General features: G+C 45.5%; 6 protein-coding genes, 1 long non-coding RNA gene and 4 pseudogenes across 33 annotated transcripts; 10 read left to right on the plus strand and 1 right to left on the minus strand.

Moving 5' to 3' along the window:
• Positions 1 to 5,425: 5,425 nt before the first annotated feature.
• On the plus strand, positions 5,426 to 912,395 carry LOC117355233 (zinc finger protein 271-like). Of its 25 annotated transcripts, none has more exons than XM_033933508.1 (6): positions 102,901 to 103,083; positions 211,197 to 211,246; positions 853,205 to 853,331; positions 865,055 to 865,165; positions 887,892 to 888,266; positions 909,419 to 912,395. In XM_033933508.1, exons 2-6 carry the CDS (start codon positions 211,223 to 211,225, stop codon positions 911,401 to 911,403), a joined length of 2,622 nt encoding a protein of 873 aa, XP_033789399.1. In that variant the 5' UTR covers positions 102,901 to 103,083; positions 211,197 to 211,222; the 3' UTR covers positions 911,404 to 912,395. The 25 variants fall into 25 exon arrangements, with proteins under 25 accessions (XP_033789396.1, XP_033789410.1, XP_033789395.1 ...); XM_033933496.1 differs by lacking the exons at positions 211,197 to 211,246; positions 853,205 to 853,331; positions 865,055 to 865,165; positions 887,892 to 888,266; positions 909,419 to 912,395 and adding exons at positions 103,710 to 103,836; positions 105,383 to 105,493; positions 119,774 to 120,018; positions 120,175 to 120,439; positions 126,536 to 130,306 and having other exon boundaries at positions 102,901 to 103,167; XM_033933505.1 differs by lacking the exons at positions 102,901 to 103,083; positions 211,197 to 211,246 and adding an exon at positions 5,426 to 5,703.
• On the plus strand, positions 288,246 to 300,883 carry LOC117355264 (annotated as a pseudogene).
• Positions 321,237 to 337,608, plus strand: LOC117355253 (zinc finger protein 479-like). Its single transcript, XM_033933549.1, has 4 exons — positions 321,237 to 321,767; positions 322,241 to 322,367; positions 327,746 to 327,859; positions 336,017 to 337,608. The coding sequence occupies exons 1-4, from the start codon at positions 321,303 to 321,305 to the stop codon at positions 337,168 to 337,170; spliced, it is 1,860 nt and encodes a 619-aa protein (XP_033789440.1). The 5' UTR covers positions 321,237 to 321,302; the 3' UTR covers positions 337,171 to 337,608.
• Positions 347,310 to 380,145, plus strand: LOC117355232 (annotated as a pseudogene).
• LOC117355255 (gastrula zinc finger protein XlCGF57.1-like) lies at positions 395,692 to 419,727 on the plus strand. 2 transcript variants are annotated; one of them, XM_033933550.1, is made up of 4 exons: positions 395,692 to 396,606; positions 396,982 to 397,108; positions 406,545 to 406,664; positions 417,894 to 419,727. In XM_033933550.1, exons 1-4 carry the CDS (start codon positions 396,583 to 396,585, stop codon positions 419,462 to 419,464), a joined length of 1,842 nt encoding a protein of 613 aa, XP_033789441.1. In that variant the 5' UTR covers positions 395,692 to 396,582; the 3' UTR covers positions 419,465 to 419,727. The 2 variants fall into 2 exon arrangements, with proteins under 2 accessions (XP_033789441.1, XP_033789442.1); XM_033933551.1 differs by having other exon boundaries at positions 395,697 to 396,606; positions 417,897 to 419,727.
• LOC117355266 (gastrula zinc finger protein XlCGF28.1-like) lies at positions 506,004 to 533,167 on the plus strand. Of its 2 annotated transcripts, none has more exons than XM_033933567.1 (4): positions 506,004 to 506,367; positions 506,794 to 506,920; positions 522,732 to 522,845; positions 531,370 to 533,167. In XM_033933567.1, the coding sequence occupies exons 1-4, from the start codon at positions 506,344 to 506,346 to the stop codon at positions 532,545 to 532,547; spliced, it is 1,443 nt and encodes a 480-aa protein (XP_033789458.1). In that variant the 5' UTR covers positions 506,004 to 506,343; the 3' UTR covers positions 532,548 to 533,167. The 2 variants fall into 2 exon arrangements, with proteins under 2 accessions (XP_033789458.1, XP_033789459.1); XM_033933568.1 differs by having other exon boundaries at positions 506,005 to 506,367; positions 531,373 to 533,167.
• LOC117355859 lies at positions 614,241 to 741,308 on the plus strand (annotated as a pseudogene).
• LOC117355261 (gastrula zinc finger protein XlCGF57.1-like) lies at positions 782,644 to 798,093 on the plus strand. The gene is made up of 4 exons (XM_033933561.1): positions 782,644 to 782,970; positions 783,547 to 783,673; positions 784,100 to 784,219; positions 793,418 to 798,093. Exons 1-4 carry the CDS (start codon positions 782,947 to 782,949, stop codon positions 794,740 to 794,742), a joined length of 1,596 nt encoding a protein of 531 aa, XP_033789452.1. The 5' UTR covers positions 782,644 to 782,946; the 3' UTR covers positions 794,743 to 798,093.
• Positions 813,662 to 815,751, minus strand: LOC117355293. Its single transcript, XR_004538332.1, has 4 exons — positions 815,097 to 815,751; positions 814,177 to 814,269; positions 813,967 to 814,035; positions 813,662 to 813,870 (listed from the first exon to the last, which is right to left on the minus strand). It is a non-coding gene; the product is annotated as an uncharacterized LOC117355293 (long non-coding RNA).
• LOC117355273 (zinc finger protein 82 homolog) lies at positions 833,381 to 848,268 on the plus strand. The gene is made up of 5 exons (XM_033933583.1): positions 833,381 to 833,745; positions 834,016 to 834,142; positions 834,547 to 834,663; positions 843,559 to 843,873; positions 847,162 to 848,268. Exons 1-5 carry the CDS (start codon positions 833,722 to 833,724, stop codon positions 847,287 to 847,289), a joined length of 711 nt encoding a protein of 236 aa, XP_033789474.1. The 5' UTR covers positions 833,381 to 833,721; the 3' UTR covers positions 847,290 to 848,268.
• An 18,746-nt stretch (positions 912,396 to 931,141) lies between the features above and the next one.
• LOC117354987 lies at positions 931,142 to 1,004,178 on the plus strand (annotated as a pseudogene).
• Positions 1,004,179 to 1,049,445: the final 45,267 nt, after the last annotated feature.

Consider the following 1,049,445-nt stretch of genomic DNA (forward strand, 5'->3'; position numbering starts at 1 on the left):
ATGGGGGAGAGAGGCGAGAGAGATGCTGCATGGGGAAGAGAGGCGAGAGAGATGCTGCATGGGGAGAGAAGAGCAAGAGAGAGTCATATTGCATGGGGGAGAGGGGCAAGAGAGAGAGTTGCTGCATGGGGGATAGGGGAGAGAAAGAGAGATGCTGCATGGGGGAGAGGGGAGAGAAAGAGAGATTCTGCATGGGGGAGAGTGGAGAGAGAGATGCTGTATGGGGGAGAGGTGCAAGAGAGAGAGATGCTGCATGGGGGAGAGGGGAGAGAAAAAGAGATGCTGCATGGGGGAGAGAGGCGAGAGAGATGCTGCATGGGGAGAGAAGAGCAAGAGAGAGTCATATTGCATGGGGGAGAGGGGCAAGAGAGAGAGTTGCTGCATGGGGGTTAGGGGAGAGAAAGAGAGATGCTGCATGGGGGAGAGTGGAGAGAGAGATGCTGCATGGGGGAGAGTGGAGAGAGAGATGCTGCATGGGGGAGAGGTGCAAGAGAGAGAGAGATGCTGCATGGGGGAGAGGGGAGAGAAAAAGAGATGCTGCATGGGGGAGAGAGGCGAGAGAGATGCTGCATGGGGAGAGAAGAGCAAGAGAGATTCATATTGCATGAGGGAGAGAGGAGAGAGATAGATTTTGCTGCAAGTGGGGAGAGGTGCAAGATAGAAATGCTGCATGGGGGAGACAGGTGAGAGAGAGATGCTGCATGGGGGAGAGGGGATAGATCGTCCATCATTGAAGAATGTCATCCATGAATTTTAAGATAGGAAAAGGAATGTTGTGTGTTGAATAGGTGGTATGTCGAAAATAGCGAATAATAACGTGAAATAGGTGTGAAATAAACGGTGAATAAATGTGTTCAAAGAGCAAAAGCAAAAACTGCAGTGATGATGTACAGGACGCCAAGTCTTTTTGAACAAACATAAAAATAAAATCATAAAACAGTTTGTATCCAAAAGGGCAGATAAGGCCGGACCCGACACGGTCCGTGTTTCAAAGAAACACTCCTTCCTCAGGGGGTCCTAGAATGTGTCAATACAAGAAAACCTGATGGATAACGACGGGATAAAAACTGGACTCCGCAGTGGAGAGCTGAGCAGACATAAAAGCAACTACGTGGTATAGGGCAAAAGTTTTGGGAGACGGATGTGCCCATAATAGCTGTGTGTTCAAGGTCAAGTTTTTTTTTCCCAGTAATTTTCAATAAGGGAGTCTTTGTTTTGATCTCAATCCCCCTATTTTTATTTCAACCTTTTTTTTAAATATAATTTTAACATTTTAAACAATCTCTTATTTTGTTTTATTATTGTAAACCGACCAAATAGTTGTGATGGTCAGTATATCAAACTATAAATAAACTTGAAACTATCGGCCTCTTTTACAAAGCCGCACAACAACACCTCCGAAGCCCTTTAAATGGGCTTCGGGGCCGTTAGCACAGTGCAGCTTTGTAAAAGAGGCCGTATATTTTCGAGGCTCTTTTATTTCCGATAAGTAGAGCAGCGCGTTCAGGCACTTGGAGCGCCGCTGGGACCGCAGGTCACATAAAACGGCCAGATGAGGGCTGAAGCTGGACCTGGTCTGGGGGGGCTGATAGGGGTTGAAGCTAGAAGGAATGGAAAGAGGTGCTGGACCCATGTGGGTGGGGCTGGAGTTGGAAAGGACAGAGGGACTAGACCTGCAGGATTCTAGACCCATGTTGGGGGGGGGGGACATGAGCTGGAGGATAGGGAGAGAGATGTTGGACCTTCAGGGAGAAGGAGAGAGAAGGGAAGGGAAAGAAGATGCTGAACCAAAGGGATGAAGGAATTGAAATACTGAGCACATAAGAACATAAGAATTGCCACTGCTGAGTCAGACCAGTGGTCCATCATGCCCAGCAGTCCTCTCACGCGGCGGCCCTCTGGTCTAAGACCAGCACCCTAACTGAGACTAGCCCTACCAGTGCACGTTCTTGTTCAGCAGAAACTTGTCTAACCTTGTCTTGAATCCTTGGAGGGTGTTTTCCCCTATAACAGCCTATGGAAGAGCGTTCCAGCTTTCTACCACTCTCTGGGTGAAGAAGAACTTCCTTATGTTCGTACGGAATCTATCTCCTTTCAACTTTAGAGAGTGCCCTCTCGTTCTTCCTACCATGGAGAGGGTGAACAATCTGTCTTTATATACTTTGTCTTGAATCCCTGGAGGGTGTTTTCCCCTATGACAGACTCCAGAAGAGCGCTCCAGTTTTCTACCACTCTCTGGGTGAAGAAAAACTTCCTTACATTCGTACAGAATCTATCCCCTTTCAACTTTAGAGAGTGCCCTCTCGTTCTTCCTACTTTGGAGAGGGTGAACAACCTGTCTTTATATATTTTGTCTTGAATCCCTGGAGGGCGTTTTCCCCTATAACAGACTCCGGAAGAGCGTTCCAGCTTTCTACCACTTTCTGGGTGAAGAAGAATTTCCTTACGTTTGTACGGAATCTATCCCCTTTCAACTTTAGAGAGTGCCCTCTCGTTCTCCCTACCTTGGAGAGGGTGAACAACCTGTCCTTATCTACTAAATCTATCCCCTTCAGTACCTTGAATGTTTCGATCATGTCCCCTCTCAAGGGAGGGAGAAAAGAGAACACAAGACATATTGGTGTAAGGCTGTGCCTTCTTCAGCTTCCAGGGGGCAGTGGCCCTAATGCATTCCCCTAACACAATTCCTGCCATAATTGTTCTATGTAACATTCTGTAGTAATTTGGCTTGTTCAGTTTTCTCAGTGGAGGGGATATTTGCGAGAGAGGGCTGTTGCTCACTAGTTCAGCTGCTGCCTCTACAACCAGAAGCTGTAAGATGAAATCTCAGTGCTGCTCCTTGTGACTCTGGGCAAGTCAGATTAACATAGCAAATGACAGTAGATAATGACCCAAATGCTCCATCCAGTCTGCCCAACCTTACCCATTCTTTAAATTACTGATTTAAGTTAAATTTTCCTTCTTCTTAGCTATTTCTGGGCCAGAACCCAAAGCTCTGCCCGGTACTGTGCTTAGGTTCCATCTGCTGAATTCTCTGTCAAAGCTCACTCCAGCCCATCTAAACCAGTGTTTCTCAACACGTGAGGGTACGCGGGCTACCTGTTTGGGGTACGTGGCCTGGTCGCCGCTGGGGATCCCTCCCTGCCTCCCGTTGAAGCCGCTGCCGTCAGGGATCCTTCCCTGTCTTCCCATCTGTTGCACCACCCCCGAAGCCAACCCTGCCACCTTGCCAGAGCCGACACGCTCCATCAGCAGCAACTGTTAACATAAGAACATAAGAATTACCACTGCTGAGTCAGACCAGTGGTCCATCATGCCCAGCAGGCCGCTCACGTGGCGGCCCTCTGGTCTAAGATCATGTTGTATGCGGCCATAAGCTTTCCCCAGATGCCAATTTTGACATCGCTGCCTAGCTTGCCTGGAACCTTCTCTCCAATGTCAGAATTGACACCGGGGAGAAGGCTTGTGGGCTGGCCGCATGCAACATTTAGTAATTGCACACGCCCTGCACGGAGTTGCTGCTGATGGAGCGTGTCGGCTCTGGTGAGGTGGCAGGGTCGATTTCGGGGATGGGGGGTGGTGCAGCAGGCATGGAGGGATGCCCGGCGGCACCTGCGGCTTCTGTGGACGGGTCGGCATCCAGGAGCGGCACAAACTCGACACAGAAGGTAGGGAAGAGGCATGAACATGAGGGCACTAACTTAGGATATAGAAGGAAAGGAAAAGAAAGGGAGAATTGATGGGCATGAGTATGTAAGAGATGGTGCACACGGGGAAAGGGATAAAGGAAAATTGGGCATAGAGAGAGAGGAGTGAGGTAGAGATGCATGGGGAATAGAAGGATGAACGGGAGAAATGTTGGATATGGTGGTGGTGGGCAGATTGAAGGGGATGCAAGGGGAGGAATATTGGACATAGTGATGGAGGGAGAGATGTGGCATGGTGCTGGAGAGGGGTGATAGAAGGAAAAATGGGCATGGGGCTGATGGGCAATGGTGAAAAATGCTGCACATGATCCGGGGGATGAGAGAGGGAGAAATGTTGGATGTGGCAGTAGAGGGGATGGGAAAGATTCCTGGATCTCTCAAGACAGATGGGCAGTGATAGAGAGAGAGAGAGAGAGAGAGAGAGAGAGAGAGAGAGAGAGAGAGAGAGAGAGAGAGAGAGAGAGATATTGCCAATAGGGGGGGGGGGTAGGGGGGTGGAGGAGAGAGGAAGAAAAGTTGGACTCATTGAGGGACAGAGAGAGAGAGATGTTGGTTGGGGAAGGGAATCCAGAGGAGGTCCAGAGGCAGAAAGAAATATTGGAAATGCAACCAGAGACTCATGAAATCACCCAACAAAGGTAGGAAAAATCATTTTATTTTCAATTTAGTGATCAAAATGTGTCCGTTTTGTGAATTTATATCTGCTGTCTATATTTTGCTCTATATTTGTCTCTTTTTCTATAGTTGTTACTGATTGCATATTTTAAAGTCATCTGCCTTGACCTCTTTGAATATAAATGATAATTATAATTTTCTGTGCACACAGTGTGCTTTGTGTTTTTTAATTTGAAGTTACCGTTATGTATTAATATTATATTATATTGTGTATATATGAAAAATGGATGGAAGAAATTGACTTTTCCAGGGACACAAGGAGCAGTGTAGGTTTGAACCCACAACCTCAGGGTGCTGAGGCTGGAGCTTTAACCACTGTGCCACACTCACCCCTTGTACTATTATTAGGGGGTGGGTCGGGGGTGGAGCTTGGGTGGGGGTACTCGCTTGGTATTTTGTTAGGCTTAGGGGGTACTTGGCTTGAAGAAGTTCAGAAACACTGAGCTAAACCATCCCAGCCCCCCCCCCCGCAACCAAACGGCCATATAGGGACACAGACTGTGCAAGTCTGCCCAGTAGTGTCCACCACTTTGACCGTCAGCTTTGAAATGCCAAAAAGTATATAAGTCCCCATTCCCTTGTTCTGTAGTATATGTGATTTATAAAATAACAATTGTACAGAATATAGTTTCTTTTTATACTTTAATACAAATAAGTTCAATATAAAATCAGACAGTTTGCAGGGACAGGGACACATTTCCCCCCTCCCAATCTTGGTTCTCCCTGACTTTAAGGTCTCCACTGTGCAGGATCCCAAGTTGGCAGCTGCAGCAGTGTTTATTTTTTTTTTTGGGGGGGGGAATCTCCTCCTCTTGGCAGGATGATCAATAAATTTGGGGAAAAGCCCGGGAGTTTGGGAGCGGGCCGGTGACGTCACAAGGCAGAGGGCGGAGCTTCGCGCCGAAGGCTGAGAGGCTAGCGTTTCTTCTGGCTCTGCCCCTTTCAGTGCTGATTGGTCATCATGGGCACGCCCCCTAGCACGGATAAGGGAGAAAGGGGGGAGGAGTTTCAGCCTCAACCGATGCTCCTTGCTCAGAATTTCCCCGGAGGAGAGAATGGGAGGAGTTTGAGCTTAAACGGATCTCCCTCAGCTCTGAACAAGCTCCGCCCCTTCCAAGAGGAGGCGGAGACTCCGCAATCCAGGTGTTTTCTAGGACAGTCAGTGGAGCTCCGCCCCCCTTTGTGACGTAATCGACATGTGGCCAGCAGCAAACTGAGTCGTCCATCTTTTCTCTCTCTCCATCCCAAGAACCCTGATCTAGAGGAAGAGCCCCAAATGGCCAAAGCCCAGAGGGAAATGGCTGCAGGAGCTTCAGCTCAGGTAGGAGCTCCCCCTCCCCCACTTTCCCTTCTCTCTCTTGCATCTGGAGGGAGAGGGGCAGAGTCTCCTAAGGAGGAGGGGGAGGGAAATGAGGGCAGATGAGAGATTGGGACTTGGAATGACGCAACCACACCCCAAGGGGGCAATGGAGGATTAAGGGGTCACAAGCTGCAGCCCTGGAATTCGATCCAACCCCTGGGTGCAGAGGGAGCAGCTCTACCCCTAGGCCACTCCTGAATGCATGGTCCATCCAGCCTGCCCGCAACAGTCACATTCATTCTTAACCTTCCAAAAATGTCATTGCCATTGTATGTCCCATGGCATGGGACGTACAGTACAAGTTTTCCGCAAACATCTGAAAACCTGGCTTTTCTCAAAAAAAATGTAAGCCTCTCTCCAACTTAGGAATCAAGAAAACTCTTATATCTGGCATCAAAAGTCCTCTAATATTCTTCACACTTCTACCTCTAACCCTCTGTTGTAGTTCCTTCCTATTTCTCCTACTGTAAACCGCGCCGAGCTCTACGAACGTGGAGATGATGCGGTATACAAACCTAAGGATTAGATTAAATTAGTACACCTTCTACCTATCATTTCTCCCATCTGTTTATTACCAAGTAGTTCGGAGTCTGAGTTGGATAATGATTCGGACTTTGACGCAGAAAATGTAGCGGGCAGTAGCGATAATTACGATTGGAACCAGCGTAACGTAAAATTTATTACGATAGGAAAAGGTTAAGGCAGTGTTGAAGCAACAATCCGGTATGTTGAGGGTTACCATATGGCTCCAGAAAAAGGAGTAGCTCTATGGAGCATTTATGAAGCTTATAACTTATCATATTCTTCAGTGCTCAGAGATGATTTAGTTTCAGACCCCAGGACTAGCCTGTGCTGATGAACGTCAGTAGATATCTCCTCTAATCATCGCACTGTATTTTTATTGTGAAAACTTTGGAAAATAAAGGTGTCAAACGCTGCATAAACTTATCTGAAGTATCTTTAAAGGTGTTTTAACTGATTTTGGGTTCTGATGCCTTTCACTGTTCTGCTTCCATATAACACCGTCTTTAGCATTCAACATACATAGCCTTCACAGGTGACCTGCAAGTTTTTGAAGAACTGAATCGTTAATCCAGTTCAGCACTTTGGGTCCTAACTTTAGCCCATCAAGTTTGTCCAAGAGCCTTCTATGAGGAACTGTGTCAAAGGCTTTGCTGAGATCTAAGTAAATTATATCTAGCATATGCCCTTGAACCACTTCTCCAGGTTCATTTGGCACGATTTACCTTTTGTAAAGCCATGTTGCCTCGGATCCTGTAACCCATTAGATTCAAGGAAGTACACTATCCTTTCTTTCAGCAACACTTCCATTATTTTTCCAATAACCGAAGTGAGGCTTACCGGCCTGTAGTTTCCTGCTTCATCTCTGCGACCACTTTTGTGAATAGGGACCACATCCGCTCTCCTCCAATCCCCAGAAACCACTCCCATCTCCAAAGATTTGTTGAACAAATCTTTAAATAGGACCTGCCAGAACCTCTCTGAGTTCCCTCAATATTCTGGGATGGATCCTGCCGGTCCCATCACTTTGTCCACCTTCAATTTTTCAAGATGTTCATAAACACTTTCTTCCGTGAACGGTACAGTATCTACTCCATTCTCGTGTGTAACTTTGTCAGATAATCTCGGTCCTTGTCCAGGATCTTCTTCCATGAACACAGAACAGAAGTATTTGTTTAACATGTTTGTTTTTTCCTCATCACTTTCCACATATCGATACATATCATCTTTTAATCTCGCAATTTAATTTTTCTTCTTCTTCCTTTCACTAATATATCTGAAAAAAATTTTATCTCCCTTTTTTACATTTTTAGCCATTTGCTCTTCCACTTGCGCTTTCGCCAGACATATCTCCCTCTTGGCTTCTTTCAGTTTCATCCGTTAGTCCTTTCTGTACTCCTCTTCTTGGGTATTTTTATATTTCACGAATGCCAGCTCTTTCGCCTTTATTTTCTCCGCCACTAGTTTGGAGAACCATATCGGCTTCCTTTTCTCTTGTTTTTATTTATTTTCTTCACATAAAGGTCCGTAGCCATTTTTATCGCTCCTTTCAGCTTAGACCACTGTCTTTCCACTTCTCTTATGTCCTCCCATCCTAATAGCTCTTTCTTCAGGTACTCTCCCATTGCATTAAAGTCCGTACATTTGAAATCTAGGACTTTAAGTATCGTGCGGCCGCTTGTTCTTCTTCCACACATCTTGGAATGAAGCTAAGAATTTGGCTCCTGCATAACAGCAGCTCTTTGGAGGATTTACAACATTCTCTAGCGGGAAACATTGAGCTGATTCTCTGGTCGCCTGTGTCAGGGCCAAAATATATTATGGGCCTAGAGAGCAGCATGGCATACTCTGGACAGCCAAGTGATGAACATATCCAGTTTTGAATATCAGACACTTACAGGAAGAAACTTCAAACAGATTGCCATGTTTATAGAAACACAGAAATGTAAACTCTAGCACTCAGTTAATCCAATTTGCAAATGAAGATGTTAACCAATATCTAATTCAGCTGGAAGAAGTTATCTAACAGCCTTAGTTGACTTCATTTAGTAAACTTTAGTTATATATTCACTGGTCCTCAGCGGGCCACCACACACTCAAATACATTCATAGTGAATGGCTTTACGCTCCCACTCGTCATTGGAACCAGCCCGGCCTTATATTAAATTTGACTTGCATTAATGATGGTAATATATAAATACTAAAAGTACTTAGCTTCTAGTAGAATGCTGTGCAGGGAGAATGTGTTCTAAATATCAACATGTTTCGCCCGTTAAACTCATAGGGCTTCATCAAGATATATACTCCCTAGAAATAGAAAACAAGAAACCTTAGTACCCATACTAACATATAAATAATGCCACCTTAATACAACTAAGTCATATCTATATGAAAAATATCGTAGTTCCCACTCTCACCTTTGAATAAACTTGCAGCCACCCTTTCACAAATGTGAAATGGCGGCCCGACTTGATGTCACATGTTTTATACGTTCCCGCCCCCGACGTCAACTCCCTTGCCATTACGGGAAGATGACGTCAGACGCTGGGAGCGATGCTATGATTATCAAAACTTAAGGATAAAGGTAACCATAAAAGATGGCAGGGGGACCACCCCCATACACACACTCAACCCTCAAAGCAGCGATGTCCATTCCAGCTCCGTGTTTAGCCCAGTAGGGATAACGGTATTTAATCGATAAATCCACCGTTGCTCTAACATATTCAATCTCCTTTCCCAATCCCCCTCCTGTTGGGTGGCATCCATACTATCAATAACCCTCCACCGTAATTGTTGGACCCCATGGCCCTTATCCAAACAATGTTGAACAATGGGGGCTTGAACGGCAGCAGTGTTGATCCGCGATTTATGCTCGTTGAGGCGGATGTTAATCGCCCTCTTAGTACGACCCACGTACACTAGGTTACAGGGGCATACAATAATATATATAACCCGCATGGTCTTGCAATTAGTGTTAACCCTGGATTTAACCATATCCCCCGACTGCGGATCCATCCACTGAGAACCCTCCAACGTGAGATCACACCACTGACAAGATTGGCAACGTTCATGGCCCCTTACCGCGCTGGGATCTACCTTTTTCCCACCCACTTTCCTAAGGGCCTGACCAATGGTCCTACCCCTACGGTAGGAAAAAAGGGGGAGCTCTGCAAACCCCTCGTGGAGGTTAAGGATGGGCCAAAATTGTTTGATTATGGAAATTAAGACCCCTGAAGCCTTTGAATAGGGCAAAACACAGACAAGCCGGTCCTCCTCACTATCACCGCTTTGGTCTTTATCTAAAAGTAAAAGATCCCTCCGGGCATAGCGCGCTCTGAGATACGCTTGTCTCGTGGAGCTTTTAGGATAGCCCCTGTCCAAAAATCTAGTTTCTAAATCCTTGGCCACTCTTTTGAATTCACATACTGTGGAGCATACTCGCCGTACCCTCAAATATTGACTTATAGGAAGGCTGTGTCTCAGATGATAAGGATGGAAACTATTGAAATGAAGTAATGTATTACGAGCCACAGCCTTCCTATACAGTGTGGTGTGAAACCCTGTATGATCCATATTGATGAGAATATCCAAAAATTCAATGCTGGTAGTACTGGTATGGGCCACGATTTGTAAATTCGGATTTATAGTGTTAATCCAGGATAGAAACCTGTTAAGGTCCCCTTCAGAACCTGTCCATAAAACAAATATGTCGTCTAAGAATCTTTTCCAGACTAAAATGGAACTAAAAAATTCTGAAGGGTAAATTTCATCTGTTTCGAATTTGCCCATATAGAGAGTGGCTATGGAGGGGGCCACCGTGGCACCCATAGCCACCCCCTCTATCTGTTGGTAAAAAGTGCCATTGAATTCAAAAAAACTTTCCTTCAAAACCCACTCAGCTAGTTTAAGCAAAAAAGAGTTAGGTATTCTCAAATGATCTGTCCTATTAACCAATACCTCCCCAATAATGGAAAGAGCTTCATTCTGGGGGATCTTGGTATACAGGGATACCACATCCAGAGTCACTAAAATAGACATATTAGGGGGGTTTATAGCTTGAATAACCCTGAGAAAATGGGAAGAATCCCTCAAGTATGACTTCACTTTAGTGGCTTCGACCCTTAGAAAAACGTCTAGAAATTTGGAGAGTGGCTCCAACAAACTTTCCTTAGTATTAACTATAGGCCTCCCTGGGGGTGTATTCAAGTTTTTATGAATTTTTGGTACAAAGTGAATACCAGGAGTCCGAGGATACTTTTCTATGAGAAACTGATATTCCTTAAAAGTCACATGGCCCAATTCATAATGTTGAGTAATAAACGAAAAGATCTCTTTCATTAATGGGCCAGTGGGGTTCTCTGGCAATACTTTGTAAGCTGTTAAATCCTGTAATTGCTTCTTAGCTTCCTCCTGATATGCTTGGACATCCTGGATCACTATGGCACCCCCTTTGTCAGCTTGGGTGATTACAATATTGTCCATATCTCTAAGCTGACCAAGGGCCTGATGTTGTTTGAAGGAAAGATTGTAGTGAATATTGCGGGACTTCGAAGATTTTTCAAACTTGGTTATCCCATCTAGTACTAGATCTTTAAATGTACTCAGTATTGGGTCCATTTGCCCCGGAGGAATCCATCTCGACTCCTTCCTCACAATGGAGAGATCTTCCTGTTTCGGGATATCTGTCTGGGATTGAAAAAATATCTTTATATGTAACTTCCTTATGAATTTATGAAAAGCAATCTTCAAAAGGAAGAAGTCCGGTCTCTCCTGGATCACATACCCCAATCCATACTGTAGCACTGTCAGTTGGTCAGAAGTTAAGACCAAAGAGGACGATATATTAATGACAAGCGGCATTATTTCATCCTTACTGCTCTGCCTCGTGCTTGGCCCCGCCCCCGATTCCTGCTCTTGACATTTGGAGGTCTTGTTGGTAATTGTTGGGCCTCTTCCCCCGATGTCTTTGTGACTGAGGACTCCCCAGAGTCACCACTTTGAACATCTGACTCATCCGAAGATGCTTCAAATGCTACCTTTTTCTTCGCTTGTACCGGGGTATTTCTTCTATTCCAGGTATATACCCTTCCAGCCGTATAATCCCTCTCATCCCGTTTCCATTTCTTAATTTTTGTTTGTTTGATGGATTCACGTAACTCTCGTAACGAGGCCTCTAACTCCTTATGCTTGTTATCATATTCTTCTTTCTCCATTTTATTCCGGAGTTCCTGCTCGATATCCACACTTTTAACTTTCAAATCTTGCTCAATGGTTGTAGATGTTTCAACAAGTAGTATCATCAAGTCACGGGAGCACCTGTTTAGAATGGCTATCCATTTGTCCATAAAGGACTTATCCATACCCATCAGCATTGGTTCCTTGAGAATGCGTAATCCTCGGGGTATCATAGCCTTCTTGAGGTATTGAACCAGGGTGCTCCCGTGTAGCTCCGCCCGGATCAATCTTTTCTGGGTAAATTCCCATTCCTGGGAGGCCTATAGTTAATACTAAGGAAAGTTTGTTGGAGCCACTCTCCAAATTTCTAGACGTTTTTCTAAGGGTCGAAGCCACTAAAGTGAAGTCATACTTGAGGGATTCTTCCCATTTTCTCAGGGTTATTCAAGCCATAAACCCCCCTAATATGTCTATTTTAGTGACTCTGGATGTGGTATCCCTGTATACCAAGATCCCCCAGAATGAAGCTCTTTCCATTATTGGGGAGGTATTGGTTAATAGGACAGATCATTTGAGAATACCTAACTCTTTTTTGCTTAAACTAGCTGAGTGGGTTTTGAAGGAAAGTTTTTTTGAATTCAATGGCACTTTTTACCAACAGATAGAGGGGGTGGCTATGGGTGCCACGGTGGCCCCCTCCATAGCCACTCTCTATATGGGCAAATTCGAAACAGATGAAATTTACCCTTCAGAATTTTTTAGTTCCATTTTAGTCTGGAAAAGATTCTTAGACGACATATTTGTTTTATGGACAGGTTCTGAAGGGGACCTTAACAGGTTTCTATCCTGGATTAACACTATAAATCCGAATTTACAATTCGTGGCCCATACCAGTACTACCAGCATTGAATTTTTGGATATTCTCATCAATATGGATCATACAGGGTTTCACACCACACTGTATAGGAAGGCTGTGGCTCGTAATACATTACTTCATTTCAATAGTTTCCATCCTTATCATCTGAGACACAGCCTTCCTATAAGTCAATATTTGAGGGTACGGCGAGTATGCTCCACAGTATGTGAATTCAAAAGAGTGGCCAAGGATTTAGAAACTAGATTTTTGGACAGGGGCTATCCTAAAAGCTCCACGAGACAAGCTTATCTCAGAGCGCGCTATGCCCGGAGGGATCTTTTACTTTTAGATAAAGACCAAAGCGGTGATAGTGAGGAGGACCGGCTTGTCTGTGTTTTGCCCTATTCAAAGGCTTCAGGGGTCTTAATTTCCATAATCAAACAATTTTGGCCCATCCTTAACCTCCATGAGGGGTTTGCAGAGCTCCCCCTTTTTTCCTACCGTAGGGGTAGGACCATTGGTCAGGCCCTTAGGAAAGTGGGTGGGAAAAAGGTAGATCCCAGCGCGGTAAGGGGCCATGAACGTTGCCAATCTTGTCAGTGGTGTGATCTCACGTTGGAGGGTTCTCAGTGGATGGATCCGCAGTCGGGGTATATGGTTAAATCCAGGGTTAACACTAATTGCAAGACCATGCGGGTTATATATATTATTGTATGCCCCTGTAACCTAGTGTACGTGGGTCGTACTAAGAGGGCGATTAACATCCGCCTCAACGAGCATAAATCGCGGATCAACACTGCTGCCGTTCAAGCCCCCATTGTTCAACATTGTTTGGATAAGGGCCATGGGGTCCAACAATTACTGTGGAGGGTTATTGATAGTATGGATGCCACCCAACAGGAGGGGGATTGGGAAAGAAGATTGAATATGTTAGAGCAACGGTGGATTTATCGATTAAATACCGTTATCCCTACTGGGCTAAACACGGAGCTGGAATGGACATCGCTGCTTTGAGGGTTGAGTGTGTGTATGGGGGTGGTCCCCCTGCCATCTTTTATGGTTACCTTTATCCTTAAGTTTTGATAATCATAGCATCGCTCCCAGCGTCTGACGTCATCTTCCCGTAATGGCAAGGGAGTTGACGTCGGGGGCGGGAACGTATAAAACATGTGACATCAAGTCGGGCCGCCATTTCACATTTGTGCAAGGGTGGCTGCAAGTTTATTCAAAGGTGAGAGTGGGAACTACGATATTTTTCATATAGATATGACTTAGTTGTATTAAGGTAGCATTATTTATATGTTAGTATGGGTACTAAGGTTTCTTGTTTTCTATTTCTAGGGAGTATATATCTTGATGAAGCCCTATGAGTTTAACGGGCGAAACATGTTGATATTTAGAACACATTCTCCCTGCACAGCATTCTACTAGAAGCTAAGTACTTTTAGTATTTATATATTACCATCATTAATGCAAGTCAAATTTAATATAAGGCCGGGCTGGTTCCAATGACGAGTGGGAGCGTAAAGCCATTCACTATGAATGTATTTGAGTGTGTGGTGGCCCGCTGAGGACCAGTGAATATATAACTAAAGTTTACTAAATGAAGTCAACTAAGGCTGTTAGATAACTTCTTCCAGCTGAATTAGATATAGAAACACAGAAGCATAATTATTATTATTATTATTATTTTATTTCTTATATACCGCCAAAGCCGTAGTAGTTCGAGGCGGTTTACAATAAAGAAGGGCTGGACAATCAGCGGATAGTTACAAACAGTGAATACAGATACGCGAATAGTTACTATCAGTGAATACAGATACAACAAAGAATCAGCGAATACGGTTTACAACAGAGAAGGGCAGGTCAATCAGCAGGATGTTACAGTCAGCGAATACAGATACAATAAATATGCGTGTGCGGGAGAACGGGCGAAATAGGGACAAAAGTGGGTGGGCAGTGCGGAGGGTAGGGAAAGAGAACTTGGGGAGCAGGGGAGGGAGGGAGGGAGGGCTAGGTTGTAGTTCGGTTGAATAGGCTAGTTTTTAATAATTTCCTGAAGTTTAGGTAGGATGAGGAGTGCGAGATAATTCTGCTTAGCCAGTCATTTAGATGACCTGCTTGGAAGGCAAGTGTTCTGTTTAGGTGACTTTTGTATCGGCAGGCCTTTAGAGTTGGGTGGCTGAAGAGGTGGGCTCTGCGGGTGGGTCTGGAAGGGCAGTTTAAGGAGAAATGGGGAACCAGAAATAATGAGGCCAAACCAAGAATGGATTTGAAACAGATACAGGCAAACTTGAATTGGATTCTTGCTACCATGGGTAGCCAGTGGAGTTTTTGGTAGTAGGGGGATATGTGTTCCCATTTTTTCAGCCCAAAGATCAGTCGGATTGCTGAGTTTTGGATGATGCGGAGCCTTTGAATGTTTTTTTTGAAGGACCCCAGGTAGATAATGTTGCAGTAGTCGAGTAGGCTTAGGATGTATGACTGTACCAGTAGTCGAAAAGAGCTTGCATCGAAGTACTTTCTGATGGTTCTCAGTTTCCATAAGGCGGAGAAGTCTTTTCTGACCAGTAAGTCAGTGTGAGATTCAAGGGTGAGGTTGCGGTCAAGTGTCACTCCCAGAATTTTTAAGGAATCTGTGATAGGAAAGACATGACCATTTAAGGAGATTGTAGCATCTTTGATTTTGTCATTTGGACTTGCCAGGAAGAATTTGGTTTTTTCAGAGTTGAGTTTTAATTTGAAATCGGTCATCCACAGATCAATTTGTTTTAGGGTGGATGCCAGGTGGTTTGTTGTCTCCAGAGATATGGAGGATAGGGGAAAAACTAAGGTGATGTTGTCAGTGTAGATGTAGAACTTGATTTTCAAGCTTTGTAATAGGTTTCCAAGTGCGGCCATATAGATGTTGAAAAGTGCGGGAGACAGGGGGGAGCCTTGTGGGACTCCACATGCGTTTACCCAGCTGAAGGAAAGTGTATTGGCTTTGTAAACTTGGTATGATCGTTTACATAGGAAACCCCGGAACCATTTTAAGACATTGCCCGAGATGCCGATTGACTCCAAGCAGTTTAAAAGGATGGTATGATCAACTAATGTAAAGGCACTACTTAAATCAAGCTGAAGGACTAGTGCACTTGTGCCCTGGTTAAACAGATGATGGAGGGAATCTAGTAGAGAGGCAGATAAAGGCCAAATGGCCCATCCAATCTGCCCATTCACAGCATCCATGATTTCCTCCTTTCCCTCAGGGATCCCATATGCCTGTCCCACACTTTGTTTTTTGTCTGTTTGATTTATTGTGTCTGTTCTCTTATGAACCACCAAGAACTTTGGATAGTACGTTATAGAAATAAATAAATATCTGACCCTTCCCCTGGAATTGGCTGGTGTTGAACCAGGTCATTCCTCTTTCCTTCTGTGAGGACTAAGATTCCAAATATGACTCTTAATTAGCATTCCAAGCTCTCTGAGGAAAGGACCACCTTGAGCACAGCTGAGGTTCAGGGAAAGTTTTGTTGTGGAAATCATAACATTGCAGGAGATTTAACGAACGCAATTTCTGGTTTTACTGTAGGCAAAAAGCTAACTTGACTACAAAGCATATTTCTTAGAAAGAGCATAAATTTCCACTACTATGTCACTCGGACTGGTTTCGGCATAAAACAAAATAGATTCCTATCGAAGCCCAAAGCCAAGAATAAATATAAGTGAATCACAGCTTTATACATTGTTTTGTAGACAGCTCTCGTGGAGGTGAGAAGGAACGTCAGTCTTCACCGACACATTTTCAAGATATCAGGGACGGTTTATTTATATGACCTTACATGGCTCAGTTGGTATTCAAGGAGCAACTTTTAGAGCAGTTAAAGTAAAGTAGAGGCAAAAGCTCAGCTGAAGAAACCCAAATGAAAAACAAGTGAAGTAAAGCCTCTGAAATCAAGTGAGCCCACAGCCAGGTGAGGAGAAATGACTGCTGGGGAGAAGACCTGTTTATTTCTTTGGAATTTCTTCATGGGAAACTTGTTTCTTCAAGGTCACGTTTGCATTGCCTGTGAGACCATCTGGTTTATGATCATAGAACAATGTCTCTTTCACAGTAGCATTCTCAAGTCTCAATGACGTTAGCACAAAATGAAGAGGAAGATAATGGGCATCTCTGAGACCTGGTGGAAGGAGGACAATCATTGTGCCACTATTATCAGGGTACAAATTATATCCCAATGAAAAGAGTGGATTAAATTGAAGAGGAGAGGGGTTGTGCTATGTCTTAAAGAGGGAATTGAGTCAAACAAAATTAACTTTCTGCATGAAACAGAGAGCAGCGTAGAATCCTTATGGATAGAAACCCCATGTTTGAAGGGAAGGAGTATACTAGTAGGGTTGTACGAACAGACGATGTAGAAATGTTTACAGAGATTAGGAAAGCTGACAGACTGGGCAACAGTATAATAATGGGTGAGTTCAATTACCCTTAAAAACAGAAAAATATGGACGGGGCAGAGCAATCACCTGAAACCACTTTATATACTACACAATCTATTCTCTTCTGTAGAGGGCAAGAAACCCACTGTCAAAAACGTAAGTGGAGAAAAAAGATTTCCATACTACAAGTGCACCTCTACTACTTAAGCGGAAGCTTAATAAAATAGCGGGCAACTGATAATCACTGTTCCAGTGCAATAGGTGAGACATTCTAGACAGTAGGGTTACTTCCCTTTAACCGCATGGCTGCAGAAGGAATCTACTCCGGATTTTTCACTCTTCTTCTGGACTATTTCACTGAACAGTCTGGGGAATTTCTAACTTATCCCAGGACAAGCAGGCATGATATTCTCACATGTGGGTGACGTCATCTATGGAGCCCCGATGCGGACAGCTTTTTCAAGCAAACTTGATTGAAGATTTAAAGTTTGCTCTGCTGCTCCACGCATGCGTGCCTTCCTGCTCCACTTCCTGCGCATCTCCCCCTCGTGGTCTCCAGTTCAAATTTTTCCGCCGAGCCTAGAAGACGTGTTTTTTAGGCTCTGCCCCAACTGCCTTCTAGCACCGCGATTTTTTCTTGTTTTAGTGATTTAGTCGCTGTGCGCGTTTTTTATTAAATTTTTTATCTGTTCCTGCTTCTTTTTGACCGACCCGGAGGCTTCCGGGTCGCCGCGGCCGCGTGGCTCCTTGGGCCTCGGCCAGTTTCGTTTTTCTATGTCCCGGCCTTTGACCGGCTTTAAAAAGTGCACCCGGTGCGAGCGGCTTCTTTCCATCACAGACCCGCATCGCCGGTGCATCCTCTGCCTGGGGGCCGCCCATCCAACCGACTCCTGCCCCCAGTGCGCTACTTTTCAGAACTGGGCCCTTCGTCGAAGAAAAGCCCGCATGGCGGACCTTTTCACCGCCGACCAACCCTCTACCTCGGCCTCGAGGTTGGCCCCGGCCTTGACCTCAGCCCCGAATACCTCGGCACCACCTCAAGACTCGACCCCGAAGACCTCGGGACAGCAAAAAGCCTCGGCCCCGGGTAAGTCTCCTCTTCCTTCTTCAGGTTCCGCACCAGCGAAGAAGCCAGCCTCAAGGACACCGGTGACGCATGGTGGAAGCCCCATGCTTTCAGCCCCGGTGAAGCCTTCTAAGCCTTTGGGCCGTGCCTCCACCACACGGGAATACTCTGATACGAGTTCGCCCCCGGTGGAGTGCACCGAGGCATCGGACATGCCCTCGATGCTGTCTGTGCCCGTTTTCCAGGACCTGCTCCGGGCGATGATCTCGTCGGAGCTGTCCGCTGCACTTGCCCATCTACAAGAGGCCCCGACCTCGACCTCACGTGCGCCAGACCAGCCTGAGCCTCGCGTCGAGCCCCCTCGGGGCAAAGTGCGCCAGCTTCGCCGCATTCCATCCTCCTCAGATTCCTCCCCGAGGCGCCCGAGACGCTCCCCCTCCTCGGACCGCTGCGGGGCAAAGCGTCGCGCTAAAACGACCGAAACCTCAAACCGCCATACCTCTAAGAAGGCCCGGAGTTCTCCCACACTACGAGGCCGTTCACCGACGCCCCGTACAGGACCGCTGAAGGTGACTGAGTTATCACTCTCCAACCCTCACATCCTCCTAACTCCCCCTCGGACCGGGGCTCCGAGCCGAGGTCCCAGGTTTTCGCCGAGGGAGTCCGGGTTGAGGTCACCGATTCGTCATCGATCGGTACTCCATACCCCGGCATCGTCTCAGAGGGGCTCCTCGAGACGACGTAGGTCCTCGACCCCGGAACACTGCCACAGTGTTTCCCCGGTCTCGGAGCACGGGTCAGAGCATGAACCTCGATACTCGAGGGAAGCCTCCCCATCCTTCTCCGCCCGACGGAGGTCTCGTTCACCGTCCCCGCACGGGGCCCCGGGAACGTCTCGCCCCTCCTTCACTCGCTTTGTCCAGGACATGGGCCACGCTCTGGACTTAGACCTCCAGTCCGACTCAAGATACTCTAAAGAGTACCTGGCGGAACTAGATCTACCGTCGCCGCCCAGAGAGTCCCTTTGCTTACCGCCCAATCAGGTACTCCAACAGGCTTTCTTCAGGAATCTGGAGACCCCCTATATGGTAACAGCTGTCCCCTCCAAAATGGAGTCTAAGTACCGTACAGTACCATACCCAGGTTTTGAGCAACCACAGCTCTCCCACCAGTCGCTGTTGGTAGAATCTTCCCTGAAAAAGGCCCACCCCTCCCGGGTCTCAGCGGCGGTCCCCTCAGGTCGAGAGGGCCGAACCCTGGACAAGTTCGGCAGAAGACTGTACCAGAACTCTATGATGGCCTCTAGGGTACAAAGTTACACTTTCACCTTCACGTCCTACTTGAAACATCTCATTGGACTGTTGGGAGCCTTTGCGACCGACCTGCCGGCCTCACGCCAAGGAGCCTTTAACCTGCTCCTGGAGGTCTTCTCCAACCTACGCCTCCATTTATTTCACGCGGCCTATGATGGCTTCGAACTTTCCTCCAGAGTGGCAGCCTTCGCTATCGCCATGCGCCGCCTAGCCTGGTTACGCCTCGTCGACATGGACCCCAACTTACAGGACCGGTTGGCTAACCTCCCCTGCGTGGGCAAAGAACTTTTTGATGACACTATCGAGGCAGCTACGAAACGCCTTTCAGAGCACGAACGCCCGTTTGCCTCCCTCGTTCGGCAAAAACCAAAACCGCCAACGTCCAGGCCATTCAGGGCCCCTCCTCGCCGCTACCCTCAAAAGTCCACCCCTGCCTTCTCACGGCCTCCACCCAGACGCCCGCAAGCTCACCATCGGGCTCCGCCCAAGTCCCAACCGCCTGCGACCGCCAAACCATCCCCGTCCTTTTGACGGGATAAGCGGATGGGGGCTGGCCCCCTCCGCCACAGCCCCAGGCCTCCTTCCCATCGGGGGACGCCTCAGAGCCTTCTACCCGCGCTGGGAACAAGTCACGTCGGACGCATGGGTCCTTGGCGTGATCTCATCAGGATACTCTCTCAACTTTCGGGAAAATCCTCCAGACAATCCTCCAAGAGCGTGCCCTCCCAACCGAACTCAGTTACCCCTCCTTCTCTCAGAAGCTCGAGAACTGCTTCGCCTACGGGCAGTGGAGGTGGTTCCCCCCGACCAACGGGGGAAAGGGTTCTACTCCCGTTACTTCCTGGTACCAAAGAAGACGGGAGACCTGCGCCCAATTCTAGACTTGAGGCGACTCAACAAATTCCTGGTGCGGGAAAAGTTCCGGATGCTTTCCCTACCGATTCTCTACCCTCTCATCGACGAGGGCGATTGGCTCTGCTCCCTCGATCTGAAGGAATCCTACACACATGTTCCAGTGCACCCCGTTCACCGCAAGTACCTGCACTTCCAGGTGGGGGACCTGCACCTACAATACCGAGTCCTCCCCTTTGGCCTGGCGTCGTCACCCCGAGTCTTCACGAAGTGCCTCGTGGTGGTTGCAGCTGCCTTGCGCGCGCAGGGCCTCAAGGTATTCCCCTACCTAGACGACTGGCTGATCAAAGCCCCGTCCAGAGAGGGGGTTATCTCAGCGACCCGACAGACTATTATTTACCTTCAAGGTCTGGGGTTCGAGGTAAACTTCCCAAAATCCCAACTGCGCCCCTCTCAGTCCTTACAGTTCATCGGGGCCGTGCTGGATTCGGTTCGCCTCCGCTCCTTCCTTCCCCCTCCACATCAAGAGGCGTTAGTAAGTCTGAGCCGAAGGATTTCGCTGCTGACCTCGGTATCAGCTCGGCAGATGATGACTCTTCTGGGCCACATGGCCTCTACCGTCCACGTCATACCCTTCGCCCGCCTCCACCTGAGGATTCCTCAATGGACCCTGGCCTCCCAATGGCGTCAGGACCGGGACCCAATCGACCATCCCGTAACAGTGACTCCTTCCTTGCAACGATCGCTCCTCTGGTGGGCCTACTCTTCAAATCTATCCAAAGGTTTACTTTTTCTCGCCCCTCCACACAGCAAAGTACTCACCACGGATTCATCGGAGTACGCTTGGGGAGCTCACCTGGATGGCCTACGCACTCAGGGGATGTGGTCAACAGAGGACCGCCGCTGCCACATCAACGTGCTGAAGCTTCGGGCCATCTATCTCGCCGCTGTGGCTTTTCAACATCTGCTCCACAACCGGGTGGTTCTCGTCCGAACCGACAACCAGGTAGCAATGTACTACGTAAACAAGCAAGGGGGAACGGGGTCTCGGGCCCTCTGTCAGGAAGCCCTGCGTCTCTGGAAGTGGGCGATCTCCAACAACATCTTCCTTCGATCAGTGTACATACAAGGAGAGCGAAACTGCCTGGCAGACAGACTCAGCCACCTTCTCCAGCCACACGAGTGGTCGCTGCACGCTTAAACCTTACGACAGGTGTTCGAGAAGTGGGGGACTCCTCAGATAGATCTGTTCGCCTCCCTCCTCAACCACAAACTCCCTCAATTCTGCTCCCGGATATACTCCCCGGACCGCCTCGAGGCCGACGCCTTCCTCCTAGATTGGGAGGGAAGGTTTCTATACGCGTTTCCGCCTTTTCCTCTGATTCTGCGGATGCTGGTCCATCTCAAACCAGTGCGAGCCACCATGATCTTGATTGCTCCTCGGTGGCCACGCCAGCCTTGGTTTTCCCTTCTACTTCAACTCAGTACCAGAGATCCACTGCCTCTGCCTCTGTTTCCCTCTCTGCTATCGCAGAGCCAGGGTTCGCTGTTGCATCCAAATCTTCAATCTCTTCATCTGAATGCTTGGTTTCTCTCCCCCTGACTTCTCTCCCTGTGTCGCAATCAGTCAAGGAAATACTGGAAGCCTCGAGGAAGGCCTCGACTAGAACCTGCTATTTCCAGAAGTGGACCAGATTCTCGTCCTGGTGCTCCTCGCATGACCAGGACCCGGTGTCGGTCCCGGTCCCCTTGGTCCTGGAGTATTTGCTCCATCTTTTTCACTCCGGCCTGAAGACCAACTCCATTCGGGTACATCTTAGTGCAATTGCTGCCTTCCATCAACCCCTGGAAGGAAAAGCCCTTTCACTCCATCCCTTAGTTTCTCGTTTCATGAAAGGTCTTTTGAATGTCCACCCCCCTCTCAAACCTCCCCCGGTGGTTTGGGATCTTAATGTGGTCTTGGCTCAACTCATGAAACCCCCTTTTGAGCCATTAGACAAATGCCATCTGAAATTCCTTACTTGGAAGGTGATCTTCTGCTCGCACTCACTTCCGCTCGGCGAGTCAGCGAGCTACAGGCACTGGTGGCGGACCCACCTTTCACGGTATTCCATCATGACAAGGTGGTCCTCAGCACTAACCCTAAGTTCTTGCCTAAAGTGGTGTCTGATTTTCATCTCAACCAGTCCATCGTCTTGCCAGTATTTTTCCCCAAGCCCCACTCTCACCCCGGAGAGACGGCGCTACACACGCTTGACTGTAAGAGAACGCTGGCCTTTTACCTCCACCGCACTCAGTCTCATCGGACAGCCCCACAATTGTTTTTGTCCTTCGACCCTAATCGGCTAGGTCACCCAGTTTCCAAGCGCACCTTGTCCAACTGGTTGGCTGCTTGTATTTCTTTTTGCTACGCTCAGGCTGGTCTCGCGCTGCATGGTCGAGTAATGGGACATAAAGTCCGAGCGATGGCAGCCTCAAAATCTCACCCGTCCCCACGAGATATCCCCTCCGTTCCTGCCCGTCCCTATAAACTTCAGAAATAGTTATTTTATTTAATTATGCTACTGAATTAAAGGATCTGGTAGAGACCCATTTACAAATAAGCAAAGACACTTTATTAATTTGGAAATATTAATTGGGAAGAATACATACTTTGTTTCTACCAGAGCCTCTAATGTAAATATAAAATAGAAATACTCAACTGATGAGGACCCCCAAGTTTTCAGCTGAGGACTTCCTTTGCAGTTGGCCGGGGGTCCCTTTTGCCAAGCTTGGCAGGCAGCAGTAGTGTCCGAGTCACAGATGCTAGCATCTCAGTGGCTTATGGATGCTGCCAGCAAATGCTGCGCTTTGTGGAGGGGAATTCTGGCTGTCTCTAGAAGAGGTCATCTGCTGGCGGTGCTTGGGGATCCCCACCAGTCACAGCAAGGGTCAGCAAGTACTTCAACACTGTAGAAATAAAACCAAAAATGCATTTCCTTTTCTTTTGAACACAAAACAAAGACATCTGCTATATACATTTCCCAAAGCTAACAAATTTTAGTCAATAAATTCCGTTTTTTACCTTTGTTGTTTGGAAACTTATTTTTCCATCAAGTTGGTCCCAGTTTCTTTTTTCCGCTTTCCCATCTTCTGTAAATTCTTCTGTAGCTGTCCATTGGTTCCTCTTACCATGGTCCAGCATTTATCCATTTCTCATCTTTCGTGCCTGCCCACCAGCCCCATGCTCAACATTTCTCTTTATGTTCTATCACCCCTCTCCAGCACCATGCCACATCTCTCCCTACATTCCCTTCACCACTATGTTCAACATTCTTCCCTCTTTCATCCTTTTCAGTCTGTCCCACTGTTCCCTTTCCACCACATTTCTCACTCTCATCTTTCTCTTCCCTATCATTTGTACCTCACTACCTCCCTATGACCAAAAATTCTCCTCTTTCTTCCATTCCCTGTGTGTACACAACCATCTCTCTTTCCCACTCACTGACACACCCACACCCAATTCTCCCTTTGTATTCCCTACCCCACCTCAGCATCTCTTTCCCTCCCGTCCTCTATCCCCAGTTCATGCCTTCTGTGTCCAAAAATATACTCCCTCCCACCCCTTCATTCAAGTCCAGATAACAGCAGGGGTTGGAGGTAGCCGACCCCAAAGTCTTCCCCCAAAGTCAGAGCTGATGGAGGGAAGGCTTCGTGTCAGTCTGGCAGCGGCTGAGGTGTCAGTGGGAGGGGGTAGATACTGGATGTAGGAGGTGAGAGGAAACAGACTGTAGATAGAAAGGGGGAGGGATCAGACACTGGATGAAAGGGGAAGATAACAGACAAACTGGAATGCCTGGAAAGAGAGAAAAAGACATGATGGATGTAAAGAAAAGGAGAGGGGAAGAAGGCATTGAATGGAAGGGAGGAGAGGGGGAGGATACAAATGGAAGGGAGGAAAGAGAAAGATGGGGCAGACACTGAATAGAAGGGAGAGAAAAAGAAATGAAGCAGATGCTGGGCTGAAAGGGGAGAGAGAAAGATGGGCAGATGCTGGATGGAAGGGGAAGAGAGAAGGGTGGATGATGGATGGGGTGACAGAGGGGGGCAGAAGCAGGAGAGAGGGGCAGATGCTGGATGAAAAGGAGAAAGAGAGAGAGAGGGCAAATGCTGGATAGAAATGGTGGAGAGGGAAGATGCTGGAGAGAAAGGACGAATGCTGGATAGAAGGGAAAGAAAGAGAGAGGGGAAAATGCTGAATGATGGGCGAGAAAGATGATGGAATTAGTGACAGACTAAGAAATAAGAAGAAGTGGAATAAGAGAGCCAGAGTGAGGGAAAGAAATGGCAAGTTTTGGTAGACAGAACAGACCATCCAACCAAGTTCACGGGGCTTCAGAAAGCTGGATCATTCTGGTAGCAGCAGAGCAGTTTTCATCCTCGCTTGATCCCGGGTCGCAGCTCCTCGTTGGGTTTTTACAGCTTTGGCTCAGCAGCCCTCAGCGTCCACCGACCGATCCCCGCTCAGCTCTGAGCCACAGATCATGGCTCGTGCAGCAGAACCGGGTCCTCCACGCTGTGCGTGACCGGTGAAGTTAGCGCATTTTGGGTTTGTTCCGGGGGGGAAGAGGAGGACTCTGTTCACCCGCTCTAGCCTGCACGTGACACCTCCCCACGAATCAGCAACAGTCTCTGCCATGTAGGCATGAAGCTCAGCACTTAGGCACACAGAGTCTGTGTGCCTACGTGCTGAGACCACTGCTTACGTGACAGAGACTGTTGCTGTTGATTTGTCGGGATTTGGGAGCTCAGCTCAGCGCCGGACCCGGAACGGAAATTAGGTAGGCCTCAGGATAGGAACCCCGGGTCCATCCCCGTGGGAGTCCCGTCAGCCTTGGAGGGGTCCTCGTGGGAGTCCTATGGGCCTGGAACAGGTCCCCGTGGGAGTCCCGTCGACCTAGGGGGATCTCCACGGGATTCCCGTGATCCCCGTTCCCGTGCAGATATCGTACCACTATCTAACCAGCCAATTGGGACGCACTTTTAAAAAAAACAAAAAAATCCACAACCCGAGGCAGGCCGCCTACACTGTAAGTGTCTATTGTGAGTGCAGGGAGGCGCCTAGGGATGCTTAAGCTTGCCCAAGGCTGGGTGTAGGTGTGGTTTCACCTGGAAGTGGCCTTAGGTGAGCTTAAGCATCCCTAGGTGTCTCCCTGCTGGCCTACATTTCAAATAGCAAGATTCCTAAATCCCCTCCTGCGGGAAGGCCCTTAGATGCCTGGGACAATCAAGGCCTTAGGTCTCTCCCCGGTGCATCCCACCATTCTGAAGAGGGAGTAACCATCCTTCTGGCCAGCCTTTCTGTTAAAGGTATATTAAAAGTATGCTTTGTAGTTTCCTGGGCAGGAGCCAGCCAATGGTGTCCTTCCGAGAGAAAGTGGTCAATCATTCGCCTGGAGCTTTGGGTGATTCATCTGGCCCTCCTGCATTTCGAGCATCTTCTCCGGAATCAGGCAGTGCGTGTCTTCTCAGACAATACCATGACAGTGGCCTAGGTCATTCAACAGGGAGGCACCAGGAGCTTGTCACTGTGCAAGGAAGCCCAGCTTCACTTTCAGTGAGTGGAAAACCATCTCATGGCGATTTCAACAGTGCACGTGACAGGAGTGGACAATGTTCACGTGGATTATCTCAGCCATTAGATTCTGGATCCAGGGGAATGATCCCTGTCCCAGAGAGCCTTTGGCTCAAAATGGAACAGTTGGGTTGTCCAACATTTGACCTAAAAGAGTGACCAAGATGATAAAGGGGATGGAACTCCTCTCGTATGAGGAAAGACTAAAAAGGTTAGGGCTTTTCAGCTTGGAAAACAGACGGCTGAGGGGAGATATGACTGAAGTCTATAAAATCCTGAGTGGACTAGAACGGAGACAAGTGGATCGATTTTTCACTCTGTCATAAATTACAAAGACTAGGGGACACTCGAAGAAGTTACATGGAAATATTTTTTCACTCATAGAATAGTTAAGCTCTGTAACGCATTTCCAGAGGTTAACATAAGAACATAAGAATTGCCGCTGCTGGGTCAGACTAGTGGTCCATCGTGCCCAGCAGTCCGCTCATGCGGCGGCCCTCTGGTCAAGAGACCAGCGCCCTAACTGAGACTAGCCATACCTAGGTACGTTCCGGTTCAGCAGGAACTTGTCTAACTTTGTCTTGAATCCCTGCAGGGTGTTTTCCCCTATGACTGACTCCAGTTTTCTACCACTCTCTGGGTGAAGAAGAAATTCCTCATTTTAGAGAGTTCCCTCTCGTTCTCCCTACCTTGGAGAGGATGAACAACCTGTCCTTATCTACTAAGTCTATTCCCTTCAGTACCTTGAATGTTTCAATCATGTCCCCTCTCAATCTTCTCTGCTCAAGGGATAAAAGGCCCAGTTTCTCTAATCTTTTGCTATATGGTAACTCCTCCAGCCCCTTAACCATCTTAGTCGCTCTTCTCTGGACCCTTTTGAGTAGTACCATGTCCTTCTTTATGTACGGCGACCAGTGCTGGATGCAGTTCTCCAGGTGAGGGCACACCATGGCCCGGTACAGCGGCATGATAACCTTCTCTGATCTGTTCATGATCCCCTTCTTTATTATTCCTAGCATTCTGTTTGCCCTTTTCGCCGCTGCCGCACATTGCATGGACTGCTTTATCGACTTATCAATCAGAACTCCCAAGTCTTTTTCCTGGGAGGTCTTTCCAAGTACCGCCCCAGACATCCTGTATTCATGCATGAGATTTTTGTTACTGACATTCATCACTTTACACTTGTTGAACTTCATCTGCCATGTTGATGCCCATTCCTCGAGCCTAATTATGTCACTTTGCAAATCTTCGCAATCCCCCTGTGTCTTCACTACTCTGAATAACTTTGTATCGTCCACAAATTTAATCACCTCACTCGTCATACCTATGTCCAGATCGTTTATAAAGATGTTGAAGAGCAGGGGTCCAAGCACTGCGGCACCCCACTGATGATGTTCTTCCAGTCCAAGTATTGTCCATTTACCCCCAATCTCTGTTTCCTATGCTCCAGCCAGTTTTTAATCTACGTATTTCACCCTCGATTCCATGGCTCGCAATTTTCCAAAGTAGTCATTCATGCGGAACCTTGTCAAACGCCTTCTGAAAATCCAGATATACAATGTCGACTGGGTCGCCCTTGTCTACTCCCTCAAAGTGCAGCAAGTTTGTCAAACAAGATCTGCCTTTGCTGAAACCGTGCTGGCTGGTCCTCATCAGACCGTGTCCGTCAAGGTGATCAATGATGCGATTAGAATGGATAGTGTAGCTGGTTTTAAGAAAGGTTTGGACAATTTCCTGGAGGAAAAGTCCACAGTCTGTTATTGAGAAAGACATAGGGGAAGCCACTGCTTGCCCTGGATCGGTAGCATAGAATATTGCTACTCTTTGGGTTTTGGCTAGGTACTAGGGACCTGGATTGGCCACCGTGAGAACGGGCTACTGGACTTGATGGACCATTGGTCTGACCCAGTAAGGCTATTCCTAGGTTCTATGAGGTCTCGTTGTACTAGAGGCATTTCCTCCTCTTGAGCAGAGTCGTCGTCAATCTTTTGGAGATGTTCGGGGCTGCCACCTGGTCCACCTTGCATACTTTTACCAAGTTTTAGAGAATCGATGTGGAGGCTAAGCAGGAGGCTGCTTTTGCTTCCTCTGTTTTGGCAGCAGGTTATTCGGTCCCACCCTAAATGTACAGGAACAGAGCGGGATTGAACAAGAACAAAAGATTAGGTTCTTACCTTTGCTAATCTTCTATCGTGCTAATCCATGCTCTATTCCTGGAACCCACCCTGGGAGTTGCTTGATAAAGTATTGGTAAGCTGGATTTAAGTTTTTTTGAGCAGCTCAAGAATACCATCCGAATGTGTTATGCACTTTTAATTTGGGGTCCCTAGCAGTGGCACCTCCCTCCGTTAGTGCAGGCTGTGTCTTATAGCACAGTTTATTTCAGATTGATACTGGTTAATAACCTGTTTCAGTTGTTTATGATTGTTATGAGCAGATTAGACTTATTTATCGGGGAGTGTCCCTGTACCCTTCCCTATGGTTTATGTCCTCTACAGGTGTCACGTTTAAATGAACTGGAGTCCTGAGGTAAGAGGGGAGGGTCTGAAAATATAATGTAAGTGAGGCTCCCTAGAAGCAGTCTCGCGACATGGGATGCATAACCCACTTGTCAAGGAAAAGAACTTGGACTTAGCAAACGTAAGAACCTAATCTTTCATTAACCTAGGACAAGCAGGCAGCATATTCTCACATATAGGTGATGTCATCCACGGAGCTCGGTTCGGACAGCGACTGCCCACACCGCGCATGTGTAAATGCCTTCCCACCAGATGAGACTCGCGGTACCTTAGTTCTTTGTTTTCCGTTGAGAGAAGAAGTACCTTTTTGACTGGACTCCGTTCAATCTGTGTTTTCTTTTCCATGCTATCTTGACTTTCATTTTCTTAAAAAAAAAAAAAGAATAAAATGTTTATTATTTTTTATTTTCCTTCAATCTTGGGCTTTGGCTTCATTATTTTTTCCTTGGCAGGTCTCTCGTTTTCACAATTGAGTTTAATCTCGCTGACAAGATTTTTCCTTCCATGTCAAAACCTACGACAGGATTTAAGAAGTGCTGTAGGTGTCAAAGGCCTATTTCTATAACAGACCCTCATAGTTGGTGTCTCCAGTGTTTAGGCCTTAAACACCTATTCGAGTCTTGTACTCGATGTTCCACCTTACAAAAGTGCTCCATCAAAGCCTGTCAAATTCATTAGGAGAAGCTGTTTGGCTCAACCATGTACACCAGAACATCTTTGGAGCTGTTGCCATTGAAAGCTCCTGCATCGACATCACGGAACCTCCTACTCTCAGGGAAGTCAGCTAACAAGCCATCCACTTCCCAGCAAGCATCGTAGGCCTCATGCATTGAGTCTCTTGTTGCAGACCAAACACCGATACCATCGTTCTGCAGATTTGCAGGTTGTCTCTCCTTCTAGGTGTGCATTCTCATTGAGGACACCCTCTCTGAGACAACCTGCTGCATCGAAAGTACCGGCTGTTGAGCCATCAGTACTGGTGCATGCTGCCTCTTCTCAGCAAGCATCACAGGTTGTGACGGCATTGAATCTCTTGATGCAGGCCAAACAAAGAAACCATCATTCTGCAGATCTGCAGGTTGTATCTCCTACATGGTGTGCATCCTCTTTACCCATACCGAGATAACCTGCTGCACCAACGGTACTAGCTCATGAGCCAGCGATCGTGATGCACTCTTTTCGGGAGAAGCTCGATGTGTTCTTCCACAGGGAGATTGGCACTGTCTTTAAATCGCACTGCATGTATCTGCTACAATCAACTCTCACTGCCAACCCAACCTGAGCATATCTCTGCAAAGCCTCAAGGTACTGACACCACCGATCCATCAAAACATTAAGACACTACTCATGGATTTTCTACATGGCACCATCATTCCATCTCTTGATGCCGATCTTCCTCCTGACATGGCTCTTCGCATTGAAGTTCTACCTCTTCTCAACACCGCTCTCCTTTGAGACATCGTTCTGCTACTTCAAAGCTTAGGTCCTCTTCTTTAATGGGGCATTCCAGACCAAGAAACCATCGTTCCTCATCACGTCGACCTCCTGCTTTGAAGCGGAAAAAGGAAATTCATCGTTTCTCTTCAGTCTCTTCATCAGACTGGTACTAAAAACATCGCAGGGCTTCTTGTAGACATTTTTTCCTGGAAGTTTTTCTGATTCACGATCTGACTCTAGAGTGCGGGTTTTCCTTTTCTGAACCCGAGTCTTTTTGACACAACATTTCCCAAAAGAAGATTCTCACCTAAAGGTCTTTCCTTTGCTACTTCATAACCAGCTATGCAAAGCCTTATCTGTCACAATGTCTGGATGTATTGAACTTTGAGGAGCCTCCCAAGGAGTTCTTCAAATTGCCGTTTACATGACATGTTCAAACAGATCCTTTTCAAAAATTGGGAAATGCCCTTATCGATCAAGTTGTTCCAAGGAAGCTGGATTCCATTTACAGAATCTTTTCTTATCCAGGATTTAATAGTCCACAATTTCTACATCATTATTGGTGGAATCAACCCTTAAAAAATATTTCAGTACCAGAGTTTATGCCTCGGTGCAGAGAAGATCAGGTAGCCGCCCTGCAAATCTCTTCTGGTGAAACAGCTGTCGATTCTGCCCAAGAGGAAGACGCACCTCTTGTAGAATGAGCCCTAACTCCAAGGGGTGGCGCTTTCCCTGCCAGCACATAGGCACCAGAGATGGCAGACTGAATTCATCTGGAGATGGTAGCCTTAGAGGCAGGCTTACCCATATGGGCTGGACCTGAAAGAACAAACAGGTGGTCTGAGAGGTGAAACTCATTGGTAACCTCTAAATAACACAGGAGAAGACGGCAAACATCCAGAGACCGCAAAATATGGTCCTGGCCCTTTGAACCAGAGGAAACAAATGCTGGAAGACTAACTTCCTGATTCAAATGAAATATAGAAACTACTTTTGGAAGGAAAGAAGGGACCATCCGCAGGAGCACTGCAAAATCCTTGATCTGCAGGAAAGGATCCTGACACGAGAGTGCCTGAAGCTCCGAGCCTCTTCGGGCAGGAACCAGGAAAACTGTCTTGATGGTTAGATCCTTCAATGAGGCCTGTTCATGAGGTTCATATGGTGGACAAGCCAGTGAGCGTAGAACCAAATTCAAATTCCACGTTGGGCAAGGAAGGCGCAAAGGAGGCTTCAGCCGAACCACCCCTCTCAAGAAACGGACCATGTCTGGATGGGATGCTAGGGAGCCTCTGAGTGAGACAGGACCCAAACAAGAAAGTCCCGAGATCTGATCCCTGAAGGAAGCCACGGCAAGACCTTTTTTCAGGCCATCCTGCAGAAAATCTAGAACCTGCGCTACCGAGGGAACCGAAGGATCCTCCTGTCGACCGGAGCACCAAGCCTGGTAACACTTCCAGGCTTTTGCATAGACCGCGACCATGGACTTCCGCTTGCTATGTAGCACCAACCACAGTCGAATAGCCTCTTGCTGTCAACGCCGCGCACTCAAGAGCCATGCCATAAGACCAAAGAGGTCTGGATCCTGTATGGCAATTGGACCCTGACTAAGGATACGAGGATGGCACGAAAGCCAGAGCCGAACCAGATCGGCTTACCCACTGTCTCCTTGACCAATCTGGGGCCACCAAGATCACCGGACCCCCATGTGCTGCAATGCAACGCAAAACAGGTCCTATCATCGGCCACAGGGGAAAGATGTAGAGGAGACCGCCCTGAGGCCAGGACTGCACCAGAGCATCGAGACCTTAGTTACTGGCCTCTCATCGACAGCTGAAAAACCTCTCCACTTTCCTGTTCTTGACATGTGTCATGAGGTCAAACATGGGCTGACCCCACTGGCGCACGATACACTCAAACGCTGTCCGGGAGAGAGACCACTCTCCGGGATCCAGCTCCTGGCGAATGAGAAAATCCGCTTGAACGTTTTCTACTACTGCCACATGAACTGCGGACAGAGCTATTAGGTTCTTTTCTGCCCAAGAAAAGAGAAGCCACGCTTCCATGCTAAAGGTAGGGCTCCTGGTTCCTCCTTGCCGGTTGACATATGCCACTACTGTTGAATTGTCCGAGAACACTCGGACCACCTGTTGATGGAGACACTTCTGGAAATGCATCAAGGTGAGGCGGATCGCCCTCAGTTCCAGGTGATTGATCGACCACCTGCTCTCCGAGGGGTGACCACCAGCCCTGAACTGGGCCAGACATACAGACTGCCCATCCAGACAGATTCACGTCCATGGAGAGAGTCACCCAGTCCGAAACCAGAAGCGACAGGCCCTTGGATAGTCAGGGGACTCAGTCATCACTGCATGCTGCTGTGTGTCGCCATCGTCAAAGGCAGAGGTGGTGATAATGAATCCTGTTGTGGGTTTCACCAGGACAATAACGACTCCTTAAGGGGATGCAGCCAGGCCCTGGCCCAAGGAACCACATCGATTGATGCCACCATGAGCCCCAGAAGCTGGAGATTTTTCCAAGCCGTCAGAGCCAGAATAGCTAAGACGACACGAATGGTATGGTGAATCTTCTCTCTTTGAGCCAGCGGGAGAAATACTTTTTTCTGGGCCATTTGGAACCTGACCCCCAGGTTTTCCAGATCCTGCATGGGGTCGAGTTGGTTCTTTCTCAGATTGATCACCCATCCCAGGGGTTGCAGCAATTAAACCACCTGCTGTACTGCCCGGGTCCCCTCCGCTAGGGAGGGAGCTCTGATCATCCAATTGTCCAGATATGGATGGACTAGGATACTCCAAGCATGGAGGTGAGCTGCAACCATCACCAGACCAAACGGAAGGGCCGCAAATTGAAAGTGTTGATTGAAAACATGAAACCAGAGGAACCTCCAGAGGAAACATGAGGATATGAAGATACGCTTCCGTGAGATCCAGGGAGGCCAGAAATTCCCCCGGTGCCACTGACGCAATGACCGAATGGACGGTTTCCATTCTGAAGTAGGGCACCTTCAGCGCCGCATTGACCGCCTTGAGATCCAGAAACGGTTTCCAATCTTTCTTTGGAACGATGAAGTATATGGAGTATCTCCCCGAGCCAAAATCGTTCTTTGGTAAGGGCTCGGGTACCACCAGATCCAGAAGCCTGCATCTTGAGCGCCTTTTCGGAACGCCCAGTAGGAGAGGCCAGAAAGAAATCTGATAGAGGTCAGTAAAGCTCCAATTTGAAACCGTTGTAGAGGATCTCCAACTCCCAACGTTCAGAGGTAGATGCCTCCCACTCTGCCAGGAAGGCCAAGAGCCACGTTCAGATACGGGGGAGAGGTGCCAGAGGCCTGGCATCAGAACTGTTTCTTCTGGGGCGCGGAAGGGCTTTTGCTGAAGGTCTGCTGCCGAGCAGAATCTCCGAAATGTCTGGAGGAAGAATTGTATCTTTGACATGTGGCTGGAGGGCCGGCATACTGATGTAGGTGCCGGAAGGGACAAAAATTGGGCAGCCCCGAACTCCTAGGGGAGAGCAAGTCTGCTTCCCGGTAAAACCTTGGGTTTACGGTCCTGAACACTGAGATCATCCAAACCCTGGCCAAATAGGAGTTGATCCTTGAAAGGCAATCTGCTCAGAGTGGCCTTAGAAGAGGAATCCCCAGACCACTGCCGTATCCACAGCATTCTCCTGGCGGACACCAAATAACCGAATCAAAAATAAGCCCCTCACATTCAATAGCGTCAAAATAATGGAAAAGCAAAAAAGTATAAATGTCAGAAATAGACTTATAAACAATTTACAAAACTTTATTCATTTCAGAAATATTATAATATGAAAAGTATCATTAACTTAATAAGACTATTATCGTCAAATATATTTTATTGAGCACCAAGAAAAACAACAATCAGAAACAAGTACAAAAAACAACAATTAGAAACAAGTACAAAGAACAACAAAGCAGTTCTATGTTCACACAAAATCTAGCAAATCCACCCCACCAATCCAACCCCCAAGCCCTCCCCCCCCCACTCCCACTGACGCCAAACAAAACATAATAAACAGAGGATAAAACAAATACCAGGGGCTAGCAGTTCATAATAAGACTATTATAAAATCAGTATAAAGATATATAAAAGACTCAAGCCCACTAGCAAAAAATGTAAGCTTCATGATCATGAATGAAAAAGGGATCCCAATAGCAAATAACCAAATAACGCTTAGCTTAGAAAATACTTTCATCATGTTGTATAAGGCATCCGCCAGATAATCCACTCCGGAAATCAGAAACTCCAGATCAGAGAGAACCACGACATCCGAGTCATGGCATAGCTTGGAATGGCACACTTGGGTGACAAATTAAGTGGCTGTGGTCGCTCTGCCTTTCCTGGACATCCTTCAAAACCACCCCTCCTTCCAAAGGGAGTGAGGTACACTTAGTAACTTGAGCTACTGTCGAATCCACCTTTGGACAGGTTGGAAAAAACTCCGAGGCAGTGGGGTAAAGCTTCGCCATGGCCCAAGTGCATTTCAGAGGACTCTCTGGGTTGTGCCAAACTTCTGAGAGAATACGAATCACTCATCAAAGAACATTCCACCTGGACTGGCTGACTGGCTAGACTTGAACAACCTATGAACCGAAGTATTGACTGCTAAATCATGAGATCCACAGGAATCTTGATCACAAAGGTCAGCCAGGTTAGCTACATCAGCAGAAACTCTTGAGGAACCCTGAGTGAGCAGAGGAATGGAAAGAGAAGTGGTCACGATGGCAAGGATCGTCTGCCATTCCTTGACCCTGAATGGGAACATAGACACGAGTCCAGCTGGGGAGAGGAACTAGAAGGCTTGCCAAGTTACTGAGGGGGGAGCACAGGCATAGACATTTTAACCAAAATACACCTGATATATCATATTCCAAAATTCCGGAGAAAAAAAATCCCCCGTAGCGAGAGCTGCCCAGTGCGCCTAGGACTTAGAGTGCTTAGACAATTTGCAAGACTTTCACCAGAATCACACTTGCGTTTCGCCAAAATGCTGCCAACGCTCTTCTTAGGGTCTCCTGGTGAAATTTTCATGGCATTGGAGTCAGAAGATTTCTTCAGAGGTAGAAGGTACCGAATCTGTGCACACCTCGCCTCCCCTCGCGGGCCTCAGCACCCATGGAACACGGTTGTGAATCCGACAGCCATCCGCCACAATCGAGGCATGAATCCATGCCATCATGTCCTGAGGAGGCCATCTGAGAAGTTTGGAGCAAAAACGAAGCTCCTAAGATGAAAAAATATACTTTAAAAAAGTTTGAGAAAAATCCAAGATGGCCATCGCGAGTGCCAATTTTGCCCTAAAACTGCCCGAGAAAAACACAGGAATCCCTAGAAACTGGCAATTTTGTGATTTTAGAGAGGGGGTAGGACTTGCAGGGAAACCATCCAAACCCCCCTTTTTAGGACCCACTTTTTACTCAATGGCTATAGGATGTAACAGAGAAATGTCAGGTACTACTGGCAGGGAGATCTCAAACTTCAGGAAGCTGGAAAACTGGATTTTAAATCTGACCGTCTTACCTACCCATCCACCTTTGGTAGTGACTTCCAACACCACCGGACACTGGGAGCAGGTACGCAGTCTGGTTCCGATCCCAGGCACATTTCCACAGAACCGCACAGCCTGCGCTCAAACCACTCGCGGAATAACCTGGGGTGAGCCAACTCCAAATCCCGGAACTCCGATTTGACATGCAGGCTGTCCGGAGGGCTTACTACAGGGGCAGGTAACCCCCCAGAGGCAGACTTGTAGTCAAAGTCTGCAATCTCCCGCCACAAGGACATCCCCGTAGGGTACTTCCACAGCACAAGGGCAAACCCGTGAAAAAATCAAAGCTAAACACTAAATTTAAAGAAATGAAAGACGAGCAGAAGAGAAGAGCTCCTACAGCTTGGCTTGAAGGAATCCCAGGAGCATACACCGGCACATGAGTGCTGGGGGCAGAGCCAAAGCTTCCTACAGCTGTTGGCTGACCAAGGAGCACAATTCCCAGTAGTTCAGAATAAAGAGGAATTGTACAAGAACTAAGGCTGGGTCGTGTATTTGGCCTTTCAGTTGAGGATGGGCTGGGGAAGGCTTCAACAGCTGGGATGGTTTAATAATAAATCTTTATTTTAATACCACGGTTTACAGTAAAGAAAAGCTGTAATACATCAATAACAGGGAAATTCACATAGTTGATAAATGTCAGACAAACTTATTGAAGAGATACGTTTTAACATTTTCCCTAAAATCTTAGGCTAGAGTGACCTTCGACAGAGACTCCAGTAGTTGGAAGTTCACCTAAGCACAGAAATAGGAAGACCTCTAGGTCTTTGGCCCAGAAATGTCTAAGGAAATAGACAATTTAATTTATATCATGAATTTATGATGCGTGTACGGTTCGACAGACTAGATCAGGGAGGGGTAGGCAATTCCGGTTCTCAAGAGCCACAGGCAGATCAGGATATCCACAATGAATATGTATGAGATGGATTTGCATGCTCTGCCTCCCTGAGATGGAAATCAAACTCATGCATATTTATTGTGGATATTTTGAGAACCTGACCTGCCTGTGGCTCTCGAGAACCAGAATTACCCCTGACTAGATGGACCTTTCACGTCTTTTTCTGCTGTTATTTACTCTGTTACCATGAGCAGGAAAAGTCCCAGTTCCTCCAGAGAGTTCACCCCAAGAAGCAAGACCCAATTCAATTTTTAAATCATTCTTTGGCGAGTAGAGATGACATATTTGGGTCACGTGACTTGCATTGGGGGAAAGTCTGTTCGGCAGCAGTAGCAGTGCTGACCATCCCAGCCCGAGTCAGGTCAGAGCCTGAAATTATGAGGATGTATAGTGGCGACATTCAATGCTGCTACCCACATAGCTAACTAGACAAGAAAGACCGCTTAAATACCAGTCCTGTGTCCGGTTGACTACGTGGGGACTGCATTGAATGCCAGTTGTATCCACACAACTTCCATCCATCACTGACGAACCAGATTTTTAATGCTGGTGCCCAGATATGACCCAGCATTGACTATCAGAAATACTCAGTGCCCCAGGCTGAATATTGACCATAACAATTCAACAAGTAATACAAGCAGGAATAAAACAAATTACTTTAATATCATATCTAAGAGTGCAGAAAACATTCTACATCTTTATATTATGACAAAACTTTTTATCATCAAACAGGTTTACAATGTCTTCAGAAGATCCATGAGAGTGAGAGGCCATTTACATGTCCAGAATGTGGCAAAAGTTTTAATCACCAATCAAATTTAAAAAAACATAAGAGGAATCATACCGGAAAGAAACTGTTTACCTGTGCAGAATGTGGTAAGAGATATAGTCATCTGTCAGCTTTAAAAATGCACAAGGGGATTCATACTGGAGAGAAACCATATACCTGTTCAGAAAGTGGGAAAAGCTTTAGTCATACCTCAACTTTAAAAATGCACAAGAGGATTCATACTGGAGAGAAACCATATACCTGTTCAGAATGTGGGAAAAGCTTTCATCTCCAGTCAACTTTAAAAAAACACGAGAGGTTTCATACTGGAGAAAAACCATATACATGTAGAGAATGCGGTAAAAGCTTTACTCAGCTATCAGAGTTAAAAATACATATAAGGATTCATACTGGAGAGAAACCATATACATGTCCAGAATGTGGTAAGAGATATAGTCGCCTCTCATCTTTAAAAATACATGAGAGGATTCATACTGGAGAGAAACCATATACCTGTTATGAATGTGGAAAAAGGTTTAGACATCAGTCAACTTTAAGAAATCATGAGAGGATTCATATTGGAAAGAAACTATATACATGTCCAGAATGTGGTAAAAACTTTAATCAGCAATCAAATTTAAACAGTCACAAGAGGATTCATACTGGAGAGAAACCATATACCTGTTCCGAATGTGGGAAAAGGTTTAGACAGCAGTCAACTTTAAGAAATCATGAGAGGATTCATATTGGATGGAAACATACATGTCCAGAATGTGGTAAAAGCTTTACTTGCCAATCAAATTTAAATCATCACAAGAGGATTCATACTGGAGTGAAACTGTATACATGTTCAGAATGTGGTAAAAATTTTAATCGGCAATCAAATTTAAACCTTCACAAGAGGATTCATACTGGAGAGAAACCATATACCTGTTCTGAATGTGGGAAAAGGTTTAGACTGGTGTCAACTTTAAGACATCATGAGATGATTCATACTGGAGAGAAACCATACACCTGTTCAGAATGTGGGAAAAGCTTTAGTCGGCAATCACATTTAAGAGCGCACGAGAGGATTCATATTGGAGAGAAACCATATACCTATTCAGAATATGGGAAAAGACATACACTTCTCCCTCCGTATCCGCGGGAGTTAGGTGCAGAGACAAATCGCGAAGTGTGAAAAATCGCAAATAACTTCTCAACCAGCTCTGACCCAACGGGAGCTCACGGCAGCCATTCTGATTACGGCTCTGCACATTGCAGGAGCATAAGAAGATTGCTCCTGCCCCGCTTCACTGATAGACCACCAGGTAAGGTTCCTGGGAGGCTCAGACAGCCTAAAAATAGACAAAAATCAGAAATATAATTTATTAAGAAAAAAAAAATCATGAATAACCGAATCCGCAGATACAGAAACCGCAGATTCGGAGGGAGAAGTGTAATAAATCCTCAGCGTTAAAAATAGATCAGAGGTTTCATACTGGAGCAAAACCATTTACATGCCACAATAAGATTTAAAGGTACACAAGATTCATACTGGAGAGAAACTATATACATGCTCAGAATGTGGTAAAAGATATAGCTATCACTCAGCTTTAAAAACACCAAAAAGGATTCATATCTAAGAGTGGTGGAAGAAACAACTATCAAGCAGAAATCGCTGAGTGAAAATATCAGTAAAGAATATCTAAGAGACTGTGACAGAGCAGGTGGTGTTGTGCTCAGGAATGGATTTGTACAAACACATGTATCACACTTTGTAGTGTTCTGAACAAAAAAAGAACTCCTTATTAAACATCAGGGAAGAGTCTGTTCCTTCACAAGTTTCCCTTAATGGTGTCTTTTCCCAAGAAATAGCTATGCTTTTCACAGATCTTTTCATTAAACAGGGATTATATTTGCAGTAGGGCTTGCCACTCTCTAAACCAGTCTTTATCACAGTTGCAAGAAAGAGTTTTGTGTAAGATTCAATCACAGCTCTGGTCAGGCAGTTTTCCACATAGAATCTGCTGGAGGTAAGATTCTCCTATCAGCAAACCAGGTCATCTCTTCCATTTCCTAGCTCCTGTGTTCCCTCTGGGGCCTCCATATGAGGCAAAGCTGGTCCACACATACAGCCCAGATACCCTCAACCAAGATGTCAGTAACTGTTTCACTTTGGACAGTCCCTCTTTCTTAGATTCCCCAGGGCTTCTCCCACAACCACGTCTAGGGAAAAGCTAGGGACTTTTTTTCCTACTTGCTGAACCCCACTCCCTGACTCAACAGGGTTACCTTAAAGTAGCTCAGTCCTGAGCTTTAAAGCCCAGTGCAGTCTGGGACTTGTAGTCTGCTCAGTCTTTAGCAGCCCCTGCTATATGGAGGTGTAATGGCTGCATTAGTGGAAGATATCCCTTAATCTTCCACAGAGACCAAAACTGATACTGAAGAGTACATTAACATCACAGAATAAGTTTACAGGCTGTTGATCAACTGGCATTTCCTGCACTTTCATATAGCCTTGGTATTGTAGATTGGCTTCTTAAAAATCTTGAAAAGGTATCCATGCCCACGATGTCATCTGTATGTGTCAGTGTTTGCCTAAGAACATAAGAAAAGCCTTAATGGGTCAGAACAAAGGTCCATCAAGCCCAGTAGCCTGTACTCATAGTGGCCAATCCAGGTCCCCAGTACCTGGCCAAAACTCAAGGAGTAGCAACATTCAATGCTACTGACCCAGTGCAAGCAGTGGCTTCCCCCATGGGTCTTTCTCAATTATGGACTTTTCCTCCAGGAACTTGTCCAAACCTTTCTTAAAACCAGCTACGCTCTCCGCTCTTACCTCAACCTCTGGCAATGCGTTCCAGACTTAACTGTTCTCTGAGTGACAAAAATTTCCTCCTGTGATAAGAATATAAGAATAGCCATCCTGGGTCTGACCAGTGGTCCATCTACCCAGTATCCTGTTTCCACAAAGACCAATCCAGGTCACAATTACCTGGCAGAACCCAAGGAGTAGCAACATTCCACTGATCCCAGGGCAAGCATTGACTTCACCTGTGTCTCTCTCAATAGCAGACTATGGGCTTTTCCTCTAGAAACTAGACCAAACCTTTTCAAAAACTAGTTATATTAACTGCTCTTACCATATACTCTGGCGATGCATTCCAGAGCTTAGCTTCTAAGAAAGAAAATATTTCCTCCTATTGGTTTTAAAACAGTGGTCTCAAACTCAAACCCTCTGCAGGGCCACATTTTGGATTTGTAGATACTTGGAGGGTCTCAGAAAAAATAGTTAATGTTTTATTAAAGAAATGATAATTTTGCATGAGTTTATAAATCTTTCCCTTTGGATAAGTCTTGATAATAATATTGTCATTTAAAGCTGAAGAGACATAAGATGAAGAAACTGTTTTATTTTACTTTTGTGATTATGCTAAACATACCCGAGGGCCTCAAAATAGTACCTGGCAGGCCGCATGTGGCCCCCAAGCCGTGAGTTGGAGACAATTGGTTTAAAACTATTTCCCTGTAACTTAGAGTGTCTCCTAGTCTGTAATTTTTGATACAGTAAAATATTGATTCACTTGTACCTGTTCTATACCAATCAGGATTTTGTAGACTTCAATTATCTCCCCTCAGTCATCTTTTTTCCAACCTGAAGAGCCTTAACCTCTTTAGTCTTTCCTCATACGAGAGGAGTTCCATCCCCTTTACCATCTTGGTCGCTCTTCTTTGAACCTTTTCTAATTCCGTTATGGGGCTCATTTTCCAAAAAGAAAGACGTCCAAAAAAATGGCATAAAGAGGCATTTGGTGGACGCATTACTCACCAAGACATCCAAATCTCCATTTTCAAAACTGACTTCCTAGATGTCTGGCTAGGTTATTCATCTGCTGTTCCTCCAAATACTAAGGGGGCATGTTAGAAGGGTATTATGGGCAGGATTTGGGTGTTTGCAGCACTTGGATGTCCTGTGGTGATAATCGAACATTTCACAAAACATCCAGGACGCCCTTTAGATGTTCGGAGCTGGACCTGTGTTTAAAACAAATAAGGGCCCGAAAGGTACCCAACTTGACTTTCTTGAACACTAAAGGGATGAAAGCATGACACCCCCTCCCAGTGATCACTGACCCCAGTTCATATCTGTGTCTGTGACAGCTGTAAATCTTACAGTCTATTAGACTGTATTAAGCTATTAGAGTATTAAGCAGGTCTCTGGAGTACCCTGGTGGGCAATGCAGTGGACCCAGACCCATTTCCCACTCTAACTAGAATACGTTTGGTAGAACATCCAAGACCATCAAATCCTACTGTACTGCCATATAGGTGACACCTGCAGGCATAAGGGCTATAGGTGGAAACAGTAAGTTTTTTGGGGGGTTGGAGGGCTCAGCATACAATGTGAAGGGGTTATGGTGAGATGTGGACCTGCCACCCTTTATGTGAAGTTCACAGCAGTGCCCCCTAGGGGTGTTCCATTGCTCTGCTGGCATGTCTGTGTGGCCAGTGTACTAAAACTGCTGACCCCTCCTAGGTCCAAATGGCTTGTTTTGTGCGGTTTTCATTTGGTCGTCTTGATCGAAAATGGCCCAAAAAGAGCACCAAAAACACAAGAAATCTAGCAGGTCATAAAAAAAAAAGCTATCTGTGATTTTAAAAATGGACATTTTGTCTACCTGATTTTAGGGCGCACTTCTCAATGTTATTATTTAAAGTTTGTACTGTATTGTTTTCCATTGAATGTATTTTAAATTGTTCATCGCTTTGAAGTATGATTAAGCGATTAATTAAGAGAACTATTAAACTTGAAACATCCAAAGTCGGACTTGGACGTCCTATTGAAAATAACCCTCGATATCTTTATTTAAGATACAGCAACCAGAATTGAACACATTACTCAAGCTGAGATTCAGAAGCATTATAATATTCTCCGTCTTATTTACCATCCTTTTTCTAATCATTCCTAGCATCTTGTTTGCTTTTTTGGCCTCTGCTGCACATTGGGCAGAAGATTTCAGCATATTGTCCATGATGACACTCGGATCTTTTTCTTGGGTGCTGACCCCTAAGGTGGACCCTTGTATCCGGTAACTATGATTTTGAATTTTTCTTCCCAATGTGAATCTCTGCATTTAACCACATTAAATTTCATTGGCCATTTGGACACCCAGTCTTCCAATTTCCCAAGGTCTCCCTGCAATTTTTCACCGTCTGAATATGTTTTAACAAATTTGAACAGTACGTGCCAAACAGGTCCCTCTCCTCCCAGGATGAAATACGCCTCCTGGTCGTGGCCTTCAACTGCCAAACAACGCTCTTACTCCCACTTCATACTGAGCCACTGGAACCAACTTCCCCCACAGATCAGGTCCCTTAGCTTTAGAAAAGCCATAAAAACATACCTCTTCACCTAACTCCCCTGCCTACGGACGGTGGATTACAAAGAAATGTATATTGGTACTAGATCCTCAATATAAGTCACATTAGGATAAAAACTTGGATTGAAACATTTTCCAGTGTAACTATGGCAAATTGAACCTGTAAATGTGCATTATGTATAATGGTATTAGACCCCTAGCATGTATAGAATTAGGACATAACCTTGTATTGTAAACTTGTACTGTAATTATGTCTTATTGTAACCTGTTAACTGCATTTTATGTACTGTATATACTCGAATATAAGTCGATCCGAATATAAGTTGAGACCCTCATTTCCCCCCCAAAAAGGAGGGAAAATGGTTGACTCGAATATAACTAAATATTCAAGTGCCATGCCCTGCCAGGATCTGCACCCATTGTCTTCTCCGTCATGCCCTCCCCTGCAAGGTTCTGCACTCAGCCCCCCTCCCTGCCAAGATGTGAACCAAGCCCCCTTCCCTGCCAAGCTCTGAATACTGTCACTCCTCCCTGCCAGGTTCTGAACACTGTCCCAGTACCCTCTTCCCTCTAAAAAGAGCCAGCCTTATCAGTGATGTCATAATGGCTTGATTGTCCCGTACTCCCCTCTGCCTTCCTACCCAACCAGCAGATGAGAGAAGAGCACACCAGAAATTCGTTTCCCCACCAGCCAGAGGATGCAAATATAAGAGACACCATCAACAACTTCTATCATACCAAGCAGCCTTATGGGGCAAAGACTTGGAAAAACTAATTACACACACAAACAATTATGGTGAATTTAGGAAACACCTAAAAACATACCTGTTCTCGAAATACCTAGGTAACGAATCAGAACAATAGCCCCCATCGCAATCCCTCCCCAAATTAGATCTTGTAAACTGTTAACCTCTAATCTCTAACTATGAATGTTCCTTTCAATTTATGGAATTTTTCTAATTCATTGTAAACCGCATGGAACTTCATGGTCCTGCAATATATAAACTGTTGTTATTATTTTTATTGTTGCTACTATCAGATATTCACTGCTACACTCTGTAATTCGATGTCTGTGCAGTTTATCTTCATTGTAAACCGCCTAGAAGTCGCAAGATTGTTGGCGGTATATAAGAATAAAGTTATTATTATTAGTAGTAGTAGTAGTAACCATTCCCCTTAACTTAAACCACCTAGTGGTAGGCCGGGATAGGAGGGATCCCTCCTGTCTCCTGCCCGGCTGACACTAACAATTACCACCCTCCCTCGCATACCTGTTTGTTCCCAGCATGTATCCCGCGCTGAAATCCTCCAGAAGATTGTAAAGGTAAGTAGCCGGCACGCAGCAGCAAGCTTTTCATGCTGTCGGCCGGCCCTGCACCACTCCTTGATAGGCTGCCGCAAGTTCTCACGGGATTCGCGGTTTGGATTGTGAAGTATGTATGAATGTTGAGTATAGATGGAACATGGCGCATATGTAAATGCCTAAAGACGGCAGTTTTTCAGCACCAATATAGTAATACAGCAGTGGCACGTAAATGTTTTTGTCCTGTACTGGTCATTGAAGTCCATCTGAATTATGATGGTCCAATGTAGCCATGCCCAATCCGGAATCCCATTAATCAGTTTCCTTAATTTGTTTGGCAGTGACGTCGTGACGTTTTTCATTGGGTTGCTCCCAATGCACTTAAATGGCGTGGCATTGACGTCAGGTTTTGCATCCGCAGAATTATCGCAGCAGCAGGGCGTTAAGATATGGAACAGGAAGGTAAAGTCTATGTTGGCCAACTGTTGCTTATAAGGTGCTGTTTGTTAAGTGATTTAGTATTTGAACATCGGCATGAGTCTGTAGTTTGACCGTGTCCTTACATACAGAATAGTTTATTTGGGTCCTCTTCGCATAAATAGTTTGTTTCCTCATTACGTTCACTGGATTAAGCCATGATAAGAACATAAGAACTGCCATCTCCGGATCAGACCTTCGGTCCATCAAGTCCGGCAATCCGCACATGCGGAGGCCCAGCCAAGTGTACACCTGGCGTAATTTTAGTCACCCATATCCTTCTATGCCACTCGTTAGGAGATGTGCATCTAGTTTGCTTTTAAATCCTAGAACGGTGGATTCCGCAATAACCTCCTGTGAGAGAGCATTCCAGGTGTCCACCACTCGTTGCGTGAAGCAGAACTTCCTGATACTTGTCCCCCCTTAGCTTCAGTCCATGTCCTCTTGTCCGTGTCACATTGGACATTGTAAATAATTTTCTTTCCTGCTCTTATTTTGTCGATTCCTTTCAGTATTTTGAAAGTCTCGATCATATCCCCTCGCAGTCTCCTTTTCTCAAGGGAGAACAATCCCAGTCTCTTAAGTCGTTCCTCGTATTCCAGTTTCTCTATACCTTTTACTAGTTTCGTTGCTCGTCTCATTCTCAAACTCTGCGGCGGGTGTTTGTTCGGTGGGGGACTCCACAGATAGATCTGTTCGCTTCGCTCCTCAATCACAAGTTGCCTCTTTTCTGCTCAAGGATGTACTCCTCGGATTGTCTCGAGGCAGATGCTTACCTTCTCGATTGGACGGGCAGGTTCCTCTATGTGTTCCCTCCCTTTCCTCTGATTCTCAGGCCGCTGGTGCATCTGAAGTCGGTCCGCGCCACCATGTTCTTGATAGCGCCTCGTTGGCCCCGGCAGCCGTGGTTCTCCCTGCTCCTCCAGCTCAGTGTCAGAGAGCCTCTGCTTCTTCCTGTTTTTCCTTCTCTGCTCTCTCAGAGTCGGGGTTCGCTATTGCATCCCAATCTGCAGTCTCTACACTTAACAGCTTGGTTCCTCTCCAAGTGCCTCTCTCCATAGTCTTCTCTCAGTCGGTGAGGGATGTTCTTGAGGCCTCTCGGAAGAGCTCCACTCGGCAATACTATTCCCAGAAATGGACCAGATTTGCTGCGTGGTGTGCTGCTCGCCGCATGGAGCTGCTCTCTGCCTCCTTGTCTTCCATGCTGGCTTATCTGTTCCACTTTTCTCGGTCTGGCCTCAAATCGACATCTAGAAACATAGAAAAATGACGGCAGAAATGGGCCATAGCCCACACTAAAGATCCACTTCCCTAAATTTATCCTCCCAGATATTCTATATCTCGTCAAGTCTGCCTATTCTGATGACCCTCCCCCTACTTTTACCCTCTTAGAGATCCCACATGGGCATCCCATTTATTCTTAAAATCTGGCACGCTGCTGGCCTTGACCACCTGCACAGGAAGTCTATTCCAATGATCAACCACTCTTTCGGTGAAGAAATACTTCCTGATGTTGCCATGAAATTTCCCGCCCCTGATTTTTAGCAGATGCCCTCTTGTGGCCGAGGGTCCTGTAAGCAAGAAAATATCATCTTCCTCCTCAATACGTCCAGTGATATACTTAAACGTCTCAATCATGTCTCCCCTCTCCCTACGTTCTTCGAGTCCACCTCATGTGATCGCTGCCTTTCGTCAGCCGCTTGATGGGAAACCGCTCTCTGTCCATCCGGTGGTTTCCCACTTTATGAAGGGTCTCTTCCATGTTCATCCTCCACTCAAGCCCCCCCCTCCCCCGGTGGTTTGGGATCTTAATGTGGTGTTCCTGGTTGCTCTCACGTCTACCCGCAGAGTCAGTGAACTGCAAGTTCTGGTTGCGGATCCGCCTTTTACTGTATTCCATCATGACAAGGTCCTTCGTACTCATCCTAAGTTCTTGCTGGTAGGAAGCACATTTAGAGGAATTGGCTGCCGCGAAGGTAAGGAGCAGTGAGGGAGATGCTCAGGCTGCGGCAGCAGCGATTGGGCTACAGAGATCAGGAGGAATGGAGGGAGCATGATTGGTGACTGTCCGCGTTCCCTCCCTTCACTGGAGACAAGGCTATTTACCACTCCACGGGTCGCTGAATGGCCTTCTCCCCGTAACAGCGGCGACCACTTCTTTTCTCTCCTCCGTTTCAGCGGGTTACCCGTGGGTAACAACCACCGTGTCATTCTCTATTCAGGACGCTCTCTCTGAAAATGGGACATTTCGGCGACCCAAAGCTGTGCGTGGGGACAACGGATCTAAAAATGGGATGGTCCTGTTCAAAAAGGGACGTATGGTCACATTAGGGATAGCAGACCTACAGCTGAACATTATGTCAAGTATATCTGGCAACTGAGGGATACCTATAACCCAGGGACAAGCAGTGTGAAATTGATGCCATTAGTGGATCCTCATAAAATATTTCTTCTACCTCTTCATATCAAGCTGGGGTTGATGAAGAACCTGGTAAAGGCCAGGGGTAAAGCAAACTCGCCAGGTTTTCAATATCTTGTTAAGCAATTTCCAAAAATCAGCATTGCAAGGGATATTTATAAGCCCACAGATCAAGTCCCTTATGCAGGATGAAGATTTTAAGCAATCATTCTCAACAGCTAAGCTTGAAGCTTTGGAGACATTCAGTTGGTTAGAGAAAAACGTTCTGGGCAACCATAAGTCTCCTTCATACAAGGAAGGAGTTCAGAATCTCCTTGACTCAACAGAAACTTGGCTGTCGCATGTCATTAAAAATACACTTTTTGTACTCACATCTTGACTTTTTTCTGGAAAATCTTGGTATGGTGAGTGACGAGCAAGGAGAACGGTTTCACCAGGACATTCAGTCTGGAATGAGAGTATGATGGCCGACTACTGCTGAATGTTGTGCCGTGACAATCCAGACACAACTCACAAAAAGATAGCAGATCTGCAGCTGAACGTTATGTCAAGTATGTCTGGCAACTGAGAGATACCTATAACCCAGAGACAGGCAGTGTGAAATTGATGCCATTGGTGGATCCTCATAAAATATTTCTTCTACCTCTTCATATCATGCTGGGCTTGATGAAGAAACTGGTAAAGGCCATAGGTAAAGCAAACTCGCCAGGTTTTCAATATCTTGTTAAGCAATTTCCAAAAATCAGCACTGCAAGGGATATTTGTAAGCCCACAGATCAAGTCCATTATGCAGGATGAAGATTTTAAGCAATCACTCAACAGCGGAGCTTGAAGCTTGGGAGATATTCAGTTGGTTAGAGAAAAACGTTCTGGGCAAGGAGGAAGGAGTTCAGAATCTCCTTGACTCATATCAGAAATTTGACTGTCGCATGTCATTAAAAATACACTTTTTGCACTCACATCTTGACTTTTTTCCGGAAAATCTTGTGAGTGATGAGCAAGAAGAACGTTTTCACCAGGACATTCAGTTAATGGAGCGTCTGGAATGAGAATATGATGGCCGACTACTGCCGGATGTTGTGCCGTGACAATCCAGACACAACTCACAAAAAGAAATCATACTCAACATTTTTGAAGAAATATTGGTTGCTAAGGGACACAGTCCAGTATAATTATGCTATTCTGTCTGCTTATTTGACTTTGGACCGAAGAAACTGAAACATTTCTTTAAGTTGATGCTGTAATTCTTAAAACCCTATATGTTAAAATGCTATAAGCTAACATTGGTCATAACTTTAAAAGTTTATGTGACTGAAAAAAACTAATAACAGATTTGAAATCAGGGTGAAAAACTGATGTAGAAAAATGTGCTGTGTTGAAAAATATTTTTTTGTTGCCTTGTGTAATCAAAGGTTTTACTAGACAAAACCTAAACATTGCAAGTTAGGCGATGTAAAAACAGGTATAAGTGCCAAAAAGGTATCCAAAGTGACCAGATAACCACTGCAGATACAAAGTAAAGACCCCCAAATGGTCCATCAACACCTGGTATAGGAAAGCCTAGTAGAGCTGCACACAGGTGTCTTATATAGCCTGGGGGGTGGGCTAGTGAACCATAGAGAGGAGGACCCAAGTGGAACATGTACCAAATCCCCCCAAACCCTACTCTACTGCCATATAGGTGCCACCTGCAGCAATAAGGGCTATTGGGGTTGTAGACAGGTAGGTATAGTAGGTTTTGGGGGGCTCAGCATAACCTATAAGGGAGTTGTGGTGAGATGCTTATGTGGCACCCTTTTTATGAAGTTCACATTAGTGCCCTGTAAGGTACCCCGCTGCTCTGTTGCCATGTCTAGATGGCCAGTTCATTACAAGATTGGCCCCTCACACACCCAAATGGTCTTGTTCTGGACATTTTGGATTGGGACAAAATTTTGGTTAAAAATGTTTTGTAAAGAGACATACTGGCGGTCTGGATGAACAGTAGTAGCCTGGACATCCAGACAGACAATTTTTAAAAAATAAATAAATTTTAGGCGTATTTTTCAAGAATGGGCATTTTCCCGCTGCCGACTTTGGGTGTCTTAGCGTCATACAACCAAAATGGACTTGGACGTCTATTTTGATGAAGGGGTTCATAATCAAAACTGAAATATGTCTAATAACCTGCCCAAGTTGGCACTTGGACGATCTAAAAGTGCCAATAATCGAAACAGCTTTTCAGACATATCCAGGGACTTTTTAGGCCTCTGAATCCAGCTGTGCGTCCAGAGCTGAAAGGGTGGTTTTGGAGAAGTGGTTAGGGCGGGATATGTGCCGACGTAGACTTAGTTGTCCTCCAGGGATAATCAAAGGTTTGACGAGACTGCCTGGACGGAACTTATACATTGTGACTTAGATGATGTAAAGACACGTATAAATACCCAAAAGATATCTGTTGTAACCAGTGGTCTCAAACTCGCAGCCCGCCAGTGACTATTTTGAGGCCCTCGGTACATTTATCATAATCACAAAAGTAAAATAAAAGTTTCTTGATCATATGTCTCTTTAGCTATAAATTACAATATTATTAAGATTTAGCCAAAAGGAAAGAGTTATAAACTATAGAGTTTTACCTCATTCAAAATTGTCATTTCTGTAATAAGACATTATTTTTTTTCTGAGGTCCTCTAAGTACCTAAAAATCCAAAATGTGGCCCTGCAAAGGTTTTGCGTTTGAGACGATGGAAAGACATTTATAAGTGCCCAAAAGGTATCCATAGTGACCAGATAACCAATGCAGGGACAATGTAAACACACACCCTCCTCCCGTGTTTACTGACCCCGTCGCACCCCCACAAAGCTCAGAATGAAAACATACATACCTGCCTCTGGAAAGCCTAGTAGAGCTGCACAGAGGTGGCTTAAATAGATTTTATTTTAGGGGGGGGGGCTAGTGAGGAGGACCCAGGCCCATAAGCCAAGCTAACATCAATGGTGGAAAATGTGAGGCCACCAAAAAAAAAACCCAAACCCTACTCTACTGCCATATAGGTGCCACTTGCAGCCATAAGGACTATTGGGGTTGTAAACAGGTGCTTATAGTGGTTCATTGGGTGACTCACCATGACCTATAAGGGTGTTGTGGTGAGATGCTTATGTGGCACCCTTTGTGTGAAGTTCACAGCAGTGCCCTGTTAGATGCCGCACTACTCTTGCCATGTCTGGGTGGCCAGTCCCATGTCCATGAAATCACCAGACCACAAAGGTAGGAAAAATCATTTTATTTTCAATTTAGTGATCAAAATGTGTCTGTTTTTGCCTGACCTGGAGGATACTTTCGAGGAGGCTTTTTGGTGTCCCAGTCTCATAGAAACATAGAAATAAACGGCAGATAAGGGCCACGGCCCATCTAGTCTGCCCACCCTAATGACCCTCCCCTACCTTTGCTTAGCGAATAGAGCCCACGTGTCGATCCCATTTGGCCTTAAAATCAGGCACGCTGCTGGCCTCAATCACCTGCAGTGGAAGACTATTCCAACGATCAACTACCCTTTCAGTGAAAAAGAATTTCCTGGTGTCACCTCGTAGTTTCCCGCCTCTGATTTTCCATGGATGCCCTCTTGTTGCCGTGGGTCCCTTGAAAAAGAAGATATCTTCTTCCGCTTCGATGCGGCCCGTGAGATACTTGAACGTCTCAATCATGTCCCCCCTCTCTCTGCGCTCCTCGAGCGAGTATAGCTGCAGTTTGTCCAACCGTTCTTTGTACGGGAGATTTTTGAGTCCCGAGACCATCCGGGTGGCCATTCTCTGAACCGACTCCAATCTCAGCACATCTTTGCGATAATGTGGCCTCCAGAATTGCACACAGTATTCCAGGTGGGGCCTCACCATGGATCTATACAATGGCATAATGACTTCCGGCTTACGGCTGACGAAACCCCTGCGTATGCAACCTAGGATCTGTCTTGCCTTGGATGAGGCCTGCTCCACCTGACTGGCAGCCTTCATGTCCTCACTGACGATCACCCCCAAGTCTCGTTCTGCTACCGTTCTTGTTAGGATCTCACCATTAAGGGTATAAGTCTTGTATGGATTATGGTTGCCTAGGTGCATGACTTTGCATTTTTTGGCATTGAAGCTAAGTTGCCAGGTCCTAGACCAGCGCTCCAGTAGGAGTAGGTCGTGCATCATGTTGTCGGGCATTGAATCTTCGTCCGTTGTGCATTTGCCCACTACATTACTTAGTTTGGCGTCATCAGCGAATAATGCTATTTTACCTCGAAGTCCTTCTGACAAGTCTCTTATAAAGATGTTGAATAGGGTCGGGCCTAAGACCGAGCCCTGTGGCACTCCACTGATCACCTCCGTCATTTCTGAGGGGGTGCCATTCACCACTACCCTTTGAAGCCTACCACCAAGCCAGTTCCAAACCCATTTTGTCAAAGTGTCACCTAATCCTATAGAACCCATCTTGCTCAGCAACCTGCGGTGAGGTACGCTATTGAATGCTTTGCTAAAGTCCAGGTACACAATGTCCAGGGACTCCCCAACATCCAGCTTCCCCGTCACCCAGTCAAAGAAGCTGATCAGGTTGGATTGGCATGATCTCCCCTTAGTAAATCCATGTTGACGGGGATCCCGTAGATTTTCCTCATCCAGGATCTTATCCAATTGGTGTTTGATTAGAGTTTCCATTAGTTTGCTCACTATTGATGTTAGACTCACTGGTCTGTAGTTTGCTGTCTCCATCTTTGAGCCCTTCTTGTGGAGTGGAATGACGTTAGCCGTCCTCCAGTCCAGCGGGACGCAGCCTGTACTAAGGGAGAGGTTGAAGAGCACTGACAGTGGCTCCGTCAAAACATCACTCAACTCCCTAAGCACCCTGGGGTGTAAGTTGTCAGGCCCCATTGCCTTGTTAATCTTGAGTTTTGACAGCTCATCGTAGACACTGCTGGGCGTAAACTCGAAGTTACTAAACGGGTCAACTGAGTCAGCCCTTGACTGTAGATGAGGGCCAAGCCCCGGTGCTTCACGGGTGAAGACTGAGCTGAAGTATTCATTTAATAGTTGGGCTTTTTCGGAATCCTTTTCCACATAGTCTCCGTCTGGTTTCTTAAGACGTACAATCCCGCCTGAGTTTTTACTTCTGTCACTGATATACCTGAAGAAGGATTTATCTCTCTTCTGGATGTTCTTTGCCAGAGACTCCTCCATGTGGAATTTAGCCTCCCTGACTGCTGTTTTGACTGCTTTTGACTTGGTCAGGTAGTCTGCTCTAGAGTCCTGTTTCCCCAATTGTTTGTAAGAGATGAATGCTTTTTTCTTCTCCTTGATGAGGTCTGAGATCTCTGCAGTGAACCATTGCGGCTTGTTGTTTCTTCACCGTTTACTTACTAATTTAACATAGCGGTTTGTCGCTTCTTGTATGGTCTCCTGCAGCAACGGTTCCTTTCTCTGTCTGCTAACACCGACAGGCTTCCATAGAGACTGACCCCTGACGTCACTGGGTCACATCTTAAAAAGCAGCCGCTGCCGCGGTAACGTTGGGAGTTGTCTGACCTGGAGGATACTTTCGAGGAGGCTTTTTGGTGTAACAGTCTCCTGCAACAGCGGTTCCTTTCTCTGCTAATGCCGACAGGCTTCCATAGAGATGGACCCTTGACGTCACTGGGTTCGTCTCCAACATCTTAAAAAGCAGCCGCTGCTGCGGTTGCGGCCGCGGCTGCAGGGCGTGGCCGAAGGGGCGTGCCCTAAGGGGCACGCAAGGCCCCTTGGGAGCTCCTTGGAGCCACGAGGAGTCCGGGAGCCGGAACTTGTTGGTGATATTATTTACTTTTATAAGTCGTGTATGTTTGCTTGAAAAATGGGGAAAAGAAAAATTAAATCAAAAAGTTCAACACCAGTGGTATCTGGTCCTATGGACAGACATTTAACATTATTATCTGAAAATCCACTTGTTGTACCATCAAATATAGATTCCTCCTTGTCAGGAGCTTCAATAAGTCCCCTCGAACGGACCCCTCCCCTTCATCCAGTATCTAGTGATAGTAGGAATATAAATCCTACTATATCCGATGGACAAGTGGTTTCCTCTACCCATATAAGTAAATTAGTCTATACTGAAATACTTAAACCATTGATTTTTTCTGGAGGAGTGGAGGAAAATCCACGAACAGAGGAAACACAAGATATTACCCTAAAGGACTTATGGCTAGGAATATCTAGAGTTGAAGGGTTTCTCAGGACAATGATGAAACAAATGGGGGATTTTTCTCAGTCAGTTTCTTCTAAATTAGAAAATGTGGACTCTAATCTAGGTTGTTTAGATAAATGACTAAATATAATAGAAACTCAATGTAATAATTTACAAGCGATCTCGGTATCTGCTGTTAAAGATTCTATAGTGATACATTCTAAAATTGAATCCATGGAGAATATGCATAGAGTAAAAAATCTCCGCTTAGTCAACTTTCCAGTAACTCATTTACTATTACCTGAAATTTTATTAAGGAAGTTTTTCAAAGAAGTACTGGGAATGGCTAATGCGGAGAAATCTCCAATAAATAATTATTATTATATTCATCCAAAAAAAATTGAATCTGCCCAGACCAGAGGTAAATTTGACTGAATTTCTGGAAGATACACAGGATGTGATCCAGAGTCGGTCCACCCTGGTGATAACATGCATGAGCGAGATGGATTAGATGTTAATAATGAAACTTTACTTTAAAAATAGGTTAGGAGGGTCACGTGGTGTCATGAGCGCGTGAGGACGTCTCCTCGCTCGCTCCGGGGCTGCCCTGCCGACTTTCTACAACAACCGGACAAACGAACCCCGCTCCTTGCGCGCACGTCGCACACCGTGCTAGCGCTCGTGCATGGAAAAATACTTGACCAGATCCCGGAATCTTATGCAGGCTAAATCGGCGCGCAGGGACCGAGATCGGGTGCGGCCTGGTGACTCCAACATGGCGGCGAGCCCCGCGGCGGCGGTCTCGAGCCTTACAGCGGCCGCGTTGTGCGACATTAAAGAAGCTCTTGCCCAGGTCTTGGGACCAAAATTGGAAGTACTCACGGCGCAGATAACTAACATCGAGACGCTACTGGAAACAGCGTCGGCACGCACAACGGAGCTCGAGCAGCGGGTTTCATCCTTGGAGGACACAGGTACCACTCAGAGTGCTGATATCTTTGCATTGCAGGCGCAGGTTCGAGCCCAAGCTGATAAATTGGACGATCTGGAAAACCGGTCCCGTCGCTCGAACCTGCGCCTGCTGGGTGTCCCGGAAACGGTCCCGGATCGCTCCCTGCCGGAATTGCTGGAGGGGTGGTTACGAGAGGAGCTGCCGCTCTCATCAGCTGCGGGGCCTGTGCGCATTGAACGAGCGCATCGTTTGGGCTCGCGCCCGGGCCTGGAGGCCAGACCTCGTGTGGTCATCCTGAAACTCTTAAACTTCAGGCACAAAGTGGAGATACTACAACAGTACAGAATCAAGAAAGACACTTTGAAATATGATGGCTCACCGATCCGCATTAGCCAAGATTACTCCATGGCCCTACAGGAGAGGAGGAAGCCCTTTTATTCACTGTGTACACAGTTATCGGAGCTCAAACAGAGATTCCAATTCAACTACCCTGCAATATTGCGGATCCAGCGCAATGGGATCTGGAAATCCTTTCATTCGCCGGATGAGGCGGCTGCATTCATTAAGCTTCTTGGTAACCCGGACCCGGGAACAGACTAATTGAATTGACATTAGTCTTACAAGGTGGTTTGTTTGTGACATTTGCTAGTTCTGGTTCATTAGCGAGGAGACTGTGTTTTTCAGGCCCTTAGGGGCCCATACTCTGATGGGGCGGGGCGGCCCCGGACGGGGCATCTCAGGTGACCTCTTAGCTCCCACATGTGGGGGGAAGATTGGGGCAGTTGGGGGGATTTGGGGAGGGGGGGGGTCCCGGGTGGCAGCAGCACTGTTACTAGTTTATTTTGTTTTTCCTTTTCAGGGTTGTCATGGATCATTTTCTTTTAGCTTGGTGTGGATGTCTGCATGGTGTGAGAGTGTGAGTCTTGAGGTGAGGCTGGGCGCCTTAGGACTCTGTTTACTAGAAACCTTTGCTGGCAGTGGTGAACTTGCTGTTGGCCTCTGATGGGTGACCGGAAGTTGCGTATACTTTCCTGGAATGTATCGGGTATTACTTCCCCTGCCAAACGTACGAAAATCCTGTCTCAATTGAAACATCACTCGGCAGACATAGCTTGTCTACAAGAGACTAGGCTTACTGACTCAGAACACCAGAAATTGCGCCGGGGTTGGGTTGGGGACTTGCATTATGCCTCCTCCCCTGGGAAAAAGGCGGGGGTGGCGATTCTATTCAGGAAGGGTTTGCAGTGTACAGTCCAGGTTCTGAGGCGTGATACTCAGGGTCGTTACCTTCTGGTGCGGGTGGTTGGTCCTGGGGGGCCCTTTCGGCTTTTGGTGGGATATGGCCCTAACAAATATCAGCATTCATTTTTTCAAAACTTGGTCAATGTTTGTTTGCAGGACTCCGACTGTCCCCTAATTGTGGTGGGTGACTTGAATCAGGTCATGGACCCAGGCGTAGATCGCTCTGGGGGTTCGGGGTTATCGTCTGGGAGGCAGACTAGGGGAATCCCTTATCTTTGTCGAGCTCTGGGACTGGTGGATCCTTGGAGGCTACTACACCCCACGGAGAGAGATTACACTCACCAGTCCAGAGCTCATGGTTCGTTCTCCAGGATTGATTATGCGCTGCTATCTGAGACGCTGTTTGCTCAGGTCTCGGAGGCTACCATTGGCCCTCTAGAGGTGTCGGATCACCACATGATCTGGCTTGATGTTGCAGTGGGAGGCCCTGTGGGTTTGGGGGCGGGATGGAGATTTCCTGCGTATTTGCAGGACGACCTTTCTTTTCGGGAATTTCTACTGGACAAATGGGAGGCTTTTTGCTCTTTCAACGCGCAACACATTGAACAACCTATTTTATTTTGGGACACTGCTAAAGCGGTGTTGCGTGGAGATATTATAGCCTACGTTGCCTCTAGGACACGGCGCATTGCACATCGCATAGTACACCTTGAGCGTTATTCGCGGCAGTTGAAACGTGACCTGTTGAATTCCCCATCTGTGGCCACTTCGGACTTGTATAAAACGGTTTTGGCCGAGTTGAATACTCTTATCCATGAACGCACGAAAAAATTATTATTTTACAGAAAATTTCGATATTATAAACATGGAAACAAGGCAGGGAAGTTGCTGGCGTCAGTAACTAAAAGCTGGTCGGGTTCTAGATATATTCCTATGATCCGAGAGACCTCGGGGAACATGTTGACCTCGGCGGTGGCAATTGAAGATTGTTTCAAAAATTACTTCGAGGCCTTTTATGCTTCCCCGGGTCCCTATATGGGTCCTGATATGAATGATTACTTAGAGGACGCGGGGATGCCCAAATTGTCGCCAACCCAGAAATCCCGATTGGATAGGCCTTTACTCACACATGAAGTGTTGCGAGCAATTCAAACATTGAAGACTTGTACGGCTCCGGGGCCAGATGGTTATTCTCCGGAGTTCTATAAGATCTTATCATCGGTCCTGGGGGAGCCATTGTTGAACTATTATTCGGCAGTTCGCGACTGTGGTGCATTTCCCTGCTATGCGAATGACGCTCTTATCACTTTGATTCCAAAGCCATCTAAACCGCCTACCGAGATAGAATCCTACCGGCCGATTTCGCTCTTGAACGTTGATATAAAAATTTTAGCTCGAGTGCTGGCAGATAGGTTAGCATCTTTGTTGCCTTCCATCATAGTGCCGGAGCAGGTGGGTTTTGTTCGGGAGCGGCACTCGGTTTTGAATGTTAGGAGAGTATTGATGGCATTTTCGCGGGCACAATATACTCAATGTCCGGGTCTGTTGGTTGGATTGGACGCGGCGAAGGCTTTTGACAAAGTCCAGTGGCAGTATCTATTTCAAGTATTACAGTATATAGGACTCCCGGACAGTTACTTGGCCTTGCTCCGACCGCTTTACTTGAATCCCACTGCCTCGATATTGGTTAATGGGGTACGCTCTCCTGGCTTCTCTGTGGGTAGGGGTACACGCCAGGGTTGCCCACTGTCTCCGCTGCTCTTCTTGTTGTACTTGGACCCCCTGTTGCGTACTCTTCAGAGAGATGATGTGATTGTAGGATTGTCTGAGGGTTCTGCCCAGTTGCGGGTGTTGGCATTTGCGGATGACCTTTTGCTCACACTGGGGGACCCCCACAGGTCCCTGTCTCGTGCGTTGGACATCCTTGATGAATTTCATCTTTACTCTGGCTTGACCCTAAATAAGCAGAAATCCTTGGCTTTGCCAACTTCAGATGCAGTGCGTCGGGATTGGCGAGGAGAGTTTCCCTTACAATGGGCTTCTTCCTCCTTGCGTTACTTGGGGGTGGTAATACCTCGGGACCTGGATGGGCTGTACACTGCGAACATCTCACCTCTACTCCGTCGCACGGAGTCTACTCTTGCTAATTGGAGACGACTTCCCTTGTCCCTTTCGGGCCGTATTGCCCTTTACAATATGATGATCCTGCCCCAATGGCTCTATGTCCTACAGATGCTCCCCATCATGCTCTCCCCTACTCATGTATCTCAACACAATTCTCACCTTACTGCGTACCTATGGCAGGGGAAGCGGGCTAGGATTTCTTTATCCAAGCTGATGTTACCTCGTAGGAAGGGGGGGTTGGGTCTCCTGAGTGTTTCTAGATTTAACCTTGCTTGCCAGTTACGACATATACATGATTGGTTTTGTGCTACTAACCACTTTTCCTTACCGGAGATTGAATGTTATTGCTTTAAACCTTTTCACTTTAGTTATTTATTACATGCTCTACACTTGCCAGACTTACCACAGCTTCGCTCTCACCCACTTTTACCGGCCATGCGCAGAGCTTGGAAATCCTTGTGCAGACTATTGAAGATCAACCCTAGGGCGACGTCTTGTTTGCCCATTGCTGGCAATGGTGATTTTACACCTGGCCTGGATTCTGGACCGTTTCATCGATGGACTTCAGTGGGGCTTCGATATATTTACCAGGCAGTGCTTCCCACGGGACTTCCAATTCCTTTTGCTGACCTACTTGCACAGTATCATCTTACCACGGCCGATTGGTTTGCATACAGACAACTCCAGCATTACCTGGGGAACTTGACACCGGCGGTGTTGAGTGAAGAGAACTATGTGAAACTACAAGAGGTTCTTGGTCTGACGGCCCAAGACCTGATACCTTTGAAACTGTATCATGGGTTGCTACTGGATTGCTTGGGAGATATAGATTTTCCGACCTTGGCCCGGAAGTGGACAGCGGATTTACAGGTGCCCATTACTGCAGATATGATTCGTAAAGGGCTTTGCTTGGGGAATGCCCTCCGCCTTTCGGCCGTGGAGTGGGAACGCAACTATAAGTTCCTCTTGCGTGCCTTCTATCCCCCCAAGAGAGCTCATATAATGGGGATTAGTGTGGCGCACGGCTGTGGTAAATGCAAACAACCTATGGCATCTTATGGACATATGTTTTGGACCTGCCCACCGGTGTCTGCCTTTTGGGTGCAATTGGTATCTGCCGTGGCTACGATGTGGGGATGTTCCTGGAGACTCCATCCGAGTTTTCTCATCACTCTCCAGATCCGCTTTCATCCGCCCAAACCGGGCTGTTTGGCTTTTCTCAAGAGGACTATACTGCTGGGGAGGAAGTGTGTCCTGTTGCAGTGGCTTTCCTCTCAGCCCCCATCCATACAACAGTGGAGAGCATTAATGTTACAGCAAATGTTGCTGGAACGCAGAGACATAAGGGATATGTCAGCTAAGTCTGGCAGACTTTTTCGTCAATGTTGGTATCTCTTTAGTTTGACCTTCACTTCTTATGTTCATAGACGACTCTGGGATACTTGAGATAACTTGTGTTTATCTTCCCTACTTGTTATAGTTGCTGCTGCCCGGGCGGGGTGGGAGGGGGGGATGGGGGGGGATTGGGTCCTATGGTGGTTTGGAGAAAAATGTTTTGATTCTCTGTAAGCTGTTTCTATTTGCTTGTTCAATAAACATAATTACACATAAAAATAGGTTAATGAAATTTTGTGGAGATTTAGTCAGGATTTTTCCGGATGTCTCTAGAACCACTCAATTGAGAAGGAAAGAATTTCTGAAATTGAAGGATAGAGTTTTGGCCTTAGAGGCATCTTTTTACCTGAAATTTCCTTGTAAATGTTTGGTTAAGTTACAAGATATAGAATATGCTTTTTTGGATCCTATACAACTACAACAATTTTTAGTAGCAAGAGAACAGAAATGAGTTTGTTTCATCCAGCTGAGAATAAGAGGAGGAATTAAATTAATATCCCATATAGTAAGGAATGATTCAAGGTGGTCTAGTACGAATCGAGAATTATTGTCCTTTAGTTTTCTTAAATTTATTTGATTAGAAATGGTAACGTTCTCCCCATTGATGTGGGCTTAAAAGGAATTATGTATGTATGATTTGATTATGTATTGTTTTGAGTGATTTTTCCTTTTTTCCTTTGGAATTATTGAATATTGTAATGTATTCAAAATTATAATTAAAAAAAAAAAATGTCCGTTTTGTGAATTTATATCTGCTGTCTATATTTTGCTCTATATTTGTCCATTTTTCTATAGTTGTTACTCTGCATATTTTAAAGTCATCTGCCTTGACCTCTTTGAAAACCAAGAAAGAAAGAAATTTAATATAAATTTTCTATGCGCACAGTGCATTGAAAAGAGGAGACTGAGAGGGGACATGATTGAAATATTCAAGATACTGAAGGGAATAGACTTAGTAGATAAAGACAGGTTGTTCACCCTCTCCAAGGTAGGGAGAACGAGAGGGCACTTTCTAAAGTGAAATGGGGATAGATTCCGTACAAACGTAAGGAAGTTCTTCTTCACCCAGAGAGTGATAGAAAACTGGAATGCTCTTCTGGAGTCTGTTATAGGGGAAAGCACCCTGCAGGGATTCAAGGCAAAATTAGACAAGTTTGTGTTGAACCGGAACGTACGCAGGTAGGACTGGTCTCAGGGCACTGGTCTTTGACCTAGGGGCCACCGCGGGTGCGGACTGCTGGACACGATGATCCACTGCTCTGACCCAGCAGCAGCAATTCTTATGTTCTTATATTACAATTAGTACTACTATTAGGGGGTGGGGTCTGTGGTGGAGCTTGCATGTGGGTACTCGGTTGGTAGTTAACCAAACGGACACAGGGCCTTCCATGTGCTGCGGTACTGATGATGTAATCTGATGGCAGAGGGAATTCCCTGGTGAGAAGGCTGTGAATCAGCCTGTTTAGAGTGGTGCTGGCTTGACGCTGCTCTGGAGGAAGGTATGGCTCGTGGTCGGCAGGATTCGTATAGAAGGATAGAGGGGCAGCGGGGGTTCGGCAGTTCGGCTGCTTGGTGGCAGGATTTGGGTGCTCAAGGGTTCTGCTGCACAAGGGATGGGAGAGAGGGAGGAAAGGAAGGATGGAAGCTGGGCAAGGGTTCTGCTACATAGGGGGATGGAAGGGATAGAAAAATGCTGCTGAGAGAAAGCATAAGGGGATGGGTGAGAGGGGGAGGAAGAATTGGGGTGGAGAGGAAGGGAGAGAGGATCAAGCCCTACCCGAAAATAAGACTGAGTGCATTTTTTGGGGGTCCAAAATGAATATAAGACACTGTCTTAGTTTTGGGGAAACACGGTAGTACTATTATTGGGGGATGGGGACAGGGGCAGAGCTTGGGCAGGGGTACTTGGCTTGAAGAATTTAAGAACCACTGATCTAAACCATTCTAGCCCTCCTGCAAGCAAACGGTCTTATAGAGCAGTGTTTTTCAACCGCTGTTCCGCGGCACACTAGTGTGCCGCGAGATGTTGCCTGGTGTGCCGCAGGGCCGCCGGGCCCGGAGCTGACAGGGGGCCTGAGGCAGGGGCGCCAGTAGCTCGCCAAGGCAAAGTGAGTCGATCACCCAGGACTCACTTTGTCTTGGCGATCTAATCTATCGAGCCGAACAGTCTTCCTCTCCCCGACGTCAATTCTGCAGTTGGAGAGGAAGTTCGGGCCAGCCAATCGCTGCCTGGCTGGGCGGAACTTCCTCTCCGATTGCAGAATTGACGTCAGGGAGAGCATGCGTCGGCGTCGGCTTTGGGGCCTGTTATCCATTGGTGGGTCCTGTTCCCCGATGGCAGTGGCAGTGGCTTGGGGAACGGCAGGGAGAAAGAAAGAAAGGGAGCAGGCAGGGAAACAGAAGGAAAGAAGAGAAACAGAAAAAAAGAAAGAAAGGTCAGGGAGAGAGGAAGAAAAAGTTGGGGGAGGGAATGAGGTGTGGAGGAGAGAAAGCATACAGGCTGATAGAAGGGAAGAAAGATTGGATGCACAGTCAGAAGAAGAAAGTGCAACCAGAAATCACCAGACAAGGTAGGAAAAATGATTTTATTTTTAATTTAGCAAAGTGGAGGCAGTATTACCACAGTTTTCAAAGGAATTTGCCCAAATAACTTAATAGTTAACTGGGTAAATTCCCAGAGATGAAAACTTCCCTTCACTTACTATGCACAGTTCTGAATTTATATCTGCTGTCTATATTTTACAATATGGTCCCCTTTTACTAAACCGCAATAGTGGTTTTTAGCGCAGGAGCCTATGAGTGTCAAGAGCAGCGCTGGGCATTCAGCGCAGCTCCCTGCGCTAAAAACTGCTATTGTGGTTTAATAAAAAGGATGGAGGGTATATTTGTCTATTTTTGTATGCTATAAAAACCAAATACAGAGAGAGACTGAGAGCTGTTGACGAAGAGCTACGTGTGTGTCTTTCTTCGATTCCAGCCAGAATATCAGCTTTGTGTTCAGCCAAACAGGCCCAGGTTTCGCACTGAATAAAGTATTTTATAATTTTTCACTATTCTGTTTACTTAATATTTCATAATAAAGTAATTATAAAATACTTTCTTTGTGTTTATTTGATTCCTATTCAAGAGAATTACTTTATATATAGTCAATATAGGCAGAGAGTTAAATTTTTTAACATTTTCTAATGGTGGTGTGCCTCGTGATTTTTTTCATGAAACAAGTGTGCCTTTGCCCAAAAAAGGTTGAAAAACACTGTTATAGAGACACAGACCGTGCAAGTCTTCCCAGTTCCTTCAATGTATACCATTATTTTCTGTGTTCATCCCACACTTGTTTGAACCATCCCTTGGGAGCGAATTCCAGGCATCCACCACCCTCTCCGTAAAGAAGAATTTCCTAACATTACTCTTGAATCTACCACCCTCAGCCTCTGCTTTTACCATTTTCCTGTCTCTGGAATCGATTTTCTTCTACTTAATACCTTTCAACTATTTGTTCTCTATTCTATGTGATTTATAAAATGACAATTGTACAGAATAGAGTTTCTTTTCCTGCTTTAATAAAAGATAAGTTCAGTAGAAAATGATAACTATTAGAGGCTTGAGCGGATGGGATCAGACAGGGACTGAGCTCTCAGGGACAGGGACACATTTCCCCACATCATTCCCAGTCTTGGTTCTCCCAGTGTGTGTTGGGGGGAATCTCCTCCCTCAGGATTAGAAAGGAATTGGGGGAGGAGCCGAGGAGAAAGATTTGGAGCGGGAGACGTCACAAGGGAGGGGGCGGAGCTTCACACTATAGCTGATCCCGGTGAGTGACGGACGGTCTTCTGACTCTGCCCCTTTTAGTGCTGATTGGCCAGGATGGTTCCTGGAGCGGAAGGGTCCGCCCCCTAGCACGGATAAGGGAGAAAGGAGGAGGAGTTTCAGCTGCAATCCGCTGCTGATTGATCAGACTTTCCCTGGGGGCGGGAAAAGGAGGAGACGGAGACGCTGCAGCTGCAGAGCGTTGTCTAGGGGATTCCGTCAGTGGCGCTCCGCCCCCTTTGTGATGTCAACGGCATCTGGCCGGAAGTACACAGTCGTCCATCTTTTGCTGGAGCCTCAAGTGCCCAGTTTCTTTCAGCTTCTGCCTTTCTCTCTCTTCCAAACCCTGAAGTAGAGGAAAAGGAGCCCCAAATGTCCAAAGCCCAGATGGAAATGGCTGCAGGTGCTTCTGCTCAGGTAGGAGCTCCCCCTCCCCCACTTTTCCTGGCAGGGGGAGGGGCAAGATGGGGGGAGGGGACTTGGAATGACACCACCACACTCCAAGGGGGCAATGGAGGATTAAGGGACCACCAGGTCTACAATAATGGCTGAAGGGGAAAAGGGAGAAGAAAGAAAGAGAGGAAGAAGAAAAGAGAGGATGGAGGAATTTGTCAATGCTTTTGTCCTCCCTTCAAAGGGGCCACTCCTCACCTGCATTCTCCCTTCATTCTCAACCCAGTAGGTTATTACATTTGACTTCCTAAGTTCCACTATAGGTCACTTCGCCTCCTCTTGCAGTTGCACACTAAGTAACATACATGCACCAGGTCTACAATGATGGCTGATGGTGATGCAGAAGGTGCTGAGGGTATTTCTGGTTTGTGTTTCAGATGCAGGTGAAGTTTGAGGACGTGGCTGTCTCTTTCTCCCAGGAGGAGTGGGAATACTTAGATGAAGGGCAGAAGGAGCTTTATAGGGAGGTGATGAAGGAGAATTATGAGACTCTGCTCTCCCTAGGTAAGGACTAAAATATTCAACTAATATGACATAATTTTCTGCTCTCCTTTGCTCCAGAAACTTCCAAGTGATCTGGATCTCTGTTCTAATCTCTATCTTAAGCTGACAGCATGAGGGACCATAACACCATCTTGTGTGTCCTACATGTTTTCTCCCTTTGGAATCAGAAACAGATTATTCTCTATTTCTCGAAGAAGACCTAAAATCCAGGGTCAGAGTAGCCCAAATGATCAGAATCTGGCTGCAGAAGATTACATTGTACCTAGAAGCGGTCTTTGAGTCCAGCAAAAAGTAAGGTGTTGTGGTCATCGATCTCTGCTCAGTTTATAACATTGTCTGACAGTGAACTGCTCCAAAAGCTGCAGAATTATCTCCAGGATCGCCATATGATAAGAGTAATACAAGAAATCCTCACCAACTTCTGTTTCTTTGTATTATTTTCTTTATTTTAAAAACTTATAGACTGCCTAAAACTAAGTGGTCTACAGAAGAACATGCACAATAATCTAATCTCCCAACTTTTAAAGTACGGGGCACAGGGGGGCCGGGAGGGGGACCTCCGGGGGCAGGAGGGAGTGGGCATCCTCCTGCGGTTTTTTGGGGGGGAAAGGGTAGGGGGGAGGTCCTTTATGTCAGGAGGGAGTGGTCATCCTTCCTGCCCTTTATTTTAGGTTCGGGTGGGTCGCTGCATTTGTCTGGGGTGGGGGGCTGCACTATTGTTGGGAGTCATTGGGGGAGGGCAGGCGGTGGGGGGATTTTTTTCTTTTTAATGGAACAGATATTTGAAAAAACTATAGGCAGACCTGTCGGTAACACAGTTACTGACAGGTCTACAGCCATCAGGGTTTAGGATCAGTAAAAACCAATGGTAAATAGCCAAGCAATATAAGTGAATCAATTGGTTGGCTGTTTTGCATGGAGTTTTACTAATTTGCATAGGTTAGAAACATAGAAAAATGACGGCAGATAAGGGCCATAGCCGATCAAGTCTGCCCACTTCACAGACCCACCCCCCTGAGTCTGCTCTCCTGGAGATCCCTCTCCTAATGACCCATCTTAACAGCACATTTTAACGCCACCCTCTTAAGGATCCCACATGGGCATCCCATTTACCCTTAAAATCTGGCACGCTGTTGGCCTTGATTACCTGTATTGGAAGCTTGTTCCAATGATCAACCACTCTTTCGGTGAAGAAATACTTTCTGGTGTCCCCAGGTTGGATTGGATCGGAAAATGGGCGATCGAGGGGAAAAATATGCGGTGGGCCGTTTAGTGAATCGGGTTGGTTAGCAGTGATCGTCACTAAACCTGGTTTAGTGACGATTGCAGATTTTAGCAAATCCCCCCAGAATGTCTCTTTCACAGTAGCATTCTCAAGTCTCAATGACATTAGCACAAAATGAAGAGGAAGATAATAGGCATCTCTGAGACTGGTGGAAGGAGGACAATCACTGGGCCACTGTTATCAGGGTACAAATTATGTCGCAGTGATAAGAGTGGATTAAATTGGAGAGAGGAGGGGTTGTGCTATATCTTAAAGAAAGAACTGGGTCAAACAAAATAAACATTCTTCATGAAACGGAGAGAAGTGTGGAATCCTTATGGATAGAAACTCCATGTTTGAAGGGAAGGAGTATACTAATAGGGCTGTACTACCATCTCCCAGGGCCAAATGAACTGACTGATTTAGAAATGCTTACAGAGATTAAGAAAGGTGGCAAATTGGGTAACAGTATAATAATAGGCGAGTTCAATTACCCTTAAAAATAGAAAAATATGGACAGGACAGAGTAGTCACCTGAAATCACTTTATATAATACACAATATACTCTCTTCTGTAGAGGGCAAGAAACCCACTATCAAAAATGTGGAGAAAAAAGACCTTCGTACCACAAGTGCACCACTACTGTGGCAGCCTATGTGAAGGCTTGGAGATGTTATCAAGCGTGGTGTGTCCAGAAGCATGAGGATCCAATTTTGATGTTGATACCTCTGAAAAAAGGCCTGGCCGTCAGCTCTCTGGGGGCTCAGATTGCCGGTCTTTCTTGTTTGAGTCCGAAGTCTCTGAGAGGCTCTTTAGATGCTCATCTGGACGTCTGGTTTCTTAGACTATGGCTACCCTGTCCAACTTGGAATCTCAATCCAGTTCTCCAATTGCAGGCTTTTCTGCCCTATGAGTTTCTGGAGCAGGTGTCCTTAATGGATTTTGCTGTTAAGATAGTTCTCCTAGTGGCCGTTACTTCAGCCTAAAGCCATCAGCTTCAGGCTTTAACCTGCAGAGATTCTTTTCTTTGGATTACAGATTCATGTGTGTTCCCTCCTTTCTCTCGAAAGTGATCTCTAGTTTCCACATCAACCAGGAGGTCTGGCTGCCCACTTTTACTTCCTCAGATTCTAGAAAGCAGGACCGAGTGTTGCATTCGCTGGATGTGCATCGGCTTTTGTTGCGGCACGGAGGTGAAGAACGAGTTTTGGGTTTCTGCCCACCTGTTAGTACTGGTGGGTCCTGCCTTTAAGCGTAGGCCAGCTTCAAAATCCGCTATTTCATCTGTCTACATTGCCACTGGAAAGAAGCCCCCTCTTTCTATGAGGGCTCGTTCTACTAGAGGCATTTCCTCCTCTTGAGTAGAGTCGTCGTCAATCTCTTTGGAGATGTGCTGTTACCTGGTCCACCTTGCCACCTTTACCAAGTTTTACAGAATCAATGTGGCGGCTAAGCAGGATGCTGCTTTTGGTTCTTCTGTTTTGACAGCAGGCTCATCAGTCCCACCCTAACTGTACAGGAATAGAGCGGGGTTGTACAAGAACGAAAGATTATGTTCTTATAGAGAGTTGCACGGGGACAGAAATCCCACCCATCCCCGCCCGTCCCCACCAGGATCCTTTCCGTCCCCGCCAGGATCCTCTCTGTCCCCACCTGTCCCCATCAGGATCCTCTCCATCCCCACTCATCCCCGCAAGGAATTACCTCCATCCCCGCCCGCCCCCATAAAAAGCAGCAATTACTTCTGACAGGATCATCAATTCCACAGTTTCTTTTGTGTTTGCGCTGCTGTTTTCCTTGTGGAATCTCTTTGGTGGAACCCTTTTTTTGTTTTCTGTTCGGGTAATTAACTTATAAACCCCCTCTTTTACTAAGGCTGACGTTTCCATTATATTATATGGACGAACCCTCTTCCAAAGCCTTCCATCTCCGTGGGAGTCCCGTGGGCCAGAGGGGGGTTCCCGTGGGAGTCTCGTGGGTTAGGGGGGATTCCCGCGGGACCCGCTGGATTCCCGCGATTCCCGTTCCCGTGCAGACATCTAGTTCTTACCTTTGCTAATTTACTGTTGTGTAAATCCATGCTGTGGAGTTGGGGTGGGACTGATGAGCCTGCTGTCAAAACAGAGGAACCAAAAGCATCCTCCTCCTGGGAGTTGCTGATTGGCCGATTGTTTACCTTGATAAGTATTGGTAAGCTGGAGGTGTTATGCACTTTGCCTTGGGGTCCCTAGCTGTGACACTTTCCTCTGTTAGTGCAGGTTGTGTCTCCTTGTAGCAGAGTTTCTTTCAGATTTACCGTACACTGTTTAATAACCTGTTTCAATTGTTGATGATTGCTTTGACTTTCATGTTATGAGCAGCTTAGACTTATTTGTTGGGGAGTGTCCCTGTACCCCTCCATTTGGTCTATCTCCTCTACAGGTGTTAACTGTCTCCTTTTGAACGAACTGGAGTCTTTAGGGCAGTCCTGAGGTAAGAGGGGAAAAATAATGTAAATGAGGCTTCCTACAAGCAGTCTCAAGACATGGGATGCATAACCCTCTTGTCCAGGAACAGAGGTTGGACTTACAAGAAAAAGATTAGCAAAGGTAAGAACCTAATCTTTCATTATCCTAGGACAAGCAGGCAGCATATTTTCACATATGGGAGACGTCAACCATGGAGCCCGGTACGGACAGTATGACAAGTGAACTGTCACTTTAATTTTTAAGAAACTTTGTGACTGCCCGCACTGCACATGCGCGACTGCCTTCCCGCCCGATGAGGCTCACAGTACCTCAGTTCTTCGTTTTCCGTGGATCGAAGTACCTTTTTGACTGGATTCTGTTCAGTCTGCATTGCCTTCCTACTCTTGCATTTGTTTTATTTTCTTATTTTTCTTTTTCATGCTATCTTGACTTTCATTTTCTTTAAAAAAAAAAAAAAAAGAATAAAATGTTTCCATAGCAAAGCAGCAGATGAATCCAGAGACTAGTGGGTATAGCTCACATCGACCAGCAGGTGGAGATAGAGAACTGATTAACAGTTGGCCTTAAAGCCTGGTGTTCCCTCTGTTGATTCAGTTTTGCTCTATCTCCCAGCAGGGACTGAGCTAACTCTTTAGCTCCTGGATTCTGGCTGCTGCCGGTGATATTGGTGTTCGGTGGACTTCCTCTGTTGAGACTAGTTCTCTTCAGTAGGACAGGGGTGCCTGGCTGAGTGGTGCCGGCTTTAGGAGTTACACTTGGGCCCTCCCAGGTCCCTACTCCACCCTCCCCTCCGGGTGATTGAGGGGTTCGTTAGTCCTGCAAGAGTCTTCTTTCTCTTTCTTCATTCCAGTACAAAAAAAAAAAAAAAGAGTCTACTTCCTGTCTGGTGCTGAGCGTTTGCAGTCTTTGCATTTGCTTTCAGTACACTTACCAGCTGTATCCTGGCGTCTGAGATAGCGGGTGCAAAGTGGTGAGTGTTTTCCCTGCCTCGTGGCTTGGGTGTCGCGTTCCCGAATGTAGGGTTGGTTGAGGGCGGAGTCGGCAGTCGGCGGCGTTCGCCACGTGTGAAACGAAAAAAAAAAAAAAAAAAAAAAAAAAGCTGTGCTGGAACGCGGGATGGCAACGGAAGCTGGTCAGCGGTGTTCGCGCTGTGGGACGCGCAGAACACCGTCGGGCCTTTGCTCTGCTGAGTGTGCGGCTGAACCGGCAGAAGATGCCTTTTTGCAGGCTTGTGAGCTTGCTATTTCCCGGGTCAGGGAGGCACGGGAGATGTCCCCGGCACGCGAGGGCGAGTCAGAGTTGCTGCAGGGCTCTTCCATGGCAGTGGGGAGTTCGGCGGCGGTGGGGGAGTTGGGAGCGCCAGCGGAGGTCGCGGCCCCGCTCCCCGGCACGGATCGGGGCGGTTCATCGGCCCTTCCGTTTGGCTCATTTTCGCCGGAATTTGTTATGCTGCTGCACCGGGCATTTTTGTTACAGGGCGCGCAGCCTGCCCCGCCGGTGCCGGTGGTCGATTTGTCCCTTCCGGTGCCCTCGACGTCGGCTGTGGTAACTGGTAAGACAGGCAGACCGGCTGAGGGTATGGTAGGGTCGCCGGGGCGGTCGCTAGTAGCAAAGAAACGCAGGCTCGCGACCGCGGACGCAGAGGATGTTCTGCCTAGGTCCCCTTTTTCTCTTCCGGAATCTTTGGAGGAAGGGGAGGTCCTGGATTGGGATGCAGGGGATCCCCCGGGTCAGGAAGGGGATGACCCGTCCGCTCTCCGGCTGTTTCATAGAGAAGAACTTTCTTCCTTAATTTCAAAGGCTTTGCAGGGGTTGAATATTTCTCAGGCAGATGCTGAGGTATCAGGTAACCCCCTGATGGCAGGTACTTGTAGACCACCTAAGTCCTTTCCGGTGCATGAAGCCATGCAGGAGCTGATCTCGGCGCAATGGGATACGCCGGAGGCCAGTTTAAGAGTGGCAAAAGCCATGCGGCTCTTGTATCCGGTGGACCCGGCTGAACTGGATAAGTTTAGATTACCCAGGGTGGACGCTTTGGTGGCTGCGGTAACCAAAAAGACTACCTTACCGGTGGAGGGGGGAGTTACGTTGAAGGATGCGCAGGATAGGAAGATTGAATCTTCATTAAAAGTGTCCTTTGAAGTAGCGGCGGTTACCTTGCAGGCCGCAATCTGCAGTTCTTATGCGGCGCGAGCATGTCTGCAGTGGTCGCAAGGAATGACCGATAATTTAATGGAGTCTGGGGGTTCTGTCCCTTCGGAGCTGGCGGATTTGGAGTCCGGCTTGGCTTATTTGGCAGACTCCTTATGTGATATTATTAGGGCGTCGGCGAAACAGATGTCTCTTTCGGTAGTATCTCGCAGATCCTTATGGCTCCGGCATTGGGCGGCCGATGCAGCTTCTAAGCTTCGGCTGGTGAGACTCCCTTTTAAAGGGGGTTTATTGTTTGGAGAAGATTTAGATAAACTGGTGAAAGATTTTGGGGATACCAAAACTCAACGTTTACCGGAGGATAGGGCTAGGCCCCCGGTGAGGTCCTCATCGTCTAGACCGCGCTTCAGGGATGTTCGGAGATCCAGGTCTGGTAAGCCTTTCTTCAGATCGGCATCTGGTTCGTCCTCTGCTTCGAGACCAAGGTTTCAGCAGAGGGGTTCCTTTCGTACGACGAGACCCTCTTCAGGGCAGTCAGCACGTACCCCAGCCAATCGCACTCCACAATGACGGGGGCTTGGCTCCCTCCGCCTTTCCCTTAGGGGGCCGCCTTTTGGCGTTCCGGGCGGAGTGGGCCACAATCACGTCAGATCAGTGGGTGTTGGACATTGTTCAAGAAGGGTACAAGTTAGAGTTCGCCTCTCCCGTCGTAGATTCTTTCTTGGTGTCCCCGTGCCATGGGGCGGCCAAGGGAGACGCGGTCCGTATGACTCTTCAGGTGCTGCTCAAACTAGGGGCAGTGGTACCGGTGCCCCCGGAGGAGGTAGGCCGAGGTATATATTCCCTTTACTTCATTGTACCAAAGAAGGGGGGGTCCTTCAGACCGGTGCTGGATCTCAAAAGAGTCAACAGATTTCTCAGTGTTCGCCATTTCCGGATGGAGACGGTGCGCTCGGTTATTGCGGCGGTAAGACCGGGAGAGTTCCTCACGTCCCTCGATCTCAAAGAAGCGTACCTCCATATTCCGATCTGGCCTCCGCATCAGCGGTATCTGCGGTTTGCGATTCTAGGCCAGCATTATCAGTTTCGGGCCATGCCTTTTGGCTTGGCAACGGCTCCCCGTACCTTTTCCAAGGTCATGGTGGTGGTAGCCGCCTTTCTACGCAATGAAGGAATTCGGGTACACCCTTACTTAGACGACTGGTTAATCCGCGCCTCGTCCAGACAGGAGAGTTTGGCGGTGACTCAGCGAGTGATCTTTCTCCTCCAATCGTTGGGGTGGATTGTCAACTTTCCCAAGAGTGTTCTGTCCCCGTCGCAGTCGTTGGTGCATATGGGGGTGCGGTTCGACACGGCTCTGGGGAAAGTATTTCTACCCCGAGACCGGGGGGAGAAATTGCAGGCTCAGATTCGTCTACTTCTCGGGTCGGCCAGACCTCGAGTGTGGGATTATGTACAGGTGCTGGGCTCCATGGTGGTGACTCTGGAGGTGGTCCCCTGGGCGCGGAGCCACATGAGGCCCTTACAACAGTCTCTGCTCTCTCGCTGGTCCCCAGCTTCTCTGAACTACAATGTGCGTCTCCCCTGGAGTCGTCGAGCAGCTCGCAGCATGCACTGGTGGCTCCACGAGTTACATCTTTGGAGGGGCATGCCGTTGGCCACGCCGGACTGGGTGGTGGTCACAACGGATGCCAGTCTGCGGGGCTGGGGGGCCCAGTGCCTGCAGGCGTCAGTGCAGGGGATATGGTCCTTCCAGGAGGCCCAGTGGCCCATCAATTTGCTGGAATTAAGAGCGGTCAGACTGGCGCTGCAGGCTTTTCAGTCACTGATTCAGGACAAGCCGACCAGAATCTTTTCGGACAGTGTCACGGCGGTCGCCTATGTCAATCGTCAGGGGGGCACCCGGAGTCCGCAGTTGGCAGAAGAGGCAAGAATTTGTTTCGATGGGCGGAGAGGCATGTTCCGCTTCTGTCGGCGGCACACATTGCAGGTCACGAAAACGTGCAAGCGGACTTTCTCAGCAGAAATCTTCTGGATCCGGGCGAGTGGGAGTTGTCTGCTCGAGCATTCGGCCTGCTAGTCCGTCGTTGGGGGTTGCCGGAGATGGATCTCATGGCCTCGTCCCGCAATGCGAAGTTGCCTCGGTTCTTCAGCAGACGCAAGGAAACGGGATCGGAGGGGGTGGATGCGTTAGCTCTCCCATGGCCTCCGAATTCTCTTCTGTATGTGTTCCCGCCTTGGCCCATGATAGGTCGAGTGTTACAGCGCATCTCTCGCTTTTGCGGCGGAGTCATCCTGGTGGCTCCGGACTGGCCGCGTTGGCCGTGGTACGCAGATCTGATTCGGTTTTCGGTAGGCGAGCGGGTAACGTTCCAGGTAACTCCGGACTTACTGACTCAGGGTCCAATATGGATGGAAGAGCCGGCCCGCTTTGGTCTTACGGCCTGGCTATTGAGCGGTCAAGGCTAAAAAAGAAGGGCTATTCAGAACGGGTGATCGCCACCCTGCTTAAAGCTAAGAAACTTTCGACGTCAGCCTCCTATGCGAGAGTCTGGAGGATGTTTGAGGCATGGTGCGGCCGCCAAGGATTTGCGCCCTTCAAGGCTTCTCTGCCGGCTATTCTTGCTTTCCTGCAGGAGGGCGTAGAGAAAGGGTTAGCCTATAACTCTTTAAAGGTTCAGGTGGCGGCCATTGCCTGTTACAGGGGCCGGGTGGCTCGCTCGGCTCTCGCGTCGCAGCCGGACGTGGTCCGTTTCCTCAAGGGGGTTCACCATATCCGCCCGCCGGTAAAGCGAATTTGTCCAACATGGAACCTTAAACTCGTCCTTGGGAAGTTGCAGGGGGCACCTTTTGAGCCCCTGTCAGCGGCCACTTTGAAGGATGTCACACTGAAAACAGTTTTTTTGGTGGCGATGGCTTCAGCAAGGCGAGTATCGGAACTGCAGGCGCTTTCTTGCAGAGAGCCCTTTTTGCGTTTTTCGGAGACTGGGGTGTCGGTGCGTACGGTGCCGTCCTTCCTGCCGAAGGTTATTTCTTCCTTTCATGTGAACCAGAGTTTGTTCCTTCCATCCTTCCGGGAGGAGGATTGGGGGAAACGATTTTTGTCTTTACGGCTACTGGATGTACGCCGTATGCTTCTCCATTATTTGGGGGTGACGAATGATTTTCGTTGGTCGGACCATCTCTTTGTCGCGTTCGCGGGTAAAAACAAAGGGATGGCGGCGTCTAAAGCGTCCATTGCACGTTGGGTCAAGGACACTATTGCTTCGGCGTATGTGTTGTCAGGGAAGAAGGTACCGGAGCACCTTCATGCTCATTCCACTCGGGCTTTGGCTACATCTTGGGCGGAGTCCGGGGGGATGTCTTTAGAGGAGATTTGCCGGGCGGCCACTTGGTCGTCGGGGAATACTTTTTCAAAGCATTATCGGTTAGATGTAGCGGCCCGTTCAGAGGCGAGTTTTGGCGCTGCAGTGCTGACAGAGGCGGCATTGGTGTCCCACCCAGTTTGAGTTTGCTTTGCTACATCCCACTAGTCTCTGGATTCATCTGCTGCTTTGCTATGGAAGGTAAAATTATGGTCTTACCTGTTAATTTTCTTTCCTTTAGAAGCAGCAGATGAATCCAGAGCCCCTCCCCAAGTGCACTGTCTGGGTGTAGGGTGTTTGGTTGATTGGTTTAGTTGGGACTATGGTTGGTAAGTGTATTATTTCATTGCTGAAAAAAAAAAAAAAAAAACAAATAATAAGAAGACGAGAAAGACACATTTTCTATTGGAATGGAGTTTTGTGGCGGCTCATGCTCCTTTCGGGATGCTTGGGCAAAGTGCATAACTGAATCAACAGAGGGAACACCAGGCTTTAAGGCCAACTGTTAATCAGTTCTCTATCTCCACCTGCTGGTCGATGTGAGCTATACCCACTAGTCTCTGGATTCATCTGCTGCTTCTAAAGGAAAGAAAATTAACAGGTACGACCATAATTTTACCTTCTTTTATTTTTTCTTTTCCTTCAATCTTGGGCTTTGGCCTTGGGATTTTTTCCTTAGCAGGTCTCTTGTTTTCACAATTGAGTTTAATCTCGCCGACGAGATTTTTCATTCCATGTCGAAACCTACAACAGGGTTTAAGAAATGCTGTAGGTGCCAAAGGCCTATTTTTATAACCTACCCTCATAGTTGGTGTCTCCAGTGTTTACACTCTGAACACCGAATCGAGCTTGGTTCTCCATCAAACGTAGAAACATGATAGCAGCTAAAGGCCAAATGGCCTATCTAGTCTGCCCATCTGCAGTAACCATTATCTCTTTCTTTCTCCAAGAGATCCCAAGTGCCTATCCCAGGCCCTCTTGAATTCAGACACAGTCTCTGTCTCCACCACGTCTTCCGGGAGACTATTCCACACATCTACCACCCTTTCTGTAAAAATGTATTTCCATAGATTACTCCGGAGCCTATAACCTCTTAACTTCAACCTATGACCTCTCATTGCAGAGTTTCCTTTCAAATGAAAGAAACTTGAATCATGCGCATTTACATTATGTAGGTATTTAAACGTCTCTATCATATCTCCCCTCTCCCGCCTTTCCTCCAAAGTAAACAGATTGAGATCTTTAGTCTGTCACCATACACCTTAAGATGAAGACCCCACACCATTTTAGTAGCCTTCCTCTGGACCAATTCCATCCTTTTTATATCTTTTTGAAGGTGCGGCCTCCAGAATTGTAGACAATATTCTAAATGAGGTCTCAAAGTCTCATACAGGGCATCAATACATAGAAACATAGAGTATGACGGCAGAAAAGGGCCATCGGCCCAACAAGTCTGCCCACTCGAATAACCCACCCCCCTAAGCACTTCCTCGAAGTGAACCCACATGTTTATCCCATTTATTCTTAAAATCGAGCACGTTGTTGCCCTCTACTACCTGAACCCTCTACTACCTGAACCAACAGACATGAAAGAAAAACACACATGAAATTTATCTCCCCACCGGCTAGAGGGTGCAAATATAAGAGACACCATCAACAACTGCTATCATATCAAGCTGCCATATGGGGTAAAGACCTAGAAAAACTAATTGCGCACACAAACAACTATGAAGAATTCAGAAAACACCTAAAAACTTACCTATTCTTGAAATACCTAGGTAACGAACCGGAACATCAACCCCCCTCGTAACATCACCACACACCTGAACTTGCAACTGTTAACCCCAAACCCCTAATCACTAAACATGAACACTATATGAACTTACGGAATATTTCTACTTCTGTGTAAACAACTTGGCGCTTCCTGGCCTTGCAACACACAAACTGACGTTAACATTACTAATGTTATCAGATGTACAATGCTATACTCTTTAAGTAGTTGTACGAGATATACACTGCTATACTCTCTAATTCGCTGTATGTAAAACTTCTCTTGATTGTATTTACAGTTTAGTTTATTGTAAACCGCCTAGAAATCGCAAGATTACAGGCGGGATATAAGAATAAAGTTATTATTATTATTATTATTATTATGAAGTGGAAGATCATTCCATCGATCAACCACCCTTTCGGTGAAGAAATACTTCCTAGTGTCACCATGAAATCTCCACCCCTGATTTTTAGCAGATGCCCTCTTGTCGCCGTAGGTCCTGTGAGGAAAAAGATGTCCAGTGTTCTCCCCAGAAATTTTTTCCATGTGGGTGGCATGAAAAAGTAGCCGGGGGGGGGGGGGGGGGGACAGGGAAATTTGGTGGTGGGGAAAATTAAGGGCTCCTTTTACTAAGCTGCAATAGCGTTTTTAGCGTGTGCAGAATTGCCGCGCTACACGGCTAGAACTAACGCCAGCTCAATGTTGGCGTTAGCGTCTAGCTTGTGCGGCAATTCTGCGTGAGCTAAGCATGCAGTAAAACCGCTATCGCAGCTTAGTAAAAGGAGCCCTAAATGTGTACTATTTGTATTAGTTATTTTCCAATGCTCAATATGACTGCCTTTCTTAAGGTTTGACACTTGTTCCATAATATATATGTTAAATTTAAGAAGTATCCAATTCTAGAAGAATTAGATATTTGCCCTCTTTCAAATGGTATAGAGCAGCGTCTCTCAAACTTTTTTAACTCCGGCACAGTAAACGGAGCAAATGTTTTTCATGGCTGGAAAAAATTTCTGGGGAGAAGAACACTGTTCCCGTTAGTTTTCAAGGTCCAATCACGTCAAAGAATGATGCTTATCTGGGCAGTTGTATAATAAAAAGAATGGATAAGATAACATGAGAAGTGAAATTGTCATGAATCGGAGGGATACATACCCTGTAGGTCCTAAAAGCAGGCTTGTGGATTAGATATAAACTATGAAGGCAGTGGCATACCTAGCATATGTGACAACCGAGGCCCATCATTTTTTGACACCCCCCATCTGTATGAAAAACATGATTTTTAGTAATAATCCACACATCACACAAGAGTGTACCTAGGAAAAGGCAGCATCTTACATATTGCAGTGAGCAGTACATCAATACACCCATTGTAAAACTAAACAAGTCAGACTAGTACAGATCAATCCTACACAATTAATCCTAACTGAAAACCATGTCTTTCGAACACACCTTCGCCTAGTATGGAATGTGTAATCACAAACTAACCCCTCTCCCTTTTACAAAACTGTAATGTGGTTTTTAGCCATGGTGGTAACAGTTCAGACTCTCATAGAATTCTGAGCAATTACCACCATGGCCGGTGCTAAAAAAAACGCTGTACAGTTTTGTAAAAGGGGGGATAAAATAGAAAAACGTAGACAAAGGTTAAATTGAACCACCAAGAAGCTGGACTCTGCATACAATGCAACACCACAGAAACAGCGATGCATCTCCCCTAAAGCAAAAAAATAAATAAATATAATTTTTTTCTACATTGTCTTCTCTGGTTTCTGCTTTCCTCATAGTCTTGACAATCTCTTCCTTTCATCCACTGTCCACCCTCTTTCTGCCCCTTCTATATGGCATCTTCTCTCCTTGTATTTCCCTTCCATCTCTCCCTTCACTCCTATTATTCTGGCATCCATCTTCTTCCCTTCCCTCCTTCAATGGTCTGGCATCTCTCTCCTCTTCTTCCCTTCCCTCTCCCACACCCCCATGGTCTGGCATTTCACTCTCTCCTCTCCCTTCCCCCCCACTTCCATCAGCATCTGCTCCCTTTCTTTCCCTCCAACCCAATTCCATCCAGTATCCTTCCCCCTTATGTCTCTCTCTCCTTTCCCTGCACACCAATTCCATCAGCATCTGTCCCCTTTCTCTTCCTCCACCACCCTTCCATACCACCCTGACCTCCTTTTTCTCCCTCCACCACCCTTCTATACTCCTCTCTCCCTCCAAACCAGCAAGGTCCCATGATGACTGCTTCTGTTGCCTCTGCCTCTGGAAGATATAAGTGATGTTGGAGGGGGTGGGCCGGCAGATACAGGGAATTGCAGCAAGGTTCCACAATGACTGCAACTGCCGGTCCTCCTCTTCCGACGTCACTTACGTCTTCCGGAGGCAGAGGCGGCAAATGCAGTCATCGTGGGACCTTCCTGCACTTCAGTGCGGCTGCCGACTCTGCTTCAGAATAAGTACGGCAGCCATGCTGAGGTGCAGGTGCCATTTAGAGTAGCTTGGAAGGTTCTGGATCCAGCCGGCTGTGTACCCCCCTAGGGCTGGCACCCGGGGCGGTCTGCCACTTTATGAGGGGACAAAAAATAATAGAAAGAATGGATAACTTGACCGATTTAGACATGTCATACAATTATAACCACAAAAATACGTCATAAAATGTAATTCTAAACTCAAAAGACTCCAGACGAAAAGCAGACTATAGCAAGGAAACCAGAAAAGACCAAACCCGTAGTACTAAGATCCAAATGCTAAAATCGGACATGTCCATTACAAAGAGACATGTGGATCACCACTAATTATAATGAGTGAGTCTTTAAAATATGAGATGATAACGGATAGCCAGACCTGGTGAACGGAAGTGACAAATACTGGAGCCAAAACCAGACCACCGTGATGAAACTTGAATATGGATACCTTGCATTTCTTGGCGTTGAAGCCCAGCTGCCAGGTAGATGACCAACGTTCCAACAAAAACAGGTCCTGCGTCATACTATCGTGTAAATCGGAGCCGCTCACTATGTTACCTAGTTTGGCGTCGTCGGCGAATAGTGTTATTTTACCTTGAAGCCCCTGAGTCAGGTCCCCTATGAATAAGTTGAAAAGGAGCGGTACTCCACTTGTCACTTCTGACTTTTTAGAGAGGGTACCGTTAACCACAACCCTCTGAAGTTTACCATTGGCTATTTTTTGGGCTTGCGAGCTACTTTTAAAATGACCAAGTCAAAATGATCTACCAACAATAAAAAATTTTTTTAAAACCACAAAGCACACTGTACGCAGAGAAAATGCCAGCTGCCAGGTAGATGACCAACGTTCCAACAAAAACAGGTCCTGCGTCATACTATCGTGTAAATCGGAGCCGCTCACTATGTTACCTAGTTTGGCGTCGTCGGCGAATAGTGTTATTTTACCTTGAAGCCCCTGAGTCAGGTCCCCTATGAATAAGTTGAAAAGGAGCGGTACTCCACTTGTCACTTCTGACTTTTTAGAGAGGGTACCGTTAACCACAACCCTCTGAAGTTTACCATTGGCTATTTTTTGGGCTTGCGAGCTACTTTTAAAATGACCAAGTCAAAATGATCTACCAACAATAAAAAATTTTTTTAAAACCACAAAGCACACTGTACGCAGAGAAAATGTTAATAATCATTCCTATTCCGGGGTTTTCTCAAAGAGGTCAAAGCAGATGACTCTATGCACTGTCACCTCACTAACAACCATACAAAAATAGACAAATATACCCCCCTCCCTTTTTACTAAACCACGTTAGCAGTTTTTAGTGCAGGGAGCTGTGCTGAATGCCCAGCGCTGCTCTTGATGCTCATAGGCTCCCTGCGCTAAAAATCGCTATTGCGGTTTAGTAAAAGGGGACCATAGTGTAAAATATAGACAGCAGATATAAATTCAGACACATTTTGATCAGTAAATTTAAAATAAAATCATTTTTCCTACCTTATTGTCTGGTGATTTCATGAGTCCCTGGTTGCACTTTCTTCTTCTGACTGTGCATCCAATCTTTCTTCCCTTCTTTCAGCCTAAATGCTTCCTCTCCTCTTGACCTCATTCCCCTCCCCCCAACTTTTTCTTCCTCTCTTCCTGCCATTTCTTTCTTTCTCTCTTCCTGCCCCCTTTCTCTCTTCATGCCCCCTTCTTTTTTTCTGTTTCTCTTCCTGCCCTCTTACTTTCTTTCTCCTTGCCCTCCCCCAAGCCACTGCCAATGTCACTGCCATAGGGGAACAGGCCCCAAAGCCGCTGGCCGCTGCCCCTCCCCCAAACTCTCCCTACTTCGGGCTGACCAGCATTCCTCTCCCCGATGTCAATTCTGCCGTCGGAGAAGAAGGCTGATCGGTCCAAGATCACAATCGATTGGGGGAAATGCTGCCGGGTCCTGCCTTCGCGGAAACTGAAAGTAGGCAGGACCCGGCAGCAAGAAGAGCAAATGGAAAACTTCACTGACCTGTCTCCCGCCTTAGCCCATAGTGAATTTATGCTTCAGGGATCTAACTTGCGTGCCGGCTTCCCTTCTCTTCCCTCATCCCCCCCCCCGGACATAACTTCCGGTTTTGGAGGGAAGAGAAGGGAAGCCGGCACACACGCGTTAAAGCCCCGGAGCATAAGTTCGCTACGGGCTAAGGTGAAATCTTCAAGCCGGCTTTTTTTTTTTTATGTTGAGCAGCAGCGGAGGCAGCAGAATTTAGCTGGGCGGTCATCTAAATTACCCGGGCGGACTGCCCAGCTGAAAGGCCCTAGGGAGAACACTGATGTCTTCTTCCACCTCAATACGGCCAGTAACATATTTGAACGTCTCTATCATGTCTCCCCTCTCTCTGCGTTCCTCGAGAGTGTATAGATGCAACTTACCTAGACGTTCTTCATATGGGAGATCCTTGAGGCCTGAGACCATCCTAATGGACATTCGCTGAACCGATTCCATTCTCAGCACATCCTTTTGATAGTGTGGCCTCCAAATTTGAACACAATATTCCAGATGTGGTCTCACCATGGACCTGTACAGCGGCATTACCACTTCGGGCTTTCAGCTGACAAAACTTCTCCGGATGCAACCTAGCATTTGTCTAGCCTTGGATGAAGCTTTCTCCACTTGATTGGCTGTCTTCATACCTCTCCTTATGCAACCTAGCCTCCTTCCAGCTTTCACTGTCACCTTTTGAACCTATTTGGCCACCTTAATATCATCACATACAATCATATCCAAGTCCCGCTCTTCCGTTGTGCACATAAGTTCTTCACCCTCTAAACTGTACCGTTCCCTCAGGTTTTACAGCCCAAATGCATGACCTTACATTTCTTGGCATTAAATTGTTTGTTTGTTTTCGTTTTTGTATATGAGTGTTTGCATATTTTACTTTGTAGCTCTGTTTCTCCTCTTGATAAAGACCTTATCGAAACACGGCCTGTGTTGAGGAAGGGCTAGGAACTTTGTTGCCGTCCAGGCCCTGTTTTTTGTCTGGATGAATGTGGAACGTCTTTGATACCAATTTCACAGCACTTTCCTACTCTGGATTTTGACTTTTCTACATCTTCGGAATGAATTGGAATGATTTTGCACATGATATTGCACAGTATTGAAGTTATCACTACACATCAGCACTTCAGTTCTTGATTGGATTTGAACTTTGTCACGTTATTGAACTGATTTGATTCCAGGATGGTCGGGTCACTCTTCTACTAAGTTCATTGGACCTTTCAGCTAAGTATTTGCTCTACTTTACTTTGTGCTTTTTTTGAGCCTTGGATAGAGCATACCCTGTATACCATCTTTCTATTTATTCTCTATTTGCTATTTATATATTCATATTTGTATTGTATTTGTATTTGATGTTGTGTATGTCTGTTTTATCTTACTATGTGTTTTAAATATTTTGAAATTTGAAAATATTGAGAATTAAATAAAGAATATTTTATATATGATAATTACTGGTTAATATTTAATGATGCTTAATGTTCAATAATGTTTGTGCATTCCACTCATATTTTTTATTGTTTATGATTAATTGGATAATTTATAGTAGGGGTTCTTTATTTTTTATTGTTTATGATTAATTGGATAATTTATAGTAGGGGTTCTTTATTTTTTTGATATTAATTTGTAGCTGCCAAATTTCTGACCATTCTTCAAGCTTCGCCAGGCCTTTCTTCATGTTCTTCACACCATCCGTCGTGTCTACTCTATTGCAGATTTTGGTATCAACCGCAAAGGGACAGCAATATCGTTTGTAAAAATGTTTTAAAGCACAGGCCCAAGATCAGAACCTTGAAGCACACCACTGGTAACATCCCTTTCCTCAGAGCGATCGCCATTGATCACTACCCTCTTCACCTTCCACTCAACCAGTTCCTGACCCATCCCGAGGGCACTCAGTTTATTTATTAGACGTCTGTGTGGAACACTGTCAAAAGCTTTGCTAAGATCTAAATGCACCACATCTAGTGCACATCCTCTATCCAATTCTGTGGTCACCCAGTTAAAGAATTTGATTAGATTTGTCTGACAAGACCTACCTCTAGTGAATCCATGCTGATCTCCGGTCCTGTAAACAACAGGATTCCAGAAACTTCACCATTCTCTGTTTTAAAAGCGTTTCCATTAATTTGCTTACCACAGAAGTCAGACTTACAGGCCTGTAATTCCCTACTTCTGCTTTACTTTCACTTTTGTGGAGAGGGACCACATCCGCCCTTCTCCAGTCCTCTTGTAATAATAATAATAATAATTTTATTTCTTATATACCGCTATACCATAAGTTCAAAGCGGTTTACAACAAGTTACATACAATGAGTATGAGATGTTACATACAATGAGTATGAGAGTAAGAGATGTTTACAACAAGAAGTAAGAGATGTTTACAATGAGATACATACAATGAGTGTATAACAGAAAAAGTACTTTCTGGGATACAAATTGCAAATGGAAGAGAACCAAGTTGGTTTGAATCAAAAGGAAGTATCTAGTCAGAGATTGGGGTGCAGGGGAAAACAATTTGGGTGGAATACCTTTACAAATGGGAAGAAGGCTGAGTTAATCTAAAATCAAGAGAATTGGGGATTGAGATGAGGATGGCTGAGGGGGATTGGGCAAGAATTGGGAATTAGAATTTGTTAAAGAGATGGGTCTTCAGTGATTTTCTGAAGTCGGTGTAAGAAGTGGCCTCGAGAATGAGTTTTACAAGCCATGTGTTCAGTTTGGCTGCCTGGAATGATAACATTCCCGACTCTAGAGACTCATTGAAAAGGTCAGTCAGCGGAGCTACCAGAACTTCCCTAAGTTCCTTCAGCACCCCTGGATGTATACCATCCGACCCCATCACTTTGTCTACTTTTATTTTAGCTAGCTCCTTATGAACACAGTCTCTGATGCTTTTCAGCTGTCCTCTACAGCGTCTGCTCTGTTGGTAGCTATGAGACACCTAGCATGGCTGAGACTCTCTGATATGGACATCAATCTCCCAAATAGATTGGCCAATATTTCATGCCTAGGGAGGGAGTTGTTTGGCGATGCCATTGAGATAACCGCACAAAAATTGGCTCAACGTGAACAGGCTTGGCGTTTCCTTCTTCGAGGAAGTCTACTAAACAAGCGCCTTCAAATCGGAGACAATCCTCTTCTACACCCTCTGCTTCTGGACAGCCACCGCAATAGAAGCAAACATAACAGCGGCCTAAGACTGCTTCAGTGGCAGTTCCTCATCACTCTGCCCAATTCTTCTAGAGTATTTCTGGGCGGTATGACTGTTCCTTTTCTGTCAGACTCTACCTCAGCCAATCGGAGCTCACCTGCACTCTACCATCAACGTTGGATCTCATACCAACCAACCTGTGATTTCTCACATTCCTTATGGTTACGCTTTTCAATTTTTCCCCATAGCCGCCTAAGGTCGTGCCACAGGTTCCATCTCAAGTTTCTTGATTTCCAGCAGTATTTATATTTTATTCCTATGAACTCTAAATCCACCATAGGGGTAGAGCCTGTAAAGTGGGGGTTTTTTCCCTGTTGTTCAGAGACAATTTTTAAGGACAATGGTGGGATCTATCGGGGGTGTAGAGTCTTTAAGTTAGATTCCCGCCCATATCAGAATCATGCACTGCTTTCTCTTCAAAGCAGCATCAATCAGGTTTTTTCTTGACACACGCCTTCCACTGTACCAGCAACATTTATACAGTAACTTCCAGATGGCATCCCTATTTTTCCCTATTATGGAACATTCTCTGCAAAACCCTTTTACTCCATCTCCTTTTGATTCTAAAGGACCCGGAGGTTTGGGAGTGGCTGTAGGGGAGGAGGAGACCGCTGCATCCTTTCTAGGATGTTTTTTCTTTTTGCCCACAGTCTCTGGACTGAAGGTTTCTTGTACATAGTCTAATCTTAGATGATTGTGCATTTAAAAGTCAGTACGCACATTCCAGACCTGTTCCTACTCGGCATTCCACACAGGTCACTTACATATCGTTCAGTTTTCGTTTTTCCTCTCGGGTACAATTCATCTCAACTCTAACTAGTTTACTGGGTCAATCAAGTTCCACTGTGTTCTGTACATCAGGTTCTCGGACTCCCTGTCAAGATTTAGATCTGGGAAAATATTTATTTTAGATTTATACCACTTATATCCTAAGTGGCTTACTTTATCATATTTCCCTATCTGTCCCGGTGGGTTCAAACTCTATCTAGTGTGCCTGGGGCAATGAGGGGATTAAGTGATTTGTCCAGTGTCACAAGGAGCAATGAGGGATTTGAACCCACATCCTCGGAGTGCTGAAGGTGAAGCTCTATCCCCTGCGCCACACACTCCCACATAATCCTCGACACATATTCCTCTTTGTGTCCCCCCTTCAGTCAAATTGTCATTCTGTTCTAGACAATACTCTCATCGTCTAACAATGGATCCCTCTCTCCTGGATTGGACAGACGACGTCCTCTGTGCGTTTCCTCCAATTCCTCTCATTATCAATATGCTAATTCAACTTAAGCAACAATCGGCCTCCATGCTCCTTATAGCCCCTCGGTGGCCCTGACAGATGTGGTTCTTTTTTCTTATTTTAGCCCATGGTCAAAGCTCCAATAACGCTGGTTGACACTAAACTGTTCAAAGTTGTTAAAACACATGTGGATTGTGAAACATTGCAGGCGGACTTTAAGAAATTGGAAGACTGAGCATCCAAATGACAGATGAAATTTAATGTGGACAAATGCAAAGTGATGCACATTGGGAAGAATAACCTGAATCACAGTTCCCGGTTGCTAGGGTTCACCTTGGGGATTAGTGCCCAAGAAAAGGATCTGGGTGTCATCGTAGACTACGATGAAACTTTCCGCCCAATGTGCGGCAGTGGCCAAAAAAGCAAATAGGATGCTGGGAATTATTACAAAAGGGATAGTTAACAAGACTAAGAATGTCATAATGCCCCTGTACGCTCCATAGTGCGACCTCATCTGGAGTATTGCATTCAATTCTGGTCTCCTTATCTTAAGAAAGATATAGTGTCGCTAGAAAAGGTTCAAAGAAGAGCAACCAAGATGGTAAAGGGGATGGAACTCTTCTGGTATGAGGAAAGACGAAAACAGTTAGGGCTCTTCAGCTTGGAAAAGAAACGGCTGAGGGTAAATATAAGAATAATAATAATAACTTTATTTGTATACCGCAATACCACGAGCAGTTCAGAGTGGTTTACAGAGGAAGAGACTGTAATATACAGCTATATTACAGAAAATATTGTTAAGTACATTGGTAACAAACTTCGATTATATTAGTAAGCCGAGAGAGGATAGGTATAACCGGAAATATGTCAGAGATAAACTGGTAATTCTGTGATATAACAAAGTGGGATGGAGTCAGAGAAATTTATTTATGATTGAAGTCTACAAAATCCTGAGTAGAGTAGAACGGGTACAAGTGGATCAATTTTTCACTCCGTGAAAAATTACAGACTAGGGGACACTCGATGAAGTTACAGGGAAATACTTTTAAAACCAATTGGAGGAAATTTTTTTTCACTCAGAGAATAATTAAGCTCTAGAACGCGATGCCAGAGGATGTGGTAAGAGCAGATAGTGTAGCTGGTTTTAAGAAAGGTTTGGACAAATTCCTGGAGGAAAAGTCCATAGTCTGTTATTGAGAAAAACATGGGGGAAGCCACTGCTTACCCTGGATTGGTAGCATGAAATATTGGTACTCCTTGGGGTTTAGCCAGTTACTAGTGACCTGGTTTGGCCACCATGAGAACGGACTACTGGGCTTGGTGGACCATTGGTCTGACCCAGTAAGGCTATTCTTATGTTTTTATGCTGTACATCTTTCCATTCCTCTCGGTCAAGGGTCTCTTTTACATCCCAATCTGATCCTGTCAGAGTCACCTTCTAGCAGCAGTAGTAGATGTGGTTTTTCAACTTTCCCTCCATCCCCTTACATTAAACTAGGGCGTCCCATATGTGAGAATATGTTGCCTGCTTGTCCTAGGATAAAGCACAGCATCCCACCCACCTCCCCTGGTTGGCTTCTTAGCTTGCTTACGGAACTGAGGTACCACAAGCCTCATCGGGCGGGAAGGCAGTTACGCATGCAGTCGCGAAGTTTCTTAAAACTTAGTGACAGTTCACTTTTCATACTCTCCGTACTGGGCTCCGTGGATGATGTCACCCATATGTGAGAATATCTGCCTGCTGTCCTCAGATAACACCTGTTACGGTAAGAACTAAGGTTCTGGGCGGACTGGGCGGACCTGCACGGTCTGGTCGTGTATATGGCCTTTCAGTTGAGGATGGGCTGGGGAAGGCTTCAAGAGCTGGGATGGTTTAATAATAAATCTTTATTTTTATACCACAGGACCTCTCGGTTCTATGCGGTTTACAGTAAAGAAAAGCTGTAATACATCAATAACAGAGAAATTCATATAGTTGATAAAAGTCAGACAAATTTATCGAAGAGATACGTTTTAACATTTTTCCTAAAATCTTAGGCTAGAGTGACCTTCGACAGAGACTAAACACAGAACTGTCAAATACTGTGAAATAGTCATTCTAAAAATCATTTATAATAGACTAAATGAGGTATACATCAACTGCTAATAGAACTATGCTCAGAGACATGAAGGCCTCACCACAATACAGTTTCAGATGGATAACGATGATAAATATTTGAACTTACTTCAGCCACACAGGCTAATAAGCTCTGCATCTTATATTGATAACTTGAAGAGCATTGAAAATTTTAAAAACTTAACTTAAAGCTTGCTGGTTCCGACGTGACACGTTTCGGTACTGCTTCAGGGAACCGATAATGCACTTCAACAAAGTTTCAAAACTGGGTAGCGTAGTCTCTGAAATAAACATTTAAAAGAATTAGTGCTTTATTTATGAAAATTATAAAAACACATCCATTTTTATATGCTATAAGAAAATCATGGCTACAAGGGAAAGACTCACGCAAAAATGTCAAAAATCTCCGGCTTTTACTCTCTCACCCTCCTCCCCCTGTTTCAAGTCGCAGTCAGCAAGTTTCTTATAAATGGTCTGAGGTGTGAGATCATTTTCCCGATCATTCAGAGCCGAGACCATGATTTAAATAAGTAAATAAAGGAAGACCTTGCAAAATAATTGTTTTATATAGCTTTGCAGGGGTATAGGATGCAGATTTCTGAGCCTCTTAATTCATTTCAATTCTCACAAATAAAAAACCACGAAGAGAGGGGGGTGGGTAGCTCCTAGTCCCATGAATGTTTAATATGCAACAATACTTCTGTTTCTGAGATTAATTTCTGCCGGGTGAGGCTGATTGATAGCTGGTCTGTGCTCTCCTAAGAGCTTTTCCTTCCTTGGCAAGCCCACAGCCGAGCTGCGATTCCATTTAAGCAGAGAATGTAAAAAACCAAAAGAAGGCTTAACCACGGCTTCAGCTACCGCTAACGGCCCTGTGCAATAGCTTGTTGGAAAGAATACAAATGAGCCGGGCTAGCAGTGGCAACCAGACATGAAATGATTTTAATAGGAATTACGGTCAAAGGCACGTGATGCGCTCTGCTCCTGCCTTTAAAGGAGCTGCCTGTGTCTGTAGATTTGCAGCTGTCATCTCGTAATGTCATGTGAGATGACAACCGGGTGCTCATCTAAATTAGCCGGGTGGAGCATCCGGCTAAAAGACGCTAGGGAGAACACTGCATGAATTTATGATGCCTGTCCGGTGCGAGAGCCACAGGCAGGTCAGGTTTTCAGGATATCCACAATGAATATGTATGAGATGGATTTGCATTCACTGCCTCCCTGAGATGCAAATCTATCTCATGCATATTTATTGTGACTATCCTGAAAACCTGACCTGCCTGTGGCTCTTGAGGACCGGAATTGCCTCCCTTGGTCTAGATCAGAGGTAGGGAATTCCGGTCCTCGAGAGCCGTATTCCAGTTGGGTTTTCAGGATTTCCCCAATGAATATGCACTGCTTTCATTGTATGCTAATAGATCTCATGCAAATTCATTAGGGAAATCCTGAAAACCCGACTGGATTGCGGCCCTCAAGGAGGGACTTTGACACCCCTGGTCTAGATGGACCAGTCAGGTCTTTTTCTGCTGTTATTTACTGTGTTACTCTGTTACCATGAGCAGGCAAAGTCCCAGTTCCTCCAGAGAGTTTGCCATTCAGGAGTTCACCCCAAGAAGCAAGACCCAATTCAAGTTTTAAATCACTCATTGGCAAGTAAAGATAACATATTTGGGTCACGGGACTTGCATTGGGGGAAAGTCCGTTCGGCAGCAGTAGCAGTGCTGACCATCCCAGCCCGAGTCAGGTCAGAGCCTGAAATTATGAGGATGTATAGTGGCGACATTCAATGCTGCTACCCACATAGCTAACTAGACAAGAAAGACTGCTTAAATACCAGTCCTGTGTCCGGTTGACTATGTGGGGACTGCATTGAATGCCAGTTGTATCTTCACAACTTCCATCCATCACTGACGAACCAGATTTTTAATGCTGGAGCCCAGATATGGCCCAGCATTGACTATCAGAAATACTCAGTGCCCCAGGCTGAATATTGACCATAACAATTCAACAAGTAATACAAGCAGGAATAAAACAAATTACTTTAATATCATATCTAAGAATGCACAAAACATTCTATATGTTTATATTATGATAAAATTTTTTATCATCAAACAGGTTTAAAATGTCTTCAGAAGATCCATGAGAGTGATAGGCCATTTACATATCCAGCATGTGGCAAAAGTTTTAATCACCAATCAAATTTAAGAAAACATAAGAGGAATCATACCGGAAAGAAACTGTTTACCTGTGCAGAATGTGGTAAGAGATATAGTCATCTGTCAGCTTTAAAAATGCACAAGGGGATTCATACTGGAGAGAAACCATATACCTGTTCAGAATGTGGGAAAAGCTTTAGTCATACCTCAACTTTAAAAATGCACAAGAGGATTCATACTGGAGAGAAACCATATACCTGTTCAGAATGTGGGAAAAGCTTTCATCGTCAGTCAAATTTTAAAAAACATGAGAGGATTCATACTGGAGAAAAACCATGGGCATGTACAGAATGTGGTAGAAGCTTTAATCGGCAATCTAATTTAAAACTTCACAAAATAATTCATACTGGAGAGAAACCATATACATGTCCAGAATGTAGAAAAAGCTTTAAACAACTATCAGGGCTAAAAATACATGAGAGGATTCATACTGGAGAGAAACCATATACCTGTTCAGAATGTGGTAAAAGCTTTAGTCATACCTCAACTTTGATAAGGCACAAGAGGTTGCATACTGGAGAAAAACCATATTCATGTCCAGAATGTGGTAAGAGATATAGTCAGCCCTCAAGTTTAAAAATACATAAGAGGATTCATACTGGAGAGAAACCATATACCTGTTCAGAATGTGGGAAAAGCTTTCATCGCAAGTCAAATTTAAAAATACATGAGAGGATTCATACTGGAGAAAAACCATATAAATGTTCAGAATGTGGTAAAAGCTTTAGTCAGCTATCAGGGTTACAAATACATGAGAGGATTCATATTGGAAAGAAAGCATATGTATGTCTAGAATGTGGTAAAAGCTTTACTCTACAATCGCAATTAAATCGTCATAAGAGGATTCATACTGGAGAGAATCAGTATCCGTGTACAGAATGTGGTAAGAGATATCGTGATCCCTCAACTTTAAAAATCCACAAGAGGATTCATACTGGAGCGAAACTATATAAATGCTAGTCAGCTTTTAAAAAAAACAAGAGGATTTACGATAGAGAAACTATGTACATGTTCAGAATGTAGGAAAAGTTTTAATTTACATTCATGGATTCATACTGGAGAGAAACCATTTTCATGTTCAGAATGTGGGATAAGCTTTAATCAGCAATCAAATTTAAAAACGCTACAGAATTAATATAGGAGAGAAACCATTTACATGTATAGATTGTGGTAAAAGATATAGTAATCATTCAGCTTTAAAAATGCTCAAAAGGATTCATATCTAAGAGTGGTGGAAGAAACAACTATCGAGCAGAAATCGCCGAGTGAAAATATCAGTAAAGAATATCTAAGAGACTGACAGAGCAGGTGGCGTTGTGCTCAGGAATGGATTTGTACAAACACATGTATCACACTTTGTAGTGTTCTGAATAAAAAAGGAACTCTTTATTAAACAGCAGGGAAGAGTCTGTTCCTTCATTGTTTCTTTTCCCAAGAAATAGCTACGGTTTTCACAAATCTTTTCATTAAACCTAGGTCATATTTTCAGTAGGGCTTGCCACTCCCTAAACCAGTCTTTAGCACAGTTTTAAGCAACAGTTTTATGTAAAATTCAATAACAGCTCTGGTTAGGCATTGGAATACAGGCAGAGTTTTCCACATAGGATCTGCTGGAGGTAAGATTCTCCTATCAGCAAACCAGGTCAGCTCTTCCATTCCCTAGCTCCTATGTTCCCTTTGGGGTCTCCATATGAGGCAAAGCTGATCCACACAGCCCAGATACCCTCAGCCAAACTGTCAGTAACTGTTTCATCTTGGACAGTCCCTTTTCCGTAGCTTCCCTAGACTTCTGCCACAACCACGTTTAGTGGAAAGCTAGGAATTTTTCCACCAGGAACATCCATGAATAATTCTCCTGTGACAGATAAACACCTTCTTGACTCAGCAGGGTTACCTTAAGATAGATCAGTCCTGAGCTTTAAAGCCCAGTGTGGTCTAGGACATGTAGTCTGCTCAGTCTTGGGCTAGCAGCCCCTGCTAAATGGAGGTGGAATGGCTGCATTAGTGGAAGATAACCCCTTACTCTTCCACAGAGACTAAAACTGATACTGAAGAGTACATTAAAATCACAGAATAAGTTTACAGGCTGTTGATCAACTGGCATTTCCTGCACTCTCATATAGCCTTAGTATTGTAGACTGGCTTCTTAAAGACCTTGAAAACCTAGATGTATGAACAAGAAAACTCCTCCATGCCCATAAGATCATCTGTAAGTGTCAGTGTATGCCTAGACTTGAACATTACTAGATCTGATGAAGGGATAAGTCTTATAGATTACACCTGTCATAAGTATATAAGAATAACCATACTGGGTCAGACCAATGGTCCATCTAGCCCAGTATCCTGGTTCCACAGTGACCAATCCAGGTCACAATTATCTGGCAGAAACCCAAATGCTATCGACATTGCATGCTACTGATCCCAGGGCAAGCATTGGCTTCACCAATGTTTCTCTTGATAGCAGACTATGGACTTTTCCTCCAGAAACTTAATTTAATTAATGTTTAATCTTTTCATTTATAATTTAATTATTTTATTTTTGTTTTTTAAGGTAATCTTTGTTTGTACCCTCATGGAATACTTGTTGGGATGTGTACATATCTTGTCTCTCTTTCTATCTGAATATGTTCAATGGAATTCCTTTCATTATTTAATTGTTATATTGTAAAATGTGGGAGTGGTATATCAAAAATCTTAATAAACATAAGAACAAAATAGCCTTACTGGGTCAGACCAATGCTCCATCAAGCCCAATAGCCCGTTCTCACGGTGGTATAAACCCAAGGAGTAGCAATATTCCATCCAGGGCAAGAAGTGGCTTCCCCCATGTCTTTCTCAATAACAGACTATGGACTTTTCCTCCATGAACTTGTCCAAACCTTTCTTAAAACCAGCTACGCTATCCGCCCTTACCACAACCTCTGGCAACACGTTCCAGAGTTTAACTATTCTCTGTGTGAAAAAAAAATTTCTATTATTGGTTTTAAAAGTATTTCCCTGTAACTTTCAGTGTTCCTAGTCTATGTAATTTTTGTTGCAGTAAAACATTGATTCTCTTGTACCTGTTCTACGCCACTCAGGATTTTGTAAACTTCAATCATATCTCCCCTCAGCCATCTTTTTTCTAAGCTTAAGAGCCCCAACCTTTTTAGTCTTTCCTCATACGAGAGGAGTTTCATCCCCTTTATCATCTTGTTGCTCTTTGAACCTTTTCTAATTCCGTTATGGGGCTCCATTTTCCAAAAAAGAAAAACATCCCCAAAACGGCAGAAAGTGGCACGTGGACGCATAACTCGCCAAGACATCCAAATCACCATTTTCAAAACTGACTTTCTAGATGTCTGGCTAGGATATTCATCCGCTATTTGTCCAACTACTAAGGGGGCATGTTAGAGCTATGTTATGGGCAGGATTGGGCAGGCTTAGTACTTGGACATCCTGTGGTAATAATGGAACATTTCACAAAACATGTTCAAAACTAGACCTGTTTTTAAAAGAAATAAGGGCCAAAAAGGTATCCAACTCCACCACATGACCATTCACACACACACACATTCCCCTAATGCTCACTGACCCCCTCCCACCCTCCAAAGAAATGACTGAAACATTCAGATCTGTGTCTGTGACAGCTGTAAATCTTACAGTCAGTGCTATTAGGGTATTAAACAGGTCTCTGGAGTACCCTGGTGGGCAGTGCAGTGGACCCAAACCCATTTTCCACTCTAACTAGAATACATGTGGAAGAACATGTAAGACCATCAAACCCTACTGTACTGCCATATAGGTGACACCTGCAGGCACTACGTTAGAGGAGGGGCGGGATCGCGTCAGAGGGAACGTGCTATCGAGGTGGACAACAGCCTTCGAGGTTCGCTATAGCCAGCCGGCATTCCTCAGCAGGCTGCTTTGAAAAGGAGGCTAGGAGAAGGCACACGCGAGTGAAGAACAGCAGCGGTTCATGCCGGTGGGCCAGAGGAGACTAGTAAGCCGGGATGGAGGGAGGGTAGGAACAGCGGGCCAAATCTTAAGGTGAGACCTGGAAGAAGAAGGGAAACATACAGGCTTTCGGGACAGGGGCGGGCCCTGGTGAAGAAGTACCCGGCGGGAGAGAAGAGGGGGTCCAGATGTGCATATGCTGGACTGAATGGATGGTGGGGTGGGGAAGAAATAAAACAGAGGAGAGAGAGGGAAGGAACAGAAAGAGAGAGAAGTTGGACACAAGGGATGGTGTGGAAGGGGGCTAGAGATACTGGCTAGAAGGGTAGTTGGGAGGAGAAAGGGAGAGATGGTGGACCCTGGGGAGGTGGGGAAGGAGGGAGAGATGCTGGATGAAAGGGTAGTTGAGAAAAGGACAGAAAGCAAGGAAAGATGACAGACCTCCAGGGGAGGGAAGGTGGATAGTTACCACAGAAAAAAAACGACAAATGGGTAGGAGACTCTGGCAAAATAACCAGAGCCTGGGACCAACAAAAGGTAGAAAAAATAATTTTATTTTATGTTTTGTGATTACAGTATTTATTTTGTTTACACCACAGAGCTGGTGTGGGTTGGAGACACTGTAACACTATATTTCTACTAAGACTAAGCCTAGTCACTTAGGGGTCCTTATATTAAGATGCGCATTTAGCACGTGCTAAATTGGTTAGCGTACCTTAATTAAAGAACCCCTAATTATCTTAATAAAAAAATTTGGCCCACGGCTTAGCCTTTTTTTCAGATTTCGGCCCCTTATGTGATTGAGTTTGACACCCCTGGCTTATGGTGAGATGTGGACCTGCCACCCTTTATGTGTAATTCACAGCAGTGCCCCCTAGGGGTGTCCCATTGCTCTATTGGCATGTCTGTGTGGCCAGTGTACTAAAACTGATGACCCCTTCTAGGCTTGTTTTGTGTGTTTTTCATTTGGACGTCTTGGTCGAAAATGGCCCAAAAAGACATGCACCGAGGGCACAAGAAATCTAGCAGGTCATTAAAAAAAAAAGATGTCCTGTGATTTTAAAACTGGACATTTTGTCCACCTGATTTTTGGACGCACTTCTCAAGAGTTCCAAATGTCCCTCAATATATTTTTTTTAAGATACAGCAACCAGAATTGAACGCATTACTCAAGCTGAGATTCAGAGGCATTATAATATTCTCAGTCTTATTTGCCATCCTTTTTCTTATCATTTCTAGCATCTTGTTTGCTTTTTTGGCCTCTGCTGCACATTGGGCTGAAGATTTCAGCATATTGTCCACGATGACACCCAGATTTTTTTCTTGAGTGCTGTCCCCTAAGGTTGAGCAGTAGTGGCGCTCGCTGGCGCTATAATGTGGTAATGGAATGGATAGTGTGCAAGACGTGTTTGTGGAGTATTTTGTAGATTTTTTTTCTGCATATAACACCTCCTTTTTGTATGGTTCGTGGTAAATCTAGTTAGAAACATGCGTTAGTTAAGGCCACGCCCAATAGAAGCGTATGAAAGTTGATGGATTGCAGTTAAGGCCAGAAAAACACTATAGATAAGGAAAAGCATAATAATATTCTCTTTATGTATTTTGCTATTAAGCCAGATCATAGGGGAAAATCAGGATATACATGTCACACTTATAAAGGCATTAAGAACTCCATTTTGTATTAATGACTCCATTTTGGTTTTCAATCTTTCTGTGTGTCTCTAACTGGGATAAACCATACTGAAGTTTTCCTGCTTAAAAAAGGTCCAGGATTCTAGTGTTCTGTGTGTGGACTGCCATGCCCAGTGGGAATAAGAGAAACCTCATGGCCTAAGTATTAACTGATGGTCCTGGCATTTCAATGCTGGGTAGAGAATAATCTTTTTTATAAGTTTTAAAGAATTATGAGATGTGAAAGAGAGATGAGTGTGCTTGTCTATGGATGTTTGGGGCCCCGAATGTGCGATGTGTGATAGAATGATTTGTATTTAATTTCAAATGTTTTACATATATAAGATTCAAGAAACTTTAAGGGAGCCTAAGAGCAACATCTGGAGTTAGGACAAAAGTGAAGGACTGGTTACCCTGGAAACCCTCTAGAGACCTGGCAAAGGTCAGCTAGGTTGACCTCCAGCATAGGAAGGGGGGTCTGGGGGTTTTGTGTTTGTGTGTGTTAGTGAAACTTGAAGATGTTAGTTTTCCAAGAATGGGTTCTGCAAACAGAAAGGCTGTTTGATTTAAACATTTTGAGAATGACAAAGTGATGTAAACAAAAAATATGATTTGTAAAACATTTTTCTATGTTAAGAGGAATTTTCTTTGTTCAAACCTAAGGACAGCCTCTGTTGGCTGATTGGCTGACAAGTGTGATATCATACTGGTCAGTGTGAAGGTATAAAAGGAACGCACCAGTATAGACTCTTTGAGATCATATTTGCCAGGAGAGATGTACTTTGGCATGCCTGATGTTATATGGTTCTCCATCACACATATGCCTTCTGAGACAAGAATGTAAGATTAAAATTAATAAATAATAATATTGGACTGGTAACATATGTGCGATTGCCATTATTCCTAAACACCTAAGAGTGAGATTGGTGCAGTGCACCCTTGCATCCAGTAACTATGATTTTGAATTTTTCTTCCCAATGTGAATCTCTACATTTATCCACATTAAATTTCATCGGCCATTTGGACGCCCAGTCTTCCAATTTCCCAAGGTCTACTTGCAATATTTCACAGTCTTTATGTGTTTTAACAAATTTGAACAGTACATGCCATACAGGTCCCTCTGCTCCCAGGATGATATACGCCTCCTGGTCGTGTCCTTCAAGTGCCAAACAATGTTCTTACTCCCACTTCATACTGAGCCAGTGGAACCAACTGTCCCTACAGATCAGATCCCTTGAAGGACTCTTCAGCTTTAGGAAAGCAATAAAAACATACCTCTTTACCTAACGCCCCCGCTCATGATCGATGGATTACAAATAAACATATATTGGTATTAGATCCCTAGTGTGGGACTATTTAGGATAAAAACTTGTAATTGAAAACTTACACTGTTAAGGAGAGAAAATGAAGGATGTAAATGAAAGAACTAAGGCCGGTATTAGACAGACTTGCACGGTCTGTGTCCCATATATGGTGATTGGGTGTAGGATGGGCATCAATGGGAACTCCACTAATATGGAACATGAGGATGTTACTGGCCAGACTTTACGGTAGATTTCCTGCAAACAACAGGATGGTTGGATAGGCTGGAGTGAGCATGGACGGAAACTTCAGAATTTGGAACTTAGGACTTTACAGTCTACGGCCCAAAAATATCAAAGAAGGAGGGCAGGCAGGAGAAAAGTCGGGAGGCAGGTGAAGAGGAGACAAGAATCGGGAGGTGAAAGAGGAGAGGACCAGAGAAGCAGGGCAGGTTAGAGTGAGGGGTAGCGGTGAGAGATAGCTCCGCCTACCTCTCTGACGTCAGCCAAGCACTGATCTGGAACTCCCCCTTAAAAGGGGAGGAGCCAACAAGTTAACATCGGAGCCCAGTGAGCAGAGCAGGCAGGAGAAAAGTCGGGAGGCAGGCGAAGAGGAGAGGATCAGAGAAGCAGGGCAGGCTAGAGTGAGGGGCAGCAGCGAGAGATAGCTCCACACACAGCTCTGACGTCAGCCAGGCACTGATCCGGAGCTCCCCCTTAAAAGGGGAGGAGCCAATGGTGCTCAGCTGTTCGGCATGCATCGAAGGCGAGCGTTAAAAGGCACTCGCCTTAGCAAGAGCGCCTTTGCGAAAGGGCCTACAGAAGGGGTGAGTCACTGCACGAGCAGCAGACAGAGAGAGAGAGGGGACATCAGCAGCAGACAGAGAGAGGACACCAGCAGCAGAGAAAGAGAGGACACCAGCAGCAGACAGAGAGAGAGGACACCAGCAGCAGACAGACAGAGAGAGAGAGAGGACACCAGCAGCAGAGAGAGAGGGAAGCAGAGGGAATCCAGAAGATGAGCTTTCCAGTGTTCTGCACAGTCTGTCAAATTTATGCGGCTGGTGTCAGCTGAAAAGCTTGAAGAAGGAAGTTAGGCAACTGAAGGACAGGTAACAGGAACTGGAAGGACTTTACATCGCAGAAGACCCAATCAGGACAGCTGAAGACTTCATGAGAGAGAGAGACACATTGTTGAACAAGTCAGGGAGCTCGAGGAGTTCATTGAGGAGGCCTACAGGAGGAGAGTGGAAGAAAACGATCATCAGAGGAAAGACGAAGATACACCCACATGGAATGGAGAACAAGAAGAAACCCACAGAGGAATCCTGCAGAAAGGGGAGGCAAGGTCTTGCCGATGCTTAGAAGAAGAAGCAGCGAGGCACACTGAGGACATAGACCTGTGACCGGAGTAAAAACTGAAGAAGGGAAAGTCTGCGATTCTAGTGGGAGACTCAATCCTAAGGCAAGTAGCTAGCCACATAGCAGGAGGGAGAGAGGATCGACTAGTGACCTGCCTCCCAGGAATAAGAGCAAAAGATATCGTCAACAAAATTGAAGGACACGGTGAGTGATGTGCAAAATCTGTATATCCCCAGATTTAGAAAAGGGTGCAAAAAGAGCCAAACAAAAGACCCGGCGTGGATAACTAAAGAAGTGAAGAAAGTGATAGGAGACAAGAAACATTCATTCTGAAAATGGAAAAAGGACAAAACCGTGGAGAACTGGAAAGAGCATAGGAAGCATCAAAAAGAATGTCACCTCGTGGTTAGAAGAGCAAAAAGAGAATATGAAGAGAGGCTAGCCAGGGAAGCACAAAATTTAAAACCGTTCTTCAGATATGTTAAAGGGAAGCAGCTGGCAAGGGAGGAGGTGGGACCGCTGGATGACGGAGATAGGAAAGGAGTGGTGAAGGAGGAAAAAGAAGTGGCGGATAGACTAAGCATGTTCTTTTCGTCAGTATTTACAAAAGAGGACACATCCAACGTGCCGGAACCTGAAAAAATCTTCAAAGGAGATCAAGCAGAAAAACATCTATGGAGTTAAGCCTTGAAGATGTACACAAGCAGATAGATAGATTAAAAATTGACAAATCTCCGGGCCCGGACGGAATCCACCATAGGGTATTGAAAGAACTAAAGGAGGAAATAGCAGAACTACTACAACAGGTTTATAATCTATCCCTGAAAACAGGCGTGATCCTGGAGGATTGGAAGATAGCTAATGTTACGCCCATCTTTAAAAAAGGATCAAGAGGTGACCCGGGGAACTACAGACCGGTAAGTTTGACTTCGGTTCCGGGGAAGATGGCGGAAGTACTGATAAAAGACAGCATTGACGAGCATCTAGAAAGGAATAAACTGATGAAAACAAGCCAACATGGTTTCTGCAAGGGGAGATTGTGCCTAACAAATTTATTGCACTTCTTCGAAGGAATTAACAAACGGATGGACAAAGGGGACCTCATAGACATCGTAAACTTAGATTTCAAAAAATCCTACTACGCCTACTAGGGAAACTGAAGAACCATGGGGTGGAAGGAGACGTACATAGATGGATCAAAAATTGATTGGCGGGTAAAATGCAAAGGGTAGGAGTGAAGGGCCACTACTTGGACTGGAGGAGGGTCACGAGTGGTGTTCCGCAGGGGTCGGTACTCAGACTGCTGCTGTTCAATGTATTTATAAATGATCTAGAAACAGGGACGAAGTGCGAAGTAATAAAATTCGCAGACGACACCAAATTATTTAGTCGAGTTAGGACTAAAGAGGACTGCGAGGATTTACAAACTAGGAGAGTGGGCGACGAGATGGCAGATGAAGTTTAATGTAGAGAAATGTAAAGTCTTGCATGTAGGAAACAGAAACCCGAAGTACAGCAATACGATGGGAGGGCTGGTAATGCGTGAAAGTACCCAAGAAAAGGACTTGGGGGTAATAGTGGACAACACAATGAAGCCGTCGGCACAGTGCGCAGCAGCCTCTAAGAAGGCAAATAGAATGCTGGATACTATCAAGAAAGGTATTACAACCAGAACAAAAGAAGTTATCCTGCCGTTGTATCGGGCGATGGTGCGTCCGCATCTGGAGTACTGCGTACCTTAAGAAGGATATGGTGATACTCGAGAGGATTCAGAAAAGAGCGACACGATTGATAAAAGGTATGGAAAACCTTTTATATGCTGAAAGATTAGATAAACTGGGGCTCTTTTCCCTGGAGAAGCGGAGATTTAGAAGGGACATGATAGCGACTTACAAGATCATGAAGGGCATGGAGAAAGTGGAGAGGGACAGATTCTTCAAACTTTAGAAAACTACAAGAACGAGAGGCCATTCGGAAAAATTAAGAGGGAACAGATTCACAACCAATGCTAGGAAGCACATTCTAGGTGTCCACCACCCTTTGGGTGAAGAAGAACTTCCTAGCATTGGTTCTGAATCTGAACCCTCTTAATTTTTCCGATTGCCCTCTCGTTTTGGGGTTCAGGAAGGGATTAAATAATTTCCTGAAGGAAAAGGGGATAGAGGATTACTATACAGGTCCTGGACCTAATAGGCCACCGCGTGAGCGGACTACTGGGCACGATGGACCTCTGGTCTGACCAAGCAGAGGCACTACTTATGTTATTATATTCTTAAGAGACAAGTTAATCTAATCATGTATTTTTTAATGGATGTAACTTATGGGTAGACTGGATCGACCGTTCAGGTCTTATTTGCCGTCATTTACTATATTACTATTTAAGGATAACTATGGTAAATTGTAACCTGTGCACTTATAATGTTTCTTGGTATTAGACCCCTAGCATGTATAGAATTAGGACATAACCTTGTATCGTAAACTTGTACTGTAATTATGTCTTATTGTAACCTGTTAACTTCATTTTATGTATGTTTCGCCTGTAACCCGTTCTGAGCTCCTTAGGGAAAATGGAATAGAAATCGAATTAAATAAAGAAATTTAGTGTCGTCTGCAATTTTAATAGCCTCACTTGTCATTCCAATTTCCAGATAATTTATAAATATGCTAAATAGCATCAGTCCCAGTACAGATCTCTGAGGCACTCCACTGTTCACCCTTTCCCCATTGAGAAACATGGCCATTTTTTACAGAAAGGGTGGTAGATGCAAGGGATATTTATAGGCCCATAGATGTCCATATGCAGGATGAAGATTTTAAGCAATCACTCTCAACAGCTGAGCTTGAAGCTTGGGAGACATTCAGTTGGTTAGAGAAAAACGTTCTGGGCAACCATAAGTCTCCTTCATACAATGAAGGAGTTCAGAATCTCCTTGACTCAACAGAAACTTGACTGTCGCATGTCACTTTTTGCACTCACATCTTGACTTTTTCCCGGAAAATCTTATGAGTGACGAGCAAGGAGAACGTTTTCACCAGGACATTCAGTTAATGGAGCGTCTGGAATGAGAGTATGATGGCCGACTACTGCCGGATGTTGTGCCGTGACAATCCAGACACAACTCACAAAAAGAAATCATACTCAACATTTTTGAAGAAATATTGGTTGCTAAGGGACACAGTCCAGTATAATTATGCTATTCTGTGTGCTTATTTGACTTTGGACCAAAGATACTGCAACATTTCTTAAAACCCTATATGCTAAAATGCTATAAGCTAACATTGGTCATAACTTTGAAAGTTTATGTGACTGAAAAAAACTAATAACAGATCTGAAATCAGGGTGAAAAACTGATGTAGAAAAATGTGCTGTGTTGAAAAATATTTTTTTGTTGCCTTGTGTAATCAAAGGTTTTACTAGACAAAACCTAAACGTTGCAAGTTAGGCGATGTAAAAACAGGTATAAGTGCCAAAAAGGTATCCAAAGTGACCAGATAACCACTGCAGATACAAAGTAAAGACCCCCAAATGGCCCATCAACACCTGGTATAGGAAAGCCTAGTAGAGCTGCACACAGGTGTCTTATATAGCCTGGGGGGTGGGCTAGTGAACCATAGAGAGGAGGACCCACGTGGAACATGTACCAAATCCCCCCAAACCCTACTCTACTGCCATATAGGTGCCACCTGCAGCCATAAGGGCTATTGGGGTTGTAGATAGGTGGATATATTAGGTTTTGGGCTCAGCATAACCTATAAGGGTGCTGTGGTGAGATGTTTATATGGCACCCTTTGTGTGAAGTTCACAGCAGTGCACTGTAAGGTGCCCCACTACTCTGTTGCCATGTCTGGATGGCCAGTTCATCACAATGCTGGCCTCTCCCATGTCCATGAAATCATCAGACCACAAAGGTAGAAAAGATAATTTTATTTTCAATTTAGTGCTCAAAATGTATCCGTTTTGTGAATTTATATCTGCTGTTTATATTTTGCTCTATATTTGTAATTTTTCTATAGTTGTTACTCTTTGCATATTTTAAAGTCATCTGCCTTGACCTCTTTGAAAAACAAACAAACTGTGCGCACAGTATTACATTACATTTGTGATTTCTATTCCGCCTGTGCCTTGCGGTTCTAAGCGGATTACAGTTAAAAGAGATCAGGACATTACCGAGAGAATTACATTACAACGATTTAAGTAAATTACATGTTGTGGTATAGAAATACAAGTATAAGATATCTGGATTTATCGATAGAATAACTTGACAGGGTTCAAGTAGTTACAAGGTTCAGTGGGGAAAACAATATAGGCAACTGAAGAAAGATACCTAACTTTGAAGGAATCAGTTAAGTGGATATCTAAGGGAGATGCTTATTTAGGAGTTTGGATATTTTTCGTAAATGAGGTTCAAGGGGATGACTAGTGTGTTATTTGCTGGGGAGAGTGCATGTGCGATTGGGGAGGGGAATATTAAGTAAGGACGGGTTTTTTGAAAAGAAATGTTTTGATTTCTTTCCGAAACACTTCCGAAACAGTATGCTTTGTGTTGGGTTTTAAAAAATAAAATTGTGGTTACAATTATATTGTGTATATATGAAAAATGGATGGAAGAAATTGTGTTACAATTAGTACTATTATTAGGGGGTGGGGTCAGGGGCAGAGCTTGGACGGGGATACTCGGTTGGTAGTTGTTAGGCTTAGGGGGTACTTGGCTTGAAGAAGTTGGGAAACACTGATCTAAACCATCCCAGCCCTCCCCAGCTCCTCCTTAACCAAATGGCCACATACGGCCACAGACTGTGCAAGTCTTCCCAGTACTGCCCATCACTGTGAACGTCAGCTTTGAAATGCTAAAAAGTTTAACAATTTACGTTTGATTAATTTTCCAAAGGTTGTCTCAATTCCTCCAGGAGAAATGATAAAACGCTACTTTCTGGAAAATTTAAAAATTCCTGAAGGTTCACTGCCACCATTGTCAAGAGTGTACTATTTGCCTATTAAAAAAAATCAGGAATCTCAAAAAAAAGATGAGGATGGTAGCCCACAGGAAAATCCTTTGGATGTTACTGCTTTACTGGAACAATCTGATAGAGAGGTGGCTAGTCCAGCCACTCTCTTACTGACTGTAGCTTTGGCTCCAGACAGAGATTGGATTCTTAAACTTTTCTTTAAAAATAGATCCAGAGATTTCCTTGGCTTCCATATTCAAGTTTTTCCTGATGTTTCGAGAGAAACTCAGAAAAGGAGGGAATTTTTATTGTTAAAACCAGGTGTGACTCAGATGGGGGGATTATTTTTTCTTAGATACCCTTGTAAGTGTGTAATAAGGTATAATTCCCTCAAATATATTTTCTTTGGACCGTCTCATTTGACTGCTTTCCTCTCCATGAAGCGCCTTGAAAAAGGAGAAACATCGGTGTCTTAATTATTAAGCTCTCTTTCAGCACAAATGACGTGTTTTGGTTAATTTTGTTATTGTACTAAACTTACTCCTAATTCCTGAATCTTGGATCCATTGTTGAGGACTAGTGTACGATTAAGTTGGAATTATTACCTTTTATGTAATTTAGGTTTATTTTCAATCTTGAGAATAATCAAAGATATGTTTTCTTGATTGCACTTTTCTGTACAAGATGGTATGCTTGTTAAAATTTCAAAAATTTATAAATAAATAATAATAATAAAAAAGAAATGCTAAAAAGTATATATTGTATTTTTTGTACTATAAGACGCACCTGACCATAAGACACACCCTAGATTTAGAGGAAGAAAACAAGAAAAAAAACCCATTCTGAACCAAAATATACCAGGTTCTGCACCCAGCGTCCCTCACTCCCTGCCAGGCTCTGCACCCAGCGTCCCTCATTCCCTGCCAGGCTCTGCACCCTTTCTCCCCTTCCCTGCCAGGCTCTGTACTTTGTCCCCCTGCCCTGTAACCTCCGCCCTCGCCTCTGGTGGTCTAGTGGTAGGCTGGGACAGGAGCTGGGATATGTCACCACTCTGCTGCCCGGGACCGGGACTCCACAGCACTACTAGTGGATAACATTGAAAGTACACCAGCGTGTGACCCGGCCCGGAGTCACCCTGCAGGATTGGAGTGATGTCAGGAACACAGTAAAACAGAACTCCAAAAGTTATATAATGAGGTGGCTTTTACTCTCATCAAAAATAAAGTTCAAAATGGCATAACAAAAATTAGATAATCATTCATGTCCCAAAGAAGCAAAAACCACATTACAAAATGAGCAAAATAAAAGTTCACGTTCTCCTTATTTTCTATCAAAGGAAAACTAATGCTCTTGAGCACTGGCTCTTCTTAGAGGTGCTCCTTCCCTGCTCTCAAACAGGGAACCACTATTAGAAGCCTCCAGCGGAGTAAGAAGCCCCCCAGGTGTGCCTTACATTTAGCTTTTCAAAACAGCCAAGAGGAGCATTCCGTCCCAGCTGACTAATCATTTTTCCCTCCTCCCCCCCCCCCCCTCAGTTCCTTTTTTAATCCCCCATGCCTTTTTTAAAACGACCCCCCCCCCTTCATACTTTTTAAAATGCCACCCACCTGTCGTACCGTTTAAAATGCGCCCGCCTGCCTGTCTGTTGTACCTTTTAAATACACCTTATAGCCTGGTGGTCCGGCTGGCACGAGCGTGCTTTCCGTGCTCCTACTTGGGCCTGCGCCGCTTCTGAACGGCTGCCATCAGTTCTCCTGAGTCCCGTTATTTTCTGATTACAGATCCTCTGTGTTCATCCCACCCTTGTTTGAACCATCCCTCAGGCATCCACCACCCTCTCCGTAAAGAAGAATTTCCTAACATTACTCTTGAATCTACCACCCTCAGCCTCTGCTTTTACCATTTTCCTGTCTCTGGAATCGATTTTCTTCTACTATTTGTTCTCTATTCTATGTGATTTATAAAATGACAATTGTACAGAATAGAGTTTCTTTTCCTGCTTTAATAAAAGATAAGTTCAGTAGAAAATGATAACTATTAGAGGCTTGAGCGGATGGGATCAGACAGGGACTGAGCTCTCAGGGACAGGGACACATTTCCCCACATCATTCCCAGTCTTGGTTCTCCCAGTGTGTGTTGGGGGGAATCTCCTCCCTCAGGATTAGAAAGGAATTGGGGGAGGAGCCGAGGAGAAAGAGATTTGGAGCGGGAAGAAAGGCGGGAGACGTCACAAGGGAGGGGGCGGAGCTTCACACTAGAGGCTGAGCCCGCTGAGTGACGGACGGTCTTCTGACTCTGCCCCTTTTAGTGCTGATTGGCCAGGATGGTTCCTGGAGCGGAAGGGTCCGCCCCCTAGCACGGATAAGGGAGAAAGGAGGAGGAGTTTCTGCTGCAATCCGCTGCTGATTGATCAGACTTTCCCTGGGGGCGGGAAGAGGAGGAGACGGAGACGCTGCAGCTGCAGAGCGTTGTCTAGGAGATGCAGTCAGTGGCGCTCCGCCCCCTTTGTGACGTCAACGGTATCTGGCCGGAAGTACACAGTCGTCCATCTTCTGCTGGAGCCTCAAGTGCCCAGTTTCTTTCAGCTTCTGCCCTTCTCTCTCTTCCAAACCCTGAAGTAGAGGAAAAGGAGCCCCAAATGTCCATAGCCCAGATGGCTGCAGGAGCTTCTGCTCAGGTAGGAGCTCCCCCTCCCCCACTTTCCCTTCTCTCTCTTTCATCTGGAGGGAGAGGGGCAGAGTCTCCTAAGGAGGAGGGGGAGGTAAATGAGGGCAGATGAGAGATTGGGACTTTGAATGACACAACCACACTCCAAGGGGGTCACATATATACAGGTACTTAGTTTGTTCCTAGGGCAATAGAGGATTAAGGAATTAGTCCAGGGTCCCTGGTCTACAATAATGGCTGAAGGGGAAAAGAAGGAATCATAGAAAAAGATGTGAAAAAAACAGGGAAAAGGGAGAATAAAGAAAGAGAGAAGGGAAGAAGAAAAGAAAGGATGGATGAATTTGTCAATGCTTTCTCCCTTCAAAGGGGCCACTCCTCACCTGCATTCTCCCTTCATTCTCAACCCAGTAGGTTATTACATTTGACTTCCTAAGTTCCACTATAGGTCACTTCGCCTCCCCTTGCAGTTGCACACTAAGTAACATACAGGCACCAGGTCTACAATGATGGTGATGCAGAAGGCGCTGAGGGTGTTCCTGGTTTGTGTTTCAGATGCAGGTGAAGTTTGAGGACGTGGCTGTCTCTTTCTCCCAGGAGGAGTGGGAATATTTAGATGAAGGGCAGAAGGAGCTTTACAGGGAGGTGATGAAGGAGAATTATGAGACTCTGATCTCCCTAGGTAAGGACTAAAATAATAGGACACAATTTTCTGCTCTCCTTTGCTTCAGAAACTTCCAAGAATGATCAGGATCTCTCTGTACTAACCTCTATCTTAAGCTGACAGTGTGAGGGACCATAAGACCATTTTGTGTGTCCTAAAATTTTTTTCCCTTTGAAATCAGAGACAGATTATTCTCTATTTCTTGAAGAAGAGCTAGACTCCAGGGTCAGAGTAGCCCAAATGGTCAGAATCTGGCTACAGAAGATTACATTGTACCTGGAAGCGTTATTTGAGACCAGCTGATGTTCAACCAGATCATTCCTCTTTCCTTCTGTGACGAATAGTGGATTTGGCCTAAGGCTCCAAATATGACTCCTAATTAGCACTCCAAGCTCTCTGAGCAAAGGACCACCTTGAGCACAACTGAGGTTCATAGAAAGTTTATTGTGGAAATCACAACACTGCAAGAGATTTAAAGAATCACTTTAACTAGTCAAAATGATTTTAATTAGAGTCTGTTCAATCCAAATCATCCACACATTAGACTCAAATCATCAGTTGCATAATTGCTGATATAGGGAATATTAACATTCCTTTCCCCTCTTCTCACAAACGTTCATCTATCGTTCTGAAACACTCAACACTAGAGCCATCAGACGTGGTGCTCTAAACAGTTTTTTTGCCGCTCGGCTTCCTCATCAGCTCACGTGTTTCAAAATGAAAGCTATTTAAACTTTTCTTTAAAGTGTTTAAATATATATGTAACTTACATTTTTATATTTTTGTATATAGTACCACTCCATGAAGCAGTAATTGGTATCACGAAACGTGCAAGTTGGCGGCGGTACTATTTGAATGCTGCAGGCGGCTAAGAAAAGTTTTTGACTAGCCTTGTTCAAATAAGTGCTAAAACATATTCAAATATACCGCGCTACAGTTTTGTTAAAGGGAAGGGGGTTAATTTTCGAAAGGTTGACTATGGTAAAATGAGGAAATGGTTAAAAGGAAGCTAAAAGGATCCGCTGCAAAGTTTAGGACTTTAAATCAGGCACGGACATTTAAAAATACCATCTTGGAAACTTCATCGCTCTTGTTTTTATGTCTTGTCAGTTTCCCCTTCCTTGTATTTTAATTACTTTGTTAATTGCTTAGATTTTTGCTATATTTGCGGTACAAATTGGACTTGGACTTCTATCCATGAGTCACATCAGTCACTCACCGAGATCTCTCTTACGTTCTCAGGAGGGTTCCTTGTTTTATAGGCAAGAGCTGGCTTTGTCTCAGACTCAACGTACTTGAGTTTACATTTTTTAAAAATTTGTAGAGCAGGTTTTTAACTGGCATCTTAAAGTCACATACCAAGGGGCCATTTTAAGTTCTAATGGTATGTCACACTGCATCTGCTGTACACTGCCTAGGGTGAATCTCTTCATAAAGGTGGTTAATACATCCAAATCAATAAATAAAAATTCATCATAGCTGATGCTTTGAAATCTTGCTGCATATTTTTCTTTGAATAAAGGGAAGTATATAACTGAGTTTTCATGTTTATTCCTGAAAACAGGCTCTGTAAGGATAAGTCCTGATCTGTTCTCGTGGATTAAACAAGATGGAGAGCCAAATATCCAGGATCCCCAGGAGTCAGGAGAGAGAGAAGTTAGATGTTCATTCACGGGTGAGTAATAAATACTCTACAGAATGATATGGGGTTTACAAGTTGGTTCATGGTCTTGTCTTGAGTTGACTTAATTACTGAAGCTTCTCTTTTGTGAGCTAACCAAATATATTATCAACCACCTCCAAATCATTCAAAATACAGCTATTAATACTTTTGTAGAGGCTGGGAGATCTTGCCATGGTTTTTCACTCCTGATGGAAGCCCGTTGGTTACCATATTTTATCAAGCCAAATTTAAGATGTTGGTTCTGACACACACAGCCTTTAAGATCTTAGAACCCGAACCATCTTATTCTGTCTCTATCTTGAGTAAAATCGGATCCTACTTGAGCAGGAATGTCCAAGATTTTGTCTTCCCTGGGCTGCATTTGAAGAAAAAAAATTTGGGGCTACACAAACACTTAATACTAGCTGATGAGCAAAAAAAAAAAAAAGGTTGAGCAGGTCCCAAATTTGCAATCACTAATATAGAAGATGTACGTATCTAATAATAAACCTTCATTAAAGGGACACTGTGGAGAGGAACCCAAAAGAGCAGTAATACCCTGACTGTGCGATCTTCCACATGTTCCGCTGACAGCAGGAGCAACCACAGGCTTCCGCATCCCCACTCTGATGATCAGGGATGCGCACTCCTGGTTCTCCCATTCACTTCTATTACAGCCAAGGTGAGCCTCTCCAGACCGGGGATGCAGAAACCTGTGGCTGCTCCCACTGTTGGCAGCTCACTTGGAGGATCACTCAGTCAGGGAAAGTATTACTGCTTTTTGGGTTCCTCTCCACAGTGTCCCATTAAAATTGTTGCTTTGTTTTGTTTTTTTTTAAGTTCAAATATTTTTATTGAAAATTTTTTTTCCATATAAACAAATAGCGGAGTGCTGGGCACGATGGACCACTGGTCTGATCCAGCAGCGGCAATTCTTATGTTCTTATAACTGAGGTGTAAACAGATTGGCAATTTTATGTTATTAAAAATGACCTTTCCTTCTCAGTCTGCAGCCATCGAAAATGTGGAACATCAACCACCCATCCTGTCTCTTTCAGTCTGTACATCTTAGCTCCAATGCCAGAAAATTAACTTGCTGCTTTTGGAGTTCCTTGAACTGGGGAGTTTATTTTATTACATAAGAACAGCCGCTGCTTGGTTAGACCAGTGGTCCATCGCTTCCAGCAGTCCACTCACGCAGCAGCTCCCAGGTCAAATACCAGTGCCCTAACCGAGACCAGCCCTACCTGTGTTCGTTCTGGTTCAACAGGAACTTGTCCAAGCTTGTCTTGAATCCCTGGAGGGTGTTTTCCCTTATAACAGACTCTGGAAGAACATTCCAGTTCTCTATCACTCTCTGGGTGAAGAAGAACTTCCTTACGTTTGTACAGAATCTATCCCCTTTTAACTTTAGACAGTGCCCTCTCATTTTGAGAGGGTGAACAACCTTTCTTCATCTACTAAGTCTATTCCCTTCATTATCTTGAATGTTTCGATCATGTCTCTTCTCAGTCTCCGGTTTTCAAGGGAAAAGAGGTCCAGCTTCTCTAATCTCTCACTCTACGGCAACTCCTCCAACTCCTTAACCATTTTAGTCGCTCTTCTCGGGACCCTTTCGAGTAGTACTGTGTCCTCCTTCATGTACGCAAATGCACCACAAAACAGGGAGCAAAGATGTCCGACAAGAAGTACAAACATTTACAACTATTTGGGTTCCCCCTACTCCTACAGATAGCTGGCTGTCTCATCAATAGTTGTAAAAAAAGAGCTCAATACATAGAAGGTCAGCTAATACAAAAGGGCAAACACAAATTCAACAATCTGTTTCTAGCACTAGGTGTCAAGAAATTCCAAAATGGTTCCCATATAATCTGTAATCTTCTCCCCCTGGGAGCATCTAAGCCAGAGACATGAAGACGTTCCAACTGCAAATAATGTATGAGTAAAGCCCTCCACTGAGCTAACGTGGGAACCAAACTAAAAGAATAGATTTGACTCCCAGAAGAAAGGCTAATTTTTGGAAGTCTCTCAAACCCGTGGAGGGTCATAATCAAAAAAACCGACTAAGTCCATTTTGGCCTAAGTCGCAAGTTGGACACGAGAAAAAGCTCTTGTTCGAAAAATACGTCCAAAAATTTTTTTTTTCAGAAATCGTCTAACTGTACGTCCAGTCGTTTTATCGTCCAGGCTGCTAAGTCATACATCTTTATACCACATTTTCATCCAAATATTCATCCAAGTCAAAAACGACTAGAAATAGACCTTTAGGACATGGGAGGGATCAGCAGAGTGAGGGACTGGACACCCATACATGGCACCAGAGTAGTGGGATACCTTACAGGGCACTGCTGTGAACTTCACAAAAAGGGTCCCACAAAAACAACTCGCTACAGCTGCCTTATAGGTCATGGTGAGCCCCCCAAAACACCCCCAGAATCTACTAGACCAGTGGTAGGCAAACTTATGAGTCAAAAGAGCCAAAGATCAGCAGTACAACGATTAAGATTTCTTTTGAGAGCCATACCCCGTGTCTGCTTGCTCTACGACGGCTACGTCAACCCGACTGACACCCCGCTTGCCTGCACGTAGTCAAAAACGATTCGTGGCAGAGCCTAGAGCAAGGGTCCCAAAGTCCCTCCTTGAGGACCGAATCCAGTCGGGTTTTTAGGATTTCCCCAATGAATATGCATTAAAAGCAGTGCATGCATATAGATGTCATGCGTATTCATTGGGGAAATCCTGAAAACCCAACTGGATTCGGCCCTCAAGGAGGGACTTTGGGGACCCCTGGCCTAGAGAATGACACGGAGAAAAAATTTGTTTCTGTCCCCGCCCCATCCCTGTGAGATTGGTCCCCATCCCCGCAAACCATCTGATCCCATCCATATAAGCCTCGAATAGTTTTATACTGAACTTATATTAAAGTATAAAAAGAAACAATATTCTGTACAATTGTCAATTTATAAATCAGCGTCTTCTCCCCACTCTCTCTTCCCTATTTCCCTTCAACATCCTCAGCCCATTCTCTCTCCACTTCCCTTCAGCGCATGCACATAAAAACAAGCAAGCAATTTTATATCATTTTCATTCTATTCATTCATAGAAATTAAAGTCTAAATAATGCCAGTCATATAACAAAACATGATTTTACAAAAATAAATCTCTGCACAGTCAAGCCTGAAAGGATTACTAGATGTCTTTCAGCAGCTCCCCTCCCTCCCTCCCCCTTATCTTTGTGGCCAAGTCAAAATGATCTACCAACAATAAATTTTTTTTTTTCTCAAATTTCAAATTATATTTACAAAAACAAACTCTTGTTACAGCAATTCAGCTTGAGGTATACAAGAAAATATCGTACAATATTCAAAAACACAAATTGTTTAAAGCTCTTTAGACCACAAAACTTTGGAGGAGGAATTCTAAATAAGTGAAGAGAAACTTATAATTTCAAGTAAACAATCCAGGAATAGGCTTAACAGTGATGAATCCCATTTTAACTGAATGCTGTTCACAATTAAACATTCCCTGTAGCCAATTTCTTCAAATCTAAGAAGGCTCGCAGTTGTTCAGGAGAATAAAACACATTTAACTAGACATTTACAGAGGTAGGCTAATAAAAATGTAGCTCCCAAAGAGACTGTTTCAAGAAACAATTTCCTACATTCCTGTGTCTGTCTAGCAACATCGGGGTACAAGAAAACTTTTTTCCCATAGAACAATACCTGTGGATATTGAAAATATGAACGAAAAATTGCATTTACGTCTTGTTCAAAAACCAACGCAGCTAACAATGTCATTCTTTCGGAAGTTTTGGATACAGTTGACTCTAAATGATCTATAACATTTAATATACCTTCAGCATTTAAAATCTGTTCAGCCTCTTTCTTTGATGGTAAATAATATATCTTGTTAACGGTGGCATACATTCAGGGGAGCATTTTAAACATTCAAATAGATATTTTTTAAACATCTCAATTGGAGAAACCCCCAGGGACCTGGGAAAGTTCAAAAGGCATATATTCAAACGACGATTGAAATTTTCCAATTGTTCAACCTTGCGATTTAATTGATTTTTGTCCTTAATTAATCCAACAATTAAGTCTTGAAGTTTTTCCACCTTTTCATTAACTTGTTTCAAATTGCTGGAGAAATCTTCCTTAGTCCCAAAGAATCAACTGTCCTTACTAAAGCTGCTACTTCTCGTGATGACTTGGCTACAGTGGCGTTCAAACCGGAGAGAGCGTCCCAAATACTCTCCAGTGTAACCACCGGAGGTTTAATCAGAAGAGTGCTGACTTCCTTGTCAGCTCCCGACTCTCCCTGCTCCTTTGTTGCTCTCGCGGCTTCTGCCCCTCGAACTGGGGTTCCCCATGCACTCTCCATTCAGCAGGGCTCCACAGACATCGCTGCGTGTGAAGCAGGGTGCGGTGGTGGAACAGCAAAGGGTGGGAGACAGAGATGTTTTGCAGGCAAAGTCTTCTGCTTCTCGAGCGAGGGAAAGCGCCGTCATCCCCCCGGGGAACTCGCGGGATTAAAAGCTGATGCGTACTTGCGAATCGACCGCTGCTGCATTGGGGAGGAAGTTCGCAGCGTTGAGGGATCAACCTGAACTATCCCCTTGCACTTGGTATGTGGCATTACTCAAGAAGTAAGAAAAAAGGAACGCTATCGGGACAACTCAGGAGCGCGCGTCATAGGATGCTGCCATCTTGAGCTCCTCTTCCCCAACAATAAAATAATAAAACAAAAAAACAAAACATAAAGCACACTGTACGCAGATAAAATGTTAATTATCATTTATATTCCGTGGGTTTTCAAGGAGGTCAAGGCAGATGACTTTATGCAATGTCACCTCAGTAACAACTATATAAAAATACACAAATATACCCCTTCCCTTTTTACTAAACCGCGAAAGCATTTTATTTATTTTTTTTTTTTTTAGGTGTAAGTCTTTTTTTATTAGAAAAAAGGTGTAACAGACAGAATAGCAAAGAATAAAGGTGAAAGAAATGATCATAAGATCAATAAACATGGTGTGAAAAAATACAGAGCTGATCTTCCATAGTCTGATTGTGGACGGGAAACAATTGGTTTATGGAGCACAGCAGAGGCAAAGAAAGAAAGGCAATGAATACAACAAAGAACACACAGATGTACCAAAAGCTCTCAAGGCCCAGCACAGGAAGCAGATCTTCAGGCACCGGCACCACGCTCAGGACATGCTGGTGCCGGTGCCGGTGCGGAGGCTACAGAAAAGTAAGAAGAGGGTTCGGGTGGGTTGGGGGAGACCTCAGGTCGCGGGGGGGGGGGGTGCGCCTGATGGCGGCGGGGGGTGCCGGATCGCGGGGGGGGGCCTTCGGGGGGAGAAATGCTGGTTCTCGTGGGGGGGGGAGCAGCGCTGCTGGCCTCGAGGGGGGGAAGGTGGGGGGTGGAAACATATCAAAGCAAGTTTCCCTTACTTCCTATGGGGAAACTTGCTTTGATATACGAGCATTTTGGATTACAAGCATGCTCCTGGAACGGCTTATGCTCGTAATCCAAGGTACCACTGTATTGCATAGTTTAGCGTCGTCAGCGAATAATGTTACCTTACCTTGAAGCCCCTGAGTTAGGTCCCCTATGAATATATTGAAAAGGAGCAGGCCCAAGACTGAGCCCTGCGGTACTCCACTGGTCACCTCCGATGTTTTAGAGAGGGTATCATTAACTACCACCCTCTGAAGTCTGCCACTCAGCCAGTCATTGACCCATGTAGTTAGTGTTTCTCCCAGCCCCATTGATTTCATCTTGCTCAACAGCCTGCGATGCGGGACACTATCGAAAGCTTTGCTGAAGTCTAGGTATACGACGTCCACGGATTCTCCCAAGTCTAACTGTTTTGTTACCCAGTCAAAGAAGCTGATGAGATTGGATTGGCAGGACCTACCCTTGGTGAATCCGTGTTGACTGGGATCCCGTAGATTCTTCTCATCCAAGATTGCGTCTAATTTACGTTTGATTAGTGTTTCCATGAGTTTGCATACTATTGATGTGAGACTCACCGGTCTGTAGTTTGCAGCCTCTGCCCTGCAACCCTTTTTGTGCAGTGGAACGACGTTAGCTGTTTTCCAGTCTATGGGGATTCTCCCCGAACTTAGGGAGAGATTGAAGAGTCCTGATAGCGGTTCTGCCAGGACATCACACAGCTCACTGAGCACCCTGGGGTGTAGATTGTCCGATCCCATGGCTTTGTTCACCTTGAGTCTTGCCAGTTCGTAGTAGACGTCGCCAGGTGTGAACTCGAAATTCTGAAACGGGTCTTCCACGCTGGGCCTTGCCTGCAACTGCGGACCGTGCCCCGGTGCCTCGCAGATGAAGACCGAGCAGAAGTATTCATTCAGTAGTTCTGCTTTATCGGAATCTGATTCTACGCAGTTCCCATCTGGTTTTCTAAGGCGTACTATCCCGTCTGTGTTCTTTTCCTATCACTAATATACCTGAAGAAGGATTTGTCCCCTTTCTTCATGTTCTTTGCCAGAGTCTCTTCCACTCGAAGGTTGGCCTCCCTGACTGCCATTTTGACTGCTGCAGACCTCGCCCTATGTTCTAGTTTAGCTTCCTTAGTCTCCGTTCGTTTGTAGCAAATAAATGCTTTTTTCTTCTCCTTGATGGGGTGCGAGATTTCTGCGGAGTACCATTGGGGTTTGTTGTTTCTCCGCCGTTTGTGTACTGATTTAATGTAGAGGTTTGTTGCTTCATGTATGGTAGATTTCAGGGATGACCACATAGCTTCCACATCATCGGTCGTAGCTTGGTTCTGCAGTGTCCGGTGGACAAAATCTCCCATGCGTTCGAAGTCAGTGCCTCGGAAGTTGAGTACTTTTGTTTTCGTGTTTGATCTAGGGAAACCTTTCCTGAGGTAGAACCACACCATGTTGTGGTCGCTGGAGGCTAGCGTATCTCCTACCGAGACCTTCGAGACGCTATCCCCGTTGGTGAGTACCAGGTCCAGGATCGCCTGGGACCTAGTGGGTTCCAATACCATTTGTTTGAGTCGTGCTCCCTTTATGGATGTTAACAGTCTCCTGCTGCCGTTGGTTGTTGCTAAGTATGAGTTCCAATCTGCGTCAGGCATGTTGAAGTCCCCTAGCAGAACAGCATCTCCCCGTAGAGTGATATTCTCTATGTCTTCAATTAATTCGGAGTTTTTGTCTTCCAGTTGTCTTGGAGGTCTATATACTTCACCAAGATACAGGCATTTTTCCCTGCCTCTGGCCAGGTTCACCCAGAGGGATTCCCCGGTGTACTTGACATCTGTGATTCTGGTAGTTTTGATGTCTTCTTTAATGTATAGTGCCACCCCTCCCCCTGACTTTCCCTCTCTGTCCTGATGAAATAAGTTGTATCCCGGTATAGCCATATCCCACCCATGAGAGTCTGTGAACCAAGTTTCGGATATTGCCACCACGTCACATTCATTATTTCGGTCTCTAATTCTAGAATCTTATTGCCTAAACTGTGTGCATTAACATACATAGCCCTCCATACCCCGTGATTGCTAAATCCCTGTGGGGAGTTTCCCACCTGGGGTAATGTGACTCCTAGAGAATTGTTTGCAATGGGGGCACTTACTTTGGACTTAGAATCGGAGTTTCGACTCACCTCACCTCTTAAAATCTGGCACACTGCTGGCCTCAATTACCTGCAGTGGAAGATCATTCCAATGATCAACCACCCTTTTGGTGAAGAAATATTTCCTGATGTCACCATGAAATTTCCCGCCCCTGATTTTCAGCGGATGCCCTCTTGTGGCCGTGGGTCCTTTAAGAAAAAAGATATCATCTTCCACCTCGATACGGCCTGTGATATATTTGAACGTCTCAATCATGTCTCCCCTCTCTCTCTCCCCTCTCTCTGCGTTCCTCGAGTGAGTATAGCTGCAATTTACTCAGCCGTTCCTCATACGGGAGATCTTTGAGTCCTGAGACCATCCTGGTGGCCATTCACGGAACCGACTCAGCTCTCAGCACATCTTTTTGTTAATGTGGCCTCCATAATTGTACACAATATTCCAGATCCAGATACACCATGAATCTGTACAACGGCATTATGACTTCGGGCTTCCGGCTGACGAAACTTCTACGGATACAACCCATCATTTGTCTAGCCTTAGATGAAGCTTTCTCCACTTGATTTGCAGTTTTCATGTCTTCACTAATGATCACTCCTAAGTCTCGTTCTGCTGCAGTCCTAGCTAAGGTCTCACCATTTAGGGTGTAAGTTCTGCATGGATTTCTGCTGCCAAGGTGCATGACCTTACACTTTTTGGCATTGAAGTTTAGTTGCCAAGTCGAGGACCAATGTTCCAGTAAGAGTAGGTCCTGCGTCATACTGTCGGGCAATGTGCTTTTGCCTACTATGTTGCATAGTTTGGTGTCATCAGTGAATAATGTAATTTTACCTTGAAGCCCCTGAGCCAGGTCTCTTACGAAAATGTTAAATAGGATCGGACCCAAGACTGAGCCCTGCGGCACTCCACTGATCACCTCCGATGTTTCGGAGAGGATACCGTTAACCACCACCCTCTGAAGTCTACCTCTAAGCCAGTCTTTAACCCATGCAGTTAATGTTTCATCTAATCCCATCAAACTCATCTTGCTCAATAACCTGCGGTGTGGGACACTATCAAAAGCTTTACTGAAATTCTAGTACACGACGTCCAGGGACTCCACCATATCCAGCTTTCTTGTTACCCTCTTCAACTAAGCCTCGATCTACTCCTACTTCGACTAGACTGCCAACTCCTCGATCGAGGTCTCCACTTCCACACCTCGAGGATGCAGCGGTTTTGATTGCTTCGTCCAAGTCTCCATATTCTTTTAATGCCTTTTTTCCTGCCGAAGCTTCATCTTCGACCCAGACTGCCTTGATGACCTCGAGTCCTTCTTGAGGTAAAGCATTGGCGGATCAGCTATCTTTTTCATCTTTTCTTCGTCAGATGGCTGTTGACTTTGATCTTCAATTAGATGCTGGTTCCAAATACTCTAAGGAGTATCTCGAAGTCATGCATCTACCTCAACCTCCGGCAGAGTCACTTAAGCTTCCTCTTCACAAGCTTTTGTCTCGGACTTTTGCCAGATGCCTGGAGACCCCTTATACCATTCCAGCTGACCCAGGCAAATTGGACTCTAGGTATAAAACTCTCTATCGCAAAGGGTTTGACAACTCGCAGTTATCTCATCAATCCCTGCTTGTGGAGTCATCCTTAAAGAGGTCCCATCCTTCCAAGGTTTATGCCACCGTTCCTCCTAGAAGGGAAGGGAAAACTATGGACAAATTTGGATGTTGCATCTATCAAAATTCTATGATGACCTCTAAAGTCCTTAATTATAATTTTCATTTTATTACTTATTTTGAGTTCCTCATAACTCTTTTACCTAAATTTTTGAGTTATTTAGATACTCAAAAGCACTTTGAATTTCAAGAAGTCATCGCATCTCTATCACAGCTCAGATTACATCTACTTCAGTCTTCTTATGATGCCTTTGAGTTGTCTGCCCGGGCAGCTGCTTGTTCTGTAGCAATGCGTCGCCTTGACATGGATCCTAATCTTCAGGACCGCTTGGCTAATATTCCTTGTGCAGGCAATGACATCTTCGATGAATCTATTGAGGCAGCCACCAAGATATTGTCTGAGCATGAAAACTCCTTTGCTTCTATTGTCAAACCTAAGCCAAAGCCAGCTCCTGCCAAGCCTGCACGCCCTCCTCCTATTTACCAGAGGCGTTTTGCTCCGAGGACAGCTCCTTACACTCGCCCTCTTCCCAAGAAACAGCAGAATCAGAAGCAGCAGAAATCTCAACCTTGTGCTGCACCTAAGGCTACACAGCCTTTTTGACTGTTTAAAGCAGAGCATAACCTCCACCGTTTTGTCTCTCCCCTTTCTTCCCCCTATTGGAGGTCATCTTCATCATTTTTACCACCGATGAAAGACAATCATATCCACCCTCTGGGTGCTGTCCATCATCAGGGAAGGATACTCTCTTCATTTTACTCAGGTTCCACCAGAGCTTCCTCCAAGAGAGTATCCTTCCAGTCCATCCTAGACCGCCCTTCTTCTTCAGGAAGCTCAAGCTCTGCTTTGTTTCCATGCCATCGAACCAGTTTCCTTGGAACAGCAGAACTCCCATTACTTCCTTGTTCCGAAGAAGACGGGCGATCTGCGGCCCATTCTGGATCTCAGGACTCTCAACACATTTTTAGTCAAATAAAAATTTTGAATGTTGTCCCTGGCATCCCTATATCCCCTTTTGGATCAGAATGACTGGTTATGCTCTCTGGATCTCAAGGAGGCCTACACTCATATTCCCATTTATCCGGCCTCCCGTCAATATCTCAGATTTCGGGTGGGGAATCTGCATTATCAATACAGAGTGCAGCCCTTTGGCCTGGCTTCATCTCCCAGAGTGTTCACCAAGTGCCTGGTAGTGGTAGCAGCAGCTCTAAGGAACCATGGTCTTCAGGTATTTCCCTACCTAGACGACTGGCTCATCAAAGATTCAACATCTCAGGGGGTTATTGTAGCGACCCAACGGACTACATGGTTCCTACAAAGTTTGGGATTCAAAATCAACTTTCCCAAATCCCAACTTCAGCCCTCTCAGAATCTACAATTCATCGGAGCTGTTCTGGATACTATCCAACTCAGAGCATTCCTTCCGCAACAATGTCTGGAAGCTGTTCTTCAACTCTGTCATACAGTGTCTTCCCGCTCTTCCATCTCAGCGAGACACATGATGGCACTCCTAGGTCACATGGCCTCCACAGTACACGTTGACTCCTTTTGCCAGACTTCACCTCAGAATTCCTCAGTGGACCCTGGCATCTCAGTGGATGCAGGTTTGCGACCCACTTTCTCAACACATAACAGTCACTCCTTCATTGAAGCAGTCTCTCCGTTGGTGGATGCTCTCTTCCAATCTCTCCAGAGGCTTGCTTTTTCAAACACCCCCCCCATCAGAAGGTCCTCACGACAGATTCTTTGACCTATGCTTGGGGCGCTCATCTCGATGGTCTCTGTACACAAGGCCACTGGACCAGTACAGATCGTCAATGTCACATCAATCTGTTGGAACTCAGAGTGATTTTCAAGGCTCTCAACGCTTTTCAACATCTTCTTCACGACCAGGTAGTCCTCATTCGGACAGACAACCAAGTTGCCATGTATTATGTCAACAAACAGGGAGGGACGAGATCTTCCTCCCTTTGTCAAGAAGCTCTGAAGGTTTGGAACTGGGCAATCTGCCACAACACCTTCCTCAAAGCTGTGTATATCCAAGGGGCGAAAAATTGCTTGGCGGACAACTTGAGTCGTCTTCTGCAACCTTACGAATGGACACTCCATTCCTTGCCTCTTCATCACATTTTTTCACAGTGGGGAACACCTCAGATAGATTTCTTTGCAGCGCCCCACAACCACAAACTGCCTCAGTTCTGCTCCAGGATATATTCTCCTCATCGCCTCGAGGCAGATGCTTTTCTTCTGGAATGGACGAATCTCTTCCTATATGCATTCCCTCCGTTCCCTCTCATTCTCAAGACTCTTGTCATGTTGAAGAACACTCATGCCACCATGATCCTGATTGCTCCTTGGTGGCCGAGACAACCTTGGTACTCCCTTCTACTTTAACTCAGCAGCAGGGAGCCATACCTTCTACCAGTTTTTCCATCTCTGCTCACACAGAGTCAGGGATCTCTGCTTCATTCCAACCTGCAGTCTCTACACCTGACAGCTTGGTACCTCTCAACATGACTCCTCTTCAGTTTTCTCAACCTGTCAGAGACATTTTAGAGGCTTCTAGGAAGCCTACCACTAGACAATGCTATCATCAAAAATAGACTAGATTTTCTACATGGTGTTTTTCTCATCATAAGGAGCCTCAACATTCCTCCTTGACATTGACAACTGTGTAGTAAAACTTTCAGGTGTCGTCTTGTCTATTAGCTACACAGTTGGCAAAGTTGCTAAATAACATCTCAGTCCCACACTCAAAATTAGCATAGTGGCAATTGTATATTCTCCACGGAGGTTTTTTATGCCGATGATGTGGGTAGAGGAGGCTTTAGCATTTATGCCCTGCCGGAGCAATCCTAAGGCTTTTTCTTCCGTTGACTTAATACTCCTCAGCCTTACGAGTGGAGCAAGTTTGTGATTAACATTGATTTATCCACTTTCACTTTTTGTAGATTGCGGCTCTGTGCATCTGAAAAATTGGCAGGTAACATATTTGTGTTGACTGAAAATGGAGTCGCAAATAAATCAAAATATTGATTATTATCCCGGAAATCTTTAAATTTTTTTCAAATTCTTCTCTCAAATCGAAAAGCAAGGCTGCATATTTTTCACTGTTCACAGGACCGTGTTTAGCCAACTTGTCGAAATGCATAAAATTTTTTGCCTTTATTTTATATTACCATAATTTCGGTTTCATTTGGAACGCTGTTATGGTTTGAAACGTATTGATGAGTTGGTTTTTACCTTTGTTATGCCGATGACCAGGGGGTAACTGAAACTCAACATACTACGTAATATGTCTCCTCAAGTCTGCTTATCTGATCTGGGTGTTGCCAAGACAACATCAAAAGGACAGTAAGAACCAGATGGGAAGCTGATTTCACACCTCCTTGACCTGAATGTTGTCCAAACAACATCAAAGGTTTCCACAACAAGTATCTGCTATCTTGACCTTTTTGACCTGGGAGTTGCCCAAACAGCATCAAAAGGACAGTAAAACCAAACAACATCAAAGGTTTCCGCAACAAGTATCTGCTACCTCTTTGACCTGGGTGTTGTCAAAACAAAGAACACCGGGTGTGCTGAAAGAACGCTGGACCAGCTGTTTCTGTTTTTACTATGAACTCCGCAGTTTTCATCCTATATAAGACCGGAATTCTGACCCTAACATTAGAATCCAAGACGTCTAAAGGGATAGTCTCCCGTGTCCACCTACCTATCAATTGCAAGGATTCCCAATTGTGAAGGAGGTCGTTGTCTGGGATTACGGTGATGTTTTTTATTCATATTTATATATATATAATAAAGGGTTATTGTTTATGCCTTATATTGTCTGTGTGCTTTTCTGAGTGTCACTAATCATCCCATTTGACAGAAATAAGTGGCGGAACAACCTTGAAGACGCATATTTAACTCATTCAAAAGTGTGGTCAAATCTACTAAAAATGCTAAATCTGTAAGCCAATTTTCATTGTCAAGTTCTGGCACAAATTTTGCTTTTGATATTTTATGTTGCAAATCACATTTGGCCTCAACTTAGCCATCTTACTTCCGAAAAGTAAATGATGTCGCCATAGTCAGTACCCATACTTTTAAGGAATTCCTGGAAATGGCGATGACAAAACAAAATCTGAGGTGAAACTATCTTCATTATCCCAGGACAAAGCAGGCAGCATATTCTCTACATGTGGGTGACGTCATCCACGGAGCCCCGTCGCGGACAGCTTTTCAAGCAAACTTGATTGAAGATCTCAAACTTTTCTAGTGCTGCCTTCCTGCTCCACTAGAGGGTGCATTCCCTCCTCGTGGTCTTCAGTTCTTAGTTTTCCGTGGAGCCAGAAAGCCCTGTCTCTCTTCTCTGCGTTCTCCAAGTGCCTTTCTAGCACCGCGGCTTCTTTATTTCATCGGGAGTCGCTGTACGCGTTGCTAATTTCCTTTGTTTCTTGTTTTTTCGTTTTTGTTCTTTTTGGTTCGGTGACTGGGGGCTCCCGGTTTGCCTTGGACGCTTGGCCTCGAGTGGCTGCGGCCGTTTGTGACCTAGAATTTTCTGTGAGAGAGGGAACATGCAATTGGAGGTGGTTGTAGATGAGAACAAAGACTGTGTCTGAATTCAAGAGGGCCTGGGATAGGCACGTGGGATCTCTCAGAGTGAGAAAGAAATAATGGTTACTGTGGATGGGCAGACTAGATGGGCCATTTGGTCTTTATCTGCCATCATGTTTCTATGGTTGTAGTTGTGGGTGGCTGAGTTCCTATTTTGATGTGTTCATGGGCTGTATTTGCTCCTCTTATACCTTTCTTTGTTGTTTTTCCCTTTAAGTTTACTTATATTTGGAAAATTAGTTTCATAACCTATTTTTTTTTTTTTAAAGAGAAAAGTTTGAAGACTTATATTATATTTTGCAGAGTTTTCTTAACCTCAGAAGTCCCATGTAGTCGTGTGAACCCAGAAAATTGTGTTTCATGATTGTTACTAGTGCTCCGTAGTTACTAATTTACCGTCTTTTGTTTCTATCCAGCAGATACTGAGGCAATGCAGGAGACGAAGAGGGAGGAGAATCAAGAAAAATGGCTTCTGGAAAGCGAACCCATCCCAAGACAATCAGGAAATGTCACAGGGAATATTTCCCAGAGGAATGAGAATCGAAACACAAGGAACTATCAACAGGAATCGGAGAAGAAGCCGAGAGACCCTGCAAGAGACTCCCTGGATGCAGTCACTGAGGGTGAGAAAAGTGACAGGGAACTCACAAACATCCCTGAGATCCAGAGACACCCGAGAGAAGAGAAACCCTTACGAAGTAAAAATGGCAACCAAATGGCAAAAGCGGAGAAGAAGCAGAGAGACCCTGAAAGAGACTCCCTGGATGCAGTCACTGAGGGTGAGAAAAGTGACAGGGAACTCACAAACATCCCTGAGATCCAGAGACACCCGAGAGAAGAGAAACCCTTACGAAGTAAAAACGGCAACCAAATGGCAAAAGCGGAGAAGAAGCAGAGAGACCCTGAAAGAGATTCCTTGGATGCAGTCACTGAGGGTGAGAAAAGTGACAGGGAACTCACAAACATCCCTGAGCTCCAGAGACACCTGAGAGAAGACAGTGACCAAATGGCTTTTCAGCTCCACCAGGGAGAGAGGAAAGGGAAGAAATCCATTCTGCAAGACACCGTTGGAAAAAGCCTTGGTAAGATATATGAGTTATTATTGCCCAAGAGAATCTGCCGCAGGGTGAGACCCTTTTCATATTGCCATTGTAGAAAAGGTTCCAAATGAAAGGTCAACCTGAAATACAGCAGAGAACACATGCTGAAGGGAAACCTTTTACATGGAGTGACTGTATCAAAGCATTAATTCCTAGGATTGGGCAGCCCAAACATTTTGCTTTGTTTCATTTCTTGATTTATTTTAGCTCCTCTTTATTTTTGTTTCAGGGGAAATATCACCAAGAGTGTGAACTATTTGGAAATGTGGCACACTGTTATGAAAAAAGAGGCCCTGTTTCTGATGGTGCTCCAGTGGGTCACACATGTGCAGGATTTGCAAAAAGGAGACACTATTCCTGGCAAACCAAAAGACATTCTATAAATGGTGTCCCGATTTTAGGCTGCAGTAGGTGTCCTACCTCTGTCTAACCAGCCAATCGTGATGCACGTTTTTTTAAAAACCCAACCAGAGGCAGAATCTGTGATCTGCAGGAAAGGATCCCGACACGAGAGTGCTTGAAGCTCCGAGCGTCTTCGGGCAGATTTGATCGCAACCAGGAAAACTGTCTTGATGTTTGTTAGATCCTTCAATGAGGCCTATTCATGAGGTCTGTATGGTGGACGAGCCATTGAGTGTAGAACCAAATTCAGATTCCACGTTGGGCAAGGAAGGTGCAAAGGAGGCTTCAGCCGAACCACCCCTCTCAAGAAACGGACCATGTTTGGATGGAATGCTAGGGAGCCTCTGAGTGAGACAGGATCCAAACAAGAAAGTCCCGAGATCTGGACCCTGAAGGAAGCCACAGCAAGACCTTTCTTCAGGCTATCCTGCAGAAAATCCAGAACCTGCGCTACCCAGGGAACCGAAGGATCCTCCTGTCGACCAGAGCACCAAGCCTGGTAACACTTCCAGGCTTTTGCATAGGCCACGACCGTGGACTTCCGCTTGATATGTAGCAACATCACAATAACCACAGTTGAATAGCCTCTGGCTGTCAACACCGTGCGCTCAAGAGCCATGCCATAAGACCAAAGAGGTCCGAATCATGTATGGCAATTGGACCCTGACTAAGGATACAAGGATGGCAGGGAAGCTGGAGCCACTGTCCTTGCCAGAGCTGAACCAGATCGGCATACCCACGGTCTCCTTGACCAATCTGGGCCCACCAAGATCACCGGACCCCTGTGTGCTACAATGCGATGCAAAACAGGTCCCATCATCAGCCACGGGGGAAAGATGTAGAGGAGACCGCCCTGAGGCCAGGACTGCACCAGAGCATCCAGACCTTAGTTACTGGTTTCTCATCGACGGCTTAAAAACCTCTCCGCTTTCCTGTTCTTGGCCTGTGCCATGAGGTCAAACGTGGGCTGACCCCATTGGTGCACAATACACTGAAACACTGTCTGGGTGAGACCAGGATCCAGCCGCTGGCGACTGAAAAAAAATCTGCTTGAACATTTTCTACTCCCGCCACATGAACTGCGGACAGAGCTACTAGGTTCTTTTCTGCCCAAGAAAAGAGAAGCCGCACTTCCATGCTCAAGGTAGGGCTCCTGGTTCCTCCTTGCCGGTTGACATATGCCTCTGCCATTGAATTGTCCGAGAACACTTGGACTGCCTGTTGATGGAGACACTTCTGGAAATGCATCAAGGTGAGACAGATCGCCCTCAGTTCCAGACGATTGATCGACCTCTTACTCTCTGAGGGGTGACCACTGGCCCTGAACTGGGGCAGACAACACCAGAAGCGGCAGGCCCTTGGATAGTCAGGGGACTCAGCCACCAGTGCATGCTGCTGTGTGTCGCCATCATCCAAGGCAGAGGAGCCGATAACGAATCTCGTTGTGGGTTTTACCAGGACAACAACGACTCCTGTAGGGGATGCAGCCAGGCCCTGGCCCAAGGAACCACATCGATCGATGCCACCATGAGCCCCAGAAGCTGGAGATTTTACCAAGCCGTCAGAGCCAGAACAGCTAAGACGACACGAATGGTATGGTGAATCTTCTCTCTTTGAGCCAGCGGGAGAAATACTTTTTTCTGGGCCATTTGGAACCTGACCCCCCAGGTTTTCCAGATCCTGCATGGGGTCGAGTTGGTTCTTTCTCAGATTGATCACCCATCCCAGGGGTTGCAGCAATTAAACCACCTGCTGTACTGCCCGGGTCCCCTCCGCTAGGGAGGGAGCTCTGATCATCCAATTGTCCAGATATGGATGGACTAGGATACTCCAAGCATGGAGGTGAGCTGCAACCATCGCCAGACCAAACGGAAGGGCCACAAATTGAAAGTGTTGATTCAAAACATGAAACCGGAGGAACCTGCTGTCACCCGGAAAGATGGGGATATGAAGATATTCCTCCGTGAGATCCAGGGAGGCCAGAAATTCCCCTGGCGCCACTGACGCAATGACCAAATGGATGGTTTCTATTTGAAGCGGGGCACCTTCAGCACCGCATTGACCACCTTGAGATCCAGAATCGGTTTCCAATCTTCCCAGCCTTTCTTTGGAACGATGAAGTATATGGAGTATCTCCCCCGAGCCGAAATCATTCTTTGATGATCGATCACCGCCAGATCCAGAAGCCTGCGAACTGTGGCCTGCATCTTGAGCGCTTTTTCGGAACGCCAAGTAGGAGAGGCCAGAAAGAAATCTGACAGAGGTCAGTAAAGCTCCAATTTGAAACCATCGTGGAGGATCTCTAACACCCAACAGTCAGAGGTAGACGCCTCCCACTCCGCCAGGAAGGCCAAGAGCCACATTCTGATACGGGGGAGAGGTGCCAGAGGCCTGGCATCAGAACTTTTCTTCTGGGGCGCGGAAGGGCTTTTGCTGAAGGTCTGCTGCCGAGCAGAATCTCCGAAACGTCTGGAGGAATAATTGTATCTTTGACATGTGGCTGGAGGGCCGGCATTCTGATATAGGTGCCGGAAGGGACAAAAATTGGGCAGCCCCGAACTCCTAGGGGAGAGCAAGGTCTGCTTCCCGGTAAAACCTTGGGTTTACGGTCCTGAACACTGAGATCATCCAAACCTCTACTGGGTGAAAACAAATAAGCGCCTAGCTTAGAAAATATTTTCATCATGTTGTATAAGGCATCCGCCAGATAATCCACTCCGGAAATCAGAAACTCCAGATCACAGAGGACCACGACATCCGGGTTATGGCGTAGTTTGGAATGGCACACTTGGGTGACAAATTAAGTGGCTGTGGTCGTTCTGACCCTGGCTGCCACAGAATCAAAAATCTACCCGCCTGTCCTGGACAGCCTTCAAAAACACCCCTCCATCTGAAGGGAGGGAGGTACACTTAGTAATCTGAGCCACCGCTGAATCCACCTTTGGAGAGGTAAAGCGCTTGGAAAAAACTATAAAGCTTCGCCTTGGCCCAAGTGCATTTCAGAGGACTCTCTGGGTTGTGCCAAACTTCTGAGAGAATACGGATCACTCATCAAAGAACATTGCGCCTGGACCAGACGATTGGATTGCAGGTTTAATTCCCGCAGGGATTCAGAAATAAGATCCTCAAGACAGCTAGACTTGAACAACCTACGAACTGAAGGATTGACTTCCAAATCATGAGACCCACAGGATCACGAAGGACAGCCAGGTTAGCTACATCAGCAGAAACTCTTGAGGAACCCTGAGTGAGCAGAGGAATGGAAAGAGAAGCGGACACGATGGCAAGGATCGTCTGCCATTCCTCGACCCCCGAATGGGAACATAGACTTGGGTCCAGCTGGGGAGAGGCTTGGCAGGTTGCTGAAGGGGCATGGACTTTTTAGCCAAGTATGCCTGATACATCCTATTCCCAAATTCTGGAGAAAAAAAATCCCCCGTAGCAAGAGCCGCAAAGTGCGCCTCAGACTTGGAGTGCTTAGACGATTTGTGAGACTTTTCCTGAATTGCACTTGCATTTTGCCAAAATCTTGCCAGCACTCTTCTTAGAGTCTCCTGGTGCAATTTTCACGGCATTGGAGTCAGAAGATTTCTTCAGAGGTGGAAGGTACCGAATCTGTGCACACCTCGCCCCCCTCGCGGGCCACAGCACCCATGGAACACAGTTGTGAATCTGACAGCCATCCGCCACAATCGAGGCATGAATCCATGCCATCATGTCCTGAGGAGGCCATCTGAGAAGTTTGGAGCAAAAACGAAGCTCCTAAGATGAAAAAATATACTTTAAAAAAGTTTGAGAAAAATCCAAGATGGCCATCGCGAGTGCCAATTTTGCCCTAAAACTGCCCGAGAAAAATACAGGAATCCCTAGAAATCGGCAATTTTGTGATTTTAGAGGGGGGGAAGGGTTTGCAGGGAAACACCCAAAACTGCCTTTTTAGGACCCCCTTTTTACTCAATGGCTATAGGATGTAACAGAGAAATGTCAGGCACTACTGGCAGGAAGATCTCAAACTTCAGGAAGCTGGAAAACTGGATTTTAAATCTGACTGTCTTACCTACCTGGCCACTTTTGATAGTGACTTCCAACACCACCGGACACTCGGAGCAGGTACGCAGTCCGGTCCAGATCCCTGGCACGTCTCCAAGGAACCACGCAGCCTACGCTCAAACCACTCACGGATGAACCTGGGGTGAGCCAACTCCCAATCCCGGAGCCCTGATTTGATATGCAGGCTGTCCGTAGGGCTTACTACAGGGGCAGGTAACCCCCCAGAGACAGACTTGTAGTCAAAGTCTGCGATCTCCCGCCGCAGGGTACATCCACAGCACAAGGGCAAACCCGGGAAAAAATCAAAGCTAAACACTAAATTTAAAGAAATGAAAGACGAGCAGAAGAGAAGAGCTCCTACAGCTTGGCTTGAAGGAATCCCAGGAGCATACACTGGCACATGAGTGCTGGGGGCAGAGCCAAAGCTTCCTACAGCCCTTGGCTGACCAAGGAGCACAACTCCCAGTAGTTCAGAATAAAGAGGGATTGTACAAGAACTAAGGCTGGGTCGTGTATTTGGCCTTTCAGTTGAGGATGGGCTGGGGAAGGCTTAAATGTTTATTTTTATACCACAGGACCTCTCGGTTCTATGCGGTTTACAGTAAAGAAAAACTGTAATACATCAATAACAGAAATTCATATAGTTGATAAATGTCAGACAAACTTATTGAAGAGATACGTTTTAACATTTTCCCTAAAATCTTAGGCTAGAGTGACCTTCGACAGAGACTCCAGTAGTTGGAAGTTCACCTGAGCGCAGAAATAGGAAGACCTCTAGGTCTTTGGCCCAGAAATGTCTAAGGAAATAGACAATTTAATTTATATCATGAATTTATGATGCGTGTACGGTTCGACAGACTAGATCAGGGGTAGGCAATTCCGGTTCTCAAGAGCCAGAGGCAGATCAGGATATCCACAATGAATATGTATGAGATGGATTTGCATGCACTGCCTCCCTGAAATGCATATTTATTGTGGATATTTTGAGAAACTGACCTGCCTGTGGCTCTCGAGAACCAGAATTACCCCTGACTAGATGGACCTGTCACGTCTTTTTCTGCTGTTATTTACTCTGTTACCATGGGCAAGCAAAGTCCCAGTTCCTCCAGAGAGTTCACCCCAAGAAGCAAGACCCAATTCAATTTTTAAATCACTCTTTGGCGAGTAGAGATGACATATTTGGGTCACGTGACTTGCATTGGGGGAAAGTCCGTTCGGCAGCAGTAGCAGTGCTGACCATCCCAGCCCGAGTCAGGTCAGAGCCTGAAATTATGAGGATGTATAGTGGCGACATTCAATGCTGCTACCCACATAGCTAACTAGACAAGAAAGACCGCTTAAATACCAGTCCTGTGTCCGGTTGACTACGTGGGGACTGCATTGAATGCCAGTTGTATCCACACAACTTCCATCCATCACTGACAAACCAGATTTTTAATGCTGGTGCCCAGATATGACCCAGCATTGACTATCAGAAATACTCAGTGCCCCAGGCTGAATATTGACCATAACAATTCAACAAGTAATACAAGCAGGAATAAAACAAATTACTTTAATATCATATCTAAGAGTGCACAAAACATTCTACATCTTTATATTATGATAAAACTTTTTATCATCAAACAGGTTTACAATGTCTTCAGAAGATCCATGAGAGTGAGAGGCCATTTACATGTCCAGAAAGTGGCAAAAGTTTTAATCACCAATCAAATTTAAAAAAACATAAGAGGAATGATACTGGAAAGAAACCGTTTACCTGTGCAGAATGTGGTAAGAGATTTAGTCGTCGCCCATATTTAAAAATACATGAGAGGATTCATACTGGAGAGAAACCACATATCTGTTTTGAATGTGGGAAAAGATTTAGACATCAGTCAACTTTAAGAAATCATGAGAGGATTCATATTGGAGAGAAAAGATATACATGTCCAGAATGTGGTAAAAGCTTTACTCTGCAATCAAATTTAAGAAGACATAAGGGGAATCATACTGGAAAGGAACAGTATTCCTGTATAGAATGTGATAAGAGATCTAGTGATCCCTCAGCTTTAAAAATGCACAAGAGGATACATTGTGGAGAGAAACAATATACATGTCCAGAATGTGGTAAAAACTTTAATCGGAAATCAAATTTAACCCAACACAAGAGAATTCATACTGGAGAGAAACCATATACTTGTTCCAAATGTGAGAAAAGATTTATACATCAGTCAAGTTTAAAATATCATGAGAGGATTCATATTGGAGAGAAACATACATGTCCAGAATGTGGTAAAAACTTTACTCTGGAATCAAATTTAAGAAGACATAAGAGGAATCATACCGGAAAGAAACAGTATTCTTGTATAGAATGTGATAAGAGATCTAGTGATCCCTCAGCTTTAAAAATGCACAAGAGGATACATTGTGGAGAGAAACAATATACATGTCCAGAATGTGGTAAAAACTTTAATCGTCTATCAAATTTAACCGAACACAAGAGGATTCATACTGGAGAGAAACCATATACCTGTTACAAATGTGGGAAAAGATTTAGACATCAATCAAGTTTAAAATATCATGAGAGGATTCATATTGGAGAGAAACATACATGTCCAGAATGTGGTAAAAGCTTTACTTACCAATCACATTTAAATCATCACAAGACGATGCATATTGGAAAGAAACTGTATACATATCCAGAATGTGGTAACAACTTTACTCTGCAATCAAATTTAAAAAGACAAAAGAGGAATCATACTGGAAAGAAACAGTATTCCTGTACAGAATGTGATAAGAGATCTAGTGATCCCTCAGCTTTAAAAATGCACAAGAGGATACATAGTGGAGGGAAACAATATACATGTCCAGAATGTGGTAAAAACTTTAATCGGCAATCAAATTTAAATCTTCACAAGAGGATTCATACTGGAGAGAAACCATATACCTGTTTCAAATGTGGGAAAAGGTTTAGACAGAAGTCAACTTTAAGAAATCATGAGAGGATTCATATTGGAGAGAAACAATATACATGTCCAGAATGTGTTAAAAGCTTTACTTGCCAATCACATTTAAATCGTCACAAGAGGATTCATACTAGAGAGAAACTGTATGCATTTCCAGAATGTGGCAAAAGTTTTAATCACGAATCAAGAAAACAGAAGATTCATACCACAGAGAAAATGTATTCCTGTACAGAATGTGATAAGAGATCTAGTGATCCCTCAGCTTTAAAAATGCACAAGAGGATACATAGTGGAGGGAAACAATATACATGTCCAGAATGTGGTAAAAACTTTACTCGGCAATCAAATTTAACCCGACATAAGAGGATTCATACTGGAGAGAAACCATATACCTGTTCCAAATGTGAGAAAAGATTTAGACATCAGTCAAGTTTAAGATATCATGAGAGGATTCATATTGGAGAGAAACATACATGTCCAGAATGTAGTAAAAGCTTTACTTGCCAATCACGTTTAAATCATCACAAGAGGATGCATACTGGAGTGAAACAGTATACATGTCCAGAATGTGGTAAAAACTTTAATCGGCAATCAAATTTAACCCAACACAAGAGAATTCATACTGGAGAGAAACCGTATACCTGTTCCGAATGTGGGAAAAGGTTTAGACAGCTATCAACTTTAAGACAACATGAGATGATTCATACTGGAGAGAAACCATATACCTGTTCAGAATGTGGGAAAAGCTTTAGTCGGCAATCGCATTTAAGAGCGCATGAGAGGATTCATATCGGAGAGAAACCATATACCTAGTCAGAACATGGGAAAAGGCATACACTGCTCTCTCCATATCCACGGGGGTTAGGTGCAGAGCCGGACCACAAAGTGTGAAAAATTGTGAATAACTTCTCAGCCAGCTGTGATCCACCCCCTCCTCCCTCCTGCATCCCTGTAAGCTACAACAGGAACTCATAGCAGCCATTCTGATGACGGCTCTGTACAGGGCAGGAGCATAGGAAGATTGCTCCTGCCCTGCTTCACCAATAGACCACCAGGTAAGCTTCCGGGGAGGCTCAGGCAGCCTAAAAATAGACAAAAAACAGAAATATAATTTGTCAGAAAAAAAAATTGCAAATAACCAAATCCGCTGATACAGAAACCGCAGATTTGGAGGGAGAAGTGTAATAAATCCTTAGCGTTAAAAATAGATCAAGAGGTTTCATACTGGAGAAAAACCATTTACATACCACAATAAGATTTAAATGTACACAGGATTCATACTGGAGAGAAACCATATACATGCTCAGAATGTGGTAAAAGATATAGCTATCACTCAGCTTTAAAAACACCAAAAAGAATTCATATCTAAGAGTGGTGGAAGAAACAACTATCAAGCAGAAATTGATGAGTGAAAATATCAGTAAAGAATATCTAAGAGACTGTGACAGAGCAGGTGGCATTGTGCTCAGGAATGGATTTGTACAAACACATGTATCACACTTTGTAGTGTTCTGAACAAAAAAAGAACTTATTAAACATCAGGGAAGAGCTTGTTCCTTCACAAGTTTCCCTTAATGGTGTCTTTTCCCAAGAAATAGCTATGCTTTTCACAGATCTTTTCATTAAACAGAGATTATATTTGCAGTAGGGCTTGCCACTCTCTAAACCAGTCTTTATCACAGTTGCAAGAAACAGTTTTGTGTAAGATTCAATCACAGCTCTGGTCAGGCAGTTTTCCACATAGAATCTGCTGGAGGTAAGATTCTCCTATCAGCAAACCAGGTCATCTCTTCCATTTCTTAGCTCCTGTGTTCCCTCTGGGGCCTCCATATAAGGTAAAGCTGGTCCACACATATAGCCCAGATACCCCGAGCCAAGCTATCAGTAATTGTTTCACCTTGGACAGTCCCTCTTTCTTAGCTTCCCCAGGGCTTCTCCCACAACAACGTCTAGGGAAAAGCTAGGGACTTTTTTTCCTACTTGCTGAACCCTACCCCTTGACTCAGCAAGGTTACGTTTAGGTAGCTCAGTCCTGAGCTTTAAAGCCCAGTGCAGTCTGGGACTTGTAGTCTGCTCAGTCTTTAGCAGCCCCTGCTATATGGAGGTGTAATGGCTGCATTAGTGGAAGATATCCCTTAATCTTCCACAGAGACCAAAACTGATACTGAAGAGTACATTAACATCACAGAATAAGTTTACAGGCTGTTGATCAACTGGCATTACCTGCACTTTCATATAGCCTTGGTATTGTAGATTGGCTTCTTAATCTTGAAAAGCTAAATGTAAAAACAAGAAAACCTATCCATGCCCACGAGGTCATCTGTAAGTGTCAATGTATGTCTAAGAACATAAGAAAAGCCTTAATGGGTCAGACCACAGGTCCATCAAGCCCAGTAGCCTGTACTCATGGTGGCCAATCCAGGTCCCTAGTACCTGGCCAACACCCAAGGAGTAGCAACATTCAATGCTACCAACCCAGGGCAAGCAGTGGCTTCCCCCATGTCTTTCTCAATTATGGACTTTTCCTCCAGGAACTTGTCCAAACCTTTCTTAAAACCAGCTACGCTCTCCGCTCTTACCTCAACCTCTGGCAATGCGTTCCAGACTTAACTGTTCTCTGAGTGACAAAAATTTCCTCCTGTGATAAGAATATAAGAATAGCCATCCTGGGTCTGACCAGAGGTCCATCTAGCCCAGTATCCTGTTTCCACAAAGACCAATCCAGGTCACAATTACCTGGCAGAACCCAAGGAGTAGCAACATTCCACTGATCCCAGGGCAAGCATTGACTTCACCTGTGTCTCTCTCAATAGCAGACTATGGGCTTTTCCTCTAGAAACTAGACCAAACCTTTTCAAAAACTAGTTATATTAACTGCTCTTACCATATACTCTGGGGATGCATTCCAGAGCTTAGCTTCTAAGAGCGAAAATATTTCCTCCTATTGGTTTTAGAAGTATTTCCCTGTATCTTAGAATGTCTCCTAGACTGTAATTTTTGATAGAGTAAAATATTGATTCACTTGTACCCGTTCTATACCAATCAGGATTTTGTAGACTTCAATTATCTCCCCTCAGTCATCTTTTTTCCAACCTGAAGAGCCTTAACCTCTTTAGTCTTTCCTCATACGAGAGGAGTTCCATCCCCTTTACCATCTTGGTCGCTCTTCTTTGAACCTTTTCTAATTCCGTTATGGGACTCATTTTTCAAAAAGAAAGACGTCCAAAAAAATGGCATAAAGAGGCATTTGGTGAACGCATTACTCACCAAGACATCCAAATCTCCATTTTCAAAACTGACTTCCTAGATGTCTGGCTAGGTTATTCATCTGCTGTTCCTCCAAATACTAAGGGGGCATATTAGAAGGGTGTTATGGGCAGGATTTGAGTGTTTGCAGCACTTGGATGTCCTGTGGTGATAATCGAACATTTCACAAAACATCCAGGGTGCCCTTTAGATGTTCGGAGCTGGACCTATGTTTAAAACAAATAAGGGCCCAAAAGGTACCCAACTTCACTTTCTTGAACACTAAAGGGATGAAAGCATGACATCCCCTCCCACCCCCACCCCCACATTCCCCCAGTGGTCACTGACCCCCTCCCACCCTCTAAAGGTATGACTGTGACAGCTGTAAATCTTACGGTCAGTGTTATTAGAGTTTTAAGCAGGTCTCTGGAGTACCCTGGTAGGCAGTGCAGTGGACCCAGACCCATTTCCCACTCTAACTAGAATACATGTGGTAGAACAGCGATTTTTTGCAGTACTATCATACAAGATTGACAAGATAAGTGCCTTGCTTATTATAAGTGTTTAAATCAAACTTTAAAATATATCTATCATTGATTTAAAAATAGTACGGAGTTTTGTGAGACCTAGGATGTATTTCTCTATGGCAACAAAGTACTTGCCATAGAAAGTTTCCTCAGATTACTCTGGAGAAACACTGAGGTCTCTTTCTCCATTTGTGGAAAGTGAAGAGCAAAGGGCATTTATTTCTGATAATACAAATCTAGATGAATATTATTTTTGTGTGGCCTTGACTGTAGAACATGTAAGACCATCAAACCCTACTGTACTGCCATATAGGTGACACTTGCAGGCATAAGGGTTATAGGGTACAATAAGTTGTTTTTTTTTGGGGGGTGTTGGAAGGCTCAACATACAATGCAAAGACGTTATGGTGAGATGTGGACCTGCCACCCTTTATGTGAAGTTCACAGCAGTGCCCCCTAGGGGTGTCCCATTGCTCTGCTGGCATGTCTGTGTGGCCAGTGTACTAAAACTGCTGACCCCTACTAGGTCCAAATGGCTTGTTTTGTGTGGTTTTCATTTGGTCGAAAATGGCCCAAAAAGATAGACGCACTGAGGGCACAAGAAGTCTAGCAGCTCATTTTTTTATAAAAAGATGTCTTATGATTTTAAAAATGGACATTTTGTCCACCCGATTTTTGGACGCACTTCTCAAAACATCCAAAGTCGGACTTGGACTTCGTATTGAAAATGCCCCTCGATATCTTTCTTTAAGATACAGCAACCAGAATTGAATGCATTACGCAAGGTGAGGCCACACCATGGAGTGATTCGGAGGCATTATAATATTCTCAGTCTTATTTACCATCCTTTTTCTAATCATTCCTAACATCTTGTTTGCTTTTTTGGCCTCTGCTGCACATTGGGCAGAAGATTTCAGCATATTGTCCATGATGACACACAGATTTTTTTCTTCGATGCTGACCCCTAAGGTTGAGCAGTAGTGGTGCTCGCTAGCGCTATAATGCAGTAATGGAATGGATAGTGTGCAAGACGTGTTTGTGGATTATTTTGTAGATTTTTTCTGCATATAACACCTCCTTTTTGTATGGCTCAGGGTAAATAATAATAATAACAGTTTATATACCGCAATACCGTTAAGTTCTATGCGGTTTACAATAGATTAAGCGAGGTACAAATTGATTGAATTTAAGAGGAGGGAAGAGGAGAGTTAATGGAACCGGAAATGAGTTGTTGAGGAGAAAGAGATTAATAGGACAGAGGAATCACTATGGAGGAGAAAGAAGATGAGTGGGTCAGTTGTCTAGATACTTTAGGAACAGTTGAGTTTTAGACGTTTTCTGAATTCCTCATAAGTAATGGGCGAAAGCAGTTGATCTAGTTAGAAACATGCGTTAGTTAAGGTCACGCCCAATAGAAGCGTATGAAAGTTGGTGAATAACAATCTGAATATGGATTGCAGTTAAGGCCAGATAAACACTATAGATAAGGAAAAGCATAATAATATTCTCTTTATGTATTTTGCTATTAAACCAGATTATAGGGGAAAATCAGGATATATATGTCACACTTATAAAGGTATTAAGAACTCCATTTTGTATTAATGACTCCATTTTGGTTTTCAGTCTTTCTGTGTGTCTCTAACTGGGATAAACCATACTGAAGTTTTCCTGCTTAAACAAGGTCCAGGATTCTAGTGTTCTGTGTGTGGACTGCCATGCCCAGTGGGAATAAGAGAAACCTCATGGCCTAAGTATTAACTGGTGGTCCTGGCATTTCAGTGCTGGGTAGAGAATAATCTTTTTTATAAGTTTTAAAGAATTATGAGATGTGAATGAGAGATGAGTGTGCTTGTCTATAGATGTTTGGGGCCCCAAATGTGTGATGTGTGATAGAATGATTTGTATTTTTTTTTTTTATTATTTATTTATAAGTTTTACAAATTGTTAAACAACAATATAATGGAAATAAACAATTAAAAAGGAAAGAAACATATGAATTATGAATTCCACAAAATTAACTAAGTTCACAGTCCACAAACTGAGGAGAGAAAATCCTTCATCTCCAAGGGAAGTTGGTTTTCAAGAAATGTTCATCATATTAGGAGATCATGCAGTTGGATTAAATTAAATTATCATCCTGGTTGGATAAGAAGTTCCATGGAGGGAACTGGAGCTTTACCAGCTGCCATACCCTCAAGAAAAAAGTTCAACTGATCAGGTTCATAAAATATATATCTAGTGTTCTGATGGGTAATACAGCATTTACAGGGAAAACGTAACTGAAAAGTTGCTCCCATACTCAAAATTGACTGGCGATAAGTTAGAAATTTATTTCGTCTATCTTGGGTCCATTTCGATACATCAGGAAAAATTAAGACTTTTGAACCATGAAATTCTGAATTATCAGTCTTGTAGAATAGACAAAGAACTGCTTCCTTATCTTGATGAAAAACAAAGGTTACCAATAAGGTTGCTCTTTCCATAATTTCTTCTTGTTGAGATGTTTCCAGGATAGCTGTGAGATCTAAGTCTCCTGCTACGGTTCTTTTTCCTTTATCCTCTTTAGGAATATTTAAATAGTATAATTTATGTAACGGTGGTAAATTATTTTCAGGAAATTTAAGTACTAGTTTCAAGAAGGAATGAAACTGTTCTCTTGCCGTTTGAAATTTGGAAATAGGAAAATTTAAAAGTCTAAGATTCAGACTCCTATTAGCATTTTCCAATTTTCTAACAAGTAAATTTTTATCCTTCGATTGTAAGTTAATTGAAGCTTTCGCTTCAGTCATAGATTTTTCCAAATTGTCTATTCTATCGGATTGTTTTAGAAGTTTCTCTTCAAAAGTCTTAAGCTGTGTGTTAGTACTCTGGACTGAAGTGACGAATTGAGAGCATACCTTGTATAATGATTCCAAGCCACTCCAAATAGCCTCCATGTCTATAACTTCTGGTCTTATCAAAGGAGGAAGCAAAGTTGTACCGGGAATCACTCCACTGGATTCCACCTTCTCCTTCTCTGTTGCAATACAGGTTTCCGTTCCTCCATTCTCCATTGTCGGCTGTAAGTAAGTCGGCAAGTTGTATACCTCATCGGGGTCAGAGGGGAAATCTGCAGCGCCGCCGGAGACATCAACTCCGGAGCTTCCTGCGCTGCTAGCGGTGTTCCCGACTTCATCCCGGGGCGAGGAGGAACTCCAGGTCCCATCGAGCTGAGCGATGTCTCGCCCTCCAAGATCGAGGTCTGCCCCCCTCGGTCTACGGATGCGCCCACTCCAACTGGGACGGCATAGGAGGTAATCGCCGTCTGCCGCGATGGCAAAGAGGCAGAGAAAGCTGGAAGAACGCCCCTCTGTCTTCCCCTGCGCTTAGGCATAGCGAAAGTAGGAAAAGAAACCCAAGCAAATAAGTATTTAGCCGAATGTGCAGGAGCCTCTCGCCGATGCGACTTACTCTGTCGCCATCTTGGATTCTCTCCGAATGATTTGTATTTAATTTCAAATGTTTTACATATATAAGATTCAAGAAACTTTAAGCGAGCCTAAGAGCAACATCTGGAGTTAGGACAAGAGTGAAGGACTGTTTACCATGGAAACCCTTTAGAGACCCGGCAAAGGTCAGCTAGGTTGACCTCCAGCATAGGAAGGGGGGTCTAGGGGTTTTGTGTTCGTGAAACTTGAAGCTGTTAGTTTTCCAAGCATGGGTTCTGCAAACACAGAAAGGCTGTTTGATTTAAACATTTTTCTATGTTAAGAGGAATTTTCTTTGTTCAAACCTAAGGACAGCCTCTGTTGGCTGATTGGCTGACAAGTGTGATATCATACTGGTCAGTGTGAAGGTATAAAAGGAACGCATCAGTATAGACTCTTTGAGATCATATTTGCCAGGAGAGATGTACTTTGACATGCCTGATGTTATATGATTCTCCATCACACATATGCCTTCTGAGACAAGAATGTAAGATTAAAATTAATAAATAATATTGGACTGGTAACATATGTGCGATTGCCATTATTCCTAAACACCTAAGAGTGAGATTGGCGCAGTGCACCCTTGCATCCAGTAACTATGATTTTGAATTTTTCTTCCCAATGTGAATCTCTACATTTATCCACATTAAATTTCATTGGCCATTTGGACGCCCAGTCTTCCAATTTCCCAAGGTCTGCCTGCAATATTTCACAGTCTGCATGTGTTTTAACAAATTTGAACAGTACGTGCCAAACAGTTCTCTCTGCTCTCAGGATGAAATACGCCTCCTGGTCATGGCCTTCAACTGCCAAACAATGTTCTTACTCCCACTTCATACTGAGTCACTGGAACCAACTTCCCCCACAGATCAGGTCCCTTGAAGGGCTCCTCAGCTTTAGAAAAGACATAAAAACATACCTCTTCACCTAACTCCCCTGCCTATGGACGGTGGATTACAAAGAAACGTACAGTGGTACCTCGGTTTACGAGTGCACCAGTTTGTGAGTGTTTTGCAAGACGAGCAAAACATTCGCAAACTTGGTGCCTCGTAAACCGAGCTTGCCTCGCTGTACGAGCGGCCCCCCCGGCGATCCGACATCCCCCCCAGCGAACCCGGCATCCCCCCTCCCACTCGCATTGCTCCCTCTCCACCGCTATCCTACTTCCCCCCCCCCCGAGCAGTCAATGACACCCTTTACCCGACTTGGCACCAGTGCCGGTGCCTGAAGATCCTCCCTCTTCTGGCGCGGCCTGGACTGGGCGGTGCGTTGGAGATCCTCCTTCTTCTGGTCTGGGCTGGACTGGCTTTGAGCATTTACGCATGCTTAAAGCCTTCTGGTCTCGCTCTCAATCTCGGAGAGAGCGAGACCAGAAGGCTTTGAGCATGCGCAAATGCTCAAAGCCAGTCCAGCCCAGCCCAGAAGAAGGAGGATCTCCGACGCACCGCCTAGCCGCGCCAGAAGAGGGAGGATCTTCGGGTACCGGCACTGGTGCCAAGTCGGGTAAAAGGTGTCATTGACTGCTCGGGAGGGGGGAAAGTAGGATCGCGGTTGGGGGGATGCCGGTTCGCAGGGGGGAGGAAGCTGGATCGCAGGGAGGGGTTTGGAACAGCATCGTGTTTCTCAAGGGGGGGAGAATGGAGCAGCGCCGGTAGCCTCGGGGGGGGGAGGAGGTGGAACCATTCAAAGCAGTTTCCCTTACTTCCTTTGGGGAAACTTGCTTTGATATACGAACAATTTGGTTTACGAGCATGCTTCTGGAACGAATTATGCTCGTAAACCAAGGTTCCACTGTATATTGGTACTAGATCCTCAGTAAATGTCACAGGATAAAAACTTGTATTGAAACATCTTCCACTGTAACTATGGCAAATTGAAGTTGTAAGTGTGCATTATGTATATTGGTATTAGATCCCTAGTGGGGGTCTATTTAGGATAAAAATTTGTATTGAAAAACTTACACTGTTAAGGATAGAAAATGAAGGATGTAAATGAAAGAACTAAGACCAGTATTGGCCAGACCTGCACGGTCTGTGTCCCATATATGTTGATTGGGTGTAGGATGGGCATCAATGGGAACTCCACTAATATGGAACATGAGGATGTTACTGGCCAGACTTTACGGTAGATTTCCTGCAAACAACGGGATGGTTGGATAGGCTGGAGTGAGCTTGGACGGCAACTTCAGCATTTGCAACCTAGGACAATACCAGACTTTACAGTCTACGGCCAAGAAATATCAAAGAAGAGACAAGTTAATCTAATCATGTATTTTTTAATGGATATAACTTATGGGCAGACTGGATGGACCGTTCAGGTCTTTATCTGCCGTCATTTACTATATTACTATATAAGGATAACTATGGCAGATTGTAACCTGTGCACTTATAATGTTTCTTGGTATTAGACCACTAGCATGTATAGAATTAGGACATAACCTTGTATCGTAAACTTGTACTGTAATTATGTCTTATTGTAATCTGTTAACTGCATTTTATATATGTAGCCCGTTCTGAGCTCCTTAGGGAAAACAGAATAGAAATCGAATTAAATAAAGAAATTTAGTGTCATCTTCAATTTTAATGGCCTCACTTGTCATTCCAATTTCCAGATCATTTATAAATATGCTAAATAGCACCAGTCCCAGTACAGATCCTTGATGCACTCCACTGTTCACCCTATCCCCATTGAGAAACGGGGGGGGGGGGGGATGCATTTGTCAGGGAGTGGCATTTTTTTTGACAGGTCTGCCTGAGGCGGTTTTTCTTTTTTTTATGGGGCAGATATTTTGTGTGTGTAATACATGCAAAATATCTGTGCCATGGAAAAAAAAAATGAAAAACAACCAAACAGGCAGACCTGTCAAAAATTCAACAGACCTGTCGGTAACACAGTTACTGACAAGTCTACAGCAGTCGGGTTTTAGGATCATAAAACCATAGAAACATAGAAAATGACGGCAGAAAAGGCCCACAGCCCATCAAGTCTGCACAATCTAATGACCCACCCTCATAACTTCACCCCGCTAGAGATCCTACATGCGTATCCCATTTTTTCTTAAAATCTGGCATGCTGCTAGCCTTAATCACCTGCAGTGGAAGTTCATTCCAATGATCGACCACCCTTTCGGTGAAGAAATACTTCCTGGTGTCGCCATGAAATTGTCCGCCCCTGATTTTCAGCGGGTGCCCTCTTGTGGTCGAGGGTCCTTTAAGAAAGAAGATATCGTCTTCCACCTCGATACGGCCCGTGATATATTTAAACGTCTCAATCATGTCCCCCCTCTCTCTATGTTCTTCGAGTGAGTATAGCTGCAATTTATTCAGTCTTTCCTCATATGGGAGATTCTTGAGCCCCGAGACCATCCTGGTGGCCATTCGTTGAACTGACTCAATTCTCATCACATCTTTTTGATAATGTGGCCTCCAGAATTGTACACAATATTCCAGATGAGGTCTCACCATGGATCTGTACAAAGGTATAATGACTTCGGGCTTCCGGCTGACGAAACTTCTACGTATACCACCCATCATTTGTCTAGCCTTGGATGAAGCTTTCTCCACTTGATTGCCAGTTTTCATGTCTTCACTAATGATCACTCCTAAATCATGTTCTGCTTTAGTCCTAGCTAAGGTCTCACCATTTAGAGTGTAAGTTCTGCACGGATTTCTACTGCTAAGGTGCATGACCTTACATTTTTTAGCATTGAAGCCTAGCTGCCAAATCGAGGACCAGTGTTCCAATAGTAGTAGGTCCTGCGTCATACTGTCGGGCAAAGTGCTGTTACCTACTATGTTGCATAGTTTGGCGTCATCGGCGAATAGTGTTATTTTACCTTGAAGCCCCTGAGTCAGGTCTCTTATGAATATGTTGAAAAGGATCGGTCCCAAGACCGAGCCTTGCGGCTCTCCACTGGTCACCTCCGACGTATTGGAGAGGGTACCATTAACCACTACCCTTTGGTGTCTACCGCTTAGCCAGTCATTGACCCATGCAGTTAATGTTTTTCCTAATTCCATCGATGTCATCTTGCTCTACAACCTGTGGTGTGGGACACTATCAAAAGCTTTACTGAAGTCCAAGTACACGATGTCCAGGGACTCCCCCATATCCAGTTTTCTTGTTACCCAGTCAAAAAAGCTAATTAGATTGGATTGGCAGGACCTTCCCTTTGTGAATCCATGCTGGTGGGGATCCCATAGATTCTCCTCGATCAGGATCGTATCTAATTTGTGTTTAATAAGTGTTTCCATGAGTTTACTCACTATTGATGTGAGACTCACTGGTCTGTGTAATTCGCAGCCACCATCCTGTAACCCTTTTTGTGCAGTGGAATGACGTTAGCTGTTTTCCAGTCCAAGGAGACTTTTCCAGTGCTCAGGAAAAGATTGAAGAGCACGGATAACGGTTCCGCCAGGACATCACACAACTCCCTAAGAATTCTGGGGTGTAGATTGTCCGATCCCATGGCTTTGTTCACTTTGAGTCTTGATAGTTCGCAGTAGACGCTGCTGGGTGTAAACTCGAAGTTCCGAAACGGGTCTTCCGAGCTTTGCCTTGCCTGCAACTGTGGACCAGTCTCCGGCGCCTCGCAGGTAAAGACTGAGCAGAAGTATTCATTTAGTAGTTTGGTTTTATCAGAATCTGATTCTACATAATTCCCTTCTGTTTTCCTAAGGCGTACTATCCCATCTGTGTTTCGTTTCCTGTCGCTAATATATCTAAAGAAGGATTTATCCCCTTTTTTAATGTTCTTTGCTAGATTTTCTTCTATTCGAAGCTTGGCCTCTCTGACTGCCGTTTTGACTGCTTTAGATCTGACCAGATAGTCTTCTTTTGTCACCCTTTTTTCTGATTGCTTGTAGGAAATAAAAGCTTTTTTCTTTTCTTTAACGAGATCCGAGATCTCCGCAGTGAACCACTGGGGTTTGTTCTTTCTCCGTCGTTTGCTTACTGTTTTTATATAGCGGTTTGTTGCCTCATGCAGGGTACATTTCAGGGTTGACCACATAGCTTCTACATTATCGGTTTCAGCTTGGTTTTGCAGCGCCCGAAGAACAAAGTCTCCCATGCGTTTAAAGTCAGTGCCCCGAAAGTTGAGGACCTTTGTTGCTGTGTTTGATCTAGTGAAACCTTTCTTGAGGTTGAACCATATCATGTTGTGGTCGCTGGAGGCTAGCGCATCGCCTACCGAAACCTCCGAAACGCTTTCTCTGTTGGTGAGTATCAGGTCCATTGTCGCCTGATCTCTAGTGGGCTCCAGTACTATTTGTTCAAGTCGCGCTCCCTTTATGGAGATTAATAGCCTTCTGCTGCCGCTGGTTGTAGCAGAAAGTGTTTTCCAATCAGCATCGGGCATATTGAAGTCCCCTAACAGTACCGTGTTCCCTCACAAAGTGATGTTCTCTATGTCTTCAATTAATTCCATATCCTTATCTTCCTGTTGTTTTGGAGGTCTGTATACCACTCCAAGATACAGGCATTTTTCATTTCCTCTGGCCAGGTTCACCCAGAGTGATTCCCTGGTGTACTTGACTTCCGTGATTAAGAACATAAGAACTTGCCTCCGCTGAGGCAGACCAGAGGTCCATCTCGCTCAGCGGTCCGTTCTCGCCCATCAGGCCCACTGCCTGAACAGTGGTCTCTGACTAATTTTACAAATTACCTCTAATCCTATCCTTCTAACCTTACCTCTACTCCTATCTGTACTCCTCAATCCCTTTGTCCTCCAGGTACCTGTCCAGACCCTCTTTGAAGCCCTGTAGCGTGCTTCTGCTTATCACATCCTCCGGTAGCACGTTCCATGTATCCACCACCCTCTGGGTGAAAAAGAACTTCCTGGCATTTGTTCTAAACCTTTCCCCTCTCAATTTCTCTGAGTGCCCCCTTGTACTTGTGGTACCCCATAGTTTGAAAAATCTGTCCCTGTCCACTTTTTCTATGCCCTTCATGATCTTGAAGGTTTCTATCATGTCTCCTCTGAGTCGTCGCTTTTCCAGCTAGAAAAGCCCAAGCTTTTTCAGTCTGCCAGTATATGAGAGGTTCCCCATACCCTTTATCAGCTTAGTTGCTCTTCTCTGGACTCTCTCAAGTACCGCCATGTCCTTCTTGAGGTACGGCGACCAGTACTGGACACAGTACTCCAGGTGTGGGTGCACCAATGCACGATACAGTGGCAGGATGACTTCCTTCGTCCTGGTCGTGATACCTTTCTTAATGATACCCAACATTCTGTTCGCTTTCCTTGAGGCTGTGGCGCACTGCGCCGACGCCTTCAATGTTGTGTCTACCATCACTCCCAGGTCTCTTTCAAGGTTGCTCACCCCTAGCGGTGATCCCCCCCATCTTGTAAGTGAACATCGGGTTCTTTTTCCCAACATGCATGACCTTGCATTTCCCTATGTTGAAGCTCATCTGCCACTTTTTGGCCCACTCTTCCAGCGTTGTCAGATCTTTTTGGAGGTCTTCGCAGTCCTCCATGGTTTCGACCCTGCTGTATAGTTTAGTGTCATCCGCATATTTAATAACCTCACATTTTGTTCCCGCCTCCAGGTCGTTAATAAATATGTTGAACAGAAGCGGTCCCAGCACCGACCCCTGTGGAACTCCGCTCGTGACCCATTTCCAATCTGAGTAATGGCCCTTTACTCCAACCCTCTGTTTCCTGTCCGCCAGCCAGTTTTTGATCCATCGGTGGACCACTCCTTGCACCCCTTGGTTCCATAGCTTCCTTAGCAGTCTTTCGTGTGGTACCTTGTCGAAGGCTTTTTGGAAGTCAAGGTAAATGATGTCTATGGATTCCCCTTTATCCACCTGGCTGTTTACCCCCTCAAAGAAGTATAATAAGTTCGTGAGGCATGACCTGCCCTTGCAGAAGCCATGCTGGCTCGACTTTAGCTGCCCATTGTTTTCGATGTGTTCCCAGATGCTGTCTTTAATCTGCGCTTCCATCATCTTTCCTGGGACCGAGGTCAAGCTCACCGGCCTGTAGTTTCCCGGGTCTCCCCTTGAGCCTTTCTTGAAGATGGACGTGACATTTGCTATTTTCCAGTCCTCCGGAATCTCTCCAGTTTTTAAGGATAGGTTGCATATCTGTCGAAGTGGCTCAGCTATTTCGTTCCTTAGTTCCTTGAGTACCCTTGGGTGAATGCTGTCCAGACCTGGCGATTTGTCACTCTTTAGCCTGTCTATCTGCCTGAGGACATCCACCTTGCTCACCTCTAGTTGGACCAGATTTTCATCCTGATCTCCTTTTACGATCTCCTCGGGTTCCGGAATGTTGGTTGTGTCCTCTCTTGTGAAAACTGACGTGAAGAACTCATTTAACCTGTCCGCTATCTCCTTTTCCTCTTTTACCACTCCCTTTCTGTCTCCATCATCCAAGGGTCCCACTTCTTCCCTAGCTGGTTGCTTCCCCTTGACGTACCTGAAGAATGATTTGAAGTTTGTTGCTTCCCCTGCCAGTCTCTCTTCATATTCTCTTTTTGCTTTCCTAACCACTCGGTGACACTCCTTTTGATGTTTTTTATGCTCCTTTTGGTTGTCCTCTGTTTGGTCTTTTTTCCATTTTTTGAATGATGCCTTCTTATCATTTATCGCCTTTTTCACTGCGTTTGTTATCCACACTGGGTTTTTTGTTCTATTTTTTTTGCACCCCTTCCTGAACTTGAGGACACACAGGTTCTGTGCTTCGTGCACCGTGCCCTTGAATAGGGTCCAGGCTTTTTCTACAGACTCCATCTTCCTTGCGGTATCGTTGAGTTTCTTTCCCACCATTTTCCTCATGGCATCATAATTCCCTTTTTTGAAGTTGTGTGCTGTCGTTGTGGTTCTTTTCACCTTTGATGATCCAATTTCTAGCCTGTACTGGATCGTGTTGTGATCGCTGTTTCCTAGTGGGGCTAGTACTGCCACCTCCTTAGCGGGTCCCCCTAGTCCGTTGAAGATCAGGTCAAGAGTGGCATCTCCCCGTGTAGGTTCCGTGACCAGCTGTTCCATGAAACAGTCCCTTGTGACCTCCATGAATTTGGTCTTCCTCATACAGTTCGAGTGCCCGATGCTCCAGTCTATTCCCGGGTGGTTGAAGTCCCCCAACACCACCGCTTTGATGTGTTCTCTAGTGTATAGTGCTACCCCTCCCCCTATCCTGCCTTCTCTGTCTCGACGAAATAAGTTGTAACCTGGTATAGCCATATCCCACTCATGGGAGTCCGTGAACCAAGTCTCGGATGTCGCTACCACATCCAGGTCAGCATTCATTATTTCTGTCTCCAATTCTAGAATTTTATTGCCTAAACTGTGTGCATTAACATACATAGCCCTCCATACCTTATGTTTGCTAAGACCCTGTGTGGAATTTCCTGCCTGAGCTTGAGTGACTCTTAAAGTATTGTTTTTACTGTGCGTACTTACCTCGGTCTCAGAAATGGAGTTTTGACTCACCTCCCCTGGATAATTACTTACTGCGCTGATACATGAATGGGTACCCTCCCCCAACTTACCTAGTTTAAAGCCCTTCGAAGTAGGCAAGCTAGTCGATGTCCGAAGATGTTCTTACCTCTTCTGGTCAAGTGGAGTCCATCTGGTCCCTGGAGTCCCTGTAGTGCCTCTCCATGGTTCAGGAAGCCGAAGTTCATCTCCCTGCACCATCCGTGTAGCCACTCGTTTGTCCTCTGGATACGTTCTTCCCTGGCTCTTCCTTTGTCTCTTACAGGGAGGATCGAGGAAAACACCACCTGCGCTCCCATCTGCCTCAGCTTCTCACCCAGGGCTCCAAAGTCCTTAGGTATATTCTCCGGGGTGTTCCTGGCAGTGTTGTTTGTTCTGACGTGAATAAGGAGCATGGGGAAGTGGTCCTTGGGTTGATGAGTTGATCCAGGCAGGTGGTTACATCTCGGATCCTGGCCCCTGGTAGACAGCAAACCACTCTTGATTGCATATCTGGTCTGCAAATTGGTCCCTCGGTGCCCCTCAGCAGGGAGTCCCCAATGACTATCACTCTGCATTTTTGGTGGGAGCTGATCTGTTGTCTCTGGAACTGGGACCATCTGTTGGACAACCTCCTGTGCCTCACTTGCAGGTCCTTCCTGTAATAGCTGGAATCTGTTTCTCAAGGTGATTTGTGGGGTCGATGTAAAACTGCCCTGTCTGCAAGAGAAAGAGACAGAAGAAGAGGAAGGTCTTCTGTGTTTTCTTGTGGAGGAGGTTACCAGGTGTCAGGAGTCAGCGTCTCCATCCTCTGCCTGCACCCCAATCGTTGGTTTCAAAGTAGCAGGTTTGGTCGGTTTGGGCGTCTTGAGGATGGTCTTGTGTGGCTCCTGCTCGGTGATCTGAGACAGCTCCTGGATGACTCCGTCGATGAAGGCCTCGTCTTCCCAGATGTTTCTCAAGCGCTTCACCTCCTCTCTTAGGCTCCTCAGCTCCTGCAAGATGTCTCCGTCTAGCTGGTCCATCTCTTCCGTCTGTGTGGAGACTGTAGTCATCTGCTTGGGGATGGCCTTGGTCTGTACAGAGACCTCTGCCCTCCGTCCTGGCTCTCCCTCCGTCTGCACGTGGACTGTGGCCATCCCCTGAATCACTTTGGTGACTGGACTACCGGTCTTGATTGTAGTCTTGGCGCTTCTACTTCTTCCTGCCATTTTGAAAGGGTTTTTTGTGTTTTTAGTTAATTGTTAGTTAGGTCTGCCTGTTTGTTAGTTAGCTAGAAGAGTCCGTCTGTTAGATAGTTGGAGAGTTAGAAGGATGAAGGTGGTTAATTGGTTATTTGTTAGTTAAGTCAGCTTGTTTCTTAGTTGGCTAGAAAGGTCTGCTTGTTATAGATCAGTGGTTCTTAACCTGGGTTCGACCGAACCCCAGGGGTTCGGTGAGTCAGTCTCGCGGGTTCGGCAGAGGTCAAAACACACCTCCGACTCATATAGCGCTTCGGTCATGTTCAATCATCTATCAGTTATTCAGTGATTTTGATCAAGACTGATCGTGTTCTCGGTTTCTTGATCTATCAATCTGTAACTAATGCCTTATATACATCAATCAATTCCTGATCAAAATTTGTGATTTAACTGATAGATGATTGAACGTGACCGAAGCGCTTATGATTCGTGATGATACGCCCCGCTTGTCCATAATTGGCTGCAGGTGATCACGCAACATCGCTTGGCCTATCTGTGCTGCAGGGGATTTGATGCGCACAGTAGTCGAATTGTAACTGTTGTGATGGTACGTCGTGTGATACCTATCTTAATATTTTAATCCCTTAGTAACTATGTCGAGCAAAATATGAAAGTGGTCGGACGAATATGTACAATATGGATTCACATGTATAACGGAACGTGATGGGACAACAGATGTCAATGATGAATACCTCGATGAAATCATTGAAATTCAGCAGAGCCAGGTTCAACAGCAACTCTTCAGAACAACAACGCTCTCAACGTTTTGGTGTCAACAATTGGTAACGTACCTTGTTATTTATTGCTAAGAAAGCTCTGGAAATTTTCATACCGTTTGTTACAACATATCGTTGCGAGCAATCCTTTTCGAGGATGCTAGACATAAAAACGAAGAAAAGGAACAGACTTTGTTGCGAAAATGACATGAGAGTGGCACTTGCCAAGGTAAAGCCGCGCATTTCTGAACTGATCTCTGAGAGGCAACAGCAGAAGTCACACTGATTTGCAGTACATTTCATTATTATGTTATTATTATTCGAAACATAGGAGAACTTTTTTGTTTTCAAAATTGATATTATTTTTTCCCTCACTTTATACCTATGTTTTGAATTTGTAAAAATCATATTTTATTTTTCCAATAAAGAAGGGTTCGGTGAACACGCATATGAAACTGGTGGGGTTCAGTACCTCCAACAAGGTTAAGAACCACTTATAGATAGTTTGAAAGTGTGAGGGATAGAGTGACTGGTAAGGTCTGCCTGTTGTTTAGTTTGAGAGGACTGTCTGCTTGTTGGCTAGCTAGAAAGGTATGCAAAATAACCAAGCAAATGTTAGTGAATCAATCGCTTGGCTATTTTGCATGGGATTTTACTCATTTGGGTTGAAGCGGATCGGATCGGATCGGACAAAGGGGGAAAAACACGTGGTGGGCCATTTAGTGTATCGGGTGGGTAGCAGCAATCGTCACTATACCACTATACCATTTCTCCTGATTTTAACCACAATCTTTCCATTTTCTGTAATTCCCGTTTTACCCCTAACAATTCTGTATCAAACCACCCATCTAGATGTCAATGGCCAGGATTCACTAAGCAAACTGATCATGTACAGGCACCTCAGCCAATCAGTGCCTTAGGCCCCTCCCCGTGCATCAGATGATGCACCGGGGTGAGGCCTAAAGCTGCTATTGGGCGGCGGCCAGCCAGAGCAGCAGGAGCGGGAGAACTCTCCTCCTGCTCCTGAAGATTGATGCGGCGTAGGAGCAGGAGGGTCTGGGCACCCCTCCTGCTCCCGAAGATTAGGGAGCTTTTTCACAAGGCGCAGGAAGGACTGGGCACCCCTCCTGCTTCCAACTATTTTAAATGTACCAGGGTGGGTGGGCTGGGCCCGACTGCCTGGGCTGACCAGGAAGCCGACCAGGGGTGGGCCGGGGATGGAAGGCCTAGGAGCAGGAGGGACAGAGTACCCCTCCTGCTCCCAACTTTTTGGTGCCATGGGTGGGCCGTGCCGGTTGGGGGGGAAGGGTGAGGGCCTTGCAGGGAGGGCCATGCCGTGCCAGTCGCAGGGTGGAAGGGAGGGAGGGAGAGATCTTGGCAGAGCAGGGCAGGCAGGAGAGAGGTGGGCAGGGCCAGTGTGTCAGGCTGGTGCCTGATCTCTCTTCCCTGCTTGCCGGCCTCTCCTCTCTGCCGCTGTTCCCCACTTTAAAACCACGGGCTTGCACTGCAGGGAATGGCGGCAGAGAGCAGGAGAGTCCGGGAGCAAGCAAGAGAGATCTGGGCAGAGCGGGGCAGGCAGGAGAGATCAGGGCTCGGGGGTGTCAGGCAGGGCTGGTGTGTCAGGCCCGATCCCTCTTCCCTGCTCGCCGGATTCTCCTGTTCTCTGCCACCATTCCCCGCAGTGCAGGCCCACTTTAAAACCACGGGCTTGCACTGCAGGGAATGGCGGCAGAGAGCAGGAGAGCCCGGGAGCAGGCAGGAGAGATCTGGGCTGAGCCCTGACAGCAGTGACAGGAGGCTGCTTCTCCTGTCACTACTGTCAGGGTGTGCGCATGAGCAGGGATCGCTCTGGCTGTGGGTAGGGGGGGTGTTAACGATCGTCCTCATTTGCATGTAGGCCTTTACTGAATTCATCGGCCGGCATGCAAACGGAAATGGATCGTGCACGGTTTGGAGGTTTAGTGAATTTAGGCCTTTGTCTCTTTCTCCTTAATTTAATGGGTGCCATTTCATTTAATATCAGTACTAGTATTAATCCAAGTTTCTACAAAAGAAGTATTGGAATCTGAATCTGAAATTATATCATGATGAGACCAGAGTTCCACCGGATTTATCAAACCTCTACTATGAATTTCTTATTCCTTTTATTTTCTTTAACTTTAGTGTAAATCATTTTTATTGTTATACAACCAGCATACAAATAGAACAGTGGAAAAGCACAACAAAGTCGAGAAAACCCTAAAGTACAACAATGCGCGATTTGCATGTACACCTCACCCCACACCCTGCCGCCTCCCCTTGTGTAGACTCAACCCAGACCTAAACCCAAACCCCAGATCCCACCAAGCCCCCCTCCTCAAAGAAGAAACAAACAGGCCAGAAGGACTGCTGAGCAAGCTGTGTTCTTATGCCGCTCAGCAAGCACCAAACAGAAACGTCCCCAACCCCAATCAGCCTCCCAAGAAACCACCCCCACCCTAATCAACTTACAAACAGCACAACATCCAAACCAGCTATCCACACACAACCAAACACCATACCAAGCGTCCAAGGACAAGCGGTATCATAACCTAGAATGAGTTTAAGACCAAACTTCTGGCCCTAGGTGAGAGCGATTGAATGTAGGAGTCCCATATCTGCAAAAAAAAAAAAAAAAAAAACACCACTTTTTCCTGCTTGAAAGACAAGCGGGCATGGCGTTGCTCCAAGAGCATCAAATTATGAAAGTGGTTCCACCAAGCCAGTAAGCAGGTGTATTTTCTTTAACTTTAATTTGGGATCGTTTTATTTGCCAATCGAATTAAAAATTACATCATCGATGATCTGACCATAAAGAGTCAATCCAATTGGCTTGCTTCCAATAAATCATAGGGTTAACTAATTCTTTGGAAGAGAAGGTAACCAGATCTAACTGGTGGTCTCTTCGATGGGTTTAAAAAAATGTAATGAAGATATAAACGACCAGAAATATTTAATTTCACTTTGTTCTACCTGTTCAAGATGAATATTGATGTCGCCAATCAATAGATTGTAAGTGCCAACTATAGAATTAGTTAACAAAAATTCATAAAAATCATCTTTGACTAAAGTCCAGGTACATTAGCTAGATTGTGAGCCCACCGGGACAGAGAGGGAAAATGTTTGAGTACCTGATTGTAAAACCGCTTAGATAACCTTGATAGGCGGTATATAAAATCCTAATAAACTTGAAAAAAACTTCTAGGGGGAATATAAAACAATGTTACTATTAAGGCATCTTCTAATTGATTGGTCTTTAATTTACAAGATAGGATTTTGAGATCAGTGGTAGATTTCGAATTTAAGACAGTGAAATCTAGTGAATTTCTTAGGATGATAGCTAGTCCTCCACTCTTACCCCTACTTCTGGCCAAAGATATAATTTTAAAGCCTGGGAGGAGGCATTCCCGTATAATTATATCATTATCTGACAGTAACCATGTTTCTGTTAATAAAACAAAATCGGATTTAGACTCCTCCAGCCAATCCTTAACCAGCTGGGTCTTATTTCTAATGGATCGTATATTTATATATGAACAAGGGAAATTTTGATAGCAGGGGGAATCAGATGTTACACAGTAAGTGAGATTTTTTAGCAATCGCTGTCTTTTAGTATAAAGTCTATTAGGCTTGCGAGAAAAGGTCAAAACTGGACTATTAAATGGACCCAATTCAGTACAATCATATAAATAACGGTGCGAGATCATTGGAAAACCTAATTTGGCAGAACGAATCCTTGTATAATGGACTGGAATAGGAAAAGAGTAAGACATAGACATATCAACTGTCCAACTCCTATAACAAATTAAATAAAAAAAATACAAATAAAATCAAGCGTTTTTAAAAAAGTGCCATTATGCTAATGTCTTTAAAAACAATTTAAAAAGATAAATACCAGAATAGACTAAAATGGGTTAGAAATTAATACTTATCAAATTTGGGCAGCCTTTGAGGGGAGACGTGATAGAGACGTTCAAATATGTTACTGGCCGTATTGAGGTGGAAGAAGACATCTTTTTCCTTACAGGACCTACGGCGACAAGAGGGGATCCGTTAAAAATCAAGGGTGGGAGATTTCATGGTGACATTAGAAAGTATTTCTTCACCGAAAGGGTGGTTGATCGTTGGAATGATCTTCCACTTCAGGTAGTTGAGGCCAGCAACGTGCTTGATTTTAAGAAAAAATGGGATAAACGTGGGTTCACTTTGAGGAAGTGCTTAGGGGGGGGAGGGTTCTTCAAGTGGGCAGACTTGTTGGGCCGATGGCCCTTTTCTGCCATCATCCTCTATGTTTCTATGCCCTTAGCGTGCCGAACAGCAGCGTGCCGTTAGGCAGATAAAGACCCGAGTGGCCCATCCAGTCTGCCCAACCATACATGCTCCATAAATCAATTTAATATGTCCTTTGTCTTTGATATTTCTGGGCCAGTAGTGTGCTTAGGTTCCATCTACTGGAGTGTCCATCAAAGCTCACTCCAACCCATCTTAACCATCGAAACCCTCCCCAGTCCGTCCTCAACTGAATGTCCATATACAGGACAAAGACCGTGCAAGTCTTCCCAGTTCCTTCAATGTATACCATTATTTTCTGTGTTCATCCCACGCTTGTTTGAACCATCCCTCGGGAGCGAATTCCAGGCATCCACCACCCTCTCCGTAAAGAAGAATTTCCTAACATTACTCTTGAATCTACCACCCTCAGCCTCTGCTTTTACCATTTTCCTGTCTCTTGAATCGATTTTCTTCTACTTAATACCTTTCAACTATTTGTTCTCTATTCTATGTGATTTATAAAATGACAATTGTACAGAATAGAGTTTCTTTTCCTGCTTTAATAAAAGATAAGTTCAGTAGAAAATGATAACTATTAGAGGCTTGAGCGGATGGGATCAGACAGGGACTGAGCTCTCAGGGACAGGGACACATTTCCCCACATCATTCCCAGTCTTGGTTCTCCCAGTGTGTGTTGGGGGGAATCTCCTCCCTCAGGATTAGAAAGGAATTGGGGGAGGAGCCGAGGAGAAAGAGATTTGGAGCGGGAAGAAAGGCTGGTGACGTCACAAGGGAGGGGGCGGAGCTTCACACTAGAGGCTGATCCCGCTGAGTGACGGACGGTCTTCTGACTCTGCCCCTTTTAGTGCTGATTGGCCAGGATGGTTCCTGGAGCGGATGGGTCCGCCCCCTAGCACGGATAAGGGAGAAAGGAGGAGGAGTTTCAGCTGCAATTCGCTGCTGATTGATCAGACTTTCCCTGGGGGCGGGAAGAGGAGGAGACGGAGACGCTGCAGCTGCAGAGCGTTGTCTAGGAGATGCAGTCAGTGGCGCTCCGCCCCCTTTGTGACGTCAACGGTATCTGGCCGGAAGTACACAGTCGTCCATCTTCTGCTGGAGCCTCAAGTGCTCAGTTTCTTTCAGCTTCTGCCCTTCTTTCTCTTCCAAACCCTGAAGTAGAGGAAAAGGAGCCCCAAATGTCCAAAGCCCAGATGGAAATGGCTGCAGGAGCTTCAGCTCAGGTAGGAGCTCCCCCTCCCCCACTTTTCCTGGCAGGGGGAGGGGACTTGGAATGATACCACCACACTCCAAGGGGGCAATGGAGGATTAAGGGACTTTCCCAAGGTGCTGAGGGTGTTTCTGGTTTGTGTTTCAGATGCAGGTGAAGTTTGAGGACGTGGCTGTCTCTTTCTCCCAGGAGGAGTGGGAATATTTAGATGAAGGGCAGAAGGAGCTTTACAGGGAGGTGATGAAGGAGAATTATGAGACTCTGCTCTCCCTAGGTAAGGACTAAAATATTTGACTAATAGGACACAATTTTCTGCACTTCCTGTGCTCCAGAAACTTCCAAGTGTGATCAGGATCTCTCTGTACTAACCTCTATCTTAAGCTGACAATGAGGGACCATAAGACCATCTTGTGTGTCTTACAATTTTTTTCCCTTTGAAATCAGAAATGGATTATTCTCTGTTTCTTGAAGAAGAGCTAAAATTCAGGGTCAGAGTAGCCCAAATGGTCAGAATCTGGCTGCAGAAGATTACATTGTACCTGGAAGTGGTCTTTGAGACAAGCGAAAAGTAAGGTGTTGTGGTCATCAATCTCTGCTTAGCTTATAGCATTGTCTTTCACTGTGGACTGTTTCAAAAGCTGCAGAATTGTTTCCAGAATCACCATATGATAAGAGTACACTTCTCCCTCTTCATTCGCGTGGGATATGGGCAGAGCCGGACCGCGAATGCCGAAAAACCGCGATTATCCAGCTCTGACCCACCCCCACCTCCCTGCCTCCTTCCCGGCCTTACCTGCTGTTCTAGAGGGCTTTCGGGGCAGGAGCGATCTTCCTACACTCCTGCCCCGTGCAGATTGCCATCAGGAAATGGCTGTAGGGAGTTCCCGACTCCCAGCAGCAATTTCCTCATGGTGATCTGCACAGGGCAGGAGCGTAGGAAGATCGCTCCTGTCCAGAAAGCCCTGTAGACCACCAGGTAAGGCCAGGAAGGCGGCAGGGAGGAAAAAAAGATGGATTTTTTTTACATTAAGACTGTTTTTTTTATTTCCCCCCCTAGAAAAAAATCGTAATTATATGAAACTGCGAGTGGAGGAACCGCGAATGGGGAGGGGTAGTGTAAATCAAGAAATCCTCACCAACTTCTGTTTCTTTGTATTATTTTCTTTATTTTAAAAACTTATAGACTGCCTAAAACTAAGTGGTCTATAGAAGAACATACACAATAATCTAATCTCCCAACTTTTAAAGTACGGGGTGCAGGGGCCGGGAGGAGGGCCTCCGGGGGCAGGAGGGAGTGGGCATCATCCTGCCTTTTTTTCAGGGGTGAGGAGGAGGGAGTGGGCGTATTTGTGGCAGGAGGAAGTGGGCATCCCTCCTGCCTTTTTTTTGGGGGGGAAGGGTAGGGTGAGGCCCTTCATGTCAGGAGGGAGTGGTCATCCTTCCTGCCCTTTATTTTAGGTTCCGGTGGGTCGCTGCATTTGTCTGTGGGGGGTGCACTATTGTCGGGGGTCATTGGGGGAGGGCTGGCGGTGGGGGGGATTTTTTTTTTTTATGGGACAGATATTTTGTGTGTGTAATACACGCAAAATATCTGTGCCATTTTAAAAAAATGAAAAAACTATAGGCAGACCTGTCGGTAACACAGTTACTGACAGGTCTACAGCAATCGGGGTTTAGGATCAGTAAAACCCAATGCTAAATAGCCAAGCGATATAAGTGAATCAATCGGTTGGCTATTTTGCATGGAGTTTTACTAATTTGCATGGGTTGGATTGGATTGGAAAATGGGTGACCGAGGAGAAAAATATGCGGTGGGCCGTTTAGTGAATTGGGTCGGTTAGCAGCGATCGTCACTAAACCTGTGAAAACAGGTTTAGCGATGATCGCAGACTTTAGTGAATCCCCCAGAATATCTCTTTAGCGTTCTTAAGTCTCAGTGATAGTAGCACAAAATGAAGAGGAAGATAATAGGCATCTATGAGACTGGGCCACTGTTATCAGGATACAAATTATGTTGCAGTGATAAGAGTAGATTAAATTGGAGAGAGGAGGGGTTGTGCTATATCTTAAAGAAAGAACTGGGTCAAACAATAAACATTCTGCATAAAACAGAGAGAAGTGTGGAATCCTTATGGATAGAAATTCCATGTTTGAAGGGAAGGAGTATACTAGTAGGGCTGTACTACCGTCTCCCAGGGCTTCCCTCTACGGCTCTGTGTGTGTGCCGGCTTCCCTTGTCTTCCCTCCCCCCACACAGACGCAACTTCCAGTTTCAGAGGGAAGAGAAGGAAAGCTGGCACGCACAGAGAGCCCCAGAGGGAAGTTTACAACTTGCTGCTTTTACTTGCTTTGGGCCTTCCTCGCTTCCGGGTCCTGCCTTCGTGGAAACAGAAAGTAGGCAGGACCCGGCAATGAGGAAGGCCTGAAGCAAGTAAAAGCAGCAAGTTAATGGAGGGAAGCTTACAACTTCCCTAGCAACTCTACCGACGGGTTTGTGAGCTGGGAGGGAGGGGGAAGAGAAATATTCTGCTGCTGCACCCATATTGGGGGGAAGGGAAGAGAAATGTTGCTGCTGCACACAAATTTTTTGGGGAGAGGGGGAAGAGAAAAGCTGGTGCACCCAATGGGGGGGAAGAGAAAAGCTGCTGCTGCACCCAGTTGGGGGAGGGGAAGAGAAGTGCTGCAGCAGCACCCAATTGGGGAGGGAGAAGGGGGATGAGAAATGCTACTGCAGCAGCACCCAATTGGGGAGAGAGAGGGGAGAAGGAAGACCAGGGAAGGGAGAGAAGAGGCAAGAGACACCAAGACTATGGGAGGATGGGAAAGGAAAGGAGCTACCAGACCATGGAGGGGGGGAAGAGATGTCAGCGCATATGGGGGGAGGAGGAAGAGGGAGATGCCAGACCATGGGGTGGAGTGGGAAGGAAGGAAGAAAAGGAGAAGAGAGAGATGCCAGAGCATAGGGGAGGGGGTGAAGCTGAAACGAATCAAAGGAGAGAAAGGGCACAGGATATACAGCTTATTGAAGGGACATAGAAAGAGGGAAGATGCCATATGGAACAGAGAAAGGGCAGACTCTGGATGGAAAGGGCAGAGAGGGTGGACAGTGGATGCAAGGGGCAGAGAGAGGGTGGACAGTAGATGGAAGGGGTAGAGAGAGAGAGGGCAGAGGCTGGGTGTAAGGGACAGAGAGAGGACAGATGTTGCATGGAACGGAGCGAGGACAAATGCAGAATAGAAAGAAGAGAGTGAAGAGACGATGATTAAAGCAGAAATGAAAAAAGGTAGAAAAACTTTTTTTGTTGCTTTACGTAGAATCAAGTAGTATTGTAACTGTATTAATTAAAGTTTATAAATAGGAAATTGAAATAAGGCAGTTTTTTGGGGACTAAACTCCTTTCCTCAGGTCAGGACAGGATACCAGTCGACCAGTAGATCGCAAAGGCAATGTGAGTCAATTGCGTTGCCTTTGCAATCTTTTTCTTCCTGCCTCCCCGAGCCAGGCCAGGCGCGTACAAGTGTCAGACTCACAATGTCAATTCTGACATCGGAGAGGTAGTTTTGGGCCAGCCAATCGCTGCCTGGCTGGCCTGGAACATCCTCTCCGACGTTAGAATTGATGTCAGAGGGTGAAGTCTTCTGAGTCCGGCGCTTGTACGTGTCTGGCCTAGCTCAGGGAAGCAGCAGGGAGAAATTGGCGTGGTGGCTTAGGGGGTAGGGAAAGAATCGGGGAAGTGGAGAAATCTGCGCGATGGCTTGGGGGGGCAGGGGGAGAGAGAAAAAGAAAGACAGGCAGGGGGAGAGAGAGAAAGAAAGGCAGAAATAAAGAGGGGGCAGGGGGAGAGAGAAACAGGCAGTCAGGGGGAGAGAGAAAGAAAGAGATACAGAAAGAAAAGGGAAGTGGCAGAAAGAAAGAAATATTGGATTTACAGTCAGAAGAAGGAAGTGCAACCAGAGACTCATGAAATCACCAGACAAAAAGGTAGGAAAAATGATTTTATTTTCAATTTAGTGATCAAAATGTGTCCATTTTGAGAATTTATATCTGCTGTCTATATTTTGCACTATGGCCCCCTTTTATTAAACTGCAAGAGTGGTTTTTAGCGCAGGGAGCCTATGAGTGTCGAGAGCAGGGCAGGGCATTCAGCGCATCTCCCTGCACTAAAAACCGCTATTGTGGTTTGGTAAAAAGGGAGGGAGCATATTTGTCTATTTTTGTCTAGTTGTTCCTGAGGTGACATTGCATAAAGTCATCTGCCTTGACCTCTTTGAAAACCCGCAGAATATAAATGATCATTAACATTTTCTCTGCGTGTGCTTTGTGTTTTTAAAAATTTTATTGTTGGTAAATCATTTTGACTTGGTCATTTTAAAAGTAGCTCGCAAGCCCAAAAAGTGTGGGCACTCCTGCTTAAGAGCCATTGTTGTATGACTGGATGAGCTATATTTATCTTTTTTTTAGTTTAAATTCATGCAGAAATAAATGGCTAGATTGAACCTAATGACTTCATTAACGCCTTTCCCTTTTTTTAAATCTCTATACCATTTGAAAAAGGGCAAATATCTAATTATTCCCTTCTAGCATTGGATGCTTCTTAAATTTAGTAAAAATATTCTGGCAAAAGTGTCAAACCTTAAAACAGGAAGTCATATTGAGCATTGGAAAATAATAATAATTAACTAATAAAAATAGTATACATTTAGGGCTCCTTTTACTAAGTTGCGAAAATGGTTTTAGGGAGTGCTTAGCACGCGCAGAATTACCACGCATGCTAGATGCTAATGCCAGCATTGAGCCGGCGTTAGTTTTCCCGCGTAGCGCGGGAGTTTGCGCGTGCTAAAAATGTGGCGCAACTTAGTAAAAGAGGGGGATAATTTTCCCCACCACCAAATTTCCCCATTCCACCCCACCCGGCTACTTTTTCATGCTACCCGGCTGGAAAAAATTTCTGGGGAGAACACTGGACCAGGTGAGGAAAGGGGAAGAGGAAAGGAGCAACCTGGCCGACTCCTCCAGTGACTGGATCTGCCAAAACCCTGGTGCAGATGATGCTGGATGGAAGGTTCAATCACCAACTAAGGGAGACACCCCCAACTCTGGGAGGAACGCTGTGAACCTCAGCGACGATCGGGTTTTTCTTAGCCAATTCAGGGGCAAGGTCCTGCTCAACCCGGAAGAAGCCCTGCAGAGAATGTGGCTAAGCAGGTGACCCAGGAATGTGGAATCTTATTTAGCCCCGGAGGAACAGTGGGAGGAAAAGGAATGGAGGAAGATTTCCCCACTGGAGCCCAGACATTGGCTTTCAAAGCGGAGGCCATAGAAAACTTAACGTCTGTGAGTAACAGCATTCAGTTTGGGCAATTGACTAAGCCAGCAGTAGTAAATATAGAGGAACTGTGGAGGGCTATTGAAATCATGGACTCTTAACCTCCAAAAGGCGATGACTAAGGCACAAGCAGACTGTGTCTCTGTCAGTTCTCAGGTAGGGGCCCATGAGAGAATCTTAAAAGAACAGGGAGATGAAGAATAGATTATTCAAATAAAAAAGGTAGAAACAGAGATTATCAAAGAAAGTTCTTTTAATTAAAAAAAAGCTTGAATATATGGAAAATAAACAGAAGAAACAACTTAGGAATATAAGCAATGCCTCCGCTGGGTCAGACCTGAGGTCCATCGTGCCCAGCAGTCCGCCCACGCGGCAGCCCAACAGGTCCAGGACCCGTGCAGTAATCCTCTATCTATACCCTTCTATCCCCTTTTCCAGCAGGAAACTGTCCAATCCTTTCTTGAACCCTAGTACCGTACCTATTACTCCCTCTGGAAGCGCATTCCAGGTGTCCATCACACGTTGGGTAAAGAAGAACTTCCTAGCATTTGTTTTGAATCTTTTCCGAATGCCCTCTTGTTCTTTTATTTTTTTGAAAGTTTGAAGAATCTGTCCCTCTCCACTCTCTCTATGCCCTTCATGATCTTGTAAGTCTCTATCATATCCCCTCCAAGTCTTCTCTTCTCCAGGGAAAACAGTCCCAGTTTCTCCAATCTCTCAGCATATGAAAGATTTTTCATATCTTTTATCAGACATGTCGCTCTCTGAACTCTCTCGAGTAACGCCATATCCTTCTTAAGATTATTAAATTTACCTAAATCTCCAATAACATCTCACTTGAAGGAAGTTTTAATGATTCCGCAAGATAATTTACTACCTATTACCAGGGCTCAATATATATCTCCAGGGCAGAAGCAGGATAGTTTAACTCCTGCTGGAATGGGAGAAACGGAGAAGGGAGGAATGAATAGATTTTCTGGAGAATTCCTTAGAAGTAGTCATGGAAAGGATTACTCTTTTGGTAACGTTTGCCTTGGAACATGACAGAGGCTTCGTTTTTAGACTTTACTTCAGACATATGAACGATACGTTCTTTGGTTCAGTAATTCGGATCTTCCCAGATATTGCTCAAGTGACACAGAAGAGGAGAAAAGAATTCCTGCTTTACAAACCCAGGACTCTGGCCCTGGGCGCATCCTTTATACTGAAATTTCCGGCAAAATGCTGTGTTTCACTACAAGAGAAAATTTTTTTTTTTTTTTTTGAACCAAAGCAAATGTTGGAATTAATTTTGGCCAAGGAAGGGGGGCGAGTGGTGATTGGTCCGATAGCTCTTCCCACAGTTTAAAATACAGGCTATTGGGGGTTTTCTATCATTGTCTCCTGGACTGTCCTCATAATTATGTATTTCCTTATATTAATATACCAATACTTGGATCTTTATTTTTAATTTTGTGGACTAAATAATGTATTATTATTTCTTTTCCTTACATTACTGTTGTAAGTGGTGTTCGGTTTATTAATTTCTTTGTACACTTGCAAATCTGTATTGATGTGCTTGTTTAAAAATTGAAAAATTGAATAAATAATTTTTTAAAAAGTGCATTTTTTTGTGCCTGTCGAGCAGTGGATGCGATCGGCGTGTGCACAAAATGTTCCGGCTGCCTCAAGGAAGCCCAGCTTTGGGTGTCCGCGTGCAGGGCTCCCCTTTGTGCACACCACTCGTCGTTCGGGGGCAGTGGCAAAGCCTGGGCTTCCCCTGTCATCCTCATTGGAGTTTCCTCATCTGCTGGCGGTCTGGCAGATTCCCTTACTCCTGTAGCAGTAGCGGCTGGCGGTTTCTCTTTAGTGGCGGGTTCATGTCAGGCCTCGGTGCTGCTTATTCTTTCAGGAGACAGTTTATTGATGGCCCTTCCCTCTGTTTTGGCAGGAAGCGTGTCCATTTTGCCCACAGCCTCAGGCGACTGGCAGGAACAGGTCTTAAATGTGTCTTCTGCTCCTGTTATGAATTCTGCATTGCCGTTGGAGATTTTTTACCCTGATTTTGTGTAGGCCTGGCTATGGGAAAATATAGGTCTGTAGTGTCCAGCATACACAAGTGAGGCCAGTATGTCCAGGAGCTGGCCTTGTCTCAGTTAGACTCAACCTACTTGAGTTTACATTTTTTTTAAATTTGTAGAGCAGGTTTTTAACTGGCATCTTAAAGTCACATCCAAAGGGGTCATTTTAAGCTCTAACGGTATGTCACACTGTATCTGCTGTACACTGCCTTGGGTGAATCTCTTCATAAATGCAGTTAATACATCCGAATAAATACCGTATTTGCCGGCGTATAAGACGACTTTTCAGTACCTTAAAATCCTCCCCAAAGTCGGGGGTCGTCTTATACGCCGGGTACTGTTTACATGCAGTGGCGTACCAAGGGGGGGGCGGAGGGGGCGGTGCGCCCCGGGTGCCAGCCCTAAGGGGGTGCTCCCGGCCTTGCCGTTCAATCCCCCCCCACCCCCGAAGGACCGCTCGCCCCACTGACCTTCCTGCACCACCTGTGAAGCAGTCCGCAGCAGGATCGCGAAGTCAGCGTCAGCGATCCCGCCCCTCCTCTGACATCAGAGGAGGGGCGGGACCGTGGCGCAGGAAGCAGCGCAGGGATCGCTGACGCTGACTTCGCGATCCTGCTGCGGCTGCTTCATAGGTGGTGCGGGGAGGCCAGGGGGGCGAGCGGTCCTTCGGGGTGGGTCGGGGCATCAGGCCTTCAGGGTGGGGCGGGCGGGCAGGCAGGCAGGCTTTCAAGGGGGAGGGGGTGACAGGCAGGCAGGCAGGCCTTCAAGGGGGGACAGGCCTTTGGGGGGGGTGCAGACCTTCAAGGGGGGCAGGCCTTCAAGGGGGGGGCAGGCCTTCAAGGGGGAGGCAGGCCTTCAAGGGGGGGAAAGGCAGGCAGGCAGGACTACAAGGGGGGGGACAGGCCTACAAGGGGGTGGGACAGGCCTTCAAGGGGGGGGACAGGCCTTCGGGGGGGTGCAGACCTTCAAGGGAGTGCAGGCCTTCGGGGGGGGGTGCAGGCCTTCAAGGGGGGACAGGCCTTCAAGGGGGGGAAAGGCAGGCAGGCAGGCCTTCAAGGGGGGACAGGCCTACAAGGGGGGGGAGAAGCTGCAAGGGGGTGGGACAGGCCTTCAAGTGGGGGACAGGCCTTCGGGGGGGTGCAGACCTTCAAGGGGGGGACAGGCAGGCAGGCCTTCAAGGGGGGGACAGGCCTACAAGGGGATGGGACAGGCCTACAAGGGGATGGGACAGGCCTTCAAGGGGGGTGCAGGCCTTCAAGGGGGGACAGGCAGACCTTTAAGGGGGGACAGGCCTTTGGGGGGGACCATGATTTAGAAGTACACGGAGGGAAGGGGGTGTTCAAAGAGACGTGCATATGCCAAACTTTGGGGGGGGGGAAGAAATAATGGGTCTGAAAATAGAGGAGGGAGAGAGATGATGGACCATGGGATTTAGGGAGGGAAGGAACAGAAAGGGAGAGAAATTGGACACAAGGGATGGTGTGGAGGAGGGATAGAGATACTGGATAGGAGGGTAATTAGGAAAAGAAAGGGAGAGATGGTGGACTCTGTGGTGGTGGGGAAGGAGGGAGAGATGCCGGATGAAAGGGTATTTAAGAAAAGGTGTATCTGTGGAGGGAGATGAAAAAAAGGAAAGATACCAGACTTCCTGGGAAGGGAAGGGAAATGGAAAGGGAGGACAGAGTTGGCAGATGGATGGTTAGCATGCAGAAAGAAGGAGACCCTAGCAAGCAAGTTATCAGAAGAAAACCAGAGCCTTGGACCAACAAGATTTGAAATATAACCAGACAACAAAAGGTAGAAAAATTAATTTTATTTTCTGTTTTGTGATTATAATATGTCAGATTTGAAATGTGTATCCTGCCAGAGCTGGTTTTGGACTGCAAACGTGAGCTAGGATTTAACAGAGAGAGGAAAAGTCCTTTTTGTTTCTTTATTTTATTTACACCACAGCGCCAATGTGGTTAGGAGAAGCCAAAGGGGGTGAAAAAGCTATAAAACCCACCAGGAGTTTTGAAAAAAATCACCCAACTGGGCAGGAAAATCGAATTGAAAAACCAATTCAATAGGCCAGGGGTGTCCAATGTCGGTCCTCGAGGGCCGCAATCCAGTCGGGTTTTCAGGATTTCCCCAATGAATATGCATGAGATCTGTGTGCATGCACTGCTTTCAATGCATATTCATTGGGGAAATCCTGAAAACCCGACTGGATTGCGGCCTACGAGGACCGACATTGGACACCCCTGCAATAGGATGAATCGAATCAAAAATTTTTTTCCTGAATCTGGCAGCATTAGTTTGCGCTACTGTCTTAGACTTTAGGACCTGGGATTGGGGAGAGATGGCATCCTCAGTACTTTATAATGCAAGTGAAACAAGGATTTGGTCAGACTTTTGAAGGGTCTGCAGAAAAAAAATATTGTATAGGCCGGGGACATGAGACAGCAGGAAATGGGAACTTTTCTTCCTTCTATTTTTGTGAATGGAAAGGCTGAGGATGTCAGAGAGTTCAGTTAAAATATGTGCTTTATAAGAAAATATAATAATGTGTTTTATAAAGTTTATAGCATAGCTGGCCTACCCAGTGAGGTGTTCCTAGTGGTGATGGTGGCAGCGTGTCAATGTGTTGAGAGGAAGAGGTGGTCTGGGAAATTCTGCTGAGCAAACTCCGGGCCCATTTCCACCCCCCAGTTAGTCCACTCCACTCAACTGGTTCACACACTGAGTGGGTCTTTGGGTGTTGTTTTGGGATCTCTTCCAGTGGTTTATCTCCTTCTGGTCCAAGGAAGGAAACTTTGTTATCCTTAGCATTGACCTACAGAATATGTTTGTAACAGCGCTGCTTGTGTGGCATTAGGCTATGTAGTGATCGAAAGAAAAAAACAGACCTTTGCACATTTTTGCACTATATGGTGGGTGTATGAGGAGATTCACATTTCCTGCACAGCTAAGTCCATGTGAAGTTACCTTGTGCTGTATTTGACATCTAGCAAGGTCTCTGTTTTAAAGGAAAGATCTAAACTTAAAAATGAAGTGGCCAGAAGTTATGGTAAAAGCAGATAGTGTAGCTGGTTTTAAGAAAGATTTGGACAAATTCCTGGAGGAAAAGTCCATAATCTGTTATTAAGACATGGGGGAAGTGTCTGCTTGCCCTGGATCGGTAGCATGGAATGTTGCTACTCTTTGGGTTTTGACCAGGTATTAGTGTCCTGGATTGGCTACCATGAGAATGGGCTACTGGGCATGATGGACCATTGGTCTGACCCAGTTAGGCTATTCTTATGTTATGTTCTCATCTGTAGGGGCCTTTGTTTTCACTTCTTATTTTAATGTATTTTTTTTCTGGGAACTTATCAGTGTTTTTTATAATGGGAACAAAAATGGAAGAGAATTAATGTGTGTGGGATGAGGGGGTAACTAATTTCTTCAGCTAAATAATTCAATCCACTTCAAACAGACATAGGAGAACTCACGCACCATTCACACACCCTCCAACCAAAAACGTCAAAAGAAAAAAACTGTTCGACAACCTCCTAGCCATTCGAGCTGCAACACTCGACCCCCAACTCTACAACCAATTGACATCGACCACAGACTGCAAAACCTTCAAAAAGAAATAAAAACCCTTCTATTCAAAAAACACATAAAACCGAACTAACACAATCAGAACTGTCCCAAGCATCACCTGCAACTACTCCATATGTACTTCTGATGTCATGACAATTCAGACATAATTTATGTTATGTTATGTTTGGAATATAAGAAAATTTTCACTGCCTGTTTCTATTCTGACCATTTATTCTGTTTCATGGTCATTACAAAAAATATTTTTTTTACATAGGGGGGGTGTCAAAAAATGATGGGCCCCGGGTGCCACATACCCTATGTACGCCACTGTTTACATGCCCTTACTTTACATGCCCTAACATCTCCTTCCTTACCTCCTTACGGTGCTTACGGTACTAGTAAACCTGCCGGGACATCAGCGGGGCCATGGCGGGACATCAGTGTGACAAGGGTGCCAGCTCCTTCATCCTGCGCAGCGGGAAGCAGCGGCGCTCTGGCCCCACCCCTTTTCTCTTTACTACGTCTCTCGCACATGCGGCCGTGTGTGGAGTCTAGCCCTTAAGGAAGTTGCGGGGGCGAGCAGGAGGCGTGCCGCTGTGTATGGCTGTGTAGGGCTGGCACTCCTGTCCCATTGATGTCCTGCAATTTTACAGTTTACATTAAAGGCAGTGTGTAATAAAATACATAGTGCAACTATTTGTTGTGCAGAAGGTGTGCGGAAGAAGGGGTAGTCTTATACGGCGAGTATATAACAAACTATATTTTAACTGTAAAAGTTGGGGGGTCGTCTTATACGCCCAGTCGTCTTATACGCCGGCAAATACGGTAAATAAAATTCATCATAGCTGATGTTTTGAACTCTTGCATATTTTTCTTTGAGTAAAGGGAAGTATATAACTGAGTTTTCATGTTTATTCCTGGAAACAGGCTCTGTAAGGATAAGTCCTGATCTGTTCTCGTGGATTAAACAAGATGGAGAGCCAAATATCCAGGATCCCCAGGAGTCAGGAGAGAGAGAAGTTAGACATTCAGACACGGGTGAGTAACAAATACTCTACAGAATGATATGGGGTTTACAAGTTGGTTCAAAGAAGCATGGAATGAACACAGAAGATTTAGAATCAGAAAATAATATTAAATATTGAACTAGGCCAGTTACTGGGCAGACTTGCACGGTCTGTGTCTGTGTATGGCCGTTTGGTGGAGGATGGGCTGGGGAGGGCTTCAATGGCTGGGAGGGTGTAGATGGGCTGGAGTAAGTCTTAACAGAGATTTCGGCAGTTGGAACCCAAGCACAGTACAGGGTAAAGCTTTGGATTCTTGGATTTATTGAGCGGTTACGTGGCGGATCCTCTGAGAAAATACTTTCAACAGGCGGTAGAGGGGGGACATTTCCCAGTCGGATCCAATCGGGCGTTGATCACGGTCCTGCCTAAACCCGGTAAGGACTCTCTTTTGGTGGAGTCCTACCGCCCTATCTCACTCATCAACGTAGATTTAAAAATTTTGGCCCGAGTCTTGGCGAACAGACTGGCCCCGTTGGTCCCTTTATTGGTGGGGGTGGAACAGGCGGGCTTCGTGAAGGGGAGACAGGCGGGTCATAATGTTCGTAAGCTCCTGATTGCATTGGCTCATTGTGATGCTCAGAAGCAGCAGGCTTTAGCCATTAGTTTTCTCTTTTTTTTTTTTTATTTGACTTTTTCAGAAATATACAAAACATCAGAGGTACATCAAACAGAAATCCAAAAATTACATACAAAAGAAACCCTCTCACCCCCCCCAAAAAAAAGCTCAAAAATATAAACTATTGTGCTGTATCTCTTCAGTACAATGTATCAGAATACAACCAAAAGAACCAAACCTCCCTCCCCCCCAACGCCGGGGTCAATATATATAAAGAAAAAACATTGGAAGGTGATTGCAATGAACAAAAAGAAAACTAAGCAAGAGTCATGATAGAGAGTCACACCATCGAACATAAGGATCCCACACCTTTAAAAAGGGAGTAAGTCGATTATGCAGCAAAGCAGTCAGTTTAGACATACAATAAATAAAAGTCACTTTACACAATAGAGCCATTCGACCCGGGGCATAGGCCTGTTTCCAATATGCAGCCAATAAAAGTCGAGGAGCCGTAAAAATAAAACATGCAAGTTTATATGCTTTAGCAGGTAACTGAGCTAATGGAAGATGTAAAAGAGCACTACCCATGTTACGATAAAGAATGGTATGGAAAATATCTGACAAGAATTCAAAAACCATATCCCAATAGGGAACAACCTGTTGACAGTCCCACCAGATATGGAGAAAGGTGCCCGGCTGATCACAATTTCTCCAGCAAAGATCAGATACCTGGGGTACATTCTATGAAGTCGCTGGGGCGTTGGATACCATTGGTACAGCATCTTGTATCCATTTTCCACCAAAGAGCTAGCTATAGAAACACGAAGCAATTGAATAAACACTTGCTCCCAATTTATAGCTGGCCCAACCGGTCGTAAGAGCCCCTCCCAAATCCCAATAAACTTAATTGGGGGGGGGGGCCTGTTGTTGAATGAGAGCCTGATAAAACCTAGAAATGCACCCCCTGCATGCACTGCTTTCAATGCATATTCATTGGGGAAATCCAGAAAGCACGACTGGAATACGGTTCTCGAGGACCGGAGTTCCCTACCCCTGGTCTAGATGGACCATTCAGGTCTTTTTCTGCTGTTATTTACTCTGTTACCATGAGCAGGTAAAGTCCCAGTTCTTCCGGAGAGTTCGCCTTCAGGAGTTCACCCCAAGAAGCAAGACCCAATTCAATTTTAAAATCACTCTTTGGCGAGTATAAATGACATATTTGGGTCACGTGACTTGCATTGGGGGAAAGTCCGTTCGCAGCAGTAGCAGTGCTGATCATCCCAGCCCGAGTCAGGTCAGAGCCTGAAATTATGAGGATGTATAGTGGCGACATTCAATGCTGCTACCCACATAGCTAACTAGACAAGAAAGACCGCTTAAATACCAGTCCTGTGTCCAGTTGACTATGTGGGGACTGCATTTAATGCCAGTTGTATCCACACAACTTCCATCCATCACTGATGAACCAGAGTCTTAATGCTGGTGCCCAGATATGACCCAGCATTGACTATCAGAAATAATCTAGTTAGCAGTCAGCTTTATAGAAAATACTCAGTGCTCCAGGCTGTATATTGACCATAAAGCACAGTTACTTACCGTAACAGGTGTTATCCAGGGATAGCGGGCAGCTATTCTCACATATGGGTGACATCATCAATGGAGCCCAGATGCGGAAGCCTCGCAAGCAGACTTGCTTGAAGAAACTAGAAGTTTCGAGACGACCGCACCGCCTTCCCGCCCAGCGTAGGGCGCGTTTCCTCAGTTCAGATAGCAGAGAAGCCAACCAGGGGAGGTGGGTGGGTTGTGAGAATAGCTGCCTGCTATCCCTGGATAACACCTGTTACGGTAAGTAACTGTGCTTTATCCCAGGACAAGCAGGCAGGTATTCTCACGTATGGGTGACCTCCAAGCTAACCAAAATGGGATGGTGGGAGTGTTGGCAATTTAGGAGAATAAATTTTGTAATACTGTTTGGCCAAACTGTCCATCCCGTCTGGAGAAAGTATCTAGACAATAGTGAGAAGTGAAGGTATGAACCGAGGACTAAGTAGCAGCCTTACAAATTTCCTCAATAGGTGTAGATCTGAGGAAAGCTACTGAAGCTGCCATCGCTCTGACTTTATGGGCTGTGACTTTACTGGTTAGGGGTAATCCAGCCTGGGCATAGCAGAATGAGATACAAGCCGCCATCCAGTTGGAGATGGTGCGCTTAGAAATTGGATGTCCCAACTTGTTTGGATCAAAGGAGACAAAAAGTTGAGGAGCAGTTATGTGTGGTTTGGTGCATTCCAAATAGAAGGCCAAAGCATGTTTACAGTCCAGAGTATGAAGAGCTGATTCTCCAGGATGAGAATGAGGCTTAGGAAAAAAACACTGGAAGAACAATGGATTGGTTGAGATGAAATTCTGAAAACACTTTAGGTAGGAATTTAGGATGAGTACGGAGGACCACCTTGTCATGATAGAAGACAGTGAAAGGTGGATCAGCAACTAAAGCTTGCAGCTCACTGACTCTTCGAGCAGAGGTGAGGGCAATGAGAAACACCACTTTCCAAGTGGGATTCTTGAGATGAGCCTTGTCAATTGGTTCCAAAGGAGGCTTCATCAGTTGAGCAAGGACAACATTGAGGTCCCAAACCACAGGAGGCGGTTTGAGAGGAGGTTTGACATTGAAAAGTCCTTTCGCGAATCTGGAAACTACCAGATGAGCAGAGAGTGGTTTTCCTTCAATAGGCTGATGGATAGCTGCAATTGCACTGAGATGGACTCGGATGGATGTAGACTTGAGGCCAGAAGTGGATAACTGCAAAAGATAATCCAAAACAGCAGATAAGGAGGAGTGTTGAGGATCCTTATCGTGAGAAAAACACCACGTAGAAAATCTAGTCCATTTTTGGAGATAGAATTGTCTAGTGGTAGGTTTCCTAGAAGCCTCTACAACGTCTCTTACAGATTGAGAAAACTGAAGAGGAGTCATGTTGAGAGGTACCAAGCTGTCAGGTGTAGCGACTGCAGGTTGGGATGAAGAGACCCTTGAGTCTCTGTAAGCAGAGAAGGGAAAACTGGTAGAAGGTATGGCTCCCTGCTGCTTAGTTGAAGTAGAAGGGAGTACCAAGCTTGTCTCAGCCACCGAGGAGCAATCAGAATCATGGTGGCATGATCGTTCTTCAACTTGACCAGAGTCTTGAGAATGGAGGGAATGCATATAGGAAGAGATTCGTCCATTCCAGAAGAAAAGCATCTACCTCGAGGCGATGAGAAGAGTATATTCTGGAGCAGAACTGAGGCAGTTTGTAGTTGTGGGGAGCTGCAAAGAGGTCTATCTGAGGCGTTCCCCATTGAGGAAAAATGTGGTGGAGGCGAGGAATGGAGTGTCCATTTGTGAGTTTGCAGAAGACAACTCAGGTTGTCCGCCAAGCAATTTTTCGCCCCTTGTATGTAAACAGCTTTGAGGAAGGTGTTGTGGAGGATTGCCCAATCCCAAATCTTCAGAGCTTCTTGACAAAGGGAGGCAGATCCCATCCCTCCCTGTTTGTTGACATAATACTTGGCGACTTGGTTGTCCGTCCGAATGAGGACTACCTGGTCGTGAAGAAGATATTGAAAAGCAGTGAGAGCCTTGAGGTTTGCTCTTGAGTTCCAACAAATTGATGTGACACTGACGATCCGCACTGGTCCAGTAGCCTTGTGTACGGAGACCATCGAGGTGAGGCCCCAAGCGTAGGTCGAAGAATCTGTCGTTAGGACCTTTTGAGGGGGGGGGGGTGTTTGGAACAGCAAGCCTCTGGAGAGATTGGAAGAGAGCATCCACCAATGAAGAGACTGCTTCAATGAAGGAGTGACTGTTATGTGTCGAGAAAGTAGGTCGCAAACTTGCGTCCATTGAGATGCCAGGGTCCATTGAGGAATTCTGAGGTGAAGTCTGGTAAAAGGAGTCATGTGTACTGTGGAAGCCATGTGACCCAGAAGTACCATCTTGTGTCTCGCCGAGATGGAGGAGCGGGAAGACACTGAGTGATAAAGATGGAGAAGAGCTTCCAGACATTGTTGCGAGAGGAATGCTCTGAGTTGGACAGTGTCCAGAACAGCTCCAATGAACTATAGATTCTGAGAGGGTTGAAGTTGGGATTTGGGAAAGTTGATTTCGAACCCCAAACTTTGTAGGAACCACGTAGTCCGTTGGGTCGCTATAATAACCCCCTGATAAGTTGAATTTTTGATGAGCCAGTCGTCGAGGTAAGGAAATACCTGAAGACCATGGTTCCCTAGAGCTGCTGCTACCACTACCAGGCACTTGGTGAACACTCTGGGAGATGAAGCCAGGCCGATTCCCCACCCAAAATCGGAGATATTGATGGGAGGCTGGATGGATGGGAATATGAATGTAGGCCTCCTTGAGATCCAGAGAACATAACCAGTCGTTCTGCTTGAGAAGGGGATAAAGGGATGCCAGGGACAGCATGCAAAATTTTTCTTTGACCAAAAATTGGTTGAGAGCCCTAAGATTCAGAATGGGTCTCAGATTGTCCGTCTTCATTGGAGCAAGGAAGAAACAGGAGTAAAACCCCCCTGTTCTGCTGGACCAAAGGAACTGGCTCGATGGCATGGAGACGAAGTAGAGCTTGAGCTTCCTGAAGAAGAAGGGTGGTCTGGGATGGATTGGAAGGATACTCTCTTGGAGGAAGCTCTGGTGGAACCTGAGTGAAATGAAGAGAGTATCCTTCCTTGATGATGGTTAGGACCCAGAGGTCGGCTGTAATCATCATCCATCGGTGGTAAAAATGATGGAGACGACCTCCTATAGGCAGAACGGTGGAGGTTATGCTCTGTTGTAAACAGGCAAAAGGGCTGAGTAGCCTTAGGTGCAGCAGAAGGCTGAGATTTTTGTTGCTTCTGAGGCTGCTGTTTCTTAGGAAGAGGGCGATTGTAAGGAGCCGTCCTGGGAGCAAAACGCCTCTGCTATATAGGTGGAAGACGTGTAGTCTTATCAGGAGCTGGCTTTGGCATAGGTCTGACAATAGAAGCAAAGGATTTTCATGGTCAGACAGTTTCTTGGTGACTGCCTCGATAGATTCTTCAAAGAGGTCATTGCCTTCACAAGGAACATTAGCCAAACGGTCCTGAAGATTAGAATCCATGTCAATAGTACGAAGCCAGGCAAGGCAGCGCATCGCTACAGAACAGGCAGCCGCCCTAGCAGACAACTCAAAGGCATCATAGGATGATTGAAGAAGATGTAGTCTGAGTTGAGATAGAGAAGCGATGACTTCTTGTAATTCAAAATGTTTTTGAGTGTCCAAAGAACTCAAAAAATTTTGGCAAAAGCTTAATGAGGAACTCAAAATAAGTAACAAAATGAAAATTATAATTGAGGACTTTAGAGGACATCATAGCATTTTGATAGATGCGACGTCCAAATTTGACCATACTTTTCCTTTCCAGGAGGTACGGTGGCATAAACCTTGGAAGGATGACTCCACAAGCAAGGACTGGTGAGATAACTGTGAGTTGTCAAACCCTTTGCGATGTAGAGTTTTATAGCTAGAGTCCAATTTGCCTGGAACTGCTGGAATTGTAAAAAAGGAGTCTCCAGGCATCTGGCAAAAGTCTGAGACAAGAGCTTGTGAAGAGGAAGCTTAAGTGACTCTGCCGGAGGTTGAGGAAGATACATAACTTCGAGATACTCCTTAGAGTATTTGGAACCAGCATCTAATTGAAGATCCAGGTCAACAGCCATCTGACGAAGAAAGGATCTTGAGGTTGTCGAAGCAGCCTGGGTCAAAATTGAAGCTTCAGTCGGAAGAAAAGTATCAAATGAATATGGAGACTTCGACAAAGCAATCGAAACCGCGACATCCTCGAGGTTTGGGAGCGGAGATCTTGATCGAGGAGTAGGTGGTCTAGTAGAAGTAGGAGTAGATCGAGGCTTGGTTGAAAAAGGATGTTCTTTAGAAGAAGAACTGCCTCGGTGAATGTCTCGATCTTCTGTGAGAATGGTGCTTGGAAGCAGATCTCGATGATCGAGGAGATTTCACCTCGGAGACAGAAACAGCCGATTCTACCAACGAATGGATAGGACTAGAGGCTGTAGAGCGAAGCTCCAGAGGTTTGGTGGAGGAATCTCAATAAACTCCCAAAGACTTTGCTCTTTGGATAGAGTGTGAGGATTTCCGCCGAGGCACTGGCAAAGAATCTGCTCCTTGCATGTCGTGCTTGGATGCCAGACCATTCACTCGCAGAGACTCTGCTCCTTGCAAAGAGTGTCGAAGCTCAGACTGAGGCAAAGGAAGCGGCTCGACCTTGCGGGAGTCTGCAGAATGCCCAGGCTGGATAAGAGGGAGAAGCTTCGGTCCCATATTAGTAAGGAACTGCATTAATTGCTTTTCTAACATGGTCTGGAAAGCTGCCGGCTAGGAGGGTACCGTGTCTGAAACCGGCCCACCTGCCTTGGCTGGAAGTTCCACAGAGGCAGTGGGAATGTGCTTTGACTTGAAAGTCTTAGGCACCTTAAGAACCACTGCTAGAACTTTCTGCTGTTACCTGACCTGAGGATATAGGGGAAGATACAGCAGGAGTCGTCAATGAGAGAGCCGCTGCAAATGAAGAAAGTCTGATGAGGCTCGAAGTGGAAGCAGTAGAAGCAGGAGCAGGAGGAGGCTCAGTCGAAGGTGAGGTCGAGGCTGCCTTCGACTTCGAGGGATCGGAGGAAGAATCCATCTCAAAGAACTTGTCCACCAAAAGACGACGACGTTTAAGGGCTCAAGGTTGAAGAGTAGCACAGCGCTCGCACGACTTCGGTTGATGGTCCAGTCCAAGGCACTTGAGGCACCAACGGTGTGGGTCCATAAGAGAAATCGTACACTTGAGCCCTGTAGTTGGCCGGGACATAGGAGAAAAAATAGCTGCCGCAAAATCGAAGCCTCCGGGCTGCGGCCGGGTGGCCTGTCCCTGCAGCCGAACGGAAGAAAATTAAAAAAAAAATTTTTTAAAGAAATAAAAGTAGTAAAAACAGCGATTCGTGAAGAAATAAACACAAACCGCGGTTGAGAGAAGGTACAAAGTAACGAAGTTAAACACAGAGAGTCAAAGATGGACTTCTCGGCTCCACGGAAAACTGAGAACTGAAGAGACGTGCCCTACGCTGGGCTGGAAGTAACTCGCGCATGCGCGGTGCGGTTGTCTCAAAACTTTGAGTTTCTTCAAGCAAGTTTGCTTGCGAGGCTTCCGCATCCGGGGTCCGTTGATGACGTCGCCCATATGTGAGAATAGGCTGCCTGCTTGTCCTGGGATAACAATTCAACAAGTAATACAAGCAGGAATAAATCAAATTACTTTAATATCATATGTAAGAGTGCACAAAACATTCTACATCTTTATATTATAATAAAACTTTTTATCATCAAACAGGTTTACAATGTCTTCAGAAGATCCATGAGAGTGAGAGGCCATTTACATATCCATCATGTGGCAAAAGTTTTAATCGCCAATCAAATTTAAGAAAACATAAGAGGAATCATACCAGAAAGAAACCGTTTACCTGTGTAGAATGTGGTAAGAGATATAGTCATCTGTCAGCTTTAAAAATGCACAAGAGGATTCATACTGGAGAGAAACCATATACCTGTTCAGAATGTGGGAAAAGCTTTCATCGCCAGTCAACTTTAAAAAAACATGAGAGGATTCATACTGGAGAAAAACCATATACATCTCCAGAATGTGGAAAAAGCTTTAATCAGCAATCAAATTTAAATGTTCACAAAATAATTCATACTGTAGAGAAACCATATACATGTCTAGAATGTAGGAAAAGCTTTAATCAGCTATCAGAGTTAAAAGTACATGCGAGGATTCATACTGGAGAGAAACCATATACCTGTTCAGAATGTGGAAAAAGCTTTCATCGCCAGTCAGCTTTAAAAAAACATGAGAGGATTCATACTGGAGAAAAACCATATACATGTCCAGAATGTGGGAAAAGGTTTAATCAGCAATCACATTTAAATGTTCACAAAAGAATTCATACTGGAGAGAAACCATATACATGTCCAGAATGTAGGAAAAGTTTTAGTCATATCTCAGCTTTAAAAAGGCACAAGAGGATTCATACTGGAGAGAAACCATATTCCTGTTCAGAATGTGGTAAAAGTTTTAGTCGTATCTCAGCTTTAAAAACGCACAAGAGGATTCATACTGGAGAGAAACCATATACATGTCCAAAATGTGGTAAAAGCTTTAATCACCCATCAGAGTTAAATGTACATGCGAGGATTCATACTGGAGAGAAACCATATACATGTCCAGAATGTAGGAAAAGTTTTAGTCATATCTCAGCTTTAAAAAGGCACAAGAGGATTCATACTGGAGAGAAACCATATTCCTGTTCAGAATGTGGTAAAAGTTTTAGTCGTATTTCAGCTTTAAAAACGCACAAGAGGATTCATACTGGAGAGAAACCATATACATGTCCAAAATGTGGTAAAAGCTTTAATCACCCATCAGAGTTAAATGTACATGCGAGGATTCATACTAGAGAGAAACCATATACATGTCCAGAATGTAGGAAAAGTTTTAGTCATAAATCAACTTTAAAAACGCACAAGAGGATTCATACTGGAGAGAAGCCATATTCCTGTTCAGAATGTAGGAAAAGTTTTAGTCATATCTCAGCTTTAAAAACGCACAAGAGGATTCATACTGGAGAGAAACCATATACATGTCCAAAATGTGGTAAAAGCTTTAATCACCCATCAGCGTTAAAAGTACATGCGAGGATTCATACTGGGGAGAAACCATATACCTGTTCAGAATGTGGTAAAAGCTTTGGTTATACCTCAGCTTTCAATAGGCACAAGAGGTTTCATACTGGAGAAAAACCATATTCATGTCCAGAATGTGATAAGAGATATAGTCAGCTTTCAGATTTAAAAATACATGAAAGGATTCATACTGGAGAGAAACCATACACCTGTTCAGAATGTGGGAAAAGCTTTCATCGCCAGTCAACTTTAAAAAAACATGAGAGGATTCATACTAAACCATATACATGTCCAGAATGTGGTAAAAGCTTTAATCGGCAATCAAATTTAAATCTTCACAAAAGAATTCATACTGGAGAGAAACCATATACATGTACAGAATGTGGCAAAAGTTTTAATCAGCTATCGGTGTTAAAAATACATGACAGAATTCATACTGGGGAAAAACCATATACCTGTTCAGAATGTGGTAAAAGTTTTAGTCATACCTCAACTTTAAAAAGGCACAAGAGGATTCATACAGGAGAAAAACCATATACATGTCCAGAATGTGGTAAATGCTTTAATCAGCTATCAGTGTTACAAATACATGAGAGGATTCATACTAGAGAGAAACCATATACATGTCCAGACTGTGGTAAAAGCTTTCCTCGCCAGTCAACTTTAAAAAAACATGAGAGGATTCATACTGGAGAAAAACCATATACATGTCCAGAATGTGGTAAAAGCTTTAATCGGCAATCAAATTTAAATCTTCACAAAAGAATTCATACTGGAGAGAAACCATATACATGTACAGAATGTGGCAAAAGTTTTAATCAGCTATCGGTGTTAAAAATACATGACAGAATTCATACTGGGGAAAAACCATATACCTGTTCAGAATGTGGTAAAAGTTTTAGTCATACCTCAACTTTAAAAAGGCACAAGAGGATTCATACAGGAGAAAAACCATATACATGTCCAGAATGTGGTAAATGCTTTAATCAGCTATCAGTGTTACAAATACATGAGAGGATTCATACTGGAGAGAAACCATATACATGTCCAGACTGTGGTAAAAGCTTTAAACAGCTATCAGTGTTAAAAATACATGAGAGGATTCATACTGGAGAGAAACCATATACATGTCTAGAATGTGGCAAAAGTTTTAAGTACAAATCAAATTTAAGAAAACATGAGAGAAATCATACCGAAAGGAAACTGCTTACCTGTTCAGACTGTGGTAGGAGATATAGTGATCCTTCAGCTTTAAAAATCCACAAAAGAATTCATACTGGAGAGAAACCATATACCTGCCCAGAATGTGGTAAAAGCTTTACTCTGCAATCGCAATTAAATGGTCACAAGAGGATTCATACCTGAGAGAATCAGTATCCATGTATAGAATGTAGTAAGAGATATCATGATCCCTCAACTTTAAAAATCCACAAGAGGATTCATACTGGAGAGAAACCTGTTCAGAATGTGGTAAAAGCTTTAATAATCTGTCATCTTTAAAAGAGCACAGGAGGATTCATATTGGAGAGAAACCATATATATGTTTAGAATGTGGGAAAAGATTTAGTCTCAAATTTTATTTAAGAAAACACAAAAGATGCATATTGGGGAGAAACCATGTACATTCTTAGAATGTGGAAAAAGCTTTAGTTTGCATTCAAGTTTAAAAATACATAACAGGATTCATACTGGAGCGAAACTATATAAATGCTAGTCAGATTAAAAAACGCAAGAGGATTTACTGGAGAGAAACTATGTACATGTTCAGAATGTAGGAAAATTTTTAATTTACATTCATGAATTCATACTGGAGAGAAATCATTTTCATGTTCAGAATGTGGAATAAGCTTTACTCAGAAATCACATTTAAAAAAGCACTACAGAATTAATATAGGAGAGAAACCATTTACATGTATAGATTATTGTAAAAGATATAGTAATCACTCAGCTTTAAAAATGCTCAAAAGGATTCATATCTAAGAGCAGAAATCGCCAAGTGACAATTTCAGTAAAGAATATCTAAGAGACTGTGACAGAGCAGGTGGCGTTGTGCTCAGGAATGGATTTGTACAAACACATGTATCACACTTTATAGTGTTCTGAATAAAAAAGGAACTCTTTATTAAACAGCAGGGAAGAGCCTGTTCCTTCATGGTTTCTTTTCCCAAGAAATAGCTATGCTTTTCACTAAACCCAGGTCATATTTTCAGTAGGCCTTGCCAATCCCTAAACCAGTCTTTATCATAGTTGCAAGAAACTTTTGTGTAAGATTCAATCACAGCTCTGGTCAGGCAGAGTTTTCCACATTCAGACTGGAGACAAACCATATACATGCCTAGAATGTGGGAAAAACTTGACTTGGAATTCAAATTTAAACCTTCATGAGAGGATTCATCCTGGAGAAAAACCATTTACATATTCAGAATGTGGGAGAAGTTTTAGTCGGCAATCACGTTTAAAAGTACATGAGAAGATTCATACTGTAGAGACATTGTATACATGTCTAGAAGGTGGCAAAAGTTTTAATCACGAATCAAGAAAACGAGTCATACCACAGATAAACTGTATACATGTCAAGAATGTGGTAAAAACTTTAATGGGCAATCGGATTTAAAACTTCACAAGAGGATTCATACTGGAGAGAAACCATATACCTGTTCAGAATGTGGGAAAAACTTTAATCGGCAATCAAATTTAAACCTTCACAAGAGTGTTCATACTGGAGAGAAACCATATATCTGTTCCAAATGTGGGAAAAGGTTTAGAGAGGAATCAACTTTAAAAAATCATGAGATGATTTATAATGGAGAGAAACCATTTACATGTCCAGTATGTTGGAGAATCTTTAGTGTGATATCATGTTTAAAAGTACATGAGAGGACTGCACTGGAATGGATTTTGATTTTAGTTCTTGTTTGGGCTGTGGGATTGGGTGTGGGGTGGGAGGGAGGCTCAGGTATACGGTGAAGTTGGGATGTGTTTTGGTATCCACTTATTTTGTTGTACACCATGTATACTTGAGTATTTTGAATATTTCTGCAAATGCAATAAAATATATTATTTAAAAAAAAGTACATGAGAGGATTCATACTGGAGAGAAACCATATACATGTTCAGAATGTGATAAAGGATATAGCAGTCACTCAGCTTTAAAAACGCCCAAAAGAATTCATATCTAAGAGTGATGGAAGAAACAACTATCAAGCAGAAATTGCTGAGTGAAAATATCAGTAAAGAATATGTAGGAGATTGTAACAAAGCAGGTGCTCAGGAATGGATTTGTATAAACACATGTAGTTATGATAGTTGTTTTTATGAAATTGTATTACTAACTGAAATGTTCAGTCTTACTGTTATGAACTGCCCACAACTACTGGTGGGGCAGTATATAAGAAAATAAATTATTATTATTGTTATTATTATTTGTAGTGTTCTGAACAAAAAAGGAACTCTTTATTAAACAGCAGGGAAGAGCCTGTTCCTTCATGGTTTCTTTTCCCAAGAAATAGCTATGCTTTTCACAAATCTTTTCATTAAACCCAGGTCATATTTTCAGTAGGCCTTGCCAATCCCTAAACCAGTCTTTATCACAGTTGCAAGAAACAGTTTTGTGTAAGATTCAATCACAGGCAGAGTTTTCCACATAGGATCTGCTGGAGGTAAGATTCTCCTATCAGCAAACCAGGTCAGCTCTTCCATTCCCTAGCTTCCATATGATGCAAAGCTGGTCCACACATACAGCCCAGATACCCTCAGCCAAGCTGTCAGTAACTGTTTCATCTTGGACAGTCCCTCTTTCGTTTTAAAAAATATATATATATATTTATTCAATTTTCCATAAACATCCAAGCATATTAATCTTGTACAAATAGTGTGGTTAACCAAATAAAGAAATTAAGGCATAGTTCTTAAACAAACAGCAAGGATACCATACTAAATTTAAAAAAGATAGTATACAGTCAAACTTCGGTTTGCGAGTAACCCGGTTTGCGAGTGTTTTGCAAGACGAGCAAAACATTCTCGCAAAACTTGTCTCACAAACCGAGTGTTGACTCGATTTGCGAGCACCCCCTCGATAACTGGCATCGCTCCCCTCCCGCTCGCAAAGGCCACCCCGCTCGAACCGGCACCCCCCGCCCAAACAACTTAAACTTCCCCTCCCCGTCTGGCACAGGCACGCAGCCCACAGGATGTGCCGGTGCCGCTAGAAGATCTTCCTGCTTCTGCCGGCCTTGAGCATGCATCTGCGCATGCTCAAGGACTTCTAATTCTCCCTCTCGCCGAGATTCTCGGAGATCTCCTAGAATCTCAGCGAGAGGGAGAATTAGAAGTCCTTGCGCTGCATGCATGTCTGTTCCGATGGCTCTTAAGAGATTTTGCTTTCTTGATAGAGGTTGGAGCATTGGATGAGGACATCCTAAATGATTTTCTCTGATGTAGCCTGGGTGGAAATTCATACCCCAAGAGGTTTTGCTTTCCTGATAGAGGTTGGAGCATTGGATGAGGACATCCCAAATGATTTCTTTGAGGTTTATTCTTGAAAAGGGGAGAGAGTGTAGCCTGGGGTAAATTCATGCACCAGGAGATGTGAGTTTTAGTGCATGAATCTCCCCAGCCTAGACACAGAATATTAGCGATCCCTATTCTAGGGCTTCTTTTAAAGGTGGTTTTAATATCATCACTGCAGTATGCAGCCTGGCCAGAGTTTTCTGTGTAAAGGGGAGGAAAGGTGAAATTTGATTTGCATTGTGTTTAAACAGTAAACAGCATGCAGAAGGCAGTTGGAAGCTCAGTCTGAGTTTCCAGCACCTTCTGGAAGAGTTACAGTGCATGAGCCTCAGCTAGAAGCTCTCTGAATGGTGCATTCAATGGAATCCAGGAGTGACATCATCAGAGGTTTCTTTTTTTGGTATAAACTTTTTATTCACCAAAGTGAAAAATACACACAGAACAGAGAGAACACAATTATTTTCTCATTGCAATGTCTCAATACGAAATACAAGGTAATCACCCAACCAGAAATCCTAGATAACAGTGAGAGTCCAGGCCTGTATTCTGATAGCCTGGAGCCCTCCAGATCCAAACTAGAAGCAACCACCCAGCCACCCCAACCCAACACCCCCCACCCCCAAAACCCCTCCCTCAACCCACTGGCAATACGGGGACAACTGGCTTCCGCAAGCGATTGACCACCTGGCTCTTTATCATAGGGGGCAAAGTATCCAAATAAGAGGCCCAAATGGACAGAAAAAGCTTGCTCCGAGATCCAGAAAACCGAGCGGACATGGACTCCCTGACCATTAAAAGATGCAATACCAGATGGTGGGTGGGGAGTCCTGAAGCCAATGATTAAGAATACATTTCTTCCCCACAATATAACCCTTACGAATGAGCAAGCTATCACCTGCAGAAAGTCCTCCCAAATAGCCCTCCGCCAAAAAGATAGTCCCTTCCACCGATGAGGGGAGCCGATAACCCACCAAAGATTCCAAATAACATCGGACCTCCATCCAAAAGGCAGAGATAGATGCACACAACCACACCCCATGTGCCAAAAAGTTAGCAACCCAGTGACATTTCAGACAAATAGCCGTAGGGGCACACCCGAAATAAAAGGCCCGCTGCTGAGAGACATAACCCCGATGTAGAACCCGAAAGTGACATTCCTGGAGCTCGGCGCTCTGCACCACCCGAGGAATCTGGCGCACCAGAGGAGCCAAGGACGCCACCCGCGGGCGACATCCCAGGTCCCGGGCCCAAGATGTCAAAAGCCGCTGGTAATCCCGCCGAGGCTGCAAAGCCACCAATCTGCGATGATATTGAGAGATAGAAAGCCAATCCCACTGAGCATCGAAGAAAAATTCGCGTAAAGTGATAGCAAAAGACTGGGTCAAAGAGTCCCTGGACAAAGAGGCTGCATAATGAGATAGCTGCATATAAGCAAACTGATCCGTCGTACCCAAGGACCAGGACGCCTGGAGAGTCAAAAAAGGAACAGCGCTACCATCCGTCTGTAGAAACTGCTCCAAAGAGCGGAGCCCCTTCCTCGCCCAACGTTTGAAAACAACATTTTCCTGTCCCGGACTAAATGCCGCATTGCCCACTATGGGCAGCAGAACAGAACTAAAAGGCGAGTGACCCCACAACTGAGAAACACATCTCCAAGCCCGACGGAGCGGCTCCACCAAGCAACTACGGGCCCCAGGCCCCAACCGCACCTTCCCATCCCAATGTAAAAGATAAGGCAGAGCCCACGGAAAAAAATAATCAACCTCCAACTCCCGATCAGTATACTGAGAGCTAAGAAAAAGCCAATCCCGGACATGCCGAAGCAAGCAGGCCAAATTATACAAACGAATCGAGGGAAGACCCAAACCTCCCAGTGCCCAGGACCCTTGAAGAAAAGAACGATGCATTTTACCTTTCTTACCCCCCCCCCAGCAAAATGAAATCACCAGTCTCTGGAGACCCAGGAGATCCTTTTTCAAAAGAAATAAAGGAAGCGTTTGCAAGACAAATAACCATTTCGGGAAGATAATCATGCGAAAAAGATGAACACGGCCCATCAATGAAAGAGGAAGATTCAGCCAGCGCCGTAAAAGCCCCTTAGTTTCCTGCAACAAACGATCAACATTCAAACGGTACAACACGGAGACATCCATAGACAACAAAATACCAAGGTACCTAAAAGAGGGTCCCGCCCAGCGCAAAGGAAAATCCAGTCCCCAGTCCACCCGCAAAGAGTCCGGAGACGCCATAGCCTCCGACTTCTGCTTATTTAAACGGAAACCAGAAAAATCCCCATACTCACGAAAACACTCCAAAAGAGCAGGAAGGGAGGCCCGAGGATCCGTCAAATAGACCAAGAGGTCATCGGCAAAAGCCGCCAATTTAAAATGATGAGCCCCCACGACCATTCCCATGATGTCCGGGTTACCCTGCACATCCCAAATGAGAGGATCCAGGGTCAGGATAAATAACAGAGGTGAAAGGGGGCATCCCTGGCGAGTACCCCTACAAATTGGAAAGGGATCGGAAAGAGTATCATTGGCCCACACACGGGCCACCGGGTTTGCATAAAGAGTCCGCACCGCCTGAATGAACCATGGGCCTAGACCGTACACTCGCAGGACCTCAAACAGAAAGCCCCAATCCACCTGGTCAAAGGCCTTTTCGGCGTCAAAGCTGATTATCAAAGAAGGCACCTGATCCTGTGCAGTCCGCTCCAAACGCCAAAATACGGCGTACATTTTTAGCAATCGCGCGGCCCTTCACAAAGCCCACCTGCTGATCGGAAATAAGACTCGGGAGTACCAAGGCAAGACAGGTAGCCAAAACTTTAGCAAAAAGCTTAGCCTCAAAATTCAACAAAGAGATCGGTCTGTACGACTCGGATCTATTCGAATCCTTCCCAGGTTTCAACAGAACAATAATCTGAGCTACATTCAAGTGGCGAGGGAGCTCCCCTAACCCGACCGCCTCATTAAACACCGAAGCCAACAAAGGCGCCACCTCAGCTCGCAAAATCTTATAAAACTCGCTACGTAGCCCATCCGGGCCAGGAGACTTACCCAAAGCGCTAGCCTGGATCTCCCGCTCAATCTCCCCTGCAGTAAACTCAGCCTCCAACTGCGCCCGAGAGGAAGCTGAAAGAGTCGGGAGATCCCGACCAGCCAAATATACCGCCCCATCTAGCAGAGGATCGGAGGGAGCAGAATACAGGTGCTCAAAAAAATCCCACAACACCCTATTGATGTCCCCATCAGTATGCACTATCTCCGAGTTCCGCGTCTGAAGAGAAGCAATACGCGAACTACCCCGCTGCTGTCGAACTAACTTTGCAAGAAATTTACTACTCTTATTCGCAAAACGATAAAGATGAAACCTATAATGCTCCATAGACCGACGAGCGTGTTGGTGTAACAGAGAATTAAGCGAACACTGGGCCTCCAGCAATCGAGCCCTATCCGGGAGTGCCCGGGTATTGCCATAGCGTCGACGGAGAGAAGAAACCAGTCTCTCCAGCCGAAGCAGCTCTCGCTGGCGCGCTTTACGCTGAAAACTAGCATAAGAAATAATCTCACCTCGAAGGACCGCCTTTGCCGCTTCCCAAGCCAACGAAGGAGTACCAAAATGAGCTGCATTTGTATCCTGAAAAGAACGCCACCGGGCTACCAGATGTTCATGAAATTTACTATCACGATAAAGGTGGCAAGGAAAGCGCCAACCACGAGAGGTCCCCAGCGTCCGAGATAACTGCCATACCAACGCCACCCACGCATGGTCAGATACCTCTATAGGCCCCAGCGTAGAATCTACGATCTCCGAAAACAAAGAGCGGGAACAAAGAATATAGTCTATACGGGATAAAGAAGCATGGGCCCGAGAAACGTGAGTAAAATCCTTCTCCAGGGGATGCAAGACCCTCCAGGCGTCCACCAAGTCAAGGGAAGCACAAAGAATTGCAATTCCAGTAGCAGATTTCCGAGATTCCCTCCCCACCCCAGACGATCTATCTCAAAGAGGATCCGCCACCTCATTGAAATCACCCCCCACCACCAGGGGAACATCTCCATAGACCGACAAAAGGTCTGCTAAATGATGAAAAAACCCCACGCCCGGGCTATTGGGGGCATAAAGGTTGCAGAGAATATAAGGTTTAGAGTTCAAACTAACCGAGGCAATCACATACCTACCCTCCGGGTCCCTAAGGACAGCCCGTACCACCAAATGAAGATGTTTACCCACCAGAATAGCCACCCCAGCCTTCTTACCCAACGCAGGGGAATCCAGAACGTCTCCCACCCACCAGGTTCGCAATTTGGCATGCTCCGCAGCTGTCAAATGCGTCTCCTGCAGAAAGGCCACGTCCGCCCGGCTCCTCCAAAGCTGTCGAAGCACCTTCTGTCGCTTTATTGGGGAATGAATGCCCCCCACATTCCAAGATAATAACTTAAGGGACATAAAAATGAAACAAAAATACCCAACAAGGAATCAAAAAATTCAAAAGCCTAGGAAGAGGCGTCCCAGCAAGCCCCCCTCCTAAGGCCACAGCCATACGGAAGCCAGTGCCATTAGTCACCATGGAACAAGAACAACAACACTCCCCACCCCACCCTCCCCTCCCCCCCAAAACCAACCCTCCCCCGCCCTCCACCCACCCAATCCCAACCCCCAAACCCAACCAGACCAATCCTACCCCACTAGTCTCCTCCTATCCCATCCACCCCATCCCTTCCGGTCCCCAAAGGAAACCAATCACTACAGACGCCCCCTCCACAGAAACCCCCCCAAAATAGCAAAAGTGACTAGGCAGACCCCAAAGAGCAAACTTGCAGAATTAGAACCCATCTCCCAAACTCAAGACATCATCATATAATTCCACAATGTCCCAGGAAGGGCACCCCGACCCAAAAGAACCCAATCCCAGATCCCATCCACCCCAATATATCCCTTGAAGATGGAAACCAAGAACCCCAAAACTTGTGCTCAACAGGAACCACAAAACCCCCACTCTAACTCCACTCCCCCCCTCCTCGCCCAACGCATCATACAAACAGCCAACCACTCGTCCCCAAGCACGCACCTCACCCCAGTCAACAAGCTCAACAACACCCGCTCCAGAAGGTGAACCAAGGCCACCGGCCACCCGAAACAGCCTGGGCCGTTTAGGAGTAGAAAAAGGCCCTGGGCCCCTTCAATAAACAAGAAAGCCTCACAAAAACCAAGGGCACTGGACAGCTTAAAGCAAAAAGCAAAAGAGCTGAGCAGCACCACAGTCAAAGACCAAACCGGACAAGTCCATCCAAGGTCCCAGCAAAATCCAATGAGGAGTCCCAAGTTGTAGTCAAGCCAGAAGAAAGAGGATCTCCGAAGACAGGAATCCATCAAATTGTCCAGGGGCACCGTGACAGCTGAAAGCACAAGAGCCGAGCAGTGCCACCATCAAAGACAGAGCCGCACAGGACCATCCAAGGTCCTAACAGAAATCCAAGGAGGAGACCAGAGTTGTAACCAAGCCAGAAGAAAGAGTGTCTTCAAAGACAGGCAGCCATCAAGCCGGACCAGCAGTAGAGGAGATCACACCAGCAGCACTAGTAGAAGGCAGGTCCACATTCCACGCATCCAACATGTTCTGCGCCTCCGCTACAGTAGAGCAAAACTGAGTAGTGCCATTGTGATGAACCCGCAACCGCGCAGGGTAGAGGAGGGCGAAGTGAACATGGCGGGCCGCAAATGTAGAACACACCGGAGCAAATGCACGCCGTTGCTGAGCCACTTTTGTAGAATAGTCCTGAAAACAGAGCACCCTGCCGTTTTGATAGGTGAGAGAGCGCTCGCCCCAAGCCGCCTGAAGAATAGACTGTTTGTGAGCATAGTTCAAGATCTTTGCTATTACCACCCGTGGCCGGGCCTGATGAGCAGAACTGAGGCCCAGGCGATGCGCCCTCTCGATACGAAGCGGGCCTAGATCCGCAGGAAAGGTAACGGAGGCAGCTAGCCAGGCTTCCAGCGCGCCCCTCAAGTCCCGCTCCGCCACAGCTTCTGGAAATCCGATAAAACGCAAATTGGACCGGCGTGATCTGTTTTCAAGGTCCTCAATGCGATCCTCGAGAGCAGAGATAAGGCGCTGATGTCTAGTCTGGTCATCCTCCACATGCTGCAGCCGATCCTCCACATCACTCACCCGCTGCCGGAACGCCGCCGCCTCCTGGCCCATAGTGTCCAGCGAGGCTTGGACCACAGCCAGCTTGTGATCCAAAGGCAGGAGCTTTTGTTCCAACACGAGCTCCATCGCCGCCGTAACTCCTGCTGTAATTTCTGCTATCCAAGCCGGCCCCCCCGTAGCAGCTCCAGGACTCGGCGGTGCCGCCATCTTAACTTCCCCCTGCTTGCCGCGGTCCTTTTCCTTGCGGGCCGATTTCAGCGACATGTCGCTTCAAAATCGGCCCGAAACTCGCCCACAGGGTCCGGAGCAGGGGAGGCGTCGGAGGGCCCGGTCCAAAGGCTCAAAAGCCGGAGAATGCCCGAAAAGGGAAGGGAAACTGCAAAGGGCAGCAGGAGAGACACAGGCTAGCGTCCGTCCCGCTGCATGGCGTCCATCAGAGGTTTCTTAAGCTACTGCCTTGGGCAAAAGAACCTTCTTATCTCAGGACAAGCAGGCAGCATATTCTCTACATGTGGGTGACGTCATCCACGGAGCCCCGACGCGGACAGCTTTTCAAGCAAACTTGATTGAAGATCTCAAGTTTGCTAGTGTTGCACCACACATGAGTGCCTTCCTGCTCCAATAGAGGGCACATCCCCTCCTCGTGGTCTTCAGTTCTTAGTTTTCCGCGGAGCCAGAAAGCCCTGTCTCTCTTCTCTGCGTTCTTCTAAGTGCCTTTCTAGCACCGCGACTTTTTTGTCATAGTTCGGGAGTCGCTGTGTGGTTAATTCTTGTTTTTTTCTCCACTCGTGTGATTTTTCTTTTTCGTTTTGGTGAACCGGGGGCTCCCAGTTTATCGCGGCCGTTTGTTTCCCTATGTCCCGGCCTCTCATCGGGTTTAAAAAGTGTACGCAGTGCGGTTGGGTTATTTCAATCACAGACCCGCACCGCTGGTGTATCCTGTGCCTGGGAGCTGATCACCCCATGGACTCCTGTCTTCGTTGTTCCACTCTACAACCTCAGGCTCTCAGGCGGCGTCGGGCTCAGATTGCGGAGCTCTTCGCCATGGAGACTAACCCCGCTTCGGCTCTGGTCTTGGCTTCGACCTCGGCCTCGACATCAGCGTTGAAGACCTCAGCCCTGGGCAAATCTCCCTCGACTTCGAAGGCCTCTGGGACCTCGACTTTGAAGACCTCGGCTCCGGGTAAGTCCCTTCTTCCGTTTTCAGGTTCAGTTCAGCTACCAAAGAAGCCTTCCTCAAAGTCTCTGGCCATCCATGCGGTGAGTATAGTCCCGCCGGCCTCAATGAAACCATCGTCTAAGATCTCTAAGCGTGCCTCCACCATAAGGGAATACTCTTCCTTGAGGTCGCCCTCGGTGGACTGCACTGCGGCACCTGTACGTCCAAATATGGTCTCGGTGCCGATGTTCGAGGATGTGCTAAAGGCGATCATTTCCTCGGAGCTCTCCTCGGCTTTCGCTCAGCTTGCCCTGTCCTCGGCCTCGCACATTGTGGACCAGCCTGAGCATTGGGTCGAGGCAAGGTGCGCCGGTCTTGGCATCTATTCTCGTCTGACTCCTCGCCCCTTCCTTCGAGGCGGACTTCGCCTTCAGACCGGCCTCGGTCGAGGCACCGGTCCCGACGTCTCTCGCCCTTGTCTCGGAAGCCTGCGAAGCATCCCTGGGACTCCCCCTCGAGGCGGGGTAGGTCTCCGGGCCCTCGCACTACGGGATCCATTGAACCCTTGGACCTGTCTCGGTCTGACCCGAGTCTGCTGAGGTCGCCTGCCCGGTCGGGAGCGCGGTCACAAGCGGGCCCCGTCTCGGGGATTTCTCCCTCGGGTTATCTTCGGGCCAAGGTTCCCCGGAGAGGCTTCATCGGGCCTCGGTGGCCTGGACCCCGAGGTCCTCCCCGCCGGAGACTTCCAAGCGCCGGCTTTCGTCAACTCCGCCCCGTTCTTTTAGCAGGACTTCCTCGGCATCCATGCTCATGGATACTGATATGCCAGCGCAGTATTCCAGGGAGGCTTCCCCTTCCTTCTTGGCGGCCTTACGGTCTCGTTCGACCACCCCCCTCGAGGAGCAGTCTGAGAGCAGGCCCTCGTCCTTCACTAGATTTGTTCAGGACATGGGAAGAGCGTTACATTTAGACCTTCAGTCGGACTCCAAATATACCAAGGAGTATTTGGAGGAGATGCGGCTACCCTTGAACCCGGTGTTGCAACAGACGTTCTTTCGCAACCTGGAGACTTCTTATGCCATTCTGGCCATTCCATATAAAATGGAGGTATCGGACAGTGCCCTGTAAGGGGTTTGAGAAAGCTCAGCTTTCCCACCAGTCTTTGGTGGTGGAATCCACTCTCAAGAAGTAAGCCTTCGCCGTCTTTTTGACTAGCTTGGTGGGAGGGGGCTGGCCTCCTCCGCCCACGACCCTTCCTCTTTTCCGATCAGGGGCTGTCTCCGCGCCTTTTACCATCGCTGGGAGCTGATCACCGTGGACTCTTGGGTTCTCTCTGTCATCCGAGAGGGTTACTCCCTCAACTTCCAGATTGTGCCGCCGGACAGTCCTCCAGGAGAGTCTCATTCCAACCGAGCGCAGCTTCCCCTGCTTCTTCGGGAGGTTCGGGCCCTCCTTCGCCTTCAGGCGGTGGATGAAGTTCCCCCTTGTCAGCGGGGCTCCGGGGTTTATTCACGGTACTTTCTGGTCCCAAAAATGACCGGGGACCTTCGCCCTTTCATGGATCTTCGGAAGCTGAACAGGTTCCTGTTTTGGGAAAAGTTCTGCATGCTCTTGCTTCCCACTTTGTATCCCTTGATGGACGAGGGGGACTGGTTGTGTTCCCTTGACCTGAAGGAAGCCTACATTCACATTCCGATTCACCGGGCTTCTCGACGGTTTCTTCGCTTTCAGGTGGGGGACCTGCACTTACAGTATCGAGTCCTGCCCTTCAGTCTCGCTTCGTCCCCACGGGTTTTTACGAAGTGCCTCGTGGTGGTGGCGGCGGCCTTGCGGTCGCAAGGGCTTCAGGTCTTCCCGTGCCTTGACGATTGGCTTATCAAAGCCCCATCAAGGGAGGGGGTTACTTCAGCGACACGTCAGACTATTACCTCTCTTCAGGGTCTGGGGTTCGAGATAAACTTCCCCAAGTTCCAGCTGTGTCCTTCTCAATCCCTGCAGTTTATCGGGGCCGTGCTGGACACGGTTCGACTCCGGGCATTTTTGCCCCTGCCTCGGCAGGCTGCCCTGCTTTGGCTGAGTCAGCTGGTGTGCCAGAAGTCCTCGGTCTCGGCTAGGCAGATGATGATTCTCTTGGGGCACATGGCCTCCACCGTTCATGTTACGCCGTTCGCCAGGTTACTGCTTTGTGTCCCTCAGTGGACTCTAGCGTCTCAGTGGCGGCAGGATCGGGATCCTGCTTCACAGCACATTGCGGTAACTCCCACCTTGACATGCTCGCTCCGTTGGTGGGCCAGCTCTTCCAATCTGTCCAGAGGTTTGCTCTTTCCCATGCCCCCGGCCCAGAAGGTTCTGACGACAGACTCCTTGACGTACACCTGGGGAGCGCACATTGACGGTCTTCGGACTCAGAGTCTTTGGTCCAGTGCAGACCGTTGCTGCTACATCAACCTCCTGGAGCTCCGAGCCATTTACAATGCCGTGGTAACTTTTCGTCATTTGCTGCAGGATCAGGTGGTTCTAGTGCGGACGGACAACCAGGTGGCAATGTATTATGTAAACAAACAGGGGGGATGGGCTCTTTCTCTCTGTTGGGAAGCTCTGCATCTTTGGCGGTGGGCGTTGCGCCACAACATCTTTCTTTGTGCTGTGTACATTCAGGGCGAACACAATTGCCTAGTGGACAAGTTGAGTCGCCTTCTTCAGCTGCACGAATGGTCTCTCTATTCCCATGTTCTGCATCAGGTGTTTGTTCGGTGGGGGACTCTGCAGATAGATCTGTTTGCTTCACCCCTCAATCACAAGCTGCCTCTCTTCTGCTTGAGGATGTACTCCCCGGATCGTCTCAAGGCAGATGCTTTCCTTCTCAATTGGACGGGCAGGTTCCTTTATGCGTTTCCTTCCTTTCCTCTGATTCTAAGGACGCTTGTACACCTCAAATCGTCCCACGCCAGCATGATTTTGATAGCGTCTCGGTAGCCTCGGCAGCCGTGGTTCTCCCTTCTTTTTCAACTCAGTGTCAGGGAGCCTCTACTTCTGCCTGTCTTTCCTTCTCTGCTGTCTCAGAGTCGGGGGGTCATTGCTGCATCCCAATCTACAATCTCTGCACTTGACGGCTTGGTTCCTTTCCACCTGACTCCTTCCCTGGAGTTGTCTCGGGAAGTACAAGATGTCCTGGAAGCTTCTCGGAAGGCTTCTACTAGGCAGTGTTATTCTCAGAAGTGGTCCCGGTTCATAGCGTGGTGTGTCTCCCATCGTGTTGAACCTCTGTCTGCCTCCTTGTCCTCGGTGCTGGATTACTTGCTTCACTTGTCTCATTCTGGCCTCATATCGACCTCTATTAGAGTTCATGTCTCTGCGATTGCTGCCTTTCATCGGCAGCTCGATGGGAAATCGCTCTCGGTCCATCCGCTAGTTTCTCGCTTTATGAGGGGTCTCTTGAATGTTAATCCTCCTTTCAAGCCTCCCCCGGTAGTTTGGGATCGTAATGTGGTTCTTGCCCACTTGATGAAACCTCTGGAAGGGCCCATCTTAATTTCCTTACTTGGAAGGTGCTGTTCCTCATTGCTCTCACCTCGGCTCGCAGGATTAGTGAGCTGCAGGCTCTGGTTGTGGACTCGCCTTTTACTGTCTTTCATCATGACAAGGTGGTCCTGCGTACTCATCCTAAGTTCTTGCCTAAGGTGGTTTCGGATTTCCACTTTAATCAGTCTATTGTGCTTCTGGTGTTTTTTCCTAAGCCCCATTCTCACCCTGGGGAAGTGGCGCTTCACACTGTTGATTGTAAGCAGGCGTTGGCTTTCTACCTACATCGCACCCAGTCTCAGCGGAAGGATCCTCAATTTTTCTTGTCCTTTGATCCTAATAGGTTGGGCCATCTTGTTTCCAAGCGCACCTTGTCCAACTGGTTAGCTGTTTGTATTTCCTTCTGTTACGCTCAGGCTGGTCTCTCGCTGCACAGTTGGGTCACGGGGCATAAAGTCCGAGCGATGGCGTCGGTTGCTTTCCTCAGGTCCACGCCTATTGAGGAGATCTGCAAGGCCGCCACTTGGTCTTCGGTTCATACCTTCACATCTCACTACTGTCTGGATGCCTTTTCCCGGCGCGACGGCCAATTTGGCCAGTCGGTTTTGCGTAATCTGTTTTCATAAATTGCCAACTTTCCCTCCATCCCTTTTTTGTTAGCTTGGAGGTCACCCACATGTCGAGAATATGCTGCCTGCTTGTCCTGGGATAAAGCACAGTTACTTACCGTAACAGGTGTTATCCAGGGACAGCAGGCAGATATTCTCGCAACCCTCCCACCTCTCCGGGTTGGCTTCTTTGCTACCTATCTGAACTGAAGACCACGAGGAGGGGATGCACCCTCTAGTGGAGCAGGAAGGCACACATGCGTGGTGCAGCACTAGCAAACTTGAGATCTTCAATCAAGTTTGCTTGAAAAGCTGTCTGCGTTGGGGCTCTGTGGATGACTTCACCCACATGTCGAGAATATCTGCCTGCTGTCCCTGGATAACACCTGTTACGGTAAGTAACTGTGCTTTATCCCAGGACAAGCAGGCAGCATATTCTCGACATGTGGGTGACCTCCACGCTAACCAAAAAACACCTGTTATGGTAAGTAACTGTACTTTTTGGGCTATCTCCACCAATAGATTAGATTCCTACCAGCACGGAGGATCTTAATCATAGGAGATGTACAAATACTTTACCAACTTATGGAAAGAGACTTTGTAAATGTAAAAATGCTTATGGCAAGCTCTACTGCTTTAGAAGACTTAAACCTTATCTCGCTCATTAAGCGATATCCAATGTAATAACAGCCTTGGTACTCTCAATCTTTGACTACTGCAACGTGATCCTGCTGGGCATTCCAAAGTACAGGATCAAGCAGTTTCAAATGGTACAAAACGCAGCAGCAAGATTTCTGCTGTGAAAATGGAGGCAGACGAGTGCCACCCCCGCTACTGAGTTACACTGGCTCCTGATTTGAAAGCACGGTGAAATTCAAGATTTTGTTGCTGACGCACAAAATCATTCATCTCTCAGAACCGCACTAACCAGCAGCCACACTACATTACCATACACCAGCACGCGCCCTGCACTTGAGTCAAAATTATCTGTTGGAAATATCCTCCTTCAGAGACATCAAATACAAGAGCGTCGGGGCAAGAATGTTCTCAGTGATGACTCCTTACACTAAAAAAGGGATTCCTCCTTACACTAAAAAATTCACCAAATGATCCATAGAGGAGACTAATCATGTACCTGTACTGAGTGTAATAAAAGCTTCAATCTAAAAATTTAGCAAAACATTCACACATCATTGAATATGACACTGCAGGTTCTTCCTGCACTCTCAAATAGCTTTGGTATTGTAGACCAGATGTTCTCTACACATGGTACATGGCACTATCATCTCTTGCCGTCGTACCACTTCTGGTACCGCCGTTGCTGCATCCTCCCGCCTTTCTGCAGATACCGCTGTGGCCAACAATTTGTCTCCTATACCCCTCCTGGACTAGCAGCCTCAGCAGCATCTCCTTCCTTCTCTCCAGCCGCACACACCCCTTCACAGAGCTGTGTGTAGGCTCCCAACACACTGCCAAAGCTGGCCCGGAGGCCTTTCTTCCAAGGTCAAAGGAAAGGCTTCTGGGTCAGCCACATGCAATGTGCATGAGCCACAACCCTGCGGCTGAAGGTGTAAAGAAGAAGGCCCACCTGGATAGCCCTGAAGGGAGCGAGAACATTGGGATAAGTAAGGGAGAGAGGGGACATGAATGTGAGACAAAGGAAGGAAAGAGCGAGGGGGAAAAAGAACATTGGGACATGGGAGGAGCATAAACTTGGGACAAAGGCTGGAAGGAGGGAGGGGGCATGAACTTGAGACACAGAAGGGAGGGAGGAAGTGGGCATGAACGTGGGACTTAAGAGGGAGGGAAAGAGATGCTGATTTGGAGGAGGGAATAGAAAGGGAGAATTGTTGGAAATGAGTGTGTGAGATTACCATACACCAGCACGCGCCCTGAGCTCGAGCCAAGAATATCTGTTGGAAATACCCTCCTTCAAGTCATTAAAAAAAGAAGAGAAGTGTTGGGCATAGGGGGGGAGAGGAGTGAGGTAATGCATGGGGAAGAGAAGGATGAGAGGAAAAAATGGATATGGCGAGGGAATAGTGGGACTGATTGAGAGGGATGCAAGAGAGAGGAATGTTGGACATAGTGATGGAGGGAGAGATGTGGCATGGTGCTGGAGAGGGGTGATAGAAGAAGAAATGGTGGGCAGGGGTGAAAGATACTGCACTTTCTGGGTGCAGAGGCCAGGGGACCCTTTTGTCAAGCCTGGCAGGCAGCAGAAGCATCCCTGAGCCACAGATGAGATGAGAAGGGGGATGAGAAGGAGACATGTTGGATGTGGAAGTAGAGGAGGTGGGAGAGATGCACCCTGGATCCCTCCCTCTCTCTATTTATTTCCCCACTCCCTTTGCAGCAAGGGAGGGAATGAATGAGAGATGAACAGAGAGAGAGGGAGACAAGTTGCACATGGGGGTGGAGGAGAGAAGAAATGCTGTGGAGTGGGGAGGGGAAAAATAGGGGAAAATGATCCATGATGGGGGGGGGGGGAGGATGCTGTACAATGGGAGGGAGGGGAGAGAAATGCTAGGAGGAACCAATGGACAACAACCTCTTGAAGTTGATGAATAATTTGCAGAAGATAAGAAAGGGGGGAAAAAAAGAAACTGGAATTAGCTTGATAGAAAACTAAATCTCCAGAGAACAAAGGTTAAAAAATGGAATATATTGACTGAAATATGTCAGCTTTGGGAAATGTATATATCAGATGTCTTTGTATTGTGTTCAAAAGAAAACAACATGGAACCGAATCCTGGACTTCCAAGAGTAAAAAAATTGTTTAAATTTATTAAAGTCTTGATCAAATTAAAAATATCACAATATGCTAAAAGCCAAACACATCCCAGAAGGATAAAGTTATTGTATCATATATTGGTGCATTCTGTAAGTCAGACCCTACACAGACCGTGTTTCGGCAGTGTTTGCCTTCTTCAGGAGTCCTTTGGAGTACAGTCATATGAAAACCACACAGAAAACAAGGAAAACAGGATAAACAAAAATATATATATATATGAAACTTAAATATTGAACATGGGACTTAAGAGGGAGGGAAAGAGATGCTTATTTGGAGGAGGGAATAGAAAGGGAGAATTGTTGGAAATAAGTGTGTGACCATCAACAAAAAAGGAAACACATTTCTGGTTTTATTTCTCCAGTGTTGAAGAACTTGCTGACCTTTGATGTGGCTGGTGGGGATTCCCAAGCACCGCCAGCTGAGGACCTCCTCCAAAGATGGCCAGAGCTTCCCTCCACCAAGTGTGGTAGCATCTGTGATTCAGGGACGCTGCTTCTGCTGCCTGCCTGCCTTGGCAAAAGGGACCCCTGGCCTCCTTCGCAGGAAGTCCTCGGCTGGCCTAGCTTGAGGGTCCTCATCAGCTGGAGTATTTATGTATTGTTAATAAGATTATATTGTGTGTATATGAAAAATAAATGGAAGAAATTGGATTACAATTAGTAATATTATTAAGGGGGTGTAGTTTGGGCGGATCTGGAGTGGAGCATGGTTGGGGGTACTCGGTTGATTTTTTTTTAGCCTTAGGGAGCACTTGGCTTAAAGAAGATGAGAAACACTGTTGTAGACAGACTCCTGCCCATGCTGACTCAAATCCCAAGATTGCCGCTGTAGGTCATGGCAGCCAAACCAGAAGCTACATTAGCAAGAGACTCAGCAGACCTTTGAAGATTGTTCTCCATGGCGGCTGAGGCTAAAGGTATAACAGGCATGGGCCAAGATGGGGTTGAGGAGGAATGTTTAGATGCCAACTTGCATGGGGGGGGGATGCTGGACTTTCAGGGGAGGATTCTGCTGCTTGGGGGAGCTACTGGACTCATGGGGAAAAGTCTGCTGCTATGGACTGGTCTGGGAGCATAGTGGAAGACAGATGGACCTGGTCTGGGGGGCTGAGTAGAAGGGAGATAGGGGCTGGAGCTAGGAGTAATGGAAAGAGGTGCTGGACCCATGTGGACTGGATCTGCAGGGTGCTAGACCCAAGTTGGGGGGCAGCTGAAGCTGGAGGATTGGAAGAGAGATGTTGGACCTGCAGGGAGGAGGAGAAGGGAAAGAGAAGATACTGAACCAAGGAGACGAAGGAAGTGAAATACTGAACACAGCAAAGGGATGGAGAAAAGAGAACGAAAGACGTATGGGAGTAAGAGAGGGGAGAAGCTGGACACAGGGCATGGATGAGAGTATAAGGACAGGGGCACAAACGGGAACACTGCATGAGAGTGGTAAATGGACACAGAGGGGCAATGCCATACATGGGAGGGTTTATGGACCAGAGGGAAGACATGAAGGAGAATAGGAACACTGATGGGCAATGCTGGGCTTAGGGGGAGGGGCATAGGGACACAGAGGAATAATGCTGGATACAATGGGAGGGGATGGGGACATCCAGTGTTGATGACGATGACAGGGAGATAGACACAGAGGGAAGTATAGGAGACACAGAGAAGGGAGATGCTGAACATGGGGAAAAATACATACACTGAGATGGAAGATGGATGATGAACTTGGAGAAAGAAGAAATATCAAATGGGCAGGAGAACCTGGCGAGTGTGTTAAGAAAGACAGAAGGGAACAGAAACCAGAATCTGAGTTCAACATGATTTGAAAAATAAAATGACCAGATACAAAAGGTAGAGAAAAGCCCTTTTGTGATTAGAATATATCAGAGCTGGTGTTATCCCAGGCTGTGTTTCTTTAGCTTCCAGCTGGCTTAGGGCTTTCTCTGACCAGGGGTTAGTTGCCTTAGCCCAACACTGGTGACTGAGGTATCCTGTTAGCATCATCTGTAGTAATTTGGCTTGTTCAGGGGCTATTTTGTTGCTGGTTGAGCTGCTGCCTCTGCATCCTGAGGTTGTGAGATCTAATCCCACTGCTGCTCCTTGTGACCCTGGGAAATTCCAAAGTGACACAAAGGCAGTTGACAACTTCCCTTCTCCTTGTTCTGTATGATTTGTCATCTATTTGTACAGAATATTGTTTCTTAATAAAATAAGTTCAGAACTAGTCAGGCTTGTTCACTCGAATGAGACGGTTTTCGGAGGACTCTCCTACCTCAGCTGAAGCTCGGCGGGAAATGTCGAGTTTTGCCTGACAGACTTGGGAGAAGGGACCAAAGGGCGGGAAGGCTGGTGACGTCACAAGGGAGAGGGCGGAGCTACGTGCCGAAGGCTGAGAAACTCTGCCCCTGGGGCAGGAACAGGAGCGCGAGGCTCAGAATTTCTCGGGGGCGGGAAGAGGAGGAGGCAGAGACTCTGCTGCCGAAGGGTGTTTTCTAGGTCTAGGACAGGGGTGCCCACACTTTTTGGGCTTGCGAGCTACTTTTAAAATGACCAAGTCAAAATGATCTACCAACAATAAAATTTTTAAAAAACAGAAAGCACACTGTACGCATAGAAAATGTTAATTATCATTCCTATTCCAGGGTTTTTCAAAGAGGTCAAAGGAGATGACTCTATGCACTATCACCTCAGTAACAACCATACAAAAATAGACAAATATACCCCCCTCCCTTTTTACTAAACCACGATAACAGTTTTTAGCGCAGGGAGCTGCGCTGAATGCCCAGCGCTGCTCTCAACGCTTATCGGCTCCCTGCGCTAAAAAACTCTATTGCGGTTTAGTAAAAGGGACCTTAGTGTAAAATATAGACAGCAGATATAAATTCAGACACATTTTGATCACTAAATTTCAAATAAAATAATTTTTCCTACCTTTTCTGGTGATTTTATGAGTCTCTGGTTGCACTTTCTTTTTCTGACTGTGCATCCAATCTTTCTTCCCTTCTTTTAGCCTGTATGCCTCCTTTTCTTTTTTTTCTGTTTCTCTTCTTTCCTTCTGTCTCCCTGCCTGCCCTTTTTCTTTCTTTCTCCCTGCCCTCCCCCAAGCCACTGCCACTCCATCGGGGACCAGGACCCAAACTGCCATCAGGGACCAAGACCCAAACCGCCACCAATAACAGACCCGAAAGCCGACGCCGCCCCAAGCTCTCCCTGCTTCAGCCGACCAGCATCGTGATCAACCTATTGGGGGAAATACTGCCGGTCCTGCCTTCGCGGAAACAGAAAGTAGGCAGGACCCGGCAGCAAGAAGAGGAAATGCTTCACTAACCTGTCTCCCACATTAGCCCTTAGCGAACGCTTGCTTCAGGGCTCTCAACATGTGCGTGCCGGCTTCCCTTCTCCCTCCCCCCCCCCCCCGGGACATAACTTCCGGTTTCGGAGGGAAGAGAACAGAAGCCGGCACGCACACGTTAGAGCCCGGAGCATAAGTTCGCTACGGGCTGAAATCTCCAGGCCGGTTTTTTTTAAAAAAATTTTCAGCAGCGGCGGCAGCAGCAGATGACAGCTGGGCCCTAGGGAGAATACGGAAGAAGGCTGATCGGCCCGGTAGATCAGGACGGTAACACGAGTCTAGCGATCGACTCACGTTGCCTTCCTGAGCTACTGGTCGATCGCGATCGACGTGTTGGGCACCCCTGGTCTAGGAAATAGTAGAGCTCCGCCCCTCCCTGTGACGTCATCTGTTTGGGCCCACAAGTAAACTGAGTCGTCCATCTGCTGAGAGCCTCGTGTTTCTTTCAGCTTCTGCTCTTCTCTCTCCTCCCAGCCCAGGGAAATGGCTGCAGGAGCTTCTGCTCAGGTAGGAGCTCCCCATCCCCCACTTTTCCTGGCAGGGGGAGGGGCCTAGGAATGACACAACCACACTCCAAGGACTTCACATGTAGACAGGGATTTAGTTTGTTCCTGGGGCAATGGAGGATTAAGTGACTTGCCCAGGGTCACCAGGAGCAGCCCTGGGATTCAGTCCAACCTCTGGGTGCAGAGGGAGCAGCTCTGCCACCTGCGTGGTCCATCCCCGTGTTTCTCAACTCGATCCTGGAGTACCCCCTTGCCAGGATATCCACAATGAATATGCATGAAAGAAATGTGCATATAATGGAGGCAATGTATGCAAATCAAGTTTATGCATGTTCATTGGGGATATCATAGAAACATAGAGTATGACGACAGATAAGGGCCGGCGGCCCAACAAGTCTTCCCACTCAAGAATCCCCTCTCCCACGAGAATCCATCTTTTAAGCATAACTCTGTAGCAACCCCATATGTTTGTCCCATCGCCTCTTGAAGTCGAGCACGTTGCTGGCCTCGACCACTTGGCGTGGAAGACCATTCCATCGATCAATCACCCTTTCGGAGAAGAAGTATTTCCTGGTGTCACCATGAAATCTCCCCCCTTTAAGTTTTAGCTGATGCCCTCTTGGCACCGTGGGACCCTTGAGAAAAAAGGTTTCTACCTCTACTTCTATGCGGCCCGTGATGTATTTGAATGTTTCTATCATGTCCCCCCTTTTTCTGCAAAGGGGGTACTCCAGGATCGAGTTAAGAAACCCTGCTCCATCCAGCCTGCCCAACAGACACACTAATTCTTAAGGCAGTGTTGAACCTCCAGTATGTTACTACATCTTACTTGATAAGTTTCACTATATTCTGTAAGACGTATAGGTCACTTGGTGACACTAAACAACTTACGTGTACCATTTATACAATAATGGCTGATGGTGATGCAGAAGGCGCAGAAACATAGAAACATAGAAAGATGACGGCAGAAAAGGGCTACAGCCCACCAAGTCTGCCCACTCTACTGACCCACCCCATTAAGTCTGAGTGCTAATGACCCAGCTCCTTAACTCGACCCTCGCAGGGATCCCACGTGGATGTCCCATTTATTCTTAAAGTCGAGCACGCTGGTGGCTCTGATCACCTGCTCCGGAAGTTTGTTCCACTGATCCACCACCCTTTCTGTGAAGAAATACTTCCTGGTGTCACCACTAAATTTCCCTCCTCTGAGTTTGAGCGGGTGCCCCCTTGTGACCGAGGGTCCCTTGGGAAAGAATATGTCATTTTCCACCTCGACACGACCTGTGACGTACTTAAATGTCTCTATCATGTCACCCCTTTCCCTGCGCTCTTCGAGAGTATAGAGCTGCAATTTGCCCAGTCTTTCTTCGTATGAGAGACCCTTGAGTCCGGAGACCATCCTAGTGGCCATCCGCTGGACTGACTCAGCTCGAAGCACATCTTTACGGTAATGTGGCCTCCAGAATTGCACACAGTATTCCAGATGAGGTCTCACCATGGTTCTGTAAAGTGGCATTATGACTTCAGGTTTGCGGCTAACGAAGCTTCTATTGATACATCCCATCATTTGCCTTGCCTTGGATGAGGCCTTCTCTACCTGTTTGGCAGCCTTCATGTCTGCACTGATGATTACTCCCAAGTCCCGTTCTTCTGAAGTCCTAGCTAGTGTTTCTCCATTCAAGGTGTATGTTCTGCATGGATTTCTGCTGCCGAGATGCATGACCTTACACTTCTTAGCATTGAAGCCCAGCTGCCATATCGAGGACCAGTTTTCCAACGTGATCAGATCATGCGTCATGCTATCCTTGAGATTGCTTTCGCTTACTGTATTACACAGTTTGGCATCGTTGGCAAACAGTGCTACTTTACCCTGAAGCCCTCGGGTCAAGTCCCTTATGAATATGTTGAAAAGGGATGGTCCCAGGACTGAGCCCTGCGGCACTCCGCTGGTCACCTCCGAAGTCTCAGAGAGGGTGCCGTTGACCATCACCCTCTGAAGTCTTCTACTCAGCCAATCATTGACCCATGCAGTTAGTTTCTCACCTAACCCCATCGATTTCATCTTGTTTAATAGTCTACGGTGTGGGACACTGAGTGTGTTCCTGGTTTGTGTTTCAGATGCAGGTGAAGTTTGAGGACGTCGCTGTCTCTTTCTCCTTTGTCTCTTACAGGGAGGATCGAGGAGAAGACCACCTGCGCTCCCATCTGCCTCAGCTTCTCACCCAGGGCTCCAAAGTCCTTAGGTATATTCTCCGGGGTGTTCCTGGCAGTGTTGTTTGTTCTGACGTGAATAAGGAGCATGGGGAAGTGGTCCTTGGGTTGATGAGTTGATCCAGGCAGGTGGTTACATCTCGGATCCTGGCCCCTGGTAGACAGCAAACCACTCTTGATTTCATATCTGGTCTGCAAATTGGTCCCTCGGTGCCCCTCAGCAGGGAGTCCCCAATGACTATCACTCTGCGTTTCTTTGTTGGGAGCTGATCTGGTGTCTCTGGAACTGGGACCGTCTGTTGGACAACCTCCTGTGCCTCACTTGCAGGTCCTTCCTGTAACAGCTGGAATCTGTTCCTCAAGGTGATTTGTGGGGTCGATGTAAAACTGCCCTGTCTGCAAGAGAAAGAGACAGAAGAAGAGGAAGGTCTTCTGTGTTTTCTTGTGGAGGAGGTTACCAGATGCCAGGAGTCAGCGTCTCCATCCTCTGCCTGCACCCCAATCGTTGGTTTCAAAGTAGCAGGTTTGGTCGGTTTGGGCGTCTTGAGGATGGTCTTGTGTGGCTCCTGCTCGGTGATCTGAGACAGCTCCTGGATGACTCCGTCGATGAAGGCCTCGTCTTCCCGGATGCTTCTCAAGCGCTTCATCTCCTCTCTTAGGCTCCTCAGCTCCTGCAAGATGTCTCCGTCTAGCTGGTCCATCTCTTCCATCTGTGTGGAGACTGTAGTCATCTGCTTGGGGATGGCCTCGGTCTGTACAGAGACCTCTGCCCTCCGTCCTGGCTCTCCATCCGTCTGCACGTGGACTGTGGCCATCCCCTGAATCACTTCGATGACTGGACTACCGGTCTTGATTGTAATCTTGGCGCTTCTACTTCTTCCTGCCATTTTGAAAGGGTTTTTTGTTTTTTTAGTTAATTGTTAGTTAGGTCTGCCTGTTTGTTAGTTAGCTAGAAGAGTCCGTCTGTTAGATAGTTGGAGAGTTAGAAGGATGAAGGTGGTTAATTGGTTATTTGTTAGTTAAGTCAGCTTCTTTCTTAGTTGGCTAGAAAGGTCTGCTTGTTATAGATAGTTTGAAAGTGTGAAAGTGTGAGGGATAGAGTGACTGGTAAGGTCTGCCTGTTGTTTAGTTTGAGAGGACTGTCTGCTTGTTGGCTAGTTAGAAAGGTATGCAAAATAACCAAGCAAATGTTAGTGAATCAATCGCTTGGCTATTTTGCATGGGATTTTACTCATTTGCATGGGTTGAAGCAGATCGGATCAGACAAAGGTGGAAAAACACGTGGTGGACCATTTAGTGTATCGGGTGGATAGCAGCAATCATCACTATACCTGTGAATAACCTGTTTAGAGACTATCACTGACTTTAGTGAATCGGGGCCCAAGTATACCAGTTGCCCATTCTGCTCATCTAAAGCAGTCTTATGAGAATATGAAGAATTTGCTAGAAGCAATCAGTTATAAAAACACACCAGTGAAACATCTGTGGTGATCTGAAGGTCATTAGCATGCTAATGGGAATGCAAGGAGGATTCACTAAATACTGCTGTTTCTGTGCTTGTGGGATAGCTGACGTGACCATTTATTTTTCTCATCAAAACGTGACATCTATTAATTTTCAGTCCCACTCCCAATCCCGCCCTAGCCCTGCCCCGCCCCCAATTTTTTCCATTAATTTTTCATGTACACACTATCTTATTAATTCATAATGGTAAACCATAAATTAAAAAAAACCCACAAAGCACACTGTACACAGAGAAAATGTTAATTATCATTTATAGTTGGGGGGGTTTCAAAGATGTCAAGGCAGATGACTTTAAAATATGCAATGTCACCTCAGTAACTATAGAAAAATAGACAAATTTAGTGCAAAATATAGACAGCAGATATAAATTCTCAAAACTGACACATTTTGATCACTAAATTGAAAATAAAATCATTTTTCCTACCTTTGTTGTCTGGTGATTTCATGAGTCTCTTCCTTCTGACTGTGCATCCAATCTTTCTTTCTTTTGCATCCAAAATTTCTTTCACAATCCAGCCCCATCCCCTTTGGATCCAGATCTATCTCTCTATTCCCCTCCCCAGATCCAGTGTCGGTTCTCCTTTGTACCTACCACCACCTCTCCATCCTCTGTTATGATCTTCCATCTCTCTGTTCTTCCTCAGAGTCTCTCCCCCTCTGCACCTCCCATAGTCCAGCATCTATCTCCTGTCTTTCCCCTTTGGTCCAGGTCTTTCTCTCTCTAGTCTTTCTTCTGCTTACAACCCCCCCTTTCTCTCCTTCCTTCCTATGTCCCACTCCCTCCCCCAAAGCCTGCCTGCCTCCGTCCCTCCTTGCCATGCCGAGGCCAGCCAGCCTGCCTGTCTGCCTCCCTCCCTCCGGTGCCGAAGCCTGGCCTACCGCTGATTCTTCTGCTTACAACCCTCCCTCCAGTCTGCCGCTGATGCAACCGCAGGAAAGGAAGGTCCAGGCGCCAGACTACAAACCTTCCCCCAACGTCAAATCTGATGTCAGAGAGAAAGTCCGGGGACCTTCCTCTCTGACTTCAGAATTTACGTCGGAGAGATAGCTTGTGGGCTGATGCCTGGCCCTTCTCTTCCTGCAGTTGCAGTGGCGGGGAAGCAGGGACAGAGCCCAGGCTCCGCAATTGCCTGACTCGTCCCCACACACAGCTTTGGGACTAGAGAATGATACGGGGAAAAAATTTGTTCCCGTCACTGCCCCATCCCCCCAACCACCAACTCTGTCCCCACGACCACTGTCCCCGTCACTGCAGCATTTATACAAGCTTCAGTACTGCAATATTTAGCTTATTCCTTCCTTATAAATCAAAGTTCTGGCTGCTGAACTAGAGAAAGAGAAGTTCAGCTGGCAGGGCTTTGTTTATAAATTTTTATCAACACAACTAATATACTACTTTATCATAAAGCAAAAAGAAAATACATATATATATACTGTATATATATATATATATATAATTTTTTTTCTACCTTTGTGGTCTGGTTTCTGCTTTCCTTATCTTCTCATTCATTTCTTTCCATCCACTGTCTGCCTTCTCTGTCTCTTCCAATGCTCTGTTACTGTGCCTTTCCTTCCATCTCTCTCTCTCCACTCCCACCCGAATTGTTCTGCCATCCATCTTCTTCCCTCCGCTCCCCCCATAGTTTGGAATCTCTCTCTTCCCCATTTCCCTTCAGCATCTGTTCCTCTCCACCCCACCTTCCCCAGTTCCATTCAGCATCTGTTCCTCCCCACCCCCACCTTTCCCCGTTCCCTTCAGCATCTGTTCTTCTCCTCCCCACCTTTACTCCCTTTCTCCCACCCTACCCCTTACCTTCGCAGCAGGCAATTTCTAAATGTGCTTCCTACCCGCAGCTGGAGCATTGAAATTGTGTGTGGCTGCAGGAAAGGTCGTCTCTGATGCAACTTCCGGTTCACACTCCGGCTACTGGTAGGAAGCACATTTAGAGAAATTGCCTGCCACGAAGGTAAGAAGCAGGGAGGGAGATGCTAAGGCTGCGGCAGCGATCAGGAGGAATGGAGGGAGATGCTTGGGCGGCAGCTATCAGTATGGAGGAAGGGAGCGCGATTGGTGACCGCGCACATTCCCTCCCTTCACTGTGGAGATTCATAGCTCCATGGGGCAGTGAATGGCCTTCTCCCCGTACCAGCGGCGACCACTTCTTTTCTCTCCTCCGTTTCAGCGGGTTACCCACGGGTAACAGCCACCGTGTCATTCTCTATTCGGGACATTTCGGCAACCCGAAGCTGTGTGTGGGGACAACGGGACGGTCCTGTTCAAAACGGGATGTATGGTCACATTAGGGATAGCAGATCTACAGCTGAACATTATGTCAAGTAGGTCTGGCAACTGAGGGATACCTATAACCCAGGGACAGGCAGTGTGAAATTGATGCCATTGGTGGATCCTCATAAAATATTTCTTCCACCTCTTCATATCAAGCTGGGGTTGATGAAGAACCTGGTAAAGGCCATGGGTAAAGCAAACTCGCCAGGTTTTCAATATCTTGTTAAGCAATTTCCAAAAATCAGCACTGCAAGGGATATTTATAAGCCCACAGATCAAGTCCGTTATGCAGGATGAAGATTTTAAGCAATCACTCTCAACAGCGGAGCTTGAACCTTGGGAGACATTCAGTTGGTTAGAGAAAAACGTTCTGGGCAAGGAGGAAGAAGTTCAGAATCTCCTTGACTCATATCAGAAATTTGACTGTCGCATGTCATTAAAAATATACTTTTTGCACTCACATCTTGACTTTTTTCCGGAAAATCTTATGAGTGACGAGCAAGGAGAACGTTTTCACAAGGACATTCAGTTAATGGAGCGTCTGGAATGAGAGTATGATGGCCGACTACTGCTGGATGTTGTGCCGTGACAATCCAGACACAACTCACAAAAAGAAATCATACTCAACATTTTTGAAGAAATATTGGTTGCTAAGGGACACAGTCCAGTATAATTATGCTATTCTGTGTGCTTATTTGACTTTGGACCGAAGAAACTCTTTAAGTTGAGGCTGTAATTCTTAAAACCCTATATGTTAAAATGCTATAAACTAACATTGGTCATAACTTTGAAAGTTTATGTGACTGAAAAAAACTAATAACAGATCTGAAATCAGGGTGAAAAACTGATGTAGAAAAATGTGCTGTGTTGAAAAATATTTTTTTGTTGCCTTGTGTAATCAAAGATTTTACTAGACAAAACCTAAACGTTGCAAGTTAGACGATGTAAAAACAGGTATAAGTGCCAAAAAGGTATCCAAATTGACCAGATACAAAGTAAAGACCCCCAAATGGCCCATCAACACCTGGTATAGAAAAGCCTAGTAGAGCTGCACACAGGTGTCTTATATAGCCAGGGGGTGGGCTGGTGAACCATAGAGAGGAGGACCCAAGTGGAACATGTACCAAACCCTACTCTACTGCCATATAGGTGCCACCTGCAGCCATAAGGGCTATTGGGGTTGCAGAAAGGTGCTTAGTGGTTCTTTGGGTAGCTCACCATGACCTATAAGGGTGTTGTGGCGAGATGTTTATGTGGCACTCTTTGTGTGAAGTTCACAGCAGTGCCCTGTAAGGTGATAGAGACTTACAAGATCATGAAGGGCATAGAGAGGGACATATTCTTCAAACTTTCAAAATATAAAAGAACAAGAGGGCATTCGGAAAAGTTGGAAGGGGACAGAGGAAGTTCTTCTTTACCTAACGTGTGGTGGATACCTAGAATGCGCTTCCAGAAGACGTAATAGGGCAGAGTACGGTACTGGAATTTAAGAAAGGATTGGACAATTTCCTGCTGGAAAAGGGGATACAAGGGTATAAATAGAGGATTACTGCACAGGTCCTGGACCTGTTGGGCCGCCGCATGAGTGGACTGCTGGGCACAGTGGACCTCAGGTCTCACCCAGCGTAGGCATTGCTTATGTTCTTATGTCTGGGTGGCCAGTCCATCACAATGCTGGCCCCTCCCATGTCCATGAAATCACCAGACCACAAAGGTAGGAAAGATAATTTTATTTTCAATTTAGTGATCAAAATGTGTCCGTTCTGTGATTTTTTTTTATCTTCTGTCTATATTTTGTTCTATATTTGTCTATGAAAAAAATAAGCCCTACCCGAAAATAAGACCGAGTGTGGTTTTTTTGGGGTCCAAAATGAATATAAGACACTGTCTTATTTTTGGGGAAACACGGTAGTACTATTATTAGGGCAGGGGTTCTCGGTTGATAGTTGTCAGGCTTAGGGGGTACTTGGCTTGATCTAAACCATCCCAGCTCTCCCCAGCCCCTCCGTAAGCAAACGGCCATATAGTCTGCCCAGTAATAATAATAACTTTATTCTTATATACTGCCAGACCTTGGCAGTTTATAACCAAGGAAAGCTGGACATCAGCAAATTTATACAAGTCATAGAAATACTTAATTATGAGTGATAAAAGACCATAAAAACTTAAGTTACAAATCTATCAAATAATTGTGTCTTTATTGATTTTCTAAAAGAGTAATAAGAAGAAACACCTGGAATAATTTTACCAAGCCAGTCATTCATTTTGGCTGCCTGGAAAGCGGATCAAGAAATCTCTTAAAACAATAGGATTTTATGGTAGGACATGCAAATAGATTAACTCTCCGTGTGGGCTTGGTGGAATAGTTCAAGGAAAAATGGGAAACAAGCTGGAGACATACAAGGTAGGGAAAACGAGAGGGCACTCTCTAAAGTTGAAAGGGGATAGATTCCGTACAAACGTAAGGAAGTTCTTCTTCACCCAGAGAGTGGTAGAAAGCTGAAACGCTCTTCCGGAGGCTGTTATAGGGGATTCAAGACAAAGTTAGACAAGTTCCTGCTGAAGAAGTATGGGCGCTGGAAGGGCTAGTCTCAAGCTGGTCTTTGACCAGAGGGCCGCCGTGTGAGCGGACCGCTGGACATGATGGACCACTGGTCTGACCCAGCAGCGGCAATTCTTATGTTCTTATACCAAAGATTGGTTTAAAACAGATACAGGCAAATTTAAATAAGACTCTTGCCTCCATCGGCAGCCAGTGTGCTGATGTGCTCCCATTTTTTCAGGCCGAAAATCATTCATACAGCAGTATTTTGCACCACTCGTAATTTTTTAAAGATTTTCTTATAGGCGCCCAAGTAAATTATATTACAGTAGTCAAGGATACTTAATACAGCTGACTGAACCAACAGGCGGAACGATGCTTCATCAAAATATTTCTTAATGGTTTGGAGTTTTCATAGGACCAAGAAACATTTCCTAGTTAGCATTTCCTAGTTCCAGAGTAAGGTGCCGATCTAATGTCACTCCCAAAATTTTTATGGCGTGGTCAATAAGATACTCTAAACCATTCAGATGTATCAACGTGTCTTTGATCTTGTCATTGGGGCTAGCAAGGAGAAATTTAGTTTTTTCGGAGTTTAATTTTAGTTTAAAGTCAATCATCCATAGTTCAATCTGATTTAAAATAGTAGATATATAATATTTTATCTCTCCTGTCAGACATGTTAACGGGATAACTACAGTGATATCATCAGCGTAGATATTAAATCTAAGTTTTAAACTTTGCAATACATTTTCCAATGACGCAAGGTAAATATTAAACAGGGTGAGAGATAAAGGCGAACCTTGAGGAACCCCGCATGGATTTACCCAACAATAAGAGAGTTTGTCATTGCTAAACATAATAACATAGTAGAGGACGGCAGATAAAGACCCGAATGGTCCATCCAGTCTGCCTAACTTGATTCAATTTAAATTTTTCCTTCTTAGCTATTTCGGGGCAAGAATCCAAAGCTCTGCCCAGTACTGTGCTTGGGTTCCAGCTGCCGAAATCTCCGTCAAAACCGACTCCAGCCCATCTACACCCTCCCAGCCATTGAAGCCCTCCCCAGACCATCCTCTCCCAAACGGCCATATACAGACAGACACAGACCGTGCAACACTTGGTAAGATCTTTTTCCCAGAAAACACCAAAACTAATTCAAAACATTTCCCGAGATACCAATTGATTCCAAACAGTCGATTAAAATAACGTGGTCAACCACATCAAAAGTGCTACTTAGATCTAACTGCAAAATCAGAGCGCTTGTACCTTGACTGAATAATCCCTGGAGATAATCTAACAAAAGAAGCCATAACTGTTTCTGTGCTAAAGCCTGAACGGAAACCTGACTGATTATGCTGTAATATATTGAACTCAGATTTAACCAGACCCTTCAGTAGTTTAGTAAATAGAGGAATACTATAAATGGGTCTATAATTAGATACCAAGGAGTTTTTTACAATTGGTGTAATCAGAATCTGACCTAACTCCTCTGGAAAAGTCCCATTTGACAGTAATAAGGTGATCCAGTCAAATAACTTAGCTTTGAAAGTAACAGGAGCGACTTTCATAATATTTGGAGGACAGCTATCCAACCTACAATTGGACTTAATATATTTGGTGTAAAACGTCCAAACTTTTTGCCAATTAGGGACGGTAAAATTATACCAATACATGTCTACTCTAGGGTCCTCTGTGAACTGAGCACAGGGAAAATCAAATGATTATTAGTGGAAGCCGATAGATTAGTCCTCAACTTGTGAACTCTGCAGATGGAATGGATTCTTCAGTAGAACCAATGAATACCTCTATGTCATAGAGGTCATTAACCAATTAAAAAAAGTTACCACTATTAGTAGATGGATTACCAATCTTTTGAGCATAAAAAGTAGTACACTTCTCTTTGTTTATGTTTTAATATTCTTTTAATTTTTGTCTCCAGTTCACTCTGTTCCATTTCTCCTGATTTTAACCACAATCTTTCCATTTTCCATAATTCCTGTTTTACCCCTAACAATTCTGTATCAAACCACCCATCTAGATGTCAATGGCCAGGATTCACTAAGCATACTGATCATGTACAGGCGCCTCAGCCAATCAGTGCCTTAGGCCCCTCCCCGTGCATCAGATGATGCGCCTGGGTGGGGGCCTAAGGCTGCTATTGGGCGGCGGCCAGCCAGAGCAGCAGGAGCGGGAGGACTCTCCTCCTGCTCCTGAAGATTGATGCGGCGTAGGAGCAGGAGGGTGGGCGGGCTGGGCCCGACTGCCTGGGCTGACCAGGGGGCCGACCAGGGGTGGGCCGGGGATGGAAGGTCTAGGAGCAGGAGGGACAGAGTACCCCTCCTGCTCCCAACTTTTTGGTGCCATGGGTGGGCCGTGCCGGTTGGGGGGGAAGGGTGAGGGCCTTGCAGGGAGGGCCATGCCGTGCCGGTCGCAGGGTGGAAGGGAGAGAGGGAGAGATCTTGGCAGAGTAGGGCAGGCAGGAGAGAGGTGGGGAGGAGGTGGGCAGGGCCTGTGTGTCAGGCTGGTGCCTGATCTCTCTTCCCTGCTTGCCAGCCTCTCCTCTCTGCCGCTGTTCCCCGCTTTAAAACCACGGGCTTGCACTGCAGGGAATGGCGGCAGAGAGCAGGAGAGTCCGGGAGCAAGCAAGAGAGATCTGGGCAGAGCGGGGCAGGCAGGAGAGATCGGGGCCTTGGGGGTGTCAGGCAGAGCCGGTGTGTCAGGCCCGATCCCTCTTCCCTGCTCGCCGGATTCTCCTGTTCTCTGCCGCCGTTCCCCGCAGTGCAGGCCCACTTTAAAACTACGGGCTTGCACTGCAGGGAATGGCGGCAGAGAGCAGGAGAGTCCGGGTGCAGGCAGGAGAGATCTGGGCTGAGCCCTGACAGCAGCTGCTTCTCCTGTCACTACTGTCAGGGTGTGCGCATGAGCAGGGATCGCTCTGGCTGTGGGTAGGGGGGGTGTTAACGATTGTCCTCATTTGCATGTAGGCCTTTACTGAATTCATCGGCCGGCATGCAAACGGAAATGGATCGTGCACGGTTTGGAGGTTTAGTGAATTTAGGCCTTTGTCTCTTTCTCCTTAATTTAATGAGTGCCATTTCATTTAATATCAGTACTAGTATTAATCCAAGTTTCTACAAAAGAAGTATTGGAATCTGAATCTGAAATTATATCATGATGAGACCAGAGTTCCACCGGATTTATCAAACCTCTACTATGAATTTCTTATTCCTTTTATTTTCTTTAACTTTAGTGTAAATCATTTTTATTGTTATACAACCAGCATACAAATAGAACAGTGGAAAAGCACAACAAAGTTGAGAAAACCCTAAAGTACAACAATGCGCGATTTGCATGTACACCTCACCCCCTACCCTGCCGCCTCCCCTTGTGTAGACTCAACCCAGACCTAAACCCAAACCCCTGATCCCACCAAGCCCCCCTCCTCAAAGAAGAAACAAACAGGCCAGAAGGACTGCTGAGCAAGCTGTGTTCTTATGCCGCTCAGCAAGCACCAAACAGAAACGTCCCCAACCCCAATCAGCCTCCCAAGAAACCACCCCCACCCTAATCAACTTACAAACAGCACAACATCCAAACCACCCATCCACACACAACCAAACACCATACCAAGCGTCCAAGGACATAGAAACATAGAAATAGACGGCAGATAAGGGCCCACAGCCCATCTAGTCTGCCCACCTTAATGTCCCTCCCCTACCTTTGCCCTGTGAATAGATCCCATGTGCCGATCCCATTTGGCCTTAAAATCAGGCACGCTGCTGGCCTCAATCACCTGTAGTGGAAGACTATTCCAGCGATCAACCACTCTTTCAGTGAAAAAGAATTTCCTGGTGTCACCTCGTAGTTTCCCGCCCCTGATTTTCAACGGATGCCCTCTTGTTGTCGTGGGACCCTTGAAAAAGAAGATATCTTCCTCCGCCTCGATGCGGCCCGTAAGATACTTGAACGTCTCGATCATGTCCCCCCTCTCTCTGCACTCCTCGAGCGAGTATAGCTGTAATTTGTCAAGCCGTTTTTCGTATGGTAGATCCTTGAGTCCCGAGACCATCCGGGTGGCCATTCTTTGCACCGACTCCAGTCTCAGCACATCCTTGCGATAAGCGGTATCATAACCTAGAATGAGTTTAAGACCAAACTTCTGGCCTTAGGGGAGAGCGATTGAATGTAGGAGTCCCAGATCTGCAAAAAACAAAACAAAACACTTTTTCCTGCTTGAAAGACAAGCGGGCATGGCGTTGCTCCAAGAGCATCAAATTATGAAAGTGGTTCCGCCAAGCCAGTAAGCAGGTGTATTTTCTTTAACTTTAATTTGGGATCGTTTTATTTGCCAATCGAATTAAAAATTACATCATCGATGATCTGACCATAAAGAGTCAATCCAATTTGCTTGCTTCCAACAAATCATAGGGTTAACTAATTCTTTGGAAGAGAAGGTAACCAGATCTAACTGTTGGTCTCTTCGATGGGTTTAAAAAAATGTAATGAAGATATAAACAACCAGAAATATTTAATTTCACTTTGTTCTACCTGTTCAAGATGAATATTGATGTCGCCAATCAATAGATTGTAAGTGCCAACTATAGAATTAGTTAACAAAAATTCATAAAAATCATCTTTGACTAAAGTCCATTTTCTAGGGGGAATATAAAACAATGTTACTATTAAGGCATCTTCTAATTGATTGGTCTTTAATTTACAAGATAGGATTTTGAGATCAGTGGTAGATTTCGAATTTAAGACAGTGAAATCTAGTGAATTTCTTAGGATGATAGCTAGTCCTCCACTCTTACCCCTACTTCTGGCCAAAGATATAATTTTAAAGCCTGGGAGGAGGCATTCCCGTATAATGATATCATTATCTGACAGTAACCATGTTTCTGTTAATAAAACAAAATCAGATTTAGACTCCTCCAGCCAATCCTTAACCAGCTGGGTCTTATTTCTAATGGATCGTATATTTATATATGAACAAGGGAGATTTTGATAGCAGGGGGAATCAGATGTTACACAGTAAGTGAGATTTTTTAGCAATCGCTGTCTTTTAGTATAAAGTCTATTAGGCTTGCGAGAAAAGGTCAAAACTGGACTATTAAATGGACCCAATTCAGTACAATCATATAAATAACGGTGCGAGATCATTGGAAAACCTAATTTGGCAGAACGAATCCTTGTATAATGGACTAGAATAGGAAAAGAGTAAGATATAGACATATCAACTGTCCAACTCCTATAACAAATTAAATAAAAAAATACAAATAAAATCTAGAGAGTAGAGAGGGACAGATTCTTCAAACTTTCAGAAAATAAAAAAACAAGAGGGCATTCGGAAAAGTTGAAAAGGGACAGATTCAAAACGAATGCTAGGAAGTTCTTCTTTACCCAACGTGTGGTGGACACCTGGAATGCGCTTCCAGAGGACGTTATAGGGCTGCGAACGGTACTAGGGTTTAAGAAAGGATTGGACAATTTCCTGCTGGAAAAGGGGATAGAGGGGTATAGATAGAGGATTACTTCACAGGTCCTGGACCTGGTGGGCCGCAGCGTGAGCGGACTGCTGGGCGCGATGGTCTGACCCAGCGTAGGCATTTTTTATGTTCTTATGTTATCAAGCGTTTTTAAAAAAGTGCCATTATGCTAATGTCTTTAAAAACAATTTAAAAAGATAAATATCAGAATAGACTAAAATGGGTTAGAAATTAATACTTATCAAATTTGGGCAGCCTTTGAGGGGAGACGTGATAGAGACGTTCAAATATGTTACTGGCCGTATTGAGGTGGAAGAAGACATCTTTTTCCTTACAGGACCTACGGCGACAAGAGGGCATCCGTTAAAAATCAAGGGTGGGAGATTTCATGGTGACATTAGGAAGTATTTCTTCACCGAAAGGGTGGTTGATCGTTGGAATGATCTTCCACTTCAGGTAGTTGAGGCCAGCAACGTGTTTGATTTTAAGAAAAAATGGGATAAACAATCATGTGGGTTCACTTTGAGGAAGTGCTTAGGGGGGAGGGTTCTTCAAGTGGGCAGACTTGTTGGGCCGATGGCCCTTTTATGCCGTCATACTCTATGTTTCTATGCTCTTAGACAGCGTGCTGTTAGGCGCTAGAGCTTTAAACTGTCCCAGCGCTGACGTGAGACAAGAGGTGGAGCAAACTCACACACCCGATACGAATGTTGCTCAATCCTGAGCCAGCAAATAAAATATCCAAAGTGCCCACCACTTTGAACCTCAGCTTTGAAATGCCAAAAAGTATATACGGTAAGCCCCCATTCCCTTGTTAGTAACATAGTAAATGACGGCAGATAAAGACCCGAGTGGTCCATCCAGTCTGCCCAACCATACATGCTCCATAAATCAATTTAATATGTCCTTTGTCTTTGATATTTCTGGGCCAGTAGTGTGCTTAGGTTCCATCTACTGGAGTGTCCATCAAAGCTCACTCCAACCCATCTTAACCATCGAAACCCTCCCCAGCCCGTCCTCAACTGAATGTCCATATACAGGACAAAGACCAGGCAAGTCTTCCCAGTTCCTTCAATGTATACCATTATTTTCTGTGTTCATCCCACCCTTGTTTGAACCATCCCTCGGGAGCGAATTCCAGGCATCCACCACCCTCTCCGTAAAGAAGAATTTCCTAACATTACTCCTGAATCTACCACCCTCAGCCTCTGCTTTTACCATTTTCCTGTCTCTGGAATCGATTTTCTTCTACTTAATACCTTTCAACTATTTGTTCTCTATTCTATGTGATTTATAAAATGACAATTGTACAGAATAGAGTTTCTTTTCCTGCTTTAATAAAAGATAAGTTCAGTAGAAAATGATAACTATTAGAGGCTTGAGCGGATGGGATCAGACAGGGACTGAGCTCTCAGGGACAGGGACACATTTCCCCACATCATTCCCAGTCTTGGTTCTCCCAGTGTGTGTTGGGGGGAATCTCCTCCCTCAGGATTAGAAAGGAAGTGGGGGAGGAGCCGAGAAGGCTGGTGACGTCACAAGGGAGAGGGACTGAGCTCTCAGGGACAGGGACACTTTCCCCACATCATTCCCAGTCTTGGTTCTCCCAGTGTTTGTTGGGGGGAATCTCCTCCCTCAGGATTAGAAAGGAAGTGGGGGAGGAGCCGAGAAGGCTGGTGACGTCACATGGGAGAGGGACTGAGCTCTCAGGGACAGGGACACATTTCCCCACATCATTCCCAGTCTTGGTTCTCCCAGTGTGTGTTGGGGGGAATCTCCTCCCTCAGGATTAGAAAGGAATTGGGGGAGGAGCCGAGGAGAAAGAGATTTGGAGCGGGAAGAAAGGCTGGTGACGTCACAAGGGAGGGGGCGGAGCTTAACACTATAGCTGAGCCCGGTGAGTGACGGACGGTCTTCTGGCTCTGCCCATTTTTAATGCTGATTGGCCAGGATAGTTCCTGTAGCGGAAAGGTCCGCCCCCTAGCACGGATAAGGGAGAAAGGAGGAGGAGTTTCAGCTGCAATCCGCTGCTGATTGATCAGACTTTCCCTGGGGGCGGGAGGAGGAGGATACAGAGACGCTGCAGCTGCTGAGCGTTGTCTAGGAGATTCCGTCAGTGGCGCTCCGCCCCCTTTGTGACGTCATCGGTATATGGCCGGAAGTACACAGTCGTCCATCTTCTGCTGGAGCCTCAAGTGCCCAGTTTCTGCTCTTCTCTCTCCTCCAAACCCAAAGAAATGGCTGCAGGAGCTTCCCCTCAGGTAGGAACTTTTCCTGGCAGGGGGAGGGGACTTGGAATGCCACCACCACACTCCAAGGGGGCAATGGAGGATTAAGGGACTTTCCCAAGGTGCTGAGGGTGTTTCTGGTTTGTCTTTCAGATGCAGGTGAAGTTTGAGGACGTGGCTGTCTCTTTCTCCCAGGAGGAGTGGGAATATTTAGATGAAGGGCAGAAGGAGCTTTACAGGGAGGTGATGAAGGAGAATTATGAGACTCTGCTCTCCCTAGGTAAGGACTAAAATATTTGACTAATATGACACAATTTTCTGCACTTCCTGTGCTCCAGAAACTTCCAAGTGTGATCAGGATCTCTCTGTACTAACCTCTATCTTAAGCTGACAGTGAGGGACCATAAGACCATCTTGTGTGTCTTACAATTTTTTTCCCTTTGAAATCAGAGATGGATTATTCTCTGTTTCTTGAAGAAGAGCTAAAATTCAGGGTCAGAATAGCCCAAATGGTCAGAATCTAGCTGCAGAAGATTACATTGTACCTGGAAGTGGTCTTTGAGACAAGCGAAAAGTAAGGTGTTGTGGTCATCGATCTCTGCTTAGCTTATAGCATTGTCTTTCACTGTGGACTGTTTCAAAAGCTGCAGAATTGTTTCCAGAATCACCATATGATAAGAGTACACTTCTCCCTCTTCATTCGCGTGGGATACGGGCAGAGCCGGACCGCGAATGCCGAAAAACCGCGATTATCCAGCTCTGACCCACCCCCCACCTCCCTGCCTCCTTCCCGGCCTTACCTGCTGTTCTAGAGGGCTTTCGGGGCAGGAGCGATCTTCCTACACTCCTGCCCCGTGCAGATCGCCATCAGGAAATGGCTGTAGGGAGTTCCCGACTCCCAGCAGCCATTTCCTCATGGTGATCTGCACAGGGCAGGAGCGTAGGAAGATCGCTTCTGCCCAGAAAGCCCTCTAGACCACCAGGTAAGGCCAGGAAGGCGGCAGGGAGGAAAAAAAGATGGATTATTTTTACATTAAGACTGTTTTTTTTTTTATTTCCCCCCCCTAGAAAAAAATTGCGACTAACAGGGAGCCCCAATACGTAAGTTACATTCCGGTTATTGTTCTATTGTTCTTTTGTTTACTATTACATAGCCACACAGCACACACCGAGACAAGCACTCTCAAACAGCTCAACAGCACCAACACAACCAAGACCAGCGATCAACAGGAGGACTGCTATCAAGAGGGCAGGACACACACAATTGAGAAGGAGAACAAGACATAAGCGCCCACGGAAGCCAGAAGATGAGCTTTCCAGTCTTCTGCACCGGCTGCAGTATGTATGACTACCTCCCCTCGGGGACTAGGGCATACATTTGCAGCCGATGTGAGGAGCTGGACAGCCTGAAACTGCAAGTTCGGCTGCTGGAGGGAACTGTGATGGAACTCGAAGAACTCCTTGCCAGGAAGGAGGAAAACTGCATGCAGGAGAAGTTGCTAGGGGAGCCCGATACCAGCGAAGGGATTGTGGAACTAGAAAGATTAATCGAGGAAGCCCACCAGCAACATGTAGAGATCCCAGGGCTGGAAAGCTGTACCCAGGATACCCAGAAAGATGGTCTGGAAGAGAGGAGAGAAGACACCCATGCAAACACAGAAAAAACCAAAGATGAGGTAGGAGACATCCGCACACCAGAAGGAAGAGAGAGAACACAGGAAGACGTCCCCCCATCTGAAGAGCCGAAAACAATTTCAAGAGTAGCACTGGAGGAAGAAGACTGGCCCTATACCATAGACGTGGACTTACGACCCCCAAGAATCCCCCGAATAAAGAAGATGGGGATCATCGTAGGTGACTCCATTATACGTCACGTGGACAGCCACACCGCAGGAGGAAGAGAGGACAGAATCATCACCTGTCTGCCTGGAGCAAGAGTGAAGGATGTGGCCAACAGGATCTCCAGGATCATAGACAGCACAGGGGGAGAGGATACTGCTGTGCTCATCCACGTGGGAACAAATGATGTGAGCGGACGGAAGTATGACAGGGAAGAGATGAAGGGCCAGCTCCGCTCACTTGGAAGACAGCTGAAGATCAGGGAGGTGAAGGTGGCCTTCTCCGAGATCCTCCCAGTACCAAGAGCGGATGGAAAGAGACAAGGGGAATTGCAAGCTATTAACGCCGGGATGAGACGATGGTGCGAAGAAGAAGGCTTTGAACCGCGAATGGGGAGGGGGAAGTGTAAATCAAGAAATCCTCACCAACTTCTGTTTCTTTGTATTATTTTCTTTATTTTAAAAACTTATAGACTGCCTAAAACTAAATGGTCTACAGAAGAACATACACAATAATCTAATCTCACAACTTTTAAAGTACGTGGTGCAGGGGCCGGGAGGGGGGCCTCCGGGGGCAAGAGGGAGTGGGCATCATCCTGCCTTTTTTTCAGGGGTGAGGAGGAGGGAGTGGGCGTATTTGTGGCCTTTTTTTGGGGAGGGAAGGGTAGGGTGAGGTCCTTCATGTCAGGAGGGAGTGGTCATCCTTCCTGCCCTTTATTTTAGGTTCGGGTGGGTCGCTGCATTTGTCTGTGGGGGGTGCACTATTGTCAGGGGTCATTGGGGGAGGGCTGGCGGTGGGGGGATTTATTTTTTTTTAATGGGACAGATATTTTGTGTGTGTAATACACGCAAATTATCTGTGCCATTTTAAAAATATGAAAAAACTATAGGCAGACCTGTCGGTAACACACTTACTGACAGGTCTACAGCAATCGGGGTTTAGGATCAGTAAAACCCAATGCTAAATAGCCAAGCGATATAAGTGAATCAATCGGTTGGCTATTTTGCATGGAGTTTTACTAATTTGCATGGGTTGGATTGGATTGGAAAATGGGTGACCGAGGAGAAAAATATGCGGTGGGTCGTTTAGTGAATTGGGTCGGTTAGCAGCGATCGCCACTAAATCAGACTTTAGTGAATCCCCCAGAATGTCTCTTTAGTCTCAGTGATAGTAGCACAAAATGAAGAGGAAGATAATAGGCATCTACGAGACTGGGCCACTGTTATCAGGATACAAATTATGTTGCAGTGATAAGAGTAGATTAAATTGGAGAGAGGAGGGGTTGTGCTATATCTTAAAGAAAGAACTGGGTCAAACAATAAACATTCTGCATAAAACAGAGAGAAGTGTGAAATCCTTATGGATAGAAATTACATGTTTGAAGGGAAGGAGTATACTAGTAGGGCTGTACTACCGTCTCCCAGGGCTTCCCTCTACGGCTCTGTGTGTGTGCCGGCTTCCCTTCTCTTCCCTCCCCCCGCACAGACGCAACTTCCGGTTTCAGAGGGAAGAGAAGGGAAGCTGGCACGCACAGAGAGCCCCAGAGGGAAGTTTACAACTTGCTGCTTTTACTTGAAATTGGATCATCAAAGGTGAAAAGAACTACAACAACAGCACTCAACTTCAAAAAGGGAATTATGATGCCATGAGGAAAATGGTGGGAAATTACATTACATTACATTACATTAGTGATTTTTATTCCGCTTGTGCCTTGCGGTTCAAAGCGGATTACATAAGAAGAGAGCTGGACATTTCCAGGAGGGTACATGACATTGGAGAATACAGATTGAAAGTGTAGACTAAACTCAACAACAACGCAAAGAAGATGGAGTCCGTAAAAAAATCCTGGACCCTACTCAAGGGCACAGTGCACGAAGCACAGAACCTGTGCGTCCCCAAGTTCAGGAAAGGGTGCAAAAAAAATAGAACAAAAAACCCAGTGTGGATAACAAATGCAGTAACAAAGGCGATAAGTGACAAGAAAGCATCATTCAAAAAATGGAAAAAGGACAAAACAGAGGACAACCAAAAGGAGCATAAAATACACCAAAAGGAATGTCACCGAGTGGTTAGGAAAGCAAAAAGAGAATATGAAGAGAAACTGGCGGGGGAAGCAACAAACTTCAAATCATTCTTCAGGTACGTTAAGGGGAAGCAACCAGCAAGGGAGGAATTGGGACCCTTGGATGATGGGGACAGAAAGGGAGTGGTAAAAGAGGAAAAAGAGATAGCTGACAGGTTAAATGAGTTCTTCACGTCAGTTTTCACAAGGGAGGACACAACCAACATTCCGGAACCCGAGGAGATCGTAAAAGGAGAGCAGGATGAAAATCTGGTCCAACTAGAGGTGAGCAAGGTGGATGTCCTCAGGCAGATAGACAGGCTAAAGAGCGACAAATTGCCAGGTCCTGACAGCATTCACCCAAGGGTACTCAAGGAACTAAGAAATGAAATAGCTGAGCCACTTTGACAAATATGCAACCTATCCTTAAAAACTGGAGAGATTCCGGAGGACTGGAAAATAGCAAATGTCACGCCCATCTTCAAAAGAGGCTCAAGGGGAGACCCAGGAAACTTCAGGCCGGTGAGCTTGACCTCGGTTCCGGGAAAGATGATGGAAGCACTGATTAAAGACAGCATCTGGGAACACATCGAAAACAATGGGCAGCTAAAGTCGAGCCAGCATGGCTTCTGCAAGGCAGGTCATGCCTCACGAACTTATTATACTTCTTTGAGGGGGTAACCAGCCAGGTGGATAAAGGGGAATCCATAGACATCATTTACCTTGACTTCCAAAAAGCCTTCAATAAGGTGCCACACGAAAGACTGCTAAGGAAGCTATGGAACCACGGGGTACAAGGGGAGGTCCACCGATGGATCAAAAACTGGCTGGCGGACAGGAAACAGAGGGTTGGAGTAAAGGGCCATTATTCAGACTGACAATGGGTCACGAGTGGAGTTCCGCAGGGGTCTCTACTGGGACCGCTCCTGTTCAATATATTTATTAACGACCTGGAGGCAGGAACAAAATGTGAGGTTATTAAATTTGCGGATGACACCAAACTATATAGCAAGGTCAATAACATGGAGGACTGCGAAGATCTACAAAAAGATCTGACAACACTGGAAAAATGGGCCAAAAAGTGGTAAATGAGCTTCAACATAGGGAAATGCAAGGTCATGCATATAGGGAAAAAGAACCCGATGTTCACTTACAAAATGGGGTGATCACCGCTAGGGGTAAGCAACCTTGAAAGAGACCTGGGAGTGATGGTAGACACAACATTAAAGGCGTTGGCGCAGTGTGTCACAGCCTCAAGGAAAGCAAACAAAATGTTGGGTATCATTAAGAAGGGTATCATGACCAGGACGAAGGAAGTCATCCTGCCACTGTATCGTGCAATGGTGCGCCCGCACCTGGAGTACTGTGTCTAGTACTGGTCGCCGTACCTCAAGAAGGACAGGGCGGTACTTGAGAAAGTCCAGAGAAGAGCAACTAAGTTAATAAAGGGCATGGAGGACCTCTCATATAATGACAGACTGAAAAAGCTGGGGCTTTTCTCCCTGGAAAAGCGGAGACTTAGAGGAGACATGATAGAAACCATCAAGATCATGAAGGGTATAGAAAAAATAGACAGGGACAGATTTTTCAAATTATGGGGAATCACAAGTACAAGGGGGCACTCAGAGAAATTGAAAGGGGAGAGGTTTAGAACAAACGCCAGGAAGTTCTTTTTCACACAGAGGGTGGTGGATACATGGAACGCGCTACCGGAGGATGTGATAAGCAGGAGCACGCTACAGGGCTTCAAAGAAGCTTTGGATAGGTACTTGGAGGACAAAGGGATTGCGGGGTACAGATAAGAGTAGAGGTAGATTATAGGGACAGGTTTAGAGGTAAGTTATAAAATTAGGCAGGGACCACTGTTCAGGCAATAGGCCTGATGGGCCGCCGCGGGAGCGGACCGCTGGGCAAGATGGACCTCTGGTCTGCCTCAGCGGAGGCAACTCTTATGTTCTTATGCTTTTACTTGCTTCGGGCCTTCCTCGCTGCCGGGTCCTGCCTTCGCGGAAACAGAAAGTAGGCAGGACCCAGCAATGAGGAAGGCCTGAAGCAAGTAAAAGCAGCAAGTTAATGGAGGGAAGCTTACAACTTCCCTAGCAACTCTACCGACGGGTTTGTGAGCTGGGAGGGAGGATGAGGAGAAATATTCTGCTGCTGCACCCATATTGGGGGGAAGGGAAGAGAAATGTTGCTGCTGCACCCAAATTTTTTGGGGAGAGGGGGAAGAGAAAAGCTGGTGCACCCAATGGGGGGGGGGAAGAGAAAAGCTGCTGCTGCACCCAGTTGGGGAAGGGGGAGGGGAAGAGAAGTGCTGTTGCTGCTGCAGCAGCACCCAATTGGGGGAGGGGAAAAAAAGTGCTGCAGCAGCACCCAATTGGGGAGGGAGTAGGGTGATGAGAAATGCTGCTGCAGCAGCACCCAATTGGGGAGAGAGAGGGGAGAAGGAAGACCAGGGAAGGGAGAGAAGAGGCAAGAGACACCAAAACTATGGGAGGGTGGGAAAGGAAAGGAGCTACCAGACCATGGAGGGAGGGAAGAGATGTCAGCGCATATGGGGGGAGGAGGAAGAGGGAGATGCCAGACCATGGGGTGGAGTGGGAAGGAAGGAAGAAAAGGAGAAGAGAGAGATGCCAGAGCATAGGGGAGGGAGTGAAGCTGAAATGAATCAAAGGAGAGAAAGGGCACAGGATATACAGCTTATTGAAGGGACATAGAAAGAGGGAAGATGCCATATGGAACAGAGAAAGGGCAGACACTGGATGGAAAGGGCAGAGAGGGTGGACAGTGGATGCAAGGGGCAGAGAGAGGGTGGACAGTAGATGGAAGGGGTAGAGAGAGAGAGGGCAGAGGCTGGGTGTAAGGGACAAAGAGAGGACAGATGTTGCATGGAAGGGAGCGAGGACAAACACAGAATAGAAAGAAGAGAGTGAAGAGACGATGATTAAAGCAGAAATGAAAAAAGGTAGAAAAACTTTTTTTGTTGCCATTCGTAGAATCAAGTAGTATTGTAACTGTATTAATTAAAGTTTATAAATAGGAAATTGAAATAAGGCAGTTTTTTGGGGACTAAACTCCTTTCCTCAGGTCAGGACAGGATACCAGTCGACCAGTAGATCGCAAAGGCAATGTGAGTCGATTGCGTTGCCTTTGCAATCTTTTTCTTCCTGCCTCCCCGAGCCAGGCCAGGCGCGTACAAGTGTTAGACTCACAGGACTTCACCTCCGATGTCAATTCTGACATCGGAGAGGTAGTTCTGGGCCAGCCAATTGCTGCCTGGCTGGCCCGGAACATCCTCTCCGACGTTAGAATTGACGTCAGAGGGTGAAGTCTTCTGAGTCCGGCGCTTGTACGTGCTTGGCCTAGCTCAGGGAAGCAGCAGGGAGAAATTGGCGTGGTGGCTTAGGGGGTAGGGAAAGAATCGGGGAAGTGGAGAAATCTGCGCGATGGCTTGGGGGGGCAGGGGGAGAGAGAAAAAGAAAGACAGGCAGGGGGAGAGAGAGAGAAAGAAAGGCAGAAATAAAGAGGGGGCAGGGGGAGAGAGAAACAGGCAGTCAGGGGGAGAGAGAAAGAAAGAGATACAGAAAGAAAAGGGAAGTGGCAGAAAGAAAGAAATATTGGATTTACAGTCAGAAGAAGGAAGTGCAACCAGAGACTCATGAAATCACCAGACAAAAAGGTAGGAAAAATGATTTTATTTTCAATTTAGTGATCAAAATGTGTCCATTTTGAGAATTTATATCTGCTGTCTATATTTTGCACTATGGCCCCCTTTTATTAAACTGCAAGAGTGGTTTTTAGCGCAGGGAGCCTATGAGTGTCGAGAGCAGGGCAGGGCATTCAGCGCATCTCCCTGCACTAAAAACCGCTATTGTGGTTTGGTAAAAAGGGAGGGAGCATATTTGTCTATTTTTGTCTAGTTGTTCCTGAGGTGACATTGCATAAAGTCATCTGCCTTGACCTCTTTGAAAACCCGCAGAATATAAATGATCATTAACATTTTCTCTGCGTGTGCTTTGTGTTTTTAAAAATTTTATTGTTGGTAAATCATTTTGACTTGGTCATTTTAAAAGTAGCTCGCAAGCCCAAAAAGTGTGGGCACTCCTGCTTAAGAGCCATTGTTGTATGACTGGATGAGCTATATTTATCTTTTTTTTAGTTTAAATTCATGCAGAAATAAATGGCTAGATTGAACCTAATGACTTCATTAACGCCTTTCCCTTTTTTTAAATCTCTATACCATTTGAAAAAGGGCAAATATCTAATTATTCCCTTCTAGCATTGGATGCTTCTTAAATTTAGTAAAAATATTCTGGCAAAAGTGTCAAACCTTAAAAAAGGAAGTCATATTGAGCATTGGAAAATAATAATAATTAACTAATAAAAATAGTATACATTTAAAGCTCCTTTTACTAAGTTGCGAAAATGGTTTTAGGGTGTGCTTAGCACGCGCAGAATTACCACGCATGCTAGACGCTAATGCCAGCATTGAGCCGGCGTTTGTTTTCCCGCTTAGCGCGGGAGTTTGTGCATGCTAAAAATGTTGGCGCACCTTAGTAAAAGAGGGGGATAATTTTCCCCACCACCAAATTTCCCCATCCCGCCCCACCCGGCTACTTTTTCATGCTACCCGGCTGGAAAAAATTTCTGGGGAGAACACTGGACCAGGTGAGGAAAGGGGAAGAGGAAAGGAGCAACCTGGCCGACTCCTCCAGTGACTGGATCTGCCAAAACCCTGGTGCAGATGATGCTGGATGGAAGGTTCAATCACCAACTAAGGGAGACACCCCCAACTCTGGGAGGAACGCTGTGAACCTCAGCGACGATCGGGTTTTTCTTAGCCAATTCAGGGGCAAGGTCCTGCTCAACCCGGAAGAAGCCCTGCAGAGAATGTGGCTAAGCAGGTGACCCAGGAAGGTGGAATCTTATTTAGCCCCGGAGGAACAGTGGGAGGAGAAGGAATGGAGGAAGATTTCCCCACTGGAGCCCAGACATTGGCTTTCAAAGCGGAGGCCAGAGAAAACTTAACGTCTGTGAGTAACAGCATTCAGTTTGGGCAATTGACTAAGCTCAGCAGTAGTAAATATAGAGGAACTGTGGAGGGCTATTGAAATCATGGACTCTTAATCTCCAAAAGGCGATGACTAAGGCACAAGCAGACTGTGTCTCTGTCAGTTCTCAGGTAGGGGCCCATGAGAGAATCTTAAAAGAACAGGGAGATGAAGAATAGATTATTCAAATAAAAAAGGTAGAAACAGAGATTATCAAAGAAAGTTCTTTTAATTAAAAAAAAGCTTGAATATATGGAAAATAAACAGAAGAAACAACTTAAGAATATAAGCAATGCCTCCGCTGGGTCAGACCTGAGGTCCATCGTGCCCAGCAGTCCGCCCACGCGGCAGCCCAACAGGTCCAGGACCCGTGCAGTAATCCTCTAACTATACCCTTCTATCCCCTTTTCCAGCAGGAAACTGTCCAATCCTTTCTTGAACCCTAGTACCGTACCTATTACTCCCTCTGGAAGCGCATTCCAGGTGTCCATCACACGTTGGGTAATGAAGAACTTCCTAGCATTTGTTTTGAATCTTTTCTGAATGCCCTCTTGTTCTTTTATTTTTTGAAAGTTTGAAGAATCTGTCCCTCTTCACTCTCTCTATGCCCTTCATGATCTTGTAAGTCTCTATCATATCCCCTCCAAGTCTTCTCTTCTCCAGGGAAAACAGTCCCAGTTTCTCCAATCTCTCAGCATATGAAAGATTTTTCATACCTTTTATCAGACATGTCGCTCTCTGAACCCTCTCGAGTAACGCCATATCCTTCTTAAGATTATTAAATTTACCTAAATCTCCAATAACATCTCACTTGAAGGAAGTTTTAATGATTCCGCAAGATAATTTACTACCTATTACCGGGGCTCAATATATATCTCCAGGGCAGAAGCAGGATAGTTTAACTCCTGCTGGAATGGGAGAAACGGAGAAGGGAGGAATGAATAGATTTTCTGGAGAATTCCTTAGAAGTAGTCATGGAAAGGATTACTCTTTTGGTAACGTTTGCCTTGGAACATGACAGAGGCTTCGTTTTTAGACTTTACTTCAGACATATGAACGATACGTTCTTTGGTTCAGTAATTCGGATCTTCCCAGATATTGCTCAAGTGACACAGAAGAGGAGAAAAGAATTCCTGCTTTACAAACCCAGGACTCTGGCCCTGGGCGCATCCTTTATACTGAAATTTCCGGCAAAATGCTGTGTTTCACTACAAGGGAAAATTTTTTTTTTTTTTTGAACCAAAGCAAATGTTGGAATTAATTTTGGCCAAGGAAGGGGGGCGAGTGGTGATTGGTCCGATAGCTCTTCCCACAGTTTAAAATACAGGCTATTGGGGTTTTTCTATCATTGTCTCCTGGACTGTCCTCATAATTATGTATTTCCTTATATTAATATACCAATACTTGGATCTTTATTTTTAATTTTGTGGACTAAATAATGTATTATTATTTCTTTTCCTTACATTACTGTTGTAAGTGGTGTTAGGTTTATTAATTGCTTTGTACACTTGCAAATCTGTATTGATGTGCTTGTTTAAAAATTTGAAAAATTGAATAAATAATTTGTTAAAAAAGTGTTTTTTGTGCGCATCGAGCAGTGGATGCGGTCGGTGTGTGCACAAAATGTTCCAGCTGCCTCGAAGGGGACCCAGCTTTGGGTGTCCACGTGCAGGGCTCCCCTTCGTGGCCACCGCTCGTCGTTCGGGGGCAGTGGCTTCCCTGCCATCCTCGCTGGAGTTTCCTCATCTGCTGGCGGTCTGGCAGATTCCCTTACTCCTGTAGCAGTAGCGGCTGGCGGTTTCTCTTTAGTGGCGGGTTCATGTCAGGCCTCGGTGCTGCTTATTCTTTCAGGAGACAGTTTATTGATGGCCCTTCCCTCTGTTTTGGCAGGAAATGTGTCCATGTTGCCCACAGCCTCAGGCGACTGGCAGGAACAGGTCTTAAATGTGTCTTTTGCTCCTGTTATGAATTCTGTATTGCCGCCGGGGATTTTTTTACCCTGAATTTGTGTTAGCCATGTGCAAGGCTTATTTACAGGTGACTAGGGGGGGTCCAGCTTTGGTGCTGGGGGTCTCAGGGTCATTTGGGCTTTTTTTTTTAACCTTCCATTGCCACCCCATTCAGTCTCCTGCTATGGCTGCCTCTGTCCAGCCCCCTCAGCCATCGTCCAAGCGGCTGTAGGTGTCTTTGGACGAGGATCCTTTTATGGCTGATCCATTTTCTCCGGATGAGGACCTCCCAGATCCTTAAGGGGGGCCTGATGTTTTGGATGGAGACTTTTTAGAGGTGCTGGTTGGCGTGGATGCATCAGTTGTGCGCATATATCATCAGGAAGAGCTGCAGGAGCTTATTCATCAGGTGTCTTCAGGTTTACATTTTGAAAATGAAGCTAAGGACCCCCTCATGTTGTGGACCCTCTGTTGAGAGGGCTCCGGTCAGCATCCTGCTCTTTCTCTATGCATCAGGATATTCGGGATGTAGTGCATTCTCAGTGGAAAGTTCAGGATGTGCCTTTTCGCTTGGTGCGGTCCACAGCCAAATTCTACCCTATTCCTGATGAGGATGCAGATACTTTTAAGTCTCCTGTGGTCGATGTGGTGGTCTTGGCTATTGCGTTGAGGCATGCAGTGCTGGTTGAAGGTGGTTCAGACCTGAGAGACCCTCAGGACTGTAAAATGGAGGCCAAAAGGCAAGGCACATGGAGGGAGAGAGACAACAACAGTAGGGGAAATGCTTTTATTTTTTTTTATTTAGTGATTTTACATCTGCCGTCTTCAGGAAGAAATGCATTTGTTTGTTTTTTCTGGGGGTTGTACTGCTTGCTCTTAGGGTTTGTTTGTGAATATTAGTACTTTTAGTTTTTGGTCCTGCATTTGCATGGGGTTATCTGTTTTCTGGTAGGAATGAATGTTGAAAAGCATACAGTGTGCTTTGTGTATTTTAATTGTGTGGTTAACCATTATGTGTTGTTAATATGATTATATTGTATGTGTGTATATATGAAAAATGGATGGAAAAAATGGGGCGGAGATTGGTTGGAGACGGGCACGACTTAGCTCATTGTTCTTCAACTGCAGGTCCACAAAAACCACCCTATTCGCTAAATTCATTGGCTAAAACGGTCCCCTCCCCACTAAGACCCCTCTCACGGATGTTCTAAATCTTTCAGACACTCATTACCCTTAGATCTCCAATTAATATGTAAGTTACCATTTAGACTATTGTACTGCATCTAGTCTCTTTATTCGGTACTGTATTTAAACTTATTGTATGTTTTGAATTTGGACTCACTCTACTGTATTATATGTGGATTTATTGTATTGTATTAATATTGTACTGTACTTGTTATTCGCTGAATGTCCAGCCTTCTTACAATGTAAACCGCCTAGAAGTCGCCTGACTATGGCGGTATAGAAAAATAAAGTTATTATTTATTATTAAAATAATTATTTTATTTCCTCCAGTCCACAGGTGTCAAAAGGTTGAAGAATACTGATCTAATGTAATCTTTGGTTTATAGACCGGGTCATCTCCCAGTGGTGTTCAACTCAATTCACATATAATTAAAACTAGAGTACATAGCAGAAAACATAGGAGAAGGAAGAACTGATTAAAAACTAAAGAGCATAAGAAAAATAACTATAATATTATCATTTTCCTGAGTTAAACCATTTAAAAATTGCAAGAACAACAAAGATTTCAGGAATTTACAAAATAATTGCAGCTGGCCTAAAAGCCTAATGGAGTCAGGAAGTTCATTCCAGATCTCCACAAATTTGAAAACAAAAGATCGACTGAGCTTCCCAGGAGATTTAATTCCCTTAAAGGAAGGGAAGGGAAGGTGGGTCCGCTGGGAAACTGATCATAAAATGATCAAATCCGATCTGATATCTGGAGTGAAGTCACTTCCCCCCCCCCCCTTTACAAAACTGTAGTGCAGTTTTTAATGCTGGTCACGGCAGTAACAGCTCCGACTCTCATAGAATTCGTTTTAGCTGATGCTAAAAACTACACTATGGTTTTGTAAAAGGGGGGGTTAAAAGGGTGACTATGGTAAAATGAGGAAATGGTTAAAAGGAAGCTAAGGTTAGGACTTAAAATCAGGCCCGGACATTAAAAAATACCATCTTGGAAATTTCATCGCTCTTGTTTTTATGTCTTGTCAGTTTCCCCTTCCTTGTATTTTAATTACTTTGTTAACTGCTTAGATTTTTGCTATATTTGTGGTACAAATTGGACTTGGACTTCTATCCAGGAGTCACATCAGTCACTCACCGAGATCTCTCTTACGTTCTCAAGAGGGTTCCTTGTTTTATAGGCAGGAGCTGGCCTTGTCTCAGTTAGTCTCAACCTACAAATTTGTAGAGCAGGTTTTTAACTGGCATCTTAAAGTCACATCCAAAGGGGTCATTTTAAGCTCTAATGGTATGTCACGCTGTATCTGCTCTACACTGCCTTGGGTGAATCTCTTCATAAGGCGGTTAATACATCCCAATAAATAAATAAAATTCATCATAGCTGATGTTTTGAACTCTTGCATATTTTTCTTTGAGTAAAGGGAAGTATATAACTGAGTTTTCATGTTTATTCCTGGAAACAGGCTCTGTAAGGATAAGTCCTGATCTGTTATCGTGGATTAAACAAGATGGAGAGACACGTATCCAGGATCCCCATGAGTCAGGAGAGAGAGAAGTTAGACGTTCAGACACAGGTGAGTAACAAATACTCTACAGAATGATATGGGGTTTACAAGTTGGTTCATAAGAACTGCCATCTCCGGATCAGACCTTTGGTCCATCAAGTCCAGCGATCCGCACATGCGGAGGCCCTGCCAGGTGTACACCTGGCGTAATTTTAGTCACCCATATTCCTCTATGCCTCTCGTAAGGAGATGTGCATCTAGTTTGCTTTTAAATCCTAGAACGTTGGATTCCGCAATAACCTCTTCTGGGAGAGCATTCCAGGTGTCCACCACTCGTTGCGTGAAGCAGAACTTCCTGATATTTGTCCTTGACTTGTCACCCCCTTAGCTTCAGTTCATGTCCTCTTGTCTGTGTCACATTGGACATTGTAAATAATTTTTTTCCTGCTCTATTTTGTCGATTCACTTCAGTATTTTGAAAGTCTCGATCATATCCCCTCGCAGTCTCCTTTTCTCAAGGGAGAACAATTCAAGTCTCTTAAGTCGTTCCTCGTATTCCAAGTTCTCCATGCCTTTTATTAGCTTCATTGCTCATCTCTGCACCCTTTCCAGCAGTTTTATATCCTTCTTTAGGTTGGGAGACCAATGTTGGACACAGTATTCCAAGTGTGGTCTGACCATTGCCCTATAAAGCGGCATTATAACTTTCTCCGATCTACTCGTGATTCCTTTCTTTATCATGCCTAACATTCTATTTGCTTTCTTTGCCGCTGCCGCGCATTGTGCCGACGGTTTCAGGGTCCTATCAATCAGTACACTCAGGTCCTTTTCTTGTTCGCTCTTACCCAGAGTTGCACCTGACATTTTATACTCGTGTTCCTTGTTCTTTCTACCTAAATGCATTATTTTGCACTTTTCCACATTAAAATTCACATCTACCATTTCTCCGCCCATTTCTCTAACTGACACAAGTCACTCTGGAGTTCCTCGCTATCCTTCTGCGATCTGATTGCCCGGTATAGCTTTGTGTCATCTGCAAACTTGATGATCTCACTGGTATGTTCCTTCTAGGTCATTGATGAAAATATTAAATAAGATGGGCCCAAGTACCGAGCCCTGGGGCACACCGCTAGTCCCAGTCTGAGAATTTCCCATTTATGCCCACTCTCTGCTTTCTGTTCTCCAGCCATTTGCCTATCCATCTTAGTATATCTCCCTCTATTCCATGGCTTTGTAGTTTCCTGAGAAGTCTTTCATATGGAACCTTGTTGAACGCTTTCTGGAAGTCCAAGTATATTATGTCCACTGATTCTCCACTATCAATTTGTTTGTTCACGGTCTCAAAAAATTGAAGTAAATTCATCAAACTTGATTTCCCTTTCCTGAAGCCTTGTTGACTGGCTCTCATCAGGTCGTGTGTATCCAAGTGCCGGACTATGCTATCTGTAATCAGTGCTTCAACCATCTTTCCAGGGATAGACATAACACTCACAGGTCTGTAGTTGCCCGGTTCTCCTCTTGATCCTTTTTTGAAAATTGGTGTGGCGTTCGCTATCTTCCAATCGTCCGGTATCTGTCCAGTTCTAATTGACAGGTTGTCAAGTTTTTGCAAAAGCTCTCCGATTTCAACCTTTAGTTTTTTTAAGATTCTTGGGTGAATTCCATCAGGTCCAGGGGATTTGTCACTTTTAAGATTGTCGATCTGGTAGTATATCTGGTCCAAGTCCACTTCTACTGTGGTGAGGCTGTTCTCTATAACTCCTTTGAACACTTTCGCTGCTTCTGGTATTGTTGGAGTGTCCTCCTTTGTAAAGACAGATGCAAAGAAGGAATTTAGTCTGTCTGCAATTTGTTTGTCTTCCTTGATGTACCCTTTTCTTCCCTGGTCATTCAGCGGTCCCACCGCCTCTTTTGCAGGTTTTTTTCCTTTTAAGTATATAAAGAAGGGCTTGAAATGTTTGGCCTCTCGCGCTATTTTCTCCTCATAGTCCTTTTTGGCATCCCTCACAGCCTTGTGACATTTCTTCTGATCATCTTTGTGTTTGTTCCAAGCTTTGGTTGTTTTCATGCGTTTCCATTTTTTAAAGGAGTCCTTTTCTTTTATGGCTTCCTTCACCTCTCTAGTAAGCCATGCCGGTTCTCTTTTGCGTTTAGTTTTCCTTTCTTTGGAAATCCGCGGAATATAGAGATTTTGTGCTTCCGTGATAGTATTTTTCAGTAGGGACCATGCCTGATCTACCATTTTAACTTTGTCCATCTTTTTCTTGAGCCGTTGTTTCAATGGCTCTCATGCTATTGTATCTTTCCTTTTTAAAGTTTAAGGTCATGGTAGGTTTTGGTACGTTTCCCTTTCCCGATGTCAAGTTTAAGGTTGATCATGTTGTGATCGTTTGTCCCCAGCGGGACCGTGACTTCTACTTCTTTTGTCGGTCCTGTAATGCCATTTAGGACCAAGTCCAAGGTAGCGTTTCCTCTCGTCGGCTCTCCTACCATTTGTTCCAGGAAGCAGTCCCCTAGCGCTTCCAGGAACTTGGCCTCCTTGCCGCAATTCGAGGTTCCCAGGTTCCAGTCTATCCCCAGGAAATTGAAGTCTCCCATGATTATTACATTACCTGTCTTACATTCTTGTTTATTTTCCTCTATCATTTCTGAGTCTGTCTCCTCCATCTGTCCTGGGGGTCGATAGTAAAGGCCAATTTTAGTGTCTGTCTAGGAATCTTGATCCAGAGGGACTCCAGCTTCTCCTTCCTTTCCGCTGTAGCCTCTCAAACAGATTCTACTCCTTCCTGAACATATAGGGCAATACCTCCACCTTTCTGCCCTACTCTATCTCTTCTGTATAGTTTGCATCCCTGTAGTACTGTGTCCCATTTGTTTTCATCATTCTACCATGTTTCTGTTATGCCAGTGATTTCCAGTTCATCGTGTCTTGCTATTGTCTCTAATTCTCCCATTTTGTTTCTCAGACTTCTAGCATTCGTATACATACATTTGAGTTCCCTTTGTGTTATCTTCTTGGACTTTCTAAGCTTAGCAGTCTCTACTGTTTCTTTCACGGTATCCTTTTCTGCTCCTGCGTTGTCTCCCTTATTTGCTTTGTGGTCGTCTCCTCCCGTGTCTGAGTAGTTGTCCGTAGTTCCTTCTTTGGGGCATCCGGTCTTCCTGGCCATCGACTGGTGGTCAACTGTCGGCTTTCCCCTGTCTTTTAGTTTAAAGCCTTCTTGATGGCCTTTTTCATGTTGCCTGACAATATTCTTGCTCCTTCCTTGTTGAGGTGTAGTCCGTCCTTTCTGTAGTACTTGCTTTTTCCCCAGAACTCCGTCCAGTTGCGCACAAAGTCAAAGCCTTCCTCTTCACACCATCGTCTCATCCAAGGCATTGATCGCTTGCAATTCACCTTGTCTCTTTCCATCCGCTCTTGGTATCGGGAGGATCTTGGAGAAAGCCATCTTCACCTCCCTGATCTTCAGTTTTTTTTCCAAGTGAGCAGAGCTGGCCCTTCATCTCTTCCCTGTCATACTTCCGTCCGCCCACATTGTTGGTTCCCACGTGGATAAACGCAGCAGTGTCCTTTCCCCCTGCCCGGTCTATGATCTTGTTGGCCACATCCTTCACTCTTGCTCCAGGCAGGCAGGTGATGATTCTATCCTCTCTCCTTCCTGCGGTGTGGCTGTCCACATGACGTATAATGGAGTCTTACGATGATCCCCATCTTCTTTATTCGGAGGTTCCTTGGGGGGTCGTAAATCCATGTCCATGGTGTAGGGCCAATCTTCTTCCTCCTGCGATACACTTGAAGTTGTTTTCGGCTCTTTGTGTGGGGGGACGTCTTCATGCGTTTTCTCTCTTTCTCCTGGTGTACGGTCGTCCCCTATCTCAGCTTCAGTCTCTTCTGAATTTGTAGGGGTGTCTTCTCTCCTCTCGTCCAGGCCATTTTCCTGGGTTGCGCGGGTACAGTTCTCCAGCCCTGGGATCTCCACATGTTGCTGGTGAGCTTCCTCGATGAATCTTTCTAGCTCCTTGACCTCTTCGTTTGCCCTGAACTCCACTAGAAACTTCTCCTGTTCGCGGATTCTGTCTTCAAAGGTGAGGAGTTTTTAGTTCCATCACTGTCTCCTCTAGTAGCTGTCTTGCCATTTCAACCTATCCAGCTCCATGCACTGACTGCAAATGTATGTCCGAGTCCCTGTAGGAAGGTAGTCATACATATTGCAGCTGGTACAGAAGACTGGAAAGCTCATCTTCTGACTTCCTTGGGCTTCCATTTCTTGCTTCCCTTCTGAGTTGTCTGAGTGATTTGTTGTGTGTTGACTGGATGATTTCTGATTTCCTGTCTGCTGTCTTCCTGTTGACTTGATTACTGAAGCTTCTCGTTTGTGAGCTAACCAAATATATTATCAACCACCTCCAAAACATTCAAAATACAGCTATTAATACTTTTGTAGAGGCTGGGAGATCTTGTCATGCCTTTTACTGAGGTTTATCTTAGTACTTGGATAACTTATTGATCCCTTACCATCCCACTTTAAGATCTTAGAACCAGGACCATCTTATCCTGTCTATATCTTGAGTAAAAAATTGGATCCTACTAGAGCAGGGATGTCCAAGCTTTTGGCTTCCCTGGGCTGCATTGGAAGAAAAAAAAAATTGGGGCTGCACAAACACTTAATGCTAGCTGATGAGCGCAAAAAAAAAAAAAAAGGTTGAGCAGGTCCCAAATTTGCAATCACTAATATAGAAGATGTACCGTATTTTTCGCTGTATAAGATGCACCCACCTGTAGAGGAGGAAAAACCAAGAAAAAAAATATTCTGAACCAAATGGTGTGCCCTGTACCCTGTCCCCCCTCTGGTCTAGTGGTAGGCCGGGATAGGGTACAGAGCACGTCTAGTGGTGGGCATGTCTAATGGTAGGTACATGTAGTGGCAACCAGCCAGCCTCACCCTGTATCTTTTGTAAATGACCCACCCGACGTTGCCCCCCACCTGTGGTACCTTTTAGCCTGGTTTTCCAGCGGTGTATGGGCCGGCAGGAGCGTGCTTTCTGCACTCCTGCTTGAACCTGCGCCGCTTCTGAATGGCTGCTGTCAGTTCTCGCAAGGGGCAAGTAAGAAAAAAGCACTGTTTCTTGTAGAGTTCCAATGAGCCCAGGAGAGCAATGGGATGGCCTACCGAATGCCATTGAGGGAGCGAAGCATTCTTCTCAGCATGGAGGGTATAGTTTCATTCACCAGATAGCCCGGGGTCCCCTCTAAGTGCTCTGACACTAAGTGCTCACTGGATGTGCACCGGCTTTTGTTGCGGTACTTGAAGGCCATGAATGAGTTTCAGGTTTCCTACCACCTGTTCTGGTGCTCTGGCAACTAAAATTCAATGTGAAGAAGTGCAGAGTGATGTGTTTGGGAGATAGAAATCCGAGGGAACCGTATGTGCTGGGAGGTGAGAGGCTGATAAGCACTGACGGAGAGAGGGACCTTGGGATGATTATGTCTGAGGATCTAAAGGCAGCTAAACAGTGTGATAAGGCAGTGACTGTAGCCAGAAGGATGCTAGGCTGTATAGAAAGAGGAATAATCAGCAGAAGAAGGGAGGTGTTGATGCCTCTATATAGTGAATGTAAAGATGTCCAAAAATGTAAGACAGGAACAGCATAGACCGATCAGTGAAGATAAGTGGAATATTTCCTCTATTATTTAATTTTCGTTGGCACATTACAGCACAACATAAGACTTTATCACATAATGAAGGTTTTTTGCCAGTGAGGTGAACGCTCAACCACCTCTTTGAGCCGTTTTGGTGAGGTGGGAGGGCCCTTTCTGAGGCTTTTTCCTTCATTTTTTGGATTGAGTTAGGTATATAGAACAATGGTTAGACTGCACTTAGAATATTGTGTCCAACACTGGTCTCCATACCTTAAGAGAGATATAACTCTGTTGGAGAAAGCGCAGAGGCGAGCCACGAAACTTGTCAAAGGAATGGAGCATTTGAGCTACAAAGAACGACTCAGGAAGCTGGGACTGTTTACCCTCGAGAAAAGAAGACTGAGAGGCGATTTGATAGGAACTTTTAAAATATTAAAAGGATTTGATAAAATAGATTAAGAAGAAGCATTGCTAACATTTTCAGATGTGACACAGACAAGAGGCCATAGCCTGAAACTGAGTGGCAGCAGGTTCAGGACAAATGCCAGGAAGTTCTGTTTCACACAGCGAGTGGTGGGTGCTTGGAATGCACTCCCAGAGGAGGTTGTGACGGAAACTACGGTACTGGGATTTAAGCGCAAGTTGGATGCACACCTTCTTGCATATCATATTGAGGGATACGGTAAAGTCGGGTCTCCAAAAGGGAGTACCTAAATGGGCCGCCGCGTGTGCGGAGTACTGGACTAGATGGACCTTGGTCTGATCCGGTGAAGGCGTTTCTTATGTTCTTATATGCTGTTCCTGTCTTACATTTTTGGACATCTTCACATTCAGTGCTGAAAGTGTTTACTCTATCATACATTGGTTTTTCATCACATCTGGGTTACCAGCGGATGCCTCTATATAGGTCATTGATAAGGCTGCTCTTTGAGTATTGTGTTCAATTTTGGAGGCCATCTCTGGTGAAGGATATAATAAGACTTGAAGTGGTCCAGAGGCAGGCAATGAAAATGGTAAAGGGTGTGAACCAAAAAAAGTATGAGAAGAGACGGGAAGACCTAAATATGTCTACTCTGGAGGAGAGGAGGGACAGGGGAGATATGATATAGGCGTTTAAATTCTTGAAAGGTATTAATATAGAACCAAATCGTTTCCAGAGAAGAGAAACCAGACAACGTCCAGATGAGCATCTAAAGAGCCTCTCAGAGACTTCGGACTCAAACAAGAAAGACCGGCAATCTGAGCCCCCAGAGAGCCGATGGCCAGGCCTTTTTTCAGAGGTATCAACATCAAAATTGGATCCTCATGCTTCTGGACACACCACGCTTGATAACATCTCCAAGCCTTCACATAGGCTGCCACAGTGCATAATTTGAGGTTGCAGGTCAGAAGACTCAAGAGCAGTGTTAGGAAATTGTTTTTCATGGAGAGGGTGATAGATTGCTGGAATGCCCTCCCAAGGGAAGTGGTGGAGAGGAAAACGGTGATGGAATTCAAAAAAGCGTGGGATAAACACAGAGGATCTCTAATTAGTGAATTAATGGTATAAATTAAAGAACTAAGGCTGGTATTGAAGAGACTTGTACGGTTTGAGTCCCATATAGTAACTGTGAGTAACATAGTAAATGAGAGCAGCTAAAGACCTGAACGGTCCATCCAGTCTGCCCATTAAAAAATACATGACTTTATCTGCCATCATTTACCTCTCTGAAAACAGGTGCAGTGCCCACAAACTGGAAGTCAGCAGTCATCGGACCGATCTTGAAAAAACCCATGCTGGACCCTAACGTACCCAGCAACTTTAGACCTGTCTCCAACCTACCCTTCATCTCCCAAGATCCTAGTAAAAACAGTATTGAACCAATTACACTCCTTCATCGATAAACAAAGAGCCCTATCCCCCTTCCAATCGGGATTCAGGAAATTTCATAGTAGTGAAACCATCCTTCTCTACATCATTGATGACTGCTGGAAACTCATAGATAAGGGTAAAGATGTCCTTCTAGTGCTGCTGGATCACAGCACGGCGTTCAACACTATTGACCATCCTCTCATTGAGCGGCTCTCTGAAATCGGAATCTGAGACACTGTGTTATGATGGTTCACCTCCTTTCTGAATAGAAGATCCCAAAATGTACTGCTCAATAATGCGCTATCGAAACCGATCAAATACAGTGTTCAACAGGGGGCTCTGCTATCCCCCCTATTATTCAGTCTCTACATAGGCCAGTCCTAGACATAGCCCATGAATATCAAATACAGATTCACTCCTTTGCAGACAACATCCAATATACCTACCGCTAGGAGAAAACCAAGACACCCAGATCGCGAAACTCCTAAAATGCCTCTCGGAAATCAAAAACTGGATGACTGCCAACAAATTGCAACTAAACTCCTCCAAAACGGATCTCCTTTGGATCTGCAAAGAACATTGCAACTGCACCCATCCCTCACTATGCTGGTACTCGACTACCTATGACCACGCATGCAGCCTAGGAATACTCCTTCACGTTAACCTGTCAGTTTCCAACCATGTCTCTTAGGTGGTATCTTCCTCATTTTACTACCTACGTCAACTCTGAAAAATAAGGAACTGCTTCTCTGAATCTGACTTAACCCAACTATTCTATGCCTTAGTCCATTCCCGCATGGACTACTGCAACGCCCTATTCAATGGTCTCACAGCAAACAACATACAACGTGCCCAGTGTGTACAAAATGCAACAATTGGACTTCTAAAAGCCTGTCTTCCAGGCTCTGTCATTCTGCCCATTGCTAAACTAGTGTCTTCAAGGGCTTGATGCTAGCGTTCAAATATTTGCATGACATGACGCTGATCTACGTGATAGCAAAGATTCCTCCACATGTGCCAAACAGGATGAAATATGCCTCCTGGTCGTGCCCTTCAACTGCAGACTTCCAAATGACATTCCTACTCCTACTTCATACCGAACCACTGGAATGAACTGCCCCCGCAGATCAGATCCCTTGAAGGACTCCTCAGCTTTAGGAAAGCAATAAAAACAGACCTCTTTACCTAACTCCCCTGCCCAAGACCGATGGATTACAAAGAAATGTATATTGGTACTAGATCCCAGTATGTATCACGTTAGAAAAAAACTAGTATTGAAACATCTTCCACTGTAACTATGGCAAATTTAACCTGTAACTATACATTATGTTTATTGGTATTAGATCCCTAATGTGTGTCTAGTTAGGATAAAACTTGTATTGAAAAATGTACTCTGTTGAGGATAAGTATGACAAACTTTAACCTCTGAACTCTATTTTATGTTTATTGATATTAGACCCCTACTATCAGCTGGCCGTCTTGCATTTCGAGCATCTTCTCGGGAATCAGGCAGTGCGTGTCTTTTAAGACAATGCCACAACAATGGCCTATGTCATTCAACAGGATGGCAGCAGGAGCTCGTCTCTGCACAAGGAAGCCCAGTTTCTCTTTCAGTGAGTGGAAAACCATCTCATGGCAACTTCAGCAGAACACATGACAGGAGTGGATAATGTCCAGGTGGATTATCTCAGCCATCAGACTCTGGATCCACGGGAATGGTCCCTGACCCAGAGAGTCTTCAGCTCATAATAGAACATTGGGTTTGTCCAACATTTGATCTTATGGCATCGGCTGCCAACAAGAAGGCAGATCGGTTCTTCAGCCTCCGTTGTGAGCCAGGAAGTGAAGGCTTGGATGTGCTGGTGCAGCCCTGCCCGCTGGAGGTTCTTCTTTGTCTTCCCTCTTTGGCCTATGATAGGCTGTCTGCTGAGATGGATGAAGGCGCACATACTGGCCGAGACAGCCGTGGTATGCCGACCTGGTTCATTTGCAGCTGGATCAGGGCTCAGGCTTCCCTGCATGCTTACATTCCACATTCCAGACTGCTTTGATCTTACGGCCTGGCTATTGAGCGTGCAGCCGTAGTCCGAAGAGGCTATTCTTCAGGCATAATAGCTACTCTTTTGCACAGCAAAAAGAAGTCAACTGTGGCAGCCTATGTGAAGGCTTGGAGATGTTATCAAGCGTGGTGTGTCCAGAAGCATGAGGATCCAATTTTGATGTTGATACCTCTGTAAAAAGGCCTGGCCGTCGGCTCTCTGGGGGCTCAGATTGCCGGTCTTTCTTGTTTGAGTCCGAAGTCTCTGAGAGGCTCTTTAGATGCTCATCTGGACGTTGTCTGGTTTCTTAGACTATGACTACCCTGTCCAACTTGGAATCTCAATCCAGTTCTCCAATTGCAGGCTTTTCTGCCCTATGAGTTTCTGGAGCAGGCGTCCTTAATGGATTTTGCTGTTAAGATAGTTCTCTTAGTGGCCATTACTTCAGCCTAAAGCCTTCAGCTTCTGGCTTTAACCTGCAGAGATTCTTTTCTTTGGATTACAGATTCATGCGTGTTCCCTCCTTTCTCTCGAAAGTGATCTCTAGTTTCCACATCAACCAGCCCACTTTTACTTCCTCAGATTCTAGAAAGCAGGACCGAGTGTTGCATTTGCTGGATGTGAACCGGCTTTTGTTGCAGCACGGAGGTGAAGAACGAGTTTTGGGTTTCTGACCACCTGTTAGTACTGGTGGGTCCTGCCTTTAAGCGTAGCCAAGCTTCAAAATCCGCTATTTCATCTGCCTACATTGCCACTGGAAAGAAGCCCCCTCTTTCTATGAGGGCTCGTTCTACTAGAGGCATTTCCTCCTCTTGAGTAGAGTCGTCGTCAATCTCTTTGGAGATGTGCAGGGCTATTACCTGGTCCACCTTGCATACCTTTACCAAGTTTTACAGAATCAATGTGGCGGCTAAGCAGGATGCTGCTTTTGGTTCCTCTGTTTTGACAGCAGGCTCGCTAATCTTCTATTGTATAAATCCATGCTCTATTCCTGTAGAGTTGGGGTGGGACTGATGAGCCTGCTGTCAAAACAGAGGAACTAAAAGCAGCATCCTCCTGGGAGTTGCTGATTGGCCGATTGTTTGCCTTGATAAGTATTGGTAAGCTGGAGGTGTTATGCACTTTGCCTTGGGGGTCCCTAGCTGTGACACTTTCCTCTGTTAGTGCAGGCTGTGTCTCTTTGTAGCACAGTTTCTTTCAGATTTACACTGTTTAATAAACCTGTTTCAATTGTTGATGATTGCTTTGACTTTCATGTTATGAGCAGCTTAGACTTATTTGTTGGGGAGTGTCCCTGTACCCCTCCATTTGGTCTATGTCCTCTACAGGTGTTAACTGTCTCCTTTTGAACGAACTGGAGTCCTTAGGGCAGTCCAGAGGTAAGAGGGGAGGGTCTGAAAAAATAATGTAAATGAGCCTTCCTACAAGCAATCTCAAGACAAGGGATGCATAACCCTCTTGTCCAGGAACAGAGCTTTGATTTACAAGAAAGAAGATTAGCAAAGGTAAGAACCTAATCTTTCATTATCCCTAGGACAAGCAGGCAGCATATTCTCACATATGGGAGATGTCAACCATGGAGCCCGGTACGGACAGTATGAAAAGTGAACTGTCGCTTAAAGTTTTAAGAAACTTTATGACTGCCCACACTGCGCATACGCGACTGCCTTCCCGCCCGATGAGGCTCACGGTACCTCAATTCTTCGTTTTCCGCGGATCGAAGAAGTACCTTTTTGACTGGATTCTGTTCAGTCTGCGTTGCCTTCCTACTTTTGCATTTGTTTTATTTTGTTATTTTTCTTTTTCATGCTATCTTGACTTTGCGATCTACCGGGCCGATCAACCTTCCTCTCCCCCACGTTAATTCTGCCGTCGGAGAGGAAGTTCGGGCCAGCCAATCGCTGCCTGGCTGGGCCGGAACTTCCTCTGCTACGGCAGAATTGACGTCGAAGAGAGGAATGCTGGTTGGCCCGACACAGGGAAGCAGGGAGAGCTTGAGGAGGCGGCGGCAGCTTTGGGGCCTGTTACCTGATGGCGGCGGCGGCTTGGGGGCCTATTCCCCGATGGTGGCAGCAGTGGCTTGGTGGAGGGCAGGGAGAAAGAAAGAAAGGGGGCAGACAGGGAGAAAGAAGGGAAACAGAAAAAAAGAAAGGGAGACAGGGAGAAAGAAAGGGCAGGGAGAGAGGAAGAAAAAGTTGGGGGAGGAAATGAGGTCTAGAGGAGAGGAAGCATACAGGCTGAAAGAAGGGAAGAAAGATTGGATGCACAGTTAAAAGAAGAAAGTGCAACCAGAGACTCATGAAATCACCAGACAACAAAGGTAGGAAAAATGATTTTATTTTCAATTTAGTGATCAAAATGTGTCTGAATTTATATCTGCTGTCTATATTTTGCACTATGGCCCCCTATTACTAAACCACAATAGCGTTTTTTAGCACAGGGAGCCTATGAGCGTCGAGAGCAGCACTGGGCATTCAGTGCAGTTCCCTGCGCTAAAAACTGCTATTGTGGTTTAATAAAAAGGGAGGGGGTATATTTGTCTATTTTTGTATGGTTGTTACTCAGGTGATAGTACATAGAGTCATCTGCCTTGACCTCTTTGAAAAAACCCCGGAATAGGAATGATAATTAACATTTTCTCAGCGTACAGTGTGCTTTGTGGTTTTTTTTTAATTTTAATGTTGGTAGATCATTTTGCCTTGGTCATTTTAAAAGTAGCTCGCAAGCCCAAAAAGTGTGGGCACCCCTGCTCTAGTGAATCCATGTTGCCTCCGGTCCTGTAATCCACAGGAGTTTAGAAACTTCACCATTCTCTGTTTTAAAAGCATTTCCATTAATTTGCTTACCACAGAAGTCAGACTTTCAGGCCTGTAATTCCCGACTTCTGCTTTACTTTCACTTTTACTTTTGTGGAGAGGGACCACATCCGCCCTTCTCCAGTCTCTTGTACCACTCCCGACTAAAGGTCAGTCAGCGGAGCTACCAGAACTTCCCTAAGTTCCTTCAGCACACCCGGATGTGTCCCATCCGGCCCCATCGCTTTTCTAATTTTATTTTAGCTAGCATCTCATGAACACAGTCTCTGATGCTTTTCAGCTGTCCTCTACAGCGTCTGCTCCGTTGGTAGCTATGAGACGCCTAGCATGGCTGAGACTCTCTGATATGGACATCAATCTCCCAAATAGATTGGCCAATATTTCTTGCCTAGGGAGGGAGTTGTTTGGCGATGCCATTGAGATAACCGCACAAAAATTGGCTCAACATGAACAGGCTTGGAGTTTCCTTCTTCAAGGAAGTCTACTAAACAAGCGTCTTCAAATTGGAGACAATCCTCTTCTACACCCTCTGCTTCTGGGCAGCCACCGCAATAGAAGCAAACATAACAGCGGCCTAAGACTGCTTCAATGGCAGTTCCTCATCACTCTGCCCAATTCTTCTAGAGTATTTCTGGGTGGTATGTGAAAAGGATTCAGGTCCCAATTCCTGCCCCATACTTTCTCTGTCTCTGTCATATGTAAGTCAGGTACCTGGGGACACATCTTAAAGACCAGAAATCGTCTTCCAAAACATGTCCGTCTTTTATTATGAGTTTCACATATTTATACGAATCAGGTTTGCCAGCATGTGTCAGCATGTGACGTAAATACAAACCATATATGGAAGGTCACATGAAACTTTAAACACATCAGCATTTTTCCTAGCTAGAGATTGAAGTCCACAGAGGGTCAGAAAAAGCCTTAACCAGCAGAGCTTCTTAACTAAATCTGTCTGTAAATATGGCTTAACAAAACAATTGAATTCACTTCACATTATCTCTGTTTAAACATTACCTGTCCTTGTACCATCTTCAAAGAAGGGAAAGATAAACAGGGCCTACCTTTGCATCTTTAAACAACATATGCCTAAGGACACTTACTAAAGTTCTGATACGTGTCCGTTCAATTCCCCTCTTACGTCATGTAAATGACGTCATAAATATACAGCATGAGCTGGAAGGGAGTGATACCCTAGGTATGTCTCTCAAGGAGGGGTCTTTTAGGAGCTGTAATACGAATAACACAGTACATGAGCAGTCAAGACAAGAGTGCAAATAATAAGAGATTATAACAATTACCCAACCCTGCATTCAACTAAAGTGCTGATCCCAAGAATTAGATAAATCAGAGTTACATTTGAACTCAGCAAAGAGGTCTGCTAATTTCTGAATGTCCATAGGAGGACCTATATTGTCAGAAAGAAAAGTACAACAGCATAAAATACTGGGAAGAATTTTTCAGCTAGAATCCTAGCTAGGGCCATATGATTTTGAGAACCATCTGAGAAGTGGAGCCTAATTGATCAGTAATACCTTGCAAGGCGTCCCTAGAATAGTTCACAAAGCGTTGCTGATTATAATAATTTTAATTAATCCAATCAACATTCTTATTAATAGTAATAAAGGGAATAAGGAACTCAAACCCAGCCTTAACCTGAGCTCGGGCCTTAAATTCATCTGGGACCCCTCTTGGGACCCCTATAGCATCTATGTATACATGTGATCAGATTTATATCAAGACAAATAAAAGGAAAAACCATGTGAATAGGAAGGATGCCTTTCAGAAAGATATGCAGGAGCATGGTAACCTTAACTAAAGTGCACTGGCCTATCCACTGGCTGGGTAGCTTAACAGGGAGCCAAAAGTCTCCATAAAGCCAGTAAATATCAAATCTGATGCAGCAACAATGGGGCATACCTATGAGCCAAGACAGAACAATAACCTGGGGGTAAATTGCCTACAAAACTACCCTGTGTCAGATTAGAAACATGACATGTGTAATTGCCCTTATAGATGGTAACGGCAATATCAAGCTTCTGCTGTCCTGGCAACAAAGGGTATTTAGAACACTGCAGTGCACAAAGAGGATAGGTAAAATTAGAGGAGATACTGGTAAATAACCCAGAAAGGCATGGTTGGATACCAGGAGGGAGGTCCAGAGGTACGGTTCCTAGATGGGGTCTAGCTTGAGCACATATGTAACAATTACTCTTATTATGTTGATCAACAGTGAATTTCATCCATTCTAACCAAAGGTTACGTTCTGAAAACCCTACCTCAACAGCCACAATATCTTCAAAAGTGGGATTGGCAATAGCCATCATGTCAGTAAGTTTATTGAATGTAGGGGCCAGTGGGTTAGTATTTTTTGAGGCCCCCACAAGATGGCGGGAGAGGATGAGTGGAGGTAGATAGATCCCGTAAGAAAACTGATGATAGCTAGACCCACCCTTAAACCACATGTCCATAATGTACATACCTTCATCAGTAGGTCTAGGGTTGTCAATAGTAAGAGAAAGCTTAATAATTTGTACAGGAACACTTTTCCTATAACAGTGTCCAACCTTATGAAGGGTCATACAAGTAAGCAGTGATTTACCATTTTGTTCCACTGTTTTTCAGAGTATTTTCTAGTTTATAAGCCCAGTCAGTATCAATATTCCACCCTACCACTCCCCAGAATGCACACTTAACCCCCAACGTGAGTCAGTAACATATACATATATGTCCTTAGTTTTAGGAATCTCTGAGGACCAATGGCACAGCCTTGGGATATCAATTGATGAACAGTCCACAATGTCACAATACTCAAAGGAGAAGGTGGCAACTTGCACACTGCTGGAATTATACCAAAGGGTAGCATACTATCGGTCTTTTCTGGATTCCAATTGAAGGACAGCCTTTGCGAGGGAGTAGTCCAGCTTGACGTCGTGTTCGCAAAGAGGTGTCGGGGGTGCTGTTTACAGCAGGAGTGTCATTTACAGATGGGTATGGGCAGAAAGTGTCGTGAACCCAGAACACATCATCCCTGTAGACCCAGTTAGAAATGATCCATACAGGGAGAAAAACTAGCAGCAGCGGTGCCAGTGAGAGAATGATAAAGTTGGTAGAATGCTGCAATGAGATCATTATGTTGTTCCACTGGAGGAGGTGAAATCTGCGCAGGGAAGACTTGCTTCTGGGGTTTTAGGTTAACCCTCTTCAAGCGACTTGCGTGGATCCAAACAGGAAACTCCTCAGTGAGTGCAGCGGGCCTGGTCACAGCGATCACAGTAGTGGGAAGGCCAAAGGGGAAATCCGTCTGCTTCCGATCCTTGGAAAGCTGCTGGATAATCACCAGGCTGGAAAAAATGGGTAGGAATCTGTGGAGAGAAAGGAGAAGTGCAAGACACGTTTCTTTGAACAAGCCCTAATATTTCAATTAGCTTTTGGACGTATTCCTCCTGTATCAAGGGAAAATCTACCCATGGGGCGGGGAAAAGTCATCCCGTGAGAATCTCAAAGGGAGAGCAGCCAGATGTCAGTGCATACAGAAAGAGATACTTGAAAAGTGATGCTTGAAAAGCATTCCAAATATCATTCAGCAGCTGTACTCCAATGTGATCCAAATAAGAGATAGAAAACAAGAGAAACCATGTTGCCTGTACTGAATGTGGCAACATGTAACAATACCAATTCATTCACTTAGCACAGCCATGGCAAAAGAGAGACAATACTCAGTTACTTAAGGTTCTTAATTGAACAATCCAAAAAGATATGTTTTTGTGTGCTGCATATAACTATTATGCACCTCAGAGAGACCATACTGATGTACTGAATGTATTCAGAAATGTATACTGAATGGATCATATGTAGGGAACACCACGAAATAAATGCTGTATAAAGTAAAACTTTTTCTTATAACCCAACACATTGATATTAAAAAACCAAAACAACAAATAATGTATATCATAACCATCTCATATTTGGAAAAAGGCATAAAGCTAATGTCTCTTTGGAGCGTCTCTATCTCTGCAGTGATAAAGAGGACCCGTGGAAAACACTAGAAATATCTGTGCCAAAACTGATCTGGGATGGCTATGTATAAATCCGGAAAAAACATTTTAAATTAGCAACATCCTAATTTCAGCTAAAACAATAGAAAGGAATTGTATTTTCCAATTTATTTTCAATTCACAACCGTGCCAGCTGTAATTATCGAACTATATATCTCTGTATCAAGGAGCAAAAGGTCAAGAATGAAAATATCACTAGCAAGAAGTTAAAATGTGAGCGAGCACTACGATAACCAATACCATGATATTGGGCAATGAATAAGGGAGAGCTAGCAGCTGGTATCCAGGGTTTCCCCTCTTTGCACCAAAGTCCGTCCAAAAGGGCGGCTTTGGGCACCTGCCAAACGCCAGGCATCAAATTCAGAGGAGGGGGTGGTAACAAAGGACTGAAGCTGTGAAAAAAGAGAGGAAGAGAATCCTGTTCACCCGTGAGACCCAAAAGCCCATTTAAAAGAAGGGCTTGAACATCGTGAAGAGTGTGAAGGGTAATGAGGTGACCAAGGGTCAAAGAAGTAACCATCTCTACCACCATAGCACAAGCAGCCAGGGCTTTCTTGAACAGGAGTGACTATAAAAAAAAGGCAACAGAGCGTAACTTACCGCCATGTTCTCCCTTCATGGTGTTACAATAGTCCCAAACAAAGAGATAAAACATGTGGGCATAAGCAGGAAAACCCAAACTTGAGCTAGAAACCAAAGCACATCTTAAATGTCCAACATTTCATAAGTCCATCTGATAAGAGCAGTCATTTCAGAAACCAGGGTCTGTCTCAAAATCTGGTCATAGAAGGAACAAGCAGAGATCCATTGGCGGCAGTGACCAATCATAGCAAGAAAAGTAAGCATGTCTTTCTTGGTAGCTGGGCGGGGCAGACCCAGAACAGCAGCAATGCAGAAAGTGCAGATTTTCCTCTGACCATGAGACAGGACAAAACCCAGGTATTTCACTTCAGATGTACACCAGTGCAGTTTATTTCATGACACCTTGTGACCACACACAGACAACCATTATAAAAGGTACAAACTATCAGCCTGACAGGTCTCCTGAATTATGGAACACAAAAAGTTGTACAAAATAAGAATAGGACCATGAGGGGCAGTGCATGATTTGTAGAATAGCCCGAAGGACATTCCACACTAGGTATACTGTTGCTTAAAGGTGAAGGCAAAAAAAGAGCTGAAAAGCCTCACCAAAGGGACTAAAATAAAACATTATTTAGGACAATGACAGAAAAAATCATTGGCTGCCGGTGGAATGGTGGAAGAAACATAAGTGCAATGAGAATTACCAAAACACTAACAGCCCGAAAATCTAGGACGAAACGAGGAATGCCATCAGCTTTGACAACAAGAGCGATGGGCGTATTATAAGAAGAGATGGTGGTTTTGATAATGCCGGAGAAAAGTCAAGAGACAAGCAGTGGAATCTCACCTTACTGCTTTATAAAACCAAGAATGAGTAACTTCAAAGAAGCACTATAGGGGGTCAGTGGAAGCCCAAACAGAGAAGTCTGGGGGAAGGGACAAAAACATTCATGCACAGACCCTGATAATGAAAGCAAAGAACAGATTAGCTTTTGCTCTGCACAAGAAAGAAAACCTCTAAAACGGAATTTTTTCTTTTTCTTGTTTCTCTTTTTTTTTTTTATGATCCAGCACAGAACACAAAGAAAGCAGCTGGTAGAAAAAACGCACAAAATTAGTCAGGATCAAAAGGAAGACAAGAAATAGTGCTTGTGTACAAACTACAAGGGAAAGATCTTAGACTGATTCAAACAGCGCTTTCAATTCATTCCACATAACAGCATGTCCTACCTCAGTATTAAAGATTGGTGACACAGAAAGATGGGAGCTGAAGGAAAAATGTCATACACACACACAGCCGTACAAGTCTCATTTGTCTAGGAGTAACCTAAGTGCCTTATTACTCATTACAAAGCCAATATAACAATGCAAAAATATTCGCTTATCTTACCTTATAAGCGAGGTACAGTAATAAGAGACAATAAAATCTTATACTCTATAAAAGTTTTAACCTTACAAATGACAGAGTGGGCAGGGGGGTTCTATAAATAATTTCATTCTTTCCGAAAGAATGGCAGCTGCTTATATTTATGAGGGGCGCTTACCGAAAGTACCCCGAGATTTTTCCCAAAAAAACTCCATAATAGAACCCAAAGCTTGAACTTAAAATAAGGGGTTGGGTACAGGTCACCACTACCCAGTGAGTATTAAAGAACAGAAAAAATTCAGAAATACTCACAAAATACTGGTGATATCATCTGCCCATCGCGGACGTGCCCCCAACTGAAAAGGATTCAGGTCCCAATTCCTGCCCCATACTTTCTCTGTCTCTGTCATATGTAAGTCAGGTACCTGGGGACACATCTTAAAGACCAGAAATCGTCTTCCAAAACATGTCCGTCTTTTATTATGAGTTTCACATATTTATACGAATCAGGTTTGCCAGCATGTGTCAGCATGTGACGTAAATACAAACCATATATGGAAGGTCACATGAAACTTTAAACACATCAGCATTTTTCCTAGCTAGAGATTGAAGTCCACAGAGGGTCAGAAAAAGCCTTAACCAGCAGAGCTTCTTAACTAAATCTGTCTGTAAATATGGCTTAACAAAACAATTGAATTCACTTCACATTATCTCTGTTTAAACATTACCTGTCCTTGTACCATCTTCAAAGAAGGGAAAGATAAACAGGGCCTACCTTTGCATCTTTAAACAACATATGCCTAAGGACACTTACTAAAGTTCTGATACGTGTCCGTTCAGTATGACTGTTCCTTTTCTGTCAGACTCTACCTTAGCCAATCGGAGCTCACCTGCACTCTACCATCAACCTTGGATCTCATACCAACCAACCTGTGATTTCTCACATTCCTTATGGTTATGCTCTTCATTTTATCCCCATTGCCGCCTATTGTCGTGCCACGGGTTCCATCTCAAGTTTCTTGATTCCTAGCAGTATTTATATTTTATTCCTATGAACTCCACTTCGCACACTTGCATTAATAGGAAATCCACCATAGGGGTAGAGCCTGTAAAATGGGGTTTTCCCCTGTTGTTCGGATACAATTTTAAGGACCATGGTGGGATCTATCGGGGGTGTAGAGTCTTTAAGTTAGATTCCCGCCCATATCAGAATCATGCACTGCTTTCTCTTCAAAGCAGCATCAATCAGGTTTTTTCTTGACACACGCCTTCCACTGTACCAGCAACATTTATACAGTAACTTCCAGAAGGCATCCCTATTTTTCCCTATTACGGAACATTCTCTGCAAAACCCTTTTACTCCATCTCCTTTTGATTCTAAAGGACCTGGAGGTTTGGGAGTGGCTGTAGGGGAGGAGGAGACCGCTGCATCCTTTCTAGGATGTTTTTTCTTTTTGCCCACAGTCTCTGGACTGAAGGTTTCTTGTACATAGTCTAATCTTAGACGATTGTGCATTCAAAAGTCAGTACGCACATCCCAGACCTGTTCCTGCTCGGCATTCCACCCAGGTCACTTATATATCGTTCAGTTTTCGTTTTTCCTCTCGGGTACAATTCATCTCAACTCTAACTAGTTTACTGGGTCAATCAAGTTCCACTGTGTTCTGTACATCAGGTTCTCGGACTCCCTGTCAAGATTTAGATCTGGGAAAATATTTATTTTAGATTTATACCACTTATATCCTAAGTGGCTTACTTTATCATATTTCTCTATCTGTCCCGGTGGGTTCAAACTCTAACTAGTGTACCTGGGACAATGAGGGGATTAAGTGATTTGTCCATTGTCACAAGGAGCAGTGAGGGATTTGAACCCACAAGCTCAGGGTGCTGAAGGTGAAGCTCTAACCCCTGCGCCACACACTCCCACATAATCCTCGACACATATTCCTCTTTGTGTCTCCCCCTTCAATCAAATTGTCATTTTGTTCTAGACAATACTCTCATCGTCTAACAATGGATCCCTCTCTCCTGGATTGGACGGACGACGTCCTCTGCGTTTCCTCAAATTCCTCTCATTATCAATACGCTAATTCAGCTTAAGCAACAATCGGCCTCCATGCTCCTTATAGCCCCTCGGTGGCCCTGACAGATGTGGTTCTTTTTTCTTATTTTAGCCCATGGTCAAAGCTCCAATAATGCTGGTTGACACTAAACTGTTCAAAGTTGTTAAAACGCATGTGGATTGTGAAACATTGCAGGCAGACTTTAAGAAATTGGAAGACTGAGCGGATGGCAGTTGAAATTTAATGTGGACAAATGCAAAGTGATGCACATTGGGAAGAATAACCTGAATCACAGTTACCGGATGCTAGGGTCCACCTTGGGGATTAGTGCCCAAGAAAAGGATCTGGGTGTCATCGTAGACTACGATGAAACTTTCCGCCCAATGTGCGGCAGTGGCCAAAAAAGCAAATAGGATGCTGGGAATTATTACAAAAGGGATAGTTAATAAGACTAAGAATGCTCAAACTTGATTCAGAAAAGACAACTTTCTTCGTTGCTTCGCCACATCCGCTTGACACCAAATCACCACTATGTATCAATAATCTTAATTACCCTATAAAGATACTAGGTGTAACTTTGGATCAGCGCCTAACCATGAGAGACCAAGTGGACTCCTTGATCAGAAAGGGATTTTTCACTTTCTGGAAACTCAGATCCATTAAAGCTTATTTCGATACAGCGGCATTCAGAACCCTAGTCCAATCCCTCGTACTGAGTCTACTTGACTACTGTAACATCGCCTATTTAGCAATTTCCCAAAAGAATATGCAGCGTTTACAATTGATGCAAAATGCAGCGGTCAGACTGATCTTTGGGCTGAGGAAGTTTGACCACGTGACACCCTACTACCGGCAGCTGCATTGGCTGCCAATGGAGGCACGCGTAAAGTTTAAATTTGCCTGCTTCTGCTTCAAAGCACTACACGGACTTGCCCCTAAATATATAACTGACCTTTTCGTCTTCTCAGCCAACAGACCAAGAGAAGCTCACATTCCAACTTCGTTTCCCCCCCCAGTGAGAGTTGTAAACTGAAAAACACCATGAACATCTTCTCTCGCACCAAGCAGCATCATGGGGTAAAGACCTAGAACAATTGCTTTCGCCCACTACTTATGAGGAATTTAGGAAAGGTCTGAAAACACACCTGTTCCTAAAGTATCTAGACAACTGATCCTCTCTTCTCTCTCCCCTCTATAGCGATTAACTTGTTCTATTGATCACTCTCTCCTCAAAAATGGATTTCCTGTCCTATTAACCCTCTTTCTTCCTCCCCTCTTAAAGTCAATCAATTTGTACCTTTGCTTAATCTTTGTAAACCGCATAGAACTTCACGGTATTGCGGTATATAAGCTGGAATTCATTTCAATTCTCACAAATAAAAAACCACGAAGAGAGGGGGGTGGGTAGCTCCTAATCCCATGAATGTTTAATATGCAACAATACTTCTGTTTCTGAGATTAATTTCTGCCGGGTGAGGCTGATTGATAGCTGGTCTGTGCTCTCCTAAGAGCTTTTCCTTCCTTGGCAAGCCCACAGCCGAGCTGCGATTCCATTTAAGCAGAGAATGTAAAAAAACAAAAGAAGGCTTAACCACGGCTTCAGCTACCGCTAACGGCCCAGTGCAATAGCTTGTTGGAAAGAATACAAATGAGCCGGGCTAGCAGAGGCAACCAGACATGAAATGATTTTAATAGGAATTACGATCAAAGGCATTTGATGCACTCTGCTCCTGCCTTTAAAGGAGCTGCCTGTGTCTGTAGATTTGCAGCTGTCATTTCGTAATGTCATGCGAGATGACAACCAGGCGCTCACCTAAATTAGCCGGGCGGAGCATCCGGCTAAAAGACGCTAGGGAGAACACTGCATGAATGTATGATGCCTGTCCGGTGCGAGAGCCACAGGCAGGTCAGGTTTTCAGGATATCCACAATAAATATGTATGAGATGGATTTGCATTCACTGCCTCCCTGAGATGGAAATCTATCTCATGCATATTTATTGTGACGATCCTGAAAACCTGACCTGCCTGTGGCTCTTGAGGACCGGAATTGCCTACCCTTGGTCTAGATCAGAGGTAGGGAACTCCGGTCCTCGAGAGCCGTATTCCAGTTGGGTTTTCTGGATTTCCCCAATGAATATGCATGAGATCTATTTGCATGCACTGCTTTCTTTTTTTTTTTTTTTTTTATTTGACTTTTTCAGAAATATACAAAACATCAGAGGTACATCAAACAAAAATCCAAAAATTACATACAAAAGAAACCCTCTCACCCCCCCCCCCCCCAAAAAAGCTCAAAAATATAAACTATTGTGCTGTATCTCTTCAGTACAATGTATCAGAATACAACCAAAAGAACCAAACCTCCCTCCCCCCCAACGCCGGGGTCAATATATATAAAGAAAAAACATTGGAAGGTGATTGCAATGAACAAAAAGAAAACTAAGCAAGAGTCATGATAGAGAGTCACACCATCGAACATAAGGATCCCACACCTTTAAAAAGGGAGTAAGTCGATTATGCAGCAAAGCAGTCAGTTTAGACATACAATAAATAAAAGTCACTTTACGCAATAGAGCCATTCGACCTGGGGCATAGGCCTGTTTCCAATATGCAGCCAATAAAAGTCGAGGAGCCATAAAAATAAAACATGCAAGTTTATATTCTTTAGCAGGTAACTGAGCTAATGGAAGATGTAAAAGAGCACTACCCATGTTACGATAAAGAATGGTATGGAAAATATCTGACAAGAATTCAAAAACCATATCCCAATAGGGAACAACCTGTTGACAGTCCCACCAGATATGGAGAAAGGTGCCCGGCTGACCACAATTTCTCCAGCAAAGATCAGATACCTGGGGTACATTCTATGAAGTCGCTGGGGCGTTGGATACCATTGGTACAGCATCTTGTATCCATTTTCCACCAAAGAGCTAGCTATAGAAACACGAAGCAATTGAATAAACACTTGCTCCCAATTTATAGCTGGCCCAACCGGTCGTAAGAGCCCCTCCCAAATCCCAATAAACTTAATTGGGGGGGGGCCTGTTGTTGAATGAGAGCCTGATAAAACCTAGAAATGCACCCCCTGCATGCACTGCTTTCAATGCATATTCATTGGGGAAATCCAGAAAACACGACTGGAATACGGTTCTCGAGGACCGGAGTTCCCTACCCCTGGTCTAGATGGACCATTCAGGTCTTTTTCTGCTGTTATTTACTCTGTTACCATGAGCAGGTAAAGTCCCAGTTCCTCCAGAGAGTTCGCCTTCAGGAGTTCACCCCAAGAAGCAAGACCCAATTCAATTTTAAAATCACTCTTTGGCGAGTAGAGATGACATATTTGGGTCACGTGACTTGCATTGGGGGAAAGTCCGTTCGGCAGCAGTAGCAGTGCTGACCATCCCAGCCCGAGTCGGGTCAGAGCCTGAAATTATGAGGATGTATAGTGGCGACATTCAATGCTGCTACCCACATAGCTAACTAGACAAGTAAGACCGCTTAAATACCAGTCCTGTGTCCGGTTGACTATGTGAGTACTGCATTGAATGCCAGTTGTATCCATACAACTTCCATCCATCACTGATGAACCAGAGTTTTAATGCTGGTGCCCAGATATGACCCAGCATTGACTATCAGAAATAATCTAGTTAGCAGTCAGCTTTATAGAAAATACTCAGTGCCCCAGGCTGAATATTGACCATAAAGCACAGTTACTTACCGTAACAGGTGTTATCCAGGGATAGCGGGCAGCTATTCTCACATATGGGTGACGTCATCAACGGAGCCCGGATGCGAAAGCCTCGCAAGCAGACTTGCTTGAAGAAACTAGAAGTGTCAAGACGACCGCACCACGCATGCGCAAGTGCCTTCCTGCCCAGCGTAGGGCGCGTTTCCTCAGTTCAGATAGCAGAGAAGCCAACCAGGGAAGGTGGGTGGGTTGTGAGAATAGCTGCCTGCTGTCCCTGGATAACACCTGTTATGGTAAGTAACTGTGCTTTATCCCAGGACAAGCAGGCAGGTATTCTCACGTATGGGTGACCTCCAAGCTAACCAAAATGGGATGGTGGGAGTGTTGGCAATTTAGGAGAATAAATTTTGTAATACTGTTTGGCCAAACTGTCCATCCCGTCTGGAGAAAGTATCTAGAGAATAGTGAGAAGTGAAGGTATGAACCGAGGACTAAGTAGCAGCCTTACAAATTTCCTCAATAGGTGTAGATCTGAGGAAAGCTACTGAAGCTGCCATTGCTCTGACTTTATGGGCTGTGACTTTAATGGTTAGGGGTAATCCAGCCTGGGCATAGCAGAATGAGATACAAGCCGCCATCCAGTTTGAGATGTTGCGCTTAGAAATTGGATGTCCCAACTTGTTTGGATCGAAGAAGACAAAAAGTTGAGGAGCAGTTCTGTGTGGTTTGGTACATTCCAAATAGAAGGCCAAAGCATGTTTACAGTCCAGAGTATGAAGAGCTGATTCTCCAGGATGAGAATGAGGCTTAGGAAAAAAACTCTGGAAGAACAATGGATTGGTTGAGATGAAATTCTGAAAACACTTTAGGTAGGAATTTAGGTTGAGTACGGAAGACCACCTTGTCATGATAGAAGACAGTGAAAGGTGGATCAGCAACTAAAGCTTGCAGCTCACTGATTCTTCGAGCAGAGGTGAGGGTAATGAGAAACACCACTTTCCAAGTGGGATTCTTGAGATGAGCCTTGTCAATTGGGCTTCATCAGTTGAGCAAGGACAACATTGAGGTCCCAAACCACAGGAGGCGGTTTGAGAGGAGGTTTGACATTGACAAGTCCTTTTGCGAATCTGGAAACTACCGGATGAGCAGAGAGTGGTTTTCCTTCAGTAGGCTGATGGAAAGCTGCAATTGCACTGAGATGGACTCGGATGGATGTAAACTTGAGGCCAGAAGTGGATAACTGCAAAAGATAATCCAAAACAGCAGATAAGGAGGAGTGTTGAGGATCCTTTTCATGAGAAAAACACCACGTAGAAAATCTAGTCCATTTTTGGAGATAGCATTGTCTAGTGCTAGGTTTTCTAGAAGCCTCTACAACGTCTCTTACAGATTGAGAAAACTGAAGAGGAGTCATGTTGAGAGGTACCAAGCTGTCAGGTGTAGCGACTGCAGGTTGGGATGAAGAGACCCTTGACTCTGTGTAAGCAGAGAAGGGAAAACTGGTAGAAGGTATGGCTCCCTGCTGCTGAGTTGAAGTAGAAGGGAGTACCAAGCTTGTCTCGGCCACCGAGGAGCAATCAGAATCATGGTGGCATGATCGTTCTTCAACTTGATCAGAGTCTTGAGAATGAGAGGGAATGGAGGGAATGCATATAGGAAGAGATTCGTCCATTCCAGAAGAAAAGCATCTACCTCGAGGCGATGAGAAGAGTATATTCTGGAGCAGAACTGAGGCAGTTTGTAGTTGTGGGGAGCTGCAAAGAGGTCTATCTGAGGCGTTCCCCATTGAGGAAAAATGTGGTGGAGGCGAGGAATGGAGTGTCCATTTGTGAGTTTGCAGAAGACAACTCAGGTTGGCCGCCAAGCAATTTTTCGCCCCTTGTATGTAAACAGCTTTGAGGAAGGTGTTGTGGAGGATTGCCCAGTCCCAAATCTTCAGAGCTTCTTGACAAAGGGAGGCAGATCCCGTCCCTCCCTGTTTGTTGATATAATACATGGTGACTTGGTTGTCCGTCCGAATGAGGACTACCTGGTCGTGAAGAAGATATTGAAAAGCAGTGAGAGCCTTGAGGTTTGCTCTTGAGTTCCAACAAATTGATGTGACACTGACGATCCGCACTGGTCCAGTAGCCTTGTGTACGGAGACCATCGAGGTGAGGCCCCAAGCGTAGGTCGAAGAATCTGTCGTTAGGACCTTTTGATGGGAGAGATTGGAAAAGAGCATCTACCAATGGAGAGACTGCTTCAATGAAGGAGTGACTGTTATGTGTCGAGAAAGTGGGTCGCAAACTTGCGTCCATTGAGATGCCAGGGTCCACTGAGGAATTCTGAGGTGAAGTCTGGCAAAAGGAGTCACGTGTACTGTGGAAGCCATGTGACCCAGAAGTACCATCTTGTGTCTCGCCGAGTTGGAGGAGCGGGAAGACACTGAGTGATAAAGATGGAGAAGAGCTTCCAGACATTGTTGCGAGAGGAATGCTCTGAGTTGGACAGTGTCCAGAACAGCTCCGATGAATTGTAGATTCTGAGAGGGCTGAAGTTGGGATTTGGGAAAGTTGATTTTGAATCCCAAACTTTGTAGGAACCATGTAGTCCGTTGGGTCGCTACAATAACCCCCTGAGATGTTGAATCTTTGATGAGCCAGTCATCTAGGTAGGGAAATACCTGAAGACCATGATTCCTTAGAGCTGCTGCTACCACTACCAGGCACTTGGTGAACACTCTGGGAGAGGAAGCCAGGCCAAAGGGCTGCACTCTGTATTGATAATGCAGATTCCCCACCCGAAATCTGAGATATTGATGGGAGGCTGGATGGATGGGAATATGAATGTAGGCCTCCTTGAGATCCAGAGAGCATAACCAGTCGTTCTGCTTGAGAAGGGGATAAAGGGATGCCAGGGACAACATGCAAAATTTTTCTTTGACCAAAAATTGGTTGAGAGCCCTGAGATCCAGAATGGGTCTCAGATTGTCCGTCTTCATTGGAGCAAGGAAGAAACGGGAGTAAAACCCCCTGTTCTGCTGGACCAAAGGAACTGGCTCGATGGCATGGAGATGAAGCAGAGCTTGAGCTTCCTGAAGAAGAAGGGTGGTCTGGGATGGATTGGAAGGATACTCTCTTGGAGGAAGCTCTGGTGGAACCTGAATGAAATGAAGAGAGTATCCTTCCTTGATGATGGTTAGGACCCAGAGGTCGGCTGTAATCATCATCCATCGGTGGTAAAAATGATGGAGACGACCTCCTATAGGTAGAAGGGAAGACAGAGGCAGAACGGTGGAGGTTATGCTCTGTTGTAAACAGTCAAAAAAGCTGAGTATCCTTAGGTGCAGCAGAAGGCTGAGATTTTTGTTGCTTCTGAGGCTGCTGTTTCTTAGGAGGAGGGCGATTGTAAGGAGCCGACCTGGGAGCAAAACGCCTCTGCTATATAGGTGGAAGACATGCAGTCTTATCAGGAGCTGGCTTTGGCTTAGGTCTGACAATAGAAGCAAAGGATTTTTCATGGTCAGACAGTTTCTTGGTGACTGCCTCGATAGATTCATCAAAGAGGTCATTGCCTTCACAAGGAACATTAGCCAAACGGTCCTGAAGATTAGAATCCATGTCAATAGTACGAAGCTAGGCAAGGCAGCGCATTGCTACAGAACATGCAGCCGCCCTAGCAGACAACTCAAAGGCATCATAGGATGATTGAAGAAGATGTAGTCTGAGTTGAGATAGAGAAGCGATGACTTCTTGGAATTCAAAATGTTTTTGAGTGTCCAAAGAACTCAAAAATTTTGGCAAAAGCTTAATGAGGAACTCAAAATAAGTAACAAAATGAAAATTATAATTGAGGACTTTAGAGGACATCATAGCATTTTGATAGATGCGACGTCCGAATTTGACCATACTTTTCCCTTCCAGGAGGTACGGTGGCATAATCCTTGGAAAGATGACTCCACAAGCAAGGACTGGTGAGATAACTGTGAGTTGTCAAACCCTTTGCGATGTAGAGTTTTATAGCTAGAGTCCAATTTGCCTGGAACTGCTGGAATTGTAAAAGGAGTCTCCAGGCATCTGGCAAAAGTCTGAGACAAGAGCTTGTGAAGAGGAAGCTTAAGTGACTCTGCCGGAGGTTGAGGAAGATACATAACTTCGAGATACTCCTTAGAGTATTTGGAACCAGCATCTAATTGAAGATCCAGGTCAACAGCCATCTGACGAAGAAAGGATCTTGAGGTTGTCGAAGCAGCCTGGGTCAAAATTGAAGCTTCGGTCGGAAGAAAAGTATCAAATGAATATGGAGACTTCGACGAAGCAATCAAAACCGCGACATCCTCGAGTTTGGGAGTGGAGATCTTGATCGAGGAGTAGGTGGTCTAGTAGAAGTAGGAGTAGATTGAGGCTTGGTTGAAGAAGGATGTTCTTTAGAAGAAGAACTGCCTCGATGAATGTCTCAATCTTCTGTGAGAATGGTGCTTGGAAGCAGATCTCGATGATCGAGGATATTTCACCTCTGAGACAGAAGCAGCCGATTCTACCAATGAATGGATAGGACTAGAGGCTGTAGAGCGAAGCTCCAGAGGCTTGGTGGAGGAATCTCGATACACTCCCAAAGACTCTGCTCCTTGGATAGAGTGTGAGGATTTCCGCCGAGGCACTGGCAAAGAATCTGCTCCTTGCATGTCGTGCTTGGATGCCAGACCAGACACTCGCAGAGACTCTGCTCCTTGCAAAGAGTGTCGAAGCTCAGACTGAGGCAAAGGAAGCGGCTCGACCTTGCGGGAGTCTGCAGAATGCCCAGGCTGGATAAGAGGTAGAAGCTTCGGTCCCATATTAATAAGGAACTGCATTAATTGCTTCTCTAACATGATCTGGAAAGCTGCCGGCAAGGAGGGTAACGTGTCTTAAACCGGCCCACCTGCCTTGGCTGGAAGTTCCACAGAGGCAGTGGGAATGTGCTTTGACTTGAAAGTCTTAGGCACCTTAAGAACCACTGCTAGAACTTTCTGCTGAGTTACCTAACCTGAGGATATAGGGGAAGAAACAGCAGGAGTCGTCAATGAGAGAGCCGCTGCAAATGAAGAAGGTCTGATGAGGCTCGAAGTGGAAGCAGTAGAAGCAGGAGGAGGCTCAGTCGAAGGTGAGGTCGAGGCTGCCTTCGACGTCGAGGGATCGGAGGAAGAATCCATCTCAAAGAACTTGTCCACCAAAAGACGACGACGTTTAAGGGCTCAAGGTTGAAGAGTAGCACAGCGCTCGCACGACTTCGGTTGATGGTCCAGCCAAAGGCACTTGAGGCACCAACGGTGTGGGTCCATAAGGGAAATTGTACGCTGGCACTTGCTACACTTCTTGAACCCTGTAGTTGGCCGGGACATAGGAGAAAAAATAGCCACCGCAAAATCGAAGCCTCTGGGCTGTGGCCGGGCGGCCTGTCCCTGCAGCCGAACGGAAGAAAATAAAAAAAAATTTTTTTAAAGAAATAAAAGTAGTAAAAACAGCGATTCGTGAAGAAATAAACACAAACCGCGGTTGAGAGAAGGTACAAAGTAACGAAGTTAAACACAGAGAGTCAAAGATGGACTTCTCGGTTCCACGGAAAACAGAACTGAAGAGACGTGCCCTACGCTGGGCGGGAAGGCACTCGCGCATGCACGGTGCGGTTGTCTCGAAACTTTGAGTTTTTTCAAGCAAGTTTGCTTGCGAGGCTTCCGCATCCGGGCTCCGTTGATGACGTTGCTCATATGTGAGAATAGGCTGCCTGCTTGTCCTGGGATAACAATTCAACAAGTAATACAAGCAGGAATAAATCAAATTACTTTAATATCATATGTAAGAGTGCACAAAACATTTTACATCTTTATATTATGATAAAACTTTTTATCATCAAACAGGTTTACAGTGTCTTCAGAAGATCCATGAGAGTGAGAGGCCATTTACATATCCAGCACGTGGCAAAAGTTTTAATCATCAATCAAATTTAAGAAAACATAAGAGGAATCATACCGGAAAGAAACCGTTTACCTGTGAAGAATGTGGTAAGAGATATAGTCATCCGTCAGCTTTAAAAATGCACAAGAGGATTCATACTGGAGATAAACCATATACCTGTTCAGAATGTGGGAAAAGCTTTCATCGCCAGTCAACTTTTAAAAAACATGAGAGGATTCATACTGGAGAAAAACCATATACATGTCCAGAATGTGGGAAAAGCTTTAATCAACAATCAAATTTGAATCTTCACAAAAGAATTCATACTGGAGAGAAACCATATACATGTCCAGAATGTAGGAAAAGTTTTAGTCATATCTCAGCTTTAAAAGCGCACAAGAGGATTCATACTGGAGAGAAACCATATTCCTGTTCAGAATGTGGGAAAAGCTTTAATCGGTTATCAAATTTAAATCTTCACAAAAGAATTCATACTGGAGAGAAACCATATACATGTCCAAAATGTGGTAAAAGCTTTAATCAGGTATCAGAGTTAAAAGTACATGCGAGGATTCATACTGGAGAAAAACCATATACCTGTTCAGAATGTGGTAAAAGCTTTGGTTATACCTCAGCTTTCAATAGGCACAAGAGGTTTCATACTGGAGAGAAACCATATTCATGTCCAGAATGTGGTAAGAGATATAGTCAGCTCTCAGCTTTAAAAATACATGAGAGGATTCATACTGGAGAGAAACCATACAGCTGTTCAGAATGTGGGAAAAGTTTTTATCACCAGTCAACTTTAAAAAAACATGAGAGGATTCATACTGGAGAAAAACCATATACATGTCCAGAATGTGGTAAAAGCTTTAATCGGCAATCAAATTTAAATCTTCACAAAAGAATTCATACTGGAGAGAAACCATATACATGTACAGAATGTGGCAAAAGTTTTAATCAGATATCAGTGTTAAAAATACATGACAGAATTCATACTGGGGAAAAACCATATACCTGTTCAGAATGTGGTAAAAGTTTTAGTCATACCTCAACTTTAAAAAGGCACAAGAGGTTTCATACTGGAGAGAAACCATATTCATGTCCAGAATGTGGTAAGAGATATAGTCGTCCCTCAACTTTAAAAATACATGAGAGGATTCATACTGGAGAAAAACCATATGCCTGTTCAGAATGTGGGAAAAGCTTTCATCACCAGTCAACTTTAAAAAAACATGAGAGGATTCATACTGGGGAAAAACCATATACATGTACAGAATGTGGCAAAAGTTTTAAATACCAGTCAATTTTAAGGAAACATGAGAGGAATTGTACTGGAAGGAAACTGCTTACCTGTCTAGACTGTGGTAGGAGATGTAGTGATCGCTCTGCTTTAAAAATCCACAAGAGAATTCATACAGGAGAGAAACCATATACCTGTCTAGAATGTGGTAAAAGCTTTACTCTACAATCAAATTTAAAAATCCACAAGAGAATTCATACTGGAGAGAAACCATATACCTGCCCAGAATGTGGTAAAAGCTTTAGTCATACCTCAACTTTAAAAAGACATGACAGGATTCATACTGGAGAAAAACCATATACATGTCCAGAATGTGGTAAATGCTTTAATCAGCTATCAGGGTTACAAATACATGAGAGGATTCATACTGGAGAGAAACCATACACATGTCCAGACTGTGGTAAAAGCTTTAAACAGCTATCAGTGTTAAAAATACATGAGAGGATTCATACTGGAGAGAAACCATATACATGTCTAGAATGTGGCAAAAGTTTTAAGCACAAATCAAATTTAAGAAAACATGAGAGAAATCATACCGGAAGGAAACTGCTTACCTGTTCAGACTGTGGTAGGAGATATAGTGATCCTTCAGCTTTAAAAATCCACATAAGAATTCATACTGGAGAGAAACCATATACCTGCCCAGAATGTGGTAAAAGCTTTACTCTGCAATCGCAATTAAATGGTCACAAGAGGATTCATACCTGAGAGAATCAGTATCCATGTATAGAATGTAGTAAGAGATATCATGATCCCTCAACTTTAAAAATCCACAGGAGGATTCATACTGGAGAGAAACCTGTTCAGAATGTGGTAAAAGCTTTAATAATCAGTCATCTTTAAAAGAGCACAGGAGGATTCATATTGGAGAGAAACCATATATATGTTTAGAATGTGGGAAAAGATTTAGTCTCAAATTTTATTTAAGAAAACACGAAAGATGCATACTGGGGAGAAACCATGTACATTCTTAGAATGTGGAAAAAGCTTTAGTTTGCATTCAAGTTTAAAAATACATAACAGGATTCATACTGGAGCGAAACTATATAAATGCTAGTCAGATTAAAAAACGCAAGAGGATTTACTGGAGAGAAACTATGTACATGTTCAGAATGTTAGAAAGTTTTTAATTTACATTCATGAATTCATACTGGAGAGAAATCATTTTCATGTTCAGAATGTGGAATAAGCTTTACTCAGAAATCACATTTAAAAAAGCACTACAGAATTAATATAGGAGAGAAACCATTTACATGTATAGATTATTGTAAAAGATATAGTAATCACTCAGCTTTAAAAATGCTCAAAAGGATTCATATCTAAGAGCAGAAATCGCCAAGTGACAATTTCAGTAAAGAATAACTATGAGACTGTGACAGAGCAGGTGGCGTTGTGCTCAGGAATGGATTTGTACAAACACATGTATCACACTTTATAGTGTTCTGAATAAAAAAGGAACTCTTTATTAAACAGCAGGGAAGAGCCTGTTCCTTCATGGTTTCTTTTCCCAAGAAATAGCTATGCTTTTCACAAATCTTTTCATTAAACCCAGGTCATATTTTCAGTAGGCCTTGCCAATCCCTAAACCAGTCTTTATCATAGTTGCAAGAAACTTTTGTGTAAGATTCAATCACAGCTCTGGTCAGGTAGAGTTTTCCACATTCAGACTGGAGAGAAACAATTTACATGTTCAGAATGTGGGAGAAGCTTTAATCGGCAATCACGTTTAAAAGTACATGAGAAGATTCATACTGGAGAGAAATTGTATACATGTCCAGAAGGTGGCAAAAGTTTTAATCACGAATCAAGAAAACAAGAGTCATACCGCAGAGAAACTGTATACATGTCTAGAATGTGGTAAAAACTTTAATGGGCAATCGGATTTAAACCTTCACAAGAGAATTCATACTGGAGAGAAACCATATACCTGTTGCAAATGTGGGAAAAGATTTAGAGAGCAATTAATTTTAAGACATCATGAGAGGATTCATACTTGAGAGAAACCATTTACATGTCCAGTATGTTGGAGAAGCTTTAGTGTGTGATCATGTTTAAAAGTACATGAGAGGATTCATACTGGAGAGAAACCATATACATGTTCAGAATGTGATAAAGGATATAGCAGTCACTCAGCTTTAAAAACGCCCAAAAGGATTCATATCTAAGAGTGGTGGAAGAAACAACTATCAAGCAGAAATTGCTGAGTGAAAATATCAATAAAGAATATGTAGGTGATTGTGACAAAGCAGGAATGGATTTGTACAAACACATGTAGTTATGATAGTTGTTTTTATGAAATTGTATTACTAACTGAAATGTTAAGTCTTACTGTTATGAACTGCCCACAACTACTGGTGGGGCAGTATATAAGAAAATAAATTATTATTATTATCATTATTATTTGTAGTGTTCTGAACAAAAAAGGAACTCTTTATTAAACAGCAGGGAAGAGCCTATTCCTTCATGGTTTCTTTTCCCAAAAAATAGCTATGCTTTTCACAAATCTTTTCATTAAACCCAGGTCATATTTTCAGTAGGCCTTGCCAATCCCTAAACCAGTCTTTATCACAGTTGCAAGAAACAGTTTTGTGTAAGATTCAATCACAGCTCTGATTTGCGAGCACCCCCTCGATAACTGGCATCGCTCCCCTCCTGTTCGTAAAGGCCCCCCCGCTCGAACCGGCACCCCCCACCCAAACAACTTAAACTTCCCCTCCCCGTCTGGCACAGGCACGCAGCCCACAGGATGTGCCGGTGCCGCTAGAAGATCTTCCTGCTTCTGCCGGCCTTGAGCATGCATCTGCGCATGCTCAAGGACTTCTAATTCTCCCTCTCGCCGAGATTCTCGGAGATCTCCGAGAATCTCGGCGAGAGGGAGAATTAGAAGTCCTTGCGCTGCATGCATGTCTGTTCCGATGGCTCTTAAGAGATTTTGCTTTCCTGATAGAGGTTGGAGCATTGGATGAGGACATCCCAAATGATTTCTTTGAGGTTTATTCTTGAAAAGGGGAGAGAGTGTAGCCTGGGGTAAATTCATGCACCAGGAGATGTGAGTTTTAGTGCATGAATCTCCCCAGCCTAGACACAGAATATTAGCGATCCCTATTCTAGGGCTTCTTTTAAAGGTGGTTTTAATATCATCACTGCAGTATGCAGCCTGGCCAGAGTTTTCTGTGTAAAGGGGATGAAAGGTGAAATTTGATTTGCATTGTGTTTAAACAGTAAACAGCATGCAGAAGGCAGTTGGAAGCTCAGTCTGAGTTTCCAGCACCTTCTGGAAGAGTTACAGTGCATGAGCCCAAGCTAGAAGCTCTCTGAATGGTGCATTCAATGGAATCCAGGAGTGACATCATCAGAGGTTTCTTAAGCTACTGCCTTGGGCAAGTGAACCGTCTTATCTCAGGACAAGCAGGCAGCATATTCTCTACATGTGGGTGATGTCATCCACGAAGCCCCGACGGGACAGCTTTTCAAGCAAACTTGATTGAAGATCTCAAGTTTGCTAGTGTTGCACCACGCATGTGTGCCTTCCTGCTCCACTAGAGGGCGCATCCCCTCCTCGTGGTCTTAAGTTCTTAGTTTCCTGCGGAGCCAGAAAGCCCTGTCTCTCTTCTCTGCGTTCTTCTAAGTGCCTTTCTAGCACCGCGGCTTTTTTGTTTTAGTTCGGGAGTCGCTGTGAGGTTAATTCATGTTTTTTTTCTCCACTCGTGTGATTTTTCTTTTTCGTTTTGGTGAACCGGGGGCTCCCGGTTTATCGTGGCCGCGGCCGTTTGTTTCCCTATGTCCCGGCCTCTTATCGGGTTTAAAAAGTGTGCGCAGTGCAGTTGGGTTATTTCAATTACAGACCCGAACCGCTGGTGTAACCTGTGCCTGGGAGCTGATCACCCCACGGACTCCTGTCCTCGTTGTTCCACTCTACAACCTCAGGCTCTCAGGTGGCGTCGGGCTCAATTTGCGGAGCTCTTTGCCATGGAGACTGACCCTGCTTCGGCTCCGGTCTTGGCTTCGACCTTGACCTCGACGTCAGCGTTGAAGACCTCGGCCCTGGGCAAATCTCCCTCAACTTCGAAGGCCTCGGGGACCTCGACTTTGAAGACCTCGGCTCCGGGTAAGTCCCCTCTTCCGTTTTCAGGTTCAGTTCAGCTACCGAAGAAGCCTTCCTCAGAGTCTCTGGCCATCCATGCGGTGAGTGTAGTCCCGCCGGCCTCAACGAGACCATCATCTAAGATCTCTAAGCGTGCCTCCACCATAAGGGAATACTCTTCCTTGAAGTCGCCCTCGGTGGACCGCACTGCAGCACCTGTACGTCCAAATATGGTCTCGGTGCCGATGTTCAAGGATGTGCTAAAGGCGATCATTTCCTCGGAGCTCTCCTCGGCTTTCGCTCAGCTTGCCCTGTCCTCGGCCTCACACGTTGTGGACCAGCCTGAGCATTGGGTCGAGGCTTCTCGAGGCAAGGTGTGCCGGTCTTGGCATCTATCCTCGTCTGACTCCTCGCCCCTTCCTTCGAGGCGGACTTCGCCTTCAGACCGGCCTCGGTCGAGGCACTGGTCCCGACGTCTATCGCCCTCGTCTCGGAAGCCTGCGAAGCATCCCCGGGACTCCCCCTTGAGGCGGGGTAGGTCTACGGGCCCTCGCACTACGGGATCCATTAAACCCTTGGACCTGTCTCGGTCTGACCCTAGTCTGCTGAGGTCGCCTGCCCGGTCGGGAGCGCGGTCACGAGCGGGCCCCGTTTCGGGGGGTTCTCCCTCGCGTTATCTTCAGGCCTCGGTTCCCCGGAGCATCTTCATCGGGCCTCGCTGTCCTGGACCCCGAGGTCCTCCCCGCCGGGGACTTCCAAACGCCGGCTTTCGACAACTCCGCCCCGTTCTTTTAGCGGGGCTTCCTTGGCGTCCATGCTCATGGATATTGATATGTCAGCGCAGTATTCCAGGGAGGCTTCCCCGTCCTTCTCGGCGGCCTTACGGTCTCGTTCGACCACCCCCCTCGAGGAGCAGTCTGAGAGCAGGCCCTCGTCCTTCACTAGATTTGTTCAGGACATGGGAAGAGCGTTACATTTAGACCTTCAGTCGGACTCCAAATATACCAAGGAGTATTTGGAGGAGATGCGGCTACCCTTGAACCCGGTGTTGCAACAGACGTTTTTTCGCAACCTGGAGACTCCTTATGCCATTCCGGCCATTCTATATAAAATGGAGTCTCGGTATCGGACAGTGCCCTGTAAGGGGTTTGAGAAAGCTCAGCTTTCCCACCAATCTTTGGTGGTGGAGTCCACTCTCAAGAAGTCTCACCCTTCTAAGGTGTATGCAGCTGTCCTGCCGGGCCAGGAGGGTCGGACGATGGATAAGTTTGGGAGACGCCTGTATCAAAACTCCATGATGGCGAACAGAGTGCTGAATTATAACTTTACTTTTACCTCCTATCTTAAGTGGTGTGTTAAGTCCCTTCCATCTTTCCAGAAGGATTTGCCGGTCCAGCACCATGCAGAATTTCGCAGGCTGGTGGATACTCTGTCTCAGCTTCGGCTGTACATGCCTATGATGTGTTTGAGCTCTCCTCCAGGGTCTCCGCCTTTGCGGTAGCCATGCGCCGGTTGGCGTGGCTCCGCGTTGTGGATATGGACCTCACCCTCCAAGATCGGTCGGCCAATCTTCCATGCTTGGGGAACGAGCTGTTCGATGATTCCATCGAGGCGGCCACGAAACGCCTCTCTGAGCATGGTTTGGACTAAGGCAAAGTCCACTCCGCCCAAGTCATATAGATTGCTGCCTTGGTGCTACCTGCAGAAGTCGACGCCAGCATTTTCTCGTCCCCCGCAGCAGCAGAGAGCTCCTCCGAAACCTCAGACTCCTGCGCCGGCTAAGCCGTCACCGTCTTTTTGACTGGCTTGGTGGGAGGGGGCTGGCCTCCTCCACCCACGATCCTTCCTCTCTTCCGATCAGGGGCTGTCTCTGCGCCTTTTACCATCGCTGGGAGCTGATCACCGTGGACTCTTGGGTCCTCTCTGTCATCCGAGAGGGTTACTCCCTCAACTTCCGGATTGTGCCGCCGGACAGTCCTCCAGGAGAGTCTCATTCCAACTGAGCGCAGCTTCCCCTGCTTCTTTGGGAGGCTCGGGCCCTCCTTCGACTTCGGGCGGTTGAGGAAGTTCCCCCATGTCAGCGGGGCTCCGGGGTTTATTCACGGTACTTTCTGGTCCCAAAAAAGACCGGGGACCTCCGCCCTTTCCTGGATGTTCGGAAGCTGAACAGGTTCCTGTTTTGGGAAAAGTTCCGCATGCTCTTGCTTCCCACTTTGTATCCCTTGATGGACGAGAGGGACTGGTTGTGTTCCCTTGACCTGAAGGAAGCCTACATTCATATTCCAATTCACCGGGCTTCTCGACGGTTTCTTCACCTTCAGGTGGGGGACCTGCACTTACAGTATCGAGTCCTGCCCTTCAGTCTCGCTTCGTCCCCACGGGTCTTTACGAAGTGCCTCGTGGTAGTGGCGGCGGCCTTGCGGTCGCAAGGGCTTCAGGTCTTCCCGTGCCTTGACGATTGGCTTATCAAAGCCCCATCGAGGGAGGGGGTTACTTCAGCGACACGTCAGACTATTACTTCTCTTCAGGGTCTGGGGTTCGAGATAAACTTCCCCAAGTTCCATCTGTGTCCTTCTCAATCCCTCTCAGTTTATCGGGGCCGTGCTGGACACGGTTCGACTTGGGCGTTGTTGCCCCGGTCTCGGCTAGGCAGATGATGATTCTCTTGGGGCACATGGCCTCCACCGTTCATGTTACACCGTTCGCCAGGTTACAGCTTTGTGTCCCTCAGTGGACTGTAGCATCTCAGTGGCAGTAGGATCGGGATCCTGCTTCTTAGCACATTGCAGTAACTCCCACCTTGACATGCTCGCTCCGTTGGTGGGCCAGCTCTTCCAATCTGCCAAGAGGTTTGCTCTTTCCCATGCCCCCGGCCCAGAAGGTTCTGACGACAGACTCCTTGACGTACACCTGGGGAGCGCACATTGACGGTCTTCGGACTCAGAGTCTTTGGTCCAGTGCGGATCGTTGCTGCCACATCAACCTCCTGGAGCTCTGAGCCATTTACAATGCCGTGGTAACTTTTCGTCATTTGCTGCAGGATCAGGTGGTCCTAGTCGGACAGACAACCAGGTGGCAATGTAGTATGTAAACAAACAGGGGGGACGGGCTCTCTCTCTGTTGGGAAGCTCTGCATCTTTGGCGATGGGCGTTGCGCCACAACATCTTTCTTTGTGCTGTGTACATTCAGGGCGAACACAATTGCCTAGAGACAAGATGAGTCGCCTTCTTCAGCCTCACGAATGGTCTCTCCATTCCCATGTTCTGCGTCAGGTGTTTGTTCGGTGGGGGACTCTGCAGATAGATCTGTTCGCTTCTCCCCTCAATCACAAGCTGCCTCTCTTCTGCTCGAGGATGTACTCCCCGGATCGTCTCAAGGCAGATGCTTTCCTTCTCAATTGGACGGGCAGGTTCCTTTATGCGTTTCCTTCCTTTCCTCTGATTCTAAGGACGCTTGTACACCTCAAATCGTCCCACGCCAGCATGATTTTGATAGCGTCTCGGTGGCCTCGGCAGCCGTGGTTCTCCCTTCTTCTTCAACTCAGTGTCAGGGAGCCTCTACTTCTGCCTGTCTTTCCTTCTCTGCTGTCCCAGAGTCGGGGGTCGTTGCTGCATCCCAATCTACAATCTCTGCACTTGACGGCTTGGTTCCTTTCCACCTGACTCCTTCCTTGGAGTTGTCTCAGGAAGTGCGAGATGTCCTGGAAGCTTCTCGGAAGGCTTCTACTAGGCAGTGTTATTCTCAGAAGTGGTCCCGGTTCATAGCGTGGTGTGTCTCCCATCGTGTTGAACCTCTGTCTGTCTCCTTGTCCTCGGTGCTGGATTACTTGCTTCACTTGTCTCGTTCTGGCCTCATATCGACCTCTATTAGAGTTCATGTCTCTGAGATTGCTGCCTTTCATTGGCAGCTCGATGGGAAATCGCTCTCGGTCCATCCTCTAGTTTCTTGCTTCATGAGGGGTCTCTTGAATGTTAATCCTCCTTTCAAGCCTCCCCTGGTAGTTTGGGATCGTAATGTGGTTCTTGCCCACTTGATGAAACCTTTAGAAGGGCCCATCTTAAGTTCCTTACTTGGAAGGTGCTGTTCCTCATTGCTCGCACCTCGGCTCGCAGGGTTAGTAAGCAGCAGGCTCTGGTTGCGGACTCGCCTTTTACTGTCTTTCATCATGACAAGGTGGTCCTGCGTACTCATCCTAAGTTCTTGCCTAAGGTGGTTTCGGATTTCTACTTTAATCAGTCTATTGTGCTTCTGGTGTTTTTTCCTAAGCCCCATTCTCACCCTGGAGAAGTGGCGCTTCACACTGTTGATTGTAAGCGAGCGTTGGCTTTCTACCTACATCGCACCCAGTCTCATCGGAAGGATCCTCAACTTTTCTTGTCCTTTGATCCTAATAGGTTGGGCCATCTTGTTTCCAAGCGCATCTTGTCCAACTGGTTAGCTGTTTGTATTTCCTTCTGTTCCGCTCAGGCTGGTCTCTCGCTGCACGGTCGGGTCACGGGGCATAAAGTCCGAGTGATGGCGTCGGTCGCTTTCCTCAGGTCCACGCCTATTGAGGAGATCTGCAAGGCCGCCACTTGGTCTTCGGTTCACATCTCACTACTGTCTGGATGCCTTTTCCAGGCGCGACGGCCAATTTGGCCAGTCGGTTTTTCGTAATCTGTTTTCATAAACTGCCAACTTTCCCTCCGTTCCTTTTTTGGTTAGCTTGGAGGTCATCCACATGTCGAGAATATGCTGCCTGCTTGTCCTGGGATAAAGCACAGTTACTTACCGTAACAGGTGTTATCCAGGGACAGCAGGCAGATATTCTTGCAACCCTCCCACCTCTCCGGGTTGGCTTCTTTGCTAGCTATCTGAAGACCACGAGGAGGGGATGCACCCTCTAGTGGAGCAGGAAGGCACACATGCGTGGTGCAGCACTAGCAAACTTGAGATCTTCAATCAAGTTTGCTTGAAAAGCTGTCCGCGTCGGGGCTCCGTGGATGACTTCACCCAAATGTCGAGAATATATCTGCCTGCTGTCCCTGGATAACACCTGTTATGGTAAGTAACTGTGCTTTATCCCAGAACAAGCAGGCCGCATATTCTCGACATGTGGGTGACCTCCAAGCTAACCAAAAAACACCTGTTATGGTAAGTAACTGTACTTTTTGGGCTATCTCCACCAATAGATTAGATTCCTACCAGCACGGAGGATCTTGATCATAGGAGATGTACAAATACTTTACCAACTTATGGAAAGAGACTTTGTAAATGTAAAAATGCTTATGGCAAGCTCTACTGCTTTAGAAGACTTAAACCTTATCTTGCTCATTAAGCGATATCCAATGTAATAACAGCCTTGGTACTCTCAATCTTTGACTACTGCAACGTGACCCTGCTGGGCATTCCAAAGTACAGGATCAAGCAGTTTGAAATGGTACAAAATGCAGCAGCAAGATTTCTGCTGGGAAATTCAAGATCTTGTTGCTGACGCACAAAATCATTCATCTCTCAGAACCGCACTAATCAGCAGCCACACTACATTACCCTACACCAGCACACGCCCTGCACTTGAGTCAAGATTATCTGTTGGAAATATCCTCCTTCAGAGACATCAAATACAAGAGCGTCGGGGCAAGAATGTTCTCAGTGATGACTCCAAGGTGGTGGAACTCCCAACCGAAGGAATTAAAACTAGAAAAGGACACTGGAAAGTTCAGGAAAGGGATAAAGACCCTCTTCTTCACAGACTACTTTAACTAATAAAGCAACATGGAACACGACAGAGCATGATACAGGTATTATACAGGGGAGAGTGTGGTGCATTGGTTAAAGCTTCTCCTTATGACCCTGGGCAAGTCACTTAATCCCTCCATTGCCCCAGGTACATTAGAGAGATTGTGAGCCTGCTGGAACAGACAGGGAAAAATGCTTGAGTACCTGAATAAATTCATGTAAACCATTCTGAGCTTCCCTGGAGAACGGTAAAGAAAATTAAAGAAATATAAATATATTATGTGTGCAAATAAGTAGGATTTCGTATGAACAGAGTACACGATACCAGTATTATATGTGTATATCCATAGGATGATTGACTATGGTATAAATGTGTCTGTATTGAAAACCATCTCAGAAAACGCTAACTCTGTATTGTAACACCATTACAGAAGCTCATGTAAACTGCTTTGAATTGACTCCCCAGTCATTAGTAGGGGTATAGAAGCTTTGAATAAACAATACATAGGTTGTTATTTTTGATAGTAACTGCATGTTTAAGAAATGCCTCTTTCCCCTTAGAGAGAAGAACAATAAAGTTGAAGTTCAGTTCCTACATAACTACTGGAGGGGTCTGAAGTTTTTGACATGCATAAAAGTGTGAGTGAAGTGCTTGCTGCGGCCTGCCAGAGAGAATCTGGTCCCGGCTCACGGCCCAAATCGATAAAGGAATAAATGACTTGTGAGGGTTTTCCACCCAGCATCCGGGGTCCACTCCAAAGGGATTCCTCCTTACACTAAAAAATTCACCAAATGATCCATAGAGGAGACTAATCATGTACCTGTACTGAGTGTAATAAAAGCTTCAATCTAAAAATTTAGCAAAACATTCACACATCATTGAATATGACACTGCAGGTTCTTCCTGCACTCTCAAATAGCTTTGGTATTGTAGACCAGATGTTCTCTACATGAGGTACATGGCACTATCATCTCTTGCCGTCCTACCACTTCTGGTACCGCCGTTGCTGCATCCTCCCGCCTTTCTGCAGATGCCGCTGTGGCCATCAATTTGTCTCCTATACCCCTCCTGGACTAGCAGCCTCAGCAGCATCTCCTTCCTTCTCTCCAGCTGCACACACCCCTTCACAGAGCGGTGTGTAGGCTCCCAACACACTGCCAAAGCTGGCCCGGAGGCCTTTCTTCCAAGGTCAAAGGAAAGGCTTCTGGGTCAACCACATGCAATGTGCAGGAGCCAGAACCCTGCGGCTGAAGGTGTAAAGAAGAAGGCCCACCTGGATAGCCCTGAAGGGAGCGAGAACGTTGGGATAAGTAACGGAGATAGGGGACATGAATGTGGGACAAAGGAAGGAAAGAGTGAGGGGGAAAAAGAACATTGGGACCTGGGAGGAGCATAAACTTGGGACAAAGGCTGGAAGGAGGGAGAGGGGCATAAACTTGAGACACAGAAGGGAGGGAGGAAGTGGGCATGAACATGGGACTTAAGAGGGAGGGAAAGAGATGCTAATTTGGAGGAGGGAATAGAAAGGGAGAATTGTTGGAAATGAGTGTGTGAGATTACCATACACCAGCACGCGCCCTGCGCTCGAGCCAAGAATATCTGTTGGAAATACCCTCCTTCAAGTCATTAAAAAAAGAAGAGAAGTGTTGGGCATAGGGAGGGAGAGGAGTGAGATAATGCATGGGTAAGAGAAGGATGAGAGGAAAAAATGGATATGGCGAGGGAACAGTGGGACTGATTGAGAGGGATGCAAGAGGGAGGAATGTTGGACATAGTGATGGAGGAAGAGATGTGGCATGGTGCTGGAGAGGGGTGATAGAAGAAGAAATGGTGGGCAGGGGTGAAAGATGCTGCACTTTCTGGGTGCAGAGGCCAGGGGTCCCTTTTGCCAAGCCTGGCAGGCAGCAGAAGCATCCCTGAGCCACAGATGAGATGAGAAGGAGACATGTTGGATGTGGCAGTAGAGGAGGTGGGAGAGATGCACCCTGGATCCCTCCCTCTATTTATTTCCCCACTCCCTTTGCAGCAAGGGAGGGAATGAATGAGAGATGAACAGAGAGAGAGGGAGACATGTTGCACATGGGGGTGGAGGAGAGAAGATATGCTGTGGAGTGGGGAGGGGAAAATTAGGGGAAAATGATCCATGATGGGGGGGGGGGGGGAGGATGCTGTACAATGGGAGAGAGGGGAGAGAAATGCTAGGAGGAACCAATGGACAACAACCTCTTGAAGTTGATGAATAATTTGCAGAAGACAAGAAAGGGGGAAAAAAAAGAAACTGGAATTAACTTGATAGAAAATTAAATCTCCAGAGAACAAAGGTTAAAAAATGGAATTTATTGACTGAAATATGTTAGCTTTGGGAAATGTATATATCAGATGTCTTTGTATTGTGTTCAAAAGAAAACAACATGGAACCGAATCCTGGACTTCCAAGAGTAAAAAATGGTTAAATTTATTAAAGTCTTGATCAAATTAAAAATGTCACAATATGCTAAAAGCCAAACACATCCCAGAAGGATAAAGTTACTGTATCATGTATTGGTGCATTCTGTAGGTCAGACCCTACACGGACTGTGTTTCGGCAGTGTTTGCCTTCTTCAGGAGTCCTTTGGAGTACAGTCATATGAAAACCACACAGAAAACAAGGAAAACAGGAAAAACAAAAATATATATATATATGAAACTTAAATATTGAACATGGGACTTAAGAGGGAGGGAAAGAGATGCTGATTTGGAGGAGGGAATAGAAAGGAAGAATTGTTGGAAATAAGTGTGTGAGATTATCATCAACAAAAAAGGAAACACATTTCTGGTTTTATTTCTCCAGTGTTGAAGAACTTGCTGACCTTTGATGTGGCTGGTGGGGATTCCCAAGCACCGCCAGCTGAGGACCTCCTCCAAAGATGGCCAGAGCTTCCCTCCACCAAGTGTGGCAGCATCTGTGATTCAGGGACGTTGCTTCTGCTGCCTGCCTGGCTTGGCAAAAGGGACCCCTGGCCTCCTTCGCAGGAAGTCCTTGGCTGGCCTAGCTTGAGGGTCCTCATCAGCTGGAATATTTATGTATTGTTAATAAGATTATATTGTGTGTATATGAAAAATAAATGGAAGAAATTGGATTACAATTAGTAATATTATTAAGGGGTGTAGTTTGGGCGGATCTGGAGTGGAGCATGGTTGGGGGTACTAGGTTGATTTTTTTTAGCTTTAGAGAGCACTTGGCTTAAAGAAGATGAGAAACACTGTTGTAGACAGACTCCTGCCCATGCTGACTCAAATCCCAAGATTGCCACTGTAGGTCATGGCAGCCAAACCAGAAGCTACATTAGCAAGAGAATCAGCAGACCTTTGAAGATTGTTCTCCGTGGCGGCTGAGGCTAAAGGTATAGAAACATAGAAATAGACGGCAGATAAGGGCCACGGCCCATCAAGTCTGCCCACTCCAATGACCCTCCCTATCTATCTTTGCGGATAGATCCCACATGTTTGTCCCATTTGGCCTTAAAATCTGGCACGCTTCTGGCCTCAATAACCTGAAGTGGAAGACTATTCCAGCGATCAACCATCCTTTCGGTGAAGAAGAACTTCCTAGTGTCATCATGCAGTTTCCTGCCCCTGATTTTCCACTGATGTCCCCTTGTTGCCGCGGGACCCTTGAAAAAGAAGATATCCTCTTCCACTTCGATGCGACCCGTGAGGTACTTGAATGTCTCGATCATATCTCCCCTCTCTCTACGTTCCTCGAGTGAGTAGAGCTGCAACTTCCCTAACCGCTCCTCGTACGGGAGCTCCTTGAGTCCCGAGACCATCCTGGTGGCCATTCTCTGGACCGATTCCAGTCTCAGTACATCCTTGCGGTAATGTGGCCTCCAAAATTGCACACAGTACTCCAGGTGCGGTCTCACCATGGATCTATACAGTGGCATAATGACTTCAGGTCTACGGCTGACGAAACTCCTGCGTATGCAACCTATGATTTGCCTTGCTTTGGATGAAGCTTGCTCAACTTGATTTGCAGACTTCATGTCTTCCCTGACAATCACCCCTAAGTCTCTTTCTGCTTCAGTTTTTGTCAAGATCTCGCCATTTAGGGTGTAAAGCTTGCATGGATTTCGGCTTCCCAGGTGCATGACTTTGCATTTTTTGGCATTGAAACTGAGTTGCCAGGACCTAGACCAGTGCTCCAGTAGAAGTAGGTCATGCATCATATCATCTGCCATTGAATTATTGTCTGTTGTGCTCTTGTTCACTACATTGCTTAGCTTGGCATCATCGGCGAATAATGTTATTCTTCCTCGGAGCCCTTCTGTCAAGTCTCTTATGTAGATGTTGAACAAGATCGGGCCCAGGACGGAGCCCTGTGGCACTCCACTTATCACCTCTGACATTTCGGAGGGGGTGCCATTCACCACTACCCTCTGAAGCCTACCTCCAATCCAGTTCCCAACCCAATTTGTCAATGTGTCACCCAAACCTAAAGAACTCATCTTGCTTAGCAACCTGCGGTGTGGTACGCTATCAAATGCTTTGCTGAAATCCAGGTAGACGATGTCCAGGGACTCACCAGCATCCAGCTTCCTCGTCACCCAGTCAAAGAAGCTGATCAGGTTGGATTGGCAGGATCTCCCCTTAGTATAACAGGCATGGGCCAAGATGGGGTTGAGGAGGAATGTTTAGATGCCAACTTGCATGGGGGGAGGATTCTGCTGCTTGGGGGAGCTACTGGACTCGTGGGGGAAAGTCTGCTGCTATGGACTGGTCTGGGAGCTTAGTGGAAGACAGATGGACCTGGTCTGGGGGGCTGAGTAGAAGGGAGATAGGGGCTGGAGCTAGGAGTAATGGAAAGAGGTGCTAGACCCATGTGGACTGGATCTGCAGGGTGCTAGACCCAAGTTGGGGGGCAGCTGAAGCTGGAGGATTGGAAGAGAGATGTTGGACCTGCAGGGAGGAGGAGAAGGGAAAGAGAAGATACTGAACTAAGGAGGAGAAGGAAGTGAAATACTGAACACAGCAAAGGGATGGAGAAAAGAGAACGAAAGACATATTGGTGTATGGGAGTAAGAGAGGGGAGAAGCTGGACATAGGGAGATATATGAAAAAAGGGGGGTGGTGGGCATGGATGAGAGTATAAGGACGGGCACAAACGGGAACACTGCATGAGAGTGGTAAATGGACACAGAGGGGCAATGCCATACATGGGAGGGTTTATGGACACAGAGGGAAGACATGAAGGAGAATAGGAACACTGATGGGCAATGCTGGGCTTAGGGGGAGGGGCATAGGGACACAGAAGAGTAATGCTGGATACAAGGGGAGGGGATGGGGACATCCAGTGTTGATGACGATGACAGGGAGATGGACACAGAGGGAAGTCTAGGAGACACAGAGATGGAAGATGGATGGTGAACTTGGAGAAAGAAGAAATATCAAATGGGCAGGAGAACCTGGCGAGTGTGTTAAGAAAAGACAGAAGGGAACAGAAACCAGAACCTGAGATCAACATGATTTGAAAAATAAAATGACCAGATACAAAAGGTAGAGAAAAGCCCTTTTGTGATTAGAATATATCAGAGCTGGTGTTAGCCCAGGCTGTGCTTCTTTAGCTTCCAGCTGGCTTAGGGCTCTCTCTGAGCAGGGGTTAGTTGCCTTAGCCCAACACTGGTGACTGAGGTATCCTGTTAGCATCATCTGTAGTAATTTGGCTTGTTCAGGGGCTATTTTGTTGCTGGTTGAGCTGCTGCCTCTGCATCCTGAGGTTGTGAGATCTAATCCCACAATTCCAAAGTGACACAAAGGCAGTTGACAACTTCCCTTCTCCTTGTTCTGTATGATTTGTCATCTATTTATCCAGAATATTGTTTCTTGATGTACTTTACTAAAATAAGTTCAGAACTAGTCAGGCTTGTGCACTCGAATGAGACGGTTTTCGGAGGACTCTCCTACCTCAGCTGAAGCTCGGCGGGAAATGTTGAGTTTTTGCCTGACAGACTTGGGAGAAGGGACCAAAGGGCGGGAAGGCTGGTGACGTCACAAGGGAGAGGGCGGAGCTACGCGCCGAAGGCTGAGAAACTCTGCCCCTGGGGCGGGAACAGGAGCGCGAGGCTCAGAATTTCTCGGGGGGCGGGAAGAGGAGGAGGCGGAGACTCTGCTGCCGCAGGGTGTTTTCTAGATCTAGGAAATAGTAGAGCTCCGCCCCTCCCTGTGACGTCATCTGTATGGGTCCACAAGAAAACTGAGTCGTCCATCTGCTGAGAGACTCATGTTTCTTTCAGCTTCTGCTCTTCTCTCTCCTCCCAGCCCAGGGAAATGGCTGCAGGAGCTGCTCAGGTAGGAGCTCCCCCTCCCCCACTTTTCCTAGCAGGGGGAGGGGCCTAGGAATGACACAACCACACTCCAAGGGCTTCACATGTAGACAGGGATTTAGTTTGTTCCTGGGGCAATGGAGGATTAAGTGACTTGCAGCCCTGGGATTCAGTCCAACCTCTGGGTGCAGAGGGAGCAGCTCTGCCACCTGCGTGGTCCATCCCCGTGTTTCTCAACTCGATCCTGGAGTACCCCCTTGCCAGGATATCCACAATGAATATGCATGAAAGAAATGTGCATATAATGGAGGCAATGTATGCAAATCAAGTTTATGCATGTTCATTGGGGATTTCATAGAAACATAGAGTATGACGGCAGATAAGGGCCGGCGGCCCAACAAGTCTGCCCACTCAAGAATCCCCTCTCCCACGAGAATCCATCTTTTAAGCATAACTCTGTAGCAACCCCATATGTTTGTCCCATCGTCTCTTGAAGTTGAGCATGTTGCTGGCCTTGACCACTTGGCATGGAAGACCATTCCATCGATCAATCACCCTTTCGGAGAAGAAGTATTTCCTGGTGTCACCATGAAATCTCCCCCCTTTAAGTTTTAGCGGATGCCTTCTTGGCGCCGTGGGACCCTTGAGAAAAAAAGATTTCTTCCTCCACTTCAATGCGGCCCGTGATGTATTTGAATGTTTCTATCATGTCCCTCCTTTCTCTGCAAAGGGGGTACTCCAGGATCGAGTTAAGAAACCCTGCTCCATCCAGCCTGCCCAGCAGTCACACTAATTCTTAAGGCAGTGTTGAACCTCCAGTATGTTACTACATCTTACTTGATAAGTTTCACTATATTCTGTAAGACGTATAGGTCACTTGGTGACACATCCACGTTCCATGCACAATAAACAACTTACGTGTACCATTTATACAATAATGGCTGATGGTGATGCAGAAGGCGCTGAGGGTGTTCCTGGTTTGTGTTTCAGATGCAGGTGAAGTTTGAGGACGTGGCTGTCTCTTTCTCCCAGGAGGAGTGGGAATATTTAGATGAAGGGCAGAAGGAGCTTTACAGGGAGGTGATGAAGGAGAATTATGAGACTCTGATCTCCTTAGGTAAGGAGACATTTTTCTGCACTTCCTTTGTTCCAGAAACTTCCAAGTGTTATCAGGATCTCTCTATATTAACCTCTATCTTAATCTGACAGTGTGAGGGCCCATAAGTCCATCTTGTGTGTCCTACAAGTTTTTTCCCTTTGAAATCAGAGACAGATTATTCTCCGTTTCTTGAAGAAGAGCTAAAATCCAGAGTCAGAGTACCCAAAGGGTCACAATCTGGCTGCAGAAGATTACATTGCACCTGGAAGCGGTCTTTGAGTCTAGCGAAAGGTAAGGTGTTGTGGTCATCGATCTCTGCTTAGCTTATAGCATTGTCTGACACTCTGAACTGCTCCAAAAGCTGCAGAATTGTCTCCAAGATCACCATGTGATAAGAGTAATACAAGAAATCCTCACCAACTTCTATTTATGGATCGGTAGCATGGAATGTTGCTACTCTTTGGGTTTTGGCTAAGGACTAGCGACCTGGATTGACCACCGTGAGAATGGGCTACTTGTCTTGATGGCCCATTGGTCTGACCCAGTAAGGCTATTCTTATGTTCTTAACATCAGGTCAAGCCCTTAAAAAATTGTCTGCCCAACCCTTCCCAGGATCAGTCTTGGTTTCTCCTCTTTTCAACCTTTATCTTGCTCCTCTTCCACACATTTTGGAATGAAACTTCTGTATGCTGAGAATTTGGTTCCTGTATAATAGCAGCTCTTTGGAGGATTTAAAACATCCTCTAGAGAGAAACATTGAGATAATTATCTGGTCATTTGTGGTAGGACCAAAATATAATATGGACCTAGAGAGTGGCATGATTAATGGCAGCTTGGCAGGCTCTAAACAGCCGATCCAAAGGGAAAAGGGAGGTCCAACCTTATCTGCAGTGAAAAACCAACCAGGAACAAACAGACCGAAACTGCAGATGTGTACAACGATGTAGGCAAAATTTATTGTGACAACCAAAGTACATTTAAAAACCTTTTTACCAAACAGGGGACCCAACACTGGCCGTGTTTCGGACAACCTTCATCAGGGGTCCATGGTAGAAAAGGAAAGAAAAATATGTCACAAAAAAGTTCCAGTAGAAAAATTACAGTAGAAAAAAGCAGAACGTATGTATCGCCGAGGGTCACTGAGTATTATAAAATCTCACTAGCAATACATATGTTCTGCTTTTTTCTACTGTAATTTTTCTACTGGAACTTTTTTGTGACATATTTTTCTTTCCTTTTCTACCATGGACCCCTGATGAAGGTTGTCCGAAACACGGCCCGTGTTGGGTCTCCTGTTTGGTAAAAAGGTTTTTAAATGTACTTTGGTTGTCACAATAAATTTTGCCTACATCGTTGTACACATCTGCAGTTTCGGTTTGTTTGTTCCAGGCTCTAAACAGCCAAAATGATGAACTCATCCAGTTTTGAATATCAGACACCTACAGGAAGAAACTTTGGGGTGATAGTGTCTGAAAATCTAAAGGTGAAGAAACAGTGTTAGAAGGCAGTGGCTGTTGCTATAAGGATGCTAGGCTGTATAGAGAGAGGCATGACCAGTAGAAGAAAAAAGGAGTTAATGCCCCTGTACAGTCGATGGTGAAGCCCCACTTGGAGTACCGTATCTGGCCAAGGATATAAAAAGACTTGAAGTGGTCCAGAGGAAGACAACGAAAATGGTAGGAGGATTGTGCCAGAGGACGTATGAGGAGAGACTGGAAGCCCTGAATATGTATAGCCTAGAGCAGGGGTAGGCAATTCCGGTACTTGAGAGCCACAGACAGGTCAGGTTTTCAGGATATTCACAATAAATATGCATGAGAGAGATTTGCATCTCAATGAGGCAGTGCATGCAAATCCATCTCATACATATTCATTGTGGATATCCTGAAAACCTGATCTGCCTACGGCTCTTGAGGACCAGTATTACCTACCCCTGGCCTAGAGGAAAGGTGGGACAGGGGAGATATGATTCAGGCGTTCAAATACTTGAAAGATATTAACGTATAACAAAATCTTTTCCAGAGAAAGGAAAATGGTAAAACCAGAGGTCATAATTTGAGGTTGAGGGGTGGTAGATTCAGGAGTAATGTTAGCAAGTTCTACTTTCTTTACGGAGAGGGTGGTTGATGCGTGGAATGCGCTCCCGAGGGAGGTGGTGGAGAAAAAAAAGGTGACAAGAGTTCAAACAAGCGTGGGATGAACACAGAAGATCTCTAATCAGAAAATAATGGGTATACATTGGAGAAACTAAGGTCAGTACTGGGCAGGCTTGTACGGCCTGTGTCCCGTATATGGACATTCAGTTGAGGACGGGCGGGGGAAGGTTTCGATGGCTGAGATGGTTAAGATGGGCTGGAGTGAGCTTTGAAAGAGACTCCAGTAGATGGAACCTAAGCACACTACCGGGCAGGGCTCTGGGTTTCTGGCCCGGAAATATCTAAGAAAAAGGACCATTTAATTAATTTATGGAGCATGTATGGTTGGGCAGACTGGAAGGACCACTCGGGTCTTTATCTGCCCTCATTTACTATGTAGATTACTCTTGTTTATAGAAACACAGAAACATGATGGCAGATAAAGGCCAAATGGCCCATCCAGTCTGCCCATTCACAGCATCCATTATCTTCTCCTCTTCCTCAGAGTTCCCATGTGCCTGCCCCGTGCGCTTTTTTTTTTGTCTGTGTGATTTATTGTGTCTGTTCTCTTGTGAACCACCAAGAACTTTGGAGAGTACGGTATAGAAATAAATATCTGACCCTTCCCCTGGTATTGGCTGGTGTTGAACCAGGTCATTCCTCTTTCCTTCTGTGACGAATAGTGGATTTGGCCTAAGATTCCAATTATGACTTTTTTTTTTTTTAATTAAATTAAATTTACAACAGAAATACAAAAGGAATCTTAACCAATAAGACATAAACAACAGTAATAAGAGCAAGCGGCTGCATTCTTAGTTGTTACAAAGCTCAAATTATGATAGAAATGAATATCAAAGTAAATTCTATAGAATATGAAGTAAGTTCACAAATGTTATAAAAGGAGGTAGCATTGTCTGAAGAAAGTTCCGGGAAAGTTTAATCTGGAAATCACAACATTGCAGGAGATTTAACGAGGGCAACTTCTGGTTTCACTGTAGGCAAACAGCTAACTTGAAGGAAAATAAATTTCCACCACTATTTATTATATTATTTAAAATTTCTAAACCGCCTATAACTAAGCGGTTAACAATTAAAGCATTCACAGTAGTTCAAAGGATAGTACGTTTGCAAAATGCATTGAATTACATTACAATCGCATAGTAATTCAATCCACTTAAAATAATGTCAAAAGCTCGATGAGTTTACAAGTTGTAAATATGCCTACAAATACAATTTCATAGAAAAGCCTCCACAACGGTTGTGTCTTCACCAACTCTGGTATTGGCATAAAGCAAAATAGATTCCTGTCTAACCCCAGAGCCAAGAATAAATATAAGTGAATCACAGCTCTTATGGAGGTGAGTAGGCAGGAGCTGGTCGTGTCTCAGTTAGGTTAGAGGGGTATAGATAAAGGATTACTGCACAGGTCCTGGACCTGTTATGCCGCCGCGTGAGCAGACTGCTGGGCACGATGGACCTCAGGTCTGACCCAGTGGAGGCACTGCTTATGTTCTTATACATTTTTTTAAACATTTGTAGAGCAGGTTTTTAACTGGCATCTAAAAATCACATACAAAGGGGCCATTTTGAGCTCTAACAATATGTCGAGCTGTATCTGCTGTACACTGCCTTGGGTGAATCTCTTCATAGTAACATAGTAGATGAGGGCAGATAAAGACCCGAATGATTCACCCAGTCTTCCCAATCTGATTCAATTTAAATTTTTTGTTTTTTCTTCTCAGCTGTTTCTAGGCAAGAATCCAATGCTCTACCCGGTACTGGATTCCAACTGCTGAAGTCTCCATCAAAACTCCAGCCCATCCACACCCTCACAGCCATTGAAGCCCTCCCCAACCCATCCTCTACCAAACGGCCATATACAGAAACAGACCATGCAAGTCTGCCCAGTACTAGCCTTAGTTTTTCAATATTTACTATTATTTTCTGATTCTAGATCCTCTGTGTTCATCCCATGCTTCTTTGAACTCCGTCATCGTTTTCCTCTTCACCACCTCTCTCGGAAGCGCATTCCAGGTATCCACCACCCTCTCTGTAAAGTAGAATTTCCTAACATAAAGGCGGTTAATACATCCCAATAAATAAAATTCATCGTAGTTTATCCCTTGAACTCCTGCTGCATATTTTTATTTAAATAAAAGGGAAGTATAACTGAGTTTTCATCTTTGTTCCTGGAAACAGGCTCTGTAAGGATAAGTCCTGATCTGTTCTCGTGGATTAAACAAGATGGAGAGACAAATATTCAGGATCCCCAGGAGTCGGGAGAGAGAGAAGTTAGACATTCAGACACGGGTGAGCAACAAATACTCTACAGAATGATATGGGGTTTACAAGTTGGTTCATGGTCTTGTCTTGAGTTGACTTGATTACTGAAGCTCCTTCTTTCTTGAGCTATCCAAATATACTATTAACCGCCTCCAAAACATTCAAAATACAGCTATTAAGACTTTGGTAAGGGCTGGGAGACTTCACCATGTTTCTCCACTCCTGAAAGAAGCCCTTTGGTTACCATATTTTTATCGAGCCAAATTTAAGATGTTGGTTCTGACACACACAGCCTTTTACTGAGGTTTCTTCAAGTACTTGGATAACTTATTGTTCCCTTACCGTCCCACTTTAAGATCTTAGAACCAGAACCATCTCATCCTGTGTCTATTTTGAGCAAAATTGGATCCTACTATAAAATCAGCTTTCCTTTATAGGTCTCCAGCCATGTGGAATTCTCTGCCCCAGCATTTACGGTTAGAATGCCATCGAGATTGAACTCACCTTTAATCTTTAGCATTTTGGGGGCTCTAACATTATAGTAAAGTTTTATTCATTGCTATGGGATCAACCCTACTGGTTCCTGTATCATTGTGTTATTGATTATATTGTGGTAAATTATTATTCTTGTACAATAATCTTTGGAATCTACACCATAGAGTCATTTACCGTTTCCAGCCTGGAAACTGTACGGAACTTGAAACCAATTTCTAGCCCCTCCCTCTGTAGGCATCTGCTGTTACTTACCCCTGGACATTCAGTTTCATTTCCTACAAGCCTAGGCTGTAGGGGCTTCTCTTTTCTGCTCGTGTTTTATTTTCTAAAAGTCTTGGCGCGGGTCTTGCCCTGGTGCTGCCAATTCACCATGAGGGGTGATCCTTTGGCGGGAGATCGCAGATTTTAAGTAAAAGTCTGCTTCTGGGAGGTGCCCTGTTAGTAGAACTGCAGTAAGCCCCCTGGACAGCCTGTAGGATAGATCGGGGCTCTGGGATCGGGAGCTAACTTACCCCCTGGGATCGTCCACTATGGGTTCTGAGTGCAGGCTGTGCAGTTCTGTGGAGGCGCGACTGGGATTGGGACCGGACTGCGTACCTGTCCTGCTAGAGGTCCATATAGTCACTGACTGGGATGACCAGGTGGTTGAGGCAGTCAGAAGTTCAAGTTCAAGTTTATTAGTATTTGATGAATCGCTTATTAGAATTACTAAGCGATGAACAAAATTGAAAATAGGGTATATTACAAAAGGACTAACATATTAACAAAATGATTTCATATAATACATACATGAGTAGGGAGGGAAAGAGGAATAGTTACAATTATTGTCTTAGTAGAAAGAACAAGAAGGAAAAAACAAAAGGGAAAGGGGGTAGTTAAAACTTTGGCACTTTTTGAGATTTTTATTGAAGATTTAAGTATTAAAAGCATCATTAAAAAGATAAGATTTTAAAGATTTTTTGAACAATGTAAGATCTTTCTCATTTCTAATGTATTGTGGCAAAGAGTACCACCATTGAAGGCCCATCACAGAAAACATGTCCAATCGTCTCGTGCCTCTTATTTTCAAAGATGGAACTGAAAGGAAATTTTGGCTTGATGACCGAAGTGGGCGTAGAGTATTATGTGGTATTAACAATCTTGATATAAATTGGGGTTCATTGAATGCTAAAGTTTTAAATATAAGCAACATTATTTTAAAAAAGATGCGATGATCCAGTTTTCCCCAGCTTCCTGAGATATTAGATCTCCAGCTTGCCTGCCGTTTCTGTTGAATGCCAGAGATAGTAGAACGGATCACTTTTAGCTATATCCAACCCAGGAGGCTTGATGTAGATCAAGGGTGTCCAACCTGTGGCCCCATGAAGTATTTTGTGCAGCCCCGGTCGAGGGTGATGCAGTGTTTTCTTCTGCGGCCCCCGGGTGTTTACCGTCTTGCCGGCTCCCTCCTCTGTCTTGTGGCAGCGTTTGCTGCGGCCCCAGGGAAGACAAAAGGTTGGACACTCCTGACATAGATGATTATTTGGCAATTACCATTCAGGATGAGGACTTGAAATAACATACACGTTATAAGAGGTTCCAAGTTCTGAGGCTTTTTGCTCTGTTATGATAGTTGATACAGTTTTTAGAAGAGTTTTTTTGAGTATTGGGCTGCTGTTTTAACAGTTTGAGCAGGAAGTTATATATTTGTGTATATACTTGCAGGTTATTAACATTGATTTGTTTTGAAAAATTAAAATATACCTTTATTATCCACAAGGACCCCCTTTTTTGATACAGAGTTTCTGTTGAATGCAGCACAGACACAATGAGTCACTATATACATGCTTTTATATTGACGATTTTGGGGGGGTCTTCATAAGTGGGTTTTGGGTGTTTTCCCTGCATGCCCTATCCCCCCCCACCTCTGAAAAAGCAAAATCATAATTTTCCCAGATTCCCTGTGTTTTTCCTGGGCCATTTTAGGGCAAAATCAGCACCCGCGGTGGCCATCTTGGATTTTCTTCAAAATTTTTAAAAGTACAGTCAAATGCCATGTTTTGCAAGACGAGCAAAACATTCCCGCAAATCGTGCCTTGCAAACCGAGTGTTGACTTGATTTGCGAGTGCCCCCTCCCCCCCGCGACCCGGCATCCCCCCTTGTGATCTGGCATCCCCTCCCCCCACGATCCGGCATCCCCTGCCAAGTGCCCAAACACCATCCCTTACCCCGCTTTGGCACCGGCACCGGCACCAACACACAGGACATGCCGGTGCCGGTGCCTGAAGATCCTCCCTCTTGGCTGGGCTCGGCCTTGAGCATCTGCGCATGTTCAAGGCCTTCTGGTCTCGCTCTCTCCGAGATTCTCTGAGATCTCTGAGAATCTTGGAGAGAGCGAGACCAGAAGGCCTTGGAGCATGCGCAGATGCTCAAGGCCCAGCCAAGAGGGAGGATCTTCAGGCACCGGCATGTCCTGTTCTGGTGCCAAAGCGGGATAAGGGATGGTGTTTGGGTGGGTGTGGGATGCCGGATCGTGGGGGGCAATGCCAGTTTGGGGGACAATGCTGGTTCTCAGGGGGGGTGTGGAGCAGTGCCGGTGGCCTCGAGAGTGGGGGTAAGGAAGCAGCACCGGTGGCTTCGGGAGGGGGGGAACGAATCAAGCGAGTTTCCATTCATTTCTATGGGGAAACTCGCTTTGATATACAAGTAAATTGGTTTATGAGCATGCTTCTGGAATGAATTATGCTCGTAAACCAAGGTTCCACTGTATATTTTTTGACCTTAGAAACTTCGTTTTCACTCCAAACTTCACAGATGGCCTCCTCAGGACAGGATGGCATGGATTCTTGCCATAATTGCAGCGGATGGCTGCCGGATTGACAGCCGTGCATCATGTGCGCTGTGGCCTGCGAGGGAGGGAAGCTTGAGCAAATTCCATGCTTCCTTCCTCCGGAGAGGCCCCACTTTCCTCCCGGCAACGCAAATGAAGCGGGTGTGTCCAATATGGGTGCAGAGAGCCTTCCCGCAAAACGCAAGCACAGTTCCGGGGATAAATTTTATAAATCTACTGAGCACTCTAAATCTGAGGCATGCAGAGCGGCTCTGGCCACCAGCGAATATTTCCCATCTGAATTTGTAAATATGAGGGATCAGGCCTTTCTGGTTTAAAAGGCTATACCTGCTTCTTCCACTTGGCATCCAGTATAGATGGGTGTCCCCCCTCTGGATTCCAGCATGTCGCTGTGTTCGAGTTCAGGGACACCGGAGAGCAGACGGGTGGTTCCCGCCATTGCTTCTGCCTCGGTCTCTGTCCCTTTGCTGTTGCAGGTTATTTCAGAAGCATCCTCTGCTGTGGCTAATTTAGCGGATCTCGGAGATCCCCTTGCAAGCGGGACCCAAGAGCTTGGGGAGGACCCGGCTGTGCTAGGCTAGTTAAGATTAGACACTTACCTGACCTTATTTCAGAGACTCTCGGAACCCTGAACCTGAATTCAGAGCGGCAGGAGCAGGCTTAATGTTCCATCATGGGTGATCAGCGTCCGCTTTCTGCTTCCTTTCCGGACAATCTGGCTTTGGCTAGGATTCTCTCAGAAGTCTGGGAGTCCCTGGTGTGTCCCCTTAAATGTGCTAGGGCCATGGCGTGCCTGTATCCCATGGGCCCAGAATTCACTAAAAGTCTGGTGCCGCCGCAGGTAGATTTGGCCGTGACACTAGTCACTATGCGCATTTCCTTACCCTCGGATGGAGGGGTGGTCCTGAAGGATGTTCAGGACAGGCGAGTGGATTTTATCCTTGAGCGCCTTTTTGCTTCCGAGGCGGTTGGAGTGAGAGCTACAGCGGCCACCTCCTTTGTTGCCCGGGCATGTCACACCAAGCTGCGCCAAGATCCCGAAGAGGTTGTCCTTCGAGACTTGGACTTCCTGGTTTCTGGGATAAATTATCTGGCGAATGCCCTCTATGACATGATGAAGGTTTTTGCTAAGCTTAGAGCTTATTCAGTGTCCACATGACGCTTGCTGTGGATTCGCCAGTGATCGGGTGATTCTTCCAAGGCTACACTGAGCAAGCTGCCTTTCAAAAATTTGCTCTTGTTTGACCAAGGGCTGGATGATCTCATGGCCAGTGTTTAGGACCGTAAGCCTAAGGTGCTCCCTGGTTCTAAACCTCGCCCGGCACGGGGTTCGGAACGCTCAAATTTTCATCCCTATCGGCTTCCTCATCAGTATGCCGGACCCCCGGCGACAGGATAACAGTTTGGTGCTTCCTCCAGACCTCGCTTCAGAGGCTCATCCTATCAACAGTCCTCCAACAAATGTTCTCCTGCCCCCTCTAAGAAGCAGTTCTGACACCAGGCCTTTGGTGCCTCTCCCTGTTCTGCGTTCTCAGGACGTGAGGCATCTCCTTCTGACATACCTGGAGGCCACGAATGACTTTCGTCTCTTGGACCATTTTTTGTGCTGGCGGGGCAGGCCTGCTTCTAAGCCTAACATCTCTAGATGGATCCAAGCGGCCATTTCAGCTTCCTATGTGTCGGCAGGGAAAAAGCCTCCCCTTGGGGTGTGGGCTTATTCTGCCAGAGGAATGGCTTCCTCTTGGGCTGAATCGAAAGCTGTTTCTCCTGAGGAGATTTGTAGGCCGGCCACTTAGGTGCCTCTGCATACTTTCATGAAGTTCTACCGGCTTGATGTGGCACCTAAGCAAGATACAGCTTTCGGGGCTTCAGTCCTGGCAGCGAGCTCATCAGGCCCTCCCTGATGTGCTGGTACTGCTTTGATACATCCCTATGGTGTAGATTTCAGAGGTTATTGTACAAGAATGAAAGATTAGGTTACTTACCTCTGTTAATCTTCTTTCTTGTAAATAGCCTCTGGAATCTACACACCCGCCCCAAATTGGCAGTCCAATTTGCAGGTCGCTTGCCCAATAACTGGTAAGCTGGATAACTGTCCTTGACCAGCCTCACTAAGAATTCCATTCTTGTTCCCTTATGAAAGGTTTGGGGGTTCCCGGGTGGTTGTCCCCTTCTAGACCACAGACTGTGTCTCCTTTAACTAAATTTATGCTGTTTTCAACTTGTTTAATATTCAAGTTTGTTGTTATGCAATGTTTGGCCTTCAAGCCCTATTTGTTTGCAATTGTTGTTCATGAGCAGATTTGATATGAGTGGCGGGGAGTAGTCTGCCCAATTCAGGAAAAAAAATTTCGATTCGATTTTCCTGCCCAATTGGGTGGTTTTTTTTCAAACATATTGGTGGGTTTATTTTATAGGCTCTTCACCCCTTTTATAGCCTCTTCACCCCTTTTGCCCTCTCCTACCCCCACTGAAGCTATAGTGTAAACAAAATAAACAAACAAAAAAAAGACTTTTCCTCTCTCTGTTAAATCCTAGCTCACGTTTACAGTCTAACACCAGCTTTGGCAGGATACTCATTTCAAATCTGACATTGTAATCACAAAACAGAAAATAAAATTATTTTTTCTACCTTTTGTTGTCTGGTCATTATTCAAACCATGTTGGTTCCAGGCTCTGATTGTCTTCTGATTAGGGTCTCCTTCTTTCTTCTTTCTCCGTGCTAACCATCCATCTTCTATCTCTGTTCATCCCTTCCATTTCCTTTCCCTCCCCCGGAAGTCTAGCATCTTTCCTTTTTTTTGTCTCCATCCCCCAGGTCCACCTTTTCTCAACTACCCTTTTCATCCAGCATCTCTCCTTCCTTCCCCACCACCCCAGGGTCCACTATCTCTCCCTTTCTCCTCCCAACTACTCTCCAATCCAGTATCTTTATCCCCCCCTCCCCACCATCCTTTCTGTCCAACTTTTCTTCCTTTCTGTTCCTTCCCTCCCTAAATCCCATTGTCCACCATCTCTCTCCCTCTCCTTGTTTTTAGGCCCATTATTTCTTTCCCCCCGTCCAACATATGTATGTCTCTTTGAACCCCTCCTATCCTCCCTCCCTCCATGTACTTCTACACCAGGACCCCCACCCCTGAAAGCCTTCACCCCCCCGAAGGCCTGCACCCCACCACTGAAGGCCTGCACCTTCCCCCCTGAAGGCCTGCACTCCTGAAAGCTTGCACCCCCCTGAAGGCCTGCACCTTCCCCCCTGAAGGCCTGCACCACCACCCCCGAAGGCCTGCACCCCCCCCCCCCCCCGGAAGGCCTGCGTGTTCCCTGCCTGGCCTCCCAGTCTTTCATTTACTTAATTCCAGCAGTGGAGCAGCCTGTAGAGAAGATCGCTGGTGCTAGCAATCCTTGCAGGCTGCCATCGGCCTACGGAGCTGTCTTCCCTCTGCTGCAGTCCCGCCCCTCCTCTGATGTCGGAGGTAATATCACGGCAGAGGAAACAACAGCTCAGGAGGCCGATGGCAGCCTGCAAGGATCGCTGAAGCACCGGCAATCCTCTCTGCAGACTGTTCCGCTGCTGGAATTAGGTAAATGGATGTGCGGGAGGCCAAGGGAGGAAGCCGGACACCACAGCACTTCCTGACTGACCAGCAAGAGGCAGCGCTGCTGCTTGTGCTTTAGTGGGCGAGGAGGGAGAGTCAGTCACCGAATCGGGAGGCCGATTTTTTTTTTTTAATGCTTTAGATCTCTGGCTTGTGTACTGACTGAATGTCCAGGGGTAAGTAACAGCAGATACCTACAGAGGGAGGGGCTAGAAATTGGTTTCAAATTCCCTACAGTTTCCAGAGGCTATTTACAAGAAAGAAGGTTAGCAGAGGGAAGTAACCTAATCTTTCATTGTAAACTATGCCCTTTGGTCCCTAATAGAAGGGAAATATATCAAGTATAATTAATAAATATTAAAAAATGATTAAGAAACCCCAGACTGGCAATAACATGCTTAGGTTTAAAACTTTTCTTGCTCTTTTTTTAAGAGCATCTTCTTTCTGGAGTAACTATTGAACTTGCTTTTAAAACTAAAAATTTATGTAGTTTTGGATCCGAGACAGCTCTAGAATTTTCCATGAGAGAGGGAACAGGCAATCAGAGGTGGTTGTAGGTGGGAACAAGACATTAGCTGTAGTTGTGGGTGGGGGAGTTCCTGTTTCGATATGTCTTCATGGGCTGTATTTGTTGCTATTAACCCAGAGGAATACTAGGCCCACTACGAAGCGCTCGAGGAAACAAAAGAAGAGGGTGAATTCTGGGAACAGTGGTCAAAAACAAGCACATCCATCTTAGACAAAATAGCTCCTAAACGAAACAGAACAAACCGCTCAAATAAATATAACAACTGGTTCGACTCCGAATTACTAAAAATGAAACAATCAATACGACGACTAGAAAGGATCTGGAACAAATCAGACGATATATCTGACAGGAACAATTGGAGATCAAACATAAAGGAATACAAACAACTGATAAAAGAAAAAAGGAAAACATTCTACTCATCCATAATACACATATCAAATACAAGTCCAAAAGGAACTAACACTCCTGAATTGTTCAATCTAGTAAAAAATTTATTTGACACCACACGCCACAGTCAATCCCCGCACGACAAAAAACCTCCAACAGCAGACGATCTAGCACAACACTTCGACTCAAAAATTGTGAACCTAAGGAACAACTGCCCAACAAACAACACAGATGAACAGCAAATAGCCAACATACACGAAAATGAAACACCAACTGACATGTTTTGGAACTCCTTTCAGGACCTAGAATGGAATAACTTCATAAAACTCTATAACAAATACACTAAATCAAACTGCATCTTAGACCCCTGTCCTCCCAACATAATGAAAGCAGCCCCTTTAGACTTTAAAATAACACTATGGACTCACTTGTCTAATAATCTCAAAAACGGAAAATTCCTATCAAAAAATGGTCACATCATAATCACCCCAATTCCAAAAAACCGTAAACTACCCCTAACATCAGTAACTAACTTTAGACCAGTAGCATCCATCCCATTTTTCGTAAAAATAATGGAAGGTTTGGTACAAACCCAATTGATTAACTACCTGGATCAGTTCTCGTTGCTACATGAAACCCAGTCAAGCTTCAGACCGCTGTTTAGTACGGAGACGGTGATTGCAGCGATCCTAGATTACATACGCAACTTATTCAGCAAGGGCCACAAAGCTTTAGTCATGCAATTCGATATGAGCTCGGCCTTCGACTTGGTGGATCACAAAAAATTACTACAATGCTTAGACGCTATCGGCATCGGAGGCGAGGTGCTGGACTGGTTTCGAGGATTCCTTACGACCCGCACCTATCAAGTACGCTTCAATTGTAACCTCTCCAAAATATGGAGAAACCCATCAGGCGTACCACAGGGGTCCCCACTATCCCCACTCCTCTTCAACGTCTACATAGCTTCACTGGGTACGCAGCTGACACAGCGAGGCGTAAAAGTATTTAGTTATGCTGACAACTTCACAATCATTATCCCGTTTACTACCTCGCCCTCCGAAGTCACCCCCACAGCAACTGAAGCGCTAAACATGATGGAACAATGGACCACAGATTTCAAACTAAAGCTCAATGCAGAGAAAACTAAATTCTTTATAGCCTCGCCACACGTACATAACACGACAAAATCACTACACATTAACAATCTTAACTACCCTATTCAACCAACGATGAAGATTCTAGGAGTAACACTAGACCAAGAACTAACCATGAAAGACCATATAGACTCCCTAATCAAAAGAGGGTTTTTCACTCTCTGGAAACTTAGGTCCATTAAGGCGTACTTCCACACTTCAGCCTTCAGAATCCTAGTACAATCCCTAATACTAAGCCACCTAGATTATTGCAACATCACCCATCTGACAATCCCCCAGAAGCAAATGCAAAGACTACAACTGATACAAAACGCAGCAGTCAGGATGATTCTCGGGTTGAAGAAGTCCGACCATATAACCCCTTCGTACAGACTCCTACACTGGCTGCCGATGAAGGCACGCACGAAGTTCAAGCTAGGATGTCTCTGCTTCAAGGTATTAAACGGTCTAGCCCCTAAATATATTACAGACCTCTTCTCATTCCCAACCAACAGACATAAAAGAAAAACACACCTGAAATTTGTCTCCCCTCCAGCTAGAGGGTGTAAATATAAGAGATACCATCAACAACTGCTATCGTACCAGGCTGCCACATGGGGCAAAGACTTAGAAAAACTAATTGCACACACAAACAACTATGGCGAATTCAGGAAACACCTAAAAACCTACCTGTTCTTGAAATACCTAGGTAGCGAACCAGAACATCAGCCCCCCTCATAATACCACCACATACCCGACCCTGTAAAGTATAAACCCCAACCCTAATCACTAACCATGAACACACCATTCAATTCATGGAACATTTCTAAATTTTGTGTTAGCAGCATGGCACTTCCTGGTCTTGCAGCACACAAACTGTTGTTAATATTATTAATGTTGGAATTACCAGATGTACAATGCTATACCCGTTAATTCGCTGTATGTACAGTTTCTCTTTATTGTATTTACAGTTTCTCTCTATTGTAAACCACTTCTCTTTATTGTAAACCGCCTAGAAGTCGCAAGATTGTTGGCGGTATATAAGAATAAAGTTATTATTATTATTATTATTATATTTGGAAAATTAGTTTCATAACCTAATTAAAAAAAAGAGAAAGGTTTGAAGACTTATATGCTAATTTGCAGAGTTTTCTTAACCTCAGAAATCCCATATAGTCATGTGAGCCTAGAAAATCGTGTTTTTTGATTGTTGGTAGTGCTCCATAGTTACACGATTACCGTCTTTTGCTTCTATCCAGCAGATACTGAGGCAATGCAGGAGACGAAGAGAGGAGAATCAAGAAAACTGGCTTCTAGAAATTGAACCCATTCCAAGACAATCGAGAAATGTCAGTGAGAATATTTCCCAGAGGAATGAGAGTTGAAACACAAGGAATTATCAACAGGAATCGGAGAAGAAGCAGAGAGACCCTGCAAGAGACTCCCTGGATGCAGTCGCTGAGGATGAGAAAAGTGACAGGGAACTCGCAAACATCCCTGAGCTCCATAGACACCCGAGAGAAGAGAGACCCTTACGAAATAAAAACAGTGAACAAATGGCTTTTCAACTCCAGGGAAAAAAGAAAGGGAAGAAATCCATTCTGCAAGACACCATTGGAAAAAGTCTTGGTAAGATATATTATTTCTTATTGCCCAAGAGAATCCACCTTTTTGTGTTGTCAGTGTAGAAAAGGCTCCAAATGAAAGGTGAAGCTGAAATACAGCAGAGAACGCATGCAGAAGGGAATCCTTTTACGTGGACTAGCCCTACCTGTGTATGTTCTGGTTCAGCAAGAACTTGTCTAACTTTATCTTAAATCCCTGGAGGGTGTTTTCCCCTATCACAGACTCGTAAAGAACGTTCCGATTTTCTACCACTCTCTGGGTGAAGAAGAACTTCCTTACGTTTGTATGGAATCTGTCCCCTTTCAACTTTAGAGAGTGCCCTCTCGTTCTCTCTACCTTGGAGAGGGTGAACAACCTGTCTTTATCTACTAAGTCTATTCCCTTTATAATCTTGAATGTTTCGATCATGTCCCCTCTCAGTCTTCTCTTTTCAATGGAAAAGAGGCCCAGTTTCTCCAATTTCTCACTGTATGGCAACTTCTCCAGCCCCTTAACCATTTTAGTCGCTCTTCTCTGGACCCTTTCAAGTAATACCGTGTACTTCTTCATGTATGGCGACCAGTGCTGGACGCAGTACTCCAGGTGAGGGCGCACCATGGCCCGGTACTGCGGCATGATAACCTTCTCTGATCTGTTCGTGATTCCCTTCTTTATCATTCCTAGCATTCTGTTTGCCATTTTCGCTGCGGCCGCACATTGCGCGGAAGGCTTCATCGACTTGTCTATCATAACTCCCAAATCTCTTTCCTGGAAGGTCTCTCCAAATACCGCCCCGGACATCCTATATTCGTGCATGAGATTTTTGTTACCGACATGCATCACTTTACACTTATCCACGTTGAACTTCATCTGCAATGTTGATGCCCATTTCTTGAGCATGATTATGTCACGTTGCAGATCTTCGCAATCCCCCTGTGTCTTCACTACTCTGAATAACTTTGTATCGTCCACAAATTTAATCACCTCACTCATCGTACCAATGTCCAGATCATTTATAAAGATGTTGAAGGATCCTAAGCAAATCTTCAGTCGCAAGCGCGCCCAGGCACACACCAAAAATTAACGCTGCAAAGGAGTGGCTTAAGGAAGATGGCCGCGGGTAGCTGGAGTTAGACGCCACGGATGTTCCCGGGCTGCTCTTACCTTTGAAATGGTGAAAAAAAAAATCTAAACTTCTGGTTTTTCCCGATGAATCTTTGCCAGCAGCTTCGGGCCCGATGGATGCTTTTCTTCAGCGAGGGACGCTAACACAGCCGGAGGATTTCTCGGCTGGGAGAGACACGCTGGCTGAAGCATTACAGCTCTCCCTCGAGGCAACATCACTAACCCCGGAAGAGCGGAGTCCTCCGAGTCGCCCGGGGGCGTTTGATCAGTCGATGGAAGAGCAAAGTCCTCCGAGTTGTTCGGGGGCGTTTGACCAGTCGACAGTGGAGGAAATGTCCCGGGGTGTTCACTCTCCAGACCTGCTGAGATCGGGAGTCGGCCCAGCAGGAGGAGTGGTGAAGCCAAATCGACTATCAGAGCATTCGGAGGAGTTGGAACAGAAATTGCCTCAGGATTTCCTGACACTGACTTCATCACCTGCTGAAGTTCCAGGTACTTTTTCATCAGAGAATCTGGGTGTTGAACTGATACCAATGCAGAGACCCAAGGTTTTCAACATGGAGACAATTTGGGAAGCAATATCTAGTTTGCAAATCTCTTTGGGAACCCAAATGCAGCAACTTATCACACGCTATACCTCTGTTGTGTCTGAAAATTTGGAAATGAAAAATAGGATATCCAGCGTTGAAAATAAAGTGGATGGACATGAAATTAGAATAAAAACAGTGGAGTCCCAGGCTTTGGTCTGGGTAAGAGATAGTGGAAACCTTAATTTTAAGGTGGAAATGTTGGAAAATATGACTAGAAGAAGTAATCTTCGGATTATTAACTTTCCAAAATTACCACTTATCTCAGCGCAGGATACATTTAAAAAGTATTTGAAAGAAGTTTTGAAAGTTCCCGAAACCTCCTATCCGCCTCTCACTAAAATATATTATTTACCTACCAGAGTATCTGTTCAAAAACCAAACCAGCAGAATTTGGATGCTGATAGTTTGGATTTGACAAATTTTCTTGAGAGGTCAGGTGAAGAGATACCGGCAACTGCTACGCTACTTGTACAATTTGCTATTGATGCTGACAGGGAATAAGAACATAAGAACATAAGCAGTGCCTCCGCCGGGTCAGACCATAGGTCCATCCTGCCCAGCAGTCCGCTCCCGCGGCGGCCCAAACAGGTCACGACCTGTCCAAATCACCAGAAGGGGCCCCCATGCCACCTTGGTTTCCTATTGAGTCCTATCTTCCCATCAAAGTCCTAGCCCTCCGGTCTTGCACATGCACGACCTGGTCGGGTTTCTATACTTATTTTCTGGTTAGCTTTCTCAGTATCCCACGATCCCTTTATCCCTCAGGAATCCGTCCAGTCTCTGTTTGAATCCTTGTATCGTACTCTGCCCAATCACGTCCTCCGGTAGCGCATTCCAAGTGTCCACGACCCTTTGGGTGAAAAAAAACTTCCTTGCATTCGTTTTGAACCTATCTCCCTTCAGTTTCTCCGAATGCCCCCTCGTACCTGTTGTCCCCTTCAGCCTGAAGAATCTGTCCCTATCCACCCTCTCTATGCCCCTCATGATCTTGAAGGTCTCTATCATATCACCCCTGAGCCTCCTTTTTTCCAGAGAGAAGAGCCCCAGCCTATCCAACCTCTCGGCATATGGGCAGTGTTCCAGCCCTCTTACCAGTTTCGTTGCTCTCCTTTGGACTCTCTCGAGTACCGCCATGTCCTTCTTGAGGTACGGCGACCAATATTGAACGCAATATTCTAGATGCGGACGCACCATCGCTCGATACAGTGGCAAGATGACTTCCCTCGTCCTGGTTGTTATGCCCCTTTTTATGATGCCCAGCATCCTGTTTGCTTTTTTTGAGGCCGCTGCGCACTGTGCAGATGGCTTCAGTGATGCATCCACCAGCACTCCCAAGTCTCTCTCAAGACTGCTTTCTCCCAACAATGCCCCCCCCAATTTGTAGTTGAACAACGGGTTTTTTTCCCTATATGCATGACCTTGCATTTTTCCACGTTAAAGCGCATTTGCCATTTGTTCGCCCAGTCTTCCAGCTTGTCTAGGTCCCTTTGCAGGTCCTCACACTCCTCCCTGGAGCTAACTCTGCCGCACAGTTTGGTATCGTCTGCAAATTTTATAACCTCGCACTTTGCCTCCTTTTCCAGGTCATTGATAAATATGTTGAAGAGTAACGGCCCTCCTGCCACCACCCCCGAGACATCCCCTGGCAGGAGGGATGCCCACGTCCTCCTGCCGCTGGCCCCCCATCATCCCTGCAAGCACTCACCAACTCTAACCTACACTCCCCGACTCCATCCCTGACACTCCCCAACACCCCTAGGATCCCCCTGCTACCTTTGTATGATGGCCAACGAGAGGGATGCTTATTCCCTCCTGCCAGCAGGCCCACCAAAATGGTGGATGTTCCCCTTCCCGGTGCATTCTGGGATGCACTGGGAGTAGCCCGACTCCAATTGGCCAGATCCCTAAAGCCCATCCTATGGGATCTGGTGAATTGGAGTTTTAGGCCACTCCCAGTGCATCCCAGGGGGATCTTGGGGTGTCAGGGGTGAAGAAGGGGAGTGTTGGGGGGGCTTCATGGGATGATGGGGCCAGCGGCAGGAGGGAGTGAGCAGCTGTCCTGCTGGGGGGATGTCTCGAGGGGTGGCAGCAGGAGAAATTGGGCACTCCTCCTTCTGCAGACATCCAGAGGTGGAGGAGCTTCGGGGGTTCCGGTAGAAGGGAGTGGGCATCCCTCCCGCCAGGCAACTTCTCAGGGGAGACGGGTACCCTGCCACGGCTACTAAACTGATTGCCTCAGGGAGATTCCCTAGGTTCCCTGTGACATGGACGCCGGTTAGAGAATCAGGGTGGTTAGGTGGGGTTAGGCATCTGTCTGTCAATAGGACATCTGGGTGTGATTCTGAAAAGCCGCTTAAGCGGCTGCTGAGACCAGGCATCCTATACAGAATTCGGCTCCAAATGTCTTTTTTTCTGCTTGCTTTTCTTTAATGACATGGGACATGTTCTGGGCTTTTCCCATGTCATTGCCATCCCTGTTAATTCCACACCAGAGAACACACTAGGAAACCTGCTGAGTGCACAAAATCTCGTAATTGGAAGCATTTCTTAATGAAGATCCTAAAAATAACCATGACCAGTTACTGAAGTTGAGAAAAGCATCATTCAGAAGAAAAAGCTAAGGTTGATCTTCATACCATAACATATTGTTTCTTCTACCCCACAAATGTCAACTGGAAATCTTCAGCATGTTTTAAGCAGGAGGAGAAGCTGCCGATGGCTTAAACCACGCTGAGTAGGTCAGCTGCTGCTATTCCCTGGCACTTAACCAGACAGGGCTGCTGAATATGTGTGTTTATTCGTTATACTTGATGAATCGCACAATTCTTTAGCAACTCTCCAGACCGGCATAGGCATCTTACAAGCGGTTAGAACCATAACCGATAGCCCAAGAGAAGAAAATCTTTGAAACAGTAGAGTATAGGTGAATGAGATCAAAGAAGACTAAGCGGGTGACTAAAATCCAAATTACCGTGTATGTTACTTAGCAAGAAGGCTACAATGGTCTCTACTGGGACCTATATGGAAACCCGATTGTCTAGGACAGGGATGGGCAATTCCGGCCCTCGAGTTGGGTTTTCGGGATTTCCCCAATGAATATGCATGAGATCTATTTGTATGCACTGCTTTCAAGGCATATTCATTGGGGAAAATCCTGAAAACCCGACTGGATTCTGACCCTCGAGGACCGGAGCTGCCCACCCCTGGTCTATGATGAAGGGGGTGGATGGCTTCTGCATGATCAAGGCATTGTTGATAAAACCAGCTTTTCTGTTATTTTAGCTAGGAATGGGTTAATGGAAACTGGGAGCTAGTTACTAGTAGATGTCTCCAGAACAGTTTTCTTAAGAATAAGTGAAAATTTGATAATCTATGGGAGATCACGAAATATCAGGCGTAAATTTTGTGGTAAACCTAAGTTAGACAAGAATGTGAGGAAGTTGGAGGTCTTCGGATGTGATGCTGTGTCCACATGAACATTAAAGTCACCTAGAAGAATAAGAGACGGGAACAGGGCTGTGGAGTCGGAGTCGAGGAGTCGGAGTCGGAGGAAATTTCAGGTACCTGGAGTCGGAGTCAGAAGTATAAAAAACTGAGGAGTCGGAGTCGGAACATTTATCTACCGACTCCATTTTTTTACTTGGCATACCAATCACGAGCGATTCTTTCAGCTATAGCACCCACTATATACACAGCACAAATGTTGCGAACAGCTTCTGCGGCATTAGAACCTTGATTAAAAGCAAAAAGAAGGTGGTGTCGAAAATGCTCATTTCTCTCAACTTGACATTCCATTTTAACAATCTGAAAATTAACCAGTGCTGTGGAGTCGGAGTCGGAGGAAATTTTGGGTACCTGGAGTCGGAGTCTGAAGTACAAAAAACTGAGGAGTCGGAGTCGGAACATTTACTACCGACTTCACTGCCCTGGACGGGAATCTAATGATCGTATCTGCAATGGTTTGGGAGACCTTATGCCATTCAGATGCACATGGGGGAGGAGGGGGGCAATAAACTAATAATAGGTGGCTGAGGGAGAAGAAAATTGGATGGCGTTCGAGGACATCATTCGGCGGTGGGGCCGTCCGGCCTTCGATCTGATGGTGTCCGCCTGGCATCGGAAGGCGGCCAGATTCTTCAGCTGATGCAGACAGGTCGGCAGCGAGGGGCTGGATGCTCTGGTCCCGCCTTGGCCCCAGGGGGAGCTTCTGCATGTTTTTTCTTCCATGGCCCATGATAGGGTGCATTTGGCACTGAGTGTCTGCTCAAGTGGGGCTGGTGCTCCAGGTGGCCCTCAGCTGGCCCCGGAGAATGTGGTAAACATCTCTGATGTAGTTGCACAGGAATCAGGAGGCTGCGGCTTCCATGTCCCCAGAGGTTGCTTCCGCTGGTCCCCATAGCACTCCAAGTTTCGGGCCACTTTGGTCTTACGGTTTGGCTCTTGAGTGCACAGCTTTGCCAGCTCGTGGCTATTCTTCTGCAGTCATCACTATGCTGTTTCAGAGTGACCGTAGCTCTGCTGTATTTGACTATGCCAAAGCCTGGAGGTGTTATTTGCTGTGTGAGGGCTCAGGTGTATCCCTTGGGCCACTCCGTGGCTCATGTCTTCGACTTCCAGCAGGTTGGGCTCCAGAAAGATCCGGCGGTGTCATCGCTCCGTGTCCAATTGCGGGGCGGGAAGGCTGTGGCCTCCTTTCAGGAGGCCTTGTCCCATGTGAGATTTGAACTTGGTTCTGCATTCGCTGGCTACTACGCCCTCCAAAGGGTCTCACAGGGGCCGGCCTGCTTCCAGGGCTACCATCTCTAAATGGATGCATGCAGCCATTTCCGCTGCTTATGTGCCAGCGGGGAAGAGGCCTCCCCTTGGGATGAGGGTTCTCTCTACCAGAGGAATGGCTTCCTCTTGGGCCGAGTCTTCTGCTGTTTCTCCTGAGGAGATTTGCAAAGCAGCCACTTGGGCTTCGATTCATGCCTTTTTGCCAAGTTTTACCGACTTGCTGTGGCAGCTAAGGAATATGCTGCTTTTGGGGCTTCGTTCCTGGTGGCGGGCTCATCGGGGCCCCCTGATGTGTTGGGACTGCAGATGAAGATTCCAGAGTTTATTGTACAAGAACGAAATATTAGGTTACATACCTCTGCTAATCTTTCTTGTAAATAGACTCTGGAAGCTCCACACCTGCCCATCTCTTCTGTCCAATTTGTAGATCGCCTGACAGTACCTGGTAAGTGGATGTCTGTCTTGACCAGCCTCCCTTCTATGTAGGGTTGGGGGATTAGAGGGATCCCAGGGTGGTAACCCCATCTGCGCCCTCAGGCTGTGTTTCTTTATCAATGTTATACTGTTCTTTGACATTGTTCCAATTTAAAGTTATGCATAGTTTGGCCTTTTGACCCTAATTGTTCTGTTTTGTGTCTCCTGAGCAGAATTGACATGTAGCAGGGAGTCCCCGCACCCCTCTCTTTCCTTTCTGGTGTTTCCTGTTTTTCATAGATCTATCTGGCTTGTGTACAGACTGGAATTCTAAGGCACGTGACAGGATATATGCACTTAGGGAGGGGTTAAAGGTTTGGTTTGGAGTTCCTGCAGCTCAGAGCTAGAGAGGATACATAAACCCACTGGTGAAGATTCCAGAGTCTGTTTACAAGAAAGAAGATTAGCAAAGGGTAAGTAACCTAACCTTTCGTTAAATACCAGTCCTGTGTCGGGTTGGCTATGTGTGTACTGCACTGAATACCAGCTGTATCCACACAACTTCCAGCCACCAGTGAACCAGATTTTTAATGCCAGATATGGCCCCGGATTGACTATGTAGGACTAATCTAGTTAGCAGCTTTATAGAAAATGCTTAATGCCCCTGGCTGAATATTCACCCATAACAATTCAACAATTAATACAAATAGGAATAAAACAAATTACTTAAAAAAGATTTGATATAATATCTAAGAATGCACAAAATAATCCAAATGATAGAGAAACATTCTACATCTGTATATTGTGATAACAATTTTTATCATCAAACAGGTTTAAAATGTCTTCAGAGGATCCATGAGAGTGAGAGGCCATTTACATGTTCAGAATGTGGGAAAAGATATAGTGATCCCTCAGCTTTAAAAACACACAAGAGGATTCATACTGGAGAGAAACCGTATAGCTGTTCAGAATGTGGGAAAAGATATAGTGATCCCTCAACTTTAAAAAGGCACAAGAGGATTCATACTGGAGAGAAACAATATACCTGTTCAGAATGTGGGAAAAGGTTTAATTTTTCATCAACTTTAAAAACACATGAGAGGATTCATACAGGAGAGAAACAATATACCTGTTCAGAATGTGGGAAAAGCTTTGGTTGACACTCGACTTTAAAAATACATGAGAGAATTCATACTGGAGAGAAACCATGTACCTGTTCAGAATGTGGGAAAAGCTTTGGTTGGCACTCGACTTTAAAAATACATGAGAGAATTCATACTGGAGAGAAACCATGTACCTGTTCAGAATGTGGGAAAAGATATAGTGATCCCTCAACTTTAAAAAGGCACAAGAGGATTCATACTGGAGAAAAACAATATACCTGTTTAGAATGTGGTAAAAGGTTTAATTTTTCATCAATTTTAAAAACACATGATAGGATTCATACAGGAGAGAAACAATATACCTGTTCAGAATGTGGGAAAAGCTTTAGTTGGCACTCAACTTTAAAAATACATGAGAGGATTCATACTGGAGAGAAACCATATACCTGTTCAGAATGTGGGAAAAGCTTTAGTTGGCACTCAGCTTTAAAAAGGCACAAGAGGATTCATACTGGAGAGAAACAATATACCTGTTCAGAATGTGGTAAAAGGTTTACTTATTCATCAACTTTAAAAACACATGAGAGGATTCATACAGGAGAGAAACCGTATAGCTGTTCAGAATGTGGGAAAAGTTTTAATCAGCACAAGAGGATTCATACTGGAGAGAAACCATATACATGTTCAGAATGTGGTAAAAACTTTAGTCTTCAGTCAGATTTAAAAACATGAGAGGGCTCACACTGGAGAGAAACTATATACATGTCCAGAATGTGGGAAAAGATATAGTGATCCCTCAACTTTAAAAAGGCACAAGAGGATTCATACTGGAGAGAAATAATATACCTGTTCAGAATGTGGGAAAAGTTTTAATTTTTCATCAACTTTAAAAACACATGAGAGGATTCATACAGGAGAGAAACAATATACCTGTTCAGAATGTGGGAAAAGCTTTGGTTGGCACTCGACTTTAAAAATACATGAGAGAATTCATACTGGAGAGAAACCATGTACCTGTTCAGAATGTGGGAAAAGCTTTAATTATTCATCAACTTTAAAAGCACATGAGGGGATTCATACAGGAGAGAAACCGTTTAGCTGTTCAGAATGTGGTAAAAAGTTTAGTCGGCAATCAACTTTAAAAATACATGAAATGATTCATACTAGCAAGAAACCATATGCTGTGCAGAATGTTGTAAAAGCTTAAATGGGAATCGCATTTAAAGAGATACAAGAAGATTCATACAGTAGATACAGAAAGTGTATATGAATATTCAAGAGTGGCAGAAGGAACAGCTATCGAGCAGAAATTCATGAGATAAAATATTGTAGAAAACTAAAACTAATCTTGAAGAGTGTATTAACATTACAGAATAAGTTTAGAGGTTTTAATTGACATTTCCTGCTCTCTTATATAGCTTTGATATTCTTGACTCTCGTCTATAACTTTAAGCGGATGCCTAGACTGTACATTTTTAGACCTGAAGAAGGGATGAGCCTCATAGAAATAGATTATGTTTAAATAATTTTTATTGAGCAAAAATAAACAATCCAATAATTTCTTACAATCAACGAAGCTCAATTATACATTTTCATCCCTCCCCACCCTGACTCTCCCCCCACCTCCCCTGTCCGGAGTCCCAAGAAACTAACTCAAATATACACATAACTAAACAGATATCAATGGTTCAAAATATGACTTCTAGACACAGATGTCATAGTATTCCAAAATGGCTCCCATTTAGCTGTAAAGTGGAGACCATCTGTTGAGGAGAGGTTACGGATGCTTCGACGTTCCCAGGCTAACAAAGTAATCATCTGAGACCTCCATAAAGAAAGCATTGGAACGGTTGGTTCTAACCACAACAATAAAATACATTTTAAGGCAGACAGGATTGACCATCTCAAGAAAGTCCTAGCTCCAGGTAATCTAGGATGATAAGAAGATAATACTCCGAAGAGTAATGCTGGTGTAAAACGTACTTTCATCTTCCAAATATGTTCAATGAAGGCAAATAGACTGGTCCAAAAAGATTTAACGGCTGGGCATAACCAGAACATGTGGCCAAGAGTAGCTTCCTGGAATCCACATGCCATACAGCATGGAGAAGAACGTAATTTAGCTCGATGCGCCCATTTGGGTGAAACATATAATCGAAATAACAATTTATATTGCATTTCAAAAAAGTATATATATTTTCTTAAAGAAGGTAATCTAGTTACAGCAGTAAGAATAGTATCATCAGGCAGTATAATATTAAGGTCCTGAGCCCAAGCAATCTGGTATTTTACATAGTCAAGGGGTGGAGTCTCATCTTTCAGATAACAATGATGAAACTTAAGAGGCACCACCATTTGGGAGTCTAACGTGTAAGCCATAGACAATAGTTCTCGTTTGGTGGTATCTAAATTTGATCGGTTAAGGGAATTCAAATAATGATAAATCTGCAGATATGCAAACCAATCCCTTTCAGTTAAATCATATTCTCTACGTAGTTGAGCAAAGGATTTAATGGTGCCATCCCGATGAACTAGATGAAACAAATATACCAGACACTTAGATTCCCAATAAGTAAATCGTGAGACCCCCATTCCAGGTAGGAAATGTCTGTTAGAACAAATAGGTAGAAAGGGGGATTCACGATGACTTATTCCATGAAATTTGCATATCCATGTCCAAACCCTTTTCAAAGGCATACCAAATAGTTTTAGTCCAGGATGAGAGGGGAGGGATGAAGGAATAGAATGTAGGAATGCACTAAAATGATCTCCCGAAAAACAAGTAAGTTCTATAATGGTATTAGAGAAAGTAGATGTTCCCCTAAAATAATCATTTATGTGGCGCATACCACAACTGATAGTTAAATAACGAAGGTTAAGTAATCCAAGGCCCCCTTTAGAAAGTGGTCGTGCTATCTGTTGGTAAGATAATCGTGCCCGGCGGCCCCTCCATAAAAAATATTGGAGAGAGCGGATATACTTGGTCTCGTCTCGATTCAAAAGATATAAAGGGAGAGTTTGGAATATATATATCCAGGAAGGAATCACAATCATATTAAGTAATGCGATTCTTCCCTTAATAGAAAGAGGAAAATTATGCCACATTCGCAACTTTACTGACAAAGAGCGGTACAAAGGTTCTATATTAATAGCGTATAAAGTGGGAAGATCTATAGGGATCAAAACTCCTAAATATTTAATATGAGTGTCAGCCCATTGCACTGGGAAAACACCCTTCCATTGATGACGCATAAAAGCATGAGAAGGCATAGCCACTGATTTATCAAGATTAATAGCCAAACCTGAGTAGAACCCGTATTCCGCTATTAGATCCAAAGCCACTGATAAAGAACGTGTTGGGTTTGTTAATATAAGCAATAAATCATCTGCAAATGCTAATATTTTAAGATTTTGATCAGCTATCTCAAGCCCTTGTACCTCTGTAAAATTACGCAGTGTGCATAAAAGTGGTTCTAATGTGAGGATAAAAAGTAGTGGGGATAGGGGACAGCCCTGACGGGTTCCTCGACATATAGAAAATTTATCAGAAGAAATCCATTGATCAACAGAGATGCCATAGGATTATTATATAAAGAAGAAAGGGCTTGGCGATAAAATCCAGAGATTCCAATATAATCTAACATTTGATACATATATGTCCAGGAGACATTATCAAATGCTTTAGCCGCATCCAAACTCACAAATAGCGTTGGAAGCACTTTATGTTGAGCATGGGCTAAGTAAAGGCAAGTAAAATCTTACGTATATTTAACACTGATTGCCTTCCTGGAACAAAACCAGCTTGGTCTTTATGGATTAATAACGAGATATAAGGAAGCAATCTATTTGCTAATATACGAGAAAAAAGCTTAAGATCTACATTGAGTAGAGAAATAGGCCGATATGAACCTGGGAGATCCGCAGCTTTGTCAGGTTTAAGTAATGATGCCTCATTAGCGAATCTAGGAAATGCTCCACTTCGTATAACCTCATTAAAATAGGATAATAGAGGGCCACAAAGCGATGTCTCTAGAATTCGATAGAATTCGCCTGAGAAACCATCAGGGCCAGGAGCAGTACCGGGCTTAATAGCCCTGATAGGTTTCTGTATCTCTAAGGCCTGTAGTAGGCAATTAAGTTGTTTTGCTGCCTCTCCCGAAAGACGCGGCATACCTGAGGATTCTAAATAATCTTTAGTCAGTTCAAAAGGCGAAAGAGGGCCTGCCACATATTGAGATTCAAAATATTCTTTCAACACCTTAATTATTTCTGCGGTGCGAGACATAATCGTACCCCTAGAAGAACGTATCGCTAAAATAGGTTTCCTACCTTTATGCTGATCCACCATTCTGGCTAACAATTTGCCTGGTTTATTACCATATCTTTGAAAATGATATTTACGATAGGAAGCCCACCGTTGCATCTTAGAATGAAGTAGAATGTTAAGAGTGCTTGTGCAGTCAGATACTTTTCTTTAGCAGTTTCTGAAGGTTTTGCCATATAGATACGTTTAGCAGCTTGTAATGCTCGCTCCATTACAATAATAGTTTTATTTATTCTGCGCATCTTTGCACAAGTATATGCTATAATATGGCCTCGCAGGACCGATTTAGCGGCATCCCATAATAAAAGAGGATTATCTAAGTGCTGCGCATTGTTAAAAGTATAGTCTTCCTATTGATCTAATAAGAATTTTTGAAACTCAGGGTCTTGGGCCAAAAAAACAGGAAACCTCCAATGTCTCGAACTAACAGGGAGAGCCTCTAGTTGGATGTCAATCAAAACTGGAGCATGATCAGAGATATGTATGTGTCCAATTCTCGCCTCCCTAACCTGGGAAAATAATGAGGAAGACATCAAAATATAATCGAGACGAGACCAAGAGCCATGGGCACGAGATAGATGGGTGTAATCTCGTACTTCCGGGTGGAGGAGCCGCCATGGATCGACTAAATCTATATTAGAACAAAAATTTCTAAGAAGTGAGCCCTGTGTGCCTATAGATGTGGCAGAGTAAGAAGATCTATCCAGTTCAGGGTCCATCACTAAATTGACGTCTCCTACCAAAAATAAAGGTACGCCAGAATAGCGAGAGCATAACACTGAGAGATGTTGAAAAAAAGGGGATGGTAAAGAGTTTGGCCCATATACTACTAATAGTAAGTAATAGTTATCCCCCACCTGTAGACGTATCAGTAAATATCTACCTTCTTTGTCTTTATCTAAGATCTGGACTCCCAGGGAAGAAGACCTACGAAGTAAAACTGCCACACCTCCGTGACGTCCAGTGGAAGAAGAAAAAAATACCTCACCTACCCATAATCTTTTTAGTTTAAGGTGTTCCTCATCTGTCAGTCTGGTCTCCTGGAGACAGGCGATATCTGCTTTGGTACGTTGTAGGGAGGCGATAATTTTTTGTTGCTTTATCGGTGTAGTTATGCCTCCTACATTCCAGGAGACCAGTCTAAGAGATGGATGCATAATATAAACATAATATTTTCCAATTGTTATTAACACAAGTAAGCCCCAGGGACCCAGCCTCCCCCAGGGTTATACAACTCATAAAGGGATCTTCCCCTAGTCTTATCCTATCAAGGGATTTTAGAAACAGAAAAATACAATTTTGAAAATATATTTTTTGGGACTCCGGAACAACCCTCAATCCCCAACCCCACCCCCACCCTCTATCATCCCAACCCCGCTCCCCCCCTGTACTACCCTCCCCATAACCCTCCTCCATCCCCCCCTTATACCCACTTCCGGGACCCACTACTCAAGCTCGATGGATCCCAGATGAACACAAATGCATGAGCCCCCTCCAACATCCTGATATGTTATATATAAAATTTCAATACCAACAATAAATCCAATAACACCATGATCAAAAGGGATCTGTTACAACTTTTAAAACAGATGAAAATTATTTAGGCACTCTTATTTATAACTTGGTGTCTATAAACTCCTGAGCCGTTTCCACTGAGTCAAAGGCTTTCCAGACTCCATTTAGATATATCTTAAGAATAGCAGGATACAAAAACAGAAACCTGGTCTTTTTCTCCGCCAAGGCTCCACATAGGGGCTGGAATTTACGCCTACGCTCCTGTAAAGCAGCAGAGTAATCTTGAAAGATCTGAATCTGTGTATCTTCATATTTAAAGGATTCACGGCGTAGTCTATATTGCTTCAAGATTTCTACTTTGTGGAGGTAGTTATGTACTTTGGCCACTACTACCCGAGGTCTTTGACGATCTGACATTGCACGGCCTACCTGATGTATTCGCTCAAAACGTAGTGGGCCAAGACCAGGTGAAAATGTGAATTCAGCAGCCAGCCAATCTTTGAAAGTAGATCCCAGTTGTTGGTCTGTGATAGATTCTGGAACTCCGATAAATCTAAGGTTGTCTCTCCTTGCTCTATTCTCGAGATCGTCCATTTTCTCCTCTTTTTCCACCAAACGTTTCTCCAATTTGGCAAGTTTTGCAGTGAGAGCCAGGGTAGAATCTTCTGCCCCAGCTACTCGAGTTTCTAGTTCTGTGGTTCGTGCCACTGTTTCCCCCAGTAAAGTTTCCATGCGAGCCAGTTGAGTAGATAATTTATCCAGTGGGGAGGCTAATGCTGCTGTAACAACCGCTGAGAGCTGGCGCATTTGTCCATCGGTAAATTCAGAAGATTGTGCTGCGCCTAGCTCCGCCATTTTTTCTTCAGCCTGCCGCGTTTTATCTCGCGTCTTAGCCACCGTGCGGCTCGTCATACCTCCTCCGGATCGTGAAACAAACTGATCCATATGCTGCCGTATACCAGAGACAGCATTCGGTGCACCGTAGTCCGTTGCAAAGGTAAGTAGAACAGGATATTGGAGCGGGGCCTGGGAGCTGAGGAGCGTGCGACCTCGCTCCTCACTGCATCACGATAGAAATAGATTATAGATGAGGTTCACTTTCCCCAGATGAATATTGACCTAGAACAATTCAACAATTAATTGAAATTGGAATACAACTAATTATGTTTAAAAACTGTGATTATCCAAATGGGAGAGAAACATTCTTCCATCGCTTGAGTACCTGAATAAATTTACGTATGCCGTTCTGAGCTCTCTTGGAAGAATAGTATAGATAATCGAATGAATGAATAAATAATATCTTATGATAAAACCTTTTATCATCAAACAGGTTTAACATGACTTCAGAGGTTTATCCCCAGAGATATCACCTTTTCTCCCGCTTCAAGAAAACTGTAATTTTATACCTGGGCTGCGGGACTTGCCTTTTCCTAGCTGGGTCCAAAGGGGATTATGCTATCTGTTTCAGTTTTTGACAGAATCTGGACAGTTGGCCTCTTTTATCAATTTACAGCAGACTTATGGCCTCCAGGAGATGGACTTTTTTGCATATTATCATATCCACCATTATGTACGCTCATTACCAGCTTGTCATTTAACTGAAACTTGTCGGGAAGTCATTTCTGAGATGTTTAGTCTTTCAGCTCAGCAACATATCCCTTTAAGAATTCATTTGCTGGGACTCCTGGACCATCAACCCGGCGTCAACTTGGAGATTGTGGCAACATCCTGGACAGTGGATCTTCACTGCTCTATTTTGGCGCAACACCTTCAGCGGGCGTTAAAATCTTCCAGAAAATTCTCAGCTAATATTGTCCATTGGGAATTACAATTTAAGATTCTATTACGTCTTTATATCCCACCATCGCAAGCATATCGAATGGGCATTACTTCTTCTCGTGGCTGCCCAAAATGTACTCATGCTCATGCCTCGCTGGGACATATGCTTTGGACCTGTCCATCTATTATACAGTTTTGGAACTGGTTAGGACAGTAGATTTTTGTTCTTTGGAGAAGGCATTGGACTCCCACACCTAGAGCTCTTTTTGGAATTTATACAATAGCTTCTCCTAAGCCAAGAGGATTGTCTGTATTTGTGGCCAGAGCAGTATTGATGGGAAAGAAGGTCTTTTTGACCAACTGGTTGTCTACTGACCCACCGACTTATAGTCAGTGGAGGTCTATAATGATCGTCCATGCCTCTTTGGAGCGCCGGCAGTTTGGGGACCTGGACACTATGGAAGGTCTTCCTTTTTGTTCAATTTGGGAACATTTTTGGATGGATCTCACTCCACATGCTTGCAGTAGAGTGTTGAATATTTGTAGTTGACTGATTTTTGTGCTCAATATTGTTTCAGGGGTGGGGAGGAGGGATATATTTGGTGCGTATATAAAAGAAAATTGTTGTATTTCGTTTGGCATATCTTCTTGCACTATTCTATTCAATAAATACATTTAAACATAATATGATTTCAGAGGATCCATGAGAGAGGCCATTTACATGTTCAGAATGTGGTTAAAGTTTTAATCACTAATGAAATTTAAAACAGCACAAGAGGATTCATATGGGGAGTAATTACCCTCGAAGGAAACAATATTCTTGTCCAGAATGTGGTAAAAGATTTTAGGTGGAATTGGCTTTAAAGGGGCACAAGAGAATACATACAGAAGAGAAACCATATACTGTACATGCTCAGAATGTGGTAAAACCTTTACTCGCAAACCACACTTAAAACTGCACATGAAGATTCATACTGGAGTAAAACCATGTGGAGAGGCATAATTAAAAGTGTACCTAAGTCTGAGGTTGGATTTTTTTGTGCAAGATGTCCACAAACCCAGTAGGGAAAATGTCCATTTTCAAAACTGTCAAACGTTTATCTTTTATTTTTGAAAATGAGCTAGGTATAAGTTTTGGTCCTTAGAACATAAGAACATAAGCAGTGTCTCCGCCGGGTCAGACCATAGGTCTATCCTGCCCAGCAGTCCGCTCCCGCGGCGGCCCAGGTCACGACCTGTCTAAATCACCAGAAGGGGCCCCCATGCCACCTCGGTTTCCTAATTGAGTCCTATCTTTCCATCAACGTCCTAGCCCTCCGGTCTTGCACCTGCACGACCTGGTTGGGTTTCTACATTTATTTTCTGGTTAGCTTTCTCAGTATCCCATGATCCCTTTATCCCTCAGGAATCCATCCAGTCTGTGTTTGAATCCCTGTACCGTACTCTGCCTGATCACTTCCTCCGGTAGCGCATTCCAAGTGTCCACGACCCTCTGGGTGAAAAAAAACTTCCTTGCATTCGTTTTGAACCTATCTCCCTTCAGTTTCTCCGAGTGCCCCCTCGTACCTGTTGTCCCCTTCAGCCTGAAGAATCTGTCCCTATCCACCCTCTCTATGTCCCTCATGATCTTGAAGGTCTCTATCATATCACCCCTGAGCCTCCTTTTTTCCAGAGAGAAGAGCCCCAGCCTATCCAACCTCTCAGCACATGGGTAGTGTTCCAGCCCTCTTACCAGTTTCGTTGCTCTCCTTTGGACTCTCTCAAGTACCTCCATGTCTTTCTTGAGGTACGGCGACCAATATTGAACGCAGTATTCCAGATGCGGACGCACCATCGCTCGATACAGTGGCATGATGACTTCCCGCGTCCTGGTAGTTATGCCCCTCTTTATGATGCCCAGCATCCTGTTGGCTTTTTTTGAGGCCGCTGCGCACTGTGCAGATGGCTTCAGTGATGCATCCACCAGCACACCCAAGTCTCTCTCAAGATTGCTTTCTCCCAACAATGCCCCCCCCAATTTGTAGTTGAACAACGGGTTCTTTTTCCCTATATGCATGACCTTGCATTTTTCCACGTTAAAGCGCATTTGCCATTTGTTTGCCCAGTCTTCCAGCTTGTCTAGGTCTCTTTGCAGGTCCTCACACTCCTCCCTGGAGCTAACTCTGCCGCACAGTTTCGTATCGTCTGCAAATTTTATAACCTCGCACTTTGCCTTCTTTTCCAGGTCATTGATAAATATGTTGAAGAGTAACGGCCCCAGCACCGATCCCTGTGGCACACCGCTCGTGACTCCCCGCCAGTCAGAATATTGGCCCTTTACTCCGACCCTCTGCAGTCTACCCGACAACCAGTGCTCGATCCATCTGTGCACATCCCCTCCCACCCCGTGATTCCACAGTTTCCTAAGCAGCCTTTCATATGGTACCTTGTCGAAAGCCTTTTGAAAATTGAGGTAAATGATGTCGATGGGTTCCCCATTGTCCACCCGACTGCTTATTCCCTCAAAGAAGTACAGAAGGTTCGTTAGGCACGACCTTCCCTTACAGAATCCGTGCTGGCTTGTTCTCAGTAGTCCATTTCTCTCAATGTGCTCGCAAATGCCGTCCTTTATCATTGCTTCCACCATCTTCCCTATAATTGAAGTCAGGCTCACCGGCCTGTAGTTCCCGGGGTCACCCCTCGATCCCTTCTTGAAGATAGGTGTGACATTCGCCAATTTCCAGTCCTCTGGTACCTCTCCAGTTTTCAAAGATAGGTTACATCTACTTTTTTTCCCCCATTTTCAAAAATAAAAATGTCCACGTGAGAAACGTACAAAAGCAAATTTTGTAGATGTATCCAAAAACTACTTTGATCACAGCAGAAAGAATCCCCATCAGCTGAGCCAATTTTGGGGATTCCCAGCGGCTCAGCTAATGGGGTTTCCCCCTGCCAGGATCAGCTGAGCCGTGGAACCCTACACTCCTCCCGACATCCTTGGACCCCTCCCACATTCCCAGACTACCTATACCATTAGATGAGAAAACAGCAGAAGGGAAGCCCACCCCCTCCTGTGTACAGTGCCCCATGCTGCAAATGACAGGGCATCCCCCTCCCAATGCATCTTGGGATGCATTGGGAGGGTCCAAAGGCCCTGACTTTCAAAATGGCCACCAAGGAATCCAAAAACTGGCTCAGCTGATGAGAAACCTACGGGTTTTTGGCGGTTTTTTGCTTTTTTCATGGTGGGAGGGGAAGTAAGGGGGGGGGATCATGCTTTAAATCTTGTCAATTTAGGCACTTTTATGGAACTTAGATGCAACTCAAACAGGTCTAACTGTCGGTGTCTAAGTTCTCTCTAGGAAAGCTTTGATTATGGCTGTGGTACATCCAGGTTTAAGCCCACCCAATTCCTGCCCATAACACACCTCCCAACACACCCCAGAAAGTTGGTTTTGATTATTGGCACTTGCTATTAGGATGTTCAAGTCTGACTTAGGCTAATTTTAGGACATTTTAAAGTTTTGATTATGAGCCCCATACTGTCCAGAATGTGATAAAAGATATAATAATCACTCAGCTTTAAAAATGTACAAAAGGATTCATATCTAGGAGTGGTGGAAGGAACAACTATTGAGCAGAAATTGCTGATCAAGTAAAGAATATATAGGAGACTAAAACTGATATTGAAGAGTACGTTAACATTATAGAATAGGCTTTATAGGCTGTTAATCAACTGGCATTTCCTGCACTCTTATATAGCCTTGGTAGAAACATAGAAACATAGAAAGATGACGGCAGAAAAGGGCTATAGCCCATCAAGTCTGCCCACTCTATGGTATTGTATACCATATATAGTATGGTATTGTGGCTTCTTAAAGATCTTGAAAAACTAGAAGTATGAACAAGAAAACTCCTCATGCCCACAAGGTCATCTGTAAGTGTCAGTATATGCCTAGACTGGTGTCAGGTCAAAAGCGCGCCGGGACAAAGGCGTGCCCAGACAATTGAGCGCAGCGCGGAGGCGCGCGCCACTCAAAATTACTGTTTTTAGGGCTCCGACGGGGGGGCGTGGGGGGAAACCCCCCCCCACTTTACTTAATAGACATCGCGCCGGGTTGTGGGGGTGTTGTGGGGGGCTTGGGGGGTTGTAACCCCCCACATTTTAATGAAAACGTCACTTTTTCCCTGTTTTTAGGGAAAAAGTTAAGTTTACAGTAAAATGTGGAGGGTTACAACCCCCCATAACGCCGGCGCGATGTCTATTAAGTAAAGTGGGGGGGGGGTTACCCAACAAAATCCCCCGTCGGAGCCCCTAAAAACTGTAATTTTCTTCGGCGCGCACCTCCATCTTGCGCTCGGATGTCGGCGTGCACCTTTGTCTTTTGCGCCGTTGTCTATGAACCGCCTAGACTTGATCTGATGAAAAGAGGGAGTGCGGCTGGATATCAAAGCAGGAGCAGAAGCCAGAGGAAGGGACACTCCCATGAGAGTCCCAGATAAACTACTACCATCCCCGCCAACCCTGCTCTCTATTCCATACCACTTTTGCCAAAGGCTCCATTACCAACGTGAATAGGAAGAGGGGCCAGCCTTGCCACATACTCCTCCCCAAGGGAAAGCTGGATGAGTATGCCCCATTAACTTTTATACATGCTTCAAAGGAGCTATAAAGTTCAACCAGGCAGCGACAGAATCCAGGTCCTATTCCCATTTTCTGGAGCACTTGAAACATAAAAGGCCAATGGACCTTGTCGAAGGCTTTCTCTGTGTTAACTCTAAGCTCTTTCCTGCTAACCCATACTAAATTTAACACTCGTTTGATATTATCTATTGTTTGTCTGCTGGGAACAAATTCCACTTGTTCAAAATGTACTAATAGGACAACTGTTTTGCCAGGCAAATAGCCAGGATTTTGGCCATAATATTAAGGTCCATATTTATTAGTGATATGGGTCAGTACAAATCGCAGCAGGCTTCATCCCTACCGGGATTACATAATATTGTAATCCCTGCTGTGTTCATTACCTTGGATACAAACCTTCATCCCTAAAGGAAATAAATACTCTGGGTCATAAGCAGAGCCAGCTGGACTGAAATACTTTGGAACATAATAACATAAGAGTTAGAGAATGACACCTGCAGTGGGCTGTGGTTTGCCTGTGGCTATGCAGATGCTAAAGCCTGAGTTACCGCAGGCACGGGGACAAAACTTTACTGCCCACAAGAATTGTGACAAGCCTCGTCCCCGCAATTGAAAGCATCCCTCATTGCTTACCGCTATTCACCGTGTTGTCAATGGCCCTTCTAAGTTCTGGCAGCAATGTTGTCCTCGTCATTGCTGATGTGACGCCGTGATCGTTGTCTTTCTGTTCTTCTCTGCCCTTGCCTTGACTCCTCCCCATAGAGCTTCATCTTCTCTTCTCCCCAAACTATGACCCAATCGCTACTGTGGAGTCAGCGTCATTGGCGAGCCATGAGAATCCCACTCCTGACCTAAGGTAAGGCCACAATGGCAAACCGTAATCGTTCTTTATCCAGTCCCACTGCACTTTTCTGGTATTCCTCCTGCCGATCTTTGGTCGATTCATTCCAATCCAATCTTATTATACATTCCTGTTTTCTCTTATAAGACCTTCCTATCGTACATTCTTGTATATTCCTATTAACTTCAATGACTTCATTGTTTGTAACCTTGATTAATTGATGTGAACCGCCTAGAACTCCCTGGGTATGGCGGTATACAAAATAAAATTATTATTATTATTATCCTTTTTTTTACTTGAAAGTTTTGTTAGATCACAGAAAGAAAAAACAAAATAACATAATATCAACAGTATATCGTAGTAACAATTCCATTAAAAAAAGTTCCATCATAACATACGGAGGTCAAATAGTAATTTAATAATAATAACTTCTCTAAGTTTGTGTTATAGCCAAGTAAAATAATCTGAGAATCTTAATAAAGAAGGGAGGGAAGAAGGGAAGGAAAAAAGAGAAAAAGAAATGGAGGGAGGACGGGAGAGGGAAGACCTGAAGGATAGGAGAAAAAAGGGAAGGAAGAGATCCCCCAGAGGCCAAAGAGAAGAAAAAAAGAAGAAGGCTGGAAGATTAGTGAACAGTACTAATTGTAATACTTTTATGTTTAAATCTGTTTATTGGTTTAAAGACGTACAAAGAAAAACAGCCATCTAATACATCGAATGGTCACCTGTCCCAAACCCGCCCACCCAACCCCCCCTTCCCACCTCCCCGTGGGAACAGCTACTGCAAAGTCCAACATTTCAGTTCAACAGTCTACTGCATACAGTTGGTGTTAAAGTGGAACAAAAGGGAGACCAACATTGTAGATAGAGGGTTCCATGTCTAGAATCCATATTAGAAATAGCTAGATGTTCACATCCCGCAAGCTGGATCATCTGGGTTCGCCAATGCGAGACGGTAGGCGTGTGTGGAGATAACCAGCACTGGAGGATGGTCTTGATACCCACAAAGATGGCCTTCCGAACGAACGCTGCTGCACCTGGACGAATCGGATGCAAAGATAACTTCAAGGTGAAAAGACTAGGGAAGCTTTTAAAGAGAATCCAGATAATCATTTCGTATTGACTTTGGTAGTGAGAGGCATAGTAGCAAAAATTAACATATCTCGCTTATGTTGCAGTAATACAGATTGAAACCAAAAATGCACATTAAGTGAATCAAAGGATTTCCAGTTAGACAGTATAAGTCGTAGTGCGATAACGAGAAGCGTTTCAAATAAAGTGTGTTGAGATGCAGGGATACTAATAGAAGGAGTCTCTGATTTCAACACGATCACACTAGATGATAGGTCGGACTGAAATTTAAAAATTAGCTGCATAATAGACCAAACATCTGGTCAAAAATTTTTTAAACAAGGACATTCAACAATCATATGTAGGAGAGTACCTGGGATGACTTACAATTCCAAGAGCAAAGACCTGCTACATGTAGCTTTTGAGGCGTCCAAGTGGTTTTATGATGTAGAAGAAACATGGATTGTATTGAGGTGGCGAAAGGGATGGTTCTAATGATTTTGGACCAAACAACTGACCATTGTCTATCTTGTATTCGGCAACCCAAGTCTAATTCCCATGATTTTTGTAGGGAAACATTTGCGTCAAATTGGGATTTAATGAATAACTTATATATTTGTGACACTATATGACCTGTGGCCGATAATTTAGAGAACAAAGGGACCAAGGTAGGGACTCCTGTAACATTTGTATGTAACAAGACATTTGATTTCTTGATTACACTAGTAAGTTGAAGCCATTGATGAAATGCTGATGCCGGGAGAGCAAACTTCTCTTGCAATTCTGCAAATGTCAGGAGTTGGCAAGATGGGGAACAGATGTCGGCCAAGTACCATATCCCACTCTGTGCCCATTTAGGCCAGAATATTAATGTTTTGTTTATCAAGAAGTGTGGATTATACCAGAGAGAAATACGTGTAGAGCAGGGAAGTCCCTCCTTGAGGGCCGCAATCCAGTCGGGTTTTCAGGATTTCCCCAATGAATATGCATTGAAAGCAGTGCATGCACATAAATCTCATGCATATTCACTGGGGAAATCCTGAAAACCCGACTGGATTGCGGCCCTCAAGGAGGGACTTTGAGACCCCCTGGTGTAGAGGTATTAATGTGTATGTCTAATAGTTCGTCCAATTCTAGCAGGCATTGTACTGATTGAGAGATAAGTGGATTTGTTTTATGAAGTAGGGTGTCTGAGGTTAATAAAGGAACAAGCGATGGAAAGGCTGAATAAAGTGAGAGTTCCAAACGTAGCCATAAAGGATGATAATCGGAGGCCGGAGAGAACCGATGGCTAGTCTGTTGTAATATGAAAGCTTTTTTTTTTGTTTTTTTTAATTCTTTATTCATTTTCAAACTTACAATAAGTGTGACAATATGTCCAAACAAATTAACAATAAATATATCACTTAATAATCATCAATGGCTCATATCTCCCACCCTTCCCACCCTTACCTATTATATGCCGTATTTTCACGCATATAACGTGCGCGTTATACACGATTTTACAAACCGTGCATAACCGAGCAAGACCAGAAGGCTTTGAGCATGCGCAAATGCTCAAAGCCTAGTCCAGCCCGCCACAGGAAGAAGGAGGATCTCTCTCGCACCGCCCAGCCCAGCCCAACCCAACGAGGGAGGATCTTCAGGCACTGGCACTGGCACATCCTGTGCATTGGTGCTGGTGCCGGAACCCAATCGGGTAAGAGTTGTCTTTGCGGTGCTGGGGGGGATGTAGGATCGCAGGGGAGGGGGGGGGTGACGCGAGCAGGGGGGGAGGATGCCGGTTTGCAGGGGGAATGCCGGATTCGAATGAAAAAAAAAATGCTCTCTCGGGTAAGCGAGCGGGGGGAGGGAGGATGCCGGTTCGGAGTAGGCGGGAGAAGGTTTTAGCATGCACGGTATACGCGTGTGCGCACTATATTAAACCTTTTTTACATAAATTTGTGTTCCCGGCGCGCTATGCCCGTGTGCGCGTTTTACACGGGTGCGCGGTATATGGGTGAAAATACGGTAGTCAATACCTTATACAATATATAATCATATAATTATCCCCCTCCCTCCCATATTTGAACCTGTAAATTTAAGGGAAAAAAATGTCATCTAATCAGTACAATACTTTGTTAATGGCTCCCACACATCTTGAAATTTCCTGAAACATCCCCGCTGTATTGCAATGAATCTCTCCATTTTATAAACATGACATAAGGAATTCCACCAGAAATTATAATTTAATCTACTCCAGTTTTTCCAATTATACGTAATTTGTTGAATGGCAACCCCAGTCATCATAAGTAATAATTTGAACAACACTATAAGTTGGTTTTCCGCTTGTACATCTCTCCTAAGAGGGCATATTTATCCCACCTTCGTGAAACTGCTGCCTGTCTCAGATGCCAAGCTCCAGAAGCGGGCTTGGGACACGTTTTGGACTTGCCCTGCTGTTCAAGCTTTTTGGAATGCTATTTTTGTCTTTGTGGAGCGCATTTGGAAAATTACCATTCGCCGCTCCCCTTTGTTATTGTTTGGCGCTGTTCCTCACTATTTCCCTCGTGTGCGGGGGGCGGCAGCTTTCCTTAAATGGACTGTCTAGGTGACCCTGAAATGTATTTTGCTGAACTGGCTTGAAGATACTGCTCCAGACTACTCTCTTTGGCGATGTCGGATGATTACCTTATTGATGTGGGAACGGAGGGATGTGTTGGACTTTGCTTCTCTCCAAGGCAGGGTTTTTCAACATACTTGGGAACCCTTTTGGACAACAATGACCCTGCTGGCACGGAGCCACTTGCTGAACAGTTGAATCTCTGTGTTTTGTTTTCTTTTGCTATACCTGGATTGCCTATTTCTTGTATGATTTTTCCTGGCTGAGATGTGCTTGGAAGGAGGACCCTGGGGGGGTTATTTACGTTGGGATGGGTTGTGTTGGGGTGGGGGGGGGCTTTTTCTCTGTGGGGATAGGTTTTATTCTCTAAAATGCTGAGCTTACGTGTTCTTGGTTTGTTTCATGTTTGATGGTTTTGTTGAGCTCAATAAAATATATTTGAATAATAAGTAATAATTTGTTGTTATTTGCAGAAATCTGACTCTTTGCTCTCATTGCCATACCAAACAGCACAGTATCATATGACAATGCCACTGGGTTGTCCAATAAACAATTAATTTGGTCCCAAATTGATTTCCAAAAATTCATAATAAATGGACAATCTTATAATATAAAACCCTAAGTCGCGCATGCGCACTTCCACTTGCGTGTTCCATATGTCCGTGGCCTGAAAAAGTGCACATGCGCGACTACAACACACTCGCGGACCCGGTGGAGCAGTGGCAACAACCGAGTGGTGGAGAGCAGCCCCGCTCTGCCCGTTGACCCTCCACAAACCTCCCGGCTCCAGCGGCGTAGGCAGCACTTTAAACACGCTGCTTCGCGCCCTTCTACTGCCGATTTCCTCTGCCGCGTCTCTGATGACATCATCGGAGACAGACGCGGGAGAGGAAATCGGCAGTAGAAGGCCGCGAAGCAGCGTGTTTAAAGTGCTGCCTACGCGGCTGGAGCCCGGAGGTTTGTCGGCGGTGGGAGGGTCAGGAGCAGGCCAGATCAGCAGAACAACGGCAGTAAAAGAAGGGGGAGGGGCCGAACGGAGCAGGTAAGAGAAGAGCAGATCGCGGTAAGAGAAGGGAAAGGGGGGTGGGGGAAAATTCTGCTACTTCTATACAGGGACTTGGAGGGGAAGGGGGGATAGGAAAGGGAAGGGGGGGATAGGAGGGAAGTGGGATGGAAATGCTACTGCACAGGGAAATGGGGAAAAATGACAGACAGCGGGAGGGAGGGAGACAGAAAGAAAGAAAGACACAGGGGCAGGGAGAGGGACAGAAAGACAGACAGAGAAAGGGGGCTAGGGAGAGAGAGAGTCAGCGGGAGGGAGACAGACAGACATATTCTAGCACCTGTTAATGTAACGGGCTTAATGACTACATAATAAAACCCTAAGCGGCGCATGCGCACTCCTACCTGCGTGTTCCGTATGTCCGTGGCCAGAAGGAGTGCGCTTGCGTGCCTACAACTGCCCCACACTCGCAAAGGGAGAAGATACAGAAACAAAGGAAGACTGACAGACAGCCAGGGAGAGAGACAGTAAGACAGGGAGCCAGGGAAGAGACAGAGATACACAGGGGGACAGAGAGACAGAAAGAAAGAGGGGCAGGGAGAGAGATAAAAAACATAAAGTAAGAAAGAAAGAAACGCCTCAGCCACCCATTGTGTTAAAAGTCTACACATCTATTCTAGCACCCGTTAATGTAACGGGCCTAGTAGAATAATAAATGATCTAAAGTCCTTACTTCGAGATGACAGTGGCAACATTTATTAGACAGAGCTATCCAATTTTTGTAACCGAACAGGGGTCCATAATGCTCTATGTAACAGAAAAAACCAAGTTTGTCTCATAGATGCCGACACTGTACATCTCATCCTCAAAGTCCAAATTCGTGGCCATTGAGACGCAGTAATTTGATGCTTAATCTCAATGCTCCAAATGTCTCTCAGACCAGTGTTTGGTTTCTTTTTAATAAATCCAGACAGCAATTTATACCACTGGGCAGCTTGGTGACCCAAGAAGTCCGCCTGAAAGCATAAGAACTCCATACTATATTGATTATTAAGGTTTTTCCAGTCAGGGAACCCCGCCTGAATGGCCTGTTTCAGTTGCAACCATCTAAAACTTTCTGATTTATTAAGGCCATATTTGTGTTGCAACTGTGAAAATTCAAGCATTGTACCATTAGAGATAACATCATCTAATAAACATATTCCTGCTATCATTTAACAACTATTCCAATTCACAAATCTACAAATCAATCTATATGGCTGAACTCTAAGATTCAAATTGGCGAAGAAGGGCCCGCGCTTCCAAAAGTAGAAGAGGAAGCTGCGCCCTGTCGGAAAGAGACTCTCCGGGAGGTCTGTCTAGAGGCAAAGCCCAGAAGTTGAGGGAGTACCGCTCCTGAACGACGGAGAGGACCCAAGAGTCTGTAGTGATCTCCGCCCAACAATGAGAAAAGGTGCAGAGACGTCCTCCGATGGGCAGAGGGGGACCAAAGGCAGAAGAGGTCAGCCCTCTCCTGCCGGGCCAGTCAAAAGGACGGCTGTTGCTTAGGCGCAGCAGGGGGTCTGAGGCTTAGGAGGAGCCCACTGTTGCTGCGGACGCCGAGGAGGAGAGCAAGAAAAGGCCGGCGTGGATTTCTGCGGATACCGCCGGGGAGGCAGCCGGTAGGTCTTGGGCGGAGCGGGTTTCGCCTTAGCCCGGACCAAGGCAGCAAAGGAGCGTTTGTGTTCGGAGAGGCGTTTCGTGGTAGCCTCGATGGAATCATCGAACAACTCATTCCTCAAACATGGGAGATTGGCCAGCCTGGCCTGTAGGTTCGGGTCCATGTCGACAATCCGGAGCCATGCGAGGCGACACATGGCCACTGCAAAGGCCGAAACCCTGGACGACAGCTCAAGCATCATAAGAGGCCTGAAACATGTACAGCTGAAGTTGCGACAGCGTATCCACCAGCCCGTGAAACTCCGCACGGCGCTTGGTAGGCAAATCGTCCTCAAAAGATGGTAGTGACTTGATACACCACTTGAGATAGGATGTAAAGGTAAAGTCGTAATTCAGGACTCTGTTCGCCATCATGTAGTTCTGATACAGGCGCCTCCCGAACTTATCCATAGTCCTGCCCTCCTGGCCCGGCAGGATAGTAGCATAGACCTTGGACGGGTGAGACTTCTTGAGGGTAGACTCCACCACCAAGGACTGGTGAGAAAGCTGGACCTTCTCAAACTCTTTGCAAGGCACCATCCGGTACCGAGACTCCATTTTGGAGGGAATAGCCGGAATAGCGTAGGGAGTCTCCAGGTTACGAAAGAAAGTGTGCTGCAACACCGGATTCAGGGGCAGCTGCAAGGACTCCCTAGGAGGGTAGGGGAGCTCCATCTCCTCCAAATACTCCTTGGTATACTTGGAATCCGACTGTAGGTCCAAGTGCAAGGCCTTCCCCATGTCCTGCACAAATCTAGTGAAGGAAGAGGGCCTGCCTTAGACAGTCCCTTGAAGGGAGTAGTGGAACGAGACCGCAGGGGAGCCGAAAAGGAGGGAGAAGCCTCCCTGGAATACTGCGGAGGTATATCCGTATCGCTGAAAGAGCGAGGAGGGGTTGACGAAAGCTTCCACTCCGAAACCCTCAGAGAGGAGGACCTCGGGGTACGTGCAGCCAAGGTCCAATGACGGCACCCCGGAGAACCTCGCCCAGAGGACAAACCTCAGGAAGCAGGATCCCCCGAGGTCGGCTCCTCCCGTATCGGGGAACCCAACCGGACCGGCGACCTCAGCAAACTCGGGTTGGACATGGTGAGGTCCAAGGTCTGAATGGAGCCAGTAGTGTGAGGACCCGGGGACCTACCCCGTCTCAGGGGGGAGTCCCGGGGGTGCTTCGCAAGACGCCTCGACAGGTGCCGCGACCGAGGCTGGCTCGAGGGAAAAGCGTGCCTCGATGGGAGAGGCGAGGAGTCCGACGAAGTCAAATGCCGCGAACAACGTGCCTTGCCTCGAGAAACCTCGACGTGACGCTCAGGCTGGTCCACAACACGCAAGGTCGAGGCCGGAGCAAGCTGAGCCAACACCGAGGAAAGCTCCGAGGAGATGATAGCCTTCAATACCTCTTCGAACATAGGCACCGTGACCATATTCGGCCAGGTAGGTGCAGCAGTGCGTTCCACCGAGGGCGACCTCGTCGTATAATGTACAAATTAAGTCTGCTCACCTTTAAATCTCTGACATTCAAAACCCCAGCTTTTATTTATAAAGTTCTGATTCCTCATACTACATCCAGATTACTGCGGTCATTCCCTCTCTCAAAATTATTAACACATGGCGGCAATCTATCTTTTCCGTTACAGCTCCACAAACATGGAATATTCTCTTCCAATTTATTTAAGAGAGGAAAAATCTTGGAAAGATTTAAGAGCAAACTCAAGGGTTTTCTTTTTAAAGATGCATTCAATGACTAAATGAATTAAAGATGCATTCAATGACTAAATGAATTGCTTATGACTCTCTTTGTATTTTTATATTTTTTGATAGTTTTCTCTTTCCTTTCCCTATCGTTTTTAACCTTAATTGTTTTTCTTTATAATCAGATTGTATTTCTTTCCTAGTCTTTCCTCATGTTTTAATATGTCTGTATAAGTTGGTTTTTTATTATGTTTAGTAGATCTAGTTTTTTTTTTAGTTATGTCTGTTTCCCTTAACTTTGTAATTTTTATTTATTTGTACATCGCCTAGAATTTGGAATAGGCGATTAATCAAATTCTATAATAAACTTGAAACTTGATGAGTATTCCCGAATGGTGGAAGCACGCTTGGAGGCTTTCAAGGGTGGTCTCGTCGAGGCCAGCGGGACTACACTCACCGCCTGAATGGCCAGAGACTCCGAGGAAGGCTTCTTCGGCAGCTGAACTGAACCTGAAGGAGGAAGAGGGGACTTACCCGGAGCCGAGGTCAAGAGAGACTTGATCGGGGCCGAGGTCTTTGAGACCGAGGCCGAGACCGGGCCCAAAGCAGGAGCAGCCTCCATGGCAAAGAGCTCCGCAATCCTGGCCCTCCGGCACCGAAGAGCCCGAGGCTGAAGGGTGGCACGAGGGCAGAAGTCCGTGGGGTGATCCGCACCCAAGCACAAAATACACCAGCAGTGCGGGTCTGTGATCGAAATAACCCGACCGCACTGGGAACATTTCTTAAACCCGGTAAGAGGCTGGGACATAAGGTACCAACGAACCGGGAGCCCCTGGTCGCCGAACCGAAAAAAATAAAGACGAAAAAGACGTAGGGAAAAGAATTCACAAACCGCACAGCGACTTCCGATGTAAAACAAGAAAGCCGCGGTGCTAGAAAAGCACTTAGAAAACGCAAAGAGAGACAGGGCTTACTGGCTACTGGAAAACTAAGAACTGAAGACCATGAGGAGGGGATGCGCCCTCTAGTGGAGCAGGAAGGCACACGCATGTGGGGGCAGCACTAGCAAGCTTTGAGATCTTCAATCAAGTTTGCTTGAAAAGCTGTCCGCGACGGGCTCCGTGGATGACGTCACCCACATGTGGAGAATATGCTGCCTGCTTGTCCTGGGATAAAGAAGGCATCAGTTGAAAGTAATTGAGATATGGGGGGGAAAAGCAACCAGACAATAGACGCCTGAAAGAAAGAGAAGGATATCCTCCAATATCTAGAATATGAACTGTTTTTTCTCCTCCAAGTTGTGGTCTGAGAAAGATTGAATATATTTTGTTTGTTAATTCATATTTTAATTAACATTAGTGATGTAATTCCTTTTATACGTTTTCTTTCTGTTTTTCTTGAACAAGTGGATTCTTGTGAAGTAATTGAAATTTCAATAAAAAATAAAATTTTAAAATAAATTCTTTCCAACTATCGAGTCCTCACTTTCCCTCTTTCCCTGTCTTCCTCCAACTCACCACTTCTTTCCCTCACCCCTCCAGTATCTCACTAATCTGAACCTCCTCCACCCATCCAGCATGTGCCTTTTTTCCTTTATCCCCTCCTCCTATCCAGTATGTGCCCTCTTTCTATACCCCTCCCATCCAGCTTCTTCCCCTCTCCTCTCCACTTCCATCCATCCTTTGGGCAGGATCTGGACATGAATCGGGATCTTTCCCTGGCTCCAGGGTTTCTCTCTTGCAGGGCTGGGGGAAAGGAGAGAAGAACAGAAAAGGAGAGCGAGCACTGGAAGCTTTTAATAGGACAAAGGCCGATGACGTCACAAAGGGGAGGGCGGAGCTTCACATTTGCTAGACTCCTCCTGGAAGGGGCGGAGCTTGGACAGGCTGTGCGGGGAGGGAGGAGCCAAGGCAGGAGAATGGCAGCAGGGGTCCGTTTCCTACCTGAAGAAGGCAAAGCCCTGCAATGATTCTCCTCGTCTCCACTTCAACTCCTGTCCCCGCCCCAGGATCAGTCTGACCAATCAGTGCCGGGAGCTGAAAATCCTCCCCCTTCCATTTCTCTCCCACCCCAGCAACTGTCTGACCAATCAGCTCTTGAAAGGGGTAGAGCCAAGAAGAAACCCCTCGGCTTCAAGCACCGCCCCTTTGGTGATGTCATCATCTTCCAGGAAACGAGTCTTTTCTTCTTCCTCCAGTTGAGCCGAAACTTCCGGTTCCCGATCACTGCAAGAGGCAAAGCCTGAGGCCGAGGAAGAGCCTCACCTTCATTTGTGATCCTGGGAAAGCTTCTGCCCAGGTGGGTCTTCTTGAAAGGAGAGAGACCAACCCAGAAACCCTTCAGTGCCCAGAACCCTCCTCTGGGATTGAAATACTCTCTATCCACCCCAAAGCATCTTCCTCTGCCTCACTCAGCCCCAGCACTGGCAGCTCTTCTCAAACACAACTACCCTGGGACTGTGGGTTATGTGAAGGTCAATTCTGTACATCTGCCCTTGAGAGATACTCTGGGATTGTGTGTTAGGTGGCTGTGAACTATTTAAACCCAGAAACATCAGCCTCACTCAGCCCCAGCACTGGCAGCTCTTCTCAAACACAACTACCCTGGGACTGTGGGTTATGTGAAGGTCAATTCTGTACATCTGCCCTTGAGAGATACTCTGGGATTGTGTGTTAGGTGGCTGTGAACTATTTAAACCCAGAAACATCAGCCTCACTCAGCCCCAGCACTGGCAGCTCTTCTCAAACACAACTACCCTGGGACTGTGGGTTATGTGAAGGTCAATTCTGTACATCTGCCCTTGAGAGATACTCTGGGATTGTGTGTTAGGTGGCTGTGAACTATTTAAACCCAGAAACATCAGCCTCACTCAGCCCCAGCACTGGCAGCTCTTCTCAAACACAACTACCCTGGGACTGCGGGTTATGTGAAGGTCAATTCTGTACATCTGCCCTTGAGAGATACTCTGGGATTGTGTGTTAGGTGGCTGTGAACTATTTAAACCCAGAAACATCAGCCTCACTCAGCCCCAGCACTGGCAGCTCTTCTCAAACACAACTACCCTGGGACTGTGGGTTATGTGAAGATCAATTCTGTACATCTGCCCTTGAGAGATACTCTGGGATTGTGTGTTAGGTGGCTGTGAACTATTTAAACCCAGAAACATCAGCCTCACTCAGCCCCAGCACTGGCAGCTCTTCTACTACTAATATTACAGTGGTGCCTCGCATAACGAACGCCTCGCACAGCGAACGCTGCACACAACGAACTTCATGTCTTGATTCGTACAACGAACTTCATTTCACACAACGAAGTCGCCCGAGCTGCATTACTCACTGCGCTTAACTGCCCTCTCTCACAGCCCTTCGCCTGGCTCCCTGTGCAGTGGCGGACCGTCGGCTCGCCTCCTTTTATGGAGGGGCCCGGCGCCTACTGCTGATGCGTTGGGGGGGGCGGAGCTACTCTCGCCGCTTCCCCGATGCTAGAAAAAAAAGAAAAGTTAAGTCCCAGTTTCTGCCCTCTCTCACTGTATACAGTTGTTCTTTTAAGATAAACTCAATATTTTTTATATACTGTACTGTATATCATGGCTTCTAAAAAAAGCAGGAAGGTGATTTCTGTTGAAATGAAACGGGAAATAATTAGAAGGAGTGAATGTGGGGTAAAACAGTGTGACCTCGTCACAGAGTTTGGCCTCAGCAAGACCACCATTTTCACCATTTTGACAAATAAGGATGCAATCAAATCAGCCAAAGTAGCCAAAGGAGTATCAAAACTATTTCATAAACATAGGTCTTCAATCCACGAGGAAATGGAGAGGCTATTAGCAATTTGGATTAAGGACAGGCAGGTGAAAGGTGACGTAACAACCCAAGATATTATCTGTCACAAAGCCAAGAGAATTTATGACGATCTAAAGAAAAACGTCCCTGGAAGTAGCAGCAATCAAGCTAATGAAGAAGAATTCAAAGCCAGCAGGGGGTGGTTTTTTAGATTTAAGAAAAGGTGTGGAATCCACAGCGTTACTATGCATGGTGAGGCTGGCAGTGCTGACATCAAGAACATCCTGGTCAAATGGAAAGCAGTTCAGGAGTTTACCAATGCCCACTATCCTGATTCAGCTGAAGCAAACAGGATCAACGATCTTTACTCCGATACTCTTGTCCGTTATTTCCGGCAGATGTTGGAGAAAAGAGAAAAACAAACGACTTTGGACAGGTTTTTCATGAAACCATCGGCCAAAAAGCAGAAAATGGATGAAGATGTGCAAGATTCGGTAGACTCTACTTAGTCTGTCTTAAAATTTAAAAAATGTGTGTTTGTTTAAAAAAAAATTATGTTTTTAGATGTATCTAAATAATAACAAAAAATTTATCTTTTTTTATGTCATCTTAGCATATTATATGCTACAGAACGAATTATTTTTTTTAACATGTATTGTTATGGGAAAACGCGTTTCACATAACGAACTTTTCGCATAACAAACTTGCTCCTGGAACGAATTAAGTTCGTTGTGTGAGGCACCACTGTACTACTATTAATTATTTATTTAGCGCTGCACAGTCACAAAGAGTAAGAAAACAGTCCCTGCTTGAAAGAGCTTTTAATTCTGGGACTGTGTGTTACATGAATGTAAATTATGTTCATCAGCAAATTTTTCTCCACCCCATGAGCATCAAGCATGGGAGACCTCTTTCTGGAAGTGCTGCAGACGATGCTGAGTGAATGTGTTTCTGGTTTCTATTTCAGATGCAGGTGACATTTGAGGACGTCGCTGTCTCTTTCTCCCAGGAGGAGTGGGAGTATTTAAATGAAGAGCAGAAGGAGCTCTACAGGGAGGTGATGAAGGAGAACTATCAGACCCTGCTCTCACTGGGTAATGGATACATTTGCATGTCTATTAGCAGTAGTTGGCCATCGTTATAAACATAGTTTTTATTATGTTTGTCTCATGTGATGAACACAAATGAGTCCATGAGAGTCTTCATGTTTCACACTGCTAGAGAATAACATGAGGACAAATTTGTTTCTGTCCTATTAGGATCTTTCTCCATCCCTGCAAGTTCTTTCCCTGTTCCATCCTTGCAAGCTCTGTCCTCATCTGCACAAGCCTCGAACGCTTTAAAATCATAAGTGTTCAAGGCTTGTGCAGATGAGGACAGAGTTTGCAAGGAACAAGACAGGGACAGAATTTGTGGGAATGGGGAATTTGTCCCTATGTCATTCTTTGTCCCTATAACTGAGCAGCGCCACTCCAGGTATTCATAGCATGTGAGCAAAAAGTTCTGGGTCAAATTATAATAGGAAATGTTACGAAAAAGTATAGGTTGTGGGCTGCTAGGCCCATACAGTGGAGTGTAAGTAGGAATCAAATCACTGGATAACTGGGACAAAGTGAGGGATACACTGTTACATGACCATTAGACATAATCCAGAATTTGTGCCTGGGATTATGTTTAGGGAGTTTCATGGGTGGGAAGCAAAGGGGCCAAGTGACTACAGAACGGAGAACTTGAGGGAACATTATGGTCTAGAACAGGGATGTCCAACCTTTTGGCTTTCCTGGGCCGCATTGGCTGGAAAAAAAATTTTCTGGGGCCACGCAAACACTGCAGCAAGACAGATGAGGGAGCCGGCAAGACGGTAAACACCCAGGGGCAGCAGAGGAAAACACTGCATTGCCCTCGACCGGGGCCACACAGACTGCAGGTTGGAGACCCCTGGTCTAGAAGCTGCTGGTTTTATCCACTTTTTACAAGTGAGTAGTTATATACAGAGTGAGACGTGAAGAGGGATATGTGCAGGAAGCCATTAAATTTGAGGAATTAAAGTGGAAAGGGAAGACAGGATGAAGGGGTCAAGAAACAGACTATAAGTTACTTTAGAGAACTTATGTTACTCCAGTACAGCTTCAGAAATGGTATCAGAGGGGAGATGGAAGATGTTGGAGGGGCTGTGGAGGTAATGGGGATTTTTTTTTAAAAATCATTTGTGGTGGACGTTTACTAAGGTCTGCAAGTACTGGTCAGTGGTAGTTAAATAGGTTCAAGAAACAGTGGGTGAAGTTCTGGAGTTGAACCTGTGTTTTGCCTATTGGGTGGGAAGTGGGGCACAGACCGAGAAGATCAACTAAATATTGCAGATTATTATCTTGTGGCAGCTAGAAGCGAGCTGGAGAGACACTGGAGAGGGGATGAGTTCCCTGTTCAGGAGGGAGTGTTGATGGAACGGGAGGAGGTCTCATGGATGGGTAAAGTTGCAGCCATGAGGCAACAGACTTTGTATAAGGATGAGAAATGATGGGGATTGTATGAGGAGTGGAAACAGGTGAAAGGAAAAGGAAAGTTAAATTAGGTATACATGGTCAAGTTTTGAAATGGTTTGAGGGTTTTCTTAAACTTAGAACTTATTAAGTAAAACTTAACAATGAGCTTTCAAACAGTTGGAGTAACCCATGTGGAGTACCTCAAGGGTCTCCTTTATCTCCATTGCTTTTTAATATTTATTTGGCTTCCTTGGGTAACAGATTATCTCAGTTTAAAAATAAACTATTTAGTTATGTTGACGACATCACTTTTCTAATTCCTGTGCATACTTCCCTTTCTCAAGTAAACTAAACTGTGGTAGAGACTCTACAGATAGTCGAATTTTGGATGTCAGAATTTAAATTGAAAATTAACACAGGAAAAAACTAAATTTTTCTATGCATCACCAAATTTAAACGAAAATGTTACATCTATTGTTTTAAATAACACAATTTATAGCATTCAGTCAACTATAAAGATACTTGGCGTAGTTCTAGATCAGGGGTGCCCAACGCGTCGATCGCGATCGACCAGTAGCTCAGGAAGGCAACGCGAGTCGATCGCGGAGCCTATCCCGGGCTCTGTGATAGACTCGTGTTGCCGTCCTGATCTACGGGCCGATCAGCCTTCCTCTCCAGTGTTCTTTCTCCCTAGGGCCTTTTAGCTGGGCGATCCGCCCAGCTGTCATCTGCCGCTGCTGAACAAAAAACCGGCTTGGAGATTTCAGCCCGTAGCGAACTTATGCTCCGGGCTCTAACGTGTGCGTGCCGGCTTCTCTTCTCTTCCCTCCGAAACCGGAAGTTATGTCCGGGGGGGAGGGGAGAAGGGAAGCCGGCGCGCACATGTTGAGAGCCCTGAAGCAAGCGTTCGCTATGGGCTAATGCGGGAGACAAGCATTTGTTCTTCTTCCTGCCGGGTCCTGCCTACTTTCTGTTTCCGCGAAGGCAGGACCCGGCAGCATTTCCCCTAATAGGTCGATCGCGATCTTGGGCTGATCAGCCTTCCTCTTCCCGATGGCAGAATTGACGTCGGGGAGAGGAATGCTGGTTGGCCGAAGCAGGGAGAGCTTGGGGCCTGTTATTGGTGGCGTTTGGGTCCTGGTCCCCGATGGCAATGGCAGTGGCAGTGGCTTGGGGGAGGGCAGGGAGAAAGAAAGAAAAAGGGCAGGCAGGGGGACAGAAGGAAAGAAGAGAAACAGAAAAAAATGAAAGGGAGGCAGAGAGAAAGAAAGGGCAGGGAAGAGAAAGGAAAAGTTGGGGGAAGGAATGAGGTCTGGAGGAGAGGAAGCATACAGGCTAAAAGAAGGGAAGAAAGATTGGATGCACAGTCAGAAGAAGAAAGTGCAACCAGAGACTCATGAAATCACCAGACAAGGTAGGGAAAATGATTTTATTTTAAATTTTGTGATCAAAATGTGTCTGAATTTATATCTGCTGTCTATATTTTACACTAAGGTCCCCTTTTACTAAACCGCAATAGAGGTTTTTAGCGCAGGGAGCCTAGGAGTGTCGAGAGCAGCGCTGGGCATTCAGCGCAGCTCCCTGCACTAAAAACTGCTAACGTGGTTTAGTAAAAAGGGAGGGAGTATATTTGTCTATTTTTGTATGGTTGTTACTGAAGTGATAGTGCATAGAGTCATCTGCTTTGACCTCTTTGAAAACCCTGGAATAGGAATGATGATTAACATTTTCTATGCGTACAGTGTGCGCTGTGTTTTTTTAAAATTTTATTGTTGGTAGATCATTGTGACTTGGTCATTTAAAAAGTAGCTCGCAAGCCCAAAAAGTGTGGGCACCCCTGTTCTAGATCATACACTTCCAATGAAAAATCAGGTCGATTCATTGTTTCAAAAGGGTTTTTATACTTTATGGAAATTAAGAACTATCAGAGCATATTTTAACATTAATTCCCTTTGTTTGTTGGTTCAATCACTTGTCCTTATCAGTTGGACTATTGTAATATTATTCATCTTGTAGGTACTCAGAAAAACCTTCATAGACTACACATAATTCAGAATGCAGCAGTTAGCTTGATTTTCAACTTTTAAGAAGTATCACCATGTTACTGATTTTTATCGTCAACTGCATTGGCTTCCAGTTGAGGCACGGGTTAAATTTAAGCTGGGCTATATTTGTTTTAAGGCACTAACAGGCTCAATTCCTGAGGATCTTATGGAATCTTTTATTATCACAAATTCTAAACATCCTAGGAAAACTCATTCATTGTTTTCTTTCCCTTCTGTGAAAGGATGCAAATACAAGAAATTTCAGGAACAACTACTATCTTTTCAGGCAGCCTCATGGACTAGGGATTTAACTTATATATTTACATTCCCAACTTCATATCAATTTAGATGTGCCTTAAAAATTATCTTTTTAGGGAACACTTCGGAAGATAGAAATCGGAAGTCTATCCATATGTATTACTAGTTTTTGTGAACCGCATAGAACTTAATGGTATTTGCGGTATACAAGTCAGTTTTATGTTATGTATGTTGCAGTGTGGTTTCTTCCACAGAGTATTTGACAGAAGACTGGGGGAGAGTGAAGATCTTAGGCCTTCACCAGTGACCTCATGACAACTCAAGGTGCTGGTATAAGTAATATATATTTTATTAATAATCAATAACAGCTTACAGAAACAAGTCTTTCAGCCTATTGAGTCAACAGAGCATATACATCAAGCTTAAGTATACCAGGCGTCTGTCCTGATTTAGTCCTCAAAAGATTGTCTTTTTATACATTCTAGACAACTTGAGACCACGTTAGTACATATTAAGTTCCTAATTTCTATTGGCTATTCATAATTGTCATTTTTCTTATCAGTTTATTAATTGGTTAACATTTATACTTTTCTGAGTCATATTGAGCGAGATGTCCTGTTTACAAAAAAGGCTTGTCTAATTTTCCGACATGTCCTTTTAATATCAAGAAACATCAATTTCCGAGCAAGGGCTTATATTATTCCTCTTTATTTCTCTGCATAGTTTGTCAATTTCATATCCTTGTGGTTGATCTTTTTTTCTAGTAAATCAACTTAACCTAGGTTACAGAGATGTGTTAATTTCCTTCTGATGTCTGTAATTTTTCCTTTCTCACAAACTTCTTGTTTCCTATGGTCAATGTACCTGTTGAGAAAGATGAGTTTTGCCTTGTTTATGTTAGCAGAGAGATGTAACAGCTTGTTCAGGGTGTTTTTCAGGCCTGTAATGGTATTGTCATATTCTGTTAATCTGGGGATCTCAGGGGGTCTCTATCTTCACCTCCAGTTTCATGGAGGTCTTACCTCTTCACCTGTACGCACCTGTACAGGCCTTTCTCCTTCCCCTTCCTCAAGAGGGGGGGTGGGTGGGTGGGATGGTCAAATACTTTTAAAATCATATATGTTCAAGGGGGAGAAATAGGAGGTCAAGAGCTCTTTCAAGACGAGACAAACAGCTGGACAGTAGATGAAACAGCACTGCCCAGTGGATTTCTATACACAAGCAGAATTAGTTGGGAGAGTTGAATTGTATTCGTAACTTAGAAGCTTCTTCCCCGGGCCGGCCACTGTAATCGTATCTTTGGGCAGCTGGCAGCAGCAACAAGGAGAGCCTTCTGCTGCTGGCCTGCCCCGGAAGCTGCCTTTCGGTTTCTGCATAGGCGGGACTTACAGATAGACAGCTTCCAGGGCAGGCCAGAAGTAGCAAGCTCACCTTATTTCTACTGCCAGCTGCCCGAAAGTACAATTACAGAGGCTAGCCCAAGGAAGAGTTAGGTGGGGGAGTTGGGAATGCCAGCTAAACCCAAACAGACTCCCCCATCTTAAAAAAAACAACATTCTGGATAGACCTCGAAAAAGAGAACATGTCCAGATTTTCCTGGACGTTTGGTAACGCTAGGTTTATGTTACTTTTCTGAAATATAAAAATTTTAAGAAAATTAATGTAATTTTCTTAAAACATCAACAGGTTCTCCGACCTTCACCCCTAAGATTATATCCCTCATCAAACAAGAGGAAGAGCCGTACTTCAGGGATGAGCCTGAATCAGAGGAAAGAGAAACTGGGAAAAGCAGCTGCTCAGGTGAGTGCAGTATTAAGAGGGACTGGGGTAAACACCTTTTGTAGGGGAACTGCTGGGGATGAGGATCAGTCACTTGGTCTGTAAGTGAAGGCTTAACCTATGGGCCACACAGTCAGCTCTGGAGAGATGGAGGAGAAGAAAGATCCAGGTTCCTTTCCAGCCCCAGCCCACCATGGGTCCAAAATCTCTCTCCCCCCAGCCCAGATCCAACACCATCCATCACTTGAGCTCCAGCTTTGGAATCACCAGCACCCACCTCTGACAGATACATGATAGCAGCAGCAGCAAACCCCCCACCCCTCGGGTCAGCATCTCCTCCCCATCTTCCCTTGTGCCTACGTTACCTGAAGGAGCCAGCTGCACCATGATAAAGAATCTTCAGAGGCCTGTTCTGAGGGCTTTCTTCTACTGACAAGCCCCTCCTTGATATAACTTACATTTCATGGTGGTGGGGTGGCCGCTTCCGCTATCACTGTACCAGTGGGAGCGGGGCTAGCTGGCTCTAGAGCTGGAGCTGAAGTGGAGGTGAAACTTTGCCATGAGGAAAAATCTTCAGAAGTCTGTTCACATCAAACCTTATGCTGGCGAGTCCCTTCTTGATGTAACTTTTCATTTCGCAAAACTAGAAGTTACATCAAGGAGGGGCTCATTGTCAGAAGGAAGGGCTGGAGCAGTGGTCTCAAACTCAAACCCTTTGCAGAGTCACATTTTGGATTTGTAGGTATTTGGAGGGCCTCAGGAAAAAAACCAGTTAATGTCTTACTAAAGAAATAACAACTTTGCGTGAGGTAAAACTCTTTATAGTTTATAAATCTTTTCTTTTGGCTAAATCTTAATAATAATATTGTATTTATAGCTAAAGAGACACATGATCAAGAAACTGTTTTATTTTACTTTTGTGATTAAGGGCCTCAAAATAGTATCTGGCAGGTTGCATGTGGCCCATGGGCCACGAGTTTGAGACCACTGCCTTAGAACATATACCTTTGAAGATTTTCATTGTAGTGCAGCTGTTTTGTTCATGTAATGTAGACAAGATGTGAGCTGGGGAGGAGATGCTGACCCCTGGGGATGTTACCGCTAACGCTATCACTCTTCCTGAGTCTGACCTTGGTGCAATTTTTTTGTTGCCGCGGGAGTAAGGATTTTTATCCCAGGACAAGCAGGCATGATATTCTCACATGTGGGTGACTTCATCTATGGAGCCCCGACCCGGACAGCTTTTCAAGCAAACTTGATTGAAGATTCAAGTTTGCTGTGCTGCACCACGCATGTGTGCCTTCCTGCTCCACTAGAGGGCGCATCCCCTCCTCGTGGTCTCCAGTTCGTTTTCTTCCGCGGAGCCACGAAGTCCTGTACTTTTTTGTCTCTGCCCAAAGTGCCTTCTAGCACCGCAGCTTACTTGTTTTTTGAAGCGGAGAGTCGCTGTGCGCATGTGTTTCTTATTTTCTTTTCTTTTTCTCTTTCTTCACGAGTTTTTGACCGCCTGGGGGCTCCCGGGTTGTCGTGGCCGCGCTGCCTCGATTGGCCATGGCCAGTTCTTTCGCTTATGTCCCGGCCTCTGACTGGGTTTAAAAAGTGCACCCAGTGCGAGCGCCTCCTTTCGCTAACGGACCCGCATCGCTGGTGCATCCAGTGCTTGGGGGCCGATCATCCCACCGAGTCCTGCCCCCGGTGTGCTACTTTTCAGCACCGGGCCCTCCATCGGCGCAAGGCCCATATAGCGGATCTTTTTGCCGTCGATCAGCCCTCGACCTTGGCCTCGGCCTTGACCTCGGCCTCGGGTACCTCGGCCCCGCCTCGAGACTCAACCCTGAAGACCTCGGGTTCGCAGAAGTCCTCGGCTCCGGGTAAGTCCCCTCTTCCTCCAGCAGGTTCCACGCCAGCCAAGAAGCCAGCCTACAAAATCGATTGGTGAACCTCCCCTGTGTGGGCAAGGAGTTGTTCGATGACACCATTGAGGCGGCTACGAAATGCCTTTCGGAACACGAGAAGTCGTTTGCTGCACTGGTCAGGCCAAAGCCGAAGCCGTCCACGTTGAGACCCTTCCGGGCTCCTCCGCGCTGCTATCCACAGAAGTCTACGCCGGCTTTCTCCCAGCCTCCACCTTGGCGTCAGTAGGCACTCCCTAGGGCCTTGCCAAAGTCCCAACCGCGCATGTCCTCCCAATCGGGCGCAGTTGTCCCTCCTTCTCTCGGAGGCTCGAGATCTTCTTCGCCTACGGGCGGTGGAAGTGGTCCCCCCTGGTCAACGGGGGCAGGGGTTTTACTCCCGTTACTTCTTGGTACCGAAAAAGATGGGGGACCTGCGCCCGATTCTGGACTTGAGACGCCTCAACAAATTCCTGGTGCGGGAAAAGTTTCGGATGCTTTCCCTTCCGATTCTTTATCCCTTGCTGGACGAGGGGGATTGGCTCTGCTCCCTCGATCTGAAGGAGGCCTACACGCATGTTCCGGTGCATCCTGCTTATCGCCAGTTTCTGCGCTTCCAGGTGGGAGAGTACCATCTACAGTATCGGGTCCTCCCCTTTGGTCTAGCCTCGTCCCCTCGAGTCTTCACGAAGTGTCTCGTGGTGGTCGCAGCGGCCTTGCGGTCCCGGGGTCTTCGGGTATTTCCCTACCTGGACGACTGGTTGATCAAAGCACCGTCCAGGGAGGGGGTTATCTCAGTGACCCGACAGACTATTATCTTCCTTCAGAATTTGGGGTTCGAGATAAACTTTCCAAAATCCCACCTGTGCCCCTCTCAGTACTTGCAGTTCATCGGGGCCGTGCTGGACACGGTTCGCCTCCGTTCCTTCCTTCCTCCTCACCGATTAGAGGCGCTCGTCAGTCTGTGTCAGCAGATTTTGCGGCGGGACTCGGTCTCGGCGAAACACATGATGGCTCTGCTGGGTCATATGGCTTCTACCGTCCATGTCACGCCGTTCGCTCGACTGCATCTGCGAATCCCTCAGTGGACATTGGCCTCTTAGTGACGTCAGGACCGGGACCCGATATCTGATCCCGTGACGGTGACTCCTTCTTTGAGGCGATCGCTCCGTTGGTGGGCCAACTCTTCCAATCTTTCCAGGGGTTTGCTCTTTCTCGCCCCTCCGCACCACAAGGTCCTGACCACGGACTCTTCGGAGTACGCTTTGGGGGCTCATCTGGACGGTCTATGCACTCGGGGGATGTGGTCAGCGGAGGACCGTCGCTGTCACTTCAACGTGTTGGAACTTCGAGCCATTTATCTGGCCGCTGTGGCCTTCCGGCACCTGCTTCACGACCGGATGGTTCTAGTCTGTACGGACAATCAGGTGGCGATGTATTATGTAAACAAACAAGGGGGAACGGGGTCCTGGTCCCTGTGTCAAGAGGCTCTTCGTCTCTGGGAGTGGGCGATTTCCCAAAACATCTTCCTTCGAGCGGTTTACATTCAGGAGGAGCGGAACTGTCTGGCGGACAAGCTCAGCCGCCTCCTCCAGCCGCACGAGTGGTCACTTCATTCTCGGGTCTTGTGACAGGTGTTTGACCGGTGGGGGACTCCTCAGATAGATCTGTTCGCCTCTCCCGTCAATCACAAGCTGCCTCACTTTTGTTCACGGATGTACTCCCCGGATCGTCTCGAGGCCGATGCCTTCCTCCTCGATTGGGAGGGGAGGTTCCTCTTCGCGTTTCCGCCTTTTCCTCTGATCCTGCGGACGTTAGTACATCTCAAGTCTGTGCGGGCCACTCTGATCCTGATTGCTCCTCGATGGCCTCACCAGCCGTGGTTCTCCCTGCTTCTTCAACTCAGGGAACCTCTGCTTCTGCCTGTTTTTCCCTCTCTGCTATCTCAGAGTCGGGGTTCACTTTTGCATCCCAATCTTCAGTCTCTACATCTGACTGCTTGGTTCCTTTCCCCCTGACTTCTCCTCCTTTATCTCATTCAGTCCGGGAGGTATTGGAGGCTTCTCGTAAAGTCTCGACTAGACTCTGCTACTCTCAGAAGTGGACCAGATTCTCGTCTTGGTGTTCCTCTCATCATCTGGATCCTGTGCCGGTTCCTGTGTCTTCGGTTCTGGAGTATTTGCTTCATTTGTCTCATTCCGGTCTGAAGACAACTTCTATTCAGGTGCATCTTAGTGCGATTGCTGCTTTCCATCGGCACCTTGAGGGAAAGTCCCTATTCCTTCATCCTTTGGTTTCTCGTTTCATGAGGGGTCTCTTGAATGTCCATCCTCCTCTCAAGCCTCCCCCTGTGGTTTGGGATCTTAATGTGGTTTTGGCTCAACTTATGAAACCTCTGTTTGAGCCTATGGATAAGTCTCATCTCAAATTTCTCATTTGGAAGGTGATCTTCCAACTTGCACTCACTTCTGCTCGTCGCGTTAGTGAGCTGCAGGCCTTGGTGGCGGACCCGCCTTTTACTGTGTTCCATCATGACAAGGTGGTTCTCCACACTCATCCTAAGTTCTTGCCTAAGGTGGTGTCTGATTTTCATCTTAATCAGTCCATTGTTCTTCCGGTATTTTTTCCCAAGCCCCACTCTCATCCTGGAGAGGTGGCGCTTCACACTCTTGACTGTAAGAGGGCGTTGGCATTTTATCTTCAGCGCACTCAGTCTCATCGGACGGTTCCTCAGTTGTTTTTGTCCTTTGACCCTAATCATTTGGGACGCCCAGTTTCCAAGCGCACCTTGTCAAACTGGTTGGCTGCTTGCATTTCTTTTTGTTTCAAGTTTCAAGTTTATTAGGATTTTATATACCGCCTATCAAGGTTATCTAAGCGGTTTTTACAATCAGGTACTGAAGCATTTTCCCTCTCTGTCCCGGTGGGCTCACAATCTATCTAACGTACCTGGAGCTATGGAGGATTAAGTGACTTGCCCAGGGTCACAAGGAGCAGCGTGGGGTTTGAACCCACAACCCCAGGGTGCTGAGGCTGTAGATCCAACCACTGCGCCACACGCTCAGGCTGGTCTCGCGCTGCATGGGCGAGTCACGGGGCATAAGGTCCGAGCGATGGTGGCCTCTGTAGCTTTCCTCAGGTCAACGCCTATCGAGGAGATTTGCAAGGCTGCCACTTGGTCTTCGGTTCATACTTTCACCTCCCACTACTGTCTGGATACTCTGTCCAGGAGCGATGGCCGTTTTGGCCAATCGGTATTGCGTAATCTATTTGCTTAAATTGCCAACTTCCCTCCGTCCCTTTTCATTAGCTTGGAGGTCACCCACATGTGAGAATATCATGCCTGCTTGTCCTGGGATAAAGCACAGTTACTTACCGTAACAGGTGTTATCCAGGGACAGCAGGCATATATTCTCACAACCCGCCCGCCTCCCCGAAGTTGGCTTCTTTGCTGGTTATATGAACTGGAGACCACGAGGAGGGGATGCGCCCTCTAGTGGAGCAGGAAGGCACACATGCGTGGTGCAGCATAGCAAACTTGAATCTTCAATCAAGTTTGCTTGAAAAGCTGTCCGCATCGGGGCTCCGTAGATGACGTCACCCACATGTGAGAATATATGCCTGCTGTCCCTGGATAACACCTGTTACGGTAAGTAACTGTGCTTTACTGCTTCCACACAGTGGTAAAAGGCCTTGCTCCCCGTCCCTGTGAAATTCTCTGGCACAGTTTAGACTTGTATACAAGGAGTTGCAGTAGTCTAGCTACGATAAAATGATTTTACCATCATAACAACATGACATTCAAACAAAGGTCTGATCAATCTGTCGCTTCATGCTGTGGAGTGTCTTCTTCCAGAGGCTGGAGATTTATGGTGCATAGGAAACGTTGAATCTAATATTACACCTAGTATTTAGATGATTTGTGTACTTTGAGGATGGTTCCGGATGGTAGAGATAGCGAGTTAGGGATGTTATGTTGGACAGTGTGAAACCAGAATAGCTTGGTGTGAAAGAGTAAGGCAGTGTATCTCAAACTGTGTGCCTCCTGAGATTCCTAGTGTGCCATGGCACGCTGAGGAGGAAGAGAGGTGCCTGCCAGCTGACTTCCCTACGCGGTACAGTGCCAGTGCTGCCCGATTTGCCGAAGGCCTGCATGTTTCCCCTTTCTCTCTAGTGTCCTTCGGCTTTCCCCCTAGCCTCCTGATCTCACCTTTAAAGCTAATTACAGCAGCCTGCAGAGGATCGCCGATAGGTAAAATGATTTTATTTTCAATATAGTGATTTAAGTGTGTCAGTTTTGAACATTTATATTTGCTGTGTATATGAAAAATGAATGGAAAAAATTGTGTTACAATTAATAAAGGGGTTGGGATCTGGGGCAGAGCTTGGATGGGCCTAGGGAGGACTGTGATTGGGAGTGATTGAGGTTTGTTAGACTTAGGGGGTACTTGGCTTGAAGTAGTTGAAAACCACTGCTGTTGGCTATCAGCTGGCGCCAGTGCCTCTCCTTCTCTCCGGCCCTCTTCCCTGCTGGCACCCCCTACTGGTGTCCCAGTGCCCATCTGGAGGGCCTCTGCACATGCGCGTACGTCAACGTGATGATGTCATGCATATGCATGATGTTATCACGGCGACATCTGCGCACTTCTGGGTGCCTCAAGCCGTGGCCACTACCTTTAGCTTTGAGAGAGCCTGGGGTAAGGGATTCTCTTTCACTAATGCTACCATTCCGCCTTCATACAGCAGAGGCTGCTATCCCAGGACTGAGCAGACTACATGTCCCAGAATGCAATGGGCTCTACAGCTCAGTGCTAAGCTACCTTAACAAGGCATCCCTACTGAGTCAGGATGTGAGACTCGGGCAGAGAGGCGTTTATGTGCCACAAAGTAGAATTATTCAGAGGTCCCTGTGAAAGAAGATGACCTGAGGCTTCCATAAGAAACTTCCCTAGTTAGGGGTTGATAGGAGCCCTATGGAATTGGGAGAGGAAGCTCCTGGGAGTTTGGCTAAGGAAAGCCCAAACCTTTGTTGAATATTATATGACCTCTGAATCCTCTTCTTTTCCCTTGTGGATTATTGATCAGTTTTAATCAAGCCTTCATCTTGGACATCAACTCTCCACAAATTCTTTCTTTTTGGTTGTGTTCCCTTTTAAACATCGCTCTCTTCTATAAGTAGATCTAGACTGATGACATGAAGAAATTAGCACTTGAATTGGGAATGGACCTAATTCAGCAAAATTATAAAGTGTGTGTGACTGGAGATAAAGTTGGTCGGATCTTGCATAGCTGTTTAAGGAATAATGGTCGAAATAAATTCTCAAGCTGATACTCCTAAAAACCTGCTTCTAAAACAGATCAGATATAAAAAAAAGAAATTAATTAGATAATCCATTGTTAAAAGATTTAGAACTAACTTAGAATTTATACCTAACACGGTAAACAGGTTTGAAGATATAGATACCTAGTTCAGTCAACTACAAAAGCTACTTCCAGTTGCGACACACAAACCTCTCAGTTGCTGTTACTCCCAATTAACTGAGCTTTTGAATCTAGATTTAGAAAAGTTGAGAGAATATCTAGATCTTTGCGGTAGAAATCCACATCAAACTGCAAAAACTTAGAGTTCTTTCCAAACATGCAGTTTTTCAAAATAGTTTCCAAAATGTATCATCCTGAGTAATCCTTAAATTGGCAATCCACTGCTTTTTAAAGTCCAGCAGCAAGGTCCCACGCCCAAACTCAGCTGATGAAGCAGGGAAGGCAGCTGGTAACATAGTAACATAGTAGATGATGGCAGATAAATACCCAAATGGTCCATCCAGTCTGCCCAACCTGATTCAATTTAAATTTTTAAATTTTTTCTTCTTAGCTATTTCTGGGCAAGAATCCAAAGCTTTACTCTGTACTGTGCTTGGGTTCCAACTGCCGAAATCTCTGTTAAGACTTACTCCAGCCCATCTATACCCTCCCAGCCATTGAAGCCCTCCCCAGCCCATCCTCCACCAAACGGCCATATACAGACACAAACCATAGATTACACACTTTTAGCACCCTTGAGAGAATTGACTCCCTTAACTCTCCACACTGCCAATTCCAAGAAACAGCTCACAAACTGGCTCTGTCTCGAGAAAAATGCTTGAGAAAATGCTTTGCAAATAGGAAACTGACCAGTCCTGGTGCAACATAACCTCTTTTTTCTCATTATACACAGATTATACTAATATCTTAGAAACCACTGCTGTTTTCTAACTCATGAGAAATACCTTCTGTTTTTATCCAACAGATCATCAGATTCAGCACAAATGGAAGAGAGAAAAGAATCAAGGAGAAGATCCAGTTGAAATGGAACAAATCCAAACACAGTCAGAAAATGTCTGTGAGAATATTTCCCAGGGAACTGAGAAGATTAATACAAAGAATTATAAGCAGGAATCAAAGAAACAGAGAGACCCTACCGAGGTCTCAAGGGATGGAGTCAGGAAGTGTGAGAGAAATGACAGGGTTCTGAGATACATCCCTGAGGACCAGAGACACCTAGCGGAGGGACCCTTCCAAATTAAAAACAGTGATAAAATTATTTCTAAATTCTACCCTGGTAAGAGGAAAGGAAAACCCCATAAAAAAGAACTTCAACTACACAAAAGGGATCATAGAAATGTGAAACCATCTACCTCTGCTGAGTGTAATAAAAGCTTCACTCAGCTTTCAACTCTAAAAAGACACAAAATGATCCACACAGGAAACAAACCATATACATGTACTGAGTGTAAGAAAAGCTTCGCTCAGCTTTCACATCTAAAAAATCACAAAATGATCCACACAGGAAACAAACCATATACATGTACTGAGTGTAATAAAAGCTTCACTCAGCATTCACATCTAAAAAGACACAAAATGATCCACACAGGAAACAAACCATATACATGTACTGAGTGTAATAAAAGCTTCACTCAGCTTTCACATCTAAAAAGACACAATATGATCCACACAGGAAACAAACCATATACATGTACTGAGTGTAATAAAAGCTTCGCTCGGCTTTCACATCTACAAACACACAAAATAATCCACACAGGAAACAAACCATATACATGTACTGAATGTAATAAAAGCTTTGCTCGGCTTTCACATCTACAAACACACAAAATAATCCACACAGGAAACAAACCATATACATGTACTGAATGTAATAAAAGCTTCGCTCAGCTTTCATATCTAAAAAGACACAAAATGATCCACACAGGGTACAAACCATATACATGTACTGAGTGTAATAAAAGATTCACTCGCTTTTCAATTCTAAAAAGACACAAAATGAGCCACACAGGATACAAACCATATACATGTACTGAGTGTAATCGAAGTTTCACTCAGTTTTCAAATCTAAAATTTCATAAGAAGATCCACACAGGAGACAAACCATATACATTGGGATAGGGATGCCTAGGTGGCTTCTAGGGACCCGCTTAAGGTACTCTACCACAAGGTCCAAAGCTGTGATTGTGACATTTACCACCACTTATGCAGTGTCTTCCAGTCACAGTGCAGTGTAAAACCGTCTTCTGGAATTAACTAGACTACAGCCTGAGTACTGCTATCTTCACTAAACCAGACACCACACCATGTCTTCTCTCTTCTATTCTTTTCTTTCCTTGTTCCTTCCTCTTTTCTATCTTGTTCTCTTACTGGCGGTCCAAGTACTTGGAACTCCTTAAAAAGTTTTGACATAACTATAGTTAATTGTAGTTGATGTTCTACTATATTAAGCGTTTTAGACTTTATTGTCCTGATGTTGAACATGTATTTTAACGTGTATTTGAACCTATACTTGGACTGTAACTTTTCACAAACATTAATAAAAAACATTGAACTAGACACCACACCATATTCTTGTAGGGGAAGAAAAAAGTTTTATTTCTTTAAGGCTTTTCTGTTTATCCCAGTTCATGTCAGGTAGCCTTGTGCACTTGCCCTCAAAACCTTCTAGAAAGCACACCATATTCTTGGAGGGGGAAAGTTTTATTTCTTTAAGTCTTCTATGTTTACCCTAATTAATGTAAGATAGCGTTATGCACTTGCCTTCAAAACCTTCTAGAAAGCACACCAGAAAAAAAATCCCAAAGAGTCCAATTTTTATAGTCCACCAGTAATTAAACACAGTCCTAGTATGTCTGGATTATCCTCCTCCAGATATTTAAAAAAACCAAATATTTATCCCCTTCTTTCCAAGGTTGTGCTAGCGTTTTTAGCGCTGGCCGCGGTGGTAACAACTCCAACACTTTTAGAATTCCTATGAGCATCCAAGCTGCTATCACCGCGGCTGGCGCTAAAAACGCAAGCATGACTTTGTAAAGGAGGGGATGAGGGGTTAAGTGTCCAGGGTCCATGTATTTTAGCATTTTCTTTGCAGTGGCCTTTTACAAACCAGGAGCATTAATAAAGGACAAAAAGAAAACCAAAATATATTTTCAAAAACTTTCCACTGAAGCAAACAAAACTGTAGACTTCTGTCCTTAGAGCCCCACCCTACACACTTAAATTGGAAAGTCACCGGTTCAGCTTGTAACATGCAGTCTCAAGGCAAAACGCATTCTGACCTGCTCCAAGTAATTTCACTGGCAACTCCAGACTGGAGGCATTATTCCACTCCATGTCCTGGTCTCCCTTAAGATTCTCTGCCAAGCTTCTTTCCTCTGGGACAATATCTTCACCCCTCTCACAATCCTTAGGAAACAGCTGCTTTCTGCTCACATTAGCACTGCTTGCACCTGGCCCCCTCCTGCCTCTTCTGAAACAGCTTCCTGGAGAAAAGGGCTCTGCCGGGATGATTTCTTCAGCTGGATCCTTTAAGGGAACTACTCATTCTTCCATGGGCGCTGCTCTGGGGTTTCTTAAAGGGCCGGTATTAAAAGTGCTTATTCTAGGCTGTTTTCTCTTTTCCTTTTGGACAGCCTGAGGTTTAAACCTGGGATCAGGAGTAGGACTGGGCCAATGATAAGTGTGGGACTCTGAGTCCTGACTTTGTCACGTAGGGTCCCTGTCACAACATGTACTGAGTATAATAAGATTTCACTCAGCTTTCATATCTAGAAAGACACAAAATGATCCACACAGGGCACAAACCGTTTACATGTACTGAGTGTAAGAAAAGCTTCACTCAGCTTTCAAAATATTTATAAACGACCTGGAAATTGGTAAGACGAGTGAGGTGATTAAATTTGCAGACGATACAAAGTTATTCAGAATAGTGAAGACGCAGGAGGATTGTGAAGACCTGCAATGTGACATAAACACACTCGAGAAATGGACCGCGACATGGCAAAAGAGATTTAACGTGGATAAATGTAAGGTGATGAATGTCGGTAATAAAAATCTTATACATGACTACAGGATGCCCAGTGCAGTACTTGGAGAGACACCCCAGGAAAGAGACTTGGAAGTACTGGTCAACAAGTCAATGAAGCCGTCCGTGCAATGCGCAGCGGTGGCAAAAAGGGTGAACAGAATGCTGGGAATGATTAAGAAGGGGATCACGATCAGATCAGAGAAGGTTATCATGCTGCTGTACCGGGCCATGGTATGCCCTCACTTGGTATACTGTGTCCAGCACTGGTCGCCGTACATGAAGAAGGACATAGTACTACTCAAAAGGGTCCAAAGAAGAGTGACTAAAATGGTTAAGGGACTGGAGGAGTTGCCTTACAGTGAGAGATTAGAGAAATTGGGCCTCTTCTCCCTTGAAAAGAGGAGGCTGAGAAGGGACATGATCAAAACATTCAAGCTAGTGAAGGGAATAGACATAGTAGATAAAGACAGGTTCACCCTCTCCAAGGTAGAGAGAACGAGAGGGCACTCTCTAAAGTTAAAAGGGGATAGATTCCGTACAAACGTAAGGAAGTTCTTCACCCAGAAAGTGTTGGAAAACTAGAACACTTTTCCAGAGGCTGTTATAGGGGAAAATACCCTCCATGGATTCAAGACAAAGTATATAAAGACAGGTTATTCACCCTCTCCAAGGTAGGGAGAACGAGAGGGCACTCTCTAAAGTTAAAAGGGGATAGATTCCGTACAAACGTAAGGAAGTTCTTCTTCACCCAGAAAGTGGTGGAAAACTGGAACGCTCTTCCAGAGACTGTTATAGGGGAAAACACCCTCCAGGGATTCAAGACCAAGTTGGACAAGTTCCTGCTGAACCGGAGCTTATACAGGTAGGGCTGGTCTCAGTTAGGGCACTGGTCTTTGACCTAGGGGCTGGTGCGTGAGCGAACTGCTGGGCACGATGGACCACTGGTCTGACCCAGCAGCGGCAATTCTTATGTTAACTCTAAAAAGAAACAAACTGATCCACCCAGGGCATAAACTGTTTACATGTTTTGAGTGTAGTAAAAGATTCATTCAACTTTCAATGCTAGCAACAACACCACCACCTTAATCCATATTTTGCTAGTGGTTAGCAACCCACTGCCACCTACTTAAACATCTTTGGAGTACTCGGTGTGTAGTGGTAGCCTCAACACCACGTGGTTGTGGGTTCAAACCGGGCAAGTCACTTAATCCCTCCTGTGTAACAGGTAAATTAGATAGATTGTGAGCCCATTGGGACAGACAGGGAACATGCTTGAGTACCTGAATAAATTCATGTAAACCATTCTGAGCTCCCCTGGGAGAACGGTATAGAAAAGTGAATGAATAAATAAAACAAGATTTGAACTAATGAATAGGCCTTGCCAGATGAAATGTATTACCATCTTGATAACGTGTGCTCTCTGTGATTTGGGTTTTATTCCAGGGGACAAATGTACAAGGTTTACCTTAACTTTGTTGGTGTCTCTCCTTAAACAAGGTGACAATTGTGTGTATTTGTTTGGAAAAATTTGTTTTCTTCCTTGTACTGGCCCTTCAGTTGATGTCCAGTACTATATTTGTTGGAATATAGGAAGTTGGAGTCCCCAGGTTCAGCCCAGACATTAGAAGGGTCATCTAATTTAAAGACCATCTACTGACTTGACCTCTCTGGTTAATGGTTTAACTTGGTGTACAGTGTGGTTTAAATGTGTTTGGTTTTTATCCAGGGAGCAAATTTGAATGAAGACCTTGAAGGTGTCTCTTCTAAAACAGAGTGACAAGGAATGTGTTAAATTAGTCTAATAGTACATTCTACGGGTGTCTAACCTAACACAGGGGACACAGCGTCTGTGAAATTATGTCAGAGAGCGTGTATTTAGTTGGAAGATTTTGCCATTTGAATTTCAGTTTTTTCTGTTGGGCTCATCATGTGGTGGTTTGGACTGGCCACCCATTGCGCTGCGTGCATGCTTTTCAGCATTTATTTGCCCGTTCCGATAGCTCTTAAGAGGTTTTGCTTTCCTGATAGAGGTTGGAGCATTGGATGAGGACATCCCAAATGATTTTCTCTGATGAAGCCTGGGGGGGAAATTCATGCCCCAGGAGATGTGAGTTTTAGTGCATGAATCTCCCCAGCCTAGACACAGAATATTAGCAGTCCCTTTTCTAGGGCTGCCTGTGAGATAAAGGTGGTTTTAATATCATCACTGCAGTATGCAGCCTGGCCAGAGTTTTCTGTGTAAAGGGGATGAAAGGTGAAATGTGATTTGCACTGTGGTTAAACAATAAACAGCATGCAGAAGGCAGCTGGAAGTAGAGAGCTGAACGGGGACGACGAGAATCCCGCAGGGATCCTGCGGGTTCCCCCTTCGGGTCACGGGGATCCCATGGGGATGCCCCCTAGGGTTGTGGTGATCCCGTGGGGACGCCCCCTAGGGTCACGGGGTTCTTGCGGAGTTGGTTGTACTCACGAGGCTCGTCTTCTCCCTACCTGCCCTGCCGCAGCACACAGCCAATCAGAAGTCTTCCACGATGTCAGCGCTGACGTCTGAGGGAGGGCTTAAGCAAAACCCTCCCTTCCTCCAACGTCAGCGCTGATATCGGGAAGACTTCCGGTCGGCTGTGTGCTGCGGCAGGGTAGGTAGGGAAAGGAGTGGCGTACCAAGGGGGGGGGCGGGGAGGGCAGTCTGCCCCGGGTGCATCCTTAGGGGGGGTGCACAGCCGGCCAGGTCCCCTTACCTTTGTGGCGCTTTCCCGACCGACCGACAACAGGCCCAGTCCGACAAACCTTCCTGCCCTGTAGCCGCGAATCTAAATTACCTTCTTACAGCAGCTTCAATACTCCAGCTGCTGTAAGAAGGTAATTTAGATTCGTGGCTACAGGGCAGGGAGGTTTGTTGGACCGGGCCTGTTCTGTTGTCGGGTGGGCGGGGAAGCGCCACGAAGGTAAGGGGCAGGGAGAGAGAAAGGGAGGAAAGGTGGAGTGGAGAGGAAAAGACGCTTAAGCGAAATGGGTAAAACTGAGGGGGGTGAAGGACACTGAAAGCACTGGGGAAGACAAAGGGGTGGAGAAAGACGCTGAAAGGACATGGGGAAGACGGGGGGGGAGAAGGACGCTGAAAGGACATGGGGAAGACAAAGGGGTGGAGAAGGACGCTAAAAAGACATGGGGAAGACGGGGAGAAGGACACTGAAAGGACATGGGGAAGACGGGGAGAAGGACGCTGAAAGGACACGGGGAAGACAGAGGGGGGAGAAGGACACTGAATGCACATGTTGAAGACAGAGGGGGAGAAGGACGCTGAAAGGACATGGGGAAGACAAAGGGGTGGAGAAGGACGCTGAAAAGACATGGGGAAGACAGAGGGGGAGAAGGACGCTGAAAGGACATGGGGAAGACGGAGGGGGAGAAGGACATGGGGAAGACAGAGGGGGGAGAAGGACACTGAATGCACATGTGGAAGACAGAGTGGGGAGAAGGACGCTGAAAAGACATGGGGAAGACAGAGGGGGAAAGGACATGGGGAAGACGGGGGGGAGAGAAGGACGCTGAAAGGACATGGGGAAGTCGGGGGGGAGAAGGACGCTGAAAGGACATGGGGAAGGCAGAGGGGGAGAAGGACGCTGAAAGGACATGGGGAAGACAGAGGGGGGAGAAGGACACTGAATGCACATGTGGAAGACAGAGTGGGGAGAAGGACGCTGACAGGACATGGGGAAGATGGGGGGAGAAGGATGCTGAAAGGAAATGGAGAAGAGAGAGTGGGGAGAAGACGCTGGCAGGGAAGAAGACAGATGCCAGACTATGGGGGGAGCGGAGGGAAGAAGATGGGTGCCAGACCAATTTGGTAGGGGGGAGAAAGGGAGAGGCACAGTAACAGAGCAAATGGAAGACGCAGAGAGAAGAGAGATAATGGATGGAAGGAATTGAATGAGAACATGAGGAAAGCAGAAACCAGGCAACAAAGGTAGAAAAAAAATTATATTTCTCTTTTTTTTTTGCTTCAGGATAAAGTAGTATATTAGTTGTGTAGATAAAAATTTATAAACATTAGAGGCTCTGGTAGAAACCCGTTTACAAAGTATGTATTCTTCCCAATTAATATTTCCAAATTAATAAAGTCTTTTTGGTTATTTGTAAATGGGTTTCTACCAGAGCCTTTAATTCAGTAGCATAATTAAATGAAATAACTATTTCTGAAGTTTATAGGGACGGAGGGGATTCCTCACGGGGACGGGTGAGATTCCTCACGGGGACAGGTGCGGATGGGTGGGACTTTGGCGGGGACGGGTGGGATTTCTGTCCCCGCGCAACTCTCTAGCTGGAAGCTCAGTCTTAGAGTTTCCAGCACCTTCTGGAAGAGTTACAGTGCATGAGCTCCAAGCAGAGCTGGAAGCTCTCTGCTTGGTGCATTCAAAGTGCATCATCAGAGGTTTCTTAAGCTACTGCCTTGGGCAGCAGAACCATCTTTTGGGTGATCTCCACCAATAGATCAGATTCCTACCAGCACGGAGGATCTTAACAATAGCAGATGTACAAATACTTTATCAACTTATCGAAAGAGACTTTGTAAATAGGTTGTTATTTTTGTTAGCAACTGCATGTTTAAGAAATGCCTCTTTCCCGTTGGAGAGAAGAACAATAAAGTTGAAGTTCAGTTCCTATATAACTACTGGAGGGGTCTGAAGTTTTCAACATGCATAAAAGTTTGAGTGAAGTGCTTGCTGCGGCCTGCCAGAGAGAATCTGGTCCCGGCTCATGGCCCAAATCAATAAAGGAATAAATGACATGTGAGGGTTTCCAACCCAGCATCCAGGGTCAAAGGGATTCCTCCTTACACTATACACCAAATGATCCATAGAGGAGACTAATCTTTTTTTTTTGGTATCAATAAATTTGTATTGAAAAAAAATGAACAAAATCTACAAACATCCCATTCGGGACCATCAAACAGTATATAAAAAGCACAATCAAAATACAAGGTCCACCACCCACAACACACCCACCAAAAATTCCCTCCCACCAAATAACAAAATACTCCCAGCAAAATACCCCCCATCAACAATACAATAACCAAACCTCACTATTCCACTCCCTCCAACCCCCACCCATCAACCAGTCCTCCCCTGCAAAAGAAAACATCCAATACCTTCCCTCCCTCCCCGCTCCCCTGGGAAGGGGAATAGGCAGCGTTTGAAATAGAAACAACAACCTGAGGAGGATATTCATTTTCAACACCGCTATTTTTCCCCACCACGACAACCACAACCCCCTCCACTGCTGAAGATCTCATCTCACCTGTCCCAACAACGGTCCATAATTAGCTGAATAAAGTTGAGTCAAATCCTTAGTAATCTGAATTCCAAGATATCTAAATTCTTCCCCGCCAGTCGAAAAGGAAAACCCCATAAAAACCCCTTTCTACCCTCTCTTCCAAGTTAACACCCATCAATTCTGTCTTATCCATATTAACTATAAATCCTGCTAATCCCCCATACAGTCGGAAAATATCCAAAATAATAGGAAGAGTACCCGCTGGGTCCCGAATATACAACAGGATGTCATCTGCAAAAAGTGCAATGTGGTGTTCATAGGCCCCCCCACCCGAACCCCCTGCAAGCCAGGATGCATACGGATCGCCTCTGCAAGAGGTTCAATGGACAATGCAAATAACAGAGGGGACAAGGGGCACCCCTGCCTTGTACCTCTTCCGATGTCAAAAACCCATTAATTTTAATACACGCCCTAGGCCTAGCATAAAGGGCTCGTACCCAACTACAAAATACTGGATCTAGGCCCACTTTAACCATAGAAAGTCCCAAATGACCCTATCAAAGGCCTTCTCCGCGTCAGTAGCCAGTACTGCTATCCCCTCCCTGTAACTGCTGGGCCTCCCACATCACAAGCAAAGTACATCGCACATTATCTCGCACCTGGTGCCGGTATATAAATCCCACCTGGTCTACATGAATAAGCTGGGGCAAAACACGAGCCAACCGCATAGCCAACACCTTTGCTATAATCTTAACATCTACATTTAAAAGGGAGATAGGTCTATTGTTGATCTTTTTACAGATGCTGTCCGGAGCCCTGACGCAGCTTGTCTAGCAAAACGGCAGCTAGCCTAACTTCCATCGGCTAGGACTGGCAGAGACAAAAAAAATACATTTACAATACCGTTGAACATTCTACCTACAGCTAAGTAGTTTTGACTTTTTTTGACACCATTTTGAAACATTTACTGTGTCTGCTGTGGGTAGGAGGGGGGTCAAGAGCCGGTGAAGATCTTTTCCCTTTCTAGTGTGGTAACTAACATTAGTACGCATGGGGTTCTGAGGCTCTCCCCTTATTCATTATTATAAGAATTGATGTGCATGAAACTTTCAATGAAATGGTGGCATAAGTAAATCATTTTTGAATATAAGTGGGAAAGTTATAGGAGTTGGATTTGATTCTCTTTCTCATTCCTGTATAGAAGATTTTTGGGTGATACAAGTCACTTAATCCCCCCATTGCCCCAGGTACATTAGATAGATTGTGAGCCCACAGGGACAGATGGTGAGAAATGCTTGAGTACCTGAATAAATTAATGTAAAACCGTTCTGAGATCCCCTGAAAATTGAATAAATAAATAAATAAATGTTGAAGTTGACGGTCTTACGACATAATACTATATCTGTTTATCATAAGGTCTGAGACCCCTATGTAAGATGGAGGGAGCAAATTAGGGAGATTTGATCTGTACATTTTGTGTTTCACTGTGGGTTTTTGTTAGTATTTTTTTTTGGGTGGGGAGGGGGCAGAGATTTTTTTGAGCCATTTCACTAATGGGGGGAGGGAGGGTATAGAGCAGTGTATCGCAAACTGTGTGCCTCCTGAGATTTCTGATGTGCCGTGACACACTGGCGAGGAGGAGAGTCGTCCATGACTCTCGTGGCGAGAGGCATGCCATGTAGCAAATCAGCTGGCGTGGACGACTCTCCTCCTGGTTGGCATCTCTTCTCTTCCCCCTGCACCTCCTGGATCCCTGTAACAGTGGGGTCACTGCACAATGGGCCTCTGCATCGACTTTCGGGTGTCTTCTGGCTGGGGCACTGTATTTAGGGTGCCACCAGCAGGAAGTTTGCGGGGCACTGGTATGTGGTGGGGGGGTGATTGTTCAGAAATTTGCAGTGACTGTTACCTATCAGCATTCTACTGTGTTTTGTTGGAAGCTGTGTTTCTATTTCATGACATGTTGTTATGGTTTCTCTGCACAAAAAAAAAGATGGCTCCTTTGCCATGAAGGTTGACTTTTAAGGTGGGAGAGTGTTGGCTGAACCCTTCATTGGTTGGGCCAAGGGCTGGGTCTGGGCTTTCAGGGGGTTCCCTGAGCCAGAGAAGAGGGAGAGACACTTCACTGGCCCAGAGCAGGATTAGGCTTTGCTCAGCCCCAGGAGCCCAAGTTGGCAGCTGCCGCAGGGGTTGCTGGGGGGAATCTCCTCCCTCAGGGTTAGAAAGAAATTGGGGGAGGAGCCGGTGACGTCACAAGGGAGAGGGCGGAGCTTCACGCCCAAGGCTGAGAGACGCTCTTTGCTTCTGGCTCTGCCCCTTTTAGTGCTGATTGGTCAGAATGGGTCCGCCCCCTAGCAAGACTAAGGGAGAAAGGAGGAGTAGGTTCAGTTTCATCCGCTGCTGATTGGTCAGAATGTCCTGCGGGGAGAGAAGAGTTTGTCCTTGCTTAGGAGCCAGCGCTACCAGGGAAGGGGAGGGCCGAAAGAGATTTGGAGACGTCACAAGGGAGAGGGCGGAGCTTCACACCGAAGGCTGAGAAACGCTCTTTGCTTCTGGCTCTGCCCCTTTTAGTGCTGATTGGTCAGAATGGGTCCGCCCCCTAGCAAGACTAAGGGATAAAGGAGGAGTTTGAGCTTTGTCCTAGCTCAGGAGTCAGCGCTGCCAAGGAAAGCAAGTCTGCGAAGGGAGGGGAAGGGCCGAAAGAGATTTGGAGACGTCACAAGGGAGAGGGCGGAGCTTCACGCCAAAGGATGCTGAATGGTCCCTGGGACGGGAAGGGTCCGCCCACTAGCACGAGAAGGCAGAAAGGAGGAGGAATTATCAACTTCATCTGATGCTGATTGCTCAGAATTTCGCTGGGGGCGGGAAGAGGAGGAGGCGGAGACTCTGCAGCTGAAGTGTGTTGTCTAGGAAATGCTGTCATTGGCGCTCCGCCCCTTTTGTGACGTCATTGGTATGTGGCCGGAAGTAAGTTGAGTCGTCCATCTTCTGCTGGAGCCTCAAGTGCCCAGTTTCTTTCAGCTTCTGCTCTTCTCTCTCCTCCCAGCCCAGGGAAATGGCTGCAGGAGCTTCTGCTCAGGTAGGAGCTCCCCCTCCCCCACTTTTCCTGGCAGGGGGAGGGGCAAGATGGGGGGAAGGGACTTGGAATGACACCACCACACTCCAAGGGAGCAATGGAGGATTAAGGGACCACCAGGTCTACAATAATGGCTGAAGGGGAAAAGGGAGAAGAAAGAAAGAGAGGATGGCTGAATTTGTCAATGCTTTTGTCCTCCCTTCAAAGGGGCCACTCCTCACCTGCATTCTCCCTTCATTCTCAACCCAGTAGGTTATTACATTTGACTTCCTAAGTTCCACTATAGGTCACTTCGCCTCCCCTTGCAGTTGCACACTAAGTAACATACAGGCACCAGGTCTACAATGATGGTGATGCAGAAGGCGCTGAGGGTGTTCCTGGTTTGTGTTTCAGATGCAGGTGAAGTTTGAGGACGTGGCTGTCTCTTTCTCCCAGGAGGAGTGGGAATATTTAGATGAAGGGCAGAAGGAGCTTTACAGGGAGGTGATGAAGGAGAATTATGAGACTCTGATCTCCCTAGGTAAGGACTAAAATATTCAACTAATATGACATAATTTTTTGCTCTCCTTTGCTTCAGAAACTTCCAAGTATGATCAGGATCTCTGTACTAACCTCTATTTTAAGCTGACAGTGGGAGGGACCATAAGACTCCCTTTGAAATCAGAGACAGATTGTTCGCTGTTTCTTGAAGAAGAGCTAAAATCCAGGGTCAGAACCTGGCTGCAGAAGATTACATTGTACCTGGAAGCGGTCTTTGAGTCCAGCAAAAAGTAAGGTGTTGTGGTCATCGATCTCTGCTCAGCTTATAGCATTGTCTGACACTGTGAACTGCTCCAAAAGCTGCAGAATTGTCTCCAAGATCACCATGTGATAAGAGTAATACAAGAAATCCTCACCAACTTCTGTTTCTATGAAGTAGAGGGAAAAATTGTGTCCCCCCCCCCCCGCCCTCCCCAGAATCAGTCTTGGTTTCTCCTCTTTTCAACCTTTATCTTGCTCCTCTTCAACACATTTTGGAATGAAACTTCTGTATGCTGAGAATTTGGCTCCTGCATAAGAGCAGCTCTTTAGAGAATTTACAATATTCTCTAGAGAGGAACATCGAGATAATTATCTGGTCACCTGTGATAGGACCAAAATATAATTTGAACCTAGAGAGCAGCGTAATTAATGGCAGCATGGCATGCTCTGAACAGCCAAAATGATGAACTCATGCAGTTTTGAATATCAGTCACTCACGTACAGGAAGACACTTCAAACAGATTACTGTGTTTATAGCAACATGATGGCAGATAAAGGCAAACTGGCCCACCCAGTCTGCCCATTCACAGCATCCACTATCTCCTCCTCTCCCTGAGTAATCCCATGTATCTCCCCCACGCTTTTTTTTTTTTTGTCTGTCTGATTTATTGTGTCTGTTCTCTTGTGAACCACCAAGAACTTTGGATAGTGCGGTATAGAAATAAAATAAATATCTGACCCTTCCACTGGAATTGGCTGGTGTTGAACCAGGTCTTTCCTTCCTTGAAGAGTAGTGGATTTGGCCTAAGACTCCAAATATGACTCTTAATTAGCACACCAAGCTCTCTGAGGAAAGGACCATTTTGAGCACAGCTGAGATTCATGGAAAGTTTTTTTATGGAAATCACAACATTGCAGGAGTTTTAATGAAGGCAACTTCTGGTTTTAGTGTAGGCAAACAGCTAACTTGGCTACTGAGGAGTAGTGGCTCCTGGCCAGTAGGGGGTGATGTGTATGGGACGGTAATGGAATGGACATCGGACATGATAGTGCAGTATTTTGTAGAGTTTTCCTACAAAAAAGGGCCTGGTTTTTCGGATGATTCTGGGTAACTCTAGTTAGATACAAGCATATGTGTTAGTTAAGGCCACGCTCAATAGAAGCGTACGACAAACTGGTGAATAAAAAATCTGAATATGGATGCAGTCAAAGCCAGAAAAACACACTACAGATTAATATAAGGGAAAAATAATATTATTTTTATGTACTTTGCTATTAGGCCAAATCATGAAGGAAACCAGGATATACAGGGACTCCATTTTGGGTTCTTTATCTGTCTGTGTCTTGTACTCCATTTTGTGATCAGCCTATGTCCCATGTCTTTGTTCAGGTTTAGGGCTGGCTAGGAAGAAGTATCACAAACTGAGATATAACTTGCTTTAAATATGAATGAATGGCCGAGATATGAATGAAAATTATGAATGAAAGGGGCCCCTGGAGTGATTGTGTGACTGTACTGAACAAAAGAATGGGTTTTGAAAAAACATATTATATATATTTGCAACCTAAAGAAATTCAAAGGGTATAACATCTGGAAATAATTAAGTCAGAGACTGCTGCTCTAACATAGGAAGGCTTCTATGTGCAGATCAATGAAATTTGAAACTGTCAGCTTAGGGAGAGGGGAAGACAGCCCCTCCTTTCCTCTAAGGCCGACCAATTTTCATCACTGTTTGTAGGGCTTAGAAAATTTCAGCACCTTTTTAACAAATGATTCTCTTAATATACCTTTGTGACAAGGATACAAGGAATATTGGAAATGTTATAAAATGTTAATGTATATTCAGAAATGAATGTAAACAGAACAAAAGTAATTTCTGAAACTTTTATTTTCTTTGTCTAACTTTTAAATACCACCTCTGTTAGTTTGATTGGCTGTCAAACTGATGATGTCATACTGAGCCAAAGGTATATAATGAGAGTGTTTTGAAATATTGAACTGAGCTCATTATCAGAAGGCCAGCATTTTGGCAACTATAATGACCTCCCGCTAATGCAACGGCTAACGCAATTATGCTTTATTCTTTTGGTGTCATGATTGAAAAAATAAAAACAATAATTATATTTTGGTAACAAAACCTTTACATTTAACGTCATTTAGCATGTTTTTTATTATTTTTCACACCTTGAGTGAAAGCTAGCAGCTTAATTGACTGCTGCAGCTTATGAGTGCGCGGGCGTCCAATTCCCATGCTCATTACAAAGCATATTTTTTAGAAAGAGAATAAATTTCTACCATTATGCCACTATGTAACCCCAGAACCAAGAATAAGTATAAGTGAATCACAGCTTTACGCATTCTTTTGTAGATAGCTCTTATGGAGGTGAGTAGCATGTTGTATTTCCGGTGACAAGGTAACACCACAACTAAATCTTTCACTACACATCAGCATATAGAAATAGCAGATCATTATAAGCATTTGGGAATTATAATTGACTGTCATTTGAATTTTGAGAAGCCGCTTTCATCGACAGTTGCAAAAGGATTTGGGGCATTAAGACAACTTAGAGCTATTTGAGATTTCCTGGATGAGAAATCGTTACATACTTTAATCACATGCTTTGTTCTATCTAAATTGGATTATGGCAACTTGGTTGATGTGGGAATAACAGTAGGGCAACTGAAACGTTTACAAACAGTACAAAATGCGGCAATTTGGCTGTTAGATCGCGCACAAATCTATGATCATGTAACTCCATTATATTGGTTTCCAGTGGAATTCAGAATTAAATTTAAAATCCTGATGCTGGCACATAGGGCATTATTTGAGTTACAGCCATTAAATCTCTCTAATCTAGTGTTATTTTACACACCTACGGCCTCTTTTACAAAGCCGCGCTAGTGGCCCCGAAGCCCATAGAGATCTTTAAATGACAATAGAGTAGCTGTTCCCCCATATAATTTATTTTTCTTGTATACCGCCCTGCCAGTAGTTCTGGGCTTTTCACAGCAAGAGAAACTGAGACATTTCGGTGAAAAAATACAATACAGAAAACATATTACTACTTTAAGTACAACATCAGTAAAAACAATTTAATTAAAATACAAATTCCTAGATAAAATAGACCATCGTTGATATGCTATTAAAAAAGTTTTGCTTATCAAATAGGTAGCATAGTAACATAGTAGATGATGGCAGATAAAGACCCGAATGGTCCATCCAGTCTGTCCAACCCGATTCAATTTAAATTTTTTTTTTTTTTTTCTTCTTCTTAGCTATTTCTGGGCAAGAATCCAAAGCTCTACCCGGTACTGTGCTTGGGTTCCAACTGCCGAAATCTCCATCAAAACCTACTCCAGCCCATCTACACCCTCCCAACCATTGAAGCCCTCCCCAGCCCATCCTCCACCAAACGGTCATACACAGACACAGACCATGCAAGTCTGCCCTGAACTGGCCTTAGTTCAATTTTTACTATTATTTTCTGATTCTAGATCCTCTGTGTTCATCCCACGCTTCTTTGAACTCAGTCACCGTTTTCCTCTCCACCACCTCTCTCGGGAGCGCATTCCAGGCATCCACCACCCTCTCCTTAAGTAGAATTTCCTAACATTGCTCCTGAATCTACAACCCTCAACCTCAAATTATGTCCTCTGGTTTTACCATTTTCCTTTCTCTGGAAAAGATTTTGTTCTACGTTAATACCCTTCAGGTATTTGAACGTCTGAATCATATCTCCCCTGTCCCTCCTTTCCTCTAGGGTATACATATTCAGGGCTTCCAGTTTTCAATAATCGGGCAATCAGAGGGTATATCTCAAAGGTTCACCTTGCCTCAACCAGAAATGGCGCATTTTTCTATTTGGTTCCAATATTGTGGAACAATTTACCAGTAGAGTTAAGGAAGGAAGAATCATTTCAAAATTTTTTTATTATTATTTATTTATAAATTTTTCAAATATAATAATCAAGTATAAACTTGTACAGAAAGCATGATTAAAGAAAGATAAGAAATACATTCAAACATATATACAAAAAATCAAGAAATAAATTCCATCTTAAATCTCGCTCAAGTCCTCATATAAGATCCAAGATTAAATTTAAATGGAATTTAAGCTTTCAATTAATGAAGAAAATATAGGTAAAACTATGGTAAGGCCATCATCTATCCATCATGAGCTATCTCCAGCCTTGACAGTGATAGGAATGTTGTCAGTTGTGAAGGTTCAAAGAAAACAAATTTATGCGACTTATAATGGACTATACATTTGCAAGGATACCTAAGAAAAAAGGTAGCACCCAGGGCAGTAATTGCTGGTCTTAATAACAAAAATTATTTTCTCCGCCTCTGTGTGTCCCTGGCCAAATCAGGAAACATTTGAACTTTCAGTCCCAAAAATTATTTGTTTATTTTTAAAGTGTAATTTCTTTTTTTTTTTTTTTAATATTCTTTATTCATTTTCATATTTTACATCAAGTGCACAAAATATTAAATTACAACAAATTATTACACAATATCACTTTTATATCTACTACATAAAATTCTAATAATATTTTTACCCCCTCCCCCACCACCCACCCTTCAACTGCTTTCTAATCACCATATACACATTATATAACATATTATAACATATTATGTAATATTATTTCCATTACCCACCCCTCCTGATGTGCCATAAAGAAGAAAAAGAAAAGAAGAAGAGAAAAACTGATGATTATTCACTACAATATTTTGTCAATGGCCCCCATATTTTTATAAATTTAGTATATGTCCCTCTTTGTATTTCTATTGCTCTCTCCATTTTGAATATATGACAAATTGTATTCCACCAAAATGTATAACTAAGGTTACTATGATTCTTCCAGTTGTTGGTTATATGCTGAATGGCAACCCCTGTCATGACTAATAAAGTGTAATTTCAACAGAAAGAAGCAAAGTTGCCGGAGTGGCTACTTCCCTATCTGAGGATTCTAATAAGGAAGTCACATCCTTGAGGTTTTGAATTACTTCTTGTAAATTCTTTTGATCTTTAGTTTCTTTGAAAGGAAGATAATAAACCCGAGTAAAAGGTGGCATAGATGATTCAGGAATTTCCAATATTTCTTTTCAATAACGATTAACCATTTCTCTAGGAGTTATTGTTGTAATCTTAGGAAAATTAATGAATCTAAGATTATGACTTCTTGAAAAATTTTCAAGTGATTCAAGTTTTCTTCTTAGATTTGTGTTATCTTTAATTAATGCCTCCTGTACTACTTTAGAAGAGTTTATATTCTGTTGTTGGTTTTCCATCTGTAATTTTATATCAGTGGTAATTTTCTGTAATCCTGAAATATCCTTATCATACTCTTTAAACCGTTCTTCAACTTGGTTAAATTGAGAAGTTATGGTCTTGGGAATAGTAGCAACCAAGTCCCACAGGGCGTCTAACGTTACTTCCTGGGGTTTATTTAACTGAGGAAGTTGTAAATGTATAGTCTTATGCTCATCCATTTCAAAATTTTAAGAGACATAAAATCCTAGGAGTCACCCTGGACTGCCACCTCACTCTTAATGCTCACACAGATTTATTAGTTAAAAAATGCTTTTCTGTACTATGGAAATTCAGAACCATCAGAAAATACTTTGATGCTCCATCCTTCCGCTTACTGGTTCAATCTTCCATCCTGAGCCTGCTCGATTATTGCAACATTATTTACTTAGCATCCTACAAAAAAAACATCCTAAGACTCAGAGTCATTCAAAACACGGCAGTTCGGCTGATCTTTAGGCTGAAGAAATGGGAACACATAAGCCCCTACTATCAGAAACTCCATTAGCTGCCCCTAGAGGCGCGGATCCTGTTTAAGTTCTCCTGTCTGTGTTACAAATCAATATTTGGCTTAGCCCCCACTTACCTCGTTTCCCACTTCAATCTGGCCAGTTATCTTAGACCCACACGAAGAATACATCTGTTCTCCTATCCAACAATAAAGGCCTGCCACTACAAAAGATTCTTGGACAGAACTCTTGCCTTCCAGGCAGGCAAATGGAATGATTGGCTTAGTAACGTTTTCGCGCTCTCATCATCCTACTTCAATTTTAGAAAACAGGTAAAAACGAGCTTTTTCAATCGATTTGTTAACTAAGAATCTTCTCAGCTCTGCTTAATCAACCAGTATCCCTAATGAACTAAACAGCTTTCATATTCCTTCTTTATGTAAGATTGTATAACTCTTGTATTCCTTCTTTATGTAAGATTGTATAACTCTCGTATTCCTTCATTATGTAAGATTGTATAACTCTCGTATTCCTTCTTTATGTAAGATTGTATAACTCTCGTATTCCTTTTTTATGTAAGATTGTATAACTCTCGTATTCCTTCTTTATGTAAGATTGTATAACTCTCGTATTCCTTCTTTATGTAAGATTGTATAACTCTCGTATTCCTTCTTTATGTAAGATTGTATAACTCTCGTATTCCTTCTTTATGTAAGATTGTATAACTCTCGTATTCCTTCTTTATGTAAGATTGTATAACTCTCGTATTCCTTCTTTATGTAAGATTGTATAACTCTCGTATTCCTTCATTATGTAAGATTGTATAACTCTCGTATTCCTTCATTATGTAAGATTGTATAACTCTCGTATTCCTTCATTATGTAAGATACAATCTTACATAATGAAGGAATAACTTCATTATGTAAGATTGTATAAGAATATACAATAACTCTCGTATTCCTTCATTATGTAAGATTGTATTGCTGACTTTGATTGTAACCTCTTCACTGACTTTGACTGTAACCTCTTCGCTGATTGTCCAGCGCTTCTTGCTGTAAACCGCCTCGAACTTCTATGGCTTTGGCGGTATATAAGAATAAAATTATTATTATCTAAAAGCACATTTTTTTTTCAAATGGCTCTCCCGAATTGAAGAATGGAATGGGGACCGCAATCTGCCTTAATTTGTACCGACTCGTGTTGATTTGGGTTTATTTATTCCATATAACAGTTTTAGTGGATCTGTTTTAGAAATGTTCATTTCTTTGATGCTCTCAAGCTCTGCCAGTGACGGGTCTGTCTTTCTCGTACTTTCTGTTTCTTTGATTTTTGATCTTGGAAATATATTATGGGCTCCTTTTCCAAAGGTGCGCTAGCAATTTTATGGCACGCACCGGAGTAGCACACGCTAGCCGAAAATCTACAGCCTGCTCAAAAGGAGGCGTTAGCAGCAATTTATCATGCACTATTCCGCGCATTAAGGCCATCGCGTACATTTGTAAAAGGAGCCCTACATGTTGTTATTACTTATTTTTAGTTTATCAGGTACATTAGCTAGACTGGATAAGTTGCAGCTGTACTCACTCGAGGAACGCAGAGAGAGGGGTGACATGATCGAGACATTCAAGTATCTCACGGGCCGCATCGAGGTGGAAGAAGATATCTTCTTTTACAAGGGTCCCGCGGCAACAAGGGGGCATCCATGGAAAATCAGGGGCGGGAAACTGCACGGGGACACCAGGAAATTCTTTTTCACTGAAAGGGTGGTTGATCGCTGGAATAGTCTTCCACTTCAGGTTATTGAGGCCAGCAGCGTGCCTGATTTTAAGGCCAAATGGGATCGACACATGGGATCTATTCACAGGGCAAAGGTAGGGGAGGGTCATTAGGGTGGGCAGACTAGATGGGCCGTGGCCCTTATCTGCCGTCTATTTCTATGTTTCTATGACTGTGAGCCTTCGGGACAGATAGGGTCGTTTTTCTCCAGTACCTAATTTCATTTCCTTAGCATAGCAGCAGATGAATCCAGAGACAAGTGGGATAGCTCACATCGACCAGCAGGTGGAGATAGAGAAACTGATTAACAGTCGGTCTTATAGACTGATATTCCTTCTGTCCATTCAGTTTGCTCTATCTCCCAGCAGGGGATGGAGCTATCACTCTAGCTCCTGGATTCTGGCTGTGCCGGGTGAATTGGTGTTCAGTTATATTCTTCTGTTGAGACTAGCTCTCTTCAGAAAGACAGGGGTGCCTGGCTGAGCGGTGCCGGCTTTGGGAGCTACACCTGGGCCCTCCCAGGTCCTTTCTCCACCCTCCCCTCCGGTTGATTGAGGGGTTTACTTGGGCTCTGCGGTTTTTTCTTCATTCCAGTATAAAAAAAAAAACCCAAGAGCCTGCCTATGCTGAGCTGTGCCTTTTTTGGTCGGCTTTCAGTTACAATTGCCAGCCATAACCTTTCTTCCTGTGGGGCGGTTTGGGAGTTTGGTGGTAAGTAGGATTTCTGATTTCTAATTTCTGTACTTTTGTTGCATTTGGTTTGGTCCCGAGTGCCGGTTTTTTTGGAGGGCGGCGTCGGCAGTTTTGGCGGGCTTTCTCCGTTTAAAAAAAAAAAAGAAATAAATAAAAGAAAGAAAGGGATAATGGCGTCAGAGGCTGTTAAGCGGTGTTCACGCTGTGGGAAGCGCAGAACACTGTCGGGATTCTGCTCTGCCGGTTGTACAGATGCACCGGCAGAGGATTCTTTCTTGCAGGCGTGTGACTTGGCCATTTCCCGCGTTGGGGAGGCGCGATCGACTTCCCCTTCCCTCGCGGTCGACTCGGCCATGCTGCAGTGCACTTCGGCGGCTGAGGGGAATTCGGCAGCTGTTGGGGCGTCGGGAGCGCTGGGAGGAGCCGCGGTTCCACTCTACGGCGCAGAACAGGCAGGGTCGGCGGCATTCGGGCTGGGCTCATTTTCATCGGAATTTGTCATGCTGATGCACCAGGCTTTTGTTTTGCAGAGCTCTCAGCCTGCTCAGCCGGTGCCTTTGAATTTTCCGTTGCTGCCTGTTCCCTTTACTTCTACTACTACTTCTACTAGTAATAATGCTAGTACGGCTGCTGTTAATACTGTGTCTCCTCAGGTGTTGTCGCAGGTAGCGAAGAAGCGCAGACTCGCTGCCGCGGACGAAGGGGATCCTATTCCAGTCTCCCCTTTATCTCTTCCTGAGTCACTAGAGGAAAGTGAGGTGTTGGATTTGGAAGCGGAGAATGCCCCGGGTAGGGAAGTGGATGACCCTTCCGCTCTCCGTCTTTTTCATAGGGAAGAACTTTCTTCCTTAATTTCAAAGGCGTTGCAGGGTTTAAACATCTCACAGGAGGATGCTAAAGTTTCTGGGTCCGCAAACCCCCTTATGGCAGGGACGCGAAAGCCGCCTAGGTCCTTTCCGGTGCATGAAGCCATGCAGGAGCTTATCACGGCGCAATGGGACACGCTGGAGGCCAGTCTAAGGGTGGCGAAAGCCATGCGGCTCTTGTATCCGGTTGCCCCGAACAAACTCGAGAAAGTTAAGTTACCCAGGGTTGACGCGCTGGTGGTCGCGGTTACCAAAAAGACTACCTTGCCGGTGGAAGGGGGAGTTACGCTGAAGGATGCCCAGGATAGGAAGATTGAATCTTCACTGAAAATGTCCTTTGAAATGGCTGCGGTCACCTTACAGGCCGCGATTTGTAGTTCGTATGCGGCGCGGGCATGTCTGCAGTGGTCTCAGTTGATGGCTGATAGTTTGATGGAGTCCGGGGGTTCTGTCCCATCGGAACTGGCTGATTTGGAGTCGGGACTGGAGTATTTGGTAGATGCCTTATATGATATTATTCGCGCTTCTGCAAAGCAGATGTCTCTTTCGGTTGTTTCTCGCAGATCTTTATGGCTCCGTAATTGGGCGGCGGATGCAGCGTCCAAGCTTCGGCTCGTGAAACTCCCTTTTAAAGGGCGTTTGTTGTTTGGGGAAGATTTAGATAGATTGGTGAAAAATTTTGGTGATACCAAAACCCAACGATTACCGGAAGACAAGCCTAGGCCCCCTTTGAAGTCCTCAGCTTCTAGACCGCGTTTCAGGGATGTTAAGAGATATAGGACAGGTAAACCATTCTTCCGATCAGCATATGGTTCTTTCACTTCTTCGAGACCTAGGTTTCCGCAGAAAAGTTCCTTTCGTACAGTGAAACCTCCTTCAGCTCAGCCAGCCCGTGCCCCAGCAAGTCGCACTCCACAATGACGGGGTCTTGGCTCCCTCTGCCATTCCCTTAGGGGGGCGGCTGTCGGCCTTTTTGGCGGAGTGGGCCAAAATCACGTCGGATCAGTGGGTGTTGGACATTATTCAAGAAGGTTACAAGTTAGAGTTCGCCTCTCCCGTCGCCGATTCTTTCTTGGTGTCCCCGTGCAAGGGGGCGGCCAAGGGAGACTCGGTCCGAATGACTCTTCAGGTGCTTCTGGATCTTGGGGCGGTGGTGCCGGTGCCACCGGAAGAGGTGGGCCTCGGCAGATATTCCATATACTTCATTGTGCCCAAAAAAGGGGGGTTATTCAGACCGGTGCTGGATCTCAAAGGAGTCAACAAATTTCTCAGTGTTCGCCATTTCCGTATGGAGACGGTTCGCTCAGTGATTGCGGCAGTAAGGCCGGGGGAGTTCCTCACGTCCCTCGATCTCAAAGAGGCGTACCTCCATATTCCGATATGGCCTCCGCATTAGCGGTTTCTGCGGTTTGCGATCCTCGGCCAGCATTATCAATTTCGGGCAATGCCCTTTGGTCTTGCAACGGCTCCCCGCACTTTTTCAAAGGTGATGGTGGTAGTGGCAGCATTTCTGCGCAAAGAGGGAATTCGGGTACACCCTTACTTAGACGACTGGTTGATCCGCGCCTCTTCCAGGCAGGAGAGTTTGTCGGTGACTCAGAGAGTAATATCTCTCCTTCAGTCTTTGGGGTGGATCGTCAACTTTCCCAAGAGCTCTCTGTCCCCGTCCCAGTCTTTGGTGCATCTGGGGGTGAGGTTCGACACTTGTCTGGGGAAGGTGTTTCTGCCCCGAGACCGGGGAGAGAAGTTGCAGTCTCAGGTTCATCTACTTCTTGGGTCGCCCAGACCTCGGGTTTGGGATAATGTACAGGTTCTGGGCTCGATGGTGGCGACTCTGGAGGTGGTTCCCTGGGCTCGGTTCCACATGAGGCCATTACAGAAGTCTCTACTTTCCCGGTGGTCCCCGGCATCTCAGGACTACGATCGGCGTCTCCAGTGGAGTCCTCGGGCGGCTCGCAGCAAGCAGTGGTGGCTCAACGAGTTCAATCTATTCCGGGGCATGCCGCTAGCGACGCCGGAATGGGTCATAATTACGACGGATGCCAGTCTTCTGGGCTGGGGGGCTCAGTGCCTGCAAGCTTCAGTGCAGGGGGTGTGGTCCTCGGAGGAGGCCCAGTAGTCGATCAATATGCTGGAGTTGAGAGCTATCAGGCTTGCGCTTCAGGCGTTTCAGTCCATGATTCAGGACCGTCCGACCAGGGTCTTTTCGGACAGCGTCACGGCGGTGGCGTATATCAATCGTCAGGGGGGTACCCGGAGTCCTCAGTTAGCCGAAGAGGCAATGGTGCTGTTTCGATGGGCGGAGGTGCATGTTCCTCTTCTCTCGGCGGCACACATTGCGGGTCACGAAAACATTCAGGCGGACTTCCTCAGCAGAAATCTTCTCGATCCAGGCGAATGGGAGCTGTCTGCTCGGGCATTCGATCTGCTGGTCCTACGGTGGGGGCTTCCAGAAATAGATCTCATGGCCTCGTCCCGCAATGCAAAGTTGCCTCGGTTCTTCAGCAGACGCAAGGAGAAGGACTCGGAGGGGGTGGACGCGTTAGCTCTCCCGTGGCCTCCGAATTCCCTTCTGTATGTATTTCCTCCTTGGCCAATGATAGGTCGAGTGTTACAACGCATCTCTCTCTTTCAGGGCAGGGTGATCCTGGTGGCTCCGGATTGGCCGCGTCGGCCATGGTACGCGGATCTGATTCAACTATCAGCAGGCGATCGGCTAAAGTTTCAGGTGACTCCGGACTTACTGACTCAAGGTCCAATCTCCATGGAAAATCCGTCCCACTTTGGTCTTACGGCCTGGCTATTGAACGGTCGCGGCTGAGAAGTAGGGGCTATTCGGAGCAGGTTATTGCTACTCTTCTTCAAGCTAAGAAGATTTCTACTTCTGCCTCCTATGCTAGAGTCTGGAGAATTTTTGAGTCATGGTGTGGGAGGCAGGGTATTTCGCCCTTCCGGGCGTCTCTGTTGGCTATTCTTTCTTTTCTGCAGGAGGGCGTAGCTAAAGGGTTAGCCTATAATTCTCTGAAGGTTCAGGTGGTGGCCATTGCTTGTTACAGGGGCCGGGTTTCTCGCTCGGCGCTCGCATCGCAGCCCGACGTGGTCCATTTCCTCAAGGGGGTTCACCATATCCGGCCTCCTGTAAAGCGAACCTGTCCCGCGTGGAGTCTTAAACTTGTCCTTGGGAGGTTGCGGGCGGCGCCTTTTGAGCCTTTGTCTGCGGCTACGTTGAAAGATGTCACGTTGAAAACAGTGTTTTTGGTAGCTATGGCTTCTGCAAGACGAGTGTCGGAATTGCAGGCGCTATCTTGCAGGGATCCCTTTTTGCGCATTTCGGATGCTGGAGTGTCTGTTCGGACGGTGCCGTCCTTCCTGCCTAAGGTGGTTTCTTCCTTTCATGTGAACCAGTATTTATTCCTCCCGGCCTTTCGGAGGGAGGATTGGGGGGAGCGATACTCGTCGTTGTGTCTCCTGGATGTGCGCCGGATTGTTCTACATTATTTGGGGGTGACTAACGACTTTCGTCGGTCGGATCACCTGTTCGTGTTGTTCGCGGGCAAAAACAAGGGTATGGCTGCGTCTAAAGCTTCCATTGCTCGTTGGGTCAAAGAGACGATTGCTTCAGCTTATTTGTTAACAGGGAAGCAGGTACCAGAGCAACTTCGTGCTCATTCGACTCGAACATTGGCTACGTCTTGGGCGGAGTCCGGAGGTCTTTCTTTGGAGGATATTTGCCGGGCGGCTACTTGGTCGTCTGGAAATACCTTTTCGAAGCATTACCGATTAGATGTGGCTGCCCGTGCGGAGGCTAGTTTTGGCGCTTCAGTGATTGCGGAGGCGGCATTAGCTTCCCACCCGGTTTGAGTTTTGCTTTGCTACATCCCACTTGTCTCTGGATTCATCTGCTGCTATGCTAAGGAAGGTAAAATTATGTTCTTACCTGTTAATTTTCTTTCCTTTAGAAGCAGCAGATGAATCCAGAGCCCCACCCCTTCTGTGGACTGTCTGTCTATGGGTTAGGTAGGATTTTTTCAGTTGGGTTATTGTTGGTAGTTGTACTCTTGAATTTATGGTGTCAACATTCGCTACTGGAAAGAAGTTTTTTTTTATGCTCATTCTCCTATCTCTGGATGCTTGGGCAAGGAGCATAACTGAATGGACAGAAGGAATACCAGTCTATAAGACCGACTGTTAATCAGTTTTTCTATCTCCACCTGCTGGTCGATGTGAGCTATCCCACTTGTCTCTGGATTCCTCTGCTGCTTCTAAAGGAAAGAAAATTAACAGGTAAGAACATAATTTTACCTTTAGTTTGATACTTTGTAAACCGCTTAGGTCAGTAAAAAGCAGGAGCGGTAGATCAAATCTTAAATAAACCTAAACATAGTCATGTCTCAGTTAGGTTCTCTCTACCTGCTTTTACATTTTTAAACATTTTGTTTAACTCATCTAAAAATCACATCCAAAGGGGCCATTTTAAGCTCTAACGGTATGTCAAGCTGTATCTGCTGTACACTGCCTTGGGTGAATCTCAATACAAATCAAACAACCAGCTCCGTTATTTTTCATCATAGCTGATCCTTTGAACTCCTGCTGCATATTTGTCTTTGAATAAAAGGGAAGTATAACTGAGTTTTCATGTTTATTTCCAGAAACAGGCTATGTAAGGATAAGTCCTGATCTGTTATCGTGGATTAAACAAGATGGAGAGACACATATCCAGGATCCCCAGGAGTCAGGAGAGAGAGAAGTTAGACATTCAGACACGGGTGAGTAACAATCACTGTACAGAATGATATGCTCTTTGATAGGCTGGCGCAAATCATGCGAGAACTGGCGGCAGCCTATCAAGGAGCGGTGCAGGGCCGGCCTGGGTGCGCCGCTGGCTACTACCTTCGCAATCGGCAGGAGGGATACACCACTGAACCACCAGGGAAAAGGTACACAAGGGAGGGAGGGTGGTAATTATTAGTATCGGCTGGGGCAGGAGACGGAAGGGATCCCTCCTGTCCCGGCCTAAGGCAAGTCTGCAGGAAGTCTGGGAGGGTTTCAGGTGGTCACTGGGGATGACCCGAATATAGGATGAGACCCCCATTTTTGGGCCATTTTTTTGGCCCCAAAATCTCATCCTATATTCGAGTATATACGGTACATGCCTCACAGTTTTGCCCACCGCATTTCCACTCCTGCCGGATGTTCCCATCCAGACAATAATTCCTTGACGTAAACCCTCATCCGAAAAGTGGATGCCAGATGATCACCCACTGTTAACATCGGAAACACTTTCCCCGTTTGTAAGCACTAACTCCAGTATGACCCCATCCCTTGTGAGTTCCATTACAAACTGCTGGAACAGTTCCCCTTGTAGAGAATCCAGAATCTCCCTACTTCTAGAAGACTCCGCAACAGAGATACCCCAATCAGCATCCGGCAAGTTAAAATCACTTATAAGCAAGACTTCCCCTTTTTTTAGATATATTCTGAATGTCAACTATTAAATCTCTATCTACTGCTTCCATCTGTGAAGGAGGCCTGTATATCACACCAGTGTAAATATATTTACCATTTCCTCTTTCCAAATTGATCCACAGTGCCTCTTCCTTGCCTTGCAGATTCTGCAATTGTATGGCTTTAATATGATCTTTAACATATAACGCTACTTCTCCTTTTCTTCCTACCCTATCTTTCCTGAACAGATTATAGCCCGGTATAACTACATCCCAGTCATGGTTCCCTGTGAACTTCACTATATCCAACTCCTCTTCTTCCATCACAGCTTCTAGATCCAGAATCTTGTTTCCCATACTTCGAGCATTAGTATATACTGCTTTCCAGACATTGCCCCCTTTTCACATCTGTGTAGAGGTATTAAATGATTTACTTACCTGTGGGCTTATACTCACCCGGGAGCTTTGATCACCCTGCCCCATCACTTCTAGTTTAAAGCCCTCTTTAGTAGATTAGCCAGCCTGCTGGCAAAGACACTTCTTCCCTTCTTTGATAGAGGCAAACTATCTCTGCTCAGCAGCCCTTGGAAGATGATCCCATGGCCTAGGAAACCAAAACACTCTTGATGACACCATCCACGTAGCCAAGCATTCATCTCCAGGATGTGAGTTTCTCTGCCCTGGCCTTTACCCTCGACAGGGAGGATGGACGAGAATACCACCTGCATACCTGACTGCTTCACCTTTCCTCCCAGAGCCACAAAGTCACTTTTGACACGTTCGCAGGTGTACCTGGCAGTATCGTTAGTGCCAATGTGGATGAGCAGCATTGGATAGTAGTCATCAGGCTTGATGCGTCTCGGCAAGCTCACCGTAACATCTTGGATTTTGGTTCCAGGCAGACAGCATACCTCTCATGACATCATGTCTGGTCTGCAGATGGACGCATCTGTACCCTTCAGAAGGGAATCGCCAACTACCACTACCTTATGCCTCCTAGTGGTTATGGATCCAGTACTTTTTGGGATTTCAAGCTCTGGTCCTTCCTCTCCTTGGATTGCTCTCATCTCCTCCACTTCCAGGACTGCATACCGGTTCTTCAGTTCAAGGGCGGGGGAAGTCACAGTACCAGTCTTGCAGTGTTGCGTAATCTGAGTCCAGCTGTCTTCCCTCAGCACAGCCTCTTCTTCCCCACTACTGGAAATCTTTGACACCTCATGAACCATTTCATTGATGTACATCTCAGTCTCACGGATGCTTCTCAATCTTGCCACCTCCTCTCTCAGTTCTTTTACTTCCTTCATGAGGGATTCAAGCTGAAGACAGCTTGCACATGGAACCACTCCAGTCGGGGGGGGAAAACTGCCCCAGACCGGCTGTAGCCCGATACTGCACATGGCAGGGGAAGGAAGAGATCTGAGGGCGTATTGAATGGCAGGCCCGTTGGACTTTGACGGGGCCAGGATTTTGGTATTCAACGATTATTCTGCTCATGTGGCAGCCCAGCAGAAATTTATGGTCCTCTGTTGCTCCGCTTTGCACAAGAAAAAGGTACCCTTTGCCTTAATTTTTCCCGCTAAGTTGCGTGTGTGGCATGCGGGTAAGAACTTGTTCTTGTAGTCTGTGGAGGAGACCCAGGCTTTCCTGAATAAGCTCAACTTGCCGCCCTGATTGGTCTCCTTCCATTGGACTTGTTACTGTTGAGTTCCTGGACACCAGTTTGAGTCCTGGTTCACGCGTTTTCAGCAGCTGGCCAGAGCCTATTCCACTACTGCACGAGGCTGTGTCGGGGATTGTAAACACCAGTGCCCTCATGGTTGACAGAGTTGTGCTGAGGGGGGGTATCTCTCCCTCGGGCCACTACTTTCAAGATCCCGGCACGAGACAGCTTGATTCCTTTGTGAAATGCACGGACTTAGGCGCTGGCATGCCGCTCAACTGCAATGGTTAGCAGCATACAGGACTAACTCTGTTTGAATGCAGTCTCGGGGATGTGAGCTTCATGTTAGTCATCGGGTTGGGCGGTTTTCATAACTTTCTACCGTTGGATTGTTAAATGCTTTGTTGGGGGTTGCTCTTTTGGAATGGGGGGGATTGGGGAGGCTGCATGGTCCACAGCATCGACAGGAACGAAGCGTGTGTGAGTGTTTGGATCGGGGAACAGGGAGGGGTGGAGGGGGGTCGGGGGTCTGTGTATGAATGGAAGTGGGAAGGGATGGGGGCGGGGCTTTTACCTCCGAGTGTAATGGGGGTGGGGGGTGGGATCCGACCTAGAGTGCATGGTGTACCTGGCCATGGGGGGCTCTGTTCCAGCACTTGGGAAAGCAGGATAGTACAACGCATCACCAATTCCGTTTTGAGAACGGCTGATTTGAATGTGATCTCCCTTAATGTTGACGGCATCAGATCTCTGGTTAAACGCACACAAATTTTGAGTAATCTAAAAAAGGCGCATGCCGATAGTGCACATGTCCAGGAAACACACTGGGTGGGGGAAGTTTATTCTTCTACATTTGGGGGTAGAAGAAGGGGAGTGGCGGTATTGATTTATAAGAGATTGCCATTTCATTTCCGTAAACAGATTCAAGTCGAGGAGGGACGATTTATTCACGGTTTCAAGGTTTATTCCAAATTTCTTATACCACTTAATTCAAAATTCAAAGCGGAGTACAATAAAATCCGTTATCAGCATACAATGGCACAAAGCAGAAGATTAAAAACAAAACATATCGTTACTGGGGATTGGATAGTAAAAGGAAAAACACATACACCAGACAAACGGAAGTAAAACGAGAGGGAGATAGGTGCATGGGGGTAGCATGTTAGACTGGGTTTACCGCAAAGAAAAATTTGGTGTGTGGAGAGTAACGTATTATTTACTGTTTGCATTGTAGAAATTTGATTCCTTTACCGTTACATCAGTTCTTTGATTTTCTGCATTTTGGGGATGTTTCTATAGCTACAATGCGAATTTACTGTGTTGGATCTCGGGTCTGTGTTCTCTTTACCACTGTCAATAAAAAGGTTTTAAAAAAAATCTTTACTTGCTCTTTCTTTGGGAGCATCTTCTTTCTGGAGTTCTTTTGTAACTACAGTGGTACCTTGGATTACGAGCATAATCCGTTCCAGGAGCATGCTCGTAATCCAAAATGCTCGTATATCAAAGCAAGTTTCCCCATAGGAAGTAAGGGAAACTTGCTTTGATATGTTCCCACACCCCACCTTCCTCCCCCCGAAGCCAGCAGCGTTGCTCCCCCCCACGAGAACCGGCATTGCTCCCCGCGAACCGGCACCCTCCCCCCGCGACCTGAGGTTCCCCCAACCCACCTGAACCCTCTTCTTACTTTTCTGTAGCCTCCGCAGTGGCACCGGCACCAGCATGTCCTGTGCGTGGTGCCGGTGCCTGAAGATCTGCTTCCTGTGCTGGGCCTTGAGAGTTCACGTTCGACGTGAGAGTTCACGTTCAACGTGAACTCTCAGGCCTTGCACAGGAAGCAGATCTTCAGGCACCGGCACCACGCACAGGACATGCTGGTGCCGGTGCCACTGCGGAGGCTACAGAAAAGTAAGAAGAGGGTTCGGGTGGGTTGGGGGGACCTCAGGTTGCGGCGGGGGGGTGGCCGATGGCAGCGGGGGGGCCTGATGGTGGCGGGGGGGGTGCTGGATCGTGGGGGGGAGGATGCTGGTTCACAGGGGGGGGCGCTCGCAAATCGAAGCGCGCTCAGTTTCTGAGGCGCCGATTTTGCGAATGTTTTGCTCGTCTTGCAAAGCACTCGCAAACTGGTGCACTCGTAAACCGAGGTACCACTGTATTGGACTTGCTTTTAAAACAAAATGTTAATGTATTTTTGGATCTTAGGCAGCTCTAGAATTTTCCGTGAGAAAGGGAACATGCGATCAGAGATGGTTGGAGGCGGGAACAAAACTATGGCTGTAGTTGTGGGTGGCTGAGTTCCTCTTTTGATGTGGGCTGTATTTCCTGCTGTTTTACCTTTTGTTTAATTCGTTAATTCAATTATTTAAGTTCCCTTTAGTTTTATTGCTGATTCAAAAATTAGTTCCATAACCTAATTTAAAAAAAGAGAGAGGTTTGAAGACTTATGTGCTAATTTGTAGAATTTTCTTAATCTCAGAAATCCTATATAGTTGTGTGAGCCCAGAAAACTTTGTTTCTTGACATTAATAGCGTTCCATAGTTCCTAATGCACGATTACCATCTTTTGTTTCTATCCAGCAAATACTGAGGCAATGCAGGAGACAAAGAGGGAGGAGAATCAAGAAAACTGGCTTCTAGAAATTGAACCCATCCCAAGACAACCAGGAAATGTCAGTGAGAATATTTCCCAGAGGAATGAGAGTCAAAACACAAGGAATTATGAACAGGAATCGGAGAATAAGCCGAGAGACCCTGCAAGAGACTCCCTGGATGCAGTCACTGAGGGTGAGAAAAGTGACAGGGAACTCGCAAACATCCCTGAGCTCCAGAGACACCCGAGAGAAGAGAGACCCTTACGAAATAAAAACAGCGACCAAAAGGCGGAATTGGAGAAGAAGCAGAGAGACCCTGCAAGAGACTCCCTGGGTGCAGTCACTGAAGGTGAGAAAAGTGACAGGGAACTCACAAACATCCCTGAGCTCCAGAGACACCCGAGAGAAGAGAGACCTTTACGAAATAACAGCCTTGGTAAGATATTTCATTTATTATTGTCTAAGAAAATCCACTACAGGATGAGACTCTTTTTTGTGTTGTCAGTGTAGAAAAGGATCCAAATGAAAGGTGAAGCTGAAATTCAGCACAGAACGTATGCTGAAGTGAAACCTTTTACATGTAGTAACTGTTCCAAAGCATTAATTCCTAGGGATGGACAGCCCAAACATTCGTCTTTTAGCATCTCTTCATTTTCATTTCAAGGAAATATCAACAAGAGTGTGAACAATTTGGAAATGTGGCACACTGTGGTGGGAAAAGGGCCCTGTTTCTGATGGTGCTCCAGTGGGTCACACGTGTGCAGGATTTGCAAAGAGGACACACTATTACTGGCGAACCAAAAGACACCAAATGTCTTTTTTTCTGCTTGTTTTAGTTTAATGACGTGGGACATGTCCTGGGCTTTTCCCATGTCATTGCCATCCCTTTTAATGCCACACCAGAGAACACACTAGGAAAACTACCGAGTGCACGAAATCTCCTAATTGGGAGCATTTCTTAATGAAGATCCTAAAAATAACCACGAGAAAAGCATCTTTCAGAAGAAAATCTAAGGTTTTCTATTCACGTTTTAAGCAGGAGGAGAGGCTGCCCATGGCTTAAACCAACCGCTGCTATTCCCTGGCACTTAACCAGGCAGGGCTGCTGAAAATGTTGATTCATTATACTTGATGAATCATCCAATTTTGGACCAGCCAAGTCTAGGCGATTTGTAAAATTTAAAAAAAAACCAAAACCATACAGAAAGTTAGAAAAGAACACCATTAACTACATAACAGAAAAGGTTCAGACACACTGGGGGAAAGATGGAACTTAGTAGCTAGCGATTGCTGCCGTGCTCCCTCTGTTTTTAAAAGTTTTAAGATAAAGTTTTCAGAAAGCAAATGAGTCGGAACAAAGCCCCATGGAATCAGGACCTTGAAATGGATTCTATAAGCGATAGGCAGCAAGCGTAATTGGAAGAAAAATGGGGTCGCATGGCTCTCCATAGAAAACATATTGAGGTATTTTGAAGGGATTGTGGAAGACCAAATACCCTGCGTTAGAGAATGACACGGTGACAAAATTCATCACCGTTCCCGTCCCCACGGATAACTGCGGGAAATAATCCCATGTCATTTTCTAGTGTCTTATTTCAACCTCAATCCTTCTACACCAGCATTCTTCAAAGCAAAGCTTGTGGGTCAGTGGTTGTGGCCATTCATACTCTGATTCTTCCTTCTCTCCTTAAAGAATGACATGAAGATGGTTTCCCGCGGTTATCCACGGGATGGTGATGAATTTTGTCACCATGTCATTCTCTACCCTGCGTTACAGTAAACTAAGTGAGATGCTACTAAGGCAGAGTCTCTGTAGCAAGAAAAGGCTGGACACAGTGAAGTTGACGTAAAATCAAAAAGCCCGACTGAGGGACAGAGGAAATGTGTTCTGGAAAGTTTAGACGTGAATCAATAATTATACCGCTGGGGGGAGCCAAAAAGTGTGGCAACTACAGACAGGGGTAGAATGTGATTCGAGATCCAGTGTGATTAGTTACTGTTTTTTCATGATTGCGAAGCAAATGGTTTTCTCGGAGCCAGCGGGCTATGGCATCTGGCCAGTGTTGCAAAGGAATTAGATTAGGAGCCACTGGATCACAGTGATATTGTAGCAGAATGTCATCCGAATAGATCCTGAAGGCCTGAATGAGCGTAGCTAGGGGACTAAGAAAGATATTAGATAGGAAGGGAGATAAAATAGACCTTTGTGGGGCCCCAGAGGTGAGTTGACAGGAAGGAGACGCTTCACTATCTTGATATTCTGTGAATGATCGATACTAAAGAAATGAGGTGATTTCATACCAATTACAAATATCCCAGAGCAGGGGTAGGGAACTCCGGTCCTCGAGAGCTGTATTCCAGTCGGGTTTTCAGGATTTCCCCAATGAATATACATTGAAAGCAGTGCATGCAAATAGATCTCATGCATATTCATTGGGGAAATCCTGAAAACCCGACTGGAATATGGCTCTCGAGGACCGGAGTTCCCTACCCTTGTCCCAGGGGATAAATAATCAATAACACCTGGACAATCCCTCTATTTCAATTTAGGATGGTGGGTAACAAGATTGTAAAGCCAACCAGGGTCAAAAAGGCCCCTGTAAGAATTAAATTTTTAATTTTTTGTGTATAGATGTACCCTCAGTGCAAGAATAAAAGCTATCGGGACTCAGGGGAACCCAGAGTTCCAGGATTAAATCTGAATATAAAGCATCTGTCTCAAGCATCATGGGCGTACATCTTGTGCTTGCAAATAAATAAGTGAACCCATTAATAAATGTTTCAGTGATAATTAATAAACTTTCAAAATTGAAATCCACCAAATTAAATAGATGCTCAAACCAGCAATTTCACAGTACTTATCTCAGGCATTCCTCAGATGAATAATGTTCCTTCGATTCGAGACTGTTCTTGCACTGAGGGTACATCTATACACAAAAAATTTAAATTTAAAATTTAATTCTTACAGGGGCCATTTTGACCCTGGTTGGCTTTACAATCTTACCTCATCTGGAATACTGTGTGCAATTCTGGAGGCCAAACTACCGTAAAGATGTGCTCAGAATTGAATCAGTTCAGCGGATGGCCACCAGGATGGTCTCGGGGCTCAAGGGTCTCACGTACGAAGAAAGACTGAACAAACTGCAGCTCTACACCCTCGAAGAGCGTAGGGAAAGGGGAGACATGATTGAGACATTTAAGTACATCACGGGACGTGTCGAGGTGGAAGATGATATCTTTTTTCTCAAAGGACCCTCGACCACAAAGGGACATCCGCTCAAACTCAGGGGAGGAAAGTTTTGTGGAGACGCCAGGAAGTACTTCTTCACGGAAAGAGTGATTGAGCATTGGAACAAGCTTCCAGTGCAGGTGATTGAGGCAAGCAGCATCCCAGACTTTAAGAATAAATGGGATACCTATGTGGGTTCCCTACAAGGGTCAAGTCAAGGAATAGGGTCGCTAGGGTGTAGACTTGAAGGAGCGGGTCAGTAGAGTGGCTGTATGATTAAGGGGGTCAGTAGACTTAAAGGGGTGGGTCAATAGAGTGGGCAGACTTGATGGGCTATAGCCCTTATCTGCCGTCATCTTTCTATGTTTCTAAATTGGAATAGAGGGATGGTCCAGAGGAAATGAGGTGAACCAGGTGAGAACTATATCCGATATCCCAAAAGAAGATAATATTTGAAGCAGTAGAGAATAGGTGAACAAGATTAAAGGAAGACTAAGAGGATGACTAAAATCCAAATTCTGTATCGCCTGGTAGACTGGTATAGTCCTTACGAATGGGTTCTATACCTCACTGCTACCAGCAGGTGGAGACTGAGCACAAACTTGTATATCAGGATAGATTCCCCCCTAGCAATCCAGTCTTCCTCAGTCTCCACTAAAGCAGGTGGTAAGACTAATTCGGCTCCCCTCTTAGTACTGTTGGGAGGGGTCTTAGGCACCTGAGCCAATCAGGGACTTCTTTAGGTTCCCTCTGTATACCGGATACAAGGGGGAGAAGCCTAAGGCCCTGATTGGCTTGACTGAGCCGATCAGGAACTTAGGCTCCTCCCCCTTGTATCACGGTTGTGTTTGCATGCATCGATCGCTGCTGGAGAACTGGCCAACAGTGACTGAGTCGCTGTCTTTATGCATCTAGCCCAATGTCAGGGGTTTAAACACAGACTGTATGCGTCCTGAGTAAAAGTCCCTCCAGGATTCAGGGCGCAGGCTGCATTTCCCACCCCAAGTTGCGTGGGAGTGGTTTCGTGGGGGCAGAGGTTACAGTCGGAGTCCGTCTGGCTGGCAGTCCAAAGATCTTCAACTTTGGTCCAAAGATTCCAATTGAGTAATTTTCTCAGAGGAGTACTTTCCTAAGTCTACAGCTAAGGGAGAACTACCCTTATGGGCAGAACGAGGTTTCCTTGTGAGCTTGGAATAAAGAGCAAAAAGTTTACTTGAAGGATTTTGAGATAGACTGAGTTGTTTAGAAAAATAGTCTTTTTTAGCTTTATCTAATTCTGTCACATAAATGTTAACATTGTACTCTATAAGTGGGAAGGTATTTTGCAGTTGTATATTTATGCCAGGGTCGTTCATATTTACAGATCTGAGATTTAAGCATCCGAAGGTCTCGATGATACCAAGGATTAGCTCACCAAGAGATGGAAACATATTTAAGGGGGTGTTCTGAGTAGAAGCTTGGTCCTCTGATGAAAGAATAGGAAAGATTTTTTCTGGAAAAAAGGTGTCGGGGTGGGGAATCATCTAGATTAATATCCATTTTTAGGCAGAACAGTGATCAAAATCGATAGGTAAATATAAAAGAAAACCAGAAAGTGATCAGACCAGGGTATTGGGAAGGATAAGTGAAACTTTGATCATCTATGGGAGATCACTGAATCTAAGGTGTAACCCGCCTGATGAGTTGGAAAAAGCCGTGAATTGTTGTAAACCTAAGTCAGACAAGAATGTGAGGAAGTTGGAGATCTTCGGAGGTAATACTGTGTCACCTAGAATAATAAGAGACGGGAATCTAGTGATCGTATCTGCAATGGTTTGGGAGACCTTAACCTACTTACTGTATTATAATTGCACCTTTTTTGACTGCTCAACAGTTACAACGGGTCCTGAAGAACATTCAGAAGGTGTCACCCAATATTACTCACTGGGAAATGCAATTGAAAATTGTTCTTAGACTTTACATTCCACCGGAACGTGCAGCCCGGATGGGGATTACTGCGTCGCATTCTTGCCCGAAATGCAATCAGGCTCACACATCTTTGAGTCACATGTTTTGGGCCTGCCCCGCAATCCAACAGTTTTGGAGACATCTTGGCCTATATACCACATCGCTTTGGGGACGGCGATGGCTTCCGCAACCGAGGGCGTCATTTGGATTTTATAATATAGCCTCGCCCAAACCCAGGGGAATGTCAGCATTTATCTCCAGAGCCCTTTTGATGGGAAAAAAGCTATCCTCACCAACTGGCTCTCCTGTGATCCCCCGTCATATGCACAATGGAGATCCCTAATGATAGTGCACGCAACACTGGAGAGACGCATGGTGGGAGACTTGACTCTTGGCCCGGGTCGCAAATTTTGTCAGGTGTGGGAGCACTTCTGGCAGGACCTCACACCGCGTGCTCGCAGTAGACTTTTGAATCTTTAAGATTTTATTCCCACTCTCAGCTGTTGGACTGGCCATGGATTCTTGGGGAGGGGAGGGGAACTGATTTTATTGTTGAAAATGTTATTTCCTGAATGGTATTACTGTTTGTATTTGCTTCTTACTGCTGGAATAATAAAAATCATTTAAACATATAATTGCACCTTAAATAATCACACTTTAATAAGAATGATAGCAGAAACACAGAAGTCTCCATTCAAAACTCAGCAAAAAAAAATGGAGAAAATGATTTCAGATAACTTCATCGATCAGAAAAAACTCCACTTCAATATAAGGCTGACTTTTAAAAGAAAGCTTCAAACCATGTGCCCTTCTTATATCACAAACAAGTAGCTCAAAAACATCCAGAAACTTCTGTTTCCTTCCAAGCTGTACTGTATACTCTTTGCCTCTTGGAACTGCAGTCAAAACCTGACAGGGACTCCCCTTTTTCACTTCCTCACTGCATCGGGGGTTGTGTGTCACCTGAACATGGCGATGAGATCCACCCACGCTCAGGCTGAAATCGCTTTCTGACGTCTTCAAACTCCAAATCATTCGATCCCTCCATTCAGTCCTTTAGGGTGTACGCTATCCACGTCAAATATCCATTGCCTCAATGTCGGTGCCAGTCTCCTCCAACGCCACACCTTTTAAGGATGCCAAATCGTGGCCCAGGGGCTTTTCCAGTCGTCAAGTGTTCAAGCAAGATTGATGCTCAACTAGACGAATGAAGCTATCTGAGATCTTTCCCTCCACTTCATTTTTTTGCTTTGTTTTTTTTTTTGAGTGGAGGCTCCTGTGTTCCTGCTATCGTACTTATTTATTTAAAGTGCAATTATAATACACTTTGCTCCCTGTGGATAAGTAGGTAGGGCTACAGCAGTGGGGGGAAAAAGGCACATCATTATTAGACCTTATCCCATTCAGATGCAATGAGGTGGGGGGGGGGGGGGCAAAATAAACTAATAGGAGGCTAACTGAGGAAGAAGAAAATTCCAGTAGTAAAGCTTCCAAATGAGGAAGAGAGTCAACAAATACTGCAGCTCCTTTGCCTGAGTCTTGCCAGTCCCCATCCTCTTCTAGACTGGCGATTTTGATCAGAGACCCTAAAACCTGAGGGGCAGCATTGTAGTAAGAGCGCCTCCTCGCCCAGACGCAGCCACGTCTCTGTGAGGCATAAGACAATCTAAATGTTGGAGCTCTTATTAGATCTTTAATAAGGTCCACTTAGGAGATAGAAGTCACGGCCTGAGATTGTGTGTTGTAGAGGAGCACAAGGAAAACAGCAGCCAGCAAACAACCCTGAGCAGGCAAAGTCCCAATCCCTCCCGAGAGTTCGCCCCAAGGAACACGACCTGATTCCATTTTAGAATCACTCTTTGGCGAGTAGAGATGACATCTAATTTAATCTTTGGTTTATATACCGGGTCATCTCCCAGTGGAGCTTGACTCGGTTCACATATAATTAAGACGAGAGTACATAGCAGAAAACAAAGAAGGAAGTACTAATTAAAAACTAAAGTACGTAAGAAAAGCATAAGAAAAACAACTATAATATCATTTTGTTGGTTCACATGTCCCTCACTCGGGAAAGTCCGTTTAGCAGCATTTAGGACTGAAAGAGAGGAGCAGAGCAGCAATCACTAGGAAATGGTCCATCATACAAGCAGCAGTAGCAGCGCTGACCATCCCAGTACGATCCAGGCAGTGGTGGAGTCAGGTCAGACCCTGGAATGATGCTGTTAACCGCATAGCTAACTGGGCAAGTAAGACCAGTCCTGTGTCCAGTTACCTATTTGGGAACTGCACTCAATAGCAGCTGTCACCGATGAACCAGGTTTTAATGCCATGGCCCAGTATTTGACTATCTGGGACTAAAAGAGTTATCAGCTTATGCTTAGTGCCTCTGGCTGAATATTCACCCATAACAATTCAACAATGAATACAAGCAGGAAAAAAACTAATTACTTAAAAAATAGCTTTTATATCATACCTAAGAGTGCACAAAATAAATGGCAAACATTCTACATCTTTATATTATGATAAAACATTTTATCATCAAACAGGTTTAAACTGTCTTCAGAGGATCGATGAGAGTGAGAGGCCATTTACAAGTCCAGAATGTGGGAAAAGCCTTACTCTGCAATCAAATTTAAAAAGGCATGAGAGGAATCATACCAGAAAGAAACAGTATCCCTGTACAGAATGTGATAAGAGTGATCCCTCAGCTTTAAAAATGCACAAGAGGATTAATAGTGGAGAGAAACAATATACATGTCCAGAATGTGGCAAAAGTATTAATCACGAATCAAGAAAACATGAGAAGATTCATACCACAGAGAAACTATATACATGTCCAGGATGTGGTAAAAACTTTAATCAGCAATCAAATTTAAACCTTCACAAGAGGATTCATACTGGAGAGAAACCATATATTTGTTACGAATGTGGGAAAATGTTTAGACAGCAGTCAACTTTAAGAAATCATGAAAGCATTCATACTGGAGAGAAACAATATACATGTCCAGAATGTGGTAAAATCTTTACTAGGCATTCAAGTTTAAATCTTCACAAGAGGATTCATACTGGAGAGAAACGATATACATGTCCAGAATGTGGTAAAAGCTTTACTCAGCAATCAAATTTAAAAGAGCACAAGAGGATTCATACTGGAGAAAAACCATATACCTGTTCAGAATGTGGTAAAAGCTTTAGTCATACCTCAACTTTAAAAATGCACAAGAGGATTCATACTGGAGAAAAACCATATACCTGTTCAGAATGTGGTAAAAGCTTTAGTCAGCTGTCATCTTTAAAAATGCACAAGAGGATTCATACTGGAGAAAAACCATATACCTGTTCAGAATGTGGTAAAAGCTTTAGTCAGCTGTCATCTTTAAAAATGCACAAGACGATTCATACAGGAAAGAAGCCATATGCATGTCCAGAATGTGATAAGAGATATAGTGATCCTTCAACTTTAAAAATGCACAAAAGAATTCATACTGGAGAGAAAGCATACACCTTTTCAGAATGCGGTAAAAGATATAGTAATCCCTCAGGTTTAAAAACACAGGATTTATACTGGAGAGAAACCATATACATGTCTAGAATGTGGGAAAGGCTTTAGTCGGCAATCACAATTAAAACGGCATGAGAGGATCCATACTGGAGAGAAACCCTATACATGTTCAGAATGTGGTAAAAGCTTTAATGAGCAGTCCAATTTAAAAAATCACAAGAGGATTCATACTGGAGAGAGACCATACACGTGTCCAGAATGTGGTAAAAACTTTAGTCAGCAGTCGTATTTAAAAATACATAAGAGGATTCATGCTGGAGAGAGACCATATCCATGTTCAGAATGTGGTAAAAGCTTTTATCGACAATCACATTTAAATTTGCATGAGAGGATTCATACTGGAGAGAGACCATATACATGTCCAGAATGTGGTAAAAGCTTTAGTCAGCAGTCATCTTTAAAACTACATAAGAGGATTCATGCTGGAGAGAAACTATATCCATGTCCAAAATGTAGTAAAAGCTTTTATCAACAATCACATTTAAGTTTCCATGAGAGGATTCATATTGGAGAGAAACAATATACCTGTTCAGAATGTGGTAAAAGTTTTAGTCAGCTGTCATCTTTAAAAATGCACACGAGAATTCATACTGGAGAGAAACCATACATCTGTTCAGAATGTGGTAAAACCTTTAATTATCAGTCAGCTTTAAAAAGACATGAGAGAATTCATACTGGAGAGAAACAATATACCTGTTCAGAATGTGGTAAAAGCTTTACTCGGCAGTCATATTTTAAAATACATGAGAGGATTCATGCTGGAGAGAGACCACATCCTTGTTCAGAATGTGGTAAAAGCTTTAGTCAACAGTCATATTTAAAAATACATGCGAGGATTCATACTGGAGAGAGACCATATACCTGTTCAGAATGTGGTAAAAGATATAGTGATCCCTCAGGTTTAAAACTGCACAAGAGGATTCATTGTGAACAGAAACCATATACATGTCCAGAATGTGGTAAAAGCTTTAATGAGCAGTCAAATTTTAAAAATCACAAGAGGATTCATACGGGAGAGAGACCATATACCTGTCCAGAATGTGGTAAAAGCTTTAGTCAGCAGTCAAATTTAAAAATACATAAGAGGATTCATGCTGGAGAGAGACCATATACGTGTCCAGAATGTGGTAAAAGCTTTAGTCAGCAGTCAAATTTAAAAATGCACAAGAGGATTCATACTGGAGAGAGACCATATACCTGTTTAGAATGTGGCAAAAACTTTAGTTATATCGCAACTTTAAAAATGCACAAGAGGATTCATACTGGAGAAAGACCATATACCTGTTCAGAATGTGATAAAAACTTTAGTCAGCTGTCATCTTTAAAAATACACAAGAGGATTCATTCTGGAGAGAAACCATACAGGTGTTCAGAATGTGGTAAAACCTTTAATTATCAGTCAGCTTTAAAAACACACGAAAGAATTCATACTTGAGCGAAACCATATACCTGCTCAGAATGTGGTAAAAGATATAGTGATCCCTCAGGTTTAAAAACGCACAAGAGGATTCATTGTGCACAGAAACCATATACAGTCCATATCCAGAATGTGGGAAAAACTTTAGTCAGCAATTACATTTAAAACGGTACGAGAGGATCCATACTGGAGAGAAACTATATACATGTTCAGAATGTGGTAAAAGCTTTAATCAGCAATCAAATTTAAATCAGCATGAGAAGATTCATACTGGAGAGAAACCAAATATGTGTTTAAAAAGACTGGATTCCTGTGTATTTATGCCATGTAGGTATCTAAATGTCTCTATCATATCTCCCCTCCCCGCCTTTCCTCCAAAGTATACATATTGAGATCTTGAAGTCTCCAGAATTGCACACAATATTCTAAATGAGGTCTCACCAGAGTCTTATACAGGGGCATCAATACCTCCTTTTTCCTACTGGCCATACCTCTTCCACACATCTACCACTCTTTCTGTAAAAATGTTCTGGATAAACTGAAGGACTTAGAAAATCGTGAGCACTGCTCTAGTTTGTGGATCTGCCAAAGTACGCCAATTGTGAATGAGTGGTGCAACAAGTGGGCAGCATATTTCTTTCGGCAGACACAGTGTCCATATCCATAGATGATGTAAAAATAGAGCGAGCTCCGGGTTTTGAAAAGCTTCTAACTAGTGCAACATCAGGACAGCATCTGTGTGATATCGTCACATGTGCAGATGCCATCCTGACTCGTAAACATGTTTAGGGGGTGGGGCAGGGCAGAACTGGGTGGGCCTGGGGGCATGGGCCTGGATTTTCCTTCAGGAAAATCTGGTAACCCTAGGTGTGGAGAAAGGGTGAGTTTCCAGATGTGGTAAGAGGGTTTGGGGGTTAGGTGTTTCAGGTTTGTGAAAACTGTCCTTGTTAAGATCAGCTGGGGAATTGTTGAGGGTAGTTTAATGGTAGTATAAGAGTAATTTGACTTAGGGGTAGGTGAGCAGAGGCAGACAGTAGTTCACACAGTTTGCCGAGCCTCTACAGGTTGCTAACCCTCTCTAAGAACCAGGCTTACTGAGAGTTAGGCACTAGGCCAACATTTCTCCTCTCAAGGGTCACCTGTGCCATCTGATCTCTAAACTCCTCATAATTCAGTCTCAAACTAAGAGGCTAAAACCATCCAGATGTCTCTCCTCAAGCAGCGTTTTTCAGTTAGGCTGACAGGATTCACCCCCCATCTCCCTATGAAGTATTGCACACTTGGCCTGACAACAGGTTTCTTGCCCGCTTACTACTCCCCAAAGTCTCAAAAAGGCCCTAAACAAATCCAAAGAAGCCTTTTAGTCAACAGCTCTCTCCTCAAGCAAATATATGCAAATTATATATGCAGTTCACAGTTCTCAGAGGTGGCTCCAATGTACAGAATTCAATAATCTCCTTACCAAAGGAATTAAAGATAGAAAAAGATACCAAAAACTTAATAAAAGGAATGAAAACCTTCCTTTTTCTCAGGCTACTTTAATATACGACTTATCTGGGGTAATTAATATGGTGGAAATAGCTCACGGTTCATACATGATAGAATGAAGCAGGATATACAAGGGATGTTTCAATTATGATACATTTAAATGGAAAGTAAAAATTTTAGTATGTATATTTATAGAGGTTAATGATATAAATATGGATAATTAATGGATATAGGGTTATAGTATTCTTTATTGTTGAGTCAGTCAAAGTATAGACTAAGGTAAATGATTGTTTCTGAGATGTCCATTATACATATACAAATCTAATTCTATATGTAACACCATTACTAGGCTCTTTTGTCATATTTCCAGCAGTGTCTATAGTTCATATATTGTAGCTCATGTACTGTACCATCATTTCTGAAGTTAATGTTCATATTTCCATCAAAGCTGCTCATGTAATCTGCTCTGAATTGACTTCATAGTCATTAGTTAGCGGTATAGAGGCTTTAAATAAACATTAAACATTGCTATCTTTACTACCGTCACATCTTGTCCTTTGCTGGGGTTGGTCACCATAAGTGTCCTGCTTATGCCACCCCCATCTTCTAGTTTAAAAGCCTAGAAACCCATTGCCTGAATTTCTCAGCAAGGATCCTTTTACCTATCATTACAATATAGTCTCTTGTCTTTCCATGTATTTCCCCATCCTCCTCTGTACCTAAAGCCTTCATGATGACACCAGGCTCTGAGTCACCTTTTGAAGATCTCACTATTTAGTATTTTTCCATTTCTGATTAGCACACTGCACCAACCTCGCTCTTAGATGTTCAGGAATAATGACAACTACACGTATATTACCAGTCCAAAATTGTTTATTAATATTAACCGTAAATCCTTGAATCAGAAGGCATATGTGTAATGGAGACCCTTCAGTCGTGAAAATGGCACCTCTCCTGAAACACTACATGATCTCATAGAGTCTATACTGGTGCATTCCTTTATACCTTCACATTGACCAGTATGACATCACTCCTCATCGACCAATCAGCCAAGAAAATTCCTTTTAACATAGGAAAAGTTTTACAAATCATATTTTTGTTTGTATCAATTTCCGAATGCGCAACACCAGCCCTTCTGTGTTTGCAGAACCCATGCTTTGGAAAACTAACAGCTTCAAGTTTCACTGAACCACATTCCTAAGTGGGTCAAAAGAGCCCTCCCTTCACAGCTACAGACTGAAGAGAGTTTCTATGGTAGACTAGCTGAAAGGTCAGATAGGTTAAACTACAGATATGGTACTTTTCAGAATTTCTTTAGGTTTAAAATATATAAAATATGGTTTCAAAACCAATTCTCATGTTTGAACATGCATTTACACACATAATCACTCATGGGGTCCCATATAGTCACTCACAGCCACACGCAACACGTTATATTTAAGAACATAAGCAATGCCTCTGCTGGGTCAGACCTGAGGTCCATCGTGCCCAGCAGTCCGCTCACACGGCGGCCCAACAGGTCCAGGACCTGTGCAGTAATCCTCTATCTATACCCCTCTATCCCCTTTTCAAACAGGCAATTGTCCAATCCTTTCTTGAACCCCAGTACCATACTCTGCCCTATTATGCCCTCTGGAAGCGCATTCCAGGTGTCCACCACACATTGGGTAAAGAAAAACTTCCTAGTATTCGTTAAGGTACATATAAACTATCTGTATATGAAACCCTATATCTTCCCCAAGCCAGACTGAGAGGTGAAATCAAGGTGGGAAACTGCACAAAGACACAGAGAGAGACAGAAAGAAACATTCAGACAGTTTAATACCCCTATGTGTGTTATATATATCTATACCTGATTCCCCTTATGGTCTTGCTTCATCCAGCAAAGCACTTACAGAAAATATTATTACGCTTTTTCTTAATATTAATCTGTAGTGTTTTTCTGGCCTTGGATGCAATCCATAGTCAGATTTTTATTTTTTGTATTTATGCACCAACTTTTCATAAATTTCTATTGGGCGTGGCCTTAACTTTCACATATGCTTCTAACTAGATTTACCCAGAACCATCTGAAAAGCAGACGTCATGTAGAAAAGTCTACAAAATACTCCACCAACATGTCTTGCATACTATCCATTCCATTACTGCATTATAGCGCCCCTAGCAGCCAGCCAGCGCCACTACTCACTTCCGAAAAAGCTACAGTCTTTGCAAAAAGGTTTTAACTCCACCCCCAGCTCCCGAAAAGCTTTCTGCAACACAAATGGGGTATTGCTGGCTAGGTCATTGTACTCAAATGGATAACAATATCAGCTTTAGAATTCTTAGATTTTTCCCTAATTATAGACAGTAGGGTGGCTCATAATCAAAACTTAAACCTGTCTAAAAACCTGCCCAATTTGGCACTTGGACAAACTAAAAAGACAGGTTGTCTAAGTGCCGATAATCAAACTGAATTTTTGGACGTATCGTGGGACTTTTTAGGCCTCTGAATGCCACTGTGCGCTAAAAGCACTAAACGGAACAGCACCTCTCTACCTAAACAGCCGCCTAATCCGAAACCTCTCAACTAGAGTAAGGAGAACCCAGACCCCATTCACCTACCCCTCACTCAAAGGCACAAGACGCAAAAAGCTATATGACAACCTACTTGCTACACAGGCCGCGAAAATTGACCCCATCATATCCAAGCTGCTGACCACAACTACGGACTACAAAGCGTTTCGAAAAGATATAAAAACCATACTATTCAAAAAACACTTCCCAATATTATAATCTACCCTCATCTTCTCACCCTTCATAACCTCCTGCAACTCACAACCAACTGCAATTTCTTCTCCATAGGCAACATCCAATCTAGTTGCAACGGGCAATAAGCCAATTCATATCTAGAAACACTGTTTCCCCAAATACCGAAAAATTCAGATATAACAACCTAGGAACAGACGATTTTTTGGTAACATAAGATTATGCTTTGTAATATTATGTAATATAACATAAGGTTATGCTTTGTAATATTATGTAATGTAAGTTATGCAATGTACTGGAATAATAAGGTAAAATAACACAAAGTAACCCTACGTAAAGTCTTGTAAAGTTATGTAAGATAAATTATGTAAGATAAATTATGTAAACTTAGTGCAAGTTATGCAAGCACGGTAAGGATAATGTAAAGTAACGCAAAGTAACTCCACGTAAAGTTATGTAAAGTTATGTACGAAAAGTTATGTAAAGTTAGGTATGCAAAGTTTGTAAAGTTATACAAATAATTGTAATGTCATCGCCTGGAAATGACCAGCCATCTTCTAATGTAATCCGCTTAGAACCGCAAGGCACAAGCGGAATAGAAATCACTAATGTAATGTAATGTAATGAATTTTTGGACGTATCGTGGGACTTTTTAGGCCTCTGAATGCCACTGTGCGCCCAGAAATGAAAGGGGGCTGACCTAGATTTGGTTGTGCTGCAGGGATAATCAAATGTTTTTCTAGGCTTCCTGGACGAAACGTACGTTGTGAATTAGACAATGTACAAACAGGTATAAGTGCCAAAAAGGTATCCAAAGTGACCAGATAACCACTGCAGAAACAAAGTAAAGACCCCCCCCCCCACGACCCCAGTGACCCCCCTCACACAGATCAGAATAAAAAAGAACATATCTGTCTCCAGAACATCAGCACCTGGTATAGGAAAGCCTAGTAGAGATGCACATAGGTGTCTTAAGTAGCCGGGGGTGGGGGGGGGTGGGTTAGTTAACCTTAGAGAGGAGGACCCAGCCCATAAGCCACTCTAACCACTACATTCATGGTGGAAAATGTGAGCCTACTAAAACCCTACTGTACTGCCATATAGGTGGCACCTGCAGCCATAAAGGCTATTAGGGTTGTAGATTTGGGGGGGGGGGTGGAGTTCTGGTGAGATGTTTATGTGGCACCCTTTTTGTGAAGTTCACAGTAGTGCCCTGTAAGGAGCCCCACTATGGTGCCATGTCTGGATGGCCAGTCCATTACAAGAATGGCCCTTTCCACACCCAAATGGTCTTGTTCTGGGTATTTGGGACTTGGACAAAATTTTGGTTGAAAATGTGGTATGAAGATAGATGTACTGGCGGTCTGGATGAACAATAGCTTGGACGTAGAGATAGACGATTTTCGGGAAAAAAATATTTTGGACCTATAGGCCCTCTTCTATTAAACTGTGTTAGCAGTTTCTAGCGCGGGGAGCCGCGCTGCTCCCGACGCTCATAGAGTTCCAATGAGCGTCAGGAGCAGAGCGGGCCATTCAGCGCAGCTCTCTGCACTAAAAACTGCTACTACAGTTTAATAGAAGAGGAGGCCAGTGATTTGCCTTTCGAAAAATGACATTATCATAGGACAAGCAGGCAGGATATTCTCCCATGTGGGTGATGTCATCCACAGAGTCCCGGTACGGACAGCTTTAAAAGTGCATTGCCATTTTAAGAATTTAAGAAAATTTTGCGAACTGACCGTACCGTGCATGTGCGAGTGACTTCCCACTTGACGCCGCACATGGATCCTCAGTTCTTAGTTTTCCACGGAGCTAAGAAGTTGTGTCTTTTGAACATCGTTCAAATTTTTGCCTTTGCCTTCCCGCTCATATGTATTTTTTTTTATCCGTGTTTTATCTGCATATTTTAGGTTCAAACAATTTTTATTGATGCAAACAACAGCAAATACAACACCAGGGCACCCCAAGGGTGCACAGTACAAACAATGATGCATCATATACAATAATTACATTACATTACATTAGGGATTTCTATTCCGCCATTACCTTGCGGTTCAAGGTGGCTTACAAAAGATTTATAAACGGGGGTTACAATGGGAGAACAATTGATTTACTAGAGTAGTAGAGAGTAGATCTTTTGACATTTCTAGGGTTGTTAAGATTAAGGCGGCTTACAAAAGATTTATAAAAGGGGGTTACAATGGAAGCACAATTGTCATTACTAGGGTAGTAAAGAGTAGATCCTTTGTCAATTTTAGCGTTGTTAAGAGTATGTGAAGTTAGGGCTGTTTCAGGAATTTCATGAAAAGTATAGTTTGTATTTCTTTTCTGAATGTCTTGTAGTTTGGGGTGGTCATCAGAAGGTTGGAGATCTGGTTGTCTAGTTTTGCGGCTTGAGTGGCTAGGAGGCCATCTTGTAGTTTTGATCATTTTACTTCTTTGATCGAAGGAGGTATGAATGGGGAATGCGTTTTTCTGTGTCTGGTTGTGGATGCTTGGATGAGGCGGATGTTCAGGTAGGATGGGCTGTCTCCGTTTAGGGTTTTAAATAACATGCAGTAGAATTTAAATAATATAACAAGCATGTACAGAAGAAGAGTAACTTCAACCAAACTCCCCCCCTCTCTACTCTACATAGGGTGAGCGAGATTAATGAGGGCGGAAAGGCACTCCAAGGCCCTGGACTCTTATGAGCCCTGAAGATGCCACACCACCCCCTCCCCCCACCTAAGCCCACTTATCCTATCCGTGACTAAGTGCCAGAACCTTTCAATACCCATCACCTCCCCTCCCCAATCCCCCTCCCTTCATCCCCCAATGGTACTCTCCACCCCGCCCCACCAGTACTCACCATTACTCTCCCAGCCCGACCAACTGAGCGCCCAGATTAGGACACCCATCTTAAGACCGCACTGCGGCCCTTCGGATGCAAAGCTTGCAGATACGGCTCCCAGATATTCAAGAACAACATCTTTCGCTTCCTAGCCCCTCCGGCATCTCGCGCCTCCCAGATGGCCAACTGATGCAACTGGTTCCGCCAATGCCAAAACGCCGGAGGGTCAGGGACTGTCCAGCACTGAAGAATACATTTCCTGGTTAGTAAACTCATCTTCCTACACAGAGCCCGGTGCCCCCTAGGCAAGTGGCCAAAAGCCTCTGGCAAATCCAATACAAAGTGGGCCGGGGTACTGCGCAAGGCTCTCCCAATTAACCCTGACATGTAAGAGATTATATGCCTCCAGAAGCGCTGAATAATGGGGCAGGGCCAAAAGGCATGTCCCAAAGTGTGTCCCCCATCCCACATTTATGACACAGTGGTGTAGGGAGACCCCCACTGTAATACAACTGTGTATGAATGTAATAGGCACATAATATGTTTCTCGCAACCAAGCACATGGGTCACTCCAGGCATCGCCCTCAAGTACTGGCTACATCCCAATGTCCAAATTAATCTGCAATTCCTCCTCCCATTTACCCCAGATGTTCTGGTAGTCCTTGGCTGGTTGTAACTCTTGCAAACTAGCATGGATGCTAGACACCAAGAGGGACACCCCCTCCTCCCGAGCAAACAACTCCCGCAGCCTGGCCCCCAAATGCAAGCGCAATTGTGCTCTGTCGAGGGATCCCACATACTGCTCCACTTGATGACTCGCAAACTGCGCTCCCCAGGTCTCCCCCACCTTAGCTAGCAATACTGCACGGGTCAACAGCTCCCCATCATCCCCCAAAATATGTTCTAAACTTGAGACTCCTCTCGCTCCCCAGGACAGGTACTCTCTGGATTCCCATCCCGGAGGAAAGGCCAGATTACCCCGCAAGGGCAAGAGGTCAGTGACCGTTGGATCCCCTCCCAGGGCTTGCACAAGCCAACGCCAGGCTGCTTGCAATGCGCTAAATAATACACAAGGTCAGATAGAAGAGGGCAGTGCCCTCCGAGGACTATGTAGTAACGCAAACACATCATAAGGAGCAAAAAACTCACATTCCATCTGAAGAGGGGTATAGCTACTGGTCATATTCACCCAATCTCCCAAATGGTGAAGCAAATGCATAATTATAGACCCGCACATCCGGTAATCCTAACACCCCCATGCCAATTCCCCAGCAACTGAGACACCTGCAATTTCGGTTTCTTGGCCACCCAACAGAAACGAGTAACCCCTTTATAAAAAATGCGTAAATCTTTCTTCAGCAAGCATAACAGCAGAGTCTGCAAAACATACAGCCATATGGGAAAGATGAACATCTTAACCAAGCAAATGCGCCCCATCAGAGAAAGGGGCAACGCCCTCCAGGTATCCAGCAAGAGCTCCGTCTGTTGCTGAAGTTTATCAACATTAAGACGATACAAATGGGGTACCTGCATGGTCATCAAAGTCCCCAAGTACACAAACTGCCCCGACGCCCATGTCAACGGAAACCCATTCCCCCATAGGGCCTGAACCACCGCAGAGGATGCTAACGCCTCCGATTTATCCAAATTTAAGCGGAACCCTGCATAGTCACCATATTCTTTAATCAAGTCCAATAAGGCCATCAAGGAGGGCAAAGGATCTGTAAGTGTACTAAGATATCATCCACAAAGGCCGATAACTTAAAAAAAGTAGCTCCAATGTCAATCCCCCATATAGAGGGCATTGCATGTATATCCCGAATTAGGGGGTCCAATGTAAGCACAAGCAACGGAGATAAGGAGCAACCCTGTCTCATCCCCCTAGAAATCGGGAACCGGTCCGTTTCAAAATCTTTCAACACTATTCCAGCCTGTGGAAGAGCATACAATGCTCGCACCACCGACACAAAAAAACCCATCAAAACCATAGGCCGCTAAAGTTTTATCTGCATATTTAATTTGAGTTAAAATTAAAAAAAGTAAAACACAGCTGGGGACATTTTTTATCCTCGCAGTTTTCACCTTGTGGGCTTTGCCTACTGAGGCCTCTTCATTTTCTTCAGCCACGTGCGGCTGCCGGAAACTTCTCCTCTGACGCAACTTCCTTTTTCTGGTTGAATCAGAGGAGAACAGTCACAGTGTCATTCTCTAATGTCAACCTCCAGGATAGATTGGCTAACATTCCCTGCTTGGGTGATGAGCTATTTGGTGATTCTATTGAAAATGATATCCAAATGCTCACTGAAACATTGGGATGCTTTAAGCCTAAACCTTCAACTTCCAAGCCTTTCAAGCCTTTTTCTTCCAATCTGCTGCCCATCCCCCATAGACCACAGAAGAAACAGAAGCAACCACGTCCTTAAAAAACTCAAACAGCACCTTCCCAAAAGCCTGCTCAGTCTTTTTGACGTGCTTCTCGAGAGCATAGCCGCTATTCCTCTTTCCCAGCCTCTCCCTCAACCGATTGGAGGACGGCTTCAACTATTATCCTCACTGGGAACTGATTACCACAGCCCTGGGGGTTCTAACAGTTATTCAAGAGGGATACTCTCTTCATTTTTTTGACATTTCTCCAGGTCATCCTCTAAGAGAGTCTCTTTTTCACCATCAGCAGACGTCTGATGCGTGGAACAGACTCCTGGAATAGGTGGTGGAGACAGAGACTAAGTCTGAATTCAAGAGAGGCTGGGATAGGCACGTATGGGATCTCTCGGAGAGAGAAAGAGATAATGGTTACTGCGGATGGGCAGACTATATGGGCTATTTGACCTTTGTCTACCATCATGTTTCTATGTATCTATGTCTCTTCTTTGGGAGAAAGAATCCCTTCTTCTCCAAGCTATTGAAAGGGGTTCCTCCTGCACAGAAAAACTTGGGGTTTTACTCCCGGTATTTTCTCATTCCAAAGAAGATGGGAGCTCTTCGTCCAATTTTGGACCACAGGGGTCTCAACAAGTTTCTAGTGAAGGAAAAGTTTTGGATATTATTCCTCGCAACTTTATATCCTCTCTTAGATCAAAATGACTAGCTATGCTCTCTGGATCTGAAAGAAGCCTAAACTCACATTTCAGAGCGTCTGGCCTCCAGGCAATTCCTCAGATGTCAGGTGGCTCACCACCATTATCAATACAAAGTACAATCCTTTGGCCTTGCATCCTCTCCCAGAGTATTCACCAAGTGCCTGGCTGTAGTAGCAGCAACATTATGGTCTCGGGGCCTTCAAGTCTTTCCTTACTTGAACAACTGGCTGATTAAGAATCCTACCTCACAAGGGGTGACAATAGCAACTTGTATGACAATTCTCTTCCTTCAACAGTTGGGTTTTGAAATCAGTTTTCCCATATCCCAACTTCAACCGTCTCAGCCTCTACAATTCATAGGAGCCCTGCTCAACACCATTCATCTCAGGGCATTTCTCCCTCAGCAAAGACAAGACAATTTGATTCAGCTTTGCACTCAGATTTATCATCTACCATCAGTCTCAGCCAGACAAATGATGGTACTTCTGGGTCATATGGCTTCCACAGTGCATGTTACTCTGTTTGCGAGACTTCACCTCAAGACGCCTCAGTGGATTCTCGCATCTCAGTGGTCTCGAGCAATTGACCCACTCTCTCAATCCATTGTAGTCACTCCTTTGCTTCGACAGTTGCTGCAGTGGTAGATGAACTCTTCCAATTTGTCCAGAGGATTTTTGTTTCACAACCCTCCATCAGAAAGTGCTCGGGGAGCTCATCTGGATGGTCTTCGCACCCAGAGTCATTGGCCTGCCCAGGACTGTCTTTGTCATATGTTTAAACAATTTTTATTGATAACAGCACATAATACAGCAATAAACAGAATATTCAGTACAGTACAGTACATGTCATCGTTCTCAGTAACCTGGTAAACAACTCCCCCCAAAATCCAAAACAAATGAATAAGCAGCTAAATATATAACAAAACAGAAATATTCTAGAGTAAGGAGAGTCCATAGCAAAAGACAAGTCCATCCCATGAATCGTCATCTAAATGTCCATGCCCTCCCAAGCCGAAACTTTGCATTAGAGAATGACATAGGGACAAATTTTTCCCTGTCCCTGGGAGAGCTATTTTCTCATCCCCGCGAGTTCTTTTTCCTGTTCCTGCAAGCTCCATCCTCACTTGTAGAAGCCTCAAACACTTTAAAATCATAAGTGTTCGAGGCTTGTGCAGTTAAGGCAGAGCTTGCAGGAATGGGACAGAGACAGCGACAAAACCCATGGAGATGGGACAGGGAAATTGAGTTCCTGCGGGGATGGGGGTCAAATTTGTCCCCATGTCATTCTCTACTCTGCATGAGTGATCCTTCAGGTCATCTCATTGAGAATCAGACTCCTAGCTCTAGGTGGTAAAGAGCAAATATATGGGTCCCATACTTGTAAGAAAGTTTTTCTACATTTGAAAGACAGCCGAACTTCCATGGTTTCAAAGAGTTGCAGCCTATGGAGTTGATTGCTCCAGTGCCAAAATCCCAGTGGCAGATCTGGTGCCAGCACTGCATGATAAATTTGTGACCTATCTTGCATGCTTTCTGAAAAAGCAGAGTCCTTCCTCTTCCATACACCCCACAGGCCGCAGACTTGCCCAAAAGAACCCCCCAGGGAGAAGGCACAACCCAGACTCCCCATAAACCTCCCAAATAGCTCAGTTTTTGATCACAAAAGGCTCTCCTTAGGGATCAGCCCTGAATGATGAGCCTCAATTTATGTGAAATATGCTCCGTGTATGATCCTATGAGTACATTCTCTCCATTCTGAACTGGTTATGAGTGCCAGAATGCATATGATAGCCTGACACAACTCCTCTTCCCTAACTGGTACACCCAGCTCATCTACTCAGTGATGCAAGAGATCATCAAATGCTTTAGGGGGCGCTATGTCCCAAATGATCTTATGCAATTGAGTGACTGACAAAGAGCCTTCCTCCTCCTCTGTAAACAATTCTTGTAGCCTCTTATAGACCCCAGTGGATAAGCCCGAGGCCTGCAAAGCTAGTATATAATGTTTCTTTTGAATGTATCCGTAGAAATCTCTTGGTCCAACCCCCAGGACCTCTATAAGCTTAAGATAGGATAGCATAGATCCTTCTGCATCCAAAACGTGCACTACAAGCTGTGCCCGCTGGGCATTCCAACGCACAAAAACCCTGGAGGTAAGTCACAGGAGGAACTCTAAATTCCTCTGTAAGGGTAAGAGATCAATGGCTAGAGGGTTATAATTTAGAGCAGGGGTAGGGAACTCCGGTCCTCGAGAGCCGTATTCCAGTCGGGTTTTCAGGATTTCCCCATTGACTATGCATTGAAAGCAGTGCATGCATATTCATTGGGGAAATCCTGAAAACCCAACTGGAATACGGCTCTCGAGGACTGGAGTTCCCTACCCCTGATGTAGAGTATCCATTCGTTTACGCCAGGCCTGTCTCAAGGATCTCAGCAGTTGACTAGCTTTGGCCTATGAGGGTAAAACGGAATTCCACACATGTAATCAAAAAATCAGGTTCAGTGTGCAAAAAAACTTGTTCAAGAGTCAGCGGGGTAAACACAGAGACCCCCTAGGATCCAATCTCTAATATATCTGAGTAAGCAAGCCTAATTATAGAAGCACAGGACAGGGAGACCCAATCCTTCTCTCATCCAAGGGCCCAACAGATGGTCAAACCGCAGCTTTGGTTTTTTTGCCAACCCAACAATAGCTAGAGATCTCGTCTGAGGCAATGCCAATCTCAGTTTCGATGAAAAGTGTAGATCCATTTCGGAAATAGGATCATCTGAAAAGGGCGATATGACCGCCCAGAGATAAAGGCAGCATCTGCCACTGGAGCAAACGTTGCTTGGTGTATTTTAGGAGGGGAGATATGTTAACTTGATATAAGTGTTGCGGATACGGACAAATTAATGCCCAAATATCGAAAGTGTCTCTCCATCCAATGTAAAGGAAAACCCACACCCTATTGGGTCAGTTGCTAATGCCTCAGATTTGTCCATATTGAGCTTAAACCCTGAGAAATCTCCATCCTCCTTGATGCTCTCTAAACTAAGGTGCATTAAACGCTAACGCATCCATAGAATATAATGGACGCATTAGCGAGCACTAATATTTAGCGTGTGCTAAAACAGCTAGCACGCCTTAGTGAAAGAACACAATTCCAGCTCATAGTGCAATCCCTAATCCTAGGATTGCTAGACTACTGCAACATCCTCTACCTCCCCTGCCCTGCCACGATGACCAAGCAACTACAAACAATCCAAAATACTGCTCTGAGACTCATCGACTCACTGAGGAAACATGATCATATCACAGAGGCCTACATCAAGTCACACTGGCTACCAATCCAAGAAAGAATATTATTGAAATTCTACTGCATGATATTCAAAACCCTAAACGGAAACAGCCCGGCCTACCTAAACAATCGCCTCATCCAAGCAACCTCAACCAGACATAGAAAAACGCACTCCCCTTTCACACCTCCCCCGATCAAGGAAGTAAAACGGTCAAAACAATATGATGGCCTCCTAGCCACTCGAGCTGCAAAACTGGATAACCAAATCTCCAACCTACTGTTAACCACCCCAGACTACAAGATTTTCAGAAAAGAAATAAAAACTATACTCTTCAAGAAAGCCCTGAAACAGTCCTAACCACACCTACTCTTAAAATCTCTTACTCTTAACAACACTTTTATCTATCAAATGTTATCTAAAACCCATAATTTCACCATATTCTTACCTCCTAAAGACCTCCACTTCCCTTTGGTAACTCTTTATCCAATGTTTATTACCTTAAAAAATTCTATGTCATCGCTTATTCTATTCCTTTTAATTTGTATGTAATTCTTGTTTTTAGTTTGAATGTAATCCGCCTTCAACCGCAAGGTAACGGCGGAATAGAAATCACTAATGTAATGTAATGTAATAATGCGTATAAAGATAGCCTAGGGTGTGTAACATGTACAATAAAATAGAGAAGCTGGGCCTCTTTTCCCTTGAAAAGAGGAGACTGAGAGGGGACATGATCGAAACGTTCAAGATAATGAAGCGAATAGACTTAGTAGATAAAGACAGGTTGTTCACCCTTTCCAAGGTAGGGAGAACGAGAGGGCACTCTCTAAAGTTAAAAGGGGATAGATTCCATAAAACGTAAGGAAGTTCTTCACCCAGAGAGTGGTAGAAAACTGGAACGCTCTTCCAGAGGCTGTTATAGGGGAAAACACCCTCCAGGGATTCAAGACAAAGCTAGACAAGTTCCTGCTGAACCAGAACGTACACAGATAAGGCTAGACTCAGGGCACTGGTCTTTGACCTAAGGGCCACCGCATGAGTGGACTGCTGGGTAGTGCTGCCCGATTCAGGAAAAAAAATTTTGATTCGATTCGATTCAGCCTATTGAATAGATTTTTCGATTCGATTCGATTTTCTTGACCAATTGGGTGTTTTTTTCCAAACATCCTGGTGGGTTTATTTTATAGCCTCTTCACCCCCATTGCCCTCTCCTACCTACACTGGTCCTGTGGTGTAAACAAAATAAACAAACAAAAAAATACTTTTCCTTTCTCTATTAAATCCTAGCTCACGTTTGCGGTCCAACACCAGCTCTGGAAGGATACACATTTCAAATCTGACATATTGTAATCACAAAACAGAAAATAAAATTATTTTTCCTACCTTTTGTTGTCTGGTCATTTTTCAAATCTTGTTGGTCCCATGTTGGTCTGGTTGTCTTCTGATCAGGCTCTCCTTCTTTCTTCTTTCTCCGTGCTAACCATCCATCTTCCATCTCTTTCATAGAAACATAGAAGATGACGGCAGAAAAGGGCTACAGCCCATCAAGTCTGCCCACTCTGCTTACCCACCCCCTGTCTATGCCCTAATGACCTAATTTCCTTATCTTGATCCTCGTAGGGATCCCACATGGGTATCCCATTTATTCTTAAAGTCTGGCACGCTGTCTGCCTCGATCACCTGCACTGGAAGCTTGTTCCAATGATCAACCACTCTCTCTGTGAAGAAATACTTTCTGGTGTCGCCATGAAATTTTCCGCCCCTGAGTTTGAGCGGGTGCCCTCTTGTGGCCGAGGGTCCCTTGAGAAAGAAAATATCATCTTCCACTTCAACACGTCCCGTGAGGTACTTAAATGTTTCGATCGTGTCTCCCCTCTCCCTACGTTCCTTGAGAGTGTAGAGCTGCAATTTGTTCACTCTCTCTTCGTACGAGAGACCCTTGAGCCCCGAGATCATCCTGGTGGCCGTCCGCTGAACCGATTCAATTCTGCGCACATCTTTACTGTAATGTGGCCTCCAGAATTGCACACAGTACTCCAGATGAGGTCTCACCATGGCCCTGTACAACGGCATTATGACTTCAGGCTTTCGGCTGACGAAACTTCTATTGATACAACCCAATATCTGCCTTGCCTTAGATGAAGCCTTCTCCACTTGATTGGCAGTTTTCATGTCTGCACTAATGATTACTCCTAAATCTCCTAGTTAAAGTTGAAGTCCTAGTTAAAGTTTCTCCATTCAAGAAGTACATCTTGCATGGATTTCCGCTTCCGAGGTGCATGACCTTACATTTCTTAGCATTGAAGCCTAGCTGCCAGGTTGAGGACCAACTTTCCAATGTAAGCAGGTCCTGCGCCATATAATTCTGTAAACTGCATTCACTTACTATATTACATAGTTTGGCGTCATCGGCGAATAGTGTTATTTTACCTTGAAGCCCCTGAGTCAGATCCCCTATGAATATGTTGAAAAGGAGTGGACCCAGGACCGAGCCCTGAGGCACTCCACTGGTCACCTCCAATGTTTTAGAGAGGGTACCATTAACCACCACCCTCTGAAGTCTGCCGAACTCAGCCAATCATTGACCCATGCAGTTAGTGTCTCTCCTAACCCCATCGATTCCATCTTGCTTAGCAGCCTGTGGTGTGGGACACTGTCAAAAGCTTTACTGAAGTCCAGGTACACGACGTCCAAAGACTCTCCCAAGTCCAACTTTCTTGTTACCCAGTCAAAGAAGCCGATGAGATTGGATTGGCAGGACCTACCCTTGGTGAATCCATGCTGACTGGGATCCCGAAGATTCCCTTCATTCAAGATCGTGTCCAATTTGCTTTTAATTAGTGTTTCCATGAGTTTGCACACTATTGATGTGAGACTCACCGGTCTATAATTCGCAGCCTCTGCCCTGCAACCCTTTTTATGCAGAGGAACGACATTAGCTAATTTCCAGTCCAGGGGAACTTTCCCCTTACTTAGGGAGAGATTGAATAGCTCAGCCAACGGTTTCGCCAGGACATCGCTCAATTCTCTGAGCACTCTTGGGTGCAAATTGTCTGGTCCCATGGCTTTATTCACCTTGAGTCTTGCCAGTTCACTGTAAACTTCACCTGGTGTGAACTCAAAATTCTGAAACGGGTCTTCTCTGCTTTGTGTTGCCTTCAACTGCGGACCGTGTCCCGGTGCCTCACAGGTGAAGACTGAGCAGAAGTATTCATTCAGTAGTTCGGCTTTATCGGAATCTGCTTCCACGTAACTTCTGTCCAGTCTTCTAAGGCGTACTATCCCACCTGTGTTCCTTTTTCTGTCATTAATATACCTGAAGAAGGATTTGTCCCCCTTTTTAATGTTTTTTGCCAGAATTTTTTCCACTTGAAGTTTTGCCTCCCTAACTGGCATTTTGACCGCTGTAGGCCTGGTCCTATATTCTACCTTTGCCTCTCTTTTCTCCGTGCACTTGTAGGAGAGAAACGCTTTTTTCTTTATGAGGTGCGAGATCTCCGCGGTGAACCATTGGGGTTTATTGTTTCTTTATCGTTTATTTACTGATTTTATGAAGCGGCTAGTTGCTTCATGTATGGCTGATTTCAGTGTTAACCACTTAGCTTCTACATCATCGGTCTCCGCTTGGTCCTGCAGCGTCCGATGGAGCAGTCTGCCTTGCTGTTGTTGGGCGTCTTCAGGCTGCAGGTAAGTCGGGTCTGCGGCTTGGAGTCCCGGGGAAGTTCTTGTTGGAGTCGGGTGTGCCAGAGGGGTTCTTTGGGCCTTTTTTGGCTGAGTTTTTTCCTTCCTCCATTGGTCTTCTCCCGGGTTCTGTAGGGATTGGAGCCGGTTTCTTCGAGCCCTCAGAGACATTTTTAGGCATTGAAGGCAGGCAGTCATGAGGTGAGCTTCCCCAAGGCAACGGACACACACCTTGTGGGGGTCCGTGGAGCTCATTTTCCTTTTGCAGTCTGGGCATTTCTTGAAACCCGGTTTTTTGGCAGGCTTCTCTGTTCTTTCTGCCATCGTTTTCTTTTCCTTTTCTTTCTTTTCTTTTTGAATGGACAGCGTGATCTGTCCATTTGGGAGGGTGGATGAACTAAACTGGATTAGGGAAGGCTACCTGCACATGTTCAGATGAGGCTCCCAAAGCCTCACCTGAGCTCTGGGAGAGCAATTCTGAATTGAGAACATAGATGATGTCACCAAAAGTGGGGCTGACTTATACTGCTTGTCCATGGAGAAAGAATTTAATTTAGACAGAGGCAGAAAATAGAGAAGGAAGACCAGAGAAGAAAAGGAAAGGGAAGAGAGAGATGCCAAAGAATGGGAAAGGACACAGAGTTATCACATCTGAGTGAAGGAAATGAGAAGAGAGATGCTAAAAACCACAAGGGGGGGTGGGAAGGAGAGAGATGCCAGACTATGAGGGGAACAGAGGGAAGGTGATGGATGCCAGACGAGGGGGGGAGGGGGCAGGAGCAGAGATGGTAGAGGGAGACAAACATTTTCTGGAAGGGGCAGACAGTGGATGGAAGGAAGAGAATGATGAGAAGATGAGGAAAGCAGAAACCAGACAACAAAGGTAGAATAAAAATTTCTATTTGTTTTATTTATTTATTTTTACTTTAGGATAAGGTATTATTGTAGCTGTGTTGATAATCGTTTATTAATAGAAAATGGAAATAAGATGATACTGGGTTTTGTTTTTACTAATTCAGAGACCATAACTCCTTTCCTCAGGTCAGGACAGGGATACTGTAACAGCAGTATAGTTTACTGATCTGAAGAAAAAGAAATATATTAGTCCAATAAAATGATGGGCACTAAATTATCTTCCCGCTATGCTCCATGCCTCCTACCCAAATGCAAAATATAAATTGGTGGGCTTCCCAAAGCCCTGCCAGCTGAAGATCTCTTCCTCTAGGAAGGGGAGTTTTGTTTGGAGGTTGCATAGAAGAAAAACTGTACACTGGCACTGCTATGGTAATCTTTGTTTTGAAATTTAAAATAAAAGAAATAAAGTAGATACATGGGGGCGGGGCCCAGTGTACTTGTGTGCCTAGGGACCCTCCACAAATTAATCCTGCCCTGCCCTTAACTGTATCCATGACATCCTGTTTGTCTTATCTGTTTAGATTGTAAACTCTTTGGAGCAGGGACTGTCTTTTTCTTTGTGACTCTGTACAGCGCTGTGTACCTCTGGTAGCTCTGTAGCAATAATTAAAAGTAGTAGCAGATTAAATTCCTTCCAACTATTGAGTCCTCACTTTCCCTCTTTCCCTGTCTACCTCCAGTGTTTCACTAATCTGAACCTCCTCCACCCATCCAGCTTCTTCCCCTCTCCTCTCCACTTCCATCCATCCTTTGGGCAGGATCTGGACATGAATCGGGATCTTTCCCTGGCTCCAGGGTTTCTCTCTTGCAGGGCTGGGGGAAAGGAGAGAAGAACAGAAAAGGAGAGCAAGCACTGGAAGCTTTTAACAGGACAAAGGCCGATGACGTCACAAAGGGGAGGGCGGAGCTTCACATTTGCTATACTCCTCCTGGAAGGGGCGGAGCTTGGACAGAGCTGAGATCCACAGGAGGCTGTGCGGAGAGGGAGGAGCCAGCACTGGATGCTTTTAATAGGACAAAGATCGAGACGTCACAAAGGGGAGAGCGGAGCTGAGATCCACAGGAGGCTGTGCGGGGAGGGAGGTGCCAAGGCAGGAGAATGGCTGCAGGGGTCCGTTTCCTACCTGAAGAAGGCAAAGCCCTGCAATGATTCTCCTCGTCTCCGCTTCAACTACTGTCCCCGCCCCAGGATCAGTCTGACCAATGAGTGCCAGGAGCTGAAAATCCTCCTCTCAGAGCTAGTGGGTGGAACCTTCCACGCCCAGCAACATTCTGACCAATCAGCTCTTGAAAGGGGTAGAGCCAAGAAGAAACCCCTGGGCTTCAAGCACCGCCCCTTTGGTGATGTCATCATGCTCCAGGAAACGAGTCTTTTCTTCTTCCTCCAATTGAGCCGAAACTTCCGGTTCCCGATCACTGCAAGAGGCAAAGCCTGATCCTGGGAAATGGCTGCAGGAGCTTCTGCCCAGGTGGGTCTTGTTGAAAGGAGAGAGACCAACCCAGAAACCCTTCAGTGCCCAGAACCCTCCTCTGGGATTGAAATCCTCTCTATCCACCCCAAAGCATCTCCCTCTGCCTCACTCAGCCCCAGCACTGGCAGCTCTTCTCAAACACAACTACCCTGGGACTGTGGGTTATGTGAAGGTCAATTCTGTACATCTGCCCTTGAGAGATACTCTGGGATTGTGTGTTAGGTGGCTGTGAACTATTTAAACCCAGAAACATCAGCCTCACTCAGCCCCAGCACTGGCAGCTCTTCTCAAACACAACTACCCTGGGACTGTGGGTTATGTGAAGGTCAATTATGCAGAAGAGGCTGAATGTGTTTCTGGTTTCTATTTCAGATGCCTGTAAAGTTTGAGGACGTCGCTGTCTCTTTCTCCCAGGAAGAGTGGGAGTATTTAAATGAAGAGCAGAAGGAGCTCTACAGGGAGGTGATGGAGGAGAACTATCAGATCCTGCTCTCACTGGGTAAAGGATACATTTACATGTCTATTAGCAGTAGTGGACCATCATTATAAAGATAATTTTGATTATGTTTGTCTCGTGTGATGAATACAAATGAGTCCATGAAGGTCTTCATGTTTCACACTGCTAGAGAATAACATGAGGACAAATTTGTTTCTGTCTTCTTAGGATCTTTCTCCATCCCTGCGAGTTCTTTCCCTGTTCCATCCTTGCAAGCTCTGTCCTCATCTGTACAAGCTTTGAACACTTTAAAATCATAAGTGTTCAAGGCATATGCAGATTAGAACAGAGTTTGCAGGAACGAGACAGGGACAGAATTCATGGGGATGGGGAATTTGTCTCCTTGTCATTCTCTATCCCTATAACTGGGCAGCGTCACTTCAGGCATTCATAGCATGTGAGAAAAAGTTCTGGGTCAAATTATAATAGAAAATGTTAGGGCACAGTATAGGTTGTGGGATGCAAGGCCCATACAGTGGAGTGTAAGTAGGAACCCAATCACCCAATTAACACTGGATAACTGGGACAAAGTGAGGGATACACTGTTACATTACCATTAGATATAATCCAGAATTTGTGCTTGGGATTAGGTTTAGGGAGTTTCACGGGTGGGAAGCAAAGGGGCTAAGTGACTATAGAACGGAGAACTTGAGGGAACATTATGGTCTTGAAGCTGCTGGTTTTAGCCACTTTTTACGTGAAGAGAGATATGTGCAGGAAGCCATTAAATTTGAGGAATTAAAGTGGAAAGGGAAGACAGGATGAAGGGGTCAAGAAACGGACTATAAGTTACTCTAGAGTAGTGCTGCCTGATTCAGGAAAAAAAAATTTTGATTCAATTTGATTCAGCCTATTGAATCGATTTTTCGATTCAATTCGATTTTCCTGCCCAATTGGGTGTTGTTTTTTTTTTTTTTTTTAAACATCCTGGTGGGTTTATTTTATAACCTTTTCACCCTTTTTATAGCCTCTTTATCCCCTTTGCCTTCTCCTAACCACACTGGCACTTTGGTGTAAACAAACAAAAAAGACTTTTCCTCTCTGTTAAATCCTAGCTCACATTTGCGGTCTAACACCAGCTCTGGCAGGATACACGTTTCAAATCTGACGTATTGTAATCACAAAACAGAAAATAAAATGATTTTTTCTACCTTTTGTTGTCTGGTCCTTATTCAAATCTTGTTGGTCTCAGGCTCTGGTTGTCTTCTGATATCTTGCTTGCCAGGATCTCCTTCTTTCTTCATGCTAACCATCCATCTTCTATCTCTGTCCTTCCCTTCTGTTTCCCTTACCTCCCCCGGAGGTCTGGCATCTTTTCTTTTTTTTCGTCTCCATCCACAGACCCACCTTTTCTCAACTACCCTTTCATCCAGCATCTCTCCCTCCTTCCCTAGCACCCCAGGGTCCACCATCTCTCCTTTTCTTTTCCCAACTACCCTCCTATCCAGTATCTCTATCCCCCCTCCACACCATCCCTTATGTCCAACTTCTCTCCCTTTCTGTTCCTTCCCTCCCTAAATCCCATTGCCCATCATCTCTCTCCCTCTCCTTTATTTTTAGACCCATTATTTCTGTCCCCCTCCAAGACCGGCATATGCACGTCTCTTTGAACCCTCTCTCCATGTACTTCTACACCAGGGCCCATTCCCCTGAAGGTCTGTCTCCCCCCTAAAGGTCTGCCTGCCCCCCCCCCGAAGGCTTGCACCCATTGCTTGCCTATCTCCCCTGAAGGCCTGCACCCAAGGCTTGCCTATCCCCCCTGAAGCCCGGCACCCCACCCCTGAAGGCCTGCTTCCAAGGCCTGCCTGTCCCACTGAAGGCCTGCTTCCAAGGCCTGCCTGTCCCCACTGAAGGCCTGCTTCCAAGGCCTGCCTGTCCCCACTGAAGGCCTGCTTCCAAGGCCTGCCTGTCCCCCCCTGAAAGCCTGCTTCCAAGGCCTGCCTGTCCCCACTGAAGGCCTGCTTCCAAGGCCTGCCTGTCCCCCCTGAAGGCCTGCATCCAAGGCCTGCCTGTCCCCCCTGAAGGCCTGCATCCAAGGCCTGCCTGTCCCCCCTGAAGGCCTGCATCCAAGGCCTGCCTGACCCCCCTGAAGGCCTGCTTCCAAGGTCTGCCTGTCCCCCCTGAAGGCCTGCATCCAAGGCCTGCCTGTCCCCCCTGAAGGCCTGCCTGTCCCCACTGAAGGCTTGTACAACCCCCCTCAGGAAGGCCTGCACCCCCCCTCTCCCCCGGAAGGCCTGCGTGTTCCCCCTGGCCTCAATTTACCTCAGTTCATCAGCCTGCATAAGATCGCTAGTGTTAACGACGTTTGCAAGATGCCATCGGTTCTTCGAGCTGCCTTCTCTGCCTCGGTCCCGCCCCTCCTCTGACGTCGAATCGTGAATCGGGCAGCACTACTCTAGAGAACTTATGTTACTCCAGTACACCTTCAGAAATGGTATCAGGGGGGAGATGGAAGACGTTGGAGGGGCTGCAGAGGAAATGAGGATTTTTATCATTGGTGATGGACATGTACTGGTCAGTGGTAGTTAAACAGGTTCAAGAAATAGTGGGTGAAGAACTGGAGTTGGACCCGTGATTTGCCTAAACTAAATTTTTCTATGCATCACCAAATTTAAACAAAGATGTTACATCTATTGTTTTAAATAATACAATTTATAGCATTCAGTCAACTAAAAAGATACTTGGCGTAGTTCTAGATCGTACCCTTACAATGAAAAATCAGGTCGATTCATTGGTTCGAAAGGGTTTTTATACTTTATGGAAATTAAGAACTATCAGAGCATATTCTGATATTAACTCCTTTCGTTTGTTGGTTCAATCACTTGTCCTTATCAGTTGGACTATTGTAATATTATTCATCTTGTAGGTACTCAGAAAAACCTTCATAGACTACACATAATTCAGAATGCAGCAGTTAGCTTGATTTTCAACTTTTAAGAAGTATCACCATGTTACTGATTTTTATCGTCAACTGCATTGGCTTCCAGTTGAGGCACGGTTAAATTTAAACTGGGCTGTATTTGTTTTAAGGCACTAACAGGCTCAATTCCTGAGTATCTTATGGAATCTTTTATTATCACAAATTCTAAACATCCTAGGAAAACTCATTCATTGTTTTCTTTCCCTTCTGTGAAAGGATGCAAATACAAGAAATTTCAGGAACAACTACTATTTTTTCAGGCAGCCTCATGGACTAGGGATTTAACTTATATATTTATAATATCTGTTGTTAGAAATAATAGTATAACCTATTGCATTGTTTAGAAATAATAGTAAAATCTATTGAATTGTTAGAAATAAAAGTATAAACAGCATCCAACACTAGCAGGCAAACCAGCCAACTCACACCAACAACCGAAATACAAACCCAAGTATTTAAAAAAAAAAAAAAAAAAGACCAAGAATGGCAGGAAAGACAAGAAGCACCAAGGCTTGCAATGAAGATCAACCCACCGGCTGCAGAAGAGAACCAGATGAAGGCCACAGTCTCCGTGCAAACTGAGGAAAATCCTCCCCCCCCCCCCCCGATGAACGGCGGAGGTCTCTATACCGACCGAAACTGAACCCCACCTGATTTCAGTCTCTGTGCAGACGGAAGAGGACGACCAGCAACAGCTTAACGGAGACATCCTATTGGAACTGACAAGCCTGAGGGAAGAAGTGCAACGGCTAAGAAGTATCCGAGAGAGCGAGGCTTTCATTGATGGAGCCCTCCTAAAACTAGAACTATCCCAGGTTTCTGAGCAAGGGCAAGAAGTCAGGCCCGCAGCATTGAAATATCAACTGGGGTACAAGAAGAGACTAGAGACAAGGACACCTGGCAACTAGTCACCTCAGCAAGTAAACAAGAAGAGACTCGAGACAAGGATACCTGCAACTAGTTATCTTGGCAAGCAAACAAGAAGAGACTCGAGACAAGGATACCTGGCAACTAGTTACTTCGGCAAGCAAACACAGAGGGCGGTCCAACTCCTCTAGATTATCTTCAAGCAAGCACAACAACCTTACATCAACTCCGCAAATCACCCTGAGCAACCGATTTCAGCTCCTACAAGAAAGTCCCGCCAGCAGAATTTAGGAGGACATTCAGTAAGACATCCTGGAATGCAATCTCGAAACCTAGCAGATGACCCCAAATTGTGAAGTAACAAATCAGCACCCCCTCAAGGAACACAGAGTAGTTGTCATTGGGGACTCTATGCTGCGGGGAACTGAGGGACCGGTATACAGACCTGATCTACAAGCGAGAGAGGTCTGCTGTCTACCAGAAGCCAAGATCCAGGATGTGAATACATGCATAGGCAAAATAATCAAGCCCCAAGACCACTACCCAATGCTCCTCATCCACGTTGGGACGAATGACACAGCCAGGAACTCCCCAGAGCAGATACAAGAAGACTTCAGAGCCCTAGGAGAAAAACTGAAGCTAATGGAAGCGCAAATGGTCTTCTCCTCCATCCTACCGGTAAGAGACAAGGGGAGAGCCAGAGAAGAATGGATCAAGAGGACTAACGAGTGGCTAAGGGGTTGATGCAGGGAGATGAACTTCGGCTTCCTGTACCACGGAGGAGTACTTCAAGGACTGCAGGGGCCTGACGGCCTACACCTGACCAAAAGAGGGAAGAACGTCCTGGGATGATGCCTGGCTCACTTACTTCATAAAGCTTTAAACTAGGTGAGCCGGGGGAGGGGACCCACACTCACACAAGTTAGGTGAATAACTCAGAGGCAAGAAATCACACGAATACTAAAGGGGACAGAGGGAGGGAAGAAGGAAGAGTGGAAGACAAGGACTTAGTATCTGGGGTAAGCAATAAAGTCAGTAGAGTGGAGGACAAAGGAAGAGACGGAGTCTCAATCTTGGGGTCAGTGGGGAAAACCCGCATGGATAGGACGTCGGGGGGGAGAAATCGCTTAGACATTGAAGGAGACCGAGACATCAGAAAGGGTGACAAAGGCACGATTGAAGGGAACAAACTATCTAAACCAGAAAACACTACACACAAAATGAAAGAATGGACAGCCATGTGTGCTAATGCCCATAGCTTAGGCAACAAAATACTAGAATTGGAAACGGAAATGAGAAACGCTGACCTCGATGTAGTGGCGATATCAGAAACTTGGTTCTCGGAGTCCCACGGATGGGATATGGTCATACCAGGCTATAACTTATTCCGGCGAGACAGAGAGGGCAAATCAGGAGGAGGGATAGCTCTATACATTAGAGAAAACATCAAAGTTACTAAAATCACAGACATCAAATATATGGGAGAGTCCCTCTGGGTGAACCTTGCCAGGGACAATAACAAATGCCTGTATCCTGGTGTTGTATACAGACCGCCTAGACAAAAGGAGCAAGCAGACGATGAACTAGTGGAAGACATTGAGACCATCACACTGCGTGGGGAAACAGTGCTAGATGGAGATTTCAATATGCCAGATGTGGATTGGAATGAACCTTCCGCTATAACCAGCGGTAGCAAGAGTATACTAGCCTCCATGCAAGGAGCATACCTCAAGCAGATGGTACTGGAACCCACTAGGGGTCAGGCAACCTTAGACTTATTGCTCACCAATGGGGATAGTGTCACAGAGGTATTGGTGGGAGACACCTTGGCATCCAGCGATCACAACATGGTGTGGTTCCACCTCAAGAAAGGTAACACTAGGTCAAATAAGTCGACTAAGATACTAAATTTCAAAGGAACTAATTTTCAGGGCATGGGGGACAACGTCTACAGTGTGCTGCAAAATCAAAGCTTGACAGACAATATAGAGGAACTATGGTCTACTCTGAAATCTACACTGCTGGAAGCAACCAACATATACATAAAAACCGTGAGCAAACGAAGCAGGAACAACAAACCACAATGGTTCTCCGCGGATATCTCTGAGCTAGTAAAATTAAAAAAAAAAAAAAGCATTCGTTACCTACAAACAATCACAGCAATTTGAAGCTAAAGAATCCTATATGGCAAAATCCAGAAAAGTTAAAACGACAGAGAGGCTAAACGCCGGATGGAAGAAAACATAGCCAGGCAGGTAAAGAAAGGGGAGAAATCCTTTTTCAAAACGTTAGCGACAGGAAGAAGAATACAAGTGATATTGGGCACCTAAAGAAACCTGCCGGTAACTTTACAGTCTTGGATGCAGACAAAGCAGAAATACTTAATAACTACTTCTGCTCAGTCTTCACCTGCGAAGCGCCAGGATCCGGTCCTCAACTACAGAAAAGGGAGGGAGTTGGGAAGACCCATTCCGGGCATGGAATTTACTGCAAGCGAAGTCTACCGTGAGTTATCAAAAATAAAAGTGAACAAAGCTATGGGCCCGGACAATCTACACCCTAGAGTACTTCGAGAATTGTGCGATGTCTTGGCAGAGCCATTGGCCGTGCTCTTCAATCTTTCCCTGAGCAAGGAAAAATTGCCCCTAGACTGGAAAACTGCCAACGTTATCCCGCTACACAAAAAGGGAGGTAGGTCGGAGGCTGAAAATTATAGACCAGTGAGTCTCACATCAATAGTGAGTAAACTCATGGAAAAATTGATTAAGAACAGATTAGACACGTTCCTGGATGATGAAAGACTAAGGGATCCCCACCAGCATGGCTTTACAACGGGAAGGTCTTGTCATTCCAATCTGATAAGCTTCTTCGATTGGGTAACAAAAAAACTGGATGAGGGCGAGTCCCTGGACATAGTATATTTGGACTTTAGTAAGGCTTTTGATAGTGTTCCACACAGAAGGTTATTAAACAAGATGAACTCGCTAGGATTAGGAGAAACACTGACAGCATGGGCACAAGACTGGCTTAGTGGAAGGCTTCAGAGAGTGGTGGTAAATGGTATCCCCTCAAAAATGTTGAGAGTGATCAGTGGAGTGCCGTAGGGCTCGGTCTTGGGCCCGATGCTATTTAATATCTTTGTTGGGGATCTGACTCAGGGACTTCGGGGCAAAATTACACTATTTGCCAACGACGCTAAACTATGCAGCGTTGTGGGCAGGGCCTCAAAACCTGACAGTGCAACCAGGCCCAACACTATGGAGCAAGACCTGCTTGTGTTGGAAAAATGGTCCAGTACTTTGCTAAGAAATGTAAAGTAATGCACCTTGGGAGCGGAAATCCATGCAAAACATACACTTTGAATGGTGAAAACTTAACAAGAACTACTGCAGAAAGGGACTTGGGTATTCTCATCCGGGAATATATGAAAGCCGCTAATCAGGTGGAGAAAGCTTCAGCGAAGGCCAGACAAATGCTGGGTTGCATCAGAAGGAGCTTTATCAGCCGAAGGCCTGAAGTCATACTACCGTTATACAGATCCATGGTGAGACCTCACCTGGAGTATTGTGTCCATTTTTGGAGGCCACATTATCAAAAAGATGTGAAGAGAATGGAGTCGATACAGAGAATGGGCACTAGGATGGTCTCAGGATTTAAAGACATCCCATATGAATAACGCCTGATCAAACTGCGCTTATATTCTCTTGAAGAGCGCAGAGAAAGGGGGGACATGATAGAAACATCATACATCATGGGCCACATCCAAGTGGAGGAGGAAATCTTTTTTCTAAAGGGTCCCACAGTGACAAGAGGGCATACACTAAAACTTTAGGGGGGAAGATTTCATGGTGACACCAGGAAATACTTCTTCACTGAACGGGTGATTGATCGATGGAATGATCTTCCCCGCCAGGTCGTCGAGGCCAGTAGCGTGCTTGACTTCAAGGAACGATGGGACAAACAGGTGGGAGTACAACAGAGTTATGCTCAATCGATAGATACTCCAGGGAGGAAGGGTCCTTGAGTGGCAGACTAGTTGGAGGGAGGGTTCTCAAGTGGGCAGACTTGTTGTGCCGTTGGCCCGTTTCTGCTGTCATATTCTATGTTTCTATTTCCAATTTCATATCAACAGTTTAGACGTGCCTTAAAAACGTATCTTTTTAGGGAGCACTTCGGAAGTTAGAAATCGGAAGTGTATCCATATGTGTTATGATATTTGCGGTATACAAGTCAGTTTTATGTATGTTGCAGTGCGGTTTCTTCAATGGAGTATTTAACAGAAGAGTGTGGAAGAGTGAATACCACCAGTTATTAGGCCTTCACCAATGACCTCACGACAACTCAATGTGCTGGTATAAGTAATATATATTTTATTAATAATCAATAACAGCTTACAGAAACAAGTCTTTCAGCCTATTGCGTCAACAGAGCATATACGTCAAGTTTGAGTATACCAGGTATCTGTCCTGATGAAGTCAACTAGACAACTTGAGACCACATTAGTTAGTACATATTACGTTCCTAATTTATATTGGCTATTCATAATTGTCATTTTTCTTATCAGTTTATTGATTGGTTAACATTTATATTTTTCTGAGTCATATTGAGCGTGATGTCCTGTTTACCAAAGGCTTGTCTAATTTTCCGACATGTCCTTTTAATATCAAGAATCATCAATTTCCGAGCAAGGGCTCATATTATTCCTCTTTATTTCTCTGCATAGTTTGTCAATTTCATATCCTTGTGGTTGATCTTATTTCTGGTAAATCAACTTAACCTAGGTTACAGAGATGTGTTAATTTCCTTCTGATATCGGTAATTTTTCCTTTCTCACAAACTTCTTGTTTCCTGTAGTCAGCATGCCTGTTGAGAAAGATGAGTTTCGCCTTGCTTATGTTAGCAGAGAGTTGTAACAGCTTGTTCAGGGTGTTTTTCAGGCCTGTAATGGTATTGTCATATTTCTGTTAATCTGGGGATCTCAGGGGTCTCTATCTTCACATCCAGTTTCATGGAGGTCTTACCTCTTCACTTGTACGCACCTGTACAAGCCTTTCTCCTGCCCCTTCCTCAGGAGGGGGGGGATGGTCAAATAATTTTAAAATCATAAATGTTCAAGGGGGAGAAATAGGAGGTCAAGAGCTCTTTCAGCTGGACAGTAGATGAAACAGCACTGCCCAGTGGATTTCTATACACAAGCAGAATTAGTTGGGGGAGTTGAATTGTATTCGTAACTTAGATGCCTCTTCCCCGGGCCGGCCACTATAATCGTATCTTTGGGCAGCTGGCAGCAGCAACAAGGAGAGCCTTCTGCTGCTGGCTTGCCCCGGAAGCTGCCTTTCGGTTTCTGCATAGGCGGGACTTACTGAGAGACGGCTTCCAGGGCAGGCCAGAAGTAGCAAGCTCACCTTGTTTCTACTGCCAGCTGCCCGAATATATGATTACAGAGGCTAGCCCAAGGAAGAGTTAGGTGGGGGAGTTGGGAGTGCCAGCTAAACTCAAACAGACTCCCCCATCTTAAAAAAAAACATTCTGGATAGTCCTCAAAAAAGAGAACATGTCCAGATTTTCCTGGACGTTTGGTAACGCTAGGTTTATGTTACTTTTCCGAGATGTAAAAATTTTAAGAAAATTAATGTAATTTTCTTAAACCAGCAACAGGTTCTCCGACCTTCACCCCTAAGATTATATCCCTCATCAAACAAGAGGAAGAGCCGTACTTCAGAGGTGAGCCTGAATCAGAGGAAAGAGAAACTGGGAAAAGCAGCTGCTCAGGTGAGTGCAGTATTAAGAGGGACTGGGGTAAACATCTTTTTTTTTGGTTTAAAATGTTTTTATTAAGAAGCACACAGACAGACAATGGAAATACAACCGAACAATAATCAAGTACAAAGCAAAAACGGTACATAATGCAAGGCATAAAGGCCAGAAAGGAAGGGTAGTGTAGAGGAGAGAGGAACTGAAACATCCAGGCACTCAGAATGAACGACAAGTCCCCCCCCCCTCAAACCCCTCAATATCAGCCAATACCCACGAGGCCCAGAACCCACAGAACAACCATGGAGAAGAACCAGTCTGGCTGCATACCTCCTTCTTTTTTCTCAGAGAAGAAACCCCCCCCCCACACCCCACCCACACCAGACAAAAACCTCCCTACTACCCCCCCCTCAGCGACAGGAGAAAAGAAAAAGAAATAAAGAAAGGTATAAAGAAAAGACAGAAAGAAGAATGAGAAAGCGAGAAGGAAGCGAAGGAAAAGGGAGAAGAAAGGAACGAGAAGAGAAAAGAAAAGGAAGAGGAGAGCAGCCTCAAAGGGGAGCAGCAAGCGCAGCAAGCTCAGCAAGAGCCCGCTCCCAGAGAGACTTATACAGCAGGGTCTGCCCCCCCCGGCTGTCCCCGCACACCCCTCAACTACCAATGGCCCACCTCTCTCAGTGCCTGGTGCCACCCCACTAATACCGGTGGTTCCACATCAATCCATTTTCGCAGGACCCTCCGCTTGGTGACCAGGAGAGCAACATACACAAAGCGCCACTGAGCAGCAGTTAAACCCTGATCCAAAAACTCCACCTCATGGCCCAAAACCAAAATCCGATAAGACCACTGGACTGGCACCCCCAAGATCTGGACAAGAAAATCCAATACCCCATTCCAGAAAGCACTCAGGGACGGACATTCAATGATCATGTGCAATAGAGTCCCCGACGCACGCGCATGTGCAATCCGCCGAATCCCACAAACCCGCCTGTAGACCTCGGAGCCGAGTAAAAAAGGTACGATGAAGCAATTTAAATTGAAGTTCCTGGAGCTGTGCACTGCGAGCCCCCAAGGTGACGCTGGAGAAACATGCTTGAAGCTCCCCCGAAGTGACCTCCTCCCCCAAGTCACCAGACCATCGAGCTGCCAGTCCAGGCAACAAAGTATCTGCCTCTCCGCCCTTGCCGTCCGATACCAGAAAGATAAGGAATTAAGAGCCGGAGGAAGGGACAAGAATATCTGGTCCACCCGTAGAAAGGAGCCGCCCCCTGGAGTACGACGAAGGCTAGCCATGTAAAAATGCCGCAACTGGAGGTAAGCAAAAAAGGGCATACGCGGCAGGGCCCACTGAACACGGATGGTGTCATAGGAGGGAAAAACAAAAGGATCAGAGCTCAGCACAGACACATGACCCAAGCAGAAACAGGAGCCGAAACGCGTCCCCACTCCCCCCGGGGATCCCACCCCCGGGGGAAAGTCAGGACTGTGACTGATCATTTGAAGAGCCCAATTGCCCTGTCCCCGACCAATCCGATGTCTCCACCACCGCAGTGCCCTACAGAGGGGAAGGAACCAAACCGAGGCAAGACCCAATCGAGGGAGCCTCCACCGGGGGCATGTCAAACAAGCAAAAGCTCTATGGGGCGCCGTCCAAGAATCGAACAGCCCCCCCTGGGGCAAAACGAGGAGCAGCAGTATAAAGCTCATGAACCCATCTCAGCAGGGCAGCGACATTGTACAAGCGCAGATCAGGCAAAGCCAGCCCCCCCCTTCCCGACTCTGAGTAAGCGTCCGCCAACGAATTCTTGCCCTCCGATTGTGCCAAATAAAGGAGCCAATAGTAGATCGATAAAAACGTTCATCCACCGCCTTAATCCAAATAGGGAGCATCTGCAGAGGATATAGGAGTTTGGGGAGCAGCACCATCTTCACCAGAGCAATTCTGCCACACAAGGAAAGAGGCAGCTCGCCCCATCGCACACAAGAGTCCTGCAAAGTTTTCAAGCGATCAGAGATGTTCCGACGATACACAGTGGACCAGTCCGCACTAAGGATAATACCCAGATATTTGAGGTCCCCAACAGCCCAACGGAATGGAAAACTAAGATCAGATCGCGAGGCACACGGGGAAGAAACAGGTAGGGCTTCTGACTTACTGAAATTAATACAAAGTCCTGAAAATGCCCCAAACTGCCCAATAAGGGCAGTCAAACAGGGAATCGATTCCCGCGCCCTACTCACAAATAGCAACATACCGTCCGCAAAAAGAGAGATCTTGCACTCCTCAGCGCCCACCCAGATACCCGAGATATCCGAACAAGTCCTGATCTTTTGGGCAAGAGGCTCTAGAGATAAGATAAACAAAAGCGGAGACAATGGGCAACCCTGCCGTGTACCCCTATACAACGAGAAGGACTGTGTACGACACTTATTAATAAGTAGCTGGGCCGTAGGAGATGTGTAGAGATGAGTGATCCACTGATGGAAAGGCCCAGAGGTACCGAATTGCTGCACGACCCAGAAAAGATAAGGCCAAGTCACCTTATCGAAAGCCTTCTCCGCGTCCAAGCTAGCCAATAGATCATCCCCTGTTCGAGTTCTACCCTCCCCAAGGGCCACCATCGCCCGCAAAATATTGGCAGAGGCAAAACGGCCCGGGACAAAGCCAACCTGATCAGCATGAACTAGGTGAGGAATCACTTGAGCCAATCGGCGCGCCAGAATCGCTGTAAGGAGTTTCATGTCCTGGTTCAAAAGGGATATCGGCCGGTAGGAGCCCACCAGCTCCGGATCCTTTCCAGGCTTCGGTAAGACCACTACATGGCCATGGCTCTGAGCAGGGAGAACACGTCCCGTACTCTGCATGTCGGCGTACATGGCCGCCAACGCCGGTCCCACTTTAAATTTCAATATTTTATAGAATTCTGGCCCCATACCATCCGGTCCAGGAGCCTTCGCCAATTTCAACGCCCCCACCGCTGCGGTAATCTCATCACACGAAATCGGGGCATTCAACAGGCTTAACTGCTGGTCCGATACTCGGGGTAATACAAGATCCCGAAAGAAAGTGTCACGCGCCTCCAAATCATAAGGGCCCGCTCCATAAAGATCCTGGTAAAAACGAACGAATTGATCTTGAATCTCAGCCTCCCCTGTGTAAACAGTATTAACGCTCGCCCGGATGCGAGAGATACGAGTGGCCTTACGAAATGGGCGCACCAGATTAGCCAATAATTTACCCGCCTTATTACCCCATTGATACAGCCGAAACTTGTAAACGTCAATGTGAGACATAGCTCTCTCAGTAAAAATAACATCGATTTGTTTACGGAGGCTCAAATATTCCGCCCGACAGGCCTCCGAGGGTGCGGCATGCAAGGCACTCCTACACAAACGCAATTGACGAGTGAGAGACACCAAAGCTGCATCACGTTTCCGGCGTTGCGTCACCGTATAGGCGATAATTCGCCCCCGAAGAAAGGCCTTGGCAGCTTCCCAGAAAATGGTATCAGACACCTCCCCCCCTCCATTAGTTTGACAGTAAAAGTCCCATTCCGTTTCAAGATATGCATGAAAGGTTTTATCTAAATAGAGGGAAGGTTTCAAACGCCAGATACGATCATGGACAAGGCCCTGCCAATGCAAGGTGAGGGAGACTGCAGCGTGGTCGCTAAAGGGAACATCAAGGATATGAGTACGCACCACCCTGCCGATGGCCTGTGACGGCATCAAGATGTAATCCAACCGGGAGTGGGTGTGATGCACTGCAGAGTAGAACGTAAAATCCACTTTCGCAGGATGGTGAGCCCTCCACACATCAACCAGTCCCAGTTCGCTCATCAAAAAATTCACGCCAATACGCTCGTTATCTCCCCGCACCGCCCTCGGAGGCTTGCAATCTAGGGTGGGATCACTAGTGATGTTGAAATCCCCTGCCAGAATGGGCTCATAGTTAGGCAAGGCCAAAATATGAGCCAGCACAGCAGAAAAGAAAGAGTGAGCATAAACATTAGGGCCATAAATATTGCACAAGAGCACCGAACGATCTTGAAGGGTGCCAGCCCAAAGGACAAAACGGCCCTGGGGATCCACAATGGTCTTATGCGTAACTGCCACCACCGCTTTATTAATAAGAATAGCGACACCGCGCTGTCTGGAATTATAGGAAGAGTACACAGCCTCCCCCACCCAATCCCTGACCAATTTGGAGTGTTCACTAGATGTAAGGTGGGTCTCTTGGAGGAAAGCCACTGACACCTTCTCCCTCTTCAGGAAAGATAACACCTTCTTTCGTTTGATGGGAGAGTGGAGACCATCCACATTAAGAGTTATATAAGTCAGATCAGCCATAACCATGTGAGCTGCAAAGAAACAGGAAAGAGAAGCACAGGGCGTCAGATTCCCAAAGAGCCTCCCAGCAGAGCCCTCTGAGAAAAAGGAAAGAAGAGAAAAACTCCCCATCGCCAAGGGGTACCCACCCCCTAACCCATCCCTCCCCCCTCCAAGGCCAACCCAACCCCCAACCCCCCCAAGGTACAACACCCACCCAGCCACCCCTACCTACCATACAGAAACCCGGGGAGAACAGCAAGGAACCACCCCAGACCCCCCATCGTATCACAGCATCCCTCCCCCGCCAAATCTGGAGGGTCCCATGGAAAAAGGAATACCCACAACCACGCACCCCCCTCCCCTCACCCCGCCGACCACACCCCACAGACATACTCCAGATCCAACACACAGACAGCCCCCACACAAACCCCCCCAGCCACACACCCCGCACCCTACTCCCCTCCCCCCTCACTGCAAAGGTATGCACGTCCCATCCCCTGCCACCAGGCAGGCCTACATACCCCCCCAGCACCCCCAACCCCCAAAACCAAAAGGTAAAAAACATCCCCATACAACCCACCCCCGCCCCCCTCCAGCCCAGCCACAAAAGAACAAAGAATCAAAAAACAGTGCAAAAACTTAGGAAATACAATGCAAATACCAGAAACCACAAAGAACATTAGCAGCCCAGATCAGATCAGGACTCCATTAATCCCAGGAAGGTGAGCAACCCCTGAAAGAGGTGCCGCCACCTCGGAATCTAGCAGACATATAGAAACCAATAGTACCCCCAACTTATACGGGGAAACAAGCAAATAGGCAAATCCCCCCCCCCCCCCCCCGGGGAACAGTAGAAGCCAGCGTCCCAAACAAGGAAGAGTCCGCCAGCCATCCCGAGGGGGAACACAGTCCAGGCGCCAGGAAACAGAAGGCCCAGAATCAACAGGGACAGGGGCAGCCATGTGCAGGGGAAACCCCCTTAAGGGCAACCGCCCGGCACAAAAGTCACCAACGGCTCCACTTCGCTCCCCCGGCCCACATAAAGATCTCACAAGAGCCTGGAGGAGTCAATGAAACAAAGTCCTTGTAGGGCAGGACCAGGCAACCCAGGACGCAGCCTCCTCACGGCGCTCCGCCAAAAAGGCCTGCAGCTCCTCCTTGTTCTCACACAGACGAGCCCCTGCTGTGGTATGAATCCGGACTCTGGCTGGATAGAGAACAGCAAATTTCAAGCCACGGTTCCGGAGCTCTGTGCAGTAGGGAGCCAAGGCCTTCCGTCTCCCCGCAACGTCTGCTGAGTAATCGTTGAAAAGCAGGAGCTTCGCCCCTTCATAGGCCAAAGTCCCAGATCTGCGAAACAGCGCTAGAATGCGATCCTTAACAGCTGCATTTAGATATCGGGCAATCACCGGTCTGGGGCGCGCCTCATCTCCTCTCTGTGCCCCAATGCGATGCACCTGCTCAACCGCACAGCCTCCTGCTTCAAGGTGCAAGCCCACATGTTCTGGCAGCCATTTTTCCATTAGGTCTTTCAACTCAGGATCTTTGATCCACTCAGGGAGACCAATCAGCCTCAAATTATTTTGCCTCCCCCGGTTCTCCTGATCTTCCAGGCGGGAGTGGAGTAACTTGCAGGTGGCTTCCAATTCCCGGACTCGCATCTCAGTTAGCCCAGCTGCGCCCTCCCGGGCCGAAACCCGCTGTTCCAGTTGGGTAATTTGAGACCCCTGGCGCTCGACACAGTCCTTCATCTCGTCGACCGCCGCCTGAAATCTGGCAAATTTATCATCAATCAGGGCCGACAGATGCCGAGTCAGCTCCCTGATGGTCTCCTCCTGCAGCGCGATGGTGGTTTTAGGAGAAGCGCTGGCGGCCGCCATATTTGAGGGGAGCGTGGTCTGTCTCAGTTTGACGGGCCGCGGAGTCTTCGAGGGCATGACCCGGGACCCGACACTACCCCCGAGGCGAATTTGCACCACCACCCTGTGCTACGAGGTCTCCGCGTACCTTGGAGTACCAAAAACAGACCCAGCCACGAGGTGAGCACTGCGGGAAAAGCTCAAAGGACTGGAAAGGAACGGAGCTCGGGCTGGAAGCCTCCGCTCAGCTAAGCCTCATCACGTGACCCCCCGGTAAACATCTTTTGTAGGAGAACTACTGGGGATGCTACCCCTTTATAGATGAGGATCAGTCACTTGGTCTGTAAGTGAAGGCTTAACCTATGGGCCACACTGTCTTAGCTCTGGAGAGGTGGAGGAGAGGAAAGATCCAGGTTCCTTTCCAGCCCCAGCCCATCATGGGTCCAAAATCTCTCTCCCCCCAGCCCAGATCCAACACCATCCATCACTTGAGCTCCAGCTTTGGAATCACCTGCACTCACCTCTGACAGATACATGATAGCAGCAGCAGCAAACCCCCCCTCCCTCGGGTCAGCATCTCCTCCCCATCTTCCCTTGTGCCTACGTTACCTGAAGGAGCCAGCTGCACCATGATAAAGAATCTTCAGAGGCCTGTTCTGAGGGCTTTCTTCTACTTACAAGCCCCTCCTTGATATAACTTACACCCCATGGTGGTGGGGTGGCCGTTTCCGCTATCACTGTACCAGTGGAAGCGGGGCTAGCTGGCTCTAGAGCTGGAGATGAAATGGAGGGCGGCTGGTTTCTTCAGGTGAAACTCTGCCATGAGGAAAAATCTTCAGAAGCCTGTTCACATCAAACCTTCTGGCGAGCCCCTTCTTGATGTAACTTTTAATTTCGCGAAACTGGAAGTTACATCAAGGAGGGGTGCGTTGTCAGAAGAAGCCTTAGAACATACCCTTGAAGATTTTCATTGTAGTGCAGCTGTTTTGTTTATGTAATGTAGATAAGATGGGAGCTGGGGAAGAGATGATGACCCGTGGGGGTGTTGCTGCTAACGTTATCACTGTTCCTGAGTTTGACCTTGGTGCAATTTTTTTTTGTTGCCGCGGGAGTAAGGATTTTTACTGCTTCCGCACAGTGGTAAAAGGCCTTGCTCCCCGTCCCTGTGAAATTCTCTGGCAGGGTTTAGGCTTGTATACAAGGAGTTGCAGTAGTCTAGCTACGATAAAATGATTTTACCATCATAACAACATGACATTCAAACAAAGGTCTGATCAATCTGTCGCTTCATGCTGTGGAGTGTCTTCTTTCAGAGGCTGGAGATTTGTGGTGCATAAGAAACGTTGAATCTAGTATTACACCTAGTATTTAGATGATTTGTGTACTTTGAGGATGGTTCCGGATGGTAGAGATAGCAAGTTAGGGATATTATGTAGGGCAGTGTGAAACCAGAGTAGCTTGGTGTGAAAGAGTAAGGCAATGTATCTCAAACTGTGTGCCTCCTGAGATTCCTAGTGTGCCATGGCACACTGAGGAGAAAGAGAAGTGTCTGCAAGCTGACTTCTCTACGTGGTACAGTGCCAGCACTGTCCGATTCGACAAAGACCTGCATGTTTCCCCCTTCTCTCTAGTGTCCTTCGGCTTCCCCCCCCTGGCATCCTGGTCTCACCTTTAAAGCTAATTACAGCAGTCTGCAGAGGATCGCCGATAGGTAAAATTATTTTATTTTCAATATAGTGATTTAAGTGTGTCAGTTTTGAGCATTTATATCTGCTGTGTATATGAAAAATGAATGGAAAAAATAGTATTACAATTAATAATAAGGTTTCTTCCTTGAGATGCTCCTTCCCTCCTTCAGTCTCCTGCAACTCCCTAGTGCCCACTGATCCCACTCCCACCCTAATGGTCTCCAACCCTATCCCAGCTGACAGATCCTGGACCACCTTTGAGCGCGTATCTGAATCCCTGGTCCTCAATCTCTGCCTCAATCTGAAATCCTGTAATTGCTCTTTGGACCCATTCCCCTCCTACCTATACAAGAACATTCCCGCTCAGGCTATCTCCTCTATCACCAATCTCATAAACTCCGCCCTTCAGTCGGGCCATTTCTCCCCAGAAATGGGTCATATCGCCTTGACCCCACTACTGAAAAAATCTAACCTTGACCCTTCCATACCATCCAGCTATCGCCCAATTGCAAATATCCCTCTCCTAACCAAGATGCTAGAGTCCATCATTTCTACCCAACTCTCATCAAACTTAGAGAGATTCTCTATTCTACCCTATCAATATGGCTTTCGTCCTAACTTCAGCACCGAATCCCTACTGTCTTCCCTGATCTCTAGGGTTCAACAACTTCACTCTCGAAACAAGTTCGCCGTCCTCCTACAATTTGACCTTTCCGCCGCTTTTGACATTGTCCACCATGATATTCTTGTTTATCAACTCTCTGAGATAGGCATCAACTCCACAGTCCTAGATTGGTTCTCCAAATTCCTCCGCTCTCGTTCTTACACTGTTAACATGAATGGCACCTCATCCTCCCCCTGGAAACCGAATTGTGGAGTCCCACAAGGCTCTCCACTATCTCCTATCCTTTTCAATATCTATATGTCCTCCCTAAAACTCCTCCACCTATCTCCCCTTGAAACAATTTACACTTATGCAGACGACATCCTCGTCCTCCTTGAGACCGATTCGAACCTCACCGACCTGTCTAAGAACATATCCTCTTGTATAATGAACCTACAATCCTGGGCCCACACTGTGCAAATGAAATTGAATGAGTCCAAAACAAGACTTCTTTGGCTTGGCCCAAATCTAGACCACCTACCCACCTCCATCCCACTACCCTCTGGCTCCTCTCTGCAGCTTGAGTTCTCAAGCAAAGTCCTGGGCATCATCATTGATTCCACATTGTCCTTTAATGACCACCTCCAATCCTTGGTAAAAAAATGCTTTTTCAGCCTTCACATGCTGAGGAAAGTTAGATCCTGCTTCCATCAAAAATATTTTACCCTCCTTGTCCAATCCATCATCCTTTCCAGATTGGACTATTGCAACTCTGTCTACTTAAGCCTAACTAAGAAAAACCTCCACAGACTCCAACGGATTAAGAATGCCGAGGCCAAGCTCATCTTCGCTAAAAATAAATTTGACCATGTCTCCCCGCTCCTGGCCAAGCTCCACTGACTTCCGATAATCGCCAGGGTCCACTATAAATGCGCCTGTTTAGCTTTCAAAATCCTTCACGGTATCCTCCCTCCCTTTATCCCTCTTTCTTGGAATTCCTCAAACCCTAATACCACCAGATCCTCCCACAAAGTAAAACTATCCTTCCCCTCGCTAAAAGGCATTTCCCAAATAGGAAAGCTAGGGACCTCCCTCCACTTCAAATTCACTGAGCTCTGGAACAGCCTTACCTCCCCTCTTTGGATCTTGAGCTCTCTCCAAGTTTTCCGCAAGCATCTGAAAACCTGGCTTTTCTCAAAAATGTAAGTCTCCCTCCAAATTAGGAATCAAGGAAACTCTTTTATCTTGGCATCCCAAGTCCTCTAAATTTTCTTCTCACTTCTACCTCTAACCCTCTGTTATAGTTCCTTCCTATTTCTTCTCTGTAAACTACGCCGAGCTCGACGAATGTGGAGATGATGCGGTATACAAACCTAAGCATTAGATTAGATTAGAGAGGCGTTTATGTGCCACAAAGTAGAATATTTCAGAGGTCCCTGTGAAAGAGGAGGTCCTGAGGAAGAGGCTTCCACAAGAAACTTCCCTAGTTAGGGGTTGATAGGAGCCCTGGGAAATTGTGGAATTGGGAGAGAGAGACTGTTTAGAAGAGGATGCTCCTGGGAGTTTGGCTAAGGAAAGCCAAAACCTTTGCTGAACAATATGTGACCTATAGCAAGGACTGACCATAAAAGAAGTGGAGAGCATTTATGTTACAATCCCTGAGTCTGTGAGGAAACGGGCTCAGGTTAAGTAAAAGAATCAACTTTTTTTCACCCTTTAAAGTGCTCGTGGTTGTGTGCTGTTCGGGTGAGTGTGCGCAGAATTCCTGGAAAACCTGTCTATGTGTTTAATTTTAGTTTGTTAATAGTGGCCCAAGTGGAAATCTGTTGAATGTTAATAAAACGGAGGTAATGATAGTGGGGAATGACAAGGAACAGAAAGATTTGGAGTGTGTAACTGTGTTGGGGATTGAATTACCTGTCCAAAAGGCGATGTTGGTGTTAGGGGTGTGGTTAGATTCTGCGTTGACAATGGGATATCAAATTTTGCAAACTATCCAGTCGGGCTATACACAATTACATATGTTGTATAGGCTAAAGCCAATGCTAATGCCATACGATTTTCATACTGTGGTGCAAGCGTTGATATTAGGTAGATTAGATTATTGTAACACATCGGTATCTCCCTCCTCCCTCCCTATTTTTAATTTAGCAGGGAAGCTCCCGGCCTCCCTCCCACCCCCAATCCCCCATTAAATTTTTTTAATTCTGGGGGTGGAGAAAGTGCGTCTTATGGAGCGAAAAATACGGTAACTGTGCTTTTAAACTTAGATTTAGAAAAGTGTTTCAGGAGAAAGAATATCTAGATCTTTGCGGTACAAATCCACATCAAACTGCAAAAACTTAGAGTTCTTTCCAAACATGCAGTTTTTCAAAATAGTTTCCAAAATGTATCATCCTGAGTAATCCTTAAATTGGCCATCCACTGCTTTTTAAAGTCCAGCAGCAAGCTCCCACGCCCAAACTCAGCTGATGAAGCAGGGAAGGCAGCTGGTAGATTACACACTTTTAGCACCTTTGAGAGAATTGACTCCCTTAACTCTCCACACTGCCAATTCCAAAAAACAGCTCACAAACTGGCTCTGTCTCGAGATAAATGCTTGAGAAAATGCTTTGCAAATAGGAAACTGACCAATTCTCAAGCCACACATGAAAGTCCTGGTGCAACATAACCTCTCTTTTCTCATTATACACAGATTTCACTAGTATCTTAGAAACCACTGCTGTTTTCTAACTCATGAGAAATACCTTCTGTTTTTATCCAGCAGATCATCAGATCCAGCACAAATGGAAGAGAGAAAAGAATCAAGGAGAAGATCCAGTTGAAATGGAACAAATCCAAACACAGTCAGAAAATGTCTGTGAGAATATTTCCCAGGGAACTGAGAAGATTAACACAAAGAATTATAAGCAGGAATCAAAGAACCATAGAGAACGTACAGAGGTCTCAAGGAATGGAGTCAGGAAATGTGAGAGAAATGACAGGGATCTGAGATACATCCCTGAGGACCAGACACACCTAGCAAAGGAACCCTTCCAAATTAAAAACAGTGATAAAATTACTTCTAAATTCCACCATGGTAAGAGGAAAGGGAAAACCCACAAAAAAGAACTTCAACTACACAAAAGGGATCACAAAAATGTGAAACCATCTACCTCTACCGAGTGTAATAAAAGCTTCACACGACTTTCAAATCTAAAAAGTCACAAAATGATCCATACAGGGCACAAACCATATACATGTACTGAGTGTCAGAAAAGCTTTGCTTGGCTTTCACATCTAAAAATTCATGAAAGTATCCACACAGGGCACAAACCATATACATGTACTGAGTGTAAGAAAAGCTTCGCTCGGCTTTCACATTTAAAAAGTCACAAAATGATACACACAGGGCACAAACTATATGCATGTACTGAGTGTAAGAAAAGCTTCACTCAGCTTTCATATCTAAAAAGACACAAAATAATCCACACAGGGCACAATCCATATACATGTACTGAATGTAAGAAAACCTTTACTCGGCTTTCAGATCTAAAAAGACACAAAATGATCCACACAGGATGCAAACCATATACATGTACTGAATGTAATAAAAGCTTCACTCAGTTTTCAGCTCTAAAAAGACACAAAATGATCCACACAGGATACAAACCATATACATGTACTGAGTGTAATAAAAGCTTCACTGATCTTTCACATCTAAAAAGACACAAAATGATCCACACAGGATGCAAACCATATACATGTACTGAATGTAATAAAAGCTTCACTCGGCTTTCAGATCTAAAAATTCATGTGAGGATCCACACAGGAGACAAACCATTTTCATGTACTGAGTGTAATAAAAGCTTCACTCGGCTTTCATATCTAAAAAGACACAAAATGAGGCACACAGGGCACAAACTATATGCATGTACTGAGTGTAAGAAAAGCTTCATTCGGCTTTCATATCTAAAAAGACACAAAATAATCCACACAGGGCACAATCCATATACATGTACTGAATGTAAGAAAAGCTTCACTCGGCCTTCACATCTAAAAAGACACAAAATGACCCACACAGGATACAAACCATATTCATGTACTGAGTGTAATAAAAGCTTCACTGACCTTTCACATCTAAAAAGACACAAAATGATCCACACAGGATACAAACCATATACATGTACTAAGTGTAGTAAAAGCTTCGCTCGGCTTTCAGATGTAAAAATTCATGAGAGGATCCACACAGGAGACAAACCATTTTCATGTACTGAGTGTAATAAAAGCTTCACTCGGCTTTCATATCTAAAACGTCACAAAATGAGGCACACAGGGCACAAACCATTTTCATGAACTGAGTGTAGCATAAGAACATAAGCAATGCCTCTGCTGGTTCAGACCAGAGGTCCATCGCACCCAGCAGTCCGCTCACGCGGCAGCTCATCAGGTCCAGGACCTGTATAGTAATTATATATACCTTTCAATCCCCTTTTTCTAATCCCTTCTTGAAACCCAATAGCGTACTCTGTCCTATCACTCCCTCTGGAAGCGCATTCCAGGTGTCCACCACCCTTTGGGTGAAGAAGAACTTCCTAGCATTGGTTCTGAATCTGTCCCCTCCCAATTTTTCTGAATGTCCTCTCGTTCTTGTAGTTTTTGAAAGTTTGAAGAATCTGCCCTTCATGATTTTGTAAGTGTCTATCATATCCCCTCTAAGTCTCCGCTTCTCTAGGAAAAAGAGCCCCAGTTTCTCCAATCTTTCAGCATATGAAAGGTTTTCCATACCCTTTATCAGTTGTGTCGCTCTTTTCTGAACCCTCTCAAGTATCGCCATATCCTTTTTAAGGTACTGCGACCAGTATTGGACGCAGTACTCCAGATGCGGGCGCACCATCGTCCGATACAGTGGCAGGATGACATCCTTCGTTCTGGTTGTAATACCTTTCTTGATAATACCTAGCATTCTATTCACCTTCTTAGAGGCTGCTGCGCACTGTGCCAACGGCTCCAACGTTTTATCCACCAGTACCCCTAAGACCTTCTCTAGGCTACTTTCACCCATTACCAGCCCTCCCATCGTATAGCCGTCTCCACCTGTCCCCATGAGGAAACCCACCCGTCCCCGTGAAGAATCTCCGTCCCCACCCATTCCCGCGAGGAATCCCATCCGTCCCCGCCTGTCCCTTTAAACTTCAGAAATAGTTATTTCATTTAATTATGCTACTGAATTAAAGGCTTTGGTAGAAACCCATTTACAAATAAGCAAAGAAACTTTATTAATTTGGAAATATTAATTGGGAAGAATACATACTTTGTAAACAGGTTTCTACCAGAGCTTCTAATGTAAATATAAAATATAAATACTCAGCTGATGAGAACCCCCAAGCTGTCAGCTGAGGACTTCCTTTGCAGTTGGCTGGGGGTCCCTTTTGCCATGCTTGACAGGCAGCAATAGCGTCCCTGAGTCACAGATGCTGGCACCTCAGTGGCTCATGGATGTTGCCAGCGACTGCTGTACTTGGTGGAGGGGAGTTCTGGCTATCTCTAGAGGAGATTCTCTGCTGGCGATGCTTGGGGATCCCCACCAGTCACAGCAAGGGTCAGCAAGTACTTCAACACTGTATAAATAAAACCAGAAATGCATTTCCTTTTCTTTTGAACACAATACAAAGACATCTGCTACATACATTTCCCAAAGCTAACATATTTTAGTAAATAAATTCTGTTTTTTTTACCTTTGTTGTCTGGAGACTTATTTTTCCATAAAGTTGGTCCCAGTTTTTTTTTCCGCTTTCCCATCTTTTGTAAATTCTTCTGTTGCTGTCCATTGGTTCCTCCTCCCATGGTCCAGCATTTATCCCTTTTTCATTGCCCACCAGCCCCATGCCCAACATTTCTCCTTCTATCACCCCTCTCCAGCACCATGCCACATCTCTCCCTCCATTCCCTTCACCACTATGTCCAACATTCCTCCGTCTTGCTTCCATTTCAATCTGTCCCACTATTCCCTTTCCACCACAATATTTCTCCCTCTCATCTGTACCTCACTCCTTCCCTATGACCAAAAATTTTCCTTTCTTCCATTCCTGTGTACACAACCATCTCTTTCCCTCCCTCTCTCCCAAGTTCATGCCTTCCCTCCCCAACCTCAGCATCTCTTTCCCTCCCTTTCTCCCAAGTCCATGCCTTCTGTGTCCAAAAATGCATTTCCTCCCCCACCTCAACATCTCTTTCCCTCCCATCTTCCATCTTTCCCAAGTTCATGCCTTGTGTCCAAAAATACACTCCCTCCCCCACCTCAGCATCTCTTTCCCAAGTTCATGCCTTGTTTCCAAAAACACACTCCCTCCTCCACCTCAGCATCTCTTTCCCAAGTTCATGCCTTGTTTCCAAAAACACACTCCCTCCCCCACCTCAGCATCTCTTTCCCAAGTTCATGCCTTGTTTCCAAAAACGTACTCCCTCCCCCACCTCAGCATCTCTTTCCCTCCCTTCCTCCATCCTCTTTCCCAAGTTCATGCCTTGTGTCCAAAACGCACTCCCTCCCCCACCTCTTTCCCTCCCTTCCTCCATCCTCTCTCCCAAGTTCATGCCTTGTGCCAAAAACGCACTCCCTCCTCCTTTTGTGTTCTGCCTCCCAGCCCTCATCTGCAAGCAAAAATGGAGCTCGAGCCGCAAGGCTTGTCTTCTTTTCCCTACCTGCCCTGCCACAGCACACAGCCGACCGGAAGTCTTCCCGATGTCAGCGCTGATGTCGGAGGGAGGGAGGGCTTTGCTTAAGCACTCCCTCCAACTTCAGCACCGATATCGTGGAAGACTACTGGTCGGCTGTGTGCTGCGGCAGGGCAGGTAGGGAAAAGAAGACGAGCCTCGCGGCTCGAGTGCATCGAATCCCGCAGGATCCCTGTGACCCTAGGGGGCGTCCCCATGGTTTCCCCGTGACCCTAGGGGGCGTCCCCATGGGATCCCGGGGATCCCGCGGGATTCCCATCCCCGTTCCCGTGCAGCTCTCTAGTTCCAATACAGGGAAAACTGCTTGAGTACCTGAATAAACCCATGTAAACCGTTCTGAGCTCTCCTGGGAGAACAGTATAGAAAAATGAATGAATAAACAAAGAATGAATAAATAAAGCAAGATTTAAACTAGTGAATAGGCCTTGCCAGATGAAATGAATTACCATCTTGATAACGTGTGCTCTCTATAATTTGGGTTTTATTCCAGGGGACAAATGTACAGGGTTTACCTTAACTTTGTTGGTGTCTCTCCTAAAACAAGGTGACAATTGTGTGTATTTGTTTGGAAAAATGTGTTTTCTTCCTTGTACTGGCCCTTCAGTTGATGTCCAGTACTATATTTGTTGGAATATAGGAAGTTGGAGTCCCCAGGTTCAGCCCAAACATTAGAAGGTGAGCAAGGGATATCGACGCCTCTTGAAAGCTTAGGTTTGAAAAATAATAATCCATGCAAAATGACACCAGCGCAAGGTTTTAAAATTTAATTAAGATTTATTGAGTTATTGTTTCTATTTTTCCATTATGAGATCAAAAGAATCAAGCATAATTGCTTAACAGTTGCGCTAATGGGAGATCGTTAAAGTTGCCAAATGCTGGCCTTCTACTAACGAGCTCATCTTAATAGCTCCAGATTTTCTATTATATACTGTTGGCTCATTATGACATCATCAGTATAACAACCAATAATAATTCACAAAAGAGGTGGTCTTAAAAGTTGGACAAAGAAAAAATTCCTCCACGTTTCAAAGTTAGACAAAGTTTTAGAAAATTATTTTTGATTTCTGAATTAACATTATAACATATTCAAGAGAATCTTGTCACAAGCCCGAGTCCAATGCCGGCCTTGTGCCAGAGAAGAATGAAAGAAAACATCTCCTGAAACTGGTCCGGGCTAATCACTGTGTCCCTGATAGGCAGGAACAAGACCAGAAAGCACAGGCTGTGTTCAGACCTAATGCAGAACACAGCCTGGTGAAATCTGGTAAGGCCCCTTTAAATCCTCCATTTTGTGGAAAGCTGGCTAAGCAGGGGAAAAGGCAAACACAGCTGAAGGAAGTTCAGCCCCGGAGTAGGGCTGGGCGTGGTACAGCAGCTTGGCAGCATTTAGAGAGCTGGCTGACCAAGAGAAAGGGAAGACTGGAGAAGCTCTCATGTGGAAGGAGCCTCCAATTCCTCCAGAGCCACGGGATGTGGAAATGTTGGACTCTGAACCAGTTGAAACAACCTTGGTAAATCCAGAATGTGAAGATATGGATTACAGTGTTTCACCAGAGGTGGGATTGCATGAAGCAATGGAAATCAGTTAGTTTGGAATTGTTTTTTTTTTTGGAATTAAGTTGTGAATATTTCCAATTCTGCTGGGCATGAGGTTTTTGGTAAGCATGCTAGCTAAAGGGATGTATGCTAGTGAAAATGTGTTTGCTTTAATGGGAAGTTTTTTTTTTCTTTTGCCAAGATGGCTGCTATGAAAAGAACCTCAATATTTTCTTTTCATAAGAGGTAAACATCCTGATAGCTGGAACAGGATTTACCCAGCACCTTAGTGAATTGTTTGCAAATGATTTTGCCCTTGATAGCAAGGAGCCGCCTTGATAAATCCGCCTGCCTTATGCCTCTGTGTTTTTGAAAGGGCAGCGCTGCACAGTGCAGTATAACATAATTGTTTGTCAATTTTCAAATAAGACTTTGAGAGAGTCAAGAACTGCCAGAGACTTTGTGATACCTGGGACATTGATAGATGAACTTGGAGAAAGTTATCCAGACCAGGCTGGTTACCTGCATATTATTTTGTTTTCATGTTTATAACCAAGACCGTTTGGAATTCATGTTCTTTTCATATTTTTTTGCTTGGACCTGTTCAGTAGAACAATAAATTTGATTTCTTCATTTTAATTACTTACCTGTCTGAGGCCATTCTGTGTATGCACTTAAGATAAGTTTTGCACAACAGGGACTTCCTCCTTCTTGAGGAAGCACGCTGGAGGAGAATATTGTAAGCGTGGGCCGGTTACCGCGAGCCTTGAGGGCCGGCCACGCTACAATCTACAATTATTAACAGGGTGCTGAGAAGTTCTCAACCTTGGAGGAAAAAAGCTGACAGGCTATGGATTCTGCACACAAACCCTAGCCTGGAGGAGGAGGAGGGGCTGGTCCCCCTCTCCTCCTAAGCTGACAGTCTCACACACAAAGAGCAGGAGTCTCTGACTTAATTACTTCCAGATGTTGCTGTAGGATTTCTTTAGGTTGCAAATATATATATATGTTTTTTTCAACACACAGCCACACATCCACTCCAGTCATATTTGTTCATTCACTCTTTGCTTGGCCAAGCCTCCATTCAATAAATCATAATTTTCATTCAAAACTATATCTAATTCAGTTTGGGACACATTATCTTTCTTTACCAGTCTAAAGCAAGCACATGTGGTATTAATTAACACCACGATGCTGAGAACAAAGACCTGGAAACACAAAATGGATTCCTCTGGTTTCCTTTATGATTTCCTCCATGATCTAGCCTAATAGCAAAGTACATAAACAGATATTATTATGCTTTCCCTTATATTAATCTGTAGTGTGTTGTTCTGGCTTTATCTACATTTATTTAGATTTTTTATTCACCAGTTTGTTGTACGATTCTATTGGGCATGTCCCTAACTGACACAGATGTTTGTATCTAACTAGAATTACCCAGAATCATATGAAAAACAGGCGCTTTTGTAGAAAAACTCCACAAAAATACTGCATCCATTCCATTACCGTCCCATAAACATCACCCCCTGCTGGCCACGAGCCACTACTCCTCAAAGGGTCGTCTAATTTAAAGACCATCTACTGACTTGACCTCTCTGGTTAATGGTTTAACTTGGTATACAGTGTGGTTTAAATGTGTTTGGTTTCTATCCAGGGAGCAAATTTGAATGAAGACCTTGAAGGTGTCTCTTCTAAAACAGAGTGACAAGGAATGTGTTAAATTAGTCTAATAGTACATTCTACGGGTGTCTAACCTAACACAGGGGACACAGCGTCTGTGAAATTACAGCAGAGAGTGTATTTTGTCTCAGTAATTCAAAAAGGACAAGTTTCCCATCTTCCAAAAATTGGCCTAGTACTTTTAGACCTTTCTTTCCCCTCGTACCAAGTGATCTATTTTATTATAGACAAATTGAAAGTTTTATTAGGAAAGTGGCTGCACAACAGTCGGATCTAGAGAAGGCAATGATAAGAGAGAGTGGGAGAGGAAGCAATACTAGATTATATAGTGCACAATTGGGGCATCTTCATCGTCCTTTGAAATATAGACGTCGCTGGGAAAAGATTAGTGGTAAAACTTTTTCTGATAAGGAATGGTTTAAAATATTGCATTCTCTTTTATATGGCACTATAGCCAGCAATATGATAGAAAATGGATATAAGATGGGTCGTTTTTTTGGTATTGTACACCAGCACGATTGCGAGCTATGTATGGGAATGGATCGAATAAATGTTGGAGAGGATGTACAGAAGTAGGCACTTTTGTATAGTGCCACCAAATATGTTCAAAAGCACAGATTTATTGGGATAAAGTCATTACCTTCATTGAGGAAGTACTAGGCATTGCGATCCCTAAGACCATGTAATGTTGTTTGTTGAATAAAGGACCAGAGGCCCTGCCTTTGAAGTATCAGAAATGGATACAGTTGATAATGACAGCAGGGAGACTTGTTCTGGCATCTGCTTGGAAACAACCAGAATTACCAGGGCCGAGATTATTGGCTAAAATACAATATATACAGCAGATGTCCAAATTAACCACTCTTCGGATAAATCAGCTACAGAATTATTATACCATTTGGAGTCCATATGAAAATTGGATTACTTCCCAAAATTGTGATTTATAAATCTGTGCTTACCCTATACATATCTCCTGAACACATCCTTCCACAGGGATTGGGGGGAAGAAGGGAAGGTGGGATGGGAGGATTGAGAAAAATTAGACATTATAGATGTAGGGATGGGACACAGGAAACACACATACGCAGGCTAAGAGTCGGGGCGGAGGCGCTGCCATGGCAAGCTCCGAGCTCCTTTTATTATGCTTCTATGCTAATGACATCATAGTAACTCCCTCGATTACATGTCTAATGATTGGTGGATACAAAGGTACATGCTTTTACCTCGTGTCACCCTTAACTCTGCATGTAGGCAATGCCTGATTAACACGTGGTCAATGTCTGTTTCTGCACGTATGCAATGCCTGTCAGCTGATGTCCTTTCCAAATAAGGACTGCTTAAATAAGATAAGATAAGGGTTAATTTGTGACAAGGAAGGGGGAGAGGGAACGATTCAGGATTCTTTCACAGGGCTTAGAAATCAGTGTGCTAACCTCGTTTTGTTTCAGAACTGCATCCCTTCATTTCCCCTTTACTATTTTTAAGGGTTTTATAGAGGTAAGGCAAATCTGCTTGGGATAATTTGCGATGTCGACCATGACGTGGCCTTATGCATATGGTAAACAAAGAAAGCAGGCATTGAATAAAACAACAGAGAGTAATCTAAAGACCTATTCTAATGAGTAGATACTGCAAAAGGACTGGAACCACTGGCCAGCTGGTAACCCAGACCATAGAGCAGGGGTGCCCAACGCGTCGATTGCGATCGACCAGTAGCTCGGGAAGGCAACGCGAGTCGATCGCGGAGCCCATCCCGGGCTCTGTGATAGACTCGTGTTGCCGTCCTGATCTACGGGCCGATCAGCCTTTCTCTCCAGTGTTCTCCCTAGGGCCTTTTAGCTGGGCAGTCCGCCCAGGTGTCATCTGCCGCTGCTGAACATTAAACCCCCCCCAAAAAAACCGGCTTGGAGATTTCAGCACGTAGCAACTTATGCTCCGGGCTCTAACGTGTGCGTGCCGGCTTCTCTTCTCTTCCCTCCGAAACCGGAAGTTATGTCGGGGGGGGGGGGGAGAAGGGAAGCCGGCACGCACATGTTGAGAGCCCTGAAGCAAGCGTTCGCTACGGGCTAATGCGGGAGATAGGTTAGTGAAGCATTTGTTCTTCTTCCTGCTGGGTCCTGCCTACTTTCTGTTTCCGCGAAGGCAGGACCCGGCAGCATTTCCCCCAATAGGTTGATCACGATCTTGGGCTGATCAGCCTTCCTCTTCCCGACGGCAGAATTGACGTCGGGGAGAGGAATGCTGGTTGGCCGAAGCAGGGAGAGCTTGGGGCCTGTTATTGGTGGCGTTTGGGTCCTGGTCCCTGATGGTAATGGCAGTGGCAGTGGCTTGGGGGAGGGCAGGGAGAAAGAAAGAAAAAGGGCAGGCAGGGATACAGAAGAAAAGAAGAGAAACAGAAAAAATGAAAGGGAGGCAGAGAGAAAGAAAGGGCAGGGAAGAGGAAGGAAAAGTTGGGGGGAAGGAATGAGGTGTGGAGGAGAGGAAGCATACAGGCTAAAAGAAGGGAAGAAAGATTGTATGCACAGTCAGAAGAAGAAAGTGCAACCAGAGACTCATGAAATCACCAGACAAGGTAGGGAAAATGATTTTATTTTAAATTTAGTGATCAAAATGTGTCTGAATTTATATCTGCTGTCTATATTTTACACTAAGGTCCCCTTTTACTAAACCGCAATAGAGGTTTTTAGCGCAGGGAGCCTATGAGTGTCGAGAGCAGCGCTGGGCATTCAGCGCAGCTCCCTGCGCTAAAAACTGCTATTCTGGTTTAATAAAAAGGGAGGGGGTATATTTGTCTATTTTTGTATGGTTGTTACTGAGGTGACAGTGCATAGAGTCATCTGCTTTGACCAACTCTTTGAAAAACCCTGGAATAGGAATGATAATTAACATTTTCTATGCGTACAGTGTGCTTTGTGTTTTTTTTTTTTAATTTTATTGTTGGTAGATCATTTTGACTTGGTCATTTAAAAAGTAGCTCGCAAGCCCAAAAAGTGTGGGCACCCCTGCCATAGAGCATTCCACCCCTGTGGTAAGATATCTTGACGAGTGCATGTGAGTATGATTAATGTTTTTTAGCTAATGCACATGCCAATCGAGCTAAAGTTAGGAGCATTAACATATGAAATATTTACAAAATGCGAACAGTTCCACAAAGCTAGTCCACTGTTAATGCAATTTCTAGTACAATTTTGTACCCTAGCACATGACAGATTTTTTTGATATGCTACAAGGGGGGAATAAATGGTCATGGCATCCCAGGGTAATTTTCAGGCTACTTTTCCCCATGATGTAAACATGGTATATGATACTTCATCTTCAGTCATAAAATTTGTTAGTTGGGAAATATCTCCTATTCCCCCTGGCGCTTTACATACTGGAATTAAACAAGAACCTAGCAAAGTGCTCTGCTTTAAGCAGAAGTTGTCATTTCCTGAGATATCAGCTATTTTTTTTCCAAATGTTATATTGCATGCTTTGCTCCCATGATTCCCCAGCAGAAGGTAAAGGAAGACTAAGAAAAGTTAACAAACAAATAACAATCATTAAATAATTATAAGTTAATTGTGCAAAAATAGCAGCAGTAAAATTTTCGGGAGTCATGTCCTTGTCATTTTGTTTCAATGTGAGAATGGCTTGGTCACTTAAGCTTTTAATGTGTCCCCGAGTCACAGGATCAGTCTTAGAATAACATTTTCTTTTCCGGTCGTCTTGCTGTGGTATGGGAATTTGTTGTGGTCTCCATAAGATGAAGTCGAATTCTGGAATGGGGTTCTGCAATTGTTGATGCCAGGATATTCCCTTCTGCTTCTGTAGTTTCGGAGAAAGTAACAGGCTGCGTGTCAGCAGCTTCTTCTGTAGTTTCGGAGATAGGAACAGGCTGCGGGTCAGCGGCTGCGCGTGCCGGTCGGACGTGTCTGCTCGGCACCCAAACCGGACCTGTAGGAGTTGAAACAGCGGCATAGCCCCTCCCCCAAGTTATTAAGGGAGCAGGTCCATGCCAGACAGGATTAGGAGACAGTTTATATTTAACCAAAGGTTGTGGTAATGGAACTGCCTTTTGATAATGTGCAGAATACTCTGAAAAAATAGTTCAAATGGTTAATAGTGAACAAAACAATGGATAAAAGACATTTGAAACTGTCTCAAATTAGGAACGGCATATTTCACTGGTTTCTGTTTTAATAAATATGATTTTAATGTACGATTTGCTTGTTCTACAATGGCTTGTCCTGTAGAATTATAAGGCAAACCGTGAATCAGCTGGATATCCCATTGCAAGCCAAACTCAGAAAAAGCATTGGAAGAATATGCAGAACCATTATCTGTTTTTAAAGTTTTTGGCTTTCCCATAACAGCAACGCATTGTAACATATGTTTAATTACTTGATTCGTTGTTTCTCCCGTTTGTGGCGTCACCCACAGATAGCCAGAATAGGTGTCAATAGTAACGTGTAAATATTTCCATTTCCCAAAAGGGGATATTGTGTGTCATCCATTTGCCATACTTGATTTACTGCAAGTCCCCTGGGGTTTACCCCGTACTCAGCAGCCGAATGAAGCTGTAAGCATTGTGGGCAAGATTGAACTAGAGTTGTAGCTTGAGTTAAGGGAATCTTAAACATTTTTACCAGGGCTTTAGCATTTTGGTGGAAGAATGCATGACTATCTATGGGGGTAGCAAATTGTGCATAGACTTTCTTGTTTGCAGCATCTGCGATATTATTTCCTGTAGAAATGACTCCAGGAAGATTTTGATGGCTACGAATATGAAACATGCTAAGAGAGTGTTTGGCAGTTCTTTTTCACCCAAAGGGTCGTGGACACTTGGAATGCGCTACCGGAGGAAGTGATCAGGCAGATTACGGTACAGGGATTCAAGCAGGGATTGGATGGATTCCTGAGGGATAGAGGGATCGTGGGGTACTGAGTAAACCAACCTGGTCGTGCATGTGTAAGACCGGAGGGCTAGGACTTCGATAGGAGGGCAGAACTTAAATGGGAAACCAAGGTGGCAGGGGAGCCCCTTCTGATGATTCAGACAGGCCTTGACCTGTTTTTGGCCACCGCGGGAGCGGACTGCTGGGCAGGATGGACCTGTGGTCTGACCCGGCAGAGGCACTGCTTATGTTCTTATGTGTCGACAATAACGAGCGTAATTCAAGAAACAATGACAGCAAGTTGTCATCAATTGATAGGGTGACGTAGGCACCAGGAAGCTGGTAAATTAAATTACGAACGTACAGACTGTCTGTGATCAGGTTCAGTGGACAATGGGAAAAGGTTTGGAGTGCAAGAATAACAGCGGCTACTTCTGATCGTTGAGCGGGTTGTTGTGGGGGAGTGAATAAGACCCGAGAAGTATTTTCTTGGGTCCAGTGCACGACTCCACATGTCTTGCTGCAATCTGTATAGACCAGGGGTGTCAAAGTCCCTCCTCGAGGGCCATAATCCAGTCGGGTTTTCAGGATTTCTCCAATGAATATGCATTGAAAGCAGTGCATGCACATAGATCTCATGCATATTCATTGGGGAAATCCTGAAAACCCGACTGGATTCCGGCCCTCGAGGACCGACTTTGACACCTGTGGTATAGACAGTAAGAGCGTAAATTATAGGTGTTAAGCTTAGTGCAGAATGAAAATCCAAAACGCCTTCTGCAACTAGAATTAATCGTTTATCTTTAGGATAATGATGACAAATATGACTGATGTAATTTGTTAAGGCAATTTGCAATTCATCATTATATTTAATTTGCAATTCGTCATTATATTTAAAAAGAAAGTCCCATTGATCTTGTGAAATGGGAACGGTGATAGATACCAAGTCCAATCCCATAATGTTTAAGGCTCTATTTCTTGCCTTACAAATTAGCAAACTATACATATATTGAGGAGAGCTTATATTCTTAGGGGGCGTATATGGTAAAAAGATCCAATCCACTATATATAAACGATCATCTGGGGTTAGTTGGCCTAAAACCGCATTAGGTTGGTGTTTCTGCGGAAGGATTAATAAGGAAAGAGCTATATTATCCTGAATCCTATCAACCCATTGTGTTAATAAATGCTGGTTAATAATCGCTATCATTTTTTGATTGGTGTTATATATAGATCAAATCTGCCTTTAGTCAAAAGATGAAATAAGGGGCTGAGAAGATTAGTAGGTATATTAAAATAGGGGCGTACCCAAATAAGAGTGCCCGATCAATGAGGAGTCTATTAATTCTTGTAATTCAAGGGGCATGTTATTTAGTCTCGGTTTGTACCGGGGAAAGAGACCTGCCCGATGGGAAGTTTCCCGAAGGGTTGTGTCTCGCTGTTTCTGAGCGATATTGGTTAGCTCAATGATATCCCTTCTTACATTTTGGACAAATACTACCGTCTCCTACCCACCCTGGTGCTGTAGTGTAAACAAAATAAACAAATAAAAAAGACTTTTCCTCTCTCTTTTACGTCCTAGTTCACGTTCATAGTCTAACACCAGCTCTGGCAGGATACACATTTCAAATCTGACATATTGTAGTGTAAATCATGTTTTATTGTTGTACAACCAGCCAACAAATACAACAAAGCAGGAGCACATCAAGATCGAAATGCACCAATTAGTACAACAATAAGCAATTTGCAATTATACTCCGTCAGCTGCCGCCCCATATAAGTATTCAACCCCTACCCGACCCACCCCCAAAAAGAGCCCCACCCACACCTCAAACCTCACTTCCCCAAAGAACAAAACACAAACCCAATGATCACTGAGCTAGGTGTGTTATTATGCCGCTCAGCAAATGTCAAACAGAAATGGCCCCAACCCCCCCCGAAAACACCCCCATCCATCCTTCTCAAATTACGAGCAGCACACACCACCACAGCCATACCAGTCAGCCACATACATCTCAAATGTACATACTGTAATCACAAAATAGAAAATAAAATTATTTTTTCTACATTTTGTTGTCTGGTCATTATTCAAATCATGTTGGTCCCAGACTCTGGTTGACTTCTGATAACTCACTTGCCAGGGTCTCCTGCCCATTTGTCGTTTCCTTCTTTCTCCATGCTAACCATCCATCTTCCATCTCTGTCCACCCCTTCTGTTTCCCTTCTCTCCCCTGGAGGTCTGGCATCTTTCCTTTTTTTCTTCTCCATCCCCACAGCTGCAGCGATGGACCCCACCATCTCCAGATCCACCATAAGAACATAAGCAGTGCCTCTGCTGGGTCAAATCAGAGGTCCATCATGCCCAGCAGTCTGCTCATGCGGCAGCCCATCAGGTCCAGGACCTGTATAGTAACCCTCTATCTATACCCTTCTATCCCCTTTTCCTTCAGAAAATTGTCCAATCCCTTCTTGAACTCCAATACCGTACCATGTCCTATCGTGCCCTCTGGAAGTGCATTCCAGGTGTCCACCACCTGTTGGATTAAGAAGAACTTCCTAGCTTTGGTTCTGAATCTGTCCCCTTTTAATTTTTCCGAATGCCCTCTCGTTCTTGTAGTTTGAAGAATCTGTCCCTCTCCACTTTCTCTATACCCTTCATGATCTTATAAGTCTCTATCATATCCCCCATCTCTTCTTTTCTCAACTACCCTTTTTCTCAACTTCCTAGCATCTCTCCCTCCTTCCCCACCACCCCATCTCACCATTTCTCTTCCCAACTATCCTCTTTCCAAGTATCTCCCTATCCCCTCCTCCACACCATCCCTTATGTTCAACTTCTCTTTCTTTCTGTTTCTTTCCTTCCTCCATCCCATTGTCCACCATCTCTCTCCCTCTCCTGTTTTTAGACCCATTATTTTTTCCCCCTTACCCTCAGTTCGGCATATGCACGTCTCTTTGGACCCCTCCTCCCTCTTTCCATGTACTTCTACACCAGGGCCCGCGCCCTCCCTCAAAGGCCTGCATGTTTTCCCCTGTCTTTCTAGCGTCCTCCAGCTTCCCGGTCTCACCTTCAAAGCAGCCTGCAGAGGATCGCCGGTCGTCTATAGCAATTCTAGCAGGCTGCTGTCGGCCTCCGCAGCACATTTCCTTTGCCGCAGTCCCGCCCCTCCTCTGACATATGGGACCGTGGCAGAGGCAGCGTGTTGCGGAGGCTACAGCAGCCTGCTAGGATCGCTACAGCTGACCAGCGATCCACTGCAGGCTGCTTTGAAGGTGAGACTGGGAAGCCGGGAGAGAGATGGTGGACAATGAGATGGAGGGAGGGACGGAACAGGGTATCTCAGGGTCCAAATGTAATTACCCTGCGGGCCAAATTTGGCACCCCTGTTCTAATAAAAAGAATTAACATGCCTCAGTTAAATATTTTACCCTGCTTTGAAAATGCAAGTGAATCCAACTGAAACCCAAAAACCTTTGGGAAAATAAACCTTACCGATAAGGTATAGGGTTACCCGATATCCAGATTTTCCCGGACATGTCCTTTTGAGGACATGTCCGGGGGTCCAGACGTTTTTTTAAATCCCAGCATTTTGAACAGCCTCCCTCAAAATTTGCTGTCGGACAGGAGGGCAACATGATGATGTCACGCACACACATGCCCGGATGCCCAACCAGAGCAGGCGGCTGGGGTGGGAATGGGTGGGCCTGGGGTGCGGCTCCAAGGGTCAGGATTTTTGAACTGAAAATCTGGTAACCCCAGTCACTGTTGAAGCTGGATATGTTTAGCCTATGATAGCAAATATTTAAATTCCCAATCATGGACAGTTGTAACAACTTGTGCAACAATCAAGATGGCTCCTTTGCCATGAAGGTTGACTTTTAAGGCGGGAGAGTGTTGGCTGAACCCTTCATTGGTTGGGCCAAGGGCTGGGTCTGGGCTTTCAGGGGGTTCCCTGAGCCAGAGGAGAGGGAGAGACACTTCACTGGCCCAGAGCAGGATTAGGCTTTGCTCAGCCCCAGGAGCCCAAGTTGAAGGAATGGGAAGGAGGAGCCAGTGACGTCACAAGGGAAAGGGCGGAGCTTCACAACGAAGGCTGAGAGACGCTCTTTGCTTTTGTCTCTGCCCCTTTTAGTGCTGATTGGTCAGAATGGTCCATGGGGCGGGAAGAGGAGTAGAAGGGTCCGCCCCCTAGCACGGATAAGGGAGAAAGGAGGAGGAGTTGTCAGCTTCATCCGCTGCTGATTGGTCAGAATTTCCCCGGGGGAGAGAAGAGGAGGAGATTGAGCTTCGTCCTAGCTCAGGAGCCAGCGCTGAGCCCGAAAGAGATTCGGAGACGTCACAAGGGAGAGGGCGGAGCTTCACGCCGAAGTGTGCTGAATGTTCCCTGGGGCGGGAACGGTCCTTCCCCTAGCACGAGAAGGCAGGAAGGAGGAGGAGTTTAGAATTTCTCTGGGAGCAGGAAAAGGTGACGGCCTGAGCAAAGAGTCTTTGTGGCCGGAAGGAAAGCGAGCCGTCCATTTGTGCTCTTCTCTCTCCTCCCAGCCCCAAGAGGGAAATGGCTGCAGGAGCTTCTGCTCAGGTAGGAGCTCCCCCTCCCCCACTTTTCCTGGCAGGGGGAGGGGCAAGATGGGGGGAGGGGACTTGGAATGCCACCAAGGGGGCAATGGAGGATTAAGGGACCACCAGGTCTACAATAATGGCTGAAGGGGAAAAGGGAGAAGAAAGAAAGAGAGGATGGATGAATTTGTCAATGCTTTTGTCCTCCCTTCAAAGGGGCCACTCCTCACCTGCATTCTCAACCCAGTAGGTTATTACATTTGACTTCCTAAGTTCCACTATAGGTCACTTGGCCTCCCCTTGCAGTTGCACACTAAGTAACATACAGGCACCAGGTCTACAATGATGGTGATGCAGAAGGCGCTGAGGGTGTTCCTGGTTTGTCTTTCAGATGCAGCTGAAGTTTGAGGACGTGGCTGTCTCTTTCTCCCAGGAGGAGTGGGAATATTTAGATGAAGGGCAGAAGGAGCTTTACAGGGAGGTGATGAAGGAGAATTATGAGACTCTGATCTCCCTAGGTAAGGACTAAAATAGTCAACTAATACGAGACATTTTTCTGCTCTTCCTTTGCTCCAGACTCTTCTAAGTGTGATCTGGATCTCTCTGTTCTAACCTCTATCTTAAGCTGACAGCGTGAGGGCTCATAAGATTATCATGTGTGTCCTACAAGTTTTTTCTCTTTGAAATCAGAGGTAGATTATTCTCTTTTTCTTGAAGAAGAGCTAAAATGCAGGGTCAGAGTAGCCCAAATGGTCAGAACCTGGCTGCAGAAGATTACATTGTACAGTTGTGGTGGGCAGTCTTGTAATGAGAGATGATTTTCTTTCATTAGCAGTTTTTCAAAGCAACTACATTGCGCGGTTGCGGTTGCCGTTAGACCACAACGGTAATGTTTTGAAATAAGAATTTGATGAGGGGCAACGCTGGTTATTACCCCCTGAGGAAGATCTGCTTTGGACAGATTGAAACGCCTGTTTCTCCTGTCAGAAAGGCGTTGGGAGTTGTACATTCTCAACCAGCACTGGTTCATGGGTTACACCATTTGAGATAAGTGTTGCTTTCCCTCTTCACATATGATTTGAGGGTTTATATTTACCACTTTCATGATTAGTGGTTTTTTGATTTTTTTTTTCATTATTACACAATATATTTCAATGATACAGCTCATGAAGCGCTCACCTGCAGATGTAGTTCTATAGTTCTTTACACAAAATAGGTGAGGCATGTAGGATGGGACAGGCGTAGGTGATTAAAATTTGGAGTCAGGATGTGGACCTGAAATAATACGGCAATTATAAGAGGTCCTATGATCTGATCACCCAGAATTATGATACGCCTGTCTCTTACCACAAGTAAATCTACTGTTTAGGAAAAGATAGTAGCATATTTTGTTCTATGTGGGAACAAATAATATTGAAGATAGACACACTCAAGTTAGCCTGTGGTAGGCCTTTTTATATATTCTTCAAGTCTTTTGGAAACATCCATATTAGACCCAATTTGCTGTATGCCATATATCATTCTGGGTAGGATGATTATACAATAAGGAAGTCCTCTTCTTCTTGGTTTGCATATTTTTCTTTGAACAAAAGGGAAGTATAACTGAGTTTTTATGTTTATTCCTGGAAACAGGCTCTGTAAGGATAAGTCCTGATCTGTTATCGTGGATTAAACAAGAGGGAGAGACACATATCCAGGATCCCCAGGAGTCAGGAGAGAGAGAAGTTAGACATTCAGACACGGGTGAGTAACAGATACTCTACAGAATGATATGGGCTATAGTAATAACTACAATACAGAGTAAGAGGAGGTATTTCAGTGTACTGGTGAGCAATAACTACTCTGCAGTATAAGGAGGTCTTAGAGTACAGCTGATTAATAATACCTATAGAGAGTAAACAAATGACTTATCTGTACGGAGAGCAGTATATAATGATGTCATTTAATGGAGCCCAGAATTGGAAAAAGTTTAGAAAGCCACAGAAGTTTCTAGAGCTTTCATGAGCTGCAGACCTTGAATCTCTAATTCTTCCCATTCTGTGTCTTCACGGTTGAGCACCTCAGTCCTATCTTTTGCTTAACAGAGAACCAGCTCCCAAGGAAGGAGAGTTGGGCTTGTGAAAAATGATATCCTACTGAACAGGCAGAATACATGTTCCAGTGCGAGATATTCTAGACATGTGGGTTGTATCCCAATGGCTGTGCTCCACCTCTAAGAACATAAGTTTGCGCAGAATTCTCCAGGGACGCATAATTACCTGAAGTTGGCACAGAATTTAGTATCGGGCTGCACTCCCTCTCTGAATCACTACCAGCAACTTCGAGCAGCCTATGTGTACTCTGCAGGCTTCCTTCTTCCTCGGTCCCATCTTCAATAATGTTACTTCCTCTTTCTTTGGTGGAACTGCAGTAGAGAAAAACCTGCAGAACTGGTGGGAGGCTGCTATTGAGTGGAATTTGCATCGCTGTGGTAGTGGACAATGGGGAGAAAGTGAGAGATGTTGGTTGGTGGGGGGTGGATGAGAGATGCTGGCTGGGGAGAAAGATAGCATGAGATGCTGGCTGTGGGTGTTCAGGGGTAGAGAGGGAAATTTTGGCATGAGAGGAGATAAGGGAGAGAGGCTGGTTGAGAGGTGGAAGATTCTGCACGAGAGGCACAGAAACATAGAGAAGAGCTCCTAGATGGGAACTGATCATAGAGACAGGGACACTGAAGCAATGCTGGGCAGAAAGAGGGACAGACATGGAGAAGAATGCTTGATAGGGAGAGAAAATTAAGACAGGGGCATAGAAGGACTGGTAGACATTGCTTGAAAAGGGGTGATTCTGACAGAGGGATGATGGATGCAGGGGAATGGAGAGGGACATAGAGGGCAGAAGCTCAGGATAGAGACAGGAGGGATAGATGCTGAACAGGACACATAGAGACAAAATGTAAAATGGACAGACGATCCTAGGAAGAAGAAAAGCAGAAAAGGGACTCTGGGACCTAAGAGAATGGAGAAATAATCTGCTCAGACAACAAAAGATAGAAAAAAGGTTTTTTAAATTCTGAATTTATTGAAATATGTCAGCTTTCAGATATGTTTTTTGACAATATAAAGGCAAAATGAAGTACTATGAAAACAAATCAACCAAACTTCACTAAGGCGTGCTTCTAGAAGAAAGTAACTAAGTGAGAAAAACTTGAAGAACCCTTGTTTTCTGTAGTAGAATTTAATAAAAATACAGAATTGTACTGAAATTCTGGATAATTAGTAAAAATATGGTTAAATGTCAAACTTGCAGAATTTTGAAATGTTTTGTTCAGAATTCCACCAGGAGTAATCAGTAGTTCAGAAGTATTTTGGGGAATTATGGCCTTTGACAAGTCTTTGGTTCATGGTCTTGTCTTGAGTTGACTTGATTATTGAAGCTCCTTCTTTGTTGAGCTATCCAAATATACGATTAACTGCCTCCAAAACATTCAAAATACAGCTATTAAAACTTTTATGGGAGACTGCCATGTTTCTCCACTCCTGAAGGTGAAAGGTCACTTTGGGCAGCCACAAAACATAGAGACTTGAAGAAAGCACAGATGTTTGTTAGAATGCGTATGCGACTCCTGAGCTCCAAGCTGGCTTCAGAAGTCCCAAAAACAGAGATATTTATACATTCTTCTGGCTATACAACTGAATTCTAGAAAAAACTTTTCAAGTGTTACTTTTCTTAACAATCATTGGTGCTAAGCTCACACTAGCACAGTGGTCTCAAACTCAAATCCTTTGCGGGGCCACATTTTGGATTTGTAGGTACTTGGAGGGCCGCAGAAAAAAATAGTTAATGTCTTATTAAAGAAATGACAATTTTGCATGAGGTTACTCTTTGTAGTTTATAAAACTTTCCTTTAACAGTTAAAAGGAAAGTTATATAAACTATAAAGAGTTTTACCTTATGCAAAATTGTCATTTCTTTAATAAGACATTAACTATTTTTTCTGCAGCACTCACATTTAAAGTTTAATATCTTTTCTTTCTCAAAACTGGCACATTTCAATCACTAAATTGAAAATAAAATCATTTTCCTACCTTTGTTTGGTAATTTCATCAGTCTCTGGTTGCACTTTATTCTTCTGACTGTGCATCCAATATTTCTTCCCTTCTTTCAGCCTCCTGTATGCTTCCTCTCCTCCAGACCTCATTCCCACCCCCAACTTTTTCTTTCTTTCTCTGTCTGTCTTTCTCTGATTCCGTGTCCCATTTTTTGCTTTGTTTCTGGCTCCCTGTCCCCCCCTTCTTTCTTTCTTACTTCCTGCCCTCCCCCATGCCACCGCCGCCGGGGAATAGGCTGCTGCAGCTGCCGCCATCAGGAACAGGCCGAGATCTCCACGCTTCTCTTCTCCACGGGGCCGACCAACTCTCACTGCCCAACGTCAATTCTAACGTCGGAAAGGATGTTCCAGGCAGCCAGGCAGCAATTGGCTAGCCAGAACGTCCTCTCGACATCAGAATTGACGTCGGGCGGCGAGAGAAGTAGGGAGATCAAAGAGCACGGTGCCGGCCTGTTCCCCGATGGCAGCGGTGAGAAGGGAAGGGAAGCAGGTTGGGCACCACTGCTCTAGACGAGCCGCACTCTAGGGAAAACAGTGGAGGGTGGCCAGCTGTGCGGACCGCCTCCCCCTTGGTACGCCACTGGAGCAGCAGCGTGTCTGGCCGGCTTGTTCCGTTCAAAGCCGCGGGTGGCGGCTCCTTGAGAGATCCGCGCCTGCGTCTGAAGCCTCTCTGATGTTGTGATGTCAGAGAGGCTTCCGATGCAGGAGTGGATAGTGCAAGGAGCCGCCACCCGCGGCTTTGAACGGAACGAACCGGCCAGATACGCTGCTGCTCCAAAAGGAAGAGAATGATCCAGTCCAGACCGCGGGCCGCAAATAAAACTTGGAGAGCCACATGTGGCCCGCGGCCAGCATGTTTGAGACCGCTGCACTACCAGGTCACTTATCTAAGTCCTGCAGTCTTTCTGTTACATGAGAGGGCGGAATACAATATCATGTATGCTGATAATAGCCATAAGAAGCTAGAATACCCAAGCTAAAACACCCAGTGCAGGCAGGCTAGAACATGAGATAAGTTAGGTCTGCAGCTAAACATAATTCAGCATTTTATTAAAGAGAAAACTTAGTTCAACACTTAGGAAAACCAGTCCCAGATTCCTTCAAAGGGAGTCCATTGGTTACCATATTTTTATCAAGCCACAAACAGCCTGACACACAGAGCCTTTTACTGAGGTTTCTTGGGTAATTTGTTGATAATCCCTTACCATCCCACTTTAGGATCTTAGAACCAGAACCGTCTTATCCTGTCTCTGTCTTGAGCAAAATCGGATCTTACTAGAGAATCCACTTTCCTTTATAGGGCACCAGCCATGCATTTACGGTTAGAATTCCATCTAGATTGAACTCACTTTTATTTTTTACCATTTTGGGGGTTCCGATATTACGGTAGACTTTTATACATAGCTATGGGATCAACCCTACTGGTTCCTCTATCGTTGTTTTGCCTTTTGTGTTATTGATTATATTGGGGTAAATTATTATTGTAAACTGTGCCGTTTGGTCCCTAATAGAAGGGCAATATATCAAGTATAAATAGTAAGATAGTAGATGACAGCAGCTAAAGACCCGAATGGTCCATCCAGTCTGTCCAACCTTACTGATTTAATTTAAATTTTCCTTCTTCTTAGCTATTTCTGGGCCATTCTTTCTGGAGTTCACTTGTAACTATTGGACTTACTTATAAAAGTTTGTTTTTTTGGATCCTAGGCAGCTCTAGAAATTTCCGTGAGAGAGGAACATGCGATCAGTGATGGTTGAAGGTGGGAACAAGACTGTGTCTGAATTCAAGAGGGCCTGAGATAGGCATGTGGGATCTCTCAGAGTGAGAAAGAGATAATGGTTACTGTGGATGGGCAGACCAAATGGGCCATTTGGCCTTTATCTATCATCATGTTTCTATGTCTCTATGGTTGTAGTTGTGGGTGGCTGAGTTCTTGTTTTGATGTGGGCTGTATTTCCTGCTGTTTTACTTTTTTTTAATTCTTTAATTCAATTCTTTAATTTCCCTTTAGTTTTATTGCTGTTTCAAATATTAGTTCCATAACCTAATTAAAAAAGAGAGAGAGGTTTGAAGACTTATGTGCTAATTTGTGGAATTTTCTTAATCTCAGAAATCCTATATAGTCGTGTGAGCCCAGAAAACTTTGTTTCTTGACATTAATAGCGTTCCATAGTTCCTAATGCACGATTACCGTCTTTTGTTTCTATCCAGCTGATACTGAGGCAATGCAGGAGACGAAGAGGGAGGAGAATCAAGAAAAATGGCTTTTAGAAATTGAACCCATCCCAAGACAACCGGAAAATGTCGGTGAGAATATTTCCCAGAGGAATGACAGTCAAAACACAAGGAATTATGAACAGAAATCAGAGAAGAAGCCGAGAGACCCTGCAAGAGACTCCCTGGATGCAGTCACTGAGGGTGAGGAAAGTGACAGGGAACGCACAAACGTCCCTGAGCTCCAGAGAAACCCGAGAGAAGAGAGACCCTTACGAAATAAAAACAGTGATCAAATGGCTTTTCAGCTCCATCAGGGAGAGAGGAAAGAGAAGAAATCCATTCTGCAAGACACCACTGGAAAAAGCCATGGTAAGATATATCATTTCTTATTGCCCAAGAGAATCCACCCCAGGGTGAGACCCTTTTTGTGTTGTCAGTGTAGAAAAGGCTCCAAACGAAAGGTGAAGCTGAAATACAGCAGAGAACGCTTGCAGAAGGGAAACCTTTTACATGGAGTTGAATATATGAAAGCATTAATTCCTAGGGATGGACAGCCCAAACATTCATCTTTTAGCTCCTCTTCATTTATGTTTCAGGAGCAATATCAGCAAGAGTGTGAACTATTTGTAAATGTGGCACAATGGTGAAAAAATAGGGAACTATATATGATGATGTTCCAACGATGCAATATTTGCAAAGAGGACACAAGGGGCAAATTCTATAAATGGTGTCCCGATTGTAGGCTGTGGAAAGCGTCCTTTTGCTGTTTAACCAGCCAATCGGGATGCATGTTTAAAAAAAAAAAACCACCCCTTGATGGGCAGCCTACATTGTGGGTGTTTTTGTGAGCCTAGGAAGGTGTGAAGGGCTGCTTAAGCTCACCCAAGGCTAGGTGTGGGAATGGTTTCGCCTGGAAGTGGCCTTAGGCAAGTTTAGGAGGCCCTAGGCATCTTCCTAGTGTCGCAATAGAAACATAGAAACATAGAAGATGACGGCAGAAAAGGGCCACAGCCCATCAAGTCTGCCCACTCCAACAACCCTACCCCCTTGAATTTACCCCCTTAGAGATACCACGTTTATCCCATTTACATTTTTTTTTTTTTTTACCCCCCTAGAGATCCCACATGTGTATCCCATTTCCTTTTAAAATCCGGCACGCTGCTGGCCTGAATCACCTGAAGTGGAAGTTCATTCCAACGATCTACTTTCGGTGAAGTAGAACTTCCTGGTATCGCCATGAAATTTCCCACCCCTGATTTTCAGCGGACGTCCTCTTGTGGCCGAGGGACCTTTAAAAAAGAAGATATCATCCTCCACCTCAATACGGCCGGTGATATATTTAAGTTTCAAGTTTATTAATAAATTTGATAAATCGCCTATTAGAATCACTAAGCGATGTACAAAATCGTCTCTATCATGTCTCCTCTCTCTCTATGTTCTTCGAGTGAGTATAGCTGCAATTTATTCAGCCTTTCCTCATACGGGAGGCCTTTGAGTCCCGAGACCATCCTGGTGGCCATTCTTTGAACCGACTCAACTCTCAGCACATCTTTTTGGTAATGTGGCCTCCAGAATTGTACACAATATTCCAGATGAGGCCTCACCATGGATCTGTACAATGGCATTATAACTTCGGGCTTCCGGCTGATAAAGCTTCTTCGGATACAACCCATCATTTGTCTTGCCTTTGATGAAGCCTTCTCCACTTGATTGGCAGTCTTCATGTCTTCGCTAATGATCACCCCCAAATCACGTTCCGCCTTGGTCCTAACTAAGGTTTCACCATTAAGTGTGTAAGTTTTGCATGGATTCCTGCTGCCGAGGTGCATGACGTTACATTTTCTAGCATTGAAGTTTAGCTGCCAAGTCGAGGACCAGTGTTCCAATAGAAGTAGGTCCTGCGTCATACTGTCAGGTAAAATGTTCTCACTTACTATGTTGCATAGTTTGGCATCATCGGCGAATAATGTGATTTTACCCTGAAGCCCCTGAGTCAGATCTCCCATAAATATGTTGAAGAGGATCGGGCCCAAGACCGAGCCCTGCGGCACTCCACTGATCACCTCTGACGTTTTTGAAGGGGCACCATTCACCACCACTCTCTGAAGTCTACCGTTTAGCCAATCACTGACCCATGTAGTTAATGTCTCTCCCAGTCCCATTGATTTCATCTTGTTCAATAGTCTGCGGTGCGGGACGCTATCAAAAGCTTTACTAAAGTCCAAGTAAATGACGTCTAGGGACTCACCCACATCCAGTTTCCTTGTTATCCAGTCAAAGAAACTAATTAGATTGGATTGGCAGGACCTGCCCTTGGTAAATCCATGTTGGCGGGGATCCCGTAGATTCTTCTCATCCAGGATCGTATCTAATTTATGCTTAATTAGTGTTTCCATGAGTTTACTCACTATGGGCGAAAAAGTGGCAAATGTGCTTCAATGTAGGGAAATGCAAGGTCATGCATATAGGGAGAAGGAACCCGATGTTCACTTACAAAATGGGGGGATCAATGCTAGGGGTCAGTAACCTTGAAAAAGACCTGGGAGTGATGGTAGACACAACACTGAAGGCGTCGGCACAATGCGCCACAGCCTCGAGGAAAGCAAATCAAATGTTAGGTATCATTAAGAAGGGTATCTCGACCAGAGCGAAGGAAGTCATCCTGCCACTGTACCGGGCTATGGTGCGCCCGCACCTGGAATACTGTGTACAGTACTGGTCACCGTACCTCAAAAAGGACATGGCAATGCTTGAGGGAGTCCAGAGAAGAGCAACTAAACTGATTAAGGGTATGGAAAACCTTACATACACTGACAGACTGAGGAAGCTGGGGTTGTTCTCCCTGGAAAAGCGGAGACTCAGAGGAGATATGATAGAGACCTTCAAGATCCTGAGGGGCATCGAAAAGGTTGACAAGGATAGATTTTTCAATTTGAAAGAAACCACAAGAACAAGGGGTCACTCGATGAAATTGAAGGGGGACAGGTTTAAAACAAACGCAAGGAAATTCTTCTTCACACAGAGGGTGGTGGACACATGGAACACCCTTCCGGAGGCCGTAATAAGAAATAGCACAGTACAGGGTTTCAAGGATGACCTGGATAGGTTCCTGGAGGACAAAGGGATTGAGGGGTACAGATAAGAGCAGTGGAAAGTTTAGAGATAAGTGTTGAGGTAGGCATAAAATTAGTCAAGGACCGCAGATCAGGCAATATGCCTAATGGGCCACCGCGTGAGCGGACCGCCGGGCTAGATGGACCTCTGGTCTGCCTCGGCGGAGGCGACTACTTATGTACTTATGATGTGAGACTCACCGGTCTGTAATTCTCAGCCTCTGTCCTGCAGCCCTTTTTGTGGAGTGGGATTACATTGGCTGTTTTCCAGTCCAAGGGGACTCTTCCCGCCTTCAAGGAAAGATTGAAGAGCACAGACAACGGCTCCGCCAGGACATCACACAGCTCTCTAAGCACCCTGGGGTGTAGATTGTCCGGTCCCATGGCTTTGTTCACTTTGAGTCTTGATAGTTCGCAGTAGACACTACTGGGTGTAAACTTGAAATTCCAGAACGGGTCATCTGAGCTTTGCCTTGCTTGCAACTGTGGACCGGCCCCTGGCGCCTCACAGGTAAAGACTGAGCAGAAGTATTCATTTAGTAGTTCGGCTTTATCGGAATCTGATTCTGCATAAGTCCCGTCTGCTTTCCTAAGGCGTACTATCCCATTTGTGTTTCTTTTCCTATCACTGATGTACCTGAAGAAGGATTTAGCCCCTTTCTTAATGTCCTTTGCTAGATTCTCTTCTATTCGAAGCTTGGCTTCTCTGACTGCTGTTTTGACAGCTTTGGACCTGGCCAGATAGTCTTTTACTGCTCCTCTTCCTGAGTGTTTGTAGGAAACAAATGCTTTTTTCTTTTTCTTAATGAGGTCCAAGATTTCTGTAGTGAACCACTGGGGTCTGTTATTCCTCCGTCGTTTGCTTGTTGTTTTTATATAGCGATTCATTGCTTCATGTAGGGTAGATTTCAGGTTTGCCCACATAACCTCTACATTATTGGTTTCGGCATGGTCTTGCAGTGCCTGACGGACGAAGTCTCCCATGCGTTTGAAGTCAGTGCCCCGAAAATTAAGGACCTTTGTTGTTGTGGTCGATCTGGAGAAACCCTTCCGAAGGTTGAACCAAACCATGTTATGGTCGCTGGAGGCCAGCGTATCACCTACCGAAACTTCCGATACGCTTGTCTCCGTTGGTGAATACCAGGTCTAGTAACGCCTGGTCCCTAGTGGGCTCCAATACCAATTGTTTGAGCCATGCACCCTTTATGGAGGTTAACAACCTTCTGCTGCCGCTAGTTTGTGCGGTAAGTACATTCCAATCTGCATCGGGCATATTAAAGTCCCCTAACAGTACTGTGTCCCCACGCAAGGTGATGTTTTCAATGTCTTCGATTAATTCCATATCCTTGTCTACCTGCTGTCTTGGAGGTCTGTAAATCACACCAAGATACAGGCATTTTTCGTTTCCTCTAGCCAGGTTCACCCAGAGGGATTCCCCGGTATACTTGACATCTGTGATTATGGTAGTTTTGATGTCTTCTCTAGTGTATAGAGCTACCCCTCCTCCTAACTTGCCCTCCCTGTCTCGACGGAGTAAGTTGTAACCCGGTATAACCATATCCCACCCGTGTGAGTCCGTGAACCAAGTTTCAGATATCGCCACTACGTCTAAGTCGGCGTTCATTATTTCCGTCTCTAAATCTAGAATTTTATTACCCAAACTGTGTGCATTGACATACATAGCTCTCTATACCTTATGTTTGCTAAGTCCCTGTACAGAGTTTCCCGCCTGAGTTAGTGTGACTCCTGATGTATTGTTTACAGTGTGTGCACTTATCTCAGACTCAGAGTGGCGACTCACCTCCTCAGGATAGTTACTTACTGCTCCAGAGAATGAATGGATACCCTCCCCACAACTTACCTAGTTTAAAGCCCTTCGAAGTAGGCGGGCTAGTCGACGGCCGAAGACGTTCTTACCTCTTCTGGTCAGGTGGAGTCCGTCTGGTCCCTGCAGTGCCTCTCAATAGTCCAGAAATCCAAAGTTCATCTCCCTGCACCATCCATGTAGCCACTTGTTAGTCCTCTGGATACGCTCCTCCCGGGCTCTACCCTTGCCTCTTACCGGGAGGATTGATGAAAAGACCACCTGCGCTCCCAACTGCCTCAGCTTCTCACCCAGGGCTCCAAAGTCTTTGGGTATGGACTCCAGGGTGTTCCTGGCAGTGTCATTCATCCCGACGTGGATGAGAAGCATGGGGAAGTGGTCCTGTGGTTTGAGAAGTCTATCTAGACAGGTGGTGACATCTCGGATTCTGGCCCCAGGCAGACAGCAAACCTCCCTTGATTGTATATCTGGTCTGCAAATTGGTCCCTCGGTGCCCCTTAACATGGAGTCCCCAATGACCACCACCCTGCGTTTCTTAGAGGGGAGCTGTTCAGTCGTCCCTGGGACTGGGGTTATGTGTCGGACGTCTTCCTGTACCTCAACTGCAGTCCCTTCCTGTAAGATCTGGAATCTGTTGCTCAGGGCGATTTGTGGGGTCGATGTAAAACTGCCCTATTTGAGAGAAAGGGAAGAAGATGAAGAAGAAACGAGTGGTAGCAGAAGAATATTAACCTCCATTAAGGGTGCACAACTCAAACAAATGGTATTGGAGCCCACAAGGGAACAGACAATACTGGACCTGGTACTCACCAATGGAGACAGTGTCTCAGAGGTATCAGTAGGAGACACGTTGGCCTCCAGTGACCACAACATGGTGTGGCTCAACCTCAGGAAAGGCTTCTCTAAATCAAACACAGCAACGAGGGTCCTCAACTTTAGGGGCGCAGACTTCTACCACATGAGAGACTTTGTCCATCAAGAGCTGCAAAACCATGCAGAAACTGACAATCCGGAAACTATGTGGTCAAATATGAAATCCATCCTGAACGAAGCAACTAACTGCTACATTAATACAGTAAGCAAACGCCGGAGAAACAAAAGACCACAATGGTTCAGCAAGGAAATTTCGGACCTCATTAAAAAGAAAAAAGAAGCATTTATCACCTACAAACATCTTGGGAAGAGGGAGTCAAAGGAAGACTATCTGGTCAGATCGAAAGCTGTCAAAAAGGCAGTCAGGGAGGCCAAACTACGAATAGAAGAAGATCTAGCACGGAACATTAAAAAAGGGGATAAATCCTTCTTCAGATACATTAGCGACAGGAAGAGAAACAAGGATGGGATAGAGCGCCTTAGGCAGTCAGATGGAAACTACGCGGAATCTGATTCTACCAAGGCAGAACTACTAAACGAATACTTCTGCTCAGTATTCACCTGTGAAGCACCGGGAGCTGGTCCACAACTACAGACAAGAGACAGCCAAAAAGACCTGTTTCAGGATTTCGAGTTTACACCCAGTAGCGTCTACTACGAACTTTCAAGACTCAAAGTAGACAAAGCCATGGGACCAGACAATCTACACCCCAGGGTGCTCAGAGAGCTGTGTGAAGTTCTAGCTGAACCACTATCCGTGCTCTTCAATCTTTCCATGCGCACGGGAAGAGTACCCCTGGACTGGAAAACAGCTAACGTAATTCCACTCCACAAAAAGGGCTGCAGAACAGAAACAGAGAATTACAGACCGGTGAGTCTCACATCCATAGTGTGCAAACTCATGGAAACACTGATCAAACAGAAACTCGACCAAATACTAGACGAAAAAAATCTACGTGATCCACACCAACACAGATTTACCAGGGGAAGGTCCTGCCAATCTAATCTGATTGACTTCTTCGACTGGGTGACTAGTCATCTGGATGCCGGGGAGTACCTGGACGTGATTTATTTGGACTTCAGCTAAGCTTTTGATAGTGTCCCACACCGCAGGCTATTGAACAAACTAAAATCTATGGGATTAGGGGATACACTCACTACATGGGTTAGGGATTGGCTAAGCGGTAGGCTTCAAAGGGTGATGGTAAATGGTACCCCCTCCAAAACGTCAGCAGTGACGAGTGGAGTACCACAGGGCTCCGTCTTAGGGCCGATTCTATTCAATTTATTCATAGGAGATATGACCCAAGGGCTTAGAGGAAAAGCGTCACTGTTTGCCGACGACGCCAAACTATGCAACATAGTAGGTAAAAGCAGTGTGCCTAACACTATGACGCAGGACCTACGGCAACTGGAACAGTGGTCGACAACTTGGCAGCTAAGCTTCAATGCTAAAAAATGTAAAGTGATGCACCTAGGTAAAAAAAATCCACACAGAACTTACACACTAAATGGAGAAACCTTGTCCAAGACCACGGCAGAACGTGATTTAGGAGTGATCATTAGTGATGATATGAAGGCTGCCAATCAGGTGGAGAAGGCTTCGTCCAAGGCAAGACAAATGATGGGCTGCATCCGTAGGGGTTTTGTCAGCAGAAAACCTGAAGTCATAATGCCGCTGTACAGATCCATGGTGAGACCTCATCTGGAGTATTGTGTTCAATTCTGGAGACCGCACTACCGGAAAGATGTGCTGAGAATTGAGTCGGTTCAGCGAATGGCTACCAGGATGGTCTTGGGGCTCAGGGAACTCACGTGCGAAGAAAGGCTAAAAAAACTGCGGATGTACTCACTGGAAGAACGAAGAGAGAGGGGAGACATGATTGAGACCTTTAAGTATATTACGGGACGTATAGAGGTGAAAGAAGATATCTTCTGTCTTACAGGGCCCTCGGTCACCAGAGGGCACTCGCTGAAAGTCAGGGGAGGGAAATTTCATGGTGATACCAGGAAGTACTTCTTCACTGAAAGGGTAGTCGATCATTGGAACGAGCTACCTCAGCAGGTGATTGAGGCCAACAACGTATCAGATTTTAAGAGAAAATGGGATATTCATGTGGGATCTCTAGGGGAATAAAAGTCAGGGAGTGGGTCATTAGTGTGGGCAGACTTGATGGGCTGAGGCCCTTTTCTGCCGTCAATTTCTATGTTTCTATGTTTCTTAAACTGAGAAAGGGGGGGTCTCCTGTGCTTGCCTGTGGAGGAGGTTACCAGCTGCCAGGAGTCGGCGTCCCCAGCCATTTCCTGTACCCCAGTCATTGGTCTCGAAGCTGAGGGTTTGGGTGTCACAAGGATGGATTTGTCCAGTGCCTGCTCGGCGATTTGGGACAGCTCCTGGACTACGCCTGAAATGTAGGCCAGCAAAATGCTGGACTACATTTCAAATAGATTCAGCCATTGAACTGATCGCTACAAGGGAATCTCCCTGCCGCAGTCAGTTTAGCAAAGTTGACTGGAAGGAGGGATGCCTACTCCCTCCTGCTGGAGGTCTGCCCCACGGCTGGAGGACTGCCCAAGTCCTCATGCTGCCACTTCCCCGAGACATCCCCTGGCAGGAGGGATGCCCAAACCATCCTGCCACTGGCCCCATCATACCCCAAATTCCCTCAAATACTCACCCTGACATTCCCCAACACCCCCAAGATCCCCCTGCTGCCCTTAAACGTCCCCCATACCTTTGTCTGATGGCTGGCAAGAGGAATGCCTACTCTCTCCTGCCGGAGGCCACCACTGCAAAATGGCAGGCGTTTCCCTTCCTGGTGCATTCTGGGATGCACTGGGAGTGGCCCGCCTAAGATTGGCCAGATTCCTAAATCCCCTCCCATGGGATCTGGTCAATTGGAGTTTTAGGCTACTCCCAGTGTATCCCAGGATGCACTGGGAAGGAGGCCTAGGACTCCGGCTGGCCGAGAGGCCTTAGGCATATGAGCCAATAAAGGCCTTAGGCCCCTCCCCAATGTATCCCAAAATGCACCAGGATGGGGAAGGCCCATCATTTTGAATGGCGGTCTGTCGGCAGGAGCAAGTGGGCATCTGTCCTGCCGGGGGATGTCGCGAGGGGTGGAGTCAGGAGGAATTGGGTACTCCTCCTGCCGCAGACATCCAGAGATGGAGGAGCTTCAGGGGTTCCGGCAGAAAGGAGTAGGCATCCCTTCTGCCGGGCAACTTTGCAGGGGAGACGGGTTCCCTGCCGTGGCTGCTAAACTGATCGCCTCAGAGAACTTCCCATGTGGCAATCAGCTTGGCGGCAACAAGATTTGCTAATCGGCACCTGTGACATAGACGCCGGTTAGAGAATTGTGGTGGTTAGGTGGGGATAGGTGTCTGTCCGTCAATGGGACGTCAGTGTGTGATTCTAAAAAACCGTTTAGGCAGCTGCTGAGACCAGGCGTCCTATACAGAATCCGGCCCCAGATGTCTTTGTTCTGCTTGCTTTAATTTAATGACGTGGGATATGTCCTTGGCTTTTCCCACGTCATTGCCATCCCTTTAAATTCCACACCAGAGAACTCACTAGGAAAACTAAAACTAAATCCTAAAAATAACCATGACCAGATACTGAAGTTGAGAAAAGCATCCTTCCGCATGTTTTAAGCAGGAGGAGAGGCTGCCCATGGCTTAGACCACGCTGAGTGTGCCAACTGCTGCTATTCCCTGGCACTTAACCAGACAGGACTGCTGAATTTGTTTGTTTGATTCATTATACTCGATGAATCGCACAATTATGGACCATCCAGGTCTAGATGATTTGCAAAATAATTAATAATCCAGAAAGTTAGAAAATAACTCTATAAATTATATTATCCAGGACAAGCAGGCAGTCTATTCTCACTGATGGGTGACGGCACCGACGGAGACCTGGTATGGACAATTTAGAGTGAATAACACTTTAAGAACTTAGAAAGTTCTGGCTAGCCCACACCGCGAGTGCCCTCCTGCCCGACGTAGGCACAGTTAAGTTTCTTAGTTTCCGCAGAGCTAAGAAGTTGCGTTTCAACGGTTGTTGAAGTTTTTTCTTTGCTGCCTTCCCGCTCACGCGTACTTTTTTCTTTATTTTCTTTTATCGTGTTACAATAAGATTTAAAAAAATAAAAATCTTTTTGTTGGTTTTTTCTGACTGTGGCCCGGCAAAATTAAAGCCTCGACCTTCAGTTTTGTGGTGGACGTGTTTTCTGGTGGCCGTGTTTCCCTTCATGTCCCACCCACAATCGGTTTTTAAGAAGTGTCAACGGTGTGCTCACCCTATATCACTTACGGACCCACATAACTGGTGCCTCCAGTGTTTGGGTCCCGATCACAGGGCTGATTCCTGTACCCGTTGTTCTTCTCTTCAGAAGCGGACCCTTAAAAACCGTCAAATTCAACAACGGTTATTATTCGGTTCCGGTATGGAGGGTGTTTCGACGCCGACTCCGACGTCGGCTTCCACACCAAAATCGGCGTTGCATCAATCGACACCGCAAGATTCTTCTTCAGTGTCACACCCAGTAGGTAAGCTGGCTAAGAAGCCTTCCCCTACTACATAGGGACCTCAGGACGATTCAGCAGTGAGCCAAGTCCTGCAGACCTCGAGACGTCCCAGAAAACGCTCAGCTCCTATTGAGGTGAGTGCCTTGTCATCGGCCTCCTCATCTCCAGAGCGCAGAGCGGCACCAAAGGGACTGGCGAAAAAGCAAGCAGTACCGGTGCAATCTCTGGATGAAAAAATTGCAGCCATACTGCAAGTCCAGTTAAGGGAGCAATTACAACAAATACTCCTTGCTTTACTGACACCGGCTCCTCTGGTGCCGGTCCGGTCTGAGCCTTTGCCTTCGGCATTGACCCTTAGAGCACTGATTCGTGCAACGTCTTCGGTGTCGATGCCAATCCTCCCTGCAGAGCCTGTTTCCTCGGTGCTGATTTTTGCGAAACCGATGACTATGGTTGTACCTACTCAACAAAAGGTTGTTTTGGTACCGCACGGCTTGGTGTCGATGTGGGAGCCAGTTCGACATCGTTCTTCTTCCCATACCTCCCCTGACATGAAGTTGGTCAGACCAGGGAAATCGGCATGGAAGACAAGACATATTGAGCCCTCGACTCCGGATTCTCGGGTCTGATTGCCTCCGGTGCGGGACCCAAATCTCTGGGATGACTGTGAAGAACCTCTTGTATCGGAAGAGGAAGCTGCTGCTTCTTTTTTTTTTAAATCATATTTATTAAGACAGTAGGCATACTGAACATTGAGTACAATCCCATTGCGGCAAAAGAAGCAGGAAATCAGACATGAACAAAGGAATACAACCAGCAGGAAAACAGGAAACCCAGACAAGAAAGCCAAAACATGAGCAGCTTAGCCACAATGAGTCCTAGTGATACCCTCCGTCCAGCAGCCCCCGTCCAGTTTTGTGAAAACCCGAATAGAATCCCCAAAGGGCATGAGCCATACAGCACTGCATACATACACACCACCTCACGCAGACACCCACATTCACACACATACGTGCTCTCTCTCTGCCGAGGGACTTTGCTATCTCCAAATGGGTGGTTCAAACCGATAAGACTGGTCCAGTACAGGGTGGGCAGTACAGCGAGTGCAGCATGAGAAAAATAGTAAATTTCAAACACATACAATCAAGCGGTAGTGTCCAAAAACTGCTGCCATAAAATGCAGTAAGCTTTCCAGTGCTTCTGTGGTCAAGATGAATAAGTGTCCAACTCATATCGGGCTTGCTGTGTCATCAAGGCAAGCCACAGATGGTAGGAGGGGGGTCCTCTGAGGTCCAGTATTTCAAAATAAGCTTTTTCCCCACAAGAACTGCATGCCGGATGAATTTCTGGGAAGACATGATCAGGCCCTGTTGTTGTAACTCCTGGACTTTCCCCCAGCAATAACGCGGGCGCATTCCAGGGCAGCAATCCAGTCATAGAAACATAGAAAGATGACGGCAGAAAAGGGCCATAGCCCATCAAATCTGCCCACTCCATTAACCCTCCCCAAACTACCCCCTAAGGGGTCGCTCACAGGTGGCATCACCTCTACACTGCCCTCGTAAAGATCCGACGTGGGCATCCCATTTTTTCTTAAAATTTTGTATGCTGCTGGCCACGATCACTTGCTCTGGGAGTTTGTTCTACCACTCTTTCTGTGAAGAAGTACTTCCTGGTATCCCCATGAAATTTCCCGCCCCTGATTCTTAGCAGATGTCCTCTTGTGGCCGATGGACCCTTGAAAAAGAAAATGTTGTCTTCCACCTCTATGCGGCCAGTGATGTACTTAAATGTCTCAATCATGTCTCCCCTCTCCCTACGCTCTTCGAGATAGTATAGCCGCAATCTGTGCAGCCTGTCCTCATATGAGAAATCCTTAAGCCCCAAGATCATCCTAGTGGCCATGCGCTGAACCGACTCAACTCTCAGTACGTCCTTACGGTAGTGTGGCCTCCAGAATTGCACACAGTACTCCAGAAGAGGTCTCACCATGGTTCTGTACAATGGCATTATGACCTCCGGCTTCCGGCTAACAAAGCTTCTACGGATACAACCCAGCATTTGTCTAGCCTTGGATGTAGCTTTTTCCACGACGTTCAGAGTCCCAGAAAGTCAAATGCGGACACTCAAAAAAGGAATGCAGGAAGGTACCCCTCTGGGTTTTACAGATGTCATCTGGCCACAACCCCATGACCTTCCCCCGGGCGTGGGTAATATAAAACCTGCAGAATCCCTAATGGAAATAATAATGTGTCTAGCTTTGTGGGGGCGTACCAAGTTGGCAAGGAGGCGACCCGTTTTGTCTCCCCATCAGTGCAGTTTATATTTATAGCAGGAGATATTACGACTAGCTCTTTGGTCTAATAAAGCATTGATTTTGGATTTGAGTAGACCCATGGCTTTCTTAGTGGCATCATCAAGACAAGAAATGTGAAGGGTCCACATAGTAGCGAATTCCCGCGAAAGAGAAAGAAGTTCCCCTTCTCGACGTTTTTTCAGTGAGGCGGAATAAGCAAGTATATGTCCCCTCATGACTGCTTTAGCGGCTTCCCAGTAAATGATGGGGCCCACGTCTTCCACCGAGTTAGTGTGTACAAAATCATCCCATTTCTGTCGGAAATAAGTGAAAGGTAGTGTCCGTCTACAGATGGGGGAACATTCGCCAGATTCTATCCCTCTTCTGGGAGCCAAACTGCAAAGTTAGGCCCAAGAGAGTGTGATCAGAGACTATGGGAGCAGCGATAGTGGCCTTGGACAAATGAGGGAAAAGAGAAGTAGAAATCATAATATAGTCAATGCGCGAGTAATTGAATGGGGATGAGAGTAGAAGGAAAAGTCAAGTTCATTGGGGTGTAGAGTGCGCCACGTGTCTAAGAGGCCCAGTTCCTTCAAGAGAAAGTTCACCCCTCTAGTGAAATGGCCCTTCGGTACAGGTTTAGCAGGCTTGTTATCCCATTGGGGGTGGGCTACCAAATTGAAATCCCTGCCCAGTATAAGTGGAAGGGGGGATAGCGGGGCCAAATGACCCACCAAGGTGGAGAAAAAGACATGAGAATAAAGATTGGGAGCGTATACATTGCACAATACTAGGGGCTGACCCCAGAGGTCCCCAATGAGCACTATAAATCGCTCATTAGGGTCTGCAATTTGTCTATGGATATGAAAGGGAATATTTTTATGAATAAGTATAGCTACCCCACATTTTTGTGCTGTAAAGGAATCATAGGCTACCTGTCCCACCCACTCCCTGCGGAGTTTGAAATGTTCAACAGATGTCAAATGGGTTTCTTGCAGAAAGGCTATATCAGTGTGTTCCTTTTTGAGGTATGCTAATAGTTTGGTACGCTTAATGGGGGAGTGAATCCCATCTACATTAAGAGATTTTACTGTCAATTGCGTCATAACATATAAACAATATCTTAGTATATGAACCAGACATGTACCAAAAGGGATGATAGGGGTGGGACGTCCCAGCCATATCCCACCCACCAGAACACACCCATCAGCCATTTGGGGAACAGAGACACAACAAAGCCCATTGCACAGGTAACCCCCCGCCAGAGAAGAGCCAACACACACGCCCAATCAAATATGAAACAGTCATTCCTTCCCCCTCCCCCCTAACATACCCCAGTTCTTGTAGCATGGGAAATCCCAGCTAAACCCAAACCCCAAAAAACAGTATCATTATGCAGCCCCGAACCCCAGCATAACAGGCAGCAACCCTTCCTGAAATTGTAAGGCTCAAGCAGGTTGTGGCCCCATACTAGGAAAACCAGAATACTGTACAGGGTCAGCCACATAAGAGAAGGAGAAAACGCAGAACATGCAGCACAACAAACTCTAACCACAAAATGCCTTAATAAAGGTGGAATGACCGGTCCCGGGTTGTTTCGGAGGCAAGCTAGTGTCACAAGACAGGTACGGTCCAGAAGCCGGCATGCTCCGACGAGGTGAAAGGAAAGAAGCACAACAATTAGTAGTCCAGCATGCCACAAGATGACAGGTCCTCGCTGATCCCATGCTGCAAAGGCAAAAGATTCTCCCCCCCGGCAGAGGCTTGAGTAAAAAAAACAGCTCCGCAAACAATCTAGACTGCCGCAGCACAGGGGGAGTTGTGGTAGGATCAGCGTGGCAATGCTGTAAAGAAAGAAAGGGCCCCAGGCCCGTGCGGTCGCTCGTATAGAAAATGCACATAGAACTGTAAGGCAACATGAAGAGGCAACCACCACGCCTGCTGTCCACGGTGCATTAGATAGTAGAAATTCTCCCATTAGATGCATGTCATCCGCTCACCCGAAGCCAGAGTTGGATCTCAGTCAGGGTGTGCGACGATCCCCAGGAACCATATCAGGTAAAGTTTGAAGGAACCCCTCCAGCTCAGCCGGCGTGTTGTAATATGTGGTGGTGTTATTGTAAATCACTCTGGCACGAGTGGGGTACAGGAGAGAGAAGCAAATGTGCTTAAACAGTTCACTGCAGTGTGGCGCCATGGCTCGACATCGCGAGGAAACCTGAGGGGAGAAACCCTGAAAGATAAGCACTTTGTGCTTGTAAATTAAGATCTTTACCCCGGCGGTATTGGGCCAATATGCACTCCTTTAGGGCATAATTAAGAAATCTGGCGATGACCGGCTTGGGCCGCGGATCCTCATCACGGCGAGACCCCAAACATTGTGGGCGTTCGATTGAAAAGGGCACCAAAGGATCAGATAGTGCAACGGCCCTATGAAGCCAGTCCTCAAGCCACTGATGGAGGTCGACATCCCTGACGGAGTTGGGGATCCCCACAAAGCTGAGGTTATTGCGCCGTCCCCTGTTCTCATGGTCTTCAAGATTTATTTGCCGTCTCCAGGGTGCGGAGGCGCTCTTTGAAGTTGGCCGCGGTATCCTCTTGCTGAGCTATCCGGTCCTCAACTCGCTGAAGTCTGCCAGCTTGGGAATCTAGGCTCTCTTTGCCTTCCATAAAAGTATGAATGGTGGCCAGTTTATCCTCCATGACTAGCGTTAGGGATTGAGTAAGTTCTTGGACCGCGGCCGCTTCCAGTGTGAAAACAGGTGCCTTGTGCGCCTCCGGCATCTTGCCCTCCTGCACCCGTGATCTGTCCTTCGTGGATCGGGCGGGCTTTGCTGCCATCTATGCGGTCCGAGCGGCTGGAAAATCAGGGATCAGACACAGAACTGTGAGGGCTAGCGGATCCCCAAAATGTAGCGCGCCACCGATGGGTTTTAGCAGGATTTTAAAGTGAGAATTGTCAGCGAGGCTCGGAGCTACCTAGAGGCACGTCCGTTCAGCGTCCCGGCATCACATGCCCCCAGAAGCTTCTTCTGATGAAGATCCTTCTTAAGAGCATGTTCTTAAACCAGAACAGACCTCTTTTTCAAAGTTCTTGAGAGAAATGTCAGAGAAACTTTCTATTCCTCTAGAGTCTGAATCTAAAGCATTTTTGGATGCATTGGATTTTGATCAGTCTCCTAAGGAATTCCTCAAGCTCCCTCTTCATGACATATTACGGGAGACTTTTTATAAGAATCTTGAAACTCCTTTGACTGTACCTGGTGCTCCTTGTAAGCTTGATGCTGTATATAGAGATTCCTGTTCCGGGTTTTGATAAGCCACAGCTTCCTCACGAGTCTCTCCTGGTGGAGTCTACTCTGAAGAAGTCTGCTGGGGCCAGTGTATATGCTTCTGTTCCTCCTGGCAGAGAAGGTAAGGCTATGGATCGTTTTGGCAAGCGTTTATATCAAAATACCATGCTTGCCAACTGGTCTGGTAATTATGCTTTCCATTTTTCCTTTTATTTAAAGCATTTGGTTCAGCAAGTATCTGCTCTTTAGAAGTATCATAGAAACATAGAAAGATGACGGTAGATAAGGGCTATAGCCCACCAAGTCTGCCCACACCATTTACCCACCCTCTTAAGTCTACTGACCCCCTAAAGTATAATTGTAATTATACTGTCACTCTACTGACCCGCTCAATCAAGTCCTAGTGACCCTATCCCTTGGCATGACCTCGTAGGGATCCCACATAGGTATCCTATTTGTTCTTGAAGTCTGGGATGCTGCGTGCCTCGACCACCTGCACTGGAAGCTTGTTCCAATGCTCAATCACTCTCTCCGTGAAGAAGTACTTCCTGGCGTCTCCACGAAACTTCCCTCCCTTGAGTTTGAGCGGATGTCCTCTTGTGGTCGAGGGTCCCTTGAGAAGAAAGATATCATCTTCCACCTCGACCCGTCCCGTGATGTACTTAAATGTCTCAATCATGTCTCCCCTCTCCCTATGCTCTTCGAGAGTGTAGAGCTGCAATTTGCTCAGTCTTTCTTCGTATGGGAGACCCTTTAGCCCCGAGATCATCCTGGTGGCCATCTGCTGAACCGATTCAATTCTGAGCACATCCTTACGGTAATGTGGCCTCCAGAATTGCACACAGTATTCCAGATGAGGTCTCACCATGGCTCTGTACAATGGCATCATGACTTCAGGTTTCCTGTTGACGAAGCTTCTCTTGATACAACCTATCATCTGCCGTGCTTTAGATGAAGCCTTCTCCACTTGAGTGGCTGCTTTCATGTCAGCACTGATGATTACTCCTAAGTCTCGTTCTGCTGTAGTCCTGGTTAAAGTTTCTCCATTCAGGGTGTAGGTTCTGCAAGGATTTCCGTTACCGAGATGCATGACCTCACATTTCTTGGCGTTGAAGCCCAGCTGCCAGATCAAGGACCAACTTTCTAAAGTACGGAGGTCTTGCTCCATAGCATCCTGTAGATTATAGCCGTTTACTATATTGCATAGTTTGGCGTCATCAGCGAATAAGGTTACCTTGCCTTGAAGTCCTTGAGTCAGATCCCCAATGAATATGTTGAAGAGGAGTGGGCCCAGGACTGAACCCTGTGGCACTCCGCTAGTCACCTCCGACATTTTAGAGAGGGTACCGTTAACCACCACCCTCTGAAGTCTGCCACTAAGCCAATCTTTAACCCATGCAGTTAGAGTCTCTCCTAATCCCATCGATTTCATCTTGTTCAGCAGCCTGCGGTGTGGGACGCTGTCAAACGCTTTGCTGAAGTCCAGGTACATGACGTCCAAGGACTCTCCTGAGTCCAGTCTTCTTGTTACCCAGTCAAAGAAGCTGATTAGATTGGACTGGCATGACCTACCCTTGGTGAATCCATGTTGGCTGGGATCCCAGAGATTTCCCTCGTTCAGGATCGTATCTAATTTATATTTAATTAGTGTTTCCATGAGTTTGCACACTATTGAGGTGAGGCTTACCGGTCTATAGTTTGCAGCCTCAGCCTTGCAACCCTTTTTATGTAGAGGAACGACGTTGGCTGTTTTCCAGTCCAACGGAACTTTCCCCGTACTTAATGAGAGATTGAAGAGCACTGCCAACGGTTCCGCCAGAACATCTCTCAATTCTCTGAGCACTCTTGGGTGTAAATTGTCCGGTCCCATGGCCTTGTTTACCTTTAGCCTTGCCAGTTCGTTGTAGACGTCCCCAGGTGTGAACTCAAAATTCTGAAACGGGTCATCCATGTCTTGTTTTATCATCAACTGTGGTCCATGTCCCTTCAACAATATACTTCGTTACAACTCTGGAAGTTTTTGGTACGCTCAATTTATGATACTTTTGAGCTTACATCTCGAGCTACTGCCATGGCTATAGCTATGAGGCGCTTAGCTTGGCTTCGAGTATCTGAATTGGATGTGAACCATCAAGATCGTCTTGCCAATGCTCCTTGTTTGGGTGTTGATTTTTGGGGAATCCTTAGATACTACTACCCAAAAATTATCTGCTCATGAAACCAGATGGGATACTTTGATTAAAACCAAAAAGAAACCCCCACCTGTTCGTCCTTTTAAGCAGCAGTCTTATCAGAGACGTTTTACTGCTCGACCTCTGCAGACCTTCCAGGCTCAGCCTCGTAGACAAAGCAACAACAGCAGCAGCAACCATGTCAGCAACAACAGCAAAATAAACAAGCTGCACAACCCAAGGCGGCTCAGCCTTTTTGACGTGCTTCTACGGAGCATAGCCAGTCTTCTCATTTCTTGCCCTTATCCTCAACCCATCGGGGGTCATCTCCAATTTTTCATCAATCGTTGGGAACTCATCACTTCAGAACTTTGGGTCCTCAACATCATTCGTCAGGGTTACTCTCTCAATTTTCAGATTCTTCCACCAGACAGTTCTCCAAAAGAGTCTGCTTTGATCCCTGCACAATCCTTCCTTCTTCTACAGGAGGTACAATCTCTTCTTCTGCTGAATGCCATCGAGAAAGTTCCTCTCGAAAAGCGAGGAAAGGGATTTTACTCCCGTTATTTCTTGGTTCCCAAAAAGACCGGAGGACTGAGACCCATTTTGGATCTCAGAGATCTCAACAAATTTCTGGTGAAGGAGACGTTCAGAATGTTCTCTCTGGCACTTCTTTATCCTCTCCTCAATCAAGACAACTGGCTATGCTCCCTAGATCTCAAGGAAGCATACACACACATACCTATGCATCCGGCTTCCAGAAAATACCTCCGATTTCAAATCAATCGTTGTCATTACCAATACAAGGTACTCCCCTTCGGCCTGGCATCTTCTCCCAGAGTATTCACGAAGTGCCTGATTGTAGTGGCCGCATTTCTCCTTTCTCACGGCCTTCAAGTCTTTCCTGGACGACTGGTTGATCAAGGCTTCTTCATCTCAGGAGGTGATTCAAGCAACATCTCAGACCATTTCTTTTCTTCAGCTGCTGGGATTCGAAGTCAATTTTCTCAAGTCGCACATCATTCCAACTCAGCGTCTTCAGTTCATTGGAGCGATCCTGGACACCACTCTCATGAGAGCGTTCCTCCCTCCGGATCGTCTTCACACTCTCTTTCGTCTCTGTCAACAAGTGCTTCCACTGCAGACCATCTCTGCCAGACACATGATGGTTCTTCTAGGTCACATGGCTTCCACAGTTCACATTACGCCATTGGCAAGACTCCATTGCTCCTCGGTGGCCCAGACAACATTGGTTTTCCCTTCTACTTCAACTCAGTTCCAGGGAACCCATACTTCTGCCAATATTTCTTACTCTGCTTACGCAGCATCAGAAATCTCTTCTGCATCCCAACCTTCAGTCTCTGCACCTGACAGCTTGGTTTCTCTCGGGCTGAGTTCCTCTCAAATTATCCTCTCGGCCTGTTTATCAAATTATTCATGCCTCCAGGAAACTGGCCACACAACAATGTTACCAACAGAAGTGAACTCGGTTTTCATCATGGTGTTTGCTTCATCATCATGATCCAATTTCCTTGGCAGTGGAACTAGTGTTGGATTATTTACTGTCTTTGTCTGACTCTGGTCTTAAATCTACATCAATTAGAGTCCATCTCAGTGCTATTATTGCTTATCGTGAACCAGTACAGGGAAAACCTCTTACTGCTGATCAGGATAATTGCACACACGCGTACTTATAACTATTCTAGGGTTATTCTAGGGTATTCTATTCCACCTCGACGACACCAATAACAATGATACTTCCGAATTCAACAACTTCCTTACCTCCCTAGGCTTTCCCTCACCCACCCCATCCCCAACCCACGAAAAAGGACATACTCTAGACCTCACCTCTTTCATTGATCTTACCGCTTTCAAAACCTCAATCGATGACACTCGCTGGGAACAAGTCCCTTGGTCTGACCACTTCTTAGGGACCACCTGCCTCCCCATCTTCATGTCACATCTTCACTCCCCACCCCATTCCTCTCATCCCATAACCTTCCGCAAAAAAACCTCAAGCAATCTATTCTGGTCCAAATTCCTCAACAAACTCTCCTCAAACCCTAGACCTACAGACCCCGAATCACACTGGCATAACTGGACCGCCCTTTCCGAGTCCACCTACCACTCCCTTGCCCCATTAACCACCAAAACCATCTCCTACCCCCGAAAGGCTCCCTGGTACCTACCTTTCCACAGAGAATTGAAACAGAAATGTCGCGCTCTGGAGCGCAAATGGAAAAAATCTAAATCTCCCTCAGATAGACGGACCTGGAGAGCTAATATTAAATTTTACAATTCAACATTAAAAAAAGCCAGGAAAAACTTCTTCGGAGATAAGATTTCGAGATCCAACAACCAGACCAGTGCGCTGTTCAACATCTGGCGCTCACTAACTACAAAAAAAAATGACCTATCTTTGCTCCCACCATCTCTATCAGCCGATGCCCTTGCAAATTTCTTTAACGAAAAGGTTACCACCCTAAGATGCTCCTTCCCCCCCACAGTCTCCTATAATTCCTTGACCTCTATTGATCTCAACCCTACCTCACCTGTATCCACTCCCATCCCTGCCGACAGATCCTGGACCTCCTTCGAGCTTGTCTCCGAACCACAAGTCTCCAAACTCTGCCTCAAATTAAAAACTTGTACCTGCTCGCTGGACCCTTTCCCCTCCTACTTATTCGAGAATATCCCTACACAGGCCATCGCTTCCCTCACTGAACTTATTAACTCTGCCCTAACATCGGGCCTTTTCTCCCCCGACATGGGACACATTTCATTGTCCCCTTTACTGAAAAAGGCCGACCTTGATCCCTCCATTCCATCAAATTACCGCCCTATAGCAAATATCCCTCTCCTAACCAAGCTATTAGAATCTATCATATCCACCCAACTCTCTTCCTACCTAGAAAGATTCTCTATCCTCCTACCCCACCAATTCGGCTTCAGACCCAACTTCAGCACCGAATCCCTCCTGGCCTCACTAATCTCTAAAGTGCAACAACTCCAATCGCGTAACAAATCTGCTGTTCTTCTTCAATTCGACCTCTCCGCAGCCTTCGATGTCGTTCACCACGACATCCTAATCTTCCAACTCTCCGAAATAGGCATAAGCTCCACTGTCCTAGACTGGTTCTCGAAATTCCTACGCTTCCGCTCCTACACCGTAAACACAAACGGTACCTCATCCCCCCCCTGGAAGCCGAAATGTGGAGTCCCGCAAGGCTCCCCCCTCTCCCCTATCCTTTTCAACATCTACATGTCCTCTCTGAAACTACTTCATCTATCCCCCCTAGAAACTCTCTACTCCTACGCTGACGACATCCTCATCCTCCTTGAGACCGACTCGAACCTCTCTAACCTCACTGAAAACATATCCTCATGTATCACGAACCTCCAATCCTGGGCCCAATCTGTACAAATGAAACTAAATGAGTCCAAAACAAAACTACTTTGGCTCGGCCCTATTTCAGACCATTTACCCTCCTCCATTCCACTACCTTCCGGCCCCACTCTCCAGCTCGAGTTTTCAAGCAAAGTCCTAGGCTTCATCCTAGACTCCTCCCTCTCCTTCAGTGATCACCTCAACTCCCTGGTAAAAAAATGCTTCTTTAGCCTCCATATGTTGAGGAAAGTAAGATCCTACTTTCACCATTCTCATTTCGCCATCCTCGTTCAATCCACCATCCTCTCCAGACTGGACTACTGCAACTCCCTCTATATATGCCTAACTAAGAAAAACCTCCACAGACTTCAACTAATTCAGAACGCCGCGGCCAAGCTTATTTTCACAAAGGGCAAGTTTGATCACGTCTCCCCTCTCCTCTCCAAGCTTCACTGGCTCCCAGTATACTCCAGAGTCCTCTACAAATGTGCCTGCTTATCCTTCAAGATTCTACATGGCATCCTACCCCCCGTTATCCCACTCCTTTGGAATTCCTCTAACCCACTCTCCTCTAGATCCTCCCAAAAACTGAAACTATCTTTCCCATCTACAAAAGGTATATCCCGCGCGGGAAAACTTGGAACATCCCTCCCTTTTAGAACCACAGAACTCTGGAACAACCTCCCATCCCCGCTCAGAAATGTTAGCTCCTTCCAATCCTTCCGTAAACATCTGAAAACTTGGCTCTTTTCAAAAATATAATCACCCCTCGTTCTCTAGTACCCTGTTCCCTCCCTATCTTCTTATTCCCTCTCCCATATCCATCTTTGTAGTTTCCTTTTCCTCCTAACCTCTGTAAACCGTGCCGAGCTCTGCGCTTGCGGAGATGATGCGGTATACAAACCTAAGGTTTAGTTTAGTTTAGTTTAGTTGTAAAATGAAATGACAAAAAAATAATGATGCAAAATATTTTAATAAAATCCAAAATCTTATTTTTTATTAGATATCAATATTAGATCATAAGAGTACTCAATTAATTGATTAGCAAATCAATTGAGTATCATTTGCATCAGAGAATTATTACAGAAGCCAAAAGCTGGCCTTGCTCATAAAAAATTCCAACGTTTTACCAGTTACACGTCCATATATATCCTAAATGACGACATTCCTTCATTACAATCCATCTGCAGTCTAATTGGTTCACATTATTTATTCCCATATAAGGCTAGCTTCATATAGGCGTGTCACAAATTACATTCTTATATCTAAAAAGTTACATTCTCACATTAAGCTTACATATTTTATAAAAAGAAGAAATACATAGACAAATATTATAATATACTTACAAAACTCCTCAGATTCTACATCCCTTCCTGTAAATATCAGTGTCTTTTCTATTCTGAGATCTTTGTCTCATTAAGACTGCACAAAGAAAAGATGGAAAAGAGCAGGTACCCCTCCCATCAAAATTCTACGTAGAAAAAAAGTTGCTCAAGGTCAGAGGTCAAACACCATCTGTTGCCTTATCAGGATCTCTTCTGGATTTCAGATATATGAAAATCAAAATAACCTATATTCCTAATCTATATTGGTTCTTAACATATTACCTATAGCTACCTAAGAAAATTTCTATTATGTAATTTTTCCTAACTTTCTGACACTTAATTTTGGATCAATTCATACCATGATACACATGTGGTTTAGATTTGTCCTTAGCAAACTCAAGTCATGGCAAACCAGGGCCCCCTGGTATGTGGATACCAGGTCAAAAGCCAACTCCTGTCTGCCTACATTTCCCTGAGGATTGGCCTAGTTCAGGCTGGTCACTCTAACACAAAGAAGCTCTATAAACTTAAGCTTCCCATCTGGGGTACATTTGATATGGTAGTCATCAATCACAAAATGTCTTAGCCTGCCTCCCTATATCTGTCAAGCACATGACATATATCAAATCCATATGGTAACTTAAAATCCCTGTTTTTAAACTTTTTGTATTTCTGATCATTTTATTCCAGCTTATCCAATTTTCATTTATGCATTTATAGCTACTAATCCACATTCTCACTTGCTCTTGGATTAGGCCCTATCTATCAACAGTTTTTTTCTAGCTAGTAAATCCTGGTGCAATGTGAGAAAGTGTAATAGCTGAATTTTTTTATTTCATGTTTGCTCACTCGTACCTGTCCAGGTAAACTAAACTGGCCCTACTCAGAACTACTTAAGGCATAGGACAAGGTCCTTACTGCTCATCCTTTAGTATCCAGATTCATGAAGGGGCTTTTCAGTGTGAAACCACCTCTCAAGCCTCCACCTGTAGTCTGGGACCTTAATGTGGTTCTTTCCACTCTGATGAAGCCACCATTTGAACCAATGGCCACAGCTTCTCTCAAGTTTCTTACCTGGAAAGTGGTTTTTCTTATTGCTCTCACCTCTTCCAGGAGGGTAAGTGAGTTACAAGCACTAGTAGCAGATCCACCTTTCACAGTTTTCCATCACGACAAGGTGATTCTGCGCACACATCCCAAGTTTCTGCCAAAAGTTGTCTCTGACTTTCATCTCAATCAGTCGATTGTTCTACCAGTTTTTTTTTCCTGAGCCTCATTCTCACCCTGGAGAAGCGGCTTTGCATACTTTGGACTGTAAACGAGCTTTGGCTTACTATCTTTATCGCTCAAAGCCTCATAGAACTTCTCCCCAACTTTTATCTCATTTGATCCAAACAAGTTGGGGCATCCTGTTTCCAAAAGAACGATTTCCAACTGGTTTGCTGCCTGCATCTCGTTCTGCTATGCTCAGACCGGACAGACACTAGAGAACTGTGTCACAGCCCATAAAGTTAGAGCTATGGCAGCTTCTGTGGTTTTCCTCAGATCTACTCCTATTGAGGAAATTTGTAAAGCGGCCACCTGGTCCTCAGTTCATACTTTCACTTCTCACTATTGTCTGGAGTCCTTCTCCAGGCGGGATGGGCACTTCAGCCAATCTGTATTACAAAATTTATTTTCCTAATGGCCAATCTTCCCACCATTCCACTCTGTTAGCTTGGAGGTCACCCATCAGTGAGAAAAGGCTGTCTGCTTGTCCTGGGATAAAGCACAGTTACTTGCCGTAACAGGTGTTATCCAGGGACAGCAGGCAGATATTCTCACAACTCTCCCTGCTCCCCGGGTTGGCTTCTTAGCTGGCTTATCTTAACTGAAGGACATGTGCCTACGTCGGGCGGGAAGACACTCGCGCATGCGCAGTGCGGACTAGCCAGAACTTTCTAAGTTCTTAGAGTGCTATTCACTCTAAATTGTCCATACCGGAGCTCCGTCAGTGCCGTCACCCATCAGTGAGAATATATCTGCCTGCTGTCCCTGGATAACACCTGTTACGGTAAGTAACTGTGCTTATTAGAAAAGGTTCAGACACACGGGGGGAAAGATGGGACATAGTACCCAGCGATTGCTGCCTTGCTTCCTCTGTTCTTAAAAATGTTAAGATAAAGCTTTCAAAAAGCAAATGAGTCACTTTGAATTAACTTAACCAGAGTTCAGAATGACCATCAGCTGCCAAGGAATGGTAGCTGATGGTCTTTGAGGGAGCAAAATGTTCTTCTTGGCACATAGGGTATCATTTTCTTTGCCAGATAGTCCGGGGTCCCCTCTCTTAAGTGCTCTGAAGGTCAGAATCAGGATCTTGAAATGTCTTCTATAGGCGATAGGCAGCCAGTGTAATTGGGAGAATAATGGGGTCACATGATCACGCCTTCTGGCTCGTCATAGGAAACGTGCTGCGGTATTTTGAAGGGATTGTGGAAGAGCTGCATACACTACGTTACAGTAAACTAAGTGAGATGTTACTAAGGCAGAGTCTCTGTAGGAAGAAAGGGATGGACACAGGGAAGTTGACGTAAAATGAAGAGCCCGACTGCAGTACAGAGGGAGGGCCTGATTCTGTATAGGATGCCCGGTCTCAGCAGCTGCCTAAGTGGCTTTTGAGAATCGAACATGAGTGTCCTATACAGAATTGCGTCTGTTCTGATGGAGAGATGCCTAACCCGTCTAATCCTGCCTAACCACCCCGATTCTCTAACTGGTGTCTGTCACAGGCGCCGGTTAGAGAATCTCATTGCCACTGAACTGATCACAAGGGAATCTCCCTGCTGTGATCAGCTCAGCAGCAACTGCAGTGACAGGGAATCCCGAAATCCTCCCCCAAAGTCAGTCGGCAGGAGGAATGCCAACTTCTTCCTGCCCTCCCCCAGTTCCTCCTCCTCCCTCTGCCAAGTTCCTCATGCCGAAACTCCCCCCAAACTCCCCTCCATCCAACCGCGATAGGCAGGAGGTAGGCACACTCCCTCCTGCCAGAACACCCCCACCCGTTAACCAACCAACCACCCCTCCAACCATCAACCCCCAACTCCCCCTGCCGTACCTTGTAAAGAGAAGGTCCAGCAGGAGGGAGGCATATACTCTCCGGCTGGCAGGCCCAGCACTATCGTAGTTGGGTGGGGCCGTGTTTCTGGGGGAGGTCTGGCAGGAGGAATTGGGCACTCCTGCCAGGGGCGGGGCGACGATGCTATGGGGAGAGGCATCAGGCGGGAGTAAGCATCCCTCCTGACTTCACTTGGGGTGGGTTCCCTGCCTCAGCCGATCACGGCAGGGAGATTTCCTTGCCACAATCAGCTCAACGCCCACATCTATTTGAAATGTAGACCAGCATTTTTCTGACCTATCTTTCAGGCGCCTATCGTAGCCCTAGGGAGATGCCCAGGGCCACTTAATCTTGCCTAAAGCCACTTCTGGGGGAAACCACGCCTAGCCTTGTGGGAGCTAAAGCATCCCTACACGTCTTCCTCAATAGTGACAGATGCTTATGGTGTAGATGGCCTTCCTCGGGGTGTTTTTGTTTTTTTAAATGTGCATCCTAATTGGCTGGTTAGACAGCGGTAGGACGCTTACAATCGGGACGCTGTTTATAGAATTTGGCTCGAAATGTGTTCTGAAAAGTTTAGATATGAATCAATAACTGCTGAGAGGAGTGGAGAACCAAAAAGGGTGAGAAATACAGAAGGGGTGATTCGAGATCCAGTAGCCCGGTCTCACAGTGGCCAGTCCAGGTCATTAGTACCTGGCCAAAACCCAAGGAGTAGCAATATTCCATGCTACTGATACAGGGCAAGTAGCGGCTTCCCCTGCGTTTTTCTAAATAACAGACTATGGACTTTTCCTCCAGGAACCTGTCCAAACCTTTCTTAAAACCAGCTACGCTGTCCGCTCTTACCACATCTGGCAACGCATTCCAGAGCTTAACTATTCTCTGAGTGAAAAAAAATTTCCTCCTATTTTAAAAGTATTTCCCTGTAACTTCATCGAATGACACCTAGTCTTTGTAATTTTTGACGGAGTGAAAAATTGATCCACTTGTTGTACCTAATATAATCTAATATTTGTGTGTTGCACAAATCTAAACAGGCTCTAGGCGACTAAGAGAAGAAGGGTAGCTGGGTCAAGTGGGAGGGACGGGTTCTACTCCACTCAGGATTTTGTCGACTTCAATCATAATTCCCCTCAGCCGTCTCTTTTCCAACCGTTTTAGTCTTTCCTCATACGAGAGGAGTTCCATCCCCTTTACCATCTTGATCGCTGTTCTTTGAACCTTTTCTAGCGCCACTGAATTGAACGCAATACTCCAGATGAGGTCGAACCATGGAGCGATGCAGGGGTTTTATAACATTCTTAGTCTTGTTAACCATCCCTTTCTTAAAATAATTCCTAGCATCCTGTTTGCTTTTTTGGCCACTGCTGCACATTGGGTGGAAGGTTTCATTGTATTCTCTACAATGAAATCAGGTCCTTTTCTTGGGCGCTGATCCCCAAGGTGGACCCTAGCATCCGGTAACTGTAATTCAGGTTATTCTTCCCAATGTGCATCACTTTGCATTTGTCCACATTACATTTAATCTGCCATTTGAACACCCAGTCTTCTAATTTGCTAAGGTCTGCCTGCAATTTTTCACAATCCACATGCGTTTTAACAACTTTAACAGGTTAGTGTCATCTGCAAATTTAATCACCTTACTCGTCGTTCCAATTTCCAGATCATTTATAAATCAGTTAAATAGCACTGGTCCCAGTACAGACCCCTGCGGCACTCCACTATTTACTCTCCTCCATTGAGAAAAATGGCCATTTAACCCTACTCTCTGTTTTCTATCCCATAACCAATTCCTAATCCACAACTGAAAATCTAGGTACACTATATCAACCGGCTCACCTTTATCCACATGTTTATTCACACCTTCAAAGAAGTCAAGTAAATTTGTGAGGCAAAATATCCCCCGGCTGAACCCATGCTGATTCCATCTCATTAAATTATGTTTGTCTACGTGTTGAGAAGTTATCTTGGAGCCAGCGGGCTATGGCATCTGTGCAGTGTTGCAAAGGAATTAGATTTGGGGCTACTGGATCACGGGGATATTATAGCAGAACATCATCCGAATAGATACTGAAGGCCTGAATGAGCTTAGCTAGGGGACTAAGAAAGATATTAGATAGTAAGGGAGATAAAATAGACCTTTGTGGGGCTCCACATGTGAGTTGAAAGGAAGGAGATGCTTCACCATCTTGATATACTGTGAATGATCGATGCTGAAGAAATTAGGTGAACCAGGTTAGAACCATATCCGATAGCACAAGAGAAGATAATCTCTGAAGCACTAGAGAATAGGTGAATGAGATCAAAGGCCGCCCATCAGATCCAAGGAGACTAAGCGGGTGATTAAAATCCAAATTACCGTTTGTCACTTCGCAAGGAGGTTACGATAGTCTCTACTGTGGCCCATACGGAAACCTGATTGTCTAGGATGAAGGGTGTGGATGGCCTCTGCTTGATCAAGGAGTTGTTAATAAAACCAGCTTTTCTGTTATTTTAGCTAGGAATAGGATAATGGAAACTGGGAGCTAGGTTTCTCCAGAGCAGCTTTCTTAAGGATAAGTAAAAATTGGATAATCTATGGGAGATCACGAAATATCAGGTGGGTCATGTGTTGAAAAAGGCGTAAATTTTGGGGTAAACCTAAGTCAGACAAGAATGTGAGGAAGTTGGAAGTCTTCGGATGTGATGCTGTGTCCACATGAACATTAAAGTCACCTAGAAGAATAAGAGACGGGAATCTAGTGATCTTATCTGAGGGGCAGCATTGTAGTAAGAGCGCCTCGTCTCAAAGATGCAGCCACGTCTCCATGAGGCATAAGACATCTAAATGTTGGCGCTCTTATTCGATCTTTAGAAGTCACGGTCTGAGATTGTGTTGTAGAGGAGTATAAAGAAAACAGCCAGCAACCCAGGGAATTTAAAGAAAGCAGGCAAAGTCCTAATCCCCCCGAGAGTTCACCCCAAGGAGCAAGACCCGATTCCGTTTTAGAATCACTTTTTGGTGAGTAGAGATGACATGTTGGGGTCACATATCCCTCACTCGAGAAAGTCAGTTTAGCAGCATTCAGGCCTGAAAAAGAGGAGCAGAGCAGCAATCACTAGGAAATGGTCCAGCATACAAGCAGCAGTAGCAGCGCTGACCATCCCAGCACGATCCAGGCAGTGGTGGAGTCAGGTCAGAGCCTGAAATGATGCGGATGAACAGTGGCGACATTCAGTGCTGTTAACCGCATAGCTAACTAGACAAGTAACACCGCTTAAATAACAGTCCTGTGTTTGGTTGGCTATATGGATACTTCACTGAATACCAGCTGTATCCACACAACTTCCAGCCATCACCGATGGACCAGATTTTTAATGCCAGTGCCCAGATATGGCCCAGTGTTGACTATCTGGGACTAAACTAGTTTGCAGCTTATGCTTAGTGCCTCTGGCTGAATATTCACCCATAACAATTCAACAATTAATACAAGCAGGAAAAAAACTAATTACTTAAAAAGTACCTTTTATATCATACCTAAGAGTGCACAAAATAAATGAGAGAGAAACATTCTACATCTTTATATTGTGATAACAATTTTTATCCCAGGACAAGCAGGCAGCATATTCTCTACATGTGGGTGACGTCATCCACGGAGCTCCGTCGCGGACAACTTTTCAAGCAAACTTGATTGAAGATCTCGTTTGCTAGTGCTGCACCACGCATGCGTGTGCCTTCCCGCTCCACTAGAGGGCGTGTTCCCTCCTCGTGGTCTTCAGTTCTTAGTTTTCCGCGGAGCCAGAAAGCCCTGTCTCTCTTCTCTGCATTTTTTCTAAGTGCCTTTCTAGCACCGCGGCTTCTTTATTTTAGTTTGGGAGTCGCTGTGCAGTTAATTCTTCTTTTTTTCTCCACTCGTGTGATTTTTCTTTCGATTCGGTGACCGGTGGCTCCCGGTTTGCCGTGGCTGCTTAGCCTCGCGTGGCCACGGCCTTTTTTTCCTTATGTCCCGGCCTCTTACCGGGTTTAAAAAGTGCATGCAGTGCGGTCAGGTTTTATCCCAGGACAAGCAGGCAGCCTATTCTCACTTACGGGTGACGTCATCCGACGGAGCCCCGATGCGGACACCTCTCAAGCGGACCTGACTATCCAACCCGAGTCTGCTGAGATCTCCTGTCTGGTCCAGGGCCCCGCTCCACAAGGTCCCGGTCTCGGGGGTGTCTGCCTCCTTTTCCCGAGGCTTGTCTTCGGGCCGGCTTCATCGGGCCTCGGTGGCCCAGACCCCGGGGTCTTCCCCTCCGGGGACCTTGTCGACTCCTCCCCGTTCTTCTAGCAGGGGCTTCCTCGGCGTCCATGCTTGTGGATACTGATGTGCCAGTGCAGTATTCCAAGGAGGCTTCCCCCTCCTTATCTGCTGCCTTGCAGTCTCGTTCAACCATCCCCCTTGAGGGGCAGTCTGAGAGCAGGCCCTCTTCCTTTACTAGATTTGTTCAGGACATGGGGAGGGCATTACAATTGGACCTCCAGTCAGATTGCAAGTATACCAAGGAATATTTGGAGGAGATGGAACTTCCCTATCCTCCTAAGGAGTCCTTGAGGCTCCCCTTGAATCCGGTATTGCAACAGACTTTCTTTCGCTATCCCAGCCATTCCATCTAAAATGGAGTCTCAGTACCGAACGGTGCCCTGTAAGGGGTTTGAGAGGGCTCAGCTTTCCCACCAGTCTTTGGTGGTGGAGTCTACTCTCAAGAAGTCTCACCCTTCCAAGGTGTGTGCGGCTGTCCTGCCGGGCCAGGAGGGCCGGACTATGGATAAGTTTGGGAGACACCTGTATCGGAACTCCATGATGGCGAACAGGGTCCTGAATTACAACTTTACTTTTACGTCCTATCTCAAGTTGTGTATTAAATCCCTTCCATCTTTCCAGGATGATTTGCCTGTCCAGCGCCGTGCGGAATTTCACAGGCTTGTGGATACTCTGTCACAGCTTCGGCTGTACATGTTTCAGGCCTCCTATGATGCGTTTGAACTCTCCTCCAGAGTCTTGGCCTTCGCGGTAGCCATGCGCGTCTGGCATGGCTCCGCATTGTTGAGATGGACCCCAACCTGCAGGACCGGTTGGCCAATCTCCCGTGCTTGGGTAACGAGCTGTTCGATGATTCCCTCGAGGCTGCCACAAAACGCCTCTCTGAGCATGAACGCTCCTTTGCTTCCTTGGTCCGGGCTAAGGCGAAACCCGCTCTGCCCAAGTCTTACAGGCTGCCTCCCCGGCGCTACCCGCAGAAATCGATGCGGCGTTTTCTCGTCGTCCTCAGCGTCAGCAGCAGTAGAGGGCTCCTCCTAAGACTCAGACCCCAGCGGCGGCTAAGCCGACGCCGTTTTTTTTGACTGGCTCGGCAGGAGGGGGCTGGCCTCCTCCGCCCTAGATCCTTTCCCTCTTCCTATCGGGGGCCATCTCAGTGCCTTTTACCATCGCTGAGCGCTGATCACTGCGGACTCTTGGGTCCTCTCCGTCATTTGAGAGGGGTACTCCCTAAACTTCCGGGCTTTACCGCCGGACAGGCCGCCAGGAGAGTCTCTTTCCAACTGGGCGCAGCTTCCCCTACTTCTTCTGGAAGCGCAGGCCCTCCTTCGCTTCGGGCGGTGGAGGAGGTTCCCCTTTGTCAAGGGGCTCCGGGGTTTATTCCCGGTACTTTCTGGTCCCCAAAAAGACCGGGGACCTCCACCCTATCCTGGATCTCCAGAAGCTAAACAAGTTCCTGGTCCGGGAAAAGTTCCAGATGCTCTCGCTTACCACTTTGTATCCCTTGATGGACGAGGGGGACTGGTTGTGTTCCCTCGACCTGAAGGAAGCCTACACTCACATTCCGATCCACCCGGCCTCTCGATGGTTTCTTCGCTTTCAGGTGGGGGGATCTTCATTTACAATATCAGGTCCTCCCATTCAGGCTCGCTTCGTCCCCACGGGTGTTCACGAAGTGCCTCGTGGTGGTGGCAGCGGCCTTGCGGTCGCAGGGCCTTCAAGTTTTTCCGTACCTCGACGATTGGCTTATCAAAGCCCCGTCGAGGGAGGGGGTTATTTCAGTGACCAGTCAGACTATTATCTTCCTTCAGCGTCTGGGGTTCGAGGTAAACTTCCCCAAATCCCAGTTGTGCTCCTCTCAGTCTCTGCAGTTTATTGGGGCCGTGCTGGACACGGTTCGCCTCCGATCGTTTTTGCCTCTGCCTCGGCAGGCCGCCCTCCTTCGGCTGAGTCAGCTGGTGTCCCAGAGGTCTTCGGTCTCGGCCAGCAGATGATGATCCTCTTGGGGAACATGGCCTCCACCGTTCATGTCACGCCGTTCGCCCGGTTGCATCTTCGTGTTTCTCAGTGGACTCTGGCGTCTCAGTGGCGGCAGGATCGGGATACCGCTTCTCAGCACATTGCGGTGACTCCCTTCTTGAAACACTTGTTCCGTTGGTGGGCCAGCTCTTCCAATCTGTCCAGAGGTTTGCTCTTTCTCGTGCCTCCGCCTCAGAAGGTTCTGATGACCGACTCCTCGGCGTACTCCTGGGGCGCGCACCTCGATGGCCTTCGGACTCAGGGTCTTTGGTCGAGTGCGGGCCGTCGCTGCCACATCAAACTTCTGGAGCTCCGGGCCATTTACAATGCCGTGGTGGCTTTTCGTCATTTGCTTCAGGATCGGGTGGTCCTGGTGCGCACGGACAACCAGGTGACAATGTATTATGTGAACAAACAGGGGGGTACGGGTTCCCTCTCTCTCTGCAGGGAAGCCCTTCTTCTTTGGGAGTGGGCGTTGCACCACAACATTTTTCTTCATGCAGTTTACATCCAGGGTGAGCACAATTGCCTGGCGGACAAGTTGAGTCGCTTTCTTCAGCCGCACGAATGGTCACTCCATTCCCAAACTCTGCGTCAGGTGTTCGGTGGGGAACTTCGCAGATAGATCTGTTCGCTTCACCCCTCAATTACAAGTTGCCTCGCTTCTGCTCGAGGATGTACTCCCCGGATCGTCTCAAGGCAGATGCTTCCCTTCTCTTGGTTCCTTTTCCCCTGACTCATTCCCTTGAGTTGTCTCGGTCAGTTCGAGATGTCCTGGAAGCTTCTCGGAAGGCTTCTACTAGGTTGTGTTCTTCGCAGAAGTGGTCTAGATTCGTCGCGTGGTGCGTTTCCCAATGCATTGAGCCTTTGTCTGCCTCCTTGTCCTCGATACTGGATTACTTGCTTAATTTGTCTCGATCTGGCCTCAAAACAACTTCTATTAGAGTCCATCTCTGTGCGATTGCTGCCTTTCATCGGCAACTCGATGGGAAATCGCTCTCGGTCCATCTGCTCATTTCTCGCTTCATGAGGGGTCTCTTGAATGTCAATCCTCCTCTCAAGCCTCCCCCTGTGTTTTGGGATCTTAATGTGGTTCTCGCTCAATTGATGAAACCTCCCTTTGAACCCATTGATAAGGCTCATTTGAAGTACCTTATCTGGAAGGTGATGTTCCTGATTGCTCTCACGTCTGCTCGCAGGGTCAGTGAGCTGCAGGCTCTGGTTGCGGACCCACCTTTTACTGTCTTTCATCATGACAAGGTGGTCCTGCATACTCATCCTAAGTTCTTGCCTAAGGTGGTTTCGGATTTCCACCTTAATCAGTCTATTGTCCTTCCGGTGTTTTTCCCGAAGCCCCATTCTCATCCAGGAGAGGTGGCGCTTCATACACTTGACTGTAAGCGGGCATTGGCTTTTTATCTTCAACGGACCCAGTCTCATCGGAAGGCTCTTCAACTTTTCTTGTCTTTTGATCCTAATCGGTTGGGGCATCCTGTTTCCAAGCGCACCTTGTCCAACTGATTAGCTGCTTGTATTTCCTTCTGCTACGCTCAGGCTGGTCTCTCGCTTCACAGTCGGGTTATGGGACGTGATGGGCGGCATCTGTCGCTTTCCTCAGGTCTATGCCAATTGAGATCTGCAAGGCCGCCACTTGGTCTTCGGTTCATACCTTCACCTCTCACTATTGTCTGGATGCTTTTTCCAGACGCGACGGCCAGTTTGGCCAGTTGGTCCTGCGTAATCTGTTTTCATAAATTGCCAACTTTCCCTCCGTCCCTTTTTGGTTAGCTTGGAGGTCACCCACATGTAGAGAATATGTTGCCTTCTTGTCCTGGGATAAAGCACAGTTACTTAACCTAACAGGTGTTATCCAGGGACAGCAGACAGATATTCTCGCAATCCTCCCACCTCCCCGGGTTGGCTTCTTTGCTAGCTATCTGAACTGAAGACCACGAGGAGGGGATGCGCCCTCTAGTGGAGCGGGAAGACACACGCATGCGTGGTGCAGCACTAGCAAATTTGAGATCTTCAATCAAGTTTGCTTGAAAAACTGTCCGCGTCGGGGCTCCATGGAAGACGTCACCCACATGTAGAGAATATCTACCTGCTGTCCCTGGATAACACCTGTTACGGTAACTAACTGTGCTTTATCATCAAACAGGTTTAAAATGTCTTCAGAGGAACCATGAAAGTGAGAGGCCATTTACATGTTCAGAATGTGGCAAAAGATATAGTGGTTCTTCAGCTTTAAAAACACATAAGAGGATTCATACTGGAGAGAAACCATATTCATGTTCAGAATGTGGAAAAAGCTTTGGTCAGCAGTCACATTTAGAAAGGCACAAGAGGATTCATACTGGAGAGAAACCATATTCATGTCCAGAATGTGGGAAAAGATATAGTGATCCCTCAACTTTAAACAAGCATAAGATGATGCATAGTGGAGAGAAACCATATTCATGTCCAGAATGTGGGAAAAGATATAGTGATCCCTCAGCTTTAAACAAGCACAAGATGATGCATAGTGGAGAGAAACAATGTATCTGTTCAGAATGTGGGAAAATATATAGTTATGCCTCAGCTTTAAAGAGGCACAAGAGGATTCATACTGGAGAGAAACCATATTCATGTCCAGAATGTGGGAAAAGATATAGTGATCCCTCAGCTTTAAACAAGCACAAGATGATGCATAGTGGAGAGAAACAATGTACCTGTTCAGAATGTGGGAAAAGATATAGTTATGCCTCATCTTTAAAAAGGCACAAGATGATACATAGTGGAGAGGAACAATGTACCTGTTCAGAATGTGGGAAAAGATATAGTCATCCCTCAGCTTTAAAAACACACAAAAGAATTCATACTGGAGAGAAACCATATACCTGTTCAGAATGTGGTAAAAGCTTCAGTTGGCAGTCAAATTTAAAAATGCATGAGAGGATTCATACTGGAGAGAAACAACATACCTGTTCAGAATGTGGTAAAAGCTTTAGTCAGCAGTCACATTTAAAAAAACATGAGAGGATTCATACTAGAGAGAAACCATATTCATGTTCAGAATGTAGAAAAAACTTTGGTCAGCAGTCACATTTAAAAACACACAAGAGGATTCATACTGGAGAGAAGCCATATTCATGTCCAGAATGTGGGAAAAGATATAATGATCCTTAGCTTTAAAAACGATTCATACTGGAGAGAAACCATATTCATGTCCAGAATGTGGGAAAAGATATAGTGATCCCTCAGCTTTAAACAAGCACAAGGTGATGCATAGTGGAGAGAAACAATGTATCTGTTCAGAATGTGGGAAAAGATATAGTTATGCCTCATCTTTAAAAAGGCACAAGATGATACATACTGGAGAGAAACCATACACCTGTTCAGAATGTGGGAAAAGATATAGTAATACCTCAGCTTTAAAAAGGCACAAGCTGGGGTGTGGCTTGGCGCGCGCACAAGATGGAGGTGTGATCGCGGCGCTCCTCTAACCCAGGCAACAGTTTGATAATTTGAAAGTACCTTGAGGCTTTCTTTCTTCAATAACGTAGTGGTAAATGCTTCAGAAATATGGCGAGTACTCGGCAGGCGAAAATCAATGTGGCTTTCGCGGTTGCAGGGATGGTGAAACGCGTCAAACATGGTCAGGTGATACCGTCTAAAGCGCCGCTTCCTGAGGGAGTAACGGAAGCACTGGATAAATATGAAGTAATGTCAGAACTGAAGAACATACAAAAAATGCTTCAAGACAATGCAACTAAAATTAGTGAGATAAAAGAGGAAGTCTTGAATATAAACAGACAGTTGGAAGTCGCTAACCAAAGAATGTCTTTACTGGAAAACAAAATGGACCAATTGTGTGTGTAAAGTCAAGGGTTGAATGGAAAGAGTTAATTATAAATACCAGAAAGTCACAGGCAAATAATGAATCAGTTTAGTCACAGTGGCACTGGGCGTCTCACCTCCTGGGGCTCCGGCTGTAACGGCCTTGGGATAGTTAGAAACATAGAAGATGACGGCAGAAAAGGGCTACAGCCCATCAAGTCTGCCCACTCTGCTTATGCCCTAATGACCCAATTTCCTTATCTTGACCCTCGTAGGGATCCCACATGGGTATCCCATTTATTCTTAAAGTCTGGCACGCTGTCTGCCTCGATCACCTGCACTGGAAGCTTGTTCCAATGATCAACCACTCTCTCTGTGAAGAAATACTTTCTGGTGTCGCCATGAAATTTTCTGCCCCTGAGTTTGAGCGGGTGCCCTCTTGTGGCCGAGGGTCCCTTGAGAAAGAAAATATCATTTTCCACTTCGACATGTCCCGTGAGGTACTTAAATGTTTCGATCATGTCTCCCCTCTCCCTACGTTCCTCGAGAGTGTAGAGCTGCAATTTGTTCAGTCTCTCTTCGTACGAGAGACCATTGAGCCCCGAGATCATCCTGGTGGCCGTCCGCTGAACCGATTCAATTCTGCGCACATCTTTACTGTAATGTGGCCTCCAGAGTTGCACACAGTACTCCAGATGAGGTCTCACCATGGCCCTGTACAACGGCATTATGACTTCAGGCTTTCGGCTGACGAAACTTCTATTGATACAACCCAATATCTGCCTTGCCTTAGATGAAGCCTTCTCCACTTGATTGGCAGTTTTCATGTCTGCACTGATGATTATTCCTAAATCTCGTTCTGCTGAAGTCCTAGTTAAAGTTTCTCCGTTCAAGAAGTACGTCCTGCATGTGTCTGGTTAGCGTTTCAGGGCTTGTGGGCGCTGTTAGAGCTAAGCTGCGGTGGGCAACAGGAGCCGGGCAGCCAGAGCCATGGCCGCTGTGGTGCCAGCCTTGGTGCCGGGCATCTTCCTCCTCCTCTTCCCCCAGTAGCCACTTGACTTGCCCCAAACCGATGCTGCGCAGGAGCTGCCGAAAGCCTTGCACCGTCAGCTTGTCGCCTTAGCATGTGAAAAGCACGTGCAACTGCTGCTGCTAAGCCAGCAACACCCGCTCCCGGTTCACGGCTAGCTCTAGCTCTACACTGTTTCCGCCACCGGCTGCGCAACGAGAACAAGGGCGGCGAGATGAGCATCGACAGCATCAGCCCTGCCCAGCCGCTCCTTCCCTCCCAGCTCACACATCCGTTGGCAAAGTCGCTAGGCAAATCGTTAGCTTCCCTCCATAGGCCTTCCTTGTTGCCGGGTCCTGCCTTTGCGGAAACAGAAACTAGGCAGGACCCGGCAGTGAGTTGTAAGCTTCCATTCCTCGTTGACCAGTCTCCTGCCTTAGCCCATAGCGAACTCATGCTTCGGGGCTCTAAGGTGTGCTTGCCGGCTTCCCTTCTCTTCTCCCCCCCCCGGACGTAACTTCTGGTTTCGTAGGGACGAGAAGGGAAGCCGGCATGCACACCTTAGAGCCCCGAAGCATGAGTTTGCGTCTCCAAGCTGGTGAGAGGTGTTTTTTGGGGGGGATTTTTTTATGTTGAGCGGCGGCAGCTGCAGGATTCCCGATAGATGACAGCTGGGCGGTCATCTAAATTAGGCGGGTGGAGCACCCGGCTAAAAGGCCCTGAGGAGAACACTGGCGTGTTCTGGATTGTGAGTCTGATGACTGGTCCTTAGTGGATCAGGAGGTGGCGAAGATTGAGATGGCTGCCTCGTTCCTCTCGGATGCTCTTTATGACTTGGTGCGGACTGCGGCTTAGTCTGGGGCTTTTGGTGCAGCCCAGCACCGTATCTTGTGGCTTTGCGCTTGGTTGGTGGTTGCCGTGTCCATAACTAAACTTCCAAAATTTCCCTTTCGGGGGTTGTTTTTGTTTGGAGAGGACTTAAATAAGTTGGTTCAGACTCTGATGGACTGTAAGGTGCCCCATCTGCCTGAGGACCGTGCCCGCCTGGCGTCTCAGGGTGATACTGCTTGGGGACGTCTGCGGGAATTTTGCAAGTTTTGCCCTGAGTGTGGGGCTGCTTCTTTCTAGGCTTCCGGTTTTTCCCCGGAGTCGGTTGGCTCAGCGCATGCAGTCCTGTCGTGGGGCTGGGAGTCCCTTCGCCAGTTCCCCTGCTGCCCATCCTAGAACATAGAACATAGAAAATGACAGCAGAAAAGGGCCATAGCCCATCGAGTCTGCCCACTCCATTAACCCTTCCCTAACTACCCTCCTAGGGGTCATGCTCTGATGGCATCACCTCTACACTACCCTCGTAGATATCCGACGTGGGCATCCCACTTTTTCTTAAAATCTTGCACACTGCTGGCCACGATCACCTTCACTGGGAGCCCGTTCCAGTGGTCAACCCTCTTTCTGTGAAGAAGTACTTCCTGGATTCACCATGAAATTTCCCGCCCCTGAATTTCAGCGGATGCCCTCTTGTGGCTGAGGGGCCTTTGAGAAAGAAAATATAATCTTCTACCTCGATACGGCCAGTGATATACTTAAATGTCTCAATCATGTCTCCCTTCTCCCTACGTTCTTCGAGAGAGTATAGCCGCAATTTGTCCAGCCTATCCTCGTACGGGAGATCCTTGAGCCCTGAGATCATCCTGGTGGCCATTCTCTGAACTGACTCAATTCGCAGTACATCCTTACGGTAATGTGGCCTCCAGAATTGCACACAGTACTCCAGATGAGGCCTCACTATGGTCCGGCTAACAAAACTTCTACGGATACAGCCTAGCATTTGTCTAGCCTTGGATGAAGCCTTCTGCACAGGTTCTGGTAGGTGCCCGGCTGCGTAACTTGTTTCCCAAGTGGGCCAAGATCATGTCCAATCAGTGGGTCCTGGAGCTGGTATGGGACGGTTATGCTCTGGAGTTTGCCCACTCTCTGCCAAATCATATCTAGCCTCTCTGTGTCAGGCAGTATGGGAAATGCTAGCCTTTCGCCAGACCCTTCAGCGCTTGCTAGATCTCAAAGTGGTTGTTCCAGTGTCCTCTCAGGAGTGCAGCACCGGCTGGTATGCCATTTCCTTTGTGGTGCCCAAGAAGGAGGAGACCTTTTGGCCCATCCTCGATTTAAACAGAGGTCAACAGGGCTCTCAGAATTCCCTCCAGCGACCACAACATGGTGTGATTCTACCTCAGGAAAGATTTCCCTAGATCAAACACGAAAACAAAAGTACTCAACTTCCGAGGCACTGACTTCGAACGCATGGGAGATTTCGTTCACCGGACACTGCAGAACCAAGCTACGACCGATGATGTGGAAGCTATGTGGTCATCCCTGAAATCTACCATACATGAAACGACAAGCCTCTACATTAAATCAGTACACAAACGTCGGAGAAACAACAAACCCCAATGGTACTCCGCAGAAATCTCGCACCTCGTCAAGGAGAAGAAAAAAGCATTTATTTCCTACAAATGAACGGAGTCTAGGGAAGCTAAACTAGAACATAGGGCAAGGTCTGCAGCGGTCAAAAGGGCAGTCAGGGAGGCCAAACTTCGAGTGGAAGAGACTCTGGCAAAGAACATGAAGAAAGGGGACAAACCCTTCTTCAGGTATATTAGTGATAGGAAAAAGAACACAGACGGGATAGTACGCCGTAGAAAACCAGATGGGAACTGCGCAGAATCAGATTCCGATAAAGCAGAACTACTGAATGAATACTGCTCGGTCTTCACCTGCGAGGCACCGGCGCATGGTCCGCAGTTGCAGGCAAGGCCCAGCGTGGAAGACCCGTTTCAAAATTTCGAGTTCACACATGGCGACGTCTACTACAAACTAGCAAGACTCAAGGTGAACAAAGCCATGGGACCGGACAATCTACACCCCAGGGTACTCGGTGAGCTGCGTGATGTCCTGGCAGAACCGCTATCAGGACTCTTCAATCTCTCCCTAAGTTCAGGGTGAGTCCCCATAGACTGGAAAACAGCTAACGTCGTTCCACTGCACAAAAAGGGTTGCAGGGCAGAGGCTGCAAACTACAGACTGGTGAGTCTCACATCAATAGTATGCAAACTCATGGAAACACTAATCAAACGTAAATTAGACGCAATCTTGGATGAGGAGAATCTACGGGATCCCAGTCAACACGGATTCACCAAGGGTAGGTCCTGCCAATCCAATCTTATCAGCTTCTTTGACTGGATAACAAAACAGCTAGACTTGGGAGAATCAGTGGACGTCTTATACCTAGACTTCAGCAAAGCTTTCGATAGTGTCCCGCATCGCAGGCTGTTAAGCAAGATGAAATCAATGGGGCTGGGAGAAACACTAATTACATGGGTCATTGACTGGCTGAGTGGCAGACTTCAGAGGGTGGTAGTTAACGGTACCCTCTCTAAAACATCAGAGGTGACCAGTGGAGTACTGCAGGGCTCAGTCTTGGGCCCGCTCCTTTTCAACATATTCATAGGAGACCTAACTCAGGGGCTTCAAGGTAAGATAACGTTATTCGCTGATGACGCCAAACTATGCAATATAGTGAGAGACGGCAATTCACCCGATAGTATGACACAGGACCTACATTTGTTGGAGCTTTGGTCTTCGACCTGGCAGCTGGGCTTCAACGCTAAGAAATGCAAGATCATGCACCTCTGCAGCAGAAATCTGTGCAGAACTTACACCTTGAATGGTGAGACCTTAGCTAGAACTTCAACAGAACGAGACTTGGGAGTGATCATCAGCGCAGACATGAAAACTGCTGATCATGTGGAGAAGGCTTCATCTAAGGCAAGACAGTTGTTAGGTTGCATCCGCAGGAGTTTCTCAGCCGGAAGCCTGAAGTCATAATGCCATTATATAGAACCATGGTGAGACCTCATTTGGAATACTGTGTGCAATTCTGGAGGCCACACTACCGAAAAGATGTGCTGAGAGTAGAGTCGGTGCAACGGATGGCCACCAGGATGGTCTCGGGGCTCAAGGATCTATCGTACGAGGAAAGGCTGAAAAATTTGTGGCTGTACTCACTTGAGGAATGTAGGGAGAGAGGAGACATGATCGAGACGTTTAAGTATATTACCGGCCGTATCGAGATGGAAGAAGAGATTCTCTTTCTCAAAGGACCCTCAGCCACAAGAGGGCATCCGCTCAAACTCAGGGGCGGGAAATTTCATGGTGACACCAAGAAATATTTCTTCACCGAGAGAGTGCTTGATCCTTGGAACGAGCTCCCGTGCAGGTGATCGAGGCAAACAGCGGGCAAGAATTTAAGAGCAAATGGGATGCCCATGTGGGATCCCTTAGAGGGTTAAGCCAAGGGAACCTGTCACCAGGAGTGGGATCCCTAGGATAGTAGACTTTGGGGTGGGTCAGTAGAGTGGGCAGACCTGATGGGCTATGGCCCTTATCTGCCTCCATCTTCTATGTTTCTATCTGCAAATTTAATCACCTCGCTCGTCGTTCCAATTTCCAGATAATTTATAAATCGGTTAAATAGCACCGGTCCCAGTACATATCTCTGCGGCACTCCACTGTTTACTCTCCTCCATTGAGAGAAATGGCCATTTAACCCTACTCTCTGTTTTCTATCCCATAACCCATTCCTAATCCACAACTGAAAATCTAGGTACACTATATCAACCAGCTCACCTTTATCCACATGTTTATTCACACCTTCAAAGACGTCAAGCAAATTTGTGAGGCAAAATCACGACATGATGAGAGCTAGTCAACAAGGTTTCAGGAAGGGGAAGTCATGTTTGACAAATTTGCTTCAATTTTTTGAGAAGGTGAACCAACAAATTGATAGCGGAGAACCGGTGGATATAATATATTTGGACTTCCAGAAAGTGTTCGACAAGGTAGCACACACAAGGCTTCTGAGGAAACTACAAAGCCATGGAATAGAAGGTGATATACTAAGTTGGATAGGCAAATGGCTGGAGAACAGATTGCAGAGGGTGGGCATAAATGGGAAGTTCTCGTACTGGGAGAAGGTGACAAGCAGCGTGACTCAGGGCTCGGTTCTTGGGCCCATCTTATTCAATATCTTCATAAATGACCTAGAAGAGGAAACAACAAGTAACATAATCAAGTTTGCAGATGACACAAAACTATGTTGGGCAGTTGGGTTGAAAATGGACAGAGATGCACTTCAAAGAGATTTGAACCAACTAGAGAAATGGGCGGAAAAGTGGCAGATGAAATTTAATATAGAAAAATGCAAAGTGATGCACCTGGGCAGGAAAAACAAAGAACAAGAATAGGGACCTGGGGTTAATGATAGACAGGACCCTAAAGCCGTCGGCTCAATGCGCAGCGGCGGCAAAGAAAGCAAACATGATGTTGGGCATGATAAAGAAGGGCATCACGAGTAGATCGGTGGACATCATAATGCCGCTTTATAGAGCAATGGTGAGACCACACTTGGAATACTGTGTCCAACACTGGTCTCCCTACCTAAAGAAGGATATAACCCTGCTGGAGAGGATGCAGAGACGAGCCACAAAGCTAATAAAAGGTGTGGAGAATTTGAGCTACAAAGAATGCCTCGAAAAACTGGGATTGTTCACCCTCGAGAAGAGAAGGCTGCGAGGGGATATGATAGAGACTTTTAAAATACTAAAAGATTTTGACAAAATAGAGCAAGAAACTTTGTTATTCACATTGTCAAAAGTGACTCGAACAAGAGGTCATGGACTGAAACTGAGGGGCGGCAGACTCAGGACTAATGTCAGGAAGTTCTGCTTCACACAGCGAGTGGTGGACGCTTGGAATGCTCTCCAGGAGGAGGTTGTGACAGAGACCACCATTCTGGGATTCAAGGGCAAGTTGGATGCACACCTTCTTTCAAATCACACACCTAGCTTATCCTCACTTGAGGGAAGAACACAACTTAGAAAAATTCAAAAGTAAACTAAAAGCTTTCTTTTTAAAGATGCCTTTGAAAATTAGCCATTTAGTTTTCCAACCAATTTTACTTTTTCTCTCTAATTTTATTGAAGTAATTTTTAACTTCCCTTTCCTTCTGTATCTCCCTTATATGTCTCTTTAACTTTTAAATAATTTGTAGTTCTTATTCCTCTCTTCCCTTATGTTCTTAGTTCTGTTACGTTTGTTAATAGTCCTGTCAGACCTGATTTTTGTTATTTATTGTATTGTTCCCCACATTTTGTAATTATTATGTACATCGCTTAGAATTATGATTAAGCGATTAATCAAATCTCCATTAAACTTGAAACCTAAGGTCTGATCTGGTGAAGGCATTTCTTATGTCTTACTTATGTAAAATATCCCCCAGCTGAACCCATGCTGACTCGTCTCATTAAATCATGTTTGTCTACGTGTTGAGAAGCAAATGATTATCTTGGAGCCAGTGGGCTATGGTATCTGTGCAGTGTTGCAAAGGAATTAGATTAGGAGCTACTGGATCACAGTGATATTGTAGCAGAATGTCATCCGAATAGATACTGGAGGCCTGAATGAGCTTAGCTAGGGGACTAAGAAAGATATTAGATAGTAAGGGAGATAAAATAGACCTTTGTGGGGCTCCACAGGTGAGTTGAAATGAAGGAGAAGCTTCACCATCTTGATATACTGTGAATGATCGATGCTGAAGAAATTAAGTAAACCAGGTTAGAACCATATCCGATATCCTAAGAGAAGATAATCTTTGAAGCAGTAGAGAATAAGTGAATGAGATCAAAGAAGATTAAGAGGGTGACTAAAATCCAAATTACCGTTTGTCACTTCGCAAGGAGCTTATAATGGTCTCTACTGGGGCCCATACGGAAACCTGATTGTCTAGGATGAAGGGTGTGGATGGCCTCTGCTTGATCAAGCAGTTGTTAATAAAACCAGCTTTTCTGTTATTTTAGCTAGGAATGGGATAATGGAAACTGGGAGCTAGTTACTAGTAGATTTCTCCAGAGCAGCTTTCTTAAGGATAAGTAAAAATTTGATATTTATGGGATATCACAAAATATCAGGTGGGTCATGGGTTGAAAAAGGCATAAATTTTGTGGTAAACCTAAGTCAGACAAGAATGTGAGGAAGTTGGAGGTCTTCGGATGTGATTCTTTGTCCACATGAACATTAATGTCACCTAGAATAATAAGAGACGGGAATCTAGTGATCGTATCTGCAATGGTTTGGGAGACCTTATGCCATTCAGATGCACACGGGGGAGGGGAGCAATAAACTAATAATAGTTGGCTGAGGGTGAAGAAAATTCCAGTAGTAAAGCTTCCGAATGAGGAATAGAGTCAACAGATACTGTAGCTCCTTTGCCTGAGTCTTGCCAGTCCCCCATCTCTTCTAGACTGCCGATTTCAATTAAAGACCTTAAAACCTAAGGGGCAGCATTGTAGTAACAGCACCTCCTCTCCCAGACGCAGCCAAGTCTCCGTGAGGCATAAGACATCTAAATGTTGGAGCTCTTATTAGATCTTTAATAAGGTCCACTTAGGAGATAGAAGTCATGGCCTGAGATTGTGTGTTGTAGAGGAGCATAAAGAAAACAACAGCCAGCAACACAGGGAATTCAAAGAAAGAAGGAAAAGTCCCAATCCCTCCCGAGATTTCGCCCAAGGAGCAAAACCCGATTCCGTTTTAGAATCACTCTTTGGTGAGTAGAGATGACATGTTTGGGTCACGTGTCCCTCACTCGGGAAAGTCCATTCGACAGCATTCAAGACTGAAATAGAGGAGCAAAGCAGCAATTGCTAGTAAACGGTCCATCATACAAGCAGCCGTAGCAGCGCTGACCATCCCAGCACGATCCAGGCAGTGGTGGAGTCAGGTCAGAGCCTGAAATTATGCGGATGTACAGTGGTGACATTCCATGCTGTTAACCGCTTAGCTAACTGGACAAGTAAGACCACTCAAAAACCAGAGTTGTGTCTTGTTAGCTATGTGGGTACTACACGGAATATACCAGCAGTATCCACAGAGCTTCCAGCCATCACTGATGAACCAGGTTTTTAATGGCGGTGCCCATATATGGCCCAGTATGTGACTTTCTGGGACTAATCTAGTTAGCAGCTTATGCTTAGTGCCCCATGCTAAATATTCACCCATAACAATTCAACAATTACCGTATTTTTCGCACCATAAGATGCTAGAACTGACAGCAACCAATCAGAAAGCAGCACAGTGTCAGGCAGGAGCGCGGAAAGCTCGCGCCTGACCTCCACTGCTCCTGTCTGGGAAATACAAGATGACTAGCAGGGAGGAATCGCGCTAGACCACCAGGATGATGTTTTTAATAAGGTACGACGGCGGCAGGTGTTTGCGGGGGGGTGTGTGTGTGTGAAAAGGGTACAGATTTTGGCAGGGGGGATTTTTAAAAATGGTATGGGGGTTAAAAAAATTGTACCTGCGGAGGGAGGGGGATGTTTTAGAAAGGTACCGGGGGGATGGGCTGGGATTGGCTGGCTGGCATTATTTGTGCCTACCACTAGATGTGCCCTGTACCCTGTCCCAGCCTACTACTAGACCACCAGAGAGGGTACAGGGTACACCATTTGGTTCAGAATTTTTTTTTTCTTGGTTTTTCCTCTTCTACAGGTGGGTTCGTCTTATGGAGTGAAAAATACGGTAATACAAACGAATAAAACTAATTACTTAAAAAGATTATATATAATATCTAAGAAAGCACAAAATAATCCAAATGAGAAGCATTCTACATCTGTATATTGTGATAACAATTTTTATCATCAAACAGGTTTAAAATGTCTTCAGAGGATCCATAAGAGTGAGAGGCTATTTACATGTTCAGAATGTGGGAAAAGATATAGTGATCCCTCAGCTTTAAAAACACACAAGAGGATTCATACTGGAGATAAACCATGTGGTAAAAACTTTATTAAGCAGTCACATTTAAATATGCATGCGAGGATTCATACAGGAGAGAAACTGTATACCTGTTCAGAATGTGGAAAAAGCTTTAGTCGTCAATCAACTTTAAAAATGCACAAGAGGATTCATACTGGGGAGAAACCATATTCATGTCTAGAATGTGGCAAAAGATATAGTGATCCCTCAGCTTTAAAAAGCCACAAGATGATGCATAGTGGAGAGAAACCATATACGTGTTCAGAATGTGGGAAAAGCTTTAGCCGGCAATCAACTTTAAAAATACATGAGAGGATTCATACTGGGGAGAAACCATATAGTTGTTCAGAATGTGGTAAAACCTTTAATCAGCAATCAAATTTAAACCTTCATGAGAGGATTCATACTGGGGAGAAACCATTTACATGTTCAGAATGTGGTAAAAGATATAGTGATCCCTCAGCTTTAAAAAGCCACAAGATGATGCATAGTGGAGTGAAACCATTTACATGTCCAGAATGTGGTAAAAGATATCGTGATACCTCAGCTTTAAAAATACACAAGAGAATTCATACTGGAGAGAAACCATTTACATGTTCAGAATGTAGTAAAAGCTTTAGTCAGCAATCAAATTTAAACATTCATAAGAGGATTCATACTGGAGAGAAACCATTTACATGTTCAGAATGTGGTAAAAGATATAGTGATCCCTCAGCTCTAAAAATGCACAGGAGGATTCATACTGGAGAGAAACCATATACCTGTTCAGAATGTGGGAAAAGCTTTAAGATACAATCAAATTTAAACATTCATAAGAGAATTCATACTAGAGAGAAACCATATTCATGTCCAGAATGTTGGAAAAGATATAGTGATCCCTCAGCTTTAAAAATGCACAAGAAGATTCATACTGGAGAAAAGCCATATACCTGTTCAGAATGTGGTCAAAGCTTTAAGATGCAATCAAATTTAAACCTTCACAAGAGGATTCATACTGGAGAAAAACCATATACCTGTTCAGAATGTGGGAAAAGTTTTAGTCGGCAATCAACTTTAAAAATTCATGAGAGGATTCATACTGGGGAGAAACCATATTCATGTCCAGAATGTGGGAAAAGATTTAGTGATCCCTCAGCTTTAAAAAGGCATAAGATGATGCATAGGAGAGACAAACAATATACCTGTTCAGAATGAGGTAAAAGCTTTAGTCAGCAATCAACTTTAAGAACGCATAAGATGATTCATACTGGAGCGAAAACATATGCTGTGCAGAATGTTATAAAAGCCTAAATGGGAATCAGATTTTATAAAACCCCAGCCCACATAACATTCAAGCTATGCCTATATACCCCTAACCACCCCCTCTGCTCCAAAGAAGAATAGAGCATTTCTGCGGGGTGATCCCTCTGAATGAGTAAGGCGTATAAACGATCCTACAGCCATTTCCTAACTCAACTATGGAACCGACTAGCCACCCACATCAGGTCACTACACTCATTAATGACCTTCCACAGAGCAGTAAATACCTTCCTCTTCCACCAATCGGGCCATTAAAATCTGTTCCTTCAATATACTTCTAGTACTCTTTGCTATGACCAATCTGGTTTCTAGAATAAGCTCTGTTATCTACTATATTGTCTCTGTTATTGTCTACTGTAACCTATTTGTTGCCATGACTAATCTGTCTTCAAACGATTGTAAATGTCTACTTGTAACCCGTTCTGAGTTAATTGGAGAATGGGATAGACGTCTAAATAAATAAATAAACAAATAAATAAAAGTACACGAGAGGATTCATACTGGAGAGAAACCATATACCTGTGCAGAATGTGAGAAAGGTTTAGTCAACAATCAGATTTAAAAATGCACAAGAGGATTAATACTGGAGAGAAAACATATGCTGTGTAGAATGTTGTAAAAGCTTAAATGGGAATCACATTTAAAGAGATACAAGAAGAGTCATACAGGAAATACAGAAAGAAAGTGTATATGCGGATTCCGGGGAGGAGCTTACCTAAGATGGTGTCCTGAATGAGCTCAGTGAAACGCTGTCGTATCTTTTCCTAAACCGATGGTCAAAAGGAAATCTAAGACCTGGGTTTTCCCTTCTGAACCCGGGCAAATACCCCAGCAATCTGGTCCAATGAATGCTTTTGTTGAGAGGCAACCTAGGGTGGAACCGAATGAGAAAAATCCTTTGGCTCGAGGTGAGAGTCGGTCGGACTCTCAGGCATCGTTCGAGGCAGTCAGCCTCTCCGGAGGAGCGCCGGTGCAGCCACATCCCCCAGCCGTTGGCATTCAGCACGGCAAGTGAGGGAAGTGAGACAGCGATGTTGACAGACAGCAGAGAAGGAGAAGAACTTGCTGTACAACGGGCATCAGCGGTTTTCCAAGAACAACCTTCACTGCATGGACTCCTGGAATCGGCTGAGGAACGGCAGAAATTATCATCAATTGTTTCCTCAGCAGGTACTGTGAACTCTAAATTGACTATGGTGAATTTTGCGATAGCTCCTTTAAAGAAACCCCCCAATGGTAGACCTGAATTCTGTATGGGAAGCGATTTCTGAGTTACCGTCCTCATCGGGAACTCAGAAGAAGAATATTCCAGAACTTGCTGTTCTGGAATATTATCAGAATCATTGAGCACTCAACAAAGATTTGAAAAAATTGAAGTAGATATAGTTTAACAGAAGCAAAAAGTGGAATCTATGGGGACACAGAACCAATTATTGATGAAAGATAATGGAAATATTAATTTTAAACTAGAAATGTTGGAGAACGTATCAAGAAGGAATAATTTGCAACTAATTAACTTTCCAAAATTAATTACTACACCTGCTCTTGATATGTTTAAGAAGTATCTTACAGAGAACTTGAAGATTCCTCAAAATGTTTATTCCCCAGTTTCAAAAATTTACTATCTCCCGGAAGGGAAGAAGAAAATATCTGACGATCAACAAGCTCCGGAAAGGGATATGTTGAATTTAACAAATATCTTGGAGAGCTCAGATTCTGAGCAGATGAGAGTTGCTACACTTTTTGTCCAGTTCATACTGGATTTGGACAGAGATTGGCTTTTGAAAATCTTTTTTAAGTATAAAGATAAACTATTCCTAGATCAGAAAGTTAGAATGTATCCGGATGTTTCTAAAGTTACCCCCAAAAAAGAGGAAACAATTTCTCCTTTTAAGGCCTCAGGTCTTAAAGCTTGGGGGTACTTTCATACTTAGGTTTCCATGCAAATGTTATGTTAAGTTCCAAGGAGTTAAATATATTTTCTTTGAGTCTTCACAGCTTTCAAAGTTTATAATAAGTAAAGATGTGATATCTGCAAGTACCCCCGCCAAATCTCAGGAGGAAGGCTCGAAAATTTAGAACTAGGTTAGCTATCAGGATCACTATTCAGTTTTCTTATGAAGATTTGTTAATTATAATGATTTATCTGACTTTTTAAAGCTAATTCCCCTATATGTTGTGGATTAATAATGAGCAATGTAAAATTGCCAGTTATTTGGAATTGTTTTTTTCCTCTTTTTCTCTTGTGAAGAATTAAGACATTGCTTAATTGGAATGATGTGAACATATAAATAATTGAAAAGTAATAAAGATAAAGTTTTTTTAAAAAAAAAGAAAGTGTATATGAATGTTTAAGAGTGGCAGAAGGAACAACTATCAAGCAGAAACTCCTGAGAGAAAATATTGTAGAAAGCTAAAACTAATATTGAAGAGTGTACTAACATTACAACATTTCTGCATTCTTCTATAGCTTTGGTATTCTTGACTCTCATCTATAACTTTAAGTGTAGACTGTACATTTTTAGACTTGAAGAAGGGATGAGCCTCATAGAAATAGATTATAGACAATGCTCACTGTCCCCGGCTGAATATTGACCTATAACAACTCAACAATGAATAGAAATTGGAATACAACTAATTATGTATAAAAACTGTGATTATCCATATGGGAGAGAAAGATTCTCCATCGCTTGAGTACCTGAATAAATTCATGTTTACCGTTCTGAGCTCCCTTGGGAGAATAGTATAGAAAATTAAATGAATGAATGAATAAATATATATCTTATGATTAAACTTTTTATCATCAAACAGGTTTAAAATGACTTCAGGGGTCCTTGAAAGTGAGAAGCCATTTACATGTCTAGAATGTGGTTAAAGCTTTAATGACTAATGAAATTTAAAACAGCACAAGAGGATTCATATGGGGAGTAATTACCCTCAAAGGAAACAATATTCTTGTTCAGAATGTGGTAAAAATTTTTAGGTGGAATTGGCTTAAAGGGGCACAAGAGAATACATACAGGAGAGAAACCATATACCTGTGGTAAAACCTTTAGTTACAAATCACACTTAAAACTGCACATGAGGATTCATACTGGAGTAAAACCATGTGGAGAGGCATAATCGAAAGTGTGCCTAAGTCTGAGGTTGGATGTTTTGTGCAAGATGTCCACAAATCCAATAGGGAAAATGTCCATTTTCAAAGCTACCAAACATCTGTCTTTTATTTTTGAAAATGAGCTAGGTATAAGTTTTGGTCCTTAGAACATCTACTTTTTTCCCCATTTTCAAAAATAAAAATGTCCATGTGAGAAACGTACCCACAAAGGCAGAAGGAATCCCCATCAGCTGAGGCAGTTTCGGGGATTCCCCCCGCCAGAATCAGCTGAGCCGAGGAATCCTACACCCCTCCCCCTGACATCCCTGGGCCCCCTCCCACATTCCCAGACTATCTATACCATCATATGGGGAAGCCCACACCCTCTTGCCTACAGTGCCCCATGCTGCAAATGACAGGGTTTCCCCCCTTCCAATGCTGCAATGGCAAATCGTAATGGTTTTTTACCCAGTCCCACTGCCCTTTTCTGGTATCCCTATTGCTGGTCTTTGGTTGATTCATTCCAATCCAGACGGAGTTAGGATTATCCTAACTCCGTCTGGATCGGAACAGAAACCCACTCTCTCCTGCCGATCCAGATGGAGTTAGGAGGATATCGGACTGAGTAGCCTTGCTCGGTGCTTCCACTGCTGCTGGAAAGACAGCCAAGAGTGTAATATTTAAGAAACAAAACCTTGTTTATTATGTGTTAATTTGTACACTGCAAGAAAGCATTTTCATTAGGCCTGATTTTAAGAGTCTCTGAAAAAAAGAAAACAAATATAAATGATAATTAACATTTTTTCTGCATACAGTATACTTTGTGTTTCTTTTAATTTTGTGGTTATCATAATGAATTAATATGATTAATATTATTTGAGGCTTGTAGGGATGCTGTGGGGGATAGTGGGGACGATAGCTGCGGAGACGTGGCGGTGACAGAGACGGTGGTCGCGGGGACAGGGTAATGATAAATTTTTCCCCATGTCATTCTCTAACTCTTAGTCCAGTGAGTTTCCAGTTTTTTCATCCCATTGGAAAAACCCTGCAAAATACTCATTGATGGCATTAATGACATTCTCGTTTGGAAATTTACCAAAAACTTTTCAAATGCACTACTGTTACCAAAAGATTGACATTGCGACTTGGATCAATTCCACACCACTGCACTCATCTCTCATCTTGTGGCACCATTAAGAATTACGTGTCACACACTTTCAAATGTATATATTAGATTTCCAGTGTGGGCACATTTTCAAGAGAAAAACAATAGTTGCCCTGACTTATGAATCAACCCTTGTGCAGTAGACTTTTGTTTAAGGAAAAACAGGGGAAAAATACAAATACAAGAAAAGAAGGAGTGGAATTGTCCAAATCAGAATGATGTGCACTATAAAAGTGTTCTCCAATTCATCTGATGGTATGAAGATCTTTATTCCTCCAATGATGCAATGATACATTCAATAACTTGACTCGACATGTACATGTTTCGGCCCACAGGCCTGCCTCAGAAGTCTTAGAAGTCACAAATGATGGTATTCAAAATGTACTGCAATCCAGAGATAGTTAACCACATCAAAAAAGTAACATGTCATATCTCAGATGATGCGAATACGGTCAATGCATTTTTTAGTGCACATCATTCTGATTTGGACAATTCCACTCCTGCTTTTCTTGTAGACTTTTATCTGACATCATTTTCAGCGCTGCGGCTGTGGTGTTTTTCACTTCATCATCTGAAGAGAACTCTTTCCACGCAGTTGTTTTTTCAGGGTTGGGAACATTTCAAGAGTTTTATAACCACTCTTTCCAAGTTTAAGGCAAAATTCAGTCACACACCTCTGGCGTATGAAGTTCTTCCTCTCGCTGTGACCCAACAATGTGAGATTTTGCCTCTTTGGCAAGGAGGAGGCTTGGGTGCATAGGAAGAATGGAGAGTAGGAAAAAGGAGTATTGATGCCCCTGTGTAAGACCTTGTTTGGTTGGAAAAACTATGGGCTCCTTTTACAAAGCTGCATTAGGGCTTTAACGTGCAGAATAGCGCACGCTAGACCTTAATGCCAGCATTGAGCTGGCGTTAGTTCTAGCCGCATAGCGCGGGTTTAGCGCACGCTAAAGCGGGTTTAGCGCACGCTAAAATGCTGCATGCACTAAAAACGCTAGCACACCTTAGTAAAAGGAGCCCTATGTGGATAGGCTGCATACATGCCCCCAATTCTTCCATATATTCCTCAATTCTTAATTCTGTCTCAGGGGAGATCAAATAAAGAAATCTCTCACAAAAGTGTGGTTAAAATAGTCAAAGCTTTGAGGAGTATTTGACTGTTTACTGAAGTTGGTAAGTTCACAGTCAAAAGTCTCATCATATTACCTGTGGCTGGTCATTTTATTGGAACTTGACATCATTAATTAATTCATTATTAAACAGACGTAGGTAGTATGTCCTCCAATTACATATTGCATACTTCAACAATATTCTATTGGGTCTATCCAAGTCATATGATTTCCCATTAATTTTACTTACTTAGTAACAATGACTTAACCCATCACATGCTATTGGCGTCATCTCTTGTCAGCAATAGAAGGAAGTGGACAACATGCTGACCTTGCACACATGTTCTATTCTATTGGAAATATCTCGAGCTCATCAATACATGAAGAAGGACAAGGTACTACTCGAGAGGGTCCAGAGAAGAGCGACTAAAATGGTTAAGGGACTGGAGGAGTTGCTGTACAGTGAGAGATTAGAGAAACTGGGCCTCTTCTCACTTGAAAAGAGGAGACTTTGAGGGGACATGATCGAAACATTCAAGATAATGAAGGGAGTAGACTTAGTAGATAAAGACAAGGTAGAGAGAACGAGATGGCACTCTAAAGTTAAAAGAGGATAGATTCCGTACAAACGTAAGAAAGTTCTTCACCCAGAGAGTGGTAGAAAACTGGAACGCTCTTCCGGAGGCTGTTATAGGGGAACACACCCTCCAGGTATTCAAGACAAGTTCCTGCTGAACCAGAACGTACGCAGGTAAGGCTAGACTCAGGGCACTGGTCTTTGAATTAAGGGCTGCCGTGTGAGCAGACTGCTGGGCACGATGGACCACTGGTCTGACCCAGCAGCGGCAATTCTTATGTTCTTAATATTTGCCCTAAATGGAAGAAAAATATGTTTTATACAAAGGGAAGGTCCTGCCAGTCCAATCTAATCAGCTTCTTTGACTGGGTAACGAAAAAGCTGGATATGGGGGAGTGCCTGGACATCGTGTACTTGGACTTCAGTAAGGCTTTTGATAGTGTCCAACACCACAGGTTATTGAGCAAGATGAGTTCATTGGGATTAGGAGAAACATTGACTGCATGGGTTAAAGACTAGTACAGAGGTAGACTTCAGAGGGGGGTGGTAAATGGTTCTCTCTCCGAAACGTCGGAAGTGATCAGTGGAGTGCTGCAGGGCTTGGTCTTGGGTCCGATCCTATTTAATATCTTCGTAAGGGACCCGACTCAGGGGCTTCGAGGTAAAATTACATTATTCGCCGATGACGCTAAATTATGCAACATAATAGGCAAAAGCACAGTGCCCGACAGTATGGCGCAGTACCTACTCTTACTGGAACATTGGTCCACAACTTGGTAACTAAGTTTTAATGCCAAAAAGTGTAAAGTCATGCACCTTGGCAGCAGAAATCCATGCAGAACTTATACCCTAAATGGTGAGACCTTAGCAAGAACTGTAGCAGAACGGGACTTAGGAGTGATCATTAGTGAAGATATGAAGACAGCCAATCAAGTGGAGAAAGCTTCATCCAAGGCTAAACAAATGATGGGTTGTATCTGAAGAAGTTTCGCCAGCTGGAAGCCCAAAGTTATAATGTTGTACAGATCCATGGTGAGACCTCATCTGGAATATTGTGTGCAATTCTGGAGGCCACATTATCAAAAAGATGTGCTGGGAGTTGAGTCAGTTCAGTGAATGGTCTCGGGACTCAAGGATCTCCCGTATGAGGAACGGCTGGGTAAGTTGCAGCTATACTCAATTGAGGAACGCAGAGAGAGGGGAGACATAATTGAGACGTTCAAATATGTCACGGGCCGTATTGAGGTAGAAGAAGATATCTTTTTCCTTAAAGGACCTAGGGCAATAAGAGGGCATCCGTTGAAAATCAGGGGTGGGAGATTTCATAGCGACACTAGGAAGTATTCCTTCACCGAAAGGGTGGTTGATCATTGGAATGATCTTCCACTGCAGGTAATTGAGGCCAGCAGCGTATTAGATTTTAAGAAAAAATGGGCTAAGCATGTGGGATCACTTCAGTTCCACCAAGCTCCTCTGGAGCACCCTCCAAGAGAGTATCCTTCCAACTTGACCCAGACCGCCCTTCTTCTTCAGGAAGCTCAGGCCTTATTACAGCTGGGGGCCATCGAACCGGTCCCCCAGGACCAACAGAACAAGGGGTTTTACTCCCGATACTTCCTTGTTCCGAAGAAGACGGGCGACCTGCGACCCATCTTGGACCTCAGGGTACTCAACAAATATCTGGTCATAGAAAAGTTTTGCATGCTGACCCTGGCATCACTGTATCCCCTCCTCGAGCAGAACGACTGGTTATGCTCACTGGATCTCAAGGAGGCCTACACTCACCCAGCCCCCCATCAATATCTCAGATTCAGGATGGGACAACTTCACCTCCAATACAGAGTGCTACCCTTCGGCCTGTCCTCATCTCCCAGAGTCTTCACCAAATGCCTGGTTGTGGCTGCAGCACTCAGGAATCATGGCCTCCAGGTGTTTCCTTACCTGGACGACTGGCTCATCACGGATTCCACATCTCAGGGAGCTGCTCTCGCGATCCAGAAGACAATCTGTTTACTGCAACATCTGGGATTCGAGATCAACTTCCCCAAATCCCACCTGCAACCTTCCCAGACTCTTCCCTTCATTGGAGCTATTCTGGATACTACCCAACTCAGAGCGTTCCTCCCTCCCCCACGCAGGGATGCTCTCCTTCATCTCCTTCATAAATTTTCCCAGAATTCTATTGTTTAACGGTTCCTCCCTTCTGCATCTATCCCTATCTCCCCTATTTTTTTTCAACCTTTCAAAGTCCTTTAGATCATTGTAGTCTTATTAGAATGTTTATTTTCTTATTTTTTTCTCATCTATCTCTATTTTATTTCTTCATTACTCTACTAATTGTCATTTTTCCAGGTACTTTAGTTAGATTGTGAGCCTTCGGGACAGTAAGGGAATTTCTTAGTACCTATTTTACTTATAATTTTAATGCACCCTATTGTCTATTTTCTGTAAACCGCTTAGAATCCTAACGGAGTTTAGCGGTATATAAGAAATAAATTACATTACATTACATCTCTGCCACTCAGCGTCCTCTCGCCCATCCATCTCAGCGAGACAAATGATGGTCCTTCTAGGCCACATGGCCTCTACAGTTCACGTGATTCCGCTTGCCAGACTTCACCTCAGGATTCCCCAATGGACTCTGGCGTCCCAGTGGTCCCAGACGTCCAACCCTCTGACTCACCACATCTGGGTCACTCCTGCTCTGCAACAGTCTCTTCGCTGGTGGACACTATCCTCCAATCTCTCCAGAGGCTTGTTCCAAACCCCCCATCACCAGAAAGTCCTCATGACCGACTCGTCAACTTATGCCTGGGGGGCTCATCTGGACGGCCTCCGCACCCAGGGTCACTGGACCAGCACAGACCGCCAGTGCCACATCAATCTCCTGGAACTCAGGGCGATCTTCAACGCTCTCCAGACCTTTCAACATCTCCTTCGCGACCAAGTTGTCCTCATCTGCACAGACAACCAGGTCGCCATGTACTATGTGAACAAGCAGGGAGGCACGGGATCGGCCTCCCTCTGCCAGGAAACTCTGAAGGTGTGGGATTGGGCGACTCTCAACAACACCTTCCTCAGAGCGGTCTACATTCAGGGGGCGGACAATGCCTAAGCAGACAGCTTGAGCCACCTTCTGCAACCTCACGAGTGGACTCTCAACTCCACGCCCCTTCATCACATCTTTTCCCTTTGAGGAACGCCTCAGATAGATAGACCTCTTTGCAGCCCCCCACAACTTCAAACTGCCTCACTTCTGTTCCAGGATCTACACCCCTCAGCGCATCGAGGCAGATGCATTCCTCCTGGACTGGACGAATCACTTTCTATATGCGTTTCCTCCATTTCCCCTCATTCAAAAGACTGGTCAAGCTGAAGTCAGACCATGCCACCATGATCCTTATTGCTCCATGGTGGCCCAGACAACCTTGGTACTCCCTTCTACTTCAACTCAGCAGGAGGGAGCCATACCCTCTACCAGTTTTTCCATCTCTGCTTACACAGCATCAGGGATCTCTACTTCACCCCAACCTGCAGTCTATACACCTGACAGCTTGGTTCCTCTCAACGTAACCCCTCTACAGCTTTCCCAACCTGTGAAGGACGTCCTGGAAGCTTCACGGAAGCCCGCTACTAGGCAATGTTACCACCATAAATGGACTAGATTCTCTGTTTGGTGTGCCTCTCAGCATCAGGAGCCTCAACACTCCTCCTTGTCTTCGGTTTTGGACTATCTTTTGCACCTATCTCATTCTGGTCTCAAGTCTTCCTCGATCCGAGTCCATCTCAGTGCGATTGCTACTTTCCACCAGCCTCTGCAAGGGAAACCTCTATCTGCTCATCCTGTGGTTTCCAGATTCATGAAAGGACTGTTCCATGTCAATCCTCCCCTCAAACCGCCTCCAGTGGTTTGGGACCTCAATGTTGTTCTTTCACAACTTATGAAGCCTCCATTTGAACCTCTTCACAAAGCTCACCTGAAGTATCTCACTTGGAAAGTGGTGTTTCTCATTGGCCTCACTTCTGCTCAAAGAGTCAGTGAGCTACAAGCCTTGGTTGCGGACCTGCCTTTCACAGTATTCCATCATGACAAGGTGGTTCTCCACACACAGCCGAAATTCCTTCTTAAAGTTGTCTCAGAATTTCATCTCAACCAACCCATTGTGCTCCCAGTGTTTTTTCCAAAGCCACATTCTCACCCGGAGAATCTGCTCTGCATACTCTGGACTGTAAACGTGCTTTAGTTTTCTACCTAGAACGCACCAAACCTCACAGAACTGCTCCTCAACTTTTCATCTCCTTCGATCCGAACAAGTTGGGGCATCCTATTTCTAAATGCACCATCTCCAACTGGATGGCGGCTGCATCTCATTCTGCTATGCCCAGGCTGGATTGCCCCTTGACAGAAAAATCACAGCCCATAAGGTCAGAGCAATGGCAGCTTCTGTAGCTTTCCTCAGATCAACACCGATTGAGGAGATTTGTAAAGCTGTCACTTGGTCCGCGGTTCATACCTTCACTTCACACTATTGTCTGGATACTTTCTCCAGATGGGATGAACAGTTTGGCCAAACAGTATTGCAAAATTTATTCTCCTAAGTTGCCAACTCTCCCACCATCCCATTCTGGTTAGCTTGGAGGTCACCCATTAGTGAGAATACCTGCTTGCTTGTCCTGGGATAAAGCAATGTTACCATAACAGTTGTTATCCAGGGACAGCAGGCAGCTATTCTCACGTCCCACCCACCTCCCCTGGGTTGGCTTCTCTGCTAGCTAGCTGAACTGAGGAGACGCGCCCTGGTCTGGGCGGGAAGGCACTCGCACATGCGCGGTGCGGGCGACTCGAAACTTCGAGTTTTCTTCAAAGAAGCGTCCGCATTGGGGCTCCGTTGGATCACGTCACCCATTAGTGAGAATAGCTGCCTGCTGTCCCTGGATAACTGTTACGGTAAGTAACATTGCTTTTCCTATCCGTGACTAAGTCCAGAACCTCCCCTCCCCCCCCAATGGTACTCACCACCCTGCCCCACAAGTACTCACCATTACTCTCCCAGCCCGACCAACTGAGCGCCCAGATTAGGACACCGTACTGCGGCCCTTTTTTTTTTTTTCTTTTTTATTAATTTAACATATCTTACAAGTAAATCTATTTGTTACAGAAATTCAGAATCGTATCCAAACTTAAACAAGACTTAGAAAAGCAAGATTAAACAATAAAAAAGTGGAATTCAATTCTTCACTAGACCTCAAAAATTTGAGAGAGAGACAAATAATGGAATAGTAAAGGGAAAAAATTATAAGAATTAATTCAAGGTATAGGCGATAATATGGCTGCATCCCTCAGTCTTCAAGTTTTGGAGCCTCCTCCCTCACCACTGATTAACCTCTTGAGGTCCAAAAAAGATCTTAAATGATCCGGAATGAAGAAAACATATTTTAGACCCAAGTATTTAACAATACATTTACAGGGGTAGGCCAACATAAAAGAAGCACCCAGCCCCCTCGTTTCATCTCTCATAGTTAGAAACTGTCTTCGTCTATCCTGTGTAGTTTTAGTTACATCAGGATATATCCATATACGTTGTCCACGAAAAAGAGTTGCAGATTTCCTGAAAAACAGTCTCATAATAGCATTGAGGTCTTGTTCGAAAATGAAATTTACTATCAAGGTAGTTCTCTGGTAGACCTCAGCAAAAGAATTCTCCAGGACAGCTGTCAAGTTTTGGAGTTCATTTTCAGTAACCACTTTCTCACCAAGAGGAATACCATTAGGTGTAGAATTCTTTTTTGAAACCGGTAAGAAATATGCTTTATTTATTGGTGGAATCTGGTCAGATTCCTCAAATTTTCTATCAAGAGTTTTTAAAAAATCTCTGTTGGTGTCTCAGCAGGTATTTTTGGACAGTTTAAAACTCTAAGATTCAAACGGTGGTTGAAATTTTCAATCTGGCGTGCAAACAAGTTTTGTTCCTTAACCACCAAAGAAACAGATTTTTTTTAAAGTTGTAGATTCAGTCTGTATTTTATCTAGACATTCCTGTTTAACTTTTTCTACTGTCAAAGAGAAATCATCCACTTTAGCCACTAGTACCTCAATGTCATGAGCTGTTTTGCCAAGTTTCTCATCCATTTTCTTTATGGCCTCAAAGAGTATCTCGAGTGTAATGCAAGGACTCGCTGCAGGCACGCCAGGTCCCATAAAGCTCTTCTTCGGATCCTGGTCTCCAGCAGAAGGTGTAGCTCCTCCCAAACTCTGCTCCGCGGTTACCGCTTCCTCTGTCCTGGGGCTGTAGTCTCCGCTCTGCATCCCTGCTGGACATGGGGGTGCAGAAATCTCAGCATTTCTTTGGGCGGCAGACCTTTGCTGAACCTCAGTTATCCCAGTGTATGATTGATTTCCGCTGAAGATTCAAGCGAGGGAGCGCTTGAATCAATGGAACTGTTGACAACTTTTTCCAGTTTTCATCCATTTTTTTATCTTTTCCATTCCTTAAACAAAGTCTTCTTGTCTCTGATCGCTTCCTTCACCACTACAGTGAGCCATGCTGGTTCCTTGTTCTTTTTCCTCTTGGATGCCTTGTTGATATGTGGAATATATAGATTTTGCACCTCAGTGACTGTGTCTTAGAGTGCTTATCCTCTTCTTAATCTTCTTCCCCATCATGATTCTCATCCCTTCATAATTCCCTTTTCAGAGGTTCAGTGCAATGGCCGTCAATTCAGTGCTATGGCGGTCTCTATTTGGTGCCGTCAATTCAGTGCCTTCTTATCCATTTGCTCTCCTTTTTCACTTCTGCCCTACATCCATCTTTCAAAATAGAACAAAACACAAAAGACCCCCCTCTCATCAATACTGGGCAAGTTTTGCAAATAAAATCATCACATAACATTTAAAGGCTTTAAAATATTTAAATGTGCTCAACATCAAGTGTGTAGACCAAAGGACTCAGGCATTGCACACTGCAAATAAAATCAATATAAAAGTTCATCCTTCTGGCTTCTTGATGTAGCTTAGCGAAACACAGACTGTGTTGGACCCGTGAACTGACCTTTTCAGATAAGTGGTGTACTGTTAAACAGCTTTTCGTAGAGCCATAACATTTGCCACTCCAGTAGAAGCGAGAATCCTTGCTCCATGCAATGTGTTATGATTAAAATCCAAGCACCTTTCCAGCGACATTGTACCGCTGCTGTGGCGCCTTGCTGAAGAGCTTATGAGCACATTTAAATATCTAAAAGCCTTTAAATGTTATATGAAGATACTATTTGAGAAACTTGCCCAGTATTGATGAGAGGGATTTTTTTGTGTTTTGTTCTACTTTGAAAGTATTGCCCCTTCAAGTGGATTGTAATTTAAAATCCCCAGTCTATTTGAATAAAAAACCTACATCCATCTTTGGCATTAACTTTTAATATTCAACTTTTTTCAATTTTTCTTCTTCCTTCTCAAATCTATCTACTTTTCCATGTCTTCCCTTCTCATCTACCCACATGCACCATCTCCTTAGAAACATAGAAATTGACAGCAGAAAAGGGCCACAGCCCATCGAGTTTGCCCATACCAATGACCTACTCCCTGACTTTTACTGCCCTATAGATCCCACGTGAATATCCCATTTTCTCTTAAAATCTGATACGCTGTTGGCCTCAATCACCTGCTGGGGCAGCTCGTTCCAATGATCGACCATCCTTTCGGTGAAGAAATACTTCCTAGTATCACCTTGAAATTTCCCTCCCCTGATTTTCAGCGAGTGTCCTCTGGTTACCGAGGGCCCTGTAAGACTGAAGATATCATCTTTCACCTCTATACGCCCCGTGATATACTTAAAGGTCTCAATCATGTCTCCCCTCTCTCTTTGCTCCTCCAGTGAGTACATCCGCAGTTTTTTTAGCCTTTCTTCATACGTGAGATCCCTGAGCCCCAAGACCATCCTGGTAGCCATTCGCTGGACCGACTCAATTCTCAACACGTCTTTCCGGTAGTGTGGTCTCCAGAATTGAACACAATACTCGAGATGAGGTCTCACCATGGATCTGTACAGTGGCATTATGACTTCAGGTTTTCTGCTGACAAAACCCCTACGGATGCAGCCCATCATTTGTCTTGCCCTGGACGAAGCCTTCTCTACATGATTTGCAGCCTTCATATCATTGCTAATGATCACTCCTAAATCACGTTCCACCGCGGTCCTGGACAAGGTTTCACCATTTAGTGTGTAAGTTCTGTGTGGATTTTTTTTGCCTAGGTGCATTACTTTACATTTTTTAGCATTGAAGCCTAGCTGCCAAGTTGATGACCACTGCTCCAGCTGCCGTAGGTCCTGTGTCATAAAGTCAGGCACACTGCTTTTGCCTACTATGTTGCACAGTTTGGCGTCGTCGGCAAACAGTGACGCTTTTCCTCTAAGCCCTTGGGTCAAATCTCCTATGAATAAATTGAATAGAATCGGCCCTAAGACGGAGCCCTGAGGTACTCCACTCGTCACTGCTGAAGTTTTGGAGGGGGTACCGTTTACCATCACCTTTTGAAGCCTACCATCTAGCCAATCCCTTACCCATGTAGTGAATATATCCCCTAATCCCATCGATTTTAGTTTGTTCAACAGCCTGCGGTGTGGGACGCTATCAAAAGCTTTGCTGAAGTCCAAATATATCACATCCAGGGACTCCCCGGCATCTAGATGAATTGTCACCCAGTCAAAGAAGTCAATCAGATTAGATTGGCAGGACCTTCCCCTGGTAAATCCGTGTTGGTGTGGATCACGTAAATTTTCCTCGTCTAGAATTTTGTCGAGTTTCTGTTTGATCAGTGTTTCCATGAGTTTGCATACTATGGATGTAAGACTCACCGGTCTGTAATTTTCTGTCTCTGTTCTGCAGCCCTTTTTGTGGAGTGGAATTACATTAGCTGTTTTCCAGTCTAGGGGTACTTTTCCCGTGCGCATAGAAAGATTGAAGAGCACGGACAGTGGTTCAGCCAGAACTTCACTCAGCTCCCTGAGTACCCTGGGGTGTAGATTGTCAGGTCCCATGGCTTTGTCTACTTTGAGTCTTGAAAGTTCATGGTAGACGCCACTGGGTGTAAACTCGTAATCATGAAACAGGTCATTTTGGCTGTCTCTTATCTGTAGTTGTGGACCAGCTCCCGGTGCTTCACAGGTGAATACTGAGCAGAAGTATTCGTTCAGTAGTTCTGCCTTGGTATTATCAGATTCTGCGTAGTTTCCATCTGATTGCCTAAGGCGTTCTATCCCATCTTTGTTTCTCTTCCTGTCGCTAATGTACCTGAAGAAGGATTTGTCCCCTTTTTTAATATTCCGTGCTAAATCTTCCTCTGTTCGAAGTTTGGCTTCCTTGACTGCCTTTTTGACAGCCTTAGATCTGGCCAGATAGTCTTCTTTTGCCTCCCTTTTCCCAAGATGTTTGTAAGTGATAAATGCTTCTTTTTTCTTTTTAATAAGGTCCGAAATTTCCTTGCTGAACCATTGTGGTTTTTTGTTTCTCCGGTGTTTGCTTACTGTATTTATGTAGCGGCTAGATGCTTCGTTCAGGATGGATTTTAGATTTGACCACATAGTTTCTGGATTGTCAGTTTCTGCATGGTTTTGTAGCTCCTGATGGACAAAGTCTCTCATGTGGTCGAAATCTGCACCCCTAAAGTTGAGGACCCTCGTTGCTGTGTTTGATTTAGAGAAGCCTTTCCTGAGGTTGAGCCATACCATGTTGTGGTCACTGGAGGCCAGCGTGTCTCCCACCGATACTTCCGAGACACTGTCTCCATTTGTGAGTACCAGGTCCAGTATTGCCTTTTCCCTGGTGGGCTCTAATACCATTTGTTTGAGTTGTGCACCCTTAATGGAGGTTAGTATTCTTCTGCTACCACTTGTAGTCGCGGTGAGGGTGTTCCAGTCTGCATCTGGCATGTTGAAGTCCCCTAACAGTACGTGTCACCACGCAAAGTGATGTTCTCTATGTCCTCAATCAATTCCTTGTCTTTGTCTTCCTGTTGTCTCGGAGGCCTGTATATCACACCGAGGTAAAGGCATTTTTCTTTCCCTCTGACCAGGTTTACCCAAAGTGATTCCCCTGTGTATCTAACCTCTGTGATCCTGGTAGTTTTGATATTATCCTTAGTGTATAGTGCTACCCCCCCCTCCTAATTTGCCCTCTCTGTCTCGACGAAGTAGATTGTAGCCCGGTATAACCATATCCCACCCATGTGAGTCTGTGAACCAGGTCTTGGATATCGCTACTATGTCAAGGTCAGCATTCCTTATCTCTGTTTCTAGTTCCAGGATCTTGTTGCCCAAGCTATGTGCATTAACATACATTGCTCTCCAAATTTGTGATGAGATGCCTATCCCCGTTAGTGTGACTCCTGTTTTTTTGTGTATACTATGGGCACTTATCTTAGGCTCAGAAGTGTGGGTTTTACTTGTTTCCCCAGGGTGGATCCTTGCTGCTCTGGTATGTATGTGTGAACCCTCCCCCAACTTACCTAGTTTAAAGCCTTCCGAAGTAGGCGTGCTAGTCGATGTCCAAAAACTTTCTTGCCTCTCTTTGTTAGGTGTAGTCCGTCAGGTCCCTGTAGTCCTTGTAGCGCCTCTCCGTGGTCTAGGAATCCAAAGTTCATCTCTAAACACCATTCGCGAAGCCACTTCCCTTCCCTGTGTCCATGTGTACCATTTCCTCCCTCTTTCTTCTCCCCTATTCCCATCTTTTCTTAAAGATTTTTTCCATCTTTCTTCCCCACCCTCCCATCCCTGTGCACCATCTCCTCTCTCTCTCTTCACCTCCTTTCCATCACTGTGTAGCACATCCTCTCTCTCTGGTGGTCTGACATCTTTCTCCTCTCCTTCCCACAGTCTGGCCTTTGTGTCCTTCCCTTCCCTCCTCCCCCTTTGTGATCTGGCATCTCTCTGTCCTTCTCTTCCCTCTCTCACCTTCTTCCCTGGCATCTCTGTCCTCCCCTTCTGTTTCCCTCCCCTGAAGGTCTGGCATCCTTCTTTTGTTTTTCTCCCCATCCCTGTGGTCCAGCATGTAAAACACCCCTACTATGAGCCCTCATGACCTTCCCTGAATTCCTCCCTCCACAGGATCCGGTGGTAGCTGCTCTTTCACTCTTTGGGCTGTGGCAGCACAAGTGAAGTAAATATGCTGCCTTCGCTGGCCTGGAAGCTCTACCTCTGCTACTGCTTCCTGCCTAAGTAACATGACATGAAGTAGTAGCAGAAGGAAAACTTCCAGGTCGCAGAATCCAGTGCGTTTACCTCATTCACTCTGTCGGTGACCCGTAGAGAGGAACAGCTTCTGCAGCAATGGATCCCATTGGGGTGGGGGGAAATGGAAATCTGGACTACAGCGCCAACTGCCAAAAAGGTGGGCCGCCATTGGCTTGCAGGTCTTGCAATGACCCTACTCCTTTGCCCACCAACCCAGCCGGCTGATTAAGCGTTCCCCTTAACTGTATCCATGATATCCTGTTTGTCTGTCTTATCTGTTTAGATTGTAAACTCTTTGGAGCAGGGACTGTCTTTTTCTTTGTGACTCTGTACAGCGCTGCATAGGTCTAGTAGCTCTATAGCAAAAATTAACAGTAGTAGCAGATTAAATTATTTCCAACTATCGAGTCCTCACTTTCCCTCTTTCCCTGTCTTCCTCCAACTCACCACTTCTTTCCCTCACCCCTCCAGTATCTCACTAATCTGAACCTCCTCCACCCATCCAGCTTCTTCCCCTCTCCTCTCCACTTCCATCCATCCTTTGGGCAGGATCTGGACATGAATCGGGATCTTTCCCTGGCTCCAGGGTTTCTCTCTTGCAGGGCTGGGGGAAAGGAGAGAAGAACAGAAAAGGAGAGCCAACATTGGAAGCTTTTAATAGGACAAAGGCCGATGACGTCACAAAGGGGAGGGCGGAGCTTCACATTTGCTAGACTCCTCCTGGAAGGGGCGGAGCTTGGAAAGAGCCGAGATCCACAGGAGGCTGTGCGGGGAGGGAGGAGCCAAGGCAGGAGAATGGCTGCAGGGGTCCGTTTCCTACCTGAAGAAGGCAAAGCCCTGCAATGATTCTTCTCGTCTCTGCTTCAACTCCTGTCCCCACCCCAGGATCAGTCTGACCAATGAGTGCCGGGAGCTGAAAATCCTCCTCCACCCCTCTCAGTGCTAGTGGGTGGAACCTTCCATTACTGTTCTAACCCAGCAACTGTCTGACCAATCAGCTCTGAAAGGGGAAGAGCCAAGAAGAAGATAACCCTGTTTGAAGCACCGCCCCTGTACAGACGTCATCATCCTGTCCCTAACAGGAAACGAGTCTTTTCTTCTTCCTTCAATTGAGCCGAAACTTCCGGTTCCAGATCACTGCAAGAGGCAAAGCCTGATCCTGGGAAATGGCTGCAGGAGCTTCTGCCCAGGTGGGTCTTGTTGAAAGGAGAGAGACCAAGCCAGAAACCCTTCAGTGCCCAGAACCCTCCTCTGGGATTGAAATACTCTCTATCCACCCCAAAGCATCTCCCTCTGCCTCACTCAGCCCCAGCACTGGCAGCTCTTCTCAAACACAACTACCCTGGGACTGTGGGTTATGTGAAGGTCAATTCTGTACATCTGCCCTTGAGAGATACTCTGGGATTGTGTGTTAGGTGGCTGTGAACTATTTAAACCCAGAAACATCAGCCTCACTCAGCCCCAGCACTGGCAGCTCTTCTCAAACAGAACTACCCTGGGACTGTAAAATTAGATACTTCCAGTACATTTCCCTCCACCCCATGAGCATCAATCCTGGGAGGCCTCTTTCTGGAAGTGCTGGAAGAGGCTGAGTGTGTTTCTGGTTTCTATTTCAGATGCAGCTGACATTTGAGGACATCACTGTCTCTTTCTCTCAGGAAGAGTGGGAGTATTTAGATGAAGAGCAGAAGGAGCTGTACAGGGAGGTGATGAAGGACAACTATCAGACCCTGCTCTCATTGGGTAATGGATACATTTGCATGTCTATTAGCAGTAGTGAACCATCATTATAAAGATAATTTTGATTATGTTTGTCTCGTGTGATGAACACAAATGAGTCCATGAGGGTCTTGATGTTCCGCAGTGCTAGAGAATAACATGAGGACAAATTTGTTTCTGTCCTCTTAGGATCTTTCTCCATCCCTGCGAGTTCTTTCCCTGTTCCATCCTTGCAAGTTCTGTACTCATCTGCACAAGCCTCGAACGCTTTAAACATAGTAACATAGTAGATGATGGCAGATAAAGACCCGAATGGTCCATCCAGTCTGCCCAACCTGATTCAATTTAAATTTTTAAATTTTCTTCTTAGCTATTTCTGGGCAAGAATCCAAAGCTTTACCCAGTACTGTGCTTGGGTTCCAACTGCCGAAATCTCTGTTAAGACTTACTCCAGCCCATCTACACCCTTCCAGCCATTGAAGCCCTCCAACAAACGGCCATATACAGACACAGACCGTGCAAGTCTGCCCAGTACTGGCCTTAGTTCAATATTTAATATTATTTTCTGATTCTAAATCCTCTGTGTTCATCCCACGCTTCTTTGAACTCAGTCACAGTTTTACTCTCCAGCACCTCTCTCGGGAGCGCATTCCAGGCATCCACTACCCTCTCTGTAAAGTAGAATTTCCTAACATTGCCCCTGAATCTACCACCCCTCAACCTCAAATTATGTCATAAGCACATAAGCATTGCCTCCGCTGGGTCAGACCAGAGGTCCATCATGCCCAGCAGTCCGCACACGCGGAGGCCCATCAGGTCCAGGACCTGTGTAGTAGTCCTCCATCCGTACTCTTCTATCCCCTTTTCTTCAGAAAGTTGCCCAATCCCTTCTTGAACCCCAATACTAACTAGAAACGTTTTCAACGGATCAGACTTTAGGTCCATCTATTTTGGCGATCCGCACACGCAGAGGCCAAGCCAGGTGCTCCCAGATGGAGACCCTGATTACCCATATCCCTCAATGTGATTTGCAAGGAGGTGTGCATCCAACTCACGCTTGAAACCCAGAATGGTAGTCTCCGTCACCACCTCCTCTGAGAGAGCATTCCAAGCGTTCACCACTCTCTGTGTGAAATAGAATTTCCTGACATTTGTCCTGAGCCTGCTACCCCTCAGCCTCAGTCCATGACCTCTTGTCTGTGTCACTTTTGACAATTTGAACAACGGTGTTTCTTGCTCAATTTTATCGAATCCATTCAGTATTTTAAAAGTCTCAATCATATCTCCTCGCAGTCTCCTCCTCCCGAGGGTGAACAGTCCCAGTCCTTCGAGTCGTTCTTTGTAGCTCAAATTTTCCATACCTTTTACTAGCTTCGTGGCTCGCCTCTGCACCCTTTCCAGCAGGGTTATATCCTTTTTTAGGTATGGAGACCAGTGTTGGACACAGTACTCCAAGTGTGGTCTGACCATTGCTCTGTAAAGCGGTATTATAACGGCCGCCGATCTACTCGTGATCCCCTTCTTTATCATACCTAACATTCTGTTTGCTTTCTTTGCTGCCCCCGCACATTGAGCCGATGGCTTCAGGTTCCTGTCTATCAGTACCCCCAAGTCCCTTTCATGATCGGATTTGGCCAATGTTACACCTAACATTTTATATTCATGTTCCTTATTTTTCTTACCCAGGTGCATCACCTTGCATTTGTCTATGTTAAACCTCATTTGCCACTTTTCCGCCCATTCCTCCAGCTGATTTAGATCCTTCAGGAGATCTTCACTTTCTTTTTGTGACCCAACTGCCCGACATAGTTTTATATCATCTGCAAACTTGATTATAATACTTGTTGTTTCCTCTTCAAGGTCATTTATGAAGATATTGAATAAGATGGGCCCAACAACCGAGCCCTGGGGCACGCCGCTAGTCACCTTCTCCCAGTCCGAGAATTTCCCATTTATGCTTACCCTCTGCAATCTATTCTCTAGCCATTTGCCTATCCATCTAAGTACGTCCCCTTCAATTCCGTGGCTAAGTAGTTTCCTTATAAGCCTTGTGTGCGGGACCTTGTCGAATGCTTTCTGGAAGTCCAAGTAAATTATATCCACCGGGTCTCCGTTGTCGATTAGTTTGTTCACCTTCTCGAAAAATTGAAGTAAATTCGTCAAACATGACTTCCCCTTCCTGAAGCCATGCTGACTAGCTCTCATCAGGTCATGATTCTCCAGGTGTTGTACTATGCTATCCTTGATTAGTGCTTCAACCATCTTCCCAGGAACCGACGTAAGACTGACAGGTCTATAATTGCCTGGTTCTCCTCTCGATCCTTTTTTGAAGATTGGGATGACATTCGCTATCTTCCAGTCCTCTGGTTTTACCATTTTCCTTTCTCTGGAAAATATTTTGTTCTACGTTAATACCCTTCAAGTATTTGAACGTCTGAATCATATCTCCCCTGTCTCTCCTTTCCTCTAGGGTATACATATTCAGGGCTTCCAGTCTCTCCTCATACGTCTTCTGGCGCAAGCCTCCTATCATTTTCGTCGCCCTCCTCTGGACTAGAGAGTTGCGCGGGGACAGAAATCCCACCCGTCCCCGCCAAAGTCCCACCCGTCCCCACCCGTCCCCGTGAAGACTCCCACCCGTCCCCACCCGTCCCCGCGAGGAATCCCCTCCGTCCCCGCCCGTCCCTGCAAGGAATCCCCTACGTCCCCGCCTGTCCCTATAAACTACAGAAATAGTTATTTCATTTAATTATGCTACTGAATTAAAGGCTCTGGTAGAAACCCATTTAAAAATAAGCAAAAAGACTTTATTAATTTGGAAATATTAATTGGGAAGAATACATACTTTGTAAACGGGTTTCTACCAGAACCTCTAATGTTTATAAATTTTTATCAACACAACTAATATACTACTTTATCCTTAAGCAAAAAAAAAAAAAAAAAAAAAAAGAATTTTTTTCCTACCTTTATTGCCTGGTTTCTGCTTTCTTCATGTTCTCATTCAATTCCTTCCATCCACTGCCTCTCTTCTCTCTGTGTCTTCCATTTGCTCTGTTACTGTGCCTCTCCCTTTCTCCCCCCTCCCAAATTGGTCTGGCACCCATCTTTTTCCCTCCGCTCCCCCCATAGTCTGGTACCTCTGTCTTCTTCCCTGCCAGCGTCTTCTTCCCATTCCCTCTTCCCCATGTCCTTTCAGTGTCCTTCTCCCCCCTCTGCTTTCCCCATGTCCTTTCAGCGGCCTTCTCCCCCCTCTGTCTTCCCCATGTCCTTTCAGCGGCCTTCTCCCCCCTCTGTCTTCCCCATGTCCTTTCAGTGGCATTCTCCACCCCTTTGTCTTCCCCAGTGCTTTCAGGGTCCTTCCCCCCCCCTTCCTCCCGTTTATCCCATGTCCTTTCAGCGTTCTTTTCCACCCCTTTGTCTTCCCCAGTGCTTTCAGCGGCCTTCTCCCCCCTTAAGCGTCTTTTCTTCTCCACTCCACCTTTCCTCCCTCCCTGCCTCCACCTTTGTGGCGCTTCCGCACTCGACCGACAACAGAACAGGCCCGGTCGGACAAATCTCCCTGTCCTGTAGCCATGAATCTAAATTACCTTCTTACAGCAGCTGGAGTAGAGAAGCTGCTGTAAGAGGTAATTTAGATTCGCGGCTACAGGGCAGGGAGATTTGTCGGCCGGGCCTGTTGTCAGTCGATCGGGGGACCTGACCGGCTGTGCACATTCTTCGGGGTGGACCGCCCCCTCCCCCCTCTTTCGTACGCCATTGCCTTCTCCCTACCTGCCCTGCCGCACACAGCCGACCGGAAGTCTTCCTGATGTCAGCGCTGACGTCGGAGGAAGGGAGGGCTTTGCTTAAGCCCTCCCTCCGACGTCAGCGCTGACATCGGGAAGATTTCCGTTCGGCTGTGTGCTGCGACAGGGCAGGTAAGGAGAAGGAGACTACCCTCGCGGCTCGAGTGCACTGCGATCCAACCCCGCAGGAACCCCGCGACCCTCGGAGGCGTCCCCACGGGATCCCCGCGACCCTAGGGGGCGTCCCCACGGGATCCCCGTGACTCAAAGGGGGAACCCGCGGGATCCCCGCGGGTCCCGCGGGATTCCCGTCATCCCCGTTCCCGTGCAGCTCTCTACTCTGGACCGCCTTAAGTCTTCTTACATCCTTCGCCAGATACGGTCTCCAAAACTGAACACAATACTCCAAGTGGGGCCTTACCAATGACCTGTACAGGGGCATCAACACCTTCTTCCTTCTACTGACTACGCCTCTCTTTATATAGCCCAGCATCCTTCTGGCAGCAGCCACTGCCTTGTCACACTGTTTTTTCGCCTTTAGATTTTCGGACACTATCACCCCAAGGTCCCTCTCCCTGTCCGTGCATATCAGATTCTCTCCTCCCAGCATATACGGTTCCTTCTTATTATTAGTCCCCAAATGCATTACTCTGCATTTCTTTGCATTGAATTTTAATTGCCAGGCATTAGACCATTCCTCTAACTTTTGCAGATCCTTTTTCATATTTTCCACTCCCTCTTCGGTGTCTACTCTGTTACAAATCTTGGTATCATCTGCAAAGAGGCACACTTTTCCTTCTAACCCTTCACCAATGTCACTCACAAACATATTGAACAGGATTGGCCCCAGCACCGAACCCTGAGGGACTCCACTACTCACTGGCATCGCGAACCCACGGTAAGCTGCTTCTCCACCGCAAACGGTGCAGAGGGGTTGGGGGATGAATCGGATGTCGGGGGGGGTGCGAGCGTTCCTTCAGGGTAGGGGGGCCAGCGGTCCTTCAGGGTGGGGCATCAGGCTTTCAAGGTGGGGACAGGCAGACCTTTAAGGGGGGACAGGACTTCAAGGGGGGACAGGCAGACCTTTAAGGGGGGACAGGACTTCAAGGGGTGGGGGGGAGGCAGTGTGGTTAGGAGAAGCCAAAGGGGGTGAAAAAGCTATAAAATAAACCCACCAGCGTGTCAATGTGTTGAGAGGAAGAGGTGGTCTGGGAAATTCTGCTGAGCAAACTCCGGGCCCATTTCCACCCCCCAGTTAGTCCACTCCACTCAACTGGTTCACACACTGAGTGGGTCTTTGGGTGTTGTGCCTGGGTAGTTGTTTTGGGATCTCTTCTAGTGGTTTGTCAGTATCTCCCTCTGGTCCAAAGAAGGAAACTTTGTTAACCTTTGCATTGACCTTCAGAATATGTTTGTAACAGCGCTGCTTGTGTGGCATTAGACTATGTAGTGATCGAAAGAAAAAACCAGACCTTTGCACATTTTTGCACTATATGGTGGGTGTATGAGGAGATTCACATTTCCTGCACAGCTGTCCTTGTGAAGTTACCTTGTTCTTTCTGTATTTTACATCTAGGAAGGTCTCTGTTTGGAAGGAAAGATCTAAGTTATGGTAAAAGCAGATAGCGTTGCTGGTTTTAAAAAGGTTTGGACAAATTCCTGGAGGAAAAGTCCATAGTCTGTTATTAAGACATGGGGGAAGCGTCTGCTTGCCCTGGATCGGTAGCATGGAATGTTGCTATTCTTTGGGTTTTGACCAGGTACTAGTGACCTGGATAAACTACCATGAGAATGGGCTACTGGGCATGATGGACCATTGGTCTGACCCAGTTAGGCTATTATGTTCTCATCTGTAGGGGCCTTTGTTTTCACTTCTTAATGTATTTTTTTTCTGGGAACTTATCAGTGTTTTTAAAATGGGAACAAACATGGAAGAAAATTACCGTAATGTGTGTGGAATGGGGGAAGGGTAACTACCGTAATTTCTTCAGCTAAATAATTCAATCCACCTCAACCACCTCAACCAGACATAGGAGAACTCACGCACCATTCACACACCCTCCAACCAAAAACGTCAAAAGAAAAAAACTGTTCATTCTTATAAACTACCGTATAACTTTTAATCTAGAGTTAGTGAGTATGAATTCAGCAACAAGAACAGAAATCACATGTTCATTCTTATAAACTATATAGCAAAAAAACTCGGATATGTGAAATATCAATGAATATACTGTGCCACACTTTCACAAGAAATGATGATGTCACAAATAAGTGAAGGCAGTGCTGCTTTAGTTTAAAGGGGTGTATATTTCAAAAACGGAGGAAAAAGCCTCAGACAAATGCCCTCCCACCACCACAATGGTGGATAAAGGTGGTTGGGTGGTAACCTCATGGGCAGAAAACCTCCATTGCACTCCCTATTATGTAAACTATAAGCAGGGCTGTCTCTGCAAATGATAGATGAAAAAAACGTTCAACTTATCTATGATCGGTACACCGACGATGGCCAGCGTTTCACCAACTTGCTGCCTCAGGGTGTAACAGAATCCGATCAAAACTAAAGCCAGAAAAGAAAATTATATCAAAACTGGACTTATACACAACTTCAAACAAGTTTAAAGAAGCCACTTAGACATACCTTTTAAACGGGACGTGAACAACGCCTCCTCTGATCAAAAAAGATGGCCACATCATAACTGTACGGGGTTAAAAGCTCCCGGGAGATGACGTCAAAACCCGGAAGTGGTTATTCAGTAAAAATGCTGATCTAGCTGCTTACACGTAGTAGTTCAATGTTACTACGTTGCTAATCGGAAAAGAAAGCCAAAGTTCTGAAAAAACTGTGATGGCTGTCAAGAAGTGTATAGTCTTACAAGAGTATGTCACAAAAATCAGTACTGCTGCAGTTTCAATAGAGGGAGTTTCAAATGACTGGAGGAAAAAGCCTCAGATTGGAACCCTTCCACCACCACAATGGTGGTCCAAGGTGGTCAGGCGAACACCTCACTGGCAAAAAACCTGCAGACCGACTCCCAATAGTAGTAAACTTGAAGCAGGGCTGTTGTGCAGAAGATAGAGGAAAAATCCACTTATCTAAATTGTTGATCGGTACACCTTAACGATGGCCAGCGTTTCACATATCTGCTGCCTCAGGGTGTAGAGCAATCCGATCACACTGAAACCGATCAACAATTTAGATAAGTGGATTTTTCCTCTATCTTCTGCACAACAGCCCTGCTTCAAGTTTACTACTATTGGGAGTCGGTCTGGAGGTTTTTTGCCAGTGAGGTGTTCGCCTGACCACCTTGGACCACCATTGTGGTGGTGGAAGGGTTCCAATCTGAGGCTTTTTCCTCCAGTCATTTGAAACTCCCTCTATTGAAACTGCAGCAGTACTGATTTTTGTGACATTCTATTGCACTGGTGAAAGTGTTTGTTTCAATATTATTAGCTTTTCACATTTCCGAGTTGTTTTTTGCTACTAGTCTTACAAGAGTGCCATTTTATTAGTTTAGTTCTATTCACCCTATTGCAAGTCCCTGTCTATTTCATAATATTTAATTTTTAAAAAAAAATTTCAAAATTTATGTTTTTTGTCTTTCTCCTAATTTTTGAGATGTTTCTTGTTTTTCAAATATATTAATAAAAACTAATCCAAATGCATAACTAAGTAACTTATTTAGTGCTCAAAAGCCACATAGAAACCACAGCACTTAAGACTGTGATCCCAAAATGAGAAAGAGAGAGGCGATAGAATTCAGGTTAAAGAAATATACCCCACTCGAGTCTTGAATTTAACCAGTTTTGATATAATTTTCTTTTCTGGCTTTAGTTTTGATCGGATTCTGTTACACCCTGAGGCAGCAAGTTGGTGAAACGCTGGCCATCGTCGGTGTACCGATCATAGATAAGTTGAACGTTTTTTTCATCTATCATTTGCAGAGACAGCCCTGCTTATAGTTTACATAATAGGGAGTGCAATGGAGGTTTTCTGCCCATGAGGTTACCACCCAACCACCTTTATCCACCATTGTGGTGGTGGGAGGGCATTTGTCTGAGGCTTTCTCCTCCGTTTTTGAAATATACACCCCTTTAAACTAAAGCAGCACTGCCTTCACTTATTTGTGACATCATCATTTCTTGTGAAAGTGTGGCACAGTACATTCTTATAAACTATAACATTTACCGGTAATCTAGATCAAATGAAGTATCGAGGACAAAATAATCTAAACACGGTTACCGTAATTACGGTAAAGTTGTAAATAAACAAAGTTTACTGGTTTATTCAGTCATCATCATCACAGTCATCTGAATCATTGAATCCATCAAAATCCGAATTGTCATCATCGTCATTAAATAAAGTGAGCACAGCCTGCAGACGATCCTCGTTTATTTCCGAAGTGATATCGTCATCATCATTGCTGATATCCATGTTGTTGCCTCCTTCCGCTGCATGATTACCGGTAGTGGTGTCATTGGTTTCATAAACAATGCCCGCTTTTCTAAATCCGTTTCGAATAGTATCTGGTGTTATTTTATCCCATGCTAAAGCCACCCACTTGCAGACTTCTGTGAAAGTTGCCCGCTTCAGCTGCCCCACGGGTATGTACTCGTGCGTGCCGCTCTGCATCCACTCCTCCCACTCCTTTCTAACAAAAGTCTTGAATGGATGATTCACTGCGATGTCAAGTGGCTGCAACTTACACATCAGGCCTCCAGGTATCACAGCAATGTGGGCACCAGTAGAATTAATGTAGGCCTGAACATTTTTTTCTTTGTAGGCAGCCATGGCATAAAAAATTAACAAGGATTTTTTTGAAAAAAATCCACCCTGTCTTGCTCTAAAGCATTTATCTACCCACAATCTCATTACGTTGCAGTCCATCCATCCCTTCTTGTTGCAGTGCACAACCACACTGGTGGGCAGTTTTTCACGGGGCATAGTGACCCTTTTGAAAATGACCATGGGCTTTAACTTAACCCCGCAAGCTGAGCAACCAAGAACTACTGTAAAACACGTTCTTTCATGCCCAGTTGTGGTGATGGCAACAGATTTAGTACCTGTGGGGGCTACGGTTCTTGTCGCTGGAATGTTGAATGCCATTGGAATTTCATCCATGTTGATGACGTCCTTTGCAGTGATGACAAGTTCAGATATTTCTTTGGTGACAAAGTCACGGAAATCGATCAATTTTTGCTGCTAGTCATCCGGAAGTCGCTGGCCAACAGTTGTTCTCATTCGAACTGATAGTCCGTTCCTTTTCATAAATTTTGAGATCCATGTGAAGCCAGTTTTGAAATCGGGTATTCCTCTTCCATTGGCAAGTAGTTTTGCCTTCATCTGAATTGCAACGGTAGAGACTGATTGATTTTGCTCCCTTCTCCCCAGAATCCACTGCTTCAAGTCATCCTCCAGCTGAGGCCATTTTGGTTTGGCCCCACAACGTGCCCGTTTTCGCGGATTGCATTTCTCCAGTTCCTTCTTATCTTTTCTCCATTCACGCACCGATGTTTCTCCAACATCGAACTCTCTCGCTGCGGCTCGGTTGCCTATTTCCTCAGTTTTTGCAACTACTTTAAGCTTAAAGTCCGCTGTATATGACTTTCGTCTCATTCCTGGCATTATGGCGGTAAATTTAAATTTAATTGATAAACTCTACTAGATAAATGCAGAATACCAATCTGAAGAGATCAAATTAAAATGTGGGCTCTACATGCAGCATTAATGATCTTTTATAGGCTTACCCAAAGGCTGGAATGCTGTTGCAAAGGCAAAATACTATTCAATGGATCACTGGGCAAATTACAAGGCCAGATAGACAACAGAATGAGATGAAGGGGGACACGACCACGGTGATCAAAAGCGCGCCGCGACAAAGGCCCGCCTTGGTGACAGGTCAAAAGCGCGCCCCGACAAAGGTGCGCTGACAACCCGGCGCAGAAAACTGAGGGCAAGCATGCTCAGACCATTTTCTTTGTCTGTAGATGCGCATGCTTACAGAGCTGGGAGCAGGGCAGGGCGGTGAGAAGAGAGTCAGGACGTCAAGGCAGGAGCAGGGCGGCGATTCGGGGCAGAGCTGCGAGAGGAGAGTCAGGGCAGAGGGCAGGGCGGCGAGAGGAGAGTCGGGACGTCAAGGCAGGAGCAGGGCGGCGATTCGGGGCAGAGCTGCGAGAGGAGAGTCAGGGCAGAGGGCAGGGCGGCGAGAGGAGAGTCGGGACGGCAGAAGGAGGTTTTAATTCAATGAGCAGCATGTGCGGTATACGCGTGTGCGCGCTATATGTTTATTTACATAAATTTCGTTTTCCCGTGCGCTATACCCGTGTGCGCGTTTTACGCGTGAAAATACGGTATTTGTTTAGCACATTTGCTTTCTCCTCATCACTCTCCACATATTGGTTCCCAGCATCTTTTAGCCTAGCAATTCCATTTTTCATCTTCCTCCTTTCACTAATATATCTGAAAAAATTTTTGTCTCCCTTTTTTACATTTTTAGCCATTTGTTCTTCCGCCAGACGTATCCCTCTCTTGGCTTCTTTCAGTTTCACCCTGTAGTCCTTTCTGCTCTCCTCTTCTTGGGTTTTTTTTATATTTCACGAACGCCAACTCTTTCGCCTTTATTTTCTCAGCCACTAGGTTGGAGAACCATATCGGCTTCCTTTTTCTCTTGTTAAAATCATAAGTGTTCAAGGCTTGTGCAGATGAGAAGAGTTTGCAAGGAACAAGACAGGGACAGAATTTGTGGGGATGGGGAATTTGTCCCCATGTCATTCTCTGTCCCTATAACTGGGAAGCGTCACTCCAGGCATTCATAGCATGTGAGAAAAAGTTCTGGGTAAAATTATAATAGAAAATGTTAGGAGACAGTATAGGTTGTGGGATGCAAGGCCCATACAGTGGAGTGTAAGTAGGAACCCAATCACCCAATTAACTGGGTGACTGGGACAAAGTGATGGATACACTGTTACATGACCATTAGACATAATCCAGAATTTGTGCCTGGGATTATGTTTAGGGAGTTTCACGGGTGGGAAGCAAAGGGGCCAAGTGATTACAGAATGGAGAACTTGAGGGAACATTATGGTCTTGAAGCTGCTGGTTTTAGCCACTTTTTACGTGAAGAGGGATATGTGCAGGAAGCCATTAAATTTGAGGAATTAAAGTGGAAAGGGAAGACAGGATGAAGGGTCAAGAAACAGACTATAAGTTACTCTAGAGAACTTATGTTACTCCAGTACAGCTTCAGAAATGGTAGACGTTGAAGGGACTGAACTTTCTCTCATTAAAAAACAACTAAGATCTTCAGAACATAAGTGGAGAAAAGAAAAAACTAAAATAAACTTTCAAACATTCATTGAGCAATCTAAATTCTACAAACAAAAAATAAACCAAACAAAAATGAAATTTTATTCTGATAAAATTTTGAAAGCTAAAAATCCATCAATTCTCTATACTATACTTAATTCAATAACAAGTTTAAATAAACAACAATCAGAAGCTGTTGCATCTTCGCCCACTGCTCAGGAACTCGCTGACCATTTTATTGAAAAAATTAATAAAATCAGAAACACTTTTACAGTGAATCAATATATAACTTTTGCTTATGAACAAACCGATTCAGATTCATTATATTCAAAATGTTCAAGATTTAACATGCCAAGTCTAAATGAAATTGAGTCTATTCTCAAATCCATAAATATTAAGGGCTCTAAAGCTGATCTAATTCCTCCGTTCATTCTCAAATGTTACTTTAATATTTTCGGTCCTTTCATCCATAAGCTAATTTATGAAAGCCTAAGTCAAAATACCGTACCAACGGCCTGGAAGAAATCAATCATCCGTCCTATTATTAAAGATAAGAAAATGAGCTCTGGAGATCTAACTTCAGACCAATAGCAAACATTCCTTTTCTGGCAAAACTGACAGAAAAAGTCATCTTTAATCAAATTTCAGAGTTTGTGGAAAAAACTAATGTTCTACATCCGAACCAAACCGGTTTTAGACATCACCATAGTACTGAACATTCTTTGATTGGTATGACTACTTCTATCCAATATTTTCTAGATCACCATCAGTCAATTCTATTAATCTCCATTGATCTCTCAGCAGCCTTCGATACGATCGATCACCAACTTCTTCTGGATAGACTCCAATCCATTGGTATTACAGACCAAGTTCTTTCTTGGTTTGTATCATATCTTACAAATCGTACTTCTACTGTTTCTTTTAAAGATTCAATATCTAAATCTTCACAGTCTACATATGGTGTCCCTCAAGGGTCTATTCTTTCCCCTTTATTATTTAATATTTTCCTTGCCCCTCTACTTACTTTATGCCAATCTGTGGGTTTCCAAGTCTTTGCCTACGCTGACGATATCCAGCTTCTACATCCATTAGACGCTAACAAAACTTCTGATATCATAGCGATCAATGAGAAACTCGATCAAATCTACCATTGGCTAGACTTAAACAGATTAGCACTTAATATAAAAAAAACTAATGTGATGCTTTTCCCCTGGAAAGACAGTTCTTCCCTTGTTGCTCCCATTTCTATAAAAAAGTCCCTCTACAAATAGTTAGTAATACTAAAATTTTAGGGGTGATCTTTGATCACAAATTGAATTTTCATGATCACATTAGTAACATTATTAAAACAACTTTTTATAGACTAAGACAAATTCGATCAATTTCAAAATTTTTATGTTCTAAATCACTTAATATTCTTATTCACTCTTTGGTGATCTCCAAAATTGATTATTGTAATGCTCTTTTTAAAGGAATCTCTTTAAATGAAATAAAACGCTTACAGATCATTCAAAATGCTTCCATTAAACTTATAACTAAAACTAGGAAATTTGATCATGTAACACCCCTCTTAAAAGATACGCACTGGCTTCCAGTCACCCATCGGATAACATACAAACTATACATACTCACTTTCAAAGCCCTTCTTAATAAAACCCCAGCATTTATTTATAAACGATTAATTCCATATTCTCCAAACAGAACTCTGAGATCCAACGAACAGAACTTACTAACTATTCCATCTCTTAAGGTTATCAATACAAGACGACAATTCATTTTCTCTGTTACCGCACCTCAGTTGTGGAACGCCCTTCCAATTTATTTAAGGGAAGAGCAGAATCTTGAGAAATTCAAAAGTAATTTAAAAACATTTATCTTTAAAGATGCTTTTGGTAATTAACGAAACTCTCCGCAGCTCAGATTATTTTATTGTACTATATTATATTGTCTTTCTATTGCTCATTTTGTATTTTTCCCTTTTTGTTCTACTTTTCTATATTGATTTTGTATTTCATCTCCCCCCCTTCCTTGTGTATATAAGTTTGTAAAGTTAAATTTTTAATTTCGAATGTCATTATGTATTGTTCTGTAATGTATTGTTTCCCATAAATTGTAATTTTAATTTGTTCATCGCTTAGAAATATGATTAAGCGATTAATCAAAACAATTATTAAACTTGAAACTTGACTGCAGAGGAAATGGGGATTTTTATTATTGGTGATGGACATGTACTGGTCAGTGGTAGTTAAACAGGTACAAGAAATAGTGGGTGAAGATCTGGAGTTGGACCCATGATTTGCCTAAACTAAAATTTTCAATGCATCACCAAATTTAAACGAAGATGTTACATTGTTTTAAATAATACAATTTATAGCATTCAGTCAACTAAAATGATACTTGGCGTAGTTCTAGATCGTACCCTTACAATGAAAAATCAGGTCGATTCATTGGTTCGAAAGGGTTTTTATGCTTTATGGAAATTAAGAACTATCAGAGCATATTCTGATATTAACTCCTTTCGTTTGTTGGTTCAATCACTTGTCCTTATCAGTTGGACTATTGTAATATTATTCATCTTGTAGGTACTCAAAAAAACCTTCATAGACTACACATAATTCAGAATGCAGCAGTTAGCATGATTTTCAACTTTTAAGAAGTACTGTATCACCATGTTACTGATTATTTTTTTTTTTTTTAGAAATATATTTTATTAAATTTTTCAAAAGGAAAAGCAAACACTCAAATATACATGGTGTACAACAGAAGAATATGGATACCAAAGCACTGCCCTAATGCACCAGATATCCGAGCCTCCCCCCCATCCCACCACCCATCCCCATCCCACAACCTAAGCAGAAAACTAAGAACAACAAAAAATCTACTGATTTTTATCGTCAACTGCATTGGCTTCCAGTTGAGGCACGGTTAAATTTAAACTGGGCTGTATTTGTTTTAAGGCACTAATAGGCTCAATTCCTGAGTATCTTATGGAATCTTTTATTATCACAAATTCAAAACATCCTAGGAAAACTCATTCATTGTTTTCTCTCCCTTCTGTGAAAGGATGCAAATATAAGAAATTTCAGGAACAACTACTATCTTTTCAGGCAGCCTCATGGACTAGGGATTTAACTTATATATTTACATTCCCAATTTCATATCAACAATTTAGACGTGCCTTAAAAACATATCTTTTTAGGGAACACTTTGGAAGTTAGAAATCGGAAGTCTGTCCATATGTATTACTAGTCTTTGTGAACCGCGTAGAACTTAATGGTATTTGCGGTATACAAGTCAGTTTTATGTTATGTATGTTGCAGTGTGGTTTCTTCCACAGAGTATTTAACAGAAGACTGGGGGAGAGTGAAGACCACCAGTTATTAGGCCTTCACCAATGACCTCACGACAACTCAATGTGCTGGTATAAGTAATATATATTTTATTAATAATCAATAACAGCTTACAGAAACAAGTCTTTCAGCCTATTGAGTCAACAGAGCATATATGTCAAGCTTGAGTATACCAAGTGTCTGTCCTGATTAAGTCCTCAAAAGACTGTCTTTTTATACATTCTAGACAACTTGAGATCACGTTAGTACATATTACGTTCCTAATTTCTATTGGCTATTCATAATTGTCATTTCTCTTATTAGTTCATTGACTGGTTAACATATATACTTTTCTGAGTCACATTGAGCATGATGTCCTGTTTACCAAAAAGGCTTGTCTAATTTCCCGACATATGCCCTTTTAATATCAAGAATCATCAATTTCTGTGCAAGGGCTTATATTATTCCTCTTTATTTCTCTGCATAGTTTGTCAATTTCATATCCTTGTGGTTGATCTTATTTCTGGTAAATCAACTTAACCTAGGTTACAGAGATGTGTTAATTTCCTTCTGATGTCTGTAATTTTTCCTTTCTCACAAACTTCTTGTTTCCTATGGTCAACGTGCCTGTTGAGAAAGATGAGTTTTGCCTTGTTTATGTTAGCAGAGAGATGTAACAGCTTGTTCAGGGTGTTTTTCAGGCCTGTAATGGTATTGTCATATTCTGTTAATCTGGGGATCTCAGGGGGTCTCTATCTTCACCTCCAGTTTCATGGAGGTCTTACCTCTTCACCTGTACAGGCCTTTCTCCTTCCCCTTCCTCAAGAGGGGGGGTGGGATGGTCAAATACTTTTAAAATCATATATGTTCAAGGGGGAGAAATAGGAGGTCAAGAGCTCTTTCAAGACGAGACAAACAGCTGGACAGTAGATGAAATAGCACTGCCCAGTGGATTTCTATACACAAGCAGAATTAGTTGGAGGAGTTGAATTGTATTCGTAACTTAGAAGCCTCTTCCCCGGGCCGGCCACTATAATCGTATCTTTGGGCAACTGGCAGCAGCAACAAGGAGAGCCTTCTGCTGCTGGCCTGCCCCGGAAGCTGCCTTTCGGTTTCTGCATAGGCGGGACTTACAGAGAGACGGCTTCCAGGGCAGGCCAGAAGTAGCAAGCTCACCTTGTTTTTACTGCCAGCTACCCGAAAATACGATTACAGAGGATAGCCCAAGGAAGAGTCAGGTGGGGGAGTTTGGAGTGCCAGCTATACCCAGACAGAGTCCCCCATCTTAAAAAATAATCATTCTCGAAAAAGAGGACTTGTCCGGATTTTCCTGGACGTTTGGTACTGCTAGGTTTATGCTACTTTTTTAAGGTATAAAATTTAAGATAATTAATATAATTTTCTTACCCCAACAATAGGTTCTCCAACCTTCACCCCTAAGATTATATCCTGCATAGAACAAGGGGAAGAGCCGTACATCAGGTTTGAGGCTGAATCGGAGGAAAGAGAAACTGGGAAAAGCAGCTGCTCAGGTGAGTGCAGTATTAAGAGGGACTGGGGTTAACACCTTTTGTAGGGGAACTGCTGGGGATGAGGATCAGTCACTTGGACTGAAAGTGAAGGCTTAACCTCTGGGCCACACAGTCTTAGCTCTGGAGAGATGGAGGAGAGGAAAGATCCAGGTTCCTTTCTGTTTATCTGTAACTTCATCCCCAGCCCACCATGGGTCCAAAACCTGTCTCTCCCCAGCCCAGATCCAACACCATCCATCACTTGAGCTCCAGCTTTGGAGCCAACCAGCACCCACCCCTGACAGATACATGATACCAGCAGCAGCAACCCCCACCCCTCGGGTTAGCATCTCCTCCCCATCTTCCCTTGTGCCTACGTTACCTGAAGGAGCCAGCTCCACCACGATAAAGAATCTTCAGAGGCCTGTTCTGAGGCCTTTCTTCTTCTGATGAGCCCCTCCTTGATGTAACTTACACCCCATGGTGGTGGGGTGGCTGCTGCCAGTGGGAGTTTGGTACTAGCTGACTCTAGAGCTGGAGCTGAAGTGGAGGGTGGCTGGCTTCTTCAAGTGAAATTCTGCCATGATGAAAAATCTTCAGAAGCCTGTTCACAAGGCCACCTTCTGCTGGCGAGTCCCTTCTTGATGTAACTTTTCTTATCCCAGGACAAGCAGGCAGGTATTCTCACTAATGGGTGACGTGATCCAACAGAGCCCCGATGCTGACGCCTCACAAGCAGTCTTGCTTGAAGAAACTCAAAGTTTCGAGTTGCCCGCACTGCGCATGCGCGAGTGCCTTCCCACCCAGACCAGGGCGCGTCTCCTCAGTTCTTACTTTTCCGCGGAGCCGAGAAGTCTGTCTTCGACTCTCTGCGCAAAGTTTTCTTCACTTGTGCCTTCTAAGTCCGCGGTTTTGGTGTTATTTGATCTTAATCGCTGATTTTCGTCGTGTTTTATTGTTTAAAAAAAAAAAAAAATTTCTTCATTCTGTTCGACTGTGCAGGCCATGTGGCCGCAGCCCCGCGGCTTCGATCTTGCGGCGGAGCTTTTTCGGCCTATGACCCGACCTATCACCGGTTTAAAAAGTGTGACAAGTGCCAGCGTGCGATTTCGCTAACGGACCCTCATCGACGCTGTGTTCGATGTCTCGGGCCTGAACAACTCCCGAAATCGTGCCGGCCTTGCTCCACACTCACCGCACGTGCTTTCAAGCGCTGTTGCGTCTTGTGGGAATCGCTGTTCATGAAGTCCTCGACCGATCCGTCGGCTTCGACATCATCCGCAACTCCACAGCCTGCCACCTGTGCTGCGCTGAGTCTCATCAAGCCCGCCTCGTTTGTCCCCTGCTGCGATGCCTTCCTCAACCTCCTCAGGTCAGGTAGTTCAGCAGCCCATTCTCCCAGTAGTGTTGAAAGTGCCCAAGGCCTTGAAGTCCAAGCACTCACACACTGCTCCGAGGGAGCGCGAGGCCTGCGCAGGTGGTCCCATTTCAGATGCGGATCCATCCTTGCTGGCCTCGTTCCAGACCATGCTACAGAAGCAATTCACCGAGCTCTTTACACGATGGGGCCTCAGCTTCTGTCCCAAATCCAACCTGGGCACGTGGAGGCCTCCCGCGAGGTCGAGCCCCTTCCAGTGCCTCAGCGGGGAACACACTCTCAACAGGGAGCAGAGTCTCTGCGAGTGTCTGGTCTGGCAACAATGCATGCATCGCAAGGAGCAGAGTCTTTGCCCATGCCTCCGTTGGAACCAATGCACTCGATGCAAGGAGTAGAGTCTTTGTGAGTGCCTCCGTTGGAGCCGATTCACTCGATGCAAGGAGCAGAGTCTTTGCGAGCGCCTCCTTTGGAGCCGATTCACTCGATGCAAGGAGCAGAGTCTTTGCAAGTACCTCCATTGGAACCGATCATGCCGACGGGGTTCGATCCTTTACGGCAACCACTCCTGCTTCGATCAACCACTTCCAGCCCCATTCACTACCTGAGGGCCTCAGCGAAGACCTACTCGCCTCGCCCATCGAGGCCAACCTCTTGACACAGCCTGCATCACCGATCGAGGCACTTCTCGAGGCACTCGTCCAGGTAGGTAGGCCTCGCCTCATCGGAAGCAAGCGTACCTGGAGTATTTGCCGCCGACCACTACTCCTCCACCGTTGCCGGAGCTCGAGGACACGATGGGATCTCTCTCACTGTCTCGATCCCTGTTCCCAGTGGACCTGGAGGCCTCGACCTCATTGAGCCTGTCTCGAGGCCCTGCAACGACCGACCAGCTGTCTTTCTCCTCGTTCCTTCGACAGATGGCTGATGACATGGACATCTCCCTGGATACGGGGTCCAAATTCGCGAAAGAATATCTGGAAACTTATGCGCCTCCCTCAACCACCTGTGGAGTCCCTAAAGCTTCCCTTACACAAGCTACTTGACCAGACCTTTGCACGGTGCCTCGAGACACCTTATTTGATCCCCGCGGTACCGGGTAAATTGGACACCAGATACTGCACTGTTCTTCGTAAGGGGTTTGACAGCTCTCAGCTCTCCCGCCAATCCCTGCTTGTGGAGTCCTCACTGAAGCGGTCCCACCCCTTCCAGGTCTACGCCTCCGTCCCACCTGGTAGAGAGGGAAAGACCATGGACCGGTTCGGCAGGAGAGTTTACCAGATCTCCATGATGGCCTCGAGAATCCTGAATTACAACTTCCACTTCACAACATATTTGAAGTTCCTTTTGTCCGTACTCCAGAAGTTCATGCCCTACATGGACCCTAGGGCACAGTTCGAGTAGCAGGAAGCGCTGGCCTCGTTATCCCAGCTCCGAGTGCAGCTTATGCAGTCCTACGATGCCTTCGAGCTCACGGCTCGGGCTGCAGCATGTTCGGTGGCTATGCGCCGGCTGGCGTGGCTGAGGACAATCGACATGGACTCCAACCTCCAAGACAGGCTTGCCAATGTTTCATGCGCTGGCACCGACCTCTTTGATGAGTCCATCGAGTTGGTAACCAAGAAGCTCTCGGACCATGAGAAATCCTTCCAGTCCATTCTGCGTCCGAAGCCCAGGCCTGCTCCTCCTCGTCAATCACGCCCACCGTTGATCTACCAGCGGCGTTACCCCCCCGAAACAGGCTCCCCCCATTCGGCAGCCTGTGAAGAGGCAGCACCTGCAGAAACATCAGCAAAAGCCTCAACCATCTGCTGTGCCTAAGGCTCCTCAGCCCTTTTGACTGTCTCACTGAGGGCATAACCTCTGTCGTTCTACCTTTTTCAGTAACTCCACTTATCGGAGGTCGTCTCCACCATTTTTTCCATCGATGGACGACTTGGTGGGCTATAGCCCTTTTCTGCCGTCTTTATCTATATTTCTATCACCACTGACCTCTGGGTCCTCTCCATCGTCAAGGAGGGATACTCCTTTCATCAGGTTCCTCCAGAACATCCTCCAAGAAAATATCCTTCCAACTTGACACAAACTGCCCTTCTTCTTCAGGAAGCCCAGACCTTGCTGCAGCTCGGTGCTGTTGAACCGGTCCCTCAGGACCAACAGAACAAGGGGTTTTACTCCTGGTACTTCCTTGTTCCGAAGAAGACGGGCGATCTGCGACCTATTTTGGACCTCAGGGTGCTCAACAAGTTTCTGGTCATAGAAAAGTTTTGCATGTTGACCTTGGCATCCCTGTATCCCCTCATCGAGCAGAACGACTGGTTATGCTCTCTGGATCTGAAGGAGGCCTACACTCACATCCCCATTCATCCGGCCTCCCGCCAATTCCTCAGATTCCGGGTGCAACATCTTCATCTTCAATACCGAATGCTTCCCTTCGGCCTGGCCTCATCCCCCAGAGTCTTCACCAAGTGCCTGGTAGTGGTAGCCACAGCACTCAGTAATCACGGCCTCCAGGTGTTTCCTTACCTGGACGGCTGGCTCACCAAGGATTCCACGTCTCAGGGAGTCGCCCTCGAGACCCAGAAAACAATTTGGTTATTACATCTGGGATTCGAGATAAACTTCCCAAAATCCCACCTACAGCCTTCCCAGATTCTTCCCTTCATCGGGGCGATTCTGGATACTACCCAACTCCGAGCGTTTCTCCCTTCCCCATGCATGGAGGCTCTTCTTCACGTCTGCCATTCAGTGTCCTCTTGCCCTTCCATCTCGGTGAGACAGATGATGGTCCTGCTAGGCCACATGGCCTCTACAGTACATGCGACTCCATTTGCCAGACTTCACCTCAGGACGCCTCAGTGGACCTTGGCATCTCAGTGGTCCCAGACGTCCGACCCTCTGACTCAACACATCCAGGTCACTCCTGCTCTGCAACAATCTCTTCGCTGGTGGATGCTATCCTCCAATCTCTCCAGAGGCTTGTTGTTCCAAACCCCCCGCCATCAGAAAGTCCTCACGATCGACTCGTCGACTTATGCTTGGGGGGCTCATCTGGACCAGCACGGAACGCCAGTGCTACATCAATCTCCTGGAACTCAGGGTGATTTTCCATGCCCTCAATGCCTTCCAGCACCTGCTTCAAGACAAGGTGGTCCTCATTCGCACAGACAACCAGGTCGCCATGTACTATGTGAACAAGCAGGGAGGCATGGGATCGGCCTCCCTCTGCCAGGAAGCTCTGAAGGTGTGGGATTAGGTGACTTGCAACAACACCTTCCTCAGAGCGGTCTACATTCAGGGGGCGGACAATGCCCTAGCAGACAGCTTGAGCCGTCTTCTGCAACCTCACGAGTGGACTCTCAACTCCACACTCCTTCATCACATCTTCTCCCTGTGGGGAACGCATCAGAACGCATCTTTGCAGCCCCCCCCAACTTCAAACTGCCTCACTTCTGCTCCAGGATCTACACCCCTCAGCGCCTCGAGGCAGATGCATTCCTCCTGAACTGGACAAATCGCTTTCTATATGCGTTTCCTCCATTTCCTCTCATTCAAAAGACTCTGGTCAAGCTAAAGTCAGACCATGCCACCATGATCCTGATTGCTCCACGGTGGCCCAAACAATCTTGGTACTCCCTTCTACTTCAACTCAGCAGCAGGGAGCCATACCCTCTACCAGTTTTTCCATCTCTGCTTACACAGCATCAGGGATCTCTGCTTCACCCCAACCTGCAGTCTCTACACCTGACAGATTGGTTCCTCTCAACATAACCCCTCTACAGTTTTTCCAACCTGTGAGGGATGTCTTGGAAGCTTCAAGGAAGTCTGCTACTAGACAATGCTACCACCAAAAATGGACTAGATTCTCTGTTTGGTGTGTTTCTCAGTGCCAGGAGCCTCAACATTCCTCCTTGCCTTCGGTTTTGGTCTACTTTTTGACCTGTCTCATTCTGGCCTCAAGTCCTCCTCCATACGAGTCCACCTCAGTGCAATTGCTGCTTTCCATCAGCCTCTTCAAGGGAAACCTCTCTCTGCTCATCCTGTGGTTTCCAGATTCTTGAAAGGACTTTTCCATGTCAACCCTCCTCTCAAACCGCCTCCAGTGGTTTGGGACCTCAATGTTGTTCTTTCACAGCTTATGAAACCTCCATTTGAACCTCTTCACAAGGCCCACCTGAAGTATCTCACACTTCGTCCCTGTTTTCAGATCATTTATGAATATATTAAATAGCAGCGGCCTGGGCACCGAGCCCTGCGGAACACCACTCGTGACCCTCCTCCAGTCTGAGTAGTGGCCCTTCACCCCTACCCTCTGTTTCCTACCGCCAACCAGTTTCTGATCCATATATGAATGTCTCCTTCCTTCCCATGGTTCTTCAGTTTCCGGAGTAGGCGTTCATGGGGCACCTTGTCAAAGGCTTTTCGGAAATCTAGGTATATGATGTCTATGGGGTCTCCTTTGTCCATCCGTTTGCTAATTCCTTTGAAGAAGTGCAATAAGTTAAGTTAGGCACGATCTCCCCCTGCAGAAGCCATGTTGACTGGTTATCAGAAGTTCATTTCTTTCAAAATGTTCATCGATGTTTTCTTTTATCAGTGCTTCCGCCATTTTCCCGGAACCGAGGTCAGACTCACCGGTCTGTAGTTTCCCGGGTCCCCTCTCGATCACTTTTTAAAGATGGGTGTGACGTTGGCTATCTTCCAATCCTCCGGGATCACGCCTGTTTTCAGGGATAGATTGCAAATTTGCTGCAGTAGTTCCGCTATCTCCTCCTTTAATTCCTTCAGAACCCTTGGATGGATTCCGTCTGGACCCAGGGATTTGTCAGTTTTTAGTTTTTCTATCTTCGAGGCTCACTTCCATGGATGTTAATTTTTCTGCTTGATTTCCATTGAAGAATTGGTCAGGTTCCGGTATGTTGGTTGTATCTTCGTTTGTAAATACAGACGAAAAGAACATGTTAAGTCTTTCCGCGACTTCTTTCTCCTCCTTCACCACTCCCTTCCTGTCTCCGTTGTCCAGCGGTCCTACCTCCTCCCTAGCCAGCAGCTTCCCTTAACATATCTAAAGAACGGTTTGAAATTTCGTGCTTCCCTGGCTAGCCTCTCTTCATACTCTCTTTTGGCTTTTCGAACCACACGGTGACATTCTTTTTGGTACATCCTGTGCTCTTTCCATTCCCCTCAGTTTTGTCCTTTTCCCATTTCCTGAATGAATTTTTTTTATTCCCTATTTTAGTTCACTATTTATTTATTTATATATCTGCTGTGTATATGAAAAATGAATGGAAAAAATTGCATTACAATTAGTAAAGGGGATGGGATCTGGGGCAGAGCTTGGGTGAGCCTTAGGAGGTCTGTGGTTGGGGTACTCAGTTGATATTTGTTAGACTTAGGGGGTACTTGGCTTGAAGTAGCTGAGAAACACTGCTGTAGGCAATCAGCTGGCGCCAGTGCCTCTCCTTGTTTCCAGCCCTGTTTCTTGCTGGCACCCCCTACTGTCATCTCAGGGCCCGTCTGGAGGGCCTCTGCACATATGTGGACATCGATGTGATGATGTCCCGCATATGCGTGATGTCATCACGACGAAGTCCGCACACTTCTGGGTGCCTTAAGCCGTGGCCACTACCTTTAGCTTTGAGAGAGCCTGGATTAAGGGATTCTCTTTCACTAATGTGACCATTCCACCTCCATACAGCAGGGGCAGCTATCCCAGGACTGAGTAGACTACATGTCCCAGAATGCACTGGGCTCTACAGCTCAGTGCGATGCCACCTTAACAAGACATCCCTACTGAGTCAGGGAGTGAGACTTGGGCAGAGAGGCGTTTATGTGCCACAAAGTAGAATCATTCAGAGTTCCCTGTGAAAGAGGAGGTCCTGAGTAAGAGGCTTCCATGAGAAACTTCCATAGTTAGGGGTTGATAGGAGCCCTGGGAAATTGTGGAATTGGGAGAGAGAGAGACTGTTCAGAAGGGGAGGCTCTTGGGAGTTTGGCTAAGAAAAGCCAAAATCTTTGCTGAACAATATGTGACCTATAGCAAGGACTGACCATAAAAGAAGTGGAGAGCATTTATGTTACAATCCCTGAGTCTGTGAGGAAACGGGCTCAGGTTAAATAAAAGAATCAACATTTTTTCACCTTTTAAAGTGCTCGTGTGCTGTTTGGGTGAGTGTGCGTAGAATTCCTGGAAAACCTGTCTGTGTATTTAATTTTAGTTTGTTAATTGTGGCCCAAGTGGAAATCTGTTGAATGTTAATAAAATGGAGGTAATGATAGTGGGGAACAGAAAGATTTGGAGTTTGTAACTGTATTGGGGATTGAATTACCTGTCCAAAAGGCGATGTTGGTGTTAGGGGTGTGGTTAGATTCTGCGTTGTCAATGGGATATCAAATTTTGAAAACTATCCAGTCGGGCTATACACAATTACATATGTTGTATAGTCTAAAGCCAATGCTAATGCCATACGATTTTCATACTCTGGTGCAAGCGTTGATATTAGGTAGATTAGATTATTGTAACACATCGGTATCTCCCTCTTCCCTCCCTATTTTTAATTCAGCAGAGAAGCTCCCGGCCTCTCTCCCACCCCCCAACCCCCATTAATTATTTTAAATTCTGGGGGTGGAGAAAGTGCGTCTTATGGAGCGAAAAATATGGTAACTGTGCTTTTAAACTTAGATTTAGAAAAGTGTTTCAGGAGAAAGAATATCTAGATCTTTGCGGTACAAATCCACTTCAAACTGCAAAAACTTAGAGTTCTTTCCAAACATGCAGTTTTTCAAAATAGTTTCCAAAATGTATGAGTAATCCTTAAATTGGCAATCCACTGCTTTTTAAAGTCCAGCAGCAAGCTCCCACGCCCAAGCTCAGCTGATCAAGCAGGGAAGGCAGCTGGTAGATTACACACTTTTAGCACCCTTGAGAGAATTGACTTCCTTAACTCTCCACACTGCCAATTCCAAGAAACAGCTCACAAACTGGCACTGTCTTGAGATAAATGCTTGAGAAAATGCTTTGCAAATAGGAAACTGACCAGTTCTCAAGCCACACATGAAAGTCCTGGTGCAACATAACTTCTCTTTTCTCCTTAAACATAGATTACATTAGTATCTTAGAAACCACTGCTGTTTTCTAACTCATGAGAAATAACTTCTGTTTTTATCCAGCAGATCATCAGATCCAGCACAAATGGAAGAGAGAAAAGAATCAAGGAGAAGATCCAGTTGAAATGGAACAAATCCAAACACAGTCAGAAAATGTCTGTGAGAATATTTCCCAGGGAACTGAGAAGATTAATACAAAGAATTATAAGCAGGAATCAAAGAACCAGAGAGACCGTACAGAGGTCTCAAGGGATAGAGTCAGGAAGTGTGAGAGAAATGACAGGGATCTGAGATACATCCCTGAGGACCAGAGACACCTAGCGGAGGGATCCTTCCAAATTAAAAACAGTGATAAAATTACTTCTAAATTCCACCATGGTCAGAGGAAAGGAAAAATCCACAAAAAAGAACTTCAACTGCACAAAAGGGATCATAAAAATGTGAAACCATCTACCTCTACCGAGTGTAATAAAAGCTTCACACGGCTTTCAAATCTAAAAAGTCACAAAATGATCCATACAGGGCACAAACCATATACATGTACTGAGTGTAAGAAAAGGTTTTCTTGGCTTTCACATCTAAAAATTCACGAGAGGATCCACACAGGGCATAAACCATATACATGTACTGAGTGTAAGAAAAGCTTCTCTCAGCTTTCATATCTAAAAATTCATGAGAGGATCCACACAGGGCACAAACCATATACATGTACTGAGTGTAAGAAAAGCTTCGCTCAGCTTTCATATCTAAAAATTCATGAGAGGATCCACACAGGGCTCAAACCATATACATGTACTGAGTGTAAGAAAAGCTTTGCTCAGCTTTCACATCTAAAAAGTCACAAAATGATCCACACAGGGCACAAACCATATACATGTACTGAGTGTAAGAAACGGTTTGCTTGGCTTTCACATCTAAAAAGACACAAAATGATCCACACAAGGCACAAACCATATACATGTACTGAGTGTAAGAAAAGCTTCACTCGGCTTTCAGATCTAAAAAGACACAAAATGATCCACACAGGATACAAACCATATACATGTACTGAGTGTAATAAAAGCTTCACTCAGCTTTCAGATCTAAAAAGACACAAAATGATCCACACAGGATACAAACCATATACATGTACTGAGTGTAATAAAAGCTTCACTCGGCTTTCATATCTAAAACGTCACAAAATGAGGCACACGGGGCACAAACCATTTTCATGTACTGAGTGTAATAGAAAGTTCAATTAGTTTTCATATCTAAAATTTCATAAGAAGATCCACATGGGAGACAAAGCATATACATTGTGATAGGGATGCCTAGGTGGCTTCTAGGGACCCGCTTAAGGTACTCTACCACAAGGTTCAAAGCTGTGATTGTGACATTTACAACCACGTATGCAGTGTCTCCCAATCACAGTGCGGTGTAAACCCCTGAGTCTTCTGGAATTAACTAGACTACAGCCTGAGTACTGCTATCTTCACTAAACCAGACACCACACCATATTCTTGTGGGGGAAGAAAAAAGTTTTATTTCTTTAAGGCTTTTCTGTTTACCCCAGTTCATGTCAGTTCAATAGGTAAACCCACAATTAAGAAATGTTAACATAAGGATAGCTAAACAAAATTATAGAGTAAGAAATGAAGAAACACTTTTGTGCCATAGCACTGCCTCTAGTAAAAGCATCCCACCAATGGAGTGCAGTGGTAGCTTCAATATGATCTGCCACAGAATGCAAGTTAGTATTTCAAAATTCAGTATCTATTTTATGCCGTAGCAAAGTAAGGTTACATTGCTGTGTTGCTTTATTTAGAATTGCTATATTTTGCATGGCTTTCTTTATAGATGGCAATAAAATAATTGGAGTAAGTACCTCGGCAAAAGAAAAATTAATATTTACATTCAATATAGACATACTGAAAAGGGAGCTTGAATAGCAGGAATCACAAGTTCACCAGTACTGCTAGCAACACAAACATTTTTATATGATATTTCTTGTATAAAGGTATAACCTTGTGGTGGAATGGTCCTTTGGCACAACTTGTAGGTATGTTGTAAAGAACATGGTTCATAGATGACACATTTGTTTTATTTTGTTCATCTATTTGTTGCCCATGATAAGTGGGAAACCCTAATTGGGGTCCCAATGTCAAAAGCATCACTGTGAAAGGACACATTGTTTCATTTCAAAATTACACCATTTTCTATCTAAGGGTACAGAATGTGATGTGGTTTTAAATCAATGAGATAAAGTTAATTCTTTGTGGTAAAAACAAAACACAGTTATCAATGACGACATGTAACATTAACTGATCATATCTTAGTGTTAGTTCATGATTATGTACAGTATTTGGTACCCATTCACCTTCCCATCTAAATACATCTGCTACTCTGGAGCCAAAATATGTTTGTTTGCCAGCCAGTATTTCAGAAACAATAGTATTTACCGTATTTTCGCGGATATAACGCGCACCATTGTAAAACGCGCACAGGGGTATAGCGCGCAGAAATCACGATGATATGTACAAAAACTTTTCTATACCGCGCTCAGGCATATAACGCGCATGCTGCCCGACTCTCCTCTGGCCACCCCGACTCTCCTTTCGCTCTCCCCGACTCTCCTCTGGCCACCCCGATTCTCCTTTCGCCCTCCCCGACTCTCATCTGGTTGCCCCGACTCACCCTGACTTTCGGTGCACTGCCCCGACTCTCCTTTGGTTGCCCCGACTCACCCCGACTTTCGGTGCACTGCCCCGACTCTCCTCTGGTTGCCCCGACTCACCGTTCACCCGCCCTGACTTTCGGTGCACTGCCCCGCCTCTCCGTGCCTGTCCCCCTTGAAGTCCTGTCCCCCCTTGAAGGTCTGCCTGTCCCCCCTTGAAGGTCTGCCTGTCCCCCCTTGAAGGTCTGCCTGTCCCCCCTTGAAGTCCTGTCCCCATCCTGAAAGCCTGATGCCCCCCCTCGACGTCCGATTCTTCTCCCCCCTCGGCAGGACCACTCGCACCCCCACCCCGAAGGACCGCCGACTCCCCGACAATATCGGGCCAGGAGGGAGCCCAAATCCTCCTGGCCACGGCGACCCCCTAACCCCACCCCGCACTACATTACGGGCAGGAGGGATCCCAGGCCCTCCTGCCCTCGACGCAAACCCCCTCCCCCCAATGACCGCCCCCCCCCCAAGAACCTCCGCCCGTCCCCCAGCCGACCCGCGACCCCCCTGGCCGACCCCCACGACACCCCCACCCGCCTTCCCCGTACTTTGTGTAGTTGGGCCAGAAGGGAGCCCAAACCCTCCTGGCCACGGCGACCCCCTAACCCCACCCCGCACTACATTACGGGCAGGAGGGATCCCAGGCCCTCCTGCCCTCGACGCAAACCCCCCTCCCTCCAACGACCGCCCCCCCCCAAGAACCTCCGACCGACCCGCGACCCCCCTGGCCGACCCCCCCACCCCCCTTCCCCGTACCTTTGGAAGTTGGCCGGACAGACGGGAGCCAAACCCGCCTGTCCGGCAGGCAGCCAACGAAGGAATGAGGCCAGATTGGCCCATCCGTCCTAAAGCTCCGCCTACTGGTGGGGCCTAAGGCGCGTGGGCCAATCAGAATAGGCCCTGGAGCCTTAGGTCCCACCTGGGGGCGCGGCCTGAGGCACATGGGCCAAACCCGACCATGTGTCTCAGGCCGCGCCCCCAGGTGGGACCTAAGGCTCCAGGGCCTATTCTGATTGGCCCACGCGCCTTAGGCCCCACCAGTAGGCGGAGCTTTAGGACGGATGGGCCAATCCGGCCTCATTCCTTCGTTGGCTGCCTGCCGGACAGGCGGGTTTGGCTCCCGTCTGTCCGGCCAACTTCCAAAGGTACGGGGAAGGGGGGTGGGGGGGTCGGCCAGGGGGGTCGCGGGTCGGTCGGAGGTTCTTGGGGGGGGGCGGTCGTTGGAGGGAGGGGGGTTTGCGTCGAGGGCAGGAGGGCCTGGGATCCCTCCTGCCCGTAATGTAGTGCGGGGTGGGGTTAGGGGGTCGCCGTGGCCAGGAGGGTTTGGGCTCCCTTCTGGCCCAACTACACAAAGTACGGGGAAGGCGGGTGGGGGTGTCGTGGGGGTCGGCCAGGGGGGTCGCGGGTCGGCTGGGGGACGGGCGGAGGTTCTTGGGGGGGGGGGCGGTCGTTGGGGGGAGGGGGGTTGCGTCGAGGGCAGGAGGGCCTGGGATCCCTCCTGCCCGTAATGTAGTGCGGGGTGGGGGTAGGGGGTCGCCGTGGCCAGGAGGGTTTGGGCTCCCTCCTGGCCCGATATTGTTGGGGAGTCGGCGGTCCTTCGGGGTGAGGGTGCGAGTGGTCCTGCCGGGGGGGGGGATGTATCGGACGTCGGGGAGTCGGCCGGGCAAGAGGGCTTGGGCTCCCTCTTGCTCCGATCGTGGATGCGGGTGCGGGTGGGAGCGCGTGCGAGCGGTCGTTCGGGGTGGGGGTGCGAGCGGTCCTGCTGGGGGGGTGAATCGGGCGTCGGGCGGGGTGGGAACTATGTTTAAAAACTTTTGTATACCGCGCTCAGGCATATAACGCGCGAGGGGTATGCGCGGTACGTAAAATCACGTATAACGCGCGCGTTATATCCGCGAAAATACGGTACTAGACCTCAGGTTCTACATTTAGGTAAGGGTAAAATGGGAAAATTAATTTTCCCTCCATAAATTATTTCCTTATGTTCTAAACCTAGTATTCTTGCCTTCCCTAATATTTCTTGCTAATTAATCATTTTACTTGAAAGTATCACGTATAGGGAATCATGGAAATTAATAATCTTATTAATATTATATTTGTGCTCTTACTCATGGCTTACATACTTTTAGGGTAGCTTCATATTCACTATTGCTCACTGCAGTTATCTGGTATCCAGTGTTCCCGCTAAGCTGCGCTGGCGTGCGCTGGCGCACAAAATATTACATCGCAGCGCACAAGTTTCTCGTCACAGCGCACACACGTGCTTGCAGGCAGGCGAGCTGGCAGTCCATGTAACGCGTCGCAAAGGTAAGGGGAGGCTGGGGGAGGAATCGGACGTCGGGGTGGGGGTGCGAGCAGGGAGGGGGGCGATCGGAAGAGGCGTACGGCAGATGGCAGGGCGGCGAGAGGAGAATCGGGCGAGTTGGCTCATAACTTGCTGGCGCCCGATATTTTTAGCTCACAGCGAAAAAAGTTTGCTCACAACACCCGCCCGCTTAGAGGGAGCACTGCTGGTATCCCGTTTTTCTTAGCAGCTTTGGTTAGGGTCTGGCTATGCTCCAGTTTCAATAGGCTTGCTATGCCACTCACATGCCTTCACTCACGTAAGAGTCAAGTGCACCACCCCCAGAGACCAGCCCTAATGTGAAGTGGCAGGATATAGGCTCACTTCTATTCCCAAGTCGGTGCCACATAATAGCGTCATGGCACGGCACTGTATGTCTGGTTGCGTGTCATCATCTTCTCGATCTGGTGAAATTTTCTCTTAACCCAGCATGTTAGCAAAATCATCAGAATAAGAGAGCAGAGCTGACCAATTTTATCACAAAAGGATGAAAGTCTATATGGAATAACATTTCCCAGTACGTGATTTTCCAAGGAAAATATTTCATCATGACTGTTTAGCTTCAATGCTTTAATTATAATAAACACCCCTCGTGATAAAAGAGAAGATAAATAAAAAAAAAGAAAAAGAAGAAAAACCACTTTATGTACAGAATGTGATAACATGTGACACAATACTGGTGTGTAAGGTAGTATTTGTTTGAGATAAGAGAAACAACACTAATGTACTTAAAGGTATTCTGTAGGACATTCAGAAAATACACCTTTTTATGTTCTGGACATAATTATTATGTCACTTAAGAGAGACCATAAACACGTACTGATGGTAATACCAAAATAACTTATATCAGAGATGTGCACTGCACTGTTTATACCTGATAAGTTAAATAAAGAGAGACCATTTTTTATTTTATTTAGCAAATATCAAATACCAATGAGCACCATTTTACCAGGTATAAAGCTTTCTATTTTTTTCTCTTCAGATAGCCTCTTATAATATAACCCCTAACTAAAATATAATTGGGCTGTATGAGCCATAGCATAAAATCATTGTGAGCATGGTTTTCATAAGATACTTTCTTGTATGTGGGGGAATCTTTTTTGGAAAGGAATATGGTACCATTTGGACTAATAGAAGGGGTGGAATAGACTCTGGAAATGGCCAATGTGCGATGTTTATTGGGGTACCCCATAAGCTAAAACAGACAACACATAACAGAAACAGACAAACACAGAGCTCCGGCATGCTTTCTTCCATCAGTAATGATTCAGGGTTGAATTTAATCTGTAAATAAGCACACTATTAATCAAAAGAGTCATAAACAAATTTGGTATCCATTGGATTCCCACTATCAGGTCACAGTGCTGGAAGTATTTTAAATATAGCACAGTGAAATTGGTTCTCCTGACCATGTCTGGATACTAAGCTTCTAAAAGAAAGAGAGATAGAAACTTAAGTTCTTGCTGGTCTCCTTTCTTTCTTCTTCCATTTCAAAGCTCTGTCACACAATCATAAGAGAATGCAAGCAGGGACGTTTTCATCTATAAAACATACAAGAGAAGTTTACGTGCAGGTACAGTGGTTCACAATGTTAGTGTTTGAGGTAAAAGACACATTTGCAAAATCACTTGGAGTGCAACTTCCTTATACTATCTAACAAAACTTTATACTTTATAAAGGTCACTTAGCAATATTTCTACTTTGTTATTGTCCAACCTACCCCATAGGTTACCCCAGATGTGAAATATGTTGCCTCCAGAATCCAAAAAAGGCCCAAGTCTGGTTTTTACTTTGGGGAGAAGGGAAGTTTACAATTTTCTGTTTAACTTTCTCTATCACCTCTCGGCATCCTTTTGCCCACTTTCTGCTATAATCTTATGATAGAAAGTGGGTAGGAATGTCTAAAACTATAGATTCCATAGGAAAGCTGTAATGTTAACCCTTTTAGGATATCTAGCCCTATTATATTTTAAGGAATCCCATAGATTAATACAGTATATTCCCAAATTGGTAATTGTCCAATTTTAAAATTTGTAATATATTTTTTTTTTCTTCCTGCTTGTATAATTTTCCCCCCAATCCTGATATTTATATTCCTCCACCCCAGTGTCCACTACAGCTTGTACCTTTTGCTCCCCAGATTTCTACTAAATATTTATCTCTACCTGCGGACGCTGTTCTAATTTGGTCCAGGCAAACACTGAGGCTCGGCATTCACATTATTGATCCTCCCAACACTTCCACCCTTTTAAATCAGGATAAAGAATGGAAGCAGTTTCCTCAGGGGGAGCCGTTGGCACCAAAATATCCTCCCTCTCTCCTTTGTTCACTTGTGCTTGAGACATAGATTTCTTTCCCAGTCCTTTCCGCAATGCATTTTGCATTGCTACTTCTTGACTAATTTGAACAAATTTAGGGGCATCTGTGGCATCCAACATAATCCCTGCTGCGCCCAGCTCCTGCACCCGAATTACCAATTGTATTAGTGGTTCCCCAGGCTGCTGTGTAAAGTGTGCCATCGTATCCATGATTTCATGTGGAGTAACATCCTCCATAACATTATCTCTAGTTAGATTTTCTCCTGTTTGCAGATTTCCCTGTAATCTTTGTCTCTTCACAGGCTCTGCTTCTAAACTTTCTGCCTGTTCTCCTTCAACACATATATCCTCCTCACTGTTATTAGAATTTGAATCCCAAATATCCCCATCCCATTTGTTTGGATTCCAATCATCCGGCAGATGATAAATTAAGATTTTAACTTTTCTGTAACTCACTTTCCACCTCCGTTTCTTGTATTTATATCGTGCACATTGCATAGCTGCCTTTTCTGTTACATTTTGATAGGTGTCTACCTTATCCATTAACAACTTATTCTGACATTGTAGCATTTTAATGGCATGCTGTTGATTATACCTTTTCTTTTCCAGCTCTCCTAATTTCAATTGTAATTCCTGTTTAGCTTCATGCAAATTCCTCCAGTCTGACAAAATCATCCTTCCTTGTCTAGAAATTCCTTCTTGCTCTTCTCCTTTTGAGATTTTCACCTTTTGTAAGGAGGCACATAATTCATGTGGATCCCCACTTCCAAAAGTACAGGATTCACATAATCCTGCTTCTACAGACCACTCAGTGGCCATTAATTTACCTATACTGTCATTCCTATTCGGAATGGAGGGATTGGGAGCTGCTCCTCAACCCCTTGTTTTCTAGGTAGCTTTTCTGACCACATTGATCAACCCCACTTCTGGTACCAATTTGTTCTGCCACTTATTTCTGTCAAATGGGATGATCAGTGACACTCAGAAAAGCACACAGACAATATAAAAGCATAAACAATAACCCTTTATTATACATATATAAATATGAATATAAGCATAAAAAACATCACCGTAATCCCAGGCAACGACCTGCAATGACCAGCCTTCACAATTGGGAATCCTTGCAATTGATAGGTGGGTGGACCCGGGAGACTATCCCTTTAGACGTCTTGGATTCTCATGTTAGGAGCAGAATCCCGTCCTTTTAAAAGGGTGAAAGCTGTTGAGTTCAAAAAGCATAAACAGCTGGTCCTGCTATTACGATTAGTAAAACAGCTGGTGCTGGTCTTTTGTTTCTTGTTTTGACAACACCCAGGTCAGGATGTCAGAAGGAGGTGTGGCAGAAAACCAGCTTCCCATCTGGTTTCACTCTTCCTTTGATGTTGTTTGGGCAATACTCAGGTCAAGGAGGTCAGAATGTCAGATATGCAGACTTGTGGATTCATGTCAGTAGTATACTGAGTTTCAGTTACCCCCCCTGGCCATTCCCTTTGATGTTGTTTTGGCAACACTCAGGTCAAGGAGGTTAGATAAGCAGACTTGTGGATTCATGTCAGTAGTATGCTGAGTTTCAGTTACCCCCCTGGCCAGTCCCTTTGATGTTGTTTTGGCAACACTCAGGTCAAGGAGGTCAGAATGTCAGATTTACTGTCCTTTTGATGTTGTCAAGGTAACACTAAGGTCAAGGAGGTTAGATAAGCAGACTTGAGGAGAGGTGTGTGAAGGGAGCGGGGACCCCATGGCAACGCGCAAAAAACTCACTGGCGATAAACCCGGCCAGCGCACGATGGAGCTGGTGCTGGGCCGGACTGCACGTGGCAGCGCAGGCCCGGAGATCAGTGGCGGTGAGGTGGCGAGATTGAGCGGCGATATCGCGGCGGTAGCCGATATGGTGGCTGAGCCGTTGCAGGAGTGTGTCTCGCCGGAACCGCTCATGAAAGCGGACATGCAACGCTGGATCTCGGAGGTGAAATCCGAGATATCCGCAGTGGCGGTTCAAGTCCGGGAGGCGGTGCAGGAGCTTCGCACTGACCTGGTGGAGGTAGGTACCAGGGTAGAAGTGTTGGAGATGCGTCTTGGACGCTCAGTCTCTTTTGAGACTGAGCTAAGTAAATACTATATTTCTGGGACACATTACAATTTTGGGTCTAGGGGGAGTACACATTATAATTCTGGGACCAGAGAGAGTGCACACGTTGCAAATTGCACTAAAGGAGCTTGAGTAGCCCAAACGGGAATACCCCCACAGGGTACACACATTACCGAGTCTGAGATAGGAGCACACTATAGTCATGGGGAGACCGAGACAGGTTCAAGCTTTAGCTCTGGGTCTATGGAGTGTAAGAGACAGGCGAATAATGCTAGGGAGTGTAAGAGACATGCGAATAATGCTAATGGGGTCCTAGTTGATAAAGAGGGATCGTCCCCACTGAGATACAACAAACACACAACGTGGAGGGCTATGTACGTCAACGCCCACAGTCTGGGAAATAAGATCCTAGACTTGGAAACAGAAATGAGGAATGCCGACCTGGATGTAGTGGCGATATCTGAGACCTGGCTCACAGACTCCCACGGGTGGGACATAGTCATACCAGGTTACAACTTGCTTTGCCGGGACAGGGAGGGTAAAATGGGAGGTGGTGTAGCATTATATACTAAAGATGACATTAAGGTCACCAGAATCACGGATGTACAGTACACTGGGGAATCCCTTTGGGTAAATTTGGCCAGAGGGAAGGACAAATGCCTGTATCTTGGCGTAGTATACAGACCCCCAAGACATCAAGATGACCTAGATAAGGAATTAATCAGAGATATATAGAATATCACCTTGCGGGGTGACACAGTATTGGTAGGTGACTTCAACATGCCTGATGTGGATTGGGTCACACTTTCCTCTGCTTCCGGCAGCAGCAGGAAGCTATTAAACTCTTTGAATGGAGCAAGACACAGGCAACTGGTATCTGAACCAACAAGGGATCAAGCAATACTGGACCTAGTACTTACCAATGGGGAAAGTATCACAGAGGTCTCGGTGGGTGAAACTTTGGCCTCCAGTGACCACAATATGATATGGTTCAATCTCAGGAAAGGTTTCACGAAATCTACCACAATGACCAAGGTTCTCAAATTCAAAGACACAAACTTCCAAGACATGGGAGACTTCGTTCACCAGGCGCTACAAAGCCAAGCAGACACCGACAGCGTGGAAGAAATGTGGTCAACTCTGAAAGCCACCATACAGGAAGCAACAAACCGCTATGTTAAATCAGTAAGCAAACGGAGTAGGAACAACAAGCCACAGTGGTTCTCTACGGAGATCTCGGACATCATCAAAGAGAAGAAAAAAGCATTCATCTCTTACAAACAATCAGGGACACAGAACTCTAGAGTAAAATATCTGGCCAAGTCAAGGGCCGTCAAAGCAGCAGTTAGGGAGGCCAAATTCCGCATGGAGGAGTCTCTAGCAAAGAACATCCAGAAAGGAGATAAATCTTTCTTCAGGTATATCAGTGACAGAAATAAGAACTCGGGCGGGATAGTACGTCTCAGAAAACCAGACGGAGACTATGTAGAAATGGACTCGGAAAAAGCCCAACTGTTAAATAAATACTTCTGCTCAGTCTTCACCCGCGAGGTGCCGGGAATCGGCCCTCAGCCACAGACAAGGGTTAAATCAGTTGACCCGTTTAGTAATTTCAAGTTTACACCCAGCAGCGTCTATTGCGAGCTGTCAAAAATCAAGGTCAACAAGGCAATGGGGCCTGACAACCTATACCCTAGGGTGCTCAGGGAGTTGGGTGATGTCCTAGCGGAACCGCTATCCGCACTCTTCAATCTCTCCCTTAGTACAGGTAACGTCCCGATGGACTGGAAGACAGCTAACGTCATTCCACTCCACAAGAAAGGCTCCAAGATGGAGATGGCAAATTACAGACCAGTGAGTCTCACATCAATAGTGAGCAAACTAATGGAAACCCTAATCAAACACCAATTGGATAGAATCATGGACGAGGAGAAACTACGGGATCCCCGCCAACATGGATTTACTAAGGGGAGATCCTGCCAATCCAACCTGATCAGCTTCTTTGACTGGGTGACGAGGAAGCTGGATGCTGGTGAGTCCCTGGACATCGTCTACCTGGATTTCAGCAAAGCATTTGATAGTGTACCACACCGCAGGTTGCTAAGCAAGATGAGTTCTTTAGGTTTGGGTGACACATTGACAAATTGGGTTGGGAACTGGCTTGGAGGTAGGCTTCAGAGGGTAGTGGTGAATGGCACCCCCTCCGAAATGTCAGAGGTGATAAGTGGAGTGCCACAGGGCTCCGTCCTGGGCCCGATCTTGTTCAACATCTACATAAGAGACTTGGCAGAAGGGCTCCGAGGAAGAATAACATTATTCGCCGATGATGCCAAGCTAAGCAATGTAGTGAACAAGAGCACAACAGACAATAATTCAATGGCAGATGATATGATGCATGACCTACTTCTACTGGAGCACTGGTCTAGGTCCTGGCAACTCAGTTTCAATGCCAAAAAATGCAAAGTCATGCACCTGGGAAGCCGAAATCCATGCAAGATTTACACCCTAAATGGCGAGATCTTGACGAAAACTGAAGCAGAAAGAGACTTAGGGGTGATTGTCAGGGAAGACATGAAGTCTGCAAATCAAGTTGAGCAAGCTTCATCCAAAGCAAGGCAAATCATAGGTTGCATACGCAGGAGTTTCGTCAGCCGTAGACCTGAAGTCATTATGCCACTGTATAGATCCATGGTGAGACCGCACCTGGAGTACTGTGTGCAATTTTGGAAGCCACATTACTGCAAGGATGTGCTGAGACTGGAATCGGTCCAGAGAATGGCCACCAGGATGGTCTCGGGACTCAAGGAGCTCCCATACGAGGAGCGGTTAGGGAAGTTGCAGCTCTACTCACTCGAGGAACGTAGAGAGAGGGAGATATGATCGAGACATTCAAGTACCTCACAGGTCGCATCGAGGTGGAAGAGGATATCTTCTTTTTCAAGGGTCCCGCGGCAACAAGGGGGCATCAGTGGAAAATCAGGGGCGGGAAACTGCACGGTGACACTAGGAAGTTCTTCTTCACCGAAAGGGTGGTTGATCGCTGGAATAGTCTTCCACTTAAGGTTATTGAGGCCAGAAGCGTGCCAGATTTTAAGGCCAAATGGGACAAACATGTGGGATCTATCCGCAAAGATAGATAGGGAGGGTCATTGGAGTGGGCAGACTTGATGGGCCGTGGCCCTTATCTGCCGTCTATTTCTTATGTTTCTATGTAGAGTGGGCAGACTTGATGGGCTATAGCCCTTTTCTGCCGTCATCTTTCTATGTTTCTATGTTGTGAGGAGAATGTGACTGGTGTGCAAAGATCTTTGGAAACTGCTTATGCTGACTACCAACTCCTTTTGGATAAGGTCAAGGATCTGGAGAACCGCACCCGGCGCAATAACTTGCGGGTGTGGGGCTTACCAGACCTGCCAGAATATAAAGATGTTCACGCCACCACTGTCAACCTGATTCGCTGGCTTCTACAGAATGACACTCTGGAGCCAGGTCTTGAGCGTGCGCTTCGAGCTCTGGGGCCCCCGAACCACGGATCAACCCAAAGATATTGTGTTGTGCCTCCAGAGCTTTGTACTTAAGGAGCAGATCTTCCGCAGAGCCCGCGAGTTGGGCACGGTAACTTGGGAAGGCCATCGGCTGGAGTTCTATCAGGATCTTGCTGCAGGCACGCTCCAGAAATGCCGGGCGTTCCGGGAAGTGACTAAGGCTCTACAGCGCAGCAATTTGCGCTACCGCTGGACTTATCCTTTTGGGGTTGTCATTTCCATCAATGGAGTCCACACTAAAGTTACCAGCGTTCGTGAGGCCCATGTCTTGCTGCAACAAGCGGGTATTGAGATCCCGGAGGAGGCTGCTCCTGCTGGGGGTGCGGTGTCCAGCCGTGTGGGGAATCCTGACGCCTCCCGATGGCAACGAGTGGAGCGTGGACCTCGGAGCGGGCGGGGAGGTCGTGGGGGAGGACCTCCTCTTCAGGCAACCGCCTCTTCCTCGAGTGATCTCCCTTGAAGGCGGACGGACTACATTTCTTTCCATGCTGTCTCTTCCCTCCACACTTGTAAGGGGTGTTTTTTGGATCCACCCCTTGTGACTGTGTCCCTGGGTTCTGAGTTTTGGGTTGGAGCCTTGGGGGGGTTGCCCCTGGACTGGACTTGGTGTGTGGGGAGTGGGGTGGTTTGGGGATGAGTATGAGATATGTGGGGGTGAAGTGTGGTAGGCTGGGGAGGGGTTTGTTTTTTGGTGGGTTGGTGTGTTTGCCTTTGGGATTATTGAGTGTGCTGTATTGATAGTTGGCGTTTGGTTGTGGGGAGTTGAGTCAGGGGCTTAGGGGATGATTCACTTCCTTGTATAATGGTGGGAGATCTGTGGACTCTCACTTTGGGGGATGGGGGTGGAGGGGAGGGTTGGTGGGTGGGGGTGGGGGATATGGGGACGAGTATGATGGGGTTGGGTCTGCATCTTTTCTGATTTATTTGGTTTATGGAAGGGTTTAGGTTGGTCTCTTACAATATCCGGGGTCTCAATTCCCCCAATAAGAGAAGGGCTTTTTATAGAGAGCTGCTCCGCTTGCGGGCAGATATTTGCTTTGTCCAGGAAACTCATTTACTTTCGTCCCATGAATCCCTGGTTAAAGATTCTCGATTCCCCCAAGCATTTTGGGCCTCTCAGGTGGGCACTTCCAAGAAAGGTGGGGGTGGGGATTGTTATTCGTAAGGGGATTCGTTGTGAAGTGCATAGGGTGGTGCAGGACCCTCAGGGTAGGTATATTATGCTGGAGGCTCTGATCGAGGGGAGCTTGTATTCATTGGTTAATATCTATGCTCCCAATGAAGGTCAGGGGGCCTTCTTTCGTGAGTTGGTGCCTCGAATTCTCCGGTTTAAGGGGGGTGCCCTGGTTTTGGGTGGGGATTTTAATCTCACCGTTACCCCTCATTTGGATAATTCGGGAAGGGCGGATCACTATGGGAGAAGGGATCGTAAAATGTTGCGGGAGGCGCTGGCTGCCCTTAATGTGGTCGATTGCTGGTGGTGGCTGCATCCGTCGGCTAGAGACTATACTTACTTTTCTGGGATGCACTCCTCTTACTCTAGAATAGACTATGTGTTTGTGGAGCGGGGATTGCTTCGTCGGGTGGAGTCGGCGGGGATTGAATCACTCACGTGGTCGGATCATGCTCCTATTTGGGCACGGTTCTTGGGGGAGGGGGGTGGATCGGGACAGAAATTCTGGCGTTTTAATGACAGTCTCTTAGACGACCTGGAGGTGGGGGTGCAGATAGAGGGGTGGCTACGGGAGTACCTGGAGGTGAATGTGGAGTGTGGGGCGTCGATGGAGGCGGTTTGGGAGGGGTTAAAGGCTACCCTTAGGGGTATATTGATTGCTCTGGCTTCTGCCCGGCAGCGTAAACGTCGGGAAGCTGCGGCGGCTTTGCTACTCTTGATAGGCAGTTTAGAGAGTTTACATAAGCGCAGACCTTGGGATATAGAGCTACATTGGCGCTTGTTTCAAGCTCGCCGTGATCTTCAGGCTTTGGATTTGGAGCGTTTGCGATTTAATCTGCAGCTCCTGCAGCAGAGATATTTTGAGTTTTCTAATAAGGCTAGCCGACTGTTTGCTCATCGTTTGAAAGTGCAGCAGACGCGCAATCAGATTCTATCGCTTCGGGCGGCTTCTGGTGAGTTGTTACGGAAAGATGATGCTATTCGTGCACGCTTTGTGGAGTTTTATTCCCATCTCTATACTCCGGAAGAGACTGGGTCCCCGCAGGACCTTGATAGCTATTTAACCTCTGCGGCGTTGCCCAAGATTGCGCTGGAAGATGTTGCCCGGTTGGACCGTCCTCTCACGCTGGTTGAGGCTCGTGGAGCGTTGCGTTCCATGAAACTTGGTAAGTCGCCTGGGCTGGATGGCTTTACTGTTCAGTACTATAAGCGTTTTCAAGATCTTCTGTTGCCTCCTCTGTTGCGCTTTCTTAATTCTTTGCATGAGAATAGTGCCCTTCCGTTCTTCATGCGATTGGCGGGCGTTACGGTGTTGGCTAAGGCTGGGAAGGACCCCCTCCAGTGTGCTTTTTATCGACCGATCTCTCTGTTGGAGGTGGATACTAAAATCTTTACGCGGATTCTGGCGGACAGATTGATGAGTTGGATTCCCCGGTTGATTCATCCGGATCAGTCGGGCTTTGTGGTGGGTCGGCAAGTGGGTGATAATACACGTCGGGTTTATAACTTGTTTGAACGGGCCAGGGGTGGTATGCGGGAGACGGTGTTTTTGTCTATCAACGCCGAGAAGGCTTTTGATAGGGTCTCCTGGCCTTTTTTGTTTCGGGTTTTGGATTCTGTGGGTCTGGGTCCGCGCATGCGGGAATGGATTCGTGTCCTTTATACTCGTCCCATTGGTTGTATTAAGGTGAATGGGGGTTACTCTGAGACTTTCGCTCTTGCACGGGGCACGCGACAGGGGTGCCCTCTCTCCCCGCTCCTCTTTGCCTTGACGGTGGAACCCCTGGCGCACAGGTGCGGATGAATCAGGATATTAGGGGGTTACTGTACCTGGAGGGGACAGTAAGTTGTCCCTGTTTGCGGATGATCTTCTGTTTACGGTGGAGGATCCTGAGAGCTCTTTGCCTGCTATATTGCGGGAGTTGGATGCTTTTGGTATGGTGTCAGGGTTTCGTGTTAATGTTGGGAAATCTGAGCTGCTTAATATTAATTTGTCCCTGGCCAGAGTGAACTACCTACGGGACCGGTTCTCGTTTCATTGGGTTCAGCATTCTTTGCGTTATCTTGGGGTTTATTTCGGCCCGCCGGGAGTGAATATTTATGGTCTTAATTTTCCTCCACTCTTTCGTCGTATCCGACAGGACTTATCCAGTTGGAAAGATCATTTTTTCCCTGGTTGGGTAGGGTGGAAATAGTGAAGATGATGATATTGCCTCGTCTCCTGTTTTTATTTCAGGTGTTACCGATCTGGGTGAGTAGGCGTACGTTGGAGGGGGTGCAACGGCATATTTTTGACTTTATTTGGGCCGGACAGCGACCTCGAGTAAGCCGGAAGGTCTTATGTTTGGGTAGGAGTGATGGGGGGTTGGGGGTTCCCAATGTGGTAAAGTATTATCAGGCCGCTCAGTTGCGCGCCCTTTTAGAATGGCAGGCGCAGGACCCGAAACTGTGGGTGATGATTGAGCAAAGTTTTACTGACGGGGTGCCGTTGTTACATCGGCCTTGGGTCCCTGGCAGAGTGCGATCTGTGGGAGTGCTGTCTTCGGTTGACACTTCCTTATGGGTTTGGAATTTGACCAGGGGTAGCTTATTGTTGGGTAGGCGCCATTCTTGGTATACACCGTTGCGGCATAATCCGGATTTTATACCTAGTCAGGGTGAGGGAGTGTTTGCTAGTTGGGATTCTCGTGGCTTGGTCTGTGTGGGGCAATTGTGGAATCCGATTTTGGGCCGCATTCGACCCTTTGTTGAGCTCCAGGGCTGGTTTCGTTTTGGAGCCCGGGATCTGTTTCCTTACTTGCAAGTTGTTCACTATCTCCAGACCTCCCGTCTCCTGGGGGACTTGCGGGGTGGCAAGACTCCTTTTGAGTTGCTGTTGGGTCCGGTACTCCGGAAGGGAGCTCTGTCTGCTATATATCGGTGCCTTAATAGTTGGGGGGCTTTGCTCCCCTATATGTTGGCTTGGGAGGGTGATTGGGGGTCCGCTATTACTCTGGACACTTGGGGGGACATTTGGAAAGAGATTTCTTCGGCGGGCATTGCAGCTTTGTTGGTTGAGAATGGATATAAGGTTCTTTTCCGTTGGTATTATACTCCTCAGGCTCTGGCTCGTTGGCGGGGGGGGGGGAGCGAGTGCCCTTTGCTGGAGGGGCTGTGGGGAGGTGGGTACCTACCTTCATATGTGGTGGCAGTGTGGGCGGGTGCGTGGGTTCTGGGCTGGGGTTTTCTCTCGAGTATCCCGGATCCTTAATTTCCAGATTCCGGTTGATTGGTGGCATGCCCTTTTGTATTGGCACCAATTGGATCTAGCCTGGGGAGACTCTTTGTTTTGTAAGTTGGCTTTCACTGCTGCCCGGTTGGCTTTAGCCTCCTTGTGGAATCAAGTGCACCCTCCCACGTGGCACATGGTGGAGCAGCGTTTGCTTACTTGGCAGCTTCTATATCATTTGACGGTTCTACGGCATGGCAAACGACATGGCTATGCTCGTATTTGGCGTCGCTTCCGGGCTTCTGTGGGAGTTAGTTGTGGGGGTGGAGCGGGGAGTTGAGTTGAGATTGAGGCTTGCATGGGGGGCCTCGTACTGGGGGGACCCTATTCCTACTCCCTTCTTTGAGTTGGGTTGGAAGATTCTTTACCCTATTTAGTGCTGTTGGTACTGTGTTTCGTCCCTGGGGGGGTGGGAGGGGGGATTTTGCTGAGTTCTGGTGGTTTTTGCAGTTGGTTTTTGCAGATTTGTGGGGATTGCACATGTTTTATATGCTGGCAGCACCTCTGGTGTTTTTTTTTTTATTGCTTTGTGTTGCTCATTGTTATTGCTGCATATTCTTGTGTTTATTTCAATAAAAGCTCTCATTTAAAAAAAAAAAACAACAACTCTCATCATATTGCCTGTTGCTGGTCATTTTATTGGAACTTGACATCATTAATTAATTCATTATTAAACAGACGTAAGTGGTACATCCTCCAATTACATATTGCATACTTCAACAATATTCTATTGGGTCTATCCAAGTCATATGATTTCCCATTAATTTTACTTCCTTAGCAATAATGACTTAACCCATCACATGCTATTGGCGTCATCTCTTGTCAGCAATAGAAGGAAGTGGACAACATGCTGATCTTGCACACGTGTTCTATTCTATTGGAAATATCTCAAGCTCATCAATACATGAAGAAGGACACGGTACTACTCGAGAGGATCCAGAGAAGAACGATTAAAATGGTTAAGGGACTGGAGGAGTTGCTGTACAGTGAGAGATTAGAGAAACTGGGCCTCTTCTCCCTTGAAAAGAGGAAACTAAGAGGGGACATGATTGAAACATTTAAGATACTGAAGGGAATAGACTTAGTAGATAAAGACAGGTTGTTCACCCTCTCCAAGGTAGAGAGAACGAGACGGCACTCTAAAATTAAAAGGGGATAGATTCCGTACAAACGTAAGAAAGTTCTTCACCCAGAGAGTGGTAGAAAACTGGAACGCTCTTCCGGAGGCTGTTATAGGGGAACACACCCTCCAGGTATTCAAGACAAAGTTAGACAAGTTCCTGCTGAACCAGAACGTACACAGGTAAGGCTAGACTCAGGGCACTGGTCTCTGAATTAAGGGCTGCCGTGTGAGCGGACTGCTGGGCACGATGGACCACTGGTCTGACCCAGCAGCGGCAATTCTTATGTTCTTAATATTTGCCCTAAATGGAAGAAAAATATGTTTTATAAAAAGGGAAGGTCCTGCCAATCCAATCTAATCAGCTTCTTTGACTGGGTAATGAAAAAGCTGGATATGGGGGAGTGCCTGGACGTCGTGTACTTGGACTTCAGTAAGGCTTTTGATAGTGTCCCACACCGCAGGTTATTGAGCAAGATGAGTTCATTGGGATTAGGAGAAACATTGACTGCATGGGTTAAAGACTGGTTCAAAGGTAGACTTCAGAGGGGGGTGGTAAATGGTTCTCTCTCCGAAACGTCGGAAGTGATCAGTGGAGTGCCGCAGGGCTTGGTCTTGGGTCCGATCCTATTTAATATCTTCGTAAGGGACCCGGCTCAGGGGCTTCGAGGTAAAATTACATTATTTGCCGATGACGCTAAATTATGCAACATAATAGGCAAAAGCACAGTGCCCGACAGTATGGTGCAGTACCTACTCTTACTGGAACATTGGTCCACAACTCGGTAACTAAGTTTTAATGCCAAAAAGTGTAAAGTCATGCACCTTGGCAGCAGAAATCCATGCAGAACTTACACCCTAAATGGTGAGACCTTAGCAAGAACTATAGCAGAACGGGACTTAGGAGTGATCATTAGTGAAGATATGAAGACAGCCAATCAAGTGGAGAAAGCTTCATCCAAGGCTAAACAAATGATGGGTTGTATCCGAAGAAGTTTCATCAGCCGGAAGCCCGAAGTTATAATGCCGTTGTACAGATCCATGGTGAGACCTCATCTGGAATATTGTGTGCAATTCTGGAGGCCACATTATCAAAAAGATGTGCTGAGAGTTGAGTCAGTTCAGTGAATGGTCTCAGGACTCAAGGATCTCCCGTATGAGGAACGGCTGGGTAAGTTGCAGCTATACTCACTCGAGGAACGCAGAGAGAGGGGAGACATGATTGAGACGTTCAAATATGTCACGGCCGTATTGAGGTAGAAGAAGATATCTTTTTCCTTAAAGGACCTACGGCAATAAGAGGGCATCCGTTGAAAATCAGGGGTGGGAGATTTAATAGCGACACTAGGAAGTATTTCTTCATCGAAAGGGTGGTTGATCATTGGAATGATCTTCCACTGCAGGTAATTGAGGCCAGCAGCTTATTAGATTTTAAGAAAAAATGGGCTAAGCATGTGGGATCACTTCAAGGAAGAACTTAGGGAAGTGGGTCATTAGAGTGGGCAGACTTGTTGGGCCGTGGCCCTTTTCTGCCGTAATATTCTATGTTTCTATGTGTTGTTATGGCTCCAACATCTTGTTCCAGACATTAACCCCAAATCTATTAAGGAAACATATGTTCTTTAGCACTCTCCAGACCGGTATAGTTTAATCTTTACGAGTGGGTTATTTATCTCATCATGACCAGCAGGTGGAGACTAAAAACAAAACTGTGGAATAGTACATAAGAGGTACCTTCCCCTAGTCCTATCAGTCTTCTTTTAGTCTCCAGCAGGTGTGAGTGAGCTGTACCCATCTCCCTTGGTAGGGCTGTTGGAATTTGTTTAGGGATCCTAGTCCCCATTTTTGTGCTGGATTGAGCTTGGGTGGGCCGTGTTTGGTGGTCCGTCCAACCTCGGAGGTGTCAAATTCAGATCTCATGCTGGGTCCCTCCCCCCATTTCCTCCACCTCCCTAACATTTTTTTAGAGGTGCCTCAGCAGTAAGCCTTGCCCCCTAAGTCAAGCAAGGCATGCTGCTTTGAGAGCCAGTAGAGTCTGTTCTGTAAAAAAATTAAAAAATCCTAAGGTAGTGCCAGTCTGAATGGTTGTTTTCCCTTTAAATATGCTGTAATTTACTGTATTTTTTAACTAACTGGCACTTTTCTTCTAGCTAGGTCACATATGGACCAATTGAGCACTTCTCAGGGAATTGATGCACAATTTGGTCCAGATGCGAGGCACTCGCAGCCGGCCTGAACTCGGCTGTTCGGCGGTGGTGGAGCTCCTTCCGCAGCGGTTGCAGGTGTCCAGGGCTCCCCGCCGCTAGTGCTTCACAAGTTCGCAGGGATTTCCTCAGCCGCCGACAGTAAGGGTAAAAAGGATTCCCTTACCGCCAGTTCGGGACTCCCTCTCAGCTGATTTTTTAACAGCTGATGCCGGCTTGCCTGTTTTAGCGGCTGGGACAGTTCAGGCTTACCAGCCGCTACAGGCCCTGGAGGGGTTATTTTTGGTGGGAACTTAACCATTTTCACAGACAGGCCCCTCCATTTTGTTTGCAACCTCAGGTGACCTTCCGCCTGTATTGGAAAAACAGGGGCAGGTTTCATCTGGGCCCCCTGCTGTGACAGGGAGTCCCATGGGACCCCCAGATTTTTTTCCCCCGATTTAATTTTTGCTTTGTGCAGAGCCTATTTTCAGGTGGCTGGGGGGTCCCACGTTTTCCCAGGGGGTTTTGGGGGGGGTCCCTCCACATCCCTTGTGGCTTTACCTCCCTCTTCTCCTTTGACATCCCCTCTTTCTCCTCCCTCATCCAAGCACCCGCGGGTGGCTTGGGATGCGGATTGGTGGTCAGAGGAGCAAGTTGGCCTGGATGAGGACCTGGACTCTTTTGAGGAATTCCAGGATCCGATTGGGGCGGGGCAGCGGGTTTCCCGCCTTCCTGCGAAGAGACGTCCGTGGTGCGCCTTTTTCAGAGGGATGAGCTACCAGACCTGATTCAGCAGGTCTCCTCGGTGCTGCGTTTTGAGGAAGCACCGTGGGGGACCCTCTTAGGGGGACCCTCGCTGCATCCCGCTCATTTCCTATGCATCAGGATATTCGGGATCTCGTTCTGGTGTAGTGGAATACACCGGAGGCGACGTTTCGGTTGGCGCACGCCATGACTCGTTTGTATCTCATCCCGGAGGGAGAAAGGGCTACTTTGAAGTCGCCAATGGTGGACGCGGTGGTCTGAATGATTGCTAAGCAGCATACGGCGCCCATCATGAGAGTGAACCACTCCGTGATCCAAAGAGGTTTGCCCTGGCAGAGAGCCTCCCTCCAAAGCCACCTGCTCAGACTGCTGCAAGTTTGTTCCATTCAGTGGAGTGGCATCTGAAGGGGATGGCGCTGCGGAGACCACTGAAAGAGGAGAGACTCCTGTAGAGGGTACATATTAACATAGTAGATGACGGCAGATAAAGACCCGAATGGTCCATCCAGTCTGCCTTACCTGATTCAATTTAAATTTTTAAATTTTCTTCTTATCTATTTCTGGGCAAGAATCCAAAGCTTTACCCGGTACTGTGCTTGGGTACATTTGAGCTGTGGCCCAGGGGACCACCAAGGACCCCAGCACCTGCAAATAATGCCAGGCTGAGAGAATCAGAAGATCCAGGAGATCTCTGATTTGCTTCTGAAGTTTCTATCTGCGTAGCTTGGGAAAAAACACACAGTATCAAAGAGAAGGCCCAGATACTCCAAGGTCTGCGACAGCAACAACGGGCTCTAATTGGAGTTGAAAATCCAACCCAAGCGTTGTAGCAGAGACATCACCGTCTCCATTGCTCGTTCGTACTCCTGCCGAGACAGAACCCGGATCAACCTGCCGTCCAAGTAAGGATGAGACAGACATGGGTCGGTAGAATGGAATGCTGCTACTATTTGGGGTTTTGCCAGGTACTTGTGACTTGGATTGGCCTCAGCGAAGACGGGATACCGGGCTAGAAAGACCATTGGTCTGACCCAGTAAAGCTATTCTTATGTTCTTATGTTAAATAAACAAAGACAAAAAACTACAAAAAAAGTCATAAAATGACAAACTGCAAAAATGTGGCGCGAATAATTATTATTAATTAAAATCACAGCATCTTATTCATCATTAGGACTGAACCTTCTTACTGTTGTTCTTGTACACATTAATAGGTTAAACCACATTAAAGGGCCGAAATCCAAAACACAGGCTGTCACGGGCCAGTTCCCGCCCAATCTCCGTCCCAGACCCCGTCTCCATAATAATAGAAACATAGAAACATAGAAAGATGACGGCAGAAAAGGGCCAAGGCCCATCAAGTCTGCCCACTATAGACCCTCCCCTTAAGATTAGCTAGTGTTTTGCCCTGACCCTCTTAGGGATCCCACATGGGCGTCCCATTTATTCTTAAAATCTGGCACGCTGCTTGCCTCGATCACCTGCACTGGAAGCCCGTTCCACCGATCAATCACTCGCTCCGTGAAGAAATACTTCCTGGTGTCGCCGTGAAATTTTCCGCCCCTGAGTTTGAGCGGGTGCCCTCTTGTGGTTGAGGGGCCTCTAAGAAGGAAGATGTCATCTTCCACTTCTATACGTCCGGTGATGTATTTAAACGTCTCAATCATGTCTCCCCTCTCCCTGCGCTCCTCTAGAGTGTAGAGCTGCAAATTGTCTAGTCTTGCTTCGTACGGGAGACCTTTAAGCCCTGAGACCATTCTGGTGGCCATTCTTTGGACCGACTCGACCCTCTGCACGTCTTTGCGGTAGTGTGGCTTCCAGAATTGCACGCAGTATTCCAGATGAGGTCTCACCATGGCCCTGTACAATGGCATAATGACAGCAGGCTTTCTGCTGACAAAACTTCTACGGATGCAACCCAGCATCTGCCTTGCCTTTGAGGAAGCCTTCTCCACCTGATTGGCAGATTTCATGTCTGCACTAATGATTACTCCCAAATCTCGTTCCGCTGAAGTCCTGGTCAAGGTCTCCCCGTTCAAGGTATAAGTTCTGCACGGGTTTCTGTTACCTAGGTGCATGACCTTACATTTTCCAGCATTGAAGCCCAGCTGCCAGGTTGAGGACCAGCATTCCAATGTGCGCAGGTCCTGCGCCATACTATCTTGTAAATTGTCCTCGCTTACCATATTACATAGTTTGGCGTCGTCGGCGAATAATGTTACTTTACCTTGAAGCCCTTGAGTCAGATCTCCTATGAATATGTTGAAGAGGAGCGGACCCAAGACCGAGCCCTGAGGCACCCCGCTGGTCACCTCCGATGTCCCAGAGAAAGTACCGTTAACCATCACCCTCTGACGTCTGCCACTCAGCCAATCTCTGACCCATGCCGTCAGAGTCTCTCCCAACCCCATTGATTTCATCTTGTTTAACAGTCTGCGGTGTGGGACGCTGTCAAAAGCTTTACTGAAGTCCAGGTACACTATGTCCAGTGAATCTCCTTCATCCAGTCTTTTTGTTACCCAGTCAAAGAAGCTGATGAGGTTTGATTGGCAGGACCTACCCTTGGTGAATCCATGTTGATTGGGGTCCCGTAGATTCCCTTCGTTCAAGACCGTGTCTAACTGGCGTTTGATCAGTGTTTCCATGATTTTGCATACTATTGATGTCAGACTCACCGGTCTGTAATTTGCAGCCTCTGTCTTGCAACCCTTTTTGTGTAGAGGAACGACGTTAGCTGTTTTCCAGTCCAAGGGGACTGTCCCTGTACTCAGTGAGAGATTGAATAGTACGGCTAACGGTTCTGCCAGGACATCACCTAACTCCCTAAGCACTCTGGGGTGCAGATTGTCCGGTCCCATGGCTTTGTCCACCTTGAGTTTTGTTAGCTCAAAGTAAACCTCGCTGGGTGTGAATTTAAAACTCCGAAACGGGTCTTTTGTGTTTGACTGTGGTTTCAATTGAGGGCCGGACCCTGGCGCCTCGCAGGTGAAGACCGAGCTGAAGTATTTATTTAGTATTTCTGCTTTTTCGGGATCTGATTCTGCGTAATTCCCGTCTGTTTTTTTCAGGCGTACTATCCCGTCTGTGTTCTTTTTCCTGTCACTGATATACCGGAAGAAGGATTTGTCCCCTTTCTTAATGTTGTTTGCTAGAGTTTCTTCCACTCGAAGTTTGGCCTCCCTGACTGCCGTTTTGACCTCTGTGGACTTGATCCTGTGTAGCAGTTGATCTTCGCTTTTCCCGGTGCGTTTGAAGGAAGCAAATGCGTTTTTCTTCTCCTTAACGAGACGTGAGATCTCTGCGGTGAACCACTGGGGTTTGTCCTTTCTTCGCTGTTTATGTGATGATTTTATGTAACGGCAGGTTGCCTTGTGTATGACAGATTTCAGGGATGACCACATATCCTCCACATTCTCTGTCTCCGTTTGGTCCTGGAGTGCCTGATGGACGAAAACTCCCATACGTGCAAAGTCTGTTCCTCGGAAGTTGAGTACCTTTGTTTTAGTGTTTGATCTATGGAAACCTTTCCTCAGATGGAACCATATCATGTTGTGATCGCTGGAGGCTAGCTTATCTCCCACGAAGATTTCTGAGACGCTTTCTCCATTGGTGAGTACTAGGTCAAGGATCGTTTGGGCCCTAGTGGGTTCCATTACCATTTGATTGAGGCGTGCTCCTTTTATGGAGGCTAGTAGCCTCTTGCTTCCGCTGGTTGTTGCTGAAGGTGTGCTCCAGTCTACATCCGGCATATTGAAGTCTCCCATTAGTACAACGTCCCCCCTTAGCGCGATATTTTCTATGTCTTCGATTAGTTCCGTGTCCTTGTCTTCCGGTTGTCTTGGAGGTCTGTATACCACACCAAGATACAGGCATTTTTCTCTCCCTCTGGCCAGGTTCACCCAGAGGGATTCCCCGCTGTACTTGACTTCCGAGATTCTGGTGGTTTTGATTCCTTCTTTAATGTATAGCGCTACCCCTCCGCCTAATCTGCCCTCTCTGTCTCGACGAAGTAAACTGTAACCCGGTATAGCCATATCCCACCCATGAGAGTCCGTGAACCAGGTCTCGGATATTGCCACCACATCTAGGTTGGCATTCACTATCTCGGTTTCCAATTGCAGAATTTTATTGCCTAAACTGTGTGCATTGACATACATGGCCCTCCATCCCTTGTGTTTGTTAGAGCTGTCATGCGTGCTATGGGTGCTTACCTTGGGCTCAAAAGGGCGGTTGTGTCTCGCCTCCACTGGATGGTTCCTTACTGCTGTGGAATGTGAGTGGATACCCTCCCCCAACTTACCTAGTTTAAAGCCCTGCGAAGTAGGCGGGCTAGACGGTGTCCCAGTACGTTTTTACCTCTTTTGGTCAAGTGAAGTCCGTCTGGTCCCTGCAGTCCCTGGAGTGCCTTTCCATGGTCCAGGAATCCAAAGTTCATCTCAATGCACCAGTTGCGAAGCCACTCGTTGGTACGTTGGATGCGTTCTTCCCTGGCTCTTCCTCTGTCTCTAACTGGGAGGATGGATGAGAAGACCACCTGTGCACCCGTCTGCTTCAGCTTCCTACCCAGGGCTCTGAAGTCATCGGGTATGTTCTCTACGGTGTTCCTTGCAGTGTCGTTTGTACCTATATGGATAAGAAGCATAGGGAAGTGGTCAGTAGGTTTTAGTATTTTATCGAGAGAGGTGGTGACGTCACGAATCCTGGCTCCAGGGAGACAGCAGACCTCCCTCGACTGCAAATCTGGTCTACAAATTGGACCCTCGGTTCCTCGCAGCATGGAGTCCCCGATGACTACCACAATAGTAATTATAACCATTTTTTCTGGGGGGTCATGTGATGCACTCAGCCTGATCAGACGTGTCTGAGTACCTCTCCCGAACTCTGGGCTGATTATCTGCTATATCCCGCTCCAAATCTGCTTTTTCAGCCTATGTTCTTCATCCATCGTCGGGGGCAAGTCTCTGGTTGCTCGTTTCTACCAACTCTGGCCGGGGTTTTCCGGTATGCCAGCTAGAGTCCAGAAGTCTGCTAAAGCTTTGCGAGGCCCTGCTACACCGGCTAAGATGGCGGAGCACACTCCATCTGACCGCATGCAGCTCACCCCAACCATCATGCTGCAGGCCGACGCGATCGAAGAGTTGAAAAAACATCTTACAACTTTTCTGGATGATAAACTCACCCGATTGCAATCCACGGTCGACGGTCTTAAAGACACGGTAGAACGGCAGACTACTCGTCTCCAACACGTGGAGGACAGAGTCTCGGCGCAAGACGATCGCACGGCGGCTCTGGAGGCGGGAGCCCGAGCTCTGGAGGATAAATGCCGCAAATTGGAGGACCGGGCTGAGGACATTGAGAACCGGAGCCGTAGAAATAACATCCGGCTTATCGGTCTTCCAGAATCGATTGCGGGTGCGGATTTGCATGCCTTGGTCTCCACGTGGCTGCCCAAGGAGCTGGAGATGGACACGGGAGGTTCGCCCCTCTTGATCGAGAGAGTGCATCGGATTGGAGCTCATCGGGAAGGAGAGCGGAAGCCACGGCCAGTCATTGCCCGTATCCTTAATTTTGCCGACAAGACCCAGATTATGCTCCATTATAAGGCGAAAGGCAATGTCCTGTATGAGGGCCAGCGGCTTCTCCTGTTTCAGGACTACTCCCCTCGTGTTTCAGAGCAGCGCCGCGCTATGGCTCCGTACTGCACACAGCTCCATCTGAAACAGTTGCGTTTTGTTCTGCAATATCCGGCAAAACTGAGAGTACACCATGCCAACAAGACGCACTATTTCACCACCCCGGCGGAGATTTGATCCTTCTTAGAGGGCTTGCCAGACTGAGTACCTTATCTGCGTGATCCCTGTGATCTCTGTCATTGACCGATGGCACTGTACCGGGGGCTAGACTTTGCTATGCACTCCATGAGGGTGATCCCCTGCTGCAAACTCGACGACCTGGACACTCTGTGTTTTTTTTTTTTTTTTTTTTCTGTTCTGGCTTCTTCCCTCCTCCTCCTCCTACCTCTTGTTTTTCGGGCCCACGGGATCCGGGTGCGAACCGCTGCTCCCCTTTGGGGGAGTGAGCTGGTAATCTTGGGGCCCGGGATCGAGGGGACGGGGCATCGAGGTCCCGTCTCTTGTTATCCCTATTTTTCTCTGTCCTGCATCTGCTGCCTGACTATGTGTTATTTTCCTTGCTTGGAGGGGTCTTGCCGCTGTGTGTTCTCTCTGTGGGCCTGCTTTTGTTCGTTGCCGCCTTTTTGGCTTTTGTTATCGGCAGGGCAATGTGTGGGACTCTTAGTTTTGTGTTTTCCTCTCTGCTGGTCTTATCCCCATCTGGGGCTCTGTTTACTGTCTCTCTCGCATTTTTATTTTCCCCTACTGGACTTGGAGGTGGGTTCGGGGGGGGAGGGGGTCTGGGTTGGATTGTTTGGACTAGATGGGGTTGCTATTACTTGGAGTTAGTGGGCTTCCGGGAATGTGTACTGAGGTATAATTGTGCCCTGCTCCCATTGTGCTTGGTATTTGACTGGCTTTCCACCTGATGGGCTGCTGTTCTTTGGACGGCTGGGCATTCCTTCTAGGGCACGTGGGGACTAACCTTCTTTCTTGTCTTTTGGGAGGTGGGGGCTTCTGGGTCGAGAGGGTCTGCAGGGAGTTTCTTATTGCTTTGATGGGTATGTTTTAGTGGGTAGGGGATTGGATGACTATTAGGGTGGGCATAGTCTGGGGTGTTTCGGGGTTTGGTTGGGAGTCTGTGCTAGTTTAGCGGGATTTTCCTTTCTGCTTGATCTTGGTTCAGGGTACGGGAGGGGGGAGGTATGGTTGAGTGCAGGCAGTTTTTCTTGGGTTGGGGGCATTGGAAAGTTAGGGGAGGACTTTCCGGGAGGGGGGAGTGCGGTGGTACGCGGGGTAGGATGTGTGTTGCATGTTTGTGGATGTTTGTAGGGGTGTGTGTGAGTCAGTGGGGTGGGATGGGGCTAAAGGGTAGTGCTGACTGGGGGACCGGAGGGGCTGCAGGGCTCCTGTTTTTCCCTGGAGCCGGGCTTGGCTGGGAGGCCCGGTCTCTGGCATGTTTTTCTTTATTTGTCAATAGATTGCTATGGTGGCTTTTTCTGCTTAGCAGCTATGGTTAATTTAACTGTCGTCACTCTGAATGTAGATGGTATACACTCTCCAATTAAACGCAAAAAAATTCTCACTTGGCTTCGGCAACACCGCGTTGATGTAGCCTTTCTGCAGGAAACCCACCTAACGGGTACTGAACATGAGAAGTTGCGTAGAGAATGGGTGGGAGATGTGAGTTATTCCGCTTATAATGGAAGACAAAGAGGGGTGGCCATTTTAGTGCATAAACAATTACCGTTTCACATTCATAAGACTATTCCAGATAGGGACGGCCGATATGTTCTTGTGATGGGGGAGGTCTGGGGTTCTCAACTCCTCTTTTGCAATCTTTATGCCCCAAACGTTTATAGTCATAGTTTTTTCTCGGGGTTACTGGGAATTCTAGCTCAATATCCCACTTATCAATTGATTGTGGGGGGGGATTTTAATATTGCTGCTGATCCAACCTTGGATTGCTTTCCTGCCAAGCCGAGGCCTCGAAATTTTGCTCGCATGGGGGTGAATTTTTTATGTGATCAGCTGGCGGTAGTGGACGCCTGGAGAACTCTTCATCCGTTTGATAGGGAATATACATTTTATTCTAACCCTCATTCTATGTATTCCCGTTTGGATTACATTCTGGTGTCAACTACTTTTTTTTCCTGCGTGGATAAGATTACTGTTGAAGATGTCTCCTTCTCTGATCATTCGGCGGTGGTGCTTACTTTCGGGATCACTGGTATGAAGGGGGATAGAACTTGGCGGTTCCCTGCTGCTTTGTACTCGGACCGGGATTTCGGGATCTATTTGCGGGCTCATTGGCTGGAGTATACCGCGCATAATGATACCCCTGACGTGGACTCTGAGGTGTTCTGGGACGCCTCCAAGGCGGTGATGCGGGGCCATATTATTCAATATGTTGCCACTAAAAGAAAACAGCAGGGAGAGAAACTTCTTGCCCTCGCAGACCGCTTGGCTGTGTTTCGCAAACGTCACCGGACGTCCTTGACAGAGTCGGATAGACAACAGATTACCTCTTTACGCCGTCAGATCAATGAGATCTTGGATTATAGGGCCCGTCAGGATATCTATTATCAGAAGTTTCGGCTTTATCAGTGGGGTGGTAAGGCGGGTAAGCTTCTTGCGAACCTAGTTCGGCCTTACCGGAAAAAACAACTTATTCGACAGGTGAAGAATGCTAGAGGGGACAGCTTTACTCAGGAAGCTCAAATCCGGGAACAGTTCGTGGATTTTTATAGCACACTCTATGCACGACGGGATTTTACGGAGGACGATCACGAGCATTTTTTCCGGGATATTTGTCTTCCACGGATTTCCGCTAATCAGGCTGAACAACTGAGCGTCCCTATCTCTCTGGAGGAAGTTCGTTTAGGGATCAGTAAGTTGAAGCTTACCAAGTCTCCGGGACCTGATGGTTTTGGTCCGGAATATTACAAACTTTTGCCTGATCTTCTTGCGCAGCCATTGGGGAATTTCTTTAACTTTCTCTCCACGTCTTCATCTGGTCTCAGGAATAACTTAGCCCATATCACCCTGCTCCCTAAACCTGGAAAGGACCTTACGCAGGTGGGATCCTATCGACCGATTTCGTTGTTGAACCAAGATGTTAAATTGTTGGCGTCTATTCTGGCAGCCAGATTGAATTTGGTCTTGCCCCATCTCATCGCGGACGATCAGGTTGGTTTTGTTCCCCAACGGTATGCTTCTATGAATCTCCTTAAAGCTTTGACGGCGATCCATGAACATCGCGGCGGAGGAGGAGGCACCTCTGCAATCGTTGGGTTGGACATGGAGAAAGCTTTTGACAGCATTTCGTGGCAGTATCTCTTCTGGGTGCTACAGGAGTATGGTTTGACCGGGAACTTTCTCATGTGGATTCAGGGCTTATATACCTTACCACAGGCAAGACTTATCATTAATGGAGGCCTTTCCTCTTCTTTTCCGCTCTGTAGGGGCACGCGTCAGGGGTGTCCCCTTTCTCCTCTTCTTTTCGTCTTAGCTCTTGAGCCGCTCGCCATTAAGATCCGTACTACTCCCCAGTTGCAGGGCCTCCAGATTGGAAGTGAGGAGTGCCGTATCACGTTGTTTGCGGATGATATCTTACTCTTTTTGGATCAGGCCCCCCTTCATTTGCCGGTGGCGTTGCGTTTGGTAGCGGAGTTTGGTGTCTTATCGGGTCTCCAAGTAAATTGTGCTAAGTCTGAGCTTCTTCCCCTGTCTGGCCTGGGTCCAGAACCCTGGCATGCCACTTTGCAGATACCGCCTGTGCGGAAGCCGATGAGATATCTAGGTATTTATCTCCATACTGACCCTCGGGTTATGTACAAAAGTAACGTGTTAGCAGCCATTGATAAAATTCAATCCTTGTGTTCTGCCTGGCGAGATCTCCCGCTGTCCCTGTTGGGGAGGGCGGCTCTGGTTAAAATGATCCTCCTACCTAAATTGCTGTATCCTTTACAAACGGTGCCCTTTTGGGTGCTGCAGAGAGATGTTAGGAGGCTTAGGTCTATTTTTACCTCGTTTTTGTGGCGCCATAAAGCAGTGAGGATAGCTTATGTGAAATTGACCCTCCCTAAGCGGGAGGGGGGTTTAAGTCTCCCGGATATACGTGCGTACAATGTGGCGGCTCTTCTGCGTTTTGTCCATGAAGGGGTGACTGGAGTTGCTCGTTTTTCTCCTTCTGGATGGCTGACTGGGTGGTGCGCACCTTACACTTTCATCAATCTTCTCCATGTGTCATCGGGTGGGAGAGGGGGAGGAGCGCTGCTCTCCCGGTTGCGTTTCTTGCGCCCTTTTCATTTGGCCTGGCGGTGGTGGCGCAGACTGCAGGATCGGGCCCCGACCGCATCACCACTTTTGCAACTTCAGGGTAACCCTGGCTTCACCCCGGGTCTCGGCCGTTCTCCATTCACTTCATGGGCATCTAGGGGGGTTTCTAACCTCTCATATCTGATTGAGGCCGACACGGGTGCTTTTGTTTCGTTTGCCTCCATTCGGGACCGCTGGGGCATTCCTAACCAGCAATTCTTTGCCTATTTACAGGCCCGTCACTATTGTCAGGCTTTGCATCAACAGTTTGGAGCGGATTGGCTGTGTGGCCCTCTTGATGACTACCTACTTACTATCCCAGCCTCTCAGAGCTCCTTATCGGTCTGGTACAGAGTGATTCGTTCTGCAGCTTCCCAGGGTCACTTATCTGCGCTTAGAGAGCGGTGGAACCATGATCTTGTTGCTCAGTATACTCCTGAAACTTTTCTTGATCTCTTTTACACTTTGCATGCTTTTGTGAAGTCGGCGGCTTGGCAGGAAACTCAATTTAAAATCCTTCACAGGGCCTACATTACCCGAGAACGAGGGGCGGGCATGGGATTGTGGGGAGACCCACTGTGTACTAGGTGCACCGGGGCCCCGGGGACGTTCTTACACTCCTTTTTGGAGTGTCCTACCCTATCTATCTGGAATTTTTCTTTTGCGCAGCTGCAGTTGGTCTTGCAAAGACCAGTTGAGTGGGATTACAAGACATTACTCCTCGGGGACCAGTCTCTGTTGGAGGAGCAGGGTTTTACGGTGCCGCAAAGGCGCTTTATTTACATGACTTTGCTGACGGTTAAACGTACAATCTTACAATATTGGGTGCAGGCGGGGTCTGTACCCCTGGACAGCTGGCTGAATCAGATGATTGAGCTGGCGTGTTTCGAACTTTGCTATTCTAAACGATCTTCCAACCCTGAGGTATTGGCGTACCTGGCTCTTTGGAGGGTGTTCCTGCAGCTACCTCTGGTTCTCCGGCGTGGGGTGGGTGGGGAGGGGGGGTTGGTATGACTGGAGAGTATGAGAGGAGTTTACATGTCTGGTTGGCTGCTCTGCGTTGGTTGGTATGTATGCTCTTTCATTTGGGGGATATCAATGGGGTGGGTTGGGTCTGTCTTTTCAAAACAAAAAATTCCTGAGGCTTACATAAGAGGCGGGCTGTTGTTGTTTTTACTTGGATTGTCTTGGTTTATCTTGTTCTTCTGTTGCAGCATGTTATGTTTCTGTATTGCCTGCCTGTTTATGCAATTTTGTTCTGCAATTTTGTTCTGTATTATTGAGCATTGGCCTGTTTCTGTTGTGGTCTCTTGAATAAACATGACGTTCAAAAAAAACAAACAAACCATTTTTTCTATTCAATTTTCATATTGTGGGACCGGGATCCTGGCGAGGCCTAGTAGCTCCGCAGAATCCTAGTCTCAGCTTGCCTGATGTCTCCCATAAATTGCACACCAAAATGGCCTGGTTTGTCCAAATATTACACTTTTATTGAACATCAATGAAAGTTCCAAACAAAAAGGTCAAAATTTGGCATCAATAAAAAACCAAACATTCCAATTTTCTCTGCTGCTTCTTTTCTCATACACGCAAGTTCTTAATCCCAGCACCGGCTGTGCTTTCAGAAATAAGTTCAAATCAATAATAATACAAAACCCAATTCATCCTATATGCCACCTTCAAGGTAAGACAGAACAGTTCATGCCTCTGGTAATGGTTTAGGATATAAAGCTTTTAACAGTATTAGCTCTAAAGCTGGTTTGGAGTAACCTTGAACAGCAGCTCCCCCTAACAGCAGGAGCAGAGAGGCCGGTTCTCCTACAGGTGTTGCCACTCTTTCCAATCATCTAAGCTCAAGGTAAATTCTGCAGCTTCCAGCACAGGTTCAAAACAGTGTATAAAAATACTTTCAAAACACAAAACTCCAAAAAGAAAAAAAAAACCTTCACAAAGGAAAAGACATTTCAGGCTTTCTTAAACCTACTCCCATTCCATGGGGTGCTCTTCCCCATGAGACATAACATTGTTCTCCAGCCAGTCCATATCACAAACCTCAGACTGTACTTCAGGATTTTCCATTTCCCAATCCTTGTGAGAACCTTCCTGTGCTGGCCATAAGTTAGCTGCTCCAGCTGACTTCCTTCTCAGCTTTTCCTCAGCTTCCAGTTCCAGCTGCCTCTCCTCTCCTTCTGACAAGGGAAGCTCAGAAAAAGGGAGACTCGGCCAGCAACCACGCCCCCTAATAGCAGTCAGCTAAATTCTTAAAGAGCCCTGTTCTTCTACTTCCTGCCTGAGCTCTGTGAACTTTTAAAGGGGCAGGCTCACTCTTGACATTGTGCACAGGATTTCCACTATACCCAGGATGTTTCTTCCACTTAGTCACTGGAACTTTAGTGATACTTACAGGAGCTTTTCCCTTGGCTTTATTAGGCCTAGCCGGATCCCTGTCACAATATATACACACAATATAATCTTATTAACACATAATGGTTAACCACAACATTAAACTACACAAAACACACTGTATGCTTCTCAACATTCATTCCTACCAGAACACAAATAACCCCTATGCAATACGGGACCAAAAACTAAAAGTACTAATATATATTTTTTTTAAACACCCTAAGATACAAGATTCTGCATGCAGTACAACCGCCAGAGAAAAAGGAACAAATGTATTTCTTCCTGAGCAGTGCAAAAGACAGACAGCAGATTAAAATGCTCAAAATTGACACAATTCAAACACTCACTTGAAAATAAAACCATTCCCCCTACCTTTGTCTCCTTCCCTCTATGCTGTGCCTCCCTCCGGCGGGTGTCTAACCTTCTGGCCGGCTCCAACCTGGCTGTTATCCCAGGACAAGCAGGCAGGTATTCTCACTAATGGGTGACGTGATCCAACGGAGCCCCAATGTAGACGCTTCTTTGAAGAAAACTCGAAGTTTCGAGTTGCCCGCGCATGCGCGAGTGCCTTCCGCTCGATACATCGGGCGTGTCTCCTCAGTTCTTACTTTTCTGCTCTCCCTTCCTGTAAGTTGGCCATCGCCGTCGTCACCGCCACCGTTCCCTTGTGCACCAGTGCTCCATTATTGCTCTTGGCGTCTCCCTTACAGTAACTTTGCCGTCGCCGCGATGTAGGGACCCGCAGGTAGGAGTGCGCATGCCCCTACAGTACTCTCTCCCTCTCTCCCTTCGCCGCCGTTCCCTGTTTGTGCTTCTTTAATAAAAACCTGAGATCGGACAACTTAAGACTGCTTCCTCCCTCCCCTTAAAGTAACTTTGCCGCCGCAATCATTCCCTGTAAGAGCGGCTCCTTTCACGATCCGACGCAGGCGGGGATCGTGGGAGGAGCCACAGCGGCAACTATAAACTTAATAATTATGCAAAGGTTTTCCTCTTTTAAGTTCTGCCTTGCTCCCTGATCCCTTAATGCTGTTATTTGCATTTCACAGCGCAACCAAGGAGCAATTTTTTTTTTTTCTGGGGGGGGGGTTGGGTGAAGAGGGTGTGTTGGGAAAGGGGCCAGGGAGCCATTTTGTTTTTATTTTTGGGGAGAGTTGTGTTTACTAGGGGGCAAAAAACAATCTTGCTTTGATTTTGGGGGAGGGGTGTGCTTGGTAAGGGGAAAAAAATATATTCAATTGCTTTGCAGGGAGAGGTGTGTTGTTGAGGGTGGAAATACTGTTATTTACAATGTTTAAGAATAATTTAAAAAAAATAATATATTTTTCAGTCATTTACAGTTTTTAAATTGCAGCTATATGCCCCAATGACAAACAGAGCTGGTGGGCAAATGAGAAATCTAAAAATTTCTTAAGCCCACTACATGCAAGAACAAATAGGAAAAATATAAAAACTTATAATAAATCAAAGATACAATAGATATAAAAGTTCTCATGGTAACTTTTTAGTAAATTGTTTTAACTATTAATTCTGCACATATATTTTAGCACCCGTTAATCTAACGGGCTTAAACACTAGTATTGTATATATCCTCTTTGGTAAATACAGACGCAAAAAAATGTGTTCAGTTTGTCAGTGATGGTTTTGCCCTCCTTTAGTCCCTGGTCATCTAACGGCCCCACAAAAAAATCAGGGGAACAACAAAACCACAAGCAAAAATGCCAAAAAATGAAAAGAATGGAATTGTCCAAAGGTGAATGATGTGCATAAAAGTACCGGTAGTGTCCACAAACTTATCTGTGAATATGCAAATCTTTATTCTTCAAATATCGGCATAGTCCAATCAAGATTCAATGACTTGACATGTACATGTTTCGGCCAACAGGCCTGCCTCAGGAGTCTACAAATATACACATAAATAGTATAAATCAACTTATTATGCATAAAAATAGAAAAGTTGAGACAGCAGAAAAATTACAATAATTCATTGACACAGACACATATACATCCATATGCAATAAATATAAACACATACACAATCTGGACATTTAATCAAAAAAACAGCATATAAAAACTATAAAATGCATGAATGACAACTAAAATAAAAATATAAAATATACTGAAGACACCAATAAGAAAATGTATATAGACATCAAATTTAATATTTACCATATAAAATATATATATAAATAACAAATATATTAAAAACCATAAGTTTTTTTAAAAAAGAGCCATGTGAAAAAACAGCTTGTTTCATATCAAACTTAAATGCATGAATCCCAGTTGATACAATGTATGAAATATGAACACCAAATAAAGATGAATGAAAAAAAAAATATATATATATATATATGAAAATTAATAAGTGATAATTAAAAATTAATAATTAAAAACACTCAGTGAACTTGAGAATGAATAAATGGTAATGGAGGAATGGAGTTATTGATTAAACACATACCTTGAGAATCACAGAAAAATTAAATGCTGCGTGAAACGTAGACGCTATTAATATTCCAATAAGATCTGGAAAAACTAATATATCGAAAGAACAGCTTAAAGTTTATTGCCTCCGCGGCTATTTTTTCCTCTTAGTCTCTTTTGGCTCCTCTTAAAGCCTTATGGCTCCTGCTTTGATGTTGTTTGTGCTTTTTCCAGTTTTCTTTTTTTTTTTCTTTTAATTTTTCTTTTTTATTAATTTAACATATCTTACAAGTAAATCTATTTGTTACAGAAATTCAGAATCGTATCCAAACTTAAACAAGACTTAGAAAAGCAAGATTAAACAATAAAAAAGTGGAATTCAATTCTTCACTAGACCTCAAAAATTTGAGAGAGAGACAAATAATGGAATATTAAAGGGAGAAAATTATAAGAATTAATTCAAGGTATAGGCGATAATATGGCTACATCCCTCAGTCTTCAAGTTTTGGAGCCTCCTCCCTCACCACTGATTAACCTCTTGAGGTCCAAAAAAGATCTTAAATGATCCGGAATGAAGAAAACATATTTTAGACCCAAGTATTTAACAATACATTTACAGGGGTAGGCCAACATAAAAGAAGCACCCAGCCCCCTCGTTTCATCTCTCATAGTTAGAAACTGTCTTCGTCTATCCTGTGTAGTTTTAGTTACATCAGGATATATCCATATACGTTGTCCACGAAAAAGAGTTGCAGATTTCCTGAAAAACAGTCTCATAATAGCATTGAGGTCTTGTTCGAAAATGAAATTTACTATCAAGGTAGTTCTCTGGTAGACCTCAGCAAAAGAATTCTCCAGGACAGCTGTCAAGTTTTGGAGTTCATTTTCAGTAACCACTTTCTCACCAAGAGGAATACCATTAGGTGTAGAATTCTTTTTTTGAAACCGGTAAGAAATATGCTTTATTTATTGGTGGAATCTGGTCAGATTCCTCAAATTTTCTATCAAGAGTTTTAAAAAAATCTCTGTTGGTGTCTCAGCAGGTATTTTTGGACAGTTTAAAACTCTAAGATTCAAACGGTGGTTGAAATTTTCAATCTGGCGTGCAAACAAGTTTTGTTCCTTAACCACCAAAGAAACAGAGATTTTTTTAAAAGTTGTAGATTCAGTCTGTATTTTATCTAGACATTCCTGTTTAACTTTTTCTACTGTCAAAGAGAAATCATCCACTTTAGCCACTAGTACCTCAATGTCATGAGCTGTTTTGCCAAGTTTCTCATCCATTTTCTTTATGGCCTCAAAGAGTATCTCGAGTGTAATGCAAGGACTCGCTGCAGGCACGCCAGGTCCCATAAAGCTCTTCTTCGGATCCTGGTCTCCAGCAGAAGGTGTAGCTCCTCCCAAACTCTGCTCCAGGGTTACCTCTTCCTCTGTCCTGGGGGTGTAGTCTCTGCTCTGCATCCCTGCTGGACATGGGGGTGCAGAAATCATCAGCATTTCTTTGGGCAGCAGACCTTTGCTGAACCTCAGTTATCCCAGTGTGGATTGATTTCCGCTGAAGATTCAAGCGAGGGAGCGCTTGAATCAATGGAACTGTTGACAGCTTTTTCCAGTTTTCATCCATTTTTTTATCTTTTCCATTCCTTAAACAAAGTCTTCTTGTCTCTGATCGCTTCCTTCACCACTACAGTGAGCCATGCTGGTTCCTTGTTCTTTTTCCTCTTGGATGCCTTGTTGATATGTAGAATATATAGATTTTGCACCTCAGTGACTGTGTCTTAGAGTGCTTATCCTCTTCTTAATCTTCTTCCCCATCATGATTCTCATCCCTTCATAATTCCCTTTTCAGAGGTTCAGTGCAATGGCCGTCAATTCAGTGCTATGGCGGTCTCCATTTGGTGCCGTCAATTCAGTGCCTTCTTATCCATTTGCTCTCCTTTTTCACTTCTGCCCTACATCCATCTTTCAAAATAGAACAAAACACAAAAGACCCCCCTCTCATCAATACTGGGCAAGTTTTGCAAATAATATCATCACATAACATTTAAAGGCTTTAAAATATTTAAATGTGCTCAACATCAAGTGTGTAGACCAAAGGACTCAGGCATTGCACACTGCAAATAAAATCAATATAAAAGTTCATCCTTCTGGCTTCTTGATGTAGCTTAGCGAAACACAGACTGTGTTGGACCCGTGAACTGACCTTTTCAGATAAGTGGTCTACTGTTAAACAGCTTTCATACAGCCATAACATTTGCCACTCCAGTAGAAGCGAGAATCCTTGCTCCATGCAATGTGTTATGATTAAAATCCAAGCACCTTTCCAGCGACATTGTACCGCTGCTGTGGCGCCTTGCTGAAGAGCTTATGAGCACATTTAAATATCTAAAAGCCTTTAAATGTTATGATCATATTATTTGAGAAACTTGCCCAGTATTGATGAGAGGGGGGGGGGGTCTTTGTGTTTTGTTCTATTTTGAAAGTATTGCCCCCTCAAGTGGACAGTAATTTAAAATCCCCAGTCTGTTTGAATAAAAAACCTACATCCATCTTTGGCATTAACTTTTAATATTAAACTTTTTTCAATTTTTCTTCTTCCTTCTCAAATCTATCTACTTTTCCATGTCTTCCCTTCTCATCTACCCACATGCACATCTCCTTCCTCTCTCCGCCCTTCCCTTCCCTGTGTCCATGTGTACCATTTTCTCCCTCTTTCTTCTCCCCTATTCCCATCTTTTCTTAAACATTTTTTCCATCTTTCTTCCCCACCCTCCCATCCCTGTGCACCATCTCCTCTCTTTCTCTTCCCCTCCTTTCCATCACTGTGTAGCACATCCTCTCTCTCTGGTGGTCTGACATCTTTCTCCTCTCCTTCCCACAGTCTGGCCTTTGTGTCCTTCCCTTCCCTCCTCCCCCTTTGTGATCTGGCATCTCTCTGTCCTTCTCTTCCCTCTCTCACCTTCTTCCCTGGCATCTCTGTCCTCCCCTTCTGTTAACCTCCCCTGAAGGTCTGGCATCTTTCTTTTGTTTTCTTCCCCATCCCTGTGGTCCAGCATATAAAACACCCCTACTATGAGCCCTCATGACCTCCCCTGAATTCCTCCCTCCACAGGATCCGGTGGCAGCTGCTCTTTCACTCTTTGGGCTGTGGCAGCACAAGTGAAGTAAATACGCTGCCTTCGCTGGCCTGGAAGCTCTCCCTCTGCTACTGCTTCCTGCCTAAGTAGGGACATGAAGTAGTAGCAGAAGGAAAACTTCCAGGTCGCAGAATCCAGTGTGTTTACCTCACTCACTCTGTCGGTGACCTGTAGAGAGGAAGAGCTTCTGCAGCAATGGATCCCATTGGGGTTGGGGGGAATGGAAATCTGGACTACAGTGCCAACTGCCAAAAAGGTGGGCCGCCATTGGCTTGCGGGTCTTGCAATGACCCTACTCCTTTGCCCACCAACCCAGCCGGCTGATTAACTGTTCCCATTAACTGTATCCATGACATCCTGTTTGTCTGTCTTATCTGTTTAGATTGTAAACTATTTGGAGCAGGGACTGTCTTCTTTGTGACTCTGTACAGCACTGCATAGGTCTGGTAGCTCTATAGAAAAAATTAAAAGTAGTAGCAGATTAAATTATTTCCAACTATCGAGTCCTCACTTTCCCTCTTTCCCTGTCTACCTTCAGTATCTCACTAATCTGAACCTCCTCCACCCATCCAGCATGTGCCTTTTTTTTCCTTTATCCCCTCCTCCTATCCAGTATGTGCCCTCTTTCTATACCCCTCCCATCCAGCTTCTTCCCCTCTCCTCTCCCCTTCCATCCAACTTTTGGGCAGGATCTAGAAATGAATCGGGATCTTTCCCTGGTTCCAGGATTTCTCTCTTGCAGGGCTGGGGGAAAGGAGAGAAGAACAGAAAAGGAGAGCAAGCACTGGAAGCTTTTAACAGGACAAAGGCCGATGACGTCACAAAGGGGAGGGCGGCGCTTCACATTTGATAGACTCCTCCTGGAAGGGGCGGAGCTTGGACAGAGCTGAGATCCACAGGAGGCTGTGCGGGGAGGGAGGAGCCAAGGCAGGAGAATGGCTGCAGGGGTCCGTTTCCTACCTGAAGAAGGCAAAGCCCTGCAATGATTCTCCTCGTTTCCACTTTAACTCCTGTCCCCGCCCCAGGATCAGTCTGACCAATGAGTGCCGGGAGCTTAAAATCCTCCACCCCTCTCAGTGCTAGTGGGTGGAACCTTCCATTTCTCTCCCACCCTAGCAACTGTCTGGCCAATCAGCTCTGAAAGGGGAAGAGCCAAGAAGAAGATAACCCTGTTTGAAGCACCGCCCCTGTAGAGACGTCATCATCCTGTGCCTAACAGGAAACGAGTCTTTTCTGATTCCTTCAATTAAGCCGAAACTTCCGCTTCCCGCTCACTGCAAGAGGCAAAGCCTGAGGCCGAGGAAGAGCCTCGCCTTCATTTGTGATCCTGGGAAATGGCTGCAGGAGCTTCTGCCCAGGTGGGTCTTGTTGAAAGGAGAGAGACCAACCCAGAAACCCTTCAGTGCCCAGAACCCTCCTCTGGGATTGAAATACTCTCTATCCACCCCAAAGCATCTCCCTCTGCCTCACTCAGCCCCAGCACTGGCAGCTCTTCTCAAACACAACTACCCTGGGACTGTGGGTTATGTGAAGGTCAATTCTGTACATCTGCCCTTGAGAGATACTCTGGGATTGTGTGTTAGGTGGCTGTGAACTATTTAAACCCAGAAACATCAGCCTCACTCAGCCCCAGCACTGGCAGCTCTTCTCAAACACAACTACCCTGGGACTGTGGGTTATGTGAAGGTCAATTCTGTACATCTGCCCTTGAGAGATACTCTGGGATTGTGTGTTAGGTGGCTGTGAACTATTTAAACCCAGAAACATCAGCCTCACTCAGCCCCAGCACTGGCAGCTCTTCTCAAACACAACTACCCTGGGACTGTGGGTTATGTGAAGGTCAATTCTGTACATCTGCCCTTGAGAGATACTCTGGGATTGTGTGTTAGGTGGCTGTGAACTATTTAAACCCAGAAACATCAGCCTCACTCAGCCCCAGCACTGGCAGCTCTTCTCAAACACAACTACCCTGGGACTGTGGGTTATGTGAAGGTCAATTCTGTACATCTGCCCTTGAGAGATACTCTGGGATTGTGTGTTAGGTGGCTGTGAACTATTTAAACCCAGAAACATCAGCCTCACTCAGCCCCAGCACTGGCAGCTCTTCTCAAACACAACTACCCTGGGACTGTGGGTTATGTGAATGTAAATTTCCCTCCACCCCATGAGCATCAACCCTGGGAGGCCTCTTTCTGGAAGTGCTGGAAGAGGCTGAGTGTGTTTCTGGTTTCTATTTCAGATGCAGGTGAAGTTTGAGGACATCGCTATCTCTTTCTCCCAGGAAGAGTGGGAGTATTTAAATGAAGAGCAGAAGGAGCTCTACAGGGAGGTGATGGAGGAGAACTATCAGACCCTGCTCTCACTGGGTAATGGATACATTTACATGTCTATTAGCAGTAGTGGACCATCATTATAAAGATAATTTTGATTATGTTTGTCTCGTGTGATGAACACAAATGAGTCCATGAGGGTCTTGATGTTCCGCAGTGCTAGAGAATAACATGAGGACAAATTTGTTTCTGTCCTCTTAGGATCTTTCTCCATCCCTGCGAGTTCTTTCCCTGTTCCATCCTTGCAAGTTCTGTCCTCATCTGCACAAGCCTCGAACGCTTTAAACATAGTAACATAGTAGATGATGGCAGATAAAGACCCGAATGGTCCATCCAGTCTGCCCAACCTGATTCAATTTAAATTTTTAAATTTTCTTCTTAGCTATTTCTGGGCAAGAATCCAAAGCTTTACCCAGTACTGTGCTTGGGTTCCAACTGCCAAAATCTCTGTTAAGACTTACTTCAGCCCATCTACACCCTCCCAGCCATTGAAGCCCTCCCCAGCCCATCCTCCACCAAACGGCCATATACAGACACAGACCGTGCAAGTCTGCCCAGTACTGGCCTTAGTTCAATATTTAATATTATTTTCTGATTCTAAATCCTCTGTGTTCATCCCACGCTTTGAACTCAGTCACCGTTTTACTCTCCACCACCTCTCTCGGAAGTGCATTCCAGGCATCCACTACCCTCTCCGTAAAGTAGAATTTCCTAACATTGCCCCTGAATCTACCACCCCTCAACCTCAAATTATGTTCTCTGATTTTACCATTTTTCTTTCTCTGGAAAAGATTTTGTTCTACGTTAATGCCTTTCAAATATTTGAACGTCTGAATCATATCTCCCCTGTCTCTCCTTTCCTCTAGGGTATACATATTTAGGGCTTCCAGTCTCTCCTCATACGTCTTCTGGCGCAAGCCTACTATCATTTTTGTCGCCCTCCTCTGGACCGCCTCAAGTCTTCCTACGTCTTTCACCAGATATGGTCTCCAAAACTGAACACAATACTCCAAGTGGGGCCTTACCAATGACCTGTACAGGGGCATCAACACCTTTTTCCTTCTACTGACTACGCCTCTCTTTATACAGCCCAGCATCCTTCTGGCAGCAGCCACTGCCTTTTCACACTGTTTTTTCGCCTTTAGATCTTCGGACACTATCACCCCAAGGTCCCTCTCCCTGTCCGTGCATATCAGCTTCTCTCCTCCCAGCATATACGGTTCCTTCCTATTATTAGTCCCCAAATGCATTACTCTGCATTTCTTTGCATTGAATTTTAGTTGCCAGGCATTAGACCATTCCTCTAACTTTTGCAGATCCTTTTTTATATTTTCCACTCCTCTTCGGTATCTACTCTGTTACAGATATTGGTATCATTTGCAAAGAGGCACACTTTTCCTTCTAACCCTTCACCAATGTCACTCACAAACATATTGAACAGGATTGGCCCCAGCATCGAACCCTAAGGGACTCTACTACTCACCTTTCCTTCCTTCGAGCAACTTCCATTAACCACTACTCTCTGGCGTCTGTCCGACAGCCAGTTTCTGACCCAGTTCACCACTTTGGGTCTAACTTCAGCCCTTTAAGTTTGTTCAACAGCCTCCTATGAGGAACTGTATCAAAGGCTTTGCTGAAATCCAAGTAAATTACATCTAGCATATGTCCTCGTTATCCCAGGACAAGCAGGCAGCATATTCTTGACTGATGGGTGACGGCACCGACGGAGCCCCGGTACGGACAATTTTAGAGTGATTGCACTCTAAGAACTTAGAAAGTTCTAGCTAGGCTGCACCGCGTGTGCGCGAGTGCCTTCCCGCCTGACAGAGGCGCGCGGTCCCCAGTTTCTTAGTTTCCGCGGAGCTAAGAAGACGCGTATTTCCAACGGCTGTTGGACTCTCTTTTTTCGCCTTCCCGCTCGCGTAATTTTTTCTCGTGAATTTATTCACTTTTTATTCTTTTCTTATTTTCTTAAAAAAAAAAAAAGCTATTTTTTTGACTTTTTTCGGTCGGCCCCGGCGGGGCCTGTTGGCACCATCGATGCCTCGGGCTTCGATTTTGCTACTGCCGTTTTTCCCTTCATGCCCCCTTCACCGGGTTTTAAGAAGTGTCAGCGGTGTGCACGCCCTATTTCCTTATCCGACCCGCACAAGTGGTGCCTTCAGTGTTTGGGTCCGGACCATAGGGCAGAAACATGCACCCGCTGTAGTTCTCTTCAAAAGAGAACTTTGAAGAACCGCCAAATTCAACAGCGGATTCTGTTTGGTGCCGCTATTGAAGTTCCACCGGTGTCGACTCCGGCGACTTCCTCCAAATCGGCACCGGTGGTTTCGACATCGCAAGAGGTCTCTTCGGTGTCGCACCCTTCAGGTAAGCCGGCTAAGAAGCCATCCCCTTCTGTCCTTGGCCCGCCAGTCGAACAAGCAGTGAGCCAAGTCCTGCAGAGTGCGCGCTGGCCCCGCAAACGCTTCGCTCCCATAGAAGTCACTGCCTCTTCATCGGCATCGACTTCGCCTGAGCGTCGAGCTGCACCGCAGGTACCGAGCAAGAAAAAAGCGGTACCGGTGCCATCGGGACCGTCTCTGGATGAGCATATAGCCTCCATCCTTCAGGTCCAGCTTAAGGAGCAATTGCAACACCTGCTCCCGGCTCTGCTAACTCCGAATCTTCCGGTGTCGGTACCCACTGAGCCTGCGGTACCGATAGTCGACCAGCCTATGTTATCGGCATCGCTTAAATCTGCCTCTTCCATTTCTATGCCTGTGTTATCGGCGGAGCCGAAGTCTCTTCGACGTACGGCTTACTCGGCCTCTGATCCGGTACCGCACTCTGACACCCGTCCCGTTTTACAGTCACCGGGTATGGTGTCGATGCGTTCAGGCAAATCGGTACGCAAAACCAGGCATACCGAATCCTCTACTCCTTTGTCTCAGGGCCGTCTCCCATCGGTATGGGACCCTGATTTATGGGATGACTCCGATGATCCCCTCGGTACCGAGGAGGATTTTTCATCGGATGAGGCTGACCCATCGGTGCAGGATCCTGCTAGTAAGCCAGAGCACTCTTCCTTCACTAAATTTCTGAGGGAGATGTCAGACTCCCTTTCTCTCCCCTTGGAGTCTGATTCTAAAAAGTCAAAAGCATTCCTAGAGGCTTTGGACTTTGACCAACCTCCCAAAGAATTTTTAAAGTTACCCCTTCATGATATCTTACGGGAAACTTTTTACAAAAATTTGGAAACTCCTCTCACTATTCCAGAAGCTCCAAGAAAATTGGAATCGCTTTATAAAGTTATTCCTATCCCAGGGTTTGACAAACCTCAGCTTCCGCATGAATCTCTGCTGGTGGAGTCAACCCTCAAAAAATCTGCAGGCTCTAGTGTGTATGCCTCTGTCCCTCCTGGCAGAAAAGGCAAGGCCATGGACAAATTTGGTAAACGACTCTACCAAAATGCTATGTTGGCCAACCGTTGAGGTAACTATGCGTTTCACTTTTCCTTTTACCTGAAACATCTTATCCAGCAGATGGCCTCCTTTGAGAAATATATTCCTGACCGCAAGCTTTTCAACAATGCACTGCCAGTCTCTTGCAACTCAGGAAGTTTATGGTCCGTTCCATCTATGACACTTTTGAACTGACCTCCCGAGCTACTGCTATGGCTGTAGCGATGAGACGATTGGCCTGGCTTCGCGTCTCAGACCTTGATGTGAACCACCAGGACCGCCTTGCCAATGCTCCCTGCCTGGGTGATGAGCTGTTTGGAGAATCTCTGGATTCCACCACTCAGAAGCTTTCTGCTCATGAGACGAGGTGGGATACTTTATTGAAAAACAAAAAGAAACCCCCTCCTCCTCGTCCTTTCAGGCAGCAGACGTCCTATCAGAGGCGTTTTTCTGCTCGGCCGATTCAGCCTCATCCTCCTCAGCCTCGGAGGCAAAGGCAGCAACAACAACAGGCTCGCCAACAACAGTCGCCTGCCATGAAGCCTGTTGCTCAGCCTAAACCGACTCAGCCCTTTTGACTCGCTTCTCCAGGGCATTGCCAGTCTTCCTCCCTCATGTCCTCTTCCGCAACCTATAGGAGGTCGACTAAACATTTTTCTAACTCGATGGGAAGTGATCACCACCGACCAGTGGGTGCTCTCTATCATAGCCCATGGCTACTCCCTCAATTTTCAGACTCCTCCGATGTTAGGCCTGCCAAAAGAGTCTGCTTCCAACAAGTCTCAGTTCCTCCTTCTGGCTCAAGAGGTTCAATCCCTCCTTCTTCTCAATGCCATCGAAAAAGTTCCTCAAGATCAAAGAGGTCAGGGATTTTACTCCCGGTACTTTCTAGTTCCCAAAAAGACCGGAGACCTCAGACCTATATTAGATCTCAGAGATCTCAACAAATGCTTGGTCAAGGAGAAGTTCAAAATGCTCTCTCTTGCCACCCTCTACCCTCCTCTCTCAGGGCGACTGGCTATGCTCCCTCGATCTAAAAGAGGCTTACACTCATATTCCTATCCATCTGGCGTCCAGGCAATATCTACGCTTTCTTATCAATCAAAACCATTATCAGTACAAGGTGCTACCCTTCGGTCTAGCCCCCTCTCCCAGGGTATTCACCAAGTGTCTGATTGTAGTAGCGGCCTATCTCCGCTCTCACAATTTTCAAGTCTTCCCTTACTTGGACGACTGGTTGATCAAGGATCATTCTCCTCAGGCGGTTCTGCTGGCCACCAACCAGACCATTCACTTCCTTCGACTGTTGGGTTTCGAAATCAATCTACCCAAGTCGCACCTCATTCCAACCCAGCGACTTCAATTCATTGGAGCCATTCTGGACACTGTTCTGATGCGGGCGTTTCTTCCATCCAACCGCCTTCAGACCATCCTTCATCTCTGTCGACAGGTATTTCAACAGATTACCATTTCTGCGAATCATATGATGGTGCTCTTGGGGCACATGGCTTCGACAGTACATGTCACCCCCTTCGCACGTCTCCACCTGCGTACTCCTCAATGGACCTTAGCGAACCAGTGGTCCCAAGCGACGGATCTGTGTTCACAACACATATCTGTGACCTCGTCTCTTCGGCAGTCGCTTCTTTGGTGGTTGACATCTTCAAATCTGTCCAGAGGTCTGTTGTTCCATCTACCTCCTCATCAACTAGTCATCACCACAGATTCCTCCCCCTATGCCTGGGGAGCTCACTTGAACGAATTCCAAACTCAGGGGTTTTGAACTGCCCAGGAAAAGAAACACCACATCAATTTCCTGGAACTCCGAGCGATGTTTTATGCCCTCAAGGCGATTCAACATCTTCTCTTTCCTCAAGTACTACTCATTTGCACAGACAATCAAGTTGCAATGTACTACATCAGCAAACAGGGAGGGACGGGCTCTCGCCTGTTGTGTCAGGAAGCCCAACGGATTTGGTCTTGGGCGACAGCTCGTCACTTATTACTGAAGGCTGTCTACATTCAAGGGGAACAGAATTCCTTAGCGGACAATCTCAGCAGAATTCTCCAACCTCACGAATGGACTCTCGATCCTACGACTCTTCAGTCCATTTTCGCTCAACGGGGCACTCCTCAAGTGGACCTTTTTGCAGCTCCTCACAATCATCAGCTGCCCCTGTTTTGCTCCAGACTCTACTCTCCTCACTGTCTGGTGCCCGATGCATTTCTCCTGGATTGGACCAATCTCTTCCTATATGCATTTCCCCCTCTACCGCTCATGCTGCGGACATTGTTCAAGCTCAAGAGGGAACGAGCCACCATGATTCTCATCGCTCCACGGTGGCCCAGGCAACATTGGTTCTCCCTTCTACTTCAACTCAGTTCCAGGGAACCCATACCTCTTCCATTGTTTCCTTCTCTGCTTACTCAGCATCAACAGTCCCTTCTGCATCCCAACCTACAGTCACTGCACCTGACAGCTTGGTTTCTCTCGGGCTGACTTCAGCTCATTCACTCCTTTCTCAGCCTGTCCGTTCTATTATTGATGCTTCCAGGAAACCAGCCACTCTTCAGTGTTATCAACAGAAGTGGTCTCGGTTTTCTTACTGGTGCCTCTTACATCACCATGATCCCATGTCTCTAGCAGTGGGACTGGTGTTGGACTATCTTCTTTCCTTGTCTGACTCTGGCCTCAAATCCACTTCTATCAGAGTTCATCTTAGTGCCATTGCTGCCTTTCATGAGCCAGTTCATGGAAAACCCCTCTCGGCTCATCCTTTGGTTTCTAGATTCATGAGGGGCCTTTTCAATGTGAAACCACCTCTCAAGCCCCCTCCTGTGGTTTGGGATCTCAATGTGGTTCTTTCTGCTTTAATGAAGCCTCCTTTTGAACCTTTGGCCACAGCACATTTCAAATTTCTCACTTGGAAAGTGGTCTTCCTTATTGCTCTCACCTCTGCCAGGAGAGTCAGTGAGTTGCATGCACTAGTGGCCGATCCACCTTTCACTGTTTTTCACCATGATAAGGTGGTTCTCTGTACACATCCAAAGTTTCTCCTTAAGGTTGTGTCTGACTTTCATCTTAATCAGTCCATTGTCCTACCTGTATTTTTCCCAAAGCCTCATTCTCATCCAGGTGAACAGGCTTTGCATACCTTGGACTGTAAACGTGCTTTGGCTTACTATCTTGAACGCACGAAACCTCACAGATCATCTCCTCAACTGTTTTTGTCTTTTGATCCTAACAAGTTGGGTCATCCTGTATCTAAACGCACCCTATCCAATTGGCTTGCTGCTTGCGTTTCATTCTGTTATGCTCAGTCGGGCCTGACACTGGAAGGTTCTGTCACGGGCCACAAAGTTAGAGCTATGGCAGCATCTGTAGCTTTCCTCCGTTCCACTCCTATTGAGGAAATCTGCAAGGCTACTACTTGGTCCTCAGTTCATACTTTCACATCTCACTATTGTCTGGATGCATTCTCCAGACGGGATGGACACTTCGGCCAATTTGTTTTGCAAAATTTGTTTTCCTAATGGCCAACCTTCCCTCCATCCCTCTTTTTGTTAGCTTTGAGGTCACCCTCAGTCAAGAATATGCTGCCTGCTTGTCCTGGGATAAAGCACAGTTACTTACCGTAACAGGTGTCATCCAGGGACAGCAGGCAGATATTCTTGCGTCCAACCCACCTCCCCGGGTTGGCTTCTTAGCTGGCTTATCTTAACTGGGGACCGCGCGCCTCTGTCGGGCGGGAAGGCACTCGCGCACGCGCGGTGCAGCCTAGCTAGAACTTTCTAAGTTCTTAGAGTGCAATCACTCTAAAATTGTCCGTACCGGGACTCCGTCGGTGCCGTCACCCATCAGTCAAGAATATCTGCCTGCTGTCCTTGGATAACACCTGTTACGGTAAGTAACTGTGCTATCCAGCTCTCTGGTCACCCAATCAAAAAATTCAATCAGGTTCATTTGGCACGATTTACCTTTTGTAAAGCCATGTTGCCTCGGATCCTGTAACCCATTAGATTCAAGGAAGTACACTATCCTTTCTTTCAGCAACACTTCCATTATTTTTCCAACAACCGAAGTGAGGCTCTCTGGCCTGTAGTTTCCTGCTTCATCCCTGTGACCACTTTTATGAATAGGGACCACATCTGCTCTCCTCCAATCCCCAGGAATCACTCCCGTCTCCAGAGATTTGTTGAACAAGTCTTTAACAGGATTCGCCAGAACCTCTGAGCTCCCTTAGTATCCTGGGATGGATCCCGTCTGGTCCCATCGCTTTGTCCACCTTCAGTTTGCTCATAAACACCCTCCTCTGTGAACGGCACAGAATCTACTCCATTTTCTCGTGTAACTTTGCCAGACAATCTCGGTCCTTCTCCAGGATTTTCTTCTGTGAACACAGAACAGAAGTACCGTATTTTCACGCATATAACGCGCGCGTTATTCACGATTTTACAAACCGAGCATAACCATGCGCGTTATATGCGTGAGCGCGTTTTACAATTTTTTTTTACATTGCTGGTTCCCCCCCCCCCCCTGACATCCCCCAATCCTGAAAGCCTGATGCCCCACCCGGAAGGACCGCTGGTCCCCACACCCTGAAGTACCGCTTGCACCCCCCCGACGTCCGATTCATCCCCCAGTCCCCCCCGCACTATTTGCGATTGAAAAGCAGCCTACCATGGGTTTGCGATGCCAGTGAGCCCTGCACTGCTTCCTCTGTCGCAGTCCCGCCCCTTCTCTGAGCCCTGCGCTGTTTCCTCTGCCGCGGTCCCGCCCCTTCTCTGACATCAGAGGCTAGCCCAAGGAAGAGTTAGGTGGGGGAGTTGGGAGTGCCAGCTAAACCCAAACAGACTCCCCCATCTTAAAAAAAAAACATTCTGGATAGTCCTCGAAAAAGAGGATATGTCTGGATTTTCCTGGACGTTTGGTACTGCTAGGTTTATGTTACTTTTTTAAGGTATAAAATTTAAGATAATTAATATAATTTTCTTACCCCAACAATAGGTTCTCCAACCTTCACCCCTAAGATTATATCCTGCATAGAACAAGGGGAAGAGCCATACATCAGGTTTGAGGCTGAATCGGAGGAAAGAGAAACTGGGAAAAGCAGCTGCTCAGGTGAGTGCAGTATTAAGAGGGACTGGGGTAAACACCTTTTGTAGGGGAACTGCTGGGGATGAGGATCAGTCACTTGGTCTGTAAGTGAAGGCTTAACCACATGGTGGGCCAGGTTCCTTTCCAGCCCCAGCCCACCATGGGTCCAAAACCTGTCTCCCCCCAGCCCAGATCCAACACCATCCATCACTTGAGCTCCAGCTTTGGAGCCAACCAGCACCCACCCCTGACAGATACATGATAGCAGCAGCAGCAACCCTCACCCCTCGGGTTAGCATCTCCTCCCCATCTTCCCTTGTGCCTACGTTACCTGAAGGAGCCAGCTGCACCACGATAAAGAATCTTCAGAGGCCTGTTCTGAGGCCTTTCTTCTGCTGATGAGCCCCTCCTTGATGTAACTTACACTCCTGGTGGTGGGGTGGCTGCTGCCGCTATCACTGTACTAGTGGGAGTTTGGTACTAGCTGACTCTAGAGCTGGAGCTGAAGTGGAGGGTGGCTGGCTTCTTCAGGTGAAACTCTGCCATGATGAAAAATCTTCAGAAGCCTGTTCACAAGGCCACCTTCTGCTGGCGAGTCCCTTCTTGATGTAACTTTTCTTATCCCAGGACAAGCAGGCAGGTATTCTCACTAATTGGTGACGTGATCCAACAGAGCCCCGATGCTGACACCTCACAAGCAGTCTTGCTAGAAGAAACTCAAAGTTTCGAGTCGCCCGCACTGCGCATGCGTTAGTGCCTTCCCGCCCAGACCAGGGCGCGTCTACTCAGTTCTTACTTTTCCACGGAGCCGAGAAGTCCGTCTTCCACTCTCTGCGCGAAGTTTTCTTCACATGTGCCTTCTAAGTCCGCGGTTTTGGTTTTATTTGATCTTAATCGCTGATTTTCGTCGTGTTTTATTGTTTAAAAAAAAAAAAATTTCTTCCATTCGACCAGGCAGGCCACGTGGCCGCAGCCCTGCGGCTTCGATCTTGTGGAGGAGCTTTTTCGGCCTATGTCCCGACCTATCACCGGTTTTAAAAAGTGTGACAAGGGCCAGCGCGTGATTTCGCTAACGGACCCTCATCGACGCTGTATTCGGTGTCTCGGGCCTGAACATCTCCCGAAATCGTGCTGGCCTTGCTCCACACTCACCGCACGTGCTTTCAAGCACTGTTGCGTCTTGTGGGAATCGCTGTTCATGGAGTCCTCAACGGATCCGTCGACCACGAAGGGACCTTCGCCTTCTACATCATCCGCAACTCCACAGCCTACCACTTCTGCGGCGCCGAGTCTCATCAAGCCCGCCTCGTTTGTCCCCTGCTGCGATGCCTTCCTCAACCTCCTCAGGTCAGGTAGCTCAGCAGCCCATTCTCCCAGTAGTGTTGAAAGTGCCCAAGGTCTCGAAGTCCAAGCACTCACACACTGCTCCGAGGGAGCGCGAGGCCCGCGCAGGTGGTCCCATTTCAGATGCGGATCCACCTTGCTGGCCTCGTTCCAGACCATGCTACAGAAGCAATTCACCGAGCTCTTTACACGATGGGGTCTCAGCTTCTGTCCCAAATCCAGCCTGGGCACATGGAGGCCTCCCGCGAGGTCAAGCCCCTTCCAGTGCCTCAGCGGGGAACACACTCTCAACAGGGAGCAGAGTCTCTGCGAGTGTCTGGTCTGGCAACAATGCATGCATCGCAAGGAGCAGAGTCTTTGGCCATGCCTCCGTTGGAACCAATGAACTCGATGCAAGGAGTAGAGTCTTTGTGAGTGCCTCCGTTGGAGCCGATTCACTCGATGCAAGGAGCAGAGTCTTTGCAAGTGCCTCCATTGGAACCGATCACCCCGACGGGGTTCGATCCTTTACGGCAACCACTCCTGCTTTGATCAACCACTTCCAGCCCCATTCACTACCTGAGGGCCTCAGCGAAGACCTACTCGCCTCGCCCTTCGAGGCCGACCTCTCGACACAGCCTGCATCACCGATCGAGGCACTCGTCCAGGCTGGCCTCGCCTCATCGGAGGAAAGCATACCTGGAGTATTCGCCGCCGACCACTACTCCTCCACCGATGCCGGAGCTCGAGGACACAATGGGATCTCTCTCACCGTCTCGATCCCTGTCCCCAGTGGACCCGGAGGCCTCGGCCTCATCGAGCCCGTCTCGAGGCCCTGCAACGGCTGACCAACTGTCCTTCTCCTCGTTCCTTCAACAGATGGCTGATGACATGGACATCCCCCTGGATACGGGGTCCAAATTCGCGAAAGAATGTCTGGAAACTTATGCGCCTCCCTCAACCACCTGTGGAGTCCCTAAAGCTTCCCTTACACAAGCTACTTGAGCAGACCTTTGCACGGTGCCTTGAGACACCTTATTCGATCCCCGCGGTACCGGGTAAATTGGACACCAGATACCGCACTGTTCATCGTAAGAGGTTCGACGGCTCTCAGCTCTCCCACCAATCCCTTCTAGTGGAGTCCTCACTGAAGCGGTCCCATCCTTCCCAGGTCTACGCCTCCGTCCCACCTAGTAGAGAGGGAAAGACCATAGACTGAACACTGCAGGAGAGTTTACCGGAAATCCATGATGGCCTCGAGAGTCCTGAATTACAACTTCCACTTCACAATATATTTGAAGTTCCTTTTGTCCGTACTCCAGAAGTTCATGTCCTACATGGACCCTAGGGCACAGTTCGAGTACCAGGAGGCGCTGGCCTCGTTATCCCAGCTCCGAGTACAGCTTATGCAGTCCTACGATGCCTTCGAGCTCGCGGCTCGGGCCGCAGCATGTTCGGTGGCTATGCGCCGGCTGGCGTGGCTGAGGACAATCAATATGGACCCCAACCTCCAAGACAGGCTTGCCAATGTTTCATGCGCTGGCATCGACCTCTTTGATGAGTCCATCGAGTTGGTAACCAAGAAGTTCTTGAACCATGAGAAATCCTTCCAGTCCATCCTGCATCCAAAGCCCAGGCCTGCTCCTACTCGTCAATCACGCCCACCGTTGATCTACCAGCCGCGTTACCCCCCCCCCCCCCCCGAAACAGGCTTCCCCCATTCGGCAGCCTGTGAAGAAGCAGCACCCGCAGAAACATCAGCAAAAGCCCAACCATCTGCTGTGCCCAAGGCTCCTCAGCCCTTTTGACTGTCTCAAAGAGGGCATAACCTCTGTCGTTCTACCTTTTTCAGCAACTCCACCTATCGGAGGTCGTCTCCATCATTTTTTCCATCGATAGATGACTATCACCACCGACCTCTGGGTCCTCTCCATCGTCAAGGAGGGATACTCCCTTCAATTCCATCAGATTCCTCCAGAACATCCTCCAAGAGAGTATCCTTCCAACTTGACGCAGACCGCCTTTTTTCTTCAGGAAGCCCAGGCCTTGCTGCAGCTCGGGGCTGTTGAACCGGTCCCTCGGGACCAACAGAACAAGGGGTTTTACTCCCGGTACTTCCTTGTTCCGAAGAAGACGGGCGATCTGCGACCTCTTTTGGACCTCAGGGTGCTCAACAAGTTTCTGGTCAAAGAAAAGTTTTGCATGTTGACCTTGGCATCCCTGTATCCCCTCATCGAGCAGAACGACTGGTTATGCTCTCTGGATCTGAAGGAGGCCTACACTCACATCCCCATTCATCCGGCCTCCCGCCAATTCCTCAGATTCCGGGTGGGACATCTTCATCTTCAATACCGAGTGCTTCCCTTCGGCCTGGCCTCATCCCCCAGAGTCTTCACCAAGTGCCTGGTAGTGGTAGCCGCAGCACTCAGGAACCATGGCCTCCAGGTGTTTCCTTACCTGGATGACTGGCTCATCAAGGATTCCACGTCTCAGGGAGTCGCCCTCGCGACCCAGAAGACAATTTGGTTATTACAACATCTGGGATTCGAGATAAACTTCCCAAAATCCCACCTACAGCCCTCCCAGACTCTTCCCTTCATCGGGGCGATTCTGGATACTACCCAACTCCGAGCGTTCCTCCTTCCCCCCCCGCATGGAGGCTCTTCTTCACATCTGCCTTTCAGTGTCCTCTCGCCCTTCCATCTCGGCGAGACAGATGATGGTCCTGCTAGGCCACATGGCCTGTACAGTACATGTGACTCCGTTTGCCAGACTTCACTTCAGGACGCCTCAGTGGACCTTGGCGTCTCAGTGGTCCCAGACGTCCGACCCTCTGACTCAACACATCCAGGTCACTCCTGCTCTGCAACAGTCTCTTCGCTGGTGGATGCTATCCTCCAATCTCTCCAGAGGTTTGTTGTTCCAAACCCCCTGCCATCAGAAAGTCCTCATGATCGACTCGTCGACTTATGCTTGGGGGGCTCATCTGGACGGCCTCCGCACCCAGCACGGACCGCCAGTGCTACATCAATCTCCTGGAACTCAGGGTGATTTTCCATGCCCTCAATGCCTTCCAGCACCTGCTTCAAGACAAGGTGGTCCTCATTCGCACAGACAACCAGGTCGCCATGTACTATGTGAACAAGCAGGGAGGCACGGGATCGGCCTCCCTCTGCCAGGAAGCTCTGAAGGTGTGGGATTGGGCGACTTGCAACAACACCTTCCTCAGAGCGGTCTACATTCAGGAGGCGGACAATGCCCTAGCAGACAGCTTGAGCTGTCTTCTGCAACCTCACGAGTGGACTCTCAACTCCACACCCCTTCATCACATCTTCTCCCTGTGGGGAATGCATCAGATAGACCTTTTGTAGCCCCCCACAACTTCAAACTGCCTCACTTCTGCTCCAGGATCTACACCCCTCAGCGCCTCGAGGCAGATGCATTCCTCCTGAACTGGACGAATCACTTTCTATATGCATTTCCTTCATTTCCTCTCATTCAAAAGACTCTGGTCAAGCTGAAGTCAGACCATGCCACCATGATCCTGATTGCTCCACAGTGGCCCAAACAACCTTGGTACTCCCTTCTACTTCAATTCAGCAGCAGGGAGCCATACCCTCTACCAGTTTATCCATCTCTGCTTACACAGCATCAGAGATCTCTGCTTCACCCCAACCTGCAGTCTCTACACCTGACAGCTTGGTTCCTCTCAACGTAACCCCTCTACAGTTTTTCCAACCTGTGAGGGATGTCTTGGAAGCTTCAAGGAAGTCTGCTACTAGACAATGCTACCACCAAAAATGGACTAGATTCTCTGTTTGATGTGTTTCTCATCGCCAGGAGCCTCAACATTCCTCCTTGCCTTTGGTTTTGGACTACCTTTTGCACCTGTCTCAGTCTGGCCTCAAGTCCTCCTCCATACGAGTCCACCTCAGTGCAATTGCTGCTTTCCATCAGCCTCTTCAAGGGAAACCTCTCTCTGCTCATCCTGTGGTTTCCAGATTCATGAAAGGACTTTTCCATGTCAACCCTCCTCTCAAACCGCCTCCAGTGGTTTGGGACCTCAATGTTGTTCTTTCACAGCTTATGAAACCTCCATTTGAACCTCTTCACAAGGCCTACCTGAAGTATCTCACTTGGAAAGTGGTGTTTCTCATTGGCCTCACTTCTGCTCGACGAGTCAGTGAGCTCCAAGCCTTGGTTGCGGACCCACCTTTTACAGTTTTCGATCATCACAAGGTGGTTCTCCGCACTCATCCGACATCCCTCCCGAAAGTTGTCTCGGAATTCCACCTTAACCAATCCATCGTTCTGCCAGTGTTCTTTCCGAACTGCACTCTCTCTCTGGAGAATCTGCTCTTCATACTCTGGACTGTAAACGTGCTTTGGTTTTCTACCTAGAACGCACCAAACCTCACAGAACTGCTCCTCAACTTTTCATCTCCTTCGATCCGAACAAGTTGGATCGCCCCGTTTCTAAGCGCACCATCTCCAACTGGATGGAGGCTTGCATCTCATTCTGCTATGCCCAGGCTGGATTGCCCCTTGACAGAAAAATCACAGCCGATAAGGTCAGAGTTTCAAGTTTCAAGTTTTATTTAAATTTGATGAATCGCTTATTAAGTACTAAGCGAGTAACAATAAAATATAAGATCAACATATAATTTGATGTACAGCATTAAAATGGGTTAGACGGACTGACAGACAGACAAACCTGGATACATAGGGGAAAAAAGGGAGGAAATTACAAAATTAATATTTTTCATTATTAAAAAAGATAAGAAAAAGTCAAAAATGGAAAGAACATAAGGAGGAGTGTTAGGTATGTCATTTAAAGATTAAAAGCGTCTCTAAAAAGAAAAGTTTTCAGGTTGTTTTTAAATCTGTTAAGATCTTTTTCTTCTCTTATATATAGTGATAGAGCTATGGCAGCTTCTGTAGCTTTCCACTTGGTCCTCGGTTCATACCTTCACTTCTCACTATTGCCTGGATACTTTCTCCAGACGGGATGGACAGTTTGGCCAAACAGTATTACAAAATTTATTCTCCTAAGTTGCCAACTCTCCCACCATCCCACTATGGTTAGCTTGGAGGTCACCCATTAGTGAGAATACCTGCCTGCTTGTCCTGGGATAAAGGAATATTACTTACCATAACAGTTGTTATCCAAGGACAGCAGGCAGCTATTCTCACGTCCCACCCACCTCCCCTGGGTTGGCTTCTCTGCTAGCTATCTGAACTGAGGAGACGTGCCCTGGTCTGGGCGGGAAGGCACTCGCGCATGCGCGGTGCGGGCAACTCCAAACTTTGAGTTTCTTCAAGCAAGACTGTTTGTGAGGAGTCCGCATTGGGGCTCTGTTGGATCACATCACCCATTAGTGAGAATAGCTGCTTGCTGTCCCTGGATAACACCTGTTACGGTAAGTAACATTGCTATTTCGCGAAACTGGAAGTTACATCAAGGTAGAGAATGACACGGGGAAAAAATCTGTCCCTATCACCGCCCCGGCCCCAGCCCACCATCCTCTGCTCCGCCCCGTCACCGCCGTTCCCTTCACCGCCCCGTCACCGTCACCGCCATCCCTTTCACCGCCCCGTCACCGCAACTGCCATCCCATTCACCGCCCCGTCACCGTCCCCGCAGCATCCATATAAGCCTTAGTACTGCAATATTTAGCTTATTCCTTTCTTATAAATCAAAGTTCTGGTGGAGTCACGTGATGTGCTGGACCGGGTAAGACGTGACTTACTTGTGCTCCGGGGCCCCGAGTCCCTTCGTGCCTAACCTACTTATCTTTGCGGGTCCCGCTTTTCCCCTGACCATCGGGGTGGTGTATGGACGGGTTCCTCCAGCGCGCTAGCCAAGGAGCGCCAAGTCCGGCCGTTTTACTAAGGATTGGGAGACGCGGTCGGCGCGGCTGGATTCCAAGATGGTGGCGGCGGGAGACTTGGGTTCCGCGCTCCCCTTATCGGAGGCCCATATTGCCGCATTGTCAGCGTCGGTGGTGCAGGCATTGGATTCCCGCATTGACCAGCTCTCCTCCCAGCTCACGTCGCTAGAGTCCCTCTTGGGGGAAACCACCAGACGGACAGGAGAGCTGGAACACCGGGGTCTCCATGGTTGAGGACTCCCACGTGGCCTCTGCGGCGGATATGGCGTCCCTGAAGGCCCAACTCCAAAGACAGGCAGACAAGTTGGAGGATCTCGAGAATCGCTCGAGAAGAGACAATCTCCGTCTGGTGGGTCTCCCAGAGACAGTTTCAGAATCTCGCCTTTTATCTGTGCTGGAGTCGTGGCTCCAGTCTGCGCTGCCCCTTCCGGCTGGAGTGGGTCCTCTGAAGCTTGATAGAGCGCACCGCCTGGGCCAGCGCTCTGACGATCGGGATCGCGCTAGGTTCACCATATTCAAGGTCCATCACTCGGCGGTCGAGGCTGAGCTGATGAAACAGTACCGCCAGCATCGGAATACCCTTCTTTATGAGGGGACACCGGTGCGCCTCTTCCAAGACTACTCGCCAGCGCTGCAAGAGCGTCGTCGTCGCTTCTCCAGAGTGTGCTCGGGGAGCTGTTTGACCGAAAACAGCGCTGCCAACTTCTGTATCCAGCGCAGTTGAAGATCTGGACCCCTAAAGGGTGGGCTACCTATGCCTCGGCTGAGGCAGCTCAAGCCTACATTGATGCTTTGCTGGGAGAGTCTGGGCCTTCTTCCTCGGCCCCCTGAGCTCTGAGCCTTGCGGCATGGCTGGAGTGTCCTGTTCAGGACTCATGGCTAGCGGTGTTTCTGTCTTCTTGTTGGAGCTGGCCCTGTGGTGCTTTCTTGGTTTCCTTGCACCTCCTGTACCTGGCTTATCTTGGTGCGGGCTGGGTTTCCCACTGACTACATACGGAGTTGTCCTGAGCCCCACAGTCCGTATGACTCCACCGTGACATGGACCTCATGACTCTTGTTCTGTTACCCTCTGGTACCTGTGGTATATATTTGTACCTTTCACCATTTGTATTTGCTGTTTTCGGTGTGAATGACTGCGGTCTAGCTAGCTTTGCTGGATGTTTGTTCTGGGACGGGCTGCCTGGGGGGCGCTGGTTTGGGTGTCGGGTGGGACTCTGGTGTGAGGGTGACTTTGGACCAGTGTACTCTACGCTCCACGGGGTCCCGGCTGCCCTGCTTTGAGTGCATCTTTTCAGACCTTCTGGGACTGGGTGAATTGGTCCTTTCTTGTGTGGCTTCTATGGTGCCTGTCCCCCTTTTGTTTGTGTGCCTGTTATTTCTTGATTGTTTGGTGAGTGATTGTGGTGTTTGAGCTTGGTTTGGGGAAGTGGTGTGCATGAGCCCTCTTGGGATAGTGCTGCTGTGGGGGGTTGCTTGTTGTTTGCTTTGTGTGGGACTTGCTTGTGGGTATAGGGTTGGATTTTCTCGCCTGGGTTTTGGTGCCTGTCTGTATTGCTTTGTGTGCATGGGAGGTTGGGTGATATACTTGTTTCTTGTGGATGGTTTGTTAGGTGAATGTCTGGGGGGGTTAGGTTGCTTCCTACGGCCTTCTGGTGCTGAGGAGTCCTGGGTTTTGCGCCTTTCTGTTCCTTAGTTTCTTTTAGCTTTCAACCCCCGTTTCCGTGGTTTGTTGGATGACTGGACTGGTTGTGGATGTAGTGGGCTGTCCTGGGTATGTGAAGTAAGGAGATTGGGGGCCCCTGACACATCTTAACGTGGCTCTCTTTCCATTTCTTTTATGGGACGGGACTGTTGTTGTTGGGGTTACTGGGTTGGGGGGTTGGGGGGGGCTTGGGTGTGGGTGGGGTGGGTTTTGGGGGGTGGGAGGTCCTCCTTCAGTATATTTGTCTCAATTTTTTGCTGTGCTACATTGTTCAATCTTTTCCTCATTGTTCTCTTCAAGCTGTCACTGCTACTCTGGGGGGGGCTGGGCCCTTGGGGTAGTTTTCTTTTGGATTCCTTTTTCTTCTATCGCATCTTTTCTGATTTTCAGCTGTGAGTACCCCTTTTAGAATTACATCTTGGAATGTAGGGGGGATTACATCGCCTGTCAAGAGATCCAAAATAATTGCTGCTCTACAACGCTATCGGTCCGATATTGCATGTCTACAAGAAACTAGATTGACTGATGCAGAACATCTTAAGTTGCGTCGTTCTTGGGTGGGGGAGGTGTATTTTGCTTCCTCTTCGGGCCGTCATGGGGGCATTGCTGTGTTGGTCCGCAAGTCTTCTCCCATTGGTGTCCAGGTTCTTGATAAGGAGCCTGACGGTCGATCCTTGCTCTTACGACTTACCTTGGGAGGGCGCTCCTATCTTTTGTTAGTGGTTTATGGCCCTAATTCTGGAGAATCAGCCTTCTTGCAGCGGTTGCTTCAAATTTGTTCTTGATTTTTTGTTTATATATCTCTCCTAAAAGGGCTTATTTGGCTCACTTCCATTTAAACGCAGCTTGCATTCGTTGTCAGGCTCCGGAAGCAAGCTTGGGACACATGTTTTGGACTTGTCTTCAGGTACAGCTTTTTTGGACTGCTATCTTTGCTTTTGTGGAGAATCTTTGGCATGTCACCATTATCCCAGGACAAGCAGGCAGGTATTCTCACTAGTGGGTGATGTCATCCGACAGAGCCCCGATACGGACATCTTGCAAGCATGTCTTGCTTGAAGAAACTCAGAAGTTTCGAGATGCCCGCACCGCGCATGCGCCAGTGCCTTCCCGCCCGATGCTCCGGGCGTGTCTCCTCAGTTCTTTTTCTTCCGCGGAGCTGAGAAGTCTATCTTCAATTTGCGCCCATTGAATATCTTTTTTGCCTTTTTGCCACAGGTTGAGTTCTTTTGGGCTCTCCTGTGCGTTTATTTCTTTCTTTGATTTCTTTAAAAAAAAAAAAATTTTCCTTCCGACTCCGGGACGGCCGCGTGGCTGAGGCCCCGCGCCTTCGACCTTGCGGCGGAGCTTTTCCGGCCTATGTCCCGGCCGATTACCGGTTTCAAAAAGTGTAGCAAGTGCCAGCGCGCGATTTCGCTCACGGACCCTCATCGACGCTGCTTACAGTGTCTGGGACTGGATCACTTCCCGAAATCGTGCCGGCCTTGCTCCACTCTGACAGCAAGAGCGTTTAAGCGCCGCTGTCTGCTTTGGGAGTCCATGTTCAAGATGGAAGCTTCATCAGATCCTGCAGCTTCGACATCGACGGGGGCTTCGACTCCTTCAGCGAAGCCCGCTGCCTCCCCAGCTGCTTCGGGCCTCCTGAAACCGGCATCGTTCACCCCGGTTTCGGCCCAGGCTTCGGCGCCGGTGCCTTCCTCCGTCTCCTTGGAGCAGGTATCGACCCCTACAGTTCCACCGGTGGTGCTCAAGGTGCCGAAAGCTGGCAAGCAGAAGCACACTGCACCGAAGGAGCGCGGAGACCGTGCGGAAGGGCCCCCTTTTGGTGCGGATCCCTCCATATCGGCTTTGCTGCGGTCCATTCTGGAGGCTCAGTTGTTGAACTCATGCAAACCATGGGGCCTCGACTGATTGCCACCATCCAGGGTGACCTCCCTGCTTCGGCTTCGAGGGGCGGACCGCCCCTCCTCCTCGCCACACGACCTCGTTGCTCGGCGAGGAGGAGCGACGAGTGGTGTCCGGGTCCTCGAGGAGGTCCTCCGATAGTGCTGTGCCTCCTTTGGAACCGATTCCCTCGAGGAGGGCTTCTCTTAGTGATATGCCTCCTTTGGAGCCCATTCCCTCGAGGAAAACCTCGTTTAGTGACCTGCCTCTCTTGGAACCGATTACTCCGCCCCATGATTCAGTGTGGCATCCACCTTCGGTGCCATCCAGTCCGGGGCATAGCAGGAAGCAGGACGAGTTCTTCCGAACTCCCTATCAAGCCTGGGCGACGTCCAGAGAAGCACCGACTCTTCCACCTTTGCGATCGACGGCATCGAGTCCGATCTGCTCCTTGGAAGCGTCTGACCCAGTCTCTCACAGAGGAACTCGATCCCCTTCCAGGCATCGAGAGGGGCATCGGTCCAGGCATTCTTCGAAGCTTTCCTCTCGACACTCAACCGTCTCGCCTCAGAAGAAGTTGCCTCGGTTGGGGTATGCTGCTTTGACTGGGTCTCCTCCTCTGGGCCCGGAGTTCGAGGACCCCGAGGTTTTCTACTCGTCCTGTTGCTCACAGGCCTCTTTGGAGCCTGAAGCTTCGTCTTCTTCTAGTCCGTCTCGCGGACTGGCGACGGCGGACCAACTGTCCTTTTCATCGTTTCTCAGGCAGATGGCGGATGACTTGGACATTACTCTAGATGCGGGGTCTCGATATTCCAAGGAGTATCTCGATACCATACACTTGCCTCGGCCTCCGGCGGAGTCCTTGCGGCTTCCCCTACACAAGCTCCTCGACCAGACTTTCAAGCGCTGCTTCGAGTCTCCTTACTCTATCCCTGCAGTCCCTGGCAAATTGGATTCGCGGTACCGCACGGTGCATCATAAAGGCTTCGAGGGTCCTCAGCTTTCGCACCAGTCCCTCCTGGTCGAATCCTCGCTCAAGCGGTCTCATCCTGGCCAGGTCTATGCTTCTGTGCCTCCGGGACGCGAGGGCAGAACCATGGATAAGTTTGGGCGACGCATCTATCAGAATTCGATGATGGCGTCTAGAGTCCTGAATTATAACTTCCACTTTGCAACCTACTTGGAATTTTTTCTGCCTGTGCTTCGAAAGTTCACTCCATACATCGAGTCCCAGGCTAGGTTTGAGTTTGAGGAAGTGGTTGCTTCGTTGTCCCAACTCCGGCTTCAGTTAATGCAATCTGCCTATGATGCGTTCGAGCTCTCAGCCCGAGCGGCGGCCTGCTCGGTGGCGATGCGCCGGTTGGCCTGGTTGCGGACCATTGATATGGACCCGAATCTTCAGGACCGCCTGGCGAACGTCCCGTGTGCTGGGGCGGATCTTTTTGATGAATCCATCGATACTGTCACGAAGAAATTGTCTGACCACGAAAAGTCCTTCCAATCTATTCTTCGGCCGAAGCCTAAGCCTCAGCAGTCTCGACCTTCTCGTCCACCGTTGATTTATCAGAGGCGTTATCAGCCGAGGCAAACTCCTCCTGCGAGGCAGCCGGCGAAGCGACAGCCTCCCCAGAAGGGTCAGCCTAAGTCTCAGTCGCCTGCTGTCCCTAAGACCACGCAGCCTTTTTGACTGTCTCGTCGAGGGCATAACCAACTTCGTTCTGCCTCCCCCTGGTTTTTCCATCGGAGGGCGTCTCCATCATTTTTATCATCGCTGGGAGACCATAACAACCGACCTCTGGGTCCTTACTATCATCAGGGAGGGATACTCTCTTCATTTCCATCGGGTCCCTCCGGACCACCCTCCAAGAGAGTATCCTTCCAACTTGACTCAGACCGCCCTTCTTCTTCAGGAAGCTCAGGCTTTGCTCCGGCTTCGTGCCGTGGAGCCGGTTCCAACGGACCAACTGAACCAGGAGTTTTACTCCCGGTACTTCCTTGTCCCGAAGAAGACGGGCGACCTGCGAACCATTTTGGACCTCAGGGTCCTCAACAAATTCCTTGTCAAAGAGAAGTTTCGCATGTTGATGCTTGCTTCTCTCTACCCCCTCCTCGAGCAGAACGACTGGTTATGCTCTCTGGATCTCAAGGAGGCCTACACTCATATCCCCATTCATCCGGCCTCTCGCAAGTTCCTCAGATTTCGGGTGGGACATCTCCATCTGCAGTACCGAGTGCTTCCATTCGGCCTGTCTTCGTCTCCCAGAGTCTTCACGAAGTGTCTGGTGGTGGTGGCTGCAGCACTCAGGAACCAGGGTCTTCAGGTATTTCCCTACCTCGACGACTGGCTGATCAAGGCTCCCTCGGCCTCGGGGGTCCTCGCGGCGACCCTGTCCACGATTCTGTTCCTGCAGAATTTGGGATTCGAGATCAACTTTCCCAAGTCTCATCTGCGGCCGACCCAGTCGCTGCCCTTCATCGGGGCTGTCCTGGATACCATTCGTCTCAGAGCATTCCTTCCTTCTCAGCGCATGGATGCTCTTCTTCATCTCTGCCAGTCTGTATCTTCTCGCCAGACCATCTCGGCGAGACACATGATGGTCCTCCTGGGCCACATGGCCTCTACGGTTCATGTGACGCCGTTGGCCAGACTCCACCTCAGAATTCCTCAGTGGACCCTGGCATCTCAGTGGACTCAGGTGTCGGATCCGTTGACTCGACACATCACAGTCACTCCTGCTCTTCGGCAGTCTCTGCTCTGGTGGATGACCTCTTCGAATCTATCCAGAGGTTTGCTGTTTCATTCTCCTCCCCACCAGAAGGTTCTCACAACCGATTCCTCGACCTATGCCTGGGGAGCGCATCTGGATGGGCTTCACACTCAGGGATTCTGGGCCTGTGCGGACCGACTCCATCAAATCAATCTTCTGGAGCTCAGAGCCATCTTCAATGCTCTTCAAGCTTTTCAACATCTGCTTCACGACATGGTGGTCCTCATTCGCACCGACAATCAGGTCGCCATGTATTATGTCAACAAGCAAGGGGGCACGGGCTCGGCCTCCCTCTGCCAGGAGGCTCTCAGAGTCTGGGATTGGGCGGTTCGCCACAACACCTTCCTCAAAGCTGTCTACATTCAGGGGAAGGACAATGTCTTGGCGGACAAGCTGAGTCGGCTTCTCCAGCCTCACGAATGGACCCTCCATTCCATGCCCCTTCATCATAAGAACATAAGAACATAAGCAGTGCCTCTGCTGGGTCAGACCAGAGGTCCATCGTGCCCAGCAGCCCGCTCACGCGGCGGCCCAACAGATCCAGGACCTGTGCAGTAATCCTCTATCTATACCCCTCTATCCCCTTTTCCAGCAGGAAATTGTTCAATCCTTTCTTGAACCCCAGTACCGTACTCTGCCCTATTACGCCCTCTGGAAGCGCATTCCAGGTGCCCACCACATGTTGGGTAAAGAACTTCCTAGCATTTGTTTTGAATCTGTCCCCTTTCAACTTTTCCGAATGCCCTCCCTATCCTCTGTTTTGGACTACCTTTTACATCTGTCTCAGTCTGGTCTCAAGTCGACATCTATACGAGTCCACCTGAGTGCTATTGCGGCTTTCCATCAGCCTCTACAAGGGAAACCTCTCTCTTCTCATCCTGTGGTTTCCAGATTTATGAAAGGACTTTTTCATGTCAATCCTCCTCTCAAACCGCCTCCAGTGGTTTGGGATCTAAATGTTGTCCTTTCTCAGCTTATGAAACCTCCTTTTGAGCCTCTGAGCAAGGCTCCACTAAAGTTTCTCACTTGGAAAGTGGTTTTTCTGGTGGCCCTCACATCTGCTCGCAGGGTCAGTGAGCTTCAGGCCTTGGTGGCGGACCCACCTTTCACAGTATTCCATCATGACAAGGTGGTCCTCCGCACTTACCCGAAATTCCTGCCTAAAGTGGTCTCTGAATTTCACCTCAACCAATCCATTGTGCTTCCAGTGTTCTTTCCAAAGCCTCATTCTCATCCTGGAGAATCAGCTCTTCACACTCTGGACTGTAAACGTGCTTTGGCTTTCTACTTGGATCGCACCAAACCACACATAACTGCTCCTCAACTTTTCGTCTCCTTTGATCCAAACAAGTTGGGACGACCTGTATCGAAGCGCACCATCTCCAACTGGATGGCGGCTTGTATCTCTTTCTGCTATGCCCAGGCTAGATTACCCCTTCCTTGTAAGGTCACAGCACATAGGGTCAGAGCAATGGCAGCCTCTGTAGCCTTCCTCAGATCGACACCGATTGAGGAGATTTGTAAGGCTGCCACTTGGTCCTCGGTTCATACATTCACCTCTCATTATTGTCTGGATACTTTCTCCAGACGGGATGGACAGTTTGGCCAAACTGTGTTACAAAATTTGTTCTCCTAAGTTGCCAACTCTCCCTCCATCCCATTGAGGTTAGCTTGGAGGTCACCCACTAGTGAGAATACCTGCCTGCTTGTCCTGGGATAAAGCAATGTTACTTACCGTAACAGTTGTTATCCAGGGACAGCAGGCAGCTATTCTCACATCCCACCCACCTCCCCTGGGTTGGCTTCTCTGCTAGCTACCTAAACTGAGGAGACACGCCCGGAGCATCGGGCGGGAAGGCACTGGCGCATGCGCGGTGCGGGCATCTCGAAACTTCTGAGTTTCTTCAAGCAAGACATGCTTGCAAGATGTCCGTATCGGGGCTCTGTCGGATGACATCACTCACTAGTGAGAATAGCTGCCTGCTGTCCCTGGATAACAACTGTTACGGTAAGTAACATTGCTTTCGCAGCTCACCTTTGCTTTTGTTTGGGACTATTCATCACTACTTTCCACGTTCCAAAGGAGTTGCAGCTTTCCTCAAGTGGTCTATCCAGATTGCTCTGAAATGCATCCTGCTGAAATGGCTTGAGGCTGAAGCTCCGGACTATTCCCTTTGGAGGAGCCGCATGATTTCTCTTTTGATGTGGGAGCGAAGGGATGTGATTTGTCATCTCGCCAGGGCCGCCTTTTCCAGACCACTTGGGAACCATTCTGGGCTACTTTGACCCCTCTGGCTCGTAGCTGGATACTTAATTGATGCTTCTTGTTTGTGCTTATCTTTTATTTCATTTCGTGTATAACTTGCTCTTCTGCTTCTTTGCTATTTTGTATTTGGAAGGAGGACCCAGGGGTGGGAATGGGGGAGAGGGAGGGGGGTGTTTTGGTTGGGATTGGGGGGGGAGGTTCTTTTGGGGGACATTTCAAACTTTTTTGAGCTGGTTTTGAACTTATTGTGTTGCTCTGTTGTTTTCTTGATTGCTCAATAAAATATATTTGACTATAAATCAAAGTTCTGGCTGCTGAACTAGAGAAAGAGATGTTCAGCTGGCAAGGCTTTGTTTATAAATTTTTATCAACACAACTAATATACCACCATAATGTTTCCAACAGAGGACAAGTATGCAATAAATGCATTTTGCTGTTTCAATGCCAGTGCTCAGCAGAACAACAGACAGCAATATGGACATTCACCTTATGGACTGGGTGATATACATTTCAAATGTAGTACTTTTTTTAATATATAAAAATAGGCAAAATTAGTTGCTATTTTATCATTATATTTTCTTGCTATTTGTGCCACACATGATTTTAAAATGATAAACCAGTTCTGCTAAAGAGGGGAGAATACCCACAACGAAACAGTATTTATGTATTACAGATCTATGAAAGGACTAGCAGCCCCCACCCTCCCTCCACCTCACCTTATATTCCGAGTTTGCCGGCTTTCTTTATCCCGAGCTGCACGCATTCAAAAAGCCGTTGCTTGAGTCAATCAAACTTCTCCTCTCCTGCAACTTCCTGTTTCCGGTTGCGTCAGAGGAGAAGATTGATTGACTCGCGCAGCTGCGTGTGCACGGCTTTTTGAACGCGTGCGGCTCGGGAAAAAGGAAGCTGGCAAACTCGGAATATAAGGTGAGGTGGAGGGAGGGAGCTGGCTAAAGGCTACGGGCGGACGGTGGCTGCGGGGATCGCGCGATCCTTGATGCCTCACTGCGGAGACAAGACCATTCACCGCTCCACGGGGCGGTGAATGGCCTTGTCCCCGTCCCCGCAGCGACTGCTATTTTTCTTTCCCTGTTCCGGCGGGTTACCCGCGGCTAAACGTGGCTAGCCGCGGGTAACCGCCACCGTGTCATACTCTACATCAAGGAGGGGCTCGTCAGAAAGAAGGGCTGGAGCAGTGGTCTCAAACTCAAACCCTTTGCAGGGTCACATTTTGGATTTGAAAGTATTTGGAGGGCCTCAGAAAAAAATAGTTAATGGACAAGATGGTGGTTCGAAGCAGCACATCAACATCGTAGCGGACTTTGACTATTTTCCCTATCCAGAAATGATTAAAAGAAAGTCCAAGCGCCCGGGGATACCGGGTGAGCGATTACCTATAGTCGGCCCGACGGATGAGTTCGTGCAGCAAAGCCATGGGACGCAGCAGCATCCGGGGAGTAATACCTTGGAGGGGAAGCGCTGGCTGAGGCGCATCTCCCTTCCTTTGAGGGTGTCAGCCTCTCTTCGGAGGAACGGAGTCCTCCGGCCCGCTCTGATGTGGTGAAAGCGGAAACTGGTGTAGCGGGAGAGGAGCAGCCAACGCCGAGTGGTATTCAGGATGGCTTCCTGCTTGCCCGGCAGGGCGAAGTTCCCAGAGCCATATGGAAGCAGGGGCAGTGTGCGGTTCCAACTAAGCAGCCGCGAGGAGAAGAGGATCAGACAAAAGCTGTTTCAGAAATATCTGCTGCAAACGCAAGTACTTTGACTTTATCAGGAGCAACCAGAGCTGAGTTTTTGCCCTTACCTAAACCTAAAGTCTTTAATATGGAAACAATTTGGAAGGCTATTTCTAATCTCCAGTCTACTCTGGGGAACCAGATACAACAACTTTCTCAAAATTGCACTGTGGTACTATCAGAAAATTTGGATTTGAAGAATAGAGTCTCGCTATTGGAAAATAAATCAAATGACTATGACACCAGAATAAAGTCATTGGAAGCGCAAGCACTAACTTTGGTTAAAGATAGTGCAAGTCTACATTTTAAACAAGAAATGGTGGAAAACTCCATTAGGAGAAGTAATTTGCGGGTTATTAACTTTCCAAAATTATTTTCCATTTCGGCAAAAGATATGTTTAAGCGTTACCTAAGTGAAGTTTTGAAAGTACCTGATTCCTCACATCCACCTCTCTCTAAAATATATTATTTACCTATGAGATCTAGGTCTCAAAATCCTAATCAGCAGAATTTATCTGCAGATAGTTTGGATTTAACTGATTTCCAGGAGAGGCCAGAAACTGAGACTCAGGTACCAGCTACAATATTAGTACAGTTTGACATTGATTCAGATAGGGAATGAATGCTAAAAATATTTTTCAAATATAAAGATGTTCCCTTTTTGTCTAACATTATAAGAATGTACCCAGATGTTTCACGTCCGACATAGAGGAGAAGGAAACAGTTTCTCATACTGAGACCTAAGGTGGTTCAGTTGGGAGCGACCTTTGTTCTGAGGTACCCCTGTAAATGTGTAATGATTTATAAAGAGAACAGATATGATTTTTATGAACCACAGCAGTTATCAAAATTTATTTCTTCTCAGGATAGTAAGTGATAATTAATTTTGATCCTCAGACTGTTTATAAGAAATGTCCCATGGCAGTCGAGCCTCCTTTTTGTTTTCCTGGTTATATAAATTGTTTGTTAATTTTCAGCAATTTCAGCACCGCCTCCATTTGAATGTGGACTAACTATATTATATAATCAAATTTTTTTTCTTGAATTATGTGGATTTAATGATATTTCTAGTTTCATGATATTTTTTCATATGTTTTGATTTTGATTGTCAAATTATAAAACTAATAAAGAAATAAAATATATAAAAAAAGAAAAAAACAGTTAATGTCTTATTAAAGAAATGACAACTTTGCGTGAGGTAAAACTCTGTAGTTTATAAATCTTTCCTTTTAGCTAAGTTTTAATAATAATATTGTAATTTATAGCTAAAGAGACAAATGATCAAGAAACTGTTTTATTTTACTTTTGTGATTAAGATAAACATACCGAGGGCCTCAAAATAGAACCTGGCATGCCGCAAGTGGCCCACGGGGCGTGAGTTTGAGACCACTGCCTAAGAACATACCCTTGAAGATTTTCATTGAAGTGCAGCTGTTTTGTTCATGTAATGTAGACAAGATGGGAGCTGGGGAGGAGATGCTGACCCTGGGGGTGTTGCCACTAACGCTATCACTATTGGTACAATTTTTTTTGTTGCCGTGGGAGTAAGGATTTTTACTGCTTCCGCACGGTGGTAAAAGACCTTGCTCCCCGTCCTGCTGTAAACCTGTGACATTTTTTCCTGTTCCCGTAGACTTACTGCAGTTTGCCACAGGAACCCATCCATCCCTGTGAAATTCTCTGGCAGAGTTTAGACTTGTATACAAGGAGTTGCAGTAGTCTAGCTACGATAAAATTATTTTACCATCATAACAACATGACATTCAAACAAAGGTCTGATCAATCTGTCGCTTCATGCTGTGGAGTGTCTTCTTCCAGAGGTTGGAGATTTGTGATGCATAGGAAACGTTGAATCTAGTATTACACCTAGTATTTAGATGATTTGTGTACTTTGAGGATGGTTCCGGATAGTAGAGATAGCAAGTTAGGGATATTATGTAGGGCATAGTGAAACCAGAATAGCTTGGTGTGAAAGAGAAAGGCAGTGTATCTCAAACTGTGTGCCTCCTGAGATTCCTAGTATTCCAGGTGCGGGCGCACCATCGCCCGATACAACGGCAGGATAACTTCTTTCGTTCTGGTTGTAATACCCTTCTTGATTATACCTAGCATTCTATTCACTCTCTTAGCGGCACTGTGCCGTCGGCTTCATTGTCATGTCCACCATTTCCCCCAAGTCCCTTTCTTGGGTACTCTCATTCAATAACATCCCTCCCATTGTATAGTTGTACCTCGGGTTCCTGCTACCCACATGCAATACTTTACATTTCTCAACGTTGAACTTCATCTGCCATCTCATCGCCCATTCCCCTAGTTTGTTCAAGTCCCTTTGCAATTCTTCGCAGTCCTCTTTAGTCCGAGCTCTACTAAATAGTTTGGTGTCGTCCGCGAATTTTATTATCTCACACTTCGTCCCTGTTTCCAGATCATTTATGAATATATTAAATAGCAGCGGCCTGAGCACCGAGCCCTGCGGAACATCACTCGTGACCCTCCTCCAGTCTGAGTAGTGGCCCTTCACCCCTACCCTCTGTTTCCTACCCGCCAACCAGTTTCTGATCCATCTATGTATGTCTCCTTCCACCCCATGGTTCTTCAGTTTCCGGAGTAGGTGTTCATGGGGCACCTTGTCAAAGGCTTTTTGGAAATCTAGGTATATGATGTCTATGGGGTCTCCTCTGTCTATCCGTTTGCTAATTCCTTTGAAGAAGTGCAATAAGTTAAGTTAGGCACGATCTCCCCCTGCAGAAGCCATGTTGGCTGGTTATCAGAAGTTTGTTTCTTTCAAAATGTTCATCGATATTTTCTTTTATCAGAGCTTCTGCCATTTTCCTGGAACCGAGGTCAGACTCACTGGTCTGTAATTTCCCGGATCCCCTCTTAATCCCTTTTTAAAGATGGGTGTGATGTTGGCTATCTTCCAATCCTCCGGGATCACGCCTGTTTTCATGGATAGATTGCAAATTTGCTGCAGTAGTTCCGCTATCTCCTTCTTTAATTCCTTCAGAACCCTTGGATGGATTCCGTCCGGACCCAGGGATTTCTCAGTTTTTAGTTTTTCTATCTGCCTACGCACATCTTCGAGGCTCACTTCCATGGATGTTAATTTTTCTGCTTGATTTCCATTGAAGAATTGGTCAGGTTCCGGTATGTTGGTTGTATCTTCGTTTGTAAATACAGACGAAAAGAACATGTTAAGTCTTTCCGTGACTTCTTTCTCCTCCTTCACCACTCCCTTCCTGTCTCTGTCGTCCAGCGGTGTCCTACCTCCTCCCTAGCCAGCAGCTTCCCTTTAACATATCTAAAGAACGGTTTGAAATTTCGTGCTTCCCTGGCTAGCCTCTCTTCATACTCTCTTTAGGCTTTTCGAACCACACGGTGACATTCTTTTTGGTACTTCCTGTGCTCTTTCCATTTCCCCTCAGTTTTGTCCTTTTCCCATTTCCTGAATGAATTTTTTTTATTGCCTATTGCTTCCTTCACTATTTTAGTTCACTATTTATTTATTTATTTATATATCTGCTGTGTATATGAAAAATGAATGGAAAAAATTGCATTACAATTCGTAAAGGGGATGGGATCTGGGGCAGAGCTTGGGTGAGCCTTAGGAGGTCTGTGGTTGGGGTACTCAGTTCATATTTGTTAGACTTAGGGGGTACTTGGCTTGAAGAAGCTGAGAAACACTGCTGTAGGCAATCAGCTGGCGCCAGTGCTCTCTTTGTTTCCGGCCCTGTTTCTTGCTGGCACCCCCTACTGGCATCTCAGGGCCCATCTGGAGGGCCTCTGCACATATGTGGACATTGATGTGATGATGTCACGCATATGCGTGATGTCATCACAGCGAAGTCCGCACACTTCTGGGTGCCTCAAGCCATGGCCACTACCTTTAGCTTTGAGAGAGCCTGGATTAAGGGATTCTCTTTCACTAATGCGACCATTCCGCCTCCATACAGCAGAGGCCGCTATCCCAGGACTGAGTAGATTACATGTCCCAGAATGCACTGGGCTCTACAGCTCAGTGCGATGCCATCTTAACAAGGCATCCCTACTGAGTCAGGGGGTGAGACTCGGGCAGAGAGGCGTTTATGTGCCACAAAGTAGAATCATTCAGAGGTCCCTGTGAAAGAGGAGGTCCTGAGGAAGAGGCTTCCACAAGAAACTTCTCTAGTTAGGGGTTGATAGGAGCCCTGGGAAATTGTGGATTTGGGAGAGAGACTGTTCAGAAGGGGAGGCTCTCGGAAGTTTGGCTAAGGAAAGCCAAAACCATTGCTGAACAATATGTGACCTATATCAAGGACTGACCATAAAAGAAGTGGAGAGCATTTATGTTACAATCCCTGAGTCTGTGAGGAAACGGGCTCAGGTTAAGTAAAAGAATCAACATTTTTTTTCACCTTTTAAAGTGCTCGTGGTTGTGTGCTGTTTGGGTGAGTGTGCGCAGAATTTCTGGAAAACCTGTCTGTGTATTTAATTTTAGTTTGTTAATGGTGGCCCAAGTGGAAATCTGTTGATTGTTAATAAAATGGAGGTAATGATAGTGGGGAACAGAAAGATTTGGAGTGTGTAACTGTGTTGGGGATTGAATTACCTGTCCAAAAGGCGATGTTGGTGTTAGGGGTGTGGTTAGATTCTGCGTTGACAATGGGATATCAAATTTTGCAAACTATCCAGTCGGGCTATACACAATTACATATGTTGTATAGGCTAAAGCCAATGCTAATGCCATACGATTTTCATACTCTGGTGCAAGCGTTGATATTAGGTAGATTAGATTATTGTAACACATCGGTATCTCCCTCTTCCCTCCCTATTTTTAATTCAGCAGAGAAGCTCCCGGCCTCTCTCCCACCCCCCAACCCCCATTAATTCTTTTAAATTCTGGGGGTGGAGAAAGTGCGTCTTATGGAGCGAAAAATACGGTAACTGTGCTTTTAAACTTAGATTTAGAAAAATGTTTCAGGAGAAAGAATATCTAGATCTTTGCGGTACAAATCCACATCAAACTGCAAAAACTTAGAGTTCTTTCCAAACATGCAGTTTTTCAAAATAGTTTCCAAAATGTATCATCCTGAGTAATCCTTAAATTGGCAATCCACTGCTTTTTAAAGTCCAGCAGCAAGCTCCCACGCCCAAGCTCAGCTGATGAAGCAGGGAAGGCAGCTGGTAGATTACACACTTTTAGCACCCTTGAGAGAATTGACTCCCTTAACTCTCCACACTGCCAATTCCAAGAAACAGCTCACAAAGTGGCTCTGTCTCGAGATAAATGCTTGAGAAAATGCTTTGCAAATAGGAAACTGACCAGTCCTGGTGCAACATAACCTCTCTTTTCTCATTATACACAGATTATACTAATATCTTAGAAACCACTGCTGTTTTCTAACTCATGAGAAATACCTTCTGTTTTTATCCAGCAGATCATCAGATCCAGCACAAATGGAAGAGAGAAAAGAATCAAGGAGAAGATCCAGTTGAAATGGAACAAATCCAAACACAGTCAGAAAATGTCTGTGAGAATATTTCCCAGGGAACTGAGAAGATTAACACAAAGAATTATAAGCAGAAATCAAAGAAACAGAGAGACCCTACAGAGGTCTCAAGGGATGGAGTCAGGAAGTGTGAGAGAAATGACAGGGATCTGAGTTACATCCCTGAGAACCAGAGACACCTAGCAGAGGGACCCTTCCAAATTAAAAACAGTGATAAAGTGACTTCTAAATTCCACCATGGTAAGAGGAAAGGAAAAACCCTCAAAAAAGAACTTCAGCTGCACAAAAGGGATCATAAAAATGTGAAACCATCTACCTCTACCAAGTTTAATAAAAGCTTCACACGGCTTTCAAATCTAAAAAGTCACAAAATGATCCACACAGGGCACAAACCATATACATGTACTGAGTGTAAGAAAAGGTTTTCTTGGCTTTCACATCTAAAAATTCACGAGAGGATCCACACAGGGCACAAACCATATACATGTACTGAGTGTAAGAAAAGCTTCGCTCAGCTTTCATATCTAAAAATTCACGAGAGGATCCACACAGGGCACAAACCATATACATGTACTGAGTGTAAGAAAAGCTTCGCTCAGCTTTCACATCTAAAAATTCACGAGAGGATCCACACAGGGCACAAACCATATACATGTACTGAGTGTAAGAAAAGCTTCGCTCAGCTTTCATATATAAAAATTCACGAGAGGTTCCACACAGGGCACAAACCATATACATGTACTGAGTGTAAGAAAAGCTTCGCTCAGCTTTCATATCTAAAAATTCACGAGAGGATCCACACAGGGCACAAACCATATACATGTACTGAGTGTAAGAAAAGCTTCGCTCAGCTTTCATATCTAAAAATTCACGAGAGGATCCACACAGGGCACAAACCATATACATGTACTGAGTGTAAGAAAAGCTTCGCTCAGCTTTCACATCTAAAAATTCACGAGAGGATCCACACAGGGCACAAACCATATACATGTACTGAGTGTAAGAAAAGCTTCGCTCAGCTTTCATATCTAAAAATTCACGAGAGGATCCACACAGGGTACAAACCATATACATGTACTGAGTGTAAGAAAAGCTTCGCTCAGCTTTCATATCTAAAAATTCACGAAAGGATCCACACAGGGCACAAACCATATACATGTACTGAGTGTAAGAAAAGCTTCACTCAGCTTTCAGATCTAAAAATTCACGAGATGATCCACACAGGACACAAACCATATACATGTACTGAGTGTAAGAAATGGTTTGCTTGGCTTTCACATCTAAAAAGACACAAAATGATCCACACAAGGCACAAACCATATACATGTACTGAATGTAAGAAAAGCTTCACTCGACTTTCAGATCTAAAAAGACACAAAATGATCCACACAGGATACAAACCATATACATGTACTGAGTGTAATAAAAGCTTCACTCAGCTTTCAGATCTAAAAAGACACAAAATGATCCACACAGGATACAAACCATATACATGTACTGAGTGTAATAAAAGTTTAACTCGGCTTTCATATCTAAAACGTCACAAAATGAGGCACACAGGGCACAAACCATTTTCATGTACTGAGTAATAGAAAGTACTGAGTAATAGAAAGTTCACTTAGTTTTCAAATCTAAAATTTCATAAGAAGATCCACATGGGAGACAAACCATATACATTGTGATAGGGATGCCTAGGTGGCTTCTAGGGACCCGCTTAAGGTACTCTACCACAAGGTTCAAAGCTGTGATTGTGACATTTACAACCACGTATGCAGTGTCTCCCAATCACAGTGTGGTGTAAACCCCTGAGTCTTCTGGAATTAACTAGACTACAGCCTGAGTACTGCTATCTTCACTAAACCAGACACCACACAATATTCTTGTGGGGGAAGAAAAAAGTTTTATTTCTTTAAGGCTTTTCTGTTTACCCCAGTTCATGTCAGGTAACCTTGTGCACTTGCCCTCAAAACCTTCTAGAAAGCACACCAGAAAAAAAACCCTCAAAGAGTCCAATTTTTATAGTCCACCAGTAATTAAACACAGTCCTAGTCTGTCTGGATTATCCTCCTCCAGATATTTAAAAAAATCCAAATATTTACCCCCTTCTTTACATAAGAACATAAGCAATGCCTCCACTGGGTCAGACCTGAGGTCCTTCGTGCTCAGCAGTCCGCTCACGCGGCGGCCCAACAGGTCCAGGACCTGCGCAGTAATCCTCTTATCTATACCCCTCTATCCCCTTTTCCAGCAGGAAATTGTCCAATCCTTTCTTAAACCCCAGTACTGTACTCTGCCTTATTAAGTCCTCTGGAAGCGCATTCCAGGTGTCCACCACACGTTGGGTAAAGAAGAACTTCCTAGCATTCGTTTTGAATCTGTCCCCTTTCAACTTTTCCGAATGCCCTCTTGTTCTTTTATTTTTTGAAAGTTTGAAGAATCTGTTCCTCTCTACTCTCTCTATGCCCTTCATGATCTTGTAAGTCTCTATCATATCCCCTCTAAGTCTCCTCTTCTCCAGGGAAAAGAGACCCAGTTTCTCTAATCTGGTAACATCTCCAACGCATTTAGAATTCCTATGAGCATCCAAGCTGTTACCACCGCGGCCGGCGCTAAAAATGCTAGCGTGGCTTTGTAAAGGAGGGGGTGAGGGGTTTAAGTGTCCAGGTATTTTAGCATTTTCTTTGCATCAGCTCTTCACAAACCAGGAGCATTAATAAAGAACAAAAAGAAACCCAAAATATATTTTCCAAAACTTTCTACTGAAGCAAACAAAACTGTAGACTTCTGTCCTTAGAGCCCCACCCTACACACTTAAATTGGAAAGTCACCGGTTCAGTTTGTAACATGCAGTCTCAAGGCAAAACGCATTCTGACCTGCTCCAAGTAATTTCACTGGCATCTCCAGAAGGAGGCATTATCCCACTCCATGTCCTGGTCTCCCTTAAGATTCTCTGCCAAGCTTCTTTCCTCTGGGACAATATCTTCACCCCTCTCACAATCCTTAGGAAACAGCTGCTTTCTGCTCACATTAGCACTGCTTGCACCTGGCCCCCTCCTGCCTCTTCTGAAACAGCTTCCTGGGGAAAAGGGCTCTGCCAGGCATGATTACTTCAGTTGGATCCTTAAAGGGAACTACTCATTCTTCCATGGGCGCTGCTCTGGGGTTTCTTAAAGGGCCGGTATTAAAAGTGCTTATTCTAGGCTGTTTCCTCTTTTCATTTTGGACAGCCTGAGGTTTAAACCTGGGTTCAGGAGTAGGACTGGGCCAATGATAAGTGTGGGACTCTGAGTCCTGACTGTGTCACGTAGGGTCCCTGTCACAACATGTACTGAGTATAATAAGGTTTCACTCAGCTTTCATATCTAGAAAGACACAAAATAATCCACACAAGGAACAAACCATTTACATATACTGAGTGTAGTAAAAGCTTCACTCAGCTTTCAACTTTAAAGTCACAAATTGATTCACACAGTATAAACCATATACATGTACTGAATATAATAAAAACGTCTCTCGGGTTTCAGCTCTAAACAGACACAAAATAATCCACAGAGGGTAGAAACCTTACAAATGTACTGAGTGTAATAAAAACGTCACTCGGTTTTCAGCTCTAAACAGGCATAAAATGATCCACACAGGGTAGAAACCATATACTTGTTCTGAGTGTAATAAAAGCTTCAATCAACTTTCAACTCTAGAAACAAAACTGCCACCTTCCTCTACATTTGTAGTGGCTGCCAAGCCAACACGCTGCCACCCTAATCCTTAATTTGCTAGTGTAACACGCTGCCACCTACCTAAACATCTTTGGAATACTGGGTGTGTTCCAATACAGAGAAAACTGTTTGAGTACCTGAATAAACCCATGTAAACCCTTCTGAACTTTCCTGGAAGAAGGGTATAGAAAAGTGAATGAATAAATAAAACAAGATTTGAACTAATGAATAGGCCTTGCCAGATGAAATGTATTACCATCTTGATAACGTGTGCTCTCTGTGATTTGGGTTTTATTCCAGGGGACAAATGTACAGGGTTTACCTTAACTTTGTTGGTGTCTCTCCTTAAACAAGGTGACAATTGTGTGTATTTGTTTGGAAAAATTTGTTTTCTTCCTTGTACTGGCCCTTCAGTTGATGTCCAGTACTATATTTGCTGGAATATAGGAAGTTGGAGTCCCCAGGTTCAGCCCAGACATTAGAAGGGTCATCTAATTTAAAGACCATCTACTGACTTGACCTCTCTGGTTAATGGTTTAACTTGGTGTACAGTGTGGTTTAAATGTGTTTGGTTTCTATCCAGGGAGCAAATTTGAATGAAGACCTTGAAGGTGTCTCTTCTAAAACAGAGTGACAAGGAATGTGTTAAATTAGTCTAATAGTACAGTCTACGGGTGTCTAACCTAACACAGGGGACACAGCGTCTGTGAAATTACAGCAGAGAGTGTATTTTGTCTCAGTAATTCAAAAAGGACAAGTTTCCCATCTTCCAAAAATTGGCCTAGTACTTTTAGACCTTTCTTTCACCTCGTACCAAGTGATCTATTTTATTATAGACAAATTGAAAGTTTTATTAGGAAAGTGGCTGCACAACAGTCGGATCTAGAGAAGGCAATGATAAGAGAGAGTGGGAGAGGAAGCAATACTAGATTATATAGTGCACAATTGGGGTATCTTCATCGTCCTTTGAAATATAGACATCGCTGGGAAAAGATTAGTAGTAAAACTTTTTCTGATAAGGAATGGTTTAAAATATTGCATTCTCTTTTATATGGCACTATAGCCAGCAATATGAGAGAAAATGGATATAAGATGGGTCGTTTTTTTGGTATTGTACACCAGCACGATTGCGAGCTATGTATGGGAATGGATCGAATAAATGTTGGAGAGGATGTACAGAAGTAGGCACTTTTGTATAGTGCCACCAAATATGTTCAAAAGCACAGATTTATTGGGATAAAGTCATTTCCTTCATTGAGGAAGTACTAGGCATTGCGATCCCTAAGACCATGGAATGCTGTTTGTTGAATAAAGGACCAAAGGCCCTGCCTTTGAAGTATCAGAAATGGATACAGTTGATAATGACAGCAGGGAGACTTGTCCTGGCATCTGCTTGGAAACAACCAGAATTACCAGGGCCGAGATTATTGGCTAAAGTACAATATATACAGCAGGTGTCCAAATTAACAGCTCTTCGGAGAAATCAGCTACAGAATTATTATACCATTTGGAGTCCATATGAAAATTGAATTACTTCCCCAAATTGTGATTTATAAATCTATGCTTACCCTATACATATCTTCTGCATACATCCTTCCACAGGGGTTGGGGGGAAGAAGGGATGGTGGGATGGGAGGATTGAGAAAAATTAGACATTATAGATGTAGGGATGGGACACAGCAAACACACATACGCAGTCTAAGAGTCGGGGCGGAGGCTGTTTGTAACGGGGCAAGAGACCTGCCCGATGGGAAGTTTCCCAAAGGGTTGTGTCTCGCTGTTACTGAGCGATATTGGTTAGCCCAATGATATCCCTTCTGTTGGAAGTACACCTTGTTGGGGAATATCTCCACTAACTGACCTGGGGTATAAAGCCCTCCAGACTGTAAAGCTCTCAGTTGAGCTTCCCTTTGATATTCACTATCCCTCATAACATATTGACCCGAAGTCAATACCATGCGCATGTCTTTCCAATCTTGTGGTATTAAAGTATGCGCCCCAGCCATGGTTTCAAATAACCCAGCTGTGAAATTACTTCGTAAACCTGTCTCTGAAATAGATTTACGAATTTCTCGCAATATTGCAAAGGATAATGGTTGATAAGTAGTTATCTGTCCTGAACCATTAAGATCTCGGGCACATGTGACTGGGTAGGCTTGAATTAAATCTTTCATATCCTCTGCTTCTAATTGCCTTTCATCTCTGGCCTTTTTCATCATTGCTTGAAATGCACTTAAAGGGTGTGCTAATGTTTCTTCCTTTTTTGCACTTAAAGGAGCTGGAGGTAACTGCAGGAGTTATGATTTTTGGATATGTGTTCTGACTGGAATAGTCAGGGGGGAATGGTTAATGAGACCGTTGACACCTTGGAGACGCCTCTGTCCCTACCTTTTCCAAGGCACACTTGCACTTATGCCATAACATTAAGATGGCTGCCGATGCTCTAGGCTCAGCATACAAAACTTTCCCGACTCTAAGCCAATCTTCTACTTTTAGAGATCCCTCTTCTGGATCCCAGGGGCAGTGCTCTTCTTTTTCTTTGTACTAAACATTTTAACTGTGAATCAGATACCTCTCTATCTGTATGTCTCAGAATATACTGCAATTCTTTTACATGAGCACTCTGTAAATCTGACAGGGAATTTCCCATACTTGAGGGGGTCCCTGTAACGGGCGCCACTTGTAGGGATGGGACACAGCAAACACACACACGCAGGCTGAGTCGGGGCGGAGGCGCTGTCATGGCAAGCTCCGAGCTCCTTTTATTATGCTTCTATGCTAATGACATCATAGTAACTCCCTTGATTACATGTCTAATGATTGGTGGATACAAAGGTACATGCTTTTACCTCGTGTCACCCTCAACTCTGCATGTAGGCAATGCCTGATTAACACGTGGTCAATGTCTGTGTTTCTGCACGTATGCAATCCCTGTCAGCTGATGTCCTTTCCAAATAAGGACTGTTTAAATAAGATAAGATAAGGGTTAATTTGTGACAAAGAAGGGGGAGAGGGAACGATTCAGGATTCTTTCACAGGGCTTAGAAATCAGTATGCTGACCTCGCCCTGTTTCAAAACTGCATCCCTTCATATAGATAATTTAAAAATTATAGTATTTATTATGAAAGAATGATATATAATGAATTGTTTAGTATACAACTGTATAAATTTAGATGTTTTTAATTGCACTGCTTTCAATAAAGAATAAAAAGAGTATTTTGTTTGGAGATTTTTGCCATTTGAAGTACAGTTTATTTCTTGGACTCATCATGTGGTGGTTTGGACTAATAATAATAATAACTTTATTTTGAATTCCGCAATATCACAAGCAGTTCAGAGCGGTTTACAGAGGAAGAGACTGTACATATACAGCGATGTTACAGGAAGTATTGTCAAGTACATTGAAATAAATATCAATTATATTATTGGGCCGAGAGAGGTTGGGTATAACCGGAAATATGTCAGAGATATAGCAGGTATATCAGTGATGTAACAAGGTGGGGGTGGGGTCAGATAAATTTATCAAAGAGATAGGTTTTAATTGATTTCCTGAAGGATTGGTAGGAGGGTGCACTTGAAATGAGGGTGGTTAGGCATAGAGAATGACACGGTGACAAAATTCATCACCGTTCCTGTCCCCGCGGATAACCGCGGGAAATAATCCCATTTCATTTTTTAGTGTCTATTTCAGCCTCAGTCCTTTTACACCAGCATTCTTCAAAGCAAAGCTTGCGGGTCAGTGGTTGTGGCCATTCATACTCTGATTCTTCCCTCTCTCCTTAAAGAATAACATGAAGACTGTTTACCGCGGTTATCCGCGGGGACGGGAACGGTGATGAATTTTGTCACCATGTCATTCTCTAGTTAGGCATTTATTCCATTTGCCAGCTTGGAATGATAGTGTTCTATCAAGGAATCTCTTGTAGACACAGCCCTTCAGGGAGGGGAAGGCAAGCAGATAGGCACTACGTGTGCAAGTGGTGCCTGGAAACATGAAATGGCGCGACAGGTAAATCGGGGATGAACCCTTTAAGGTTTTGAGGCAGAGGCAGGCGAACTTGAAGATGACCCTTGCCTCCATTGGCAACTAGTGAAGTTTTCTGTAGAACAGACTTACATGATCTGACTTTTTGAGGCTGTAGATGAGGCGGACGGCAGTATTCTGAATGATTCTCAGGGTTTGATGGTTTTCTTGAAGGATCCCAAGTCCTCTAAATATTCTTCATACTTCGACCTCTAACTCTTTATTGTAGTTCCTTCCTATTTCATCTCCTGTAAACTGTGCTGAGCTCTACAAACGTGGAGAAGATGTGGTATACAAACCTAAGGATTAGATTAGATTAGATTAAATGATATTGCAGTAGTCTAAGGTACTTAAGATTAGGGACTGAACCAGCAATGGAAAGGAGAGGAAGTCAAAGTAGTGTTTGATGGTACGGAGTTTCCAGAGGGTGCAAAAGCATTTTTTAACCTAAGCATTGGTATGGTCTTCAAAAATCAGGCATCGGTCCAGGATGACTCCAAGGATTTTAATGGTGGAATTGATTGGGTAGGTTAGCCCGTTTAATTTCAGAGAGGTATTCGTTAGTTTGTGGTTGGGGCTTGCGAGGAAAAGATTGGTTTTTTCTGGGTTTAGTTTTAGTTTGACTTGTGTAGTCCATTGTTCTACCATAGTGAGAACAGATGAGGTGAGTTGTTCAGTCTCTTGTGTCAATGAGATTATGGGGATGATAATTGTGATGTCATCTGCATATATGAATGATTTCAATTTTAAGGCGCATAACATATGTCCCAGTGAAGCCATGTAGATGTTGAACAGAGAAGGAGAGAGAGGGGAGCCCTGTGGAACACCTCAGGGGTTACTCCAAGAATGGGAAAAGATTCCGTCATTGTGGACCTGGTAGGTGTGGGATTTTTAGGAAGCCTGTGAACCAGGTTAGTACCTGTCCCGAAATGCCAATAGAATCGAGGCAACTAATCAGATGTCATGCCTGGGGTGCAGCTCCAAGGGTCAGGAGTTTTGAACTGAAAATTTGGTAACCCCAGTCACTGTTGAAGCTGGATATGGTTTAGCCTATGATAGCAAATATTTAAATTCCCAATCATGGACAGTTGTAACAACTTGTGCAACAATCAAGATGGCTCCTTTGCCATGAAGGTTGACTTTTAAGGCGGGAGAGTGTTGGCTGAACCCTTCATTGGTTGGGCCAAGGGCTGGGTCTGGGCTTTCAGGGGGTTCCCTGAGCCAGAGGAGAGGGAGAGACACTTCACTGGCCCAGAGCAGGATTAGGCTTTGCTCAGCCCCAGGAGCCCAAGTTGGCAGCTGCCGCAGGGGTTGCTGGGGGGAATCTCCTCCCTCAGGGTTAGAAAGGAATTGGGGGAGGAGCCGGTGACGTCACAAGGGAGAGGGCGGAGCTTCACAACGAAGGCTGAGAGATGCTCTTTGTTTTTGGCTCTGCCCCTTTTAGCGCTGATTGGTCAGAATGGTCCATGGGGCGGGAAGAGGAGTAGAAGGGTCCGCCCCCTAGCACGGAGAAGGGAGAAAAGAGGAGGAGTTTCATCTTCATCCGATGCTCATTGCTCAAAATGGAGGAGGCGGAGCTGGAAATAGTGACAGGCAGCTGTGCAGCGTGCACAGTGTTGTGTACGGTGTCCGTGGAGCTCCGCCCCCCCTTGTGACGTCATCGGCATGTGGCCGGAAAGAAAGCGAGTCGTCCATCTTGTGCTCTTCTCTCTCTTCCCAGCCCCAAGAGGGAAATGGCTGCAGGAGCTTCTGCTCAGGTAGGAGCTCCCCCTCTTTTCCTGGCAGGGGGAGGGGAGGGGACTTGGAATGACTTCGTTTGGAGGCTTAAGGGGCTGCCCTGGGCTTCCATTCAGCCTCTCCTCACCTCATGGTCCAACAGAACAATCCAGTCTCTCATTCCATGTGATTTGATCAATTCCACTAGGTCACTTGGCGCCACTTCCACGCTCCATCCACATGTACATTAAGCAACTTACCTGCGCCAGGTCTACAATAGTGGCTGAAGGGGAAAAGAGAGAATAATGACTTTACTCTTCTATACCGCCCCTTCTAGGCGGTTTACATTCAAGAGAGCTGGACATTCGGCGAGTTCCAACATGTAGAAGGAGTTCAGAGACTTTAAGAAATCGAGATTGCAAAATATACTGTTTGCTACGAATTTCGGAGCGGAGCTGTGAAGAAAAGTCGCAGCTTTCAGAAAAAAAAAAAAAAATGAAAATTACAATTCGGAGGGGACATATTAGAAGAAAGGTCCATTAGGATTTCAGGGGGCATTTGGGGAGGTTCTGTTTAGGTGATCTGTCTGTCCAATAAGGTGGTTTTTATGAGTTTTCTAAAAGCATTGTAGGTCAGTTCAGCTTTATTAATGTGACTGTCTAGCCAATGCTGTTGTTGGTTTGCTTGGAGCATGAAGGTTCTGTCCAGAAAGGTTTTGTATTTACAATTGGTTATGCAAAAAGATAGCTGTTTCTGGTTTGTCTTATTGGGCTGTAGAATAGAGAATGGCACGGTGACAAAATTCATCACCGTCCCCGTCCCAAATTACTCAAATTCAAGACTGAGATTAAAACTTTCCTATTTCAAGATGCCTATGATAAATCATAATTTAACCATTATTTCTTTTTTTTTCTACATCATTCTTAGCCTTATTCTCATCAACCATGCACCCCTACCCTTCTCGTTCCATCCCTTCCCCTCTATCTCATTTCTTCTAAATTATGTAACTTTTCCCATCCCCCCCATTTTATCCTCACTTTCCAGTTTGTCTGTGTATGTCATTTACATTTAATTTATTCACTTTCGTGCACTTACTATTATCTCTTTCTAGTTTCTCCTTTTTTTTTAAATTCTACTGTTAACCGGTCAGATATTTGTTTTATGATCGGGATATTAAAAACTAATAAACTTGGAAATAATCCCATGTCATTTTCTAGTGTCTATTTCAACCTCAGTCCTTCTACCCCAGCATCCTTCAAAGCAAAGCTTGCGGGTCAGTGGTTGTGGCCATTCATACTCTGATTCTTCCCTCTCTCCTTAAAGAATGACATGAAGATGGTTTACCGCGGTTATCCGCGGGGACGGGGACGGTGATGAATTTTGTCACCGTGTCATTCTCTACTGTAGAATACAAAGTGTGTTTGCAGCTACGTAGGAGCTAGTCCCCAAACTAGCTTGAAACATACGCAGGAGAACTTGAATATTATTCTTGCCTGTCAATGCTTTTGTCCTCCCTTCAAAGGGGCCACTCGTCACCTGCATGCTCCCTTCATTCTCAAGGCAGTGTTGAACCCACAACCCAGTAGGTTATTACATTTTACTTGATACGTTCCACTATAGGTCATTTGGCGACACTTCCACGCTCCATCCACATGTTCGCCTCTCCTTGCAGTTGCACACTAAGTAACATACATGCACCAGGTCTACAATAATGGCTGATGGTGATGCAGAAGGCGCTGAGGGTGTTCCTGGTTTGTGTTTCAGATGCAGCTGAAGTTTGAGGACGTGGCTGTCTCTTTCTCCCAGGAGGAGTGGGAATATTTAGATGAAGGGCAGAAGGAGCTTTACAGGGAGGTGATGAAGGAGAATTATGAGACTCTGATCTCCCTAGGTAAGGACTAAAATATTCAACTAATAGGAGACAGCAGGTAAAATGAACTTATGGTTATGTACCATTATCTCTCAGGCTCATTCGTATATGTCCTTTAGGAAACTACTAAAAACTGATTTATTTGACAAATTTGTAAATTGATGTTTTATTATTTGAACTTTAGTTTTTAATGGCAACAAAAAGTGCAATTCGATTTATGTACAAATAATGATAATCAACCAAGCACTTATAATCAATCAGTATCTATACAAAAGATAAAAATTCCCTCCCCCATCCATCATTACCATCAGTACTAATGCCAAAACAAAAGATATACCCCCTCCCACCCACCCTCGATGTTTGTGTGAAAAAACAACTGAAAATAAAGATAAAGGACAACTATAGCAAATCTACAAAAGACGTTAATGGACCCCAAACTAATTTGAATATCTTATTATGCCCCAGCATGTCAGCATTCATTTTCTCATATTTATAAGTTAAACATAAGTTTTTAGAATTCTGATTGGTAAATGTGTATTGTTTTTATAAGCTTGCATATTTTAGTAGATTTAGTGCATTTCATTCATTAACTGTCAAGTTTTTACTATATGTGAACCGCCTAGAACTATGTGGTAAAGTGGTATATAAAAATAAAATAATAATAATAATTATTATTATTTCCTTTGCTCCAGAAACGTCCAAGTATGATCAGGATCTCTGTACTAATCTCTATCTTAAGCTGACAGCGTGAGGGCTCATAAGACCATCTTGTGTGCCTACAAGTTTTTTCCCTTTGAAATCAGAGACGTTATTTTCTTTTTCTTGAAGAAGAGCTAAAATGCAGGGTCAGAGTAGCCCAAATGGCCAGAACCTGGCTGTAGAAGATTACATTGTACAATTGTGGTGGGCAGTCTTGTAATGAGAGATGATTTTCTTTCATTAGCAGTTTTTCAAAGCAGCTACATTGTGCGGCTGCCCTTGCCTTTAGATCACAACGGTAATGTTTTGAAATAATAATTTTATGAGGGGCAATGCTGGTTATTACCCCCTGAGGAAGATATGCTTTGGACAGTTTGAAATGCCTTTTTCGCCTGTCAGAAAGGCGTTGGGAGTTGTATATTCTCAACCAGCGCTGGTTCATGGGTTACACCAGTGGTCGGCAAACTGTGGCTCTTTAGCCACTTGAGTGCGGCTCGCGGCTCGTCTAGAGCAGGGGTGCCCAACCTGCTTCCCTTTCTTTCTCATTGCCCTCCCCCAAGCCACCGCCATTGGGGAACAGTCCACCACCGCCACAGGGGAATAGGCTGCCACCGCCGCCATCGAGGAACAGGCTGGCGCCGAGTTCTGAGCTCTCCCTGCTTCCCTTCCCCATAAAGACGACGCTGAAACACAGGGCCGACCAATTTTGCCACCCGACCTCAATTCTGACGTCAGAGAGGAAGATCTGGGCCAGCCAATCGCTGCCTGGCTGGCCCGGAACTTCCTCTCCAACATTAAAATTGACATTGGTTGGCGAAAGTTGGTCTGCCCTGCGTTTCGGTATCGTCTTTACGGGGAAGGGAAGCAGGGAGAGCTCAGAACTCGACACCGGCCTGTTCCCTGATGGCGGCAGTGGCAGCCTATTCCCCGGCAGCAGTGGCTTGGGGGAGGGCAGGGAGGGAGACAGAAAGAAAGACGGGAGACAGACAGAAAGGAGGCATGGAGAGAGAAAGAAAGAAAGGGGGCACACAGAGAGAAAGACAGACATACAGAAAGAAAGGGGGCATGGGGAGAGAAAGAAAGGAAGAAGAGGGCAGGGTGAAAGAAAGAAAAAGTTGGGGGAGGGAATGAGATCTGGAGGAGAGGAAGCATACAGGAGGCAGAAAGAAGGGAATAAATATTAGATGCAGTCGGAAGAATAAAGTGCAACCAGAGACTGATGAAATTACCAGACAACAAAGGTAGGAAAAATGATTTTATTTTCAACTAGCTGATGCCCCGGGGTTGCACGGGTATTTAATTATAGCAATAACACTGTAAATGGATTCAAATAAAGATACTTTATAGTGGTGAATGAAATTATTTTTTTACAGCTTAATAAAAAGTACAATATTCAAATTATAATGTGAATATTGACAAAATGAATACAATACAACTAACGCAAAACGTGATTATAAACAACAATTTTAGTTTCACCTCCTGGAGCAAGAACATATAAATTCTTGGGTGAACCCACCCTTGAGCAAGCAACATAGAGTTGTGGGCCGAGAGACCCCCAGAACATATCACCCCAGGTAGTGAGGGATCTGCATACCAAGTTTCGTTCAAACCGGTCAAGCCGTTTTTGAATTACAGTGAGAATGGCAGCTTTTTACATTTTTTCCATTGACATGAATGGGAGAAATCTGATTTTCTGTTTGTAGCTCCGCCCACATGTGCAGGTGGGCCGCGAGACCCCCAGAACATATCACCCCAGGTAGTGAGGGATCTGCATACCAAGTTTCGTTCAAATCGGTCAAGCCGTTTTTGAATTACTGTGAGAATGGCAGCTTTTTACATTTTTTCCAGTGACATGAATGGGTGAAATCTGATTTTCTGTTTGTAGCTCCGCCCACGTGTGCAGGTGGGACGCGAGATCCCCAGAACATATCACCCCAGGTAGTGAGGGATCTGCATACCAAGTTTCGTTCAAATCGGTCAAGCCGTTTTTGAATTACTGTGAAAATGTGGCAGCTTTTTACATTTTTTCCAGTGACATGAATGGGTGAAATCTTATTTTCTGTTTGTAGCTCCGCCCACGTGTGCAGGTGGGCCGCGAGACCCCCAGAACATATCACCCCAGGTAGTGAGGGATCTGCATACCAAGTTTCGTTCAAATCGGTCAAGCCGTTTTTGAATTACTGTGAGAATGGCAGCTTTTTACATTTTTTCCATTGACATGAATGGGTGAAATCTGATTTTATGTTTGTAGCTCCGCCCACGTGTGCAGGTGGGCCGCGAGACCCCCAGAACATATCATCCCAGGTAGTGAGGGATCTGCATACCAAGTTTCGTTCAAATCGGTCAAGCCGTTTTTGCGTGATCGCGGCACATACACACACACACACATACACACCTCCGATTTTATATATATATAGATTTAGTGATCAAAATATGTCTGTTTTGAGAATTTTTATCTGCTGCTGCTGTCTATATTTTGCACTATGGCCCCCCTTTACTAAACCGCAATAGCGGTTTTTAGCACAGGGAGCCTATGAGCATCGAGAGCAGCGCGGAGCATTCAGCGCAGCTCCCTGCTCTAAAAACCGTTATCACTGTTTAGTAAAAAGGGAGGGGGTATATTTGTCTATTTTTGTATAGTTGTTACTGAGGTGACATTGCATAAAGTCATCTGCCTTGACCTCTTTGAAAACCCGTGTAATATAAATGACATTAACATTTTCTCTGCGTACAGTGTGCTTTTTGTTTTTAAAAATTTTATTGTTGGTAGATCATTTTGACTTGGCCACGAAGGTGAAGGGGAAGAGAGGGGAGCAGCTGAAAGATATCTAATAATCCTTGCAGGCTTGACTGTGCAGGGAATAATTTTTGTAACATCATGTTTTGTTATGTGACTGGCATTATTTAGACTTTAATTTCTATGAATGAATAAATGAAAATGATATAAAATTGCTTGCTTGCTTTTATGTGCGTGCGCTGAAGGGAAGTGGAGAGAGAGTGGGCTGAGGACACTGAAAGGAAATGGGGAAGAGAGAGTGGGGAGAAATTGAAATTGTACCGAATATTGTTTCTTTTTTTTTTTTTTTTTTATAAATTTAATAGTTACAATATCAGAAGATACCAAGAAAAAAAGGATCTTCCTCAAATTTAACAATACATAGTCATTCATACAAAATTCCTTTCTAAGCCCACAACAATGGAGAGACATGATCCAATTTCAAATAAATAAATTGTAAAGAAAGAACTAAGGAAATGATTCACGATTCACCCTCGCAAATCCTAAACCATTCCTTACTCTAATAGGGATTCTTAATTCTATCCTCTAATTCCTCAGTAGTGAAACTAAAACCTCTTTATTATTAACTCATTTCTGTTCTTGAGCAATTAAAAATTGTTGCAATTGAATGGGATCCCAAAAAACATATTCAATGTCTTGTAACTTAACAATCACTTGATAAATCTTAACCAATTGTTAGTGTAGTCTTTAGTCACTTCTCTCTGAATCACTAACTATTCTCTGTACTCTTTTAAATCACTAATCTAATAAAGCTATATGGTGCCTATTTACATATTGCGGCACCATATACACTGTAAAGAGATTATTGGTCTAATATTAACATAATTTAATTTAATATTAAATTAATATTAACATACACTTCATTATATGTGTTTATGTATATACAGTGGTACCTTGGATTACGAGCATAATCCGTTCCAGGAGCATGCTCATTTATCAAAGCGAGAAACTCGCTTTGATACGTTCCCACCCACCCCCCGAGGCCAGGGCGCTGCTTCCCCCCCCCCCCCCGCTCGCAAAGTCATGTCCCCCCCGCGTGATCAGGCACCCCCCGCCCGACCAACTTTAATTCACACACCCCCGTCTGGCACCTTCACGAGAACCGCTCCCCCCCCCCCCCGCTCGAATCGGCACCCCCCACGAGAACAGGAATCCCCCGCCTGACCAACTTTATCTCACCCCCCCTTTGGCACTGGCACGCAGCCCACAAGTGCCGGTGCCGCTTGAAGATCTTCTTCCTTGTCTCTGCCGGCTTTGAGCATGCATCTGCGCATGCTCAAGCCCTTCTAATTCTCCCTCTTGCCGAATTCTCGCAGATGCATGCTCAAAGCCGGCAGAGACAAGGAAGAAGATCTTCAAGCGGCACCGGCACTTGTGGGCTGTGTGCCGGTGCCAAAGAGGGGGGGTGAGTTAAAGTTGGTCAGGCGGGGGGTTCCTGTTCTCGCGGGGGATGGGTGCCGATTCCAGTGGGAGGGGACCCTTTGCGAGCGGGGGGAACGATGCCGGTTATTGGGGGGTGCTCGTAAATCGAGTCAACACTCGGTTTGCGAGACACGTTTTGCGAGAATGGTTTGCTCGTCTTGCAAAACACTCGCAAACCGGGTTACTCGCAAACCGAGGTTTGACTGTACTAGTCTTTAAGCCCGTTACATTAACGGGTGCTAGAATAGATGTGTCTGTCTGTGTTTCTTTATCTCTCTCTCCTTGGCCGCTGTCTGTATCGTTCTGTCTCCCCCTCCCCCCCGAGCAAAGCTGTCTGTCCCCAGCACACCTCCCCCCAAAGCAGCCCCCTTTCCCTGTCTCTCCATGGCCCCTTCTGTCTCCCCCCCAGAGCAAAGCTGTTTGCCTCAAGCACACCCCTCCCCCCAAAGCAGCCCCCTTTTCCTCTCCCGCTGACTCTCTCTCTGGCCCCCTTTCTCTGTCTGTCTGTCTGGCCCTCTCCCTGCCTCTGTCTTTCTTTCTTTCTGTCTTCCTCCCTCCCTCCTGCTGTCTGTCTGTCTGTCTGTCATTTTTCCCCATTTCCCTGTGCAGCAGCATTTCCATCCCACTTCCCTATGCAGCAGCAACAGCATTTCCCTCCTATCTCCCCCCCCTTTCCTGTGCAGAAACAGTAGCCGCATTTTCCCCCATCCCCCTTTCCCTTCTCTTACCTTCTCTTCCCTGCTCCATTCAGCCCCTCGATCTGGCCTGCTCCTGACCCTCCCATCACCGACAAACCTCGAGGCTCCAGCCACGTAGGCAGCACTTTAAACACGCTGCTCTTCGGCCTTCTACTGCCGATTTCCTCTGCCGCGTCTGTCTCCGATGATGTCATCAGAGACGACGGCAGAGGAAATCGGCAGTAGAAGGGTGAAGCAGCGTGTTTATAATGCTGCCTACGCCGCTGGAGCCGGGAGGTTTGTGGAGGGCCGCTGGAGCCAGGTTTGGAGAGCACAGTCGCGCGCGCCTTCAGCCCCCGCATGCGCCCTGAGGTTTAGAATGTTGCCACAGAAGCACACCTCAGGGCGCCAGCGCTCACAAATTTTTAAGAGCGCATGCGCCTCTAGCTTTTTATTATTATTGATATAGATTAATTCTTCATTTTTTCATTTGTATGGACCTTCGGATATCAACTGGATCATGAGTAATGGCCAGCAATCTCTTGTCTTCATCAGTCCACTTTATTGTTCATTTACTCAAAACTCTAAAATTCATTTATTCTTAATTTCATAACTCCATAACTATTTCTTCATTGTATTTCATTTTAGTTCACTTCACTTCCTTACTTAATATCTTTTTCTTCTAATTTAATCTTATTATTTAGCTACTTAGCTTCGAGGTTAGCTCTCAAACGTTCATCAATGCCACCTCTCCCGACATGCATGTTTCAAACAAGGTTTTTCTTCAGGGTCAAGGGGAACAATCGAGTATGTGCAGTCAGTCTTCTGATAATGTCAAATTCCTGTCCATAGGACCAGATACAGCCGGTGTTGAGCTCTTGGGTTTAATTTTTCTTTTCCCCATGTCCAGGCTCCAAGGGGCAAAACGTGCCCCTTTGGGCACGCCCCTTTGGCCACGGCTTCAATTTGAGAATGTTGGTGGAGACGGACCCAATGATATCAGGGGTCCGTCTCTTCCAGTGCCTGCCCAATGGGCCGCTGAGGAAATAGCCGTTGTAGGTATCATAGAAACATAGAAAAATGACTGCAGAAAAGGGCCACAGCCCATCAAGTCTGCCCACCTAACAGACCCACCCACCTAGGCTTACCTTCCCAGAGATCCCACTCCCAACAACCCTACTCCTCAACTCTACCCTCTTAGGGATCCCACATGGGCATCCCATTTACTCTTAAAATCTGGCACGCTGTTGGCCTCGATTACCTGTACCGGAAGCTCGTTCCAATGATCAACCACTCTTTCGGTGAAGAAATACTTCCTGGTGTCACCATGAAATTTACCGCCCCTGATTTTGAGCGGATGCCCTCTTGTGGTCGTGGGTCCTTTAAGACAGAAAATATCCTCTTCCATTTCGATACGTCCGGTGATTATCAGCTCCCGAGAGACCGCGGCAGCGGCTTCAATTTGAGGATGTTGGTGGAGACGGACCCAATGACGTCAGGGGTCCGTCTCTTCCAATGCCTGCCTGATGGGCCGCCGAGAAAATAGCTGCCGCTGCTGCGAGAGACACGGGGCAACAAACAAAGTCACCTCTAGATGATCCCTTCGTAGATATCAGCTCCCCCGAATATTGTTTCTTTTTATACTTTAATATAATAAGTTCAGTATAAAACTATTCGAGGCTTGTGTGGATGGGATCAGATGGTTTGCGGGGATGGGGACCGAGCTCGCGGGGACAGAGACACATTTTTTCCCTGTGTCATTCTCTAGGCTCTGCCACGAAATGATTTCAACTACAGTGGTGCCTCGCATAACGAACGCCTCGCACAACGAACGCTGCACACAACGAACTTCATGTCTTGATTCACACAACGAACTTCGTTTCACACAACGAACTTCGTTTCACACAACGAAGTCGCCCGAGCTGCCGATGTATTGCATCCTTCCGCGCAGGCACTGCAGGCAGTCGTTAGTCACTGCGCTTAACTGCCCTCTCTCACTGTATACAGTCGTCCTTTTAAGATAAACTCAATATTTTTTATATATCATGGCTTCTAAAAAAAGCAGGAAGGTGATTTCTGTTGAAATGAAACGGGAAATAATTAGAAGGAGTGAATGTGGGGTAAAACAGTGCGACCTCGTCAAAGAGTTTGGCCTCAGCAAGACCACCATTTTCACCATTTTGACAAATTTATCTTTTTTTATGTCATCTTAGCATATTTTATGCTGCAAAACAAATTATTTTTTTTAACATGTATTGTTATGGGAAAACGCGTTTCACATAACGAACTTTTCGCATAACAAACTTGCTCCTGGAACGAATTAAGTTCGTTGTGTGAGGCACCACTGTATGTGCGGACGAGTAGGGTGTCAGTCGAGTTGACGTAGCCGTCGTAGCAGAAGCAGGCACAGGGTATGGCTCTCAAAAAAAATCTTAATTGTTGTACTGCTGATTTTGGCTCTTTTGACTAATGAGCTTGCCTACCACTGGGTTACACCATTTGAGATAAGTGTTGCTTTCCATGATTTGAGGGTTTATATTTACCACTTTCATGATTAGTAGTTTTTTTATTTTTTTTCATTATTACACAATATACTTCAATGATACAGCTCATGAAGCACACACCTGCAGATGTAGTTCTGTAGTTCTCTACACAAAATAGGTGAGGCAGGTAGGATGGGACAGGCGGAGGTGATTAAAATGTGGAGTCAGGATGTGGACCTGAAATAATATGGCAATTATAAGAGGTCCTATGATCTGATCACCCACAATTATGATACGCCTGTCTCTTACTGCAAGTAAATCTACTGTTTAGGAAAAGATAATAGCTTATTTTGTTCTATGTGGGAGCAGATAATATTGAAGATAGACACACTCAAGTTAGCCTGTGGTAGGCCTTTTTATATATTCTTTGTCTTTGAGAAACATCCATACTAGACCCAATTTGCTGTATGCCATATGTCATTCTGGGTAGGATGATTATACCAGTGATTCCCAACCCTGTTCTGGAGGAACACCAGGCCAATCGGGTTTTCAGGCTAGCCCTAATGAATTTGCATGAGAGAGATTTGCATATGATGGAAGTGATAGGCATGCAAATTTGCTTCATGCATATTCATTAGGGCTAGCCTGAAAACCCAATTGGCCTGGTGTTCCTCCAGGACAGGGTTGGGAACCACTGGATTATACAATAAGGAAGTCCTCTTCTTCTTGGTTTGCATATTTTTCTTTGAACAAAAGGGAAGTATAACTGAGTTAAAGTTTATTCCTGGAATGTTTAGGCTCTGTACGGATAAGTCCTGATCTATTATTGTGGATTAAACAAGATGGAGAGACACATATCCAGGAGACAGGAGAGAGAGAAGTTAGACATTCAGACACGGGTGAGTAACAAATACTCTACAGAATGATATTGGCTATAGTAATAACTACAATACAGAGTAAGAGGAGGTATTTCAGTGTACTGGTGAGCAATAACTACAGCATCTTCTTTCTGGAGTTCTCTTGTAACTATTGGACTTACTTATAAAAGTTTGTCTTTTTGGATCCTAGGCAGCTCTAGAAATTTCCGTGAGAGAGGGAACATGCGATCAGAGATGGTTGTAGGTGGGAACAAGACTGTGTCTGAATTCAAGAGGGCCTGGGATAGGCACGTGGGATCTCTCAGAGTGAGAAAGAGATAATGGTTACTGTGGATGGGCAGACCAGATGGGCCATTTGGCCTTTATCTGCCATCATGTTTCTATGTCTCTATGGTTGTAGTTGTGGGTGGCTGAGTTCCTCTTTTGATGTGGACTGTATTTCCTGCTGTTTTACCTTTTTTTAATTCTTTAATTCAATTCTTTAATTTCCCTTTAGTTTTATTGCTGTTTCAAATATTAGTTCCATAACCTAATTTAAAAAAAGAGAGAGGGAGATCACGTGATGCTGTGAGTCGGGCAACAGCACTCTGTGCCGGCTCCGGAGCCCTGTTCCTCATTTCGCTAACGGGAGAAAATTTTAAACGACTCGCTGACCACCGCACCCACAGTCCTGGTGTCGCTACTGCATGGACCGGTTCCTGGCCCGATCGCCCTCAGCTATGGCTTCTAAAACGACGAAAAAGGATTGGGAGAGAGTGAAACCAAACGAAGACAAGATGGCGGAGGTATCGCATGCTGACGGCCCGGCGCTTACCCCAGCTATGCTCGTGGACTTGCAGCAGGCGATCCTGCAGGCACTGGAGCCGCGTATGGCTCAGATTTCCACGCAACTAAACAAACTGGAATCGCTGCTGGAGGACCACTCCACCCGAGTCACAGAGTTGGAGTCCCGGGTATCAGCCGTGGAGGACGGGGCACTGGGAGTGTCTTCTGAGGTGGCCACGCTGACAACCCAACTGCGCTCCTGCCAGGATAAACTGGAGGACCTGGAAAACAGGTCTCATCGTGGCAATTTGAGGTTTATAGGCCTCCCTGAAAATATCTCTGATTCAGTGCTGCTCTCGGTGGTGGAGTCGTGGCTGGCCAGTGAGTTGCCGATGCCGACGTCCTTGGGACCGGCCCGGTTTGAAAGGGTGTATCGGGTTGGCTCCCACACTGGATCTGATCAGCGCCCTAGAGTGGTCATCGGAAAACTTCATAATTACCGTCATAAAGTGGAAATACTAAGGGCTTATCGTGCAAAAAAGGATTTGCTGGTCTATGAAACTTTACCTGTGCGAATTGGTCAAGATTACTCGGCCGCCCTGACAGACCGGCGTAAAGTGTTTCATCCTATCTGTGCGAGGCTTGTGGAAAAGAAACGCCGCTTTATGTTTATATACCCGGCCATCTTGAAAATTCAACATAATGGAAAGTGGCATGTGTTTGACTCAGCGGACGTCGCAGGAGAATTTGTGAACCGTCTGGAGCCTTCCCTGCCTCCCCCCTGAGTTGTGCAGCGTGAACATCCTTTTGTGGTTGGCGGTGATTCATTTTTTCTATTTTCTTAATCTCTCTCATGACTTGACATTTCACTCATCAAGGAGGACAGGGCGCTGACGGCGTCAGTAACATGATCTGCTTTCCTGGGGCCCGGAGGGCTCTTGGCAAGCCATGTTCTTGGGATTGGGGAAGAGTTGGGCGGGAGTTTGGGGAATTGGTGGAGGGGGGGATGGGTTTGGGGAAGGGGGTTGTGGTTTATTCTGCAGAATTTTATTTTCTCTATTCCAATATTCTTGCTGAGTTCTTTTGGTATCATTCAATGTGCCTATCTTCTGTGGGTTTTGTGGTATTCCCTCTTAGGCCTGGCTGGGAGTCTGGGAGGGACTACTCGAGAGCAGGGGCGAATGTATTTGTTGTTTTTCTCACCTGGGTGATCAGACTTTTTGCCTCTTGTCCTGGAATGTCTGTGGTATAACCTCTCCTATCAAACGTAGCAAAATTCTTCAACGGCTTCAACATCACAAAGCCGATTTGGCATGTTTGCAGGAGACCAGGTTGACTGATGCAGAACATGACAAATTACAGAGGGGCTGGGTGGGTCAGGTGTATTATGCATCCTCCTTGAATAAGAAGGTGGGTGTTGCTCTTTTGGTACGCAGGGGGTTCCCGGGTAAGGTAGAACGCTTGTATGGTGATTCCCAGGGGAGAATTTTACTGTGTAAGGTAACTATGTCTGGATACACATTTAATCTCTTAGTGGTATATGTCCCTAATCAGTATGACCATGCCTTTTTCTCCTCCTTGGTGACATTGGGCCTTAGGGATCCCACCAATCCAGTAATCTTACTAGGTGACTTTAATCAGGTTTTGGACCCGGACATGGACAGAACGGGTCCGGGTACTTCTCAGTCTCATAGTATTACTCGGGGTATTCCCTTTCTTTGTGACAACTTGGATCTTATTGATCCATGGCGCCTGCTACATCCTACGGAGAGGGATTTTGCCCATCAATCACGTGCTCACCACACTTTTTCTAGAATTGATTACATTCTGACTTCAGCTGGGTACTTTTCTCGGGTCCACTCCTCAGAAGTGGGACCTCTTGCTGTGTCCAATCACTGTCCTATATGGATTGACATCTCCCGGGTAGATTCAGTTTCCACGGGGGGGAGTTGGAAATTTCCTTCCTATTTGGCCTCTAATCCGGAGTTTCTCAAATATCTCAAGCAAAAATGGGAAGACTATGTGGCCTTTAATGGCCAGCATCGAGACAACCCTTTATTATTTTGGGACGCAGCCAAGTCGGTTCTACGGGGTGATATTATATCTTATGTGGTTGCCCAGAAACATCGTCTGTCCCGGGGCCTCTTACATTTAGAACGGGAATATTAAAAATTGAAGCGTCGGCACTTGTCGCATCCCTCTCCACAATCTTGGGAGGCGATGGTGGCGGCCCAAGCTGCGTTAAACACGTTGTTGCACGATCGAACTCAGAAATATTTTCATTATTCTAGATTTCGATATTATAAATTTGGACATAAAGCAGGACGGATGTTGGCAACCTTAACAAAACCTAAACGTCCACCTCGTTATATTCCCAGTTTAATACTACCGTCGGGGCGGGTGGTGACTTCGGCCGCGGATATTATGGATAGTTTCTTCAATTATTTTCGGGATTTTTATGCCTCCAGGGATCCAATGGAGGGTCCAGAGGTTGTGGACTACTTACAAGATGCTGGGGTCCCTCGTTTGTCGTCCCCTGACCGTCTCTTTTTGAATCGCCCAATCCAAGGTAGGGAACTCCAGATAGCGGTTAAACAGTTAAAAGGTGGCACCTTGCCGGGCCCGGATGGATTTTCCCCCAAATTCTATAAATCTCTTTTGGACTCTATCTGCGGCCCTTTGGAGGCTTATTATTCTGCGGCTCTAGTGGAGGGGCACTTCCCTGTAGGATCTAACCATGCATTCATAACTTTACTACCTAAACCGGGCAAACCTGACACGGATCTTGAATCTTATAGGCCGATTTCTTTACTTAACGTAGATATCAAAATTCTGGATAAAATATTGGCAAATCGCCTGGCCATGTTGCTGCCCACATTGATAATTCCTGAACAGGTGGGCTTTGTACCACGTCGACACTCAGTGCTGAATGTCCGCAGACTTCTCACAGCTATGCAAAGGGCCCGGGACGAGGGAGTGCGGGGAATCTTGGTTGGCCTGGACGCAGCTAAAGCCTTTGACCAGGTTAACTGGGCATACTTGTTTACGGTCCTTTCTTATATGGGGTTCGAGGGGTGGTTTTTGGAGATGGTCCATTTGCTCTACAAAGACCCAACGGCTAGTATCTTGGTGAACGGTTCTCGTTCCTCTCAGTTTTCTATAGCACGGGGCACTAGACAGGGTAGTCCGTTATCCCCTCTACTTTTTCTTCTTTATTTAGACCCCTTTCTTCGCACTCTTTTGTTGGACGACGAACTGCAGGGCCTCCCGGAGGGAACCTCACAACTGAGAGTCTTGGCGTATGCGGATGACCTTTTGCTGACCTTAGGGTCTCCCGAACTATCCCTTCTAGAGCGTTGGAGTTACTGGATGAGTTTAGTATGTATTCTGGACTGGTTCTGAACAAACAAAAATCTATGGTGTTGCCTCTCTCTCCTGTAGTCCGGGCCCAATGGCAGGGTCCCTTTCCTTTGGCTTGGGCTCCGGGCACTCTCACTTATTTGGGAATAACTATTTCTCCCGACCTTACCACACTTTACACATTGAACATAGACCCTCTTGTGCACACTACACACCACAAATCGGAGACGTGGCGGGCCTTTCCACTTTCACTTATGGGGAAAATAGCATTGTATAATATGGTACTGGTGCCTCAGTGGTTATATGTATTTCAAATGTTACCTATTTTGTTATCTGCTAAACATGATAAATTCATTGGACGGTGTCTCCAAAAATATTTATGGAATGGTAAGAGAGCACTTATGTCTCTTGTTCATCTGGCGCGTCCTCGAGACCTTGGAGGCTTGGGATTGCGTAGCCTTCGTTTGTTATCACAGGCGTGCCAGATGAGACATTTAAACGACTGGTTTAGGGGGACTAGCTATTTTTGGCCACCAGTGGGGAACTTTTATTGTGTGCTCCATTCCATTTCAGTTATCTTCTTCATGTGCAGCGCATGCCTCCGAAGACCTCTTTGGCACGGGACATTTTCTTGCTTCCCCTGAGACGTCTCTGGAGGCATTTGTGTCATCAACTGCACGTTTCATCTCAGGTGACCCCCTTTTTACCTTTGAGGGATAATGGGGATTTTCCCATTGGAATGACACCATCCTCTTCTGCTGTATGGACTGTCAATTCTAACCAATTCCTTTTTCAGCTGTTAAATTCGGATGGATCCTTGAAATCATTTGAGGACCTTCGTAGGGATCATGGTTGGAGGGAGCAGAACTGGTTATCATATCTTCAGCTTTCTTCCTATATACATTCCCTATCTCGGGAAGCTCTCACGGATCGGCGCATGGAAACCATCTCTGAGGCACTAAGTCTGACTGCACAGGACATGATTCCTTTGAGATTTCATCATCGTCATCTCCAAGAGCAATTGGGCGAACTTTCCTATGACTCCTATGCAGACAAATGGTCACTGGAACTTTCCTGCACAGTGACAGCGCAAATGATTAAGAGAGGCCTTCCTAGGACGGCACGCCTGACGCCTAGTAGTGCCCTTGATTGAAATGAACTTCATATTTTTGCTGCGTCTCTATAGGTCTCCTGCTTACCTCTTTCGAGCTAAGATGTGTGCTTCGGCACAATGCCTTAAATGTTCTTATTCCCCAGCTAGCCTTGGTCATCAGTTCTGGTCCTGCCCGAGGGTCCATTCCTTTTGGCTACAGCTTCATCGACACATCCAGACAATGTGGACTTAAAAATTTGCTCTCCGACTGGAACTGTTGTTTACTTTGGAACAGCTTCCTCTTCCCCATCCGAAGGGGTTTCGGGGCTTTATGGCACGCTCGATGCTGTTGGGGAAGAAAGTGATTTTGCACTGTTGGATTTCTTCAGACTCCCCCACTTTGTCCCACTGGCGTACCTTGATGTTACAACATGCCTCTCTGGAACGTTTACAATTCTCAGATTTTGACTCGGTGAGGGGTAAAGCTTTCAGTGTTTGTTGGGAACCATTTTGGCTTACGTTAACCCACAGAGCTCGTAGTCATCTGCTAAATGTTTAAATTTTTGTGGCACTACAGGGAATGGAGTGTATTCTGTTGTATTGGATTTGGTTGGGGGGGGTAGGGGTGGGGGTGGGTGGGTGTTTAGTTTCATGGTGAATTATGGGAGAATGACTGTATTCATTTGTAATGTTGAACACCATGTCTCACGTGCCTGTGTATGTTGTTGCCTTTTTGAAAATTAATAAACATATTGAACATAAAAAAAGAGAGAGGTTTGAAGACTCATGTGCTAATTTGTGGAATTTTCTTAATCTCAGAAATCCTAAGTAGTTGTGTGAGGCCAGAAAACTTTGTTTCTTGACATTAATAGTGTTCCATAGTTCCTAATGCACGATTACTGTGTTTTGTTTCTATCCAGCAGATACTGAGGCAATGCAGGAGACGAAGAGGGAGGAGAATCAAGAAAAATGGCTTTTAGAAATTGAGCCCATCCCAAGACAACCAGGAAATGTCGGTGAGAATATTTCCCAGAGGAATGAGAGTCAAAACACAAGGAATTATGAACAGGAATCGGAGAAGAAGCCGAGAGACCCTGCAAGAGACTCCCTGGATGCAGTCACTGAGGGTGAGAAAAGTGACAGGGAACTCACAAACATCCCTCAGCTCCAGAGACACATGAGAAAAGAGAGACCCTTACGAAGTAAAAACAGTGACCAAAAGGCTGAAACGGAGAAGAAGCAGAGAGACCCTGCAAGAGACTCCCTGGGTGCAGTCACTAAGAGTGAGAAAAGTGACAGGGAACTCACAAACATCCCTGAGCACCAGAGACACCCGAGAGAAGAGAGACCCTTGCGAAATAAAAACAGCGACCAAATGGCGGAATCGGAGAAGAAGCCGAGAGACCCTGCAAGAGACTCCCTGGGTGCAGTCACTAAGAGTGAGAAAAGTGACAGGGAAATCACAAACATCCCTGAGCACCAGAGACACCCGAGAGAAGAGAGACCCTTGCGAAATAAAAACAGCGACCAAATGGCGGAATCAGAGAAGAAGCCGAGAGACCCTGCAAGAGACTCCCTGGGTGCAGTCACTAAGAGTGAGAAAAGTGACAGGGAAATCACAAACATCCCTGAGCACCAGAGACACCCGAGAGAAGAGAGACCCTTGCGAAATAAAAACAGCGACCAAATGGCGGAATCGGAGAAAAAGCCGAGAGACCCTGCAAGAGACTCCCTGGGTGCAGTCACTAAGAGTGAGAAAAGTGACAGGGAAATCACAAACATCCCTGAGCACCAGAGACACCCGAGAGAAGAGAGACCCTTGCGAAATAAAAACAGCGACCAAATGGCGGAATCGGAGAAGAAGCCGAGAGACCCTGCAAGAGACTCCCTGGGTGCAGTCACTAAGAGTGAGAAAAGTGACAGGGAACTCACAAACATCCCTCAGCTCCAGAGACACATGAGAAAAGAGAGACCCTTACGAAGTAAAAACAGTGACCAAAAGGCTGAAACGGAGAAGAAGCAGAGAGACCCTGCAAGAGACTCCCTGGGTGCAGTCACTAAGAGTGAGAAAAGTGACAGGGAAATCACAAACATCCCTGAGCACCAGAGACACCCGAGAGAAGAGAGACCCTTGCGAAATAAAAACAGCGACCAAATGGCGGAATCGGAGAAAAAGCCGAGAGACCCTGCAAGAGACTCCCTGGGTGCAGTCACTAAGAGTGAGAAAAGTGACAGGGAAATCACAAACATCCCTGAGCACCAGAGACACCCGAGAGAAGAGAGACCCTTGCGAAATAAAAACAGCGACCAAATGGCGGAATCGGAGAAGAAGCCGAGAGACCCTGCAAGAGACTCCCTGGGTGCAGTCATTAAGAGTGAGAAAAGTGACAGGGAAATCACAAACATCCCTGAGCACCAGAGACACCCGAGAGAAGAGAGACCCTTACGAAATAAAAACAGTGACCAAATGGCTTTTCAGCTCCATCAGGGAAAGAGGAAAGGGAAGAAATCCATTCTGCAAGACACCACTGGAAAAAGCCATGGTAAGATATATCATTTCTTATTGCCCAAGAGAATCCACCCCAGGGTGAGACCCTTTTTGTGTTGTCAGTGTAGAAAAGGCTCCAAACGAAAGGTGAAGCTGAAATACAGCAGAGAACGCATGCATAAGGGAAACCTTTTACGTGGAGTTGAATGTATGAAAGCATTAATTCCTAGGGATGGACAGCCCAAACATTCGTCTTTTAGCTCCTCTTCATTTATGTTTCAGGAGCAATATCAGCAAGAGTGTGAACTATTTGGAAATGTGGCACAATGGTGAAAAAATAGGGAACTATATATGATGTTGTTTCAGCAATGCAATATTTGCAAAGAGGACACAAGGGGCAAATTCTATAAATGGTGTCCCGATTGTAGGCTGTGGAAGGCGTCCTACCGCTGTTTAACCAGCCAATCGGGATGCAAGTTTAAAAAAAAACACCCCGTGACCGGCAGCCTACATTGTGGGTGTTTTTGTGAGCCTAGGAAGCGTGAAGTTCTGCTTAAGCTCACCCAAGGCTAGGTGTGGGATTGATTTCGCCTGGAAGTGGCCTTAGGTGAGCTTAGGAGGCCCTAGGCATCTTCCTAGTGCTGCAATAGGCGCCTGAAATGCAGGCCAGCAAAATGCTGGACTACATTTCAAATAGACTCAGCCATTTAACTGATCGCGACAAGGGAATCTCCCTGCCACGGTGAGTTTAGCAAAGTTGACTGGAAGGAGGGATGCCCATTCATTTTGAATGGCGGCCTGCCAGCAGACGCAAGTGGGCATCTGTCCTGCCGGGGGATATTGTGAGGGGTGAAGTCAGGAGGAATTGGGTAAGAACATAAGAAGTTGCCACCACTGGGTCAGACCAAAGGTCCATCGCGCCCAGCAGTGCGCTCCCACGGCAGCCCATCAGGTCTGTGACATGTGAAGTGGTTCCTGACCATTTCTGTAACCTACCTCTACATCTATCTGTAACCCTCAATCCCCTCATCCTTTAGGAACCTATCTAAACCTTCCTTGAAATCCTGTAGTGTGCTCTGGCCTATCACAACCTCCGGAAGCACGCATTCCATGTGTCCACCACCCTCTGGGTAAAAAAGAACTTCCTCGCATTTGTTCTAAACCTGTCCCCTCTCAATTTCTCTGAGTGACCCCCTTGTACTTGTGATTCCCCACAATCTGAAGAATCTGTCCATGTCCACCTTCTCTATGCCCCTCAGGATTTTGAAGGTTTCTATCATGTCTCCTCTAAGTCTCCGCTTTTTCAGGGAGAACAGCCCCAGCATTTTCAACCTGTCAGCGTATGAAAAGTTTTCCATACCATTTACCAGTTTAGTTGCTCTCCTCTGGACCCCCTCAAGTACTGTCATGTCCTTCTTGAGGTACGGCGACCAGTACTAGACACAGTACTCCAGATGTGGGCGCACCATTGCACGATATAGCGGCATGATGACTTCCTTCGTCCTGGTCGTGATACCCTTTTTAATGATATCCAATATTCTGTTCACTTTCTTTGAGGCTGTCGCACATTGTGCTGATGCTTTCAATGTTGTGTCCACCATCACCCCCAGGTCTCTTTCAAGGTTGCTCACCCCTAGCAGTGATCCTCCCATTTTGTAGCTGAACATCGGGTTCTTTTTCCCTACATGCATGACCTTGCATTTCTCTATGTTAAAACTCATCTGCCACTTTTTTGCCCACTCTTCCAGTCTCGTTAAGTCTCTTTGCAGGTCTTCGCAGTCTTCTGTGTTTCTAACCCTGCTGCAGAGTTTGGTGTCATCAGCAAATTTAATAACCTCACATTTCGTCCCTGTCTCCAGGTCGTTGATAAATATATTGAATAGGAGCGGTCCCAGCACCGACCCCTGTGGAACTCTGCTCGTGACCCATTGCCAGTCTGAGTAATGGCCCTTTACTCCAACCCTCTGTTTCCTGCCTGCCAGCCAGTGTTTGATCCATCGGTGGATATCCCCCTGCACCCCGTGGCTCCACAGCTTCCTAAGCAGTCTTTCGTGAGGTACCTTGTCGAAGGCCTTTTGGAAGTCAAGGTAAATGATGTCTATGGATTCCCCTTTATCCACCTGGCTGTTTATTCCCTCAAAGAAATACAGTAAGTTCGTGAGGCATGACCTTCCCTTGCAGAAGCCGTGCTGGCTCGCCTTCAGTTGTCCATTGTTTTCTATGTGTTCGTAGATTGTGTCCTTGACCAGTGCTTCCATCATCTTTCCCGGAACCGAGGTCAAGCTCACCAGCCTGTAGTTTCCCGGGTCACCCCTTGATCCCTTCTTAAAGATGGGCGTGACATTGGCTATTTTCCAGTCCTCTGGGATCTCCCCAGTTTTCAAGGATAGGTTACAAATTTGGTATAGTGTTTCCGCTATTTCGTTTCTCAGTTCCTTTAATACCCTTGGGTGGGTACTCCTCCTGCTGCAGACATCCAGAGATGGAGAAGCTTCAGGGGTTCCGGCAGAAAGGAGTGGGCTGCTAAACTGATCGCCTTAGGGAGATTCCCATGTTGCGATCAGCTCGGCGACAACAAGATTTGCTAATCGGCACCTGTGACATAGACACCGGTTAGAAAATTGGGGTGTTTAGGTGGGGATAAGTGTCTGTCCGTCAATGGACCGTCCGTGTGTGATTCTGAAAAGCCGCTTAGGCAGCTACTGAGACCAGGCGTCCTATACAGAAACCGGCCCCAAATGTCTTTCTTCAGCTTGCTTTTGTTTAATGACGTGGGATATGTCCTTGGCTTTTCCCATGTCATTGCCCTCCCTTTTTTTTTTTTATTAATAAATGTTTATTGAAAAAATTTTGAAATATACAAACCAAAGTATGAATATCAGGGACGGCTCAAGATAAAACAATCAAGCAGACTTACACAGAATCCCAATAATACATCCTCAGAGAACAAAGAAAACCCAGCATAACAACCAAGCCCCCAATACCCATCCATAACCAGAACTCCACAGACCACCCCCAAGCTCCACATCCCGCAAAGAGGGATCTCCTGTTGGTTCTTCAGAAGAGTCCACCCCGATCCACAATCCCCCCTCCCCCACAGAAGTAAGCTCAAAATAAAGAATCAACTTTGTCAAGTAGCAATGTCCAAGTCCGGTTATAAGTATAATAGTAACCATGACGCTTTGCAATAGACAGTTCCATAGTACTGATAAACCTAAGCTTTAAAGTCCAGTCCAGTTTAGTGGGCGCTTTGGCCTGCTTCCAATGAGCGGCAATCAAGCGTTTAGCTGCCGCCAGACCCCAGTATCGAAGCTTAGTTTGCCAAGAACGTAAACATACATTAGAAAGGCCTAGCAAACAACCCTGCGGAGAAAAAGGCATAATTAGTTGAAACAGTTGTGATAAGCAACCCACCACCTGCCTCCAGAAAGGCTGTAGCACAGTGCAATCCCACCAAATATGTAAAAATGTCCCCAGGGCGTTCCCACATCTCCAGCATAGGGCCGAAGCACTAGGAAACATACGGTGGAGACGCACCGGTGTATAATACCATCTTGTAAAACTTTATAGGCATTTTCCTGAATAAGTACACAAGATGAGGCCTTTCCTACTTCAACATGAATCGCAGCCCACTCCTGAGCAGTAAATGTACAGTTCAAATCTAACTCCCACGCCCGTCGATAGAGAGTCGGAAAGGAAAAGGAGCCCCGAATATATTGGTATAGAACAGAGATAGGTTTAGGAAGGCTCCTAAGAGTGAACCACATATGAGCAAAAGGGTCAAGAGAGTGGTATGACCCTCTATCCCACCCCTGAGAGTGAATAAAATGACGTATTTGAGAATAAGCTAGAAAGTCCCCTATGGGCAAGGCATTACTAAGCTGGAAAGTTTCAAAAGATACCAGGACCCCTTCTGAAGCACATCTCGAAAGGTACGCAACCCAGAGGCGGCCCACCGCACAAAAGTAGGGCTCTCCCTCCCAACAGGGAACAGGGGCTCCTCCCGCAGCGCGCCAAAAATTGACGGGACTACCCCGTCACCCCAGCGCCGACGAGTATCACACCACAATTTCAAAAGATGGTCTAAAAACGGATTCCCCGGAACCGCTAATCGAACATCACCAATGGAAGAAGACCAAAGCCAAGACTTCAAACAATGGTGACCCACAAAGTGTTGTTCCATGCGCACCGCCAACTTAGAATCCGCTATCTCCCAATCTAGCAAAAGCCGTAAGTGAGCGGTCCGGAAATACCAAAACAGATTAGGTACGGCCCGCCCCCCACTAGACCTAACTGCCCACAAGGCAGACTGAGAAAGACGATGAGGTCTCCCCTGCCAAATAAAACAAAAAAACAAAGTATGTAACTGCTTCAAAACTAAAGAGGGGACAGGAATTGGCAACGTTTGAAAAAGAAATAGCAACGAGGTAATACATTCATTTTAAGAACTGCTATTTGACCCCACCACGATAACCAAAGCCCATTCCAACACTGAATGTCTGTCCGAATCTGTTGAACAATCCTCGCATAATTAACCGCATACAATTGGGACAAATCCACAGGTAATCTAATCCCTAAGTAGCGAATGACCCCAGGAGCCCAGCGAAAGGGAAACCGAGTAGCTAAGCGCTGTTGATCCGCTGCTCCCAAATTAACACTCAGTAATTCAGATTTATCCATATTCACCGTAAAACCCCAAAACCCGCCCATACTCCAAGAAAAGATCAACAAGAATCGGCAACGAGGTCTCTGGGTCCCGAACATACAATAACACATCATCGGCAAACAGGGCTAAACGATGTTCGAAATCTCCAACCATCACACCCTTTAAAGTCCCATGATCCCGAATATGGATGGCCAGGGGTTCCATAGAAAGGGCAAACAACAAAGGAGACAGGGGACAACCCTGTCGAGTACCCCTAGCTATTGAAAAAAATTCATTATAACCCCCATTAATTCGAACATTGGCTTTCGGAGCTTTATAAAAGGCTTGTACCCAAGCTAAAAAGAAAGAACCCAGCCCCATCTTGCACATCACTGCCCATAAAAACTCCCACGCTACCTGATCAAACGCCTTCTCAGCATTAATTGCCAAAAAGACTATTTTAGCCGAAGTCCGCTGCGCAGCCCACATAAGATGTAACGTTCTTCTAATATTATCACCAACCTGCCACCTATGAACAAAACCAGATTGATCCAAATGCACCAGGGAGGGCAGTACCCTACCCAACCGAAGAGCTAAGACTTTTGCTAAAATTTTTGCATCGGTATTCAACAATGAGATCGGACGGTATGATCCACACCCCGTAGAATCTCTGCCCGGCTTAAGCAAGACCGATATCCCAGCCTCCCCCATAGAGGTGGGCAAGGGAGATCTGCCCCACACCCCATTCGCTACACGAACTAACAGCGGAGCTAAATTCGCCCGAAAAAGTTTATAAAACTGATTAGTATACCCATCCAATCCCGGCGATTTTCCCAATTTTAAATTAGCAATAACTCCTAGAACTTCCCTCAACTCAATAGGTTCGTTTAGAAAATCCCGAGCAGACTCTGAAAGCTGAGGAAGTTGCAACGCAGACAGATACCCCTCAATAGCAGTGGAATCTTGCCCCGCCGAAGCCTAATACAAGGCAGAATAAAAAGAGGAAAACCGACCTAATAGCCGAATCAGTACAATGTGAGGTGCCCACTGAGTCCCGTACACAAGTAATAGCCGCTCTCGTCTGCTTCAACTTAATAAGTCGAGCCAAGCGAGACCCCGATGTGTTATTATACTCATAAACCGTTTGTCGTAAACGCAACCTCAAGAACTCATACTCCTCCATCTGCAATATAGAAAGTTCCGCACGCATCTTAACAAGTTGTTCATAGACTAAGGGGTCCTGGTGTCTCTGATGCAACCCTACCAATCTCTCCAGCTGTTCATGAAGGGTCAAAGAGCGCTGTGCACGCATTCGTTTACGGCGAGCACCCCATTTTATAAAAAAAACCCCGGACCACCACCTTCAGCGCATCCCACAAAGTAGCATCACTAACCGTATTATTATCATTATGCTGAAGGTACTGTTCCACAGTCATACCCACCTCCCGAACCACACTCAGATCCTTCAATAATGTCTCATTCAGTCTCCAAAAATGACATCCCGTCCCCTCCCAGAAACCCGCACAGGCTACCCACATGGGCGCATGATCAGAAACCTGGATAGGCCCAATCTCTGCCTGTCGAATCCCACCCATTACGATGAACCCATATGCCATCTATACGTGCATATGATCTATGTGCATGAGAATAATGAGTATAAGAGCGCTGGGTTGGATGAGACAACCTCCAACAATCTACCAAGCCCAGAGCAGAAAACAGAGACAGTAGAGCCCTTCGAGATGCCCTAGAAGGAGAACGAGTCCCTCCCACAGAGTGATCCAGAATAGCATCGGGTGTAACATTAAAATCCCCACCAAGATAAACCGACCCTTGAACAAAATCCACCAAATCAACTTTAAGAGACCTAAAATACCCAGCCTGTCCGATATTGGGCCCATACATATTGAGAATAGTGATGAGACGGCCCTGCAAGGTAGCCACCAGAGCCAGACATCTCCCCGCACCATCACGATAGACTTGATTCACCACTAGACCCAGCCCCTTCCTGACTAATATGGCCAACCCCCCCCACCCGTTTCCCAGGCCTGGGCCCCTGATGGGTCCAGATTTGATCAAAAGAGGGAGAGCGTAAAACTGCCACATCACAAGGCCTCAAATGTGTTTCCTGAAGTAAACAAACATCTCATTGCATGCGTACCAATTCCCTATACACAATACTACGCTTACCCGGACTATTAAGTCCATTAACATTCCATGATCCTACAGTGAAAAGTCTTCCCCAAAGCGATGTGGTATATAGGCCAAGATGTCTCCAAAACTGTTGGATTGCAGGGCAGGCCCAAAACATGTGACTCAAAGATGCGTGAGCCTGATTGCATTTCGGGCAAGAATGCAACACAGTAATCCCCATCCGGGCTGCACGTTCCGGTGGAATGTAAAGTCTAAGAACAATTTTCAATTGCATTTCCCAGTGAGTAATATTGGGTGACACCTTCTGAATGTTCTTCAGGACCCGTTGTAACTGTTGAGCAGTCAACTGGCAATGCAAGTCTTCAGCCCACGCTGTCGCTAATATATCCAGATTCGTACTTGGTTGGCAATCCCGGATCCCCACAATATGAAATCGTAGAGGAATCCTCTGTTGGGCTGAAAGGCTGAAGAGTTCCGAAAGCGCCTCCCTGCAGACTTCAGTAAGGGCAGCCACTGGGAGGGACTGAACATAGTGACGGATCTGGTAATAGGCGAAGAGATCATTAGCCTGTAGGTCAAAAGTTCGTTGCAGCTCGGCAAATGTGACCAGGCTCACCTCCTCCGAAAACAGGTGAAAAAGATATTGTAGACCTTGTGCTTGCCACCTAAGAAAGGTGGCATTTTGCATGCCCGGCTGGAAAGCTCCATTGCCCAGTATAGGCAAATATAAAGACACCCTAGAAGACAATTTGGATGTTTTACAGACCCATCTCCATGTCCTTCTGGCCAGCGTAAAAATGGGGTAATGAGACACCAAAGGACGCATCCTCGGATCCGCCACATGTAGAAAATAGCTCACATGGAATGGAGCCAGCAAAGATAACTCCAGTGGTGTAGCAGAAAAATCAGATGTTCCTCTAAACCAATCATTAATATGTCTCATCTGACAAGCCATAGCATACCAATGTACATTTAATAAACCATAGCCCCCCCTATCCCTGGGCAGACACATCCGTAGCAAGGGCATACGTGGTCGCTTACCACCCCATAGAAAACGCTGTAGCTCTTTCGTTAAACGAATGTTATGGGCATGGGACAGCAGCAGAGGTAAAACCTGAAAGCGATACAACCATTTGGGAAAGAGCACCATATTAAAAAGGGCTACCCGGCCCGCCACCGATAAGGGAAAAGTGGACCAATTCTGTAGATGTTGTAAGGTGTCTTGAAGCAATGGGGTGATATTGCTGGTGTACAGGGTCGTAAGGTCTCGGGGGATCTGTACCCCCAAATAGCGAATTGAAGTCTGAGCCCACGTAAATGGGAAGTGACCACTCCATGTCTGTTGTAGTGTCATGGGGCTAGCTAGGGCCATAGATTTCTGGTAGTTCAACGTAAATCCCGAATAAAATTTGAATTCGTCAAGCGCTTGCAATAAATATCGAACAGAGTGAGCGGGGTCAGTTAGCAAAAATAATAGGTCATCTGCAAAGGCCAACACTTTGAATGAGTCCCGAAGTCCACACCCACTATGTCGAGGTCCTGAGACACTGTGCGAAGAAAGGGTTCAAGGTACAATAGAAATAAGAGGGGTGACAGGGGACAGCCCTGTCGAGTTCCCCTCTCAATAGGTATTGGGTCAGTAATAATGTCATTGACAAGTAGTCTTGCTGTTGGAGTGGAATATAAAGTGCGTAATGCCGAGGCGAACCAGCCAGATATCCCCATACAATTTAACACTTCAAAGAGGTACGTCCAATCGACCTGGTAGAACGCCTGCGCCACTTCCAAACTGAGTAGAAGCATAGGAGTGTGATGGAATTGCGTGTGCGCTAAGGCTATCAATGCTTTACGGACGTTGTGTACTGCTTGTCTACCCTGTACAAAGCCGACTTGTGTGGATGCAATCACATCGGGGAGAAGGGTCGCTAATCTATCAGCTAAGATTTTAGACAGAATTTTGATGTCTACATTCAGCAAAGAAATTGGGCGATAGGACTTGGGAGCAGAACTGTCTTTGCCAGGCTTCAATATCAACGTGATTAAAGCCTCATTCACTTCTCCAGGGAAATGTTCATCCTGGATTACCTGGGAGTAATAGTCCCTCAAAAAAGGACTAAACTGCCCTGAGAGCAGTTTATAAAATTCTGCCGTAAAGCCATCCGGCCCTGGAGCCGAAAAACTTCGTTGGTTGTGGATAGCTTTATGTAGTTCTTTAGGGGTGATGGGTGCATTAAGAAACCTAACATCTGAGTCAGAGAGCGGCTGTAAACCGGAATCCGTGAAATAGTCCTTAATAAGGGGTTCAGCTCCCGAGTCCCGGCGCCCATATATCTTCCCGAAGTGGGACTGAAAAATTTGTGCAATGTGTTCAGTAGTGTGTTGAAATTGGCCCGTACTATCCCTCAATCCCAAAACATAACGGTGACCCCGCACCTGGGAAGTCAAGCGGGCTAATAACTTCCCTGCCCGATTTCCATAGCGATGGTAGCGAAATTTTTGATACAAGAGCATTTTCACCGTGCGCTCATGTATATAGGAGTTGAGGGTCGTTTCCACGGAAGCTAAGTGTTCCCTAGCGTGGCGGGTCGAGAACAGGGTATACTGACGCATAGCGCTTGCTAGTTCTTTTTCCAACCGCAGTATTCCCCAGGACAAATGGCAATTACGCGCTATTACATAAGCTATACAATCTCCTCTGAGCACCACCTTAGCCGTGCTCCAAAACATTGTCGAATCATTGCTATGCTGACCATTAAAGTCTAGGAATTCACCCCATTTAGTCGTTAGGTATGTTTTGAAATGGTCATCAGAAAATAGATAACTAGGGAAGCGCCGACGTACAGGTCTGCGTAAACCGAAGCCCACATTCACATCTAACCAGATCATCGCGTGATCTGAAATCACAACCGGGCCTATTACCACTGCATCCACATTTAGAAATGCTCTGCGCGTGGTAAAGATGTAATCTATCCTAGATTGTGTGTTATGTGCTCTGGAGCGGTGTGTGTAATCCCGTTCAGTGGTATGGAGAATTCTCCACGGGTCCACCAGATCTAAAGTGGCGCAAAGATAGGGCAGGCCTCTGATATGAGATATACTCGCACCAGGTCCCGGCTGAGAACAATCACAAGTCGGGTCAAACACCTGATTGAAATCCCCTGCAATGTATACCGGATCAGTAACCAGCCCAAGAAGCATGGCAGTTAGACCCTCAAAGAAGGAATGGTCATAGGTATTAGGTGCATATACATTCATCAAGTAAAAGGAATATGTGCCTACTGACAACTGCAGAAAGAGGTAGCGGCCCTGTGGGTCCGAGGCTACTACTTTCGCAGTGTAAGGCAATGTCTTACTAATCAGTATCGCCACCCCTGCCCGCTGAGTTCAAGATGCTGCATGCACTGCAGCTACCCAGGACCTCCTCAATTTCTGATGTTCCAAGTCTGTAAGTCGGGTTTCTTGCAGACAGGCTATGTCGACCTTATGTCGTTTGAGCTGTGTTAAAATTTTTGTTCGTTTTATGGGAGAGGTAATGCCCGAAACATTCCAGGATACTATTCTCAAAGTGTTAGCCAGCAGGTATAAAAGGGGCTAGTACAAACATATAAAATGCTAAGTGCGGAAAAAATACACCCCGGGTTCCCAGCCATACCCAGGGCAGCCACATGACGCTCAGGACCTGCCCGAGCAGCACCAGTACCATGGTAAATGTCAGGTGCAGGAGTCTCGCAGCAGGGTCTGATCCCACCCTTCCCAATAATCGAAAGAATACCAGCAGCAACCACATAGGCCAAGAACTCCCCCCCCTGGAACCCCAACCCCCCCTCCCTGCCCAACCTTCTCCCCAATTGCATGGTTGTGGTCACAGCCTCAGGTTCGCCCTAGGCGGTCCCAAAGGTGTGAAAGATCACAAAACAATGCCACTCCAGGCCCCGAGTTCCCATACAGTAAATACAATAGTCATAAGAGCAGTCTGCAGAGCAAATGAACATTAGGATGAGCTCAAATATACAGTATATCAATTTCTGAACTAGAACAGGAAAAAACACAAAATTGTAAACAAACTTAAACCAGAATAGCAAGTAACAGCCATATTATCTGAGATCCAGGCTTCCCCCAAACCAGGAGATCCTGGTGCATCCACAATGCCACAGGCACACAGGAGCATGTGACAAACAAGGAAGCACACCATGTGCTCTTTCATGTAAGGTCCGACTGGGGCAACACCTGAGTGTTCACATAAAGGGCCGCCTCAGCCGCGGCCTCAAATACCTGCCAGCGTCCCTGATGGTAAATTTTCAAAGTGGCTGGATATAAAAAGAGAAAGCGTATTTTTTTTTCAGCCAAAGAGGAGCAAAGTGGGTAGAATTGCTTCCTGCGCTCCGTTAGGGCCACAGAGTAGTCCTGGAAAATGCGCACCTCAGACTCTTCAAATGCTAAAGTCTCCCGAAGTTGTTTATATTTGCGCAAGATTTCCACTTTATGGTTATAGTTTAAAAGTTTGGCTATTACCATGCGAGGCCTCGCCTCTCTTGCTTGTTCTTGGCCTAGCCGGTGTGCTCTCTCCAGTCGAATAGGCCCCAGGCCCTCCTTCAAGGGATAGGAACTGGTCAGCCAGCCTCCAGCACCTGGAGGAGCTTAGGACCGGATACTGTTTCCGGAATCCTCAAAAAACATAAGTTAGATCTTCTGGATCTATTTTCAAGATCATCCAGTCTTTCTGCTTGTTTTTGAGTCAGAGCCTGCAGTTCCTGTAACGTGGTGTCATGTGTCTGCTGTGTATCCTCGACGCTGGAAACCCGAGTCTCCAGCGCTGTGGTGTGGCTAGTAGTCTCCATAAGTAGATTTTTAAGCTTTTGGAGCTGTTCAGAAAGTTTTTCTATGCTGGGCTGCATTGCCACTGTTACTGCTTGAATAAGGGCCGTCAGCGCCTCCGGCGCTATTTGCTGAATCGCGGCTGTGGAGGTGACCGGCGCCATTTTGTCAGCGCCGTGCTGCGGGCGGTCCCGATCCTTTTTTTGAGTGCAGGTGGACATCGGCGACGCAGGAGAGGACAGAAATCTGTCCATATATTGTGCACAGCAAGCGCTGCAAAGCACTGTCTCCCGGCTTACCTCCAAAGGCTAGTAACAGGGCGCTTCAGGACTCGGGGCCCGGGAGCTCAGGCAGCCTGCTTCTGCCTTGGCTCAGTGCATCACGTGATCTCCCCGAAAAGTAAGGAAAATGTTAAAACCAGAGGACTTAATTTGAGGTTGAGGGGTGGTAGATTCAAAGGCAATGTTAGGAAATTCTACTTTACGGAGAGGGTGGTGGATGCCTGGAATGCGCTCCCGAGAGAGGTGGTGGAGAGTAAAACTGTGACTGAGTTCAAAGAAGCGTGGGATGAACACAGAGGATCTAGAATCAGAAAATAATATAAAAAATTGAACTAAGGCCAGTACTGGGCTGTGTCTGTATATGGCCATTTGGTGGAGGATGGGCTGGGGAGGGCTTCAATGGCTGGGAGGTTGTAGATGGGCTGGAGTAGGTTTTAACAGAGATTTCGGCAGTAGGAACCCAAGCACAGTACCGGATAGAGCTTTGGATTCTTGCCCAGAAATAGCTAAGAAAAAAAAATTTAAAATTTAAATTGAATCAGGTTGGGCAGACTGGATGGATCATTCGTGTCTTTATCTGCCGTCATCTACTATGTTACTATGTATCATTCCAACTCAGCGTTTTCAGTTCATTGGAGCGATCCTGGACACCACTCTCATGAGAGCGTTGCTCCCTCCGGATCGTCTTCACACTCTCATCCGTCTCTGTCAACAAGTGCTTCCACTGCAGACCATCTCTGCCAGATACATGATGGTTCTTCTAGGTCAGATGGCTTCCACAGTTCACATCACGCCATTGGCAAGAGTCTATTGTTCCTTGGTGGCCCAGACACATTGGTTTTCCCTTCTACTTCAACTCAGTTCCAGGGAACCCATACTTCTGCCAATATTTCCTATTTTGCGTACTCAGCATCAAGAATCTCTTCTGTATCCCAACCTCTAGTCTCTGCACCTGACAGCTTGGTTTCTCTCGGGCTGAGTTCATCTCAAATTATTCTCTTAGCCTGTTCGGCAAATTATTGATGCCTCCAGGAAACCGGCCACACAACAATGTTACCAACAGAAGTGGACTCGGTTTTCATCATGGTGTTTGCTTCATCATCATGATCCAACTTCCTTGGCAGTGGAACTAGTGTTGGATTATTTACTGTCTTTGTCTGACTCTGGTCTTAAATCTACATCCATTAGAGTCCATCTCAGTGCTATTACTGCTTATCTTGAACCAATGGCCACAGCTTCTCTCAAGTTTCTTACCTGGAAAGTGGTTTTTCTTATTGCTCTCATCTCTGCCAGGAGGGTCAGTGAGTTACAAGCACTAGTAGAAGATCCACCTTTCGCAGTTTTCCATCACGACAAGATGATTCTGCGCACACATCCCAAGTTTCTGCCAAAAGTTGTCTCTGACTTTCATCTCAATCAGTCGATTGTTCTACCAGTTTTTTTCCCTGAGCCTCATTCTCACCCTGGAGAAGCGGCTTTGCATACTTTGGACTGTAAACGAGCTTTGGCTTACTATCTTGATCGCTCAAAGCCTCATAGAACTTCTCCCTAACTTTTATCTCATTTGATCCAAACAAGTTGGGGCATCCTGTTTCCAAAAGAACGATTTCCAACTGGCTCGCCGCCTGCATCTCAGACTGGACTGACACTGGAGAACCAAGTCACAGCCCATAAAGTTAGAACTATGGCAGCTTCTGTGGCTTTCCTCAGATCTACTCCTATTGAGGAAATTTGTAAAGCTGCCACCGGGTCATCAGTTCATACCTTCATTTCTCACTACTGTCTGGAGTCCTTCTCCAGGCGGGATGGGCATTTCGGCCAATCTGTATTACAAAATTTATTTTCCTAATGGCCAACCTTCCCAACATCCCAATCTGTTAGCTTGGAGGTCACCCATCAGTGAGAATAGGCTGCCTGCTTGTCCTGGGATAAAGCACAGTTACTTACCGTAACAGGTGTTATCCAGGGGCAGAAAGCAGATATTTTCACAACCCTCCCTCCTCCCTGGGTTGGCTTCTTAGCTGGCTTATCTTAACTGAAGGACTGCGCACATATGTCGGGCGGGAAGGCACTCGCGCATGTGCGGTGCGGGCTACCCAGAACTTTCTAAGTTCTTAGAGTGCTATTCACTCTAAATTGTCCATACCGGAGCTCCGTCAGTGCCGTCACCCATCAATGAGAATATATCTGCCTACTGTCCCTGGATAACACCTGTTACGGTAAGTAACTGTGCTTAATAGAAAAGGTTCAGACACACTGGGGGAAAGATGGGACATAGTACCCAGCGATTGCTGCCCTGCTTCCTCTGTTCTTAAAAATGTTAAGATAAAGCTTTCAAAAAGCAAATGTATCACTTTGAATTAACTTAACCAGATGAATCCCAGGGGCAAAGCATTCCCCAATGTGGGGGCAGAAAAGAATAAAGCGCTGTTTCTTGTAGAGTCCCAGTGAGCCTAGGAATGGCAGCTGATGGTCTTTGAGGGAGCAAAGTGTTCTTCTTGGCACATAGGGTATCATTTTCTTTGCCAGATAGTCCGGGGTCCCCTCTCTTAAGTGCTCTGAAGGTCAGAATCAGGATCTTGAAATGTCTTCTATAAGCGATAGGCAGCCAGTGTAATTGGGAGAATAATGGGGTCACATGATCGCGCCTTCTGGCTCGGCATAGGAAACGTGCTGCGGTATTTTGAAGGAATTGTGGAAGAGCTGCATACACCACGTTAACAATAAACTAAGTGAGATGTTACTAAGGTAGAGTCTATGATCACAGGGAAGTTGACGTAAAATGATGAGCCCGACTGCAGTACAGAGGAAGGGCCTGATTCTGTATAGGATGCCCGGTCTCAGCAGCTGGCTAAGTGGCTTTTGAGAATCGTACACGGGTGTCCTATACAGAATTGCGTCTGTTCTGATGGAGAGATGCCTAACCCTGTCTAATCCTGCCTAACCACCCCAATTCTCTAACTGGCGTCTGTCACAGGCGCCGGTTAGAGAATCTCGTTGCCGCTGAGCTGATCACAAGGGAATCTCCCTGCTTTGATCAGCTCAGCAGCAACTGCAGCGACAGGGAATCCCCAAATCCTCCCCCAAAGTCAATCAGCGGGAGGAATGCCCACTTCTTCCTGCCCCCCTAAAAAACATCCCCCAGCAGGAGTGCCCAGTTCCTCCTGCCGAAACCCCCCCCCGAAACTTCCCCTCACCCATTGACCAATCAACCCCCAACTCCCCCTGCCGTACCTTGTAAAGAGAAGGTCAGCAGGAGGGAGGCATATACCCTCCGGCTGGCAGGCCCAGCACTATCGTAGTTGGATGGGGCCGTGTTTCGGGGGGGGGGGCAGGAGGAATTGGGCACTCCTTCTGCTGCGGGTTTGGCGGGGCGGCGATGCTACAGGGAGAGGCATCAGGAGGAAGTGGGCATCCTTCCTGACTTCGCAGGGGGTGAGTTCCCTGCCTCAGCCACTCAGCTGATCGCGGCAGGGAGATTTCCTTGCCACAATCAGCTCAACGCCCACATCTATTTGAAATGAAGACCAGAGTTTTTCTGACCAATCTTTCAGGCGTCTATCGTGGCCCTAAAGAGACGCCCAGGGCCACCTAAGCTTGCCTAAAACCACTTCTGGGTGAAACCACGCCTAGCCTTGCAGGAGCTAAAGCATCCCTACGTCTCCCTCAATAGTGACAGATGCCTATGGTGTAGACGGCCTGCCTTGGGATGTTTTTTTTTAAACGTGCATCTTAATTTGCTGGTTAGCGGTAGGACGCCTATAATCGGGACGCTCGAAATGTGTTCTGAAAAGTTTAGATGTGAATCAATCACTGCTGAGAGGAGCGGAGCACCAAAAAGGATGTTCTCACGGTGGCCAGTCCAGGTCATTAGTACCTGGCCAAAACCCAAGGAGTAGCAATATTCCATACTACCGATACAGGGCAAGTAGTGGCTTCCCCTGCGTTTTTCTCAATAACAGACTATGGACTTTTCCTCCAGGAACCTGTCCAAACCTTTCTTAAAACCAGCTACGCAATCCGCTCTTACCACATCCTCTGGCAACGCGTTCCAGAGCTTAACTATTCTGTGTGAAAAAAAATTTCCTATTAGTTTTAAAAGTATTTCCCTGTAACTTCATCAAGTGTCACCTGTCGCACAAACCTAAACAGCCTCTAGGCGACTAAGAGAAGAAGGGTAGCTGGGTCAAGTGGGAGGGGCAGGTTCTACTCCACTCAGGATTTTGTAGACTTCAATCATAATTCCCCTCAGCCATCTCTTTTCCAACCGTTTTAGTCTTTCCTCATACGAGAGGAGTTCCATCCCCTTTACCATCTTGGTCGCTCTTCTTTAAACCTTTTCTAATGCCACTATATCTTTCTTGAGATGAGACCAGAATTGAACGCAATACTCCAGATGAGGTTGTACCATGGAGCGATACAGGGCCATTATAACATTCTTAGTCTTGTTAACCATCCCTTTTTAAAAATAATTCCTAGCATCCTGTTTGCTTTTTTGGCCACTGCTGCACATTGGGCGGAAGGTTTCATTGTATTGTCTACGATGACACCAGATCCTTTTCTTGGGTGCTGATCCCCAAGGTGGACCCTAGCATCCGGTAACTGTAATTCAGGTTATTCTTCCCAATGTGCATCACTTTATTTGTCCACATTAAATTTCATCTGCCATTTGGATGCCCAGTCTTCCAATTTCCTAAGGTCCGCCTGCAATTTTTCACAATCCACATGCATATTTAATCACCTCACTTGTTGTTCCAATTTCCACATCAATTATAAATCAGTTAAATAGCACCAGTCCCAGTACAGACCACTGCGGCACTCCACTGTTTACTCTCCTCCATTGAGAAAAGTGTCCATTAACCCTACCCTCTATTTTCTATCCGATAACCAATTCCTAATTCACAACTGAAAATCTAGCGCGCCTTTATCCACATGTTTATTCACACCTTCAAAGACGTCAAGCAAATTTGTGAGGCAAAATATCCCCCAGCTGAACCCATGTTGACTCCGTCTCATTAAATCACGTTTGTCTACGTGTTGAGAAGCAAATGGTTATCTTGGAGCCAGCGGACTATGGCATCTGGGCAGTGTTGCAAAGGAATTAGATTAAGAGCTACTGGATCACAGGGATATTATAGCAGAATGTCATCCGAATAGATACCGAAGGCCTGAATGAGCTTAGCTTGGTGTTTCGCCACTTATTTCTGTCAGATGGGATGATCAGTGACACTCAGAAAAGCACACAGACAATATAAAAGCATAGACAATAACCCTTTATTATACTTATATATATAGATGAATATAAAAATAGAATAACTTCACCGTGATCCCAGGCATCACCATCCTTCATAATCGGGAATCCCTGCGATTGATAGGTGGGTAGTTGCAACGAGATGGATTCTGATTCTGGGGGACAGTCCCGTTTCTTATATAGGGTGAAAACTGCTGAGTTCCTAGTTATACAAGCCGATCCTGCAGTAACCAGCTTCCTTCACTACGACTCAGGCAAACCCGGTCCTGTTCTTTGTTTTAGCTCCACAGTCCTTGACTGGTTCTCGAAGTTCTTATGCTCCCGCTCCTACACAGTCAACATGAAGGGCACTTCTTCCTCACCCTGGAACCCGATATGTGGAGTCCCACAAGGCTCACCTCTCTCTCCTTTCCTCTTCAACATTTACATGTCCTCCCTTAAAATCCTCCATCTCTCCCCACTTGAAACACTTTACACTCACGCAGATGACATCTTTGTTCTCCTCGAGACCGACTGGAACCTCACCAACCTCTCTGCGAACATATCCTCATGTATATCGAACCTTCAATCCTGGGCCCACACTGTGCAGATGAAACTGAACGAATCCAAAACCAAACTTCTCTGGCTCGGCCCAAAACTGGACCAACTGCCCACCTCCATCCCACTGTCCTCTGGCCCCACCCTGCATCTTGAATACTCAAGTAAAATTCTGGGAGTCGTCATTGACTCTACACTTTCCTTCAATGATCACCTCAACTCCCTAATAAAAAAATGTTTCTTCAGCCTTCACATGCTAAGGAAAGTGAGAACCTGTTTCCATCAAAAACACTTTGCCGTCCTTGTCCAATCCACCATCCGTTCCAGACTGGACTATTGCAACTCTATCTACCTAAGCCTAACAAAGAAAAACCTTCAAAAACTCCAACAGATTCAAAATGCTGCTGCTAAGCTTATCTTCGCAAAAAGCAAATTCGACCACATCTCACCACTTTTGTCCAAGCTCCACTGGCTCCTGATAATCTCCAGAGTCCACTTCAAATGTGCCTGCCTTACTTTCAAGATCCTACACGGCATTCTCCCCCCTTTTATTCCTCTTTCTTGGAATTCCTCTAACCCCAATTCCACCAGATCTACCCAAAAACTGAAACTTTCCTTTCCCTCTCGAAAAGGCGTTTCCCTTGTAGGAAAACTAGGTTCCTCCCTCCCTTTCAGAATCACTGAGCTCTGGAACAATCTTACCTCCCCTCTTAGGAATCTGAGCTTCCTCCAAATCTTCCGTAAACATCTGAAAACCTGGTTATTTTCAAAAATGTAACTCTTCCTCTCTCTGGTTACTCTGTCCTCAATTTTCTCTTCATTTTGTCTTTTCCTTTCACTGGAGTTCCTTTCTACCCTAACCCTTGTTAACCGTGTCGAGTTTTGCGAAGTAGAGATGATGCGGTATACAAACCCAAGGTTTAGTTTAGTTTTGGCAATACCCATGTCACTGTGGTCAAGAGGTCAGGATAGCAGATAAGCAGGCTTGTTGCAGAAACCAGCTTTCTTCACTACGACACCTGGTCAACCTGGTTTTACTGTTCTTTTGGTCTTTGTGTTGGCAACACCCAGGTCACATTCGGTCAGGATTGCAGATAAGCAGATTTGAGGAGACATATCACGTAGTATGCTGAGTTTCAGTTACCCCCTGGCCATAGGCATAACACTTGGGGACTAAGAAAGATATTACATAGGAAGGGAAATAAAATAGACCTTTGTGGGGCTCCAGAGGTGAGTTGACAGGAAGGAGACGCTTCACCATCTTAATATATTGTGAATGATCGATGCTGAAGAAATTAGGTGAACCAAGTTAGAACCATATCTGATATCCCAAGAGAAGATAATCTTTGAAGCAGTAGAGAATAAGTTAATGAGATCAAAGAAGATTAAGAGGGTGACTAAAAATCCAAATTACCGTTTGTCACTTCGCAAGGAGCTTATAATGGTCTCTACTGGGGCCCATACGGAAACCTGATTGTCTAGGATGAAGGGTGTGGATAGCCTCTGCTTGATCAAGCAGTTGTTAATAAAACCAGCTTTTCTGTTATTTTAGCTAGGAATGGGATAATGGAAACTGGGAGCTAGTTACTAGTAAATTTCTCCAGAGCAGCTTTCTTAAGGATAAGTAAAAATTTGGTAATCTATGGGAGATCATGAAATATCAGGTGGCTCATGTGTTGAAAAAGGCATAAATTTGGGGGTAAACCTAAGTCAGACAAGAATGTGAGGAAGTTGGAGGTCTTCGGATGTGATTCTTTGTCCACATGAACATTAAAGTCACTTAGAATAATAAGAGACGGGAATCTAGTGATCGTATCTGCAATGGTTTGGGAGACATTATGCCATTCAGATGATCATGGGGGAGGGGGGGCAATAAACTAATAATAGGTGGCTGAGGTGAAGGAGAAGAAAATTCCAGTAGTAAAGCTTCCGAATGAGGAGGAGAGTCAACAAATATTGTAGCTCCTTTGCCTGAGTCTTGCCATTTCCCCTCCTCTTCTAGACTGGCGATTTCGATCAAAGACCTTAAAACCTGAGGGGCAGCATTGTAGTAACAGCACCTCCTCTCCCGGACGCAGCCAAGTCTCCGTGAGGCATAAGACATCTAAATGTTGAAGCTCTTATTAGATCTTTAATAAGGTCCACTTAGGAGATAGAAGTCATGGCCTGAGATTATGTGTTGTAGAGGAGCACAAAGAAAACAACAGCTAGCAACACAGGGAAAGTCCCAATCCCTCCCGAGAGTTCGCCCCAAGGAGCAAGACCCAATTCCGTTTTAGAATCACTCTTTGGTGAATAGCAATGACATGTTTGGGTCATGTGTCCCTCACTCGGGAAAGTCCATTAAGCAGAATTCAAGACTGAAAAAGAGGAGCAGAGCAGCAATCACTAGGAAATGGTCCATCATACAAGTAGCAGTAGCAGCGCTGACCATCCCAGCACGATCCAGGCAGTAGTGGAGTCAGGTCAGACCCTGAAATGATGCGGATGTACAGTGGCGACATTCAATGCTGTTAACCGCATAGCTAACTGGGCAAGTAAGACCAGTCCTGTGTCCAGTTAGCTATTTGGGAACTGTACTCAATAGCAGCTGTCACCGATGAACCATATTTTTAATGGCGGTGTCCAGATATGGCCCAGTGTTGACTATCTGGGACTAATCTAGTTAGCAGCTTATGCTTAGTGCCCCTGGCTGAATATTCACCCATAACAATTACCGTATTTTTCGCTCCATAAGACGTGTGAACTGACGACAACCAATCAGAAAGCAGCACAGTGCCAGGCAGGAGCGCAGAAAGCTTGCGCCTGACCTCTGCTGCTCCTGTCCGGGAAATAGAAGATGGCTAGCAGGGAGGAATCACGCTAGACCACCAGGATGATGTTTAATAAGGTACGACGGCGGCAGGTGTTTGCAGGGGGGGAGAATGTTTTAAAAAGGTGCGGCGGGGGGGGGTGTGTGAAAAGGTGCGGCTTTTGGCAGGGGAGGTGTTTAAAAAGGGGCTTGTGGCGGGGAGAGATTTTTTTTTTTTTAAAGAACATAAAAATTTGCCTCCACTGGATCAGACCAAGGGTCCATCGAGTCCAGCGGTCCGCTCCCGCGACAGCCCATCAGGTCCATGACCTGTAGAGTTGTCTTATTGTCTAACCTGTTGATCCCCTACTCTTTTATATCTTAAAAAAACCATTTTTCCCTTTTATCTATACCCTTTTTGCTCCTGTGTCCTCCCTTTTCTGTAGCCTTCAATCCCCTTATCCTTCTAAACCTGTCCCCTTTCAATTTCTTAGAGTGCCCTCTTGTTTTTGTAGTTCCCAGTACGCTGAAGACCCTGTCCCTCTCCACCCTCTCTATGCCTTTCATAATCTTGTAAGTCTCTTATCATGTCTCCTCTGAGTCTCCGCTTTTTCAGGGAGAAGAGCCCCAGTTTCTCCAACCTTTCAGCGTATGAAAGGTTTTCCATACCCTTGATCATTCGTATAGCTCTCCTCTGGACCCTCTCAAGTATTGCCATATCCTTCTTAAGGTACGGTGACCAATATTGGACACAGTACTCCAGGTGCAGGCGCACCATCGCCCAATACAGCGGCAGGATGACTTGGTTCTTGTTGTAATACCCTTCTTGATAATACCCAACATTCTGTTTGCTTTCTTTGAGGCCGCCGTGCATTGCGCCGTTGGTTTCATTGTTGTATCCACCAACACTCCCAAGTCCTTTTCAAGATTACTTTCCCCCAGTACCAACCCCCACATTTTGTAGTTGAACATCGGGTTCTTTTTCCCTATATGCATGACCTTGCATTTCTCTATATTGAAGTTCATCTGCCATTTATTTGCCCACTCCTCCAATGTTGTCAGGTCTCTTTGCAGTTCTTCACATTCCCCTATAGTTTTAACCCTGCTACAGAGTTTAGTGTCATCTGCAAACTTTATAACTTCGCACTTTGTCCTTGCTTCCAGGTCATTTATAAATACATTGAACAGCAGTGGTCCGAGTACATTTTTATTATTTTATTAAATTACAATAGTGTAATACATTTAATTGAAAATAGTAAAATACAGTGGTACCTCAGTTTACGAGTGCAGCGGTTTGCGAGTGTTTTGCAAGACAAGCAAAACATTTGCAAAATCGGCGCCTCGGAAACTGAGCGTGCCGCGATCCAGCACCCTCCTCCCGTGATTGTGCACCCTCCCCCCCCCCTCCCCCCGCGATCGGGCACCCCCTGCTGTGATTGGGCACCCCCCCCCCCCGCTTCTTACTTTCATCTGGGCCTGGGCACCGGCACCGGCATGTCCTGTGCGTTGATGCTGGTGCCCAAAGATCGGACTCTTCTTCTTGCTGGACCTTGAGCATCTGCGCATGCTCAAGGCCTGCGAGTTCACGTTCTCTCCGAGATCTATATGTATTACATACATTTGTCCACCAAAATGTATAATTTAACCTGTCATGATTTTTCCAGTTTTTTGTTATCATTTGAACCGCAATTCCAGTTAAAATCAAGAAAAGACGGCTTTTAAATTTATCAAGGGGAGGTTTAATATGTAAAATAGTACCACAAATTATTGCTTCGTATGTTAATGGAATATCCTAATCTAAAACTATATTTATTTGTCCCAAAATTGATTTCCAAAAACTAAATATCAGCGGACAAAAAAATAACAGATGATCTGAAGTCCCTATATCAGTATGACAGTGCCAGCATCTATTTGATTTGGAGCTATCTAATTTTTGCTACAGAACTGGGGTCCCAAAAATTTTATGCAATAAAAATAACCATGTTTGTCTCATAGATGCTGACGCTGTACATTTTAATCTCCAATTCCAAATTCATGGCCATCGAGATACAGAAATATACTGTTTAATCTCAATGCTCCAAATATCTCTAAGACAATTTTTTGTTTTTTTATTCATAAATTCATAAATTAATTTATACCACTGGGCAGCCTGATGTCCTAAATCTGTCTGGTAGCAAAGAATCTGCAGACTAAAATAATTTTTAAAATTGTTCCATTCAGGGAACCCACTCCGAATGGCCTGCTTCAACTGCAACCACCTATATTGTTGAGAATTTAAAATACCAAATGATTGTTGCAGCTGTGAAAATTCCAGCAGTTTCTCATTGGATATTACATCATCCAATGTCCGAATTCCTGCCTGCATCCATTTCTTCCAGGCGATCCCAGCACCGCCCACTTGAATCTTGGAGTTTAACCATAAGGACTGCAAAGTAGATTTCATTATAGGATCATCCGTTAGTTTATTGATAAATTTAATTGATTTCCATGCATCCAATAAAATTACGTTATCTCTAGCATAACTAGGTAATCTGATACTTAGTACATGAGAAAATCACATTGGGGACATAATTTTCCATTCTAGGTGTAACCAGTCTGGCATATGTTCCATGAGTTCGGGGAGGATCCAATACATTCATAAGAACATAAGAAGTTGCCTCTGCTGGTTCAGACCAGGGGTCCATCGCGCCCAACAGTCCGCTCCTGCGGCGGCCCATCAGGTCCATGACCTGTAAGAGATCCTTTGTCTAAAACCTTTTAATCCCCAATTTTTCTTCCATCTATACCCTTTCATGATCATATCTCTACCTCTATCATGATCCTATCTCTACCTCTATCTATATCCCTCAATCCCTATATCCTTCAGGAACTTGTCCAATCCCTCTTTGAATCCCCTTAATGTACTCTCTCCTATCGCATCCTCCGGAAGTGCATTCCAGGTGTCCACCACCTTCTGAGTGAAGAAAAATTTCCTAGCATTTGTTCTAAACCTGTCCCCTTTCAATTTCTCCTAGTGCCCCCTTGTTCTTTTAGGTCCCAAAAGGCTGAAGAATCTGTCCCTTTCCACCTTCTCTATGCCCTTCATGATCTTGTAAGTCTCTATCATGTCTCCTCTGAGTCTTCGCTTTTCCAGGGTGAAGAGCCCTAGCCTTTCTAGCCTCTCTGCGTATGGAAGGTTTTCCATACCTTTTATCATTTTTGTCACTCTTCTCTGAACCCTCTCAAGTATCTCCATGTCCTTCTTTAGGTACAGCGACCAATATTGGACACAGTACTCCAGATATGGTTGTACCATCGTGCAGTACAGCGGCATGATGACTTCCTTCGTAATGGTTGTAATACCCTTCTTAATAATACCCAACATTATCCCAGGACAAGCAGGCAGCATATTCTTAACGTATGGGTGACGTCACCGACGGAGCCCCGGTACGGACACTTTTTACTAGAAAGTTTTAGTTGGCCGCACCGCGCATGCGCGAGTGCCTTCCCGCCCGATGGAGGAGTGCGTGGTCCCCAGTTTCTTCGTTTCCGCGGAGCGAAGAAGTCGCATGTGTTTCAACGGCTGTTGAAATTATTTAGTTTGCCTTCCCGCTCGCGTATTTTTTCGATTTCTATTTTTTTCCCTTCGGATTCCTTTAATTTTCTTTAAAAAAAAAAAAAAAAAACTCGTCGAGTTTTCATTATTTTTTGACCCGGCCCCGGCGGGGCCTGTTGTCACCATACAGGCCTCCGGCTTTGATTTTGCGGAGGCCGTGTTTCCCTTCATGCCCCCTCAACCGGGTTTTAAGACGTGCCAGCGGTGTGCACGCCCGATCTCTCTCACCGACCCGCACAATTGGTGCCTGCAGTGCTTGGGTCCAGAGCATCGGGCTGACACCTGCACCTGCTGTGCTACGCTTAAAAAGCGCACATTGAAAAATAGGCAGATCCAGCAAAATATTTTGTTCGGTACTGGATCTGCCATGGAAACTGCTGCGACGTCGACGGTATCCCAAAAGTCGGCACCGACGACGTCGACACCACCGGACCCTTCCTCGGGGTCGTTGGGCCCAGGTAAGCCGGCTAAAAAGCCTTCCATTTCCCTCAAGCGCCCTCCTGCCACGGTTGCGACACCGGCCCTCCCGGCACCGCACCGACCCCGCAAACGCTCCGCTCCAATATCGGTGAGTGCCTCATCATCGGCCTCCTCATTGCCGGAGCGTAGAGCGGCACCTCTGGTACCGAAGAAGAAAAAAGCGGTACCGGTGCCTCCCCTGGATGACCGCATCGCGGCCATACTCCAAACACAGTTACAGGGGCAGTTGCAGCAACAACTCCAACAACTGCTGCCGGCGTTGCTGGCGCCGCACCTTCTGATACAGGACCGGTCTCACTGCCCCATCGGTGTCGACCCCCTCGGTACCGATTAATACCTCCATGCCGGTGCTCTTGGCTGAAACACCTACAGCGCATACCCGTGCTGCAGCCGATCTTGCCCGGTCCCGGGAACGACATCGGTCTTCCTCACCCGGTACCGCCTCGGTGCGCTCAGGCAAATCTCTCTCAAAGACCCGCCATGCCGAGCCCTCTACACCAATGTCCAAACGTGCACACCCCGACGTTAGAGACCCAGACTTGTGGGAAGACTCCCCACACGGTACCGAAGAGGACGCTTCGTCAACCGACGAAGAACCCTCCATGACCGACACCGTCTCCAAACCAGAGCAATCCTCTTTCTCTAAATTCCTTAGGGAGATGTCAGCAGCTCTTTCCATCCCCTTAGAGTCCGACTCTAAAAAGTCTCAGGCTTTTCTCAATGCCCTAGACTTTGAGCAACCTCCCAAGTAATTTTTAAAGTTGCCCGTCCACGACATCTTACGGGAAACTTTCTATAAAAACTGGGAGACTCCCCTCACTGTTCCCGGGGCCCCTCGCAAATTGGATAGCTTGTACCGGGTTATTCCAATCCCAGGGTTTGACAATTGCCCCACGAATCCCTCCTGGTGGAATCTACTTTAAAAAAATCTCAGGGTTCCAGTGTATATGCCTCCACTGGAGAGAGGGAAAAACTATGGATAAATTTGGTAAGCGCCTTTTCCAAAATGCCATGCTAGCCAATAGAGCAAACAATTACACCTTCCACTTCTCCTTCTACATGAAGCATCTGGTGCAACAGCTCTCCTCCTTACAGAAATATCTTCCTGAACGTAAGGTCCCTCTTTTCCAGCAACAAATTTCCAGCCTCCTCCAACTCAGGAAGTTCATGGTTCGCTCCATCTACGACTCGTTTGAGCTGACATCTCGCGCATCTGCCATGGCGGTGGCTATGCGCCGTCTGGCATGGCTGAGAGTCTCTGACCTAGACATTAACCACCAGGACTGCCTGGCTAACGCACCTTGTCAAGTTCAAGTTTATTAAATTTTGATTTTACGCAATATCAAATATTTCAATGCGTATTACATAATTGAAATGTACAATAAAAAAACTGGGGTGACAAATACAAATAAGACAAAATTATACAAACTAATCATTATGTATTATTAATACAAACTGAAACAAGTGGGTAAAAAAAAAATGGAATTACAATTTAAAAAAAAAAAAAATTTTTAACAATTAAGGTTTATACATAAGGGTAGGGTAGGTGAGAAAAGTGTTGAAGGAAAGAAAGAGATGTCTGGGTGATGAACTCTTCGGGGAGTCCCTGGACTCGACAACCCAGAAGCTCTCAGCACATGAGACCAGGTGGGACACTCTGATCAAACCTAAAAAGAAGACTCCGCCTGCTCGCCCCTACAGACAACAGTCTTCTTACTAACGCAGGTTCTCGGCCAGACCTCTCAACCCGCCTCAACAACAGTCTCGCCGTCCTCGCCACCAGCATCAGCCTCCGGCTCGTCCGCAGACTCAGCCTGCCAAGCCTCTTCCTTCATCAAAACCATCTCAACCCTTTTGACTCCTTTCTCCAGAGCATAGCCAGTCTTCCCCTGTCGCTACCTCTCCCTCAACCTATCGGAGGACGTCTTCAATTTTTCCTCAGCCGTTGGGAGGTCATCACTTCGGACCAGTGGGTCCTCAACATTATTCGCCTCGGCTACTCTCTCAACTTCCAGACTCTTCCACCAGACCATCCTCCCGTAGAGTCTGCTTCTCACTCCTCCCAAACCCCCCTCCTCCTGAGGGAGGTCCAATCCCTCCTTCTTCTCAATGCCATCGAAGAGGTGCCTCCGGACAAGAGGTCAGGGATTCTACTCCCGCTACTTCCTGGTTCCCAAAAAAACAGGAGACCTTCATCCCATCCTCGATCTCCGGGACCTCAACAAGTGTCTGGTCAAAGAGAAGTTCAGAATGCTCTCCCTGGCCATGCTTTACCCGCTTCTCTCTCACCACGACTGGCTATGCTCCCTAGACCTCAAGGAGGCCTACACTCACATCCCAATCAATCCGACTTCACGTCGCTATCTACGGTTTCAGATCCGGCACCATCACTATCAGTACAAAGTGCTACCCTTTGGCCTCGCATCATCACCCAGGGTGTTCACCAAGTGCCTTATTGTGGTGGCGGCCTTCCTCAGGTCTCACGACCTTCAGGTGTTCCCCTACTTGGATGATTGGCTGGTGAAAGCACCTACGTCTCGCTTGTGCTACAAGCCACTCAACACACCATTTCGTTCCTCCATCTCCTGGGGTTCGAGATCAACTACCCCAAGTTGCATCTGCTTCCCACACAGCGACTTCAGTTCATTGGAGCAGTTCTCAACACCACTCTAATGAGGGCATTTCTCCCCTCCGACCGCCATCGAACCCTGCTCCACCTCTGCCGTCAGGTGCTCTTTCATCACTCCATTCCAGCTCGGCAGATGATGATCTTCCTGGGCCACATGGCCTCGACGGTCCATGCACTTCCTCTGGCGCGACTCCACCTCAGGACACCTCAGTGGACTCTAGCCAACCAATGGTCACAGACCACCGATCCTCTTTCTCATCTCATCTCTGTGACATCGTCTCTTCAGCAATCTCTTCAATGGTGGTTGAACTCCTCCAATCTTTCCAGGGGTCTACTCTTTCATCTACCCCCTCACTCCATGGTCATAACCACAGATGCCTCCCCCTATGCATGGGGCGCTCACCTGGGAGATCTTCGCACCCAGGGACTCTGGACCCCTCAGGAGCGTCAACATCACATCAATTTCCTGGAACTCAGGGCCATGTTCTATGCTCTCAAGGCCTTCCAGCACCTTCTCTACCCTCAGGTTCTTCTCCTGTGCACAGACAACCAAGTCTCCATGTACTACATAAACAAGCAAGGCGGCACCGGATCTCCCCTCCTCTGTCAGGAGGCCATCCGCATCTGGACCTGGGCCACAGCCCACAATCTCTTCCTCAAGGTTGTCTATATCCAGGGCGAACAGAACTCCCTGGCCGACAATCTCAGCCGCATCCTTCAACCTCACGAGTGGACCCTGGATCCTCCCACACTCCACTCCATCTTTGCTCTCTGGGGCACCCCTCAGATGGACCTCTTTGCAGCCCCTCACAACCATCAGCTGCCCCAGTTCTGTTCCAGACTCTTCTCTCCTCATCGTCTGGCCCCGGATGCATTCCTGCTCGACTGGACGGATCGGTTCCTCTATGCCTTTCCTCCACTGCCTCTGATGTTGCGGACGCTATTCAAACTCCGCAGGGACAGAGCCACCATGATTCTCATCGCTCCTCGGTGGCCTCGCCAACACTGGTTCTCCCTCCTGCTCCAGCTCCGTTCCAGGGAGCCCATTCCTCTTCCTGTGTTTCCTACTCTACTTACGCAGCAGCATCAGTCTCTACTACATCCCAATCTGTCCTCGCTCCACCTGACAGCTTGGTTTCTCTCGGGCTGACCTCTCCAGAGAATCTGTCTCAGCCTGTCCGTCGTATTTTGGATGCCTCTAGGAAACCGGCCACCCTCCAATGTTACCATCAGAAGTGGACCCGGTTCTCCTCTTGGTGTCTACTACATCATCACGATCCCACCTCATTGGCGGTGGAAACTGTACTGGACTATTTGCTCTCTCTCTCCAACGCTGGCCTCAAGTCTACCTCAATCAGAGTCCACCTCAGTGCCATCACTGCGTTTCATGAGCCTATCCTCGGAAAACCTCTTACGGCTCATCCCCTGGTTTCCCGGTTCATGAGAGGCCTCTTCAATGTCAAACCACCTCTGAAACCTCCTCCAGTCGTCTGGGACCTGAATGTGGTTTTATCAGCCCTCATGAAACCTCCGTTTGAGCCTCTTGCCACAACTTCACTCAAATTTCTTACATGGAAGATGCTTTTCCTCATTGCCATCACCTCTGCCAGGAGGGTTAGTGAGCTGCATGCACTGGTTGCCGACCCACCTTTCACTGTTTTTCACCATGACAAGGTGGTTCTGCGTACCCATCCAAAATTCCTCCCCAAGGTGGTCTCGGACTTTCATCTCAACCAGTCCATTGTGTTGCCTGTCTTTTTCCCTAAACCCCATTCTCATCCTGGGGAACAGGCATTGCACACGCTGGACTGTAAGCGTGCCCTTGCTTACTACCTTGACCGTACCAGGGCTCACCGCTCGTCTCCTCAGCTCTTTTTGTCCTTTGACCCTAACCGCCTAGGTCGTCCTGTCTCTAATCGGACGCTTTCCAACTGGCTTGCTGCCTGCATTGCGTTCTGTTATGCTCGGGCCGGTCTCTCACTGGAAGGTGCTGTCATGGCCCACAGAGTCAGAGCTATGGCTGCTTCTGTGGCTTTCCTCCGTTCCACGCCCATTGAGGAAATCTGCAAGGCTGCCATTGGTCCTCAGTTCACATGTTCACTACTCACTACTGTCTGGATACCTTCTCCCGACGGGATGGGCACTTCGGCCAATCTGTGTTACATAATCTATTTTCCTAATGGCCAACCATCCCTCCTCCCTCTCTGTTAGCTTGGAGGTCACCCATACGTTAAGAATATGCTGCCTGCTTGTCCTGGGATAAAGCACAGTTACTTACCATAACAGGTGTTATCCAGGGACAGCAGGCAGATATTCTTACGTCCCACCCACCTCCCTGGGTTGGCTTCTTAGCTGGCTTATCTTAACTGGGGACCACGCACTCCTCCGTCGGGCGGGAAGGCACTCGCGCATGCGCGGTGCGGCCAACTAGAACTTTCTAGTAAAAAGTGTCCGTACCGGGGCTCCGTCGGTGACGTCACCCATACGTTAAGAATATCTGCCTGCTGTCCCTGGATAACACCTGTTACGGTAAGTAACTGTGCTTTTTGTTTGCCTTCTTCGAGGCTGCTGCGCATTGAGCCATTGACTTCATTGTTGTGTCCACCAGCACACCCAAGTCTCTTTCAAGGTTACTTCCCTCTAGTACTAATCCCCCCATTTGGTAGCTGAACATCGGGTTCTTTTTTCCTATATGCATGACCTTGCATTTCCCTACATTGAAGTTCATCTGCCATTTATTCGCCTACTCCTCCAGTTTGTTCAGGTCCCTTTGTAGGTTCTCACATTCCTCCGCAGTTCTAACCCTGCTACAGAGTTTAGTGTTATCCGCAAATTTTATAACTTCACACTTCGTCCCCGTTTCCAGGTAATTAATAAATACATTGAACAGCAGCGGTCCGAGTACCGACCCCTGCGGAACTCCGCTCGTGACCCTCCTTCAGTGCAAGTAGTGACCCTTCACTCCAACCCTCTGCCTTCTGCCTGCCAACCAATGTTTGACCCATTTGTGTACGTCCCCTTCCACCCCGTGGTTCCACAGCTTCCTAAGTAGCCGCTCATGGGGTACCTTGTCAAAGGCCTTTTGGAAGTCCAGGTAAATGATGTCTACGGGTTCCCCTTTGTCCAACTGGCTGTTTACCCCCTCAAAGAAGTGCAGTAAGTTTGTTTGGCACAATCTTCCTTTGCAGAAGCCATGTTGGCTCGCTTTCATTAGCCCATTTTTGTCGATGTGTTCACAGATGCTGTCCTGATGATACCTATAAAAGTTGGGAAAATTTACCCCACCCTCCACAATTGGCTTTTGTAAAGTTACCATAGCAATTCTAGCTTTTTTACCCAGCCAAATAAATTTAACAAGAATATTATTTAATTTTTTATAAAAACACCCCTGAAAGTAAACTAGTATCATACCTAATTGGTAACAAACTACAGGCAAAATCATCATTTTTACAGTCTGAACTCTCCACCATCAAGACAAATGCAATGGGTTCCAATGCTCACAAATCTCTGAGACCTTTAGCATTATGGATTTTTCATTCACCTGTATCGTTTCTTCCAACGTTTTCTGTATCCAAATACCTAAATATTTAATACCTCCCTCCTTCTTTCCACAAGAAAGATAATTTTTCAAATAATCCCTTGGAACAGTGAACGTTTAGAGGAAGGACCTCTGATTTACTCCAATTAATCTTATACCCTGAAATTTCCCAAATCTTTCAATCAGCTCAAGTAAATGTGGAATGGTTGTTTCCGGATTCCTCAAGTGAAGCAAAATGTCATCTGCATAAGCAGAGGCTTTATATTCCCGACCTGCATAAGGAATACCCTGAATCTTCTCTGTCTGTTGAATAGCCAATAACAAGGGTTCCAAAATAATATCAAACAGTAGAGGAGATAATGGACATCCTTGCCTAACTCCCCTCTGAGAAAGTATTATTAATATACAATCTGGCAGAAGGGGAGCTATACAAGGTTTGAATCATTTGAATAAATCCAGACCCAATTCCAAACCAATCCATCGCTTGATACATAAAGGTCCATTCTACACAATCAAAGGCCTTCTCTGCATCCAAAGATACAGTAAAGTCCAGATCATTAATGTTTTTTGATAAATTTAACATATGTAATGCCAATCTAGTGTTTATTAGAAGAATGTCTTTGAGCAACAAACCCTGTTTGGTGCATTTCAATGATATAAGGGAGAGCCTTAGCTATGCATAAAGCCAATAACTTAGCCAAAAGTTTACCATCTACATTTATCAAGGAAATAGGCCTGTAGTTTGAAACCAATGTAGGATCTTTATTTGGCTTTGGTAAAACAATAGTTAAAGATTCTGCCATAGTACCTAATATGCAACCTTTAGTTAGATGAGCCTGATATAAATTTAATAAATATGGTAATAGGGTATTTTGAAATGATTTATAAAATTCCACTGTGAAACCATCACCACCTGGAGCGGATCCAACTCTAAGGGACTTCAATGCTATTTGTAATTCCTTTATTGATATGGGCACTTCAAGATTATTTTTTATATGCTCGGGAATTTTGGGACCTTTAATTAATTTTAAAAATTCTATTCCATCCTTTTCTTTATTTGAATAAAGCTCAGAAGAATACAGAGTTTTGTAAAAATTTAAAAATTGTTTTAGAATATTTGTAATTTGTAAATGAGTATCACCTTTTTCATCTTCAGTCGCAATTATTTTTACTTTCCTTTTTTTTTTTGCTTGTAAGATAATTAGCTAGTAATCTTCCCGCTTTATTCGAGTTTCCATAATACAAGGCTTGTTGTGAAAACAAATCTTTCCTTGCCAGTTGTGAGGAAATCTCGTTATATTTATATTTAACCTTTAATAGGGCTTGTAAAGTATCTTTTTCCCATTTTGCCGATAATTTTGTTTCTAAATTTTGTTTCTAAATTCTGAGTCACCCTTCTGGTGACTCAGACAGGCCGTGACCTGTTCGGGCCGCCGCGGGAGCGGACTGCTGGGCGGGATGGACCTATGGTCTGACCCGGCGGAGGCACTGCTTATGTTCTTATTTCTCGCTGGGGGAGGGGAACGAAGCTCAGAACACTGTCCATTTATGTATTATGTTGTTATGTTAAATCCTTAATCTCTTTTTCCAAATTAGTAAACTCTATATTAAGTTTTTTCTTAACATGTGTCGCAAGCGAAATAATTTGTCCCCTAATGGTTGCTTTAAACGCATCCTATAATATTTCCTCTGAAACATTAATTTGAAAATATTCCTCTATCTTTTGCTGAATTTCTTCAAGAAACTTTGAATCTGCAAGACATGCATTATTGAATCTCCAAACAGGTCTTCCTAAATCTTCTTCCTCCATCCTCATTTCAATCCAGACACCTCCATGATCTGATAAGATGATTGGATCTATGTTAGCTTTTGTCAAATTTTGTACTAATGAATCTGAAACAAATATATAGTCTATCCTTGAAAACGAATTATGAACATGAGACCAAAACAAAAATTCCTGAGCATTAAAATGCAGAATCTTCCAAATATCTTTTAGACTACAAGTGTATCATATTATCAAGTCCCATTGATTTAATTATCTTACTAGGATTTTTATCTATCAATGGATCCATAATAGCATTGAAGTCCCCAGCTACTACTATTTTAGAAGTAGCCAGTGGCAACAGCAATTTCTGAAGAGAGATAAAAAATTCTGATTGATTAGAATTAGGGGCATAGATATTCAAAAGCGCCAAAGAATTTTCCCCAGATTTCATTTCTATATGCATCCATCTTCCTGAAGGATCACTATTTTTGAAAGTGAATGTAGCAGAACATCTTTTATGAATCAGAATAGCCACTCCTGCTTTTTTCCCTACCGCAGGAGCGTAAAAACAGTTTTATCCATCCTATTTCTAGCTTTTTTGATTGTATTTCAGATAGATGTGTCTTCTGTATACAATATATATCTGCGGCCTGCTGTTTTAGAAAATTTAGTGATTTTTTCTGTTTAATAGGATGATTTAGCCCATTGACATTTAATGAGAAAATTTTTAGACTCATTTATATGATTATTCTTATCTTGTTCTTTAAAGATAACATACAATAATTCATTTTCCTACCTTCCCTTTGTTTTATCATTACACATCTATATACCCCTATAAATAACCCCTTAAACTCCCTGCCCCCCACCTATATACATAGTACGAATACTTAAGAACACCTATATAGACAAGTGATTTTAAAACCCCCTCCAGGCCCATCTATAATGAGCTCAGATAAATAGATGAATCAGTAATAATTATTCTTGTATAAATATATTCATTTTCCATTCATGAATTTTATTACCTATTTATCTCACTATTCCCTAATATATCTTAATTAAATATTTCATTGTATTTTTCCCATTTATTCCCATCTTTAACCCTTTTAATCTATTGTCCTCCCTTAGTTAGTATTTTTATCTAGTTTTCTATAAAAATTATACTTGACATACATTTATATATTTCATATATTTAAAGTTTATAATGTCACTATGTCATAAAATTTTCAATGGCCATATAAATGCTCTTCTAAATACTATGATAAACATTATATCCTCATATTATTTGCAATTACCTTTTATATAATTTTTATTTAAAAATCTTCATATAACTCATCCTTATATCTTTAAGTAATATGTCCTAAATTCTCTATAACATTGAAGAAAAAGGATCTAAAACCTCTTATATGTGCCCCTTATATATAATATGAGCTTAATTAATATTCCTATTTTATCTATTTCAATTAATCAATAAGCTGCCAAATTTCATCTATATGAAATAATATATCCCAACGAAGAGCCCATATTCTTACTATATGTGTAATTTCTTTGTGCAATGACCTATAAAGAAATCAATTCATATTTCCTAAAAATTAACATTAATTTGTTCTTTAAATTCATTAAAGGTAGAGCATCCTTATTTACCATGTAATGGCTTAAGAATAACTTTTAAATTTCAAAATCCCCTTTTTTTTTTTCTTTCAAGTTTCTGATGTACCCTAATAATTACCACAATTTATATAATCTATGTATCTATATATATTATCATCACATGTTGACATAAATAAGTAAATTCCTCCTTTTAGCATACATTTTCAGTTATCTATTATTTTCTTCCCAAATTAATTTCTTCTCATAGACAAAAATAACCAGCATAAAAAGTAATGTCCATGACTCAGTTGAAATATATAATATAGAGTCTGTCAATCTTCAGCATATTTGCCCAAGTGAATTCTTTCATGGACTTGAATAACATTTAAATACTTTCCTGGACGCACCCGATCCGTTTGAGAAGGTACACTCTTTTCCAAAGCTCCACATTAAAGCAAGGCATTCCAGTATATGTTGATCTATTTAATAACGCAGTTTATTCCTGTTGGTCCTTTGACGCTGACGTGCACATTGTCTTGAAAGCATGCATTATCAACGTTGTAATCGTTACTCATTTTAAGAACGTTGTTGCATCATTGCGTATACATCTTACAAACATTTAACACACCGTCAATTTTGCGCTGGAACCTGATGCCATTTTGTTGTCACTGGTAACGTATCATTACATCACTATTCTTTCAAGACAGTTCCGCCGAACTAGTCAAACGTCGTTAATGTTGATTCTCCTTTTAGATGAAATGAATTTTTCCTTTCCAAGTTTAAATTATTAAAGTTGAATAAATAAAAGTGACTGTCCTACCCCACCTATGTAATACTTTTTTTCTTCTTTCATTCCGAAGTAATCATTCCTTTCTGTAGTCTTTTAGTTCATTGGTTCATGGGTTCCTCCTTTTGGGAAATAAATTATTTTAACTTTTCTGGATTATCGAATTGAGTTGTTTTGTTTTTATATGTAATTTTCATAACAGCCGGGTAGAAAAGGCCAAATCTTGCTCCAAGCTGTTTTAATTGTGGTCTAAGCGATAGTAGCTGTTTTCTTAAGTTAGCCGTTGTACTGGCAAAATCGGGAACAAAGAAAATTTTTTTCCCTTTATACTCCAGGTTTTTATTTTCTTTAGCTAATTTTAGTATTTCTATGGTTTGCTGATAATGTAACATATGAAAAATCAAAGGCCTAGGATACATTTGATTGTTAAACCTTTTTGTCGGTACTCTATGAGCACGTTCTATTTCCAACGGAAATTTTGATTTTATCTTTAAAAACTTTTGAAAGGAAAGATTCCAAAAATGCAATAGCGTCTTTATCTTCTGCCCCTTCCTCCAAACCTAAAAGTCTCACATTATTTCTATGTGAGCGATTCTCCAGATCCTCCAGATGTTTTTCAAAACAGTTATTTTCTTTTGATCTGTCTGAATTTGAACCTGTCCAACTTCTATGTTACTCTGTTTTTCCATCTTTTCCATTCTGGCATTTACAATTTCATTTTGTCTTGTCAAGTTGTAAACTTCCTCTCTAAGCTCTGCTAACTTCTCCGAATTCCCTTTTAATATTAATCCAATCCGCCTCAGCTCTTCCATTAGCTCAGCGTTGTCCGGGATTTCCTTAGGTAAAGGACACTTTGATGGAGTTGTCTGCTCTTGTTTTTGTCTTTTTGGCTTACAACCCAGCAAATCCATATTGCTTTGTTTAGATGTTGTAGCTATCTTAAATGGAAAATTATCAGATATCTGTCATAAAATAATGACAAAAATAGGCCTGGGATGGAGGAGCTTGTATATCACACGTCCATTGCAGAGCCCTCAAGATTCCAGAATCTCTGGGAGGGATTTTTATAAATGGTATGAAGGTTAAAAAAATTGTATCTGCGGGGGGAGGGGGGTGATTTAGAAAGGCACCTGGGGGATTCAGACTGGCTGGCTGCCACTATTTGTGCCTACCATTAGACGTGCCCTATACCCTGTCCCAGCCTACTACTAGACCACCAGAAGAGAGACAGGGTACAGGGCACACTATTCAGAATGTTTTTTACTTGGTTTTTCCTCTTCTACAGGTGGGTGCGTCTTATGGTCAGGTGTGTCTTATGGAGCGAAAAAAATGATAATACAAACAGGAATAAAACTAATTACTTAATAAAGATTTTATATAATATCTAAGAAAGCACAAAATAATCCAAATGAGAGAGAAACATTCCACATCTCTATATTGTGATAATTTTTATCATCAAACAGGTTTAAAATGTCTTCAGAGGATCCATGAGAGTGAGAGGCCATTTACATGTTCAGAATGTGGGAAAAGATATAGTGATCCCTCAGCTTTAAAAACACACAAGAGGATTCATACTGGAGAGAAACCATATTCATGTTCAGAATGTGGTAAAAGCTTTAGTTGGCAGTCGACTTCAAAAATACACGAGAGGATTCATACTGGAGAGAAACCATTTACATGTTCAGAATGTGGGAAAAGCTATAGTAATCCCTCAGCTTTAAAAAGGCACAAGATAATGCATAGTGGAGAGAAACCATACACCTGTTCAGAATGTGGTAAAAGCTTTAGTCGGCAGTCAACTTTAAAAATACATGAGAGGATTCATACTGGAGAGAAACAATATACCTGTTCAGAATGTGGGAAAAGCTTTTGTCAGCAGTCACATTTAAAAAATCACAAGAGGATTCATACTGGAGAGAAACCATATTCATGCCCAGAATGTAAGAAAAGATATAGGGATCCCACAGCTTTAAAAATACACAAGAGGACTCATACTGGAGAGAAACCATATTCATGTTCAGAATGTGGGAAAAGATATAGTGATCTATCAGCTTTAAAAAAGCACAAGATGATTCATAGTGGAGAGAAACCATATACCTGTTCAGAATGTAGTAAAAACTTTAGTCGACAGTCAACTTTAAAAATACACGAGAGGATTCATACTGGAGAGAAACAATATACCTGTTCCGAATGTGGGAAAAGCTTTAGTCAACAATCAACTTTAAAAATACATGAGAGGATTCATACTGGAGAGAAACCATATTCATGTCCAGAATGTGAGAAAATATATAGTAGTCCTTCAGCTTTAAAAATACACAAGAGGATTCATACTGGAGAGAAACCATATACCTGTTCAGAATGTGGGAAAAGCTTTAGTTGGCAATCAATATTAAAAGTACATGAGAGGATTCATACTGGGGAGAAACCATATACCTGTTCAGAATGTGGGAAAAGCTTTAATCAACAATCAACTTTAATAATACATGAGAGGATTCATACTGGAGAGAAACCATATATCTGTTCAGAATGTGGCAAAAGCTATAGTAATATCTCAGCTTTTAAAATACACAAGAGGATTCATACTGGAGAGAAACCATATACGTGTTCAGAATGTGGTAAAAACTTTATTAAGCAGTCATATTTAAAGGTTCACAAGAGAATTCATACTGGAGGGAAACCATATTCATGTCCAGAATGTGGGAAAAAGTATAGTGATCCCACAGCTTTTAAAAGCCACAAGAGCATTCATACTGGAGAATATCCATATACCTGTTCAGAATGTGGGAAAAGCTTTAGTCAACAATCAACTTTAAAAATACATGAGAGGATTCATACTGGAGAGAAACCATATTCATGTGCAGAATGTGGGAAAAGATATAGTAATTCCTCAGCTTTAAAAAGGCACAAGAGGATTCATACTGAAGCGAAAACATATGCTGTGTAGAATGTTGTAAAAGCTTAAATGGGAATCATTAAAAAGAGATACAAGAAGAGTCATACAGGAGATAGAGAATGAAAGTACCCCCACCAAATCTCAGGAGGAAGGCTCAAAAATTTAGAACTAGGTTAGCTATCAGGATCGCTATTCAGTTTTCTTATGAAGATTTGTTAATTATAATGATTTATCTGACTTTTTAAAGCTAACTCATCTATTTGTTGTGGATTAATAATGAGCAATGTAAAATTGCCAGTTATTTGGAATTGTTTTTTTCCTCTTTTTCTCTTGTGAAGAATTAAGACATTGCTTAATTGGAATGATGTGAACATGTAAATAATTGAAAAATAATAAAGATAAAGTTTTTTTAAAAAAAGAAAGTGTATATGAATGTTTAAGAGTGGCAGAAGGAACAACTATCAAGCAGAAACTCCTGAGAGAAAATATTGTAGAAAGCTAAAACTAATATTGAAGAGTGTACTAACATTACAGCATTTCTGCATTCTTCTATAGCTTTGGTATTTTTGACTCTCATCTATAACTTTAAGTGTAGACTACATTTTTAGACCTGAAGAAGGGAGGAGCCTCATAGAAATAGATTATAGACAATGCTCACTGTCCCCGGCTGAATATTGACCTATAATACAATGATGAATTGAAATTGGAATACAACTAATTATGTATAAAAACTGTGATTATCCAAATAGGAGAGAAACATTCTCCATCACTTGAGTACCTGAATAAATTCATGTTTACCGTTCTGAGCTCCCTTGGGAGAATGGTATAGAAAATTAAATGAATGAATGAATAAATATATATCTTATGATTAAACTTTGTATCATCAAACAGGTTTAAAATGACTTCAGGGGTCCATGAGAGTGAGAAGCCATTTACATGTCTAGAATGTGGTTAAAGCTTTAATGACTAAAACAGCACAAGAGGATTCATATGGGGAGTAATTACCCTCAAAGGAAACAATATTCTTGTTCAGAATGTGGTAAAATTTTTTAGGTGGAATTGGCTTAAAGGGGCACAAGAGAATACATACAGGAGAGAAACCATATACATGATCAGAATGTGGTAAAACCTTTAGTTATAAATCACACTTAAAAAACTGCACATGATGAATCATACTGGAGTAAAACCATGTGGAGAGGCATAATCGAAAGTGTGCCTAAGTCTTAGGTTGGATGTCTTGTGCAAGATGTCCACAAACCCAGTAGGGAAAATGTCCATTTTCAAAGCTGCCAAACATCTATCTTTTATTTTTGAAAATGAGCTAGGTATAAGTTTTGGTCCTTAGAACATCTACATTTTTTCCCCATTTTCAAAAATAAAAATGTCCACGTGAGAAACATACAAAAGCAAGTTTTGTAAATGTACCCAGGGCCGCCATCAGAAATTTCTGGGCCCCTTACTGAGTAATCCTATTGGGCCCCCCCTTCTTCCATGGGCCGAATACACATATACTTTTCTCTGTCGCCGCACTCTTTGACCAAAAGATTTGTAAGCCTGCAACCACGTCAAGGTAGACTCTTTCAGCAGGGCCCTAACCTAACCTAAACTAAACTAATCTATACCTATCTATTCTAAACTAACATATGTCTAATACTGAACTAATAACAAACTAACAAACATCTGCATAATAAATAACTAATAAATAATAGTGCTAGTAGCTATAATTCACTTTTGAATGTAAAATCTCAGTTAAGGATTTCTTTTGACCTTTGTAGGCCAGAAGTAGATCAGAATTGCACAATATTTTTTGTAACAAGTATTAAATGTGTTTTTATAAATACTGTAAGCTTAATAAATATATCAGAAAAAACTACCGTACACATCTGAGCGCATATCTGAACATACACATCTATATGATCCCATCCTCCTCAGCTTGCCTATAGCTGCATCATGCATGTTAAAAATGTACGATATGTTGATATGTGCACCTTCCTTCCTTCCCATCCATCCTCCTCAGCTGCATGTTAATAATGATGTATATGTTATGATGATAAATAAGTGCATATGAGCACATCATTAACATGAAGCTATGGATGAATATATAATGATGTTATGAGTGTGCACCTCTTCCTTCCCATCCTCCTCAGCATGTCACATACAGCATGTTACATTACACAGACTTTGTGTAATGTAATATGCTGTATGTGACATGCTAAGGAGGATGGGAAGGAAGAGGTGCACACTCATAACATCATTATATATTCATGAATAAATCTGATAATCATCACCACCAGGCTGTGTGTGTTATGGGATGGAGGAAGAAAAGTGCATGGGATGGAGGAAGAAAGGTGCATGTTTAAATTGCATGAGGACAGAAATCCCACCCGTCCCCGTGAGGAATCCCTCCGTCCCCGCCCGTCCCTATAAACTACAGAAATAGTTATTTCATTTAATTATGCTACTGAATTAAAGGCTGTGGTAGAAACCCTTTTAAAAATAAGCAAAAAGACTTTATTAATTTGGAAATATTAATTGGAAAGAATACATACTTTGTAAACGGGTTTCTACCAGAGCCTCTAATGTTTATAAATTTTTATCAACACAACTAATATACTACTTTATCCTGAAGCAAAAAAAAAAGAATTTTTTTCCTACCTTTGTTGCCTGGTTTCTGCTTTCCTCATGTTCTCATTTAATTCCTTCCATCCACTGTCGCTCTTCTTTCTGCATCTTCCATTTGCTCTGTTACTGTGCCTCTCCCTTTCTCCCCCCTCCCAAATTGGTCTAGCACCCATCTTCTTCCCTCCGCTCCCCCCATAGTCTGGCATCTCTGTCTTCTTCCCTGCCAGTGTCTTCTCCCCACTCTCTCTTCCCCATTTCCTTTCAGCGTCCTTCTCCCCCCCATCTTCCCCATGTCCTGTCAGCATCCTTCTCCCCCCTCTGTCTTCCCCATGTCTTTTCAGCATCCTTCTCCCCCTCTGTCTTCCCCATGTCCTTTCAGCATCCTTCTCCCCCCTCTGTCTTCCCCTTGTGCATCCTTCTCCACCCCTTTGTCTTCCCCATATCCTTTTAGGGTCCTTCTCCCCCCTCTGTCTTCCCCATGTGCTTTCAATGTCCTTTCAGCGTCCTTCTCCACCCCTTTGTCTTCCCCATGTGCTTTCAGCATCCTTCTCCCCCCCTCCCGTCTTCCCCATGTCCTTTCAGCGTCCTTCTCCACCCCTTTGTCTTCCCCAGTGCTTTCAGCGGCCTTCTCCCCCCTCAGTTTTACCCATTTCCCTTAATCATCTTTTCTTCTCCACTCCACCTTTCCTCCCTTTCTCCCTCCCTGCCCCTTACCTTTGTGGCGCTTCCCCACCCGACCGACAACAGAACAGGCCCGGTCGGACAAACTTCCCTGCCCTGTAGCCGCGAATCTAAATTACCTTCTTACAGCAGCTTCAATACTCCAGCTGCTGTAAGAAGGTAATTTAGATTCGCTGCTACAGGGCAGGGAGGTTTGTCGGCCGGGCCTGTTGTCGGTCGGTCGGGGGAAGCGCCACAACGCTAAGAGGACCTAACCGGCTGTGCACACTGCCCCCCATAGCTGCACCGGGGAGGACCGCCCCCCCCCCCCCTTCGGTACACGACTGCCTTTTCCCTACCAGCCCTGCCGCAAGCAGCCGACCGGAAATCTTCCCGATGTCAGCGCTGACATGATCTGAGCTTGGAAGAGCAGGCATTATCCGAAGTTTGCGTGCTGAATTAAATGCTGCTGAAGTTGTGGTTCAGGCAGGAAAGGCTTTCCTTCTCCCCAAAGGGATTGCCGCCGCATAGCGGCGGCACCGACAACTCCGCCCACTTTTCACCACCGGTAGTGTTGACTACAAATTTACCTGCTTTGCGGCGCACGCCATACTGTCTTGCACTCCGCTGCTTGCTGGCTTACCTCACCTCTCACTAACTGCTATTCCTAATCACTGTTCTGGTTTCAATTTTACTTTTTAACTGTGTTTAATTTAATTTTAACTTTAGCTATCGTTTTTACCAGTAAGTATTATTTTACCTGTTTTATTAGTCAATATATCATATACTATTCTTGTACGTCTGTTATATTTGTTCCCTCCCTCTCTCCTTCTTATCATTTATCTGATCTTTATTTTGCTTCTCTCCTAATGTATGTCCATTTTGATTTTGACAGGCTCTCCTTCTCCACAAAGGGGCCGACGACTCCGCCCACTTTTCACCACCGGTAGCGTTGACTACAAATTTACCTGCTTTGCGGCGCACGCCAAAGGAGCGCACCTAAGGAGCAGGTCCTGCTCCTTTATGCGCTCCTTCATGCAGCTACTTCAAACTCTTGTCCATACTTTTGTTCATTACTTCCCATCTCACAATATTCCTTCCAACAAAATCTCTCATATCTCACTATTTCAAGTCAGAATCTCTCTCTTTATATACATCCTCCTCACTCTTTTTTCATTACCTCAAATATCTTTACACTCTAATTCATCAACACCCCAATTTTCCAAACCAAAAATAATGGCCTCCATTCCCACTTTTTGGGGGCGCAGACCCCTAAAACCTCCCCCCAGCTCGACTGAAATTCAGATAAGAAACTATATTACTGCTCCAATTTCCCCTACCCCCAGCGTTCATTCCACTTCACATTACTTCCCCTCCAAATTAAATATAGGCCTGGTAAACGTACGATCCATCAAAAATAAACACCACCTAATACATGACACCATTATTTAATACAACTTTCATATCCTATGCCTCACAGAAATTTGGCTGACTTAGGGAGAGGAGGCTTATTTAACCCAAACTTGTCCTACTAACTTCAAGGCTATTTTCCAACCCCGTCCAAACAAAAAGGGAGGAGGAATAGCTGTTATTTTTCACACCTCTATTCCTCTCCAGCCCAACACTTCCAACTCCTATTCAGACGCTCCAGTAGAATCCCTTCAGTTCACCATAAAACACTCCCCCCTCTCTTAATTTTCTTCTCATATACCTCCCTCCTCCAGTAACCAAAACTTCTCTTTCTACCCTAATCTCCACTATTTCAGACTTTAATATTTCTTATCCAGACTCTATCATCCTTGGCGATTTTAATATCCACTTTAATATCCCCAATCACCCTAACACTTCAGAACTTCTAACATTAATTTCTGACTTATCATTATCCCCTCTCATCTCAATGCCTACCCATTCTGCTGGTAATACCATTGACATGATTTTCTGCCCAACTTCTGTCTGCCACCTTTTTCTAAACTTTCAATCTCATTCCCTGCCTTGGACAGATCACACTTTAATTAGCTGGCAATTGGAACTCCCTGAACTCTCTTACTATACCCAACAAAAAAAAAAATCACTATATCACCCGGAACATTAATAAAATAACTCTTCCCTCTATCCAAAACTCCTTCAATCTAAACCTCAACGACTTTTCCGCACTTCCTATTGACAAACAATTCTCTCTCTGGGAAATTTCTACAAAATCTCTAATGGACTCCCTGGCACCTCAACAAGAAATAAAAACTCATCTCAAATCAGACTCAAAAAAACAACAACCCTGGTATAACAATAAACTCGCCCTCCTTCATCGACAACTTCGATCTATCGAACACAAATGGCGCAAAACACACCATAATAATTTTCTCATCCTGTTCAAGGAAAAAGCCTCTCATTATAAAACAGCCATACAACAAACCAAGAAAGAATACTATTCTAAACTTATCTCCTCCACCCGTAATTCTTCAGCTCTCTTCAATCTAGTTCAATCTCTTTCTAAATACTCTAAAAAAAAAAATCCACATTCTCAACCACACAACCATCTGCCAATGAGCTGGCTCTCTTCTTTGATACAAAAGTCAAAAACATTAGATCATTTCTAGGACCTTCCTCTTCTGCCTCTCTTTCAGCACCTGTTCAAATTTCAAAATGCCCTCCCTAGCTAATCTTCTCCTTCCACCTAATACCTACTGCTTGGAAAACAGCACTTGTTATTCCAAAATTGAAACAGCACAACTTAGATCCTTCTCAGCCAGCAAATTATCACCCTATTGCCAACTTACCCTTAATCTCTAAATTAACGGAAAAAATTATCCATACTCAACTTACAGAATTTATTGAAAACACCCATGCCCTTCATCCATGTCAAACAGGTTTTCGTTCTTCACACTCTACTGAACTATCTCTACTAGGCCTTACTTCAACTATTCATTACTATCACGAACACCAAAAATCGGTTCTTCTTATTTCCCTTGACCTATCCGCAGCCTTCGATACTATTGATCACTCTCTTCTTATTAATCGACTTAAAAGACTGCGGTATTACAGGTCCGGCTCTTCAATGGTTCATTTCATACTTTAATGAACGTAGCTTTAAAGTTCAGGTAAAGAATGAAACCTCTCAACCTATAGCACCAACCTATGGTGTTCCACAAGGATCTATCCTATCTCCACTACTTTTCAACATCTTTCTGTCCCCTCTTCTCACGCTAGCACAATCTATTGGATTCACAATCTTCGCCTATGCTGATGATATACAACTACTCCACCCAATCAACATCTCAAATTCTTCAGACATAACAGACATAAATAATAAACTAGATACTATAAATGACTGGCTCTATACTAATAAACTCTCTCTCAACATTGATAAATCTTGCGCCCTACTACTTCCAATCAAAAACAGTGAATCTTTACCTGGCAAAATTTCTATCAAATCCACCCCTATACAAATGGAATCAAAAATAAAATTATTAGGAGTTATTATTGATGAGAATCTTACATTTCACGATCAAATCAGTTCAGTAGTAAGAATCTGTTTCTTCAAACTTCGTCTCATCCGTTCATTAACTTCGATTCTAGGGACAGAGGCAATCACAATTCTGATTCACTCTCTTGTTATCTCTCACTTAGACTATTGTAATTCCCTTTATAACGGCCTCCCACAAAAAGAAACCCGCCGTTTACAATTAATACAAAATACAGCAATAAAACTCATTTACAAAATAGGCAAATATGATCATGTTACCCCACTTCTGAAAGAGGCACATTGGTTGCCCATCATACATCGTATAACCTACGAAATCATTTTGCTCACTTTCAAAATAAAACTCTCACATCAGCCTCTATATCTTGATAAGGTCATCATCCCCCAATGTTCCTCACGTACCTTGAGGTCAACAGACCAGAAACTTCTACGAATTCCTTCCGTAAAAGAGTTCTACTATACCCGGAAAATAAATTTTACAGTCGTTGCCCCAACTTTATGGAATGCCCTACCACAACAACTTAGAGAAGAACAACATTTAGATAAATTCAAAACCAACTTGAAGATGTTCTTATTTCGTGACGCCTTTGCCCGTCTTTAAAGCCACCTTCCTTTACTTCTCTTCTTCTTCTCTATTTCTCTCCTCTTGGTTTTTTTCTTTTTTTTCTCTCCTTCACTTCGCTGATTCCAATTTATTTAACCAACCGCTTTAAAAAAAGCGACCCTTTCCAATATGTTTTTCCCCATTCCCACTTTCTCCCTTTCTTCTCCAAAACATGTAACTTCCCCCTCCTTTCCCTCCTATCCTCACTTTCATGTTAGTCAAGTTATGTTCTTAATGTTCACCCATTGGCTTTTTATATTTATGACTCTTTTCTCTTTTTATAATTTTATTGTAAACCGGCCAGATACCTGTTGATGGTCGGTATATTAAAAACTTAATAAACTTGAAACTTAAGCCCTCCCTCCGACGTCAGCGCTGACATCGGGAAGACTTGCGTTCGGCTGTGTGCTACGGCAGGGCAGGTAAGGAGAAGGAGAGGAGACTATGCTTGCGACCCTGGGGGAGCCCGGGCCCCCAGTCAGCTCCGGGCCCCTGAATGCAGGACTGGTAGTACTGCCCTGATGGCGGCCCTGAATGTACCCACCAACTACTTTGATCTCAGCAGAAGGAATCCCCATCAGCTGAGCCAGTTTTGGGGATGCCCCCTGCCAGGATCAGCTGAGCTGTGGAACCCTAAACCCCTCCCCCTGACATCCCTGGACCTTTCCGACATCCTTCCTTCATACCTGGGCCCCTTCCTACATTCCCAGACTACCTATACCATCATATGAGAAAACAGAAGGAGGGAAGCCCACACCCTCCTGCCTACAGTGCCCCATGCTGCAAATGACAGGGCTTCCCGCTCCCAATGCCGCAATGGCAAATCGTAATCGTTTTTTACCCAGTCCTACTGCACTTTTCTGGTATCCCTACTGCTGGTCTTTTGTTGATTCATTCCAATCAAGATGGAGTAAGGATTATCTTAACTCCGTCTCAATCGGAACAGAAACACACTCCCTCCTGCCGATCCAGATGGAGTTAGGAGGATATCGGAGTAGCCTTGCTCGGTGCTTCCACTGCTGCTGGAAAGACAGCCAAGAGTGTAATATTTAAGAAATAAAACCTTGTTTGTTATGTGTTAATTTGTACACTGCAAGAAAGCATTTCCATTAGGCCTGATTTTAAGAGTCTTTGAAAAAGAAAACAAATATAATTTTGTGGTTACCATAATGAATTAATATGATTAATTAATATTATTTGAGGTTTGAGGGATTCAGCAGGGGATGGTGGGGACAATAGTTGCGGAGACGAGGCGGTGAAAGGGATGGTGGTCACGGGGATGGGATGGGGATGAATTTTTTTTCCCCGTATCATTTTCTAACTCTTAGTCCAGTGAGTTTCCAGTTTTTTCATCCCATTGGAAAACTAGATTTTGACAAACCCTGCAAAATACTCATTGGTAGCGTCAATGACATCCTCGTTTGGAAATTTACCAAAAACATTTCAAATGCACCACTGTTACGAAAAGATTGACATAGGGGATGTGATCAATTCCAGACCGCTGCATTCAACTCTCATCTGGTGGCACCATTAAAAAGTATGTGTCGCACACTTTCAAATGTATATATTAGATTTCCAGTGTTGGCGCATTATCAAGAGAAAAACAATAGCTGCCCTGACTTATGAATCAACCCACGTGCAGTAGGCTTTTGTCTGACATCGCTTTCAGCACTACGGCTGTGGTGTTTTTCACTTCATTTTCTGAAGAGAACTCTTTCCATGCAGTTGTTTTTCAGGGTTGAGAACATTTCAAGAGTTTTATAACTGCTCTTTCCAAGTTTAACATAAAATTCAGTCACACACCTCTGGCGTATGAAGTTCTTCCTCTCGCTGTGACCCAACAATGATGTACCTGAAAAGGTTACTATGAGTTTTTGCCTCTTTGACTAGGAGGAAGCTTGGGTGCATAGGAAGAGGAATGGACAGTAAGAAAAAGGAGGTATTGATGTCCCTATGTAAGACCTTGTTTGGTTGGAAAAACTATGTGGATAGGCTATATCCATTCCCCCAATTCTTCCATATATTCCTCAGTTCTTAATTCTATCTCAGGGGAGATCAAATAAAGAAATCTCTCACAAAAGTGTGGTTAAAATAGTCAAAGCTTTGAGGAGTATTTGACTGTTTACTGAAGTTGGTAAGTTCACAGTCAAAAGTCTCATCATATTACCTGTGGCTGGTCATTTTATTGTAAATTGACATAATTCATTATTAAACAGACGTAGGTAGTACATCCTCCAATTACAAATTGCATACTTCAACAATACAGTGGTGCCTCACACAACGAACTTAATTGGTTCCAGGAGCAAGTTTGTTATGCGAAACGTTCGTTATGTGAAACGCGTTTTCCCATAAGAATACATGTAAAAAAAAATAATTCGTTCTGCAGCATAAAATATGCTAAGATGACATAAAAAAAGATAAATTTTTGGTTATTATTTTTATTTAGATACATCTAAAAACATAATTGTTTTTTAAAACAACACACATTTTTTAAATTTAAAGACAGACTAAGTAGAGTCTAATTTTACAGTGAGAGAGGGCAGAGTCTCAGCGGCAAAAACTGGGACTTAACTGTTCATTTTTTTTTTTTTTCTACCGTGTTTCCCCGATGATAAGGCAGGGCCATCAAATAAGACAGCCCCCCCTTTTTAGAAAAAAATGTAAAATAAGGCAGCCCCCCGCAAATAAGCCACCCACCGATACCTGCGCTTACCCGAATCGGGTGGTACGGTGGGTGACTCCGTGTGGTCCCTGGCACCCCGACACGATCGGGGCAAGAGGGAGCTCAAGCCCTCTTGCCCCCCCGACTCCCCGACATGATCGGGGCAAGAGGGAGCCCAAGCCCTCTTGCCCCCCGACTCCCCGACACGATCGGGGCAAGAGGGAGCCCAAGCCCTCTTGCCCCCCGACTCCCCGACACGATCGGGGCAAGAGGGAGCCCAAGCCCTCTTGCCCCCCCGACTCCCCGACACGATCGGGGCAAGAGGGAGCCCAAGCCCTCTTGCCCCCCCCCCCCCCCGACTCCCCGACACGATCGGGGCAAGAGGGAGCCCAAGCCCTCTTGCCCCCCCGACTCCCCGACACGATCGGGGCAAGAGGGAGCCCAAGCCCTCTTGCCCCCCCGACTCCCCGACACGATCGGGGCAAAAAGGAGCCCAAGCCCTCTTGCCCCGCCGATTCCCCAACTCCCCGACAATATTGGGCCAGGAGGGAGCCCAAGTCCTCCTGGCCACGGCGACCCCCTAACCCCACCCTGCACTACATTACGGGCAGGAGGGATCCCAGGCCCTCCTGCCCTCGACGCAAACCCCCCCTCCCCCCAACGACCGCCCCCCCCAAGAACCTCCGACCGCCCCCCCAGCCGACCCGCGACCCCCCTGGCCGACCCCCACGACACCCCCAACCCCCTTCCCCGTACCTTTCTGTAGTTGGCCGGACAGATGGGAGCCAAACCCGCCTGTCCGGCAGGCAGCCAACGACGGAATGAGGCCGGATTGGCCCATCCGTCCCAAAGCTCCGCCTACTGGTGGGGCCTAAGGCGCCTGGGCCAATCAGAATAGGCCCGGGAGCCTTAGGTCCCTCCTGGGGGCAGGGCCTGAGGCACATGGTCGGGTTGGGCCCATGTGCCTCAGGCCCCGCCCCCAGGAGGGACCTAAGGCTCCCGGGTCTATTCTGATTGGCCCAGGCGCCTTAGGCCCCACCAGTAGGCGGAGCTTTGGGACGGATGGGCCAATCCGGCCTCATTCCGTCGTTGGCTGCCTGCCGGACAGGCGGGTTTGGCTCCCGTCTGTCCGGCCAACTACAGAAAGGTACGGGGAAGGGGGTTGGGGGTGTCGTGGGGGTCGGCCAGGGGGGTCGCGGGTCGGCTGGGGGGCGGTCGGAGGTTCTTGGGGGGGGCGGTCATTGGGGGGAGGGGGGGTTTGCGTCGAGGGCAGGAGGGCCTGGGATCCCTCCTGCCCGTAATGTAGTGCAGGGTGGGGTTAGGGGGTCGCCGTGGCCAGGAGGACTTGGGCTCCCTCCTGGCCCGATCGTGTCGGGGAGTCGGGGGGGCAAGAGGGCTTGGGCTCCCTCTTGCCCCGATCGTGTCGGGGAGTCGGGGGGGCAAGAGGGCTTGAGCTCCCTCTTGCCCCGATCGTGTCGGGGAGTCGGGGGGGCAAGAGGGCTTGGGCTCCCTCTTGCCCCGATCGTGTCGGGGAGTCGGGGGGGGCAAGAGGGAGCCAGGCGGAGAGAGGGCAGTTAAGCGCAGTGCCTGCGCGGAAGGATGCAGCTCGGGCGACTTCGTTGTGTGAAACGAAGTTCGTTGTACGAATCAAGACATAAAGTTCGTTGTGCGCAGCGTTCGCTGTGCGAGGCGTCCGTTATGCGAGGCACCACTGTATTCTATTGGGTCTATCCAAGTCATATGATTTCCCATTAATTTTACTTCCTTAGCAATAATGACTTAACCCATCACATGCTATTGGCATCATCTCTTGTCAGCAATAGAAGGAAGTGGACAACATGCTGACCTTGCACACGTGTCTACTCGGAAGGGTCCAGAGAAGAGCGACTAAAATGGTTAAGGGACTGGAGGAGTTGCTGTACAGTGAGAGATTAGAGAAACTGGGCCTCTTCTCCCTTGAAAAGAGGAAACTAAGAGGGGACATGATCGAAACATTCAAGATAATGAAGGGAGTAGACTTAGTAGATAAAGACAGGTTGTTCACCCTCTCCAAGGTAGAGAGAACGAGAGGGCACTCTAAAGTTAAAAGGGGGTAAATTCCGTACAAACATAAGGAAGTTCTTCACCCAGAGAGTGGTAAAAAACTGGAACGCTCTTCCGGAGGCTGTTATAGGGAAAATCACCCTCCAGGGATTCAAGATAAAGCTAGATAAGTTCCTGCTGAACCAGAACCTACGCAGGTAAGGCTAGACTCGTGGCACTGGTCTTTGACCTAAGGGCTGCCGCGTGAGCGGACTGCTGGGCACGATGGACCACTGGTCTCACCCAGCAGAGGCAATTCATATGTTCTTAATATTTGCCCTAACTAGGTAAATGGAAGAAAAATATGTTTTTATAAAAAAATATGTTAATGTGACCTATTGTCATGGCTCCATCATCTTGTTCCAGATATTAACCCCAAATATTTGGTCCCTTTTTTGTTTTTTAAAATCATGTTTATTAAGACAATAGGCAACTGGAGAGTAAGGACATCATCGTATACAATACAATACAATCCCAATGTGACAAAACAAGCAATAAAACCAGATAATAGAGTCCGAGGATGACCCCTCATCCAGCGGCCCCCCCCCCGTCCATTTTTGGTAAAAGACCTAACAGAATCCTCAAACGATTCAACTCACACAACCGTCCTTCATGCCCAAAAGGCACGAGCCACACAGCACTATAGACATATGCCCAGCAACACGCAAACACACACACTCATGCACTCTCTCTGCCGAGGGACCTTGCTCGCTCCAAATGAGTTGGTTCAGACCAAAAAGACTGATCCAATTCAGGCATTGCAGCAGGCGCATCAGGAGATATAGCAGAGTACAAACAGATAGTCAAGCGTTATTAAGGAAACATAAACGGCGTCTGTAGGCATCCTACCGCTGTCTAACCAGCCAATCAGGATGCATATTTTTTTTTTTAAAACCAACACCCCGAGGCAGGTCGCCTACACTGTAATGTTTTCATGAGCCTAGGGAGACACGTAGGACTGCATATGCTCACCCAAGGCTAGGTGTGGGCATGATTTCGCCCAGAAGTAGCCTTAGGCGAGCTTAGGCAGTCCTAGGCATCACCCTAGGGTCGCAATAGGCACCTGAAATGTAGGCCAGCAAAATGCATGTAAACCGTTCTGAGCTCCCCTGGGAGAACAGTATAGAAAATTAAATAAATAATAGATGCGACCACTGAGCCGATCGTGGCAAGGGAATCTCCCTGTCACAATCAATTTACCAACCATAGCAGAGAACCCATCTCCCCCACAAAATTGGGCAGCAGGAGGGATACCCACTTCCTTCTGCTGGAACCCCTGAAGCCCCCCTCCCGAATTTGGCAGGAGGAGTGCCCAGTTTCTCCTGCTGCCACCTCCTGAGGCATCCCCCAGTAGGAGGGATGTCCACTTCCTGCTGGAAACAGCCCTGAAGACGCGGCCCCACCCTGATACCCACAAGGCCTGCCCGGACCTATTTTTCTCAGGCCGGCTAAAGGGATGTTAACTCACCCGGCCGGCAGGCGCGCCTCCACAAAATGATAGGCCTCCTCCTTCTGGTGTATCCTGGAATGCACCAGGGAGGGGGGTCTAAGGCCACTGGCACCTGAGCCAACCATTCTTTTTTATTTTCTTAGTATATTTTAAACTGTATTTTATTCATTGTTGTATTTGACCGCTGTAGGATGTATTGTTTTTACGATATTGTATTTTTTTGCTGAATTGTTTCAGTTTTCTTCTTTTTTGTGAACCACCCAGAGCTGTTGGTGGGGCAGTATATAAGAAAATAAATTATTATTATTATTCTGTGGAGGTGGGCCTGCTGGCTGGAGGGAATTAGCATCCTTCTGGCTGGCCTGCGAAAAATAGGTTTGGGGGGTGTTGAGGTGGGGCCATGTTTTGGGGGGTTCCGGTAGGAGGGAGTGGGTATCTCTCCTTCCAGTGATCTTTGGAGGGGGGTGGAGGAGTTCTGGCAGGAGTGAGTGGGAATCCCTCATGCCTGTAATCTTTGGAGGTTGGGGTGCCGACAAGAGGAAGTGGGCATCCTTCCTAATGGCCGACTTCGCAACTGGTGGGTTTCCTGCCACGGCTGTTGAGCATGGCAGATTGATTCTTTTGCAACGATCAGCTTAGCGACAACACGATTCTCTAACCGGCACCTGTGACATGGATGCCGGTTAGATAATCAGTGATTCTATATAGGACTCCACTGTGTAATTCTCAACACCGGTGTCCTATACAGAATTTCCTCCTCAGTGCCAAGGCCCTCGGCCTTAGAGACAAAAAGTCCTTCTTGCGCTTCTGTATCACTTGAGCAACGTCAGGAAAGGAATGAATAGTTGAGCTACGAAATTGATCCTGAATATGGTGGAAATAGTCACAAAGTGAAGGTTCTAGCTGTGATAACATCCAGAGAACTCTCCAAGAAAGCACTTAAATTCCTACAGGTCGATATTCAAAATGATTTCACTGGCTAGCCAGTCATTTTCAGTGGCACTTAACCAGTTAGGGCTGTTGAAAATATCTGCTTTGCACCAAAGTCAAAACCAGCTATTTTGGGGACAGCACTTGGCCAGCCAAAATAACCACATAAATAAGACTGTATAAAGGTCAGTCCTATCAATGCAGTTTCCCTAGACAGTTAAGGGCTGAATCTAGTACTTATGTGGCTATGCTTTAGCCGGCTCTGTAAACCCAGAAATTCAATGCTGAAGCCTGGACATGGTCTGGCATTAAGTTGCCATAAGACTTCCATATCCACTACATCCCATAAGCAAAGGTGCCATTTCTGGAAGATTTAAATCACCATTTAAGCAGAGATTATTTTCAGACACAGGAGAAATTACCTCATCGGCATCCACAGTCGCAAAGTAATCCAACTCCCTGGGTCTGTTTATCCATACCCTTCTCAGGCTCTGTCGTTCTTCCTGGTCTTGGGGCACCAACCTCTGTTCCAGGCTTAGAGATGCTCAATCTGTTCTGAGGTCTGCCACCAATTCTGACGCTCCTCTCAAAGCAGGAGTAGTGGCAACGGGGCATGGAGAGTCCCATCCCCTGATAGTGTCATCTGACTCAGGTGCCTAGGGGCTCCCATTGATGGAAGAAGAGCTTAGAAAACCCTCAGTGCAGAAACGTTCATACCTGCTTTATAGAAGGAGAACCATTGCACCTCTTTCCCTGCCAAAGTGAGCAGGAAAGCGAGAAACGCCAGCCGAGTAGTCCAAAGCTTCAGACAGACATGGATCCAAAGCATGAGACAGACATGAGTCGGTAGCATGGATTGATCAACCAGTACTTGGAGTGGTCCCTGCAGGTAGCACCCCAGCCTGACAGGCTGGTATCCATCTTGAGTGAACCACTCCGTGATCCAAAGAGATTTGTCCTGGCAGAGAGCCTCCCTCCAAAGCCACCTGCCCAGACTGCTGCGAGTTGGTTCTGTTCAGGGAAGTGGTATCTGAAGGGGATGACGCTGCGGAGACCACTGAAAGAGGAGAGACTCCTGTAGAGGGTGCCTATGTGCTGTGGCCCAGAGGACCACCATGGACCCCAGCACCTGCAAATAATGCCAGGCTGAGAAAACCAAAAGATCCAGGAGATCTCTGATTTGCTTCTGAAGTTTCTATCTGTGTAGCTTGGGAAAAAAAACACGGTATCAAAGAGAAGGCTCAGATACTCCAAGGTCTGCGACAGCAACAACGGGCTCTAATTGGAGTTGAAAATCCAACCCACGCATTGTAGCAGAGACATCACCGTCTCTATTGCTCGTTCGTACTCCTGCCGAGACAGAACCCAGATCAACCTACTGTCCAAGTAAGGATGAGACAGACATGGAATGCTGCTACTATTTGGAGTTTTGCCAGGTACTTGTGACTTGGATTGGCCTCAGCAAAGACGGGATACCGGGCTAGATGGACCATTGGTCTGATCCAGTAAAGCTATTCTTATGTTCTTATGTTAAATAAAAACAAAGACAAAAAAATCATAAAATGACAAACTGCAAAAATGTGGCGCGAATAATTATTATTAATAAAAATCACAGCATCTTATTCATCATTATGACTGAACCTTCTTACTGTTGTTCTTGTACACATTAATAGGTTAAACCACATTAAGGAGCCGAAAACCAAAACACAGGCTAAGTCATGGGCCAGATCTCCGGCCCAGACCCCGTCTCCATAATAATACTAATTATAACACCATTTTTCCATTCATTTTTCATATATATATATATATATATACACACACAATATAATCTTATCCCAGGACAAGCAGGCAGCATATTCTTAACACATGGGTGACGTCACCGACGGAGCCCTCGGTACGGACCTTTTTAACTAGAAGTTTCTAGTTGGCCGCACCGCGCGTGCGCGAGTGCCTTCCCGCCCGACGGAGGAGTGCGTGGTCCCCAGTTTCTTCGTTTCCGCGGATCGAAGAAGACGCGTGTGTTTTTTCAACGGCCGTTGAAACCACTTTTTTGCCTTCCCGCTCGCGCTTTTTTCCTTATTTTTTCTCTCTTTACCTTCGGGTTTATTTTTCTTTGATTTGCAAAAAAAAAAAAAAAAAAAAACTTTGCTTTTTTCCCTTTTTTCTTTCGTTTTTGCCCCGGCGGGGCCTGTTGCCATTATACAGGCCTCGGGCTTCGATTTTGCGGAGGCTATCTTCCCCTTCATGCCCCCGCAGGTCGGTTTTAAGAAGTGCCAGCGGTGTGCACGCCCGATCTCCATAACTGACCCACACAATTGGTGTTTGCAGTGTCTGGGTCCGGAGCATCGGGCGGACTCCTGCACCCGCTGTGCCACTCTTCAAAAGAGAACCCTTAAAAACCGAAGAATTCAACAAACTCTTCTCTTCGGCACCGAGTCGGCGATGGACTCCTCACCTTCAACGGCGGTACCTCAAAAATCGGCACCGTCGACCTCGACACCGACCGACCCCACATCGGCGTCGCTGGCGCCAGGTAAGCCGGCTAAGAAGCCTTCCTCTTCCCTCGAGCGCCCTCCAGCTACGGTGGCGACACCGTCCCTACCGGCATCGCACCGGTCCCGCAAACGCTCCGCCCCGATCTCGGTGAGTGCCTCGTCATCGGCCTCCTCATCGCCGGGGCGTGGAGCGGCATCCAAGGAACCGAAGAAAAAGAAAGCGGTTCCGATGCCACCCCTAGATGACCGTATCTCGGCCATCTTAAAGGCTCAACTCCAGGAGCAGTTGAAGAAACAACTTGAGCAACTGTTGCCCACTATCCTGGCACCGCTCCTTCCGGTACCAGACCGGCCCGAGCCCCGTACCAAGCCCCCGGTGTCCACCCCTTCGGTACCGGTGAACACCTCCATGCCGATCCTTTCGGCCCAACAACTTCATGGCGATCCGGTGGTTCATTCTCAGGCCACACTGGATCCTCCTCGGCACCAGGCGGTACGGCATTCTTCTCGGGACCGAGATCGATGCCGGTCGTCCTCCCCTGGTACCGTTTCGGTGCGCTCTGGAAAGTCTTTGTCTAAGACTCGCCATACCGCGCCCTCCACCCCGGTGTCTCGACATGCACCAGAGGTCCGGGACCCTGACTTATGGGAGGAAACTCCTCTCGGTACCGAGGAGGATCCCTCCTCTTCTGATGAGGAACCATCGGCACCCGATGCCACCTCTAAACCAGAGCAGTCCTCATTTTCTAAATTTCTAAGAGAAATGTCTGCTGCCCTGTCCCTTCCACTAGAATCGGACTCAAAGAAGTCTCAAGCCTTTCTAGAGGCTTTAGACTTTGAGCAGCCTCCTAAGGAGTTCCTCAAGCTTCCCGTGCATGACATCCTGCGGGAAACATTTTACAAAAACTTGGAAAGCCCCCTCACGGTACCGGGAGCCCCCCGTAAGCTGGACAACCTTTACCGTGTCATCCCTATTCCTGGATTCGACAAATCTCAATTGCCCCATGAGTCCCTTCTGGTTGAATCCACCTTAAAAAAGACTCAGGGCTCCAGTGTCTATGCCTCTACCCCTCCTGGCAGAGAAGGTAAGACCATGGACAAGTTTGGCAAGAGGCTTTACCAGAATGCCATGCTTGCAAACAGGGCAAACAACTATTCCTTCCATTTTTCCTTCTATCTGAAACATTTGGTCCAACAACTGTCTGCCCTCCAGAAGTACCTTCCTGAGCGCAAGGTCCCGCTATTCCAACAACACATCTCTGGCCTTCTCCAAATGCGCAAGTATATGGTCCGCTCGATATACGACTCCTTCGAGCTCACCTCTCGGGCCTCTGCCATGGCCGTAGCCATGCGTCGCTTGGCCTGGCTCAGAGTCTCCGACCTGGACATCAACCACCAGGATCGTCTGGCCAACGCCCCCTGTCTCGGGGATGAACTTTTTGGAGAGTCACTGGATTCCACCACCCAGAAACTCTCTGCCCATGAGACCAGGTGGGACACCCTAATCAAGCCGAAAAAGAAGGCTCCGCCTACCCGACCCTATCGGCCTCAAACATCTTATCAACGGAGGTTCTCAGCCAGACCACTCAACCCGCCTCCCCAGCAATCTCGGCGACCCCGTCAACAGCAACATCATGCCCAGGCTCGATCTCAGGCCACTCAACCCTCTAAGCCTCCTCAGCCTGCTAAACAATCTCAGCCCTTTTGACTCTTCTCTCCAGGGCATAGCCAGTCATCCACCCTTGCTACCTCTTCCACAGCCCATCGGAGGTCGTCTCACCATTTTCTCCAGCCGTTGGGAAGTCATCACGTCGGACCAGTGGGTCCTCAACATCATCCGCCACGGCTACTCTCTCAACTTCTAGACTCTGCCGCCGGACAACCTTCCCGTAGAGTCTGCTTCACACTCATCTCAAACCCCCCTCCTCCTGAGGGAGGTTCAATCCCTCCTCCTTCTCAATGCCATCGAAGAAGTACCTCCAGATCAAAGGGGTCAGGGATTCTACTCCCGCTACTTCCTGGTTCCCAAAAAGACGGGAGACCTCCGTCCCATTCTCGATCTAAGGGACCTCAACAAGTGTCTGGTCAAGGAGAAGTTCAGAATGCTCTCCCTTGCCACGCTTTACCCTCTTCTTTCTCAACACGACTGGCTATGTTCCCTGGACCTCAAAGAGGCCTACACTCACATCTCCATCAATCAGAATTCTCGCCGCTACCTACGGTTCCAGGTACTGCACCACCACTATCAGTACAAGGTGCTACCGTTCGGCCTCGCTTCCTCACCCAGAGTCTTCACCAAGTGCCTTATAGTGGTAGCGGCCTTCCTCAGGTCTCACAACCTCCAGGTGTTCCCCTACTTGGACGATTGGTTGGTGAAAGCACCTTCATCTCAACTCGTGCTACAAGCCACTCATCACACCATCTCTCTCCTCCACCTCCTGGGGTTCGAGATCAACTACCCCAAGTCGCACCTGCTTCCCACCCAGCGACTTCAATTCATTGGAGCAGTTCTGGACACCACGCTAATGAGGGCCTTTCTCCCCTCCGATCGCCAGCGGACCCTGCTCCATCTCTGCCGTCAGGTACTCATGCACCCCTCCATTCCTGCCCGACAGATGATGGTCCTACTGGGTCACATGGCCTCGACGGTGCATGTCCTTCCTCTGGCACGGCTCCATCTTCGTACGCCCCAGTGGACTCTCGCCAACCAATGGTCACAGACTACGGATCTTCTTTCTCATCCCATCTCTGTGACATCATCTCTTCAGCAATCTCTCCAATGGTGGTTGAACTCCTCAAATCTTTCCAGGGGTCTACTTTTTCATCTGCCCCCCCACTCTATGATCATCACCACAGATGCGTCCCCCTACGCGTGGGGAGCTCACCTAGGAGATCTACGCACCCAGGGACTTTGGACCCCACAGGAGCGTCGTCATCACATCAATTTCCTGGAACTCAGAGCCATGTTCTATGCCCTCAAGGCTTTCCAACATCTTCTCTGCCCTCAAGTCCTCCTCCTGTGCACAGACAATCAAGTCGCCATGTACTACATAAACAAGCAAGGCGGCACCGGATCTCGCCCCCTTTGTTTGGAGGCTCTGCGCATCTGGACCTGGGCCACGGACCGCAATCTCTTTCTCAGGGCGGTCTATATCCAGGGCGAACAGAACTCTCTGGCCGACAATCTCAGCCGCATCCTTCAACCTCACGAGTGGACGTTGGACCCTCCGACTCTGCTCTCCATCTTTGCTCGATGGGGCACTCCGCAGGTGGACCTCTTTGCAGCACCTCACAATCATCAGCTGCCCCAATTCTGCTCCAGACTCTTCTTTCCTCACCGTCTGGCCCCGGATGCATTCCTGCTCGATTGGAGGGATCGGTTCCTATATGCCTTCCCTCCACTTCCTCTGATGTTGCGGACCTTGTCCAAACTCCGCAAAGACCACGCCACCATGATTCTTATCGCTCCTCGGTGGCCTCGCCAACACTGGTTCTCACTCCTGCTCCAGCTCAGCTCCAGGGAACCCATTCTACTTCCTGTGTTTCCTACTCTACTTACGCAACAGCATCAGTCTCTACTACATCCCAATCTGTCTTCGCTCCACCTGACAGCTTGGTTTCTCTCGGGCTGACCTCTCCGGAGAATCTATCTCAACCGGTCCGCCTCATTTTGGACGCTTCCAGGAAACCGGCCACTCTTCAATGTTACCATCAGAAGTGGACCCGATTTTCCTCCTGGTGTCTCCGGCATCATCAGGAACCCACCTCCTTAGCGGTGGAAACTGTCTTGGAATATTTGCTCTCACTGTCCAATGCTGGCCTCAAAACTACCTCCATCAGAGTCCACCTCAGTGCCATCACTGCGTTTCATGAGCCTATTCTCGGAAAACCCCTCACGGCTCATCCTCTGGTTTCCAGATTTATGAGAGGACTCTTCAATATCAAACCGCCTCTCAAGCCTCCTCCTGTCGTCTGGGACCTGAATGTGGTTCTCTCAGCTCTCATGAAACCTCCGTTTGAGCCTCTTGCCACAACTTCGCTCAGGCTTCTTACCTGGAAGGTGCTTTTCCTAATTGCCATCACCTCTGCCAGGAGGGTTAGCGAACTGCATGCACTGGTTGCCGACCCACCTTTCACTGTTTTTCACCATGACAAGGTTGTTCTGCGTACCCACCCTAAATTCCTCCCCAAGGTGGTCTCAGCTTTTCACCTCAACCAGTCCATTGTGCTGCCCGTCTTCTTCCCTAAGCCTCACTCGCATCCTGGGGAACAGGCGTTGCACACGCTGGATTGTAAGCGTGCCCTTGCTTACTATCTTGATCGTACCAGAGCTCACCGAACAGCCCCTCAGCTCTTTTTGTCTTTCGACCCCAACCGTTTGGGTCGTCCTGTCTCCAAACGGACACTTTCAAATTGGCTTGCTGCCTGTATTGCTTTCTGCTACGCTCGGGCCGGTCTCTCACTGGAAGGAACTGTCACGGCCCACAGAGTCCGAGCTATGGCTGCTTCTGTGGCTTTCCTCCGCTCCACGCCCATCGAGGAAATCTGCAAGGCGGCCACTTGGTCCTCAGTTCACACGTTCACTACTCACTACTGTCTGGATGCGTTCTCCAGACGGGATGGACACTTCGGCCAATCTGTGTTACAAAATTTATTTTCCTAATGGCCAACCATCCCACCTCCCTCTTTGTTAGCTTGGAGGTCACCCATGTGTTAAGAATATGCTGCCTGCTTGTCCTGGGATAAAGCACAGTTACTTACCGTAACAGGTGTTATCCAGGGACAGCAGGCAGATATTCTTACGTCCCACCCACCTCCCCGGGTTGGCTTCTTAGCTGGCTTATACTAACTGGGGACCACGCACTCCTCCGTCGGGCGGGAAGGCACTCGCGCACGCGCGGTGCGGCCAACTAGAAACTTCTAGTTAAAAAGGTCCGTACCGAGGGCTCCGTCGGTGACGTCACCCATGTGTTAAGAATATCTGCCTGCTGTCCCTGGATAACACCTGTTACGGTAAGTAACTGTGCTTTATTAACACATAATGGTTAACCACAAAATTAAACTCAACATTCCTACCAGAACACAGATAACACCTAGGCAAATATGGGACCAAAAACCAGAAGTACTAATATATTTTAAAAAATCTAAACATAGAAACTAACGGCAGAAAAGGCCTCACAGCTGTAGTGTGCACAGAGCCACGTGCATCGGCTCCTCATGCGTCCTGCACCTGAACCGGAAGCCTTCTCTCTGATGTTGCAATGTCAGAGGGAATGCTTCTGGATGAGGTACGGGACGCGTGAGGAGACACTGCACATGGCTCCATGCACACTACAGCTGTGAGGAGGAGAGAGCCGGCCACAAGGTAACACTGGGGGCATCGGACTGTGGGCCGCATAAAACAACCAGGTGGTCCAGATTTGGTCAACTGACCTTGAGTTTGACGCCTGTGGGTTAAACAGTGGTGAGACCTCAGATATTTTTAACTCAGCTCATTACAGAACAGCAAAAGCTGATCTACTTGGCGGGTATCATTATAATCACTGGCCTATCACCACCTCCAACTATGCGTTAACTTCTTTTTCATACTAAAATATAGCACTAGAAAATACACACAAGAACACCACCACCATAATTTTACCTAAACATTGTACAACCCACTTCAACAACCTACTATTTATCTACTATGTACTCTAAATTTCTCCTGGAAACTTCCAGACTAATCAATTGTAACTTGATACATTCCTGATTCTATGTACTGTAATATTCCTGAAATTATACAGTCTCCCAATTTGTAATCCGCTTAGAACCGCAAGGCACAAGCGGAATAGAAATCTGTAATGTAATGTAATGTAATGTAAAATTATAAACTTCATAAATACTGTAAATATGGAATTTAACTTCAAACAACAATGATGCTTCAGCTCAATCACGATCCCAATGTCAGGGGTGGCCATGGGGGCGACTTTCGCCCCCAGTATTGCCAATTTATACATGTATGATTTTGAAAAGCAGTGGCTGGACCATTCTCCATTTAAAAGCGTTATCCTTTTATGGAAACGTTTCATAGATGACATCTTTCTTCTGTGGACAGGGACAGAAACAGAACATCAATCATTCATGCAATGCTTAAATAGTTGTCATTTGGGGGGGGGGGGGTCACATGATGCCATCCTGAACAGACATGCCTCTGTACAGTTCTGGGCCATGCCAAACTAATCTTGCTATTCTGCCCTAACCTTCCTTTTGAAATCAGCTCTCTCTCGCCCTAGTGACCCTTGGGTGTTGACCGGCATGTAGGGAGTATTTCTCTGGTGCGCTTCATACCTGCTTTGACCGCTAAAACGCAGTGGGATACCCACAGGAAGGCAAGGCAGACCGATCTTAAAATGGCAGAGGGCCACGAGGTACCTATGTTTACATTTCAAGAGGCTGCCATACAAGAACTGACTAAATCTCTCACATTGGTCATGGCAGATCGGCTGGTCAAAATTCAAACCTTTATGGACTTAAGGGAGACTCTGGAAACTCACGCGGGTCGTATCCAGAGGGCCGAGGACCGGGTGGACCAGCAGGAGGATCGCGTGGCCAGTTTTGAGGAGCGGATCCGGGTCCTGGAAACTGCTAAAGTGACCCTATTGGAAAGAATCGATGACCACAAAAATCGGACTCGTAGAAATAACTTACGCTTTGTAGGGTTGCCCAGCACTGTTCGCGATGTCGATCTCCGCTCCTGTTTGGAGACCTGGCTGCCTGGAGTCATGGAGACCGGTGACTCGGGGGAGCACATTCTGATCAAACGGGCCCACCACATGGGCACCAGGAGAGATGGCGATCAGCGGCCCCGACCGGTCTTAGCTCGCTTTCTTAACTTTGCCACAAAGGAGTATGTCCTAACCCACTATCGCCAAGGGCTGGGCTTTACCTACAAGGGGCACAAGGTCCTGGTTTTCCAGGACTTCTCACCCCAAGTCTCGTCTCACCGAAGGGCAATGGCACTTCATTGTAACACTCTGTTCCAGCGTAATATCAGAATCTCATTGCTGTATCCCGCGAGGGCCCGAGTCTCCCATAATAACAGAGTCTTCTACTTTGATTTACCAGGGGACCTGGAGCACTTCATTCAAAACCTGCCGGCGCCCCTGCGTGAGGTGCCGGGTGATGCCCGAGTCTCTCGCTGCATGCTGTATTTTTGCGGTTTGCGCCCAAGATATCTACCTTTGTTATTTTTGGAAGCGAGAGGGGATGCCGCCATGAGTTTCATCCTTCTTTTGGGACTTGCTTCTCCTCCGGTTTCACCTGTCTCATTCTAAGGAAATGGCGTTCTACCTTGTTGCACCTTGACGGATGTGCTGGAATAGGGTTGTCTGCTCTGATGGCCACCTTCCAACCTGCGCGTCCATTGCCGCTGAGCCCAGATTCTTCAACAGAGGCCATCCTGGCGATTCTCTCTCCTTGCCAGCGGGGCCTTGTGGATGCCTCTTACTTTCCCTCTTACCAAGGGGGGAAGCCATTCGCAGAGGCCTTGTTGATCTTTTGGGGGCGCCTTCGGGCCTCCCGTCCTCTGAACTCCACAGCCTGGACCTGCTTCAGGGTGGATATGCTATATGCCCAGGGCGTCGGAGCCGAGATGATGGTGTTGGGTTGCTTGGCACCGCACTAGCCCGGTGGAGTTCATTTGAACACTTCCAACTGTTCTTCTGTAGCCCCTCGGACTTTTGTTCTTTGTTACTTGTTTATTGTTCCTATTATTGGATTTTTTTCACATTATGTTCTTGTTCTGTGGGTATGGCCCGGAGCTGTTTTGCTGTTCTCTCATATCGGGGCTATTGCATGGTTTTACTATGCTGGGTACGGGGATTAGGAGGGAATGGGTGGAGTGGGGGGGAGTGTGCATGGGGGATTGTATGGACATATGCTTAGGTTATGGTTGAGTGGTGTGTGTGTGTGTGTAGGCCTCTGGATGTGGATTTGATTCTTCCATTCTCTTTTGGGTCATAAGCAGCTCCTATCTGTGAGTTGGAGGAGGCATTGGCTGGGATGGCCTCCACCGCTCCAAACTGTGGTTTTATTAATGGCTTTTGTTTTGAGTATTACCATTTTGCCATGGCACAGCTGCATGTAAAATCTTTAAATGTAAATGGAATCCACTCACCTGTTAAACACACTAAGATTCTGGCGTACCTTAAGCGGGAACGCACTGACATAGCATTTCTACAAAAGACCCACCTGACTCCCAGTGAACATGCTAAGCTCAGGAGGGATTGGGTGGGGCAGGAGGGGCATGCTTCTTTCACAGCCCGCAAATGTGGGGTGGCCATTCTTATCCATAAAAACATTTCCTTTCATATCCACCGGAAAATTGCAGATCCCCAGGGTTGATATATTATTTTGATTGGGGAGCTATGGGGTAACCCGCTTGTACTTCGTAACGTCTATGCCCCTAATATTTACTCTCATGGGTTCTTCTCCTCTTTGGTGGGTCTTTTGGCACTGTTGAGCACCAACTCTCTTGTTGTGGGGGGGGGACTTTAATGTTGTAGCTGAGCGTTCTAGGGATTGCAAACTGGCTAAGTCACACTCTCGGGGTCATTTTGCCAAGGGCGTGAATTTCCTCATGAAAGAACTTGGCCTTCCGGATTCTTGGCGTCTTTTACATCCGACCGAAGCTGAATTTTCTTTCTACTTGCATCCCCGTGTGGTCTACTCTCGTATCGACTATCTTCTTATCTCAGAGGCACTTTTCCCAAAACTATCAACGGTACGGATTCTGGAGCCCATGGTCTCTGATCACGCTCTTTTAAGCTTATCCTTACAATATAGCACCTCCCAAGCCGCCTGCATTTGGCGGATGTCTCCACACCTCTATCGGGATGACTGCTTCCGCACATACCTTCATCAGAAGTGGGAGTCTTATGTTCAGACTAACTCGGTTGATGACGCTGGTCCAGTTGTATTTTGGGAGGCCGCCAAAGAGGTCATGCGTGGCCACATTCTTGCATATACGGCTGCGCAGCGGAAGCATCGCGATCAGAAACTCTTCTCTCTTTCTAGTGAACTGCAAGCGTTGCACAGGACTCATGTTGCTGGCATGTATGATGCTACCAAGCACCAAATAGGCCTTTTGAAGACTCAAATTAATGATTTATTAAACCAGCATGCTAATCGCAGTATCTATTGTTACAAATTTAAGTTGCATCGTTGGGGAGACAAATCGGGTCATCTGTTAACTAACCTAGTCAGACCACCCAAGGCCTGACACATCATTACTTCCATCAAGGATAAACGGGGAGGGCTTCATACCGATCCTCAGGCTATTACCAGACAATTCATGCACATTTATACTGATCTCTATGCCGCACAGCCTGATGATCCGGAGGCTAGAACACTGTTCCTCCATGACCTGCCGGTGCCGCAGTTGACTGATGCACAACGGGATGCTCTTAATGGCCCTATTTCAGGGGAGGAGATTCAATCCACTGTGAAGCATCTTAAATTGGCTAAGACCCCAGGTCCGGATGGGTTGGGTCCAGTGTTCCCTCTAAGCGGGCGGGTGTTGTGAGCAAACTTTTTTCACTGTGAGCTAAAAATATCGGGCGCCAGCAAGTTATGAGCCAAATAAATATGTTGCTTTCTACCACAGAACTTCCTTACGTTTGTATGGAATCTATCCCCTTTCAACTTTAGAGAGTGCCCTCTCGTTCTCCCTGCCTTAGCTACTAAGTCTATTCCCTTCAGTACCTTGAATGTTTCTATCATGTCCCCTCTCAATCTCCTCTGCTCAAGGGAGAAGAGGCCCAGTTTCTCTAATCTTTCGCTGTACGGCAACTCCTCCAGCCCCTTAACCATTTTAGTTGCTCTTCTCTGGATCCTTTCGAGTAGTACCGTGTCCTTCTTAAAGTACCAGTGCTGGACGCAGTACTCCAGGTGAGGGCGTACCATGGCCCGGTACAGCAGCATGATAACCTTCTCTGTCTCTTCAGTCCAGCATCTGCCCCTTCCATTCACTGTCTGTCTTTCCCTGCCATCTCTCCTCCTGCCCCCCCCCACCCCCCAATTTGGTCTAGCATCCATCATCTTCCTTCTGTTCCCCTCATGGTCTGGCATCTCTATCCTTCCCTCCCCCCTGTGGTTTTTAGCATATCTCTCTTCTCATTTCCTCCACTCAGATCTGATCATTCTCTGCTCTCTCTTCCCTTTTCTTCTCTGGTCTTCCTTCTCTATTTTCTGCCTCCATCTAAATTAAATTCTTTCTTACTATTTAGTCCCGTTTCCCTCTTTTCACTGTGTCTACACACAGCTTGTCACCCCTTTCCCTCACCCCTCCATTATCTTACTATTTTCTTCCCCCTTTATTTATCTCCTCCTTCCATCCAGTATGTGTTCTTTCCCCACTTCCATTCAGCATCTGCTCTCCCTTCTCAACTGACATCCATCTGCCTTCTGCTCTCTCTCCCTTCTTCTCACTTCCATCATCTGTCCCCTTCTCTCTCTCTCTCATCTCCTCCATTCCATCATCTGCCCCTTCTCTCCCCCTCTCTCTCCCCCCCCCCCAACTTCCATCATCTGCCCCCCTTCCCCTCACCTTTGTGGGTCACTTTCTTTCCCCTGAGGGTGGCTCATGTCACAGGGGAAGCTTTGGCCGAGCAGAACCGCTTGATTGACAGTGGAACTTACTTGATTGATGTCGATGCTGGGGCCCGTTGCCGTTTGAAGGAAAAAAAAAAAAAGGTGGAAAAAAGGAACCTGTAAAGGCGAGAGGAAGGGAAACCTCCAGGACAGCTGCTTTTTGCCCTCCTTCAGCGGCCCAAGAGTTCAGACCAGCAGCGGCAGCTCTGTATGCTTTTAACTGCCGGGACTCCTGCCTTCCACCGCGTTTGCCTCCTGCCTTGTCTCCGCACCTCCAGACCAGCAGCGGCAGCTGTGTATGCTTTTAACTTCGGCACAGAGCTGCCCCTAATCAATAGTTTAGCGCGGTTTCATGAGGCAGCCTCGGGGCCTTTGATAGCCGGCCCGCTTCGATGATGCGATGTGGGCCGGCCTAGCAAAGGCCCCGAGGCTGCCTTATGAAACCGCGCTAAACTATTGATTAGGGGCAGCTCTGTGCCGAAGTTAAAAGCATACACAGCTGCCGCTGCTGGTCTGGAGGTGCGGAGACAAGGCAGGAGGCAAACGCGGTGGAAGGCAGGAGTCCCGGCACAGCGACTGCAACAGGAAGTTGCAAGTCAGCTGACGCCGGCCTTTCGTTGCGGCGGGGACCGAATCCTTCGCGGACCGGCAAGATTTTGTTTGCGGACCGGCGGTTGAAGAACTGTGCTCTACACTGTGTGCGCTGTGACGAGAAACATGTGCGCTGCGAGGTAATATTTTGTGCGCGTGCGCACGTCAACGCAGCTTAGCGGGAACACTGGTTGGGTCCTGAATTTTATAAACTTTTGGCTTCAGGGGCGCTTTTGCCTCTTCAAGCTTATTTTATGGGACTCCAAACAGAGACTCTGCCTGGGGATACACATAACCGGGTGCATATTATCATTTTACCGAAGCCAGGTAGACCTTTAGATGCATTAGGATCCTATCATCCCATCTCTTTACTAAATCAAGATATTAAGCTCCTGGCAAGCATACTGGCCACCCGTCTTAATGCGTATCTCCCGACGCTCATTCATGAGGACCAGGTAGGCTTTGTTCCGGGCAGACATGCTTCTATGAACTTATTGAAAGTGCTGACAGTGCTACAGTCTTCTGCGCCGGACTCCCCCTTGAAAGGGGAGGAGCCAACGGCGCCCAGCCGTTCGGCGCCCGGCGAAGGCGCGCGCTCGCCTTAGCGAGAGCGCCTTTGCGAAGGGCCAAGTTACTACACCAAGAACATCAAGAAAGGACTGAAAGGTAAGGAAGAAGCGGGCGCAGAAGGAACAAACAAAAACAAGCTACAGGAAGAAAAGCTAGAGCAAAGGCAGCACACAAGACAAAGGTAGAACACAGGTAGCACACACAAGAAAGGAAGCGACAAACACAGAAGGTAAGGAAGAGACAGACGCCAAAGGAACAAACCCACATATACAATCAAGGTGAAGTAGAACGGAGACAGCACACACAAAAGAGACAGCAAGGCAAGCAACATAACGAAGCAGCAGGCAAGGGACACAAGCACACACAAGGGAAGCAAGAAATGGAAGCCCAAGGAAGTCAGAAGGTGAGCTTTCCGGTCTTCTGTATCGGCTGCAATATGTATGACTACCTCCCTTCGGGGATCCAGGCATACATTTGCAATCGATGCATGGAGATGGATAGCTTGAAATATCAGGTAAGACTACTGGAAGGAACAGTGATGGAACTCGAAGACAGAATCCGAGCACAGGAGAAGATTCTAGTGGAGTACAGCCCAAACGACGATGTCAAGGAACTAGAAATGTTCATAGAGGAAGCTCATCAGCACCATGTAGAGAGTACTCAGGAAACTCAGGAAACCGATGTGAGGAGAGAAGACACCCATGCAAACACAGAAGAAACCGAAGACGAGGTAGGAGACAACCGCACACCAGGAGGAATAGTGAGACCACAGGAAGACATCGCCCCACCCAAAGAACAGGAAACAATTTCAAGAGTATCATTGGAGAAGGAAGACTGGCCCTACTCCAAGGACGTGGACCAACGCCCCCCAAGGAACTCCCGAATAAAGAAGATGGGGATCATCGTAGGCGACTCCATCATACGACATGTGGACAGCTACACCGCAGGAGGAAGAGAGGACAGAGTTGTCACCTGTCTGCCTGGAGCAAGAGTGAAGGATGTGACCAACAGGATCTCCAGGATCATAGATGGAGCAGGGGGAGAGGACACCGCTGTACTTATCCACGTGGGGACAAATGATGTGAGCGGGCGGAAGTATGACAGGGAAGAGCTGAAGGGCCAGCTCCGCTTTCTCGGAAGACAACTGAAGATCAGGGAGGTGAAGGTGGCCTTCTCCGAGATCCTCCCAGTACCAAGAGCGGATGGAAAGAGACAAGGGAAATTGCAAGTAATCAACGCCTGGATGAGACGATGGTGCGAAGAAGAAGGCTTCGACTTCGTGCGCAACTGGACGGCGTTCTGGGGAAAAAGCAAGTACTACAGAAAGGACGGACTACACCTCAACAAGGAAGGAGCAAGAGTTTTGGCAGGCAACATGAAGAAGGCAATCGAGAAGGCTTTAAACTGATAGATAGGGGAAAGCCGACAGTCGACCACCGGTCGATGGTACGGATAGCAGGATGCCCCGACGAAGAAGCCAAGGACAACTACACCTACACAAGAGAAGACGACCTCACAGCCAATAAGGGAGAAAAAGCAGGAAGGGACAACTCAGACATAGGAGGGGACGACCACACAGCAAAAAAGGGTGATAACACAGGAGCAGTAAAGGATACCAAAATTGAAGCTACAGGGACGGCCAAGAGTAGAAGGTCCAAAAAGGTAACACGAAGAGAACTTAGATGTATGTATACAAATGCTAGAAGTCTGGGTAACAAAATGGGGGAACTAGAGACAATAGCAAGACGTGACATATTGGATATCATTGGCATAACAGAAACATGGTGGAATGAAGAAAACAAATGGGACACAGTACTACAGGGATACAAACTGTATAGAAGAGATCGAATAGGGCAGAAAGGTGGAGGTATTGCTCTATATGTTAAGGAGGGGATAGATTCTGTTGAAATGGTTAAAACAGAAAGGAAAGAGAAGCTTGAGTCACTCTGGATCAAAATTCCTGGTCAATATGGCGCAGATACGAAAATTGGCCTTTACTATCGTCCACCAGGACAGGCGGAGGAAACTGACGCAGAAATGATGGAGGAAATCAAACAAGAATGCAAGACAGGCAATGTAATTATATTGGGAGACTTCAATTTCCCAGGGATAGACTGGAAACTAGCAACCTCCAACTGCGGCAAGGAAGCCAAGTTCCTGGAGGTGCTAGGGGATTGCTTCCTGGAACAAATGGTAAAAGAGCCGACAAGAGGCAACGCCACCTTGGACTTGGTCCTAAATGGCCTCACGGGACCGATAACAGAAGTGGAAGTCATAGTTCCACTGGGAACGAGTGATCATAATGTAATCAACTTTAAACTACACATCAGGAAAGGGAAACATGCCAAAACCTTAACCACCACCTTGAACTTTAAAAAGGGTAAATACGATAGCATGAGAGCCATGGTAGAAAAACGACTCGAGAAGATGATGGACAAACTTGAAACGGTTGATCAGGCATGGACACTACTGAAAAATACTATCACAGAAGCACAAGATCTCTACATTCCGAAGATTTCCAAAGATCGGAGAACAAAGAGCAAAAGAGAACCGGCATGGCTTACCATACAGGTGAAGGAAGCCATAAAAGAAAAGAAGGACTCTTTCAAAAAATGGAAATGCATAAAGACAACCGAAGCCTGGAACAAACATAAAGATGATCAGAAGAAATGTCACAAGGCGGTGAGGAATGCAAAACAGGAATATGAGGAAAAAATAGCCCAGGAGGCCAAAAACTTCAAGCCCTTCTTTAGATACGTGAAAGGGAAAAAACCTGCAAAAGAGGCAGTGGGACCCCTGGACGACCAGGGAAGAAAAGGGTACGTCAAGGAAGATAAACAAATCGCAGACAAACTAAATTCCTTCTTTGCGTCCGTCTTTACGAAGGAGGACACCTCAACAATACCTGAAGCGGAGAAAGTGTTTGCAGGAGAAATAGAAGACAGCCTCACCACAGTTGAAGTGGACTTAGACCAGATATACTATCAGATCGACAAACTTAAAAGCGACAAATCCCCTGGACCGGATGGGATTCATCCGAGAGTCTTAAAGGAATTGAAGGTTGAAATCGGAGAGTTATTGCAAAAACTTGCAAACCTGACAATCAGAACTGGACAGATACCGGACGACTGGAGGATAGCGAACGTCACCCCAATTTTCAAAAAAGGATCGAGAGGGGAACCGGGCAACTATAGACCTGTGAGTCTTACGTCTGTCCCTGGCAAGATGGTTGAAGCACTGATCAAGGATAGCATAGTCCGGCACTTGGACGCATATGACTTAATGAAACCCAGTCAACATGGATTCAGGAAAGGGAAATCATGTTTGACTAATTTACTCCAATTTTTTGAGACCGTGAACGAGCAAATCGATAGTGGGAAGCCGGTGGACATAATATATTTGGACTTCCAGAAAGCGTTTGACAAAGTTCCACACGAAAGACTTCTCAGGAAACTACATAGCCATGGCATAGAGGGGGATATACAAAGATGGATAGGCAAATGGCTGGAAAACCGAAAGCAGAGAGTGGGCATAAATGGGAAGTTCTCCGACTGGGAGAAAGTGACTAGTGGTGTGCCCCAGGGCTCGGTACTTGGGCCGATCCTTTTTAATATTTATATCAATGACCTAGAGGAAGGAACATCCAGTGAGATCATCAAGTTTGCAGACGATACAAAACTATGCCGGGCAATCAGATCGCAGGATGATAGAGAGAAACTCCAGAGCGACTTGTGTCAGTTAGAAACATGGGCGGAGAAATGGCAGATGAAATTCAATGTGGAGAAATGCAAGGTAATGCATTTAGGCAATAAAAATAAGGAATACGAGTATACAATGTCAGGTGCAACTCTGGGGAAGAGTGAACAAGAAAAGGACCTGGGTGTGCTGATAGATAGGACCCTGAAGCCGTCGGCACAATGCGCGGCAGCGGCAAAGAAGGCAAATAGAATGTTGGGCATGATAAAGAAAGGAATCTCGAGTAGATCGGAGAAAGTTATAATGCCGCTATATAGGGCAATGGTCAGACCACACTTGGAATACTGCGTCCAACATTGGTCTCCCTACCTAAAGAAGGATATAAAACTGCTGGAGAGGGTGCAGAGACGAGCAACAAAACTGGTGAAGGGTATGGAGAAACTGGAATACGAGGACAGACTTATAACACTAGGATTGTTCTCCCTTGAGAAAAGGAGACTGCGTGGGGATATGATCGAGACCTTCAAAATACTGAAAGGAATCGACAAAATAGAGCAGAGAAGATTATTTACATTGTCCAATTTGACACGGACTAGAGGACATGTAATGAAGCTAAGGGGGGACAGGTTCAGGACTAATGTCAGGAAGTTCTGCTTCACTCAGAGAGTGGTTGACACCTGGAATGCTCTCCCAGAGGAGATTATTGCGGAATCTACCGTCCTAGGCTTCAAGAGCAAACTAGATGCATATCTCCTTAAGAGAGGCATATAAGGATATGGTGGAATATAAATTACGCCAGGTGTACACCTGGCAGGGCCTCCGCGTGTGCGGATCGCCGGACTTGATGGACCGAAGGTCTGATCCGGAGAAGGCAGTTCTTATGTTCTTATGTTCATGTACCTGCTGATCAGGCTTTGATTACGAGTCTAGATGTAGAAAAGGCCTTTGATATGGTATCTTGGGCCCACCTTTTTGGAGTCCTGGGATGCTGATGAACAGTTCTACAATTTGGTTATCCGGACATTTATTGGGGGGGGAGGAGGAGGAGGGTGTCAGTCCACACGTATTAGCTTTCTGAAACTATCTCAGTGTCGGGAGAGGGGTGGTCTGGGTCTCCCGGATGTCCGCACTTACAACGTTGCAGCATTGCTTCGCTGGATACATGAACAACTGGTGTCTATGAGGCGTTATTCCCCCCCTGCCCTTCTCACGGAATGCTGTTTACCCTACACCTTTTCTTACTTTCTTCATCGGGGAGGACGGGGCTCTGGGGGAGCTGGATTGCCCCTTTTCATTTTATGCTGCCCTTTCGCCAAGCATGGAAGTGGTGGAGACTGCAGCAGGGCCGGGTGCCAACTGCCTCCCCTTTCTTGTCACTCCTGTGTAACCCTGATTTCACTCCCGGGTTGCATGGACTTGCTGGTTTGCAGGTCGAGTGGAGAGGGATGTTACTCTGAATGTCGTCCTTGCTATGGAGAGGGGGCCTTTTCCCCTCCCTCCCACAATTAAGAGATTCTTGGGGGTTACCTGCCACCCACTTTTACAAGTACAGTCAAATTCACCATTATTATTTATCAGTTCACAGGGCTCATGGGGACCCCTGGATCTTGGGTAAATTGGACAAGATTTTTCTGTCTACCCCCGCCTCTTCCAATAGAATCTCTACCTCAGGGCTGCCCAAGTCCGGTCCTCAAGATCTACTGGCAGGCCAGGTTTTCTGGATATCCACAATGAACATGCATGAGAGAGATTTGCATACCAAGAAAGCAATGCAGGCAAATCTCTCTCATGCATATTTATTGCGGCTATCCCAAAAACCTGGCATGGCAGTAGATCTCGAGTATGCAGCGGGTAGGCTGTGTTTGGAGGAAGACTCTGACTTCTCTGGCAGGGGAGTGGTCCCATTGGAGTGGGGGTTGGGGGCTACGCCCCACGATCTCCATCAGTTCTTCCAGTCCAGGGGTCTCAAAGTCCCTCCTTGAGGACCGCAATCCAGTCAGGTGTTCAGGATTTCCCCAATGAATATGCATGAGATCTATGCACTGCTTTCAATGCATATTCAATGGGGAAATCCTGAACACCTAACTGGATTGCGGCCCTCAAGGAGGGACTTTGAGATCCCTGTTCCAGTCCCTTTACTTACATATAAGGCAGTTTACTTCCAGGAGACTCAATTTAAAATACTGCACAGGGCGTACCTCACTCGCTCTCGGGGGCACGTCACAAAGGAGAGGGCGGAGCTTCACATTTGCTAGACGCCTCTTGGAAGGGGCGGAGCTTGGACAGAGCTGAGATCCACAGGAGGCTGTGCAGGGAGGGAGGAGCCAGGACTGGAGGCTTTTAATAGGACAAAGGCTGATGACGTCACAAAGGGGAGGGCGGAGCTTGTACCAAGCTGAGATCCACAGGACGCTGTGCAGGGAGGGAGGAGCCAAGGCAGGAGAATGGCTGCAGGGGTCCGTTTCCTACCTGAAGAAGGCAAAGCCCTGCAATGATTCTCCTCGTCTCCGCTTCAACTCCTGTCCCCGCCCCAGGATCAGTCTGACCAATGAGTGCCAGGAACTGAAAATCCTCCCCCTCCCATAGCTAGTGTGTGGAACCTTCCACTTCTCTCCCACCCCAGCAACTGTCTGACCAATCAGCTCATGAAAGGGGTAGGGCCAATAAAGAAACCCCCTCGGCTTCAAGCACCGCCCCTTTCGTGATGTCATTACCCTGTGCCTAACAGGAAACGAGTCTTGTCTTCTTCCCTTAATTTCCGGATTGAGCTGAAACTTCCGGTTCCCGATCACTGCAAGAGGCAAAGCCTGAGGCCGAGGAAGAGCCTCACCTTCATTTGTGATCCTGGGAAATGGCTGCAGGAGCTTCTGCCCAGGTGGATCTTGTTGCAAACACTGAGCAAAGGGGAAGGAGAGAGATCAGAGAGAGATTTGGGCTGGGACTGGTTTCTCTGGCTGAGTCCTGCTCTGGGACTGTGAATTATGAGGATGCAAATTATATCTACACAGAGATCCTTCACTCTGCCCTGCTGAGGTCTCCCAAAATAGAACTCTCCTCTGGGATTGGGTGTTATGTGCCTATGAGACATGTACACCCAAAAGTATCTCCCTCTGCCTTACTGACCTCCAGCACTGGAAGGTTTTCTAAAATAACTATTAATAATAATAACTTTATTTTTTCTATACCGCCATAATCTTGCGACTTCTAGGCGGTTCACAATGAAGAATAGCTGTACAGTCAGCGAATTACAGTGTACAAATAGAGAAGAGGTCACTGAGCGGTCAGTGATTACATGGTGCAAATTGGCAAGAAGAAACATATACATAGGTTACAATATAATATTGACATGTTACATTGCAAATGGTTAGAAGTCAGCGAATAACTGAGTACAAATTGTGAGGTAGATTTACATAGGATGCAATATAATTTTGACAGATTACATTGCATAACTGAGCACAAATTGTGAGGAAGACGTTGTACAATCAGAGAATACAGAGTAGTGATAATGAGGAGTAATGAATTTAGTAAGATGAGCGGTAGCTTTGATCCAGGGGAGAAAGTCTGGTTAGGAAATAAATAGGGTACTCTCTGCCCCTATTTGGTTTTGGGTGATAGAATGGTGCACTGGTGGAGCCTGGTCAGGGGCTGGGGTGGCTGGGCCGCACATATATCAGTGGAGGTGAATGCAGAGTGGTTGATATTGGTGGATCCTAGTTAATTTGGTAACCTGGAATGTGTGTATGGGGGATTAATTCCCTGGTTAAGCGCTCTAAAATTTTACAGCAGTTGCAGCATCACAAAGTGAATGTGGCATTCCTTCAGGAGACTCATTTGAATGATATTGAGCATGCTAAACTGAAACAGTGGTGGGTGGGGGAGTGTGTAGCGACTTCAGCACTGGTGAAACGTAGGGGGGTGGCGATATTGTTTCGAAAGGGCCTCATTGATAATCTGCAAATTTTGGCTAGGGATGGGGAGGGCAGATATGTGCTCTGTCGGGGGGTGCTTTGAGCAGTGAGACATGGTGTTCTGTTGTGTCTACGCTTCCAATGAATTTGATCCAGCATTTTATGCCAAATTGACACGCTTGCTGTTGCCCTTCTCTCAGAATTCTCTTATAATTGGGGAAGATTTTAATGCTGTCCGAGATCCCCGCCTGGATTATACTGGGTCAGTTGGGACCTCTTGTCAGGCTGGGGAGAGGGAGCTACAAAAATTTAGTGACAACTTAGAGTTACATGATGCTTGGAGGGTGTTGTATGATGATGAAAAGGATTTCACATACTTGTCCCGGGCACATGGTACACAATGGTATATTGGGGTTTGCTGAGTCCATATTCAGGGGCATTGAGAGGGCGGATATTGGACCGTATACTGTTTCGGACCATGCCTGGGTTAGTGTGCGGTGGCAGGGGGACTGGGAGGGCATGGCGTTGGGTATTCCTGCTAGCCTTGTATGGAGATATTAGTTATCGGGAGCGGTTGTTGGCTTCTTGGAAAGATGATAAGCGGCATAACGCCCATGTGGAAGAGGATCCTATCTTCTTCTGGGAAGCAGCGAAGGCGGTGCTGCGGGAGGATACCTTAAGCTATAGTAGTCATGTTAAGAAGGCCCGGGATCTGAAAATTTTGCGCTTGGAGAGGGACGTTACCAGGGCGCGGCAGCGGTATGGCTGTACAGGTAGCCCTACGCACAGACAGGAGTTGATGGAATACCAGGTGGCCCTTAATTCGCTCCTGCATCAGCGGGCGTGGAAATCACTCACCCACTATAAGTACCGGCCCTATCGGTTTGGGAATAAGGGCGGAAAACTATTGGCCCCTCCACATAATAGGGATCAAAGTGAGTCAGAGGGTAAAAAGTCTAACAAGAAAGAAAATAAATTAACAGGACCATGTCAACATTTTTGTGTTTGTCTGGATTGTCCCTGGTCTGGCTGTATTTCCTGCCTGGTGCCAGGATACAGTGGGGCAAATACAGTAAGCTGTGTTGTCATTGGGGAGGGGGGGTGTGATGCAGTGGTTAAAGCCACAGCACCCTGAGGTTGTGGGTTCAAATCCACACTGCTCCCTGTGATCTTGGGCAAGACACTTAATCCTCCCATTGCCCTAGCTACATTAGATAGTAAGCCCACTGGGACAGAAAGTGAAAAATGCTTGAGTACTTGAATAAATTCATGTAAACCTTTCTGAGCTCCCTTGGGAGAAGGGTATAGAAAATTGAATTTAAAATAAATAAAAATTTAGTGTGATGGTTTGGCTGATTTTTCCATGCTAATCTTACTCCTAATGTAGTAGAAGTATTTAGCACTAGAAAATCAGTGGTAAAATCACAGTGCTAAAAGGTATACAAATCGCATGCAGAAAAGGCTGAATTCTAAATTGCCCACATTTTAGAAAAACATGCTCATAAGAACATAAGAAATGCCTTCACCGGATCAGACCCTAGGTCCATCTAGACCGGCGACCCGCACACGCGGAGGCCAAGCCAGGTGTTCCCTGATGAATCCCTTGTTTACCCGTATCCCTCAATGTGATTCGCAAGAAGGTGTGCATCCAACTTGCCCTTGAATCCCCGAATGGTGGTCTCCGTCACAACCTCCTCCGGGAGAGCATTCCAGGCGTCCACCACTCGCTGTGTAAAGCAGAACTTCCTGACATTTGTCCTGGATCTGTTGCCCCTCAGTTTCAGTCCATGACCTCTTGTCCGTGTCACATTTGACAATGTGAATAACGATGTTTAAGAATTTTTAAAAACTCTTTTCTTGTAATGCAAAGTCTCTTTTCCACCTCAGGACTAACTAAAGATTTCCACTGTGGGAGCAAAGGTCTCATCTGAGGTGCAGCTCCGCTGATATGGAAGATTGGTCTCTAGTGGTACATCAGGGGCAGGATGGTAGTAGTGTGTGTGCAGGGATGATACGGTATATAAAACGAAGGTATTAGATAGCACAGTTACTTACCGTAACAGTTGTTATCCAGGGGCAGCAGGCAGATATTCTCAACAGGTGGGTGACACCACCAACGGAGCCCCGCAGCGGACAGCCCCACAAGCAGGCCCGCCTAAAGACCCCCCAAGAGCCTGGGACTGTGTGTTATGTGAAAGTAAATTATGTACATCCAGTAAATTTTCCACCAACACATGAGCATCAACCCTAGGAGGCCTCTTTCTGTAAGTGCTGCAGAAGATGCTGAGTGTGTTTCTGGTTTCTGTTTCAGATGCAGGTGAAGTTTGAGGACATCGCTATCTCTTTCTCCCAGGAGGAGTGGGAGTATTTAGATGAAGAGCAGAAGGAGCTCTACAGGGAGGTGATGGAGGAGAACTATCAGACCCTGCTCTCACTGAGTAATGGATACATTTACATGTCTATTAGCAGTAGTGGACCATCATTATAAAGATAATTTTGATTATGTTTGTCTCGTGTGATGAACACAAATGAGTCCATGAAGGTCTTCATGTTTCACACTGCTAGAGAATAACATGAGGACAAATTTGTTTCTGTCCTATTAGGATCTTTCTCCATCCCCTGCGAGTTCTTTCCCTGTTCCATCCTTGCAAGCTCTGTCCTCATCTGCACAAGCTTCGAACACTTTAAAATCATAAGTGTTCAAGGCTTATGCAGATTAGAACAGAGTTTGCAGGAACGAGACAGGGACAGAATTCGTGGGGATGGGGAATTTGTCTCCTTGTCATTCTCTATCCCTATAACTGGGCAGCGCCACTCCAGGCATTCATAGCATGTGAGAAAAAGTTCTGGGTCAAATTATAATAGAAAATGTTAGGACACAGTATAGGTTGTGGGATGCAAGGCCCATACAGTGGAGTATAAGTAGGAACCCAATCACCCAATTAACACTGGATAACTGGGACAAAGTGAGGGATACACTGTTACATGACCATTAGACATAATCCAGAATTTGTGCTTGGGATTAGGTTTAGGGAGTTTCACAGGTGGGAAGCAAAGGGGCCAAGTGACTACAGAACGGAGAACTTGAGGGAACATTATGGTCTTGAAGCTGATGGTTTTAGCCACTTTTTACGTGAAGAGAGATATGTGCAGGAAGCCATTAAATTTGAGGAATTAAAGTGGAAAGGGAAGACAGGATTAAGAGTCAAGAAAAAGACTATAAGTTACTCTAGAGAACTTATGTTACTCCAGTACAGCTTCAGAAATGGTAGACGTTGGAGGGACTGCAGAGGAAATGGGGATATTTATCATTGGTGATGGACATGTACTGGTCAGTGATAGTTAAACAGGTACAAGAAATAGTGGGTGAAGATCTGGAGTTGGACCCATGATTTGCCTAAACTAAATTTTTCTATGCATCACCAAATTTAAACAAAGATGTTACATTGTTTTAAATAATACAATTTATAGCATTCAGTCAACTAAAAAGATACTTGGCGTAGTTCTAGATCGTACCCTTACAATGAAAAATCAGGTCGATTCATTGGTTCGAAAGGGTTTTTATGCTTTATGGAAATTAAGAACTATCAGAGCATATTCTGATATTAACTCCTTTCGTTTGTTGGTTCAATCACTTGTCCTTAGCAGCTGGACTATTGTAATATTATTCATCTTGTAGGTACTCAGAAAAACCTTCATAGACTACACATAATTCAGAATGCAGCAGTTAGCTTGATTTTCAACTTTTAAGAAGTATCACCATGTTACTGATTTTTATCGTCAACTGCATTGGCTTCCAGTTGAGGCACGGGTTAAATTTAAGCTGGGCTATATTTGTTTTAAGGCACTAACAGGCTCAATTCCTGAGGATCTTATGGAATCTTTTATTATCACAAATTCAAAACATCCTAGGAAAACTCATTCATTGTTTTCTCTCCCTTCTGTGAAAGGATGCAAATATAAGAAATTTCAGGAACAACTACTATCTTTTCAGGCAGCGTCATGGACTAGGGATTTAACTTATATATTTACATTCCCAATTTCATATCAACAATTTAGACGTGCCTTAAAAACATATCTTTTTAGGGAACACTTCAGAAGATAGAAATCGGAAGTCTATCCATATGTATTACTAGTTTTTGTGAACCGCATAGAACTTAATGGTATTTGCGGTATACAAGTCAGTTTTATGTTATGTATGTTGCAGTGTGGTTTCTTCCACGGAGTATTTAACAGAAGACTGGGGGAGAGTGAAGACCTTAGGCCTTCACCAGTGACCTCACAACAACTCAATGTGCTGGTATAAGTAATATATATTTTATTAATAATCAATAACAGCTTACAGAAACAAGTCTTTCAGCCTATTGAGTCAACAGAGCATATATGTCAAGCTTGAGTATACCAAGTGTCTGTCCCGATTAAGTCCTCAAAAGACTGTCTTTTTATACATTCTAGACAACTTGAGACCACGTCAGTACATGTTCCTAATTTCTATTGGCTATTCATAATTGTCATTTCTCTTATTAGTTCATTGACTGGTTAACATATATACTTTTCTGAGTCACATTGAGCGTGATGTCCTGTTTACCAAAAAGGCTTGTCTAATTTCCCGACATATGTCTTTTTAATATCAAGAATCATCAATTTCCGAGCAAGGGCTTATATTATTCCTCTTTATTTCTCTGCATAGTTTGTCAATTTCATATCCTTGTGGTTGATCTTATTTCTGGTAAATCAACTTAACCTAGGTTACAGAGATGTGTTAATTTCCTTCTGATGTCGGTAATTTTTCCTTTCTCACAAACTTCTTGTTTCCTGTGGTCAGCATGCCTATTGAGAAAGATGAGTTTCGCCTTGCTTAGCAGAGAGATGTAACAGCTTGTTCATGGTGTTTTTCAGGCCTGTATTGGTATTGTCATATTCTGTTAATCTGGGGATCTCAGGGGTCTCTATCTTCACCTCCAGTTTCATGGAGGTCTTACCTATTCACCTGTACAGGCCTTTCTCCTTTCCCTTCCCCAAGAGGGGGGGGATGGTCAAATACTTTTAAAATCATAAATGTTCAAGGGGGAGAAATAGGAGGTCAAGAGCTCTTTCAGCTGGACAGTAGATGAAACAGCACTGCCCAGTGGATTTCTATACACAAGCAGAATTAGTTGGGGAAGTTGAATTGTATTCGTAACTTAGAAGCCTCTTCCCCGGGCCGGCCACTGTAATCGTATCTTTGGGCAGCTGGCAGCAGCAACAAGGAGAGCCTTCTGCTGCTGGCCTGCCCCGGAAGCTGCCTTTTGGTTTCTGCATAGGCGGGACTTACAGAGAGACAGCTTCCAGGGCAGGCCAGAAGTAGCAAGCTCACCTTGTTTCTACTGCCAGCTGCCCGAATATATGATTACAGAGGCTAGCCCAAGGAAGAGTTAGGTGGGGGAGTTGGGAGTGCCAGCTAAACCCAGACAGACTCCCCCATCTTAAAAAAAAAACCCATTCTGGATAGTCCTCGAAAAAGAGAACATGTCCAGGTTTTCCTGGACGGTTGGTAATGCTAGGTTTATGTTACTTTTCCGAGATATAAAAATTTTAAGAAAATTAATGTAATTTTCTTAAACCAGCAACAGGTTCTCCGACCTTCACCCCTAAGATTATATCCCTCATCAAACAAGAGGAAGAGCCGTACTTCAGAGGTGAGCCTGAATCAGAGGAAAGAGAAACTGGGAAAAGCAGCTGCTCAGGTGAGTGCAGTAATAAGAGGGACTTGGGGTAAACACCTTCTGTAGGAGAACTATTGGGAATGCTACCCCTTTATAGATGAGGATCAGTCACTTGGTCTGTAAGTGAAGGCTTAACCTATGGGCCACACATTCTTAGCTCTACAGCTCAGTGCTAAGCCACCTTAACAAGGCATCCCTACTCAGGGGGTGAGACTCAGGCAGAGAGGCGTTTATGTGCCACAAAGTAGAATCATTCAGAGGTCCCTGTGAAAGAGGAGGTCCTGAGGAAGAGGCTTCCACGAGAAACTTCCCTAGTTAGGGGTTGATAGGAGCCCTGGGAAATTGTGGATTTGGGAGAGAGACTGTTCAGAAGGGGAGGCTCTCGGAAGTTTGGCTAAGGAAAGCCAAAACCTTTGCTGAACAATATGTGACCTATAGCAAGGACTGACCATAAAAGAAGTGGAGAGCATTTATGTTACAATCCCTGAGTCTGTGAGGAAACGGGCTCAGGTTAAGTAAAAGAATCAACATTTTTTTCACCCTTTAAAGTGCTCGTGGTTGTGTGCTGTTTGGGTGAGTGTGCGCAGAATTCCTGGAAAACCTGTCTATGTGTTTAATTTTAGTTTGTTAATAGTGGCCCAAGTGGAACTCTGTTGATTGTTAATAAAATGGAGGTAATGATAGTGGGGAATGACAAGGAACAGAAAGATTTGGAGTGTGTAACTGTGTTGGGGATTGAATTACCTGTCCAAAAGGCGATGTTGGTGTTAGGGGTGTGGTTAGATTCTGCGTTGACAATGGGATATCAAATTTTGCAAACTATCCAGTCGGGCTATACACAATTACATATGTTGTATAGGCTAAAGCCAATGCTAATGCCATATGATTTTCATACTCTGATGCAAGCGTTGATATTAGGTAGATTAGATTATTGTAACACATTGGTATCTCCCTCTTCCCTCCCTATTTTTAATTCAGCAGAGAAGCTCCCGGCCTCTCTCCCACTCCCCAACCCCCATTAATTCTTTTAAATTCTGGGGGTGGAGAAAGTGCGTCTTATGGAGCGAAAAATACGGTAACTGTGCTTTTAAACTTAGATTTAGAAAAGTGTTTCAGGAGAAAGAATATCTAGATCTTTGCGGTAGAAATCCACATCAAACTGCAAAAACTTAGAGTTCTTTCCAAACATGCAGTTTTTCAAAATAGTTTCCAAAATGGATCATCCTGAGTAATCCTTAAATTGGCAATCCACGGCTTTTTAAAGTCCAGCAGCAAGGTCCCACGCCCAAGCTCAGCTGATGAAGCAGGGAAGGCAGCTGGTAGATTACACACTTTTAGCACCCTTGAGAGAATTGACTCCCTTAACTCTCCACACTGCCAATTCCAAGAAACAGCTCACAAACTGGCTCTGTCTCGAGATAAATGCTTGAGAAAATGCTTTGCCAGGTAAAATGTCCAAACTCCGACTTATGAGATTTTTTAGACATTTTATTACTTCCTATTATCATTAAATTTTACTTTCCTTTATTGTATTGTATTATATTAATTCAGTTATTATCACCTTCTTATAATTTAATTATTATAATCATTTTTTGAAACTATTATTCTATCTGAACAAAATCTCATGGTATCCCTTAAATAAACTAGAAACTCATTTAAATTAATTCAATAAATATCTCACATATTCAAAATTCTAAATGTAATCATAAATAAATATATATTGAAATCTATCATTTAGTAAAAGCCTTCAGGACTTCAATTTCATCTTATATATCAGTTATAACGTGTCTCTCTTCCACTTCCCGGTAAAAATACTTGTATACGAGTAAACTTAAAATGTGTTAAATTAATATCATGAGTTAAATGAAGGCAAAGTTAATATAAGAGTATCCTATATCTGTATAGACTCATGTTTATATATTTCACCCCGAACTCATCATCTTCTCATAATATTGTGTTCTAACTTTGAAATAACCTTTGATAGCCATCCTACATTTCAAAACGTATTTCAATTCTGTTTAATTATCTATTGTCATAAGCACAGAATTTCCATCCACTCAGAATCTATACAGATACCGGAGACCTTGAGCTTAATATACTTATATCTCTTATTCCAGAAATTTTTAACCTTTATCAAATCCATTTATCCTCAAGAAACTCATATTTTCATAACTTTAATTATTAAATTCAGTAGCGATTCTAACTGTAATCTAAACAAGTACCAAACAGTTCATCAGAATCGGGTAAGCATACACTCGAAGTGTACAAAGTGTATTTAAATAAGCAAAGCAAACTTAAGTCGTAATTCCTCAGTACGAACCGAGGCAACTGGAATGTGTTATCTTGCCACCATTTCCTTTTTAGGTTCAAACAATTTTTATTGATGCAAACAACAAGAACAGAATAGCAAGGCACCCCGAAGGTGCACAGTACCAAACAAATATGCATCATATAAATAGATAACATACATAGACAAAACAAGAGGATCATCAGCCAATCTCCCCCCCTCCTCCCCCCCGCACACACCATGAAGAGCGTGCATTGGAAGGAGAGCGTAAAGGCACTCCGAGGCCCTGGACTCTGATGAGCCCCGAAGATGCCGCACCACTCCCCCCCTCCCCCCCACTGAATCCCCTTACCCTGTCCACAGCAAAAGCCCAGAACCTACCCATACCCCTCAATCCCACCCCAAACCCCCCACCCTCCCAAAGATACTCCCCACCAATATCGCCAGTACTCTCCCAGCCCAACTTCCCTAGCATCCACCTTAGGACACCCAGCTCAATACCGCACTACGGCAATATTTCCTTTTTAAATAGAACCTTCTTAAAACCACGTTACAAGTTTAAAATATCTGTATCTCAGGACATTCATGTCTCTGGGCTCCTTTCTTTCTGCTTTCCTCAGGTAGTGCAGGGCATTCATAATTTCCCAGCTGGCAAAAGGAAATCCCGGCCCTGTATACAGCTTTAAAGTTCCTTTTCTGCTTTTCCAGCACCTTGAGGCAGTACTCTTGCACGCGCTTGTAATTAACAAGCTCTGACTGAAGCAAGCAGGCAGTCAAATTGTCATAGCAATCAATCTCAGTACTGTTAATATTAGCCCCATATTATGATATTAGATAACACTACCTTTCCATCTGGTGAAATTATGACTCAAATCAGAGTTTAAGAAGGCCAATCTATTTCTCATACTAGGAATCATTTAATAACACAGTTTAAATTGAATCCATAACATTCTTTTCCGTTTTTCACTAGACTTCTATGGAAGCAAAGATTCTATATTTGATTTTCCTTATAACAACCTGTAGAAATAAATCAAAACAAATAATTTCAAAAGAAAAAAAAAAAACATATCTTAGTATATTATTTCTTTATTCAAACGTCCAGTGGAGGATTTATGGAGACATTGTGGCCCTGATTCTCCAAAGTGCCGTCCCGATTTTAGGCAGCTGTAGGCGTCCTACAGCTGTCTAATCAGCCAATCGGGATGCACGTTTTTAAAAAAAAAAATGCTCCCCAGGGAGGCCTGAAGGCACCTCCGGGAGCCTAGGGAGATTCGCAAGATGCCTAAGTTCGTCTAAGGGCCTTAGGCGAACCTAGGCGGCCCTACGCGTCTCCCTAGTAGAGGAGAAGCTTAAAATGTAGGCCAGCAAAATGCTGGTCTACATTGTAAGTAGACGCGGCCGCTATACTTATCGCGGCAAGGGATCTCTCTGCCGCTATAAGTATAGCAGGCCACGGCCTGTCCGATCGCTGGCAGGAGGGTGCCCAATCCCTCCTGCCCGAAGATGCACCCCCTCGACACTACCGACTGCCCCCCCCGACATTACCGATCTCCCCCCCCGACAATATCGATCGCTGGCAGGAGGGTGCCCAATCCCTCCTGCCCGAAGACGCACCCCTACCCCCCGGCGCTAACAACCCCCAAACCTCCACTCCACCAAACCTGTTCTTATGGCCAGATGGGTCTTGCACGTTCAGCCGGCAGGCACGCCTCGTCGAAATGAGGCGGGCCCGCCCCTTCCCGGCCCATCCCGTCGAAGCCTAAGGCCTGATTGGCCCAGGCTCTAGAAGCCTGATTGGCTAATCAGGCCTTAGATTAAGTGGGGATGGGCGGACCCGCTATGCCTAAGGCCTGATTGGTCCAGGCTTCTAGAGCCTGGGCCAATCAGGCCTTAGGCTTCGGCGGGATGGGCCAGGAAGGGGCGGGCCCGCCTCATTTCGACGAGGCGTGCCTACCGGCTGGATGTGCAAGACCCATCTGGCCGTAAGAACAGGTTTGGTGGAGTAGAGGTTTGGGGGTTGTTAGCGCCGGGGGGGTGGTGCGTCTTCGGGAAGGAGGGATTGGGCACCCTCCTGCCAGCGATCGATATTGTCGGGGGGGGGGGGGAGATCGGTAATGTCGGGGGGGGGGAGGTCGGTAGTGTCGGGGGGGGGGCGGTCAGTAGTGTCGGGGAGGGGCATCTTCTGGCAGGAGGGTTTGGGCACCCTCCTGCCAGCGATCGGTCAGGGGGTCGCGGCCCGATATACTTATAGCGGCAGAGAGATCCCTTGCCGTGATAAGTGTAGCGGGCCGTGTCTAATCTAACCCGATTCTCTAACCAGCGTCTGTAACATGGACGCCGGTTACAGAATCGGGGTATAGTTTAGGCCGATTCTGAATAGGACGCCTCTCCCGGGCGTCCTATACAGAATCAGGGCCTAGGTGTCTTGCGGGCCTCGCCTTCAATATAGGCGGCCTGCCTGGGGAGCATTTTTTTAAAAAAACGTGCATCCCGATTGGCTGATTAGACAACTGTAGGACGCCTACAGCTGCCTAAAATCCGGACGCACTTTTGGAGAATCAGGGCCTGTCTGTTCCCGCTGATGTATAAAATCTTGCAATTTTCCTGGATCGTCAAAGTGGTTGTTTTATTTTCAATAGTAATCTTCATGATTGCAGGATATAGAAGTTTGTATTTGGCCCCCATAGCTCGTAATTGTGGCCTGAGTTCCAAAAATATTTTCCTCTTATTTGCCGTGTTTTTGGAAAAATCGGGCACTATATGAATACGAGCATCATTCTAGGCACTTTAAATTTTTGTTTTGTTTTGCCAATTGGAAGATCTCTATCACCTGCTGATGCCTTAATAATTTAAATATTAATGACCGTGGACCCATTTGCCTATCTGATCTTTTCACAGGTATTCTATGTGCCCTCTCAATCTCTAGAGGGAACTTCGTTTTAATAGGCAATATTTTGGGTATAAAATTCTCAAGGAAGGAGATAGGGTTACCTTTCTCCACCCCTTCCGGTAGACCCAGGATCCTTAAATTGCTCCTCCTCTCACAATTTGAACAGTCCTCCAGCTCCCGGGTAAGCGCCTCCATTTTCACCCGATCTTGTTTAGTTTGAAATAATTCTATTTCCGTTTCTTCCATTCTTTTTTTCAAACTGGTTTGCTTTTTATTTCCATCAGTTCCATTCTTTTATTTAGGTTAGCCACTTCATCCGTCAGATCATTTAATTTCTTAGTGTTTGCCAACACAATCTCTTATTTCTTTCAATTCTTTTATAACCTCATTGTCAGCTCCTTTTGGTAATGGCGTCTTCAGAGGGGTTTCAGGCTCTGGCTTCGCTCTTTTTACGCTTCCGGTGGTTCCAAATGTTGAATCATTTTTTGCTTGTTTCCCTGAAGCCATTTTACCTTTACTCCTTCTCCAAACAAAAAGAAAGAAAAAAAAAATCTTTCAAGCAACTTATTAATCTTTAAACAGTCTGTCAGCACGGAGCTCACCCGCTACCCGACCGTATTCATGCGCGACTAAGCCACGCCCCTGGACAGATTGAAATGCCTTTTTCTCCTGTCAGAAAGGCGTTGGGAATTGTACATTCTCAACCAGCGCTGGTTCATGGTTTACACCATTTGAGATAAGTGTTGCTTTCCATGATTTGAGGGTTTATATTTACTACTTTCATGATTAGTGGTTTTTTGATTTTTTTTAATTATTACACAATATATTTCAATGATACAGCTCATGAAGCACACACCTGCAGATGTAGTTCTGTAGTTCTCTACACAAAATAGGTGAGGCAGGTAGGATGGGACAGGTGTAGGTGATTAAAATTTGGAGTCAGGATGTGGACCTGAAATATTATGGCAATTATAAGAGGTCATATGATCTGATCACCCACAATTATGATACGCCTGTCTCTTACCGCAAGTAAACCTACTGTTTAGGAAAAGATAATAGCTTATTTTTGTTCTATGTGGGAACAGCTAATATTGAAGATAGACACACTCAAGTTAGCCTGTGGTAGGCCTTTTTATATATTCTTGAAGTCTTTGGGAAACATCCATATTGGACCCAATTTGCTGTATGCCATATGTCATTCTGGGTAGGATGATTATACAATAAGGAAGTCCTCTTTTTCTTGGTTTGCATATTTTTCTTTGAACAAAAGGGAAGTATAACTGAGTTTTCATGTTTATTCATGGAAACAGGTTCTATAAGGATAAGTCCTGATCTGTTATCGTGGATTAAACAAGATGGAGAGACACATATCCAGGATCCCCAGGAGTCAGGAGAGAGAGATGTTAGACATTCATACACGGGTGAGTAACAAATACTCTACAGAATGATATCGGCTATAGTAATAACTACAATACAGAGTAAGAGGAGGTATTTCAGTGTACTGGTGAGCAATAACTACTCTACAGTATAAGGAGGTCTTAGAGTACAGTTGATTAATAATAACTATAGAGAGTAAAACAAATGACTTATCTGTACGGAGAGCAGTATCTAAGTCTTCACAAGTGGATGATGTCAACTGATGGAGCCCAGCATTGGAAAAAGTTTACAAAGCCACAGAAGTTTGTAGAGCTTTCGTGAGCTGCAGACTAGAGAATGGCACGGTGACAAAATTCATCACCGTTCCCGTCCCCGCGGATAACCACGGGAAATAATCCCATGTCATTTTCTAGTGTCTATTTCAATCTCAGTCCTTCTATACCAGCATTCTTCAAAGCAAAGCTTGCGGGTCAGTGGTTGTGCCCAATTATACTCTGATTCTTTCCTCTCTCCTTAAAGAATGACATGAAGATGGTTTCCCGCGGTTATCCGCGGGGACGGGAACGGTGATGAATTTTGTCACCGTGTCATTCTCTACTGCAGACCTTGAATCTCTAATTCTTCCCATTCTGTGTCTTCACGGTTGAGCACCTCAGTCCTGTCTTTTGCTTAACAGAGAAGCAGCTCCCAAGGAAGGTGAGTTGGGCTTGTGATAAATTATATCCTGCTGAACAGGCAGAATACATGTTCCAGTGCGAGATATTCTAGACACGTGTGTTGTATCCCAATGGCTGTGCTCCACTCCTAGTTTGCACAGGATTCTCCAAGGACGCATAATTACCTGAAGTTGGCACAGAATTTCGTATCGGGCTGCACTCCCTCTCTGAATAACTACAGGCAACTTTGAGTAGCCTGTGTGTACTCTGCAGGCTTCCCTCTTCCTCGGTCCCATCTTCAATAATGTTATTTCCTCTTTCTTTGGCGGAACCGCAGTAGAGGAAAACCTGCAGAGCTGGTGGGAGTCTGCTATTGAGTGGAATCTGTGTCGCTAAGGTAGTGGACAATGGGGAGAAAGTAAGAGATGTTGGCTAGTGGGGATGGATGAGAGATGCTGGCTGGGGAGAGAGATAGCATGAGATGCTGGGTGTGGGTGTTCAGGGATAAAGAGGGAGATTTTGGCTTGAGAAGGGGATAAGGGATAAAGGCTGGCTGAGAGGTGGAAGATTCTGCACAGCGAGAGGCACAGGAGCATAGAGAAGAGCTCCTAGATGGGAACTGATCATATAGACAGGGATACTGAAGCAATGCTGGGCAGAAAGAGGGACAGACATAGAGAAGAATGCTTGATAGGGAGAGAAAATTAAGACAGGGGCATAGAAGGACTGCTAGACACAGGGACATTGCTTGAAAAAGGGTGATTCTGACAAGGATGATGAATGGAGAGGGACACAGAGGGGAGAAGCTCAGGATAGAGACAGGAGGGACAGATGCTGGACAGGACACATAGAGACAAAATGTAAAATGGACAAACGATCCTAGGAAGACAGTTATGAAAGAAGAAAAGGGAATCTGGGACCTAAGAGAATGGAGAAATAAGCTGCTCAGACAACAAAAGAGAGAAAAATGGTTTTTTAAATTCTGAAACTTTTGAAATATTTCAGCTTACAGATATATTTTTTGACAATATAAAGGCAAAGTGAAGTACTATGAAAACAAATCAACCAACTTCACTAAGTTGGGCTTTTACAAAGGTGTGCTTCTAGAAGAAAGTCACTAAGCGAGAAAAACTTGAATCCTTGTTTTCTCTAGTAGAATTTAATAAAAATCCAGAAATGTACTGAAATTCTGGATAATAATTAGTACAAATATTGTTAAATGTTGTCAAACTTGCAGAATTTTGAAATGTTTTGTGCAGAATTCCACCAGGAGTAATCAGTAGTTCAGAGGTATTTTGGAGAATTATGGCCCTTGACAAGTCTTCGTTATACAAGTTGGTTCATGGTCTTGTCTTGAGTTGACTTGATTATTGAAGCTCCTTCTTTGTTGAACTATCCAAATATACTATTAACTGCCTCCAAAACATTCAAAATACAGCTATTAAGACTTTTATGGGAGAATTTACCATGTTTCTCCACTCCTGAAGGGAGTCCATTGGTTACCATATTTTTATCAAGCCACATTTAAGATGTTGGTTCTGACACACAGAGCCTTTTACTGAGGTTTCTTGGGTAATTTTTTTTTTTTCCAAATCTTTATTCATTTTTATATCTCACAACAAGTGAACAATAATACAACAATTGGTTCATATAAATCACTTGAAAATCTTTTCTATTATCATTGTAAATACATAAATTTAAGTCCCTCCCCCACCCTCCCCTTCCACCAATAATATAATTCAAGCATATTATACATATATTATATTCAAAGATACTGAAAAGCCAGTACAATAACAATATACCCCCCTCTTGGGTAATTTATTGATAATCCCTTACCATCCCACTTTAAGATTTTAGAATCAGAACCGTCTTATCCTGTCTCTGTCTTGAGCAAAATCGGATCCTACTAGAGGATCCACTTTCCTTTATAGGGCACCAGCCATGTGGAATTCTCTGCCCCAACATTTACAGTTAGAATCCCATCTAGATTGATCTCACTTTTATTCTTTAGCATTTTTGGGGCTCCGATATTACGGTAGACTTTTATACATAGCTATGGGATCAACCCTACTGGTTCTTGTATCGTTGTTTTGTCTTTTGTGTTATTGATTATATTGGGGTAAATTATTATTGTAAATTGTGCCGTTTGGTCCGTAATAGAAGGGCAATATCTCAAGTATAATTAATAAATAAATATTAACATAGTGAGATAGTAGATGACAGCAGATGAAGATCCGAATGGTCCATCCAGTCTGTCCAACCTTACCCATCCTTTAAATTATTGATTTAATTTAAATTTTCCTTCTTAGCTATTTCTGGGCCAGAACCCAAAGTTCTGCCCGGTACTGTGCTTAGGTTCCATCTACTGAAGTCTCCGTCAAAATGATTAAAAACCCCAGACTGGCAATAACATGCTTAGGTTTAAATCTTTTTTGCTCTTTCTTTGGGAGCATCTTCTTTCTGGAGTTCTCTTGTAACTATTGGACTTGCTTATAAAACTAAAGGTTTATGTATTTTTGGATCCTAGGCAGCTCTAGAATTTTCCCTGAGAGAGGGAACATGCGATCAGAGGTGGTTGGAGGCGGGAACAAGACTTTGGCTATAGTTGTGGGTGGCTGAGTTCCTGTTTTGATATGGGCTGTATTTCCTGCTGTTTTATTTTTTAATTCTTTAATTTCCCTTTAGTTTTATTGCTGTTTCAAATATTAGTTCCATAACCTAATTTAAAAAAAGAGAGAGGTTTGAAGACTTATGAGCTAATTTGTGGAATTTTCTTAATCTCAGAAATCCTATGTAGTTGTGTGAGCCCAAAAAACTTTGCTTCTTGACATTAATAGCGTTCCATAGTTCCTAATGCACGATTACCGTCTTTTGTTTCTATCCAGCAGATACTGAGGCAATGCAGGAGACGAAGAGGGAGGAGAATCAAGAAAAATGGCTTTTAGAAATTGAACACACCCCAAGACAATCAGGAAATGTCAGTGAGAATATTTCCCAGAGGAATGAGAGTCAAAACACAAGGAATTATGAACAGGAATTGGAGAATAAGCTGAGAGACCCTGCAAGAGACTCCCTGGATGCAGTCGCTGAGGGTGAGAAAAGTGACAGGGAACTCACAAACATCCCTGAGCTCCAGAGACACCCGAGAGAAGAGAAACCCTTACGAAGTAAAAACAGCGACCAAATGGCATTTCAGCTCCATCAGGGAAAGAAGAAAGGAAAGAAATCCATTCTGCAAGACACCGTTGGAAAAAGCCTTGGTAAGATATATCATTTCTTATTGCCCAAGAGAATCCACCCCAGAGTGAGACCCTTTTTGTGTTGTCAGTGTAGAAAAGGCTCCAAACAAAAGGTGAAGCTGAAATACAGCAGAAAACGCATACAGAAGGGAAACCTTTCACATGTACTGACTGTATCGAAGTATTAATTCCTGGGGATGGACAGCCCAAACATTAGTCTTTTAGCTCCTCTTCATTTATGTTTCAGGAGCAATATCAGCAAGAGTGTGAACTATTTGGAAATGTGGCACACTGGTGAAAAAAAGGGGAACTATTTCCGATGGTGTTCCAGTGGGTCACGTGTGCAGTATTTGTAAAGAGGGCACACTATTATTGGCAAACCAAAAGACACCAAGGGGCAAATTCGATAAATGGTGTCCCGATTGTAGGCTGCGGCAGGCGTCCTACCGCTGTCTAACCAGCCAATCGGGATGCATGTTTTAAAAAAAAAAACACCCCGTGACAGGCAGCCTACATTGTGGGTGTTTTTGTGAGCCTAGGAAGGTGCGAAGGGCCGGTAAGCTCACTCAAGGCTAGGTGTGGGATTGGTTTCGCCTGGAAGTGGCCTTAGGCGAGCTTAGGAGGCCCTAGGCATCTTCCTAGTGTCGCAATAGGTGCCTGAAATGTAGGCCAGGAAAATGGTGAACTACATTTCAAATAGACTCTGCCGCTGAACCGATTGTGGCAAGGGAATCTCCCTGCCACGGTCACGTTTGCGGCCTCACCAGGGAACCCCTTCCCCCCAATGTTGACTGGAAGGAGGGATGCTCAGGGATGCCCACTCTCTCTTGCTGAAGGACTGCTCCACGGCTGGAAGACTGCCCAATTCCTCCTGCCGCCACCCCCAAGACATCCCCTGGTAGGAGGGATGACCAAACCCTCCAGCCGCTGGCCTAATCATCTCCCAAATCCCCTCAAATACTCACCAACTCCACCCTGACACTCCCCAACACCTCCAAGATCCCCCTGCTGCCCTTAAACAGCCCCCATAACTTTGTCTGATGGCTGGCAAGAGGAATGCCTACTCCCTCCTGCTGGAGGCCCACCACTACAAAATGGCAGGCGTTTCCCTTCCTGGTGCATTCTGGGATGCACTGGGAGTGGCCCGACTCCGATTGTCCAGATCCCTACATCCCCTCCCATGGGATCTGGTCAATTGGAATTTTAGGAAGCCTTAGGCATCTGAGCCAATCAAGACCTTAGGCCCCTCCCCAATGCATCCCAAAATGCACCAGGATGGGGAAGGCCCATCATTTTGCAGTGCCGGCAGGAGGGAATACGCATTCATCTTGCCAGCCATCAGCCAAAGGTATGGGGGGCATTCGGGGACTGTCGGGATCTAGTGGTGTCGAGGAGTGTCAGTGGTGAAGTAGGGGAATGTTTGTGGGGCTTCGGGGCATGATGAGGCCAGCAACAGGAGGGAGTGGGCATCCGTCCTGCTGGGGGATGTCACGAGGGGTGGAAACAGGAAGAATTGGGTACTTCTCCTGCCATGGCTGCTAAACTGATCGCCTCAGGGAGATTCCCATGTGGCGATCAGCTCAGCGGCAACAAGATTCGTTAACCGGGGCCTGTGACATAGACGCTGGTTAGAGAATTGGGGTGGTTAGGTGGGGTTAGGCGTCTGTCCGTCAATGGGACGTCCGTGTGTGATTCTGAATAGCCACTTAGTCTGCTGCTGAGACCAGGCGTCTATACAGAATTCGGCCCCAAATGTCTTTTTTTCTGCTTGCTTTTGTTTAATGATGTGGGATATGTCCTGGGCTTTTCCATGTCATTGCCATCCCTTTTAATTCCACACCAGAGAACACACTAGGAAAACTAAAAATGAATCCTAAAAATAACCATGACCAGATACTCAAGTTGAGAAAAGCATCCTTCAGCATTTTTTAAGCAGGAGGAGAGGCTGCTGATGGCTTAGACCAGGGGTGCCCAATAGGTCGATTGCGATCGACCGGTAGATCGCCAAGGCAAAGTGAATCGATCGAGCCCATCCCGGGCTCCGTGATAGACTCGCGTTGCCTTCACAATCTACCGGAACGATCAGCCTTCTTCTCCCTGATGTCAGTTCTGCCATCAGAGAGGAAGTTCCAGGCCAGCCAATCGCTGCCTGACTGGCCCAGAACTTCCTCTCCAATGGCAGAATTGACATCGGGAAGAGGAATGCTGGTCGGCCCAATGCAGGGAGAGCTTGGGGCGGTGGTGGCTTTGGGGCCTGTTCCCTTATGGCGGCAGCGGCTTGGAGGCCTGTTCCCTGATGGCAGCAGCAGTGGCTTAGGGGAGGGGAGGGAGAAAGAAAGAAAGGGGGCAGGCAAGGAGACGGAAGGAAAGAAGGGAAACAGAAAGAAAGAAAGGGGGCATGAAGAGAGAAAAAAAGAAAGGGAGGCAGGGAGAGAGGAAGAAAAAGTTGGGGGAGGGAATGAGGTCTGGAGGACAGGAAGCATACAGTCAGAAGAAGAAAGTGCAACCAGAGACTCATGAAATCACCAGACAATAAAATGATTTTATTTTAAATTTAGTGATCAAAATGTGTCCGTTTTGAGAATTTATATCTGCTGTCTATATTTTGCATTATGGCCCCCTTTTACTAAACCGCAGTAGCGGTTTTTAGCAGAGTATTCAGCGCAGCTCCCTGCGCTAAAAACCATTATCACAGTTTAGTAAAAAGGGAGGAAGTACATTTGTCTATTTCTGTATAGTTGTTCCTGAGGTGACATTGCATAAAGTCATCTGCCTTGAACCTCTTTGAAAAACCCCCGGAATGTAAATAATAATTAACATTTTCTCTGCGTACAGTGTGCTTTGTGTTTTTTTTTAATTTTGTTGGTAGATCATTTTGACTTGGTCATTTTAAAAGTTGCCCAAAAAGTGTGGACACCCCTGGCTTAGACCATGCTGAGTGGACCAACCGCTGCTATTCCCTGACACTTAACCAGGCAGGGCTGCTGAATATGTATGTTTGATTCATTATACTTGATGAATCGCACAATTATGGACCATCCAGGTCTACATGATTTGCAAAATAATTAATAAATAATCCAGAAAGTTAGAAAATAACTCCATAAATTATATAATAGAAAAGGTTCAGACACAGTGGGGGAAAGATGGGACATAGTATCCAGCGATTGCTGCCCTGCTTCCTCTGTCCTTAAAAATGTTAAGATAAAGCTTTCAAAAAGCAAATGAGTCACTTTGAATTCACTTAACCAGATGAACCCCAGGGGCAAAGCATTCCCCAATGTGGGGGCAGAAAAGAAAAAAGCGCTCTTTCTTGTAGAGTCCCAGTGAGCCTAGCTGATGGTCATTGAGGGAGCGAAGTGTTCTTCTTGGCACATAGGGTATCATTTTCTTTGCCAGATAGTCCGGGGTCCCCTCTCTTAAGTGCTCTGAAGGTCAGAATCGGGATCTTGAAATGTCTTCTATAAGCGATAGGCAGCCAGTGTAATTGGGAGAATAATGGGGTCACATGATCACGCCTTCTGGCTCGGCATAGGAAACGTGCTGCGGTATTTTGAAGGGATTGTGGAAGAGCTGCATACACTACGTTACAGTAAACTAAGTGAGATGTTACTAAGGCAGAGTCTCTGTAGGAAGAAAGGGATGGACACAGGGAAGTTGACGTAAAATGAAGAGCCCGACTGCAGTACAGAGGAAGGGCCTGATTCTGTATTGGATGCCCGGTCTCAGCAGCTGGCTAAGTGGCTTTTGAGAATCGCATACGGGTGTCCTATACAGAATTGCGTCTGTTCTGACGGAGAGATGCCGTCTAATCCTGCCTAACCACCCCGATTCTCTAACCAGCGTCTGTCACAGGGGCCGGTTAGAGAATCTCATTGCCGCTGAGCTGTTCACAAGGGAATCTCCCTGCTGTGATCAGTTCAGCAGCAACCGCAGCAACAGGGAATCCCCAAATCCTCTCCCCAAAGTCAATCGGCTGGAGGAATGCCCACTTCTTCCTGCCCTCCCCCAGCAGGAGTAGTGCCCTTTTCCTTCTGCCAAAACCCCCCCAAACTCCCCTCCACCCAACCGCGAAAGGCAGGAGGAACACACTCCCTCCTGCCAGAAAACCCTCACCCGTTGACCAACCAACCACCCCTCCACCCATCAACCCCCAACTCCCCCTGCCGTACTTTGTAAAGAGAAGGTCCGGCTGGAGGGAGGCATATACCCTCCGGCTGGCAGGCCCAGCAGTATCGTAGTTGGATGGGGCCATGTTTCCAGGGGGAGTTTGGCCGGAGGAATTGGGCACTCCTTCTGCCGGGGGTGGGGCAGGGCGGTGATACTATGGGGAGAGGCATCAGGAGGAAGTGGGCATCCCTCCTGACTTCACGGTGGGGGGGGGGTTTCCCTGCCTTAGCCACTCATCTGATCGCGGCAAGGAGATTTCTTTGCCACAATCAGCTCAACGCCCACATCTATTTGAAATGAAGACCAACATTTTTCTGACCTATCTTTCAGGCGCCTATCGTGGCCCTAGGGAGATGCCCAGGGCCACCTTGCTTAAAGCCACTTCTGGGTGAAACCACGCCTAGCCTTGCAGGAGCTAGAGCATCCCTACGTCTCCCTCAATAGTGACAGATGCCTATGGTGTAGACGGCCTGCCTTGGGGTGTTTTTGTTTTTTTAAACATGCATCCTAATTGGCTGATTAGATAGTGGTAAGACGCCTATAATCGGGACGCTCGCAATGTGTTCTGAAAAGTTTAGATGTGAATCAATCACTGCTGAAAGGAGCGGAGAACCAAAAAGGGTGGGAATTCAGACGGGGTGATTTGAGATCCAGTAGCCCGGTCTCACAGTGGCCAGTCCAGGTCATTAGTACCTGGCCAAAACCCAAGGAGTAGCAATATTCCATACTACCGATACAGGGCAAGTAGTGGCTTCCCCTGCGTTTTTCTCAATAACAGACTATGGACTTTCCTCCAGGAACCTGTCCAAACCTTTCTTAAAACCAGCTACGCAATCCGCTCTTACCACATCCTCTGGCAACGCGTTCCAGAGCTTAACTATTCTGTGTGAAAAAAAATTTCCTCCTATTAGTTTTAAAAGTATTTCCCTGTAACTTCATCAAATGTCACCTAGTCTTTGTAATTTTTGACGGAGTGAAAAATTGATCCGCTTGTACCTAATCTAATCTAATATTTGTGTGTTGCACAAACCTAAACAGCCTCTAAGCGACTAAGAGAAGAAGGGTAGCTGGGTCAAGTGGGAGGGGCAGGTTCTACTCCACTCAGGATTTTGTAGACTTCAATCATAATTCCCCTCAGCCGTCTCTTTTCCAACCGTATTAGTCTTTCCTCATACGAGAGGAGTTCCATCCCCTTTACCATCTTGATTGCTCTTCTTTGAACCTTTTCTAGCGCCACTGAATTGAACGCAGTACCCCAGATGAGGTCGCACCATGGAGCAATACAGGGGCATTATAACATTCTTAGTCTTGTTAACCATCCCTTTTTTTTAATAATTCCCAGCATCCTGTTTGCTTTTTTGGTAGACACCGCACATTGGGCGGAAAGTTTCATCGTATTGTCTACGATGACACCAGGTCCTTTTCTTGGGCGTTAACCCCCAAGGTGGACCCTAGCATCCCGTAACTGTGATTCAGGTTATTCTTCCCAATGTGCATCACTTTGCATTTGTCCACATTAAATTTAATCTGCCATTAGGACACCCAGTCTTCCAATTTCTTAAGGTCTGCCTGCAATTTTTCACAATCTGCATGCGTTTTAACAACTTTGAACAGTATAATGTCATCTGCAAATTTAATCACCTCACTCGTCGTTCCAATTTCCAGATCAGTTAAATAGCACTGGTCCCAGTACAGACTCCATTGTTTACTCTCCTCCATTGAGAAAAATGGCCATTTAACCCTACCCTGTTTTCTATCCCATAACCAATTCCTAATCCACAACTGAAAATCTAGGTACACTATATCAACCGGCTCACCTTTATCCACATGTTTATTCACACCTTCAAAGACATTTGTGAGGCAAAATATCCCCCGGCTGAACCCATGCTGACTCCGTCTCATTAAATCACTTTTGTCTATGTGTTGAGAAGCAAATGGTTATCTTGGAGCCAGCGGGCTATGGTATCTGTGCAGTGTTGCAAAGGAATTAGATTAGGAGCTACTGGATCACAGGGATATTGTAGCAGAACGTCATCCGAATAGATACTGAAGGTATGAATGAGCTTAGCTTGGGGACTAAGAAAGTTATTAGATAGGAAGGGAGATAAAATAGACCTTTGTGGGGCTCCAGAGGTGAGTTGACAGGAAGGAGACACTTCACCATTTTGATATACTGTGAATGATCGATGCTGAAGAAATTAAGTAAATCAGGTTATAACCATATCTGATATCCCAAGAGAAGATAATCTTTGAAGCAGTAGAGAATAAGTGAATGACATCAAAGAAGACAAAGAGGGTGACTAAAAAGCACAGTTACTTACCGTAACAGTTGTTATCCAGGGACAGCAGGCAGATATTATCAACATGTGGGTGGCGTCACCAACAGAGCCTCGCAAGCTGACTTGCTTGAAGATCTTTTAAGAGCTTACGAGTGCTGCACCGTTCATGTGCGAGTGCCTTCCCGCCCGAGTTAGGGCACGCGTCTCCTGTGAGGTACCTCAGTTCAGATAGCTAGCTAAGAAGCCAACCAGGGAAGGTGGGTGGGTTGTGAGAATATCTGCCTGTTGTCCCAGGATAACAACTGTTACGGTAAGTAATTGTGCTTTATCCCAGGACAAGTAGGCAGCATATTCTCAACATGTGGGTGACCTCCAAGCCAAACAGAATGGGATGGTGGGAGAGTTGGCAATTTAGGAGAAAAAATTCTGCAAAACAGACTGGCCAAAATGGCCGTCACGTCTGGAAAAAGTATCCAGACAGTAGTGAGAGGTGAATGTATGAACTGAGGACCAAGTGGCAGTCTTGCAGATTTCCTCAATAGGAGTTGATCTGTGGAAAGCTACAGACGCTGCATTGCTCGAACTTTGTGGCCCGTGACACAATCCTGCAAAGGGAGACCAGTCTGAGCATAGCAGAAAGAGATGCAAGCAGCCATCCAGTTGGATATGGATCACTTCGAGACAGGATGCCCCAACTTAGGATCGAAGAAGATGAAAAGTTGAGGAGCAGTTCTGTGAGGTTGAGTGCGTTGCAAGTAGAAAGCCAAAGCATGTTTACAGTCCAGAGTATGAAGTGCTATTTCTTTAGGATGAGAATGAGTCTTGGGGAAAAACACTGGAAGAACAATAGATTGATTAATATGAAATTCTGAAACCACTTTAGGTAAGAATTTAGGATGAGTATGGAGGACCACCTTGTCATGATGGAAAACTGTGAAGGGTGGATCCGCAACTAAAGCTTGTAACTCACTGACTCTTCGAGAGATGTGAGGGCAATGAGAAACACCACTTTCCAAGTGAGATACTTCAGATGAGCCTTATCAATTGGTTCAAAAGGAGGCTTCATCAATTGAGATAGGACGACATTGAGATCCCAGACCACTGGGCGGTGGATGGATATTGAAAAGTCCTTTCATAAACCTGGAAACCATAGGATGAGCAGAGAGGAGTTGCCCTTCAATACGTTGATGGAAAGCAGCAATGGCACTGAGATGGACCCTAATAGATGTAGACTTGAGGCCAGACTGAGATAAGTGCAGTAGATAATCTAAGACTGTAGACAAGGATGTAGATATTGGTTGCAAATGACAAGTGATACATCAAGCAGAAAATCTAGTCCATTTCTGGTTGTAACTTCGACGGCTTCCTGGAAGCCTCTAAAATGTCCTGTACAGATTAAGAGAACTGTAGAGAGGTAGTCAGGTGGAGAGGAACCATGCTGCTAAGTGAAGAGACTTCAGATTGGGATGAAGCAGAGATCCTTGACTCTGTGTAAGCAGAGAGGAAAATATTGGTGGAAGTAAAGGCTCCCTGGAGCTGAGTTGAAGTATAAGGGAGTACTAAGGTTCTCTGGGCCACCGAGGAGCTATCAGAATCATGGTGGCCTGTTCCTTCTTGAGGGGTACAGATAGGAGTAGAGGTAGGTCATAGGGATAGTTAGGGACCACTGCTCAGGTAATAGACCTGATGTGCCGCCGCGGGAGCGGACCGCTGGGCGAGATGGACTTCTGGTCTGCCTCAGCGGAGGCAACTTCTTATGTTCTTATGAGTTTGACAAGAGTCCTGAGAATCAGAGGAAACGGAGGGAAGGCGTAGAAAAATTGACTTGTCCAATCCAGAAGGAAAGCGTTGACCTCGAAGCATAGAGGAGAGTATATCCTGGAGCAAAATCAAGGCAACTTGTGGTTTTGGGGGAACGCAAATAGGTCTATCTGACGAGTCCCCCATTGAGCAAAAACCTGAAGCAGAGTGGAAGAATTGAGTGCCCATTCTTGAGGTTGGAGAAGACGACTCAATTTGTCCTCCAAACAGTTCTGCTGACCTTGAATGTAGACAGATCTGAGGAAGATGTGAGGCACTGCCCAAGTCCAAAGCTTCAGAGCTTCCTGACACAGGGAGAGAGAACCCGTGCCTCCCTGTTTGTTGACATAATACATGGCGACTTGGTTGTCTGTTCGAACGAGGACTACCTTATCGTGAAGATGTTGAAAAGCTTTGAGAGCATTGAAAATCGCTCTGAGTTCCAACAGATTGATATGACAGAGGCGATCCGTGCGGGACCAATGGCCTTGAGTACGGAGACCGTCGAGATAATAATAATAATAATAACAGTTTATATACCGCAATATCGTTAAGTTCTATGCAGTTTACAATAGATTAAGCGAGGTACAAATTGATTGAATTTAAGAGGGGGGAAGAGGAGAGTTAATAGGACCGGAAATGCGTTGTTGAGGAGAAAGAGATTAATAGGACAGAGGAATCACTTGGAGGAGAAAGAAGATGAGTGGGTCAGTTGTCTAGATACTTTAAGAACAGTTGAGTTTTTAGACGTTTTCTGAATTCCTCATAAGTAGTGGGCGAAAGCAGTTGATCTAGGTCTTTACCCCACAATGCTGCTTGATGTGAAAGAAGGTGTTCATGGTGTTTTTTCAGTTTACAACCTCTAACTGGGGGGGAAATGAAGTAGGAATGAGAGCTTCTCTTGTGTCTGTTGGCAGAGAAGGAGAAAATGAGCTCTCCAAGCGTAATTTGAAGAATCTGTTGTGAGGATCTTCTGATGAGGGGACATGTGGAAAAGCAAACCTCTGGAAAGATTGGAAGAGAGCATCCACCAGTGGAGAGACTGTCTCAGCCAAAGGAGTCACTGTAATGTGTTGAGAGAGTGGGTTGCAAGCTTGCTGCCACTGAGATGCCAGGGTCCAGTGAGGAATGCAAAGGTGAAGTCTGGCAAAAGGAGTCACGTGAATTGTAGAAGCCATGTGACCGAGTAGAACCATCATTTGTCTTGCTGAAATTGAGGTGAGACAAGATACGTGGTTGCAAAGGTGAATGAGAGCATGTTGACGTGGTTGAGGCAGAAATGCTCTTAGTTGAACAGTGTCCAGGACAGCTTCAATAAACTGTGGCATTTGGGAGGGAGTCAACTGGGATTTTGGAAAATTGACTTCAAACCCTAGACTTTGGAGGAACGTAATAGTCTGTTGGGTCGCTGCAATAACCCCCTGTTGAGAGGGGGCTTTGATGAGCCAGTCGTCCAGATGTGGAAAAACCTGAAGACTCTGGGTACGCAGGGCTGCAGCTACCACAACCAGACACTTCGTGAAGACCCTGGGGGATGATGCGAGTCCGAAAGGCAGAACTCAGTATTGAAGATGAAGATTCCCCACCTGAAATCTTAAGAATCTGCGAGATGCTGGATGAATTGGGATATGATTGTAAGTCTCTTTGAGATCCAGAGAGCATAACCAATCCCCGTGATCCATCAGGGGGTAAAGTGTTGGCAGAGAGAGCATCCAAAACTTCTCTTTGACTAGAAATTTGTTGAGGGCTCTGAGGTCTAGAATAGGTCGCAGATCCCCCGTCTTCTTTGGGAATAAAACCCCATGTCCCGTTGGTTCAAGGGAACCTCCTCGACAGCCTGAGCTTCCTGAAGAAGAAGGGGAAGTTGCGAGGTATTGGAAGGAAACTCTCTTGGAGGGAAATCTGGAGGTACATGAAGAAATTGAAGTGAGTATCCCTCCTGAATGATGTTGAGGTAATGAGCTCCCACTGATGGTAGAAGTGGTGAAACCAACCTCCTATGGGCAGGAGAGAAGTCTGGTGGATGGAGGTTGATATGCTCAGACTGGGAACGTCAAAAAGACTGGTCAGGCTTAGACGCAGCAGGAGCCTGAGGTTTTTGTTGTTGCTGCTACTGTTGTTGCCATCTGGGCAGAGGCCTGGAGAAAGGTGGAGTCGTTTTCTGAGGGTAACGACATGGCAGAGGCTTGTAAGGCCGAGCAGGTGGAGTCTTAGCCTTTGGCTGGACCAGGGAGGCAAAGGAGCGCTCATGTTCAGAGAGACGCTTGAATCATCAAAAAATTAATTTCCTTGGCAAGGTAAATTTGCTAGACGGTCTTGCAAATTAGAGTCCAATGTGAACAATGTGGAGCTAGGCCAGACGTCACAAAGCCACAGCAAAGGCTGTGACCCGAGATGACATCTCAAAAACATACGTGGCCTACAGCATGAACAGGTGGATTTGTGACAGAGTTTGGAGAATCTTTTTGAACTCTGGAAGGCATTGCTCCTCAAGGGCAGGAAAGAACTTAGGCATTATTTTAAGGCAATGATTAAAATAGATGTAAAGAGGTAGTTGTAGTTGAGAATTCGATTTGCCATCATGGAATTCTGATAGAGCCTGTGGCCAAACTTATCCATAGTGCGACCCTCTCTGCCTGGCGGCACCGCAGCATAGACCTTAGAGGGTTGAGCTTTCTTAAGTGAAGATTCCACCACTAGGGTTGGTGAGATAGCTGCGGTTTTTCAAACCTCTTGCAAGGAACCGTGTGATACCAAGATTCCATCTTAGAAGGTATGCCCGGAATAGAATAAGGGGTTTCCATATTCCTGAGAAACGTTTGCTTTAACACAGGAGTCATGGGAAGTCTCAAGGTTTCCTTGGGTGGATGAGGCAACTCCATGTCGGCCAAGTACTCAGGACTGTACTTAGATTCAGAGTGTAGATCCAACTGAAGAGCCTTACCCATATCAAAGACAAACCTCGCAAAAGAGGTGGATTTTGAAGTGGAGGGTTCCTCAGGAGAAGGAGACCGAGACTTGGGAGCCGCCAAATAAAGATGGCAAAGCTTCTCTTGAAATAATGAGAAGGCATCTCAAAATCTAGCACCATGGTCATTGATGAAGCTCCACTGCATGTCAGAGGAGGAGTCAGAGAGTGTTTGCACTTCAGAAGCCTCGAAGGAGAAGTCCCCGAAGTCAGGGATGGATTGTCTCGACTGCTGTTTTGGAGAGGCAGGTGGAGAAGGTTCCCTTGCAGATGGTCTCGATGGAGGAGTCCTCGACCTGGATGTGCCCCGAGGAGAAGCAGGAGGAGTAGGAGACTTGCGAGGTCGAGGCTTATGCTTGGACCTCAAAGGTGTCTTGACAGGCTTCGATAAACGAGGTATAGAAGCCTCAGTACGAGGAGGAGGTGAGTCCTGTTGTTTGAGAGAAGACTCTTTACTCCGTTTAGAAGCAAGGTGCCTCGAGTGCTTCGAGTGGTTCTTCGATCGAGGTATAGGAGACTCTGACCTGGATGGACAAGGCAAAGAGTCACTGGAGGATAACTGATGAGATTTACGAGGCTTGCCTCGAGATGCTTCGACAGGAGGCTCAGGCTGGCTCAGAGGAAGCAGGGTCAAGGCAAGGACACGTTGAGCCAAGACTGAGGTAATCGGAGTGGTCAAGGTGGCTTTTAACATGTCCTCAAACATAGGCACCGAGACCAAGGGGTCAGGTCTGGGAGGTGCAGCAGTGCGCTCCAAGGAGGGCGACTTCAAGGATAAGCATTCCCTGTGCTTGGAGGCACGCTTAGCTGGAGGTCTCTTAGAGGCTGGCAGGACTCTACTCACTGCCTGTAATACCTGAGACTGGAGACTTCTTAGGGAGCGTACCTGAAGGAGAAAGAGGAGACTTACCCGCAGACGAAGTCTTAGGAGTCACCATAGACAAGGACGAGGGCATCGAGGTCGAGGCCTTAGTCGAGGCCACCACGGGGCTCAAGGCCGAGGTCAAGACCTTCTCCACAGACATAGAAACATAGAGTATGACGGCAGAAGAGGGCCGGCGGCCCTACAAGTCTGCCCACTCAAGAACCCTCCCTCCCTGGAGTACCCATCTTTTATGCACAACTCTGTAACACCCCCACCTGTTTGTCCCATCGACTTTAGAATTCGAGCACACCACTAGCCTCGATCACCTGGCGTGGAAGTTTATTCCATCGATCAATCACCCGTTCAGTGAAGGAAGTATTTCCTGGTGTCACCATGAAATCTTCCCCCCTTAAGTTTTAGCGGATGCTCTCTTGTTGCCATGGGACCCGTAAAAAAAAAATATTTCTTCCTCCACTTCAATGTGACCCGTGATGTATTTGAATGTTTCTGTCATGTCCCCCCTTTCTCTGCGCTCCTCGAAAGAATATAAGCGCAGTCTGGTCAGACGTTCTTCATATGGGACCATCCTAGTGGCCATTCTCTGGATTGACTCCATTCTCTTCACATCCTTTTAATAATGTGGCCTCCAAAACTGGACACAGTACTCCAGGTGAGGTCTCACCATGGATCTGTATAACGATAATATGACTTCAGGTTTTCAGCTGATAAAGCTCCTTCTGATGCAACCCAGCATTTGTCTTGCCTTTGCTGAAGCTTTCTCCACCTGATTGGCAGCTTTCATATCTTCCCGGATGAGAACTCCCAAGTCCCTTTCTGCAGTGGTTCTTGCTAAGTTTTCACCGTTCAAGGTGTATGTTCTGCATGGGTTTCCCCTCCCAAGGTGCATTACTTTACATTTTTTAGCATTAAAGTTTAGTTGCCAGGTACTGGACCATTGTTCCAACAAAAGCAGGTCCTGCTCCATAGTGCTGGGCCCGGTTGTGCTATCAGGTTCTGTTGCTCTGCCCACAATGTTGTATAGTTTAGCATCATCAGTAAATAATGTAATTTTGCCTCAACGTCCCTGAGTTAGATCCCTAATAAAGATATTAAATAGCATTGGGCCCAGTGCACTCCGCTGGTCACTTGATGTTTTTGAGGGGATACCGTTCACCATTACTCTTTGAAGTCTGCCGCTAAGCCAGTCTTGTACCCATGCCGTCAGTGTTTTTCCTAGTCCTAATGAGTTCATCTCGTTCAATAACCTAAGGTGTGGAACACTATCAAAAGCCTTGCTAAAGTCTAAATACACGATATCCAGGGACTCGCCCTCATCCAGTTTTTTCGGTACCCAGTCAAAGAAGCTTATCAGGTTGTATTGACAAGACCTTCCCTTTGTAAAGCCATGCTGGAGGGGACCCCTTAATCTTTCATCATCCAGAAACGTGTCCAATCTGTTCTTGATCAACTTCTCCACGAGTTTACTCACTATTAATGTGAGACTCACCGGTCTATAGTTTTCAGCCTCTGACCTGCATCCCTTTTTGTGGAGCGGGATAACATTGGCAGTTTTCCAGTCCAGGGGAACTTTTCCCTCGCTTAGGGAAAGGGGAAAGCCTGCTCCATAGCGCCAAATAGTTGAAGAATTTTAACTCGGCATCTGCGTAGGGCCCGAAGTTGAAGGGTAGCACAGTGCGGGCAAGACTTGGGACTTGGGTGTAAGCAGGCAATACACCAATGATGAGGGTCAGTGACTGAGATGACCCGGCCACACTGGCTACACTTTTTAAAACTGATAAGAGGCCGGTACATAAGCGAAAAAAAGAAACTGTGAAGGAACGAGGTTCAGTGGCAGGGCCTAAGCCCAGAGGCCGCCAGCCGAAAATCAGCGAGGAAAAAGAAGTTTTTTATTATTATTTTTTTTTTTTTTTTAACTCACAAGATGCGCCCGCACACCAACTTCATGTAGAAAATAACAAAGCTGCGGTGCAAGAAGGCAACTAAGAACTGCAGAGCTGAAGAAAATGGGACTTCTTGGCCCTGGGGAAAACACTGAACTGAGGACCCGTACCCTAACTAGGGCGGGAAGGCACTCGCGCATGTGTGGTGCAGCACTCGTAAGCTCTTAAAGATCTTCAAGCAAGTCTGCTTGCGAGGCTGTCCGCTGCGGGGCTCCGTTGGTAATGTCACCCACATGTTGAGAATATTTGCCTGCTTGTCCTGGGATAATCCAAATTACCGTGTATGTCTCTTAGCAAGGATGTTAGAATGGTCTCTACTGTGGCCCCATACGGAAACCTGATTGTCTAGGATAAAGGGTGTGGATGGCCTCTGCTTGATCAAGGAGTTGTTAATAAAACCAGCTTTTCTGTTATTTTAGCTAGGAATGGGATAATGGAAACTGGGAGCTAGTTACTAGTAGATTTCCCCAGATCAGCTTTTTTAAGAATAAGTGAAAATTGGATAATCTATGGGAGATCACGAAATATCAGGTGGGTCATGTGTTGAAAAAGGCGTAAATTTTGGGGTAAACTTAAGTCAGACAAGAATGTGAGGAAGTTGGAGGTCTTCGGATGTGATTCTTTGTCCACATGAACATTAAAGTCACCTAGAATAATAAGAGACGGGAATCTAGTGATCGTATCTGCAATGGTTTGGGAGACCTTATGCCATTCAGATGATCATGGGGGGGGGGGGCAATAAACTAATAATAGTTGGCTGAGGGAGAAGAAAATTCCAGTAGTAAAGCTTCCCAATGAGGAAGAGAGTCAACAAATACTGTAGCTCCTTTGCCTGAGTCTTGCCAGTCCCCATCCTCTTCTAGACTGGCGATTTCGATCAAAGACCCTAAACCCTGATTTGCAGCATTGTAGTAACAGCACCTCCTCTCCCAGACGCAGCCACGTCTCCATGAGGCATAAGACAATCTAAATGTTGGAGCTCTTATTAGATCTTTAGAAGTCACGGCCTGAGATTGTGTGTTGAAGAGGAGTATAAGGAAAACAACAGCCAGCAACACAGGGAATTCAAAGAAAGCAAAGGCAAAGTCCCAATCCCTCCGAGAGTTCACCCCAGGGAGCAAAACCCAACTCAGGTTTATAATCACACTTTGGTGAGTAGAGATGACATGCTTGGGTCATGTGTCCCTCACTCGGGAAAGGCCATTAAGCAGAATTCAAGACTGAAAAAGAGGAGCAGAGCAGCAATCACTAGTAAAGGGTCCTTCATACAAGCAGCAGTAGCAGCGCTGACCATCCCAGCACGATCCAGGCAGTGGTGGAGTCAGGTCAGACCCTGAAATTATGTGGATGTACAGTAGCGAAATTCAATGCTGTTAACCTCATAGCTAACTGGGCAAGTAAGACCAGTCCTGTGTCCACTTAGTTATTTGGGAACTACACTGTATATACCGGCAGTATCCACATAGCTTCCAGCCATCACCGATTAACCAGATTTTTAATGCCGGTGCCCAGATATGGCCCAGTATTTGACTATCTGGGACTATTCTAGTTATCAGCTTATGCTTAGTGCCCCTGGCTGAATATTCACCTATAACAAATTAATACAAACAAATAAAACTAATTACTTAAAAATGATTTTAGATCATATCTAAGAAAGCACAAAATAATCTAAATGAGAAACATTCTACATCTGTATATTGTGATAACAATTTTTATCATCAAACAGGTTTAAAATGTCTTCAGAGGATCCATCAGAGTGAGAGGCCATTTACATGTTCAGAATGTGGCAAAAGATATACTGATCCCTTAGCTTTAAAAACACACAAGAGGATTCATACTGGAGAGAAACCGTACACCTGTTCAGAATGTGGGAAAAGCTTTAGTTGGCAATTATCTTTAAAAATACATGAGAGGATTCATACTGGAGAGAAACCATATACCTGTTCAGAATGTGGAAAAAGATATGGTGATCCCTCAGCTTTAAAAATGCACAGGAGGATTCATACTAAGGAGAAACCATTTACATGTTCAGAATGTGGGAAAAGCTTTAGTCAGCAATCAACTTTAAAAAGACACAAGATGATGCATAGTGGAGAGAAACGATATACCTGTTCAGAATGTTGGAAAAGATATAGTACTCCCTCAGCTTTAAACATGCACACGAGGATTCATACTGGAGAGAAACCATATTCATGTCCAGAATGTGGGAAAAAATATAGTTATGCATCAGCTTTAAAAATGCACAAGAGGATTCATACTGGAGTGAAACAATATACCTGTTCAGAATGTGGTAAAAGGTTTAGTCAGCAATCAACTTTAAAAATACATGAGAGGATTCATACTGGAGAAAAACCATATACATGTTCAGAATGTGGGAAAAGCTTTAGTCAGCAATCAAATTTAAATCTTCACAAAAGAAGTCATACTGGAGAGAAACCATATACATGTACAGAATGTGGTAAAAGCTTTAGTCAGCAATCAACTTTAAAAATACATGAGAGGATTCATACTGGGGAGAAACCATATACCTGTTCAGAATGTGGGAAAAGATTTAGTGTTCCCTCAGCTTTAAAAATGCACAAGAGGATTCATACTGGAGAAAAACCATATTCATGTCTAGAATGTGGGCAAAGATATAGTGATCCTTCAGCATTAAAAATGCACAAGAGGATTCATACTGGAGAGAAACCATATTCATGTCCAGAATGTGGGAAAAACTTTTCTCGGCAATCACATTTAAATCTTCACAAGAGGATTCATTCTGGAGAGAAACAATATATCTGTTCAAAATGTGGTAAAAGCTTTAGTCAGCAATCAACTTTAAAAATACATGAGAGGATTCATACTGGAAAAATACCATATACATGTACAGAATGTGGGAAAAGCTTTAATCGGCAATCAAATTTAAATCGTCACAAAAAAATTCATACTGAAGAGAAACCATATTCATGTCCAGAATGTGGGAAAAACTTTACTCGGCAATCACATTTAAATGTTCACAAGAGGATTCATACTGGAGAGAAACAATATATCTGTTCAGAATGTGGTAAAAGCTTTAGTCGGCAATCAACTTTAAAAATACATGAGAGGATTCATACTGGGGAGAAACCATATACCTGTTCAGAATGTGGGAAAAGATATAGTAATTCCTCAGCTTTAAAAAGGCACAAGATGATGCATAGTGGAGAGAAACAATATATCTGTTCAGAATGTGGTAAAAGCTTTAGTCAGCAGTCACATTTTAAAAATCACAAGAGAATGCATACTGGAGAGAAACCATATACCTGTTCAGAATGTGTGAAAAGATATAGTAATTCCTCAGCTTTAAAAAGGCACAAGATGATGCATAGTGGAGAGAAAAAATATACCTGTTCAGAATGTGGTAAAAGCTTTAACCTGCAATCAAATTTAAACCTGCACAAGAGGATTCATACTGGAGAGAAACCATATTCATGTCCAGAATGTGGGAAAAGATATAGTGATCCCTCAGCTTTAAAAAGGCACAAGATGATGCATAGTGGAGAGAAACCATACACCTGTTCAGAATGTGGGAAAAGCTTTAGTCAGCAATCAACTTTAAAAATACATGAGAGGATTCATACTGGGGAGAAACCATATACCTGTTCAGAATGTGGGAAAAGCTTTAGTCAGCAGTCAAATTTAAAAAATCACAAGAGGATGCATACTGGAGAGAAACTATATACCATTTCGGAATGTGGTAAAAGCTTTAATCTGCAATAAAATTTAAATCTGCACAAGAGGATTCATACTGGAGAGAAACCATATTCATGTCTAGAATGTGGGAAAAGATATAGCGATCCCTCAAGTTTTAAAAAGGCACAAGAGGATGCATAATGGAGAAAAACAATATACCTGTTCAGAATGTGGTAAAAGCTTTAGTCAGCAATCAACTTTAAAAAATACATGAGAGGAATCATACTGTGGAGAAACCATACACCTGTTCAGAATGTGGGAAAAGGTTTAATCAGCAATCAGATTTTTAAAACCCCAGCCTACATAACATCCTAGCTATGCCTATACACCCCTAACCACCCCCTCTGCTCCAAGCAGAACAAAGCATTTCTGCAGGGAGATTCCTCCAAATGAGTACGACGTATAAATGATCCTATAGCCATTTCCTACCTCAGCTATGGAACCGACTGCCCACCCAGGTCAGGTCACTACACTCACTAATGACCTTCCACAGAGCAGTAAATAACTTTCTCTTCTACCAATTGGGCCATTAAAATCTGCTCCTTCAATATACTTCTACTCTTCGCTATGACCAATCTGGTCTCTAGAATAAGCTCTGTTATGATCTACTGTATTGTCTCTGTTATTGTCTACTGCAGTGGTCTCAAACTCGCGGCCCGGGGTCCACATGCGGCCCGCCAGGTACTATTTTGAGGCCCTCGGTATTATAAAGAATGACTCTTTATGGAAAACCTGTGCCTCAAGTGTCCGGCGGTCATATCCTGGAACATTACCCGCCTCGCTGCTGTAACCTCACGCAAGCGCTTTCCTGCGTCTGTACGCGATTGTCCTCTCCACTCCACCTCACAATCGGGTGCAGACGCAGGAAAGCGCTTGCATGAGGTTACAGCAGTGAGGCAGTACAGCTTGTGCGTGTGTCCGGTGCTGGAGGACACTTAAGGCACAAGTTTTCCATAAAGAATCAATCATCCTTTATAATACCGAGGGCCTCAAAATAGTTGGTCCAAAATCTTGTCTCTTGCAGTTGATACTTTGATAGTTTTTCACTTTCTGCATGTTGCACTGCTTTCTGCTGTGTATAGCTGAAATTATCAGAAGCAGTTAAGGAAAGATCTATAAACTAATTTCAGATAATCCACATTTTGGATTATGCAAAGTTGTCTTTTCTTTAATAAGACATTAACAATTTTTTTCCGCGGCCCTCCAAGTACCTACAAATCCAAAATGTGGCCCTGCAAAGGGTTTGAGTTTGAGACCGCTGGTCTACTGTAACCTATTTGTTGCCATGACTAATTTGTCTTAACGATTGTGAATGTCTACTTGTAACCCGTTCTGAGCTTCTGGGAGAATGGGATAGACATAGAAATAAATAAATAAAAGTACACGAGAGGATTCATACTGGAGAGAAACCATATACCTGTTCAGAATGTGGGAAAAGGTTTAGTCAACAATCAGATTTAAACATGCACGAGAGGATTCATACTGGAGTGAAAACATATGCTGTATAGAATGTTGTAAAAGCTTAAATGGGAATCACATGTAAAGAGATACAAGAAGAGTCATACAGGAGATACAGAAGGAAAGTGTATATGAACGTTTAAGAGTGGCAGAAGGAACAACTGTCAAGCAGAAATTCCTGGGAGAAAATATTGTACAAAGCTAAAACTAATATTGAAGAGTGTATTAACATTACAGTATAAGTTTACAGGTTTTAACTGGCATTTCCTGTACTCTTATATAGCTTTGGTATTCTTGACTCTCATCTATAACTTTAAGTGTAGATTGTACATTTTTAGACCTGAAGAAGGGAGGAGCCTCATAGAAATAGATTATAGATGATGCTCACTGTCCCTGGATGAATATTGGACTAGAACAACTAAACGATGAATGAAAGATTAGGTTTCTTGCCTCTGCTAATCTTCCTTCTTGTAGATATCCTCTGGAGCCTGAACTATCGGGTAATACATCCATTCCAGTCTTGGCTGCAGAACTTAACAATAACACCAACCCCCTCTGCGATGTCACCTGTGCAGCCACTCCCCTTGAAGTTCAGTAGGTAGCAAAGCCAGGAGTATCTAATACAAACAGGAAACACAAGAAAAAGAGAGGGAGGGGGTGCGGGGATTCTCCGATACAAATCAATGCTGTTCATGATAACCAAATACATAATCAACAACCACCAATAAAAGACTAAGTTAGGATAATAAGAAATTGAAACATTTCACACCTGCAAAATTAAGGAACAGGTCACTAAAGAAAACCCAGCCTAAAGAGCAGAAGGGACACCATGCCATGACCCCTAAAACCCCATAAGCTTAAATAAAAGGACACTCGGGGAAATGTTAGCGAGGCTGGTCAAAGAGAGAAAGCCAACTTACCAGGCAACCTGTGAATTGGACAAAACAGAAGGGCAGGAGTTCAGGCTCCAAAGGAGATCTACAAGAAGGAAGATTAGCAGAGGTAAGAAACCTAATCTTTCATTCTTGTACAATCCCTCTGGAGCCTGAACTATCGGGATGTATCAAAGCAGTCCCAAATCTCAGGGAGGGCCCAATAAGCCTGCTGCCAGAACAGAAGGGCCTAAGGCCGCAACACCCATCCCTGCCACATCAAACCAATAAAACCTGGAAAAATAATATGAAGGGAAACCCACGTGGCCGCCCGACAAATCTCAGGCAAAACCACATGAAAGTCAGCCCACGAGGAAGCCCTTCCTCCGTGAGAGTGAGCCCACACGCCAAGGAGAAGCTGCTTCCCTGCCACCACATGGGCCGCGGAAATGCCTGCATGCAACCAATGCGAGAAGATAGCCTCGGAAGCAGGCCGACTCCGGCATGCGGGGCCTGCCAGGACAAACAGATGGTCTGACAGACGGAAGTCATTAGTAGCCTCAAGGCATCTCAAAAGGAGACGCCGCACCTCCAGAGACCGCAAAACACGGGTCTTAAACTTGGAACCCGAAAAAACAAAAGTGGGGAGCCGAACTACCAGGGTGACGTGGACTGCTGACCCCACATGCAGAAGAAAAGAAGACACGGTCCTCAAAACAACCACAGACTCCGTAATGCAGAGAAAAGAATCCCTGCATGACATAGCCTGAAACTCCGACAGACCCTGAGCAGAAGCGACCATAACGAGGAAATCAGACTTGACAGCAACATCTCTCAGAGAAACCCCAGCTAGATCAGACGAGCCAGTGAGTGGAGAACCAGACTCAGATTCCTTGGAGAACCCGGCAGTCACAAGGGAGGCCGCAGCCTCCCCCCCCCCTATAAAAAGCCTACAACATCTTGGGGAGACACCAGAGAACCCCTGAAAGAAGAGGGACCCAAACACGACAGTACCGCAATGGGGACCTGGAAGAAGAAACTGCCAGACTCTTCCTGAGGCCAGCCACAGGAAGGCCAGAACAGGTGCCACCGATGGGGCCAAAGGATCCATGTGAACTGCTGCATACCAGGCTGAACAGCACCTCTAGGCCTTCGCGGAGGCTGACCCCATCGAATTCCTGTTGCCATAAAAAAACGTGGCAATGACAGCAGAAGAGAAGCCCCTAACCCTCAAGGCCACAGATACAGCCCCAGGTCGCAAGACCAAGCCGTCCGGAACTGGAAGGACTATCAGGCCCTGTGTGGGCAGTCTTCGATGGCAAGGAAGACACAGACCCCTCAACCACACCAGGTCTGCGTACCAAGGACAGCCGGGCCAGTTTGGGGCCACTAGGAACATCAGACCTGCGTGAGATGTCACCTGGCCTGGAACACACCCTATCACAGGCCACAGGGAAAAGCCATACAGAAGTTCCCAATCAGTCCATGGTTGAACCAGAGCACTGAGCTCTTCTCTGCCGACCTCCCTGAGGATGCTATGAGATCGAAGGCACGGTAACCCCTTCGAAGAAACATGGCTTCGAACGCTAGCCTGGACAGGGACCATTCTCCCCGGTCCAGAATCTGACAACTGAGGAAATCTACCGGCACATCGTCCACCCCTGCCACAACAGTGGAGGACAAGGCCATCAGATGCTTCTCCACCTAGGCAACGAGCATCCGAGCCTCTAGGCTCAGCAGGGGACTCCTCATGCCCCTCTGACAAGATGACATAGGCAACCACCGGCGCAATGTCTGAGAAAACGCAGAGAATCCCTTAAAATTGCAGCAGGCCAGACAGACCATACACAACTCCAGCCAATTGAACAACCAGCTGCTCTCCAATGCAGTCCACCAACAGTGGACCGGCACAGACCGGCAAACTGCTCCCCAACCAGAGAGACTCGTGTCCTTCGCCAGGGGCACCCAGTCCAAAACGCGCAGAGGGAGCCCTCTGTACAGAGGAACCAGGATCAACCACAGCACCTCATCCCAGCACATCCCACTGAGGATTCCACCAGGACAACTGAAGAGGACGGATGTGAGCTCTTGCCCACGGATCACAACTATGGTCGCCACCAAGAGACCCAATACCTGCAGATACTGCCGAAGCTTGATCGTCCCGGAGTCTGTCAGAAACACTTAGTTCCTGCCCACATGGTACGAGACTCCCATGTACTCCAAGTCCTGTGGCAGCTCAAAGCAACATGTCATGAGATGGATCACCCAGCCAAGAATGTCCAGTAGTCACCACTTGGCAAACTGCCAAGGGCCTTCCACAAAAGAGGGAGCTCTGATCAGCCAGCCGTCGAGGTACTGATGGACTTGCACCCTCAGCGAGCACAGATGGACAGCCACCACCATGACTGGGATGAATGATCTGGGCGCCGACACCATCTGGCCGCCGTGACCTGGAAGTGCCTCCCGAACCTCTGTTGATCCAGAAAAAACAAAACAAATTGAGATGTGGAGGTACACTTTCGAGAAATTCAAGGAAGCCAAAAACTCCCCGGGTGCCACAGCTGCCACCACAGAATGCACCGGTTCCAGCAGCTGCCTTCAGGTCCATAATTGGTCAGCAATCTTCAGAGTTCTTTCATTGGCATGATGAAGTAAATGGCGAATCTCCCGGTACTCCAGTTTGCCTTTGGGACAGGCTCTATAGCTGCCTGACCCAGCAACCTGTGCGCCTCTGTCTGGAATTCCCACAGGAGGGAACAAGAAGAATACGGTGCCTGTTGAGGGCGGTTCTGCCTTACGGGATTCTGAGGAGCGTAAGTTGGAGACCATTCTTAAGCAGAATTTTGATGTCTCTGCCTTGGGGATCTAGGTGGCTATTTGTACCCCGCCGTGTTTCGGTGGGCCGAGCGTGTCCTGGATCGTGAGTCTGATGACTAGACCTCGGTGGATCAGGGGGTGGCAAAGATTGAGATGGCTGCCTTGTTCCTCTTGGATGCTCTCTATGACTTGGTGTGGACATCTGCCAAGTCTATGGCTTTTGGAGTGGCCGTGCGATGTACCTTCAGGCTTCGCACTAGAGAGCTGCACGGAAACGGGGACAACGGAAATCCCGCGGGTTCCCCCTTCGGGTCACGGGGATCCCGTGGAGATGCCCCTAGGGTCGTGGGGATCCTGTGGGGACGCCCCCTAGGGTTGCGGGGTTCCTGCGGGGTTGGATGTACTCGCGAGGCTCGTCTTCTCCCTACCTGCCCTGCCGCAGCACACAGCTGATCAGAAGTCTTCCACGATGTCAGCGCTGACGTCGTAGGGAGGGCTTAAGCAAAGCCCTCCCTTCCTCCGACGTCAGCGCTGACATCGGGAAGACTTCTGGTCGGCTGAGTGCTGCGGTAGGGCAGGTAGGGAAAGGCAGTGGCGTACCAATGGGGGGTGGGGAGGGCGGTCCGCCCCGGGTGCAGCCTTAGGGGGGTGCACAGCCGGCCAGGTCCCCTTACCTTTGTGGCGCTTCCCCCGACCGACTGACAACAGGCTCGGTCCGACAAACCTCCTTGCCCTGTAGCCGCGAATTTAAATTGCCTTCTTACAGCAGCTTCAATACTCCAGCTGCTGTAAGAAGGTAATTTAGATTTGCGGCTACAGGGCAGGGAGGTTTGTCGGACTGGGCCTGTTCTGTTGTCGGGCGGGGGGGAAGTGCCACTAAGGTAAGGGGCAGGGAGAGAGAAAGGGAGGAAAGGTGGAGTGGAGAGGAAAAGACGCTTAAGGGAAATGGGTAAAACTGAGGGGGGAGGACGCTGAAAGCACTGGGGAAGACAAAGGGGTGGAGAAGGATGCTGAAAGGACATGGGGAAGACGGGGGAGGAGAAGGACGCTGAAAGCACATGGGGAAGACAGAGGGGGAGAAGGACGCTGAAAGGAAATGGGGAAGACGGGGGAGAAGGATGCTGAAAGGACATGGGGAAGACAGAGGGGGGAGAAGGACACTGAAAGGAAATGGGGAAGAGAGACTGGGGAGAAGACGCTGGCAGGGAAGAAGACAGAGATGCAAGACTATGGGGGGAGCGGAGGGAAGAAGATGGGTGCCAGACCAATTTGGAAGGGGGGAGAAAGGGAGAGGCACAGTAACAGAGCAAATGGAAGACGCAGAGAGAAGAGAGATAGTGGATGGAAGGAATTGAATGAGAACATGAAGAAAGCAGAAACCAGGCAACAAAGGTAGGAAAAAAATTATATTTCTCTTTTTTTATTTTTATTTTTTTTGCTTCAGGATAAAGTAGTATATTAGTTGTGTTAATAAAAATTTATAAACATTTATAAACATTAAAGTATGTATTCTTCCCAATTAATATTTCCAAATTAATAAAGTCTTTTTGCTTATTTTTAAATGGGTTTCTACCAGAGCCTTTAATTCAGTAGCATAATTAAATGAAATAACTATTTCTGAAGTTTATAGGTGGGATTCCTCACGGGGACGGGTGGGGACGGGTGGGACTTTGGCGGGGATGGGTGGGATTTCTGTCCCTGCGCAACTCTCTACTTCGCACTTGGTCAGCAGATGCCGTGTCCAAAACTAAGCTTACTAAATTTCCCTTTTGGGAGGTCTTTTTTATTTGGAGAGGATTTAGATAAGTTGGTTCAGACTCAGATGGACTCTAAGGTGCCCCGCCTGCCTGAGGACCATGCTTGCCCAGCATCTTTGGATGGCACTGCCCGTGGTCATCTGTGGGAGTTCTGCAAATACTGCCCTGGGGTAGACAACACAATGAAACCGTCGGCACAGTGTGCAGCGGCCTCTAAGAAGGCGAACAGAATGCTAGGTATTATCAAGAAAGGTATTACAGCCAGAACGAAATAAGTTATCCTGCCGTTGTATCGGGCGATGGTGCACCCGCATCTGGAGTACTGCGTCCAATATTGGTCGCAGTACCTTAAAAAGGATATGGCGATACTCGAGAGGGTTCAGAAAAGAGCGACGAGATTGATAAAAGGTATGGAAAACCTTTCATATGCTGAAAGATTGGAGAAACTGGGGCTCTTTTCCCTGGAAAAGCGGAGGCTTAGAGGGGACATGATAGAGACTTACAAGATCATGAAGGGCATAGAGAAAGTGGAGAGGGACAGATTCTTCAAACTTTCGAAACTACAAGAACGAGAGAGCATTCGGAAAAATTAATGCATGGATGAGGAGATGGTGTGAAGAAGAGGGATTTCACTTCATGAGGAACTTAACAACGTTCTGGGGCAAGAACAAGCTCTTCAGGAGAGATGGACTACACCTGAGCAAAGCAAACAACGTCAAGAGAAGAATAGAGTAAGCTTTAAACTAAGAGGAAGGGGAAAGCCAACTGTTGACCAGGTGTTGATGATTCAGAAGACAGTATTCCGAAAGGATATAGAGTGGAGAGAGTACTGGGACGACACCAAAAACAACAAAAAAACAACAAAAAGCACCAATCAGGCGACGAAAAACCAACAGAGCCAGACGAATCAAGAAGGGGATAGGAGGCGTCTACTACAAAGGGAAGGCAAAAAGGAACAAGAGGAAGGGAATAAACACAAAGCAGAAACATACCACGTACCACAAGGGGAAGACAAGAGAGACAAAAAAAAAGAGTCTGCAGAAGGGGACAGAAAGAATAATGAAACACATGGGAAAATAACAAGAAAACAAAAATATAGAGACTTATAATGTATGTACACTAATGCAAGAAGCCTGAAGAACAAAATGGGGGAACTAGAAATCATGGCCAAAGATGAGAACCTAGACATCATAGCAATCACGGAAACATGGTGGAACGAGGAAAACAAATGGGACACACTACTGCCAGGGTACAAGCTATACCGGAGAGACAGGACACATCAGAGAGGAGGAGGAATAGCACTTTACGTAAGGGATACCATTCAATCGACCGGAGTGGATGCAGCAACGACAAATGACCAACTGGAATCAATATGGATTAAAATACCAGGAAGAAAGGGAACTGAGATAAAGGTGGGACTGTACTACCACCCACCTGGGCAAACAGAAGCAAAGGATGAAGAACTGAGAGCCGAGTTGAGGCGAGAATGTAAAAACGCAAATACATTAGTTATGGTAGATTTCAACTATCCCAGGATAGACTGGAGCCATGGAGTTTCAAAATGCTCAAAGGAATTGGAGTTCCTAGAGGCTGTACGGGACTGCCACTTGGAACAGCTTGTCAAGGAACCAACGAGAGGGTCAGCTACTCTGGATTTAATCCTCAACGGGCTGAGAGGACCTACTCAAGATGTGGAAGTAGTGGGACCATTAGGAAACAGTGATCACAACATGATCCAATTCAAAGTGGAAATTGGTAGGCCAAAGGGGAGGAGAACCATTGCAACAGCTTTCAACTTCAGGAAAGGGAACTATGAAGCCATGAGACAAATGGTAAAAAGAAAACTCAGGAACAGCTCCAGAAAGGCACAGACAGTGGATCAAGCCTGGACCCTATTCAAAGACACGGTAAACGAAGCGCAAAACCTGTATATACCCAGGTTCAGAAAAGAGTGCAGAAAGAATCAAGCAAAAGACCCAGCGTGGTTAACCAATGAAGTTAAGAAGGTGATAGGAGACAAGAAAAAAATCTTTCAGGATGTGGAAGAAGGATAAAACCGAGGAAAATTGGAAAGAGCACAGGAAGCATCAAAAAGAATGTCACCACGTGATCAGAGCAGCAAAAAAAGAGTATGAAGAGAGACTTGCCAAGGAGGCACGGAATTTTAAAACATTCTTTCGATATGTGAAAGGGAAACAACCGGTGAGGGAAGAGGTAGGACCCTTGGATGAGGGAGACAGGAAGGGAGTGGTAAAGGAGGAAAAGGAGGTGGCGGACAGATTAAACACGTTCTTCTCATCAGTATTCACAATAGAGGACACATCCAACGTGCCGGAACCGGAAAAAATCTTCAAGGGGGATCAAGAGGAAAAATTATCATGTATGGAGGTAAGCCTTGAAGACGTACTCAAACAGAGAGATAGACTAAAAACTGACAAATCTCTGGGCCCAGACGGAATCCACCCGAGAATACTAAAAGAGCTTAGATGAAATAGCGGAGTTACTACAGCAGATTTGTAACCCATCCTTGAAAACAGGGGTAATCCCGGAAGACTGGAGGATAGCAAACGTTTAACACCCATCTTCAAGAAAGGATCCAGAGGCGACCCAGGGAAATATAGACCGGTCAGCTTAACCTCGGTTCCGGGGAAGATGGCCGAATCATTTATCAAAGATAGAATCAATGGGCATATAGAAAAAAATAAGCTGATGAGAACAAGCCAGCATGGTTTCTGTAATGGAAGATCATGCCAAACGAACCTACTGCACTTCTTTGAGGGGATAAGCAAACAATTGGACAAAGGTGACCCCATAGACATAGTATACCTGGACTTCCAGAAAGCCTTTGACAAGGTACCTCACTAAGAGTGCCTACTAAGGAAACTGTGGAACCATGGAGTGGAAGGGGACATACACATATGGATCAGAAACTGGCTGGCGAACAGGAAACAGAGGGTAGGAGTTAAAGGTCATTATTCTGACTGGAAAGGGGTCACGAGTGGCATCCCGCAGGGGTCAGTGCTGGGGCCGCTGCTGTTCAATATATTTATTAATGATCTGGAAGCAGGGATGAAGGGCGAAATTATAAAATTTGCGGACGACACAAAACTCTCCGGTATGGTTAGAACAGTTGAGGAATGTAAAGAACTTCAGTGGGACCTGAACAAACTGAATGAGTGGGAAGATGAGCTTCAATCTAAAGTCATGCACATAGGGAAAGGAAACCCGATGTACAATTACATGATGGGGGGGATGATATTGGGAGAAGGCAACCTAGAAAAGGACTTGGGGGTTATGGTGGATAAAACCCTGAAACCGGCGACACAATGCGCAGCGGCCTCTAAAAAGGCGAACAGAATGTTGGGCATTATCAAAAATGGTATCGCTACCAGAACCAAGGAAGTTATCCTCCCGCTGTATAGGGCGATGGTGCGACTGCATCTGGAGTACTGCGTTCAATACTGGTCGCCGTACCTTAGGAAGGATATGGCGACACTCGAGAGGGTCCAGAAAAGAGCAACAAAAATGATAAAGGGCATGGAAGACCTTTCATATGCTGAGAGACTGGAGAAGCTGGGGCTCTTTTCCCTGGAAAAGTGGAGACTTAGAGGGGATATGATAGAAACTTACAAGATCATGAAGGGTATAGAGAAGGTAGAGAGAGACAAATTCTTCAGACTGGCGGGGCAACAAAAACTAGAGGATACTCAGAAAAATTGAAGGGAGACAGATTCAGAACAAATGCTAGGAAGTTCTTCACTCAGAGGGAGGTGGTTGAGCAGAGTACAATTTTGGGCTTGGAAAAGTTCCTGAAAGAAAAGGGGATTGAAGGGTACAATTAGAGTGTTACTATACAATGCAAAATGTTTTAGAATAATAGATCGCTTACAGGTCATTGACCTGGGGGGCCACCGCAGGAACGGACTGCTGGGCATGATGGATCTATGATCTGACTCGGCAGAGGCAATGCTTATGTTCTTATGGGACAGATTCAGAACCAATGCTAGGAAGTTCTTCTTCATCCAGAGGGTGGTGGACACCTGGAATGCGTTTCCAGAGGGCGTGGTAGGACAGAGTACGGTGTTGGGGTTCAAGAAGGGATTGGACAATTTCCTGAAGGAAAAGGGGATAGAGGATTAATATGCAGGTCCAGGACCTGATGGGCCGCCGTGTGAGCGGACTGCTAGGCATGATGGACCTCTGGTCTGACCCAGCAGAGGCACTGCTTATGTTCTTCCTTGCATTCTTTTGTCAGACACTACCGGGTGGATGTTCAGGTGCATCAGGACGCGGTGTTCGGTGAGAGTGTTCTGGTGTTGGCCCTTCGGGGGTCCCACCCATGATGGGAACTGCTTGTAAGATTTCCTATACCGGTCTGCAGAGTGCTAAAGAAGGAGAAATTAGGTTTATACCTGCTAATTTACGTTCTTTTAGCTTTTCCAGACCGGTATAGGACTCCACCCTGTCTATTGTCGTGTTCTTGTGGCTGTTGTGCAGGCAGATTTTGGTTTTTCTGCGGGTTCTAGTATTTTTCTAGGGCCAGGGAGAATTGAAGAACAGTGGCTCGGCTGGCTTAGCTGGAAAACTATGGGGACATTTTCTTTCTGGGATTTCTCCTCTGCATTTTCCAACAGCATTTGGGTATATTTGTTGTTACTCCTGTTTAGAGTATTGTTTATTTCTGTTACAAGTTCTTAGTTCTGCTTGGCTATTCGGCAGACTGATAGGAATAGGGGAAGGTACCTCTTCTTATATACTATACCACAGTTTTGTTTCAGTCTCCACCTGCTGGTCATGATGAGATATATATCCGCTTGTAAGATTTCCTGTACCGGTCTGGAGAAGCTAAAAGAAAGTAAATTAGCAGGTAAAAACCTAATTTTTCCTTCTCTGCATGCTCTGCTGTTTATACTTTGCTCTGTTAGCAGTTTCTGAAGGATTTCTATTATTCAGCTACAAGTGTTATGGAACCCCCCTCCCGCTTATATTCTGCATTGTAGGGATGAAACACACACACAGGATGCGAGTCAGGAGGAGGCGTTGCCGTGGCAATCTCCGAACCCCTTTTATTAAGCTTCTAGGCTAATTACATCAAAGTACCTCCCTTGATTACAGAACTGATTGGTGGATACAAAGTCACATGCATTTCCATCGTGTCACCCTTAATTCAGCACGTAGACAAGGCCTGTGTTTCTGCACGTAGTCAATGCCTGTCAGCTGATGTCCTTTTCCAAATAAGGACTACTTAAATAAGATAAGGGTTAATATGTGACGAGTAAGGGGGAGAGAGGGAATGATTCAGCATTCTGTCACAGGGGCTTAGAAAAGTCAATGTGCTGATCTCACCCTGATTCAGAATGGTGTCTCTATATCTCCTCTTTCCTTACTATTTTTAAGGGCTTTATAGAGGTAAGGCAAATCTGATCGGGATAATTTGCGATATCGACCTTGACATGGACTTATGCATAAGGTAAACATAGAAGGCAGGCATTGAACAAAACAACAGAGTGTAGTCAAGAGACCGATCCCAAGGAGTAGATACTGCAAAAGGACCCAGATCCATTGGCCAGATGGTAGCCAGGACCATAAAGCATTCCACTACTCTGGTAAGATATCTTGACGCATATTAGAGGCCAAATTATGCAGTTGCTGAATTTGTTCTTCTATTCGGTTGCTATTATTTGTCAGATTAAAACAGCACATATTTTTAATGGTTTCTCAACCATGATGATGTATTAATAAGAGATAATCTATGGCTGCTCTATTGTCTAACACAGCTGTCCGTATTTCATTTTGTTCTTGATTTAACAAGCTAAGGGCATGTGAGGTATGATTGATGTTCTTTGCTAATGCACAGGCCAATCGAGCTAAAGTTTTATGATTATATAATGCTAACCCAGGTACTCCCACTGGAGAAACTGCCAAAGAGACATATTCTGCTTTTGAAAGCAAGTCGACATTACTGTCACACTGGTCGGTTAAGGTATAACTATCAGAGGTTAAAGAGACAGAGCGTTTTTCTTTAGTAATCCTGGGATATCTGCTATTTTTTTCCCAAATGTTATATTGCATTCTTTGCTCCCATGATTCCCCAGCAGAAGGAAGAGGAAGACTAAGAAAAGTTAATAAGCAAATAACAATCATTAAAGAGTTATAAGTTAATTGTGCAAAACTAGCAGCAGTAAAGTTTTCAGGAGTCATGTCCTTTTCATTTTGTTTCAAGGTGAGAACGGCTTGATCACTTAAGCTTTTAATGTGTCCCCAAGTCACAGGATCGGTCTTAGAATAACACTTTCTTTTCCGGTCGTCTTGCTGTGGTATGGGAACTTGTTGAGGTCGTCGTAGGATAAAATCAAATTCATGATGCTGATGCCAGGACATTCCCTTCTTCTGTAGTTTTTGAGATAGGAACAGGAGTGTCAGCAACGGCTTGTGCAGGTCAGACGTGTCTGTCTACTCGGCACCCAAACAGGACCTGTAGGAGTTGAAACAGCTGCAGGATTAGTTCAAATGGTTAATAGTGAATAAAACAATGGATAAAGACATTTGAACCTCTCTCAAATTAGGAATGGCATACTTCACTGGTTTCTGTTTTAATAAATATGATTTTAATGTACGATTTGCACGTTCTGAGAAGGGGGAGGGGAAAGTCCTGTAAGCTCAGGTGAAGACCCCCGAGAATTTCCCTGTCACAGCAGTAGCAGGCCAAAGCAAGGCCAGTACAGCTAAGACCTAAAATGGTTGCTGAAAAAGCAAATAGGCTCTCTGACTAGAAATTATCAACTCTGAGAGCAGCCGTGAACTTCTGCTTTTTCCTAGAAACAAGTGTAGTTATAAAGAAAAATAATTCTGATGAAAAACATAAGCAACATGATAACTTTCACTAGAGGAAAGATAAGCAACATGATAACTTTCACCAGAGGAAAGAACCACGGACATAAGTATACAAGAAGACTAACCACAGAACTGAAAAACCATTAGGCCCAGGTGCTCAAAAGAGGAACTTGGTATATTAACGGGACATTTACGGGGAAGTGAGGGAGAAGCATATGGATAAAGGCGTGACACAGAATCACTCAATTTATGTTAACCAACCCATAGCTTAATATATGAGATAATGAATATAATTAACCAATGAAAGTGTGAAATGTAACATGCACCAACGTGGGCCAGAGCTGCCAGAATCATATAAAAGAAAGCTCCCTGGACCATGGTTTCAGAACTCATCGGAGGTTCTCCATCAGCCTGGCCAGTCTGGTGTGTGCTCTATCACTCTGCATGCTGTGTGATTTGTTCCTGTAAGCTATTGATATTTGATTATTAAATTCATATTATTTGAACCAGCATAAGGAGAGTTGAGTGGTCTATCTGTGAAGGCCTAGGTTTCTTCAGTTCTATAATGGCTTGTCCTGTAGAATTATAAGGTAAACCGTGAATCAATTGGATATCCCATTGTAAGCAAAACTCAGAAAAAGCATTGGAAGAAGGAGTCTATTAATTCTTGTAATCAGTGTTCTCCCCAGAAATTTTTTCCAGCCGGGTGGCATGAAAAAGTAGCTGGGTGGGGTGGGCGAGACAGGGAAATTTGATGGTGGGGAAAATTAAGGGCTCCTTTTACAAAGATGCGTTAGCACCTTAATGCGCCGAATAGCGTGCGCTAAATTGCCGCGCATGTAGCCGCTACCGCCTCTTAACCCTTTCAGGACCAAGGGACATATTTGTCCCATAACTTTAAAATCCTATAAATTTTGATTGGGATAGTCTACAGTTCTAAATTTGATATGTACGGATTCCATATGATACTGCCTTTATGTAAACAAACTGGTTCCGACATTCATTCATTAGCGTCGTTGCTAGATTGACGAGAAGATTCACTTGCCACACTGTCCATAAGCCAGAAGTGTGATTTTTTTAAATAAAAATAATGATATTTCACAAAAAAAATCAATTTTTTGGCATCTGCAAGCCCTTTTTACCATAAAAATGTTGTCAAAACCACAAAAATTGGCCTACGATCCTTATGGTCCTGAAAGGGTTAAGCAGGCGGTAGTTTTTCAGATAGCATACGCTAATCTGGTGTGTGCGCTAAAAACACTAGCGCACCTTTGTAAAAGGAGCCCTAAATGTGTACTATTTTTATTAATTATTATTTTCCAATGTTCACTATTGCTTCCTTTTTTTAAGGTTTGACACTTGTGCCAGAATATTTTTACTAAATTTAAGAAGTATCCAATTCTAGAAGTGAATAATTAGATATTCGCCTTCTTTCAAATGATATAGAGCAGTGGTCTCAAACTCAAACCCTTAGTGGGGCCACATTTTGGATTTGTAGGTTCTTGGAGGCCACAGAAAAAATAGTTAATGTCTTATTAAAGAAATGACAACTTTGCATGAGGTAAAACTCTTTATAGTTTATAAATCTTTCCTTTAACAGTTAAAGGAAAGATTTATAAACTATAAAGAGTTTTACCTTATGCAAAATTGTCATTAATTAATTTTTTCTGCGGCCCTCCAAGTACCCTATTTTTTCTGGAGCCCTCACATTTAAAGTTTAATATCTTTCCTTTCTCAAAACTGACACATTTCAATCACTATATTGAAAATAAAATCATTTTCCCTACCTTTGTTGGCTGGTGACTTTATTTTTCTGAAAACAACGAACAGACTGCAGATAATGTACAAGATGCAGGCGTTGTTTATTAGTAAATGCAGTAACATTTACAACCTTATAGCCAACCAAGGGACCCGACACGGTCTGTGTTTCGGATAACACGCCTTCCTCACGGGTCCATGATGGTTAAGGTATAAAGCAAACTGCATAAAAGATAACAAACACACGCCAATCACGATCAAATGGGGTCAAGCAAGTCTTACACAATGCCATTTGATCGTGATTGGCATGTGTTTGTTATCTTTTATGCAGTTTGCTTTATACCTTAACCACCATGGACCCCTGAGGAAGGCGTGTTATCCGAAACACGGACCGTGTCGGGTCCCTTGGTTGGCTATAAGGTTGTAAATGTTAATGCATTTACTAATAAACAACGCCTGCATCTTGTACATTATCTGCAGTCTGTTCGTTGTTTTCTGGTTGCTGTTGTTTACTGCAGACTACGTTGGACTTTCTTTCTCCCTTTTGTGCATCGACTTTATTTGTCTGTGCATTTAACTATGTTTCCAGGGTCTTCTTGTCCTTTGACTGTTTTTCTTTCCGTCTTCACTTTCTGTCTTGCATCCATCTTTGGCATTAACTTAATATTCAATTTTTCTGCTTTCTTTTCAAAATCTATGTTTCCATGTCTTACCTTCCCTTCTATCTCTCTCTTCTTCTGTCCCTATTTCCGTGGTCTGCATCTCTTTCTTTCCTTTCTCTCCATCCCTCCTTCCTTCCTTTCCCCTGGTCTGGCATCTGTCTCCTTCCCTCTCCCAACTTTTTATTTCTTTCACCCTGCCCCCTTCTTTCTTTCTCTCTCTATCCATGCCCCCATTCTTTCTATATGTCTGTCTTTCTCTCTCTCTCCGTGCCCCCTTTCTTTTTTTCTTTCTCCATGCCCGCCCTTTCTCTCTCCATGCCCCTTTCTGTCTGTGTCCTGTTTCCCTTCTTTCTTTCTGTCTCTCTGTCCCCCCCTTTTTTTCTTTACTGCTCCCTGCCCTCCCCCAAGCCACCACCATTGGGGAACAGGCCGCCACCACCGCAATCGGGGAACAAGCCGCCACCACCGCAATCGGAGAACAAGCTGCCGCCACCACAATCGGGGAACAGGCCGCCGCCGCTGCAATCAGGGAACAAGCTGCCGCCGCCACAATCGAGGAACAGGCCAGTGCCGAGGTCTTAACTCTCCCTGCATATCTTCCCCAGCGCGGGCCAACCAATTCACGCCACCCGACGTCAATTCTAACGTCGGGGAGGAACTTCCAGGCCAGCCAGGCAGCAATTGGCTGGCCCAGAACTTCCTCCCCAACATTAGAATTGGTCGGCTCCGAGCTGGGGAAGATATGTAGGGAGAGCTAAGACCTCGGGCGCTGACCTGTTCCCCGATTGCGGTGGCTTGGGGGAGGGCAGTGGGGAAGGGAAGCAGATTGGGGACCCCTGCTTTAGACAAGGACAGATTGCAGGCCGCAAAATAGTCCCTGGAGGGCCGCATGTGGCCCACAGCCACGTGTTTCAGACCGCTGGTATAGAGGTTTAAAAAAGGGAAATGCGTTAATGAAATCATTAGGTTCAATTTAGCCATTTATTTCTGCATGAATTTAAACAACTAAAAAAAAAAGATAAATATAGCTCATCCAGTCATACAAGAAACATCTCTACAGCACCTCTAATAATATTTTGATCACTATATTCCTTCCTGAGGTCTCACTGAGGATATGAAATAGATGCGATCCCCACTTCCAAACCTCTTCCACATAATTTGAAGGAGACCTGTGTGATCGCACTATAGCAAAATAAAAAAGTAGCAGATAAAAATCAAAGTGAGAGCTAGGCAAAACAGTTTAGGTAAAAATGCAGGTAATAATTAGCAATGTATTAAAAATATTTTATTTTTATTTGCTTATAATGTCATTTGAAAGCTGTTTGATGTTAATACAGCTTTAATTTAATTCATTATAGTGTGGGGGGGGGACAACACCTACATCAACAGTAAAGTTAGCATAGGGTCATTAAATCCAGTGGCGTACCTAGTATATATGACAGCCAGTGCTGATCATTTTTTAATAACCCCCTCCTCTATATAAAAAAAAGTTATTTTTAGTAATAATACATGAGTTACACAACAAGGGTGCACCTAGGAAAAGGCAGCATCTTAAACACTGCAGTGAGCACTAGAACACCAACACATGCATTGTAAAACTAAACAAGCCAGATCCTGCACAGTCAGTTGATCCTGTACAGTCATTGCTAACAGAAAGCCATGTCCTTTTCATACACACAGAACAGAGATGCACCCTCACCTAATATGGAATAATCACAAACTAAAAATAGAAATATGTAGACAAAAGTTAAACTGAAACACCAAGAAACCAGACTCTGCATACAATGCAACACCACAGAAACAGTGACACGTACCCTAATACTGTGCAAAATATAAAGACAGTAGATGTAAATTTGAAAAAACTGCCACATAACAATCACCACTTTACAAATTAACAAATATAAATAAAATAGGGAAGAGGGAAATAAGAAAATACCATTTTATTGGACTAATCCATTTTTCAATTAGTAGTAATTAGCTTTCAGAGGCCAAATCTTTCTTCAAGACAGTACAGTATACTGCTGTTATGGTATCCTGTCCTGACCTGAGGAAAGGGGTTTAGTCCCCAAAAAACTGCCTTATTTCCATTTTCTATTGATAAACTTTAATCAATACAGTTACAATACTACTTGATTCTACATAAAGCAACAACAAAATTTTTTTTCCACCTTTTGTCATCTTTAATCATCGTCTCTTCACTCTCTTCTTTCTATTCAGCGTTTGTCCTCGCTCCCTTCCATGCAACATCTGTCCTCTCTCTTTGCCCCTTCCACCCAGCCTCTGCCCTCTCTCTCTCTCCCCCTTGCATCCACTGTCCACCCTCTCTGCCCTTTCCATCCAGTGTCCGCCCTCTCTCTGTTCCATATGGCATCTTCCCTCTTTCTATGTCCCAATAAACTGTATATCCTTTGCCCTTTCTCTCCTTTGTACTCTGTGACCTTTGTACTTTGTGCCTTTGTATTCCTGTGCCCTTTCTCTCCATTTCAGCTTCATCCCCTCTCCATTTTTTTTGTCTCCACCACTTCCCCTATGCTGTGGCACCTCTATCCCCTTCTCTCCCCCCATGCCCTGGCATCTCTCTCCTCTCCTTCCATCTCCCCCTTCCACTCCATTATCTGGCATCTCTTCTCCTTCCTTTCTCTCCTTCCTTCCTTTCACCTGGTCTAGCATCTGTCTCCTCCCCCTCCCCCCATATGCCCTGACATCTCTCCCCCCTCCATGGTCTGGTAGCTCCTTTCCTTTTCCTCCCTCCTATGGTATTGGCATCTCTTTCCTCTCCTCTCCCTTCCCTGGTCTTCTTTCTCCCTTCCCTTCCCTTCCTTCTCCCCTCTCTCTCCCCAATTGTGTGCAGCAGCAGCACTTCTCTTCCTCTCCCCCTCTCCCCAATTGGATGTTGCAGCAGCATTTCTCTTCCCATCCCTCCCCTCATGCCCTGGAATCTCTCTCCTCTCCTATGTCTCCCTCTGCTTCCTTGCTCTGGCACCTTTCTTTCCTTTCCCTCTGGTCTGGCATTTGTCTCCTTAGTTTCCCTTCCCTCCCCTCCCCCATGTTCTGGCATCTCACTCCTCTCCCCTACCCCCTCCATTATCTTGCATCTCCACTCCTTCCTTTCCCCTGGTCTGGCATCTGTCTCCTTCTACCCCCCCCCCTATAGTCTGGTATCTCCTTTCTTTTCCCTCCCTCCTATGGTCTTGGCATCTCTTTCCTCTCCTCTCCTTTCCCTGGTCTTCCTCCCCCCCCCATTGGGTGCAGCAGCAGCATTTCTCTCCCTCCTAATATTGGGTGCAGCAGTAACAGCATTTCTCTCCCCCCCCCGCCTCGGTCGGCAGATTCGCTACAGGCTAAGGCAGGAGATAGGTCAGTGATGGAGGTAAGCTTACAACTTGGAGCTCTTCCTTGCTTCAGGCCTTCCTCGCTGCTGGGTCCTGCCTTCATGGAAACAGAAAGTATGCAGGACCTGGCAGCAAGGAAGACCCGAAGCAAGCAAGAACACCAAGTTGTAAGCTTTCCTCCCTGCCCTATCTCCCGCCTTAGCCTGTAGCGAATCTATTTCTTGGACCTAATTCATTTCTCTTAGGTACCTTCTCCCTCCGTTAGCCAGCAGCAGTTACTGAAGCACACAGCTGCGAGCTTCCGCCTCTCCTCTTTCCGATTGGTTTCGCTTTGTGCAGGAGCGTCTTGTGCGATAAGCTGCAGAACAAAAGTAAACATGACGTCGGGGTTCTTCCTGTTTGTGCACTGGGTCATAATGAGCCTGCAGTCCCTGCCTCCAACTGCGACTGTAAAAATCGACCAGCAGTAGGAAAATTGTTTAAAAAAGTAAAGCTGAAAACCCTTTTTCTGGCGCTTAAAAAAAAAAAAAGGCAGGCGGAGGCGAATTTGCAGCCAAGATAACAGCGGGCGCTCACCTAATCTAGCCGGGCGGGGCGCCCAGCTGAAAGGCGCTAGGGAGAACACTGCTTGTAATAATGTGATTCAGAAATAGCTTACCTTAATTGTAATTATCTTAGAAGGCATTCCATATCTGGGGACAGTTCATTAAGTGACATTGTAATCACTTACCCACTTTTTTCTGTAATAATTTTTTCATTCACAAATAAAAGACGTGAAATACTACAACTATTAAATTGCAAATTCATTAATATTTAAAGGAAAAAAGTAAACTTTCCATTTACACTATCACTGTAGAAGGTTCCTATCCTAAAGAGCTTACCTGTCAAAAATAAGTTTAACCTGACACTCTATTCAGTGTCAGCCCTGCCATACAGTTGATAATTGTCAGCATGTTCTGTTGGCTTAACCAGAGTGAGCAAAAGCTATGGAAGATTACATCCATCATATCTAATCTTGGACAAACCTAGATTACATCAGAGTTATCAGTATTTAAAAGTAGCAAACAAAAGACCTGGGCAGAATCCTGTCAACAAACTTGATAAGATGTGCTAAGGTCAGTAGTTAGGGAAGAAAATGACCCCAGCTACAGTGTCAGAGTGAATCTAGAAATTTAACAGTGATTCCAATTTATGAGGGACAATTCACACCTCACATCGTAGTTATCAGTATTTCAACCAATTTACAAAAATATAATTTATTGTTGTTATTTTCTGAGCCAAGTCTAATTTATAAATATAAGAGGTTATAAAGATAAGAGGTTAAAATCCTTATCCTCTCTCTAGAGCTTTTGACCAACTCCTCCTTCGCTAAATTCTCTTCAGACCCATCTATCAGTCACACAAGAAAAACACACATTAATGCAGGTAGAGACAGTCCTATCTTTCTTACACACAGAAGCAGTCTCTAAATCCATTCTGTATTTTATTATTTCTCTGTTCTATTAAGCTAATTCCTGCACCTATAAACCTTAACCTCATCTCCTGCTTCCACATACGTGTTTGTAGAATTAAGTTTTAAAGTAATAATGGTAGGAGCTGCATACGATTGTAGCAATTTGTAACCTAAATAGATATAAGGATACTGCTTCTGAATTTTTTCAGGTGCAATGCACAATCCATAACGTTTTAAATGTGTGGTCAACTCAGAAATCCATTCTATTTTTATTTTTGGTGCTGCTATTAAGATGTCATCCATATAATGATATATTAAAGCTTTGGGAGTATTTGCTCTGAAACTTTGTAATGCTTGAGAAACATATATCTGACACAGAATGGGACTGTTTAACATCCCTTGTGGCAATACCGTCCACTGATACCTCTGAGTTGGTTGACTATGATTAAGAACAGGCACAGTAAATGCAAATTTTTCTTTATCATCCAGATGTAGAGGTATTGTAAAAAAAAACCAATCTTTAAGGTCTATTACCAAAACCTCCCATTTTATCGGGATTATGTTAGGATTTGGAGTTCCACATTGTAAAGGGCCCATTGGTTGAATGCATTGATTTATTTTCCTAAGATCATGCAGTAATCGCCATGTACCTGATTTTTTCTTTATTACAAACACTGAAAAATTCCAAGGGCTTGTCGTAGGCTCTATATGTTTAGCATTTAATTGTTCTTGAACTAATTGATGTAAAGCTTCTAACTTTGGTTATGTTAATGGCCATTGCTCCACCCATAGTGGAGTTTCAGTAAGCCACTTTAAGGGCAGGGCTGTATGATTCATTACTGTATGTACAATACAGTATTGAATTGTGATCATACCAGTACCGAGGGCAGATGTGAAGAGGCAGACAGATGGTGTGAGGAAGAGGGTTTCCACTTAGTGAGGAACTGGACAACATTTTGGGGCAAGAACAAGCTCTTCAGGAGAGATGGACTGCACCGGGAACTAGACTTCTAGCAAACAACGTCAGGAAAGGAATTGAACAGGCTTTAAACTAAGAAGAAGGGGAAAGCCGACAGTCGACCAAGAGTCGACGATTCGGAAGAAGGTATCCCGTGAAGATACTAAGTGGGAAAAATGCTGGGAAGAAGCAACAGGCAAAACACAGGAGTTGACTGATCCAGAAGAGGAGGATAAGAGGATTGTAGCACATGAGAAGAAAATAAAGATCGCAGAACAGGGAAAGGAAATGAAGACAAAAAAAATACCAGGACTTAAATTGCATATATACTAATGTGAGGAGCCTAAGGAACAAAATGGGGGAAATAGAAGTCATGGCCAAAACTGAGAACCTGGACATCATTGGGGTCTCCGAAACATGGTGGAATGAAGAAAACAAATGAGACAGAGCACTTCCGGGGTACAAACTCTATCGCGAGGACAGATCAGGTCACAAAGGAGGAGGAATAGCCCTATACATAAAAGAAAGCATACACTCGACTAGAGTTGACACAGAAGCGACGACCAACAAATTGGAATCGCTATGGGTTAAAATACCGGGAAGGAAAGGGTCCGAGATAAAGATGGGCCTGTACTATTGTCCACCTGGGCAAACCGAAGATACCGATGAAGAAATGGAAGCCGAGATGAAACGAGGATGCAAAAACGGTAACACGATTATTATGGGAGACTTCAACAATCCCGTGATAGACTGGAGTCTTGGAAACTCAAAATGCGCTAGGGAGACTGGATTCCTGGAGGCTATACAGGACTGCTTCATGGAGCAGCTTGTCACAGAACCGACGAGAGGGAATGCCACTCTGGATCTAATCCTTAATGGGCTAAGAGGATCTGCAAAGGAAGTGGAAGTAGTGGGACCGTTGGGAAACAGAGATCACAATATGATCAAGTTCAAAGTTGAAGTAGGAATACCGAAGGGAAAGAGGACCACAGCGACAACTTTTAACTTCAAGAAAGGAAACTACGAAGCTATGAGGGTAATGGTAAGGAAGAAACTTAGGAACAGCTCAAAGAAATGGCGGACTGTAGAGCAAGCCTGGTCTTTATTCAAGGACACGGTAAGCAAGGCGCAAAATCTATATATCCCCAGATTCAGAAAAGGGTGCAAAAAGAGCCAAACAAAAGACCCGGCGTGGATAACTAAAGAAGTGAAGAAAGCGATAAGTGATAAGAAGAATTCATTCAAGAAATGGAAAAAGGGCAAAACCGAGGAGAACTGGAAAGAACACAGGAAGTATCAAAAAGAATGTCACCTCGTGGTTAGAAAAGCAAAAAGAGAATATGAAGAGAGGCTAGCCAGGGAAGCACGAAATTTCAAACCGTTCTTCAGATATGTTAAGGGGAAGTAGCTGGCTAGGGAGGAGGTGGGACCGCTGGATGATGGAGATAGAAGGGAGTGGTGAAGGAGGAGAAAGAAGTGGCGGAAAGACTAAACATTCACAAAAGAGGGCACATCCAACATACTGGAACCTGAACAAATATTCAAAGGAAACCAAGCAGAAAAATTAACATCCATGGTAGTGAGCCTTGAAGATGTACACAGGCAGATAAAAAAATTAAAAACTGACAAATCACCGGGCCCGGATGGAATTCATCCTAGGGTGCTGAAAGAACTAAAGGAGGAAATAGCGGAACTACTACAGCAAGTCTGTAATCTATCCCTGGAAACAGGCGTGATCCCGGAGGATTGGAAGATAGCCAATGTTACGCCCATCTTTAAAAGGGATCCAGAGGTGATCCGGGGAACTACAGACCGGTAAGTCTGACCTCAGTTCCAGGAAAAATGGCAGAAGCACTGATTAAAGATAGCATCGAGGAGCAACTACAAAGGAATAAACTCATGATAACAAGCCAACATGGCTTCTTCAGGTGAAGATCGTGCTTGACAAACTTATTGCACTTCAAAGGAATTAAGAAACAGATGGACAAAGGGGATCCCTTAGACATCGTATACTTAGACTTCCAAAAAGCCTTTGACAAGGTACCCCATGAACGCCTACTTCGGAAACTGAAGAACCATGGGGTGGAAGGAGATGTATACAGATGGATCAGGAATTGGTTGGCAGGTAGGAAGCAGAGGGTAGGAGTTAAGGGCCACTACTCGGACTGGAGGAGGGTCACAAGTGGTGTTCCGCAGGGGTCGGTGCTTGGACCGCTGCTATTCAATGTATTCATAAATGATCTAGAAACAGAGACGAAGTGCAAAATAATAAAATTCTCAGACGACACCAAACTATTTAATGGGGCTAGGACTAAAGAGGAATGCGAAGATTTACAAAGGGACCTGAACAAAGTAGGGGAGTGGGCAACGAGATGGCAGATGAAGTTCAATGTAAAGAAATGTAAGATCTTGCACGTGGGAAACAGAAACTCGAGGTACAGCTACACGATGGGAAGGCTGTTATTGAGTGAGAGTACCCAAGAAAGGAACTTGGGGGTATTAGTGGACAAGACAATGAAGCTGTAGGCACAGTGTGCAGCGGCCGCTAAGAAAGCAAATAGAATGCTAGGTATAATTAAGAAGGGTATTACAACCAGAACGAAAGAAGTTATCCTGCCGTTGTATCGGGTGATGGTGCACCCGCATCTGGAGTACTGCGTCCAATATTGGTTGCCGTATCTAAAGAAGAATATGGCGATACTCGAGAGGGTACAGAAGAGAGCGACACGTTTGATTAAAGGTATGGAAAACCTTTCATACGCTGAAAGACTGGAGAAACTGGGGCTCTTTTCCCTGGAGAAGCGGAGACTTAGAGGGAATATGATTGAGACTTATAAGATCATGAAGGGCATAGAGAAAGTGGAGAGGGACAGATTCGTCAAAATTTCAAAAACTACAAGAACGAGAGGGCATTCGGAAAAATTAAAAGGGGACAGATTCAGAACCAATGCTAGGAAGTTCTTCTTCACCCAACGGGTGGTGGACACCTGGAATGCGCTTCCAGAGGGCGTGATAGGACAGGGTACGGTATTGAAGTTCAAGAAGGGATTAGACAACTTTCTGAAGGAAAAGGGGATAGGAGGGTATAGATAGAGGGTTATGTACAGGTCTGGACCTGATGGGCCGCCGCATGAGCAGACTGCTGGGCATGATGGACCTCTGGTATGACCCAGCAGAGACACTGCTTATGTTCTTATGGTAAGATATAGGGTCTGACAGTGGCTGAATGCTTTGTTCCTTCTACCATAACTGTTAGGCAATATTTACTTTGCTTAGCCTCTTGCTTTCCTCCAATTCCCCACACTTGCTTTACTTGATCAATGGGCCATTCTGATGGCCATTGGTTCAGAGCTATTACAGTGACATCAGCTCCAGTATCTAATAACCCTTGAAACAAAATGTTATTGAGCTAGACATTCACCAAAGGACGACTATTACCTATTACTTGTGTAAGATAATATACCTGCTTTGTAGTAGAACCAAATCCTTGATTCCCACGAACCACCTCTTTTCCTCCTGAAGGTGAGATGAATGGCAACAAGATTAGTTGTGCAAATGATTCTCCTAAACACACAGTTTGGGGAATGTTAATCCATATTTGTATCTTTATATTTCCTGTGTAATCAGCATCTATCACTCCAGGAATTCTAAATATACCCTTTAGGGCAGCAGAAGATCTGGGTAATACCAACCCTATAGAGTTAGGAGGTAAAGGTCCCAAAAGCTGAGATTCTAATTGATATATTTCTCCTGCTATTTTCAATTCCTGTTCTGCTTGAATATATAAGTCTATGCCCGCACTTTGAGTTGTTTCAGATTTGGAATTTAACACAGTTGGCTTTGCGCTTGAAATTTCAATGGGCATGTTATTGTAGTCTCTGTTTGTACCGGGGCAAGAGACCTGCCCGATGGGAAGTTTCCCAAAGGGGTGTGTCCCGCTGTCCCTGAGCGACATTGGTTAGCCCAATGATATCCCTTCTTACATTTTGGACAAATACTAGGGGGTCGCCCTCTGTTCAATATGGGCGGTTTATTAATATTTGCCTTGCAGTTTCGTTTGAAATGTCCTGGTTTCCCACAGCCATAATTGCCTTTTGGAGTGGAACTTTTTTGTACTGCAGCTGCTAAAAGGCCCATTTGATAGGTTTGAGTGCCAATATCAGCGCAGGCTCGCAGCATATCAGCTAAGGTAATATCTGCCCTGTTGCCTAAGCCTTGTAATGCTTTACGACAATCTAAATTGGCATTGTCTTTGGCTAATTTCATCATTAAATCACTTTGAGCCTCATTATTATCTACTTGTCTTTTTATTGCTTCCTGTAACCTGTTTATGAAATCTATATAAGGCTCGGTGGCTCCCTGTTTGATGCTCGCATAACTTTTAACTGGTTTTCCTAATGCTGGTACTTTATGATATGCTCTGAATGCACACTGACTCCCTATCGTCAGGGAGTCATGCAAATAGATCTCATGCATATTCATTGGGGAATCATGAAAACCTGACTGGATTGCAGCCCTCGAGGAGGGACTTTGACACCCCTGCTATAAGGGCTCAGAGATGAAGGGGACTACTGACTGTACAGACTGCTAGAAGAGAGATGAGGCCAAGGTGGCAGTGGTTGCAGAGTGGTCCTGGCTGGCTTTTGCTCTGGTTGTCTGGCCAAAGCAAGTCAGGCTGCTCCAGTTCCTGTGCTGGGTAGTCCTGGGAAGCACTTCTGGCTCTAACTTGGGCTGAACTTGACTAGGTTTCACTTTCACTCCTGCCTTTGCATGATGAATATGAAGTCTGAGGTGAGAGAGACACTTTTTCGGCCAGGATTCTGCTGTCGTGAAGCCCCATTATGACATCACACCTCCCACTCTCCTATTGGTTACCTAAGGCTAAAATGTATGCAGAGGGGATTCTGTACATGAGCTCTGGAGATCACAGCAAACCTCCTTCTGAGAGGAAAACAGCTCCTGGACTCATCGGACACTGAAAACCAGATTAACCAATTTCTATATGAACAGCTTCCCATCTTTGTGCAGATGATGTGTTGGGCTCTTCCATTGACCTAGACAAGGAGTGCCCAAAAGGTTGATTGTGATTGACCAGTATATCGCAAAGGCAATGTGAGTCGATCGCGGAGCACATCCTGAGGCCCAGAATTACACCAGAATCTGTTACACAACATTTAGCAAGAAATGTTGCACAGGACACCTAGGGGCAAATTCTATAAACGGTATCCTGATTGTAGGTGGATGTAGGTGTCCTACCACTGTCTAACCAGCCAATCAGGATGCATGTTTTTAAAAAAACAACACTCCCAAGGCTGCCTACATTGTAGGTGTCTTCATGAGCCTAGGGAGACACGTAGGACCACATATACTCACCCAAGGCTAGGTGTGGGCATGATTTCGCCCAGAAATGGCCTTAGGCGAGCTTAGGCAGCCCTAGGCGTCACCCTAGGGCCGCAATAAGCACCTGAAATGTAGACCAGCAAAATGCATGTAAACTGTTCTGAGCTCCCCTGGGAGAATGGTATAGAAAATTAATTAAATAAATAATAGATGCGACCACTGAGCCGATCGCGGCAAGGGAATCTCCCTGTTACAATCAATTTCGTGGCCACAGCAGAGAACCCATCTCCCCTACAAAATCAGGCAGCAGAAGGGATACCCACTCCCTTCTGCTGGAACCCCTGAAACCTCCCTCCCGAATTCAGCAGGAGGAGTGCCCAGTTTCTCCTGCTGCCACCTCCTGAGGCATCCCCCGGCAGGAAGGATGTCCACAGAATGACAGGCCTCCTCCTTCCCGGTGTATCTTGGAATGCACCTAAGGTCACTCCCAGAGGAGGGGCTTTAGGCACCTGGGCCAACCATTCTGTGGAGGTGGGCCTGCCTGCTGCAGGGATTTAGCATCCTTCTGGTTGGCCTGCGAAAAATAGGTACAGGGCGGAGGGTCCTGGTGGGCTTGAGGGTGTTGAGGTGGGGGCATGTTTTAGTGGGGATTCCGGTAGGAGGGAGTAGGCATCCTTCCTGCTGGCTGACTTCGCAACTGGTGGGTTTCCTGCCACAGCCGCTGAGTGTGGCAGGGAGATTCAATTGCCACGATCAGCTCAGCAGCAACACGATTCTCTAACCAGCGCCTGTGACATAGATGCAGATTAGAGAATCGGTGATTCTATATAGGACTCCAGTGTGTGATTCTCAGCACCAGCGTCCTTTACAGAATTTCCTCCTCAGTTTCAAGGTCCTCAGCCTCAAGGTCCTCAGCCTCAGAGACAAGAAGTCCTTCTTGTGCTTCTGTATCACTTGAGCAAGGTCAGGAAAGGAATGAATAGTTGAGCCACGAAATTGATCCTGAATATGGTGGAAATAGTCACAAAATATAATTCTTATCATGTTCCAAAGTGAAGGTTCTAGCTGTGATAACATCCAGAAAACTCTCCAAGAAAGCTCTTAAATTCCCAAGAGTCGATATTCAAAATGATTTCACTGGCTAGCCAGTCATTTTCAGTGGCACTTAACCAGTTAGAGCTGTTGAAAATATATGCTTTGCACCAAAGTCAAAACCAGCTATTTTGGGGACAGCACTTGGACAGTTAAAAGTAGTGTTGCCCAATTCACGATTTGAATCGGTTCACCGATTCACTTTGAGTGAATCGATTCGAATCGATTTAAATAATAATAATAAAAAAAATCGGCTTCCCGATTCGGACCCTCTCCCCTTGCCCCCTAAAGCAGGAGCAGCAGCGCTGCTGTTGCTGGCTGGCTGCTGCCGCACCTGTTTTAGAGGGCGAGGAGGGAGGGTCAGTTGGGAAGTGCTGCTGTCCAGCTTCCCTCCTGGCCTCCCCGAAAGACTGTGCACCCCCCCCCCCCCCGGGAGGGCCTCCGTGTTCCTCCTGGCCTCCCTCCCCGAACCATTTACCTTATTGCTTGAGCCTGCAGCTGAAGATCGCGGTTACAGCGTCTTTGTGCTTTAAGCTGCTTCCTCCATCGCAATCCTGCCTAAACTAAACTAAACTAAATCTTGGGTTTATATACCGCATCATCTCCACAGGTGGAGCTCGACACGGTTTACATAGATAGGAAGTAGCGGAACTCCAGTGGGATTGTAGAAGTAAGTAAGAGAGAGGTTAGGTGTGATAATAATAGGGAGGGGACGGGTTACGTTTTGGAGAAGAGCCAAGTCTTCAGAAGCTTACGGAATGGTAGAAGGGGGCTCAGGTTGCGGAGAGGGGAGGGGAGACTATTCCAGAGCTGAGCGATTCTGAAGTGGAGGGAGGACCCGAGTTTACCGACGAGGGAGATACCCTTTGAGGAGGGGAAGGATAGTTTTAATTTTTGCGTGGATCTGGTGGTGAATGGATTTGAGGAGTTCCAGGATAGAGGAATAAGAGGTGGAAGGATGCCGTGGAGCATCTTGAAGGTTAAGCAGGCACATTTAAAATGGACCCTGGAGATGACAGGAAGCCAGTGCAGCTTGGACAGGAGTGGAGAGGCATGGTCAAATTTGCTTTTTGAGAAGATGAGTTTGGCCGCGGTGTTCTGGATTAGTTGGAGTCTGTGGAGGCTTTTCTTTGTTAAGCTAAGATAGATGGAATTGCAATAGTCCAATCTGGAGAGGATGATGGACTGTACGAGTACGGCAAAGTGTTTTTGGTGGAAGCAGGACCTCACTTTCCTCAGCATGTGAAGGCTGTGAAAGCATTTTTTTATCAGGGAGTTGAGGTGGTCATTGAAGGATAGCGAGGAATCTATGGTGATGCCCAGAACTTTGCTAGAGAACTCTAGTTGTAGAGAGGAGCCTGTGGGCAATGGGATGGAGGTGGGTAAATGATCAAATTTGGGGCCAAGCCAAAGTAATTTGGTTTTGGATTCATTTAGTTTCATTTGTACAGCAAGAGCCCAGGATTGAAGTTTGGTTATGCATGAAGAGATGTTTGCTGCGAGATTGGAGAGGTTTGCGTCGGTCTCGAGGAGGATCAGGATATCGTCGGCGTAAGTGTAGAGTGTTTCTAGGGGGGAAAGGTGGAGGAGGTTCAGGGAGGACATATAAATGTTGAAGAGGATAGGGGATAGGGGGGAGCCTTGTGGAACTCCACATGTCGGTTTCCACGGGGAGGATGAGGTGCCATTCTTGGTGACGGTGTAAGAGCGAGAGCGTAAGAAATTCGAGAACCAGTCAAGGACCGTGGAGCTGATGCCTATCTCAGAGAGTAGGAGGATTAGGATGTCATGATGGACGACATCGAAGGCTGCAGAGAGGTCGAATTGGAGTAGAACGGCAAATTTTTTGTGAGAGTGGAGTTGTTGGATCTTCGAGGTTAGGGAGGCCAGGAGGGTTTCAGTACTGAAGTTGGGTCTGAAGCCGTATTGATACGGTAGGAGGATAGAGAATCTTTCCAAGTAGGTTGAGAGTTGGGAGGAGACAATGGACTCAAGCAATTTGGTTAGGAGTGGGATGTTTGCTATAGGGCGATAGTTGGATGGGATGGAGGGGTCTAGGTCAGTCTTCTTCAGTAGGGGGGTCAATGCAATGTGTCCCATTTCAGGTGAGAAGAGGCCTGAGAGTAGGGCAGAATTTATGAGTTTGGTGAGAGATGAGATGGCCTGTGCGGGTATTTTCTCAAATAGATAGGATGGAAATGGATCCAATGTGCATTTACAGGATTTCAATTTCAGGCAGAGCTTGAGGACCTGCGATTCGGATACTTGCTCAAAGGCAGTCCAGGATCTATTGACTGGGACAGGGGTAATGAGATTTGGAGTGGGATTCGGGGTGGCGAGTACTAGGGAGTTGTAGGAAACTGCAGGAGGGAAGGAGCTTCTTAAGGTGGTGACCTTTCCATTGAAGAAGTTTGCTAGTAGATCGGCTGATGGGGAGGAGGGGAATATGGAAGGGTTGATGTTGGGGATTAGGGAGTGCCAGATATTGAACAGCATGCTGTTCTGGTTGTTTGATCTCGAGATCTTGTCACCATAAAAGTTTTTCCTAGCGCTTTTGAGTGCGTTGTTGTAAAATTTAATGTTGACTCTCCAGATTTGTTTGTCTGTGGGGGATTTAGATTTTTTCCAAATGCGTTCTAGGGATCGACATTTTTGTTTTAGCACCCTGTGGTGTGCGAGGTACCAGGGGGCCTTACGGGGGTAGGTGACGTTTTTGGTGGAAAGCGGGGCAAGAGAGTGGTAGGTGGATTCTGAGAGAGTAATCCAGTTGTGCCAGTTGGTTACAGAATCTGAAGGCTTAGGCTTGGATGAGAGATTGTCGAGAAATTTGGACCAGAACTGATCACTTGAAATTTTCTTGCGGAAAGTGATGGGCTTGGAGGTATGGGGTGAGGTTCCAAGGTGTGACATGAAGATGGGAAGGGAGAAGGTTCCTAGGAAGTGGTCGGACCAGGGGACGTGGTCCCAACGGATGTCATCGATTGAAGTTTTGTAATCCGTGAGATCGAGGAAGCTGATGATGTCTAGTGTGTGGCCTCTGTCGTGGGTTGGAGAGGGGGCGGGGGGAGAGAGGCCAAGGGAAGAGAGGAAATTATTGAAATCAGATGTATCCTTGCTGGTGGTGTCATCTAGGTGGAGGTTGATGTCACCGATGATCAGAAGTCTTTGGAACTTGAGGAACGCGTTAGATATGGTCTCGTAAACAAGCTCGGAGGAATTGCTCCAGGGGATGGGCGGGCGATATAATGATAAGATACCCAGTGGGTGAGGATGGAGCTCATCGTTGACTGAGGCTAACATGTATTCGAGTGAGCGATGGCTGCCTTTTTCGAGAAGCTGAACATCAAAGAAGGATTTGTAGAGGAGTGCCAGACCACCTCCTTTACGGTTTAATCTAGGAGAAAAAAGGCCTTGGTAGCCCGGGGGGCAAAGTTCGTTTTGTGTAAAGAGATCGTCTTTAGTGATCCAGGATTCAATGATGCAGAAGAATCCAGGATCAGAATCCGCGAGGAGGTCTTTCACAATGTGGGTCTTGTTGCATACGGATCTGGCGTTGCAGTAGAGTAACGGGACTGGGGTTAGAGAGTCTGGGGCGAGGTTGGGAAGGTTGGCGGGGGGCACAGGCTTTAAAGAGGTGAGGTTGGCTTTGCGGGTTTTTTGTTTGTGAGAATGATTTCTGGAGCGCATCAGCGTGGGAATTTTGAGGTCGGGGCAGGTAATAGTGACATTTGGGGAAACTGGTAGATTAGGGGAGGGGGGTATCAGACAGAGGGTGATCTTAAGAGAGGAGCAGAGAAGGAGGAAGAGGAGCCAGAAGGGAGGTTTCATGGTGGAACTTGGGGAGCCTTTTAAGTTGAATGGCAGGGTTAGTCAGAGAATTTGCCAGGAGGGGGCGAAGGGGAAAAGAGGGTTGAGAGAAACAAGCTGTGCAGTTAAGGATAGGACAAGGAGTGTGTCCTGGGGTCAGGAAAAAATATATATATTTTTTTTTTTTTTTTTTTTTTGGGGATTTGCCGACCAGGGAGGGGACGAGTTAAAAGTACACGTTGTCAATTAGAAGGTTGGGCAGGGGCAGCCGGGCTGAGAGTTGAGGAGCAGCACCCGAAGGCAGAAGGCTGCTCCCGAAGAAATCAGATGAATTTGGCAGGGGATTCGGGCGGAGCGGGCTCCCACGCGGCCCGAAGTTCCTTCCTGCGGTTGGAGAAACAGTTTTTTTTTTTTTGTTTTTTTTTTCGTTGGGGCAGCTCCCGGTTTCAGCTCCCACGCTCCACTCCTTGTGCTGAGGGGGCCGGAGAGAGAGGCAGGATTCGTCTGGTGAAAGTCTTTTCAAAAATCGGCTCTCCTGTGCTGGGAGGGGGCGGAGCAGGGCTCCCACGCTCCTCTCCTTGTGCAGAGGGGCCGAGGAAAGAGGCAGGATTCGTCTGGTGAAAGTCTTTTCAAAAGTCGGCTCTCCTGTGCTGGGAGGGGGGCGGAGCAGGGCTCCCACGCTCCTCTCCTTGTGCAGAGGGGCCGAGGAAAGAGGCAGGATTCGTCCGGTGAAAGTCTTTTCAAAAATCGGCTCTCCTGTGCTGGGAGGGGGGCGGAGCAGGGCTCCCACGCTCCTCTCCTTGTGCAGAGGGGCCGAGGAAAGAGGTAGGGTTCCTCCGGTGAAAGTCTTTTCAAAAATCGGCTCTCCTGTGCTGGGAGGGGGCGGAGCAGGGCTCCCACGCTCCTCTCCTTGTGCAGAGGGGCCGAGGAAAGAGGCAGGATTCGTCTGGTGAAAGTCTTTTCAAAAGTCGGCTCTCCTGTGCTGGGAGGGGGGCGGAGCAGGGCTCCCACGCTCCTCTCCTTGTGCAGAGGGGCCGAGGAAAGAGGTAGGGTTCCTCCGGTGAAAGTCTTTTCAAAAGTCGGCTCTCCTGTGCTGGGAGGGGGGCCTCTGACATCAGAGGAGGGGCGGGACCACAGCAGAGGAAACAGCTTAGAGCACTGCAAAGAAGCTGTAACTGCGATCTTCGGCTGCAAGCTCAAGCAATAAGGTAAACGGTGCGGGAAGGCCAGGGGCAACATGGAGGCCTTCCCAGGGGGTGTGCAGTCTTTCATGAGGGGTAGTCCTTCGGGGGGCAGTCTTTTGGGGGGACAGTCCTTCAGGGGGTGGGACAGGCCTTGGGGGGTGCAGGCCTTTAAGGGGGGTTGAGGACCTTTAAGGGGGGGGGACAGGCCTTCAAAGAGGGAACAGGCCAGGGATGGTGGCATAGGCCTTCAGGGGGGAACAGGCAGGCCTTCAGGGGGGGACAGACCTTCAGGTGAGGGGGCCCTGGTGTAGAAGTACAGGGAGGGAGGGAAGGGGGGTTCAAAGAGACGTGCATATGCCGGACTTTGGGGGGGGGAGGAAGAAATAATGGGTCTGAAAATAGAGGGAGAGAGATGAAGGACCATGGGATTTAGGGAGGGAAGGAACAGAAAGGGAGAGAAGTTGGACACAAGGGATGGTGTGGAGGGGGGGATAGAGATACTGGATAGAAGGGTAGCTGGGAAAGGAGAGATGGTGGACCCTGGGGTGGTGGGGAAGGAGGGAGAGATGCTGGATGAAAGGGTAGTTAAGAAAAGATAGATCTTTGGAGGGAGACAAAAAAAAGGAAAGATGCCAGACCTCCGGGGGAGGGAGAGGAAATGGAAGGGGAGGACAGAGATGGAAGATAGATGGTTAGCATGCAGAAAGAAATGAAACCCTGACAAGCAAGTTATCAGAAGACAACCATGGAGCAAGAATTCTCGCTTCTACTGGAGTGGCAAATGTTATGGCTCTACGAAAGCTGTTTAACAGTAGACCACTTATCTGAAAAGGTCAGTTCAGTCTGTGTTTCGCTACGCTACATCAGGAAGCCAGAAGGATAAGCTTTTTATATTGATTTTATTTGCAGTGTGCAGTGCCCGAGTCCTTTGGTCTACACACTTGATGTTGAAAAAAGACGTCTTCCCTGGCTTCCTGATGTAGCGTAGCGAAACACAGACTGTGTTGGAGCCATGAACTGACCTTTTCAGATAAGTGGTGTACTGTTAAACAACTTATCCCAGGACAAGCAGGCAGCATATTCTTGACTGATGGGGTGACGGCACCGACGGAGCCCCGGTACGGACAATTTTAGAGTGATTGCACTCTAAGAACTTTAGAAAGTTCTAGCTAGGCCGCACCGCGCATGCGCGAGTGCCTTCCCGCCCGACAGAGGCGCGCGGTCCCCAGTTTTCTTAATTCCGCGGAGCTAAGAAGACGCGTGTTTCCAACGGCTGTTGGAAGTTTTTTTCTATTTTTCACTTGCCTTCCCGCTCGCGCGTATTTTTCTCTTCATAGTTTGTTTCTTTCTTTTTCATTTACCGTTTGTGTAAAAAAAAAAAAAAAATAGTTATATTTTTTTATTTTTTATCGATCTGCCCCGGTGGGGCCTGTTGGCACCATCGAAGCCTCGGGCTTCGATTTTGCTACAGCAGTTTTTCCCTTCATGCCCCAGTCACCGGGTTTCAAAAAGTGTCAGCGGTGTGCACGCCCTATCTCCCTCTCCGACCCGCACAAGTGGTGCCTCCAGTGTCTGGGTCCGGACCATAGGGCTGAAACCTGCACCCGCTGTAGTTCTTTACAAAAAAGAACTTTAAAAAATCGTCAAATTCAGCAGCGGATCCTTTTCGGTACCGCTATGGAAGTTGCACCGGTATCGACGTCGATGACTTCCTCCAAATCGACTCCGACTGCCTCGGCACCGCAAGATACATCGCCGGTGTCGACTCCTGTAGGTAAGCCGGCTAAGAAGCCTTCCCCTACTGTTCTAGGCCCGCCAGTCGAGCATGCAGTGAGCCAAGTCCTGCAGACTGAGCGCCGGCCCCATAAGCGCTCCGCTCCCATTGAAGTCACTGCCTCGTCATCGGCATCGACTTCTCCCGAGCGTCAAGCGGCACCGAAGGTACCGAGCAAGAAAAAAACGGTACCGGTGCCATCGGGACCAACGTTGGATGAGCGCATTGCCTCTATCCTCCAGGTCCAGCTTAAGGAGCAACTCCAACACTTGCTCCCGGCTCTGTTGACTCCGAACCTTCCAGTATCGGTACCGACTGAGCCTTCGGTGCCGTCTGTCGATCAGCCTCTTTTATTGACATCGACTGTTTCGGCACCGCACAAATCTTTATCCATGCCTGTTCTGTCAGCGGAACCGAAGTGGCGTATTACTCCTACGGTTTCTGACCTGGTACCGTTCTCTGAACCCCGTACCGTACTACATTCCCCAGGTACCGTTTCTACCCGTTCAGGTAAATCGGTACGCAAGACTAAGCATACTGAAACATCTACTCCACTGTCCCAGGGCCGTTTCCAATCGGTACGGGACCCTGACTTGTGGGACGACTCAGATGATCCCCTCGGTACCGAGGAAGATTACACATCTGATGAGGATGAACCATCGGTGCAGGATCCTGCTGCTAAGCCAGAGCACTCCTCCTTCACCAAATTTTTAAAGGAGATGTCAGACTCCCTTTCTATTCCATTGGAGTCTGACTCTAAAAAATCCAAGGCATTTTTAGATGCTTTGGATTTTGACCAACCTCCTAAAGAGTTTTTAAAGTTGCCCCTCCATGACATCTTGAGGGAAACTTTTTATAAGAATCTGGAAACTCCTTTGACGATTCCAGGAGCCCCAAGAAAACTGGAATCTCTGTATAAAGTGATTCCAATTCCAGGATTTGACAAGCACCAACTTCCCCATGAATCTCTGTTGGTAGAGTCAACCTTAAAAAAATCTGCAGGAGCCAGTGTATATGCCTCTGTCCCTCCTGGCAGAGAAGGAAAGGCCATGGATAAATTTGGGAAACGCCTTTATCAAAATGCGATGCTGGCCAACCGTTCAGGTAATTACGCATTCCACTTCTCTTTTTACCTGAAGCATCTCATTCAACAGGTGACCTCTTTTCAGAAGTATATCCCGGACCGTAAACTTCCTGCTTTTCAGCAATGTACCTCTAGTCTTTTGCAACTCAGGAAGTTTATGGTCCGTTCAATTTATGATACTTTTGAACTGACATCACGGGCTACTGCTATGTCTGTGGCAATGAGAAGGTTGGCATGGCTACGGGTCTCAGACCTGGATGTAAATCACCAGGACCGGCTTGCCAATGCGCCTTGCCTAGGGGATGAGCTGTTTGGGGAGTCTATGGATACCACCACGCAAAAGCTCTCCGCCCATGAAACTAGGTGGGACACCTTGTTGAAAAACAAGAAGAAACCTCCTCCTCCTCGTCCATTCAGGCAACAGTCTTCATACCAAAGGAGGTTTTCTGCTCGACCGGCTCAGCCTCATCCCCCCTCAACCTCGCAGACAGCGTCAACAGCAGCAACAGGCCCGTCAGCAACAACAGCCTGCTGTAAAGCCTGCTCCTCAACCTAAGCCGACACAGCCCTTTTGACTCTCTTCTCCAGGGCATTGCCAGTCTTCCTCCCTCATGTCCTCTTCCTCAACCCATAGGAGGTCGACTACAGGTTTTTCTTTCTCGCTGGGAAGCAATCACCTCCGACCAGTGGGTCCTTGCTATCATCGCCCACGGCTACTCCCTACACTTTCAGACTCCTCCACCGTTAAGTCTGCCAAAAGAGTCTGCTTCCAACAAGGCTCAGTCCCTCCTCCTCGCTCAGGAGGTTCAATCCCTCCTTCTTCTCAATGCCATCGAACCAGTTCCTCAAGACCAGCAAGGACTGGGATTTTATTCCCGGTACTTTCTCGTACCCAAAAAGACCGGAGATCTCAGACCAATATTAGATCTCAGAGATCTCAACAAATGTCTGGTCAAGGAGAAGTTCAAGATGTTATCTCTTGCCACCCTATACCCTCTTCTCTCTCAGGAAGACTGGCTATGTTCCCGCGATCTCAAGGAGGCGTATACTCACATTCCAATTCATCTGATGTCCAGACAATACCTTCGCTTCCTTGTCAACCAACATCATTACCAATACAAGGTGTTACCCTTCGGCCTAGCCTCCTCTCCCAGGGTATTCACCAAATGTCTGATTGTGGTCGCAGCTTATCTCCGCTCCCACAACTTTCAAGTCTTCCCTTATCTGGACGACTGGCTCATCAAGGCTCCTTCTCCTCAGGCCGTTCACATAGCCACCAATCAGACCATTCACTTCCTTTGACTGTTGGGGTTTGAAATCAATCTACCCAAGTCGCACCTCATTCCAACTCAGCGACTTCAATTCATTGGAGCCATTCTGGATACTATTCGGATGAGGGCGTTTCTTCCTCCAAACCGCCTTCACACCATCCTTCATCTCTGTCAGCAGGTGTTCCAGCAAACTTCCATCTCTGCAAATCACATGATGGTGCTCTTGGGACACATGGCCTCCACAGTACATGTCACACCCTTCGCACGTCTCCACCTGCATACTCCTCAATGGACCTTAGCGACCCAGTGGTCCCAAGCGACGGATCCTGTTTCACAACTCATATCTGTGACCTCGTCTCTTCGACAGTCGCTTCTTTGGTGGTTGACATCCTCAAATCTATCCAGAGGTCTGCTGTTCCATCTACCTCCTCATCAACTGGTCATCACCACGGATTCCTCCCCCTATGCATGGGGAGCTCACTTGAACGAGTTCCAAACTCAAGGGTTTTGGTCCACTCAGGAAAAGAAACACCATATCAACTTCCTGGAACTCAGAGCGATGTTTTACGCCCTCAAAGCTTTTCAACATCTTCTTTTTCCTCAGGTACTTCTCATTTGCACAGACAACCAAGTTGCAATGTACTACATCAACAAACAGGGAGGGATGGGATCCCGTCCCTTGTGTCAGGAAGCTCAAAGGATTTGGACCTGGGCGACTGCTCGTCACCTATTCCTGAAGGCAGTCTACATCCAAGGGGAACAGAATTGCCTAGCAGACAATCTCAGCAGAATTCTTCAACCTCACGAATGGACTCTCGACCCTTCGACTCTCCAGTCCATTTTCTCTCAATGGGGCACACCTCAAGTGGATCTTTTTGCAGCTCCCCACAACCATCAACTGCCCCTGTTTTGCTTCAGACTTTACTCTCCTCACCGTCTGGAACCCGATGCATTTCTCCTGGATTGGACCAATCTCTTCCTTTATGCATTCCCTCCTCTTCCGCTCATGCTGCGCACACTATTCAAGCTCAAGAGGGAACAAGCCACCATGATTCTCATCGCTCCACGGTGGCCAAGACAGCATTGGTTCCCCCTTCTGCTTCAACTCAGTTCCAGGGAACCCATACCTCTTCCACTATTTCCTTCACTACTTACACAGCATCAGCAAACGCTACTTCATCCCAGCTTACAGTCTCTGCACCTGACAGCTTGGTATCTCTCGGGCTGACTTCGGCTCATGCTCTCCTTTCTCAGCCTGTCTGTTCCATTATTGATGCCTCCAGGAAACCGGCCACTCTTCAATGTTACCCACAAAAGTGGTCTCGGTTTTCTTCCTGGTGCCTGTTACATCACCATAATCCCATATCTACAGCAGTGGGTCTGGTGTTGGACTACCTTTTGTCCTTATCTGACTCTGGTCTTAAATCCTCTTCGATAAGAGTTCACCTTAGTGCTATTGCAGCTTTTCATGAGCCGATTCATGGAAAACCCCTCTCAGCTCATCCCTTAGTTTCAAGGTTCATGAAGGGCCTTTTCAATGTGAAGCCACCTCTTAAGCCACCTCCTGTTGTATGGGATCTTAATGTGGTTCTTTCTGCGTTAATGAAGCCTCCTTTCGAGCCCTTGGCCACAACGCATTTTAAATTTCTAACTTGGAAAGTGGTCTTTCTGATAGCTCTCACTTCTGCCAGGAGGGTCAGTGAGCTCCATGCACTGGTGGCTGATCCACCTTTCACTGTTTTTCACCATGATAAGGTCGTCCTTCGTACACATCCAAAATTCCTTCCTAAGGTTGTGTCTGAGTTTCACCTTAACCAATCCATCGTTCTACCTGTTTTTTTTTCCAAAGCCTCATTCTAATCCAGGTGAACAGGCTTTGCATACCTTGGATTGTAAACGTGCTCTGGCTTACTATCTTGATCGCACCAAACCTCACAGATCATCTCCTCAACTGTTTTTGTCCTTTGATCCTAACAAGTTGGGTCATCCTGTATCTAAACGCACTCTGTCCAATTGGCTTGCTGCTTGCGTTTCATTCTGTTATGCTCAGTCGGGCCTGACACTGGAAGGTTCTGTCACGGGCCACAGGATTAGAGCTATGGCAGCGTCTGTAGCTTTCCTCCGTTCCACTCCTATTGAGGAAATCTGCAAGGCTGCTACTTGGTCCTCAGTTCATACTTTTACATCTCACTATTGTCTGGATGCATTCTCCAGACGGGATGGACACTTCGGCCAATCTGTTTTACAAAATTTATTTTCCTAATGGCCAACCTTCCCTCCATCCCTCTTTTTGTTAGCTTGGAGGTCACCCATCAGTCAAGAATATGCTGCCTGCTTGTCCTGGGATAAAGCACAGTTACTTACCGTAACAGGTGTTATCCAGGGACAGCAGGCAGATATTCTTGCGTCCCACCCACCTCCCCGGGTTGGCTTCTTAGCTGGCTTATCCTAACTGGGGACCGCGTGCCTCTGTCGGGCGGGAAGGCACTCGCGCACGCGTGGTGCGGCCTAGCTAGAACTTTCTAAAGTTCTTAGAGTGCAATCACTCTAAAATTGTCCGTACCGGGGCTCCGTCGGTGCCGTTACCCCATCAGTCAAGAATATCTGCCTGCTGTCCCTGGATAACACCTGTTAAGGTAAGTAACTGTGCTTTTTCGTAGAGCCATAACATTTGCCACTCCAGTAGAAGCGAGAATCCTTGCTCCATGCAATGTGTTATGATTAAAATATCCAAGCACCTTTCTAGCGACATTGTACCGCTGCTGTGGCGCCTTGCTGAAGAGCTTATGAGCACATTTAAATATTTAAAAGCCTTTAAATGTTATATGAAGATACTATTTGAGAAACTTGCCCAGTATTGATGAGAGGGTTTTTTTTGTGTTTTGTTCTATTTTGAAAGAATTGCCCCCTCAAGTGGACTGTAATTTAAAATCCCCGGTCTGTTTGGATCAACGCTACATCCATCTTTGGCATTAACTTTTAATATTCAACTTTCTTCAATTTTTCTTCTTCCTTCTCAGATCTATCTACTTTTCTATGTCTTCCCTTCTCACCTATCCACATGCACCATCTCCTTCCTCTCTTCGCACTTCCCTTCCCTTTCTATGTGTATAATTTTCTCTCGCTTTCTTCTCCCTTATTCCAATCTTTTCTTAAACATTTTCTTCCATCTTTCTTGCCCACCCTCCCATCCCTGTGCACCATCTCCTCTATCTCCCCCTCCTTTCCATCCCTGTGTAGCACATCCTCTCTCTCTCTCTGGTGGTCTGACATCTTTCTCCTCTCCTTCCCACAGTCTGGCCTTTGTGTCCTTCCCTTCCCTCCTCCCCCTTTGTGATCTGACATCTCTCTGTTCTTCTCTTCCCCCTCTCCCCTACTCTCTCACCTTCTTCCCTGGCATCTCTGTCCTCTCCTTCCTTTTCCCTCCCCTGAAGGTCTGGCATCCTTCTTTTGTTTTCCTCCCCATCCCTGTGGTCCTGCATATAAACCACCCCTACTATGATTCCTCATAACCTCCCCTGAATTCCTCCCTCCACATGATCTGGTGGCAGCTGCTCTTTCACTCTTTGGGTTGTGGCAGTACAGATGAAGTAAATACACTGCCTTCGCCGGCCTGGAAGCTCTCCCTCTGCTAAGGCTTCCTGCCTAAGTAACATGACATGAAGTAGTAGCAGAAGGAAAACATCCAGGTTGCAGAATCCAGTGTGATTACCTCACTCACTCTGTTGGTGACCCCTAGAGAGGAAGAGCTTCTGCAGCAATGGATCCCATTGGGGGGGGGGGGGAATGGAAATCTAGACTACAGTGTCAACTGCCAAAAAGGTGGGCCGCCATTGGCTTGCGGGTCTTGCAATGACCCTACTCCTTTGCCCACCAACCCAGCCGGCTGATTAAGCATTCCCCTTAACTGTATCCATGATAACCTGTTTGTCTGTCTTATCTGTTTAGATTATAAACTCTTTGGAGCAGGGACTGTCTTTTTCTTTGTGACTCTGTAGAGCGCTGCATAGGTCTAGTAGCTCTATAGAAATAATTAACAGTAGTAGCAGACTAAATTTTTTCCAACTATGGAGTCCTCACTTTCCCTCTTTCACTGTCTACCTCCAACTCGCCACCTCTTTCCCTCACCCCTCCAGTAACTCACTAATCTGAACCTCCTCCACCCATCCAGCATGTGCCCTTTTTTTCCTTTATCCTCTCCTCCTATGCAGTATTTGCCCTCCCATCCAGCTTCTTCCCCTCTCCTCTCCACTTCCATCCATCCTTTGGGCAGGATCTGGACATGAATCGTGATCTTTCCCTGGCTCCAGGATTTCTCTCTTGCAGGGCTGGGGGAAAGGAGAGAGAGAAGAGCAGAAAGGGAGAGCCAGCACTGCTTTTAATAGGACAAAGGCCGATGACGTCACAAGGGGGAGGGCGGAGCTTCACATTTGCTAGACTCCTCCTGGAAGGGGCGGAGCTTGGACAGAGCTGAGATCCACAGGAGGCTGTGCGGGGAGGGAGGAGCCAAGGCAGGAGAATGGCTGCAGGGGTCCGTTTCCTACCTGAAGAAGGCAAAGCCCTGCAATGATTCTCCTCGTGTCCGCTTCAACTCCTGTCCCCGCCCCAGGATCAGTCTAACCAATGAGTACCGGGAGCTGAAAATCCTCCCCAGAAACTGACCAATCAGCTCTGAAAGGGGAAGAGCCAAGAAGAAGATAACCCTGTTTGAAGCACCGCCCCTATAGAGACGTCATCATACTGTGCCTAACAGGAAACGAGTCTTTTCTTCTTCCTCCAATTGAGCCGAAACTTCCGGTTCCCGCTCACTTCAAGAGGCAAAGCCTGATCCTGGGAAATGGCTGCAGGAGCTTCTGCCCAGGTGGGTCTTGTTGAAAGGAGAGAGACCAACCCAGAAACCCTTCAGTGCCCAGAACCCTCCTCTGGGATTGAAATACTCTCTGTCCACCCCAAAGCATCTCCCTCTGCCTCACTCAGCCCCAGCACTGGCAGCTCTTCTCAAACACAACTACCCTGGGACTGTGGGTTATGTGAAGGTCAATTCTGTACATCTGCCCTTGAGAGATACTCTGGGATTGTGTGTTAGGTGGCTGTGAACTATTTAAACCCAGAAACATCAGCCTCACTCAGCCCCAGCACTGGCAGCTCTTCTCAAACACAACTACCCTGGGACTGTGGGTTATGTGAAGATCAATTCTGTACATCTGCCCTTGAGAGATACTCTGGGATTGTGTGTTAGGTGGCTGTGAACTATTTAAACCCAGAAACATCAGCCTCACTCAGCCCCAGCACTGGCAGCTCTTCTCAAACACAACTACCCTGGGACTGTGGGTTATGTGAATGTAAATTTCCCTCCACCCTAATAAGCATCAACCCTGGGAGGCCTCTTTCTGGAAGTGCTGGAAGAGGCTGAGTGTGTTTCTGGTTTCTATTTCAGATGCAGGTGAAGTTTGAGGACATCGCTATCTCTTTCTCCCAGGAGGAGTGGGAGTATTTAAATGAAGAGCAGAAGGAGCTCTACAGGGAGGTGATGAAGGACAACTATCAGACCCTGCTCTCACTGGGTAATGGATACATTTACATGTCTATTAGCAGTAGTGGACCATCATTATAAAGATAATTTTGATTATGTTTGTCTCGTGTGATGAACACAAACGACACCATGAGAGTCTTGCTGTCCCGCAGTGCTAGAGAATGACATGGGGACAAATTTGTCCCTGTCCTCTTAGGATCTTTCTCCATCCCTGCGAGTTCTTTCTCTGTTCCATCCTTGAAAGCTCTGTCCTCATCTGCCCAAGCCTCCAACACTTTAAAATCATAAGTTGGGAGTGCCAGCTAAACCCAGACAGACTCCCCTATCTTAAAAAAAAACATTCTGGATAGTCCTCGAAAAAGACATGTCCGGGTTTCCCTGGACGTTTGGTAATGCTAGGTTTATGTTACTTTTTTAAGGTATAAAATTTTAAGATAATGTAATTTTCTTACCCCAGCAACAGGTTCTCCGACCTTCACCCCTAAGATTATATCCCACATCAAACATGGGGAAGAGCCGTACATCAGGGGTGAGCCTGAATCGGAGGAAAGAGAAACTGGGAAAAGCAGCTGCTCAGGTGAGTGCAATAATAAAAGGGACTGGGATAAACACCTTCTGTAGGGGAACTGCTGGGGATGCTACCCCTTTATAGATGAGGATAAATCACTTGGACTGTAAGTGAAGGCTTAACTAGAGAATGACATGGGGACAATTTTGTCCCCATCCCCGCAGGAACTCAATTTCCCCATCCCATGCCTGCGAGTTTTCTCACAGTCCCTGCCCCATTCCTGTAAGCCCTGCCTTAACCTCACATGCCACAAACACTTATGAATTTAAAGTGTTTGAGGCTTATACAGATGAGGACGGAGTTTGCAGGAATGGGGCAGGGACAGGAAAAGAACTCACGGGGACAAGTCAGGAAAATGAGTTTCCGTGGAGATGGGGAAAGATTTGTCCCCGTGTCATTCTCTAGGCTTAACCTCTGGGCCACACAGTCTTAGCTCTGAAGAGGTGGAGGAAAGGAAAGATCCAGGTTGCTTTCTGTTTATCTGTAACTTCCCTCCAGCCCCAGCTCCCCATGGGTCCAAATTCTCTCCCCCAGTCCAGATCCAACACCGTCCTTCACTTGAGCTCCAGCCTTTGTGCCAACCAGCACCCACCCTCGACAGATGCATGATAGCAGCAGCAGCAACATCCCACCCCTCGGGTCAGCATCTCCTCCCCATCTTCCCTTGTGCCTACGTTATCTGAAGGAGCCAGCTGCACCACAATGAAAAATCTTCAGAGGTCTGTTCCGAGGCCTTTCTTCTGCTGATGAGCCCCTCCTTGATATACACTTCTCCCTCCATATTCACTGTGATAGGGGATTAACAGATCCGTGAATACAGAAAAACCGCAAATAACTTTTTCATATGTTATTTGCTGTTTTCTATTAAAAACCATTGTGAATATGGTGAAACTGCGAATAACATGGTGGGAGACCTGGGCTGTTCCTGAAGGAGCGGCAAAACACGGTGAACTAACTGCTGGGAATCAGCAATTTTCTCTGTAAACGCTTGGAATCAGCAATTTCTCTATGCAAGCTGATATAATTGGGGAGGGGGTGTGGGGGGGAGCCAGCAAGCTAAAAACCGTGAATAATCGAAACCACAAATGCTGAAACCGTGAATACGGAGGGAGAAGTGTAACTTACACCTCATGGTGGTGGGGTGGCCGCTGCCTCTATCACTGTACCAGTGGGAGCAGGGTGCTAGCTGGCTCTAGAGCTGGAGCTGAAGTGGAGGGCGCCGGCTTCTTCAGGTGAAACTCTGCCATGAGGAAAAATCTTCAGAAGCCTGTTCACAAAGCCGCCTTATGCTGGCGAGCCCCTTCTTGATGTAACTTTATTTCACGAAACTGGAAGTTATATCAAGGAGAGGCTCGTTGTCAGAAGGAAGGCCTGGAGCAGTGGTCTCAAACTCAAACCCTTTGCAGCGCCACATTTTGGATTTGTAGGTACTTGGAGGGCCTCGGGAAAACAACAGTTAATGTCTTATTAAAGAAATGACAACTTTGCATGAGGTAAAACTCTTTATAGTTTATAAATCTTTCCTTTTAAGTTTAAGTTTTAATAATAATATTGTAATTTATAGCTAAAGAGACAAATGATCAAGAAACTGCTTTATTTTGCTTTTGTGATTAAGATAAACATCCAGAGAGCCTCAAAATAGAACCTGGCGTGCCGCATGTGGCCCACGGGCCGCGAGTTTGAGAGAACTGCCTTAGAACATATCCTTGAAGATTTTCATTCAAGTGCAGCTGTTTTGTTCAGGTAATATAGACAAGATGTGAGCTGGGGAGGAGACGCTGTCCCGTGGAGGTGTTGCCGCTAACGCTATCACTGTTCCTGAGTCTGACCTTGGTGCAATTTTTTTGTTGCTATGGGAGTAAGGATTTTTACTGCTTCCGCACGGTGGTAAAAGGCCTTGCTCCCGTTCCTGCGGTAAACCGGTAACAATTTTTCCTGTTCCCGTAGACTTACTGCGGTTTGCCACAGGAACCCGTTCCTGTGAAATTCTCTGGCAGAGTTTAGACTTGTATACAAGGAGTTGCAGTAGTCTAACTACGATAAAATGATTTTATCATCATAACAACATGACATTCAAACAAAGGTCTGATCAATCTGTCGCTTCATGCTGTGGAGTGTCTTCTTCCAGAGGTTGGAAATTCGTGGTGCATAAGAAACGTTGAATCTAGTATTACACCTAGTATTTAGATGATTTGTGTACTTTGAGGATGGTTCCGGATGGTAGAGATAGCAAGTTAGGGATATCATGTAGGGCAGTATGAAACCAGAATAGCTTGGTGTGAAAGAGAAAGGCAGTGTATCTCAAACTGTGTGCCTCCTGAGATTCCTAGTGTGCCATGGCACACTGAGGAGGAAGAGAGGTGCCTGCTATATTGCACTGATGGGCTACATATTACTACAGCAGGAAAAAGAAACCTTGCAGAGAAATTTAGACAATATTTTTCTAGGCATTTAAACTAGAAGGTGGGGGTGGTGTATGTACAAAGGACAATTATAGAGACCACCCCCGGCAAAAGAAAAGATGTGATAGTAGTAAAGACTGTAACATAAGCAATATCAGCAACTCATTTCTTAGTATTGCAACGGAAAGTGAAACGAAACAAAAATCCATACGAAAAAGGACATTATCGCTGAAAAATAGCTGGAAAGCGATGACCACAAATGCTCGCAGTCTAAGCAACAAAGTTCATGATCTGCAAGCCCTGATGTTAGAGACAGATCTAGATATTGTCGCTATCACAGAGACATTGTTCAATGAATCACATGGATGGGATGCAAACATACCGGTATATAATCTTTTTAGGAAGGACAGAGATGGTCAAAAAGGTGGAGGAGTAGCTCTCTATGTAAAAATCAATATCCAAGCGACCGAAATGCAAGGGACCTGGGGAGAGGAAGAAGCGATATGGATTGCTCTGAAAAGAGAAGATGGAATTTCTATCTAAGTGGGTGTAGTCTACAGACCTCCGACTCAATCGCAGCAAATTGATAAGGATCTGATTGTGGATATCCAAAAGTTTGGAAGAAAAGAGGAGGTTCTGCTGTTGGGAGATTTCAACCTGCCGGATGCGGACTGGAATGTTCTGTCTGCAGAATCGGAAAGAAGTAGGGAGATTGTGGATGCCTTTCAAGAGGCTCTGCTCAGACAAATGGTGATGGAACCCACAAGGGAAAAAGCGATATTAGATCTGGTCCTCACAAATGGAGAGAGTATCTCTAATGTTCGAGTGGGTGCTCACCTGGGAAGTAGCGATCATCAAACGGTTTGGTTTGATATAACGGCTAAAGTGGAGAGCGGCCGCACGATACTTAAAGTCCTAGATTTCAAACGTACGGACTTTAATGCAATGGGAGAGTACATGAAGAAAGAGCTGGAGGACATAAGAGAAGTGGAAAGACAGAGGTCTAAGCTGAAAGGAGCGATAAAAATGCCTGGCAACTAAAATTCAATGCAGAGTAATGCATTTGGGGATTAATAATAGGAAGGAACCGTATATGCTGGGAGGAGAGAAGCTGATATGCACGGACCTGGAGAGGGACCTTGGGGTGATAGTGTCCGAAGATCTAAAGGCGAAAAAACAATGTGACAAGGCAGTGGCTGCTGCCAGAAGGATGCTGAGCTGTATAAAGAGAGGCGTAGTCAGTAGAAGGAAGAAAGTGTTGATGCCCCTGTACAGGTCATTGGTAAGGCCCCACTTGGAGTATCGTGTTCAGTTTTGGAGACCGTATCTGGCGAAGGACGTAAGAAGACTTGAGGCAGTCCAGAGGAGGGCGACGAAAATGATAGGAGGCTTGCGCCAGAAGACGTATGAGGAGAGACTGGAAGCCCTGAATATGTATACCCTAGAGGAAAGGAGGGACAGGGGAGATATGATTCAGACGTTCAAATACTTGAAGGGTATTAACGTAGAACAAAATCTTTTCCAGAGAAAGAAAAATGGTAAAACCAGAGGACATAATTTGAGGTTGAGGAGTGGTAGATTCAGGGGCAATGTTAGGAAATTCTACTTTACGGAGAGGGTAGTGGATGCCTGGAATGCGCTCCCAAGAGAGATGGTGGAGAGTAAAACTGTGACTGAGTTCAAAGAAGCGTGGGATGAACACAGAGGATTTAGAATCAGAAAATAATATTAAATATTGAACCAAGGCCAGTACTGGGCAGATTTGCACGGTCTGTGTCTGTATATGGCCGTTTGGTGGAGGATGGGCTGGGGAGGGCTTCAATGGCTGGGAGGGTGTAGATGGGCTGAAGTAAGTCTTAACAGAGATTTCGGCAGTTGGAACCCAAGCACAGTACCGGGTAGAGCTTTGGATACTTGCCCAGAAATACCTAAGAAGAAAAAATTAAAAAATTTGAATTTGAATCAAGTTGGGCAGACTTTATCTGCCGTCATCTACTATGTTACTATGCCAGCTGATTTCCCTACGCAGTATAGTGCCAGCGCTCGCCAAAGACCTGCATGTTTCCCCCTTCTCTCTAGTGTCCTTCGGCTTCCCCCCTGGCCTGGTCTCACCTTTAAAGCTAATTACAGCAGCCTGCAGAGGATCGCCGATAGGTAAAATGATTTTATTTAAATATAGTGATTGAAATGTGTTAGTTTTGAGAATTTATATCTGCTGTGTATATGAAAAATGAATGGAAAAAATTGTGTTACAATTAATAAAGGGGATGGGATCTGGGGTAGAGCTTGGATGGGCCTAGGGAGGTCTGTGGTTGGGGTACTCAGTTGATATTTGTTAGACTTAGGGGGTACTTGGCTTGAAGTAGTTGATAAACACTGCGGTTGGCAATCAGCTGGCGCCAGTGCCACTCCTTCTCTCTGGCCCTCTTCCCTGCTGGCATCCCCTGCTGGCGTCTAAGGGCACTTCTAGAGGGCCTCTGCACATTCGCAGATGTTGATGTGATTATGTCATGCACATGCGTGATGTCATCAAGGCGATCTCCGCGCACTTCTGGGTGCCTCAAGCCGTGGCCACTACCTTTAGTGTGCCCCGGCTCAAGGAAGTTTGAGAGAGCCTGGAGTAAGGGATTTTCTTTCACTAATGCTACCATTCCGCCTCCATACAGCAGGGGCCGCTATCCCAGAACTGAGCAGACTACATGTCCCAGAATGCACTGAACTCTACAGCTCAGTGCGATGCCACCTTAATAAGGCATCCCTACTGAGTCAGGGGGTGAGACTCGAGCAGAGAGGTGTTTATATGCCACAAAGAATCATTCAGAGGTCCCTGTGAAAGAGGAGGTCCTGAGGAAGAGGCTTCCACAAGAAACTTCCCTAGTTAGGGGTTGATAGGAGTCCTGGGAAATTGTGGAATTGGGAGAGAGAGACTGTTTAGAAGAGGATGCTCCTGGGAGCTTGGCTAAGGAAAGCCCAAACCTTTGTTGAATAATATGTGTCTTCTGAATCCTCTTCTTTTCCCTTGTGGATTATTGATCAGTTTTAATCAAGCTTTCGTCTTGGACATCAACTCTCCACAAGTTCTTTGTTTTTGGTTGTGTTCCCTTTTAATCATTGCTCTCTTCTATAAGTAGGTCTAGACTAGGGGTCTCAAAGTCCCTCCTTGAGGACCGCAATCCAGTCGGGTTTTCAGGATTTCCCCCATGAGATCTATGTGCATGCACTGCTTTCAATGCATATTAATTGGGGAAATCCTGAAAACCCGACTGGATTGCGGCCCTCAAGGAGGGATTTTGAGATCCCTGGTCTAGACCATTGTTCTTCAACCGCCGGTCCGCGGACCGGTGTCAGTCCGCAGAAAATTTCTACCGGTTCCTGGCCTAGACCATTGTTCTTCAACCACCGGTTCGCAGAAAATTTCTGCCGGTCCGTGCTGAGCCAGCGAGATCGAGTCGGCAGTTAATTTTCCTGCCGACTGTGGTTCCTCCTGACTGCGGTTCCTGCTGACTGCTGTTCCTCCTAGCCTCGGGCGATCAAGACAGGCTGCCGATGTCGGGGCCTTCCCTCTGTGAGTCTCGCCTGTTCAGAAACAACAAGTTGAAATAAAATAGGCGGGACTCAGAGAGTGAAGGTCCCAAAGTCGGCAGCCTGTCTTGATTGCCACCCCTGCCAAGTTGCTGGAGAGGGCCATGGGGAAGTTGCAAGTGGAAGGGAGAGAGCTGCAGGTACAAGGGAGATGGTCAGCGTGTGCAGGAGCAAGATCCTGGGGAGCCTTCGACAGTGGCTGTCTCCCCTCCCAGCAGCTCTCCTACTTGCCAGGGCAGTGATTCACCGACAACTTCCTCTTTCCTCAGAGACAGCAACGGACCCAAGGCTGCCTAAGTAAATCACTGCTGCAGGCAAGTACTGAGAACTGTTGGAAGGGGAGGAAGCCACTATAGGAGGCTGGGAAGCTGCTGGATAAAGGGAGAGCTGCTACTGGACCTGGAGGGCGGTAGAAGGAGAGATGCTGCTGAGAGGGGAGGAGGGAAAGGGATGGGAAGAGAGTTAATGTTGGATAGGGGGAGGAGGGAATGGAGAAGGAAAAAAGGAAGGAAACAGCTGGCAGGGAGATTACAGGAGGGGAAGGGGATCAGGATGGAATGGAGAGATCAGATGAGGGAAAGGGGAGAGAGAGGAATGAGAAAGTAGAGAGAGATTGATGCTGGAAAGGGGTCAGCAGAGAAATGAGAAAGGGATAAAGATGCTAGATCTGGTGTAGGAGAGAGAAAAATGAAGAAAGCAGTGAAAATGGAATGAATGATGTAAAAAGGAGAGAGGAAGCACAGGCTGGATGGACAGGGGAGAGGGGCATAGAAAGAAGTCAGATTCATATGTAAGGGGGAGAGGGCAGACAGTGGATGGAAGGGCAGATGCTGGATTGAAGAGACAGGGCAGATGCTGGAAGGAAAAGAGTGAAAAGAAGATGAAAGCAGAAACCAGAGACAACAAACGGTAGAAAAAAATTATTGTATTTCTATTTTGTCATTAGAATATATCAGATTTTAATTATATATCCTGCTAGAGACATAACTGGGGACTGCAGTATTCTGTTAGCATGATATTTCTGTGTAGCATTCTATAATAACTTGGCTTGTTCAGTTTTCCTGATAGTAGAGGGGAGATATGTGAAGGTGAGGGGAGACAGGGGTTTTGTTGGTCCGTGCTCTGTATATTTGTATTTATAAAATCACAATTGTTCAGAATATTGTTTCTTTTTATACTTTAATAAAATACGTTCAATATAAAATCATAACTGCGGCTTGTGCAGATGGGATCAGATGGTTTTTGGGGACCGAGCTCACGGAGACGGGGCGGAAACGGGGTTTTTAAATTTCAGTCTTAATAGTTTGCCGGTCCACAAAATAATTATTTTATTTCTGCCAGTCCACGGGTGTAAAAAGGTTGAAGAACACTGGTCTAGACTGATGACATGAAGAAATTAGCACTTGATTTGGAAATGGACCTAATTCAGAACAATTATAAAGTGTGTGTGACTGGAGATAAAGTTGGTCGGATCTTGCATAGCTAATACTCCTAAAAACCTGCTTCTAAAACAGATCAGATATAAAAATAGAAAAAGTAAGATTCTCTTAATTAGATAATCCATTTTTAAAATATTATAAAGAACTTAGAATTTATACCTAACACAGTAAACAGGTTTGAAGATATAGATACCTAGTTCAGTCAACTACAAAAGCTACTTCCAGTTGCGACACACAAACCTCTCAGTTGCTGTTACTCCCAATTAACTGAGTTCTTGAATCTAGATTTAGAAAAGTGTTTCAGGAGAGAAAATATCTAGATCTTTATGGTACAAATCCACATCAAACTGCAAAAACTTAGAGTTCTTTCCAAACATGCAGTTTTTCAAAATAGTTTCTAAAATTTATCATCCTGAGTAATCCTTAAATTGGCAATCCACGACTTTTTAAAGTCCAGCAGCAAGCTCCCACGTTCAAGCTCAGCTGATGAAGCAGGGAAGGCAGCTGGTAGATTACACACTTAGCACCCTTGAGAGAATTGACTCCCTTAACTCTCCACACTGCCATGTCCAGCTCACAAACTGGCTCTGTCTCGAGATAAATGCTTGAGAAAATGCTCTGCAAATAGGAAACTGACCAGTTCTCAAGCCACACATGAAAGTCCTGGTGCAACATAACCTCTATATATAGTACTAGTTTTTTAGCAGCACCCCTTACCTGATCCCCCTGCCTAGTAGTACCCCTTCTCCTTTCCCTGCTCCCTGCTGGGACAGACTCGAAAGAGGAGCTCCGCCCCCTTCCAGCAGTCTTGCTGAAGATTTTGATGCAGGCACTGCTGGAAGGGGGCGGAGCTCCTCTTTCGAGTCTGTCCCAGCAGGGAGCAGGGAAAGGAGAAGGGGTACTACTAGGCAGGGGGATCAGGTAAGGGGTGCTGCTAAAAAACTAGTACTATATATAGAGGTTATGTTGCACCAGGACTTTCATGTGTGGCTTGAGAACTGGTCAGTTTCCTATTTGCAGAGCATTTTCTCAAGCATTTATCTCGAGACAGAGCCAGTTTGTGAGCTGGACATGGCAGTGTGGAGAGTTAAGGGAGTCAATTCTCTGTGTTAGGTATGGTGGTCTGTTGGCAGGCCGGGCTGCTGCGTTCTAGGCCGAGGAACCTTTCCTGCGGGGACAGCGGGCGCCTCGTCTCTGGCCATCGAGCTCATAGTGCACATCTTCTTCTCCCAGACTGGCTGCGGGCCTCAGCCACCTGCTGGCGCTAGGGTGAGCGCCTCTTCTACCCAGCGCGAGCGCTTCTTCCACCCGGCGTTCTGGCGCCAGCTGGGGCTCAATGTGCGCATGTCGTCCGCACCTCGATTTCCTCATGCGAAAGGCCGAGCCTGCGGGTCGAGTTCGCCGCTGAAAACTACCTAAGCGTGAGGCTGCGGCCACAGTGACAGGAGGCGAGGCGGAGCCCGTGGCAGGTGCTGGTAGCCCCCCCTCACGCTGGCTGGATGACCTGCGCGCTTCCCCTGTGCAGGTGTGTGTGTGCTGAGCAGTCAGCGAAGTGTAAGGGATCCGGGGCCGGCAAGCCCACACATCTCCTTGGGGTCTGTGAGAGAGAGAGATGCGTTGTAAGCGCGCATGCGCACTCCTGCAGACCACGGATCTACAGATCAGGGATCAGGGAACACGCCGGTAAGAGTGTGCATGCGCGCTTAGCATTTTATTATAGTAGATTATCATAGAAACCACTGCTGTTTTCTAACTCATGAGAAGTACCTTCTGTTTTTATCCAGCAAATCATCAAATTCAACATGAATGGAAGAGAGAAAAGAATCAAGGAGAAGATCCAGTTGAAATAGAACAAATCCAAACACTGTCAAAAAATGTCTGTGAAAATATTTCCCAGGGAACTGAGAAGATTAACACAAAGAATTATAAGCAGGAATCAAAGAACCAGAGAGACCCTACAGAGGTCTCAAGGGATGGAGTCAGGAAGTATGAGAGAAATGACAGGGTTCTGAGATACATCCCTGAGGACCAGAGACACCTAGCCGAGGGATCCTTCCAAATTAAAAATAGTGATAAAATTACTTCTAAATTCCACCATGGTAAGAGGAAAGGAAAAACCCACAAAAAAGAACTTCATCTACACAAAAGAGATCATGAAAATGTGAAACCATCTACCTCTACCGAGTGTAATAAAAGCTTCACACGACTTTCAAAACTAAAAAGTCACAAAATGATCCATACAGGGCACAAACCATTTACATGTATTGAGTGTAAGCAAAGGTTTCCTTGGCTTTCAACTCTAAAAAGACACAAAATGATCCACACAGGGCACAAACCATATACATGTACTGAGTGTAAGAAAAGCTTCGCTCGGCTTTCACAGCTAAAAATTCACGAGAGGATCCACACAGGACACAAACCATATACATGTACTGAGTGTAATAAAAGCTTCACTTGGCTTTCAAATCTAAAAAGTCACAAAATGATCCACACAGGGTACAAACCATTTACATGTACTGAGTGTAATAAAAGCTTCGCTCGGCTTTCACAGCTAAAAATTCACGAGAGGATCCACACAGGGCACAAACCATACACATGTACAGAGTGTAAGAAAAGCTTCGCTCAGCTTTCACATCTAAAAAGACACAAAATGATCCACACAGGGCACAAACCATACACATGTACAGAGTGTAAGAAAAGCTTTGCTCGGCTTTCAAATCTAAAAATTCACAAGAGGATCCACACAGAGGACAAACCATATACATGTACTGAGTGTAATAAAAGCTTCGCTCGGCTTTCACAGCTAAAAATTCACGAGAGGATCCACACAGGACACAAACCATATACATGTACTGAGTGTAATAAAAGCTTTGTTCAGCTTTCACAGCTAAAAATTCACGAGAGGATCCACACAGGGCACAAACCATATACATGTACTGAGTGTAATAAAAGCTTCGCTCAGCTTTCACATCTAAAAAGACACAAAATGATCCACACAGGGCACAAACCATACACATGTACTGAGTGTAATAAAAGCTTTGCTCAGCTTTCACATCTGAAAAAACACAAAATGATCCACACAGGGCACAAACCATTTACATGTACTTAGTGTAAAAAAAGTTTCACTCAGCTTTCATGCCTAAAATATCACCAGAGCATCCACACAGGGCACAACCCATTTACATGTACTGAGTGTAATAAAAACTTCAATTGTGAACGTAGAAATAATTTACGAATTATCGGGATGCCGGAAGGAGTAGAAAGAAATGACCCTATTACATTCTTGGAACAGTTTTTGCCTAAAGTGCTCCCACTGAAATTTAAAACAACAATAGAAATTGAAAGAGCACATCGGATTCCATCTAAAAGAAAAAATTCTCAACTGGGTCCAAGAACCTTAATTTTCAGACTTCTAAGACATCAACAAGCAGTAGAAATCTGCAAATTAGCCAAAGAAAATAAAAACCTAAAGTGTCAGGACGCAAAAATACACATAGTCCCTGACTTTGCAAGAGAAACTGCACTAAAAAGGAAAAGATTTTTAGATATGAGACCCCAATTAAGATCTATGGGAGCAAGATATGGTCTCATATCCGGCGATAATGAAAATCACCATTAACAACATAACTCAAAATTTCTCAGAACCAGAAAAACTACAGGAATACATCGAACAACTAGAACAACCAATGTCTTCTTAAAAACAACTAAAGAAAAATTATCATCTTTAATCATTTATATAAAATATACACTTTTTGACTTTAGTAAATTTTCAGTTGGATCTTAAATACAACGAGCAAATTTGAACATGGATGGAATTAAAATTTGAAAAATTGGAACGTTCTTAATAAGAAGGAATGAAAGAACAATATTCTAAAAACGACTAAAGTCATACTTCTTATCTAATTTCATAATTCTGGAATCTATATTAAAACAGACTTACGGCACATGAGACACCACGAGGTTAGAGGAAATCCGTTGGAGATTCTGACGCAGAGACTTGCTTATAACTCATTGACAATAAAATGAAGTCTCTTCTGATTGGAAGAGGAAATCGCGAGGGGCGTTACTTGTGAGAGCGGAGAATCCTTCAATAAGAACAGCGAATACAGACTTGGAAATGAAAGTTGAACCTGATTCGTGAATTGGATGACTTCTGATCGGAGGATATGCTTCTTGATTGATGTGCGTTTCAAGAGATCGAGGGTAAATATATACCAATATGACTTGATCTCACAATAAGACAGAACTAGACCTCTTGTAACTTCGCATTGATACGGGGGAAGATTGGTGACAAGACTGCTAGGGAAGACATGTACAATTGAAAAAATGGAATATGTCCAATGGTATGGATGAAAGGAAACGGGACTGCGACATTGCCGATATCGAGTAACGATTGCTCCTGGGATTAGTCCACAGAGTACAGACAGAGATGGATAGTGAATGGAACATTTACTTTTTTGAACATAGATATAAAAGGATAGCTGAGGCAGTCTGGTTACTAAAGCTCCTGTATTATGACGATATATATAATACAAATATATTGCTGAAGTAAAAAAGATGTTTCTCCCAAGAGAATATTAGTTAGTTTTTGGAATTGAATAAGAATAAGAATAATTAATAATTATCATAGTCTATTGTAATATTGTTTATTTTTACTTTGAAAGAATAACAATATAATTATTTTGTTTAAATTCCCTCATTAATCCTATTTATTATTGTCATAACCCAGAGAATTTTTATTTAGGATTAATCAAAAGGGAAAATATAATGTAGTTATTATAGTTCAAATGAGACATAGCTTGTGGAGTTATTTACACCTAACCTCAGTATGCGTATCCAAGTTTTCGTAGTTATATGGGGAAGGGAGGGAGGGAAGGGGAGGGAAATATATAATAAAAGGAAGGGTAAAGATAGGGATGGGGATAATATTAAAAATTTATTACAATGGGATAAAATAATAAAAATAATTAATCTATATGTATACTTGAAAGAAAACTACTTTAAAATTTAAATGGATATTAAAATTTTATCTTTGAATGTTAATGGTCTAAATCATATAATAAAAAAGAAAAAAACTTTACTATTCTTGAAAAGGCAAGAAGCAGATATATGTTTTATACAAGAGACCCACCTCTCAAAAATTGAATCAAAAAAGCTGGAAGGAGGCTGGGTCAAACATTGTTTTTTCTCACCAGCAATAGGGAAAAAAGCAGGTGTTGCTATTTTAATAAATAAAAAATGCAATGCTTCATTTAATTTGAAATCATCAGATATTAATGGAAGATGGGTAAATGTGGAAATGAAAATGGGAAATACTACCATGACGTTATTTAATATATACGCCCCTAATTCGAACCAAAATGAATTTTTCAAGAATATCCAACAACTAATATTACCACTGGCTACTTCAAATTTAATAGTAGCTGGGGATTTTAATGCTGTTATGGATCCTCTATTTGATAAAAACCCAAGTAGATATATGAAATCTATGGGTTTAGATAATTTGATACATTCTTGTAATTTGATAGATATTTGGAGAATACTTCATTTTAATGGACGAGAATTTTCTTTTTGTTCTCATGTTCATAATTCTTTTTCTAGAATAGATTATATTTTTACATCTAATAATTTGGCACAACAGGTATCACAAGCTGCCATTGATCCAATCATTTTATCTGATCATGGTGGGGTCTGGATTAAAATTAAAATTGCAGATCAAGATACTCATAGACCAATCTGGAAGTTTGATAATACTTTGCTTGCTGATTCAACATTTGGTGATAATCTTCAAATAAAAATGAAGGACTATTTTCAACTGAATGATAAAAATGAAATCTCTAAAGAAATATTATGGGATGCTTGTAAAGCATCAATGAGAGGACAAATAATTTCTTATTCGGCTTATCTTAAAAAACAGTTCAAAAAAGAATTTTTAAATTTAGAAAAAAAGATTAAAAATTTAGAAATAAAACTTATAGAAAAATGGGAATTTTCTATTCAACAAGAATTATTAAAACTTAAAGGAAAATATAATGAGATTTCATCTAAATTGATCAGGAAAGATATATTTTCTCAACAAGCACTATATTATGGTAACTCAAATAAGGCGGGAAGAATATTGGCAAACTATCTTAAAGTGAAAAAAAGGAAAACAAAATTAATTGCCATTAAAGATGAAAATGGTGAAACATTTACACATATAGATCCTATTTTAAAGCAATTCTTAAAATTTTATAGATCCCTTTATTCTTCTGAGACTTATACAAATAAAGAAATAGATGGTTTAGAATTTTTGAAAAGGTTAGAGGGTCCAAAAATTCCTGAACATGTAAAACGAAGTATGGAAAAACCAATATCATTAAAAGAATTAGAAACAGCATTGAAGTCCCTTAGAGTTGGATCCGCTCCAGGTGGTGATGGATATACGGTAGAATTTTATAAAACATTTCAAAAATTTTTGTTGCCCTATTTATTAAATCTTTATCAATATCAACTTAATAAAGGTTCTATTATTGGCACTATAGCAGAATCTTTAACTATTGTTTTACCAAAGCCAAATAAAGATCCCACTTTGGTTTCAAACTATAGACCAATATCCTTAATAAATGTAGATGGTAAAATACTAGCAAAAATTTTAGCTTTACGATTGGCTAAAGCTCTCCCATATATCATAGGTATGCAACAAACAGGATTCGTTGCTCAAAGACATTCATCACATAACACCAGATTGGCATTCCATATGTTATATTTAACAAAAAAAATGAATGAGCCTACTTTTGTTATTTCTCTGGATGCAGAAAAGGCTTTTGATAGAGTAGAATGGACATTTATGTATCAAACAATGGAATGGTTTAATATAGGTCCTGGATTCATACAAATGATACAAACATTATATAGCTCCCCCTCTGCTAGATTATATATTAATAATACGTTTTCAGAAAAATTTAATCTACAGAGAGGAGTTAGACAAGGATGTCCTTTGTCTCCTTTACTGTTTGATATAGTTTTAGAACCCTTAATATTAGCAATCCAACAAGTAAAGGAGATACAAGGTATACCTCATTCAGATAGAGAATACAAAATATCAGCATATGCTGATGATTTATTATTATATTTGAGGAATCCAGAATCTACCATTCCATATTTATTGGAATTGATTGAAAAATTCGGAAAATTTTCAGGATACAAGATAAATTGGAACAAATCAGAAGTTCTTCCATTAAATGTACATTGTACAAAAGGTTTATTTGATGCATTCTCTTTTGTTTGGAAGGAGGATGCTATTAAATACCTTGGAATATGGATTACAAAAACCTTGGATGACACAATGAAAATTAATGAAAAATTTTTATTACAAAAAGTGACAGAGATGTGTGAGCAATGGAATCCTTTGCATTTATCTTGGTGGGGAAGAGTACAAACAGTTAAAATGATGATCTTGCCAGTAGTTTGTTACCAAATGGGAATGATACCAGTTTTTTTCCATGAATCTTTTTATACTAAGTTAAATAAGACATTGACAAAATTTATTTGGCTAGGGAAAAATCCCAGAATTGCTTTAGTGTCATTGCAAAAACCAATTGCGGAGGGAGGGGTAAATTTTCCCAATTTCTATAGGTATCATCAAGCCTATATTTTACGTCAAGGCATGTATTGGATCCTCCCAGAGCCCACTAACAATATTCCAGACTGGTTTTGGCTAGAATGGAGACTCATGTTTCCTTTACGTCTTAGTCATGTAGTTAGTATCATAATGCCAAGGTTATACAAAGAACATAAAATATTTATGGATACATGGAAAACTTTAAGATATGTAAGTAATCTAACTCCTATACCAATTGATAAATCAACAACTCAAACAATTTGGCTAAACCCCAAGATCAAAATCGGCGGTTTCAAAATAATCTGGAAAGATTGGATGATAGCAGGTATTCGTATTTTGGATGATGTAATAAAAAATGGTAAGTTGCTGGAATTTTCACAATTGCAACATAAATTTGATCTTAATAAAACTCAATATTTTAAATGGTTGCAATTGAAGCAATCCATTCAGGTAGGGTTCCCTGAATGGAAAAATCTTACTAATTATCATAGTTTGGAATTCTTATGTTTCCAGATAAATTCAACAGGTCATGAAGCTGCACAGTGGTATAAATTAATATCTGGATATATAAATAAAAAACCAAAAAATAGTCTTAGAGACATTTGGAGCATTGAGATAAAGCATCAAATTAGTGCATCTCAATGGCCACAACTTTGGTCTTGGAGGTTAAAATGTACGGTGTCAGCATCTATGAGACAAACTTGGTTTTTTCTTTTACATAGAGCTTTATGGACCCCTACACGTTTACATAGAATTGATAGCTCAAAATCTAATAGATGCTGGCACTGTAATGTTGAAATTGGGACATTAGACCATCTTTTATTCTTCTGTCCATTTATCTTATCATTCTGGAAATCGATTTGGCCCCAAATTAATAGGATGTTGGAAAACCCGGTAGCCTTGACATATGATACTATATTATTCGGAACAACTATGAGAGCAAGAAGTCAAATATCATCAAATAATAACAAACTATTATTTATTTTAACTGGAATAGCAATACAGCAAATTACTTTTAATTGGAAAAAACATGATAGATTGAACTATATATTCTGGTGGAATTCTGTATGCCATATATACAAGATGGAACTCACTATAGCAACTCAAAAAGGATATATAAGTAAATTTAAAAAAATATGGAGACCATTAACTGAGTATTGTGAAAAATGATTAATTTTCCCATATATAATTGATCAGAAGGGAATGAGGGAGGGAATATATTTATAAATATGTATAATTGAATTTATATATGAACTATGGAAAGAAATTATATAAAAAATTTTATTCAATTACAATTGATAAGGGAGGGGGGAAGGGAGGGGATATTATTACATTAACTAAGTAGTATATAAATTTAGATTTCTGAAATATAAATATGAATATTATATTACTTTTTCTAAATAAAAAGTTAACTTAAATATTAATATATGAGCTTATCAAGTATGTATATTAAAATTATTGTTGAATTTATGTAATTTACTTGATGTAATATATGAAAATGAATAAAGATTTAAAACCAGTTAAAACTTCAATTGTCTTTCACATCTAAAAAGCCACCAAATAATCCACACAGGGTACAAACCAAATACATGTACTGAATGTAATAAGAGCTTCACTTAGTTTTCAAATCTAAAAAGACACAAAATGATCCACACAAGGCACAAATCATTAACATGTATTGAGTGTAATAAAAGCTTCACTCTGCTTTTAGGTCTAAAATATCAACAGAGCATCCACACAGGGCACAAACCATTAACATGTACTGAATGTAATAAAAGCTTCACTCAGCTTTCAGCTCTAAAAAGACAAAAAATGATCCACATAGGGTAGAAACCATTCACATGTACTGAGTGTAATAAAAGCTTCACTTGGTTTTCAGATCTAAAAATTCATGAGAGGATCCACACAGGTAACAAACCCTTTACATGTACTGAGTCTAATAAAAGATTCACTCAACTTTGAACAACGCTGCCACCTTCCTCTACATTTGTAGTGTCTGGCAAATGTATATGTACATGCTGCTACTCTAATCCTTAATTTGCTAGTGGTTAGCAACAAGCTGCCACTTTTCTAAATAACTTTGGAGCCCTGGGTGTGTTCACCTATAGAGAAAACAAGATTTGAACTAGTGAATAGGCCTTGCCAGATGAAATGTACAGTATTACCATCTTGATAAAGTGTGTGCTCTATGATTTGGGGTTTATTCCAGGAAACGGTTCATAGACAATTGCGCGCAAGACAATTTCGCGCAAGACAATCGCGCGCGGACAAAATCGCGCAGACAATCGAGCGCGAGACAACTGAGCGCAAGACAACTGAGCGTGAAGACAAATGAGCGCAAGACAATTGAGCGCAAGACAATTGAGCGCAAATTATTTTCACAAATGTGCACGAGCGAGACAACTGAGCGCAAGACAACTGAGCGCAAGACAAATGAGCGCGAGCAACTGAGCGCAAGACAACTGAGCGCAAGACAACTGAGCGCGAGCAACTGAGCTCAAAACAACAACTGAGCGCAAGACAACTGAGCGCAAGACAAATGAGCGCGAGCAACTGAGCGCAAGACAACTGAGCACAAGACAACTGAGCGCGAGCAACTGAGCTCAAAACAACAACTGAGCGCAAGACAACTGAGCGCAAGACAAATGAGCGCGAGCAACTGAGCGCAAGACAACTGAGCGCAAGACAAATGAGCGCGAGCAACTGAGCGCAAGACAACTGAGCGCGAGCAACTGAGCTCAAAACGACTGAGCGCAAGACAACTGAGCGCAAGCAACTCAGCGCGAGGGGTTCCAAGACAACTCAGCGCAAGCAACTCAGCGCGAGGCAAGGCAACTTCCCTCATTATTTTGGAGACTTTAAAAATGCATTAATAATTTTGTTAGGCACATGCCTCTGCCCTGCGCTCAGTTGTCTGCGTGCGGCCTTTGTCTTGGTGTGGTCTTGACCTGACACTGTTAAAGCAGAGATGATAGGAATGGGAGAGGGACAAGGACAGCTACATAACTCATAGGGACAGGATGGTGAATTTAGTTCCTGTGTCATTCTCATATTGGAAAAAATAGTTTAATAAATCAAAGTAACAGGGTGGCCAGGTTACCCAGTTCCAGGCTGCAGATTTTGGGATAGTTCTAAGTTTTTGACCCAGGTGTTTTTGTCCCGTTACCAGACACATTAATTGTGGACTGTGAGACCTGTAATAGTGGGCATAGTGGGTGTTTGCAATGGGGTCATAATGAAATGCCCATAGTCTGATGCCTGCAGTGTCTATTCATCTGATCCATCTGTCAAATGCTAAGTTTCATTATTTCTGTTTGTCTTGCATGATATGTTTGTTGTATGAATTGTTAAAATTTTGTAAAGCTGAATTAGCTTAATAATCTTTACATGACACAATATATGTTTTAAGTGTTTATGACGATCATTATGTCATTTTCTTTGTTTTTTTAAATCGTTATTCATGTTCAAACTTACAAGTGTCTTCATGCTCTGTCGTCTTCACGCTGAGTTGTCTTCAGGCCCAACAGATTTCAAAGATTAAAGACAAGATTCACTGCCCCCCCCCCACCGAATAAAACCCAAACAAAACTGTCCACAATTTGTTTGCAGCTTTCTAGTTATTGATTTTATGAAGTGTTTTAATATGTTAAAAGACAATAATAAACAATTTGTTAAATGACAACGTTAGTCATTATAAGTTCATAATGTCATTGGAGTTTGTGAGTGTAAAATAAATTCTGGAATCAATAGTTGTGTTATAATGTTTTTATTTCTGAGTAACTGTATTATTGAAGAAAGCATAATACAGTGAACATATAGAATGGATAACATAGATCTCCCAGGGCAAAGTTAAATGCAAAGTAAGTATTATTGAACACAAGTAAACATGATGTGAACAGCAAATAATAACATTGAATGATAAAGATCATTATAAGAATTTTGAAATTGAAAAGATTTTGAAATTGGTCTAAAAATAGGATGATGATGAGGGCGAGAGCATAAATTCACAGAAAGAAAAGTATTCTGTATGCTTGAGATTCAGTGTTTGAACTGGAGGATGTAAAAGGCTATGAACTTTAAAAGATCATATATAGAGAAACATACATAAATTTAGTCCATATAGAGTATGTTTTGTGCAATGCTAAAGTATTGTTTCCCCATCAAGCACAGGAACATTTGAAAAATGGACATAGTGTGGAGAAAACTGACTCTTTGGCTCTCATTCAGTCAGTGTGTGTGTGTCTGTGTGCAGTGTGAGCCACAATTGTGGTGAGGTACTTAGAATAACTGAGTACTTTGCAAAAATGTCATAGATTCACAGAGAAGATGGCTTCCTATTATGGATGTTGTGTGCCAAAACACAAGTTCTCCAAGCGTGAAGTACTCTGATTAACTGAGTACATGTCGCTCAATGCTAAACTGCTATTCCCCATCAAGAGGAAAGTTAGAAATATAGGTGAAATGGACTGGGCCTGGGCCAAACTGGCGCACCTGTTCAATGCTAGTGCTTTGACACTGCACTCAGGAAGTACGTATTAAATACATGCTATTACGTCAGGAGACCAGTGCCCCTGTTTTATTGATGGTAAGTAGTTCAGGATTTAAAGCAAACTAAATGTGCATCTCCTTACAAGAGGCATACAGGGAGATGGGTGACTAAAATTATGTCAGGTGTACACCTTATACATCTATCACATTTTGTGTGCACGAAAGGAAAGATGTTAACATATCACCTCAATGCATTTCATCTAATTTATACTTAAAGGATTAAGCATGATAAGTGTTATACTCTATTAAGAACATCTCTAAACAAGATAAGGTGTCAATCTTGTAGCATTACAAATTCTACCTAGTTGACACAGCCATGTAAATTAACACTTATGTTTGATAAGGTTTTGCATTTATCCAGTACGCAGTTGTCCTTTATTTTCAATAAGTTGTATATTAAAATGTATTTTTAAAAGTATCATAGATATAAGAACATAAGAACATAAGCAATGCCTCTGCTGGGTCAGACCTGAGGTCCATCATGCCCAGCAGTCCGCTCACGCGGCGGCCCAACAGGTCCAGGACCTGTGCAGTAATCCTCTATTTATACCCCTCTATCCCCTTTTCCAGCAGGAAATTGTCCAATCCTTTCTTAAACCCCTGTACTGTACTCTGCCCTATTACTCCCTCTGGAAGCGCATTCCAGGTGTCCACCACTCGTTGGGTAAAGAAGAACTTCCTAGCATTCGTTTTAAATCTGTCCCCTTTCAACTTTTCCAAGTGTCCTCTTGTTCTTTTATTTTTCGAAAGTTTGAAGAATCTGTCCTTCTCTACTCTCTCTATGCCCTTCATGATCTTATAAGTCTCTATCATATCCCCTCTAAGTCTCCTCTTCTCCAGGGAAAAGAGACCCAGTTTCTCCAATCTCTCAGCGTATGAGAGGTTTTCCATCCCTTTTATCAAGCGTGTCGCTCTCCTCTGAACCCTCTCGAGTAACACCATATCCTTCCTAAGGTACGGAGACCAATATTGGATGTCACATTTTTCTGATCATCGAAGGAGAGCTGGCAAGCCAAGTCCAGATGTGGGAGCTGAGACGGTAGGAGGCAGGCGAGTCATGATGCTGTAGACATGAATTGTGAAGTTGTAGTCACCGCTGCTGCGACACAGGAGGCTGGAGGGCAAAGAAAACACTGTGGTAAGGGAGAGAGAGGGGGAGAGAGAGAGAGAGAGGGAGGGAGAGAGAGGGAGGGAGGGTGAGGGAGAGAGGGAGGGAGGGAGAGAGAGCCACTCACAGGAGGACTGAAGATCCCACGAGACGGTAGGAGGCAGGCGAGTCATGATGCTGTAGACATGAATTGTGAAGTTGTAGTCACCGCTGCTGCGACACAGGAGGCTGGAGGGCAAAGAAAACACTGTGGTAAGGGAGAGAGAGGGGGAGAGAGAGAGAGAGAGGGAGGGAGAGAGAGAGAGGGAGGGAGGGTGAGGGAGAGAGGGAGGGAGGGAGAGAGAGCCACTCACAGGAGGACTGAAGATCCCACGAGACGGTAGGAGGCAGGCGAGTCATGATGCTGTAGACATGAATTGTGAAGTTGTAGTCACCGCTGCTGCGACACAGGAGGCTGGAGGGCAAAGAAAACACTGTGGTAAGGGAGAGAGAGGGGGAGAGAGAGAGAGAGAGGGAGGGAGAGAGAGAGAGGGAGGGAGGGTGAGGGAGAGAGGGAGGGAGAGAGAGCCACTCACAGGAGGACTGAAGATCCCACGAGACGGTAGGAGGCAGGCGAGTCATGATGCTGAAGTTGTAGTCACCGCTGCTGCGACACAGGAGGCTGGAGGGCAAAGAAAACACTGTGGTAAGGGAGAGAGAGGGTAGGGAGAGAGAGAGAGAGAGAGGGAGGGAGGGTGAGGGAGAAAGGGAGGGAGAGAGAGAGAGGGAGGGAGGGTGAGGGAGGGAGGGAGAGAGCCACTCACAGGAGGACTGAAGATCCCACGAGACGGTAGGAGGCAGGCGAGTCATGATGCTGGAGACATGAATTGTGAAGTTGTAGTCACTGCTGCTGCGACACAGGAGGCTGGAGGGCAAAGAAAACACTGTGGTAAGGGAGAGAGAGAGAGAGAGGGAGGGAGAGAGAGAGAGAGAGGGAGGGAGGGTGAGGGAGAAAGGGAGGGAGAGAGAGAGGGAGGGAGGGAGGGAGGGAGAGAGAGCCACTCACAGGAGGACTGAAGATCCCACGAGACGGTAGGAGGCAGGCGAGTCATGATGCTGGAGACATGAATTGTGAAGTTGTAGTCACCGCTGCTGCGACACAGGAGGCTGGAGGGCAAAGAAAACACTGTGGTAAGGGAGAGAGAGGGGGAGAGAGAGAGAGAGAGGGAGGGAGGGTGAGGGAGAAAGGGAGGGAGGGAGAGAGAGCCACTCACAGGAGGACTGAAGATCCCACGAGACGGTAGGAGGCAGGCGAGTCATGATGCTGGAGACTGTAGGTGGAGTGGGGTGGGTATGGTGTGAATGGATGTGAAGGGGTGGGAGTGTGGAGGGGGGTGGATGAAAAGGGGGGGGAAGAAGGGGAGGGAGTTGTTTTTATACTTTTTTTGTATTTTTCTGGGAGGGCGAAGGGCAGGAGGGGGAGGGAGTGAGGCAGGGGGGGGAAGAAGGGGAGGGAGTTGTTTTTATACATTTTTGGATTTTTTCTGGGAGGGCGAAGGGCAGGAGGGGGAGGGAGTGAGGCAGGGGGGGAAGAAGGGGAGGGAGTTGTTTTTATACTTTTTTTGTATTTTTTCTGGGAGGGAGAAGGGCAGGAGGGGGAGGGAGTGAGGCAGGGGGGGAAGAAGGGGAGGGAGTTGTTTTTATACTTTTTTTGTATTTTTTCTGGGAGGGAGAAGGGCAGGAGGGGGAGGGAGTGAGGCAGGGGGGGGGAAGAAGGGGAGGGAGTTGTTTTTATACTTTTTTTGTATTTTTTCTGGGAGGGAGAAGGGCAGGAGGGGGAGGGAGTGAGGCAGGGGGGGGAAGAAGGGGAGGGAGGAGTGGTGACAAGAGGGTGCAGCTCCCTCGTTAACAGTGGAGCCATTCACGGGGTGGGAGGGGTACCGCGAAGTGCTTCTAGCAAGACCTGCAGTGCCCCTGTCACGTGACGAATGTGTCGAACGGATTCTTCAGCACAGTCGTTCATGTGCTCCACCCCTGCTAAGATGGTAACCACCGCCGTGTAAATGTCCTCCACTGTTACAGAACTGGGCGGAGGATCTGTGTTTGTGGCAGCGTGAGCCACAATAGTGGTCGCTGCAATAGGGGTGGTGGCCGTTGCAGGGTTGGTCCCACAATCTCTGGTGGAGGGTCGGAGGGGGGCAAAACAGGTGGAACAACGGTTGGGGCTTTGAATGGGGAGTGGGGATGTTGACAAAGGCGGCGAAGAGGAGGGGGATGCCAATATATCTGCAATGAAAAAGAGCATGAAAAGCAGGTGGACATTGAAAAGACAATTATGTACAGTGGAAGCATCTATGAGACAAACTTGGTTCTTTTTGTTACATATGAACAAACCTAAGCATTTTATATTATATTATTAAAATTTAAGTGATGTCTTAAATCATAAATGTGTTTATTAATTGTACACTTGATGTACGTTGTAAAAATGAATAAAAGCTTTTACAGTACAAAAATTACAGAATAAAAATATTATAACACTTACCGGACTGGACAGAGAGGCCGCTAAATCTGTCCAGGATGGGGGTTGAGGCAGTACTCATTGAGGTACGTGGGAGGGCTGGGGGAGAGGTGATGACAGAGGGTCGAATTTCAGGGAAAAGTTTAAGGCAGAACTTGGGTTTAGGGGGTGGGAGGGAGGGGGAACTGGGCATTGGGAATGAAGGGGCAGGGCAGGGTTTGGGGCGTTTTTTTAGGGGGATCCTAGAGGGTGGTCTAGGGCGTCGGTGGGGGGAAGTTGGATGAGACTTGGCGGAGGTGGAAGGGGGTTGGGACGTTGGATGGGACTGGGCGGAGGTGGAAGGGGGTTGGGACGTTGGATGGGACTGGGCGGAGGTGGAAGGGGGTTGGGACGTTGGATGGGACTGGGCGGAGGTGGAAGGGGGTTGGGACGTTGGATGGGACTGGGCGGAGGTGGAAGGGGGTTGGGAAGTTGGATGGGACTGGGCGGAGGTGGAGGGGGATTGGGAGGTGGGGCGTCTGCGGGGGATAAAGAACGGCCGGTCAGGGATAGGGGTGTCTTCCTCCTCCTCCTCTTCCTGATCCTCCTCCTCCTCTTCCTCCTCACTCGCATCTGAAGACATAAATGCATGTAGTGTCAGAAGTATATGAAGAACTGTTAATGTTTAAAATGTTTGTCTGCGCGTGATTGTCTTGCGAGTTTTTGACCTGTCAACGTTTAAAATACATGATTGTTCAACACAGATATTATGACTGCACACCTTATACCCACCCGATATTTTACTGTAACATACCTGGGGTGTTGTCCAGATTGCGGCGGACAGCCCGGACCCATGCAGGGTGATGTAGCCTGAGCTCGCGGGCTTTTTTCTTCAAATCCTCAACCTATTACATAATGGAGAGACATGAGTGAGCCATGATATATGGTTCATAGAGAATAGCACGTGGACAAATCGCGCAGACATGATATATATATATGCATTGAAAGCAGTGCATGGAAATAGATTGCAAGCATAATAATTATGTAAATTTTGAAAACCCGACTGGAATACAGCTAATTAAATCAAATAAGTACATGAGAGACACCATTATCAACTGCACAATTTTTCAGCAGATGCATGATGACGCAGTGCGCGATTTCAGGAGATGCGTATCCATTTTTGCCTTCCGCGCCAAAAAAAAAAAATTATTTATCCGCGCCAATTTGTCAGCGCGCAATTGTCTATGAACAACATGTATTTGATAAATACTTACGGAGCACGGTGTGATAGCGCGGGCGTTGAACAGCTGCGCAAGTTTTCCCCAGGCCCTGTCCATTTCACATATATTGCGTCTTTTCCCCTTAACGGGGAAAAGCAGTTTAGCATTGAGCGTGAAGTACTCAGTTAATATGAGTACTTCACGCTCGGAGAAGTTGGGCTTCCGCCCACGGAAACCCACATAGGATGCCATCTCTGTGAATATATGACGTTTTTGCAAAGCTTATATACCAGTCACATGACCGATGTTGTGTGAATATCGTGAGATTTCCCCTTTTCAGCGCTGCTATTGGTTATCTAAAACACGTGTTAAATGCTCAATAGTCAAACAGATTTTACTACATTGTAGTGATGAAATGCACATATTAATTGAGTATGTGTGTATTTTATAGTATATAGTTTTGTAGTACTTGATTGAAACACAATTAGCGTTAGCATGGCGCGCATATGTGTTGAAACGCGTGATGACATCAGCTTGTCTCCATTAGTGCATAATGATGACGTATATCATCATATTAAAGTTATAGTACTTTTTCGCGCAATTGACGGATTAGTTTCCAAGTGCGCAATTGACGGGTTTTAGTATAATGAGCGCAAGTGAAAAATGCGGAAGAAAAGAGTTAATGGGAAATCTGAATAAATGGTGACATTTGTAAATGCGGGTGGGGGGCCTAATTGCGCATGCGCATATGTAGTTCAACGTATGCATGTGCTAACCTATTGATCGTAAATATTCAGATGTGAGTTGCGCCGATATGAAAGTGCAGCGTACATGAGAAAAGGCTTTACCAAATACTGGCAATAATATTTTATTTATTGTATATGCAAAAGGATTGGGTGCAAGTTAAATGTGTGATAGATTGACGCATCCGCGCATGCGCAGCTATTACAGTGTTTGTATATGGGAAACACATAAGAACAATAAAATTATATTAATTTTAAAAAGATCAGGGAGTCATGAGTAAATTATTTTAATTATTACACATCATTTTCCACTCCTAATATATTAATACAGTCATACATCACATATGTTTGTGAAGAGGGATGCAGAGAAAATACATTATCCCAGGACAAGCAGGCAGCATATTCTTAACGCATGGGTGACGTCACTGACGGAGCCCCGGTACAGACCTTTTTAACTAGAAAGTTCTAGTTGGCTGCACCGCGCATGCGCGAGTGCCTTCATGCCCGACGGAGGAGAGCGTGGTCCCCAGTTAGGATAAGCCAGCTAAGAAGCCAACCCGGGGAGGAGGGTGGGACGTAAGAATATCTAGTGAGTAGTGTGTAACGTCACCCATGCGTTAAGAATATCTGCCTGCTGTCCCTGGATAACACCTGTTACGGTAAGTAACTGTGCTTTACTGCTCAATGCAGAAAGTAGGTATCATCACCCTAAGGTGTGTATCGGGTCGTTTGTTAATTCTTATCTTTGTCCTAAAGTTAAGTGACCTAATGTTAACATGAAAATGGAATCTAAGTCACTCTGCACTGATAATATGCCACCAGGTCAATTGTACAGGAGATGATTTAACCTACATAAATGAAGGAATTGAAAATTATATTTTTCTATTGGAATTGTGAACTTGAAAATGGATGAAATAAACCTTTTAGAAAATGTACATTTAGTGGAAGAACTTCAGATGTATTCATTTGGAAGCGTTGGATGTTGGCAGGGATATGTACTTTAGAGGATGTAATAACTAATAGTAAACTGCTTGACTTTTCACAATTGCAACATATATTTGGTCTAAATAAATCACAATATTTTATGCTTTCAGGTGGTATAACTTAATAGCTGGATTTGTAAATAAAACACCAAAACATGGTCTTAGAGACATTTGGAGCATTGAGATTAAGCATTCAATTGATGCATCTCAATGGCCACAACTTTGGCCTAAAAAATATTGCCACTATCATCTTGAGGCTGGGACATTAGATCATCTTTTATTGTATTGTCCATATATATTATTAGTTTAGAAATCAATGTTGCCTCAAATAAATAGGATGAAGGACAATCCAGTAGCCTTGACTTATTATTGTATTATGGCAAATTATGTATTTAATTACGTCAGAATAAATATGATTTCAGGAAATGTTATTCATGTTTTAATCTTACATCAAGTGTTAAAAAAAACAACAAATTTTAATTTAAATGCAGCACTTGCAATTCTTTCTAACACTTAATTGTTTCCATTGTGTCCTTACGTGTTACTTAGTTGGATAGTACAATACAAATTTACATTTAATGGCATAGTTATTAATGTCATACTAATATAAAGAAAACAACAAAATGTTTTAAACATTGGTAAATGTTTATTAAAATATTGCATATGTGATAAACATGTAATACACATATGTTCAAATGCAGTGTCAACAACACAAAATCTTTCAGTTCACCATTCATGATCTTTTATGTACAACATACTGAATTATATCTTTATTCGTTTTAAATCATAAACAAGTGTGCAATAATATATCCATTAAAGGTGGCACAGCAGTTAAACATCAGTGACAGTGAGTAAGGATGTGGTTATAGCAGTGAAAAAACATCAGGAGCAAATTAACAGACAGTTTAAGTGAAACAGTAGAAACAACAGTTAGCAGGCCTCTGGCTGTCTGGACCACCAAAAGGAGTGGGGGACATAGACAATTTAAAGTGTCTCATCTGTTCATGCACCATGTGTGGAAAACACACATTTTGCTATACGACCCTTGAAAAAGAAAGACCATACACACCCTTCAAATTAAATGAGCAACAGTGGGAGAGAGTGAGATATTGGCAGAGCAGTTAACCAACTTCTGTGGAGTGAGAGCAACAGTTGGCAGAGCAGTTAACCAACAGTAGTTGGAGAGAGAGATATTGGCAGAGCAGTGGTTTCAGAGACAGCACCTGACTGACATTCTGCTGGGGGGGGACTCTGCTTCTGGGTCCTGCAAAGGCCAACACCTGACTGCCACCATCACGTTTGCACCCTTGTCAACCCATTCTGGGTCCTGCAAAGGCCAACACATGACTGCCACCATCAGGTTTGCACCCGTCAACCCATTCTGGGTCCTCGTCTTTTTCTGAATCTCATGGCTTCAGAGACAGCACCTGACTGACATTCTGCTGGGGGGGGGGGACTCTGCTTCTGGGTCCTGCAAAGGCCAACACCTGACTGCCACCATCACGTTTGCACCCTTGTCAACCCATTCTGGGTCCTGCAAAGGCCAACACATGACTGCCACCATCAGGTTTGCACCCCTGTCAACCCATTCTGGGTCCTCGTCTTTTTCTGAATCTCATGACAGCACCTGACTGACATTTCTGCTTATGTACTTTCTAGGCCACCAAAAACAAGGGAGGAAATGTACAATTTCAAGTTTTTCAAATTTTCCTTAACACAGACGCTTTCCCTGAAGCCACTCCATCCAAGACACCATCTGACCTTCCCTACGTGAAGGAAAAAGCCTTTGAACACCACCCACAACACCTTGAAAATGTCAAAGCGAGTACAGTATGCTTGAGTGGGTTACCTTGCTCGGCATAAAAAACCTTCACGCTTGGCACATGTCAGAGCAGTGGATACTAGGATAGGTAGGGGTCAGAGGAGGGCTTCAGAGAAACTCCTGGGGGAGAGATCCTGAGCACAACAGTTTGCAGGCCTGTAGCTTTCGGGCCACCAAAAGGAGAGGGGGACATAGACATTTCAAAGTGTCTCTCCTGTTCCTGCAGCATATGTGCTTGGGAGACCATATGGACATGTCAAAGCAAATTTCAAATCACAAAGTGCACACAATTGTAGCATAGCAACAGGAAAACCTGAACTTCAACATCAAACTCTACAGTTCCAGATTATGTGCTATACCACGGAGATATTGAAAGAGAGGTGTTTGTCCATATGTTGGCAGCAGCGTTGTTAGTCTTTGCGTCACTCTCACATACGTGCTCTTACTGCTGGGTGGTGCGCGGTTACCAGCCTGGAATCGAGCAAGCAGCTGTTCTGTGTGATCTTGCTCACGCTGTATATGTTCAAGGAGTTTAAAGATGGTTGGATGGTGGCATGCAACAGAGGATTGAAATGCATGGTGCCAACCTTCAACGGAATTATTGGTCCGAGGCAGTCCATCTTCCACACGGGAGCGCATATTCCACAGAGGAATAGGAAAAGGTGGCACCCGTCTCCCATTTGGCCGCAATCTCCCGATGTAATTGTCTTCCCAATAGTCATACACCAGGGTCAGTTCATCTGGTCGACTCTCCTCCAAGGTCTGGAAACACTCAGCAACATCATCCACAGGAACAAAACTTAATGCTAACAGCATTTTGGTGAACATTCTTACTCTCTCCTCATCTCTATAGCTGGCGGTCAGTCCCTCATGTTGAATTCTGCGCCACAATGATTGACCCAGATGGAACAGGCAGCCAGAAACTGTAGCATTGGGAAATACAGTGCGGGCAGCTTGCAGACTTGCTCTCTCAAAGTCCATCAAGATTGTCAATGGTGCCAACGTGTTTCTGGTTTCCAGCAGTTTCCTCAACACACGTTCATAGTCCTCCTCCCTTTTACTGTTCAACAACACGTAGACCATGGGAAGTGCACGATTGTCTACAAATGCATGGATGGTAAAGACTTGGACAAACAAATGGGGGGCAACTTTGAATGTCCCATCCATGAACCAATGTCCATGTTGCTCCAACACCTCAAGATTAGATTCTGTAGTGAAAATGAATATGCGTCTTTCATCATTTTCACCTGAATCCCACAACAGTAATTGTTCACCACGTGTGCTTCTTTGTAGCGGCTCAGGAATTTGTATGTCTCTTATGCACCTGGGATTACCCATTGCTAGATGGCCTGCATTTCTCTTTCTATTAATTGTTCTCTGCATGGAGGTGTATGCAGGCAATAATGTAGCTGCTTCTAAACTTGTACCAGCTGTTGTGCCATGAATGATCTGACGTGGCCTTTCAATCGTAGCCACAGCTCTTTCACGTATGTCTCCCATCATTCGATCAGCTTCAATTCTAGCATTGTTGGGTGCATGCACATGCGCCGTTATCTCAACAGAAGATCCATCAACAAGCCTCTTTCTTCTTCCCACACAGTCACGGCGCACACACCTCCAGGACGTGGATCCGTCTGCCATCACTCGGTCACGCCGATATCGATAGCCCTCATTAACCCAGTGCTCTCTCCCACGCTGTGAAGTTATTACTTCTATGTCTATGTCAAATCACTCCTGAAACCATACAATTAATAACATTATCCTATTTTGACTTGCAATTGATATACAATTGCCTATATCATGAATGCACTACTCAAAAGAACATCATACCTGTAAGACTGGAAGTATATCGATGAAACCCTCAGGAACTGTAGTCGACCTTCAACCCTGAACCAGTACCTGCAAGAATTATAACATGCATGTAAACTTCATGTTCACCCCCCACCAATCTCCAGCACACAAAAAAACATGCAAAGGTCAAATAGGTGAGGTTAGGCCATACATATGTAGAGTTTAGTGCTATGGCACAACACCATATACCTGCAAGGGTGCGATCCCTGTCAGGAAAACACTGAAGATGTCTGTCCTCTGTTGACTGTGGTGTCTTGATTGTAGTCTGTTGATTGTAGTCACCTTCAGTAGTAGATTAGATAAGGTTATTATATACATAGGACATACAAATCCCTATATGTAAAGTTCAGTGCTATGGCACAACACCATATACCTGCAAGGGTGCGATTCCTGTCAGCAAAACACTGAAGATGTGTGTCCTCTGTTGATCGTGGTCTCTTGAATGTCCTCTGTTGATTGTAGTCACCTTCAGTAGTAGATTAGATAAGGTTATTATATACATAGGACATACAAATCCCTATATGTAAAGTTCAGTGCTATGGCACAACACCATATACCTGCAAGGGTGCGATTCCTGTCAGCAAAACACTGAAGATGTGTGTCCTCTGTTGATCGTGGTCTCTTGAATGTCCTCTGTTGATTGTAGTCACCTTCAGTAGTAGATTAGATAAGGTTATTATATACATAGGACATACAAATCCCTATATGTAAAGTTCAGTGCTATGGCACAACACCATATACCTGCAAGGGTGCGATTCCTGTCAGCAAAACACTGAAGATGTGTGTCCTCTGTTGATCGTGGTCTCTTGAATGTCCTCTGTTGATTGTAGTCACCTTCAGTAGTAGATTAGATAAGGTTATTATATACATAGGACATACAAATCCCTATATGTAAAGTTCAGTGCTATGGCACAACACCATATACCTGCAAGGGTGCGATTCCTGTCAGCAAAACACTGAAGATGTGTGTCCTCTGTTGATCGTGGTCTCTTGAATGTCCTCTGTTGATTGTAGTCACCTTCAGTAGTAGATTAGATAAGGTTATTATATACATAGGACATACAAATCCCTATATGTAAAGTTCAGTGCTATGGCACAACACCATATACCTGCAAGGGTGCGATTCCTGTCAGCAAAACACTGAAGATGTGTGTCCTCTGTTGATCGTGGTCTCTTGAATGTCCTCTGTTGATTGTAGTCACCTTCAGTAGTAGATTAGATAAGGTTATTATATACATAGGACATACAAATCCCTATACCTCTGTACTTACGTTGCCTCCAAGATTGAACTTCTAGACAACACTAGGGTTTCAGCAAATTCATATCCCTCAGCACATGACTGCAAGACTAAAATTTATAAGGTTAGCACATAGATATAACAAACAACACCCACTATGTCTGTACTTACCTTTGCAATCATACCTGTAATAGTGAAAATCTGGCTTGCCAACCATCATGGATTAAGAACGTCATTATACCTAATCGCAGACAGAAGGAAGGCAGAGAGGCCCAAAACAAGGACCCACAACAATTGTATACAATCACCCTCACTACACACCCAAGGCTAAAAGTGTACCCCAATAAGCCCTACCATCAGACTATTTATCCTATCCTATTGTTCCAATTTAGCAAAACCAAAAAATGAAGCTATGCATATACCTGTAAATGTGAATATCCTCTTATGTATGATACCTGCAAAAGAAAATGGTACCCAATGCCTTTATAAAACTATAAACCGTGAGCACACTCGGTTTTTTTAAAAATCTTTATTCATTTTAAATGACACATCATGTGTACAAGAATCAAAACATTAAAATGAAATACATCACATGTCAATCAAGTACCTCCCTTCCCACCCCACTTCCCCACTCTTACTTTTCCCAATATGAATGATAATAGTATAATTTAGACACCCTCCCAACAATAAGACAGTGTATCTTTAAATAGAAAATAGTGTATATTCATTACAGTAAGATGTTAATGTCTCCCTTTTTTATTGTTACTGTTCTTTCCATTTTGATAATGTGACATAATGAATTGTACCCAAAACTAGATACTTTCAAATTATTACTTATATGTTGAATGGTGACTCCAGTGCTGATATTTTCCTTTTTTTTCTCATGCACTTACCCAATAATATTGTATCATTACATCATGATACAATCCTCAAATTAAACATATTCAGATACTAGTGTTGCTGGCATAAGAGTTTTTACCTCATGCCAACATGTTTTTTTAGATATTTATTACTTTTAAAATCTATAACTCCATCCAATTATGCTTCCAATTAATATCCATCATCACATTATACATAATCTTAATACCATACCTCAACCTTCTCGCTCTTTTAACATGCGGGAAAACTAAGCGCAAGACGGGGTGTCCTTAAAAATCCGCGTTCCGTGCCCCTTTTCAGGTCCCTGCCCCTGACAGGGCTGGATGAGAAGGTTCATAGACAACGGCGCAAAAGACGAAAGCCAATTTAAGGCAAGGCGCGCCGCCGCACCGCACCAAATTACAGTTTTTAGGGGCTCCGACGGGGGGTTTTGTTCGGGAACCCCCTTCTGTTTACTTAATAGACATCGCGCCGGCGTTATCGGGGGTTTGGGGGTCGTAACCCTCCACATTATAGTAAAGTGGGGGGTTCCCCCCCCACGCCATTTTGTCCGCGCGCGATTGTCTTGCGTGAAATTGTCTTGCGCGCAATTGTCTATGAACCGTCTATGAACCCCCGTCGGAGCCCTAAAAACAGTAATTTAGAAAGGCGCGGCGTCGCGCGCTGCGCTCAATTGGGTGGGCACGCCTTTGACCCAGCGCGCCGGCGCGCTTTTGACCTGGCACCGTATGGGAATTTAACTCTGACGGATCCTAGCATGGGGAAGGGAAAGCATTAGGATCCTTCAGAGTTAAAGTATCATACAGCTCTGTCAGAGCCAGAGACTAAATGTGGCAGGGACCCGAAAAGTGGCGCAGAACGCGGATTTTTAAGGACCTGTGCGTTTAGATACGGGACCAAATCGCGGTTCATAGACAATTGCGCGTAAATATCAACATACCCTATATAAACTGGTTCATAGACAATTGCGCGCAAGACAAGAACTGAAAATGTAAATATCAACATACCCTATATAAACTTGATAATCAATTGCGCTGAGTTTTATGATCATACCCTCCCTTTTCTTGCGCGTGAAGCGTAAATATAAACATACCTGTAAATGAAGAAATGTGGACGTTCGCTCTCACCAGAGGCGAGAAAAATCCGCGCAAGACAAATATTCGTTATAGATCAAGTACCAGCAAAACCAGATCTTTACCTATAACGGACACGGTCAGGTAGCGAAAGGAAGGCGGGAAAGGAAGGAGGACATATATAATGTAGAAACGTAACCATAGTAACGAAAATGCATTCACGTGACTTGTATTTAAATGCTGTTCGGAGAATATATATCATGAGATAACGTAACCATGGTAACGAAAATGCATTCACGTGATTTATGTTGAAAACGCAAAGAGTCAAGGGAATCATACATAACACACGTTGACGTGATGACGTGTTCACGTGCTGTACGTGCGCGTGTCCTCCGATGGTCAAGCGGCCTCTAGTGGCGCGCTCAGTTGTCTTGCGCTGAGTTGTCTTGCGCTGAGTTGTCTTGCGCTGAGTTGTCGCTGCGCTGAATTGTCTTGCGCGCAATTGTCTTTGCGCTTATTTGTCTGCGCTATTTTGTCTGCGCGCAATTGTCTTGCGCGTTTTTGACCTGTCACCCTCTTCTTTCTATTCAGCGTTTGTCCTCGCTCCCTTCCATGCAACATCTGTCCTCTTTGCCCCTTCCACCCAGCCTCTGCCCTCTCTCTCTCTCCCCCTTGCATCCACTGTCCACCCTCTCTGCCCTTTCCATCCAGTGTCCGCCCTCTCTCTGTTCCATATGGCATCTTCCCTCTTTCTATGTCCCAATAAACTGTATATCCTTTGCCCTTTCTCTTCTTTGTACTCTGTGACCTTTGTACTTTGTGCCTTTGTACTCCTGTGCCCTTTCTCTCCATTTCAGCTTCACCTCCTCTCCATTTTTTTTGTCTCCACCACTTCCCCTATGCTCTGGCACCTCTATCCCCTTCTCTCCCCCCATGCCCTGGCATCTCTCTCCTCTCCTTCAATCTCCCCCTTCCACTCCATTATCTGGCATCTCTTCTCCTTCCTTTCTCTCCTTCCTTCTTTTCACCTGGTCTAGCATCTGTCTCCTCCCCCTCCCCCCATATGCCCTGACATCTCTCCCCCCTCCATGGTCTGGTAGCTCCTTTACTTTTCCTCCCTCCTATGGTATTGGCATCTCTTTCCTCTCCTCTCCCTTCCCTGGTCTTCTTTCTCCCTTCCCTTCCCTTCCTTCTCCCCTCTCTCTCCCCAATTGTGTGCAGCAGCAGCACTTCTCTTCCTCTCCCCCTCTCCCCAATTGGATGTTGCAGCAGCATTTCTCTTCCCATCCCTCCCCTCATGCCCTGGAATCTCTCTCCTCTCCTATGTCTCCCTCTGCTTCCTTGCTCTGGCACCTTTCTTTCCTTTCCCTCTGGTCTGGCATTTGTCTCCTTAGTTTCCCTTCCCTCCCCTCCCCCATGCTCTGGCATCTCACTCCTCTCCCCTACCCCCTCCATTATCTTGCATCTCCACTCCTTCCTTTCTCTCCCTCCTTCATTTCCCCTGGTCTGGCATCTGTCTCCTTCTACCCCCCCCCTATAGTCTGGTATCTCCTTTCTTTTCCCTCCCTCCTATGGTCTTGGCATCTCTTTCCTCTCCTCTCCTTTCCCTGGTCTTCCTCCCCCCCCATTGGGTGCAGCAGCAGCATTTCTCTCCCTCATAATTGGGTGCAGCAGTAATAGCATTTCTCTCCCCCATCACTTCTCCCCCCCCCCCGCCTCGGTCAGCAGATTCGCTACAGGCTAAGGCAGGAGATAGGTCAGTGATGGAGGTAAGCTTACAACTTGGAGCTCTTCCTTGCTTCAGGCCTTCCTCGCTGCTGGGTCCTGCCTTCATGGAAACAGAAAGTATGCAGGACCCGGCAGCGAGGAAGACCCGAAGCAAGCAAGAACACCAAGTTGTAAGCTTTCCTCCCTGCCCTATCTCCCGCCTTAGCCTGTAGCGAATCTATTTCTCGGACCTACTTCATTTCTCTTAGGTACCTTCTCCCTCCGTTAGCCAGCAGCAGTTACTGAAGCACACAGCTGCGAGCTTCCGCCTCTCCTCTTTCCGATTGGTTTCGCTTTGTGCAGGAGCGTCTTGTGCGATAAGCTGCAGAACAAAAGTAAACATGACGTCGGGGTTCTTCCTGTTTGTGCACTGGGTCATAATGAGCCTGCAGTCCCTGCCTCCAACTGCGACTGTAAAAATCGACCAGCAGTAGGAAAATTGTTTAAAAAAGTAAAGCTGAAAACCCTTTTTCTGGCGCTTAAAAAAAAAAAAAAAAAGGCAGGCGGAGGCGAATTTGCAGCCAAGATAACAGCGGGCGCTCACCTAATCTAGCCGGGCGGGGCGCCCAGCTGAAAGGCGCTAGGGAGAACACTGCTTGTAATAATGTGATTCAGAAATAGCTTACCTTAATTGTAATTATCTTAGAAGGCATTCCATATCTGGGGACAGTTCATTCAGTGACATTGTAATCACTTACCCACTTTTTTCTGTAATAATTTTTTCATTCACAAATAAAAGACGTGAAATACTACAACTATTAAATTGCAAATTCATTAATATTTAAAGGAAAAAAGTAAACTTTCCATTTACACTATCACTGTAGAAGGTTCCTATCCTAAAGAGCTTACCTGTCAAAAATAAGTTTAACCTGACACTCTATTCAGTGTCAGCCCTGCCATACAGTTGATAATTGTCAGCATGTTCTGTTGGCTTAACCAGAGTGAGCAAAAGCTATGGAAGATTACATCCATCATATCTAATCTTGGACAAACCTAGATTACATCAGAGTTATCAGTATTTAAAAGTAGCAAACAAAAGACCTGGGCAGAATCCTGTCAACAAACTTGATAAGATGTGCTAAGGTCAGTAGTTAGGGAAGAAAATGACCCCAGCTACAGTGTCAGAGTGAATCTAGAAATTTAACAGTGATTCCAATTTATGAGGGACAATTCACACCTCACATCGTAGTTATCAGTATTTCAACCAATTTACAAAAATATAATTTATTGTTGTTATTTTCTGAGCCAAGTCTAATTTATAAATATAAGAGGTTATAAAGATAAAAGGTTAAAATCCTTATCCTCTCTCTAGAGCTTTTGACCAACTCCTCCTTCGCTAAATTCTCTTCAGACCCATCTATCAGTCACACAAGAAAAACACACATTAATGCAGGTAGAGACAGTCCTATCTTTCTCACACACAGAAGCAGTCTCTAAATCCATTCTGTATTTTATTATTTCTCTGTTCTATTAAGCTAATTCCTGCACCTATAAACCTTAACCTCATCTCCTGCTTCCACATACGTGTTTGTAGAATTAAGTTTTAAAGTAATAATGGTAGGAGCTGCATACGATTGTAGCAATTTGTGACCTAAATAGATATAAGGATACTGCTTCTGAATTTTTTCAGGTGCAATGCACAATCCATAACGTTTTAAAGGTGTGGTCAACTCAGAAATCCATTCTATTTTTATTTTTGGTGCTGCTATTAAGATGTCATCCATATAATGATATATTAAAGCTTTGGGAGTATTTGCTCTGAAACTTTGTAATGCTTGAGAAACATATATCTGACACAGAATGGGACTGTTTAACATCCCTTGTGGCAATACCGTCCACTGATACCTTTGAGTTGGTTGACTATGATTAAGAACAGGCACAGTAAATGCAAATTTTTCTTTATCATCCAGATGTAGAGGTATTGTAAAAAAAAAAACCAATCTTTAAGGTCTATTACCAAAACCTCCCATTTTATCGGGATTATGTTAGGATTTGGAGTTCCACATTGTAAAGGGCCCATTGGTTGAATGCATTGATTTATTTTCCTAAGATCATGCAGTAATCGCCATGTACCTGATTTTTTCTTTATTACAAACACTGGAAAATTCCAAGGGCTTGTCGTAGGCTCTATATGTTTAGCATTTAATTGTTCTTGAACTAATTGATGTAAAGCTTCTAACTTTGGTTGTGTTAATGGCCATTGCTCCACCCATAGTGGAGTTTCAGTAAGCCACTTTAAGGGCAGGGCTGTATGATTCATTACTGTATGTACAATACAGTATTGAATTGTGATCATACCAGTACCGAGGGCAGATGTGAAGAGGCAGACAGATGGTGTGAGGAAGAGGGTTTCCACTTAGTGAGGAACTGGACAACATTTTGGGGTAAGAACAAGCTCTTCAGGAGAGATGGACTGCACCGGGAACTAGACTTCTAGCAAACAACGTCAGGAAAGGAATTGAACAGGCTTTAAACTAAGAAGAAGGGGAAAGCCGACAGTCGACCAAGAGTCGACGATTCGGAAGAAGGTATCCCGTGAAGATACTAAGTGGGAAAAATGCTGGGAAGAAGCAACAGGCAAAACACAGGAGTTGACTGATCCATGAGAAGAAAATAAAGATCGCAGAACAGGGAAAGGAAATGAAGACAAAAAAAATACCAGGACTTAAATTGCATATATACTAATGTGAGGAGCCTAAGGAACAAAATGGGGGAAATAGAAGTCATGGCCAAAACTGAGAACCTGGACATCATCGGGGTCTCCGAAACATGGTGGAATGAAGAAAACAAATGAGACAGAGCACTTCCGGGGTACAAACTCTATCGTGAGGACAGATCAGGTCACAAAGGAGGAGGAATAGCCCTATACATAAAAGAAAGCATACACTCGACTAGAGTTGACACAGAAGTGACGACCAACAAATTGGAATCGCTATGGGTTAAAATACCGGGAAGGAAAGGGTCCGAGATAAAGATGGGCCTGTACTATTGTCCACCTGGGCAAACCGAAGATACCGATGAAGAAATGGAAGCCGAGATGAAACGAGGATGCAAAAACGGTAACACGATTATTATGGGAGACTTCAACAATCCCGTGATAGACTGGAGTCTTGGAAACTCAAAATGCGCTAGGGAGACTGGATTCCTGGAGGCTATACAGGACTGCTTCATGGAGCAGCTTGTCACAGAACCGACGAGAGGGAATGCCACTCTGGATCTAATCCTTAATGGGCTAAGAGGACCTGCAAAGGAAGTGGAAGTAGTGGGACCGTTGGGAAACAGAGATCACAATATGATCAAGTTCAAAGTTGAAGTAGGAATACCGAAGGGAAAGAGGACCACAGCGACAACTTTTAACTTCAAGAAAGGAAACTACGAAGCTATGAGGGTAATGGTAAGGAAGAAACTTAGGAACAGCTCAAAGAAATGGCGGACTGTAGAGCAAGCCTGGTCTTTATTCAAGGACACGGTAAGCAAGGCGCAAAATCTATATATCCCCAGATTCAGAAAAGGGTGCAAAAAGAGCCAAACAAAAGACCCGGCGTGGATAACTAAAGAAGTGAAGAAAGCGATAAGTGATAAGAAGAATTCATTCAAGAAATGGAAAAAGGGCAAAACCGAGGAGAACTGGAAAGAACACAGGAAGTATCAAAAAGAATGTCACCTCGTGGTTAGAAAAGCAAAAAGAGAATATGAAGAGAGGCTAGCCAGGGAAGCACGAAATTTCAAACCGTTCTTCAGATATGTTAAGGGGAAGTAGCTGGCTAGGGAGGAGGTGGGACCGCTGGATGATGGAGATAGGAAGGGAGTGGTGAAGGAGGAGAAAGAAGTGGCGGAAAGACTAAACATTCACAAAAGAGGACACATCCAACATACTGGAACCTGAACAGATATTCAAAGGAAACCAAGCAGAAAAATTAACATCCATGGTAGTGAGCCTTGAAGATGTACACAGGCAGATAAAAAAATTAAAAACTGACAAATCACCGGGCCCGGATGGAATTCATCCAAATAGCGGAACTACTACAGCAAGTCTGTAATCTATCCCTGGAAACAGGTGTGATCCCGGAGGATTGGAAGATAGCCAATGTTACGCCCATCTTTAAAAGGGATCCAGAGGTGATCCGGGGAACTACAGACCGGTAAGTCTGACCTCAGTTCCAGGAAAAATGGCAGAAGCACTGATTAAAGATAGCATCGAGGAGCATCTACAAAGGAATAAACTCATGATAACAAGCCAACATGGCTTCTGCAGGTGAAGATCGTGCTTGTCAAACTTATTGCACTTCAAAGGAATTAAGAAATGGATGGACAAAGGGGATCCCTTAGACATCGTATACTTAGACTTCCAAAAAGCCTTTGACAAGGTACCCCATGAACGCCTACTTCGGAAACTGAAGAACCATGGGGTGGAAGGAGATGTATACAGATGGATCAGGAATTGGTTGGCAGGTAGGAAGCAGAGGGTAGGAGTTAAGGGCCACTACTCGGACTGGAGGAGGGTCACAAGTGGTGTTCCGCAGGGGTCGGTGCTTGGACCGCTGCTATTCAATGTATTCATAAATGATCTAGAAACAGAGACGAAGTGCAAAATAATAAAATTCTCAGACGACACCAAACTATTTAATGGGGCTAGAACTAAAGAGGAATGCGAAGATTTACAAAGGGACCTGAACAAAGTAGGGGAGTGGGCAACGAGATGGCAGATGAAGTTCAATGTAAAGAAATGTAAGATCTTGCACGTGGGAAACAGAAACTCGAGGTACTACACGATGGGAAGGCTGTTATTGAGTGAGAGTACCCAAGAAAGGGACTTGGGGGTATTAGTGGACAAGACAATGAAGCTGTAGGCACAGTGTGCAGCGGCCGCTAAGAAAGCAAATAGAATGCTAGGTATAATCAAGAAGGGTATTACAACCAGAACGAAAGAAGTTATCCTGCCGTTGTATCGGGTGATGGTGCACCCGCATCTGGAGTACTGCGTCCAATATTGGTTGCCGTATCTAAAGAAGAATATGGCGATACTCGAGAGGGTACAGAAGAGAGCGACACGTTTGATTAAAGGTATGGAAAACCTTTTATACGCTGAAAGACTGGAGAAACTGGGGCTCTTTTCCCTGGAGAAGCGGAGACTTAGAGGGAATATGATTGAGACTTATAAGATCATGAAGGGCATAGAGAAAGTGGAGAGGGACAGATTCGTCAAACTTTCAAAAACTACAAGAACGAGAGGGCATTCGGAAAAATTAAAGGGACAGATTCAGAACCAATGCTAGGAAGTTCTTCTTCACCCAACGGGTGGTGGACACCTGGAATGCGCTTCCAGAGGGCGTGATAGGACAGGGTACGGTATTGAAGTTCAAGAAGGGATTAGACAACTTTCTGAAGGAAAAGGGGATAGGAGGGTATAGATAGAGGGATATGTACAGGTCTGGACCTGATGGGCCGCCGCATGAGCAGACTGCTGGGCATGATGGACCTCTGGTATGACCCAGCAGAGACACTGCTTATGTTCTTATGGTAAGATATAGGGTCTGACAGTGGCTGAATGCTTTGTTCCTTCTACCATAACTGTTAGGCAATATTTACTTTGCTTAGCCTCTTGCTTTCCTCCAATTCCCCACACTTGCTTTACTTGATCAATGGGCCATTCTGATGGCCATTGGTTCAGTGACATCAGCTCCAGTATCTAATAACCCTTGAAACAAAATGTTATTGAGCTAGACATTCACCAAAGGACGACTATTACCTATTACTTGTGTAAGATAATATACCTGCTTTGTAGTAGAACCAAATCCTTGATTCCCACGAACCACCTCTTTTCCTCCTGCAGGTGAGATGAATGGCAACAAGATTAGTTGTGCAAATGATTCTCCTAAACACACAGTTTGGGGAATGTTAATCCATATTTGTATCTTTATATTTCCTGTGTAATCAGCATCTATCACTCCAGGAATTATAAATATACCCTTAGGGCAGCAGAAGATCTGGGTAATACCAACCCTATAGAGTTAGGAGGTAAAGGTCCCGAAAGCTGAGATTCTAATTGATATATTTCTCCTGCTATTTTCAATTCCTGTTCTGCTTGAATATATGTCTATGCCCGCACTTTGAGTTGTTTCAGATTTTGAATTTAACACAGTTGGCTTTGCGCTTGAAATTTCAATGGGCATGTTATTTTAGTCTCTGTTTGTACCGGGGCAAGAGACCTGCCCGATGGGAAGTTTCCCAAAGGGGTGTGTCCCGCTGTCCCTGAGCGACATTGGTTAGCCCAATGATATCCCTTCTTACATTTTGGACAAATACTAGGGGGTCGCCCTCTGTTCAATATGGGCGGTTTATTAATATTTGCCTTGCAGTTTCGTTTGAAATGTCCTGGTTTCCCACAGCCATAATTGCCTTTTGGAGTGGAACTTTTTTGTACTGCAGCTGCTAAAAGGCCCATTTGATATGTTTGAGTGCCAATATCAGCGCAGGCTCGCAGCATATAAGCTAAGGTAATATCTGCCCTGTTGCCTAAGCCTTGTAATGCTTTACGACAATCTAAATTGGCATTGTCTTTGGCTAATTTCATCATTAAATCACTTTGAGCCTCATTATTATCTACTTGTCTTTTTATTGCTTCCTGTAACTTGTTTATGAAATCTATATAAGGCTCGGTGGCTCCCTGTTTGATGCTCGCATAACTTTTAACTGGTTTTCCTAATGCTGGTACTTTATGATATGCTCTGAATGCACACTGACTCCCTATCGTCAGGGAGTCATGCAAATAGATCTCATGCATATTCATTGGGGAATCATGAAAACCTGACTGGATTGCAGCCCTCGAGGAGGGACTTTGACACCCCTGCTATAAGGGCTCAGAGATGAAGGGGACTACTGACTGTACAGACTGCTAGAAGAGAGATGAGGCCAAGGTGGCAGTGGTTGCAGAGTGGTCCTGGCTGGCTTTTGCTCTGGTTGTGTGGCCAAAGCAAGTCAGGCTGCTCCAGTTCCTGTGCTGGGTAGTCCTGGGAAGCACTTCTGGCTCTAACTTGGGCTGAACTTGACTAGGTTTCACTTTCACTCCTGCCTTTGCATGATGAATATGAAGTCTGAGGTGAGAGGGGACACTTTTTCGGCCAGGATTCTGCTGTCGTGAAGCCCCATTATGACATCACACCTCCCACTCTCCTATTGGTTACCTAAGGCTAAAATGTATGCAGAGGGGATTCTGTACATGAGCTCTGGAGATCACAGCAAACCTCCTTCTGAGAGGAAAACAGCTCCTGGACTCATCGGACACTGAAAACCAGATTAACCAATTTCTATATGAACAGATTCCCATCTTTGTGCAGATGATGTGTTGGGCTCTTCCATTGACCTAGACAAGGAGTGCCCAAAAGGTTGATTGTGATTGACCAGTATATCGCAAAGGCAATGTGAGTCGATCGCGGAGCCCATCCTGAGGCCCAGAATTACACCAGAATCTGTTACACAACATTTAGCAAGAAATGTTGCACAGGACACCTAGGGGCAAATTCTATAAATGGCATCCTGATTGTAGGTGGATGTAGGTGTCCTACCACTGTCTAACCAGACAATCAGGATGCATGTTTTTAAAAAAACAACACCCCAAAGACTGCCTACATTGTAGGTGTCTTCATGAGCCTAGGGAGACACGTAGGACCGCATATGCTCACCCAAGGCTAGGTGTGGGCATGATTTCGCCCAGAAATGGCCTTAGGCGAGCTTAGGCAGCCCTAGGCGTCACCCTAGGGACGCAATAAGCACCTGAAATGTAGACCAGCAAAATGCATGTAAACTGTTCTGAGCTCCCCTGGGAGAATGGTATAGAAAATTAATTAAATAAATAATAGATGCGACCACTGAGCCGATCGCGGCAAGGGAATCTCCCTGTTACAATCAATTTCTTGGCCACAGCAGAGAACCCATCTCCCCTACAAAATCAGGCAGCAGAAGGGATACCCACTCCCTTCTGCTGGAACCCCTGAAACCTCCCTCCCGAATTCAGCAGGAGGAGTGCCCAGTTTCTCCTGCTGCCACCTCCTGAGGCATCCCCCGGCAGGAAGGATGTCCACAGAATGACAGGCCTCCTCCTTCCCGGAGTATCCTGGAATGCACCTAAGGTCACTCCCAGAGGAGGGGCTTTAGGCACCTGGGCCAACCATTCTGTGGAGGTGGGCCTGCCTGCTGCAGGGATTTAGCATCCTTCTGGTTGGCCTGCGAAAAATAGGTACGGGGCGGAGGGTCCTGGTGGGCTTGGGGGTGTTGAGGTGGGGGCATGTTTTAGTGGGGATTCCGGTAGAAGGGAGTAGGCATCCTTCCTGCTGGCTGACTTTGCAACTGGTGGGTTTCCTGCCACAGCCGCTGAGTGTGGCAGGGAGATTCAATTGCCACGATCAGCTCAGCAGCAACACAATTCTCTAACCAGCGCCTGTGACATAGATGCAGATTAGAGAATCGGTGATTCTATATAGGACTCCAGTGTGTGATTCTCAGCATCGGCGTCCTTTACAGAATTTCCTCCTCAGTTTCAAGGTCCTCAGCCTCAGAGACAAGAAGTCCTTCTTGCGCTTCTGGATCACTTGAGCAAGGTCAGGAAAGGAATGAATAGTTGAGCCACAAAATTGATCCTGAATATGGTGGAAATAGTCACAAAATATAATTCTTATCATGTTCCAAAGTGAAGGTTCTAGCTGTGATAACATTCAGAGAACTCTCCAAGAAAGCTCTTAAATTCCCAAGGGTCGATATTCAAAATGATTTCACTGGCTAGCCAGTCATTTTCAGTGGCACTTAACCAGTTAGGGCTGTTGAAAATATATGCTTTGCACCAAAGTCAAAACCAGCTATTTTGGGGACAGCACTTGGACAGTTAAAAGTAGTGTTGCCCAATTCACGATTTGAATCGGTTCACCGATTCACTTTGGGTGAATCGATTCGAATCGATTTAAATAATAATAATAAAAAAAATCGGCTTCCCGATTCGGACCCTCTCCCCTTGCCCCCTAAAGCAGGAGCAGCAGCGCTGCTGTTGCTGGCTGGCTGCTGCCGCATCTGTTTTAGAGGGCAAGGAGGGAGGGTCAGTCGGGAAGTGCTGCTGTCCAGCTTCCCTCCTGGCCTCCCCGAAAGACTGTGCACCCCCCCCCCCCCGGGAAGGCCTCCGTGTTCCTCCTGGCCTCCCTCCCCGAACCATTTACCTTATTGCTTGAGCCTGCAGCTGAAGATCGCGGTTACAGCGTCTTTGTGCTTTAAGCTGCTTCCTCCATCGCAATCCTGCCTCTGACATCAGAGGAGGGGCGGGACCACAGCAGAGGAAACAGCTTAGAGCACTGCAAAAAAGCTGTAACTGCGATCTTCGGCTGCAAGCTCAAGCAATAAGGTAAACGTGTGGGAAGGCCAGGGGCAACATGGAGGCCTTCCCGGGGGGTATGCAGTCTTTCAGGAGGGGTAGTCCTTCGGGGGGCAGTCTTTTGGGGGGACAGTCCTTCAGGAGGTGGGACAGGCCTTGGGGGGTGCAGGCCTTTAAGGGGGGGTGAGGACCTTTAAGGGGGGGGGGGACAGGCCTTCAAAGAGGGAACAGGCCAGGGATGGTGGCATAGACCTTCAGGGGGGAACAGGCAGGCCTTCAGGGGGGAGGTGCAGGCCTTCAGGGGGGGACAGACCTTCAGGGGAGGGGGCCCTGGTGTAGAAGTACAGGAAGGGGGGTTCAAAGAGACGTGCATATGCCGGACTTTGGGGGGGAGGAAGAAATAATGGGTCTGAAAATAGAGGGAGAGAGATGGGATTTAGGGAGGGAAGGAACAGAAAGGGAGAGAAGTTGGACACAAGGGATGGTGTGGAGGGGGGGATAGAGATACTGGATAGAAGGGTAGCTGGGAAAGGAGAGATGGTGGACCCTGGGGTGGTGGGGAAGGAGGGAGAGATGCTGGATGAAAGGGTAGTTAAGAAAAGATAGATCTTTGGAGGGAGGCAAAAAAAAGGAAAGATGCCAGACCTCCGGGGGAGGGAGAGGAAATGGAAGGGGAGGACAGAGATGGCAGATAGATGGTTAGCATGCAGAAAGAAATGAAACCCTGACAAGCAAGTTATCAGAAGACAACCATGGAGCAAGAATTCTCGCTTCTACTGGAGTGGCAAATGTTATGGCTCTACGAAAGCTGTTTAACAGTAGACCACTTATCTGAAAAGGTCAGTTCAGTCTGTGTTTCGCTACGCTACATCAGGAAGCCAGAAGGATAAGCTTTTTATATTGATTTTATTTGCAGTGTGCAGTGCCCGAGTCCTTTGGTCTACACACTTGATGTTGAAAAAAGACGTCTTCTCTGGCTTCCTGATGTAGCGTAGCGAAACACAGACTGTGTTGGAGCCATGAACTGACCTTTTCAGATAAGTGGTGTACTGTTAAACAGCTTTCGTAGAGCCATAAAATTTGCCACTCCAGTAGAAGCGAGAATCCTTGCTCCATGCAATGTGTTATGATTAAAATCCAAGCACCTTTCCAGCGACATTGTACCGCTGCTGTGGCGCCTTGCTGAAGAGCTTATGAGCACATTTAAATATCTAAAAGCCTTTAAATGTTATATGAAGATACTATTTGAGAAACTTGCCCAGTATTGATGAGAGGGTTTTTTTTGTGTTTTGTTCTATTTTGAAAGTATTGCCCCCTCAAGTGGACTGTAATTTAAAATCCCCGGTCTGTTTGGATCAAAGCTACATCCATCTTTGGCATTTACTTTTAATATTCAACTTTCTTCAATTTTTCTTCTTCCTTCTCAGATCTATCTACTTTTCCATGTCTTCCCTTCTCACCTATCCACATGCACCATCTCCTTCCTCTCTTCGTACTTCCCTTCCCTTTCTATGTGTATAATTTTCTCTCGCTTTCTTCTCCCTTATTCCAATCTTTTCTTAAACATTTTCTTCCATCTTTCTTGCCCACCCTCCCATCCCTGTGCACCATCTCCTCTCTCTCCCCCTCCTTTCCATCCCTGTGTAGCACATCCTCTCTCTCTCTCTGGTGGTCTGACATCTTTCTCCTCTCCTTCCCACAGTCTGGCCTTTGTGTCCTTCCCTTACCTCCTCCCCCTTTGTGATCTGACATCTCTCTGTTCTTCTCTTCCCCCTCTCCCCTACTCTCTCACCTTCTTCCCTGGCATCTCTGTCCTCTCCTTCCTTTTCCCTCCCCTGAAGGTCTGGCATCATAGAAACATAGAAATCGACGGCAGATAAGGGCCAAGGCCCATCCAGTCTGCCCACCCTAATGACCCTCCCCTGCCTTTACTTTGCGAATAGAATCCACGTGTCGATCCCATTTGGCCTTAAAATCAGGCACGCTGTTGGCCTCAATCACCTGAAGTGGAAGACCATTCCAGCGATCCACCACCCTTTCGGTGAAAAAGAATTTCCTAGTGTCACCGTGCAGTTTCCCGCCTCTGATTTTCCATGGGTGTCCTCTTGTTGCCGTGGGACCCCTGAAAAAGAAGATATCTTCTTCAACCTCGATGCGGCCCGTGAGATACTTGAACGTCTCGATCATGTCTCCCCTCTCCCTACGCTCCTCGAGCGAGTATAGCTGTAATTTATCTAACCGTTCTTCGTACGGGAGATCCTTCAGTCCCGAGACCATCCGGGTGGCCATTCTCTGGACCGATTCCAGCCTCAGCACATCCTTACGGTAATGTGGCCTCCAGAATTGCACACAGTATTCCAGGTGCGGTCTCACCATGGATCTATACAAAGGCATAATGACTTCAGGCTTACGGCTGACGAAACCCCTGCGTATGCAACCTATGATTTGTCTTGCCTTGGAAGAAGCTTGCTCCACTTGATTGGCAGCCTTCATGTCCTCACTGACGATCACCCCTAAGTCTCGCTCTGCAACTGTTCTTGTTAGGATCTCGCCATTAAGGGTATAAGTCCTGCATGGATTCTGGGTACCCAGGTGCATAACTTTGCATTTTTTGGCATTGAAGCTGAGCTGCCATGTCTTAGACCAGTTCTCTAGTAAGAGTAGATCATGCATCATATTGTCGGGCATTGAAGTTTTATCTATTGTGCTTTTGCCCACTACATTGCTTAGTTTGGCGTCATCGGCAAATAATGTTATCTTACCTCGGAGCCCTTCTGCCAAGTCCCTTATAAAGATATTGAACAGTATCGGGCCCAAGACAGAGCCCTGGGGTACTCCACTGATCACCTCCGTCATTTCAGAGGGGGTTCCATTCACCATTACCCTTTGAACCCTACCTCCAAGCCAGTTCCCAACCCACTTCGTCAATGTGTCGCCCAATCCTATGGAACTCATCTTGCTTAGTAACCTGCGATGAGGAACGCTATCGAATGCTTTGCTAAAGTCCAGGTATACGATGTCCAGGGACTCTCCAACATCTAGCTTCCCCGTCACCCAGTCAAAGAAGCTGATCAGGTTGGATTGGCAGGATCTCCCCTTAGTAAATCCATGTTGACGGGGATCCCGTAGGTTCTCTTCATTCAGGATCGTATCTAATTGGTGTTTGATAAGAATTTCCATTAGTTTGCTCACTATTGATGTGAGACTCACTGGTCTGTAGTTTGCCGCTTCTGTCTTGGAGCCTTTCTTCTGGAGTGGAATGACGTTAGCCTTCCTCCAGTCCAACGGGACGCTACCTGAACTAAGGGAGAGGTTGAAAAGCACCGACAGCGGCTCCGCCAAGACATCACTCAACTCCCTGAGTACCCTGGGGTGCAGGTTGTCCGGTCCCATTGCCTTGTAAACCTTGAGCTTGGACAGCTCAACGTGGACACTGTTGGGCGTAAATTTGAAATCGCTAAATGGGTCAACTGAGTCAGCCCTTGTCTGTAACTGAGGGCCATGCCCCGGAGCTTCTCGGATGAAGACAGAGCAGAAGTATTAATTTAACAGTTGGGCTTTTTCTGAGTCCTTTTCCACATAGTCTTCGTCTGGTTTCCTTAGACGTACTATTCCCCCTGAGTTTTTACTTCTGTCGCTGATATACCTGAAGAATGATTTATCTCCCTTCTGGATGTTCTTTGCTAGAGATTCCTCCATGTTGAATTTAGCCTCCCTGACTGCTGTTTTGACGGCTTTTGACTTGGTCAGATATTCTGCCCTGGAGTCCTGTTCCCTTGATTGTTTGTAAGAGATGAATGCTTTTTTCTTTTCTTTGATGAGGTCTGAGATCTCCGCAGTGAACCACTGTGGTTTATTGTTTCTACGGTGTTTACTTACTAGCTTAACATAACGGTTTGTCGCTTCCTGTATGGTGGCTTTCAGAGTCTACCACATTTCATCCACACTATCGGTTTCTGCTTGGCTTTGTAGCATCTGGTGAACAAAGTCACTCATCTCTTGGAAGTTTGTGTCCTTGAATTTGAGGACCTTGGTCAGTGTGGCCAAGTGTGGCCAGTGTTTTCCTCCCCATCCCTGTGGTCCTGCATATAAACCACCCCTACTATGATTCCTCATAACCTCCCCTGAATTCCTCCCTCCACATGATCTGGTGGCAGCTGCTCTTTCACTCTTTGGGTTGTGGCAGTACAGATAAAGTAAATACACTGCCTTCGCCGGCCTGGAAGCTCTCCCTCTGCTAAGGCTTCCTGCCTAAGTAACATGACATGAAGTAGTAGCAGAAGGAAAACATCCAGGTTGCAGAATCCAATGTGATTACCTCACTCACTCTGTTGGCGACCCGTAGAGAGGTCTTCCATTGCTTCTGCAGCAATGGATCCCATTGGGGGGGTGGGGGGGAATGGAAATCTAGACTACAGTGTCAACTGCCAAAAAGGTGGGCCGCCATTGGCTTGCGGGTCTTGCAATGACCCTACTCCTTTGCCCACCAACCCAGCCGGCTGATTAAGCGTTCCCCTTAACTGTATCCATGATAACCTGTTTGTCTGTCTTATCTGTTTAGATTATAAACTCTTTGGAGCAGGGACTGTCTTTTTCTTTGTGACTCTGTAGAGCGCTGCATAGGTCTAGTAGCTCTATAGAAATAATTAACAGTAGTAGCAGACTAAATTTTTTCCAACTATGGAGTCCTCACTTTCCCTCACCCCTCCAGTAACTCACTAATCTGAACCTCCTCCACCCATCCAGCATGTGCCTTTTTTTTCCTTTATCCCCTCCTCCTATCCAGTATGTGCCCTCTTTCTATACCCCTCCCATCCAGCTTCTTCCCCTCTCCTCTCCACTTCCATCCATCCTGTGAGCAGGATCTAGAAATGAATCGGGATCTTTCCCTGGCTCCAGGATTTCTCTCTTGCAGGGCTGGGGGAAAGGAGAGAGAAGAGCAGAAAGGGAGAGCCAGCACTGCTTTTAATAGGACAAAGGCCGATGACGTCACAAGGGGGAGGGCGGAGCTTCACATTTGCTAGACTCCTGGAAGGGGCGGAGCTTGGACAGAGCTGAGATCCACAGGAGGCTGTGCGGGGAGGGAGGAGCCAAGGCAGGAGAATGGCTGCAGGGGTCCGTTTTCTACCTGAAGAAGGCAAAAAGCCCTGCAATGATTCTCCTCGTGTCCGCTTCAACTCCTGTCCCCGCCCCAGGATCAGTCTGACCAATGAGTACCGGGAGCTGAAAATCCTCCCCAGAAACTGACCAATCAGCTCTGAAAGGGGAAGAGCCAAGAAGAAGATAACCCTGTTTGAAGCACCGCCCCTATAGAGATGTCATCATCCTGTGCCTAACAGGAAACGAGTCTTTTCTTCTTCCTCCAATTGAGCCGAAACTTCCGGTTCCCGCTCACTGCAAGAGGCAAAGCCTGATCCTGGGAAATGGCTGCAGGAGCTTCTGCCCAGGTGGGTCTTGTTGAAAGGAGAGAGACCAACCCAGAAACCCTTCAGTGCCCAGAACCCTCCTCTGGGATTGAAATCCTCTCTATCCACCCCAAAGCATCTCCCTCTGCCTCACTCAGCCCCAGCACTGGCAGCTCTTCTCAAACACAACTACCCTGGGACTGTGGGTTATGTGAATGTAAATTTCCCTCCACCCTAATGAGCATCAATCCTGGGAGGCCTCTTTCTGGAAGTGCTGGAAGAGGCTGAGTGTGTTTCTGGTTTCTATTTCAGATGCAGGTGAAGTTTGAGGACATCGCTATCTCTTTCTCCCAGGAGGAGTGGGAGTATTTAGATGAAGAGCAGAAGCAGCTCTACAGGGAGGTGATGGAGGAGAACTATCAGACCCTGCTCTCACTGGGTAATGGATACATTTACATGTCTATTAGCAGTAGTGGACCATCATTATAAAGATAATTTTGATTATGTTTGTCTCGTGTGATGAACACAAACGACACCATGAGAGTCTTGCTGTCCCGCAGTGCTAGAGAATGACATGGGGACAAATTTGTCCCTGTCCTCTTAGAATCTTTCTCCATCCCTGCGAGTTCTTTCTCTGTTCCATCCTTGAAAGCTCTGTCCTCATCTGCCCAAGCCTCCAACACTTTAAAATCATAAGTTGGGAGTGCCAGCTAAACCCAGACAGACTCCCCCATCTTAAAAAAAAACATGTCCGGGTTTTCCTGGACGTTTGGTAATGCTAGGTTTATGTTACTTTTTTAAAGTATAAAATGTAAGATAATTAATGTAATTTTCTTACCCCAGCAACAGGTTCTCCGACCACCCCTAAGATTATATCCCACATCAAACAAGGGGAAGAGCCGTACATCAGGGGTGAGCCTGAATTGGAGGAAAGAGAAACTGGGAAGAGCAGCTGCTCAGGTGAGTGCAGTAATAAGAGGGACTGGGGTAAGCCCCTTCTGTAGGGGAACTGCTGGGGATGCTACCCCTTTATAGATGAGGATAAATCACTTGGACTGTAAGTGAAGGCTTAACTAGAGAATGACATGGGGACAATTTTGTCCCTGTCCCCGCAGGAACTCAATCTCCCCATCGCATCCCTGCGAGTTTTCTCACTGTCCCTGCCCCATTCCTGTAAGCCCTGCCTTAACCTCACATGCCACGAACACTTATGAATTTAAAGTGTTTGAGGCTTATACAGATGAGGACGGAGTTTGCAGGAATGGGGCATGGACAGGAAAAGAACTCACGGGGACAGGTCAGGAAAATGAGTTTCCGTGGAGATGGGGAAAGATTTGTCCCCGTCTCTAGGCTTAACCTCTGGGCCACACAGTCTTAGCTCTGAAGAGGTAGAGGAAAGGAAAGATCCAGGTTGCTTTCTGTTTATCTGTAACTTCCCTCCAGCCCCAGCTCCCCATGGGTCCAAATTCTCTCCCCCAGTCCAGATCCAACACCGTCCTTCACTTGAGCTCCAGCTTTAGTGCCAACCAGCACCCACCCTCGACATGATAGCAGCAGCAGCAACACCCCACCCCTTGGGTCAGCATCTCCTCCCCATCTTCCCTTGTGCCTACATTATCTGAAGGAGCCAGCTGCACCACAATGAAAAATCTTCAGAGGTCTGTTCCGAGGCCTTTCTTCTGCTGACGAACCCCTCCTTGATATACACTTCTCCCTCCATATTCACTGTGATAGGGGATTAACAGATCCGTGAATACAGAAAAACCGCAAATAACTTTTTCATATGTTATTTGCTGTTTTCAATTAAAAACCATTGTGAATATGGTGAAACTGCGAATAACATGGTGGGAGACCTGGGCTGTTCCTGAAGGAGCGGCAAAACACGGTGAACTAACTGCTGGGAATCAGCAATTTTCTCTGTAAACGCTTGGAATCAGCAATTTCTCTATGCAAGCTGATATAATTGGGGAGGGGTGTGGGGGGAGCCAGCAAGCTAAAAACCGTGAATAATCGAAACCACAAATGCTGAAACCGTGAATACGGAGGGAGAAGTGTAACTTACACCCCATGGTGGTGGGGTGGCCGCTGCCTCTATCACTGTACCAGTGGGAGCAGGGTGCTAGCTGGCTCTAGAGCTGGAGCTGAAGTGGAGGGCGCCGGCTTCTTCAGGTGAAACTCTGCCATGAGGAAAAATCTTCAGAAGCCTGTTCACAAAGCTGCCTTATGCTGGCGAGCCCCTTCTTGATGTAACTTTATTTCACGAAACTGGAAGTTATATCAAGGAGAGGCTCGTTGTCAGAAGGAAGGCCTGGAGCAGTGGTCTCAAACTCAAACCCTTTGCAGCGCCACATTTTGGATTTGTAGGTACTTGGAGGGCCTCGGGAAAACAACAGTTAATGTCTTATTAAAGAAATGACAACTTTGCATGAGGTAAAACTCTTTATAGTTTATAAATCTTTCCTTTTAAGTTTAAGTTTTAATAATAATATTGTAATTTATAGCTAAAGAGACAAATGATCAAGAAACTGCTTTATTTTGCTTTTGTGATTAAGATAAACATCCAGAGGGCCTCAAAATAGAACCTGGCGTGCCGCATGTGGCCTCCTGAGATTCCTACTATAACAACATCTACTATGTTACTATGCCAGCTGATTTCCCTACGCAGTATAGTACCAGCGCTCGCCAAAGACCTGAATGTTTCCCCCTTCTCTCTAGTGTCCTTCGGCTTCCCCCCTGGCCTGGTCTCACCTTTAAAGCTAATTACAGCAGCCTGCAGAGGATCGCCGATAGATAAAATGATTTTATTTAAATATAGTGATTGAAATGTGTTAGTTTTGAGAATTTATATCTGCTGTGTATATGAAAAATGAATGGAAAAAATTGTGTTACAATTAATAAAGGGGATGGGATCTGGGGTAGAGCTTGGATGGGCCTAGGGAGGTCTGTGGTTGGGGTACTCAGTTGATATTTGTTAGATTTAGGGGGTACTTGGCTTGAAGTAGTTGAGAAACACTGCGGTTGGCAATCAGCTGGCGCCAGTGCCACTCCTTCTCTCTGGCCCTCTTCCCTGCTGGCATCCCCTGCTGGCGTCTAAGGGCACTTCTAGAGGGCCTCTGCACATTCGCAGATATTGATGTGATTATGTCATGCACATGCGTGATGTCATCAAGGCGATCTCCGCGCACTTCTGGGTGCCTCAAGCCGTGGCCACTACCTTTAGTGTGCCCCGGCTCAAGGAAGTTTGAGAGAGCCTGGAGTAGGGGATTCTCTTTCACTAATGCTACCATTCCGCCTCCATACAGCAGGGGCCGCTATCCCAGAACTGAGCAGACTACATGTCCCAGAATGCACTGAACTCTACAGCTCAGTGCGATGCCACCTTAATAAGGCATCCCTACTGAGTCAGGGGGTGAGACTCGAGCAGAGAGGTGTTTATATGCCACAAAGAATCATTCAGAGGTCCCTGTGAAAGAGGATGTTCTGAGGAAGAGGCTTCCACAAGAAACTTCCCTAGTTAGGGGTTGATAGGAGTCCTGGGAAATTGTGGAATTGGAGAGAGAGACTGTTTAGAAGAGGATGCTCCTGGGAGCTTGGCTAAGGAAAGCCCAAACCTTTGTTGAATAATATGTGTCTTCTGAATCCTCTTCTTTTCCCTTGTGGATTATTGATCAGTTTTAATCAAGCTTTCGCCTTGGACATCAACTCTCCACAAGTTCTTTGTTTTTGGTTGTGTTCCCTTTTAATCATTGCTCTCTTCTATAAGTAGGTCTAGACTAGGGGTCTCAAAGTCCCTCCTTGAGGACCGCAATCCAGTCGGGTTTTCAGGATTTCCCCCATGAGATTTATGTGCATGCACTGTTTTCAATGCATATTCATTGGGGAAATCCTGAAAACCTGACTGGATTGCGGCCCTCAAGGAGGAATTTTGAGATCCCTGGTCTAGACCATTGTTCTTCAACCGCCGGTCCGCGGACCGGTGTCAGTCCGCAGAAAATTTCTACCAGTTCCTGGTCTAGACCATTGTTCTTCAACCACCGGTTCGCAGAAAATTTCTGCCGGTCCGTGCTGAGCCAGAGAGATCGAGTCGGCAGTTAATTTTCCTGCCGACTGTGGTTCCTCCTGACTGCGGTTCCTGCCGACTGCTTTTCCTCCTAGCCTCGGGCGATCAAGACAGGCTGCCAATGTCGGGGCCTTCCCTCTGTGAGTCTCGCCTGTTCAGAAACAACAAGTTGAAATAAAATAGGCGGGACTCAGAGAGTGAAGGTCCCAAAGTCGGCAGCCTGTCTTGATTGCCACCCCTGCCAAGTTGCTGGAGAGGGCCATGGGGAAGTTGCAAGTGGAAGGGAGAGAGCTGCTGGTACAAGGGAGATGGTCAGCATGTGCAGGAGCAAGATCCTGGGGAGCCTTCGACAGTGGCTGTCTCCCCTCCCAGCAGCTCTCCTACTTGCCAGGGCAGTGATTCACCGACAACTTCCTCTTTCCTCAGAGACAGCAACGGACCCAAGGCTGCCTAAGTAAATCACTGCTGCAGGCAAGTACTGAGAACTGTTGGAAAGGGAGGAAGCCACTATAGGAGGCTGGGAAGCTGCTGGATAAAGGGAGAGCTGCTACTGGACCTGGAGGGAGGGAGGTAGAAGGAGAGATGCTGCTGAGAGGGGAGGAGGGGATGGGAAGAGAGTTAATGTTGGATAGGGTGAGGAGGGAAGGGAGAAGGAAAAAAGGAAGGAAACAGCTGGCAGGGAGATTACAGGAGGGGAAGGGGGTCAGGATGGAATGGAGAGATCAGATGAGGGAAAGGGGAGAGAGAGGAATGAGAAAGTAGAGAGAGATTGATGCTGGAAAGGGGGTCAGCAGAGAAATGAGAAAGGGATAAAGATGCTAGATCTGGTGTAGGAGAGAGAAAAATGAAGAAAGCAGTGAAAATGGAATGAATGATGTAAAAAGGAGAGAGGAAGCACAAGCTGGATGGACAGGGGTGAGGTGCATAGAAAGAAGTCAGATACATATGTAAGGGGGAGAGGGCAGACAGTGGATGGAACGGGCAGATGCTGGATTGAAGAGACACGGCAGACGCTGGAAGGAAAAGAGTGAAAAGAAGATGAAAGCAGAAACCAGAGACAACAAAAGGTAGAAAAAAATAATTTTATTTCTATTTTGTCATTAGAATATATCAGATTTGAATTATATATCCTTCTAGAGACATAATTGGGGACTGCAAAGCCCAGGCACTGCTTCTTTAGCTTCCAGCTGGCGTACGGCTCTCTCTGACCAGGGGGCACTCCCCTAACACTATTCCTGTCTTGTGTGACTTCAGTATACTGTTAGCATGATATTTCTGTGTAGCATTCTATAATAACTTGGTTTGTTCAGTTTTCTTGATAGTAGAGGGGATATATGTGAAGGGGAGGGGAGACAGGGGTTTTGTTGGTCCGTGCTCTGTATATTTGTATTTATAAAATCACAATTGTTCAGAATATTGTTTCTTTTTATACTTTAATAAAATACGTTCAATATAAAATCATAACTGCGGCTTGTGCAGATGGGATCAGTTGGTTTTTGGGGACCGAGCTCACGGAGATGGGGCGGAAATGGGGTTTTTAAATTTCAGTCTTAATAGTTTGCCGGTTCACAAAATAATTCTTTTATTTCTGCCGGTCCACGGGTGTAAAAGGATTGAAGAACACTGGTCTAGACTGATGACATGAAGAAATTAGCACTTGATTTGGAAATGGACCTAATTCAGAACAATTATAAAGTGTGTGTGACTGGAGATAAAGTTGGTCAGATCTTGCATAGCTGATACTCCTAAAAACCTGCTTCTAAAACAGATCAGATATAAAAATAAAAAAAGTAAGATTCTCTTAATTAGCTAACCCATTGTTAAAATATTATAAAGAACTTAGAATTTATACCTAACACGGTAAACAGGTTTGAAGATATAGATACCTAGTTCAGTCAACTACAAAAGTTACTTCCAGTTGCGACACACTCTCAGTTGCTGTTACTCCCAATTAACTGAGTTTTTGAATCTAGATTTAGAAAAGTGTTTCAGGAGAGAAAATATCTAGATCTTTATGGTACAAATCCACATCAAACTGCAAAAACTTAGAGTTCTTTCCAAACATGCAGTTTTTCAAAATAGTTTCCAAAATGTATCATCCTGAGTAATCCATAAATTGGCCATCCACGGCTTTTTAAAGTCCAGCAGTAAGCTCCCACGTTCAAGCTCAGCTGATGAAGCAGGGAAGGCAGCTGGTAGATTACACACTTAGCACCCTTGAGAGAATTGACTCCCTTAACTCTCCACACTGCCATTTCCAAGAAACAGCTCACAAACTGGCTCTGTCTCGAGATAAATGCTTGAGAAAATGCTCTGCAAATAGGAAACTGACCAGTTCTCAAGCCACACATGAAAGTCCTGGTGCAACATAACCTCTATATATAGTACTAGTTTTTTAGCAGCACCCCTTACCTGATCCCCCTGCCTAGTAGTACCCCTTCTCCTTTCCCTGCTCCCTGCCGGGACAGACTCGAAAGAGGAGCTCCGCCCCCTTCCAGCAGTCTTGCTGAAGATTTTGATGCAGGCACATGGTGGTCTGTTGGCGGGCCAGGCTGCTGCATTCTAGGCCGAGGAACCTTTTCTGCGGGGACAGCGGGCGCCTCGTTTCTGGCCAGCGAGCTCATCGTGCACATCTTCTTCTCCCAGACTGGCTGCGGGCCTCAGCCACCTGCTGGCGCTAGTGTGAGCGCCTCTTCTACCCAGCGCGAGCGCTTCTTCCACCCGGCGTTCTGGCGCCAGCTGGGGCTCAATGTGCGCATGTCATCCGCACCTCGATTTCCTCATGCGAAAGGGCGAGCCTGCGGGTCGAGTTCGCCGCTGAAAACTACCTAAGCGTGAGGCTGCGGCCACAGTGACAGGAGGCGATGCGGAGCCCGTGGCAGATGCTGGTAGCCCCCCCTCACGCTGGCTGGATGACCTGCGCGCTTCCCCGGTGCAGGTGTGTGTGTGCTGAGCAGTCAGCGAAGTGTAAAGGATCCGGAGCCGGCAAGCCCGCACATCTCCTTGGGGTCTGTGATAGAGGTCTGCACGGGAACGGGGATCGCGGGGATCCCGCGGGTTCCCCCCCCTGGCCCACGGGACTCCCACGGGGACGCCCCCTGGCCCACGGGACTCCCACGGGGATGCCCCCCTGACCCACGGGACTCCCACGGGGACGCCCCCTTGCCCACGGGACTCCCACGGGGATGAAAACAACCTACCTAAATTCTGGCGATGCAAGCATGCAGCTTACAAGTCTGGCGTCGCGTCGGGAAATAGCCATGTTGAGCAGTGAGCTCAGCACGTACACAGATGAAAGCCTTGCTTGCTGATTGGTCCGGCGGCCCCGCCCCACCGTGCCGCCGGACCAATCAGCAAGCAAGGCTTTCATCTGTGTACGTGCTGAGCTCACTGCTCAGCATGGCTATTTCCCGACGCGGGCATTAGGCTGTTTTTTGTCATTTCGGGTGGGGGATGGCAGCGGCAGCAGCAGCCTGAAAAAGAAATCATCCTGGCCGGGTTCGGTGTCATGCTCCGGAGCTTCTACAGCCTTCCTATCTCCCTCTCCCTTCTACCTGCGGCTCTCTTCGGCAACTCAGCAGCAACGATCGACACAAGCTTCTGGCGTCGGGGCCTACCCTCTGCGAGTCCCGCTTGTTTCAACTTCCTTTTTCCACAAAGGTGGGACTCGTAGAGGGAAGGCCTCGATGTCGGCAGCTTGTCTTGATCACCGCTGCTGACGAGTTGCTTAAGAGAGCCGCGGAGCAGGGGGGTGTTGCCAGGTGCAGGTAGAAGGGAGAGGGCCAGATGCAGGACTCGTGGGTGAGGGAGGAGAAGAGAGAGGGGAGAGAAACAAAAGGAAATATTTCATACTGGGCTGGGCCGGAGTGGAGAGAGGGTGGAAAGATTCTGGCTACAGGGTGCAGTAACAAAGGAAAAGGGGGGAAAGCTGAAAATGGAGATAGTGACACAAAGAAGAGAAAGGGTAAGCAGGACCTTCTGAATAAGGATAGAGATACAGAGGGGACATGAAGAGGAGGTGAAATAGAGACATAGAAGTAATGCTGAAAAAGTGTGTGTGGGGGGGGGGAGATAAAGACATTGAAAGGGCAAATGGTGAATATGGGGTAAAGACAAGGACAGAGACAAATGAAGATTCTGAAAAAGTGGTGAGATAGGGATATAGGTGAGATGGACACAAAGAAGGGTGATGCTGGAAAATAGGTGGAATGGTAATTCTGACAGACACAGAAGGGAAATGCTGGATCAAGGAGAGATGGGGCTCAGGCTGGATGGAATGAGGAGAAATGCCTTGTTGGCCCGGAACTTCCTCTCCTACGTCAGAATTGACGTCAGGGAGCGGAATGCTGGTCAGCGCGACGCTTCTGCAGGGAAAGCTTGGGACAGCGGTGGCTTGGGGACTATTCCCCGATGGCGGTGGCAGCAAACCGAGTGGCTTGGGGGAGGGCACGGAGAAAGAAAGAAAGGGGGCAGACAGAGAGACAGAAAGAAGGGGGAACAGGGAGACAGAAAGAAAAAGTTGGGGGAGAGAATGAGGTCTGGAGGAGAGGAAACATACAGGAGGCTGAAAGAAAGGAAGAAAGATTGGATGCACAGTCAGAAGAAGAAAGTGCAACCAGAGACTCATGAAATCACCAAACAGCAAAGATAGGAAAAATGATTTTATTTTCAATTTAGTGATCAAAATGTGTCTGTTTTGAGAATTTATATCTGCTGTCTATATTTTGCACTATGGCTCCCTTTTACTAAACCGCAATATTGTTTTTTAGCGCAGGGAGCCTATGAGCATTGAGAGCAGCGCGAGGCATTCAGCGTAACTCCCTGTGCTAAAACCTACTATTGTGGTTTAGTAAAAAGGGAGGGGGTGTATTTGTCTATTTTTGTATTTTGTTACCGAGGTGACATTGCATAGAGTCATCTGCCTTGGGAAATGTATATGGCAGATATCTTTGTTTTGTGTTCAAAAGAAAAGGAAATGCATTTCTGGTTTTATTTCTACAGTGTTGAAGTACTTGTTGGCCCTTGCTGTGACTGGTGGGGATCCCCAAGCACCGCCAGCAGAGGACCTCCTCTAGAGATGGTCAGAACTCCCCTCCACCAAGCGCAGCAGTCGCTGGCAGCATCCATGAGCCACTGAGGTGCCAGCATCTGTGACTCAGGGACGCTACTGCTGCCTGCCAAGCTTGGCAAAAGGGACCCCAGGCCAACTGCAAAGGAAGTCCTCAGCTGACAGTTTGTGGGTTCTCATCAGCTGAGTATTTATATTTTATATTTACATTAGAGGTTCTGGTAGAAACCCATTTACAAAGTATGTATTCTTCCCAATTAATATTTCCAAATTAATAGTCTCTTTGCTTATTTGTAAATGGGTCTCTACCAGAGCCTTTAATTCAGTAGCATAATTAAATAAAATAACTATTTCTGAAGTATATAGGGAAGGATGGGGACGGAGGGGATTCCTCGCGGGGACGGGTGGGGACGGAGGGGATTCCTCGCGGGGACGGGTGGGGACGGAGGGATTCCTCACGGGGACGGGTGGGGATGGGTGGGATTTTGGCGGGGACGGGTGGGGACGGGTGGGATTTCTGTCCCCGCGCAACTCTCTAGTCTGTGAGAGAGAGAGATGCGTTGTAAGCGCGCATGCGCACTCCTGCAGACCACGGACCTACAGATCAGGGATCAGGGAACACGCCGGTAAGAGTGCGCATGCGCGCTTAGCATTTTATTATAGTAGATTATCATAGAAACCACTGCTGTTTTCTAACTCATGAGAAGTACCTTCTGTTTTTATCCAGCAGATCATCAAATTCAACATGAATGGAAGAGAGAAAAGAATCAAGGAGAAGATCCAGTTGAAATGGAACAAATCCAAACACTGTCAAAAAATGTCTGTGAAAATATTTCCCAGGGAACTGAGAAGATTAACACAAAGAATTATAAGCAGGAATCAAAGAACCAGAGAGACCCTACAGAGGTCTCAAGGGATGGAGTCAGGAAGTATGAGAGAAATGACAGGGATCTGAATAACATCCCTGAGGACCAGAGACACCTAGCGGAGAGACCCTTCCAAATTAAAAACAGTGATAAAGTGACTTCCAAATTCCACCATGGTAAGAGGAAAGGAAAAACCCACAAAAAAGAACTTCAGCTACACAAAAGAGATCATGAAAATGTGAAACCATTTACCTCTACCGAGTGTAATAAAAGCTTCACTCAACTTTCACATCTAAAAATGATCCACACAGGAGAAAAACAATATACATGTACTGAGTGTAAGAAAAGCTTCCCTCGGCTTTCAGATCTAAAAATTCATGAGAGGATCCACACAGGACACAAACCATATACATGTACTGAGTGTAAGAAAAGCTTCACTCAGCTTTCAGATCTAAAAATTCACGAGATGATCCACACAGGACACAAACCATATGCATGTACTGAGTGTAAGAAAAGCTTTGCTAAGCCTTCACATCTAAAAATTCACGAGAGGATCCACACAGGGCACAAACCATTTACATGTACTGAGTGTAATAAAAGCTTCACTTATCTTTCACATCTAAAAAGACACAAAATGATCCACACAGAGCACAAACCATACACATGTACAGAGTGTAAGAAAAGCTTTGCTCGGCTTTCAAATCTAAAAATTCACAAGAGGATCCACACAGAGCACAAACCATATACATGTACTGAGTGTAATAAAAGCTTCACTCAGCTTTCACAGCTAAAAATTCACGAGAGGATCCACAAAGGACACAAACCATATACATGTACTGAGTGTAAGAAAAGCTTTGCTCGGCTTTCAAATCTAAAAATTCACGAGAGGATCCACACAGGGCACAAACCATATACATGTACTGAGTGTAAGAAAAGCTTCACTCGGCTTTCAAATCTAAAAATTCACGAGAGGATCCACACAGGGCACAAACCATATGCATGTACTGAGTGTAAGAAAAGCTTCACTCAGCGTTCAGATCTAAAAATTCACGAGAGGATCCACACAGGACACAAACCATATACATGTACTGAGTGTAATAAAAGCTTTGCTCAGCTTTCACATCTGAAAAAACACAAAATGATCCACACTGGGCACAAACCATACACATGTACTGAGTGTAATAAAAGCTTCGCTCAGCTTTCACATCTAAAAAGCCACAAAATGATCCACACAGGGCACAAACCATTTACATGTACTGAGTGTAAGAAAAGCTTCACTTGGCTTTCACAGCTAAAAATTCACGAGAGGATCCACACAGGACACAAACCATATGCATGTACTGAGTGTAAGAAAAGCTTTGCTCGGCTTTCAAATCTAAAAATTCACGAGAGGATCCACACAGGGCACAAACCATATGCATGTACTGAGTGTAAGAAAAGCTTCACTCAGCTTTCAGATCTAAAAATTCACGAGATGATCCACACAGGACACAAACCATATGCATGTACTGAGTGTAATAAAAGCTTTGCTAAGCCTTCACATCTAAAAATTCACGAGATGATCCACACAGGGCACAAACCATATGCATGTACTGAGTGTAATAAAAGCTTTGCTCGGCTTTCAAATCTAAAAATTCACGAGATGATCCACACAAGGCACAAACCATATGCATGTACTGAGTGTAAGAAAAGCTTTGCTCGGCTTTCAAATCTAAAAATTCACGAGAGAATCCACACAGGGCACAAACCATACACATGTACTGAGTGTAATAAAAGCTTTGCTCGGCTTTCAAATCTAAAAATTCACGAGAGAATCCACACAGGGCACAAACCATACACATGTACTGAGTGTAATAAAAGCTTTGCTCAGCTTTCACATCTGAAAAAACACAAAATGATCCACATAGGGCACAAACCATTTACATGTACTTAGTGTAAAAAAAGTTTCACTCAGCTTTCATGCCTAAAATATCACCAGAGCATCCACATAGGGCACAACCCATTTACATGTACTGAGTGTAATAAAAACTTCAATTGTCTTTCACATCTAAAAAGCCACCAAATAATCCACACAGGGCACAAACCAAATACATGTACTGAATGTAATAAGAGCTTCACTTAGTTTTCAAATCTAAAAAGACACAAAATGATCCACACAAGGCACAAATCATTAACATGTATTGAGTGTAATAAAATCTTCACTGAGCTTTCAGCTCTAAAAAGACAAAAAATGATCCACATAGGGTAGAAACCATTCACATGTACTGAGTGTAATAAAAGCTTCACTTGGTTTTCAGATCTAAAAATTCATGAGAGGATCCACACAGGCAACAAAGTCTTTACATGTACTGAGTGTAATAAAAGATTCACTCAACTTTCAACAACGCTGCCACCTTCCTCTACATTTGTAGTGTCTGGCAAATGTATATGTACATGCTGCTACCCTAATCCTTAATTTGCTAGTGGTTAGCAACAAGCTGCCACTTTTCTAAATAACTTTGGAGCCCTGGGTGTGTTCACCTATAGAGAAAACAAGATTTGAACTAGTGAATAGGCCTTGCCCGATGAAATGTACAGTATTACCATCTTGATAAAGTGTGTGCTCTATGATTTGGGGTTTATCCAGGAAACAAATGTACAGGGTTGACCTTAACTTTGTTGGTGTTTCTTCTAAATCAGGGCGACAAAGAATGTGTTAAATTAGTTTGATACGGTAGACACCCGTAAAATGTACTAACACAGGGGACACAGCGTCTGTGAAATTATGTCAGAGAGCGTGTATTTAGTTGGAAGATTTTTGCCATTTGAATTTCAGTTTTATCTGTTGGGCTCATCATGTGGTGGTTTGGACTGGCCACCCATTGCGCTGCATGCATGCTTTTCAGTATTTATTTGCCCGTTCCGATAGCTCTTAAGAGGTTTTGCTTTCCTGATAGAGGTTGGAGCATTGGATGAGGACATCCCAAATGATTTTCTCTGATGTAGCCTGGGGGGAAATCCATGCACCAGGAGATACGAATTTTAGTGCTGCCTGTGTAAAGGGGATGAAAGGTGAAATTTGATATGCACTGTGTTTAAACAGTAAACAGCATGCAGAAGGCAGTTGGAAGCTCAGTCTTTGAGTTTCCAGCACCTTCTGGAAGAGTTACAATGCATGAGCCCCAGCTAGAAGCTCTCTGAATGGTGCATTCAATGGAATCCCAGAGTGACATCATCAGAGGTTTCTTAAGCTACTTCCTTGGGCAGGAGAATCGTCTTTTGGGCTATCTCCACCAATAGATCAGATTCCTACCAGCACGGAGGAACTTAACATTTAGAGATGTACAAATATTTTGCCAGTCGAAAGAGAGTTTGTAAATGTGAAAATGCTTATGGCAAGCTCTACTGCTTTAGAAGACTTAAACCTTATCTCTCTCATCAAGCAATATCCAACGTAATAACAGCCTTGGTACTCTCAATCTTAGACTACTGCAACGTGATCCTGCTGAGCATTCCAAAGTACAGGATCAAGCTGATTCAAATGGTACAAAACGCAGCAGCAAGATTTCTGCTGGGAAAATGGAGGCGGACGAGTGCCACCCCGCCTGATTGAAAGCAGGGTGAAATTCAAGATCTTTATCTCAGAATGGCAATAGCTAGCAGCAAGACACAATACCATACACCAGCACACGCCCTACGCTTGAGCCAAGAATCTCTGTTGGAAATACCCTCCTTCAGAGACATGAGATAAAAAGCATCAGGACAAAAATGTTCTTCAATGTGGTGGAACTTCCGAAGGAATTAAAACTAGGAAAGGACATTGGAAAGTTCAAGAAAGACATAAAAACGCTCCTCTTCACAGACTGCTTTAACTAATAAAGCAACATAGAACACGACATGGAGCATGAGGAAAGTATGGCACAGTGGTTAAAACTACAGCATCAGCACCTTGAAATTGTAGGTTCAAACCCACGCTACACCTTGTGACCCTGGGCTGTTAGGGTTTTGCACATGATTGAGCGATTGATCTGTCGGGTTTGCATGCAAATTTGGTAGCCCATCAATCGCTGTTCCACAATTGACCAGAGAATCGGCCACCAGCCATCCAGTCGGTATTACTGCATCTCCCACTTAATCCCCCCCCATTGCCCCATATACATTATATAGATTGTGAGCCAGCTGGGACAGATAGGGAAAAATGCTTGAGTACCTGAATAAATTAATGTAAACCATTCTGAGCTTCCCTGGAGAACGGTATAGAAAATTAAAGAAATATAAATAGAATATAAATGTGTGCAAATAAGTAGGATTTAGTATGAACATAGTACACGATACCAGTATTTTATGTGTAAATACGTAGGATGATTGACTGGGGTATGAATGTGTCTGTATTGAAAACGTTAACTCTGTATTGTAACACCATTACAGAAGCTCGTGTAAACCGCTCTTGAATTGACTCCCTAGTCATTAGTAGGGGTATAGAAGCTTTGAATAAACAATAACTAGGTTGTGATTTTTGTTAGCAACTGCATGTTTAAGAAATGCCTCTTTCCCGTTGGAGAGAAGAACAATAAAGTTGAAGTTCAGTTCCTACATAACTACTGGAGGGGTCTGAAGTTTTCGACATGCATAAAAATACCATTTTTATTTATTTTATTTTAATGTATCTTTAATCTATCTTCATTGTAAACCACTTTGAACCTCACGGTATAGCGGTATATAAGAATTCAAATCAAAATAAAAGTGTGAGTGAAGTGCTTGCTGCGGCCTGCCAGAGAGAATCTGGTCCCGGCTCACGGCCCAAATCGATAAAGGAATAAATGACTTCCTGCACTCTCAAATAGCTTTGGTATTGTAGACCAGACATTCTCCACATGTGGTATATGGCACCATCATCTCTTGCCCTCCTGCCACTGCTGGTACTGCTGCTGCTTCATCCTCCCGTCTTTCTGCAGATGCCGCTGTGGCCATCAATTTGACCAAGGTCAGAGGGTAGACTTCCGGGTCAGCAATGTGCAGAAGCCACAACCCTTCTAAGAATCAAGTGCGGCTGAAGGTGTGAAGAAGGCCCACCTAGATGGCCCTGAAGGGAACGAGCACGTTGGGATAAGTAAGGGAGAGAGAGGGACAAAGGAAGGAAAGAGCGAGGGGGGAGCACAAACTTGGGACAAAGGCTGGAAGGAGGGAGGGTGGCACAAACTCAGACACAGGAGAGAGGGGGCATAAACTTGAGACACAGAAGGGAGAGAGGAAGTGGGCACGAACATGGGACTTAAGAGGGCAGGAAAGAGATGCTGATTTGGGGGAAGGAATAGAAAGGGTTCAGAGGCCAGGAGTCCCTTTTGCCAAGCCTGGCAGGCAGCAGAAGCATCCCTGAGCCACAGATGAGATGAGAAGGGGGATGAGGAGGAGACATGTTGGATGTGGTGGGAGAGGAGGTGAGAGAGATGCACCCTGGATCCCTCCCTCTCTCTATTTCTTTCTCCACTCCCTTTGCAGCAAGGGAGGGAATGAATGAAAGAGAGATGATGAACAGTGAGATAGAGGGAGACATGTTGCACATGGGGGTGGAGAAGAGAAGAAGAAATGCTGTGCAGGAGTGGGGAGGGGAAAATTATCCAGGTAGAGAGGGGGAGGATGCTGTACAATGGGAGGGAGGGAAGAGAGAAACGTTAGGGGGAACCAATGGAAAACAGCCGCTTGAAGTTGATGAATAATTTGCAGAAGACAAGAAAGGGGGAAAAAAAGAAACTGGAATTAACTTGATGGAAAACTAAGGGCTCCTTTTACGAAGCTGCGTTAACGGCTTCAGTGCGTGTGACTTTTCATCATGTGCTAAATCCCGTGCTAGCCTAAAAACTACCGCCTGCTCAAGAGGAGGTGGTAGCGGCTGGCGGTTTAGCGTGCAGTATTACGCGCATTAAACCACTACCGCGCCTTCGTAAAAGGAGCCCTAAATCTCCAGAGAACAAAGGTAAAAAAACAGAATTTATTGACTGAAATATGTTAGCTTTGGGAAATGTATATAGCAGATGTCTTTGTATTGTGTTCAAAAGAAAACAACGTGGAACCAAATCCTGGACTTCCATGAGTAAAAAATAGTTAAATTTATTAAAGTCTTGATCAAATAAAAAATATCACAATATGAGGGAAGCAGCGGAGATAAGGCCTCGCATGTCAGGGTAAAATTGTGCCTGTCGTGAGGGCCTCGGCAGGAGGGGGATTGCTTTAGAGAGATTGCTGGATCAGAGAGAAGAGACAAAAAGACCTTGAGGAGGGGCGGGAGAGGGGGTTATGTTATATGCATGGGCAGAGATTTTTTTGAGCCATTTCCCTAATGGGGGGAGGGAGGGAGGGTATAGAGCAGTGTATCGCAAACTGTGTGCCTCCTGAGATTTCTGGTGTGCCGCGACACACTGGCGAGGAGGAGAGTCATCCATGCCAGCTGATTTCCTACAGGATGTGCCTCTCGCCATGTAGGAAATCAGCCGGTGTGGATGACTCTCCTGGCTGGCGTCTCTCCTCCCTGCACCTCCCGGATCCCTGTAACGGCGAAGTTGTGGCAAGACGGGCCTCCGTGCATGCATGGATGTTGACACGATGATGTCACGCATCGACTTCTATGTGCCTTCTAGCTGGGGCACTGCATTTAGTGTGCCGCCAGCCGGAAAAGTTTGTGGGACACTGGTATAGAGGGGGGGAGAGATTGTTCAGAAATTTGCAGTGACTGTTACCTATCAGCATTCTACTGTGTTTTGTTGGTGAAAGGTCACTTGGACACACAAAGTCAGTGGCGTGAAGAAAGTACAAGAGGTTTATTACAGCATGCTGGACTCCAGTGCAGTGAACAGCCTGCCTACTAGTGTTAGAATCAGGAAATGCACGGACTTTTATGCCCTTTTTACTAAACATATGCAAACTAATACATGCAAAAACTACAACTTCTCATTTGTTACTTCTATAACTTTTCTACAATTATTATTGGTCCTAAGCCAGCACTTATGATAGGTTCAGGGCTACAACTTATAGTCCTATAGGAAACTAGCTCATTTCTCTGCTTATCTAAATTTTTCAGTTCTAAATGTTACATGTACAGGAGGGTAGGGTACATCATGGCTCAAACTCTTATCTATTTAGCTTACAATGTGTTAAGGTAGGGACATAAATTTTAGGCAGATGAGGTCAGTAGATTGTACACTGTTTTCAGCTATGTAGGCCAGAGCAATATTTTAAACAACAGTTAACCATTTCATGACCCTACATTGGAAGCTGTGTTTCTATTTCATGACATGTTGCTATACAGTGGTACCTTGGATTACGAGCATAATCCGTTCCAGAAGCATGCTCGTAATCCAAAATGCTCGTTTATCAAAGCGAGTTTCCCCATAGGAAATAATGGAAACTCGCTTTGATAGGTTCCCCCCCCCCGAGGCCAGCAGCGCTGCTCCCCCCCATGAGAACCGGCATTGCTCCCCCCGCGCGAACCAGCACCCTCTCCCCTGCGATCCGCAATCCCCCGCCGCCATCGGGCACCCCCCCCCCCCCCCGTCCGACCTGAGGTCCCCCTAACCCACCCGAACCCTCTTCTTACTTTTCTGTAGCCTCCGCAGCGGCACTGGCATCAGCATGTCCTGTGCGTGCCGGTGCCTGAAGATCTGCTTCCTGTGCTGGGCCTGAGAGTTCACATTCGACGTGAACTCTCAGGCCCAGCACAGGAAGCAGATCTTCAGGCACCGGCACCACGCACAGGACATGCTGGTGCCAGTGCCGCTGCGGAGGCTACAGAAAAGTAAGAAGAGGGTTCGGGTGGGTTGGGGGACCTCAGGTCGCGGCGGGGGGGGGGGCCCGATGGCGGCAGGGGGGGTGCTGGTTCGCAGGGAGGGTGCTCGCAAATCGAAGCGCGCTCGGTTTCCGAGGTGACGATTTTGCGAATGTTTTGCTCGTCTTGCAAAACACTCGCAAACCGGTGCACTCGTAAACCGAGGTACCACTGTATTTTGTTATGGTTTCTCTGCTTTTAAAAAAGATGGCTCTTGCCATGAAGGTTGACTTTTAAGGCGGGAGAGTGTTGGCTGAACCCTTCATTGGTTGAGCCAAGGGCTGGGTCTGGGCTTTCAGGGGGTTCCCTGAGCAAGAGGAGAGGGAGAGACACTTCACTGGCCCAGAGCAGGATTAGGCTTTGCTCAGCTCCAGGAGCCCAAGTTGGGAGCTGCCGCAGTGCTTGCTGGGGGAAATCTCCCCCCTCAGGGTTAGAAAGGAATTGGGGGGAGGAGATGGTGACGTCACAAGGGAGAGGGCGGAGGTTCACACCCAAAAATGAGAGATGTTCTTTGCTTCTAGCTCTGCCCCTTTTAGTGCTTATTGGTCAGAATGGGTCCACCCCCCCCCCCTAGCAAGACTAAGAGAGAAAGGAGGAGGAATTTCAGTTTCATCCCCTGCTGATTGGTCAGAATGTCCTGGGGGAAGAGAAGAGGAGGAGTTTGTCCTTGCTCAGGAGCCAGCGCTGCCAGGGAAGGGGAGGGCCGAAAGAGATTTGGAGATGTCACAAGGGAGAGGGCGGAGCTTCACACCCAAGGCTGAAAAGACGCTCTTTGCTTCTGGCTCTGCCCCTTTTAGTGCTGATTGGTCAGAATGGTCCATGGGGCGGGAAGAGGAGTAGAAGGATCCGCCCCCTAGCACGGAGAAGGCAGGAAGGAGGAGTTTCAGTTTTGTCCCAACTCAGGAGCCAGCGCTGCCAGAGAAGGAGCCGAAAGAGATTTGGAGACGTCACTAGGGAGAGGGCGGAGCTTCACGCTGAATGGTGCCTGGGGCGGGAAGGGTCCGCCCCCTAGCACGAGAAGACAGAAAGGAGGAGGAATTGTAAACTTCATCTGATGCTGATTGCTCAGAATTTCGCTGGGGGCGGGAAGAGGAGGAGGCGGAGACTCTGCAGCTGAAGTGTGTTGTCTAGGAAATGCAGTCAGTGGCGCTCCGCCCCCTTTGTGACGTCATCGGTATGTGGCCGGAAGTAAGTTGAGTCGTCCATTTTGTGCTGGAGCCTCAGGTGGCCAGTTTCTTTCAGCTTCTGCTCTTCTCTCTCCTCCCAGCCCAGGGAAATGGCTGCAGGAGCTTCTGCTCAGGTAGGAGCTCCCCCTCCCCCCCTTTTCCTGGCAGGGGGAGGGGCAAGATGGGGGAGGGGACTTGGAATGACACCAGCACATTCCAAGGAGGCAATGGAGGATTAAGGGACCACCAGGTCTACAATAATGGCTGAAGGGGAAAAGGGAGAAGAAAGAAAGAGAGAAGGGAAGAAGAAAAGAGAGGATGGCTGAATTTGTCAATGCTTTTGTCCTCCCTTCAAAGGGGCCACTCCTCACCTGCATTCTCCCTTCACTCTCAAGGCAGTAGGTTATTACATTTTACTTCCTAAGTTCCACTATAGGTCACTTCGCCTCCCCTTGCAGTTGCACACTAAGTAACATACAGGCACCAGGTCTACAATGATGGTGATGCAGAAGGCGCTGAGGGTGTTCCTGGTTTGTCTTTCAGATGCAGGTGAAGTTTGAGGACGTGGCTGTCTCTTTCTCCCAGGAGGAGTGGGAATATTTAGATGAAGGGCAGAAGGAGCTTTACAGGGAGGTGATGAAGGAGAATTATGAGACTCTGATCTCCCTAGGTAAGGACTAAAATATTCAACTAATACGAGACATTTTTCTGCTCTTCCTTTGCTCCAGAAACTTCCAAGTGTGATCTGGATCTCTCCATACTAATCTCTATCTTAAGCTGACAGTGTGAGGGACCATGAGACCATCTTGTGTGTCCTACAATTTTTTCCCCTTTGAAATCAGAGACAGATCATTCTCTGTTTCTTGAAGAAGAGCTAAAATACAGGGTCAGAGTAGCCCAAATGGTCAGAACCTGGCTGCAGAAGATTACATTGTACAGTTGTGGTGGGCAGTCTTGAAATGAGAGATGATTTTCTTTCATTAGCAGTTTATCAAAGCAACTGCATTGCACGGCTGCGCTTGCCGTTAGACCACAACGGTAATGTTTTGAAATAAGAATTTGATGAGGGGCAACGCTGGTTATTACCCCTTGAGGAAGATCTGCTTTGGACAGATTGAAACGCCTGTTTCTCCTGTCAGAAAGGCGTTGGGAGTTGTACATTCTCAACCAGCGCTGGTTCATGGGTTACACCATTTGAGTTAATTGTTGCTTTCCCTCTTCACATATGATTTGAGGGTTTATATTTACCACTTTCATGATTAGTGTTTTTTTTGGGGGGTTTTTCATTATTACACAAGATATTTCAATGATATAGCTCATGAAGCACACACCTGCAAATGTAATTCTTTACACAAAATAGGTGAGGCAGGTAGGATGGGACAGGCGTAGGTGATTAAAATTTGGAGTCAGGATGTGGACCTGAAATAATATGGCAATTATAGAGGTCCTATGATCTGATCACCTACAATTATGATACGCCTATCTCTTACCGCAAGTAAATCTACTTTATCCCAGGACAAGCAGACAGCATATTCTCTAGATGTGGGTGACATCATCTACGGAGCCCCGATCGGACACTCTCGCAAGCAAACTTGCTTGAAAATCTTCAGACTTGTGAGTGTACCGCGCATGCGCGTGTGCCTTCCCGCCCGAATCAGGGCGCGTGTCTCCTCAACTTGGCCTCAGTTCTTCATTTTCCGCGGAGCCAGAAGCCCTGTTCCTCTGCTCTGCAAGATCGGAGTGCTTCTTGCACCGTGGCTTACTTTGTTTTTTTGTTTTGGGGTGAGTTGTGTGCGACACGTTTCTGAAATAAAAACAATAACTTAAACAACTAACTTTACTACTATCGTTGTTGACCCGGGGCTCCGGGTCCAACTCGGCTGACTACCCTCGCGTGGCTGCGGTTTTGGCCCTATTTCCCGGCCTATTACTGGCTTTAAGAAGTGCACTCAGTGCAGTCGGGTTATTTCTATTACTGATCCCCACCGTTGGTGCATTGAGTGCCTGGGAGCTGATCACCGGACTGAAACTTGCTCGCGCTGTGCCACTTTCAGCTTCATAGGTGATGGTCAAAGATCCTCGAACTGTTTGGAGCGATGGATCCTTCGGCCGGGGCAGTCTTGGCCTCGACTCCGGCCTTGGCCCCGGCGGGGACCTCGGCCTCGATGGCCTCGTGAAGTCACCCTCTTTCAAGGCTTCGGTAGCTGCCCCAACGAAACCTGTGGCCTCGGGTAAGTATCATCTTCCTCCCTCAAGTTCACTAGCGAAGCCTTCCCTGGGGTCTCAGGGAAGTGCGGTGGGCCATGCCCTGTCGAGACCTCCCTCTAAGCGTGCCTCCACACAACTGTAATACTCTTCATCGAGGTCGCCTTTGTTGGAGCGCACTGCTGCACCTGTACGACCTGATCGATTGGTCTCGGTGCCGATGTTCGATGACATGCTGAAGGCCTTCGTGAAAACGCAGATTTCCTTGGTCTTGAGCCAGCTTGCCCCTGCCTCGACCCTGCTCTCAGCAGGCCAACCTGAGCGTTTGCTCAATGCCCTTCGGGGTCGGTCTCGAAGGTCCCACAGGCTCTCCTCTAGTGGGTCTTCCCCTGCTGCTTCGAGGCTTGGGTCTTTAGCCTGTGCGCCTTGTTCGAAGCATCTGATGGAAGATGCTTCATCCTTGAGGCACCTGCATTCGAAGCAGTCGAGGGACTAGCCTCGCTGAGGTCGGTCTCCTGCCCTGCAGACCTCAAGGCACGTCGAGGCATCGGGGCGGTCGAGACGTTCCTCTCCTTTCCGTAGGCGGCCCTCCATATCTGTCTCTCCGGGTCGAGGTCGAGGACCCCTCCCTCGAGATCATCGGGGAAGTTGATCTCTTTTCCGCTTTCTCGTACCCCGGGCTCTTCCCTGGGCAGGATGCAGCATTGGCGCTCTTCTACCTCTCCAGGGCTTCGAAGCAAGACGTCCTCGTTGTCCTTTTCTTGAGACTCAGACATGCTGTAATGCTATTATTCTTAGGGTAATGCTATATCCAACTTTCCCTTCCCCTCACCAGCTCTCTGACTGGGAAAATTAATAGCATACACAGAGGACTGAAAGCATAATATAGGTTTATTCATACAATTTTATAATAATGAAATCATGTAGTAAGGAATCAATAATTTGTTACCATATATTGTATCATCACTCCGTTGTCGGGGGACCAGCGAACATCAGAGGCAGCGCATTCATCTCATCTCAGCATCACACGCTCGTCAGCAGTGGAGAAGTCCCAATTCTACTGAGTTCTGCCTGTCTTTTTATTGCTCAAATTATGGTCAGAATCCGGTTTGTGTACGTGCTCAAACATGAGCATGTCACAAACCAGTTATGCACATCCTGCTTTTCCCCCCTTCTCTCGATTAAGTCATCCATATCCTGTTTTGACTAAATCTGGCTCGCCAGCTGCGAGTTATCTTTCTGAACTTTAGTTCCCCTTTTTAAAAAAACAAATTGTTATTCGGTATTATGATCCCCTTTAAGTAGCAGATGGTTTCTTAAACAGTCATTGTTACTAATACAACTCTCAGTCTCCATTTATATCCCATTTGTATCACACATGCCTGCTCTTTATTCTAGGAAAGCCTCCCCGTCCTTTTCGGTGGCTCGACGTTCTGGGTCTTCCTCACCTCGCGAGGTTATTCTTTCATCTCGGACCTCCTCCTTTGCAAGGTTTGTCTCGGACATGGGTAAGACTCTTCAGCTGGACCTCCAGTCTGAATCCCGCTACACCCAGGAATACCTGGATGACTTGGAGCTCCCTCATCCTCCTAGGGAGTTTTTGCGTCTTCCTCTGAATCAAGTTCTGAAACAGACATTCTTCCGGAATCTTGAGACCCCTTATGCCATTCCACCATCCCTTCCAAGATGGAATCTCGATACTGCACGTTTCCATGTAAGGGCTTTGAAAAGGCTCAGCTTTCCCATCAGTCCCTGGTTGTGGAGTCCTCCCTGAAAAAGTCTAATTCCTCCAGGGTCTATGCAGCAATCCCCCAGGGCAGGGAGGGGAGGACGATGGACAAATTTGGTCGCCCGCTCTATCAGAACTCAATGATAGCGAACTGTGTCCTCAATTATAATTTTACTTTTACCTCTTATCTCAAGCTCTGCCTGAAGGTTCTGCAGTCTTTCCTTCCTGACGTGCCCACTTACTGTCAGCCGGCGTTCCGTCAACTTCTGGAGACGCTGTCCCAGGTCCGTCTCTATATGCTCCAGGCTGCATACGATGACTTTGAACTGTCATCCCGGGTCACGGCCTTTGCAGTGACGATGCGTCGCTTGGCCTGGCTGCGCATCGTGGACATGGACCCAAATTTTCAGGATCGCCTGGCAAATCTCCCTTGTGTGGGGAACGAGCTCTTTGACGACTCGATTGAGGCGGCTATGAAACGCCTTTTGGAGCATGAGTGATCCTTTGCCTCCCTGGTGCGACCTAAGGCAAAGGCTCCCCCTGCTAAACAGTATAAGCTTCCTCCGTGACACTATCCGCAGAAGTGCACCCCGGCTCTCTCCCGTCCACCTCCTTGGCAGCCTCAGCAGCAGCAGTGTCCCTCTAAACCTCAAATGCCTCCGGCGGTGAAGCCGACGCCGTCTTTTTGACAATTCCAGTCGGAGCACGCCAGTGTCCTTCGTCCATCGGCCTTCCCCCTGCCCATCAGGGATCGGCTCCATCATTTTTATAATCAGTGGGGGTTGCTGACAACTGACTCCTGGGTTCTTACCATAATTCGGGAGGGGTACTCTCTTCACTTTTGGCATGTGCCTCTGGTTCAGCCCCTATGGGAGTTTCCTTCTGACGGGTCGCAACTTCCCCTCCTGCTTCGGGAGGCCCAGGCTCTCCTCTGCCTCCGGGCTATCGAGGAGGTCTCGGTGTGCCAGTGGAAGTCGGGGTTTTACTCCCATTTTTTTCTGGTTCCCAAGAAAACCGGAGACTTGTATCCCATTCTTGATCTGAGGGTTCTCAACAAATACCTGGTCAAAGAAAAGTTTTGCATGCTCTCTCTTCTGACATTGTACCCCCTAATGGACGAGGAGGACTGGTTATGCTCCCTGGATCTGAAAGAGGCCTACACGCACATCCGGATTCATCCGGCCTCTTGCCAGTTCTTGAGATTTTGGGTAGGGAATCTCCATCTGCAGTACCGTGTTCTCCCCTTTGGCCTCACGTCTTCCCCGAGAGTGTTCACGAAGTGTCTGGTGGCAATTGCTGCAGCCCTGCGGATGCATGGTTTTCAGGTTTTCCCTTACCTCAACGACTGGCTCATCAAAGCGCCGTCTTGATTGGGGGTTATCTCAGTGACCCAACGGACTATTCTGTTCCTTCAACATCTGGGTTTCGAGATTAACTTCCCAAAATCCCAGTTATGTCCGTCCCAATCTCTCCAATTCATCGGAGTGGTGTTGGATACGCTTCACCTCCGCTCGTTCCTGACTTGGCCTCATCAGGAGACCCTCGCCTGCCTTTGCCGGAAGGTGTCTCTTCTATCGACCATCTCGGCCAAGAGCATGATGATCCTGCTAGGGCATATGGCCTCCACCGTTCATGTGACGCCTTTTGCCAGACTTCACCTTCGCGTTCTGCAGTGGACCCTGGCCTCGCAGTGGCGTCAGGACCGCGATCCGATCTCATGCCGATTGCGGTGACTCCTTCCTTGAAATGATCTCTCCGCTAGTGGATGCGCATTTCCAATCTTTTAATAATAATAATAATAATAACAGTTTATATACCGCAGTACCGTTAAGTTGTATGCGGGTTACAAAAGATTAGTGAAGTACAAGTTGAGTTGACGTACAAGTTGAGTTAACTTAAGGGGTGTGGGAACAATAGGGAGAAAGGGCAGGAACACCGTTAGAGAGGGGAAAGAGAGAAGTGGGTCAGCTGTCTAGGTATTTCAGGAATAGGTGAGTTTTGAGGCATTTCTTGAATACCTCATAAGTGGTGGGCAATAGGAGTTGTTGTAGGTCTTTACCCCATAGAGCTGCTTGATGTGAGAGAAGATGCTCATGGTGTTTTTTTAGTTTGCATCCTCTAACCGGGGGAGAAACGAAATGCAAGTGGGAGCTTCTCTTGTGTTTGTTGGCTGAGAAGGAGAAGAGGTCAGTGATGTATTTAGGGGTTAGACCGTAGAAAACTTTAAAACAGAGGCAGGCGAACTTAAACTTTACACGAGCTTCCATCGGCAGCCAGTGTAGCTGTTTGAAGTATGGCGTCACGTGATCGAACTTCTTTAGACTGAAGATTAGTCTGACCGCAGTGTTTTGCATTAGTTGTAGGCGTCGCATATTCTTTTGGGGGATTGCTAAGTATGTGATGTTACAATAGTCGAGTTGACTTAATACGAGGGATTGTACCAGGATTCTGAAGGCAGAGTTATCAAAGTATGCTTTAATGGATTTAAGTTTCCAGAGGGTGAGAAAACCCTTTTTGATTAGGGAGTCCACCTGGTCTTTCATGGTGAGGCATTGGTCCAGAGTTACACCCAGTATTTTAATGGTGGGCTGTATGGGGTAGTTATGTTTGTTGATGTCTAGTGGAGTTTTGGTGTCAAGAGGGCGTGGTGAAGCGACAAACAATTTTGTCTTCTCAGTATTGAGCTTGAGTTTGAAGTCTGTCATCCAATGCTCCATCACGTTTATGGCTTCTGATGCTTTTGGAATTGTTTCCGAGATGGAGTTGGCAAATGGGATAATGATCGTAAAGTCATCAGCATAACTGAATAATTTTATCCCCAGCTGGGTTAATTGAACGCTCAGTGAGGTCGTGTAGATATTGAAAAGCAGAGGGGATAGTGGGGACCCTTGCGGAACGCCGGATGGGTTGCTCCAGGTGTTGGAGAGATCATTGTTGAAGCGAACCTGATAGGTGCGGGATGAAAGGAAACCATGAAACCAGTTTAGCACTTCGCCTCTGATGCCAATAGCGTCTAGACACTGTAGCATTTTCGCATGGTCTACAAGGTCAAAGGCAGAGCTCATGTCGAATTGCATGATCAGGGCATTGAGGCCTTTGCTTAAAAGTAGGTGCAAGTAATCTAAGATGGCCGCAATTGCCGTTTCTGTGCTGAAAAGCGGTCTAAAGCCGGATTGAGTCTCATGAAGGAGTGAGAACTGGTCCAGATATTCCATTAATTGGGAGTGTACCAGCCCCTCCATGATCTTTACATTGAGTGGTATGGAAGCAATTGGTCTGTAGTTGGTAACTAGGGCTGACGATTCTTTGCTGTTTTATAGGATAGGGGTTATTATTATGTGGCCTTTGTTGGTGGGGAATTTTCCATTTTTCAGGTTATGGGCTAAGTAGTGCAGTAGAGATAGTTTAAATTCAAGTGGTGCCGCTTTCATGATTTCCGGGGCACATGAGTCCAGGAAGCAGTATGATTTGGAGTATTTGTTATATAATTTGGTATAGTTATTCCAATCTATGTTTTGAAAGGAATCCCAGAACATGTCTGCAGGGGTTTCTTTTCCTTGTGTGTTAGCTATATGGTGCTCACTAGGTTCTTTTATTGAGCAATTGTTTCTTAGTTTTTTAATTTTTGAGTCAAAGTGCAGGGCTAGGTCGTTCGCCGAGGGTAATTTAAAGTTGTGTGTGGGTAGAGTGTAGCGGGTGGTGTCGAATAAGTTAGTAACCAGATTGAACAGCTCTTTTGTATTAACTCCTCGTGAGCTGTTGCAGGATGAATTGATTTTGTTTGAGTAGAATGCTTTGCGTTTATCTTTTATCAGTTGTTTGTAGGTTTTTATATTGGCTCTCCAATTGTTACGGTCTGATAATTCTCCTGTTTTTTTCCATATTCTTTCTAGACGTCTGGCTAACTGTTTCATTTTTAGGAGATCGATGTCGAACCATTTGTTATATTTATTTGCATTACTTTTACTGGTATGTTTAGGTGCAATGTTATCTAAAATGCAGGTGCTGGTAGTGGTCCAGTGATCCCAGAAATCAACTTCTTCCTTTACCTCTGCTTGTAGTTTATATTGCGCCCAGTAGTTATCTGGGTTGATGTGGCCTCTCGTGAGATGTTCTTTTTTTATTTTTGGTCAAGTAATTTGTTTTCGTTGGAACCAGATTAGCTTGAAGTAGAAAGTGAAGTGGTCGGACCAGATGTCGTGGCACCAGGTGCCTCCTGGTAAGGAGATGGTGGGGTCTGGGATTTCCTTTGTGGACATGGCTACTACGTCTAGATGGTGGCCTTTTTCGTGAGTTTGTGCGGGGGGGGGAGGGAGGTTGTAGTTAAGTAGGGATAGGAAGTTTTTGAATTCTTTTGTGTCTGTGTTGTCCTCTTCATCGAGATGTATGTTTATGTCTCCTGCGATAATATTGTAGGAGGAACTAAGAGAGTTGTGTAGGACGAATTCACAAAAGTCCTCTTTGGCTTTTGACCAGCTTTTCGGTGGGACGTAGAATAGTATGCATGAGAGGGAATCTTCTAAGTGGATGTTACTGATTTTACAGGCTAGGATTTCTAGTTGGTTGGATGTTTTGGAGTCCATAAGTTCGAACTCGAATCCTTCTTTGAGAAGAATTGCTAATCCTCCTCCTTTTTTTCCCTCACGGTTTAGTGTAAGGATTTTGAAATTGTCGGGAAGGAGATCAGTAATTATTGGGTCATCTTCAGACAGTAGCCAAGTTTCGGTTAGAAAGAGGCAGGCTATTTGCTTGCTGATGATCCAATCTTTGATTAGAAAGGCCTTGTTCCTGACTGATCTAGTGTTAAGATAAGCACAGGGGATAGTAGCGGATGTGATGGGATTGGTATAGGTAATGGTTCTTATGGGTTTTACTACCCTTGCTCTTTTTTTGAGGGTGCGTTGATGTGTTCTTTTGTTTGAGATAATGCTAATGTTATATGTATTGTCTTCTTGTGGAATGGAGATGTGCGTGGTCGATAAAGCGGGGAAATAGGTAAATTGTAGTTGAGGGTAGAGAGTGTGAATCTCTTTGATGCTAATACTTAGCATGTAGAGTAGTAATATTAATAAGAGATTCATGGTTGGATTGTAGATGGGTTGGGGTGGAAAAGAAGATAAGTTAAATGGAAGTTGGTTTTGAGACGTCTCTGACCGTTTAGCGTCTAACAGCGTATGTGTCTAACAGTACATGCCACTAAGTTCTTCATGCATCTAACAGTACATGCCATTAACATTAACAGTACTTGTCATTAACAGTTTTCATGCGACTATCAGAACCTGTTCCTAGCGACACATGCGTCTAATAGTACATGTCGTTAATATTAACTGTGCATGAGCTTAACGGTTTTTCATGCGACTATCAGTACCTGCTCCCAACAATACATGCGTCTACCAGTACATGCTACTAAGTTCTTCATGCGTCTAGCAGTGCATGCCATTAACATTAACAGTACATGCCACTAACAGATTAACATGCAGTTTAACATGCCACTATCAGTATAAATTTTTTTTTTTTTTTAAAGCGACTAACAGTGCATGCCACTAGGAGTTTGTCAAGCGTCTAATGGTATCAGTGCTTCTGATGGTTGCACATGTTTCTAATACTTGTTGTAAGAGAAGGTCCGGTCTATGGGGCTGTTAGGCCGTCACACAAAGGGCGCTTCGCCTTCGCCGCGCGCCGAACGGCAGTGCGCCATAGGCGCTGCTGTTTTAAATCAGGAAGAACCCCGCTGGTTCAGGAGGGGCGGAGCGGTGCTCGCACGCCTCGGTGGAGCAGGCTCCCGACGTGCTTTTTTGGGCCCGCTGCTGCTCTAAATGAAGAAGAACCCCGCTGGCTCGGGGGGTTGGGGGGGGGCGGAGCGGTGCTCGCATGCCTCGGTGGAGCAGGCTCCCGACGTGCTTTTTTGGGCCCGCTGCTGCTCTAAATGAAGAAGAACCCCGCTGGCTCGGGGGGGGGGGGGGCGGAGCGGTGCTCGCACTCCTCGGTGGAGCAGGCTCCCGACGTCATCTTTTCAGAAGTTTTCTGTTTCACGCACCCCCTGATGACAGACTCGTCTGCCTACACTTGGGGGTCTCGCCTCAACGGCCTCCGGATGCAAGGGCCTTGGTCTAGCGAAGAGCGGCACTGTCACATCAGTCTGTTGGAGCTTCGAGCCATTTTCAACGCTCTCAAGGCCTTCCTTCATCTGCTTCGTGACCAGGTGGTCCTCGTGCGGACGGACAACCAGGTGGCCATGTATTATGTCAACAAGCAGGGGGGTTCGGGTTCCCTGTCTCTTTGCCAAGAAGCGCTGAGGATTTGGAATTGGGCGACCCGCCACAACATCTTTCTAAGAGCAATATACATTCAGGGCCAGCAGAACTGCTTGGCAGACAATCTGAGTCACCGTCTACAACCTCATGAACGGTCCCTCAGTTCGCTGACTCTACGTCAGGTGTTCGCCTGATGGGGGACCCCCCAAGTAGATCTGTTTGCATCCCCACTAAACCACAAGTTGTCTTGTTTCTGCTCAAGGATTTATTCTCCTCACTGGCTCGAGGCGGATGCATTCCTCCTGGACTGGAGGGATCTGTTTCTCTATGCATTCCCTCCATTTCCTCTGATTCTGAAGACTCTAGTCACGCTCAAGTCTGTTCACGCCATCATGATTCTAATAGCTCCTCGGTGGCTCAGTTAACCCTGGTTCTCCCTGCTGCTTCAACTCAGTGCCAGGGAGCCTCTACTTCTTCCGGTTTTTCCTTCTCTGCTTTCTCAGAGTCGCGGCTCGCTTCTTCATCCCAACCTGCAGGCCCTGCATTTGACAGCTTGGTATCTTAGCACCTGACAGCCTCATTCCAGTTCTTTCAATCTGTTCGGGATGTTCTTGAGGCGTCCAGGAAGCGCTCCACTAGACAGTGTTATTCTCAGAAGTGGACCAGATTTTTCTCTTGGTGTTCGACGCTGCGCCTGGAGCCGCGTTCTGGCTCCTTGTCTTCCATGTTGGACTATCTGTTGCACTTGTCTTGGGCTGGCCTCAAATCAATTTCTATTCTAGTCCACCTCAGTGCCATTGCTACCTTTCACCAGCCGCTTGAGTTGAAACCGCTCTCTTTTCATCCGGTGGTTTCCTGGTTTATGAAGGGTCTTTTCAATGTTCATCCTCCACTCAAACCTCCTCCGGTGGTTTGGGATCTTAATGTTGTGCTTGCTCAGTTGATAAAGCCTCCCTTTGAGCCAATTGATCAGGCTCATTTGAAGTATCTCATTTGGAAAGTGCTGTTTCTTATTGCTCTCACATCCGCTCGCAGGGTCAGTGAGCTGCAGGCTTTGGTTGCGGATCCTCCTTTCACCGTTTTTCATCTTGATAAGGTGGTCCTCCGTACTCATCCTAAATTCTTGCCTAAGGTGGTTTCTGATTTTCACCTCAACCAATCCATTGTTCTTCCTGTGTTTTTTCCTAAGCCCCATTCTCATCCTGTAAGAGGGCGTTGGCTTTCTACTTGCAACACACTCAGGCTCATTGGACTGACCCCCAACTTTTCATTTCTTTCGATCCGAATCGGTTGGGGCGTCCCGTGTCTAAATGCACCTTATCCAACTGGTTGGCTGCGTGTATCTCTTTCTGCTACGCTCAGGCTGGTCTCGCTCTGCCAGGTCAGGTCAAGGGGCACAAAGTCAGAGCAGTGGCGTCGTCGGTTGCTTTCCTCAGGTCCACTCCTATTGAGGAGATCTGCAAGGCCACCACTTGGTCCTCTGTTCATACCTTCACCTCTCACTACTGTCTGGATACCATTTCCAGATGAGACGGCTAGTTTGGCCAGTCTGTTTTGCGTAATCTGTTCTCCTAAATTGCCAACTCTCCCTCCATCCCCTTTTGGTTAGCTTGGAGGTCACCCACATGTAGAGAATATGTTGCCTGCTTGTCCTGGGATAAAGCACAGTTACTTACCGTAATAGGTGTATCCAGGGACAGCAGGCAGATATTCTCGCAACCCACCCACCTCCCCGGGTTGGCTTCTTTGCTAGCTACCTGAACTGAGGCCACGCTGAGGAGATGTGCCCCCTAGCTGAGCGGGAAGGCACACGCGCATGCGTGGTGCAGCACTAGCAAACTTAGATCTTCAAGCAAGTTTTCTTGCGAGAGTGTCTGATTGGGGCTCTGTAGATGACGTAACCCACATGTAGAGAATATCTGCCTGCTGTCCCTGGAAAACACCTGTTACGGTAAGTAACTGTGCTGTTTAGGGAAAAGATAGTAGCTTATTTTGTTCTATATGAGAACAGCTAATATTGAAGATAGACACACTCAAGTTAGCCTGTGGTAGTCTTGGAAACATCCATATTAGACCCAATTTGCCATATGTCATTCTGGGTAGGATGATTATACAATAAGGAAGTCCTCTTTTTCTTGGTTTGCATATTTTTCTTTGAACAAAGGGGAAGTATAACTGAGTTTTTATGTTTATTCCTGGAAACAGGCTCTGTAAGGATAAGTCCTGATCTGTTATCGTGGATTAAACAAGATGGAGAGACACATATCCAGGATCCCCAGGAGTCAGGAGAGAGAGATGTTAGACATTCAGACATGGGTGAGTAACAGATACTCTACAGAATGATATTGGCTATAGTAATAACTACAATACAGAGTAAGAGGAGGTATTTCAGTGTACTGGCGAGCAATAACTACTCTACAGTATAAGGTGATCTTAGAGTACAACAGAGTAATAGTAACTATAGAGAGTAAAACAAATGACTTATCTGTACGGAGAGCAGTATATGATGATGTCATCTGATGGAGCCCAGCATTGGAAAAAGTTTAGAAAGCCACAGATGTTTCTAGAGCTTTCATGAGCTACAGACCTTGAATCTCTAATTCTTCCCATTCTGTGTCTTCACGGTTGAGCACCTCAGTCCTGTCTCCTGCTCAACAGAGAAACGGCTCCCAAGGCAGGTGAGTGGGGCTGAACAGGCAGAATACATGTTCCAGTGCGAGATATTCTAGACATGTGGGTTGTATCCCAGTGGCTTTGCTCCACCTCTAAGAACATAAGTTTGTGCAGAATTCTCCAGTGACGCATAATTACCTGAAGTTGGCATAGAATTTAGTATCGGGCTGCACTCCTTCTCTGAATCACTACCGGCAACTTCGAGTAGCCTGTGTGTACTCTGCAGGCTTCCCTCTACCACAGTCCCATCTTCAATAATGTCACTTCCTCTCTCTTTGCCAGAACCATAGTAGAGGAAAACCTGCAGAGCTGGTGGGAGGCTGCTATTGAGTGGAATCTGCGTGGCTGTGATAGTGGACAATGGGGAGAAAGTGAGAGATGTTGGCTGGTGGGGGTGGATGAGAGATGCTGGCTGGGGAGAAAGATAGCATGAGATGCTGGCTGTGGGTGTTCAGGGGTAGAGAGAGAGATTTTGGCTTGAGAGGGGCTAAGGGAGGGAGGCTGGCTGAGGGGTGGAAAATCCTGCACAATAAGAGGCACAGAAACATAGCGAAGAGATCCTAGATGGGGACTGAGCATAGAGACAGGGACACTGAAGCAATGCTGGGCACAGAGAGGGACAGACATGGAGAATGCTTGATGGGGAAAGAACATTGAGACAGGGGCATAGAAGGACCTCTAGACACAGGGGCATTGCTTGAAAATGCGCGTAATTCCGCACGTTAAACCGCTAGCCGCTAACGCCTGCATTGAGCAGGCGTTAGTTTTTAGCCGGCCGTGGGGATTAGCGCGTGATGAAATGTCCAACGCACTAACCCTGCTAGCGCGACTTGATAAAAGGACCCCATAGAGCCTTTTACTGAGGTTTCTTGGGTAATTTATTGATAATCCCTTACCATCCCACTTTAAGATCTTAGAACCAGAAGTGTCTTAACCTGTCTCTGTCTTCAGCAAAATTGGATCCTCACTTTTATTCTTTAGCATTTTGGGGATTCTGATATTACAGTAGACATATACATAGCTATGGGATCAACCCTACTGGTTTCTGTATCGTCGTTTATGTCTTTTGTGTTTTTGATTATATTGGGTAAATTATTATTGTAAACTGTGCTGTTCGGTCCCTAATAGAAGGGCACTATATCAAGTATTTGCAAAACTGTTTATTAGTCAAAAGCGCAATCAAAAACCACCAGACAGAATAATACAGCAAAGACCAGATTTTCAAATTTTCAAAACCATAAAAAACCTCCCCCATCCCCCACCCAAAAGAAATAAAAATAAGTGAATAAAGAAAGAAAAATAAAGAAATAAAAGGCATGGAGCAGCAGAAGAGCAAATGTCACAATCAATACAAGAAAATAATTATTCAGTCAAATATTCAATACATGACTTTGAGCATAATGGGTCAAAGAGGCCCAGAAAGGCTCCCAAGTTGTAGGGATGGAATACAGTAAACACACACACGCAGTCTAAGAGTCGGGATGGAGGCGCTCCCTTTAGGATAGCTCCGAACCCTTTTATTGAGTTTCTTATGCTAATTACATCAAAGTAACTCCTTCGATTACATATCTAATGATTGGAGGATACAAAGTTCATGCCTTTACAGCGTGGATACCCTCAGACCCTGCACGTGTGCAAGGCTGGTCAGCTGATGTATTTATGCTTGTTTCTGCACGTAGGCAAGGGCCTGATTAACACGTGTACAGAGCCTGAGTCTTTGCACATATGCAATGCCTGTTAGCTGATGTCCTTTCCAAATAAGGACAGCTCAAATAAGATAAGAGTTAATATGTGACAGGGGTCTTATGACAAAAAAGTAGGGGGGAATGTCTCAGCATCCTGTCACAAGGTGCTAACATATTCCTTTGCTTAAGAATGGCTAAGTGGCATATAAGGGGGAGAGAGGGAATGAGCAATGATTCATACTTTTTTCACAAGGCCTCAGATCCTTACACAGGGCCTTAGATCAGTGCTTACCTTGCCTATTGTAGGGATGGAGATCTGATAAGTTCTGACCCAGGGCATCAGAACACAGGCAGGGTCAGCACACAAATGGTTCTGAACACAGGCCAGGTCGGCACACTGACCTAGGCCCTGTCTGCGGATCTAGGCCTGTGTGTGGATCTAAGCCTGTGTTTGGATCTGAGGCCCTGTTTCTCATTCCCTCTCCCTCCTGTCACGTATACATTGTAAGCAAGGACAAGGTTTGCACCTTGAGACAGAATGCTGAGGCATTCCCCCCTCCCCGACTCTTGCCACTTATTAACCTGACATAGGCTTGCCCTTATCTTATTCCTTATCTTGTTTAAGCATCCCTTATATGGGCAACAATCAGACTTTGCCTGAGCAAGGCTAATCAAGAGAGCTTAAGAAGCATGCATTATAACCTTTGGACTGTCACATGCCATAGTAAGATTTGAGACATATCAGAAATGTACACATTGGGAATCACTTTATTGTAACTGTTATTATGTATTCATATGTCACGTGAGATAGTAACTTTGAGAATCACATGAAATAGATAAACAAGGTATTGCCTTGGTCTTATCCTCATTGTAAATGCATTATGACATTATAACCCTTGTAGAGCATTAGTTAAGTAATTAATGGAACTATGATTCTCAATAAAAGGAGGGGAGACCATCCATTTAGGTCGCCTCATCCCACTCTGAGCATTGTGTGTGCAGCATCATTGCTACAGCCTGTGTGCTGACCTTGCCCTGGTTCAGAACTGCATCCCTTCATTTCCCCTTACTTTACTATTTTAAGGGCTTTACGGAGGTAAGGCAAATCTGCTCGGGATAATTTGCGATAGCGACCATAAAATGGGCTTATGAGCAAGTTAAACAAAGAAGGCAGGCATTGCACAAAACAACAGAGAGTAATCAAAAGACCTGTTGGAACCACTGGCCAGCTGGTAATCCAGAGTTCCAGACCGTAGAACATGCCACCACTCTGGTAAGTTATCTTGTTCTTATATAATGCTAACCCAGGTACACCAACTAAAGAAATTGCCAAAGAGACAATTTCAGCTTTTGAGAGCAGGTTAACATTGCTATCACACTGGTCAGTTAAGGCATAACTATCGGAGGGGATAGAGACAGAGCGTTTTTCAGCATTGGGTATAGTGTGTTAAATTAGCAGGAACATCCTGCAGGTAGGACAAGGTGAGCATTAATATATGAAATATTTGCAAAATGCGAACAGGTCCATAAAGCTAGTTCACTGTTAATGCAATTTCTAGTACAATTATCTACCCTAGCACGACATATGGGGGTATAAATGGTCATGGCATCCCAGGGTAATTTTCTGGCTACATTTTCCCCATGATGTAACCATGGTATATGATAATTCATCGTCAGTCATAAAATTGGTTGATTGGGAAATCTTTCCTATTCCCCTTGGCACTAACTTAACCATTTCCATATAATCAACCATTCCATCTCCAATCTTATGACAATATCAGACAACTTCAAAACATTCAGAAAAGAAATCAAAACCCTACTTTTCAAAAAATTCATTCAAATATCTTAACCCCCTCCTCTCTTACCTCCAGAAGATTCACCTACCTTCAGATAACCTTCCCCCAAATTACCCACCTTAACACCTTCCAATTAAACAAATACCATAAATAGATTGTAACCTACCCTCTCTAACTGCATTCCATATGTATTTTTCATACAGTTCTTCACTGTCAGTTTAATCTCCATCCTATAAGTTCACATAGAATTTTTCTTTTTTCAACCATCTTTATTTTCTCTTCTTTATTAATTTCCAGGTACTTTAGTTAGATTGTGAGCCTTCGGGACAGTAAGGGAATTTTTTTAAGTACCTTCTTACTTCTCATTTATAATCTTAATGTATATTTTCTTCAAACCACTTAGAACCTAACGGATGTAGCGGTATATAAGAAATAAATTACATTACATAATGCCTCTGGAAGGTTTAAAATCTGAAGTCTTGATAGTAATGTTTTATTTTTATATGCACATTTCAAATATAAAGACACACCCACAATTCACACACCTAATCAAACACATTCTCACACACCCAGTTTGGGGCCCCAAACACATCACACGCATATCTATCATATTCAATAATTACTAACAGGTTGTTTATATTATAATCAAAAATGTGAGTCCCTATATCTTCCTAAGCCAGACTGAGAGGTCTGGCATTAATTAGCGTTCCCTAGTAGATATGTGAAGCATATAAAAAAATCCCTAAAATGTCCCTAAAATAAGAGAACCTCAAGATTGCTTTCCCTATACCCAGAAGTGCCGGGCATAGTAACTTAGAATTAAATGCATTAAGATGAAGGAAACCCTAAAAAGCCCAAATATAAGCATAATATGTACAGTTAACTCATGTGAAGCTGATACAAACAATAAACACATACAAGTCAGATTTTGTCTTCTTTGAGTGTGGTGCAAGGGCCAAGTTCTCAAATTAAATTTAAATCGTTAAAAGAACTTGTGATAGGTCAGCAAATAATCAAAAATGTAAATCACTGCCACCTGTGGGACAGACCTATGACCTACGACGGGTGTTACAGTACATAAAAATATGGGATAAACAAATAGTTCTTTTCCGAGAACAATGCATGAGACCATAATAAAGAAAAATACAACAGCTAACAAAATATCATAATGGGCCGATTAGATTATGCAATAAAGCATAATTATAATTCAGAAGTACAATTCAAAGAAGGTAAAGTAAGGTATAATGGCAATAAATGTAGAGGATCCTCTGAAGATCTGCAGTGCTACTATAAATAGCTTGCATGGTGTGGGTGTATTTTTTGGCAGAAAGGTATTAAACCATAGTACAGGTTTGTTAAATAAAAAAAAAAACCACAACAGTTGCAGACCTAATGTGAAAATTATCAGTCTTTTTCAAGGTGAGAATGGAAGCTTTTAATGTGTCCCCAAGTCACAGGATCAGTCTTTAAATAACGCTTTCTTTTCCGGTCGTCTTGTTGTGGTATGGGAACTTGTGGTCTCTGTAAGATGGAATCAAATTCAGGAATAGGATTCTGCAATTGTTGATGCCAGGACATTCCCTTCTTCTTCTGTAGTTTCCAAGACTGGAACAGGCGGCTGCGCCGTGCCGGTCGCACGTGTCTGCTCGGCACCCAAACCGAACCTGTAGGAGTTAAGACAGCGGCATAACCCCTTCCCCAGGTTATTAAGGGAGCAGGTGCTTGCCAGACAGCATTAGGAGACAATACAGTACTCTGAAAAATAGTTCAAATGGTTAATAGTGAACAAAACAATGGATAAAGACATTTGAACCTGTCTCAAATTAGGAACAGCATATTTCACTGGTTTCTGTTTTAATAAATAAGATTTTAATGTACGGTTGGCATGTTCTACAATGGCTTGTCCTGTAGAATTATAAGGCAAACCGTGAATCAGCTGGATATCCCATTGTAATCAAAACTCAGAACAAGCTTTGGAAGAATATGCAGGACCATTGTCTATTTTTAAAGTTTTTGGCTTTCCCAAAACTGCAATGCATTGTAACATGATTAATTACTTGATTCGTTGTTTCTCCTGTTAGTGATTGTTCTGCCACTTATTTCTGCCCAATGAGATGATCAGTAACCCTCAAAAAGGCACCCAGACAATATAAAGCTTAAACAATAACACTTTATTACATGCATAGATAAATATTAAAATAGAATAACATCACCGTATTTCCGGACATCACTATCCCTCACAATCTGGAACCCAAAGCGATTGATAGGAAAGGAGAACCGAACCCGGGCTGTCCCTTGTTGCAACGTAACTGGATTCAAATTCTATGGGCTGAGTTTTTCTCTTTTATAGAGAAAAACTGCTGTCCTCTTAGTAAGACAGTTGGTACTGGTCCTTTGTTATTTGTTTTGACAACACATAGATCAGAATGTCATAAGGAGGTGTTACAGTAAACTGGCTTCTCATCTGGTTTCACTCTTTCTTTGATGTGATGTAGGCAACATTCAGGTCAAAATGTCAGATTGTCAGATAAACAGACTTGTGGATTCATGTCGGTAGCATGTTGACTTTCAGTTACCCCTCTGGCCAGTTTCTTTGTTTGGATAACATTCAGGTCCCATCTGGCGTTACTGTCCTTTTGAGGTTATTAATGAGGTGTTGCAGGGACTAGTAAACGGTTGGTCTTGCTCTTTTGTTCTCTGTTTTGGTGACACTCAGGTCTGTCCTTACTGATGTTATTTGAGCAGTACGCATTGTAACTGAAATCAGGGAAAAGCTGTTGGGTTCTTAGTAAAGCATTTGTTGTTGTCAAGGTAATACTAAGGTTAAGGAGGTTAGGAAAACAGACTTGAGGAGACATGTATGCTAAGTTTATTTACCCCCGGGCCCTAGGCCTAACATTCCACCCCTGGATCCTCAAGTTTGTATTTCCGAATAAGAAGTCATCCGAATAGAGGGAGAGAGTGTTCGTTTGTATACACAATAGGTAAATCCACAATTAAGAAATGTTAACATAAGGATAACTAAACAAATATAGATTAAGGGATGAAGAAACACTTTTCTTGCTGTAGCACTCCACCCAGTAAAAGCATCCCACCAATGGTGTGCAGTAGTAGCTTCGATATGATCTGCCACTGAATGCAAGTTAGTATTTAAAAATTCAGTATCTATTTTATGCTGTAGCAAGGTAAGGTTACGTTGCTGATTTGCTTTATGTAGGATTGCTATATTTTGCATGGCTTTCTTTACAGAGGGTAATAAAATAATTGGAGTAAGTACATCGGCAAAAGAAAGATTAACATTTACATTTGATATCCAGGGTTCATAAAAATGATAAGTTGCATTATTTGCCCACTGCAACACACTAACATTCTGTAAACATACTGAAAAGGGAGCTTGAATAGCAGGAATCACAAGTTCAACAGTACTGCTAGCAACACAGACATATTTATGTAATATTTCTTGTATAAAAGTGTAACCTTGAGGTTGAACGGTCCATTGGCACAGATTGTAGGTATGTTGTAGAGAACATGGTTCATAGATCGCATAAGAAGATGGACAAACTTGTCCATGTTGAATTTGTTTACAATTTTTTAACACGTATGTTTTGTTCTGTTCATCTATTTGTTGCCCATAGTAAGTAGGAAACCATAATTGGGGTCCTAATACCAAAGGCATCACAGTGAAAGGACACATTATGGTAGAGTTCCTTACATCAAATAACGTAAGCAACCCTTCACAGGAGAAATCAGAACATTGTTTTATATCAAAATTCCACCATGTTCTATCTAAGGGCGTGGTTTTATTAAATAATACAAAAATCAATGAGGTATTTCGTAATTGTAACTGCTGGATAAAATTAATTCTTTGTTGTATAAAAGACAAAACACGAATCTCACAAATAGTCCAATGTAAGGCTGAAGAAACATTACTATCTAAAGTATATTGCTGTATTATAGTATCATTAACAACATGTAACATTAACTGATCATATCGTAGGGTTAGTTCATGATTATGTACAGTATTTGGCATCCATTTACCTTCCCATCTAAATACATCCGCTACTCCGGAGCCAAAAGATGCTTGTTTGCCAGCCAGTATTTCAGAATCAATAGTATTTACAATACCTAATGTAGTTCCCGCCCCCCCCTAATAGTTGATCCAGCCATCTTCGGGTCCTACATTTGGGTAGAATAGGAAAATTAATTTTCCATTCATATATCATTTCCTTATGTTCTAAACTGGTATTTTTGCATTCTCTAATATTTCTTACTAAAGAGGCATTTAATGAAATAGGATTAGTATGGATAAATGTCATAATAATTACCATGTCAGTGCGGTTTTCAATTTTGGTTGCATTCCTACAAATTAGTCCCTGTGCCCTGTTAATGGGTAAGGATAAATTCCAAAATGTAGTGCTAGTAAACTTTTGTGTTTGTATGATATCTCGAGCCACTTGTTTACTAACTATATTTTGGGGGAAAGTATAGTTAGTACATTGGATCCCAGTGTGATTTCGAATGGTAATGCTAATTACAGAGGCATTCATCACCCAAAAAGGAGTTTTATAATATTTAGTGAATCCGGTATCTGTGTCATATCGAATGACAGGGGAAGGAGAAAATGTAAAATTCCAAATGTTACACAGGGAGTTTTCGCTGCATGTGAAATTATCTTGTTTTCTCATTGAGGTAGCATTTTTCCACTGGATCATGACGACAGTGGTTGGACGGTCACTCTTCACTGGCATTATTGCAGTTTGTCCGTACCATACCAAAGATAGAATGGTGATACACTTCCATGTTAGGTCCTGTGGAAAGAAAAAGAATCTTTATTCTCTCCTAAAACATTGGTCTCGAGGAGCGAAGATTGGACGTTCATAACCATCCACTAGTATTTGTACAATACTATCTTTCCCTGCAGCTATTACGGTGGCTCCTACTATTGGTTGGAGTGGTTTCTTCCACCAGATTCTCATACCAGCTTTAATTACATTAGCTGCCCCAAAGCCTGGTTCACTTCGGCCATAATGGTGCAGGGGTTTATCAATTAACTGTGGAGCTTCCATTTTAATTGCAATAGTTATCAATTGTGCAACACGATCCCCCTTTTGGAGAATGATAGCTTCTTTTCCAAGGTTTAATAACAATATTCCAATTTCGCCCCGATAGTCTGAATCAATGACACCCCCCATTATAGTTACACCTTTAAGAGCCAAACTTGATTGCGGACAAATCTGTCCATAATATCCCTTTGGAATAAGCACCCCCAAACCAGTTTGAATAGGTTTCACTATTTGTGGATCTAATTTGCATTCATTAGGGCAATATACATCTAGTCCAGCAGATCCATCAGTGGCCCTTATAGGAAGCTGTACTCCTGGTCTAACAGTCCAAAACTGGAGGGTACAAATTTTGTCACTTGCTTCAAGTGTGGAATACAGCATCCTATTCAGGGGTGTAGTATGTGAAGCTATGGGTCTATTGTTCAAAATTTGTAAGGCTTCAGTTAAATGTTCCCTCCACCTACGCAATGACTGATATCCTAATCTCTTTAATTGGGTTTTTAATAATCCATTCATTCTTTCTATCAGTCCTGAGGCTTGTGGATGATAGGCTACATGTAGTCTCCATTGAACATTGTTATCATTGATCCAATCCCTAATCATATTACCTGTAAAATGAGTCCCCCTGTCTGACTGTATTTCTAGAGGGTGTCCGTAATATAAGGTAATTAATCCTAATGCTCTAATTGTGTTTTCTTGATTGGCTTTCCGGCAAGGATAAGCCACTAACAACCCTGAATAGGTATCTACCATGGTACACACATATTGACATCCTTTAGACAATGGTAGAGGGCCTATATAATCTATTTGCCAAATCTGACCTGGTAGCCTGCCTCTGGCTATTTTCCCAAAAATTGGGGGCATCTGCTGTGCTGATGTGAGAGCTAGTTTACATAAATGACAATTACTGATTACTGTCTTTACCATATCTACAGTACAATGTATTCCTCTATCATGTGCCCACCTAATAGTTCCCTTCTCTCCAAGGTGTCCGGACTTTTGATGTGCCCATGTTGCCATGGCCATTTCGGAAGCAACATCTGTTTCCATGACCACAACGTGCGGGGTGGAAGAGTTTTGTTCTTCTGCCAACTCTGTTTCAGTGAGTTTGGATGCGCTATCTGCAACAGAGTTGAAAACAGTGTCAAGCGTATCTTTCACCACATGTGCATCTACATGGTACACTGTTATTACGGTAGTATTGGCCCATTCCAGAATATCTTGCCAAAGTCTGGCTCCCCAGACTTCTTTATTATGAATTGTCCAATTGTCCTTTTTCCATTTCATCATCCAAGTTGTCATTCCATTTGCTACTGCCCATGAATCAGTAAAGATATGGCATTGTTGTCCTTGTTCTAGCCGTATGGCCTGCCACACTGCATATAGTTCAGCATATTGTGAGCTCTCTCCTTTTCCAGTGGTTGTTAGCAGTTGCTTTGTGACTGGATTAAAGGACACGCCCTTCCAATGTCTCAGTTGACCCTGGTATTTGGAGGAACCATCTGTAAACCAGGTATGCTGTTGTTGTGTCTCAGTTAGTTCTTGATATGTCTTTCCCCACCGAATGGGACTTTCACATATGTCGTCCACTTGCAATGGGGTATCTTCTGTGGGCACATTAAATACTTTTTCATGCAGCATCGTTACTCCATGTAGGCCTGACTTAGCCCTCTGTTGGATGTACCATTTCCATTTTATGATACTCTGTTCCTGGGCATGTCCAATACGATGAGTTTTAGGGTCACTCATGATCCATGTCATAATGGGTATTTCTGGTCGTATCATTACTTCGTGTCCTATGGTCAATTGTTCTGTTGCTACCAAAGCCCAGTAGCATGCTAGCAGCTGTCTTTCAAAGGGTGTGTATCGGGTCCCAGTTTCTGGGAGAGTCCTATTCCAGAATCCCAAAGGCACTCGTCGTCCAGCTTGCTTTTGCCATAGGCTCCAATTAGCATATCGCTCCTGTACACTCACTTGCAATTCTACTGGACCCTCCTTTAATGGCCACAAATTCATGGCTTGCTGAATAGCTTCCTTTGCTCTCTGGAAAGCCTGCTCTTCGAGTTCAGTCCAGACAAAATCATATTTTTTCCTTGTGATTTTGTACAGAGGAGACAGGATTTGCCCCAAGTGTGGAATATGTTGCCTCCAGAATCCAAAAAGGCCAATAAAGGCCTGGGTTTGTTTCTTACTTTGGGGAGAAGGGAAGTTTACAATTTTCTGTTTAACTTTCTCTATCACTTCTCGACACCCTTTTGACCATTTAATTCCTAAAAATACCACTGTTTGTGCTGGTCCCTGCACTTTCTTTGGATTTATTTCCCACCCAGCCTGTCTCATTGTTTCTACTACTAATGCCAAAGCATCTGCAACTTCCTTTTCTGTATTACCCTGGATTAAAATGTCATCAATATAGTGTGATAGTTCTACTCCTTCAGGTAAGGTACAGTTATCTAAATGCTCTGCTATAATCTTGTGACAGAAAGTGGGACTATGTAAATACCCTTGTGGTAGTCTGGTAAATGTATATTGTCTCCCTTGCCAAGTGAATGCAAATTGTTCCTGACATTGCTCCACTATAGGAATAGAGAAAAATGCATTGGCTAAATCAATAACTGCATACCAAGTACCAGTTCGTGATTGAATTTGTTCAACCAGTGTTATCATATCGGGAACAGCGGCACTTAAAGGTGGCGTGTGTTTATTCAATTCTCGGTAATCTACTGTCATTCTCCAACTTCCATCCGCCTTATGGACGGGCCATACAGGATTATTGAAGGCGGAGGTAACTGTTTTTATTACTCCCGCTTTCACCAAATCCTGTATTGTATTGGTAATTTCTTCATGCCCTCCCGGAATGCGATATTGTTTCATGTTTACAATTTTTGTGGAGATTGGTACTACTATTGGAACAGGTAATTTTCCCACCACTACTGATCTTATAGGAATGGCTGGTGATTTGCCAAAACTATAAATTCCATCAGAAAGCTGTAAGGTTAGTCCTTTCAGGATATCTATCCCTATTATATACTCGGGAATCTCAGTGATCAGTACAGTATACTCCCGGATTGGTAATTGTCCAATTTTTAATCTCAGTTTTGTCTGTACTGCTTGTATAATTTTCCCCCCCAATCCTGATATTTGTATTCTAGGGCCCCGAAATTTTTTAGGGTTCCCATATATAATAGATGCCTCCGCCCCAGTGTCCACTAGAGCTTGTACCTTTTGCTCCCCAGATTTCCAATAGATATTTACCTCGACATGTGGACGCTGTTCTAATTTGGTCCAGGCAAACACTGAGGCTTGGCATTCATATCATTGATCCTCCCACCACTTCCACCCTTTTAAATCAGGATAAAGAGTGGAAGCAGTTTCCTCTGGAGGAGCAGTTGGCACCGGTATATCCTCACTCTTCCTTACTTGGGCTTGAGACATAGATTTCTTTCCTAATCCTCTGCTTTTGTACATTTTCCATAAAGTCCCGGTATCTTTCCCATCTATTTCTTCCCTCTTCACCCCATCTTTTATTAATGCCAAAAACATATCCCTTCGGGATACTCGATTAGCCCTGTTTGAATTGGATTGTCCTTCCCTCTTTTTATCAAAAGTAGTTTGAGGTCCCCAGTCTCCCAGATCTCCTAACTGTCGGACCGCTTCCAAGACTTCCAAAATAGACCTGTCTGTTTGGTTGATCAACAGAGTCATAATTACCTGTTTGTATGCCGGTACAGCATACCTGATAATTTTATTTCTCATGGATACAGTAAAAGGTAATGACATATATGTGTCAGCGTGACCTATTACTAAAGCTACCTTCATAGCCTCTTCCTTAATTCTCATTTGTGCATCTTTCAATGTATACCAAACTTTATCATTGGAAGGCCAGTCAGATTCAAGGGGATATCGCCTCGTGACACCCTTACCAATTACTTCTAATAGAGACCATTGGTTGTAATTTGTCGGATCGGGATCCTCTCGTAGCGCATCTTGTACTGCTGCTTCTTGACTAATTCGAACAAATTTAGGGGCATCTGTGGCATCTAACATAATCCCTGCTGCGCCCAACTCCTGTACCCGAATTACCCATTGTATTAGTGGCTCCCCGGGCCGCTGTGTAAAGCGTGCCATAATATCCATGACTTCTTGCTGAGTAAAGTCCTCCATAACATCATTTCTAGTTAGATTTTCTCCTGTCTGCAGATTTCCCTGTAATCTTCGTCTTCTTACTGGTTTTGCTTCTAAGCTTTCTGCCTGTTTTCCTTCATTACATATATCCTCCTCACTGGTATTAGAATTGGAATCCCAAATATCCCCATCCCATTTATCTGGATCCCAATCATCCGGAGGATGGGAAAGCAAAGTCCTAACCTTTTTGGCACTTATTTTCCCCCTCCGTTTTTTGTATTTATATTGAGCACAACGCACGGCTGCCTTTTCGGCTACATTTTGATAGGTGTCCACCTTATCCATTAACAATTTATTTTGACATTGTAGCATTGTGATGGCATTCTGTTGCTCACACATTTTCTTTTCCAGCTCCCCTAACTTTGATTGTAACTCATGTTTAGCTTCATGCAACTTCCTCCATGCTGCTAAAATCATCCATCCTCTTCTAGAAATTCCCTCTCGCTCTTTTCCTTTTGTAATTTTCACCTTTTGTAAAGAGGCACATAATTCATGTGGATCCCCACTTCCAAAAGTCCAGGATTCACATAATCCTGCCTCGACAGACCACTCAGTGGCTACTAATTTATAAATGCTGTCATCCCAACCCGGAATGGAGAGATTGGGGGCCTGCCCCTCAACCCCATGTTTCATCTGGTGCCTTTTTGACCACATCGATCAACCCCACTTCTGGTACCAATTTGTTCTGCCACTTATTTCTGCCCAATGAGATGATCAGTAACCCTCAAAAAGGCACCCAGACAATATAAAGCTTAAACAATAACACTTTATTACATGCATAGATAAATATTAAAATAGAATAACATCACCGTATTTCCGGACATCACTATCCCTCACAATCTGGAACCCAAAGCGATTGATAGGAAAGGAGAACCGAACCCGGGCTGTCCCTTGTTGCAACGTAACTGGATTCAAATTCTATGGGCTGAGTTTTTCTCTTTTATAGAGAAAAACTGCTGTCCTCTTAGTAAGACAGTTGGTACTGGTCCTTTGTTATTTGTTTTGACAACACATAGATCAGAATGTCATAAGGAGGTGTTACAGTAAACTGGCTTCTCATCTGGTTTCACTCTTTCTTTGATGTGATGTAGGCAACATTCAGGTCAAAATGTCAGATTGTCAGATAAACAGACTTGTGGATTCATGTCGGTAGCATGTTGACTTTCAGTTACCCCTCTGGCCAGTTTCTTTGTTTGGATAACATTCAGGTCCCATCTGGCGTTACTGTCCTTTTGAGGTTATTAATGAGGTGTTGCAGGGACTAGTAAACGGTTGGTCTTGCTCTTTTGTTCTCTGTTTTGGTGACACTCAGGTCTGTCCTTACTGATGTTATTTGAGCAGTACGCATTGTAACTGAAATCAGGGAAAAGCTGTTGGGTTCTTAGTAAAGCATTTGTTGTTGTCAAGGTAATACTAAGGTTAAGGAGGTTAGGAAAACAGACTTGAGGAGACATGTATGCTAAGTTTATTTACCCCCGGGCCCTAGGCCTAACAGTGATGTTACCCAAAGATACCCAGAATATGTGTCAATAGTAACGTGCAGATATTTCCATTTCCCGAAAGGGGATATTGTGTGACATCCATTTGACACACTTGATTTACTGCAAGTCCCCTGGGGTTTACCCCATACTCAGCAGCCGAATGTAGTTGTGAGCATTGTGGGCAAGATTGAGCTATAGGTGTAGCTTGATTTAAGGGAATTTTAAATATTTTCACCAAGGCTTTAGCATTTTGGTGGAAGAATGCATGACTGTCTATGGGAGTGGTAAATTGTGCAAAAACCATCCTGGTTGCAGCGTCTGCAAGATTATTTCCTGTAGAAATTACTTCAGGAAGATTTTGATGGCTACAAATGTGAAACACACTAAGAGAGTGTTTACTTGTCGACAATAACAAGCGTAATTCAAGAAACAATGGTAGTAAGTTGTCATCAGTTGACGGGGTGACGGAGGCACCAGGAAGCTGGTAAACTAAATTACGAACGTACAGACTGTCTGTGATCAGGTTCAATGGACAGTGGGAAAAGGTTTGCAGTGCAAGAATAACAGTGGCTACTTCTGATTGCTGAGTGGATTGTTGCAGGGGAGTGAACAAGACCCAAGAAGTATTTTCTTGGGTCCAGTGCACGTCTCCGCATGTCTTGCTGCCATCTGTATAGACAGTGAGAACGTCAATTATAGGTGTTAAACTTAGTACAGAATGACAATCCAAAACGCCTTCTGCAACAAGAATTAAACATTTATCTTTAGGATAATGATGACAAATATGACCGATGTAATTTGTTAATGCAATTTGCAATTCCTCATTATATTGAAAAAGAAAGTCCCATTGCTCTTGTGAAATGGAAACGGTAATAAATACCAAGTCCAATCCCAAAATGTTTAAGACTTAATTGAGGAGAGCTGATATTTTTAGAGGGGCATATGTGGTAAATAGATCCATTCCACTATATGTAAACGATTATCTGGGGTTAGCTGGCCTAAAACCACAATAGGTTGGCGTTTCTGCGGAAGGATTAATAAGGAAAGTTCTATATTATCTTGAATCCTATCAACCCATTGCGTTAATAAATGCTGGTTAATAATCGCTATCACTTTTTGAATGTCTGGTGTTATATAGATCAAATCTGAAGGTTGTTTCCAACAAATTACCAAAATACTATTAATATACAAATATTAATTTGTGCCCACTCATTGAGGAGTCTATTAATTCTTGTAATAACATGATTCAAAAATAGCTTACCTTAATTGCAATTATCTTGGAAGGCATTCCATATCTGGGGACAGTTCAGTCAGTGATACTGAATCACTTACCCAATTTTTCTGTAAAACATTTTTCTTTTCACAAATAAAAGACGTGAAATCCAACAACTGTTAAATTGCAAGTTCATTTATATGTAAACATTAAGATCACCGTAGAAGGCTCCTATCTTAAAGAGATTACCTGTCAAAAAAGTTTAAATTAACCTCTGTGTTAATTCTGCCATCTAGTTAATGATTGGCTTAACCAGAGTGAGCAAGTGCTATGGAATGTTACATCCTTCATATCTAATCCTGGACAAACCTAGATTACTTCAAGGTTATCAGTATTGAAGAGTAGTAAACAAAGGACCTGGGGAGAGAAGCCCTTAACAGACTTGATAAGAAGTGCAAAGGTCAGGTAGTTTGGGAGGACATTGACCCCAGCTACAGTATCAGAGTCAATCAAGAAATTTAACAGTGACTCCAATTTAGGAGGGATAATTAACGCCCCACATCTTAGTCACCAGTATTTCAACTGATGTACAAAAATATAATTTATATAAGTCTCAAATTTATGAAAGAAGGGGCTGTAAAATCCTTATCCTCTCTCTAGAGCTTTTGACCAACTTATCCTTCGCTAATTTCTCTTCAGACCCATTTATCAGTCACACAAAAAAAACACATACATTCAGTTCCACTGAGCTAATTCCTGCACCTACAAACCCTCTAACCTCATCTCCTGCTTTTTTCTTTTACATTTTGGACAAGTATTAGGTGGTCGCCCTCTGTTCAATATGGGCGATTTATTACTATTTGCCTTGCAGTTTCGTTTGAAGTGTTCTGATTTCCCACAGCCATAACAACCTTTTAGGGTGGAACTTATTTGTACTGCAGCTGCTAAAATGCCCATTGCTTCCTGTAACCTATTTATATATTCTATATCAGGCTCGATGGCTCCCTGTTTGTTAACTGTTTGCATAACTTTTAACTGGTGTTCCTGAGGCTAATTGATCTGGGGTATAAAGCCCTCCAGACTGTAGAGCTGTCCATTGAGCCTCCCTTTTATATTCACTAAACACACATAACATATTGACTCGTAATCAATACCATGCGCATAATGTCTTTCCAATCTTGTGGTAGTAAAGTATGTGCTCCAGCCATGGATTCAAATAACCCGGCTGTGAAATTACTTTTTAAACCTGTCTCTAAAATAGATTTACGAATTTCTTGCAATATTGCAAAGGATAATGGTTGATAAGTAGCTATCTGTCCTGGATCATTAGGATCTTGGACATATGTGACTGGGTAGGCTTGAATTAAATCTTTCATGTCCTCTGCTGCTAATTGCTCTTCCTCTCTGGCCTTTTTTATCATTGTTTAAAACGCACTTAGAGGTTGCTCTAATGTTTCTTCCTTTTTTGCCCTTAAAGGAGCTGGGGATACTTGTGCTGGAGGTATGATTTTTGCATATGTGTTTTGACTTGAATAGTCAGGGGGGGGGGTAATCAGTCAGTGAGACCGTGGCCATCTTGGAGGGCGCCTCTGTACCTTCCTTCTCCAAGGCACGCTTGCACTGATGCCATAAATTTAATATGGCTGCCTAGGCCATAGGCTCAGCATACAAAACTTTCCCGACTCTAAGCCAATCTTCTAATTTTAATAATCCCTTTTCTGGATACCGGGAACAGTGCTCTCCTATCTCTTGTACTAAACATTCTCACTGGGAATCAGAAGCCTCTTTATCTGTATGTCTCAGAATATACTTCAATTCTGTCACATGAGCACGCTGTAAATCTGACAGGGAATTTCCCATACTTACTCGAAGGGATCCCGGAGGATGAGGTGCACCAAGTCTTATCAGACGGAGCAAGCATGGCGAGGGTCCCTGTTCCTGGCGCCACTTGTAGGGATGGAACACAGTAAACACACACACGTAGTCTAAGAGTCGGGATGGCGGCGCTCCCTTTAGGCTAGCTCTGAACCCTTTTATTGAGTTTCTGATGCTAATTACATCAAAGTAACTCCCTCAATTACATATCTAATGATTGGAGGATACAAAATTCATGCCTTTACAGCGTGGACACCCTCAGACCCTGCACATGTACAAGGCTGGTCAGCTGATGTATTCTATGCTTGTTTCTGCATGTAGGCAAGGGCCTGATTAACACATGAACAGAGCCTGAGTCTTTGCACTTATGCAATGCCTGTCAGCTGATGTCCTTTCCAAATAAGGACAGCTCAAATAAGATAAGAGTTAATATGTGACAGGGATCTTGTGACAAAAAAGGAGGGGGGAATGCCTCAGCATCCTGTCACAAGGTGCTAACATGTTCCTTTGCTTAAGAATGGCTAAGTGGCATATAAGGGGGAATGAGGAATGATTCATTCTTCTTTCACAGGGCCTCAGATCCTTACACAGGGCCTTAGATCAGTGTGCTGACCTTGCCCTGGTTCAGAACTGCATCCCTTCACCAAGTAAGTTGTAATTGATGGCCCTTAACGGAGTCTATCTCAGAAATGTCACAACATTTCATCTTCAATTGATAAATCATCAAGGATCGCCATTGTGCCAAGGTAGGAGGATGCGCATCCAGCCAATGTACTAGAATAGATTTCTTTCCAGACAATAGGGCACTCTTCAAAAAAGTACATAGGCCTCTCGGAACAGATCCTGGACCTGATGGGCCGCCGTATGAGCAGACTACTGAGCATGATGGACCTCTGGTCTGACCCAGCAGAGGCACTGCTTATGTTCTTATGTTCTTAGTCAAGGCTAAAGTCATGAAGAGCATCTTTGGATGAGGCAAGCAAAGAGTGTTCCAAAGATGAGCAATGTGATGATGAAGGATCTTCCAAAAGCATAAAACAACTGGATAAGAATAAAACATATGCCCCAAAGTTTCATTCACCCCCCCCCCCACACACACACACACATTTAGGACAACAGGAATCCGGACGAAGAGCAGCACGATATACTCTAGCAGGGGAAATGTAAACCCGCATAAGCAGTTTATATTGCAATTCAATCAAGGGAATGGAAGCCCAAGACTGCTTAAAAGACTTCAAAGTACCTTTTAGCAATTCTGCAGAAATAGGGGTCCCCAAATCAACAGACCAACGCTCACTCAAAGAAGCAAAATCAAAACCAGGGGCCTCTTCCAACAAAAATTTATGGTGGAAGCGCAAAGAAATCATAGACTACGCCTCCAAGCAATAAGCTTCTTTCAAGGAGTCATAAACGGCCTTGGTTAAGGTTACAGGTGGTAAGGTACGTACATAATGTTGCAACTGCAAATAAGGGAATATATCATTAGGCTGTCCCGCTGAGGTAAGTATATGGTGTAAGTAGACTTATCTTTATCTGACCAAGAATCAAACAGGGACGTCTCCATCCCAGGACGGAATTGTGGATTTCCCTTGATTGTCAATAAAGGGGAGCTAACTGAAGAAAGTTTCAAATATGCACAAGTCTGTTGCCAAGCCTTACAAACCGAAAAGTAAACCGGATAAGTAGACAACACAAATTGTAAACATTGATCTGGAGCATGCAAAAGTGTACTGACACAGTATAAGGAGCAAGAAGTTCCAATTCCACAGAAGTATAAGAAAAATAAAAGGTCCCGTGATATCAATCATTTAAATGACGCAATTGGCAGGCAATAGCAAAATTATGAATATTAAGCAATCCCAATCCTCCCTTATCCTGAGGCATAGTAAGAGTCGCATAAGAAATACGAGCACATTTGCCCCCACACAAAAATTGCTGTATAGCCCTACGGAGCCAGAGATGATGATCAGTCGAGCACAGTAATGGCAGCATTTGAAAAAAATATAACCATTGAGGTACTACAATCCTATTATATAATGCTATACGCCCCATCAGAGAGAGCGGGAACGACTGCCACATGCATAACTTAGTTTCAGTAGTCTGAAGTAACGACTCCAAATTAAGCGAAGCCAAAGCAGACAAGGCCCCAGAGAGCCAAAGTTCAAAATACTTAAGTTTACCATCTGGACATTTAAGAGAAAACAGTCCCTCCCAATCGGTTTGCACTGACAAAGGAATCGCTAAAACTTTAGACTTATGAGCGTTTAAACGATATCCTGAATAATAACTAAATTCCCCCAAGGCTCCCAATGCATGTTGTAAGAAAGAATATACATTAGTTAAAACCAAAAGGATATCTTCAGCAAAGGCCATTGATTTTACTTGTCCTGATCGAAACTGGACTCCCACCACAGCTGGATCCCTCTGTAGAGTTCTCAACAAGGGTTCGAGATATAACAAAAACAACAAAGAGGACACCCCTGTCGTGTACCCCTACAGATAGAAAAGGAATCAGTTACACTACCATTAACCAAAAGAGCCGCCGATGGGGAAGAATAAAGAGCGCTCAACGCCTGACGAAACCACCCCTGAAAACCCATATAATCTAAGACACGGAACAAATAAGACCAACTGACTTGGTCAAAAGCTTTCTCCGCATCCAGTCCCATTAAAAGTAGGGGTTCTTTAATGTGCAAACAATGGGCTACAGATAACAAAACCTTCTGCACGTTGACAACAGACTGCCTGCCCCGCACAAAACCCACCTGCTCCGGACAAATATAACGTGGCAAAATGAGAGCCAGCCTAGTAGCCAAAATCCAGGCTAATATTTTTAAATCAACATTAATAAGGGAAATTGGGCGATAAGAATCAGGGCAATGTGCAGGCTTAAGAAGCAATGTAATCAAAGCTTGGTTGGTATGCAATAGGAAGCCTCCCACAGTAAAACCCGCTTCATAATAGTCTACCAACTGAGCAGGCACTAAATGGGATACAAGTTTATAAAAATCAGGAGAATAACCATCAAGACCAGGTGCTGTACCATGCTTCATCGCCTTTATCACTTTCTGTACCTCCAAACCCGAGATGGGACCATTCAAGGCAACCAAATCACAATCACTAAGACGAGGCATACTATATCAAGTATAATTAATCTATATAATAAAACCGTAGGCGGCGCATGCGCAGTCTTATCGACGTGCTTCCATGATCCGTATGTCCGTGGCCGCCAAGAGTGCAGCATGCCCCGCGCTTACTACAGCCCCATGCGCAGCTGAGTTCGGCACGGCGGTTTCCCCAGATAGGGAAAGTCGAACAACTCACTCCCGACGCGCAGCTGAGTTTGGCACGGCGATTTCCCCGGTTTCCCCAGATAGGGGAAGCCGAACTGCTCACTCCCGCCTCATGGTCCTGCCGCCGCTCCTGTTCACAGCGGCCTGCACGTCGATGACTCCCCCCCCCCCCCGGGGGCTGCCTAAAGAAAAAAAGCTTCACGGTGCTTGGCCCGCCAAACAATTTCTGCCGTTGCCTAAATTTGCCCCACCGTTCCTTCCCTTCCTCCATCAGGTACAGTTCAGCGCCGCTAAAAGGAGCTGCTTTGAAATTGGAGCCCTGCCGCCACCGTAACACGTTCCCTCTGCCGCAGTCCCATATGTCAGAGAAGGGGCGGGACCAAGGCAGAGGGGAACGTGCTACGGCAGTTGCAGGCCTCCGATTTCGACGCGGCTCCTTTTAACATTGGTGGATTCACTGCACCTGATGGAGAGAGGGAAGGAAAGGTGGTTGTGCGCTGTTGAGCCCCTCTTTGCCCTCAGACCCTCTCCTAACTGCTCCCTCCTGTCTCAGACCACTGGGGGGAGGTGCCTGTCTTCAGCTGCAGGGATGGAGGGAGGGAAGAAGAAAGAAGGGGCCCTGGCAAGCGAGTTATCAAAAGCCAACCATAGCCTGGGACCCCTACATGGTATGAATAATGACCAGACAACAAAAGGTAAGAAAAATAATTTTATTTTCTGTTTTGTGATTACAATATGTCAGATTTGAAATGTGTCTTGAGGGAGGCTGCCGCCGCGGCTTTGGACAGAGGGGTACCATTTTCATGGGAGCTGGCCTTCGGAGAGGCTTGGGACACGGGGACGGATGCAGGAAGAGCTGCCACTGCGAAGGGCTTTGGTGGGGGAGCCAGCCAGACCGCGAGTGTGGGGCCGTTGTAAGAGCGGATTGGTCAAGGAGCCGCCATTGCCGAGGCTTTGAAATTGCTCTCCCACCGTCACTCCCTCCCGTCCCGGCTCTGCTCTGCCCCTGCCCAGGTTCAAAAGCAGGAGAGGCGGTCATCTAGCACCCGTTAATTTAACGGGCTTAAACATTAGTAAATAAATATTAACATAGTAAGATAGTAGATGACAGCAGATAAAGACCCGAATGGTCCATGCAATCTGTCCAACCTTACCCATCCTTTAAATTACTGATTTAATTTAAATATTCCTTCTTCTTAGCTATTTCTGGGCCAGAACCCAAAGCTCTGCCCGGTACTGTGCTTAGGTTCCATCTACTGAAGTCTCCGTCAAAATGATTAAAAACCCCAGACTGGCAATAACATGCTTAGGTTTAAATCTTTTCTTGCTCTTTCTTTGGGAGCATCTTCTTTCTGGAGTTCTCTTATAACTATTGGACTTGCTTATAAAACAAAAGGTTTATGTATTTTTGGATCCTAGGCAGCTATAGAATTTTCCGTGAGAGAGGGAAAATGCGATCAGAGGTGGTTGGAGGTGGGATCAAGACTTTGGCTGTAGTTGTGGGTGGCTGAGTTCCTCTTTTGATGTGGGCTGTATTTCCTGCTGTTTTACCTTTTTTTAATTCTTTAATTTCCCTTTAGCTTTATTGCTGTTTCAAAAATTGTTCCATAACCTAATTTAAAAAAGAGAGAGGTTTGAAGACTTATGTGCTAATTTGTGGAATTTTCTTAATCTCAGAAATCCTATGTAGTCGTGTGAGCCCAGAAAACTTTGTTTCTTGACATTAATAGCGTTCCATAGTTCCTAATGCACGATTACCGTCTTTTGTTTCTATCCAGTAGATACTGAGGCAATGCAGGAGACGAAGAGGGAGGAGAATCAAGAAAACTGGCTTCTAGAAATTGAACCCATCCCAAGACAACCAGGAAATGTCGGTGAGAATATTTTCCAGAGGAATGAGAGTCAAAACACAAGGAATTATCAACAGGAATCGGAGAAGAAGCCAAGAGACCCTGCAAGAGACTCCCTGGATGTAGTCACTGAGGGTGAGAAAAGTGACGGGGAACTCACAAACATCCCTGAGCTCCAGAGATACCCGAGAGAAGAGAAACCCTTACGAAATAAAAACAGCGACCAAATGGCTTTTCAGTTCCATCGGGGAAAGAGGAAAGGAAAGAAATCCATTCTGCAAGACACCGTTGGAAAAAGCCTTGGTAAGATATATAATTTCTTATTGCCCAAGAGAATCCACCCCAGGGTGAGACCTTTTTTGTGTTGTCAGTGTAGAAAAGGCTCCAAACGAAAGATGAAGCTGAAATACAGCAGAGAACGCTTGCAGAAGGGAAACCTTTTACGTGGAGTTGAATGTATGAAAGCATTAATTCCTAGTGATGGCCAGCCCAAACATTTTGTTTTGTTTCATTTCTTCTTTTATTTTAGTTCCTCTTCAATTTTGTTTCAAGGGAAATATCAGCAAGAGTGTGAACTATTTGGAAATGTGGCACACTGGTGAAAAAAAGGGGAACTATTTCCGGTGTTCCAGTGGGTCACGTGTGCAGTATTTGCAAAGAGGACACGCTATTAATGGCAAAACAAAAGACACCAAGGGGCAAATTCTATGAATGGTGTCCCAATTGTAGGCTGCGGTAGGCGTCCTACCGCTGTCTAACCAACCAATCGGGATGCATGTTTAAACAAAAACATCCCGTGTCAGGCAGCCTACATTGTGGGTGTTTTTGTGAGCCTAGGAAGGCGTGAAGGGCCACCTAAGCTCACCCAAGGCTAGGTGTGGGATTGGTTTCACCTGGAAGTGGCCTTAGGCGAGCTTAGGAGGCCCTAGGCATCTTCCTAGTGCCGCAGTAGGTGCCTGAAATGTAGGCCAGCAAAATGCTGGACTACATTTCAAATAGACTCGGCCGCTGAACCGATCCCGCGAAGTTGACCATTAGGAGGAATGGCCACTCCTCCTGCTGGAACCTCTGAAGCCCCTCCCCCCCAAATTTCCATAGCTGGAGGAGTGCCCAATTCCTCCTGCCCCACCCCCAAGACATCCCCTGGCAGGAGGGATGACCAAACCCTCCTGCCGCTGGCCCCCTCATCCCCAAATCCTCTCAAATACTCATCGACTCCACCCTGACACTCCCCAACACCCCCAAGATCCCCCTGCTGCCCCTGAACGTCCCCATACCTTTTTCTGATGGCTGGCAAGAGGAATGCCTACTCCCTCCTGCAGGCAGGCCCACCACTGCAAAATGGCAGGCGTTCCCCTTCCTGATGCATTCTGGGATGCACTTGGAGTGGCTCGACTCCGATTGGCCAGATCCCTAAATCCCCTCCCATGGGATTTGGTCAATTGGAGTTTTAGGCTACACCTAGTGCATCGCAGGATGGCCGAGAAGCCTTAGGCATCTGATCCAATCAAGTCCTTAGGCCCCTCCCCAATGCATCCCAAAATGCACCAGAATGGGGAAGGCCCTTCATTTTGCAGTGGCAGCCTGCCGGCAGGAGGGAGTAGGCATTCCTCTTGACAGCCATCAGCCAAGGTATGGGGGCATTCGTGGACTGTCGGGATCTTGTGGTGTCGAGGAGTATCAGGGGTGAAGTAGGGGAATGTTTGTGGGGCTTCGGGGGATGATGAGGCCAGCAGCAGGAGGGAGTGGGCATCCGTCCTGCCGGGTGATGTCGCGAGGGGTGGAGGCAGGAGGAACTGGGTACTCCTCCTGCTGCCAGAGATGAAGGAGCTTCAGGGGTTCCGGCAGAAAGGAGTGGGCATTCCTTCTGCCGGGCAACTTTGCAGGGGAGACGGGTTCCCTGCCGCGGATGCTAAACTGATCGCCTCAGGGCTACAAGATTTGCTAACCGGCACCTTTGACATAGATGCCCAATTCTCTAACTGGCATTTATGTCACAGGTGCTGGTTAGAGAATTGGGCTGGTTAGGTGGGGATAGGCGTCCGTCTGTCAATGGGACGTCCATGTGTGATTCTGAAAAACCGCTTAGTCAGCTGCTGAGACCAGGCGTCCTATACAGAATCCGGCCCCAAATGACTTTTTTTCTGCTTGCTTTAGTTTAATGACGTGGGCTGTGTCCTGGGCTTTTCCCATGTCATTGCCATCCCTTTTAATTCCGCACCAGAGAACACACTAGGAAAATTACCGAGTGCATGAAATCTCCTAATTGGGAGCATTTCTTAATGAAGATCCTAAAAATAACCACGACCAGCTACTGAAGTTGGGAAAAGTATCCTTCAGCATGTTTAAGCAGGAGGAGAGGCTGCCCATAGCTTAGACCATGCTGAGTGGACCAACCGCTGCTATTCCCTGACACTTAACCAGGCAGGGCTGACTAATGTGTATGTTTGATTCATTATACTTGATGAATCGCACAATTATGGACCATCCAGGTCTAGTTGATTTGCAAAATAATTAATAAATAATCCAGAAAGTTAGAAAATAACTCCATAAATTATATAATAGAAAAGGTTCAGACACAGTGGGGGAAAAATGGGACATAGTACCCAGCGATTGCTGCCCTGCTTCCTCTGTCCTTAAAAATGTTAAGATAAAGCTTTCAAAAAGCAAATGAGTCACTTTGAATTCACTTAACCAGATGAACCCCAGGGGCAAAGCATTCCCCAATGTGGGGGCAGAAAAGAAAAAAGCGCACTTTCTTGTAGAGTCCCAGTGAGCCTAGCTGATGGTCATTGAGGGAGCGAAGTGTTCTTCTTGGCACATAGGGTATCATTTTCTTTGCCAGATAGTCCGGGGTCCCCTCTCTTAAGTGCTCTGAAGGTCAGAATCGGGATCTTGAAATGTCTTCTATAAGCGATAGGCAGCCAGTGTAATTGGGAGAACAATGGGGTCACATGATCACGCCTTTTGGCTCGGCATAGGAAACGTGCTGCGGTATTTTGAAGGGATTGTGGAAGAGCTGCATACACTACGTTACAGTAAAGTAAGTGAGATGTTACTAAGGCAGAGTCTCTGTAGGAAGAAAGGGATGGACACAGGGAAGTTGACGTAGAATGAAGAGCCCGACTGCAGTACAGAGGAAGGGCCTGATTCTGTATAGGATGCCTGGTCTCAGCAGCTGCCTAAGTGGCTTTTGAGAATCGCACACGGGTGTCCTATACAGAATTGCGTCTGTTCTGACGGAGAGATGCCGTCTAATCCTGCCTAACCACCCTGATTCTCTTACCGGCATCTGTCACAGGCACCAGTTAGAGAATCTCGTTGCTGCTGAGCTGATCGCAAGGGAATCTCCCTGCTGTGATCAGCTCAGCAGCAACCGCAGCAACATGGAATCCCCAAATCCCCCCCCCCAAAAAAAAACATCCCTCAGCAGGAGTGCCCAGTTCCACCTGCTAACACCCCCCCCCCCCCCGAAACCGCCCTCCACCCAACCACGATAGGCAGGAGGTAGGCACACTCCCTCTTGCCAGAACTCCCTGTCCTGGCGACACTGGCTCCTCTGGTGCCGGTCCGGTCTGAGCCTATGTTATCGGCATCAACCCTTGCGACACTGGTCAGGTCTGATCCATTCTTGTCCACATCGACCTTTGTAGAACCAGTAACTACCACCTCGGCTCCAGAATTTTCGGTGCCAGTGGGCTTGTCTTCAGGTGCGAAGTCGGATTCAGCTCAACATCATTCTTCTTCCTATACATCTTCCAAGACGATGTCAGTCAAATCAGGAAAGTCATTGACGAAGAAGAAACATGTGGAGCATCGACACCCAGTTCTCGACGTCGTCTTCCACCGACACGGGACTCAGATCTCTGGGAAGATTCTGAAGAGCCTATTTTGACCGATGATGAGGCATCTTCTAATGAAGATCCTTCATCTCAAGAACCTGTTCCACAACCAGAACAGACGTCTTTCTCCAAATTTTTGAGGGAAATGTCAGAGGCACTTTCTATCCCTCCGGAGGCTGATTCCAAAAAATCTAAAGCATTTTTAGATGCATTAGATTATGGACAAGCTTATAATATCAATGGCAAATATTTATCGATTAGGTTTTTTACCAGCCCTATTTATCATATAAATATATAACCAAGGAGCTGGATTATAATACCAAGGGTATCAATATTATGTTTGCATTTAGCTTGAGAAGGATGCCTCAGACTCCCAGGTTTGGCTGTGATCAAGCTAAGTATTAAAGTTCTTTAACACTCATATTTATATATATTATTGAAGTTTATAAATTGTGGAAATATACAAAGCAGTGAATTATTAATAACAGCATATAAGAAGGGCAGCCAATGATGAGGCACCATGTAAATCTCCCACTTCTTTGAGATATGCTAGCGGTGGAGTGGTGGGGCTGAGGCGTCCTTCTCAAGCTAAATGCAAACATAATATTGATACCCTTGGTATTATAATCCAGCTCCTTGGTTATATATTTAGATTATGGACAGCCATCTAAGGAGTTTCTTAAGCTTCCTCTTCATGATATTCTAAGGGAGACTGATTATAAAAATCTTGAAACTCCTTTGACTGTTCCTGGGGCTCCTCGTAAGCTGGACTCCCTCTACAGAGTAGTTGCAATTCCTGGTTTTGACAAGCCTCAGCTCCCTCATGAGTCTCTCCTGGTAGAGTCCACTCTTAAAAAAATCTGCAGGGGCCAGTGTTTACGCTTCTGTTTCCTCCTGGCAGAGAGGGTAAAACCATGGACCGATTTGGTAAGCGTTTATTTCTGAATGCCACATTTGCTAACCGGTCCAGAAATTATGCTTTCCATTTTTCATTCTATCTTAAACACCTGATCAAGCAAGTATCTACCCTACAGAAATAATTACCTGAGCGTAATGTTCCTGTTTTGCAACAGTACATCTCTAGTTTGCTGCAACTGAGAAAGTTTTTAGTGCAATCTATTTATGATACTTTTGAGCTTACATCTCGAGCTACAGCCATGTCTGTGGCTATGCGGCGCTTAGCTAGGCTGAGGGTGTCTGAGCTAGATGTTAATCACCAAGATCGTCTGGCCAATGCTCCTTGTTTGGGTGATGGACTTTTTGGGGAGTCTTTGGATACCACCACCCAAAAGTTGTCCGCTTGGGATACTTTGGTTAAAAACAAGAAAAAGCCTCCACCTACTCGTCCTTTCAGACAACAATCTTCCTATCAGCATCATTTTGCTGCTAGACCTTTGCAACCACCTCAGTCTCAACCTCGCAGACAAAGGCAACCGTAGCAGCAGCAACCACAGAAACAACAGGCTGCACAACCTAAACCTACACAGCCTTTTTGACCTGTTTCTTCGGAGAATAGCCAGCCTAAGCAATTCTCAACACTTACCTCAGCCCATCGGAGGTCATCTTCAGTTCATCATTCGTTGGGAACTCATCACCTCGGATCTTTGGGTCCTCAGCATCATTCATCAGGGTTACTCTTCATTTCCAGACTCTTCCACCAGACAGCCCTCCAAGAGAGTCTGCTTTGGACCCTGCACAGTCCTCCCTTCTTCTGCAGGAAGTGCAATCCCTTCTTCTGCTGACTGCCATTGAGGTGGTTCCTCTCGATCAGCAGGTCCGGGGATTCCAAGAAGACCAGGGGACTGATACCCATCCTGGATCTCAGAGTTCTCAACAAATTTCTTGTCAGAGAAAAATTCACTTGTTCTCCTTTATCCTCTTCTCAATCAGAACGACTGGCTATGCTCCCTAGACCTCAAGGAAGCCTACACACATATCCCGATTCATCCGGCTTCCAGGAAGTACCTCCGGTTTCAGATCAGTCATTGTCATTACCAGTACAAAGTACTTCCCTTCGGCCTTCCCAGAGTATTCACGAAGTAACTGATTGTAGTGGCCGCATCTCTCCGTTCGCACGACCTTCAAGTCTTTCCTTACCTGGACGACTGGTTGATCAAGGCCGTTTCCTCTCAAGGAGTGGTTCAAGCAACATCCCAAACCATTTATTTTCTTCAGATTCTGGGATTCAAAGTCAACTTCCCCAAATCACATCTCATTCCGACTCAACGTCTTCAGTTCATTGGGGCAATCCTAGACACCACTCTCATGAGAGCATTTCTTCCACCAGATTGACTTCAGACTCTCATCTGTCTCTGTCAGCAATTGTTTCCTCTTCAAACCATCTCTGCCAGACACATGATGGTTCTTCTAGGTCACATGGCTTCAATTGTCCATGTCTCACCACTGGCAAGACTCCATCTGCGCACTGCTCAGTGGACTCTGGCTTCCCAGTGATCTCAAGCGACAGATCGTCTTTCACAGCACATATCTGTAACATTGTCTCTTCTGCGGTTGCTTCAATGGTGGATGACCTCATCCAATCTTTCTAGAGGTCTCCTTTTTCACTTACCCCCTCATCACAAGATCATCAAGACAAACGTGTCTCCTTATGCCTGGGGAGCACATATGGATGATCTGCAGACTCAGGGTCTTTGGACTGTCAGAGAGAAGAAATTTCACATCGATGTTTTATGCCCTCAAGGTTTTTCAACATCTCTTCTATCCTCATGTCCTCCTCCTTTGCATGGACAATCAAGTAGAAATGTACTACATTAACAGCAGGGAGGCATGGGCTCTCTTCTGTTATGTCAGGAGGCTCAGAAAATCTGGACTTGGGTGACAGCTCGCAATCTATTCTTCAAGGCTGTCTACATTCAAGGAGAGAAGAAGTCGCTAGCAGACAACTTTAGCAAAATTCTTCAGCCTCATGAATGAACTCTTGGCTCTGCAACTCTCCAGTCCATATTTGCTCAATGGGACACTCCACAGGTGGACTTGTTTGCAGCTCCTCACAATCACCAGTTGTCCCAGGTTTGCTCCAGACAGTACTCTCCTCTCCCTCTGGCAGCAAATGCTTTTCTTTTGGATTGGAAGGGTCGGTTTCTATATGCGTTCTCTCCACTTCCTCTCATGTTGAGAACTCTGTTCAAGCTCAAGAGAGAAGCAGCCACCATGATTCTCATTGCTCCACGGTGGCCCAGACAACATTGGTTCTCCTTCTTCTTCAACTCAGTTCCAGGGAGCCCATAGTTCTTCTGGTATTTCCTACTCTGCTTACTCAGAATCAGGAATCACTTCTACATCCCAACCTGCAGTCTCTACACCTGACAGCTTGGTTTCTCTCGGGCTGAGTTCTTCTCAACTTCTCCTCTCTAAGCCTGTTTGTCAGATCATTGATGCCTCCAGGAAACCAGCCACTCAGCAATGTTACCAACAAAAGTATTTTTTTCTGGAATCTTCTTAATCATCATGATCTCCCTTCCTTGGTGGTGGAATTGGTGTTGGATTATCTCCTTTCTCTGTCTGATTCTGGACTTAAATCTACATCCATTAGAGTCCATCTCAGTGCGATTACGGCTTATCATGAACCAGTACAGGGAAATCCTCTTACTGCTCATCCTTTGGTCTCCAGATTCATGAAAGGGCTTTTCAATGTTAAACCACCTCTCAAGCCTCCACCTATCGTCTAGGACCTTAATGTGGTTCTTTCCAGTCTGATGAAGCCACCATTTGAACCAATGGCCACAGCTCATCTCAAGTTTCTTACCTGTAAAGTAGTCTTCCTTATTGCTCTCACCTCTACCAGGAGGGTCAGTGAGTTACAAGCACTAGTAACAGACCCACCCATCACAGTTTTCCATCATGATAAGGTGGTTCTGCACACACATCCAAAGTTTCTTCCCAAAGTTGTCTCTGACTTTCATCTCAATCAGACAATTGTTCTACCAGTGTTTTTTTCTTGGCCTCATTCTCTTCCTGGAGAAGAAGCCTTACATACTTTGGACTATACACGAGCTTTGGCTTATTACTTTGATCGCACAAAGCCACACAGAACTTCTCCCCAACTCTTCATCTCATTTGATCCAAACAAGTTGGGGCATCCTGTTTCCAAGAGAACGACTTCCAACTGGCTTTCCGCCTGCATCTCGTTCTGTTATGCTCAGACCGGACTGGCACTGGAGAGCCGTGTCACAGCCCATAAAGTTAGAGCTATGGCAGCTTCTGTTGCTTTCCTTAGACCCACTCCCATTGAGGAAATCTGTAAACCTGCCACCTGGTCTTCAGTTCATACCTTCACTTCTCACTACAGTCTGGAATCATTCTCCGGAAGGGATGGGCACTTCGGCCAATCTGTATTACAAAATTTATTTTCCCAAGGGCCAACTCTCCCACCATCCCATTCTGTTAGCTTGGAGCTCACCCATCAGTGAGAATATCTGCCTGCTGTCCCTAGATAACACCTGTTATGGTAAGTAACTGTGCATTCTCAAAGTGGCCAGTCCAGGTCATTAGTACCTGACCAAAACCCAAGGAGTAGCAATATTCCATGCTATTGATACAGGTCAAGTAGTGGCTCCTCCGGGTCTTTCTCAATAACGGACTATGGACTTTTCCTCCAGGAACTTGTCCAAACCTTTCTTAAAACCAGCTACGCTATCTCCTCTTACCATATCCTCTGGCAACGCGTTCCAGAGCTTAACTATTCTCTAAGTGGAAAAAAATTTCCTCCTATTAGTTTTAACACTTATACCTAATCTAATCTAATATTTGTGTGTCGCACAAACCTAAGGCTCTAGGCGACTTTAAGAGAAGAAGAGTAGCTGGGTCAAGTGTAAGGGGCGGGTTCTACTACACTCAGGATTTTGTAGACTTCAATCATAATTCCCCTCAGCCGTCTCTTTTCCAACCGTTTTAGTCTTTCCTCATACGAGAGGAGTTCCATCCCCTTTACCATCTTGGTCACTCTTCTTTGAACCTTTTCTAGCGCCACTATATCTTTCTTGAGATAAGGAGACCAGAATTGAACGGAATACTCCAGATGAGGTTGCACCATGGATCGATACAGGGCCAGTATAGCATTCTTAGTCTTGTTAACCATCCCTTTTTTTAATAATTCCTAGCATCCTTTCTTGGCTGCCACCGCACATTGGGCGGAAGGTTTCATTGTATTGTCTACGATGAAATCAAGTCCTTTTCTTGGGCGCTGATCCCCAAGGTGGACCCTAGCATCCGGTAACTGTAATTCAGGTTATTCTTCCCAATGTGCATCACTTCGCATTTGTCCACATTAAATTTCATCTGCCATTTGGATGCCCAGACTTCCAATTTCCTAAGGTCTGCCTGCAATTTTTCATAATCCGCATGCATTTTAACAACTTTAACAGTTTAGTGTCATCTGCAAATTTAATCACCTCACTCGTCGTGCCAATTTCCAGATCATTTATAAATAAGTTAAATAGCACTGGTCCTAGTATAGACCCCTACGGCACTCCACTGTTTACTCTCCTCCATTGAAAAAAATGGCCATTTAACCCTACCCTCTGTTTTCTATCCGATAACCAATTCCTAATCCACAACTGAAAATCTATCTTGCCTTATTCCACATGTTTATTCACACCTTCAAAGACGTCAAGCAAATTTGTGAGTCAAAATATCCCCCGGCTGAACCCATGCTGACTCTGTTTCATTAAATCATGTTTGTCTACGTGTTGAGAAGCAAATGGTTATCTTGGAGCCAGCTGGCTATGGTATCTGTGCAGTGTTGCAAAGGTATTAGATTAGGAGCTACTGGATCACAGGGATATTGTAGCAGAACGTCATCCGAATAGATACTGAAGATGTGAATGAGCTTAGCTAGGGGACTAAGAAAGATATTAGATAGGAAGGGAGATAAAATAGACCTTTGTGGGGTTCCAGGTGTGAGTTGACAGGAAGGAGAAGCTTCACCATCTTGATATCCTGTGAATGATCGATGCTGAAGAAATTAGGTGAACCAAGTTAGAACCATATCCGATATCCCAAGAGAAGATACTCTTTGAAGCAGTAGAGAATAAGTGAATGAGATCAAAGAAGACTAAGAGGGTGACTAAAATCCAAATTACCGTTTGTCACTTCACAAGGAGCTTATAATGGTCTCTACTGTGGTCCATATGGGAACCTAATTGTCTAGGATGAAGGGTGTGGATGGCCTCTGCTTGATCAAGAAGTTGTTAATAAAACCAGCTTTTCTTTTATTTTAGGTAGGAATGGGATAATGGAAACTGGGAGCTAGTTACTAGTAGATTTCTCCAGAGCAGCTTTCTTAAGGATAAGTAAAAATTTGGTAATCTATGGGAGATCACGAAATATCAGGTGGGTCATGTGTTGAAAAAGGCGTAAATTTTGGGGCAAACCTAAGTCAGACAAGAATGTGAGGAAGTTGGAGGTCTTCGGATGTGATGCTGTGTCCACATGAACATTAAAGTCACCTAGAATAATAAGACGGGAATCTAGTGATCGTATCTGCAATGGTTTGGGAGACCTTATCCCATTCAGATGCACATGGGGGAGGGGGGCAAATCTGCCTTCCAGATTTGATGGTTGTTGCTCCCTCAAATTTTAAATTGAAGTTATTTGAATGGATTACTGACTCCCTGGATACAGGAAGATTTCCTTCAGATGTTGGTAATATAATAATTACCCCAATAATTAAAAATTTCTAGGAATCTATTTCTCTGCTTGCCAATTACAGACCAATAGCATCTATTCCCTTTTTTGTTAAAATCATGGAAGGCCTGGTTCATATCCGATTGACCAAACATCTTGAGCAACACTCTCTACTCCACGATTCACAGTCAGGATTTAGATCCTACTTTAGCACCGAAACGATGATAGATGCATTATTGGATTATTTAATAAGCCTTTTAAGGGTGTCAGGTCAAAAGCGCGCTGGGACAAAGGCACGCGCAATTGAGTGCAGCGCGGAGGCGCGTGCCGAAGAAAATGACTGTTTTTAGGGGCTACAATGGGGGGCGTGGGGGGGAACCCCCCCACTTTACAGAGTTCGCGCCACGTTGTGGGGGCGTTGCGGGGGGTTTAGGGGGTTGTAACCCCCCACATTTTACTGAAAACTTCACTTTTTCCCTGTTTTTAGGGAAAAAGTTAAGTTTCCAGTAAAATGTGGGGGGTTTCAAACCCCCCACAACGCCGCCGTGATCTGTACTAAGTAAAGTGGGGAGGCTCCCCAACAAAAACCCCCATCGGAGCCCCTAAAAACAGTAATTTTCTTCGGTGCGCGCCTCCATCTTGCGCTCAGTTGTCGACGCGCCTTTGTCTTCCGCAGTTTTGTCTATGAACCCCTTCTAAGTAAAGGCAAAAGTACACTAGTGCTTCAATTGTATCTTAGTAGTGCCTTTGATCTAGTAGATCATCCTACTTTATTAATATGTTTGGATACTCTGGGCCTTCACGGAAATGTTTACTCCTGGTTCAAAGATTTTCTGGAGTCCAGATTGTATCAAGTTAGGTTTAGGACTCACCTCTCGTCAATCTGGAATAACCCATGTGGTGTTCCTCAGGGTTCTCCACTTTCATCTACACTATTCAATGTTTATTTTTATTTATTTATTTATTTATCTAATATAATAAAGCCCTGCATGAGCACTCCCACCTGCGTGCTCCCGTTTTCCGTGCGCTGTTTGAACCCGCAGGTAGGAGTGCGCATGTGCGCGGCGACGCAGAGCCTGTCGGCCGCGGCGGCTCTTGCCGTCTGAAGGATAAAAACCCCTAGAGCTCGCTGCGGGTCCTGAAAACCTTCCGATTCAAGGAGCGTCTGCAGCACTCTACACACGCTGCTTCGGGGACTTCTACTGCCCTGATTTGATGGCCAGTAGAAGGCTCCGAAGCAGCGTGTGTAGAGTGCTGCAGACGCTGCTTGAATCGGAACGTTTGTTGGGACCGTGGGAAGGGACTAAGGGAGCCGGCCAGACCGCAGGAAGGGAAAGGAGGAGTAGGGGAAACGCTGCGGCTGCACAGGGAAGTGGTGTGGGGGGAGGGAATGCTGCTGTGGTCTGCTGCACAGGGAAGTGGTGGGAGAGAAATGCTGCTGCATAGGAGACAGGGAGAGAGACAGATAGATAGAAAGAAAAGAAGAAAGACACAGGGGCAGGGAGAGACACAGAAAGACAGACGGACAAAGGGGGCCAGGGAGCGAGACAGACAACGGGAGGGAGAGAGAAACAGAAATAAAGACACACAAACATATATTCTAGCACCCGTTAATGTAACGGGCTGAAATACTAGTTTATTTATAAGTTTTCAATTTATACAAGCAAGATAAACTTGTACAGAAAGATGATTCATGAAAAGAAAATTATCAAAAGAAAATTAAACAAGCAATTAAAGTAACCTAAACATAAATCTTCTCAAGTCCTCAAATGGATCCAGGATGTTAATCAAGGCAAGGGAGACTCAAAAGCGTAGAAGAGAATTTCTTTTGTTAAAACCTGGTGTTCTGGCCCTAGGGGCAACTTTTTTCTATAGACATCCTTGTAAATGCGTAATCTTCTATCTTCTTCTATATATATAAAATCGGAGGTATGTATGTGTGTATGTATGTATGTGCCGCGATCACGCAAAAACGGCTTGACCGATTTGAACGAAACTTGGTATGCAGATCCCTCACTACCTGGGATGATATGTTCTGGGGGTCTCGCGGCCCACCTGCACACGTGGGCGGAGCTACAAACAGAAAATCAGATTTCACCCATTCATGTCAATGGAAAAAATGTAAAAAGCTGCCAACGCAAAAACGGCTTGCCCAATTTGAACGAAACTTGGTATGCAGATCTCTCACTACCTGGGGTGATATGTTCTGGGGGTCTCGCGGCCCACCTGCACACGTGGGCGGAGCTACAAACAGAAAATCAGATTTCACCCATTCATATCAATGGAAAAAATGTAAAAAGCTGCCATTCTCACAGTAATTCACAAACGGCTTGACCGATTTGAACGAAACTTGGTATGCAGATCCCTCACTACCTGGGGTGATATGTTCTGGGGGTCTCGCGGCCCACCTGCACACGTGGGTGGACCTACAAACAGAAAATCAGATTTCACCCATTCATGTCAATGGAAAAAATGTAAAAAGCTGCCATTCTCACAGTAATTCCAACTACCTGGGGTGATATGTTCTGGGGGTCTCTCGGCCCACCTGCACACGTGGGCGGAGCTACAAACAGAACATCAGATTTCACCCATTCATGTCAATGGAAAAAATGTAAAAAGCTGCCATTCTCACTGTAATTCAAAAACGGCTTGACCGATTTGAACGAAACTTGGTATGCAGATCCCTCACTACCTGGGGTGATATGTTCTGGGGGTCTCTTCACCCAAGAATTTATATGTTCTTGCTCCTGGAGGTGAAACTAAAAATGTTGTTTATAATCAAGTTTTGTGTTTGTTGTATTGTATTCATTTTGTCAAATATTTCACATTATAATTTGAATATTGTACTTTTTATAAAGCTGTAAAAAAATAATTTCATTCACCACTATAAAGTATCTTTATTTGAATCCATTTACAGTGTTATTGCTATAATTAAATACCCGTGCAACGCCGGGGCTTCAGCTAATTCATAATAAAACTCACCAACTGACGACCTTCCTGTCCCTGTCCCGACTAGAGAAGGAGAATGCCAAATAGATTAGAGGTCCTTTACTCTCTGATAGCTTATGATTCACTATTCAGTGTTTATCTTTCATCATTGGGCTCATGTTTGAGCAACCTGGATGTAGAACTCTTTAGTTACGCTGACGACATTATTTTTGTCATACCTTTTACTTCAGCCCTATCCCAGATTACCACTGAAGTTGAAATCGTATTGAAACAGATGGATTCTTGGATGCAAAAATTTAAACTCAAATTAAACTCTGGCAAAACAAAGTTTTTCGTGGCGACTGCTAGTAATATTTCTTCTGAACCTTCTATCAGTATAAATTCAACTCGGTATATAATTCATCCAACGATTAAAATTTTGGGAATTATTTTAGAGCAGCATCTTACAATGCATGCTCAGATAGATGCTGCAGTGCGTAAACGCCACTTCACGTTATGGAAATTGCGAGCAATTAGATCTTATTTTGAATTTACTGCTTTTAGATTACTGGTTCAATCGTTACTACTGAGTCTTCTCGATTACTGTAATATTAACGATCTGACAGTCAACAAGAAAGAATTAGCAAGACTCACAATAATACAGAATACAGCGGTCAGAATGATTTATGGCCTGAAGAAATTCCTTTTATTGCGAATTCTATTGGCTGCCAGTGGAGGCCCGGGTATTGTTTCAACTGGGCTGTTTCTGTTACAGCTGTTTCTTAGTCAATAGATTTTCTTTAGCATCATACATAGTAGAAGAACTCAGCCTTTGTTTAATGTAGGATTTAGGGGGGTCACGTGATGTCGAGCTGCTGAGCAGACGTCGGTGGGGTAAGCTCCCGATCCCGTTCCCACCATCAGCTGTTTTTCGACCCCGGAGTGCCGCGATTTCGCCCCTGCATTTGGGCGATTACATCGCTGCCGCGTTTTAGAGGTGTCTTGGAGAGTTCGGGGCTTTATGACAAGCAGGCTGCCCCGCCGGGAGAGAGATCGCGGCCGCGTGGGTGAATCCAAGATGGCCGACCGCGAGTCTCCACCGCCGCTCCTGGCGCCGACTGCGTGGGTGTCCGAGATTGTGGCAGAGGTGAAGCTGTTGCTGGAGGGATCCCTGACCTCGAAACTCCAGCCTATCGTGGATAAATTGGACTCTGTGGACACTCGTCTGGAAACGCTGCAGGGAGAGTTTTCCTCTTACCAGCAGCGTCTCACCACGCTGGAAGATAGAGTGCAGCACCGAGAAGGGGACCACCAGCAAATGAGGGCTCAGCTTATCGCCATGGAAGCTAAACTCGAGGACCTTGAGAACCGGTCTCGACGGGGGAACCTGCGATTGATTGGCCTGCCTGAATCTGTGAAGGATGGTGAGCTCCATTCCTTTCTGGAAACCTGGCTGCAGCGTTCTTTAACACTATCAACTGCGCATGGTCCCCTGAGAATTGAACGGGCGCATCGCTTGGGCCCGCTGGGTGAGCCTGGCTCGAGAGCTCGCACTGTCATACTCAAGTTATTGAACTCAGCCCATAAACAAGAAATTCTGCGAGCTATTCGTACTTCGGGACCCCTGCTGTATGACAACTCCAGGGTGCTGTGTTTCCAAGATTATTCTCCTGCTTTGCAAGCCAGACGGAAGGAATTCACCCCCATTTGCTCCCAGCTGTATCAGATGAAAGTTCCTTTTGCTCTGCTGTATCCTGCCCGCTTGCGGATCAGACATGCTGGTCAGACCCGCTTCTTTACTGTGGCGGCTGAAGCTCTACGATTCCTACATTCCATGCAGGCACCAGACCCGGCTCCTTGACTGCTTTGGAGTTCGTTCTTTTGTTGTAGGTTGAAATAGTTTGATGCACGGAGCTCTATGTACTGCCTCAGCTTGATATCTCCTGGGGGCCTTCGTACCTGCGGGCCTGCTCATGCGGGGGCCTGATCGTTGCAGTGCCTGCTTTTTGCTGGCTTGACGGCCTTGATCTGGAGCCTGGGGTGATGGACTGCTATGGACTTTTGTGGGACATTTCTTTTCCTTCTTTTGGGGACTGTATGGATGGTGGGGGGGGAGAGCCTGTTGGTGTTGAAGGGGATGCTATGTTCTTTATTGGAGGGGGGGGGGTACTTCCTTCTTGCAGTTGATGACCGGTTGAGGGAGTGGTGTGTATGAATAGGATACGGGTGGGAATGTTTGCATGTGGGGTGGGTGGTTTGGGTGGCACATATGGAGTCTCTTTAAGCCACTATATACTGTTTGAGAGCATTACATTGTTATGACCTGTAGTTGTTTATTTTGCTGCTCAACCTGTTATTGGACTTCACACGTGTTATAGGACTTGTTTATGTATGGGTTGGGTAGGACTCAGGGGGCTTTTATTTAGGGGGTGTGTCGGTGGGATTGTTGTGAGGGGCTGGGGTGGTTCTTCTTGGTGTGGTTTGTTGGGAGGGGGAGTTGGGAGCTGTTCCACAGGACCCTTGGACCACTAGTGGGTCACATGAGGGATGGGGAAGGGGCGGCGGGGGGAGGGGTGGGGGGGTGGATATGCTGGGGGTTTCTTCTGTTCTCTTTCTATCCTTTCCTCTTTCTCTTTCTTCATCTTTTCTTTTTCTCCTTCCGTATTCCTGGTGCCCTGTGGTTGGCTTTTCTCCTTTGGTGGATGCTCGGGTCTAGATTGAGGTTCTGGGAGCTGGTCGCGGGCTGGGACGGCCTTGCTCTCGGTTTTCTTTCTGGATTTTTGCCTGATTTTTGTCTATATCCTTTTTCTTATGAAGCCTCTTAGATGTATTTCCTGGAATATAAATGGTGTCACTTCGCCTATTAAACGACATAAGATCTTGAGAGCCCTGAACCGTCAGAGAGCTGATTTGGTCTTTCTGCAGGAGACGCATCTGTCAGCAGCGGAGCATGCTAAACTTCAGACCTGGTGGGTTGGTCAGCATTTGGGGGCACCTGCGAACAATCGTAAGGCCGGGGTTTTGATTTTGATTCGGAAGGGGTTACCCTTTGTTATTCAACAGCAGTGGACGGATCCTGGAGGTAGGTACATCATAGCCAAGGCACTATTTAATCATCGGCCCCTGATTCTTTGTAATGTGTATGCTCCTAACAACTATGACTCTCGATTTTTCTCCTCACTTATTCGCCTTCTTGGCCAACAGTCGGATGCGCCCTTGCTCGTGGGGGGAGATTTTAATTGTGTTCATGATCCCTTGCTGGATAAATCAATTCCTGCTCCCCAGGATCGGATGCAGCCTACTAAAGGTATTTCTTTACTTTGTTCATCCTTGGACGTTATTGATGTTTGGCGGACGCTTCACCCAGGAGAGCGTGACTACACTCATATATCTAGAGCCCATGCGTCCTTATCCCGGATTGATTACTGGCTGACCTCTAGCGCTTTGTTTTCTCAGATTGAATCGGCCACGATTGGTTCCTTTGACGTTTCCGATCATGCCATGCTATTGTTACTCTTGCACTTGGATGTCTCTCCACCGGGATCTTTCCGTTGGCGATTTCCGCTCCGTTTGTATCAGGACTCGAGATTTCAGGAATTCCTGCTTCAAAAATGGTCTGACTATCAACTACATAATATTGACCATCGGGCTGATTCTACGCTTTTCTGGGAGGCTGCGAAAGCGGTCCTCCGTGGCGAGATTATGGCCTATTCCAGCCATCAACGTCGTGCTCGGGATAGGGAGCTTTTACAGTTGGAACGTAGGATTGGTAACCTCCGTCGGCTTTATAGTCTATCTCATGCTTCCTCTTTGCGTTCCCAGCTCTTAGCCTCCCAGTGTAAGCTTCGGGAATTGTTGCATGCTAGAACAGTCAAGTCGCTTGCTTATTATAGATATCAATTCTTTCGCCATGGGAATCAACGAGGGGCGCTTCTGGCAAAGGTGGTCCGTCGTTCGGCGGGACGTACACATATCTTGCAACTTCGATCGGCAGGGGGGGGTTTGGTCCGGACGGATGCCGAGATTAATGCAGTGTTTTTTGACTATTATAGGAAGCTTTATTCACAGCAATCTGATTTAATGGACGGCACGGCATATTTGGATGGCCTCTCCCTTCCGTGCCTGTCTGATAGGGCGGTAGCTAAACTTAATGCCCCTGTAACGGCAGAGGAGGTGGCAGGCGTCATACAGAGGGGGTCCTTGTTAAAGGCCCCCGGACCAGATGGTTTCCGGATGGAATTCTATAAACTCTTACTTCCTACGGTGGCTCCAGTCTTAGCTGATACCTTCACAGCAGCTATTCAACGGGGTGCCCTTCCGGAGTCTCTCACTTCGGCTCAAATAGTTGTGCTATTGAAACCCCATAAGGATGCAGCCCTCTCTTCTTCTTATCGCCCCATTTCGCTGCTGAATGTGGAGGCCAAGTTGTTCGCCAAGGTTTTGGCTAATAGATTGGCTTGTGTTCTTCCTGAGCTGATTGCTTCCCCTCAGGTGGGCTTTGTGCAGGGGCGTACTAGTGTGAAAAACATTAGATCTATATTGGCGTCTTTGGAATTCGTGGAGAGAACCCAACTTTCTTCTCTATTGGTCAGCTTCGATGCTGAGAAGGCCTTCGATCGGGTCTCTTGGAATTTTTTATTTGAGGTTTTAACTCGGTATGGCATTACGGGCTTTTTCCAGGATGCGATTCGGGTGCTTTATCACTCTCCTACAGCTTTTGTTTGGGCCAATGGTCTTTGTTCTCCTTCCTTCCCCATATGTCGTGGCACGCGTCAGGGCTGTCCCCTTTCCCCATTGCTTTTTGCTTTGTCGTTGGACCCTTTGATCCGTGATATTCAGCTTAATGGAGCTATTCCGGGTATTCGAATTGGTTCTTCCGAATTTAAAATCTCGGCATTTGCGGACGATCTCCTGGTCCATATCTCGGACCCCGCAGTCTCTCTTCCCAATCTGATGGCCACTTTTCAAGAATATGGAGACTATTCGGGTTTTAAGCTTAACCTTGATAAATCTCTGGCGTTGGCCACATCCTCGGTCTTGCGGGACTCTTGGCCTGGACCCTTTCCCCTTCAATTGGCTTCTTCTTCGTTTCGTTATTTAGGGATTCTGCTGACGCCTCGTACTTCCGAGTTATATCGTGTTAACATTGATTCTTTGTTCAGTTCTTCGGCTGAGTGTTTTGCTCGTTGGTCTCCTCTTCCTCTGTCCTTGTCGGGTAGGATCAATTTGTTTAATATGGTCCTTTTTCCAAAATGGCTTTATACTTTGCAGTTACTCCCTTTATGGCTCTTGAAACGGGATATTACTAAATTACATTCTATGCTTTCTCGATTTTGTTGGGGGGGACGGCGACCAAGGGTGGCGTTGCGTTATCTGTTTGGTGCGTGGGGAGGAGGGGGACTGGGGTTACCGCATTTTCGGTTATATAATGCTGCCTGTTTGATGCGTTTTTTGGGGGAGTGGCTTTCGGATCGTCGGGATTTTACTCCAAAATGTTATGAGAGAGAATTTTTTGCACCTTGGCATATTTTGTCTTTGGTGCACGCGCCCCGTTCTGCCTTGCCGGCGGCTCTTCGGGGGAGTTTGTTGTTGCACTCGCTACGCGTCATATGGTCTTATGTGTTGGACTCCTGGAAGGGTACTCCCTCGACTACTAGATACTTACCTATTCAGGGGAATCTGCAATTCAGCCCGGGCATGGAGACTGCTAGTTTTCGTAAATTGGCATCCCGGGACTTCACGTTACTTGCCCATGTTCTTCAGGCAGATGGTTCTTTACTGTCCTGGGACGCTTTGGTCCGGTCGGGTGTTTTCTCTGTGGGAGACTTTCTTGCGTTTCGGCAACTTCAACATTATGTTCGATCCCTCCCCCGAGCCGCTTTGGCTTTTCCTATTGAGAACAAATTTGCGGCGCTGCTGGATCCCTATTTGGAAGATGGGTTTACAGTTTCGGGTCTTTATAAGGACTTCCATCGATTATTGGGTCCGGCTGACCGAGCTGTCCTACACGCCCGTTGGTGCCAGGATCTGGGGATAGCACGAGACGCTTTGGATCTCCCTTCCTTGATTGCAAGACTCCCGGGAGTTTCCGTTAATGCAGATCTACGGGAGTGTCAGTTTAGGGTTCTTCATCGGGGCTATTTTACGAAAAGTCAGTTATATTATTCGGGTTACACGGACTCTCCTTTATGCCCTAAGTGTCTCCAGCAGCCCCATTCGTTTATCCATGCCTTCTGGTCTTGTGTGAAAATCAAACGTTTTTGGCGGCAGGTTGTAACATATGTGGAGAGCGTCTTTGGCACTACATTACCTTTTTCTGCCGCTGGTCTCTTGCTGGATAAGTATGAGGCCTTCCGCTTGTCTGATTCGGGTCAGCGGCAGTTTATGAGACGGGTGGGGGTCTTGGGGAAGAAAGTAATTCTATCTGTCTGGATTGGGGAACTTTCTCCATCCTTTTGGGAATGGAGGAATCGTTTGCATGCTCTGCTGCTGCTGGAGTGTAAAGATGCGTCTTATAGCTTACGACGAAGGCGACTCTTTCTTCGGATCTGGGATTCTTACCTTTTTTCATTATCACCACGGGCTAGAAGTGACATTCTAAATTCCTTGTGACTTTTTCTGAGACCTGGGCTTGTGTTCCATCTTTGAGGGGCGCCAGGTATACTTCTTTCTCTTTCTTTCTTCTTCTTCTTTACTCTCTTCCCTCTTTCTTTCTGTGTTGGTGTTCCTCATTGTCTTGGGCAGTGGGCTATCTGAGTCCAAGCCTACTGCACTCACTTTTTCTCGTTTCAGACTAGGGGGTTTGGGGAGGGGGGGTGGTGTGGGTGGGATTGTTGGATCTCCTATTTGGTTTCTGCTGTTTTTTTTTTGTTACTGTGGTTCTGACCTATTGGTCTGTTCTGTGTTATTTGATAATAATAAAAATCGATTCAACATAATGTAGGATTTAAAAATTTCTTAATCATACTTTGGCATTTCAGGCAGCTCTTCATGACAACGAATTCCAAATATTGTTGCTTACTGTCTGTTCTTAATGGCCATTTTAGAAAAGAATTGAAGACCTATCTTTTTTCTAAATAGTTGACTGTTTAATGAATCATCTTATTTCATGTAACATGTTTACTTTTATAACTTTTTGCTGAGAGAAAAGAAAATTCCAGTAGTAAAGCTTCCGAATGAGGAAGAGAGTCAACAAATACTGTAGCTCCTTTGCCTGAGCCTTGTCTGTTCCCCTCCTCTTCTAGACTGGCGATTTCGATCAGAGACCTTAAAATCTGAGGGGCAGCATTGTAGTAACAGCGCCTCCTCTCCCAGACGCAGCCACGTCTCCGTGAGCATAAGACATCTAAATGTTGGAGCTCTTATTAGATCTTTAGAAGTCACCGTTTGAGATTGTGTGTTGTAGAGAGGTGTATAAAGAAAACAGCCAGCAACACAGGGAATTTAAAGAAAGCAAAGGCAAAATCCCAATCCCTCCCGAGAATTTGCCCCCAGGAGCAAGACCCGATTCAGTTTTAGAATCACTCTTTGGCGAGTAGAGATGACATGTTTGGGTCACTCGGGAAAGTCCAAAAAGAGGAGCAGAGCAGCAATCACTAGGAAATGGTCCATCATACAAGCAGCAGTAGCAGCGCTGACCATCCCAGCACGATCCAGGCAGTGGTGGAGTCAGGTCAGACCCTGAAATGATGCGGATGTACAGTGGCGACATTCAGTGCTGTTAACCACATAGCTAACTGGGCAAGTAAGACCAGTCCTGTGTCCAGTTAGCTATTTGGGAACTGCACTCAATACCAGCTGTCACTGATGAACCAGATTTTTAATGACTATCTGAGACTAATGTAGTTAGCAGTTGTCAGCTTTAACGAAAATGCTCACTGCCCCCGGCTGAATATTGACCCATAACAGTTCAACAATTAATATAGCAGGAATAAAACTAATTACTTATGAAAGATTTTATCTAAGAAAGCACAAAATAATCCAAATGAGAGACACATTCTACATCTATATATTGTGATAACACTTTTTATCATCAAACAGGTTTAAAATGTCTTCAGAGGATCCATCCGAGTGAGAGGCCATTTACATGTTCAGAATGTGGGAAAAGATATAGTGATCCCTCAGCTTTAAAAACACACAAGAGGATTCATACTGGAGAGAAACCGTACACCTGTTCAGAATGTGGGAAAAGCTTTAGTTGGCAATCAACTTTAGAAATACATGAGAGGATTCATACAGGAGAGAAACCGTATACCTGTTCAGAATGTGGGAAAAGCTTTAGTTGGCAATCAACTTTAAAAATACATGAGAGGATTCATACTGGAGAGAAACCATTTACATGTCCAGAATGTGGGAAAAGGTTTAATTATTCATCAGCTTTAAAAACACATGAAAGGATTCATACAGGAGAGAAACCGTATAGCTGTTCAGAATGTGGGAAAAGTTTTAATCAGCAATCACATTTAAAAAGTCACAAGAGGATTCATACTGGAGAGAAGCCATATGCATGTACAGAATGTAGTAAAAACTTTACTTGGCACTCATATTTAAATCTTCACAAGAGGATTCATACTGGAGAGAAACCATATACCTGTCCGGAATGTGGGAAAAGATATAGTGATCCATCAATTTTGAAAATACACAACAGGATTCATACTGGAGAGAAACCCTATACCTGTTCAGAATGTGGGAAAAGCTGTAGTAATCAATCAGATTTAAGAAAACATGAGAGGATTCATACTGGAGAGAAACCATATTCATGTCCAGAATGTGGCAAAAGATATAGTGATCCTTCAGTTTTAAAAATACACCAGAGGATTCATACTGGAGAGAAACCCTATACCTGTTCAGAATGTGGTAAAAGCTTTAGTTGGCAATCAAGTTTAAAAACACATGAGAGGGTTCATACTGGAGAGAAACCATATTCATGTCCAGAATGTAGAAAAAGATATAAGGCTCCCTCAGCTTTAAAAATACACCAGAGGATTCATACTGGAGAGAAACCATTTACATGTTCAGAATGTGGTAAAAGCTTTAGTCAACAATCAACTTTAAAAATACACCAGAGGATTCATACTGGAGAGAAACCATTTACATGTTCAGAATGTGGTAAAAGCTTTAGTCAACAATCAACTTTAAAAATGCACCAGAGGATTCATAATGGAGAGAAACAATATACCTGTTCAGAATGTGGTAAAAGTTTTAGTCAGCAATCATCTTTAAAAATGCACCAGAGGATTCATACTGGAGAGAAGCCATATGCATGTACAGAATGTAGTAAAAACTTTACTCGACAATCACATTTAAATCTTCACAAGAGGATTCATACTGGAGAAAAACCATATACCTGTCCAGAATGTGGGAAAAGCTTTAGTCTGCAATTACACTTAAAAAATCACAATAGGATTCATACTGGAGAGAAACCATATACTTGTTCAGAATGTGGTAAAAAGTTTAGTCATACCTCAAATTTAATAATTCACAAGAAGATTCATACTGGAGAGAAATCATTTACATGTTCAGAATGTGGTAAAAGATATAATAATCCCTCAAATTTAAAACTGCACAAGAGGATTCATACTGGAGAGAAACCATATTCATGTCTACAATGTGGGAAAAGATATAGTGATCACTCAGCTTTAAAAATGCACAAGAGAATTCATACTGGAAAGAAACCATATTTATGTCCAGAATGTGGGAAAAGCTTTAGTCTGCAATCACGTTTAAAAAACCACAATAGGATTCATACTGGAGAGAAACCATATATCTGTTCAGAATGTGGTAAAAGGTTTAGAAGTACATCGAATTTAAAAATGCACAGGATGATTCATACTGGAGAGAAACCATATACCTGTTCAGAATGTGGTAAAAGGTTTAGTCATACCTCAAATTTAAAAATGCACAAGAGGATTCATACTGGAGAGAAACCATATTCATGTCCAGAATGTGGGAAAAGATATAGGGATCCCTCAGCTTTAAAAATGCACAAGAGGATTCATACTGGAGAGAATGTTGTAAAAGCTTAAATGGGAATCACATTTAAAGAGATAGAGGAAGAGTCATACAGGAGATACAGAAAGAAAGTGTATATGAATGTTTAAGAGTGGCAGAAGGAAGAACTATCAAGCAGAAATTCCTGAGAGAAAATATTGTAGACAGCTAAAACTAATATTGAAGAGTGTGCTAACATTACAGTATTTCTGCATTCTTATATAGCTTTGGTATTCTTTTCTCTCATCTATAACTTTAAGTGTAGACTGTACATTTTTAGACCTGAAGAAGGGATAAGCCTCATAAAAATAGATTATAGATGATGCTCACTGTCACCAGCTGAATATTGACCTATAACAACTCAACAATGAATAGAAATTGGAATACAACTAATTATGTATAAAAACTGTGATTATCCATATGGGAGAGAAAGATTCTCCATCGCTTGAGTACCTGAATAAATTCTGAGCTCCCTTGGGAGAATAGTATAGAAAATTAAATGAATGAATGAATAAATATATATCTTATGATTAAACTTTTTATCATCAAACAGGTTTAAAATGACTTCAGGGGTCCATGAGAGTGAGAGGCCATTTACATGTCTAGAATGTGGTTAAAGTTTTAATCACTAATGAAATTTAAAACAGCACAAGAGGATTCATATGGGGAGTAATTACCCTCAAAGGAAACAATATTCTTGTCCAGAATGTGGTAAAAGATTTTAGGTGGAATTGGCTTTAAAGGAGAGAAACCATATACATGCTCAGAATGTGGTAAAACCTTTAGTTACAAATCACACTTAAAACTACACATGAGGATTCATACCGGAGTAAAACCATGTGGAGAGGCATAATCAAAAGTGTGCCTTTGTCTGAGGTTGGATGTTTTGTGCAAGATGTTCACAAACCCAGTAGGGAAAATGTCCATTTTCAAAGCTGCCAAACATCTATCTTTTATTTTTGAAAAGATGTAAATTTGAAAAAACTGCCACATAACAATCACCACTTTACAAATTAACAAATATAAATAAAATAGGGAAGAGGGAAATAAGAAAATACCATTTTATTGGACTAATCCATTTTTCAATTAGTAATAATTAGCTTTCAGAGGCCAAATCTTTCTTCAAGACAGTACAGTATACTGCTGTTATGGTATCCTGTCCTGACTTGAGGAAAGGGGTTTAGTCCCCAAAAAACTGCCTTATTTCCATTTTCTATTGATAAACTTTAATCAATACAGTTACAATACTACTTGATTCTACATAAAGCAACAACAAAATTTTTTTTCCACCTTTTGTCATCTTTAATCATCTTCTCTTCACTCTCTTCTTTCTATTCAGCGTTTGTCCTCGCTCCCTTCCATGCAACATCTGTCCTCTCTCTTTGCCCCTTCCACCCAGCCTCTGCCCTCTCTCTCTCTCCCCCTTGCATCCACTGTCCACCCTCTCTGCCCTTTCCATCCAGTGTCCGCCCTCTCTCTGTTCCATATGGCATCTTCCCTCTTTCTATGTCCCAATAAACTGTATATCCTTTGCCCTTTCTCTCCTTTGTACTCTGTGACCTTTGTACTTTGTGCCTTTGTACTCCTGTGCCCTTTCTCTCCATTTCAGCTTCACCCCTTCTCCATTTTTTTTGTCTCCACCACTTCCCCTATGCTCTGGCACCTCTATCCCCTTCTCTCCCCCCCATGCCCTGGCATCTCTCTCCTCTCCTTCCATCTCCCCCTTCCACTCCATTATCTGGCATCTCTTTTCCTTCCTTTCTCTCCTTCCTTCCTTTCACCTGGTCTAGCATCTGTCTCCTCCCCCTCCCCCCATATGCCCTGACATCTCTCCCCCCTCCATGGTCTGGTAGCTCCTTTCCTTTTCCTCCCTCCTATGGTATTGGCATCTCTTTCCTCTCCTCTCCCTTCCCTGGTCTTCTTTCTCCCTTCCCTTCCTTCTCCCCTCTCTCTCCCCAATTGTGTGCAGCAGCAGCACTTCTCTTCCTCTCCCCCTCTCCCCAATTGGATGTTGCAGCAGCATTTCTCTTCCCATCCCTCCCCTCATGCCCTGGAATCTCTCTCCTCTCCTATGTCTCCCTCTGCTTCCTTGCTCTGGCACCTTTCTTTCCTTTCCCTCTGGTCTGGCATTTGTCTCCTTAGTTTCCCTTCCCTCCCCTCCCCCATGCTCTGGCATCTCACTCCTCTCCCCTACCCCCTCCATTATCTTGCATCTCCACTCCTTCCTTTCTCTCCCTCCTTCCTTTCCCCTGGTCTGGCATCTGTCTCCTTCTACCCCCCCCATAGTCTGGTATCTCCTTTCTTTTCCCTCCCTCCTATGGTCTTGGCATCTCTTTCCTCTCCTCTCCTTTCCCTGGTCTTCCTCCCCCCCCATTGGGTGCAGCAGCAGCATTTCTCTCCCTCCTAATTGGGTGCAGCAGTAACAGCATTTCTCTCCCCCATCACTTCTCCCCCCCCCCCGCCTCGGTCGGCAGATTCGCTACAGGCTAAGGCAGGAGATAGGTCAGTGATGGAGGTAAGCTTACAACTTGGAGCTCTTCCTTGCTTCAGGCCTTCCTCGCTGCTGGGTCCTGCCTTCATGGAAACAGAAAGTATGCAGGACCCGGCAGCGAGGAAGACCCGAAGCAAGCAAGAACACCAAGTTGTAAGCTTTCCTCCCTGCCCTATCTCCCGCCTTAGCCTGTAGCGAATCTATTTCTCGGACCTACTTCATTTCTCTTAGGTACCTTCTCCCTCCGTTAGCCAGCAGCAGTTACTGATGCACACAGCTGCGAGCTTCCGCCTCTCCTCTTTCCGATTGGTTTCGCTTTGTGCAGGAGCGTCTTGTGCGATAAGCTGCAGAACAAAAGTAAACATGACGTCGGGGTTCTTCCTGTTTGTGCACTGGGTCATAATGAGCCTGCAGTCCCTGCCTCCAACTGCGACTGTAAAAATCGACCAGCAGTAGGAAAATTGTTTAAAACAGTAAAGCTGAAAACCCTTTTTCTGGCGCTTAAAAAAAAAAAAGGCAGGCGGAGGCGAATTTGCAGCCAAGATAACAGCGGGCGCTCACCTAATCTAGCCGGGCGGGGCGCCCAGCTGAAAGGCGCTAGGGAGAACACTGCTTGTAATAATGTGATTCAGAAATAGCTTACCTTAATTGTAATTATCTTAGAAGGCATTCCTTATCTGGGGACAGTTCATTCAGTGACATTGTAATCACTTACCCACTTTTTTCTGTAATAATTTTTTCATTCACAAATAAAAGACGTGAAATACTACAACTATTAAATTGCAAATTCATTAATATTTAAAGGAAAAAAGTAAACTTTCCATTTACATGAATAAACTACTATCACTGTAGAAGGTTCCTATCCTAAAGAGCTTACCTGTCAAAAATAAGTTTAACCTGACACTCTATTCAGTGTCAGCCCTGCCATACAGTTGATAATTGTCAGCATGTTCTGTTGGCTTAACCAGAGTGAGCAAAAGCTATGGAAGATTACATCCATCATATCTAATCTTGGACAAACCTAGATTACATCAGAGTTATCAGTATTTAAAAGTAGCAAACAAAAGACCTGGGCAGAATCCTGTCAACAAACTTGATAAGATGTGCTAAGGTCAGTAGTTAGGGAAGAAAATGACCCCAGCTACAGTGTCAGAGTGAATCTAGAAATTTAACAGTAATTCCAATTTATGAGGGACAATTCACACCTCACATCGTAGTTATCAGTATTTCAACCAATTTACAAAAATATAATTTATTGTTGTTATTTTCTGAGCCAAGTCTAATTTATAAATATAAGAGGTTATAAAGATAAGAGGTTAAAATCCTTATCCTCTCTCTAGAGCTTTTGACCAACTCCTCCTTCGCTAAATTCTCTTCAGACCCATCTATCAGTCACACAAGAAAAACACACATTAATGCAGGTAGAGACAGTCCTATCTTTCTCACACACAGAAGCAGTCTCTAAATCCATTCTGTATTTTATTATTTCTCTGTTCTATTAAGCTAATTCCTGCACCTATAAACCTTAACCTCATCTCCTGCTTCCACATACGTGTTTGTAGAATTAAGTTTTAAAGTAATAATGGTAGGAGCTGCATACGATTGTAGCAATTTGTAACCTAAATAGATATAAGGATACTGCTTCTGAATTTTTTCAGGTGCAATGCACAATCCATAACGTTTTAAATGTGTGGTCAACTCAGAAATCCATTCTATTTTTATTTTTGGTGCTGCTATTAAGATGTCATCCATATAATGATATATTAAAGCTTTGGGAGTATTTGCTCTGAAACTTTGTAATGCTTGAGAAACATATATCTGACACAGAATGGGACTGTTTAACATCCCTTGTGGCAATACCGTCCACTGATACCTCTGAGTTGGTTGACTATGATTAAGAACAGGCACAGTAAATGCAAATTTTTCTTTATCATCCGGATGTAGAGGTATTGTAAAAAAAAAAAACAATCTTTAAGGTCTATTACCAAAACCTCCCATTTTATCGGGATTATGTTAGGATTTGGAGTTCCACATTGTAAAGGGCCCATTGGTTGAATGCATTGATTTATTTTCCTAAGATCATGCAGTAATCGCCATGTACCTGATTTTTTCTTTATTACAAACACTGGAAAATTCCAAGGGCTTGTCGTAGGCTCTATATGTTTAGCATTTAATTGTTCTTGAACTAATTGATGTAAAGCTTCTAACTTTGGTTGTGTTAATGGCCATTGCTCCACCCATAGTGGAGTTTCAGTAAGCCACTTTAAGGGCAGGGCAGTATGATTCATTACTGTATGTACAATACAGTATTGAATTGTGATCATACCAGTACCGAGGGCAGATGTGAAGAGGCAGACAGATGGTGTGAGGAAGAGGGTTTCCACTTAGTGAGGAACTGGACAACATTTTGGGGCAAGAACAAGCTCTTCAGGAGAGATGGACTGCACCGGGAACTAGACTTCTAGCAAACAACGTCAGGAAAGGAATTGAACAGGCTTTAAACTAAGAAGAAGGGGAAAGCCGACAGTCGACCAAGAGTCGACGATTCGGAAGAAGGTATCCCGTGAAGATACTAAGTGGAAAAAATGCTGGGAAGAAGCAACAGGCAAAACACAGGAGTTGACTGATCCAGAAGAGGAGGATAAGAGGATTGTAGCACATGAGAAGAAAATAAAGATCGCAGAACAGGGAAAGGAAATGAAGACAAAAAAATACCAGGACTTAAATTGCATATATACTAATGTGAGGAGCCTAAGGAACAAAATGGGGGAAATAGAAGTCATGGCCAAAACTGAGAACCTGGACATCATTGGGGTCTCCGAAACATGGTGGAATGAAGAAAACAAATGAGACATAGCACTTTCGGGGTACAAACTCTATCGCGAGGACAGATCAGGTCACAAAGGAGGAGGAATAGCCCTCTACATAAAAGAAAGCATACACTCGACTAGAGTTGACACAGAAGCGACGACCAACAAATTGGAATCGCTATGGGTTAAAATACCGGGAAGGAAAGGGTCCGAGATAAAGATGGGCCTGTACTATTGTCCACCTGGGCAAACCGAAGATACCGATGAAGAAATGGAAGCCGAGATGAAACGAGGATGCAAAAACGGTAACACGATTATTATGGGAGACTTCAACAATCCCGTGATAGACTGGAGTCTTGGAAACTCAAAATGCGCTAGGGAGACTGGATTCCTGGAGGCTATACAGGACTGCTTCATGGAGCAGCTTGTCACAGAACCGACGAGAGGGAATGCCACTCTGGATCTAATCCTTAATGGGCTAAGAGGACCTGCAAAGGAAGTGGAAGTAGTGGGACCGTTGGGAAACAGAGATCACAATATGATCAAGTAGGAATACCGAAGGGAAAGAGGACCACAGCAACAACTTTTAACTTCAAGAAAGGAAACTACGAAGCTATGAGGGTAATGGTAAGGAAGAAACTTAGGAACAGCTCAAAGAAATGGCGGACTGTAGAGCAAGCCTGGTCTTTATTCAAGGACACGGTAAGCAAGGCGCAAAATCTATATATCCCCAGATTCAGAAAAGGGTGCAAAAAGAGCCAAACAAAAGACCCGGCGTGGATAACTAAAGAAGTGAAGAAACCGATAAGTGATAAGAAGAATTCATTCAAGAAATGGAAAAAGGGCAAAACCGAGGAGAACTGGAAAGAACACAGGAAGTATCAAAAAGAATGTCACCTCGTGGTTAGAAAAGCAAAAAGAGAATATGAAGAGAGGCTAGCCAGGGAAGCACGAAATTTCAAACCGTTCTTCAGATATGTTAAGGGGAAGTAGCTGGCTAGGGAGGAGGTGGGACCGCTGGATGATGGAGATAGGAAGGGAGTGGTGAAGGAGGAGAAAGAAGTGGCGGAAAGACTAAACATTCACAAAAGAGGACACATCCAACATACCGGAACCTGAACAAATATTCAAAGGAAACCAAGCAGAAAAATTAACATCCATGGTAGTGAGCCTTGAAGATGTACACAGGCAGATAAAAAAATTAAAAACTGACAAATCACCGGGCCCGGATGGAATTCATCCTAGGGTGCTGAAAGAACTAAAGGAGGAAATAGCGGAACTACTACAGCAAGTCTGTAATCTATCCCTGGAAACAGGCGTGATCCCGGAGGATTGGAAGATAGCCAATGTTACGCCCATCTTTAAAAGGGATCCAGAGGTGATCCAGGGAACTACAGACCGGTAAGTCTGACCTCAGTTCCAGGAAAAATGGCAGAAGCACTGATTAAAGATAGCATCGAGGAGCATCTACAAAGGAATAAACTCATGATAACAAGCCAACATGGCTTCTGCAGGTGAAGATCGTGCTTGACAAACTTATTGCACTTCAAAGGAATTAAGAAACGGATGGACAAAGGGGATCCCTTAGACATCGTATACTTAGACTTCCAAAAAGCCTTTGACAAGGTACCCCATGAACGCCTACTTCGGAAACTGAAGAACCATGGGGTGGAAGGAGATGTATACAGATGGATCAGGAATTGGTTGGCAGGTAGGAAGCAGAGGGTAGGAGTTAAGGGCCACTACTCGGACTGGAGGAGGGTCACAAGTGGTGTTCCGCAGGGGTCGGTGCTTGGACCGCTGCTATTCAATGTATTCATAAATGATCTAGAAACAGAGACGAAGTGCAAAATAATAAAATTCTCAGACGACACCAAACTATTTAATGGGGCTAGGACTAAAGAGGAATGCGAAGATTTACAAAGAGACCTGAACAAAGTAGGGGAGTGGGCAACGAGATGGCAGATGAAGTTCAATGTAGAGAAATGTAAGATCTTGCACGTGGGAAACAGAAACTCGAGGTACAGCTACACGATGGGAAGGCTGTTATTGAGTGAGAGTACCCAAGAAAGGGACTTGGGGGTATTAGTGGACAAGTCAATGAAGCTGTAGGCACAGTGTGCAGCGGCCGCTAAGAAAGCAAATAGAATGCTAGGTATAATCAAGAAGGGTATTACAACCAGAATGAAAGAAGTTATCCTGCCGTTGTATCGGGTGATGGTGCACCCGCATCTGGAGTACTGCGTCCAATATTGGTTGCCGTATCTAAAGAAGAATATGGCGATACTCGAGAGGGTACAGAAGAGAGCGACACGTTTGATTAAAGGTATGGAAAACCTTTCATACGCTGAAAGACTGGAGAAACTGGGGCTCTTTTCCCTGGAGAAGCGGAGACTTAGAGGGAATATGATTGAGACTTATAAGATCATGAAGGGCATAGAGAAAGTGGAGAGGGACAGATTCTTCAAACTTTCAAAAACTACAAGAACGAGAGGGCATTCGGAAAAATTAAAAGGGGACAGATTCAGAACCAATGCTAGGAAGTTCTTCTTCACCCAACGGGTGGTGGACACCTGGAATGCGCTTCCAGAGGGCGTGATAGGACAGGGTACGGTATTGAAGTTCAAGAAGGGATTAGACAACTTTCTGAAGGAAAAGGGGATAGGAGGGTATAGATAGAGGGTTATGTACAGGTCTGGACCTGTTGGGCCGCCGCATGAGCAGACTGCTGGGCATGATGGACCTCTGGTATGACCCAGCAGAGACACTGCTTATGTTCTTATGGTAAGATATAGGGTCTGACAGTGGCTGAATGCTTTGTTCCTTCTACCATAACTGTTAGGCAATATTTACTTTGCTTAGCCTCTTGCTTTCCTCCAATTCCCCACACTTGCTTTACTTGATCAATGGGCCATTCTGATGGCCATTGGTTCAGTGACATCAGCTCCAGTATCTAATAACCCTTGAAACAAAATGTTATTGAGCTAGACATTCACCAAAGGACGACTATTACCTATTACTTGTGTAAGATAATATACCTGCTTTGTAGTAGAACCAAATCCTTGATTCCCACGAACCACCTCTTTTCCTCCTGCAGGTGAGATGAATGGCAACAAGATTAGTTGTGCAAATGATTCTCCTAAACACACAGTTTGGGGAATGTTAATCCATATTTGTATCTTTATATTTCCTGTGTAATCAGCATCTATCACTCCAGGAATTCTAAATATACCCTTTAGGGCAGCAGAAGATCTGGGTAATACCAACCCTATAGAGTTAGGAGGTAAAGGTCCCGAAAGCTGAGATTCTAATTGATATATTTCTCCTGCTATTTTCAATTCCTGTTCTGCTTGAATATATAAGTCTATGCCCGCACTTTGAGTTGTTTCAGATTTGGAATTTAACACAGTTGGCTTTGCGCTTGAAATTTCAATGGGCATGTTATTGTAGTCTCTGTTTGTACCGGGGCAAGAGACCTGCCCGATGGGAAGTTTCCCAAAGGGGTGTGTCCCGCTGTCCCTGAGCGACATTGGTTAGCCCAATGATATCCCTTCTTACATTTTGGACAAATACTAGGGGGTCGCCCTCTGTTCAATATGGGCGGTTTATTAATATTTGCCTTGCAGTTTCGTTTGAAATGTCCTGGTTTCCCACAGCCATAATTGCCTTTTGGAGTGGAACTTTTTTGTACTGCAGCTGCTAAAAGGCCCATTTGATAGGTTTGAGTGCCAATATCAGCGCAGGCTCGCAGCATATCAGCTAAGGTAATATCTGCCCTGTTGCCTAAGCCTTGTAATGCTTTACGACAATCTAAATTGGCATTGTCTTTGGCTAATTTCATCATTAAATCACTTTGAGCCTCATTATTATCTACTTGTCTTTTTATTGCTTCCTGTAACCTGTTTATGAAATCTATATAAGGCTCGGTGGCTCCCTGTTTGATGCTCGCATAACTTTTAACTGGTTTTCCTAATGCTGGTACTTTATGATATGCTCTGAATGCACACTGACTCCCTATCGTCAGGGAGTCATGCAAATAGATCTCATGCATATTCATTGGGGAATCATGAAAACCTGACTGGATTGCAGCCCTCGAGGAGGGACTTTGACACCCCTGCTATAAGGGCTCAGAGATGAAGGGGACTACTGACTGTACAGACTGCTAGAAGAGAGATGAGGCCAAGGTGGCAGTGGTTGCAGAGTGGTCCTGGCTGGCTTTTGCTCTGGTTGTCTGGCCAAAGCAAGTCAGGCTGCTCCAGTTCCTGTGCTGGGTAGTCCTGGGAAGCACTTCTGGCTCTAACTTGGGCTGAACTTGACTAGGTTTCACTTTCACTCCTGCCTTTGCATGATGAATATGAAGTCTGAGGTGAGAGAGACACTTTTTCGGCCAGGATTCTGCTGTCGTGAAGCCCCATTATGACATCACACCTCCCACTCTCCTATTGGTTACCTAAGGCTAAAATGTATGCAGAGGGGATTCTGTACATGAGCTCTGGAGATCACAGCAAACCTCCTTCTGAGAGGAAAACAGCTCCTGGACTCATCGGACACTGAAAACCAGATTAACCAATTTCTATATGAACAGCTTCCCATCTTTGTGCAGATGATGTGTTGGGCTCTTCCATTGACCTAGACTAGGAGTGCCCAAAAGGTTGATTGTGATTGACCAGTATATCGCAAAGGCAATGTGAGTCGATCGCGGAGCCCATCCTGAGGCCCAGAATTACACCAGAATCTGTTACACAACATTTAGCAAGAAATGTTGCACAGGACACCTAGGGGCAAATTCTATAAACGGCATCCTGATTGTAGGTGGATGTAGGTGTCCTACCACTGTCTAACCAGCCAATCAGGATGCATGTTTTAAAAAAACAACACCCCCAAGACTGCCTACATTGTAGGTGTCTTCATGAGCCTAGGGAGACACGTAGGACCGCATATGCTCACCCAAGGCTAGGTGTGGGCATGATTTCGCCCAGAAATGGCCTTAGGTGAGCTTAGGCAGCCCTAGGCGTCACCCTAGGGCCGCAATAAGCACCTGAAATGTAGACCAGCAAAATGCATGTAAACTGTTCTGAGCTCCCCTGGGAGAATGGTATAGAAAATTAATTAAATAAATAATAGATGCGACCACTGAGCCGATCGCGGCAAGGGAATCTCCCTGTTACAATCAATTTCGTGGCCACAGCAGAGAACCCATCTCCCCTACAAAATCAGGCAGCAGAAGGGATACCCACTCCCTTCTGCTGGAACCCCTGAAACCTCCCTCCCGAATTCAGCAGGAGGAGTGCCCAGTTTCTCCTGCTGCCACCTCCTGAGGCATCCCCCGGCAGGAAGGATTTCCACAGAATGACAGGCCTCCTCCTTCCCGGTGTATCCTGGAATGCACCTAAGGTCACTCCCAGAGGAGGGGCTTTAGGCACTTGGGCCAACCATTCTGTGGAGGTGGGCCTGCCTGCTGCAGGGATTTAGCATCCTTCTGGTTGGCCTGCGAAAAATAGGTACGGGGCGGAGGGTCCTGGTGGGCTTGAGGGTGTTGAGGTGGGGGCATGTTTTAGTGGGGATTCCGGTAGGAGGGAGTAGGCATCCTTCCTGCTGGCTGACTTCGCAACTGGTGGGTTTCCTGCCACAGCCGCTGAGTGTGGCAGGGAGATTCAATTGCCACGATCAGCTCAGCAGCAACACGATTCTCTAACCAGCGCCTGTGACATAGATGCAGATTAGAGAATCGGTGATTCTATATAGGACTCCAGTGTGTGATTCTCAGCATCGGCGTCCTTTACAGAATTTCCTCCTCAGTTTCAAGGTCCTCAGTCTCAGAGACAAGAAGTCCTTCTTGCGCTTCTGTATCACTTGAGCAAGGTCAGGCAAGGAATGAATAGTTGAGCCACAAAATTGATCCTGAATATGGTGGAAATAGTCACAAAATATAATTCTTATCATGTTCCAAAGTGAAGGTTCTAGCTGTGATAACATCCAGAGAACTCTCCAAGAAAGCTCTTAAATTCCCAAGGGTCGATATTCAAAATGATTTCACTGGCTAGCCAGTCATTTTCAGTGGCACTTAACCAGTTAGGGCTGTTGAAAATATATGCTTTGCACCAAAGTCAAAACCGGCTATTTTGGGGACAGCACTTGGACAGTTAAAAGTAGTGTTGCCCAATTCACGATTTGAATCGGTTCACCGATTCACTTTGGGTGAATCGATTCGAATCGATTTAAATAATAATAATAAAAAAAATCGGCTTCCCGATTCGGACCCTCTCCCCTTGCCCCCTAAAGCAGGAGCAGCAGCGCTGCTGTTGCTGGCTGGCTGCTGTCGCATCTGTTTTAGAGGGCGAGGAGGGAGGGTCAGTCGGGAAGTGCTGCTGTCCAGCTTCCCTCCTGGCCTCCCCGAAAGACTGTGCACCCCCCCCCCCCGGGAAGGCCTCCGTGTTCCTCCTGGCCTCCCTCCCCGAACCATTTACCTTATTGCTTGAGCCTGCAGCTGAAGATCGCGGTTACAGCGTCTTTGTGCTTTAAGCTGCTTCCTCCATCGCAATCCTGCCTCTGACATCAGAGGAGGGGCGGGACCACAGCAGAGGAAACAGCTTAGAGCACTGCAAAGAAGCTGTAACTGCAATCTTCGGCTGCAAGCTCAAGCAATAAGGTAAACGGTGTGGGAAGGCCAGGGGCAACATGGAGGCCTTCCCGGGGGGTATGCAGTCTTTCAGGAGGGGTAGTCCTTCGGGGGGCAGTCTTTTGGGGGGACAGTCCTTCAGGGGGTGGGACAGGCCTTGGGGGGTGCAGGCCTTTAAGGGGGGTGAGGACCTTTAAGGGGGGGGATAGGCCTTCAAAGAGGGAACAGGCCAGGGATGGTGGCATAGGCCTTCAGGGGGGAACAGGCAGGACTTCAGGGGGGAGGTGCAGGCCTTCAGGGGGGGACAGACCTTCAGGGGAGGGGGCCTTGGTGTAGAAGTACAGGGAGGGAGGGAAGGGGGGTTCAAAGAGACGTGCATATGCCGGACTTTGGGGGGGAGGAAGAAATAATGGGTCTGAAAATAGAGGGAGAGAGATGGGATTTAGGGAGGGAAGGAACAGAAAGAGAGAGAAGTTGGACACAAGGGATGGTGTGGAGGGGGGGATAGAGATACTGGATAGAAGGGTAGCTGGGAAAGGAGAGATGGTAGACCCTGGGGTGGTGGGGAAGGAGGGAGAGATGCTGGATGAAAGGGTAGTTAAGAAAAGATAGATCTTTGGAGGGAGACAAAAAAAAAGGAAAGATGCCAGACCTCCGGGGGAGGGAGAGGAAATGGAAGGGGAGGACAGAGATGGCAGATAGATGGTTAGCATGCAGAAAGAAATGAAACCCTGACTAGCAAGTTATCAGAAGACAACCATGGAGCAAGAATTCTCGCTTCTACAGGAGTGGCAAATGTTATGGCTCTACGAAAGCTGTTTAACAGTAGACCACTTATCTGAAAAGGTCAGTTCAGTCTGTGTTTCGCTACGCTACATCAGGAAGCCAGAAGGATAAGCTTTTTATATTGATTTTATTTGCAGTGTGCAGTGCCCGAGTCCTTTGGTCTACACACTTGATGTTGAAAAAAGACGTCTTCCCTGGCTTCCTGATGCAGCGTAGCGAAACACAGACTGTGTTGGAGCCATGAACTGACCTTTTCAGATAAGTGGTGTACTGTTAAACAGCTTTTCGTAGAGCCATAACATTTGCCACTCCAGTAGAAGCGAGAATCCTTGCTCCATGCAATGTGTTATGATTAAAATCCAAGCACCTTTCCAGCGACATTGTACCGCTGCTGTGGCGCCTTGCTGAAGAGCTTATGAGCACATTTAAATATCTAAAAGCCTTTAAATGTTATATGAAGATACTATTTGAGAAACTTGCCCAGTATTGATGAGAGGGTTTTTTTTGTGTTTTGTTCTATTTTGAAAGTATTGCCCCCTCAAGTGGACTGTAATTTAAAATCCCCGGTCTGTTTGGATCAAAGCTACATCCATCTTTGGCATTTACTTTTAATATTCAACTTTCTTCAATTTTTCTTCTTCCTTCTCAGATCTATCTACTTTTCCATGTCTTCCCTTCTCACCTATCCACATGCACCATCTCCTTCCTCTCTTCGCACTTCCCTTCCCTTTCTATGTGTATAATTTTCTCTCGCTTTCTTCTCCCTTATTCCAATCTTTTCTTAAACATTTTCTTCCATCTTTCTTGCCCACCCTCCCATCTCTATGCACCATCTCCTCTCTCTCCCCCTCCTTTCCATCCCTGTGTAGCACATCCTCTCTCTCTCTCTGGTGGTCTGACATCTTTCTCCTCTCCTTCCCACAGTCTGGCCTTTGTGTCCTTCCCTTACCTCCTCCCCCTTTGTGATCTGACATCTCTCTGTTCTTCTCTTCCCCCTCTCCCCTACTCTCTCACCTTCTTCCCTGGCATCTCTGTCCTCTCCTTCCTTTTCCCTCCCCTGAAGGTCTGGCATCATAGAAACATAAAAATCGACGGCAGATAAGGGCCAAGGCCCATCCAGTCTGCCCACCCTAATGACCCTCCCCTGCCTTTACTTTGCGAATAGAACCCACATGTCGATCCCATTTGGCCTTAAAATCAGGCACGCTGTTGGCCTCAATCACCTGAAGTGGAAGACCATTCCAGCGATCCACCACCCTTTCGGTGAAAAAGAATTTCCTGGTGTCACCGTGCAGTTTCCCGCCTCTGATTTTCCATGGGTGTCCTCTTGTTGCCGTGGGACCCCTGAAAAAGAAGATGCGGCCCGTGAGATACTTGAACGTCTCGATCATGTCTCCCCTCTCCCTACGCTCCTCGAGCGAGTATAGCTGTAATTTATCTAACCGTTCTTCGTACGGGAGATCCTTCAGTCCCGAGACCATCCGGGTGGCCATTCTCTGGACCGATTCCAGCCTCAGCACATCCTTACGGTAATGTGGCCTCCAGAATTGCACACAGTATTCCAGGTGCGGTCTCACTATGGATCTATACAAAGGCATAATGACTTCAGGCTTACGGTTGACGAAACCCCTGCGTATGCAACCTATGATTTGTCTTGCCTTGGAAGAAGCTTGCTCCACTTGATTGGCAGCCTTCATGTCCTCACTGACGATCACCCCTAAGTCTCGTTCTGCAACTGTTCTTGTTAGGATCTCGCCATTAAGGGTATAAGTCCTGCATGGATTCTGGGTACCCAGGTGCATAACTTTGCATTTTTTGGCATTGAAGCTGAGCTGCCATGTCTTAGACCAGTTCTCTAGTAAGAGTAGATCATGCATCATATTGTCGGGCATTGAAGTTTTATCTATTGTGCTTTTGCCCACTACATTGCTTAGTTTGGCGTCATCGGCAAATAATGTTATCTTACCTCGGAGCCCTTCTGCCAAGTCCCTTATAAAGATATTGAACAGTATCGGGCCCAAGACAGAGCCCTGGGGTACTCCACTGATCACCTCCGTCATTTCAGAGGGGGTTCCATTCACCATTACCCTTTGAACCCTACCTCCAAGCCAGTTCCCAACCCACTTCATCAATGTGTCGCCCAATCCTATGGAACTCATCTTGCTTAGTAACCTGCGATGAGGAACGCTATCGAATGCTTTGCTAAAGTCCAGGTATACGATGTCCAGGGACTCTCCAACATCTAGCTTCCCCGTCACCCAGTCAAAGAAGCTGATCAGGTTGGATTGGCAGGATCTCCCCTTAGTAAATCCATGTTGACGGGGATCCCGTAGGTTTTCTTCATTCAGGATCGTATCTAATTGGTGTTTGATAAGAATTTCCATTAGTTTGCTCACTATTGATGTGAGACTCATAAGAACATAAGAACATAAGAAATGCCTCTGCTGGGTCAGACCCGAGGTCCATCGTGCCCAGCAGTCCGCTCACGCGGCGGCCCAACAGGTCCAGGACCTGTGCAGTAATCTTCTATCTATACCCCTCTATCCCCATTTCCAGTAGGAATTTGTCCAATCCTTTCTTGAACCCCAGTACCGTACTCTGCCTTATAACGTCCTCTGGAAGCGCATTCCAGGTGTCCACCACACGTTGGGTAAAGAAGAACTTCCTAGCATTTGTTTTGAATCTGTCCCCTTTCAACTTTTCCGAATGCCCTCTTGTTCTCTTATTTTTCGAAAGTTCGAAGAATCTGTCCCTCTCTACTCTCTCTATGCCCTTCATGATCTTGTAAGTCTCTATCATATCCCCTCTAAGTCTCCTCTTCTCCAGGGAAAAGAGACCCAGCTTCTCCAATCTCTCAGAATATGACAGGTTTTCCATACCTATTATCAGACGTGTTGCTCTCCTTTGAACCCTCTCGACTAACGCCATATCCTTCTTAAGATACAGCGACCAATATTGGACGCAGTACTCCAAATGCGGGCGCACCATCGCCCGATACAACGGCAGGATAACTTCTTTCGTTCTGGCTGTAATACCCTTTTTGATTATACCAAGCATTCTATTCGCTCTCTTAGCGGCCGCTGCACACTGTGCCGACGGCTTCATTGTCATATCCACCATTACCCCCAAGTCCCTTTCCTGGGTACTCTTATTCAATAACATCCCTCCCATTGTATAGTTGTACCTCGAGTTTCTGCTCCCCACATGTAATACTTTACATTTTTCAATGTTGAACTTCATCTGCCATTTCGCCGCCCATTCTTCTAATTTGTTCAAGTCCCTTTGCAACTTTTCGCAGTCCTCTGTAGTCCGAGCTCCATTAAATAGTTTGGTGTCGTCCGCAAATTTTATTATCTCGCACTTCGTTCCTGTTTCTAGATCATTTATGAAGATATTAAATAGCAGCGGCCCGAGCACCGAGCCCTGCGGGACACCACTCGTGACCCTCCTCCAGTCGGAGTAGTGACCCTTCACTCCTACCCTTTGTTTTCTACCCTCCAACCAGTTTCTGATCCATCTATGTACGTCTCCTTCCACCCCATGGTTCTTCAGTTTCCGGAGTAGACGTTCATGGGGCACTTTGTCAAAGGCTTTTTGGAAATCTAGATATATGATGTCTATGGGGTCTCCTTTGTCCATCCGTTTGTTGATCCCTTCGAAGAAGTGCAATAAGTTCGTTAGGCACGATCTTCCCTTGCAGAAACCATGCTGGCTGGTTATCAGAAGTTCATTTTTTTCAAAATGTTGATCGATGTTTTCTTTTATCAGTGCTTCTGCCATTTTCCCCGGAACCGAAGTCAGGCTCACCGGCCTGTAGTTTCCCGGGTCACCTCTTGATCCCTTTTTAAAGATGGGCGTAACGTTGGCTATCTTCCAATCTTCCGGGATCTCGCCTGTTTTCAGGGATAAGTTGCAAATTTGCTGCAGTAGTTCCGTTATCTCCTCCTTTAATTCCTTCAGAACCCTTGGATGTATGCCATCCGGACCCGGGGATTTGTCTGTTTTTAGTTTTTCTATCTGCCTACGAACGTCCTCAAGGCTCACTTCTATGGATGTTAATTTTTCTGCCTGACTTCCGTTGAAGAATTGCTCAGGTTCCGGTATGTTGGATGTGTTTTCGTTTGTAAATACAGATGAGAAGAACATGTTAAGCTTTTCTGCCACTACCTTCTCCTCCTTCACCACTCCCTTCCTGTCTCCGTCGTCCAGCGGTCCCACTTCCTCTCTAGCTGGCTGCTTCCCTTTAACATATCTGAAGAATGGTTTGAAATTTCTTGCTTCCCTGGCTAGCCTCTCTTCATACTCTCTTTTGGCTTTCCGAACCTCACGGTGACATTCTTTTTGATGCTTCTTGTGCTCTTTCCAGTTCCCCTCAGTTTTGTCCTTTTTCCATTTCTTGAATGATTTTTTCTTATTGCCTATCGCTTCCTTCACTGTTTTGGTTATCCACGCCGGGGCTTTTGTTCTATTCTTTTTACACCCCTTCCTGAATCTGGGGATATACAGATTTTGCGCCTCGCTCACCATGTCCCTGAAGAAGGACCAGGCATGATTTACCGTTAGCCATGTTTTGGAAGTGTTCCTAAGTTTCTTCCTTACCAATTCCCTCATTGCTTCGTAGTTTCCTTTCCTGAAGTTAAAAGTTGTCGCAATGGATCTCTTGCCTTTTGACACTCCTACCTCAACCTTGAACTTGATCATATTATGATCGCTGTTTCCCAACGGTCCCACTACTTCTACTTCCTTTGCAGGTCCCCTTAACCCATTTAGGATTAGATCCAGAGTGGCATTTCCTCTCGTCGGTTCTCTAACAAGCTGTTCCATGAAACAATCCTGTGTAGCTTCCAGGAATTTTGTCTCCCTAGTGCATTTCGAGCTTCCAAGCCTCCAGTCTATCCCAGGGTAGTTGAAGTCTCCCATAATAACCGTGTTGCCACTTTTGCATTCACGCTTCATCTCGGCTTCCATTTCCTCATCGATATCTCTGGTTTGCCCCGGTGGGCGATAAAATAGGCCCATCTTTATTTCAGGCCCTTTCCTTCCCGGTATTTTAACCCATAGAGATTCCGGCTTGCTGGCCGTCTGCTGTGTCCTTTTGTGTGGATTGTATGCATTCTTTTATGTATAGGGCTATTCCACCTCCTTTTTGTTCTGTTCTGTCCTGGCGATAGAGCTTGTATCCCGGTAGTGCTGTATCCCATTTGCTTTCCTCATTCCACCATGTTTCAGAGATTCCAATGATGTCGATGTCTTCTGCGTTGACCAAGGCTTCTAGTTCCCCCATTTTGTTTCTTAGGCTCCTTGCATTAGCATATATGCACTTTAGATCCTGGTATTTTGCTGTCCTCCTTTCTTTTCCCTGTGCTTCGGTCCATATTTTCTTCTCTTTTGCTGCAGACATTGTAACCACTTCTTCTGGGTTAGTCGACTCCTGCAGTTTGTCCCTTGTTCCTTCCCAGCCATTTTTCCCCTCGGTATCTTCACAGGATACCGTCTTCCGAATCGTCGACCCTTTGTCAACTGTCGGCTTTCACCTTCTTCTTAGTTTAAAGCCTGTTCTATTCCTCTCTTGACTCACTGGTCTGTAGTTTGCCGCTTCTGTCTTGGAGCCTTTCTTCTGGAGTGGAATGACGTTAGCCTTCCTCCAGTCCAACGGGACGCTACCTGAACTAAGGGAGAGGTTGAAAAGCGCCGACAGCGGCTCCGCCAAGACATCACTCAACTCCCTGAGTACCCTGGGGTGCAGGTTGTCCGGTCCCATTGCCTTGTAAACATTGAGCTTGGACAGCTCAACGTGGACACTGTTGGGCGTAAATTTGAAATCGCTAAATGGGTCAACTGAGTCAGCCCTTGTCTGTAACTGAGGGCCATGCCCCGGAGCTTCTCGGGTGAAGACAGAGCAGAAGTATTCATTTAACAGTTGGGCTTTTTCTGAGTCCTTTTTCACATAGTCTCCGTCTAGTTTCCTTAGACGTACTATTCTCCCTGAGTTTTTACTTCTGTCGCTGATATACCTGAAGAATGATTTATCTCCCTTCTGGATGTTCTTTGCTAGAGATTCCTCCATGTTGAATTTAGCCTCCCTGACTGCTGTTTTGACGGCTTTTGACTTGGTCAGATATTCTGCCCTGGAGTCCTGTTCCCTTGATTGTTTGTAAGAGATGAATGCTTTTTTCTTTTCTTTGATGAGGTCTGAGATCTCCGCAGTGAACCACTGTGGTTTATTGTTTCTACGGTGTTTACTTACTAGCTTAACATAACGGTTTGTCGCTTCCTGTATGGTGGCTTTCAGAGTCTACCACATTTCATCCACACTATCGGTTTCTGCTTGGCTTTGTAGCATCTGGTGAACAAAGTCACTCATCTCTTGGAAGTTTGTGTCCTTGAATTTGAGGACCTTGGTCAGTGTGGCCAAGTGTGGCCAGTGTTTTCCTCCCCATCCCTGTGGTCCTGCATATAAACCACCCCTACTATGATTCCTCATAACCTCCCCTGAATTCCTCCCTCCACATGATCTGGTGGCAGCTGCTCTTTCACTCTTTGGGTTGTGGCAGTACAGATGAAGTAAATACACTGCCTTCGCCGGCCTGGAAGCTCTCCCTCTGCTAAGGCTTCCTGCCTAAGTAACATGACATGAAGTAGTAGCAGAAGGAAAACATCCAGGTTGCAGAATCCAATGTGATTACCTCACTCACTCTGTTGGCGACCCCTTAGAGAGGTCTTCCATTGCTTCTGCAGCAATGGATCCCATTGGGGGGGTGGGGGGGAATGGAAATCTAGACTACAGTGTCAACTGCCAAAAAGGTGGGCCGCCATTGGCTTGCGGGTCTTGCAATGACCCTACTCCTTTGCCCACCAACCCAGCCGGCTGATTAAGCGTTCCCCTTAACTGTATCCATGATAACCTGTTTGTCTGTCTTATCTGTTTAGATTATAAACTCTTTGGAGCAGGGACTGTCTTTTTCTTTGTGACTCTGTAGAGCGCTGCATAGGTCTAGTAGCTCTATAGAAATAATTAACAGTAGTAGCAGACTAAATTTTTTCCAACTATGGAGTCCTCACTTTCCCTCACCCCTCCAGTAACTCACTAATCTGAACCTCCTCCACCCATCCAGCATGTGCCTTTTTTTTCCTTTATCCCCTCCTCCTATCCAGTATGTGCCCTCTTTCTATACCCCTCCCATCCAGCTTCTTCCCCTCTCCTCTCCACTTCCATCCATCCTGTGAGCAGGATCTAGAAATGAATCGGGATCTTTCCCTGGCTCCAGGATTTCTCTCTTGCAGGGCTGGGGGAAAGGAGAGAGAAGAGCAGAAAGGGAGAGCCAGCACTGCTTTTAATAGGACAAAGGCCGATGACGTCACAAGGGGGAGGGCGGAGCTTCACATTTGCTAGACTCCTCCTGGAAGGGGCGGAGCTTGGACAGAGCTGAGATCCACAGGAGGCTGTCCGGGGAGGGAGGAGCCAAGGCAGGAGAATGGCAGCAGGGGTCCGTTTCCTACCTGAAGAAGGCAAAGCCCTGCAATGATTCTCCTCGTGTCCGCTTCAACTCCTGTCCCCGCCCCAGGATCAGTCTGACCAATGAGTACCGGGAGCTGAAAATCCTCCCCTTCTATAGGTAGTGGGTGGAACTTTCCACTTCTCTCCCACCCCAGAAACTGACCAATCAGCTCTGAAAGGGGAAGAGCCAAGAAGAAGATAACCCTGTTTGAAGCACCGCCCCTGTAGAGACGTCATCATCCTGTGCCTAACAGGAAACGAGTCTTTTCTTCTTCCTCCAATTGAGCCGAAACTTCCGGTTCCCGCTCACTTCAAGAGGCAAAGCCTGATCCTGGGAAATGGCTGCAGGAGCTTCTGCCCAGGTGGGTCTTGTTGAAAGGAGAGAGACCAACCCAGAAACCCTTCAGTGCCCAGAACCCTCCTCTGGGATTGAAATACTCTCTATCCACCCCAAAGCATCTCCCTCTGCCTCACTCAGCCCCAGCACTGGCAGCTCTTCTGAAACAGAACTGCTCTGGGAATGTAAATTAGGTACATCCAGTACATTTCCCTCCATCCCAATGAGCATCAACCCTGGGAGGCCTCTTTCTGGAAGTGCTGGAAGATGCTGATTGTGTTTCTGGTTTCTGTTTCAGATGCAGGTGAAGTTTGAGGACATCGCTATCTCTTTCTCCCAGGAGGAGTGGGAGTATTTAGATGAAGAGCAGAAGCAGCTCTACAGGGAGGTGATGGAGGAAAACTATCAGACCCTGCTCTCACTGGGTAATGGATACATTTACATGTCTATTAGCAGTAGTGGACCATCATTATAAAGATAATTTTGATTATGTTTGTCTCGTGTGATGAACACAAACGACACCATGAGAGTCTTGCTGTCCCGCAGTGCTAGAGAATGACATGGGATCTTTCTCCATCCCTGCGAGTTCTTTCTCTGTTCCATCCTTGAAAGCTCTGTCCTCATCTGCCCAAGCCTCCAACACTTTAAAATCATAAGTTGGGAGTGCCAGCTAAACCCAGACAGACTCCCCCCATCTTTAAAAAAAACATTCTGGATAGTCCTCGAAAAAGACATGTCCGGGTTTTCCTGGACGTTTGGTAATGCTAGGTTTATGTTACTTTTTTAAGGTATAAAATTTAAGATAATTAATGTAATTTTCTTACCCCAGCAACAGGTTCTCCGACCACCCCTAAGATTATATCCCACATCAAACAAGGGGAAGAGCCGTACATCAGGGGTGAGCCTGAATTGGAGGAAAGAAAAACTGGGAAGAGCAGCTGCTCAGGTGAGTGCAGTAATAAGAGGGACTGGGGTAAGCCCCTTCTGTAGGGGAACTGCTGGGGATGCTACCCTTTTATAGATGAGGATAAGTCACTTGGTCTATAAGTGAAAGTTTAACTAGAGAATTACATGGGGACAATTTTGTCCCCATCCCCGCAGGAACTCAATTTCCCCATCCCATGCCTGCGAGTTTTCTCACAGTCCCTGCCCCATTCCTGTAAGCCCTGCCTTAACCTCACATGCCACAAACACTTATGAATTTAAAGTGTTTGAGGCTTATACAGATGAGGACGGAGTTTGCAGGAATGGGGCAGGGACAGGAAAATAACTCACGGGGACAGATCAGGAAAATGAGTTTCCGTGGAGATGGGGAAAGATTTGTCCCCGTGTCATTCTGTAGGCTTAACTTCTGGGCCACACAGTCTTAGCTCTGAAGAGGTGGAGGAAAGGAAAGATCCAGGTTGCTTTCTGTTTATCTGTAACTTCCCTCCAGCCCCAGCTCCCCATGGGTCCAAATTCTCTCCCCCAGCCCAGATCCAACACTGTCCTTCACTTGAGCTCCAGCCTTTGTGCCAACCAGCACCCACCCTCGACAGATGCATGATAGCAGCAGCAGCAACATCCCACCCCTCGGGTCAGCATCTCCTCCCCATCTTCCCTTGTGCCTACGTTATCTGAAGGAGCCAGCTGCATCATAATGAAAAATCTTCAGAGGTCTGTTCCGAGGCCTTTCTTCTGCTGACGAGCCCCTCCTTGATATACACTTCTCCCTCCATATTCACTGTGATAGGGGATTAACAGATCCGTGAATACAGAAAAACCGCAAATAACTTTTTCATATGTTATTTGCTGTTTTCAATTAAAAACCATTGTGAATATGGTGAAACTGCGAATAACATGGTGGGAGACCTGGGCTGTTCCTGAAGGAGCGGCAAAACACGGTGAACTAACTCCTGGGAATCAGCAATTTTCTCTGTAAACGCTTGGAATCAGCAATTTCTCTATGCAAGTTGATGTAATTGGGGAGGGGGTGGTGGTGGGGGGGAGTCAGCAAGCTAAAAACCGTGAATAATCGGAACCACAAATACTGAAACCGTGAATACGGAGGGAGAAGTGTAACTTACACCCCATGGTGGTGGGGTGGCCGCTGCCTCTATCTATTTTGTACCAGTGGGAGCAGGGTGCTAGCTGGCTCTAGAGCTGGAGCTGAAGTGGAGGGCGCCGGCTTCTTCAGGTGAAACTCTGCCATGAGGAAAAATCTTCAGAAGCCTGTTCACAAAGCTGCCTTATGCTGGCGAGCCCCTTCTTGATGTAACTTTATTTCACGAAACTGGAAGTTATATCAAGGAGAGGCTCGTTGTCAGAAGGAAGGCCTGGAGCAGTGGTCTCAAACTCAAACCCTTTGCAGCGCCACATTTTGGATTTGTAGGTACTTGGAGGGCCTCGGGAAAACAACAGTTAATGTCTTATTAAAGAAATGACAACTTTGCATGAGGTAAAACTCTTTATAGTTTATAAATCTTTCCTTTTAAGTTTAAGTTTTAATAATAATATTATAATTTATAGCTAAAGAGACAAATGATCAAGAAACTGCTTTATTTTGCTTTTGTGATTAAGATAAACATCCAGAGGGCCTCAAAATAGAACCTGGCGTGCCGCATGTGGCCTCCTGAGATTCCTACTATAACAACATCTACTATGTTACTATGCCAGCTGATTTCCCTACACAGTATAGTGCCAGAGCTGCCCGATTCGCCAAAGACCTGCATGTTTCCCCCTTCTCTCTAGTGTCCTTCGGCTTCCCCCTGGCCTGGTCTCACCTTTAAAGCTAATTACAGCAGCCTGCAGAGGATCGCCGATAGATAAAATGATTTTATTTAAATATAGTGATTGAAATGTGTTAGTTTTGAGAATTTATATCTGCTGTGTATATGAAAAATGAATGGAAAAAATTGTGTTACAATTAATAAAGGGGATGGGATCTGGGGTAGAGCTTGGATGGGCCTAGGGAGGTCTGTGGTTGGGGTACTCAGTTGATATTTGTTAGATTTAGGGGGTACTTGGCTTGAAGTAGTTGAGAAACACTGCGGTTGGCAATCAGCTGGCGCCAGTGCCACTCCTTCTCTCTGGCCCTCTTCCCTGCTGGCATCCCCTGCTGGCGTCTAAGGGCACTTCTAGAGGGCCTCTGCACATTTGCAGATGTTGATGTGATTATGTCATGCACATGCGTGATGTCATCAAGGCGATCTCCGCGCACTTCTGGGTGCCTCAAGCCGTGGCCACTACCTTTAGTGTGCCCCGGCTCAAGGAAGTTTGAGAGAGCCTGGAGTAAGGGATTCTCTTTCACTAATGCTACCATTCCGCCTCCATACAGCAGGGGCCGCTATCCCAGAACTGAGCAGACTACATGTCCCAGAATGCACTGAACTCTACAGCTCAGTGTGATGCCACCTTAATAAGGCATCCCTACTGAGTCAGGGGGTGAGACTCGAGCAGAGAGGTGTTTATATGCCACAAAGAATCATTCAGAGGTCCCTGTGAAAGAGGAGGTCCTGAGGAAGAGGCTTCCACAAGAAACTTCCCTAGTTAGGGGTTGATAGGAGTCCTGGGAAATTGTGGAATTGGGAGAGAGAGACTGTTTAGAAGAGGATGCTCCTGGGAGCTTGGCTAAGGAAAGCCCAAACCTTTGTTGAATAATATGTGTCTTCTGAATCCTCTTCTTTTCCCTTGTGGATTATTGATCAGTTTTAATCAAGCTTTCGTCTTGGACATCAACTCTCCACAAGTTCTTTGTTTTTGGTTGTGTTCCCTTTTAATCATTGCTCTCTTCTATAAGTAGGTCTAGACTAGGGGTCTCAAAGTCCCTCCTTGAGGACCGCAATCCAGTCGGGTTTTCAGGATTTCCCCCATGAGATCTATGTGCATGCACTGTTTTCAATGCATATTCATTGGGGAAATCCTGAAAACCCGACTGGATTGCAGCCCTCAAGGAGGGATTTTGAGATCCCTGGTCTAGATCATTGTTCTTCAACCGCCGGTCCGCGGACCGGTGTCAGTCCGCAGAAAATTTCTACCGGTTCCTGGTCTAGACCATTGTTCTTCAACCACCGGTTCGCAGAAAATTTCTGCCGGTCCGTGCTGAGCCAGAGAGATCGAGTCGGCAGTTAATTTTCCTGCCGACTGTGGTTCCTCCTGACTGCGGTTCCTGCCGACTGCTTTTCCTCCTAGCCTCGGGCGATCAAGACAGGCTGCCAATGTCGGGGCCTTCCCTCTGTGAGTCTCGCCTGTTCAGAAACAACAAGTTGAAATAAAATAGGCGGGACTCAGAGAGTGAAGGTCCCAAAGTCGGCAGCCTGTCTTGATTGCCACCCCTGCCAAGTTGCTGGAGAGGGCCATGGGGAAGTTGCAAGTGGAAGGGAGAGAGCTGCTGGTACAAGGGAGATGGTCAGCATGTGCAGGAGCAAGATCCTGGGGAGCCTTCGACAGTGGCTGTCTCCCCTCCCAGCAGCTCTCCTACTTGCCAGGGCAGTGATTCACCGACAACTTCCTCTTTCCTCAGAGACAGCAACGGACCCAAGGCTGCCTAAGTAAATCACTGCTGCAGGCAAGTACTGAGAACTGTTGGAAAGGGAGGAAGCCACTATAGGAGGCTGGGAAGTTGCTGGATAAAGGGAGAGCTGCTACTGGACCTGGAGGGAGGGAGGTAGAAGGAGAGATGCTGCTGAGAGGGGAGGAGGGAAAGGGATGGGAAGAGAGTTAATGTTGGATAGGGGGAGGAGGGAAGGGAGAAGGAAAAAAGGAAGGAAACAGCTGGCAGGGAGATTACAGGAGGGGAAGGGGGTCAGGATGGAATGGAGAGATCAGATGAGGGAAAGGGGAGAGAGAGGAATGAGAAAGTAGAGAGAGATTGATGCTGGAAAGGGGGTCAGCAGAGAAATGAGAAAGGGATAAAGATGCTAGATCTGGTGTAGGAGAGAGAAAAATGAAGAAAGCAGTGAAAATGGAATGAATGATGTAAAAAGGAGAGAGGAAGCACAGGCTGGATGGACAGGGGAGAGGTGCATAGAAAGAAGTCAGATACATATGTAAGGGGGAGAGGGCAGACAGTGGATGGAACGGGCAGATGCTGGATTGAAGAGACAGGGCAGACGCTGGAAGGAAAAGAGTGAAAAGAAGATGAAAGCAGAAACCAGAGACAACAAAAGGTAGAAAAAAATAATTTTATTTCTATTTTGTCATTAGAATATATCAGATTTGAATTATATATCCTTCTAGAGACATAATTGGGGACTGCAAAGCCCAGGCACTGCTTCTTTAGCTTCCAGCTGGCGTACGGCTCTCTCTGACCAGGGGGCACTCCCCTAACACTATTCCTGTCTTGTGTGACTTCAGTATACTGTTAGCATGATATTTCTGTGTAGCATTCTATAATAACTTGGTTTGTTCAGTTTTCTTGATAGTAGAGGGGATATATGTGAAGGGGAGGGGAGACAGGGGTTTTGTTGGTCTGTGCTCTGTATATTTGTATTTATAAAATCACAATTGTTCAGAATATTGTTTCTTTTTATACTTTAATAAAATACGTTCACTATAAAATCATAACTGCGGCTTGTGCAGATAGGATCAGTTGGTTTTTGGGGACCGAGCTCACGGAGATGGGGCGGAAATGGGGTTTTTAAATTTCAGTCTTAATAGTTTGCCGGTTCACAAAATAATTCTTTCATTTCTGCCGGTCCACGGGTGTAAAAGGATTGAAGAACACTGGTCTAGACTGATGGCATGAAGAAATTAGCACTTGATTTGGAAATGGACCTAATTCAGAACCATTATAAAGTGTGTGTGACTGGAGATAAAGTTGGTCGGATCTTGCATAGCTGATACTCCTAAAAACCTGCTTCTAAAACAGATCAGATATAAAAATAAAAAAGTAAGATTCTCTTAATTAGCTAACCCATTGTTAAAATATTATAAAGAACTTAGAATTTATACCTAACACGGTAAACAGGTTTGAAGATATAGATACCTAGTTCAGTCAACTACAAAAGCTACTTCCAGTTGCGACACACAAACCTCTCAGTTGCTGTTACTCCCAATTAACTGAGTTTTTGAATCTAGATTTAGAAAAGTGTTTCAGGAGAGAAAATATCTAGATCTTTATGGTACAAATCCACATCAAACTGCAAAAACTTAGAGTTCTTTCCAAACATGCAGTTTTTCAAAATAGTTTCCAAAATGTATCATCCTGAGTAATCCTTAAATTGGCAATCCACGGCTTTTTAAAGTCCAGCAGCAAGCTCCCACGTTCAAGCTCAGCTGATGAAGCAGGGAAGGCAGCTGGTAGATTACACACTTAGCACCCTTGAGAGAATTGACTCCCTTAACTCTCCACACTGCCATTTCCAAGAAACAGCTCATAAACTGGCTCTGTCTCGAGATAAATGCTTGAGAAAATGCTCTGCAAATAGGAAACTGACCAGTTCTCAAGCCACACATGAAAGTCCTGGTGCAACATAACCTCTATATATAGTACTAGTTTTTTAGCAGCACCCCTTACCTGATCCCCCTGCCTAGTAGTACCCCTTCTCCTTTCCCTGCTCCCTGCCGGGACAGACTCGAAAGAGGAGCTCCGCCCCCTTCCAGCAGTCTTGCTGAAGATTTTGATGCAGGCACATGGTGGTCTGTTGGCGGGCCAGGCTGCTGCATTCTAGGCCGAGGAACCTTTCCTGCGGGGACAGCGGGCGCCTCGTTTCTGGCCAGCGAACTCATCGTGCACATCTTCTTCTCCCAGACTGGCTGCGGGCCTCAGCCACCTGCTGGCGCTAGTGTGAGCGCCTCTTCTACCCAGCGCGAGCGCTTCTTCCACCCGGCGTTCTGGCGCCAGCTGGGGCTCAATGTGCGCATGTCGTCCGCACCTCCATTTCCTCATGCGAAAGGGCGAGCCTGCGGGTCGAGTTCGCCGCTGAAAACTACCTAAGCGTGAGGCTGCGGCCACAGTGACAGGAGGCAATGCAGAGCCCGTGGCAGATGCTGGTAGCCCCCCCTCACGCTGGCTGGATGACCTGCGCGCTTCCCCGGTGCAGGTGTGTGTGTGCTGAGCAGTCAGCGAAGTGTAAAGGATCCGGAGCCGGCAAGCCCGCACATCTCCTTGGGGTCTGTGAGAGAGAGAGATGCGTTGTAAGCGCGCATGCGCACTCCTGCAGACCACGGACCTACAGATCAGGGAACACGCCGGTAAGAGTGCGCATGCGCGCTTAGCATTTTATTATAGTAGATTATCATAGAAACCACTGCTGTTTTCTAACTCATGAGAAGTACCTTCTGTTTTTATCCAGCAGATCATCAAATTCAACATGAATGGAAGAGAGAAAAGAATCAAGGAGAAGATCCAGTTGAAATGGAACAAATCCAAACACTGTCAAAAAATGTCTGTGAAAATATTTCCCAGGGAACTGAGAAGATTAACACAAAGAATTATAAGCAGGAATCAAAGAACCAGAGAGACCCTACAGACATCTCAAGGGATGAAGTCAGGAAGTGTGAGAGAAATGACAGGGATCTGAATAACATCCCTGAGGACCAGAGACACCTAGCGGAGAGACCCTTCCAAATTAAAAACAGTGATAAAGTGACTTCTAAATTCCACCATGGTAAGAGGAAAGGAAAAACCCACAAAAAAGAACTTCAGCTACACAAAAGAGATCATGAAAATGTGAAACCATCTACCTCTACCGAGTGTAATAAAAGCTTCACTCAACTTTCACATCTAAAAATGATCCACACAGGAGAAAAACAATATACATGTACTGAGTGTAAGAAAAGGTTTTCTTGGCTTCCACATCTAAAAAGACACGAAATGATCCACACAGGGCACAAACCATTTACATGTACTGAATATAAGAAAAGCTTCACTTGGCTTTCAAATCTAAAAATTCATGAGAAGATCCACACAGGGCACAAACCATATGCATGTACTGAGTGTAAGAAAAGCTTCACTCAGCTTTCAGATCTAAAAATTCATGAGAGGATCCACACAGAACACAAACCATATACATGTACTGAGTGTAAGAAAAGCTTCACTCAGCTTTCACAGCTAAAAATTCACGAGAGGATCCACACAGGACACAAACCATATGCATGTACTGAGTGTAAGAAAAGCTTTGCTCGGCTTTCAAATCTAAAAATTCACGAAAGGATCCACACAGGGCACAAACCATACACATGTACTGAGTGTAATAAAAGCTTCGCTCATCTTTCACATCTAAAAAGCCACAAAATGATCCACACAGGGCACAAACCATTTACATGTACTGAGTGTAAGAAAAGCTTCACTTGGCTTTCACAGCTAAAAATTCACGAGAGGATCCACACAGGACACAAACCATATGCATGTACTGAGTGTAAGAAAAGCTTTGCTCGGCTTTCAAATCTAAAAATTCACGAGAGGATCCACACAGGGCACAAACCATACACATGTACTGAGTGTAATAAAAGCTTCGCTCAGCTTTCACATCTAAAAAGCCACAAAATGATCCACACAGGGCACAAACCATTTACATGTACTGAGTGTAAGAAAAGCTTCACTTGGCTTTCACAGCTAAAAATTCACGAGAGGATCCACACAGGACACAAACCATATGCATGTACTGAGTGTAAGAAAAGCTTCACTCAGCTTTCAGATCTAAAAATTCATGAGAGGATCCACACAGGACACAAACCATATACATGTACCGAGTGTAAGAAAAGCTTTGCTCGGCTTTCAAATCTAAAAATTCACGAAAGGATCCACACAGGGCACAAACCATACACATGTACTGAGTGTTATAAAAGCTTCACTCAGCATTCACATCTGAAAAAACACAAAATGATCCACACAGGGCACAAACCATACACATGTACTGAGTGTAATAAAAGCTTCGCTCAGCTTTCACATCTAAAAATTCACGAGAGGATCCACACAGGGCACAAACCATACACATGTACTGAGTGTAATAAAAGCTTCGCTCAGCTTTCACATCTAAAAAGCCACAAAATGATCCACACAGGACACAAACCATATGCATGTACTGAGTGTAAGAAAAGCTTCTCTTGGCTTTCACAGCTAAAAATTCACGAGAGGATCCACACAGGACACAAACCATATGCATGTACTGAGTGTAAGAAAAGCTTTGCTCGGCTTTCAAATCTAAAAATTCACGAGAGGATCCACACAGGACACAAACCATATGCATGTACTGAGTGTAAGAAAAGCTTTGCTCGGCTTTCAAATCTAAAAATTCACGAGAGGATCCACACAGGACACAAACCATATGCATGTACTGAGTGTAAGAAAAGCTTCACTCAGCTTTCAGATCTAAAAATTCACGAGATGATCCACACAGGACACAAACCATATGCATGTACTGAGTGTAATAAAAGCTTTGCTAAGCCTTCACATCTAAAAATTCATGAGATGATCCACACAGGGCACAAACCATATGCATGTACTGAGTGTAAGAAAAGCTTTGCTAAGCCTTCACATCTAAAAATTCACAAGATGATCCACACAGGGCACAAACCATTTACATGTACTGAGTGTAATAAAAGCTTCACTTATCTTTCACATCTAAAAAGACACAAAATGATCCACACAGAGCACAAACCATACACATGTACAGAGTGTAAGAAAAGCTTTGCTCGGCTTTCAAATCTAAAAATTCACAAGAGGATCCACACAGAGCACAAACCATATACATGTACTGAGTGTAAGAAAAGCTTTGCTCGGCTTTCAAATCTAAAAATTCACGAGATGATCCACACAGGGCACAAACCATATGCATGTACTGAGTGTAAGAAAAGCTTTGCTAAGCCTTCACATCTAAAAATTCACGAGATGATCCACACAGGGCACAAACCATACACATGTACTGAGTGTAATAAAAGCTTCGCTCAGCTTTCACATCTAAAAAGACACAAAATGATCCACACAGGGCACAAACCATTTACATGTACTGAGTGTAAGAAAAGCTTCACTTGGCTTTCACAGCTAAAAATTCACGAGAGGATCCACACAGGACACAAACCATATGCATGTACTGAGTGTAAGAAAAGCTTTGCTCGGCTTTCAAATCGAAAAATTCACGAGAGGATCCACACAGGGCACAAACCATACACATGTACTGAGTGTAATAAAAGCTATGCTCAGCTTTCACATCTGAAAAAACACAAAATGATCCACACAGGGCACAAACCATACACATGTACTGAGTGTAATAAAAGCTTCACTCAGCTTTCACATCTGAAAAAACACAAAATGATCCACACAGGGCACAAACCATACACATGTACTGAGTGTAATAAAAGCTTCACTCAGCTTTCAAATCTAAAAATTCACGAGAGAATCCACACAGGACACAAACCATATGCATGTACTGAGTGTAAGAAAAGCTTTGCTCAGCTTTCAAATCTAAAAATTCACGAGAGGATCCACACAGGGCACAAACCATACACATGTACTGAGTGTAATAAAAGCTTTGCTCAGCTTTCACATCTGAAAAAACACAAAATGATCCACACAGGGCACAAACCATTTACATGTACTTAGTGTAAAAAAAGTTTCACTCAGCTTTCATGCCTAAAATATCACCAGAGCATCCACATAGGGCACAACCCATTTACATGTACTGAGTGTAATAAAAACTTCAATTGTCTTTCACATCTAAAAAGCCACCAAATAATCCACACAGGGCACAAACCAAATACATGTACTGAATGTAATAAGAGCTTCACTTAGTTTTCAAATCTAAAAAGACACAAAATGATCCACACAAGGCACAAATCATTAAAATGTATTGAGTGTAATAAAAGCTTCACTCGGCTTTTAGGTCTAAAATATCACCAGAGCATCCACACAGGGCACAAACCATTAACATGTACTGAATGTAATAAAAGCTTCACTCGGCTTTCAGATCTAAAAATTCACGAGAGGATCCACACAGGGCACAAACCATTTACATGTATTGAGTGTAATAAAATCTTCATTCGGCTTTCAGCTCTAAAAAGACAAAAAATGATCCACATAGGGTAGAAACCATTCACATGTACTGAGTGTAATAAAAGCTTCACTTGGTTTTCAGATCTAAAAATTCATGAGAGGAACCACACAGGTAACAAACCCTTTACATGTACTGAGTCTAATAAAAGATTCACTCAACTTTGAACAACGCTGCCACCTTCCTCTACATTTGTAGTGTCTGGCAAATGTATATGTACATGCTGCTACCCTAATCCTTAATTTGCTAGTGGTTAGCAACAAGCTGCCACTTTTCTAAATAACTTTGGAGCCCTGGGTGTGTTCACCTATAGAGAAAACAAGATTTGAACTAGTGAATAGGCCTTGCCTGATGAAATGTACAGTATTACCATCTTGATAAAGTGTGTGCTCTATGATTTGGGGTTTATTCCAGGAAACAAATGTACAGGGTTGACCTTAACTTTGTTGGTGTTTCTTCTAAATCAGGGCGACAAAGAATGTGTTAAATTAGTTTGATACGGTAGACACCCGTAAAATGTACTAACACAGGGGACACAGCGTCTGTGAAATTATGTTAGAGAGCGTGTATTTAGTTGGAAGATTTTTGCCATTTGAATTTCAGTTTTATCTGTTGGGCTCATCATGTGGTGGTTTGGACTGGCCACCCATTGCGCTGCATGCATGCTTTTCAGCATTTATTTGCCCGTTCCGATAGCTCTTAAGAGGTTTTGCTTTCCTGATAGAGGTTGGAGCATTGGATGAGGACATCCCAAATGATTTTCTCTGATGTAGCCTGGGGGGAAATCCATGCACCAGGAGATGTGAATTTTAGTGCATGAATCTCCCCAACCTAGACACAGAATATTAGCAGTCCCTATTCTAGGGCTGCCGTTGAGTTAAAGGTGGTTTGAATATCATCACTGCATATGCATCCTGCTCAGGGCTGCCTGTGTAAAGGGGATGAAAGGTGAAATTTGATATGCACTGTGTTTAAACAGTAAACAGCATGCAGAAGGCAGTTGGAAGCTCAGTCTTTGAGTTTCCAGCACCTTCTGGAAGAGTTACAGTGCATGAGCCCCAGCTAGAAGCTCTCTGAATGGTGCATAAATGGAATCCCAGAGTGACATCATCAGAGGTTTCTTAAGCTACTGCCTTGGGCAGGAGAATCGTCTTTTGGGCTATCTCCACCAATAGATCAGATTCCTACCAGCACGGAGGATCTTAACATTTAGAGATGTACAAATATTTTGCCAGTCGAAAGAGAGTTTGTAAATGTGAAAATGCTTATGGCAAGCTCTACTGCTTTAGAAGACTTAAACCTTATCTCTCTCATCAAGCGATATCCAACGTAATAACAGCCTTGGTACTCTCAATCTTAGACTACTGCAACGTGATCCTGCTGAGCATTCCAAAGTACAGGATCAAGCAGATTCAAATGGTACAAAACGCAGCAGCAAGATTTCTGCTGGGAAAATGGAGGCGGACGAGTGCCACCCCGCTACTCCTGATTGAAAGCAGGGTGAAATTCAAGATCTTTATCTCAGAACGGCAATAGCTAGCAGCAAGACACAATACCATACACCAGCACACGCCCTACGCTTGAGCCAAGAATCTCTGTTGGAAATACCCTCCTTCAGAGACATGAGATAAAAAGCATCAGGACAAAAATGTTCTCAGTGATAGCTTCAATGTGGTGGAACTTCCGAAGGAATTAAAACTAGGAAACGTCACTGGAAAGTTCAAGAAAGGGATAAAGACCCTCCTCTTCATAGACTGCTTTAACTAATAAAGCAACATAGAACACGACATGGAGCATGAGGAAAGTATGGCACAGTGGTTAAAACTACAGCATCAGCACCTTGAAATTGTAGGTTCAAACCCACGCTACTCCTGCCCATCAATCGCTGTTCCACAATTGACCAGAGAATCGGCCACCAGCCATCCAGTCGGTATTACTGCATCTCCCACTTAATCCCCCCCCATTGCCCCATATACATTATATAGATTGTGAGCCAGCTGGGACAGACAGGGAAAAATGCTTGAGTACCTGAATAAATTAATGTAAACCATTCTGAGCTTCCCTGGAGAACGGTATAGAACATTAAAGAAATATAAATATACTAGCCATTAAGCCTGTTACATTAATGGGTTCTAGAATACTGTTCACCCTCTATGTTGCCCCTTCCATTCACTGCCCTCTCTTCTCTTTCCATCCAGTGTCCGCCCCCTCTCTCTCTGTCCCATATGGCCTCTCTCCATCTCCTCTTTCCTTTTCCCTTGGTCTGGCATACCTTCCTCCTTCCCTCCAAGCCACTTTCCCCTGTGCTCATTTTCCTCCTTCAACTACTTCATCGGGCAACAGCAGCATTCACAATTCATTGCTGTTGCTGGCTTCAGGTATTCCTCTCTGGCGGGTCCTGTATTCATGAAGTAGGCAGGACCCGCCAGAGAGGAAGGCCTGAAGCCGCAACAGCAGCGAATTGTAAATGCTGCTGCTGTTCTCTCCCCTCCCAGCCCAACCCCCGCTGACTTTGCGACCCTCCCGGCGAGATGACTTTAATAGCAAACCTTCCTCCAGCGTTGGGCAGCCGCAGCACGTTAAACAGGCTGGTTCGCGGCTTTCTTCTGCCATTGAGTCTGTCTGTCGCGTCATTGATGACATCATTAGTGATGCGGCAGAGGGACTCAACTGCAGGAGAAAGTCGCGAAGCAGGCTGTTTAACGTGCTGCGGCTGCCAGCGCTGGAGGGAGGTTTGGGTAGAAGCGATATGTCTCTTCCCCTGCAGTACCTTTGCAGCGGTGCATCCTTCCATCCTGAGTCTGTTTCTCCCCTAGCCGCCGCATACGCACTCTGGCCACGGACCTACAGATCACGCAGGGCTGAGTGCGCATGCTCGGCTAGCGTTTTATTATATAGGATTATGTGTGCAAATAAGTAGGATTTAGTATGAACATAGTACACGATACCAGTATTTTATGTGTAAATACGTAGGATGATTGACTAGGGTATGAATGTGTCTATTGAAAATGCTAACTGTATTGTAACACCATTACAGAAGCTCGTGTAAACCGCTCTTGAATTGACTCCCTAGTCATTAGTAGCAGTATAGAAGCTTTGAATAAACAATAACTAGGTTGTGATTTTTGTTAGCAACTGCATGTTTAAGAAATGCCTCTTTCCCGTTGGAGAGAAGAACAATAAAGTTGAAGTTCAGTTCCTACATAACTACTGGAGGGGTCTGAAGTTTTTGACATGCATAAAAATACCATTTTTATTTATTTTATTTTAATGTATCTTTAATCTATCTTCATTGTAAACCGCTTTGAACCTCACGGTATAGCGGTATATAAGAATTCAAATCAAAATCAAAGTGTGAGTGAAGTGCTTGCTGCGGCCTGCCAGAGAGAATCTGGTCCCGGCTCACGGCCCAAATCGATAAAGGAATAAATGACTTCCTGCACTCTCAAATAGCTTTGGTATTGTAGACCAGACATTCTCCACATGTGGTATATGGCACCATCATCTCTTGCCCTCCTGCCACTGCTGGTACTGCTGCTGCTTCATCCTCCCGTCTTTCTGCAGATGCCGCTGTGGCCATCAATTTGACCAAGGTCAGAGGGTAGACTTCCGGGTCAGCAATGTGCAGAAGCCACAACCCTTCTAAGAATCAAGTGCGGCTGAAGGTGTGAAGAAGGCCCACCTAGATGGCCCTGAAGGGAGCGAGCACGTTGGGATAAGTAAGGGAGAGAGAGGGACAAAGGAAGGAAAGAGCGAGGGGGGAGCACAAACTTGGGACAAAGGCTGGAAGGAGGGAGGGTGGCACAAACTCAGACACAGGAGAGAGGGGGCATAAACTTGAGACACAGAAGGGAGAGAGGAAGTGGGCACGAACATGGGACTTAAGAGGGCAGGAAAGAGATGCTGATTTGGGGGAAGGAATAGAAAGGGTTCAGAGGCCAGGAGTCCCTTTTGCCAAGCCTGGCAGGCAGCAGAAGCATCCCTGAGCCACAGATGAGATGAGAAGGGGGATGAGGAGGAGACATGTTGGATGTGGTGGGAGAGGAGGTGATAGAGATGCACCCTGGATCCCTCCCTCTCTCTATTTCTTTCTCCACTCCCTTTGCAGCAAGGGAGGGCATGAATGAAAGAAAGAGACGATGAACAGTGAGATAGAGGGAGACATGTTGCACATGGGGGTGGAGAAGAGAAGAAGAAATGCTGTGCAGGAGTGGGGAGGGGAAAATTATCCAGGTAGAGGGGGGGAGGGAAGAGAGAAACGCTAGGGGGAACCAATGGAGAACAGCCGCTTGAAGTTGATGAATAATTTGCAGAAGACAAGAAAGAGGGGAAAAAAAAGAAACTGGAATTAACTTGATGGAAAACTAAGGGCTCCTTTTACGAAGCTGCGTTAACGGCTTCAGTGCGTGTGACTTTTCATCACGTGCTAAATCTCGTGCTAGCCTAAAAACTACCGCCTGCTCAAGAGGAGGTGGTAGCGGCTGGCGGTTTAGCGTGCAGTATTACGCGCATTAAACCACTACCGCACCTTCGTAAAAGGAGCCCTAAATCTCCAGAGAACAAAGGTAAAAAATCAGAATTTATTGACTGAAATATGTTAGCTTTGGGAAATGTATATAGCAGATGTCTTTGTATTGTGTTCAAAAGAAAACAACGTGGAACCAAATCCTGGACTTCCAAGAGTAAAAAATAGTTAAATTTATTAAAGTCTTGATCAAATAAAAAATATCACAATATGAGGGAAGCAGCGGAGATAAGGCCTCGCATGTCAGGGTAAAATTGTGCCTGTCGTGAGGGCCTCGGCAGGAGGGGGATTGCTTTAGAGAGATTGCTGGATCAGAGAGAAGAGACAAAAGGACCTTGAGGAGGGGCGGGAGAGGGGGTTATGTTATATGCATGGGCAGAGATTTTTTTGAGCCATTTCCCTAATGGGGGGAGGGAGGGAGGGTATAGAGCAGTGTATCGCAAACTGTGCCTCCTGAGATTTCTGGTGTGCCGCGACACACTGGCGAGGAGGAGAGTCATCCATGCCAGCTGATTTCCTACAGGATGTGCCTCTCGCCATGTAGGAAATCAGCCGGTGTGGATGACTCTCCTGGCTGGCGTCTCTCCTCCCTCCACCTCCCGGATCCCTGTAACGGCGGAGTTGTGGCAAGACGGGCCTCCGTGCATGCATGGATGTTGACACGATGATGTCACGCATCGACTTCTATGTGCCTTCTAGCTGGGGCACTGCATTTAGTGTGCCGCCAGCCGGAAAAGTTTGTGGGACACTGGTATAGAGGGGGGGAGAGATTGTTCAGAAATTTGCAGTGACTGTTACCTATCAGCATTCTACTGTGTTTTGTTGGTGAAAGGTCACTTGGACACACAAAGTCAGTGGCATGAAGAAAGTACAAGAGGTTTATTACAGCATGCTGGACTCCAGTGCAGTGAACAGCCTGCCTACTAGTGTTAGAATCAGGAAATGCACGGACTTTTATGCCCTTTTTACTAAACATATGCAAACTAATACATGCAAAAACTACAACTTCTCATTTGTTACTTCTATAACTTTTCTACAATTATTATTGGTCCTAAGCCAGCACTTATGATAGGTTCAGGGCTACAACTTATAGTCCTATAGGAAACTAGCTCATTTCTCTGCTTATCTAAATTTTTCAGTTCTAAATGTTACATGTACAGGAGGGTAGGGTACATCATGGCTCAAACTCTTATCTATTTAGCTTACAATGTGGTAAGGTAGGGACATAAATTTTAGGCAGATGAGGTCAGTAGATTGTACACCTTTTTCAGCTATGTAGGCCAGAGCAATATTTTAAACAACAGTTAACCATTTCATGACCCTACATTGGAAGCTGTGTTTCTATTTCATGACATGTTGCTATAGAGTGGTACCTTGGATTACGAGCATAATCCGTTCCAGAAGCATGCTCGTAATCCAAAATGCTCGTTTATCAAAGCGAGTTTCCCCATAGGAAATAATGGAAACTCGCTTTGATAGGTTCCCCCCCCCCCCGAGGCCAGCAGCGCTGCTCCCCCCCCATGAGAACCGGCATTGCTCCCCCCGCGTGAACCAGCACCCTCTCCCCTGCGATCCGCAACCCCCCGCCGCCATCGGGCACCCCCCCCCCCCGTCCGACCTGAGGTCCCCCTAACCCACCCGAACCCTCTTCTTACTTTTCTGTAGCCTCCGCAGCGGCACTGGCATCAGCATGTCCTGTGCGTGCCGGTGCCTGAAGATCTGCTTCCTGTGCTGGGCCTGAGAGTTCACATTCGACGTGAGAGTTCACATTCGACGTGAACTCTCAGGCCCAGCACAGGAAGCAGATTTTCAGGCACCGGCACCACGCACAGGACATGCTGGTGCCAGTGCCGCTGCGGAGGCTACAGAAAAGTAAGAAGAGGGTTCGGGTGGGTTGGGGGGACCTCAGGTCGCGGCGGCAGGGGGGGTGCCGGATCGCGGGGGGGGGGAGGGTGCCGGTTCGCAGGGAGAGTGCTCGCAAATCGAAGCGCGCTCGGTTTCCGAGGTGACGATTTTGCGAATGTTTTGCTCGTCTTGCAAAACACTCGCAAACCGGTGCACTCTTAAACCGAGGTACCCACTGTATTTTGTTATGGTTTCTCTGCTTTTAAAAAAAGATGGCTCTTGCCATGAAGGTTGACTTTTAAGGCGGGAGAGTGTTGGCTGAACCCTTGTTGAGTGCCCTTCATTGGTTGGGCCAAGGGCTGGGTCTGAGCCAGAGGAGAGGGAGAGACACTTCACTGGCCCAGAGCAGGATTAGGGCTTTACTCAGCCCCAGGAGCCCAAGTTGGCAGCTACCGCAGGGGTTGCTGGGGGGAATCTCCTCCCTCAGGGTTAGAAAGGAATTGGGGGAGGAGCCGGTGACGTCACAAGGGAGAGGGCGGAGGTTCACACCCAAAAATGAGAGATGTTCTTTGCTTCTGGCTCTGCCCCTTTTAGTGCTGATTGGTCAGAATGGGTCCACCCCCCCCCTACAAGACTAAGGGAGAAAGGAGGAGGAATTTCAGTTTCATCCCCTGCTGATTGGTCAGAATGTCCTGGGGGAAGAGAAGAGGAGGAGTTTGTCCTTGCTCAGGAGCCAGCGCTGCCAGGGAAGGGGAGGGCCGAAAGAGATTTGGAGACGTCACAAGGGGAGAGGGCGGAGCTTCACACCCAAGGCTGAAAAGACGCTCTTTGCTTCTGGCTCTGCCCCTTTTAGTGCTGATTGGTCAGAATGGTCCATGGGGCGGGAAGAGGAGTAGAAGGATCCGCCCCCTAGCACGGAGAAGGCAGGAAGGAGGAGTTTCAGTTTTGTCCCAACTCAGGAGCCAGCGCTGCCAGAGAAGGGGCCGAAAGAGATTTGGAGACGTCACTAGGGAGAGGGCGGAGCTTCACGCTGAAGGGTGCTGAATGGTGCCTGGGGCGGGAAGGGTCCGTCCCCTAGCACGAGAAGACAGAAAGGAGGAGGAATTGTAAACTTCATCTGATGCTGATTGCTCAGAATTTCGCTGGGGGCGGGAAGAGGAGGAGGCGGAGACTCTGCAGCTGAAGTGTGTTGTCTAGGAAATGCAGTCAGTGGCGCTCCGCCCCCTTTGTGACGTCATCGGTATGTGGCCGGAAGTAAGTTGAGTCGTCCATCTTGTGCTGGAGCCTCAGGTGGCCAGTTTCTTTCAGTTTCAGCTCTTTTCTCTCCTCCCAGCCCAGGGAAATGGCTGCAGGAGCTTCTGCTCAGGTAGGAGCTCCCCCTCCCCCCTTTTCCTGGCAGGGGGAGGGGCAAGATGGGGGGAGGGGACTTGGAATGCCACCACCACACTCCAAGGGGGCAATGGAGGATTAAGGGACCACCAGGTCTACAATAATGGCTGAAGGGGAAAAGGGAGAAGAAAGAAAGAGAGGATGGCTGAATTTGTCAATGCTTTTGTCCTCCCTTCAAAGGGGCCACTCCTCACCTGCATTCTCCCTTCACTCTCAACCCAGTAGGTTATTACATTTGACTTCCTAAGTTCCACTATAGGTCACTTGGCCTCCCCTTGCAGTTGCACACTAAGTAACATACAGGCACCAGGTCTACAATGATGGTGATGCAGAAGGCGCTGAGGGTGTTCCTGGTTTGTCTTTCAGATGCAGGTGAAGTTTGAGGACGTGGCTGTCTCTTTCTCCCAGGAGGAGTGGGAATATTTAGATGAAGGGCAGAAGGAGCTTTACAGGGAGGTGATGAAGGAGAATTATGAGACTCTGATCTCCCTAGGTAAGGACTAAAATATTCAACTAATACGAGACATTTTTCTGCTCTTCCTTTGCTCCAGAAACTTCCAAGTGTGATCTGGATCTCTCCATACTAATCTCTATCTTAAGCTGACAGTGTGAGGGACCATGAGACCATCTTGTGTGTCCTACAATTTTTTCCCCTTTGAAATCAGAGACAGATCATTCTCTGTTTCTTGAAGAAGAGCTAAAATACAGGGTCAGAGTAGCCCAAATGGTCAGAACCTGGCTGCAGAAGATTACATTGTACAGTTGTGGTGGGCAGTCTTGAAATGAGAGATGATTTTCTTTCATTAGCAGTTTTTCAAAGCAACTACATTGCGCGGCTGCGCTTGCCGTTAGACCACAACGGTAATGTTTTGAAATAAGAATTTGATGAGGGGCAACGCTGGTTATTACCCCCTGAGGAAGATCTGCTTTGGACAGATTGAAACGCCTGTTTCTCCTGTCAGAAAGGTGTTGGGAGTTGTACATTCTCAACCAGCGCTGGTTCATGGGTTACACCATTTGAGTTAATTGTTGCTTTCCCTCTTCACATATGATTTGAGGGTTTATATTTACCACTTTCATGATTAGTGTTTTTTTGAGGGTTTTTTTCATTATTACACAAGATATTTCAATGATATAGCTCATGAAGCACACACCTGCAAATGTAATTCTTTACACAAAATAGGTGAGGCAGGTAGGATGGGACAGGCGTAGGTGATTAAAATTTGGAGTCAGGATGTGGACCTGAAATAATATGGCAATTATAGAGGTCCTAGGATCTGATCACCTACAATTATGATACGCCTATCTCTTACCGCAAGTAAATCTACTTTATCCCAGGACAAGCAGGCAGCATATTCTCTAGATGTGGGTGACGTCATCTACGGAGCCCCGATCGGACACTCTCGCAAGCAAACTTGCTTGAAAATCTTCAGACTTGCGAGTGTACCGCGCATGCGCGTGTGCCTTCCCGCCCGAATCAGGGCGCGCGTCTCCTCAGCGTGGCCTCAGTTCTTCATTTTCCGCGGAGCCAGAAGCCCTGTTCCTCTGCAAGATCGGAGTGCTTCTTGCACCGTGGCTTACTTCGTTTTTTTGTTTTGGGGTGAGTTGTGTGCGACACGTTTCTGAAATAAAAACAATAACTTAAACAACTAACTTTACTACATTACATTACATTACATTACATTAGTGATTTCTATTCCGCTTGTACCTTGCGGTTCAAAGCGGATTACATAAGAAGAAGCTGGACATTTCCAGGAGAGTACGTGACATTTAGGGTAAGACATAGTTACAGAATGAGTATAGACTTGGTAACATTGGGTGAGAGCAGTTATATTACATTACATATCAAATCTTTTTCCAGGCGTTGGTAGGTAATAAATCGGTAGGAAGAATTAGGTTTTATTTTTTTTTTTTTTTTTTTTTTGGTCGGTTGAGGATATGGTGTCAGGGAGTGGGTAACCTGGTCGGTGTATGTGGAAGAGGAGATTAGGTGTTTTGAATATGCTTTTTGAAAAGTAGCGTTTTGAGTTCTTTGCGGAATGCTTTGAAGTCAGATGTTGAGGTTAACAATCTGGTTATGGAGGGTTCGAGTTTTGCTGCATGCGTTGCTATGAGGTTATCGTAAAGCTTTTTACGATGAGTGCCGTTGAGTGGTGGGTATGAGAATGGTGTCAGTGTTCTTCTTATTCTGGGTGGAAGGTTTCGGTGTAGGCGATCGATTAGATAGGCAGGTGCTGTACCGTTGAGTACTTTGAAGATTAGACAGTATAGTTTGAATTGGATTCTGGCTCTGATCGGTAGCCAATGTGAGTCTAGGTAGGCGTTAGTTATGTGGTCATATTTTCTGAGGGAATAGATTAGTCTGAGAGCCGTGTTCTGAATGGTCTGTAGTTTTTTGATCATTTTTGTAGGACATGGTAGATATAGGATATTGCAGTAGTCCACAAGTCCTAGTACCAGGGATTGAACAATGATCCTGTAGTGTTCTTTGTCGAAGTATTTCCTTATTTTTCGTAAGTTGCGCATTGTGAAGAATGCTTTTTGGGTTGTTTTGTTGATTTGAGTCTGCATAGTGCAGCATCTATCTATCAGCACTCCCAGGATTTTGAGGGAGGTCTGGATTGGGTATTTGGTAGTTTTGATTTCCAGGTCTGTTATGGATGGGATTTTGTCCGTTTCAACTCGGCTGACTATCCTCGCGTGGCTGCGGTTTTGGCCCTATTTCCCGGCCTGTTACTGGCTTTAAGAAGTGCACTCAGTGCAGTCGGGTTATTTCTATTACTGACCCCCACCGTTGGTGCATTGAGTGCCTGGGAGCTGATCACCGGACTGAAACTTGCTCGCGCTGTGCCACTTTCAGCTTCGTAGGCGATGGTCAAAGATCCTCGAACTGTTTGGAGCGATGGATCCTTCGGCCGGGGCAGCCTTGGCCTCGACTCCGGCCTTGGCCCCGGCGGGGACCTCGGCCTCAATGGCCTCGTGAAGTCACCCTCTTTCAAGGCTTCGGTAGCTGCCCCAACGAAACCTGTGGCCTCGGGTAAGTATCATCTTCCTCCCTCAAGTTCACTAGCGAAGCCTTCCCTGGGGTCTCAGGGAAGTGCGGTGGGCCATGCCCTGTCGAGACCTCCCTCTAAGCGTGCCTCCACACAACTGTAATACTCTTCATCGAGGTCGCCTTTGTTGGAGCGCACTGCTGCACCTGTACGACCTGATCGATTGGTCTCGGTGCCGATGTTCGATGACATGCTGAAGGCCATCGTGAAAACGCAGATTTTCTTGGTCCTGAGCCAGCTTGCCCCTGCCTCGACCCTGCTCTCAGCAGGCCAACCTGAGCGTTTGCTCAATGCCCTTCAGGGTCAGTCTCGAAGGTCCCACAGGCTCTCCTCTAGTGGGTCTTCCCCTGCTGCTTCGAGGCTTGGGTCTTTAGCCTGTGCGCCTCGTTCGAAGCATCTGATGGAAGATGCTTCATCCTTGAGGCACCTGCATTCGAAGCGGCCGAGGGACTAGCCTCGCCGAGGTCGGTCTCCTGCCCTGCAGACCTCAAGGCACGTCAAGGCATCGGGGCGGTCGAGACGTTCCTCTCCTTTCCGTAGGCAGCCCTCCATATCTGTCTCTCCGGGTCAAGGTCGAGGACCCCTCCCTCGAGATCATCGGGGAAGTTGATCTCTTCTCCGCTTTCTCATACCCCGGGCTCTTCCCCGGGCAGGATGCAGCATTGGCGCTCTTCTACCTCTCCAGGGCTTCGAAGCAAGACGTCCTCGTTGTCCTTTTCTTGAGACTCAGACATGCCTGCTCTTTATTCTAGGAAAGCCTCCCCGTCCTTTTCGGTGGCTCGATGTTCTGGGTCTTCCTCACCTCGCGAGGTTATTCTTTCATCTCGGACCTCCTCCTTTGCAAGGTTTGTCTCGGACATGGGTAAGGCTCTTCAGCTGGACCTCCAGTCTGAATCCCGGTACACCCAGGAATACCTGGATGACTTGGAGCTCCCTCATCCTCCTAGGGAGTTTTTGCGTCTTCCTCTGAATCAGGTTCTGAAACAGACATTCTTCCGGAATCTTGAGACCCCTTATGCCATTCCACCATCCCTTCCAAGATGGAATCTCGATACTGCACGTTTCCATGTAAGGGCTTTGAAAAGGCGCAGCTTTCCCATCAGTCCTTGGTTGTGGAGTCCTCCCTGAAAAAGTCTAATTCCTCCAGGGTCTATGCAGCAATCCCCCAGGGCAGGGAGGGGAGGACGATGGACAAATTTGGTCGCCCGCTCTATCAGAACTCAATGATAGCGAACCGTGTCCTCAATTATAATTTTACTTTTACCTCTTATCTCAAGCACTGCCTGAAGGTTCTGCAGTCTTTCCTTCCTGACGTGCCCACTTGCTGTCAGCCGGCGTTCCGTCAACTTCTGGAGACGCTGTCCCAGGTCCGTCTCTATATGCTCCAGGCTGCATATGATGACTTTGAACTGTCATCCCGGGTCACGGCCTTTGCAGTGACGATGCGTCGCTTGGCCTGGCTGCGCATCGTGGACATGGACCCAAATTTTCAGGATCGCCTGGCAAATCTCCCTTGTGTGGGGAACAAGCTCTTTGACGACTCGATTGAGGCGGCTATGAAATGCCTTTTGGAGCATGAGTGATCCTTTGCCTCCCTGGTGCGACCTAAGGCAAAGGCTCCCCCTGCTAAACAGTATAAGCTTCCTCCGTGACACTATCCGCAGAAGTGCACCCTGGCTCTCTCCCGTCCACCTCCTCGGCAGCCTCAGCAGCAGCAGTGTCCCTCTAAACCTCAAACGCCTCCGGCGGTGAAGCCGACGCCGTCTTTTTGACAATTCCAGTCGGAGCACGCCAGTGTCCTTCGTCCATCGGTCTTCCCCCTGCCCATCAGGGATCGGCTCCATCATTTTTATAATCAGTGGGGGTTGCTGACAACTGACTCCTGGGTTCTTACCATAATTCGGGAGGGGTACTCTCTTCACTTTTGGCATGTGCCTCTGGTTCAGCCCCTATGGGAGTTTCCTTCTGACGGGTCGCAACTTCCCCTCCTGCTTCGGGAGGCCCAGGCTCTCCTCTGCCTCCGAGCTATCGAGGAGGTCTCGGTGTGCCAGTGGAAGTCGGGGTTTTACTCCCGTTTTTTTCTGGTTCCCAAGAAAACCGGGGACTTGTATCCCATTCTTGATCTGAGGGTTCTCAACAAATACCTGGTCAAAGAAAAGTTTTGCATGCTCTCTCTTCTGACATTGTACCCCCTAATGGACGAGGAGGACTGGTTATGCTCCCTGGATCTGAAAGAGGCCTACACGCACATCCGGATTCATCCGGCCTCTTGCCAGTTCTTGAGATTTTGGGTAGGGAATCTCCATCTGCAGTACCGTGTTCTCCCCTTTGGCCTCACGTCTTCCCCGAGGGTGTTCACAAAGTGTCTGGTGGCAATTGCTGCAGCCCTGCGGACGCAGGGTTTTCAGGTTTTCCCTTACCTCGACGACTGGCTCATCAAAGCGCCGTCTCGATTGGGGGTTATCTCAGTGACCCAACGGACTATTCTGTTCCTTCAACATCTGGGTTTCGAGATCAACTTCCCAAAATCCCAGTTATGTCCGTCCCAATCTCTCCAATTCATCGGAGCGGTGTTGGATACGCTTCACCTCCGCTCGTTCCTGACTTGGCCTCATCAGGAGACCCTCGCCTGCCTTTGCCGGAAGGTGTCTCTTCTATCGACCATCTCGGCCAAGAGCATGATGATCCTGCTAGGGCATATGGCCTCCACCGTTCATGTGACGCCTTTTGCCAGACTTCACCTTCGCGTTCTGCAGTGGACCCTGGCCTCGCAGTGGCGTCAGGACCGCGATCCGGTCTCATGCCGATTGCGGTGACTCCTTCCTTGAAATGATCTCTCCGCTAGTGGATGCGCATTTCCAATCTTTTAATAATAATAATAATAATAACAGTTTATATACCGCAGTACCGTTAAGTTGTATGCGGGTTACAAAAGATTAGTGAAGTACAAGTTGAGTTGACGTACAAGTTGAGTTAACTTAAGGGGTGTGGGAACAATAGGGAGAAAGGGCAGGAACACCGTTAGAGAGGGGAAAGAGAGAAGTGGGTCAGCTGTCTAGATATTTCAGGAATAGGTGAGTTTTGAGGCGTTTCCTGAATACCTCATAAGTGGTGGGCAATAGGAGTTGTTCTAGGTCTTTACCCCATAGAGCTGCTTGATGTGAGAGAAGATGCTCATGGTGTTTTTTTAGTTTGCATCCTCTAACCGGGGGAGAAACGAAATGCAAGTGGGAGCTTCTCTTGTGTTTGTTGGCTGAGAAGGAGAAGAGGTCAGTGATGTATTTAGGGGTTAGACCGTAGAAAACTTTAAAACAGAGGCAGGCGAACTTAAACTTTACACGAGCTTCCATCGGCAGCCAGTGTAGCTGTTTGAAGTATGGCGTCACGTGATCGAACTTCTTTAGACTGAAGATTAGTCTGACCGCAGTGTTTTGCATTAGTTGTAGGCGTCGCATATTCTTTTGGGGGATTGCTAAGTATGTGATGTTACAATAGTCGAGTTGACTTAATACGAGGGATTGTACCAGGATTCTGAAGGCAGAGTTATCAAAGTATGCTTTAATGGATTTAAGTTTCTAGAGGGTGAGAAAACCCTTTTTGATTAGGGAGTCCACCTGGTCTTTCATGGTGAGGCATTGGTCCAGAGTTACACCCAGTATTTTAATGGTGGGCTGTATAGGGTAGTTATGTTTGTTGATATCTAGTGGAGTTTTGGTGTCAAGAGGGCGTGGTGAAGCGACAAAGAATTTTGTCTTCTCAGTATTGAGCTTGAGTTTGAAGTCTGTCATCCAATGCTCCATCACGTTTATGGCTTCTGATGCTTTTGGAATTGTTTCCGAGATGGAGTTGGCAAATGGGATAATGATCGTAAAGTCATCAGCATAACTGAATAATTTTATCCCCAGCTGGGTTAATTGAACGCTCAGTGAGGTCATGTAGATATTGAAAAGCAGAGGGGATAGTGGGGACCCTTGCGGAACGCCGGATGAGTTGCTCCAGGTGTTGGAGAGATAATTGTTGAAGCGAACCTGATAGGTGCGGGATGAAAGGAAACCATGAAACCAGTTTAGCACTTCGCCTCTGATGCCAATAGCGTCTAGACACTGTAGCATTTTCGCATGGTCTACAAGGTCAAAGGCAGAGTTCATGTCGAATTGCATGATCAGGGCATTGAGGCCTTTGCTTAAAAGTAGGTGCAAGTAATCTAAGATGGCCGCAATTGCCGTTTCTGTGCTGAAAAGCGGTCTAAAGCCGGATTGAGTCTCATGAAGGAGTGAGAACTGGTCCAGATATTCCATTAATTGGGAGTGTACCAGCCCCTCCATGATCTTTACAATGAGTGGTATGGAAGCAATTGGTCTGTAGTTGGTAACTAGGGCTGACGATTCTTTGCTATTTTATAGGATAGGGGTTATTATTATGTGGCCTTTGTTGGTGGGGAATTTTCCATTTTTCAGGTTATGGGCTAAGTAGTGCAGTAGAGATAGTTTAAATTCAAGTGGTGCCGCTTTCATGATTTCCGGGGCACATGAGTCCAGGAAGCAGTATGATTTGGAGTATTTGTTATATAATTTGGTATAGTTATTCCAATCTATGTTTTGAAAGGAATCCCAGAACATGTCTGCAGGGGTTTCTTTTCCTTGTGTGTTAGCTATATGGTGCTCACTAGGTTCTTTTATTGAGCAATTGTTTCTTAGTTTTTTAATTTTTGAGTCAAAGTGCAGGGCTAGGTCATTCGCCGAGGGTAATTTAAAGTTGTGTGTGGGTAGAGTGTAGCGGGTGGTGTCGAATAAGTTAGTAACCAGATTGAACAGCTCTTTTGTATTAACTCCTCGTGAGCTGTTGCAGGATGAATTGATTTTGTTTGAGTAGAATGCTTTGCGTTTATCTTTTATCAGTTGTTTGTAGGTTTTTATATTGGCTCTCCAATTGTTACGGTCTGATAATTCTCCTGTTTTTTTCCATATATTTGTTATATTTATTTGCATTACTTTTACTGGTATGTTTAGGTGCAATGTTGTCTAAAATGCAGGTGCTGGTAGTGGTCCAGTGATCCCAGAAATCAACTTCTTCCTTTACCTCTGCTTGTAGTTTATATTGCGCCCAGTAGTTATCTGGGTTGATGTGGCCTCTCGTGAGATGTTCTTTTTTTATTTTTGGTCAAGTAATTTGTTTTCGTTGGAACCAGATTAGCTTGAAGTAGAAAGTGAAGTGGTCGGACCAGATGTCGTGGCACCAGGTGCCTCCTGGTAAGGAGATGGTGGGGTCTGGGATTTCCTTTGTGGACATGGCTACTACGTCTAGATGGTGGCCTTTTTCGTGAGTTTGTGCGGGGGGGGGGAGGGAGGTTGTAGTTAAGTAGGGATAGGAAGTTTTTGAATTCTTTTGCGTCTGTGTTGTCCTCTTCATCGAGATGTATGTTTATAACTCCTGCGATAATATTGTAGGAGGAACTAAGAGAGTTGTGTAGGACGAATTCACAAAAGTCCTCTTTGGCTTTTGACCAGCTTTTCGGAGGGACGTAGAATAGTATGCATGAGAGGGAATCTTCTAAGTGGATGTTACTGATTTTACAGGCTAGGATTTCTAGTTGGTTGGATGTTTTGGAGTCCATAAGTTCGAACTCGAATCCTTCTTTGAGAAGAATTGCTAATCCTCCTCCTTTTTTTCCCTCACGGTTTAGTGTAAGGATTTTGAAATTGTCGGGAAGGAGATCAGTAATTATTGGGTCATCTTCAGACAGTAGCCAAGTTTCGGTTAGAAAGAGGCAGGCTATTTGCTTGCTGATGATCCAATCTTTGATTAGAAAGGCCTTGTTCCTGACTGATCTAGTGTTAAGATAAGCACAGGGGATAGTAGCGGATGTGATGGGATTGGTATAGGTAATGGTTCTTATGGGTTTTACTACCCTTGCTCTTTTTTTGAGGGTGCGTTGATGTGTTCTTTTGTTTGAGATAATGCTAATGTTATATGTATTGTCTTCTTGTGGAATGGAGATGTGCGTGGTCGATAAAGCGGGGAAATAGGTAAATTGTAGTTGAGGGTAGAGAGTGTGAATCTCTTTGATGCTAATACTTAGCATGTAGAGTAGTAATATTAATAAGAGATTCATGGTTGGATTGTAGATGGGTTGGGGTGGAAAAGAAGATAAGTTAAATGGAAGTTGGTTTTGAGACGTCTCTGACCGTTTAGCGTCTAACAGCGTATGTGTCTAACAGTACATGCCACTAAGTTCTTCATGCATCTAACAGTACATGCCATTAACATTAACAGTACTTGTCATTAACAGTTTTCATGCGACTATCAGAACCTGTTCCTAGCGACACATGCGTCTAATAGTACATGTCGTTAATATTAACTGTGCATGAGCTTAACGGTTTTTCATGCGACTATCAGTACCTGCTCCCAACAATACATGCGTCTACCAGTACATGCTACTAAGTTCTTCATGCGTCTAGCAGTGCATGCCATTAACATTAACAGTACATGCCACTAACAGATTAACATGCAGTTTAACATGCCACTATCAGTATAAATTTTTTTTTTTTTTAAGCGACTAACAGTGCATGCCACTAGGAGTTTGTCAAGCGTCTAATGGTATCAGTGCTTCTGATGGTTGCACATGTTTCTAATACTTGTTGTAAGAGAAGGTCCGGTCTATGGGGGCTGTTAGGCCGTCACACAAAGGGCGCTTCGCCTTCGCCGCGCGCCGAACGGTAGTGCGCCATAGGCGCTGCTGTTTTAAATCAGGAAGAACCCCGCTGGTTCGGGAGGGGCGGAGCGGTTCTCGCACGCCTCGGTGGAGCAGGCTCCCGACGTGCTTTTTTGGGCCCGCTGCTGCTCTAAATGAAGAAGAACCCCGCTGGCTCGGGGGGGTGGGGGGGGGGCGGAGCGGTGCTCGCATGCCTCGGTGGAGCAGGCTCCCGACGTGCTTTTTTGGGCCCGCTGCTGCTCTAAATGAAGAAGAACCCCGCTGGCTCGGGGGGGGGGGGGGCGGAGCGGTGCTCGCACTCCTCGGTGGAGCAGGCTCCCGACGTCATCTTTTCAGAAGTTTTCTGTTTCATGCACCCCCTGATGACAGACTCGTCTGCCTACACTTGGGGGTCTCACCTCGACGGCCTCCGGATGCAAGGGCCTTGGTCTAGCGAAGAGCGGCACTGTCACATCAGTCTGTTGGAGCTTCGAGCCATTTTCAACGCTCTCAAGGCCTTCCTTCATCTGCTTCGTGACCAGGTGGTCCTCGTGCGGACGGACAACCAGGTGGCCATGTATTATGTCAACAAGCAGGGGGGTACGGGTTCCCTGTCTCTTTGCCAAGAAGCGCTGAGGATTTGGAATTGGGCGACCCGCCACAACATCTTTCTAAGAGCAATATACATTCAGGGCCAGCAGAACTGCTTGGCAGACAATCTGAGTCACCGTCTACAACCTCATGAATGGTCCCTCAGTTCGCTGACTCTACGTCAGGTGTTCGCCCGATGGGGGACCCCCCAAGTAGATCTGTTTGCATCCCCACTAAACCACAAGTTGTCTTGTTTCTGCTCAAGGATTTATTCTCCTCACCGGCTCGAGGCGGATGCATTCCTCCTGGACTGGAGGGATCTGTTTCTCTATGCATTCCCTCCATTTCCTCTGATTCTGAAGACTCTAGTCACGCTCAAGTCTGTTCACGCCATCATGATTCTAATAGCTCCTCGGTGGCTCAGTTAACCCTGGTTCTCCCTGCTGCTTCAACTCAGTGCCAGGGAGCCTCTACTTCTTCCGGTTTTTCCCTTCTCTGCTTTCTCAGAGTCGCGGCTCGCTTCTTCATCCCAACCTGCAGGCCCTGCATTTGACAGCTTGGTATCTTAGCACCTGACAGCCTCATTCCAGTTCTTTCAATCTGTTCGGGATGTTCTTGAGGCGTCCAGGAAGCGCTCCACTAGACAGTGTTATTCTCAGAAGTGGACCAGATTTTCCTCTTGGTGTTCGACGCTGCGCCTGGAGCCGCGTTCTGGCTCCTTGTCTTCCATGTTGGACTATCTGTTGCACTTGTCTTGGGCTGGCCTCAAATCAATTTCTATTCTAGTCCACCTCAGTGCCATTGCTACCTTTCACCAGCCGCTTGAGTGGAAACCGCTCTCTTTTCATCCGGTGGTTTCCTGGTTTATGAAGGGTCTTTTCAATGTTCATCCTCCACTCAAACCTCCTCCGGTGGTTTGGGATCTTAATGTTGTGCTTGCTCAGTTGATAAAGCCTCCCTTTGAGCCAATTGATCAGGCTCATTTGAAGTATCTCACTTGGAAAGTGCTGTTTCTTATTGCTCTCACATCCGCTCGCAGGGTCAGTGAGCTGCAGGCTTTGGTTGCGGATCCTCCTTTCACCGTTTTTCATCTTGATAAGGTGGTCCTCCGTACTCATCCTAAATTCTTGCCTAAGGTGGTTTCTGATTTTCACCTCAACCAATCCATTGTTCTTCCTGTGTTTTTTCCTAAGCCCCATTCTCATCCTGTAAGAGGGCGTTGGCTTTCTACTTGCAACACACTCAGGCTCATTGGACTGACCCCCAACTTTTCATTTCTTTCGATCCGAATCGGTTGGGGCGTCCCGTGTCTAAATGCACCTTATCCAACTGGTTGGCTGCGTGTATCTCTTTCTGCTACGCTCAGGCTGGTCTCGCTCTGCCAGGTCAGGTCAAGGGGCACAAAGTCAGAGCAGTGGTGTCGTCGGTTGCTTTCCTCAGGTCCACTCCTATTGAGGAGATCTGCAAGGCCACCACTTGGTCCTCTGTTCATACCTTCACCTCTCACTACTGTCTGGATACCATTTCCAGACGAGACGGCTAGTTTGGCCAGTCTGTTTTGCGTAATCTGTTCTCCTAAATTGCCAACTCTCCCTCCATCCCCTTTTGGTTAGCTTGGAGGTCTCCCACATGTAGAGAATATGTTGCCTGCTTGTCCTGGGATAAAGCACAGTTACTTACCGTAATAGGGACAGCAGGCAGATATTCTCGCAACCCACCCACCTCCCCGGGTTGGCTTCTTTGCTAGCTACCTGAACTGAGGCCACGCTGAGGAGATGTGCCCCCTAGCTGAGCGGGAAGGCACACGCGCATGCGTGGTGCAGCACTAGCAAACTTAGATCTTCAAGCAAGTTTTCTTGTGAGAGTGTCTGATTGGGGCTCTGTAGATGACGTAACCCACATGTAGAGAATATCTGCCTGCTGTCCCTGGAAAACACCTGTTACGGTAAGTAACTGTGCTTTTTAGGGAAAAGATAGTAGCTTATTTTGTTCTATATGAGAACAGCTAATATTGAAGATAGACACACTCAAGTTAGCCTGTGGTAGTCTTGGAAACATCCATATTAGACCCAATTTGCCATATGTCATTCTGGGTAGGATGATTATACAATAAGGAAGTCCTCTTCTTCTTGGTTTGCATATTTTTCTTTGAACAAAGGGGAAGTATAACTGAGTTTTTATGTTTATTCCTGGAAACAGGCTCTGTAAGGATAAGTCCTGATCTGTTATCGTGGATTAAACAAGATGGAGAGACACATATCCAGGATCCCCAGGAGTCAGGAGAGAGAGATGTTAGACATTCAGACATGGGTGAGTAACAGATACTCTACAGAATGATATTGGCTATAGTAATAACTACAATACAGAGTAAGAGGAGGTATTTCAGTGTACTGGCGAGCAATAACTACTCTACAGTATAAGGTGATCTTAGAGTACAACAGAGTAATAGTAACTATAGAGAGTAAAACAAATGACTTATCTGTACGGAGAGCAGTATATGATGATGTCATCTGATGGAGCCCAGCATTGGAAAAAGTTTAGAAAGCCACAGATGTTTCTAGAGCTTTCATGAGCTACAGACCTTGAATCTCTAATTCTTCCCATTCTGTGTCTTCACGGTTGAGCACCTCAGTCCTGTCTCCTGCTCAACAGAGAAACTGCTCCCAAGGCAGGTGAGTGGGGCTGAACAGGCAGAATACATGTTCCAGTGCGAGATATTCTAGACATGTGGGTTGTATCCCAGTGGCTTTGCTCCACCTCTAAGAACATAAGTTTGTGCAGAATTCTCCAGTGACGCATAATTACCTGAAGTTGGCATAGAATTTAGTATCGGGCTGCACTCCTTCTCTGAATCACTACCGGCAACTTCGAGTAGCCTGTGTGTACTCTGCAGGCTTCCCTCTACCGCAGTCCCATCTTCAATAATGTCACTTCCTCTCTCTTTGCCAGAACCATAGTAGAGGAAAACCTGCAGAGCTGGTGGGAGGCTGCTATTGAGTGGAATCTGCGTGGCTGTGATAGTGGACAATGGGGAGAAAGTGAGAGATGTTGGCTGGTGAGGGTGGATGAGAGATGCTGGCTGGGGAGAAAGATAGCATGAGATGCTGGCTGTGGGTGTTCAGGGGTAGAGAGAGAGATTTTGGCTTGAGAGGGGCTAAGGGAGGGAGGCTGGCTGAGGGGTGGAAGATCCTGCACAATAAGAGGCACAGAAACATAGCGAAGAGATCCTAGATGGGGACTGAGCATAGAGACAGGGACACTGAAGCAATGCTGGGCACAGAGAGGGACAGACATGGAGAATGCTTGATGGGGAGAGAACATTGAGACAGGGGCATAGAAGGACCTCTAGACACAGGGGCATTGCTTGAAAATGCGCGTAATTCCGCACGTTAAATCGCTAGCCGCTAACGCCTGCATTGAGCAGGCGTTAGTTTTTAGCCGGCCGTGGGGATTAGCGTGTGATGAAATGTCCAACGCACTAACCCTGCTAGCGCGACTTGATAAAAGGACCCCATAGAGCCTTTTACTGAGGTTTCTTGGGTAATTTATTGATAATCCCTTACCATCCCACTTTAAGATCTTAGAACCAGAAGTGTCTTAACCTGTCTCTGTCTTCAGCAAAATTGGATCCTCACTTTTATTCTTTAGCATTTTGGGGATTCTGATATTACAGTAGACATATACATAGCTATGGGATCAACCCTACTGGTTTCTGTATCGTCGTTTTTGTCTTTTGTGTTTTTGATTATATTGGGTAAATTATTATTGTAAACTGTGCTGTTCGGTCCCTAATAGAAGGGCACTATATCAAGTATTTGCAAAACTGTTTATTAGTCAAAAGCGCAATCAAAAACCACCAGACAGAATAATACAGCAAAGACCAGATTTTCAAATTTTCAAAACCATAAAAAACCTCCCCCATCCCCCACCCAAAAGAAATAAAAATAAGTGAATAAAGAAAGAAAAATAAAGAAATAAAAGGCATGGAGCAGCAGAAGAGCAAATGTCACAATCAATACAAGAAAATAATTATTCAGTCAAATATTCAATACATGACTTTGAGCATAATGGGTCAAAGAGGCCCAGAAAGGCTCCCAAGTTGTAGGGATGGAATACAGTAAACACACACACGCAGTCTAAGAGTCGGGATGGAGGCGCTCCCTTTAGGATAGCTCCGAACCCTTTTATTGAGTTTCTTATGCTAATTACATCAAAGTAACTCCTTCGATTACATATCTAATGATTGGAGGATACAAAGTTCATGCCTTTACAGCGTGGATACCCTCAGACCCTGCACGTGTGCAAGGCTGGTCAGCTGATGTATTTATGCTTGTTTCTGCACGTAGGCAAGGGCCTGATTAACACGTGTACAGAGCCTGAGTCTTTGCACATATGCAATGCCTGTTAGCTGATGTCCTTTCCAAATAAGGACAGCTCAAATAAGATAAGAGTTAATATGTGACAGGGGTCTTATGACAAAAAAGTAGGGGGGAATGTCTCAGCATCCTGTCACAAGGTGCTAACATATTCCTTTGCTTAAGAATGGCTAAGTGGCATATAAGGGGGAGAGAGGGAATGAGCAATGATTCATACTTTTTTCACAAGGCCTCAGATCCTTACACAGGGCCTTAGATCAGTGCTTACCTTGCCTATTGTAGGGATGGAGATCTGATAAGTTCTGACCCAGGGCATCAGAACACAGGCAGGGTCAGCACACAAATGGTTCTGAACACAGGCCAGGTCGGCACACTGACCTAGGCCCTGTGTGCAGATCTAGGCCTGTGTGTGGATCTAAGCCTGTGTTTGGATCTGAGGCCCTGTTTCTCATTCCCTCTCCCTCCTGTCACGTATACATTGTAAGCAAGGACAAGGTTTGCACCTTGAGACAGAATGCTGAGGCATTCCCCCCTCCCCGACTCTTGCCACTTATTAACCTGACATAGGCTTGCCCTTATCTTATTCCTTATCTTGTTTAAGCATCCCTTATATGGGCAACAATCAGACTTTGCCTGAGCAAGGCTAATCAAGAGAGCTTAAGAAGCATGCATTATAACCTTTGGACTGTCACATGCCATAGTAAGATTTGAGACATATCAGAAATGTACACATTGGGAATCACTTTATTGTAACTGTTATTATGTATTCATATGTCACGTGAGATAGTAACTTTGAGAATCACATGAAATAGATAAACAAGGTATTGCCTTGGTCTAATCCTCATTGTAAATGCATTATGACATTATAACCCTTGTAGAGCATTAGTTAAGTAATTAATGGAACTATGATTCTCAATAAAAGGAGGGGAGACCATCCATTTAGGTCGCCTCATCCCACTCTGAGCATTGTGTGTGCAGCATCATTGCTACAGCCTGTGTGCTGACCTTGCCCTGGTTCAGAACTGCATCCCTTCATTTCCCCTTACTTTACTATTTTAAGGGCTTTACGGAGGTAAGGCAAATCTGCTCGGGATAATTTGCGATAGCGACCATAAAATGGGCTTATGAGCAAGTTAAACAAAGAAGGCAGGCATTGCACAAAACAACAGAGAGTAATCAAAAGACCTGTTGGAACCACTGGCCAGCTGGTAATCCAGAGTTCCAGACCGTAGAACATGCCACCACTCTGGTAAGTTATCTTGTTCTTATATAATGCTAACCCAGGTACACCAACTAAAGAAATTGCCAAAGAGACAATTTCAGCTTTTGAGAGCAGGTTAACATTGCTATCACACTGGTCAGTTAAGGCATAACTATCAGAGACAGAGCGTTTTTCAGCATTGGGTATAGTGTGTTAAATTAGCAGGAACATCCTGCAGGTAGGACAAGGTGAGCATTAATATATGAAATATTTGCAAAATGTGAACAGGTCCATAAAGCTAGTTCACTGTTAATGCAATTTCTAGTACAATTATCTACCCTAGCACGACATATGGGGGTATAAATGGTCATGGCATCCCAGGGTAATTTTCTGGCTACATTTTCCCCATGATGTAACCATGGTATATGATAATTCATCGTCAGTCATAAAATTGGTTGATTGGGAAATCTTTCCTATTCCCCTTGGCACTAACTTAACCATTTCCATATAATCAACCATTCCATCTCCAATCTTATGACAATATCAGACAACTTCAAAACATTCAGAAAAGAAATCAAAACCCTACTTTTCAAAAAATTCATTCAAATATCTTAACCCCCTCCTCTCTTACCTCCAGAAGATTCACCTACCTTCAGATAACCTTCCCCCAAATTACCCACCTTAACACCTTCCAATTAAACAAATACCATAAATAGATTGTAACCTACCCTCTCTAACTGCATTCCATATGTATTTTTCATACAGTTCTTCACTGTCAGTTTAATCTCCATCCTATAAGTTCACATAGAATTTTTCTTTTTTCAACCATCTTTATTTTCTCTTCTTTATTAATTTCCAGGTACTTTAGTTAGATTGTGAGCCTTCGGGACAGTAAGGGAATTTTTTTAAGTACCTTCTTACTTCTCATTTATAATCTTAATGTATATTTTCTTCAAACCACTTAGAACCTAACGGATGTAGCGGTATATAAGAAATAAATTACATTACATAATGCCTCTGGAAGGTTTAAAATCTGAAGTCTTGATAGTAATGTTTTATTTTTATATGCACATTTCAAATATAAAGACACACCCACAATTCACACACCTAATCAAACACATTCTCACACACCCAGTCTGGGGCCCCAAACACATCACACGCATATCTATCATATTCAATAATTACTAACAGGTTGTTTATATTATAATCAAAAATGTGAGTCCCTATATCTTCCTAAGCCAGACTGAGAGGTCTGGCATTAATTAGCGTTCCCTAGTAGATATGTGAAGCATATAAAAAAATCCCTAAAATGTCCCTAAAATAAGAGAACCTCAAGATTGCTTTCCCTATACCCAGAAGTGCCGGGCATAGTAACTTAGAATTAAATGCATTAAGATGAAGGAAACCCTAAAAAGCCCAAATATAAGCATAATATGTACAGTTAACTCATGTGAAGCTGATACAAACAATAAACACATACAAGTCAGATTTTGTCTTCTTTGAGTGTGGTGCAAGGGCCAAGTTCTCAAATTAAATTTAAATCGTTAAAAGAACTTGTGATAGGTCAGCAAATAATCAAAAATGTAAATCACTGCCACCTGTGGGACAGACCTATGACCTACGACGGGTGTTACAGTACATAAAAATATGGGATAAACAAATAGTTCTTTTCCGAGAACAATGCATGAGACCATAATAAAGAAAATACAACAGCTAACAAAATATCATAATGGGCCGATTAGATTATGCAATAAAGCATAATTATAATTCAGAAGTACAATTCAAAGAAGGTAAAGTAAGGTATAATGGCAATAAATGTAGAGGATCCTCTGAAGATCTGCAGTGCTACTATAAATAGCTTGCATGGTGTGGGTGTATTTTTTGGCAGAAAGGTATTAAACCATAGTACAGGTTTGTTAAATAAAAAAAAACCACAACAGTTGCACACCTAATGTGAAAATTATCAGTCTTTTTCAAGGTGAGAATGGAAGCTTTTAATGTGTCCCCAAGTCACAGGATCAGTCTTTAAATAACGCTTTCTTTTCCGGTCGTCTTGTTGTGGTATGGGAACTTGTGGTCTCTGTAAGATGGAATCAAATTCAGGAATAGGATTCTGCAATTGTTGATGCCAGGACATTCCCTTCTTCTTCTGTAGTTTCCAAGACTGGAACAGGCGGCTGCGCCGTGCCGGTCGCACGTGTCTGCTCGGCACCCAAACCGAACCTGTAGGAGTTAAGACAGCGGCATAACCCCTTCCCCAGGTTATTAAGGGAGCAGGTGCTTGCCAGACAGCATTAGGAGACAGTACAGTACTCTGAAAAATAGTTCAAATGGTTAATAGTGAACAAAACAATGGATAAAGACATTTGAACCTGTCTCAAATTAGGAACAGCATATTTCACTGGTTTCTGTTTTAATAAATAAGATTTTAATGTACGGTTGGCATGTTCTACAATGGCTTGTCCTGTAGAATTATAAGGCAAACCGTGAATCAGCTGGATATCCCATTGTAATCAAAACTCAGAACAAGCTTTGGAAGAATATGCAGGACCATTGTCTATTTTTAAAGTTTTTGGCTTTCCCAAAACTGCAATGCATTGTAACATGATTAATTACTTGATTCGTTGTTTCTCCTGTTAGTGATGTTACCCAAAGATACCCAGAATATGTGTCAATAGTAACGTGCAGATATTTCCATTTCCCGAAAGGGGATATTGTGTGACATCCATTTGACACACTTGATTTACTGCAAGTCCCCTGGGGTTTACCCCATACTCAGCAGCCGAATGTAGTTGTGAGCATTGTGGGCAAGATTGAGCTATAGGTGTAGCTTGATTTAAGGGAATTTTAAATATTTTCACCAAGGCTTTAGCATTTTGGTGGAAGAATGCATGACTGTCTATGGGAGTGGTAAATTGTGCAAAAACCATCCTGGTTGCAGCGTCTGCAAGATTATTTCCTGTAGAAATTACTCCAGGAAGATTTTGATGGCTACAAATGTGAAATACACTAAGAGAGTGTTTACTTGTCGACAATAACAAGCGTAATTCAAGAAACAATGGTAGTAAGTTGTCATCAATTGACGGGGTGACGGAGGCACCAGGAAGCTGGTAAACTAAATTACGAACGTACAGACTGTCTGTGATCAGGTTCAATGGACAGTGGGAAAAGGTTTGCAGTGCAAGAATAACAGTGGCTATTTCTGATCGCTGAGTGGATTGTTGCAGGGGAGTGAACAAGACCCAAGAAGTATTTTCTTGGGTCCAGTGCACGTCTCCGCATGTCTTGCTGCCATCTGTATAGACAGTGAGAACGTCAATTATAGGTGTTAAACTTAGTACAGAATGACAATCCAAAACGCCTTCTGCAACAAGAATTAAACATTTATCTTTAGGATAATGATGACAAATATGACCGATGTAATTTGTTAATGCAATTTGCAATTCCTCATTATATTGAAAAAGAAAGTCCCATTGCTCTTGTGAAATGGAAACGGTAATAAATACCAAGTCCAATCCCAAAATGTTTAAGACTTAATTGAGGAGAGCTGATATTTTTAGAGGGGCATATGTGGTAAATAGATCCATTCCACTATATGTAAACGATTATCTGGGGTTAGCTGGCCTAAAACCACAATAGGTTGGCGTTTCTGCGGAAGGATTAATAAGGAAAGTTCTATATTATCTTGAATCCTATCAACCCATTGCGTTAATAAATGCTGGTTAATAATCGCTATCACTTTTTGAATGTCTGGTGTTATATAGATCAAATCTGAAGGTTGTTTCCAACAAATTACCAAAATACTATTAATATACAAATATTAATTTGTGCCCACTCATTGAGGAGTCTATTAATTCTTGTAATAACATGATTCAAAAATAGCTTACCTTAATTGCAATTATCTTGGAAGGCATTCCATATCTGGGGACAGTTCAGTCAGTGATACTGAATCACTTACCCACTTTTTCTGTAAAACATTTTTCTTTTCACAAATAAAAGACGTGAAATCCAACAACTGTTAAATTGCAAGTTCATTTATATGTAAACATTAAGATCACCGTAGAAGGCTCCTATCTTAAAGAGATTACCTGTCAAAAAAGTTTAAATTAACCTCTGTGTTAATTCTGCCATCTAGTTAATGATTGGCTTAACCAGAGTGAGCAAGTGCTATGGAATGTTACATCCTTCATATCTAATCCTGGACAAACCTAGATTACTTCAAGGTTATCAGTATTGAAGAGTAGTAAACAAAGGACCTGGGGAGAGAAGCCCTTAACAGACTTGATAAGAAGTGCAAAGGTCAGGTAGTTTGGGAGGACATTGACCCCAGCTACAGTATCAGAGTCAATCAAGAAATTTAACAGTGACTCCAATTTAGGAGGGATAATTAACGCCCCACATCTTAGTCACCAGTATTTCAACTGATGTACAAAAATATAATTTATATAAGTCTCAAATTTATGAAAGAAGGGGCTGTAAAATCCTTATCCTCTCTCTAGAGCTTTTGACCAACTTATCCTTCGCTAATTTCTCTTCAGACCCATTTATCAGTCACACAAAAAAAACACATACATTCAGTTCCACTGAGCTAATTCCTGCACCTACAAACCCTCTAACCTCATCTCCTGCTTTTTTCTTTTACATTTTGGACAAGTATTAGGTGGTCGCCCTCTGTTCAATATGGGCGATTTATTACTATTTGCCTTGCAGTTTCGTTTGAAGTGTTCTGATTTCCCACAGCCATAACAACCTTTTAGGGTGGAACTTATTTGTACTGCAGCTGCTAAAATGCCCATTGCTTCCTGTAACCTATTTATATATTCTATATCAGGCTCGATGGCTCCATGTTTGTTAACTGTTTGCATAACTTTTAACTGGTGTTCCTGAGGCTAATTGATCTGGGGTATAAAGCCCTCCAGACTGTAGAGCTGTCCATTGAGCCTCCCTTTTATATTCACTAAACACACATAACATATTGACTCGTAATCAATACCATGCGCATAATGTCTTTCCAATCTTGTGGTAGTAAAGTATGTGCTCCAGCCATGGATTCAAATAACCCGGCTGTGAAATTACTTTTTAAACCTGTCTCTAAAATAGATTTATGAATTTCTTGCAATATTGCAAAGGATAATGGTTGATAAGTAGCTATCTGTCCTGGATCATTAGGATCTTGGACATATGTGACTGGGTAGGCTTGAATTAAATCTTTCATGTCCTCTGCTGCTAATTGCTCTTCCTCTCTGGCCTTTTTTATCATTGTTTAAAACGCACTTAGAGGTTGCTCTAATGTTTCTTCCTTTTTTGCCCTTAAAGGAGCTGGGGATACTTGTGCTGGAGGTATGATTTTTGCATATGTGTTTTGACTTGAATAGTCAGGGGGGGGGGTAATCAGTCAGTGAGACCGTGGCCATCTTGGAGGGCGCCTCTGTACCTTCCTTCTCCAAGGCACGCTTGCACTGATGCCATAAATTTAATATGGCTGCCTAGGCCATAGGCTCAGCATACAAAACTTTCCCGACTCTAAGCCAATCTTCTAATTTTAATAATCCCTTTTCTGGATACCGGGAACAGTGCTCTCCTATCTCTTGTACTAAACATTCTCACTGGGAATCAGAAGCCTCTTTATCTGTATGTCTCAGAATATACTTCAATTCTGTCACATGAGCACGCTGTAAATCTGACAGGGAATTTCCCATACTTACTCGAAGGGATCCCGGAGGATGAGGTGCACCAAGTCTTATCAGACGGAGCAAGCATGGCGAGGGTCCCTGTTCCTGGCGCCACTTGTAGGGATGGAACACAGTAAACACACACACGTAGTCTAAGAGTCGGGATGGCAGCGCTCCCTTTAGGCTAGCTCTGAACCCTTTTATTGAGTTTCTGATGCTAATTACATCAAAGTAACTCCCTCGATTACATATCTAATGATTGGAGGATACAAAATTCATGCCTTTACAGCGTGGACACCCTCAGACCCTGCACATGTACAAGGCTGGTCAGCTGATGTATTCTATGCTTGTTTCTGCATGTAGGCAAGGGCCTGATTAACACATGAACAGAGCCTGAGTCTTTGCACTTATGCAATGCCTGTCAGCTGATGTCCTTTCCAAATAAGGACAGCTCAAATAAGATAAGAGTTAATATGTGACAGGGATCTTGTGACAAAAAAGGAGGGGGGAATGCCTCAGCATCCTGTCACAAGGTGCTAACATGTTCCTTTGCTTAAGAATGGCTAAGTGGCATATAAGGGGGAATGAGGAATGATTCATTCTTCTTTCACAGGGCCTCAGATCCTTACACAGGGCCTTAGATCAGTGTGCTGACCTTGCCCTGGTTCAGAACTGCATCCCTTCACCAAGTAAGTTGTAATTGATGGCCCTTAACGGAGTCTATCTCAGAAATGTCACAACATTTCATCTTCAATTGATAAATCATCAAGGATCGCCATTGTGCCAAGGTAGGAGGATGCGCATCCAGCCAATGTACTAGAATAGATTTCTTTCCAGACAATAGGGCACTCTTCAAAAAAGTACATAGGCCTCTCGGAACAGATCCTGGACCTGATGGGCCGCCGTATGAGCAGACTACTGAGCATGATGGACCTCTGGTCTGACCCAGCAGAGGCACTGCTTATGTTCTTATGTTCTTAGTCAAGGCTAAAGTCATGAAGAGCATCTTTGGATGAGGCAAGCAAAGAGTGTTCCAAAGATGAGCAATGTGATGATGAAGGATCTTCCAAAAGCATAAAACAACTGGATAAGAATAAAACATATGCCCCAAAGTTTCATTCACCCCCCCCCCCCACACACACACACACATTTAGGACAACAGGAATCCGGACGAAGAGCAGCACGATATACTCTAGCAGGGGAAATGTAAACCCGCATAAGCAGTTTATATTGCAATTCAATCAAGGGAATGGAAGCCCAAGACTGCTTAAAAGACTTCAAAGTACCTTTTAGCAATTCTGCAGAAATAGGGGTCCCCAAATCAACAGACCAACGCTCACTCAAAGAAGCAAAATCAAAACCAGGGGCCTCTTCCAACAAAAATTTATGGTGGAAGCGCAAAGAAATCATAGACTACGCCTCCAAGCAATAAGCTTCTTTCAAGGAGTCATAAACGGCCTTGGTTAAGGTTACAGGTGGTAAGGTACGTACATAATGTTGCAACTGCAAATAAGGGAATATATCATTAGGCTGTCCCGCTGAGGTAAGTATATGGTGTAAGTAGACTTATCTTTATCTGACCAAGAATCAAACAGGGACGTCTCCATCCCAGGACGGAATTGTGGATTTCCCTTGATTGTCAATAAAGGGGAGCTAACTGAAGAAAGTTTCAAATATGCACAAGTCTGTTGCCAAGCCTTACAAACCGAAAAGTAAACCGGATAAGTAGACAACACAAATTGTAAACATTGATCTGGAGCATGCAAAAGTGTACTGACACAGTATAAGGAGCAAGAAGTTCCAATTCCACAGAAGTATAAGAAAAATAAAAGGTCCCATGATATCAATCATTTAAATGACGCAATTGGCAGGCAATAGCAAAATTATGAATATTAAGCAATCCCAATCCTCCCTTATCCTGAGGCATAGTAAGAGTCGCATAAGAAATACGAGCACATTTGCCCCCACACAAAAATTGCTGTATAGCCCTACGGAGCCAGAGATGATGATCAGTCGAGCACAGTAATGGCAGCATTTGAAAAAAATATAACCATTGAGGTACTACAATCCTATTATATAATGCTATACGCCCCATCAGAGAGAGCGGGAACGACTGCCACATGCATAACTTAGTTTCAGTAGTCTGAAGTAACGACTCCAAATTAAGCGAAGCCAAAGCAGACAAGGCCCCAGAGAGCCAAAGTTCAAAATACTTAAGTTTACCATCTGGACATTTAAGAGAAAACAGTCCCTCCCAATCGGTTTGCACTGACAAAGGAATCGCTAAAACTTTAGACTTATGAGCGTTTAAACGATATCCTGAATAATAACTAAATTCCCCCAAGGCTCCCAATGCATGTTGTAAGAAAGAATATACATTAGTTAAAACCAAAAGGATATCTTCAGCAAAGGCCATTGATTTTACTTGTCCTGATCGAAACTGGACTCCCACCACAGCTGGATCCCTCTGTAGAGTTCTCAACAAGGGTTCGAGATATAACAAAAACAACAAAGAGGACACCCCTGTCGTGTACCCCTACAGATAGAAAAGGAATCAGTTACACTACCATTAACCAAAAGAGCCGCCGATGGGGAAGAATAAAGAGCGCTCAACGCCTGACGAAACCACCCCTGAAAACCCATATAATCTAAGACACGGAACAAATAAGACCAACTGACTTGGTCAAAAGCTTTCTCCGCATCCAGTCCCATTAAAAGTAGGGGTTCTTTAATGTGCAAACAATGGGCTACAGATAACAAAACCTTCTGCACGTTGACAACAGACTGCCTGCCCCGCACAAAACCCACCTGCTCCGGACAAATATAACGTGGCAAAATGAGAGCCAGCCTAGTAGCCAAAATCCAGGCTAATATTTTTAAATCAACATTAATAAGGGAAATTGGGCGATAAGAATCAGGGCAATGTGCAGGCTTAAGAAGCAATGTAATCAAAGCTTGGTTGGTATGCAATAGGAAGCCTCCCACAGTAAAACCCGCTTCATAATAGTCTACCAACTGAGCAGGCACTAAATGGGATACAAGTTTATAAAAATCAGGAGAATAACCATCAAGACCAGGTGCTGTACCATGCTTCATCGCCTTTATCACTTTCTGTACCTCCAAACCCGAGATGGGACCATTCAAGGCAACCAAATCACAATCACTAAGACGAGGCATACTATATCAAGTATAATTAATCTATATAATAAAACCGTAGGCGGCGCATGCGCAGTCTTATCGACGTGCTTCCATGATCCGTATGTCCGTGGCCGCCAAGAGTGCAGCATGCCCCGCGCTTACTACAGCCCCATGCGCAGCTGAGTTCGGCACGGCGGTTTCCCCAGATAGGGAAAGTCGAACAACTCACTCCCGACGCGCAGCTGAGTTTGGCACGGCGATTTCCCCGGTTTCCCCAGATAGGGGAAGCCGAACTGCTCACTCCCGCCTCATGGTCCTGCCGCCGCTCCTGTTCACAGCGGCCTGCACGTCGATGACTCCCCCCCCCCCCCGGGGGCTGCCTAAAGAAAAAAAGCTTCACGGTGCTTGGCCCGCCAAACAATTTCTGCCGTTGCCTAAATTTGCCCCACCGTTCCTTCCCTTCCTCCATCAGGTACAGTTCAGCGCCGCTAAAAGGAGCTGCTTTGAAATTGGAGCCCTGCCGCCACCGTAACACGTTCCCTCTGCCGCAGTCCCATATGTCAGAGAAGGGGCGGGACCAAGGCAGAGGGGAACGTGCTACGGCAGTTGCAGGCCTCCGATTTCGACGCGGCTCCTTTTAACATTGGTGGATTCACTGCACCTGATGGAGAGAGGGAAGGAAAGGTGGTTGTGCGCTGTTGAGCCCCTCTTTGCCCTCAGACCCTCTCCTAACTGCTCCCTCCTGTCTCAGACCACTGGGGGGAGGTGCCTGTCTTCAGCTGCAGGGATGGAGGGAGGGAAGAAGAAAGAAGGGGCCCTGGCAAGCGAGTTATCAAAAGCCAACCATAGCCTGGGACCCCCTACATGGTATGAATAATGACCAGACAACAAAAGGTAAGAAAAATAATTTTATCCCAGGACAAGCAGGCATGATATTCTCACATGTGGGTGACGTCATCTACGGAGCCCCGATGCGGAAGCATTTTCAAGCAAACTTGATTGAAGATTTAAGTTTGCTCTGCTGCTCCACGCATGCGTGCCTTCCTGCTCCACTAGGGGGTGCATCCCCTCGTGGTCTCCAGTTCAAAATTTTCCGCGAGCCTAGAAGACGTGTTTTTCAGGCTCTGCCCCAACTGCCTTCTAGCACCGCGATTTTTTCTTGTTTTTTCACGATTAAGTCGCTGTGGCGCGAATTCCTTACCTTTTTACTTGATTCCTGCTTCGTTTTCAACGACCCGGAGGCTTCCGGGTCCCCGTGGCCGCGTGGCTAATCGAGCCGCGGCTACTTTCGATTTAATGTCCCGGCCTTTGACCGGCTTTAAAAAGTGCACCCGGTGCGAGCGGCTTCTTTCTCTCACAGACCCGCATCGCCGGTGCATCCTTTGTCTGGGGGCGACTCATCCAACCGACTCCTGCCCCCAGTGCGCTATTTTCCAAAACCGGGCCCTCCGCCGAAGAAAAGCCCGCATGGCGGATCTCTTCACCCCGGACCAACCCCCCACTTCGGCCTCGAGGTCGGCCCTGGCCTCGGCCCCGGCCTTGACCTCGGCCCCGGAAACCTCGGCATCGCCTCGAGACTCGACCCCGAAGTCCTCGGGACAACAGAAAGCCTCGGCTCCGGGTAAGTCCCCTCTTCCCTCTTCAGGTTCTGTAACAGCGAAGAAGCCAGCCTCTGGGACAACGGCGACGCATGGCGGAAGCCCCATGCTTACAGCCCCGTCTAAGCCCTCCAAGCCTTCGGGCCGTGCCTCCACCACACGGGAATACTCTGATACGAGGTCGCCCCCGGTGGAGCGCACAGAGGCAGGGGACATGCCTTCGATGCTGTCCGTGCCCGTCTTCCAGGACCTACTCCGAGCGATGATCACGTCGGAGCTGTCCGCTGCAATAGCCCAGTTTCAATCGGCCTCGACCTCGAATGCGCCAGACCAACCTGAGCCTCGCACCGAACAACCTCGAGGAAAGGTGCGCAATCCTCGCCGCATCACATCCTCCTCGGACTCCTCGCCGAGACGCCCGAGACATTCCCCCTCTGCGGACCGCCGAGGGGCAAAACGTCGGGCTAGAACGACAGAAACCTCGAACCGCCGTACCTCCAAGAAGGCCCGAGGTTCACCAACCCTACGAGGCCGTTCCCCCACACCTCGTACAGGACCACTAAGGGTGGCTGAGTTATCACTCTCCAACCCGCGTATCCTCCGAACTCCCCCTCGGACGCATTCTCCGAGGGGGTCCGGATCGAGGTCACCAACCCGACATCGATCGGTACCCCTAACCCCGGCATCGTCTCCGAGGGGCTCCTCGAGACGCCGAAGATCGACAACCCCGGAACACTCTCACAGTGCTTCCCCAACCTCGGAGCATGGATCAGAGCATGAACCTCGATACTCGAGGGAAGCCTCCCTATCCTTCTCCACCCGGCGAAGGTCTCGTTCCCTGACCCCGCACGGGGCTCCGGGGACATCTCGCCCATCCTTCACTCGCTTTGTCCAAGACATGGGCCAAGCATTGGACTTAGATCTCCAGTCCGACTCCAGATACTCTAAAGAATACCTGGCGGAGCTGGATATGCCATCACTGCCCAGAGAGTCCCTCCGCTTACCACCTAACCCGGTACTCCAACAGGCCTTCTCCAGGAACCTGGAGACCCCCTACATGGTCACAGCCGTACCCTCCAAAATGGAGGCCAAGTACCGCACAGTACCTTATCCGGGATTCGAGCAACCACAGCTCTCCCACCAATCGCTGCTGGTGGAATCCTCCTTGAAAAAGGCTCACCCGTCCCGTGTCTCAGCAGCAGTACCCCCAGGCCGGGAAGGCCGAACCCTGGACAAGTTCGGCAGGAGACTATACCAAAACGCAATGATGGCCTCTAGGGTGCAAAGCTACACTTTCACCTTCACATCATACCTCAAACACCTCATTGGACTATTGAGAGCCTTTGAGACTGACCTACCGGCCTCCCGACAGGAAACGTTCGGCCTGCTTTTAGAGTCCCTCTCCAACCTGCGCCTTCATCTATTCCACACGGCCTACGATGGCTTCGAACTCTCCTCCAGAGAAGCTGCCTTCGCTATCGCCATGCGCCGACTAGCTTGGCTGCGCCTGGTCGACATGGACCCCAACTTACAGGACCGGTTAGCAAACCTCCCCTGCGTGGGAAAGGAATTGTTCGATGACACTATCGAGGCGGCGACAAAACGCCTCTCCGAACATGAACGCTCATTTGCCTCCCTTGTCCGGCAAAAGCCCAAACCGCCAGCGCCCAGGCCATACAGGGCCCCTCCGCGCCGCTACCCACAAAAGTCCACCCCTGCTTTCTCGCGGCCCCCACCCAGACGTCCGCAAGCCCATCACAGGGCCATGCCCAAGTCCCAACCGCCCGCGACCACCAAACCATCCCCGTCCTTTTGACGGGACACGCGGAAGGGGGCGGGCCCCCTCCGCCATAGTCCCAGACCACCTTCCCATCGGAGGTCGACTCAAAGCCTTTTACCCTCGCTGGGAACAACTCACGACGGACGCATGGGTCCTTGGCGTGATCTCATCAGGGTACTCTCTCAACTTTCGGGCCATTCCTCCGGACAACCCCCCAAGGAATTGCCCTCCCAACAGGACTCAGCTACCTCTACTCCTCTCCGAAGCTCGAGACCTGCTTCGCCTGAGAGCAGTGGAGAAGGTCCCCCCCGACCAACGGGGGAAGGGCTTCTACACCCGTTACTTTCTGGTACCGAAAAAAAACGGGAGACCTACGCCCAATACTAGACTTGAGACGCCTCAACAAATTCCTGGTACGAGAAAAGTTTCGGATGCTCTCACTACCAACACTCTACCCCCTGATCGACGAGGGCGACTGGCTCTGCTCCCTCGATCTCAAGGAGGCGTACACACATGTCCCAGTGCACCCCGCTCACCGCAAGTTTTTGCGTTTCCAAGTAGGGGACTGGCACCTACAATACCGAGTCCTCCCCTTCGGACTAGCATCATCACCTCGGGTCTTCACCAAGTGCCTCGTGGTGGTAGCAGCAACCTTACGCTCCCAGGGCCTCCAGGTATTCCCCTACCTGGACGACTGGCTAATCAAAGCCCCGTCCAAAGAAGGGGCTATCTCAGCGACCCAACAGACTATTACCTATCTACAAAGTCTGGGGTTCGAAATAAACTTCCCAAAATCTCAACTACGCCCCTCACAATCCCTACAATTCATCGGGGCCACGCTGGACACAGTTCGCCTCCGTTCCTTCCTCCCCCCTCCGCGCCTGGAGGCGTTAGTAAGTCTGAGCCGAAGGATCTCTCGGCTGACCTCAGTATCAGCCCGACAGATGATGATCCTCCTGGGCCACATGGCCTCCACCGTCCATGTCACACCCTTCGCCCGCCTCCATCTGAGAATCCCTCAATGGACCCTGGCGTCTCAATGGCGTCAAGACCGGGACCCGATCGACCACTCAGTGACAGTGACTACTTCATTGCAACGATCGCTCCGCTGGTGGGCCGACTCTTCAAATCTTTCCAAAGGTTTGCTCTTCCTCACCCCACCCCACAGCAAGGTACTCACCACGGACTCGTCGGAGTACGCTTGGGGAGCCCATCTGGACGGCCTGCGCACCCAAGGAATGTGGTCAGCACAAGACCGACGCTGCCACATCAACGTGCTAGAACTTCGGGCCATCTACCTCGCAGCAGTAGCCTTCCAACATCTGCTCCGCGACCGAGTGGTTCTCATCCGAACCGACAATCAAGTAGCGATGTACTACGTAAACAAACAAGGGGGCACAGGATCTTGGCCCCTTTGCCGGGAAGCTCTGCGCCTCTGGAAATGGGCAATCTCCAACAACACCTTCCTTCGGGCGGTGTACATACAAGGAGAACAAAACTGCCTGGCGGACAGACTCAGCCGCCTCCTCCAGCCACACGAGTGGTCACTACACTCTCAGGCCCTACGAGGAGTGTTCGAACGGTGGGGGACGCCTCAAATAGACCTGTTCGCGTCCCCTCACAACCACAAGCTGCCTCTCTTCTGCTCCCGGATATACTCCCCGGACCGGCTCGAGGCCGACGCCTTCCTCCTCGATTGGGAGGGAAGGTTCCTGTACGCGTTCCCGACGCCTTCCTCCTCGATTGGGAGGGAAGGTTCCTGTACGGCGGACGCTTATCCACCTGAAAACGGTACAAGCCACCCTAATCCTCGCTGGCCACGCCAGCCGTGGTTTTCCCTTCTACTTCGACTCAGTGTCAGAGATCCACTGCCTCTGCCTCTGTTTCCCTCTCTACTGTCACAGGGTCAGGGTTCACTGTTACATCCCAATCTTCAATCTCTTCATCTGAATGCTTGGTTTCTCTCCCCCTGACTGCTCTCCCCGTGTCTCAATCAGTCAAGGAGATATTGGAGGCCTCTAGAAAAACCTCGACGAGAACCTGCTACTCCCAAAAGTGGACCAGATTCTCAACCTGGTGCTCCTCCCACAGCCAGGACCCGGTGTCGGTTCCCGTCCACCTGGTCCTTGACTATCTACTTCAACTATCTCATTCCGGCCTAAAGACCAACTCCATTCGAGTACACCTCAGTGCGATTGCGGCCTTTCATCAGCCCCTGGAAGGGAAAGCCCTCTCGCTCCATCCCTTAGTCACTCGCTTCATGAAGGGCCTGCTGAACGTCCACCCCCCTCTCAAACCTCCCCCGGTGGTTTGGGACCTTAACGTGGTTCTGGCTCAACTAATGAAACCTCCATTTGAGCCCCTAGACAAATGCCATCCAAAATTCCTCACTTGGAAGGTAATTTTCCTACTTGCACTCACGTCCGCACAGCGGGTTAGTGAGCTACAAGCCCTGGTAGCGGACCCACCCTTCACGGTATTCCATCACGACAAGGTGGTACTCCGCACCCATCCAAAGTTCCTACCTAAAGTAGTGTCTGATTTCCATCTAAATCAGTCCATTGTCTTACCTGTGTTTTTCCCCAAGCCCCACTCTCACCCCGGAGAAGTGGCGCTCCACACTCTTGACTGCAAAAGAGCGTTGGCCTTTTACCTCCAACGCACTCAGCCACACCGGAAAGTCCCACAACTGTTTTTGTCCTTCGACCCAAACCGGTTAGGTCACCCAGTTTCCAAACGCACCTTGTCCAACTGGTTGGCCGATTGCATCTCCTTTTGCTACGCTCAGGCTGGTCTCGCGCTGAATGGTCGAGTAACGGGACACAAAGTCCGAGCGATGGCAGCCTCCGTAGCCTTCCTCAGGTCAACACCTATTGAGGAAATCTGCAAGGCTGCCACATGGTCTTCGGTTCATACCTTCACCTCCCACTACTGTCTGGACTCCCTGTCCAGAAGCGATGGCCGATTCGGCCAATCGGTGTTGCGAAATCTATTTGCTTAAATTGCCAACTTCCCTCCATCCCTCTGCAGTAAGCTTGGAGGTCACCCACATGTGAGAATATCATGCCTGCTTGTCCTGGGATAAAGCACAGTTACTTACCGTAACAGGTGTTATCCAGGGACAGCAGGCATATATTCTCACAACCCACCCACCTCCCCGAGGTTGGCTTCTTGGCTAGTTAAGTGAACTGGAGACCACGAGGGGATGCACCCCCTAGTGGAGCAGGAAGGCACGCATGCGTGGAGCAGCAGAGCAAACTTAAATCTTCAATCAAGTTTGCTTGAAAATGCTTCCGCATCGGGGCTCCGTAGATGACGTCACCCACATGTGAGAATATATGCCTGCTGTCCCTGGATAACACCTGTTACGGTAAGTAACTGTGCTTTATTTTCTGTTTTGTGATTACAATATGTCAGATTTGAAATGTGTCTTGAGGGAGGCTGCCGCCGCGGCTTTGGACAGAGGGGTACCATTTTCATGGGAGCTGGCCTTCGGAGAGGCTTGGGACACGGGGACGGATGCAGGAAGAGCTGCCGCTGCGAAGGGCTTTGGTGGGGGAGCCAGCCAGACCGCGAGTGTGGGGCCGTTGTAAGCGCGGATTGGTCAAGGAGCCGCCATTGCCGAGGCTTTGAAATTGCTCTCCCACCGTCACTCCCTCCCGTCCCGGCTCTGCTCTGCCCCTGCCCAGGTTCAAAAGCAGGAGAGGCGGTCATCTAGCACCCGTTAATTTAACGGGCTTAAACACTAGTAAATAAATATTAACATAGTAAGATAGTAGATGACAGCAGATAAAGACCCGAATGGTCCATGCAGTCTGTCCAACCTTACCCATCCTTTAAATTACTGATTTAATTTAAATATTCCTTCTTCTTAGCTATTTCTGGGCCAGAACCCAAAGCTCTGCCCGGTACTGTGCTTAGGTTCCATCTACTGAAGTCTCCGTCAAAATGATTAAAAACCCCAGACTGGCAATAACATGCTTAGGTTTAAATCTTTTCTTGCTCTTTCTTTGGGAGCATCTTCTTTCTAGAGTTCTCTTATAACTATTGGACTTGCTTATAAAACAAAAGGTTTATGTATTTTTGGATCCGAGGCAGCTCTAGAATTTTTCGTGAGAGAGGGAAAATGCGATCAGAGGTGGTTGAAGGTGGGATCAAGACTTTGGCTGTAGTTGTGGGTGGCTGAGTTCCTCTTTTGATGTGGGCTGTATTTCCTGCTGTTTTACCTTTTTTTAATTCTTTAATTTCCCTTTAGCTTTATTGCTGTTTCAAAAATTGTTCCATAACCTAATTTAAAAAAGAGAGAGGTTTGAAGACTTATGTGCTAATTTGTGGAATTTTCTTAATCTCAGAAATCCTATGTAGTCGTGTGAGCCCAGAAAACTTTGTTTCTTGACATTAATAGCGTTCCATAGTTCCTAATGCACGATTACCGTCTTTTGTTTCTATCCAGCAGATACTGAGGCAATGCAGGAGATGAAGAGGGAGGAGAATCAAGAAAACTGGCTTCTAGAAATTGAACCCATCCCAAGACAACCAGGAAATGTCGGTGAGAATATTTTCCAGAGGAATGAGAGTCAAAACACAAGGAATTATCAACAGGAATCGGAGAAGAAGCAGAGAGACCCTGCAAGACACTCCCTGGATGCAGTCACTGAGGGTGAGAAAAGTGACAGGGAACTCACAAACATTTCTCCCAGGAGGAGTGGGAATATTTAGATGAAGGGCAGAAGGAGCTTTACAGGGAGGTGATGAAGGAGAATTATGAGACTCTGATCTCCCTAGGTAAGGAGACATTTTTCTGCACTTCCTTTGCTCCAGAAACTTCCAAGTGTGATCAGGATCTCTCTACTAACCTCTATCTTTAGCTGACAACATGAGGGACCATAAGACCATCTTGTGTGTCCTAAAATTTTTTTCCCTTTGAAATCAGAGACAGATCATTCTCTGTTTCTTGAAGAAGAGCTAAAATGCAGGGTCAGAGTAGCCCAAATGGTCAGAACCTGGCTGCAGAAGATTACATTGTACAGTTGTGGTGGGCAGTCTTGTAATGAGAGATGATTTTCTTTCATTAGCAGTTTTTCAAAACAACTACATTGCGCGGCTGCGTTTGCCGTTAGACCACAACGGTAATGTTTTGAAATAAGAATTTAATGAGGGGCAACGCTGGTTATTACCCCCTGAGGAAGATATGCTTTGGACAGATTGAAACGCCTGTTTCTCCTGTCAGAAAGGTGCATTCTCAACCAGCGCTGGTTCATGGGTTACACCATTTGAGATAAATGTTGCTTTCCCTCTTCACATATGATTTGAGGGTTTATATTTACCACTTTCATGATAAGTGGGTTTTTTAATTTTTTCATTATTACACAATATACTTCAATGATACAGCTCATGAAGCGCACACCTGCAGATGTAGATCTTTACACAAAATAGGTGAGGCAGGTAGGATGGGACAGGCGTAGGTGATTAAAATTTGGAGTCAGGATATGAACCTGAAATAATATGGCAATTATAAGAGGTCCTATGATCTGATCACCCACAATTATGATACGCCTGTCTCTTACCGCAAGTAAATCTACTGTTTAGGAAAAGATAGTAGCTTATTTTGTTCTATTTGGGAACAGCTAATAATGAAGATAGACACACTCAAGTTAGCCTGTGGTAGTCTTGGAAACATCCATATTAGACCCAATTTGCTGTATGCCATATGCCATTCTGGGTAGGATGATTATACAATAAGGAAGTCCTCGTCTTCTTGGTTTGCATATTTTTCTTTGAACAAAAGGGAAGTATAACTGAGTTTTTATGTTTATTCCTGGAAACAGGCTCTGTAAGGATAAGTCCTGATCTGTTATCGTGGATTAAACAAGATGGAGAGACACATATCCAGGATCCCCAGGAGTCAGGAGAGAGAGAAGTTAGACATTCAGACACGGGTGAGTAACAGATACTCTACAGAATGATATGGGCTATAGTAATAACTACAATACAGAGTAAGAGGAGGTATTTCAGTGTACTGGTGAGCAATAACCACTCTGCAGTATAAGGAGGTCTTAGAGTACAGCAGAGTAATAATAACTATAGAGAGTAAAACAAATGACTTATCTGTATGGAGAGCAGAATCTAAGTCTTCACAAGTGGATGATGTCAACTGATGGAGCCCAACATTGGATAAAGTTTACAAAGCCACAGAAGTTTCTAGAGCTTTCGTGAGCTGCAGACCTTGATTCTCTAATTCTTCCCATTCTGTGTCTTCACGGTTGAGCACCTTAATCCTGTCTTTTGCTTAACCCTTTCAGGACCATAAGGATCGTAGGCCAATTTTTGTGGTTTTGACGACATTTTTATGGTAAAAAGGGCTTGCAGATGCCAAAAAATTGATTTTTTTTATGAAATATCATTATTTTTATTTAAAAAATCTAACTTCTGGCTTATGGACAGTGTGGCAAGTGAATCTTCTCGTCAATCTGGCAACGACGCTAATGAATGAATGTCGGAACCAGTTTGTTTACATAAAGGCAGTATCATATGGAATCCGTACATATCAAATTTAGAACTGTAGACTATCCCAATCAAAATTTATAGGATTTTAAAATTATGGGACAAATATGTCCCTTGGTCCTGAAAGGGTTAACAGAGAAGCAGCTCCCAAGGAAGGTGAATTGGGCTTGTGATAAATTATATCCTGCTGAACAGGCAGAATACATGTTCCAGTGCGAGATATTCTAGACATGTGGGTTGTATCCCAATGGCTGTGCTCCACCTCTAAGAACATAAGTTTGCGCAGAATTCTCCAGGAATGCATAATTACCTGAAGTTGGCACAGAATTTAGTATCGGGCTGCACTCCCTCTCTGAATCACTACCGGCAACTTCGAGTAGCCTGTGTGTACTCTGCAGGCTTCCCTCTACCGCGGTCCCGTCTTCAATAATGTCACTTCCTCTTTCTTTGGCGGAACACAGTAGAGGAAAGCATGTAGAACTGGTGGCAGGCTGCTATTGAGTGGAATTTGCGTCGCTAAGGTAGTGGACAATGGGGAGAAAGTTAGAGATGTTGGCTGGGGAGAGAGATAGCATAAGATGCTGGGTGTTCGGGGGTAGAGAGGGAGATTCTCCTAGGACAAGCAGGATGAGTCAGCCACATGTGGGTGATGTCCCATCAGCTCCCATTTGCAGATAATCTCTCCAATAGCTCAGAGATATTTTTTTTTTCTCTCTCTCTCTGAGCACGTGCAGTGCCCAGGGCCCCACCAGGCATGGCCGAGCACTACCCATTTCCTCCTGCTTCCCCCTAATCCCCAGTCTTTAGTCTCTGCCCATTCCCATCAGTCGGGTTTTCTACAGCTCTCCATTACAACTTTTCTACTCACCCCCTGAAGATGCCTGAATCATCAAAGAAATGCCTGGGATGCAAGAGAAGGATGAATGCACTGGATCCTCATGAATTGTGCGTCCGCTGATTGGATCCGATGCACGAGGACCAATGTTGCTTGCATTGTGCGCACATGTCTCCGCAAGCATGCAAGCTGAAACAGCCCTGCTTGCATTGTGCCTGCCTGTCCCTGCACACACGCAAGCTGAACCAACTCTGCTTGCATTGTGCCTGCACTGAAAAATTCCATGAAAAGGAGTGATACCTGAGAATCAGTCTGCATGAGCCAGCCTGAACGGAAGGCAGCAACAGGGGATGTAAAATCGGCAGAGGTAAGGAGCCGTCAGAATGCCCTGGCTCAGCAACTCCCCCCGTCTGCACCCTGCCCTGAGTCCCTGCATGTAGCCGATAGTGGTTCCCACCTATGCCTGCTTTGGAAAACTTCTGAGAACTCCTGCAGCCACAGGGTTCTGCCCCTCCCACCTCCCGATCTGAAAAAAAGAAACTCGATGCTTCTTTCCCTCTTGGGGACCTACAGACCTCTCCCACCTCCATGAAAACCCTTAGAACACTAGAGATATGCACGTAACTTGTTTAAGTAGCACTAATTTGTTATACCCATAAATCTATCTATAATCAGATTGTCTGCGAATGCTTGGCCCAGGATCACCACCGACCAGTGGGTCCTCAGCATCATCAAGCAGGGATACCGAATTTGTCTCCTGAGTGGGCGGGGCACCCTTCATCTGATGACCCAATTTTCCTGCAGCAAGGAGAGGACCTGCTTCGGGCAGAATCAATAGAGGTTGTGCCAACCAGAGGAGATCACCAAGGGGTTTTTACTCCAGGAACTTCCTCGTCCCCATGGACAAGGACAAACGCTCGATCCTGGATCTCTGCAAGCTCAACAGGTGCATCTACAAAGAACGATTCCGGATGCACTCTCTGGGTACAGTCTTGCCCCTGTTACAGCCCAACGACTGGATAGTATCCATGTACTTACAGGACGCATACACTCACGTGCCCCTGCACCCAGCCCATAGAAGGTATCTTCACTTCAAAATCCAAGACAGACACTTCCAGTACAAGGTTCTGCCCTTTGGACTCTCAACCCAAAGTTCTGCCCGGTACTGTGATTAGGTTCCATCTACTGAAGTCTCCGTCAAAATGATTAAAAACCCCCAGACTGGCAATAACATGCTTAGGTTTAAATCTTTTCTTGCTCTTTCTTTGGGAGCATCTTCTTTCTGGAGTTCTCTTGTAACTATTGGACTTGCTTATAAAACAAAAGGTTGATGTATTTTTGGATCCGAGGCAGCTCTAGAATTTTTCGTGAGAGAGGCGGTTGTAGGCGGGAAACAGACTTTGAATGTAGTTGTAGGTGGCTGAGTTCCTCTTTTGATGTGGGCTGTATTTCCTGCTGTTTTACCTTTTTTTAATTCTTTAATTTCCTTTTAGCTTTATTGCTGTTTCAAAAATTTGTTCCATAACCTAATTTTAAAAAAGAGAGAGGTTTGAGGATTTATGTGTTAATTTGTGGAATTTTCTTAATCTCAGAAATCCTATGTGGTCGTGTGAGCCCAGAAAATTATGTCAAGAAACAATAATAGCGTTCCATAGTTCCTAATGCACGATTACCATCTTTTGTTTCTATCCAGCAGATACTGAGGCAATGCAGGAGACGAAGAGGGAGGAGAATCAAGAAAACTGGCTTCTAGAAATTGATTCCATCCCAAGACAACCAGGTAATGTCGGTGAGAATATTTTCCAGAGGAATGAGAGTCAAAACACAACTAATTATCAACAGGAATCGGAGAAGAAGCTGAGAGACCCTGCAAGAGACTCTCTAGATGCAGTGGGTGAGAAAAGTGACGGAGAACTCGCAAACATCCCTGAGCTTCAGATACACCCGAGAGAAGAGAGACCCTTGCGAAATAAAAACAGCAACCAAATGGCGGAATCGGAGAAGAAGCCGAGAGACCCTGCAAGAGACTCTCTAGATGCAGTCACTGAGGGTGAGAAAAGTGACGGGGAACTCACAAGCATTCCTGAGCTCCAGAGACACCCGAGAAAAGAGAGACCCTTGCGAAATAAAAACAGCAACCAAATGGATTTTCAGCTCCGTCAGGGAAAGAAGAAAGGGAAGAAATCCATTCTGCAAGACACCACTGGAAAAAGCCATGGTAAGATATATCATTTCTTATTGCCCAAGAGAATCCACCCCAGGGTGAGACCCTTTTTGTGTTGTCAGTGTAGAAAAGGCTCCAAATGAAAGGTGAAGCTGAAATACAGCAGAGAACGCATGCATAAGGGAAACCTTTTACGTGGAGTTGAATGTATGAAAGCATTAATTCCTAGGGATGGACAGCCCAAACATTCGTCTTTTAGCTCCTCTTCATTTATGTTTCAGGAGCAATATCAGCAAGAGTGTGAACTATTTGGAAATGTGGCACATTGGTGAAAAAAAGGGGAACTATTTCCGATGGTGTTCCAGTGGGTCACGTGTGCAGTATTTGCAAAGAGGACACGCTATTAATGGCAAACCAAAAGACACCAAGGGGCAAATTCAATAAATGGTGTCCCGATTGTAGGCTGTGGCAGGCGTCCTACCACTGTCTAACCAGCCAATCGGGATGCATGTTTAAAAAAAAACACCCCGAGACAGGCAGCCTACATTGTGGGTTTTTATGTGAGCCTAGGAAGGTGCGAAGGGCCGGTAAGCTCACTCAAGGCTAGGTGTGGGATTGGTTTCGCCTGGAAGTGGCCTTAGGCGAGCTTAGGAGGCCCTAGGCATCTTCCTAGTGCCGCAATAGGCGCCTGAAATGTAGGACAGGAAAACGCTGGACTACATTTCAAATAGACTCAGCCATTGAACTGATCGTGACAAGGGAATCTCCCTGCCGCGGTCAGTTTAGCAAAGTTGACTGGAAAGAGGGATGCCCACTCCCCTTCCATGGCTGGAGGAATGCCCAATTCATCCTTCCGCCGCTCCTGGGACATCCCCTGGCAGGAGGGATGACCAAACCCTCATGCTGCTGGCCCCATCATTCCCCAAATCACCTCAAATACTCACCGATTCCACCCTGACTCTCCCCAACACCCCCCAAGATCCCCCTGCTGCCCCTGAATGTCCCCATACATTTTTCAGATGGCTGGCAAGAGGAATGCCTACTCCCTCCTGCCGGCAGGCCCACCACTGCAAAATGGCAGGCATTCTCCTTCTTGGTGCATTCTGGGATGCACTGGGAGTGGCCCGACTCCAATTGGCCAGATCCCTAAATCCCCTCCCATGGGATCTGGTCAATTGGAATTTTAGGAAGCCTTAGGTATCTGAGCCAATCAAGGCCTTAGGCCTCTCCCCAATGCATCCCAAAATGCACCAGGATGGGGAAGGCACAACATTTTTCAGTAGTAAGCATTCCTTTTCCAGCCATCAGCCAAAAGTATGGGGGCATTTGGGAACTGTTGGGATCTTGTGGTGTCGAGGAGTGTCAGGGGTGAAGTAGGGGAATGTTTGTGGGGCTTCGGGTCATGATGAGGCCAGCAGCAGGAGGGAGTGGGCATCTGTCCTGCCGGGGGATGTCGCGAGGGGTGGAGACAGGAGGAATTGGGTACTCCTCCTGCTGCAGACATCCAGAGATGAAGGAGCTTCAAGGGTTCTAGCAGAAAGGAGTGGGCTTCCCTTCAGCCGAGCAACTTTGCAGGGAAGTTGGGTTCCCTGCCGCGGCTGCTAAACTGATCGCCTCGGGAGATTCCCATGTGGCGATCAGCTCAGCGGCAACAAAATTCACTAACCGGCACCTGTGACATAGACGCCGGTTAGAGAATTGGGATGGTTAGGTGGAGTTAGGCGTCTGTCCATCAATGGGACATCCGTGTGTGATTCTGAAAAACCGCTTAGTCAGCTGCTGAGACCAGGCGTCCTATACAGAATCCGGCCCCAAATGTCTTTTTTTTCTGCTTGCTTTAGTTTAATGACGTGGGCTATGTCCTGGGCTTTTCCCATGTCATTGCCATCCCTTTTATTCCGCACCGGAGAACACACTAGGAAAATTACCGAGTGCACGAAATCTCCTAATTGGGAGCATTTCTTAATGAAGATCCTAGAAATAACTATGACCAGATATTGAAGTTGGGAAAAGCATCCTTCCGCATGTTTTAAGCAGGAGGAGAGGCTGTCCATGGCTTAGACCACGCTGAGAGGACCAACCGCTGCTATTCTCTGACACTTAACCAGGCAGGGCTGATTAATGTGTATGTTTGATTCATTATACTTGATGAATCGCACAATTATGGACCATCCATGTCTAGATGATTTGCAAAATAATTAATAAATAATCCAGAAAGTTAGAAAATAACTCCATAAATTATATAATAGAAAAGGTTCAGACACAGTGGGGGAAAAATGGGACATAGTACCCAGCGATTGCTGCCCTGCTTCCTCTGTCCTTAAAAATGTTAAGATAAAGCTTTCAAAAAGCAAATGAGTCACTTTGAATTCACTTAACCAGATGAACCCCAGGGGCAAAGCATTCCCCAATGTGGGGGCAGAAAAGAAAAAAGCGCTCTTTCTTGTAGAGTCCCAGTGAGCCTAGCTGATGGTCATTGAGGGAGCGAAGTGTTCTTCTTGGCACATAGGGTATCATTTTCTTTGCCAGATAGTCCGGGGTCCCCTCTCTTAAGTGCTCTGAAGGTCAGAATCAGGATCTTGAAATGTCTTCTATAAGCGATAGGCAGCCAGTGTAATGGGATCACATGATCACGCCTTCTGGCTCGGCATAGGAAACGTGCTGCGGTATTTTGAAGGGATTGTGGAAGAGCTGCATACACTACGTTACAGTAAAGTAAGTGAGATGTTACTAAGGCAGAGTCTCTGTAGGAAGAAGTTGACGTAAAATGAAGAGCCCGACTGCAGTACAGAGGAAGGGCCTGATTCTGTATAGGATGCCCGGTCTCAGCAGCTGCCTAAGTGGCTTTTGAGAATCGCACACGGGTGTCCTATACAGAATTGCGTCTGTTCTGACGGAGAGATGCTGTCTAATCCTGCCTAACCACCCCGATTCTCTAACTGGCGTCTGCCATAGGCGCCAGTTAGAGAATCTTGTTGCTGCTGAGCTGATCGAAAGGGAATCTCCCTTCTGTGATCAGCTCAGCAGCAACCGCAGCAACAGGGAATCCCCAAATCCTCCCCCCCAAAGTCAGTCGGCAGGAGGAATACCCACTTCTTCCTGCCCCCCAAAAACATCCCCCAGCAGGAGGAGTGCCCTGTTCCTCCTGCCAAAATCCCCCGCCCCCGACTCTCCCCTCCACCCAACCGCGATAGGCAAAAGATAGGCACACCCCCACCCGTTGATCAACCAACCCCCACTCCCCCTGCCGTACCTTGTAAAGAGAAGGTCCATCTGGAGGGAGGCATATACCCTCCGGCTGGCAGGCCCAGCAGTATCGTAGTTGAATGGGGCCGTGTTTCCAGGGGGGGTTCTGGCAGGAGGAATTGGGCACTCCTTCTGCTGGGAGTGGGGCAGGGCATTGATGCTAAGGGGAGAGGCATCAGGAGGGATTGGGCATCCCTCCTGACTTCGCAGGGAGTGAGTTCCCTGCCTCAGCCACTCAGCTGATCGCAGCAGGGAGATTTCCTTGCCACAATCAGCTCAACGCCCACTTCTATTTGAAATGTAGACCAGCATTTTTCTGACCTATCTTTCAGGCGCCTATCATGGCCCAGGGTCACTTAAGCTTGCCTAAAGCCACTTCTGGGTGAAACCACGCCTAACCTTGTGGGAGCTAAAGCATCCCTACATGTCTCCCTCAATAGTGACGGATGCCTATGGTGTAGACGGCCTGCCTTGGGATGTTTTTTTTAAAAGTGCATCCTAATTGGCAGGTTAGACAGCGGTAGGACGCCTATAATCGGGACGCTTGAAATATGTTCTGAAAAGTTTAGATGTGAATCAATCACTGCTGAGAGGAGCGGAGAACCAAAAAGGGTGAGAAATACAGACGGGGGTGATTCGAGATCCAGTAGCCCATTTTCAAGTGGCCAGTCCAGGTCATTAGTACCTGGCCAAAACCCAAGGAGTAGCAATATTCCATGCTACTGATACAGGGCAAGTAGTGACTTCCCCAGGTCTTTCTCAATAACAGACTATGGACTTTTCTTCCAGGAACCTGTCCAAACCTTTCTTAAAACCAGCTACGCTATCCGCTCTTACCACATCCTTTGGCAACTCGTTCCAAAGCTTATATAAGAAATAAATTACATTACATTACATTAACTATTCTCTGAGTGAAAAAAAATTTCCTCCTATTAGTTTTAAAAATATTTCCCTGTCACTTCATCGAGTGTCCCCTAGTCTTTCAAATTTTTGACGGAGTGAAAAATTGATCCACTTGTACCTAATCTAATCTAATATTCTTTAGCACTCTCCAGACCAGTAGATGTTAATCTCTACGAGTGGGTATATATCCAATCATGACCAGCAGGTGGAGACTAAAAACAAAACTGTGGAATAGTACATAAGAGGTACCTTCCCCTAGTCCTATCAGTCTTCTTTCAGTCTCCAGCAGGTGTGAGTGAGCTGTACCCATCTCCCTTGGTAGGGCTGTTGGAATTTGTTTAGGGGGTTTCTAGTCCCTGTTTTTGACTGGATAGAGCTTGGGCGGGCCCTGTTTGGGGGTCCATCCGACCTCGGGGGTGTCAAACCCGGCGGGTCTCGAGCAGGCCCTCCCCCCACTTCCTCCACCTCCCCACATTTTTATAGAGGAACCTCAGCGATAAGCCTTGCCCCCTAAGTCAAACAAGGCATATTGCTTCGAGAGCCTGTTCTGTAAAAAAAAAAAAAAAATCCTGATGTAGTGCTGGTCTGCAGGGTTGCTTCCCTGTCAATTGACTGTATTTTACTGTATTTTTGCACTAACCGGCACTTTTCTTCTAGCTAGGTCGCGTATGGAGCAATTGTGCCCTTCTCACACAATTTGGTCCAGCTTCGGCAGCCTGAACTCGGCGGTTTGTGGCTGTGGAGCTCCGTCGGCAGCGGCTGCAGGCATCCAGAGCTCCCCGGCCATAGTACCTCGCGAGCTGGCTGAAGGCAGCGAGGCAGCCCGGTCTTCTCTCACTGCCTCCAGAGAGATTCCCCAAACCGCCGACGATGGGGAAAAAGGATTCCCTCTCAGCTGAATTTTTCAACAGCTGATGCCGGCTTGCCTGCTTTAGCATCTGAGACAGTTTAGGTTTCCCAGCCGCTACAGGCCCAGGAGGGGTTATTTTTGGCGGGATCTTCGCCATTTTGACAGACAGTTTCCTCCATTTTGTCTGCAACCTCAGCTGACCTACCCCCTGTATTGCAAACACAGGGGCAGATTTCAGCATGGAGTCCCTGGGGACCCTGGGGGTTTTCCCCCTGATTTAATTTCTTTATTTGTGCAGACAGTTGGGAGTCCCACGTGCGCCCCCTGTGGTTTTGCCTCACTCTTTTCATTTGGCGTCCCCTCATCCAAGTGCCCGCGGGGGGCTTGGATTGCAGATTGGTGGTCGGAGGTGCGTGTTGGCATGGATGAGGACCTGAACGCTTTGGAGGGCTTCCAGGATCCTTTAGAGGGGACAGCCGGTTACAGTGGGGCGTCGGGTTCTCCTGTCTTCCGGCGCATAGGCGTCCGTGGTGCGCCTTTTATTCGTAGGGATGCGCTTTAGACCTGATTTAGCAGGTCTCCTCGGTGCTGCTTTTTGAAGATGTGCCACCGGAGACCCTGCGTATGGGGGACCCTCTGCTTCAGGGGGTCTGTCCTGTCTCCCGCTCTTTTCCTGTGTTTCAGGATTTTTGGGCTTCGTGCTGGCGCAGTGGAATACGCTGGGGGTACCGTTTCGGTTGGCGCGCGCCCTGGCTCGTTGGTATTCCCATCCCGAAGGGGGATAGAGCTATCTTAATTTCGCCAGTGGTGGATGTGGTGGTCTCGGCGATTGCTAAGTGGCATACCGTGCCTGTTGAGGGCGGTTCTGCCCTTAGGGTCTCTGAGGAGTGTACGTTAGAGACACTTCTTAAGCAGAATTTTGATTTCTCTTCCTTGGGGGTCCAGGCGGCTATTTGTGTGGGGCTGGTGGCTCACGCCGTGTTTCGGTGGTCTGAGCGTGTCCTGGATCGCGAGTCTGATGACTGGTCTTTAGTGGATCAGGAGGTGGCGAAGACTGAGATGGCTGCCTCGTTCCTCTCGGATGCTCTTTATGACTTGCTGCGAACTGCGGCTTAGTCTGGGGCTTTTGGTGTGGCCTGGCGCCGTATCTTGTGGCTTCGCGCTTGGTCAGCTGTTGCCGTGTCCATAACTAAACTTCCAAAATTTCCCTTTTGGGGGTTGTTTTTGTTTGGAGAGGACTTAGATAAGTTGGTTCAGACTCTGATGGACTGAGGACCCATCTGCCTGAGGACCATGCCCGCCCGGCGTGTCAGTGTGACACTACTCGGGGGCATCTGCGGGAATTTTGCAAGTTTCGCCCTGGGCGTGGGGCTGCTTCTTTCCAGGCTTCCGGTTTTTCCCCGGGGGTTAGTTGGCTCAGCGCATGCAGTCCTTTCGTGGGGGCCCATCAGGGGGCTGGGAGTCCCTCCGCCGGTTCTCCGCTGCCCGTCCTGCACAATGGCTCTTTGCTGGTGCCTCCTTTGGTTCTGGTGGGTGCCCAATTACACAACTTATTTCCCAAGTGGGCTGAGATCACATCCGATCAGTGGGTCCTGGAGGTGGTGCGGGACGGTTATGCTCTGGAGTTTGCCCGCTGTCTGCCAGATCATATCTAGCCTCTCCGTGTCAGGTGGCATGGGAGATGCTAGTCTTTCACCAGACCCTTCAGCGCTTGCTAGATCTCAAAGCGGTTGTTCCAGTTTCCCCTCAGGAGTGCAGCACCAGCTGGTATGCCATTTCCTTTGTGGTGCCCAAGAAGGAGGGGACCTTCCGGCCCAGCCTCAATTTAAACAGGGGTTGACAGGGCTCTCAGAATTCCCTCTTTTCGCTTGGACACACTGCAGTCTGTCCTTCTGGCGGTTCAGCCGAGGGAGTTCCTGACTTCTCTCGCTCTGACGGAGGTCTACATGTTCACATTCAGGCCTCTCATCAGCGCTTCCTTCGCTTTGCGAACTTGGGTCAGCACTATCAGTTCTGTGCGCTTCCCTTTGGCTTGGCCAAGGCTTGCTGGACGTTCACCATGGTGATGGTGGTTGTCGCGTTGGCCTTGCGGTCGGAGGGCATTCTGGTACACCCCTGCCTAGACGACTGGTTGATTCGAGCGAAGTCATTACAGGAGAGCACCTGGGTTATGGCTCGGGTGGTGGAGTTTCTCCAGTTGCTGAGCTGGGTGGTCAACCTTTCCGAGAGTCGGTTGGTTCCATCCTCAGCATCTGGAATACCTTGGGGTGCTGTTCATCGCCTCCTTGGGGAAGGTCTTCCTTCCAGAGGCCCAGGTAAGCAAATTTCAATCTCAGATTCGCCTCCTTATGGCGTCCACCGGCGGTGTCCTTGGGCGCAGGATTTCCTCCAAGTCTTGGGGTCGATGGACGTAGTGAGGTGGGCGCGGGCCCACATGCATCCTCTTCAGTATGCTCTGATCTGGCGGTGGTTGCCTCAGAGGCACAGTTTGGATGTCCCTGTAGCTCTGCGAGGCTTAGCGAGCTGCAGTCTTCGTTGGTGGCTCCAGACCTCTCATCTGGTTCAGGGGGTGAGTCTGAATCTACCGCAGTGGATGGTGCTTCTCATGGATGCCAGTCTCCTCGGTTGGGGAGCTCAGTGTCTAGGTCACTCAGCTCAGGGTGCCTGGTCCATAGAAGAGGTGTCCTGATCGATTAGTGTGTTAGAGACCAGAGCCGTCCGTCTGTCGCTGTTAGCCTTCTGCTCCCTTTTGATGGGCAAGGCGGTTAGAGTTCTGTCGGACAATGCCATGGTGGTGGCTTACGTCAATCGTCAGGGAGGCATCAGGAGCACTCAGGTGGCGCAGGAGGCGGCTTGGCTCATGCTTTGGGCGGAGTCTCATCTTCAGGACCTCTCGGCCTCTTACATAACTGGGGTGGAGTATGTTCAGGCGGACTTCTTGCAAATCACATTGGGGGATACGAGTAAACAAGGTTTCTCAGCAGGGAACACCTGGCTTGGCCTCCGCGGGTGCGGGTCGCCGGACTGGATGGACCTAGAGTCTGATCTGGCGAAGCCATTTCTTATGTTCTTATGTTCCTCAGTTGTCACACCTTAGATCCCGGAGAGTGGTGGCCTTTCAGTTGCTAGTGTAGGCTTGGGGTCAGCCTCTGATGGACCTGATGGCCACAAGTGGCAACGCCAAACTGCCCCGCTTCTTCAGTCGTCGCAGGGACGGTCAGGCCGAGGGACTGGATGCTCTGGTTCAACCATTGCCAACGGAGGGGCTTTTGTATGTGTTCCCTCCGTGGCCATTAGTGGGCAGAGTTCTTCTCTGCATTGTTCACCATCCGGGTCTTGTGATTCTGGTGGCTTCGGATTGGCCTCGGCATCCGTGGTACGTGGATCTGGTGAGGCATCTGGTGGCGGATCCTCTTCCTCTGCTTCTCTTGGACGACTTTCTGAAGTTGGGTCCCATTCCCATGTTCGATCCGACTCCCTTCTGTCTTACGACTTGGCTCTTGACAGGGATTGCATAGGTAAGAAGGGGTGTTCAGATAAGGTGATCTCTACTCTCTTGGGGTCCCGGAGGCTTTTATACCTCTCAGGCTTATGTGCTAGAGTTCTTGCAGGTTGGTCTGGATAGGGGACTGGCTTGGTCTTCTCTCCGGGTTCAGCTTGCGGCCTTGTCAGTCTTTTGTGGGTTAGTGAAAGGTCAGCGTTTGACAGCCATTCCTGATGTGATCAGGCCTCCCGTGCGGCCCTCTTCCATCTTGGGATCTCAATCTGGTTCTGTCTGTTCTGGTGTGCCCACCTTTTGAACCGTTGGGCGACTGCTCTTTGACGGTCCTTACTCTGAAGGCGGTCTTTTTGGTGGCCATTACTTCAGCTAGGCATGTTTCTGAGCTGCAGGATTTCTCTTGTAGGGCTCCCTTCTTGGAGTTTTCTAGGGAGCGGGTTGTCTTGAGGCCTGTTCCTTCCTTTCTGCCCAAAGTAGTTTCTCTTTTTTCATGTCAATCAATCTGTAGTCCTACTGGTGTTGGGTAATCGGGAGGGCTCTTCTTAGCAAAGACAGCTGCGCAAGTTGGATGTTTCTCGGGTCCTTCGCTCTTATGTGCAGCGGACACAGGAGATCAGGATATCAGATCGTCTCTTTGTCCTTCTAGCAGGTCCTCGTAGGGGAGCTGGCGCCTCTAAGGCTCCTATTGCGTGCTGAATCACGGAGACTATTGCTTCCGCTTATCTTCTGAGGCAGAAGCCTATTCCGGGATTTCTCAAGGCTCATTCCTCTTGGGGTCAGGCGGCTTCTTGGGCTGAGTCTTTGCTCATATCTCCAGTGGACATTTGTAAGGCTGCGGTTTGGTCTTCCTTGCATTCTTTTGTCAGACACTACTGGGTAGATGTTCAGGTGCGTCGGGACGCGATGTTCAGTGAACATGTTCTGGTGTCGACCCTTCGGGGGTCCCGCCCGTGATGGGAACTGCTTTGGTACGTCCCATTTGTAAAGATTAATCTCTACTGGTCTGGAGAGTGCTAAAGGAGGAGAAATTAGGTTCTTACCTGCTAATTTACTTTCTTTTAGCTTCTCCAGACCAGTAGAGGTCTCCACCCTGTCTGTTGTGTTGTTGGGGGTTGTTGTGTGGGCAGTTTTGTTTTTTGCTGCGGGTTCTAGTATTTTTCTAGGGCCGGGGAGAATTAATGAACAGTGGCTGTGGCTTGGCTTGCAAGCTGTGAGGACATTTGCCTTCTGGTATCTCTCCTCTGTATTTTCCAACAGCATTTGGGTATGTTAGTTGTTACTCCTGTTCGGAGTATTGTTTATTCTGTTTTCAGTTCTTAGTTCTGCTTGGCTATTCGGCAGACTGATGAGAATAGAGAAGGGAATATCTTATGTACTACACTTCCCCCTCCCCATTCGCGGTTTCTGCACTCACGATTTCACATAATCGCGATTTTTTTCTGGGGAGGGGGAAAATTTAAAAAACATATTTTTGACCTCCCTGCCGCCTTCCCGGCTTTACCTGGTGGTCTAGCGGGCTTTTGGGGCAGGAGCGATCTTTCTACGCTCCTGCCCCGTGCAGATCGCCATGAGGAAATGGCTGTAGGGAGTTTCCGTCGTAGTCTCTCGAGACTACGACGGAAACTCCCTACAGCCATTTCCTCATGGCAATCTGCACGGGGCAGGAGCGTAGGAAGATCGCTCCTGCCCCAAAAGCCCTCTAGATCACCAGGTAAGGCCGGGAAGGCGGCAGGGAGGTGGGGATGGGTCAGAGCCGGATATTCACGGTTTTTCGCCATTCGTGGTCCGGCTCTGCCCGTATCCCCCGCAAATAATGAGGGAGAAGTGTATTCCACAGTTTTGTTTTCAGTCTCCACCTGCTGGTCATGATTGTATATATACCCATTCGTAAAGATTAACCTCTACTGATCTGGAGAAGCTAAAAGAAAGTAAATTAGCAGGTAAGGACCTAATTTCTCCTTTGTGTGTCGCAAAGACCTAAACAGGCTCTAGGTGACTAAAAGAAGAAGGGTAGCTGGGTCAAGTGGGAGGGACGGGTTCTACTCCACTCAGGATTTTGTCGACTTCAATCATAATTCCCCTCAGCCGTCTCTTTTCCAACCGTATTAGTCTTTCCTCATACGAGAGGAGTTCCATCCCCTTTACCATCTTGGTCGCTCTTCTTTGAACCTTTTCTAGCGCCACTGAATTGAACACAATACTCCAGATGAGGTCGCACCATGGAGCAATACAGGGCTTTATAACATTGTTAGTCTTGTTAACCATCCCTTTTTTTAAATAATTCCTAGCATCCTGTTTGCTTTTTTGGCCACTGCCGCATATTGGGCGGAAGGTTTCATTGTATTGTCTCTGATGAAACCAGGTCCTTTTCTTAGGCGGTGATCCCCAAGGTGGACCCTAGCATCCAGTAACTGTAATTCAGGTTATTCTGCCCAATGTGCATCACTTTGCATTTGTCCACATTAAATTTAATCTGCCATTTGAACACCCAGGCTTCTCATTTCCTAAGGTCCGCCTGCAATTTTTCACAATCCACATGCATTTTAACAACTTTAACAGTTTAGTGTCATCTGCAAATTTAATCACCTCACTTGTTCCAATTTCCAGATCATTTATAAATCAGTTAAATAGCACTGGTCCCAGTACAGACCCCTGTGGCACTCCACTGTTCACTCTCCTCCATTGAGAGACATGACATTTAACCCTACCCTCTATTTTCTATCCGATAACCAATTCCTAATCCACAACTGAAAATCTAACTCACCTTTATCCACCTGTTTATTCACACCTTCAAAGACATCAAGCAAATTTGTGAGGCAAAATATCCCCCAGCTGAACCCATGCTGACTCCATCTCATTAAACCACGTTTGTCTAAGTGTTGAGAAGCAAATGGTTATCTTGGAGCCAGCGGGCTATGGCATTTGTGCATTGTTGCAAAGGAATTAGATTAGGAGCTACTGGATCACAGTGATATTGTAGCAGAATGTCATCTGAATAGATACTGAAGGCCTGAATGAGCTTAGCTAGGGGACTAAGAAAGATATTAGATAGGAAGGGAGATAAAATAGACCTTTGTGGGGCTCCAGATGTGAGATGACAGTAAGGAGAAGCATCACCATCTTGATATCCTGTGAATGATCAATGCTGAAGAAATTAGGTGAACCATATCTGATATCCCAAGAGAAGATAATCTTTGAAGCAGTAGAGAATAAGTGAATGACATCAAAGGCTGCCATCAGATCCAAGGAGACTAAGAGGGTGACTAAAATCCAAATTATCGTTTGTCACTTCACAAGGAGCTTACAATGGTCTCTACTGGGGCCCATACAGAAACCTGATTGTCTAGGATAAAGGGTGTGGATGGCCTCTGCTTGATCAAGGAGTTAGTTGTTAATAAAACCAGCTTTTCTGTTATTTTAGCTAGGAATAGGATAATGGAAACTGGGAGCTAGATTTCTCCAGAGCAGCTTTCTTAAGGATAAGTAAAAATTTGGTAATCTATGGGAGATCACGAAATATCAGGTGGGTCATGTGTTGAAAAAGGCGTAAATTTGGGGGTAAACCTAAGTCAGACAAGAATGTGAGGAAGTTGGAGGTCTTCGGATGTGATGCTGTGTCCACATGAACATTAAAGTCACCTAGAATAATAAGAGACGGGAATCTAGTGATCGTATCTGCAATGGTTTGGGAGACCTTATGCCATTCAGATGCACACGGGGGAGGGGAGCAATAAACTAATAATAGGTGGCTGAGGGAGAAGAAAATTCCAGTAGTAAAGCTTCCGAATGAGGAGGAGAGTCAACAAATACTGTAGCTCCTTTGCCTGAGTCTTGCCATTCCCCATCCTCTTCTAGACTGGCGATTTCGATCAAAGACCTTAAAACCTGAGGGGCAGCATTGTAGTAACAGCACCTCCTCTCCCAGATGCAGCCAAGTCTCCGTGAGGCATAAGATATCTAAATGTTGGAGCTCTTATTAGATCTTTAATAAGGTCCACTTAGGAGATAGAAGTCATGGCCTGAGATTGTGTGTTGTAGAGGAGCACAAGGAAAACAACAGCCAGCAACACAGGGAATTCAAAGAAAGAAGGAAAAGTCCCAATCCCTCCCGAGAGTTCACCCCAAGGAGCAAAACCCGATTCCGTTTTAGAATCACTCTTTGGTGAGTAGAGATGACATGTTTGGGTCACGTGTCCCTCACTCGGGAAAGTCCATTCGACAGCATTCAAGACTGAAAAAGAGGAGCAGAGCAGCAATTGCTAGTAAACGGTCCATCATACAAGCAGTCGTAGCAGCGCTGACCATCCCAGCACGATCTAGGCAGTGGTGGAATCAGGTCAGAGCCTGAAATTCTGTGGATGTACATTATGTGGTGACATTCCATGCTGTTAACCGCTTAGCTAACTGGACAAGTAAGACCACTCAAATACCAGAGTTGTGTCTTGTTAGCTATGTGGGTACTACACGGAATATACCAGCAGTATCCACAAAGCTTCCAGCCATCACTGATGAACCAGGTTTTTAATGGCGGTGCCCATATATGGCCCAGTATGTGACTTTCTGGGACTAATCTAGTTAGCAGCTTATGCTTAGTGCCCCTGGCTAAATATTCACCCATAACAATTCAACAATTACCGTATTTTTCGCACCATAAGACGCTAGAACTGACAGCAACCAATCAGAAAGCAGCACAGTGTCAGGCAGGAGCGCAGAAAACTTGCGCCTGACCTCCACTGCTCCTATCTGGGAAATACAAGATGACTAGCAGGGAGGAATCGCGCTAGACCACCAGGATGATGTTTTTAATAAGGTATGACGGCGGCAGGTGTTTGCGCGGGGGGGGGGGGAGAATGTTTTAAAAAGGTGCGGCGGTGAGTGTTTGGGGGGTTGGTGTGTGTGGAAAAGGGTGCGGCTTTTGGCGGGAGGGAGATGTTTTAAAAAGGGGCTTTTGGCGGGGGAGGGATTTTTAAAAATGGTACGGGGGGTTAAAAAAATTGTATCTGCGGGGGGGGGGGTGATTTTGAAAGGTAGTGGGGGGGTTTGGTTGGGATGGCGTGCTGGGAGCTGGCTGGCTGCCACTATTTGTGCCTACCACTAGACATGCCCTGTACCCTGTCCCAGCCTACTACTAGACCACCAGAGGGGGGACAGGGTACAGGGCACACCATTTGGTTCAGAATTTTTTTTTCTTGGTTTTTCCTCTTCTACAGGTGGGTGCATCTTATGGTCAGGTGTGTCTTATGGAGCAAAAAATACGGTAATACAAACAGGAATAAAACTAATTACTTTAAAAAGATTTTATATAATATCAAAAAAAGCACAACATAATCCAAATAAGAGAGAAACATTCTACATCTGTATTTTGTGATAACAATTTTTATTATCAAACAGGTTTAAAATGTCTTCAGAGGATCCATGAGAGTGAGAGGCCATTTACATGTTCAGAATGTGGCAAAAGATATAGTGGTCCTTCAGCTTTAAAAACACACAAGAGGATTCATACTGGAGAGAAACCATATACTTGTTCAGAATGTGAGAAAAGCTTTAGTCAGCAATCAAGTTTAAAAAGGCACAAGAGGATTCATACTGGAGAGAAACCATTTACATGTTCAGAATGTTGGAAAAGATATAGTAGTCCCTCAGCTTTAAAAATACACAAAAGCATTCATACTGGAGAGAAACCATATACTTGTTCAGAATGTGGTAAAAACTTTATTAAGCAGTCACATTTAAATTTGCATGTGAGGATTCATACAGGAGAGAAACCGTATACCTGTTCAGAGTGTGGAAAAAGCTTTAGTCAGCTGTCAAGTTTAAAAAGTCACAAGTGGATTCATACTGGAGAGAAACCATCTACCTGTTCAGAATGTGGGAAAAGCTTTAGTCGGCAATCAACTTTAAAAATACATGAGAGGATTCATACTGGAGATAAATCATATTCATGTCCAGAATGTGGGAAAAGATATAGTGGTCCTTCAGCTTTAAAAACACACAAGAGGATTCATACTGGAGAGAAACCGTATAGCTGTTCAGAATGTGGGAAAAGATACAGTAATCTCACAGCTTTAAAAAGGCACAACATGAAGCACAGTGGAGAGAAACCATATACCTGTTCAGAATGTGGGAAAAGCTTTAGTCAGCTGTCATATTTAAAAAATCACAAGAGGATTCATACTGGAGAGAAGCCATATTCATGTCCAGAATGTGGGAAAAGATATAGTGATCCCTCAGCTTTAAAAAGGCACAAGAGGATTCATACTGGGGAGAAACCATATACCTGTTCAGAATGTGGGAAAAGATATAGTGATTCCTCAGCTTTAAAAAGGCACAAGAGGATTCATACTGGAGAGAAACCATATACCTGTTCAGAATGTGGGAAAAGCTTTAGTTTGCAGTCCAATTTAAAAACACACAAGAGGTTTCATACTGGAGAGAAACCATATACCTGTTCAGAATGTGGTAAAAACTTTATTAGGCAGTCATATTTAAACGTTCACAAGAGGATTCATACTGGAGAGAAACGATTTTATGTTCAGAATGTGGCAAAAGATATAGTGATCCCTCAGCTTTAAAAACACACAAGAGGATTCATACTGGAGAGAAGCCATATATCTGTTCAGAATGTGGGGAAAGATATAGTAATCCCTCAGCTTTTAAAATACACAATAGGATTCATACTGGAGAGAAACCATATACTTGTTCAGAATGTGGGAAAAGATACAGAGATCCATCAGCTTTAAAAAAAACCACAAGATGATGCATAGTGGAGAGAAACCATATTCATGTCCAGAATGTGGGAACAGATATAGTGAATCCTCAGCTTTTAAAATACACAATAGGACTCATACAGGAGAGAAACCGTATAACTGTTCAGAATGTGGGAAAATCTTTAATCAGCAATCACATTTAAATCTTCACAAGAGGAATCATACTGGAAATGATTTACATGTTCAGAATAGAGAGCTGCACGGGAATGGGGACGACGGGAATCCCGCGGGTCCCCCCTTTGGGTCATGGGGATCCCATGGGGACATCCCCTAGGGTCACCGGGACCCGTGGGAACGCCCCCTAGGGTCATGGGTATCCCATGGGGACACCTCCTAGGGTTGTGGGGATCCTGCGGGGTTAGATGAAAACTCAAGCTGCGAGCCTCGTCTTCTCTTTCATACCTGCCCTGCCGCAGCACACAGCCAACCGGAAGTCTTCCACGATATAAGCACTGACGTCGGAGGGAGGGCTTAAGCAAAGCCCTCCCTCTCTCCGACGTCAGCGCTGACATGGGGAAGACATGTGGTCGACTGTATGCTGCGGCAGGGCTGGTAGGAAAAATTCAAGGCAATGGCATACCAAGGGGGGGGGAGGGAGGACCGCCCCGGGTGCAGCCTTAGGGGATGGTGCACAGCCCTTTCTCCCTCCCTGCCCCTTACCTTTGTGGTACTTTCCCCCGACTGACCGACCGACAACGCCCGGTCCGACAAACCTCCCTGCCCTGTAGCCGTGAATCTAAATTACCTTCTTACAGCAGCTGGAGAATTGAAATTGCGTGAGCTGCCGTAAAGGTCATCTCTGACGCAACCGGCGTTACGTCAGAGATGACCTTTACGGCAGCCACAAGCAGCTTCAGTACTCCAGCTGCTGTAAGAAGGTAATTTAGACTCGCGGCTACAGGGCAGGGAGGTTTGTCGGACCGAGCCTGTTGTCGGTCGAGCGGGGAAGTGCCACGAAGGTAAGGGGCAGGGAGGGAGAAAAGGAGGAAAGGTGGAGTCGAGAGGAAAAGACGCTTAAGGGAAATGGGTAAAACTGAGGGGGGAGAAGGACGCTGAAAGCACATGGGGAAGACAAAGGGGTGGAGAAGGACACTGAAAGGACATGGGTCAAGACAGAGGGGGGAGAAGGACGCTGACAGGACATGGGGAAGATGGGGGAAGGAAGCTGAAAGGAAATGGAGAAGAGAGAGTGGGGAGAACATGCTGAAGGGAAATGGGGAAGAGAGAGTGGGGAGAAGACGCTGAAGGGAAATGGGGAAGAGAGTGGGGAGAAGACGCTGAAGGGAAATGGGGAAGAGAGAGTGGGGAGAAGATGCTGAAGCGAAATGGGGAACAGAGAGTGGGGCAAAGATGCTGGCAGGGAAGAAGACAGAGACTTCAGACTATGGGGGGAGCGGAGGGAAGAAGATGGGTGCCAGACCAATTTGGAAGGGGGAAGAAAGGGAGAGGTACATTAACAGAGCAAATGGAAGACGCAGAGAGAAGAGAGATAATGGATGGAAGGAATTGAATGAAAACATGAGGAAAGCAGAAACCAGGCAACAAAGGTAGGAAAAAAATTCTATTTTTTTTTTTTTTGCTTCAGGATAAAGTAGTATATTAGTTGTGTTGATAAAAATTTATAAACATTAGAGACTCTGGTAGAAACCAGTTTACAAAGTATGTATTCTTCCCAATTAATATTTCCAAATTAATAAAGTCTCTTTGCTTATTTGTAAATGGGTTTCTACCAGAGCCTTAATTCAGTAGCAAAATTAAATGAAATAACTATTTCTGAAGTTTATAGGGATGGGCGGGGACGGAGGGGATTCCTCACGGGGACAGGTGGGATTTCTGTCCCCGCACAACTCTAGTTCAGAATGTGGTAAAAGCTTTAGTTAGCAGTCACATTTTAAAAAATCACAATAGGGGATTCATTCTGGAGAGAAATCATATACCTGTTCAGAATGTGGTAAAAACTTTATTAAGCAGTCACATTTAAAATTCACAAGAGGATTCATACTGGAGAGAAACAATTTACATGTTCAGAATGTAGGAAAAGGTTTAGGCAACATGATTCATATTGGAAAGAAACCATATACCTGTTCAGAATGTGGGAAAAGATATAGTAATTCCTCAGCTTTAAAAAGGCACAAGGTGATGCATAGTGGAGAGAAACAATATACCTGTTCAGAATGTGGTAAAAACTTTAATCAGCAGTCACATTTAAAAAATCTCAAGAGAATTCATACTGGAGAGAAACTATATTCATGTCCAGAATGCTAGAATGTGGCAAAAAATATAGTGATATCTCAGCTTTAAAAATGCACAAGAGGATTCATACTGGATAGACACCATATACCTGTTCAGAATGTGGTAAAAGCTTTAATCTGTAATAAAATTTAAACCTGCACAAGAGGATTCATACTGGAGAGAAACCATATTCATGTCCAGAATGTGGTAAAATATATCGTGATCCCTCAGTTTTAAAAAGGCACAAGATGATGCATAGTGGAAAGAAACCATATACCTGTTCAGAATGTGGAAAAAGCTTTATTTTATTTTTTTGTAAATCTTTATTGATTTTTAAACTTTGTTAGTGTAATACAAATGATAAGTCATACAAACTACATGAAAACACAATATTATCTATACAATTATTACATTAAACAATCATTTTTTCCCTTATCTTAATTATTAAAACAATAATACAAATTATATGATTTCAATATTATAATGAAATAATTTAACTTCTGAAAATACGTTTTCACCACCCCCTCTACACTCCCTGGATGTGCAAGGACTCTAATGGGAAAAGAAAGAAAGAAACATAAACCCTAATTATAATGCAATAAAATTAGTCAATGAACTCCGTACATAATTAAAGGACTTATTAGTCCCCAAACGTTCCGCCATCACCCTTTCATACTTGTATGTGGTACACACAGTTACCCACCAAAAAGTAAAATTAATCCTATCATGGTTTTTCCAATTATGAGTATTCCTGTCAAGATCAGAAAAAGGCGACTTCTATACTTATCTAAAGTAGGTTTAACATGAAACAGCGTACCACATATTATCGCCTCATATGACAAGGGGATAGATGATTCAAGAATGAGATTAATTTGTCCCCAAATTGACTTCCAGAAACCAAGTATCAATGGACAAAAATATAACAGATGGTCCAAAGTCCCTATATTAATATGACAATGCCAGCATCTATTAGACTTAGAATTTTTTATTTTTTGTAAATGAACTGGGGTCCAAAAAATCCTATGCAATAAAAATAACCATGTTTGTCTCATAGATGCTGACTCTACATTTCAACCTCCAAGTCCAAATTCGTGGTCAACGAGATACAGAAATACAGTGGTACCTTGGATTACGAGCATAATCCCGTTCCAGGAGCATGCTCGTAATCCAAAATGCTCGTTTATCAAAGCAAGTTTCCCCATAGGAAATAATGGAAACTCGCTTTGATGCGTTCCCACCCCCCCCTACCCTCTCCCGAGGCCAGCAGCACTGCTCCCCCCCTCCGGTCTGGGGGTTTGAGCGAGGGGGCCTTTGTGAGCGGGGGGGAGTGATGCCGGTTATCGGGGGGGGGGTGCTCGCAAATCGAGTCAACACTCGGTTTGCGAGTCAAAAGTTTGCCGAGTGTTTTGCTCGTCTTGCAAAACACTCGCAAACCGAGGTTTGACTGTATTCTGTTTTATCTTGATGCTCCAAATATCTCTAAGACTATTTTTTGGCTTCTTATTAAAAAATTCAGAAATCAATTTGTACCACTGGGCGGCCTGATGCCCTACTAGATCTGTCTGGTAGCAGAGGATCTGCAAGCTGAAATAAGTTTTTTAATTTTTCCATTCAACTGTAACCACCTATATTGTTGAGACTTTAAAATGCCAAATGATTGTTGCAGCTGTGAAAAATCAAGCAGTTTTCCATTAGACATAACATCATCTAATGTCCGAATACCTGCCTGCATCCATTTCTTCCAGGCGATCCCAGCACCGCCTATTTGAATCTTGGAGTTTAACCATAAGGACCCCCAAAATAGAGTTCATTATAGGAACATCTGTAAGTTTGTCAATAAATTTAATTGTTTTCCATGTATCTAGGTAATCTGATACTTAATACCTGAGATAGTCGCATAGGGGACATAATTTTCCATTCAAGATATAGCCAATCCGGCAGATGTTCCATGAGCTCCGGGAGGATCCAATACATACCTTGACGCATTATATAGGCTTAATGATACCTATAAAAATTGGGAAAATTTACCCCACCCTCCGCAATTGGTTTTTGTAAAGATACTAAAGCAATTCTTGCATTTTTCCCCAGCCAAATAAATTTTGTCAGAATACTATTTAGCTTTTTGTAAAAGGACCCTTGAAAATAAACTGGCAACATACCCATTTGGTAGCAAACTACAGGCAAAATCATCATTTTGACCAGTTGAACGCTCCCCCACCAAGACAAATGTAGATGGTTCCATTGCTCACAACATTTCCGTGACCTTTAACAATAAGGATTTTTCATTTACTTTCATCGTATCTTCCAAAGTACTTTTTATCCAAATCCCAAAATATTTTATACCATCTTCCTTCCAGATAAAAGGAAACATCAAATAATCCTTCTGTACAATGTACATTTAATGGAAGAACCTCTGATTTACTCCAATTTATTTTGTAGCCAGAGAATTTTCCAAATCTATCAAATCAAGTAAATGTGGAATGGTCGACTCAGGATTCCTCAAATGAATCAAAATATCATCTGCATATGCAGAGACTTTATATTCCTGACCTGCATAAGGAATACCACGTATCTCCTCCGCTTGTTGAATAGCCAATAACAAAGGTTCCAAAATAATATCAAATAGCAAAGGAGATAACGGACACCCCCGTCTAACTCCCCTCTCCAAACAAAACCGTATTATTTATATATAATCTGACAGAAGGGGAACTATACAAGGTTTGAATCATTTGTATAAATTCAGAACCAATACCAAACTAATCCATTGCCTGATACATAAAGGTCCATTCTACACGATCAAAGGCCTTCTCTGTATCCAAGGATTCAGAGAAGGCTGAATCATCCATTTCTTTTGTCAAATTTAACATATGAAAAGCCAATCTAGTATTATTTGAAAAGTGTCTTTGAGCAACGAAACCTGTTTGGTGCATACCGAGAGCTTTGGCCAGACATAGAGCAAATACCTTAGCTAGCAATTTTCCATCCACATTAATCAAAGAAATAGGCCTGTAATTTGAAACCAACGTAGGATCTTTATTTGGCATTGGCAAAACTATTGTTAAAGATTCTGCCATAGTACCTGTAATACAACCTTTATTTAGTTGGACCTGATATAAATTTAACAGATGTAGTAATAGGGTATTTTGAAATGATTTATAAAATTCTACAGTGAAACCATCACCATCTGGAGCGGATCCAACTCTAAGGGACTTCAACGCTGCTTGTAGTTCTTTCATTGATATAGGCTCCTCAAGACTTCTTTTTATATGCTCAGGAATTTTTGGTCCCTTAATTAATTTTAAAAATTCTATACCTTCTAATTCCTTGTTTGAATAAGGCTCAGAAGAGTACAAAACTTTATAAAATTCCAAAAATTGTTTTAAAATCCAATTTGAGAATGGGCATCTCCCTTCTCATCTTTAACTGCAACAATTTTTACCTTTTTTTTCTTTGCTTTAAGAAAATTTTCCAATAATCTTCCCGCTTTATTCAAATTTCCATAATACAGGGCCTGTTGAGAAAACAAATCTTTCCTGACCAATTTAGAAGAAATCTCATTGTACTTACATTTAGATTTTAAAAGTGCCTGCAATGTAATTTGTTCCCATTTTCCAGCCAATTTTAACTCCAAAACCTTAATTTCTTGTTCCAAATTAGAAAATTCCCTTTTGAGTTGTTTCTTAATATATGCTGAATATGAAATGATTTGTCCTCTCATGGTTGCTTTGAAAGCATCCCACAAGGTTTCTAAGGAGATTTCCTCTGAGGTATTGATCTGAAAATATTCATTCATTTTTAACTGAAATTATTCAAGAAAGTTTGAGTCTGCAAGAAATGTATTATTAAATCTCCATTCAGGTCTACTATTATCCTGCTCAGCAAATTTAAATTCAATCCAAACTCCACCATGATCTGATCAAATGATTGGGTCTATGATGGCATTTGTTATCTGCTGATCTAATTGATCTGAAACAAAAATATAATCTATTTGTGAGAATGATTTAGAACATGGGAGCAAGAAGAAAATTCCCGTTCATTAAAATGAAGGATCCGCCATATATCTTTCAAACCACAAGATTGTATTAAATTTTCTAATCCCAATGACTTCAAAATCTTACTAGGTTTTTTATCCATCAATGGATCCATAATAGTGTTAAAATCCCTTGCTACTACTATATTAGAAGCAGCCAGTGGTAGTATCAGCTTTTGCAGAGTTTTGAAAAACTCAATTTGATTTGAATTAGGGGCATATAAATTGAAAAGCGCCAGCGTATTATTTCCCAAGCTCATATCCACGTGTAACCATCTTCCTAAGGGATCTGCAGCAATCAGTTTAAACTTAGCTGAACATTTCTTATTCACCAAAACAGCTACCCCAGCCTTCTTTTCCACAGCAGGGGCAAAAAACCAATGTTTTATCCATCCCTCTTCTAGTTTCTTGGATTCTGCTGCCGATAAGTGTGTTACTTGGATATAGCATATATCCGCATTCTGTTGTTTCAAAAAATTAAGCATTTTCTTCCTCTTAATGGGATGATTGAGACCATTAACATTTAAAGAGAATAATTTAAGATTCATTTTTCTGTTTAACACAATACCTTTCATCAAATGTTCTCTAGAATTTCCCCTTAACAGATGACTAATTAAAATATTCCCCCACATCCAAGGTACCCAGAAGAAAATCTCTTCCATCCCCCAAACCATCCTAATTTTAAACAATCATGCACATCCAGAATCCCACTCTCCAAATCCCTCCCCACCCTTCTAATTAAGTATCTCATGGTGAACTCGGACCCGCCTATATAGACCCGCAACCATCACCCCTCCCCTCCCCACCTATTAGCAAATATTGCCATGTCTAGGTGGCCAGTCCATCACAATGCTAGCCCCTCCCATGTCTAAATGGTCTTATTCTGGGCATTTGGGACTTGGATTAATTTTTGGTTGAAAATGTGGTATAAAGATAGACGTACTGGTGATCTGGATGATCAATGGCATGGATGTCAAGACGATTTTTGCCAAAAAATTATTCTAGATGTATTTTTTGAGAATGGACATTGTACCACTGCCGACTTTGGGCATCTAGCACCATATGTCCAAATTGGACTTAGATTTTTCTTTTGATTATGCCCCTCCAGGCCCTTACAAATAGAGAATGACACGGGGAAAAAAATCAGTCCCCGTCACTGCACCGTCCCCGGCCCACCATCCTCTGCACCGCCCTGTCACCGCCGTTCCCTTCACCACCCCGTCACAGTCACCGCCATCCCTTTCACCGCCCCGCCACTGCCATTCCATTCACCGCCCCGTCACCGTCCCCGTCTAGCACCCATCTTCTTCCCTCCACTCCCCCATAGTCTGGCATCTGTCTTCTTCCCTTCCAGCATCTTCTCCCCACTCTGCCTTCCACATTTCCTTTCAGGGTCTGTTCCTCTCTACCCTCTTTCAATGTCTGTTCTATTCCTTTCCACCACCACCCTTCCCTCCCTCCTTTACCATCTGTTCCTTTCTACCACCCTTCTTTCATATCTTCTATCAGTCCCCCTGCCATCACTAGCAGTCTCTCTTCTCCCTTACCATGAGCAAATAGAACTTCTGAAAATTGTATTGCTGAGGCATTATTTCTAGTACACCTTTTTTTCCAGATGGATAATGACATCAATTTTATAATTCTTACTGTCTGCTCTGATTTCATTCACAATTTGGTTTGTGTTTTGTACCTGAGGATTCCATGAGGCATTTAACCTTTTCCTGTCTCTTCTGTGATTTCAAGTTGATTCCTTCAATAATGGAGTCTCAAGGCAGTAGCAGTTTTCTATTTTGGGCTCTTTTGACATTGTTTAAGGGATTTCTTGTACATTTGGTGCTGGTCTTCTTTGATGAGGTCACTTCAGAATCTATTTCCAAGGAAGATAAACTTTTTCCTTTTCACCCCCTCCTTCCTTGTGTGAGCCGGATCATGCGGTCCCCGCAAGCAAGTAATTTTATATCATTTTCATTCTATTCATTCATAGAAATTAAAGTCTAGATAATGCCAGTCATATAACAAAACATGATTTTACAAAAATAATTCCCTGCACAGTCAAACCTGCAAGGATTACTAGATGTCTTTCAGCAGCTCCCCTCCCCCTTACCTTTGTGGCCAAGTCAAAATGATCTACAACAATAAAATTTTAAAAACACAAAGCACGCTGTACGCAGAGAAAATGTTAATTATCATTTATATTCCGTGGGTTTTCAAAGAGGTCAAGGCAGATGACTTTATGCAATGTCAGCTCAGTAACAACTATATAAAAATAGACAAATATTCCCCCTCCCTTTTTACTAAACTGCGATAGCGGTTTTTAGCGCAGGGAGCTGCGCTGAATACCCCACGCTGCTCTCGACACTCATAGGCTCCCTGCGCTAAAAACCGCTATTGCGTTTTAGTAAAAGGGGGCCATAGTGCAAAATATAGACAGCAGATATAAATTCTCAAAACGGACACATTTTGATCACTAAGTTGAAAATAAAATCATTTTTCCTACCTTTTTGTCTGGTGATTTCATGAGTCTCTGGTCCTTCTTCTTTCTTCTCCTGTCCCCCCCTCTTTCTTTCTCTCTCCCCCTGGCTCCCCTCTTTATTTCTGCCTTTCTTTCTCTCTCCCCCTGGCCCCCCTCTTTATTTCTGCCTTTCTTTCTCTCTCCCCCTGGCCTCCCTCTTTATTTCTCTTTCCCCCTGGCCCTCCTCTTTCTTTCTGCCTTTCTTTTTCTCCCCCTTGACCCCCTCTTTATTTCTGCCTTTCTTTCTCTCTTCCCCTGGCCTCCCTCTTTATTTCTCTCTCCCCCTGGCCCTCCTCTTTCTTTCTGCCTTTCTTTCTCTCCCTCTTGACCCCCTCTTTATTTCTGCCTTTCTTTCTCTCTCCCCCTGACCTGTCTTTATTTCTGCCTTTCTTTCTCCCCCTGACCCCCCTCTTTATTTTTTCCTTTCTTTCTCTCTCCCCCTAGCCCCCACAAAGCCATCGTGCCAATTTCTCCACTTCCACGAATCTTTCCCTACCCTCACCTCCAAGCCAGCAGCCGATTTCTCCCTGCTCCTTCCCCGATGTCCTGAACTTCATCGGGCAGAAGCAGCATTCACAATTCACTGCTGTTGCCCGCTTCAGGCCTTCCTCTCTGTCGGGTCCTGTCTTCATGAAAACAAGAAGTAGGCAGGACCCGGCAGAGAACAAGGCCTGAAGCCGGCAACAGCAGCGAATTGTAAACGCTGCTGCTGCCCGAAGAAGGTAATGGAGCACGAGGCAGACCGCTTCTCCCCCCTCCCAGCCGAACCCCCGCTGACCCTACTATCTCCCCCCCTCCGTGAACCTTTCCGACCCTCCCAGCGAGAGCAGCAAACCTCCTTCGCGGCTTTCTCCTCCCTCTGCCGCATCACTGATGACGTCATCAGTGATGTGGCAGAGGGAGGAGAAAGCCGACGCTACTGGAGGGAGGTTTGCTGCTTTCGCTGGGAGGGTCGGAAAGGTTCACTTGGGGGGGAGAGATAGGAGGGTCAGCGGGGGTTCAGCTGGGAGGGGGGAGAAGCGGTTTGCCTCGGTGCTCCAAGGCCTGGCGCCATTACCTTTTTCGCCCCTCCCCCCCCCCTTGGTACGCTACTGCTCTCCAGCTCTCCTTAGTTTGCCGGTTTTCTTTTTCGGTGACCGGCACGCTTTCAAAGAGCCGCGCATGCGCGGCTGCTCAAAGTTCAATCTTCTGCTGCAACTTCCTGTTTCCGGTTGGATCAGAGCAGAAGATTGAATACTGAGCAGCCGCGCGTGCGCGGCTCTTTTGAAAGCGTTCCGGTTGCTGAAAAAGAAAGCCGGCAAACTAAGGTGAGGTGGAGAGAGGAAGCTGGTTAAACGATCGAGCCGGCGTGTGGGTGGACATGCGGGGGCTGCGGGGACCGCATGATCCTTTATGCCTCACTGCGGTGACAAGACCATTCACCGCTCCACGGGGCGGTGATGGCCTTGTCCCCGTCCCCGCAGAGGCTGCTAATTTTCATTCCCCATTTTTGGCGGGTTACCCGCGGCTAAACGCAGTAGCCGCGGGTAAACCACCACCGTGTCATTCTCTACTTACAAACTTAACAGCTGTTGAGACTTCATTGCTACATCATAGGCTTATACTGAGTTTTGATAAAACAATAGTCTGCTGGTTTACAGGCAGGTCATTTGGTCTTTGATTCTCATATTTGGGTACTCCCAACCAGTGGACAACTTTACTTCCAAGCCCCCAATTCCACTGAAATTCTAATAAAGGAGGAACATAGCCTCCCCTAAAGTAAGCCAAACATCTTATTGCAGGACAATAATACATTACATTAACACATACATTCAGCCATAAAGTAATTATTTTATATCAAATATATAATCAAATAGCCCTAGACAGGCCCTAAAATGATTGTTAAAAACTAATCTAATCAATTTATTACTTGAAGATTATAATATCACATTTCTATTAATATAAATCAATCAGCTAATAACCAAAATTGTAAAACTATATTTCAGAACTTCCTTTCCTAACTCCCCTTTAGAAACATAACCATTTCCTTACATTTATGCTTTTACCCTAGATAAATTTACATTTAAAATATTTAGCTTACCAAACGTTATGCTCAATTAAGCGTTGCAGAGAAATGAACCTAATATTAGCAATAAAATAAAATCAACAGCATATCAAATCACTATTATCCACTAATGCCATAAAACCTGTATCCATCACTCCTACATACATATTATTTATTTTCTAGTACTCTCAAAATTAATCATCAGCATTAATCTAATTATAGAAATCTACAAGAATGAAAAACTTCATAAACTAAAACTTTTCATTTACCTATGTGATCCTACTTAAAAAGAAAGCAGCTTAAAAAAGAAAAAGAACCCCCCCAAAAAAACCCGCTACTTTATTTATGAGCATTAACGAAATCTTTAAAATGCTGACTGTCCATAAAAGTTTCAAGCAGCACTATTAGTCTTACAGCTCTTCCTTTAACAAAATATTATTCCTTTTCCCTGTATGATATATAATCAACTCTCCATGGCACTGAAGATCCTTCTTGCGTTTCAAATCTCAACATTCCTCCTTGTCTTACTTCAATTGCTTCCTTGTTCAAATCGTTTCCGTGCATTTCCTTTTATTTAAAAACATTTCCAATATATTCCGTGAAAATCCACCAGGTGGCAGTATAGCTATTCAAGCAAAAAAACTCCACCTCTTGAAATTCATGCAGCCTGCAGTTCATTAAACAGAAAAGGAGACACTGTTCACAGGAACTACCTTTTGATCTCAAAGAGAATTTCCTCAGGTTAACTAACTTTATTAATTTAAATTATATGATACTTGGAAATATCACCAAAATTCATATAGTTTTCCAGATAATAAAGTAAATGTTGATGCCCTCCGAAAGATTGTTATAGAACCTTAAGGTGAATGACAGTTATTCCATTGCATGCAGTTGTTGATCAATGAAATCCTTTAAAGACTTAATGTTATCATAATGATAAGTTTTATTATTCAAAGTAATCCGCATTGTAGATGGATATAGTAATCCATACCTTGCTCCAAGTGTAAGTTGTGGTCTAAGGGCTAGCATTTGCTTTCTCAGATCTGCCGTTCGTTTTGCAAAGTCTGGGACTAGCACTATTTTCCCCTCTTGCCATTTTAAATTCTTTCTCTCTTTAGCGGCATTTAAGATATCAAATGCCTGATTGAAGCGCAATGCTTTAAAGATTAAGGGTCGCGGACCAGTAGCTTTACTGTTTAATCTTCATGGGATCCTATGCACCCACTCCACTTCAAAGGGCGCAGAAAATTTGAGGTTTAACAATTTTGGGATGAAAGTTTCCACAAAGTTAATTGGATTTCCCCCTTCTGCCTTTTCCGGTAAACCTAAGATACGGACATTATTCCATCTGGAGCGGTTGCTCATGTCTTCCATCTCTTTATTAAGCTTCTGAATCATCTTATGATCCGCAGTGCATATATTAAAATTTTCTTCCATACCTGTAACCCTTTTTTCTAAGTTTTCCGTTTGAGCCATACAAACAGCTAATTAATGAGATATGTTGGCAACTTCATCTCGCAGGTTTGTTACTTTAATATTGGTGTCAGAAAGTAAATTTTTCATGGCATTCATCTTTGTTAGCAATGCCTCCAGCACTTCTGAAGATTCTTTTGGCAAAGGGACCTTTGATGGTGTCAGTTGATTGGTTTTTGATCTCTTTCCCCCACTGGATCCTTCAAAAGCCTGGGCCGTCTTTTTTACTATTTCAGTCGGAGCCAGCTGGCTCCCTTCACTCTGGAGCCCTCCCCCCTTCCCATCGGGGGTCGTCTCCGTCATTTCTACCCTCAGTGGGAAAGTCTTACCACCGACAGCTGGGTGCTTTCCATTGTCCGGGAAGGGTACTCCCTTCACTTCCGTCGTGTACCTCTGGACCTTCCGCCAAGAGAGTTTCCTTCTGCCAGGTCTCAGTTACCTCTTCTTCTGCAGGAAGCTCGGGCCCTCCTTTGTCTCTGGGTGGTCGAGGAGATGCCTTCGGATCAGTGGAATACGGGGTTCTATTCCCGGTACTTTCTGGTTCCCAAGAAGATGGGGGACTTGCATCCGATCCTGGACCTCAGATTGCTGAACAAATTTCTAGTCAAGGAAAAGTTCAGAATGCTCACTCTTCCTACGTTATATCCCCTGTTGGACGAAGGAGACTGGATGTGCTCGTTGGATCTGAAGGAGGCTTACACGCATATTCCGATCCATCCAGCTTCTCGCCGGTTTCTGAGATTCTGGGTGGGGGATCTCCACCTCCAATATCGTGTTCTCCCCTTCGGCCTAGCGGCCTCTCCGAGGGTCTTCATGAAATGTCTGGTAGTGGTAGCCGCGGCCTTACGTCTCCGGGGGCTCCAGGTGTTTCCCTACCTCGACGACTGGCTGGACAAAGCGTCATCTCGCCAGGAGGTTCTGCGAGCGACGAATCACACTATCTCGCTCCTTCAGAGTCTGGGATTCGAGGTGAACTTTCCCAAATCTCAGCTGTGTCCGTCTCAGTCCTTCGAGTTCATCGGAGCGGTCCTAGACACGGTTCGCCTCCGCTCCTTCCTGCCTCGGCCTCGTCAGGAGGTCCTGGTTTGTTTGTGCCACAGGGTGGCCCGCCTGTCCTCGGCTCCTGCTCGGCTCATGATGGTCCTTCTCGGCCATATGGCCTCCACGGTTCACGTGACTCCTTTTGCCAGACTTCACCTTTGCACACCTCAGTGGACTCTGGCGTCCCAATGGAACCAGGTTCGAGACCCTGTTTCTCCACTCATTGTCGTGACTCCTTTGTCAAGGCAGTCTCTCCGCTGGTGGATGCTCTCTTCCAATCTTTCCAGAGGTTTTCTGTTTCATGCTCCTCCTCTGCAGAAGGTCCTCATGACAGACTCCTCGACCTATGCTTGGGGAGCTCATCTGGATGGTCTACGCACTCAGGGCCTTTGGTCCACTGCCGACCGACTGTGTCACATCAATCTGCTGGAACTTCGAGCGATTTTCCTCGCTCTGAAAGCTTTTTCTCACCTGCTTCAGGACCAGGTGGTGCTGGTTCGCACAGACAACCAGGCCGCTATGTATTATATCAACAAACAGGGCGCCACGGGGTCCCTGTCCCTGTGCCAGGAGGCGATGCAGCTCTGGGATTGGGCCATTCGCCACAACATATTCATTCGAGCGGTCTATATCCAGGGCCGGAACAATTGCCTGGTGGACAAGTCCCTCAATTCCTCAACGCTGCGTCAGGTGTTTGCTCATTGGGGGACTCCAGATGTCGATCTGTTTGCGTCCCCCCTCAATCACAAGTTGCCCCGCTTCTGCTCCAGGGTCTACACCCCTCTCAGGATCGAGGCGGATGCCTTTCTTCTGGATTGGATGAACCTATTTCTGTATGCGTTTCCTCCATTCCCTCTCATTCTGAAGACTCTCGTCATGCTCAAGTCTACACACGCCACTATGATTCTGATAGTTCCTCGGTGGCCCCAACAGCCGTGGTTCTCCCTTCTGTTACAACTTAGTTCCAGGGAGCCTCTTCTTCTGCCTGTTTTTCCTTCTCTGCTTCATCCCAACCTGCAGTCTCTGCACAACAGCTTGGTTCCTTGAGACTTGATGCCTTCCTTCCAGTTCTCCCAGTCCGTGCTGGATGTCCTGGAAGCGTCTCAGAGGAAGTCCACTCGCAAGTGTTACCATCAGAAGTGGACCCATTTTTCTTCCTGGTGTGCTACACAGTGACAGGAGCCGCACTCGGCCTCCCTGTCTTCTGTCCTGGATTATCTGTTGCACTTGTCGGGTGCTGGACTCCGGTCCTCGTCGATTCGAGTCCACCTCAGTGCCATCGCGGCTTTTCACCAGCTGGTTGACGGGAAACCTCTCTCTATTCATCCTGTGGTTTCCCGCTTCATGAAAGGTCTTTTCCACGTTTATCTGCCCCTCAAACCTCCTCCTGTGGGTTGGGATCTTAACGTGATCCTTGCTCAACTGATGAAACCCCCGTTTGAGCTACTGGTGCGGGCTCACTTGAAGTTTCTCACTTGGAAGGTTGTGTTTCTTGTTGCTCTCACTTCTGCCCGTCAGGTCAGTGAGCTTCAGGCCTTGGTGGTGGACCCACCTTTCACTGTCTTCCATCATGATAAGGTGGTACTCTTTACCCATCCTAAGTTCTTACCTAAGGTTGTTTCGGATTTTCACATCAACCAATCCATTGTCCTTTCTGTCTTTTTTTCCGAAGCCCCATTCTCACCCTGGAGAAGTGGCTCTGCATTCCCTTGACTGTAAACGGGCGTTGGCCTTCTATTTGAAGCGCACCTCCCCCCATCGTACTGCTCCCCAGTTGTTCATCTCTTTCGATCCTAATCGCTTGGGGTGATCTGTTTCTAAGCGGACCATTTCTAACTGGTTGGCCACTTGTATCTCTTTCTGTTACACTCCGCTGGTCTCTCCCTGCCGGGTCGAGTCACAGGCCACAAGGTCAGAGCGATGGCGGCGTCTGTTGTTTTCCTCTGCTCGACTCCCATCGAGGAAATCTGTACTCGGTTCATACTATTGTTTGGATGCTTTCTCCAGGCGTGACGGCCATTTTGACCAGTCCATTTTGCAACATCTGTTCTCATGAATTGCCAACTCTCCCACCATCCCATTCTGGTTAGCTTGGAGGTCTCCCACATGTTGAGAATATGCTGACTGCTTGTCCTGGGATAAAGCACAGTTACTTACCGTAACAGGTGTTATCCAGGGACAGCAGGCAGATATTCTCACAACCCACCCACCTCCCTGGGGTTGGCTTCTTTGCTAGCTCTATGAACTGAGGCCATGCTGAGGAGACACATGCCAGAGACCGGGCGGGAGAGGCACTCGCGCATGCACGGTCTAATCGCAAGCTTGAAGGTCTTCAAGCAAGTCTGCTTGCGAAAACGTCCGCTAGGGGGCTCCGTTGGTGACGTCACCCACATGTTGAGAATATCTGCTTGCTGTCCCTGGATAACACTTGTTATGGTAAGTAACTGTGCTTTCTGGTGGAACTCTTTGTGCCACATTTATAAAATGGAAAGGACAATAGCCACACAGCAGGGGAATTTTAGAAAATTTCAGGAGATTTGGGAGCCATTAACAAAATATTGTAATGATTGAATATTATTTTTCTCCTTAAAAATGCACATCCAGGATGGGGAGAGGAGGGGAAGGGTTTTTTGATTTGAATATTAAAGAAGGTATATAGGAATGGGGTTTATGGTAGGTTTTCTTGAATTTAAAGAATGTAATTAATTAGGGGGGGATAAATTCTGATATGGACTTTAACAGAATATTAAGTGTTGTATTTGAGTTTAAAATGCTATAAATGCTGTTACACTTATTGTAAGTTTTTAAAAAATGAATAAAGAATTGGAAAAAAAAAATTTCTCATTGACTCTAGTCAGGCCATTTTCATGTCAACAAAATCTCACGCAGGACAAAACTTAGGCACCAGAACTTAGAAGCGAAAACGTTGTGTAAAAAGCCATCTCTAGTGCATTACATAATAAAGCCTATTTGATCCTGCATCTAAAGACCATGTCTTTTCTTAGTCCTCTGTTCATTTTCTACATTGCCTAATATTTCCTACAAATGCTAAGGAGTAGAGTACCCCATTCCTTTCAACAATTAAAATTTTAGGGGGTCTGACTTTAGATGTTCAAATTAATTCTTTATGACTTTAGATGTTCAAATTAATTCTTTAATTTAAAAAAAAAAAAAGCCACTTTCTGTTATGGACGCTTTGGACCAGGGTAGGGAACTCCGGTCCTCGAGAGCCGTATTCCAGTCGGGTTTTCAGGATTTCCCCCAATGAATATGCATTGAAAGCAGTGCATGCAAATAGATCTCATGCATATTCATGGTGGAGATCCTGAAAACCTGACCTGGCTCCGGCTCTTGAGGACTGGAATTGCCTACCCTTGGCCTAGTGCAGGGATAGGGAATTCCGGTCCTCGAGAGCCGTATTCCAGTCGGGGTTTCATGATTTCCCCCAATGAATATGCATTGAAAGATTCCTGGACAAAACCCTCTCTTTTCAAGTTGGCAAATGGAATGATTGCCTTACCACCCTCATCTCTCTTGCCCCATCCTTCAGAAAATCTCTCAAAGCTTACCTCTTTGATAAATTTCTCTAACCCCATCCTTCCTTCCTTTCCGCTTCTTCCCTGGATCTTACTATCCTCATCCTGCACTCCCTTGTAACTGTATACATTCCTTTCTCTCCTCTCTTCATCCTTCCAAAGTATTTTAGATCAATGTAGTCTTGTTAGAATGTTTATTTCTTATTTTTCCTCTATCTCTATTTTTCACTTCTTTGTTATTCTCCAGGTACTTTAGTTAGATTGTGAGCCTTCGGGACAGTAAGGGAATTTCTAAGTACCTATCTTACTTTTAATTTTAATTGTTACTGGTTACTTTATCCTGGTTAATCTGACTCTGCATCTTTGCTGTAAATGTACAGTCTCTTCTCCTGTAAACCGCTCTGAACTGTTTTATAGTATTGCGGTATACAAAAATAAAGTTATTATTATTATTACATGCAAATAGATCTCATTGGAGAAATCCTAAAAACCCAACTGGAATACGGCTCTCGAGGACCGGAGTTCCCTACCCCTGCTTTGGATGATCAGACCCTATTTCACTTTTGATGCATTCAGACTTTTGGTACAATCCTTGGTCTTGAGTACTCTAGAGCAGTGATTCCCAACCCTGTCCTGGAGGAACACCAGGCCAATTGGGTTTTCAGGCTAGCTCTAATGAATATGCATGAGAGAGATTTGCATATGATGGAAGTGATAGGCATGCAAATTTGCTTCATGCATATTCATGAGGGCTAGCCTGAAAACCCAATTGGCCTGGTGTTCCTCCAGGACAGGGTTGGGAACCACTGCTCTAGAGAATTGTAACCTGATATACTTAGCTACAAGTAAAAAGAACATCGAAATGATGCCGATCGATCAAAACACAGCTGTGATAATCCATCTGGGTTTCGCTCTGGATATAGCGCAGAAACAGTAATAGCATCGTTTAACACTGGTACTAGTTCCCTGATCCTGCAGTTGGACCTGAACAGCGCTTTAGATCTAGTGGATCTGCTTGGATTCAGTTGGGATCAGTGGTAATACTGGTTTAGTGGGTTCTTGAAACATAGAACATATGAAGTGTTTACTGAAGAGAAATACTCTTTTCCACGGAAGAACTGGTGTGCCGTTCCGCAGGGTTCTTCTCCTTTATCTCCAACGTTGCTTAACATATACTTAGGGGTCCTTTTACAAAGCCGTGCTAGCCATTTTATTGCACGCACCGGATTAGTGCGTGCTAGCCGGAAATCTACTACGGAGGCGGTAGCGGCTAGCGCGTGCGGCTATCTAGCTATTCCGCACGTTAAGGCCCTAGTGCGGCTTTGTAAAAAGAGCACTTAGTATCTTTGGCATATTTACTCCAAAGTTTAACCTTTTCCTATCGTAATAAATTTTACGTTACGCTGGTTCCAATCGTAATTATTTTAGCAAAGTTTTGTATTATTCACCGTTATCATTTACGGCTATTGTAAACATAATGTAAATAAGTCCTAAGTCTGCAAATTCAAATATTTTGTGTTCCTGGCTCTTTATTAGTATGGGACATACAATGGCAACGACATTTTTGGAATGTCCCGCCATCCGGGACGAGGGCTATGGAGTCGGTAAATAAATGTTCTGACTCCGACTGCGACTCCTCAGTTTTTTGTACTTCAGACTCCGACTCCAGATACCCGAAATTTCCTCCGACTCCGACTCCACAGCACTGGTTAATTTTCAGATCGTTAAAATGGAATGTCAAGTTGAGAGAAATGAGCATTTTCGACACCACCTTCTTTTTGCTTTTAATCAAGGTTCTAAGGCCGCAGAAGCTGCTCGCAACATTTGTGCTGTGTATATAGTGGGTGCTATAGCTGAAAGAATCGCTCGTGATTGGTATGCCAAGTTCAAAAATGGAGTCGGCAGATAAATGTTCTGACTCCGACTCCAGGTACCCGAAATTTCCTCCGACTCCGACTCCACAGCCCTGTCTGGGACACACGATAGGAAAAGGTTAAATGTAATGTTCTATATAGATGCAGATGACATTACCATATTGTTACCCTGCAAGGTCATCTCAAATTTCTAATATTTTGGAAAAAGGTAGAATTGTGGATGTTACAGGTTAGGTTGAAGCTTAATCCTGAAAAAAACCAAGATTTTTTTTATAGCTAGCCCTAATGAAAACATTCAGGAAACTACTATTCAATTGAAGGGTCAATGAACATAAGAACGGCCATCTCCGGATCAGACCTTCAGTCCATCGAGTCCGGCGATCTGCCCACGCGGAGGCCTAGCCAGGTGTGAACCTGGCGTCATTTTAGTCACCCATATCCCTCTATGCCTCTCGTAAGGCTTTGAGATAGTACCAAATTTGAAAATTTGGGGAATAACTCTGGATCGTAGCTTAACATTTAGGAAGCAAGCAGACTTGTTAATTACAAAGTTATGCAATATTGTGGAAATTGAGGACCATTAACAAGTTTTTGGATATGGAGTCCTTTCGGTTGCTGGTCCAGTCTATTGTATTGTCTGCTTTGGATTATTGTAATATTATTTACTTAGGGTTACCAAAAACAGACTTTATTAAGACTCCGAGTAGTTCAGAATGCTGCAGTCCATTTGATTTTCGGTCTTAAGAAATATGATCATGTTAGTTCTTTTTATGCCAGACTGCATTGGCTGCCATTTGGGGCCAGAGGGATTTTTAAGTTTGGGTGTATTTGTTAGAAGGCACTTTCTGAATTATTACCCTCTTATTTGGTTCTTTACTTGAAACTGTCTTACTCAATAAAATGTACCAGAAACTCAGAGATGGTCATCTTCCCCACCCTTAGGGCCTGTCCTTTTAAGACGTTTTTTGGACAGGACATTGGCGTATCAGGCAGGGAAGATAAACTCCTGGATGAGCCCGTTGATTGCCCAAGTCCATTCTTACTTTACATTCAGGAAATTATGAAAAACTTACCTATATGTTCAGCCACCCTACAATAAAAACCTGCCGATACAAAAGATTCCTCTACAGAACTCTAGACTTCCAAGCAAGTCAACAGAACGGCTGGCTAGGCAACATCATCAAGCACTCCTCATCCTATCTTAACTTCAGAAAACTAATTAAAACCAACCTGTTTAACCGATTTGTAACCAAGAACTCTTAAACCTTCCCCTGAACTCTTTCACATTGTGACTTTATGTAACCAACAACTTCATTGTTATTTTTTTCGCTGACTGTCCAGTTCTTGTTGTACACCGCCTCGAACTACTATGGCTTTGGCGGTATATAAAAAATAAAATTAGTATTAATATTATTTGATAAACAAGAATGATGATTCTTTTAATTATATTTATGATGGTGTTTTTATTTCAATTATTTTTAACCTATGTTTTAATTGATGTGTCTGAAACTGTATTTTAACTAATGCTGTATTTGACTGATGTATGTAGTAGAGTGTTTTTGAAATTGTATTTTCTGCTGTGAACTGCCTAGAACTGCTGGTGGGGTGGAATACAAGAAAATTAATTATTATTATTATCATGTTGATATTCATGATTGATACTAATAATCCCTTGGACATTTCAACAATAATCACGAAACTAGAAAAAATATCAGATTGGTTAAATATCAATCGTCTGGCATTGAATATAAATAAATCAAATACAATGCTCTTTCCCTGGAAAGATAATTTAAGTCTTAATTTCCCAATCACTATTAAGGGCTTTCCATTACAAGAAGTTATAAAAATAAAAATCTTAGGAATTATATTCGATAATAAACTCACTTTTCATGACCATATCAGCAGTGTTGTCAAATTATCTTTTTTTAGGCTCAGACAAATTCGTTCTATTTCTCAATTCCTTTGTGAAAAGTCTCTTAAAATTCTTATCCATTCTTTCGTTTTATCTAAGATAGACTATTGTAACTCTTTATATAATGGTATTGCTCAAAAGGAACTTAAACGCCTTCAGATTATTCAAAACACATCTATAAAATTGATTACCAAAGCAAGGAAATTCGACCATGTGACACCTCTTCTTAGGGAAGCCCACTGGCTCCCAGTCACACATCGTGTAACTTATAAAATATGCCTACTTACATATAAAACTCTTCTTTTCAAAACCCCAGCATTTATTCATAAATATTTGATTCCATATACCACTAATCGAATATTAAGATCTACAGAACAACATCTTCTATCGGTTCCCTCTCTTAAATTCATAAACACTAGACGACAATCGATCTTTTCTGTTTCAGCCCCCCAAACCTGGAATTCTCTCCCTATCTATTTAAGGGAAGAAACAAACATAGAAAAATTCAAAGGTAAGCTGAAGAGTTTTCTCTTTAAAGATGCCTTTTCCAGTTAATCATTTCTACACTAATTAATAATAATTCTTTTACTTCTAATCTTCCACTGAAACATTTAGCCTTTTCCCTCTCCTTATGTATTCTCCCTACTTGTTTTTCTATCTTTAAAACATATTGTAACTTTTACCCATGCTTTTCCTCATGTTTTCTTTCTTTATTTATTTTTTTTGTTTTATTTTTGTTATGTCAATAGTTTTGTCAATAGTATGTTCAGTTCTATTTAGTGTATTATTCCCCTTTTATTGTAATTTTAGTAATATGTAAATCGCTTAGAATGTGGATTAAGCGATTAATCAAATTTTTAATAAACTTGAAACTTGAAACCTAAAGAAATTTGATCCTATTTCGGACTCCTATCGACATTTTACACTGGTTGCAGATCAAGGCAAGAATACTTTTCAAGTTTGGCCGCCTATGTTATAAGATAATAAATGATCTGGCTCCGAATTATCTTCTTGATACTTTCAGTTTTGTTCGAGGCTCTAGACCAGTGTCTTGAAAACTTTCTGGCCGGCAGCACACTAAATCCAGTGCCCTGGCCGGAAGACACCCGGAAGTGCGTCGATATCGATGCGATGACACACACATGCTTGACATCATTGCGTCGATGTTCATGCATGCGTGGAGGCCCATCTGGCCTCGACCCGCTTCGGTGAAGGGATCTGGGAGGTGCGGGGAGAGGAGGAGGAGAGTCATCTGCACGGGCTGACTTCCTACAGGATGAGCCTCGCCGCTAGAGGCATGTCCTGTAGGCATTCAACCAAGGCGTGGACGACTCTCCCCCCTCGCCAGCGTGTCGCGGCACACCTGAAATCTCAGGAGGCACTCAGTTTGCAATACACTGCTCTAGATGAAAAAGCCATAAACCATTTATAATGAGCAAGGAGCTCTGCTCATATGGGTGTAACAAGATGAAAGATCTTGATACCAAACCATGGACTCTCTGTCTCTGAACCAAGCTATGGGAACCAGACAGCTGGATTGTGGAAAAGCCATCTCGTTGCCAACTTTTCATCTTACAAGGACACCAACTCGAATATGCATAGAATTGTAAAACCTCTAATTAGTAGATGCAGGTCTCCGTGCTGAAAGATGAGAGTTCAGCAACAGTTCTCTGTTTCTGTAAGGCCCCCCTTTTACTGGGGGGGGGGTGTGTGGAGGTGAGAGAGAGGCGTGGACGATAGGGAAGAGTTAGCTGTACATTATTTTTATGTACCAATAGGGAAGTACATAACTAGAATTCAGGGGATGGCCTTTTTTGGAACAAAGGAAGAATTTCTCTGTATAAAAAACACATGCAGTCTAAGAAAAGCCAGAGAAAGATTCACTTACTTATGCTACGGGGAACTGCTAGCCCCCTGCTAAGCATATGGGTGCAAATTCTTCTCTCCATTGCATATTCTGAACTGACAATATATATTTTTCTGATATGCCTGTGCTGCTGTACAATTGTAAGTTCTTATACTACCAATAAACTAATATTGTCTGTTTTGGAAGATACAATGCTGTCTCGTAGTTATTCCAATGAGGTAACCAAAGCAGCCTTTTTATCTCACTATCTCTACCTCTGTCTTTATATTTTTATTTTCATACTGTTTCTTCAGGTACTTTAGTTAGATTGTGAGCCTTTGGGACAGTTAGGGAATTTCCAAGTACCTATCTTATTTATTAATTTTTTTTATTTATTGTATCTTTAATGCATCATTTTTGTAAACCGCTTAGAAACCTCACGGTTATTAGCGGTATATAAGAATTAAATTAAATTAAAATTAAATCAATCAATCAATCTCAGCTAATTACAGCAGGCTTGCAGACAATCCAATCCAATGCAATCTTTATTTGTGTACTGCCAATATCTCCCTGGAGTTCACATGAGAATCAATGATAAATGAGTTTGAATAGGAAAAACTTAGCTAGATAGAACTGGTGTTGGGGCCAAGAACTGGTTTTCTAGATTTACATAAACAATCATTGAATAAACAATTTTAGGATATCTTTTGGTGCTAGGAAACGTTCAAATTTTATATAGCTTTGTGGGACCTTACGTAGCACAAGTTTAAACTGGCCGACTTTTCTGCATTGGTTATAAGAATGCTGTGCATCGTAGTGTATTTAGATTAAGAATTGCTGCTGCTGGATCAGACCAGTGGTCCATCGTGCCCAGCAATCCGCTCCTGCGGCGGCCCTTAGGTCAAAGACCAGTGCCCTCTCTGAGTCTAGCCTTACCTGCGTACATTCTGGTTCAGCAGGAACTTGTCTAATTTTGTCTTGAATCCCTGGAGGGTGTTTTCCCCTATAACAGCCTCCGGAAGAGCGTTCCAGATTTCTACCACTCTCTGGGTGAAGAAGAACTTCCTTACTTTGTACAGAATCTTTTCCCTTCTAACTTTAGCGAGTGCCCTCTCGCTCTCTTCACCTTGGAGAGGGTGAACAATCTCTCTTTCTCTCCTAAGTCAGTTCCCTTCAGTATCTTGGATGTTTTGATCATGTCCCCTCTCAGTCTCCTCTTTTCAAGGGAGAAGACGCCCAGTTTCTCTAGCCTCTCATTGTACGGCAACTCCTCCAGTCCCTGGACCCTTTTGAGTAGTACTATGTCCTTTTTCATGTACGGCGACCAGTGTTGGACACAGTTTTCCAGGTGGGGGCGTACAATGGCCCAGTACAGCGGCATGATAACCTTCTCAGATCTGTTTGTGATCCCATCTTAATCATTCCTAGCATTCTGTTTGCCCTTTTTGCTGCCGCTGCATATTTCGCAGACGGTTTCATTGACTTGTCTACAAGTACTCCCAAGTCTCTTTCCAGGGGGCTCTCTCCGAGTATAGCACCGGACATCCTGTATTCATGCATATGGTTTTTGTTACCGACATGCATCACCTTGCACTTATCCATGTTGAACCTCATTTGCCATTTCGCGGCCCATTCTTCGGGTGCGTTTATGTCTCGTACCCAAGTTAAAGCAGTGTGCACATTTTTGAAGTTTTGAGAGAAACAGGAGCCAGGAACATTGTTCTTAGTGTATGGTATAATAGGGAGTTTTAGGGATTGCAATTCATTTTGCCTATAAGTATACAAGTTAGTTGTGAAATGGTCACAGGCTTTGGACAGCCATGCTTGGACTGGCTTTTCTCCCCCGATCTTGTGGTTTAGCAGAGGTAAACAGAATGGAGAATTATAGACAGTAGGGGACATGATTGAAACATTCAAAATACTGAAGGGAATAGACTTTGCAGATAAAGACAGATTGTTCACCCTCTCCAAGGTAGGGAGAACGAGAGGGCACTCTCTAAAGTTGAAAGGGGATAGATTTCGTACAAACAAAAGGAAGTTCTTCTTCACCCAGAGTGGTAGAAAACTGGAACGCTCTTCCAGAGTCTGTCATAGGGGAAAACACCCTCCAAGGATTCAAGACAAAGTTGGACAAGTTCCTGCTAAACTGGAACGTACGCAGGTGAGGCTGGACTCATTTAGAGCACTGGTCTTTGACCTGGGGGCCGCTGCTTGAGCAGACTGCTGGGCACGACGGACCACTGGTCTGACCCAGCAGCGGCAATTCTTATGTATATATGAAGGAACTGGGGAAACAAGAGAAGATAAAGAGAAATTGGTAATGTTAAGACATTAACAAGGGAGAGGGAAAATAATTTGGGTTGGAAAACTAGGAAAGGTAGCAGATTCATGTTTGCTTTGTGGATGATGTGACTTTGTTAATGCAAGAATGCGGCAAGGTTACCGAAGGTTGAGGACAGGATAGCGCACGTAGTAGAACTGAAAACAAAAAGAGGACTGTGAAGAATTACAAAGGGACCTGAACAAACTAGGGGAGGGGGCAACGAGATGGCAGATGTAGAGAAATGTAAAGGATTGCATGTAGGAAGTAGAAACCCGAGGTACAGATATACGATGGAAGGGATGTTATTGAGTGAGAGTAGCCAAGAAAGGGACTCGGGGGTAATTGTGGATAAAACAATGAAGCCGACGGTACAGTGCGCAGCGGCCGCAAAGAGAGCGAATAGAATGCTAGGTATAATCAAGAAGGGTATTACAGTCATGGTTTTAACCTGCAGGCTTAAAGCGGGTTAAAACCACGAGCTTGCAAAAAAAAAGTTTCCTACTGAGAGCATGCGCAGACTATCTACAGGCAAGGAAGATGGTTTGCGTATGCTCAAGGATCGCTCTCTAGCGATCCGTGCGGTGGGTGGGGGGCGTGCCAACGATCATCCCCATTTGCATGCAGGCCTTTAGTGAATTGGTCGGCCTGCATGCAATCGGGAATGGATTGGACATGGAAAGGAAGATGGTGAAATTCACTAAGCAAACTGATTGTGTACCGATTGGTTTGCAAGCCCTTAGCGACCAGATTTCCCTCCTGCAGTATTCACTAACCTGTGTACCAATCTGCTTCCAGTGTGCGCATGCAAATGAGGGGAACTGTGTGCAAAGTAGACAGGGATGCGATTCACTAAACTTTTTTTGATCAGACTGGGCTTGCAAAAAGCGACTGCTCAGGACCAGTCGCTGAATGCCCTTTGCAACTGCCCTGCCTTCTGCTGCCCTGCCAGCCCCATCTCCTGCAGCCCTGAATAAGCCTGCCTGCCCTGATCTTTCCTGCCTGCTCGCCCCGACTCTCCTGTTCTCTGCTGCCCTTTCCCGCAGTGCAAGCCCGTGATTTTAAAGCCCGTGTACATCAAAGTACAGCGCCAGATTTATACCTGCGGGCTCTCACTGAAGGGAAGGAGGGAAGAGGCTGCCACTAGCGAATGACACGGTGACAAAATTCATCACCGTTCCCGTCCCCGCGGATAACTGCGGGAAACCATCTTCATGTCATTTTTTAAGGAGAAAGGGAAGAATCCGAGTATAATTGGGCACAACCGCTGACCCACAAGCTTTGCTTTGAAGAATGCTGGCTGGTGTAGAAGGACTGAGGTTGAAAAAGACACTAGAAAATGACATGCGATTATTTCCCGCGGTTATCTGCGGGGACGGGAACGGTGATGAATTTTGTTACCGTGTCATTCTCTAGCTGCCACCTCCGCTGCATAGGAGGAGAATTGGGCCCCGAATGAAGGGGCACATATATTCTTTGTAAGTTTTTCTATTCCTGCTTGTGTAAAAGGAACTGCTGAAACAGTTATCATTTTGCCAAGAAACCACAAGGTCTTTTTGTGTTCTGAGCTCTGTGTCCCCATTTTGTTCTGTAGTTGACTTGTTTTGATAAGAAACATTTGTTACAAAAGAAACATTGCTAAATCTTAGACAAGACAGTATTATATGCTATAATGGAAACTTCTCACTATTCCCCCCCTTATGTTTGCTACCTCTTTCTAGTTGCTTTTATGTATCCTGTTATCAAATATGGTCTTTCCTACAGTCATATGCTGAAAAAACTGACCCATGTGAAATGCTATAAATATGTATGCAGTACTCTGAATAAAGAGAGAGACATTTCTTTGGCCATGCAACCGCATGTGTGTTCTTTTCTTTCTAATGAGATGCCCCCTGATGCATCGGTACCATAGACGACAGAGTATGTGTGTGAGGCAATATTGGGATCTGAACCTTTTCAGCTGGGGACTTCGTCTGGGATTGGAGATGGTGCCAGGACTACAGTGAGTGAGTATGGATTTCTGACTCTCACTGGGGTTTCTGCCCTCTTTCAAGTCTTCCATACCCTTATATGATTATTAAGGCTTTTGGCAAGCCTCAGGGAGTTTAGGGAACTCTTGTTGCTCACGGAGTTTAGGGAACTCCTGTAGTATGTGGCCACACGTTCTTTTGGGAAGAAAGCTATTAATAGACACGCCTGCCTACTCTGTTGTCTGTGGGGTTAACGCTTTCTGCATGCGCTTAACCTCTTCTATTGTTTAGAAGATAAGGTTTGAAGTATAAGCTTTGTATTGTATTATATATTCCTGTGTCTTGCTTATAAGGTAAGGTAAGCGAGATTTGTGCTTTGTTCTGGGTCAGACAGGCACTAAGGATCCTCCCCTTCCTAAGAGCCTTGAAAAAAAAAAAACAAAACAGGACAAACACCCATCAAAAACTGCAGCTTTGGTATCTTTTAACTCTGTTTGTGCTTGCTGTAAAAAATGCCATCTGGGTTTTCTTTTGTTCACTTAAAACAAGTTTCCCACGCTGTGCCTCTGGGTGGCAGTGAGAGTTTTCACCCCCTCCTCCTTTTCACAGAGTTTTTTTCTCTAGGGGGAGATTGAGTAGTAGTGGCTTGTGGCCAGTAGGGGGTGATGTTTATGGGACGGTAAAGGAATGGATATCAGAACATGATAGTGCAGTATTTTTGTGGAGTTTTTCTACAAAAGTGCCTGTTTTTTGTATGATTCTGGGTAATTCTAGTTCAGTGGTCTCAAACTCAAACCCTTTGCGGGGACACATTTGTAGGTGCTTGGAGGGCCACAGAAAAAATAGTTAATGTCTTATTAAAGAAATGACAATTTTGCATGAGGTAAAACTCTTTATAGTTTATAAAACTTTCCTGTAACAGTTAAAAGGAAAGATATATAAACTATAAAGAGTTTTACCTCATGCAAAATTGTCATTTCTTTAATAAGACATTAACTATTTTTTCTGCGGCTCTCCAAGTACTCTATTTTTTTCTGCAGCACTCACATTTAAAGTTCAACATCTTTTCTTTCTCAAAACTGGCACATTTCAATCACTAAATTGAAAATAAAATCATTTTCCTACCTTTGTTTGGTAATTTCATCAGTCTCTGGTTGCACTTTATTATTCTGACTGTGCATCCAATACTTCTTCCCTTCCTTCAGCCTCCTGTATGCTTCCTCTCCTCCAGACCTCATTCCCTCCACCAACTTTTTCTTTTTTTCTGTCTGTCTTTCTCTGATTCCATGCCCCATTTTTTGCTTTGTTTCTGGTTCCCTGTCCCCCCTCCTTCTTTCTTCCTTGCTCCGTGCCCCATTTTTTGCTTTTTTTTCTTGCTCTCAATCCCCACCCCACCTTCTTTCTTTCTTCCTTCCTGCCCTCCCCCATGCCACTGCCGCGGCAGAATAGGCTGCTGCTGCTGCCGCTATTGGGAACAGGCCATCTCCCTGCTTCTCTTCTGCACCAGGCGACCAACTCTCGCTGCCTGATGTCAATTCTAACGTCGGAAAGGACGTTCCGGGCAGCCAGGCAGTGATTGGCTAGCCAGAACATCCTCTCGATGTCAGAATTGACGTCGGGCCGCCAGAGTTGGTCGGCCCTGCAGGGAAGAGAACAGTGGACTGCCCCCCCCCTTGGTACGCCACTGGAGCAGCAGCATGTCTGGCAGCTGGTTCGTTCAAAGCCGCGGGTGGCGGCTCCTTGCGAGGTCCGCGCCTGCGTCTGAAGCCTCTCTGATGTTGTGACATCAGAGAGGCTTCAGACGCAGGCGCGGATAGCGCAAGGAGCTGCCAACCCGCGGCTTTGAGTGAACGAGCCGGCTGCTGCTCCAAAAGAAAGAGAATGATGGCCTCCAGACCGCGGGCCGCAAATAAAACCAGGAGAGCCACATGCGGCCCGTGGGCCGCGTGTTTGAGACCGCTGTTCTAGTTAGATACAAGCATATGTGTTAGTTAAGGCCACGCCCAACAGAAGCATACGAAAAAAAGGTGAATAAAAATCTGAATATAAATGTAGCCAAAGCCAGGAAAACACACTACAGATTAATATAAGGGAAAGCATAATAATATTCTTTTTATGTACTTTGCTATTAGGCTAGATCATGAAGGAAATCATGAGATGCATGGACTCCATTTTGATTGCTGTCTTTTCTATATCTTCTCAGTCTTTGGAATCCATTTTGTTTTCCAAGTCTTTGTTCTCAGCATCGGGGTGTTAATTGATACCAGATGTGCCTTAGGCTGGCTGGAAGAAAGTATTCCAAACTAAGATATAACAGGAATTAAATATAGTTATGAATCAAGTTATGAATGTATGGAATGCTTGGGCCCAAGCAAATATGAATGTGTGGCTGTGTATTGAACAAAAGAATGGGTTTTGAAAAAACATATATATATATATTTGCAACCTAAAGAAATTCAAAGGGCACAACATCTGGAAATAAGTAACAGTCTCTAGCATAGAGAGGGGGAAACCAGCCCCTCCTCCTCCTTTTCTAGGAAGGCTTTTGTGTAAAGACAATGAAATTTGAGACTGTCAGCTTAGGGAGGAACAGCCCCTCCTTCTCGTCCTCCTTCTCCTGTATTGTAATGACAAGCAGGCTGACTAACCCTGTTAATAATTGTAGATTCTCTTGAATATTGGATATGTTATAAAATGTAAATGCATATTCAGAAATTAATATAAGCAAACAAATGTAATTTTCTAAAACTTTTTTCTTTGTCTAACTTTAAACACCTCCTTTGTTAATTTTTATTGGTTAAGAAACTGATGATATCACACTGAGCCAAAAGTATATAATGAGAGTGTCTTGAGATCTTAAGCTGAGCTCGTTATCAGAAGGCCAGCATTTTGGCAACTATAATGATCTCCCGCTAATGTAACGGCTAATGCAATTATGCTTTATTCTTTTGGTGTCATGATTGAAGATGAACACAATAAAATTACTGGTAACTATACATTAGTGAAATTTTGCATTTTTTATTATTTTTCACACCTTGAGCTTCATGAGGGCGTCAAATTCCTATGCTCAGGATGGAGCAGGGGACAGAATGGGGAGTAAAAAGCTAGCAGAAGTGATGAGGGGGGTGGTGGCCTCCCCCCCTGGACAGCAATCATCTGGAAAAGCCCCTTAGAGAGGATCCTGTAGTGATAATGACAGTGTGTCTAGTTACATAGGACAATTCTTTGAGACAGTGCCTTAAACAGAGATGGGAGTAGCTGAATGGTTTCTCCGCGAGAACCAGGGGGGGAGAAACCACCCATTTAGATGTTAAAAGTCAGAATCTATACTGCACTTCTGACTAGAGTTGAAACTTATTACACTTCCTCAAATTCAGAATAGGAATTGTGAGTAGTAAGATGAAATACATAAGATTCAGGAAGACAGAAAGAAAGCTTAGTAGTTGAGCTAAAACGAACAGAATTTCCAAAAGCAAGGAAGATAGTGTTTGCTTTGGAATTCAATACTTTTTACCAGTGGTTAGGACCCCTTTTGCATATTTGAAATGAGATTGTCAATTATTTTGATTTTGTTGTGCTTAGCAGAAAGGCACAGGGAATTATTAGTTAACACTGCTTTGATGCAGTGGCACAATGCTCATCCCGTGTCAGGACCTTCTCTTAACAATTTTATATTTAGAGGAACTGTTCTTATGTTCTTTTATTCTAACTGTGGTATGCATACCGTATTTGTATGGGATTTTCTGTTTTCCCTCCACCCCTCTGGCCAGCATTCCTGCCTGTCTCTCTTTTTCTTCTTACAAGAGGGAGGGAATATATATCATACATCGTGCTGATTTTAATCATGATATGAAACCTCTCAACCCTGCCAGTTATGGCAGGCTTGCAGAAGACAAACCAACAATCTATGTGATAATTTAGCTAGATAAGTTTCCTGAATGGTTTTTTTTTAATTCATATTTCTGTTTCACGAGTGAATCTAGTATTTGGAAGTTCATCAACTTTTTAACAAATTTGGAAACTTGGTACAAGAAAGCACTGGGGAAACAAGACAAGATACAGAGAAAGAGAAGTTGGTGATGTTGAGAAATTACCAGGGGAGATGGAAAAATAATTTGGTTTGGAAACATGGGAAAGGTTGCAGATTCAGGTTTGCTTTGTGGCTAATGTGGATTTGGTGAAGCAAGGAAGCATGATTGTTGCATTCGATAGCGTACCACACCGCAGGTTACTAAGCAAGATGAGTTCTATGGGATTGGGCGATACATTGACGAAATGGGTTGGGAACTGGCTTGGAGGTAGACTTCAGAGGGTGGTGGTGAACGGCACTCCCTCAGAAATGATGGAGGTGATCAGTGGGGTGCCGCAGGGCTCGGTCCTGGGCCCGATCCTATTCAACATCTTTATAAGTGACTTAGCAGATGGACTGCGAGGTAAAATGACATTATTTGCCGATGACGCCAAACTAGGCATTGTTGTGGGCATCAGCCCAACGGACGAAGATTCAATGCCTGACAACATGATGCACGACCTGCTCCTCCTGGAGCGCTGGTCTAGGGACTGGCAACTCAGCTTCAATGCCAAAAAATGCAAAGTTATGCACCTGGGCGGCCATAACCATGTAAGATATACACCCTTAATGGAGAGATCCTAACAAAAACGGTAGCTGAACGAGACTTAGGGGTGATCGTCAGTGAGGACATGAAAACTGCCAATCAAGTGGAGCAAGCTTCATCCAAGGCAAGACAAATCATAGGTTGCATACGGAGGGGTTTCATCAGTCGTAAGCCGGAAGTCATTATGCCATTGTATAGGTCAATGGTGAGGCCCCACATGGAATACTGTGTGCAATTCTGGAGGCCGCATTATCTTAAGGATGTGCTGAGACTGGAATCGGTCCAGAGAATGGCCACCCGGATGGTCTCGGGACTCAAGGATCTCCCGTACGAAGAAAGGCTGGATAAATTACAGCTATACTCACTCGAGGAGCGCAGAGAGAGGGGTGACATGATTGAGACATTCAAACATCTCACGGGCCGCATCGAGATGGAAGAAGATATCTTCTGCTTCAAGGGTCCAGCGGCAACAAGGGGGCATCCGTGGAAAATTAGGGGCAGAAAACTGCATGGGGACACGAGGAAATTCTTTTTCACTGAAAGGGTGGTTGATCGCTGGAATAGTCTCCCACTTCACGTTATTGAGGCCAGCAGCGTGCCTGATTTTAAGGCCAAATGGGACAGACACGTGGGATCTATTCACAAAGAAAGGTAGGGGAGGGTCTTTGAGGTGGGCAGACTGGATGGGCCGTGGCCCTTATCTGCCGTCTATTTCTATGTTTCTATGTTTCTTTGTTGCCGAACGTTGCAGACAGGATAACGTACTTTGATAAACAGGGTATGTGTCATATGTTTGAAAGTATATGCATGTATTACATCCTTATTATAAGGGACATTCTAGTTGGAATAGGCAGGTGTGAGTAAAGTTCCAAGTTATTTTTGTTTAGGTAAGCTCTTTGGGGTAGGAATAGTATAAACTAAGCAATTAAGAATTGACACTAATTCATATGTTCTAGTGGAAAGTGCAATTTACTACTTTAATCTGTTAAGACCAGTGGATCTGCATTATCCTTGTTGTAGTGTTTCACTTTTTTTGTTGTTGTTGTTTTACAATACTCTATACAAGTCTCTTTAACAGGTCTGGGAGATGCCGATTGTTGGCAGCCGATTTACCACCAGTATCTGGCAAGGGGCATTTCCCCTATCACTTTTCTTTCCAATGAGTCTACGTTTCCTTAGGATGGTGATTTCTTCTCTCTCATAGCAGTCAGTTGGTATACATGCATAGCTATCTTGGACCAGTTTTGGCAAAAATAATTTTTTTGCTGAACCGAAACAAAATAACAAGGAAAAAAAAAGTTGTGCCTCAAGTGACCTTGAAATGCCCTTGCACTTTAACATTTACAATGTTTCTTTTGCCTCTTAGCATTGACACTGTAATACTTCAAACTACCTCTGTATCTCACCCTGTACACTGTATCTTGTTTTACCTAGTCAGATCTGCTTCTTTCTGTAGATTGAAGCACAGACTAGCCAGTTGTGTCCCTGATTGCATTCTCTCCTCTGACTGTGCCTTGACTGATGACATGCCCTATGCCTGACAGTGGAGCCCATTGACTCCATTTTTTGTTTTCTCTTACAGATGTTAGACTCTAGACCAGCTGATTATGCCTTTTCTGATTATTGTGCCATGTGTTCTCAGGAAATTTACTTTGCTAATGTGTGCACAAATATATGTCTGGTTCTATGATGTTGTTTTCCTTCTTCCTTTTGTATAACTGTTTATTTGCAGATTTAAGTTCTGCCCTGACTCCTTGACAGATGAAAGACAGTTTAAGGCCTGCTCTCTGTTTGTTTGTGCCATGTACTCTCTGTGTTGTCTGTTTGGTTTGTGGGGTACCCCGGAAGACATCCCATTGGCCATTTTTGGAGTTTTTTATCCCCATTTTTGCATTTTTGTTTTTTCCTATCTAAATTGCACAATCTCTTTTTAGTTCTTGTATTCCATGGCCTGAGCGCTGCTTAGTTAGGGGTTATATTATTAAGACAAAGGTTTTATACAGTGTTTATTCTATGGTGCTCACTGGATCTGCTCAATTCACACATTTCTGGCATAATGGTTTTTTTTTGTGCCCCCACACTGAGTATATCCTTATGGTCTCTTGCATGCCTTACTAGTTGTGCGCAACCCACACCAACTTATCACCCTGTCCTCTTATGAACATTGTGTATCTGTCTATTGTCTCTCATTTTCATACTTATACCAAGTCAATGTCCTCCTTTGACTCACCTCCCTGGGCTTCAGCTGCTGGATGATGATACCTGAACTCCTTTCAAGCTGGTGTTTGTCCCTCCCTGTCTGTGCAGACACCTTTCTCTCCGAGTATGGACCTTACCAGTTTAAAGAGACTGATACACCTGCAACGCCACATCCTGACCTTTTACTTTCTTGGACCGGAATTGTTTACAAGTGTTTGAGTGTAACTGGCAGCTTGTGGTTTATCGCAACCCCCACCCAGTGCCTTTAGCAGGTGCTGAGGGCCCCCTCATTACCCTCCTTGCCCAGAGCCTTTGTATTTTGATGCATGCATGTTATTTGATGTTGCTTACGGTCATGGTACTGCCCCTCATACTGTTCCTCGATTGGCAGCATTATTATCTCAAATGTGTTCTATAGCTTCATGCCTTTCAAGCAATGCCCCTATGAGGAAACCTTCACTCATGGTGGAGCCTGTCCTTTATGGGAATGTGTCTTGTGCTATTTTCTGTTGTGTTTCCCCCGTTTTTATGCACATATGAAAGTAGATTTTGTTTTTCCTGTCACAACTAGGCATCTGTTTATACAGTTTGCTGAATCTATAGGCCAGACTCTTAATGTCAGCAATTGTTTTGTCTGTGGTGGGACCGGTATGGGAGAACAGTGGATATGCTAGACCTGCCTTCACAGCACCTCTCTTTCACGTCAACTCCACAACTTCCACTGTGGGCCTTGCGGACTTCCATTATTGCATCTTCAATTTACCAGGACCTCCTCTTCAGCACCTGCTCCATGGAACTTTCTACGCCCGATGGCCAGCTCCCGATGCTTACCCTTGGCTGCCTGCTCACCAGACTGGTACATGTGTACTTGGAATGATCCGTCCCAGCTCCTTCCAGCTACTGCTGGCCGACGGCGAACGCCTGGGAGCCCCTGTGTTCGACACTAGGGGTCGCCAAAAGCGGTTAGCACTCTCCACCCATACAGATTGGAAAATGGGGTGACAACTGGCCTGATGAATGGATCATTGCTGCTTATGGACCTGCTAAGATGGCTCCTGGGGTTGTCAGACCCCAATCTACATGCCCAACTGCATAATTTGCTTGCAGGCTGTTCTTGAACTTTTCCACTGCCATGTACCAGAATCGCCTGGCCCTAGATTACTTGCTGGCTGCAGAAGGTGGCATCTGTGGCAAGTTCCACCTCTCTAACTGCTGCCTTGACCTTGATGATGACGGTACCATGCTCGAGGAAGATGTTGACCGCATCACCAAACTGGCTCATGTTTCTCTCCGAACCTGGCGTGACCTCCCTGCTGACTGACTCTCTAGCTCTTGGCTGCCTGGTCCCTGTGATTAAATGGTACAGTCAACTCTGCTGTTCATCGCTCTACTGCAGCCCTGGTTAGCACCTACCGGTCCCAACCACAGACCCCCGACCTTCCCGGAAGTTTTGACCAAGAGGGGTCCCCGATGGGTACAAGACCAGAGACTAGGTACAAGCCAATGTTGCTTGGATTATTTATTATTTGTATTATTTGTATTCTCATTGCTTATGTTGTTTTCACCTGTTCATGTGTTGTCTCCCGCCTTAAATTGGAGGACCTCTCTGCTGAGCTCAAACGTAATTCTGGATTATTTAATCCTTGGGACCAATACTTTAGCTGGATGCAAGGATGGGTTAAACACCTTCTTATTGAAATATAATGACAAATATATTTTTATTGAGCTCAAAGCAAAGTAATACAAATGCAGCAAGATATACAAAAACATGCTCACATTTTGTCAGAAAGAACAGTTCAACATAACTCCTATACCTTCCAATTCCCCACTGTCCCCCCAGTAGATCAGCACTAAGAGACAAGTGAGAAAGATCAACAACAAACAACGAGGAGCATCAATCAACATGTGAAGCTCATTGCAAGATCAATGAATAGCACTCCAATCCCCCCTGACCCTCTCCCCTCCCCAGTCCTCCTTCAAGTCAAACCCACATCTTCCAAGCAAATTAGAATCGAAAACAAACAGCATGTACATAAAGAGGTACAAAACAATAAATTAACAGTTTAGGAGGCGGCAGCGTGCCACTGGGTTCATAGTGTTCCAAAAGGGTTCCCAGGTACGCTGAAAAATGCAGCCTGGGAGAGAAGAAAAGTCTCGTATGTCTCTACGTTCCCACATTAAAAGTACAATCAGGCGATTGCGCCAAAGAGAGTAGTCAGGGCCCTCCGGATCCAGCCACTTAAACAAAATGCACTTGAGGGCAATCACCACAGACCTTATTGAAATATATATACAGTGGTACCTTGGTTTACGAACATAATTAGTTCCAGAAGCATGCTCGTAAACCAAATTACTCGTATATCAAAGCGAGTTTCCCCATATAAAGTAAAGGAAACTCGCTTGATTCGTTCCCCCCCTTGAGAGAATCTCGGAGAGAGCTGGAACTAAGGCCTTGAGCATGCGCAGATGCTCAAGGCCCAGCAAAAAGGATGAGAGATCTTCGGGCACCGGCACCAGCATGTCCTGTGCCTTGGTGCCGGATGCCAGATGGGGGGGTAAGTGATACGTTCGGGTGGGTGATGGGTACGGAGGATATCAGATCGCGGCGGGGGGGGCGACGCGAGCAAGGGGGTGCCGGATCGCGCGGGGGGTGCTGGATCGCAGGGGAGGTGCTCGTACATCGAGGTAAGCTCGGTTTGCGAGGCACCAGTATTGCAAATGTTTTGCTCGTTTTGCAAAACACTTGCAAACTGGTGCACTCGTAAACCGAGGTACCACTGTATATCGTAGGACATATCTGGACTATCTCTCCCTCCAAGCTCATTCTGTACACTTATGATGTCATTTTCATGACGTAAGAGGGGATTGAAAGGGCACATATATTCTTTGTAAGTTTTTCTATTCCTGCTTGTGTAAAAGGAACTGCTGAAACAGTTATCTTTTTGCCAAGAAACCACAAAGTCTTCTTTTTGTGTTCTGAGCTCTGTGTCCCCATTTTGTTCTGTAGTTGACTTGTTTTGATAAGAAACATTTGTTAAAAAAGAAACATTGCTAGACCTTAGACAAGACAGTATTATATGCTATAATGGAAACTTCCCACTATTCCCCCCCCCCTTATGTTTGCTACCTCTTTCTAGTTGCTTTTATGTATCCTGTTACCAAATATGGTCTTTCCTACAGTCATATGCTGAAAAAACTGACCCATGTGAAATGCTATAAATATGTATGCAGTACTCTGAATAAAGGGAGAGAGATTTCTTTGGCCAGGGACATTTCTCTCCAGGGATAAGAGTCCCAGTTTCTCCAATCTTTCTCTCTCTCTCTCTCTTTCTGTCTCTCTCCCTTTTCTTTCTAATGAGATGCCCCCCCTGATGCATTGGTACCTGAGACGACAGAGTATGTGTGTGAGGCAGTATTGGGATCTGAACCTTTTCACCGAAGTTTAAAGTTAAAAAAAAAAGTCGCAGCTAGGATGGGTCTGCGCATGCATGATTCGTGCAGGCAGATGGGGGCGTTCCTCCGATCGCCCCATCTGCATATTTTAGGTTAGTGAATTCTTTGGACCTGCCTCAATTGGAAACGGATTGGATATGGAAAGAAGGTTAGTAAATCTAGCCCTTTGTCGGCTGACTTCCCAACCATGTCTGGCAAGGGGCGTTTCCCCTATCATTAGAGAGAAAGGGAGAAAGACAGAAATAGAGAGAGAGAGAGAAAGATTGGAGAAACTGGGACTCTTTTCCCTGGAGAAGAGGAGACTTAGAGGGGATATGATAGAGACTTACAAGATCATGAAGGGCATAGAGAGAGTGGAGAGGGACAGATTCTTCAAACTTTCGGAAAATAAAAGAACAAGAGGGCTTTCAGAAAAGTTGAAAGGGGACAGATTCAAAACGAATGCTAGGAAGTTCTTCTTTACCCAACGTGTGGTGGACACCTGGAATGCGCTTCCAGAGGGCGTAATAAGGCAGAGTACGGTACTGGGGTTCAAGAAAGGATTGGACAATTTCCTGCTGGAAAAGGGGATAGAGGGGTATAGATAGAGGATTACTGCACAGGTCCTGGACCTGTTGGGCCGCCGCGTGAGCGGACTGCTGGACGCAATGGACCTCGGGTCTGACCCAGCAGAGGCATTGCTTATGTTCTTATGTTCTTAATCAAATATACCACGTAATCCGATTTACACGTGGTAATGTGTCTTAATTTGTACCTTCTATGATTTAAAGGGTTTTCAAACACTGCCCCTTGAATAGTTAAAGAGCAGATCCACATCTTGAATGATACCCTTTGATATTAGCATCTTCTTGCATTATATCTAGATTTAATCTCAATTGTTCTTTTAAATTACGTGCTCTGGAATATGCTAAATGAAGTTTGGACTTCTCTGGACAATTTTCCAATGATTGTGAATTATGTTTGCAATATGTTCAGATTCTACATTATATCTAAGAACAAAAGTCTGAAATGCATCTATGTGTTCAGAAGTTTCAACCTGAGATTCACTTAACATCTACCATGCCATCCCACTACCTTCCTTATCAATTAAACTAACCATTGTTTCAAACAGTTTACAAATTATAAACAGAAAGATACTGGGAAATATAATAGTTTCTATATTTAGAATAAGATTCCAAACTATAAAAGCCTCCTTTCTGCAGCACCCCTGTCTCTCTGGAACCTGAAGCTTGGAACATCACCCTCCCCACCCCCTTTCTCTCTCTACCTCTTTGTCTTCACAACACTTATTCAGGAAGCTGTTTTTCTCTCTCATTTACAAGAGCACAGAAGCAGTCTATATTTGTAAATGCTTAACTGTAACTTTTATGAATCTTGCTTTCTGTATTTCTATATTATATTCTTTTTGCAATCACTTCTGGCTGTGCTTGTCAGTGATTTTTCTTCCTAATGAAACCTCTGTAAAGGCACTGAACCCGGGACCTGGCGTTTGTAAGGGCGCCTCACATATCCCCTCCAACCTTACAAAGATGAGTTGAATATACTGGCGATCACGGAGACGTGGTTTATGGAGAACCATGACTGGGATATAGTTATATCGGGGCTATAATCTGTTCAGGAAATACAGAGTAGGAAGAAAAGCAGGGTGGAGTAGGGTTATATGCTTAAGATCATATTAAAGCCACACAATTGCAGGATCTGCAGGGCAAGGAAGAGGCATTGTGGATTAATTTGGAAACAGGGAATGATAATATATTTACATTAGTTTGATACATAGGCCTCCTTCACAGATGAAAGAAGTGAATAGATTTAATAGTAGACATTCAGAATATATCTAAAAAAGGAGAGTGTGACCACATAAGACAAACGCAATTAGGGATGGAGGCGTGGAAAGCACTGATCGATTTTCAGAGGGCTGTGGTCATGACGAGCTAGCTAAATTAAAGGCAGACAAAGTGATGGGGCCGAATGGTGTACATCCGAGGGTACTGAAGGAACTTAGGGAAGTTCTGGTGGCTCTGCTGACTGACCTTTTCAAAGCTTCTCTAGAGTCAGAAGTGGTAGCGGAGGACTGGAGAAGGGCGGATGTGGTCCCTCTCCACAAAAGTGGAAGTAAAACAGAAGTAGGGAATTACAGGCCTGTAAAGCACAGTTACCGTAACAGGTGTTATCCAGGGATAGCAGGCAGCTATTCTCATGTATGGGTGACGTCATCCGACGGAGCCCCGAAGCGGACGCCTAACAAGCAGACTTGCTTGAAGAAACTCGAAGTTTCGAGTCACCCGCACCACGCATGCGAGAGAGTGCCTTCCTGCCCAGCACAGGGCGTGTCTCCCAGTTCAGATAGCTAGCAGAGAAGCCAACCAGGGGAGGTGGGTGAGTTGTGAAAATATCTGCCTGCTGTCCCTGGATAACACCTGTTATGGTAAGTAACATTGCTTTATCCCAGGACAAGCAGGCAGCCTATTCTCACGTATGGTTGACCTCCAAGCTAACCAAAATAGGATGGTGGGAGTGTTGGCAATTTAAAGAGAATAAATTTTGTAATACTGTTTGGCCAAACTGTCCATCCCGTCTGGAGAAAGTATCCAGACAATAGTGAGAAGTGAAAGTATGAACCGAGGACCAAGTAGCAGCCTTGCAAATTTCCTCAATAGGTGTAGATCTGAGGAAAGCAATTGAAGCTGCCATTGCTCTAACTTTATGGGCTGTGACTCTACTGTGTAGGGGTAATCCAGCCTGGGCATAGCAGAATGAGATACAAGCAGCCATCCAGTTGGAGATGGTACGCTTAAAAATAGGATGTCCCAACTTATTTGGATCGATGACGCTAAATTATGTAATGTGGTAGGCAGAGGTACCGTACCCGACAGTATGACACAGGACCTACTTTTACTGGAGAATTGGTCTACTATTTGGCAGCTGAGCTTTAATGCCAAGAAGTGTAAAGTTATGCACCTTGGAAGCGGAAACCCTTGCAGAACCTACACTGAACGGTGAGACCTTAACTAGAATTGTTATAGAACGGGACCTGGGAGTAATCATTAGTGAAGATATGAAGGCTGCCAATCAAGTGGAGAAAGCTTCATCCAAGGCTAGACAAATGCTGGGTTGCATCCGGAGAAGTTTCATCAGCCGTAAGCCCGAAGTGGTGATGCTGCTTTACAGGTCAATGGTGAGACCAAATCTGGAATACCGTGTTCAATTTTTGGAGGCCACATTATCGAAAGGATGTGTTGAGAATAGAGTCAGTTCAGAGATTGGCCACTAGGAACGTCTCGGGACTCAAGGATCTCCCATATGAAGAACGGCTAGGTAGGTTGCATCTATACTCTCTCAAGGAACGCAGAGAGAGGGGAGACACGATAGAAATGTTTAAATATGTTACTGGCCGTATGGAGATGGAAGAAGACATCTTTTTCCTTACAGGACCTATGGCAACAAGAATGCATCCACTAAAAATCAGGGGTGGAAGATTTCATGGGGACATTAGGAAGTATTTCTTCACCGAAAGGGTGGTTGATCATTGGAATAATCTTCCACTCCAGGTAGTAGAGGCCAGCAATGTGCTCGATTTTAAGAATAAATGGGATAAACATGTGGGTTCACTTCGAGGAAGTGCTTAGGGGGGTGGGTTATTCGAGTGGGCAGACTTGTTGGGCCGTCGGCCCTTTTCTGCCATCATACTCTATGTTTCTATGTAAAAAGTTGAGGAGCAGTTCTGTGTGGTTTGGTGCGTTCCAAATAGAAGGCCAAAGCACGTTTACAGTCCAGAGTATGAAGAGCTACTTCTCCAGGATGAGAATGAGGCTTTGGAAAAAACACTGGAAGAATAATGGATTGGTTGAGATGAAATTCCGAGACCACTTTAGGGAGGAATTTAAACATAGAAACATAGAAAAGTGACGGCAGAAAAGGGCCAAAGCCCATCAAGTCTGCACATTCTATTTACCCTCCCCCCTAGTTACCCTTTGAGAGATCACACTCTGATGACCCATCCCCTTAACTCTACCCTCTTAGAGATCCAACATAAGCATCCCATCTATGCTTAAAATCTGGCACGCTGTTGGATGAGTACGAAGAACCAATTTGTCATGATGGAACACCATGAAAGGTGGATCAGCAGCTAAAGCTTGCAGCTTACTGACTCGTCGAGCAGAAGTGAGGGCTATGAGAAATACCACTTTCCAAGTGAGATACTTCAGATGAGCCTTATCAATTGGTTCAAATGGAGGCTTCATTAGTTGAGCAAGGACAACATTGAGGTCCCAAACCACAGGAGGCGGTTTGAGAGGAGGTTTGACATTGAAAAGTCCTTTCATGAATTTGGAAACTACCAGATGAGCAGAGAGGAGTTTCCCTTCAATAGGCTGATGGAAAGCCGCAATTGCACTGAGATGGACTCAGATAGATGTAGACTTGAGGCCAGAATTGGATAAGTGCAAAAGGTAGTCCAAAACAGAAGATAAGGAGGAATGCTGAGGCTCCTTATGATGAGAAAAACTCCATGTAGAAAATCTAGTCCATTTTTGGTGATAGCATTGTCTAGTGGTAGGCTTCCTAGAAGCTTCTAAAACATCTCTTACAGATTGAGAAAACTGAAGAGGGGTTATGTTGAGAGGTACCAAGCTGTCAGGTATAGAGACTGCAGGTTGGGATGAAGCAGAGATCCTTGACTCTGTGTAAGCAGAGAAGGAAAAACTGGTAGAAGATATGGCTCCCTGCTGCTGAGTTGAAGTAGAAGGGAGTACCAAGGTTGACTCGACCACCGAGGAGCAATTAAAATCATGGTGGCATGATCGTTCTTCAACTTGACCAGAGTTTTGAGAATGAGAGGAAATGGAGGGAATGCATATAGGAAGAGATTCGTCTATTCCAGAAGAAAAGCATCTGCCTCGAGGCGGTGAGGAGAGTATATCCTGGAGCAGAACCGAGGCAGTTTGTAGTTGTGGGGAGCTGCAAAGAGGTCTAACTGAGGCATTCCCAACTGTGAAAAAATATGATGAAGAGGCGAGGAATGAAGCGTCCATTCGTGAGGTTGCAGAAGACGACTCAAGTTGTCTGCTAAGCAATTCTTCGCCCCTTGAATGTAGACAGCTTTGAGGAAGGTGTTGTGGCGGATTGCCCAGTCCTAAACCTTCAGAGCTTCTTGACAAAGGGAGGCAGATCCCGTCTTTCCCTATGTTGACATAATACATGGCGACTTGGTTGTCTGTCCGAATGAGGACTACTTGGTTGTGAAGAAGATGTTGAAAAGAGTTGAGAGCTTTGAGGATCGCTCTGAGTTCCAACAGATTGATATGACACTGACGATCCGTATTGGTCCAGAGGCCTTGATTACGGAGACCATCGAGATGAGCGCCCCAAGCATAGGTGGAAGAATCCGTCGTGAGCCTTCTGATGGGGGGGTGGTGTTTGAAAAAGCAAGCCTCTGGAAAGATTGGAAGAGAGGATCCACCAACGGAGAGACTGTTTCAAAGAAGGAGTGACTGTTATGTGTTGAGAAAGTGGATTGCAAACCTGCGTCCATTGAGATGCCAGGTTCCACTGAGGAATTCTGAGGTGAAGTCTGGCAAAAGAAGTCACGTGTACTATGGAGGCCATGTGACCTAGGAGTACCATCATGTGTCTCGCTGAGATGGTAGAGCGGGAAGACACTCTATGACAGAGTTGAAGAAGAGCTTCCAGTCGTTGCTGTGGGAGGAATGCTCTGAGTTGGACAGTGTCCAGAACAGCTCCAATGAATTGTAGATTCTGTGAGGGCTGGAGGTGAGATTTGGGAAAGTTGATTTCGAATCCCAAACTTTGTAGGAACCAGGTAGTCCGTTGGGTCACTACAATAACCCCTTGAGATGTTGAATCTTTGATGAGCCAGTCGTCGAGGTAGGGAAATACCTGAAGACCATGATTCCTTAGAGCTGCTGCTACCATTACCAGGCACTTGGTGAACACTCTGGGAGACGAGGCCAGGCCTGTATTGATAATGCAGATTCCCCACCTGAAATCTGAGATATTGACGGGAGGCCGGATGAATGGGAATATGAGTGTAGGCCTCCTTGAGATCCAAAGAGCATAACCAGTCGTTCTGCTCGAGAAAGGGATAAAAGGATGCCAGGGATAACATTCAAAACTTTTCTTTGACTAGAAATTTGTTGAGAGCTCTGAGGTCCAGAATGGGCCGCAGATTGCCCGTCTTCTTCGGAACAAGGAAGTAACGGGAATAAAATCCCCTGTTCTGCTGTTCCAAGGGAACTGGTTCGATGGCATGGAGACGAAGCAGAGCTTGAGCTTCCTGAAGAAGAAGGGCGGTCTGGGATGGATTGGAAAGATACTCTCTTGGAGGAAGCTCTGGTGGAACCTGAGAGAAATGAAGAGAGTATCCTTCCCTGATGATGGTAAGTACCCAGAGGTCAGATGTAATTGTCATCCATCAATGGTAAAAAAGATGGAGACGACCTCCTATAGGGGGAAAAGAAGGCAGAGTCAGAACGGTGGAGGTTATGCTCTGTTTTAAACAGTCAAAAAGGCTGAGTAGCCTTAGGTACAGCAGAAGGTTGAGGTTTTTGTTGCTTCGGAGGCTGCTGTTACTTAAGAGGAGGGCGATTATAAGGAGCCGTCCTCGGAGGAAAACGTCGCTGATAGATAGGAGCAGGGCATGTAGGTTTGGCAGGAGATGGCTTTGGCTTAGGTCTGACAATAGAAGATTAGGGTCCATGTCAATGGTACAAAGCCAGGCAAGGCGATGCAAAGCTACAGAGCAAGCAGCTGCTCGAGTAGACAACTCGAAGGCATCATAAGATGACTGGAGGATATGCAATCGGAGTTGAGATAAAGAAGCAAGGACTTCTTGAAATTCAAAGTGCTTTTGAGTATCCAAATAAGTCAAGAACTTTGGTAATAGAGAAATGAAGAACTCAAAATAAGTAATAAACTGAAAATTATAATTGAGGACATCATGGCATTTTGATAGATGCGATGTCCGAATTTGTCCATAGTTTTCCCTTCCCTTCCAGGAGGAACGGTGGCATAAACCTTGGAAGGATGGGATCTCTTTAAAGAGGACTCGACAAGCAGGGATTGATGAGATAACTTGAGTTGTCAGTCTTATACCTAGAGTCCAATTTTCCTGGAACAGCTGGTATGGAAAAAGGTATCTCCATGCATTGACCAAAGTCTGATTCAAAAGCTCATGAAGAGGAAGCTTAAGTGACTCTGCTGGAGGTTGACTTCGAGATACTCCTTAGAGTATTTGGAGCCAGTATCTAATTGAAGATCCAAGTCCACAGCCATCTGACGAAGAAAAGATGAGAAAGATAGCTGATCTGCCAATGCTTTGCCTCGAGAAGGACTCGAGCACGTCGAGGCAGCCTGGGTCGAAGATGAAGCTTCGGCAGGAAAAAAGGCATCAAAGGAATATGGTGATTTGGATGAGGTAATCGAAACCGCTACATCCTTGAGGTTCGGCATTGGAGACCTCGAACAAGGAGTCGGTGGTCTAGTCGAAGTAGGGGTAGATCGAGGCTTAGTTGAAGAAGGTCGTTCTTTAGAAGAAGAACTATGCCTGGAAGGATACCTCGATGAAGGCCTCGATCGTCGGTGAGAACTGTGCCTGGAAGCAGATCTCGAAGATCGAGGAGACTTCGCCTCGGAGATAGAAGCAGCCGATGCTATCAAAGAATGGATAGGACTAGAGGCTGTAGATAGAAGCTCCAGAGGCTTGATGGAGGAACCTCGATGCACTTCCAAAGACTCTGCTCCTTGTATAGAGTGTGAGGATTCCTGCCGAGTCACTTGCAAAGATTCTACTCCTTGCTTCTCGTGCTTAGATGCCAGACCAGACACTCGCAGAGACTCTGCTCCCTGCAAAAAGTGTGTAAGCTCAGACTGAGGCAAAGGAAGCAGCTCGACCTTGCAGGAGTCTGCTGAATGCCCAGGCTGGATAAGAGGAAGAAGCTTTGGTCCCATATTAGTAAGGAACTGAATGAATTGCTTCTCCAACATGGTCTGGAAAGAAGCCGGCAAGGATGGATCCACGTCTGAAACAGGACCTCCTGCTTTGGCTGGAGGTTCCCTCGAGGCAGTGTGCTTCGACTTGGAAGTCTTAGGTACTTTAATCACTACCGCTGGAACTGTCTGCTGAGCTATCTGACCTGAGGAAACAGGGGAAGGTACAGCAGATGTCGTCGAAGAAAGAGCCGCTGCAAATGACGAAGGTCTGATGAGGCTCGAGGTGGAAGCAGTAGAAGCAGAAGGAACCTCGGTAGAAGTCGAGGGATCAGAAGAAGAATCCATCCCAAAGAGCTTGTCCATCAAAATACAACGACGGTTGAAGGCTCGAGGTTGAAGCGTAGCATAGCGCAGGCACGACTTTGGATGATGTTTCGGCCCAAGGCACTTGAGGCAGCGATGGTGTGGGTCCATAAGAGAAATCACACGCTGGCACTTGTTACACTTCCTGAAGCCCGTGACAGGCCGGGACATAGAAGTAAAAATAGCCGCCGTAAGATCGAAGTCCTCGGGCTGCGGCCAAGCGGCCTGTCCCGGCAAACGGACGGAAGATGAAAATTTTTTAATTTTTTTTAGACTAAAAATGAAAGAAATAAAATAAGAACAGCGATTCGTGAGGAAAAAAATACAAACCGCGGTTCAGAGAAGGCACAAAGTAATGAAGTTAAACGCAGAGAGTCAAAGACGAACTTCTCGGCTCCGTGGAAAACTGAGAAGGCGCGCCCTACGCTGGGCGGGAAGGCACTCGCACATGCGCGGTGTAGTCGACTCGAAACTTCGAGTTTCTTCAAGCAAGTCTGCTTGTGAGGCGTCCGCATCCGTGCTCCATCGATGACATCACCCATATGTGAGAATAGGCTGCCTGCTTGTCCTG

The sequence above is a fragment of the Geotrypetes seraphini genome, chromosome 2 (genome assembly GCF_902459505.1).
Source record: "Geotrypetes seraphini chromosome 2, aGeoSer1.1, whole genome shotgun sequence".
Taxonomy (NCBI): Eukaryota; Metazoa; Chordata; class Amphibia; order Gymnophiona; family Dermophiidae; genus Geotrypetes; species Geotrypetes seraphini.

Coding starts and splice junctions, on each gene's coding strand:
- LOC117355233 (XM_033933493.1), top strand. CDS start 102,970: ATGCAGTCAGTGGCGCTCCGCCCCCTTTGTGACGTCAACGGTATCTGG. Junction 103,837..105,382: donor TGAGACTCTGATCTCCCTAG/GTAAGGACTAAA, acceptor TCCTGAAAACAG/GCTCTGTAAGGATAAGTCCT. Junction 105,494..119,773: donor AGTTAGATGTTCATTCACGG/GTGAGTAATAAA, acceptor GTTTCTATCCAG/CAGATACTGAGGCAATGCAG.
- LOC117355253 (XM_033933549.1), top strand. CDS start 321,303: ATGGAGAGGCTATTAGCAATTTGGATTAAGGACAGGCAGGTGAAAGGT. Junction 321,768..322,240: donor ATGAAGATGTGCAAGATTCG/GTAGACTCTACT, acceptor TTTCTATTTCAG/ATGCAGGTGACATTTGAGGA. Junction 322,368..327,745: donor TCAGACCCTGCTCTCACTGG/GTAATGGATACA, acceptor AAACATCAACAG/GTTCTCCGACCTTCACCCCT.
- LOC117355266 (XM_033933567.1), top strand. CDS start 506,344: ATGGCTGCAGGAGCTTCTGCCCAG. Junction 506,368..506,793: donor CTGCAGGAGCTTCTGCCCAG/GTGGGTCTTGTT, acceptor TTTCTATTTCAG/ATGCAGCTGACATTTGAGGA. Junction 506,921..522,731: donor TCAGACCCTGCTCTCATTGG/GTAATGGATACA, acceptor CCCCAACAATAG/GTTCTCCAACCTTCACCCCT.
- LOC117355261 (XM_033933561.1), top strand. CDS start 782,947: ATGGCTGCAGGAGCTTCTGCCCAG. Junction 782,971..783,546: donor CTGCAGGAGCTTCTGCCCAG/GTGGGTCTTGTT, acceptor TTTCTATTTCAG/ATGCAGGTGAAGTTTGAGGA. Junction 784,220..793,417: donor TGGGAAAAGCAGCTGCTCAG/GTGAGTGCAATA, acceptor GTTTTTATCCAG/CAAATCATCAAATTCAACAT.
- LOC117355255 (XM_033933550.1), top strand. CDS start 396,583: ATGGCTGCAGGAGCTTCTGCCCAG. Junction 397,109..406,544: donor TCAGATCCTGCTCTCACTGG/GTAAAGGATACA, acceptor TTCTTAAACCAG/CAACAGGTTCTCCGACCTTC. Junction 406,665..417,893: donor TGGGAAAAGCAGCTGCTCAG/GTGAGTGCAGTA, acceptor GTTTTTATCCAG/CAGATCATCAGATCCAGCAC.
- LOC117355273 (XM_033933583.1), top strand. CDS start 833,722: ATGGCTGCAGGAGCTTCTGCCCAG. Junction 833,746..834,015: donor CTGCAGGAGCTTCTGCCCAG/GTGGGTCTTGTT, acceptor TTTCTATTTCAG/ATGCAGGTGAAGTTTGAGGA. Junction 834,143..834,546: donor TCAGACCCTGCTCTCACTGG/GTAATGGATACA, acceptor TTCTTACCCCAG/CAACAGGTTCTCCGACCACC.